General features: G+C 47.5%; 9 protein-coding genes and 1 long non-coding RNA gene across 36 annotated transcripts in view; 5 read left to right on the top strand and 5 right to left on the bottom strand.

The window, feature by feature from the left end:
• LOC140394965 (GTP-binding protein Di-Ras2-like) overlaps positions 1-17,211 on the bottom strand; it is a 17,754-nt gene extending 543 nt beyond the window's left edge. Inside the window, exons 1-3 of one of the 6 annotated variants that reach the window (XM_072482212.1) lie at positions 16,958-17,211; positions 15,801-15,971; positions 1-2,696 (exon numbers count right to left, since the gene is read on the bottom strand). The exon at positions 1-2,696 is cut by the window's left edge and continues 543 nt beyond it. In XM_072482212.1, the coding sequence (XP_072338313.1) occupies positions 2,081-2,677 (597 nt within the window). In that variant the 5' untranslated portion in view covers positions 2,678-2,696; positions 15,801-15,971; positions 16,958-17,211 and the 3' untranslated portion in view covers positions 1-2,080. Of the gene's footprint in view, positions 2,697-15,620; positions 15,763-15,800; positions 15,972-16,073; positions 16,177-16,333; positions 16,628-16,957 lie in introns of those variants that run through there. The other 5 variants (XM_072482211.1, XM_072482208.1, XM_072482210.1 and 2 more) reach the window with 5 other exon arrangements.
• A 36,049-nt stretch (positions 17,212-53,260) lies between these two features.
• Positions 53,261-66,951, bottom strand: LOC140394964 (zinc transporter ZIP3-like). Of its 2 annotated transcripts, none has more exons than XM_072482207.1 (3): positions 66,896-66,951; positions 61,152-61,547; positions 53,261-54,573 (listed from the first exon to the last, which is right to left on the bottom strand). In XM_072482207.1, the coding sequence occupies exons 2-3, from the start codon at positions 61,356-61,358 to the stop codon at positions 53,833-53,835; spliced, it is 948 nt and encodes a 315-aa protein (XP_072338308.1). In that variant the 5' UTR covers positions 61,359-61,547; positions 66,896-66,951; the 3' UTR covers positions 53,261-53,832. The 2 variants fall into 2 exon arrangements, with proteins under 2 accessions (XP_072338308.1, XP_072338307.1); XM_072482206.1 differs by lacking the exon at positions 66,896-66,951 and adding an exon at positions 66,118-66,207.
• A 10,215-nt stretch (positions 66,952-77,166) lies between these two features.
• On the bottom strand, positions 77,167-138,963 carry LOC140394963 (small glutamine-rich tetratricopeptide repeat-containing protein alpha-like). 5 transcript variants are annotated; one of them, XM_072482201.1, is made up of 12 exons: positions 138,856-138,963; positions 109,577-109,716; positions 109,007-109,110; positions 104,578-104,662; positions 103,330-103,429; positions 101,238-101,342; positions 95,932-96,070; positions 86,609-86,671; positions 85,748-85,785; positions 85,553-85,651; positions 83,984-84,106; positions 77,167-82,154 (listed from the first exon to the last, which is right to left on the bottom strand). In XM_072482201.1, exons 2-11 carry the CDS (start codon positions 109,674-109,676, stop codon positions 83,995-83,997), a joined length of 945 nt encoding a protein of 314 aa, XP_072338302.1. In that variant the 5' UTR covers positions 109,677-109,716; positions 138,856-138,963; the 3' UTR covers positions 77,167-82,154; positions 83,984-83,994. The 5 variants fall into 5 exon arrangements, with proteins under 5 accessions (XP_072338302.1, XP_072338304.1, XP_072338303.1 ...); XM_072482203.1 differs by lacking the exon at positions 138,856-138,963 and adding an exon at positions 121,665-121,683; XM_072482202.1 differs by lacking the exon at positions 138,856-138,963 and adding an exon at positions 121,634-121,656.
• A 6,532-nt stretch (positions 138,964-145,495) lies between these two features.
• Positions 145,496-183,466, top strand: LOC140394962 (thimet oligopeptidase-like). The gene is made up of 12 exons (XM_072482199.1): positions 145,496-145,871; positions 152,546-152,694; positions 162,351-162,458; positions 163,721-163,823; positions 166,737-166,897; positions 169,946-170,081; positions 171,086-171,452; positions 176,020-176,221; positions 177,024-177,210; positions 177,410-177,544; positions 178,663-178,799; positions 182,246-183,466. The coding sequence occupies exons 1-12, from the start codon at positions 145,649-145,651 to the stop codon at positions 182,408-182,410; spliced, it is 2,073 nt and encodes a 690-aa protein (XP_072338300.1). The 5' UTR covers positions 145,496-145,648; the 3' UTR covers positions 182,411-183,466.
• Positions 183,467-189,937: 6,471 nt separating this feature from the next.
• On the top strand, positions 189,938-211,617 carry LOC140394961 (zinc finger protein 367-like). Of its 2 annotated transcripts, XM_072482197.1 has the most exons (5): positions 189,938-191,129; positions 193,721-193,871; positions 197,484-197,603; positions 205,061-205,202; positions 207,073-211,617. In XM_072482197.1, exons 1-5 carry the CDS (start codon positions 190,737-190,739, stop codon positions 207,278-207,280), a joined length of 1,014 nt encoding a protein of 337 aa, XP_072338298.1. In that variant the 5' UTR covers positions 189,938-190,736; the 3' UTR covers positions 207,281-211,617. The 2 variants fall into 2 exon arrangements, with proteins under 2 accessions (XP_072338298.1, XP_072338299.1); XM_072482198.1 differs by lacking the exon at positions 197,484-197,603 and having other exon boundaries at positions 189,939-191,129.
• Positions 211,618-245,480: 33,863 nt separating this feature from the next.
• Positions 245,481-254,916, top strand: s1pr4 (sphingosine-1-phosphate receptor 4). The gene is made up of 2 exons (XM_072482196.1): positions 245,481-245,550; positions 249,373-254,916. Exon 2 carries the CDS (start codon positions 249,485-249,487, stop codon positions 250,577-250,579), a length of 1,095 nt encoding a protein of 364 aa, XP_072338297.1. The 5' UTR covers positions 245,481-245,550; positions 249,373-249,484; the 3' UTR covers positions 250,580-254,916.
• A 113,853-nt stretch (positions 254,917-368,769) lies between these two features.
• Positions 368,770-438,594, bottom strand: ncln (nicalin). Its single transcript, XM_072482189.1, has 15 exons — positions 438,242-438,594; positions 403,435-403,625; positions 399,317-399,461; positions 395,681-395,775; positions 394,804-394,884; positions 391,778-391,881; positions 390,919-391,007; positions 389,635-389,774; positions 387,043-387,218; positions 386,605-386,692; positions 380,104-380,142; positions 377,047-377,210; positions 375,616-375,669; positions 373,107-373,185; positions 368,770-369,732 (listed from the first exon to the last, which is right to left on the bottom strand). The coding sequence occupies exons 1-15, from the start codon at positions 438,414-438,416 to the stop codon at positions 369,673-369,675; spliced, it is 1,680 nt and encodes a 559-aa protein (XP_072338290.1). The 5' UTR covers positions 438,417-438,594; the 3' UTR covers positions 368,770-369,672.
• Positions 411,182-520,140, top strand: haus8 (HAUS augmin like complex subunit 8). Of its 5 annotated transcripts, XM_072482194.1 has the most exons (16): positions 411,182-411,319; positions 447,963-448,120; positions 449,178-449,365; positions 452,108-452,138; positions 464,815-465,017; positions 465,672-465,702; positions 470,151-470,188; positions 471,376-471,440; positions 476,665-476,698; positions 482,341-482,439; positions 483,026-483,084; positions 488,965-489,042; positions 490,332-490,490; positions 499,684-499,825; positions 505,318-505,450; positions 519,453-520,140. In XM_072482194.1, the coding sequence occupies exons 3-16, from the start codon at positions 449,284-449,286 to the stop codon at positions 519,571-519,573; spliced, it is 1,275 nt and encodes a 424-aa protein (XP_072338295.1). In that variant the 5' UTR covers positions 411,182-411,319; positions 447,963-448,120; positions 449,178-449,283; the 3' UTR covers positions 519,574-520,140. The 5 variants fall into 5 exon arrangements, with proteins under 5 accessions (XP_072338295.1, XP_072338296.1, XP_072338293.1 ...); XM_072482195.1 differs by lacking the exon at positions 447,963-448,120 and having other exon boundaries at positions 411,195-411,319; XM_072482192.1 differs by lacking the exons at positions 411,182-411,319; positions 447,963-448,120 and adding an exon at positions 412,009-412,105 and having other exon boundaries at positions 483,029-483,084.
• A 71,534-nt stretch (positions 520,141-591,674) lies between these two features.
• Positions 591,675-1,150,381, top strand: LOC140394956 (CUGBP Elav-like family member 4). 12 transcript variants are annotated; one of them, XM_072482177.1, is made up of 13 exons: positions 591,675-592,130; positions 631,969-632,051; positions 889,731-889,779; positions 1,063,039-1,063,164; positions 1,064,318-1,064,397; positions 1,072,665-1,072,811; positions 1,120,582-1,120,729; positions 1,121,516-1,121,665; positions 1,123,211-1,123,273; positions 1,123,873-1,124,055; positions 1,130,279-1,130,422; positions 1,135,236-1,135,401; positions 1,137,614-1,150,381. In XM_072482177.1, the coding sequence occupies exons 1-12, from the start codon at positions 591,950-591,952 to the stop codon at positions 1,135,361-1,135,363; spliced, it is 1,482 nt and encodes a 493-aa protein (XP_072338278.1). In that variant the 5' UTR covers positions 591,675-591,949; the 3' UTR covers positions 1,135,364-1,135,401; positions 1,137,614-1,150,381. The 12 variants fall into 12 exon arrangements, with proteins under 12 accessions (XP_072338278.1, XP_072338279.1, XP_072338277.1 ...); XM_072482176.1 differs by having other exon boundaries at positions 591,684-592,130; positions 1,063,036-1,063,164; XM_072482180.1 differs by having other exon boundaries at positions 591,688-592,130; positions 1,123,873-1,123,950.
• On the bottom strand, positions 1,002,907-1,009,835 carry LOC140394957 (uncharacterized). The gene is made up of 2 exons (XR_011936078.1): positions 1,009,749-1,009,835; positions 1,002,907-1,003,297 (listed from the first exon to the last, which is right to left on the bottom strand). It is a non-coding gene; the product is annotated as an uncharacterized lncRNA (long non-coding RNA).
• Positions 1,150,382-1,153,433: the final 3,052 nt, after the last annotated feature.

Genomic DNA, 1,153,433 nt, shown 5'->3' with positions numbered 1-1,153,433 from the left:
TGCATTAACCAAGGTGTTGAACTATGTTTTGTAAGTTAACTGGCTCGCAGTATTATGAAAAGCTGTTACGTACTCTTAAGACTGAAATTCTCTGTAGATTTTCCATGCATGATTCCACAGGGCAAATGATTATCAAACAGGAGGAGTCAAGCAGTCTGCTTGAATGAGTGAAAGGTGGAAAACTGGGAGAATGTTTGCTGATAATAGGACGTGAATCAATAAATGTCCTGGAGCCAACTGGGAGTAGACAGAAAGTTCTCAAAATATCAATGAGTAAATCATATTTAGTTTTAGCATTCCAACTTTGCAATGGGAATTTGAAAATCTAGGTCATGATGTTCGCCATATAATGGAGTCCTTCAGGATAACTTTTGACAATCTAAGTACAATTCCTCCATTGGGCCCAATGTAATTGTACAATGTTGTCTTTGATTTGACAGCCTCAGCTCTGCTAAAACCTGGGACTGAGTGTGTGGGGAATGAATGCCTTCTGATCCGAAAAATTGCTGTGTTTTGATGTATGTGCTGAGGTTACACCGTCAGGGCACAATGCCCAGTGTGAGAATATCTGGTGACAAAATACTGCTATCAAGATGCCAAGTGATTTACTGATCCATTCAGGAAAATTGGAAAGACATTTATGGTGGTACATACAATAATAATTCAATGCAAACACCGAAAAAAAAACAAGTACATGAGCACCGTGCGAATAGATATAAACATTTTGTGCAATGCATATCGGGAGATTCTTAGAGCTCCAAAAATAGCACTGCTTAAGGTACTGAAAATTCAGCAAAATTTACCAGTAAAACAACTTTTCTGCAATAGTTAGAGCATAATCAGGCAAGCTATATGCATGTTGTTATATGTTTAATTTTTTTTTGCTTTATAGCACGAGGTTATGCTTAAATATAGGACAGTAAATGATGCATTATCAAAAAAAAATATTAAGATGCTATATCTTTTCTTAGCCTTTTCTCTATCCTAATTTACATTGTAACTGATGATCTTTTTTAATCAAGCAAACAATGACTTGTTAAAAGAGCTTTGATATGTACTGAGAGTTGTACCCCAGTACATTCTACTGACTCCACAAACGTCTGAGAAGACAACTGCTTAATTCTCAACCATACACAGAGTTTTTTTTATTTATGTGGGACTGACCAGAAGTCAAACCAAACTAGGGTGTCTAGTGCAAAACTTTGGTGGGTTAAATAGTAAAAGCTCTCTTCCCACTACCTCTGCCCCTCAATAGGCACTTGTACCATGCTTTAGATCTGTGGGGTATTTGGTGCAGGGTTTGCATGTTGCTTGGCTTGTTCCCGCCTTCCCAATATTGTGCTTTTATTGTCATTGCTTGTTCTTATCTCAGTAACGGCCAGTTACCACAATTAGATTTGATGTGAAGAGTAACTAACAATTTACTTAATGAGGTTGGACATAGTTAGATAACTTCTAAACTGGATAGCATGACAATTACATAACTACTATTGAATGGTTACAGTTATTATACTTGTTGGTGGCAATTTATACCACAGGCCACAAAGTCTACTTTGAGATTAGAGTGTGTGCTTTTTAAATATTTAAGTTTAAAAAGTTAATACATTCAGTAAATTACATTATGATGAAGGGGCATGGTTGGATAGCCACAGAGACCCAGAATACATAAACTAACATACCTACCAGGGTCATATATGCAACCACCATCCTATCTAGAACTTCACAATGCCGGGGATACTTGGAAGACTGCAAAAGAACTCCAACATCAAGCCCATTGAGGAATGATTCCAGTGGTGACCTGCTAAGGTTCATCTGCTTGTGTCTGAGTCACATACCTTTGCCTTTGATTAATGTATATGCACAGAATGTTTAAGAAGTGTTATTGCCTTAACTGTAAATAACTAGAAAGTGCAATACATGAAACAAATGAAATCTGATATTGGTGAGGTACAGATTTCCAGTAAGCTTATAGAGGACAGGATGGAGCATTGGTAAGCAACAAGAGGATGGCCTTCCTTAGAGTTGTTCTAATAGTCTTATTCAAATAAACAAAGCCATCCATTTGACTGAAGAGTAGTGTCTACATGATGCTGCATTTTCCCTTTAATTTCTCTGTTCTCTTCTGTTGTTTGGACTTCTTCCCATCAATATTCAGGCTCATGGATCTGCGCTTTTCCAAATTAAGTAGTTCCTGGAAAAGCTCCTTGACGTTATAATTCAGCTTGGCTGAGGTTTCCATGAAGGCGCACTTCCATTCCTTAGCCAAGGCTTCCCCTACCTTGTTGTCCACCTCCTTGACTGTTTCGTCACACTTGTTCCCCACCAACATGACTGGGATGTTCTCGATATTGCCTTTGATCTGAAGAATCTGTTGATAGATGGGTTTCAGCTCCTCCAGGGACTGTCGGCTGCAGATTGAGTAGACCAAGATGAAAGCATGTCCTTTGGAAATGGAGAGGCGCTGCATGGCTGGGAATTGGTGGGAGCCTGTGGTGTCAGTGATCTGAAGAGTGCAGACACTTTTATCACAGCTGATTACCTGCCTGTAGGTATCTTCAATAGTGGGAATGTAAGTCTCACGAAATGTCCCCTTGACAAAACGTAGCACCAGGGAGCTTTTTCCAACACCTCCAGCCCCAAACACCACCACATTATAATCATTACTCTGTTCAGGCATTTTTTCGGGGTCTTCTTACCTACAGATAAGTAATAATAAAACAATAATCCAACAGATATTATCAATAGCCAATTTTAATTAAAAATATGGATCATCACAAAATTTCTCAATGATTTAGTCATCTGCTTCAGTTTAATTACATCAGCACAGGGCTAAATCAATGGCTTTTAAAGCAGACCAAGGCAGGCCAGCAGCACGGTTCAATTCCAGTACCAGCCTCCCCGAACAGGCGGCGGAATGTTGCGACTAGGGGCTTTTCACAGTAACTTTATTTGAAGCCTACTTGTGACAATAAGCGATTTTCATTTTTCATTTCATATTAAAGGCAACCTCTAGTGTGTCACTGTGGCGTAGTGGTTAGCACTGCTGACAAAGGCGCTGAGAACTCGGGTTCGATCCCAGCTCCGGGTCACAGTCCGTGTGGGGTTTGCACAGTCTCCCCATGTCTGAGTGAGTTTCACCCCCTCAACCCAAAAATGTGCAGGTTAGGTGGATTGGCCACGCTAAATTGCCCCTTAATTGGGAAAAAAATAATTGGGTAGTCTAAATTTTTTTTTTTTTAAAAGGCAACCTCTTTTGGTTATCAAAGAGAACTTTTAACACAAAGGTAAGTTGCAGTAATGAGCAAAGGAGCTCTGTTTCTGACATGCAAGCCAGAAAAATCCCACCTGTTAGCATTGATGCAACTCATTAATGTCCAAACCATCCGTGGTAACATATTCACTGCTAAAATAACCTTCGAAAAGAAAAATGATTCTAGGTGGAGTCGATTTTGTTCCATTTTGTTATGAGAGCCTTTTAACTGGAACAGGAGGTTAATCATTACTGGTAAGTCAATTGGTAACCAGAGGATATAAATTTGAAGAGCATCGGCAAAAGAATGAAGGGAGTGGTTGGGTTCCATCTCAGTGGTAGCATCCTCACCTCTGAGTCAGAAGGTTGTGGGTTCAAGCTCCACTTCAAACCTGGGCAGAGAAATGGCAAGTGGAGTTTAATCCAGACAAATGTGAGGTAATGCATTTTGGTAGGTCTGATGTAGAGGGGAAATATACCGTAAATGGCAATACTCTTAGGAATATAGAAAGTCAGAGAAATCTGGGCGTGCAGGTCCACAGGTCTTTGAAAGTGGCAGCACAAGTGGACAAGGTAGTCAAGAACACATACGGAATGCTTGCTTGGACGGGGCATCGAGTATAAAAACAGGCAAGTCATGCTATAGTTGCATAGAACCTTGGTAAGGCCGCACTTGGAATATTGCGCACAATTTTGGTCAGCACACTACCAAAAGGATGTGGCGGCTTTGGGAAGGGTGCAGAGCAGGTTTACCAGGATGTTGCCTGGTCTGGAGGGTGTTAGCTAGGTGGAGAGGCTGAAAAGACTCAGACTGTTTTCATTAGAACGACGGAGGATGAGGGGTGACCTGATAGAGGTCCACAAGGTTATGAGGGGCATGGATCGAGTGGATGGGCAGGCACTCTTTCACAGGGTGGAGAGGTCAGTCACCAGGGGGAATAGATTTGAGGTCCGTGGGGCAAGGTTTAGAGGAGATGTGCAAGGCAGGTTTTATACGCAGAGGGTGGTGAGTGCCTGGAATGCGTTGCCAGGGAGGTTGTGAGTGCATGCATTAATGGAGTTCAAAAGGCATCTTGACAAACACATGCGTAGGATGGGTATAGAGGGATACAGCACAAGTAAGTGTTAAGGGTTTTGGCCAAAGGTGGTATCATGATCGGTACAGGCTTGGAAGGCCTAAGTGCCTGTTCCTGTGCTGTATTGTTCTTTGTTCTTTCTTTGTTCAAAGATTTGAGCATATAATCTAGGCTGACTCTCTCAGGCAGTACTGAGGGAGGCGCCATCAGACTGCTCTGAAAATGTGCAGAGGAGTTCTTCCTCAGTGAACTGCCAACATTTATCTTTTATCCAACATCATTAAGAAAGATTATCTGGTCATTATTGGGGTACTGCCTGTGAAACGTTGCTACCTTAAAATTGACTGATGCATTTGCCAGATAACAACACTGACTCTCCAAAAATACTTCCTTCATTGTAAAGTGCTTTGGGATAACCTGGGGTCTTAAAAGGTGCTACATAAATGCAAGTATTTTAATTATATGGAGAGTTGGTAGGCCATGATATCTCAAACTGTAGTGGAGGGAGAATCCATTTTAACTTTTAAAAAGAAAGTGAACAAATATTTGAAAATACATTTTTATAGGGTATGTAGCTGAGGCCGTCATCTCAGAATTGTCTGAGTGTAAATCCAGAGTTGTGTCATGTGCAGTATACTGACTTCACAGAGGCCTCTAGACATTTGTAAACTTAACTGATCTCAATTTAAATATTTAAGGATTCTCCTGTCCCTGTCTGTACTCTAAACATTTACATTTCTTGCAAGTTATACAGAGCTCTACCAGGCATGCACAGATCTCTTTCCCAGGCAGGACTATAAGAAAACAGAGAGATTCAGCGCCAAGCAACGTGAAGGTAGTTCTGTGTGGCCATAACCTAAACTGTAGCTGCCAGTTTTACATCAGTAGCTGTGGTGTAAGCTGGCAAACCTGTCCTGGAGTTCTTTGCAGATTTAATTCCCTGGCAGTGGGAAGGCCGATGTGTCAGAAACGCCTCCTGACTTTCCTCAGGCTTCCAGCTCCTGCCAATTTCTCTATCTGTACTTTCAACAGGTTGGCTGTATTACCTTTGTATGATTCTTTCCATTTCTAAACTCTCCGTAATTGTAAGAAATGGATTCATCAACAAATTAGAAGGTGCATTTCTTCCATGAAAAGGTTTTGGTTGACTGTTAGTGTCCACAATGATTTCCGTAGCTTTTGTGTAGTTGCTGTAGTTGTACCTTATCATTGTGGCCAGCCACACTTAGAAACAATGTTCCCCTTCAATCAGTTAGTCTTTGTAAAAGATAGTTTATCTGCCGTCTGCAGTGATTCTATCCCTAGATCTTTACAATGTCTACACCTAAAAAAAAAGTGGTTCATTGGCTGTAAAGTGCTTTGAGAAATCTAGTTGTAGTGAAAAGTGTAATATAAATACAAGTCTTTCCTTCTTTCTAGCCCTACTTCTCCAAGTAGATGTTTGCCAAGCTACTTAAAATTGAGAACCTGGGCGGCACAGTGGTTAGCACTGTTGACTCATGGCACCGAGCACCTGGGTTCGATCCCAGCCCCGGGTCACTGTCCATGTGGAGTTTGCATATTCTCCCCGTGTCTGCGTGGGTCTCACCCCTACAACCCAAACATGTGCAGGGTAGGTGGATTGGCCACGCTAAATTGCCCCTTAATTAGGAAAAAAAAATAATTGTGCACTCTTAAATTTATATTAAAAAAATAAAGTTGAGAACTAATCTTCTCTCTAAATTACAATCTCAGCAACTGACTCCATTCTAATCCTATCTCTTCTGTCTTTCAATCAGGACCTACACAGACATTTGCTCTCATTACATAGATAGAAAAATGTTCTTTACCAGATTATTTTACAGGAATTTATCACTTCCAATGTCAATAACTATTACTTCTGAATTTGTAGCTGCTCTACAGAAAATCATAATAAGCTGTGTCTTGACTTCGATGTCCTAATTTTCTTAATTGAATAGACCATCAGTTTATCCTAAATGGCCTCCTTCTGCACTGTAAATTCTATGATTCTATGACATAAAGGTAATATAAGGATTTATTTATTATCCCTCGTCCTCATTTTTTTTGTTATAAATTTAGAGTACCCAATTCATTTTTTCCAATTAAGGGGCAATTTAGTGTGGCCAATCCACCTACCCTGCACACCTTTGGGTTGTGGGGGCGAAACCCACGCAAACACGGGGAGAATGTGCAAACTCCACACGGATAGTGACACAGAGCCGGGACCGAACCTGGGACCTCGGCGCCGTGAGGCAGCAGTGCTAACCACCGCGCCACCGTGCTGTCCTCACTAGTCCTCATTTAATCATTTTATAATTTACTTGGTCCTGCCTTGGGTATCTAGAATTTAATGCCTTCAATTGAACAACATTTTCACGATGCGCGTCGTCATTCCACCAAGACACAATTAGTTTTGACCACATTCTTCAATGAGATTGTTAGTGCTTCCATGTAACATGTTACAGTTCCTTTTGTTCAATTGTCCAAAAATCTTGTGGTTTAGTAATATCACTTTGAACTGACTCTTTGGTGTAGGCTGGACTTTGTTTCCCAGCTAAATATATCTCACAGATCTCTTACTATTACCATCTTACTCTTGTCATGGTCAAATTAACACATCCTCAAATATTCTTGACACACGCAGACACAGGGAGAATGTGCAAACTCTATACGGACAGTCACCCAAGGTTGGAATTGAACCCGGGTCTCTGGTGCTATGAGGCAGCAGTGTTAACCACTGTGCCACCGTGCTGCCCCACTTTTACAAGAATCAAATTAGGTACTACCAGGAATTTAAACATTCTTCCATGGATATCTTTAAAAAAGAACTGGTTGTCAATGGACAGAAATAAAGTTTCCCATTAGGAAAAACAACTAGAATATAAATTCAAGTAGTCTTGCCTATATCTAATGACACTAACTCACATTGCAACATGACAGCTTGGAGCTTTAAGCTGTTGCTTTATCACTATTACAATATTCACTGACAGTAACTTTGGAGGGGGAACATTCATGTGTCAGTGATTAGACAGTACTTTATGTGTGAATTGCTACAAAGAGCTTTTGTGTGGTTGCATTCTAACCAAGACACATGATGCCAATGGGAAGTACCAATGTTTCTTCAATCTGATCTTCAATATGCAAGTAGCTATATGCACTCAGAGTACATTTAAAGATTGGAATTTGGAAATGAAGAGTGCTCCAAATTGTGGTCCTCAAAAGAGACATTGTTCAGTTGAACTGGTGTTTTATCTTTCATCTGAGGAGTTCCTTCCCAATAACTTTCCAAAGAAGTTATTTGAATGGCAATTTACAGTTGTAACCAAGAGAGTATAGTTGATTCATTCATAAGCTTCGAGCAAAGCATTTTTTAATGTGCTAGCCACACAAATTCTCACCTTTCCAGCATTTGAGGAAGAAAAATAATGAAACCAGAGTAATTCAACACTTGAAAAGAAACTAAGTCATATTAGAAATAAAACTGATCACATTCAATATAACAGGAGAGAGAACCCAATGGAGTAAGATCTGTCTCAAAGAATCTTCATTAAGACAGATCAACTATCTATTGTTATCTTTGTTGACTAAAATAGATTAACGAATCAGACTGGGAACAATGCCACATAACAACATGACTATTAAAACTAACTGAAGATGGCTCAAAGTTAATTGGCATAGACAAGTTCTGTTACATCTTATTAACAACATTTAGCAAGTGGTCAGCACGATGGCACAGTGGCTAGCACTGCTACCTCACGGCGCCGAGGTCCCAGGTTCAATCCCAGCTCTGGGTCACTGTCCGTGTGGTGTTTGCACATTCTCCCCGTGTTTGCGTGGGTTTTGCCCCCACAACCCAATGATGTACAGGGTAGGTGGATTGGCCATGCTAAATTGCCCCTTAATTGGAAAAAATGAATTGAGTCCTCTAAATTTATATTTAAAAAAGCAACATTTAGCAAAGTACAGCGTGCGAGCAAAGGATTTGAAGGTTACAAAACAAACTGAACCACATATCAGCACTGCATGCAGCTATCTATAATACAATCTGCAAACACTGATACATTTACAGCCCTGAAGTGCATCCTCATTAGAAAATACTTTACCCCCTAACTTCAGAGCCTCTCTCCAACCTTGTCCAATTTGAAATAACTCAGATGGTTTTCTGGAGAGATTTATTCCTGAACTGACCATCCCACTGTCTTTCTCTCTCTCTCTCTTGTTATGGGCTGAAGTGGGAGAGAGGTGAAGGATAGACTCATGAAATGAAAGTATTTCTTTCACTGTGGAATTAGACAATCTCAACCCACTTCCTAATCATCCAGAGCCCAAACCTACCCACAAAAAGGAATAAAAGAGACAACTTTGCTCAGCTGTAAAAGACAGAGATGAGAAAATCTTGACCTAAAGAATTGGATGTCCAGGAATTTGAGAGGCGTATAGAAAGATTGTTTATATGTACTTCATCTGCTTGATGTCAGAGTGTGTGGTGCTGGTTCTGAAAGGCTAAAATGGAAGAATATTGCATTCCCCAAAACAGCATGATACGAGTAAGTGCACAACTGCTAATATTTCTTATTTTCATAAGCGTGAATGTTCAAATCCTTGCTAAAAATAGAAGAAAAGTTTTTGCAGCACATGTTCCTAAAAATTGGGGAAAACTGACAATGCACACATAAATGTACAACTTTCAAATTCGGAACAAATTGTTTTTCTATATGCTTTTTTGACTGGGGCATGTCATGATATTCAGATAAACATCATGGTGCAAACACACATACACACTGATGGACAGATCAATGGACCAATCAATACACACGCAACATCACAGCCAATCACAAGCAAGAGCAGACACACTATAAAACGGGGAACACGACACTTCCGATGGATTCCAGCAGGAGACAGCTCAGGGCACAGAGCTCACAGCAAGCCACTCAGACATTCACCATGTGCTGAGTGCCTCTCCAAGACAGTGTTAGGGCTGGGTCCACAGGTTAGAGGGTAATGAACGAACCACAGTAACCAGTTTACAAACGTTAATATTGTAAGTAATAAAACTGAGTTGTACCTTCCGCAACCGTGTTGGTTCGTCTGTGGAGCAGAGCACCCAACACGACATAGTACCTAGAATTGAAACCCAGTACCTGTGAGACCTACCTACGCTTCCTCAGGAATCCGCCATCTTGCGCCATGGGCACCATCAGCCCGCCGCAGCCGCTCCAAATCGCTGGAAACCTCGGCGTTAACTGGAAGTTGTTCAAACAGCGCTTCCAGTTCTTCCTAGAAGCCACAGAAAGGGAGAATGCTTCGGACACCAGGAAAATCGCCCTCCTCCTCTCCACGACAGGGCAACACGCCATCCACATCTACAACTCCCTGGTGTTCGCGGAAGGTGAGGACAAGACGAAGTACGAGACGGTCCTTCTCAAACTCAAGCAACACTTCAGCGTCGAGGTGAACGAGAGTTTCGAGAGGTACCTCTTCCAGCAGCGTCTGCAGGGTAAGGATGAGCCTTTTCAATCTTTCCTTACACACCTCCGTATCCTTGCGCAGTCCTGCGGTTACGAGGCCACCTCCGTTTCCATGCTTCGGGACCAGATATTTTTTGGGGTCACCTTGGGCACCCTACGCCAGCAGCTCCTCAAGATAAAAAGTCTCACCCTAGCCGCCGCCATCGAAGCCTGCGTCCTCCATGAAAACGCGACCAGACGCTTCTCCCAATTCCAAGTGGCCGAATCGGCACGGCAGGGGTCCTACGCGGCCGAATCAGCAGGGCAGGGGTCCTACGAGGCCGAGCAGGTCCCGTCCATTGAGTTCCTCCCGGCCTACGGCCCGGATGGGGGCGGCCATTTCGCGCGCTTTTCACGGCCTCCCGCGCTTGTACGCGCCAAAAGAGACATCGACGCAGAGGGACGTGACGCGCAGGCACGCTCTATGCAGGACTGAACTGCGCATGCGCGATGGCGCAACGAACGCCATGACGTCACGACGTGCGGCAACTGTGGATCCGCACATTTAAAGCGGCAATGTCCAGCAAAGAACCGACAATGCATCCGCTGTGACAAGATGGGCCACTACGCTGCCTGTTGCTGAGCAGCTCAACCTGCCAACGCTCCTCAATTCCGACAGCCTCGCAGGAACGTGCGGACCATTCAGCCTCCATACTCCGAATCATACCCGGGCGATATACAGACCGGCGATACAGACGACCGAGAAGCCTTCCGCGTTGCGGTCATCGACAGGAACCGGATGTCTCCAAGCAGGACCCACCAGCCGATGCCAATGAACAGTGTCAATCCGGGTGATGAATGGTGTGCCACCCTAACGGTCAACCAATCACCAATCACATTTCGTCTGGACACTGGTGCCTCCGCCAACCTGATAGCATGGTCAGCCTTCTACGCCTTGAAGGTCAGACCACCAATTCGGCCATCCCGCTGTCAGATGGTCGACTATAACGGAAACGTTATCCCGGCCATGCGATCCTGCCAGCTCCAGGTGACGCACAATGCGTATAAGGCCACACTGTCCTTAGAGTTTGTTGGTTCATCAAAGGACTCCCTGCTAGGCGCACAGGCATGCAAGGTTCTCCACCTTGTTCAGCGGGTACACGCTCTATCTCCAGAAGGCACGTCAAACTTCCCGGATGCTGAATTTAGGGCACAGCTCCACTCGCTCCTCGCCCACAACCAGGAGGCATTCGAAGGCATGGGCACACTGCCCAATACCTACAGAATACGGTTAAAACCGGATGCCACCCCGGTCATTCACGCACCTCGTAGAGTCCCAGCACCACTCAAAGACCGCCTCAAGCAGCAGCTGCAGGATCTCCAGGACCAAGGAGTGCTATCCCGGGTCACGGAGCCCACGCCATGGGTCAGCTCCATGGTGTGCGTTAAAAAGCCCTCTGGCGAACTCTGGATCTGCATCGACTGGAAAGACCTGAACAACAACATCATGAGGGAACACTACCCCATACCACAACGGGAGGAGATCACGAGCGAAATGGCCCAGGCTAAAATTTTCACAAAGCTTGATGCCTCGAAGGGTTTTTGGCAGATCCAACTGGATCAGTCCAGCCGAAAGCTGTGCACCTTCAACACTCCTTTCGGCAGGTTCTGCTATAACAGAATGCCGTTAGGCATCATCTCGGCATCCGAGGTATTCCACAGAATTATGGAACAGATGATGGAGGGCATTGAAGGGGTGCGCGTCTATGTTGACGATGTCATCATCTGGTCCACCACACCACTGGAGCACATCAGTCGTCTCCAGCGTGTATTTGCGCAGATACGGGAACACGGCCTGCGCCTCAACCGAGCAAAGTGCTCCTTTGGCCAAACTGAGCTAAAGTTTCTGGGGCACCATATATCCCGGTCGGGAGTGCGTCCGGATGCAGACAAAGTGAGCGCCTTTACAGCCATGCCGCAGCCGGCAGACAAGAAAGCAGTGCTACGCTTTCTAGGCATAGTCAACTTCCTGGGGAAGTTCATTCCCAACCTTGCCTCCCACACAATGGCTCTTCGCCACCTAGTGAAGAAGACCATGGAGTTCCAGTGGCTGCCCACACACCAGAAGGAATGGGAGGAGCTCAAAATTAAGCACACCACAGCCCCGGTATTGGCGTTCTTCGACACCTCTTGGGATACGAAGATCTCGACTGATGCCAGCCAGTCCGGCATTGGGGTGGTACTCCTGCAACAGGACGACACTGCATCATGGGCCCCGGTCGCCTATGCCTCGCAGGCCATGACCCCCACAGAACAGCGCTATGCGCAGATCGAGAAGGAGTGCCTGGGTTTGTTGACCAGAATAGATAAGTTCCACGACTACGTGTATGGTCTCCCTCAGTTCACCGTGGAAACCGACCATCGCCCCCTGGTCAGCATCATACATAAAAACCTGAACGAGATGACCCCTCGCCTCCAGCGCATCCTGCTCAAGCTCCGGAGGTACGACTTCCAACTGGTCTACACCCCGGGTAAGGACCTCATCGTTGCGGATGCCCTATCCAGAGCAGTGAGCACACCGCCCGATTCGGAGGGGTTCGTCTGTCAAGTCTAAGCGCATGTGGCCTTCACATCGGCCAATCTACCAGCTGACGATTCAAGTCTGGCCCGTATTCGTCGGGAGACTGCGGCTGACCCCCTTCTACAACGTGTGATGCGCCACATGACGGGAGGGTGGCTCAAAGGACAGTGCCCACAATTCTACAATGTCCGGGACGACTTGGCCGTCATTGACGGTGTCCTCCTAAAGCTGGACCGGATTGTGATTCCACACAGCAGTCACAAGCTGGTCCTCGACCAACTGCACGAAGGCCATCTCGGGATTGAGAAGTGCAGATGGAGGGCCCGAGGAGCTGTATACTGGCCGGGCATCAGCGACGGCATTGCCAACATGGTGCTCAACTGCCCCACCTGCCAAAGGTTTCAGCCGGCGCAGCCCCCTGAGACGCTTCGGCCCCATGAGTTGGTGACATCCCTCTGGGCGAAGGTGGTGTGGACCTCTTTCATGCGCTTGGCAGGGACTACGTAATCATCATAGATTACTTTTCAAATTATCCAGAGGTCATACGCCTGCGCGATATAACATCGTCCGCTGTCATAAGGGCATGCAAAGACACCTTCGCTCGACATGGCATTCCGATTACTGCCATGTCGGACAATGGGCCCTGTTTTGCAAGCCAAGAATGGTCTTCTTTTGCTGCTTCGTATGGCTTCACACACGTGACGTCCAGTCCTCTGCATCCCCAGTCAAATGGCAAGGCGGAAAAGGGCATTCATATCGTCAAGCGGCTCCTCTGCAAGGCTGCTGATGCCTGATCGGATTTCTGCTTAGCCCTGCTGGCTTATCGTTCGGCCCCACTAGCCACTGGCCTCTCACCAGCCCAGCTGTTGATGGGTTGCGCCCTCAGGACCACTGTGCCATCCATTCTTGTCCCTACACTCGCCCACATTCCAGTACTGCAAAGGATGCGACAGCAGCGTGCTCAGCAGAAGGTGGCACACGGCACTCGGGCAACTGATCTTCCTGCCTTGGTGCCTGGAGGCAACGTCCGCATCCACCTACCGGAGGGTGGCTGGTCGGCAACTGCCGAAGTTCTCCGATGCGTGGCTCCCCGCTCGTTCCTGGTTCGCATGCCTGATGGCTCCATTCCCCGGCGCAATCGCCGGGCTCTTCGCCTGCTTCCATGCTTGCTACGTGATCATACGCCGGTGCCACGCCCTCCTGTTGTTCCTGATGTCAAATTCGTGGAGCTTCCTGCCACCATGCCCATTCCTCTGCTGCCTGTGGCCAGGCCCATTCCTCAGCCGGTGGTTCCTGACCCACCCTTGAGGCGGTCAACCCGAATTTGTCGCCCACCTACTAGGCTGGACTTATGAGCCTGTTTGAACATTGGACTCATTAAAAGTTTTCTGCCACTATGTTAATAAGTTTCTCTATTGTCGTATCAGGAGTTCGTTTTTGATGCTTGATGTTTACACTTGTTTTGTTGATGGTACAACCTCGTTGCTATGTTGCACCTGACACCTTCCTATGTATATAGTTTAGCCTCATGTACATGTTGTAGATATTGCACACACACACATTCAGCTGCACTCAGTACACATCTATATTTATTACCACATAGGCACATATTCTTGTAAAAAAGGGGGATGTCATGATATTCAGATAAACATCATGGTGCAAACACACATACACACTGATGGACAGATCAACGGACCAATCAATACACACGCAACATCACAGCCAATCACAAGCAAGAGCAGACACACTATAAAACGGGGAACACGACACTTCCGATGGATTCCAGCAGGAGACAGCTCAGGGCACAGAGCTCACAGCAAGCCACTCAGACATTCACCATGTGCTGAGTGCCTCTCCAAGATAGTGTTAGGGCTGGGTCCACAGGCTAGAGGGTAATGAACGAACCACAGTAACCAGTTTACAAATGTTAATATTGTTAGTAATAAAACTGAGTTGTACCTTCCGCAACCGTGTTGGTTCGTCTGTGTAGCAGAACACCCAACACGACAGGGCATATCCTTACATGGCACCTATATAGTAATGTACTCATTTTTGAACTTATTTGCATCCTATTAGAGGACTGTTCCTATGTGTAATAAGATTTTAAAAGTTTTATATTCTGTGATTAAACTTTTACAATGACACCTGACGTGTGTCATTGCCACGGGCCAAGAATTGCAGCGTGCAGGTGCTGCAAGTGTACGAGGCGAGGATGCATCTAACCTACAAGAGAGTTTAGAGGGATCTAAAGTTATTGTTGACCAGAGTCTCATTGTCCCACACAACTCAGTGCACAAGTATGAACTCTGGTTCCAATGCATTGTCCGGATCAAACACAAAGGAATTCCTCTGTTTTAACTAGCAAATATAATAAATCTCTAAGCCCAAAATGTTTGTTCCTTTCGTTATCTTTTTTCAGTCGCTATTAAACTGATAAATTCTCTTGGACCCCTGGAATAAAGAATGGATGTTAGAATCCCCGTTACTTACCCATCTCCTGTGCAAAAGAAATGTAGTCTGGTTGATTCATTAAAACATTTTTTAAAGCTACCTAAGATTCAAGAAGTGCTTACTTGCGGTTTCGCATTTTACCTTCTGGCTGTTGTAAGTGCTTAGTAATCAACTCAATCCTGCTGGCTACATTCATCCCCTCAAATTTCCCTGTCCCTGTAAAAATGAACATCATTCGAACAAAACTATTTGAGCATTCAACGCACTCAATAACTGCATTGAGTGTAATTTCCACCCACGGCACCATTTGATTATTCAGTTTATCCAATATCCAATTCATTTGAAATCACCCAGGTACAACAAACCATGCTATCTCTCCTCCTGTAGCCATAATATGTTAGGGGTGAAATTGATTGTCTTTATATTTATGTAATACATAGTTTTTTTTTCTATTTCCCAGATGGTCTTAAAATCTCACTGTAAAATAAATCATGATGCCAGTGGGGCCGGATCACCTCAGTTATCACCTTGTTATTAGAATATCAGAGAAACTTTGGTTTCAATTCTTTTTTTAAAAATAAATTTAGAGTACCCAATTCATTTTTTCCAATTAAGGGGCAATTTGGCGTGGCCAATCCACCTACCCTGCACATCTTTGGGTTGTGGGGGCGAAACATGTGTACATCTATTTTCAGCGATGGAGGATGTACATTCCGCCCCCCGCCCCCCCCCCCCCCCCACACACACACCACGTTTTTGTCTTCTCTGCACCTGGAACACTAACTCATAATGATCCAATGCTGTTTAAATCCTACCTTCCCAGGTTCCTGAAAAAAACACTGTGGCCTCCCACCCTCGCTCTGCAGAAGCTGGTTGAGCAAACACACACAATTCCTTATGAATGCATTGCACACACAGTTGGGAAATTGTCAGTGTCAGCAGCGAGACATATAGAAGGAGAAAGTGCATCGGCACATCAACACAATGACAACTACCTTCAGTGTGGAGGGGGGTGGGTGCAGCGCGGCGATGTTGCCCAGATCCAGTCAGTCTATTGTCTGGGTGTGTGAATAAGTGACTCTCCTTCACATTCTCGCTGGCTTCTTTCAGCACCACATCAGCGCGGACAGCTCCCGGGCTCAGCACATTCCTCCAACCTCCTGGAACTGAAGTTATTTATATATTTGTACACATACACAGGCACACACATGTATATTTATATAAACAGAAACCCCTCACAATCACAGCGCCCAGTATGTTTAGCTTACCATGTTTCTGATCCTAGTTTGTAATAATTCTGTAACAATTCCACAGTGAAACAGGAAAGTGCTGATACTTACAGCCGCCTCATGAATGTAAGACGGTCAGTTCTCTCTCTCCCCCCCCCCCCCCCCCCCCCCGCCCCGCCCCCACACACACCAGTCTCCATTCATCCATGAATTCTATCGCATTAGACGCGGATGCTTTCCAGTAAAAAATCAACTAGGCGGCATACACAAAGCACCCACTTGCTTTTTGTTCCCCCTACCTCTCCCGTTCATCCCCTCACGGTGGGACTAAGATCATCTTGTCCCTGCAATAAAAGGGAAGGCCAAGAGAGAGAGAGAGAGATGTGTAGCTCTGACCGACTGCAGATTCTCTCTCATTTGATCGAGTCAGGTCCTGGGGTGAATGGGGAGCGCTTTTCAGTAACTCAATGGCAATCGAACGCTTTATCAGTTGCCGGGACATTCCGCCTGGCAATACAGGTCCCGCCCAACATTTCCTGGAGGTTTTCACTGTAAACCTCACAACACTGTCTCCTTTCCCTCCGAGTAACTTCGCTAGCCTCGAAACTCCCAATAGTGACTCCCCGATAACTCCCAATGACTCCCCACTCCCAAATAAAAACCGCCTCTGTAGCAATTTGTTCCAATTTGCCCATTTTTAAGCCCCCACATGCATAATTTTCTCCGACCCAAATTTAGCCTCGCTCGAAGTGACACCGTTTGATGCCCGCACATCGCTTCAATTCCTCGACCCATTATTTTAAACAGATTGAAGCTCCCTTCAACATTTCTCTGTATCCAGACAGGCACACTGTCCAGATCACATTACTTTTCTTTCCCTTAAATTAAACAGTTTTTACACTAAAAGGAAGTCTATTAGTAACCTTCTCGTGGCTCCACTAATCACATTCTCCAACTCCACTCGAAATAGAATTACCTCTTGCAGATCCAACATCAAGTAATGAGTCGAGTGCTTGTCCTTTCCTTCTAGAACACGTGCAGTGCAAGTGTTCATAAAGCGGTTCCGAAATTATATGTAGAAGGATGGCTACGTGGGGGTGTGATCTAATGGCTGGGTTCAGGTCACTTGACAATTCGCCACGAATAAGTTACCTTTGGGTTATCATTTTATTGCTATTTTATGACCACCTGATTCACAAATTGCCAAGGCCACTTTCTCAGTGAAGGTTACAAAATGCCTTATTCCGAATTTGGATGCAACACAATGTGAAAACAAAGCTTCCCTGTAATTGCATTTTGATTCTGACACAATATACATTCTATTCACAGTGTACACAGTATGACACACGGGGAAGGCAGGTAGTGATGTAAAAAACAGAAAATGCTGGAAATACTCAGCAGGTCAGACAACATCTCTGAGGAGAGAGAAACTGAGCTGACGTTCCTGTCTGTGATCTGTCATCAGAATGTCTTCACTGTCAGAGATGCTGAGATGTTACAGTACCCCCCCCCCCCCCCCCACACACACACACCTTTCATGTCGACCCCATGAGCCTAATTGAAGAACAGGGGAGCTGTCCTGGCCAACATTTATCCTTCAAAAAACATCACACAAAAAAACCAATTACCTAGCCATTATCACATTGCACTTTGTGGGATCTTGCTGTGCGCAGTAGGTAGTGGCCCTGCTTCTGAGCCTGAAGCTCAAGGTTCAAGTCCAACTCCAGGACATAGAGTTTGACAGCACAGTAAGAGGCCCTTCAGCCCATCATGTCTGCGCCGGTCATCAAGCCTGTCTCTTCCAATCGGGCAGCACGGTAGCTTAGCGGTTAACCTAATTGCCCCTTCCACGGCAGCAAGTCAACATTTAAAAAGCTTTTAGATGAGCACAGTTGCTTCACAGCTCCAGGGGCCCGGTTTGATTCCCGGCTTGGGTCACTGTCTGTGCGGAGTCTGCACGTTCTCCCCGTGTGTGCGTCGGTTTCCTCCGGGTGCTCCGGTTTCCTCCCACAGTCCAAAGATGTACGGGTTAGGTGGATTGGCCATGCTAAATTAACCTTAGTGTCCAAAAAAAGGTTAAGTGTGGTTACTGGTTACGGGGATAAGATGGGGATGTGGGCTTGGGTGGGGTGCTCTTTCCAAGTGCAGGTGCAGACTCGATGGGCTGAATGGCCTCCTTCAGCACTGTAAATTCTATGGTAATCCCATTTTCCAGTACTTGGTCCATAGCCTTGTATGCTGTGGTGTTTCAAGTGCTCATCTAAAAGCTTCTTAAATCATAGAATTATTTATCATAGATTATACAGTGCAGAAGGAGGCCATTCGGCCCATCGAGTCTGCACCGGCTCTTGGAAAAAGCACCCTATCCAATGTCAACACCTCCACCCTATCCCCATAACCCAGTAACCCCACCCAACACTAAGGGCAATTTGGACACTAAGGGCAATTTATTATGGCCAATCCACCTAACCTGCACATCTTTGGACTGTGGGAGGAAACCGGAGCACCCGGAGGAAACCCACGCACACACGGGGAGGATGTGCAGACTCCGCACAGACAGTGACCCAAGCCGGAATCGAACCTGGGACCCTGGAGCTGTGAAGCAATTATGCTACCCACAATGCTACCGTGCTGCCCGAAATGTTGACTTGCTGCCATGGAAGGGCAATTATGACACATTTCAGGTTAAGAATCTCTAAATCTGCAATTGGGCCTTGCCCCTAAGGTAGCACAATAACAGAAGAATCTGGGATGACCAGAGGGGCAGAAAGAAATGTAGCATTACAAATAGCATCTGGCTATCTATGCATGGTGTCAGTGCTGGCTCAATTGGTAGCATTCTCACCTCTGTGTCAGTAGGTTGTGGGTTGAAATCCCACGCCAGGATTTCAGATCAAAGCTTATACACCTGTGCAGTACTGAGGTGGTATTGCACTGTCAGAGGTGCTGTCTTTCCATTGACATTCTCAACTGAGGCCCTGTCTGCCCTCCCAGATGGATATAAAAGATTCCAAGGCACTATGTCAAAGAGTCAGCCTCAATGACCTACCTGATATTTATCCCTCAATCAATATCACAAAAACAGGTAATCTGATCATGGTCACACTCTTGTGTGCCGACATTTACGATGTGGAAATTGCTGCTACCTTTTCTATAAGTCATTACACTTCAGAAATACTTCATCGTCTGTAATGTGCTTTGGGATGTCATGAAAGATGCTAAATAAATGCAGGACTTCGACATCTGGTGGTGGCCATGGAGTGAGTGGTGGCACATTTGGCATCTCCCGCTCAAGGTGGCTTTTGTTGACCTTTTCCCCACTTGCTGGGTGGACATTTTGGTGAAAAAAGGTGTCGGGGTGACTGAGGAAAGCTAAGCTCCACTGATGGGGCTGGTGGATGGATCCACGGACCAGACCTGGGTTGAGAAGAAGGGAACAGTTGGAGCAAGAGAATTTTTGTGCGTCATAGGTCAAGATTGCGGAGGGTAAAGGGTCAGCCTTGCCTGTCCAGTGGTCAATTGAGCAGCTGGTGGATTTCTTAAATGAGAGGTTCAGCCTGCAGCGGAGGGAAGCCCAGGAAGACTAGCCAAGGTGGTGGTATCATTAAAAGCGGGAATTGACCGTGTGGAGTCCCAGGGCCAGGCCATTCGGAAAGCAGAGGAGTCGGTGGGGAACCACGAGGATCAGCTTACCACATTGGTGGCCGAGATTGGAATGATGCGGGAGACCCAGAAGCAGCTAAAGGACAAGGTGGAGGACCTGGAGAATCGCTCCCGGAGACAAAACCTAAGAATCGTGGGGATGCCTGAAGGCACCGAGGGAGCAGACGCTGGCCTGTATGTAGCTAAGGTGCTGGAGAAGCTGTTGGGGAAGGGATCCTCTGACCGGCCCCTGGAGGTCGACGGGGCACACAGGGCACTGATGACGAAGCCGCAGGCGAACAAGCCGCCAAAGGCAATGGTGGTGCATCTCCACAGATTCCTGGATAAGGAGAAGATGTTGAGGTAGGCAAGGCGAATGAGGAGGTGTACCTGGGAAGGCAATGAGCTTCAGGTGTATCAGGACGTGGGCTCGGTCCTGGTGATGAGGTGGGCCGGGTTCAATCAGGTGAAGTGAAGGCTGCCCTCTTCAAAAAGGGGGTGAAGTTCGAAATTCTGCACCCAGCCCACCTCTGGTGATTTTTAACAGCCGAGAACATTATTTTGGGACACCAGAGGTGACGATGGAGTTTTTAAGAGTTAATGGACTGGCTGGAGAAGGAGGACATTGAACTGTGGAGGAGTGAGGTGAGGTCTGCTTTTTCTGTCTTTTCTTTTCTTTTTGTTTGTTGGTTGTTGGAGAACTTCTCTCCTTTGAGATATTTTGTTGGGTTAGGTGGTGGGATGTATGGGAAGCGTCGAGCTTGAGTGCACCTTCTTTCGTACTCCATTGTTGTTTGTCATGGAGGTATGCGAGTGGGGAGGGGAATCAGTGGGGGATGGAAGGTTCAGGCACCTTGGGCGTGGGCTGCCAGGCTAGCTGGGTGGGCTAGTTAACAGAAGCACAGTGGGGGGTGGCTAGGTGGGTCGTGTAGTAGAGGGGGATGAGAGTGCTGTTTTGTTCAGGGGGGGGCTGCTGACAAAGGTGCGGGTGCTGTGGCGCAGCAAGAAAAGGAGTGGTGATTGATGGGCATCTGCGGGTGGGCCTGGAGGGTCGTGTGACATGGACGGAGGACGTGTGTGGGGGGGGGGGTTTGCCCCCTGACCAGGTTGGTCACATGGAACGTGAGAGTGCTGAATGGGCCAGTCAAACGATTACGTGTGTTCGCACGCCTGAGGAGCTTGAAGGTGTGCAAGAAACACACCTGAAGATCGGGGATCAGACTAGGCTGAGTAAAGGGTTGGATAGGGCGAGTCTTTCATTCGGGACACTAGACATGAAGATGCGAGGGGGGGGGGTGGCATTGTTGGTAAATAAATGGGTGGTGTTTGAGGTGGGGAACATTATGGCAGATTCGGGAGGGAGGTTCGTGATGGTGAGTGGGAAGCTGGAGGGGATGCCGGTGGTCTTGATAAATGTCTATGCCCCAAACTGACACGATGTGGAGTTTATGAGGCGGGTGCTGTGGAAGGTCCTGCGTCTGGACTCGCATTGGTTGATCATGCGAGGGGATTTTAACACGGTCAATGAACCAGGTTTGGACCAGTCGAGTCCGAGGTCGGGGCGGATGTCGGCGGTGGCGAAGGAGCTGAAGGGGTTCATGGAGCGCATGGGTGGGGGGTGGTGGATCTATGGAGGTTTGGGAGGCTGAGGGTGACGGAGTTCTTGGAGTCCTCCCATGTGCACAGGGTGTACTCTCGGATTGATTTTTTTCGCGATGGGCAAGATGCTGCTGGCGGGGGTCATCGTCTCGGGGTATTCGCCGATCATGGTTTCAGACCACATGCCACATTGGGTGGACTGGGGGGGGGGGGGGGCAGTGCCCGCAGTGGAGACTAGACATAGGTTGGTAGCAGGTGAGGAGGTTTGATAGCGGGTGAGGGCTGCCATTCAGAGGTATGTGGAAATGAACGATACTGGTGAGATCTCAGCCCCTACGCTATGGGAGGCGCTCAAGGCAGTGGTTAAGGGGGAGTTCTTATCGATCTGGGCGTATAGGGAAAAGGTGGAACGAGCAGAGATGCTAAGGTTGGTAGATGTGATTCTGCGGGTGGACAGGTGGCATTCAGTGGCACCGGAGGCGGGACTGTTGAAGGAGCGGCAGAAGCTCCAGATGGAGTTCAGGTTAGTGCCCACTGGGAAGGCAGTAGGACAATTGCGAAGGGTCAGAGGGGTGGTGTACCGGGAGAAGGCTAGTAGGATGCTGACCCACCAACTCAGGAAGCAGGAGTCAACGAGGGAGATTGGAAGGGTGAAGGACGGGAGGGTGAGAGTGGTACTCGACCTGGTGGGGGTGAATGGGGTATTCTTTAAGTTTTACGGGGGGGGGGGGAGAAAGGGAGGGGTTTGTAAAGGGGAGGCATCTGTCGGCGAATGTTATGAGACTGCTGGACGTGATAACGATGCCCCCGGAGGGCCAGCACGTGGAGGTGACAGTGGCAACAGGCACGGAGAAGGCTTTTGATCAGGTGGAATGAGAATACTTGTGGGAAGTATTTGTGGACTGGGTCCAATTGTTGTATAGGACGCCGCTAGCAAGCGTGCGGATGAATCGGGTGAGCTCGGGGTACTTCGGGCTACACTGTAGGACAAGGCAGGGGTGCCCACTCTCCTCATTGCTTTTTGCCTTGGCAATAGAGCCATTGGCAATGACACTTAGAGTGTCGAGGTGCTGGAAAGGAATTGTACGGCGGGGGTGCGGGGGGGTGCGTTGAGCACAATATCGCGCTAAACGCGGACAACCTGGTGCTTTATATCTCGGACCCACAGGGAGGTTTAGGGGGAATCATGAATATTCTGGAGGAGTTTGGTCAGCTTTCCGGATGTAAGCTAAACATGGGGAAGAGTGAGGTGTTCCTGATCGAGGCCAGGGGGCAGGAGAGGAGGTTGGGAGAGCTGCTGTTCAATGTAGTGGGGCGAGCTTCGGATATTAGGGTATCCAGGTGGCGCGGGGATGGGAGCAGCTGCACAAGTTGAACTTGGCACAGTTGGTGGAACAGATGAGGGGGGATTTCAAGAAGTGGGATGTGCTGCCACTATTGCTGGCGGGGCGGGTACAGACAGTGAAAATGACGGTGCTGCCGAGGCTCTTATTTGCCTTTCAGAACCTACCGATCTTCATCACAGAATCATTCTTTAAGAAAGTCAATACTTTGATCTCGGGGTTTGTGTGGGTGGGAAAACCCCACGGGTTAGGAAGATGCTGTTGAAACAGGGGTGAGGGGGGACTGGTTTGACCTTGCCAAACATAATGAATTATTATTGGGCAGCAAACACTGCTATGGTGAGAAAGTGTAATGGGGGAGTGGTCGGCATGGGGGCGCATGGAGGCGACCTCTTGAACGGGGTACAGGTTTAGAGGGATTGTTGACGGCGCCCCTTCCGTTCTCGCCAGCCAAGTACTCCATGAGCCCAGTGGTGGTGGCGGCCCTATGGATATGGTGATAGTGGCGGCAACATCTGAGGTTGGAAGGAGCTTTGGTGTGGGCACCGATTTGTAATAATCACAGATTTGCGCCGGGGGGGTTGGGCGCGAGGTTTCGGGGGGTGGCGACAGGCAGGGATTAAGTGGTTTGGGGACCTGTTTGTGGGGGGCAGCTTTTGTAGGACGAATATGAACTCCCCAGTGGGAGTGGGTTCAAGTACTTACAGGACGGGACTTTGTGAGGAAGCAGGCGTCGCCTTTCCCAATTTGCAAAAAGGAAGAGGTGTTGGGTGTCTTAAAAAACATTAAAAGGTCGATAAGTTGCCAGGGCCTGATGGGATCTACCCCAGAATACTGAGGGAGGATGGGAAGAAAACTGCTGTCAGAAATCTTTGTATCCTCACTGGCTACAGGCGAGGTCCCAGAGGACTGTAGAATAGCCAAGGTCGTTCCTTTGTTTAAGAAGGGCAGCAGGGATAATCCAGAAAATTACAGGCTGGTGTGCCTTACGTCAGTGGTAGGAAAAGTATTGAAAAAGATTCTTAGGGACAGGATTTACTCACATTTGGAAACAAATGAACTTATCAGTGATGGGCAACATGGTTTTGTGAAAGGGAGGTCATGTCTCACTAACTTGATCGGGTTTTTTTGAGGAAGTGACGAAGTTGGTTGATGAGGGTAGGGCAGTGGAAGTTGTCTACATGGATTTCAGTAAAGCCTTTGACAAGGTCCCTCATGGCAGACTGGTACAAAAGGTCAAGTCACACGGGATCAGAGGTGAGCTGGCAAGATGGATTCAGAACTGGCTCGGTCATAGAAGACAGAGGGTAGCAGTGGAAGCGTGTTTTATCTGAATTAAGGCTGTGACTAGTGGTGTTCTGTAGGGATCAGTGCTGGGACCTTTGTTGTTCATAGTATATATAAATGATTTGGAGGCAAATGTAGCTGATCTGAGTAGTAAGTTTGCGGACGACACAAAGCTTGGTGGAGTTGCGGATAGAAGATTGTCAGAGGATACAGCAGGATATAGATCGGTTGGAAACTTGGGTGGAGAGATGGCAGATGGAGTTTAATCCGGATAAATGTGAGGTAATGCATTTTGAAAGGTCTAATACAGGTGGGAATTATACAGTAAATGGCAGAACCCTAAGGAGTATTGACAGGCAGAGAGATCTAGCCGTACATATCCACAGATTACTGAGAGTGGCAACGCAGCCGGAGAAGGTAGTCAAGTCGGCATATGGCATGCTTGCCTTCATCGTTCAGGGCACTGAGTATAAAAATTGGCAAGTCATGCTGCAGCTGTACAGACCAATACAGCCCACATTTGGAATATTGCGGACAATTCTGGTTGCCACACTACCAGAAGGATGTGGATGCTTTGGAAAGGGTACAGAAGAGGTTTACCAGGATGTTTCCTGGTCTGGAGGGTGTTAGCAATGAAGAGAGGTTGGATAAACTCGGATTGTTTTCACTGGAATGAAGGAGGTTCAGGGGGACCTGATAGAGGTTTACAAGAATATGAGTGGCATGGACCGAGTGGTCAGTCAGATGCTTTTTCCCAGCGTGTAAATGTAAATTACTCAGGGACATAGGTTTAAGGTGCGAGGGGGAAAGTTTAGAGGAGATGTGCAAGGCAACTTTTTACACACAGGGTGGTGAGTGCCTGCAACTCGCTGCCTGGGGCGGTGGTGGAAGCAGATATGATAGCGGCGTTTAAGAGGCATCTTTTTTTAATAAATGTTTTTTATTGGATTTTTGCACAGAGTATATTTTGCCGTTATGTACACAGGATATGATATATCTATATATATGTAAGTAGGCATCCATTTGTGCTGGCGAGGCACTTCTGGAGGGCAATCCTCGAAGGGTCCTGGTGCCGGTGTTGCCACTCGTTTCTCCCGGTCAGAGTTCGTCGCTGTTGTCTTCTCGTGCACGCCCTCCTGTCCTCCGTCAGTATTCTCCTTTTTCTCTGTTCCTGTGGATGTCAGGTTGGTTAACGTTTCCCTGCCGCCTCCCCCCCCCCCCCCCCCCCAACCTCCCTGGCTCTCCTCTATTGTTCCCTGTCTCTTCCCCCCCCCCCCATCCTCGCTGTGGTTTGCCTTTCCTTTCCTCCCCCCACCCCCCGTGGTTCACCTTTCCTTCCTCTTAGACTGAGTTGTCTCCCCCCCCCCCCCCCCCCCCCCCCACTTCCGTTCTATCTCTAGCGAATTTGATTTTCTCCATTTGGAGAGATTCCGAGAGGTCGGACAGCCAGTCTGCAGCTTTGGGTGGTGCTGCTGACTGCCAGCCGAACAGGATTCTACGTCGGGCGATCAGGGAGGCAAAGGCAACGGCGTCCGCCCTCCTCCCAGGAATAGATCTGGCTGGTCTGAAACCCCGAAGACCGCCACATTCGGGCATGGCTCCACCCTCATCCCCACCACTTTGGACATTGCCTCGAAGCAGGCTGTCCAGTACTCCGCAAGTCTGGGGCAAGACCAGAACATGTGGGCCTGGTTGGCCGGGCCTCCTTGGCACCGTTCACATCTATTCTCCACCTCTGGGAAGAACCTACTCCGATGGGTTGTTGTTAAGTGGGCTCTATGTACCACTTTTAGTTGTGTCAGGCCTTGGGCAGGTGGAGGATTTAAGAGGCATCTTGACGAATACATGAATTGGATGGGAATAGAGGGATACCGACCCTGGAAGTGCAGAAGGCTTTTGTTTAGACAGGCTTCATGATCGGGGCAGGCTTGAAGGGCCGAAGGGCCTGTACCTGTACTGTTCTTTGTGTTTTTAATGCCACTGTTCAGAGCTCCGTTTAGGAAAGTAATCCATCTTTGAGGAGAAGGATGTTGTTGAGGGTCGTTGCTAGGCTGTCTAGACTGGCAGCTGCTAAGCTCCTCACTTTATTATCTCACCATTTTCAGGTTACCTCAAGAGCGGAGGAAAAACAGCAAGAAGTGGCTGTTTATGTTTGTTCAGTTGTGTTTTAGAGAATGTGTGACATCTGGTGTGTGTAATGCTTGGAGTGTGATACAGACTCTCAAAGCTCTTATATAAATAGATTTATTCCCACTCTCTTTGTTCCATTGGCCTCAAACATGCTTCCTTTTGAGTTTATTAGAAAAGGCTTTAGAGAATTAATTGAGCTACTGTAAGACCCATCAAGATTAGTAGAGAATTTAAGCCCTTGACCATTACTTCAGGCAAATAGTACAGATGCATTTAAGGGGAAGCTGAGGATACACATGAGGGAGAAAAAAGTGGTAGATTATGTTGATAGAGTTTGATGAAATAGAGCGAGAGGTGGCTGGCATGAGGCATAAACACCAGCGTGGATCAGTTCGGCTGAACAGTCTGTTTCTATTCTGTAAATACTGTGGAATTCTATGAAAAGAGTGAGTACAGTTTCAAAGTCAGCCTTGCCAAACTTAAACAAAAGCTGAATTAAAATGCTGGGAAAGCTCAACAGGTCTGACAGCATCGGTGTAGAGAGAAAAACAAAGTTAATATTTCCTGTCTATATGACTCTCCATCACAGACTTGAACCGTTAACCCCGTCGGTCCGCTCCCCACAGATGCTGCCGGGACTGTTCAGGGTTTTCCAGCATTTTTTGTTTGGATATCAGATTCCCAGCATCCATAGTATGTTGTGTTTTTGCAGGATGCTGGAAATCTGAAATGAAGGCAGGAAATAGAACGTACAGTGCAGAAGGAGGTCATTCGGCCCATCGAGTCTGCACCGACCCATTTAAGCCCTCACTTCCACCCTATCCCCGTAACCCAATAACCCCTCCTAACCTTTTGGGTCACTAAGGGCAATTTAGCACGGCCAATCCACCTAACCTGCACGTCTTTGGGCTGTGGGAGGAAACCGGAGCACCCGGAGGAAACCCACGCAGACACGGGGAGAACGTGCAGACTCCGCACAGACAGTGACCCAGTGGGGCATCGAACTTGGGACCCTGGCGCTGTGAAGCCACAGTGCTAGCCACTTGTGCTACCGTGCTGCCCATGGAGGAAGTACACAGCATCCCACTCCAGGCAAGACAGAATGAAAAGTACAGAGATATAAACGCGAGGCAGAGCATGAATAGGTTAAGCTGCAAACTGGCAGATAACATGAATGAAGTGACACAAAATGTAGAGCTCTAAGAAAAGTTCAAGGCCAAGCCCTGCACCCCTCCTCCGATCACCCTAGGCTACAAATGGCACTGGTATACCAAGAGCACGAGGTAGAACAGGGCAGCACAGTGGCACAGTGGTTAGCACTGCTGTCTCACAGCGGCAGGGACCCAAGCCTGATTCCAACCTCGGGTGACTGTCTGCGTGGAGTTTGCACTTTCTCTCTGTGTCTGCGTGGGTTTCCTCCGGGTGCTCCGGTTTCCTCCCACAGTCCAAAGATGTGCAGGTTAGGTGGATTGTCCATGCTAAATTGCCCATAGTGTCCAAAGGTTAGTTGGGATTATAGGGATAGGGTGGGGTGCTCTTTCAGAGGGTCAGTGCAGACTCGATGGGCCAAATGGCCTCCTTCTGCCCTGTAGTGATTCTATGATTCTAATGGAAAGAAGTTGTATTCTTATTGGATCCTTCATATTCTTTTTCTTTTTATTTTTTAATAAATTTAGAGTACCCAATTCATTTTTTCCAATTAAGGGGCAGTTTAGCGTGGCCAATCCACCTAGCCAGCACATCTTTTGGGTTGTGGGGCAAAACCCACGCAAACACGGGGGAGAATGTGCAAACTCCACACGGACAGTGACCCAGAGCTGGGATCGAACCTGGGACCTCGGTGCCGTGAGGCAGCAGTGCTAATCACTGCTCCACCGTGCTGCCCTGATCCTTCATATTCTTAAGACATCCTAAGGTAATGCTTTACGTGAAGTGCAGTCTATTGTTATAGGGCAGCTAATTTGTCTAAAGTAAGATCTGGGATACAGAAAATGAGATAAATGATCTATTTTTGGTGGGTTTTAAGCGGGTGCAGGAACAGAGAGATCTAAGGATGCTTAAATACAAGTTTGTGAAGTTATGGGATAAGTTGAAAAGCTAGGAGAAAGGTCTGTGGTTTAAAAACAGAGGCCTGGAGTATAAGAGTAAGGAAATTTGGCTAAACGTTTTTCTACTGTTTAGGTCCCAGCTGGAATATTGCGGCCAATTCTGAGCACAATACTTTAGGAAGGATGTCGAGGTCTTGGTCAAGATGCAGAAAAGAGTTACCTAGAATATTCCCAGAAATAAGGGACTTCAGAGATGAGCGAAACTGGGGTTGATCTCCTGAGCAGGTTAAAGAGAGATAGAACATACAGTGCGGAAGGAGGCCATTCGGCCCATCGAGTCTGCACCGACGCACTTAAATCCTCACTTCCACCCTATCCTCGTAACCCAACAACCCCTCCTAACCTTTTTGGTCATTAAGGACAATTTAGCATGGCCAATCTACCTAACCTGCACGTCTTTGGACTGTGGGAGGAAACCAGAGGACCCGGAGGAAACCCACGCTGACACGTGGAGAACGTGCAGACTCCGCACAGACAGTGACCCAGCGGGGATTCGAACCTGGGACCCTGGCGCTGTGAAGCCACAGTGCTATCCACTTGTGCTACCGTGCTGCCCTACATTTGATAGAAATGTCCAAAACTTTGATAGAGTAAATAAAGAGAATTTATTTCCAATGAAAGGTCAGTTACTAGAGGTCTCAAATTCAAGGCTACCCCTACAAGAACTGGAGGTGACATTAGGATTTGTTTTTAATGCAGTGAATCGTCATAGTCTGGAATTCACTGCCTGAAAGGATGGTGGAATCAGGGGCGGGATTCTCCGACCCCCCACCGGGTCGGAGAGTCGCCGAGGGGCGACGTGAATCCCGCCTCCGCCGGCCGCCGAATTCTCCGGCACCGAAAATTCAGCGGGGGTGGGAATCGCGCCCCGCCCCCGGCGATTCTCCGGCCCACGATGGGCGAAGTCCCGCTGCTGTCATGCCAGTCCCGCAGGTGTGAATCGAACCACCTACCTTACTGGCGGGACTGGCGGCGCGGGCGGGCTCCAGGGTCCTGGGGAGGGCGCAGGGCAATCTGGCCCCGGGGGGTGCCCCCACGGTGGCCTGGCCCGCGAGCGGGGCCCACCGATCCGCGGGCGGGCCTGTGCCGTGGGGACACTCTTTTCCTTCCGCCGTGGCCATAGCCTCCGTGATGGCCGATGCAGAAGTGACACCCCCCCTGCGCATGCGCGGGGATGACGTCAACAGCCGCTGACGCTCCCGCACGTGCGCAGACTTCCGCCGACCGGTGCAGTCCCTTCGGCCCCGGCTGGCGTGGCGCCAAAGGCCTTTCCCGCCGGCCGGCGGTGCGCAAACCACTCCGGCGCGGGCCTAGCCTGTCAAGGTGAGGGCTTGGCCCCTAAAGGTGCGGAGAAATCCGCACCTTTGGGACGACCCAACACGGAGTGGTTCCCGCCACTCCACCCCGCCGGGACCCCCCGCCCCGCCGGGTAGGGGAGAATCCCGCCCAGATTCAATAAGAAATTTCAACAGAGAATGGGATAAATACTTGAAGGGGAACATTTTTACAAGGCTATGGGGAAAGAGCAGTACAGATAGGTCTTTCAAAGAGCCAGTGTAGGGACAAAGACTGAATGGCTACCTACTGAGTTGTATCATATTATTGGCTAGAAAATTAGGAGAGTTTCCTGCTCTTCTTCAAATGGAGTAATGGGATCTTTTATATGCATTTGAACAGGTAAACAAGTCCTCAGTTAAACATTTCATACAATAGACAGTGCGTCTAATAATGCAGCATTTCATTGGAATGTCAGTACTGATTATTTGCTCAAGATCTTGGAGAGACTGAAGAAAGTTGACACTTGAAAGTTGACAGATTGCCAAATGGAGATTTGGTTCATTCCTAGTCTATCCGTCTAGAAACTACAATCTAACAAACTGCAGCCCCACCCATTACAGCATCAAACTTTTTCTTTAAATACTTCATTATTTTTACCATCACTATTCCTCCATCCCATCTGTTGAAGTACACTTTGTGCGAAGAATTCTCAGACATCCGTCTAAAATTTGCATTCTCTTACTTTGAACTTGTGACTCCCTATCATGCTGCCAGAATTTAATTAGAAATAATGTTCCAGATTTGCTTATTCAATATTGCTTACTATCCCTATTTAGTTACTGGTCCCTTCTTTCAAGGCTTATAAAACCCAGGTTTGCAGTTCATTCTCAAAACTCGGCTTCAAGGCTGTGGATGGGTTTCGTGGCTGCAGTTTGTACAATCTCTTGGGTTTTGAGATATGACTCACTTTTTATACAGAACAAATAATTAACAAATTTTGCCAAATAGGTTAGCGAGTTGCATATAATTTGGCCAGAAGCATCATAGATTGTCTTGGTTTTTAATAAAAGAAAAAAGCTACATTTAATACCCATGTCTCAACAAGAAAAACTTACATTCATATATTTTTTTTAGTCTTCCATGGGATGTGCGTGTCGTTGGCAAGGCCAGCACTTATAGCCCATCTTGAATTGAACTGAGTGGCAATTAAGAGTCAACTACATTGCTGTGGAGTCAAATGTGTAGGCCACACCAGGTAAGGACAGGAGATTTCCTCCAGATGTTTTTTTATGACAATCGGCAATGGCCACCATTAGACTTTATTGAATTAAAATTTGACCATCTGCCATGGCGGGATTTGATCCTGGGTCCTCAGAGCCCTACCTGGGTATCTGGATTACAAATACAATGATAATACCACTATGCCACATAATCACAAGGGAATAAAGTTCAGGGTTATTGATGTACCGCAGGATAATGATACCGTCTATGAAGTTTGGGAAGGCCAAAGCCATGGCAGGATCATTGAGCAAGATTCAAGGCCCCTCCAAAGTTCCATCAAACAAGGAGTCTTCACCTCCGCCACGCATTGTCCCGGGCAGCAAAAAGCCCAGGCCCTGGCAGGAGGCAATGACTCAAAGTGTCCATCCACCTCCAACTCCTCACAACGAGTATTGAGGACAAGGCAACAAAGACCAGAGGCCGGGGTCTCCAACGGACCCCAGGCCTCAAAGACTGGATACAATATGCTCCATTGAACTTGAAATCATAGAATTTACAGTGCAGAAGGAGGCCATTCGGCCCATCGAGTCTGCACCGGCTCATGGAAAGAGCACCCTACCCAAGGTCAACACCTCCACCCTATCCCCATAACCCAGTAACCCCATCCAACACTAAGGGCAATTTTGGACACTAAGGGCAATTAATCATGGCCAATCCACCTAACCTGCACATCTTTGGACTGTGGGAGGAAACCGGAGCACCCGGAGGAAACCCACGCACACACGGGGAGGATGTGCAGACTCCGCACAGACAGTGACCCAAGCCGGAATCGAACCTGGGACCCTGGAGCTGTGAAGCAATTGTGCTATCCACAATGCTACCGTGCTGCCCTGTGCTGAAATGAAATGAAATGAAAATCGCTTATTGTCACAAGTAGGCTTCAAATGAAGTTACTGTGAAAAGCCCCTAGTCGCCACATTCTGGCGCCTGTTCGGGGAGGCTGGTACGGGAATTGAACCGTGCTATTGGCCTGCCTTGGTCTGCTTTAAAAGACAGCGATTTAGCTCAGTGTGCTAAACCAGCCCCTACGCGCCCAGCCTTCCATTCAAGATTGCAAAAGCATGGCAGCCAACTCTCAAATTCGGCCAGGAATTTGTCCCCGTTCCCTCAAGAGACGGGTACACATACATCCCCGTCCGGCCCCAGCTCCGCCAGTCTGTCAGGATAAATGACATACCACGCAGCAGGATTTCCAAGGACTGAAGGCGAGATCCCACCAGGGAAATTACCCTATCGAGGAACAGGATTCTCTTCTCTGCTTCCATCATTCTCTCAAGGATATTTTGCAGTTCATCAAAGTGAGCACCAATAACCTGCACCTCGGGATCATCGTCCACATCATCATTGCAATGGCAGCCACCACCTTGGTGCTGACACCAGGCCTGATCACCAGCAAAACACAACAGCAAGCTGGGTCTCATCCTTAATCAAACAAGGGTTATTTTGATTTACCTTGGCTCCTCGTCCCCAAAATCCAGCCAGGACCTTTCAGGGACTTGGCACAAGACATACACCCCAAAACCAAGTAATTATGGGATGTGCATCAGGATAAAAAAAAGGAATAAAAGACAAGTAGAGCCAGAGCTCACAAAAACGAAGCAGCTCCCACACTCAGATCACGTCACCCCCCCCACCCAGTAATCTTCTTAAAGTGTTGTTGAGGGATAAATAGTAACCAAATATTGGGGAGAACGCCCCAGATTTTCTTTAAAGTAGTGCTATGGGATCTTTACTTAATAGAGAAAACCTTGAGCTTCCTGAAGAACCCATGGTTTTCTTTCTAGAATGACCAGGCTGTATGTTCTCATCCTGTCCAGATGGGAAAAGCAGCCTATTACTGATTATATCAATTGATAAACCTGTACTTGCGGTTACCATAATTGCAACATGGTCAAAGACAGAGGGGCTGCTGTGAGAGTCCCAGAGAAATGAGACAGCAATTCATAAAAGGGAACCCACCTTTAATTTTTAAAAAAATACTTAGCAAGCGTCCAATCTCACAGGAAGGGTCTGAAAGGTTGAGATTCAGTGGAAACTGAGAAAAGAAGAAAGCGAGGCAGTTTCAACAATTTAATTTCCCAGCTCAGGCATTTGAGGATTGAATTTCGAAAAGAAAGCTTATGTATTCTAACTTGCTTCAAACAGCAGAGGGACTCCTCCAGAGGGAGAGGGGCTGCCGGATTTTGCTGAACACCACAGAAGAAATGCGATGAAAGCCTTTGATGTGACGATTAAATTAGCTGCATACTTCTGACCTAGATGGAGTTGAGGTTGATAAATTAGATTGCGCTTCGGGTAATAGTTGTTAATTGTGGCGTTATCCTTTTTGTGCAAAGGGTGCACAGAGCACATGGATTAGTTTCAATTTCAGCTGCAGTTTATTTTCTGTGCTTAATTAAGGACAGCGGATTAGGGTTCAATGTCATTAGAAATTAAAGTAATTTTTAAAGTGCCAGCTGACAAGATAGATAAAAGGGCAATATCAGGTCTGGACTGACAACATGGCACACAGGGTAGTTTGTGTTAATGATAAACTACTGAGGTAAGGAGTTCTAGAAACACGCACTTGCAAATCAACAAAATTAATGTGCTTCCTTTCACCCCTCCCTATATCATAAGACCATAAGACATAGGAGCGGAAGTAAGGCCATTCGGCCCATCGAGTCCACTCCACCATTCAATCATGGCTGATTTCAACTCCATTTACCCGCTCTCTCTCCATAGCCCTTAATTCCTCGAGAAATCAAGAATTTATCAACTTCTGTCTTAAAGACACTCAACGTCCCGGCCTCCACCGCCCTCTGTGGCAATGAATTCCACAGACCCACCACTCTCTGGCTGAAGAAATTTCTCCTCATCTCTGTTCTAAAGTGACTCCCTTTTATTCTAAGGCTGTGCCCCCGGGTCCTAGTCTCCCCTGCTAATGGAAACAACTTCCCTACATCCACCCTATCTAAGCCATTCATTATCTTGTAAGTTTCTATTAGATCTCCCCTCAACCTCCTAAACTCCAATGAATATAATCCCAGGATCCTCAGACGTTCATCGTATGTTAGGCCTACCATTCCTGGGATCATCTGTGTGAATCCTGGGATTCCTGGGATCATCCTCGGTAAACCAATGTGTACACTCCTCTTCAATGTCTTTAGGAATTAAGTCAATAACTAATGGGAGGAAGAGGCTCCATGACCATCCCCAATATCAATCATGGAACAGCCCATGGATTTTTAAAAAAATCTAGTATCAACAATGGTTACGGTGTAAGTAGCACATTATTGTAAACATCTAACTGGTTCACTCACATCCTTTAGGGTAGAAAGTCTGCTGTCCTGATCTGGTCTGACCTACATGAGAGTCCAGACCTAACCCAATGTGAAGTAGCCTAACCAGCCACTCAGTTGCACAAAAAGGATAACACCACAATTAACAGGAATAGACAACAAATGCAGGTCTTGCCTGTGACATCCGCATCCAGTGAATGAGCAAACAAAATATCTTCTCTCTACCAGTTTATAGTTCTCATGCTTAGCTCCATTGCAAACTCCTGGTATAATGAAGCAGCCATGCCAGTTTAGAGCAGGAGGTGGACAACATCTAGGCTTGAACATAGGAACATAGGAATTAGGAGCAGAAGTAGGTAATTCAGCCCTTCGAGCCTGCTCTGCATTCAGACCATGGCTGATCTTTTCCTGGTCTCAAAGCCACCTTCCTACCTTTTCCCCATATCCCTTTAATCCGTTTTTTAAAATCAGAAATATATCTATCTCCCTCTTGAAACCAATTAATGATTCGGACTCCACCGCACCATGGGGCAGCAAATTCCACAAATTCACCCTCTGTGAGAAATAGTTCCCCCTCATCTCAGTTTTAAATCTTTAAAAAAAAAATTTTTTTTTAAAGAGTACCCAATTATTTTTTGTTTGCAATTAAGGGGCAACTTAGCCTGGCCAAATCACCTACCCTGCACATCTTTTTGGTTTCTGGGGGTGAGACCCAAGCAGACAAGGGGAGAATGTGCAAACTCCACACGGACAGTGACCCGGGGCCGGGTCAATTCCGGGTCCTCAGCGGCGTGAGGCAGCAGTGCTAACCAGTGCACCACCATGCTGCCTATCTCAGTTTTAAATCTACCGCATCTCAACCTATATCTGTGACCCCTTGTTTTAGATTGCCCCACAACCGGGAACAATTGGTCTACATTTACTTTATCAATCTCTTTATATACCTCGATCAGATCCTCTCTCGTCCTTCTAAACTCCTGTGAGTATAATCCCAAACTGTTTAATCTCTCCTCATATGTCAACCCCTTCACCCTGGAATCAATCTGGTGAACCTAACAAATGACAGATAGTATCACTGCCATCTAAGTACCAGACAGTAATAATAATAATAATTGCTCATTGTCACAAGTAGGCTTCAGTGAAGTTACTGTGAAAAGCCCCTAGTCGCCACATTCCAGCGCCTGTTCAGGGAGCTGGGACGGGAATTGAGCCCGTGCTGCTGCCTTGTTCTGCATTACAAGCCAGCTGTTTAGCCCACTGTGCTAAACCAGCCCATAGACAATGACTATTTCCAAGATGAAAAAGCCCAAAACACGTGACCTTCAGCTGCTCCACCATTGCAGAAGCAGCCACTGTCAGCATCTTGGACACCACCAATGACCACAGTGAGTTTGAATTCTCTGCTAAATAGCCCATCACTGACCACACTCACTCCTTCCGCAACCTTTGATAAAGCTAAAATCAGGAGCAAGAAGGATATTTATCACGTGCCTGTGTGGATGCCCCTGAAGAGTCAAAAGGAGTCTGCTACCCAGCCAAAACACTTCACTTGATCAGCAGGTCTGCCACTAAACTCAATGTCCAATTCTAGTGCTTGGTGGTTCCAGTAACTATCCATACTTTCACAGCGCATCCCATCCTTGTGACTTCTACCGTCAAGGACAAGAGCCGCAACTTTATAGGAACACTTGCCACTACTTATGTCACAAATTATCCTGGCTTGGATATCAAAATGGAAGTGGGACTAACTGGTTGCTCTTTGAAAGAGCCAGCACAGGCTTGATGGGCTGAATGGCCCCTTTCTGTGCTGCACTATTCTGCGATTGCATGTCACTGGTCAAATATCTGGCACTCACTATGTGACACCACCATGAAAGCACCATCACCAGAAAGACTGCAGTGGTTCAAGGATAAGAATCACGACTTGTATAGAGGGAAATTGGCCATAGAAAACAAATGTAGCTGTGCCAGTGTTGCCCACATTCTCACAACATATAAAAATATTTCCCTCGGCTTAACCTCTCCAGATCATTCAAATTGTGTATTCTCTCACTCTGACTGTCTTTCCTTCCTTCTGCAACCAAGGCTTTTAAAGGCTTGATGCCACTTTTATATCATTCATGCATGGAATGTGGAGCCTGGGAGGAGGCGATGCAGACGGTGCCATGGGGGGGTGGGGGGGGGGGGGGGCCTTGGCTTGTTGTTTGGAGTTCTCGTTGTCCCTCAGACAAACCTCAGACCCGGAAGATTGCTTTTAAAAATTACAACGGTCAGCCTGCCAGTTCTGATTTAAAAATAAATAAATTTAGACTACCCAATTATCTTTTTCCAGTTTCGGGGCAATTCAGCGTGGCCAATGCACCTACCCTGCACATCTTTGGGTTGTGGGGGTGAAACCAATGCTGACACGGGGAGAATTCGCAAACTCCACACGGACAGTGACCCGGGGCTGGGATCGAACCCAGGTCCTCGGTGCCATGAAGCAGCAGTGCTAACCACTGTGCCACCCTCTAATATTTTTTATAAAGCTTGTCTTTCAGCTTAGTTTCACTGAGTTGCTGCTTCTGACCTTTGGGCAGCTTCGTGGATTCAGGTATTTTTTGGAAAACCAGCCAGAAAACCACAAAGCTGCCCGAAGGGCAGCCGCAGTTATGTAGCGAGCGAGAGTGCTCTTGTTTGAAAAATGGTAAGTGAACCCTCTAATTATTTAACAGCAAATTGGATGCCGTTAGCACCACTGAGTTTTTGTATCATGTATCATTGTTCTCTGAAAAATTCAGATCAACAATTCAAACTACATTTTTGCTGAGCTGCTGGTTGATGTTAATTGACAAATCCTGGGGATAGCATCATTGTCATAAAGATGAAGGCAGAATGTTACAGTTTTATTAGCCAGTGTTGAATCATTTTGTAAATGCAGTGATATCTTTGTAGCCACCTTTCTAACACCAGTTGATTGCTCTGTGATGAATTATCCCTGGAAAATCAGCACTGGGCCTCCGCGGTAGCATAGTGGTTAGCACTGTTGCTTCACAGCTCCAGGGTCCCAGGTTCGATTTCCGGCTTGAGTCACTGTCTGTGCGCAGTCTGCACATTCACCCCGTGTCTGCGTGGGTTTCCTCCCACAGGCCAAGGATGTGCAGGGTTAGGTGGACTGCTAAATTGCCCTTAGATTAGGTGAGGTTACTGGGTTATGGGCATAGGGTGGAGGTGTGGGCTTAAGTGGGGTGCTCTTTCCAAGAGGCGGTGCAGAATGCACTGCAAATTCTATGATAAAGTGTTCCATTTCTACAGGTCACTCTGCCGATTGCATGAAGGTGGAATGAAAGAAAGACAATACCGACATTTATACAATGCCTTTCATGATGTCTCAAATTACAGCCAATTAAGGGCAGCATGGTGGCGCCGTGGTTAGCACAGCTGCCTCACGGCGCCGAGGTCCCAGGTCCGATCCCGGCTCTGGGTCACTGTCCATGTGGAGTTTGCACATTCTCTCCATGTTTGCGTGGGTTTCGCCCCCACAGACCAAAGATGTGCAGGGTAGGTGGATTGGCCATGCTAAATTGCCCCTTAATTGGAAAAAAAATGAATTGGGTACTCTTTAAAACATTTAAAAAAAAAATTACAGCCAATTAAATACTTTTGAGTTATAGTCTCTGTAATGTAGGCAATGGTATCAAATGGTGGAGAATGCTGGAAATAGCTAATGGTTTACTCCTGCTCTCAATACTTGGTTGCACGGTACTATGCATTTGTATGGCATTCTGGATGGATGATATGAGTTGGGTTAGAAGGCCCTTATCATCCATAATTATCTTGCAGAGGATGCAAACAGAGGATGGAATCATGTCTGGCGTTCTGTTTATTTTGTTGCTAATGCAAGTTCACTGGGAACAGACTATATGGGTTGAAATTGCCAGAACAGGAGTGCGTAATATGTTCATCTTGAATCTGTAACCTGCATTGCACTGCACTTGATTCTCAAGAGTTTTTTCCATTGACTTCAGTCTGGTCCTTTTGACTATTTATCTATTATCCCACTCTATCTCGGTGTTTTTGTGAGTTTTTTTGTTTTATCGTGATAAAGTTATGTAGCATAGTTGACATTGAAAATATACTGTAGTGAAAACAACTGTTGCGAATCAAGAAAATAAATTGTGAACCTGTATTTATTTTCTGGCCTCTTATAAAGTTGTGTCGCACAGAGAGATCTGAGGGCTCAACTGCTTCTCATTGTCAGTGAAAGGCTATGTTGCTCAATCATTCCATTTTGTTGCTTAGGAGTTATTTGATCTTTCTACCCTGTGAGATTACTGATAAAACAGAATCCAATTACACCCTTTCTATGAAATAATTAGATTGATTATCATGCACCCAGGCAGGAGAAATTCTTCCAATTCTTCTACAAAATAGAAAAGATCTTGTGCAGTTTATCTGAGTTGAAGTGTTAAATCTTTCCCCCAAATATGAACTTATTGTCACTGTGTCCCTATGGTGTAATGTGCAGAATATGTTAATGAGAGCTGAGGAAGTCACCAAAATCAGTGTTATCGTTTGCACCGTGTTTTAAACAACTAATGGGATATTTACTTGTCAAATTAAAAATATTGCAAGATGCTGTTACTCCCTAGCTTGCTTAATAGTCACGGTGGGGTCATCGATAGGGAGCAGATAAGCTAACACTGAATTATATTGTTGCTGCTCTTAATATTAATAGCCCATGCTGCATATAATTAGGTGATATTTATAACGAGATCCCAACGATGGACATTATCATGTTTATAAGGCCACAATCCCTCCACACCTAGTAATTCAAAGAAACTTAGTTTATTTACAATAACTATCATATACATCCCAACTGGGCCTGCCTTGCCTGTGCCAAACTGGCCGGCTTTATATACCACACAACTATACATTGTTTAGATGTCCCCTGCCCCCTTAACGGATGGGGGAGCTCGTATTCTGCAAGGTTCATGGGGAACTTGATTGTCCCCACCCCGTAAGATACTTGTGGGTTATAACATCATGTTACTGGGACCTTTCTGTGATTGGGGAAACATGAAAGGGAAAAAAATATAATGTGTGTGGGGGGGGAGGGGGGGGGGGGGGGGGGGGAGGAATGAACAGGGTGAAAAAAGGATCTCAGAAAGAGGAGAAGTACTAAGTTCCTTGATTTATCTCCCTGGTCCTGGTAGAAGTCATGGGTTTGGCAGGTGCCATTGAAGAACTTAATCCCTTCTTGATTAACACCTCTTAGCTGTAGTCTTACCATCTGTGCTACAGTCTGAGCCTTCACCTTCAGTCCCTTCAGTTCAAAAGAAAGCTTAATGGTTCTCAGGAATTCGACAAAAGGTTTCAGTAGAATTGCACAGTGTTTGTAACACAGTAAAAATATTTTGCGGTGATTCACAGGATGTTCGAAGAAAATGTTGACACTGGGCCACATAAAGCTCGGTCAAGGAGGTTGAGTTTTAAGGAGCAACCCAAGGGAGGAGAGAGAGAGGTAGAGGTGCTTGGGGAAGAAATTCAAGAGCTTAGGCACAGAGAGCTAAAGGCCAATGGTGGCAAGTTGGGTTGGGATGATCAGCGCAGTTGAGAAGTACAAAATGGAAGGGTTTTGGGTAACTGGAATCTAACATATTCTTAAACATAGCATGTGGAAGTTTCAGCAAGGTAAATCTTTACGGCTATAATAATAATCTTTATTAGTGTCACAAGTAGGCTTACATTAACACTGCAATGAAGTTACTGTGAAAATCCCCTAGTCGCCACACTCCGGCGCCTATTCGGGTAGAAAGAGGGCGAATTCAGAATGTTCAATTCACCTAACAAGCACGTCTTTCGGGATTTGTGGGAGGAAACCGGAGCACCCGGAGGAAACCCATGCAGACACGGGGAGAACGTGCAGACTACGCACAGTCAATGACCCAAGCCACAAATCGTACCCGAGTCCGCTGGCGATGTCAAGCCACAGTGCTAACCACTGTGCTATGAAGTAGTGGTTACGCAAATTTTAAGAATCGCTCAATGGGAGAAAATTAAGAATGAGTTGTACAGTTTTGAATTCATAGAGAATAATGAAGGATGAGGGAGATTGATGCAGTCCTGCATTTTCTCTTTCTGAAGATCAGGGGGGAAATTCTCTGGTATCGGCGCAATGTCCGCCGACCGGCGCCCCAAACGGCGCAAATCAGTCGGGCATCCCGCCGCCCCAAAGGTGCGGAATCCTCCGCATCTTTGGGGGCCGAGCCCCAACCTTAAGGGGTTAGGCCCGCGCCGGACTAATTTCCGCCCCGCCTGCTGGCGGAAAAGGCCTTTGGTGCGCCGCCAGCTGGCGCAGAAATGACATCTCCGGGCGGCGCATGCGCGGGAGCGTTAGCGGCCGCTCACGGCATCCCTGCGCATGCGCTGTGGAGGGAGTCTCTTCCGCCTCCGCCATGGTGGAGACCATGGTGAAGGCGGAAGGAAAAGAGTGCCCCCACGGCACAGGCCCGCCCGCGGATTGGTGGGCCCCGATCGCGGGCCAGGCCACCGTGGGGGCACCCCCCGGGGCCAGATCACCCCACGCCTCCCCCCCAGGACCCCGGAGTCCCCCCGCGCAGCCTTGTCCCGCTGGTAAGGTAGGTGGTTTCATCTACGCCGGCGGGACAGGCATTCTAGCAGCGGGACTTCGGCCCATCCGGGCCGGAGAATCGCGGGGGGGGGGGCCCGCCAACCGGCGCGGCCGATTCCCGCCCCTGCCGAATATCCGGTGCCGGAGAATTCGGCAACCGGCGGGGGCGGGATTCACGCCAGCCCCTGGCGATTCTCCGACCCGGCGGGGGGTCGGAGGATCTCGCCCTAGGTTCTGCTCGTCAGATGTGATCAGCTGAAAACATTCGTAAAGCCAGGAGATGTAAAACCCAATGATGAACTCTTACTGGTCGTTGGGGAGACTTTTGCCAGGAGGGGTTAGATGTATATTAGGCTTCAGATATTGGTTGAACATTCTGAAGGATACATCAGGCTGTATGCTGTGTTCACAAGCCAGGAAGCGTAAAACACAGTTTTCTCTCTCACACCACAAGACCAGGAAGAGATAGCAGATAGGCTTCTTGCTGCGCTATTTCTTTTTTACATTGGATTCAAAGCTGCTGCTAGTTGATGGACACAGACATTCAAAATTACAGGGGAGAGATTGATGACAATCAATCTTTATATTGAATGAGGGTGGCATGGCGGCACAGTGGCTAGCACTGCTGCTTCACGGTGCTGAAGACCCGGGTTCGATCCCAGCCCTGGGTCACTGTCTGTGTGGAGTTTGCACATTCTCCCTGTATCTGCGTGGGTCTCACCCCCACAACCCAAAGATGGTTAGGTGGATTGGCCACGCTAAATTGCCGCTTAATTGGAAAAAAAGAATTGGGCACTTCAAAATTTTTAAAAATAAATCTTTATATTGAATGATCTGCTACACCAATAAATATTAAAATTATATGACGGGTTAGCAGTTTTCCAAGTGCTACACATTTTATTTGGAAATTCTACTCAAGATTATTTTCGTGCCCGGCACTACAGGGGTTCTGGGTGGGGGTGGCAAATGTGCTTTCGAAGGTGGTGGGGGTCCGGGTCGAGCCAGGCTGGGGGTTGGCTATATTCGGGGTTGCAGAAGAGCCGGGAGTGCAGGAGGCGAGAGAGGCTGATGTTTTGGCCTTTGCGTCCCTATTAGCCCGGCGAAGGATATTGCTTATGTGGAAGGAAGCTAAGCCCCCGGGCGTGGAGGCCTGGATAAACGACATGGCAGGGTTTATAAAATTAGAGCGGATAAAGTACGCACTAAGAGGTTCGGCTCAAGGGTTCACCAGGCGGTGGCAACCGTTCCTTGACTACCTCGCAGAACGATAAGGGAAATGGGGAAGGTAGCAGCAGCAACCCGGGGGGGGGGGGGGGGGGGGGGGGGGGAGGGCCCATGCGGGCCCTCAGGGGTTTCCTATAGTTGTTTGTATATTAGCTATTTATACTGGCGTGCGGGACTTCATTGTTTTGGAGAGTTATTATTTTGTTGTTGGCAGTTGCCGTTTAGTTAATATATTATTTATTTGTTAAAAAAACGGTCATTATTATTTATATTGTTTTAAAGTTGTAAAAAGGGGAAAATCCTGTACTGTTCTTGTTTGACCGAAAAAATTTGAATAAAATATATTTAAAAAAAAAAAGATTATTTTCGTGAAAGAATTCACCCACTTACCACTTGGGTTGGCAACTTCAGTTGCAGGTTTCTTAATCTGGTCTATTGCAGTGCTCACAACCATTTCCCCAATGTGCCCCATTTGGGGGATGAGGGTTATTGAGTGGGAGAGGGGCCTGGACATTATCTACTGAGCAAGAGTAGTGGGAGCCATTTCAGCTGCTGAGCAAATGTTTGGGAGGGGGCTTCACTTTCTGAGCAGGAGGTTGGGCTTCAGCTGCTGAGTGGAGAGTAGGGTAGAAGGGAAGTTGCGTGTGGTGGGAAGTGTTTAAATTGCAGTCTACCTTTCCACAGTTGTTTTTTTTTTGCTGCAGCAGCAATCAGGCCTCAAAGGATCAGATTGTAAGGCTACACCTACCAATGGAAAAAATAGCAAGGATTTAAAGGGCAGTCTCAGCTTCAGGGCAGCCATTGGTGTCTCAGAGCTTTCCATCCCAAACTTTTGGCTTGTGACCAATTTGGGAAGCCTTGCTCTACTGCCTCCAGCTGAAGTGCCCCCCATCTCCCGCCGTTGGTCACCAGACACTTCCATCGTCACATAGCCCTGACATCCCACACCAATTAGAAAGTGAATAGATTCTGCTGCACCAGATTCCTGACCGACAGCCAAACAGCCATTTTTCCCCATCTCCAATACTTTTGTAAAAAGCATAAACCTTTAAAAAAAATAAATTGCAGTTTCCTTACTGCAGCTATGATATTCTTTCTGTTGAATTGCATCCAGCAGTGTCCAGATTTGGAGGGTTGGCCACTCTACTTGGCAGCTCTGTTGAAATAGCGGATGGGGGAAATTTTGGAAATTATTTCACCCTTGTTCACTGAGATCCCACGGCACAGTTCCAGTTAGTTCATTTATTTTTAGTGCAGAATATCCTGCCGTTTCACTGCATCAGGTGGCATTAGTAGCAGAATGGTTACCATTTCTGATTTTTTTTTTTAAACCACACTCGCTATGATCAAGGTGCCAGGTGTCTGCTTGACATTTACTCACTGTGACAGAAGGTAGGCAGGGAACTTAACATGATAGAGATGGCGCGAGCTTACGTCCCACAATTCCTGTGGTACTACCTTGCAGACGATTATAAACAATCTGCAATTATAGACAGCATCACCAAATACCATGGTGCAGTTGAGAAGAGAATAGCTTCCCTGGAGATCCCTGCAGGTCACCACGAGCAGAACCACTGATTCATTCTTCCTTAAACACAGCAATTAACATCTGCAATAGCTCATTACAGCTAAAAACATGCATCCCTATGCTTAATCAGAGGCACATCACTTCAAAATAATTAGATTGGGAGGGGGAGCTCAGTAGTTAATATATAAAAAGTGAACTGTAATTATTCATTTTTAGTTCTGAAGTATTACGTTAAAATGGTTAGTACATCATATTTTGGTTCATGGCCTTGTCAACGATGTCACTGGCAACCTGGAGGCGGTAAATTCTTAAGCTCACCACTTTCATTCTCATAATTATCAATGAGCATTGCTATCAGTCTATTAGGGAAAGGTTTTTTGAAACTGAATGTTTTAACTGCATGCCAGCCATGCGTCAGTCTGTAGCTCTCTTGTCTCTAAGTCAACAGGTTGTGGGTTCAAGTCCCACTCCAGAATCTGGAATATAAAATCTATGTTGAAAATCCAGAACAATAATAAACAAGTTGGAATTAAACATTAAATGGAAGCCCTACCTGTCACTCCCGGGTGGACATAAAAGTCAAAAGATCATTAACGTGAATGTTGCAACTCTGTTTCCCTTGGTGAAAATGCTTCCTGATATGCTGAGTATGTCTAATTTATTTCAAATTTCCAGCATTCGTGATACCTTTCTTCTAAATTGATTTTAATGATGCTGGTTAAGGGATAAATAATGGCCAGGCCATTGGCAATATCTCCTCTGCTCTGCCTTGAATAGTTCCACAGGATCTTTTATGTTCACCTTGGAGGGCAAACAGGATCTCGGTTTTAAAGTACCATCTGGAAAAAGGTGTCAGAAGTTCAGCTCAAGGCCACGAGGTTGTGTAACGTCAGGTGCAGCTGGAGAGAGTAGCCGGAGAGGAGGATGGAATTGATGGTGAAAGAAGTTTGTGACAGGACCCAAAAACAATGGCACTGGCCTTCCCACCACTTAATCGGAGGGAATTTCAGTTCATGCGGGACAGGATATTGGACAAGTAGCCTGTTATCTAGTTACAATGGTTCTGCACTCAAATGATAATCAGTCTCATTGGCTTTTACAGATACGGACAAACTTGCAGTACATTCCTTCCATTTTCTGTATTTAAGATATTTATTATTTGGGGCTTTAAAGCAAGAGATGGGTTAAAATAATCAAATGGGGACACCCTGGCATACCCACTGTGTAGCATTTTCCAGACAATGTCACTAGCAAAGGCTAGGAAGACAACTATTCCCACCTTTCCTCTTGGACATTGACATTCAACAACCTAAAAATAATTAAATAATAATTTAATTGAAGAAGTTGAAGAAGATATTGCCTCTTTTGGACTTTGACCATCAGTTTGGAAACATCAGTTGGGATAAGCCCCCTTCAAGAATACATCTAAGAAGCAACTTTCCCCCCCCCCATATATTATATTGTGTCTCTCAGCTCTTTGTAGATGAATATCAATACATTTAGTTGGCACAATAGATTGGGTGGGATGCCCAGAGTGGCACTGAGTCCTCCACTCCAGAAAGGCCAAGGGTTTGATTCATTGGTTCGGTTAGCCAAAGTCTGCAGGAACAGCATTACAGTTGACCCCCACCTAGCAAGCGGGCAACAAAAGCACGAGGCAGAATTTTCATTTCAGATCCAATGATTTCTTCGGGAATACGCAGACTCTTTTATGGATGGATAAGCCAACAAGTGGACAAAATAGTCTAACAGTCTCCTTCATCTGTATCTGTCCTGTAATCAGCTGAGGGAAGCAACAGACTTGGCTATGATAGATGGCATGGTTGAATAGTTTGTCAGCACTTACTACCTAAACTTGCACAAGAGATTCAACCAGGGATCAGAGGAGAGGCCAGCAACTGTGGAATTGGAGTCAGTTGATGGGCCGAATGGCTTCCTTCTGCGCTGTAAATTCTATGATTCAAGAGATGAGAATCCCTGAAGCCAGTCCAGCATCTACAAGGCACAAGTCAGGAGTTTAGCAGACAATTTAGCTCAGTGGGCTAGACAGCTGGTTTGTAATGCAGAAGCAATGCAAGCAGCACGGATTCAATTCTCGTACCAGCTTACCCGAACAGGCACCGGAATGTGGCGACTAGGGGCTTTTCACAGTACTTCATACTTGTGACAATAAAAGATTATCAGGGGCTGGTTTAGCACAGGGCTAAATCACTGGCTTTGAAAGCAGACCAAGGCAGGCCAACAGCGCGGTTCAATTCCCGTACAAGCCTCCCCGAACAGGTGCCGGAATGTGGCGACTAGGGACTTTTCACAGTAACTTCATTTGAAGCGATTTTCATTTCATTCAGGAGTTTGATGGAATATTCTCCATTTGCCTGAATAAGCGAGACTCCAAAACATTCAAGTGGCTGGACACCTTGTGGAACAAAAGAGTCCAGAGTCCACACAATCGCTACCTTAAACATTCACTCCCTCACCACCTGTGCACAGTAGCAGCTGTGACTACCATCCAGAAGGTGCGCAGCAGCAACTCATCCTTCGACAGCACCTTCGAAACCCGTGACCTCTACCACCTAGAAGGACGAGGGCAGCAGATGCATGGGAACCCCACCACCTGCATGTTCCCCACCAAGCCACACACCATCCTGCTTTGAAACTACATTGCCGTTCCTTCACTGCTGTGGGATCAAAATCCTGGACTCCCTTCCTGGCAGCACTGTGGATGTACCTTTACCGGGTGGATGGCAGCCGTTCAAGGTAGCAGCTCATCACCACCGTCTAAAGGGCAATTAGTGATGGGCAACAAATGCTGCCCTTGCCAGCAACAATCACAGCCCATAAATGAATAAATAGGGCAACAAAAAAAAAAACCATGCAAGCAAAAAGACAATCATTACTGGCGCATTGATTTTCTACCATAGAGATGATTGGAATACTAAATATGTTTGAGCCCTTTGTGGAAACTCATCTAAATACATTAAAAAATTAAACCAAATTTGAAATCATTAACTTACAATGATACCTGGAATTTTTAGCTTTATTTTGTAATATACTCCACAGTTCTTGATTTTAAATGTTAGTATTTCTACAAAACAATATATTATGTGATATAATACATTCAGGATACAATACACAAAGCGGTGCATGCTTTCTCACGCAAGGTCTGCTGCAACGATGGATCTCTTTCGTTCTATTTTCAAGTGCTGCCAAGCACCTGTTTTTAGATAAAGTCTTGGTCTGACAAACAGGAGCTGCATAATGGTAGCTTTATCCCAAGGTAGGGGACTTCTCGCCACCTCCCATGCCCCCTAGCCCAATTCCCCAAGCATTTAAAAAAAAGCTAAAAGGATCATTTGCCAGAATTTTTTTTAAAAAGCCTTACAATCATTCAAAGTTTTCCACATCCCTTAGTTCAGGTGCACTCCAGTTTGTTGAGAATCATCATTCTAAGTAAAAACCTACATAAAGACCACTCAATGATTTGTGAAACAATACCTGCACTTTTTTCTCTGCTACACCCATATCCCAGGCGCTGGACCATGGTCTGAGTCAGTCCACTCAGAGGGTCACCTGACATCCTCAAGTTGTATTATGACAACTAATCATACATCTTCTTTAGGGACTAGGACTGGTCATTTTGCCCATCTCATTCCTACCTCAGACCCATATTGTTCAGATAACAATCGCAATTTCATTTTGCAAGTATTCAGTGCACCAGCCGGTAGTTTTATTTTATGGAAGTGTGAAGCTGCTTCTGTTTAAGTTAGAGTTTAGCCTGCATCGTCTTCAACCTAAAGTTCTCTTAATAGGTCTTCCCTTCATCCAGAAGTGGAGTGGTGGATTTTAGATTGATGCTGTATTTGTGTCAGCTAAAAATTGGCAATTCAGGTTGGATGAAGTGGAGAAATAATTCAGTAAAGCATAATAACAGATGCACAAAAGTTTCAGACTGCATCCACTTAAACTGTGAAATTGTTGATTTAGTTTTCAAAGTTGGGCAATGGCTACAGAATTTTCATTGATGCATGACACTGAAAAGGCAGCAGGGCTGGTGATTGCAGGTAGGTTACTGATGACGGTGGGGTAAAGGAGATTGATCAAGAATATCCCATGAGAAATCTACTGGCACATCGTAAAAACATATTATGCGATTTTTCCTGCAGTTTTTGGCATCAGAGTAACCCAGTGACAACACCACCTGGGAAGGAGTGTGGCATGACCATCTGGAACAAATACAAAATACTGTGGATGCTGGAAACCCGTAATAAAAACAGGAAATAGCAGAATCTGTGGAGCAACAAACAGAGTTAGCGTTTCAGGTCTGTGACTTGCCATCAGGTCTGGGCTCAGTTCGAATGAAAGATTATGGAACTGAAAGTCAACTATGTTTCTCTCTTAACAGATGATGCCAAGCCTCCTCCTGAGTATTTCCAGCATTTTCTCTGATATTACGGTCATCTGGAAGCCTGGTTGCGACCTGATGAAACGGAGGACAGGACAGTACAGATAACAGGAAGGCCTGGTGTACTGCTGGAGGGTAACCGGGTGCTGGGCTAGTGCACGGAATTGGTAGCACTCATGTGGAAAGCAGCACAAAAAGGAAAAAAGTGGAGGGAAAGAACAAAGCATGTTTTTTTTTAATACTACAAGCTCAGTGAGAGACCCTGGGCGGGATTCTCCGGTCACCGATGCCGAAATTGCATTTGGCGATCGGTCGGACAATCCCCGTCGGTGCCAAAATCGGGGGCAGCACCGCTTTTGCGATGCTCTGTCCCCTCGAAAACAGCATTTACGCCGCACGTCTTATGGACGGCCTCAGGACGTTACCTGAGGCCCTCCCCTGATGGGCCGAGTTCCCGACGGTGTGGGTCACTCATGCTATTTTTTTATCGGGAACCCGACGTGGCAGCTGCGGACTGAGTCCCGCGGGGGGCAGCCGATCCAGGGACTGGGGGGGAGGGGGGGGGGGGGGGCTTTGCCGGAGGCTGGGGGCACTGGTTGGGGGGGTGGTCCGGGGGTGGCGAGCCTGGCCAAAGGGGGGCACTATTTGGCAGGCGGGGTCCGTTGTCGGCCGGCGGCATGTTGCACGGTGCGGCCACTGCAGGCCGCCACCATGCGCATGTGCGGCCACGGAGCCGGTATTTCTCCGGCGTTATCCGCAGCTAGAGCCGGGGTCTTTACGCTGTGTGCCTGCTAGCCTCCCCACCAGACAGAGAATCGGTGCAGCCTCTGCGCCATTTTTCCTGTCATAAAACACCACTGTTCCCACGCTGGCGTCAGCACTTAAGTCTCATAATTGGAGAATTCCGCCCGAGTTTGATTTTTTTCCCCCTCTATATTAATTTTAGTGCAACTATTAACCTGTTTGCTAAAATAGTGCCCAGGGTACAAATTTCACAACTGTTTTAAGCAGGGGTAGGGTCAGAGCTCAGGAGACATGGAAGAAATTTGTTTTTATCAGGTCTGCTGAATTTAATGGCAGACTCAGTTGTTGCTTTTTGTCTGTTTCCCAGCTGCAACAAAGAGCGGAGGTGTTGGATAAGAGGCTGCGGAAGGCTGGAGGGTTCTGGGGAGTGTTGTTGGTTTTCCTGATGGTTAAACAGGAGGTATGCTGTCTCATTGTAATAGTTAAATTGGTAACCTGCTATCCGGAAGTGGTTGGGTGTCTGCCCCCCCCCCCCCCCCCCACCCCCTCCCCAAAGCTTGCCACTTGCATTAACAGCAGGAAGTGGGCGGCTGGAGTCGGAATTCAGATATTACTTTTTGGCCTTCCAGCTTTTGGGGGTTTTGTGGCTCCGTTAGTGATCCACAAAACGTCCCAAACTTTTGGTTAAGATCCCGCATGCAATCAAGCTGGAGATCAGCTGTAATGCCTGTTCCTGTCAGCTTGGATCTAGTTTGTCCCTTTTGTGGGGACCATGAATTGGATTCAATTTGAATTTGATTTGATTTTTGGAGAAAGCAAGGAGATGGATTAAGGGCTTCCATTGTCTTGAATAATTATTTTTAATTCAGCAGAAATGGGGATCGAATCCAGGACCAGCCACTCTATAGTGATCAGGGTCACGGTAGTGCTGTTGCTGCACAGTGCCAGGGTTCCACGTGTGATTCCCGCTTGGGTCACTGTCTGTGCCCAGCCTGCACGTTCTCCCCGTGTCTGCGTGGGTTTCCTCCGCGTGCTCCAGTTTCCTCCCACAAGTCCCGAAAGACGTGCTTGTTAGATGAATTGGACATTCTGAATTCTCCCTCTGTGTATCTGAACAGGCACCGGAATGTGGTGACTAGGGGATTTTCACAGTAACTTCATTGCAGTGTTAATGTAAGCCTACTTGTGACACTAATAAAGATTATTATTTACCCACTAAATGATCAGGATAGCAGGCAGAATTATTCTATACCTGGTGGCAATCTCACTCTAGTTAAATATGCATTTAATCAGCGATAGACCTACTGCCTGCCAAAAGGAATACAGGCAGTTGCATTTCCAATCCACATTATAATCCAAATTTCTGAAGTAAAGCAGACTGAGGTTTTACAACCACCAGCATCAGGTGCCATCACACAAAGGTGCACCTCAACTAAATTACAACCACGGGCCCAAACAACAGCATTATATCATACTAAATAAATATCAGTTTTCATACAACCTCCATTAGACAGTTGAACTTAATACAAATAAATAACCTATTATAATTCTTCTTTAGATGCGAAGGTGCTGTAAAACTCTGATAGATTTAAATTGTGCATCTTTTTCTATCAAAATCAAACAGGTTACAATAAGTGCTCCCCTGAGAGTAATGCATTGAAAAAATTTTGCATTGGTACACACCTTATTATGTCTTAAAAGCCTCAAGTGCTTCATGTACGATTTACTTCAAGGCCGTCCTGCAAACATATTTTATATTGTTTGAAGGATAGGTTAACATTAAAAAAAAATTAATTCAGTGTACCCAATTCTTTTTTTCCAATTAAGGGGAAATTCTACATGGCCAATCCACCTGCCCTGCACAACTTTTTGGGTTGTGGAAGTGAGACCCACGCAGACACGGGGAGAATGTGCAAACTCCACACGGACTATGACCCAGAGCCGGGATCAAACCCGGGTCCTCAGCGCCGTGAGGCAGCAGTGCTAACCACTGCACCACCGTGCCGCCCTTCGGTTAACATTTTTGCAGCTGCTTGAGAAAAATGGCTTCTCAAATTGAATTGATTCAGTAAACATTACTAATGAAGCAACTCGATGCTCCACATTTCCACCTCATACTACTGCAGTTAGTGCACATCACTTAAAATTTGACTTAGGTTGCCATAATTGAAAAATATGCATTCACAAAAGGAGCTATTCAGCAAAATACATATGTTTACAGTAATATTATTCTAGCAATTTTCAATGTCTAAAAGCCTCACTTTTACTTGGGTGGGACTCAGGTGATTGCAAGCAGTGTATAATTTTCTCATCCAGTCCCCGCGGCAGAATAGCCTAATTGCACATCCTGGGCGCGATTCTCCGATGCCGCGCCGTTTGGGAGAATCGCCTGGGGCGCCATTTTTTTCACGCGACGCCGGTCCGACGCCCTCCCGCGATGCACCCAAGCGGCGAGATCGGCACTATCTAGTTCTGCGCGGCACAGTCCGGTGAATCGCCCGAGACACCCAAAATGGCGATTCTCCACCACCCCCACTATTCTCAGGCCCGGATGGGCCGAGCGGCCTGCCCAAAACGACGGCTTCCCGCCAGCACCATCCACACCTGGTCACTGCCGGCAGGAACAGCGTGGGAACACTGGGGGGGGGGCGGCCTGTGGGGGGGGCAAGTGGGGTTCTTTCACCGGGGTAGGACTCAAAAGGTGTCTGGCCCACGATCGGTGCCCACCGATCGGCAGTCCGGCCTCTCTGAAGGAGGACCTCCTTTCCTCCGCGCCCCGCAAGATCCATCCGACATCTTCTTGTGTGGCGGCCTCGGGGAGGACGGCAACCACGCATGCGCGGGTGACGCCAGTTAGGCGGCGGATGACGCGGCGCCACTTTTATGCAGCGCCAATGCCCGGTGCGCGCTGACGACACTGCTTTAGCGACACGCCCCCCGAGTTTCTCGCGGCTCTGATCCTAGTTAATTTTCGGACCCTGAATCGGTCGAGATCGGGGCCGTTTCGCGCCGTCATGAACCTCGACAGCGTTCACGACGGCGTGGGCACTTCGTCACGGAAGCGGAGAATCGCGCCCACTATCTAGACTCACAAAGGAAGTCAATTCACTTGAGTGAGGTATAAATCTGCATGGCCTGTGGGACTGTACCCCTGCAAGAGTCAGTGCCTTCAGGAAAGAAATAGGAGGAAATAGAATACGTCAGTGTGAAAGTTTCTCAGGCTCACAAGGCTGGAAGAAATGGAGACATTTATAGATCCATTTGGGAGATGTCTCAGGAATCCACAAACAACAACAAACTGCTCCTATTTGCCATGATGTGCTGTTACTCAGGCAACAACCTTTATCCCAAGAGGGCAATTACACTCCACAAATCTTCAGCCAATCCCATCCATAGGAAACAGTGTCCTTCCTGAGCTTTTCAAAGCACGCATGGAATTCCTGGCAAGTATGACAGGACTATTTCCTGTACATCTCTGTTTATAAAAGGAAAAACCATCAGCAGTCATCTTGTAAGAAATAAAGTACAGGCAACACTTTATTTTGTGGGCTGCTAGTGCGGGTTTTCACCGCCACTGGATTCTCTCCAGTACCGTACCCTGATAAGGTTGTCCTTTGTTTAAGTGCCAACACGGTGTGCTATCCTATCTCTTGGTGGTGGCATCACAGTACAGCAGAGTTCGATTCTGTCCCCATCTGACGCACAGATTTTCAGTAGGGGTCACTAGAATGTCACCAGGAGCAGGGTTTGCTGATCAGATTTGTGCTGATTTTCCTCATCTCAGTCCCGTAGCACAGAAACTAATCACAGGCCCCAGGCTGTGGGAGAATAGTTAACACAGCATAGTAACACAGTCCAACAAAACAATCGAGCTGCATTAACGAGCAGAACTGACTCTAATGCTCGGCAAGGTTTGTAACTACAGCACACAAGGAGGGTTGATTTAACAAAAGTACATTAATCTAGGCGCTGAAAGTTAATTCTTTCACACTGCTAGATTTGGTGCCGCCTTCCATTCAAACTTTCCTCAATGAAGATACTGACTGAGTAACAATGTTCAGAGCCACGATAAAAGTAGGAAATTATGCCCTCTCTGCTTTCACCAAGCCCAACCTGCTAACTTTTCTCCATTTAAACACCATGGCATAATTTTGCAGTCACCACAAAAATGTATCCCATCGAGGCTTATTCAGTGTCAGCAGGCTGCGAACCGCAGGGGATGGGAATGAAAAATCAGTCCTCGCACAACTTCCACAATATGTTGTGTTTTTAAAAAATAAATTCAGAGTAACCAATTAATTTTTTCCAACCGAGGGGCAATTTAGCGTGGCCAATCCACCTACCCTGCACATCTTTGGGTTGCGGGGGCGAAACCCACGCAAACATGGGGAGAATGTGCAAACTTCACACGGACAGTGATCCAGAGCCGGGATCAAACCTGGGACCTCTGCGCCGTGAGGCAGCAATGCTAACCACTGTGCTGCCCTATATGTTGTGTTTTTAATAGGCGACCAACATCGGTAGTTGGAATAGTGGTGATGTTTTCGTCTCCTTAGTTCGGGCCACGTGTGATGACTTTAACCCCCAGACTGACTGACATCTGCAAACTCAATACAAGAACACGGGATTCTCCTGCTCGTGACACAGTATGGAAAATACATAATTCCTGTAAATTTTCTTAATTTTGACACTGGCACTCCATTTTAGTACGAAGGAGCAATAGAGAAACACATCAGATCACAAGACCCAATTCTATCAAAAACACAACCCTGCAGAAGTTTGTTTAATGCTTACAAATACATTTTCTGCATAAAAGCCACTGCAGTCAGGAGGGAATTCAATGCATATGCTTTGAAAAACTCAGCAATAATTTAAACCTTATATGGTATTCACATACATAGACATATTCAGCAGTATTGTTACTAGGATCTCTGTAAAATATGTTGGGCATGTGAACCAACAGTTGTAACAGTCAGCAGTGATCACTCATTTCCGCAGAAACCACTGGGTAACACTAGGTTGACATACTGCTAGACGCAATTTCAGATTAATTAAGAATAACACGAGATATACTGGCACACTGTTATAGTGCAATGGTTTAAGTTTGTTTTATAAAAATCCCTATTGCTCACTGGCATTCAATAAACCCAATGTCAAGCCTGTACAGCATACTTGAAGCAAACATAAATCCAGTTAGCTATTTACAGTGACACTGGTTATTGTACTATGACCCACAAATGTAAGAGATTAGAAAATACTAAAACTGTGATCTGAGATAGTAATCAAACATCCTGATCATGTGCCTTAGTTGGAGTGAAAGCTGAACCAAGACAAAATGTTACCATTTTAGAAATACAAAGCCAGCCAGCAGTGCATAGCCCAGGATCAGAGAAAGTACTTTCAGAAGGCGGTCGTGCTTGTCTTCAAACTCTTTCACCAGGATTTCAAAGAAAGTGACAAACAGAAAGGTGCCAGCCGCAAAGCCCTGCAGCAGGACTGATGCGATGTGACTGCCAAAGCTGTCAGCACTCTGGATGCCCATCCCAATGCCTATCCCAGCTGGTATCATTGCACTGACCATCAGCGCCAGCTTCAGCGCGTCTTTCATCAGTAGGCCTGCTTTGGCCATGCTTACTCCCAGCGCCACAGCGGCCAGCGTCTCATGAACTGCCACTCCGATGAACAGATTGATGACCTTTGCTCCTTCCTCCTGCAAGCCCAGGGCCAAGCCCTCGAACACAGAGTGGGCAGACAAGGCAAACACCAGGCTGAGCAAGCGCAAGGGGCTGGAGCGGGGCACATCAGACATGTTCAAGGAATGGCTGTGCGAGTGGGAGCTGTGGCTGTACAGAGTGCTTTGACCTCGCCCCGGTGAAATGAAGGGGCTCTCGTACTCTGAATCACTGCCGCCCTCTGACCCTGCATTGAATGTCTCCAAGTCAATGAAAGATGGCTTCTCCTTTCGAAACGTCAGAATTAATTGCTCGATAAAAATCGTCAGAAAGAATCCCACCATCATCATTGTCTCACCCAGCGGATAGTCAGTTGATATGTTTCCACTTTTAAGTACCTCTTGAACCTGCAAAAGGAAGTTAACAATCGGTGGGACAAAGTTTTAAATTGAGCAGCGAACAGAATGATGAATAAGACTAGTAAACATTTCTCCACAAGAAACCCCAAAATGATTGGTGGCTCATTTCGCACATCGTAACTAATATTTACCGTGACCGGTTTTGGAAAGATTATCTAGTGGGAAACTCCTTCGCTTCCTGGTTTAAAAAAAAAAGGAATTGAGGCCACTTGGTGATTTACTCGGCAAATTCAGAGTATAATTCAACCAAGCAGTTGACTTTGCTAATCTCAGCTCGTGACGGGAAAGTGGATCCAATTTGTTTTTATGCCCGTGGATGAGGAAAAAGGAAATTAAAAATAACCCAGTTCTCACGCTTCTGGTTTCTAGTTTTCAAAATGGTGAACTCCAACTGAAATTGACATTGCGCTAGGGAAGGTGGGATTGGAAGGGGGGGGGTGGCAGGGGATGTTCTTGGGTTCTTCTGGCACATTGTTATAGTGCAATGGTATAAGGTTGTTTTCAAAAGATTCCTGTTGCTCACTGGCATTCAATGAACCCAGTGTTGAATTCCCTGCACATACACATCGATACCAGTCCCCATGGTGTGACACTGCAAGGAAGTTATGACAGGTTAACTGTACCCCAGTAAGTCAGCACAAATACTGAGTATTTTGCACTCTATTGGTTTCTGTGCTGATGTGTCAATTCTTTTAGTATGCAGAGGAACACAGAATGACTAAGTGAGGGCATTCAGCAACAGATCCCAAAAGGTTTTGTTACTTTTTCCAAGCAATCATGCCTCTGTGAATATATGTGGCACAAATGACACTGGCGTTTCCCTCCAGAAATGACAGTCTAAAGTGATGATAATGCACATTTATAGAAGATGAAATCAATACAAGGTCTGCACTCCTTCAGAGCTGTATCTGTCTGCATATAAACAGCACTCTTCACAGAACATTTCACAGCTAATGGTACGTTTTGAAGTGTAACAATGTTACCTCTAAACTGCACAGAAACCCAAAAGACCCCATGCACAAACTGGCATTGTTAAATTACCTCATGTATGGATGTGCCAAGGAAAGTTTAAAGGAACTACACACTTATAGAGTCCAGCACCAGGTAAACAAATTAGAGGGTACATTGTGCAGTCTCTGTTATAATGTATGATAGGGGGGGTGGGGGGGGGGGGGGGGGGGGGGGGGGGGGGGGAAGAGTCAATTTCCACACAGCAAAGTTCCACAATCATCATTGTGATCATGAAAAGAGAAAAAAAAGATTTGCATTTATATGGCGCCTTGACAGATATTAAACACCTTTCCGACGGGCAGTCACTATTGTAATGTAGGAGCCGATCGTCTGATTGTGATATTGATGGAGGGATAAACATTGGACAAAACGCCAAGGAGAAATCCCCTGCTCTTCTGTGAAACAGTGCCATGGAATCTTTTACATCACCCAAGGGCAGACGGGGTCTCGGTTTAATCTCACATCCGAAAGATGGCACCTCCGACTCAGCAGCATTCCCTCAGTACTGCACTGGGGTATCAGCGTAGATTTACACACTCAAGCCCCAGTGTGGATCTTGGACCCACAGCTTTGTGGCCAAGTAGAGAGACTGTTAACAGCTGAACCTCAGCTGACCATGGGGACTGGGAGATTGGTTGGTGCTGTGCTGGATTGACTATCAATCCAGCCCCAATCAATGCAATGCAATTTTTATTCTCCTGAGGTGAACAGGAGAAATAAGCAAACGAGTTTACATATTCTCAAATCAGTTCTAACTTGCTGCAAATTCACACTGCCCAATTGGTCTTCCAGCAGATTTACTGCACAGAAACAGACCATTCGGCCTGATGGCACTGCGCTCCACGTGAACTTCCTTCAGTCCTTAGGAACATAGGAGCAGGAACAGGCTATTCGGCCTGGTAAGCCTGCTCCTCCATTCAATTAGATCATGGCCAATCAGCGACCTCAACTTCACCTTCCTGCTTTATAAGAACATAAGAACTAGGAGCAGGAGTGGGCAATTCAGCCCCTCGAGCCTGCTCCACCATTCGATATGATCAGGGTTGATCTCCTCTTGGCCTCAACTCCACCGTCCTGCTCGTTCTTCATAACCCTTCAACCCATTACTAAATTAAAAATCTGTCTATCTGCTCTTTAAATTTACTTAGTCCGGGCATCCACCTCACTCTGGGGTAGTGAATTCCACAGATTCACAACCCTTTGAGAGATGTAACTTCTCCTCATTTCTGTTTTAAATCTGCTACCCCTTATCCTTAAACTATGGCCCATCGTTCTAGATTGCCCCAGACGAGGAAGCATCCACTTCATGTCTACTTTGTCAATACCTGTTAGTATCTTGTATACCTCAATTAAGATCTCTTCTCATTCTTCTAAACTTTAGAGAGTATCGGCCTAAACTGTTCAATCTCTCTTCATAGACAAACCCTCATCTCTGAAATCAATCTCATGAACCTCTTCTGTACTGCCTGAAATGCAACTGCATCCATCCTCAAATAAAGGGACCAAAATTGTACACAGTATTGCAGAGGCGGTCTTACCAATGTCTTATACAATTGCGGGAACATAGAATCATAGAATTTACAGTACAGAAGGAGGCCATTCGGCCCTTCAAGTCTGCACCTTGGAAAGGGCACCCTCCACCCTATCCCCATAACACAGTAACTCCACCGAACCTTTTTGGACTCTAAGGACAATTTAGCATGGCCAATCCACCTAACCTACACACCTTTGCATTGTGGGAGGAAACCAGAGCACCCAGAGGAAACCCACGCAGACACGGGGACAACGTACAGACTCCGCACAGACAGTGACCCGGGAATCGAACCTGGGACCCTGGAGTTGTGAAGCAACTGTGCTGCACACAAATTTCTGCAATTCATGCACGAGGGCACTCAGATCCCCTTACACCAAAGCACTCTGAAGTTCCTCCCCATTCAGATAATAAGTTGCCTTTCCACTTTTCCATCCAAAATGGATAACCTCACACTTATCCACATTAAACTCCATCTGCCAAATTTTGATCCACTCACCTAACCAATCTATAGCCATTTGTAAATGTCTTATTTCCTCATTGCAACTTACTATCCCACCTATTTTAGTGTCACCTGCAAATTTGGCTGTCGTACCTTCTATCCCTACATCCAAGTCATCTTCATATGCTTTCTTCACCTAACCCTATCAGTATATCTTTCTAGTCCTTTCCCCTCGTTTGTTTATTTAGCTTCTATGTATTCACCGCAACTGCTCCTTGTGGTAGCAAGTTCCACATTTTAAGTATTCTAGACCACATCAGTGCTTCAGACTGTTACCACATGGTCAGCCTCACTCAGAGAAACCAAAAGGACGACTGGTGATGGAAGAGATAAAAGCAGTCTGGGCATTAAAGCACGTTTTAAATCAGGTTTTCACTGATGGGATGTGGGCATTGCGGGTAAGGCCATCGTTTACTACCCGTCCCAAGATGCCCTTGAGAGGATGGTGGCGAAGTGCCTTCTGGAATTGCTGAAGTCAGTGTGTTGAAGGTGCTGCTACAGTGCCGTTAGGTAGTGAGTTCCAGGATTTTGACCCAGTGATGGTGAAGGAACAGTGTTATAGTTCCAAGCCTGGATGCTGTCAGACCTGGAGAGGAACCCGCAGCTGGTGTTGTTCCCATGAGCCCGCTGTCCTCGTCTTTCATGGTGTTAGAGGTTTGGGATTTGAGAATTATCGTCTTTCTATCTTATGTCCCAGAAATGCTCAAAATATACATTGAAAAAGCGCATGGTATCCTCTACTTCCAAGCACGTACAACCTCAAAGGGTGTTATAATCTCATCTCATTTAGGTTTGTCATAATAGAAGGCACTATTTATAGCATGGAGAATGCATCATTAGGCAGGAGTGGAAAAGATGGATTTCAATCCATCTGACCATCTTCACAGAATACATAGGTCACTGTTAACATTCCTCAGTTAATTTACCTGCTAAGTGCTTGATCAACTTCCTCGCTATACAAATACGGCCTTTTAACAAAACAGCTCAAATTCATCAGTAGCTGGAGAATAGCATCGCACATTAGCAAAATAACAAGAAGTTACATTTATGCAACACTGTTAAAATAACAAGGAGCTACACACAAGTGCTATCAGACAAACTTTGACATTGTCAGAAAACAATGGCAAGAAAAAGTATGCCATGCAAAAACTGAATGCAGCTGTGTCGGCCTTTAAGGCTGGATGTAATTTCTCTTTGCAGCTTTGTTTAATGGATCGACCAATGCAGTGGCCATTGTGGAGCCTGCACATTTTTGGAATAGCAGAGCTGAAACATTGTACAATATCAACTTGCATTTATATAGCACCTTTAATATAGTAATACATTCCAAGGCACTTCATGGGAGCGTTACCAAACAAAGTCTGTGCCACATAAGGTAACATTAGGGCAGATTGCCAAAACAGGTCAAAGGGGTAGATTGTGGAGCGCCTTAATGGAGAAGAGAGATGTAGGATGGCACAAAGGGGATTCCAAAGCTTAGGGTCCAGGCAGCTGAGGAATGATTGCCAATGGTGAAGCGATTAAAATCAGGAAGGGCAGCACAATAGCACAGTGGGGCAGCACGGTAGCACAGTGGTTAGCACTGTGCTTCACAGCGGCAGGGTCCGAGGTTCGATTCCCCGCTGAGTCACTGTCTGTGTGGAGTCTGCACGTTCTCCCCGTGTCTGCGTGGGTTTCCTCCGGGTGCTCCGGTTTCCTCCCACAGTCCAAATATGTGCAGGTTAGGTGGATTGGCCATGCTAAATTGCCCTTAGTGTCCAAAACGGTTAGGAGGGGCTATTGGGTTTCGGGGGTAGGGTGGAAGTGAGGGCTGAAAGTGGGTTGGTGCAGACGCGATAGGCCTCCTTCTGCACTGTATGTTCTATGTAAAGACACTATGGATTGTAGGGCTGGGGAAGATCACAGAGATAGGGAGTGGTGAGTCCGTGGAGGGGTTTGAAAACAAGAATCCGTATTTTGTTTTAAGAGACGGCATGAGGCAGGCAAACGTATGAAGAGTGAGGTGAGGCAATACAAAATAAAGAGTGCAAATCTAAAGGGTGTGCAGGAACAGAGGTTCCCGAGGATAAATGTGCACAAATTGTTGCAAGGTGCAGAGCGGGATGAGAAAGTGGTTCATAAAGGATATGGATCCTGAACTTTATTAGTAGCAGCATAGAGTACAAAAGCAAGGAAGTTATGGTGAACCTTTATAAAATATTGGTTCAGCCTTAACTGGAGCACTACATTTGGAAGGATGTAAAAACTTGAGATAGGATGCAGAAAAAATTATGGAAACAGTTCCAGGGAGGAGCGACTTTAGTTATGTGGACAGATTGGAGAAGCTAGGGCTGTTCTCCTTAAAGGTAAGATTAAGAGTAGATTTGATAAAGGTGTTCAAAATTAAAATGGGTCTGGATGGAGACAAACTGTTCCCATTGTCAGAAAGATCGAGAACGAAAGGACACTGATGTAAGTGAATAGTAAAAGAACGAAGAGGGCGGCACAGTGGGTAGCACTGGTACAATTCTGGCCATGGGTGACTCTCTGTATGGTGTTTGCACCTTCGCCCCATGTCTGTGTGGGTTTCCTCCGGGTGCTCCGGTTTCCTCCCACAGTCCAAAGATGTGCAGGTTAGGTGGTTTGGCCGTGTTAAATCCTCCCTCAGTGTCCAAAGATGTGCAGGTTAGATGGGGTTACAGGGTTATGGGGATAGAGTGGGGGAGTGGATCTGGGTAGGGTGCTCTTTTGGAGGGTCGGTGCAGACCCGATGAGCCAAATGGCCTCCTTCTGCACTGTAGGGATTCCATGGTTCTATGGTAATAGCCATGTAAGCAAAATATTTATTTAGATACACTGCAAATTGTTATTATCTGCCTGAGAGTGCAGTGAAGTAGATTCAATCTTGGCTTTGAATGAGAACTGAATAAGCAAGTTTAGAAGAAAAAAAGTTGAAGTGCTACAGTAAAAGGACAGGCAGGAGAGTGGAAGAGTCAAAGCTGCTGAGAGTGAGTGGACGGAGGGGCTGAACAGCCTGCTTCCATGCTGTAAGCATTACATGATTTTAAACAAAGCAATGCATTTATTGCTCATCTATTTAGGCTCAAATTGGAATTTCACATCACAAACCCATGCATTGGAGAACACCAAACATGGGTAAAGAAAACAGTTTTGATTTGCTGATATTGTACTCGAGATGTAACAAGGCACCAGTCCAACTATTAGGCTCCTTCAGTTTTACAGGTGAGCCATAATGTTCCAGCAGGCTTTCTAATAGCAGACATAAATTAAAAGCAAATTGCTGCGGATGCTGGAATCTGAAACAAAAACAGAAAATGCTGGACAATCTCAGACGGTCTGACAGCAGCTGTGGAGAGAGAAGGGAGCTAAGGCTTCGAGTCTGGATGACTCTTTGTCAAAGCTGAATCAGGCTACTTCCAGGATTCCTTAAAGTTTAACTCAATGGATTTTTGACCTGCAAAAGATCCTGACCAACCCTTTATACATTCATTTCCGCCATCAAAGACAATTAGCAGTCCTCACCTTTTCCCTTACAATTGGCAACAATGCATTGAAGCAGGTAGCCAGAAATACTCCACCACCAAACGCGCTGCAAAGTGAGAGCACCTTCTTGGACTTGTGTGCTTTCTCATAGTCAATTTGGATCAGTCGAACGGGTAACAGGGTGCCCAGCATCATCAGTATGAAGACCCCAGCCATGCAGAGGAATTTAGTCACCAAAATATTCATCTTCAAATCAGAATAATGTGGGATCGTCTTTCAGGAGTCTGGATTCAAAGACACAAGAGGTTAAAGTGCTCGACTTTCAATTATACCATCGACTTCTGTTCTCTCATTTTTGCTCTCCAAGAAAAGGGCAGAACAGTCCCAATGAACACCCTCTCTGATGACCTGTGAATCCCTCCAAGTTCATTGTACCTAAGGAGAGAAACAATTATTGACAACATCAGTTTCTTTTCTTCATTGCAATGTTCAAACTTATGCTGGGTCACTTGAGTTTCTGCTTAACACATTAGCCACTGGCTTCTGGTGCGAGGCAGAGGAGTGTAGCATATGGGATGACTGAACTGATTGGAATTTAAAAGTATATTCTGACGGGTTTAGTATAGATTCAGTCACAGAGATTTGGGTGTTGCTGGTTTATTGTCCATCTTTAACAGTCTTCTAGGAGGTGGTGGTGAGCAGTCTCCGTGACAATTGACAGGCTTTCTCTGCCACTTCACAGAGCAGTTTGTCGTGGGTCTGTACTCAGACTGAATCAGGAGGGCCGAGTTTCTTCCCTAAATGGGCAATGGTGATGTGTATGTGTTTCTTCTAAACCAACCAAGTAGCAGTTTCATGGTCACCATTACTGATACTAGCTTTTTCTTCCAGATTTATTTAATCAACTGAATTTATCTTTCGTTTAATTAATTTTTTCCAATTAAGGGGCAATTTAGCGTGGCCGATCCACCTAACCTGCACATCTTTGGACTGTGGGAGGAAACCGGAGCACCCGGAGGAAACACGCGCAGACACGGGGAGAACGTGCAGACTCCGCACAGACAGTGACCCAAGATCGGATTCAAACCTGGGTCTCTGGCGCTGTGAGACAGCAGTGTTAACCACGGTGTCACTGTGCCACCCTTCTCCCGGTCTCGGTTTACTCGTCCAATAACATAAGCACTATGGTACCAGTCAGTTAGTAGAGGAATAAGAAAAAGATGACACTCCCTACAAGCTGGAGAAAACTGATGCCCAGTCTGCAAATTATTTATTAAACACCATAGCAACATGGATCAAAAATATAACGGTTACTAAAAATGAGATTTAATTCCACTAGTGTCATCTAAACTTCAAGCAAAGTGACAATTTCTCCCGAGCCCACATCAATGGGTTATTCCATTTCAGGAAACACGGGGCTGGTTTAGCACAGTGGGCTAAATAACTGGCTTGCAATGCAGAACAATGCCAGCTGCGCGGGTTCAATTCCTCCCCGAACAGGCGCCGGAATGTGGCAAGAGGGGCTTTTCACAGTAACTTCATTGAAGCCTACTTGTGACAATAAGTGATTATCATCATTATCATCATCAGAACCTGATATCAGCAGATTTCTAGCTGTAACTGCTGGATAATGGTCAGAAATGGAAACCCTGGGAGATCGCTTTCCTTTCAGAATGCATAGAATTCAAACGCCAGGTGCACGGAGGGAAGCAAGGGAGGCAGTGGTATAATGGCATTGTCATTGTAAACCAGAGACCCAGAGTAATTCTCTGGGGACCCAAGTTCAAATCCTACCACTGCAGATGGTGCAATTTGAATCCAATAAAAATCTGGAATTAAAAGTCTAATGGTGGCCATGAAACCATTGTCGCTTGTTGTAAAAACCCATCTGGTTCACTAACGTCCTTCAGGGAAGGAAATCTGTCGTCCTTACCTTGTTTGGCCTAATGTGACTCCAGACCCACAGCAATGTGGTTGACTCTTAACTGTCCCAGAGGACTGGGCAGTATTGCTGGCACAGCCTGAGGCGCCCACGTCCCATGAACGAATTTTTAAAAATACTATCAGCCTTTCAATTTTAAAAAGTGATAGCAGAGCAACAGGATTTTTGGACTAACTGCAATATTCAGTATTGAAGTTGTACTGTATTTTAGAACCATAGAATTCCTAGGATTCCTAGCAGGAGGTCATTCGGCCCATCATGTCCCGTACCAGCCTCCCCGAACAGGCGCCGGAATGTGGCGACTGGGGGCTTTTCACAGTAACTTCATTTGAAGCCTACTTGTGACAATAAGCGATTTTCATTTCATTTCATTTCATGTCTGCATCAACTCTATCCCCCTAACCCCACAACTCTATCCCCCTAACCCCACAACTCTATCCCCCTAACCTGCACATCTTTGGACACCAAGGGGTAATTTAACATGCCCAATCCACCTTACCTGCACATCTTTGGACTGTGGGAGGAAACCATGAGCACTCGGAGGAAACCCACACAGACACAGGGAAAAAGTGCAAACTCCACACAGGGAATCTCTCAAGGTCAGAATTGAACACGACTCCTTGGTGCTGTGAAGCAGCAGTGCTGACCACTGTGCCGGTGTGCCATCTTTTTAACCGTTTGTTAACTGCTATATCATTTTTCACACTAAAAATACAATTAAAACCTTGCATCAACATTAACAGTGCGATTTACCCAAATCTTTACAAAACATTTGTTTAATTTTTGTAATTAAGGGGCAATTTAGCATGGCCAATCCATCTACCCTGCACATCTTTGGGTTGTGGGGATGAGACTCACGCAGACAAGGGGAGAATGTGCAAATTCCACACTGATAGTGACCTGGGGCCAAGATCAAACCTGGGTCCTCAGCGCAATGAGGCAGCAGTGCTAACCACTGCGCCACCCCCGATTTACCCAAATCGTACATGATAAGTTAATGATGAAAATCTTTTGGCAAAGGAAATTATTACTGGGATCTCCATGCTGTTCGACTTAGTGAATGCATTGTCCAGTGCAGAATAATTTAGTAAGTTCCTGATTTTGACTTTGGGTCTCAATACTACAGGTTACAGATTGTGAAACATTCTGGGGTTAGAGCTGCTAATTGCTATTCATGGATTCCTCTGGGATGCAAGCATATGCACATTCTAGTCTGTCCAATGCTTACTGTCCAGGCTCACACACATTAAGTCCAGCCACTGGAAGCTAGATAATAATCATGGGTTGAAATCCCAGCTCGTGTCATCAACAACAGAAGTGCAGGAAAGTGAAGAAAATTAGAATGTACAAACTGGCTTATTGTCTCATTCAGATATGGAAATGCCAATGATAACAGATCGTTCTAACACTTAACTGAGGTGACTGCCATTGCTCAAAAAATTCCATTGATAATTTACACTTAGGAAGCTCCTTTTCCATGTCCATTCATACATCAACAATCCTTGTACCTAAACTATCCAATGAACAAGAAAAATAGTAGGACGAGGCCATATAACCCTTCAAACATGCCAAGATTCAATACGTTCACAGCTGATCTGCTACCTCAGCTTCATCTTATCTCACTGTCCCTTAATTCCCCAGTATTTAAAATCCATCAATCTCTGACTTAATATACTCAATCTGGGATTGAAATTTCCAAAGATTCACAACCCTTTTAGAAGGGACGACAACTCAGTCCTAAACAGCCACCCCTTTATCCTGAGATATACTCCCAGCATCCTCCCAGGCCCCTTAAGAATTTTATTTAGAGCACCTCATCTTGACTTCAGGAAAGCATTGGCATAGGCTAGTCAAACTCTCCTCATAGGATAATCTCAGGAACTGGTCTAGTGAAGCTTCATTGCATTTCTTATTGGGAAAGTACATCTTTTTTTAGGAAAGGAGCCCGTAGTTGTACAACAACACAAAAGCTAGGAGCAGAAGTAGCTCAATGAGCCGTTCCAGTCTGCTCCACCATTCAGTGAGATCATGGCTGATGGGTGGCATGTGGCACACTGCAGCCTCACAGCACCGAGGACCCGGTTTTGATCCCGGCCCCAGGTCATTGACCGAGTGGAGTTTGCACATTCTCCCCCACAACCCAAAGATGTGTAGGCTGGTGAAAATGAAATGAAAATCACTTATTTCTCCCCGTTCCTCCGAGTGCTCAGGTTTCCTCCCACAGTCCAAACATGTGCAGGTAAAGTGAATTGGGCATGTTAAATTACCGCTTAGTGTCGAAAGATGTGCAGGTTAGGGGGATAGAGTTGGTGCAGATATGAAATGAAATGAAAATCGCTTATTGTCACAAGTAGACTTCAAATGAAGTCACTGTGAAAAGCCCCTAGTCGGCACCTGTTCGGGGAGGCTGGTACGGGAATTGAACCGTGCTGCCAGCCTGCCTTGGTCTGCTTTCAAAGCCAGCGATTTAGCCCAGTGAGCTAAACCAGCACCGAACACCTAGGTTAGGTGGACTGGCCAGGTTAAATTGCCACATAATCGGGGGGGGGGGGGGGGGGGAATGAATTGGGTACTCTTAACTTTACTTTTTAAAAAGATGGTTGATTGGAGTGTGGTTTAAACTCCACCTTCCTGTCTGCCCCGTCGCCCCACCCTTCACTCCCTCATCGATCATAACTCTGTCCAGCTGAGTCTTGAATATATCCAATGACTCCACTGCTCTCTGGGGGTAGAGAATTCCACAGGCTTAGCCACCCTCTGAGAGGAAAAACATCGTCCTCGTGTTGAATGGGAGGTCGCCAATGTTTTAAATGGTTCCCATGATGTGGAGATGCCGGCGTTGGACTGGGGTGAGCACAGTACGAAGTCTTTAATGGTTCCAGCTGTGGTGTGGCCGAGGTTTTGTGTATTTGTGGGAAGGTTTCCTCACTCTCCTACTCCAGTTGCCCAATCAAGGCCGACAGAAACATTTTATTTTCGAATTGCTTGCTGCGCCTGCCTATTAACTTTTTCTGTGACTGAATCAAACATGATTAAATGGAGCCGACCATCTACATTCAATACCTTTTACACTCAGGTAGCTCCCTCCGCGGTGATGCCTCCCACAGTCAAACAGCCAGCAGCCCCGCACTAACCGCCCCGCCCCTGCAGGGTCCCGACCGTGCGCTCTGATTGGACGCGCAGCAGCACCGGAAGCCAGCTCCTGCAGCCGATAGGTCCGCGCGCCCGTCAGTCACAGGGTCCGGCCCCCTCACCCAGCCCCGCCCCCGGCCGCGCGCTCTGATTGAACACTCACCAGCACCAGAAGCCGGCTCCTGCAGCCGATAGGTCCGCGCGCCCGTCAGTCACAGGGTCCGGCCCCCTCACCCAGCCCAGCCCCCGCGCTCTGATTGAACACTCACCAGCACCGGAAGCCGGCTCCTGCAGCCGATAGGTCCGCGCGCCCGTCAGTCACAGGGTCCTGCCCCCCTCACCCAGCCCCACCCCCGGCCGCGCGCTCTGATTGAACACTCACCAGCACCGGAAGCCAGCTCCTGCAGCCGATAGGTCCGCGCGCCCGTCAGTCACAGGGTCCGGCCCCCTCACCCAGCCCCGCGCTCTGATTGAACACTCACCAGCACCGAAAGCCGGCTCCTGCAGCCGATAGGACCGCGCGCCCGTCAGTTACGGAGACAACCCCGCCCCTCAGCCCCGCCCGCGCGCTATTCATTCCCCCCCCTCCTCGGCTTTAAATTAATTAATCGGCGGCGGTGGATCTCAGTTTCGACAGCAGCTCGAATCGGAACATTTAAAAACAATAAGGGCGAAGGTTTCAGCTGCGAAAAGTCAAATTAATCCTCACCCTGCCCGGGTCGGTAATATTTTACCCGCGTTCCTAAGCGCCTGGTGACAGTCAAATGTTTCCGACCGAGGAACATAAGGGATGGAAAATGGTTCCGCTCTCAATTCCTTTACCCCCCACGGGGTGGAGGGAGATTACAAAGCTCAGCCCTGGGTGTTATTTAAAGGGGGGGGATTTTGAACGAAATACATTCATGGGGTGTGGGCATCGCTGAGAAGGGCAGCTGCATTTATTGCCCTTGAACTGAGTGGCCGGCTCAGAGATCAGTAAGGAGTCAACCACATTGCTGTGGGTCTGGAGTCACCTGGAGACCTAAGGATGGCAGATATCCTGGTCAACCAGGTGCGCTTTATGACGACCAAATGGGCAGCACGGTAGCATTGTGGATAGCACAATTGCTTCAGAGCTCCAGGATCCCAGGTTCGATTCCGGCATGGGTCACTGTCTGTGCGGAGTCTGCACATCCTCCCCGTGTGTGCGTGGGTTTCCTCCGGGTGCTCCGGTTTCCTCCCACAGCCCAAATATGTGCAGGTTAGGTGGATTGGCCATGATAAATTTCCCTTAGTGTCCAAAATTGCCCTTAGTGTTGGGTGGGGTTACTGGGTTATGGGGATAGGGTGGAGGTGTTGACCTTGGGTAGGGTGCTCTTTCCAAGAGCAGGTGCAGACTCGATGGGCCGAATGGCCTCCTTCTGCACTGTAAATTCTATGATAATTTTCATAATCATGAGGCTAATCTTCAATTCCAGATTCAGTAATTGGACTTAAATTCCATGGTTTTGAACTCAAGGGGCTGGTTTAGCACAGGGCTAAGTAGCTGGCTTTTAAAGCAGACCAAGGCAGGCCAGCAGCACGGGTTCAATTCCTGTACCAGCCTCCCTGAACAGGTGATGGAATGTGGCACTAGGGGCTTTTCACAGTAACTTCATTTGAAGCCTACTGTGACAATAAGTGATTTTCATTTCATTTTTTTTCATTTCATGTTGCAAGAGCATTCGCCTAGACACATGGATTACTAGTCTAGTGACATTACCGTCTCCCTGATGGGAAATCCTGTTGGAGGTGCTATGCCTGCTGGCATTTTGGGCCAGTAGGCTTACATTAACACTGCAATGAAGTTACTGTGAAAAGCCCCGAGTCGCCACGTTCTAGTGCCTGTTCGGGTACACAGAATGAGAATTCAGAATGTCCAAATTACCTAACAGCGCATCTTCCGGGACTTGTGGGAGGAAACCGGAGCACCCAGAGGAAACCCACGCAGAGACGGGGAGAATGTGTAGACTCTACATAGACAGTAACCCAAGCCGGGAATCAAACCTGGGACCCTGGCATTGTGAAGCAACAGTGCTAACCACTGTGCTCCCATGCCGCCCCCCCCCCACAAAGCCCAAGGGAGATCTACTGATTATCTATTGATGGTTGCTCATATTCTTCATGGCCACCAGAACACCCCCCCCCAAAGTTCATTTCTCCCCTAGTACCCCCGCTGCGAGAAAGCCTCTTCTGCTGCTTGGCGATTGGTCTAAGGTCAGTCGAGGGTGGGATCGGATTTGGTGGTGTGAACCAAATTTAGGATTCGTTTCCGGAGGGAGCGCTGAAGACTTATTGATGCAAATTCCTCTTTGGGGTCTTCTTTGATCATGGCACCAGCTTCCACCTCAGGATCCGTGTCCCTGTTATCCCGAGGGACGGGCGCTGGGTCGGCTTCGAGATGTTGCCCGGTACTGCCGCCGGCCACCTCCATGGCTGGTAGCGAGGCTTGCTCAGGGCGAACTTCCTGGTCATGAAGTGGTTGAGGTGTTTCTTTACGACCTTACCCTGCACCTTCACTTTGTACGACACTGGTCCCGTTTTCCTCATTATGATCTCAGGGACCATGCTGGGGCCATCTCCAAAGTTCCTCACGTAAACCCAATCGCCTGTTTCGAAAGTTCTTTCTGTTCTTGCAGAGTCGTAATTTCTTTTCCAGTTCTGTTGTTGAGACTCCGCCCTCCCAGCCAGGTTTGGGAACAGTTGGCTTAGTCATGTACGAAGCCGCCCTCCCATAGTCGAATAAAAACCGTGCCAATTTGGTCGCTATGTATGCCACAGGTTGTTTCTTCATGTCAGTTTCAAAAGTCTGCACCGCACGTTCTACCAGTCCATTTGATGACGGGTGATAAGATGCTGTTCTGATGCCATTGGATACCATGAAGGTTTGGAACTCAGTACTGGTGAAGGCAATGCCGTCATTGGAAACCAGGATTCTGGTATTCCGTGCATGCAGAAACTGTCGGAATATAACGATTGCAGGGTGGGAGATAGTGGAGCTCATGTGTATCCCTAACTGTTTGGAGTGTGCATCTACCAGGATCAAAAACGGGGAACCCATAAAAGGTCCGGCAAAATCCCCGTGCAGTCGCACCCATGGCTGATCAGGCCACTCCCATGTGTAGAGAGGCTGAAGGAGGGAAGTTTTGATTCTCCAGGCATCGATCACACCATCGCATCAAGTTTGTGATCTGAGTTGAGGCCGGGCCACCAGACGTAGATCCTGGCGAGCATTTTCATTTTCGATACTCCAGGGTGATCATTATGTAGTTCCATAAGTATTGGACACCACCCTGGGTGAGGGACAACTACTCAGGACCCCAGAGAATGATACCGTCCTCAACTCTGAGCTCATCTTTATTAGTCAGACAGGGTTTAATTTCTTCTGAGGGTTGTCCTCGGAATCCACCACCCAGGATCCCGTACATTAGTTCAGACAGAGTTGGATCTTTTTGAGTCCAAGCCTTAATTTGCCTTATGGACATCAGCAAAGTCTGCAAAGAATTTAGGGTCATTGTGACCTCTTCCAATGCTGGTAAAGGAGCCGGGCTTGTGGGCAGCGAGAGGCAACTTAATGTATCGGCATTACCGATCCGAGTTCCAGGGCAGTGCTTTAAAAGATATTCATTAGCTGTCAGTAACAGGGCCTAAGGCTATATCTGGCCGTAGACGATAAGGGGAATGGCATTATTCTCTCTAAAAAGTCACAATGGCTTGCGATCAGTTACATTATGAAATGCCTACCATAGAAATATCGGTGGAACATTTTTACACCAAACATGACCGCCAAGCCCTCTTCCCCAATTTTAAAATACCTCCACTCGGCATCCGAAAGGGTCCTGGATGTGTATGCAACAGGCCTTTATTATGATCCCGGACCATATGGTATATTAAAACAAATTTTATTACTAACACGGTATTAAAATATCTTTAACATCGCACAAGAAAATAGCTTACAATTACGCTTATACAAAAACCAGTGCAGCTCAGATTTGTTAGCACTGTTGCTTCACAGCGTCAGGGACCCGGGTTCGATTCCCGGCTTGGGTCACTGTCTATGGAGAGTCTGCACATTCTCCCCCATTCTCCCCGTCTCTGCGTGGGTTTCCTCCGGGTGCTCCGGTTTCCTCCCACAGGTCCCGGAAGATGTGCTGTTAGGCGAATTGGACATTCTGAATTCTCCCTCTAGGGTCGACAGGGCTGCGTTTGCTGTTGTTTCCGGTGCTGAGATCGATACCGGGCGGTGACAGGTTTCTTTCCTTTTTGTTTATAGCGGTCGAATACAACTGAGTGACTTGTTAGGCCATTTCGAATCGAGCTTTGACAAATCGTCATTGGACTCGAAATGTTAGCTCTTTTCTCTCCCTGCAGATGCTGCCAGACCTGCTGAGATTTTCCAGCATTTTCTCTTTCAGTACATATGGACACAGACTGCTGATGTATCTCAGGAGTCGCACATGGTACCAAACATTGTGCAATCGTGAGCAAATTAAGCACACAGGATCTTGGTTCAACATCTCAAATGAAAGATGGCACCTCCGACAGTGTAGCATTCTCCACGTCCTCACTAAAATACGAGCCAAGATCATATGCACTCAGATCTCAGGTGGTACTCGAAACTACGACCTGAATCAGAGGCAAGAGTGCCAACTGAGGAAAGGCTGAGAAAATGCTGGCCCAGTTTTTTTCGTAGACATTGAAGGATCTGCTGCATATTGCTGGAATTCCGTGTAAAAGACCCATCTGTTCAAATATTATACTTTGATTACCCCATTTATTTTCTATTCAACATTAAACTCGATTCTATTAACCTAATAGATCACTCATCTATATTTTAATTAATCTTAAACCTGAGATGACAGCCATTTCTTTAAACCTTTCTTTAAAAAAGATTCACTGCAATGGTCAAGGAGGGATTTATTAAGGGCGGCACAGTGGTTAGCACAGCTGCCTACAGCACTGAGAACCCGGGTTCGATCCTGGCTCTGGGTTACTGACTGTGTAGAGTTTGCATATTGGCATGGGTCTCACCCCCACAACCCAAAGATGTACAGGTTGGGTGGATTGGCCACGCTAATTGCCCTAATTGGAGAAAAAATAATTGGGTACTCAAATTATTTTAAAAAGGATGGGTTTTTGTTTTATAAATTTAGAGTACCCAATTCTTTTTTTTCCCAATTAAGGGGCAATTTAGCGTGGCCAATCTACCTGCCCTGCGTATCTTTGGGTTGTGGGGGTGAGATCCACGCAGACACGGTGAGAATGTGCAAACTCCACACGGACAATGACCCGGGTCCAGGATCAACCCCAGGTCCTCGGCACTGTGAGACAGCAGTGCTAACCACTATGCCCCCATGTTGTTCCAGGATGGATTTATTAAATGTATAAAATAGAAGGAGGCGATTCAGCCTCTCGAGCTTGCTCCACCATGCATTACGATCACGGTTGATCATCAAGTTCAATACCCTCATCCTGTCTTCCCCCTATATCCCTTGATCCCTTTAGCCCCAAGAGCGATATCTATTTCATAGAATTTACAGTGCAGAAGGAGGCCATTCGGCCCACCGAGTCTGCCTACTTAAGCCCACGGCTCCACCCAATCCCTGTAACCCCACCTAACCTTTTGGACACTAAGAGGCAATTTAGCATGGCCAATCCACCTAACCTGCACATCTTTGGACTGTGGGAGGAAACCGGAACACCCGGAGGAAATCCACGCAGACACGGGGAGAAAGTGCAAACTCCACACAGTCACCCAAGGCTGGAATTGAACCCAGGCCCTGGAGGCGTGTGGCAGCAGTGCTAACCACTGTGCCACCGTGCTGCCCTTCTTGAAATTACACACTGTTTTGGCCTCAACTGCTTTCTGTGGTAGCAAATTCGACAGATTCACCACTCTCTGCGTGAAGACATTTCTCCTCACCACAGGTTACCCTTTATCCTTATACTATGACCCCTAGTTCTGGACTCCCCCACCGTCAGGAACATTCTTTCTGAAACTACCCTGTCTCATCCTGTCAAAATTTTGTAAGTTTCTATGAGACCCCTCTCACACTTCTAAACTCCAATGAATATAATCCTAACCGATTTAGTCTCTCCTCATATGACAGTCCCGCCATCCCAGGAATCAGCCTGGTAAACCTTCGCTGCACTCCCTCCATAGCAAGAACATCCTTCCTCAGATAAGGACACCAAAACTGCGCACAATACGCCAGGTGTGGCCTCACCAATGTCCTGTACAATTGCAGTAAAACATCTCTATTCCGATACTCAAATTTTCTCGCTACGAAGGCCATTGCCTGCTGTACCTGCACCCTTACTTTCAGTGACTGATGCACGAGGACAAGATCTCGCTGTGTATCCACCTCTCAATTTACACCCATTCAAATAATAATCTGCCTATTTTTGCTACCAAAGCAGATAATCTCACATTTACATTACACTGCATCTGCCATGCATATGCCCACTCACTCAGCCTGTCCAAATCCAGCTGAAGCTTCTCTGCATCCTCCTCACAGCTCACCCTCCCACCCAATTTTGTATTTATCTGTAAATTTGCAGAGAATACATTTACTTCCTCGTCCAAATCATTAATATATATTGTGAACAGTTGGAGTCCTAGCACAGATCCCTGCGGTACCCCACTAGTCACTGCCTGTCAATCAGAAAAAGACCCATTTATTCCAACCTTTTGCTTGCTGCCTGCTAACCAGCATTTTATCCATCTCAAGACACTACACGTAATCCCATCCCCTTGAGCTTTCCTATTTCTGGATGCAATCCAGTTGGGTGCAGGTTGAATCTCAATTCAATTAATATCCAATGGTTGACACTCTTCACTCAAACCAGCAGGCTGATGGGTAAACTGATAGAAGTCTTTAAGATTATGAAGGTGTTTTATAGATTAGACATAGAGAAAGTAGTTTCATTTAGTAAGTAGTTTAGAATGTGGAACCTGCTATCAGTAGAATTTACATGCAGAAGGAGGCCATTTGTCACATTGAGTCTGCACTGGTCCTTAGAAAAGAGCATTCTACCCAAGCCCATACCCTATCCCCAGTAACCCCACCCAACCTTCTTGGACACTAAGGGCAATTTAGCATGGCCAATCCACCTAACCCGCAGATCTTTGGACTGTGGGAGGAAACTGGACCACCTGGAGGAAACCCACTCAGACACGGGGAGAACGTGCAGACAGTGACCCAAACCAGGGGTCGAACCTGGGACCCTGGCGCTGTGAAGCAGCTGTGCTAACCACTGTGCTACTGTACCGCCCATGCCCACATGGTAGGTAAGAATTTAAGAAGCAGCTGAATATGTATGTGAAGAAAGTAAGGAACAAAAGATATGTTGTGAGGGTTATATGAAGGAGGCTGGGAGGCAACCCACACACCTTTGTTTAATGGCTCACCCATAGGACACAACACCGTCCCTTACCATCAACTTAGATTCTGCCCAGAAGGGAAAAGTAGTAAAACTCGGAAATGGCGGTGCTGATCTAAACGTGGAGTTCCATTTTCATTTCCACGTTTCACTGTTTATTTCTTTCTGGGTGTGCACAAATCCAGAGTGGAACGTGAAACTACAAAAAAATTAAATCACAGTGTAGCAGGAGCACAACGAAAGGATGAATTGTGACAAGAACAGAGGATGTTGGAAAAACTCAGTCAGGTCTGGCGGCGCCCGTTAAGGAGAGAGAAAGTGGGCACAATTCAACAGCCACGCTACACCCGTAAAGCAACTCACGTTGGCATTGTCAGCTGGCATGGGCACTACCAGGGTGGTACTGCCAAAGTGCCAAGCTGGCAATTTTTTTGCACGCTTGATCGGGCCGGGGTTACCCGGCGTGGGTTTTGGAGGGGATGTGTGTGTGTGTGTGTGTGGGGGGGGGGGGGGGCACACACACACCCATAGTGCGTTTGGGCTGGGGATTGTTTTGGGGGCCTTGGAGATTGTCTCTCGCTACACTGGCTTGTTCCAGCGAACAGAGCTCCCCACTGTTCAAACCGGGGGGGGGGGGGGGTGCATTCCGTGTTCAGGCGCCGTGAATAGCCATATGTTTCTCGGCACTGCGAGCGCCGGGAAGCACGTGGCTAAACACGCTCGCTAGGGGACTTTGTTCCTTTTTGGGACCATCGCGCCCAGAGTTAATGTCTCAAGTCCTTTTGGCTCTTTGTCAGAACTAAAGGGAGGGAGAATGTGTTCGATGTTAAAGTGTAGCTGGGAGAGATTGCAACAAGATGTGTCAACTGATAACAAAAGATAGATGGCTTGCTTTGGTGATGGTGGGGTGAGGAGATTAGCATTGAGGCAATACAGGGATTTAAGATGGAGGAGAAAGGTCACAATTGAAAGCTGCCTGCACTTGAAAATGTATCAGTCCAATCATTATGAAGTCAAGCAATAGCATCACCCTGTGGTTAGAAAGAGTGTTAACTGCCAGAGTATCCAGCAAAACTGCTTGGCTGAGTAAAAATAACAAGGTCTTGCACCCACACAGAAAGACAAGTTTGGACAAGTCATGAATGGTGGTTTAAAGTTCTCATCCTCATCATCAAATTTCTTGCTGCTTTGTTCCTCCCTGTCGCCTACTCCAGCATACTGCCCTCAGAGATCTCTGCCTTTCCGACGGTGGTTTTATTGAGTTCTCTGCACACAGGCCTGACACACTGCTGCAATCTTCAGTTCTGTAAATGAGTTTTATATGAACTCAAAACACTGATTGTTTCTCTCTACAAATGTTGCCGGACCTGCTGTGTTCATCCCCTATTTTCTTTTTTTTCCTGCAATCTTCATCATGTGCAGGGCAAGTAGACAGGTCTCAAACCCAGCCCAGCTGGAACGGGTATCAAGCCAAATGCAGTTGACACCAATCTGACCCACATCGGCTCTTCATCTAACTGACCAACCAGCCCCCCTTAAGGAGTCCGAGTTGATGTGGCAACATACACACTTTTATTCATGTTGTAGCCTGGAACGCTGAATACTGATGGGAGAGGCTCCAATTTCTTTCCATCACAGACTGACCAGGAATCTCTGCCACTCTTACCGCTTGCTGTTGATGTATGTTGGAAGGATTTATAAGTAGATACTCAACCTCTTGGTCACGTACCTTCCTCCTAGTTTAAAGCCAGAATTCATTGTCCACACTTGCTTACCCATTGAGAATGTGTTACTAATCTAAATTCTGGAATATCATAGAATTTACAGTGCAGGAGGCCATTCGACCCATCGAGTCTGCACCGGCTCTTGGAAAGAAATGAAATGAAAATCGCTTACTGTCACAAGTAGGCTTCAAATGAAGTTACTGTGAAAATCCCCTAGTCGCCACATTCCGGCGCCTGTTCAGGGAGGCTGGTACGGGAATTGAACCGTGCTGCTGGCCTGACTTGGTCTGCTTTAAAAGCCAGTGATTTAGCCCACTGTGCTAAACCAGCCCCTGCGGTTTATCCTACCGGAGCACCCTACCCAAGCCCACACCCCCACTCTATCCCCATAACCCAATAACCCCACCCAACACCAAGGGTAATTTTGGACACTAGGCAATTTAGCAGGCCAATCCACCTAACCTGCACATCTTTGGACTGTGGGAGGAAACCGGAACACCCAGAGAAAACCCACGCACACACGGGGAGAACGTGCAGACTCCGCACCGACAGTGACCCAAGCCGGGAATAGAACCTGGGACCCTGGAGCTGTGAAGCAATTGTGCCAACCACTATGCTACTGTGCTGAACATGATGGCGTGGGTCTGGAGTCACAAAAGTGCCAGTCCAGGTAGGGACAACAGATTTTTTTCCCTCAAGGACATTAGCTAATTAGTTGGGTTTTTAACGACAATTCGAGAGCTTTTGTATCATAAACATTATTGATTCTAGCTTTTTATTCTCTAGCTGCTCTGATGGGATTTGTATTCATGTTTCTGGTCATCAATACAGGTAGTAATCGAGTAACATAGCCAGTATATTATCATAACCCCATATACAATAATTGTGTTGAAAAAGAGTTGAAAGTTTGCTTTGTAAGAGGGGAAAAATTGTTGTTTGGGAAAAAAATTTCAATAAAACATATTTAAAAAAAAAAAGAAAAGAAAGAGTTGAAAATTAAAATTAAATTTCATTCATTTTCCCCTTTGTCACTTAAATGCAGTAATCCCTACCGTGGAGGTCATTCGGCCCATCGTGTCTGTTCTGACCCTCTGAACAGCACCCTACTCAGGCCCAGGCCCACTCCCCCGTAACCCCATCTAACCTGCACATCTTCGGACACTAAGGTGCAATTTAGCATGGCCAATCCATTTAACCTGCACATCTTTGGACCGTGCGAGGGAACCACGCAGACACGGGGAGAACGTACAAGCTCCACATATCACCCAAGGCGAGAATCAAACCCAGGTTCCCTGGTGCTGCGAGGCAGCAGTGCTAACCACTGTGCCAACATGTTCCCTTTGCATCTGTATACAACTGACTGTTATGTATTGATTTAGCCTTTGTCTCAAATGATTGACTGTAATGCATGCCTTGTATCAGACTTGATGTATTGGTGCATTCCATGTTTATATAGCTGCTTGATATTGTGTATTGATCTATTCCACAATATGTAACTGACCTTAGTACAGGCTCATAGGACTGCACCAACCAGCGAATGAGCACTCTACCTAGGTCCTATCCCTGCATATTGACCATGGCCAATCCACCTAACCTTGTTTATTTCTCCACACATGTTGCCTGGCGTGCTGCATCATTCCAGCATTTTTAATTTTTTGCTGAGAGATATTGCACAATAGTCAAACGTTCCTACTGACCCCAGATTCCGTTTTCAGACATACAGTACCCACACATTAGAGCTATAGATAAGACCAATGGGCCCAGATACTAGTCAGATACTAGTCAGCTGATAACGAGCTTTTCCAATGTTTAAATTCCTATCTGTACAATTTTTTTTAAAACACAAGAACAGATGTTTCTTCACAAGTTTGCATTTTAATGCAGGCATCAAAATTTGCAGTTTAACACACTGACACAGCTATTCCTCCTTTGATTAAAAACACTGATTTAGCACAAACTTCACGGCTCAAAGTAGAACATTTCAGTATTTATTTATTTTTAAACAAATTCATCAACCACAGTAAAAGGAGTCTTCTGCTTATTGATTTGAAAATCTTTAAATGGCAGTTGTGGTGGATGGAGTTTCTGATGAAAGGCCCATCCCTTAAGCGTTGACTTCTCCCTCAAGTGGCTGATTGAGCTGCTGCAGGTTGAGTGTGTGATTTATCAATTGTTGTAACAGGCTGCATTGTATTTCAATACCACGGGACTCACCCTTGACTGATTATTTTGTGGTAACCACTAAAAGCCATTAGAGCAGCCAGCCCATTGGACGTTGGATAGATGAGCTCTCCAAAGTGATGCAAAGCCATACAGGCCAGTAAAGACTTATTTAGTTGATCTCGACTCGGGGCTGCAGTTGTGGCACTTACAGTATAGGAACTGGAGTAAGCCATACAGCCCTCGAGCTGTTCCTCCATTTAATTAGATCATGGCTCATCCATACTTCCCCATAATTTATCTGCCTGCGTGCCAAATTTCGAAATATTTAACAAAAATAAAGGCGTCATCTTGAAAATATTAATTAATCCAGCATCCATAAATCTTTTTGGAGGGATGAAAGGGAATTCCAGATTTCTATGAATTTTTGGTGTGGGAACAAATGCTTCCCGATTTCACTCCTAAATATTTTATCTCTAATTTTATGATAATGCTCTCTTATTCTGGACTCCTCCACTGAAGGAAATTATTTGTTTCTAAACTATCAAATCTCTAAATCATTTTAAGTACCTGATTAAATCACCCTTCAATTGTCTAACATTACCGGAATACAAGACAAATTGTGCCAATTGGTCTTATAATTGAATTGGGCTGACTAATCTTTTTCTATACGTGCTATACAATAGTCTATAGTAACCCAATGTAATTATTGTGGTGAATCGATACGATACCTCTTCTAAGGACCACATATCCATCTCGAGACTCAGTGCCGAAAACTGGACAGCATACCCAGATGGGGCCCGAGCACTGAACAACTGAAGTGTCACTTACTCACATTTGAATTCCAATACCTTCATTAGCCTTAGTACAAAGGAAAGGAAGCAATAGCAGCCAGGATTCTTGCTCAGGATCTGATGAGCCTCACTGAAAAGATTACATATCGGTTCCAAGCAAAGTAGGATTGTGATCTGGAGAATGACAATCGGAGTTGGATGTTCGTGGGCAACCCGGTGTTTGTGGATCCGTTAGCTCCGTTTTATTGCATTGCAGTTTTGGAAAAGGTAAGAAAATTGGAGGGGAAAACGCGCGAAAGGCGCCAGAATTCAAAGCCACATCCCGAACAAAATGGAACAGTTTTCTAAACACAAATGCCACAACAAACTGAACTGCAGTACAAAATTATACTCGTTACCGTTTCACATGACATTAAAGTCACCATAGTCCCAGAGGACCATAGGCTGCACCCCCCTTTGAAAGAGGGAGCAGATTGGTGGTGATTTAACCCGAGGGTTGCCACACCTCAGGCAAGGGACAAGGTTGAGAAGGTGGGGCCTTCATGGTAACCTCAGCCGGTATGAGAATTGAACCCGCACTGTTGGCATCGCTCCACATCACAAACCAGCCGTCCAGCCAACTCAGCTAATCGACCTCCCACCATTTTACATAATGAGTCCAAAATATAAAATATCAGGTGTTTGTCATTTGTTAGGACTTCACTGTTTTACGTAACAAGGTTCTGACTCATGAACAATAGTCTGATATGTTATATTTTGGACCCTTGCATGGATGAAACAAACATTGCACCACTCCACCCAACATTTTTCTTTAAAAATAATACAAATCTATAAAGGCAGGTTACTCTGGGGTAGCAGTATATTTACGATAAATTATTAACTTGTATATCTACAAATGGAAAACTATCTACCATTAATGGGTTGAAAGTCTGCTTAAATATTCACTTTGGGTGGTTGCACTTAACTGCTAATTACACTAAATGTTAGCAAGTAACTTGAGAAGTTGCACTTTATGTGGATTCAGTTGCCAAGAATAAGCGTTTTGGTTAAACGAGAAAAATAACAAACATTTACAACATATCAATTCTTAGGATATTAAAGTATTGTGGACCAAGAAGATGTTACTCAGAACCCCCAGGAAACTCTATCTTAACCACATTTTATTTTTTCTTTGCTGGTCTGTCCTGTTTACATGTTCAGAGCCAGATAGTTTGAAAGGGCTGTTTGTAGCACTGTGTTCCTTTGCTAGATAAATCCTAGGCCAGAACATCAGGATCGGTTAGTATTTAAAACCTATGGAGATGTAAACAAATGAGACCATGGACTTTACTCATGGCCCTTCCGAGACTCCTAAGATGACAAATATTTGGGACCTTAGAACAGATCTTACTCGCAAAACCAGGAGGTATGGTGACTGACTAATAAGTCAAATTCAATTGTTATAACAGGGCAGTCCAGGCTCCCTTTTTAAACCAAGATATTACTGATTGCATTCTGAGATCCAATAAGTTTAGAATGAATTAATTGGAGCCACTAGTTAACTATTGACTGGATAATCAAATTTATTTACAGGGACTTTTATTGACATTTTGGGTTTGCATCATTTATTTTTCCATCAAAAGTGCGAACAAGCGGTCTTGGCTATGAGGCACAGGCTAAATACATGTGCACAAAAAGGACACCAAAACACTTCCATGAATACCGTATGCATATTAAAAGTAGATTTCATATGCTGTCAAAGCTTTGTCTTGTCCAATGTTGGAGATACCCACCTGTCCCAGGGTAATACGAGGTAGACCTGGGCAACAGAGTGATGCTGTCTATTTCAAGATGCTGCTGTGCAGTAGCAACACAAGTGGTAAGAGCATTTTGCCGACCACACAAATGTGGCACATGAATTTCAGTGCCAGTGTGATGCCAGGTATGACCGCTGGATTGTAACAAACAGCACGTCACTTCAGTTGTTCGCAAGAGGCAAACTACTGGCTGTAGTCAATCAGCCCGAGTTCACAAAACTTCTGAACAGTGTCCAACATTAGATGTGATTCCGAGATTGGACAACACTTACTAAATAATCCTATTTAAGCTAAGAATTACACTAACAACTTCAGATCATCAGTTGGACTTGCAACGACGCTGACTTATGCATGCCAGAAGTTACATATATTCACACATAGAGCCTGTTCCTTTGTAGACAGAAAGAACATGTTCATACATTGGACCCTGTTCACTCAAACAAAAACCTGGGCCTAACCGTTCCCTGGTCCATTTCCCATGGCAATGCCTTGACTAAAGTCAACTTGCCTGGTGTGAACTTAAACTAAAGCTTAGCAGTTTTCTTTAAATAAATTTCGAGTACCCAATTCTTTTTTTTCTCCAATTAAGGGACAATTTAGCGTGGCCAATCCATCTACATGCACATCTTTTTTGGGTTGTGGGGGTGAGACTCAAGCAGACAAGTAAATGTGCAAATTGCATGCGGACAGTGACCCAGGGCTGGGATCAAACCCGGGCCCTTGGCGCCGTGAGGCAGCAGTGCTACCCACTGCACCGCTGTGCTGCCCCTAAAAGCTTGGCAGTTAACTGTTCCTTGGTACATTCTCCATGGTAATGCTTCTACCAGAATCCACTTGCCAACCAATCAGCACCCCCTTCTCATGCAGTATAAAGTGTTGTCTCTTTAAGATGTGGTATTCTTGTGATTCTGTCCTGATGAGTGTAAGATGAAAAGCTTTGACAGCATGTCTCTTTTTTCAACAATACTCAAATTCTGTCCTACCAAATGACTACGGAAATTTAAGCTCAATGTCTTGATGATTGAAGTAGAAATTTTCCCATTCTATTTGTCCTCCCCTTTCATGAGCAATTATTGGCTACAAACACTGGCTGCTAATGAAGGCCTTTTATTCCTATAGCTGGAACAATGCATATTACATGCTCAATCCTCAGAAAATGCGAGGTTTCGGTCGTGTTGGAAACAGTCGCTGCTGTCCCAAACAATGTGGCTGATACTACCATACTAGCACGCTTCACCAATCATAAGTAGTCAATTCGATTTTGAGTAATATTTGGATGCTTTTCCCTGCCCCGCACGCATGCACGCTGCTTCTGGAGTCCACCCTGCAAAAGCACTCCCTAAAATACATCAGCTACAAACTGGAAGTTGACCTCAGTTAAGTGGAGCTGGTAACATTAATAACTTCTCAAACAACTGCCACTGAGAAAAGTTGCACCATTTCACTCCCGGGGCCAATTTAAGATTCATGTTCACCGTTTCTCGTTTTCAAACAGTTACGTTTAAAGACACTACGCACACATTCTTCTGCTATTATTTTCATAACATCTTCTGCGATGTTAAAAAGCCTACATGGATGAAAAACACAAGTGATGTTGGTCACACTGTAAGCTGAATTAGTTTGTATTTATACATATGGCTTCTGCTGTTCCATTCTCCTCCAGACGAAATGCGGGCAAAAAAATGTTTCAGACAAAAAAAAAAATTCTTATGGGAAATGTCAGTATTGAGAAGGCGAGATATGGAGCCATTGCTGATAGCTTCTGTTGTTTTTAAGAAGAACAGTAGAATCGTACACGATCACAGACTTTCTGGAGAAGCTATCGAGCAGCTAGATGTTCCTCCGTGAACAAAAAACTTAGAATCACAGAAAGCTCAATACATAAATTCCACAAAAAGGTCAATTAGTGGTTTTTGCAAGCTTGAAACCCAGTTGTTTTTTTTAAATTCCGTATTTACAAGTTGTCAGCTCTCCGCTTTAAGGATCCGCCTGAACATGCAAGTGACAGTACAAATCATTACTTCAAGTTCCTGATGGCCAAAGTGAAGAACAAACGACCTCAAACCCTCAAGGGTTGGACTGACGCACATCTCCTGTAAAGATTAACATCCAAAAATTAATTCACACATAAAATCTTATTTGAAGAATTTCAAGTTTCCAGTAACAAACAGGCCACCTTATTGATTATTAAAAAATTTTTTAAAAGGCATTCTTTTCCCCCACCTTCCTGATGATGCAGCTACACTGGCAAGTCACCTTCTTTCATGTGTTACAGGCCATTCCTTCATTAGCAAGAGTCTGCAGACTACTGAATTATGGAGGGCCTCGCAACCACGCCCAACTTGTGCTCATCTGTCGGCCATGCATGCCTACTTTCCAGCTCTGGGTGGCATTGATTGGAAGCAGGATACTTGGACAAGGGCAGACCACTACCACTATCATGACTGCGACTCGCTAAGTCGGTTCAGACATGAGCCAGTAAAATGTGAAAATGCACAGGTGAGCAGCAATTGAAAGCCTCAACATTTCCAATTCTCAGGCGCTGAAGGACCTATGGCTTCTCAGGGTTTCAATTTATCACTCCCTTAAATTCTAATGTTGCTTCTTTTTCTTTCTCTCCTGCTTTTCCAGTGTGTTTGAAGATTAGACTTGCTTTTAAAAGTAAATTTACCGTGGGGCAGCACGGTAGCACAAGTGGATAGCACTGTGGCTTCATAGCGCCAGGGTCCCAGGTTCGATTCCCGCTGGGTCACTGTCTGTGCGGAGTCTGCACGTTCTCCCCGTGTCTGCGTGGGTTTCCTCCAGGTGCTCCGGTTTCCTCCCACAGTCCAAAGACGTGCAGGTTAGGTGGATTGGCCATGATAAATTGCCCTTAGTGACCAAAAAAGTTAGGAAGGGGTTATTGGGTTACAGGGATAGGGTGGAAGTGAGGGCTTAAGTGGGTCGGTGCAGACTCGATGGGCCGAATGGCCTTCTTCTGCACTGTATGTTCTATGTACTATATGTACTATGTAAGTAGATAGCACTGTGGCTTCACAGTGCCAGGGTCCCAGGTTCGATTCCCCGCTGGGTCACTATCTGTGCGGAGTCTGCACGTTCTCCCCGTGTCTGCGTGGGTTTCCTCCGGGTGCTCTGGTTTCCTTCCACAGTCCAAAGACGTGCAGGTTAGGTGGATTGGCCATGCTAAATTGTCCTTAGTGACCAAAAAGGTTAGGAGGGGTTATTGGGTTATGGGGATAGGGTGGAAGTGAGGGCTTAAGTGGGTCGGTGCAGACACGATGGGCCGAATGGCCTCCTTCTGCACTGTATGTTCAATGTATTCAGGCAAGACACTAAACAAGATGATGCTAGTGGATTCATTAAGACACTGAAGAATAAGAATAAGGTCCCAGATAAGGCTCTGCCTCATCTCTTCAGTTAAACTGTTTTGTGCAAGTTTATCTGTCAACAGCTTACAACATTCCAATGCAACATTTCGAAGGTAAAAATATCCTAAGCTGTTTTGAAGAACAAAAAGCCCTGTGGAAGGGTTAAAAGGCAACTAAATACTTGGTCATACAGATTTTCAGCAAGTTTTTTAAATGTAGGAAGAAATAAAGGGGCCAGGGGGTTATGTAGAACTCCAGATAGGAGAAATAAGAAGTTTCTACTTTAGTTTGATCTTTGTTTCATCTTATAAAGCCCTACAATTATAGTGACTTTTGCACATTTGACTCTCTGCAACTCAAGTACTTTATATTCACACTGGCTTTTTGCCAACTGCAAACTGACTAAAAATGTACCCCTTACAACCGTTTTGATTTTTAAAAAATCAATGAAACTTTGAATCAGGCTTCGTGGCTGACAATGCTGTTTTCTCATATTCCTGAAGTCAGCTTCTGCATTTACCGACATCCCCAACTCACTGACAAACAGCACTCACGTTGTCTCCTGTTAGGACTGTTCCTCGTTGCTGGCACTGGGGGTTCGGCTCCGGATTTGGCTCCGTAACTGTTCAATTAGCTCTGGATTCTGCTGCTGCATCTGCTGTGCAAACTGCTGTCCTCTGGATTCAAGGAAAAAATAAAGAAGCTACTCACATTAGAAATGTGACATGACATGTGTGAACTGTTTGTCACTCCCTGCCCCCCACCACCCCAACATACTTCCCATCGGACGTCTGAAAATAACACTGACAACAGCTGGGGACTAAGCAATCTGATACAGATCAATATCCCATAAACTTTTACCTGACTTGCTCACAGGGTATTGCAATTTTGTGTGCAAGTACAGAGGCAGTCAACATAGAATATACAGTGCAGAAGGAGGCCATTCGGCCCATCGAGTCTGCACCGACCCACTTACGCCCTCACTTCCACCCTATCCCCTAACCCAATAGTCCCTCCTAAACCCTTTGGACACCAAGGGCAATTTAGAATGTCCAATCCACCTAACCTGCACGTCTTTGGACTGTGGGAAGAAACCGGAGCACCCGGAGGAAACCCACGGGGAGAACGTGCAGACTCCGCACAGACAGTGACCCAGCGGGGAATCGAACCTGGGACCCTGGCGCTGTGAAGCCACACTGCTAACCACTGTGCTACCGTGCTGCCCGACAGCTTTTGAACCTTTGAGCTGAGATGGCATTTTTTGCAACAGGTAATCTTGCATGGCAGCCCAAGGTATCTGGAGATAGTAAGTGACCCAAACAAAACCATGAGAGTAGATGGTCACCACAGGTATTCATCTTGCAATTCAACACGGTTTCAAATTAATAACACAGGAGAGCCTACAAGCAAAGAAGCAGTTTCTAGTTACATAGGCTCTTTCACGTCAGGAGGGTCCAAAGACCAGACCAGGGCTGGCAATCAGACACCACAGATTTAAGTTGATTGACAAAGAGGGTAGGAGAGAGCCTTTTCAAAGAAATACACAGCAAGTTGCTGTGACCTAGAATGTACTGCCTGAAAGGGTGGTGTAACTGGTTTCAATAGTAACATTCAAAAGTGAACTGGACAAATGATCTAAAGAAAAAGATTTGCAAGGCTATCGGGAAAGGGGGGGTGGGGTATTAATGGGATAGTTACAAAAAAGCTGTCATAAGCATGATGGTCCAATTATACAGTGGATGGTTTTCTGCTGCATCATTCTATGATTCTAACTACAAAAGATTGAGGGGTGATATAATTGATGCGTTTATGGCACTTAAAGGAGTTGACAGGATAGAAAGAAGGAAAACAATTCCTCTCACAGGCAGTCCTATGTGCATACATGTGGATAAAATTGGCAATAGACAGGAAGGGACAATATGTGTTTTTTAAAGAGCAACAATAAAGTGGAAGGAGATGAAAGGTGATCAGTAAATAATTGGAATCCTTTAAGGATGGAAATAAAAGCAGCAAGTGGAACTTCATGTGCAGAGAGATGGACAGTTGACCTTTAGTTGCAAGCTTATTACAAGAGTTGTTTAACTTGTAAAAGGCAGGAGGGCAAGAATGAAAAGCAAACTCACGCTTGGATGAGGCCTGCAATATCATTGGCTCCTCCTGTAGTAGGTCCTGCTCCGCCACCTCCTACTGGTCCATAGGGCCCAGACATCATTCCAGACATTCTGCCCAACAAAATTTGGAAACAACTCTTTAAATGAATACAAAAACGTCAGAATTAACAGTAACTAAGAAATAAACTATTGAAACGAGAAACTTACAATTGTTGTACTTGCGAATTCTGCATTAGATTTGATGCCTAAAAGAGGAAATCATTCAGACATCACTTAAGTCAATTGAAATTATTTCTTGTATTTGTGTTTTATTTTTACATAATTAAATAACTTTTTTGCAGATCAAGTTTTTGCGTTTTACAAGATGCAAATTACATTTAAAGTGAAGAGCTTGTTACTTGATGTGATACTCTCCTATTTGTAGGGCTGGTCTTCCAATCTAATTTGGAGAAGTTTAGATCGCTGAGTCTGTCTCCTTGTTACATTGCTGAGATGATCTATTGTTACTTGGCTATACTGGCTACCAATGCATTATTGGAACAAGTGCTTAGTGTTGGTAATATGTTCAATTCATCACCATGATCTGCTGCCAACAATCCACCAACATGTGTACATCCGGACTTCACACTATTGTTGTTTGGCACTACTACTCAACCCCAGTTGCAACCCAAAATTGGAAGTAAAAAAAAAAAAAAATGGAATCAAGCGGTGACAGCATCAGAAAGTACAAATGGATACAGCAGAAAGATTTCACACTTGCTCCGGACAGAAAATCTAGAGACAACATCTCCCACCAAGGCCTGTTGGAGGAATACCAGGAAAGAAATTATCCCTCTGCAAGACTGGCAAGTAATCAGGTAGATTGTCCATCTCAGCCAAATGGAAAACAGCCAAAATGCTGGCCAGAGAGCAGTAGTGGGATGTATTCATGGCAGGGAATTTCTTCACCCAACGGGACAATGTTACTTGGGGGCAAGTGGCCTTGTAAAGGGGCAATTGTTCAGGAAAATATAAACATAAAATCATAAAAAGGAGCAGGTAAAAAGAGAAACCAAGCAGCAAAATTACCATATTCATGAAGCCCGGGTTATTCAGTAAACTTGCCAGATCGAACCCACCGCTGCCTCCTGTCTGGGGGAAAAAGAAAAATACTCTGTGAGCTAAAGTGAGAGGTCGTGTTTTTGTGTGGAATGGGGAAGGAGGACTGACATCAAGTCGAGGGCAAACACACCCTGGAGGACACTTCCACTCAACCGTTTGGTGAAACCATCTCCCAATTCAATTGCCAAGTCAGCTGCCAAGCTTGAAACGCAATAGTGAACTTTTCTCTGCTATTCTCAAATAGAACCATCCCATTTTGGATAGGAGAAAAAAAACAGCATCCAACTCCTGTTCAACGAGGTGCAAGATACTTGAACTTTATCAATTCCCTCTGCTGTTCCCATATTCTCACCCTCTCTCTTGCTCCCAGCTGAAAGAATATCAAAATATGCCCTTCAACAAAAAAAAAAGTGATTTGCAGACGCTATTCCCTTTAAGTTGGCATAGCTACGCAGCAACAAATACACGAGTGGCTGAATGGCCTACTCCTGGTCCTGTGTTCCTAAGTTGGCCCCATTAAGTTACTACGCATCTGCTGGTATACACAAAAAAAATTAAAGTCTCCCCACCACATTAAAATAAACAGGTCCGCACATGACAAATTAAAATTAGAGTGAGGTTGTTTGCAAAATAAGGAGCACAAAGTGACAGCGTGTTTATGCCCGTACTGGAATGACAGAAAAAAGTAGAATCCACTTCCACTACACTTGTAGATTTCAGGATTCATTCCACGATAAAACAACAGCTTGCAGTTATATAACTCCTTTCAAATAGCAAATGCCAAAAGCAGGTTTGGGAGGGAGGAGTAACAGAAAAGGACAACAAAATAGATTAAAAGGGATAAATGATCAGGAGAGGTGACCAAAGGCTTGAAAAAGAGTCTGACTTCCGGTTGCGGCGATGTGGAGCTAAGCCGCACGATTCAGCAGCTCCCGCTATTACGGACTTTCGGGCTCTTTAGGGGAGCCCCAACGGGAATTTTTTGAAGACGTTCCGTGTGGGAAGGGAAGAGTGAGGTCCCCCTTCACCTTTTATGGACTGGACCAGAAGCGAAACGGCCAAAAAAGCGGCATTGGAGCAGCGGGAGAAGCGAGGGAAGACAGACAAAATGGCAGCGGCCGGGGATAAAGTGGAATGCGGGCCGGAGCTGCAGGAGTTCATCAAGCGCTGCTTCGAGGAGCTGCGGAAGGAGATGCTGGCGCCTATGCTGTCGGCGATTGAAGGACTAGGGATGACCCAGAAGGACCACGAGGTAAAGATCCAGGAGGTGCAGAAAAAAGTTAATGAGAACGAGGACGAGATCTTGGGCCTGGCGGTGAGAGTGGAGCAGCACGAGGTGCTGCACAAGAGGTGGGCGGGAAGATTCGAAGACCTGGAGAACAGGTCGAGGAGAAAGAATCTGCGGATCCTGGGTCTCCCTGAAGGAGTAGAGGGGGCCGTGCTGGGGCATATGCGAGCACGATGCTCGAGTCGATGATGGGCGCGGAGGCCCCTTCGAGGCCTTTGGAGCTGGATGGGGCACACCGGGTGCTGGCGAGGAGGCCCAAGGCTAACGAGCCGTCAAGGGCGATTGTGGTGAGGTTTCACCGTTTCACGGACAGAGAGAGGGTCTTGAAATAGGCCAAGAAAGAGCGGAGCAGCAGGTGGGACAATGCGGAGATCCGAATATACCAGGACTGGAGCACGGAGGTTGCAAAGAGGAGAGCGGGTTTCAACCGGGCCAAGGCGGTGCTGCACCGAAAGGAGTGAGATTCGGAATGCTGCAGCCAGTGCGATTGTGGGTTACATACAAGGATCAGCACCATTATTTTGAAACGCCTGAAGAGGCGTGGACCTTTATTCAAACCGAAAAGATGGACTCAAACTGAGGGTTTGTGAGGGTGGGGGGTATGTTTGATGTTTGTTGTATATAGGGTGTTAAGCACGCGCAGGAAATGTTACACGGGCTGGGGGAGAGAGGGGGAAGGCCAAGAGGGGGAAAAGAGACAAGGCCGCGACAGGAGCTGCGCCAGAGGGGGCGGGATAGGCTTAGGAAAGCACGGGTTTTTTTCCCGCGCTAGGGAAGAAAGGCGGGAGGGGGAATGGAGGAATGCACACTGATTGGGAGATTCCCACACGAGGAGGTCAACGGGTGAAGCCAGGGTCAGCAGGTGTCAGCTGACTTACGGGAGTGTTATGGGGGGAGCAAAAAAGCTAGACAGGGGTCTAGCGGGGGGGGGGGGGGGGGTGGGGGCGGGGGGGGGGGGGAGAGAAAAGGTTTCCTGCTGCTGCACTGGCCGAAGGGGAATGGGACACAGAAGAGGTGGTCGGGGCGGGGGTCTCCCGTCTGGGGGACTGGAGGGTGAGGGCGGCGCGGACACAGGACTGACCTAGAAAAGGAGATGGCTAGTCGGCATGGGGGGGGGGGGAAGAGCCCCCCCCCCCAATCCGGCTAATAACGTGGAATGTGAGGGGCCTGAATGGGCCGGTAAAGAGGGCCCGAGTGTTCGCGCACTTAATGGGACTGAAGGCAGACGTGGTCATGCTCCAAGCGACACATTTGAAAGTGGCGGATCAGGTCAGGTGAAGAAAGGGGTGGGTAGGACAGGTATTCCATTCGGGGCTGGACGCGAAGAGGAGGGGTGGCAATATTGGTGGGGAAGCGGGTGTCGTTTGAATTCATAGAATTTACAGTGCAGAAGGAGGCCATTCGGCCCAGCGAGTCTGCACCGGCTCTTGGAACGAGCACCCTACCCAAGGTCAACACCTCCACCCTATCCCCATAACCCCACCCAACACTAAGGGCAATTTTGGACACTAAGGGCAATTTATCATGGCCAATCCACTTAACCTGCACATCTTTGGACAGTGGGAGGAAACCGGAGCACCCGGAGGAAACCCACGCACACACGGGGAGGATGTGCAGACTCCGCACAGACAGTGACCCAAGCCAGAATCGAACCTGGGACCCTGGAGCTGTGAAGCAATTGTGCTATCCACAATGCTACCGTGCTGCCCATAATTTGTGAGGGTGGGGGGTTTGAGGCCAAGAATATCGTAGTGGACAACGGAGGGCGATATGTGATGGTGAGCGGTAAGTTGCAGGGGACGTGGGTGGTATTGGTAAATGTATACGCCCCAAACTGGGATGATGCCGGATTCATGAAGCGCATGTTGGGGCGCATTCCGGACCTGGAGGTAGGAAGCCTGATAATGGGTGGGGATTTTAATACGGTGTTGGACCCAGCACTGGATCGCTCCAGATCTAGGACCGGAAAGAGGCCAGCGGCGGCCAAGGTGCTTAGGGGGTTTGTGGATCAGATGGGGGGAGTGGACCTGTGGAGGTTTGCCAGGCCGCAGGCCAGGGAATTTTCTTTTTTCTCCCACGTGCACAAAGCCTACTCCCGGATAGATTTTTTTGTTCTGGGCAGGGTGCTGATCCCGAAAGTGGAGAGAACGGAGTATTCGGCCATAGCCATTTCAGATCACGCCCCGCACTGGGTGGAACTGGAGTTGGGAGAGGAAAGGGACCAACGCCTGCTGTGGCGGTTGGATGTGGGACTGCTGGCAGATGAGGTGGTGTGTGGGAGGGTGAGGGGGTGCATCGAAAGGTACTTGGAGGTCAACGACAACGGGGAGGTGCGGGTGGGGGTGGTATGGGAGGCGCTGAAGGCGGTGATCAGGGGAGAGCTAATCTCCATCAGGGCTCATAGGGAGAAAATAGAGCGCATGGAAAGGGAGAGGTTAGTGGGGAAGATTTTAAGAGTGGACAGGAGATACGCAGAGGCCAGAGGAGGGATTACTTGGGGAAAGGTGACGTCAAGGATGGAAAGGGAGCTACGGTGCGGAGTGCGACGAAAATAAATGAGGCATTCAAGGCCTTCTATGAGGAGCTGTACAGATCCCAGCCCCCAGCGGGGGAAGAGGGGATGAGACGATTCCTAGACCAATTGAGATTCCCGAGGGTGGAGGAGCAAGAGGTGGCTGGTTTGGGGGCACCAATTGGGTTGGAGGAGCTGAGCAAGGGTTTGGGGAGAATGCAGGCAGGGAAGGCCCCGGGACTGGACGGGTTCCCGGTAGAGTTCTACAGGAAGTACGTAGACCTGTTGGCCCTGCTGCTAGTGAGGACCTTTAATGAGGCAAGGGAGGGAGGGACCCTGCCCCCGACAATGTCGGAGGCGACGATTTCTTTGATCCTAAAGCGGAACAAGGACCCACTGCAATGTGGATCGTACAGGCCGATCTCGTTCCTCAACGTGGATGCTGAGTTGCTGGCAAAAGTGCTGGCTACGAGGATCGAGGACTGTGTCCCGGGGGTGATTCACGAGGACCAGACGGGATTTGTAAAGGGCAGGCAACTAAACACCAATGTGCAGCGGCTCCTAAACGTGATAATGATGCCATCGGTGCAGGGAGAGGTGGAGATAGTGGCAGCTATGGACGCGGAGAAGGCCTTTGACCGAGTAGAGTGGAAGTACCTCTGGGAAGTGCTGCGTAGGTTTGGGTTCGGGGGAGGTTTTATTAGCTGGGTTAAGCTCCTTTACAGAGCCCCGGTGGCGAGTGTGGTTACGAATCGGCGGAGGTCGGAGTATTTTCGACTGTACCGTGGGACGAGGCAGGGGTGCCCCCTGTCCCCCCTGTTGTTTGCATTGGCGATTGAACCCTTGGCCATATCATTGAGGGAGTCTAGGAAATGGAGGGGCGTGGTCCAAGGGGGAGAGGAGCATCGAGTGTCGCTTTATGCGGACAACCTGTTGCTGTATGTGGCGGATCCAGTGGAGGGGATGGTGGAGGTTATGCAGACTCTAAGGGAGTTTGGGGATTTTTCGGGCTATAAGCTTAATGCAGGGAAGAGTGAGCTTTTTGTAGTACAGGCAGTGGACCAAGAAAGGGGGACAGGCAATCTACCGCTGAGGAGGGCGGAGGGGAGCTTTCGGTACCTGGGGATCCAGATAGCCAGGAGTTGGGGGGCCCTACATAAACTGAATCTGACGAGACTGGTGGAGCAGATGGAGGAGGACTTCAAAAGATGGGACATGTTACCGCTCTCACTAGCGGGTAGAGTGCAGTAGGTCAAAATGGTGGTCCTTCCGAGGTTTCTCTTTGTGTTTCAGTGCCTTCCCATCGTGATCACCAAGGCCATTTTTAAGAGAGTAGGCAGGAGCATTATGGGGTTTGTGTGGGCGAATAAGACCCGAGGGTAAGGAGAGGGTTTTTGGAGCGCAGTAGGGACCGAGGAGGGTTGGCGCTGCCGAATCTAGGGAGCTACTACTGGGCAGCAAATGTGGCGATGATCCGTAAGTGGGTGATGGAGGGAGAGGGGGCGGCACGGAAGAGGTTGGAGATGGCGTCCTGCAAAGGAATGAGCCTGGGGGCGTTGGTGATGGCACCGCTGCCGTTCTCGCCATCAAAGTATACTACAAGTCCGGTGGTGGCGGCAACGCTAAAGATCTGGGGCCAGTGGAGACGGCACAGGGGTGCAGTGGGAGCCTCGGTGTGGTCCCCGATCAGGGGTAACCACCGGTTTGTCCCGGGGAGGATGGACGGGGGGGGTTTCAGAGCTGGCATCGGGCGGGGATTAGAAGAATGGGGGACCTGTTCATTGATGGGACGTTTGCGAGCCTAGGGGCACTAGAGGAGAAGTTTGAGATACCCCCGGGAAATGCTTTCAGATACATGCAGGTGAGGGTGTTTGTGAGGCGGCAGGTGAGGGAATTCCCGTTGCTCTTGGCACAAGAAATTCAAGACAGGGTGATCTCGGGCGTATGGGTGGGAGAGGGCAAGGTGTCGGCAATATACCAGGAGATGAAAGAAGAGGGGGAGGCGTTGGTAGAGGAGCTGAAGGGTAAATGGGAGGAGGAGCTGGGGGAGGAGATTGAGGAGGGGCTATGGGCTGATGCCCTGGGTAGGGTTAATTCCTCCTCCTCGTGTGCCAGGCTCAGCCTGATACAATTTAAGGTGGTTCACAGAGCACACTTGACGGGGGCGAGGTTGAGTAGGTTTTTTGGGGTAGAGGACAGATGTGGGAGGTGCTCAGGAAGTCCGGCGAACCATGTCCATATGTTTTGGTCATGCCCGGCACTGGAGGGATTCTGGAGGGGAGTGGCGGCAACAATATTTAAGGTGGTGAAAGTCCGGGTCAAGCCAAGCTGCGGGCTAGCAATATTTGGAGTAGTGGACGAGCCGGGAGTGCAGGAGGCGAAAGAGGCCGGCATTCTGACCTTTGCGTCCCTAGTAGCCCGGTGAAGGATCTTGCTAATGTGGAAGGAGGCGAAGCCCCCCAGCGTGGAGGCCTGGATAAACGACATGGCTGGGTTCATTAAGCTGGAGAGGATAAAGTTTGCCTTGAGAGGGTCTGCGCAGGAGTTCTACAGGCGGTGGCAACCGTTCCTAGACTATCTCGCGGAGTGTTAGATGAAGGTCGGTCAGCAGCAACCCGGGGGGGGGGGGGGGATGTCTTGTGAAGGGGGCGGGGGTCTGCCTAGGGGGTATTTGAGCAAGAGAACACATGAAAGATCTGGAAAACTGGCATGTATGGGAGGAATCCAGTGTACAAAGCTCTGTAACATATCGTTTTACCATGTTTATATCTTGCTATGTGCGTTTTCTTTCTATTTTGTTATGAGGGGGGGGTTTGTTTGTTAGGGTGAAAAATTGTGTTAAAAAAACTTTAATAAATATATATCTTTTAAAAGAGTCTGGTTTTAAACCAAAAGCAGCTGCGGAGAGTTTTGTGCAGAATGTTCCACAGGAGTAGCCTAGGACTTTAACTCTGCCTTGAATGGCACGCAAAAATGACTAGTTGGTGAAAAAGAATCTACTTCCAAAAAGATTGGGCTCGTCACATTTGCTCAGATCCCCAATGGCACTCACGTAATTTCAAAATACTTGTGAAATGTTTGTGTTATTTTGGGCAGCACGGTGGCACAGTGGTTAGCACAGCTGCCTCACGGCGCCGAGGTCCCAGGTTCCATCCCGGCTTGGGCCACTGTCCGTGTGGAGTTTGCACATTCTCCCCGTGTTTGCGTGGGTTTCACACCCACACCCCAAAGATGTGCAGGGTTGGTGGGTTGGCCACGTTACATTTCCCCTGAATTGGTAGAAATAAAATTGGGTACTCTAAATTTTTTTTTTTATATGTGTTATTTAATACTTTGCATGTTAAGTGTAGATTTTGAGTTCCTATGAAAAGGATTATACAGAACCCACAATGCAGGGCACATGCTACAGGAGACTTCTCCCACTCTAATTACCTATTAGCCTGAGCATGTATCCAATATTTCTATCCAGCCCCAGTGCTCCACACCCACCCCACCTGCACAACAGTATAAGTCTGATCCTATTTCCAGTTCTCCTAGCTTTGACAAAGAGTCACCCAGACTCGAAACGTTAGCTCCCTTTTCCCTCCACAGATGCTGTCAGACCTGATGAGATTGTCTGGTCTTTTCTGTTTTTGTTCCAATGTTTGTTTGTCCCTCATGTAAACATCAAGCCTCCCTTGAAAAATCTCTGCTTCAACTATTCCAATTTCCAGTCTTACCATGCCCAGTGGAAAAAAATTGTTCAGAAATTCTTTTCGATTCGTTAGTGACCATCTTATATATATATATATATATGTCCTCATCATGGACTCATCCACAACTGGAAACAACTTCTCCAAATCCATCCCATCAAACCCCTTCATGGTTACAAATCATCACTATCAGGTCACCTCTAATCCAGAATAGTAAGCCCCAACCTACTTCATCTTTCCTCATGGTTCCATTCTCACATAGAAACATCCTTGTGCATTTTTTTTGCACTTCCTCCAGTCCTTCGATATCCTTTCCAAAACGACAATGCTGGAAAATCACAACAGGTCTGGCAGCAAGGGTCACCTGGACTCGAAACGTCAGCTCTTTCCTCTCTCGACAGATGCTGCCAGACCCGCTGAGATTTTCCAGCATTTCCTCTTCGGTTTCAGATTCCAGTTTCCGCAGTAATTCACTTTTTTTCTTCAATATTCTTTCACTGGCGTGGAGACCACACTTCAATTGTGGACTAACAAGATGTTACCTCCCTACTTTTATAATCTGTTCTTCCAGAAACGAACCCAAGTAAATAATTTGCAATTGTTATGGCATCATCTTGCATTGGTGCTTTTAGTTCTTTACGTTTAAATTTTTTTTTTAAAAATTAGATCCAATTCTTTTTTTTCCCAATTAAGGGGCAATTTAGCGTGGCCAATTCACCTAACCTGCTCACCTTTTTGGGTTGTGGAGATGAGACCCATGCAAACACAATTTAGTTCTTTATGGGTCTATATTTTGCATACTTTTTTCCTCTACCCCATTTAGTTTCTCACCTTTCATGATGTCTTTTAGACTTCCTACCAGAAACAACCTCCTAGCAGGATAAAAATAGGTTCAGATGTGCTGTGTATACAGCTCAACAAGTGCTGAATTGTTCCTCTCAACCACTGAATAATTGTGTAATTGAACATCCTTACTAAAAGTGGCTACCTCAGCAGACTCGGAAGGGGGTCAAACCTGGGAATTTGCTGGTTACTCAACGCTACACTGGACAGAGGATTTTTCTGTCGAGTCAGTCTGAAGTACCTTGCTTTTGAATTTGTCATGAAGACCAGCTCTACTTTATTTCTGTTCTGCATGCAGCAAGCACAACTGAAGTGGTCATACTTCTAAAATTCCTTTGCAGAGTCTAAATCATGCACATAATCATACAGCATCGGTAAAGCGCATTTCTGAATAATTCGAACAGCTATTTCTAAAAAAAATAGACACATAAAACTGTGTTGTATGCTAAAAGTGGCAGAATGTTTGCTTTGCACTGCCAGTTGAGTGAATTCTGTCCTAAAGTGAAGTGGCTCCCAGGCCAATCTGGAATAGGCATTTCATTCTACAGAGTTGCTCTGGACAGCGAAGTGGTTAGTAGCAAATGCCTATTTCTTTATCTGGATATCTCCATTCAGGAAAAGATATGACATTAAGATTTGACTCTTCAAAACATTCAAAGACTTAAAAAGTCAGAGAAATTGAGAATATAGAATGAAGGACTACTTGGACTTGAAAGTACTCCCTTCCTCACTTCACAGAACTGCAGAAATAAAACTGCACTCACGTTACTGCAGATAAAGGCCCTCAAATGGATCAGACAGTATCTTGCTTTCCTGCAAATTTAAAATCTTGCATGCTCACAGGATTACACAATAATAGGAGCAGACCCGTATCAGCCTCCCCGAACAGGCGCCGGAATGTGGCCTACTTGTGACAATAAGCGATTTTCATTTCATTTCATTTTCCAGCACTTACTGGACTTGGCGCATCCTTGATCTTCTGTTCTGCTATAACGAGGTTTGCTTTGTATGATTCGTTTTCAGGGTCCAGCTCCAGGGCCTTCTTGTAGTAATCAACTGCCTCACTATATTTGTTCAGACTAGCCAGTGCCAACCTGAAATGAATCAAATCGATTAACTTTTATCCAGGTGGAAAAGCATTCTGTATCCTTAGAAAATGCAATATCGCTGCAGAGCCATATAGAAATTCTGAAATGTTCAAATTTCAGGATGGGCATGTCAGGATTATACAAAAGTTGGGGGGTGGGGAAATGCTTGCATTTATATGGCATTTTATCACACCCAAGCCCTTCACACCCAATGTGAACTGTGGACCGTGTTAAAAGCTGAGAAGGCGAAAGCTGATAAAGCAGAACTTAAGTTTCTGACTGAATGGGGAGGGGAAGGTACAACGTCCCAAAAGCAACTTTTAACATTTTGTATCAAAAATTCACAAAACAAATCCAACATATGTATCGAAAATTACAACAGTAACATTAACCCCAGTACCAGGAATACAACCCAAACAATGCCGCCGCCACCCCCCCCCCCAACTGTCTCCAGCTCAGCAGAATTCACCTCCGAGCAATCAACAAGGCGAATGCCAGGGCATCCAAATCTGTCCTCAGCTCCGGCTGGTCCGACACCCCAAATATAGCTACTAGCGGACGGGGCTCTAAGTCAATATTTAGGATTACCGATGTGGACAAGGGGCAATTTAGCATGGCTAATCCACCTAACCTGCACATCTTTGGACTGTAGGAGGAAACCAAGTGTTTGTAAATGAAATAAAAGTTTGCGTTAATCAATTCTTGAATTCAGTTTTGGGTCAAGGTCAGATATAGGTTTGCAGCAATCCAATTTGAACTTTTCAAGCATTTGAGTTAAAAAAAAAAATTCTTTCAAACTTGGTTAAGTGACAACATTGAAATCGGTTTGAAGAGGAAAAAAAGGACATAGGAAATAAATTTTGATCAGAAAAGTTAACTATTTCAGCAGCCAATTGATTTGTTTTTAAATTGCCCAGAAACCTGAGTGTCTATGATTATATGTCTCTAAATTAATTGAAATAAGGTTTAATTGTGGATTTATAGGGACTGAGAGTGGAAATCTTAAACATACTCGAGAGGAATTTGGAACAAATGTGAGAATTTTATTGTGCTATCACATCACCCCATTAGAGAAAAAAGGTTTTCTGTGTGTCTGGGTGAGAATGCTTCTGAGATTTGAATTTAACAAAGAATAGGTGATGCCTATGAAATTTGTTGTTGGAAATTGACTTAAATGGAGCCCCAAAAAATGAATTAAATAAATAATTTAAATTTTATAATGAAGGAGAATGGAGGATCTTGTTAATTATTTTAACCAAGAGAGTGTGAGCTTGTAGTGCTCTGTCTCCTTAAAAATCTGTCGCTGTGAGAGAAGGCTGATGATTAACTGTTTGAAATTTATAAGCAGTGAGAATGTAGAGAAGTGTGAGGTGATTCACTTTGGAAGGAATAACAGGAATGCGGAATATTTGGCTAATGGTAAAGTTCTTGGAAGTGTGGATGAGCAGAGGGATCTAGGTGTCCATGTACATAGATCCCTGAAAGTTGCCACCCAGGTTGATAGAGTTGTGAAGAAGGCCTATGGAGTGTTGGCCTTTATTGGTAGAGGGATTGAGTTCCGGAGTCAGGAGGTCATGTTGCAGCTGTACAAAACTCTGGTACGGCCGCATTTGGAGTATTGCGTACAGTTCTGGGCACCGCATTATAGGAAGGACGTGGAGGCTTTGGAGCGGGTGCAGAGGAGATTTACCAGGATGTTGCCTGGTATGGAGGGAAAATCTTATGAGGAAAGGCTGATGGACTTGAGGTTGTTTTCGTTGGAGAGAAGAAGGTTAAGAGGAGACTTAATAGAGGCATACAAAATGATCAGGGGGTTAGATAGGGTGGACAGTGAGAGCCTTCTCCCGCGGATGGAAATGGCTGGCACGAGGGGACATAGCTTTAAACTGAGGGGTAATAGATATAGGACAGAGGTCAGAGGTAGGTTCTTTACGCAAAGAGTAGTGAGGCCGTGGAATGCCCTACCTGCAACAGTAGTGAACTCGCCAACATTGAGGGCATTTAAAAGTTTATTGGATAAACATATGGATGATAATGGCATAGTGTAGGTTAGATGGCTTTTGTTTCGGTGCAACATCGTGGGCCGAAGGGCCTGTACTGTGCTGTATCGTTCTATGTTCTAATCTGTGTGTTTCGTTTGTTTAACGTATATTTGTGTTACCGTTGTTTTGGGCTACGTTTGTTAAGGTTTACCTTTCTGCGGAATTAACCTTGTTTGGAATTTTTAATTACAGACATTCTGGAAGTTTACAACAGAACCACAAGGACGCTTAAGTAATTCATTTTGGTCATTGTTGCTTTTTTAAAGCACTTGATATGTTTCGTTGCTTCTGTATGAATAATATTAGCTTGTTGCCTGTTTCAAGCTTTAATGTTTTCTGTCTGATAGTGATTTTTGAGATCATAGTTGAAGTGATTTATGTCAAACAGCAAACAAAGTGTAGTGTAATTAACAAACTTTTGCAATCAAGTTATCAACCCAAAATCACGTTTTCTGGCCAAAATCATGATTCCAAGATACTTTTGATAAACATGTGGGAGTTTTAATCCGGATACAAATCACACATGTAAGATTGAGAGGTAGCACAGTGGTTAGCAATATTGCTTCACAGCGCCAGGGTCCCAGGTTCGATTCCCGACTTGGGTCACTGTCTGTGCGGTGTTTGTACATTTTCCCCATGTCTGTGTGGGTTTCCTCCGGGTGTTCCGGATTCCTCCCACAAGTCCCGAAAGACGTGCTGTTAGGTAATTTGGGCATTGAATTCTCCCTGTGTACCCGAACAGGTGCCAGAGATTGGCGACTAGGGGATTTTCACTGTAACTTCATTGCAGTGTTAATGTAAGCCTACTTGTGACACTAATAATGATTATAGATTATTGTTTTCCCTCTGGTTTTGAAAGCCGTAGTTATTCGTAGAAACAATAGGATTTTAACCCAGTTCATTGTTGGAGCTATTCTGGGAGAGACTGTAGCTGCTAAATTTCACAGACTAATAATAGGAATAATTTTTATTATAGAACAAAGAAAAATTACAGCACAGGAACAGGCCCTTCGGCCCTCCAGGCCTGCGCCGATCCAGATCCTCTATCTAAAATTGTCACCTATTTTCTAAGGATCTGTATCCCTCTGCTCACTGCCCATTCATGTATCTGTCTAGATACATCTTAAATGACGCTATAGTGCCCGCCACTACCACCTCCGCCGGCAATGCGTTCCAGGCACCCACCACCCTCTGCGTAAAGAACTTTCCACACATATCTCCCTTAAACTATTCCCCTCTCACCTTGAACTCGTGGCCCCTAGTAATTGAGTCCCCCACTCTGGGAAAAAGCTTCTTGCTATCCACCCTGTCTATACCTCTCATGATTTTGTAAACCTCAATGAGGTCCCCCTCATTGTCACAAGTAGGTTTACATTAACACTGCAATGAAGTATCTTATCCTTTACTTACTTGAATGAAAAAGGAGAAGGAGCATTTATATAGTATCCTTAAATGTTGAAAATTATCCTGTGATGCTCCAGAAAGACATATGGAACAATAAAAGCAGAGGGGGGAGAGGATTTACAGGGATGGAGTAAATCACAGACAATTTAGACACAAGAAAAATAATTTTCAATGAGGTGCTGTTGGTGTTTCAAATACTGTCAAGATAACCGATCTGGCTCATTAATGTCCTTCAAGGAAGGAAATCTGCCATCTTTACCTGGGCTGGCCTACATGTGACTACAGGTTCAAAGCAATGTTGTTGACTTTAACTGCCCTCTGAAATGGCCAAGTAAGCCACTCAGTTTAAGGGTAATTGGGGATTGGCTATAAATGCTGGCCCAGTCAAAGGCATAATGAAGGCTTCAGTGGCGAGTGGGCTGATAAGATTGGAGGCAAGGTGGTGATCGAGGTGGAAGTTAACAGTTTACACCTCTGTGAGGATCGGAGGTCACCTCACCAAGCAGAACTCATCTTTGGGCTATTAATGAGGCAAAGGTGCCTGGAGCAGCAGCGAGTCTGACACCCCTGAATCAGTGGTCTTGGCTCCAACTCAACACTGAGTATCTCTGACATGGTGTTGAAGAAAAAGCTTACTAACCTGGGGCAAGGCCAGAACATACGAATGTGGTTGGCCAGCCCCCCCGAGAACACAGCTCACACCTGTCCTCCACCCCAGAGAAGAATCCACTCATCCTCGCTTTAGTCAGATGCGCTCTGTGCACCACCTTGAATTGGATCAGACTAAGCCAAGCACATGAGGATGTGAAGTTGACCCTGTGATGGACCTCGCTCCGTACATCATCATTCAGAATTGGACCCAACTCACCCTCCCATTTCACCTTCACTTCATTCAACGGAGCCGACTCCCCTGATAGGATCTCGCCATATATGCATGAAATAGTCCCCCCACCAGACCCGGCCAAAGACAAAATCACCTGAAAGTATCTTAAGAGACCGGAACCAGGGAGTTGAAATTTCTCTGACAGCTCCTTAAAGCTGGCAAACCTTTCTTCCAAAAACAGATCCCCAAATCTCTCCAAGCCCATCCCCTCCCATGACCTAAACATAGAGTCTAAACCCACAGGTAAAAAAAGGTGATTATCTAAAGCGGTACTTGAACTGCTTCCAGATTCTCAGGCTGGACGCCACTACTGGATTCAGGAAAAATCTTACCAGAGAGAAAGGCAGCAATGCAGCTACTATGGCACCAAGGCTATAACCCTTGCAGGAACTCCAGGCCAGTTCTGGTCTCTCCCACGGTGAGAAACATCTTTACAGCATTCACTCTGTCAAGCACCCTCAGGATATTACGTTTCAATAAGATTACCTCTCAATCTCCAATATAAATAATAGGTGCCACACATTCTAAACAGCACCTCCAAAGGCTTAACTGGTGAACAAATACACAGACCAGGATTCATCCTTGGCCTGTACCAATTTAGTTATGTCAATTACTTTGGCCACAACTGCCTCAATGTTCTGGATTAGTGAGGGGAAGTCCAGGATTTATGTTACTGTTTCCTTGCCAGTAATCTCTTGTGAACATGCAGACATCCAGGAAGGACACTGGTAAATTAAGCGAGTCTATTTGAGTAGAAGGTGGTCAGAATCCTCCTCCTTAGAACCAGCACATTCAGGAGTGGATAGGAGAGAAATATGTTTGAAAAGAGAAAAATTCTATTCACCCCATTCTGCCGTAAGCTTTGCTGTAGCTCGGGTCAAAAGCGATTGCTTTTTCACAATCTTGCACTGCTCCAGTATAGTTTCCTAATTTACTCAACGCTGCTGCCCTACAAAAGAACACAAAATGGTGATCGATAATACAAGGTCATCCTACATCCGAAGAGCTTGAAAAATCATAGTATTGGATTCTACTGTAATTGAGGTTAGGGAGATCTGAACCACTTCATACCCATGCAGTTAGAAAAAATATGGGTTGCTTAGCCATTACCTTTAAATGCTGCAGCCTTCATACATCTCAATCCAACTGTGAGCCTGGCTTTCTGTATCATTTATTTCCCTTTCTCTCTTATAATCACCATTAACTAAATGTTTTCAGACGATCTTCTCTTTACCACTAATCTGTACCTCAGGCCTGAATATGAATATAATTTCCCTCCATTTTTAAAGCTGCAACATTCACAAGATATATATCGATGAGGAAAGCATTCCATACCACCTCAATTCATCCATCCAGTTGCTCCACTACAGCATGCAACAGCTTCGGAAATAATTCCAAGGCTTTTGTTATTAACCTGCGTGGAGGCCCATTCCACAGTATGTTGACGGCAGAGAAAGGGGGCAATTGGCCCCATCTGTGCCAGCTCTTTGGTATAGCCATCTGATTAGTCCCACCATGCTGATCTTTCCCCATAGCCCTGCAAATCTTTCCCTTCCAATATTTATCCAATTCGCTTTTGAATGTTGTTATTGAATCTGCTTCCACAATCCTTTCAGGCAGTACATCTCAGATCACAACTCACTGTGCATAATGATCAGTCTTCAGCTGACAGACTCCTTGGCGCCATTGCTACATTTCCCAAGTGTAAATTGGCTGCCACATTTATCTACATAACCATGAGTGCAGTTCAAGTCTAAAGAAACGATTAAAGAGTTGTGGGATGCCCGTGAATGTAACATAATAGTGATTACGAAGCTAAGTTCTTTCTCGTTTCAATTTTTCTTTCAGTCACTAATTTGAACCTGTGACCACTCTCCTCCTGTTATACTTAAGCTTGAAGTCTGTTCTCAATTTACCTTCTTCCATTTACTGTTCTTAAAAATTTTACACTGCAGAAGAAACGATTCAGTCCACTGCTCTTGTACCAGTGCTCTGCATACTTACTCAGTCCATTGTCCTGTCCTCGTATAAACCTGTTTTTGAAAAAGATATGCTGCAATGCCTTAACATGCTACCGAAGGTAGATAAAGCTTAAACTCTGGAATGATGCGGAGGAAGAGAAGAAAACATCAGGATTACAAATTGGGGAGGCATCTAAACTGCATTAACATAGGTAGCTGCAAATCACGCACAGTAGGGAGGAACAGAATCTATTCTTGGCCTCTATTTTAAACAGCTAATAATTAGATAGAGCAAGAAGAATGTTTGTGAGGGATTATACAGCTGCTATCTGGTCAAACAATTCAGGTGACATTAGAAGCTGCTTGGGAATGTTCATCTAAGCATCAAATGTTCATCTAAGCATCAAAATTTAGCTTTGTTGAAATATAACATCTGTAAGGGCGCTTTTATAATTTTTTGCTTTCGGTCACTAGGTGGCATGGCAGATCTCAATGGCCCAAGTGAATCATTCAGCTGACGGGCAAGACTCCATATATACATATTTATCTTTCAATTAGTATTAAACCAAAGAATTCACATTGGCATACAGCTTACAACTATACAAGATAGCACATGTTTAAACACGGTTTGTGGAAAGTCTCAGCAGACTTATGCCAACAAGTTATTCTATGTAAGTATTTTGCCTCATTCAGCTTTTCTCTCCTTGGACCGGTTGAGTCAAGTGCAAAACTTTGGTTCCATAAGAGCTGTAGATATGATTGCTCTTGACTGGTTGGCAAATAATACCAGAAAGCCAAACGTTGTGGGGCAAAATAACAAATGTCACCCAACTTGTGAATTCCTAAATCGCTCACCCTTGAAGTAACCTTTCTGCTAAAGATCACAGTTTCTATAAAAGGTTCCATATACAAGGGGAGCGTGTGTCCAAAAGGTTCATACAGAATAGAAGGAAATAAAACTAATATCCATCATACCTGTTGCAATAATAAACTGCATTGCTCGGATTCAATTCAATGGCTTTTGAGTAATAATCTACAGCGCTCTGGTAATTTTCTACTTTCATTTGCTCATTTCCTAAATGATGAAAAGAGAATCACAATCAATTACGTGCATCCTAAGGAAGCCTGGGTATCCTTTCTGACCCAAGATGTAACCAAAGAAACAGCTTTTAAAGTTGTGAATACACTACTAATATGAGCCCATTGCCTTTTCCAAACCGCTTTCAGCCCCCCCCCCCCCATCCTCTTCTTCATACAGCTTGTAACTCCCAACTTTTAAGTTACTCAGAAGTGTCAGAACATTTTGGAAAACTGGGAATGGCTCCAACATTATTTTTAAATTGTGACCATGTAAACCTCAAGATTGAAAATTGAGATAAAAGGAAAGATAGTTGAACAAAGGCGTTTAAAGTAAATATCAAATGGTAATAAATCTGAAGGGCAAAACTGAGATTGCAGGTCATCCATATCCAAAGATGAAAAAGCTTTCTTCCAAATATTTGCACGTACGCAAAGTTCAACAATTCATCTGGCAACTGGTCTCACAGTGAGGTACTGCCAGAGTCATGTTCAACAACTGGAAGCAGCAAGCTTATTACAGAATAATCTTCACCTTCGGCGATCACTCGCTAACGAGTATTATTATCCACCTTTAATAAACCTCGTGTTGCTAGTCACAGGTTGTGTGTGTCTTTGCGCTGCTGATGAGCCCGATCCTAGTACCGCATCTTCCACCGCACACTTGGCGGGTGTTTCTGGGAGGTGGGATCGGTCCTTGGACTCTAGATCACTGGTATTCCTTCTGCTGTCTCCTTTCAGGGCTTCCTCTTGCCGTCGGATATCAGGGAGAAGCCTGCCTGTACTAGTTCTGTAGTACCCAATTAATCTCACTCCCTTGATGTTCCCCAATGCCGTGCAACATTTTTTTCTGAACCTTCATACTGAAACAGTTATGCATGCAGTAATTTCTGTCAATCAAAAGAGATTTACAACTAAGATTGTGTGCATTGATAAGTCACAAGTCTGCTGACTGCTAGCTGTGGAGTGAACATTTTAACCTGCCAATCTAGCAAATTTACTAGCCCAAACATTGCTTCAGCAAAATTATTTTCAAAAGTCCTTGACAAGAAGTCATTGTTTAATCTAGTAAATAAATTAGGCATGGACAATGAAACGCGCGCACACACATTATGACAAATATTCACAGCAAGCAATTATTTTTACCTTCAGTTTTCAGCTGCTCAGCTTTTGAGAGATCTTCAACCGTTGGAGAAGTAGGCACAGAGTCCACAATCACATTAGGTATCTCCTGTAAACAAATATGAAAAAAGTGTCACATATCTCAAAATTCAGCCTTAATATCAAAGATCAAGGAATTTTAAAAAAAAATTTAGACTACCCAATTATTATTTTTTCAATTAAGGGGCAATTTAGTGTGGCCAATCCACCTACCCTGACATCTTTGGGTTGTGGGGGTGAGGCCCACGTAGACACGGGGAGAATGACAGGTGAAAAAAGACAAATTTCAGGCAATGCAGTTGCCTGAAACAATGCCGTTTTGATGTTGGATCTGCGATTATGTTGGAGGAAAGCCAAGTTTTATTCAAACACAACTGCACTTTCAATATAACATGGTTGAACAGAAGGGCACCCAATCAGGAAATAAACACAGAAACATATGTTTCATTTGGTTTCAAGTAACCTCTATTTCACTGATGCATTTAGCTTGTGAACCACACCAGTTACACAACAACTTGGAAGTCACAACGGCAAAGAGAAAGCATGAATAAAACAAATAAAAGTTTACCCCGGACATGAAGGAGGGGAGAAATGCAGGGAGATGTGTAAAATTAGAATATTGTTTATTATTAAAAGGTCATCCAACTGCAATAATTAGTGTTTAGAGAGAGTTGTACCATGTTAATTAAATGACTAATACATTAAAACATAGTATGATAAACAGCTACTAATTCTAAAAGGTCAAAACTGCCAACGAATTAAATTGGTTAAATGACGAGGGATATCTTTGAAAACATGCTTTATCTTCCAATTTTTGTCTTCCTCTTTGATTTTGTAGTTACGCAGCTACAATTGCATTGGCAGTAAGTGGCAGTGGACACAGATTTTCCATTACCCAAAATATTGACCAACTGGACTGACTGCCCCAGCTCCCTGGTGTATTAAAAGCAGGAGCACACTGATTATTTTTCCCTCTAACTCAGAGGAATGCTGAAGACTACTCTGGTATGCTTACAGCTAACTTAGACCGGACCATCTAATAGTAGAGAGGACTTTCCTAGTGCACGTGGCTCAATCAGCTGTCGTTGCCAGATTTAACACAACTCCCAAACTCCCCGTGTCTGTATGGGTTTCCTTCCTTCCAAAGATGTGCAAGTTAGGTGGATTGACCATGCTTTATGGGCGGCACGGTAGCACAGTGGTTAGCACTGTTGCTTCACAGCACCAGGGACCAGGTTCGATTCCCGGCTTGGGTCACTGTCTGTGCTGAGTTTGCACATTCTCCCCGTGTTTGTGTGGGTTTCCTCTGGGAGCTTTGGTTTCCTCCCAAAAGTCGTGAAAGACGTGCCTGTTAGGTAAATTGGACATTTTGAATTCAGTGTACCCGAACAGGCGCCAGAGTGGGTCGACTCGGGATTTTCACAGTTACTTCATTGCAGTGTAATATAAGCCTACTTATGACACAGATTTTTTAAAAACATTTTTAATAAATGTTTTTATTCTCCGTTTTCACATTTCCCTCCAAAATTTACACCCCACCAACAGGCAGCAAACGGTAACAAATACAAAGCCAATACCCCTAACATCAACAACGATCCCATCCTCCCACCGCCCCACTCAGCTGTCAATATATGCATCAAATAAAACAAACCCTCCCACGGAGGGAAAAAAAACAACGGCGAAAAAGAGAAAGGAGTCCGGAATTGCCCATGGCCACCATTAACCTATAGAGTCGTCGTGTCCGCGCCCCCCCCCCCCCCCCCGACGACACTCAATGCCATCCAACCTCCCAAAGAGTACCGTAGATGACACCCAAGAGTTGTAACCCCCCCCTCCCTCCCCCTTCCTCTTGTAAATCTCCCCCCCCCCCCAACCCCGGTTCCTTACCCCCAACTTTCCACCCCGGCAAGACCCCTTGGACCCTGTTCTGTAAGGCTCTGAAGGCCGCAGCCCCTCCCCCACCTCATCCCTGTTCACTGGCCGGCTTAAACCGGCCAGCGTGGAGGCCCCCACCCGGCTCTCTTTCCCCCTTGCCCGGCCCCAGGAAAAACCCAGAAGTCCCCTTTAGGACACAAACCCCGCATACACACCCACACCCAAAAGAACCCTCATTCCGACTGAAAGTCCCATTTCTTCCCTTGTCCAAATATATACAACGTTGGCTCCTATAGCCCATACACCAGCACGCAGTGAAACAAAAAAGAAAAAATACAGTCATGAGGCTACGTCGGTACATGACCATTTCTCAATTCTGCCACAGTCCTTCTGCCTTCGCAAACTCCTCCGCTGCTTCCGCCGTCCCAAAGTAAAAGTCCTTGAACTTGTAGGTCACCCTCAGCTTCACTGGATATACAATGTTGCACTGCACCCTGCTAACGTACAGTGCCCTCTTCACCCGGTTGAAGGCAGCCCACCTCCTCGCCAGCTCCACCGTAAAGTCCTGGTATACGCGTATACCAGCTCCCAGCACAGGACCTTCTCCTTTACACTGTACCTATGGAAGCACAGAGTCACTATTCTTGGCGGCTCACTCGCCATTGGTACAGGCCTCCACGATCGATGTGCCCGATCCAGCTCATATCGGGAGGGTACCCCCCCCCCCAATAGTTTCGCCAACATCGTGGCAAAATACTCAGTTGGCCTCAGTCCTTCCACTCCTTCGGGCAGCCCCACAATCCTCAAATTCTGTCACCTGGATCTGTTTTCCAGGTCTTCCATTTTGCCTCGCAGATCCTTGTTGATCTCTATCATCTTCCGCATCTCCTTCCCCATCGAGGTAAGTTGACCACTGCTGCAGTAATGCCTCTTCCACTTCCTTCAACGCCTCGCCTTGCTCCCGCACCTCCCCTCCGCCACTGCGCTCGCCACCGCCATCCTCACCAGGGTAATCGCCTGCTCCACCAGCACTTTCAAAACCGCCCCCATCTCCTTCCTCATTGCCTCCATATGTTTTGTAAACTGCCTTTTGAATTCCACGGCCATCACCTTAGTTATTTCTACAGCCGTAAGCAATGCGGCCTCCCCTGGTGCTCCAGCTTCCATTTTCTTTACTGACCCCGTGGTGAGCTTTCCACTCCCCGACGGACTTTCAGCTGCTTTTTTCACGGCCATTTTTTTGCTGGTCTTCGACATTTCCCTTCTCTGTGCTGTCTCCCGACTTTTACTGCTTTCGCTGGCCCTAGGACCGGGCATTAACCTCCGACAATGCCGTTCCCGAACGGGAGCCCTCCAATTCGCGGCTGCCTCCCGCCCGCCGTCACCGGAAGTCCGTGACACAGATTTTAACAGTAACTTCATTGCAGTGTTAATGTAAGTTTACTTGTGACACTAATAAAGGTTGTTTTTATAATAAAGATGTGCAGATAAGGTGGTTATGGGGATGGGCGGGGTAGTGGGCCTAGGTAGAGTGCTCTTTCAGAGGGTCTGTGCAGACTCGATGGACCGAGCGGCTTCCTTCTCCATTGTAGGGATCCTATGTTCTAATTGTTAGCAACATAGTACTTATATTCCCAATCTCCTACACCTAGGGCTGAGTCTATACAGTACGAGATTCCAGTTGATGCTATAATGTTCAGACATCAGGAAGTGGGGAATAAACTTATACATCTTGAAGAGGGTAATGTAAAATCTGCATAGATATATCTTCAAAGAATTCTAGGAGATTTGTTCAGCATGATTTCCTATCGTAACTCCATGCTAGGGGCGGCACATTGGCGTAGTGGTTAGCACTGCTGCCTCACGGCGCTGAGGAACCGGGTTCGATCCCGGCCCCGGGTCACTTTCCATGTGGAGTTTGCACATTCTCCCAGTGTTTGCATGGGTGACACCCCAAAAGCCAAAGATTTGCAGGCTGGGTGGGTTGGACACACTAAACTGCCCCTCAATTGGAAAAAAATAATTGGGTACTCTAAATATATTTTTGTTTTAATTTAAAAAGTAAATCCGTGCTGACTTTGTTTGAATAGACCAATGCTTTCCAAATGCTGTGCTATGAAATCCTCAATAATGGAGTCTAGCAGCTTCCCTACTACCGATGTGAGGCTCACTGGTCTATAGTTCTCTACCTCCCTTTTTGAATAGCGGGGTTATGTTAGCTACCCTCCAATCTGTTTAATTATTTCAGATCCGAAGAATTTTGGAAAATGACCACCAATGGCTACTTTTTCTTGGGCCACTTAAGTACTCTAGGATGAAGATTATCAGGCGCTGGAGATTTTTCCGCCTTCAATCCCACTTACTTTCCCATACATAGAGACAAAACATGGATGAATGTTTTAAAAGGAAAAAAAAGCCTTTGCCAAAAAGAAAAACACAATTTATTTGGAATGAAAGCCCACATAATCAAAGTAGTAAATGCCAAAGTAGAAAAGTTGTGCACTTGTGGATATATTTTTCTCTCAAATTCAGCTCTTACCTCACCAACAGCAGTCGTGAAAATCTCTGGGAGTGTCCGAGACACAGCAAGATCCTCATTATCCACGGAGATGCCAAATGCGGTCTCTAAACACTGGACCGCAACTGGGGACAAGATCACAGACCACCATTAAAACCACCATTTGATTAACCTAGCATTTTAGTCCACTGATTTTTTTCAACTTCAAACCAAATCAGCTGTGTCCCCACATTATTACTTATTTAAGGACCCAATTTTAGTTCTTCACCACTGTTGCTCCAAAAATAAAATCACAACAGCAGTTGCGATTCAGGTTACTGATGCATCAGCTTATTTTCGGCCTCTCTCTATGGGGGAACGACCTCTATTCAGTGCAGGACAATGTATGGAAGCTACCCTATTGATATCTCAGTACACACTCCACCACCGACTGGAATAATGAAATGAATATTTTCTGATCCTAAATAATCGCACAAAAGTTTAAAAAAATATACAAATCATTGTTCTTTGGTATTGGGCTGTAGTGTTCAATTTTAATTCTTCAGTTTATAATTCTCACCTTCCTTCCCTCAACAGAAATTTGTTACTCACCCTCTAAGCTCTCTTGAGCATCTGAAGTCAGGTCCCCAGACTGGAGTTGGTCACGTAAAAACTGAATGATAGAATATGCGAGCCGTTTATTGTCCGTCATTATTGAGTTTCTCGGCTAAATCTAAGGTCAGCACAAAGCACTAAAAAAAAACACAAATGCATCAATTACATTAGTCACTCAAGGGTTTCAAAACCATACAAGTTGAGTTAATGTGTAACTGTCACGAGATACATCCTCAAAGGAATTGCAACAAACACCGTTCCTATAAACACAGCACCCTACTCTGATTTTGACGATTAAATATGCAATCTCCAGTTTTCATCTTGCCTCATACTACTGGCAGATATTAGTTTCAAGGATCTTGAACCAATATGTAGGAGAAATAAAGAAAAAAATTCAAGGGATGGAAATCAAATAAAAAGCAAAACAATTAGAAATGCACTACAGATACTCCACCAGTAGGGTTAATGGGTTGAATGACCTGCAAACTGTTCAGAGAAGCAGGAGTGGCTTAAATCGTTTAACTCATCACAACGAGACAAAGACTTAGAAGAATAAAATCAGATCAATAATGGTCAATGGTATTTTTTCTCTTTTTCTTTTCTCTATATTTGTGTAGTCGAATTTGAGATGATGGGGTGGGGGAGGGGTGGTGTTGAATTAATTGGAAAAGTAAGCGATTGTACTGTTATGCTGGCACTACATTTAAAAAAATGAGTGACACTAGAAAGGCCTGGAGATTTGACATGAAATAGAAACAGTAAAAGTTAGAAAAACTTAAAACTGATGAAGCTTTGGAGGAATATCGGGAAAGTAGGGCAAATCTCAAACACGCAATAAAGAGGGCTAAAAGGGGTCATGAAATATCTTTGGCTAACAGGGTTAAGGAAAATCCCAAAGCCTTTTATTCGTATATAAGGAGCAAGAGGGTAACTAGAGAAAGGATTGGCCCACTCAAAGACAAAAGAGGGAATTTATGCGTGGAGTCAGAGGAAATGGGTGAGATTCTTAATGAGTACTTTGCATCGGTATTCACCAAGTAGAGGGACATGACGGATGTTGAGGTTAGGGATGGATGTTTAAATACTCTAGGTCAAGTCGGCATAAGGAAGGGGGAAGTTTTGGGTATTCTAAAAGGCATTAAGGTGGACAAGTCCACAGGTCCGGATGGGATCTATCCCAAGTTACTGAGGGAAGCGAGGGACGAAATAGCTGGGGCCTTAACAGATATCTTTGCAGCATCCTTGAGCACGGGTGAGGTCCCGGAGGACTAGAGAATTGCTAATGTTGTCCCTTTGTTTAAGAAGGGTAGCAGGGATAATCCAGGGAATTATAGACCTGTGAGCTTGACGTCAGTGGTAGGCAAACTGTTGGAGAAGATACTGAGGGATAGAATCTATTCACATTTGGAAGAAAATGGACTTATCAGTGATAGGCAGCATGGTTTTGTGCAGGGAAGGTCATGTCTTACAAACCTAATAGAATTCTTTGAGGAAGTGACAAAGTTAATTGATGAGGGAAGGGCTGTAGATGTCATATACATGGACTTCAGTAAGGCATTTGATAACGTTTCCCATGGCAGGTTGATGGAAAAAGTGAAGTTGCATGGGGTTCAGGGTGTACTAGCTATATGGATAAAGAATTGGCTGGGCAACAGGAGACAGAGAGTAGTGGTGGAAGGGAGTGTCTCAAAATGGAGAAAGGTGACTAGTGGTGTTCCACAGGGATCCGTGCTCTGATCACTGTTGTTTGTGATATACATAAATGATCTGGATGGGGCAGCACGGTGGCACAGTGGTTAGCATTGCTGCCTACGGCGCTGAGGACCCGGGCTCGAATCCCGGCCCTGGGTCACTGTCCGTGTGGAGTTTGCACATTCTCCCCGTGTCTGCGTGGGTTTCGCCCCCACAACCCAAAAAGATGTGCAGGATAGGTGGATTGGCCACGCTAAATTGCCCCTTAATTGGAAAAAATAATTGGGTACTCTAAATTTTTATTTTTTTAAAAATAAAAATAAAAAATGATATGAAGGTATAGGTGGTCTGATTAGCAAGTTTGCAGATGATACTAAGATTGGTGGAGTTGCAGATAGCGAGGGGGACTGTCAGAGAATACAGCAAAATATAGATAGATTGGAGAGTTGGGCAGAGAAATGGCAGATGGAGTTCAATCCAGGCAAATGCGAGGTGATGCATTTTGGAAGATTTAATTCAAGAGCGGACTATACAGTCAATGGGAGAGTCCTGGGGAAAATTGATGTACAGAGAGATCTGGGAGTTCAGGTCCATTGAACCCTGAAGGTGGCAACGCAGGTCGATAAGAGTGGTCAAGAAGGCATACATCATGCTTGCCTTCATCGGACGGGGTATTGAGTACAAGAGTTGGCAGGTCATGTTACAGTTGTATAGGACTTTGGTTAGGCCACATTTGGAATACTGCGTGCAGTTCTGGTCGCCACATTACCAGAAGGATGTGGATGCTTTAGAGAGGGTGCAGAGAAGGTTCACCAGGATGTTGCCTGGTATGGAGGGTGCTAGCTATGAAGAAAGGTTGAGTAGATTAGGATTGTTTTCGTTGGAAAGACGGAGGTTGAGGGGAGACCTGGTTGAGGTCTACAAAATTATGAGAGGTATGAACAGGGTGGATAGCAACAAGCTTTTTCCAACAGTGGGGGTGTCAATTACAAGGGGTCACGATTTCAAGCTGAGAGGGGGAAAGTTTAAGGGAGATGTGCGTGGAAAGTCTTTTACACAGAGGGTGGTGGGTGCCTGGAACGCTTTGCCAGCGGAGGTGGTAGAAGCGGGCACGATAGCATCATTTAAGATGCATCTAGACAGATATATGAACGGGCGGGGAACAGAGGGAAGTAGATCCTTGGAAAATAGGCGACAGGTTTCGATAAAGGGTCTGGATCGGCGCAGGCTGGGAGGGCCTAAGAGCCTGTTCCTGTGCTGTAATTTTCTTTGTTTTTTGTTCTAAACAGGGCAAGATCAACCAGTTCCAAAATGAGGGAAAAGAAAAAGACCAACATCTTGCATTTATGTAGTGCATTTAATATTTTAAAAATTCGAAAGGGTCTAATAGAGAGCACACCTTCTACTTTCTAGGTGTAAGGAAGGGGGCTATTAATGCCACTGAAACACTTACATTGCAGTCACTATTATAATATAGGAAAAGCAGAAGCCAATTTGCACATTGCACAGTCACACAAACCACAACAAAATAATGACCAGATCATTTCTTTTTTTAAATGATGTTGGTGGGTTAAATCTTGGCTAGAATGTCAGAATATGGGGTTGAGGTAGCTGAAGCTATGGCCACCAATGGCATGAGATTTGAAATGAAATCAACAGTAAAAATTAGAAATGCATGGTAGAGGTTATTGGGTCTCACGGATTGTAAAGTACATCTTAATCTACCATGGTCTCATTAACACAAAGTCCCTTTTAGGCACGCAAGATGACTGTGGTCAAATACATGCACTCCACTGTGAAGCCAAGTTAGTGTCTGTGGATGTCTCCTCCAAATCCCCCCCAGATAATTGTCACGTGAGAGTTTCCAAATTCCACTCCCAAAGACACATGTTAAAATCTTCTCTCATAATAATGCTCTTGCTTGATGAATTGCATTCTGAAACCTAGAGCAGGTTTTCTAAATGAAACTTTTAAACAAAACTTCCGCTCCACTTTTAACAGTGAATCCAGTCCAGGTCTTTACATCACCCCTTCTGGGGTTCCTTTTTCTTAACTGCTTTTACACAAACTCGAAGTTCCAACCACCGATTTTGACGTTCCACAGGCTATAATAAAATCTCCCACACCTGAAAGTCACTTCAAATCGTTCTGTAATCTCAGCCTTCTTCTCAGATTGGTCAGTTTTTACCAAACAAGGCTCAGTTCTAGTATCTTTAACTTCAGACTTCTTTCATTTCCCTGGTTTGCTTAACTAGCGGCTCTTCAGATCTCTGCACTTATTTTCTGAACCATTACTCTGTAATATGGATTTTCTTCTCACTGGGCCGAGAAAGCTGCTGCCGCCAGGCCAAAGGGGGTGCCGCCGCCAGGCCGAGCAGGGTGCTGCTTCTCTAGCCTTCTAAACCAACTGTTTCTAGCAGAGCTACCTTCTCTCTCACTACCTATCTCCACCTGCTAACAAATTAGCTAAAATAAAAACGGAACACTTCTCTACCTTATGATATATACAGCTCTGTCTACATGGCTTCTCTCAATTCCTCAGCTGCATTGTCAGACTGCTTGTCCAACTTCCAGTTGAGTCACATAGAGAAATTAAGACACATCTAAACTCATTTGCTAAGCAACAACCAAATGCTTAAGCCTTTTATTTATTGTTCACACCATAGTCCTCTCTAAGCACAATAGAAACACAGTTGGAAATTAACCAACCCCCACACTTTGTCCAGCATGAGTCTAACTATAGGTTTTACCCTACCAGACACATAAACATTAAATTAAACCCACTTAAAACTATACCATATTTCTAATGTAATTCCCTTAAAACTACTTTTGTTGTGGCGGCACGTGACACAGTGGTTAGCACTGCTGCCTACGGTGCTGAGGATCTGGGTTTGAATCCCGGATCTGGGTCACTGTCCGTGTGGAGTTTGCACATTCTCCCCATGTCTGCATAGGTTTCACCCCCACAACCCAAAGATGTGTACGTTAGATGGATTGGCCATGCTAAATTGCCCCTTAATTGGAAAGAAATAATAATTGGGTACTGTAAATTTATTTTTAAAACTACTTTTGTTTTCCTAACACATATGCACGCAAGAGGGTTTTTAGCTGCAGATTGGTGGAGATGGAAGATAGACATTGGTGGCCTATGAGTCAACGAGGATGAGATCATGAGTACTTCAGACAGAGATAGATAGCAGTGTTATTGACCAGCTGATGTGTGGAAGATGAGAAGATGGCCAAGAGAGCACCAAAATACCCGAGTCTGAAGGTGACATATGCATGCAAGAGGGATTTTAGTTGCAGATAGGCGGAGGTGGGAGATTTTACAGAACTGGAACTCGACTGCCTTTTGTAATGGACCGGACAGCCGCTTGGAATGTCAACATCAGGATCAAAGAGGGCCCAAGGCTCAAGCAGTCTGATTCAGTAAGGCAGCTCAGCCCAGAAGGGGGATGGACCTGATAGGAAGGATACAGATTTACAGTGGATGTATCTTAATTTCTCTCAACTGGATGTTGGACAAGCAGTCTGACAAGGCTGTGGGGGGGATATGAGAGAAGCCATGTCAGCGGAGCTGGATATCATAAGTCAGCTGGAAGCAGGATCCTCCATCAGAGTTGTTTCCATATGAAAGATTCCTCCCAAAAGATCAATGGCCATCTGACAGATGTGAATGGATTCATGCCACATCTGTAGGTGTAGATAAAAGTAATCACTGGTAAAGGTACTATGCTGATGCTCATTCATGAAGGCTTTGAAAGATGATGGCACACAGACGACAGGACGTGCGTTGAGCTTGACCAGGAGAAATGTAGAAGATAAAGAGTGAGACGTTAAGAGTGTCACTCACTCAGTGGAATGGAATAGAATCTGAGAATTTCGGATCTGTGTAACTCAACATTACACCGGACATTTCCTTACTCCATTAGGTTCTTTAAGAGAATCATTGCCCATGAGAATGTGCACCCAAGTTTCTACAGACAGAATATGAGAACAAACTTCAGCGTTACGTGCCAATGGCCCTCTTATTCAGAACTCTGATACACCAACAAAAGGACACCTAAAAACACCGACTTCATCTGTCAAATTTATTTAATAAAAGATGAATTAGCATGCAAATTCAAGTCTAAATTTTCAACTTTCGAAAAATGACTTATTCATATACTGCAGAAAGTCAATATTCCATAAAATGTAGCTACAGAAGGAAAACTAGACCCATTACCAGATTGATGAGCCTGATCTACCCTTCAATCAACTCAGGTGTGCCCTGTATTCCTGAGGTTAGGTTTTAAGTAGTTGTTTCTCATTATCCACATGGGAACAAAAATTAACTTTGGCTCTCCACTGAATGATCTTTGTTGAGAGAGGAAAATCAATTGCTACATCTTTTCGGTATAACGATGCTAGAATAGAAAGGAGGACAGACTCAATACAGCAAGTCCAAATGCCGAGCCCCTCTCAATTTCTTGTTTGATTTATTAGGATGTTCCTGGAGTATGCAGAAAAATAAATCTGGAAAATTTGGTTGCATAATTTATTCTTATCAATTTTCCTCAGTTTAAATAGTAAAGCTGGGCGGCACGGTGGTACAGTGATTAGCACTGCTGCCTCACGCTGCCGAGGACCAGGGTCACTCTCCGTGTGGAGTTTGTACATTCACCCCGTGTCTGCGTGTGTCGCACTCACACAACCCAAAGATGTGCAGGATAGGTGAATTGGCCATGCTAAATGGCACCTTACTTGGAAAAAAAAAAGAATTGGGTACTTTAAATTTTTTTTTTTTTAAAGTGTAAATAGTAAAGCTTGATTTTTAAATTTAGAATAAAGATCATGGGTTTCGTGATAATACGCAAAGGCTCTCAATGATGCATTAAAAGCTGCAATACCAAATTCTCAACGTCACTGAAACAAGAACTGCTAACGCCCCCAACATTTTTCCCAGTTATTATCCTCTTAAAAATAAACACAGTTACCAAAGAAAGATATTTCTGACGTGCATATGATCTCAGAGTTCACAATAGTAGAATAAAAATGCAAGCTTATCACACAAATTAGTAATATTAAATTACTTGACAGTGGGAAGATTAGAGAAAGATCAGCAGCTGGGGGAATTCAGATTTCTCCAGAGACATTTACAAATATATATATACATTTACTTTGGCGAAGGGTATAAAGAAATCGATTCATTATTGCCAATAATTACTCTTACACACTCTGACATAAAAAGTATAAGACCTTGCATCGTCGCAATGTTTTCACCAGGCGAAGGACATGATGGATTTCGCAAAGAGCATTTTACCAATAAACTATATCTAAAATAACATTTGGTTAATAATGCTCATATGTATCACAAGACACCAATATTCAATTAGTCTCCTGCCTTTATGATTTAGTCACATTTATAGAATAGTCAAGCACAGCCCATTCAAACAGCTGAATGTTTTACACGGAATGATTTAGGTGCTTTGTTAAATGAAATCAAAATTTAACAATAGCAGATGACATGCACAACTAAAGTTTTACAAGTCCTGTGCGATTGGTGTAAATGTGTGTAAACCTGCCTCGTGTTAGCTGATTCTACGAAAAAGCATGATAGCTCCTATAATTTTCACTGTTAAAAATCATCCCTAACCCAATTGGGCTACCATATGAATAGTGCAGCCAGATGCAACATCAAAGGTTGGTGCACTAATATCAGTGTTCTGGAACCAAAACTAATGGGCACCAAATATAGTTTTAGGTGATTCCCAAAGGCCCTTAAGTTTCAACTAAGCTGTGTGGTTGGTTGGTAAATTAACAATGAACAAACATCTGCTGGACTGTATGACACAGTAATGAGGCACTAGCTTTTCACTTCTGAACCCAAGTTCAAATCCAACCTAGGCGATTGGGACAAAGGTGTATTCTGCTAACTGAGACACTATTTTCCATAATATGGCTACTGGGCTAATCTACAAAATAATTCTACTTTGATGCATTTTGGGGAATAGGATAACGGTGATATAAATCCCTCTTTCAAGTTTATCCATAAGGAGTCAAAAACACATCTCCAAGGACCCATCCCAAAATATATCAGAAAAAGTGCCTTAAAAGCAAAAATGTTAATAACATGCAACACCTTTCAAGTGCAAAGAGAAAAGGCTGGGAATAAAAATAAAATACTGCCGATTTGAAATAAAAACAGATGTGCTGGAAAAAACTCAGCAGTTCTGGCAGCATCTGTGGAGATAGGAGTTAACATTTATAGGTTCAATCTAACTCTTCGATTCCGGCTTGGGTCACTGTCTGTGCGGAGTCTGCACATCCTCCCCGTGTGTGCGTGGATTTCCTCCGGGTGCTCCGGTTTCTTCCCACAGTTCAAAGATGTGCAGGTTAGGTGGATTGGCCATGATAAATTGCCCTTAGTGTCCAAAATTGCCCTTAGTGTCGGGTGGAGGTGTTGACCTTGGGTAGGGTGCTCTTTCCAAGAGCCGGTGCAGACTCAATGGGCTGAATGGCCTCCTTCTCTGTAAATTCTATGATAATCTATGATTAATGTAGGGCAAAGGTTCGGCACAACATCGTGGGCCGAAGGGCCTGTTCTGTGCTGTATTTTTCTATGTTCTATGTTCTTCAGAACTGAAGAGAGGTAGAAAAGTGATGGCTTCATGCTGTTGGGGGGTGGGGTGCGCAGGTGGAGCGAAAGAGAAGATCATGGATAGATTAAAACAGTGCTTTTCAAACTTTTTACCGTCCGGATGGCCTTCGCGACCCACGCCGGCTGACCGTTTCTGCAGATACTGTCTACTAATATTAAAGGCAAAGCCACTGACTCCCACAACAACTTTAACTGCACCACCTCACACTATGCTTCTGTATGGGCTCAATACCATTCTCCAAGTTTCTCTTTCATATCTGGTCTGATGGTGCTACCATCCACAACGGTGTTTCTAACACGTTTTCTTTTTTCCCTTAGCTAAGGATTTTCCCCTGCAATTGAGACAAGGCCCTCAATCATGTCTGGCCCATTTCTCACACTTCTGCCCTTACCACTGCCCCTCCCTCCCAGAACCAAAGTAGGGTTACTCTTGTCCACATTTTCCACCCCACCAGCCTACATATTCAAAGGTTTACCCTCCAGTTCCACTAACGCCAGCATGATGCCACCAAACACATCTTCCCCTTGCTTCCCATCAGCATTCCCAAAGGACCAATCCCTCCATGATACCCTGATCCACTTCATCACGCCCAACATCTCAACCCCCTTCTCAATGTCCAAGGTCCAAAACACTCCTTCCAGGTGAAGCAGCAATTTACTTGTACTTCTTTCATAAGACCATAAGACATAGGAGTAGAATTAGGCCACTCAGCCCATCGAGTCTGCTCCGCCATTCAATCATGGCTGATATTTTCTCATCCCCATTATCCTGCCTTCTCCCCATAACCAGATCCCCTTATTAATCAAGAACCTATCTCTCTCTGTCTTAAAGACACTCAGTGATTTGGCCTCCACAACCTTCTGTGGCAAAGAGTTCCACAGATTCACCACCCGCTGGCTGAGGAAATTCCTCCTCATCTCGGTTTTAAAGGATCGTCCCTTTAGTCTGGGATGGCATCCTCTGGTTCTAGTTTTTCCTACAAGTGGAAACATCCTCTCCACGTCCATTCTATCCAGGCCTCGCAGTATCCTGTAAGTTTCAATAGGATCCCCCCTCATCCTTCTAAATTCCAACGAATACAGACCCAGAGTCCTCAACTGTTCCTCATACGACAAGTTCTTCATTCCAGGGATCATTCTTGTGAACCTCCTCTGGACCCTGTCCAAGGCCAGCACATACTTCCATCGATACGGGGCCCAGAACTGCTCACAATACTCCAAACTCCAAATGGGGTCTGACCAGAGCCTTATACAGCCTCAGATGTACACCCCTGATCTTGTATTCGAGCCCTTCTTGACATGAATGCTAACATTGCATTTGCCTTCTTAACTGCCGACTGAACCTGTATAACCTGAAGAGAATCGTGAACAAGGACTCCCAAGTCCCTTTGTGCTTCTGATTTCCTAAGCATTTCCCCATTTAGAAAACAGTCTATTCCTAAATTCCTCCTTCCAAAGTGCAGAACCTCACACTTTTCCACATTGTATTTCATTTGCCACTTCATTGCCCACTCTCCTAGCTTGTCCAAATCCTTCTGCAGCCCCCTTGCTTCCTCAATACTACCTGTCCCTCTACAGATCTTTGTATCATCTGCAAACTTAGCAACAGTGCCTTCATTTCCTTCTTCCAGATCATTAATGTATATTGTGAAAAGTTGTGGTCCCAGCACAGACCCCTGAGGCACACCACTAGTCACCGGCTGCCATCCTGAAAAAGACCCCTTTATCCCCACTCTCTGCCTTCTGCCAGTCAGCCAATCCTCTATCCATACCAGGATCTTACCCTTGACACCATGGGCGTTTAACTTATTTAACAATCTCCTATGCGGCACCTTGTCAAAGGCCTTCTGGAAATCTAAATAAATCACGTCCACTGGTTCTCCTTTGTCTAACTTGCTTGTTACCTCCTCAAAGAACTCTAACAGATTTGTCAGACACGACCTCCCTTTGACAAAGCCGCGCTGATTCAGTCCTATTTTACCATGCACTTCCAAGTACTTTGCCATCTCATCTTTAATACCAGACTCTAAAATCTTACCAATGACCGAATTGAGGCTAACCGGCCAAGAATTTCCCGTCTTCTGCCTCCCTCCCTTCTTAAACAGTGGTGTTACATTAGCCACTTTCCAGTCCTCTGGGACCATTCTTGTCTCTAGTGATTCCTGAAAGATCATCACCAATGCCTCCACAATTTCCTCTGCTATCTCTTTTAGGACCCTGGGGTGTAGTCCATCCGGTCCAGGTGACTTATCCACCTTCAAACCTTTCAGTTTCCCCAGAACCTTCTCCTCAGTAATGGTCACTGCACTCACCTCTGCCCCCTGGTTCTCCTGGAGCTCTGACATCCCACTGGTGTCATCCACCGTGAATTTGGTCTACTATATTCGCTGCTCACAATGAGACATCCTCTACAATGGGGAGACCAAACATAGACTGGGTGATTGCTCTGTAGAACACCCTCACTCAGACCACAAGCATGACCCTGACCTTCTAGTCGCTTACCATTTCAATCTTGCTCTCATGCTCATATTTCTGTCCTCAGCTTGTTGCAATGTTCTAGTGAATCTCAACACAAGGTGGAGGAACACAGCACCTAATCTTCCAATTAGGCAATTTACATAGATAGATCCTGCTGGACTCAGCTTTGAGTTCAACAACTTCAGACCATGAACTATGATCTCCATTTTAAATTGTATCCCCCAGGTGCCATTCTGAATCTCGTTCTCATATTTTTTCTTTCAGACAGTGCTGACCTTTATCCTGCTATTAACACCTGTTTTGTGATAACCAACATTTGTTAACCAATGTTTTGTGTCTTTAATACTATCATTACCACTTCATTTGCCTTGTGTTCAGACATCTTCACCTTTTAATTTTCCTCACCGTTTAACCTCTCCTGATGATATCTTTACTCGACCTGCCAATCTTTTATCAACAGCAGAAAACCCACTGCTTTTCTACCTCTATTCAGTTTTGTATAGTCATACTGGACTCAGAATGTTAACTCTGTTTCTTACTCCTCAGATGGTGCCAGACCTATTGAGTTTTTCCAGCATTTTCTGTTTTTACTTTAAAGCTGGAGATACAGAGGTTAGTCAGTAGCTGCGGAAAGGTCCTTCAAGTTTCTTTAGGTCCTTCGATGTTTTACTCCAAACTAACTTCCAGTTGCAAAGATCTGGAATGCATTAGCTCAAAGGATGGTGGAAGCAGGTTCAATAACATTCAAATATTAAAAAGTAAAATTAAATTGCAGCATAATCAGAAAAGAGCAGCACAGTAGGATTAACTGGGTAGGTCATTCCAAATGGCACAATGAGCCAAATGGCATCTTTCCATGATGTAAGATTGAGTGTCTATGCACGGGATTTAATAAAGTCGCTCAAAAATACGGTGATTAGTTCAATAACCCCATGGAAACCCACATACCCCTGTTCCCATACTTAACACGGCAGCAAACTGTCATCAACTTCAACACATTTTTATATTATGATCTTAATAATCATATGCTTTGAGAATAACATTCCATAGAATCCCTAGAGCAGAAGGAGGCCATTCAGCCCATCAAGTTTGCGCAAACCCAGGCCCACGCCCTATTCAAGTAACCCTGCACACTGATCATGGCCAATCCAACGAACATGGACATCTTTGGGAGAAAACTGGAGCACTCGGAGAAATCCCACGCAGACACAGGGAGAACTTGAAAACTCCACACAGACAGTTACCAAAGGCCAGAATCCAGAATTATCCAATCACCAGCTCAGGGTTGTAATCCTGTAGGCTCTTGGCAGGTTGAAGGGGCCTGGAAGGAAGGGAAAACTGTCAACACTACTTAGCCCTGACCAGTCTCCCCATGGACTAAATTGCATTGTCCGTCAATTACTAAGATTTGTTACGGATCACATTTTTCACTTGCAAATATATACAAAAAGTATATTTCCCAATAGACTTCAATGGTAAAACGTATGTAGAATATTTACAAACACAAATACACATACCTGTATGCTAAGTTGCTACCTCCTGTTTAAAGGGCAACAAAGCATTAGGGTTAAGCTTGCAAACAAAATAACCCATTTGACATTGCTCCACAATATCAGCTGCCTTGCAATACTATGTTCGAACGTCATTACTTTTTTTTTCTAAGGGGCAATTTAGCATGGCCAATCTACCTAACCTGCAGATCTTTGGGTTGTGGGGGCGAAACCCACGCAGACATGGGGAGAATGTGCAAACTCCACACGGACAGTGACTGAGGGCTGGGATTCGAACCCAGGTCCTCAGCGCCGTAGTCCCAATTCTAATCACTGCGCCACATGCCGCCCACCAAAGGTCATTACTAACAATCAACTTCAGCTCGGTTTATCCTGATGTAGTCTTTTTCAGAATTCTTTTCTCTGATTCAAGATCGCTTTAAACTTGTCACACCATCACTCTCTTTTGCCATCCATGATCCCTTGTCATGTAATCTCTCTTTTCCTTCTACCCGATTAGTCATTCCATTTTGTTCTTTCCACTGTCTCCCCACCTCTGAATTTGGTACGAGTCTAACTTATTCCAGTTCTGAAGGTAATTGACCCGAATCACTAACTTTTGTTTCTCTCACCGCAGATGCAGTCTGACATGCAGAATAATTCCAACGTTTCCAGTTTTTATTTTAGATTTCCATCTGCGGTATTTTGTTTTTGTATTAGTTTCTTCTGAGTTCTGCTTTGAGTGCAAACTTCCTTACCCCTTTCTGTGACATTTCTCAGCATACTATGCAAATGAAAACTACTGTGTCTGTGCCATATTTCATAGAATCAATAAAATCCCTAGAGCAGGAGGCCATTCGGCACCGACCCTCGGAAAGAGCACCCTAACTAGGCCCACTCCCCTGCCCTATCCCTGTAACTCCACAACACCACCCAACCTACACATCTTTGCATACTAAGGGGCAATTTATCTTGGCCAATCCACCCAACATGCACATCTTTTGACTGAGAGGGGAAACTGGAGCACCCGGAGGAAACCCACGCAGACACAGGGAGAAAGTGAAAGTTCCACACAGTCACCCAAGGCTGAAATTGAACCTGGGTCCCTGGTGCTGTGATGCAGTAGTGTTAACCACTGGTTTATAATTTTAAAATATTTCTTGCTTTTTGAAAATAAATTTAGAGTATCCAATTCTTTTTTTCCCCAATTCAGGGGCAATTTAGCGTGGCCAATCCACCTAGCCTGCACATCTTTGGGTTGTGGGGCGAGACCCACACAGACACGGGGAAGATGTGCAAACTCCACACGGACAGTGACCCGGGGCCGTGATCGAACCCAGGTCCTGAGCTAACCACTGCGCCACCATGCCGCCCCTATATTTCTCGCTTTTTAACACTCCCTGTGAAATCTCTTGGGTTGTTTTATTATGTTAAAGGTGCTTCACGGTCATAAATTGTTGTTACTAAAAATTAATTGGGAAGCTCAGCCCCGGCTTTAGTCCTTTGAATTCAAAGCACTGCTATTAGATTATTTCCAGATATTTCCCATCAAGAAGGCAGATCTGGAAAAACCCTCCCACACAGGACTTCAACGCAAATTCTGCCTGGACAGATGAATGGGAATCATTAGACAAAACAAATAAGAACATGATCTCAAAACCAAACCAAACAGCTGCCTGGTTTCAAGTTTCAACCTTCCAAGGAAAGAGTGGTCCATCCTCAACTGACCACGAACCCTGCTTGGCCAACCTCCACAGTTGAGACATTAGTGCCAGCCCCCTATGTGCCTGTGGGAGAGAGCAAACCCCGGAATGTGCAATTCACAGACTCAGCCGAGGCCTGTCTGCACTCAACATAGCTGGACCGGAAGAAACTGCTTGGCTTCGGGATCCAGCATTCGCTAAATAAATACATTTCCAAAACACTCGAGGATTAAAATGTCTTGTTTCTTCCCGAGTGAAACCTGGTGACATTTTGATTTCAATTTCTGTCTTTGCTTATTCAAAATTTTAGGAAAGGCTAGAGCTTAAATTCTAACATTAAGTCATAGATTAAACCATTATATTTAGTCACACAGAGGTATGTGGGAGTGTGACTGACAGATTGCATAGCAATAAGCGCTCACTTCACTCTGCTCACTTGGAAAACATCTCTCCAAGACACATCAGAAATTTTGCTCAAAGTTTTACATATATAAATACTTGTAGAAGACTTACACTAGCTAGATGACTCATAACAGCAGGTAACATAACATTTGTTTGGTGATCCATCGGGTAAGGGATTTAAGTATGTTGACAAGGAAACATATGTGGGTCTCTCGTCAAATCCATCATTTTCACACTACTTTAGAAATGGAATGCCCAGGACCTTTGGGAAAAGTGGGGGAAAATAGTCCACCTTCCTACACATTATGCACATTTGATCACTGGCAAATGAGCTAATGCTGGTTTTAAAACTTCCAAGGTTACAATCCGCTATTTGAAGAAAGAACAGTAGGATTAGTTGTGAATTGTTCTAGTTAAAAAAGCGACAGTGGGCTGAAAGGCCTCCAACTGTGTTATTTCCACTGCCTTTCTTAGCAAAGGAAAATGCCAATAAATGGAGCCTGTCGTTACAAATTTATTGCAAAGAAAGCTTCATACTTTCAGCCAACTGCTCAGTTTAACAATTAAAATCCTGAGAACGGTTTTTATTTTCAGCTACTAAAATATCCACTTATTGTGGTAATGGGCATCACATCAATGAATTGTAAGGTGTACTCATACAAAAATGTATAAAGGCAAAATAACATGGGTGCTAGAAACTTGAAATATTAAACAGAAAATGCTGGAAATACTCAGAAGACCAGCTGGATCTGTGGAGAGAGAAACAGAGTTAATATTCCAGGTTGGTGCAATGTAAACTTTCTCTCTCCACTTATGCTTTCTGGCCTGCTGAGTATTTCCAGAATGTTCTGTTTCTATTCGTTTCATTTTTCCAATTAAGGGGCAGTTTAGCGTGGCCAATCCACCTACCCTGCACATCACATATGTGTTGTGGGAGTAAGACCCATACAGACACGGGGAGAATGTGCAAACTTCACACAGACAGTGACCCAGGGCCGGGATCGAACCTGGGTCCTCGGTGCCATGAGACAGCAATGCTAACCACTGCACTACCGTGTCATCCCACAAGATCCAAAGGTTAGAAGCAAAGAATAAACTGTGAGATCTGTAACCTTACCTGTAGTTAGATACTACAGAGTGAGACTAGCAAGTAATTTAAATCAAGAGGTTCAGGTGGTTATATTAGAGAAACAGGCCATTCGACCCAACTGGTTCATGCCAGTGTTTATCTTCCACGTGAGCCTCTTCACACCCTTATTCATCAAGCTTTATCCTCATAACCATTTAATGTTTTCACCTTCATGTGTTTCCCTGGCTTTCCCTTAAATGTATTATGCTATTCACCCAAACCACTCCTTTTGGTAACAAGCTCCACATTTCCCCTTAATTGAACAGTAGGTTTGAAGTTCGGCTGGTCTACAAATATCAGTAGAACTCAGATTAATTTGCTTCCCCACTAGGATTTAAAATAATTAAATGTCTGGGACACACCTAGAGAGACTGAGGGAGTTTCATTTTAAAATAACTTTGCTCTAAAAAGATACGTTTATTGCCATATTGACCACTAAAGCTTGAAGTACAAGATAAGCCCTTTACCAACATGACTGTTTTATATAGAATCATAGAATTCCTACAGTGCAGAGGCCATTCGGCCCATTGAGTCTGCATCGACCCTCTGAATTGCACCCTACCCAGACCGGCTTCCCCACCCTATCCCCCGTAACCCTACCTAAACTACAGATCCTTGTGGGAGGAAACCGGAGCACCCGGAGGAAACCCCTGCAGATACAGGGAGAAAGTGCAAACTCCACACAGACAGTCACCCAAGGCCAGAATTGAACCCGGGTTCCAGGTGCTGTGAGGCAACTGTGCTAACCACTGCACCACCGTGCCATCCCACAAGATCCATGGTTAGAAGCAAAGAATAATAAACTGTGAGACCTGTAACCTTGCCCTACATAGAGAAGGGCCACATATCCAAAATATTCTAAACTTTGTTTTCCAGAGAGATGTTGATTGACACTCTTATTACCTCTTGATATTTTCTTATTTTTACTACGGGTATTTTCTGTTGATTCATGGGAAAGGAGTTGGGCTGATGCAGTTTTGCAGTACAAGCCAAACAGCCATTTCATATTTTCTTTTCTCCATTATATTTTTGCAAGATATACAAGGTGGCACACATGAATTTCACAGTTATGGAGTTATTTATTAGATTTTAATGGGGGGGGGGGGGGGGCTGCACAGTGGCTAGCACTGCTGCCTCATGGCACTGAGGACCAGGGTTCGATCCAAGCTCTGGGTCATGTCCGTGTGGAGTTTGCACATTCTCTCCGTGTCTGCATGGGTTTCACCCCCACAATCCAAAGATGTTCAGGGTAGGTGGACTGACCACGCTAAATAACCCCTCAATTGAAAAAATAAATAATTGAGTACTCTAAATTTTGTAAGAAATTTTTTATTTATTAGATTTGAAAGAGATTTTTGTTGTTAACTAAAAACCTTTGAAATCTGAACAGTCTCGCCATTCCAATCTAATATTGGGATCGAGATTCAGATCACTGCTCCAAACCATTGCATTCCATCCCTGAGGCTGAGTACTTCGCCAGAGGATGCAATTCAATTTGGTCCCATTACCTGCCATCCAACTACATGCATGGATGAATTACGAAAGTTTTTTCCCCTGATTTTGTAAGCGCCATTCATTGCCATAGCAACAATCTTAAATCACTGTATGACTACATTGATAAAAAGGATATGAGGAAGATCAGTGACAATATTGAAACACACTGAAGCTGCGTTTGGCATTGAGTGGTAGGACAGGCAGGCAGCAATATTTTTCCACCTAGGAAGGTTTGAGGAAGAAGGGCAGCACACTTGCAGGCAGTCAACCAGAGTTTGCAACTTCTTGTAACTAGTCACAGTAACATGGGCGAAGGTCTGCAGGAGATGAACTGTCTATGGAAAGGTTGCCCAGTCCAAAAGAAATTAAAGCAGATATTTGCATCTTCATGCCAAGGAATCCACCCCTCATTGCTCTGCAGCAATGGCTCCAGGTCTTTTCCTCGATCCATCTTACATCTCTCTGCCGAGCTAGTCCAGAAAGACCGAGAGATAAAGATGGATTGTAACAAATACTGGGATAAATTAACAATGGACAGAGTAAGTGTGAACAAAATGTGATCAACAGTCTGGAAGGCTGTTCTATTGAGCAATATAAAAGATATTTTGAGGCACAATACAATTCTGTACCAATAATTGTGACAACAGGGTGGCATGGTGGTTAGCACTGCTGCTTCACGGCACCAAGGACCCGAGTTCGATCCCATTTCCCGGGCCACTGTCCGTGTGGCGATTGCACATTCTCCCCGAGTCTGCGTGGGTCTCATCCCCAGAACCCAAAGATGTGCAGGTTAGGTGGATGGCGTCGCCAACAGTATGTTACTAAGCACTCCACTGGAATGTCAACTTTGATTTGTGTGCTGGACTGGATTTCAACCCATAATCTTCTGAATCCAGAGGTGGGGCTGCTACCAACTGAGCTACAGCAAATACTGGCAATGGGAGGTTCTGCTCAGAAGTAGTATTAATTATTGGAACAATTGTTCCCTCAGGAATTCTTTCCCTCAGAGGGTCATTAATTAATCTTTGGAATTCTCTTCCACAGAGAGCAGTGGCGGCTGGATCATTGGATTGATTCAAGGTTGAGTTATACAAGTGTTTGACTGACAAGGGAATTGATGGTTGTGATGGTCTTGCAGGAAAATGGAGAGAGGGTCACAATGAAATCAGCCATGATCTTATTGAATGGCAGAGAAGGCTGGATAGTGAATGGTATACGCCTGCTCCTATTTCTTGTGATGTTGCGTTCATCCTGCGTATCTTTTCAAGAAATCATTCTTTACATATGCACAGAGGAACGGAGTACTGGCAGGCTATTTGACTTTTGAGGACATCACATCTTAGATGGATCCTTTCCTCATCCAAAATTTACACTTTCCCCACTAATTTTGCAAAGATTAATTAACTAATCAAACCAGTGATCTGCATTAGTTTCTTTCATTAGTGGAACTGGTCTCCATGTTTTAATATGCATCAGATCTCTTCCAGTTTTGCTGAAAAAAACTGTTAATATGTGCTTTCACAACAAGAGCAGAATACTGTGCAATGCACAGTGTATTGTTCTTCTAAGCTGAAGCCATGTTTAAACTGGCAGGTCATCCAAAAAGACCTTAAAAGTCTAATTTCTATAAGTCAACAGAACCTGTGGTGAATTTAATGGTGACTTGGATGGGGAACATTGCAAGCTGCAATGTATCTGCTTGTTTATCTCAAAAGTACCTAACATTTTATAACTGTTTGATGAGGTGTGTTTAACAGCTTAAAATAAGTTGAATATCACAAAGGATAAACACAGCAATTGCTGATTTGATATTCAAAATTTCTTATCAATATTACACAGTATTCCAATTCAGAAACATCACCAAAATCAAATATGAAAATGCTTCATGAAATATGTAAAGATGAGAGCTGTTTAATCAGAGAAAAGCATAATTATAATGGATTTCATTGGGCGTCAGTGGCACAGTGGTTAGCACTGCTGCCCACAGCACGGGTAAGCTCCCGGCCCTGGGTAACGTCTGTGTGGAGTTTGCACATCTCCCAGTGTCTGCATGGGTTTCACCCCCCAGAGAACCCAAAGATGTGCAGGTTAGGTGGATTGGCCACACTAAATCACCCCATAACTGAAAAAAAAAAAATTTTTTTTAAACATGGGTTTCATAAATGGTTATGCAAATGTATAAAGCTTGAATTATTACAGCAACTACACTAACTGTGCAAGTGTGGGAAGTGAGTATAGAGCTACCAAATGCCATATATCTGTTGAGTTCGGGATCAGTTTGTTTCTGGACCATAAAATAGTGATGCCCACCCAAATTTCCTTATCCACCTCCCACTGTTTTCTCAGTCCCTGCAATGAAAAATCAGGAGTGTGCTGGGAGATAAGGTTATCCCTTCCTCCCCTACTGCAATAACAGTTAATTTCCCTGACTAGGGGTAGAATTAAGATTGGGGAGAAGGGGTAAAAACAAACAAGAGAGGAGCCAGCTCTGCTTCTCAGCAAGTCTATTGACAAATTCAAGATGTGGAGGTGCCGGACTGGGCTGAGCACAGTAAGAAGTCTTACAACACCAGGTTAAGGTCCAACAGGTTTGTTTCAAACACTAGCTTTCGGAGCACTGCTCCTTCCTCAGGTGAATGAAGAGGTATGTTCCAGAAACATATATATATATATAGACAAATTCAAAGATGCAAGAATGCGAGCATTTGCAGATAATTAAGTCTTTACAGATCCAGAGATTGGGGTAACCCCAGGTTAAAGAGGTGTGAATTGTCTCAAACCAGGACAGTTGGTAGGACTTTGCAAGCCCAGGCCAGATGGTGGGGGATCAATGTAATGCGACATGAATCCCTGGTGCTGGAAACTCAGCACCTACAAAACCAATATAAACTCAGCACCCATGGACCAGTTGAACCAGGAACATTCCTCGTCACAATGGACATCTCGGCACTCTGCACCAGTATCCCCCATGACGACAGCATTGCTGCAACAGCCTCAGTACTCCACTGCCAATCTCCAGACGCAATTCTGCAACTCATCCGCTTCATTCTGGATCACAACGTCATCACCTTCGACAACAAGTACTTCACCTTCGACAACAAGTTCTTCATCGAGACGCACGGAACAGCCATGGGGACCAAATTCGCACCTCAATATGTGAACATCTTCATGCACAAGTTTGAACAAGACCTCCTCACTGCACAGGACGTTCAACCGACGTTATACACCAGATACATCGATTACATTTTTTTCCTTTGGACCCACGGTGAAAATTCACTGAAACGACTACACGATGACATCATTAAGTTCCATCCCACCATCAGACTCACCATGGACTACTCTCCAAAATCAGTTGCATTCTTGGACACACTCATCTCCATCAAGGACGGTCATCTCAGCACTTCGCTTTACCACAAGCCCACGGATAACCCCACGATGCTCCACTTCTCCAGCTTCCATCCTAAACACATTAAAGAAGCCATCCCCTATGGACAAGCCCTCCGTACACACAGGATCTGCTCAGACGAGGATCGCAACAGACATCTACAGACGCTGAACGATGCCCTCGTACGAACGGGATTTGGCGCTCGACTCATCGATCGACAGTTCTCCCTTTTTTTTTTAAATGAAATATTTTATTGAAAATTTTTGGTCAACCAACACAGTACATTGTGCATCCTTTACACAATATTATAACAACACAAATAACAATGACCTATTTTATAAACAGAAAATGAATAAATAATAAATAACAAAAATGAAAACTAACCCTAATTGGCAACTGCCTTATCACAAGTAACACTCTCCAAAAATATAATTTAACAGTCCAATATATAATTATCTGTAGCAACGACCTATTCATATTATACAGTATATATTAACAACCCTGAGAGTCCTTCTGGTTCCTCCTCCCCCCCCCCCCCAACCCCCCACCCCACCCCCCAATCCTGGGCTGCTGCTGCTGCCTTCTTTTTTCCATTCCATCTATCTTTCTGCGAGGTATTCGACGAACGGTTGCCACCGCCTGGTGAACCCTTGAGCCGACCCCCTTAGAACAAACTTAATCCGCTCTAGCTTTATAAACCCTGCCATGTCATTTATCCAGGTCTCCACCCCGGGGGCTTGGCTTCTTTCCACATCAGCAATATCCTGCGCCGGGCTACTAGGGACGCAAAGGCCAAAACATCGGCCTCTCTCGCCTCCTGCACTCCCGGCTCTTGTGCAACCCCAAATATAGCCAACCCCCAGCTTGGTTCGACCCGGACCCCCACTACTTTTGAAAGCACCTTTGTCACCCCCATCCAAAACCCCTGTAGTGCCGGGCATGACCAAAACATATGGGTATGATTCGCTGGGCTTCTCGTGCACCTCGCACACCTATCCTCCACCCCAAAAAATTTACTGAGCCGTGCTCCAGTCATATGCGCCCTGTGTAATACCTTAAACTGAATCAGGCTTAGCCTGGCACACGAGGACGACGAGTTTACCCTGCTAAGGGCATCTGCCCACAGCCCCTCCTCGATCTCCTCCCCCAGCTCTTCTTCCCATTTCCCTTTTAGTTCATCTACCATAGTCTCCCCTTCGTCCCTCATTTCCCTATATATATCTGACACCTTACCATCCCCCACCCATGTCTTTGAGATCACTCTGTCCTGCACCTCTTGTGTCGGGTGCTGCGGGAATTCCCTCACCTGTTGCCTTGCAAAAGCCCTCAGTTGCATATACCTGAATGCATTCCCTTGGGGCAACCCATATTTCTCGGTCAGCGCTCCCAGACTCGCGAACTTCCCATCCACAAACAGATCTTTCAGTTGCGTTATTCCTGCTCTTTGCCACATTCCATATCCCCCATCCATTCCCCCCGGGGCAAACCTATGGTTGTTTCTTATCGGGGACCCCCCCCCCCAAGGCTCCAGTCTTTCCCCTATGCCGTCTCCACTGTCCCCAAATCTTCAGTGTAGCCACCACCACCGGGCTTGTGGCGTAGTTCCTCGGTGAGAACGGCAATGGGGCTGTCACCATAGCCTGTAGGCTAGTCCCCCTACAGGACGCCCTCTCTAATCTCTTCCACGCCGCTCCCTCCTCCTCTCCCATCCACTTACTCACCATTGAAATATTAGCGGCCCAATAATACTCACGTAGGCTCGGTAGTGCCAGCCCCCCCCCCCTATCCCTGCTACGCTGTAAGAATCCCTTCCTCACTCTCGGGGTCTTCCCGGCCCACACAAAACCCATGATGCTCTTTTCGATCCTTTTAAAAAAAGCCTTCGTGATCACCACCGGGAGGCACTGAAACACAAAGAGGAATCTCGGGAGGACCACCATCTTAACCGCCTGCACCCTCCCTGCCAGTGACAGGGATACCATATCCCATCTCTTGAAATCCTCCTCCATTTGTTCCACCAGCCGCGTTAAATTTAACCTATGCAATGTGCCCCAATTCTTGGCTATCTGGATCCCCAGGTAACGAAAGTCCCTTGTTACCTTCCTCAACGGTCGGTCCTCTATTTCTCTACTCTGCTCCCCTGGATGCACCACAAACAACTCACTTTTCCCCATGTTCAATTTATACCCTGAAAAATCCCCAAACTCCCCAAGTATCCGCATTATTTCTGGCATCCCCTCCGCTGGGTCTGCCACATATAGTAACAAATCGTCCACATACAAAGATACCCGGTGTTCTTCTCCTCCTCCAAGTACTCCCCTCCACTTCTTGGAACCCCTCAACGCTATCGCCAGGGGCTCAATCGTCAGTGCAAACAATAATGGGGACAGAGGGCATCCCTGCCTTGTCCCTCTATGGAGCCGAAAATATGCAGATCCCCGTCCATTCGTGACCACGCTCGCCACTGGGGCCCTATACAACAGCTGCACCCATCTAACATACCCCTCTCCAAAACCAAATCTCCTCAACACCTCCCACAAATAATCCCACTCCACTCTATCAAATGCTTTCTCGGCATCCATCGCCACTACTATCTCCGTTTCCCCCTCTGGTGGGGCCATCATCATTACCCCTAACAGCCTCCGTATATTCGTGTTCAGCTGTCTCCCCTTCACAAACCCAGTTTGGTCCTCGTGGACCACCCCCGGGACACATTCCTCTATTCTCATTGCCATTACCTTGGCCAGGATCTTGGCATCTACATTTAGGAGGGAAATAGGTCTATAGGACCCGCATTGTAGCGGGTCTTTTTCCTTCTTTAAGAGAAGCGATATCGTTGCTTCAGACATTGTCGGGGGCAGTTGTCCCCTTTCCTTTGCCTCATTAAAGGTCCTCGTCAATACCGGGGCGAGCAAGTCCACATATTTTCTATAGAATTCGACTGGGAATCCATCCGGTCCCGGGGCCTTTCCCGCCTGCATGCTCCTAATTCCTTTCACCACTTCTTCTACCTCGATCTGTGCTCCCAGTCCCACCCTTTCCTGCTCTTCCACCTTGGGAAATTCCAGCCGATCAAAAAAGCCCATCATTCTCTCCCTCCCATCCGGGGGTTGAGCTTCATATAATTTTTTATAAAATGTCTTGAACACTCCATTCACTCTCTCCGCTCCCCGCTCCATCTCTCCTTCCTCATCCCTCACTCCCCCTATTTCCCTCGCTGCTCCCCTTTTCCTCAATTGGTGTGCCAGCAACCTGCTCGCCTTCTCCCCATATTCGTACTGTACACCCTGTGCCTTCCTCCATTGTGCCTCTGCAGTGCCCGTAGTCAGCAAGTCAAATTCTACATGTAGCCTTTGCCTTTCCCTGTACAGTCCCTCCTCCGGTGCTTCCGCATATTGTCTGTCCACCCTCAAAAGTTCTTGCAGCAACCGCTCCCGTTCCTTACTCTCTGCTTCCCTTTATGTGCCCTTATTGATATCAGCTCCCCTCTAACCACCACCTTCAGCGCCTCCCAGACCACTCCCACCTGGACCTCCCCATTATCATTGAGTTCCAAGTACTTTTCAATGCACCCCCTCACCCTTAGACACACCCCCTCATCTGCCATTAGTCCCATGTCCATTCTCCAGGGTGGGCGCCCTCCTGTTTCCTCCCCTATCTCCAAGTCTACCCAGTGTGGAGCGTGATCCAAAATGGCTATAGTCGTATAGTCCGTTCCCCTCACCTTCGGGATCAACGCCCTTCCCAGCACAAAAAAGTCTATTCGCGAGTAGACTTTATGGACATAGGAGAAAAACGAGAACTCCTTACTCCTAGGTCTGCTAAATCTCGACGGGTCTACACCTCCCATCTGCTCCATAAAATCTTTAAGTACCTTGGCTGCTGCCGGCCTCCTTCCAGTCCTGGACTTCGACCTATCCAGTCCTGGTTCCAACACCGTATTAAAATCTCCCCCCATTATCAGCTTTCCCATCTCTAGGTCCGGAATGCGTCCTAGCATCCGCCTCATAAAATTGGCATCATCCCAGTTCGGGGCATATACGTTTACCAAAACCACCGTCTCCCCCTGTAGTTTGCCACTCACCATCACGTATCTGCCCCCGTTATCCGCCACTATAGTCTTTGCCTCGAACATTACCCGCTTCCCCACTAATATAGCCACCCCCCTGTTTTTCGCATCTAGCCCCGAATGGAACACCTGCCCCACACATCCTTTGCGTAGCCTAACCTGGTCTATCAGTATCAGGTGCGTTTCCTGTAACATAACCACATCTGCCTTAAGTTTCTTAAGGTGTGCGAGTACCCGTGCCCTCTTTATCGGCCCGTTCAGCCCTCTCACGTTCCACGTGATCAGCCGGGTTGGGGGGCTTCCTACCCCGCCCCCCCCCCTTGTCGATTAGCCATCCCCTTTTTCCAGCTCCTCACCTGGTACCCACGCAGCTGTATCTCCCCCAGGCGGTGCCCCCCCCGCCCATCCCCTCCCATACCAGCTCCCCCCTCTCCCCAGCAGCAGCAACCCAGTAATTCCCCACTGCCACCCCCCCCCCCCCCCCCGCTAGAGTAATTACTCTCCCCATGTTGCTCCCAGAAGTCAGCAAACTCTGGCCGACCTCGGCTTCCCCCCGTGACCTCGGCTCGCACCGTGCGACGCCCCCTCCTTGCTGCTTCTCTATTCCCGCCATGATTATCATAGCGCGGGAACCAAGCCCGCGCTTCTCCCTCGGCCCCGCCCCCTATGGCCAATGCCCCATCTCCTCCACCTCCCCTCCTCCTCCCATCACCACCTGTGGAAGAGAGAAAAGTTACCACATCGCAGGATTAGTACATAAAACTCCTCTTTCCTCCCTTTTTAACCCCCCTCTTCGCCCCCCACATTCGCCCCACCACTTTGTTCAAACGTTCTTTTTAATAACCCGCTCATTCCAGTTTTTCTTCCACAATAAAAGTCCACGCTTCACCCGCCGTCTCAAAGTAGTGGTGCCTCCCTCGATATGTGACCCACAGTCTTGCCAGTTGCAGCATTCCAAATTTTATCTTCTTTTTGTGAAGCACCGCCTTGACCCGATTAAAGCTCGTCCTCCTTCTCGCCACCTCCGCACTCCAGTCTTGATAAACGCGGATCACCGTGTTCTCCCATTTACTGCTCCGAGTTTTCTTTGCCCATCTAAGGACCATTTCTCTATCCTTAAAACGGAGGAATCTCACCACTATGGTTCTGGGAATTTCTCCTGCTCTCGATCCTCGCGCCATCACTCGGTATGCTCCCTCCACCTCCAACGGACCCGCCGGGGCCTCCACTCCCATTAACGAGTGCAGCATCGTGCTCACATATGCCGCGACGTCCGCCCCCTCCGCACCTTCAGGAAGACCAAGAATCCTCAGGTTGTTCCTCCTTGCATTGTTCTCCAGTGCCTCCAACCTTTCCACACATCGTTTCTGATGTGCCTCATGCATCTCCGTCTTCACCACCAGGCCCTGTATGTCGTCCTCATTCTCGGCTGCCTTTGCCTTCACGACCCGAAGCTCCCGCTCCTGGGTCTTTTGTTCCTCCTTTAGCCCTTCGATCGCCTGTAGTATCGGGGCCAACAGCTCTTTCTTCATTTCCTTTTTGAGCTCTTCCACACAGCATTTCAAGAACTCTTGTTGTTCAGGGCCCCATGTTAAACTGCCACCTTCCGACGCCATCTTGGTTTTTGCTTGCCTTCCTTGCCGCTGTTCTAAAGGATCCACTGCAATCCGGCCACTTTCTCCTCCTTTTTTCATCCGTATCCAGGGGGGATTCCCTTCTGGTTTACCGCACAGTGTTTTTAGCCGTCAAAATTGCCGTTGGGGCTCCTATCAAGAGCCCAAAAGTCCGTTTCACCGGGAGCTGCCGAAACATGCGACTCAGCTGGTCATCGCCGCACCCGGAAGTCCTCGATCGACAGTTCTAACGCGCCACAGCAAAAAACCGCACCGACGTCCTCAGAAGACAAACACGGGACACAACCGACAGAGTACCCTTCGTTGTCCAGTACTTTCCCGGAGCGGAGAAACTACAACATCTTCTTCGCAGCCTTCAACACTTTATCGATGAAGATGAACATCTTGCCAAGGTCATCCCCACACCCCCACTACTTGCCTTCAAACAACCGCGCAACTTCAAACTAACCATTGTTTTTTTAAAAAAATATATATTTATTAAAGTTTTTTAACACAATTTTTCTCCCTTACAAACAATAACCCCAGCCCCCCCCCCCCGTAACAAAAAAAAAACGAGAAATCGCGCAGAGCAAGATATATACATGGCAAAATGATATATTTACACAGCTTTGTACACTGGCCCTCACCCGTACGTGCCAGTTTCCCCAACCCTTCATGTTATCTATTGCTCATCCACCCTCCCAGGCAGTCCCCCCTTTCGCCCCCCCTACCAGGACGTCCCCTCCACCTCCTCCCGCACCCCCCCCCCTCCAAGGTTGCTGCTGCTGCTGACCGACCTTCCTCTAACGCTCCGCGAGATAGTCTAGGAACGGTTGCCACCGCCTGTAGAACCTCTGCGCAGACCCTCTCAAGGCGAACTTAATCCTATCCAACTTTATGAACCCAGCCATATCATTTATCCAGGCCTCCAGGCTGGGGGGCTTCGCCTCCTTCCACATTAGCAAGATCCTTCGCCGGGCTACTAGGGACGCAAAGGCCAGAATGCCGGCCTCTTTTGCCTCGTCCACTACTCCAAATATAGCTAGCCCCCAGCTTGGCTTGACCCGGACTTTCACCACCTGAGATATTGCTCCCGCCACTCCTCTCCGAACCCCTCCAGTGCCGGGCATGACCAAAACATATGGACATGGTTCGCCGGGCTCCCTGAGCACCTTCCACCAAACTAACCATTGTTTGCAGCAAACTACCCAGCCTTCAGAACAGCGACCTCGACACCACACAACCCTGCCATGGCAATCTCTGACGTGCCAGATCATCGACATGGATACCACCATTACACATGAGAACACCACCCACCAGGTACGCGGTACATACTCGTGCGACTCGGCCAACGTTGTCTACCTCATACGCTGCAGGAAAGGATGTCCCGAAGCGTGGTACATTGGCGAGACCATGCAGACGCTGCGACAACGAATGAACAGACATCGCGTGACAATCACCAGGCAAGAATGTTCCCTTCCAGTCGGGGAACACTTCAGCAGCCAAGGGCATTCAGCCTCTGATCTCCGGGTAAGCGTTCTCCAAGGCAGCCTTCAGGACGCGCAACAACGCAGAATCGCCGAGCAGAAACTTATAGCCAAGTTCCGCACACATGAATGCGGCCTCAACCGGGACCTGGGATTCATGTCACATTACATTGATCCCCCACCATCTGGCCTGGGCTTGCAAAGTCCTACCAACTGTCCTGGCTTGAGACAATTCACACCTCTTTAACCTGGGGTTACCCCTGTCTCTGGATCTGTAAAGACTTAATTACCTGCAAATGCCCATGTTTCTGGAACATACCTCTTCATTCACCTGAGGAAGGAACAGTGCTCCGAAAGCTACTGTTTGAAACAAACCTGTTGGACTTTAACCTGGTGTTGTAAGACTTCTTACTGGACAAATTCAAGAGAAGCCAGTAAGCATTATTTAAACAATAGACAAACCAGGTTGTAACAAAGGAGTCAGCAGAAAAGAAAAATCCATTTGCGGAATAAAGGAAACAAAAGGGTTTGGAAAAGAGAAAATTAAGAAGAAAAATCACCAACAGCTAAGAAGAAAATCAGTTATGTACAATAAATGTATATCTCATACATAGAACATAGGATTTACAGTGCAGAAGGTCGTCATTTGGTCCATCGAGTCTGCACCGGCCCTTGGAACGAGCACCCCACTTTAGCCCACACCTCCACCCTATCCCTGTAATCCCACCTAAGCTTTTTTGGACACTAAAGGCAATTTAACATGGCCAGCCTGCACATCTTTGGACTGTTGGAGGAAACCAGAGCACCTGGAGGAAAACCCATGCAGACACGGGGAGAACGTGCAGACTCCACACAAACAGGGACCCAAGCCAGGAACAGAAGCTGGGACCCTGGTGCTGTGAAGCAACAGTGCTAACCACTGTGCTAACATTCCACCCTAATGAAAAAATCCTGTACAATATCAAAAAGAAATTTTGGAATATTCATCTCTAACAAGTTTGTTTAAAGGAAGGACACTGTGCTATTTTGTCTGTTTCAAATGACTGTAGAAACCTTAGGCTAGGGAAGGAGGACATATCCCCAACACCCACATACCTTTAATCTGCCAATTAACAACAAAACGTAGTGCCTGCCATTAGTTGATACCATGACCACTTGAATTATGTAGGACTATCAGGCCAATTCAGTCCCTTCAAAGTTGGATTGTGCTTGAAGGGAACATTTAATGCGGCAGTATTGATGATCTATTCTGACCAGCAAATGTAACTTGAGGGAACATTAGAAGAGCGAAGAAAGAGCTAACTCGTTGACGATTAAGTGTCCTCATACCATATTGGTCCCAGTACACCATTAAATCGACTGAACTATCGCCCATTTTTTTCCACTACGCTTGGGAGGCACGTCAGTGTGCAGCAGCAGAGTTGTGCAATGATCGCTGCAAGGAATGTGCCACCAGCTGAAGCAGTCACACAGAGGAAACATAAGCCAGAGTAATACAAGGACGGAACATTCCAGCTTGGGCCTAGCATCCCTCAGCGCCTCCTCACTCACACTTAGCCGTCAGGGAAATCACCCAACTTACAGGGCCTCAGCTGTAACTACCCCTTGTCAGTAACCCGGGACGTGCCTGCCGATTCCCTGGCCTTCCCTCCACACAACCACCCGCCATGAGGAAATATTCCCTTTAAACTCACCGGTTTCTGACACTAAATACGGACACCTCCACCTTAACTCGGGTACTTCGCCGCGCACGCGCTTTCCAGGTGGTCACGGCCGGGTCGTACCGCGCATGTGCCCTTCGGAAATCACGCACAGAGCGCATGCGCCGGTCGGGAGCCACCTCCGGATCGTACCGCGCACGCGTTGTCCGGCGACACCGCACGGAGCGCATGCGCTGTCCTGCAGTCACGGCCCGATTGGCGACGCGCATGCGTTACCCTGGAGCTCCGGTTGCGCCTGCCGGGGACCACGGCCGGATCGGACTGCGCATGCGTTTCTCCACGTGTTACTTTTTGCTGGAACATGGGAGTCATTTTGCGCATGCCCCGTTACTTTTTTTAATGACTTTAGAGTACCCAAATTTTTTCCCAATTAAGGGGCAATTTAGCGTGGCCAATCCATCTTTGGGTTGTGGGGGTGAGACTCACGCAGACGTTCGGGGAGAATGTGCAAACTCCACACGGACAATAATCCGGGGCCAGGATTGAACCCGTGTCCGCGGTGCCGTGAGGCAGCAGTGCTAACCACTGCGCCACCGTGCTGCCCCTTCATGCATTGATACTTGATTCCTTTTCCACAAGGTTGTTTAAAGATCGGGAGCTGGTTTGATGTTGAGCAGATGTGAAAAAACATTGTCATGCTTACTGTTTATAAATTAGTTGAATGCGTTAACCTGTAAAACTACTTGATTCGCCAGGCCTGTAATCATCACAAAGATGCAAAATTTATTATGGATACATCTTGTTAGGTTTAATAATTCGAATTAAGAGTCAACTTCTGAGATCAGAGATAAAACACAGAAACAGACCATTCAATCCAACATAGAATCATAGAATCTACAGTGCAGAAGGAGGCCATTCGACCCAGCTCATGGAAAGAGCACCCTACCCAAGCCCACACCTCGTAACCTGATAACCCCACCTAACCTAAGGGCAATTTATCCCTGTAACCCAGTAACCCCACCTAACCTAAGGGCAATTTAGCATGGCCAATCCACCTAACCTGCACATCTTTGGACTGTGGGAGGAAGCTGGAGCACTCGGAGGAAACCCACACAGACACTGGGAGAAAGTACAAACCCCACACAGTCACCTAAAGTCGGAATTGAACCCGGGTCCCTGGCGCTGTGAGGCAGCAGTGCTAACCACTGTGTCACCGTGCCGCCCTTAATGCTCCACCTGAGCCTCTTCACACTTTTCATCTAACCCCGTCAAAATATTTTTTCCTTTAGACCTTAATTGTTTATCTAACTATGGTGATTGTCCCTTTAAGAGCAACGAGTAAAGGTCATGTGGTCTGAACAACCAATCAAGACCAGCACAGGAATCTCTCCAGAGGGCGGCGTTCTCCTGGGTCGACATATTTTGGAATCACTGCCAGCGTGCAGCTCATGTAACTGTCTTGTAAACATGTAAAGAAGCCTCTGAAAGTATATAATTACATCTGGTGACAATGATAAATGATCCTGGCTTGTCTCTGGCATCCCCGCACCTCTCACTCCGGGCACCCCTGGCCCAATCAGGCACACAAAAAATGACAGCTTGGCACCTTGGCAGTGCCAACTTGGTACCCTGGCAGTGCCCCTTCCAGCTGCCTGTGTCACCTGGGCAGTGCCAGGCTGGTACATAGGTGGCACTGCCAGGGTGCTCAGGTGGCATTAGCAGTGCCAGGGCACCACCCTGTCCAAAGGGCATGCAGCTGGGGGCCTCCAATCCCCTGGGAGACTCCCACGAGTACCGTTCCATCTGGTCCCCGTTTGTGGGGACCAGTGCTGAACGGTGCTCGCCAAAGGTCTCTGAGGCAAAGGGGTTGAGTCCCAAAGCCTCAGGTACCTCGGGAATCTGCACTTTAGAGTGAGGCCTTACTGTATTATGCAGATTTGCCAATACGTGATCCCGGGATTTACATCTCAAAGTCTCGCGTGATCGCATTGGATCTCGTGACGCCTGGCGAATCAAGTAGTTCCTGGGAGCGGGGTGTCCCGGCTTTTACTGGCCATGCTGTGTCGCGGCGAGCTGCTTTTCTGATGCAGTGTGGCCATTGGATCATGCCCTACATGTGCGAAACTTCGGCAGTGGACCACGTTGAATCCCAGGAATTATTGTCTCTCAGACCGGACTCCTTTCATACCAAGTGGAGGGTGGATTATTCGTAAACACGTGGACCACTTGATAAGTAGTGAGAGGCTCTAGAAGTCAGTGTTGCCATCAAGAAATGTTTTCAAACCTGTACCCGCTAAAATACCTTGATTGATATGTTATAGACATACCTAAAGTTTCTGTGGAAGCAAGTTACTGAACTGCCTGTACCAGAAGAGCTATTGTAGTTCCTGTTAACCTTAATCCTGTGGAAGCATCTCAGTTTACAGAATTACGCCGCTCCACAAGAAACAGAAACCCCCTCAAAGACTCGATTTATAATTGCTCAATTTATGTATGTATTGTATAGTTAGAATTTAGGACTGAGTAAATTGGTTAGTGACATTTGAATAAAAAGGTAACGGGGGGGGATGTGTGAATTTTTTAAAAATTTGTTCATGGGACGTAGGCATTGCAGGCTGGGCCAGCATTTATTGCCCATACCTAATTGCTTTTGAGGGGGGCAGTTATGAGTCAACCATGTTACTGTGGATATGGAGTCACCTGTACGGCAGACTAGGTCAGGCAGTCTCTGTGGAGAGAGAAACCAAATTACCGTCTCAGGTATGTGACCTTTATTTCTCTGAATTTTATTCGTCCACCATCGCTACAATTTTCAAATTGTTGTCCATACCTTGTAACCTTGTGGTAGGTGGATTGGCCATGCTAAATTGCCCCTTAGAGTCCAGGGATGTGCAGGTACAGTTACGGGAATAGGGTGGGGTTGTCAAGGGAGTGGACTTGGGTCGAGTGCTCTTTCGGAGTTTCGGTGCAGACTAGATGAGTCGAGTGGCCTCCTTCTGCCCTGTAGGGATTCAATCATTCTATGATCCCGCAGAAATTCTGATTTCCTCTAATTCTGACCTCCTTGATTTGTGCATCCCCTAAATCCTTCATCTTAACATTGGTGACTGTGTCTTCAGGTGTCTGGACCCAAAGGTCAACAACCTTTCTCAGAAGCAGGAAAAGTTAGAAACGGGAGCAAGTGAAAAGTTGCAAGGGGGGGGAGGAGCACAAGAAAAGGTGTGTGATAGGGTGGAAGGCAGAAGAGATGAAATGACAAGGGTTGGTAGTGTAAGGCCAAAGAGAGTGGCAATGGGTCAAGCAATGAAAACAAGGATCTGTCAAGAGGTCAAGCAGTAATTGAAGAAGTGCTATCATCCAAAAGCAAAAATAAGAGTAAAACCAAAACCTGCAAAAGAGGAAGAAAATTAAACAGAAGCAGAGATTAAGTTGCTTAACTCAAGGGTGAGTCCAGAAGGTGCAAAGTGCCCAATTGTAAGATGAGGTGATATTTGGCAAGTATATGTTGAGCTACATTAGGAACACTGTAGGAGGCTGAGGACAGAGAGGTCACTATGACATCATGGTGGAGGCACCTGTGGACCGAGTTCCGTAAAGTGGTCACCTAATCAGCGTTTGGCCTCCTCAGTGTAGAGCAGTCTGCATTGTGAGCAGCGAATACAGTATACTAAATTGAAAGAAGTACATGTAAATTGCTGTTTCATCTGGAAGGGGTGTAGTATTTCTGCTCCATCCAAGTCTCCTCCCAGACTTCTTCAAATAACCCCATCAACAGATTATTTTATTCCTTTTGCCCTCATGTATTTCTCTAACTTACCCTTAAAAGCATCCGAACTATTTGCCTCAGCTATTCCTATAGAAGTAATGTTCCACTTTCTAAAGGTGGTCTGTGTAAAGAGGTTCTCCGGGATTTAATAGTGCCTATCTTATATTTATGGCCATGAGTTCTGGTCTGTCCCACAAGTGGAAATGTCTTTATGTGTACTCTGTCAACCCCTTTCACAATCTTAAAGGCATGATCAGGTCACCCTTCAGTCTTTCATTGCCTTTCAAGACATAAGAGTCCACAGTCCTAATAGGTGTAATACTCAAAATAAGAACAGAAAATGTCAGGAATATTCAATCGGTCAGGCAGCAGTTGTAGAGAGGGAAACATCATTTCTCTGTACATTTATTAGTCCAGCAACGTTTCAATTTGCAAATTCATGCTCTCCCTCCCTTCATAACCTTCCACAAAAACTCTGATTTCCTCTCATTCTAACCTCTATTTCCTGATGCAGGTTGTGTCTTCACCTGTCTAGATCCTATGGTTGATGACCTTTAATCAGAACTGGGAAAAGTTAGAATGGAAGCAAATGAAAGGGCAACATCAATGATCCAGACATACGTCACCAATATACCAGAACAAAAGGTGAGGCAGGGGGGCCTGGTAGGATCTGAACAAAAATGTTCCACATTTCCCACAGAAAGGGAGACTTAACTAGGACCCCCCCCCCCCCCCCCCCACCCCCCAATAGTAACACCTGTTACTTGGAAGAGGTGAGTGTGGATTTAAAGGAGAAGTTATTCAATGTGAAAACAAATTCAGCCAGACAGAGGTGGCTGGTGGTGGATAGATACTGGTTGGGCCTCTGTTCAGGGAAGACACATCATTCGAGATGGAGGTGTAGCGAAATTGTAGTGACTAGGAGAAAGTTAGGGCCGGAGAATTGGATACCTGTTGAAGTGACGGAGGGCATAAGAAAGGTCACAGATGTTGATGGAAATTCTCTGCCCCTTTCTCAACTCAGCAACTGCTCAAACTTTCATAGGTGTCTTAATTACCTGTGACTTGACTTTGTGATGCATCTTTGGCTGTTGTCCCATGTTCTACCCTCCACAAACTTGAAACCAGCGGCATGGTAGCACAGTGGTTAGCATTGTTGCTTCACAGCGCCAAGGACCTGGGTTCGATTGCCGGCTTGGGTCACTGTCTGTGCGGAGTCTGCATATTCTCCTCCGATTTCCTCCGGTTGCTCCAGTTTCGTCCCTTGTCCCGAAAGACATGCTTGTTAGGTGAATTGGACATTCTGAATTCTCCCGCACTGTACCCGAACTGGCGCCGGAGTGTGGCGACTAGAGATTTTCACAGTAACTTCATTGCAGTGTTAATGTAAGCCTACTTGTGACACTAATAAAGATTAATATTATAAACTCTGTTTCCCGTGTTCTAACTTGCAGCAAGTCCCGTTCATCCATTGCCTGTGTGCTCAGTGCCCCAGTTAAGAAATGTCCTTCAATTTAAAATTCTCATCCTTGTTTTGAAATCCTTCCTTGGCTTCATTCCTCCTCACCTCTGTAACCTCCTCCAGCACTACAACCCTCTGAGGTCTCCACATTCCTCTAATTCTGGCCTCTTGCGCCTCCCTGTTTTTAATGGCTCCATCCTTGGCGGTCCTTACTTTAACGTTTCAACCTTAAGTTGTTGAACTCCTTCCCAAAACTGCTCCACCTCTGTTTTTCTCCAACACGCTCATTAGAACTTACCTAGCTCTTTTCACCAAACTTTTGATCATGTACCTCATAGCTTCTCACATAGATACATAGAAGATAGGAGCAGGAGGAGGCCTTTTAGCCCTTCTATCCTGCACCACCAGTTATCACGATCATGGCTGATCATCCAATTCAATGGCCTAAACCTGCTTTCTCACCATAGCCTTTGATCCCATTCATCCCAAGTGCAATATCTAGCCGCATCTTGAATATATTCAATGTTTTAGCATCAACTACTTCCTGTAGTAAAGAATTCCACAGGCTCACCACTCTTTGGGTGAAGAAATGTCTCCTCATCTCTGTCCGACATCTGTCCATGGGCAGAACGGTAACATAGTGGTTAGCACTATTGCTTCACAGCGCCAGGGTCCCCGGTTCAATACCCGGCTTGGGTCACTGTCTGTGCGGCGTCTGCACGTTCTCCCGTGTCTGCGTGGGTTTTCTCCGGGTGCTCTAGTTTCCTCCCACAAGTCCCGAAAGACATGCTATTAGGTAATTTGCACATTCTGAATTCTCCCTCTGTGTGCCCGAGCAGGCGCCGGAATGTGGCAACTAGGGGCTTCTCACAGTAACTTCATTGCAGTGTTAATGTAAGCTTACTTGTAATAATAAAGATTATTATTCATGTTATTAAATGGTTTACCCTGAATCGGCAAACTGTGACCCCTGATTCTGGACACACCCACCATTGGGAACATCTTCCCTGCATCTACCCTGTCTACTCCTGTAAGAATGTTCTAAGTCTCTATGAGATCCCCCCTCATTCTTCTGAACTCCAGCGAGAGTGGCTAGGAATTAAATTATGTTTGTGCTAAGCGGCCTGGAACATTTGACAGCATTAAAGGAGCTAGATAAACACAAGCTTGAAGATCATAAGAAGCAGGGGCAGGAGTAAGCCAATTTGATTTTGGTCTGGAACAGATTTGAATCTCAGTCACTCACTAAATAGACAAGAGGTCTGAATAAGCCACGATCAATCATGTCTGATTGACATCCGAGATAACCAATAAGCGAGAGGTAAGCTCCAGCCAATGACCGGGGAGCAAGGTGCCTTGCGGTGCCTTTAAAGTGATTGACGCTCAGCCTAACCAATGGGGTTGGAGGGTGTGTTGAGATGCCAGCCAATGAGGGCGAGGGGGAGGCGGGACCTCGTTGGCAAGCGGCTGAGGTTTGAATCGCGGCGTGAGAGGATCGCTGGCATCAGTCAGGTAGCGTGTGAGGCCCCATCAATCTGCTCCAACTCTCCCCTCACTGATTTATATATCTCTCTCCCACACACAGTCAGTACACCGCCATGTCTCCCACCGGTGAGGCTCTGCTGGGCGGCGGCACGGGAGACCCCGCAGGCCCCAACCAGCTCCGCTGGAACCTAAGCAAAGAGCAGATGGAGCAGGAGGTGCAGGCCCTAATGCGCCGAACCAAGCAGGTGTTCGACCGGGTCGGCCTGCTAGACATGGCCGAGGTCAAGTACGAGAACACGCTGAAGGAGCTGGCTGACATCGAGGTGGAGTACACGGGTAAGGATGGGGTTGGGAGAGTCTGGTGGGTGGCGTTGGAATCAACCCCCCCCCCCCCCCGGGAATGGGCAGAGATCGGGGAGCCATCCCCTGCCCGGTGGGCAGAGCCTCCCCAACCCCGCGGCGTCGGCAGAGCCCCCCCCCCCCCCTTCAGCTTGGATAGAGCCCTCCCCTCAACCCCGTTGCATGAGCAGAGCCCCCCCCCACCCAATGGCATGGAAAGAGCCTTCCCCCCCCCCCCCCAATGTCATGGACAGAGCCCCCCCCCCCCACCCCGCGGTGTGGACAGAGCCCCCCCCCCCACCCCGCGGTGTGGACAGAGCCCCCCCCCCCCACCCCGCGGTGTGGACAGAGCCCCACCCCGCGGTGTGGACAGAGCCCCCCCCACCCCGCGGTGTGGACAGAGCCCCCCCCCCACCCCGCGGTGTGGACAGAGCCCCCCCCCCCCACCCCGCGGTGTGGACAGAGCCCCCCCCCCCACCCCGCGGTGTGGACAGAGCCCCCCCCCCCCCCCCACCCCGCGCTGTGGACAGAGCCCCCCCCCCACTCCGCGGTGTGGACAGAGCCCCCCCACCCACACCCTGCCGGTCTGGGCCGAGCCCCCCCCCACCCACACCCTGCCGGTCTGGGCCGAGCCCCCCCCCACCCACACCCTGCCGGTCTGGGCCGAGCCCCCCCCCACCCACACCCTGCCGGTCTGGGCCGAGCCCCCCCCCCACCCACACCCTGCCGGTCTGGGCCGAGCCCCCCCACCCACACCCTGCCGGTCTGGGCCGAGCCCCCCCACCCACACCCTGCCGGTCTGGGCCGAGCCCCCCCACCCACACCCTGCCGGTCTGGGCCGAGCCCCCCTTCCCCCACCCCGTGGTGTTGTGAGAATCCCCACCCCCCACCCCATGGCGATAGTGGGCAGAGTGAATGAGGGAGCACCCCCTGGCAAGTCATGGGTGGAGTGGAACTTAGTGCATGGGGAGGTGGGGCTGGGTCTTGGTTCGGGGAGTACTTGGTGCATTCTCATTTTCTGCTGTCTCATTCTATAAATTTTTGAAACTGAGAAAGATCCAGGGCTATTGAGAGGACTGGCAAGCTAATAGGATTTGTTTTAGATTGCTCTAATGATGACCACTACAGACATGATGGTCTGAGTAACTTATTTCTGTGCTGTAAATGTGTGTGGTTTGAGGAGCCTGATGGCTAAGTCTTCATTGAGATTATCTGTATTTACACGTACTGCACTATGACTAAACTGCCAAGAATATCAAAGTCTGCACTTTGGTGGGCGGGGGGGGGGGAAATCATGTCAGAACTTTGACTCAAACTGGTTTCGCATAAAAATACCAGGTTAGAACTTGCTATACACCCTGTTTGTACTTCAGAATCATAAATGGTTTTCTGCATAGAAGGAAACCATTCAACTCCTTGTATCTGTGCTGGTCCTCTGAAGGAGCAATTCACCAAGGGCCACTCCCTTCCTTTTCCCCACAGCCTTGCAATTCTTTTCCTTTTTCAGGTATTTCCTGGATAAAAAATCTAAAGATTTGTTTGTTTGGAAATGATGTCGACCACAACTGATACATCTCGTAAGGTGATATCAAATTCCATTGCTAACAAAAAGCTTTCCTTTTGAGCTAGCTATTTTCGCTGGGACATCAGTTTTGAGTGCGATTGTTCATAGAATCGGACAGTACTATTGTAGGTCCATCGTGTCTTTGCTGGCAGCTTGAAACCATCCCATTAGTCCCACCCACGTTCCCCCAAATCCCTGCAATTTCTTTCTTCAAGTTCCTTTTTGAAAGTCACTTTTGAAACTGCTTCCACCACCCTTTCAGAATTAATCATAACAGATCATCATGACTTGCTGTTGAAAATACTTCACCTCATGGTTCTTTTGCCAATTATCTTTTTGCCACTTATCTTAAATCTGTAATCTATGATACCTTACGTGCTCCAAATCCACTCCTATCAACATCCTTTATAATTTTGTGCATGCCTATTAAATTTCCATTTAATCTTTACTCTAATGAGACCAAATTGAGTTTCCTTATTCTGAAGTCCCTCATCCCTGTTACTATGTGCTGAAATGTCCTCTTCCAAGTTCTTCTCAATTCCTATTGTGTAGTGTACAGAATTGACCACCACACTTCAGCTGAGGCCTAACCCAGTGATTTAATGGGAGCAAGAGAAGACCTAGAAAGCTTTAGCCTGTTTCACCAGTCTTTCCTCCCGAAGTCTACTACTATTCCTCCTCGTTTACCATATTTCCAAGTTTTATGTCATCTACAGACTTTGAAATTGTGTCACCTCTTCCCAAGACAATGCAATTCATATATTAAAAAGAACAATAGGTCTAATACTGATCTTTGGGGATATCACTTTATTGTTCGCTCCAGTCTGAAAAACAACCTTTAGCTACTCTCTGCTTCTTAGCTAATTTTGAATCCAATCTGCCATGACCTTTTAAATTCCATGGGTGTCAAATTTTTTAATTAATCTATTATGCAGCATTTTATTGAATGCCTTTTTGAAAGTCTGTACACACTGTCAACTGCAATGCAAATTGTATTCTACATATCCATGTTCGCTGTCATTTATTAAAGCATGCTCTTTCAAGTGACAATTATATTTTTCCTGCATTATTATCTCTAGAAGTTGCCCTACCGCTGATATTAGGCCACCTAGCCGTTAGTTTATCCACCTCTCTTGTTTTGAACAATTAGTCTCTATCCTCTGGCAGTTGAAAAATAAAACAAGGACGAGAATTTCTAAATTGAGGCATTGCTGCACTAAGAGCCAGTGTTGGTCAGCGCGCCCAGGAGTGCTGCGTCAACAAGACTTTGTGTGTGTGTGTGTAAAGACACGGACAGAAAAGTTTTGGATGACCACAAGTTTACAAGGAGTAGAATGTGTGAGGCTGGCTAGGAATGTGTTGGAACAGTCAAATCCAGAGATAACAAAATAATGAGTGCGGACTACAGCAATAAACAAACTCCAGCTTCTCCTAAGAAGTGGACTCTAGTGCAGACAGAATTGGGTTTATTTGTAAAAGCTCATCGTGTTGAATAGGTTTCTGACACTTGCTGTTTGGACTTTGAAGTAGCTGGTGCTGTTGGAACTGTATCCTGCTTGCTGACAAGGGTGAAATGTGGAGGGAAAAATAAGAAAACAGATTTTTGTCATTTTTTTGAGAGATGGATGGAAGTCAGTTGTTCTTGATGATTATTGTGTGATCATGGCTGTCCACATGCAGTTTTATAACATAAATACTTCCTATAAAATTGAAAGATTGTCTGTTTCTAGCTGGAACAATGAAATAAAATAAAAGTTCACTAGTGTCAGGAAACAAAGTTTTAACTAATCTATATTTTTATTTGTGGGTATTAGAAATAAGGTGTAGTACATTCTCTCCGTGCCTGCGTGGTTTCACCCCCACAACCCAAAAGATGTGCTGGGTAGGTGGATTGGCCACGCTAAATTGCCCCTTAATTGGAAAATTTAAAAAAACATAAAAAAAGAAAAAAGAATTGGGTATAGCTTTAAGTAATAGCTTTTAAGTAAGTTAAATTTTGTGTTTCTGGAAAAGAGGATTGAAACTATAGTTAGCTTCATATTAATCAAAAATGCCTGCATGTCTGTGGGTTCTGTTCACTTTAAAGTGTGCCTGCATTGTAATTAAAGGGTTTACAACATTCAAGTAAACAGGGTTTAAAGAAAGACTCAGTTAAGTTAAAAGGAACGAAGAACAAGAAGTTGGCACGGCCCTGTTGGGTGAAGTTAGAGTCAACAGCAAGAACCAAATTTAGTGAGAAACCAGCCACCCGTGGTAAATCAAACGTTTTTAAAAAGATTTTCCAATTAAGGGACAATTTAGCGTGGCCAATCCACCTACCCTGCACATCTTTGGGTTGTGGGGGTGTCAACCATGCAGACATGGGGAGAATGTGCAAACTCCACACGGACAATGACCTGGGGCTGGGATTGAACCCGGGTCCTCGGCGCAGTGAAGCAGCAGTGCTAAACACTGCGCCACTCTGCTGTCCTGTAAATCAAAAGTTGGTGACATCTTAACACAGCCTGTGAAGCAGCAGTGTTCTATTGGCATGGCTAGGTACTTGAGAGATAGTGTGTGAGCTTGAATACATGTGGTAATCCAAGACAGAAGAATACTGAAAGAAGAGATTAAAATACTGGCAGTGGATCCTTGGTGAAGGCATCCGAGAGAAAACATTGTTTGGGAGAAGGTTACAAACTGTGTTTTTCTGAGAGTGGAGTTTGGAAACCCTCATGTGGAAGTCAGAGTTCCAGCGAGGCCAGTTGGCTCGCATTGTAACAATGGGGGGGATTTGAGCAGAAATTCACAAGAGGTTTGGGTGGCATCTGCCACTTGGTTTAAGAGTGTGGTATGCCTGACCACAGTTGGCCTGTTGGTTTATATGGATTGTGTACTTATTGAGAACATTATACCACAAGATATATTTTGTAACCTGCGTTATCCTTAAAAATCTGTGTACATCTGTGAAGATATAGGTAGGATGAAGGAGTATTGTATTATAATCAATCGTTTCATATTTAATGCATGTTTTATTCTTTTGTGAAAAGTTAATTGGCAGTCCTGTAACTCTTTAGTTCATCCACGTCTCTAAACAAAATAACAGTTTCACACATGAAATTTGGGCTGTGCTTGCTCACGAAGACAGATTGGGTTGAATATAGCCCAGCAAACAATTTAGGGAATGATTTATAAATAACAATGTGACAAGGCAACATGCACACTGTACTGAACTCCGTATTCCCTGAACCTCAGTGGTTGAAGTTGTGCACTTCTTATGTCTTTTGTGTCAGCAGCTCATTGTTGAGACTTGTACATAAAGATTGGCAAACCCAAGGTAGCAAACCCACATGGTATTAAACACTAGCGTAAGTCAGAGAGAAAGAGGGGGAACTCGGCAGCTAAATACATTCGACCATTGTGACACCACTTGGACAAATTAATATTTTTGTTCAATGCCTCAAATTCCAATTGACCACGATAAATCACTTTTAATTTTCAGCCTGATTTTTATTGTTCTAGTCGCAGAGACTGATCCGCGAACAATATGAGTGGAAAACTGCACTTTTCTGATAATTTTGAAATAAAATTCTACAAAATGAACAGGGGTAATGAGGACATATCACACTTTTTTGTCTGAATTGACAATGAAGCATAAAGAAATTTCTCTGGTGGCCCCTTCAACTGACCGATATTGTATCTAGAAAGCACTGGTCAGAACACTACGTATTATGGAAAAGCCTTTCGTAAGCTGATATAAGCAATAGTCCAAACGCTCAGCAGTTTTGTGTGGGGATAGCTGCTGACTCGAGGCTTTACCTTACTCTCTCCATGGCTTTGTTGCACTAATAATTCTGAGGTTATGTCAGTTTCCACAATGGTACAGTAGAACCTAGAGGTCACACCAAAATAATGAACTGTCTAGTCAGCTAAATAAATTGTACACATTCATGGATTGCTTTGTTAGGAAATTAAGTTTAAACTATTAATAATGTCATAAATTGAAATACTAATCTGTCTACTGTAAAATAATTTCAATATTTTATCATCTTTAAAGAAACCATGTAATTATTTCCTTTGTAAGAAGGGCTGCTCCAGCTGTCAACCCAGTAAGGCATGTTGAAAAATGTCCGTATGTGGATGTTAGTTGAGGGTGAGATCAGGTTATGGTGCCATAAGAACATTTTTAAAAAAAAAAGAAGGACCATTACAACAAAAACTTGTCTTTATAGAGTGCCTTTAACATGATAAAATTACCCACTGTTTTGCAGGAGCATATGGGACAAAGTTTGACATTGAGTCACATAAGAAGATGTAACTGACGAGGTAGCTTTTAAGGATTCTAAAAGGAAGAAAGAGAGCCAGCTTGACATTGGGAGGGAATGGAAATTGCTTATTGTCACAAGTAGGCTTCAATGAAGTTACTGTGAAAAGCCCCTAGTCGCCACATTCCGGCGCCTGTTCGGGGAGGCTGGTACGGGAATCGAACCGTGCTGCTGGCCTGCTTGGTCTGCTTTAAAAGCCAGCGATTTAGCCCAGTGTGCTAAACCAGCCCCTTCTTTAGCAGAGCTTAGGGCGTAGCCAATTGATGGCACATCTGCCAGCTGTGAAATGATTAAAATTGGGAATGCTCAAGAGACCAGAATTGGAGGTGTAGAAATCCAAAGGGATTGTGTGGAGTGATTTAGAAACCAGGTTAGAGGTGTTGCTGGGAATCGACATAAATTAGCAAACATGGGCGATCAGTGTGCAGGTCTTGGTGTGATTTCGGACATAACTGCAGAGATTCGAATGGTCGAGTTTTCAGAGGGTAAAATGTGGGGAAACTGCTAGGAGAGAATAGAAATCCAGATAGCAACGGCATGGATGAGGTTTTCAGCAGCAGATAAACTGAGGCTACTTTAAGTTGGGTAGTGTTGCAAATGGGAAATCTTTTACCCCAATATAAATCATTTAAAATGAGAAATAAAAACTCTGAAATACAGGAGAGGGAAAAGTAAAGTGCCCTTCCCGATGTGCTGTACCATCCTTGTTAGATTAGACCTACACCTATCATTCCTTTTTGTAGCGACTTTGATCTGCTGAACACGTTACATCAGACACTGAGACTTCTTGTTTGATATTTCAGTGCAACGGAATATTCTAGATTTCCCCCAGCATGTTTCTCCTTGTAAAGAAGTTCGGGCTGCGAGCACTGAGGCAGACAAACAACTGTCAGAATTTGATGTGGAGATGAGTATGAGAGAAGACGTTTACAAGAAGATTGTCGCTCTTCAGGTGAGAATTGATACTGGTTGAATAGAGAGGAGAGAAGCTGGTACGGCAAACAGCAACATTTTTAAGGTGACTTTTATCTTGCAGGATTCCTTCTGACACTACATTAGAATATGGGTTTAAAAACTGTGGGCCGAGCACTCCTTACAGTTGCAATACTACCTCAGCTCCTCGGGTGAAGAAAAGAAAATTAAAGTTCCTATTCCAGATGACTCCTCCTACCAAATACTTGTGACAGGACAGGGTCAAATCTGTTGTGTCGTCCTCCACGGTCGAATAGTTCACCAACATGAAACATTTAGGGGCGTACTTGGAGAACTGGAGTTCATTGGCAGAGTGGTTATATTACTGGACTAATAATCTCCAGACATGACTTCAAATTCCACCTGTGCAGCTGGGAAGTCTAAATTCAGTGAATGAACTAATTCTGTAATAAAAAGCTGGTATCATTAACAGTGACCATCAAACTGCTGGATTGTCACATCTGATTCACTAATGTCTTTTAAGAAGGACATCTGCCATCCATACTCAGTCAGGCCGATTTGTGGCCCTTAAACCCATGGGGATGTTGTTGACTTATCTCGGCCCATTTCAAAGGGCAGTTGAGAGTTGTCACCAGGGCAATTAGGGATGGGTCATAAATGCTGGCCTTGCCAGCAGTGCCCTCTACCTCATGAATGAATTACATAATTTTGACAGCAGTGAAACCTCCCCCACATTATAACGTGAGAAACGGGTCTGATATATTTTGCTTGGGGGGGGGGGAATTGTGAGCATAGTTATTAACCAATTGGGGTTAAATTGTTCCAAATCGGACACCATAATTACTCGTGTTTCTGAGATCATGAGCATGTTTCTGAGATCAACCGGGCAGCACGGTAGCACAAAAGGGCAGCACGGTAGCACAAGTGGATAGCACTGTGGCTTCACAGCGCCAGGGTCCCAGGTTTGATTCCCTGCTGGGTCACTGTCTGTTCTCCCTGTGTCTGCGTGGGTTTCCTCCGGGTGCTCCGGTTTCCTCCCACAGTCCAAAGATGTGTTAGGTGGATTGGCCATGCTAAATTGCCCTTAGTGACCAAGAAAAGTTTAGGAGGGGTTATTGGGTTACGGGGATAGGGTGGAAGTGAGGGCTTAAGTGGGCCAGTGCAGACTCGATGGGCCGAATGGCCTCTTTCTGCACTATGTTCGTCCATTTCTAATTGTCCCGTAACATTCTTTGTACTCTGTAAACAGGTTGACTCACTGCAATCCCAACAAATAGAATCCCTACTGTGCAGAAGAAGGCCACTTGGCCCATTGAGGCTTTCTTCCGAAAGAGCACTCCACAAGGCCCACTCCCCTGCCCTATCCCCTGGTAATATCTTGAATGCTTTGATCAGATCAATCCATAACCTTCTGAATTATAGCAAGAACAAGTATAATTTGAGTAACCACTCCTCGTAACTCAACCTCTGTAATCCAGGTAGCATTCTTGTACACCTATGTTGCACACCCCCACCCCCCCCCCCCCAATGCTAAAATATCCTTCCTAAGGTGTGGTGCCCAGAACTGCTCACAGTACCCCAAGAGAGGTCTAACCAGGGTTTTGTATAGCTGCCGCATAACCCCTGTGTCTTTTTATTCCAATCCTCCAGATATAAAGACTAGCATTCCATTAGCCTTTTAATTATTTTCTGCACTTGTTCCTGGCATTGTAAGGACGTATGCACCTGAACCCCCAAGTCTCTTTGACAGCCATTGTACCTAATAGTGGTTAGGTACCAATTTTGCCCATTCACCTAGTCGGTCAATATCTCCTTGCAATTTAATGGGTGGCACTATGGCACAAGGGTTAGCACCATTGCTTCACAGCGCCAGGGTCCCAGGTTCGATTCTCGGCTTGGGTCACTGTCTGTGCGGAGTCTGCACGTTCTCCCCGTGTCTGCGTGGGTTTCCTCTGGGTACTCCGGTTTCCTCCCACAAATCCCGACAGACGTGCTTGTTAGATGAATTGGACATTCTGAATTCTCCCTCTGTGTATCTGAACAGGCACCTGGGTGGCGACTCGGGGATTTTCACAGTAACTTCATTGCAATCTTACTATAAGCCTACTTGTGACAATAGTAAAGATTATTATTATGCTATCATCTAGGTTGTCTGTTATGCCACCTAACTTTGTATCATCTGCAAATTTGGATCTATGACTTTCTATGCCATCATCCAAGTCATGAATGAATAGTGTGAATAATTGAGGCCCCAACACCGATCCCTGTGATACACGACTAGTCACCTCCTGCCAATTAGAGTAATTAGCAATTACCCCACTCTCTCTCGCCTGCTGCTCAACTAATTTCCTCACCATGCCAATAATTTGCCCTCAACTCTGAGCTTCCACCTTAGTTAACAGTCCCTTGTGTGGGACTTTATCAAATGCCTTCTGGAAGTCCATATAAATAACATCCATAGATATTCCCCTGTCCACTACCTCCGTCACCTCTTCAGAAAATTCAGTAAGATTAGTCAGGCATGATCTTCCCTTCACAAATCCTTGCTGGCTCTCCCTGACTAACCTTTTTCAAGCTTTCACTTAGCTCATTCCTGATTATTGACTCCAGCAATTTCCTCACCACGTTAGACTAACCGGCCTGTAATTCCCCGATTTTCCCCCTTTCGCCCTTCTTAAAAAGTGGAATGAGATGTATAATTTTCCAATCCAGAGGAATTACTTCTGAATCTAGAGCACTCTGGAAGATTATGGTTAGGGCATCTTTCACACCCTCGGATGGAAACTGTCAGGTCCTGGGGGATTTGTCATTCTTTAGTTCCATTCATTTCCTAGTTACTGATGCTGAACATAGGTTAATTGTATTAAGTCCCTGTCCTCTATTGACTATTAATTGTTTCGGGACTTCCAGCAAGTTTTTTTTAAATTAAATATTTTATTGAAAATTTTTGGTCAACCAACACAGTACATTGTGCATCCTTTACACAATATTATAACAACACAAATAACAATGACCTATTTTATAAACAAAAAATGAATAAATAATAAATAACAAAAATGAAAACTAGCCCTAATTGGCAACTGCCTTGTCACAAGTAACACTCTCCAAAAATATAATTTAACAGTCCAATATATAATTATCTGTAGCAACGACCTATACATACTATACAGTATATATTAACAACCCTGAGAGTCCTTCTGGTTCCTCCCCCCCCCCCCCCCCCCCCCCCCCCCCCCCGATCCTGGGCTGCTGCTGCTGCTGCCTTCTTTTTCCCATTCCGTCTATCTTTCTGCGAGGTATTCGACGAACGGTTGCCACCGCCTGGTGAACCCTTGAGCCGACCCCCTTAGGACAAACTTAATCCGCTCTAGCTTTATAAACCCCGCCATGTCATTTATCCAGGTCTCCACCCCCGGGGGCTTGGCTTCTTTCCACATTAGCAATATCCTGCGCCGGGCTACTAGGGACGCAAAGGCCAAAACATCGGCCTCTCTCGCCTCCTGCACTCCCGGCTCTTGTGCAACCCCAAATATAGCCAACCCCCAGCTTGGTTCGACCCGGACTCCTACTACTTTTGAAAGCACCTTTGTCACCCCCATCCAAAACCTCTGTAGTGCCGGGCATGACCAAAACATATGGGTATGATTCGCTGGGCTTCTCGAGCACCTCGCACACCTATCCTCCACCCCAAAAAATTTACTGAGCCGTGCTCCAGTCATATGTGCCCTGTGTAATACCTTAAACTGAATCAGGCTTAGCCTGGCACACGAGGACGACGAGTTTACCCTGCTTAGGGCATCTGCCCACAGCCCCTCCTCGATCTCCTCCCCCAGCTCTTCTTCCCATTTCCCTTTTAGTTCATCTACCATAGTCTCCCCTTCGTCCCTCATTTCCCTATATATATCTGACACCTTACCATCCCCCACCCATGTCTTTGAGATCACTCTGTCCTGCACCTCTTGTGTCGGGAGCTGCGGGAATTCCCTCACCTGTTGCCTCGCAAAAGCCCTCAGTTGCATATACCTGAATGCATTCCCTTGGGGCAACCCATATTTCTCGGTCAGCGCTCCCAGACTCGCGAACTTCCCATCCACAAACCGATCTTTCAGTTGCGTTATTCCTGCTCTTTGCCACATTCCATATCCCCCATCCATTCCCCCCGGGGCAAACCTATGGTTGTTTCTTATCGGGGACCCCCTCAAGGCTCCAGTCTTTCCCCTATGCCGTCTCCACTGTCCCCAAATCTTCAGTGTAGCCACCACCACCGGGCTTGTGGTGTAGTTCCTCGGTGAGAACGGCAATGGGGCTGTCACCATAGCCTGTAGGCTAGTCCCCCTACAGGACGCCCTCTCTAATCTCTTCCACGCCGCTCCCTCCTCCTCTCCCATCCACTTACTCACCATTGAAATATTAGCGGCCCAATAATACTCACGTAGGCTCGGTAGTGCCAGCCCCCCCCCCCTATCCCTGCTACGCTGTAAGAATCCCTTCCTCACTCTCGGGGTCTTCCCGGCCCACACAAAACCCATGATGCTCTTTTCAATCCTTTTTAAAAAAGCCTTCGTGATCACCACCGGGAGGCACTGAAACACAAAGAGGAATCTCGGGAGGACCACCATCTTAACTGCCTGCACCCTCCCTGCCATTGACAGGGATACCATATCCCATCTCTTGAAATCCTCCTCCATCTGTTCCACCAACCGCGTTAAATTTAACCTATGCAATGTGCCCCAATTCTTAGCTATCTGGATCCCCAGGTAACGAAAGTCCCTTGTTACCTTCCTCAACGGTAGGTCCTCTATTTCTCTACTCTGCTCCCCTGGATGCACCACAAACAACTCACTTTTCCCCATGTTCAATTTATACCCTAAAAAATCCCCAAACTCCCCAAGTATCCGCATTATTTCTGGCATCCCCTCCGCCGGGTCCGCCACGTATAGTAGCAAATCGTCCGCATACAAAGATACCCGGTGCTCTTCTCCTCCCCTAAGTACTCCCCTCCACTTCTTGGAACCCCTCAACGCTATCGCCAGGGGCTCAATCGCCAGTGCAAACAATAATGGGGACAGAGGGCATCCCTGCCTTGTCCCTCTATGGAGCCGAAAATATGCAGATCCCCGTCCATTCGTGACCACGCTCGCCACTGGGGCCCTATACAACAGCTGCACCCATCTAACATACCCCTCTCCAAAACCAAATCTCCTCAACACCTCCCACAAATAATCCCACTCCACTCTATCAAATGCTTTCTCGGCATCCATCGCCACTACTATCTCCGTTTCTCCCTCTGGTGGGGCCATCATCATTACCCCTAACAACCTCCGTATATTTGTGTTCAGCTGTCTCCCCTTCACAAACCCAGTTTGGTCCTCGTGGACCACCCCCGGGACACATTCCTCTATTCTCACTGCCATTACCTTGGCCAGGACCTTGGCATCTACATTTAGGAGGGAAATAGGTCTATAGGACCCCATTGTAGCGGGTCCTTTTCCTTCTTTAAGAGAAGCGATATCGTTGCTTCAGACATAGTCGGGGGCAGTTGTCCCCTTTCCTTTGCCTCATTAAAGGTCCTCGTCAGTACCGGGGCGAGCAAGTCCACATATATTTTCTATAGAATTCGACTGGGAATCCATCCGGTCCCGGGGCCTTTCCCGCCTGCATGCTCCTAATTCCTTTCACCACTTCTTCTACCTCGATCCCAGTCCCACCCTTTCCTGCTCTTCCACCTTGGGAAATACCAGCCGATCCAAGAAGCCCATCATTCTCTCCCTCCCATCCGGGGGTTGAGCTTCTTATAATTTTTTATAAAATGTCTTGAACACTCCATTCACTCTCTCCGCTCCCCGCTCCATCTCTCCTTCCTCATCCCTCACTCCCCCTATTTCCCTCGCTGCTCCCCTTTTCCTCAATTGGTGTGCCAGCAACCTTCTCCCCATATTCGTACTGTACACCCTGTGCCTTCCTCCATTGTGCCTCTGCAGTGCCTGCAGTCAGCAAGTCAAATTCTACATGTAGCCTTTGCCTTTCCCTGTACAGTCCCTCCTCCGGTGCTTCCGCATATTGTCTGTCCACCCTCAAAAGTTCTTGCAGCAACCGCTCCCGTTCCTTACTCTCCTGCTTCCCTTTATGTGCCCTTATTGATATCAGCTCCCCTCTAACCACCGCCTTCAACGCCTCCCAGACCACTCTCACCTGGACCTCCCCATTATCATTGAGTTCCAAGTACTTTTCAATGCACCCCCTCACCCTTAGACACACCCCCTCATCTGCCATTAGTCCCATGTCCATTCTCCAGGGTGGGCGCCCTCCTGTTTCCTCCCCTATCTCCAAGTCCACCCAGTGTGGAGCGTGATCAGAAATGGCTATAGCCGTATACTCCGTTCCCCTCACCTTCGGGATCAATGCCCTACCCAGCACAAAAAAGTCTATTCGCGAGTAGACTTTATGGACATAGGAGAAAAACGAGAACTCCTTACTCCTAGGTCTGCTAAATCTCCACGGGTCTACACCTCCCATCTACTCCATAAAATCTTTAAGTACCTTGGCTGCTGCCGGCCTCCTTCCAGTCCTGGACTTCGACCTATCCAGCCCTGGTTCCAACACCGTATTAAAATCTCCCCCCATTATCAGCTTTCCCATCTCTAGGTCCGGAATGCGTCCTAGCATCCGCCTCATAAAATTGGCATCATCCCAGTTCGGGGCATATACGTTTACCAAAACCACCGTCTCCCCCTGTAGTTTGCCACTCACCATCACGTATCTGCCCCCGTTATCCGCCACTATAGTCTTTGCCTCGAACATTACCCGCTTCCCCACTAATATAGCCACCCCCCTGTTTTTCGCTTCTAGCCCCGAATGGAACACCTGCCCCACCCATCCTTTGCGTAGCCTAACCTGGTCTATCAGTTTCAGGTGCGTTTCCTGTAACATAACCACATCTGCCTTAAGTTTCTTAAGGTGTGCGAGTACCCGTGCCCTTTTTATCGGCCCGTTCAGCCCTCTCACGTTCCACGTGATCAGCCGAGTTGGGGGGCTTCCTACCCCCCCCCCCCCCCCCCCTTGTCGATTAGCCATCACCTTTTTCCAGCTCCTCACCCGGTTCCCACGCAGCTGTATCTCCCCCAGGCGGTGCCCCCCCGCCCATCCTCTCCCATACCAGCTCCCCCCTCTCCCCATCAGCAGCAACCCAGTAATTCCCCCCTCCCACCCCCCCCCACCCCCGCTAGAGCCCCCGCTAGCGTAATTACTCCCCCCATGTTGCTCCCAGAAGTCAGCAAACTCTGGCTGACCTCGGCTTCCCCCGTGACCTCGGCTCGCACCGTGCGATGCCCCCTCCTTGCTGCTTCTCTATTCCCGCCATGATTATCATAGCGCGGGAACCAAGCCCGCGCTTCTCCCTTGGCCCCGCCCCCAATGGCCAACGCCCCATCTCCTCCACCTCCCTTCCTCCCCCCATCACCACCTGTGGGAGAGAGAAAAGTTACCACATCGCAGGATTAGTACATAAAACCCCTCTTTGCCCCCCACATTCGCCCCACCACTTTGTTCGAACGTTCTTTTTAATAACCCGCTCATTCCAGTTTTTCTTCCACAATAAAAGTCCACGCTTCATCCGCCGTCTCAAAGTAATGGTGCCTCCCTCAATATGTGACCCACAGTCTTGCTGGTTGCAGCATTCCAAATTTTTTCTTCTTTTTATGAAGCACCGCCTTGGCCCGATTAAAGCTCGTCCTCCTTCTCGCCACCTCCGCACTCCAGTCTTGATAAAGGCGGATCACCGCGTTCTCCCATTTACTGCTCCGAGTTTTCTTCGCCCATCTAAGGACCATTTCTCTATCCTTAAAACGGAGGAATCTCACCACTATGGCTCTGGGAATTTCTCCTGCTCTCGGTCCTCGCGCCATCACTCGGTATGCTCCCTCCACCTCCAATGGACCCGCCGGGGCCTCCGCTCCCATTAACGAGTGCAGCATCGTGCTCACATATGCCCCGACGTCCGCTCCCTCCACACCTTCAGGAAGACCAAGAATCCTCAGGTTGTTCCTCCTTGCGTTGTTTTCCAGTGCCTCCAACCTTTCCACACATCGTTTCTGATGTGCCTCCTGCGTCTCCGTCTTCACCACCAGGCCCTGTATATCGTCCTCATTCTCGGCTGCCTTTGCCTTCACGACCCGAAGCTCCCGCTCCTGGGTCTTTTGTTCCTCCTTTAGCCCTTCGATCGCCTGTAGTATCGGGGCCAACAGCTCTTTCTTCATTTCCTTTTTGATCTCTTCCGCACAGCATTTCAAGAACTCTTGTTGTTCAGGGCCCCATGTTAAACTGCCACCTTCCGACGCCATCTTGGTTTTTGCTTGCCTTCCTTGCCGCTGTTCTAAAGGATCCACTGCAATCTGGCAACTCTCTCCTCCTTTTTCCATCCGTATCCAGGGGGGATTCCCTTCTGGTTTACCGCAGTGTTTTTAGCCGTCAAAATTGCCGTTGGGGCTCCTATCAAGAGCCCAAAAGTCCGTTTCACAGGGAGCTGCCGAAACGTGCGACTCAGCTGGTCATCGCCGCACCCGGAAGTCCGACTTCCAGCAAGTTAACCTCCTTTTCAATTGTAAATACTGAGGCAAAGTAATTGTTCAACAAGTCTGCTATTTCCCCATTACCACCGCCAATATCTCCATTTTCAGCTTTTAGTGGGCCTACATTGTTCTTCACCATCCACTTTCCTTTTATAGAACATATAGTGCAGCAGGAGGCCATTCGGCCCATCGAGTCTGCACCGACCCACTTAAGCCCTCACTTCCACCCTATCCCCGTAATCCAATAACCCCTCCAAACCTTTTGAACAATAAGGGCAATTTAGCATGGCCAATCCACCTAACCTGCACGACTTTGGACTGGGAGGAAATCGGAGCACCCGGAGGAAACCCACGTAGACACTGGGAGAACGTGCAGACTCCGCACAGTGACCCAGCGGGGAATCGAACCTGGGACCCTGGCGCTGTGAAGCCACAGTGCTACCACTTGTGCTGCCCAATATATAACTATAAAATTTCTTCTTATTGCTTTTGATATCTCTTGCAAGTTTCCTTTCATAATCCTGTTTAGTAGATCTTATAAGCTGCTTTGTGACCCTTTGCTGTTCCGTGTACCTGTCCCAGTCGTCCGGATCTGTGCTATGTCTTGCATTTTTGTAAGCTTTTTCTTTTAGTTTTATGCTGTCCTTAATCTCTTTAGTTGTCCAAGGCTGTTTCTTTTTGTGAACTGCAGCCCTTTCCTCTCGGGAGTATATACATGCTCTGTATATTAACTGGTCATTCATCTTCTTTTGTTCCATTGCTGCAAAATTCCTTCTATCTGTTACATTACTTACTTCAAAAGTTGTGTAAACTTTGACAATGTGATTAATGCAACCATTGGTAATTACTATAGCTAAGGATTTGCAGACATAGTGTTGTAAAATGGTTCATCTTGCAGAAATCTCGAGAAAGGCCAAATTATTTTGGAATAAGATGCTCTAGCTGTACTGGCTGACAAATCAGTGTAGGAAAAAAAAAATCATATTTGCATGGAACATTAACTTTGCATTCACACAAAGATCTTTTCTCCATTGAATTAGAAGGAAAACATATATATATTTGAGATGTCTTGCTGCTGCCCTGTCACTCTGGTGGCTTGTTCTTTCAGGATAAGAGTCAGGCTGAAGACCTACGGCCAGAGGCTAGGCGCTACATGGAAAGGCTACTGAAACTGGGAAAGAGAAATGGACTCCATCTGTCTAAAGAAAAGCAAGATGTAAGTATGGGGTAAAATGGCATTTGTACATGGATACCAAACCACAGTGGAATGCTGAAAATACAGTGTGTTCAACATTAAACTTCCTACAACTGTACGGTTGTGGAGGTTAAGGAATGAAAAATCGGAGAATGTATCACCAGCCTAAACTTATGAGTGCAGCCCAATTTTTATGGCTATGAATAACATGTGTATGTATGTGTCTTGGAGCAATGGGGCACTCTTACTATTAAAGCAATGCAGTTGGGAGCTTGATTTTAAATTTGACAAATGTCGGCCAGCTTTCCTAAGACCTAGGAAAGGTTACAGCAAAATAGATACAGGAGCAGCCGGCTCCAACAGCTAAGTGCTTTATCAAGCCCTCATTGTGGACTGGGAGTTTCAGGAGAGCATTCAAGCCATCCCTGCCCCCACACTGTCCTCATCCCATAGGCCCACTTCCAAGTCCTGATCTCTGCCGCCCATGTCATTTTCGGGCTATCTCTCCATCTCCTCCAGCCTCGAGTGCTGTGGTTAGTTTTACTGAAATTTCTATTGACCCAACTGCCTCAGCCAATGAGTTGGAGACTGAGCAGATCTTGGGACCAGCATGATTTAAGGCCAGGCAGTGGCCTTAAGCAAATAAAAGAATGGTTATCTATTCAGCAAACAACAAGGAAATCAAATTCTAGTTCAGGAGTTCATTTGAAAAGAGTCTCTACAACTCCAATAACCAAAGCTCTTGCATAAAATCAGTCCGAGTCACTGACAGCAATGCGATTTCTCATACCAACTGAGACCATTTGACAGAGTACAGGACAGAGATGCTATCTGGGAATGTCTGGTTCATATGCCCATGTATCATGTCACATTTCCACTAGGCCTTTGGTGGAAATCAGACTTTGTTTTTTAATTTTTCCAATTAAGGGTTAATTTAGCGTAGCCAATAAACCTACACTGCACATCTTTGGGTTGTGGGGGTGAGACCCATGCAGACAGTGGGAGAATGTTCAAACTCCACATGGACAGTGATCCGGGACCAGGATCGAACCCGGGTCCTCGATGGCGTGAGGGAGCAGTGCTAACCACTGCGCTACTGTGCCGCCCTAGAAATCGGACTTCTGTTTAGTCTAATGAATAGTGGTTTAGTAAGGATGCCATAGATCTCTCTGTTGCATATAACACTATCTAAATAAACTCCTTATTCTAGAAGTGTATAATACCCCCCGCCCCCAACCTTCACCACCGCAAAGCGTTCACTGTTCATTTATTCTATGCTTTAGGAGATCAAAGCCATCAAGAAGAGAATCAGCACTTTATGTATAGACTTCAGCAAGAACCTGAATGAGAATACTACCTTTTTGGAGTTTTCACGGGATGAATTGGGTAAGAGCCAAGTTAATTTGTGGATGAAAAACAGTATTGGAATTTGGCTCTGTAAACTGGAATGAAACTTTGCCCATTTGTGCTGCTGAATAGCTTTTAAGGACACTGTTATTACCTTTGTGTTTGGGTATTTGGCTGCAAGATACAGCCTGTCACCATAAAGGTTTAACCAGTCTTTTGGCAGACTTGACCTTGGATGAACACGAGACCAGGTGATTAATTTGTTATTAGTCATGGCAATGATTCTCTTCTCCTTTGGAAGGGTGATGACAGAAATTGTCTGGCAAATGTTCATGAAGAGCTTTTGGAATATAACCAATCTCACATGCTCAGTATTGCCATGGTAGATTTTGGCTATATTTTTGAAAAAGTTGAGTAATTCTCTGAACACACAGTTTCTGCATCAAGTTCCACCCTGAATGTTTCTTCCCTGTTTAGTCATTATCTTTAATATTTTGCCAATGTACTTCTCGTGTGATTCTCTCAATTCACCACCTGAAATTTCTCCCACCCATACTATCGTCAGTGAATGTCTTGCAGGTTGTCTGCCATAGCTCAGTGCTAGCACAAGTGCCTCTGAAACAGAGTATTGGGCAGCACGCTGGCACAATGGGTTAGCATTGCTGCCTCACGGTGCCGAGGTCCCAGGTTCGATCCCGGGTCACTGTCCGTGTGGAGTTTGCACATTCTCCCCGTGTTTGCATGGGTTTCCCCCCCCCACAACCCAAAGATGTGCAGGGCAGGTGGATTGGCCACGCTAAATTGCCCCTTAATTGGAAAAAATGAATTGGGTACTCTAAATTTATTTTAAAAAACAGAATATTGTGGGTTTAAATCCCATTCCAGAAACTTAAGTACATAATCTAAAGTGTCATCTTTTGGATGAATTTTTAAACTGAGGACCTGTCTGCCCTCAGGTGGACATAAAAGATCTCATGGCATTATTCAAAGAACAGGAAAGTTCTTCTGGCGTCCTTGCCAAGCTTTATCCCTCAGCCATCAAAAGTACTTCATTGACTGTGATGTGGTTTGGAACATCTTGATGGCAGGAAAAGCACTATACAAGACCATAAGATATAGGAGTAGAATTAGGCCATTTGGCCCATCGGATCTGCTCCTCCATTGATTGTGGCTGATATGTTCCTCATCCCCATTCTTCTGCCTTCTCCCCACAACCCCTGATCCCCTTATTAATCAATAAATCTCCTTATTAATCTAGAACACCAAATTTATTCTTTAGGTGCTGTTACCTACATGTTACCAAGAGCTGGAAAAGTTGGAATTAGACAGAATAGTTATTTCTTAGAACATAAGAACTAGGAGCAAGAGCAGGCAATTTACTCTCTCAAGCCTGCTCCACCATTCAATCCAAGTATGGCTGATCTTACCATGGCCTCATCTCCACTGTCCTGCCCGTTCTCATAACCCTTCAACCCCATTATAATTAAAAATCTGTCTAACTCTAACTCTTCATCACATTTACTCACTATATAACTACAAGTTCTTCCTTTATTGCTAATTACATCCTTGTGGGAAGAGCGAGGTGCTCTGATACTTGTGGATTCAGGCAATGAGGTAATGGGCTATGATGCACAGGCGGATTTTGACAACATTGGTGGAGGTGATATGGGGGGATTTTAAGAGATGGGATAAATTACATGTGGCTTTCTTCCAGAAATGGAGGCAGTGATTTTGGTGATTATATGGGCAGGGAAAGGTGCCGAGGGTAAAGAGGGCCCTGATACAGAGTCAGAGACCGAAGGGGGGAGTTGGTGCTCTCAAACTTGCTGCACTATTGGGCAGCGAATCTGGAGAAGGTGAGGCAATTTTTTTGGGGGGGGCTATTCCTCTCTAATTGCCTGGCGAAGGATCTTGCTGAATTGGAGGTTTAATACGCCGCCGAGAGTGGCGGCCAGGCTGGGGGACTTGTACGACTTTCTCTGATTGGAAAAGATTACATTTGAGTTGAGGTAAGCGGAGGGCTTTGAGACACGGTGGGGGTTGTTTACGACAATGTTTGAGGAACTGTTCATCGCAGGGGGTGGGGAGACGAGGGGGTGAAAGGGAAAAGATTGTTCAAACAGTGAACTGAGAGTTTGTGGAGTGTTGTATATGTTACTGTATTTTTACACATTTGGAATAAAATGCATTTTAAAATAAAATTACATCCTGGTACTGTACAGATCAACATTCTCTCTGCAGATGTAACTAGGTTCACAATGACACAGTGTAGAATTATACTACTAGGTTCTCCTCGTAGCTGAAATCAACGCAGAAAAATTCACAACTCTGCATTAAACTTTGCTGAAACACTAACCCTGCTGCTGATCAGCAAGGCGTCAGGAATGATTGCACTCGAGCATTGCTGAAATGGTGATTGCGAGGTATCCATGACTCTGCATGGCAGCTTCTAATTCCAAACCATTCATTATTCCTTTTCATTATTTTGCTAATTTTCTCCTTCAGGCTTGAACGAGTAGGATTCTATTGACATAATGGTTCTTTGGGGTCTAGAAACGCTTTGACACCTCACCTCAATTTGTGAGACAAAAGTGCTTTGGTAGACAGTCTTGACATGGGGACATCACAGCAGAGCCTACTTTCAACCCCATTCGACATTTTTAACAGCATTCCTTCAGGCATGTTTTCCTGTTTTTCCCCAACTGTTTTCCCATGTGAATATTGAGGCCTTGTATGCGTTCGGACAACTCGGTGCAGACTGGGAATTGAGCCAGAGACCTGTTTGGCCCCTCTGCATAAGTTACAAGTTGAAGTTCAGCCAGAAGGGATGCACTTCAAATTCTCATTTTAATCTGTAATCAGTGACGATTAGTAAGCAATATTAATTGTTTTGTTTCATCTGAATGATTTTCGTTCAGTGATGCTGATTGTATTAACATATTGTGCAATTAGGTGGTCTCCCTGACGATTTTATCGGTAGCCTGGAGAAAACTGATGATGGGAAGCTGAAGGTAACTCTAAAGTATCCCCACTACTTTCCCTTAATGAAGAAATGTTATGTCCCAGAAACCAGGAAAAGGATGGAACATGCGTTTAACTCTCGCTGCATGGAGGTGAGTAAAGTCAACCTCTTGTCTTTCATACAGAATTTACAATACAGAAACTTCCCCTTCAACCCAGTTGGTCTATGCTGGGGTTTATGATCCACACAAGCCATTCTATTTACTTCATCTCACTCCATCAACATATCTTTCTGATCCTTTTTCATTATGAACTATTCAGCTCCCTCAAATCAGGCTACACTTTGCACCTCACCCACTCTGCAGTGTATTGAGTTCCATATTTTCACTTCTTTAAAAAAAAAAAAAAAAAATTGAGTACCCAATTAATTTTTTCCAATTAAGGGGCAATTTAGTGTGGCCAATCCACCTACCCTGCACATCTTTGGGTTGTGGGGGTGAAACCCAAGCAACACTGGGAGAATGTGCAAACTCTACGCGGACAGTGACCCAGAGCTGGGATAGAACCTGGGACCTCGGCGCCATGAGGCAGCAGTGCTAACCACTGTGCCACCGTGCGGCCCCCATATTTTCACTTCTGAGTACAGAAGTTTTACTTTAATTTATTAGTAGTGTTATCTTTTTAATCCTTGTCTCTTCTACCAAGTAAAAACCTATCTTTCTTTCTTTTAGCATTGTGATATTTTCCATATTCCATGTTTTCGTTCCTGGATGTTATTAACTGGTTCAGATCACATTTTTACCTCTTCATCAGCTGAGAATATAACCTAAGTGTAGGATGATCCTCAGCGTCCAGCCTACTTTCCAGCAGGAAATCATGGCTGGTTTAGCTCAGTTGGCTCGACAGCTGGTTCGTGATGCAGAGTGAGGCCAGCAGCGTGGGTTCAATTCCCGTACCTGCTGAGAAGCCTTGTCTCAACCTTGTCCCTCGCCTGAGGTGTGATGATCCTCAGGTTAAATCACCACCAGTCAGCTCTCCCCCTCAAAGGGGAATGCAGCCTATGGTAATCTGGGACTTTGACGACTTTACCTTTCACTGGATTGTGATCAGCAGCAGGACGCTGAGCTGATTTTGGTTTTGTCTCCCAATTTCCCAGAGAAGAGAGGTTGATTGTAATGCCCCCATCTGTGGTTGCCCACTCTCCTGGCTGAGATCACCCAAGTTGGTTCAAATGGAGGGAAATTGAGAGTGGGATTTTCCTGGTCTGCATGGCTCATTACCACATCATCTGATGCAGCTATTCACAACAGAAGCTCAATGGATATTTCCAATGTGTGAGATAGCACAGCAAGTTTACAGACACAGGCAGCCCTCTACTTTACAGCATTCGAGTTACAACAATCGGCACTTGCAACATTTATAAATTGACACCCTATTTCGACTTTACAATGTTGGTTTTGGCTTTAAGATGCCGTGCCAGCACGTTCTTGCGTGCACATTGACATTCTGTGACACCCATCTGTATGACTGGACCGGCCATGTCATTGATCCAGGTCTCCACCCCCGGGGGCTTGGCTTCTTTCCACATTAACAATATCCTGCGCCGGGCTACTAGGGACGCAAAGGCCAAAACATCGGCCTCTCTCGCCTCCTGCACTCCCGGCTCTTGTGCAACCCCAAATATAGCCAACCCCCGGCTTGGTTCGACCCGGACCCCCACTACTTTTGAAAGCACCTTTGTCACCCCCATCCAAAACCCCTGTAGTGCCGGGCATGACCAAAACATATGGGTATGATTCGCTGGGCTTCTCGAGCACCTCGCACACCTATCCTCCACGCCAAAAAATTTACTGAGCCGTGCTCCAGTCATATGCGCCCTGTGTAATACCTTAAACTGAATCAGGCTTAGCCTGGCACACGAGGACGACGAGTTTACCCTGCTTAGGGCATCTGCCCACAGCCCCTCCTCGATCTCCTCCCCCAGCTCTTCTTCCCATTTCCCTTTTAGTTCATCTACCATAGTCTCCCCTTCGTCCCTCATTTCCCTATATATATCTGACACCTTACCATCCCCCACCCATGTCTTTGAGATCACTCTGTCCTGCACCTCTTGTGTCGGGAGCTGCGGGAATTCCCTCACCTGTTGCCTTGCAAAAGCCCTCAGTTGCATATACCGGAATGCATTCCCTTGGGGCAACCCATATTTCTCGGTCAGCGCTCCCAGACTCGCGAACTTCCCATCCACAAACAGATCTTGGCATCTACATTTAGGAGGGAAATAGGTCTATAGGACCCGCATTGTAGCGGGTCCTTTTCCTTCTTTAAGAGAAGCGATATCGTTGCTTCAGACATAGTCGGGGGCAGTTGTCCCCTTTCCTTTGCCTCATTAAAGGTCCTCGTCAATACCGGGGCGAGCAAGTCCACATATTTTCTATAGAATTCGACTGGGAATCCATCCGGTCCCGGGGCCTTTCCCGCCTGCATGCTCCTAATTCCTTTCACCACTTCTTCTACCTCGATCTGTGCTCCCAGTCCCACCCTTTCCTGCTCTTCCACCTTGGGAAATTCCAGCCGATCAAAAAAGCCCATCATTCTCTCCCTCCCATCCGGGGGTTGAGCTTCATATAATTTTTTATAAAATGTCTTGAACACTCCATTCACTCTCTCCGCTCCCCGCTCCATCTCTCCTTCCTCATCCCTCACTCCCCCTATTTCCCTCGCTGCTCCCCTTTTCCTCAATTGGTGTGCCACTTATATTGTATTTAAGATGCGCTCAGACTTGCAGATGTTCAAGATTAAACAGGTAACTGAGAGTGATTGGATCAATTCATTTTACCCCCACACTAACCGAGGAGCTTGTGCGAAGGTGTGCAGACATCGACAGTCGCCTCTGCGATTTTACAGGGCAAGAGTTGAAAGCGTTCTACACCGCCGGGTGCTCCACGAGTGATTTCCATCCTTGGTTCAGGAACCAATCCCCCATTTATAACTTTGTTCTTCTGGGAAAATTGGTTCCGACTTACAACATTTCGACTCCGAGTATAGTTTTCGGGAGTCAACTGTGTCGTGAGTCCGAGGACTGCTCTGTTATTGCATTGAGGGTTAGTGGGCAGTTCAGCAAAATGTGATTCTACTTTTAAGAAATAAGCTTAGTATTGGAAACAAAGTCAAAATTAAATAATGTTTTCTTGTTTATCTAGGACAATACAAAAATCCTTAAAGAAGTGGTGGAACTTCGCACAAAGAAGTCTTGTCTTCTGGAATTTAAGACCCACTCAGATTTCATACTCGAAATGAACATGGCTAAGAATAGCAAAAATGTCAATAAATTTTTGGGTAATGTATGTCAGTTTACAACCATATGCTTACCTTCGGTGAAATGAGGTAACACATTGTCTTATCGCCTTGAGGATCTACATTTGACACCAACCCTGTCTGATAGGGTGAAAGGCTCTGCATTCTGATAGCTAAAAGGGCTCTTCATAAAAGTAACGTTCACAGTCTGATTCCATTTTTAGTGGGTCTGATACGGTGTCATGTAAGGACAGTATTAGATTAGACTCTGTTGCATCCTGAAACAAAATTGCCTGCCTGCAATCTGGACTGTTATACAAGTTGGCTTGAATGAGAAAAAAAATAATTTTAACCATTCATCTGGCGAAATGGGATAAGAGTGCTCCCAAACATAGGAATTCACTTACTGCCCCATTCCCACCTGCTGCCATTTTGGTTGGGGTTAGTCCATTGAAACCTGGTTTAGGTGGCCTGCCCAGCAGTCTAGATAATCTTTATTGTCACAAGTAGGCTTACATTAACACTGCACTGAAGTTACTGTGAAAAGCCCCTAGGTGCCACATTCCGGTGCTTGTTCGGGTACACAGAGGGAGAGTTCAGAATGTCCAATTCACCTAACAAGCACGTCTATTGGGACTTGTGGGAGGAAACCGGAGCACCCGGAGGAAACCCACGCAGACACTGGGCGAAGATGCAGACTCCGCACAGACAGTGACCCAAGCCCGAAATCGAACCTGGGACTCTGGTGCTGTGATGCAATAGTGCTAACCACTGTGCTACCATGCCCACCCATACTGTTCTGCTGCAAGCTGCTCCTTTAAGAACATAGTTTTGAAATTTTTAGTTTGGTTGATTTCCTTTTAATTCTTGTGGGCCAGAAGATGTTCTAAACCACCTCCTCCCCATCCTCACTGCCGTTCCTGACCAATGCACACTGCAACAGTCACTCATGGATCACTGGGAATAAAGTTTGGGACTCATAGGGATGATCTGCACCCAATTGGGAACAATATCAGTACTTCTAAACCTTTCAAATTCATTTTTAGATGAGCTAGCGCGGAAGCTGAAACCACTTGGTGACGAGGAGAGGGCGATTATCTTAGACCTGAAGAAGGAAGAATGTGAGAAGCGAGGGCTGGATTTTGATAACATTATAAATGCCTGGGATCTGCGCTACTACATGAACCAGGTGGAGGAGTTGAAGTACTCAGTGGATCAAAATCTGCTGAAGGAATATTTTCCGATGGAAATTGTAACCTCTGGCTTGCTGGAAATCTACCAGGAACTGCTGGGATTGACCTTTCAACTCATTGAGAATGTGCCTGTGTGGCATGAGGATGTAAAACTGTATTCTGTGAAAGACACAGCAACTGGACAGTTGATGGGACAATTCTATTTAGATTTATATCCAAGGTGATTTCTTAATCTATTGAGGAGGAATATAATTGGTCAAAAACAGATAGCCTTGCATCAAGTTACAATTCATTAAGGCGGTCCTGTAATTAAAATGTCTTGCCCATTGTGAAACTGAGCAATATGGACTAGAAAGTCCCATGTTTGTACCCTGGTGATTACTGAGTTAGCTGATGCCAACTTAGTCAGTAGATAAGACAACATAATTAGTCTCCGTGTCTCTAAACTAGGAGGAGGAAAACTGAATCAGTGGGGCTCCTGTTTCTGATTAGTACTCAGTGACTCATTGGACGTCTTGCGTGGATGTGAATGAAGAATTTTTATGGCATCTCAAACATCCCAAAGCACTTCACATACAATAAATTACTGTTGAAGTGCAATCACTGTTTTGTGAGCAAAAGTGTTAGCTATTTCTGCACCGTTGTAGAATCAAACTGGCACAGCACAAAGAGGCCATTCAACCATCAAGTCTGCCAGATCTTTCGAAGAAGAGTTCAGTTAGTCCCACAACCCCCTCTCTTTTCCATAAACCTGAAACATATTTCCTTCAAATATCCATCCTGTTACCTTTTGAAAACTATTCCCAACCCTGTAACCATCAAACGCCAGATTCTAACCACTCATTGAGTTGAAAAGCTTTTCCTCGTGCAGCCTCTGTTTTGTCACTCACCTTGAATCTGTGCCCTCGGGTCATCAGCCCTATAGCCTTTCTCTTTACTAAATCTTTCACGATTTAAAAAAAAAAAAGCACTGCTGCAAGTACTTGTACTTATCTCAAATTGTAAATAATGTGGGTGGAGACAGTTTTTATCTTGTCTCTTTTCCGTACCAAAGCCAATCAATTGAACTTGCAAATAGCAAATTAGATGAACGACAAGTTTATTTTTCTTCTGGGTGGTTTTGGTTGAAGGTAGCTAGTTGACTGGGATCCCACAGCAGACATACAGACTGTCCAGGAGAACTATGTATAGTACCAGGAGATCTCTTAACAGCAGCTGAACCACTGACACAGGGCGCCATGTTTGAGTTGCGCCAGTACGAATACACCTCTCGCACACCAGTGCTGAGATATCAGCTGGTGTTGTGTGAATCAGACTGAGCTATGAAACCATATTGCCAGCCAGCATTCCTTCTATGTTTATGGATGAAGAGTGGTCATTTCAGTACTGTAGTTTGGCTGCTGGCTTCAAGTAACTAGGAGGAAAATTGCTCTTATGATTTTCAGGGTATGGGAAAAAACAGGGGAATGAAACTAATTAGATAGCTCTTTCAAAACTAAATATTTTCACTCTTTTATTCAAAATTGCTGTTTTTTGGTAGAATAGGCCCTAAACTGAACAAAATAAAAGTGGTCAAAATCTGTCTGGGTATTTCTAAAAAAATTTGCCATATGGATGTGATGGCACTGGCTTCCTAAATTATATTGTTAGAGGAGGGAGAATTTATATTTCATAGAATTTACAGTGCAGAAGGAGGCCTTTCGGCTCATCGAGTCTGTACCGGCTCTTGGAAAGAGCACCCTACCCAAGGTCAACACCTCCACCCTATCCCCATAACCCAGTAACCCACCCGACACTAAGGGCAATTTTGGACACTAAGGGCAATTAAGCATGGCCTATCCACCTAACCTGCACATCTTTGGACTGTGGGAGGAAACCGGAGCACCCGGAGGAAACCCACGCTCAAATGGGGAGGATGTGCAGACTCCGCACAGACAGTGACCCAAGCCGGAATCGAACCTGGGACGCTGTAGCTGTGAAGAAATTGTGCTATCCACAATGCTACCGTGCTGCCCATGTACCTTGTTTGCCACATGTGTACTTCATGGTGGCTTGTGTGTTTTATTTAATATAAATTTAGAGTACCCAATTCATTTTTCCAATTAAGGGGCAAGGGGCAATTTAGTGTGGCCAATCCACCTAGCCTGCACATCTTTTGGGTTGCGGGGCCGAAATGCATGCAAACATGGGGAGAATGTGTAAACTCCACACGGACAGTAACCCAGAGCTGGGATCGAACTTGGGACCTCGGTGCCGTGAGCCAGCTGTGCTAACCACTGCGCCGCCATGCTGCCCTGGCTTTAGTGTTTTTTGATAGAATGTCCAGGACTTTCTCAAATGTAAACTGAAGCTCAAGGGTTGTATTTAAACACCCCACTGCCACCTGAGCTGAGAAATGGGACAGGACCCTGCTCAGGAAGTCAGGAAAACCATACTGCTCTGGTTTCATTTGTCAAGACCCAAGTGGTTTTGTTAAATTATTGAGACATCCAGGCAAATGGTTTTCAGATCACAAAATTGAAAAAAGTGTAGGTTAGGGCAAGGGTACTGAGGAAAGCGAGAGTTGAAACAGTGGCACTATCTCCCAGTCTTCCTTAGACACCGAGATGGTGCCAGAGGATTGGAGAATTGCAATTTTACATCCTGTTCAAAAAGGGGTGCAAGGATAAAGCCGACAACTGCAGACCAATCCGTTTGCCTTCAGTAGTCCAGTAACTTCTGGAAACTATAGTTTGGGACAAACTCAGTAGATAATTAAAGGAAAGCCCAGCATGGGTGCATTGAGAAAATAATGTTCAACTAACTTGCTAAGAGTTTTTTGAGAGGGTAACAGAGAAGGTTGATAAGAGCAACACTGTTGATGTGTATATGGATTCTCAAAGGGTATCTGATGCAGTGCAAACAACAGACAAACAAGTGAAATTCTAGCTCATGGAATAAAAGGGAAAGTATACACTTGTATAGGAAACAGAATAGTGTTAAATGGTTGTTTTTCAGATTTGGAGGCAGGTGTGTAGTGGAGTTCTGGGGTGGGGGGTCAGTGTTGGGACCCTTGCTCTTCCTGATATATATTAATGACCTAGACTGGAGTTCAGGGCATGATTTCAACATTTGCATATGATGTGAAGATTGGAAATGTCAACTGTGATGAGGAGAGTCTTAAACTTTAAAAGGACATAGACATGTTGGTGGATTGGGAGAAAAGTGGCAGATGAAGTTCAGTGTAGAAAAGGGTGAGGTGATTCATTTTGGCAGGAATAATATGGAAAGACCGTATAAAATAAGGGGAGAAACTCGAGATGCAGGAACAGGGACCTCTGTGTATATGTAAATAAGTCATTGAAGATGGCAGAGCATGTTGAGAGAACAGTTAATAAAGCATATAGTATCTTAGACTTCATTAATAGGGGAATTAAGTTACAAGTAAGGAAGTAATGTTGAACATGTATAAGACACGGGTTAAATACTGCATCCAGTTCTGGATGCCATACTTGACGCATTGGAAAAAGGACAGAGGAGATTCACAAGAATGAACCCAGGTACCAAAGTCCCTGTTCTTTGCAGACAGAAAGGACATGTACACACACAATACCTGTTTCAGCGAGAGAAAATAAGTGACAGCCATTCTTGACACATTCCCCAGGACGGTGCCTTGTCCAATCAGGGTTAAGCTGCCTGGTTTAAATTTCAAACCATGCTTGGCAGTAATTATCAGTCACCCTCAACTGGTCATTCTCCATGGCAACCAGTTACCAACCAATCCACATTCTCTTCTCATACAATATACATTGTTGTTTTCCCCTTATACTGCCATTCTTGTAAAGCTTCCTGGTGATTGCAAGATGATAAGCTTCTATGTCTCAGCATTACTCAAGTTCTGTACCACCAAACAACTATTTCATTCAAAATAATTGGCACATGGAGTAAAAGTGATGTGAGGAATCATTTTTCACCCAGAAAGTGGTTGGAGTCTGGAAAAACTTTCCTGAGAGGGTGGGTGGAGGCCTGTTCAATCGAGATATTCAAAAGGGAATTAGATTGCTATCTGAAAAAAAAGAATGTGCAAGGTTAAGACAGGGGAGTGGGACTAGGTAGAGTGCTCTTTTAAAAGAGCTGGTGCAAACTTACACTGTAATGATTCTGTGATCGTATTAGGTTCCAAGTTCTAAATAAATCAGAGCAAGAAATGATGTGCAAGTTCAACTTTCAACATAGTAAAACAACAGGAATTATGCGTGTGTATATATATATATATATATATTATATATATGTGTGTGTATAGATCTGAAAAGTAACAAAAGAGAGATCAGTGAGGCAATGACTAAAGGATAGTATTAAAAAAGGCTTGAGATATTGCAGTAATGCTGAAGTCTTAGTAATATAAACTTAACAGTTTTTTAAATTTAGAGTACCCAATTATTTTTGTTTCCAATCAAGGGGCAATATTAGCATGGCCAATTCACCTATCCTGCACATCTTTGGGTTGTGGGGGTGAAACCCACGCAGACATGGGTAGAATGTGCAAACTCTGCACAGTGACCTGGGGCCGGGATCGAACCCGTGTCCTCAGCACCGTAGGCAGCAGTGCTAACCACTATGCCACCCTGCCGCCCTAATTTAACACACAGTTGATGGAATCCAAGAGTGAAATTCTATTGACGCCTATTGCAAACAAAACCAAATTAAAGTATGACTTTCACAAATTATTTGAGATATTATACGGCCACGGGTACATTTACTAAGTCACCAATAGTAACCACACAGATGTTGATATATTTGTTTTGCAGGGAGGGAAAGTATGGACATGCTGCTTGCTTTGGGCTTCAGCCAGGATGTTTGCAACCTGACGGTACAAGGCAGATCACAGTGGCCGCAATGGTGGCAAACTTCACCAAGCCGACTCCCAGTGCTCCATCCCTACTTCAACATGAGGAGGTTGAGACCTACTTTCACGAGTTTGGTCACGTGATGCATCAGATCTGCTCCCAAGTAAGAACACTGTACCCTCACGACTCTGCCATTATATTTATCAATGTTGTGAAACTGAGGATTTTCTCCCAATTTCCCCCTTCCCGAACCATTTCTCACTGTGCTGCAGGCCTCCAGTCTTTGTACCCAAGTTGTCATTCATCATGAGCTAGACAATATTTATTGATGAGTTATTTTATTTTGGAACATGCAGCTAAACCTGAACCCAATCTCCAATGGTTGCACCTTCGCTTTTCAACAAACAGCAACGGATGATGGTACGGAATGGGACCACTGATTGATTTTCTTTTATTCATACAGTTTTGTTGCCCAACATTCTCTTGTTGCCCTCCAGTTCTTAAGGCTTGAATGTGCAAATGACCTAACCTCCTATTTTGTTTCTTCAGCCAACAGTCTTCAATATAGACCAGGACAGTTAATAACTAATCTTGTAGATCTTGAATGTATTGGGGCTGGTTTATCACAGTGAGCTAAACAGCTGGCTTGTAATGCAGAACAATGGCAGCAGCACGGGTTCAATTCCCGTACCGGCCTCCCCGAACAGGTGCCGGAACAGTAACTTCATTGAAGCCTACTTGTGACAATAAACGATTATTATTATTATTCACTTTAATATTCTGTATCTTTTCATATTTTAGAAAGCCGAGGAGGACCGTGTAAGGTTGACAGGGATTTTGTTATGTTTGAACCCTGTGCCTAGATAATGTCAGGCAGGTTGCAGGATAAGTTCTTTATATCGTTCAGCTGAATTCTGTGTTCCATGAAATGAGTTTGATGCAGTGATCCTGTTATTGTCTGACAGGCTGAGTTTGCCATGTTCAGTGGAACACACGTTGAGAGAGATTTTGTGGAGGCTCCATCTCAGATGTTGGAGAACTGGGTTTGGGAGGAGGATCCTCTACTCCGGATGTCCAAGCACTACAAGGATGGGAGCACAATTCCGAAAGATCTGCTGGAGAAACTCCTTAAATCCAGACTAGCTAACACCGGTAAATATTGGTGCAATTTTTCACATCTGTAGCTATACAGCAAATTTTTAAAAAAATGAATGTAGACTTTTTTTTTTTAAAAGAGAGTTGCATTGCTTTTCAACTTTGCAGGCATTCTGGTCATAGATTTACCGTTTTTTGCACCAATGCTGTGCAAAGGAACATACAAACAATATTTCTCCCTGTCTTTACCCCACAGGTCTTTTTAATTTGCGACAGATTGTTTTGGCCAAGGTTGACCAATCGCTGCACATGTCTACGAACATGGATGTGGATGCTAAGGACGAGTACGCCAGGCTGTGTAAAGAGATAATGGGAGTTCCAGCATCACCAGGTAACCATAAAAAGAAAAAAATATTTTCTGAAAATGAAGGAAAGGTCAGTTAGGGAGGTACAACAACATGGAATAACCATCCAGCTCAGATTAACTGAGACCAATTGCAATGTCCTCACTCCTACTTTGTCTGAGGTGTGCTACCTTAGCATAAACTGGGATTCAAATCTGGAACCTTCCCGGTCTGTATTGTATAGATGAAACTAAAATGTTGCGAATGCTGGAGATATGAAATTTACATAAAAAGAGTAGTTGCAAAAACTCAGCAGGTTTGGCAGCATTTGTGGAGAAAGAAATAGAATATATGTTTTGAGTCTGATATGACTTCTTCAGAACTGTGGGAAGGTGATGTTTTAAGCTGTTGAAAAAGGGGAGCAAAATATGTCAGGGATAGGTAAGAGAGTGGGAAAATTTTGTGTTCAATACTACAAGGAAGAGTCTCTGATCCAGATAAACAATTAACCTTGCGGGCAGCACGGTAGCATTGTGGTGAGCACAATTGCTTCACAGCTCTAGGGTCCCAGGTTCGATTCCCGGCTTGGGTCACTGTCTGTGCGGGGTCTGCACGTTCTCCCCGTGTGTGCGTGGGTTTCCTTCGGGTGCTCCGGTTTCCTCCCACAGTCCAAAGATGTGCGGGGTAGCTGGATTGGCCATGATAAATTGTCCTTGGTGTCCAAAATTGCCCTTAGTGTTGGGTGGGGTTACTGGGTAATGGGGATAGCGTGGAGGTGTGGGCTTGGGTAGGGTGCTCTTTCCACGAGCCGGTGCTGACTCGATGGGCCAAATGGCCTCCTCTGCACTGTAAATTCTATGATTCTATGACATATGCAGCAATGTGTGTGTGTGTAACCTAACAAACCTGTCCAGATCCAACTTATAAAAATGCAATAAAAATAAATGGCACTAAATATTAAATATCATTCACCTGAGGAAGGAGCTGTGCTCCGAAAGTTAGTGATTCGGAACAAACCTGTTGGACTTTAACCTGGTGTTGTAAGACTTCTTACTGTGCCCACCCCAGTCCAACCCCGGCATCTCCACATAATGACTAAATATTAAAACAGTTATTTATTTTAGAAAAACAGATACTTGAGATGATAATGTAATTATATTTTCAGGAACTAATATGCCAGCCACATTTGGTCACCTGGCTGGGGGATATGATGCCCAGTATTATGGTTATCTCTGGAGTGAGGTCTATTCGATGGACATGTTCTACACCCGATTTCGACAAGAGGGCATCATGAGCTCAAAGGTACTGATCAATTTTCACCCAGAGTGAAATAATCACAGTTCAAATCTGTAACCATCTGTTTACAAGGTTGGTTACTAAATAGTGATCGGAAACGGGAACCCTGGCTGATCTTCAGCTTTATAAAATCTTCTCTCCCTAGCTCTGGTCACTGAGGCAGATTAGATTGTCTCTCGCACAGCACAAGTGAACACCCTCAGGAATGGGGGGACAGGACTGTACAGACTTACAGCACAGAAGAAAGCTATTCAGCCCTCATATTTGTGCTGATCCTTTACTAAAACAATCCTCCCATCATCTCTCTCCCCATTGCCTGTATTTTCTTCCAATTTATCCAAAAAGATGTAGGGCGCGATTTAACAGGAGTCACGTTTTGGGTGTGTTGAGCGGGATGTTTCTTGGTGCCTGCAGCGCTGAGAACTACCCCACTATCAAATGGGACCCTTTTTCTTTTTTGGCTACATCGAGGAGTGCCCCACTGAAGCCACACTTACTTTGCTCCTCAGTTCAGGAAGAGATACGGGTGCCATTTCTGAATGCTACCCAATCTCTCAACTCCCCTCCACCCAAAATGACCTGTTAGGGGGATCTCGCGTTCCCCCCCCCCTCATAAGAGGAGGGCACTTCCAGGGCCGGGTAACCTGGCACCTTGGCACATCCAGCCTGGCACCCTGGCAGTCACCCAGACACCCTGGCGATGCCAAGATGCCCAAGAACCACCCTGCGCAGAGCCCAACCACCCAGGGATCTCCCCCATCAGGTGCCATTGCACCTGTTTGTGTCCACGTTTATGTGGACCAGTGTTAAAAGGCACCATGATGAGGTCTCCCAGGCGTGGACGGCGACACTTAACTGCTCATTTAAATATGTAAATCTGGATCTCGCCCAGTGAGGGAGAGAACCGAATCGTGCAAGAACCACTATGACAAAGCATGCTCTAAGAACTAAGTAAACAAATATTTCTTGACTCTCTCCATACTCTACCATTTTAAATTAATGACCCTCATTATTGACTCCCCAGTTGGAATCTTTGCCTATTCACACTTCTAATATCCTTTTTAATTTTAAAAGCTTCTATTCTCATTCTCTGCTAATATAAAATCTTTTGAATATTTTCAATTAAAAAAAACTGCTATTCTCTTTCCTTTTCTCTGTTTACATTCTAAATCTGTAGACTGGTTGCAGTTGATAAACACAATTACATTAAACTTTTGTTCCAATGAAAATCAGTATGTTGCGTAGTATGTTGCACGTGGAATGCGAGTGCCAATTCCAATCTGAACACATTAAAACCAAATGATGATGAGACCTTCCCACCCCATTCCAGGAGGTTATGTTACACTAGGTTTAGCATCATATGAAATATAACTCCACTCTGGTGGCAAGACATTTTTTTTAAAAGTATGTTTATTAAGGTTTTACATTTTTGCAAACAACGCAACAAAATGACACGGGTGACCAAGGTAAAAAACAGCTCAACATATGAATACAGGGCGGCACGGTGGTGCGCGGTTAGCACCGCGCCGAGGACCTGTGTTCAATCCCAGCCCCAGGCAACTGCCCGTGTGGAGTTTGCACATTCTCCCCATGACTGTGTGGGTCTCACCCCCACAACCCAAAGATGTGCAGGTTAGGTGGATTGGCCACGCTAAATTGCCACTTAATTGGATAATAATGCCATTATGTTGCTCGAAAAAGCTGAGGTTAAAACAGGATCAGCGAACACTCGTCAGGATTTCTCCAGGATTCCAACGATCGAAGCACCATCACTTCCACCATCGCTCCGATGCCCAGGCGACAAGACCACATAAGGTCAATGCCCCAACTAACGCAAGGCCTTGATAGCTGGATGCGCTGTGCTACAATCGACACCTAGCCTCCAAATCAAGACTATTAAATTATGGCACGCAATTCTCAAACTCCGATCCCATCAGGATAAACAACACTCCGTGCAACAGGATTTCAACATCTCGAAGGTGAGCCATAACCAGATAAAGTGCTCTTTCGAATATAAGAACTCGCTCATGCTCCTCAACCATTTTCTCATGGATACTTTGCAAATCTTCCAAGTGAGCTCAAATGAATCTGCACCACAGAGCCGAGATCTTCATCCAGAACAATATTCTCAATGGCGGCCAGCATCCCGACGCACAATGCATTGCTGGGGAAAAAGCCCGTTCACCAGCAAAGACACTGCAAGCTGGGCCCTTACTGAGGGGGTCCCAATCAGCCCACAAATGGATCTGGCAGCATTTAGCGTCTGCAGGCGATGTCCCACCTCTGGGAAGATTCTGTCCGCCATGATCAGACAAGGATTCAACTTGGCTCCTCTTCACAAAAAACAATCAGGATTTTCCAGGGACGTTGCCTTTTCATGGGACATATGACTTGCGCAGATATGAAAGGTGCACCGGGTAAAAAAGAAAAAAAGGATTACAAGTTAAGTAGAGCCAGAGCTTGCGAAAACGCAACTGCTTCCGTGCTCCCATCACGTGACTCAACCAAGACAATTTTAAAAAGGCATAGATTTTTGGGATATCAAGGGCAATGTGGATAGAGCGAAAAGTTGTACGAGATAGAAGATCTACCATGATCTCTTTGTTATATAAATTTAGAGTACCCAATTCATTTTTTCCAAATAAGGAGCAATTTAGCGTGGCCAAGCCACCTACCCTGCCCATCTTTTGGGTTGTGGGGGTGAAACCCACGCAAACACAAGGAGAATGTGCAAACTCCACACGGACAACAACCCAGAGCCGGGATGGAACCTGGGATCTCGGCACCGTGAGGCAGCAGTGCTAACCACTGCGCCGCTGTGCTGCCCAGATCTACCATGATCTTACTGAATAGTCTGCTTCTGCTCCTATTTGTTAAGCTCTTTTGTACAGTAAAATTTTTGGCACCTTATAAAATCATAATTTTTTACATTGAGAAAATTCTTATTCCCAACATTAAAAAAGTAGTGCACATACATAGAATGCACAGTATAACAATAGGCTGCTCACCCCAATAGATCCATGCTGGTGTTTATTCTCCATACCACCTCCTCCTGCTCTACTTCATTCAATGGTAATACCCTTCCAATGCTTTCCCCTGCATGTGCTTTTCTAGCTTCCCCTGAAATGCATCTATGTTATTTACCGCCACTACTCCCCATGTGCTAGCAGCCAGAGTCAGCAATTTAACATTGGATTTTCTGGTTGCATCTCAGCTAACATTCCCTGAGACAATATAATCATAGCCAGGACCTGGTTTTCCTTTGTGCTTTCCAGTTACAATACTCCAGAAACAATACTTTTCACTGCATACTAATACATGTGACACTAATAAATCAAATCAGTCAGTTATGAATAAGCTTATAATAAATGAACGTTTAGTGAAAGTAGAACCTGTTCACTTTTAAAAGGATTTCCCTAACTTGCACGTTTTATGCTTGTTGCCCCCTCTAGGTCGGCGTGGATTACCGAAACTTCATTCTTAAACCAGGCGGTTCTCTGGATGCTCAAGAAATGCTGAAAAGTTTCTTGGGGCGTGAACCAAAGCAGGAGGCCTTCCTTCTGAGCAAAGGGCTAATAGTAGATCCGGACAAACAATCCACCCCTTCTGCCTGTTGAGATACTTTATTTCATTTAACATTGTGTGAGCGCTGATCTCCTTCCACTGTGGCACAGGAATCTCTCCTCGTATCACCAATGGGCTGGTCACTGAATGGATTTTTCCAAAAGTTAATTAATCGCATAGCTGCAGCAGGGCAAAAGGTTTACCAGAGCTTCTTGTGGTGCTGGAAACCTTGCTTTTAACCCAAAACTATGTATAATAATCTAGGTGAAATATTTTCTATTGTAATATCTGCATAATCAAGGTGGCAAAATATATCAAATAAGTTATTTTCACACAAATAGACCCTTTGTTGTAAGATGTGGGTGGTGGAATTTCCTTCACTCATGCGCTGCTGGATAGTCTGTGTATGAGGGTATTGAGTGTGGGCAACATTAGGCTTTTGATGCCCTCCAAATTAGGATAGTACCACGACCCATTGTCTATTAGCACATTGGCATGGCTACTTGGGCAGAGGGCAGCAGTTCACGTCCGTAGGAAAAATTGGCATATTTAGAAGAGATGACGGAAATAATTTCCGCATGTTTTAGTAATAAATACTTTACAAAAAATTCTTAATGTCAGTGTGAGCAAATCAATAGCCTAATATTAGAATGTTAATATTCCATTACAGGCACGAAGACTAAGGGAACATTTTTGTGCAAGTGTACTTGTTTTCTACACCTTTTTTCAACCTTCAAGTTTTGCTCCACGATAAAAAGAATATGCAATGTGTATTAATGGAATGGAGTTCAATCATATCACCCTGGTGATTTGAAACCATTGGTAAAATTTCCTGATGGTCTGCTCCAGGTGGTATTGTGCCACATAAACTAGGAACATTCCCAGTCTGACCAGTTACTGATCAGAACTCGAGGAACTGCATTTGGCTTTTGCACCTGGTTTAGGAGGAGGTGGTGGTGTGACAGGAAACTCTGCCACCATCCAGCTCTTGAATGGTATCTAATAACCTGATTTGAAAACCTGATGCATGTGTGATGGGAGGAAAGCCTCTGCCGCCCGTGGAATTGTATCTGAACATGAGAATAAAGGCAAAAAATAGACAAACACAATTGGGTCTAATAGTCCATTATATTCCTTAGTATTTTGGACAGTGTAGGTGTGGGCTAGCTCATTTGTGATTTTCTGTTTTTACAATATGCTTTGAATGCTCGTCAAACTAATTTTTTTTTTTCAATTTGAGGGCGTGACCAATTCACCTACCCTGCCATCTTTGGATTGTGGAGGGCAGCACGGTGGGGCAGTGGGTTAGCACTGCGGCCTCACGGCGCCGAGGTCCCAGGTTCGATCCCGGCTCTAGGTCACAGTCCGTGTGAAGTTTGCACATTCTCCCCGTGTTTGCGTGGATTTCACCCCCACAACACAAAAATGTGTCGGGTAGGTGGATTGGCCACGCTAAATTGCCCTTAATTTAAAAAAATGAATTGGGTACTCTAAATTTATATTTTTAAAAAATAAATAAATGTTTGGATTATGGGGTGAGACCCACGCAAACACTGGGTGAATGTGTAAACTCCACACAGACCTGGAGCCGGGATCAAAGCTGGGTCCTCGTCGCCGTGAGGCAGCAGTGCTAACCACTGCTCCACCCCGTCAAACTAATTTTCAAAGGAAAATTAATTTCAGTCATCAGAAATGACACTGTCCTACATGGGAGGGCATTCCCTAACCTTTTGCCCAGGTTCACAATCTTAAGCTGCGCCTTGTTTCAGGGTCATTTAGGAGCGTCCCAACACATTGGGCAGAATTTAATGCCCTACCCCATAGCTGTTTTTGGGAGGGGGTGGGGATGAAGAGATGGGTGGTGACCAATGCCACGTAGGGAGCACAAGCAACCCCTCGTTCAAAGATAAAGTACCTGACGGAGAGACCCGGTATTTGGAAAAGTTGGGCCTTCCTGCCAACCCCCACCCTCCTGTCATCACTTGCCATTGGCCTGAGATCCAGTGACGATACTGGACCAAGGAAGGCAGCAGCCACCACCATATTAGCGCTGCCATTCAGTAGCACTGGCTGGTAACTCTTGGTGGGCAGGACTCCTGCCCCGGTGATCAAGGATCCTGGGGTAGGTCTGTTGCTTTCCAGTTAAGTGCCTGAGTGGCACTTTGGTGGGCCTTCTCAAAAGAAAAGACAATGTGCTGCTCTTATTGGCTCTCCAGAGGGTGGGCAAGACCCCCACAACCTCCATTAAATACCACCCACTGTTCCAAAATTGAGAAATATTTATAGTCATTCTCACCTGGTGAGTTCCTTATTTCAGATCGGTCAGTCAAATATATTTTCTCATCAGTGAGCACTAGGATAACCATGTCGCCTCAGTGTTTTTTCACAAAAGGAGGGAGCAGCATTAAATCCCAGCTCTGACAACATTGCAAGTCAGATATGCTGCAGATTGAGCCCCAGAGACAAAGTGAGCTGCTCGGGCCAAATGTAGAGGGTACATCTGGAGAACATTATAAGGAAATGGTGGAGGTTTTATGTGCAAACAGTATGTAATATGTAACCAGAGAGAAGTTAATCACAATTAAACAGCATTTTTTTTTTTTTAAAAAGAGTACCCAATTATTTTTTTCCAATTAAGGGGCAATTTAGCGTGGCCAATCCACCTAACCACATCTTTTGGGTTGTGGGGGCGAAACCCATGGAGACATGGGGAGAATGTGCGAACTCCACATGGACAGTGACCCAGGGCCGGGGTTCGAACCCGGGTCCTCAGTGCTGTAGTCCCAATGCTAACCACTGCGCCACCGTGCTGCCCTAATCAGCACAGTCTTGACATATTCTGGGGGTCAGAGGTGCTGCTTAACATCCTCAGTGAGCAGTGCTCATGTTACAGATCAGTGACATGAAATTTGACTGTGAGACACCAAGAGCTGCTCCTAGAGCTCAGAAAACTACAGTGGCACAGTGGTGAAACGCTTAATATTTTAGAACTTGGTCATTTTTTAGGTTTTATTACTTCAAATTTGGAAGAAGTTGTTTCGGGTATTTATATTTTTTTTAAAAATGAATCGAAAGGTACATGGAAAATTCTGTTTGTTGCTTCATCTGAGGAGTGCAGCATTTTGTTTTAAATTAAATTTCAGCATCTGCAATATTTTGCTTTGGAAACCATGGGCAAGATTTACTGGACCCATTCGCCACGGACACAAACTCTGTTATGGCCGGCAAGATTTACAAGCGATGTTCTTGGACCCTCATGACAATTTCCAGGCGTGAACTTTATTTCAATGAATTAGAATACATTTAACAGGTCATTAAATGGCTTGATGCTGTATATTCCGGCAGCATCAGATGCACCTGCCCGCCCCCGCGGGAGTGATGTCACACTGGCGGGAATGGCTACTGGTTGACAAAAACTGATACCAGTCGGGATTACCATACCAGGGGTGCAGAGGAAAAGTCACCATAGACCCAGATGACTATAGGCTGCTTTTCTCCTTTGAGGGGGAGAGCTGACTGATGGCGATTTAACCCGAGGAATCACCACACCTCAGGCAAAAGGGGCAAGGTTGAGAAGGCATAGCCTTCATGAATAACCTCAGTCGGTACGGGAATTGAACCCACACTGCTGGGCTTGCTCACAAACCAGCTGGAAAGCCAAGTGAGCTAAACTGGCCCCTGCATTGACTATAGCCCTGGGTGGTGAGGGACATGACTGGGCCCCTGGCACTGCCAACCTGGAAGTTGGCAAGGCCTCAATGTTTGTGGGGGGGGGGGGGGGCGTGATGGTGGAGCAGCAGTTGTGCATGCATGGCAGAAGGGTAGACACAATGGGAGAGGCGCTCCAATGCCAGCAAGGGTTGGGGGTGGGTCATCTTGACCGCGTTGAATGGGGTTGACAATCTGCGTTGGAGGGTTTGCGGTGTTCCATGTTTACCTGGGGTTCAGATGTTGGGTTGGGTGACCTTTAACCTCACTGAGATGGAGCATCCTTTAAAAACGAAGTGCCATCTGGGAATCCTGCCTTGGTTTAGGCCCTGCCCCCAGCTGGCTGCGTGATCCTCCCCAATGCTTTTTGCCCTTTGATCTGGCAAAAAAACAGTCGCTGTGAAATTAGCGAGTTTCACACTACTTTTCCCATTTGATCGAGCACATGTGCAATTTTTGGAAAATTCTTTCTTAGCCCCTTTCATTGTAACCTCATTGTGTTTGCCCTTGGTTTTGCTGAACTCACTGACTGTTCCACAGGCACTTCCATCCCTTAAAACACCCCAAAGGAGAAACCGTTGTCTTGTGAATCCAGACCAGCATCAGTGGGTTATGCAACTACAGGTACCGTCACAGTTGAACTTGATCTCCAGCACAAAGGACCCGGGTTTGATCCCGGATCTGGGTCACTGTCCATGTGGAGTTTGCACATTCTCCCTGTGTCTGCGTGGGTCTCACCCCCACAACCCAAAGACGGTCAGGGAAGGTGGAATGGCCACGCTAAACTTGTCCCAAGAGGAAAATAATAAAAATGTATTCTAAGTTTATTTTTAAAAACAGTTGAACTTGATATCGTTCTTATCTTGCATACACTCTTTCCAGTGAATGTGGTTTGGTGGCAGACGAGAAAGGACCTTGATTACATTCCTTTCCTTGCCGCAGCACAGTGTGGCCGCAGCCCAGTGCTTGAGATCACTTGAAACACAAAGATAAAATGCAACCCATCTTTGAGATCCGGTTCAAAAGCGTCCACGCCAATGGCCAAAAGGTATACGTGCCCGATTGCAAAAAATCCTTATGGATTTTTCAGTGAAAGTTGTCTGGATTTCAGCATTTGACCAATGAAATGGAAGCGAGGAATTCAGGCAGGGGTGTAAATTTATAGGTGGAGAAGAGTCAGCACGGTAGCACAGTGGGTAGCATTGTTGCTTCATAGCACCTGCGTCCCAGATTCGATTCTTGGCTTGGGTCATTGTCTGCACGTTCTCCCCGTGTCTGCGTGGGTTTCCTCTGGGTTCTCCGGTTTCCTCCCACAAGTCCCGAAAGACGTGCTGTTAGGTAATTTGGACATTCTGGGCGGGATTCTACAATCCTGCGGCAGAGTGCCCACGCCGTCGTAAACGGCGTTGTTTTACGACGGTATGAACGTCGCTCCCATGTCTAATTCTGGCCCCTACTGGGGGCCAGCACTGCGCTGGAGCGGTTCGCGCCACTCCAGCTGCAGATCCCGGCACGAACTGCGCCGCGGGATCCGCACATGCGCAGTGACGCTGGTGCCAACGAGGACATGCGCAGTGGCGTCGGCACCAACGTGTGCATGCGCAGTGGCCTCCTTCAACGCACCGGCCCTGACGCAACATGGTGCAGGGCTACAGGGCACGGAACGTAGGAAAGGAGGCCCTAGCCACAGAGGGCGGCCCGCCGATCGGTGAGTCCCGATCGCGGGCCAGGCCACATTGGACCCCCCAGGTCGCCACCCGACCCTTATACGCCGAGGTCCCACTGACCCAGAGCTGGTTAGAACGGCATCGGCGGGACATCGGCCCATCCAGGCCGGAGAATCACGTGCCGGCGGCGTGGCCCGTTCGTGGGGATTCTCCGGCCTGGCGCAGGGCTGGGAGAATCCCGCCCTCTGAATTCTCCCTGTGTACCCGAACAGGCGCCGAAGTGTGGCGACAATGGGATTTTCACAGTAACTTCATTGCAGCGTTAATGTAAGCCTACTTGTGACAATAAAGATCATTAACGGGGTTGCACAGTGGTTAGCACTGCTGACTACAGCACTGAGGACGTTGGTTCGAATCCTGGCCCTGGGTCACTGTCAGTGTCCAGTTTGCACATTCTCCCAGTGTCTGTGTGGGTCTCATCCCCACAACCCAAAGACGTGCAGGTTATGTGAATTGGTCATGCTAAATTGCCCCTTAATTGGAAAAAAAATTGGGTACTATAAAATGTATTTAAAAAAAGATTAACAAATATTTGTGACAATTTAGACTGCACGAAACATGGTTTGGCCCAAGGGCGATGAGATCCCGAGTCTAGATGGCAATGCGAAAAGTTGTTTTCTCCATTTCCTAGAACACCACAAAGTAGACACACAAAATCATTGTTAAATAGTAAATATTTAACATGGTAATTCGCCAGAAGAGTGAAACTAAATGTGGCATCGTTGTCACAACCCTGACAAACTCCATGAATGTGTTACTCAGCCATTAATGTGTTACTCAGCACACGAATAAACGTAAAAATGCATAGGCTTAAACTTAGCCGCAGATTGAACGTACGCTGCACTTTTTAACTTAAAAAAAAAAGCAACAAAAGCTCCCAATTTGCAGGAATGTAACAGCGTTGATGCATGTTAAAATCCCATCTCTAACCTCCGGCCCAAAGCCATCTCCCGCGCAAACAGAGACAGCTGCCTTGCCCCAAACTCCCGAATTTACCTCCTTAAATCCTGCCTCTCTAACTCATATCCACCTTTGTGGTCCCTTCAGTTAAACATTTGACCACCTTTCCTAATATCACTTCCCAGCGTCCATCTGTTTTTTTAAAAAAAACTTACACCTGTGTGAAGCACCTGAGGGTGAGTTTCTACATTAAAGGTGGTTCCAACATTTTGAGTCATGCGTTCTCTGCAAGTCCGACCCACAGCCTCTACCATAGGTAGAGCAAGGGGACAAATCCCAAATCCACCCCAGCCAGAACAGAGGTTGAACCAATCTGGTGCACGCCGGTTGTTCAGCCAGTGAGCGTTCCTTTTTTAAAATTTTCACCAATTGGATATTTCTAAATTAAGAGGCAATTAATGTCTCCATTTTAAGAGCAGCACTTAAACACGCCCCCCCCCCCAAAACAAAAAACGTGGAAGGAAAATTTAGCACTACAAATTAAAATCCAGTTATAAATATCAATAGTGCACCCCAGTCCCTGAGGAAGAAAGGCAGGAAGGAGGTCGGACCGTCTTGTGATCCATATCAGGATGTGCAATTGTGTGGACGTTGGCCAAGGGCAGGATCAATTGTCTGAGATTCTGCTGGCAGGAGCCATATCGCCTATTTCCACTCATTACACATACACATGAAGAATGAGCATGTGGAGAGGATCGGAGTTAGCCAGGATAGCGTACCTGCCTCCGAGGTCAAGGTTCCCCCTATAGTTTTCCAGCAGAATATTTTCTCAGTGGGTGTAAAATGATCACATTAATTTTTAAAAGTTCAACATTTTTTTCCATCGTGTTCGGGGGGTGGATGGAATGAGTTAGTAAAAGAAGCATGTTGGGGAATACACACACAGTTGGAACTTTTGGTTTTGAACTCTCAGCTCAGTCACTTTAGGGCTTAATGTACTACTTAGATCGGCATGTTGCTATAACATTTTAGGTGAACAATTACGTTTCTCTGGGCTTTTCTTCGGTTCCGGAGATGACGCCAGCCTAGAGAGGTGAACTCCTGCAGTTCAACCAATTAAACAAAAGTAAACAAATTGAGGGACAAATCAAAAGGGGCCGCTCCTTAAAGAGGCACCGCCCAAACTAAAACAAGATCAACTGAAGCCGAGTGAGGTGACCAACTGGGAGACATTGCAATCTCCCGAGTCCAAAAATGTACAGATTAGGCGAATTGGCTACGTTGAATTGTCCCTTAGTGTCCAGGTTGGGCGGGAGAGTGGACCTGGGTAGAGTGCTCTTTCGGAGGGTCGGTGCAGACTTGATGGGCCCACTTTAGCATTCTAACGAAACTAGCTGCCTGCTTTTGAACTTTCTCAGGGAGAGTAATGTACAGTATATGGGTCCCAAGCGGCTATGCTGTAATCTCATTGTGTTGGTCTGCTACAGCATTTCCATTATTGTAACTGAAGAGTGATAGAAGTTCCATTTGCAAACCCAAGCATTCTGGACACCTTGACGACCGCATATTGACTTTGTACGTGTTTTGGATGTTGTAATGGAAATGCAGCATTCAATTTGTGCACAGCAAGCTCCCACACTAAATGCAATGTGGGATTGACCAGGTTTTTTTGCTCATGTGGGTTGAGGGAATCAATGCAGGCCAGGACACTGGGGAAAACCTTATTTTTCAAAATAGCGCCATGGGATCTTCCGCCTCTATTGAGCAGGAAGGCAGAGGTTAGTTATACTTGCAGCATAGCCCATTTATTCTCCAGTGCTGCAGCACGTAGATCTTTGGGATAAATTTACTGTAAAGCGGATTACTATTTAAGAGCATGCTTTTCTTATTACTAACAAACTGAGTGATGCAATGGTTCCGCAATGATCTCTTTGTCTTGCCAGAGCCTGACTCATTTTCATGCTTTTAGTTTAAAAAAACGGCTTCAGCTTTAAACTCAGTTTAAATACCTGGCTTGACACACACAACCCCACCGGCTGATTGGATGGAAAGCGCGGGGATTCCCTCGTGTCTCTGGTTTGATTGGCTAATGAGATTTCCCAGCAGGCAGAATTACGCGGGAAAGGAGTCCGAGAGAAAGAGAAGAGGACTTTCCATCTCCGTTTACTTTTTAAAAAAAAAGGAAAGTTCAATGTATATTATTATGTCCGGGAGCGCGAGTTGCGATTCGCCCAAGCGGATGGTTGTCTCTGTGATTAAAGCCACACCATTCCCGTCCCGCTGCGCTGCCGAGGAATTAAACCTGGGGGATTTCTCAATGGGTTTTCCCTGCAAATGGCCGGAAAACTCCAACACTATGAGCCTCAGCCCGACTCCCAGCATCGGATCGACAGGGTCAGCTTCACCCGGGCAGAGTCCTGACATCCCCGCATACAAGGTAAAGCAGTCTGTGTATCCCTGTTACGGATCTGATCCGATGTGTTGCTCGGATAGGGGGCTGTCAACTGATTTTTTAAAAAGACCTAATGCAGTAAATAACTAATTGTGCCAGTAAGTAAAAGCGAGATTGCATTTACAGTAAACTGCATGACTCACTAATTCGGCCACTGTTTGAAACTAATAAATGAAATTGTAATCTTGTAAAGATTTTAGCTGAAGTGCTCCTTCTCCAAATCCTCATGACAGATTATATTTAGTTTGTGGTGAGCAGGTTTTCCTGGAAATCACTTGCTGTCTCCGCCCTAAGACCAGCGTGGATTTCGGCAGATTTGTTTTAAATTAACAAATGTAACTGAATGCTTCAGGTCAATTTCTGATTCTATCAGAATCTTTATCGGTCTCTTTATTTGTTGAATGCAACACATTTTGGCGATTTAATTTGCGAGTTATGGTTTGTCGCATTTCCTCTTTCTCTCCCCGACCGTGGCCTCGTTTAGTTCAATTGTCCTTAATTTAATAGGTTTTTAAAACATATATTTAAATATATCTCGAGATTTGGCGCTGATCGAGATGCCGCCTTTCCAAATCTTTCTTTTTTGAATGGTCTGAAATGACAAGTAACCCGCCAAAAATGTAGCAGGCGCCAACGTTCCATCTCCATGGAGACGGACACCGGGTGGCCCCGCCCCTTGTATGTGATTGGCCGCTGTCGGTTCGCAACTTTGTGGGACACCTATTGAAGTCCGCTGTCAAACTAGGAAATCCTGGGGGTTTCTGCAAAGGCAGTTTAATCAAATCCTCATCCTTTTTAATACTTTAATTCTTCACAGTTTATTTAATTTGCACCAAGTGATGCTCACTGATAGTTGAGTGCATGTGCACAGGAGTTACTGTCATATGGGGGGCACTCTGAAGTCTCCTGAACCTAATGCCTCACACTCACCCATTACCTCGAAATAGCTTACAACCCCCCCCATACACACACACACACTTTCCCTCTCCACTACAGTCAAAGGGGTAAAAACAAATGCATTTGTGCTTCATTCTTCATTAGACCGGTGCATTCATTATCTTTGAAGCACAGGTTACTATTCTCCAGACTAAATTTAAATCCTACAGGGACTAAGAGGACCCATTTGCAAGGTTGGGGTCAAGAGATACGGGGGCAGGTGGAAGAATTTGAAGATGAACTGGTTTTACGCAGTAAGAATTCTTACAACACCAGGTTAAAGACCTGATGAAGGAACTGCACTCCAAAAGCTAGTGATTCCAAATAAACCCTGTTGGACTTTAACCTGGTGTTGTATGCCCTGTGCCCACCCCAGTCCAACACTGACATCTCCACATCATGGCTACCATGTTTGATAATGACCTGGGCTGGAACCTGCTGTCTACGAGGACACTGCATGAGTGCAGTGGTGTGGGCGGGGTGGCGCAGTGGTTAGCACTGCCTTCTCACAGCGCCAGGGACCCGGATTTAATTTTGGCTTTTGGTGACTGTGTGGAGTTTGTACTTTCTCCCCGTGTCTGCATGGATTTCCTCCGGGTGCTCCCACAGATCAAAGGTGTGCAGGTTAGGTGGAAGGGGCAGTTTAAGTGTCCAAAGGTTAGGTGGGGTTACAGAGATCAGGTGAGAGATTGGGTCTAAGTAGGGTGCTCTTTCGGAGGGTCGGTGCAGACTCAATGGGCCGAATAGTGTCCTCCTGCATTGTAGGGATTCTATAACTAGGTAAAGAGTGCAGAGGTCCTTCCTTAAATTATCAGATTTTACCAATAGTCTTTTAGGTCACTTAAAATCGCATTCCAGACTGCCATGGAAGGATTTTAAATTGTGATCTCTCGGTTACTAATCCAGGTTAATGAATTACTAGTCCCGCACATAACCACTACACCACTGCAACATCAATGCGGCAGATTTATGCACTACAAGGTCTCTCAAACAATTATTAAAATAAATGATTAGTATTGACGTGCTGGCCAGACGCAGTGATGGATGGGGCCCAAAATTGTATGGGATGCTCGTGGTGAATTGTGTGTGGGGGGTGTCACTCGCTGATCAATCATTCATATGGGACACTGGGGAAACCTCCCGATTTCCTGCATGATCAATCTGCCCGACGTCAGGACACTGGCATGTCTTCCTGCCCCTCATAAAAGTGCCAACTTTTACATTCACATCAGTGACAAGGCAGCACTCCCTAAACCTGCGGAAGCGATGGCCTTGATTGTATATTGGAACAGGCTTGGGGGGCAAGAATCTTTTAACTCGCCTAGGATTGCTATACAGAATTGTGCGTTTCTGTACAGTGCCCTCCAATACCCTTTCCCAAGCACACAGTACTCCAAAAACATTTAGACCTCTGGAAGCCGGTACATTCCATTTCAGTGGAAGGTAGTTGACTAGAGAGCAGGAACAGGGATCCTGGCCATTATTTTAATTATATAAGTATAGTTGGTTCGATAGAGCTGCAAGTGCAATGTGTCAATTGTCCCACCTGTCCCTAGCTGTGAGTGGGAGAGTGGCCATCCTTGCACATGATTTGGGAAAGTGGAGGTCCGTAAGTGACAGCCTCGGGTTGTGTGTTGCAGGATGGGATGAGACGCGGCCGTCCAAGAGCCGAAATAGTCCGAGATTTGATCACCGAAGGCACGCAGTCCACCAGTCGGATCCGCTGTCACATCTGCAATCGAGTATTCCCGAGGGAGAAATCGCTACAAGCACACAAAAGGACACACACTGGTAAGCATTTGAGGGGAGAGCATTAGCATCTCATGGCCACCCCCCATACATGCTTTGCAATATTTGTCATCACTATCTTCACTGCTCTTACCCCATCCTCGCTCTCACTTGCCAAGCTCAAGACTCCTCATGATGGTGTCAGGAAAGAGAGGTAATTTTGAGTAATCTGTATTTGTGAGTATTAGAAACAGGGTACATTTAATGACTCAGAGGAGGCTGATGGTAAATGAACATAGATTTACTTACAAAGGTCTGGGTGACACAGCATATTGCTCCCAGTACAATCCCAGCTGGCGGGACTAACCACATCAGGCCCTGTTTTGGGCCTGCTTTTATGTTAGCTCATAACGAGTTCCAGGTGGTCTGCATCTGCCCCCTACCTGGGAAGCTCGTACTCCACAAGTCCAACAGGGAGATATGGCCCTCGTGGGGGTTATGTCAGTATAGTTTTAAGTTAGTTTAATTTTGTGCTTCGTTGTAAAGGATTACAACTTCAATTAGCTCATTCTAAACAAAGCATGTCTGTGGGTTTTGGTTTCATTTTAAACTGCCGGCATTAAAACAAGTTTAATATAAAGACGAGGCTGTTGCTTAGCAACCAGGGGCCAATACTGATATGCATAAACACCGGTTGCTCAGTTGGAAACAGGTACCTGAGAAGAAAACAGCTCTCACAGAAACTGCCAGCAGAGGCAGGACAGTGCAGCAAGGGGAAGAAATCTAGTCCCAGAAGCTAAAGAACATATAGTTCTAGAAACGAGGGGGTGAAAAGAAAAGTTCCCAAGAAGACTTTAAGAAAAGAGAAATGGAATCTGAACAAGAACTATTCATTGAAGTTAAAGAAAGGGGCGGAGAGAGGCTCCTAGTTAAAGACAGCTGAAAGGCACAGGCAGACCTGGTGAAGTCAGTGATAGAGAAGCCAGGCATCTGAAGTAATCCCAAGATTGGTAATACAGTCTGTCCAGTAGTGTTCTATTTGCATGGTTGGGTACCTGAGAGATTGTGAGGAATATGAATGCACAAGGCAATCCAGGGCAGAGGAATACTGAAAGGAGAGATTGAAATCCTGGAAGTGGATCCTTGGTAAAGACATCCAAGAGAAAACATTGTTTTGGAGAAGATTCCAACACGTGTTTTTTTTTCCAAGAGTGGAGTTTTGAAAATCTGTGGAGGTCAACGTTCCAGTCAGCTGCCAGTGTAGCAAGGATCTGGCGGCGGGCCGGGGGGGGCGGGTTGATGAAAAATCCACAGAAGTTGCTTTGGGTGGCATCTGCCACTTGGTTTAAGAGTGTGGTGTGCTTGACCACAGTTGGGCTGTTGGTTTACATGGACTGTGTACATACCGAGAACATTATATTACAAGATGTATTTTGTTGTGTTATCCTTAAAAATATGTGTACCTCTGGAAGATATAGGTGGAGTGAAGGGGTATTGTATTGTAGTTAATCTTTCCACATTTAATAGATGTTTATTCTTTTGTTAAAAATTAATTGGCAGTTTTGTGCCTCTGTTCATCCATGTCTCTGTTCATCCGTGTCTCTAAGAAGAATAAAACTTATGGTCTATCGAGCCAGTGTTCCATTCTGGGACTTGATTGTCCAGTAGTAACATCAGCTGGGGTCATAACAATGTCTGCTACTCAAGTGTACCCCTTTCTGCAGTCTCAGTTAAGAAAAACTTTAACTCTTTCAGTCTGGCCTTTCTTTTGTATTCCAACATTAATTTAATTTACAAAGCTCCCTATGTAACCTGAGCTGTATCAAGATGCTTCATATGGATAACCTTACGGAGGTTAGTGTTTGTGACTCTAATGGCTTTCAAAATCACAGTCTGCTATCATCTAATACCCTTTCCATTTACTTCTGTATTTCTCTTACAATCTGCACTTTGGACTTCTACCCTTCCTGCCCTCATCTTGATGGCAGTGGCCGGGCAGGAGATACAAATATCTGAGAACACGCACAAATGGATTCAAAAACAGCTTCTTCCCCACTGTTGCCAGACTCCTAAACAACCCTCTTATGGACTGACCTGATTAATACTACACTCCTGTATGCTTCACCCGATGCCGGTGTCTATGTATTTACATTGTGTACCTTGTGTTGTCCTATTATGTATTTTCTTTTTCTTTTCTTTTCATGTACTAAATGGTCTGTTTGAGCTGCTCGCAGAAAGATACTTTTCACTGTACCTCGGTACACGTGACAATAAACAAATCCAATCCAATGTGTCGTAGCTCACTCGGAGTCAGAGTTTCTGTGGCAACAAGCACTTTTACATGCATGTTGTGGTCTGGAGCTATGGACAGGGATGGTAGAGGCACCAATGTTCTTTCCATCACATGGTTAACCAGGAATCTCTCCCACTCTTGCCACCCACCATTGGAATATTGGAAGGATTTACAGGTTGATAAGCAACCTATTTGACCGTGTTATTTTTAAAAATTCATTTACAAGATGGGGGCCAGCATTTATTGCTTATCTCTAATTGCCCTTGAGAAGGTGGTAACACGCTTTCTCGGCCATCGGGTTTGGGGATGGGACCCAAACCTGCAGTTTCTATTCTGTAACGACAGGAAATTCCGGAAAACGCTCAGCATTTGTAGAGAGAGAGAAACAAAGTTGATGTTTACGGTCTGAAACATTTCGTCATAACTGTTGATATGTTCTGATGAATGGTCAACGGCCCAAAACTATTCGTCTCTCCGCAAACTCTGGCTGACGTGTCGACCATTTTTGCGGAATTTCTGCTCCTTATGATTTCGAGAATCTTTTGCTTTTTCTTAAATGGTGTTGGGAATTTCCCCCTCGTGGCTCAGTTGGTCAATGTGGTTGAGTCATGCACTGCAGAAGGGTTGCAGGTTTGATTTCTGGTCTACACTGAGGTTAGTTGATCTTAGTTGGGGGAATCTCCAAAACTGGCCTTTGGTTTTTAAAAAAATAAATCAGCCAGGGCCTTTATTCTTGCTTGCAGTGTGGCCCTCACTCCTCCTCATGAGCTGGATGTCTTAGTCACCCTTAGTCACTTCGCCCGGGCTTCTCAACAATTAAGCATTGGTTTTTTTTTCTCTCTCTCTCATTGTCAGTTATTAACAGTTTCAGAATGGTTTGCTGGCCCTGCTATCAGATGTAGCTGGCAACGTTTTGAAAAGGGCCTACCCAAGATGCTCACTGTTTAAACAAAAAATCAGGGTTCCATGATGTATAAAATTTGGCCAGAAACCGACCCAATGCATTGACTGTTTTTTGTTGGAAGCTCTGGAATTCTCTAACCCAGGTGGCTGTGAGGCTCCGATGTTGGGTATGTTCAAAACTGAAATGGCTAGACGTCTATTTATTTAGGGATTTGGTGATGGTGCGCTGAGGTAGAAGATCTGCCATACTCTAGTTGAATGGTGGAGCAGGCTCGAGGGGCCGAATGGCCTATTTGCGACGAGTAGTTCTACATGGGATCAAATTTGAAGAGGTCCAGCCAAGGACCAGTGTCAAATGCTTGATTCCTTAAGAGACGTCTAAAAGTCCACAATTGGTCTGTTTGTGTTTGGGAGGGGAAAGTCTTATTTTAATATTTTTCCTTTTTTCTTCCTCCGCTCCCTCTATGACCGGCCTTCAGGTGAGAGACCGTATGTGTGTGACTACCCAAGCTGTGGGAGAGCGTTCGTGCAGAGTGGACAGCTCAAAACCCACCAGCGTCTGCACACGGGGGAGAAACCGTTCATCTGCTCTGAGCCGGGTGAGTGAAGCAGGAAAGGCAAGAGGGTCATTGCCGAGGTTGGGGGATGTGGGTGAAGATTGGGAGAGGGGGGGATGCGAGTAATTGAGGCCTGGCATGCACTGACTGGGAGCGTGGTGGAAGCAAGTTCAATTGACTGTTATCTGAAAAGGAAGAATGTGGAGGATTACGGGGAGGTGGCGGTGCAATGACACTCGGTGAGTTGCTGATTCGGAGAGCTGGTGCAGACATGATGGGCCAAATAGTCTCCTTCTGCACTGTAACAGTTCTGTGACTCACTCCATCAACATATCTCTCCATTCCTTTCTCCTTATCCTGCTTCTTCTTTATACATCTACGCTCTTCATCTCAATGACTTCATGATCCAGCTCCCTCTACACTGCCCCCAACAAACACTTCCAGGACAGGTACAGCACGAGGTTAGATACAGAGTAAAGCTCCCTCTACACTGTCCGCATCAAACACTCCCAGGACAGGTACAGCACGGGGTTAGATACAGAGTAAAGCTCCCTCTACACTGTCCCCATCAAACACTCCCAGGACAGGTACAGCACGGGGTTAGATACAGAGTAAAGCTCCCTCTACACTGTCCCCATCAAACACTCCCGGGACAGGTACAGCACGGGGTTAGATACAGAGTAAAGCTCCCTCTACACTGTCCCCATCAAACACTCCCAGGACAGGTACAGCACGGGGTTAGATACAGAGTAAAGCTCCCACTACACTGACCCCATCAAACACTCCCAGGACAGGTACAGCACGGGGTTAGATACAGAGTAAAACTCCCTCTACACTGTCCCAATCAAACACTCCCAGGACAGGTACAGGACTGGGTTAGATACAGAATAAAGCTCCCTCTACACTGTCCCCATTAAACTCTCCCCGGACAGGTACAGCGCAGGGTTAGATATAGAGTAAAGCTCCCAGGACAGGTGCAGCACTGGGTTAGATACAGAATAAAGCTCCCTCTACTATGTCCCCATCAATCACTCCCAGGACAGGTACAGCATGGGGTTAGATACAGAATAAAGCTCCCTCTACACTGTCCCCCTTAAACTCTCCTCGGACAGGTACAGCACTGGGTTAGGTGCAGAATGAAGCCCCCTCTACGCTGTCCCAATCAAACACTCCCAGGACAGGTACAGCACTGGGTTAGATACAGAATAAAGCTCCCTCTACACTGTCCGCATCAAACGCTCCCAGGACAGGTACAACATGGGGTTAGATACAGAGTAAAGCTCCCACTACACTGTCCCCATCAGACACTCCCAGGACAGGTACAGCACGGGGTTAGATACAGAGTAAAGCTCCCACTACACTGTCCCCATCAAACACTCCCAGGACAGGTACAGCACGGGGTTAGATACAGAGTAAAACTCCCTCTACACTGTCCCAATCAAACTCTCCCAGGACAGGTGCAGCACTGGGTTAGATACAGAGTAAAGCTCCCTCTACACTGTGCCCATCAAACACTCCCAGGACAGGTACAGCACGGGGTTAGATACAGAATAAAGCTCCCTCTACACTGTCCCAATCAAACACTCCCAGGACAGGTACAGCATGGGGTTACAGAGTAAAGCTGCCTCTACACTGTCCCCATCAAACTCTTCCAGGACAGATACAGCACGGGGTTAGATACAGAGTAAAGCTCCCTCTACACTGTCCCCATCAAACACTCTCAGGACAATATAAAGGTAAGGAAGTGTGTCACAACGATACAAGGCACTGATGAGACCGCACCTGGAGTATTGTGCACAGTATTTGTCCCCTTATTTGAGGAATGAGGTAGTGACATTGGAGGCAGTTCAGAGAAGGTTCACTAAGTTGATTTCAGAGATGAGGGGTTTGTCGTGTAAGAGAGATTGAATAGTTTAGACCTGTGCTCTCTAGAGTTTAGAAGAATGAGGGGAGATCAAATCGAGGAACACAAGATGATAAAAGGTCTGGATAAAGTAGACGTGGAGTGGACGCTTCCTCTTGTGCAGCATTCTGGAATGAGTGGTCACAGTCTTAAAATAAGAGGTCGCAAATTTAAAACGGATTTGAAGAGTAACTACTTCTCCCAAAGGATTGTGAATCTGTGGAATTTGCTACCCCAGAATGCGCTGGATGCTGGGACAGTGAGTACATTTAAGGAGGAGGTCGACAGATTTTAATTGGTAATGGGTTGAAGGGTTATGGAGAATGGACAGGACGGTAGAGTTAAGGCCAGGATGAGATCAACCATGATTGAATGGCGGAGCAGACTCGATGGGCCAAATGGCCTAATTCTGCTCCTATTTCTTATGAACTAATGAATGGAATATAAAATATATATGGGTGTTACGGTTGCACAGTGGTTGGGACTGTTGTTTCACAGCGCCAGGGTCCCAGGTTCGATTCCCGGCTTGGGTCACAGTCTGTGCGGAGTCTGCACGTTCTCCTCGTGTCTGCGTGGGTTTCCTCCGGGTGCTCCGGTTTCCTCCCACAAGTCCCGAAAGACGTGCTTGTTGGGTGAATTGGACATTCTGAATTCTCCCTCTGTGTACCCGAACAGGCGCCGGAGTGTGGAGACTAGGGGCTTTTCACAGTAACTTCATTGCAGTGTTAATGCAAGCCTACTTGTGACATTAAAGGTTATGAATTAATAAGTGGAGATGTTTAGATACAGTCGTACAGGGTTTTGGTGAAATCACATCTGGAGCACTGTGTATAGTTTTGGTCTCCGTGTTTGAAAAAGGACACTATTGCGCTAGAACCAGTTCAGAGATTGTTCACTCAACTGATTCCTGGGGTGAAGGGGTTATCTCATGAGGGAAGGTCAGACAGATTGAGCCACAGAAGTTTAGACAGCAGTTTCAATGAAATATATCAGATCCTGAGTGGGCTTAACAGAGCGGATGTTAAAAAGATGCTTCTCCTTGTGGAAGAGACCATAACTAGGGGTCACAGTTCAGAAATAAGGGGTATCTCATTTTGTGACCAGAGGTGAGAAGTTATTTTCTCTGAGGCTCAAGAGTCCATGGTGTTCTCTTTCCCCAGTACAGCGGCAGAGTCGAGAAGTATTTTTAAGGCAGAGGCGGATAGATTTTTTTTTCTATTTTTCTATAAATTTAAGAGTCCCCAATTCATTTTTTCCAATTAAGAGGCAATTTAGCGTGGCCAATGCACCTATCCTGCACATCTTTGGGGTTGTGGGGGCGAAACCCGCGCAAACACGGGGAGAAGGTGCAAACTCCACACGGACAGTGACCCAGAGCCGGGATCGAACCTGGGAGCTCGGCACAAGGTGGATAGATTTCTGACTAACCGGGAGTCAAAGAATATCAGGGAAGGCAGGACAGTGGCACTGAAGCAACAATCAGATGTGTTTTGATCTCATTAAATGGCAGAGCAGACTCGATGGGCCGAATGGCCTGTTCCTGTCCTTGTTCACAGGTTCCATATTATAAACTGTTCTCTGGGTAAAGAAGCTTCTCTTGAATTCCTTTTTAGTGGATTTATTTTTAGCTATCTTGTATTCGTTTATTTCATAGAATTTATCATAGATTTTACAGTGCAGAAGGAGGCCGTTCGGCCCATCGAGTCTGCACCGGCTCTTGGAAAGAGCATCCCACTTAATTCGCCCGCATCCATCCTATCCAGTAACCCCACCCAACACTAAGGGCAATTTTGAACACTAAGTGCAAGTTAGCAAGGCCAATCCATTGGTTTGTTCTCACTGGAACGAAGGAGGTTGAGGGATGACCTTATAGAGGTCTACAAAATTCTGAGGGACATAGACAGAGTGGATAGTCAGAGACTTTTCCCCAGGGTAGAGGGGGCATAGGTTTAAGATGCGAGGGGCAAGGTTTATAGGAGATGTACGAGGTAAGTTTTTTACACGGGGTAGTGGGTGCCTGGAACTCGCTGCCGGAGGAGGTGGTGGAAGCAGGGACGATATTGACGTTTAACGGGCATCTTGGAGGCTAAGAGGAGACCTGGTTGAGGTGTATTAGATTATCAGAGGTTGCTAGAAAGCAGCTGTTCCCATTGGTTAAAGTGTCAATAACAAGGGAACATTATTTTAAGGTGAAAGGCAAAGAACAAAGAAAAGTCCAGCACAGGAACAGGCCCTTCAGCGCTCCAAGCCTGTGCCGGCCATGAGAGACCGAGCGTGTGAGAGACAGAATTTACTCTTGCCTCTGACTCGGAAGCTTGTGGAGGGAGGGAGGGGGTGGACGACTGCAGGAAGTGTGTACAAAGATCCAGGCTGTGTTCAGTGCAGTACTGGGGCGGCGTGCTGCATTGCATCTTTTGGATGCAACATTAACCCAGGGCTGCCCTTCCTGATGGACGTAAAGAATCAGTAACCCACGCTTCAAAAAATACTTTAAAATGGAGCCAATCGGAGCAGGCGCTGGCATTTCAGCCCCTTCGCCATTCGAGACGATCATGGCTGGCCTGATTGTAGCCTTTGCTCTATTTCCCTGCAGGATCCACTTTACCTTTCAGCTTCAGTGGCTGCAAAGTGCTTTGGGACAAATGTTTTTTTTAAGAAGGCCAAATTCCATTGCTCCTGCATTCCTATCTTGTACACAGAATCCTGTCAGTTTTAAAAGTCTAAAGTACTTCCCCTCTGGCAAAGCAGTGACCGTGGTGTGTGAGTGCATCGTTTAGTGTAGCTCGCTGATCTCTGCCGGCAATCCCAGGAAGAGCGAGGCCTGATCTTGCAGGACTTTAGGAAATGAGCTAATTGTGAAATCAAAATCACGGCTCCTTTAATCAGCTTGGTGTTACGAGAATTTTTTTAAAAAAGTGTGTTGGGGGTTGGTGAATTGTCTACCAGGCAGGGTGGCTGGGCGACGTGGGGCGTGGGAAGGATCCACACCAGCTTCTAAAGGGGAAGTAGATCAATATTGTAAAGGGAAATATTTTAAACGGAACGTCGGAGGAGTGGGACTATGTGGGTAGCTCTTTCAAAGAGACAGTACAAGCCTGAGTGGCCCCATGGCCTCTTTGCTGCTTTTGAAAAATCAATCGATATGTTGGAAACTTATTCAGTGTGGTTGTTGAGTAACTGAGCTGGGGTTGAACAGTGACTAGATAGAGGGCAGTGCGACTCATCAAGGAGACACTAAACGTCCCCAGGCGGCAGAAATCCCCGCCCATATTTGAAGGCAGGAGATGTGGGTGGTCTCCATTGATGTGTCGGGCTATTGCTGGACCTTAAACTTGCAGCTTACCAGCACAGAATCTGCACATTTCACAGCCCCCAAACAACCCAGAGCTCTTCCCAGTCAATGAAGTAGCACAGCGGTTAGCAGTGTTGCTTCGAAGCGGCAGGGACCTGGGTTTGATTCCCTGCTTGGGCACATGTTCTCCCTGGGTCTGCGTGGGTTTCCTCCGGGTGCTCCGGTTTCCTCCCACAAGTCCCCAAATACATGCTTGTTAGGGGAATTGGACATTTTGAATTCCCCCCTAGTGTACCCTGTTATGGGAGAGGTGTTTTCAGAACCCCAAAATGTATCATGGAGTTCAACCAACCTCCCCCTTTAATGGATTGTTAGCTTTTGAAGCACACGGCTTGTTCCCCAGGTGTGATATTACAATTAGGGACACATGGGTTTTTAAACAAAACAATGTTTATTCCATGAACTCAAATTAACCTTTTAAATAAACCTTGGATCTCTTAACACCCCTTACTTCAAAGATAACCCCGAAAATAATACAACACTAAATAATCCCTCAAAATGTTCCTTCAAACATCCAAAAGACTTCCCCTTTAACAGCAGACATGAGGTTACATTCAATATACTTCTAGTCTTTGGATTTGCAGACATCAACAGACCAGTTCTGTGTTTTTCTTCCTGCAACTCTTTTCAAAACACACAAACACTCCCAGCTTTCTCCTCAAACTGGCCTTCTCCTTTCATGCAGCTCTCGGCAAACCAGCCAGGCACTTTTCAGCTGCTTTCAGCAAAACACACAGGCACACCCAAGCTGCTCTCAGCAAAACACACAGGCACATCCAAGCTGCTCTCTCTAACTGAAACCAAAAGCAGAAGTGAGCTCAGCTCCCCCCAACCTCTGACATCACTTCAGTAATATGATCAGCTCCATTCCTTAAAGGTACAATGCTTAAACACCCAATTCTTAAAGGCACTCTCGCATGACAACCTGAACAGGCGCCGGAGTGTGGCGACTAGGGGCTTTTCACCGTAACTTCATTGCAGTGATAATGTAAGCCTACTTGTGACAATAATAAAGATTATTGTGGCCTCAACTCTACCTCTGTAATCACCTCCAGCCCTACAACTCACCAGGACCTCTGCATTCTTCCATCTATGCCCTCTTGTCTATCCCTTACTCCCTTTGACCATTAGATGTACTAAGCTCTAGAAATTCTTCCCTTAGCCTCTCTTTAAAGCAAGCGCTGACTGTTAATGTGAATGTTAATGGAATGCCTAAGATGATGAATCTAGTGCGATTCAACAATTTTTAAATTCCCATTGTTGCTCTGAAATCTGCCCGTGACCCCTCTCTTCACCTCTTTAACCGCCACCAGCCATTCAACCCTCCGAGATCTCTGCACACCTGAAATTTATTTATGTATTTATCGAATGTCCTATTTTTCGTGTATGGAACGATCTGCCTGGACTGCACACCGAACAATACTTTTCACTACCTCGGTACACTTGACAAATCCAAATCGAGTCAAATTCTGGCGCCTCGTGCTCACCAATTTTTAATTCTCCGCTGTTATGGTCATCCCTTCAACCAACTGGGCCCTGAGCTCCGTAATTTTTGCCCCAAACTCTCTGCCTCACACCGTCTCTCTCTCTTTTCTCTTTTAGCAAGCTCCTTAAAATCTCCCTCTGACTAAACGTTTGGCCAGCTGCCCTAATGTCTCCTTTTGTGGCTCGATATCCAATTTTTAAAAATAAATAAATTTAGAGTACCCAATTATTTTTTTCCAATTACGGGCCAATTTAGCGTGGCCAATCCACCCTACCCTGCACATCTTTGTTGTGGGGGCGAAACCCACACAAACACGGGGAGAATGTGCAAACTCCACACGGATAGTGACCCAGAGCCGGGATTGAACCTAGGACGTCGGCGCAGCGAAGCAGCAGTGCTAACCACTGCGCCGACGTGCTGCCTTTTCAATTTTGTTTGACGCCACTTTTGTGAAACGTCTTGGGAACGTCTTGCCGTGCAAGGGTGCCACACAAATGTTAATTTGTCTGATTCTCTGCTGCGGTGTAATCCACAGAGGCCGAATCCCCCCACCGGCCCAGTGGAGGCAGCAAGATGGTCCCAGGTTTTATATCAAATGTTGTGCGATTTGTACCCCAGGGAGACAAAGTTTGAATAAACTATACAACCATGTTGAACCTATGAGATTTTGTGTGATGTTGGGTCCTAATTGGATTAGGTTCACCTCCAGCCCCCGTGCGATAGAAAAGTAACATCAGAATTTCTTTTTCACTCCCCAGGTTGCCTCAGCAAATTTACTCATGCGAATCGGCATTGCACAAAACACCCGTACGCCAGGTTGAGGCGGCATGAGGGTGCGACCGACCAGGGCAAGGTCACAACGGCTGAAGAAGATAAGGCGGTGGTGGAGTGGTTAGCAAGGTGAGTCGCTGAACTCTCCTGCCTCGTCCTTTTACCGCATTGCAAATGAGTTTCGTTTTATTCATGGAGGCGGCAAGATGGGCATTTACTGTCCCATCACCAATCGCCCTCCAGAAAGTGGTGGTGGGCTGCCCTCTGGAGCGGCTGCTGTCCGTGTGGTGAAGGTGCCTCTGCAGTTAGAGTGCTATACAAATGAAAGTTGTTGTTGGGTGGTTTTCCGTTGCGATGTAGTTGACCGTGACCGAGTCTGCTCCCTCGTGGAGTTCAAGGTTTTTTTGGGTCTGAGGCGTGCACCTCATTTATGAGTTTAGGTGGTGAGAGGTGGCAGGCTATTGAACCATGATGGGGTCACTGCTATGACAACCCTGCAGAACAGGCCTGACTGCTTTCTGGACAGATTCACGGAATCGGACAGGGGCCCTGAGGGGAATTATTAAAACTGTTGGGGAGGCTGTGGCGTCATGATCATGACACTGGCCTAGTAATCCAGAGTCTGATGCTCTGGGGACATGGGCTCAAATCCCACCATGACAGCTGGTGCAATTTAAATTCAATAACTAAATTTGGAATATAAATATTATATCTAAATATAATATAAAACTAGTCTCACTAATGGTTTCCATGGCATTCATTGTTCTAAAAACCCATATGATTCACTAATATCAGTTAGGGAAGGAAACCTGCCATCCTTACCTTGCCTGGCCTACATGTAACTCCAGGTCCACAGCAATGTGCTTGATTCTTAACTGCCCTCCGAAATGGTCTAGTAAGCCACTCAACTCGGGCAATTAGGGATGGACAACAAGTGTTGGTCTTGCATCAAGATGAGCAAAGGAATGCCAGATGTGTTTTATTGGCTGGGATGTGGTTGATGCTGGCTCGGCCCAGTGTTTGGTGCCCCTCTCCAGTCGCCCTTGAGCAGGTGGTGGGAAGTCGCTGCCTCGATGCCCTGCAGTCCATGTGGCGTTGGTACACTCACAGCGCTGTTAGGGAGGGACTGAAGCTAAGATATTCCTTGGACCTGCACAGACCTCAATGCTGGGACTCATTCTTACCTTGCAGTATGGAGAATCTCACTGCACAGAGGCACAATTCTGCCTAGTGGGTCTGTGCTGGTGTTACTGCTTCGCAGAAGCCTCTTCTCGCCCCCATCCTCACCTAACCCCACCAGCATGGCCTTTCCTTTTTCTCTCATGTGTTTATCTCGCTTCCCTTGAATGAATCAGTGGTATTCGCTATAGCTGCTCGCTGTAGTGGTGAGTTCCATGTCCTTTTTGTTCAATTTTTATTTTTAATTAAGGGGCAATTTAGCATGGCCAATCCACCTAACCTGAACATCTTTGGGTTGTGGGGATGAAACTCTTGCAGACACTGGGAGAATGTGCAAACTGCACACAGGGCCGGGGTTGAACCGGGTCCTCGGCACTGTAGGCAGCAGTGCTAACCACTGCACCACCGTGCTGTTCCCATTCTAAACACTCTCTGGGCAAAGAGCTTTCTTATGAGTTCCTTCGTTGAATTTATTAATCTCCGCTTCCCTCCCCTGCTGTTTAAGAACTTCCTTAACATCTACCTCTTTGACCAATCTTCAGGATATTTCCAGAAGCTTCCAAGTCCACCTTTCGTGTTGTCCTCTTGCTCTCCTTACGAGGTTTCTTTGGGGGTGCTGTTCTGCATCGAAGGCGCTAAATAAATGCAAATCTCAGTGAGAGTGCAGCTCGGTACCACACTGGAAGAGGAATGTAGCAATCGCCCTGTCCAGTAAAATTGCAGACTGAAGCATTAAGAGGGCTTCGGAGGGGGTAGTGATGATTTAAAAACCCAGCATTGGATTTACTGTTGCTTAGTTTGACTGTGTGAATCCCCTCAGGTACTGGCAGAGCCGGGAGCAGCGTCCGAGCCCAGCCGGGGACGAAGGGGGCACTCAGAAATGTGACCAGGAGCAGGACAGGCGCCACGTGGAGGACGAGGAGAGGGAGCAACGCTGTTCTGGGCAGCACCTGCAGGAGCAGAAGGAGCGGTGGCATGGGGCGCTAGCACTTATCCAATTGGCAAACCTCTCAACTCTGCCCTACTGAACGGCCTCTTCCCCACTTTCTCCGCCACGAAAAATGGCGGGGTGGGATGAGAAATGACAAACTAGTCCAGTGCCTGCTTTTTTACAGACCCCCCGGAACACGCACTCCTATTGGCCCCACAAATGACTCTGACTGACCGAGCTTCTTGGGGTTCCGGGATCTGTCCCAGGTAATGATGTTGTGCAACAGGAGTGAAGATTCTAATTTGCCTCTGGTGGAAACGGCGTGTCCCTCTGGTTGCTCACTTGCTGTGTTTAATGATGTTTTGACAGGGGCCCCATTACTGTTAAATATTGAAAAATATTATCTCAGTTGTTTTTTAAAAAAATGTTTACACAGACAACTTTAAAAATTCTACATTAGGCCCGTTAATCTGTTACCTGTTCCTATTGATCCTTTTAATAATAATCTTTATTGTCACAAGTCGGCTTACATTAACACTGCAATGAAATTGCTGTGAAAATCCCCGAGTCGCCACATTCCGGCGCCTGTTTGGGTACACAGGGAGAATTCAGAATGTCCAATTCACCTAACAAGCACATCTTTCGGGACTACTGGGAGGAAACCTTGGTAGGTACTTGGTAGGACCTTGGGTAGGTTGCTCTTTCCAAGAGCTGGTGCAGACTCGATGGGCTGAATGGCCTCCTTCTGCACTGTAAATTCTATGAAAACTGGAGCACCCGGAGGAAACCCACGCAGAGACAGGGAGAACGTGCAGACTCTGCACAGACAGTGACCCAAGCCAGGAATCGAACCCGGGACCCTGGCGCTGTGAAGCAATGGTGCTAACCACTGTGCTACCATACAGCCCACTTTGAGATTGTACAGCTCACACCCACACCTAATGAGCTCCTGGAGTACTTGCCCCTGAAGTAAAGAGCTTGTATTGATATAGCTTTACAGGCAATTAGAAGGTAGGCAAATCTTAAAGAAGCAATGAGATGATGAATTATTTTAGTGAAGTTGATTGAAGGGTAAATATTGTCCAGGACACTAGGGAAGTCTCCCTTATTCTTCTTCAAAAGAGTGAGATCTTTTATGTCCAGCTGAAAGGGAAGACTGAGACTCATTTTTAACATCTCGGCTGAAAGACTGCGCCTCTGAGGGTGTAGTACTCCCTCCAGTGCTGCATTAGCACGTCAGACTGGGTTACGGGCTGGAGTGGGGCTTAAACCTGCAACCCTTCCCACTCGAGGGACCATAGGGCTCCCCACTAAGGCAAGGATGAGCCCTTGAGGGCCTTCATGTGACACTGTCTGGACTGCCATTTCAGCGAAGGCAGTAAGGCTGCTGAAGATAAACTGCATAAGGTCACAGTTAAAACAGCAGATGGAGCAATTAGCAGGGACGTGTGAACATTCACTCAACAGCGTCAGATTCCTCTTCTGTTCTTGCACTCAGTAACAATAACCTGTCAAAGCACTGCCACCTAGTGATTCAAATCGAAACTGCAGCACTTGCCAGCCCTCATTAATCACACCTCTGCCGTTGTTAATCATAGAATCCCTACAGTGCAGAAGGAGGTCTTTCGGCCCATCGCACCTGCACTAACCCTCTGAAAGAGCATCCTACCTAGGCCCAATCCTCCGCCTTATCCCCCATAACCCCACCTACCCTGCACATCTTTGGGCTGTGGGAGGAAACCCACACAGACACGGGGAGAACGTGTGAACTCCATACAGACAGTAACCCAAGGCCGGAATCAAACCTGGGACCCTGGAGCTGTGAGGCAATAGTGCTAACCACAGTGCCGCCCACAAATGTTTTCCTCCTCAATTAACCAGTGGTAATTTCACATTATTGCTCTGAATGAACATGCTTACACGGACCAAGGATAATGTATCATTTGAGTTTTCTCGCTTGCACGGTGTGTAAAGTGTTAGTTAAGGATCAACGTCTGTGTTATGGTGTCGGAGGAGGTTACAGAGATGGGTGGAGTCTGCGTTTAAAAAAAAATAATAATAATAATTTAGAGCACCCAATTCATTTTTTTCCAATTAAGGGGCAATTTAGCACGGCCAATCCACCTACCCTGCACATCTTTTGAGTTACGGGGGCAAAACCCACGCAAACACTGGGAGAATGTGCAAACTCCACACGGACAGTGACCCAGAGCCGGGATCGACCTTGGGATCTCAGCAGTGCTAACCACTGCGCCGCCGTGCTGCCCCCCCCCGGGTGGAGTCTGTGTTGAGGGTGGTATCTGGAGGTGAGGATAGGCCCCACTCCACTGCTCAGTTGGTCTGTTCTCTCCCAGTGAAGACCTTGGAGGATAATACAGACAGAGAATTGAGAGATGGTTGAGATGAACTCAGAGCAGAAAAAGGCTGTTAGCTCATCACTTAGCTCAAATTTGTACCCTACTGTTGGCATGCTCTGAACATTTGAGTAAGTAAAGAGGATTTCAGTATCAGTGGTTTCATGGAATCCCTACTGTGCAGGAGGAGGCCATTCGGCCCATCGTCCCTGCACTGACCCTCTGAAAGAGCACCCGAACTCGCCCACTCCCCCACCCTATCCCCGTAACTCCACCTAACCTGCACAACTTTGGACAATAAGGGGCAATTTTAGCATGGCCAATCCACCTAACCTGCAGATCTCTGGATTCTTATGATGGTGTGGGCGGTGCAGGAGAAGGAACATGGGGGAGAGGCGCAGGGATGGAGCCAAGAAGGAGGGTACGGCAGTGAACGGACAGAAAGGGGAATGGATGTGTCTGCAGGAGAAAGGAGCGGAGGTAAAGTTGGGGGCCAGGAAAAATAGAATTTACAGTGCAGAAGGAGGCCCATTGAACTTGCACCGGCCCTTGGAAAGAGCACCCCACTTAAGCCCACACCTCCACCCTATTCCAGTAACCCCACCTAACCTTTTTGGACACTAAGGGCAATTTAGCATGGCCAATCCACCCAACTTGTGCATCTTTGGACTGTGGGAGGAAACCGGAGCACCCGGAGGAAACCCACGCAGGTGCGGGGAGAACGTGCAGACTCCGCACAGACAGTGACCCAAGCCAGGAATCGAACCTGGAACCCAGGAGCTGTGAAGCAATAGTGCTAACCACTATGCTACCGTGCCGCCCCATGGGTCATGGAAGAAGAGATGGGTTGGGGGGTTAAATAGGGATGAAGATTAGGAGGTGGAGAATGTGACGGTTGGAATGAAGGGCATGGGAGGGAGAATGGAGGGAAGGGGATTAGTGGACAAACTGTATGATGAGAGGGAATTCCCTGATCTGCTTACTATGAATTTGTCCATATTTATGCCCCAGAACTGATTTTTATTTGTAGAACAGAAATGGCACTGAATATTTTTTAAATTGAGATGTTAACACGGTCAGGAAAAATGTGATACAGGGTTAGGATTTGTGACAATTTTATTTTACCCCTGCTGACTATCGCTCCCATTTTGTGACGCTGTGAATCACACTTTGTGGAAGGTAGCGGCTGATTAAGTTAAAAATTTGCACTACAGGTCAAAACCACTTCTTCGGATTGAGTGCTGGGCGGCCCAAGTGTTTGGGTCTAAGATTGAGCTGAGTGGTGTCGGGGGTTGGTGAAAGAATTCCTTCCTTGAGATGCGGTGATCGGACATGGAAGCAAGACTTTCAAGTCCTCGTGTGTTTAGGAACGATGGTGCGGTAGTTCAGTAAAACTGAAGGCTGCTGGCCTGGCACTTCAGATTCCGTGTGCAACACGTTCATTACCCACGGGGGTGGGCCATGGTGTTCAAGTTTATCCAGAAGCTCTTTTAAAGTATATGTAAACCGTCAGGACTGACCCAAGGACCGTTTGAAATTAAGCTGCTGAAAAAAATTTGAGAAGGTTTAAAGATTGTTTGAAATTAGAAATCAAAGGAGCTGACACCAGACAGATTTTTTTTTAATATAAGAGTACCCAATTATCTATTTTTCAATTAAGGAGCAATTTAACATGGCCAATTCACCTAACCTGCACATCTTTGGGTTGTGGGGGTGAGACCCACGCAGACATGGGAGGAATGTGCAAGCTCCACACAGACCAGACAGATTCTACTTTTTGTTTATTAATTCCCGGATGTCAGTGGCAAAGACCCTAATTGCCCTGCAGAATGTAGTGATAAGCCACCATCTCGAACCACTGCAGTCCGTGTGGTGTCGATGATTCCCACGGTGCTGTTAGGTAGTGGGATCCAGGATTTTGACCTAGTGACAGTCACGGAAAGGCAACATTGAATGGATGGGATTTTCCAGCTCCCTCACCAGTGGGTTTTCGCGTGGCGGAGGCTGCACGTCAACGGCCTCCAGCGGGGTCTTACAGTCCCACCGAAGTTGAAGCCGATTTGCATTCCTCGCCTGCGCCCCTGTGATTGGGGGCGGGGGGGTGGGGGGGTGGGGAGCCCACGGCGGGGGTCGACTTCCGGGTGACTGGAAAGTCCTGCTGGCGTGAAGTGCTGGAGAACAATGCCCATAGTTCCAAGTCAGGATGGTGTGTGACCTGGAGGGGATCTTTCAGATGATGGTGTTCCCTGTTCTGTTGCTGACCCTGTTTTAGGTGGTGGAACTTTGCAGGTTTAGGACATGCTGGCGAAATCTTGGACAGTTGAAGTGTGGGCCTACAAACACAACGCAGAGCCAACAGATTTGAAATCATTGTTGGGAGAAGCTTTGAAAGCATTAATGTTCTTAATCAAATTCCTACCTTCAAACACTGAAGACCTTTCACTGATTAGCTGCCTGTCAGCCACCAGAGTGTGGAATCTGGCTTGTGTGAATATGTAATTTAGCAAATGAAAGATTGATCTTGAAAAGAGACTGTAGTTTAATTGCACTGTATATAAACTATTTAATAAATGGCAGAATAAATTTAATAAAAATCTTTTAGTGCAAGGCAGTTGGCTTTGTTTAACTTCTGTTCAATTCTCAAAAGGGTTTCTGTGGTGCAAACGTCTGTTGTCTGTAAACATCACACTTGGTTCCAGGTGGACTATAGGTGTATACTTATGCCACAAAAGGTCACCACACTTTGCACTGGAACACCTAATACTGTTTTTGTTATGCTCTTGACGTAGCATAAGCTGCTTCCTTGATGTGCACTCTGACAAAGGAAGGTTCAGACTTGGAGATAGCTTTAACACGTTTATTAAACTATTAACAATTCTCCTACTTGGATTTGACGCTACTGTTAATGCTGCTATAGCAACTCAGACTGACTAACCAGTCTGCTACAATCTACGTGGTGGGTGTGATGTTCAATCAACCCTGTGTCTGTACTCACTGAGTGTCTCCACCGGAAAGAGACTGAGCATGTGTGATGTGTCCTTTTATATGGGTTGGTGTAATGCCCTCCTGTGGTAGTGTCACCTCTGTGTGTATCGTGACTGCCCATTGGTCGTGTCCTATCTTACTGACCTATTGGTTGACTGGGTGTCATGTCTCTGGTGTTCCCTCTAGTGTCTAGCTAGGTGTAGTGTATGTACATTAACCCTTTGTGTACTTACAGTGATGTATATCACCACAAATACTGCAGCCTGGAGTTCCCATGCTGCAATCACCTAGCTGGCTGCACTTGTTATAGAATCAAATCCCAGGGCACAGTGTGGGGTGGTTGGGTTGTGGGGGAGGGGAGGGGGGGGGGGTGGAATCTGTCCCACTATGCCTGGGCATGCTCTTCAAGAAAGCTATTAAATTAGTCCCACCCCACCAAATCCAGAACTTTGCAATGTTTCAAGTATTTACTCAATTTCCTTTTGAAAGTTATTACTGTATCTGTTGTCACCACCCTTTAAGGTAGTGCCTTCCTGCTCAACGTTCTTTGCTTAAAACATTCTTGCTGCCCCCCTTCTCTTTCACCAATATTCTTGCCTCGGGGACCTCTTGTTACTGGCCCTGCTGCACTTTCTCCCCTATCCTATCAAAACTGTTCCATAAATTTGAATAATCCAGTCTCTTCACATAACTGACGTCTTGCATCCAGTACCATTCGATAAAACTGCACCCTCCCACAACCTGCCTAAACTATTCTGTGCCTGATTCAAGGGCCACATAATTGGGGCAGCCACTATATTTTTAATGTTAATTAATTCATTGGATGTGGGCAGTATTTGTTGCCCATCCCCATTGCCCTAGAGACGGTGATCGGGAGCTAACCTCTTGAAACATCCCAGCCGTAAACAGCTGATGAAGGAACAATTAACGCGTTTCCAAGTCCGTATGATGTATTTTGTTATTCATTCAAAGGATGGGCCATTGGCCATTCCTAATTGCCATTGAACAGAGTGACATTTCAGAGTGAATTCAACTTCTGTGGGCCTGGAGAAGTGCTGGAGGCCAGACACGCGTAGGTCAGATCAGGTGAGGACAGCAGATTTCCTTCCCTGAAGGACATTAGTGAACCAGATGAATATGACGATCGCCAATGGTTTTATGGTCATCGTTCGACTTTTTTTAATACTGAATTCAAATTTCACCATCTGCCGTGGTGGAATTCAAACCTGGGTCCGCAGAGCATACCCTGGGCCTCTGGATTACTATTCCAGCGACAGTACCACTATGTCATCGCCTCCCTTGGTCGGTAAGCAGACAGCTGGCATTTTGCTATGGGAGGAACCACCATTTTCACACTCCCTCACTCCCCCAAGCACAAGGCGGAGGAGGAAGGGAATGGGTCATCTGTCAAACCCTGTCTCTTCCTTCATTGCACCGTGTGGATTTCCCAGGATCTATTGGTGGGTCCCTCTGCCTGTAGGCAACTAGCGATCTGTTCCAGGGATAACTACGTACGGAACTGCCTTAGTGCACCGTTGGATGTAGGGAATCAATTAGAATGGAAAGTCAGTGGGATCCGGGTGTGTAGGTCCACAGATTGGTGAAAGTGGCAACACAAGTGGACAAGGTAGTCAAGAAAGCATACGGAATGCTTTGGACAGGGCATCGAGTATCAAAACTGGCAAGTCATGCTACAGTTGTGTAGAACTTTGGTAAGGCCGCACTTGGAATACTGAGTACAATTCTAGTCGCCGCACTACCAGAAGGATGTGGAGGCTTTGGAGAGGGTGCAGAGGAGGTGTACCAGGATGTTGCCTGGTCTGGAGGGTGTGCGGAGAGGCTGAATAGACTCGGACTGTTTTCATTAGAAAGACGGAAGATGAGGGGTGACCTGATGGAAGTCCACAAGATTATGAGGGGCATGGATTGAGTGGATGGGCAGGCACTCTGTCCCAGGATGGAGGGGTCAGTCACCAGGGGGCATAGGTTTAAGGTCCATGCGGCAAAGTTGAGAGGAGATGTGCGAGGCAGGTTTTTTTTACAGAGAGGATGGTGAGTGCCTGGAACGTGCTGCCAGGGGATATTGTGGAAACGGATACATTAACGGCGTTCAAAAGACATCTTGGCAAATACATGGATAGGATGGGTATAGAGGGATACGGCACGAGGAAGTGCTGAAGTTTTTGGCCAAAGGTGGTATGACCGGTACAGACTTGGAGGGCTTGTTCCTGTGCTGTATTGTTCTGTGTTCTTTGAATGCCGGTGGGGACAAATCGATTAAATTAAAATGAAGTGGGCCTGGTCTTGGGGTCCTGCTTCAGCCCCTACACTGATCGAAGGAGATTTATCAGAAGGGCTCCCAACACCACAGCTGACGAGGGGTCCCGAGTGGAGAGAATGATGAGTCAACGGAGACAAATGATCAAATGGTGTTTTCCCAGAACGAGTTTGACCATTTGGTGTGACTGCTGCTCTTTATAAGGCTGTGCACGGGGAAGCTTCAGATCTCAGCTGAATACATCTTGGGTCTGAAAAGAGGAGAAAGTAGTCTTGGAAGGGGAAAAAAAGAAAACTGTTAGTGACCTCTTCCTACGAATAACATATCTGAATTGCGCTGAGCTTGGTCAGGCTCTCGGGTGGGGTTGCCAACCCTCCAGGGTTGTCCTGGAGTCCAGAAGAATGAAAGATGTATCTGCAGGATATTGCTGCGAGTAATTCTGGGTAAAAGTTTAAAAGGACATGAGAAAGGGCAGCATGTGGTGCAGTGGATAGCACTGGGCCTGCAGCGCTGAGGACCAGGGATCGAATCCCGGCCCTGGTCACTGTCCCTGTGGAGTTTGCACATTCTCCCCGTGTCTGCATGGGTTTCAGCCCCACAACCCAAAGATGTGCAGGTTAGATGGATTGGCCACGCTAAATTGCCCCTTAATTGGAAAAAAAATTTGGGTACTCTAAAATTTTTCAAAAAAGGACATGAGACAAATTGTATGTGATTATTTTAAGTTTCCTTTGTTTATTAGTTATAAAGGTATTGGAGATGGGAACGAAATGCTGTCTGAATCATCATAGAGATTATCATAGAATTTACAGTGCAGAAGGAGGCCATTCGGCCCATCGAGTCTGCACCGGCTCTTGGAAAGAGCACCTACCCAAGGTCAACACCTCCACCCTATCCCCATAACCCAGTAACACCACCCAACACTAAGGGCAATTTATCATGGTCAATCCACCTAACCTGCACATCTTTGGACTGTGGGAGGAAACCAGAGCACCCGGAGGAAACCCACGCAAACACGGGGAGGATGTGCAGACTCCGCACAGACAGTGACCCAAGCCGGAATCTAACCTGGGACCCTGGTGCTGTGAAGCAATTGTGCTATCCACAATGCTACCGTGCTGCCCACGGTATGGTTGAAGGCAGGAGGTACAAGGCTTAAATCTCCAGGAATACGTACAATTGAGTTGGCAACCCTACTCCCACAGAGACAAATCTCCCTGTCGCCCCCAGAATAGAAATCATTTTCCAAACAGCAGACTTGTCAATTGGACGTGCCCCATAGACGCACAGTGGCAGCTGTGTATACCATCTACAGGATGCACTTCTGCAACTCAATGGCAATAGGGGCGGGCATTAAATGCCGGCCCAGTCAGTGACGAACATCACCTTGAAAGAAGTTTTAATAATTAGAAAACACAGGACATCATTTTTTAGACAGCCAATGACATCATCCCATGTTTACATTAGCTGAAAGTGAGCTCGGAGGCCTGGCAACAGAGATAATCCTTGGTAGGGGTGTTTGCTACAACATGATGTAATCATGAAGCCTGGCTATGAGCAACTAGAAATGTAACATTTGAGCCTGAAATCAACTGGTAATCGGGCTCGGCACCTGTCCACCATGGTGGGATCTCACGGTCCAGGCACTTTGACAGCATAACCAAATGTAACAGTGGAAACTGACCTAGGAGAGGGCCTATAGCCAGCAAATAGTGGTTATCACTACCGACTCGAGGGAGAGAAGGGAGCGAGTGATTCTGGTACTGCTTCATTTGGTAAAGCTGTGTGCATCCTTTGGTTCCCCGCTGAGTGTCACTGGCCACTAATGATAGACGAAAGAAGCTGGAGCATGGAGATCTCAGATATTTGTGGGATCTGTATGATCCCCATAGAGAGAAATAACTGATATGAATTTTCCAGTGACCGATAATAACCATGACTTCAGGACAGCACGGTGGCGTAGTGGTTAGCACAGCTGCCTCGTGGCACCAAGGTCCCAGGTTCGATCCCAGTCTGGGACACTGTCCATGTGGAGTTTGCACATTCTCCCTGTGTTTGTGTGGGTTTCGTCCCCACAACCCAAAGATGTGCAGTGTAAGTGGATTGGCCACGCTAAGTTGCCCCTTAATTGGAAAAAAAAAGAATTGGGTACTCTAAAAAAAATGTTTTTAAATAACCATGATTTCACATTTTAAGGCTTTTACTCTAACCAACAAACTAATATCAAGGTTGACTAAACATTGCTTAACAGGCAACAAATACATCAAACTAAAGAAAAGGTATTTCCCCATTATGTAACTAACTCAATCAAAATATTTTTATGACATGTTTTTACTTTACACCAACTTCCAGCAGATATGAAGCCTTGAATATAAAATCCCAAACACCGCCCAACTTTTCTGTAGGTTCCCTACTCTTTCCACACGAGGGCAATTCTTCCAGTGTCCTTTGAGAATTGTTCCATTCAGTCTTCTGAGTATCCTTGAACTGACTTCCAGCTACAAGGGTTGCTCCTTGGTTCTTAGACCTCCACAGTCCTGTCACTTCGAACTGCATACCAGTTCTCACCAGCATCCTGCTTGGTGCCCAACACACTGTTCATCCCAACATTGGTTGTATTTGTGGAACTTGTGGTGGAATCTGAGTCATTAAATGTTTTCAAGAAAGAGATAAGATATATTTTTGCTTTAAAAAACGGGTTGAAGGGATATGGGTGTAGCCACCTGGGTTGGCCAAGTCCCGATTTCAAATGGAGAACAGCAAAGGCTGAAGGGAAATTCAGCCAACACGGGCAGAAACCAGCAGGTGCAAGTTACTGTGTATTAAACTCTGCAAAAGCCCAGACAGCATCGATACAAGCAGCCATCGGCATAATAATGTAGCAGCCATCTACATACTAATAAGCGATTCCCGGGAACAATCGCAACATTTGGGACAAACAAAGCTAAGCCAGACTCCCCGGCGCCAGCAGGAGCCAACACAAAAGAGGTTAACGGACACCTCAAGACCGCCCATCGATCAGGGAACCGCTCCAGTATTGGAGAAATCGAACCAAGCGATTGGAACGAAGTCCAATCACTTGGAACCAAGTACAGGGTCCGCCCCGAAAGGTGGGAAGCCCCTGGGGACTATAAAGTTAGGCCCCCAAGTTCAAATCGTTCTTCTTGACCGGGTCACTCAGCAACGCAAACCAACCTTGACAGTGACCGGTGCAGCTGCCGCCGAGATCCAGTAAGTCTTAAGTCAACGCTCGCTACGAGATAGGCGCTTCTAGCTACCAATAGAACCCGAACGAAAGGCCATTTGTTCCCCTGACCTGGTGGGCCAGTCCGAAGCTAAGTATAGGCCTATTAGTCGTAGAAGTAGCTTAGACGTAGAATTTGTGCATGAGTAGCGATTACTGTGTATAATAAATGTGCTTTGACTGAATCTTACTAATCGGTGTATTGAGTTATTGATCATTACTTGAACTTGAACCTCGTGGCGGTATCATAAAGATACCTGGCGACTCGAGAGCAAAGATTATAAAACAGAGCCAATTGAACCAATCAAAAGTTAGCAACAATCGGCAACAGGTGGGAGGTGGATTTGAGGCCAGGAAGAGATTAGCCACGATCTGATTGAATGTCGGAGCAGGCTCAAAGGGCTGAATTGCCCACTTCTGCTTCTAATTCCTATGGTCCTATGGAATGATGGCTTAATGAACCTTGTTCACAATGTTGGATGAAGGAAGGGGATTATACTGTGTATAATAATAATCTTTTATTGTCACAAGTATGAAGTTACTGTGAAAAGCCCCTAGTCGCCACATTCCGGCACCTGTTCAGGTAACCTGGTACGGGAATTGAACCCGCGCTGCTGGCCTTGTTTTGCATTTCAAACCAGCTGTCTAGCCCACTGAGCTAAACCAGCCCATAGTGATGTACTTGGAACTTCATAAGATTGAGAGCTGAAGGGCAGCACGGTGGCGCAGTGGTTAGCACTGCTGCCTCAAGGCACCGAGGTCCCAGGTTCGATCCCGGCGCTGGGTCACTGTCCGTCTGGAGTTTGCACATTCTCCCCGTGTTTGTGTGGGTTTCGCCCCCACAACCCAAAAGATGTGCAGGGTAGGTGGATTGGCCACGCTGAATTGCTCCTTAATTGGAAAAAATGAATTGGGTACTCTAAATTTATTTTTTAAAAAGATTGCGAGCTGATGGTAAGGTTGGAGGTGAGAGTGTGTGCATCTTGTCAGGTGGCTAATTTTTTGCCTGAGTCCAGGGATGCCAGAGCCGCTGCTGGAGCCACCATGCCCTGTTCAAGCACCAGAGGACATCTGGGGTTTGACAGAGAGTTACTGAAGGGAAAAGACATGTTTGGGTGAAAAGAGGAAACGGAACAAGCTACTGACAGAAAAGGGGAAGGTGCCGCCTCAAATGGGTTTTTCATTTGCGCTCGAATGTGCAGCACACAAAGTGGACAGGAACGAAAAGAATGAATCGAGTTTCCAGATGCTGTTCTTTGTTTCCGCTGACAGATTATCAGTGGAACATAGGATTTAGGAGCAGGCGGAGGCCATTCAGCCCTTGGAGGCGGCCCACCATTCAATAAGATCATGGTTGATCCGTTTGTGGTCTCAACTACAATTTCCTGTATGCCCCTCCCCTCCCAACTATCAAAAATCTACCTAACTCAACCTCAAACAAGTTCCATGAACCGGCCCCCACTGCTCTCTGGGAGATAGAATTCCATAAACTAACTGCCTTCTGAGAGAAACAAATTTATCAACTCAGTCTTAAAAGGGAGGCGTCTTACTTTAGTGTCAACTAGTTCATAGGATTTACAGTGCAGGAGGAGGCCATTCGGCCCATCGAGTCTGCACCGGCTCTTGGAAAGAGCACCCTACCCAAGTCCACACCTCCACCCTATCCCCATTACCCAGTAACCCCACCCAACACTAAGGGCAATTTACCATGGCCAATCCACCTAACCTGCACATCTTTGGACTGTGGGAGGAAACCGGAGCACCCAGAGGAAACCCACGCACACACAGGGAGAACGTGCAGACTCCGCACAGACAGTGACCCAAGCCGGGAATCGTACCTGGGACCCTGGAGCTGTGAAGCAACAGTGCTAACCACAATGCTACGGTGCTGCCCGATCGGAGGGATCACTGGGTGATTGCTTTCTCCTCCTCACTCTCTCTCAAGTTAGTTCACAACAGGTGCTACTTCAGCCTTTGGCAAACAGCAATTTGGGGAGCGATTTTCCGGTTGCGCCCCTCCCGAGACTAGAAATGCTCGTCTGAGGTCAACAGACCCATAAATGGTCTGTTCAAATTTTCTGTCCCGCCCGCGACGATTCCCGTGGCGGGGAGGACCGGGAAATTTACCCCTTGACTTCACAAAAAAGCGTGTTGCAATTAATTGGGCTGGTGTGGGCGGGGGGGGGGGGGGGGGTGCTATTTTGGACGAGGCATGTTATGAGTGTTCACTGTTCCTGCCTGGGCTTACCTGCTGCAATATGGGCCTCACAGCGCCAGGGTCCCGGGTTCAATTCCGACCTGGGGTAACTGTCTGTGTGGAGTTTGCATATTCTCCCTGTGTCTGCGTGCATTTCCTCTGGGTGCTCCGGTTTCCTCCCACAGTCCAAAGACACGCAGGCTAGGCGGATTGGCCACGCTAAAAATTACCCTTTAGTGTGCAAAGATGTGCAGATTAGGTGGGGTTACAGGGTTATGAGGATAGGGTGGGGGAGTGGGCTTAGGTAGGGTGGTCTCTTTTAGAGAGTGGGTGCAGATTTGATGGTCCGAATTGTCTCCTTCTGCACTGTAGGGATTCTATGGATTCAACGGCTGGTGGAATCGGACTCCCCCCACCCCCAAGGGACTCAAAGGGGAATTGGTGGTGGTGGGGGGGGGGGCGGGGGGGGGGGGGGGCAAGGCAGAAAAGTAGAATTGAGACCACAGTCGGATCAACCACAACCTTATCAATTGTCAGAGCAGCCGCAATGGGTTGATCTATATACAAATGCAAGCCTTTGGGCAGAATTTCATCACAAGCTTCAGGAGACCTCAAGGGCACCTCAAAGTAGAGCGGCCTCACGAGCATGAAATTAAATTAATATCTGGGTGCAGTAGGCCACTCAAATTGGAGGGGAAGTCCCCCCCGATTGGGTCTCTGGGGTCACGGGAGTCAACCTGTGAAGCCTCTGGCCTCCCACCCCCCCCTGTGTAGGGGGATGGCTCCCCCATATTTCCCCATCCCCGAGCTCACCATCACAGGCCTGGAAAAATTCAGCCCTCCCTTTCTCTCAACAAGTGCACATTTGAAGGGGTTCAGGGTGCAGGACCATGGAGGGTTGCCGAACATAACTTGTTAACACAACATAATTACTTAAATAATGATTGTTACAGAGTTTGGAAGCATGAGCGCCAATAAAACTGCCCCACCCTAACTGTCTCTTCCTGTGGTTTACCGAGCAGACTATTTTTAGGCTCTGTGATGCTGGCAGCGCATATCGTCTCTGAGCCCTATCTTGACATTCCACCTTGGACAAGCGGAATGAAATAATTTTTTTTTTAAAACTCCTAGCTCAAACGCTTTCTTCCCTTTTCTTTTTGGGGCAATCTTTCTCACACGCGCACACGGCGGCACTCAACTGAATGGCCCCCTGTTCCAGCTCTTATGTAATACCGTTGTGAAAGTTATTCTTGAATCTGTTTCCACCTCTCCTCAGCAGTGCATTCCCGTTAGGTTAACTCTGTAGCAAGCTGAGAGCTGTACCTGAATATTTGGGGCGGTGGGGGGGGGTTAATGGTGCAATTCACGTGTGCAATTTAAAATTGACTCAATGTACATTGTCTGGATTTCTCTATCTGCCCAGGCTTCGGCACTGAGGTTTTGCAATTACGTAGGAAGAAGCGCTTCCTTAATATGTTGTGACGAGGTTTTGCCAGTAACTGGCAGAAGAACACAAAGCACAATGTCCCTTAGAAACCACTTACAGCACAGAATCCCGTCAATTGCTTAAGTGCTTCAGGCCACACAATGCCCCTCCCCCCCCCTTTCAGCATATCCTTCTATTTCTTTCTTTCGCATGGGTTAACTTAGCTTTCCCCCAAATGTATCTATGCCGGGCATCTTAACCCGTCCTTGCAATAGTGAGTTCCACATTCCAAAGACATTTTCCATGAATTCCCTATTGCGTTTATTATTCTTGGAGTGTCCTGAGAGGACTCCCCGGCCTGAGTCCCACAGGAGGTGGAGGAAGGTCAAGGTGCCTGGTCCCCCTGTTGGCCATGGAGTGCATGGACGAGCACAAATCCGGCAAGATCTGTTGGACCAAGGTCTCCAAGGTGGTTGCTAAACTTTCCATGTTAGCTCAAGATGCTCGCATGCCGGAGCCACATCAGACAGAATGCATACCGACCCCTCCATTGTTTGGTCTCGCCTGCTGAGAGACTCTTGAACCTCTGCCTGATATTCTGCTGCCTCTCTTTGCATCGCCACCAAGGAGCTGGCAGCTGCTTCCAGAGGCACATCATCTGACCGGGACTGAGCAGGTGGCCGGTCTCCAGCAGCCCTCCGAGGGCTGGAGGCCTGGACCGTCCCTACTTCGCTGTTTGTAGGATTTCGCTGTATGGACATTGGCAATGTCTTTCCTACATTACAAAAGTGACACTTCAAAAGTACTTCATGGGCAGGAACGCTCTTTGAGATGCCAGTGGTTAGGAAAGGTGCTATGTGGAGCAGCACGGTGGCACAGTGGTTAGCACTGCTGCTTCACGGCGCCGAGGTCCCAGGTTCAATCCCTCCCTGGGTCACTGTCCTTGTGGAGTTTGCACATTTTCCCTGTGTCTGCGTAGGTCTCAGTCCCACAACCCAAAGATAAGCAGGGCAGGTGGATTGGCCACGATAAATAATTTTTTATTTTAAAAATTTTTTTAGAGTACCCAATTAAGTTTTTCCAAATTAAGGGGCAATTTAGCGTGGCCAATCCACCTGCACATCTTTGGGTTGTGGGGGCGAAATCCACTCAGACACGGGGAGAATGTGCAAACTCCACACGGACTGTGACCCAGAGCCGGGATCGAACCTGGGACCTCAGCGTCGTGAGGCAACAGGGCTAACCCACTGCGCCACCGTGCTGCCCTCTGGCCACGCTAAATTGCCCCTTAATTGGAAAAAATGTATTGGGAACTCTAAATTAAATTTTTTTAAAAAAGGAAATGTGCTATGTAAACGCAAGTCTTTTTTTTCTCTTTTCAATTCTATTCCTCGACAAATTTGCAATTTCCTATAGCTTTATTAACTTGCCACACTACTTTCACTTTCCAAATGGTCATAGGATAGACATATGGACGATAAGGGAATAGTGTAGATGGGCTTTAGAGTGGTTTCACAGGTCGGTGCAACATCGAGGGCCGAAGGGCCTGTACTGCGCTGTAATGTTCTATGTTCTATGTTTCACAGAACAAGAGAAAAATGATCAAATATATTCAGATGGATACAGTAAAATTAACAGTTTGCAACAGACAAAAGAAGCCATCATCCCAATTTGTTAGCATAATCCAGAGCTATTCGCACTACTTAATTCTATTATCTTCCTGTCCTTCAACTAGTGCCTATTGCTGCCATCGTTATTACAAAAGAGGAAGTACCTGTTTTCACAAAATACTGATGTAGAGATTCGTGGGAAGCTAACTTTCCTTTTTTTCTTAGAATTTCAAGTCATTGCTGATAAACACATGACCACATGGAAAAAACAAGTGATAAAATCAAGCTGATACTGAAAAAATTGAAAACAAGAGTTTGTATTTATGTAGCGTCTTTAACTATTGTAAAACACCGCTTGCTACAGGAGAGTCATCAGGTAAGACTTGCCACCAAGCCACAGAAAGAGATGGAAATGCAGGTAATCAGAGGTATTGTGCTAGGTTTCAAATAATGTCTCAAAGAATAAGATGGAAAGATTTAGGGATGGAATTCAAGAGGGTGAAAATAAAAGTTGTCAAGGAAGCTACCTGTGATAGGTTTACTTTGTTTCACTTCCATTTTCCCCTTTTTGTGGGGTTCCAGATATTTTAGTGACACTGAGGACTCTCCGAGCACTCTTCACCATTGGTGCTGTAGTGAGCCATGCTCTGGAGGTCAAGGTTTTAGATAAGGCGACAGCATTGTAAGGCTGTTTCTCCATCTCAAGCTCCCTTTGAAGGTAGCTCTGCCCTCCCCTGGACAGGAGGATTGACAACGTTCCCAAAGAACCCACATATTGACCATTATTATTATTATTGACCATTATTTGTTTGGCCTCTCCTCCATGGCATTAATTGTCCAATTGTAGCAAGACTAAGCTGCAAGTTAGCCCTCTTCAGATCACAGAGGCAGGCATGGTAGCACAGTGGTTAGTGCTGTTGCTTCACAGCACCACGGCCCCAGGTTTGATTCCCGGCTTGGTTCACTGTCTGTGTGGAGTCTGCACGTTCTCCCCGTGTCTGCGTGGGCTTCCTCCAGGTGCTCCAGTTTTCTCCCACAAGTCCCGAAAGACGTGCTGTTAGGTAATTTGGACATTCTGAATTGTCCCTCCGTGTACCCGAACAGGCGCCGGAGTGTGGTGACTAGGGGCTTTTCACAGTAACTTCATTGCAGTACTAATATAAGCCGACTTATGACAATAAAGATTATTATTATAAGAAGCCCTATTAACATTATGAAGGGTGTAATCCAGAAGTATACACAAATTTGATTTGCATCATTTTCTAAAAATAAATTTAGAGTATCCAATTCATTTTTTCCAATTAAGGGGCAATTTAGCGTGGTCATTCCACCTACCCTACACATCTTTGGGTTGTGGGGGTGAGACCCACGCAGACACCGGGAGAATGTGCAAACTCCACACGGCCAGTGACCCAGAGCCGGGATCGAACCTGGGACCTCGGCGCCGTGAGGCAACAGTGCTAACCACTGTGCCACCGCGATTTGCATCATTGAGACTGATTGGGGGAGGAAGGGTTGGCTGAATATGTTGATTAAACTGAGACTCTAACTGCTCTGTCAGATGGACGTGAAACTTCCCATGGCACTATTTGAAGATGAGCTGAGGATTTCGCCCTGTTGTCCTAGAACATAGAACATAGAACATTACAGCGCAGTACAGGCCCTTCGGCCCTCGATGTTGCGCCAACCTGTGAAACCACTCTAAAACCCATCTACACTATTCCCTTATCGTCCATATGTCTATCCAATGACCATTTGAATGCCCTTAGTGTTGGGCGAGTCCACTACTGTTGAAGGCAGGGCATTTCCCGTCCTTACTACTCTCTGAGTAAAGAACCTACCTCTGACATCTGTCTTATATCTATCTCCCCTCAATTTAAAGCTATGTCCTCTCGTGCTAGACATCACCATCCGAGGAAAAAGGCTCTCACTTTGAACATATCATGAGCAGCTCACTACACCCACAGTTCAACGGTTTGGCAGGATGGGTGGTTTGCTCAGCCAAACATCTTCTGGGCAAATGTGGTTGGGACCACACAGATTGCTATGCTTCCCTCCTCAGTCTGCAGAATGTACCACAACAGGACCTGCCCTCGTCAGCACAGTGACTGTTCTCCAGGTGCACCAGGACCACAATTCCTACTGCCAAGGCCCTCTTACAGCCCAAACCCGAAACCAATCTAAATGGTGCCCTCATGGAACGCCGATTAAGAAGGAAACCCACGCAAACACGGGGAGAATGTGCAAACTCCACAGCGACAGTGACCCAGAGCCGGGATTGAACCTGGGACCTCGGTGCCGTGAGGCAGCAATGCGAACCACTGCGCCACCGTGCTGCCCTTCATCCATGACAAGTTGATGGTGGTGCACAGCCATGCCCCAAAGCCGAACAGTTACCTTGTAGCCTTGGGTGGTGATGCACGATCAGTCGCTACTGAAGCGAGATTGTAGTCCAATTGAAGGCTTAAATGAACAAGTAGTTACCCCAGCAGCTCCGGTACAGAATGACTGCTGTGGGTGAAACACACACTCTTATGCTCCGCCTGCTGGGCGGAACCAGCAGGCAGGTTCTACCACTCATACTACAGTACAAGGTACATCCCACCTTGGTACCGCAAAACCCCTAATATAGCCTACCACATTCACCCCCGGTTTAAAAAAGAGTCCGCCGGGGATGAAGGCCTTGCTTTTACAGTGGTAGAGGTTATAGCGGTACCCTTTGGTCCCTTTACATGCAATACACATATTTACAGACAATTATTTACAAGTTCATTTTACATTGAAACTATCAGCCAGTCAGGGGCCGTGGTCGTCCTCTGCGATTGTCGCAGTCCCGGCGGTGATGTTGACGTCGGCTCGGGCATCCGTGGCTCTGGGAGCGTGTCGTCTTCAGCTTCATCGCATCCGGATGGGGCCAGTGGGAGGACGGACCCTCCTGTGAAGGGGGCTGCAGTGGTGAGCGCCGATGAAAAAATGGTTGGGGTTGTTGGGGGGGGGGGGGGGATCCAGCGGGGGCCAGAGCCCGGAGGGAGACCGTGTCTTGTCGGCCGTCGGGGTGCGCCACATAGGCGTGCTGGGGATTAGCATGGAGGAGATGTACCCTCTCGACTAGTGGGTCCGACTTGTGGGCCCGTACGTGTTTACGGAGTAGGACGGGTCCGGGGACTGCCAGCCATGTTGGGAGCGAGGTCCCCGAGGAGGACTTCCTAGGGAAGGCAAGGAGACGTTCATGAGGTGTTTCGTTGGCAGTAGTGCACAGTAGTGATCGGATGGAGTGAAGTGCATCGGGGAGGACCTCCTGCCATCGGGACACTGGGAGATTCTTCAACCGTAGGGCCAGTAGGACGGCCTTCCAGACTGTCCCGTTCTCCCTCTCTATCTGCCCGTTTCCCCGGAGGTTGTAACTGGTCGTCCTGCTAGAGGCAATGCCCTTGCTGAGCAGGAATTGACGCAGCTCGTCACTCATGAAGAAGGACCCCCTATTGCTATGGATGTAGGCGGGGAAACCGAACAGGGTAAAGATGCTGTAGAGGACTTTAATGAAGGTGGCAGCCATCATGTCGGGACAGGGGATGGTGAAAGGGAACCGGGAGTACTCATCAATCACATTTAAGAAATACGTGTTGCGGTCGGTGGAGGGAAGGGGCCCTTTGAAATTCACGCTGAGGTGTTCAAAGGGGCGGGAAGCCTTCACCAGGTGTGCTTTCTCTGGCCTGTAGAAGTGCGGCTTGCACTCCGCGCAGATTTGGCAGTTTCTGGTTACGGCCCTGACCTCCTCGATGGAGTAGGGCAGATTGCGGGTTTTAACAAAGTGGAAGAACCGGGTGACCCCCGGGTGGCAGAGGTTGTTGTGGAGGGCTCAGAATTGGTCTACTTGTACACTGGCACAAGTGCCACGGGACAGGGCATCAGGAGGCTTGTTGAGCTTCCTGGGACAATACAAGATCTCGTAATTATAGGTGGAGAGCTCGATCCTCCACCGTAAGATCTTATCATTCTTAATTTTGCCCCGCTGTGCATTGTCATACATGAAGGCCATCGACCGTTGGTCAGTGAGGAGAATGAATCTCCTGCCGGCCAGGTAATGCCTCCAATGCCACACAGCTTCGACGATGGCTTGGGCCTCCTTCTCGATGGAGGAATGGCGGATTTCTGAGGCGTGTAGGGTGCGTGAAAAGAAGGCCACAGGTCTGCCCGCCTGATTGAGGGTGGCAGCCAGAGCTACGTCTGATGCGTCACTCTCGACCTGGAAGGGGAGGGACTCATCAATTGCGTGCATCGTCGCCCTGGCTATGTCTGCTTTGATGCGACTGAAAGCCTGGCAATGTTTCAGGGCCTTGGGGCAGTGGGGGAGGGGAAACTCCATGAGGGGGCGCATGCGTTCGGGATCTGGGCCTATGACTCCATCGTGTACTACGTAGCCGAGGATGGCTAGGCGATCGGTGCTAAACACGCATTTGTCCTTGATATAGGTTAAGTTAAGGATTTTTGCGTTATGGAGGAATTTGCGGAGGTTGGTGTCGTGGTCCTGCTGGTCGTGGCCGCAGATGGTGACATTGTCGAGGTACGGGAATGTGGCCCGCAGACCGTACCAGTCAACCATTCGGTACATCTCCCGTTGGAAGACCGAGACCCCATTTGTGACACCAAAGGGAACTCTTAGAAAGTGGTAGAGCCGCCCATCTGCTTCGAATGCAGTGTACTTGCGGTTGTTCGGGCGAATGGGGAGCTGGTGGTAGGCTGATTTAAGGTCTACTGTGGAGAAAACCTTGTATTGCGCTATCTGGTTGACCATTTCAGATATGCGGGGAAGAGGGTACGTGTCGAGCTGCGTATACCTGTTGATGGTCTGACTGTAGTCTATGAACATCCTATGTTTCTCCACAGTCTTTACAACCACCACTTGAGCTCTCCAGGGGCTGTTGCTGGCCTCGATAAAGCCTTCCTTTAGTAACCGTTGGACTTCCGACCTAATGAAGGTCCGGTCCTGGGCACTGTACCGTCTGCTCCTGGTGGCGACGGGTTTGCAATCGGGGGTAAGGTTTGCAAACAGGCAAAGTGGGTCGTCCTTGAGGGTCGCGAGGCCGCAGACAGTGAGGGGGGGTATGGGGCCGCCGAATTTGAAAGTTAAATGTTGCAGGTTACACTGGAAGTCCAATCCCGGAAGTGTGGCAGCGCAGAGATGGGGGGGACGTAGAGTCGGCAGTTATTGAACTCCACGTCCTGGACCGTGAGGTTGGCTATGCAGTAGCCCTGGATCTCCACAGAGTGGGACCCAGAGGCCAGGGAGATCTTTTGTTTAATCGGGTGTACAGCGAGGGAGCAGTGTCTTACCATATTGGGATGGATAAAGTTCTCCGTGCTCCCAGAGTCGATCAAGCAGGATGTCTTGTGCCCGTTGATGAGTACCGTCGTCCTAGCGGTTGAAATCGTTCGGGCCCGAGACTGGTCCAGTGTCACTGAGGCAGTTGTGGCAGAAGCTGAGAGATCTCGTCGGGCGATACACGGCCACCCGATTCGGGGTCCTGAGATGCCATCCAAGATGGCTGCTCCCATGAATCACACATGGCCGGCTGGGAGATCTCATCAGGCGATACATGGCCAGCCGAGTCGGGGTCCTGAGACATCATCCAAGATGGCTGCCCCCATGAATCGCACATGGCCTGTGAGGAGAAGAATGGCAGTGGGCCCCGTTCGCCTGTGGAGACAGCGACGACCGACCGGGCCTGGCATACTGCCACGAGGTGCTCCTTCTTCCCGCAGCCCTTGCAGATTGCGGATCGGGCCGGGCAGCGTTGCCGGGTGTGTTTGTTTTGCCCGCAAAAATAACATCCCCCCCCGGGTTTCCTGGCTGCCGCACTGCACAAGCTTGTGGGGAATTTAGGGGTGCTTTGGAATCGGCCGCGGGTGGGGTCCACCCTGTCCATGCGGGTACCGCGCGGTCGGGAACGTAGGCCTGGGCATTGCGGGAGGCTACATCTAGGGAGTGCGCATGTTTCCATGCCTCTTTAAGCCCTAGCGTATCGTTTTCAGCAGTCGCTGGCGGATTTTAGAGGACAGCATGCCCGCAACAAAAGCATCCCGTATTAAGAGTTCAGTGTGGTCATTGGCTGAGACTTGTAGACAGTTACAGTTTCTACCTAACACTAACAATGCGCGGTAAAAATCGTCCAGTGATTCCCCTGGGATCTGCCGTCTGGTAGCTAAAAGATGCTGAGCGTATACCTGATTCACAGTGCGGACGTAGTGCTCTTTTAACAAATTCATTGCGTCCTCGAAACCGTCCGCTTCTTCGGTAAGCGTGTAGATTTCTGGGCTCACCCTTGAGTGGAGGACTTGCAGTTTTCAGTTCCTCCGTGGGGGTAGTCGGGGCCGTCCTGATGTACCCGTTGAAACAGGCCAGCCAATGTTTAAATGTTGCTGCTGCATTTGCCACGTGGGGGTTGATTTGTAGACACGCTGGCTTGATGCGGAGTGCAGCCTTTCTTCAATTCTTGTTTCATTAAATTGATGCACGATCAGTCACTACTGAAGCGAGATTGTAGTCCAATTGAAGGCTTTAATGAACAAGTAGTTACCCCAGCAGCTCCGGTACAGAATGACTGCTGTGGGTGAAACACACACTCTCATGCTCCGCCTGCTGGGCGGAACCAGCAGGCAGGTTCTACCACTCATACTACAGTATAAGGTACATCCCACCTAGGTACCGCGATACCCCTAATATAGCCTACCACAGATGGTAGCCACAATGTACAAAACCGATACTACAGGTATTGGAATCAGCACCGGCAGAAGCCACAGTACCCCAGCCATTCAGCCTACAACACAGGCTCCCTACATCAGTACAAACGGAAGCTCCTCCAGAGGTCTATGCAACAAGCCCTGCACCCTGCGGGCATACCGATGGAGCGCCCCAGGTCGTCAACTGACGACACCTAGAGCACAGCCAATTGGCACAATCACACACTCAGGGCATATGACCAAACCGAACACAAGGGTCCAGGACTTTGTAATGAACTGGCCTTTGTCTTTCTTCTTCACATAGCAAAATGGTGGTGGGTGGAGGAGCCGTGATAGGCTATGCACCAGCTGCAAGAGCTCAATCCATGTTTCACTCTATGTAAATAGTTGTTTAGTGTTAGCCTGTTCAATCTGTATGTTCTAAAATGGTTTGTACACAGTTTCTGTTCGCGCAAAGTATTGTATCTCAGTCCCATCGTTTGCCTCAACTTAAACAGGGAAGGTGTAGACCAAGTGGTCACGCGATTATCTGGTTACTTAAGAGGTCAAGTAGCTGCTCAGCTCGTGAATAAAGTATTGTTTGTTTCACGTCCTTGGTCGTCAGTCTTTGGGAATCAAGCACCTAATAATATAATAACAATCTTCATTGTCACAAGTAGGTTTACATTAACACTGCAATGAAGTTACTGTGAAAGGCCCCTAGTCGCCACATTCCGGCACCTGTTCGGATACACAGGGAGAATTCAGAATGTCCAATTCACCTAACAGCATGTCTTTCGGGACTTGTGGGAGGAAACCGGAGCACCCGGAGGAAACCCACGCAGACATGGGGAGAAGGTGCAGACTCTGCGCAGACAGTGACCCAAGCCGGGAATCAAACCTGGGGCCCTGGCGCTGTGAAGCAACAGTGCTAACCACTGTGCTACCGTGCTGCCCCAAGAAACTGAAGCACCTGTATTATGACATAAGAATTCTTGTTTTCAAGTCAAGTTTATTGTAGAAAACTATATTCTGTTTGTCATTGTTTGCAGGGATGTGTGGGATTAATTAGATGAAACAGCACAGTTGTGTTGTAATAGTCCATGATTCTATGAACCGCAGCTTTGAATTTTTCTCTGAAAATTATTGCATTTTGCTGCCTTCTAAAGCCTTCTCTTTGACCATTCATTTCAGATCTTTGCGTCCCCTTGTTCTCTCCTCCTCAGTATCCCATTTATTCTGACTCGTTGGCCATCTAAAAACATTTTTTTCTGTGAGGAGCAATGTGGAAAATGTAAATTGTCTTGGCCAATGAAAGATCGTCTTTGTGATGATATTCAGGCATTTCTGTCTCGTCCTCCTTCCCGGAGGTTAAGCTTAGCCAGAATCATTTTCATCAAGACATTATTCCAATAAAACTTTTTTAAAACGGCACAACTGATCCTAGTGTCTCAGAATCAAGGAAAGAACAAACTTTCATTCATCTAGCACCTATCACGACTTTGGGATTCTTGATACTAACCAAGTACTTTTGAAGTATCCCAATTCCAATTCTCTTCCCGCACCTAGTGGTGCATTAAGAGAGATTTCCGTCCATTTCCATGGTTAGTAATTCCTGGAACAGGGGGTTAGTATATCGCCAGAGGCTTATATCTTGAGGAGCACCACTCCACGTCAAGCATGGTTTTTTAAATTTAATTTTGAGTACCCAATTCATTTTTTCCAATTAAGGGGCAATTTAGCGTGGCCAATCCACCTAGCCTGCATATCTTTGAGTTGTGGGGGCGAAACCCACGTAAACACGGGGAGAATGTGCAAGCTCCACAGGGACAATGACCCAGGGCCTGGATCGAACCTGGGACCTCGGTGCCGTGAGGCAACAGTGTTAACCACTGGGCCACTGTGCTGCCCTTATATCAAGCTGAGGAAGGAGCAGTGCTCCGAAAGCTAGTGATTCGAAACAAACCTGTTGGACTTTAACCTGGTGTTGTAAGACCTCTCACTGTGCTCACCCCAGTCCAACGCCGGCATCTCCACATCAAGCATGATTGACCAGGAATCTCTCCTGGTCTTACAGCCAGCCATTGGTGTGTTGGGAAGGATTTTGCAGGTTGACACCTGTTTGGCCGCGTTGTGAGCCATTAAGTCCTGGGGTGGGACTCGAACCCGGGAGTTTCTGGCTCAGAAGTAGGGAGGCCGCCCACGGCGCCACATGACCTCCTACTTTCGAAGTGCAGGCAACTGGAGCAAACAGGGCCAGCACAATCCCATTAGAGCAATGTAATAATGACCCGAAAATCTGCTCAGAGCAATGTTGGTTAAGGAAAATGTCCATAACATTGTGTAGGATCCCTCTGTCCCTCCTTGGAATTTGTGCCATGAGATCTCTTTTGTCCACCTGAGAGGACAAATAGGCCTAGGTTCAATGTCAAATCCCAAAATTCAGCACCACTGGTCATGTAGCCCTCCCTCAGCACTGCACTGAGAGTTTCATCCCATATTACCAAATTCAAGAATCTGGAAAAGGAAACCACAATGTTCTGACTCAGAGGTGAGAGCACCATTCACTGAGCACTGACTGAGACACAAATATCCAGCTTGGGGGTCCCGATCAACTGCAGGCAGGCTTCAGATGGGGACAGGAGGGCCTCATTGTGACATTTCCATCCCCTCCGCCCACACACAGGCGCAGGAAACAAAGGACAATTTGGAACCCTGCCCAGACTAGACCAACAGCTTCAGGAAGATGAGGCGAGAGAGATAAATACTTACAAGAAAGCGTTAAGTTGTTGCAACATTTACGTGAGAGGCTGTGGGCAATCCGTTGAAGGGAAATCTATGTTGAAACGCTTGCCAAGATGGTAATGTAGTTAACCAATTCCAGTTGCCGTTTTACCCATTGAAATATTGTGAAACTTTCTGGGTAGATGTTTACCCAAGTGCATGGAAAGATGAAGAATAAAGATATTAAAGATCTTCAATAGCATCCATCCATTATTATTTTTACACTGTCTGGGATTTTCACCCCGCCCATCCCCCACCCGGCGGGTTTCCAGTGACGGAGGCAGCTCGCCATTGGCTGTCAATGGAATCTTCCGGTCCTACCAAAAGCAATTGCGTTCCCATGGCTCGCCGGCCACACCCCTGAAAAACCCACCGCCGGGGGCAGCTGGAAGACCCCGACCCTGTGTTTTATTTTCTCTCCTAGATTGGATGTGCTGCTCACTGAGCAAATCAACATGATTGATGCAGGTAGGGCAGTGGATGTTGTCTATATGGACTTCAGTAAGGCCTTTAACAAGGTCCCTCATGGCAGACTGGTACAAAAGGTCAAGTCACACGGGATCAGGGGTGAGCTGGCAAGGTGGATACAGAACTGGCTCGGCCACAGAAGGCAGAGAGTAGCAATGGAAGGGTGCTTTTCTGATTGGAGGGCTGTGACCAGTGGTGTTCCGCAGTGATCAGTGCTGGGACCTTTGCTGTTCGTAGTATATATAAATGATTTGGAGGAAAATGTAACTGGTCTGATTAGTAAGTTTGCGGAAGAGGCAAAGGTTGATGGAATTGCGGATAGCGATGAGGACTGTCAGGGGATACAGCAGGATTTAGATTGTTTGGAGACTTGGGCGGAGAGATGGCAGATGGAGTTTAATCCGGACAAATGTGAGGTAATGCATTTTGGAAGGCCTAATGCAGGTAGAGAATATATAGTGAATGGTAGAACCTTCAAGAGTATTGACAGTCAGAGAGATCTAGGTGTACAGGTCACTGAAAGGGGCAACACAGGTGGAGAAGGTAGTCAAGAAGGCATACGGCATGCTTGCCTTCATTGGCCGGGGCATTGAGTATAAAAATTGGCAAGTCATGTTGCAGCTGTATAGAACCTTAGTTCGGCCACACTTGGAGTATAGTGTGCAATTCTGGTCGCCACACTACCAGAAGGATGTGGAGGCTCTAGAGAGGGTGCAGAAGAGATTTACCAGGATGTTGCCTGGTATGGAGGGCATTAGCTATGAGGAGAGGTTGAATAAACTCGGTTTGTTCTCACTGGAACGAAGGAGGTTGAGGGGGCGACCTGATAAGAGGTCTACAAAATTATGAGGGGCACAGACAGAGTGGATAGTCAGAGACTTTTTCCCAGGGTAGAGGGGTCAATTACTAGGGGGCATAGTGGGTGCCTGGAACTCGCTGCCAGAGGAGGTGGTGGAAGCAGGAACGATAGTGACGTTTAAGGGGCATCTTGACAAATACATGTATAGGATGGGAATAGAGGGATACGGACCCGGAAGTGTAGAAGATTTTAGTTTAGACGGGCAACATCGTCGGCGCAGGCTTGGAGGGCCGAAGGGCCTGTTCCTGTGCTGTACTTTTCTTTGTCCCCTGGCCATATTACAAGACTATTGCGAAATTGAATCAGGGCAGCACATGCAAACTCAATTGCTATGTAATCAAGGAGTAGGTCCTTCTCTGTTGAGTTTTGACAAAGCAAACTGTCCAACAGATAAAGAAAGGTCGACATTTATGTGGCACCTTTCACAACCTCAGGAGCATCCCAAACTGCTTTCAGCCAAAGAAGTACTTTGGAAGTGTAGGCACTGGTGTTTGTTTACCCAGCACTTTACTGTGACATCCCCAGTGCCATCACTGCATCTGTCAGCTGATGGGTCGGTCAGATTTACCAGCGTGCAGCTGAGCCATGCAAGGCTGGCAGAAGGTGGCAGGGACAACCGTAGGCCTGTGCCGGGCTATTTGACCTCATCTGGCTTCACCCATCCCAGGTTAGGAAGGATAAGAAATAGAATTGGCCAGATCGCTGTGCAGTAACCTCTGTTGGAACTGTGTAAAGACCATAGATGAGGATTCATCTATAATATTATCACATGCACACTCCATCATCAATCACGGTCAAAGTCACATATAAATAAATAACGGAGAATGGCCAGGAGATCAGGAGGTTACCAACCAGCGTGCGTGGAACCAGAACTCTATAGTGGTTTAACAGGAACACTGGAGCAGGAGCAGGCCATTCAGCCCCTCGAGCCTGCTCCACCATTTCATAAGATCTTGGCTGATCTATAGACTAACACCTTGACTCCGTATCCTTTCATACCCATGTCCAGCAAAAAGCTATTGCTTTCAGATGGAGAATTATTTAAACAAATTTTTTTTTTTAAAGAATATTTTATTGAAAATTTTTGGTCAACCATCACAGTACATTGTGTATCGTTTACACAATAATATAACAATATAAATAACAATGACCTGTTTTATAAACAAAGAATAAATAATATATAACAAAAACTAAAACTAAATGGCAACTGCCTTGTCTCAGATAAACACTCTCCAAAAATATGGTTTAACAATCCAATATACAATTATTTATAGCAACGACCTATACATATTATACATATATATTAATAACCCTGAGACTCCTTCTGGTTCCTCCCCCCCCCCCCCCCCCCCCCACCCCCTGCCCCCTGGGCTGCTGCTGCTGCCTTCTTCTTTTCCATTCCCTCTATCTTTCTGCGAGGTATTCGACGAACGGTTGCCACCGCCTGGTGAACCCTTGAGCCGATCCCCTTAGGACGAACTTAATCCGTTCCAGCTTTATAAACCCTGCCATGTCATTTATCCAGGTCTCCACCCCCGGGGGCTTGGCTTCCTTCCACATCATCAGTATCCTGCACCGGGCTACTAGGGACGCAAAGGCCAAAACATCGGCCTCCTGCGCTCCCGGCTCTTGTGCAACCCCAAATATAGCCAACCCCCAGCTTGGCTCGACCTGGACCCCCACTACTTTCGAAAGCACCTTTGTCACCCCCACCCAGAACCCCTGTAGTGCCAGACATGACCAGAACATGTGGGTGTAATTCGCTGGGCTTCTCGAGCATCTCGCACACCTATCCTCTACCCCCAAAAATTTACTGAGCCGTGCTCCAGTCATATGCGCCCTGTGTAACACCTTAAATTGAATCAGGCACACGAGGACGATGGACGAGGCCTGGCACACGAGGACGATGAGTTTACCCTACTTAGGGCATCTGCCCACAGCCCCTCCTCAATCTCCTCCCCCAGCTCTTCTTCCCATTTCCCTTTCAGCTCATCTACCATAATCTCCCCCTCGTCCCTCATTTCCCTATATATATCTGACACCTTACCGTCCCCCACCCATGTCTTTGAGATTACTCTGTCCTGCACCTCATGCGTCGGGAGCTGCGGGAATTCCCTCACCTGCTGCCTCGCAAAAGCCCTCAGTTGCATATACCTGAATGCATTCCCTTGGGGCAACCCATATTTCTCGGTCAGCGCTCCCAGACTTGCGAACTTCCCATCCACAAACAGATCTTTCAGTTGCGTTACTCCTGCTCTTTGCCATATTCCAAATCCCCCATCCATTCTCCCCGGGGCAAACCTATGGTTGTTTCTTATTGGGGACCCCACCAAGGATCCCGTCTTTCCCCTCTGCCGTCTCCACTGTCCCCAAATTTTCAAAGTCGCCACAACCACCGGGCTTGTGGTGTATTTCTTCGGTGAGAACGGCAATGGGGCCGTCACCATAGCTTGTAGGCTAGTCCCCCTACAGGACGCCCTCTCCAATCTCTTCCACACCGCTCCCTCCTCTTCCCCCATCCACTTACTCACCATTGAGATATTGGCGGCCCAGTAGTACTCACTTAGGCTCGGTAGTGCCAGCCCCCCCCCTATCCCGACTACGCTGTAAGAATCCCTTCCTCACTCTCGGGGTCTTCCCGGCCCACACAAAACTCATGATACTCTTTTCGATCCTTTTGAAAAAAGCCTTTGTGATCACCACCGGGAGGCACTGAAACACAAAGAGGAATCTCGGGAGGACTACCATTTTAACTGCCTGCACCCTCCCTGCCAGTGACAGGGATACCATGTCCCATCTCTTGAAGTCCTCCTCCATTTGTTCCACCAATCGCGTTAAATTTAACCTATGCAATGTACCCCAATTCTTGGCTATCTGGATCCCCAAGTAACAAAAGTCCCTTGTTACCTTCCTCAGCGGAAAGTCCTCTATTTCTCTGCTCTGCTCCCCTGGATGCACCACAAACAACTCACTTTTCCCCATGTTCAGTTTATATCCTGAGAATTCTCCAAACTCCCGAAGTGTCCGCATTATCTCTGGCATCCCCTCCGCCGGGTCCGCTACATATAACAACAAATCATCCGCATACAGAGATACCCGGTGTTCTTCTCCTCCTCTAAGTACTCTCCTCCACTTCTTGGCACCCCTCAATGCTCTTGCCAGGGGCTCAATCGCCAGTGCAAACAGTAATGGGGACAGAGGGCATCCCTGCCTTGTCCCTCTATGGAGCCGAAAGTATGCAGATCCCCGTCCATTCGTGACCACACTCGCCACTGGGGCCCTATACAACAGCTGCACCCATCCAACATACTCATCTCCAAAACCAAATCTCCTCAGCACCTCCCACAAATAATCCCACTCCACTCTATCAAATGCTTTCTCGGCATCCATCGCCACCACTATCTCCGCTTCCCCCTCTGGTGGGGGCATCATCATTACCCCTAGCAGCCTCCGTATATTCGTATTCAGCTGTCTCCCCTTCACAAACCCAGTTTGGTCCTCATGGACCACCCTCGGGACACAATCCTCTATCCTCATTGCCATTACCTTGGCCAGAATCTTAGCGTCTACATTTAGGAGGGAAATAGGTCTATAGGACCCGCATTGCAGCGGGTCCTTTTCCTTCTTTAGGAGAAGCGATATCGTTGCCTCAGACATAGTCGGGGGCAGCTGTCCCCTTTCCTTTGCCTCATTAAAGGTCCTCATCAGTAGCGGGGCGAGCAAGTCCACATATTTCCTGTAAAATTCAACTGGGAATCCATCCGGTCCCGGAGCCTTCCCCGCCTGCATGCTCCTAATTCCTTTCACTACTTCCTCTATTTCAATCTGTGCTCCCAGTCCCACCCTTTCCTGCTCCTCCACCTTGGGAAATTCCAGACGGTCCAGAAAGCCCATCATTCTCTCCCTCCCATTCGGGGGTTGAGCTTCGTATAATTTTTTATAAAATGCCTTGAACACTCCATTCACTCTCTCCGCTCCCCGCTCCATCTCTCCTTCCTCATCCCTCACTCCCCCTATTTCCCTCGCTGCTCCCCTTTTCCTCAATTGGTGGGCCAGCAACCTGCTCGCCTTCTCCCCATATTCGTACTGTACACCCTGTGCCTTCCTCCACTGTGCCTCTGCAGTACCCGTTGTCAGCAAGTCAAATTCTCCGTGTAGCCTTTGCCTTTCCCTGTACAGTCCCTCCTCCGGTGCCTCCGCATATTGCCTGTCCACCCTCAGAAGTTCTTGCAGCAACCGCTCCCGTTCCCTACTCTCCTGCTTTCCTTTATGTGCCCTTATTGATATCAGCTCCCCTCTAACCACTGCCTTCAGCGCCACCCAGACCACTCCCACCTGGACCTCCCCATTGTCATTGAGTTCCAAGTACTTTTCAATGCACCCCCTCACCCTTAGACACCCCCCCTCATCTGCCATTAGTCCCATGTCCATTCTCGGGGGTGGGCGCCCTTCTGTTTCCTCCCCTATCTTAAGTCCACCCAATGTGGAGCGTGATCCGAAATGGCTATAGCCGTATACTCCGTTCCCCTCACCTTCGGGATCAACGCCCTTCCCAAACCAAAAAAGTCTATTCGCGAATAGACTTTGTGGACATAGGAGAAAAACGAAAACTCCTTACTCCTAGGTCTGCTAAATCTCCACGGGTCTACTCCTCCCATCTGCTCCATAAAATCTTTAAGCACCTTGGCTGCTGCCGGCCTCCTTCCAGTCCTGGACCTCGACCTGTCCAGCCCTGGTTCCAACACCGTATTGAAATCTCCCCCCATTACCAACTTTCCCATCTCTAGGTCCGCGATGCGTCCTAGCATACGCCTCATAAAATTGGCATCATCCCAGTTCGGGGCATATACGTTTACCAAAACCACCGTCTCCCCCTGTAGTTTGCCACTCACCATCACGTATCTGCCCACGCTATCCGCCACTATAGTCTTTGCCTCAAACATTACCCGCTTCCCCACTAATATAGCCACCCCCCTGTTTTTCGCATCTAGCCCCGAATGGAACACCTGCCCCACCCAACCTTTGCGTAGTCTCACCTGGTCTATCAGTTTCAGGTGCGTTTCCTGTAACATAACCACATCTGCCTTAAGTTTCTTAAGGTGTGCGAGTACCCGTGCCCTCTTTATCGGCCCATTCAGCCCTCTCACGTTCCATGTGATCAGCCGGGTTGGGGGGCTTTTTCCCCCCCCCCTTGTCGATTAGCCATCCCCTTTTTCCAGCTCCTCACCCGGTTCCCACGCAGCTGTGTCCCCCCCAGGCAGTGCCCCCCCGCCCATCCCACCCCATACCAGCTCCACCCTCTCCCCAGCAGCAGCAGCCCAATAATTCCCCCCTCCCACCCCCCCCGCTAGATCCCCCACTAGCGTAGTTATACCCCCCATGTTGCTCCCAGAAGTCAGCAAACTCTGGCCGACCTCGGCTTCCCCCCGTGACCTCGGCTCGCACCGTGCGATGCCCCCTCCTTCCTGCTTCCCTATTCCCGCCATGATTATCATAGCGCGGGAACCGAGCCCGTGCTTCCCCCTTGGCCCCGCCCCCAATGGCCAACGCCCCATCTCTTCCACCTCCTTTCCTCCCCCCACCACCTCCTGTGGAAGAGAGAAAAGTTACCACATCGCAGGATTAGTAACATAAAACTCCTCTTTCCCCCCTTCTTCGCCCCCCATACTCGCCCCACCACTTTGTTTCAAACGTTCTTTTTTTTAATAACCCGCTCATTCCAATTTTTCTTCCACGATAAAAGTCCACGCCTCATCCGCCGTCTCAAAGTAGTGGTGCCTCCCTTGATATGTGACCCACAGTCTTGCCGGTTGCAGCATTCCGAATTTTATCCTCTTTTTGTGAAGCACCGCCTTGGCCCGATTAAAGCTCGCCCTCCTTCTCGCCACCTCCGCACTCCAGTCTTGGTATACGCGGATCACCGCGTTCTCACACTTACTGCTCCGAGTTTTCTTTGCCCATCGAAGGACCATCTCTCTGTCCTTAAAACGGAGGAATCTCACCACTATGGCTCTAGGAATTTCTCCTGCTCTCGGTCCTCGCGCCATCACTCGGTATGCTCCCTCCACCTCCAGCGGACCCGCCGGGGCCTCCGCTCCCATTAACGAGTGCAGCATCGTGCTCACATATGCCCCGACGTCCGCTCCCTCCGCACCTTCAGGAAGGCCAAGAATCCTTAGGTTGTTCCTCCTCGCGTTGTTCTCCAGTGCCTCCAGCCTTTCCACACATCGTTTATGGTGTGCCTCGTGCATCTCCGTCTTCACCACCAGGCCCTGTATGTCGTCCTCATTCTCGGCAGCCTTTGCCTTCACGACCCGAAGCTCCCGCTCCTGGGTCTTTTGCTCCTCCTTTAGCCCTTCGATCGCCTGTAATATCGGGGCCAACAGCTCCTTCTTCATTTCCTTTTTGAGTTCTTCCACGCAGCGTTTCAAAAACCCGTGTTGTTCAGGGCCTCATATTAAACTGCCACCTTCCGACGCCATCTTGGTTTTTGCTTGCCTTCCTTGCCGCTGCTCTAAAGGATCCACCGCAATCCGGCCACCTTCCTCTCCTTTTTCCATCCGTATCCAGGGGGGATTCCCTTCTGGTTCACCGCACAGTACTTTTCGCCGTTAAAATTGCCGTTGGGGCTCTTATTAAGAGCCCAAAAGTCCGTTACACCGGGAGCTGCCGAAACGTGCGACTCAGCTGGTCATCGCCGCACCCGGAAGTCCAGATGGAGCATTATTAATGGAGCGAGTGTCTTATCGCTTTTTGTAGGACTGAATTCCACCTTTGTATCACCCTTTGTTTGAAGATGTATTTCTCAATTTCTGATCTCTTCTGAACAGGAACAGGGAGGAACTTGGCCGGCTGATAAACAAGATATGAGAGATCAACATTCTTCATTTCCATCACAGTTTGAAGGTGAAAAGGGTAAACAACAAAATCTCAACGCAGTTTTCTGCATAATTTTCTTTTGTAAGAGGATTGACGTTGGTGTTGCTGCAACAAGGCTGGTGTTTACTAGAACTGGTAACTTCCTGCCTGCAGTTCATCATGAGTGCTCCTTGTTTTAAACAACCACTTCTTTCTTTTCAGTGTCCCATATCAGTTAAATAAATCCTCGATTAAACCTGTATCTTCTACAGGTGGGGTAGATTTTTATGTGAGCTTGGGAAAAGCCAATCTGCGCACTTTTGTACTCCGGGAAATGCACGTCTGACCAAAGTGTGACTTTGCCAGGGGTTATTATCTTTACACGTATGTTGTGGGGCCACAGTGCATCCTATGAACTGCAATGGGACACACAGGGAGTGTGGCTGTGTGGTGGGGCCGGTTAGAACCGCAGCCTCAGGTCTCCAACACAGAAGCCCAACTCCCAACATAATTTAAAGGTGCCTTAAACCTCGCCACTCATCCCACCCCACCCCCATGCTATCCTGTGCCCCCTCAGAACACCCATGTCGCTCTATGTCCCCTCAAATTACCCATGTCACCTTCATACCCCTCCTGCACCATCCATGGTCATTTACCCAAGGTGCACTATGTTAAATTCCTCAGGAGTCAGGCAATAGCAATGGGAATTATTTCAAAATTGTTGGGGGAAAAATTAAACCCTGAACGATCTAATAAAATCCTGAATTCAAACACACTATTATTTAATCCGAAAAGAAAAAAATACTACTTCATTGCAAAAAGAAATCAATCCTTTAAGTTGCATTAGATTTGTAAACAAGCAAGAAACCACATCAAGGCATATTCAGTTATGACAGTCTCTTAAAAGTGAACATTGAATCAAAAGATCGCCTGCTCAACTGAAGCCATTAGCAGATTTTGAAATCCAGCCAAACATTCATTTTTTATTACATTTTTTAAAATAAATTTAAAGTACCCAATTCTTTTTTCCCAATTGAGTGGCAATTTAGTGTGGTCAATCCGCCTACCCTGCACATCTTTGGGTTGTGGGGGTGGGACCCACGTAGACACGGGGAGAATGTGCAAACTCTACACGGTCAGTCACCCGTGGCTGGGATCAAACCTGGGTCCTCGGCACCATGAGGCAGTAGTGCTACCCACTGCGCCACCGTGCTGCCTCCAGCCAAACATTCAGAATGATTATAGTTGTCAAAACAAATGTTTCCAGCTACTTTGCCTGAGATTGACAGAATGGAGGGAAACAGAGGCAAATATTTTTTTCAACTTTCAAAAGCAGTGTTTTATAAACAGCCAGTCGATGTAAATCATAGCACAAAGAATGACAGCAGATGTGAATAGGACTTTTTGACCATTTTTTCAATGCACTCTGGTACTTGTGACAATTGGAACATTACAGTACTGCATGACAATGATTACACAAAGCCTGCCCATGTAGTGGTCAGCTTACCTTTGCAGGGCAGAACCCCATGATTAATCACTGCATTAAAACTCATGCACATAGGGGCGGTACAGTGGTTAGCACTGCTGCCTCACAGTGGCGAGGACTCGGGTTCGATCCCGGCCCCAGATCACTGTCCATGTGAAGTTTGCACATTCTCCCCGTGTCTGCTTGGGTCTTACTCCCACAACCCAAAGATGTGCAGGGTCGGTGGATTGGTCAGGCTAAATTGCCCCTTAATTGGGAAATTAATAAATAAATAAATAAAATACATGTACGTTGCAATACAGCATCTAATAGCATCTAATAAGGTGTCAATACATTGACATGTGCCTTGGTTAACGTTCCACACTTCTCAGCAGGCTTCCCCCCAGAGGTCAGGAACTTGCCAAGGAAGCGTGTGTATCTAGAGCCACTTTTCTGTTGAGTTTTGCCAAAGAAAACGGTCCAGAAATTAAAGAAAGGTCGACATTTATGTGGCACCTTTCACAACCTCAGGAGCATCCCAAACTGCTTTCAGCCAAAGAAGTACTTTGGAAGTGTAGGCACTGGTGTTTGTTTGCCCAGCACTTTACTGTGACGTCCACAGTGCCATCACTGTATCTATCAGCTGATGGGTCGGTCAGATTTACCAGCGTGCAGCCGAGCCATGCAAGGCTGGCAGAAGGTGGCAGACACCATCCTAGGCCTGTGCCAGGCTGTTTGATCACATCTGGTTTCACCCATCCCAGGTTAGAAAGGCAAATAAATAAAATTGGCCAGATCGCTGCACAGTAACCCCTGCTGGAACTGTGTAAAGACAGTGGTGGGGATTCATTTAGAGTTTCACACGCACAATCCATCAGCGATCACGGTCAAAGCTCATCCATAAAGCATTAAGAGAATTTAAAGAAAAATTAATTTAGAGTATCCAATTCTTTTCTTTTTCCAATTAAGGGGCAATTTAGCATGGCCAATTCACCTACCCTGCACATCTTTGGGTTGGGGGGGGATGAGGCCCACGCAGACACGGGGAGAATGTGCAAACTCCACACGGACAGTGACCCAGAGCCGGGATCGAACCTGGGACCTCGGCACCGTGAGGCATCAGTGCTAACCACTGCGTCACCGTGCTGCCCAAGATGGAGCATTATTGATGGAGCGAGTGTCTACCGCTTTTTGTGGGATGGAATTCTACATTTCTACCACCCTTTGTGTGAAGAGCTATTTCTTAATTTCTGACCTCGTCTGAACAGGAAGAGGGAGGAATTTGGCCGGCTGATAAACAAGATATCAGAGATCAACATTCTTCATTTCCACCACAGTTGGACGGTGAAAAGAGTAAACAGGAAAATCTTAATGCATTTTCCTGCATAATTTTCTTTGAGAAGGGGATTGACATTGGTGTTGCTGCAACAAGGGTGTTTACTAGAACTGGTAACTTCCTGCCTGCAGTTCTTCATGAGTGCTCCTTGTTTTAAACAACCACTTCTTTTTCTTCCGTGTGCCCTTTCTCAGTTAAATTACTCTGCAGCATTCTCTCTACAGGGCTATGGGTCTGTCAGTGCTTCTAATCGGGGTGCATTTTTTGTGTGAAGCTATGATGCAGTCCACTTTTTTATTAAATCGACCGGAATGACTTATAATCTACTGCACAGAAACAGACCATTCGGCCCAACAGACCTATGCTGTCATTAATGCATCACACAAGCTTCCTCCCACACCCTGAACCCACCACATTCCCACTCCCCCCACCACCCCACTCAAGCAGATGAATGGGCAGATTATGAGTAGCATTCCCCAACATCACAAAGATCTGCAAATATCTGGCATCTTTCACCACTACCTGACTTCCCAAAACACTTTATAGCCAATGTGGCACTCTTAGAATGTTGCAATGCAGGAAACACAGCAATCAATTTGAACACAGAAAGCAAGCCCGCACAAACAAAAATGTGATCATTTTCACAGTAACTTCATTGCAGTGTTCATGTAAGCCTACTTGTGACAATAATAAAGATTATTATTAATGATCAGGTAACCTGTTTTAGTGATGTTATTTACAGGATAACAATTAGCCAGATAACTTTCCTGTGTTTTTTCAAAGTAACTCATCACGATTTAAAAAAAAAAAATTAGAGTACTCAATGATTTTTTTTCCAAGGGGCAACTTTAGCATGGCCAATCCACCTACCCTGCACATCTTTGGATTGTGTGGTCAAAAACCCACGCAGACACGGGTAGAATGTGCAAACTCCACATGGAGAGTGACACGGGGCTGGGATCGGACCCATGTCCTCGGCGCCATGAGGCAGCAGTGCTAACTACTGCGCCACCATGCTGTCCATCATGGGATCTTTTACATCCACCATCAGAGGCCAGGCAGCACCATGGCTTAATTCCAAAAGGCAATACTTCTGACAGTTCGGGGCCTTCAAATGATTGTCATTTGAAAAGAAACAATGTGCAGAGTTATGGGGAGAAGGCAGGAAAATGGCACTAGGTGAAATGCTCATTCAGAGAGCTGGTATGGACACGGTGGGCCGAATGGACTCATTCTGCATTGTAACAGTTCCGGGATTCTTCAGCACTCCCTCAGCACCACGCAGGGAGTGTCGAGCTAGTTTTATATACTGTTCGCTGAAGTGTCTGGAGCATCACTTGAATGGACTACCTACTAACACAGAGAGGAGAGTGCTACCACTGAGCCCCATAATGCAGATATTCTAAAGCCAACATATTGTGTGTCACTGCACCATGAATTTAAAGGTGCCTTTGAGAGAGAAGGTTTGAAAATTGTGTGGGGCTGGGCGGTGGGTGTTGCAGGGCTGGGCTAGTTTTGCCATGGCTGGGTAGTTTAAGATGACATGATGGGGAGCGGCATTCGGTTCTTCCCCTGCACTGGGCTGCTTCACAAGACTCAAGTGCATCTGCTGTATAGTCTTATCAGCTTGTTCAGTCTGCCATGTCATCGTGGGTGGTACAAAACTGATCACAACAAGTCTATTTGCAACTTCTGTAATTTGCTGAGACCATGTGCGTCGACAGAGAGAGAAGAAACCACTGAAGTACGGTCACAGAGAGGACAAGTCCACGGCATAGGCACAGTAAGTTGAACCTTCAGTGCTGCAGCCAGCAGGATTGAGAAAGTACACGCAGAATTTTTTGCTGCCCTTATTAATTTTACTGCATCTTAATGGGTGAAGAATAACTTTGGTTAAAAGTGAGTTAAATGCTGTGTAGACAAATTAAACACTTGCATTGATGCGCAAAGCTGTCAGTTCAAATAATACACATCGTCAGGAATACTGTCCTGAGGTGTTCCATTTCGATTGCCTTCTGCACAATACTTTAATCGTGTAAAAACTACAGTGGGTACGAAAGCTGCAGCTGCAGCTTGAAGGAAAACTATTGATTTTAAGGCATAGAAACATAGAAGATTTATGTCACAGAAGGAGGCTATTCAGCCCATCGTCTCTGTGCAGGTGTCAGTATTTAAACAATATTTTTCTTATTACTTCCCCCTTTAAATATGCACCTTTGAAACATTTGCAAGTTTGTATCTATTCTGAGCATATATGTTGTTTTGATACAGTGCCATTTATAAATACTGTGTGAACATAAGGCAAGGCAGGCTCTCCAACAAGGGACATGTGCATAAAATGAGAAAATGTTGATGTAGAGGTTTAGCCATAATCTTATAGAATGGGGGAACAGGCTCAATGGGCCATATGGCCTACTCTTACTCTTATTCTTATATTCTTCCTTATCTTCCCTATCCCTTCTATCCCCCCGTACTCGTCCTTCTTTTTCCCTTCACTGTCTCTCCTTTTTCCACTCCCTCCCGCTCCCCTTTCCTCTGTTCCCTCACTCTCCTCCTCTCCCTCCCCTTTCTCCCTCTCGTTTCACCCTCCATCCATCGCCGTCGTCCTGTCCTTCTCTTCCTATCTTTCTCTCCTTCCCCTCTTTTCTCTCCCCTCCTATCTCTCACTGCTATCCTTCATTCCCCCCCCTCCCCCCCCAGCTCCAGTTCCCCTTCTATCCCTCTCCCTGTCCTACCTTTTCTCTTTCACTCCTTCATTCCCTTCTTCTATTCCTCTCCTTTTCCCTGATTTGCCCCATCCCCTTCCAATGCAAACTGACACTTAGGCAGGGAATTCGAAGAAATATTACTGAACGAACAACTCAAGGGCCTTTGTGCAGACCAGCATTAAGTTTGAAAAGGGCTTAGAAAGGAAGTAATGGTGTTGCTCAGCTTGGGGTCAGAAAGCTTGAACGAAGAGAGTAAAGGGAAGAAGTGAAGTTCAAGAGGGTGAGACAGAGGAAGAGAAGAAGGGAATGTAAAATAAGAGTCTGACCACCGCCGCAGGATAACGGACTATTCCACTGGAGTTCAGCATCATCACAAGGGTACCTCTGTGCTACGAGAGTGTGGGCACCTCAGGAGTAGGTTTTCTTTAGCACAGGGCTAAATCGCTGGCTTTGAAAGCAGACCAAGGCAGGCCAGCAGCACGGTTCGATTTCCGTCACAGCCTCCCCAAACAGGCGCCAGAATGTGGCGACTAGGGGCTTTTCACAGTAACTTCATTTGAAGCCTACTTGTGACAATAAGTGATTTTCATTTCATTTCTCTTGGCGGCTTTTCCTTGTCCTGTCACCAGATACACCAGCTCCATTTCCACCTCACTAAAGAGGGGGAACCAGCTTTATCTGCTCATTGATCACATGTTGATCTTGGAATCTTGCTGTGCACCAGTTGGCTCTTGCATTTGCCCACAGTACAACATGTAGCTAAAACAAAAGCCCCATTGGCTGAAAAGTGATTGGCGACTTCCTGAGTCCTGAACGTTGCTCTATAAATGCTACGTCATATGTTTCTATACAACTAATAGAGTTAAATCGAATACTGGGATTGGAATGGGCAACTGCAAATATATCCCCACAGTTCACCCAGCTACAGAGGAATAAGGATTATGGGTGGGTGCGGGTGGAAACCTCCCTATTCCCAATCAACGTTCTACATCCCTACAGATTATAATGCTAATTTAATGTAAAGAACATGGGGAGAGCTGGTCAGAACTCTCCTGATTCTGGTCACAAAGCGGAGTTATTGTGTGAGAGGTGGACAGCGTCCAAAACAGGCGATTTTAACAAGTCAATAACAGCTGTTAAAGAGGAAGTCTAAATTGTGCAATGACAAAAGTTGTCTTTTATATTTCAAACCAGTCACGGAACAATATAGAAAATATAGACATTGGAGGGCGCACGGTGGCGCAGTGGTTAGCTGAGGTCCCAGGTTCGATCCCAAACCCGGGCCACTGTCTGTGTGGAGTTTGCACATTCTCCCCGTGTCTGTGTGGGTCTCACCCCCACAACCCCATTGCCAGCGGAGGTGGTGGAGTCAGAGTTATTAGGGACATTTAAGCGACTCTTAGACAGGTACACGGACAGCAGTAAATTGAAGGGGTGTAGGTTAGGTTGATCTTAGATGAGGATAAATGGTTGGCACAACATCATGGGCCGAAGGGCCTGTACTGTGCTGTACTGTTCTATGTGCAAGGTAGGTGGATTGGCCACGGTAAATTGTTCCTTAATTGGGAAAAGAATTGGGCATTTTCAATTTTAAAAAAGAAAATATATACATTGGTGACAATTTTCTCTCAACAGAAATTGTTGCACAAGCAGCCTTTTTAAAACATCTGTAATCTCAAAGCTGTTGCGACATTTTCCTTTTGGCAGCCTTGTGACAAAAGAAGCGTTATAAAACAAACATGGATTTCTTGCCTTTCGATGTGAGCCTTGGTATCAGTTGTGGCTCAGAGAGGTACCAAGCTCTCTGGTGTCTGAATCAGTCTGAAGTCAAGACCCACACAGTGGATGGAGCCGTGGGCATAGAATCCAGGCTGGAGCTGCGAGTGCTGCACTGAGGGAGTACTGCTCTGGTGAAGGCGCTGTCTCTCTGATGGCCCCTCTCAGGTGGATGTACAAAATCCCGTGGCACTCCCCTGAACAAGAGTAGGGGAGCTATCCCCAACGTCCTGTTCAATTCATCCCTCACTCAACTATTGAGTCAGATCGTTCAGTGATTATTGCATTTGTGTCATCAGGACATTGCCATCTGCAAAAACAGCTAAAGCAAGGTGGTGTAGAGAGGCCGTTTCCCCTGGCTGGAGAGCCCAAAACTGATGGTCATAACTAAGGGACTGACCATCTTGGGAGTGCGAAGAGGAGAAATGTCTTCGCACAGAGGGTGGTGAATCTTTGGAAATGTCTATCACTGGAGGAAGGGGGGCTCAAGGGGCAGGAATGCTCAGATTTTGAGTATGTTCAAGACTGAGACCAAAAGGTGTTTGGAGAATAAGGAAATTAATGGATCTGGGGTTAGGGCAGGAAGGTGGGGTTAAAATTAGCTCAGCCACAAGCGAAGCAGATTCAAGGGGCTGTCGACTCATCCTCCCTATTTCTTATGTCCTTATGAAAATCATTGACTGTAAAGAGCTTTTGGAAGTCCTGAGGTTGTCCAAGGTGCTACGTAAATATAATCTCTTTCTTACTTATTGCAACGTGTCATATATCTATGCTTTCCTTCAATTTTGTTCCCTGTCACTATGAGTATCTGCTGTTAGTCACCACTCCCTCGGCTGAGGACCTTCCCTTGAGGCTGAAAAGCTAAATTACAATATTTTAAAAGCAGATGTAACTTGTTCCTTTGGTGTCCTGGTTATTTTTGGAGTTTAGTTTAAGCACCAGGATAAAAATCTGTAATCTAATTGCATCTGCGAAGAGAGGAGCAGCGATAACAGTTCAGGCCAATGATCCTTCATCAAAACTCAAAGGTGTTAGAGATCAAGTTTTTAATTAAGTGAAACGGAAAAGTGAGGCATTGACGGAATAAGAGCATAATAATGGATCCCTCAATTTCTTTACAGGTCATTTGAAAGCAGAAAATTATGTTGGACACTCTCGCCAAGAAATTGGTTGAATGCTCATGAGCCTTTGCTGAAATCCACGTGCTTCTTGGAGTCAACGCTTCTTATCGAAATGGATAATAACAGCGAATGCCTGATTTTCCTGGCCAGACAGCAAGTGGATATCATTCTGCTGCATTACAACTACACTGGAAAGTTGGAGAACAGGCACTTGCCCAGCGAGGGAATGAGTGCTGCCAGAATTGTCTTTGTGGTGATCAGTTGCTTCATTGTCATAGAGAACCTGTTAGTCTTCTTGGCTATCCTGAATAACACTCGCTTCCGGAGCTGGGTTTACTACTGCATTGCCAACATCACCCTCTGCGACCTGCTGACTGGAATCGTCTACATTGTGAACATATGCCTGTCGGGTCAAAAGACCTTTCAAATCACCCCCACCCTCTGGTTCATTAGGGAAGGGGTCTTGTTCTTTGCCCTGGCTGCCTCAACGTTTAGCTTGCTCATCACGGCGGTGGAAAGGTATGCGACCATGGTCAGACCTGTACCTTACGCCTCGACACGTAAAACCTATCGGGTGTACTTCCTGATCGGATTGTGCTGGTTGGTGGCTTCCCTCATCGGCCTTTTGCCATTGATGGGATGGAACTGCATTTGCAACTTTGATGAGTGTTCCACCTTGCTGCCTTTGTACTCCAAGAGCTACATCCTCTTCTGTGTTGTGATGTTCAGCATCATCATAATCGGGATAGTGGCACTCTACAGTGGCATCTACCACCTTGTCAGGAACAGCGCCAAGACCGTGTCCAGCAGCAGAAGCAAGCAGAAATCCATGAGGCTGCTCAAGACTGTCTTCATGATTGTTGCCGCCTTTGTGATCTGTTGGAGCCCCCTCTTTGTGCTTCTCCTTCTGGACGTCTTCTGCTTCTCACCAGCCTGTACAAAGTTGCACAGCATGGAATGGACCATCGCCTTGGCTGTGATCAACTCGGCCATTAACCCAGTCATCTATTCATTCGGAAGCAATGACGTAAAGCGAGCCATTCTCAAACTGCTGTGCTGCTGCTTTATCAAAGCTGGTGCACCCTTGCCATTCCTGAGCAGGAGTGAGTCTGTCCTTGGAGCCTCCACAGATAGCTCCTATAGACTGAGCAACCGAAACTCAAAACTGATGAGCCCAAAGAAAACTTTGCCCAAGTCCGGAGAATAGAACTCATCTCGAAATTTCGAGCAGACGTTCCGGCTGGGACGGAATTTCTTTGGGAGCTGCTTGCATTCGCCTTGCATGCACTAATGTCAGCAGAAACCGTTTGTGTATTAAAATTCCGTCTGGTTATACTGCGGCGGCAGGACCAGAACAAATCAAGGGAATTCGCAGCCCATATGACAACAGTTTCAGCCTGGTTCACCTCTCGGTCACAAACTGGTACGTCAGAAACCTGTGCACATATTCTGGCCTGATGCTTCAGGGCAGTACTGAGGGAGCGTTGCACTGTCAGAGGTGATCTTGCAGATGAGACACGAAGTGAAGGCAATGCCTCTCAGCTGGATGTAAAATATGAAATTTCGTCTGATATGATTTTGTGATGCTTTATTACAACGTCACTGGTTTTGAAACATCCCAGTTAAGGAGGGCAGGATAATTCTCCTGGGATCATGGACAAACATCCATTGGTTATTAATCTCATTGCTTTTTTGCGTCGCCATGTTCTGGGTGAATGGATTGCTACGTTTGCCTAGATAACAACAGTGCATATACTTAAAAATAAATGAATTGGCAGGACATGAATGGTGCTACATAAATGCAAATTATTTTTGATTTCTGTTCCCTCGCCACTGTTTATAAAGTTGCATCTCAGACTCATCCTTCTGACTGTTGCTTTTTCAAAGCCCAACTGATAGGGGTCACGTTTTTGGCTTTATCTGACAATTCAGATCTCAAGCAGGCTGTTAACTGATTTTGTTTCTGTAAACCAATATAAACCACATTAGGACCAACTCCCAATTGGAACGCTGCACTTGCTGGTACCAGAATATATGTATTTCCATAAACCGACTTAGTGCTCACGACAAACTCCAGTAAGATATTGCACAGGAAGTCTTATAGAGCAGTGGGTACAGTCCTGCCTCTGAGCCAGAAGCTCTGGGCTCGTGTCCCATCCCAGGCCTCGATGGCCAAGGAAGGAGCGTCCATAATGCGGTCAAACAGGTTAAGTGTCAACCTGCAAAAATCATTCTACACCTGCCAATAGGTGGCGGTAAGAGTGGGGGAGATTCCTCTTCAGCCAAGCTCGATGTGGAGCGACGTCCCTCAAGCTATAAGCCTCTGGTGACAGACTAGGCGACCTGTTCTGGGAATAACCAGCAATGGAAACTGGTGAAAGTCTGCCTTAGTACACCAATAGGGGCGGGAAGAGAAAGAAGAAGGTATTGCACTTTGCCATTGTGAAAAATCCATTATTTGCATATTAAAAATTGCAGATGTTTTCAGTCATTTCAGGAACCAGAGGAGGCCAAAGTCCCTCAGACCTGCTCCACTAAACCATTAGATCTGCATGTCAGCTCCATTTTCCTGCCTTTGCTCAAAGTCTCCTAACATCTAATGAAAGTCTGTCCCATCTCAATCTGGCCACTTCCAATTGTACAAGTGCATCGAAAGCCTTTTACATCAAAGCTGGCACTGTAGGTGGGTGGTGCAATGTTGATCTTGCCTCATAACATGTTTTGACACAAAGTGTGTTACCACACTCGATATGCTTGGCAGAAGCGCTTGCAGAAGGAAATTGGATCAATAGTTGATGCTGTGTCAACTCGCAGGGCTAGGTCAGCATGTGGTTAGCACTGATGACTCAAGGCGCCGAGGACCCGGGTTTGACGCCAGCCTCAGGTCACTGTCCGTGTGGAGTTTGCACATTCTCTCCGTGTCTGTGTGGGCCTCACCCCCACAACCCAAAAGATGTGCAGGGTAGGTGGATTAGCCACGCTAAATTGCCCCAGAATTGGATTTTAAAAAAAAAAAACTTGCAGAGCTAAGTGGGAAGAGCGGGGGATTGGGGATCAATTGGATAGCTCATTCATTGGGGCAGGTTAGATAATCTCCTTCTGTAAGATTCCGTGATTCTAAAGAATGCCCCTTTACCATAGCACCTTGAATATTTGCCTTCTAAAGATTTAACAAACCTTATTATTTGGCTTAAATGATGGGCTGCTCCGATGCTTGAAGAACTGTACCTCTTAAAACAAATGATCGCACCAATAAAGGATATCAGTTAAACATTGATCTATGAAGGGGGGTTGAGTCCATTTGAAATGGAAACCATTTGTCAGTTCCCCAAGCCTTTCTAAGACTGCAAAAGACTTTGCTGGAGACTTATCCAAATCACCACCCTGACTTGGAAATATATCGCCGCTCCTTCACTGTCTCTGGGGCAACATCCTGGAACTCCCTCCCTAATAGCACAGTGGGTGTACCTACACCTAAGGGACTCCAGTGGTTCAAGAGCAGCTCACCACCACCTTCGGAAGGGCAACTAGGGATGGGCAATAAATGCTGGCCTAACCAATGACGCCCATAAATTAATTAAATATTTTTTTAAATGGCATAAATATGTTAAAGGCCACACTATCATAGAAGAATCATAGAATTCCTACAGTGCAGAAGGAAGCCATTCGGCCCATGCACCGACACTCCGAAAGGGCACCCTGCCTCGAAGCACTTCCCTGCCCTATCCCCAAAACGCCAGTTAAACTGCACATCTTTGGACTGTGGGAGGAAACCGGAGCACCCGGAGGAAACCCACGCACACACGGGGAGAACGTGAACACTCCACACAGGCAGTCACCCAAGGCTGGAATTGAACCCAGGTCCCTGGCATTGTGAGGCAGCAGTGCTGACCACTGTGCTGCCTTGGCACCCTACTGTTGCATTTGAGGAGAACTTAGATACTAAGTTCATGAGGTAAAGGAATAGAAGATTATGCTGATGGGATTGGATGAAGAGAATGGGAAGAAGTTGATGTGGAACGTAAACACCAGCATGGACTTGTTGGGCTGAATGGACTAATTATTTGCTGTAATTTGTCAAATCTAACTCAGCGATTGTTGTTCATTAACATATTTTCTTACTCTTTGTTAAACACTACCCTATACCCTAGAATTGGATTACATATTTTTCAATGGTACAAATGCTAAAATATCGATAAAATGTATATTAATTTTCAGCAGTGAGAAATTTGAATATGAATCTGAATGCCTACTAAATATGAATCATAGATAAATGTTATCCTGTTTTGTAGCTGTACATAGTTTTTTAAAATTCAATCATGGGATGTGGGCATTGCTGGGCCAACATTTATTGCCCATCCCGGAGTCAACCACATTGCTGTGGGTCTGGAGTCACATGTAGACCAGACCCGGTAAGGACGGCAGATTTCCTTCCCGAAAGGACATTAGTGAACCAGATGGGTTTTTTACGACAATCGACAATGGTTTTTAAATTGAATTCAAAATTTCCTGTGACTGGGACGCTGGATTACTAGTCTAGGGACAATGCCACTACCTCCCCTAAAGTCTCCCCTATAGTTTGCCCATTCCTTTAATGTCAAGCTACCCAGACACACAGATGTATTTTAAAATTAGCCACTTCAAAACTTGTTTCTCCTAATTTATCATGAGATTGATGTTTAATGAGCAGCGCAGGGTCAAAAGCCTGGGACACCAACCTAATGACTCTGGGGAGCACCTTCACCACGTGGACTGCAGTAGTTCAAGAAGGAGGTTCTCCACCACCTTCTCAAGCTAGGTGAAGACTGAAATACTGAACTTGCCAGCAGCATCCTGTGAATGAATAATGGGAAAAACATCCTGTAAGATTACCCGAGATGTCCAAAGTAACCATTTATCCGAGGATCTGCAAACGCGTCAACGTTATTTTAAGCAAATGAGAATTCTTGGGTGCTTTGGCATGCTCACAAAGTTACAACTTAATACAACACTGCACGGAAAAGCAAGTATTTTCTCATGTGTAGATTTTTCCTGAAGTGCTGGAGTTGCACCTTGCAATATTGACAGAATGTACTGCTGCATTAATGGTACACTGAAGTACTGGTAGAGTACGCCACAGTGTTACTGGCGGGTGTCAAAGCATTCGTGAAGCAGGGCAAAGTATTAGCAGAGAGCGAATCATTTTTTTTTCAAAAAATATACGTTATTCATAAAATCTATCATAAACATTACGAATTGTCTTGACTGTACATTTCCATCAGAGTTACACATTCCCTTCACTTTCTTCCATTCAATTTTGATAACATTACACACATAATCGCTCTTTACGTTACAATTCCTTCTTAAACATTTACATTGTCATGTTTCTTTTATACATTGGAGTGTTAATGACTCAGACCGAGGGGGGTTTACTGGAAGATGTTTTCGCTACAAAATGAATTGATTGATCAACACAACTGCTGTCAGGTTTCTGATTACCACCTCAAACTGCAGATAAATTGTTAATCAGGTTTGCAAACTGTGAATAAATAGTTTTGAACATAATCACAGGGCTCTTGTTGTCATCAATTTAACCTGTGTGAGTCATAAATCTTCCACTGCAGATAAACAGATGAGCCTTGTATAGTTCTACAGATTCATTGGGCGGGACTCTCCAACCACCTGCTGGGTCGGAGAATCGCTGGGGGGAGGGCGGCGTGAAGCCCGCCCCACCAAGGCGGCTGCCGAATTTTCCGGCGCCGGGTTTTTGGCGGGGGCGGGGGTCGCACCGCGCCGGTCGGGGGCCGTTGGCAGAGCCCCCCCCCCCCCGGCGATTCTCCGGTCCCCGTTGGGCCGAGTGTTTTCAGCCAGTCCCGTCGGCATGGATTAGAGCAGATCTGTACCGGCGGGACCTAGCTCTGAGGGCTGCCTGCAGAGTCCTCGGGGGGATCCGGCCCCGGGGTGGGGGGTGGGGGGGGGGGGGGGGGTGGCCTGGCCTGCGATCGGGGCCCACCGATCTGCGGGCGGGCATGTGCCATCTGTGTCGGCCTGTGTAAAGCTCCGCCATGGCCGGCGCGGAGAAGAAACCCCCTGTGCATGCATCATGGCAGCGGTTCTGGGAACACGTTGGCGCTCCTGCGCATGCGTCAACTCGCGCGGGCCAGCGGAGGTCCTTCGGCGCCGGTTTGCACGCCGCCAACCACTCCAGCGCTGGCCTAGCCCCCGAAGGTGCGGAGGATTCCGCACCTTCCCGGCGGCCCGACGCCAGGGTGGTTCACGCCACCCTTTGGTGCCGGTACAGTGCGCCCCACCAGATACCGGAGAACCCCGGCCATTAACTTTCACTGTGAACTGACTGCGCATTGAAATTCTGTGGAAAGGGCAGTCGGGTATGGCTAAACGCGCACAGAATGGGCACGATGCGCCACCAGACGTACCCAAACAAGGAGCTGTGGGTAGCAGAAGTACTCCCAACATCTTTCCGCTCATCTATGGGCTGCTGCAGTGCCAGGAGATGCCCAATCTTCAGTCATGGCGCACTGGCAACTCCAAGTAAATCAGGCCCTCGGCCTAGTGTGGATAGGGTCACCAACTGTGATTAAATGTATTCCTGGAGCTTTCATCACATGACCTGCCCCCACACACCAGCCATCAGTCAGCCTTGTGATGCACTGCCTCCCGACACCAATTGGAAAGCAAAAAGATGATGCCTTACTGTCGGCCAAATAACCTTTTTTTTGTTGCCATTTTCAGTATTTTTATATCGGGTCAAAAGAAGACTTTTAAAAGATTATCTTTTTTAATGTCCCAATGATTTTGTTGCTTGGGTTACACACAGCAGTGTCCTGGAGACTGCACTTCAATTCCTGGAGACTGCAGGGCAATCCTGGAGGGTTGGCAATACTAAATATGGAGGTGGCATTGCCAACTGTCCAGGATTGTCCTGGAATCTCCTGGAAGATTAATCCGGAGCTATGGGCTCCTCGGGCCTCAGCATTCAGGAGTAGAGATTTGCCGGAGATACGAGGTCTCAAAACATAGGAAGAGGTGGAGTCCATTCAGCCCCTCGGGCTTGATCTGCTACAATTCAGTGAGATCGTGTGACTTAACGCCTTGGTATCTGCCTTTCCCCATATCCCTTTGCGAAACTAAAATCGCAGATTTAAAGTCGATAATTCCTCTCGCATCAATTGACACCTGCAGCAGGCTGATGCCACTTTCTGTGCGGAGAAGTGATTCCTTGTTTCACTCCGGAAAAGTCAGGTCCTTAAAGACTTTGGACAGGATTCCACCCCCCCCCCCCCCCCCCCCACGGAATGTGTTCTGCTGGCAAAGGCAGTTCACCATTGGCTAATGGTGTCTATGGCGCTTTCTGTGACTCACCCATCTTGCCAGCAGGTGATCCACTGGGCGGGGGTCACCTACGACAGGAAGGGCTGGAAAGTCCCACCCTTTGCCCTTTTCAACCCTATGTGATCTCGCCCTCACAATATAAAGACCAGCATCCATTCGCCTTCTGATTATTTGGATCGTGACACTTCAATAACCCACGCACCTGGGCCTTCAAACATCTCTACAGTTCCCCTTCTTCCAGCTTTGAGCCATTACCATGAATCCCTATCATTAGGAAAGTCTGTCATCCTGCTTTATGCAAAGATCTTGGGTGGAATTTTCCCTTTTTTTGACTATGCGTCAACTAAGGCAAGAGGAGCGGTGTGTACTGCTGGCTTTTCCCACCATATGTTTTGATAATCAAAATAAATACTGGAGGCGGGCCCCATGATTTCACACTAGTGGGGCAGTCTCCAAATGTGCCTGCCCTGCCAACAACCTTGGCCCCGACAGACCGGAGCGTCATTTTCAAACGGCACCCCGGTCTGATATGAGGAACACCCCACGTACATAGGACCTCCCCGCCCCCCCCCCCCCCCCCGCCAACTCCACGGACAGTGGATCACCCCCCCCCCCCCCCCCAGGACCACCTGATGGTTACATGACCCCACCCAGGGAAGGTCCCCTCCAAACCTACTCAGTGGAAGCCTTCCCGCAGTGCCCCCTGGCAATGCCGGGAGCTGTACCAGGGTAGTGTCAAGGCATGACCCTCCGTCAGGGCTTTACTTCCCGATCCCTGTTTGTCCAGACCCATTGTAAATCCCGCAATTCCTTACATGCGGGGTTGATACAGGGGCGGCACGGGTGCGCAGTGGTTAGCACTGCTGCCTCACGGCGTTGAGGTCCCAGGTTCGATCGCCGCTCTGGGTCACTGTCCGTGTGGAGTTTGCACATTCTCCGCCTGTCTGCGTGGATCTCACCCCCACAACCCAAAGATGTGCAGGCTAGGTGGATTGGCCACGTTAAATTGCTCCTTAATTGGAAAAAAATAATTGGGTACTCTAAATTTATTTTAAAAATTGATACGGGGGGGGGAAGCCCTCTAATGACATGTAAATGTACGCTAATTGGGTTCCTGGCCTTTCATGGTGGGCGGCAGGAACTATCTCAACGGGAAATCCCACTGGCGTAAATGTCGTTTTGAGACTCTCGTTTGACAGGGGCGGAAAATACCCCCATGTGAATGAAAAGATGCTTCTGACAACTCTCCAGTCCAATGCAATTCCGGAATGACCAGCAGAGGGACCTCACTGCTCCTCTGTAGCTACAAATTGCTTAGTTTCTTTGTTCATTGCTCAACTTCTATAGAATCGTTGAATAGTTATAGCACAAGTGGATGTAATTCAGCCTATCGTGTCCATGCCAGCTCTCTTAAAGAGCAAGCAGAGTGGTTAGCACTGTTGCTTCACAGCGCCTGGGACCCGGGTTCGATTCCCGGCTTAGTCACTGTCTGTGCGGAGTCTGCACGTTCTCCCCGTGTCTGCGTGGGTTTCCTCCGGGCGCTCCGGTTTCCTCCCACAAGTCCCGAAAGACGTGCTGTGTCTTGGACATTCTGAATTCTCCCTCGGTGTACCCGAACAGGCGCCGGAATGTGGCGACTCGGAGATTTTCACAGTAACTTTATTGCAGTGTTAATGTAAGCCTGCTTGTGACACTAATAAAGATTATCATTAGTATTTCCACTTCCACGCTCTCTCCCTGCAAATGGTCTCGTCAGATGCTTAATCCAATTCCCTTTCGAAAGCCACAGTTGACTCTGTCGCCAAACTCTCTCAGGCTCCCCCAACCACAGGCTGCGCACATCGTCCTGAGGTCGTGCCAGGTTACATCGCTTGTTAATCCTCCACAGGATATCGTTAGGCCAGACTCCAGTTCCTGCTGAACTGAGCCAGCACTTTCATAACTCACTGATATCAGTTCAGTAGGCACAGGAGATCAGGGCCTGTTTTCTGACATCTCCACGCTGCCGAGACCTTGCTTAATCCCAGGATCAGCAGGTAGAATGGGTTTTCCATGTCAAGTTGCCAACAGCTGGTCAGAGGTGTCCCTCGCATGAGGGCGGGTGCAGTTCATTCAACGCCTCAAGCTTGTGCCACAAGTGGTTCCACCCTTGCCTCATCCCACCTATTGCTGACACCTCATCCATGTCTTTAGTTACCTCTGGATTTGGGTATTCCAATGTACTCCTGGCCGGTACCCCACCATTTAAACTTAACGAAACTGCTGCCCATACCCAAAGTTGACCAAGTGCCGTTCATCCAACATCCCCGTGCTCAGTGGTCTCTACTGGTTCCCAGTCCAGAAACCACCACCTCAATTTTAAAATTTGCATCTTTTTCAAAACCATGGCCTCAGCACGCCACCCCCCCCCCCCCCCAAATCTTGGTGCCCACGTCTATCCCTACAATGCTCCCGTGATATCTACCCTCCTCCAATTCCAATCTCTTGCACATTTTAATTGCTCCACTATTAGCGCCTATGCTTGCAGTTGCCTGTGCTTTGAGCTCTGATATTTCCTCCTTAACCCTCTCTTTACCTCCCTCTACTCCTTTGAATAGCCCCCCCCCCCCCCCCACCCCCTCCTTAAAATGAACCTCTTTCCCCAAAGGTTTGGCAGCTTGTTCTTTGACAGGTGACAAGTTGTCAAATTTTGCTTGGGATGTTTTCGCGCTCCTGCAACACGCTCAGTGGGAAGATGATTGATGCAATTGTAAAATTCTTCAGAGGAACTGAACTTAGCCACTGTGAACAGGATTTCATTGAAGGCCACTGCTCTCCAAATAGCTAAGTTCTAGGCCAGTCTAAAGAGGAATTTCTCTGGCGAGCAGAAGATGGTGATATGAAACGCAAAACCGGAAAAGAGATATCTGGCCCAAGGCAAACAATGTCTGTTGAGCTGGTCACTAAACATTAGATCACAAGACGACCCACTCACCCAAAGGACAATTACAGCATAAAACTCCCATCCATTCTGCCCAAGCAAAAGCTTAGCTGTACGCACATGGCAACATGTTATTTTTCTGTATCTCACTGCAGCTGTCCAATGATGCTTCGTAGAGTGAGATTCCGAATTCCAGCCAGTCAATGTAGAAGTCTTCAATCCCATTATCCTGGGGTAGTGTCAGGCACATACACATGGTACCCAACCGCTCCAGACATCTCTGCTGTAAACAGGGTGGCATGTGCCGCCGTGGTTAGCACTGGGACCGTGATGCTGAGGACCTGGGTTTGAATCCCGGCCCTGGGTCATTGTCCATGTGGAGTTTGCACATTCTCCCAGTGTCTGCGTGGGTTTCACCCCCACAACCCAAGAGGTTAGGTGGATTGGCCACGCTAAAATTGCCCCTTAATTGGAAAAAAAATAATTGGGTACTCTAAATTAAAAAAATAAATCTCTGCTGTAAACTCACAACTACTCAGAAGCTGGCAAAGCCCAGAACCAGACAAGATTTGGCTCTTTAGGAGAGTCCAGCGTGGCCTAGAGCAGGTTCTTAATTCAATTCATGTTATCACAGGAATTATTCTATCATAAAATTAACGTCTATCTCACACCAGGAGCATTGTTACATGTGAGCAGGGTTCAAATGTGGTCTGGGGAGCTACCTGTGGCTTTAAGCATACTTGCAGCTCCAGGTGTGGATTGTGTAAAGCAGCTCAGTGGGAGTATTGCGATGGGCTGCCCAATTAGACACTAGGCATGGGGCTGCCCTCTTGCACGGGCATCTTGGAACAGCTCGATAGCTATGGCATCTTTGTAGAATCGTAGGATGGTTACTGTACAGAAAAAAGCCTTATGGTCCGTCCTGTCCATGCAATGTGTCTGCAATAACACAGCGAGTTCCACTCTCCTGCCATTTCTCAATAACCTGGCGGTTATTTTCTTTGCAGATAATTGTTCAGTTCCTTTTGGAAGGTCTCGGCTCACACTGCCTCCAGCACACCCTCAGGCAGCGCATTCCAAATCCTAACCACTTGCCGTGTGAAAATGCTTTTCCTCATGTCACTACTGTCTCTCTTGCCTTTCACTGTAGATCTGTAGCCTCTGTCCACAATCCGCAATCCTCTTACCAACAGGAACAGTTTCTCCCCATCTTTTAAAAGTGAAAGAAAATGTTTATTGATGGGACGGTTAGGCCAGCATTTATTGCCCATCCCTAGTTGCCCCTGAGAAGGTGGTGGTGAGCTGCCTTCTTGAACCGCTGCAGTCCAGGAGATGTAGGAACACCCACCGTGCAATTAGGGAGGATTTTCCAAGGTTTTGACCCAACGATAGTGAAGGAACAGCAATATATTTCCAAGTAAGGACAGCGAGTGACTTGGCAGGGAACTTCCAAGTGGTGGTGTTTCCATGTGTCTGCTCATCCTGTCCTTCTAGACGGTAGTGGTCATAGGTTTGGAAGGTGCTGCGTAAGGATCCTTGGCGTGTTACTACAGTGCATCTTGTAGATGGTACACACGGCTCCACTGTTCATCGGTGGTGGAGGGAGTGAATACTTGCAGAAGGGGTGCCAATCAAGTGGGCTGCTTTGCTCTGGATGATGTCGAACTTCTTGGCTGTTATTGGAGCTGCACTCATCCAGGCAAGAGTAGAGTATTCCATCACACTCCTGCCTTGGGTCTTGTAGATGGTGGACAGGCTTTGGGGAGTCAGGAGGTGAGTTACTCGCCGCAGGATTCCGAGCCTCTGATCTGCTCTTGTCCCCAAAGTATTTATATGGCTAGTCCAGTTCAGTTTCTGGTCAATGGTAACCCCTTGGATTTGATAGTGGGGGATTCAGCGATGGTAACGCCATTGAATATCAAGGGGCGATGGTTAGAATTTCTCATGTAGGAGATGGTCATTGCCTGGCACTTGTGTGGTGCGAATGTTACTTGCCACTGGTCAGCCCGAGCCTGGATATTGTCCAGGTCTTGCTGCATTTGGACATGGACGGCTTCAGTGTCTGAGGAATCCTGAATGGTGCTGAGCACTGTGCAATCATGAGCAAACATCCCACTTCTGACCTTACGGATGGAAGGTCATTGATGAAGCAGCTGAAAATGGTTGGGCCCAGGACACCACCCTGAGGAACTCCTGCTGTAAATTCCCGGAATTGAGATCATTGACCCCCCCAGCCATCTTCATTTATGCCAGGTATCAAGTCAACTGAGAGTTTTCCCCATGATTCACACTGACTCAAGTTTTGCTACGGTTTAGATCTGATCCGTTGGTTGTGGAATTGTTTAGCCCTGCCTATTAAGTGTTGCTTAGCACTACTGGTGTGCCAAAAAGCCTCACCAGGTTGACACCTCCTTTTTAGGTGTGACTGGTGTTGCTCCTGGCATGCCCTCCTGTACTCTTCATTGAACCACGGTTGATCCCCTGGCGGTGGTAATGGTGGAATGGCGGATGCCCATGTTTGACCTGGTGCCATGAGACTTCATGGGGCCTGGAGTCAATATTGAGGAATCCCAGCTCCTCCCCGCTTAAACCACTGTGCCGTCTCCAACAGGACAGAGCCAGGGATGGTGATGGTGGTGTCTGGGACATTATCTGTAAGGTATGATTCTGCGAGGATGACAATTTCAGGCTGTTGCTGGACTAGTCTGTGAGACAGCTCTCCCAACTTTTGGCACAAGCCCCCAGATGTTAGTAAGGAGGACCTTGCAGGGCCATCGCCGTTTCTGATGCCGATGTGAATGCTGGGCGGGCTGTCCAGTTTCATTCCTTTGTTGTCTTCGTAGCGGTTGGATGCAGCTGGGTGTCGTGCGAGGCCCTTTCAGAGGACATTTATGAGTTAATCACATCTGCTGTGGCGGGATTCGAACCAAGGCCCACAGAACGTTGCCCTGGCTCTCTGAATTACCAGCCCAGTGACAATACACTATGCCACGGCCTCCCCGTCTACTTTGTCCAGACCCCTCGTGATTTGAAAAAAAACTTTTTATCAAAATCTCCTCTCAATCTTCTCCAAGAACAGGTGCATATCCCCATAAGTGGAGGCCGTGATCCCAACGGGCGGTCACCTCAGACCCTGCATGTGGTGATCACAGTATGCACAATGGTCTTTTAATTGGATTTAAAAAAAAATTAAATTTCAATTTACGACTTACTTCTTCATCAAGGGGTAACTTGATCTCCTCCTGTCGTGAAACACTGACTTGGTCCTCTTTTAGCAGCAGCATTGAATTTGGCGATATATTTAAAAATGTTAAATAAAATGCTTAGTTGCTCCTGGGTGTTGTTGGGCGGCAACAACAAGTTAATGATCTCAGCTCCTGTGACTCACACAACAGGAAACTATTACTCCTCAAGTGTTAATCTTTTGTTGTCAGCTTCTCGCGAGCAGCTGCCTGTGCCTGTGACTCTGTGGTAATCCCTGGCAATGTGATTTTTCACTTTTATTTAATCATTAAATCACAATGCCAGGAACCCCTACAGTCACAGCAAGAGAGGAGTGGGCTGGTATTAATCGATCAGCAGAGAGAGCCCTCAAACGTCCATCTGATGACAATCAGAGCTCCCTGGTTGGGACAGAATCTGGAAAACAAAAGGCAACGAGAGAGTTCATTGCAGAAGCAGTTGATAAAATCATAGCGCACAGAAGGAGGCCATTCAGCCCATCATTGGCAATTTGAATTCTATATTTACTCAAATGAGTCACATCTGCTCTCAGAATCGCAGCGTCGTTATGCTACAGAAGGAGGCCATTCGGCCCATCGGGCCAGTACCAGCTCTCCAAACGAGCATGACTTAGTGCCGTCCCCCTGTCTTTTCGCCAGGCCCTTGCACATTTACCCAAAGCCCTATGTCTCGATTGAACCTGCCTCCACCACACTACCAGGTGGTGTATTCCAGACCCCAACCACTCATTGTGTGAAGAAGATTTTTCTCACATCACATTTGCCCCTTCGGCAAATCACTTTAAATCTGAGCCCTCGAGTTCTTGATCCTTTTACGAGCAGGAACAGTTTCTTCCGTCTACTCTGCCCAATCCCCTCATGATTTTGAACGTCTCTTATCAAATCTCCTCTTAGCCTGCTTCTCTCCAGGGAGAACATTCCCAACCTCTACAAACTATCCTCGTAACTGAAGTTTCTCATCCCGGGAACCATTCTTATAAACCTCTTCAGCATTCTCTCTAATCCTGGGCGAAATCCTCCTACCCGCCCCGCCACATTTCTGCGCTGACCGGCCGGCGGGAGTCTCCGTAACACCGGACGGTCAATGGGGTTTCCCATTGTGGGGCAGCCCCGCGCCGTCGGGAAACCCCCGGGCGCCGGCAAAACGGAGCATCCCGTCGGCGGAGAATGACGCCCCATGTGTTCACATCCTTTCTATAGTGTGTCTCCCATAACTGTACACAATATTCCAGCTGAGCTCGAACTAGTGTCTTGTATAAGTTCAGCAGAAGTTCCTTGTTCCTGTATTCTGCCCCTATTAATAAAGCCCGTGATACTATGTGCACCAAGACTAAAAATGCTTTATTTCATTGAATTTGGTTTATAATTCAGTAGCGGTTTTGTTAACCAATGCCCTTGGGACATGTTCAGCGGGATTCTCCGACCCGGCAGGCGGGCGGCGCAAATCCCGCCCGGCCGCCCGCTGCCATATTCTCCGGCGCCGGTTTTGGCAGCGGCGCCCCCGGCAATTCTCTGGGCCCCGATGGCCAGTCGAGCTGGCGTGGGTTAGGCATGGTCGCACACGGCGGAACCTGGCAGGTAAGTCGGCGGGGACGGTCCACAGGGGAGCGCGGGGGGGATCAGACCCCGGGAGGGGGGGGGGGGGGGGTGGCCCACGGTGGCCTGGCCCGCGATCGGGGCTCATCGATTTGCGGGCGGGCCTGTGCCATGGGGACACTCCTTCCTTTTGCGCCAGCCCCTGTAGGGCTCCGCCATGGCCGGCGCAGAGAAGACAACCCCCTACGCATGCGCCAGAACACGCCGGCCAGTCTGCGCATGCGCGGAACTCGCGTAGTCATTTTGGCGCTGGTTGGAGCAGCGCCAACTCCTCGGGCGTCCACCGAGCCCCCGAAAGTGCGGAGAATTCCACACTTTCAGGGGCTGTTGACGCCGGAGTGGTTGGCGTCGGTTCTCCCGCCGGCGTGGGGACTTCAACCCCAGAAAGGAGAATCCCGCCCGTTATATTTATCTTTATACAGTTTCCCCAGCTTCGTTCTCGAACCTCTGCTCCTAGAGGGGGTCTGTCTTTGCTGGTTTCAGTTCTACAGGGATGGCAGGGTGGTCAATTTCTGTGAATTCACTCAATGAATCGAATGGCCTCCTTCTGCACTGTAAATTCTATGATAAACCATCACTGGTGTGAACCAGCATAGCCAGGCTGTTCGACCTGGAGAGGTTGATTCTTTACCTGGTATCTACACACTTCCCAGCAGGGGGCACCATTTTGGCTTATTTTCTCATTGCAAAGCCAGTCCAGTGTTATTGTATTTGTTCATTGGATGTGGGCATTGCAGGGTGGGCCAGCATTTATTGCCATCCCTAATTGCTTCTGCGGGGGCAGTAAAGAGTCAACCACACTACTGCGGATCTGGAGTCACATGAGGCCAGACTAGGTAAGGATTGCAGATTTCTTTCCCCAAAAGGGCATTAGTGAACCACTTGGGTTTTTGCGACAATCGACAATGCTTTCCTGGTCATCACTGGACTTTATTTTTAAATTCCAGATTTTTACTGAATTCAAATTTCACCATCTGCAGTGGCAGGATTTGAACTTGTGAACTTGTCCCCCCAGGGCATTACTCTAGGTCTCTGGTTTACTAGTCCAGTGACAATACCACCTCCCCTTATGCCAACCATCATGCCCGATATGGCAAATGTAGCAGGGACCAGGGATCGAACATGAGACCCTCCTAGGGCTGACAGCTCTCCAGGATTAACCTGGACTCTCCAGGAATTGTAGATCAAACTCTTTTAAAATTCTCATCCTCTCCATCTTTGTAACCTCCTCCACACTTACACAACCCTCGGAGGTCTCTGTGCTCCTCCAAAACCGGCCTCGTGCGCAGTCACAAGTTTCATCATTCCCCCCCTAAACCACCTCATCCTCACTCCCTTTAAATCACTTCTTAAAACCAACCACTTTGACCAGGTTTCTTTGTCCCCTGTCCTAACATCGCCTTGTGGATTCATTGCAGAAGCAGTTTATAAAACCATAGAGCACAGGAGGCCATTCAGCCCATCATTGCCTGTTTGAATTCTATATTTGAAATTAAATGAAAATCGCTTATTGTCACAAGTAGGCTTCAATGAAGTTACTGTGAAAAGCCCCTAGTTGCCACATTCCGGCACCTGTTCAGGGAGGCCAGTACAGGAATTGAATCCGCGCTGCTTTACTGAAATGCTATCAGAATCACAGCATTGTTACGGGACAGAAGGAGGCCATTTGGCCCATCATCTCCGCACCGGCTCTCCAAACGAGCATCATGACTTAGATAACACGCTGATGAACTGCGTTGGGATGTTTAACTATGTTGAAGGTGCAGACACGTTAGTTGTGAAAACTGGACATTTTTCTCTTGTGAGATCTGGGCCCTGCTCCAGGAGCGAAGTGCGGAATTAAGAGGCCATTCGTGGGCTGGTCTCAAGGGACAGAATCAATGAGAGTCGTGTACGCACAGGACCCTGGGGGTTCACTGCAGTGCTGCAAGATCAGACTCTGAGCACCCCCCCCCCCCCCGCCCACTCCTTATTCTCCGACACAAAGCTAATGCATAATCCAAAATCCGGCATGGTCATGGTCCCGAGGCAGCTGGATTTTGGGATATGAAACCTGTGCTATTTAAACAGAGAGAGAAACACAAGAGGCAACATTGCAACTCTGTTCCTTGCTCCACAGATGCTGCCAGACCTGCTGAATATTTGCAGCACAGATTTTCAGCACCAACAGAATTCGCTTTAGTGTAAGCGCAAGTTGTTGTTTTGTATGGCTCCACACCTTACTGGCTAATCTCACCCTGAAAGTCCCAAGTGGAAAAACTGTGGGGTGGCCATATGGAACATGTGTATTTTTGATGAGTTATCCCTCTTTTTCCCCCCCTCCCCTATTTTTACCCCCTGCCCCCCCCCCTCCCCCGATTTCTACAACGTCGGTCAGCTGGTAAGATTCTTGCCTCCAAATTAGAAAGCCAAACTTCAGAGACTTGGCCACATAACCTGTGGTGCAGTACTGAGGGGGTGCTGCACTGTCAGAGGCACTGTCACCGGATGAGATGTTAAATCGAGGCCCCTGTCTGCTGCCCTCAGGTGATTGTTAACAGAACCCACTGGCAGTCGGAGTTCTCCCTGGAATTCTGGCCAGCATCTATCTCTCCATTAATGTCACTCAAAATATATTATTTGACCGTTTCACATTGCTTTTGTGGGAGCTTACTGTACACAAATTGATTGCATGCCCTAGGTTACAATAATGACTACCTTTTGAAATGTACGCCATTGTTTGTAAAGCTTTTTGTGGGATGTCCTGAGATCATAAAAAAAGTTATAACTCCCAAAATCTTTCTACTTTACATGACACATATAAGAGGTAGATTGGTGCAGGGCTCGCACTGTGTGCCATGGAAGTTCCTTTACTCGTGCTATACAAGTGGAAAGTGACACAGAAGATAGAACAACATGGGTGTAGAGAATGGGCCTTGCACTTCTAAAGGCCCCCACTCATCGTAGCTTCCCATTCCCACTCAGTTGCACCAACCAAGAGGTGAGGTCTTGCCTTAGCTCCCTTGTAGCAACGGTTAAATTCCCCTCATCGACTACTTGGCAAAATGTTTGGCACGAGTGTGAATAACCCTTCTTGTGCCAACGTTGTCTTTTTTGCACCAAAGTGATGTCACACCCACAGCGTTCCTCCCTCCCACCCTGATTGCACCCCCACCTCCCCCAGTTAACGCAATCCCAGAAACATTTCACAGCGGGGCTGGTAATTACATTGTATTATGCTTGGCTTCAAATCAAATCAAATCTCAAAGCAGAAATGGCTTTAACAGCAACACTAAAAAGATAGCGTTTGAAATCTGAGAATTTTTATTGAAGGGGCGATGATTTAGTGACAAAAGCTGCAATCTGACACTTCTGAGTTGCTTGATCGTAGGCACATTTGTAGCAGTTGTTTCTGAGCACAGAAAAATCAATTCCAGTTACTTTGTCCGAAATTGAGCCACTCTCAGATTGATAAAAAAGCAGAAGAAACGTATTGTTGAAAGAGGAGACATGTTGTCAAAGACTCTCATCCTGCACTCAATCAGGACAGACACAAGAATGCCAAATTTCAAAAGGGAGGAATCATTTAGACAGCATGAGAAAAGGGTTCTGATTGGTTGGCAAGTTAACTCTCATTGGTTGAGGCATTCTGTATAAATTATTCCTCCTTTTGAAATTTGGCATTCTTGCATCTGTCCTGATGGGTGCAAGATCAAAAGCTTCAACAGCACATCTTTTTTAAGCAATACTCTGGTTCTGCACTACCAAAAGTAAGTGTTCTTTCTTTCTTCTTTCTCCTCCAACACACCCCTGCCCCCGACTCCCATGTCGCCTGAAGGTGTTAACTCATTATTCAGATGATGGTTCTGAGAGTTTCTTCAAAATCTTGTCCATGTGTTTAATATTTATACCCAGGTAGACGAGAGAGAGATCGACCATGGGACAGCATGGTAGCATAGTGGTTAGCACAGTTGCTTCACAGCTCCAGGGTCCCAGGTTTGATTCCGGCTTGGGTCACTGTCTGTGCGGAGTGTGCACGTTCTCCCCGTGTGTGCGTGGGTTTCCTCCGGGTGCTCCGGTTTCCTCCCACAGTCCAAAGATGTGGTTAGGTGGACTGGCCTTGCTAAATTACCCTTGGTGTCCAAAAAGGTTGGGTGGGGTTATGGGGATAAGGTGGATGTGTGGGGTTGGGTAGGGTGCCCTTTTCAAGGGCCGGTGCAGACTCGATGGACCGTATGGCCTCCATCTGCACTGTAAATTCTATGATTCTATGAGATATCATGTTCTGGCTTCATTCCTTCTCCACACTTGCCACTTCTGCTTTAGTTGTGTCGATATCATAGGTTAATCTCCGTTTTTCACCAACATTCATATGGTTGTGTTAGCTAAACCAGGCAGAGCTACCAGGTGGAGGTCCTGATAATGAAAATTTATAAATGGAAGTCTTGACGATTTCCAGTGATGGGGTTGTGACTATTTCCTTTGGCAGATTCTTCCATTGTGGGATTGTCCTTGGGAAGAAAGATTGTTGATGGACTGTTTTGGAAACACAATGTTTTTTTTTTTAGTTTGGGTGGACAGTTCTCGTGTTTTCACTGGAAAGCCGAGAGCAGGAAGAATTGAAGATAATTTCCCCTTTTCTCATCCAGGGGCACTTAAACCAATTGCAGCATATCTGCCAAATGCCCCAGCTAGGCCAGCAATCTCAGAATCAACAACAGCCTAGAAAGTACGGAGGGGACTAACCAAACAAATCTTACAAGACTCTCTATATGTGTTCCAATTTATAGCACCAACAACAGACAAATACAGACAGAAAAAGTATAGTGTCCTCTTATTGTGAGGGTACAAAGAGGGTACAAATTTCGCACTTTCCATGATCACTGGAGGTTTCAAAGCATCTAACAGCCAACAAAATACTGAAGTGTTGTCGCTGTTGTTATTGTAAAGCTGCCACAGTCCCAGATGACCATAGAGGCTGCTTTCCCCTTTTGAGGGAGAGAGCTGACTGGTGGTGATTCAACCTGAGGATCACCACAGCTCAGGCGAGGGGCAAGGTTGAGAAGACAGGGCCTTCATGAATAACCTCAGCCGGTACGGGAATTGAACCCGCGCTGCTGGCCTCGCTCTGCATCACAAACCAGCTGTCCAGCCAACTGAGCTAAACCCTCAGACATGGAGAGAACGTGCAGACTCCGCACAGACAGTGACCCAAGCCGGGAATCGAACCCGGGTCCCTGGCGTTGTGAAGCAACGGTGCTAACCACTGTGCTACCGTGCCGTCCAGCTCACCACCATCATTGCAAGGGCAATTAGGGATGGGCAAAGGATGTTGGCCTACCCAGCGACAATCACATTCTACAAATGAATTTTTTTTTAAAGTAGGAAATGCAGCAGTCAATTTAAGGACAGCAAGCTCCCACAATGAGCAATGGGAGAATAGTCAGATAATCTGGAAGGAGGTCACTGGCCTGTCTGAATCTGAAGCTGGCTGGATGGCTAAGCACAGAACATGTGAGGGCTCCATGGAGATGCCACTCAAAAATATCCACACTGATGGATTCTGAAATCTGCTGGAGGCAGAATGATAAATCCGCCAGTGCACGTCACCCCTCGACTTTCTCATTTCATTGCCACTCCTCGCAAATCCTCTCTTTCCTCTTGATGCCATTCCTCTCCCCATTTCTTCCTTCCTCACTCATTTCCCCCCCCTCCTACTTTCCCTCCTTTGCTGCCATCCTCTCCTTCCTCACCTTCTCCCCCACCCCACCCACAATTCAGTGTCTCCACCCTCTCTACTAACTCTCCTTCAATTTCCCGTACCAGCCTACCCGAACAGCGGGGGCAGCATGGTAGCATTGTGGATAGCACAATTGCTTCACAGCTCCAGGGTCCCAGGTTCGATTCCGGCTTGTGTCACTGTCTGTGCAGAGTCTGCACATCCTCCCCGTGTGTGCGTGGGTTTCCTCCGGGTGCTCCGGTTTCCTCCCACAGTCCAAAGATGTGCGGGTTAGGTGGATTGGCCATGATAAATTGCCCTTAGTGTCCAAAATTGCCCTTAGTGTTGGGTGGGGTTTGTTGCTAACTTTTGGTTGGCTCTTAAATCGTAATTTTCTCTGTTTGTTTAACCTTTGCTCTAGAGTCGCCAGGTATCTTTATGATACCGCCACGAGGTTCAAGTTCAAGTAATGATCAATAACTCAACACACCAATTAGTAAGATTCAAATCAAAGCACATTTATTATACACAGTCAATCGCTACTCATGCATAAATTCTATTTTCTAGGATATTTCTATAACTAACAGGCTTATACTTAGCTTCGGACTGGCCCACCAGGTCAGGGGAACAAATGGCCTTTCGTTCGGGTTCTGAAACTGCAGGATTCAAAAGCTGGTATGGACTGGTAGCTAGGAGCGTCTATCTCATAGCGAGCGTTGACTTGAGACTTACTTGTTTGGCGGCCGCTGGACAGTTCACTCTCAGGGGTTGCTTCGCGTTGCTGAGTGACCCTGTCAAGAAGGACGATTTGAACTTGGGGGCTTTGCTTTATAGTCCCCAGGGGCTTCCCGCCCTTCGGGGCGGACCCTGTACCTGGTTTCAAGTGATTGGACTACTTTCTGATCACTTGGATCGATTTCTCCAATGCTGCAGCGGTTCCCTGATCGCTGGGTGGTCCTAAGTGTCCGTTGGCCTTCCTTTGTCTTGGCTCCTGCTGGCGCCGAGGAGTCTGGCTTGGCTTTATCTACCTTAACTGTTGCCATCGTGCCTGGGAATCGCACATTACTATGCAGATGGCTGTTGGTTTCGATGCGGTCTAGTTGTTTTGCAGGTTCCAATATACATGATTTCTGTCTTTGCCGGTGTTGGCTGAATTTCCCTTCAGCCTTTGTGGTTCTCCATTTTAAGTCTGGAAGTGGCCAACTCAGGTGGCTACAGGTTACTGGGTTATGGGGATAGGGTGGAGGTGTTGTCCTTGGGTAGGGTGCTCTTTCCAAGAGCCGGTGCAGACTCGATGGGCCGAATGGCCTCCTTCTGCACTGTAAATTCTATGAAACAGGCGCCGGAATGTGGCGACTAGGGGCTTTTCACAGTAACTTCATTTGAAGCCTACTTGTGACAATAAGCGATTTTCATTTTTCATTTCATTTCCCTACTCCTTCCTCATCCTTAGATCTGCCTCCTGTCCACTCTCCTGCTTCTGCTCAATTATTGCGACACCCTCTCATCCTGAACCTGAAAGTTATTTGTCTGGACTCCCTGTGAGCAATGCCATGGAACAACAGCCATTTTATGAAAGGTCTTCTGTAGGATGTGACTCTCTGTCCACATATTGTACTTGTTGTTATCAAGGTATGACACAAAATATTGACGTCAACTTTCCCTGGTCATTTTTGCTGTGCCAACCATCACAATGTAGTTACAACTCGGTGACTGGCCGCTAGGTGACTTTGTAGAAGCAGTTTCTGAAATCCACTTTCCAATTTTGCTGTCATTTTATGTTTAGAAAAGCCATATATTAATTCAACCAAGCAATTCACTTGGACGTAGAATATATTTTTAAGGGCGGCACAGTGGTTAACCCTGGGACTGCAGCGCTGAGGTCCCAGGTTCGAATCCCAGCCCTGGGTCACTGTCTGCGTGAAGTTTGCACATTCTCTCCGTGTCTGCGTGGGTCTCAACCCCACAACCCAAAGATGTGTGGGGTAGGCCACGTTAAATTGCCCCCTTAATTGGGGGGGGGGGGGAAATTGGGTACTCTAAATTTCTTTTAAAAAATAATATATTTTTTAAAGCCTTATATTTCTTCTAAATGTCATAATAAAAACTTGCATTTTATGGTCCCTCATTTTTTTTGTGGAAATATTTTTATTCAATTTTTAACATTTGATATAAAATATACAAACAAAAACCCTTAACCATACACAAACCCCAAACAAATCCCCACCACTACCTTGCAACCCCCAGCCACGCCGAGGTACTCGGTGGTGTCACCAACCTCAAGCACAGTAGGATACTCCTCTGTGCCACCAACGAGGCAAAGGCAAAGACATCCGTCCGAAGGTCCGGCACATCCGAAATCCCACAAATAGCCACCAGAGGGCAGGGCTCTAGCTCAATATTTAGGTTTGGTAATATGACGTTGAAAAAGGACTCCCAGAAAACAACCAGCTTAGAACAGGACCAAAACAGGCATGTGTGGTGTGCAGGCCTCTTCGAGCAGCGCTCACATCTATCCTCCACCCCCTCAAAAAAACAAAAAACGACTAGCCTTAATGAGGTGCACTCAAAACACTACCTTTAGCTGGATAAGGCACACAGCGATGTAGCTTACACCCTCCCCAGTCCCTCACCCCACACCTCCTCTTCCAGTATTCACCCCAACTCCTCCACCCATTTTGCGTTCACTCCTTCCACCAAATTCTTCCCTTCTACATGCCGGATGTACTTCCCTCCTCTGAACCCGAACAGGAGAGAATCCTCCCCAATAGGGATGATGGCGGCACCACTGGGAAATCTGAAAAAGATCTCTTCCAAAGCTCCGTATCTGGAGCTACCTAAACATGACCGAGCCTGATGCCCCAAATTTCTCCTTCAGCTCCACCAGGCTGGGCAAACCACCCCTCCAAAAATAAATTCCCCACTCTCCAGCCCAAATGTGCCATTTGCCCTTGCCGACTGAAACAGGTGGTTAACACAAATGGGAGCCAGCCTTGAAGCTGCCCCCAACTTAAAATGCCACCAGAGTTGCTCCCATATCTTTAGTTTGTACACCACCACTGGGTTTGCCGTGTACCTTGTCAGCGCCAACGGAAGTGGTGTTGTTACCAATACCCCCAAACCTGTCCCTTTTCATGACCCCGACTCCATCAGAGAGCCCCCGGGTCCTCGTTCCACTCCAACACCTTCTCGGCGTCTGCCGTTCAATAGTAGTACAGCAAATTTGGCAACGCTAGACCCCCCTTGCCTGTCTCATCCTCTGGAGCACCTCCCTCAGAATCCCTGGGGCCTTACCCAATTAAATAAAGCCGGAAATAAGCTGCTCAAACTTCCGGAAAAACGACTTGGGCAGGAACGCCAGGAGACATTGAAACAAAAATAGAAATCTCGGCAAGATGTTCATCTGAACCGATTGGACCTAGCCCGCCAATGATAACGTTGACTATCCCACTTCTGCAAGTATGCCTGAACTCTACTCATCAGGCTTGGATCATTTAACCTCCGGAGCTGCGGCAATCCCCCACCACCTGGACCCCTAGGTATTTAAAACTAGTCCCCGCCAACCAAAATGGCGCCCCCCCCCCAATCCAACTCCACTCCCTGATGCACTGACCACAAAATATTCACTCTTCCCTATGTACTCGGAGAAGGCACCGACGTTCTGCAAAATACCCATAATATTCTCGATGGACAACCCTGGGTACCTAACATACAGCAGCAAATCGTCAGCATATAACAACTCTTATATTCCAGCCACCCCCTCCAATGATCCCACTCCACGCATTTGAAGCCCTCAACACAATAGCCAATGTCTCAATTGCCAACAAGGGAGTTACGGACACCCACCCCTGCCTCGTGCCCCAATGCAACTGAAAAGATCCGGAGCTCATCGAGTTTGCAAACACTAGCAAACGGGGCCGCATACAGCAACTGCACCCACGATGCAAACCCAGGACCAAACCCAAACTTCTCCAACACCGCACAAAGGTGGCCTCACTCTACCTGGTCTAACGCCTTCTCCGTGGCCAATGATACCGGAGTTGGCCTGGCTGCAGGGGTAAGCACCACATTCAGCAACAACCTCCGTCCCTTCACAAATCCTGACTGATCTTCCCTTACTACCTCTGGGACGCAAGACTCCAACTTTAATGACAGTACGTTTAACAGGGAGATCAGGTGATATGACCACCTCTCTGTGGGGTCCTTACCCTTTTTCAGGAGCAGTGAGATGGACGCCTGCCCCAACGTCTCTGGGAGGGCGCCCGTGCCAAAGAGTCCCTCAACATTCCCAGCAACAACGGACACAAAATGGCACTGGGAACCCATCCGGCCCCGGTGCCTTCCCTGCCTGCGTTGCTTCAGCACTTCCTCCAGGTCCAGTGATGCCTCCAGTTCTGCCCACAACTCCTCCCCACCTTGGGAAACTCCAAACTTCCCAGGAACTCTGCTATCCCTTGTTGATTTGTCCTCTGGGGGCTCCGACCCATACAACCTCCCATAAAAGCCCTAAACACGCCATTCACTGTATCCGGGGCTGCGTCTAGCCTACCCTCCAAATTCCTAACCTGAACAATCTCCCTGGGCTGCCGCAATTGGTGAGCCAAGAGACTCCTCCATGTCCACATGTGCCTTAAACGCTATGATCTCTCCCCGTTCACCACCTCCGCTGCCTCCCACAAAATTGAAGGGGGGATACCTTCCCTTTATCGTTATGTTCCATATATTCCCGTTTGGCCCTTAAAATCCTCACCCAAATCAGATAGCAGCCCTAAATCTAACCGCTACTCCCCATGACTCTCTCGATCTCCCAACACCAGGTCCACCCAATGTGGGGCATGATCTGAAATGACCATCGCCGGAGTTATTGAAAATATGGAAAGAGGTGTCATTTGAAACATGGAAGTCTGGCAATATCTGGTCTGAGAGAAACATGAGAGGATACAGGGAAAGATCCCACAAAGGGTTAACAGCAGCTGCAAAGAGCAGGATTGTAAAATGCAGATATCCTTGGTCAAGCAGACTTAGCAAACACACAGGATTTTGAATGAAGCCAAAAACAATGGCTCACACCTTCATTGAAAGTAACTATCTTAGTAAGCATCTGGAAAAGCATGGATGATAGTTTCAGTGTAGCTAGTTGATAAACATAAACCTTTGAAGTTATAACCAAATGGATTTTTAGCATACAGCTAAAAGCAATGTTTCACACCTTCGTTGAAATTAACTATCTTAGTAAGCAGCTGGAAAGGAAAGGATGAGGTTCAGTTGAATTTGGTGACAATTCTAGGTGTGAAATTTTGCTAATACCAGGTAAATTAAAGAAAATTGGAGACTATCAGTCGACGAGAAACATAATTCAAAGCCAAGATTATGAGCTGAGGACACAATTGGAAAATAATACTATAGAAATTACAAGAACCAAACCAAAATTCACACCTCTTGAAACCAAAGCATTTTTGAATATTGCAAAGGAACTTTGAACATCACAAAGGAAACAATGTAATCAGAGACCGGAGAGATGAAGTCATGTCAAAATGAATACTTAGTTGTATTAGAATGTTTAGATCAAAAGATACTTTTTACAATCAAAGTGAAAAAAGTTACTTTACAATAAAGTCATAAAAACTTAATAACTTCGAAAAAGAATATAAACCCAGAGACCAGAGCAGGAACTACCAGAACCAGAACTCAGAGAGAGGTGGAGAAGCAGAGAAGGAACAAGCAGCTCAGAGTCAGATTACAGTCAGCTCGGCCATGGGAAAGGGACAGGGCAAAGCAGCCGAGCTAAAACAGCTCATACATCTAAGGAAGACTAGAATTTAAAGAGGAGGCAGAGTCAGCTCAGAGACAGCCAGCAGAGCCAGCTCTCACAGCTCGGTACATTGGAAAGATAGGACACAGCAACCGAGCTCATCAGCGAATACATTTAAAGAAGACCAGATTTTAAAAAGAAAATTGATTGTCAAGTTGGGCCTGAAAGTCCCTTCAACCAACCAGAAGGATCCAGAAGCAAGATCTTTTTACTTTTCTGTAAAGACAGTGATTGCATCTTTTAAAAAGAAAAACATATATATAAAATAATAAAATAACTTTTAACCTGAAACAGTGGTTATTAGCCTACTTTACTTACTTAGCAATGCAGGACCCAGGATATCAATGCTACTGAGGGGTAAGTAGGTAAAATTCTTCGGTGAATGGGTTATACCGGGGGATAACTTGAAAATATAGTTTGACCTGAATAGCACCCACTGAAGCCTGCATCGGAGTCGGGGAGTGAGAATCCCTGTTCACCATTTAGAATGTCGGCCCTTTTTGGTATAGGGGGACTTCTAAGAATAGTGGTGAGTTTTCAACAACACCAGGTACTCAGCCTTATTCGTCCCAGCGAGGAGAGTCTGACTCATAATAAAATAATGAATCCTAGAATACACCTTGCGTAACGAAGAAAAAGATGAGAACTCCTTTTCCCCAGGATGCGTAAACTGCCCTGGGTCTGCACATCCTGTCTCCTCCATAAATGCAGACAATACCTTCGCCATCCCAGCCGGGACCAACAATTTTGGCCCAGAGCGATCCACCTTCAGGTCCAGCGCACAATTTAAATCAGCCCCCAAAATCAATTGGTGGGCATTTAAATCCAAAAACAGCAACCGTTTCATAAATGGATCATCAGCCCAATTCGGGGCGTACACATTCACTAGAACCTCATGCTCCTGTATCATCATGTACCATCCATCCTGATCAGCTATAACCCTCTCCGCCCGGAACCGAACTCTTATTAATTAAGATCGCCACCCCCTGGGCCCTACGAACAAAGCCCGAGTGGAACACCTGGCTCATCCAGACGCTCTGAAGTCTAGTCTGGTGCCGTACAAGCATGTGAATCTCTTGTAAAATCACTACGGCGGCTCCCAAACCCTTCAAATGTACAAAAAACCCTCGCCCTCTTTACTGGTCTCCCCAGGCCTCACCCGTTCCAGGTGACTAACCTTATCGGGGGCCTCTCACCCCCAAGTCAGCCATTACCAGCGTGATGCGTCATACAGTTCCTCGGCCCCAGACCCACCTAAGATGGCCGCCCTGCCCAGCCCAATGGATGGACAAAAAAAATCCCCTGGTCGCTGTTAGCTCCCTATCTCTCCATTCGCCCTCCCCCCTATCCCTGCGAGCTGGCAGACTGCCTGCCGCCTCAACTAATCCCCTCCCCAACAAACAAACATTCTAGACTCATCGACTCTCTTCAAACTGACCGCACAAGTCGCAGCCCCTCCCCCCACACACCACTCCCATTCACTCGCCTTTTAGTGCCAACAAGGTGTTTCCCCCCCACCTCTACCAAGGTCCTGCCCCAAAACAAAGGCCCACAACCCCATCCCCCACCAGCCCACACTCCCTACCCCCTTGTCTCAATCCCGATATCCTCACCGTGCTTCACTTTCCCTCCAATCACCAAATCAATCCCCCCGCTTCCCCCACCAACCTCCAAGAGTAAAAACATAAACGCACTATTTTGCAATATTTACAGCCACCCCAACCCAACTTTCACACAGAGACAATCCCACCAGCCCCCCTCAAACCAGTCCCAGTCCTTTGTCTTTTATGAAGGCCTCAGCCTGCTCTGACCAGTCAAAATATTGATCCTTCTAGTCCAGCGTGACTCTCAGCCTCGATGGATATACCATCCCCAACCGTGCACCTTTATTGCACAGCACTGCCTTATTGAAGGCCGCCCGCCAATTCGCCTGTTTGGTACCAATATCCTGGCAGATGTGCACTGTGTGCCCATCCCAATCGATGTTCCGACCCTTCTGGGCCCACTCCAGAACCTGCTCCTTCCTCTGGTAACCGTGGAATCAGACGATCACCGCCCTGGGTGGCTCATTTGGCCGGCGCTTCTGCCGGAGAGTCCGATGCGCCCTGTCCAATTGCTGAGCAGGGAACACTTCAGACCCGCCCACCAATCGAGAGAACATTTCTGAAAAATACTCGGTTGGTCGGTCTCGGGCCCTCCACTCCCTCTGGCAAGCCCACCCCTCGGGAGGTTCATGCGCCTCGACCCGTTCTCCAGATCTTCAACTTTGGCCCTCAGGCCCTTATTCCTGTCCGTCATGAGCAGCATCCCAGCTTCTTACTGATTCTCGTGACTTGAAAAGGCTTCCTCCAAGCCCCCCACGATCTCCCCTAGCTCTTTCACAGCTTAGGCAGTCTTGTCCAGCTGCTCCCGCATCGGGCCCAATACCTCCTCGATGGTGGCTTTAAGCAACTCTTTAATCTCCTTCCATTGTCGCTCAAATTGGTCATCTATCTGCCTGCCAAATTTCTCCAACTCTGGCGCCGTCACTCCAGCCAGCATCTCTAATGCAATGGGTGCGGTTGCCTTCGCCATCTTTTCTCCCCAGAATCCTTTGTCGGGCTACTAGCCGGGGATTTCTATCCCGCAGCCTTTTTCGACAAAGCTTTTGACATTCCTCTGTCGCCTTGCTGTTCTCCACACCAATCTACTGGGTCAGAACCCAAACTCTACCAAAAGAAAACTGGGGAAAACAGATCAAAATATTGGGACCCTGGCAGGAGCCACCCTTTGTGCGACCTGCTTTCACATGCCATCATCGGAGTCTAGCCTTGCACTAGTGTAGTCACTGTTGCAATGTATGAAACTCAACAGCCAATTTCTGCACAGCAAGCTCGCACAAAACACCAAGGTAATCTGCTTTTTTCAAGTAATGTTTATTGGGGGGGGGGGGGGATAAATATGGGGGTGCATACCTGTGAGAACTCCTGTCCTTCAAACTAATGCCACAGGAATATCCACCCAAGAGGTCGAATGCCCCAATCAAAAAGACAACACCGATCGTGTAGTATTCCCTCGGTGCTGCACTACATAACGTGTGCAAACGTCTTCAGTGAGCCTTGAACCCCAAATCTCTGGCACTAAAGTCAAGATGACTACCTCTTGAGCGACAGCTGACACTTCGAGTCACAGTTGCTTAATGACAGCCTTAGTTCTGCCAATTCACTGTGAGCATTGCCACTAACAATTTGATAATAATTCTAGCATATCAGTTTGGAGAAGGGCCCAACACAAATACCAAGTTAGGCCCTTAATGTTGAACTTGGTATTAAAGAGCGGTAAAAGTTCAGTTAATGTTCAAATCTGTTATTGTGTTAATCTCTTCAGGTGACTGGGTCAGAGATCAGTACAATACTTGGATTTGAATGGTCTGGACTCAGCAACGTGGAACAATGTAACCTCTTCAAATTGATTAATCGTCCTATGGAACGATCCGGAATGATCAGTCAGGACTGACGCTATTCTTGCCTGATTTTCACATTCACAAACACATCAAGGAGTAGGAATCATGGTTGATTTTCGCTTTCTTAACAAAGGTCGAGTGTGTTGCCACGACCAGCATCCCTGATAATTGCATCAACAAAGATTTATAATTTTTTTTAAATGACGCTATGTCAAAAGGTAATTGACCCTCTGAAGGGACGGCGAGATGATAGCTTCTGCCTTGTAAACCCTGTGAGTTACCCTTGCTGTCTGAATCAAGATTGAATGAGCCAGTGACATTTCTCACTGCCAACTGTCCGGCATTTTGTATTTATTGTGTTTACTATAACTGTTGATTCTTTTGGGAGCGTTGCTAGGTGACGGAGGATTAGTGGCTCCAGTTGATATATTCGACCATTGCTCTCACTGTGGAAGCAAAGAACAAAGAAAAGTACAGCACAGGAACAGGCCCTTCGGCCCTCCAAGCCTGTGCCGACCATGCTGCCCGACTAAACTACAATCTTCTACACTTCCTGGGTCTGTATCCCTCTATTCCCATCCTAGTCATGTATTTGTCAAGATGCCCCTTATATGTCACTATCGTCCCTGCTTCTACCACCTCCTCCGGCAGCGAGTTCCAGGCACCCACTACCCTCTGTGTAAAAACCTTGCCCCTCGCACCTTAAACCTATGCCCCCTAGTAATTGACCCCTCTACCCTGGGGAAACGCCTCTGACTATCCACTCTGTCTATGCCCCTCATAATTTTGTAGACCTCTATCAGGTCGCCCCTCAACCTCCGTCGTTCCAGTGAGAGCAAACCGAGTTTATTCAACCGCTCCTCATAGCTAATGCCCTCCATACCAGGCAACATTCTGGTAAATCTCTTCTGCACCCTCTCTAAAGCCTCCACATCCTTCTGGTAGTGCGGTGACCAGAATTGAACACTATACTCCAAGTGTGGCCTAACTAAGGTTCTATACAGCTGCAACAAGACTTGCCAATTCTTATACTCAATGCCCCGGCCAATGAAGGCAAGCATGCCGTATGCCTTCTTGACTACCTTCTCCACCTGTGTTGTCCCTTTCAGTGACCTGTGGACCTGTACACCTAGATCTCTCTGACTTTCAATACCCTTGAGGGTTCTACCATTCACTGGCAGCCCTTGTACTGCATAGAATGTCTGTTATTTGATGTTTGATTTGCTAAATATATTGCATTAGTCTGAATTCCTGCATCTGGAGATTTGCATTAATTGCATCTTAGAGTCTTGCTGCCATTGACATTACACATGGATCAGGGTGTGGACAACACCACTGAGAAGAAGATTATCTGATCATCATGAAGTTGCTTCTTGTGGCGGCTTTCTGTGCACAGGCTGGCTGCTGCGTTCCCTACAACACAAAATTGAAGGCACTAATTGTCTGTCGAGTGCTCGGAGGTGTCCTGTGCGCGTGGCAGCTGCTTTAGAAATCATACCAACATTGGACTTAGGAGCAGGAGTAGGCCACTCGGCCCCTTGAGCCTGCTCCTATCAAAAAGTTCTTTCTTTTATTGAGATTCGAGGTTAGGGCAGCACGGTTAGCACTGCTGCCTCTCGCCGCCGTGGAGCCGGGTTCGATCCTGGCAACGGGTCAGTGTCCGTGTGGAGTTTGCGCATTCTCCCAGTGTCTGCATGGGTCTCACCCCCACAACCCAAAAAGATGTGCAGGGTAGGTGGATTGGCCACGCTAAACTACTATGTATGTAATATGGGGTATTTAATCTCGCTGTAGTGGTGGCGCATTCATGAAGTCTTGATGTGTTCAAACATAAATTATTGGCAGGTCCTAACTATGTATTTCCCAGTATGATCTTTCATACTGGGGCTCTCAGCTTGCAGGCACACTGCTTACAGAGGTGTGTTCTGGTCTCTTTTCTCACCATGTGACTACATACACCATACTGAGGGCAGTGCTATTCTCCAGTCCCACAATAATCTTTGCCCTTCTAAGTACCTTGCATTCTAATGCATGCAGGCACATATCATCACAGGTGGCACCAAGTTTGCATTTTATCAACTCCTAGCTGTTGGAGATAGCCCCGGGACCAGAGAATCCTGCCCTCGGGACCAGAGAATCCTGCCCTCGGGACCAGAGAATCCTGCCCTCGGGACCAGAGAATCCTGCCCTCGGGACCAGAGAATCCTGCCCTCGGGACCAGAGAATCCTGCCCTCGGGACCAGAGAATCCTGCCCTCGGGACCAGAGAATCCTGCCCTCGGGACCAGAGAATCCTGCCCTCGGGACCAGAGAATCCTGCCCTCGGGACCAGAGAATCCTGCCCTCGGGATCAGAGAATCCTGCCCTCGGGATCAGAGAATTCTGCCCTCTTAAGTGTTGATGCCGTCGTAAACGCCGTCGAGAAAACATGGCCTCAAGAGCAGAAATTCTGACCCCCTACAGGGGGCCAGCATGGCACGGGAACAACCCACGCCGCTCCAGCTGCCGATGCCGGCGTCAGATGGGCGCTGCGGGGTCAGTGCATGCGCAGTGGCACCGGCGCCAACGTGCGCAAGCGCAGTGGCACCGGCGCAATTGCCGCGCATGTGCGGAGGCTCCCTTCTCCGCGCCGGCCCAGACGCAACATGGCGTAGGGCTACAGGGGCCGGCGCGGAACTAAAGAGGCCCCCAGCCCGAGAGGCCGGCCCGCCGATCGGTAGGCCCCGATCGTGGGCCAGGCCACAGCAGAGGCCCCCCCCTGGGGTCGGACGCCCCTCCCCCCACCAGGCCGCCCCCAGGTGCATCCACGCCAAAGGTCCCGCCGGCTAAGAACAGGTTTGAACGCCGCCGACGGGACTCTGTTTTTTTTAAAAGAGTGACCGCTTGGCACATCCCGGACTGAGAAATGCTGGGGGGGGGGGCCTGTAGAGCGGCCCCCGACCGGCACCGCGCGGATTGCGCCGGTTCTCCGCTCTCCGGAGAATCGTTGGGGCGGCGTGGCGCGATTTGCGCCGTTCCCAGCGATTCTCCGGCCCGACCCCGCGGTGAGAGAATCCCGCCCATAGAATCTTCCAGAATAATAATCTTTATTGTCACAAGTAGGCTTACATTAACATTGCAATGAAGTCAATGAAAATCCCCTCGTCGCCACACTCCAGCACCTGCTCGGGTACACGGAGGGAGAATTCAGAAAGTCCAATTCACCAAACAGCACATCTTTCGGAACTTGTGGGAGGAAACCAGAGCACCCGGAGGAAACCCACGCAGACACGGGGAGAACGTGCAGCTTCCGCACAGACAGTGACCCAATCGAACTCGGTGAGTCTTGATTGTTGGGCAGCTCGGTAGCACAGTGGTTAGCACAGTTGCTTCACAGCTTCAGCATCCCGTGTTCAATTCCGGCCACAGGTGACTGTCTGTGCGGAGTTTGTACGTTCTCCCCATGCGTGCGTGGGTTTCCTCCGGGTGCTCCGGTTTCCTCCCACAGCCCAAAGACGGGCAGGTTAGGTGGATTGGCTGTGATAAATTGCCCTTAGTGACCAAAACGGTTAGGAGTGGTTATTGGGTTACGGGGATAGGGTGGAAGTGAGGGCTTAAGTGGGTCAGTGCAGACTCGATGGGCCGAATGGCCTCCTTCTGCACTGTATGTTCTATGTCTTCATATGTTTTTGGCTTGTGGGGCAAGACCCACGCAGACACGGGAAGAATGTGCAAACGCACGGACAGAGACCCAGGGCCAGCTCAAGCGTGTTAAACACAAAAAAAAGGCAACTGAATCTCTAAAGGCAAAGAATCCTGTAGAAAATATAAATGTTGTATTAATGGTGTTGCAGGAAGAAGGGGAAGGAAAAGCACTTAGGGAGTCCAATTCAATTACAGGGATATCAGTCTGAACATTCAGTTGATATGCTGACCTGCAGTCACAATTTTTAATGAGTTTCTCTGGGTGAGTGACATCTATTTTGGGGAACACTATGGAGACACAGACAAATGGAAAGTAAAACCAGACTGCACTTAAGCAACCTTCCTTGCTGATAATGTAACAAACAGATTTAGTTATTGAGAAATTCAATGTTTTTGTTGTGCCAATTTGCTTTTTAATAGAGCAGATTTCAGCATCTTCCCCTCAATTGTGTTCCTGTGCCCTCATACTGCCTCCAGAGTGGGGTATGATTCCACGGGTCGCAGATGCCTTTCAGTCATCAGGCTACACAACTCTGGTTGTATTTTCAGCCCAGCCCAAGCCTCTTGGTCGGCATATACATTCTAACACAATTCATCGGATAATGTTCAAGAACAGGAACCTTTTGTGGTTTTTTTTTTATCTACCCAATCCCCAGCTTTCCACCGAGCTGATATAATTGGAACAGGAGAAAGCCATTCAGCTCTTTCAACCTGTTCTACATTCAATTAGAGCATGGTTCTCCTGTATTTTAACTCCACATCTGCCTCTGTACCATAATCCTTGGGCGGGATTCTCCCCGCCCGGTCGGAGAATTGTCGGGGGTGGGGGGGGGGGGGGGGGGGGGCGCAAATCGCGCCACGCTGCCCCAATGCGATTCTCTGCAGAGTGGAGAATCGGCGCATTGGGGCCAGCGGAGTGCTGGTCGAGGGCTGCTCTACGCGGCTCCCCCCGCGATTCTCTGGCCCAAATGGGCCGAGCGGCCGTAAAAAAAAACGAGTCCCGCCGGCGGGACGTCGGCATTGAAGTGGCGGCCTGTAGGGGGGGGGGGGGGGGGGGGTGGTGTTTCTGGCTCTGGTGGGGGGGGGGGGGGGGGGGGGGGGTGGCGTCCGATGTGGCCTGGCCGGCGATCGGGGCCCACCAATCGGCGGGCCGGCCTCTCTGGCTGGGGGCCTCCTTTCTTCCGCGCCAGCCCTGCGCCATGTTGCACCGGCGCCACTGCGCATCCCGCGGGGCACAGTTCGCGTTGGGATCGGCAGCGAACCGCTCCAGTGCCGTGCTGGCCCCCTGTAGGGGCCAGAATTAGTCCTCGGCTCGGCCCGTTCACGCCGTCGGACAACGCCCCGCCTCCAAGCTCCAATAGCTTTTCGAGAGAGAGTGTTTCAGATTTCCGCCACCCTCTGTGTGAAGATGAACTTCCTGACATCACTAGTGGATAGTTAGATCCAATGTTAAGGCAATGCCCTCTTGATCTCGACTCCCCACTTCAAGTGAAATAGTTTTGCCACGTTTATCTAACCCTATCAATTCTATAGAAACTTGGTGATACTTGGAATATTGCGCGCAATTCTGGTCCCCACACTACCAGAAGGATGTGGAGGCTTTGGAGAGGGTGCAGAGGAGGTTTACCAGGATGTTGCCTGGTCCGGAGGGTGTTAGCTATGCGGAGAGGCTGAATAGACTCGGACTGTTTTCATTAGAAGGACAGAAGTTGAGGGGTGACCTGATGGAGGTCCACAAGATTATGAGAGGCCTGGATAGAGTGGATGGGCAGGCACTCTTTCCCAAAATGGAGGGGTCAGTCACTATGGGGCATAGGTTTAAGTCCATGGGGCAAAGTTTAAAGGGGATGTGCGAGGCAGGTTTCTTACACAGAGGGTGGGGAGTGCCTGGAAGCGTTGCCAGGGAAGGTTGTGGAAACAGATACATTAACGGCATTCAAAAGGCATCTTGACAAACACATGGATAGGATGAGTACAGAGGGACACGGCACAAGGAAGAGCTGAAGGTTTTGGGAAAGGTTGTTATCATGACCGGTACAGGCTTGGAGGGCCGAAGAGCCTGTTCCTGTGCCATATTGTCCTTTGTTCTAATCTTCAATACTAAGGGAATACAAGTCTCGACATGTATGATCTGGCATAGCACATTCTCCCTGTGTCTGCGTGGGTCTCAACCCCCACAACCTAATGATCTGCAGGCTAGGTGGATTGGCCACGTTAAATTGCCCCTTGATTGGGAAAAAAATAATTGGGTACTCTCCATTAAAAAAAGTGTGACCTGGCCTCATCTCTAGGTGGCTATCCAGGTGACCTCTCAGACGAAGGATGACTTACGCAATGAGTTGAAATTATCAACGAGCACAGAGAGAATTTTGGGGTCAGGTCCTCCTTTTAGCAAGAGCGCGATGAAGAAAATGCAAGGTTCATTCTACAGCATCTATCAAGACTTGCTGCCCATTTCTTGGATCATTCTGGATTCTCCCCTCCGCAGACTTGCCAAGTATTGTCGGAGTTGGCATTATAACTCCGCAGCCTCAGTAAATATGACTCACGTATAATCCTGTAAATGCTTCCTTAGTTCTTCCCACATCTAGAGAACTGTACAGTTTTGGCCTCCTTATTTAAGAAAGGATATGAATGCATTAGAAACGCTTCAGAGGTGATTTACTCAACCAATACCTGGGATGGGGAGGGGCTATCGTACAAGGAAAGGGTGGAAGACTGAGCCTGTATCCATTACGGTTTAGGAGAACGAGTTGATCTTACTTGAAATGCATAAGATCCTGAGGGGGTTTGACAGCGTGGATGCTGAAAGGACGTTTCTCCTTGTGAGAGACACCAAATTAAAGGACACAGTTTGAAAATAAGGGGTCTCACATTTAAAACTGAGATTAAAAGAATTTCTTTCTCTCAAATAATAGTGAATCTTGGAACTTTCTTCCCCATAGAGAGGTCAATTACCATTTTTAAGGCAGAGGTAGATAGATTCTTGACTAACAAGAGAGTCAAAGGCTATTGGGATAGCGGGATTGAGGCCACAATCAGATCAGCCATGATTTTATTGAATGCTGGAGCAGGCTTGAATGGTCTATGCTTGCCCTTAATTCGTAGGACCATATGTTCTTTCCTACCATCCATACAGCTTTGTATGCATTGTAAACTCACAACACTCAACTGACATCATTAAGCACGAGAGCTGGCAGCCCAGCCATGCAGCTCATCGAGCTGCCTGGGTTTCATCCCTGGCTTGTGCTGAGCGAGCTGATCGACATCGTCAGCGTACCCCAGCTGAAAAAGGAGAAGATCTGGGTGGGCGGCGTGGCAGCACAGTGGTTAGCACTGCTGCTTCACAGCGCCAGGGTCCCAGGTTCGATACCCAGCTTGGGTCACTGTCTGTGCAGAGTCTGCACGTTCTCCCCGTGTCTGCGTGGGTTTCCTGCGGGTGCTCCGGTTTCCTCGCACAAGTCTGGAAAGACGTGCTTGTTAGGTGAATTGGACATTCTGAATTCTCCCTCTGTGCACCCGAACAGGCGCCAGAGTGTGGCAACTCGAGGATTTCACAGTAACTTCATTGCAGTGTTAATGTTAGCCTACTTGTGACACTAATAAAGCTTATTATTATTATTAGTGCTGATGCTCGATATCCACCTGGAAGCAAAATTATAGAAGTTGAGCAAGGACAGAATTGGGTTTGACTGTTTTACCTTCTTCCGACGAGTGCAATTTCTCTGGTGGGAAATCAAATTTTCCCCGCTGTGACAGGGCCATAACATTCTGCCCAATGCCTTCAGGAAAGGATAAAGGGAGGGATGAAAGCTAGCACAGAGAGAAAACTAAAGGGAAATAAAATGACAAAGATTTTTTTTTTTTTTTTTAAATAATATTTTATTGAAAATTTTTGGTCAACCAACACAGTACATTGTGCATCCTTTACACAACATTATAACAATACAGATAATAATGACCTTTTTTATTTAAACAAGAACAAAAGAAAACAACAACAAATAAATAAATATTAAATAACAAAAATAAAAACTAGCCCTAATTGGCAACTGCCTTGTCTCAGGCCACACACCCCCCCCCCCCCCCCCACCCCCCAAGTTCTGGGCTGCTGCTGCTGCCTTCTTTGTTCTCCCCTATCTATCTTTCCGCAAGATATTCGACGAACGGTTGCCACCGCCTTGTAAACCCTTGAGCCGACCCCCTTAGGACGAACTTAATCCGCTCTAACTTTATGAACCCCGCCATATCATTTATCCAGGTCTCCACCCCCGGGGGCTTGGCTTCTTTCCACATTAGCAATATTCTGCGCCGGGCTACTAGGGACGCAAAGGCCAAAACATCGGCCTCTTTCGCCTCCTGCACTCCCGGCTCTTGTGCAACCCCAAATATAGCCAACCCCCAGCTTGGTTCGACCCGTACTCCTACTACTTTCGAAAGCACCTTTGTCACCCCCATCCAAAACCCCTGTAGTGCCGGGCATGACCAAAACATATGGGTATGATTCGCTGGGCTTCTCGAGCACCTCGCACACCTATCCTCCACCCCAAAAAATTTACTGAGCCGTGTTCCAGTCATATGTGCCCTGTGTAATACCTTAAACTGAATCAGGCTTAGCCTGGCGCACGAGGACGACGAGTTTACCCTGTTTAGGGCATCTGCCCACATCCCCTCCTCAATCTCCTCCCCTAGCTCTTCTTCCCATTTCCCTTTTAGTTCGTCCATCATAGTCTCCCCTTCGTCTCTCAATTCCCTATATATATCCGACACCTTACCGTCCCCCACCCATTTCTTTGAGATGACTCTGTCCTGCACCTCTTGTGTCGGGAGCTGCGGGAATTCCCTCACCTGCTGCCTCGCAAAAGCCCTCAATTGCATGTACCTGAATGCATTCCCTTGGGGCAACCCATATTTCTCGGTCAGCGCTCCCAGACTCGCAAACTTCCCATCCACAAATAGATCTTTCAATTGCGTTATACCTGCTCTTTGCCACATTCCATATCCCCCATCCATTCCCCCCGGGGCAAACCTATGGTTGTTTCTTATCGGGGACCCCCCCAGTGCTCCGGTCTTTCCCCTATGTCGTCTCCACTGTCCCCAAATCTTCAGTGTAGCTACCACCACCGGACTCGTGGTATAGTTCCTTGGTGAGAACGGCAATGGGGCTGTCACCATAGCCTGCAGGCTGGTCCCCCTACAGGACGCCCTCTCTAATCTCTTCCACGCCGCTCCTTCCTCCTCTCCCATCCACTTACTCACCATTGAAATATTAGCGGCCCAATAATACTCACTTAGGCTCGGTAGTGCCAGCCCCCCCCTATCCCTACTACGCTGTAAGAATCCCTTCCTCACTCTCGGAGTCTTCCCGGCCCAAACAAAACCCATAATACTCTTTTCTATCCTTTTGAAAAAAGCCTTCGTGATCACCACCGGGAGACACTGAAACACAAAAAGGAATCTCGGGAGGACCACCATCTTAACTGCCTGCACCCTCCCTGCCATTGACAATGCTACCATGTCCCATCTCTTGAAATCTTCCTCCATCTGTTCCACCAACCGCGTCAAATTTAGCCTGTGCAATGTGCCCCAATTCTTAGCTATCTGGATCCCCAGGTAACGAAAGTCTCTTGTTACCTTCCTCAACGGTAGGTCTTCTATTTCTCTACTCTGCTCCCCTGGATGCACCACAAACAGCTCACTCTTTCCCATGTTCAATTTATACCCTGAAAAATCCCCAAACTCCCCAAGTATCCGCATTATTTCTGGCATCCCCTCCGCTGGATCCGCCACATATAGTAGCAGATCATCCGCATATAAAGATACCCGGTGTTCTTCTCCTCCCCTAAGTATTCCCCTCCATCTCTTGGAACCTCTCAGCGCTATCGCCAGGGGCTCAATCGCCAGTGCAAACAGTAATGGGGACAGAGGACATCCCTGCCTTGTCCCTCTGTGGAGCCGAAAATATGCCGATCCCCGTCCATTCGTGACCACACTCGCCACTGGGGCCCTATACAACAGCTGCACCCATCTAACATACCCCTCTCCGAACCCAAATCTCCTCAACACCTCCCACAGATAATCCCACTCCACTCTATCAAATGCTTTCTCGGCATCCATCGCCACTACTATCTCCGTTTCACCCTCTGGTGGGGCCATCATCATTACGCCTAACAACCTCCGTATGTTCGTGTTCAGCTGTCTCCCCTTCACAAACCCAGTTTGGTCTTCATGAACCACCCCCGGGACACATTCCTCTATTCTCATTGCCATTACCTTGGCCAAGACCTTGGCATCTACATTGAGGAGGGAGATTGGTCTGTAGGACCCGCATTGTAGCGGATCCTTTTCCTTCTTTAAAAGAAGCGATATCGTTGCTTCTGACATAGTCGGGGGCAGTTGTCCCCTTTCCTTTGCCTCGTTGAAGGTCCTCGTCAGTAGCGGGGCGAGCAAGTCCAAATATTTTCTGTAAAATTCAACTGGGAATCCGTCCGGTCCCGGGGCCTTTCCCGTCTGCATGTTCCTAATTCCTTTCACCACTTCTTCTACCGTGATCTGTGCTCCCAATCCCATCCTTTCCTGCTCTTCCACCTTGGGAATTTCCAGCCGATCCAAAAACTCCATCATTCTCTCCCTCCCATCCGGGGGTTGAGCTTCATACAATTTTTTATAAAATGTCTTGAACACTTCATTCACTCTCTCCGCTCCCCGCTCCGTCTCTCCATCTTCGTCTCTCACCCCCCCTATTTCCCTCGCTGCTCCCCTTTTCCTCAATTGGTGTGCCAGCAATCTGCTCGCCTTCTCTCCATATTCATACTGTACACCCTGCGCCTTCCTCCATTGTGCCTCTGCAGTGCCTGTGGTCAGCAAGTCAAATTCCACATGCAGCCTTTGCCTTTCCCTATACAGTCCCTCCTCCGGTGCTTCCGCATACTGTCTGTCCACCCTCAAAAGTTCTTGCAACAACCGCTCCCGTTCCTTACTCTCCTGCTTCCCTTTATGTGTCCTTATTGATATCAGCTCCCCCCTAACCACCGCCTTCAACGCCTCCCAGACCACTCCCACCTGAACCTCCCCATTGTCATTGAGTTCCAAGTACTTTTCAATGCATCCCCTCACCCTTAAGCACACCCCCTCATCCGCCATTAGTCCCATATCCATTCTCCAGGGTGGACGCCCTCTTGTTTCCTCCCCTATCTCCAAGTCTACCCAGTGTGGGGCATGATCCGAAATGGCTATAGCCGTATATTCCGTTCCCCTCACCCTCGGGATCAATGCCCTACCCAACACAAAAAAGTCTATGCGTGAATAGACCTTATGGACATAGGAGAAAAACGAGAACTCCTTACTCCTAGGTCTACTGAATCTCCACGGGTCCACCCCTCCCATCTGCTCCATAAAATCCTTAAGCACCTTGGCTGCTGCCGGCCTCCTACCAGTCCTGGACTTCGACCTATCCAGCCTTGGTTCCAACACCGTGTTAAAGTCTCCCCCCATTATCAGCTTTCCGGTCTCTAGGTCTGGGATGCGTCCTAGCATTCGCCTCATAAAATTGGCATCGTCCCAATTCGGGGCATACACGTTTACCAACACCACCATCTCTCCCTGTAATTTGCCACTCACCATCACGTATCTGCCCCCGTTATCCGCCACTATAGTCTTTGCCTCGAACATTACCCGCTTCCCCACTAATATAGCCACCCCCCTGTTTTTCGCATCCAGCCCCGAATGGAACACCTGCCCTACCCATCCTTTGCGCAACCTAACCTGATCTATCAGTTTCAGGTGCGTTTCCTGTAACATGACCACATCTGCTTTAAGTTTCTTAAGGTGTGCGAGTACTCGTGCACTCTTTATCGGCCCGTTAAGCCCCCTCACGTTCCACGTGATCAGCCGAGTTGGGGGGCTTCCCCCCCCCCCCCCCTTGCCGGTTAGCCATCATCTTTTTCCAGCTTCTCGCCCAGTTCCCACGCGGCTGTATTTCTCCCAGACGGTGCCCCCCCGCCCATCCTTTCCCGCACCCACTCCCCCCTTTTCCCAGCAGCAGCAGCCCAGTAATTCCCCCCTCCCCCCCCCCCCCCCGCTAGACCCCCCGCTAGCGTAATTACTCCCCCCATGTTGCTCCCAGAAGTCAGCAAACTCTGGCTGACCTCGGCTTCCCCCCGTGATCACGGCTCGCCCCGTGCGGTGCCCCCTCCTTCCTGCTTCTCTATTCCCGCCATAATTATCATAGCGCGGGAACCAAGCCCGCGCCTCTCCCTCGGCCCCGCCTCCCATGGCCAACGCCCCATCTCCTCTCCCTCCCCACCTCCCCCCATCACCACCTGTGGGAGAAAGAAAAGTTACCATACCGCAGGATTAATCATACAATACAATCCCTCTTCGCCCCCCCCCCCCACTCGTCCCACCACTTTGTCCAAACGTTCATTTTCGTAGTCCAATCATTCCAATTTTTCTTCTACAATAAAAGTCCACGCTTCATCCGCCGTCTCAAAGTAGTGGTGCCTCCCTTGATATGTGACCCACAGTCTTGCCGGTTGCAGCATTCCAAACTTTATCTTTTTTTTGTGAAGTACCGCTTTGGCCCGATTAAAGCTCGCCCTCCTTCTCGCCACCTCCGCACTCCAATCTTGATAGACGCGGATCACCGCGTTCTCCCATTTACTACACCGAGTTTTCTTCGCCCATCTAAGGACCATTTCTCTATCCTTAAAACGGAGAAATCTCACCACTATGGCTCTGGGAGCTTCTCCTGCTCTCGGTCCTCGCACCATAACTCGGTATGCTCCCTCCACCTCCAATGGACCCGTCGGGGCCTCCACTCCCATTAACGAGTGCAGCATCGTGCTCACATATGCCCCGACGTCCGCCCCCTCCACACCTTCAGGAAGGCCAAGAATCCTAAAGTTGTTCCTCCTTGCGTTATTTTCCAGTGCCTCCAACCTCTCCACAGATCGTTTCTGGTGTGCCTCCTGTATCTCCGACTTCACCACCAGGCCCTGTATATCGTTTTCATTCTCAGCTGCTTTCGCCTTCACGACCCGAAGCTCCTGCTCCTGGGTCTTTTGTTCCTCTTTCAGCCCTTCAATCGCCTGTAATATCGGGGCCAACAACTCTTTCTTCATTTCCTTTATCTCCTCCACGCAGCGTTTCAAAAACTCTTGTTGTTCAGGGCCCCATATGAAACTGCCACCTTCCGACGCCATCTTGGTTTCTGCTTGCCTTCCTTGCCGTTGTTCCAAAGGATCCGCTGCAATCCGGCCACTTTCCTCTCCTTTTTCCATCCGTGTCCAGGGGGAACACCCTTCTGGTTTACCGCACGGTGTTTTCAGCCGTTAAAATTGCCGTTGGGGCTCCTATCAAGAGCCCAAAAGTCCGTTTCACAGGGAGCTGCCGAAACGTGCGACTCAGCTGGTCATCGCCGCACCCGGAAGTCAAATGACAAAGATTTAAGGGCAGCAAGGTGGTGCAGTGGGTTAGCCCTGTTGCCTCACGGCGCCGAGGTCCCGGGTTCGATCCCAGCTCTGGGTCACTGTCCGTGTGAAGTTTGCACATTCTCCCCATGTTTGTGTGGGTTTCGCCCCCACAACCCAATGATGTGCAGGGTAGGTGGATTGGCCACGCTAAATTGCCCCTTATTGGAAAAAAAAATAACTAAGTACTCTAAATTCATTTTTAAAAAATAACAAAGATTATACAAACCAGCCAAGAACACATTCCTCTCTTTTATATTAAAAGATGCTAAGAACCGTACACACTTGAAACGTTAACTTTGTTCCTCTCTAAATTATAAATGCCTCAATAAAATATTTTGTAAAAAAAAAACTCTCTCCACAGCTGCTGCCAGATCTCTGAGATTTTCCAGCATTTTCTGGTTTTGTTTCAGATTCCAGAATCCCCAGTATTTTACTATATAAATATGGGTTGTTGCTGCTGTTGGAGCAGGCCACTCTGCCCCCTCAAGCCTACCCACCAGTAAATTAGATCCCAATGATGGGCAGCACGGTAGCACATGTGGTTAGCACTGTGTGGCTTCATAGCACCAGGGTTGCAGGTCCGATTCCCCGCTGGGTCACTGTCTGTGTGGAGTCTGCACGTTCTCCCCGTGTCTGCGTGGGTTTCCTCCGGGTGCTCCGGTTTCTTCCCACAGTCCAAAGATGTGTTAGGTGGATTGGCCATGCTAAATTGCCCTTAGTGACCAAGAAAAGGTTAGGAGGGGTTATTGGGTTACGGGGATAGGGTGGAAGTGAGGGCTTAAGTGGGTCGGTGTGGACTCGATGGGCTGAATGGCCTCCTTCTGCACTGTTCTACGTCCTATGAATCTGTAACACAACCCCATTTATCTGCATTATCTCCATATCTCTCGATACACTTAGTTAACAAAAATCTATCAATCTCAATAACAACCACCTCATTGAAAAAGACACAAAAGGTGTTGGGTGTAAGAATTTAGCTTGGAGTAACAGAAGAAACTGCACTCAGGTTGGAGCGGAGCCATGTGTCTGGAGTAGAATAAAGGAGCTCTAAATCAGCTGCTTGTATTTGTTGACCTGTGAGTGCCTGGTGCTACCTGAACTAGGTACAGACCTCCAAACTCCATCGACAAACCAGTGCCTTGATGGCGATCACAAACGTTTACTATAAAATGCATGGGGGTGCGGTTGGGGAAAGAGCAGGGATGATGGTTAGTCACCCACAGACCAAAATTCGACCAAGGCAAGATTTAAAAAAATAGAAAAAGTTATTCAAAGTGTTTCACCCTTTAAGAAACAAACAAAGAAGAAGATTAGCTGATTGAACGGTGAGAGAGCAGGTTGAGAAGTTGTTACAAGTCCAGTGTGCAGAGAGGGGCACCAATGTGTTTTTCAGATGTCACATTAGGGGCCTAAACACCATTTATAAAGGGATTTGCGAAAAGAAACTCCGTATCAGGACAAAGAGTAAATGGTGCAAAGAAAACAGATCACAAGATAGGTTGAGCAGAAGATAGCTGTTTGGGCTATTTGATTTCATTTAAAAAGAAAGAAAGGCTCAGACCCAGAAACATTTTATTGAAAGTCATATCTAAAGTGACACCAGTGTCCCTGAGCTCCCTGCATGGAGATACCTTTCAGCTTTCAATAGGCTGAGCCTCAGATTCCACGGCAGCCTCCACTATTCATCTCCCATTTCAAATCCTTTTGGGGATTCGCCCCTCCCGTCTCTCTAACCTCCTCCCAACCCTACTATCCATTCAGATCTATGCACTTCTCCAATTCTGGTCTCTTGAACATCCCCAATTTTAACTGCTGTATCAATGCCAGTGCATTTTCAGCTGTCAAAAGGTTTTGAAAATTGCTCCCTAATCTTCTCCACCGCTATCTCCTCCTTTAAAACAACCTTCCTCGGTTGTGCTTCCTGTAGCACAAGCTGTTTCCTTGATGTAGGCTTTGACAAAGGAAGCTCCAGACTACGAAATGAGTTCAATGTGTTTATTGAACTATTAACACAGTTCTCAAATGAGTTCGACTCTCTGCTAATCTAACTGTAGTAACTCAGTCCTTCTTTACCAGCCTGTTCTAAGCCACGTGCTGGGTGTGATGCTGTTGATCAACCCTGATGTACTCTCTAGATGTCCGTCTGTGGAAAGAGGAAGAGCACGTGTGCCCTGTCCTTTTACGTGGGCTAAGTGCCCCCTTGTGTTAATGCCACCTCTGGGTGTCCTGATTACCCATTGGCTGTGTCCTGCATGTCATAACATCCCTGGTGCTCCCTCTAGTGGTTACTTAGTTGGAGTGTATTTACATTAACCCCTTGTGTATATACAGTGATGCATATCACCACGCCTCTTCGATAAAAGCCTCGATATCTCCTTATGTAACTTGGTGTCCAATTTACTTCGATACTGCTCCCATGAAGCACCTTGGAAGGTTTTACTGCATGGAATGGGAGTTACTGATCTCTTTTTAAAAAGATTTAGAGTACCCAATTATTTTCTTTTTCCAATTAGGGGGCAATTTAGCATGGTCAATCCACCTACCCTGCACATCTTTGGGTTTGTGGGGGTGAAACCCACGCAGACACGGGGAGAATGTGCATTTTGCACAGTGACCCAGGGCCGGGATTGAACCCGGGTCCTCAACGCTGTAGGCAGCAGTGCTAACCACTGTGCCACCTGTTCTCTAGGACGTTATGAGTTAACCTGCACATAGCGACAGAGCCTGACAGAGATGCTGCCTCCATCACCAACACTACTTGTTCTTCTCTGATCTACTAACTATTCTGCTGCAACCAAGGAACCATCGTTCCTAGTTTACAAATCCTGTGCAGAGGTCTTGTTCAGGATAAGCGCAAGTTTTATAGTGGCAGACAAAATTGAGTTTACAGAACACATTCCCCAAACAGGAACAACTGCCCGCAGGCCCCTCATCAATGTGGTTCCCCCACCTCAACATTCAGGGGAGGAAGTAATACATGGACTAAGGGCACAATCGCTCCTACCCACCAAAAGCTTTGTGGAGGGATGAGAAAGATGGAGTGATTCCCACCGCAGAGTTGAGGTGGGCTATTGCACGCAATCATGCACATGCCACCTCATTAGTTATGCATGTGTGTGTTCCATCGACTCTCGTGGTGGGACGGGCAGGAATTGGGGTGCCCTGTCATCATGTCAGGGCATCATATTTAAAAAGGTACCCAGACAGGCCTTCACCAATGGAAGCCAGCAAGCCACAGCTCCCTGCTTGAACAACACGCCTTGATAAATAATAATCACTTATGGTCACAAGTAGGCTTCGATTAAGTTACGGTGAAAAGTCCCTAGTCACCACATTCCGGCGCTTGTTCAGGGAGGCCGGTACGGAACCATCTCCTGGAGGCAGTACAGGAAGGTCTGGATGGCTTCTTCCCCAAGGATGGCCACAGGTCAACCTGGCTGACCACCGTGGCTTGGGAAGTGGTCACCATGGTTATCAGCGCTGTGGGGGTGCAGAGGGGACCTCCTGCAACGCAGAGAAAGGGTCAACGATTTAGTTCACGTGCTAGAGTAAGTAAGCCTTCTACCCTTCCAAACCCAGCTCAAGCAATCATTTCTTTTGTCTCATGGGGCCTGGGTGTCACTGGCATTTTTCTTGCTCATCTCTAACTGTCCTTGACAAGGTGATGGGCCTTTGTCTTATTGAACGCCCACAATCCGTGTTCTGTGCTGTTAGTGAGGCAACTGCAGGATTTTCACCCAGCCACAGTGAAGGCACAGCCATAGGGTGGAGGGCAGGGTAACCTCCAGCTGATCCCATGTGTTTGCTGCCCTTGTAGCTGGTAGAGCTCAGACTTCGAGGGTGCTGTTCACGGAGCCGTGGTAAGTTGCTGCAGTGCATCTTGCACATGACGTACACCTACTGCCGCTGTGTGTTAGTGATGGCAGGAATAAATGTTGAGGGTGCTGGATGGGGTGTCAATCAAATGGGCTGCTTTGTCCTGGATTGTTTTAAAAAAAAATTTAGAGTACCTAATTAATTTTTTCCAATTAAGGGGCAATTTAGCATGGGCCAATCCACCTACCCTGCACATCTTTTAGTTTGTGGGGGTGAAATCCATGCAAATAAGGGGAGAATGTGCAAACTCCACATGGACAGTGACCCAGGGCCGGGATTGAACCTGGGACCTCGGCGCCATGATGCACCAGTGCTAACCACTGTGCCACCGCGCTGCCTTGCTTTGTCCTGGATGGTGTTCAGCTGAGTGTTCTTGGTGCTGCACTCATCCAGGCAATTGGAGAGTATTCCATCGCACTCCTCACTGATGCCATGCACAAGGTGGTTGGGTTTGCGGGGTTACGAGGTCAGTTGAAAACCACAGAATTAGCAGCCCGAGACCTGCTCTTAATCCATCTAGCTGTCTTCAGCAGAAGGAAAGCTCCTAACAGGAGGGAGAGAAGGCGGAGGTTGGCCGAGCTCAGGCCCTTCACGCAATGCGGACAGCAGGCTGCCTAGCTGGCAGGGAGGACCGTGACCCTGCCTGTGCTGATGGCATGGTTGGTGTCCCCCAAGCATCTAATGAGGAAGCAAGCATAATCCAGACAATCCCGGAACAGCGAGGAGATTTGAGCCAACCAAGGCACTCACTCATTCTCTCCTCTCTGAATTCTAGGTGCCAGCAGGTAGACGGCGAGGTCAACGTGAAGTCAGCCCCAGCATGCAGGACTCCTTGGAAGAGGTGAAGGATGATTTCACCTGCACAGTTGACACAGCGTTCACCTGCACCCTCCACAAGTTCAGAAAAATATGCCTCAGCGGCTCACGTTATCTAGTTTAGGCTCAGGCTCACACTCTGGTGGTCACTGCACAAACTCTCTGCCACTCGGTGGACTGCTGGAGAAGAGGCCTCTGCCAAGTCGGGGTCAGGTGACGAGCCTCTGGATGCGGTCACGGAGAATATGCTGGTGTATTAGTGCGACTCCATCAGACAGGTGTCAGAGGCCCGCCTTAGAGTGGCACGCGAGGAGATGTCCATCCTCCTTCTCTCTGATGTTGTGGGTCTGACATGTGAACGCATCGACGTTTCCATGGGGAGGATGGCGGATGCCATGGAGAACCTGGTGCAGTATCATGCCCGGTAACACTCACATCTTTCGGGACCTGTGGGAGGAAACCAGAGCACCCGGAGGGAACCCCACGCGGACACGGGGAGAACGTGCACACTCCGCACAGACAGTGACCCAAGCCGGAATCGAACCTGGGACCCTGGAGCTGTGAAGCAACAGTGGTAACCACTGTGCTGCCGTGCCGCCAGTGGGTGGGACAGCCTGTTTTCTGACATTGCAAAGTTAAAATCAGGCCTAGGTACGAGAGAACATGATAATTCTGATCATCCAACCCCTAATAGCTTTTATACATTGTTAATTACCAAAGGTCACAATGACAATTAAAACGATATCAGCCACTCAGTTTGGTAGTTAATGGAAGAATGATTGCACAAGCAAATACATCCTTGGGCAGATCTCAGCATCATGTCTTCTGGTCAGCAAGACTGTCTATTGATAAATAATTCATCACCATTAATTGGGAGGCCAGTTGTCCTTGCAGCTCCTGCCAAATACAGGAACAAACAGTGGCCGGTTGCCTAATGCTCAATGTCAAGTCATCAATGGAAAAAGCATCTCAACAGCACTTAACATTTATTGCCTTGTACAGTCAATTGCTGGGGCAACTGCAGGGCTGTATAAATAAACAGGGATACACATTACTTCACTAATCCTGGATATGCTCTTTAATAGAGAGCGAGGTAAAGAAAGAGAAACACATTCCCCCGGTGATATGTCAGTTTGAGGTCATGAAGTGCGCTGCGTGAGGGTCTGAAGGACTAACTAAAATAAAATTTGACAGAAACTGTTTCCACTCATTAAAGCGTCAAGAATGAGAGAGCACTTATTTAAAGTAACTGGCAAAAGAGGCAGAGGCACAAGGAGGAAACACTTTTTCACACAGCAAGTGGGTAAGGTCTGGAATGCACTGCCTGAGAGTCGGGTGGAGGCAGGTTCAATCGAGACATTCAAGAGGGAATTCGATTGTCATCCGAAAAAGATGGAAGTGCAGGGTTATTGGGACAAGGCTTGCTCATTCGGAGAAACAGTCCATACACAAATGGGCCGAATGGCCACCTTCTGTTCTGTAACCATTCTGTGACTGTATGACAAGGTCTCTGGGTGTGCTGAATTTGCTCCTCAGCTTGGCCCCATGAGTGGAATTTGCAAGGAAAATTTGCTTTACTGACCCGATCTTTGCCAAGTTGCTGGATCCCGGTAAGGGTGTTTCAATTACCCCAGCACCTCTGCGCTCGGGAAAGTAAAATCTAAAAAATGTTTTTAAAGCGGCTATGTTTCCGACCGGCATTCTGTGGCCCCCTGCTAGAAAGTGAACACGTGCAAACATATGGTTCAAGAAAGGATCAGGATTCACAGTGAGGACTGTTCTCCAAACCCACCCCCTGCCTCCACTTCCAACATGGAAAAGGACTTGAAATGCCACAGTATACAAGGCTACGGTCAAAGTGCTGGAAAATGGGATTAGAATAGATAGGTGCTTGGTGGCTGGCACACATACGATGGGCCGAATGGCCTCTCTCCAAACTGTAAAACTCTATGACTTTATGACCATTTGAGCTCACCCTTCTTGCATTATAACTGCCTCTGTATTCAAGGCTCAATTATCCTTCCTACTAACAAATTCCATTTGGTGATGATACCTTCTTTTAAGTGGTTATCATGGCTCAGTGGTAACATTCTAACCTTAATGCGGGTTCAAGCCCAATGTCAGGGACTTTCCTTCCATCGTAAAGTCAGAAATGGGGATGTTCGTTGATGATTGCACAATCTATAGCACAATTTATGACCCCTCAGATACCGAAGCAATCCATGTCCAGTACAGACAGCGAGGCTTGGCCTGACAAGCGGCAGGTAACAGTCACACCATACAAGTGCCAAGGAAAGGTAATTTCTAACAAGGGAGAATCCAAGCATCGCCTCTTGACATTTAATTGCAATACCATCTCTGAATTCCCCACTATCAACATCGTGGAAGGTACCATTGACCAGAAACTGAACTGGACCAGCCATATAAACACTGTGGCTACAAGAACAGGTCAGGGGCTAGGAATCCTGCTGCAAGTAATACACCTCTTAATTCCCCAAAGCCTGTCGAACATCCACAAGGTACAAGTCAGGAGTGTGGTGGAATTCTCTTCACTTGCCTGGATAAGTGCAGCCCCAACAATACACTAGCAGCTCAACACCATCCATAACAAAGCAGCCCACTTGATTGGCACCTCATACACAAACATTCATTCCCTCCACCACCGACGCACAGTGACATCAGTGTTCCATCTACAAGATGCACTGCAGGAACTCACCAAACCTCCTTAGACAGCCTTCCAAACCCATGACTAAGACCAATGAGAAGGACAAGGGCAGCACCAACTACAAGTTCCCCTCCAAGTCACTCACCATCCTGATTTGGTCTATAAATCGCCATTCCTTCACTGTCGCTGGGTCAAAATCCTGGGACTCCTTCCCTAACAGCACTGTGGGTGTACCTATGCCGCAGGGGCTGCAGTGGTTCAAGAAGGCAGCTCACCACCACCTTCAAGGACTTAGTGGCTTTCTAGGCTATTTCAGAGGGCAGTTAAGACTCAACACATAGCTATTGGACTGGAATCACAAGTAGGCCAGACCAGGTAAGTGTGGCAGATTTGATTTCCTTCCCTAAAGGCCAGGAGTGACTAGGTGGGTTTTCACAACAATTGCTGATAGTGGTCATGGATTATTGAGACGAGCTTTCTATTACAGACTTTTATTCATTGATTTCCAATTTCACCAGGTACTGCAATGGTATTTGAACCCACGGTCCCCAGAGCATTGGCCTAGGCCACTGGATTACTAATATAGCAACATTGTCACTAAGCCACTATCTCCCATCTACAAAAAGAATAGGAGACTTCTCCTGGCTGATATATGTTCCCTTAACCAAAATAGATTATCTCGTCATTTATTTCCTTGCTGTTCGTGCGATCTAGCTGTGTACAAATTGGCTTCTATATCTCCGATATTACAACATATCCAATTAAGTATTTTGGAAGTGAAGTGCATGAGGACATCCTGAGGTTGTGAAAAATACTATATAAAGACAAGTTCTTTCTTGCTCCGTAAATAGATAGCATCAGGGCTTTTATCCTAAACTTGTCCTTCACAACCCTGAACTGGAGCAGAGACCTGCTAAAACCCATCCAATTAGTGCTGAGAAAACAGGATTAAAAATAATGGAAAACAAACAGTCCAAAGGCATGAGGCAAGCCTTCTTTCTTCATCGAAATTCCTTTCTTTCCGCTCAACAGAAAACGGAATTCTTACCAGTTTTTCAAGATTCTATGAGCAAAAGTCTAGAACAAGAATCAAATTTTCGGAACAGAGGTAGCAGCCGAAACTCGGATTCCTGACTCAAAACTAGATTAAACCCAAAACACTCCAGGCGCTATTCAAAAAGCAATCTTTTCTGGCTTCATTTAAAATGCACCAATACTGCAGAGCAGTCCCCAGTACAGCTACTGGACATCTGTACTTACACCACAGAAAAAACAACAACTTGTCTCTCAACTTTGTTTAATTACATTCTGCTGTGAATTCAAAGTTTTTCTCCTCGCCTCTGCGCCCCTCCCCCATTCTTTTCCTTCCTCTCCTGAAGGTGCTGATTCATTCTGACATACAGTTGCACAAGTGTTCAAAACTATCAGGGTTGCGGGTGAAGGATAACCTCACCAGAAACATCCATAATCCATTTTTAAAATGGAAGTGAGTTTGCTGATGGGGTTGGATGAAATCAGGGGAAATTAAACATTTAAAACCAGCATTGACCAGTTGGGCCCAATGACCTGTTTCGGTTATCTATATTTTACATAACTTGATGAATAGATATTTGGCATTTTTGTTCAATGAGGCAGAATGATGTGACCTCCTCCTGTGCAATGATTTTAACAAACCCAAGAATATTATCCAGTACTTCATCCTTTAGTGTGAACTTTGGCGTTGAACTTTAGCCAACTATTTGACCGCTGAGGGCATCACAGCAAATTTAATTCAATCCTCAATACATTTCATCCTAATGCAGTGCTCCTGAATTGCTGTCCGAATCATTTTTTCTTTCTTTCTATAAATTTAGAGTACCCAATCAATTTTTTCCAATTAAAAGGGCAATTTAGCGTGGCGAATCCACCGAGCCTGCACATCTTTGGGTTGTGGGGGCAAAACCCACGCAGACACGGGGAGAATGTGCAAACTCCACACGGACAATGACCCAGAGCCGGTATCGAATCTGGGACCTCGGCGCCGTGAGGCAACAGGGCTAACACACTGCGCCACCGTGCTGTCCCCTGGTGTCCCAATCATAACTTGACCATGATGTATATTGTGGTTGGGAATTCTAGAAAGATTGGGAAATCCTATTCATTCAGTGTACAGTGAGCATGATAGGAGTACACGGGGCTTACCTGCGGAGACTTTACAGCAGGGAGCTTGTGAACAGAAGTGGTTCCGGACTCTAATATTTGTATTGAGGAACAAACTGGCTTTGGATTGGCATCGCTAAATTGCCCCTTAATTGAAAAAAGGAACTGCGTTCTCTTAAATTTATTTTTTTAAAATATGGAACATGAGAAACGCATCGTGAATAGAATATGCAGGAAACTTCAGCCTCATTCATCACAAACGCCCAGAACGTCAAATATATTGAAATAAAATATTAATTCTGGAACAAATTTCTACTCTCACTTATTGGGGGTGGTTGTAACTTTGGGTGATGGTGCAAAACAGGTGACAGCAGACCAGGTGATACCAGACCATAGATGTCCAATATATTCCCTGTCCAGTGCACTGAAGTCCCAAAATAAAATAATTACACTGTAAGTGCAGTGGGGCATGGTACTGCAATTTAAGCTGCTGGTATTCCCAACATTCCTTCATTGTAAGTATGTGGAAGTGGCTCCAGTTCTTCCGAGAAGATGATAGAATCATGGAATGGTGGAAGCAGGCCATTTGGCCCATTGAAGCCCATGCTGACTCTCTGCAAAAGCAATTTCGCGAGTCCATCCTTTGTCTGTGAGCCTGTCATTTTTTCCACTTTCGATGAATATCCAATTCCCTGGTGAAAGTCATAATTCAATCAGCCTCCATGACCCACGCAGGCGGTGCATTCTGGATCCAACCACTCGCTGGGTAAAAATCTTTTTCCTCCCTCCCATTGCCGTATCCAGCTTCTCCTCCCTTTCTTCCTGCCCCAGTGTCACTTTACTCTCTCGGTTCCCTCTAAAGTTTGTAAGTCTCAATCTAATTTCCCTTCTCACAGACACTGTACCCGAGCTGTTACTCGCAGGCCCCGATTCAAGGGTGTCAACCGAAATGGGAGTTTCACAACCACAATATACACCACAGTCAAAGGCGGCACGGTGGCGGTGGTTAGCACTGCTGCCTCACGCCGCCGAGGTCCCAGGTTCGATCCCGGCCCTGGGTCACTGTTCGTGTGGAGTTTGCACATTCTCCCCTGTGTCGGTGCGTGGGTCTCATCCTCACAACCCAAAATGTGCAGGGTAGGTGGATTGGCCACGATAAATTTCCCCTTAATTGGGAAAAAAAATGGAATTGGATTCTCTAAATCTATTTTTAAAAGTACAACACAGTCAAGTCACAGTTGGATAATAACGTAGGCAGCAGTTCAGGGGTAACCCTTAGGGACCTTGCCTGGTCTGTGCCAACGTTAGGCTACAAACACTCAGTGTCTTCAGATCTATGACTGTCTTTACTGAATCCAGATGGTTAGTAATTATAGTGTCGCATCGCCAGGAAACATTTCAGAGTGCCATACAATTCAATTATTTATAATTGTCGCGGAAGTTAAAGCAAGATTCCACAAATAACATCAAGACAAATCATTATGTAATTGGATTTTGACAGCTCTCGGAGTGGCCACTCCTTTTGTACCTTCCATAAACTTAAACTCATCCAAAATTCTGCCGGTACCCTAACTTACATCAGTTCCTGGTCACCATTCACTCTTGCGCTCACTGATCTACATCAGCTCCCCAGTTCGGCAATATCAGAATTTTAAAATCCCGATTCTGGTGTTCAAATCCCATCATGCTCTGGCCCCTTCCTAACTCCGTAATGGTAAAATTCTTCCACCTCGTGCGCGAGGTTGGGGCTGATACAGCTGAAGGCACACCTTACAAGGGCGAGGATGAGCCGGCTCTTTGACGGGGTAGAAGATGTGTGTGATCGTTGCGGGGGGAGTGGGTGCGCAAACCAGGTTCATATGTTTTGGTCCTGTCCAAAGCTGGAGGATTACTGGAAGGAGGTTTTGAAGGGTGCACATGAAACTGGACCTGGGCCCTCGGGAGGCCATATTCGGAGTGTCGAATCAGCCGGGGTTGGAAACTGGCCTTCGCCTCATTGATTACCTGAAGGTGGATCCTGTTGAGGTGGGGATCGACCTCTCGACCCTGTGCCCTGGCATGACTGCGGGGGGGGGGGGGGGGGGGGGGGGAGGAGGACCTGCTGGAAGTCTTGACGCTTGAAAAGGTCAAATTTAAACTGAGGGGAAGGATGGAGGTGTTCTACAATTCATGGGCGTAATTCATTATGTACTTTCGAGAATTGGATCACATCGAACATTAGGGGGGGTTGGGGGGAGGGGAACTGTATGTGTGAATGGTGAGTATTGGTGATTCCGGATTCCTTTTTGTCATTTGTTTATGAAAAATGAAATGAAAATCGCTTATTGTCACAAGTAGGCTTCAATGAAGTTACTGTGAAAAGCCCCTAGTCGCCACATTCCAGCGCCTGTTCGGGGAGGCTGGTACGGGAATTGAACAGTGCTGCTGGCCTGCCTTGGTCTGCTTTCAAAGCCAGCGATTTAGCCCTATGCTAAACAGCCTCTGTTAACATGCGGGCCAATGTTTGGGGTTTGGTGGGAGGATGGGATCGTTGTTATTGATATGGGGATTGACATTACATTCATTTCTGATCATTGTTTATTGTTGGGTGTAAATTTGGGAGAAAATGTGAAAAAGGAGAATAAAACATTTTTTAAAAATAAAAATCATCACCGCAGCCATATGGGGGGGGGGGGGGGGGAGAGATAACTTTGCTGGGAGCCAAGGAAAACAGGACTGGATCGTTACAACAAAGTAAACTCCAAAAAGAGTGATGCCTTTAGACGCGAGGGGGAATGAGAGTGTTAATACACTGGTCACATTACTTATTCCTAATTAGGGAACACTGCTCCAAGGCGGATGCTCTCTGGGGAGGAGGGACCCTTTGATATTAAAAAGTCCTAAGAAATTTCTCTTTTGACAGTGACAAAAGTCGGAACTGTTAGCAGAGAAAGATAAATATTGGGGAGTCAGTGTTAAATAAATGTATCCAGCAAGCAACGAAACACACAACGCCACATATTCTCAAAGGCTCATTTGAGTACAACTTGGTGAATTTATCTCACTTACTTGAAAATGTCGTTCCCTCCACTTCCAGAACTTGCCCAGGGGAATGAACACTGAGGCGAGGTTTTAATTCCCCCCCTAACATACTTCAGAGGGCTGGTGACAGTGGCAAAATGCCCCTTTTAATTCAAGTTGGAATAATTACCCCAGGTCAGCTCCTGGTTCTTGCAGCCTGACAAGGTACAGGGGGCGAGTGCATTCACAACAATAACGTGGGAAGAGGATTTTAAGGATACGATCCACTCCCAATTATTGGCATTCCACTTTCAACTTCCCAGGCCACAAAACACTGGAACAAATCCCAGACAGAGAATGTGCAAGTTGACTGCAGGGACACCAACCACATTCTCATGATGGAACATTGAGACTTACCTCGCTCTCTCTCTCTCTTTGCCACTGTCGCAAGCCTAACCCCCACTGGGAGAAAAATGCATTTAATTGTTTACAAGCGAAATGCCAGATAAATTACCGCCATCTCGAATTGGCTGGAATGCACAAACAAGCCCAATAGTCAAAAAGCCAGCGACAGACACGCCCTCTGGAGCAGGCAAACCGTCTCTTCAAAGACAAATATGTAACAAAACAAAAATCTCCACTAACAAGCCATATAAAACGTGACCTGCCAGTTCCTGAATACTCAGTTCTGCTTAATGCAGCAGAGAACACTATTTTCCCTCTACCTTGCACAGAGACAGCAGCGTTTTACTCACAGCGTGTACACACACACACACACATCCCCTCTCCTGTCCCATTTCCCAGCCCTCCTCCTTTGTTGCGATGGAATTAACCTCCAGAATGAGGGAGGGAGAGGCGAACTCTGCCGTGTGATGCACCCCCAGGCTGCAGGATCGTTTTGTTATGGAGTTGAGTGCTTTTTTTTTTGAAAGAGTATTCAGATTCCTTCTGGGAATAGGTCACAGCTACAATCAGAGCACGTGGGCGCAATCTTTTATTTTCACAGCAGGCAAACTCTACTTGCTTTTAACCCTTTCTGTCTAATAGAATTCACTGCTTGCCCTTTTTGTTTTATATTCCTTTTTATGGGGTGTGGGCTTCACTGGCCAGGCCAATAATTGTTGCCCATCCCTAGATGGCCATCCCTGGTCACCTTCTCTGCCCGAAGAAAACGAGGTCAGCCTGTCTACCTCCCCCCGGAAAAACACCATGGGCAAAAAGACTGGCAGGCATTGAAACCAGAACAGGAATCGCGGCAAAACGTTCATCTTTACTGCCTGTACCCGTCCCGCCAACCGCAGAGGGAGACTGTCCCATCTGAGCAAATCAGCCTTCACCGTCCTCACCAAACCTCCAAAGCCCTGCCCAATCCCCGGCCACCTGCACTCCCAAATACCTAAGATGAGATACCGCCAGGCGAAATGGCAGAGAACCCCCCCCCTGTGGTAAACCACTGTGTTCTTATATTAAGGGTTGTACGGTAGAACCTGCACTACAGGTTCACCTGGGCCCCTGCATGCTAGCTCCGCCCAGGAGCCGGGTTATAAATATGCGTGTCCCCCAGCTCGCAGCCATTTCGTCAGCTGCTGTGGGAGGCCACACATCTGATACTTATAAAGCCTCCGTTTGAATTCAACTTCGTCTCCAGCCAAATTGATCGTGCCTCAATTTATTAGTATCAGATTCAGAAGATGGACCTCCGGATTAAACCAGATCGACTGCAGCTGGATCCACACGCAAGCGACTCCAGAAAGGACTTCCAGCACTGGCTAGCTTGTTTTGAAGCGTATATCAACGCGGCGCCGACCCCTGTTCCAGAGGCTCAGAAGATTCAAATTCTGTACTCCAGACTCAGCTCCAAAGTCTTCCCGCTGATCCAGGATGCGCCCAATTACGCTGATGCTATGACTCGACTCAAAGAAAATTATGAGCAGAAGACGAACACGCTCTTCGCCAGACAAGCGCTCGCAACGCGTACTCAACTACCTGGTGAGTCAATCGAGGACTTATGGAAGGCCCTGATCCCACTAGTGCGGGACTGTGACTGCCAGGACGTTACAGCTAAGGAGCACTCAGATCTCCTTATGAGGGACGCTTTTGTAACTGGGATTGGGTCTGATGTTATCAGGCAGCGGCTCCTAGAAGGGGCTACGCGCGACCTCGCAGAGACTAAAACACTAGCGCTTTCCATGACGATCGCCCTGCGCAATGTCCAGTCCTACGTCCCCAACCGCGCGGCTCACTCCTCCTACGCTTCATGGGCTCCACAGGCAGCCGCTTCAGTGGGGCCGTTACCCACCCAATACGTGATCTCCGGGGGGCCCCGATGCTATTTTTGCGGCCAACAAAGACACCCCTGCCAACGCTCCCGGAGTCAACTTCGACCACGACAGCACCAACATCGCCGGTTCCACTTCGTCGATCCCAAAGGACTATCAAGGCGCCGGACCGGCTGAACCTCTGACCGGCCCGCCGGATGACCAGAGACATTTTTTTACTGCTCTGTAAATATTAAAGATTGCTAATTGTATATAGTTATCCACCACCCCCGCTGGACTCAATTTTAACAGGGGGCGAATGTGTAAACCACTGTGTTCCTATATTAAGGGTTGTACGGTAGAACCTGCACTACAGGTTCACCTGGGCCCCTGCCTGCTAGCTCCGCCCAGGAGCCGGGTTATAAATATGCGTGGCCTCCAGCTCGCAGCCATTTCGTCAGCTGCTGTAGGAGGCCACACATCTGATACTAGTAAAGCCTCAGTTTGAATTACACTTTGTCTCCAGCCAAATTGATCGTGCCTCACCCCCCCGCCCCCCCCCCCCCCCCCCCAACCCCGCTCCCTCTCCCGGTGGGGAGGCCACAAAATACTCACTTTTCCCCAAATTCAATTTGTACCCTGAAAAGGGCCGAAATCTCCGGAGCAGCCCCATTATACTCGTCATCGAAGAGCTCGGCTCCGAAATGTACAGCAACATGTCATCTGCATATAAGGACACCCTGGGCGGGATTCTTCGATCGCCGACGCCAAAATCACGTTCGGCGATCGGCTGGAGAATTCTTTTTTACGCCGGAATCGGGGGCGGTGCCGTTTCCCGATGCTCCGCCCCCTCAAAAATGGCGTACCCGAGGGGTACGCCGCATGCCGTTGGGATGGCCTCAGGACGTCACTTGGGGCCCCCCCCCGATGCTCCACCCCCGATAGGCCGACTTCCCGATGGCATGGGGTGCGTGTCCTCACTTTTCGTAAACCTGGCGTGGCGCTGCAGACTGTGTCCAGTGCCGCCATAGTCGGAGAGAAGCAGTTCCACTGGCAGGTGGGCTACCACCATTACCTCCGATCCACCATCACCATTACCCCAGGTCCTGCCCATCCGACCAGGCCCGCTTCATTCATTTGTTACCGCCGATCCCCTCCCCTCCCCTCCCAGAATCTCCCCAACCACTTCCTCTTGCAAACACCTCACCCAATATCGATCCCCTCTCCCTACCATTCACACCTACCAGGTCCACTGAAACCTGTTCGACCAGGCTCCAATGACTGCGGCCCCTCTCCCCACTACACTCCTTCGCTTGCTAGTGTGGCGGCACCTGCCCGAACCTCCCCCCCTCCTATCCACCCCCTCCTCAGTAACCCGGCCTCATGTGCTCCAATAACCCACCTCCCTAAAACAAGGAACAATATGGAACCGCACACATAAGGAGAAAGAAGAAAAAAAAACGCATGGAAACAAAAAGACCCCCATTCAAGAGACAGAGAAACGAAACCCCAATCAAATAGAAAATCCTCCATAAGAAAAACACAATGCCCGTCCCACCAACAAAGGCCAAATCCCAACTCTCATCTCAGTCTCAGTCCTTCAGCCTGAACGAACACCTCCGCCGTCTCAGAATAAAAATCCCTCTAATTGTGTGTCACTCTCAACTTCACAGTGTAGGCCACTCCGCTGTCATACAATGCCGCCTTCACCTGTCCAAAGGCCGCCTGCCTTCTCGCCAGCTCCGCCGTAAGGTCTGGGTGCCGTCGGGTCTTGGTATATTCGTGTACCAACGCGTTCCCACTTCACCTCTTGTCTCTACTTCGCCCAGCTCAAGACCCTCACCTGCATGTGGAACATGTGAAAGCAGACTATAACCGCCCTTGATGGCTCTTTCGCTTTAGGTTTTGGCCTGAGTGGCCGATGTGCCCTGTCCAACTCATCGCGGGAGAGTTTATCCCCCTCCCCCATCAATTCTGCAAACAACTTTGCAAAGTATTCAGTCGGCCTCCACCCCCTCAGGCAAGCCCACAATGCTCAGATTTTGCCTCCTCAACATGTTCTCCAGATCCTCCACTTTAGCTCTGAGCCCTTTGTTGGCCTCCATCACCCTCCGCAGCTCCTCACCCATCGAGGTGAACTGGTCACCGTGTTGCGACAATGCCTCCTCCACCCCCTTCAACTTCTCTCCTTGCTCCCACACCTCGACCGACGTCTTCATCACTGCCGCCTTTACTGGGGCAATCGCCTCCTCCGCCCACTCTTTCATCGCAGCCATCATCTCCCTCCGAAACACCTCGATATGCTTGGCAAACAGCCTCTCAAACTCCACCGACATCACCTCGGTCAGAGTTTCCCCCGTAAGGGGAGCAGTCCCACCCGGCGACCCAGCCCCGCCATCTTTCTTCCTGCGGGACTCACACACTCACTCGATGGCAGACCTTCGCTCGCCACCTTCGCTCGCCCCCTTCTTTCCAGCACTCTTCTTCTGGGCCTTCGACATGTCACATCTTCCTTACTCGTTCACAAACTACCCCTGAAACCGGGCATAAAAGTCCAAATCCCACCGTGCGACCTTCACCTACGTGTCGCCACTGGAAATCATCTAAATATTTCTTACTCAACCACCCTATCAGGCAGTGAGTTCCAGACTCCACCTCGATCCTCAACTCCCCTCTTAGCCTTCTACCCCTTACCTCAACCTAATTTCCAAGAAGGCTTTAAGAGAGCTTTATCTTGTTGAAGATAGGCTTTGTCTTGTGTTATCTTTATTGCATCCCTTACAAGAATGGAAAGTGTTCCTAACAGACACTTTTCCCTCATTTTAGTTGCCCCACCACTGGCCACCCTGCCTAGGCATTTTTATATTACTGGGATTCCTGCCTGCTGCAAAAATGCCTCAAGACGCTTCATGGGAGCATTGCAAATATAATATGACACTGAGGCACTTAAGGGGATATTAGGTCAGATGACCAAACGTCCGGTCAAAGAGGATTGTTTTCAGGAGTGTCTGAAAGGAGGATAGTGAGGTAGAGAGAAGGAGAGATACAGAGAGGGAATTCCAGAGCTTGAAGCCTATGTAGCTGAAGACACGCCCACCAATAGCGGAGCCAATAAATTCGGGAATTAAAAACAGATAAATTCCGCAGGTCTGACAGTATCTGTGGAACGAGGAACAGAGTTAACAGGCAGGATTTTCTGGCCGTTCGCGCTGGCGGGATCGTACGTTCCCGTCGAGGTTGGGGGCGAGGGGTGCAGTCAATATGAAACCTGTTGACAACGCGGGACTGGAAGATCCCGCCACTGGCGAGTTGCCCTCTGCCGCTGTAAAACACACTGCCAGGGGGAGGAAAATCCCGTTGAACTTTGAGTCCATATGACCCAGGGATGTTGAAGTGGTAGGAATTAGATGGACGGGCAATATGCCTGCTTTGGGTAAAATGTTAAATTCTAGATTCTGGAATTTTGACACAAAGACAAGAAAGTGCCAGCGATAGTCAGCAGGTCAGTCAGCATCTGTGAGAAGCTGAGAGAAGTTATCTGCACTGATGAAATAGCCACGCCCGAATTGTCAAACTCGTCTACCCTCGCCACATATGATCATTGAAATATCACGGAAGAAGGGCAGCATGGTGGCGCAGTGGGTTAGCCCTGCTGCCTCACGGCGCCGAGGTCCCAGGTTCGATCCCGGCCCTGGGTCACTGTCCGTGTGGAGTTTGCACATTCTCCCCATGTCTGCGTGGGTTTCGCCCCCACAACCCAAAGATGTGCAGGGTAGGTGGATTGGCCACGCTAAATTGCCCCTTAATTGGAAAAAAATGAATTGGGTACACTAAATTTATTTTTAAAAAAGAAATTTTGCGGGATGGCCCAGAGGAGAGGAGTTTTGTTCCATTTACCTACAATAAATATTTTCAGGGAAAAACGTTGGGGAATCCTTTCCTCGTGAGGGCTAAAATATGATGTGGAGATGCCGGCGTTGGACTGGGCTGAGCACAGTAAGAAGTCTTACCACACCAGGTTAAAGTCCAACAGGTTTGTTTGGAATCACTAGCTTTCGGAGCGTAGCTCCTTCATCAAGTGAAGGAGAAAGGAGCAGTTCTCTGAAAGCTAGTGATTCGAAACAAATCTGATGGACTTTAACCTGGTGTGGTAAGACTGATACAGGCTTTAAATGCGTGCGGTGGAATCCATGCAAGAGCTGCCTGTCAAGGATCTGTGCGGACAGTTTCGATTAGTCTATATTTTGCAATCTACCCCAGCATTGGACCGCTCCAGGTCCAGGACGGGTAAGAGGCCGGCGGCGGTCAAGGTGCTGAAGAGGTTTATGGACCAGATGGGAGGAGTGGACCCATGGAGGTTTGTCAGGCCGGGGGCCAGGGAATTTTCTTTTTTTCCCCACGTCCATAAAGCCTACTCCCAGATAGACTTCTTCGTTATGAGCAGGGCACTAATCCCGTGGGTGGAGGGCGCGGAGTATTCGGCCATAGCCATCTCAGACCATGCCCCGCATTGGGTGGAGCTGGAGCTAGGGGAGGAGAGGGACCAGCGCCCGCTGTGGCGCCTGGATGTGGGCTTGTTGGCGGATGAGGAGGTGAGCGGGTGGATCCGGGGGTGCATTGAAAGCTATTTAGAGGCTAACGATAATGGGGAGGTGCAGGTGAGGGTGGTCTGGGAGACGCTGAAGGCGATGATTAGGGGAGAGCTAATCTCTACTAGGGCCCACAAGGAGAGGAAGGAGAGGAGAGAGGGAGAGATTGGTGGGGGAGATTTTAAGGGTGGATAGGAGGTATGCAGAGGTCCCCGAGGAGGGACTACTCAAGGAGCGACAAAGCCTCCAGGCGGGGGGGGGGGGGGGGGGGGGGGGGGGGCGACCGGGTATCGCTGTATGCTGATGACCTGTTACTGTATGTGGCGGACCCAGTTGGGGGGATGCCGGAGGTGATGCGGATCCTCAGGGAGTTTGGGGACTTTCCCGGGTATAAGCTCAACATGGAGAAGCGTGAGCTCTTCGTGATACAGCCAGGGGACCAGGGAAGGGGGATAGACAAGCTTCCATTGAAGAGGGCGGAAAGGAGTTTTCGGTATCTGGGGATCCAGGTGGCCAGGAGCTGGGGGGCCCTACACAAGCTCAACTTGACGAGGCTGGTGGAGCAAATGGAGGAGGAGTTTAAAAGGTGGGATATGCTCCCACTCTCCCTGGCGGGTAGGGTACAGTCGGTGAAGATGACGGTGCTCCCGAGGTTCCTTTTGTATTCCAGTGCCTCCCCATCCTGATCCCGAAGGCCTTTTTTAAGCGGGTCAGCAGGAGCATCATGGGGTTTGTGTGGGCGAAGAAAACCCCAAGGGTGAGAAGGGTGTTTCTGGAGCGGAGTCAGGACAGAGGAGGGTTAGCGTTACCTAATCTGTGTGGGTATTACTGGGCTGCCAATGTGGTGATGATACGCAAGTGGGTAATGGAGGAGGAGGGGGCGTCGTGGCAGAGGCTGGAATGGCGTCCTGTGTGGGCACGAGTCTGGGAGCGCTGGTGACAGCACCGCTGCTGCTCCCGCCGACTAGGTACACCACGAGTCCGGTGGTGGCGGCGACTTTGTAAATTTGGGGGCAGTGGAGACGCCACAGGGGTGAGGTAGAGGCTTCGGTTTGGTCCCCAATCCGGGAGAACCATCGGCTCGTCCCGGGGAGAATGGATGGAGGGTTCCTGAGCTGGCACAGGGCATTAATTAGAAGGATGGGGGACCTGTTTTTAGATGGGACGTTTGCCTGATACAATTTAAGTTTCTTCACAGAGCGCATATAACAGGGATGAGGTTGAGAAGGTTCTTTGGGGTGGAAGACAGGTGTGGGAGGTGCTCGGGGAGCCCAGCAAATCTCACCCACATGTTCTGGGCGTGCCCGGCGCTGGATGGGTTCTGGAGGGGCGTTGCGAGGACGGTGTCTAAGATGGTGAACACCCGGGCTAAGCCGAGCTGGGGGGTTAGCACTATTTGGGGTATCGGACGAGCCGGGAGTACAGGAGGCGAAAGATGCCGGTAATCTGGCCTTTGGGTCCCTGGTAGCCCGGCGGAGGATTCTGCTACAGTGGAAAGATGCGAGGCCCCCGAGCGTGGAAGCCTGGATCAGCGACATGGCAGGGTTCATTAAATTGGAGAGGGTAAAATTTGCTTTGAGAGTGTCTGTGCAAGGGTTCTTCAGGCGGTGGCAACCGTTCCTAGACTTTCTAGCGGAGCGTTAGGAGGTGGTCAGCAGCAGCAGCAACCCGGGGGGTGGGGGGGTGGGGGGGGAGGGGGTGTACTTTGTGTTTTCTACTGTGTTTATTATTGCTTAATGGGGGGTTTGTACATTGGGGGAATTCGTGATGTAGTTGTAAGATGTTTATTTATGTGTTCTTTGTTTTTCTTTTTCTGTAAGGTGGGGGGGGGGGGTTGTTGAAAATATGTAAAAATTTGAATAAAAATATTTTTTTTTTAAATAAAAATTTTGCAATCTCCTTCCTTGCAAAGTCCTCCCAATGAGATTTTCTTTGTGTGTGTGTGTGTGTGTGTGGGGGGGGGGGGGGGGTGATTGTCTAACCTCTGCTCTTACTCCCGGCTGAAGAGAAACAGCAAGCATGTAAATTCATCATCTCATAGCACGGGCCAATAAATTCACATTCCCAAGTCAGCAGCACAATTGAGACACTAACCTACTGTCATTTTTTCAAAAGGGCATCAGCAATTGACATTACACACACACACACACACACACACACACAGGGATCTGTATATGCCATTAGTAATCTGGAACTAATGACCCAAATTTCCTACTCTAAGTCTGCCTTTCTAAATGAATCCATTCATGGTGCCTTGCAGATCAAGAGCTGTTGGTAGGAGGTTAGTGTTGTTCATTATGAGAACTCACTTGTCACGTTGGTCCTGTACATATGTTTCCCGCTCTGGTTAGACCTGGGGCAACATTTAAAAGCAAGTCAAAATGCCCCGAGACCTATGCAGGATGTGCATTCTAAGCACGAGGGGCCTCCCAGAACCCTTCATGGGTTTATTCCATTTTTCCCCATCTCTTCACAACGATCGGGAGTAAACCTGATGAGCCTTCCCTGTCATTCAGTGCTCAGGGTTCCTGCCTCTCCCCATACCTCTGAATTCCCTGAGGCAAGATCTGTCCATCCCACCTTAAATGGGTTCAACCTTTACTGGTGTCATTGACTCATACTGTGGTATGATCTCAGACATGCTGCCACAGTCAGGGAGCAATCATGCGAGCCTACTGTTTGACTGTGGAAGGCATCACAGCTGAATTTAATTCTGTTCCTAACAACACGCAGGTATAATTTTTCCAGTTGCAGGACCACCAGATGATGAACCTTGGCTGGTTTATTTTAAAGCTCCCTAATCTGCGGTCATGGAGTTTAATTGCAGCACCCCTCACTGAGATATTGGGAAATTTAAGACAACCAGTGACACTGAAAGCCTGAGATTGGACCAGATACCTCAACAGATATTTGAAATATTACTTAGCATCTCACACCATGACTTAAGTTTTTGCAATATACTGTGGAAAAAATAGGAAATAACTGCACGAGCACAAAGTGGGAGAGTTGGTTGATTGAATTTCATCTTTTGATGAACTGTATATTATAAGCTTAGCATTTTCCCTTAATTTGTCAATAGGATCTAAATTGGTCGATGAAACTGAAATTGGTACATGCATCTGAAACGAAAGAGAAAATGCTGGAAAATCTCAGCAAGTCTGGCAGCATCTGTAGGGAGAGAAAAGAGCTCACGTTTCGAGTCCGATGACTCTTTGTCAAAGCTAACAGACAGAGAAAGTGGGAAATATTTATACTGTGGAGTGAGAATGAAAGATGAGTCATAGCCACAGAAACCCAGGGAAACCGGGTGCTAACGGCCACAGAAACCAAGGGGAAAGAGTGCTAATGGCAGTCCCCAGAGAGAACAAAAGATGTGAAAGGCCAAACAGAGAAACTAACATCAGAGGATGAACTGTAGATGTGGGGGAAGAGGGGAAGAGGGAAACAAAGAGGAGAAAGGTGGATAAGATTGGGGGGGGGGGGGGAGGGAATTAAATGTAGATTAAGAAAGAAAGAAATGGTAAAAGACAGTTAAAATGAAATGAAAACAAATGGGTCGAGGTGGGTAGAGCTGATCATCTGAAGTTGTTGAATTCGATGTTGAGACCGGAAGGCTGTTGCGTGCCTAACTGGAAGATGAGATGTTGTTCCTCCAGTTTGCGTTGTGCTTCATTGGAACATTGCAGCAGGCCAAGAACAGACTGTGGTAGTATGTATTGGGGGTCATGTGGGACTGGAAGCCCTAATGTCATTGGCTGACAGATCCCGGGTCCTGGTTGGCCGTTGACCTCATGCTCCGCCCTGAAGGCGAAGTATAAGAAGCCGGTGCCTTCCCCCGCAGGCCAGTTTACTATCGGGCTGCTGGGGAACAGACACGCTTAATAAAGCCTCATCGACTTCACTCTATTCGTCTCACGGAGTCTTTGTGCGCTACAATTTATTAAGCGTGTCTGTTCCCCAGCAGCCCGATAGTAAACCCTTACCACCATACGAAGCATCACCCCGCCGGGTTCATTTTGACAAGGGGTGAATGTGGTAGTGTGTATTGGGGGTCATGTGGGACTGGAAGCCCTAATGTCATTGGCTGACAGATCCCGGGTCCTGGTTGGCCGTTGACCTCATGCTCCGCCCTGAAGGCGAAGTATAAGAAGCCGGTGCCTTCCCCCGCAGGCCAGTTTACTATCGGGCTGCTGGGGAACAGACACGCTTAATAAAGCCTCATCGACTTCACTCTATTCATCTCACGGAGTCTTTGTGCGCTACACAGACATAAATTGTAGCACTCAAAGACTCCGTAAGACGAATAGAGTGAAGTCGATGAGGCTTTATTAAGCATGTGGGCATGGGAGCAGGGTCTTGTGTTAAAATGGCAAGCAACAGGAAGGTCAGGGTCCCGAATGCGCACAGACTGAAGATGCTCAGTAAAGCGATCACCCAGTCTGCGTTTGGTCTCTCCGATATAGAGGAGACCACATTGGGAGCAGCGAATGCTGTAGACCAAATTGGAAGAGATGCAAGTGAAATGCTGCTTAACCTGGAATGAGTGTTTTGGGCCTGGGATGTTAAGCATGAAAGAGGTAAAGGGGCAGGTGTTACACCTTCTGCGATTGCATGGGAAGGTGCCATGGGTGATGGGAGAGGTACTGGGTATGATGGAGGAGTGGACTAGATTATCTCGGAGGGGAACGGTCTCTGTGGAATGCTGACAGGGGGAGTGAAGGGAAGATGTGTTTGGTGGTGGCATCACGCTGGAGTTGGTGAAAATGGTGGAGGATTATGCTTTGCATACGGAGTCTGGTGGGATGAAATGTGAGAACGAGGGGGACTCTATCCTTGTTCTGGGAGGGTGTGGAGGGGGTGAGGGTAGTGGCGCGGGAGATGGACCGCACACTGTTGAGGGCATATGCACCTGTTCTTTATTGAGAGAGTTTATTGACTTGTTCAGTCTCACAGCTCTCCTCCTACACAGCCCAGTGTCCCAGTTATCCCCTATTGATACGCTCGTTTAAAAAGAAACAATGCTCAGTAAACTAAATTCACATTTAGGAGGGGTGACAGACCTTGATGGGGAATTGTAACAAAATTAAAACCTTTAAAGGAAACTTAACTAATTAAATTAACGTGGTGTTCCCAGGACTGATGATGCATCCAGCCCCTGTGCCACCCACCATTCACAGAAAGCCCCAAGTGTATCAGCTATTTATAATGTTTTGAGAAAACACAAATCAATGAATTAAATAAATTAAAGAGGGGCGGCAGCCTCTGGTGGAGCCCTGTAACTAAAGCAAAACATCAAAAGGAAACTTAATTGACTAAAGCAAAATATAATTCCTGGGGGTGATGGTGCTCTCCAGCCCACATGGCAACCACTGCTCGTGGAAGACCTGAAGTGTGTCGATGGTCACTCCGTACTCCGTCTCTAAGACCACACAGCCGTGAACGTAGAATCATAGAATTTACAGTGCAGAAGGAGGCCACTCGGCCCATCGAGTCTGCATTGGTCCTTGGAAAAAGTAGCCTACTGAAGCCCACACCTCCACCCCACGCCTGTAACCCAGTAACCCCACCTAACCTTTTTGGACGCGCAATTTAGCACGGCCAATCTCCCTAACCTGCACAACTTTGGACTGTGGGAGGAAACCGGAGCACCCGGAGGAAACCCACGCAGACAACGGTAGACTCCGCATGGACAGTGACCCAAGCCGGGAATCGAAGCTGGGACCCTGGAGCTGTCAAGCAACAGTGCTAATCACTGTCCTACTGTGCCGCCTAGCTGTGGCAGAGGGAAATTTGGGTCAAACGATCCCCTCGAACACCCATTGCCTGCTCCTGTTAATGGTCAACTTGGCCAGGCCTGGGAGCAAGCTCATGAGGAGGTCCTCCGCCCTACTCGGGGATTTTCACAGTAACGTATTGGCGGCACGGTTCGTCAGTGTACCTGAAGAGGCGCCAGAATATGGCGACTAGGGGGTTTTCACAGTAACTTCATTGCAGTGTTAATGTAAGCCTACTTGTGACAATAATAAAGATTAGTGTCCCCCTCTACATCGGTTGAAGATGAGGAGCGTGGGGCTGAATTGCAACATCTTATTTAAATGATGCTCAAATTAATAACCATCAGCTGTTTCTCTTAACCTTGACAATGTAATTAACACGACATAAAGACTTATGATCCCATGGCCGTCTCCCATATGAGACTGATTACCCCATCACCTGCGACCAAGATGGTTAAAGCTATGGAAGAAACAGTCACTGCTAATCAGTTTCTGAATCCTTTCACTATTTTACGCTATTCCTCAAGGGAAGACAGTGAGGTTAGCGAGACAATAATATACACACAAGTAAGATAATTGGCAAAAGAACCAGAGGTTACATGAGCAAAACATTTTCGGACACAGCCAGTTGTTATGATCTGGAATACACTGCCTGAAATTTGGGTGGTAGTAGGTTCACCAATGCCTTTCAAAGGAGAAGTGGGGGGGAGGTTGCAGTATTTCAAGGGGGAAAGTTTGCAAGGCCATGGCGAAGGACAAGTGTGAGAGACTAATTGGATTGCTCGGTCAAAATGTTGACACTGGCACATTGGGCCGACTGGCCTCTTTCTGTTGTTTAACTCTAGAATTTCCTGTCATCCGACACCAGCTGTTGGCTCAACATTAGCAACAAACCGGGGAATTAGATCAACCTTTCCAAATTTCAGTCACAAGGAGGTGCTTGGTGCCAAACATAGAAAGTATAGTTCAGTGGAGGTGCAGGGAGCAACGCAAAGACGAAAGAAGATGAACTGAAAATAAGAGGAGCGATAATTCACAAAGTCTTCACAAAAACCTTGTGGCGCTTCCTTAGACCACTGTGATGGTGCACCCCCGAACCAGCCTCTCCATAGAAGATTCGCTTTGGTGAGTGAGATCAGGCATTCTGTGGGTGTGTGACATGTGCGGCATGGCAGCTCAGGTGAGCACCACAAGTGAAAGTGGTTGGGTCACGACTCTGGTACACGTCCAGGTGTCGCACGTTCAGAGCAGAATGGGCGGGACTATGGCTCTGCAGACTTTTCGTTTCGGCAGACTTACTCCCCTTTGTGCCAAGGCTAATGTTTGAAGTTTGCTGAAGGCTGACTTTTGCTTTGACATATTATGATCATTTACATATTTAATAATTGAACAATAAATGGTTCAGCTAAAATCGTCTGATTGAAGGTATAGTGTGACATTGTTTATATTTAAATCAATGGAACTGATAATGGATGGGGGTGGTTTCTGGCAAGTAGGTAATACAATACTGTCTGGTTCGAGTCACCCTCCCCCTCCAAAAATATTTCTTTTTAAAAATAAATTTAGAGTGCCCAATTCATTTTTTCCAACTAAGGGGCAATTTAGCGTGGCCAATCCACCTACCCAGCACATCTTTGAGTTGTGGGGTGAAACCCACATAAACACGGGGAGAATGTGCAAACTCCACATGGACAGTGACCCAGAGCCGGCATCGAACCTAGGATCTCAGCGTCATGAGGCAGCAGGGCTAACCCACTGTGCCAACATGCTGCCCCTCCAAAAATATTTCTTAACACAAAGATGGCTCCTTTACCCACATTTTGTGAATGAATGAACAAAAAAAGAGTGAAGGAGAGGGTGGAGTGGGGGAATGGGGAAATCAAGTCCTCCTGTTGATATTTATCTCACAGAGAAAATAAATACATCTAGTTGGGCATTATGGAGTTAAGTTACTTTCCATCTTGTTCCGCACCCAGCTCCTACCCGCTTGTGTCCACGTAGTCAAGAATCAGACCAATTCTCATATTTCCGTCAAGTTGCTGAATCCCAGAGGATCACAGTTCCCACCCTTGGCTTCCATACTCTAGTGGCAATTTGAATTCTATGAACCTGATTGCTATGTTTGGGATCTTGCTGTGCACAATTTGGCTACTGCCTTTGCCTGCAGAACACCAGCAACTGCACTTCATAAGTAATTCATTGGCTAAGGCTAGTTTTGGGACATCCAGAAGATGCAAAAGGCGTCACAGAGATGCAAATTCCGACTTTAGTGTTAGACAATCAAAATGTTGCCTCCAGGCATCACTCAAATTTAGAATCACAGAATCTATAACTGTGCTACTGTAACGTATCACATTTTAAGTGGATGCAAGATGAAGATTGTGTATGTCATTACACTTTACTGAAAACCCATGACAATGGTCCTAATGAAAATGCTGCCACTCAATGCTGTCCAGATGAACAATTCCCATCTCTTACCTTACTTAGCTTGCTGATTGAGAACTCCATCTTGCACAGAGCATCGAGGGCGATATAGAATATTTCACAAAGTGTGGGCTTGTGGTAATGTTGCTGGTTCAGGCTATTTCAAGGATGGAACAATCAAACATCATACCAATCAAAAGTGGCCACAGGAGGATTAACAAGCAATTCTACAAGAGGCTGATTCAGGAGAAGGGGGAGTTTGCAGATTGGATCCACGGCGATACAATCACGTTAAGTACAGTCAGACTGTATTAATGCACACTGCTCAAGTTACATAATTGCTGAAATGTTCCTCGAGTTAATGAGAGCATCCCGACTGCTGTTAATCTAGCTCCCTTTCATTGTCGCCTCCAGTATCTCCTGTCAGCTCCTTGTGGGTGGTACAATGCATTTAGCTGGGACTGAGTTTCAAGACTGACATGATTGGTGCTGAGCAGTAAAAAGGAGATAGTGACTCCACAAATGGGAGCTCATTGAGGATTGGCTGTCCGAACATTTGCCAGTATGCAGTTTCCCTGAGATTGTGAGGATATAATCAGAATCCCACAAGGTAGGAACAATCCGAAATGTGATTGGCATGCCCAATATTAATCCCTCCACCAATACCATCAAAACAAATCGTCTAGCCATTATCATGTTGTTATTTGTGGGGTCTTGCTGTGTTCAAGTTGGCTGCTGCATTCGCTACATTGCAAAAGTGACCCAACTTCAATAGTACTTAATTGGTTGTAAAGTGCTTTGAGAGTTCCTTCGCAGGTGAGAAGGCGCTATACAAATGCATAGGATTCCACCCAACGTTGTAACAGTGTTGGCCCGAATGACAAATGTGCAAACCTGTTACAAATGGATATCTGTGAGTTCAGGTGCCTCTCGAGTTGAGGCCATGTCTCCCATGGTGTCCGGATCTGCCGAGAGCACATTGTGAACAGTGGCTGCCGCCAGTTTGACGTTCTTGAGTTTGGGTAGGGTTTAGGACAGGACAAGAGTAGACCAGCTGTAAATTGTGAACCTGCATGGACCTTTCCCTGAAAGTTAGTGACCACACCCGCAAAAATCACAGGCACAGTTTTGTTTTCAACTGCATCATTTCATTCCATCTCTTGAAAATGGTATTTCCAGACTCAAGGGGGCAGCATAGGTAAACATGCTGTTACGCCTTGCTGCTGAATCTGACAGCAAACCTGTCACCGAGGAAATAAGATATTACAAAGCTCTGCTGTGGCGTGGTGGGTGGCATCTCTGCTCTGAATTAGAAAGAGGTGGTTTCAAATCCCACTCCAGAGATTTGAACACAGAAGCCTAGGCTGGCACTTCAATGCAGAATTCGTGTCGGGTGGAAGAATAAAAAAAGAGAAGCTTCTTGTCTAAATGGTGAGAGATTGCAGAGCTTGGAGGTGCAGAGGGATCTGGGACGCCTAGTGCATGAATCACAGAAGGTTAGTGCACGGGTTCAGCAAGTAATTAGGAAAGCTAATAGAATATTACCATTTATTGTGATGGGAATTGATTACAAAAGTAGGGAAGTTATGCTTCAGTTGAACAGAGAATTGGTGAGACCACATCTGGCGTATTGTGTACAGTATTGGTCTCCTTATTTAAGGAAAGATGTAAAAGTGTTAGAAGCAGTTCAGAGAAGGTTTACTTTCCCGCAATGGGAATGGGAGGTTGCCTTATGAGGAAAGGTTGGAGAGATTCGATTTGTATTCGCTAGGGTTCAGAAGAGTGAGAGGCAACTTTAAGACCCTGAGGGTTATTGACAGGGTGGATGTGGAGAGGATGTTTCCTCTTGTGGGAGAATCTAGAACTAGGAGTCACTGTTTGAAAATAAGGGGTCGCTCATTTAAGAGATAGAGGAGAATTTCTTTTTCTGTCTTGAGGTTTGCAAGTCTCTGGAGTTCTCTTCTTCAGGAGGCTGTGTAAGCAGAGTCTTTGAATATTTTTAAAGCAAAGTTAGATGGATTTCTGATTAACAAGGGGGTGAAAATTTATTTTATTACGATCTTGGACCATACCCAAACAGTGGCTAGGATACCAGACAGAAGCCCCAATATTTAATTTTAATTTTGTAAGACTGTGAGAAAAGGGTACCTCGCTCCAGGAGTGATGTCATGCAAAATAGGAATATGGTATATTAAAACAAACTTTATTACTAACACAGTATTAAAATATCTTGAACATCACACAAGAAACTAGGTTACAATTACCCCTTAAACAATGCTAATAAATACAGTGACACAATGACCCTTAACTGCTATCTTTATTCCCACTCAAACAACAACATCATCTCATATCCCAATCCATTTATAAATACAGTTAGCAATGAGCAATACTTGCTTTAAAGAGATGCCTTTTGAGACTGTTTTAAAAGATAGATCTGGGCCCTGTCAGAAAAATGCCGAATCTCTGATTTTATTTCTTCTGAAACACTTCGCAACTTGCCTTCCACCACAAAACTAAACCTCAACACCTGGGGGGCGAATCACTGAGCCACGTGCCGGGCCAGAGAATCGCCGCAACCGACGCCGGCGCGTGATTCTCCGAGGTGATGAGAATCGGCGCCATTTGCGCCGGCGCGTTTGACGCGTTTGATACCTCCGTCCCCGGGGGGGGGGGGCCTCCGATGGGTTCTGGCCCGCGATCGGGGCCCACCGATTGGCGGACCGGCCTCTCCCCCCCCCCCCCCCGGACCTACTTTCCTGCGCGGCCGGCCCCTGAACACTGACGCCATGCTGAGTCGGGGCCGGCGCGCGTAAGAAGCCCCTCGTACATGCGCAGGTTGCTGCGGCCCAACTGTGCAAGCACGGGTTGGCGCGGCGCCCATTTGGCGCTGGGAAGGGAGGCTGGAGCGGTGTGAACCGCTCCAGCGCCGTGCTGGCCCCCTGTGGGGGCCAGAATCGGTCGTCCCCGTGCCCGTTTTGCGCCGTCGTGAAACGCGACGGCATTCACGACGGCGCGAACACTTGGGCTCCATTTGGGAGAATTGCCCCCCTGATGTTTCAACCTCGGGCTACCATGAACTACCTCATGAACTACCTCAAACTGACCACAATGTCTCTAACTTTTTTTTTCATCCCAAAGTTATTTATTGAGACCAATTCAAGCCCCTACACCAAAGTGCAAACAGCAGTATCAGAATGTTATAGACCTTTAGTCCTGTCACACTGACTACATTTTCAGATTTACCATTTCTCAGAGCAAAGTTGCCATCATTGCCATGAAACAGCAGCACTTCACTACATATTTACCCAGAAACCTATCCAATAGTTTTTCTTCTACTGTCTAGAGGAAGTGTTAATAGTTGAACAAAGGCCGTTTAGTATTAAACTCCAAGCGACGTCAGATTATCAATTGCTTTATTAATACAATCACACACACCTTGGCCAAGTTTAAACAAAAAGATATTTTTTATTCCTGTGAGGTGATCATTTTAAACAAGCCAGTATTACATAGACATTCTAGATAGAAAGAAGCAATAGGTTGAGAGTTCATCAAGATGTTGAACAGGGTTCTATCACATAATTGCTCCTGAACAATCAGCCGGTGACACCATTGTTTCATTCAATTGCCTCCAAAGGAATGAGAAATTTGTTTTTCACCCTGCTTTATAATTTGATTCACCATAGACGGGCTAACAAATCTCATCACAATGAGGATCATAAGGAAAAGGATGCTCAGGAGTGTGGCTGCAATGTTCAGTGCTTGGGCTGTAGGTGCACAACTTTTTGATCTCTAGATTTGACTGAGAAAACAAGCGCCACAAGTCCCAGGCAGCAGAAATTCAAATAGAATAGGCAGGGCAGCGACGGACCGACTGGTAAAAGAGGTACTACAGATCGATAGGAGGTATGCCCAGCGGCAGGGCTTTTAAGGGAACGGCGGAGGCTACAGGCGGAGTTCAGCTTGTTAACCACAGGGAGGGCGGTGGAGCAGCTGAGAAAGGCGAGGGGGACGATTTATGGACATGGAGAGAAGGCCAGCAGAATGCTTGCACAGCAGCTTAGTGAGAGGGAGGCAGCCAGGGAGATAGGGAAAGTAAATGATGGCGATGGGAACCTGTTTGGAGATTCAGCAGGGGTGAATAAGGCATTTAGGGATTTTTATAGTAGGCTATATGGGTCGGAACCCCCAACGGGGCCAGAGGGGATGAGGCACTTCTTAGGGGGGCTGAATTTCCCAAAGGTGGACGGGATGCTGGTAGAAGGGCTGGGGGCCCCAATTGGGTTGGAAGAGATAGCGGAGGGATTGAAGACCATGCAGTCGGGTAAAGCCCCGGGGCCGGACGGGTACCCGGTGGTGTTCTATAAAAAGTTCTCTGGGATATTGGGGCTGGTGTTGATGAGGATGTTCAATGAGGCAAGGGAGAGAGGGGTGCTGTCCCCGACGATGTCACAGGCCACGATTTTGCTGATCCTTAAGCGGGACAAGAACTCGGAGCTGCGTGGGTCCTGCAGGCCGATATCCTTGTTGAATGTGGACGACAAACTGCTGGCCAAAATGTTGTCCTCCAGGATTGTGTTCCGGACGTTATTGGGGAGGACCAGACCGGGTTTGTTAAGGGTAGGCAGTTGGTGGCCAATATAAGGCTATTAAACGTGACCATTATGCCCCCGGAAGGTAGGGAGGTGGAGGTAGTGGTCGCAATGGACGCAGACAAGGCCTTTGATCGAGTAGAATGGGATTATCTGTGGGAGGTACTGGTTCGGATTCGGGCGGGGCTTTATTGACTGGGTCAGGTTGCTGTATCAGGCTCCTGTGGCAAGCGTACGGACGAATAGGACAACATCGGACTATTTTAGACTGCACCGGGCGACGAGACAGGGATGCCCCCTCTCCCCACTGCTGTTTGCGCTAGCTATAGAGCCGCTGGCAATTGCTCTGAGAGCTTCAAGGGGCTGGAAGGGGCTGGTCTGGGGTGGGTGGAGCACAGAGTCTAGCTCTATGCAGACAACCTGCTTTTATACGTATCGGACCCAATAGAGGGGATGGAAGAAATCATGAGGATTCTAGGGGAATTTGGCCGGTTTTCAGGGTATAAGCTAAATATGGGGAAAAGTGAGATGTTTGTGGTCCAGGCAAGGGGACAGGAGAGGCGATAGGGGGAGCTGCCATTTAGATTAGTAGGGGGAAGCTTTAGGTATCTAGGCATCCAAGTGGCGCGGGAATGGGACCGGCTGCATAAATTAAATCTGGCCAAATGAAGGACGATTTTCGGAGATGGGACGCGCTTCCGTTGTCACTGGCTGGGAGGGTGCAGACAGTGAAGATGACAGTCCTCCCGAGATTCCTGTTCGTGTTTCAATGTCTCCCCATCTTTATTCCACAGTCTTTTTTTAAACGGGTCAACAAAGTGATCACTGACTTTGTTTAGGCGGGCAAGACCCTGCGGGTAAGGAAGGTAATGCTTGAGCGGAGTCGGGGAGAGGACGGGCTGGCGCTGCCAAATTTTAGTAACTATTACTGGGCGGCGAATATAGCCATGATCAGGAAGTGGGTGGTGGGGGGAAGGTCAGCATGGGGGCGTATGGAGGCGGCTTCATGCAAGGGCACCAGTTTGTGGGCGTTGGTAACTGCGCCTCTGCTGTTCCCGCCGGCACGGTACTCCACCAGCCCGTGGTGGTGGCGGCCCTGAAAGTCTGGGGGCAACGGAGGAGACATGTGGGAGCAGAGGGAGCATTGGTTTGGTCTCCAATCTGTAATAATCACCGGTTTGCCCCGGGAAGTATGGATGGGGGTTTCCAGAGATGGCGGAGAGCAGGGATTGAGAGGATGGGGGACATGTTAATAGAGGGGAGCTTTCCGAGTTTGAGGGCGCTGGAGGAGAGGTTTGGGTTGGCGAGAGGAAACAAATTCAGGTACCTGCTGATGCGGGACTTCCTACGTAGACAGGTTTCAACCTTCCCGCTCCTACCGCTAAGGGGGATTCAGGACAGGGTAGTTTCCAGAGGGTGGGTGGGAGAAGGGAGCGTCTCTAACATTTACAAGGAACTTATGGGGTCAGAGGAGACGCAGACCGAGGAGCAAGTGAGAGGAGGAGCTGGGAGGAGAGATAGAGGATGGTCTATGGGAGGACGCATTGAGTAGAGTCAACGCGTCCACAACATGTGCCAGGCTCAGCCTGATACAATTCAAGGTTGTTCACCGGGCTCACATGACAGTGGCCCCGATGAGCAGATTAATTTGGTGGAAGACAGGTGTGCAAAATGTGTGGGAGGACCAGCGAATCATGTTCACGTGTTCTGGACATGTCCAAAGCTTAGGGGATTATGGCAGGGGTTTGCAGATGTCATGTCCAAGGTGTTAAAAACAAGGGTGGCACTGAGTCCAGGGGTGGAGATTTTCGGGGTGTTGGAAGATCCGGGAGTCCAGGAGGAGAAAGAGTCAGACAGTCTGGCCTTTGCTTCCCTGGTAGCCCGGAGACGGATACTACTAGCTTGGAGGGACTCAAAGCCCCCGGAGTCGGAGACCTGGCTATCGGACATGGCTAGCTTTCTCTGTCTGGAGAAAATTAAGTTCGCCTTGAGAGGGTCACTGTTAGGGTTCGCCCGGAGGTGGCAACCATTCGTCGACTTCTTTGCGGAAAATTAATCGTCAGCAGGAGGGTTAGTATAGCTGAGAGTATGGGGCTAATAAAGGTGGGACCTGTAAAGGAGGGAGACGGCTTTTGCACTATGTTTATAGATTCATGTACATTGTTTATTTTGCTGTTGTTGCAAAACCAAAAATACCTCAATAAAATGTTTACAAAAATAAAGAAATTCAAATAGAAGAAGTTGAAGATGGACCAGAGCAGAACCTGGGGCACATTCGGGACCACGGTAACGACGGTGGACTGCTCGTCCTCCTTCAGTCCCTGGTACGGGTACGTTCGGGTATTCATTGGCACACGGTCTGTTTTGTACTCCAACTCGAACAGGTCTCAGTGGGAGAGGCTCAGTGTCTCTAATTAACTATGCCGCAGGGAACCCTCTTAATATAGACAAAAATCCATTAGCCCAAACTTTTATGATTGCACCTCTGGTTCCAAAAAGCCTAGCTGCAGACCAGAATTTTTAAAAACATGACTGCAGCAATCATACACACAACAACACAGGATTTTAACCCTTACTGCACCAAATACACACAATACGATAAATTCCTACATTCATCACAATTAGGGGTAGGCAGGAATGTGGGGTTGAAGTTACAATCAGATCAGCCATGATCTTTTTGAATGGCAGAGCAGGCTCGATGGGCCGAGTGGCCTACTCCTGCTCCTAATTCGTTTGCTCATATGTTCACTGTTGGAACTGCTGTCCCTTGGGTACAACATTAAAATGAGGCCATGTGGATTTGCTTGGGGAGCTATAAAAGGCCCCATGGCACTGTTCCAGGGAAGAAAAGGAGAGTTTTGATGTTCTGGCCAATATTTATCCCTCGGTCAACATCAATAAAGCAAGTGGCCATTATCACATTTGTGTCTGTTAGATGTTGCTGGGTGCAAATTGACTGTCGTGGTTTCCTATATTATATAATTGAAGAGCATTTTGGATGTCCTGAGGGGCTTTAAAGGTGTTTTCTAAGAGCAAGTTTGTTGTTTTCTTTCTAAATGTTTCTGTAATATAAATGCGATCTTCATAGGAAGTATAAGTTACAATTAAACTAATCATGGGCTGCCTGGGTGGCCCACTAGATAAAAACGCCATGCGTACAAAACAGAACTCTTTAAATTTTAGTTTGGACAAAGAGGTACTACAATTGGCCTCAGGATCATTGGGCCTGAGAAAGGAAACATTATAAGAAATCGGAACCCAGGAAAAGGTTATATGGCCCCTCGAACATGTCCCGTCACGCAGTGAGATCTTGACTGATCAACTCTACCGTTCTGTCCCCTTGTCATATTCTGGATACCACACAGACTTCCCAATTACTGACCATGACCCAGTGATCCCCACCCCATACCTAACCTCTTAATGGAAAGTGTGCAGCAGGTAAGGGCGGGTTCAGATTCAACTGTGATGCTCACTCATTCCCCCCTCATGGTTGACCAGCTCGTTGACACTTGCTGTCTACGCTTAGCTGAGGTGTTCATTAAGTGGTTGGCCAGTTAGAAGCAGCTCGATAAGTTAGATACAAAGAGAATCAAGGAACACTGGAACAGTGCAGAGAGGTGCCGTTGAGGTAGAAGATTAGCCATGATCTTGTTGAATTACAGCATGAGCCCAAAGGACTGAATGGCTCATTTTGATGTTCTGGAAGGAGTTGGAGCAAAATCCAGTAAAACATGTCAATTGAGATCAGCAGCTTACCAAAAGAAAACCAACTTGTCTTCAAAGGCCACATATCACCAAGCCTCAGGAGCTACGAATAAAGGTTAAATCCACAATCCTATTAATGTGCAAATATTCCTGGTTGTTCATACTATTGTCCTTTGCTTTTCTTTTTTTTAAATGTATTTTATCACAAATATGTATCAAAGGAGGTTACAGCAAATAAACACCCCGGGAAACATACTTCCCAACAATCAGCTATACAGTCTGTACAGATTTCTCCCTTTTTCACCCTCCCCCACTCCCTCCCGCCACCCCCTGCCAAGAACAGCTCCTCAAACACGATTGCAAACATCCCCCACCTTTTCTCAAACCTTCCTGCTGAGCCCCTTAACTCATACTTTATCTTCTCTAACCGCAAGAAATCGTACAGGTCACCCGACCAAGCCGCTACCCCCGGTGGCGATCCGGGTCCACCTCCTCCTCCACTACTCTTTTTTAAAAAACATTTCGAGTACCGAATTCATTTTTTCCAATTATGGGGCAATTTTGCGTGGCCCACCCACCTACCCTGCACATCTTTGGGTTGTGGGGGCGAAACCCACGCAAACACGGGGAGAATGTGCAAACTCCACACGGACAGTGACCCGGGGCCGGGATCGAACTTGGGACCTCGGCGCCGTGAGGCAGCAGGGCTAACCCACTGCGCCGCCGTGCTGCCCTCCTCCACTATCCTGGTTAAGACCGCGAACACTCCCGCCCAAAATCTTCCCAATTTTTCTCAGCATGTGCGCGTCATTTGCTGGGCCCTGCCCACATCTCTCAAACTCATCTGCCATCCGCTGAAAGAACCCACTCATTCTCGGCCGAGTCACATGCACCCTGTGCACCACCTTAAACTGTATCAGGTTCACCATTGCACAAGAGGACATCCCGTTTACCCTAGGCAGTGCCTCAGTCCTTTGCTTTTCAATCAAGAAATAATCCATAAATGAGAGAACGGCATGATGAAAACAGTCATCCCCACCTCAGCTAAATAACAAATATTCAGACCGGACAGATGGAGGTCTTGTGATGCGGTGGGTAGTGTCTCTGCCGCGGAGTCAGAAGCTGCGGGTTCGAGTCCCACCCCAGGGCTTGATGGCCTAGGAAGGTGTGTTCATAACGTGGCCAAACAGGCCAAACATTGAGTGTCAATAGTTGGCTGTAAGACTGAGAGAGACTCCTGGTCAGCCATGCTAAGCCTCTGCCGACAGACTAGCGACCTGTTTCGGGAATGATTGGCCATGGAAACAGGTGAAAGTCTGTCTTAGTGCATCACTCGGTGGGGGCAGAGAATTAGATTGGGAACTGGACAAACAGATAATAGAATTCAAAGTATGGCCTCTTCTGCATCTCTGATTTAATTGACACCATCATTGACGGCCATGCCTTCAACTGCCTCGACCCCAAGTTCTCAAATTCCTTCTCAAATCCTTTCCACCTCACATTCTTCCCCCTTTCAGGTGCGCCTGAAACCCAGCTCTTCCAGTGCTAATATTCCCTTTGTGACTCAGTTCTAATATTTGTCGTGTGAAGCACCGTGGGACAGTATACTAGGTTATAGGTGCTATGTAAATGTAAGTTGTTGTTGTAAGTTGCCTGAGCTTTGAAGTGTTGCTCTGTTGGGGAAGCTGCTGATCTGCTGGAGTTTGGGTACTGTGTTTAACTTATTGGCTAGAGCTCGGGCATCCCCCATCCACTAGACAAAATACATCAAATGACAGCAAATTGGCAGAAGATCCAAATCATTGTATTCTTTTTCTTAAGGGGCAATTTAGCATGACCAATCCACCTACCCTGCGTATCTTTGGGTTGTGGGGGTAAGACTTAAGCATACATGGGGAGAATGTGCAAACTCCTCACAGTCAGTGACCCGGGGCCGGGATCGAACCCGAGTCCTCGGCGCCGTGAGGCAGTAGTACTAACCACTGCGTTACCGTGCCGCCCCAATTCATTGTATTCTAATGATTAGCCACACTTTATTCATCAACCAATTAGTATCATTAGAAACAGAGCTGAAATGTTTTCTGATGTGGTATATTTGACAAACTAAACAACCTATATAAGAACCTAAGGTGGAGACTGAACTCACACTTTCTAAGGTATCTTTGATGTGACTAAGTAGAGTAAGGTCAAGTGTGGACCCACTTCTCAGCGATACAACATAAAGGTAGTTGTGCATCCCATTCCAGATGCTATAAGAATGGGGTAAATGCATTTCCCAGCTAGTATGGAGTGTGTATTCAGATAACATGGAAGTGAATATAAAATCCCATTTCCAAGTAGGTTAAAGAGTGGTACCACATTTAATTCCGAGTGGTATAAAGCTAGCTGTACATCCCATTCCCAGAGGGGTGTTTGTAGCTCCCATTCCTGGTGGTATGGCATCAGTAGGGGAAACTCATTGAGTGCTACTCTCTGCCTTCTGTCTGTGATCTTCCATATTCTTCATTTCCAGATGAGAATTCAATTTCCTCTTGAATGCCTCGATTGAACCTACACCCATCACACTCTTGCACAGTGCCTTCTGATCTTAAACACTTGTCGCGTGGAAACATCTCTCCCCATGTCTCCATCATAAACCTGTGTTGTTCTCAATCCTTTCGCCAGTGGGAACGTTTTTTTCCCCTATTTACTGGAGGGGAGACAAAGGCGTCCGGGTATTGTCACTGGTTAGCAATTCAGAGACCCAGGGTAATGCTCTGGGGACCCGGGTTTGAATCCTACCACGGCAAATGGTGACAATTCAACAAAAGTCCAGAATTAAAAAGTCTAATGATGACCATGAAACCATTGCCAATTGTCATGAAATCCCATCTGGTTCACTAATATCCTTTAGGGAAAGAAATCTGCCATCCTTACCTGGTCTGGCCTACATGTGACTCCAGTTTCACAGCAATGTGGTTGACTCTTAACTGCCCTCTGAAATGGCCGAGCAAACCACTCCGTTCAAGGGCAGCACGGCGGCGCAGTGGTTAGCACTGCTGCCTAACGGCACCGAGGACCCGGGTTCGATCCCGGCCCTGGGTCACTGTCCGTGTGGAGTTTGCACATCCTCCCCGTGTCTGCGTGGGTCTCACCCCCACAATCCAAAGATGTGCAGGGTAGGTGGATTGGGCATTCTAAATTGCCCCTTAATTGGAAAAATGAATTGGCCACTCTAAATTTTAAAAAATGTTACTCAGTTCAAGGGCAATTAGGGACGGGCAATAAATGCCGGTGCAGCCAGCAATGCCCACGTCCCAGGAGTAAATAAAACACTCTGTCCAGACCCCTCATGATTTTGAATATCTCCTCTCAACCTTTTCCATGGAAAGTAGACCCAACCTCTCCAATCTATCGATGAAACTGAATTCCTGATCCCTGGAACCATTCTCCTGAATCTTTTCCTCACTCTCCCTAATGCCTTCACATCCTGTTTAGCTGCTACTCATAACTAGGTCTGTGTGGACATTGTGGGGGTAACTCGGCCCAGCTCAGGATCTCTTTTAAGTTTGAGGACCCTGCCAGCAGTCCCAGTGGTGGCTCACCCCTGAAGGTTGACCACTTGGGCAAAGAACTGAGTGGATTTGAACCCTGTCATGGGTTTTGTGGAAGGAGAAAGCAATAGCATGTGGAGGAGCATTTCCGCACAGAGCTGAACTGGAGTCTGTGAAAGAGCAGAATCCTCCCAGGAACAATATTTAAAATAGGACTCTGTTTTCATTGTCTTCCACTGTGTGATTTTCCCTTTGTACACAAGTCAAAGTGTGGAAATAATTAAAGCCAAGTTCCATTAAGTCAGATTATCCAACATTACCCATCTATTATTCACCCATCTACATCGTTATAAACAGTTGTTTTTTTCCTCTTTCAGCATTACAGCCAACCGTTCCAATGAGTCATTGAAAGAAGGTTCTTATTGTGTTTTTACAGTCCGTGAGCCCTTTTAAGTACATAAATTCCCCGTAGGTGTATTGCGTGACTGGAGCACTGCCTTGGCAGCTAGAAATTAAGCTCCCCTTCATCCAATTTGACTTGGCATTTGCACAGAGACAAGAGAACAAAATGAAGGGAGCTGATCTCTGAATGGAGCAGCTGTCGGTGAGACACAGTGGTGGTGAGGAATCTACAGGATTAAAGAGGATAACAACAAAAAAAGAACTCAACAAAAAGGAGCACCACTGGAGGGCATTTTAACCTTTGAATTACTTTAGTTGGGTCTTTTATAACTTGTTTGCTTTGGTTCCTGAGGAGCCAGTGTACCTTTTGTTAGCCAGCGTTTGTGGAGTGTCCTGAAGTCCTGTAATTTAATTTTGTTAATGAATGCACATGCATTTTTCATACAAATTACTCCCAATATTAATTGTTAGTTAGCGAGTGATTGTGTGCTTCAATAGTGTTCAGAATCCTCGTTCTTCTTTACGAGTCCCTCCTTGGCCTCACCCCGCAGCTGGGGGGAGAGGGGGTATAGTTCAAATAGCAGATATAACAGTCTGGCAATATTGAGGCTTCATGGCAGCTTTGTTTTTGGTGAGGTGTGCAGAGAAGGGAAAAAAATCTTACCTGTGCCTGATTGGGATCTTGGGATTCATCAGGCACACCATCCTCCACCCGACATAAATGTGGGCTCATACCAAAAGCAGTTTCCTAATCCAGACCAAGTCCTGTCCACCCATCACCACCCTTGTGCTTGCTGACCTACTCCTGGGACTGGGAAGAGTGTCCTGCAGTCAGCATTGCAGTGAAGCAGACTGGGAAGTTTTTCTATGTTTACATTGGTTCCTGGTCTAGAAACGACACAAATGTTGTCTACTGTCAGCTGTAGCTGAGTCGGTAGCACTCTTTGCCTTAGAGTCAGAAGATTGTGGGTTCAAGTTCCTCCTCCAGGGACCTGAGCATGAAAAGCGAGACTGATGCTCCCAGCGCATTGTTGAGAGAGTATTGCTTTTGGATGCGATGCTGAATGAAGGTTCCATCTAATCGCTCAGGTGATTATTATTTTGAAGAAGAACAGAGGAGGTCTCCTCGGTATCGTGGCCAAAATTTATCCCTCAACGAACATCAACTAAAGATCAGATTCGCTGGTCATTTTCATATTGTGTTTGTGGGAGCTTGCTGTGTGAAAATTGGCTCCCGAATTTTCTATGCTATTACAGTGTTTTAGTACTTCATTGGCCCAAATGTGCTTTGGGATCTTCTGAGGTTGTGAAATATGCTGGAGTAGGACTTGGGAACTTGAAGCCGCAACCTCAGATTCAAGTGGAAGAAGGGAAGGAAAAAACTAGAGTTGAAGGAGGGAAATAAATAACATTTTGGAAAGATCCTGATGGTTGCTTCAGTGGGGAGAGGAGAGGTTTATGCTTTTGCAAAGGGAAAATATCTTCAAACTGATTCTTGCTCACTTCTATCATTCAGCTGATCTTGCCCCTATATATAGTCCAATGTTTTCTCACTTCCACACTGTAGGAAGGATGAGATTTCACAGGGAAGGGTGCAGAGGAGATTCACCAGTGTGTTGTGTGGGCTGGAGAATTTCAGCTAAGAAGAGAGGCTGGTTAGGTTGGGGTTTTTCTCTCTGGGGCAGAGAAGACTGAGGGGGTGGAATCTGACGGAGGTGTAGAAAATTATGAAAGACATAAATAGGGGAGATAGGAAGAAACTTTCCCCCTTAGTTTAGGGGTCAGTAACCAGGGATGTAGATTTAGGGTAATGGGCAGGAGCTTTAGAGGGGAATAGAGGAAAATGTTTTTCATCCAGAGGCTACTGGGAGTCTGGAACTTGCTGCCTGAAAGGCTGGGAGAAGCAAGAACCCTCACAACATTTAAGAGGTATTTAGATGAGCGCTTGGAACGTCACAGCATAGAAGGCTCCGTCGAAGTACTGGAAAATGGGATTAGAATAGTTTTGTGAGGGCCACAAAGAATCCAGCACGAGTTGTAGAATGGAAAGAAATAACATTTATTTACAATAACATATATATATATATATATATATATATATATATAATATATATATACACAACAGCAGCTGTAACTCCCTTGCTGCTCACTCCTCTCTAGTTGGTTCCATACTGGCCAGCTCTATTTATGCAGGGAATCTGCTAATGATTTCTCCGCCCCCCTCATTGGGGAAGCTCATACTCCATAAGGATTGTGGGATTGCCATTAGTCCCCAGCCAGTGGTAAGCAGGCAGGTTATAACAAATAGATAGGTGCTTGATGGTCGACTCAGACACGGTGGGCCGAAGGGCCTCCTTCTGTGCTGTAAAATTCTGTCTTCCTACAGGAGGCATAAGAACCGGGACCTTTAATAATTAAATTTAATAACCTTTATTGTCATAAGTAGGCTTACATTAACGCTGCAGTGAAGTTATTGTGAAAAGCCCCTGGTCGCCACATTCCGGCACCTGTTCGGGTACACAGAGGGATAATTCAGAATGTCCAAATTACCTAACAGCACGTCTTTCGGGACTTGTGGGAGGAAACCGGAGCACCCGGAGGAAACTCACGCAGACACGGGGAGAACATGTAGACTCCGCACAGACAGTGACCCAAGCTGGGAAATCAAACCACTGTGCTACCATAGTTAATTCAGGAGTACTGTGGCAATTGAGTGTCCCAGACCCCCAGGAGTCCAGAGACCCACTCATTATAATCCAGAAATAAATTACTTTCATCTTCCTTAACCATGACCTTCTTACTCTGCATTACACGTCAAAAATACTTCATTGGTTGTAAAGTACTTTGTGACTTCTTAGAATCATAGAATTAGTCAGCTGTACTGTTCATAGAATCATAGAATTTACAGTGCAGAAGGAGGCCATTCGGCCCATCGAGTCTGCACTGGCTCTTGGAAAGAGCACCCTACCCAAGGTTAACAGCTCCACCCTATCCCCATAACCCAGTAACCCCACCCAACACTAAGGGCAATTTTGGACACTAAGGGCAATTTATCATGGCCAATCCACCTAACCTGCACATCTTTGGACTGTGGGAGGAAACCGGAGCACCCGGAGGAAACCCACGCACACACGGGGAGGATGTGCAGACTCTGCACAGACAGTCACCCAAGCCGGAATCGAACCTGGAACCCTGGAGCTGTGAAGCAATCGTGCTATCCACAATGCTACCGTGCTGCCCCGTGGCAGCGTATGATTCTTAAGGTCATCAAGGGCATTATTTCAACATATAAATATAAACCTTTATTTTAGTCTCTGTGCTGATGGCTGATTCAAAATTTCACTTCAATCTTATTACTATGATTGCTGTTGCTTGTAAAATACATTTGTGGTGCATCAGGCTATCATTATGATGGATGGTAACAGAGATCAGAGCCCTCGCTGGTTTACATTTTGAAATACGTCCAGTCCAAGAGTGAGGGTTTTGAGAAAATTATGATGCATGTATTTTGAGTTACTGATAAACCACTTCAGATTAGTAGCAATTGGGGCTAGATATCTCATTCTGCAGCTTATCTGTATCTGATGGAAAGGCTGTGTAACACTGATCCCTGCAATTTTAATTCTTCAAACCTATCTCTCTAAAGCTGTGAATTTACTTGTAAATTAGCCTTCATCCAACTGAAGGCTACAGGCAAAGATGAGCAATATTCAACCATCTTACGTTGCACTCATTGTATCAACTTCAAACCTGGGATTGTTTTGTGTAAATTCTATTGTGGAGATGTAAGAGACCAGAAGGAGGCCGTTCGGCCCATGTGTCTTTGCTAGCTCTTTGAAAGAGTAGTGTGTTTAGACCCCCCCTCCCCCCTCCCCAAGGTTTAATGGAATCCCTACAGTGCAGGAGACCATTCGGCCCATCAAGTAGTACCAACCCTTCGAAAGAGCACTGTACCCAGGTCCACTCCCCATCCTATCCACGTAATCCAGCCTGCACATCCCTGGACACCAAGGGTCAATTTTTAGCATGGCTAGTCCACCAAACCTGCACATCTTTGGACTGTGGGAGGAGACCCACACAGACGTGGGGAGAACGTGCAAACTCCACACAGTCAGCCACCCCAAGACTGGAATCGAACCCGGGTCTCTGGCGCTGTGAGGCAGCAGTGATAACCACTGTGCCACCCTACATTCATCGTGCTTCAACTTACTCATCCTCAAGTATCTGGTCAACTCCCTTTTAAAATTACTTATGGATTCAACTTCCACCATCTATTCAGGTAGAGTATTACAGATCCAACAACTCTGATTCAAAATATTTCTCCTCATCTTCTCGCTAGATCTTTTGTCAAATCTATGCTCCCTGATTCTTTATTATTTTTAGAATTCATTCGGGGGATCTGGGCATCTTTGACAAAGCCAGCATTTATTATCCATCCAAATTGCCCTTGAGAATGTGCTGCCTTCCTGAACCGCTGCAGTCCATATGGTGTAGGTACACCCACAGTGCTGTTAGGAAGGGAGTTCCAGGACTTTGACCCAGTGACAGTAGAGGAACAGCAATATATTTCCAAGTCAGGGTGGTGAGTGACTTGGAGGGGAACCTCCAGGTGGTGGTGTTCCCATGTATCTGCTGCCCTTGTCCTTTGAGGTGGCAGTCGTCGTGGGTTTGGAAGGTGCTGCCTAAGGAGCCTTGGCGAGTTCCTGCAATACATCTTGTAGATGGTACACACGGCTGCTACTGTGCGTCAGTGGTGGAGAGAGTGACTGTTTGTGAATGTGGTGCCAATCAAGCGGGCTGCTTTGTCCCGGATGGTGTCAGGCTTCTTGAGCGTTCTTGGAGCTGCACTCATCCAGGCAAGTGGAGAGTATTCCATCACACTCCTGACTTGTAGATGGTGTACAGGCTTTGATTTGGATTTGGGTTTATTGTCACGTGTACAGAGGTACAGTGAAAAGTATTGTTCTGCGTACAGTCTAGACAGATCGTTCCATACATGAAAAAAAAACATAGGACATACGATAGATACAAAATGTAAATACATAGACGCAGACATCGGGTGAAGCATACGTAGTGTCGTACTACTCAGTAGAGGAGATGTGTGGAGAGATCAGTTCAGTCCGTAAGAGGGTCATTCAGGAGTCTGGTAACAGCGGTGAAGAAGCTGTTTTTGAATCTGCTAGTGCCTGTTCTCGGACTTTTGTATCTCCTGCCCGATGGAAGAGGTTGGGAAAGAGAATAACCCGGGTGGGAGGGGTCTTTGATTATGCTGCCTGCTTTCCCAAGGCAGCGGGAGGTGTAGACAGAGTCAATGGATGGGAGGCAGGTTTGCGTGATGGACTGGCTGTGTTCACGACTCTCTGTAGTTTTCTTTACAGTTTTGGGCCGAACAGTTGCCGTACCAGGCTGTGATGCAGCCAGATAGGATGCTTTCAAAGGTGCATCTGTAAAAATTGGTAAGAGTTAATGTAGACATGTCAAAGTTCCTTAGTTTCCTGAGGAAGTTGTCAACTATTTCCATCTCGATACCATAGATGCAGACGGGGGTGTGTACGATACTTTGCTTCCTGAAGTCAATGACTAGCTCCTTAGTTGTGCTGACATTGAGGGAAAGATTGTTGCCGTTACACCACACCACTAGGTTCTCTATCTCCCTTCTGTACTCTGACCCATCCTCAAGTATCTGTTCGAGATCCGACCCATTACGGTCGTATCATCAGCAAACATTTAGATGGAGTTGGAGCCAAATTTTGCCACAGAGTCATGTGTGTATAGGGAGTATCGTACAGGATCACTGCAAGATTCCTAATCTCTGACCTATTCTTGTAAACACAGTATGTACATGGTTAGCTCAGTTCAGTTTCAGGTCAATGGTAACCTCCAGAATGTTGATAATGGTTACAATTCAGCAATGGTAATGCCATTGAATGTCAAAAGGTGATGGTTAGAATTTCTCTTGTTGTAGATTATTGCCTGTCACTTGTGTGGTGCAAATGTTGTTTGCCACTTGTCAGCCCATGGTTCAATATTGTCCAAGTCTCGCTGCATTGAGACATGGACTGCTTCAGTCTCTGAGCCGTCACAAGTGGTGCTGAACATTGTGCAGTCATCCCTACTTCTGGCCTTATGATGGAAGGAAGGTCATTGATGAAGCAGCTGAAGATGGTTGGGCCTAGGTCACGACCCTGAGGAACTCCTGCAGTGATGTCCTGGAGCTGGGATGACTAACCTCCAACAAGCAAGACCATCTTCCTTTGTGCGAGGTATGACTCCAACCAGTGGAGAGTTCTCCCCGATTCCAATTTTGCTCGGGCACCTTGATGCTGCATTCTGTCAAATGCAGCCTTGATATCAAGGGCAGTCACTCACAGCTCACCTCACCATTCATTGACCCATTCACCAGAAAGAATAGTTTTCCTGCTCTTTCAAAACCCTCATCAAAATTGGAATCAGGGGGGGAACTCTCCACTGGCTGGAGTCAAAACTCTCATCATTTTGAAAATCAAGTCACCCATTAATCACATCTGTTCCAAGAAGAGTCCTAACTTTCCCAACCTCTCCTCATAACTGAACTCCCTCATTCCTGGTAACCTCCAGTTTTGAAGTTGATTGTTCTTTCTTTGAAAAGTTTGAGAAACATCCAATAGTCAATGCAACACAGGATGGCCGAACATTGGCCATCTTAGCCTCTCGCCTTGAGTTTGATGCACTAATTTACCGTTAAGTACATTTCAAGCCTTTGTGCTCTTATTTTGACTTGAAATATGCTTATAGAAACATAGAAAATAGGAGCAGGAGTAGGCCATTTGGCCCATCGAGCCTGCTCCGCTATTCAATATCATGGCTGATCCTCTATCTCAACACCATACTCTCGTGCTCTCCCGATACCTCTTGACATCTTAGAGTCTAGAAATCTACCTATTTCCTTCTTAAATATATTTAGTGATTTGGCTTCGACAGCCTTCTGTGGTAGAGAATTCCATACATTCCGCACCCTCGGAGTGAAGACGTTTCTCCTTATCTCAGTCCAAAATGGTCTATCCCGTATCCTGAGACTGTGACACCTTGTCTTAAAACCCTCAGCCAGAGAGAACATCCCTGCACTCAGTCTGTCCAGCCCTGTCAGAGTTTTACATATTTCAAATAGATCCCCTCTCATTCTTCTAAATTCCAGTGAATACGGGCTCAGTCAACCCCATCTCTCCTCATATGACAATCCTCCCTTCCCAGGGATCAGTCTGGTGAACCTTCACTGCACTCCCTCAATGGTAAGTATATCCTTTCTTAGACAAGGAGACCAAAACTGCTCACAATATTCCAGGTGTGGTCTCACCAAGGTCTTGTACAGCTGCGGTAAGATATCCCTTCTCCTGTACTCAAGTCCTCTTGCAATGAAGGTCAGGTGTCACGGCAACACAGTGGTTAGCACTGTTATTTCACAGCGGCAGGATCCCAGGTTCGATTCCTGCTTGGGTCACTGTCTGTGCGGAGTCTGCACGTTCTCCCGTGGCTGCGTGGGTTTCCTCCGGGTGCTCCGGTTTCCTCCCACAAGTCCCGAAAGACGTGCTGTTAGGTGAATTGGACATTCTGAATTCTCCCTCCGTGTACCCGAACAGGCGTCGGAGTGGCGACTAGGGGATTTTCACAGTAACTTCATTGCAGTGTTAATGTAAGCCCACTTGTGACAATAATAAAGATTATAGGTTATACATACCATTTGCCTTCCTAACTCTTTGCTGTATTTACATGCTTGCTTTCTGTGACTGCTGTTCTAGGACATCCAGGTCCCTTTGCATGTTAATATATCCCACCATTTAAATAGTACTCTGCTATTCTGTTTCTCCATCTGAAGTGGATAACTTCACATTTATCCACATTATACTACATCAGCCACGTATTTGCCCACTCACTCAACTTGTCTAAATGACCTTGAAGTCTCTTTACATCCTCCTTACCACTCGCATTCCCACCAAGGTTTGTGTCATCGGCAAACTCGGAAATATAACTTTTGATTCCCTCATCCATAAGACCATAAGACATAGGAGCAGACTTAGGCCACTTGGCCCATCGTGTCTGCTCCGCCATTCAATCATGGCTGATATTTTCTCATCCCCATTCTTTTGCCTTCTCCCCATTATATATTGTGAATAGCTGGGGTCCAAGCACTGGCCCTGCGGGACCCCACTAGCCACTGCCTGCCACTTTTAAAAAGACCCATTTATTCCTACTCTCTGTTTCCTGTCTGCTAACCAATTCTCAATCCATGTCCTATATTCCCCCCAATCCCAAGCGTTTTAATTTTTCACACTAACCTCCAATGTGGGACTTTAACAAAGGCTTTCTGAACGTCCAAATACACCACATCCACTGGTTCACCCTTATCTATTCAACCGGTTACATCCGCAAAAATCTCCAGTAGGTTTGTCAAACATGATTTTCCTTTCATAAATCCATGTTGACTTTATCTAATTCCATTGATATTTTCAAAGTGTCCTGTTATCGCATCCTTTATAATAGACTAGCATATTCCCTGCTACGTCTGTTAGGCTAACCGGTCTGTAATTCCCTGTTTTCTCCCTTTCTCCTTTTAAAAATTGTGTGGTTGCATTTGTGACCCTCCAATCTGCTGGGGCTTTCAAGAATCTATAGAATTTTGGAAGATGACAACCAAAGCATCCACTACTTCCATAGCCGCCACCTAGTATCTGTGATGTAGATTATCAGGCCATGGAATTTATTGGCTTTCAGTCCCATTAATACCTCCAGCACTATTTTGCTGAGGAATACTAATTTCCTTCAATTCCATCTTCTCACTAGACCCTTGGTTCCCCAGAATTTCTGGGAAGTTATTTGTGTCTTCCTCCGTGAAGACAGCACTAAAGTAGTTGTTTAATTGCTCTGCCATTTCCTTGTTCTCCATTATAAATTCTTCTGTTTCAGTGTGTAAGGGACAGTCTTCACTGTCTGGCACAGTAGCACAGTGGTTAGCACTGTTGCTTCACAGCGCCAGGGTCTCGGGTTCGATTCTCGGCTTGGGTCGCTGTCTGTGCGGAGTCTGCACGTTCTCCCTGCGTCTGCGTGGGTTTCCTCCGGGCGCTCCGGTTTCCTCCCACAAGTCCCGAAAGACGTGCTGTTAGGTGAATTGGACATTCTGAATTCTCCCTCAGTGTACCCGAACCGAACAGACAACAGAATGTGGCAACTAGGGGCTTTTCACAGCAACTTCATTGCAGTGTTTATGTAAGCCTACTTGTGATAATAAAGATTATCTTTTTTTTTAAAATAATATTTTATTGAAAATTTTTGGTCAACCAACAAAGTACATTGTGCATCTTTTACACAACATTGTAACAATACAGATAATAATTACCTTTTTAAATTTAAACAAAAACAACAACAAATAAATAAATATTAAATAACAAAAAAAAAAACTAGCCCTAATTGGCAACTGCCTTGTCTCAGGCCACACCCCCCCCCCCATCCCCCCCCCCCCCCAAGTCCTGGGCCGCTGCTGCTGCCTTCTTTGTTCTCCCCTATCTATCTTTCCGCAAGATATTCGACGAACGGTTGCCACCGCCTAGTAAACCCTTGAGCCGACCCCCTTAGGACGAACTTAATCCGCTCTAACTTTATAAACCCCGCCATATCATTTATCCAGGTCTCCACCCCCGGGGGCTTGGCTTCTTTCCACATTAGCAATATTCTGCGCCGGGCTACTAGGGACGCAAAGGCCAAAACATCGGCCTCTTTCGCCTCCTGCACTCCCGGCTCTTGTGCAACCCCAAATATAGCCAACCCCCAGCTTGGTTCGACCCGGACTCCTACTACTTTCGAAAGCACCTTTGTCACCCCCATCCAAAACCCCTGTAGTGCCGGGCATGACCAAAACACATGGGTATGATTCGCTGGGCTTCTCGAGCACCTCGCACACCTATCCTCCACCCCAAAAAATTTACTGAGCCGTGTTCCAGTCATATGTGCCCTGTGTAATACCTTAAACTGAATCAGGCTTAGCCTGGCGCACGAGGACGACGAGTTTACCCTGTTTAGGGCATCTGCCCACATCCCCTCCTCAATCTCCTCCCCTAGCTCTTCTTCCCATTTCCCTTTTAGTTCGTCCATCATAGTCTCCCCTTCGTCTCTCATTTCCCTATATATATCCGACACCTTACCGTTCCCCACCCATTTCTTTGAGATGACTCTGTCCTGCACCTCTTGTGTCGGGAGCTGCGGGAATTCCCTCACCTGTTGCCTCGCAAAAGCCCTCAATTGCATGTACCTGAATGCATTCCCTTGGGGCAACCCATATTTCTCGGTCAGCGCTCCCAGACTCGCAAACTTCCCATCCACAAATAGATCTTTCAATTGCGTTATACCTGCTCTTTGCCACATTCCATATCCCCCATCCATTCCCCCCGGGGCAAACCTATGGTTGTTTCTTATCGGGGACCCCCCCAGTGCTCCGGTCTTTCCCCTATGTCGTCTCCACTGTCCCCAAATCTTCAGTGTAGCTACCACCACCGGACTCGTGGTATAGTTCCTTGGTGAGAACGGCAATGGGGCTGTCACCATAGCCTGCAGGCTGGTCCCCCTACAGGACGCCCTCTCTAATCTCTTCCACGCCGCTCCCTCCTTCTCTCCCATCCACTTACTCACCATTGAAATATTAGCGGCCCAATAATACTCACTTAGGCTCGGTAGTGCCAGCTCCCCCCTATCCCTACTACGCTGTAAGAATCCCTTCCTCACTCTCGGAGTCTTCCCGGCCCAAACAAAACCCATGATACTCTTTTCTATCCTTTTGAAAAAAGCCTTCGTGATCACCACCGGGAGACACTGAAACACAAAGAGGAACCTCGGGAGGACCACCACCTTAACCGCCTGCACCCTCCCTGCCATTGACAATGCTACCATATCCCATCTCTTGAAATCTTCCTCCATCTGTTCCACCAACCGCGTCAAATTTAGCCTGTGCAATGTGCCCCAATTCTTAGCTATCTGGATCCCCAGATAACGAAAGTCTCTTGTTACCTTCCTCAACGGTAGGTCTTCTATTTCTCTACTCTGCTCCCCTGGATGCACCACAAACAGCTCACTCTTCCCCATGTTCAATTTATACCCTGAAAAATCCCCAAACTCCCCAAGTATCCGCATTATTTCTGGCATCCCCTCCGCTGGATCCGCCACATATAGTAGCAGATCATCCGCATATAAAGATACCCGGTGTTCTTCTCCTCCCCTAAGTATTCCCCTCCATCCCTTGGAACCTCTCAGCGCTATCGCCAGGGGCTCAATCGCCAGTGCAAACAGTAATGGGGACAGAGGACATCCCTGCCTTGTCCCTCTATGGAGCCGAAAATATGCCGATCCCCGTCCATTCGTGACCACACTCGCCACTGGGGCCCTATACAACAGCTGCACCCATCTAACATACCCCTCTCCGAACCCAAATCTCCTCAACACCTCCCACAGATAATCCCACTCCACTCTATCAAATGCTTTCTCGGCATCCATCGCCACTACTATCTCCGTTTCACCCTCTGGTGGGGCCATCATCATTACCCCTAACAACCTCCGTATGTTCGTGTTCAGCTGTCTCCCCTTCACAAACCCAGTTTGGTCCTCATGAACCACCCCCGGGACACATTCCTCTATTCTCATTGCCATTACCTTGGCCAAGACCTTGGCATCTACATTGAGGAGGGAGATTGGTCTGTAGGACCCGCATTGTAGCGGATCCTTTTCCTTCTTTAAAAGAAGCGATATCGTTGCTTCTGACATAGTCGGGGGCAGTTGTCCCCTTTCCTTTGCCTCGTTAAAGGTCCTCGTCAGTAGCGGGGCGAGCAAGTCCAAATATTTTCTGTAAAATTCAACTGGGAATCCGTCCGGTCCCGGGGCCTTTCCCGTCTGCATGTTCCTAATTCCTTTCACCACTTCTTCTACCGTGATCTGTGCTCCCAATCCCATCCTTTCCTGCTCTTCCACCTTGGGAATTTCCAGCCGATCCAAAAACTCCATCATTCTCTCCCTCCCATCCGGGGGTTGAGCTTCATACAATTTTTTATAAAATGTCTTAAACACTTCATTCACTCTCTCCGCTCCCCGCTCCGTCTCTCCATCTTCGTCTCTCACCCCCCCTATTTCCCTCGCTGCTCCCCTTTTCCTCAATTGGTGTGCCAGCAATCTGCTCGCCTTCTCTCCATATTCATACTGTACACCCTGCGCCTTCCTCCATTGTGCTTCTGCAGTGCCTGTGGTCAGCAAGTCAAATTCCACATGCAGCCTTTGCCTTTCCCTATACAGTCCCTCCTCCGGTGCTTCCGCATACTGTCTGTCCACCCTCAAAAGTTCTTGCAACAACCGCTCCCGTTCCTTACTCTCCTGCTTCCCTTTATGTGTCCTTATTGATATCAGCTCCCCCCTAACCACCGCCTTCAACGCCTCCCAGACCACTCCCACCTGAACCTCCCCATTGTCATTGAGTTCCAAGTACTTTTCAATGCATCCCCTCACCCTTAAGCACACACCCTCATCCGCCATTAGTCCCATGTCCATTCTCCAGGGTGGACGCCCTCTTGTTTCCTCCCCTATCTCCAAGTCTACCCAGTGTGGGGCATGATCCGAAATGGCTATAGCCGTATATTCCGTTCCCCTCACCCTCGGGATCAATGCCCTACCCAACACAAAAAAGTCTATGCGTGAATAGACTTTATGGACATAGGAGAAAAACGAGAACTCCTTACTCCTAGGTCTACTGAATCTCCACGGGTCCACCCCTCCCATCTGCTCCATAAAATCCTTAAGCACCTTGGCTGCTGCCGGCCTCCTACCAGTCCTGGACTTCGACCTATCCAGCCTTGGTTCCAACACCGTGTTAAAGTCTCCCCCCATTATCAGCTTTCCGGTCTCTAGGTCTGGGATGCGTCCTAGCATTCGCCTCATAAAATTGGCATCGTCCCAATTCGGGGCATACACGTTTACCAACACCACCATCTCTCCCTGTAATTTGCCACTCACCATCACGTATCTGCCCCCGTTATCCGCCACTATAGTCTTTGCCTCGAACATTACCCGCTTCCCCACTAATATAGCCACCCCCCTGTTTTTCGCATCCAGCCCCGAATGGAACACCTGCCCTACCCATCCTTTGCGCAACCTAACCTGATCTATCAGTTTCAGGTGCGTTTCCTGTAACATGGCCACATCTGCTTTAAGTTTCTTAAGGTGTGCGAGTACTCGTGCCCTCTTTATCGGCCCGTTAAGCCCCCTCACGTTCCACGTGATCAGCCGAGTTGGGGGGCTTCCCACCCCCCCCCTTGCCGGTTAGCCATCATCTTTTTCCAGCTTCTCACCCAGTTCCCACGCAGCTGTATTTTTCCCAGACGGTGCCCCCCCGCCCATCCTTTCCCGTACCCACTCCCCCCTTTCCCCAGCAGCAGCAACCCAGTAATTCCCCCCTCCCCCCCCCCCCGCTAGACCCCCCGCTAGCGTAATTACTCCCCCCATGTTGCTCCCAGAAGTCAGCAAACTCTGGCTGACCTCGGCTTCCCCCCGTGATCACGGCTCGCCCCGTGCGGCGCCCCCTCCTTCCTGCTTCTCTATTCCCGCCATAATTATCATAGCGCGGGAACCAAGCCCGCGCCTCTCCCTCGGCCCCGCCTCCCATGGCCAACGCCCCATCTCCTCTCCCTCCCCACCTCCCCCCATCACCACCTGTGGGAGAAAGAAAAGTTACCATACCGCAGGATTAATCATACAATCCCTCTTCGCCCCCCCCCCCTACTCGTCCCACCACTTTGTCCAAACGTTCATTTTCGTAGTCCAATCATTCCAATTTTTCTTCTACAATAAAAGTCCACGTTTCATCCGCCGTCTCAAAGTAGTGGTGCCTCCCTTGATATGTGACCCACAGTCTTGCCGGTTGCAGCATTCCAAACTTTATCTTTTTTTTGTGAAGTACCGCTTTGGCCCGATTAAAGCTCGCCCTCCTTCTCGCCACCTCCGCACTCCAATCTTGATAGACGCGGATCACCGCGTTCTCCCATTTACTACACCGAGTTTTCTTCGCCCATCTAAGGACCATTTCTCTATCCTTAAAACGGAGAAATCTCACCACTATGGCTCTGGGAGCTTCTCCTGCTCTCGATCCTCGCACCATAACTCGGTATGCTCCCTCCACTTCCAACGGACCCGTCGGGGCCTCCACTCCCATTAACGAGTGCAGCATCGTGCTCACATATGCCCCGACGTCCGCCCCCTCCACACCTTCAGGAAGGCCAAGAATCCTCAAGTTGTTCCTCCTTGCGTTATTTTCCAGTGCCTCCAACCTCTCCACAGATCGTTTCTGGTGTGCCTCCTGTATCTCCGACTTCACCACCAGGCCCTGTATATCGTTTTCATTCTCTGCTGCTTTCGCCTTCACGACCCGAAGCTCCTGCTCCTGGGTCTTTTGTTCCTCTTTCAGCCCTTCAATCGCCTGTAATATCGGGGCCAACAACTCTTTCTTCATTTCCTTTTTTATCTCCTCCACGCAGCGTTTCAAAAACTCTTGTTGTTCAGGGCCCCATATGAAACTGCCACCTTCCGACGCCATCTTGGTTTCTGCTTGCCTTCCTTGCCGTTGTTCCAAAGGATCCGCTGCAATCCGGCCACTTTCCTCTCCTTTTTCCATCCGTGTCCAGGGGGAACACCCTTCTGGTTTACCGCACGGTGTTTTCAGCCGTTAAAATTGCCGTTGGGGCTCCTATCAAGAGCCCAAAAGTCCGTTTCACAGGGAGCTGCCGAAACGTGCGACTCAGCTGGTCATCGCCGCACCCGGAAGTCGTTATAATAAAGATTATCGTAATCATTTTCGTTTTATATACTTAGAGAAGCTTTTGCAGTCCGCTTTTATTTTACTTGCAAGTTACTTATAATTAGGTGAGTTAAGGCCCATTCAACATTCATGTTCTTCCTTCTTGTTAAAATCATATTTGAACCATGATCCCTGCCAGGATCACTTATGCTTAGGTGAATCCTGTAGCTACATCTATGAACTCAGTGCACCTAAAGTACAATGAACCAAGGTGATTAGACATCCAAGGTTGAATGTTGTCATTGTGGAATATGGGTAGCTGGATGTGGGTCACAGGCTGGAATCTAATTCAGAGACCAAGATAGTTTCTTTATATAATAATAGCTCCCAGGGGGTGGGTTTTATTTGAGGAGTTTGAAATGTTTCTGATATTTCATTGAGGATACAACGGAATGAGTTCTGGGCTGAAATCTAATTGAGGGGCCCAGCTGGCTTGGAGTGAGGCCTCCAGACACAGGATTGGATTGGATTTGTTTATTGTCACGTGCACCAAGGTACAGTGAAAAGTATTTTTCTGCGAGCAGCTCAACAGATCATTAAGTACATGAAAAGAAAAGGAAATAAAAGAAAATACTTAATAGGGCAACACAAGGTACACAATGTAATTAGACAACACCGGCATTGGGTGAAGCATACAGGGGTGTAGTGTTAATCAGGTCAGTCCATAAGAGGGTGGTTTAGGAGTCTGGTAACAGCCCGGAAGAAGCTGTTTTGGAGTCTGTTCATGCGTGTTTTCAGACTTTTGTATCTCCTGTCCGATGGGAGAAGTTGGAAGAGTGAGTAGGCCGGGTGGGAGGGGTCTTTGATTATGCTGCCCGCCTTCCCCAGGCAGGGAGGTGTAGGTGGAGTCAATGGATGGGAGGTAGGTTTGTGTGATGGACTGGGCGAATTTCCTTAGTTTCCTGAGGGAGTATAGGCGCTGTTGTGCTTTCTTGGTGGTAGCGTCGACGTGGGCGGACCAGGACAGATTTTTGGAGATGTGTACCCCTAGGAATTTGAAACTGCTAACCATCTCCACCTCGGCCCCATTGATGCTGACAGAGGTGTGTACAGTACTTTGCTTTCTGAAGTCAATGACCAGCTCTTGAGTTTTGCTGGCATTGTGGGATAGATTGTTGTCGCTGTACCACTCCACTAGGTTCTCAATCTCCCTCCTATATTCTGACTCGTCACTATTCGAGATCCGGCCCACTATGATCGTATCGTTAGCAAATTTGTAGATGGAGTTGGAACCAAATTTTGCCACGTAGTCGTGTGTGTACAGGGAGTATAGTAGGGGGCTAAGTACACAGCCTTGTAGGTCCCCGGTTTTGAGTACTATTGTGGAGGAGGTGTTGTTATTTATTCTTACTGATTTGTGGTGGTCTGTGGGTTAGGAAGTTGAGGACCCAGTTGCAGAGTGAGAAGCTAAGTCCTAGGTTTTGGAGCTTTGATATGAGCTTGGATGGGATTATGGTGTTGAAGGCGGAGCTGTAGTCAATAAATAGGAGTCTGATGTAGGAGTCCTTCTTGTCGAGATGCTCTCGGGATGAGTGCAGGTACAGGGAGATGGCGTCTGCTGTGGACCGGTTGCGGCGGTATGCGAATTGCAGTGGATGTAGGCGTTCTGAGAGTATGGAGGTGATACGCTTCATGACCAACCTCTCAAAGCACTTCATTACGACTGAAGTCAGGGCCACCAGACAGTAGTCATTGAAGCATGTTGCCTGGTTTTTCTTTGGCACCGGTATGATGGTGGTCTTCTTGAAGCAGGTGGGGACCTCGGAGCGGAGCAGGCAGAGGTTAAAGATGTCTGCAAACACCTCTGCCAGCTGGTCCGCGCAGGCTCTTCGGGATCCCGTCCGGACCCGTCGCCTTCCGAGGGTTCACTTTCAGGAAAGCCGATCTGAATTCGGAAGCTGTAATGGTGGGTATGGGTGTGTTGTGGGCTGCTGGGGCGCGGATTGTTGGTTTCCTACTCGAACCAAGCATAGAATGCATTGAGTTCATCGGGGAGGGGCGCGCTGCTGCTGGAGATACTGCTCGGCTTCGTTTTGTAGCCCATTATGTTGTTTAGGCCTTGCCACAACCGCCGAGAGTCTGTAACGCTAGTCTGTGACTATAGCTTGGTTTGATATTCTCTCTTGGCATCTCGGATGGCTTTGCGGAGGTCGTACCTGGATTTCTTGTATAGGTCTGGGTCACCTGACTTGAACGCCTCAGACCTGTCCGTCAGTAGGGAGTCAATCTCGCGATTGAGCCATGGTTTCCGGTAGGGAAACCATGTTGATAAAGAATTTAAAAAAAAATTTAGAGTACCCAATTATTTTTTTCCAATTAAGGGACAATTTAGCGTGGCCAATCCACCTACCCTGCACATCTTTGGGTTGTGGGGGCGAAACCCATGCAAACACGGGGAGAATGTGCAAACTCCACACGGACAGTGACCCAGAGCCGGGATCGAACCTGGGACCTCGGCACCGTGAGGCAGCAATGCTAACCACTGCGCCACCACATTGATAACGATGGCGTACAAATGAGCGGTGCAGGTCGAAAGATAGTGAGATGAATACCAAATCTGATGTGGGTTGGGGTAGCAGAATAAGGTGAAGGGATGGGCAAACCCTATCCCTGATCACTAGCCAGTGACGGACCTATTCTGAAAATTGCACGTGCGAGTGCAACTACTGAGCTCTGATAAATAACCAGTCAACTTAGGTCGAGATTCGTGCTAATAACTATTAGGATGAGATGCTGGAGCGTTCCCATTGTCTGTGGAACTTATCAGAAACTGATGCACGCGTTATGAAGATTCGGGAAGGGGAGGGGTAAGTAATCATGGATAATTGGTGATTGAGTTCAACAAAGTTGTGGATGTGCACAGGTACAGGCTGTCGAGCAACAGGATGCTGTGCTTGTTTTTGATAAATATTTTCTATTTCTTTTACTCCAGCTGAAATTTCTTTTATTTCTCTTTTGTTGTTCTCCCAATTTTGTGAGCTATCTGCGGCAGATCGGCCAGCTACTTCAAAGGAGTCGAAGCTTTTGGCCTTCATTGGATTTTTCTGTGTCCGTTTTGAGGTCCTTACCATCAAGGTAATGCCATGTGGAATTTGGTGATCCTCCTACAGAATTCAGTGAATTCCAGACTCCATAGAATCCCTGCAATGCAGAAGGAGGCCATTCGGTCCATCGAATCTACACCGGCGCTCCAATCTCCTGCCCAATCCCCGTAACCCCACCTAACCTTTGGACACCAAGGGGAAATTTGGCACGGCCAATCCCACCCAAGATGCATATCCTTGGACTGTGGGGGTGGAAACCGGAGCACCCGGAGGAAACCCACGCAGACATGGGGAGAATGTGCAGACTCCACACAGTCACCGAGGTCAGATTCGGACCCGGGTCCCTGGAGCTGTGAGGCAGCAATGCTAGCCACTGTACATTCCAAAGAATGTTAATCCTTTCTCCATGTTCTCATCAAACGTTTGCAAGGCTGAAATGCTGCCGATAACTTCTGTTACTGAGCTGAAGTCCCATACAGATCACCAGGTAGGAACATTTCTAAATCGATTGCTCCCTCTTCTGGTCATACTGTAATAATCTGCATTTTATAGCTGACTTCTGAGGAGTAAAAAACAAAGTTTGTAGTGTTTTCCACGCACTTGTGTTGGCCTCCATCTCTCCTGAAAGTGCAAACATTTCCCAGGGCACAGTTCCTACCCTACTGGCTATTTTTATAGCCTAGGCACATATGCCAACAGGTTATTGGACTGCAAGGGAGCAAAGCTGAAGCACTGCGCACACACGCATTTTGCTGATTGCGATGGTGGTGGGCGAATACTCACTGATGCCAACCAGGAGCTGGCTCTTGTCAAAGGCCTGGTACACTGAAAATTACAGGTAATGGCAACGCCCCCAACTGCTGCACTGGCTGAGATACGCAAGATCCAAGAATTACAACCTGAGACATTCCGAGTCTGCATTGTGTCAGTAAAAGTACTGGAGAGTGTTGGATAGTCCCACCATTGGCAAAGGGCTGATTCCATAAATGATCTATATTAGAAGTCTTACATGCAGCGCACATTTCTTGATTATGGTAAAAATATATCCCAGCAGACTTTATTGACCACAGCTGTAACTTTGCAACCAGTGCTGATTGCAATTCATGCCTAAAGCTGCAGATTTTTTGAGCATAGATTTACAATAATTGGAGAACATTTCAGGATCTGGTGTGTATGTGAGTGAACAGGGAAAACAACAGACGATCATGACACAGTACTGGCTTGGAGGTATTGTAAATCTTTAAAGGCATATTTTTTTTTAAATAAAGAAAACTGGAACAATGATGGCTCCTCAGACCGAGTTTTGCAGATTAAACCATCTTATCTTGCAAGAGGAAAACAAATGAGGACAAAGATGCATTTTCTAATATTGGCTCACTGTGATTTTGGTCAGGAGGTAAACAAAACTCCATTGAAACCTTTGTTGCAGAAATACAAATCTGCCTTGTAAAATCTAAAGACTTTTAAAAAATAAATTTAGAGTACCCAATTAATTTTTTCCAATTAAGGGGCAATTTAGCATGGCCAATCCACCTATCTTGCACATCTTTGGGTTGTGAGGGCGAAACCCACGCAAACACGTGGAGAATGTGCAAACTCCACACGGACAGTGACCCAGAGCCGGGATCGAACCGGGGACCTCGTCGCCGTGAGGCAGCAGGGCTAATCCACTGCGCCACCGTGCTGCCCTATAAAATCTATAGGCTTTGGTCACCGAAAACCACAGGTGGAAGACTTCAGACGGTTAGTTAAATTATTACAATCCCATGCTCGCCACAGGTGTGAGGTCACATGATACCGTGGCCATCTTAGCTCCTTGCTAAAGATGTAGCAGAGAATTCAAACGACTTTTCAGGGTCATCCTCAGAGATCCAGGCACAATTCTGTCAGAGAGTGAGAGAGGTTGGGTGTGGAGGTCCATCAGGCAAAGCCATTGACTCCTACAACCAGTTAAACAGCAAAATAACAACCCATAGTGTCATGAAACTAAACCTCTCTCTCTAACCTGTTGCATCTTCAAGCCTACTTGTGAAAACAACCTTCAGGCAGATCAACTCCAGGAACGATCACTTCTACCGGGAAACATCTGCATTTTTGAAACCTTCACTTCAGCTAAAATAATAACTTGACTTCGAAACTTCAGGGGCGAGATTCTCCGACCCCCCCCGCCGGGTCGGAGAATCGCCGGGGGCTAGCGTGAATCCCGTCCCCGCCGGTTGCCGAAGTCTCCGGCACCAGAGATTCGGCGGGGGCGGGAATCGCGCTGCGCCGGTTGGCGGCCCCCCCCCCCCGCGCGATTCTCCGGCCCGGATGGGCCGAAGTCCCGCCGCTAAAATGCCTGTCCCGCCGGCGTAGATTAAACCACCTACCTTACCGGTGGGACAAGGCGGCGCGGGCGGGCTCCGGGGTCCTTGGGGGGGGGGGGGGGGGGGGCGCGGGGTGATCTGGCCCCAGGGGGTGCCCCCACGGTGGCCTGGCCCGCGATTGGGGCCCACTGATCCGCGGGCGGGCCTGTGCCGTGGGGGCACTCTTTCCCTTCCGCCTCCGCCACGGTCTCCACCATGGCGAAGGCAGAAGAGACTCCCTCCACTGCGCATGCGTGGGAAGCGGTCAGCGGCCGCTGACGCTCCCGTGTATGCGTCGCCCGGAGATGTCATTTCCGCGCCAGCTGGCGGGGCACCAAAGGCCTTTTCCGCCAGCTGGCGGGGCGGAAATTCGTCCGGCGCCGACCTAGCCCCTCAAGGTTGGGGCTCGGCCCCCAAAGATGCGGAGCATTCCGCACCTTTGGGGCGGCGCGATGCCTGTCTGATTTGCGCCGTTTTGGGCGCCAGTCGGCGGACATCGCGCCGTTTCGGGAGAATTTCACCCCAGGTCTGCACTGAAATACAAACTGAGCTAGATTCCATTTTTACTCATTTCTTTACCTTTAACTGTGTGGGGGAAACGTCAAGTTTTCGTTAACCTCTGAAAAAAGTGCCTTCTTTCATTTAAAATATAAAAGCATGTTGCTGGGTTATTTAAATTGTCTGTCACTCGGAGGGTAAGAAAATGCACACAACCAGATATAAATATATTTGATTACAGGCAATAAAAGCCAACACCTTAAAATAGTTTGTTTTTGTAAAAAATATTTTTATTAATGTATTTGAAATTTTTTATAAAAATAACATAGACAACGACATCAACTTGGTATAATAAACATCCCCCCCCCCCATCTCAATCTTCACACACCCCAACCATACAACAACAATCCGGGCCCCCCCCCCCCCCCCCCCCCCGGAATACTGCATCTGCTGACATTTTAATTTTCCCCGACAAAGTTGACGAACGGCTGCCACCTCCGGGTGAACCCGACCATTGACCCTCTCCAGGCGAACTTTATTTTCGAGACTGAGAAACCCAGCCATGTCACTAACCCAGGTCTCCACACTCCGGGGCTTCGGGTCCCTCCGCATTAATAAGATCCGTCTCCGGGCTACCAGGGAGGCAAAGGTCAAGACGCCAGCCTCTTTCGCCCCCTGAACTCCCGGCTCTTCCGACACTCCAAAGACCGCTACCTCCGGACTCGGCACCACCTGTGTTTTTAGCACCATGGACATTGCCTTAGCAAAACCCTGCCAAAACCAAGCTTCGGGTATGCCCAAAACATGTGGACATGATTTGCTCGGCTTCCCACACACCTCGCACACCTATCTTCTACCCCGAAAAACCTGCTCATCCTAGCTGCTGAGATGTATGCCCGGTGGACTACCTTAAATTGTATCAGGCTGAGCCTGGCACATGATGAGGATGTATTAACCCTGCTTAGGGCATCCGCCCATAGACCTGCCTCTATCTCTCCACCTAGCCCGTCCTCCCACTTGCCCTTAAGCTCCACCACCGGAGTTTCTCCGCCTCCGAAAGCTCCTGGTAAATATCTGAAACCTTCCCCTCTCCCACCCAGGCACTGGAGACTACTCTACCCTGTATCCCCCGTGGCGGCAGCAGCAGAAAGGACGGTTTTCTCAGGAAGTATCGCACCTGCAAATACCTAAACCCGTTCCCTGCTGGCAATTTAAATTTATCCTCCAAGGCTTTCAAGCTGGGAAAGCTCCCATCTATAAATAGATCCCCCATCCTTCTAATTCCTGCCCTTTGCCATCTCCGGAACCCACCATCCAGCCTACCCGGTACAAACCGATGATTATTATAAATCGGGGTCCAAACCGATGCTCCCTCCACTCTCTTATATCTCCTCCACTGCCCTCAGATTCTCAGAGCCGCCACCACCACCGGACACGTGGAGTATCGGGCTGGCGAGAACGGAAGAGCTGCTGTTATCAGTGCTCCCAGACTGATGTCTTTGCATGACGCCGCCTCCATCCACTCCCATGCCGACCCCTCCCCCACTACAGAATCATGGCTATATTAGCCGCCCATTAGTAATTACAGATGTTCGGCAGCGCCAACCCACCATCTGCGCTCCAGCAACACTTTCTTCACTCGTGGGGTTTTACCCGCCCACACAAAGCCCCAAATAACCTTCACCCGCTTGAAAAAGGCCTTTGGGATGAAGATAGGGAGGTACTGAAAGACAAACAGAAATCTGGGGAGGACTGTCATTTTCACGGTCTGTACCCTCCCTGCCAGTGATAGCAGGAGCATGTCCCATCTCTTAAAGTCCCCTTCCATTTGTTCTACCAACCGGGATAGGTTTAACTTCCCGGGTCACCTGGATTCCCAGATATCAAAAGCTCTTCCCTACCATTCTAAGCGGCAGCTCTCCCAGTCTCTTCTCCTGTCCTCTTGCCTGGATCATGAACATCTCGCTTTTCCCCATGTTCAATTTATACCCCCAAAAGTTGCCAAATTCCCCCAAGATTCGCATTACTTCCCCCATCCCCTCCAACGGGTCTGAAATATACAAGAGCAGGTCATCTGCTTAAAGCAAGACCTGGTGCTCCCCCCCCGCCCCCCGGACCAGCCCTTTCCAGTTCCTAGAGGCCCTTAGCGCCATGGCCAATGGCTCTATGGCCAGAGCAAACAGTAACGGGGAGAGGGGGCACCCTTGCCTCGCCCCTCGGTGTAGTTTAAAGTACTATGACCTCAGCCGGTTCGTACGGACACTCGCTACTGGTGCCTGATAGAGCAACCACACCCAGTCAGTAAAGCCCTCACCAAACCCAAACCTTCCCAGCGCCTCCCACAGGTAATTCCACTCCACCCGATCAAAAGCCTTCTCCGCATCCATCGCTACCACCACCTCCACCTCCTCGCCTTCTGACGGCATAATAATATTTAAAACCCTCCGAACATTGGCCTTGAGTTGTCTGACCGTTACAAACCCCATCTGGTCTTCCCCCATCACCCCCGGGACACAGTCCTCTATCCTTGTGGCCAGTATCTTAGCCAGCAGTTTGGCATCCACATTCAGTAGAGGGATCGGCCTGTATGACCAGCATTGTTCCGGATCCTTCTCCTGTTTCAGGATCAATGAAATCGAGGCCTGCGACATTGTTGGGGGGAGGACTCCCTTCTCTCTTGCTTCGTTAAATGTCCTCACCAGCAGTGGGCTCAAAATCTCTGAAAACCTCTTCTAGAATTCCACCAGGTAGCCGTCAGGTTCCGGGGCTTTGCCCGACTGCATGCCCTCCAGCCCTTTGATTATTTCCTCAATCGGGGCTCCCAGCCCTTCCACCAGATCCTCATCTACCCTCGGGAACCTCAACTGATCAAAAAACTGCCTCATCCGCTCCTACCCCAGCCGGGGGTTCCGACTTATATAATTTATTAAAGAAGTCCTTAAACACCTCGTTCACTCCCGCTGGGTCCAGGACAGTATTCCCGTCTCTCCTCTTTACTTTACCTATCTCCCTGGCCAGCTCCCTTTTCCTGAGCTGGTGGGCCAACATTCTGCTTGCCTTTTCCCCGTACTCATAAATCGCCCCCCTTGCCTTCCTCAACTGTTCCACTGCTTTCCCTGTGGTCAACAGCCCAAACTCCGCCTGTAACCTCCGCTGCTCCCTCAGTAGCCCCGTGTCCGGGGCCTCAGAGAATCCCCTGTCCAGCCGGAGTATCCCCTCCACTAATCTATCCCTCAGCCCATTCTGCCTTTTCTCTGTAGGCCAGTATCGAGATTAATTCCTCTCTGACCACTGCCTTCAGAGCGTCCCAAACCGTCGCGGCGGAGACCTCCCCCGTTTCCAGGTAGTTCTGGATGGACTCGTTAATCCGCCCACAGATCGCTTTGTCCGCAAGCAACCCCACATCCAGTCTCCACAGCGGGCGTTGCCCTTTCTCCACACAAACCCGTAGGTCCACCCAATGCGGGGCATGATCCGACACTGTGATTGCTGAGTACTCAGTATCCACCACCTCCAGTATTAGCGCCCTGCTCAGAACAAAAAAGTCGTTGCGAGAGTGCACCTTGTGGACATGTGAGAAAAAGGAAAACTCCTTCGCCCTTGGCCGCACAAACCTCCATGAGTCTACTCCCCCCATCTGTTCCATAAACCCCTTCAGTTACTTTGCCACAGCCGGTCTCCACCCTGTCCTGGAATTTGACCGGTCCAATTCCGGATCAATGACTGTGTTGAAGTTTCCTCCCATGATCAGGTTATGTGACTCTAAGTCTGGGATCTTACCAAAAACCCGCCTCATGAATTCCACATCGTCCCAATTCGGAGCATATATGTTCACGAGTACCACACGCACCCGCTCCAGCTTCCCACTCACCCTCGGTACACGTGACAATAAACAAATCCAATCCAATCGAATGCCACTCGTTTGCTGATCAAGATCGTTACTCCCCGGTCTTTGAGTCCAGCCCCGAGTGGAATACTTGGCTGACCCACCCCTTTCTCAATCTCATCTGGTCTGTAACCTTTAGGTGTGTCTCTTGTAGCATTGCCACATCTGCCTTCAGCCCCTCAAATGTGCAAACACGCAAGCCCTCTTGACCGGCCCATTCAGCCCTCTGATGTTCCATGTAAGGCAGCTGTTTTGGTCAGGGGTTACCACTCCTGACTGCTATTAGTCATCCTTGCTAAATGTTGTACGCTTGTGGATGTCAGGTGCAGACAAGTTCAGGCTCACTTGCCATATCCCAGCCACTTTCAAAGCCCAGCTATCAAGACCATTTGGAGAAATATCCCTTCAAGAGATTTTGGGAGAGAACGGGGAAGAATAGGAGAAGAGGGAGAAGAGAAAATTGGCAAGAGCACAATCAAATTGCGACGAGTCAAACCCGGGTGACACGTAATTCCGGTTATATTGAAGTCACCAACCATTTCTTCTGGCAGAATAACGAATCCCATGGAACGATGTCCGCGTTAAGATAAGATTTCATATTGATAACTTCGGATTAGTCAAAATTTGCCTCAGATTGTAACATGACCAGACTGACCAATCAGAGCAGAGTTAGACCACAAAGGGGTGTGAAATCATGAAGTGCAGGACAAGCCATCACTTGACATTGAGATCTCCCTGTGAAAGGACATGCAAGTCCTGAGAGTGTGGCTAAACCCGGAAGAAAGCTAGAAGTGTTGTCAATCAGATATCTGGTCATAACTGCACAAGACGCTGAGAATGAGTAGGGGGAGGCCAACCAACCCAATGACAAGGCACCTTAAACTCACCTGCGGGAAGCGGTCATGGAAATTCCACAAGTGCGTAGTGCGAAATTGAAATCTAGATGCACATTCATCTCGCCGGTTGGCAATCGGGTGGTGTGTGTGTGTGTGTGTGTGTGTAGATCTGTGATTGCCATACTGGACAGATCAGGCTTCTCACTGGGACTGTCAACTTGGAAAATGATACTCTGAACCTAGAAAACCACAGTAGCTCCCTGGAGTTAAAAGAAGGAAACATATTAAAAGTGAAACAAAACCATTTAATTGCTGACTTCAGAAGATTAATCAAATAAAAGCAGGTATTCTTCAGTAGGAGAATTGGAGTAAGTATCAGGCACAGCTCAGGGCAACTAACTGTGTCAGAAAAGGTAAAGGGCACTGGGGAAGAAATGGAGGCCGACTGTAGTGGAGTACATCTCGAGATACAACTGAGGATTTGTAAAGCTGTTTTGGAATAGTTTGACTGACTGAAGATGATGACAGGTTATCCCTATTGTGAAATACTGCTTTGGTCTCCTTATCCACGGAAGTTACACTGGCATTGGAGGCAGTCTAGAGGAGGTTCATTCGGTTAATGTTGGGTATGGAGGGATTTTCTTATGAGTAGAGGTAGAGTAGGTTGGGCCTGTACTCTTGGGAGTTTAGAAGAATGGGAAGCGACCTTATTGAGATATATTGGGTTCTCAGGGGGCTTGACAGGGTAGATATTGAGAGGCTGTTTCCTCTATTGGGAGAGTCGAGGGCCAGAGGGCGTGATCTCAGAGTCAGCGGTCACCCATATAAGACAGAGATCAGGAGGAATTTCCTCTCTGAGGGGAGTGAATCTGTGGAATTCTTTACTGCAGAGGGCTTTGGAGATTGGGTCGTTGAGTATGTTCAAGCTGAGATAGATACATTTTTAATCAGTAAAGGAATCAAGGGTTATGGGGAGAAGGTAGGAAATGGGAGTTGAGGATTATCACATCAGAAGTCATGGTCTCATTGAGTGGCAGAGCTGACAGGATGGGCCGAATGGCCTACTTCTGCTCCAATGTCTTATGGTCCAGCAGAAACAGCCATAGAAACTCATGCAGGGGTGGAACAGTGCCGTATACTACACGCCGGAATGACAGATGATGCAATTGTACATACAGTCTATTCTTCATCGAGGGGCTTGATGGCCCCGAAGAGTCTGATAACGATCGTCCGAGCAGAAAAGGATTACGGAGATTTTCCGAACTAACTCCCGACATTTTTCCCCAATTCAAAGCTACCATCTTTTAAGATCAGGCCATTGTAAGGCGAGACGAAATTGAATGAAGACTTTTTCACAAATTGACTGCTTTACTGCATTTCCATTTGGCATTTAATTTGTTGCTTTTGACATGGACTGTTTGAAGGCATATTGGGTTATATCAGAGAAGCATTCATGTGGGAATGGGGCCTCCTTGACTGTCATGAATCTCCACTTAACACAAATTTGTGGGCAGATCCCGGTGACTCACTGGGATTTGACTGTATTTTAGTGATCAGTGTTTTCTAGATTTCTATCTTTTAAAAAAAATATTTCTTATTTTCGTCCTTTTTCACATTTTCTCCCAAATTTACACCCACCACCAATAAACAATAATCAGTAACAAATATGTCAATCCCCATATCAATAACAACGATCACATCCTCCCACCAAACATTAGCCCACATGTTCACACAAACAAATGACAAAAAGGAATTAGGGATCACCCATAGTCGCCATTAACACACACAGGCCCCCTCCCCACAACCCTCCCACCCACCCCCCCCAACTAATGTTCAATGTTATCCAGTTCTTGAAAGTGCATAATAAATAGTGCCCATGAATTGTAGAACCCCTACATCCTTCCCCTCAGTTCAAACTTAACCTTCTCAAGAGTCAAGAATTCCAACAGGTCCCCCCGCCACACCAGGGCACAGGGTGGAGAGGTTGCTCTACAACCTATCAAGATCCGCCTTCGGGCGATCAACCAGTTTCCAACCCTGGCTGGTCCGACACCCCGAATATGGCCTCCCGGGTGCCCGGGTCCAGTTTCACGTTCACCACTTTAGAAATTACCCTAAAAACCTCCTCCCAGTAATCCTCTAGCTTTGGACGGACCAAAACATATGAACGTGAATTGTGTCCCCCCCCCCGCGCAACATTCGCACACATCTTCTACTTCTTCAAAGAATCGGCTCATCCTCGCCCTCGTGAGGTGTGCTCTGTATACCACCTTCAGCTGTATCAGCCCCAACCTCACGCACGAGGTGGAGGCATTCATTCTCCAGAGCACCTCACATCATAACCCCTCCTCCATATCCTCTCCCAACTCTTCCTCCCACTTTGCTTTGATCCCTTCCAATGGTGCCTTCTCCTTTTCCAAAATAACTCCGTAAACCGCCGACACTACCGCCTTCTCCAGTCCCCCTGTTGTCAGCTCCTCCTCCAGCAATGTGGAGGCCGGTTCCACCGGGAAGCTCTGTATCTCCTTTCTGGCAAAATCTCGAACCTGCATGTATCTAAACATTTCCCCCAGCTCTAGCCCATACTTCGCTTCCAGCTCCTTCAATCCTGCAAACCGACCCCTAAGAAACAAATCTTTTAGTGTCTTAATCCTCTTCTCCTCCCATTTCTGCAAATTTCCATCCCACCTCCCTGGCTCAAATCGGTAGTTCCCCCGAATCGGCATTTCCCTTGCCCCCAACCCGAAGTGTTGGCGAAACTGCCTCCAAATGCTCAATGAAGCTATTATTACCGGACTCCCTGAGTATTTCCCCGGGGCTATCAGGAGCGGCGCTGTTGCTAGTGCTTTCAATCCCGACCTCCTGCACAATCTTCCCTCCATTCTGACCCACTGGGAATAAATCCCTCTGACCCAGCTCCGCACCTTCTCCACATTCGCCGCCCAATAGGTTCAGAAGACCCAAACCCCCTGCCTGCCTTCCCCTCTGTAGCAACACTTTCTAACTCTGGCCACCTTCCCTCCCCAAATGAACAAAGTCATCCTTCCCTCAATCTCTCTGAAAAAAGCCTTTGGCAGGAAAATCGGCAGGCATTGAAAAATAAATAGAAATCGTGGCAACACGTTCATTTTAACCGCTGTACCAGACCCGCCAGTGACAGAGGGAGACCATTCCCACCTCAGCTTTCACTCTCCCCACCAAACTAGAAATGTTGTACCTGTGGAGCCCCCCCACTCCCGAGCAACCTGCACCCCCAGGTACCTAAAGCGAGTCCCTGCCCTGCGGAATGCAGCCCCCCCCACTGCTGCCCCCACCCCCGGCTGGGACACTACAAAATACTCACCCTTGTCTAGATTTAGTTTGCACTCCGAGACAGACCCAAACACTCGAAGCAGCTCCAATATTCCCGCTATCGATGCACTCGGTTCCGACACGTATAACAGCAAATCATCGGCATATAAGGACACCCTATGCTCTATCCCCCCCCCCTCCGCACTATTCCTTTCCATACCCCAAACTTCTTAATGCGATGGCCAACGGCTCACTATCGAGTGCAAACAGCAGGGGGGGACATAGGACATCCCTGCCTAGTCCCACGGTGGAGAGAAAAGTATCTCGAGCTGATGTTGTTTGTGCAGACACTCGCCCTCGGCTCCTTATATAATAGCTTTACACAGTTCACAAATCTTGGTTCAATCCCAAACCGCTCCAAAACTGCCATCAAGTACCCCCATTCTACCCGGTCAAACGCCTTCTCAGCATCCAATGCCACAATCACTTCTGTTTCCTTCCCCTCTGCTGGTGCCATAACGACATTCAATACCCTTCTAACGTTTGAAAAGAGCTGCCTCCCTCTCACGAACCCTGTCTGATCCCTCTCACGAACCCAGTCTGATGTTTTGTAGATTTCTAAATAAGCAAACACATAATTAGATATCTGACACCGGAGTAAGCCAGCCCCCTCCTACTGGTTGAACTGAAGCGAGGTCCCGGTGCGATGACTGAGACAATCCACTCCCTGCCTCCCACATAATGCAAAACAGAGCCCATTAAACGCACGATAGCCAGTGTGAAGTATTTAAGTAACCTGGCTGGTTATTAAAAAAATATACTTCTTCTGGCCTCCGCAACTGTTCTCGCTACAACAGTACCTTTCAGAAAAGTTGCTGGACAAACTTAAGCGGAAAGCCAAAGTGCTTAAAAAATACAGCTTCACATTCTAGGCACTAATGCGGTCGTGGGCAACCTGCGGTTGGGGGGGGGGGAGGGGGGTCACATGTGGCCCACAAGGATTCTGAGTGAGACCCGCAAGATGTTTTGATGACCGTTGCCTACGCACAGGGTTGCCACTTTCCGCGGATTTCCATCCACATGGTTTTTTTTCCTACCAGTATGGCGAGTAAAGCAAGGGCAAGTGAAGCGAAGGGAGTGCTCATTACTCACAACATTGACTGTTGCCGTGCGCACCCTCTGCATCTAATCAAAACTAAATATTTATTTTGTTTTTGCCACTTGGAGGTGATAGTGTTATTAATATATGAATGATTAAGCAAACGTTCATCCAATCATGTAGTGAAGAGTTCAGGCTCCAAGGGACCAAAGTTTTTAAAAATAGATTTAGAGTAGCCAGTTCAATTTTTCCAATTAAGGGGCAATTTAGCGTGGCCAATCCACCTACCCTGCACATCTTTGGGTTGTGGGGGCAAAACCCATGCAAACACGGGGAGAATGTGCAAACTCCACACGGACAGTGACCCAGAGCCGGGATCGAACCTGGGACCTCAGCACAAGGGACCAAAGTTAAACCGTTTTGTATTGTTTTTAAAAAAAAAAAAAAAAATGTTTTATTGAAATTTTTTCCCCCCAAACAACAATTTTCCCCCTCTTACAAAGCAAACGCAACAATAACAATACAGAAATTTTTAACAATACACAAGTAACAAAACCCCTTTATCTTTGACCTAAACTAAACTAAACCCCCCCCCTTCCCGTTTTGTATTGTTCGTAAATAAAAGGACCACTCATTGCCGACATACAGGTCTCATGTGGACCTAGTCTGGAGTGAACTTTGATCACTGGGAACGATTATGTCGTTAGTCACTTCACATTGAGGGGTGTGCGCATCAGGTTCAGAGGGACTCACACATTTGGAACAAATAATACAAGCGCTGCTTGCAAGTCCAATAGTAAAATCTGCTTTTGGAAGTTAAGATGAGCAAGAAGAGGCCAACAGTTCTCCTGAGTATTAATGGTGTTATGAAATAATTTACGGGGAGGGTGGGGGCAGTTGAGGCAAACAATACGAGTTTGAGGCAATTAAATAAGTTCTCTGAAAGGTAGGGTTAAGAACTAAAAAGGGATCAAGCTGCTGAACCTGATGTGTTTTACCTGAACATTTCCCAACACAAGCTAATAAACTTGCCTCTCTTTTAGGTCCTTTCCCTTCAAAGTTAAACTTAAACAACTTTGCACATTTTTTATCTATTGCAAGGTCACTGAGATCAGGAACGCTCTACCCAGGAAGTGGTGGAGGCAGATTCAATCATGGCTTTCAAAAGGGAATTGTTAAGTACTTAAAGGGGGAAAATAATGCAGGGGGAGGGGAGGCGGGGGGAGTGGGAGTTGTATGGCGATTGGGACAAGATGCACAGAGCTGGCATGAAACAGACAGGCTAAATGGTCTCCGGTGTATATTTCCATGATTCCATAGCAGTGCCCAGACCACACCACCTCTGCCACTGATAAAGAACATGAGCAACAAGATCATGGGAACTGCATCACCTCCAGGTCACAGGCCATCTCCACTTGTGCATGCATCACCAGCACTTAACCATCATTGGGTCAGAATCCTGGAATCTCCCACTCCAACACCATTGCGGGAGAATCATTACCACAAGGAAAGCAGTGGTTCACCTTCAGGGGAAACTCCAGGTAGGCAATGAAACAAAAACACAGCCTCACTGCTGCTGACTGCGTCCCCAAACTATATAACATGATCTTCCATTGGCTTAATTCCTCCAATTAACGTGACTCCTGTGATTTAGTTTCTAATAAACAGTCTTGTAAGTTTCACAGGAGCAAAATCATTATGGTGCTCAAGTGGAGTACATGGGGAGGAAAGAGAATCAAGATGAATTAAAGCAAATCAGGTGAGTTGGGGTAAAAGGCAGGACTATAGAATCCCTACAATGTAGGCCATTTGGCCCATCGAGTCTCACTGACCCTTTGAATGAGCAAGCCACCTCTGCCCACTCTCCGTTATCTCAGTAATCCCATAACCTAACTTACACATCTCTGGACACTAAGGGGCAATTTAGCATGGCAAATCCATGCTAACCTAACCTACACATCTTTGGACTGCGAGGAAACCCACGCACGGGGAGAACATATAAACTCCACAGACAGTGACCCAAGGCCAGAATTCAACCCAGGTCCCTAGACCTTTGAGGCAGCATGTGCCGCCCACAGTGAAGGATGTGGTATGACAGGTAGTGAGATATGACAGATGTTGCTATTTGTAAAATTATTGTTGCTGTGGAAAAATCAAATCTTTTTATCCAATTTTGTGGCGATTCTGACAGACATTCTTGGATCTTCCTGGGACTATTGTTATGTAGCACCATGCCATGTGGACCAGGTTAGCTGCAAACCCTTATTGGTGTTGAAGTGGTTCATTTGCACAGCAGTGAGTGGACTAGAACAAAGTTTATTGTTGACACAAGGGAGTGGGAAGTTCCTGATGGTGAGCCGGGCAGAAGCTCTGGACACAAAGCATGGTTGAGGGCAGAATCAACCCTCAGCAATGAAACCCCCTGGTCCAACAACCTGTCGACACTCAGCATTTAGGTTCATGAGTAGCAGCAACTAGTGAAACTGGATCCCTGTATAGGCCAGTGCCTTCAAGAGAGTGCTGCGAAATGGGCGGTGGAGTTGCAGAGGTACACAACAACTCCATATTTAATGTAGTAAATGGTCCCCAAGGGGTTTCGCAAGATACTTCTCAAACAAAATTTGACTCAGAGCCACATAATGGAAAACTAGGGCAGGAGACTAAAATCTTGATCAAAGAAGTAGCTTTTCAAGAGTGTCAAAGGATAGAGGGAGAGATGGGGAGGCTAAGCGTTTTGAAAAATAAATTTAGAGTAACCTTTTCATTTTTCCAATTAAGGGGCAATTTAGCGTGGCCAATCCACCTACCCTGAACATCTTTTTGGGTTGTGGGGGCGAAACCCACGCAAACACGGGGAGAATGTACAAACTCCACACGGACAGTGACCCAGAGCCGGGATCGAACCTGGGACCTCGGCGCCGTGAGTTTACAGTGTTATTCACTGTGCCACCGTGCTGCCCACCGGCTAAGACGTTTAAGGAGGAAATTCCAGCCTCAGCAGCTAAAGACGTGGCCACGGATGGTGCAGCGGTTAAAACCAGGGGTGTGTAAGAGGCCAAAGATAGAAGAGTAGAAATCTTTCAGGAGTCTTATAGATTTACAGCATGGAAAGAGGTCTTCGCTGTCTGAAGTTCCATTGCGCCCACGCCAGCCATCAAGTATGTAACTATTCCATTCACATTTTCCAGCACTTGGTCCATAGCCTTGTATGCTATGGCGTTTGAAGTGTTCACCTAAATACTTTTAAAATATTGTGAGGGTTCCTGCCTCTACCACCCTTTCAGGCAGCGAGTTCCAGATTCCCACCACACTATGGGTGAAAAGATTTTTCCTCACATCCCCTCTAAACCTACTGCCCCGTACCTCAAATCTATGCCCCCTGATTATTGATCCCTCCACAATGCGGAGAAGTACCTTCCAATCCGCTCTTCTACCCATCTAACCAGCCCGTCTGTATCATCCTGTAATCTATATCCTTGCTCCTCATTACAATAATCTTTATCATCACAAGTAGGTTTACATTAACACTGCAATGAAGTTACTGTGAAAAGCCCCTAGTCGCCACACTTCGGCGCCTGTTCGGGTACACGGAGGGAGAATTCCGAATGTCCAAATTACCTAACAGCACGTCTTTTGGGACTCTTGGGAGGAAACCGGAGCACCCGGAGGAAAACCACGCAGACACGGGGAGAAGGTGCAGACTCCACAGACAGTGACCCAAGCCGGAAATCGAACCTGGGACCACAGAGCTGTGAAGCAACAGTGCGACCCACTGTGCTACCGCGCTGCCCATACCACACCACCAATTTTTGTGTCATCTGTGAACCTACTTATCATACCTCCTACATTCACGTGAAGGTCATTAATGAAGACTACAAACAGGGGACCCAGCACCAATCCCTGCGGAACAGCACTGGACACAAGTTGCCAGTCACAAAACAACCATCAATCATCACCCTCTGCCTCCTACCATTAAGCCAGTTTTGGATCCGGTTTGCCAAATTTCCCTGGATCCCATGGGCTCTTACCGAGCCTCCCATGTGGGACCTTGTCAAAAGCCTTACTAAAGTCAGTGTAGACTACCACAAACACACTACCTCCATTTACATTTTTAGCCACCTCCTCAAAAAATTCAAATTTGTAAAACAAGATCTCCCTTTGACAAAACCTGCTATTCTGGATTAATCCTTGCCTCTCCAAGTGGAGATTAATTCTGTCCCTCAGAAACTTTTCCACTGGGCAGTACGTGGTGCAGTGGTTAGCACTGGGACTACAGCGCTGAGGACCCGGGTTTGAATCCCGGCCCTGGGTCACTGTCTGTGTGGAGTTTGCATATTCTCCCAGTGTCTGCATGGGTTTCAACCCCACAACCCAAAGGTGTGCAGGTTAGGCAGATTGGCCATGGTAAATTGCCTCTTAATTTGAAAAAATAATAATTGGGTACACTAAATTTATTTAAAAATTTTTTTTTTTTTTTCCAGTAGTGTCCCTCCAACTGAAGTTAGACTCGCTTGCCTGTAATTTCCTGGTTTGTCCCTCCTTCCCTTCTTGAATAATGGCACCACATTAGCTGTCCTCCAGTCCTCTGGCACTTCCCTAATATCAGTTACTCACCAAGCAATCAGCTTACCGCCTTCCTCAATCTCAACACGCCGCCTGAACAGTTTCTGGGCCTCGAGAAGACCCCGAGCCTCGCACTGTATTTATCCTCCTGCTGGGTACAGGCTGTCCCTCGCAGGTCCGGCTGCTCTCCGCTCCGGAAGGTAAGAGGGTTAAAGGATCGGAGGAGTGTACATGAATTAGGAGGGATTTGAAAAGGATGAAAATTCTAATATACCAGAGCAATATTCAAAAATACAAATAGATGCTGGCTGCTCAGTTTTCTCCCACATTTTATTTCTTTTCCTTCCTCCTGTACAGAACAGTCATGATGAATGTGTGTTCGATACAGCTCCACTGTTATCCCATAATCCATTTCATTACCCATCAGGAAAAAAAAGAGAACCCATCAATGTCAATGATTTTCAACAAATAACCAATACAGACATAAATAAAAGTTCAGGACAAGAGGCAGCAATTAAAATGGAAAAGAAATGTCCCATCAACATTCAAAAGAAAATACTTGAGGTTCTGCATTGACTGCAGTGCATGACTAGGAATGAAATTGTACATCGCAATGCTGGGTAGGAGCTGCCATTTCTTTTGAGGTTGAAAGGCTGGAAGATATGTTTGAGGTTTTGGCTTTTGGTTCAAAGTTAGATTTGGTGCCTCACCTATACAGACCACTGCTAGGAAGTTGGGCTCCCCAATCCCAGTTGCTTAACTGAACCAGTTCTCAGGATGGTTTGACAAATAAAGACACAGGCCGAAGGCTCCAGCTTCAATATCTAGGCAATGCGGAGTTGGGATGTGACATTTAGATGGTTTTTCCCTCTCCACAGGTGCTGCTTGGCCTGAGTGCTTCTGTGTTTCGTTAGAATTTCTGCAATTTTTTGCTTTTGCTTCATGTAACCGTTTCTGCCTGTGGGTTTTGAATGGGGGTGTTGGGAGGTGTCATATAAACCAGCTAGGGTTTCCACTCTTGAAACCGAGAACAGATAAAATTGGGAATGGATTCATCCATTCAACTGAATTACCCGCTGACACTCAATTAAACTTGCTGCAAGTTCTTCTGCATGAATGATTTACACTTACTGCAAGAATGAAAACAAATAACAAAACACTGCAACAAGGTGCAATTTGTAGATATTGGGATTTTTGAAAGAGGTTATTATTTAGATTAACTAATTTTCAGTCTTCAATTGGAAGTCAAAATAAATATAAAAGGTTATTTCACAATGCAGCAAGACAAAAACTTGGGATTTATAAAAACGTGAGGGGCCTGGATGTTGGGAAACTTTCCAATTTGGAGAGCCAATTTCAGCATCAGGCACACCTAGGTTAGGTACACCACAACTAGACACAAAATAAAGCTTCCTTATTGTATCAGCATGGATGCCTCAGTCCCAATCTCACAAGGGTAACCAACACCCCCACCCTGTATGTTCGGGAGGTCCAAACTGCTGGCCAAGAGCCCCGTTCAGGCACTCAGAACTGGCAATCCAGCTCTTCCACACCCAAACAACTGATTCTCCTTCGCTGATTTATTGTGTTTCAATTTTCTGGCCCTAAACATTTTGTCAAGGCTATTCCTCATCCTAAATCAAAACATTGAGATCTGTTCATGTCTGCAACTTAGGATATAGTGAAGTTAAAGGGTGTGTTGATTTGAGCATTTATATGTACTTCCACGCATATGGTCCATGAAGGCAAGAGGTCTTGATAACCACATCTAAAGACATTGGGCGCGATTCTCCACTCCCACACCGGGGATGCCAGTCCGACGCCCTCCCGCGATTCTCCCAAGCGGCGGGAACGGCCCGGTCGAGTTTCGCGGATCACCGAAAATGGCGATTCTCGGCACCCCCGCTATTCTGAGGCCCGGATGGGCCGAGCGGCCAGGCCAAAACGGCGGGTTCCCCCCGGCGCCGTCCACACCTGGTCGCTGCAGTCATGAGCGGTGCGTGAACGCTGGGGGGGGGGGGGGGGGGGGGGGGGGGGGGGGGCGATCCTGCACCGGGCTTTACCTGAAATGTGGGGTGGCCCGCGATCGGTGCCCACCGATCGTCGGGCCGTCCTCTCTGAAGGAGGACCTCCTTCCTTCTGCGGCTCCGCAAGATCCGTCCGCCATCTTCTTGCGGGGCGGACTTAGAGAGGACGGCAACCACGCATGCGCAGGTTGGCGCCGGCCAACCCGCGCATGCGCGGATGACGCCCATTATGCGGCGCTGGCCGCGTCATCTATGCGGCGCCGCTTTTACGCGGGCGACAAGGCCTGGCGCGTGTAGATGACTTGGCCCTGATCCTGGCCCATTGTCAGGGCCTGAATTGGTCGGTACTGGGGCCGTTTCGCGCCGTTGTGAACCTCGACGGCGCGGCCACTTCGGCGCGGGAGTGGAGAATCCCGCCCATTGTCTATGTGGCTACTTTGAAAATAATTAACAATTAGTGCTGAATTACAGACTGTCCTATGCTCACCACTACCTCGTTTTAGCAGTATCCTCACAGCTAACAGGTAAGAGTTAAACAAATTACAACCAACAAACATATATCCATGCATTCAAACCTGGACTGACTTCTTTATGTAGGGAATTCTTAATATATGAACAGTATAGTGACGGACAGGTGACCAGGTTTTGGGTAGTGCTTAATGTGGATTGTATTCGGGTTAAAATAGAATAGTTCTTTTTGTTGGAGAAGAGAAATAGCAATAGTGCCGTTATTTGTGGAACATCTTCCATTCCTTAGGAAGTTGCCGATTCTGCATAATCAGAGAGATTTGGCTCAGTGCTGTAGTTCGGATCCCGCCTCGCCGATATAAGGCGGTTGTTTTGGAAGAATCCTTCTACCATGTAAAAGTACCAAGAGCAGAGGACTCTGGCGTTAATGCTGTTTTGGCTTCAGAGTAATCCTCCGTACCGTGTTGTAAATGAAACCAAAATTCTGCAAGGAAAGAATGGTGCCATTAATAAAATAAATATATATATTTTAAAATGAGAGTTTACCCCCCATCTCCCTTCCTATCCTGAAGATGCTGGCTCTCTGTTGGGGTACAGTTCGACAACCCGTAGAGAACATTATAACCAAATATCAAATTCTGCTGCAACAAATCAACCTTTACATAGTACCATTAACATAATGAAATGTCCCAAAGCGCATGCAAAAACAAAGAATGGCACAGAGCAACTCAAGGAGATATTAAGTCAGCTGACTAAAAACTTGGTCAAAGTTTTAAGGAGGGTGCTAAAGGAGGAAAGAAAGAAGAGCGCAGGGGCCGGATGGGTTCCCCAGTGGAATTTTATTAAGAATTTGCTGATCGAGATGTTTAAGGATTCGGTCGTGCGGGGGTCTCTTCTGGAGGCAATGTTGTAAGCGCCATCTTGCTTTTATAAAAGAAGGATAAAGATCTGTTGGATTGTGGGCCACACCGCCCAATCTCATCATTGAATGCAGATGCCAAGATCCTGGCAAAGGTACTAGTGCTTAGGTTAGAGGGATGTCTCTCACAGGCCATTGGGGAGGACCAGATGGGGTTTGTGAAGGGTAGACACTTGCCATCTAATGTGACACGGCTATTGAATGTGATGTTGTCCCCAAAGGAGGGGAGCGAACAGGAGGTCATTGTGACATTAGATGTGGAGAAAGCTTTCGATAGGGTAGAATGGGGATATGGGCTAGCAGTGTTGGAGCGGTTTGGGATAGTTTGTGGCATGGGTTTGGCTACTATACGAGGCACCTAAGGCTAGTGTTCACACAAACAATATGAGCTCGAGATACTTTCAGTTGCACAGCGGAATGAGGCTGGGGTGCCGTATGTCCCCCTCCTTGTTTGCATTGGCAATTAAGTCATTGGCCATTGCCCTGAGGTCGTCGGGTAGGTGGAGGGGGGCAGTAGGCGGGTGGAGCATAGGGTGTCCCTGTAGGCCGATGATCTTCTTTAATATGTAACAGACCCGATTCCACAATGTGTGATATGGCACTGTTGAAGCGATTTGGTTTTTTTTCGGGGATATAAATTAAATTGGGAGAAAAGTGAGTTTTTCTCGCTTACCCAAACGGGGAGAGGTGCAGCTTTGAAAATTGAATTTCACGAGTCTGGTAAGCAGGGTTAACGCGGACGTGCAGCAGTGGGACAGCCTCCCTTTGTCCTTGGCTGGCAGAATTCAGTCGGTGAAATTAAATGTCTTGCCGTGTTTTGTTTTTATTTCAGTGCTTGCCGTGTTTTTACCCAAATCCATTTTTCAGGGAGTGGAGAGTCTGATTTTAACATTCATTTGGGTGGAAAAAGTAGCCAGGATCCAGAAAATTGTGCTCCAGAGGGATCAGCAGTTGTGCGGCTTGGTGCTACGTAGTCTGCTATACTATTATTGGGTGGCAAAACTGGAGAAGGTGTTGGGATAGTATGGAGGACTCAGAGGATGTGTGAGTGCGGATGGAGTCGGGCTCGTGTAGGGGGCCAGGGCTATGAGCGTTGGTGATGGCTACTATACCCTTTTCTCCAGGGAAGTACTCTGGGAATCCGGTGGTAGCCTCCACGTGGGAGATATGGAGACAGCTTTGACAACATTTTAAACTGGGGGCAGTGCCGAAGCTGGTGCCGGTGTGAGAGAACCATATGTTCGAGCCGGCAAGGATTGACGGTAAATTCCAGGGAGGAGAAGCGGGTTGCTGTGATATAAGAATTGTTTGTGGAGGGTTAATTTGGGTGTTTTGAGAAGTTAGTAGCGAAATTTGGGCTTTTGCGAGTGGACACATTGAGGTATTTGCAGGTGCATGACTTTGCAAAGCAGATTATGCAGTCTTTCCTGGCTATGCCCTTTCCTCATTGTTGGCAAGGGCTTGGACGTTGGCGGGGATGGAGGAGGGGAGTACGTCAGGGGTTTATGGGAGGCTTATAACAGAGGAGATGGTATTCTTGGATGGGGTCAAAACCAAGTGGGAGGAGGAGCTGGGGTCTGTGCTGGGCTTGTGGGGATTTGGGTCTCCTTCTTCAGCACCATGTCAGCCATTCTACAAACTGAGCTGAAGCCCTGTCCCTCTAGTGGCCATATTTGGGGTGTCGGACCTGCCGGAGCTACAGACTGGGGCGGAGGTCGATGTCCTGGCCTTCGCCTCGCTGGTAGGTGGGTGCTGATGGGGTGGAGGTCACCTTCTCCACTCACTGCCTCAAGGGGATCTTATGGAACTTTTGTATCTTAATAAAGTTAAGTGCATAGTGAGGGGTGCAGTTCAGGGGTTCCACCGAAAATGGCGGCCGTTTATTTTATACATTAAAGAGTTGGTCATCGTTAGCTGTTAGAGGGAGGGGTGGAAAGAAAGAGTTTTTGTTGTCACTTGTTATTCTTTTCATTATATATAAAATTGGAAAAATTGAATGAAAATATATATTTTAAAAAAAGAAGAAAAACAAGGTCCAAAGCTTGGGGCCTGGGCAATTAAAGGCATCGAATTATAATGGGAACGCAAAGGGGGCAAAGTAAAGGAGTACTGATATCTCGAGGGCTGAGGGGTTGGAGGAGATGAGAGAGGGAGGGAGAGGCAGGCCATTGGGGATCTGAAAGCAAGGATGAGAATTTTAAAATCAAGATGTTGCTTGACAGAGAGTCAACAATGGTCAGTGAGCAAAGAGGTGCTAGGGGAATGGGACTTATTGCGAGTGAAGGCACAGGCAACACAGTTTGGAATAGCCTCAGGTTTATTATACACAGTAGAATGCGGGAGTCAAGTCTAGAGGTAATGAAGGAACGTACGAGGTATTCAGCAGCAGATGCGTTGAGACAGGAGTGAAATCAAGCAATGTTACAGAGATGGAAACAGGAGGCAGAATGAGGCCAGAAGCTTATCTCTGGATCAAATGTTGACATCCAGATTGTGAACAGGCTGTCATAATCCAGGACTGTATTCAAAACTATAAAATTATGGATTTGGGGAATTCACTTCTGCATTTACGTAAAGAATCCTATAAAATATCATTGCCCTGCTCCTTCTTAGATGGAAGCACTAATGCATTTAAAGGGGCACGATTTGAATACACAAGGGAAAAGAAATAGAGGTCACACTGATATGCTGTTGTCAGACTGCTGTCAAAGAGAGGGATGGAGTCAGTGGAGAGAGCACAGTTTGGAGCGGGGCCCAAACGCAATGGCTTCAATCTTTCTCATTATCCAAATGCCATGCTGAACAGACATGTAGATAGCGATGTGGAAACCGATCAATGATTCTTGCTGACAGATCTTTTATCCCCTCCCCCGGCTTGGCTGCCTCACTTGTGTGAAGCTGAACAATACGGTTCCCATACAGGTCATATATTTACTCACCTGGGCAACAAAATAGGTAACTCCTAGATACGCTGCTATACACAACGCCAACAATAGATCAAAGATGGCAGGTTTCACTCTACAAAGAGAACATATTGAAGAGGTGTCACTTCAATGGTTAAAGGGAGGAGAGGCTGAAAGCTCTAGATAAACATAAGTCTCTCATCTAGGTTAATATTTAGATTTGGAAGTGGCCATAATACTTTCGAAATCTGAAGAGACAGGAAAGTGAACCATTATTTGTGATGCTCCTTGAGTGCAGTAGTACAGATGACCTCATAACAAACCCATATAACTCTTATTCATGTCTCACATGACAAACATCTTAAGAGTTTGGATTTATGTACAGCCTTTAATGTGATGTCAAAATTCCAACATGCTTCATGGAGTGGGGGTTGCAGAAAAGATGGGTGGAGGTAAAGTTAATCAGGCATTGAGTGAAAACTGAGAAGGGGAAAGGTAACTGAAACCAGGTGAAGATTTGTTTGGACATTTTGAAGTTTACTAACATCTGGCGCCTGTAATCGAACCTGCACCAGGTCCTGTTCACCCACTACCTCTGTACTCAACGACCTATATTGGCTCCCGATCTTCAATTTTAAAATTTGCATCCAGGTGCTCAAATTCCTTGATGACCAAGCCCTTCTCTATCTCTCTAAACGTGTACAGCCACACAATTCACACAGATTTCCACAGTCCTCCGTATCGAACCTTTTGTGCATCACCTGTTTTTGCTCCAGCATTGGTGGCCACACTTTCAGCCCAAGGCTCTGGAATTATTCCCTCCTTAAACTTCTCTCCTTCTCTGTCCCTCTCTCTTCCTTTAAGCAGCTTCTCAAGACCAAACTTTCCTTAAAACCCTTTACGTGGCTCCATGTTGAACTCTGTCTGGTAACGCGACTGCAAACTCTGTCTGGTAACATTACTACGAAGCGCATTCGGACATTTGAATGTGTTAAAGGTGCCCGGTAAATGAAGGCTGTTGTATGGGTAGAGGAAGAAAGATAGGAGTGTCTTAAGGACATAATTTTTCTGTAGACGCAAATGTTCTGCAACCAATGGTGAAAGCAGATGGGAAGAATACACAATCCAAAGTCATAGTGACAAGAACAGGAACCGAGGTGTAAAAGGGAGTTTGAGAAATTGGAGATTTTGCTATTCATTCAGTTTTTTCTTGTTGAAGGTGTTGCCATATGTGGAGGCGCAACTTACGCCTCTTAAAAAGATCATAGCTGCTCGACAAATGGAAGAGAGAATTTATTTTAAATTCTGCAGCCTGTTCTGTTGCACCATGATCACAAAATGAATGAGAAAACCATTCACAGAATCCCTACAAGTGAAGAAGGCCATTCGGCCCATCAAGTCTGCACCAACCCTTAGAAAGAGCCCCCTATCTAGCCCCACACCCACCCTATCCCCTTAACCTCACCTAACCTTTCGTAAACTATGGGGCAATTTAGCATGGCCAATTCCCCTAACCGTATTCAATTTATTTCCAGTGCATCCATCATCCCACCCAACCATTTCTTGAAATCATTCTCAGGAGGGGACTTTGCCTCCTTCACCTGGTCTGAAAACCCAATCCATGTTTTGGTCATATTGTGCAAAAAAAAAGTATATAAGACAAAGTATTAGAGGAAAATAATCTAATTATTTATATTGGAGGGAAGATTAGATTTGAAGAATATGAAAAAGATTTAAATCAACGGTGATCAATCAGCTACTGATAATCAAATCTGAAACACAACAGTCAATATGCAGATATTGCTCCTTATAAAACAAGCATCATTCATGGATTAACAACTGGGAAACAACCAATTTGGTCTGCTGCAAATAAATCATCAAGTTACTTAAATCAATCATAAATGTCTCTCGTGGGTGATTGGTTCAGAATTTATTACTGTTCAATCTTTAACCTTGTTTCCTATTGCTCTTCTCTTGCGGGCACTGGTGTGCTGGGGTACATTACCATATGCCGGGGGGGGGGGGGGGGGGGGAAAGAGAGAGAGAGAGAGAGTTGCCTGATGGTGATGAGGATCACTACACCTTGGGCAAGAGGCAAGGTTGAGAAGGCAGGGCCTTCATGAAGAACCTCAGCCAGCACGGGAATTGAACCAGCGCTGCATCACAAATCGGCTGACCAGCCAAGTGAGCTAAACCGGCCACCTTACCTTCTGAACACAACAGAATCCTCAGACAACCCACCCAGGTGATCAATTTTCATTTTTGGAGTCCAGGCAGCAAGCATGGAAAGGCTATCTGACTCTGGACGATTTCACAACTGAGCCGGATCGATGACTTGCTTGATACACACTCTTCAGCGGGTTAACGAACAGGAGTAGGAAATTGAGCCGATTTCCCTCATCCCCAACAAATGCTTGCGAAAGCCAATGAAAGCTTTCTCTGCCAGCCAACTCATCCCACAGCCATTCTAGCTTCCAAGACTCAGTCTACATTACTACCCACCATACCATCATGATTGTAACTCATGTGGGTCTGTCTTTCATACCTGTATGCATTCATGGTTTGTCTCAACTGGTCATAGAAGAGAAATTCTGGATCTCTGCAATCAACAGAAAAACATTACTTATTCAGCAATTCCATCAGAACTTCAAAAACCTGCTTTTCTGGTAACAGTTAAAATTCTAGTTTCACAACTCTCATATACAAGATTCTTAGTTACTGACCCCAGTTAGTTACACATATTTCTGCTAGTATCCATGTTAAATCTTGTAATAACAAAGGCGTTCAACTTTGGGAAGATAAATGCAAGCCAACTGAACTCAAATTACAGCACCTCTATTGGCTGGGGAGCACCACTGAAAGCAGCACGGTAACACAAGTGGATAGCACTGTGGCTTCACAGCGCCAGGGTCCCAGGTTCGATTCCCCGCTGGGACACTGTGCGGAGTCTGCACGTTCTCTCCGTGTCTGCGTGGGTTTCCTCCGGGTGCTCCGGTTTCCTCGCACAGTCCAAAGATGTGCAGGTTAGGTGGATTGGCCATGATAAAGTGCCCTTAGTGGCCAAAAAGGTTAGGCGGGGTTACTGGGTTACAGGGATAGGGTGTGGCGGAAGTGAGGGCTTAAGTGGGTCGGTGCAGACTCGATGGGCCAAATGGCCTCCTTCTGCTCCTTCTATGTTCTATCCCCATTTATATGACAACTTACTGAAGCTTTCAAATACCCCAAAGTGTCGACACTGTGAGGACATCTTGCTCATCCTCAAAGAGTGGCAAGGAATTTTTAATATCTACTTGAACATGCAGATCGGACCCCAATGTCTCATTGGAAGGAAGGCCACTCAGCTTTGCACCAGCTTGCCAAACTAGATTGTGCACTTAGGACCTGGAGTGAGATTTGAAACCACCATCTGGAGAGAATGCCACTGACACTCCAGTAATGGATGCAAGATGAATCACTGGGAATAATGGGCCACACTCCCCATCAAACTGGAGCAATGGCAAAAGGATTACATCACCAACCCACGCCGGCAGCTTCTCGTTACTTTGGGCACTTAAATAACATGGGAGGGAGCTTTGATTCTCGTGAATTTGAATTAGCCTTTCCTACCAACACCAGGATGCAGAGTTAAGTTTATCATTGCTACATCAGTTCTAGTTCTGCATAACTTGCTGTAGTGTATACCCGAGAATTAATCACTCTGCGTTTCCTATCTCTGTGGTAGTCAGTATCATGGATATTTAGGGCCAGAAAACTCCACGCAATTGGTGCCCACACTGATAGATTAATAACCAGCAAAATCAATGCCAATTTAACTAGCATTTAATCACTTCATTAATTTATACAAAGGCCTCAATGTTTACAACGATAAAGATGTAGCCAATAAGTGAGGTAATTCCCATCGTGAACGGTCCATATTTCTGGCGTGGCTTACATAGTATCAGTTCGGCATTCTTCCTTTATTAAAAGCACAAGGTACCTTTTATCTGCCTTCACATGATGGCGTTTGACATCTTTCAAGTATCGATTCATGTAATACTCCATTGTGGAGATCAGGATGCTGTCCTTATCGATGAGCTGTGCGGCCCTAGGTTGGGCTGTTAGCCAGTCGAGTACTGATGATAGCTGGTCCTCCTGTAGTTGCTGAATTGGGGGAGGTGGAGGGGGGAAAAACAGACAAATGGTGAGCAGACGGCACTGGAGAGGAAAGTAGACATATCGCAGAACGTCTTGCTCTTTCGCTTGTGTGTATATGATGCAAATTCACATTTGCAAAGACAGATGTGAATGGCAGATAAGAGTAGGAGATGCAAATTGAAGAGCAAAGGTAAAATGACGCTAAGATTGGGTTTTAAAAGCCAACAGAAATTAAAGAGTTCCACATAAAAGCACTTAGGACTTGCGTTTTACTACAGCCTAGTAGTGATTATACCTGCAGGACAGGACGGAAAATAGATCTCACAATTTTACAGAAAATATGGTTGGTTATTCATTACCATTCAGCTAAACCTGAATCCATTGTTTCTTCAGGGGGACCCTCTTCTTCAGCCAGACCTCTTCCATCAAGTTACAACATGATCAAACATTGCAGTCTAAATATCGCCTAAACACTTTCCCCTCGGGCCTCTCCCAAGTTCTAGTGGATGCCAGCATCAGGTTGGTGGACAAACTCCGTGCAGCTTCACATCCATTATGCCTTAGTGATCAGCAGTCTGTCACCTCTACACACAAACCTTCCACGCCTCCAACACTGGACTACTCTTTAGCCCCCTCTTCCTCTGTTCTACATTAGTGGCCATTCCTTTATTGACTACACTCTGTCCTCTGCAAACATCTGAACAGTTCCTTCCTGCTTTCAGTAACCTCCTTGAACATACTCATTAGTCTTGCCACCCTACACTCAATCGTTGACTGTTCAGAATTTACTGTTTTTCTCTTTAACGTAAAAGTTAAACTTGCATTAATAAGCGCCTTTCCGAATGTCAGGTCAGGTGCTAGTAGCTAATGAAATACTTGTGAAGTATATCCGCTGATCTAAGATAGGAAATTCAGCAGCGAGATCCTACTAAGCGCAATCTGATAATAACTAGATAATATTTTTGGCATTGAACTGCCAAGGACACTGGGTTAGTGGCGGCGGCGGGGGGGGGGGGGGGGAGGAGAGGAGTGGGGAGAGGGACAGCAAGAGAGAGCGCGAGAGAGAGAGAGCGCGAGAGAGAGAGAGAGAGCGCGAGAGAGAGCGCGAGAGAGAGAGAGCGCGAGAGAGAGCGCGCAAGAGAGAGAGAGAGCGCAAGAGAGAGCGCGCGAGAGAGAGCGCGAGAGAGAGCGCGAGAGAGCGCACGCGCGAGACAGAGACAGCGAGAAAGAGTGAGACAGCGAGAGAGAGAGAGAGAGGCAGCGCGAGAGAGACAGCGAGAGAACTCCCTTGCGTGTTTTTGAAATAATGCTGTAGGATCTCTCACATTCCCAAAAGGTTTATCGGTTTATCCCATTTTATGCCATGGTGGGGTTTGAAACCAGAACTTTAGCCTGGGCCTCCGTCCGGAGTACCCGTCCAGTGACATAACTATATGCTACTGCTGAGGAACAAAGTATCTGGACCAGCTGGTCCATGTCATTGTTTGTGCTCCACATGAGTCTCCTCCTGTCTTTCTTCACCGACTCCTTTCTCCCTCCTACATCTATGCTATTCACTTCAATCACTGCATATGGTAGGGAGCTCCACACTCTAACCACTCTGGGTAAAAAAATCTTGAATTACATTTGTGTCTTTCTTTCTTTCCTCTCCTGGGGAGGAGAGGATTACTTGCTTAGTCGAAGTTCCACACGAGCTTTCAACTCACAGTACTTTGCCCAGTGTAGTTGGGAAAGGACAGCACAGTGGTGCAGTGGTTAGCACTGCTGCCTCACGGCGCCGAGGTCCCAGTTTCGAGCCCGGCCCCGGGTGACCGTCCGTGTGGAGTTTGCACATTCTCCAGTGTTTGCTTGGGTTTTGCCCCACAACCCAAAGACGTGCAGGATAGGTGGATTGGTCACACTAAATTGCCCCTTAATTGGAAAAAATGAATTGAGTACTCTTTTTTTTTTTAAAAAGGCCGACAGATACTTTTGTAATGAGGGAGGGGTCACCACAGCCAGTCTGATGCTGTCCTAATCGCGATGCCATATGCATGCACTTTTTGACAAGAATCACGGCAGCAGAAATTCCCAGCTAATTTGTTTTTCTCTTCCCTACGTCAGTGGTGCTGAGATCAGTTAAAGCCTTTTAAATGCAGCCACGGCTTGGATCAATAAAACACCACAGACTGGTGATTGGACCCAGGACCATTTGGTGCTCGTGGCTCGGTACAAGAGACAGCGAATATAGCAGTTCAACAAACAATTCAAGTGAAAATCCAGAGAGACCAAGAGTACATTTATACTGCCACGTTTGTACCACTTTGGTTACAATAGAACCCTGGGCTAGTTTTGCCCAACACCTGAGGGGAGGTCATTTCACACGACTAAGGGGTTTGCTCGGGAAGAAGTAAAACTCCAGTGTGATGCCAAGCAGGGTCTGAAAAGTCCCCAAGAGTTCTGTAAGTCTCAGTAAGGATTATTAACTTCAGTACATTGATAAAATCCTGTGTGTGGATCCTTGCATGCACATGTGGAACTCTCCCCCGCTAATAGGTCGGTGATTGAAGCCATGTAATAAATACCACTTTGGCATGATCTGCAAATTGATTCTGTTGCTATATTCTAATTATAACACAGCCAAAATTAATTACATCTGACACTTTGGAGGTCAGGTAATGCCGATGACTCTAATGGATTGGAATCCAGATCCTGATCCCATTGTTTAAAAACATCTCGCCTCTAACCTCACCCTCCTGTTGAGCATTAAGACAGAGGACGTTACCTCAGGTGACTTCGTTATAGACTCACCTGCAGCTACCGTGCACCTCAACTTGAGTAAGAAACAGCAGCTGGGATGTCACTTGCTTTAAAAGAAAGGAAAGTGAAGTTTAGAGAAATTAAGAAGCATTCTGCTTACCATTTGCTCTGTGAAGATTTGAAGGTCCTCTGGGGCACCCTAAAAAAAGAAAACAAACTTATAAAGAAAGGGCCCTGCAATAGGCTGAACAAACAGATTGTTTAAGTGGGGGAGGATAGGGAGGAGGGGGGGAAGAGGGTGATTTGGACGAGACACACGCTGTGCAACAACATGCACACACACCAAAGACAAAGACACGGGTCAAGGGCCAATTGTGGCTGCCCATCTCTATCTGGCTGGCAGCCGTTGGCAGGTTAGCTGCTCGGTTTGTAACCTGCTTGGCTTTGAAGTGCTGCTTAGACTGAAGAAACAGCGGTGTTGCCTTTCCTTCTGCTTGCGCTTCAGGGAACGAAAAATAAAAGAGCGCTTTACTGAGAGGCATAGGCTACCAATGCATTTGCAGCGCTTGTCAGCAACTCCCTGCAACAGCATGATCAAAACGGGAGTCGGAGAGAGATCCGATTATTAGAATTCTCCCTCCAATAACCTGCAAGTAATGATATGTTAATAATCTTTATTGTCACAAGTAGGCTTACATTAACACTGTAATGAAGTTACGGTGAAAAGCCCCGCCGCCACTCTTCGGCGCCTGTTCGGGTACACAGGGAGAATTCAGAATGTACAATTCACCGAACAAGCACGTCTTTCAGGACTTGTGGTGGAAACCGGAGGAAACCCACACAGACACAGGGAGAACGTCCAGGCTCCACACAGACCGTGACCCAACCCGGGAATCGAACCTGGGACCCTGGCACTGTGAAGCAACTATGCTAACCACTGTGCTACTGTGCTGCCCAGTAAGCCAGTGGATCACATCTTGCTGAAGTGAGGTATACCGCAAAGTCACAGCCTGCAGGTAAGGGATTGGCTGGTGACTGGTAAGTAGTTTTTTATTTTTTAATTTTTTATTTTCCCTCAGGTGTTATCGTGCGGGGCGCAGAGGTTGCTGAGTGAGTGCTTGCTGAGTAGGGGAGTGAATAACAGGTAAGCTCGTTCTTTCTTTTTCTTTTTTTATCTAGAGGGGATGGCAGGGAAGGTAGTGCAATGTTCCTCCTGCAGAATGTTTGAGGTGAGGGACGCCGTCAGTGTCCCTGCTGATTTCATCTGTGGGAAGTGCACCCATCTCCAGCTCCTCAGAAACCACATTAGGGATCTGGAGCTGGATGAACTTCGGATCATTCGGGAGGCAGAGGTGGTCATAGATAGAAGCTTCAGGGATGTAGTTCTCTGAAGAATAAAGATAGATGGGTGACGATGAGAGGGGCTGGGAGGAAGCAGTCAGTACAGGGATCTCCTGTGGTCGTTCCCCTTAGTAACAAGTATACCGCTTTGGATACTGTTGGGGACGACGACTTACCAGGGGTAAGCCATGGGGTACAGGTCTCTGGCATAGGGTCTGTCCCTGTTGCTCAGAAGGGAAGGGGGGAGAGGAGTAGAGCATTAGTCATTGGAGACTCCATAGTTAGGGGGATAGATAGGAGATTCTGTGGAAATGAGAGAGACTCGCGTTTGGTGTGTTGCCTCCCAAGTGCCAGGGTGCGTGATGTCTCGGATCGTGTTTTCGGGATCCTTAAGGGGGAGGGGGAGCAGCCCCAAGTCGTGGTCCACATAGGTACCAACGACATAGGTAGGAAAAGGGATAGGGATGTAAGGCAGGAATTCAGGGAGCTAGGGTGGAAACTTAGATCTAGGACAAACAGAGTTATTATCTCTGGGTTGTTACCCGTGCTACGTGATCGCGAGAAGAGGAATAGGGAGAGAGGAGTTGAACACGTGGCTACAGGGATGGTGCAGGAGGGAGGGTTTCAGATTTCTGGATAATTGGGGCTCATTCTGGGGTCGGTGGGACCTCTACAAACGGGATGGTCTACACCTGGACCAGAAGGGTACCAATATCCTGGGGGGGAAATTTGCTAATGCTCTTCGGGAGGGTTTAAACTAGTTCAGCAGGGGCTTGGGAACCTGAATTGTAGCTCCAGTATACAGGAGGTTGAGAGTAGTGAGGTCATGAGTAAGGTTTTAAAGTTGCAGGAGTGTACCGGCAGGCAGGAAGGTGGTTTAAAGTGTGTCTTCTTCAATGCCAGGAGCATCCGGAATAAGGTGGGTGAACTTGGGGCATGGGTGGGTACCTGGGACTTCGATGTTGTGGCCATTTCGGAGACATGGATAGAGCAGGGACAGGAATGGTTGTTGCAGGTGCCGGGTTAGATATTTCAGTAAGCTCAGGGAAGGTGGTAAAAGAGGGGGAGGGGTGGCATTGTTAGTCAAGGACAGTATTACGGTGGTAGAAAGGACGTTTGATGAGGACTCGTCTACTGAGGTAGTATGGGCTGAGGTTAGAAACAGGAAAGGAGAGGTCACCCTGTTAGGGGTTTTCTATAGGCCTCCGAAAAGTTCCAGAGATGTAGAGGAAAGGATTGCAATGGTGATTCTGGATAGGAGCGAAAGCAACACGGTAGTTGTTATGGGGGACTTTAACTTTCCAAATATTGACTGGAAACGCTATAGTTCGAGTACTTTAGATGGGTCCGTTTTTGTCCAATGTGTGCAGGAGGGTTTCCTGACACAGTATGTAGATAGGCCAACGAGAGGCGAGGCCATATTGGATTTGGTACTGGGTAATGAACCAGGACAGGTGTTCGATTTGGAGGTAGGTGAGCACTTTGGTGATAGTGACCACAATTCGATTAAGTTTACTTTAGTGATGGAAAGGGATAGGTCTACACCGCAGGGCAAGAGTTATATCTGGGGAAAAGGCAATTATGATGCGAAGAGGCAAGACTTAGGATGCATCGGATGGAGAGGAAAACTGCAGGGGATGTGCACAATGGAAATGTGGAACTTGTTCAAGGACCAGCTACTGTGTCCCCTCGATAAGTATGTACCTGTCAGGCAGGGAGGAAGTGGTCGCGCAAGGGAACCGTGGTTTACTAAAGCAGTCGAAACACTTGTCAAGAGGAAGAAGGAGGCTTATGTAAAGATGAGACATGAAGGTTCAGTTAGTGTGCTCAAGAGTTACAAGTTAGCTATGAAGGACCTAAAAAGAGAGCTAAGAGCCAGGAGGGGACATGAGAAGTCTTTGGCAGGTAGGATCAAGGATAACCCTAAAGCCTTCTGTAGATATGTCAGGAATAAACGAATGACTAGGGTAAGAGTAGGGCTAGTCAAGGACAGTAGTGGGAAGTTGTGCTTGGAGTCCGAGGAGATAGGAGAGGTGCTAAATGAATATTTTTTGTCAGTATTCACACAGGAAAAAGACAATGTTGTCGAAGAGAATACTGAGATTCAGGCTACTAGACCAGAAGGGCTTGAGGTTCATAAGGAGGAGGTGTTAGCAATTCTGGAAAGTGTGAAAATAGATAAGTCCCCTGGGCCGGATGGGATTTATCCTAGGATTCTCTGGGAAGCTAGGGAGGAGATTGCTGAGCCTTTGGCTTTGATCTTTAAGTCATCTTTGTCTACAGGAATAGTGCCAGAAGACTGGAGGAGAGCAAATGTTGTCCCCTTGTTCAAGAAGGGGAGTAGAGACAACCCCGGTAACTATAGACCAGTGAGCCTTACTTCTGTTGTGGGCAAAATCTTGGAAAGGTTTATAAGAGATAGGATGTATAATCATCTGGAAAGGAATAATTTGATTAGAGATAGTCAACACGGTTTTGTGAAGGGTAGGTCGTGCCTCACAAACCTTATTGAGTTCTTTGAGAAGGTGACCAAACAGGTGGATGAGGGTAAAGCAGTTGATGTGGTGTATATGGATTTCAGTAAAGCATTTGATAAGGTTCCCCACGGTAGGCTACTACAGAAAATACGGAGGCATGGGATTCAGGGTGATTTAGCAGTTTAGATCAGAAATTGGCTAGCTGGAAGAAGACAAAGGGTAGTGGTTGATGGGAAATGTTCAGACTGGAGTCCAGTTACTAGTGGTGTACCACAAGGATCTGTTTTGGGGCCACTGCTGTTTGTCATTTTTATAAATGACCTGGAGGAGGGTGTAGAAGGATGGGTGAGTAAATTTGCAGATGACACTAAAGTCGGTGGAATCGTGGACAATGCAGAAGGATATTACAAGTTACAGAGGGTCATAGATAAGCTGCAGCACTGGGCTGAGAGGTGGCAAATGGAGTTTAATGCAGAAAAGTGTGAGGTGGTTCATTTTGGAAGGAATAACAGGAAGACAGAGTACTGGGCTAATGGTAAGATTCTTGGCAGTGTGGATGAGCAGAGAGATCTCTGTACATAGATCCCTGGAAGTTACCACCCAATTTGAGAGGGTTGTTAAGAAGGCGTACAGTGTGTTAGCTTTTATTGGTAGAGGGATTGAGTTTCGGAGCCATGAGGTCATGTTGCAGCTGTACAAAACTCTGGTGCGGCCGCATTTGGAGTATTGCGTGCAATTCTGGTTGCCACATTATAGGAAGGATGTGGAAGCATTGGAAAGGGTGCAGAGGAGATTTACCAGAATGTTGCCTGGTATGGAGGGAAGATCTTATGAGGAAAGGCTGAGGGACTTGAGGCTGTTTTCGTTAGAGAGAAGGTTAAGAGGCGACTTAATTGAAGCACACAAGATGATCAGAGGATTAGATAGGGTGGACAGTGAGCGCCTTTTTCCTCAGATGGTGATGTCTAGCACGAGGGGACATAGCTTTAAATTAAGGGGAGATAGATATAAGACAGATGTCAGAGGTAGGTTCTTTACTCAGAGAGTAGTAAGGGTGTGGAATGCCCTGCCTGCAACTGCAGTGGACTCGCCAACACTAAGGGCATTCAAATGGTCATTGGATAGACATATGGACGATAAGGGAATAGTGTAGATGGGCTTTAGAGTGGTTTCACAGGTCGGCGCAACATCGGGGGCCGAAGGGCCTGTACTGCGCTGTAATGCTCTATGTTCTAATGGCTACTGCTGCAGTCAGTCTTTTAGAACCAAGATTAACATTCTGAAATAAAAATAGAAAATTCTGGAAACACATCTGGTCCCTCCCAGCAGTGGGGGTCGGGGGAGGAGGAGGAAGATAATTTCCAGTTCTACACATGCAAATCTTCAGATAGCCACTAGGTGGAGACAACACTGCAGCAATATTGCAACATCTTTGCCTCGCACTCCCATCTACTGCTGGAGAGGTGAACAATGCACAGGGGTGAAGGAATTGCACAGCAGGAAACTAGAGGAGAGATGTATGTTTTTGAATGGGAAAAAGAGAAAGATTGCAAGACAAAACGGTTCTGGGAACTCTTACCGTGCAGGAAAACTTTGCACTTACATAGCCGTGATAGGACACATGCTAATGTAGGTGAAAACACAGAATCTAGTACGTTAGGAGCAACTCAGAGAGGGTTTACGAGATTAATACCAGGGATGGGTGGGTTGGTTTATGAGGTACGGTTGGAGAGGTTAGGGTTGTAGAGTTTAGAAGAGTGGGAGGTGATTTGATCAAACCTTGAAGGCTCTGAAGGGTATTGACAGGGTGGATGTGGAGAGCATGTTTCCTCCTGTGGGAGAATCTAGAACTAGGGATCACTGTTTAAAAATAAGGGGCCGGCCATTTAAGACAGAGATGAGGAGAAATTCTTCCTCTGGAACTCTCTTCCTCGAAAGGCAGTGGAAGCAGATTCTTTGAATATTTTTAAGACCGAGCTAGAGAGATTCTTGACTAAGAAGTGGGTGAAAGGGGGCAGGTAGGGAATGTGTGGTTGAGTTTACAATCAGAGGGCAGCACGGTGGCGCAGTGGGTTAGCCCTGCTGCCTCAGGGCACCGAGGTCCCAGGTTCGATCCCGGCCCTGGGTCACTGTCCATGTTGAGTTTGCACATTCTCCCTGTGCTTGCATGGGTTTCACCCCCACAACCCAAAGATGTGCAGCCTAGGTAGATTGGCCACGCTAAAATTGCCCCTTAATTGGCAAAAATGAATTAGGTACTCTAAATGTATAGAAAAAAAAAGTTTACAATCAGATCAGCCAGGGCGGCATGTGGCCCAGTGGTTAGCACTGGGACAGTGGCGCTGAGGACTCTTGTTCGAATCCCGGATCTGGGTCACTGTCCGTGTGGACTTTACACATTCGCTCCGTGTCTGCGTGGGTTTCACCCCCACAACCCAAAGATGTGCAGGCTAGGTGGATTGGCCACGCTAAATTGCCCCTTAAATGGAAAAAAACAAATTGGGTACTCTAAATTTATATTAAAACATTTTTTACAATCAGATCAGCTGTGATCTTATTGAATGGCGGAGCAGGGCTGAATGGCCTACCTCTGCTCCTAATTCGATCGACCTCACTACACATCACATGGGAACTTCAAACCACTGTCACTGCCATCCCAAAGCTCACCTTTCATTTCAAATTAAAATGGCTGTTTATTCCATTGACAAAATAAAACTTCCCAACCCAAGTATTAACCTTTTCTCCACAGTGTTATCCTTTTCTCCGCTCACCGGATGATCACAGGGAGATAGGTCAAAGAAAGCAAAAGTAATGACAAAGCAATTAGAAAGAAATGTTCTTACCTTCTCTGTTAGGTTGTAAATCACCCTGGCCAGTGCCTCAGCAATTACTTTGGTATTACGACTTAACTGCTGAATATTAATCTGGGACCTGAGGTTGGAGGGATAGCAGACAATTAAACCTTTGCTCGACAATCATTGCAAGATGCAAGATGAGCCTGTAGCCAACATCTCCCAACACAATCACTTTTAGGAACAAACCTGACCTTTTAAAAAATAAATCAGACCTGTATCCTCATCATATCCCTCAATCCTTCTCCATCCAACTCACGGATATGTTGTGTTTCCATGGTCGTCCAAGAACATCTTTCCCCGCACAATTTCCTTTTTTGGGAGAAAAAGTTCCACCTTGCTTCCCTTCTCGTGACTACGTTTGTGCTCCACATCTCTACAGAGCAAAACACGTCACAGAGCAAAACAATTAACGAGGAGGCTGCTCACCTCATGTCCATGACACTGGTCCGAAGGCTGTTTTTATGGCTTTCCAGGCGGGATACAGTGAATGCTGGTAATCGGCGAATTCCAAATCGTTCGTGCTCCCAGGCCAACATGTCCTCTGCCAAGTTGATTTTCTTATGGACCATGGAGAACTTAACTTCTGGAAACCTGGAGGTCACCTACATTTTCAAATTCAAAATAGTTCCGGTTTTCAACAAACCCACAGGTTTCTTATTTCGGACATATAACCTAGCACCACCTGACCATCCCACCACCTCATGCCGGAATCAGCCCCCAAACTCAAGTTCCTCATGAATGAATCTAGACCCTCAACCTTGGAGAATAAAGCAGCAAAGGCTGATCTTTTTTTGCTTTCCTATACGTGTACGCATACAAATTTCCCAGCAGGAATGACGGAAAGTCAGCATCAACAACTTGGGTCGATGAATATTACAGCCCCGAGGATAATTCTCGCCCCAACTATGGGATTGACCAAATCAACATGTTCCACATGGTAAAGTTGGAACTTCTCTGCTCACTTTCAGAAATTGGAGCACTGTCCGATTTATCACGGGCGTCGAGGCGCACAATACTCAACCCTGGATAAGAACAATCAATTGAGCACAGGTCAAGGGTCAAATCTTGGCGCTCTGCTCTCAACTCCAGAGTAAGGCGGGCTGGAGTGTGGGGGTGGGAAATGAGAGGGGGAAATTGTAGATCATAAGATGCCGGAGCAGAAGCAGGCCATTCGGCCCATCAGGTGTACTCCGCCATTCAATGAGATCATCACCTATGTGAAATGATAATCCTCAACTCCACTTTCCCACCTTCTTAAAAACCTGTCTATCTCAGCCTTGAACATACTTAGTGACCCAGCCTCTACAACTCTCTGCTGTAAAGAAATTCCACAATTCACTAGCCTGTGAGAGAAGAAATCCCTCCTCAACTCTGTTTCAAATGGATGACCCCTTACTCTGAGATTATGTCCTCTGGTCCTAGACCCTCCCATTGGGGGAAAATAACCTCTCAACATCTACCTTGTCAAGCCCCCGAGAATCCTATAGGTCTCAACATTCTAAACTCCAGTGAGTACAGGCCCAATCGCCCCAACCTCGCTTCATAAGAAAATCCCTCCATATCCAGGGTCAACCGAGTGAACCTTCTCTGGACTGTGTCCAATGCCACTATATCGTTCCTTAGATAAGGCGACCAAAACTGTTCAGAGTATTCCAGGAGTGGTCTAACTAGTGTTGTGTATAATTTTAGCAAAACTTCCCTATTTTTATACTCCATTCCCTTTGAAATAAAGGCCACATTCCATTTGCCTTCCCTATCACCTAGACTTGCAAGCTAGCTGTTTTTATGATGTACAAGGTCCCCCAACTCCCTCCGTTCTGCAGCTTTCTCCATTTAAATGATATTCAGCCTCTTTTTTTCTTCCCACCAAAGTGCAAAAGTTCACATTTTCCTACATTATATTCCATCTGCAGTTCTTGCGCAATCACTTAACCCGAGTATACCCCTCTGTAGACGCTTTGTGCCATCCTCGCCACTTGCCTTCCCACCTATTTTTGTGCAATCTGCAGACTTGGCAAAAGTACATTCGCTTCCTTCCGAGTCAGTAATATATAGTGTGAATAATTGTGACCCCAGCACTGATCCCTGTGGCAATCCAATAGTTACAGGTTGGCATCCTGAAACTGCCCCTCTTAAGGCGGTACGGTAGCACAGTGGTTAGCACGGTTGCTTCACAGCGCCAGGTTCGATTCCCGGCTTGGGTCACTGTCTGTGCGGAGTCTGCACGTTCTCCCCGTGTCTGCTTGGGTTTCCTCCGGTTTCTTCACACAGGTCTCGAAAGGCGCGATGTTAGGTGAATTGGACATTCTGAATTTTCCCTCAGTGTACCCGAACAGGCGGCGGAGTGTGGTGACTAGGAGCTTTTCACAATAACTTCATTGCAGTGTTAATGTAAGCCTACTTGTGACTATAATAAAGATTATTGATTATTATCCAAATTCTGTCTTCTATTAGTTGGCCAATCCTCTATCCATGTCGTGAATTGTTTTTACTAACTAGTCTGCAAATTTCTAATGTCATGCAAACGCAGTGGCCATTTTCCACTGTGAGTTTCTGATGTCAGTCTGACCGTCTGGGGTGTACTGGGCAATAGAGGGAAGCTTATCTCTCTGTCTCATGAGCAAGTAAAGAGAAAACTGAACAAGTCCCTCTAAGGCACTCTGTATATAGCTGGCTCAAAGCATCACAGATGGATGGCTGGAAGTAAGATGCCCGCCTACACACTTCACCTAAAGAGTGGGAGCCAAGTCATTGATATGTCGGCCAAATGTGATAGCCATCCCCCACACCTGCAATATCCTAGAAATAGGACACTTGAAAACAATTTATTGTGTTAAGTGCTTTAGGAGTTATTAATGATGTAATAAAGCATTACACGTAAAGGTAATGGGGCAAACAGAACAGTGCAGAATGGAAATATGGGGCATGAGCCCAGGGTAGTGTCCTGACACACCTCTGGCAGGTCTTCACGTTCTACTGGAAACCTGAGCTTGATGTGACAACACACTTCACACTCACCGTTTCCAGCTCCTTCAGGAAGGTGTGTTGTGGAGTGGCTTCCTTAGGTGGCTTTGAAACATGAAGATAAAGGCCATCACCACTGCCCAAGGTATCGAGGCACAAAACGAAAGCAACGTTATCCTGGAGAAGGCTGGAATCTGGAAAACATGGAGCCCACCCACAAGATTACAGCCGGGTACAGTCACGCTGATGAACTCTGACTCCTTTCACAGAAGTGGGGTGAATCTAATAATTGTAACTGGCAGATAGGAGTTTACAGAGGAACTGTTAGATAGAATTTAACACCGGAACAGTTAATTCAGCCCACCATTCTAGGTGGTGCTTATACTTCACACCAGCCACTTTCCATCTAACTTCTATTCTTCTAAGTCTTTCTACTTCCCATATTTATCTAACTTCCTCTTAAATGCGACCATTCAATCACACCAAGTAGTGAGTTCCACATTCTCACACCCTGTTTCTCCTGAATTCATTCTTTGTCAGTTCATATTTCTTGACAGTATTGAGAAAATCTTTGAGAACTTGGTCTGCTAAGTGGCAAGTAACATTGGTAACTAGCAAGTACTAGGCAATGCTTATAGACCATTGAATTTAAAGTGCAGAAGGAGGCCATTTGGCCCATCGAGTCTGCACAGGCTCTTTGAAAGAGCACCCTACCCAAGCCCACACCTCCACCCTATCTCCATAACCCAGTAACCCCACCCAACACTAAGGGCAATTTTGGACACTAAGGGCAATTTATCATAGCCAATCCACCTAACCTGCACATCTTTGGACTGTGGGAGAAAACCGGAGCACTCGGAGGAAACCCACGCACATGTGCAGACTCCGCACAGACAGTGAACTAAGCCGGGAATCGAACCTGGGACCCTGGAGCTGTGAAGCAATTGTGCGAACCACCATGCTACCGTGCTGCCCTTATCTCCAATAAGAGGGAATCTAACCATCTTCCTTGATATTACCACCGCTAAATATACCACTATCAAGATCCTGAGGTTACCATGAGCCAGAAGCTGAACTAAACCAGCCTGCTCATTTGAATGTGTGGTACTTTTACATTTTTTTGGATGGTCACACAGTGATATCTGAAGGGGATAACCTATGAGTGGCCTGCATGGTATCCCTCGGATTGCTGTGCAGACAGTTTACAGGCAGCTTTAGTGGTAAGGATTGTAATTTCCTGTCCGAGGGATGTGGGCAACCCCCATTCTTCAGTGATTCACATCTCTGCCAGGAGGCGGTTTCCTGCTCCCAAGGCAGACTCAAAATCCTCATTCTTACCTGTATGATCCAGGTGATCCTCCAGCCAGCGTTTTGTGCCCTGGTAATTGAATTTTCCTCCTCCGGATACAAAGAACAGGATGTTATATCTGAAAAGGTATTGCAGAGCAAATAGCATTTTAGGAAAAAAGTATCAAAACAGTAAACGGTTTAGAATCAAGTGCTGGAGGGGGGGGGGGGGGGGGGGGGGGTAGACGTAACCTGGGTGCATGAAAAATTTGAAGGAATGTTAAATAGTGAAAACCATAGGAGGGAGCTGCTCACTCCACATGTGTTCATGTAGACACACAGTGCCTTGGGCCCTCGCTTGCACACACAATACCCTTGATCAATTGAAGGGACTGGGGCAAGAGCAAAATAGTAGCAAACCGACTAATGGTATGTTTATCATTCATAAGTGTAGGGTGGCACGGTGGAGCAGTGGGTTAGCACTGCTGCCTCACGGCGCCGAGGTCCCAAGTTCAATCCTGGCCCTGGGTCACTGTCCGTGTGGAGTTTGCACGTTTTCCCCGTGTCTGCATGGGTCTCACCCCCACAATCCATGTGCACGGTCGGGGGATCGGCCACGCTAAATTGCTCCTCAATTGGTGAAAAAAACAAGTGGATACTCTAAATTGTGAAAAATCATTCTTAAGTGAATGTGTACTTTGAGCACTGATACAAAATTAAAATTGCAGTGTGCTGAGTGCAGCTCAGGTACAGTATATCAGAAAAACATTTACATTTCTATTCTTTATAAACAAAAGAAGATTTACATTAATATATTTATATAAACTAAAAGTAAAATGAAACAGATAAACTTTCAGCAATGTTTCAAACTCAAGTATTTGGAGTGTTTGGAACACCTCTCTGCACTCACCCAGCATGTGTCCTCTTGTAAGTATAGAGTTTAGAAAATAACCGAGCCAGTTCTAGTAAAGCTGCTACACCACTGCCATTTGAATCGGCACCGTAAGCCAGCCACTGCCAGGAGGGAGGTAGGATGGGAGGGGCAGAAATAAACAGTTATTACACACACAAGGTTATTTGTAAAGATATAAAAAGTTCAAGGACTAAAAAAATGGCATATATAATTGTTTAGCACAATTAAATGCCGTAGCATTGGGATGTGCCCTCGGGTTCTAGTCTCTCCTACTAGTGGAAACATTTTCTCCATGTTCACTCTATCCAGACCTCTCAGTATTCTGTAAGTTTCAATGAGATACCCCCCTCATCCTTCTAAACTCCATCGACAACAGACCCAGAGTCCTCAACTACTCCTCAGATGATAAGCTGTTCATTCCCGGGATCATTCTTGTGAACCTCTTCTGGACCCCTCAAGGCCAGCACATTCTTCCTCAGACATGGGGCCCAAAATTGCTCACAATATTCTAAATGACCCACACAGACACGGGGAGAATGTGCAAACTCCACACGGGCAGTGACCAGGGGCCGGAATCGAACCTGGGTCCTCGGCACCGTGAGGTGGCAGTGCTAACTACTGCGCCACCGTGCCCCCAGAAATGAATGCTACCATTCCATTTGCCTTCCTAGCTGCTAACTGAGCCTGCATGCAAACCTTAACAGAATCCTGAACTACGACTCCCAAGTCCCTTTGGCTTTAGAATTCTGAAGCATTTCTGCATTTAGAAAGTAGTCTATGCCTCTATCCTTCCTACCAAAGTGCATAACCTCACACTTTTCCTAATTATATTCCATCTGCCATTTCTTTACCCACGCTCCTAACCTGTCCAAGTCCTTCTGCAGCCTCCCCACTTCCTCAACACTATCTGCCCCTCTACATATCTTTGTATCATCTGCAAACATAGCAACAATACCCCCAGTTCCTTATTCCAGATCAAATATATATCGTGAGTAGTTGTGACCCCATCACTGACTCCTGCGGCACACCACCAGTCACCGGCTGAAACCTTGAAAAAGACCCCTTTATTCCCACTATCTACCTTCTGCCAGTCAGCCAATCCTCTATCCATGCCAATATCTTGCCTCTAATACCATGGAATCCTAACTTATTTATGACACGGTAGCATGACGGCACAGTAGCACAGTGGTTAATGATAATAATAATCTTTACTGTCACAAGTAGGCTTTCGTTAACACTGCAATGAAGTTACTGTGAAAAGCCCCTAGTCGCCATATTCAGGCGCCTGTTCGGGTACACAGAGGGAGAATTCAGAATGTCCAAATTACTCAACAGCACGTCTTTCGGGACATGTGAAAGGAAACTGGAGCACCCGGAGGAAACCCACCCAGACTCCACACAGACAAATGACCCAAGCCGGGAATCGAACCTGGGATCCTGGAGCAGTGAAGCAACAGTGCTACCCACTGTGCTACAGTGCTGCCCTGATATAATATTATAATAATATTCAGCGCCTTTATTCTTCCAACCAAAGTGCAGACTCCGCACAGACAGTGACTCAAGCCGGGAATCGAACCTGGGACCCTGGTGCTGTGAAACCACAGTGCTAACCACTGTGCTACCATGCCACCCATAGCACTGTTGCTTCACAGCGCCAGGGCTCCTGGTTCGATTCCCGGCTTGGGTGACTGTCTGTGTGGAGTCGGCACATTCTCCCTGTGCCTGCGAGGGTTTCCTCCCACAAATACTGAAAGACATGTTTGTTCGGTGAATTGGACATTCTGAATTCTCCCTCGGTGTACCTGGACAGGCGCCAGAGTGTGGCGACGAGGAGCCTTTCACAGTAACTTCATTGCAGTGTTAATGTAAGCCTACTTGTGACACTAATAAAGATTACATATTGTATTTAGCAGCCTCCTGTATGAACCATGTCAAAGGCCTTCTGGAAAACCAAATAGATCACGTCCATTGGCTCTGCCTGGTTGAACTTCCTCATTACCTCCTCAAAGAATTCTAACAGATTTGTCAGGCATGGCCTCCCCTTGATGAAGCAGTGCTGACTCAGCCCTATTTTACCATGCACTTCCAAGTACTACTCAATCTCACCAGCTTCGTGTCCAACATTAATTCCTGTTTGGGTAAATTATTATAGAAGATCTCTGGCAAACTGCCCGAGCTGTCAATTTATACATCCAGGCCTAGAATAAATGCTAACTAGCTATTTGAGAACCAGAAAACATCTACTCGCCAAGTACAACACTTTTCTTACCTAATTTCCACATCTGAACGTTTCATAGAATTTACAGTGCAGAAGGCGGCCATTCGGCCCATCGAGTCTGCACCGGCTCCTGGAAAGAGCACGCCACCCAAGGTCCACACCTCCACCCTATCCCCATACCCCAGCAACCTCACCCAACAGTAAGGGCAATCTTGGACACTAAGGGCAATTTAGCATGGCCAATTCACCTAACCTGCACATCTTTGGACTGTGGGAGGAAACCGGAGCACCCGGAGGAAACCCACGCACACACGGGGAGAATGTGCAGACTCCACACAGACAGTGACCCAAGCTGGGAATCGAACCTGGGACCCTGGAGCAGTGAAGCAATTGTGCTAACCACAATGCTACCGTGCTGCCCACATTTCCCAGTAGGAATGAAAGGATCTGGGGCAGGATTTCGCTCCTGTCCAACCTCTTCATCTCAGGATTAATAACTTCAGCTTCAGTCACCTTACCAAGCCCTGCCTGAGATCAGTTCTCAGTGTAGGCAGTATGGTTTAGTGCTGCACCAGGTAGTTCCTTTATCCACCAGGCAGCTGTGCAGTTGTGTGATGCTCTGATGTTTCAAAGTTTTGAATGGCAAAACCCTTAGTGTTTGCTATAGTTTAACAGGCTGTAGTACAAAACCTTTGAATGATGATTATGCTTCAATTAAATCCTTGTGACAGTAAAAATTACAAAGTAGGTTAAAAAAGCCACTAACAATACTAATTATCATGTGACTAACCAAGGTTGTACTTACAGGAGCCACTCCAAAGGAGTCGTAGTGTGCTACAATTACAATGGTGGGAAGATCCTCTCCACCCAGACCAGTCAATTTGCCCTAAAGGAACAACACAAGTATGGAACGTAAGGGCCTCACACTTTCAGGAGCTAAATTCCTTTTATTAGCCCAGCAGAGAAGCAAAAACATTTCATCAACTAAATGGACATTTTAGAACCATTAACAGAAGGAGTTGTTCTGTGCACAGGAATGATTCAAATAGCCAAAGACCGATCACTCCATTGCCTCACACTGCACTATTCGGCATTAAATTATCACTAAGGTGTCTTGATGAAGAGCAACCACTCACAATCCAGGAGACAGTTAAGGTGGAAGCCAGCACAAGACACGTAACGTAAATCACAAAAAGAGATAACAGCATATTTTGGTTTTAAAAGCCTTCGCATCCCTCTGCTACCCTGTGATGTTTGGTTCTCCAATTCCCATAACACAAAGCCCACTGGAGCAAAGACGGGTAAAATGGAGTTGAGGTATAGGTCAGCCATGACCTGGTTGGAATGACAACTCCTATAATACCTGCTCCCATTGGGCGGAAGGAAAAAGGCTGCCTGGGAATAGGTTAATTGCTCAATAAGTGTGACCAGTTTGAAAACCAGTTGAAGCCAGAAATGGGGGTGAAGCACTCAAGAGTCTTTCTTCAAAATTTGCAAGATCAAAATTTGAAACTACACTAAATTTCATGTCTTTTTCTCCCTCCGATCTTTACAAAGTTTCAATTTTGCTAAATGCCCAAGTGTCATGGCTGTGAACCTGGGCAATCTTCACTTGTAGAACCAGTTGCAACCATTTAATAATCATCACAATGTCACAGTGAAAAATAATGATTTGAACTTACCTCAAGGCTGGTTATTGACCAATCACTAATAGGTTTGCTTTGGGCCCCACTTGTAACCATCTGGAAGCCATTGGCTGTGGCTGTGTGCAGGAGAACTGGGGAGGAGAGGAACAAATATATTTTGTTCAATGCATTCAAGGTACTGGTACAGTTGACACTGTCACAGTACTGCCAACAAGGCCTTTTGGTGTCAATGTTTCATGGGGGATAAAAATAAAAATCTAATGTTTCAAACTGCTCCCATCGCCAACAGACCTAAATATAACTGAGAATGCTCCAGCTTGGCCGGACTAGGTGTTTTTCTACAGTTTTAAGTGGATAAGTTATGAAATTTGATGCACACATTATATACTTTACTGACATACAAATCGTAAAATGGAGAACATATTATGTTCTATTTATTAAAAACAGAAACATTTCTGAGTATTCAGCAGGCCCATCAGAATTTGAGAGACAGGATAGGCTTCAAGCAGAGATTTAGCAATAATGGCACTTGCTGACGGATGGGAGGTTGATTGTGTCTTTATTTCTACACACTTACATCAAGTCCCCAACGGACTTTGACATTAGGCTAGTGTAAAAAACAAATAAAGATATTGCTCTGTGTAGCATTTAAGCTTTGTAGACAAGAATACCCCATGCCCAATTCCTGCACTGTATTGAGTTTGGGGACCTTGGTTGGACATTAGAATTCATCTTGTGGACAGTCAGTCAGAAAAGGGTAAAGAAAGTCAGCCAGGGTTCCTGCTCCTGCCTGCCATTCAATGAGTCCTGCTGTGTCTGGGTGCTCTTTAGATAAGGATTTGATTGGGCTTGGCTAGGAAGCTCCACATGGTCAAACAGCAAGATACGCGAGGGCTGATCAGCACCTGTGGAACCCGTTTTTGGGAGACAAGAAACTCAATAGTCTGATTTTAAAGCTGATCAATACAGTGAGAACTTTCACCTAGGTGTCGTTTCACTTTACCAGACACATTATGAGGGACAATAGTGCTGAGAAACGGAACTCTTCATTTCATTTGACCAGCATTAGCATCAAGCCCTCCCAAGTAAAATGCAGCAAATTCAGAAACAGAATAAAGTTCCCTGTGGTAAGAACAAAAAATGCTGGGAAAACTCAGCAGGTCAGGCAGCACCTGTGGCGAAAAACAGAGTTAGCGTTCAGGTCAATATCATCAGAACCTGATGTTCCCCTCAATAAAATTCTGTTCAGGCCTCAAAAACGTATGCAGTACTACACAAGTGTAACACTTTAATTTCCTAGAGAAACCTTCCTGTGACCTTTGGATCAGATTGCTAGCTTGGGACATTTTTTGTTGTTGCTGTAAAGCCATGACCACCAGATACAGGATTGATTGGCCCCAAATCATTTCACATAAAAGCCCCTACCACCAGCAGAGGGGGGTATTTTTGTCACGTTGGTGGGGACTGGATTGGAACCCAAGTTCCAGAGGTGAACTGTCAACGTCTAACTTACCCAGTCATCAAACTCAATATTTAGTTTCTGCCACTTCAAGACTTGGGCAAAGAACCAGAGACGAAGGAAGCAAACAAGCCATAAAATGTTAAATATTAGCTACAATTTTGTAATCGTACTGTAACACAGTATTGGCTAGTTCTTGAGCAATTAAAGAACCATGAACTTTCATACGATATTTTATGTTGCTCTTAAACGGCTCATGTCTTGAGTTTTAAATAAATCAATGCTTGAGATGGTAATCGTTTGGCTATATTAAAAAAAACAATTCATGGGATATGGACGACACTCGTCAGAATCATTTGCTGTCCATCCCTAACTGCCCTTGAACTGAATGGTTTGCTAGGCTACTGTAGGGGGCATTTAAGAGTCAGCCATATTGCTGTGGGTCCGGAGTCACATGTAGGTCAGACCAGGTAAGGATGGCAGATTTCCTTCCCTAAAGGACATTAGTGAACCACATGGGCTTTTACGACAATCGCCAATGGTTTCATGGTCAGCATTAAACTTCTAATTCCAAATTTTTATTGAATTCAAATTTCACCATCTGCCATGCAGGGATTTGAACCCAGGTCCGCAGAGCATTACTCTCAGTCTCTGGATTACTAGTGCAGTGGCAATACCACTATGCCCTTCCCTTTACACTGCATAATTTTAACCCCAACCTCACCAGCAGTTAACACATGCATCATAATATTTCCCACATCAGCTATACCAACAGTAACCTCCCTCCTCAGCACCACTGTCGCTTTTCTTCCAATAGGTACCAATTGAACAGCAATAAGTATAGTTTCGTGCTCGGTCCTGTGCCTTGTCATTCAAATGCATTACAGTGACCAGAGCAGCAATGTCACAGGTTATTCATAGTTATATGTCATCACCACTCAATCAAGATCCTGCAATTTCTCACCTAAAGCCATTGTAGAAGTAGTATCACCATCACAAGGACTGCAGCAGTTCAAAGAGTGGTCCCACCACCGACTCAGGGCAATGATGGATGGACAATAAATGTGGCCCTGGCAGTATTACTCACACGTTAGAAACAAATGAAAAAATCCAAGACTATTGCTCAATCAGTTTGAGCTGTAGTCAAACCAATAGAGAACAGTCAGTATACTCACAACCTGGGCCACTAAGTCCCTGTGATCCAGAGGTTTTCAAAGTAGGACCCAGAGATTGGTAGTGGGGGTGGACGTGGTGGCAGGTGTCATGAGGGCCACCTCTAGCCCACTTTGTCATACTTCCTCTATCATTCTGCATTTGTTATTCTTCTAGCAGTCTTTGTTGTTTCAGTTGCAGAATACATTTAATACTATGATAATGCCAGATTCTATCTTTTGGACATTAGCATAAGGCATCGAGAAACATTTCAAGATTTCTATCAGTTGAGGATACTGAAGTATACCAACACTTCACAAGGGGAAGGAGCCAGCTAATGAAGCTCACCAAGGTTTCCTGGAGTCCTGAAGTGTGTTCCTCCAAACAGGTTTGAAAACTACTACCATAAATATATATTACTGAAAAACAAAATCTGGTATTGAGGTTAATTAGAGAATTTAACACAAAGCTCTCTGCTGCTGATTGTAAACCATTCAAGGTTTACGCCGGTGATATAAAACAACATCAACTGATGGCCTGTAGTCGTCTACTCTCCCGATTCAATATCAAGTACAACGGGAACCTCTGGGCCTGAGACACAAGGTTGCTCATCAACATTTGATGATGTTGAAAGTTTGCTTGCTTGAAAATTGGTTATTAGAGCTGTAAGATGAAGTGGTAGTGAGAGGGGGCACTGACATCAACAAAACAGGAGTGATCAAGACCATGCTGATACATTTGGCACGGCACACATTTAATTCTCCTCCAGCCTCAGTCATCCCATTTTGGAGAAATACACCCTAGTGTTCTAGAGACTGGACAGCTCTTTAGGAGCATTGGCACAGCACAGCTTGAACACACTTTATAGTTGCCACTTAAGGGAGGTAGTAACAAGGCAGATAGTTCGCTGATAGTCACGGGAGATACAAAACTTGACACATTTGAGAGGATTTCTCCAGAGCATTAGATTGGCTGTCAGAAGATCAACAGATAAAAGTGCACAAACGACTGTAACTCCAGATGCCATATTTCACTCAACAGACAACAATGGTTCAACCAACCTTCCGCAGCCGAGGCAGTACCCTGCGAGACAGAAGCCGAGTTTGTTTGTTCGTGTATTGACAAAAGCTCATGATCCTCCAAGGCAAAGTATACTGGCACAATTGTCTCAGTTGCCAACAGCTCTGGCTCGATCTCCATAAATTGCTGCAAGTTTAAAAAAAAAAAGTCAACCAGTTCAGCATCCACTGTTAAATTCGAGACCGGTTCTGGGGGAGGTGGGACCTGTACAAATCGGACGGTCTGCATCTGGGTGGGACCAGAACCAATGTTCTCGGGGGTGTGTTTGCTAGTGTAGTTGGGGAGGCTTTAAACTAATGTGGCAGGGGGATGGGAACCGATGGAGGAAGTCAGTGGGGACAGAAACAAAAGGCAGGAAGGGAGAGTGTGTAAAGCATGACCAGAGAAAGCAGGGCAGAGAGCAAGGAAGGTCTACATTAAACTGCATTTATTTCAATGCAAGGGGCCTGACGGGCAAAGCGGATGAACTCAGGGCATGGACGGGCACATGGGACTGGGATATTATAGCTATGACTGAAACATGGCTAAGGGAGGGGCAGGACTGGCAGCTCAATGTTCCGGGGTACAGATGCTATAGAAAGGATAGAACAGGAGGTAAGAGAGGAGGGGGAGTGGCGTTTTTGATTAGGGAGAACATCACGGCAGTACTTAGAGGGGATATATCCGAGGGTTTGCCCACTGAGTCTATATGGGTGGAACTGAAAAATAAGAAGGGAGAGATCACCTTGGTAGGACTGTACTACAGGCCCCCAAATAGTCAGCGGGAAATTGAGGAGCAAATATGTAAGGAGATTACAGATAGCTGCAAGAATAGGATGGTAGTAGTAGGGGACTTTAACTTTCCCAACATTGACTGGGACAGCCATAGCATTAGGGGCTTGGATGGAGGGAAATTTGTTGAGTGTATTCAGGAGGAATTTCTCATTCAGTATGTGGATGGACCGACTAGAGGGGGGGGGCAAAACTTGACCTCGTCTTGGGAAATAAGGAAGGGCAAGTGACAGAAGTGCTAGTGAGGGATCACTTTGGGACAAGTGACCATAACTCCATTAGTTTTAAGATAGCTATGGAGAATGATAGGTCTGGCCCAAGAGTTAAAATTCTTAATTGGGGCAAGGCCAATTTTGATGGTATCAGACAGGAACTTGCAGAGGTAGATTGGGGGAGACTGTTGGCAGGCAAAGGGATGGCTGGTAAATGGGAGGCTTTTAAAAATGTGTTAACCAGGGTGCAGGACAAGCACATTCCCTTTAGAGTGAAGGGCAAGGCTGGTAGAAGTAGGGAACCCTGGATGACTCGAGATATTGAGACTCTGGTCAAAAAGAAGGAGGCGGCATATGACGTACATAAGCAACTGGGATCAAGTGGATCCCTTGAAGAGTATAGAGATTGTCGAAATAGAGTTAAGCGGGAAATCAGGAGGGCAAAAAGGGGACATGAAATTGCTTTGGCAAATAATGCAAGGGAGAATCCAAAGAGATTCTACAGATACATAAAGGGGAAAAGAGTAACTAGGGACAGAGTAGAGCCTCTTAAGGATCAACAAGGGCATCTAAGTGCAGAGCCACAAGAGTTGGGTGAGATCCTGAATGAATATTTCTCATCGGTATTCACGGTGGAGAAAGGCATGGATGTTAGGAAACTAAGGGAAATAAATAGTGATGTCTTGAGAAGTGTGCATATTACAGAGGAGGAGGTGCTGGAAGTCTTAAAGCGCATCAAGGTAGATAAATCCCCGGGACCTGATGAAATGTATCCCAGGATGTTGTGGGAGGCTAGGGAGGAAATTGCGGGTCCCCTAACAGAGATATTTGAATCATCGGCAGCCACAGGTGAGGTGCCTGAAGATTGGAGAGTGGCGAATGTTGTGCCCTTGTTTAAGAAGGGCAGCAGGGAAAAGCCTGGGAACTACAGACCGGTGAGCCTAACGTCTGTAGTAGGTAAGTTGCTAGAAGGTATTCTGAGAGACAGGATCTACAAGCATTTAGAGAGGCAAGGGCTGATTCGGGGCAGTCAGCATGGCTTTGTGCGTGGAAAATCATGTCTCACAAATTTGATTGAGTTTTTTGAGGGGGTGACCAAGAAGGTAGATGAGGGCAGTGCAGTAGACGTTGTCTACATGGACTTTAGCAAAGCCTTTGACAAGGTACCGCATGGTAGGTTGTTGCAGAAGGTTAAAGCTCACGGGATCCAGGGTGAGGTTGCCAATTGGATTCAAAATTGGCTGGACGACAGAAGGCAGAGGGTGGTTGTAGAGGGTTGTTTTTCAAACTGGAGGCCTGTGACCAGTGGTGTGCCTCAGGGATCGGTGCTGGGTCCACTGTTATTTGTGATGTATATTAATGATTTGGATGAGAATTTAGGAGGCATGGTTAGTAAGTTTGCAGATGACACCAAGATTGGTGGCACAGTGGATAGTGAAGAAGGTTATCTAGGATTGCAACGGGATCTTGATCAATTAGGCCAGTGGGCCGACGAATGGCAGATGGAGTTTAATTTAGATAAATGTGAGGTGATGCATTGTGGCAGATCGAATCAGGCCAGGACCTACTCAGTTAATGGTATGGCGTTGGGGAGAGTTATAGAACAAAGAGATCTAGGAGTACAGGTTCATAGCTCCTTGAAGGTGGAGTCGCAAGTGGACAGGGTGGTGAAGAAGGCATTCGGCATGCTTGGTTTCATTGGTCAGAACATTGAATACAGGAGTTGGGACGTCTTGTTGAAGTTGTACAAGACATTGGTACGGCCACACTTGGAATAGTGTGTGCAGTTCTGGTCACCCTATTATAGAAAGAATATTATTAAACTGGAAAGGGTGCAGAAAAGATTTACTAGGATGTTGCCGGGACTTGATGGTTAATAGAGTTATAAGGAGAGGCTGGATAGACTGGGACTTTTTTCCCTGGAGCGTAGGAGGCTTAGGGGTGATCTTATAGAGGTCTATAAAATAATGAGGGGCATAGATAAGGTAGATAGACAACATCTTTTCCCAAAGGTAGGGGAATCTAAAACTAGAGGGCATAGGTTTAAGGTGAGAGGGGAGAGATTCAGAAGGGCCCAGAGGGGCAATTTCTTCACTCAGAGGGTAGTGAGTGTCTGGAATGGGCTGCCAGAGGTAGTAGTAGAGGCGGGTACAATTGTGTCTTTTAAAAAACATTTAGATAGTTACATGGGTAAGATGGGTATAGAGAGTTATGGGCCAAGTGCGGGCAACTGGGACGAGCTTAATGGTAAAAACTGGGCGGCATGGACTGGTTGGGCCGAAGGGCCTGTTTCCATGCTGTAAACTTCTATGATTCTATGATTTAAACCTCAACATTCAATTTTCCCTCACAAATTGCAAAACATTTCCTTGGACAAACTATGGAATGTGAGGCATGCATTTCAGTTTCATTTATCGCTTCAGAAGCAACTTAGTTGAAGGTATAGATTTAATTTTAGTAAAAGATTTTGTAAATTTTATACTCAAATGTGAGGGACGTTAGTGCTGGGAATAGCCATTACTGGTACCCAGTTTAAGATTCTAGCACAGCCAGGCAAATTGAGTATTATTCGATGCAGACTGAACCTCACTTCTATTGTCAGAGCAACCTGCCCGAGTTCCAACTTCAGAAGGGTCAACATAACATTTTCCAATTACTCACACTAGCTTCTCTGACTGAAATGGCAAATTTGTGCCAACTTAGGATGATTTATGCTGTGGGTGCATGCCCACTTGGGACAGGATCAAAACAGTCCAAACTCCTTTCAAGTAGAACAGCAACAGCCAACAAGACATAGAAAACTTTCATCTCATCACTGTTTTGATCACTTTGGATTTGTCTTATGAAGTACTGATTGAAGATGGTCTTGTGGGTGGATGTTCCAACAAAATCCATTTTCCAGCGAATTCATGGTGGAACTCATTACCTACTTGGGCTCCAAATAATGCTCCGACGCCTACTTGTGTTTCACTTTCATCTGCAGCAATGCTAACCTAACCCATCAACAAAATAAAATACTGGCATAATCATTCCCAGTTACCCCTTGTCCTATGTACACTTGCGACACAATGGTTGTCTTCATGATAATTGGGTAAAACACAAGAAAGCTGAGTTACCTGGATGACATCCTGAGGCATTGTCGACATATTTTGGGGCAGAATGATGACCACTGCTCCTGCGCTTTGTCGTATGGCCTCCTGGAACTTTTCAAAGGAAAACTCTGCTAGCCTCATTATCACACACCGGCGGCTCAGCACATCTGCTTCAATTGTTCGAGCCTCTGTGTTCAACATGGCATTTCTTGTACCTGTCAAGAAGAGAGTCACAGTGTTTTGGTCGCTGTCGATCCATGACGCCTATGATCAGCAGCTCCTCATTCTGCACAATTATTATTTCAGGTCCCCAAAGGTAATGTGATAGAAGTTGGAACCAGCTTGATTAGGGGATCACTTGATTAATTTTTTTATAGAAGAGAAAATACACCATTCTGAAACAAAAACACTCTCTAGGGGAAGAATAAGGTTAATCTTGATTGACTTTGTATTATCTCTAACCTTGGTGGTGTCCCGCACACTCAATTCTGATCCATATTATGGGTTCCTTAACCTCATCAGTGGATTGAAATAGGAGAGTAGGTCAGAGAAACAAACTTCAGTTCTTCAGCATTACACAACTGAAAGTTGATCCTGTCACTTTTATTTGATCTTTATAGCTTTGGTATAGCATGCCAACAATTAACTCCAGGGCTCATACATCGATGATCATTTGCTGAAGGTACCAAAGGGTTACAAACAGCCACTCAGTAGAAGACAATCAAGTATTGAGAGTAAAGTTGGGGAGAGAAAGAAAGTAACATGTGCTGATCCTGCAACTGCAGAAGGTGCACTCCACTCCCAGACAAAAGATGCTGCAGGTCAAGCACAGCCAGATAAGTACACTATTCTCACCAACTCGCTTCAGCCCGCCGCCATCCGCTTGGGCCCCTTTTCTGAGCCATTGGCCATTGCTCATCGTGAGCAGGAAGCAGAAAGGGACCGGGAGAGGAACAGTGGACAACGGGTGCACAACAATGCCAGTAGTGAATGAAAGCATGCAGGCAGTGGCAGACAAAGTTGGTGCTGAGTGGGTACATAAAACCGCTTCTGTTTGGCATCAGGAGCTACAGTGGAATGCCAATGGCATTCTCAATGTACCCACTGAGCTTAAACAGCAGAAACCGCAATTGTGTTCACTGGCAAGATTTAAACTGCATCACAGCGTTAGAAAGACAACATCCTGTACAGCGGCACATGGATTTGAGGAAGTTATTAGCTGCTGCATGATCAGTAAACACAGCAATTAGAAAAGAACGAACTGTCTTGGCATCAATGCAGACTGTTCCTGATCCGTGACTGCAACCGACCACGACATACTACCCAATGGCCATCTGTGAGACACTTCAAGGCACAAAGATACACAAATATAGAATCGTTCAGTGCTATCCAGGATTGTAACACCAACACCCAGTGGCATTTTTAGAATAAATTTGTTTTTTTTAAAATAAATATTTTATTGAAAATTTTTGGTCAACCAACACAGTACATTGTGCATCCTTTACACAACATTATAACAATACAGATAATAATGACCTTTTTTATATAAACAAAAAACAACAAATAAATAAATATTAAATAACAAAAATGAAAACTAGCCCTAATTGGCAACTGCCTTGTCACAGGCTATCCCCCCCCCACCCACCATCCACCCCCCCCCCCCCCCAAGTCCTGGGCTGCTGCTGCTGCCTTCTTTTTTCCCCCATCCATCTTTCCGCAAGATATTCGACGAACGGTTGCCACCGCCTGGTGAACCCTTGAGCCGACCCCCTTAGGACGAACTTAATCCGCTCTAGCTTTATGAACCCCGCCATATCATTTATCCAGGTCTCCACCCCCGGGGGCTTGGCTTCTTTCCACATTAGCAATATCCTGCGCCGGGCTACTAGGGACGCAAAGGCCAAAACATCGGCCTCTCTCGCCTCCTGCACTCCCGGCTCTTGTGCAACCCCAAATATAGCCAACCCCCAGCTTGGTTCGACCCAGACTCCTACTACTTTTGAAAGCGCCTTTGTCAACCCCACCCAAAACCCCTGTAGTGCCGGGCATGACCAAAACATATGGGTATGATTCGCTGGGCTTCTCGAGCACCTCGCACACCTATCCTCCACCCCAACAAATTTACTGAGCCGTGTTCCAGTCATATGTGCCCTGTGTAATACCTTAAACTGAATCAGGCTTAGCCTGGCGCACGAGGACAACGAGTTTACCCTGTTTAGGGCATCTGCCCACAGCCCCTCCTCGATCTCCTCCCCTAGCTCTTCTTCCCATTTCCCTTTTAGTTCGTCCACCATAGTCTCCCCTTCGTCCCTCATTTCCCTATATATATCCGACACCTTACCATCCCCCACCCATTTCTTTGAGATGACTCTGTCCTGCACCTCTTGTGTCGGGAGCTGCGGGAATTCCCTCACCTGTTGCCTCGCAAAAGCCCTCAATTGCATGTACCTGAATGCATTCCCTTGGGGCAACCCATATTTCTCGGTCAGCGCTCCCAGACTTGCGAACTTCCCGTCCACAAATAGATCTTTCAGTTGCGTTATTCCTGCTCTTTGCCACATTCCATATCCCCCATCCATTCCCCCCGGGGCAAACCTATGGTTGTTTCTTATCGGGGACCCCCCCAATGCTCCGGTCTTTCCCCTATGTCGTCTCCACTGTCCCCAAATCTTCAGTGTAGCTACCACCACCGGGCTCGTGGTGTAGTTCCTCGGTGAGAACGGCAATGGGGCTGTCACCATAGCCTGCAGGCTGGTCCCCCTACAGGACGCCCTCTCTAATCTCTTCCACGCCGCTCCCTCCTCCTCTCCCATCCACTTACTCACCATTGAAATATTAGCGGCCCAATAATACTCACTTAGGCTCGGTAATGCCAGCCCCCCCTATCCCTACTATGCTGTAAGAATCCCTTCCTCACTCTCGGAGTCTTCCCGGCCCAAACAAAACCCATGATGCTCTTTTCTATCCTTTTAAAAAAAGCCTTCGTGATCACCACCGGGAGGCACTGAAACACAAAGAGGAATCTCGGGAGGACCACCATCTTAACCGCCTGCACCCTCCCTGCCATTGACAGTGCTACCATATCCCATCTCTTGAAATCTTCCTCCATCTGTTCCACCAACCGCGTTAAATTTAGCCTGTGCAATGTGCCCCAATTCTTAGCTATCTGGATCCCCAGGTAACGAAAGTCTCTTGTTACCTTCCTCAACGGTAGGTCTTCTATTTCTCTACTCTGCTCCCCTGGATGCACCACAAACAGCTCACTCTTCCCCATGTTCAATTTATATCCTGAAAAATCCCCAAACTCCCCAAGTATCCGCATTATTTCTGGCATCCCCTCCGCCGGATCCGCCACATATAGTAGCAGATCATCCGCATATAAAGATACCCGGTGTTCTTCTCCTCCCCTAAGTATTCCCCTCCATCTCTTGGAACCTCTCAGCGCTATCGCCAGGGGCTCAATCGCCAGTGCAAACGGTAATGGGGACAGAGGACATCCCTGCCTTGTCCCTCTATGGAACCGAAAATATGCCGATCCCCGTCCATTCGTGACCACACTCGCCACTGGGGCCCTATACAACAGCTGCACCCATCTAACATACCCCTCTCCAAAACCAAATCTCCTCAACACCTCCCACAGATAATCCCATTCCACTCTATCAAATGCTTTCTCGGCATCCATCGCCACTACTATCTCCGTTTCACCCTCTGGTGGGGCCATCATCATTACCCCTAACAGCCTCCGTATATTCGTGTTCAGCTGTCTCCCCTTCACAAACCCAGTTTGGTCCTCGTGAACCACCCCCGGGACACATTCCTCTATTCTCATTGCCATTACCTTGGCCAGGACCTTGGCATCCACATGTAGGAGGGAAATTGGTCTGTAGGACCCGCATTGTAGGGGATCCTTTTCCTTCTTTAAGAGAAGCGATATCGTTGCTTCAGACATAGTCGGGGGCAGTTGTCCCCTTTCCTTTGCCTCGTTAAAGGTCCTCGTCGGTACCGGGGCGAGCAAATCCAAATACTTTCTGTAAAATTCAACTGGGAATCCGTCCGGTCCCGGGGCCTTTCCCGCCTGCATGTTCCTAATTCCTTTCACCACTTCTTCTACCGTGATCTGTGCTCCCAGTCCCACCCTTTCCTGCTCTTCCACCGTGGGAATTTCCAGCCAATCCAAAAAATCCATCATTCTCTCCCTCCCATCCGGGGGTTGAGCTTCATACAATTTTTTATAAAATGTCTTGAACACTTCATTCACTCTCTCCGCCCCCCGCTCCATCTCTCCTTCCTCATCCCTCACTCCCCCTATTTCCCTCGCTGCTCCCCTTTTCCTCAATTGGTGTGCCAGCAATCTGCTCGCCTTCTCCCCATATTCATACTGTACACCCTGCGCCTTCCTCCATTGTGCCTCTGCAGTGCCTGTAGTCAGCAAGTCAAATTCCACATGCAGCCTTTGCCTTTCCCTGTACAGTCCCTCCTCCGGTGCTTCCGCATATTGTCTGTCCACCCTCAAAAGTTCTTGCAGCAACCGCTCCCGTTCCTTACTCTCCTGCTTCCCTTTATGTGCCCTTATTGATATCAGCTCCCCTCTAACCACCGCCTTCAATGCCTCCCAGACCACTCCCACCTGAACCTCCCCATTGTCATTGAGTTCCAAGTACTTTTCAATACATCCCCTCACCCTTAGGCACACCCCCTCATCCGCCATTAGTCCCATGTCCATTCTCCAGGGTGGGCGCCCTCCTGTTTCCTCCCCTATCTCCAAGTCTACCCAGTGTGGGGCATGATCCGAAATGGCTATAGCCGTATATTCCGTTCCCCTCACCTTCGGGATCAATGCCCTACCCAACACAAAAAAGTCTATGCGCGAATAGACTTTATGGACATAGGAGAAAAACGAGAACTCCTTACTCCTAGGTCTACTGAATCTCCACGGGTCCACACCTCCCATCTGCTCCATAAAATCCTTAAGCACCTTGGCTGCTGCCGGCCTCCTTCCAGTCCTGGACTTCGACCTATCCAGCCTTGGTTCCAACACCGTGTTAAAGTCTCCCCCCATTATCAGCTTTCCCGTCTCTCGGTCCGGGATGCGTCCTAGCATTCGCCTCATAAAGTTGGCATCATCCCAGTTCGGGGCATACACGTTTACCAAAACCACCATCTCTCCCTGTAATTTGCCACTCACCATCACGTATCTGCCCCCGTTATCCACCACTATAGTCTTTGCCTCGAACATTACCCGCTTCCCCACTAATATAGCCACCCCCCTGTTTTTCGCATCCAGCCCCGAATGGAACACCTGCCCCACCCATCCTTTACGCCGCCTAACCTGGTCTATCAGTTTCAGGTGCGTTTCCTGTAACATAACCACATCTGCTTTAAGTTTCTTAAGGTGTGCGAGTACTCGTGCCCTCTTTATCGGCCCGTTGAGCCCTCTCACGTTCCACGTGATCAGCCGAGTTGGGGGGCTTCCCACCCCCTCCCCTTGCCGGTTAGCCATCATCTTTTTCCAGCTTCTCACCCAGTTCCCACGCGGCTGTATCTCCCCCAGGCGGTGCCCCCCCGCCCATCCTCTCCCGTACCCACTCCCCCCTTTCCCCAGCAGCAGCAACCCAGTAATTCCCCCCTCCCCCCCCCCCCCCGCTGGACCCCCCGCTAGCGTAATTACTCCCCCCATGTTGCTCCCAGAAGTCAGCAAACTCTGGCTGACCTCGGCTTCCCCCCGTGACCACGGCTCGCACCGTGCGACGCCCCCTCCTTCCTGCTTCTCTATTCCCGCCATAATTATCATAGCGCGGGAACCAAGCCCGCGCCTCTCCCTCGGCCCCGCCTCCCATGGCCAACGCCCCATCTCCTCTCGCTCCCCACCTCCCCCCATCACCACCTGTGGGAGAAAGAAAAGTTACCATACCGCAGGATTAGAACATAAAACCCCTCTTCGCCCCCCCCATTCGCCCCACCACTTTGTCCAAACGTTCTTTTTCATAACCCACTCATTCCAGTTTTTCTTCTACAATAAAAGTCCACGCTTCATCCGCCGTCTCAAAGTAGTGGTGCCTCCCTTGATATGTGACCCACAGTCTTGCCGGTTGCAGCATTCCAAATTTTATCTTCCTTTTGTGAAGTACCGCCTTGGCCCGATTAAAGCTCGCCCTCCTTCTCGCCACCTCCGCACTCCAGTCTTGATAAACGCGGATCACCGCGTTCTCCCATTTACTGCACCGAGTTTTCTTCGCCCATCTAAGGACCATTTCTCTATCCTTAAAACGGAGGAATCTCACCACTATGGCTCTGGGAGTTTCTCCTGCTCTCGATCCTCGCACCATAACTCGGTACGCTCCCTCCACCTCCAACGGACCCGTCGGGGCCTCCGCTCCCATTAACGAATGCAGTATCGTGCTCACATATGCCCCGACGTCCGCCCCCTCCACACCTTCAGGAAGGCCAAGAATCCTCAGGTTGTTCCGCCTTGCGTTGTTTTCCAGTGCCTCCAACCTCTCCACACATCGTTTCTGGTGTGCCTCCTGTATCTCCGACTTCACCACCAGGCCCTGTATATCGTTCTCATTCTCGGCTGCTTTCGCCTTCACGACCCGAAGCTCCTGCTCCCGGGTCTTTTGTTCCTCCTTTAGCCCTTCGATCGCCTGTAGTATCGGGGCCAACAACTCTTTCTTCATTTCCTTTTTTATCTCCTCCACGCAGCATTTCAAGAACTCTTGTTGTTCAGGGCCCCATATGAAACTGCCACCTTCCGACGCCATCTTGGTTTTTGCTTGCCTTCCTTGCCGTTGTTCCAAAGGATCCGCTGCAATCCGGCCACTTTCCTCTCCTTTTTCCATCCGTGTCCAGGGGGAACACCCTCCTGGTTTACCGCACGGTGTTTTTAGCCGTTAAAATTGCCGTTGGGGCTCCTATCAAGAGCCCAAAAGTCCGTTTCACAGGGAGCTGCCGAAACGTGCGACTCAGCTGGTCATCGCCGCACCCGGAAGTCTTAGAATAAATTATTATACATTAAGAGCTATGAACCCAAAATCTCACTGAAATCCATTTTTTGGCCATTACTATCACTCAATAATCTATAGTGATTTATAGCTGACAGAAAGGAAACAAACAGTCAGTAATCCATGTTGGTTTAACACGACACAGATTAAGTTTCTTTTTATTAATGCATGCAACATGGGCATCGCTGGCTGGCCAGCATTTATTGCTCAGCTCTAATTACCCTCATTATTTTGCCATTTCAGAGGCCATTTTAAGAATCAACCAGATCACTATGGGACTGGAGTCACATATAGACTAGACCAGGTAAGGACAGCAGATTTCCTTCCCAATAGGACATTCGTGAACCAGATGGGTTTTTAATGACCATTTCAGGATCATCATTAAGCTTTTAATTCCAGATTTTTTTTATTGAATCAAATGTCACCATCGCCTGTGGCGGGATTTCAACCTAGTTCTCTAGAGCATTGCCCTGGGTCTCTGGGTTACTAGTACAGTGATTATACCACCACGTCACTATCTCCCAGTAAGTGAATGGGAAAAAAACTAATGCAAATGAGAGTTCAATCTGTACAAGTACAAAGGCCATCCACGTCGAGGCTCAGAAAGAAAAATCAGATTGTTTACTAAATAGTGAAATTTGCAAATCATTAAAAACAAGTGTACAGGTACAATAATTAATCAAAAAGGCAAATAGAATATTTATCTCGAGGGGACTGGAATACAAACAGGAGAAAGCTATACAACAGTGTTACAGGGAGGGCCTTGTTCTGCTTTCCTCTACATCCAGATCTAGGAACCACACCTCAGAAAGCTACACTGGCCTTGAAAGGCGCACAGCTCAAATCCACTGGAATGATACCATGCCGAGGGGGCTCAAGTAGGACAAGAGGCAACATACACTTTGCTGGTGCTCCCCAGAGTCTCTGCCTCTTTTAAGATGGTCTTAAAATTATGCTTAATATCTCATGTAACATGTCTGATAACATTCCTGTGAAGCGTTTGGGGATATTTAACTATGTTGAAGGTGCTACATAAATCTAAGTTGTCATTGAGGGATGAGTGCAGTTTAAAATGTTAAAAAGGGGGCATCACGTGATATGGTCGTGGGAGTGGTTGCATTTTCGTGAGCTCCAGCTCTGCTCATCTTTCAATCTTTATTTTTATCCATATGCATCTCCTTTTTTTTGTCTTTTGTTGGTTTACATGGTTAGTGTAATTGTGTTAAGGGTTGTTGGTCAGTGTTTCAGCTTTATTGAGTCAAGCTGAAAGGCTTTAATCCTCAATGATTCGTGGTAGCTGGAGGGAGTTGGGGTGGGGCCCTGCCTTTGGAGGATTCCCGTCCTGACGGTACGGTGTTCACCGGCGGATGATGGCTACTGGTAAGGAAGTTAATTTGTCCAAATGGCTTGATTCCGTGATGCGAGACGTCAAAACCCAGTTTCAGGAGTTCTGATATCTTTATGAAGGCAGTGGTGGTGCAGGAGGAGGTTCTTGCGACAGAGAGAGCATTGTCCCTGGTGGAAGCCCGCCTCCGCAGTTTGGGTCCTGTTGCATGGACTGTCGGCCATCCTGAGGGAGCGGACGAGGACCAGGGGGAACAGGTGAGGAGCCCTGCTGAGATGATGTTAGAACGTTTGTGGCGACATCAGTCTCAGTATCCTGTGATCCACATTCGGAGAGATGCTGAGATCGGGTAGGTCTGACGGAAGGATCCAGTCTTGATCCTTAGTTAATTCCTCCTTAGAGTAAGGCGGGCTCACGTGGAGGTTGGTTGGCCAGTCATTGTTTTGTTCCAATATGGTGGATTCGAGGGGTTTGACAAATTTTGCTCTTTTTCCTTTGAACCTGGCGAGGTGTTATGCAGCTCTCTTTTTACTTTCTCTATGGGAGACCATGGATTGTGAACATGGGTCTGGTTGTGCTCGGACTTCACCTTGAATTTGTCATTGTCTTTTGTTATCTCAAATGGGGAGGGTGGCTGCCTGTTCTAGTCTGGGTCCGGAGAAGAGTTCAAATAGCGCTGCAAGAATTAGCCAAATTCCCCCAGTTACTTGGGTTTTTAGGTATAGTTTCCTTCTTCTGTCATTCTGTTTTTAAGTAGAAGTCTTACAACACCAGGTTAAAGTCCAACAGGTTTGTTACAAATCACTAGCTTTCGGAAGCTAGTGATTTGTAACAAACCTGTTGGACTTTAACCTGGTGTTGTAAGGCTTCTTACTGTGCTCACCCCAGTCCAACGCCGGCATCGCCACATCATTCTGTTTTTAAGCTGTGAATGTGATGTAGGTCTAAATTGTTGCCTGTATCCTGGTTGGGTGCAGACAGGTCCTTTATCCTTGGGGGAGAATTGATTGGGGATTTTGTTCCCGATTCATCTGGTTCTGTTGTTTCTAATGCTGTAATGACTGTTATTTTGGGCTGTACATTGATACCTGTAGCTGTCACAGCAGACATCAGCATCCTCCATCAGCCAGAGACACACACCCTGGTGGGTTTTAGTTCTAGTTTAGGACTAGTGATCACTGCATGGGTACATATCCACAGCAGGAGGAGGCAGGTCAGCTAACCTCACCGGCACTTAGACTGCTGGTGAAGAGGTATCTTTGAAGTTCGAGCCTCCCAAGTGATGCTGTAGAGTCAGCAAGAAGGGAGGGAAAAAAAGAGAAATCAGGCGGAGATGTCAAGAGGCCAACAGGTTGGCACGCAATGTGGAGGTGTCTGTCTGCCTGCTGGCTGATGAAGTGGTGCTGACTTGTGCACCTATACAGGTCTTCATGGGAGGGTGCAGACTCTTCGGAGAACCTCGTCCAGCAGATTCTGCTGGAGATGGGGACAGGCCTGCACCCTGGACCTCCCTCAGGACTGTACGAAAGTGTCCGTCCGTTTTGAATCCCCTTTGCCCGTGACCCCTTCATAGAATTTACAGTGCAGATGGAGGCCATTTGGCCCATCGAGTCGACACCAGCTCTTGGAAATAGCAGCCTACTTAAGCCCAGTCCTCCACCCTATCCCCGCAATCTTCACCAGCAGTCTCTGTGTTGGTGAGATTAGCTGACCTGCCTCCTCACTGCACCCATGCAGTGACCGGAGCACCCGGCAGAAACCCACGCAGACACGGGGAGGATGTGCAGACTCCGCACAGGCAGTGACCCAGCGGGGAATCGAACCTGGGACCCTGGAGCTGTGAAGCAACTGTGCTAACCACTATGCTACCGCGCTGCCTTCAGCCTAATCTTCTGTGACTGCAGAGGGAGCAACTGCTCCACAGCAGGACAACCAAAGTAAAAGGGTTTGGGTTTCCAGAGGACAGCTGTCAAGGTCATCCAAGGCAAATGTCAGCAGGCTACCAAAGCCCCTGCTGCAGATGCCAGGGGAGAACTTAACAGGGAGCAGTAGGGTGAGAAAAATTAGAAGTTCTGAAATCACAAATGCTGGCTTAAGTGCACCACGATATTTGCACTTTAATAATGCCAATGTGGTTGATTTGCTGAAGTCCTCAAGTCTGTGCACATTCCTTCCCGCAGCCCCATCATTTTCCGAGGTATACCCCATGTCTCGGAATCAGGAATGTGCAGGGAGGCAAAGATCTTTGCTAGGGCCCTTGTGGGGGAATGTGGAAGAAGTCTCCCACACACGCTGAGCCTTTGCTCTTCACACTCATCTGTCCCAATGCTCTAGCAATGTAAAGACTACATGTTGGAGCTCCCCTCCAGTTGTCCAGTTGAACTGACTTGTATCACCGGCCATCCCCGGTGACCCAACTCATGTATAGCATCTCAAGATCTCCACCACATGGGCGGCACAATGGTTAACACTGCTGCCTCACAGCTCCAGGGACCCAGGTTTGATGCCGGCTCCGGGTCACTGTCAGTGTGGAGTTTGCACATTCTCCGTGTCTGCGTGCGTCTCACCCCAACAACCCAAAAATGTGCAGCGTAGGTGGATTGGCCACGCTAAATTGCCCCTTAATTGGGAAAATGAAAAAAAATCTCCACCATGAAGTTCTGCATAGTTGAGATTAATCATGATGTTAGTAATGTGAGAGGTAGAGTTCAACACCTTTTCCCCTCCCTGTCACACCCACCCCACCACTCCCCAGAAATCACATTTGACCTCCCCACTGTAACCTTCCACCCGCCATCATCATCTTTTGTCTCTTCCAAATAAATGTAGAAACCCACACCTTCCCAACAATCCCACCCAATACAATTGATATGCCCACCCCCTCATCCTTCCTTCCCCCTGAATCCTCATCACATTCCCCATCCACTCCAACAACACTCAAGTCTCTCTTCACTCAATATCGCCACACCCTCACCCTCCCACCCCACTAACTCCCACTGCCCCCATTAACTATCACCCTCCTATCCTATCACTGGTACCCTCAATATTCGCCCCAGGAATCCTGCATTGACACCACTGGCCCCTCCCTCTGAACCCCTCCCTCTGAACCCCTTTCCCCTCTGCACTTCTCCATAACAGTCCACACCCCCTGCACCCCCACCCCTTCACACCAGCACAGGCAGCCTCCCAGCTAGCACTCAAACATCATCTTTCCCACCCTCCTACTCTGCACCAGCTCACCCACTGACAAAACCTTGCTGAATCTCTCTTTCTCCTACCACCCTCAACTTCCCGTGCCACTCTCCAGGCCTACATACCTACCACACCTCTTTATTCCTCTCCCAGTCTATTCCCTACCCCGCAGCACAAACCCTCACCGCCAACCCGCACCTCTGCAGCCCTCCACCTGCAGATTGAAGATCTGAGTCCTGGAAGAGATTGCTGATTGAAGATCCGAACTCTTGGAGGGCAACTACCTCCTAGATTCTGCAGCGCAGAGAAGATTTGCATGACTGATGTTTCATCCACCCACTGCTGGAAGTGGTGTTCTAGGGTCTGGTCGCCGGAGGCCTCCATCTTCTCCTCAACTCTGCAAGCTGCCATAGGCCTTCTTAAGCTGAGGTCCGACATTCAGACGTGTCCTGTACCGGGGTGATTTCTTGTTGGGGGGGGGGTGCAGAATGCAGATTAGTTTCTCTCCTGCACCTGGAGGGAATTGAGACGCCGAATGGTGGTCGAGAGTGGGAGGCCCCGCAGTAATTTTATGCTGGCAAGAAACTGATTTTTGAGCTTCCGCCACATTGCTACCAGCTCCATTAAACCCCCCATGGGGTGGGGTGGAGACTGGAAAATTGCAGCCTACACCTTCCCCTGTACGTTGCCATGATCTAACTGAGCACCTTAAAAGGGCTGAATGGCCTCCTCACATTCCAAGGATTCTGTAATGATCTAATTGTTATTTTCATTTTCTCACAAAAGCTTGCTTCTTTACCATCCAATTTTCCCTGCTGGCATACAATTCCAAAGGCAGTTAGCAGCCCCTTGTTTCCCTGTCAGACTGGGCATTTTTCATGTGTGTTTAAGCAGTAAGTGTAGACAAGCTATTTGATGGTTGACACCAGCTAATACAGTAAAGAGAGGGCTTAACATAGGATGCTCCAGTATCACACTAGGTGGTGCTTTTATCCATTAAACCACAGAACTGAAACCTGATTCACAACATACATTTAAGAGAAAGGTACAGAATACAATACAATGTACAAGGGTCTGTTGTGTAAAAGAGGAAATTTAAAGTGGAAGGTTCAACAAAGAGAATTTACAACATATATACCACCGTTGCTGGTTAAAAAGGTATTGCTTTCTTCAGACTGTATATTGTCAATCTTTTCTTAGAACTGAATATGTGTAATATGATCAATGTCAATGAATCACTGACATGTCACCTCTCTCTTTTTTTAAAGAGGACTTTAAAAAAAAGGGAAATAGGAAAAAATACATTTCTGTTGTTTCCTCAGCTGTTTAGTTTAGTTTCGAAACTAACGGCCCCTTGATTCAGAGACAAGGACCACTGCACAACCAACACCAACAACTCAACTTTTGCAACACAAAGTAAGAGGTTTGGGAGGAAGTAACATATCATTTTTTAAATAGAAATTTAGAGTTCCCAATTAATTTTTTCCCCACAATTAAGGGGCAATTTAGCGCAGCCAATACACCTATCCTGCACATCTTTGGGTTATGGGGGTGAGACCCACGCAGACACAGGGAGAATGCGCAAACTCCACACAGATGGAAGTAACACATCAGCGTGAATGGAGGATTGGTTAGCTAACAGGAAGCAGAGGGTAGGGATAAATGGGTCTTTTTCAGGATGGCAAACTGTAATTGGAGAAGTGCCACCGGGATCACTGTTGTGGCTTCAACTAGTTACAATCTACTTTGGTGAAGGGGCCTAATGTAGGGTAGGTAAATTTGCCAATGACACTAAGAGAGGTAGGACAGTTAAGTTGCCAAGAGGAAACAAAGAGTCAAGGGATTATAGATAGATCAAGTGCAAAACATTTGGCAGATGTCGAATTTAATGTGGGAAAATGTGAACGTTGTCACTTTGACAGGAAGAAAGGAGTATACTATTTCTTTTTTTTTAATAAATATTTTATTGAAAATTTTTGGTCAACCAACACAGTACATTGTGCATCCTTTACACAATATTATAACAACACAAATAACAATGACCTATTTTATAAACAAACAAAAAAAATGAATAAATAATAAATAACAAAAATGAAAACTAACCCTAATTGGCAACTGCCTTATCACAAGTAACACTCTCCAAAAATATAATTTAACAGTCCAATATATAATTATCTGTAGCAACGACCTATACATATTATACAGTATATATTAACAACCCTGAGAGTCCTTCTGGTTCCTCCTCCCCCCACCCTCCCCGATCCTGGGCTGCTGCTGCTGCCTTTTTTCCATTCCATCTATCTTTCTGCGAGGTATTCGACAAACGGTTGCCACCGCCTGGTGAACCCTTGAGCCGACCCCCTTAGAACGAACTTAATCCGCTCTAGCTTTATAAACCCTGCCATGTCATTTATCCAGGTCTCCACCCCCGGGGGCTTGGCTTCTTTCCACATTAACAATATCCTGCGCCGGGCTACTAGGGACGCAAAGGCCAAAACATCGGCCTCTCTCGCCTCCTGCACTCCCGGCTCTTGTGCAACCCCAAATATAGCCAACCCCCAGCTTGGTTCGACCCGGACCCCCACTACTTTTGAAAGCACCTTTGTCACCCCCATCCAAAACCCCTGTAGTGCCGGGCATGACCAAAACATATGGGTATGATTCGCTGGGCTTCTCGAGCACCTCGCACACCTATCCTCCACCCCAAAAATTTACTGAGCCGTGCTCCAGTCATATGCGCCCTGTGTAATACCTTAAACTGAATCAGGCTTAGCCTGGCACACGAGGACGACGAGTTTACCCTGCTTAGGGCATCTGCCCACAGCCCCTCCTCGATCTCCTCCCCCAGCTCTTCTTCCCATTTCCCTTTTAGTTCATCTACCATAGTCTCCCCTTCGTCCCTCATTTCCCTATATATATCTGACACCTTACCATCCCCCACCCATGTCTTTGAGATCACTCTGTCCTGCACCTCTTGTGTCGGGAGCTGCGGGAATTCCCTCACCTGTTGCCTCGCAAAAGCCCTCAGTTGCATATACCTGAATGCATTCCCTTGGGGCAGCCCATATTTCTCGGTCAGCGCTCCAAGACTCGCGAACTTCCCATCCACAAACAGATCTTTCAGTTGCGTTATTCCTGCTCTTTGCCACATTCCATATCCCCCATCCATTCCCCCCGGGGCAAACCTATGGTTGTTTCTTATCGGGGACCCCCCCAAGGCTCCAGTCTTTCCCCTATGCCGTCTCCACTGTCCCCAAATCTTCAGTGTAGCCACCACCACCGGGCTTGTGGTGTAGTTCCTCGGTGAGAACGGCAATGGGGCTGTCACCATAGCCTGTAGGCTAGTCCCCCGACAGGACGCCCTCTCCAATCTCTTCCACGCCGCTCCCTCCTCCTCTCCCATCCACTTACTCACCATTGAAATATTAGCGGCCCAATAATACTCACTTAGGCTCGGTAGTGCCAGCCCCCCCCCTATCCCTGCTACGCTGTAAGAATCCCTTCCTCACTCTCGGGGTCTTCCCAGCCCACACAAAACCCATGATGCTCTTTTCAATCCTTTTTAAAAAAGCCTTCGTGATCACCACCGGGAGGCACTGAAACACAAAGAGGAATCTCGGGAGGACCACCATCTTAACCGCCTGCACCCTCCCTGCCAGTGACAGGGATACCATATCCCATCTCTTGAAATCCTCCTCCATTTGTTCCACCAACCGCGTTAAATTTAACCTATGCAATGTGCCCCAATTCTTGGCTATCTGGATCCCCAGGTAACCAAAGTCCCTTGTTACCATCCTCAACGGTAGGTCCTCTATTTCTCTACTCTGCTCCCCTGGATGCACCACAAACAACTCACTTTTCCCCATGTTCAATTTATACCCTGAAAAATCCCCAAACTCCCCAAGTATCCGCATTATTTCTGGCATCCCCTCTGCCGGGTCTGCCACGTATAGTAGCAAATCGTCCGCATACAAAGATACCCGGTGTTCTTCTCCTCCTCTAAGTACTCCCCTCCACTTCTTGGAACCCCTCAACGCTATCGCCAGGGGCTCAATCGCCAGTGCAAACAATAATGGGGACAGAGGGCATCCCTGCCTTGTCCCTCTATGGAGCCGAAAATATGCAGATCCCCGTCCATTCGTGACCACGCTCGCCATCGGGGCCCTATACAACAGCTGCACCCATCTAACATACCCCTCTCCAAAACCAAGTCTCCTCAACACCTCCCACAAATAATCCCACTCCACTCTATCAAATGCTTTCTCGGCATCCATCGCCACTACTATCTCCGTTTCCCCCTCTGGTGGGGCCATCATCATTACCCCTAACAGCCTCCGTATATTCGTGTTCAGCTGTCTCCCCTTCACAAACCCAGTTTGGTCCTCGTGGACCACCCCCGGGACACATTCCTCTATTCTCATTGTCATTACCTTGGCCAGGATCTTGGCATCTACATTTAGGAGGGAAATAGGTCTATAGGACCCGCATTGTAGCGGGTCCTTTTCCTTCTTTAAGAGAAGCGATATCGTTGCTTCAGACATAGTCGGGGGCAGTTGTCCCCTTTCCTTTGCCTCATTAAAGGTCCTCGTCAATACCGAGGCGAGCAAGTCCACATATTTTCTATAGAATTCGACTGGGAATCCATCCGGTCCCGGGGCCTTTCCCGCCTGCATGCTCCTAATTCCTTTCACCACTTCTTCTACCTCGATCTGTGCTCCCAGTCCCACCCTTTCCTGCTCTTCCACCTTGGGAAATTCCAGCCGATCAAAAAAGCCCATCATTCTCTCCCTCCCATCCGGGGATTGAGCTTCATATAATTTTTTATAAAATGTCTTGAACACGCCATTCACTCTCTCCGCTCCCCGCTCCATCTCTCCTTCCTCATCCCTCACTCCCCCTATTTCTCTCGCTGCTCCCCTTTTCCTCAATTGGTGTGCCAGCAACCTGCTCGCCTTCTCCCCATATTCGTACTGTACACCCTGTGCCTTCCTCCATTGTGCCTCTGCAGTGCCCGTAGTCAACAAGTCAAATTCTACATGTAGCCTTTGCCTTTCCCTGTACAGTCCCTCCTCCGGTGCTTCCGCATATTGTCTGTCCACCCTCAAAAGTTCTTGCAGCAACCGCTCCCGTTCCTTACTCTCCTGCTTCCCTTTATGTGCCCTTATTGATATCAGCTCCCCTCTAACCACCGCCTTCAACGCCTCCCAGACCACTCCCACCTGGACCTCCCCATTATCATTGAGTTCCAAGTACTTTTCAATGCACCCCCTCACCCTTAGACACACCCCCTCATCTGCCATTAGTCCCATGTCCATTCTCCAGGGTGGGCGCCCTCCTATTTCCTACCCTATCTCCAAGTCTACCCAGTGTGGAGCGTGATCCGAAATGGCTATAGCCGTATACTCCGTTCCCCTCACCTTCGGGATCAACGCCCTTCCCAGCACAAAAAAGTCTATTCGCGAGTAGACTTTATGGACATAGGAGAAAAACGAGAACTCCTTACTCCTAGGTCTGCTAAATCTCCACGGGTCTACACCTCCCATCTGCTCCATAAAATCTTTAAGTACCTTGGCTGCTGCCGGCCTCCTTCCAGTCCTGGACTTCGACCTATCCAGCCCTGGTTCCAACACCGTATTAAAATCTCCCCCCATTATCAGCTTTCCCATCTCTAGGTCCGGAATGCGTCCTAGCATCCGCCTCATAAAATTGGCATCATCCCAGTTCGGGGCATATACGTTTACCAAAACCACCGTCTCCCCCTGTAGTTTGCCATTCACTATCACGTATCTGCCCCCGTTATCCGCCACAATAGTCTTTGCCTCGAACATTACCCGCTTCCCCACTAATATAGCCACCCCCCTGTTTTTCGCATCTAGCCCCGAATGGAACACCTGCCCCACCCATCCTTTGCGTAGCCTAACCTGGTCTATCAGTTTCAGGTGCGTTTCCTGTAACATAACCACATCTGCCTTAAGTTTCTTAAGGTGTGCGAGTACCCGTGCCCTCTTTATCGGCCCGTTCAGCCCTCTCACGTTCCACGTGATCAGCCGGGTTGGGGGGCTTCCTACCCCCCCCCCCCCCCCCCCCCCCCCCCCCCACCCCCCCCACTTGTCGATTAGCCATCCCCTTTTTCCAGCTCCTCACCCGGTTCCCACGCAGCTGTATCTCCCCCAGGTGGTGCCCCCCCGCCCATCCCCTCCCATACCAGCTCCCCCCTCTCCCCAGCAGCAGCAACCCAGTAATTCCCCCCTCCCACCCCCCCCGCTAGATCCCACGCTAGCGTAATTACTCCCCCCATGTTGCTCCCAGAAGTCAGCAAACTCTGGCCGACCTCGGCTTCCCCCCGTGACCTCGGCTCGCACCGTGCGACGCCCCCTCCTTCCTGCTTCTCTATTCCCGCCATGATTATCATAGCGCGGGAACCAAGCCCGCGCTTCTCCCTTGGCCCCGCCCCCAATGGCCAACACCCCATCTCCTCCACCTCCCCTCCTCCCCCCATCACCACCCGTGGAAGAGAGAAAAGTTACCACATCGCAGGATTAGTACATAAAACTCCTCTTTCCCCCCTTTTTAACCCCCCTCTTCGCCCCCCACATTCGCCCCACCACTTTGTTCAAACGTTCTTTTTAATAGCCCGCTCATTCCAGTTTTTCTTCCACAATAAAAGTCCACGCTTCATCCGCCGTCTCAAAGTAGTGGTGCCTCCCTCGATATGTGACCCACAGTCTTGCCGGTTGCAGCATTCCAAATTTTATCTTCTTTTTATGAAGCACCGCCTTGGCCCGATTAAAGCTCGTCCTCCTTCTCGCCACCTCCGCACTCCAGTCTTGATAAACGCGGATCACCGCGTTCTCCCATTTACTGCTCCGAGTTTTCTTTGCCCATCTAAGGACCATTTCTCTATCCTTAAAACGGAGGAATCTCACCACTATGGCTCTGGGAGTTTCTCCTGCTCTCGGTCCTCGCGCCATCACTCGGTATGCTCCCTCCACCTCCAATGGACCCGCCGGGGCCTCCGCTCCCATTAACGAGTGCAGCATCGTGCTCACATATGCCCCGACGTCCGCTCCCTCCGCACCTTCAGGAAGACCAAGAATCCTCAGGTTGTTCCTCCTTGCGTTGTTCTCCAGTGACTCCAACCTTTCCACACATCGTTTCTGATGTGCCTCATGTGTCTCCGTCTTCACCACCAGGCCCTGTATGTCGTCCTCATTCTCGGCTGCCTTTGCCTTCACGACCCGAAGCTCCCGCTCCTGGGTCTTTTGTTCCTCCTTTAGCCCTTCGATCGCCTGTAGTATCGGGGCCAACAGCTCTTTCTTCATTTCCTTTTTGAGCTCTTCCACACAGCATTTCAAGAACTCTTGTTGTTCAGGGCCCCATGTTAAACTGCCACCTTCCGACGCCATCTTGGTTTTTGCTTGCCTTCCTTGCCGCTGTTCTAAAGGATCCACTGCAATCCGGCCACTTTCTCCTCCTTTTTTCATCTGTATCCAGGGGGGATTCCCTTCTGGTTTACCGCACAGTGTTTTTAGCCGTCAAAATTGCCGTTGGGGCTCCTATCAAGAGCCCAAAAGTCAGTTTCACCGGGAGCTGCCGAAACGTGCGACTCAGCTGGTCATCGCCGCACCCGGAAGTCGGAGTATACTATTTCAATGGAGAGAGAGTGCAGAACTTGGTGACACAGAAGGACCTGGGTGCCTTGATATATGAATCAGAAAAAGTGAATATGAAAGTACAGAAAGTGACTCAGAAGGTAAATAGAATGTTATTATTTGCTGCAAAGGGAATGGAATATAAAAGTAGGGAAGGTTTCTTACAAGCTTGGTGAGATCGTGTCCGCAGTAAGGTGTACAGTTTTGGCCTCCTTATTTGAGAAAGGAACTACTTCTAATGTTCAGAGAAGGCTCACTCAACTCATTCCTGGGATGAAGGACTTATGAAGAATGGTTGAAATGAAATGAAAATCGCTTATTGTTACAAGTAGGCTTCAAATGAAGTTACTGCGAAAAGCCCCTAGTCGCCACATTCCGGCACCTGTTTGGGGAGGCTGGTACGGGAATTGAACCCGCACTGCTGGCCTTGGTCTGCTTTACAAGCCAGCTATTTAGCCCACTGTGCTAAACCAGCCCCTAAAGCAGGTTAGGCCTGCACCCACTGGAGTTTAGACGTATGTGGGGTGATCTTATTGAAACATATGATATCCTGAGTGGATTTGATATAGTGGATATTTAGAGGATGTTTCCTCTTCCATGGTGACTAGAAGTAGCTGGGGGTGGGGGGTCGAATCCTGTCTTCCTTTTTAGATGGAAATGAGGAGAATACTTTCTCCCAGAGGGTCTTTAGTCTTTGGAATTATCTTCCCAGAAAGCAGTGGATGCAGGGTTATTGAACATATTCAAGCTGAACTATGGTGCAGCAGTTAGTACTGCTGCCTCACAGCACCAGGAACACGGGTTCAATTCTGGCCTCGGGTGACTGTCTGTGTAGAGTTTGCACTTTCCCTCCCATGTCTGCGTGGGTTTCCTCCGGCTCCCTCCCACAGTCCAAACATGTGTAGGTGAGGTGGATTGACCATGCTAAATTGCCCTGTGGCGTCCAGGGATGTGCAGGTTAGGTGGGGTTCCGGGGATGAGGCAGGAGAGTGGGCCTAGGTATGGTGCTCTTTTAGAGTGTTGGTACAGATGCAATATGCCGAATGTCCTCCTTCTTTTAATAATAATAATAATATTTATTGTCACAAGTAGGCTTACATTAACTGTGAAAAGCCTTAGTCGCCGCACTCCAGTGCCTATTTGGGTACATAGAAGAGAATTCAAAATGTCCAAATGATCTAATAGCACGTCTTTTGGGGCTTGTGGGAGGAACTGGAACACTCAGAGGAAACCCACGCAGACATTGGGAGAACGTGCAGACTCCGCACAGACAGTGACCCAAGCTGGGAATCAAAGCTGGGACCCTGGCGCTGTGAAGCCATGGTGCTAACCACTATGCTATCGTGCTTCAGTAGGGATTCTATGATATTTTGATAGCCAAAGGAGTCAAGGGCTATGGTGATGTGGGTGGTGGGTAGTGCAGACAGGAACGTGGAGTTGAGACCACAATCAGATCAGCCATGATCATATCAAATGGCGTAGCAGGCTCGAGGGGCCAAATGGCCCACACCGGATTCCTTTTGAATTCTCTACCATAAGAGGTTGTGGAGACCAAGTCCCTAAAGGTATTCAAGAAAGAGATAGATAATCTTTTACATTTTAGTGGTATCAAGGGGTATGGGGAGAAAGCTGGAATATGGCATTGAGACAAGAGGATCACCCACCATCATACTGAATGGCAGAGCAGGCTCGAAGGGACAAATGGCCTCCCCTCTGGTTCCTAGTTTCTATGTTTCTCTGTTTAGTTTCTTTGATCCTATGTTCCTAATCTGATATGCAGGCCTCCTGGAGTCCTGCATTGAAGTTAGCTTAAATTGTGCTCAAAGCGAAAACCTTCTGACTTGGAGGTGAAAACACCATCACCAAGTCAAGGCTGATTTGAAAGATTTTAATCCCTTGATTCTATTCCATTGTCCAAGATAACAAGAAGGTATCGAGTACCTCAGGGATGTCCATTCTAGGTCACAAAATTGCTGCTGTCACTTTTGGAACATCACTATGCTATTCTTGGAAAGGATCTTCACTTTAAATGGAACCTGAATTCCCATCAGAGCAAATCCTGTGAGCAAGCTCCCTATTTCTTGGGCAACTGAACAAACAGTAATAAAACAAGTTATGCATTCAAACCTCACAACAGGTTTTATATTCGAACTTAACGGTTAACCGGGTAATTCTTCTATTATTCAACATCTTAAGAAGTTGCGACAAGGAGACATTTTCAGGACCAAAAAATATTGTCTGATAAATGACCCCAGGCTCACTGCCGACTGGATTCTAAATTAACCATTGCTTTCTTGCCCCTTCCTCTTCAACACCTTTGCCAAACACTGTTTTGCACTGTGCTTCTAGCAAGGTTCTAATGCAGTTTGCTACTTCAACTTTGTTGTTACTTTCAGGATCTCAAAACATTGAAACACCACCCCTGTCTTCAATCTAAAGTCTGGAGCCTTTTTATACCCAAGTTTCACATCACCTATTTCTTTATTTACTTAAACATCTCTGTAATTATTCCAACCATAGCAATGTCCCACAGAATCGGCCCTGGCCTTCTGAATACATTTATCAATAATATCAATAATATTGGGGCAGCACAAGTGGATAGCACTGTGGCTTCACAGCGCCAGGGTCCCAGGTTTGATTTCCCACTGGGCCACTGTCTGTGCGGAGTCTGCACGTTCTCCCCTTGTCTGTGTGGGTTTCCTCCGGGTGCTCCGGTTTCCTCCCACAATCCAAAGATGTGCAGGTTAGGCGGATTGGCCATGATAAATTGCCCTTAAGTGACCAAAAAAAGGTTAGGAGGGGTTATTGGGTTACGGGGAAGTGAGGGCTTAAATGGGTCGGTGCAGACTCGATGGGCCGAATGGCCTCCTTCTGCACTGTATGTTCTATATACAGTAGGCTACAGCAGGGTTTAATGTATATACTTCTCCTTTCAATAATTTCAAATGGTGCGAATTTGCATTATTTTATAACTATATATAAATTAAAAGAAAAAATATATAACCGTATATAAATATAGTCTGAAATGGGAAGGGAGACCATTTCATTTAATTTCTGTCAGCTGTTCGGAGTTCCACCTGCTTTTCTTTCACAATAATCTATAATTATAGTAATTTTGATGGATCAACAGAAAATGGGTTAAGAAGCTCATGTGAAACCTTCTCACTCAGACACCAGGGATTACACGTTCAGGATTAATAATGTTCTACAATATCTATGTTGCCAATATATTTATTCAATTGTGCAACTCTTTCAGAAAGTAGACATTAACATCCACAAGACATAGTATAGTACTATCAATAGCCTATTTAAAGTATCACCAAAATTCCACAGAGGAAAATAATATACTTAAGCTAATGTACCTGAATACAATATGCTATTGCGCAATAGCTTTCAAACTGCTCCCAATAATATTACCAGCAATGACAGATATGTCACAATTCTGGTGCTTAATAGTCAGATCTGCTGTTTCTTTTTTTTTTTATAAATGTTTTATTGAAATTTTTTTCCCAAACAACAATTTTTCCCCTCTTACAAAGCAAACGCAACAATAACAATACAGAAATTTTAAACAATACACAAGTAACAAGATCTGCTGTTTCAAGACTCCACACCTCATTTCAATTTTACTTCTAAAAGAGACTGTTGAATAGATGCCAGACATTTCCAACAGACATAAATAACAATCAACTGGGGAACCAATAATTATAATTAAAGAGTACAATATAATGATGGATCATTTCACTTGATTTACAAAAGCCTAGAGCAACAAACAGAAGAGAATTTCACTAATATCCTACTTCTAACACAAAATCTGGTTTGATTGCTGCTGATTCTTGGATAGAGACTCTGCGGGAGGAATTCTCCCGAGCCCCCGTTGGCGTGCCGATGGTGGGAATGGGGTAGAACATGGCAGGAGGCCAGAACCGTTAAATGCCGCCGTGGACTTTCAGCGGCATCTTCTGCTACAGCCCACCATAGCGCGTCGGAAAACCTGCCAGAGGCCGGAGTGAACTTCATTTGCACCTTGTTAATGGGATGCAGATGATGTCCCAAACCCCCCCGCCCCCCATCGGATTCTCTGCGATGCCAGCGTGAAAACCCGTTGGAACAATGCAGATGTCGGGACTCTCCTGAACAATGCCTGGAGCTGCCTCTGGAGTTCAGGATGGAGGTAGCCCGTCATTCTGGACCACCAAAGCAGTGGATCAAGGGTGCATCTGCAGGGGCCTTCCAGATTAGGTTATCTGGAGGGGTCCATCTTCCACCCTCAGTATGTTCCTGGAGATCCATTTTCTTTTTCAAGAGGTCCATCTTCTGGTCTCGGAGTGGTCCCAAAGATCCCTCTGCATTTTTAGGTGGTCCCCCGCCATTCTTCAGGAGTGGGTACTGATGTTGGGCTTCTTTTCAATATGGCACTCGGACACGACAGCAGACTACTCGCTATACAGGCCTGTCTGCCACTGAATACAGTATGAAACACCCAAGTTAATCAAGCTAGGGCCAGAAGATTTGGTGTGTTTTCCCACCGGCCAGTGCAGCGGAAAACACTCCACGTTCCAGCCCACGCTATGGCACTTAAGTCTCAGAATGGAAAAATTCCGACCTACAATGAGTAACCATGGAGAGTGGGATTATTTCATGTGGGGTTTGGTAGTGTAGAAGGTCAACAATCAAATACAATTTGAGAATTCCAACTCTACCGTGGAAAGTTATTGAACTAGCATCAGAAGACTGATCACTAAAATTGCCAGACAGCTACAAAAATTTTACTGCTTTACTAACGTTCTTCAAAAGGACAGAAAATGCTACCTTAAGTGATCTGGGCTATGCATTATTATTATCATATGATTGCCATGACGCTGTCGGAGACAATCTAGCAAACAACTCAAGTTGCTAGAACCAGGGCCCACCTTGGGACTGGAGCAATAAATGCAGCTTTGCCCGGGTTATTGGCATCCTAAAAACTAGCATTTATATTCAGAGTGAGAGTTAAGTTCATGTGAGCCAGGAATGCTAAAGATGCCTTGCAAACATGCATGGACAGGGCAAGATCAACAGGTTGATTCAAAGTAGCAAAAACAACTCAAGTGGCGCCAAGAGTGATTTTTTAATTTCACTGGCATTGGCAGAATTACGTGGAAGCCTCAAAGGAGAGTTCCTGTGCCATAGAGCTTTACAGCACAGAAAGAGGCCCTTCAACACACCATGTTTGCACCGGCCATCCAGCACCTATTTATTTGAATCCCATTTTCCAGCACTTGGTCCGTATGCTGTGGCGTTTCAAGTATTCACCTAAATGCTTCTTAAATATTGTGCGGGTTTCTGTCTCCACCACCCTTTAAGGCAGTGAGTTCCAGATTTCCACCACCCTTTGGGTGAAAATGTTTTCCCTCAAATCCCCTCTAAATCTCATGCCCATTACCTGAATTTCATGCCCATTACCTGAATCTATGTCCCCGGGCTATCGACCCCTTTACTAAGGGAATGGTTTTCTCCTATCTACCCTATGTTCTTCATAATTTTGTACACCTGTATGAGCTCTCCCCTCAGCCTCCTCTGCTCCAGGGAAAACAATCCCAGCCTAACCAGTCTCTCTCCATAGCTGAAACGCTCCAGCCCAGGAAACATCCTGGTGAATCTCCTCTACAGCCTTCCCAGTGCAATCACATTCTTCCAATAGTGTGGCGACCAGAACTGCACACAGCACTCTAGCTGTGACTTCACCAGCTCCGACATAACCTCCCTGGTTCTTGTATTCTATGCCTCAGTTAGTAAAGTATCTCATATGCCTTTTTAACTACCTTATCTACCAGTCCTGCTGCCTTTAGGAACCTATGGCCATGCACCCCAAGGTCCTTCTGGTCCTCTCTACTTCCTAGAGTCCTACCGTTCATTGTGTATTCCTTGCCTGGTTTGTCCTCCCAAAATGCATTACCTCATGCTTTTCAGGGTTAAATTTCATTTCCTACTGTTCTGCCCATCTGATCAGCATGTCTATATCGCTCTGCAAGTTTCCCTCCTCGCTATTTACCACACAATCAATTTATTTGGCATCTGCGAACTTAATGATCATATCCCTCCCACATGCCCGTCTAGATTATTAATGTATACCACCAACAGCAAGGGACCCAGCATCGATCCCTACAGTACACCATTGTACAAAGGCTCCCAGTCACAAAAACAATCTTCGACCAACATCCTCTGCCTCCTGCCACTAAACGAATTTTGATCCAATTTACTCTGGATGCCATGGGCTCATATCTTGACCAATCTCCCATGCAGGACTGTGTCAAAAGCCTTCCAGAAGTCCATGTAGACTACATCAACTGCACTGCCCTCACCTACACACCCAGTCACCTCCACAAAAAAGTCAATCAAATTTGTTAGACATGATCTTCCCTTGACAAAGCCATGCTCACTATTCTTGATTAATCCTTGCCTCGCCAAGTGGAGATTAATTCTGTTCCTCAGAATTTTTCCAATAATTTCCCAACCACTGATGTTCGAATCATTGGCCTATAATTATCTGTTTTTTCCCCTAGTTCCCTTCTTGAATAATGATACCACATTAGCTGCCCTTCAGTCCTCTAGCACCACACTTGTGGCCATAGAGGATTTGAAAATTTAATGTCTGAGCCCTGACAATCTCTTCTCTTGCCTCACACAGCAGTCAAGGATACATCTTACCTGGGCCCAGGAATTTATCTACTTTTAATTTGGTTAAACCTCTTCTCTCTCAATACTAATCTGTTCAATTGTTCTCTCTCAATGCTAATCGGTTTAATTATATCACAGACCTCTCCCTGCTTTCTGTACCTACATCTTCCTTCTCCATAGTGAACACAGATGGAAAATACTCATTTATACCTAATTCACGTTTTTCTGCTGCACACAGAGGTTGCTACTTAGGTCCCGAATGGAACCTGCTCTTTCTCTGGTTACTATCTTGCTCTTAACATACATATAAAACACATTGGGATATTCCTTTATTTTGCCCGCCAGTGTTTTTTCATGCCCCCTCTTCGCTCTTCTAATTTCTTTTACACCCTGCACTTTCCATGCACCTCTCAGACATTTTGAATGACTCCCACTGCTCTGATGGGGAGATTCCTACAACCAGTCCACTGCTCCCAGTCCACTTTGGCTAGATTCTGTCTTATCCTATTGAAATCATCCTTCGCCCAATTCAGAACTGTTATTTCTGGCCACCTTTGTCCTTTTCCATTGCTACAGTAAATCTTACAGAGTAATGATCACTCTTGCCGAAATGTTCCCGATCTGACACTTCTACCACACGCCTTGCTTCATTTCCTAAAATTATTCAAGTACCACCCCCTCTCTTGTAGGACCTTCTACCTGCTGGCTCAAATACCTCTCCTGGATACGCATTAAAAATTCCACCCCTTCTAAGTCTTTCACATTCTGCCTATCCCAATTAATTTTGGGGATCTTGAAATTCCCTATTATTACCCTATTGTTTTCGAGATTTGTCTACATATTTGCTCGTCTATCTCTCCCTGACTGTTTGGGGGACTATAATACACTCCCAGCAATGCGATTGTCCCCTTTTAGTTTTTAAGTTCCATCCATATGACCTCAATTGAGGAGCCTAAGATATCATCTCTCCTCACTGCAGTAACTGACTCCTTGAGCAATAATGCAATATTGACGAATGTGATATAAAATAGTTACTTTAGAGATATTAGTTAATGTAATGTAGAAATAAGCCACTTTGATTCTGGCAGGTAGAGACAAAGGATTTTAGACCGCATGGAAAGAGCAGGAAGAGGTGTGTCTATGAGAGTGATGCTGCATTGATAGGGGCCAGAGAAAGGGATTGGAAGTGAGCCAATCAGAATAGATCAAACAAGTCAGGAGGGACATAGGATGACCTATGGGTGTCGAGTATGTGAAACTTGATGCCATTTGAATGTATGAGTACTGATCTCTTTGTCTGGGACCTACACTTAGTTCCCGGGGCTGCAGACAGCAACATGTTATCTGTATCACTGTGGACTAGGTAGCTTGCAAGCTGAATAAAATAACTTCTTTTTACTTGCAAATCCATCTCGACTTTTATTGAGGTCAGACTGACAGAGGAAAGAAATTTGGGATTCAACAATATCACCTCCTCTTTACAGCCTCCCCACCTCGCCTGAAGACAATGTTATTATGGTCCAACACAAAATTAAACAGTCTGAATCCCGACTCAAGTCAACGTCCAACAGGTAGGCAGGCTTTGAATGAAAAATCTACAGGGGAGACAGGTTAAATAGAGTTGGGTTGCAAATACCTTCTCTCCCAAATTATGCTACTTTCTTACAATTACATCAAATACCACAGTTCTACACATCTTGTGACTTTTAGAACACATTTGACTTTCCATTCTGAGCTACGAACTGAACAAATATCTTGTTAATAATTTCGTGAGTAATTGGAAATAAATGTTTTTTTGTAATTGTGCACTGTTTTACATAAAATGCCAAATTTAATTGAGAAAACACCATACCATTTTAAAAAGGACTAGATAACATTATATGTCAACAATTTACTCTGCACCCCTCTCAGTCCCATGCCCTTATTAGGTAAGAAAGGAAAATCAACCCATACCTTTCCCTGGAAATGCCTATCAAAATCATTTCTTTGTCAAGTGTTTGAGCTGCTGCTGCCTCCTTCCTCTTGCACACAGATCACATGAAAACCTGGAGACGCCAGAGACAGATAAAACTGTCTAAGTCAGGGATTTACACACGCTCAGTCAGGAATCCCAAACTCTAGCTTGGTGTTTGCTGCCACGCCAGCATCATTTATAATAAACTCAGCGGGTTTTCTAGCCCCCGGACTGTTTATCAGAGGCTCTCTCTCTGTAGGAAGGTGTCATCACCATACTAGTTATAGAAACAAAGTATATGCTACTTGAGGATCTCTTAACAAGAACCAATATTACCGTGGGCACTCCAATTGTACATGTGCATCAAGTGAATACTATTACAGGCTACACTCTACAGTGACATGACATTCATTTCAACATTGCTGGAAAAAGAAGTGCTGTCCTTCTACCCCATCCTCATATTACACAGTTGTGATTTAAACTCACTTTCACGAATGGAATGTTCTACCACTGTACTCAGCAGACCAAATATTGTACACCCTCGATGGGCTGCAGAAAATATGACATAACCTTTGTGGAGGTCACATTGCATAATTCTCCATATAAATGATTGGTTTAGACTGGAATTTGATCCAGGGTTCCTTCAATCAGGAATGGAAAACCACAATTGGGACCAGCTTATGGACAATGCACAGTACTACAGCTCAAGTTTTTGGCTGTCCAGCAATAAAAAAAAAGTTTTGCGTATGTAGAAATTCTGAAAATTTTAAACCAATGGGCTGATTTTATTTTTTCAGAACCAAGACTCCTTATACTCACATATTTCTGTGGCTTCTGACAGGGAGACATTTATTCTTTAAGGTATTAAGATTCTCAAATTAGTTTGTCAGCGGCAACAAAGTAAACCTCTAAATTCAAACAAAGATCCCTTTATTGTGCAGTTCAGTTATGAACTTGGTAAAGGGTGAAGAATCTTAATCGTGGTGGTCACCCATGTTAACACTAAGTCTATTGGGAATACTGGTGTTGATATATTTTTTTTCTACAATTTTAGAGTACCCAATTATTATTTTTTTCCAATTACGGGGCAATTTAGTGTGGCCAATCCACCTAACCTGCACGTCTTTGGGTTGTGGGGGTGAAACCCATGCAAACACAGAGAGAATGTGCAAACTCCACATGGACAGTGACCTCGGGCCAGGATTCGAACCCGGGTCCTCAGCACTGCAGTCCCAGTGCTAACCACTGCGCCACATGCCGCCTCTTGGTGTTGATATGTTAAAGAAACAATAAAACACCCACGAACTAGTGCACATTCGGTGTGACACTAAGTTCAAGACCTTAAATGGCTCACTCCATTAGGCAACTAAAACCTCACCTTTATGTCACACAAGTCCAAATACTCTCTAGTTATCATAATGTTTGGCAGAACAACATTTAATTGCCTGTCCTATCAGATTAAAATATGTCTCAGTGCTGTACTGTATAGATTACCGTTGAACTGCAGTGAATATTATGTAAGCAAAAGCAGATGCCACTTTGCGCCAATATTGTCCCAATAACAAGCAACAAGATGATTTTCTCTCTGGTGGCGTTATCTGAGATATTGAGAAATCGCTCTGTTCTTTATCAAATCTCTTACTGCCGAACCAGCGAAACAAACAGGTGAACCCTTGGTTTGCATCATGGGCTGGAATCACCTCTGTGGGCACAATCCAGTTCGATCCAAAAATGCAGCCTCTCTGCCGACATCAAGTTCCACTCAGATTTCCGCAGTGTAAATTTCACTTGAATACACACAAGTGAAAACAATCCAGAGCTAAACTCACACCATGGGTTGGATTCTCCCATTTTGAGGCTAAGTGCTGTGATGGAGGCAGAAATGTGGAATGTTTCCAGCTGGGGTGGCCGGTGGGAAAACATGCTGTTCAGATCCCAGACAGGAAAGCCAACAATTTTGCAATTTGAAAAACCGTGAGGAAAGAATACCTTGCCCCAGGAGTGACTGACCAATAGGTATCTTTTATGTTAAAACAAACATTAATTTAACCACAGAATCAATCACATTTGCAACGAAGTGACAGCTTTACAATTAACAGTTCAAACAGTTCTTAAATAAAAGGAAAAAACATTAATAACCCCCTGCACATTCAACTATATACATATTCCAATTAAACAAATTAATATAGTTTGAAAATCACATATAAAGTTAATAATCAAGTTTACTTGCTTTTCTCTGAGCAAAGACCTTAGAGAGAACCTTCCAGGAGCCAGCTGCAGACCTGTCTTATCAGACCAAAATCCTACAGCAAACTGCAAAAACTACAGACAGACCTGGCTCCACCCATTAATTGTTCCATAAGGCATTTTTCGGTCTCTTCCCACTTAAGGTGTCCCATGACCTATTTATCCAGGACTAAGCACCACCCCTCATAATTCTACACCCATCCTCCAAAATCAAAACAACATTCCATTAGCCATCTATCTGTAAACAGGTAAATGATTAAAACTAATGATTACTTCACTTTTACGACCCTTTAATCACAGCTTTAGGAGACATACTGCCGGTATATATCTTAAACCAGATGTTTAATAATAACATTACTGCAACAATATAAAATATAATGTAACAATTTCTAACATTCATCGCAATGCAAAATCATCCAGCGCAAACTTAATTAATTATGCACCTGGGCATTTCACGCCATACGCAGTGGTGGGGGCTGCCCTGGATCGCACAGAGTCCCAGTCAAGTCCAGGTGCCATATTGAAAACACACCCAACATCATTGCCCATTATTGAAGAAAGCTGGTGGACCTCCTGAAAATGAAGATAGATCTCCTGGAACATTCTGAGCCTGGAAGATGGGCATTCCTCCAAGACACCTGACCTGGAATGTTCACCTGCAGATGAACCCCCGACCCACTGCTGTGGTGTCTCAGGGCTTCCTCCATCCTGAACTCCGGAGGCAGCCCCAGGCATTGTTCAGATGAGTCCTGATATCTGCATGCCACGTTGCTCCAAACATGTTTCATGCCGGCACGTTTTCCCCCTGGATTAGTAGAGAATCTGGCGTGGGGGTTTGGGTCTTTACCCACATCCCATGGGCGGGATGCGAGTGAGGTTCACATTGGCCTCTGGTGGATTTTCCAGCCCACCATTTGGGCGCAGAAGATTCCACCATACATTTATGCTGGCATGAAACCGGTTTCTGGGTTTCCTGCCACATTCTCCCCCCAATGCCTGCCATCAAACTTGCCGGCGGAGACTTGGGAGAATTCCGCCCCATATTTATTTTCTTTTAAGCATTAAAATTAAACTCACTAGAACTCATTTAACCATCGTTGATATGCATTAGGGACAGTATACTTACGGTCCTGCCATCCAGGAAGCATTTAAATTTTTTATGTGACCAACACCAATGCTATAAAAATGTATTCCAACCTAATGGAGATAAGAATCTGAACCCACATTGTCTCCATCACCAAAACTCCTTTCTTCCACCAGTGTAACATCGCTCATCTCTGTCTATGTCAGTCAAGCTCACTTAATAGCATTGTCACCTGGGAGTCAGAATGTTTTGGGTTCAAATCCCACTTTAGGACTTGAGCAAAAAAATCAAGGCTGACCTTCCAGCACAGTATTGCGGGAGGTATTGTTAAATGCAGACATCGTCTGCTCAATCAGGTGGACGCACGAGATCCCATGGCACTATTTCAAAGAAATGGAGTTATCCATAGATTCATCGAAATTTCATAGAATTTACAATACAAAAGGAGGCCATTCGGCCCATCGATTCTGCACCGGCACTTGGAAAGAGCACCCTACTCAACCCCACACCTCCACCCTATCCCCATAACCCAAAACTCAGGGCAATTTTGGACACTTAAGGTCAATTTAGCATGGCCAATCCACCTAACCTGCACATCTTTGGACTGCGGGAGGAAACCGGTGTGCACCCGGAGGAAACCCACGCAGACACGGGGAGAACGTGCAGACTCTGCACAGCCAATTACCCAAGCCGGGAATCGAACCTGGGACCCTGGGGTTGTGAAGCAATTGTGCTAACCACTACGCTACCGTGCTGCCCATCCAAAATGGGCCCGTCCCAAAGTTACAGAGCTTGACACATAGGTCAAATTAGGACCAGATTTTCAGATCCAGCAGCTACAACTTGCATTTATATAGTGTCTTCAACATGGTAAATCTCCCACGGCTCTTCATAAGATTGTGAGACAAAATTTAATACTTAGCCATATAATGAAATATTGGGCACGTAACCAAACGTTTGGTCAAAAGTATTAGGCTCTAAGGAGAATCTTAAAGGAGGAGAGAGCAACTGAAAGGTTTAAAGAGGGAACTTTAGAGCTTAAAGCCTGGACAGTTGAAGACTTTTAATGGAAACGGAAGGAAATCTGGGATACACCAAAACTGGAGGAATACAGACCTCCGAGATTGTAAGGCTGAAAGTTAATAGTGATAGAGAGGGACAAGATCGTGGAAAATAATTTTAAATCCCTGGTGCTCTGGTCAATATTTATCCCAGAATCGATATGGCAAAAACAGATTATCTGATCATCATCACATTTACCCCTGTGGAACCTTGCCATGTGGATTGATTGTCACGTTTCCAATATCGCAACAATGACTATACTTCAGACCTACTTCATTGACTGTAAAGTGTTTCAAGGCCACTGGTTGTTATGGGAGGCACTATGTAAATGGTGACCTTTGTTTCTATCTAAGGCTGAAATCCTCATTCATCCTATTCTAACTTCCAGAACCAACTATTCCATTCAGCTCAACCAAAACTTTGCTATCCATATCCTTACTCGCATCAAGTTTCATTCATCCATTTCTGCTCACTCACGTATATTGCCTCCCAGTCCAGCAAGTTCTAAAGTCGGTGGTGTTGTCGATAGTGTGGAAGGATGTAGCAGGTTACAGAGGGATATAGATAAGCTGCAGAGCTGGGCTGAGAGGTGGCAAATGGAGTTTAATGTAGAGAAGTGTGAGGTGATTCACTTTGGAAGGAATAACAGGAATGCGGAATATTTGGCTAATGGTAAAGTTCTTGAAAGTGTGGCTGAGCAGAGGGATCTAGGTGTCCATGTACATAGATCCCTGAAAGTTGCCACCCAGGTTGATAGGGTTGTGAAGAAGGCCTATGGAGTGTTGGCCTTTATTGGTAGAGGGATTGAGTTCCGGAGTCGGGAGGTCATGTTGCAGCTGTACAGAACTCTGGTCCGGCCGCATTTGGAGTATTGCGTACAGTTCTGGTCACCGCATTATAGGAAGGACGTGGAGGCTTTGGAGCGGGTGCAGAGGAGATTTACCAGGATGTTGCCTGGTATGGAGGGAAAATCTTATGAGGAAAGGCTGACGGACTTGAGGTTGTTTTCGTTGGAGAGAAGAAGGTTAAGAGGAGACTTAATAGAGGCATACAAAATGATCAGGGGGTTGGATAGGGTGGACAGTGAGAGCCTTCTCCCGCGGATGGATATGGCTGGCACGAGGGGACATAACTTTAAACTGAGGGGTAATATAGGACAGAGGTCAGAGGTAGGTTCTTTACGCAAAGAGTAGTGAGGCCGTGGAATGCCCTACCTGCTACAGTAGTGAACTCGCCAACATTGAGGGCATTTAAAAGTTTATTGGATAAACATATGGATGATAATGGCATAGTGTAGGTTAGATGGCTTTTGTTTCGGTGCAACATCGTGGGCCGAAGGGCCTGTACTGCGCTGTATTGTTCTATGTTCTATAAGTTCGAATTTAAAATTCTTATCCACCACGATCTTGTCCCTCTCTATCTCTTACAGGCCACTATTTGTATGATGCAATTTTCAACCATGTCGCATTTGCCTCAACATTGAGTTTGTGTTCAAACCCTGCCATGGAGCTTGAACTCATAATCTCATGAGTAAGAGGCAAGGTTACCAACTGAACTGAAGCCTAGAATTGAACTGATACGGTGCAAATGGGAACAGAAGGCTTCACATCACCACCTAACAAGCATGAATAGTACAAGTGGCTTCAGTGCGATCAAGTTAGGTGGGTGGAAAGAAAATGAATCAGACAGGTTTTCTACTTCTTGTTCACTGGCCAGTGATTCCTGCTGGCAAATGTACCCATGTGGACATTAGAAGAAAGCAGAGTGGTACACGGACATGAGACACTCTGCAGCCAAACAGCTTGCCAACATTCCCCAAAACTGGTCAACATTCAAAAAAATGATCACTTGGTGACAGTATTGGAATCATACCCCAGTGCGAAAGACAAACTTGTATTTATATAGCACATTTCACAACCTCAGACATCCTCACAAAACACGTTACAGCCAATAAAGTACTTTTGAAGTGTATTTGCTATTGTAACACCACAGCCAACCTGTGCACATCAAGCCCCCACAAGCAATAATCTAATAAGCCAGATAACCTGTTTTGGTCACGTTGACAGGTAGATAAACAATGGCCAGGGCACGATTGACCTACACTTCCTCAAGGCTTTGACAAAGAGTCCTCGGACTCGAAACGTTAGCTATTTTCTCTCCCTACAGATGCTGCCAGACTTGCTGAGATTTTCCAGCATTTTCTCTTTCGCAAAATAGTATGCCCATTTGAGGGGGGGGGGGGGGGGAAAAGAGGCTTCAGTTTAACATTCCAAACAAACAAGGCAACTCAAGGTGGGACAACAGTGCAGCACTCCCCTCAATACCAAACTAGGATCTCGTTACGTGCTCAAACCGCTTGGAGTGGGATTTGAACCCACAAATCTTCTGGAGCCCTCTACATTGGGGGGTGTCAACTTAGATTCTGGTGCTCAAGTATCTAGAGTGGAACAAAACACCGGGGAGAGTGGCGGCAGACAGTCCCCTCCCCCCCCCCCCCCCCCCAGGGGCCCTGAGCTACCCTTGGAAGTTTCTAGGACACACACAAATGCAGTCTCAACGGTGGGTGTTGCGCAACCTTCCAATGAATTGACCCAGGTGATGGTTTTTGACGTGAAGGAGGGGGGAGATACTCACCATAGGCCTGTCCCTGCAAGTCATACTGTTGCATCCTATACACTGTAAACTCATGGGCCGCCTCTATGGGCAGGGGGGAGACCAGGATCAACACTGCCGGGATGAAGACTATGAAAGTCAATGGGAAAGAGCCCTTGAACATGTTGTCAAACACTTCACTCGCTTCTTCGAACATTCTGGAAGATTCTTCTCAAGTCTCTTTGTGTATATAATATATAGGAATTTTTTTTTAAAAAATCGGTCAAACGATATATTTTTTCTTTCGGAGGAGAAAACCTCTAGCCATTGAATCAGCACCGCCTCCTCCACACTCACGCTCTCACTGACACTAATCGCCCGGGCGGAGGGGAGGGGGGGGTCCTTCAGGCAGAGCACAAGCCTCCCAGGGGGCCTAAACGCTAGCCCGCCCCCCTGCTCGCTCCCGATTGGCCGACGGCCACCCATATTAGCATACGTAGGCGCGGTCAGGCTTCTGGATGGTTCGGCCTGTTGTCAATCATGCACCACCCCGGCCAGCCTCTCCTTGAGTAGTCAACACTTTTTTTTTCTAACCGCCCTCTGTTTATGGGAAAGGCGTCTAGAATATCAACTAGAGATAACCAGGCGAGCTTTATCATTTTTATGGATTGGAATTAATTGTGGAAGATGCAGATACACAGGCGCGGTGATTTGCCAATGATTGACGTCCACTCCGTCCAATCGAAAATGGGAACGTGCGGGACAGGGCGGATAGGCCAATCACAGATCGCCGCGGTCCGGAGGCGGGGTTCCCTGATGATTGACTGAGATATTATCCAATAAGAAGCGGGAAGGGCCGGGGGGGGGGGGGGTTGACCAATGGCGTGCGGCGGAGGGCGGTATTTCCTCACGTAAGAGGAAAGCGGCAGTTTTTGAACAAAAGATGGCGGCTTACAGTCGGAGGAGTGTTTTGTGAGTCAAATGTTACAGTTAACCATTGACTTTTGCTTTATTGTGGACGTTACTCGTATGGAACTGCTTATCCCGCACAGTTAAAACTTTATGAAGCCCCGAAAAGTTTTGAAATAAAAGCTCGAAACTGATGGAAGACTCAGCGGATGTTAAAGTACCTGTGGAGTGAGAGAGAGAAACCAAGTTAACGCTTGAGGCCTTCATCACAACTATCACAGAACCCGAAACGTTGATGCTGTCTGTCTCACCACAGGCGCTTTGAGACCTGCTGAGTGTTTCCAGCAGTTTCATCATAGGATCCCGATAGTGCAGAAAGAAGCCATTCGGCCCATCGAGTCTGCACCGACCCTCCGGGCAGGACCGTGGGCAGCACTGTTGCTTCACAGCGCCAGAGTTCCAGGTTCGATTCCTGGCTTGGGTCACTGTCTGTGAGGAGTCTGCACGTTCTCGTGTCTGTGGGTTTCCTCCGGGTGCTCCGGTTTCTTCCCACAAGTCCCAAAAGACGTGCTGTTAGGTGAATTGGACATTCTGAATTCTCCCTCTGTGCACCCGAACAGGTGCTGGAATGGGGCGACTAGGGGATTTTCACAGTAACTTAATTGCAGTGTTAATGTAAGCCTACTTGTGACAATAAAGATTATTATTAAGAGCACCCTACCCAGACTCACTCCCCTGCAGCCCCAACTAACCTTTGAGCGCTAAGGGACAATTTTTACCATGGCCAATCCACCTAACCTGCACATGTTTGGACTGTGGGAGGAAACTGGAGCACCCGAAGAACGTACAAACTCCACACAGTTACCCAAGGCTGGAATTAACATTGGCTGCTGTGAGGCAGAAATGCTAACCACTGTGCCTTCTGTTTCCATCTTGCATTTCTGGCACCCACAGTATTTTGATTTTGGAAGACCAAAGTCCCCCTTGCGAGGTTTTGACTTTAATGGAGGCTTTTCTCCAGATTCCATAGGCACTGCAAACAAACCCCCAGCAATTCTTACAACTCTGTATTGTCTGAAGTTTAGGTTTAAGTATTCCGAGAGTCTTGTCAGTTAGAAAGGCAGTTACTATAGTTTTCTACATTTCTACAGGATTACTCTATGTTGTTTGGCCCTCTAAGCTGGCCAAGTGATGAGGACCAGAGAGCTATTGTGTTTGTATCATTGTGTGTTGTGTTGTAGAGAGAATGATGAGTGAATTTTGAAATTCAGACTTTGGAGTACCCTGGATAGGTGGCAGTTGCTGTCAATCAGTTGGATGGGTCTACTACATTTTGGCAGCTAGCAGTTTATGGCGACTTAGGATTCATTTATTCTCGTAATTGAATGAGATTTTAAGCTTTAATTTGTTTTATGAATTAATAATCTTGGTAGTAAGCCTGTTGTGAAAAACGTCACAGAAGTTGGTCGATGTGTATTCAATGGGGTGTAAAATGCTGAATAATTTAAATGCTGTAACGTGTGCGGATCCTTTTCTTGGAGTAACCACCTTTTGGTGAATTATCCCCTTTGGGGAAGGAGTCATGCAGCACAGAAAGAGGCCCTTTAACCCATCATGCCTGCGCTGCCATCAAGTATCTATCTATTCTAATCCCATTTTGCAGCATTTGGTCCATAGCCTTGTATGCTTTGGTGTTTCAAATGCTCTTCTAAATGCTTCTTGAATGTTGAGGGTTCCTGCCTCTATTAACCTTCCAGATTCCCACCACCTGCTGGAAGAAAAAGTATTCCTCGAATCCCTATAAATCTCCTGCCTACTATTTTAAATCAATGCCCCTGGTTATTGACCCCTCTATTTTTTTCTTTAAAAATAATTTTTATTAAAGGTTTTCATAAAATATCAATAACAAAATGAAAAAAGAACCCAACAGGGTTAAGTACAAAACACAGTCCAGGAAAAACAACCCTCCATACCCCCCTCCCCCCTGTACATAAATAATAAATTAACATTAACACCCCGACTTAATACAACAAGTATATACACCCCCTCCGGTGTAAATAACAAAAACAAAAAATAATAACATGACCCCCCCCCCCCCGCCCGAGTTGCTGCTGCCATTGACCAATGCCTACCGCTCTGCCAGGAAGTCTAAGAACGGTTGCCACTGCCTAAAGAACCCTTGCACCGACCCCCTCAAGGCGAATTTCACCCTCTCCAACTTAATAAACCCTGCCATATCGTTGATCCAGGGTTCCACGCTTAGGGGCCTCGCATCCTTCCACTGAAGAAGAATCCTTCGCTGGGCTACCAGGGAAGCACAGGCCAGAATTCCGGCCTCTTTTGCCTCCTGCACTCCCGGCTCCTCTGCCACCCCAAATATTGCGAGCCCCCAGCCCGGCTTGACCCTGGATCCTACCACCCTCAACACCGTCCTCACTGCGCCCTTCCAAAATTCCTCCAGCGCTGGGCATGCCCAGAACATATGGGTGTGATTTGCTGGGCTCCCTGAGCACCTAACACACCTGTCCTCACCCCCAAAAAACCGACTCATCCTTGTCCCGGTCATATGTGCCCTGTGCAGCACCTTAAACTGGATGAGGCTGAGCCTTGCGCACGATGAGGAAGAGTTCACCCTCCCCAGGGCATCTGCCCATGTCCCTTCCTCAATTTCCTCTCCCAACTCCTCCTCCCACTTACCTTTTACCTCCACCACCGAGGCCTCCTCCTCCTCCTGCATCACCTGGTAAGTGCCCGAGATAAGGTCCTGAAGGTGTTCCCCGTGGGAAGCCCGTACTTCTCCTCCAGCTCACCCAGGCTCGCGAACTTCCTGTCCACAAACAGGTCCCCCAACGTTCGTATCCCTGCCCTGTGCCACCCCGCAAACCCTCCACCTGTTCTTCCTGGGGCGAACCGGTGGTTTCCCCGTTATGGGGTCCCTGCCGAGACCCCCACTTCCCCCCCGTGCCGCCTCCACTGCCCCCAAATTTTGAGGGCAGCCACCACCACCAGGCTCGTGGTATACCTCCTTGGAGGGAGCGGCAGCGGCGCTGTTGCCAGCGCCCCCAGACTCGTATCCACACAAGACGCCGTCTCCAGCCTCTTCCATGCAGCCCCCTCCCCCTCCATCACCCACTTGCGCACCATCGTCGCATTGGCGGCCCAGTAGTATCCACAGAGGTTGGGCAGCGCCAGTCCCCCCCCCTATCTCTCCTCCGCTCCAGGAACACCCTTCTCACCCTCGGAGTCCCTCGCGCCCACACAAACCCCATTATACCCCTGTTAACCCGCCTGAAAAAAGCCTTCGGGATAAACACGTGGAGTCACTGGAACAGGAACAAAATCCTTGGGAACACCGTCATTTTGATTGACTGCACCCTACCCGCCAAGGACAGCGGCAACGTGTCCCACCTCTTAAACTCCTCCTCCATTTGCTCCACCAGCCTTGTAAAATTAAGCCTATGCAGGGCCCCCAAGCTCCTGGCCACCTGGAGTCCCAGATACCTGAAGCTCCTCTCCGCCTTTTTTAGTGGGAGCTCACCAATCCCCCTCTCCTGGTCCCCTGGATGAACTACGAACAGCTCACTCTTCCCCATGTTGAGCTTGTACCCCGAAAAGTCCCCGAATTCCCTAAGAATCCTCATTACCTCCGGCATTCCTCCCACCGGGTCCGCCACCTACAGCAGCAGGTCGTCTGCATAAAGTGACCACCTGTGGTCCTCCCCACCACGCACCAACCCCCTCCAGTTTCTTGACTCCCACAGTGCCATAGTCAGGTGTTCAATCACCAGTGCGAGAGCAGGGGGGATAAGGGACACCCCTGTCTTGTCCCTCGGTGCAACCGAAAGTATTCGGACCTCCTCCTGTTTGTGGCCACACTCTCCATCGGGACCTCATACAACAGACTAACCCACCTGACAACGCCCTTCCCAAACCCAAACCTCTTCAGCACCTCCCACAGGTACCCCCACTCTACCCTATCGAAGGCTTTCTCAGCGTCCATCGCCACCACTATCTCTGCCTCCCCCTCCTTCGCTGGCATCATGATAAGGTTCAAAAGCCTCCGCACATTCGCGTTCAACTGCCTCCCTTTCACAAACCCCGTCTGGTCTTCGTGGATGATCTGCGGCACTCAATCCTCGTGGCTAAGACCTTCGCCAGCACCTTGGCATCTATGTTCAGCAACAAAATTGGCCTGTAAGACCCACACTGCATTGTCCTGCTTCAGGATCAAGGAGATCAGTGCCCGGGACATCATCAGGGGCAAAGCCCCCCCCCCCCCCCCCCCCCCCCCCCCCCCCCCCCCCCCCCTTGGCTCATTGAAGGTCCTAACTAACAGCGGGCCCAACAGGTCCATATATTTTTTATAGAATTCGACCAGGAAACCTTCCGGCCCCGGTGCCTTCCCCGCCTGCATGCTTCCTATCCCTTTGATCAGCTCCTCCAGCCCAATCGGGGCCCCCAATCCCACCACCAGTCCCTCTTCCACCTTTGGAAACCTCAATTGGTCCAGGAAGCGGCCCATCCCTCCCTCCTCTCATGGGGGCTCGGATCGGTACAATTCCTCTGAAGTCCCTGAAGACCCCATTGATGCCAGCTCCACTCTGCACCACACTCCCTCCCCTGTATTTAATTCCCCCAATCTCCCTAGCTGCATCCCGCTTCCAAAGCTGATGCGCCAGCATCCGGCTTGCCTTTTCCCCATACTCGTAAATCGCCCCCTGGGCCTTCCTCCACTGCACCTCCGCCTTCCTGGTGGTCACTAGGTCGAATTCGGCCTGGAGGCTATGCCTCTTCCTCAACAATCCTTCCTCGGGCTCCTCCGCATACCTCCTGTCTACCCTCACCATCTCCCCCCACCAGCCTCTCCCTCTCACCTGCTCCCTCCGCTCCTTGTGGGCCCTAATGGAGATCAGCTCTCCCCTCACCACCGCCTTCAGTGCCTCACATACCATCCCCACTCGGACCTCCCCGTTGTCGTTGGTCTCCAGGTACCTCTCTATACTTCCTCGGACCCGCTCGCTCACCTCCTCGTCCGCCAACAGCCCCACCTCCAAGCGCCACAGCGGGCGCTGGTCCCTCTCCTCCCCCATCTCCAAGTCCACCCAATGTGGGGCGTGGTCTGAAATGGCTATTGCCGAATACACAGTATCCTCTACTCCCGCTATCAGCGCCGTACTCAAGATGAAAAAGTCAATTCGGAAATAAGCCTTATGGACATGTGAAAAGAATGAAAATTCCCTAGCCCCCGGCCTTGCAAATCTCCAAGGGTCCACCCCTCCCATCTGGTCCATAAACCCCCTCGGCACTCTAGCTGCTGCCGGCTTCCTACCCGTCCTAGACCTGGAGCGATCCAGTGCCGGATCCAGCACCATGTTAAAGTCTCCCCCCATTATCAGGCCCCCCACTTCCAAGTCTGGGATCCGACCCAACATACGCCGCATAAAACCCGCATCGTCCCAGTTCGGGGCATACACATTGACCAGTACCACCCTCTCTCCCTGCAACTTACCATTATGTACCTGCCGCCATTATCTGCCACAATGCTCGACGCCTCAAACGACACTTTCTTTCCCACCAAGATCGCCACCCCTTGATTTTTGGCATCCAGCCCCGAGTGAAACACCTGACCTACCCACCCTTTCCTCAGTCATACCTGGTCTGCCACCTTCAGGTGTGTCTCCTGGAGCATAACCACATCCGCCTTGAGCCCCTTCAGGTGTGCGAACATGCGGGCCCGCTTAACCGGCCCATTCAGTCCCCTTGCATTCCAGGTTATCAGCCGGATCAGGGGGCTACCCGCCCCCCTCCCCCGCCGACTAGCCATGACCCCTCCTTGGCCAGCCACGCGCCCGTACCCCACACCCGGCCCGTTCCCCACAGCGGCATACCCCCCCCCCCCGCCCACTCATCCCAGCTCCTCCTTGACCATAGCAGCAGCAACTCGACCCCCCCCCACCCCCACCCCCACCCACACACACACACCCCCGGCTCGGACCCATCCTAGCTGATTTACTCCCACCATAGCACTTCCGCAAGTCAGCTGACTCCTGCTGACCCTGGCCACTCCCGCCTCTCCTTCGACTCCTCCCATTGTGTGGCACACCTTCCTCTCCCGTCCATAGGCTCTCCCCATCCCCCTTCTGTTCTAAGCGTGGGAAACAACCCTCGCTTCCCCGCCCCGGCCGTGCCCCCTCCAATCCTCAGCGTGGGAAAAAGCCTGCGCTTTCCACCTACCAGGCCCCGCCACCTCTGACGCAGCTCCTTTTACAGGCTCGGTCCCCTCACCCCTGGCTCGGGCCTCCCCCTCCCTGCGGAACCCCATCTCACCTCCAAGAGCCCCCCCCCGACCAACCCAACCAAAACTGCCCAACCCGCCCCAGCCACCCTCACCAACCCAAAAGAGAAAAAACACAAAGAAAAAGAAACCCGGAACAATACAAAGGCCCCCCCCCCCGAAACAAAAATAAACATAGCATATCAACTGCAGTCCCCAATCGCCCGTCCCGACCCTCAATCTGTGTCGAACTTCTCGGCCTGAACAAAGGCCCACGCCTCCTCCGGAGACCCAAAGTAATGGTTCCGGTCCTTGTAGGTAACCCACAGTCCCGCCACCTCCGCACTCCAGTCCTGATATATCCGAACCTCCGCGTTCTCCCACTTGCTGCTCCTCTCCTTCTTGGCCCATCTGAGCACACACTCCCGATCGACGAACCAATGGAACCTCACCAGCACCGCCCGCGGAGGCTCGTTAGCCTTGGGCCTCCTCGCCAGCACTCTATGGGCCCCTTCCAGCTCCAGGGGCCCCTGGAAGGACCCCTCTCCCATCTGCGAGTTCAACATGGTGACCACATAGGCCCCCATGTCCAGCCCCTCCGGGAGGCCCAGAATCCGCAGATTCTTCTGCCTTGACCGATTCTCCATCTCCTCGAGCCACTCCTGCCATTTCTTGTGGAGCGCCTCATGCGCCTCCACCTTTACCGCCAGGCCTAAGACCTCGTTCTCATTGTCAGAGATCCTTTGTCGAGCCTCGCGGATCGCCACTCCCTGGGCCGTCTGTGTCTCCAGCAGCTTATCAATAGACGCCTTCATCTCCGTTTTAATCTCTCTGAAGCAGCGCTGGATACCCTCCTGCTGCTCTTCCGCCCACTGCATCCACGCTGCCTGGTCTCCGCCCGCCGCCATTTTGTCCTTCTTCCCTCGCACCTTCTTCGGGTCCACCACCACCTTTTTTGTCGCCCAGCTCCTAGTTAAAACCATATACTGACGAGGAGCTGTTGTAGACTCCTTCCCACACCGGGAAACGTCGAAAAAGTGCCGTTGGGGGCCCTGAAAAGAGCCCAAAAGTCAGTTTTTGCGGGAGCCACCGAATGTGCGACTTAGCTCCGCATAGCCGCAACCGGAAGTCAGTCATTGACCCCTCTATTAAAGGGAATAGTTTCTCCTCATCTGCCCAAGTCCCTCATACGTTTGTACACCTCGATCAGGTCCCCCCTCGGCCTTCTCTGCTCGGAGGAAAACAACCCAGCCTCTCCTCCGAGCTGAATCTCTCCAGCCCAGGCAACATCCTGGTGAATCTGGGAGGGGGAAATTGATGACTAGAATGGAGTTGTAAATATTGTGTGCCCAAGTGCAGTACATTTTTTTTGTTGAATAGTGTTTTACTGAATGCAAATGGTTTGTCCTCATTACTGTGTTCAGTAACTATATTACAATAATGGACAGCACATAAAAAATGGAGTAGTCCCTGCTTGAACAAATATTATTTACAAGATTGTAACTGAGCTGACTTTGTACATTCAAACTCAATGGGTATTGGCTGTTGCCCAAAGCGCCGACACTAAAATCTTGGTGAAAGAGGCAGTAGCATAAGTATAGCTTGTGTCTTTTAGCATCTTTAACATAGAAAAAACATCCCAGGGTGCTAAAAGAAGCTGACACCGAGTAGTATAAGAAGATGACCGGGTATAACCAAAGCTTGATCACAGAGGTCGGTTCTAAGCAGTGCCTTAGAAGCAACCTGGAGGGGTGGGTGGGTTGGGTTAAGGGGGGCAAAATTGGTGAGGTGATGGAGAGGCTTAGGAAGAAAATACTGATTGCATAGCGGCCAATGTTGTAGTGATTTTTAAAACAAAAAGATCAAACGCGCACAAGAGGCCTGAATTGGAGAAACGTGGCAAGTTACAAACATGAAGTTAGAAGTATGGCTACGGGAGATTGCAGAGGAATTTGAACACAAACATTTGAATTAAAACATTTAAAATGCTCCTGGATCAACAGCTGATGTAAATCAGTGAGCATAAGGACAATGGGCGAATTAGGATATGGGCAGTAGAGGTTTGCATAACCTCAGATTTATGGAATATGAGGCCGGCCAGGAAAGCATTGGAATAGTTCTGCCGTTACAGACCCTTTCTGCCAGTGCATGCATGTGTGTTATGTTTTTAGATCATATTCAGTCTGTTAATCTGATGGTGGCTGACCCAAAGCGTTCTGTGGTGCTATTATATAGTTGCCACGTGTTATGTGGCCACACTTCTGTTATTGCAGTGATATTATCTTGTCTTCCGTACAATTTGCATTTTAAATTATTTTCAAGCACAATGGCTGAAATAGCTTTTGTTGTGTGGAAGCTGCTTACATTTGTGCTGGCGCTGTGTGAATTGACGGCACTGTTTTGTGCATGTTGTTTTTGTTACTAGAGGAAGTCATTGTATTTATAGACTGACGTTCAATGTGGACCTCTAGTGGCACAAAAAAGGCATTGAAATGGGAGGCACATCTTGTTGCACCTGTTCAGTCAAATTCTCTTGGTTTTGACATGTGATTGATTTTCTGTCATTATATCTGCCCATAGAATGTGACCATCCAACCCATACCTCCAGTTCCAAATAATCTACAAAGTGGAAAATGTGACAATCTGTTTAATATCTGTAAATCATAGAATCACGACAGTGCAGAAGGAGGCCAATCGCCCCATCGAGTCTGCACCGACGCTCTGAAAGAACACTCTGTGTAAGCCTACTCTCCCGCTGTATCCCTACAACCCCTGAATGTAACCTGCACATCTTTGGACACTATGGCCAATTTATCATGTTCAATCCACCTAACCTTTGGACTGTGGGACGAAACTGAAGCACCTGGAGGAAACCATCACCTGAGTTGATGGCAAATGTCTTAAAAATGAACAATAAAAAGGACCAACAAGTCCTTTCAATTCTTAAATGCTACTTCAGCTTCTTTCCATGGAAGCCCCCCCCCCCATTACTCAGTAATGTCTCTAGTAGTTTTAATGGCTGTTCTGCAGACTGAGCCATGCCGCTTTGCTCGAGGGAGCACCCAGAAGTAGGCCCATTGTGTGTATTTAATAAGTAAAAGGTGCATATTTATTTTTAAGTCTGTTGCTGCTGAATAACCGGCTTTAAAAAAAACACTGACAGTCTAAATGTATACTGAATGACTGCAACGCTCAGCAATGTTGGTTAAATACCTTCTGAGGAGTGAACTTGTGGTTTTCTACAGATTAGATTTGTATGTCTTCTCCCCTCCCCACCAAACAAATAATGCCTCCTTTAAGATAGAGCAGCGAGCATTGCTGCATGCATTTACCATGGACTAACATCACCCAAAAGCATTGTTGTAAAATCCCATCTGGTTCATTAATGTCCTTTAAATGAAAATGAAATGAAATGAAAAATGAAAATCGCTTATTGTCACGAGTAGGCTTCAATGAAGTTACTGTGAAAAGCCCCTAGTCGCCACATTCCGGCACCTGTTCGGGGAGGCTGGTACGGGAATTGAACCGTGCTGCTGGCCTGCCTTGATCTTTTAAAGCCAGCGATTTAGCCCAGTGAGCTAAACCAGCCCCTCGGAAGGAAGGAAATGAAATCTGCCTGGTCTGGCTGATGTGCGACTCCAGACTTTTATTTTTAAAAATGGCACTTGACGCGAGGGAAATGATTGATGGGCAACAAATGCCTGCAATGCCCACATCCCATGAAACGAATAAGGGGAAAAAAATCACCGTTGTAATCTATCTTTCTTGTCTTTTGTGACTTCATTCTTTTAAAAGGCCCTCTAAAAGATCAGCAAACCTGATTGCCAGTAAAGTTTTGAGATCTGAGACTGAGTCAAAGTCGTCTTGCAATACGTCAGTGCAATCTTCGCAACAGAAAACCATGCATGTTGCATCAGAGCAGTTGTTCATCAAGCCCACTACACCAAATCTTAAGCGGAGGGATTCCTTTGGGCCACGTAAATGTAAGTAACAACATGCTTCTCCCACCGCTTCTTCCTTGACCCTCAGTTTCATCCGACTTCTCCTGAGTTGGTGAATTGCAGGTCCTTGCTACCCTCTGCATACCTCTCTCTCTCTTTCCCCCCCCCCCCCCCCCCCCCCCCGCCCCCCTCAGAACGCTTCCCATTCAATTGATAGTATGTGATCTCCTAAGTCTTTTGCAAACTGTATGTATTCAAAATTGTTTGAAATTAAATATCTCACTTGCTTTTGTGTCAATTACTTAACACAAATCCAAATACTTCCATTTTTAAGTGCTGAATCATTGGTACACCAGAAGTTCATAAATGATGTCCCCAAATAATCTGACCAAATTCCTCTCTTCTATTCGAAATAATGTTTTATTTGGGGGCGGGGGGGGGGGGGGGCGTGAATTATTGGTATACTTTCATGTGCCAATGTGATCTTTTTTTTTTTTGATTTTTGCTCCTTCACCACCCCCAAAGTTCGTTAATGCCGGCATTTCCTACTCTGCTTTCTCCATCGAGTGGCAAGGTAGCACAGTGGTTAGCAGTGTTGATTTGCAGCGCCTGGGACCCGGGTTCGATTCCCGACTTGGGTCGCTGTCTGCGGAGTCTGCACGTTCTCCCCGTGTCTGTGTGGGTTTCATCCGGGTGCTCCGGTTTCCTCCCACAAGTCCCGAAAGACATGCTTGTTACATGACTTGGACATTCTGAATTCTCCCTCAGTGTACCCGAACAGGGTCCGGAGTGTGGCAACTGGGGGCTTTTCACAATAACTTAATTGCTGTGTTAATCTATGCCTACTTGTGACACTAATAAAGATTATTATCATCATCAGTTTTTTGACACTTTTCTGACATTTTTAAATGGTTACCAACCATCCAAATGTATGTGTGGATTTAATTTGCAATATTTTCACATTCCACATCAAACAGTAGATTTTAGTGGTGAGAGGTATTTAAAAATAAGCTTAAAATAGGATGAGCATTAGGTGCACCTACACTGTTCTTCTACCTTGATGTGAAATTGCAAAACTGAGCTTTAAACAGGTGCTCACATTATGGCAGACAACCTGGAGATCTGAATGAAAATGAAAATTAGGCACTATTTTGAGTATCTCAAGTTCCAAATGTTTTTTATTTTGTTGCTTATAGCAGCAATATAGCTGCATTCAGATTTTGCATGCATGCATTCTTTTCAAAGCGGCTTAATAATCCGTAAGCTAGATGATCTCTGCCAGGGATATCCTTGAATTCTGCACCCTTTGGCTAGGAAGGAGGGAGGAAAAAAGAATGATCAACCAATCCGTATTTTCTGATCGATGATCTAGTCTAGCTTGATATAAAGCTCCTTCTAGCCTCGAGTATGAAGATTAGCTGCATTGGCGAGGTACCGCTGAGCTGTCTGTATTTATGGAACCAGTCGAGCACTAGCACCTTCAGGGAAGCATATTGAAATTAGAAGCTTTATCTGTCAGTGGAGATGAGAACTGAGACTTATGTTCTATGAATGATTAAATTTTTATTGATGCGCATCTCGGTCTCAGTTTGGGAACTTTTTGTGTTAAGTTATCTTCAAGTAATCGGTCCAATATGTGCACTTCAATTGCTGCCGGCTATTGAACTGTAACTATGACTAATAGGTTCAATAACATTGTAAATCTGTAGCAACAGCCCCAATTTACAACTTCAGCAACCTACATGTACCAGCATCAATGGATCATTCAGTTGATAGCACAGGAGAAAAAAATGCTGCTGACTCCAGGGAAATGTCACTCACTTTTTTAAATATTAGAACAATCTGGTGCAGTTACAGGCACGTGAACAGTTCACTCATTACCTGGTATCTCGATTGACTACACAAGGGATGGAGCATAGCATTTTGGATGCCGAGGGCATATACACCTAGTTCATGATTTAAATGTGTACTCCAACAATGCAACTTAAGTACGGGGCAAAGATAAATAAAAATCTGAAGTGAATTTTTGAGACCATTTTAATACTAATAATATATTGGAGGGGATGTATCTGTGTTCTTTTCAAAATGTCGAATGAATGTCAACCATGTACGGAATTTGAGTAGTCCAGAAAATGTAGGGGTGAAGGGTTCCCTTCTGCCGAGGTTGTTAGCGATTCTGTGGCTTTTCATAGTCCCTGATCCAGTATTGTAGTGTTGGGTATGTGCTTCAGAGTGCAGTGGGGGAGGCACTGACTTTGAATCCAGTGTACAAACCAATCCCAATATGGAGTTGCCTGATCCGAGGGAGGACTGGTTGGGTACTTTGCATTCCGTGGAAGTGCATCGGTACTCCAATATCAGGGAGTGGTGTAGCATTGAGAAGGCAGCCTATCTGGATCTTGTTGTGAAGTAAGCATTTGACAATTTATGATTAGATTTCTCTGAGGGCGCATGTATAGTCCCTAGATTTCCTCCTCATTAAATCTGTCATTTATATTTTAAGTGCTAGAGATCAAACTAGGGAAGAACATTGTTGCAGCAGCTCTGGTACATAATACTGTGCTGTGGTATTCAGCGCTGAAATTGTCGTGCCTTTTCTTTTGAGGATTTCTATCGGCACTGACAATATTGTATGTACAACTTTCCAGTATTTGTGTTATTTTACTGTGAAAATGTCTAGTTATTGATTCAGTTCCAATTAATTTTAATGTTGATCTGGTTCTGTATTTATTTTTTTGAAAAATATAATGAACCAGTGTAATGGTAATTATCGTTAAATTTCAGCTTTTACTGAAGATTCAAATGGATCAAGCACGTGAGTGTTAAGTCCTATTTCTTCGATTTACTGGACGTACATATGGTATAATAAAATAATTCCTTAATTTTTTTTGCACTTAATCTTGATTGCTTATGTTGAAGTTGGTGTCCCCACTTTAAGAAACAAACGGTAGAAGAGATAAAATTACTGAAAGTCAAGTTCCTTCACTAATCTCTTTCATTCGCCATCTGATTTCTGAAGCATTTCACACTTATTGGGTGATTTTACAGAGCTGAAGTTTCAACCAGGTATGACATTTTCATATATATATTTTGAATATGGCCATGCACTTTTAGTGTAAATATGTATTTTAGTTTCTTGAGAGAGAGCGCTCAAAATCAAATACTAGGAACAGTACTGATGGTTACATGGTTAGTGGGAACAGGATGAAACATTTTATTCATTTATGTTAGAAATGTTGGACACAATATTAAAATAAATTTGTTCAATAGAATTTTTCTGGTATATTGGTACATGATAGACAACAGTGATTTTGCACTATAATTTACGCTATAATTATCCTTCACATGTATTTTATTGGATTCCGTTAAGCATAGCCAACCAGCTTGGACCGTTTACCATGTTACTTTGGTAACTGCTTCCTTTATAAAATTGAGATGATTTTTGGCATCTGTATTTGCAAATTGTATTTTATCTTGCATTCCAATGCAGTTGAAACTAGGACTTTTGAAGTCCACTAAATGTTGTAAGTTCAAAAATATTCTATAGTAAAAATATAATGCCTGGATGCTCATTTGTAGGTAATTAATTTGTATTTCGAGGATATTAAATTCCGTATAGTCGTAGGTTTTCACGATTTCATCCTTGAGGTTTAAACTCTAATTTAATACCCAGTTTTATTCAATGTTGTGGGCTGGTGGGGGAAGAGTGTGCGGGACAGGGAATTCAGCAGGCGGGGATTTACTATTGGCTTCAATGCATTTTGGTGAGGCTGAGGACAAGAACCTTGCATTTCCACTCCTGGTGGCTGCTCATAAAAGTGTCTTGCTGGGCGGCACAGTGGTTAGCACTGCTGCCTCATGCTGCCGAGGACCAGGGCTCGATCCCGGCCCCGGGTCACTGTCCTTATCTGCGAAGGGTCTCACTCTCACAACCCGAAGATGTACAGGTTAGGTGGATTGGCCACGCTAAATTGCCCCTTAATTGGAAAAATAGAATTGGCACAACAAAAATCCAAAAACTGTTTTTAAAAAGAGTGTCTTATGAAAGTGCACTTTTCAACAGCCAATGACTATTTGATTGACATGTCTGTGATGCTAATTATTGTGGGGCAGCTTGTCTGTACTCTCTGTCTAAATGTGAAAGCCCATGGGACACAGGGCAATATGACAAACTGATAAAACGTTGACTTAGTAAGGATAATGGTCGATGACTGCCCTGGTGAATGGAAAGTTGTTTCAAGTGGTGTTCCACAGGGCTCAGTGTTGGAATTCTCACTCTTTGTGTTATATATTAACGATTTGGGCGTGAACGTGTGGGACATGATTGGGAAATTTGCAGATGACACAAAGATTGGCCGAGTGGTGGACAGTGTAGAGGATAGCTATAATAGTCAAAACGATATGGATGAATTGGTGGAGTGGGCGATAAAATGGCAGAAGGAATTTAACACCGAGAAGTGTGAGGTCATGCATTTAGGAAGGCAAACAGTTGTAGGGAGTAAACAATAAATGGTAATATGCTAAGAGGGGTAGATGAAGTGAGAGATTTTGGCATACAGGTACACCGGTCCCTAAAGGCAGCAGTTCAAGTAGACAAGGTTGTTAAGAAAGCATATGGAATGCTCTCCTTCATTCGCAGAGATATAGAATATAAAAGTAAGGATATAATGTTAGAATTGTATAAAACGGGGCATTCCGGTTGCGGCTATGCCTGGGTAGGTCGCACGGTCGGCAGCTCTCGCCGAGAACGGACTTTTGGGCCCTTGAAAGGAGCTCCAGCGGCACTTGGAAGACGATTCCCGGTGTGGGAAGGAAGCAGTGAGATTCCCCAGCGCTGTATGGAGTGGAGCGATCAAAAAAAGTGGCATTAGAGAAGAGAGGAGAACGGGTGTGAAAGAGCAAGATGGCGGCGGGCGGGGATCAGGCAGCGTGGGCTCAGTGGTCTCTGGAGCAGCAGGAGTTTTTAAGAAGCTGCTTTGCGGAATTGAAGGCGGAGATGTTGGCCCCTATGAAGGCTTCGATTGAAAGGCTGGTGGAGACCCAGAAGATGCAGGGGACGGCAATAAAGGAGGTGCAGCAGAAGGCCTCTGATAATGAGGATGAGATCCTGGGCCTGGCTGTCAAAGTGGAAGCGCACGAGGCGCTGCATAAAAAATGGCAGGAGAAGTTCGAGGACCTGGAGAATAGGTCGAGGAAGAAGAACCTGCGGATTCTGGGTCTCCCTGAGGGCGTGGAGGGGTCGGATGTTGGGGCGTCTGTGGCTACGCTGCTGAGTACGCTGATGGGCGCGGGAGCCTTCCCGAGGCCCCTGGAGCTGGATGGGGCGCACAGGGTCCTGGCGAGGAGTCCGAATGAGCCGCCGAGGGCCATGGTGGTGAGGTTCCACCGCTTCACCGACTGGGAGTGTGTCCTGCGATGGGCGAAGAAGGAGCGGATCAGTAGGTGGGAGAATGCCAAAATCCACATCTATCAGGACTGGAGTGCAGAGTTGGCCAAGAAGCGGGCAGGGTTCAACCGGCCCAAGGAGGTTCTCCACGGAAAGGGTGAAGTTCGGGCTGTTACAGCCGGCACGGCTGTGGGTCACGTATCAGGACCGTCACCACTATTTTGATACGCCGCGTGAGGCTTGGACCTTTATCAAAAATGAGAAGTTGGACTCCAATTAATGGTTTGTAGCATGTTATGGGGCATGCTGGGGAGTGGGAGGGGGCGATGTTCTTTCTTTATGTGGGCTTGTTTGGGGTGGGGGGGGTTTGTCCCCTGCGTTTTCCTGGGGTTGTGTGGGCCTGTGGCCCTGGGCCTTCGGGGATTGGGGTGAGGCTGCAGGTGGAAGGAGCTGCGCCACAGGGCAGGGTCGGCCCAGGCAGGGAGTGTGGGCCTTTTCCCGCGAAAAGGGGGGGCGGGGCCCAAGGCACGGGGCGGGTACTGGCTTGATGTCCACATTGATGTGGAGAGGGGGGACTTTGGCCACCCCACTTTAGTGGGGGGAGGGCTGGAGACTTCGAGAGGGAATCCAGTAGGGGGATCGGAGACCGAGGCGGGAGCGGCCGGGGTCAGCAGGAGTCAGCTGACTTACGGAAGTGCAATGGGGGGAGCAGGGGGGGTTAAGCAGTTGCTTGGCCGGGGGAGGGGTGGGGGGGGGAACTGGGTTGCTGCTATGCTGACTGAGGGGGAGTTGGAGGTAAGAGGGAACCTCCGCCTGGGGGGTGGAGAGTGCGGTAGGCGCGGGCACGTGGCTGACCTAAAAGATGAGATGGCTGGACTTCCGGGTGCGGCGATGACCAGCTGAGTCGCACGTTTCGGCAGCTCCCGGTGAAACGGACTTTTGGGCTCTTGATAGGAGCCCCAACGGCAATTTTGACGGCTAAAAACACTGTGCGGTAAACCAGAAGGGAATCCCCCCCTGGATACGGATGAAAAAAGGAGGAGAAAGTGGCCGGATTGCAGTGGATCCTTTAGAACAGCGGCAAGGAAGGTAAGCAAAAACCAAGATGGCGTCGGAAGGTGGCAGTTTAACATGGGGCCCTGAACAACAAGAGTTCTTGAAATGCTGTGTGGAAGAGCTCAAAAAGGAAATGAAGAAAGAGCTGTTGGCCCCGATACTACAGGCGATCGAAGGGCTAAAGGAGGAACAAAAGACCCAGGAGCGGGAACTTCGGGTCGTGAAGGCAAAGGCAGCCGAGAATGAGGACGATATACAGGGCCTGGTGGTGAAGACGGAGACGCAGGAGGCACATCAGAAACGATGTGTGGAAAGGTTGGAGGCACTGGAGAACAACGCAAGGAGGAACAACCTGAGGATTCTTGGTCTTCCTGAAGGTGCGGAGGGAGCGGACGTCGGGGCATATGTGAGCACGATGCTGCACTCGTTAATGGGAGCGGAGGCCCCGGCGGGTCCGTTGGAAGTGGAGGGAGCATACCGAGTGATGGCGCGAGGACCGAGAGCAGGAGAAATTCCCAGAGCCATAGTGGTGAGATTCCTCCGTTTTAAGGATAGAGAAATGGTCCTTAGATGGGCAAAGAAAACTCGGAGCAGTAAATGGGAGAACGCGGTGATCCGCGTTTATCAAGACTGGAGTGCGGAGGTGGCGAGAAGGAGGGCGAGCTTTAATCGGGCCAAGGCGGTGCTTCATAAAAAGAAGATAAAATTTGGAATGCTGCAACCGGCAAGACTGTGGGTCACATATCGAGGGAGGCACCACTACTTTGAGACGGCGGATGAAGCGTGGACTTTTATTGTGGAAGAAAAACTGGAATGAGCGGGTTATTAAAAAGAACGTTTGAACAAAGTGGTGGGGTGAATGTGGGGGGCGAAGAGGGGGGTTAAAAAGGGGGGAAAGAGGAATTTTATGTACTAATCCTGCGTTGTGGTAACTTTTCTCTCTTCCACAGGTGGTGATGGGGGGAGGAGGGGAGGTGGAGGAGATGGGGCGTTGGCCATTGGGGGCGGGGCCAAGGGAGAAGCGCGGGCTTGGTTCCCGCGCTATGATGATCATGGCAGGAATAGAGAAGCAGGAAGGAGGGGGCGTCGCACGGTGCGAGCCGAGGTCACGGGGGGAAGCCGAGGTCGGCCAGAGTTTGCTGACTTCTGGGAGCAACATGGGGGGAGTAATTACGCGAGCGGGGGATCTAGCGGGGGGGGGTGGGAGGGGGGAATTACTGGGTTGCTGCTGCTGGGGAGAGGGGGGAGCTGGTATGGGAGGGGATGGGCGGGGGGGCACAGCCTGGGGGAGATACAGCTGCGTGGGAACCGGGTGAGGAGCTGGAAAAAGGTGATGGCAATTTGACAAGGGGTGGTGGGTAGGAAGCCCCCCAACCCGGCTGATCACGTGGAACGTGAGAGGGCTGAACGGGCCGATAAAGAGGGCACGGGTACTCGCACACCTTAAGAAACTTAAGGCAGATGTGGTTATGTTACAGGAAACGCACCTGAAACTGATAGACCAGGTTCGGCTACGCAAAGGATGGGTGGGGCAGGTGTTTCATTCGGGGCTAGATGCGAAAAACAGGGGGGTGGCTATATTAGTGGGGAAGCGGGTAATGTTCGAGGCAAAGACTATAGTGGCGGAAAACGGGGGCAGATACGTGATGGTGAGTGGCAAACTACAGGGGGAGACGGTGGTTTTGGTAAACGTATATGCCCCGAACTGGGATGATGCCAATTTTATGAGGCGGATGCTAGGACGCATTCCGGACCTAGAGATGGGAAAGCTGATAATGGGGGGAGATTTTAATACGGTGTTGGAACCAGGGCTGGATAGGTCGAAGTCCAGGACTGGAAGGAGGCCGGCAGCAGCCAAGGTACTTAAAGATTTTATGGAGCAGATGGGAGGTGTAGACCCGTGGAGATTTAGCAGACCTAGGAGTAAGGAGTTCTCGTTTTTCTCCTATGTCCATAAAGTCTACTCGCGAATAGACTTTTTTGTGCTGGGAAGGTTGTTGATCCCGAAGGTGAGGGGAACGGAGTATACGGCTATAGCCATTTCGGATCACGCTCCACACTGGGTAGACTTGGTGATAGGGGAGGAAACAGGAGGGCGCCCACCCTGGAGAATGGACATGGGACTAATGGCAGATGAGGGAGTGTGTCTAAGGGTGAGGGGGTGCATTGAAAAGTACTTGGAACTCAATGATAATGGGGAGGTCCAGGTGGGAGTGGTCTGGGAGGCGTTGAAGGCGGTGGTTAGAGGGGAGCTGATATCAATAAGGGCACATAAAGGGAAGCAGGAGAGTAAGGAACGGGAGCGGTTGCTGCAAGATCTTTTGAGGGTGGACAGACAATATGCGGAAGCACCGGAGGAGGGACTGTACAGGGAAAGGCAAAGGCTACATGTAGAATTTGACTTGCTGACTACGAGCACTGCAGAGGCACAATGGAGGAAGGCACAGGGTGTACAGTACGAATATGGGGAGAAGGCGAGCAGGTTGCTGGCACACCAATTGAGGAAAAGGGGAGCAGCGAGGGAAATAGGGGGAGTGAGGGATGAGGAAGGAGTGATGGAGCGGGGAGCGGAGAGAGTGAATGGAGTGTTCAAGACATTTTATAAAAAATTATATGAAGCTCAACCCCCGGATGGGAGGGAGAGAATGATGGGCTTCTTGGATCGGCTGGAATTTCCCAAGGTGGAAGAGCAGGAAAGGGTGGGACTGGGAGCACAGATCGAGGTAGAAGAAGTGGTGAAAGGAATTAGGAGCATGCAGGCGGGAAAGGCCCCGGGACCGGATGGATTCCCAGTCGAATTCTATAGAAAATATGTGGACTTGCTCGCCCCGGTATTGACGAGGACCTTTAATGAGGCAAAGGAAAGGGGACAACTGCCCCCGACTATGTCTGAAGCAACGATATCGCTTCTTTTAAAGAAGGAAAAGGACCCGCTACAATGCGGGTCCTATAGACCTATTTCCCTCCTAAATGTAGATGCCAAGATCCTGGCCAAGGTAATGGCAATGAGAATAGAGGAATGTGTCCCGGGGGTGGTCCACGAGGACCAAACTGGGTTTGTGAAGGGGAGACAGCTGAACACGAATATACGGAGGCTGTTAGGGGTAATGATGATGGCCCCACCAGAGGGGGAAACGGAGATAGTAGTGGCGATGGATGCCGAGAAAGCATTTGATAGAGTGGAGTGGGATTATTTGTGCGAGGTGTTGAGGAGATTTGGTTTTGGAGAGGGGTATGTTAGATGGGTGCAGCTGTTGTATAGGGCCCCGATGGCGAGCGTGGTCACGAATGGATGGGGATCTGCATATTTTCGGCTCCATAGAGGGACAAGGCAGGGATGCCCTCTGTCCCCATTATTGTTTGCACTGGCGATTGAGCCCCTGGCGATAGCGTTGAGGGGTTCCAAGAAGTGGAGGGGAGTACTTAGAGGAGGAGAAGAACACCGGGTATCTTTGTATGCGGACGATTTGCTACTATACGTGGCAGACCCGGCGGAGGGGATGCCAGAAATAATGCGGATACTTGGGGAGTTTGGGGATTTTTCAGGGTATAAATTGAACATGGGGAAAAATGAGTTGTTTGTGGTGCATCCGGGGAGCAGAGTAGAGAAATAGAGGACCTACCGTTGAGGAAGGTAACAAGGGACTTTCGTTACCTGGGGATCCAGATAGCCAAGAATTGGGGCACATTGCATAGGTTAAATTTAACGCGGTTGGTGGAGGATTTCAAGAGATGGGATATGGTATCCCTGTCACTGGCAGGGAGGGTGCAGGCGGTTAAGATGGTGGTCCTCCCGAGATTCCTCTGTGTTTCAGTGTCTCCCGGTGGTGATCACGAAGGCTTTTTTTAAAAGGATTGAAAAGAGCATCATAGGTTTTGTGTGGGCCGGGAAGACCCCGAGAGTGAGGAAAGGATTCTTACAGCGTAGCAGGGATAGGGGGGGGCTGGCACTACCGAGCCTAAGTGAGTATTATTGGGCCGCTAATATTTCAATGGTGAGTAAGTGGATGGGAGAGGAGGAGGGAGCGGCGTGGAAGAGATTAGAGAGGGTGTCCTGTAGGGGGACTAGCCTACAGGCTATGGTGACAGCCCCATTGCCGTTCTCACCGTGAAACTACACCACAAGCCCGGTGGTGGTGGCTACACTGAAGATTTGGGGACAGTGGAGACGGCATAGGGGAAAGACTGGAGCCTTGGGGGGGGTCCCCGATAAGAAACAACCATAGGTTTGCCCCGGGGGGAATGGATGGGGGATATGGAATGTGGCAAAGAGCAGGAATAACGCAACTGAAAGATCTGTTTGTGGATGGGAAGTTCGCGAGTCTGGGAGCGCTGACCGAGAAATACGTGTTGCCCAAGGGAATGCATTCAGGTATATGCAACTGAGGGCTTTTGCGAGGCAACAGGTGAGGGAATTCCCGCAGCTCCCGACACAAGAGGTGCAGAACAGAGTGATCTCAAAGACATGGGTGGGGGATGGTAAGGTGTCAGATATATATAGGGAAATGAGGGACGAAGGGGAGACTATAGTAGATGAACTAAAAGGGAAATGGGAAGAAGAGCTGGGGGAGGAGATCGAGGAGGGGCTGTGGGCAGATGCCCTAAGCAGGGTAAACTCGTCGTCCTCGTGTGCCAGGCTAAGCCTGATTCAGTTTAAGGTATTACACAGGGCGCATATGACTGGAGCACGGCTCAGTAAATTTTTGGGGGTGGAGGATAGGTGTGCGAGGTGCTCGAGAAGCCCAGCGAATCATACCCATATGTTTTGGTCATGCCCATTACAGGGGTTTTGGATGGGGGTGACAAAGGTGCTTTCAAAAGTAGTGGGGGTCCGGGTCGAACCAAGCTGGGGGTTGGCTATATTTGGGGTTGCACAAGAGCCGGGAGTGCAGGAGGCGAGAGAGGCCGATGTTTTGGCCTTTGCGTCCCTAGTAGCCCGGCGCAGGATATTGTTAATGTGGAAAGAAGCCAAGCCCCCGGGGGTGGAGACCTGGATAAATGGCATGGCAGGGTTTATAAAGCTAGAGCGGATTAAGTTCGTTCTAAGGGGGTCGGCTCAAGGGTTCACCAGGCGGTGGCAACCGTTCGTCGAATACCTCGCAGAAAGATAGATGGAATGGAAAAAAGAAGGCAGCAGCAGCAGCCCAGGATCGGAGGGGGGGCGGGGGGGGGGGGAGGAGGAACCAGAAGGACTCTCAGGGTTGTTAATATATACTGTATAGTATGTATAGGTCGTTGCGACAGATAATTATATTGGACTGTTAAATTATATTTTTGGAGAGTGTTATTTGTGATAAGGCAGTTGCCAATTATGGTTAGTTTTCATTTTTGTTATTTATTATTTATTCATTTTTTTGTTTATAAAATAGGTCATTGTTATTTGTGTTGTTATAATATTGTGTAAAGGATGCACAATGTACTGTGTTGGTTGACCAAACATTTTCAATAAAATATTTATTAAAAAAAAAGATGAGATGGCTAGTGGGTGGGGAGGGGGGGGGGGGGGTGGTGCGGGTAGTCCCCCGATATGGCTGATCACGTGGAACGTGAGAGGCTTGAACGGGCCGGTCAAGAGGGCCCGGGTGTTTGTGCACTTAAAGGGGCTAAAGGCAGACGCACCTGAAGATCGCGGATTAGACCAGGCTGAGGAAGGGATGGGTGGGGCAGGTTTTTCACTCTGGGCTGGACGCAAAAAACAGGGGGGTCGCAATCCTGATGAGTAAGCGGGTGGAATTTGAGGCGGTGGGTATTGTGGCGGATAAAGGGTGTCGATATGTGATGGTGAGTGGTAGGCTGCAGGAGCCCCGGGTGGTGCTGGTGAATGTGTATGCCCCAAACTGGGACGATGCAGGGTTCATGAAGCGGATGTTGAGTCAGATCCCGGATCTGGAGGCAGGTAATCTGATAATGCGTGGGGACTTCAACACGGTCCTGGACCCGGCACTAGATCGGTCTGGGTCGAGGTCGGGTAAGAGGCTGGCAGCGGCCAAGGTCCTGAGGGGGTTTATGGATCAGATGGGGGAGTGGACCCGTGGAGGTTTGCCAGGCGAAGGGCGAGAGAGTTCGCCGCCTTCTCCCATGAGCACAAGGCCTACTCGCGAATAGACGTTTTTGGGTAAGCAGGGCTCTGATTCCGAGAGTGGAGGGGGTGGAGTATTCGGCAATTGCGATTTCGGATCACGCCCCGCACTGGGTGGAGCTGGAGTTGGGGGAGGAGAGGGGCCAGCACCCTTTGTGGCGAATGGATGTGGGACTGCTGGTGGCCATGGAGGTTTGTGGGCGGGTTCGGGGTGCATCTAAAGATATGTGGAGGCCAATGATAATGGGGAGGTGTCGGTGAGTGTGGTCTGGGAGGCGCTGAAGGCAGTGGTCAGGGAGGAGCTAATTTCAATCCGGGCTCAGGGAGAAGAGGGAGAGGATGGAGAGGGAGAGATTGGTGGGGGAGATACTGAGGGCAGATAGGGGATACGCGGAATCCCCCGAAGAGGGGCTGCTGAGGGAGCGCCGGAACCTCCAAACGGAGTTTGACTTGCTGACCACTGTGAACGCTGAGGCCCAGTGGAGGAGGGTACAGGGAGCAGTGTATGAGTATGGGGAGAAGGTGAGTCAGATGTTGACGCATCAGCTGCGGAGGAGGGAGGCGGCTAGGGAGATTGGGGGAGTCAGAGGTAAAGGGGGGAACACAGTGCGGAGTCCAGCTAAAATAAACAAGGTCTTTAGGGACTTTTATGGTAAGTTGTACAAGTCAGAACCCCCGGGGGGGAGGGGGCGCGACGAGGGGATGCCGCAGTTCCTGGACCAACTGAGGTTCCCAAGGGTGGAGGAAGGACGGGTAGAGGATTTGGGGGCCCTGATCGAGATGGAGGAGCTAGTTAAGGGGTTGGGGAGCATGCAGGCGGGCAAGGCCCCGGGGCCGGATGGGTTCCCGGTTGAGTTCTACAGGAAGTTCTCGGAGCTGTTGGGCCCGTTGTTGCTGAAAACCTTTTAATGAGGCGAAGGAAAAGGGTATACTTCCCCCGGCGATGTCGCAGGCTTTGATCTCGCTTATCCTCAAGCGGATAAGGACCCCTGCAGTGTGGCTCTTATAGGCCAATTTCGCTCCTCAATGTGGATGCCAAGCTGTTGGCAAAAATTTTGGCCACCAGGATTAAGGATTGTGTCCCGGGAGTGATACATGAGGACCAGACTGGGTTTGTGAAAGGCAGGCAGCTGAACACGAACGTGCGGAGACTCCTGAATGTGATTATGATGCCCTCGGAGGGGGGGGGGGTTGGTGCTGCCGAACCCAAGCAGCTATTACTGGGCAGCGAATGTGTCTATGATTCGGAAGTGGGTAATGGAGGGAGAGGGGGCGGCATGGAAAAGGTTCGAGGCGGCATCCTGTATAAGTACTAGCCTGGGGGCACTGGTGACGGCACTGTTGCCGCTTCCGCCAACGAGGAATACCACGGCGGCATTGAGGATTTGGGGGCAGTGGAGACTGCATAGGGGGAGGTAGAGGCCTCGGTCTGGGCTCCGATACGGGACAACCATAGGTTCGTTCCAGGTAGGATAGATGGTGGGTTCCTAAGCTGGCACCGGGCGGGAATTAAAAGGGTGGCGGATTTATTCATCGACGGGACTTTTGCCAGTCTGAGGGCGCTGGAGGAGAAATTTGGGTTACCTCCGGGAAATGCCTTTTAGGTATATGCAGGTTTGGGTGTTCGTGAGAAAGCAGGTAGGGGAATTCCCGCTGCTGCCTACCCGAAGGATACAGGACAGGGTGGTTTGGGGCGTGTGGGTCGGGGAGGGTAAGATATCGGAGATATACCAGGAGCTGCAGGAGGGGAGGAAGACTCAGTGGAGGAGCTGAAGGGCAAGTGGGAGGAGGAGCTGGGTGAGGAGCTGGATGAGGGCCTGTGGGCTGACGCCCTGGGCAGGGTCAATCCCTCCCTCATCCTGCGCCAGGCTCAGCCTGATCCAGTTTAAAGTGGTGCACAGGGCGCATATGACAGGGGCGAGGATGAGTAAGTTTTTTGGGGTGGAGGACAGGTGTGTGAGGTGTTCGGGGAGCCCAGCAAACCACGCCCATATGTTTTGGACATGCCCGGCGCTTACGGAAGTTTGGAAGGACTTCGCAAAGGCTATGACCAAGGTCTTGGATACTTGGGTAAAACCAAGCTGGGGGATAGCGATATTGTATTGGACGATCCGGGAGTGCAGGAGTCGAAAGAGGCCGGAGTTCTGGCCTTTGCCTCCTTGGTAGCCCGGAGAAGGCTCTAGTTAATGTGTAAGGGGCGCCTGCCCCATTTTGCTTTGAGCTGGGTGTTAAATTGTTAATCGTTTAGAGGGTTAAGTTGTTTTGTTTTGTTGGCATATGGCCCTGTTTTCTTTGTATTATTTTCCTTTTTGGAGTGTTTTGTAAAAATTATTGAATAAAAACATTTATTAAAAAAAAAGAATTGTATACAACACTGGTGAGGCCACAGCTGGGATATTGTGCGCAGTTCTGGTCGCCACATTACAGGAAGGACTGTATTGTTCTGGAGAGAGGGCAGAAGAGGTTGACAAGAATGTTGCCAGGGCTGGAAACGTGTGGCTACAAGGATAGGCTGGGGTTATTTTCCTTGGAACAAAGATGGCTGAGGGGTGTCTTAATTGACGGGTACAAAATTATGAGGGGAAGAGATAGTGAACAGGATGAAATTGTTTCCCTTGGTGGAGAATTCTAGAACCAGTGGACATAGATTCGGGACATGAGGAAAATCTTTTTTCGCAGAGGATAGTGGGAGTCTGGAATTCTCTGCGCGAATTGGTGGTGGAGGCAGAGACCTTAAACCCTTTTAAAAGGCACCTTAAGTGCTCTTAGCCACAGGGCTATGCAGGAAGGTGGGATTAGAAAGGACACCTGTGCGCCCTCAGGCTGGCATGGACAAGATGGGCTGAATGACCTCCCTCTGCTGTAATTTTCTATGATTCTAATTTGCATATATAATGGTGTCTCACATGAGGTAATAGAGGGTGACTGAATATACTAACTAAAACCCAGCGTTATTTTTTTTCTTTCCAGATTGCTTAAGAGCTCAAAAAGTGTGCCGAATCTGAGTGATTCGCGAAATGTGTTCACCACACAAAAGTCGCCCTTGCCTACAACACCTTATCTGAGACCAGCATCAACGCACACTCCAAGGCATAGATTGAGCCAGTGTGACACATTCCAACGTATTACACCCAAACCACATGCTGCTTCTCAAAACACATCTCACAAGAATGGTAAGTTTTACAGTTCCTGGTACGACCTAGTATTTTCTCTTTGTGTTGTCTGCAAATATCAAGTAAAAGGTACGGTCTTTTGAATCGGGGATCTTCCCATTCAGTTATAACATCAACTGGGATCATAAATAAATTCAATAAACCAGCCTACACTGCTTTCTGTGGGAGAGAATTTCACAGACTAACGACCATCTGGGGACATCATTCATTCCAAATCAGTTCCTCCTCGAATAGGAATTCCTGCCTGAATTTTGTTCTATTTCAGATGAGATGATGTTGGAACTATTAAAATTTGCTTCCCCGTGTCTGCGTGGGTCTCAACCCTCACAACCCAAAGATGTACAGGTTAGGTGGATTGGCCATGCTAAATTGCCCCTTAATTGGAGAAAAATATAATTGGGTACTCTAAATTTTAAATAAATAAAATTTAAAAAAATCAACTGTCTTGAGGCAAGTTTTCATGATTTTAAAAAACGGTGACATCTGGTATGATGGTATGTAAATAGAAAAAATTGCACATGTGACTGTTCCACTAGTTAGTATATTGGATTTTACTGAAGTTACTGCAGCAGTCTTTGGTGTATTTAGAGCCTGCTGTTTTCCCTTTATGACAGCAGGAGTGCAATATACTAATTTATTCTGTCTTATTTACAGTACATAAAGAAGAAAGCAAAGTATCAGACATGTAAGTATTCAAAGTGGTATTCTGGTTTCTCTGTTAATGCCACCTGCTTGTTACTAAATTGGATGTTGAGTCTGTAATTAACAGTACTTCTTTAATGCACGATGAAACTTTTTCTTAATGAAGCCAGCTCCATCAGCTTTATGTAGTTTAAATTAGGGAGGTAATAGGTAGGCTTCCTCAAGATAACACAACTGGCACTTGCACAAACAGTTTGAAATGTAATGCATTAGTTGCAAAGTTATTTGCAGATGTACGAGCACATGCACTTTAAGAATCATTTGGAATTTAAAATTGATTTAAAATTTAGAGTACCAAATTATTTTTTAAAAAGTCTTTATATTGGCATTTTCAAAATTTCAAAACATTGCTGATCGTTTTCATTTATTGTACAGTGACAAAGGTTCCTTCTTAGGTTTCTCTACTTACAATCTGTTGCCATCTGGCAGGCGCAGCCTACAATCCCCTCTCTCTCTCTCTCTCTCTCTCTCCCCCCCCCCCCGCCCCTCCAGCTCCTCTCTCCTTGACCTCCCCCCCCCCCCCCCCCCCCCCTTCCCATCTTTGTCAATGCTGTTCCCCATTTTTTCTTGCTAGGTTTTGCTACCTCGCCTTGCGCCCCCCACTACCCGGTCCTCCCTCACTTTACTCTCTTCTATCTTGTCCTGGCTACTGGCTATTTATTTATTTGTGTTGGCCACAAACAGGTCTCAGAACAGTCGGGTGAATGGCTCCCATGTTTTGTGGAAGCCATCTTCCGACCCACGGAGGTTGATTTCCATTTGGAGAAATTCTGTAAGGTCGGACAGCCAGTCTGCAGCTTTAGGAGGTGCTGCTGATCGCCAACCAAGCAGGATTCTACAGCGGCCGATCAGGGAGGCAAAAGGCAAGGGCGTCCGCCCTCCTCCTACAAATGGATCTGGCTGGTCTGATACCCCGAAGACCGCCACCTTCGGGCATGGCTCCACCCTCATCCCCACCACTTTGGACATTGCCACGAAGAAGGCTGTCCAGTACCCAGCAAGTCTGGGGCAAGACCAGAACATGTGGGCGTGGTTGGCCTGGCCTCCTTGGCACCGTTCACATCTATTATCCACCTCTGGGAAGAACCTGCTCATTCGGGTTGTGGTCAAGTGGGCTCTATGTACCACTTTTAGCTGCGCTAGGTTGAACCTCACTCATGTGGAGGCAGCGTTGACCCTGTGCAGTGCTTCGTTCCAGAGTCCCCACCCTATTTCGAACCCCAAGTCTTCCTTCCATTTCCTCCTTGTCGTGTCCAATTCGGTGTCGGCCCTCTCTAGCAGTCGTTCATACATGTCACTACAGTTCCCTCTGCCTAGGATGTCTGCGTCCAGTAGCTCTTCGAATAGTGTCTGTCGCGGTGGTCACGGATATGTCCTTGTCACCCAATTATTTTTTGATCCCAAGATTCTTTTGGAAAAGCGGGGAATGTGAAGAGAATACTACGAAAATGTGGTGCTCTCCCGTGAAATTATGCGTACTTTATCAAAGAACAAATAACAATACAGCACAGGAACAGGCCTTTCGCCCCTCCAAGCTTGTACCGGTCATGATACCAACCTTTGCCAAAACCCTCAGCACTTCCTTGTGTGAGTCTGAGTCTATTCAGCCTCTCCACATAGCTGACACCCTACTGACCAGGCAACATCCTGGTAAACCTCCTCTGCACCCTCTCCAAAGCGTCCACTTTCTTCTGATAGTGTGGCGACCAGAATTGTGTGCAATATTCCAAGTGCGGCCGTACCAAGATTCTGTACAACTATAGCACGACTTGCCAGTTTTTATACTTGATACCCCGTCCAATGAAGGCAAGCATTCCATAGGCTTTCTTGGTGCCTTTTGAATGCTATCAATTGATCTCTTAAGTCAGAAAAATAGCTGACATATACCAGTATATTTGTTCAATTATTTTGTGTGGATACGGAGCTCAGATATTTTGATTTTTATCACATCGTCTATAAGCGGTTTAATTAGCAGTAGACTCCTCAACACAAAACTATTTTGAATTTGCACTTGGCTTAGTGTTCTGCTGTCCCTGCAGTTCTCTGAACTCACAGCTAAGATGACAGTCTTATTGGCATATTTTATGAGGCTCCTGTGAGTAAGAAAAACAATTTCATAAATCAGCCTTCCAAATGATGCTACATTTTGTCCTTGTCAAGCATTGAGGTGATCATTACTGGGGGCGGGGTGGAACTTTTTATTGCACTAGCACCAAGTGTTCCTAAATAATATGTGGCAGTATTTGGATATTCTGTTAGCTTTTGCTACAAGACATTGGAATATAGGAGTTAGAAAGTCTTCCTCCAATTATACAGGACATTGTTGAGGCCAGCCCTGGAGTAATGAATACAGTTTTGGTCTCCTCGTGTAAGAAAGGACATACTGCATTTGAGGGGGTGCAATGAATGCTCTTCACAATGCAAACTAGGTTGATGTTCCTTGGAGTTAAAAGAATGGGAGCTTATCTAATTGAAACATGCAAAACTTTTAAGGAGCTTTACGGATGAGATGCTGAGAAAATGTTACCCCTGTTTGTGGAATCTAGAACATTGGGTGACAGTCTTGTACCATTTAGTACTGAGATTAGGAGATAGCCTTTAATTCTGTCCCCTTTTGAATGCCCAATTTTATTTCCTCTACCATTGGTGACCCAGTTTTTGAATGGTCTCCCGAACCTCTTTACCTCTCTCTTCCTTTAAAAGAAGCTTAATCAAAGAGGTAGGTTTTAGCCATCGCCCTACTGTAGCCTTATGTGGCTCGCAATCTAATTTTGCTTTATAATACTCCTGTGAAGCTTTATTACATTTAAAAGGTGTTACATATGTTGTTTACCTGTGATCTCCATGAATTCATAAAACAATGCTGCTTTGTTCCATTTCATTATTGTATATAAAAAACAAATCCTTTTGGAATAAGCACAAATTCCGATAAAGTTAATATTTTGCGTTTTGATGTTGGCTGCTGTCATTATGATACCATTGAATGCATCTAAATACTGTTATCAGTATGCCATAGGGCAAACGTAAGCCAAAGTTTCACAATTTTATTTGGTTATTGTATTGTATCTGTAAAATCTCAGATACTTTTGACTAGTTTGCTTACTCAAAAGTTTTACCTTGGTGTCTTTATGAACGTGGAGAACAAACCACAAGTTCAAATTCAACAATATTTATTTAACAGAATTAATCCTTAAATTACCAACAAAATACACTAGAGGTACCCAAGATAAGTGAATACTACCCAGGAATGTGGTTGGTAGGGCTCTGGATTTGATCACTGTGTTCCTTTGGTCCGTCTTCATGAAGGTGGTTTGCGCTGGCAGTTACTTCCCCCTTCTCTCTTCCTTCCTCCCCTTCTCTCTGCCTTCCTCCTCCTCCCCCCCCCCCTTCTCTCCCCACCCCGCTTCTCCTTCCCCCCCCCCTTCTCTTCTCCCCCCCCCTCTCTTCCCCCCCCCCCCCTCTCTCTCTCTCTCTCTCTCTCTCTCTCTCTCTCTCTCTCTCTCTCTCTCTCTCTCTCTCGCTTCAAGGTCACCTCCCATGCTGCCGATGGGCCAGGAGGGCCTACTTTTATCCCCCTTTGGCTTCACACCCTTTTCCCACTTCCTGTGGCTTTTTGCCGATGGGGTATTGAGAGGGGGTTTTAGTGTCCAATGATCCGATTGATACCCAATTGACCGGTCATCTGGGCCCGTCCCAGGTGTCCATCTCCAGTAGCGTTATTCGCACATGCACCGTTGCCAAATAAGGTGACGGTGGGAACTCTAGGCGCCCGAGAGTCTGGCCCGGCATTTGCTTTCAACAATAGATCGATGCATCTCAATCGGATCGATTATCTCTTGATGGCCGATTGACGGGGCTGATCCGGGCATGTCTTGGCAACCTGTCTGACTTTTAGTGTATTTAAACTTGGCCAGTTCAAATGCCCGTGAGGCTCTGCTGGAGTAACTATGGCTTGTTTTAAAATGCCCAATTCTTTAATTTAAAATGGCCAATTTTAATCAGGCCTAAGAGCTAAGCCCTGGTAGGTTACCACAGTATGTTCATCTGCACAATGACAGTAGCAAATGTGTAATTGGCAGAATATTGCCCTCTTTACCCAGTGCCGTGTAGCACAAAATACTTTCCAAGAGCACAAGTTTGTAAAGACGAAGTCTGTAATTCTATTGCTGTGTATTTTGTTGGAATACTATCATTTCACATACATACCCTTGCATTTCACTGAAATTGTAGTGACAGATTCATAGAATTTATAATGCAGAAGGAGGCCATTCAGCCCGTCGAGTCTGTACCGACCCTTGGGCAGCACTGTATGCATTTCCAGACTTTTTAATCCTTATTTAAGTGCCATCTTATCTCATCTAGAAATGATTATTTGTTAGTGAATTAATAGTTTGGGCTTTGATAGGTTAGCTTTTGTTTTTTTTCCCCCAGAGGGTCTTCTATGGAGGAGTATAGTGGGAAGGCAAAAGGTAAGAGGAAGTTATTTTTATGATAAACCTGTGGATAAGTATTTGGTGTGCCTTAGACCATTCATAAAGATGTAAAATATTTATTAATACCTTGACACTGACCCTTTCCGTGTCTGAATTCTGAATATTGCAGCCAGAAGGAGCAGATTGGGGAGTTATAAGATAATAAATAGGAGCTGGAGAAGGCTTTTCAGGTCCTCGAGCCTACACGGCTGATTGTGGTAATAAATGCTGGCCTAGCCAGCAATGCCCACATCCCGTAAATGAATATTTTAACAACTCTATTTTCCTGCCTGTCTTCCCCTCCCCCATAATCCTTGTCAATCAAACATCTGTGTAACTCGGCTTTAAATATATTTCAAGAGCCAGACATTGCTGCTCTTTAACAGAGTATTCTAAAGACTAACAACTCTTCCCTCTCCATCACCCCCCCCCCCCCCCCCCCCCCCCATCTATCTAACCCACACATCCCTGGACAATAAGGGGCAATTTATCATGGCCAATTCATCTAACCCGCACACCTTTGGACTGCGGGAGGAAACCGGAGGAAACCCACACAGACATGGGGAGAATGTGCAAACTCCACACGCAGACTGATCCAAGGCCGGAATTGAATTGAGGCCCCTGGTGCTGTGTGGCAGCAGTGCTAACCACTGAGCCACCGTGCCACCCCCTCAGAATCATTTGTTTAAGTAAGATCACCAGTCATTCTTCTAAACTCCATTGAGTACGGGCCCAACTTGTTCAACCTTCTCGTAAGCCAAACCCTTAGCCCCTGGATTCAGCGTAGTGAACCTTCTCTGAACTTCGAATTGAAGTATATTCCTCCTTCAGTAAGGAGACCAAAAACGTACATGGTACTCTAGGAGAGTTTGTAGAGGGTGGTGATCTGCAGATTAAACTCTGCATTTGTCTATGTGCTATAGTATTGAAATTATGCAGGTTGTTTGCGTGAAGAGAAACAAAAGGGGTCCTTAAGATTTGGTCTTGCAACTTTCAGAAGTACCACTCCATCGTGTTGCGCCCATCCCTGCTGTGCAATTGTACATCATCCACATCTATTATGAAGCATGTACTTTTCTTTTAACTTGGGGAGGGGCAGGGTGCTAATTATTAAAATTGGATAGAAAACTGATATATTGCTATGGTGCAGTTGAGCTATTGAAATAGTTTCCCATACCTCGCAGGTGCTCGAATAGTACAGTCGCGATTTCGTGAAGCTGCAGCCATGAAAAAGAAAGTGGTCATTAAGGTAAGAGGTGTGACATCTTCCTTCCTAATTAGTTCAAATGTTAGTTATGTAAAACACATCTGTATGAGAGTAAATAATCGCTTATTGTCACAAGTAGGCTTCAATGAAGTTACTGTGAAAAGCCCTTAGTCGCCACATTCTGGCGCCTGTTCGGGGAGGCCGGTACGAGAATTGAACCCGCGCTGCTGGCCTTGTTCTGCATTACAAGCCAGCTGTTTAGCCCAGCGTGCTAAATCTATGTGTTAGTTCAGAGGGCGAACAATGAGTTCGTAGCTTTTTTTAAAATATATATTTATTCAAGTTTTTAACACTATTTTTCTCCCTTACAAACAACCCCCCCCCCCCCCCCCCCCCTCCGTAACAACAAAAAGAAACGAGAAATCACGCGGAGCAAGATATATACATGGCAAAATAGTATATTTACATAGCTTTGTACACTGGCTCTCTCCCGTACGTGCCAGTTTCCCCGACTCTTCATGTTGCCTCTTGCTCATCCGCCCCCCCCCCCCCGCAAGGTTGCTGCTGCTGACCGACCTTCCTCTAACGCTCCGCAAGATAGTCTAGGAACGGTTGCCACCGCCTGTAGAACCCCTGCGCAGACCCTCTCAAGGCGAACTTAATCCTCTCCAACTTTATGAACCCAGCCATATCGTTTTATCCAGGCCTCCATGCTGGGGGGCTTCGCCTCCTTCAACAATAGCAAGATCCTTCGCCGGGCTACTAGGGACGCAAAGGCCAGAATACCGGCCTCTTTCGCCTCCTGCACTCCCGGTTTGCCCACTACTCCGAATATTGCTGGCCGCCAGCTTGGCTTGACCCTGACTTTCACCACCTGAGATATTGCTCCCGCCACTCCTCTCCAGAACCCCTCCCGTGCCGGGCATGACCAAAACATATGGACATGGTTCGCCGGGCTCCCTGAGCACCTGCCACATCTGTCCTCTACCCCAAAGAACCTGCTCAACCTCGCCCCCGTCAAGTGAGCTCTGTGAACCACCTTAAATTGTATCAGGCTGGGCACACGAGGAGGAGGAATTAACCCTACCCAGGGCATCAGCCCACAGACCTTCCTCGATCTCCTCCCCCAGCTCCTCCTCGCATTTACCCTTCAACTCTTCTACCAGCGCTTCCCCCTCTTCTTTCATCTCCTGGTGTATTGCCGACACCTTGCCCTCCCTGACCCATGTGCCCAAGATCACCCTGTCTTGAATTTCTTGTGCCGGGAGCAACGGGAATTCCCTCACCTGTCTCCTCACAAGCCCTCACCTGCATATATCTAAAGGCATTTCCCGGGGGTAACTCGAACTTCTCCTCCAGTGCCCCTAAGCTCGCAAACGTCCTGTCAATGAACAGGTCCCCCATTCTTCTAATCCCCGCCTGATGCCAGCTCTGGAACCCCCCGTCCATCTTTCGGAACAAACCGTTGGTTACCTCTGATCGGGGACCATACCGATGCTCCCATTGCGCCCCGGTGCCGTCTCCACTGGCCCCAGATCTTTAACGTTGCCGCCACCACCGGGCTTGTGGTATACTTTGTCGGCGAGAGCGACAGCGGTGCCGTCACCAACGCCCCCAGGCTCATTCCTTTGCAGGCCGCCATCTCCATCCTCTTCCATGCCGCCCCCTCTCACTCCATAACCCACTTGCGGATCATCGCCACATTTGCTGCCCAGTAGTAGCTCCCTAGATTTGGCAGCGCCAGCCCTCCTCGGTCCCTACTGAGTTCCAGGAACCCTCTCCTTACCCTCGGGGTCTTATTTGCCCACACAAACCCCATAATACTCCTACCTACTCTCTTAAAAAAGGCCTTGGTGATCACGATGAGGAGGCACTGAAACACAAACAGAAACCTCGGGAAAACCACCATTTTGACCGACTGCACTCTACCCGCCAGCGAGAGCGGTAACATGTCCCATCTTTTGAAATCCCCCTCCATTTGCTCCACCAATCTCGTCAGGTTCAGTTTATGTAGGGCCCCCAACTCCTGGCTATCTGGATCCCCAGATACCGAAAGCTCCCCTCCGCCCTCCTCAGCGGTAGGTCCCCTATCCCTCTTTCCTGGTCCCCTGCCTGTAATACGAAGAGCTCACTCTTCCCTACATTGAGCTTATAGCCCGAAAACTCCCCATACTCCCTTAGAGTCTGCATGACCTCCACCATCCCCTCCATTGGGTCCGCCACGTACAGCAACAGGTCATCCGCATATAGCGACACCTGATGCTTTTCTCCCCCTCGGACCACCCCCCTCCATTTATTAGACTCCCTCAATGACATGGCCAATGGTTTGATCGCCAATGCGAACAACAGGGGGGACAGGGGGCACCCCTGTCTCATCCCTCGGTACAGTCGAAAGTACTCCGACCTCCGCCGGTTCGTCACTACACTCGCCACCGGGGCTCTGTAAAGGAGCTTAACCCAATTGATAAACCCTCCCCCGAACCCAAACCTATGCAGCGCCTCCCAGAGGTACTCCCACTCTACTCGGTCAAAGGCCTTCTCCGCGTCCAGAGCTGCCACTATCTCTGCCTCGCCCTCCTCCGATGGCATCATCATCACGTTTAAAAGCCGCCGCATGTTTGTGTTTAATTGCCTGCCCTTTACAAATCCCGTCTGGTCTTCATGGATCACCCCCGGGACACAGTCCTCGATCCTCGTGGCCAGCACTTTTGCCAGCAACTTTGCATCCACATTGAGGAGCGAGATCGGCCTGTACGATCCACATTGCAGTGGGTCCTTGTTCCGCTTTAAGATCAAAGAAATTGTCACTTCCGACATTGTCGGGGGCAGGGTCCCCTCCTCTCTTGCCTCGTTAAAGGTCCTCACTAGTAACGGGGCCAACAGGTCTACATACTTCCTGTAGAACTCCACCGGGAACCCGTCCGGTCCTGGGGCCTTCCCTGCCTGCACACTCCCCAAACCCTTGCTCAGCTCCTCCAACCCAATTGGTGCCCCCAAGCCAGCCACCTCCTGCTCTTCCACCCTCGGGAATCTCAGTTGGTCTAGGAATCGTCTCATCCCCTCTTCCCCCGCTGGGGGCTGGGATCTGTACAGCTCTTCATAGAAGGCCTTAAATACCTCGTTTATTTTCGTCGCACTCCGAACCGTGGCTCCCCTTCCATCCTTGACTCCCCCTATTTCCCTCGCTGCCATCCTCTTACGGAGCTGGTGTGCCAGCATCCGACTAGCCTTTTCCCCATACTCGTAGATCGCCCCCTGCGCTTTCCTCCACTGTGCCTCCGCCTTCCCTGTGGTCAACAGGTCAAACTCCGTCTGGAGCCGTCGTCTTTCCCCAAGTAATCTTTCCTCCGGGGCCTCTGCGTATCTCCTGTCCACTCTCAAAATCTCCCCCACTAACCTCTCCCTTTCCATGCCCTCTGTCTTCTCCCTATGAGCCCTAATGGAGATTAGCTCTCCCCTGATCACTGCCTTCAACGCCTCCCGTACCACCCGCACCTCCCCGTTGTCATTGGCCTCCAAGTACCTTTCGATACACCCCCTCACCTTCCCACACACCACCTCGTCCGCCAGCAGTCCCACATCCAGCCGCCACAGCGGGCGTTGGTCCCTCTCCTCTCCCAGCGCCAGTTCCACCCAGTGCGGGGCATGGTCCGAAACGGCTTTGGCCGAATACTCTGTCCCCTCCACCCTCGGGATGAGCGCCCTGCCCAGAACAAAAAAATCTATCTGGGAGTAGGCTTTGTGTACATGTGAGAAGAAAGAAAATTCCCTGGCCTGCGGCCTTGCAAACCGCCATGGGTCCACTCCCCCATCTGATCCATAAGCCCCCTGAGCACCTTGGCCGCCGCCGGCCTCTTTCCAGTCCTTGATTTGGAGCGGTCCAGTGCTGGATCCAACACTGTATTGAAGTCCCCTCCCATTATCAGGCCTCCTATCTCCAGGTCCGGAATGCGCCCCAACATGCGCTTCATGAATCCTGCATCATCCCAGTTTAGGGCGTATACGTTTACCAACACCACCTGCGTCCCTTACAACCTACCACTCACCATTACATATTGCCCTCCATTGTCCACTACAATAGTCTTGGCCTCAAACAACACCCGTTTTCCCACCAATATTGCCACCCCTCTATTCTTCGCGTCCAGTCCCGAGTGGAATATCTGTCCTACCCATCCCTTTCTTAACCTGACCTGGTCCGCCACCTTCAGGTGTGCCTCTTGGAGCATGACCACGTCTGCCTTCAGTCCCTTTAAGTGCGCAAACAATGGGTTAGTAGTTAACATTTCTTTTTTGGATGAGGGAGGGAAGTTTGGTCATGTCCTTTTTTCCTGTTCTGTGGATTACAAATCTATTGGTCTGATTCTTCTGGTGTCTAATTTCACCTTGTGTGTCTTGCTGTCAGATTTTGCTTTATATTTGTGTGAAGCATTTTGGACATTTTATTACTCTAAATGTGCTATACCTGCTGCTTCCATTTCCCAGCAGTGGTGTGTCCGTCTCCATTGATGTCAACAAATATTCCCAAAGGGAAGTTTGATGAAGACTTTAAGAAATTTAGGCGAAAGGACATTAGCAGTGACACTGCTGAGCTGCCAGCTCTGCAATTGGGCTGGTGGCTCTGGAGAGAGGTGCGGTGCAGGGCACTATCCTCAATTGGACGATAGCTTTGGCGGTGGCCTGTTAATTGTCTGCCCCTGGCAAAATGCCACTCTGGCCTCCTGTGCTGCCTGCCGGCAGGCAATTAAACACAAACATGCGGCGGCTTTTAAACGTGATGATGATGCTTTCACCCCATGCTCCACAGGTCCTCTGCCAATAGGGTCAGCCCCCTGGACTGTGCTGCACTCGCTGATCTCAGCTGGGGTGACTGTCAGACTGCTGCAATTGGTCTCCGTGCCTCAGAGTAATGGAAGAGAAAAATCACAAGTCTTTGCCCCTCTCCACCTCTTATGTTCTGATTTATAACCAGTGCCCACTGCCCCCCCTCCTCCCCACCCCTGTGGAAGTATTTGTGTGAATTAACACATGAAGAATGGTCACTATGACAAGTTGCTGCAAGATAAATGATCGGTATGGAACTGTATCCCAACAATGAGTGAAAATATCTGGTAAAGAGAGAGAGCTTGCAGCAGGACCAGGGAGTTAATCTAGTCCCAAATTTACCAATATATCATTTGAATGCATTGGGGCAAAGGGATATTTTAAAATAGTTTTGAGTGACTCCTGTAAATGCCAGGTTAACCTAAACTCTTTTGTTTTTGAATAGGATCATGAGAAAAGTTCAGGACCTGGGCTAAAACGTAAGTGACTGTGCCAATGGATCAATAATTCCGATAATCACCTAGCAAAAAAAAAAGACTTTAACGGTCGATGCTACTATTTGGAATCCGATTTTCCTGTTGCACTTCTTCAGTTCTAAGTAAAACGTTTTTATTAATTCACAGAATGGGGGCATTACTTTTTCGTTTGTTTTTCTTTCCACGCACACTGTCTTGCATAAAGCACCAGACGGATCCTTATTACCTTACGTTTGCATGAATCTTTACAGGTATTGGAGGCAAAAAGCTGCACCCATTCTCCCTCTGCATTCCCACACTCGCCTTTTTCCCAAATTCTGGACCCCATTTACACTCCAGTCCTTTTGGAATCACTGTGTCAGTAGGTCCTGTTTATTTTTATAAAACCATTTGAGCCATACCCAAATTAGAAAATAGAAACAGGAGGAGGCCATTTGGCCCTTCGAGCCTGCTCTGCCATTCATTATGACCATGGCTGACCATCTAACTCAAGCCTATCCCTTTCGCCCAAGTGTTATATATTTTAAATAAAAGTTAAATTAAGGGGCAATTTAGCATGGCCAATCCACCTACCCTGCATATCTTTGGGTTGTGGGGATGAAACCCACGCAAACACAAGCACGGGCAGCATGGTAGCACAGTGGGTAGCACTGTGGCTTTACAGCGCCAGCGTCCCCGGTTCGATTCCTGGCTGGGTCACTGTCTGTGTGGAGTCTGCATGTTCTCCCTGTGTCTACGTACGTTTCCTCCGGGTGCTCCGGTTTCCTCCAACCAGTCACGAAAGACGTGCTGTTAGGTAATTTGGACATTCTGAATTCTCCCTCTGTGTACCCGAACAGGTGCCGGAATGTGGCGACTGGCGGCTTTTCACAGTAACTTCATTGCAATGTAAGCCTACTTGTGACAATAAAAGATTGTTATTATGAATATGCAAACTCCACACGGATGGTGACCCGGGGCTGGGATCGAACCCAGGTCCTCAGTGCCGTGAGGCAGCAGTGCTAACCACTGCGCCACCTTGCCGCTTTAAGTGCTATATCTAACTGCTTCTTGAAAAGGTGCAATGTTTTGCCCTCAATTACTTCCTGTGTTTGGCCTCAACTGATTCCTGTGGTAACTAATTCTACAGGCTCACCACTCTGGGTGAAGACTTTTCTAAATGGTCTACCCTGTATTCTCAGACTATAACTCCTGGTTCTGGACATCCCCACCATCAGGAGCATCCTTCTTGCATTTACCCTGTCTAGTCTTGTTAGAATTTTATAAGCATCTATGAGATCCCTCCTCATTCTTCTGAGCTCCAGCGAATACAATCCTTTTAAAAAAAATTTTAAAAATTTAGTGTACTTAATTCATTTTTCCAATTAAGGGGAAATTTAGCGTGGCCAATCCACCTACCCTGCACATCTTTGGGTTATGGGGGCAGAACCCATGCAAACACAGGGAGAATGTGCAAACTCCACACCCACAGTGACCCAGGGCCGGGATCAAACCTGGGACCTCGGTGCCGTGAAGCAGCAATGCTAACCACTGCGCCAGCATGCGGCCCCTCAGCGAATACAATCCCAACTGACTCGATCTCTCCTCATATGTTAGTCCTTCCATCCCAGGAACTGTTCCAGAAACTATAGGATCCTGGAAGTGAATGCATCCTCTATTTCCAGAGCTACTTCCTTAAGTACTCTGGGATGTAGATTATCAGGCCCTGGGGATTTATCAGCCATCAATTTCACCAACTCCATTTCTCTCCCAATATTGATCTCCTTGTGTTACCCCCCTCTTTCTAAACCCTGCGTTCCCCAAACATTTCTGGTATTTTATTTGTGTCCTATGTGAAGACAGAACCAAAGTATGTATTTAGTTGCTCAGCCATTTCTTTGCCCCCCATTATAAATTTCCCTGTTTCTGACTGCAAGGGACCTACATTTGTCTTCACCAATCTTTTTCTCTTCACGTACCTATGGAAAACTTTTCCAGTCAGTTTTTCTGTTCCCTGCATGCTTACTCTCGTAATCTTATTTTCCCTTTCTTAATCAATCCCTTGGTCCTTCTTTGCTGAATTCTAAACTGCTCCCAATCCTCAGACCTGTTGTTTTTCTCAGCCAATTTGTATTCTACCTTCCATCTATCTTCCCTTGTACGCCATGGATTGGCCACCTTTCCTGTTTACCTTTGAGCCAGAAAGGAATAAACCATTATTGCAGTTGCGCTCCTTGAATGTTTGCCATTGCCTATCCAGAGTCACCCTTTAAGTAACATTTCCCAATCGATCGTAGCCAGCTCACGCCTCATATCATTGTAGTTTCCTTTATTAAGATTCAGGACCCTTGCCTCCGAATCAATGACTTCATTTTCCATCCTGATGAACAATTCTATCATCTTATGGTCGCTCATCCCCAAGGGGTCTCGCACAACTTGATTGCCAATGATTCCATTCTCATTGCACAGTACCCAGTCTAGGATGGCCTGTCCTCTCGTTGGCTCCTCAACGTATTGGTCCAGAAAACCATCCTGTATACACTCCAGGTATTCCTCTTCTACGGCATTGTGTCTAGTTTGATTTGCTCAATCTATATGCAGATCACCCATAATTACGCATGTTCCTTTATCGCTTTTGTCTCTAATTCTCTGTTTAATGCCAATCGCAACATCACCACTACAATTTGGGAGTCTTTATATAATGCCCACTAACGTTTTCTGCCCCTTGGTGTTTCTCAGCTCAGCCCATACAGATTCCACATTGTCAGAGTTAATATCGTTCTTCACAATTGCATTAATTTCCTCTTTAACCAGCACTGCAACTCCACCGCCATTTCCTTTTTGTCTGTCCTTCCTAAATACTGAGAACTGGATTCTCCAAAAATGGGGCAATGTCTCCACGTCGGTGTAAAAACGGTGGTGTTTCACTGCAGAATTTCCTGAATAAAAGAAAGAGCAATTCGCTCACCTGCATGGGGCTGGCAGGGAACCAGAGTCATTCTCGCAGCTTTAGCTGCGGATACGGGCCCCTGCACCTCTGGGTCCGCGCATGCGCACGGCGGCGGCCATGCAGAACGTGATGGTGGACTCAGCCGGCGGACCTGGACCAACAAAGTCCCACCGATCTGCCCTGCGCTGCTCCATCTGACCCGCCCGATCCCTGCCCAGAAGCCCCCCCCCCCCCCCCCCCCCCCCCCCCCGGTGCTTTATCCCCCTGCCCCCCCACCGGGGCGGACTGAGTCCCGACCGGCCAGACGTGGTTAGAACCACGGCGTCGGGAATTCGGCAGGTCGGGACCGGAGTATCGCTGGGAGGGCCTCTGGCAATGGCCCCCCAGCCACGCTGCGTAATTCGCACGCGAGCTATTCTCCGGGAACCGGAGAATCGCGGGATCGGCGCTGGGCCCGATTCGAGCTTAAACGTCGATCCTCCGCACCAAACACGATCTTGGCGCGGGACTGTGGAGAATCCAGCCCTCAATACCCCATGTCATTCAGATCACATGCCTGGTCAACCTGCAGTCATACCTCCATAATCCCAGTTATATCATACCAGTTTACATCTATTTGCGCGATTAGTTTATCCGCTTTATTGCGAATGCTCCGCGCATTAAGGCACACTGACTTTAACCTTGCTTTTTAACAAGTTCTGCTCCTAACATTTTTCACTGTGCCCTGTTTGAATCTGGCTCTTAGTTTCACTCCCTATGACTTTTCTTTTTTTAAATTAATTTAGAGTACCCTATTCATTTTGTCTAATTTAAGGGGCAATTTAGCATGGCCAATCCACCTATCCTGCGCATCTTTAGATTTTTGGGGTGAAGTCCATGCAAACACTGGGAGCTAGTGACCCAGGGCCGGGATCGAACCTGCGACCACGGCACGTGAGGCAGGCTAACCACTGTGCCACTGTGCTGCTTGCCTATCACTTTTCTTATTCTCCTTTCTGTCTTTCGTCTTGTCCTTGTTTCCTGCTCCTCCTCTGACTCCTGGCATATGTTCCCATTCCCCTACCTTTTTAGGTTCAACCCTCTCCAACCACTCGAGCAAATACTCCCCCCCGAGGACATCAAACCCAAGTGTAACCCATCCAGTTTGTACTGGTCTCACCTCCCTGAGACGTTACAAGTGTTCACTGAATTTCCTGCTCAAAATAATTGGCACCTTTTTAGGCAATCGCTTATAACAAAATAATTGACAGGTAGCTGCTACTGATTGGGCAGATTCCTGTAACTAACTTGCAGTTTTTTAAAAATGGATTTTAAAATTGAATTCAAAAGGTTATGCTAATATTCAATTAAGAAATGCTAACTGTTAGAAGTGAGGTCTATATGATTGTTTTAGAACTATATCTTTTTATTTGTAAGATTTTTGTGGTTTAGAATGGCATCTTTAAATGAAATATGTCATGTGACCTATGCTCGGGTCTATCTGACAGTAAACATAGGTGGTTTTGTTGCGAGGTCAAAATGAGGGTCACATTATCAAAAGCCAACAACTGGGATAATGTTAGCTATTTTGAAGTCCACAATGAGAAGACCCTAAGTCTCCAAAAATCCAGAAAGGTGTTATAGATATAAAATTGTAAATAGTTGAGCTTGAACCTGTCCCTTTTGAAGGTGAAAAGCAGAGGTGATTAGGATAGCTGATTTACCACTTTTACTTGGACACAGAGCTAATATGTTTTGCATTGCCATAAGAGTAGGGTACAGCTACCCTATCAACCCAGACATATCACAGACAGAAGGGCAGTTGCAGTTTTGGTCTTGTGTGACCTGCCCCCAAATGAGTTTGAGAGCAATAAATCAATTTTGGCCAGATCTGTATCTTAATCAGAGAGAATGCTGAGACTATCGTCATCACGTGGAAACCAGTGAGAAGTTTAAACAAAATTGGCAGGTTCATCTAGCTGAAGCTAGTGGGAGAATACTCGGGAAAGCTCTCGCTGTGTAAGATAGTATTGGGAAAGGAAAACGAACAGAAGTAACACTCTGGCGCAAAAAGATTGGTTCCAGGAGAAGTGAATGGTTACTTGAGACCAAGTAATGTAGCAAAATTGGGGTTTTTGGTTGCTAAAAGTAGAAACGGGCAGATTCTGTTTGGTCATTCAAAGTATAAGTTCCTTATGAAAATTAAGTTGTGTTTAAATAATAGTGTTTTATCTTCAATACAGTAAAAGCTTGACATGTCATCCTTTTAGCTTCTAACAAGAAGTTTAAATTTCTCTTTAAATAGCTAATGGTCTCTACGGAGAACATAACTTCATCCAACACTTGTTAGGTAACTCTCACACTGCAAAGACAAATGAAAAAACAATTTGGCACTTCAGATTAAGAGCTGTGCCTAACAACGTGAAGTGATGTACATTCATAGAATCACTTCAGTGCAGAAGGAGGCCGTTTAGCTCATCAAGTCTGCACCGACCCTCCGAGAGAGCATCCAACCTAGGCCCACTACCCATGCTATCCCCATAACCCCACCTAACCTACACATCATTGGATTGGGAGGAAACCGGAGTACCCAGAGGAAACCCAGGCAGATATGAGAGAACGTGCAAACGCCACACAGACACCCAAGGCCAGAATTGAACTCAGGCCCTTGGTGTTATGAGACAGCTGCGCTAACCACTGTGCCGCCCTATTGATATATTCTTATTTGTATCAACAGGTCTAAACATAAAGAAAAAGTGTTCGGACCTCCACTCTACAGTGCTTGAAGAAAGTGTGCTTTTGCCATCTCTAAACTGGGATCTGTCAGCCATGAAACGTAAGATTTTCCCCTTCTGTCCAGACCAGGGTTCTTTTCAGTTTTTCACTCTTTCCCTCTAAATATTTTGTGGGATAGAAAAAAAATCACCATCTTAAAGTACATTTTTAAGATGGGTACGGTAGGCCTTGACTGTTTGAAAATTGTCTGAGGGACTAAATTTAATTTGTGTCAAAATTAATTAGCCTAATAATTACAAGATAGCAAGAGTTCCTAGTAGTGTTTTAGGTGTCTTTATTCACTGACACCTTGTGTACTGGATAAAGACTTACCCCTATGAATGCTTCAGCATCTCTTCCTCAATGTTCATACAGTAATTTGTATAGATTGTATATTGATTGGTATCCTGTGATGGGTCAGCTGGCAATGGTGATGAACGACTGTCGAACCATGCAGGTGAGCAGGGTCTCCACCTCCGTCAAGTGATATATCTACCCAATATTGGTACCAATGTGAAAGGATGATGATGAACTGCTGCAGTGTGGATCTTATTAATATTTAATTGATGCCTATTTGATAATTGCCTTTTGAGTTGCTGCTGGCACCACAGAAAACGATTTGAATTATTGCCTGTTTCTGATTTCAGCAGAACTATCTTCAATCGGAATGCCAGAACATACATACTCTGTTCTAGAACCTGCTTTGGTAAGAAACTGTATGCTTTATTTCATGGAAGCAGTGTTGTTATTGGGTTGATTTATTTATCAGTGGCCAGGGACCTGGGTTCAATTCCAGCCTTGGGTGACTGTCTGTGTGGAGTTTGCACATTCTCCCCCTGCCTGCGTGGGTTTCCTCTGGGTGCTCTGGTTTCCTCCCACAGTCCAGGATGTGCAGGCTAAGTGGATTGGCCATCCTAAATTGCCTCTTTGTGTCCAAACATGTGCGGGTTAAGTGGGTTTACAGGGATAGGGTAGGGATTGAGCTGAAGTGGGGTACTCCGCGGAGCGGGTCAGTGTAAACGTGATGGGCTGAATGGCCTCCTTGTGCACTGTAGTAGTTCCTTTGGAGGGGTGGTGCCGATATGTATTTCAAAGTTGATTTTTGGGTGACTATCGATTCCTCCCCATGTTACCAACTTCAGGGATAAGCATACAACCGCCAGTTCTTCACCTTTATTGCTTTAAGAACTGATGGTTCGTTTTAGATATAACCTAGGTTTGAAAGCAGAAAATCAGTGTTTTTCACCAGTAAATATACTACTCCTGCTTTAATAGAATTCTAATGGCTATGCCTGATGTCTCTTTATATACCTCCCTACCTCTTGTGGCTCGTTATTCTTATTGTTATCGTTCTTGCTCGGTGCCTTGGGACATTTTGTATACTAAATACCATATAAATTTTAAGTTGTTGTCATAAGATTATTATACTTTTGGACATAGAATTCAAAATAAAATATCTGAGAACACATTGTTACAAAGTGAGCTGACACAGGTCCTAAATTACTTTATTTTTCACGCACATATTAGATAGGATCATAGGATGGTTGGAGCACAAAAGGAGGCCATTCGGCCAGTTGTGTTCCATGCCGGCTCTCGGCAAGAGCAGCTCGTCTAGTCACACTCCCCTAATTTCTTTCCCCTTAGCCCTGTGAATTTTGTCCATCTGGATAATTAGACCAACTCTCTTTTGAATCTACCTCCACCACACATATTCCCTATTCTAACCACTTGCTGCTGACAAAGGCTTTTCCTCATGACACCATTGCTTACTTTACCAACCACCTTAAATCAGTGTTCAGTTTCTCGACCCTTGTGACATCGGAAATATTTTTTCTATCTTCTCCGCCCTGGCGCCTCATGGTTTTGTAAATCTCTGTCGAATCTCCTATAAACTTCACTTCTCTGAGGCGAATATCTCCAATTTTTCCAACATATCCACATAACTTCTCTCTTAAACCATTCTTGTAAATTCCTTCTGTACCTTGTCCAATACTTTTGTATCCTGACTAAAATGTGATGCCCAGAATTAGACGTAGTAATCCAATTGAGGCCGGACCAGTATTTTATGAAGGCTTACCATAACTTTCTTTTTTTTTTGTATGCTTATGCCCATATTTGTAAAGTGAAGGAACCTGTATCCCTTTTAATCACCTTTTTAATCTGCCTTGCAACCTTCAATGATTTGTGCCCAAATACCCTCAGGTCCCTCTGTTCCTGCACCCCTTTTATTTATTTATTGTTAAAATTTAGAGTATCCAATTTCTTCTCCAATTAAAAGACAATTTTGTCTGCCAACCCACCTACCTTGCACATCTTTTTGGGTTGTGGGGGTGGGACAACCCCCACAACCCAGGGGGTTGAGGGGGAGAATGTGTAAACCCCACACGGACAGTGACCCGGGGCTGGGGTCGAACCCGAATTCTGTGCTGTGAGGCAGCAGCACTGTGCCACCATGCCACCGTTCCTGCGCCCCTTTTAGAGTAGTATCCTTTATATTGCTTCTTGTCGTTCTTGCCACCAAAATGAATCGCTCTGTGCATTTGAGTTACATCTTCGACATGTCTGCCCGTTCCACCATCCAGTACATTTCCTCTTAAAGTGACCATTCACAATATTTTCAAATTTTGGGTCATCCTCATTCAGAATTTGTATCATGGCACATCCAAATGCAGGTCATTAGTATGAATCAAGAAATCACCAACCCCTGTGAAATCTCTCTAGGTAAACCTACCTCTAGCATGGAAAGCAACTGTTCACCACTGCTTTTTTCTGTCACGCTGCCAGCTTTATATCCATGCTACCACTTTATTCCTTAAGCTTTAGCTTTTCTGTCAGTTATCTGTCATTTTATCTTTATCAAAAGCATTTGAAGTCGGTGTACACCACATCAACGACATCATCCTTTATCAACATTGAAATTAGGTACAAATTTGATGAGCTTGTGTGTGCTTTTGGTCTGAAGTCCGTCCAAACTAAATAATAATCCCCCCTTAGTTTATATTTTCACTCAACGTCAGAATTGACATGAATTATGGTGATGTGGGAAAAGGAACATACATTGTTAATTGAAACACCGACATTATTATATTTTAATTAGACTTAAGAAATTAATGTTAGGAAAGAAGCATGGGCCCTAACATTAAGACCATAGTGCTCCTATCTTAGTACTGTATTACAGTAATTATAAATGGTGTTATCGTCTGTCTTGTAACATCCAAACTGAGTGCTCGTCCAAGTGTTTTGCCCTACTTTATTCCTCTTTCCCCAAAGGGGGAGTGGTTGACCTGTGGACCATTTCTATGAAAAGAAAAAAAGATTTACATCAATATAGCATTTTTCATAACCACCAACAGCAAAGTGATAATGGCTGGATATCTGTTTTAGTAATGTTTATTGAGGGATAAATAATGGCCCGGATATCAGGGATAACACCTCTGTTGTTCTTCAGATAAGAGTATTGGACCTTCTATGTCCATTTGGAAAGACAGATGAGTCCTCAGTTTAAGGTCACATCTGAAACACAACAGCTCCAATAGTGCCACTTTCCTTCAGTATTGCACATGAGTGTCAGTCTAGATTTTTTTTTTGTACTCCAGTCTCTGGAATGGGACTTGAACCTACAACTGTTAACTTGGGGCCGAAAGTTCTACAACTGAGTGAGGTGGCACAGTGGTTATCAATGCTGCCTCACAGCGCTAGGGACTGGGTTCAATTCTGGCTGTAGGTGACTGTGTGGAGTTTGCGCATTCTCCCCTTGCCTGTGTGGGTTTCCTCTATGTACTCGTCTGGTTTCCCCCCACAGTCCCATGTGCAGGTTAGGTGGATCGGCCATACTAAATTGTCCCTTTATTGTCCAAAAGGTTAGGTGGGGTGAATAATAATCTTTATTAGTGTCACAAGTAAGTTACATTATAGAACATTACAGCACAGTAACACTGCAATATAGTTATTGTGAAAATCCCCTAGTCGCCACACTCTGGCGCCTGTTCAGGTACACTGAGGGAGAATTCTGAATGTCCAATTCACCTAACAAGCACGTCTTTCCGGACTTGTGGGTGGGGATGTGGACCTAGGTAGGGTGCTCTTTCGGAGAGTCGGTGAAGGCACGGTGGGCTGAATGGGCTCCTTCTGCACTGTGGGGATTGAGTCTAAAGTGATACTCTATGAACAAGCTCCTTGATGCATCAGTTCAGTAATCAGTATATAACAGCAAAACGTACCAAAAACAGTTAACATTTTCAACTTTCTGTTTAGCTAATCTCAAATTGGACTGAAGTTTAGTACAATCCAACTAACTTCAGCAATCTATTAAAGGGATTAAGTGGTTAGGAAAGTGAGGCAATTTCCTATTCCCTATTGCTTTCCAGCGAATGTATGGTTAATGTTCAACATCTGGGTTCAGGCCTGTACAAATGCCAGCTTCATCAAATAGAAGAATAAGTCTGTGTGGAGTTTGCACATTCTCCCCATGTTTGCGTGGGTTTTGCCCCCACAACCCAAAGATGTGCAGGGTAGGTGGATTGGCCACGCTAATTCGTCCCTCAATTGGAAAAAATAAGTTGGGTACTCTTAAATTTTTTTTTTAATGGAAGAATAAACTGAAAAAGTTCCTCGCACACCAAAATCAATTTCCACCTGTCCCTGCATGCCCATACCATTTAAATTAAGCTTTATTGTCATAGATGACTAGATACCAATCACAATCTCATCAAGGTCACACTAACAAAAAGCAGGATTTGTAGACTACTTCAGTCAGTCAGACTAAAACTGATTGGATTTCAACACTAATGCCGAGTGGGCATTTAAAACATGTTGCCATTTAACAACCAAGTGGGCAATTATACTCTGTACCAAGCTTAGACTAGCACATCTGTAGTGTCATGCAGGTCTTGATTCACACTACCAGCTCTCAAATCATTCAGTAAACTAGGAGTAATTTGTTTTTGTCATTATCAGGGGCTGGGACCTCTCTGTATCTTTTTATAAAATGCATACGGCTAATTTATAAAATCTTAAAAACTGGGCAAAGCCTTTCAAATGACTGAAGCCTTGACTCAAACAAAAGGAATTTTTTGACATTCTGAACAGCTGCAATCTTGTTATCTCTGAAGATACACTAACAACCTGTTGGCTGCAGAGACCAAATTCTAAGTGAATTGTACCAAGGCCATTTACATTTCTACGGCCAGTCATAGCCAATGGATACTACCTGTCTGTTAGGATAAAGAACCCTGGCATCTCTCAATTATTAGTGGTTGGAACATCATCCATCTCAAGAACCTAGACAAGGGAATATATATCCTTTGTCCAATCTAAGGTGGAGAAGTGGGAGTCATATCACGTGACCCAATCTGTCTCCCCAGCAGGGAGCACCAGTTCCCTGTCTTGTGAAGTTGCAAAGCTCAGACTGCCGTTTTCTATCTCGCAAGCGACAGCTCAAGAAAAGAGCTTTGTCAATGTTTGTATACTTGGCTCTCAACCTACACTGTCTACTGGAATTTCTGTACCAGTGCCTACAAGAGTAATTAATCTCTGTGCCTCTCCCATTGTCATCTCTACTGGAAAAGTGAATTATCCAGCATTGGTCTTCAACCTGCTGACTCTGAAAGAATACATCATTGCACTTTGATTCTGGACTCTGGATCTACATTAAACAATGCCTCATTTTTCTATCCTTTGCACACAAGTGCACCAGGTGCTATGTAGAAAATTAATGGTACTGGAGTATTCATGAAGTAGCAGTAATAATGTTGTCATTTACAGTGAGCAATTGCCACTTCTGCCTGACAACTACAAAAACAATAAAAACGCCTCGGCAGTAGCATGGTTTGGTGGGTGGGATTTGTTGTTGATTCTACGTCTGGCTGTTGGAGCCCTCAATGAAATGAGGAATAGGGGAGAGAGAGAAAGAGGTGACTAGGATCCACACTTGTGATTATTAAGGAATGTCTGGAAATACACCTGTACAAATGCCAGGTGAGAGTTCCGTATAATACTTTTTCAGTCTGCTGACAAAGCAAACTTTGTGGTCAAAGTTCACACATGGATAACAGCCACTCAGATGATATAATCAGGTTGCCCAAGGAACTGTTTTCAAGAGGGGAAACCAACCTAATCATAGGTCTGTTGTCAGGTGCAATGCTATCTCAGCAGCAAAGATGTGTACTTTTTTGATAACTCTGTGGTAGCAGAACGCCTCTTGAGTTGCAAGCTCTAGGTTCATCAAAAACTTGTAAGGTTAATGGCAATATAAAACAGCCCAACACCCTCATAGGGACATTATAAAAAACAGTATGATTCCTAACCACGTATGGAGATAATCGGTCAGTTGAGGTAGCTTTTATGGAATCTCTTAAAAGTAGGAAAGTGAGGTAAAGAGCCGGTTGTACGGAAGATATTCCACAGTTTCCAGGCAACTGAAGGCGTGGTCACTATTGTTAGAATGATCAAAATGTCTATTGATGTTTTTAAAAAGAATGAAGAACTATGGTGGTTACATTTGTTCAATGCTTTAACCCTGTGTTTTGGTTAAACTAATCCAGATATAAATTACATTTTGTAAAGGAAATTCATTTATTTTGTATAGTCTCCTACGCTGCCTGAAGAAGATGCAACTGAAGTGAATAATTTTGATGCATTGCTCTACTCCTACATGTACTCGATGGTGAGATGAGATGATTGCACCAACACTTTTTTCTCTGTTATATCCCAATAGAAAATGGTAGATGTGTATAGTTGTGCTGGTCTTTTTTTTTTTGGGGGGGGGGGGGGGGGGCGGTGTTTGGAGACCCTACCTGAAAGGTCAACTTCTCTTATGCATGGTCTTGATCGTTTCTCTTCAGCACAGCTGAATTATTTTAGAGCTGCCTTGATCTTTGGGTTCCATTTTATCCTTTGCCTCATTGCCTCATCTGGTCTTTTAAAAAAAATACCCTGTATCTTTTTTCTGCCTTGCATGTGGCAAAGATCGCAAGCTTCAATTGCTCTTTGATTATTCTTCCACATTCCTTTCTTCTGAGCCCAGACCCCAGAATCATTATTGTGCCTGCAACTCAAATATCCAACTCTACACCATTCAGCCACCTTCACACCCACTGTTTTTAGCCAGGATACTTTCTCCCGCAATGGGAATCTTTCTTGTCTCTTTAGAATTCCGGTTTCATTTAGATCCCTCTGGCTTCTTGCATCTCTTGATCTATCCGTTGTGAAAGGCTTATGACCAGTCAGTCTCTCCCTGAATGTACAGCAGTTGGATCGAACTTGTTAACTAGCATCATATCTATCACTTATCCCACTTAATTATTTCCGTCCTCCACCAAATCACAAGTTAATACTTTTCTCCCCACCCCCCATTTCCGTGGCTCTATTCCTCTTCCGTTTTGCACCATTCATTTGTAAGATCTCCTAGTTCTGACTAAAATTTCAGCCCCAAGGGTGGTGCAGTGGTTAGCACTGCTGCCTCACGGCGCCGAGGACCCGGATTCGATCCCGGCCCCGGGTCACTGTCTGTGTGGAGTTTGTACATTCTCCCGTGTCTGCGTGGGCCTCACCCCCACAACCCAAAGATGTGCAGGTCGATAAATTGGCCACGCTAAATTGCCCCTTAATCGGGGAAAAAAGGAATTGGGTACTCTAAATTTAAAGAAAAAATCTGCACCTTTTGTCCTTGATGGCTTCCTCGTTTAGAGTCAACCTAATTGATTTGAAAAACTTCGCTTCCGGTTGGACTCCAGAGCGGATTGACTTGATCCATACCACAGGATTTAGGACTGTACCTATGCCTGTACTGGAAATGGTTTCGGAATTAGAAAATATTCCTTCTCTCCGAGTTAGCATCTTTCAGCTTTGATACCTCAATATTCAAAGTAATTTTGAAAATTGCAATAGTGTTGACGGGTTTGGAGGCAAGGAAACTGTTCCACATTATTATTTTTTTTAAAACTCCATTTGTAGAGAGAAAATAAATTGGCCACATACCAAGAAAAGGCGGAAGAGTACTTGCTTCCGATGGAAGAGGACAACCAGCATTTCAGGCGAGGAATATTTCAACAGAAACAGGAGCTTATTCTGCAGGGAAAGAACAAGCAAATAGATGGAATGGTAGAGCAGCAGGTGAGTCATCGTTAACTGGGTCTAGAGGGGAGAGGGAGGTTACAGTCCAATTTATTGTTTGAGACCCTCTCACTTGCACAACTCCCCTACACCATTCTGCAAGCTGTGGAGTGATGTTTATAAAGTTGCTTGCCTATTTGCCTGTTTCCCCTTGGGACTGTACCTCAATTGATCACAAGGCAGAAGGCACAGGACTCCAGCAGTTAAAACACCAACAGCTCAACTGCACCACCTGTTAGCAAATAACTGATGGGATATTCTTCTGATAATATATGTATAATATAATCTTTGTTAGTGTCACAAATGGGCTTACATTAACATTGCAATGAAATTACTGTGAAAAGCCCCTAGTCGCCACAGCCTGTTCGGTACACTGAGGGAGAATTCAGAATGTCCAATTCATCTTGCAGCATGTCTTTCGAGCTTGTGGGAGGAAACCGGAGCACCCGGAAGAAATCCACGCAGACACTGGGAGACTCCACGCGCAGACTCCACAGGGACAGTGACCCAAGCCGGGATATGGGCTCTCCTTTCTAACAGAGATCTAATGGCCCCTAAATATTGTCATGCGAATGTCCTTTTAAGAAATGTTTGTATTATCACATGGCTTCAAATGTTTGTATTATCAAATGGCTTCAAATGTTTGTATTATCACATGGCTTCAGTGATGTCATTGTGTGAATGGAGCTGGGCTGTGGCTCTGGCTTTTACTTTTGGTTTACACTGTTGGAAGCTGGATTCAGAAAAAGAAGGCTTCTTCTCTCTCTATGTTTAAAGGTGTCCAGATCATTTGATAATTTAAAAGTGATAACTGTTTTCTGTAAAGAATTCAAACCTACTGTTTTGTTAGGGGCAGCACAAGTGGTTAGTACTATGGCTTCACAGCGCCAGGGTCCCAGGTTCGATTCCCACTTGGGTCACTATCTGTGCGGAGAGTCTGCACGTTCTCCCCGTGTCTGCATGGGTTTCCTCCGGGTGCTCCGGTTTCCTCCCACAGTCCAAAGATATGCAGGTTAGATGGATTGGCCACGCTAAATTGCCCTTGGGTTAGATGGGGTTGCTGGGTTACGGGGATAGGGTAGAGGTGTGGGCTTAAGTAGGGTGCTCTTTCCAAGAGGGAGTGCAGACTCAATGGGCCAAATGGCCTCCTTCTGCACTGTAAATTCTATGATAAAAGGGTTTTCCTGGTTTTATTGGATGTTGTTATGAAGTTGAAACAGCAGAAAGGGAAGTTATTAAGGGTTATTATATTTTGAGAGAACAAGCTGTGTGGGGAATTTATGTTTGTAGGTGATATAAAATGTTAACTGAATTCGTAGAATAAACTTTGTTTTGTTCAAAAGTGCTTAAGGCCTCTGTTAAAATAACACCTGGGAAGTAGGCTCTTGTGTTCCTCGTGAGCAAAATTAATAAACAGTTGTCGGTCAAGTGACATCCATGATATACTTTGGAGTTTTCTAAAGCCTGGCCCATAACAATATAGATGTTAGGCTGACTTTTCTCTCTTTACATTAAGAGGAATGGATAAATTTAGTTGCTTTGACAAAGTGTCATCCAGACTTGAAATGTTAGCTCCCTTCTCTCTCCACAGATGCTGTCAGACCTGCTGAGATTGTCCAGTATTTTCTATTTTTGTTTCAGATTCCAGCATCTGCAGTAATTACTTTTTATATGAATAAAAGTAACCTGCTGGCAAATTTGTCAAATCTATGGTGATCTTGTACCCGAAGTGGAATGGTCTTTATACTAAAAATTACAAGAAAAAATGGAATTGTTCAGTAATGTTACAAGTGCTCGTCTGTTCCCATCTATGGTCTTTATACTAAAAATTACAAGAAAAAATGGAATTGTTCAGTAATGTTACAAGTGCTCGTCTGTTCCCATCTAGGCTATAATATTGTGTCCTATTGGAAAATTCAGCGTGTGTGTACTCTGTGTTGGCATTTCAAGACTTGGATTCTGTTTATCTGTCCAATACTCGTTACTCTGTCTAATGCCTGTTGCGTCACAATGAACCAGTGGTGAAAATGGGGTCTTGTGATCGTGGATGTTTAAAAACGAGAAGAACGGACGTCTGGTTGCGGCTATGCCTAGTTAGGTTGCACGGTCAGCAGCTCCCGCCGATAACGGGCTTTTGGGCCCTTTTAAGGAGCTCCAGCGGCACTTTGACGACGATTCCCGGTGTGGGAAGGAAACGGTGAGGGTCCCCCAGTGCTGTATGGAGTGGACCAGGAGTGAGGCGGTTAAAAAAAGTGGCTTTGGAGAAGAGAGGAGAACTGGTGCGTAAAAGCAAGATGGGGTGGCTGGCGGGGATCAGGCAGCGTGTGCCCTGTGGTCCCGGGAGCAGCAGGAGTTTTTAAGAAGCTGCTTTGCTGATTTAAAGGCGGAGATGCTGGCCTCTATGAAGGCGTCGGTTGAAAGGCTGGTGGAGACCCAGAAGATGCAGGGGACGGCGATCAGGGAGGTGCAGCAGAAGGTCTCTGATAATGAGGACGAGATTCTGGGCCTGGCGGTTAGAGTGGAGGCGCACGAGGCGCTGCACAAAAAATGGCAGGAGAAGTTCGAGGACCTGGAGAATAGGTCAGGGAGGCAGAACCTGCGGATTCTGGGTCTCCCTGAAGGCGTGGAGGGGTCGGATGCTGGGGCGTATGTGGCCACGTTGCTGAGTACGCTGATGGGCGCGGGGGCTTTCCCGCGGTCCCTGGACCTGGATGGGGCGCACAGAGTCCTGGCAAGGAGGCCGAGGGTGAACGAGCCGCCGAGGGCTATGGTGGTAAGGTTCCACCGCTTCACCGACAAGGAGTGTCTCCTGCAATGGGCGAAGAAGGAGCCGAGCAGCAGGTGGGAGAACACCGAGATCCGGATCTATCAGGACTGGAGTGCAGAGCTGGCCAAGAAGCGTGCGGGATTTAACCAGGCCAAGGCGGTCCTTCACGGAAAGGTGGTGAAGTTCGGGCTGTTGCAGCCGGAGAGGCTATGGGTTACGTATCAGGACCGACACCACTATTTCGACATGCCGGACGAGGCGTGGACTTTCATCAAGAATGAGAAGCTGGACTCGAGTTAATGGACTGCAGTATGTTGTGGGGGTTGTTGGTGGGGGGGAATGGGGCGGTGTTTTGTTGGGGTTATCCCCACGTTTTCTTGTGTTTTTGTGGCCCCTTTGCCCGGGGTTCTCGGGGCTTTGGGCAAGGTCGCAGTTGGGAGGAGCTGCGTCGCAGGAGGTGGGGTCGGCCCAGGCAGGGAGTGCGGTTTTTCCGGCGAAATGGTGGGGGTGGTGCCTGAAGCTGGGGGCTGGTGGGTGCGGTACTTTGTTTTGTTTTCCTTCTCGGTTCACACGGGATGTAGAGGGGGGTCTCTCTATCCCACTTAAGTGGGGGGGGGGGGGGAGGAGTTGGAGATTTGTAAGGGGAATCCACAGGGGGATTGGAGGTGGAGGTGGGAGCGCCCGGGGTCAGCATGAGTCAGCTGACTTACAGGAGTGCAATGGAGCGGGGGGTGTAGGGGGGTTAAGCAGATGCTTGGCCTGGGGGGAGGAGCCTGGGATGCTGCTGTGCTGACTGAGGGGGAATCGATGTGAAAGGGGAGAGTCGGGGCGGGGGTCCTCTGCCTGGGGAGCTGGAGGGTGCGGGAGGCGCGGGCACGTGGCTGGCCTAAAAAAGGAGATGGCTAGTTGGCAGGGGCGGTGGGCTGGGTAGCCCCCCCCCCCCCCCCCCCCCCCCCCCCCCCGATCCGGCTGATCACGTGGAACGTGAGAGGCCTGAATGGGCCGGTCAAGAGGGCCCGTGTGTTTTTGCACTTAAAGGGGCTAAAGGCCGACGTAGCCATGCTACAGGAAACGCACCTGAGGATCGTGGATCAAACCAGGCTGAGGAAGGGAAGAGTGGGGTAGGTGTTCCACTCGGGGCTGGATGTGAAGAACAGGGCGGTCGCAATTTTGGTGAGTAAGCGGGTGGCATTTGAGGCGGTGGGTATTGTGGCGTATAAGGGGAGTCGATATGTTATGGTGAGTGGCAGGTTGCAGGGGGCTCGGGTGGTGCTAGTGAATGTGTATGCTCCAAACTGGGACGATGCAGGGTCCATGAAGCGGATGTTGAGTCGGATTCCGGATCTGGAGTCATGCAGTTTGGTAATTGGGGGGCGACTTTAACACGGTCCTGGATCCGACACTGGATCGGTCTAGGTCAAGATTGGGTAAGAGGCCGGCAGTGGCCAAGGTCCTGAGGGGGTTCATGGACCAGATGGGGGGAGTGAATCCGTGGAGATTTGCCAAGCCTAGGGCGAAGGAGTTTTCCTCCTTCTCCCATATGCACAAGGCTTACTTGCGGATTCATTATTTTGTAGTAAGTGGGGCGCTCCCGAGAGTGGAGGGGGTGGAGTATTCGGCCATTGCGATCTCAGACCATGCACTGCACTGGGTGGAGCTGGGGTTGGGGGAGGGAAGAGGCCAACGTCCGCTGTGGCGAATGGATGTGGGACTACTGGCAGACGAGGTTTGTGGGCGGGTTCGGAGGTGTATCCAAAGCTATGTGGAGGCCAGTGATAATGGGGAGGTTCCGGTGAGTGTGATCTGGGAGGCGCTGAAGGCAGTTGTCAGGCGGGAGCTAATTTCAATCAGGGCCCACAGAGAAGAGGGAGAGGATGGAGAGGGAGAGATTGGTGGGGGAGATACTTAGGGTGGACAGGAGGTATGCAGAATCCCCCAGGAGGGGTTGTTGAAGGAGCACCGGAGCCTCCTGGCGGCGTTTGACTTGCTTACCAGAGGGAAGGCTGAGGCCCAGTTGAGGAAGGTACAGGGAGCAGTGTATGAGTATGGGGAGAAGGCAAGTAGGATGCTGGCGCATCAGCTGCGGAAGAGAGAGGCGGCTAGGGAGATTGAGGGAATTAGAGATGGGGGAGAACATGGTGCTGAGCTTGGCAAAGATTAACGAGATCTTCAAGGACTTCTATGGTAAATTATACGAGTCAGGACCCCCGGAGGGAGGGGAGGGGATGATGTAGTTCCTGGACCAACTGAGGTTTCCAAAGGTGGAGGAGGGGCGGGTAGAGGGATTGGGGGCCCCGATTGAGATGGAGGAACTGGTTAAGGGGTTCGGGGGTATGTAGATGGGCAAGGCACCGGGACCGGATGGGTATCCCGTAGAGTTTTATAGGAAATTCCCGGAGCTGTTGGGCCCGCTGTTGTTGAGAACTTTTAATGAGGCTAAGGGAATCCTTCCCCCGACGATGTCGCAGGCACTGATCTCGCTTATCCTCAAGCGAGATTAGGACCAGTTGCAATGCGGCTCCTATAGGCCGATCGCGCTCCTGAATGTGGATGCCAAGTCGATGGCCAAGATCTCGGCCACTAGGATTGAGGACTGTGTGCCCGGAGTGATTTAATGAAGATCAGACGGGGTTTGTGAAGGGCAGGCAGTTGAATACGAATGTGCGGAGGCTCCTGAATGTGAGCATGATGCCCTCGGAGGGGGGCGCAGAAGTGGTAGCGGCAATGGATGCGGAGAAAGCCTTTGATCGGGTGGAGTGGGAGTACCTGTGGAAAGTGTTAGGCAGATTTGGGGTTGCAGAGGAATTTATAGGGTGGGTCAAATTGTTGTACCAGGCCCCGGTCGCGAGTGTATCGACGAACCGGCTGCGGTCGGAGTACTTTAGATTATATCGAGGAACGAGGCAGGGGTGCCCCCTGTCCCCCCCCTGCTGTTTGCCCTGGCGATCAAGCAGCTGGCCATGGCATTGAGGGAGTAGAGAAACTGGAGGGGGCTGGTTCGGGCGGGCGGGGGTGGGGGGGGGGGGGAGCATCGTGTCTCATTGTACGCAGATTACCTCCTGTATATTGCGGATCCGGTGGAGGGGATGGGGGAGGTCATGCAGATTTTTGGAGACTTTTCGGGGTATAAGCTGAATGTTGGAAAAAGCGAGCTTTTTGTGATACATGCGAGGGGCCAGGAAAAGAGATTGGGAGAGCTACCGCTCAAGATGGTGGGGAGGAGCTTTCGTTACTTGGGCATCCAGGTGGCTAAGAGCTGGGGGGTCTTGCACAAGCTCAATTGTGGTGCATCAGATGGAGGAGGACTTTAGGAGGTGGCATGCTGCCGCTTTCCCTGACGGGCAGGGTGCAGTCCGTAAAGATGACGGTCCTCCCTCGGTTCTTGTTCGTCTTCCAGTGCCTGCCCATGCTCATCCCCAAGTCCTTTTTCAAGTGGGTAAATAGGAGTATTACGGGATTTGTGTGGGCAAACAAGACCCTGCGGATTAAGAGACTGTTCTTGGAGCGCAGTCCGGGGGTGGGGGGGGGGCGGGTTTGGCGCTGCCAAACTTTTGCAGCTACTATTGGGCAGCGAATGTATCTATGAGTCGGAAATGGGTAATGGAGAGAGAGGGGGTGCTTAGAAACGGTTGGAAGCGGCGTCTTGTAAAGATACTAGCTTGGGGGCACCGATAACGGCACCGTTGCTGCTTTCGCGGTATACCACGAGCCCGGTGGTGGCGGCGACATTGAGGATCTGGGGGCAGTGGAGACGGCACAGTGGGGGAGGTAGGGGCCTCAGTCTGGACACCGATACGGAACAATCACAGGTTCGTTCCGGGTAAAATAGACGGTGGGTTCCTAAGCTGCCACAGGGCGGGTATCAAAAGGATGGGGGACTTGTTTATCGATGGGACTTTTGCTAGACTGAGGGAGCTGGAGGAGAAATTTGGGTTGCCCCCAGGGAATACTTTTAGGTAAATGCAGGTTTGGGCATTCGTGAAAAAGCAGATGGGGGAATTTCCATTGTTATCTGCCCGGAGGATACAGGACAGGCTCGGTCATGTGGGTAGGGTCGGCAAGGTATCGGACATGTATCAGGAGCTGCAGGAGGCCTCGGTGGAAGAGCTGAAGGGCAAGTGGAAGGAGGAGCTGGGCAAGGAGCTGGATGAGGGCCTGTGGGCTGACGCCCTGGGCAGGGTCAATTCCTCCTCCACTTGCGTCAGGCTAGCCTGATTCAGTTTAAGCTGGTGCACGGGTGCATATGACAGTGGCGAGAATGAGTAAGTTCTTTGGGGTGGAGGACAGGTGTGTGAGGTGCTCAGGGAGCCCAGCAAATCATGTCCCTATGTTCTGGGCATGCCCGGCACTTACAAGATTTTGGAAAGGCTTTGCGAAGGCTATGTCCAAGGGCTTGACACTCGGGTAAAACCGAGCTGGGGGATAGTGATATTTGGTGTATCAGACGATCCGGGAGTGCAGGAGTAGAAAGAGGCCGGAGTTCTGGCCTTTGCCTCCTTGGTAGCCCGGAGAAGGCTGTTGTTATTGTGGAGGGACGCAAAACCCCCAAGTGTAGAGGCTTGGGTCAATGACATGGCTGGGTTTCTCAGGTTGGAGAGGATAAAGTTTGCCTTGCGAGAGTCCTTGCAGGGGTTCTCCAGGCGGTGGCAACCGTTCCTTGACTTTCTCGCGGAAAGGTGGAGGTCAGCAGCAGCAGCAAACCAGAGGGAGGAGGAGGGAGGGGGGGTTGGTGGACTGACTGAATTTGTAAAGGGCCGATGCCCCACCTTGTTTTGTTGAATTGTTAATTTGTTAAATGGTTAAGTTTTTTTGTTTTATTGCTATGTTTTCTTTTCATTGTTTTTCTTTTTGTAGTGGCTTGTAAAAATTATTGAAACATTTTGAATAAAAAATTTATTTAAAAAAAAGAGAAGAACATAGTTCGGGAGTGAGGATTAAATGACAGTTGTCAACGCTTCCTCTAACATCTTTGCATTCCACTATAAAGCTGAGGTAGGGATGTTGGGGATTGGTAGGAGGAAGAGTTTTACTTGTATAAACCCCCTACTTCATCCAATATGAAAGTGGAAGCATATTGAAGAAGCAATTGACTGCAAGCAACCCAGTGCTGTTTTATGAGCATTCTTCTCCGTGCAATAAAGGTGGCAACAAAGCAAATAGTGTGTCAAACTTTTAAGAAGCATTAACAATGGAAGAGAGTTGAGGAGGAAGAGGATGAGATTCTAAGACGAGGATGTAAAACAAATTTTGTTGTGAGTCTGATTCGATATCCTGGCTCTTGACATGGGCTGCATTTGGCAAAAGTTATTAAAATGGAAATGGGTAAGACATAGAGCTTCTGAAATTTAGATTGCATTTTTCAAACATTTCCATTATAGCCATAGGTATTTAAATGACTTTTGGTAACTTAATTTTCTTATTTTACATTGCTGCCAACAAAGTGATACATTCAATTTGTGCCCATGGCCAGTAAAAACAAACTTAATTTGCTGACTTGTGTGTATAAATTTGCTTACTACTATGGTACTTCAGTCGACATTTAGTTGTTTTGTTTTATTCATGCAGATATTGGAATGTAACCTTCAGGTTGCTTTGCTACCAGGCAAATCCATTAAGCATTGTGCATAAGTTAGAATAAAGAGTATTGCTTATTTATTGAATACTTGTATTAATATACGTTCAAATTTACCCGTTGTGGCTCAAGCTTCAGTGTACCTGGAGTGGGTTTTGCCTTGCCTGGGACTCTTGCATAGTTTGATTTGAGACCTATCTGTTTTACAAGACTAGAGTTGAAACACCCATCCTGTCTTTTATGTAATAATAATCTTTATTGTCACAAGTAGGCTTACGTTAACAGTAGGCTGAAGTTACTGTGAAAAGCCCCTGGTCTCCACATTCCGGTGCCTGTTCAGGTACACGGAGTGAGAAATCATAATGTCCAATTCGCCTAACAAGCACTTCTTTCGGGACTGGTGGGAGGAAACCGGAGCACCTGGACGAAACCCACGCAGACATGGGGAGAACGTACAGACTCTGCACAGACAGTGACCCAAGCCGGGAATCAAACTTGGGAACCTTTCACTGTGAAGCAACAGTGCTAACCACTGCTACCGTACCGCCCATCAATAATAATTGGAATGAAGCATTGCTTTGAGCCCCTGACTACAGGTTCTATGTTGAACAAGCCTGTTATAAAATTAAGTGGTGGGGTGGGGGGAAAGAAAGAGTAGTTGGGGAAAAGGTTTGCAAATGTTGTGGAGTCAGCTACACTTTTTTTTTTTTTTGTTGTTAAATTTTGACACTTCCATAATCTGCGTGCATTCATTAGTTTTGCAACTCCTATATTGCTGCAGAATTTGAGCTTATTGTAATTGTAGTTTTTGCACTCAGCTTTGTAATTATGGATTCAATTCATTCTGATTGCAGTTGGAGCATTTACAACCTGTGGTGGCATCTAACCAGCAGTTCGAAATTCAGTACAGATCCTTTGGTCAGGCTCTTGATACAACGAGGCACGGCCTTCAAATGAAGAACATTTCCACATCCGAGGACCTGAGGCAGAATTTGGGTAGGTTTAAGTCCTTGGACAAGTTTGCCTTTTGATGTAGGGGATGCAATAATTTTGGATTTGGATTCTCTGAAGATCAAGTTATCAATGCAGAGTGCAACTCTGCAAAGCAACCTCGAAGATGCCAAGTTTGATCCTTAGTTTGTACTGAGCTAGGTGACTTCATCTGGAGAGACACATGGAGGTACTACAATTGATTCAATTGATTTTGGCGCACTTGTATTTCTTCTCCCTTTCCTATTTGATTTCATGGGATCCCTGCTGGAAAGTGGATGCACATGAATGGCAGCGATGTATACCATGGTCAAATAGTTTACTGAGACTCAATATGCCCCAATAGTAAAATATCCACTTGACGGAGTTACCTGTTGGTTCCCATGGTAGAAGGTTTTCGGACAGCGGAAATCAAAGGAGGCTATATCGAGGGCATAATTCTCCGTTTCTGTGGCTAAGTGCCAACGCTGGCGTGGGACCGGTGGTGTTTCACGACTGGCAAATCGGGGCGGACCCCTCACTGATTCCGGTACCGGTGAGGGGTTAGCACCGGTACGTGACGTGAAACGCCCGCGGATCGTGCAGAAAACGGCTGGAGAAGGGGCGGTCCCGGGCCACGCATGCAGATGGCTGACGACCTCCACAGCCGACACGCCGGCTCAGACCACACTTGGCCCGCGCTGTCGAGAACTCGGCCCTTCAGGACCATCGCGGTGGGCTGGCCAATGACGCAATTTTGGAAAGGGCGGAGCATGGCAGACCGGCGTCAAACCGGCCCTGATTTTGGTGTCCGGGCCCATTCTCCGCCCGATCGCCGAACACTACTTCGGCGTCGGGCTATGGAGAATCCCGCCCCAAGTCATTTGATACTCGGAAAGGGAAAATTGATTTTGTAGCATGCAACATTTCTGTTGAACAATTGGAGTTTGGAATCTCTTATTTCATGCTGCATGAAGGTAGAGAGAACTTTACAGTTTCATTTTGCACAGGGGATGCCTTAACGTTTTTTGTTGTTGTTATACATTCATGGGATGTGGATGACAGTGGCTGGGCCAGCATTTATTGACCATCCCTAATTTCCTTTGAACTGACTGGCTTCATGGGTCATAGTCAATTGCATTACTATGGATCTTTGTGTAAGGCCACGAAGGAGTCCCCACCGAGTAGTTCAAAGAAACTTAGCTTATTTACAATAACTATTATATACATCACACGGTAGATCTCAACTGGGTCTGCCTTGTCAGTGCCAAAGTGGCCGACTTTATGTACAATACAACAATACATTGTTTAGATCCCCCTCCCCGGCCTCCTTAACAGGGGAGGTCATAATCTGCAAGGTTCACTTGTTAATTATTTCCACCCCATAGGTCCTTTGTTAAAAATGATTTTATTGCCATTTCATTTATTATAGGTGAGTTTTAGCTTCATGTCGTACCATCTTCCAGTTGCGTCACTTCTACCCGAGGTTGTAAATAGTTTACATTACTTGCTGTAAAAGTGTTCAAAATTTACATTAGTGTTATCAAGCATATACAGAAAACAATGGGGGGGAAAAACATAGCAATAAAAAAAGAATGATAAATAAAATAGAAAACATGAAATAAACCAGTGAGCTAAAACAAACACACTATGGCAAAAACAGGTCTTTTTACGTTGTATTGACTGGCTTCAGTACAAATGTAGACAGAGATGGCTTCATTTTCTGAGCCCTCTTTTAATTCTTTGCACTTCTTGAGCCCACCTACATTGCACCTGCGCCCCTCGGTAGGTGGGGTGGATTTCCCCTTTTCCTTTTAGTGGCATGGGTTCTTCACCCCCTCAATTGGGGAAAAAAAAGCATTGGGTGCTCTAAATTTTTTTTTTTTTTAAAGTTCCTCAGAGAGACCACCTTTCGTGCAACTGCCCAGTTCATGGCTGCCACTGGAGGTCTCCCCCTGTAAGATCCTTGTGGGTTATAACAGATCCAGAGTCACATGTAGAGCAGACCAGGTAAGGACAGCAAATTTCCCCCACTAAAGAAAATTAATCGACCAGATGGGTTTTTACAACCATCGACGATGCTTTTGTGGTCAACATTTCACCATTTGTCGCGGTGGCATTCGAACTCGGGTCCCCAGGGTCTCTGAATTATTAGTCCAGTGACAATACCACTATGCCATCACCTCCCCAAATAGGTTCTGTTAATTTTTCTTTCAGATCATTACTCCTGAGCAGAACACAAATTGAATAGAGGAAAGGTGGCTACATGCTTGCTGAAGTTAACAACACCAAAGTTGTCTGTACTGTTCCTATGGCAGTGATAAACATAGAAAATAGGAGCAGGCGGTGCTTTGTTGCACCCCTGTCCAGTTGTGTCACGTCCTCCCGTACAGATGATGCTGATTCACATTGGAGTTCAGTAACAAATGTAATTTTCTTCACTTATGATGTTTGTTAGTGGAATGTTGAGAACTATTGGGGCACTCCATTGTAATTCAGTTCATTATTAGCCTTCCCTCTGAATCTTTTGATGTTCACTTTTCATTTATGGATGGTTAGGTTATGATCAGGACAATTATCTACTCCGACAAACCTGTCTACTTCCACACTAGGTATTTAACTTGATCAACTGAACCAGTGAGAGATCTTTGTAATACTGCACATGTTATTTTTCTTTACTATGAGGTAGGATGCGCAACAGGTAATAAACTGCAGAAATGATTTTTCTTTTTAAAAAAAACATTTTATTAAGGCATTTATGATTTTATAACAACTACAAATGTAAACATAACTCAGTAAATAGTCCCGCCCCAGCCAACATCCATTCCCAGCCGACATGGCTTACACCCACAGTTCCCCAGTCCCCCCTCCTCCACTTGCTGAACTCGCCTAAACTAAACTATCTCTCCCCTAGCCCCCCCCCCCCCCCTTATTGTATCTGCTAACAGTTTAATTTTCCACAAAGAAGTTGATAAATGGCTGCCACCTCTGGATGAACCCTAACATTGATCCTCTTGGCGAACTTGATTTGCTCAAGCCCGAGAAACTCAGCCATGTCACTAACCCATACCCTCTATTTCGGGGGCTCCGAGCCCGCCCCTCCACGGCAATAAGATCCTTCTCCAGGCTTCCAAGGAGGCAACGGCCAAAATGGCAGCCTCACTTGCCCCCTGGACTTCCGGGTATTCTGACACTGCAAAAATCGCCACCTTTTGACTGGGTGCCACCCTTTTCTTTAGTACCGTGGACATGACATCAGAAAATCCCTGCCAGAATCACCTAAGCTTCAGACATGCCCAAAATATGTGGACATAATTTGCGGGCCCTCCCGCACACCGCCTACATCTGTTCCTCCCACCCCTCCTAAAAACCTTCTTCTCCGGGCCACCGTCATGTTTGCCCAGTGAACCACCTTAAATTGTATCATGATGAGGATGTGTTGACTCTACTCAGAGCATCCTCCCACAGACCTGCCATCAGCTCCTTATCCAGCTCATCCTCCCACTTACGCTTTACCTCCCCTATCTGGGTTCCCTCCCACTCCATGAGCTCTTTATAAATTTCTGAGACCTTCTCCTCCCCCACTCCCATTTTCAAAAACTACCTTATCCTGTATCCCCTTGGGCGGTAGAAGAGGAAAGGTCGAAATCTGCCTTCGTACAAAGTCCCTCACCTGCAGATAGCAAAACACATTCCCTCCTGGCAGTTCAAACTCCTCCTCCAAAGAAGGAAAGCTCCCATCAACAAACAGGTCCCCCAGCCTCTCAATCCCCGCCCCCCCCCTGAACACCACCGTCACCGGGCACCTTCACGTCTCTCTTTCCCCCCCCCGGGCCCCGCTGCAACAGCACCTTCCTTAATCATGGGGTTTTACCCACCCATACAAACCCAGGGATCACCGCATGACCCTCTTTTTAAAAAAAAAAGCAAGCTTTTGGGATTAAAAATAGGGAGACACTGGAAAATATATAAAAATCTCGGGAATACCGACATCTTTTACAGTCTGTACCCTCCCCGCCACTGACAGCGAAATGAATTTATTGCTATTTGACGAGTGGGAGGAGGAGAAGAGAACTGCACTGACTTTCATTAAATGTGCCTCCACTGGGCTGACTCATGGAATAGACTTGGCTCAGGAAGTCTGGTTTCCTCTACGGCTTTTTGGATGCATTGATTTTAATTTGACACCAGTGAAAAAGCATATAAATTTTACCTTGATGCAAAGCTACATTATATTAATGCTGGATCTTCTTGCCATCTTAAACTGTGTTCATTTATTTTATTTTTTGTAGTTGGAGGGTAATACATCATAAGCAGCTTTATTAGGTTTTAAACTTCTTTTATGAGGTACTTATTATTTGTCAATGCCAAGCAATAGATAGATGGTCAGTTATCAGCTCCTGCCAGTGGAGCTGCAAGGACATACAAGTGGTGTGCGCTGACTTTCTGAAGCTCCTTCTCTTCCTCATCACATGGGAGGCCTACATCTGTCCTCATTTGTATTTCGGATGCATACTCATGTTGGGGTATACCATACTATTTGAATGCGCATTATAGCTTAGTATTACTTCAGTCCTGTGTCTCTGCCTCAATCTTGGGATAATTTTTCTTCTGCACTAAAATAATAATGTTTCAATTCCCACATTGCTGAATAAGATTGCGAATTAAGTGCTTCAGTGGGGACAGTTTTGAGCTGTGGCCCTGTTCCCAGTTTGAGCTGGGAGCTCCTTTCATGTACTTTTTCACATACAGGCCACTTTTTACATAGATACATAGAAGATAGGAGCAGGAGGAGGCCTTTTGGTCCTTCGAGCCTGCTCCGCCATGTATCACGATCATGGCTGATTGTTTAACTCAATATCCTAATCCTGCTTTCTCCCCATAACCTTTGATCCCATTCGCCCCAAGTACTATATCCAGCCGCTCCTTGAATATATTTAATGTTTTAGCATCAACTACTTCCTGTGGTAATGAATTCGACAGGCTCACCCATACTTTGGGTGAAGAAATGTTTCCTCATCTCTGTTTGAAATGGTTTACCCTGAATCGTCAGACTGTGCCCCCTGGTTCTGGACACACCCACCATCGGGAACTTCTTCCCTGCATCTACCCTGTTTAGTCCCGATTAATCTTGGTTTCATCTGCATTTTAACTCGAGGACAAAATGTATCTGACCTAATGCACCACAGAATATCCTGGAGCTTTTTGACAGGAATGTAGATGCCATTCTAACATTGTAGCAGGTAGTTTGTGAATTGACCGTTTTGGTTTGCTGGATTAATTGCAGAAGATGTTGGGCTGTGCATTCCACCTGTATATGAAAATACAATTCGCACAAATTACTTAATGGTGTGAATGCAGCTTAAAAACTAATTTTCCCAAGGACCAGGGGAGGAACGTCGCTGAGTAACCAGTTGTTTACTCACCAGGAAAGCGAATCAAAGATTCCTTTTCTTGGGCTCTCATCTTTATTGGTAGTTTTGTCTTTTGAGACATTTACACCGACATTCTCTTTACAGAGGAGTTGAAAATTCATCTGAAGTCAACACATCAACTGTTGGATGGACGTGGACTCCAATCAGACGGAAGTAATTCAAAAGCTGAAATTGAGCTTCGAGAGGCTGCTGCAAAGACTGAAACACAGATGAAGAGGTATTGGTGCACAATCGCGGTCAAAAATTTAGATTGGAGTTCTTTATCTGTGGCGTTGTCTGCTCTGCCTATTTGGTTCAATTTTATATTTTCTCTGACTTTGCGAATCATAGGATCTTGTTAAATTTTACTTTAGTGACTTTCATCCCAGTTTTCTTCTAAAGAAATGTGTCTGTGTGTATAGGTAAATATGAATGTGCATATTTGTAAGATATGGTGTAAGCATGACATAATTTCAATCACTAATCGGGCTGAAAGAATTGACCATGTCAGTCACTGCTAGCCTCAGAAACACGGGAAAGATATTGGACTTTATTCAGAAACTAGCCACCTTGCGAATTCTTGGGAAGGGAATAATTTACAAATAAATGTGTTTTGCAACACGGTAGCACAGCGCCAGGGTCCCAGGTTCGATTCCCACTTGGGTCACTGTCTGTGCGGAGTCTGCACGTTCTTCCTGTGTCTGCGTGGGTTTCCTCCGGGTGCTCTAGTTTCCTCCAAACAAGTCCCAAAAGATGTGCTTGTTAGGTGAATTGGACATTCTGAATTCTCCCTCCGTGTACCCAAAATGTGGCGTCTAGGGGCTTTTCACAGTAACTTCATTGCACTGTTAATGTAAGCCTACTTGTGACAATAATAAAGATTATTATAACGGCAAAGGCACTACAGATCTTGGATTATGCAGAATTTTAATTATTACTAAGTGACTTGCAGTGAGTATAAAAACTCAATTTTTCTGAAATAAAATCAGGATTTTTAACGATTTTTGGCGGTCACATATCATGAATTCATTATGTTTGAAAGTTGAAACCCAGAGCCTTACTAATATAATTTCCCTCTTATTTTATTTCTAAAGTAGTAGAGCTAACCACTCGGTCTCTTTCAGTTAAGTAAGTTTTGCTCAGTTGCTAACATTCTCGCTTGTGAGTCAGGAAAATGATGGATTCAAGTTACACTACGCGCACACTTGGGTATGTAATCAGAGCTCACACTTCAGCGCCATGCTGCAGAAATGCTCCATGGTTGGAGTTGCCATCTTTCGAATGGAGCGTTAAACAATGTTAAAGAATCCACAGGGAGCATACATTATTCCCAATATTGCTGCTTAAACCAACAGCAAATCATTTGTATGTTCATGTTGTATGTTCATTCACATTGTCTGTGGAGCCAAAGCATTTTTAATGTATTCTTTCATGGGACATGGATGTCATTGGCGAGACCAGCATTAGTTGACTATCCCTAATTACTCTTTTTTAAAAAAATAATTATGTTTATTCAAATTTTTCCAACAAAACTTTTAACAAACAAGCCCCCCCCCCCCCCCCCCCCCCCCCCCAATAACAAAAAGAAGAAAGAACACAAACACCACCATCAAAAATAATAAACTACCTATACATTGGGTTTCTCCCGCATACATGACCACCCCCGCCCCCCCCCATATGACATTCAAGAGAACCCTTGGGGGAACCCCCCCCCCCCCCCAAACCCCCCACCCGGTTGCTGTTGCTGCTGACCTCCTCCTAGCGCTCCGCGGGATAGTCTAGGAACAGTTGCCATCGCCTGAAGAACCCCTGCACAGACCCTCGTATGGCAAACTTTATCCTCTCCAGCTTAATGAACTCTGCCATGTCATTTATCCAGGCTTCCACACTGGGGGGGGCTTCGCGTCCTTCCATAATAACAAGATCCTCCGCCGGGCTACCAGGGACGCAAAGGCCAAGATACCGGCCTCTTTCGCCTCCTGCACTCCCGGCTCGTCCGTTACCCCAAATAATGCCAACCCCCAACTCGGCTTGACCTGGACTTTCACCACCTTGGACATAGTCCTGGCAAGACCCCTCCAAAACCCCTCCAGTGCCGGGCACGACCAGAACATGTGGACGTGATTTGCCGGACTCCCCGAGCACCTCCCACACCTGTCCTCCACCCCAAAGAACCTACTCATCCTCGCCCCTGTCATATGCGCTCTGTGAACAACCTTGAATTGTATTAGGCTGAGCCTGGTGCAAGAGGAGGAAGAATTAACCCTACTCAGGGCATCAGCCCACAGACCCACATCAATCTCCTCCCCAAACTCCTTCTCCCACTTGCCCTTTAGCTACTCTACCGAAACCTCCTCCTCTTCTTTCATCTCTTGATAGATCGCCAAAACCTTGCCTTCTCCGACCCATACACCCAAAATCACTCTGTCCCGAATCCTCTGTGCCAGGAGCAACGGGAATTCCCTCACCTGCTGCCTCACAAACGCCCTCACTTGCATATACCTGAACGCATTTCCCGGGGGTAACCCAAACTTCTCCTCCAGTGACCCTAGGCTCGCAAACGTCCCATCTATAAACGGGTCCCCCATTCTTCTGATCTCTGCCCGATGCCAGCTCCGAAACCCCCCATCCATCCTTCCTGGGACGAACCGATGGTTCTCCCGAATCGGGGACCAAACCGAGGCTCCCATCTCGCCCCTATGCCAACTCCACTGCCCCCAGATCTTCAACCTTGCCGCCACCACCGGACTCGTGGTGTACCTTGTCGGCGAGAGCAGCAGCGGTGCCGTCACGAGCGCCCTCAGGCTCGTGCCCCTGCAGGATGCCATCTCCAACCTCTTCCACGGCGCCCCCTCTCCCTCTATTATCCACTTACGGATCATCGCCACGTTGGCTGCCAAATAGTAGCCGGACAGATTCGGCAGTGCCAGCCCTCCCTGTCCCTGCTACGCTCCAGCAACACCCTCTTTACCCTCGGGGTCTTATTTGCCCACACAAAACCCATGATGCTCCTACCTACCCATTTTAAAAAAGGCCTTGGTAATCACAATGGGAAGGCACTGGAACACAAAGAGAAACCTCGGGAGGACCATCATTTTAACCGAACCCTGCCCGCTAGCGAGAGTGGCAGCACATCCCATCTTTTGAAATCCTCTTCCATCTGCTCCACCAACCGTGTCAAATTGAGCTTGTGCAGGGCCCCCCAGCTCCCAGCCACCTGGATCCCCAAGTACCGAAAGTTCCTTTCCGCCCTCTTCAATGGTAGGTCGTCTATCCCCCTTCCCTGGTCCCCTGGATGCACCACAAAGAGCTCACTTTTCCCTACTTTGAGCTTATAGTCCAAGAAGTCCCCAAATTCCCTTAGGATCCGCATGACCTCCACCATCCCCTCCACTGGATCTGCCATGTACAGCAACAGGTCGTCCGCATACAGCGACACCCGATGTTCCTCTCCCCCTTGGACCAACCCCCTCCATTTCCTGGACTCCCTTAGTGCCATGGCCAAAGGCTCAATTGCCAATGCAAACAACAAGGGGGACGGGTCACCCCTGCCTCGTCCCTCGGTACAGCCGAAAGTGCTCCGACCTCCGCCGATTCGTAGCCACACTCGCCACCGGGGCTCTATATAGGAGCCTGACCCAACTGATAAACCCCTCCCCGAACCCAAACCTCCGCAGCACTTCCCAAAGATACTCCCACTCCACCCGGTAGAAGGCCTTCTCCGCGTCCGTAGCTGCCACTACCTCCGCCTCTCCCTCCACCGATGGCATCATAATCACGTTGAGGAGCCTCCGCACATTAGTGTTTAGCTGCCTGCCCTTTACAAATCCCGTCTGGTCCTCATGAATCACCCCAGGGACACAGTCCTCAATTCTCGTAGCCAGCACTTTTGCCAGCAACTTAGCATCCACATTGAGGAGCGAGATCAGTCTATATGACCCACATTGCAGCGGGTCTTTCTCCCACTTCAGAATCAGTGAGATCAGTGCCCCGGACATTGTCGGGGGCAGGGTCCCCCTCTCCCTTGCCTCATTGAAAGTTCTCACTAACAACGGGCCTAGCAGGTCCACATATTTCCGATAAAACTCGACCGGGAACCCATCTGGCCCCGGGGCCTTCCCCGCCTGCATGTTCCCCAATCCTTTAACCAGCTCCTCCAACCCAATTGGCGCCCCTAAACCAGCCACCTCCTGCTCCTCCACCCTCGGGAACCTCAGTTGATCCAAAAACCGTCGCATCCCCTCTTCCCCCGTTGGGGGCTCAGATCTGTACAGCTCCTCATAGAAGTCCTTAAATATCTCATTTACTCTCACCGCACTCCACACCGTATTCCCCCTGCTATCCTTAACTCCACCTATCTCCCTCACTGCCACCCTCTTACGGAGCTGGTGTGCCAGCATCCGGCTCGCCTTCTCCCCATACTCGTACGTCGCCCCCTGTGCTTTCCTCCACTGTGCCTCTGCTTTCCCTGTGGTCAACAGGTCTAACTCCGTCTGGAGGCTTCGCCGCTCCCTAAGTAGTCCCTCCTCGGGGGCCTCTGCAAATCTCCTGTCCACCCTCAAGATCTCCCCCACCAACCTCTCCCTGCCCTCTCTCTTCTCCCCGTGGGCCCTAATGGAGATTAACTCTCCCCTGACCACTGCCTTCAACGCCTCCAAGACTACCCCCACCTGCACCTCTCCATTGTTATTGGCCTCCAAGTATCTCTCAATGCACCCCCGCACCCTGCCGCACACCTCCTCATCCGCCAGTAATCCCACATCAAGACGCCACAGTGGGCGCTGGTCCCTCTCCTCTCCTAACTCCAGCTCCACCCAGTGCGGGGCCGTGGTCTGAGATAGCTATGGCCGAATACTCCGTTCCTTCCACTTTCGGGATTAGCGCCCTACTCAAAACAAAAAAAATCTATCCGGGAGTAGGCTCTATGTACATGGGAAAAGAATGAGAATTCCCTGGCCAAGGGCATAGCAAACCTCCACGGATCCACTCACCCCATCTGGTCCATAAACCCCCTAAGCACCTTGGCCGCAGCCGGCCTCTTCCCCGTCTTGGATCTGGAGCGATCTAATGCTGGACCCAGCACCGTGTTGAAATCCCCCCCCCATTATCAAGCTTCCTACCTCCAGGTCCGGAATCCGACCCAGCATGCACTTCATAAATCCGGCATCATCCCAGTTCGGGGTGTATACGTTTACCAGTACCACCCACAGCCCCTGCAACCTACCGCTCACCACCACGTATCGACCCCCATTATCCACTACAATATTTTTGGCCTCAAACGACACCCGCTTCCCCACCAGTATTGCAACCCCTCTGTTCTTCGCATCCAGCCCCGAATGGAATACCTGTCCTACCCATCCCTTTCTCAACCTGACCTGGTCTGCCACCTTCAAATGTGTCTCCTGAAGCATGACCACGTCTGCCTTCAGTCCCTTTAAGTGCACGAACACTCTGGCCCTCTTAACCGGCCCATTCAGGCCCCTCACATTCCAAGTTATCGGCCGGATTGGGGAGGCTTCTCACCCCCCTCCCCTGCCGACTAGCCGTCTCCTTTTCTGGGCCAGTCACGTGCCCGCGCCTCCCGCACCCTCCGGTCCCCCAGATGGCGGACCCCTGCCCATACCGCCTCTCCTATTTCCAGTTCCCCATTGGCCAATGCAGCAGCAACCCTAGGCCTCCCCCGCTAGATCGATATCTAGCTCTTTTGCTCCCCCCATAACACTCCCGTAAGTCAGCTGACTCCTGCTGACCCCGGCCTCTCCCGCCTTCCCATCGACCCCCCCCTCACAGTGTGGGAATCCCCCCTCCCCCTCCTCCCTAGCAGTCAGTGTGCGCTCCTCCGACCCCCACCGCCGTCCTTCCCTAGTGCGGGAAAAAGCCCGCACTTTCCTGAGCCGGCCCCGCCCCCTCTGGCGCAGCTCCTTTTGCGGCCTTATCTCAATTCCCCCATCCACGGGCCTCCCCTCCCTCCAACACCGGCGCCTACACTCTCCCACAGTCTCCCCATCAAATCCCTTCATCCATCCCCATCCAGCACCCAACCAGGGGAACATTCCCTACACGTAGTTAAAACCATATATACAGCAGACATCCCCCCCCCCCCCCCCCCCCCCCCCCCACACAACCACAGAACCTCAATTTGACCCAACTTTTCAGTATGTATAAAGCTCCAAGCCTCCTCGGGCGTTTTTAAATAGTGGTGCCAATCTTGGAATGTGACCCACAATCGCGCTGGCTGCAGCATACCGAACTTCACCCCCTTCTGATGGAGCACTGCCTTGGCCCGATTAAAGCCAGCTCTCTTCTTGGCCACCTCTGCACTCCAGTCCTGGTAGATTCGGATCTCCGTGTTCTCCCACCTGCTGCTCCGCTCTTTCTTGGCCCATCTCAGGACGCGCACTCTATCCATAAAGCGGTGAAACCTCACCACAACAGCCCTTGGCGGCTCGTTGGCCTTGGGTCTCCTTGCCAGGACCCGATGAGCCCCATCTAGCTCCAGGGGCCTCGGGAAAGCTCCCGCGCCCATCAGCGAATTGAACATCGTGCTCACATATGCCCCGGTATTGGGCCCCTCAACTCCTTCAGGGAGACCCAGAATCCGAAGATTCTTCCTCCTCGACCTATTCTCCAGGTCCTCAAATTTTTCCGCCCACCTCTTGTGCAGCGCCTCGTGTGCCTCCACCTTCACCGCCAGGCCCAAGATCTCATCCTCATTCTCCGGGGCTTTCTGCCGCACCTCCCGGATCGCCCGCCCTCTGGGTCTACACTAGCTTCTCAATCGCTGCCTTCATTGGCGGCAGCATTTCTGCCTTCAGCTCCTCAAAGCAGCGTTTAAGAAACTCCTGCGACCACTGCGCCCATGCTGCTTGGTCTCCACCCGCTGCCATCTTGCTCTTTCTCCCTCTCACTTTTCGCTGCTCCAAGATCTCTTTTTTCACCGCTCCACTCCTGGTCCAATCCATATACTGTCGGGGGGACCTTGCTGTCACCTTCCCACACTGGAAGCCGTCGAACAAGTGCTGTTGGGGCCCCTCTGGAGAGCCCTAAAGTCCGTTCCCGGCGGGAGCTGCCGAACGTGCGACCTATTCAGGCATGGCCGCAACCGGAAGTCTCATCCCTAATTACTCTTGAGCTGAGTGGCTTGCTAGGCTATTTTCGAGGACAGTTAAGAGTCAAGCACATTAATATGAATCTGGAGTCGCATGTGGGCCACACTAGGCAGATTTCCTTCCCTACAGGACATTAGTGAACCAGATGGATTTTTATGACAATTAATGGTGGTGCCATGTGCTCATACCAGCTTTATATTCCAGATTTGTTAATTGAATAAGCAAATGAGGAAGATTTTAAAGAGGAGGATTAGCTTTTGTAGTTGTACTAATTTAATTTGAATGCTAGGGATTTGGGGGAAAAGCTCATTCTTGAAGTCTTATTTAATTTTTTTTTTTTTTAAAGGTGCAAAAGAAATCCTGGTATTCCTAGTGATGTCCAGGGAAATTTCTCCCCCTTTCCCGAACTTCTCTTCTCCTCCAGAGTCCTGTGCATCAGTGATGAGTAACAAATTGCAAAATTGAATGCCTGAGTTAGAGGGAACATAGGACCATACTTAATTTCTGTCCAACCTAGCACTTGATTGAAAAATATAAATTGTGGTAGCGCTTACTTTATATGACCAACTAATTTAAGACTTATTCAGTCCAGTGAGTTGGTCATATAAAGTGGGTTAATTTTAATCAAAACATTTCACATCACCATTGTTTTTGATATCAAACGTTAATAAATCAGGAAAATGGTGGTTAGCCCAATAGCCATTTGACACTTGGATTTTATATTGTTACATAATTTAATTGCAAACCTTGGGGCTCATTGACCTTGAAAGGAGTACGTACATACTAATTTGGAGCAGGATTAGGTGGTTCAACCCCCGCCATTCAGTAAAATCATGGCTGCTCTGATTGTAGCTTCAACCCCACATTTCTGCCGACCCCTGATAACCTTTCACCCCCTCATTAATCAAGCACCTATATAACTCTGCCTTAAAAATATTCAAAGACCCTGCTTCCAAATTAGTCACAAGAGTATAGTAATCGGTGTAGCAAAGCTCATCCAGAACACAGCTTAAACAGTTGATCACGATGGTACTGACTCAATAGATAAAATTCAGATTTGGAGCTAATGCTAGGAAATGGGAATCATAGTTTGGGGGGGGGGGGGGGTAGTGTTGGCAAAAGCCTTGGACTCACTAAAGGAATAGGAATAGTTGAAAGCTGTGTGAGAAAGTAAAGGTTATTCTGAGCAAATGACCTGGAACAGCCTTTCTATTCTATATTTTCTCATTCCTTATCTATCATTCCTCATCTATCACCTAATAATGTTATAGTTCTTATTCATTACTGGCGCTGAATCTTAATGACAGTCATGTTTTAAAAAAATCAAAGCTGGTTGTTGTTGTTTTCCGCACTCATTACCCCTTTTGCTTGCATGCTTGTGAATTGTGTCTGCCACATAATCCTTAGCAGGGATGTCCATATAATGCAAAACAATCATTTTAAATTAGACTTGATATATAAATTCTAATGCTGAAGGACGATTTCCCCGCTGCTGCCTCTTAACAGTATAATACACCAGCCCTTTATTAAATTTCTCCATCTCTGTACCTTAATGAAAATGTTGGGAACTTGTGAGCAATTTATTTGTTTTTCTGAAAATCTGATCATCTAGATTTTCATTATCTCACTGGTGATTTCATAGTTAGTGAGCGTGTACTGTAGTGATAAATACATGAAATGGGTTTTATACATATTAACATATCTCATAACTGCAAAGTATAATTGCACCGTTTGAAGTGATATTGGAGTGACTCTTGGCATTCTTATTGATTCCATTTTAAAACTAATATTTGGATTTTTAATTTTGGCTACAAACCTAATGTGCTGGAAACTGTACAAGGTGATCGATGGAATATGATGTATGCTCCATTTATGTCACTGACCCTAATTTACTTAAAGCTTTATACATGATGAGTTAAGACCAAAAAACCTTTGTTGTGTACCCTATTCTGAGAGCTCCAGCCTCATCCATACAATGGGTGATGGGGAAGATGGGCAATAATGACCATGAAAGACTGGCCTTTTATACTGATTAAGAACAACCTGACTCCCTCAGAGCCAGGTGTTGAGTTTGTTCCATTATGCCTGTGTACTGCCATTTATTTTTTTACTTATTTATTTTAAAAATAAATTTAGAGTACCCAATTCTCTCTCTTTCCGATTTCGGGGCAATTTAGCGTGGCCAATTCGCCTACCTGCACATCTTTGGGTTGTGGGGGTGAGACCCACGCAGACACGGGGAGAATGTGCAAGCTCCACACGGACAGTGACCTGGGGCCAGGACCAAACCCAGGTCCTTGACACCATGAGGCAGCAGTGCGAACCACTATGCCACCGTGCTGCCCCATATACTGCTTTTTAAAGATGGGAGGAGAGAAAAACCCAAAGCATTATGCATGTACATTTAAATAATGTGCAGAACCAGTTCATGGAGAACTATTTTAATGGGTAGGAGAACTGGTTGTTCTGCCCCCTCCATTCTTCACATAAAAGTGCTTTAGTCCACCATGGAACAGTTAGCATCGAGTTGGGCATGTCTGTGGCCTCATACCTCGTGTTGAAACTTGAACTTGTGCTGGTTTGATCGGTTATGCCATGTGTATTTTATATTCCCACACAGTGTAACTGGCCTTTAAGGCGTTTCCTGTATTGATCAATTTGACTTTGCTTCTACAGTGAAATTTGCCAAAGACTGTTTTATGTATAGCGACTTTGAGACTTGGTATCCAGAATAACTGGTTGACATTGATGCCAACAATCTACTAATGAACCCAAACTGCCTGTAGTTCTTCCCAAAGATGGTTGTTAAAGACTAGATTAACTGCTTCCAAGCAAAATGAATTGAATTGTGACACTGAAGCTGTGATTTTATCGTCACATTGTGGCACGGTACCGATAAATGAGATCAGCTCTTCGGATTTTATGAAAGGGATAACAAAGTGGTGTATAAGAGATGCGTCCATACTGAGAATCACAACTGAGGTATATAAATTAACTATTTCCTTGATTTTAGGTAGGGCATCTGTATCAGTGATGTATGTTGGCTGTCTCTAACCAGATACCATCTAATCACTGTTCCTGGAAAAGTATGCATGTTGTGGACAGGACTGGCCTGTGTCAGTTTGGTTCCCAGATGCCAATTCCTGGAGGAACTGTATTTCCTGGAGTTAAATATTGGATGGACTTGCATTCTTTGCCCCCTATCCCACATCTGTAATGATTCCATTGCCTAGGCAGGCCATTTCCTCTACAGCACATTTTATGCAGCAAAGCCTTCCTTGACATTTCATGGAGCAGTACATCAGACAAAAAATGATACCAAGCCAAAGGAGGGGCTATTAAATTTGAGGAGAAGCTTGGTCAGAAGATCTCTTTTAAAAAAATAAAAAAAAAAGCATTGAAGGCAAAGAACATCTTGGTTTAAAACTGATCCAAGACCTAATCCTCTCCACCGTAAAGACCACTCACTTTCACCTCGCATAGGTCTAGCTGCTGCTGGAACCCTCCTAGTCCCCTCCAGACTTGACTATTCCAATGCCCACCTGACCAGACTCCAACCCATAAAGATGGGATTTCCCCTATCCTATCCTGGTCCCAAACATGTCAACTTCAGGATTCTTATCCTAATTTTTCAAAATGCTTTTCTAGCCTTGCCGTCTCCCTATCTCTGAAACTTCTTCAAAACCCTAAAACCCTTTGAGAACTCTTGTTTTCCATCTCCCGATCCTTGTACTTTCCCCAATCACCTTTTCTGACTATTGGAGGGAGTGTTTTCAGACAACTAGGCTCCAAGCACTAGAATTCCCTCAAATTATTCAGCAAGATCTGACCAAGCTTCTCCTCACACTTCATGTCCCTTCCTTTGGCTTGATATCAATGTTTGCCTGATTACTGTTCTGTAAAATGTCACGGGAGGCTTTGCTGCGCAAAAGGTGCTGAGGACGAAATGGCGTGAGTTGGCCACTCGGCCCCTTGAACCTGCTTGGCCATTTGTCCAGAGCATGGCTGATTTTCTACCTCTGCCATTTTTCTTAAACCATCCCTGAACGCCTTGAGATCTTTAATATCTAGAAATCTATCAATACATGTCTTGAATAGTCTCAATAACTGACTGAGTCTCCATAGCTATCTGAGGTAGACAATTCCAAATGTTCATCAGCCTCGAGAGTGTAGAAATTCCTCCTCATCTCAGCACTAAGTGGCCTCTCTAAATTGAAACTATGTCCTCCTGGCTCTCTGCTCACCAGCCAGGAAACATCCTTCCTGTATCTACCCTCTCTAGTCCTTTAAGAATTTTGTATGGTTCAATGAGACCTCATCCTTCTAAACACTGGAGAATGCAGACCCAGTCTCGTCAAAGGGCAATCCACCAGTCTGGTGAACCCTCATTGGACTCCCTCCATGTCGAGTTTATCCTTCATTCGACAAGGATACCAAAACTGTGCACTTTACTCCACAGAACATACAGTGCAGAAGGAGGCCATTCGGCCCATCGAGTCTGCACCGACCCACTTAAGCCCTGAATTCCACCCTATCCCCGTAACCCAATAACCCCTCCTAACCTTTTTAGGTCACTATGGACAATTTATCATGGCTAATCCACCTAACCTGCATGTCTTTGGACTGTGGGAGGAAACCGGAGCACCCGGAGAAAACCCATGCAGACACAGGGAGAACGTGCAGACTCCGCACAGAGTGACCCAGCAGGGAATCGAACCTGGGACCCTGGTGCTGTGAAGCCAGAGTGCTAGCCACTTGTGCTGCCCAGGTGTCGTCTATGCAATTTCAGCAGCACTGCTTTACTGTATCATGGAATCATAGAATTTACAGTGCAGAAGGAGGCCATTCGGCATAGTCTGCACCGGCCCTTGGAAAGAGCACCCTACTTAAGCCCACAACTCCACCCTATCCCAGTAACCCCATCTAATCTTTTTGGATACGGAGGGCAATTTAGAATGGCCAATTCACCTAACCTGCACATCTTTGCACTCGAGTCCCCCTTGCAATGAAGCTCAACATATCATTTACCTTCCTAATTGCTTGCTGCACCTGCCTTTAGCTTTCAGTAACTAATGAACAAGAACATCCAGGTCCCTTTGGACATCAACACTTTCCAATCCCTCACCATTTAAGAAGTACTCTGCATTTCTATTTTTCCTGCCAACTTCACATCTTTCCATATTATATTCCATCTGCCATGTTCTTGCCCACTCACTTAGCCTGTCTAAATACCGTCTAAATACCTTTGAAGCCTCTTTGAATCCTCCTCACGGTTTATATTCCCACCTTGTTTGTGCGAACTTGGCCACGTCCAAATCACCGATCTAGATTGTGAGTAGCTCGGGTGTAAGGACGGAATTTTGCGATACCCCACTAGTTACAGACTGCCAGCTTGATCACCATGCCAGTATATTATCCCCCATCAGAATCACACAAAAGTACAATGCAGAAAAGGCCCTTCGGCCCATCGAGTCTGCACCGCCTCATGAAAGGCACCTGATCTGCCAATTCTAATCCCATTTGCCAGCATTTGGCCCATAGCCTCGAATGTTCAGGCGTGCCAAGTGCTCATCCAGGTACTTTTAATGGATGTGAGGCAACCCGCCTCTACCATCCTTCCGGGCAGTGTGTTCCTGACAGTCAAGATCCTCTGGGTAAAAAGGTTTTTCGTCAAATCCCCCCTGAACCTCCCATTTACTCTAATTGTTTTTATCAATCTCTTGTGTGGGGTCATATTGAAAACCTTCTGAATATGCAAATACCCCACATCCCTGGTTCTCACATATCTATTCTGTTAGTTACATTCTGAATAAACTCCCAACAGTTTTGTCAAACATGATTTTGTTTTCATAAATACAGGTTTTCTCCATTTCCTACCATTATTTTCTTAAGTATCAAGTTATCACATCCTTTATATTAGATTCTCGCATTTTCTCTACTGCTGATGTCAGGCTAACCGATCTGTGGTTACCCACCTTATCTCCCTCTTTTTAAAAAAAAAAATAGCACAGTGGTTAGCACTGTTGCTTCACAACGCCAGGGTCCCAGGTTTGATTCCCGGCTTGGGTCACTGTCTGTGCGGAGTCTGCACGTTCTCCCTGTGCCTGTGTGGGTTTCCTGCGGGTGCTCCGGTTTCCTCCCACAAGTCCCAAAAGACGTGCTTGTTGGGCGAATTGGACATTCTGAATTCTCCCTCTGTGTACCCAAACAGGCACTGGAGTGTGGCGACTAGGGGATTTTCACAGTAACTTCATTGCAGTGTTAATGTAAGCCTACTTGTGACAATAAAGATCATCATTATTATTATTATAAATAGTGGGTTTCATTTGCTATCATCCAATCTGCAGGAACCATGTCAGAATCTATTTTTGGAAGATAACTGCCAATGTATCCACTATCTCAACAGCCACAGGTTCAATTCACTGTCTGTGCAGAACCTGCACGTTCTCCCCGTGTGTGCATGGGTTTCCTCCGGGTGCTCCGGTTTCCTCCCACAGTCCAGAGATGCGCAGGTTCGGTGGATTGGGCATGGTAAATTGCCCTTGGTGTCCAAAAAGGTCAAGTGGGGTTACTGGGTTACGGGGATAGCGTGGAGATGTAGGCTTGAGTAGGGTTCTCTTTCAAACGGCCAGTGCAGACTCGGGCCAAATGGCCTTCTGCACTGTAAATTATATGATTCTGCGAGTTTCCCCCCCCCCCACTCAATCGACTGACCTGACCATGCTTGTTATTCTTCAGCTTCTTGTACAAGTTGCTGGAGGATAGCCAGTGTTTGTGAAACCTTATCCCTCAATGTGGCTCGCTCTTCAGGAGCGAAGAGAATGGGAGAACATTAAAGGGAAAAGATGCGGCCAAGCTACTTTATAAAAACCTTGTTGATATAAATGAGGTGCGATACCAGCAATATTGAAACTGTTTCATTTGCTGCGTACTAAAGTTCTAGCCACCTGAATATGTTGGAAGTCCTTGATCCATCCACTGCTACAATACAGGGTGAATGCTTTTCTGAGTCATCAGCTCTCTGCTTGTGGGAAGATGTTAAAATTCTTTAGCTAGATGCTAATCTAAACCTATATCTATCTTTTTATCCTACTGGATTTCTTTAAACAAAACGTTTTTTTACTTTCACAGTTACTTCGGGAAAATTGAAGAAGTGGCTTCTTACATCAGCAGAGAGACTGCTCTTATACATCAAGAGTTGGATGAAGAAGACTTGGGGATGAAAGTATCAGCAAAGGGAATCTTCATCTAGACTGTGCCCCTTTTTTTATAAATAGCATTTCCTATACGTAAAATAAAATCTTCTCGTGTCACATTTATTGATCAATTGCATGAATAACATTTCCATTTTTTGTATATATTAATTTAAGGTGAGCGTTGTACAGAATATTAATCTGCGTAATAGTTGGCACTGTGATGTACAGTAACATGTAGTTTTGCCTTAGTTTGTATCTCAGAGAAAAGGAGGTTTGGTGATTTTTCCCTTGGGCTAGGAGAGGAAACCTCACAGGGGAGCCTCCTTGTGATAATACTCCGATGGATTGGATTATCCGAGTTGCCCCTGTTTTGGCAATGCTACATGTCTCGAGGAGGCAATGTGAACTGAAGCAATGAGTTTTTCATTTTATAAAAACAATTGTATTTTTCAGGCATCATGTTTCACCTCTTCAAGGATCTCTTTTGTGATATTTTTAACTGAACTTCTGAGATTAATCGCCGGTTAGCACCAGACGTTCAGCCAAATGAAAGTTCATGTACTCTCATCCGTGAGTTCCACAAATGCATTTCCTTTTTTTTTAATAAACATTTTATTGAAGTACTTTTGGTATTGTTGTAACAACAAAATAAACAATGTACATGAAACTACAAACATAGTGCAAAAGCCGTCTCCCTTCCTTCCAGGTCCCACCTTTATTAACCCCCCTACTCTAAGCTAAACTAACCCCCCCCCCCCCCCCTTCTGCTGCTGATTAATTTTCCGCGAAGCAGTCGACGAACGGTTGCCACCTCCGGGCGAACCCTAACAGTGACCCTCTCAAGGCAAACTTTATTTTCTCCAAACAGAGAAAGCTAGCCATGCCCGATAGCCAGGTCTCCGACTTTGGGGGCTTTGAGTCCCTCCCAGCTGATAGTATCCGTCTCCAGGCTACCAGGGAAGCAAAGGCCAGAACGTCTGCCTCTTTCTCCTCCTGGATTCCCGGGTCTTCCGACACCCCAAAAACCGCCACCTCTGGATTCAGAGCCACCCTTATTAACACCGTGGACATGACATCTGCAAACCCCTGCCAAAATCCCCTAAGCTTCGGACACCCCCAGAACATGTGGACATGGTTCGCTGGTCCTCCCACACATTTTGCACACCTGTCTTCCACCCCAAAGAATCTGCTCATCCGGGCCACTGTCATGTGAGCCCGATGAACGACCTTGAATTGTATCAGGCTGAGCCTGGCACATGTTGCGGACGCGTTCTACTCAACGTGTCTGCCCATAGACCATCCTCTATCTCTCCTCCCAGCTCCTCCTCCCACTTGCGCCTCCTCTGACCCCATAAGTTCCTTGTAAATGTCAGAGATGCTCCCTTCTCCTACCCACCCTCTGGAAACTACCCTGTCCTGAATCCCCTTGGCGGTGGGAGCGGGAAGGTTGACACCTGTTTACGTAGGAAGTCCCGCACCTGCAGATTCCTGAATTTGTTTCCCCTCGCCAACCCAAACTTTTCCTCCAGGCCCTCCTACTCGGAAAGCTCCCCTCGATAAACATGTCCCCCATCCTCTCAATTCTTGCTCTCCGCCATGTCCGGAACCACCCCCCCCATCCATACTTCCCGGGGCAAACCGGTGATTATTACAGATTGGAGACCAGACCGATGCTCCCTCTGCTCCCACATGTCTCCTCCACTGCCCCCAGACTCTCGGGGCTGCCAAGACCACGGGGCTGGTGGAATACCGTGCCGACAGGAACGGCAGAGGCGCAGTTACCAACGCCCCCAGACTGTCCTTGCATGAAGCCGCCCTCCGTATGCCCCCATGCCGATCTCCTCCCCCACCACCCACTTCCTGATCATGGCTATATTTGCCGCCCAGTAATAGTTACTAAAATTTGGCAGCGCCAACCCGCCCTCTCCCCGACTCCGCTCAAGCATTACCTTCCTTACCCGCGGGGTCTTGCCCGCCCAAATGAAGTCAGTGATCACTTTGTTGACCCGTTTAAAAAAGGACCGTGGAATAAAGATGGGGGGACACTGAAATACAAACAGGAATCTCGGGAGGACCATCATCTTTACCGTCTGCACCCTCCCAGCCAGTGACAACGGAAGCACGTCCAATCTCCGAAAATCGTCCTTCATTTGGTCTACTAGTTGGGCCAGATTTAATTTATGCAGCCGGTCCCATTCCCGCGCCACTTGAATGCCTAGGTACCTAATGCTTCCCCCTACTAATCTAAACGGCAGCTCCCCCAATCGCCTCTCCTGTCCCCTTGCCTGGACTGCAAACATCTCACACTTCCCCATATTTAGCTTCTACCCTGAAAACTGGCCAAATTCCCCTAGAATCCTCATGATTTCTTCCATCCCCCCCATTGGGTCCGATGCATACAGAAGCAGGTCGTCTGCATAGAACGGGACTCTGCTTTCCCCCCCCCCCCCCCCCCCCCCCCCCCCAGCCCCTTGAGGTTCTCAGAACAATTGCCAATGGCTCTATAGCTAGCGTGAAAAACAATGGGGAGAGGGGGAATCCCTGTCTCGTCCCCTGATGCAGCCTAAAGTAATCTGATGTTGTCCTATTCGTCCATACGCTTGCCACAGGAGCCTGATACAGCAACCTGACACAGTCAATAAAGTCCCGCCCAAATCCGAACCGTCCCAGTACTTCCCACAGATAATCCCTACCTTCCGGGGGCATCATGATCATGTTTAACAATCTTCTTACATTGGCCACCAACTGCTGACCCTTAACAGATCCCGTCTGGTCCTCCCAAATAACGTACAGAACACAATCGTCAATCCTGGAGGACAAAATTTTGGCCAGCAATTTGGCATCCACATTCAACAGGGATATCAGCCTGTAGGACCCACACAGCTCCAGGTTCTTGTCCCGCTTCAGCATCAGCGAAATCGTGGCCTGTGACATCATGGGAGGCAGCACCCCTCTCTCCCTTGCCTCATTGAACATCCTCATCAACACCAGCCCTAATATCCCAGAGAACTTTTTGTAAAACTCCACTGGGTACCCGTCCGGCCCCAGGACTTTACCCAACTGCATGGCCTTCAGACCCTCCACTGTCTCTTCCAACCCATTTGGGGTCCCCAGCCCTTCTACCACGTCCCAATTCACCTTTGGGAAATTCAGTGCCTTATCCCCTCCAGCCCCGTAGGGGGTTCCGACCTGTACAGCCTACTGTAGAAATCCCTAAATGCCTAATTCACCCCTGCTGAATCTCCAGCCAGGTTCCCATCTCCTTCATTTACTTTCCCTATCTCCCTGCCTGCCTCCCTCTTTCTAAGCTGCTGTGCCAACATTCTGCTGGCCTTCTCTCCATGCTCATAGATCGCCCCCCCTCGCCTTTCTCAGCTGCTCCACCGCCCTCCCTGTGGTTAACAAGCCGAACTCCGCCTCTAGTCTCCGCCGTTCCCTTAAAAGCCCTGCCTCTGGGGTCGCTGCATACCTCTCATCAATCTGTAATATCGCCTTTACCAGTCAGTCCGTCTCTGCCCTGTCCACCTTCTCCCTATGGGCCCGTATTGAGATCCGCTCCCCTCTGACCACCGCCGTCAGTGCTTTCCAGACCACCGCTGCTGAAATTTTCCCCGTGTCATTGACCTGCAGGTAGTTCTGAATACATTTCCTCAGCCGCTCGCACAGCCCTTCGTCAGCCAAAAGTCCCACATCTAACCTCCATTGCGGGCGCTGATTACTGTCTTTACTAACCTGCAGGTCAACCCAGTGCGGAGCATGGTCTGAGATTGTGATCACCGAGTACCCCGTGTCCACCACCCCTGCCAGTAAGGCCCTGCTCAAAATAGAGAAATCAATCCGGGGACTGGACGGGCACATGGGACTGGGATATTATAGCTATGACTGAAACATGGCTAAGGGAGGGGCAGGACTGGCAGCTCAATGTTCCGGGGTACAGATGCTATAGAAAGGATAGAACAGGAGGTAAGGGAGGAGGGGGAGTGGCGTTTTTGATTAGGGAGAACATCACGGCAGTACTTAGAGGGGATATATCCGAGGGTTCGCCCACTGAGTCTATATGGGTGGAACTGAAAAATAAGAAGGGAGAGATCACCTTGGTAGGACTGTACTACAGGCCCCCAAATAGTCAGCGGGAAATTGAGGAGCAAATATGTAAGGAGATTACAGATAGCTGCAAGAATAATAGGGTGGTAGTAGTAGGGGACTTTAACTTTCCCAACATTGACTGGGACAGCCATAGCATTAGGGGCTTGGATGGAGGGAAATTTGTTGAGTGTATTCAGGAGGAATTTCTCATTCAGTATGTGGATGGACCGACTAGAGAGGGGGCAAAACTTGACCTCGTCTTGGGAAATAAGGAAGGGCAAGTGACAGAAGTGCTAGTGAGGGATCACTTTGGGACAAGTGACCATAATTCCATTAGTTTTAAGATAGCTATGGAGAATGATAGGTCTGGCCCAAGAGTTAAAATTCTTAATTGGGGCAAGGCCAATTTTGATGGTATCAGACAGGAACTTGCAGAGGTAGATTGGGGGAGACTTTTGGCAGACAAAGGGACGGCTGGTATATGGGAGGCTTTTAAAAATGTGTTAACCAGGGTGCAGGACAAGCACATTCCCTTTAGAGTGAAGGGCAAGGCTGGTAGAAGTAGGGAACCCTGGATGACTCGAGATATTGAGACTCTGGTCAAAAAGAAGAAGGAGGCATATGACATACATAAGCAACTGGGATCAAGTAGATCCCTTGAAGAGTATAGAGATTGTCGAAATAGAGTTAAGAGGGAAATCAGGAGGGCAAAAAGGGGACATGAAATTGCTTTGGCAAATAATGCAAGGGAGAATCCAAAGAGATTCTACAGATACATAAAGGGGAAAAGAGTAACTCGGGACAGAGTCGGGCCTCTTAAGGATCAACAAGGACATCTATGTGCAGAGCCACAAGAGTTGGGTGAGATCCTGAATGAATATTTCTCATCGGTATTCACGGTGGAGAAAGGCATGGATGTTAGGAAACTAAGGGAAATAAATAGTGATGTCTTGAGAAGTGTGCATATTACAGAGGAGGAGGTGCTGGAAGTTTTAAAGCGCATCAAGGTAGATAAATCCCCGGGACCTGATGAAATGTATCCCAGGATGTTGTGGGAGGCTAGGGAGGAAATTGCGGGTCCCCTAACCGAGATATTTGAATCATCGGCAGCCACAGGTGAGGTACCTGAAGATTGGAGAGTGGCGAATGTTGTGCCCTTGTTTAAGAAGGGCAGCAGGGAAAAGCCTGGGAACTACAGACCGGTGAGCCTAACGTCTGTAGTAGGTAAGTTGCTCGAAGGTATTCTGAGAGACAGGATCTACAAGCATTTAGAGAGGCAAGGACTGATTCGGGGCAGTCAGCATGGCTTTGTGCGTGGAAAATCATGTCTCACAAATTTGATTGAGTTTTTTGAGGGGGTGACCAAGAAGGTAGATGAGGGCAGTGCAGTAGATGTTGTCTACATGGACTTTAGCAAAGCCTTTGACAAGGTACCGCATGGTAGGTTGTTGCAGAAGGTTAAAGCTCACGGGATCCAGGGTGAGGTTGCCAATTGGATTCAAAATTGGCTGGATGACAGAAGGCAGAGGGTGGTTGTAGAGGGTTGTTTTTCAAACTGGAGGCCTGTGACCAGTGGTGTGCCTCAGGTATCGGTGCTGGGTCCACTGTTATTTGTGATTTATATTAATGATTTGGATGAGAATTTAGGAGGCATGGTTAGTAAGTTTGCAGATGACACCAAGATTGGTGGCACAGTGGATAGTGAAGAAGGTTATCTAGGATTGCAACGGGATCTTGATCAATTAGGCCAGTGGGCCGACGAATGGCAGATGGAGTTTAATTTAGATAAATGTGAGGTGATGCATTTTGGCAGATCGAATCAGGCCAGGACCTACTCAGTTAATGGTATGGCGTTGGGGAGTGTTATAGAACAAAGAGATCTAGGAGTACAGGTTCATAGCTCCTTGAAGGTGGAGTCGCAGGTGGACAGGGTGGTGAAGAAGGCATTCGGCATGCTTGGTTTCATTGGTCAGAACATTGAATATAGGAGTTGGGACGTCTTGTTGAAGTTGTACAAGACATTGGTACGGCCACACTTGGAATACTGTGTGCAGTTCTGGTCACCCTATTATAGAAAGGATATTATTAAACTAGAAAGAGTGCAGAAAAGATTTACTAGGATGTTGCCGGGACTTGATGGTTTGAGTTATAAGGAGAGGCTGGATAGACTGGGACTTTTTTCCCTGGAGCGTAGGAGGCTTAGGGGTGATCTTATAGAGGTCTATAAAATAATGAGGGGCATAGATAAGGTAGATAGTCAACATCTTTTCCCAAAGGTAGGGGAGTCTAAAACTAGAGGGCATAGGTTTAAGGTGAGAGGGGAGAGATTCAGAAGGGCCCAGAGGGGCAATTTCTTCACTCAGAGGGTAGTGAGTGTCTGGAATGGGCTGCCAGAGGTAGTAGTAGAGGCGGGTACAATTGTGTCTTTCAAAAAGCATTTAGATAGTTACATGGGTAAGAAGATATAGAGGGTTATGGGCCAAGTGCGGGCAACTGGGACTAGCTTAATGGTAAAAACTGGGCGGCATGGACTGGTTGGGCCGAAGGGCCTGTTTCCATGCTGTAAACTTCTATGATTCTTCTACACTTTATTCACGTGTGAGTAGAAGGAGAACTCCTTCACACTCGGCTGCCCAAATCTCCATGGATCCATGCCCTCCATCGTTCCATGAACCCTCTTAGTTCCTTTGCCATTGCTGGCACCCTGCCTGTTTTCGAGCTTGACGGGTCCAAGCTAGGGTCAATAACTGTGTTGAAGTCCCCTCTCATGACCAACCTGTGCGAGTCCAGGTCCGGTATCTTCCCCAGCATCCTCTTTATAAGCTCCACATCATCCCAATTTGGCGCATACACATTTACTAATACCACCTGCACCCTCTCCATTTCCCACTGACCATAATGTGCCGACCTCCCAGATCCGAGACTATTCTACCCGCTTCAAACACCACCCGCTTATTGATCAGGATCGCGACCCCTCTAGTCTTTGAGGCTAGTCCCGAGTGAAAGACCTGACTGACCCAGCCTTTCCTCAATCTAATAGGGTCAGTTACTCGAAGGTGCGTCTCCTGCAACATTACCACGTCCGGCTTCAGTCCCCTAAGATGCGTATACACACGTGCCCTCTTGACCGGCCCATTTAACCCTCGAACACTCCCGGTGACCAGTCTATCAGCCATCCCCTTTTTTGGGCCCGCCTCCAGCCCATGCTCCGCGCCTCCACCGGTCCTCCCCCAGGCAGCCTCCACCCCCAACCTCCTCTCTGTCCCTTAGCCCAAGTCCCTCCCTCGTCAGCAGAACATTTACCCCCCTCTCCCCCCAGCAACAACACTCTGTAACCCAACCCCTTTAATAAACCAAACATATGCACACTTCCCGCTGCGCTTCCGTGAGGTAGCTCGCCCAGCTAGCTTGGTGACCCCCATCCCTGGCGCCGGATTCTCTCCCACCTATTGTTCCCCCCCCCACCCCCACTCATACAAACATACTCTAACATCAAACAAGCCCCACACAATTGCCTGACAGAAAAACACCAAGCACACCTCCATCCCCCAACAATGCAAATGAAAACCTTAACTCACTCAGCTCGACTGCTGGTCCCAAATCAATGCAAAAGGCATTACAAACAGCTTCTACAAAACGAAAAACGAGAAACTTTTTTAAAAAAAAGAACAGAAAAAAACAAAACAAGAACGTTGCAGCAAAGTTCAAAAGTTCTCAGTCCACCACCGGTCCTTTCTTTTTCGCGAAGTCCACCGCGTCCTCAGGCGACTCAAAATAAAAGTGCTGTTCCTCGTGCATGACCCAGAGACGGGCCGGATTCAACAGTCTGAACTTCACCTTTTTCTTCAAAAGGATCGACCTAATCTGATTGAAGCCTGCTCTTCTCCTGGCCACCTCCACACTCAGGTCTTGGTAAACCCGCAGGATACTGTTGTCCCACTTACAGCTCCGTGTCTGCTTGGCCCATTGCAGAATGCGCTCCTTATCCAAGTACCTGTGGAATCTCACCACCATTCCCCCGGGGGGGGGGGGGTCTCCCATTCGCGGCTTCCTCGCGAACGTTCTGTGAGCCCTGTCCACCTCCAAGGGTCTGGAGAATGTCCCCTCCCCCAGCAGCTTCTCACACATACCCGCTATGTATGCCCCAGCGTCTGCCCCTTCGGACCCCTCCGGGAGCCCAACGATTCTCAAGTTTCTGCTGGCGGGACCTATTCTCTAGGTCCTCCACCTGCTCCAGGAGCTTTTTCTGCTGGTCTCCCAGCTTCCCCACCTCCAACGCCACTGCAGTTTGATGTTCCTCCTGTTCAGCCAGTGCCTTCTACTTTCTGGATCGCCCGATCTTGGGCGTCCAATCTAAGCTCCAGCCACCCAATCTAAGCTCGAGGCGACACAAATGCATTTCCTAACCTGCCTTGCCCCAGTAGGATTTTTAAAATTGAGGATGACTAGAGATAAGTCAGTAAGTGTACATATATCTTTCCTTATAACATCTGATGACGCTGGCTGTTCAATGGCATATACGTCCCTATGATGTTTCTTTATCTTTGCTGAAATAAGCAGCTATGCACCTTGCTTTCCCAGTAATTATATCTCCAATGTGAAAATGTTCATCAATGGTGAGCTCCAGGTGGAGATGGATTTGTACTGAATATTTTAAGAAGAAAGTCTGTTTTGCACACTTGCGAAACCTTTTATTGTACTCTGCTTATAAGCAAAATAAGTACATGATTTATCATTTTATTTTTTTAATCTAATGTTTTAGGCGCACCAGATTCTATACACAAATGCCAAATCCCCATGGGCTTTTCTGACTAAGCTATAAATGTCTGTTTTGCAATCCAATATGACCGCGATAGAATAATAAATCCCACTAACAGATAACCAGGTTTAAGAAAAAATTGCTGTTTTTTTCAACTCATTAACAGTTGTTCCCCAACTCACAAAAAAAGCTGATTTATTCCTGTGTAGTGTGTCCTTAAAGATTATAATAATAATTACATTTTTTTTGCATTTAACTGCAATTTGTCAATTGCCTCAAATACTTAAGTTTTGCAAGTATTTTTACTTGATTCCTCCTCCTATCTTTGGTCTCCATTGGGAGACTTGGTGGTATCTGCCCTCTGACAAGACTATCTGACCTCTGACAAGGTTATCTTGATTCTGCTTGCAATCGTGATGGTGGCACCAGGAATATCTTGCTCTCACTTTAGTTTTCATGCCGATGCTGAAGTGCCTTGTTTTAAAAAATTAATTCTTTCATGGGACATGGGCATTGCTGCCTGGGCCAGCATTTATTGCCCATCCCTAATGGCCCTTGAGGAGGCAGTTGCTGTGGGTCTGGGGTCACATGTAGGCCAGACCAGGTGAGGATGGTAGATTGCTTTCCCTAAAGGACATTAGTGAACCAGATGGGTTTTTAATGACATTCAACAATGGTTTCATGGTCATCATTCGACTTTTTAATTCAAGATTTTTATTGAATTCAAATTTCACCATCTGCAGTGGTGCATTAATAATAACCCTGGGGTCTCTGGTTTCTAGCCCAGTGACAATACCACTAGGCCACCCCCTCGCCAATGCCATGCCACAATGCCAGGTGCTGTTCAGATGGAGAAGTTGCTTTTTGCACATGGGATCTTGCATTGTACCTAGCCATTCTTGTGTGAACTGGATGGTGCGTGTTGGCACCCTGTTTCACTGAAGATTTGAAAAGAAGGTGAGCTCATCCAAACATAATCCTTTCCTCTGATAATGCCAAATGTATTCAGTTTCCAACAAGTGCCACTAACCAGCAAGCAGCAATCTTTATTTTTGAACTTAGTTTTTAACAATCCCAAGTTGTTAAGATCAGATATGCACTGCCTGAAAGGGCAGTAGAAATAGATTCAATAATAGCTTGCAAAGGGAAATTGAATAATTATTTGTAAAGGGAAAATTTGTACGGCTATGGGGAGTGGGACTAAAGAGCTTCAGAAGCACAATGGTTCTAATAGCCTCCTTCAGTGCTGTGTCATCCGAATCTAGGGTTTCCCTCTACTGCTGCATGGCTGCAAGTAGGAATTGTATCTGGGGCCACCTGTTCCTGTGACTCACTTCTAGGCTAGGAAGGACCATTTCTAAATACGCCATCATGTGAAACTCTGCCATATTTTTAACTTCAGTAAAAGAAAAAGTTATCTCAACACTTTAAAAAAAAAATTTAATGACCATGTCGCCAGGGATTAATAGACTCTTCCTAATGGATTTTACAATGTTCAGGTATTCCAGTTTCATTCCTATAGGCAATATTCTTCAAATATTTTAATGTAGGACCATTAACTAAATAATTGTGGAAAAGTGAAAGCTCTTCAGATGCTGTGCAAGCAAGTGCCTAAGCCGTAAAGCAGAGGCTGGTATCCCAGCGTACAACGGCAAGCTGAAGTAATCTGAAGCTGCTTTGGTACAGATTTTGGGCATCTTGCACTCTGCTGGTCAATTTTTACAGCCCCGTAATGGCTTGTACCTTGCATTGAGCTTTATCACTTTTGGCACCAGCCTCTTTCATCTGTAGTAATTGCCAATTTTCCTTTTGTAGGAGCCCCAGGGCAGTGTTGGTTTCAGTATTGGCAGGGGAGATGTCTGGCCAATTGCTGAAGGCAGGGCTGGAAGTGCCTGTAAAAGAAGGCAGGAATGAGAACAGGAGACAAATTGAAGGGGGTGGTTACTGAAGTGAATAGATAACTAGAAATGGCACTTATGATGAGCATCAACTATTAATGCTAATTGTTTCTGCAGCACATATCGAAAGTAAGTAGCAAAAATTACGTGATGTAATATGTTGCAAAGAGCATAAAGAACGTGAGTGATGCAGCTGTAATCTCCAGAGGTTTGGTTGATATAAAGTAAGAAGACAAAGGTGGTTCAATTTGTAATAAGCCACCACACGACAGAGTAATTACTGTAATTGTCACATATTCTAACACACTTTTGACAGTTTTCTTGGTCAGTTTTGGGTCTGTTCTCATTCAGCAGGCCCCGTTTTGTTTCAGCTGACGGATATCATGCAAAACTGACCACCTTATTTAAATATTTCAGTTCACATAAATTCTAGTGTATATACATAATACATCTCTGATATGTAAGGTTTTGTGGGCCATTTTTCCTTTTGGCCTCTTGAGGGAGCTGTTTGTATGCAGAATGGTGCAAGTAATTCTACCTGACATTTGGGTCTAGTTTCAATGTTTTCATTTTGCAACATGTTCCACATAGAAACATAGAAAATGCAGCACAGAACAGGCCCTTCAGCCCACGATGTTGTGCCGAACTTTTGTCCTGGATTAAGAACAAATTAATCTTCACCCCATCATTCTACCGTAATCCATGTACCGATCCAATAGCCGCTTGAAGGTCCATAAGACTCAACTACTTCCACTGGCAGTGCATTCCATGCCCCCACTACTCTCTGGGTAAAGAACCTACCTCTGACATCCCCCCTATATCTTCCACCATTCACCTTCAATTTATGCTCCTGTAATGGTTTGATCTACCCGGGAAAAAAGTCTCTGACTGTCTACTCTATCTATTCCCCTGATCATCTTATAAACCTCTATCAAGTCTCCCCTCATCCTTCTCCGTTCTAATGAGAAAAGACCTAGCACCTTCAACCTTTCCTCGTAAGACCTACTCTCCATTCCAGGCAACATCCTGGTAAATCTCCTTTGCACCTTTTCCAAAGCTTCCACATCCTTCCTAAAATGAGGCGACCAGAACTGCACACAATACTCCAAATGTGGCCTTACTAAGGTTTTGTACAGCTGCATCATCACCTCACGGCTCTTAAATTCAAATCGTTTGCTAATGAAAGCTAGCACACCATAGACCTTCTTCACAGCTCTATCCACTTGAGTGGCAACTTTCAAAGATCTATGAACATAGACCCCAAGATCTCTCCGCTCCTCCACATTGCCAAGAACCCTACCGTTAACCCTGTATTCCGCATTCATATTTGTCCTTCCAAAATGGACAACCTCACACTTTTCAGGGTTAAACTCCATCTGCCACATGTTGCATTAAGTGTCTCTTGGGTACATTGTGCAGATATATATGTGACACTAGTCGGCGTACTAAAAGTAAATGGGTTTAAATGTTTGTCCCTCAAGCTGCCTGCCACTGCCATCCCCTCCCTTGTATGGGAATCTGGTATATGTTGAGTAGAGCAATTCCAGTATCTCACTCACATGTACGTTCCTTGAATGTAAGCCTAAATAGATTTTTTTTTAAAATTTTTTTCGACTACCCAATTTTTTTCCCCCCCCCAATTAAGGGGCAATTTAGCGTGGCCAATTCGCCTACCCTGCACATCTTTGGGTTTTGGGGTGAGACCCACACAGACACGGGGAGAATGTACAAACTCGACACGGATCCGGGTCCTCAGTGCCGTGAGGCAGCAGTGCTAACTACTGCGCCACCCTGCCACCTTATGCAAGCCTAAATAGATGAATTTGTTTTTAAATACTGACTTCCTAAAACTCCAAGCAAACGCAGATTGTAAGAATTAACAAGCCTCCATTTAAAAGGTGTATAGAGTTTAAATTCCAAAATTATTTAGACCTTCCATATTCCATGTTTTTCTCCTTCTTGCGAGTTTTCTAACTTGTGAAAATCAACATCCAATTATATTTTATAGCTACAAATATAAACTTCTCTTTGATTTGGTATGTTTCTTTTCTTGTAGCCTAGCATGTGAATGATATTGTGGTGATGGGTTCTAAATTGGCAGCAGCCTGGGATTCAAGTCACTTTGATTGGATGACAGTTCTTAAAATTAGAAATTGCATTAGTGCATAGTCAGAATGGAGACCCAACTGATGCCGGGTGATGTTGGAAGCGCTGAAGAAATGAGTAACTTCATCTTAATGCAAATTTGATGAGAAAACCTTTTCTGGATTTCAGGTAGAGGTGAAACCTTAATCCCAGACTACTTATATATTTCCAATTTCCTCCAAATTGCGTAAAGTTGTTGCCTGTTTTGTAATACTTTTAGTTGTCTGATCTTGGTGGTCCAGTGTACTGCTTCGGAAAGCTGAGTAGATTATTTAACTCAAGCAATCATGGAGTGGTCTTGCAACAGTGATTTAAGGGAAAATGTTGTAACTTCCTTTTTTATCGTTCAGCTGGTTGGGGGTCTGTTGCAGTGTCATAAGGGCTGAGAAGGCCGCAGCTTTGAATACATCAGCCCGAGTGGAACTATATCGCCATTCCTTCGCTGTCACTGGGGCAAAATCTGGAACTCTCTGCCTCGCAGCACTGTGGATGTGCACGTGTTCCGATTCTGCTTGAAGTTGGAGAAAGGTTGGGGGTCTGTTTTTTAAATAAATTTAGATTACCCAATTATTATTTTTTTCTAATTATGGGGCAATTTAGCGTGGCCAATCCACATTCCCGACAGTGATTCCCTATCCCACTGGCATCTGATTTGCTGGGGCCGTGATTTGCGTTAAAGAACCTCAGAAGCTGGAGCTGTTTATAAGCGCTCCACTCACCACAGACTATCATTCCAGCCAAGAAGATAGCTGTACGAAGTCCTGTACCTCGATTCGGGGTGTCGGAGATTGACTGTATGCTGGCTGCCATTGAGGAGAGGAGGGTGGAGTCTCAAGTCTGCCCTTCTCAGCAGCGCCTGGGAGGAGGTGGCAGAGGCTATCAGGTCTGGCAGCCTTGCTAGGAGGACCAGCATGCACTGCAGGAAGAAGATGAATGACCTCCTTACAGCAGCTCGTGTGAGTCACCACCTCTATGCCCCTGGCATCACTCCCATCCCTCACATCTGCCCCCAATTCCCTTGATGCCAACAATACCCCACCTGCCTGCATCTCCCTTACAACTCACCCTCCACAAACCCCAATGCAACACAGATAGCAATTGAATCACCCCCCTCCCACAGAACAGTCCTTCCCAAGATCTCACCCAATGTCTTGTGTTGCAGGCTCACCATCAGTCGAAGCTGGAGGTCTGGGATTGCTGCCCCCCAACCAAATCCTCAGCACATCCCAGAGCACCACTCAGAAAAAGACATGGATGTTTCGACACTGCTTTCACCAGCACCATCTATCACCTTGGTGGGTAATGATAGAGATCAGCCTCTGATGAGTACCACAAACATGTCGCAGCGCATCAGGTGGAGGCAAAGGGCTGCCTGAGTCCAGGAAACAGCTGTCGTTCAGATAGGTGTAGCGTTTCTGGACAATATGCATCTGGTACAAATACAGAAGCAGCGACAGAATTTACAGGTGGGTGTGTCCGCAACTTTCCAGTGCCTGTAAATACAGCTGGAGGCATCCAACCACCTTCAGGCACATGGGATGCTAATAATAATCTTTCTTAGTGTCACACGTAGGCTTACATTAACACTGCAATGAAGTTGCTGTGAAAAGCCCCTAGTTGCCATATTCCGGCGCCTGTTCGGGTACACTGAGGGAGAATTCAGAATGTCCAATTCACCTAACAAGCACATCTTTCAGGGAGCACGCGGAGGAAACCCACGGAGACACAGGGAGAACGTGCAGACTCCCCACAGACAGTGACCCAAGCCGAGACTTGAAATATGGTCCCTGGTGCTGTGAAGCAACAGTGCTAACCACTGTGCTACCGTGCCACCCAAACGACAACGCGTGGCACCCAGTCCAACACCGAACGGGTGGCATCCACGGTGGGAGGCATGGGGCAAAATATCAGAACTAAGTGTCAGAACATCCAAAGGCTTGGGGAACACTGCTGTCCATGGCTGAGGTGCAGGACTGGAGAGCCAGGTGGATATGGCCCAGGTGCACATGAGTAGGGCAGCGGCGCTCCAGAGCTTGGCCCATTCACAAAGGGTCATGGCTGAGGGCATGAAGAGCATTGTCATGGCGCTGACTGACCTTGGCCAGGCACAGAGGTAGATGACTGAGGCAACGAGGGACAGTGCACAGTGCAAGAGGGACATGACTGCGACAGTGAGGGATATGCCTCACTCACTCTCAATGAGTCATGGCTGAGGGCATCGGGACCATGGCTCAGAATAAGGTTGGCCTCCAGGACTGGCTGCGGCAGGTGACGGTGGAGCTTCTGGTGCTCCCTCCAACTTCCCTCCATCCCATGAATAAGCTGAGGGGCAAGTGAGCACCTGAGGGAGTGGGGAGTGATGGGACCCATGCCAGGCTTCCCGCAGGGGAAGTGTTGGAACACCTCAACCCTTCCAAATCCCCCCACCTGACCCTGGCACATCTCATGGGCAGCGGGCAGAACATGGTGACATGTCATCACCTTTGACACCCGAAGGTCGGCCGGGCCCATCCAGGCCCAGGCCCACCAGAGGACGGCAGCCAAGGGCACCACAGGGCAGAGGACAAGACAAGTAAGCAGACGCCTCCACTTCTGGTGTGCTGATTGGGAAACACATCAAAGAAACTGTAGGCCACGGAAGATAGATGACACTTAAGTTGGCACGGGTGACAGAGGGGAAGACAGGCAGGGGGTTTGGGTCTTGCGAACCTGATGTATTACTACTGGGCAGCAAATGTGGAGAAGGTGCGGAGCTCGGTCAGAGGGGTTGATTCCCAGTGGGTCAGAATGGAGGAGAGTTTTTGTCGGGAGTCGGGATTGACAGCACTAGCAACAGCGTCGCTCCCGATAGCCCCGGGGAAATACTCAGGGAGTCAGGTAATAATAGCTTCATTGAGAATTTGGAGGCAGTTTCGGCAACACTTCGGGTTGGGGGCAGGGTCCAGGGAAATGCCGATTCGGGGGAACCACCGATTTGAGCCAGGGAGGTGGGATGGAAATTTTCAGAAATGGGAGGAGAAGGGGATTATCATAGAATCATAGAATTTACAGTGCAGAAGGAGGCCATTCGGCCCATTAAGACACTAAAAGATTTGTTTCTTAGGGGTCGGTTTGCAGGATTGAAGGAGCTGGAAGCGAAGTATGGGCTAGAGCTGGGGGAAATGTTTAGATACATGCAGGTTCGACATTTTGCCAGAAAGGAGATACAGAGCTTCCCGGTGGAGCCGGCCTCCACATTGCTGGAGGAGGTGCTGACGACAGGGGGACTGGAGAAGGGGGTAATGTCAGCGGTTTACGGAGCTATTTTGGAAGAGGAGAAGGCACCACTGGAAGGGATCAAAGCAAAGTGGAAGGAAGAGTTGGGAGAGGTTATGGAGGAGGGGTTCTGGTGTGAGGTGCTCCGGAGAGTAAATGCCTCTACCTCATGCGCGAGGTTGGGGCTGATACAGCTGAAGGTGGTATGCAGGGCACACCTCACGAGGGCGAGGATGAGCCAATTCTTTGAAGGAGTAGAAGATGTGTGTGAATGTTGCGGGGGGGGGGGGCCCGCTAATCACGTCCATATGTTTTGGTCCGTCCAAAGCTGGAGGATTACTGGAATGATGTTTTTAGGGTAATTTCTAAAGTGGTGCACGTGAAACTGGACCCGGGCCCCAGGGAGGCCATATTCGGGGTGTCGGACCAGCCAAGGTTGGAAACGGGTGTGGAGGCAGATGTTGTAACGTTCGCCTCGATCGCCCGAAGGCGGATCCTGATGGGTTGGAGAGCAACCTCTCCACCCTGTGCCCTGGCGTGGCGGGGGACCTGTTAGAATTCTTGACTCTTGAGAACATAGAACATAGAAAAAAAAGGTTAAGTTTGAACTGAGGGGTAGGATGGAGGGGTTCTACAATAATGGGCATTATTCATTATGCACTTTCAAGGACTGGATAACATTGAACATTAGTTGGGGCGTGTGGGTGGGAGGGTTGGGGGGAGGGGGGGCTGTGTGTGTTAATGGCGACTATGGGAAATCCCTAATTTCTTTTTGTCATTTGTTTGTGTGAACATGCGGGCTAATGTTTGGGGTTTGGTGGGAGGATGGGATCGTTGTTATTGATGGGGATTGACATATTTGTTACTGATTATTGTTTATTGTTGGTGGGTGTAAATTTGGGAGAAAATGTGAAAAAGGACAAGAATAAAAATATTTTTTTTTAAAGTTGGCACGGGTGATGGAAGTAAGTTAGAGATAAGGGCATACCTATTCTACATAATCACCATTAAAAACTTTTGCAGCACCAGTCTGATCTGCCTCTAACCTCTGTCTGATGGGTGTGAGGGATGGGCTGGAGCTGGCTGTTGTGTGTTGCCGAGTGGGAAGGAGCGTGGAGATTGGGATGGGGCACTGCGCCCATGACACTTGAACGTCGCACATGGTGACACTCTCACCGAGAAGTGATGGGCTATGGAGCAGCAGTGTGAGCCAGCCTTGTAAGACAGCGTCCCCAGTGAGTGAACCTTAACAATTCACCATATCCCGCAACTCCCCCCCCCCCCCCCCCCCCCCCCCCAAGATATATGTGTCTGTGAGAAGGAATTGCCAGCACACATGCATGGATCACCCGGGCGGACAGTGGTATATTATCCTAAAGACAGGAGTTAGACCTTGTCAGACAATGAGGTGTAGCAGAGCTCATCTCACAGCGGTTCATCATCATCCTCCGTCCCGCTGACAAGACCCACTGATTGACAAGACCCCGACCCGATCGGCAGCACACAAAAAGTGCAGGCCTGTCACCTTGGCAGTGTCAACCTGGTACACTGGTTGTGCCAACCTGGTACCCTGCCAGTTCCTCCTAGGCACCTTGACAATGCCAGGAACAAACCCAGGTAGGGTGCCACCTTGGCAGTGCCAGTGTGCCCAGGTGACACCAGCAGTTCCAGAATACCACCTTCCCAAAGGGCATGTACCTGGGGGTCACCCTGGCATAGCCAAGGTACACAGGTGGCACTGGCAGTGTCAGTGCCAGGGTGTCAGTTTGGCACTGCCAACGTGCCATACTAGCATTTTATGCACAGCGACGATCGGGCTGTGGATGCCTTGTGCTGGCGGCGGGCGGGTTACGAGGGGGTCTGGGGAACCTTCCATAGTGCGGTGGGTCTTGGGGGAGTGGCAGGGAATGCTTGGGGGCTCCAGAGATCGGGCACCATTGAAAAATGATGTCCCATTCTCTCACTATAATGAGGAGTTCCGTCGAGTGGAGCTCCTCGGTATAGGAAACGGGGCTATGTGCGACCTAGGCCGCGCGTTCACCGCTGAGGCTCCTTATCTAACGCGGGTGGCCTTGTATAGCCAGGTATTTCTGGGCACTGTGAGGCTGGGAAACGTGCACCTAAATGCACTCGCTTTGCGACTTTGTTACCATTTAGTTAAATCGTGCCCTTTATGTTCAGCATTGGCATTACAACATTTTGAGCTTCATGTTTCCCATAATTCAGCAGAAACAATCATATATACAGACCCTAATTCCCTAAAATGTCTGGAGAGATTTCAAAATCAGAACACCAGGCTATTTCAATGGAGTTTGTTACTACAACCATTTAATTTGAAAGTCATTCATGCAGCTGGGAGAGAAAACATAATTACTGATGCATTGTCATGAGTGCAAATGAGGCCATTGGGAAGCTTGTGTGTAAATACTTTGGGGTATATTTTAGGTTAATGCATTACTCTTTATAATGTTAAATAAAGTAGAACTGGTAAGAAATGGTTGAGAAGAGTAGGTTCTTCCCGGAGGTGGAGGTCAGATGCGAACGGTGCCAAGGAAGCCCGGCCAACCACACCCACATGTTCTGGTCTTGCCCCAGACTTGCAGGGTACTGGACAGCCTGCTTCGAGGCAATGTCCAAAGTGGCGGGGATGAGGGTGGAGCCATGTCCGAAAGTGGCGATCTTCAGGGTATCGGACCAGCCAGATCTATTCCTGGGGAGGAGGGCTGACGCCCTTGCCTTTGCCTCCCTGATCGCCCGCCATAGAATCCTTCCTGGCTGGCGGTCAGCAGCACCACCCAAAGCTGAAGACTGGCTGCCCGGCCTATCGGAATTTTTCCAAATGGAGAAAATCAAATTCGCCATCCGAGGGTCGGAAGATGGCTTCCTCAAAACATGGGAGCCATTCACCCGACTGTTCCGGGACCTGTTTGTGGCCAACACATAAATAAATAAGTCGCCAGGAGCCAGGCATAAGTAGCCAAGTGAAGATAGAAGAGAGGGAAGTGAGGGAGGACCGGAGGGGGGGGGGAGGGGGGGGGGGGAGGAGCCAACCCAACAGAAAAGAAAGGGTGGTAGCAGAGAAGAAGGGGGAGAGGAGGGGGGACAGGGAGGGAGGGAGGAGGGGGAGAATAGGGGGGAGCCAGAAGAGAGAAAAGAGGAGGGAACACGAAATGGGGGGAGAGCGCAGGGGAAGCCAACAGGCACAACAAGCACAGCAAGGCGAGAGGAAGAAAGACAAAAATGGGAAGTTGGGGCGACCAAAGGCTGATGCTGATACAACTGCACAGAGATGAAAGAAACAGACTGAGAAATGTAAATAAGCATCAGGGGCACTACCCGGGTACCGTCCCACCCTGTTTTGTTTTGTAAAAAGAAAGGGGGGGAAAGACCCCCTTTCCTGTTACGCGTTTTCTACTTCCATTGTTTTTTGTTTTTCTTGTGTATATTTGTAATTATATCATGTATAAAACCCAGTAAAAACAGTTTTTAAAAAATGGTTGAGAAATGAAATGTTTCTTTCAAATTATTTGTTCATTTTATTTTTTAAATTCCAATGAAGGGGCAATTTAGCGTGGCCAATCCACCTACCCTGCACATCTCTAAGTTGTGGGGGGGGTGAAACCCACACAAACACGGGGAGAATGTGCAAACTCCACACGGACAGTGACCCAGGGCCGGGATCGAACCTGGGTCCTCAGCGCCGTGAAGTAGCAGAGCTAACCACTGTGCCACCCTGACGTCCTCTCTTTCAAATTATGACGTTTCATTCAAAACACGGAAAATTTTGAGAATTGGGAAAAATATGATTAAAAAATGAAATTGGGGGCAGGATGGTGGCGCAGTGGTTAGCACTGCTGCCTCACGGCGCCGAGGTCCGAGGTTCGATCCTGGCTCTGCATCACTGTCCGTTTGGAGTTTGCACATTCTCCCCGTGCCTGTGTGGATCTCACCCCCAAAACCCAAAATGTGCAGGGTAGGTAGGATTGGCCGCGCTAAATTGCCCCTTAATTGGAAAAAATGAATTGGGTACTCTAAGTTTTTTTAAAAAATGAAATTGGGATAAAATAAAAAGGCAAATTGATAAAGGCAGCTGTTTGAAGAGTGCATTGATATGCAAATTAGTATACCAATAATAAAAGTTAGTCTTTATCTATGTGACTAGGGGAAAATGGGGTAGAGAAGAGATAACTTCAAAATGGACAGATTGGCACTTACATGCTAAAACACTGGGTCCACAGGCTGGGTGACGTCAAAAGGAAAGAATGATCTATCCAAAACAGAATAACTGGAGACAGGTACGCAGTAGAGGCAGCAACCACTACAGCCACACCCCAATTGCTAAAAGGGCAGCTGGTTAAAACCACAAAATTCAAAATGAGATTCTGCCTTCACCGAAACTGAATACGGTTTTCCCAAAAGGGGACAAATAACCTGTGCGTGGCAATTATCTGCTGGATTTAGCTCATAGAGTATATAATATTGGATGTTTGTGGGCAAAGGGCGTCTTAGGGTTCAGGAAACGTGGGTAGTTGGGAACAAAGGAGTAACTTCATGTAATATTGTGTATGCATAGCCATCATGTTGTTGTGTATTATAGTCCTTCGTGTCTTGTGTTTTTCTTTTAAGTTACCAAATATTCTTTATTAATTGATCACAAAACGAGGGGACCATTCCCCCCTGGTTTGCATATCTTTTCTCACAGTATACCACTAAAAAACGGTATTCCAAGTCACCCTTCTGGGTTTTGGGATACCCTCCCATTTAACATCGCGGGGGGGGGGGAGTTGAAACACTTTTCTAAATTGGAATGGGCATACAGTTTTCTAATATTGGACAAATATATTTTGTAAAATATGCGCACTGCTGTTTTCAGGGTGTTCCAGTGAATTTTGGAAGCAAAGTTGGCAATTGATTGCTCAGTGAATAATTTCCTTTTTTTAGTGAGGCAAGTTTAGATCAGAAATGAATTTTGTGGTGATGAGAAAAGTACGTTTGTAGACATTTTTCCAATTGTCAGTCAATGGGCGTCCGTCACCCCCTCAGGCAAGTTGGATACTGCCTGTGGCGCTTGTGGACATCATTTGTATGTCAGGAATTTAATCATCTATGAGGCAGCATGTGGCGCAGTGGTTAGCACTGCGACTGCGGCGCCCAGGACCCGGGTTCAAATCACGGCCCTGGGTCACTGTCCGTGAGGAGCTTGCGCATTCTCCCCATGCCTGCGTGGGTTTCACCCCCGCAACCCAAAGATATGCAGAATAGGTGGATTGGCCACACTAAATTGCCCCTATAAGTGGAAAAAAAAAATTGGGTATTCTAAATTAAAAAAAAATAAAAAATTCTACATCTCTGGGAAGATTGGGTTATAACTTATAGAGTTGAAAGCCGCAGAGCTGAAAACTGTAACGGAATCCGGTGCAAAGAGAACTTTTATTATAGTCCTTAAAGCGACTAATGAACTTACAACCTATTTTGATGACGTCCTAGCATTCAAACCAATTGAGTATTTATGTATTCAGTCAGTGTTTGAGAATAATTGGGGTGGTCCAACAAGTTGAACTGCAGATGGGGATTTCTACCACACCCTCTATTTGGCAGAGAATATGGGCGGGATTCTCTCTTCCCACGCTGCTGGCAAACTTGTGGGCGGGAGTGCGCTGCCAGTGGGAAAATAGAATCCCATTGGCTAGAGAATTCCAGCCCATAATTCTAGTTTTCCCCAACAACAATACCATAGGAAGTCTAAAATTTACATCCTAGTTTGAAGGGTTGACATGAGAAATTTTGTACCACGGTTAAAAGGGACCATGAAGACTGAGAATGGGTAAATCGATGAATCCTTGTACTTTCATCTCCTGGTTGCCTTAAGTTCCTTTGAGGTTCACTTATTTAATTTTTGGAAGTGTCCAAATGATTTTATTCTGAGATGCACTGAAATACGAACATCCTTTACACACATATATACAACCTTCCCATGTGTGCAGTGCACCTTGCATTATCAATTGCCCCATAGCTTGATAAATTTGTATTTGTGTACAAACAAATGGCACTTTACAGATTACAGATTCATAAAGAAATCCAACACACGCAATATTGTCTTGTTAAATTGCCAGCAAGATACTATTTACGCCTCTATTTATTCACAATCTAATGTATTAATCTCTGTGTCATTACTTGTTACATTTACATGCATTGTAGAGACTTGTCATAAACTAGATGCATGGCTAAATTGTGTTACCTTGTTAATGCCTGTTCATAAACTAAATTAACTACTGCAATTTAGGGAAACTTAAAAGGTGCCTTCTGAATTGTCTTTGCATAAGTATACAATAAAACAACTGAATTACTCCAGATAGGTATTTGAAGCAGCTTTATTATTCTTTTTAATTTTATTTTATATGTGCCGATCTGTTTTTCACTACAGACTGTAGACTTGTCTGTTTTGCTTTAAAATGCACATAGTAGACAGGAATGTGCAGTTGGCATGTCCAATGTATTCATCCATTCTTCAGGCAGTAGGTTTCTCTTGTGGCAAGTGATTCCACTGAGTGCATATTGGGAGTCACGATCAATTTTTAAAAATTGTTTGTTAGAACATAGACATTTCAAATTGAAGTTATTTTTATTAATTAAGTCAGACATAAACGTTTGCCTTAAAGCACTAAAAGGTACAAAAGCCCTTCTCATAAAAACTAATGGTATGTTGAGTAATACTGGGAGAAGTTGGGGGGAAGGAACTCTGGTGTTAATTGTTACGACACCCTGGGCTATGATGCGGTCAATTCCAGCACCACTTTACCAATAATTCCCATAAAAATACCCAGAGTGTTTGGCCCTTGGCTGCCCAACAATTACAGTCACCAGGTTTGTAAGTTTAGTTTTTATTTATACCAAGAACGATAATGAAATATGTAGCACATACAACTGCTTAACTATTATCTAATTCCTAATCCCCACTTTAACTTTCTCCCACCCTCTACCCACACTCACAAGACAGACAAACACAGAAAGGAGGAGAGGGGTGAAAATCATAAATGAAAGGAATATAGAGTCTATGTTTCAAATGACTGTTTCTGCACCTGCCTCCTCTTCAAACTGTGCTTTCAGTTCAAGGTTTTACTGGCGATTCATTCAGGCCTCTGTAGTTTCAAAAATAATGCACTCACAGCCTTTCTGGAGAGAGAGAGCAGGTCTATGTCTTTGTTTTTAGCCTCAATTCATTTTCCTGTAGATTCATTTATTCAGGATCTCTGCAGTTTCAGAAATACAGCACTCACAACCTTACTAGAGAAAACACGGAGGCGAGAGAGTAACCTTGCCTTTGTGTGTCTAGGATTCAACTGCCTCTTGAGATCTCTGAGAACCATCCCACTCGGATAGGATCCACTTATCACCTGCTACCAGGCTGAATGCGACCTTTTTGCCAAATCATTGGTCACCAGACGATCAATCAAACAGAGTCCCACCCTATCTCTGTCTGGTTCCGAAAAGTCTGATGTCTCCTTTTCAGACTAGCGGAGCGTTTCCTCCTGTAACTTCTGAATTCCTCAATCCTTTCTGCTGTTTGACTTAAAGATACATGTCCATTAATCATCCATGGATCAAAAATGATAACGGCAAAATAAAGGGGAAAGAAAGGAATAAACAGGAAGTTCCCTTACAGATTGAAATGGCACAGCAGGAAGTTTTTAAAGATTGGGAGAGTTGAAGGAAGTTGAAGAGAGTTAGGAGGATTCCAGACTTCAGGACTTTGGCGGCTGGTCATCAAAGACCATAGGTAAAGGGCAGAGTGTGTAAGCTGTGGGTTTGGTGGAAGCGCGATGATGGAAGAATTTCGAATCAAGGATGAAGATTTCTTTGAGACCTTTACTTCCTTGTGGGGATGGGGGGTAAAGTGGTGTTGAGGTAGAAAATCCGTCAGAATCTTTATTGAATGGCAGAACAAGCTCAAGGAACCATATGGCCTACTCCTATACCGTATGTTTTTGAGTTCCCAATTCCTTTTAATCTTGTCCCATCAAAATGAAAATAATTGGCCTACCCATCATAATGAAATCACAATGGATGTCTACCTTTTACTTTGTGTTTTTATTAGATAACTTGTGATTTATTAGCATAGCAAAGACTACTTTTTAAATTGAGAATCTTTGGTGAATATGAAGCTTTGGATACTCTGGGTTTTGTTTTTGGGCAGTGGCTTTCCTGTAGCAGTGTCAATGGGTAGGACATGGAGCTCAGTTGAAATGTTTAGTTATCAGCTGTGGTCAGTGGATGCCATACTCACCTCATTCAATAGCTGATCACTGACCTGTTACACCAACTTCATTATCATACCCTGTTCTCTTGTCCCTGAATTCCCTTTGCAGTAAATATTGTCCCGATCACTGGAGAGATCTCCCCTGCATTTCTTCAAAATATGGTATCTCCATGTTTGGGTCTTTACTCATTTCTGCTCAATACCAACACGGCACCTGGGTCTGGGTCATGTGTATTTTTATATCACTGAGTGGGCGGTACTGTACTCAGTTCCAGATTAACTCTATGCACCAGACCCTTGCCCTACAATCTCAGCTGGCACTCCAGTGCTGTACTGAGAGACACCTGCACTGTTGGTGGTGCTGGAATGAGTCAGGATGTTCTGGCTTCAAATTGCATTGAAGGAGTTAAGCCAAAGATCACAGAAACCCTACAGTGCAGAAGGAGGCCATTCGGCTCATCAAGTCTGCACTGACCCTCCGGAAGAGCACCCTAACTAGGCCCACTCCCCCACCCAATCCCCGTAACCCCACCTAACCTGCGCATCTTTTGGATGCTAAGAGGCAACTTGTCATGGCCAATCCAGCTAACCTACACGTCTTTGGACTGTGAGAGGAAACCGGGGCACCCGGAGGAAACCCACACAAACTCGGAGAGGAAGTGCAAACTCCGCACAGACAGTCGCCCTGGCACTGTGAGGGAGCAATGCTAACCACTATGCCACTGTGCCGTGCAGATCTAGGCTGACACTCCAGTACTAAACCATTGGATGTTCTGTCTTTCAGATGAGATGTCAAACTGAGGTCCTGTCTGCCCTTTAGGGTTGACATAAAAGTTCCCAAGACATTGGGCGCGATCTACCTGAATGAGGACAGAGTCCTGTAGTGCGAGATTAGCCGGGTGTTTCCCAGCGCTCGGAGTACCGAGAAACACCCGATTATGTAACGCCCATCTGTGTAGACCGGGGGCCTCAGTGGGGAACTCTCTGAGACACCCACGAGTGTCGTTCCATCTGCTCCCTGTTTGTGGAGACCAGTACTGAACGGCACTCACCCAAGGTCTCCAAGGCAAGGGGGTTAGATCCCACGCCTTGGTTAGATGTCGGGAACACATATTAGAGTGAGTCTAGCTGCCTTACTCTAATGTGCAGATCTGCCAGAAAGGATCCCGCCCACAATGGGAGGGATTCACATCGCGACGTCTCATGAGATCATGTTAGATCTCGCAAGGTGGGACGAGCTGAGTAGATCCCGAAGGTGGGATCTCCCGGCATCTACCGGTCGCAATGTGCCGCACCATTTATCGGCCACAACTGGACCGCTAGATCCCGCCCAATATGTCAAAGAAGAACAAAGACGTTATTCCAAACGTATCTCTCGATCAACATCAGAAAAAAAGAGATCATCTGGTCATTATCACACAGCTTTTTGTGGGAGTTTGCTGTGGGTAAACTGGCTGCCACATTTCCCACAATACAACAGTGATTAAATCAAGAATCCTTCATTGGTTGTAAAGTGCTTTGAAGTATCCCGTGGCCATGAAAGATGCTATATAAATGCAATCTTTCTTGAGCTGATCTGTCTCTTTCATTGCTGTAAATCGATAGATTCAGGTAATTATAATTACCTCTAAATGGCTGAGATAAATTTAATGTTGCTTTATTACTCTATTTGTGTAAAGAGTAAATCAGAACAGTTGTAAATTTCAAGCTCGAGGTCAATAACTCAGGTTATTTGCAAAACCTGGTTGCAGCTGACAGGTGCTAGACTCAAAACTGCTTTCACAGACCTACATCATGGTAATTATGAGTAAGATTAAAGAGTGCTAGTAAACCTGTTTGTAAAAATCACATCGCATTAAGTTTTATCATCGCCACAGGTTAGTTCATTAGAACCGTTGAGAATCAGATCTGTGTTTTGCTGTCTTCACTCTTGAACTTTTGTGTTCACTATTGCAATCTAAATTTTTAAAACTCCCGATTTTTTTCAAAGGTTTTTTTTTTGTTTCAACTTTCCTCGTCATCGGGAAGCTAGCAGAATTTGGAGTTTTCTGTTGGAACAAAGTTGTTGCGATTGTATCACTTTCTTTGTGTAAATAAATAATTCCAGGGCGAGATTCTCAAGGCTCCCCGTGACGTGTTTCTCAGATCTTATGATCCCACCGTTGGCAATGGGATTTCCCACTGGAGGCCGCCGCCGTGTGCATGCGTATCTGTGTGAATCACTCTGGGTCCCTGTTAGCCCCCCTGCAAGTCAGTGACTCAGCTCCACTTTTTCCCAGGAGTCTTCAGAGTCCCAGTTTGGGAGAATCCAGCCCGTGGACTTTATATTAAACATGCAAAGCACTCCTTATTTGGGAGTGTCATTTTGCGAATTGAGTAAACAGTTGTACCAGTGAGCGGCAGCTCAGCCAATGGCTCTCTGCCCTCTTGTTGTTTCAACTCTCACTCCAGAAACCTGAGCACGTAATCTCCTGTTGGGAGAATTTTGGTTACAGGACGGTGTGTCTTAAAGAAGTCTTTGTAGTTTTCAGTAGGTGACTGTAAGTCATTGTAACTACTGGAACCATTTACACATGCACAGTAAAGGGTGTTGGCGGGGGGCTGTCTCCATGCTTGGGTGTTGACTTGTTTCTGCGGGGTCCGGTATCCGGGGTCATGTGCCATCTTACATCACTGTGTGGGTGGTACTGTACTCAGTCCCATATTAACCCTGTACTAGCCAGACCCTTGAACTACAATCCCAGCTGGCACTCCAGTGCTACACTGTTGGGGGTATTGACATTTGGATGTAAAATCGAGACTCCGTCAGCCCCCTGAGGTAAAATAAAAGATTCCAATACAGTATTTTGAAGAAGAGCTGAGGAGCTCTATCAATATTTATTTTTGGCCACAAAGGGAATCTAAGGATAAGGGTGTGATGGCAGAGTGGAGGTAGCTGAATGGTGAAACAGGCTCTATGGTCTACTCTTGCTTCTTACGTTCTTTACAACACCGTCTCACACCTGTAGCTGCCAGGTTCTTCCGCCAGCGAGAGCGTTGTAAATTTTGGAAACTTCAAATTCCTAACTTCCTATACCTGCAATAGCTCTTCAGGCAAATTTGCTTTGTCTTTGCAATGAATGTTGTTAGGATATGGGTTGCACTATCAGAAACAACGTTGTAGCAGAGTCACTAAATATTTAAAAGGGAAGTGGATATATCATATTTACCAGATTAAGTCACGTTTTCTTAGGCCATAACTGATAGGGGTAAATCTTTGCAGGGGTATCGTTTTCAAGGTGCAAGCTTGGTTTGGGCACAAGGGAAATCCCCCCAAAAATCGTTGCCATGGAATAAAGTAAGAACAAATAGTGCTGAAAAATCAAGGGCGGGATTCTCTGATCCTCAGGCTAAGTGCTGAAGCCATCGTAAACGCCTTCGCGTTTCTCCACGGCATCAACATGCCCTCAAGAGCAGCGATTCTGACCCCTATAGGGGACCAGCACGGTACTGGAACGGCCCACGCTGACCCCAGCGTCAGATGGGGGCCGCGGGTCTGCGCATGCGCAGTGGCTCCCTTCTCTGCACCGGCCCCGACACAGCATGGCGTAGGGCTACAGGGGCCGGTGCGGAAAAAAAGAGGCCCCCAGCAGGCTGCCCCCAGATGCATCCACGCTGAGGTCCCGCCGGGTAAGACCAGATGTGAACAGCGCCGGCGGGACTTGGATTTTTTGCCTGGCCGCTCGGCCCATCTCGGGCGGAGAATCGACGGGGTGTGGCCCCTGACGGGCGCCGCGCCGACTATACCGGCGCCAGTGCCACCAATTCTACGCTGTCCGGAGAATTGGTGGACTGGCGTCAGGGCGGTGTCATGCGATTCGTGCCCGTCCCGGCGATTCTCCAGCCCGGCATGGGCTGAGAGAATCTCGCCCCATATTATCATATAATCATATTATGGGCAGCATGGTAGTACAGTGGTTAGCGCTGTTGCTTCACAGTGCCAGGGACCCGGGTTTGATTCCAGGCTTGGGCCACTGTCTATGTGGAGCCTGCACAGTCCCCCTGTGTCTGCGTGGGTTTCCTCCGGGTGCTCCGGTTTCCTCCCACGAGTCCTGAAAGGCGTGCTTGTTAGGTGAATTGGACATTCTGAATTCTCCCTCAGTGAACCCGAACAGGCGCCGGAGTGTGGCGACTGGGAGGTTTTCATCGCAGCGTTAATGCAAGCCTACTTGTGACAATAATAAAGATTATTATTACAAAGATTTTAATCATTCATAATCTGATTGCTTTAATAATTTGAAGAAATATAAACAAAACAAATGCAGAAATATCTTCAGCATTTACTTACCTGTATGTATTTTCATTTACATTTATACAGGATACAATGAAATTGAATCAGTAATATTGCCAGGATTATACTTTGATTCTGAAATTTTGGGGGTTCGTCCGCTGGAAAACTGGGATCGACTTTATAGAAAATGACAGCTTTCTATGCCAAAAATCCTGGGTAGACTTTTACCTGAGTACATTATTTTAAAAACTTAACAGGCGAAGAGATAAGCGTGAGTGGGTAGTTCTTTGAGAACCCACATTCATACAATGGACTAAACAGGATCCTGTACTGTAAAATTCTATGAATATTAATGAGGCTCATGGATAATTTAGGAGGACTTGAAGATTAGTTCAAAAAGTGTGAATATGATTGATTAAAACCCCGCAAGGTATGTAGCCTTGCTTAGATATTGCCTGTATATGTCTTGAATGAGTCAATAACCATAAATCCCATGCATCGCGTGTGTCAGCATTCATCTAAGTAACTACAATTTTACTGGGAATATAGCCTCTCGATTCTCTCACTTATCCCCAATCAACTCCATTCCCTTCAAGATGGGAGAGAAGAGTGTTTCATGGTAAGGTTTGATATCACGGTAAAATGTAAATGAATACTGTGATTTTTCATTTATGGGAGGGGGGGGGACATTGTCAACTTATCTTTGACATTCTGTCTATTACAGGAAATGGCGTAGAGATGTAATAACCATGCAAAACCAAACTGATTGTTTCACTTGTAAGCAAAGTACAAGATATTAATCTGTAGGTGCCTTTTGTACCCACTTAAATCAATGAGCAGTAAAATGTAAGACGCAAATCTTGATACAAATCTCAGATGGAAGGGCGATTATCTAAAATTGTCAAGACCTGGAGAATGGACACATCTTCATCGGGCTTTTAGAACTGACTAGCCCATTGAATTCATTTGACTGGCATGCAATGGATGTGAGGACAAAGCAACAAGCCTTTGTCAATGGAATAATGTACAGCATCGTCCTTTAAGAATGATCAGTCAAGACAAATCAACTAAGTGTGCGGGTTAGGACTGTGGTGAACATTGCTCCCATATCGGTGATGAACCAGCAATGTACAAATAATGTGATGGAGTAAAACAATTAAATCTCCCAGTGCTGTCCGCAATCCAGCTGTAGACCTGGTACATATTCATAAAATAATCCAATCGACAGAACACACAGCAAGTTACAGAAATCAAATCCCCTGTACCCTGCTCTGCAGACACTAGCTCGTATTTATTCACCACATCACAACAGCATATAATCAGGTCGATGAGCAACAACGAGCGAACTATAGTATAATTTCAAGCTGTTTGTTGCAGCTATCCATGGAGCACTAATGCCAAGACCTGTTACCAATCCATTGTTGCTGGGTGTGAATCTCATGAAGCTCTACCACATGCAGATCCACTTGTTTCCATTTGAGAAATGAAGGTCTCTTCCAGCAGACAGTAAACGATTTGCTCACATTGAGTCCCACAAGCAAGCAATCTCAGCAGATGTATTTATCAGCAAGGTAGAAGTTAAATGTCCAACAAACAACTCAAACGTTACAACCCTCTTCAGCAGTACGTCACATCAATATGCCAACATCAGAAGCAGCTATTTGTGGTGAATTCTCTCATTTCTCTCATGTATTCAAAGCCAAAGGCTAGCTGAAGGGCATGCTGTTTACGCTGCATACTGACAAGTCTGTTGTTCCTTTTACAAAAAAAAAAGAAAATGCTGGAATACTCAGTAGGTCTGGCGGCATCTGTGGAGAGACCCCAAGTAAACATTTCAGATCTGTGCCTTCATCGGAACTAGGCAACATTAGAAGTGGTTTTAAGCAGGTAAAATGGGGGGGGGTATTATTATACATGCCAGTAAAGTAAGGGTTAATGAAATGTACACAGAGAGCCACTAGAGGGAGCTACACTCAGAAGTATATAAGGAATGATGCAGAGCCTTGTGAGACAGAGGGTTGGAGTAGGTGGTAGGAGCAGGAGCTGGCTAGAAGGACTGAAGATAGTGAGAGAGCAAGAGAGTAGTTTATGATGTTCATGAGTTAGATGTAGATGAGTATAGTGAGTATGGTTTATGTGCGATCAATCAACTGTTTATTTCTTTGGGATAGGTGTCGAATCCGGTTAGTAGATTTTAATAAAATAGTTTTGTTAGTTTACAAGACTCGTTGTTCTCTGATCAACACTACACATCAAAGTCACCCGGATAGAGCAAGGAATATCTGTAATGGGGTGGATTAAAGAACAAAAGTGTTGGTCTGTGTCATGTGAGAGTACCCTTTAAGAAATGGGTGTTTAAGAAATGTACCTTTAAGAAATGGAGCTGCTCATGTTACTGGAGTGATGTCAGAGTATGGGTGGAGCTGAACTCCACTTCTGCTTTTTAGTTTCAGTTTGAGAAAGAGCTTGGGTGTGTCTGTGTTTTTTGCAGTGAGCTGAATCTGAAGTTAAAAGTGAGCTGCACTGCTGTTGATCTCTGCCATCCAAAGACTATCTATGGATCGTTTGGTGAATTCAGAAGAATTATAAATGTTTTCGGCCTTGAATGTAAACCCTAATGTGCTCCTGTTTGGAGGTTTGTTAAGACTTTTGGATGTTAAAAGGACAGTATACAGGTTACTTAGTGTTGTATTCTTTGGGGGATGTATTTGATTTACTGGTTGCTAAGATATTCACTGTTTGTTTTAAAAAGGTTAACTTGAGTTCATAGAATAAACATTGTTTTGTTTTAAAAAACCACTGGTCCATTTTCTGCTGTACCACACCTGTAGAGTGAGCCGTGTGCTCCCCATACCACAATCTATTAAAAGTTGTGGGTCAGGTGAACTCCATGATACACTTTGGGGCTCTCTAAACCCTGGCCCATAACAGTCTGAATGGCACAATGATGAACAGGTGTCATCCAAAAGCAAAAAGAAGTGAAAAGCAAGCGCATGGCTGACACATGCAAAGAAAAAGAAACAAAATGGGGGAACAGATTACAATCTGAAATTTCTGAAGTCAATCAAAGCAAGTGCTGGAAATTTGAGATGGAAAGAGAAAATGCTGGAAACCTCAGCAGATCCAGCAGCATCTTTGGAGAGAGGAACAGAGTTACGTTTCGAGTCCAATATGACTTTCTCTCTCCACAGGTGTTGCCAGACCTGATGGATTTTCCAGCATTTTCATTTGTTAAAATCCATGTTGAGTCTGGAAGGCTGCAGAGTGGCTAATTGAAAGATGAGGTGCTGTTCCTTCAGACTTTGTTGAGCTTCATTGGAACATTGCCACGGACAATGACAGAGAGGGCAGCACGGACAAGGACAGAGAGGGCAGCATGGACAAGGAGAGAGCGGTCAGCATGAGCAAGGACAGAGAGGTCAGCATGGACAAGGACAGAGATGACAGCATGGACAAGGACAGAGAGGGCAGCACAGACAAGGACAGAGAGGGCAGCACGGGCAAGGACAGAGAGGTCAGCACGGACAAGGACAGCGGGGTCAGCATGAGCAAGGACAGAGAGGGCAGCACGGACAATGACAGAGAGGGCAGCACGGGCAAGGACAGAGCGGTCAGCATCAGCAAGGACCGAGAGGTCAGCATGGACAAGGACAGAGATGACAGCATGGACAACGACAGAGCGGGCAGCACGGACAAGGACAGAGAGGGCAGCACGGGCAAGGACAGAGAGGTCAGCACGGACAAGGACAGCGGGGTCAGCATGAGCAAGGACAGAGAGGTCAGCACGTCGAGGACAAAGAGGTCAGCATGAGCAAGGACAGAGAGGGCAGAACGGACAAGGACAGAGAGGGCAGCACGGGCAAGGACAGAGATGACAGCATGGACAAGGACAGAGAGGTCAGCACAGGCAATGACAGAGAGGGCAGAACGGACAAGGACAGAGAGGTCAGCATGGACAAGGGCAGAGAGGTCAGCAAGAGCAAGGACAGAGAGGTCAGCATGGGTAAGGACAGAGAGGTCAGCATGGGCAAGGACAGAGAAGGCAGAATGGGCAAGGACAGAGAGAGCAGCACAGGCAAGGACAGAGAGGTCAGCACGGACGAGGACAGAAAGGTCAGCACAAGCAAGGACAGAGAGGTCAGCACGGACAAGGACAGAGGGCAGCATGGGCAAGGACAGAGAGGGCAGCACGGGCAAGACAGAGATGGCAGCACGGGCAAGGACAGGGAGGTCAGCACGGACAAGGACAGAGAGGGAAGCACGGGCAAGGCCAGAGAGGTCAGCACGGACAAGGACGGAGAGGTCAGCACGGACAAGGACAGAGAGGTCAGCACAGACAAGGACAGAGAGGTCAGCACGGACAAGGGCAGAGAGGTCAGCACGGACAAGGACAGAGAGGGCAGCACGGGCAAGGACAGAGAGGTCAGCACGGACAAGGACAGCGGGGTCAGCATGAGCAAGGACAGAGAGGTCAGCACGTCGAGGACAAAGAGGTCAGCATGAGCAAGGACAGAGAGGGCAGAACGGACAAGGACAGAGAGGGCAGCACGGGCAAGGACAGAGATGACAGCATGGACAAGGACAGAGAGGTCAGCACAGGCAATGACAGAGAGGGCAGAACGGACAAGGACAGAGAGGTCAGCATGGACAAGGGCAGAGAGGTCAGCAAGAGCAAGGACAGAGAGGTCAGCATGGGTAAGGACAGAGAGGTCAGCATGGGCAAGGACAGAGAAGGCAGAATGGGCAAGGACAGAGAGAGCAGCACAGGCAAGGACAGAGAGGTCAGCACGGACGAGGACAGAAAGGTCAGCACAAGCAAGGACAGAGAGGTCAGCACGGACAAGGACAGAGGGCAGCATGGGCAAGGACAGAGAGGGCAGCACGGGCAAGACAGAGATGGCAGCACGGGCAAGGACAGGGAGGTCAGCACGGACAAGGACAGAGAGGGAAGCACGGGCAAGGCCAGAGAGGTCAGCACGGACAAGGACGGAGAGGTCAGCACGGACAAGGACAGAGAGGTCAGCACAGACAAGGACAGAGAGGTCAGCACGGACAAGGGCAGAGAGGTCAGCACGGACAAGGACAGAGAGGTCAGCACGGACAAGGACAGAGAGGTCAGCACAGGCAAGGACAGAGAGGTCAGCATGAGCAAGGACGGAGCGGTCAGCACGGACAAGGACGGAGAGGTCAGCATGCACAAGGGCAGAGAGGTCAGCATGGACAAGGACAGAGAGGTCAGCACGGACAAGGACAGAGAGGTCAGCATGGACAAGGACGGAGAGGTCAGCACGGACAAGGACAGAGAGGGCAACACAGGCAATGACAGAGAGGTCAGCATGGACAAGGACAGAGAGGTCAGCACGGACAAGGACAGAGAGGTCAGCATGGACAAGGGCAGAGAGGTCAGCACGGACAAGGACAGGGAGGTCAGCACAAGCAAGGACAGAGAGGTCAGCACGGACAAGGACAGAGAGGGCAGCATGGGCAAGGACAGAGATGGCAGCACGGGCAAGGACAGAGAGGTCAGCACGGACAAGGACAGAGAGGCTAGCATGAGCAAGGACAGAGAGGTCAGCACGGGCAAGGACAGAGAGTTCAGCATGAGCAAGGACAGAGAATGCAGAACGGACAAGGACAGAGAGGTCAGCACAGGCAATGACAGAGAGGGCAGAACGGACAAGGACAGAGAGGTCAGCATGGACAAGGGCAGAGAGGTCAGCAAGAGCAAGGGCAGAGAGGTCAGAATGGGCAAGGACAGAGAGGTCAGCACGGACAAGGACAGGGAGGTCAGCATGGGCAAGGACAGAGAAGGCAGAATGGGCAAGGACAGAGAGAGCAGCACAGGCAAGGACAGAGAGGTCAGCACGGACGAGGACAGAGAGGTCAGCACAAGCAAGGACAGAGAGGTCAGCACGGACAAGGACAGAGGGCAGCATGGGCAAGGACAGAGAGGTCAGCACGGGCAAGGACAGAGAGTTCAGCATGAGCAAGGACAGAGAATGCAGAACGGACAAGGACAGAGAGGTCAGCACAGGCAATGACAGAGAGGGCAGAACGGACAAGGACAGAGAGGTCAGCATGGACAAGGGCAGAGAGGTCAGCAAGAGCAAGGGCAGAGAGGTCAGAATGGGCAAGGACAGAGAGGTCAGCACGGACAAGGACAGGGAGGTCAGCATGGGCAAGGACAGAGAAGGCAGAATGGGCAAGGACAGAGAGAGCAGCACAGGCAAGGACAGAGAGGTCAGCACGGACGAGGACAGAGAGGTCAGCACAAGCAAGGACAGAGAGGTCAGCACGGACAAGGACAGAGGGCAGCATGGGCAAGGACAGAGAGGGCAGCACGGGCAAGGACAGAGATGGCAGCACGGGCAAGGACAGGGAGGTCAGCACGGACAAGGACAGAGAGGGAAGCACGGGCAAGGCCAGAGAGGTCAGCATAGACAACGACAGAGAGTTCAGCATGAGCAAGGACAGAGAATGCAGAACGGACAAGGACAGAGAGGTCAGCACAGGCAATGACAGAGAGGGCAGAACGGACAAGGACAGAGAGGTCAGCACGGACAAGGACAGAGAGGTCAGCATAGACAAGGACAGAGAGTTCAGCATGAGCAAGGACAGAGAATGCAGAACGGACAAGGACAGAGAGGTCAGCACAGGCAATGACAGAGAGGGCAGAACGGACAAGGACAGAGAGGTCAGCATGGACAAGGGCAGAGAGGTCAGCAAGAGCAAGGGCAGAGAGGTCAGAATGGGCAAGGACAGAGAGGTCAGCACGGACAAGGACAGGGAGGTCAGCATGGGCAAGGACAGAGAAGGCAGAATGGGCAAGGACAGAGAGAGCAGCACAGGCAAGGACAGAGAGGTCAGCACGGACGAGGACAGAGAGGTCAGCACAAGCAAGGACAGAGAGGTCAGCACGGACAAGGACAGAGGGCAGCATGGGCAAGGACAGAGAGGGCAGCACGGGCAAGGACAGAGATGGCAGCACGGGCAAGGACAGGGAGGTCAGCATGGACAAGGACAGAGAGGGAAGCACGGGCAAGGCCAGAGAGGTCAGCACGGACAAGGACAGAGAGGTCAGCACGGACAAGGACAGAGAGGTCAGCACGGACAAGGACAGAGAGGTCAGCACGGACAAGGACAGAGAGGTCAGCACAGACAAGGACAGAGAGGTCAGCATGGACAAGGACAGAGAGGTCAGCACGGACAAGGACAGAGAGGTCAGCACAGGCAAGGACAGAGAGGTCAGCATGAGCAAGGATGGAGCGGTCAGCACGGACAAGGACGGAGAGGTCAGCATGCACAAGGGCAGAGAGGTCAGCATGGACAAGAACAGAGAGGTCAGCACGGACAAGGACAGAGAGGTCAGCACGGACAAGGACGGAGAGGTCAGCACGGACAAGGACGGAGAGGTCAGCACGGACAAGTACAGAGAGTGCAGCACGGACAAGGATGGAGAGGTCAGCACGGACAAGGACAGAGAGGTCAGCACGTACAAGGGTGGAGAGGTCAGCACGTACAAGGGTGGAGAGGTCAGCACGTACAAGGACAGAGGTCAGCACGGACAAGGGCAGAGAGGTCAGCACGGACAAGGACAGAGAGGGCAGCACGGACAAGGACAGAGAGGCAGAACGGACAAGGACAGAGAGGTCAGCACGGACAAGGACAGAGAGGGCAGCACGGACAAGGGCAGAGAGGTCAGCACGGGCAAGGACAGAGAGGTCAGCATGGACAAGGACAGAGAGGTCAGCATGGACAAGGACAGAGAGGTCAGCACGGACAAGGACAGAGAGGGTAACACAGGCAATGACAGAGAGGTCAGCACGGACAAGGACAGAGAGGTCAGCATGAACAAGGGCAGAGAGGTCAGCACGGACAAGGACATGGAGGTCAGCACAGGCAATGACAGAGAGGTCAGCATGGACAAGGACAGAGAGGTCAGCACGGACAAGGACAGAGAGGTCAGCATGAGCAAGGACAGAGAGGTCAGCACGGACAAGGACAGAGAGGTCAGCATGGGCAACGACAGAGAGGCCAGCACGGACAAGGATGGAGAGGTCAGCACGGACAATGACAGAGAGGGCAGCATGGGCAAGGACAGAGAGGTCAGCACGGACAAGGACAGAGAGGTCAGCATGGACAAGGGCAGAGAGGTCAGCACGGACAAGGACAGAGAGGTCAGCACAGACAAGGACAGAGAGGTCAGCATGGACAAGGACAGAGAGGTCAGCACAGGCAAGGACAGAGAGGTCAGCATGAGCAAGGACGGAGCGGTCAGCACGGACAAGGACGGAGAGGTCAGCATGCACAAGGGCAGAGAGGTCAGCATGGACAAGGACAGAGAGGTCAGCAAGAGCAAGGGCAGAGAGGTCAGAATGGGCAAGGACAGAGAGGTCAGCACGGACAAGGACAGGGAGGTCAGCATGGGCAAGGACAGAGAAGGCAGAATGGGCAAGGACAGAGAGAGCAGCACAGGCAAGGACAGAGAGGTCAGCACGGACGAGGACAGAGAGGTCAGCACAAGCAAGGACAGAGAGGTCAGCACGGACAAGGACAGAGGGCAGCATGGGCAAGGACAGAGAGGGCAGCACGGGCAAGGACAGAGATGGCAGCACGGGCAAGGACAGGGAGGTCAGCATGGACAAGGACAGAGAGGGAAGCACGGGCAAGGCCAGAGAGGTCAGCACGGACAAGGACAGAGAGGTCAGCACGGACAAGGACAGAGAGGTCAGCACGGACAAGGACAGAGAGGTCAGCACGGACAAGGACAGAGAGGTCAGCACAGACAAGGACAGAGAGGTCAGCATGGACAAGGACAGAGAGGTCAGCACGGACAAGGACAGAGAGGTCAGCACAGGCAAGGACAGAGAGGTCAGCATGAGCAAGGATGGAGCGGTCAGCACGGACAAGGACGGAGAGGTCAGCATGCACAAGGGCAGAGAGGTCAGCATGGACAAGAACAGAGAGGTCAGCACGGACAAGGACAGAGAGGTCAGCACGGACAAGGACGGAGAGGTCAGCACGGACAAGGACGGAGAGGTCAGCACGGACAAGTACAGAGAGTGCAGCACGGACAAGGATGGAGAGGTCAGCACGGACAAGGACAGAGAGGTCAGCACGTACAAGGGTGGAGAGGTCAGCACGTACAAGGGTGGAGAGGTCAGCACGTACAAGGACAGAGAGGTCAGCACGGACAAGGGCAGAGAGGTCAGCACGGACAAGGACAGAGAGGGCAGCACGGACAAGGACAGAGAGGCAGAACGGACAAGGACAGAGAGGTCAGCACGGACAAGGACAGAGAGGGCAGCACGGACAAGGGCAGAGAGGTCAGCACGGGCAAGGACAGAGAGGTCAGCATGGACAAGGACAGAGAGGTCAGCATGGACAAGGACAGAGAGGTCAGCACGGACAAGGACAGAGAGGGCAACACAGGCAATGACAGAGAGGTCAGCACGGACAAGGACAGAGAGGTCAGCATGAACAAGGGCAGAGAGGTCAGCACGGACAAGGACATGGAGGTCAGCACAGGCAATGACAGAGAGGTCAGCATGGACAAGGACAGAGAGGTCAGCACGGACAAGGACAGAGAGGTCAGCATGAGCAAGGACAGAGAGGTCAGCACGGACAAGGACAGAGAGGTCAGCATGGGCAACGACAGAGAGGCCAGCACGGACAAGGATGGAGAGGTCAGCACGGACAATGACAGAGAGGGCAGCATGGGCAAGGACAGAGAGGTCAGCACGGACAAGGACAGAGAGGTCAGCATGGACAAGGGCAGAGAGGTCAGCACGGACAAGGACAGAGAGGTCAGCACAGACAAGGACAGAGAGGTCAGCATGGACAAGGACAGAGAGGTCAGCACAGGCAAGGACAGAGAGGTCAGCATGAGCAAGGACGGAGCGGTCAGCACGGACAAGGACGGAGAGGTCAGCATGCACAAGGGCAGAGAGGTCAGCATGGACAAGGACAGAGAGGTCAGCACGGACAAGGACAGAGAGGTCAGCACGGACAAGGACGGAGAGGTCAGCACGGACAAGGACGGAGAGGTCAGCACGGACAAGGACAGAGAGTGCAGCACGGACAAGGATGGAGAGGTCAGCACGGACAAGGACAGAGAGGTCAGCACGTACAAGGGTGGAGAGGTCAGCACGTACAAGGGTGGAGAGGTCAGCACGTACAAGGACAGAGAGGTCAGCACGGACAAGGGCAGAGAGGTCAGCACGGACAAGGACAGAGAGGGCAGCACGGACAAGGACAGAGAGGCAGAACGGACAAGGACAGAGAGGTCAGCACGGACAAGGACAGAGAGGGCAGCACGGACAAGGGCAGAGAGGTCAGCACGGGCAAGGACAGAGAGGCCAGCATGGACAAGGACAGAGAGGTCAGCATGGACAAGGACAGAGAGGTCAGCACGGACAAGGACAGAGAGGGCAACACAGGCAATGACAGAGAGGTCAGCACGGACAAGGACAGAGAGGTCAGCATGGACAAGGGCAGAGAGGTCAGCACGGACAAGGACAGGGAGGTCAGCACAGGCAATGACAGAGAGGTCAGCATGGACAAGGCAGAGAGGTCAGCACGGACAAGGACAGAGAGGTCAGCATGAGCAAGGACAGAGAGGTCAGCACGGACAAGGGCAGAGAGGTCAGCACGGACAAGGACAGGGAGGTCAGCACAAGCAAGGACAGAGAGGTCAGCACGGACAAGGACAGAGAGGTCAGCATGGACAATGGCAGAGAGGTCAGCACGGACAAGGACGGGGAGGTCAGCACAAGCAAGGACAGAGAGGTCAGCACGGACAAGGACAGAGAGGGCAGCATGGACAAGGACAGAGAGGGCAGCACGGACAAGGACAGAGAGTGCAGCACGGACAAGGACAGAGAGGTTAGCATGAGCAAGGACAGAGAGGTCAGCATGAGCAAGGACAGAAAGGGCAGCACGGACAAGGACAGAGAGGTCAGCACGGACAAGGACAGAGAGGTCAGCACGGACAAGGACAGAGAGGTCAGCATAGACAAGGACAGAGAGTTCAGCATGAGCAAGGACAGAGAATGCAGAACGGACTAGGACAGAGAGGTCAGCATAGACAAGGACAGAGAGTTCAGCATGGACAAGGACAGAGTTCAGCACGGACAAGGACAGAGAGGTCCACATGGACAAGGACAGAGAGGGCAGCATGAGTTTTGTAAGGGCCACGAAGAATCCAGCACGAGTTTTAAGGATACAAAGTAATAACATTTATTTACAATAACATATATACATAACAGTAGCAGTAACTTCCCTTGCTACATACACTTTCCTGCTGGTTCCTGAACTGGCCAGTTTTATTTATACAAGGAGTTTACTAATGGTTTCTCCGCCCCCCTCATTGGGGAAGCTCATACTCCCACAGGATTGTGGGATAGTCATTAGTCCCCAGCCAATGGTAAGTAGGCAGGTTATAACATCCCTCCCCCCCAAAGTCCAAGGAATACACCGAAGACCCTGGCGAAGGAGGGCGTCGGACACGTTTGGCCGCAGGCCGGACACCATTTGCACGCGGCGCTGGATCAGGCGGCGTGTAACGAGACGGAGACCGGCGCTTCCATGATGAACGGCGCAACGGTTGTACATCCACGGCCCGTGGACCCGAGGATTCCCCCTCTGATTCATCCTGTGTCTCCATCTCGGAGTCAGAGTCTGCTGCCTCCGTCATGTCAGCGTCTCTATCTCCATTCGGTCCCGTAACGACCTGCGCAGGCTTCGAGTGAGGCACCAGTGGAAGATTGTGAGGACTACCTCCCCTTGTCTCTGGTCTCTGCGGCTGTAGAAATGAGCTCTGGGGGCGGGGAATCTTTTGAGGGGATAGTCTTCTGGACCGAACGTGGTCTACATGTTTTCGCTGGAGACGACCCTGGGCTTGCACTTGGTAAGATATCGGGCCCGTTTGGCGAAAGATTACACCAGGAACCCATTGGGCACCACCAGCAAAATTCCGAACGAACACTGGGTCACCGGGCGCAAACTGCCGAATCGGCCGATGCCGAGAAAATCCCTGTCCCTGTCGTTCTTGTGTGCGGCATACTTTTGCGCCAATGTCCGGGAAAACCATACTAAGGCGGGTGCGAAATCTCCGGCCCATTAGGAGTTCTGCGGGAGCTACCCCAGTCACTGCATGGGGGGGTGGTCCTGTACGTAAACAAAAAGCGAGCCAGTCTCGTGTCCATTGATCCGGAAGACTGCTTCTTTAGGCCTCTTTTGAATGTCTGCACTGCACGCTCTGCCAACCCATTTGAAGCCGGGTGGTAAGGGGCAGTGCGGATATGGCGGATGCCGTTCATCTTCGTGAACCTCGCAAACTCCTCACTCGTGAATGGAGTGCCGTTATCCGTGACCAGCACCTCGGGGAGGCCATGCGTACTAAACGACAATCTTTTCAATTGTTGCACAGGACGTTGTCCCCTGCATCTTATGCACCTCTAGCCATTTGGACTGGGCGTCAATTAGTAGAAGGAACGTGGATCCTTGAAAAGGGCCTGCAAAATCTGCATGCAAGCGTGCCCAAGGCCGCCCTGGCCATTCCCAGTGATGTAGGGGCGCGGCCGGCGGTAGCTTCTGATGCTCCTGGCAAATGGAGCAGTTTTGGGCCACCTTCTCAATGTCGGTGTCGAGGCCTGGCCACCAGACATAACTCCGGGCCAACATTTTCATTTTGGTCACGCCTGGATGCCCATTGTGCAAGTCTGTTAGCATCAGCTCCTGGCCTTTTTCCGGGACAATCACACGCGTCCCCCACAAGAGGATGCCGTCTTCTGACAGCTTGGAGGAAAATGCCCGCAACTCGCCTGGGAGCTGTCTATGCTGCCCATCATATAGGACTATGTGCCGAACCTTTGACAGGACTGGCTCCGTCTGGGTCCACTCACGGATCTGTGATGCCGTGACAGGCAAGGTGTCCATAAAATTTAGGGTTGCAACCCACCTCACCGGTTGTGGGGGTCGACATGGGGCCGGTCGATAAAGGCAATCGGCTCAGTGCGTCGGCATTTGCTATCTGCGTACCTGGTTTGTGCTCCAGAGAATACTCGTATGCAGCAAGCAACAAAGCCCAGCGCTGGATCCGTGCGGAAGCAATGGGCGGTATTGGCTTATCCTCTCTGAAAAGTCCCAGCAGGGGCTTATGATCAGTCACGATAGTGAAATGGCGGCCGTACACGTACTGGTGGAAGCGTTTCACCGCAAAAACCACTGCCAGGCCCTCCTCGATCTGCGCGTACTTTTTCTCCGCTGCAGTCAATGTGCGGGAGGCGAAAGCGATCGGTCGTTCGGCCCCGTTCTCCATCTTGTGGGACAGGACGGCCCCAATACCATACGGGGATGCATCACATGTGACGAGCAAAGGCTTTCCAGGATCATAGTGGGTTAGTAACCCAGACGCCGACAATTGTTGCTTTACCCGCCGGAAAGCGGTTTATTGCGGCTGACCCCAAACCCAGGTGTGACTTTTCTTTCGCAGAAGGTGCAAAGGGGCCAGCGTAGTTGCCAGATTGGGGAGGAACTTCCCGTAATAGTTTACGAGACCGAGAAAAGAACGAAGATGCGAAGTGTCAGTCGGGGCGGGGACGTGTTGAATTGCACGCACCTTGTCTGCGACGGGGTGCAGACCTTCGCGGTCCACCCGATAACCTAGGTAGACTACTTCCTTTGCCTGAAATACGCACTTTGTGCAACGTAAACGGACTCCAGCCTCCGAAAGGCATCTAAGGACAGCCTCCAGACTTTCCAAATGTTCCTGCTCCGACGTCCCTGTAATCAAAACGTCATCTAGGTAGACCGCCACACGTGGTAAACCTCTCAAAATGCCCTCCATAACACGTTGAAAAATTGCGCAGGCAGAGGATACTCCAAAGGTCAACCGTGGATATTCATACAGGCCCCGGTGTGTATTAATCGTTACATATGGTCGGGAGGCAGGGTCCAGCTCCAACTGCAGGTAGGCGTGACTCATATCTAATTTTGTGAACGAGAGTCCACCTGCAAGTTTCGCGTAGAGATCCTCTATGCGAGGCATTGGATATCGGTCGAGTCGGGAAACCGTATTCACTGTAAGTTTATAGTCGCCACACAAGCGAACTGTGGCATCTGGCTTCATTACAGGTACAATTGGTGCTGCCCAGTCAGCAAAACGGACGGGCCTGATAATACCCAAAGTCTCCAAACGAGTGAGCTCCCCTTCTACCTTCTCGAGCAAGGCGTAAGGCACTGGGCGCGCCCGGAAATAGCGCGGCGTGGCTCCTGGTTCAACTTGGATACGGGCTACGGCCCCTTTTATTTTCCCCAAACCAGGCTGGAATACATCTGGGTATCGTCCTAGCACCTCAGTCAACCCTTCAGAAACTGTTTGGAGGATGTGCTGCCATTGCAACCGCAAATGGCGCAACCAGTCCCGACCCAACAGGCTGGGCCCATGGCCGCGCACCACGATAAGTGGGAAACGCCCCTCCTGGCGTCCATAGACAACAGGGGTCATTGTAGTTCCTGCAATGTCCAGTGGTTCCCCCGTGTAGGTGGCCAACCTGGCCTGTGAGTCGGTTAATGTAAGGGTCTGTATACCCTGCTTGATGCTGTCGAATGTCCTCTGGGCGATCACGGAGACCGCTGCGCCAGTATCCAACTCCATCTCAAGCGGGTGGCCATTGACCCGTACTGTCACCTTAATGGGGGCCACACGGGGAGCTGCCACACAATGCAGCTGCAGGCAGTCGTCCTCCGTCTCCACGTCCTCAGGAGTAGTCGCCGCAGGTTCATCCACATGGAAGGTACGGCCTCTGGGCTGGTCCCAGTTACGGCCCCTGGGCTGGTCCCAGTTTCGGTCGGAACGACGGCGCCTCTGGCGCCCCCAGGACCTCCGTCCGCGACGGGGTCGGCGCCTACAAGTCTGACACGGACATGGCTCCTCATCCATTGGCTTTGGAGAAGGCTCCCTTCGGGTAGGAATGTATGACGGCCACTGGCGTCGGTCTGGTCGTTGCCTCGCCCAAGGTACCGCAGGAGTGCGGGGGGACGCTTTCGGATGGAAGGGGTTGCGCCCCAAGGCATGCACTTCCATTCCCTGTAGCTCCTGTACTCCTCGCTCTGCGCTCTCTCGGGATAATACTATTTGAATGGCATGTTGAAAAGTCAATGTTGGCTCCGCTAACAACTTTCTCTGGGTGGCCGCATCGTTAATACCGCAAACCAAACGGTCGCGTAACATTTCTGACAAGGTCTCACCATAGTCACAGTACTTCCCATCCTGCGTAGCCTGGATAGAAAATCGGCAAGGGATTCTCCAGGGGTCCTCTCAGCGGTATTAAACAGGTAACACTGGACTATCGTGGACAGGGTTGGGTTAAAATGTTGCCCCCCTATATTCACAAGTTCATCAAACGTTTTGGTGTCCGGCGCAGCTGGGTACATAAGGCTCCTAATCACCCCAAACGTATGCGGGCCGCAGGCGGTGAGCAATATGACCACCTGGTGCTCGTTTTCGGTGATATTGTTTGCCCGGAAATAGTAACGCATCCGTTGTGTGTACTGGTTCCAGCTTTCCAGCGCAGCAGCAAAAACATCCAAACGTCCATACAGAGGCATGGTGTAATAGAAAACAACTTCCAACCTGTATCCAACAAAAATCCAGGGAGGTGGCTTCAGCAGTGTAGACAGCTATTCACTTTAACCTTCGTCGCCAGTTTTGTAAGGGCCACGAAGAATCCAGCACGAGTTTTAAGGATACAAAGTAATAACATTTATTTACTATAACATATATACATAACAGTAGCAGTAACTTCCCTTGCTACATACTCCTTCCTGCTGGTTCCTGAACTGGCCAGCTTTATTTATACAAGGAGTTTACTAGTGGTTTCTCCACCCGCCCCCCCCCCTCCCCCCCCCCCCCCCCCCCCCCCCCCCCTCATTGGGGAAGCTCATACTCCCACAGGATTGTGGGATAGTCATTAGTCCCCAGCCAATGGTAAGTAGGCAGGTTATAACAATGAGCAAGGACAGAGAGGTCAGCATGGACAAGGACAGAGAGGTCAGCACGGACAAGGACAGAGAAGTCAGCATGGGCAACGACAGAGAGGTCAGCACGGACAAGGACGGAGAGGTCAGCACGGACAAGGACAGAGAGGGCAGCACGGGCAAGGACAGAGAGGTCAGCACGGACAAGGACAGAGAGGTCAGCATGGACAAGGACGGAGAGGTCAGCACGGACAAGGACAGAGAGGTCAGCATGGGCAACGACAGAGAGGCCAGCACGGACAAGGATGGAGAGGTCAGCACGGACAATGACAGAGAGGGCAGCATGGGCAAGGACAGAGAGGTCAGCACGGACAAGGACAGAGAGGTCAGCACGGACAAGGACAGAGCGGTCAGCATGAGCAAGGACAGAGAGGTCAGCACGGACAAGGGCAGAGAGGTCAGCACGGACAAGGACAGAGAGGTCAGCACGGACAAGGACAGAGAGGTCAGCACGGACAAGGACAGAGAGGTCAGCACGGACAAGGACAGAGCGGTCAGCATGAGCAAGGACAGAGAGGTCAGCACGGACAAGGACAGAGAGGTCAGCATGGACAAGGGCAGAGAGGTTAGCATGAGCAAGGACAGAGAGGTCAGCATGGACAAGGACAGAGCGGTCAGCATGAGCAAGGACAGAGCGGTCAGCATGAGCAAGGACAGAGCGGTCACCACGAACAAGGACAGAGAGGGCAGCACGGACAAGGACAGAGAGGTCAGCATGGACAAGGACAGAGAGGTCAGCATGGACAAGGACTGAGCGGTCAGCATGAGCAAGGACAGAGCGGTCAGCATGAGCAAGGACAGAGCGGTCAGCACGGACAAGGACAGAGAGGGCAGCACGGACAAGGACAGAGAGGTCAGCATGGACAAGGACAGAGAGGTCAGCATGAGCAAGGACAGAGCGGTCAGCATGAGCAAGGACAGAGCGGTCAGCACGGACAAGGACAGAGAGGTCAGCATGGACAAGGACAGAGCGGTCAGCATGAGCAAGGACAGAGCGGTCACCACGGACAAGGACAGAGAGGTCAGCACGGACAAGGACAGAGCGGTCAGCACCCACAAGGACAGAGCGGTCAGCACGGACAAGGACAGAGAGGTCGGCATGAGCAAGGACAGAGCGGTCAGCACGGACAAGGACAGAGAGGTCAGCACGGACAAGGACAGAGCGGTCAGCATGAGCAAGGACAGAGAGGTCAGCACGGACAAGGACAGAGAGGGCAGCATGGACAAGGACAGAGAGGGCAGCACGGACAAGGACAGAGAGGTCGGCATGAGCAAGGACAGAGCGGTCAGCACGGACTAGGACAGAGCGGTCAGCATGAGCAAGGACAGAGAGGTCGGCATGGGCAAGGACAGAGAGGTCGGCACGGACAAGGACAGAGCGGTCAGCATGAGCAAGGACAGAGAGGTCGGCATGGGCAAGGACAGAGAGGTCGGCATGGACAAGGACAGAGAGGTCGGCATGGACAAGGGCAGAGAGGTCAGCACAGACAAGGACAGAGAGGGCAGCATGAGAGCAAGGTGCAGAACTTAAATGACAGGAGCCTGGAAGCTCGTGGTCATGCTTACGGACTGAGCGGAGATGTTCCGTAAAGTGTCCACCCATTCTCATTGTGTTGTTTCCAAGTACCATTTCCTTTATGGAAAAAAGTTGAGGTGAAGCTGAAAGACTTGGAGGATAACAATGTAACTGAAGACATTTCAAGCAGTCCTCTTTAATCTCAAGACTCCTAGTACTCCTTTGAGTGGATGTGTGACCAACAAATGAAGCACAAATGATATGGCACTCCATACCTGAAATATAATTGCAGGGCAGACTGTTCATACATTTTCTCAAAGCTAAACTTAACATTTGCGAAAAGCACCCACTGAAATTCAAACAATTATGTTTTTAAAAAAAATTTAGTGTACCCAATTCAGTTTTTCCAATTAAGGGCAATTTAGCGTGGCCAATCCACCTACCCTGCACATCTTTGAGTTGTGGGGGCGAAACCCACGCAAACACGGGGAGAATGTGCAAACTCCACACGGACAACAACCCAGAGCCGGGATCGAACCTGGGACCTCGGTGCCGTGAGGCAGCAGGGCTAACCCACAGTGCCACTGTGCTGCCCTGAATTCAAACAATGATATTAAGGCCTTGAGGGAAGGCCATTGATGAAGCGGCTGAAGAATTTAAATAAAGCTGGTTGGACCAAGGAATTTTCCCAGGACTTTGGCAATTTGACCCACTGGGAACTAGGAGCCAACGTTCATCAATGAGATAAACGGACAACTGGAGACATGTAATTGGGTTGCGATGGGAGATGAACAGGGGTTTAGAGAATACAGGAAGGGAGCTGGCCAAGAGAGGATTGGGTATAGTGTATTCATCAAGACACGAGAGAGTCCTAGAGGTTTTTTGTTGGAGCAGAGACCATTTGATTATACAAACATAACTCTGTAATGCTGGGACTTTACTGTGGTGGTGGTCGCTGGTTGCCCTTTCAAACAGCCTAAATAGGTAGTATCAGGGTAATTGATTCTAGAGTGACTGCCAGAAGAGATTAATCCTATCAGATGACTTTCAACAACAACTTGCATTTGTATAGTGCCTTTAATGTAGTAAAACATCTCGAGGCACTTCACAGGAACGTTCTCCAACAAAACTAAGCCACAAAGGTAAACAAAAACGTGATGAAAGCGGTAGGTTTTTAGTTGTGAGACAGAGATGGAGAAGCTTGAGGGAAAAATTCCAGAATTTAGGGCTTGCGTGTAGTAGCCAGTGGTGGAATAATTGACACTGAGATGCTCGGGAGAATCATAGAATTTACAGTGCAGAAGGAGGCCATTCGGCCCATCGAGTCTGCACCGGCCCTTGGAAAGAGCACCCTACTTAAGCCATCGCCTCCCTATCCCCCGTAACCCCACCTAATCTTTTAGACACTAAGGGGCAATTTAGCATGGCCAATCCACCTAACCTGCACATCTTTGGGCTGTGGGAGGAAACCGGAGCACCCGGAGGAAACTCATGCAGACACGGGGAGAACGTGCAGACTCCGCACCGACAGTAACCCGAGGCCAGAATTGAACCCGGGTCCCTGGAGCGGTGAGGCTAACCACTGTGCCACGCGTGCTGCCCTCACAGTTCCAGGTCAGAGTAGAGAGGGTTGTAGGGTGTGGAGAAGATTTTAGAGATGGGAATGGATGAGACCACAAAGGAATCTGAAAACATGGATGTAATATTTAAAATCAATCCTTTGCTGGACTGGGAACTAATGTAGGTCAGTGCACACGTGTAGGTTCAGTCATCGCGATTTAGTAATCAGGAGTGAGAGACTGGTTAATTCTTTCCCCCTCCTCCCCTGCGGCTGCTGCAAGAAATTGCAACATTCCAATTGACGCCTTGGCTAAGATTAGTTAACATAGATTAAATGGTGACCCTGGGACCTTTTAGTTGAAATCAAGGGTGTCTTCATGGGCTGCATATAAAGTTGAAAGCCATGTTCTCATTAGTTTGCACATATCTCAAGTTGCAGTTGCATGTGATTTTTTTCCTCATGCGCCCTCCAATAACTGCACTAGAAACAGCCATTTACAAATTTCGAGGCTCATTAGGCTCATTAAAATCACAAAACGACAAACCAATTAATAAATAATTACAATCCTGCCATTTTGCTTGAGTTTCAGGAGCCAGATTGGCAGGGCTCGGTGGCCTACAGGTTGGACTTAGTGTTACACTGTTTGTCTGCACAGTCAGTGGGGGAAACGCTCAATCATAATTAATCTGGTGAAAGCAATAAATTCCAACAGCCACTTTGGAAAACGATGTAAATCTCCAGAGTTCAAACTGTACACGAACCATTTACAGATGCCTGGAACTGTTTCAAAATGGGTATTTTGCGATCCAGGCCTTTAAACAAAATTCAGCCTGATTAAAATGCCAGAATTGAATGCTTTTTAAGAAGTCTAGGAAATTAACAATCGATGCACCTGTTTGTGGTTTTACTGAGCGGGATTCTCTGTTGGCTGACGGCAGAATCGGGAAACGCAATTGGGCGGAGTATCAGTTTTGACGCCAAAATCATGGCCGGAGCTGGTTTCACGCTAAATCGCAATTTTCCGGTGCTTCGACAGGAGCGTCAATGCGTTCCAGAACACACGCACAGAAAATGACATTGGCATGTCATTAGCGGGCCTGGTCCGGTATTCTCCGGGGCCTCTGCGATGCTCCACCTCCACCGGGGCGAATTCCCGATGGTACGGTTCACCTTTGCTTTTAAAATTTGCGAGACAGGCGCCGTGGCTGCTGAGGGAGAGGGAGGGGGGTACAGAAAGCATCTGACATCACCATCGTTTGCCGACAGTCGTGCCGCCGGCTCGGGGCTTCTGCCAGGGCTGGGGGGGAGTAGCGGGGGGGTGGGGGGGTGGGTGCGGCCAGGAGGTGGGTTGTGGGGTTGGGGTGGAGGGAGCACCATTGCCCTGGCCTGCAAGGCAGCCATGCAGCTGTGCATGTCGCTGACTGGCCATTGTGAATTTAGGGCCACAGGTCGTATGGGTGTCCCACCCAGGGCCCCCCCCCCTAGGTGCCCTCTGACCCCTGCTGACCCATCAGCAGGGCACACTCCAGCGCACCCAATGCCATCTTTTTGGCTAGGCTGGTGTGCGTGGGGATTGAAGTGTGTATGTGCGACTGCAGCTTGTCAGCCTCCTGAGTGTCAATCATGGACCTGGCAAATAGGCACCGTTGCTCATTGGAATTGATAGTGTTCCACGTCGCACCAGTGCGAGCCCCTCCATGGTCGTTGAATTGGTCCAGGTGTGGCGCCAGTTTTGCTGCCATGTAAGTTCACGAATCCTGCCCTGGCGTCAACACTTAGTCTCGGGAACGGAGACCCCCGACGAGTGTTTTTCTCATTGTACCAAAGTAAAACCACACAAACCTCTCTAAATAGTTTTTGAATACTTGTTCTGCAGAAGCAAATTGTTTACAAAATATATGTCTTTTTGATATATCTTTTTTTTCTACAATAGCAAACCATTAGGAAGGTTAATAGAATGTTCACCTTTATTTCAAGAGGACTTGAGTACAGGATTAACATCTTGCTTCAATTGTCCTGGAGCTTGGTTAGACCCCACCTGTGCAGTTTTGGTCCCCTTACCTCAGAAAGGGGATTATTGCTATCGAGGGAGTGCAACAAAGGTTCACCAGACTTGTTCCTGGGATGGCGAGACTGTCTTGTGACGGGGGATTGGGCAAACTGGGCCTCTATTCTCCAGCGTTCCAAAGAATGAGAGGTGATCTCAATGAAACCTACAAAATACTTAATGGAATAGCCAGGGTAGAGTCAGGTAAGATGTTTCCCTTGGCTGGGGAGTCTAGAACCAGGGGTCACAATTTCAAAATAAGGGCAATTTAGGACTGAGATGAGGAGAAATTTCTTTACACAGAGGGTTGTGAACCTTTGAAATACTCCACCCCTGAGGACTGTGGAAGCTCAGTCATTGAGGATGTTTAAAGCAGAGATTGATAGATTTCTGATTAACAATACTGTAAAAGGCATTGAAATGTCCGTTCAACCATGTACCAAATAGTGGAGCTGGTTCAACAGGCCTTTCATTGAATTAACAGTGCAGAAGGAGGACATTCGGCCCTTCGAGTCTGCAAAGACCTTGGAAAGGGCACCCTACCCAAGCCCACACCTCCACCCTCCTGTAACCCAGTAACCACACCCAACCGTTTTTGGACACTAAGGGCAATTTACCATGGCCAATCTACATAACCTGCACATCTTTGGACTGTGGGAGGAAACCGGAGCACCCGGAGGAAACCCATGCACACACGGGGAGGACGTGCAGACTCCACACAGACAGTGACCCAAGCCGGGAATCGAACCTGGGACCCTGGAGCTGCTAAGCAACTGTGCTACCGTGCTGTCCTATGTTAGTAAAGTCGCCATAGTCCCAGATGACCATAGGCTGCTTTTCCCTTTGAGGGGGAGAGCTGACTGGTGGAGATTTAACCTGAGGGTCACCACATCTCAGGTGGGGGCAAGGTTGAGAAGTACGGGAATTGAACCCGCGCTGCTGACCTTGTTCTGCATCACAAACCAGCTTTCCAGCCAACGGAACTAAATCAGCCTCCTATATTCCTTTTTTAAAAAATAAATGGTTTATTAAAGTTTTTCCAAAGAGCGTTTTTACATAACAAAAATAGAAATACAGATAATAAAAAATAACAATCAACATATCCCAAAGCTTACAGTGAAACTACTTACACAACAGAAAAGTTTTTCCTTTTTTAAAACCAGAACAAGGTGGGTTTTGTCTCCATGCCCAACTCCCATTGTATCAACAGTACCCCCACCTGAACCCCCTCCTCCACCCCAGGATGCTGCTGCTGACACTTACTGCTCCCCTAGAAAGCCAAGGAAAGGTTGCCACCGCCGGGAGAACCCCATCAAGGTGAACGTTATTCGCTGCAGGCTGAGGAACCCCGCCATATCGCTAACCCAGGTCTCCATACCCGGGGGTTTTGAGTCCCTCCACATTAGCAAGATCCGTCTCCGGGCTACCAGGGAGGCAAAGGCCAGTACCTCGGCCTCTTTCGCTTCCTGCACTCCCGGATCCTCCGACACCCCAAATATCGCTACTGTTGGACTCGCCTTCACCCGAGTGTCCAAAATCCTAGACATCACCCTCGCAAACCCCTGCCAGAATTCTTTAAGCGCCGGGCACGCCCAAAACATATGGGCATGATTCGCCGGACTCCCTGCACATCTCGGGCACCTGTCCTCCACCCCAAAAAACGTACTCATCCTTGCCGCTGTTATATGCGCCCGATGCACCACCTTAAACTGAATTAAACTGAGCCTGGCACATGTTGAGGAGGAGTTCACCCTGCCCAGGGCATCGGCCCACAGGCCCTCATCCAGCTCCTCACCCAGCTCCTCCTCCCATTTGCCCTTCAACTCCTCCACCGAGGCTTCCTCCACCTCCTGCAGCTCCTGATATATGTCCGACACCTTCCCCTCCCCTACCCAGATGCCAGACACCACCCTGTCCCGGATCCTATGCGGGGGCAGCAGCGGAAATGTCCCCACCTGTTTTCTAAGAAAGTCCCGAACCTGGAGGTACCTGAACGCATTCCCTGGGGGTAGGCCGAACTTCTCCAGCGCCTGCATGCTAGGGAAAGTCCCATCTATAAACAGGTCCCCCATCCTCCTAATACCTGCCCTATACCAGCCTTGGTAGCCCCCCATCCAACCTACCCGGAGCAAATCTGTGGTTATTCCGTATCGGGGTCCACACCGAGGCCCCCTCCTCTCCCCTGTGTCATGATATTCAGATAAACATATCATGGTGCAAACACACATACACACTGATGGACAGATCAACGGACCAATCGACACACACGCAACATCACAGCCAATCACCAGTGAGAGCACACGCACTATAAAACGGGGAACACCACAGTTCCCGCTCATTCCAGCAGGAGACAGCTCAGGGCACAGAGCTCACAGCGTGCCACTCAGACATACACCATGTGCTGAGTGCCTCTCTAAGACAGTGTTAGGGCTGGGTCCACAGGTTAAAGGGTAAAGTACGAACCACAGTCATAAGTTTACAGATGTTGTTATCAAGAGTAATAAAACAGAGTTGTACCATCTACAACCGTGTTGGTTCGTTTGTGTAGCGGAACACCCAACACGACATAGTACCAGGATTGGAACCCAGCAACTGTGTTCACATCTTCAAGGATCCGCCATCCTGCGCCATGGACACCATCAGCCCGCCGCAGCCGCTCCAAATCGCTGGAAACCTCGGCGTCAACTGGAAACTGTTTAAACAGCGCTTCCAGTTCTTCCTAGAAGCCACAGAAAGGGAGAATGCTTCAGACACCAGGAAAATCGCCCTCCTCCTCTTCACGGCAGGGCAACACGCCATCCACATCTACAACTCCCTGGTGTTCGCGGAAGGTGAGGACAAGACGAAGTACAAGATGGTCCGTCTAAAATTTGAGCAACACTTCAGCGTCGAGGTGAACGAGAGCTTCGAGAGGTACCTCTTCCAGCAGCGCCTGCAGGGTAAGGATGAGCCTTTTCAATCTTTCCTGACACACCTCCGTATCCTCGCGCAGTCCTGCGGCTATAAGGCCACCTCCGATTCCATGATTCGGGACCAGATAGTTTTTGGGGTTACCTCGGGCACCCTACGTCAGCAGCTCCTCAAAATTAAGAGCCTCACCCTAGCCACCGCCATCGAAGCCTGCGTCCTCCATGAAAACGCGACCAGCCGGTACTCCCAATTCCAGGCGGCCGAATCGGCACGGCAAGGGTCCTACGAGGCCGAGCGGGTCCAGTCGATCGAGTTCCTCCCGGCCCGCGGCCCAGACGAGGGCGGCCATTTTGCGTGCTTTCCACGGCCTTCCGCGCTTGTACGCGCCAAAAGAGACGTCGATGCAGAGGGATGTGATGCACAGGCGCGCTCTACGCAGGACCGAACTGCGCATGTGCGGTGGCGCAACAAACGCCATGACGTCACGACGTGCGGCAACTGTGGATCCGCACATTTAAAGCGGCAATGTCCAGCAAAGAACCGACAATGCCTCCGCTGTGGCAAGATGGGCCACTACGCTGCCTGCTGTCGAACAGCACAACCTGCCAACGCTCCACAATTCCGACAGCCTCGCAGGGAAGTGCGGACCATTCAGCCTCCATACACCGAGTCATACCCTGCCGACGTACAGACCGGTGATACCGACGACCGGGAAGCCTTCCGCGTTGCGGTCATTGACAGGAATCGGATGTCCCCAAGTAGGACCCACCAGCCGATGCCAGTGAACAGCGTTAATCCGGGTGATGAATGGTGTGCCACCCTAACGGTCAACCCGAATTTGTCGCCCACCTACTAGGCTGGACTTATGAGCCTGTTTGCACATTGGACTCACTAAAGTGTTATGCCACAATGTTAATGTGTTTCTCTTTTTGTCGTTACAGGAGTTCGCTTTTGATGTGTGATGATTGCACTTGTTTTCTTTATGGTACAACCTCGTTGCTATGTTGCACCTGACACCTTCCCATGTATTTAGTTTATTGCACACACATATTCAGCTGCACTCAGTACACACCAATATTTATTACCACACAGGCACATATTCTTGTAAAAAGGGGGGGATGTCATGATATTCAGATAAACATATCATGGTGCAAACACACGTACACACTGATGGACAGATCAACGGACCAATCAACACACACGCAACATCACAGCCAATCACCAGTGAGAGCACACACACTATAAAACGGGGAACACCACAGTTCCCGCTCATTCCAGCAGGAGACAGCTCAGGGCACAGAGCTCACAGCGTGCCGCTCAGACACACACCATGTGCTGAGTGCCTCTCTAAGATAGTGTTAGGGCTGGGTCCACAGGTTAAAGGGTAAAGTACGAACCACAGTCATAAGTTTACAGATGTTGTTATCAAGAGTAATAAAACAGAGTTGTACCATCTACGACCGCGTTGGTTCGTTTGTGTAGCGCAACACCCAACACGACACCCTGTGTCTCGTCCACTGCCCCCAGATCCTCAGTGCCGCCGTCACCACCGGACTAGTGGTGTATTGCTCCGGCGAGAACGGCAGCGGACCCGTAACAAGTGCCCCTAGACTGGTGCCTCTACACGACGCCACCTCCAACCGCCCCCACGCCGCCCCCTCCTCCATCATCCATTTCCTGATCATGGCCACATTGGCCGCCCAGTAATAACTGCTGAAGTTCGGCAGAGCCAGTCCCCCCCGCCCCCCCGGCTACGCTCCAAGAATACCCTTTTGACTCGCGGGGTTTTATTCGCCCACACAAATCCCGTCACAATCCTATTCACCCGCTTAAGGAAGGACTTGGGGATGAAAATGGGGAGGCACTGAAATACGAAGAGGAACCTGGGGAGAACCGTCATCTTCACAGTCTGCACCCATCCTGCCAAGGAAAGCGGGAGAATATCCCACCTTTTAAACTCTCCCTCCATCTGCTCCACTAGCCGGGTTAAGTTGAGCCTGTGCAGGGCATCCCAGTTCCTGGCCACTTGTATCCCCAAGTACCGAAAGCTCCTCTCCACTATCCTGAGCGGGAGCTCCCTCAGTCTCCCAGGATCCGCATGACCTCCCCCATCCCTTCTAACGGGTCCGAAATATACAACAGCAGGTCATCCACGTAGAGGGAGACCCGGTGCTCCTCCCCTCCGCGCACCAGTCCCCTCCAATCCCCCGAAGTCCTGAGCGCAATGGCCAATGGCTCGATTGCCAGGGCAAACAGCAACGGGGACAGGGGACACCCCTGTCTCGTCCCCCGATGCAGCCTGAAATATTCCGACCTTAGTCGGTTTGTGGACACACTCGATACAGGGGCCTGATACAGCAGCTTGACCCACCCGATAAATCCCTCCCCAACTCCAAACCTGCCTAGCGCCTCCCACAGATACTCCCACTCCATCCTGTCAAAGGCCTTCTCCGCGTCCATCGCAGCCACCACCTCCACCTCCCCCCCCCCCCCCCCCCCCCCCCTCCGAGGGCATCATGATAATATTCAGGAGCCTCCACACATTCGCGTTTAGCTGCCTGCCCTTAACAAAACCCGTCTGGTCCTCCCCAATCACTCCCAGGACACAGTCCTCTATTCTGGTGGACAGAATTTTTGCCAACAGCTTGGCATCCACGTTCAGGAGCGATATCGGCCTGTAGGACCCACACTGAAGCGGAGCCTCCTATATTCCTGTGTAATACATCGGTGACAACCCTTCAGAAGTACTTAACCCGCTGTAAAATGCTTTGAATCATCCAATAGTCAGGAAAAGCACTGTAAAGTGCAAGTCTTTCATTTTGTGGACGACTTTTGTTGTACAATCTTGTTAAGTGTGGAAAATGTACCCCCTTTTGTCCCTAAGAACATTGGAACAAGATAAATATGTCTAACGGGATGTCAGGAGAGCAATCTCTTAAATCATTCAAGGGGGTTTGTGGAGGAATTTTTCAGATTTTCAATGATATTGATCAACTTTTTTTCTTCCTCTGCATTTTGTTTCTCCCCGATGTTAGTTTTGGAGAGGATAATGCAGAAGGGTGAACTTGAATCGATGACCGTGCCCATCTTTCCTTGTGTACAATCGGATGTTATCCTGTACTTCCTGGTGGGGGTGGACAAGATTTATTCTGTGCCATACGGAACTGAATTAATGTGCATTATAAAAAAGGAAATTATGATTTTATTATGCCTAATGAACAAAACCTCCCTTACTAATCATGTGCCCTTTCCAGTAGGGGTCACTGTTTAGTTATCATGTGGGAGAATGTTAGTTTTCACTCTTTTTGGCATTCACCATCCTCCCCCTTCCCCTCACTTCTCCCCTCCTCCCAACCACTCAGATTCTGAGATTAATTGTAGTTTTTGCAATGTTGCCCCAGCCAATATCAGCCAACTCAGCATAGACCATGTCAAGTTTAGCTCCCCGTCGATGACTCAATACCTCACTGCACTGTCCATTAAGCCACTGAGTCACCGAGAGAACAGTCTGTATGTCACAGAATATGAAAAGAAAGGTGAACTCTAGACATTCAATTGTTTAATGTGATTTTTGTTCCACTCATTAAGGTCAAATGGAACAATAATGTTATCCAAAATAGCCAGCAAGACATGTACATGCCTGTCACTCCCCGTGAGGCTATTTTCCATTATCGACCAGGCCCTTGGAGAAGGCACTGGTTAAAGGACAAACATTTCGAGGAGGGAGACTTCATTTGCCGATTTATAGCTGGATTTTCCTGTCCAATTTCCTTAAATAATCAAGTAAGCCCCTATGGTCAGTAGGATATCAACAATCTTTTTTCATATTCTGCACCCCCCCCCCCCCCCAAACTCTAACAAATCATGTTTTCCACTAATTTCCACTAAGCATACAGCATTGATGTTGATAATAGCAGGTTGTCAAACTTGAAGACCTTATTGTGCTCCGTTTTTTCCCTCTCAAATATTGCTGAAGAACAAGTGCTGACCATTCTCTGGAACATTACTGTCAGCCCAGTCAGTAAATGTCCTCCAGCCACTCAACTGTGGGCAGCATCATCGCTGATGCTGAAAATTTGTTTGAAGTTTTTCGATGTCAAGCTCCCGGTTACCAAACCCTCTGAGATCCACAAGTCCAGCACTAATCAGGATCGATAATTTAGAGATTACTATTGGCGTTCTCAGCTGTGGCAGTTCAAGGTAATGACATAGGACATGTTTCAACAGAACTCCGCTCCTTTCTTTGTTGCTAACCTGAGTCTCAGGTGACTGTAAAAGATCCGATGGCACTATTCCAAAGAAGAGGAGGGGCATTCTCCCTCGTGTACTGGCCAATGTTTCACAATCAACAGCACCAGGAGGAGGTCTAATGGTGCAGTGGGTAGTGACCCTAGCTCTGAACCGGTAGCCCTGAATTCGAGTCCCACCCCAGGCTTGATGGCCGAGGTGGTGACAGGCTAGCATCTGTCTGAGGAAATTAAAGCTCTGGGAATGGCCAAATGTCTGCACTCTGTCTGCCTCTTGTGCCAATCGGCATGCGAGAGATGATGGATGGAACAGCACTAAGTCTGGCCGATATCACATTTCTGTTAGTGGGAGCTTCCTGTGTGCAAATTCGCCTACATTATTATAAGAGTTAAGAGCCGAAGTGGGTCATTCGGCCCATCGAGCCTATTCCGCCATTCAACGAGACCATGGCTGATCTCCTCACCCCAACTTTCCTACCTTATCCCCTTAACCCTTAATTCCCTTACTGATTAGAAATACTAAAGTTACTATTCTTCATGAGTACTTCACTGGTTGCAAAGCACTTTTGAGGTTGCGAAAGCTGCTTTGTAGATCCTGAACTGAGTGGAGGCTTCAATGCACAAAAATAATACAATAATGAAAACTATGTTGTGGATGAACCATCATTCAAAGCACCATTTGCTTTATATTTTGAAAGCATAACACATCAAAAATGACTTGAATTTATTTTGCACCTTTAACAAGAAAAAATGCAAAAGGACAAAAATGAAATGCTAAACCAAAGGAAAGAATGAGGAGCAGAGAAAGAACCAAAAAAGTAATGAAAAAGTAGGCTTTCCGGTCCATATTGTAAGAGGGAGGGTGGAAGTTTGAAGAGTTTAGCGAAGGAATTTGCGCGCAGCTGGAGGCACAGTCGCCAATAGTTGGGGAGGGGGAGGGAAGCTCAGAAGCTGCTCAAAGGAATGGAAAGTTGGAGAAGCATTGCAGGACCGGTATAGCGTATAGATTTCAGGACAGCCAAAGCCATGGAGAAATTTAATAAAGCAAGGATGAGAATCTTAAATTGGAATTGTTGGGGGGAACAGAGCAAGGACAGGACTGAGATTTTCAAACAGAGTTGATGGGTCAGATGGACCCAGATCTAGAAGACAAGGTGCTGAAAGATTGTAACCAATTCATGTTAAAGACTTCTTAAGGACAGGAGGATCGAAGATGCTCTCTGTTGTGAGGGGGTGATGTTACGAACCATGCTGATGTTAAATGCAAGGGCATCGCAAAATCCAGAACGACAATTCTATCAATCTCTTTGAATTAAACACATCTATTTATTTCCCTTTGGCTGTTCCATCTTCATTCAAGTTACTAAAGATTGTGTCAGACAACCTTATCTCACTTTTCTCATCCTGTGCTCTTAACTCCTTCACCTCCTGTCCTTTGATATATGCCTGTGACCTTATTACTACACAGCCAGGAAACAACCCGGAAGGGTCTATTTGAATTTTTTCTGCAGCTGGATTTTCTACCGGCTGCTCAACCACAGTAGGCATTGCCACTGTCCGTGATCCAGCTGTATCATTCCCTAGAACAAATTCAATCCTTCCAGTGTACAAGGTTTCTACTATTCCGACAACCATTTCTCCCCTTTCAAGCTACTCCTTAAGTTTATTTCCACCAAGGGAATTTTACTTGTTTCAGCATGGATACTGCTGACCAGAACCCCTTCCTTCAATATTCCTTCTGGATAACAAGTATCCTTATCCCACAAGGCTAGGGATCGGCTCACTCCTGTATCTCTGAAAATGTTAATATCTTTCCCCCCCAACCCATTTTGTACAGATGGAAAGACTTTCCCTTCAGATACAAAATTCATGAACACATCAGCCACCTGCACATGTTTTCAATCCTATTGTTTGGCCTTCTCTGTGCATAAATCCTGTTGGCTTCCCTTGTTCTCCAGTCTAGTATTTAATAGTTTCTTAAGATTTATAACTCCAACCAGCTTTCACGTTACCCCAGCATGATGCTTTGGTGTGGCCCAGTTTATTACAATGAAAGCATCTAAACTTCCTCAAATCCCTCATTACTTCAGTACTGTCTTTTTAATTATGAGACAGTATCATCTTTTTAATTATGAGATGAAGTGTCCTTCGAATTTGCAGCCACGCCCTCTTTACGCGACTGTCTTTTCTCGCATTTCCTCATTTTCTACCTTGCTCAGATTAAAAAAAATATATATTTATTAAAGTTTTTTAACACAATTTTTCTCCCTTACAAACAATAACCCCCCCCCCGCCCCCGTAACAAAAAAAAAACGAGAAATCGCGCAGAGCAAGATATATACATGGCAAAATGATATATTTACACAGCTTTGTACACTGGCCCTCACCCGTACGTGCCAGTTTCCCCAACCCTTCATGTTATCTCTTGCTCATCCACCCTCCCAGGCAGTCCCCCCTCTCCCGCCCCCATCCCAGGACGTCCCCCCCCCCCCCCCCGTCGTCTCTCCCCCCCCCCCCCCAAGGTTGCTGCTGCTGCTGACCGACCTTCCTCTAACGCTCCGCGAGATAGTCTAGGAACGGTTGCCACCGCCTGTAGAACCCCTGCGCAGACCCTCTCAAGGCGAACTTAATCCTCTCCAACTTTATGAACCCAGCCATATCATTTATCCAGGCCTCCAGGCTGGGGGGCTTCGCCTCCTTCCACATTAGCAAGATCCTTCGCCGGGCTACTAGGCCTTGCTCAGATTTAAAAGTGTGTCAAAAGGATGTTTTGACCTGTCAATCAACTCAAATTCGTTAGCAAGCTCCGTTGCTTGCCTCGCAGTTTCAACTTTTTGTTCCTCCACATGAATTCTTATCACTGCAGGTAATTAAACTTTGAATTCTTCCAACAGACTTACTTCTCTAAGGGCCTCATAGGTTTCTTCTATTTTTAATGCTCTCACCCACCTATCAAAATGACTTTGTTTAAGCCCTTCAAACCAAACAACTTTCTTACATTTCTTACAAACAGTTTTCTTACATTTCAAAACTTTTGTCTATAACCCTCTGGTACTCACCCATTAGCACTCAATATAGCTTTCTTCACTCTATTGTACTCCCCAGATCTTTCCTCTAACAAAGACGCATAGACATCACTTTCCCTACCTACTCTGTAAGAACAGGGTCCAAATATCTTATGACCATTACATTCGTCTGGCTATTTTCTCAAATGAATTTTAAAAATGCCCCAACCTCCTTTTTGTCAGCTTTTGAAAGTACCTGCACAAATATAAAAATATTTCCACTCGGATCAGGTTTAGGGTCACTTCCTTCTTCACCTACTCTGGTCACTCTTTTCCCACTGCCAGCATTTGAAGTTGAAATTCTCTCTCTCTCTCCTTTCCCTCTCTTGCTAACTTCTGCATTTCCAATTCCCTTTGAATAGCTCTCTCTTTTTCCCTTTCTTATCTTTCGTTTTGCTTTTCCTGCATTCCAAGTTGATGTTTTTTTTTTCATTTCCAGTTGTACTTGATTTTAATCTAATTCAATTTCCTCACTTTTCGAAATACTTGGTCTGTCTGACAACTCTTGTACATTTAAATGCATTGCCTTTCTTCAACTACCTCAGCTTTATTAATCCCTTACTTTAAATCACACACCTCCTCACTTGGTTCCATATTTTCCTCACTCTCATTACATTTAAGTAGTCACAAATTCCCTACACACAAGGAATTATGCTTTTTTAAATCCTGGCCAAGAGGACCCGGGTTCGATTACGGCCCTGCGTCACTGTCCGTGTGGAGTTTGCACATTCTCCCCGTGTTTTCGTGGGTCTCGCCCCAACAACCCAAAGATGTGCAGGGTAGGTGGATTGGCCACACTAAATTGCCCCTTAATTGGAAAAAAAAAGAATTGGGTACACTAAATTTAAAAATAAATCCTGGCCAAGAGCCCCCAATTTTTGGTATTAACTCTGATGTTAAATGCAAGATATCCCAAAACTCAGAAGGGTAATTTGGAGCACTGTTTCACAACAGGGTGCAACCCGGTGAGGAATAGAACATAGAACATAGAACATTACAACGCAGTACAGGCCCTTCGGCCCTCGATGTAGTCCAGTCATGTGTGAACAAGTAATAAAGAATATTTATTAACTTAAAAGAAAGACAAACACACACACACACGACATAAAAGACTATAATACGCTATGACACTAAGTGCACCGATGACTATATACACATAATTGTACATGAAACTGTCCCTTGGTCCCCAATGCCTACATTTACCTGAGCTCTGAGACACCCTTTTTTCCAAACAACATTCATTTAAAGTAACTTTATGATCTAAATCCGCCAAATAATTCCCACAACTATGTTAGAGCGATCAAACCTGGGAAATAATCTTCCAGTTCGGTGAAGGCAGAAAATGGCTCCTTCTTTCAGGAGACTATGGGCTGGATTGTCCGTTTCTGCAACTGTGTGTTGACGCTACTGGAGAATCCGTGGACTCCTACGACAGGAAAATCTGCGACGATTCCGCTAGCGGTGAGGAGCTAGCACCGGCGCTGCGTGGAACACCATTGAATCCCACGAAAAACGGTGTGGGATTCACCGGGTCCATAATGGACACTCATTGTCTGACAAGCTGCAGCCAAGCATGAACAACACCTCCCCCCCCCCCCCCCCGCCCACACACACTGATCGGGGCCGAAAAGATGTGACAGCTGATGGGAAGGCTGGGGCTGGAGGGCACCCAGGGGGGTGCACCGTGGGGGTAACCTATATGATCCAGGGAACCAGGTTTAAAACAGGCTGTCAGCGGCATGCACAGCTGCATGGCTGACCAGCTGGCCGCAGTAATGGTGTTGCGCACCTGTCCATCCTGACCCCTCAGCCATCTCCTGGCCACCCCCCACTACTCCACCAGCCCAGGTCAAAGCCCACCGGCCAGCAGCGCGACTGTCGGCGAAGTATGGCGTTGCTGGACACTGTCTATTCACCTTCTCTCTCGTAGCGGCCGCCAAGCCAGGTTCACGATTTTTGAGAGCTCACGCGGACCGCACTGTCAGGAACTCTGTCCATCGGAGGTGGAGAATTACGGGTGGGCCCACTAATGATATGCAAATGATGTTTCGTGTGTCGCATTGATGCTGCTTTCGAGGTGACGGAGCATCGCGATTTGTCGTCAAACAGGCGCCTGCCACGGTTTTGGCATTGGAAGCTATTCTCTGCCCGAATGCACGCTCCGATTTCAGTGTCGGCTAATGGAAAATCCCGCCCAATATCTGCAACTTGCTGCAGTTCTGATGTTAGCTGTCTCTCTTCTTTTCTTAGTCAGTGTTCGACAGTTGTACCATTTCTTTGCCTTTGATGTTTTTCACCCTGTGGAGTTGGCTTCGAGGCAGGTAGGTGTCAATTTCCTTATCGCTCCAATTTGAAGTTAATGGGCTGGATTCTCCGTCCCGCTGCTCCAGATTTCTGTTTCACCCCGTCGGCGGAATGCTCCGTTTTGCCAGCTGGTCAATGGGGTTTCCCATTGTGGGGCAGCCCCACGCCGTCGGGAAAAACCCCCGGGCTGCCGGCAAAATGGAGCATCCCGACGGCGCAGAATCCAGCCCATCACCTCTGTAGCACCGTTCTTTTCTCCACTCATGTATGTAAAATATTATTTTTATGCAGATAGGCAAATTTGTATCTCATCATTGCTCCCGCCGTCTGTCTCTAATCCTCTCCCTGTTTTACTTTGTTTTTTCTTTTTTTTTAATTGTCTTTTTCCCCCTTCTTAACAGTGATGACAGCAGATTTGAAAGAGAACGGTAACTATTTATAATGTCAGTCTCCATGGAGACCAAAGGAAATTGAATGTTCTGTAGCTTAGTGGGTATGGGGTCAAGGTTCTCGCCAATGAGCTTGAGGAGGATTTGGGAGAGCACTCGGATAGGGATGGCGGTTCAGAAATGCGACAGTGAATGGTTGGGAAAGGGAATGGGGAATCACCTGAGAAGATGGTTTCGAATTTGCATTCAAAATTGATGATGGAGGCACAATGTTGCATAGAATGCTTTCTGACTGAGAAAGATTTTTAGGAAAAGACTGGTAGGGATGTCAGATAGCATGCAGAAGTACTCATATATGTGCATACCGGGTACAGCTACTCGGGATTGAAACGTCAGCACATTAGGAGCTTAGGGCTTAACAGAGAAGCAGTGACTGAGATGTATTGCGTCCCAAAGGAAAACTCTATAGACAACATCTGCAATCCAGGTGGCTCCAGACTCCTAAGTCAGGCTACATTTACACTGTTAACCTGTTTGTTGCTTACAGATTGATACATCAACCAGGCGAACGCAGAAGCTCCTATGCCACAATTTGAAGAACAAACGAGAAGTCAGTTTAGTGTGTGAGATCCAACCTACCCATTTCAGTGAAAAAATATACCAATAACAAGTCAGCAATATCCAGGATTGTGTTGACTGACTGTAGTAGGCCTGCTTTCTGCTATCCCCTCACCATCCCTGGGGCACAAGCCAACTCTTGGTCCAAGTGGATTAGTCTGTCTAATTGGCAAATCAAGAAAGAGGATTGACGTCTCTCTCTCTCTCTGGCTCCTTGCAGTAGGGTTTGGAGTGTCTTGTCAGTAAAACATCTTCACTCTGTAAAGCTCAATTTTACAGAAAATGTTCTCAGCAAAGGTTAGGACACATCTTCTCACTCGTACTGGCCTGCTAGAGGTGCTGACTTCCCATTGGTGTCACTGGGATTCCCAAGGCCACCCCTAATAGTGGCAATTTAAATAGCCCCACGATCAGTTCAGATGTCTACGAGGACCAGTGCTTTATCCCTTTTCTGTTGATCTTTCAGTGTGTGGGCCAAACTATTGTGTTTTATTACATCCCAAAAAACAACTTGTAGCCACCACAATTAACTGCTGAATTTGGCTGTAATATCCCGCATGGGAATTACGGTATGGGAATGCTTGGCTTCTCAGTGCTGCTTGTGGAGTACGAGCTCCCCCACTAGGGGTGGGGTATCTCGTTAATCACTGTATATTAGGCCAGCCAGTAAGGCAATCACCAGATGAGAACCCGATAAGGATCTACTGGGTAGTGTACATATCGTTCTTGGAAATAATCTTTCTTTTATTCCCCGTGCCCTTATTAAAATGACCAACTGTGACTTCTAGGCCATGCCTTTACTAAAATAAAACAGAAGATTCCGGAAACAGTCAGCAGGTCAGTCATCTGTGGAGAGCGACAAAATAATTCAACATGTCAGGAATAGAGCCTTCACTAGAATTCTGATCCTAATGGACGAAAGACTTGCATCTAAACAGCGCCTTTCATAACCACAGGATGTCCCAAAGCATTCACAATCAATGAAGTACTACTGCTCTGAAATGTAGCCACGAATGCATTGTGGGAAACGCAACGGCCAATTTGCACACAGCAAGCCCCAGCAACAGCAATACGATAATGACCATTTTTTGTGATGTTGATTCAGAGAATCCCTATAGTGCAGAAGGAGGCAATTCGGCTCGTCGAGTCTACACCAACCCTCTGAAAGACTACCCTACCCACACTATCCTCAAGGGACGCCAAGGGACAATTTACAATGGCCAATACACCTAACCTGCTCTTCTTAGGATTGAGGGATAAATATTGTCCAGAACACCAGGTGGAACTCCCCTGCTCTTTGAAGTAGTACCATGTGATCTTTCATGCCTACCAGAGAGCACAGATGCGGCCTTGTTTTAACGTCTCATTCAAATGATGGATGAAAGGTCTCCAGCTGAAACATTATACTAATTAACCTTGTGTGACACAAGTGCCAGTTGGAATGGAATATGTAATTTTCCAAAATATTACCTTGTGGCTGCCGGTACAGACTTGAGTTGTGTCAAATTGGTCTCTGCTTCATAAACAAAGCTTACTTTTGGGTTTCCTATTGGGACTATATACAACCAAAAGAAGGTTACTTGTCAGTTCCATTACACCTGTCACCTCCACTCTTTCACTTCTGTATTTTTAAAGAAATTAGTAGTTTTCTGTGCACGGATGAGCTGAGAGTGAGTGTGGCATATATGATTGTGGAGCACGCAAAATGCCGGTATCCTGACCTTGATGTTCTCTGATATGCCAAAAGAAGAAATGATCATCCCTTTTGGGGAAATTTAATGTCAGAGTTGGTAGAATCCAAGGGTGAAGCACCATCAATGTGAGAGCTGCAACAAACATTCACACGGATGAAAAACAACAAAGCTTGTGGACCCAGTGGTATACCAGCTGAGGTCTTCAAAGTTGGTGGGCTTTTTGATCACATCCAGAATCCATGCGCTCGTTCTACGGATTTGGGAGGAAAAGGAATGCTTGCTTCACGAATGTGGTAATTACAGCTACTTTCAAGAGGGAGATAAATTCAGCTGTGGAAATTGTCGAGATATTTCCTTCTTGCCCATAAAAGGAAACTCCTGACATGCATTCTAGAATGACCTGCTCCTGTGGCTAAAGAAATTCTCCCAGCGACACAACGTGACCTTTGACCTTCCAGAGAAACCTCCAACATGGTCTTTGTTGCCAGACAAAACCACGAAAAATGTTAAGAACAACACCAGGAATTTTGCAGTGCATTCGTTGAACTGATCAAAGCGTTTGACTCAATAAATCGTGAGCCTGTGTGGATTATGCTCCAAAGGTTTGGATGTCAAGGAGCTTCATCACAAATCCTGCAGTTGCTTTGTGATGATGTGACTGCAACAGTCTTCACTGGGAGATCTGAAACAAATGCTTTCAAAACCCAGACTGGGGTCAAGCAAGGCTGTGTGACAGCCTCCATACTATTTACAACCTACCTGACAGTGGCTATTCACCTCATCAAAGATCGACTGCCCTCTGGTGTCAGTATTAAATACCGTCGAGATGGGAAACTCTAATCCTGGTCACCTTTAAAACTAAACTGACCACCATAAACGTACATGATCTACAGTTTGCAGATGACTGCAGTGCCATTGCCCATTCTGCACCAGGTTTTCAAACCATTCTCAATCTCTTTAAATCGGCGTAGTGGTATTATCGCTGGACTAGTAATCCGTGAGACCCAGGGTAATGCTCTGGAGACCCTAGTTTGAATCCCACCAGGGCAAATAGTAAAATTTGAATTCAATAAAAATCTGGAATTAAAGGTCCATGAAACCTTTGTTGATTGTCGTAAAAACCCATCTGGGTCACTGACGTCCTTTCGGGAAGGAAATCTGTTGTCTTTACCTGGTCTGGCCTACATGAGACTCCAAACCCACAGCAATGTGGTTGACTCTTTACAGCCCTTTGAAATGGCCGAACAAGCCACTCAGTTCCAGGGCAATTAGGGATGGGCAATAAATGCCGACCCAGCCAGTGACACCCACATCCCAAGAACAAATAAAAAACAGAGACTTGGCTTGTTCTCGAATGTTGCCAAACCAAAACTCATATATCAAGCCACACCTGGTCAGTCAAATATTCCACCTCCCGTATATGTTGCAGGACAGACTCCCGAATATGTTCAGCACTTCTATTCCATTGGCAACCACCTCTCTCAAAAGGCCATCATTGACGAGGAGGCACAACAAAGGATCAGCTGCACCAATTCAGCCTTTCACAAACTACGGCAGTCCGCATTTGACAACTAAAGATCAACAAATGTCCTGGGTGCACAGAGAAACTGTCATAACCACACTCCTGTCCTGGACTGCGTATTAGCAACATATAAAATCAAGAGAGAAATTTCATCAGCAATGACTCCAGATTCAATCAGAGGACTGTTTCGCAAATGCGTGTGTCCTTCTTGAATAAAGCTCCACAAGTATTCAGCAAAACTCCTCAAAAAATCAACTCTGATATACCGGATACTGTGTTTGGAGAGCTGAAGAGCATCTCCGTGTCAGGTCCTGCTTTCTCAATTCTCAAATGGCCAACGTTCCAGGCAGGACAGAGAAACTGCTACAAAGAGACTCTGAAGGTCTCCATCAAACATGGCAGCATTCACAATAATGACTGGGGGGGGAGGGGCTTGCAAACAATTATTCAAAATGGCGACAACTTGTCAATCAAGGCGTATTGCGCTTTGAATCACAATGTCTTAATGATGAATCAGAGCAGCGGCCAGAGGAAAACAAATAGGAAGGAAATCCTGCACTCCAGACCCCATTCGCTCATGGGGCGTCCTGCCCTATTTGTCCAAAGATCTGTGGGTGGAGAATCATCCTGTTCAATCGCATGAAGGCCCATGTCAGAAACTCATGACCCTGAGTTGATGTCGAATTGAGGGACATCTGGCGATGATAATAATAATAATAATCGCTTATTGTCACAAGTAGGATTCAATGAAGTTACTGTGAAAAGCCCCTAGTCACCACATTCCGGTGCCTGTTCGTGGAGGCCGGTACGGGAATTGAACTCGCGCTGCTGGCATTGTTCTGCATTACAAGCCAGCTATTTGGCCCACTGTGCTAAACCAGCCCCCGATTACGCTGCAAGCAGCTGCATATCTCTTCAAACTATTTCTTTTCATCCAATATCTAAACAACATTTAGAAGGCAGAAAACAATGTTCATTCCCCAAGTTGCGACCTGAAGTTAACCCTTTCAGTAGATTGCACGTTGCTGATTTAATCCCCTCCATGGTCTCTTGACAAAGAGACCTGAAAGGAATGCCCGGATTACAGGAATAAATAGAAAGACATTTCGACTGACTCTTCAGTTCAGGGCTGAGTGAATGCCACACTGTTGGAAGTGCAGCCTTTTGGATGAGATGGTTGCTCTCTCAAGGAGACTCTAAAGAAGCTGTCCTGGATTCATGACCAATGTTTATTTGTCAACCCACATCTCTGGAAATAAAGATTGCCTGGTCATTATCATATTACTGTTTGTGCGAGTTTTCTGTGCAGAGAGTTGTTGTTGCATTTCCTATATTGCAACAGTGATTACACTTCAAAAGATACCCCACTAGCTTTAAACCATTTTGGACATAGTGAGATTGTGAAAGGCATGTTTATCCCTCTTTCTATAATGGAACTACTTGATCAGAGTAGGCTAAAAGGCTATTTAAAAGAAATTCACAAATGCATGTTAATGCTGTGTCATAAAATAACAGGACATGTGGTTATAAACTTGTTCCCTGCTGATCTAGGGGTGCAGTGTTCCCCACCCATCCAAATAAAAGAGTGGAGGGGAGACCACCCACAAAAGAGCTGGCTGCCCCTTAGCTATTTTACACACAGTGGGGTATTAATTGACTATTGTCCCATCTGGTCACAACACTGTAGTCGCAGCAGCACCAAGTTCGAGTGGTGGTGTTAGGAAAACAAAGGTAGTTTTAAGGGATTTATATTTGTATAGGTAAACATTAGAAATAAGGTATAGAGGGCAGCACGGTGGCACAGTGGGTTAGCTCTGCTGCCTCACGGCGCCGAGGTTCCAGGTTTAATCCCGGCTCTGGGTCACTGTCCGTGTGGAGTTTGCACATTCTCCCCGTGTTTGCGTGGGTTTCGCCCCCGCAACCCAAAGATGTGCAGGCTAGGTGGATTGGCCATGCTAAATTGCCCCTTAATTGGAATAAATGAATTGGGTACTCTAAATTTATTAAAGAAAAAAAAAGAAATTAGGTACAGTTTTCGGAAGGTTTACTTTATTATTTCTGTGTCTAGAAGGAATCTATAGCTAGGTTCATGTTGGACAAAGGTGCTTGTATGTGTGGGGTTGGTTTCAATTTCAATTGGGATTCTATTGTGCTTAGAGAGGGCTACGATGTGAAGAAAAAAACAGAAATAAGGTATTGCTTAGAAGCAGGAAGCCGCTTCCCAGAGTAAGATTTGTTTGTTCTTAGTTTTAACTGAAAGCACAGCTATTGGATACAGGAAGAGAGTGAGAAGGCAGCTCTTATAGCTCTGCTCAAAGCAGGAAAAGTGGTAAAATGCAAGAAAGAAAAACTCCAGAGAAACTAAAGGATGGTTGGTTGTAGAAACCTGGAAGTAGAACAGGATACTGTTCATGGACATCACAGACAAAGCTGAGAAGGAAATGGTTGGCGAGAAGCTAGATTTCTAAAGGTATTTAAAGTAATCCTAAAGGTTTCTAAAGTAACCCTAAAGTTTGGAATGTTTTATACAATCTGCAAAACAAATTTTTAAGTAATTGGGAAGAGAGTATTGCTTGGATACCAGAGTTTATGCAACAGTGGCAGTCAGTGGAGACAAAGGAATCCTGTAGGTTTGGTGTACACTTCTGGACTGTATTTGCTGCTAGAAGGAGAGTGGAAGCTCTGTTCACAAGAGTCTTTTGGAAAATGTGGACTGGATTTTGGCATGCAAGCTTCTAACAAAAGCATGACAATGAGAGAAGATTTTAAAGAGTGTTTGGGGAACTAGAGTTTTGAAACTCTTACGTGACAGTCATCTGGGGGATTCTGAGGAGGCATCTGCAGACATTCACTTGGGGTTTTCAAGCAGAGTGTGTATTTGGCCACAGGCATTTTATGTGCATCAGAGGGACTTTGTGTGTCAATGAGATCATTTTAGCTTCAAGTGTACTTTGTCATCCATGTTAATCTTAAAACCTGCGTGTAATTATTCATCTAAGTGTGGAGTAAAGGAGTGCTGTCTGAAAATCCAATTTTTCCATGTTTAATAAATGCTTATTTTTCTTGTTAAAATGAATTAGCAGTCATGTGACTCTGTTCCTCCATGTTTTATAAACAAAAGTTCAAATTACAGTCTTTTGAGCCATAGTTCCATTTTGTGATCTTCCCGAGCATGTTATAACCAACTGGGATCGTAACAATGGCCACTTCTGGGGCTACAGCTAAAACCTGAAGAAGAAGAGGTTACAGAAGTTGGACTGAAGGTAAGTGCAGGTTATTGTTGGGACCTGCATGGCAGTCCCTGTTGAGTGTGGTAGGGCGCTGGGTTTGAGAGGTCGGGGGGGCGGGGACGACGACATGTTAAAAGGGAGGGGGTGTGATCCTGGGGAAGGATGGCTTTGATGGGCAGAGAAATGACACCCAAAAAGAGGTCACCCCTCATCCGACTTTGTACCCTACACCAGCTCCGCCGGTAAAACCTGCTGTGCTAAACGTTTGGACAGGGCATCCCTAGCTGTGGGTAAAATAATGGTGGGGATGGGATGAAGCACTTAAGTAGCCATTAATTGGTCACTTATGGGTCTCAATAGGCTCAAGGGTAAGCAGGCCACCCAACGCCTGCACCATTCCCTGCTAAATGTGAGGCAGGTTAGGTTGGGCAGTTCAATGGTGGGCAGATCACGCGTTGCATTTTACGAGCCCCCCCCCCGCCTTCAAACACAAAGTGCACCATCAGAGAGTGTGTAAAATTCAGCTCAGTTATACTATTGGGCAAAGATACTAGCTTCCTTCAAGAAGAAGCAAAGTTTGAAAGGACAGTGACTCAAATGTACTCCTGATAGGTGACCATGCCTGACTTCCTTGTACTACCTGCAAATGATGCATGGAGTAAAGTAGGAGGATTTAATGGTTTAATCAGTCAGATGCTCTCACTTTATCCCTGGGGCCAGGGTTCAAATCTGTCCCAAACTGATAAAAGTCTGCTGGCTGTAAGGGTCTTGTGTGGAATAGGTTTGCGCAGTCTCAATCCAGAACCGAGTAAGGGTAGGCCATTGGTATTGAATCAGTAATCTTCCACACAGATTGCTGCCGTTTTGGAGAGGAACAGTCATTGTGGTGCAGGAAATACTTTTAATAAGATAGTCGAGAGGCACGTTGTTGGATTGGAGTGATGAAAGCTTTAGGCGCTGCCCTAGGGATTACTTGCGGCTGATGTTAGGCATCTGAAATGGAATGGATACCATTGCCAAATAGTATGGTCACTTCCCTAAATCTGTGTAAAACAACGGGAAGAAAAACTGATAGGAGATGCACATGTTTTACATTTTTTTAAAATGTTCTGATAAAGAAAACTATTATCAAATGATGACTGCCCATAGAATCATAGAATTTACAGTGCAGAAGGAGGCCATTTGGCCCATCGAGTCTGCATCGGCCCTTGGAAAGAGCATCCTACTTAAGCCCACACTTCCACCCTATCCTCGTAACCCAGTAACCCCACCTAACCTTTTTGGACACTAAGGGACAATTTAGCCTGGCCAATCCACCTAACCTGCACATCTTTGGACTGTGGGAGGAAACCGGAGCACCCGGAGGAAACCCACGCAGACACAGGGAACACGTGCAAACTCTCCAGACAGTGACCCAATCCGGGAATCGAATCTGGGACCATGGAGCTGTGAAGCAACAGTGCTAACCACTGTGCCACCGTGCCGCCCTAGTGTATTCTGAATACGGCAATTAAAATTCACTTGAGGCTTCCAGTTCTGCCCTTTCTCCTCTTCTGGGATCCTGGATTGTCCTAATCCTGATGAGAATCAGTCGCCCTCTCTCATTTACGTCCTTCCCTCTCAGTTACCCTTGCCAGGGTGATGGTGCGGGGCAAGGGTGTGGGTTCATAGAATCATCATGGAATAAATAGAACCACAGAATGAGGCCGCTCGGCCCGTCCAAGCGTGAACTTGAATAGTAAACGCTGACTGGAATCTGCACAAAGGCTGATTGGCAATAGACATTTTTTGGGGGAGATATGCACTTTTGTTGAGATGTGCAAAGTAGTGATATTGCCCAGTGGCACCGGGGCAGCTACAAGCAACCCCTTCCATTGAGGATCGCTGGTCCAAACTAAAAGCCAGTGACCGGAAAGCAATTTTAAATGGCAATTCTGAAATTTGGAATCAGTGAAGCAGTCAGCATCCTGTGGAGTCCATAAGGCTTCCAGTGAACCGGACATTGCATGCTCATATTCCATGATCACTCAGGTGTATATTAAATGTAGAAACATGGACGAGCAATTGGGAGTAATCCTGCCTGACTGGCTGCTGTATCTTGAGCATAACATCTTGAGCGAGTGTCCATGGTGGACGTGGTCTGCTTTATTATTAGGAATAGCACTCTTGCTGGATGGAGTGTTCAGGTGGCTGCTTTTGATAGGAGTGGGTTTCATATTCCATTTCTCGCCATTTATTGTCCCGTTTCCATGCAAAGCAAAAAAAGTTCTTGATGGGCGATCAAAATAAGAGGCGAATTCCGGCGTCCAAGGGTTAATTAGCAGCGATCTCTGTAAACCTTTGCCGGCTGCTCACACTGAGAAGGGGGGAAATCATACAAACTGCTTTTCCAGACAGCCAGTCCTCAAGGGGTGTCACCACTGAGCACACAGGTTTGAAACAGGAAGTCTCTCTTTTTTTTCCCCCTCTCTCTCTCTGTACAGCTGAGTGATGCCTCCTGTGTTTCCCATTCTGTCGGTTAGCGATGGCCAGACAGAGCACAACAGCAGCAGCAGCAACAACAGCAGCAGCAGCCGCCCCAGCCCCAGCACCAGCCGCCCCAGCACCAGCTCAAGCTCATGAACGGAGCTAATATCCAGCACAACTACAGCCAGATGAAGGACCACGACGCCATTAAGCTGTTTATTGGTCAGATCCCGCGGAACCTGGAGGAGAATGACCTGAAGCCCCTCTTCGAGGAGTTTGGGAAGATATATGAGTTAACAGTGCTGAAGGACCGATTCACAGGCATACACAAAGGTTTGGACAGCATCAGCACCACCTACAGCACAGGGTAGCCAAACAGTTAGATGGGAGACATAAAGAGAGTGTGATATTAATAGGTTTTAAAATTAAATCCCGAATGTAGGTTTTTTTTTAGAGCTTATTTTTACTTTCTTTAATTGGCAATATTGATTCATTCAGTCAACATGAATCAAATTAAGACTTGAATTAATCTAGACACAAAGGTATTTGATTAAAATGACAATTAAAATGTCGTCACTGATTTTTATTTTACAGCGATTGGCAAAAAAAGCTGTCTTTTATTTACAGTGAGTTATATATTTTATTTTATTTAAAGTATTCGGGGTTTCCTTCAAGTTGGACCCCAATTACAATTACTCCTTCCCCCCCCCCAAAAAAAAAGAAGGGGTGTTACATGGTAAAGAGCCGATTTTAACCCAATAAATCGTCATCCCAGTTATTGTAATTTCAGTTGGTGTAATTTCAGTGCATTCTGGCGATTGAAGCGGGCACAGTGGGTTAACTGTTTCGTTAACATTGCACAGATTTAAGTTGCATTGGTGAGAGTGTTCCTATCGCAGTTCGGGGTTTCGAGGTACCGTCCCTAGTCCTTTCTTCGGTGCGAGAGCGACCGCGTTTTATTCCTTTTCTTTGGCCGGGACATCCGGCACGATTCGGGCTTTGCATCTTGGCAACGCCATGTCAATTTCTCGCGCAATTAATTTCTCAACGTTGCCGGTTTTTTTTTACTCCCATCAGAAAAAAATAACGCCTTTGAATAAACGTGGCTGCCTTTTATATTGTTCTCTACTTTCCTGCCTGTTAGTGAAAGCTTGGGACTTGGGGAGGCTTGTTTTTCCCCATATCAACTTTTAAATGTAATAGCTGACCAGTTAACCAGTAGATCCTCTGTATTTCCGAGGCGAACAATAAGGAAAAGCCTGTCAAAAGAACACGTTATAGCTTTCTTTTATTTTTATTCATACATAGTTTCCCTCCCGCTGAGACAGGCTTGAATGATTACATGTTATATTGGAGGCTGAGCTGGCGTTAAGAAGGGGAAGCTTAAAATTATTTTGGTTTCTACAAATTAGGAAGCCATCAATGATGTGTGTGCTCTGTGAGAGGTTGTGTACCTGAGTATGAGAGCTTAGGGGTGTGTTACAGGGCGGATGTGTTGGCTGTTTCCTGTATTCATGACTGGTTATAAACAACATGTTACATCCAAGGTTGTAGTTCACCAGAGAGCATTTGGACCGGTTTCTCTGTGAATGAGGGAAACTGAGCTGGGAGTCCTGCTGAGGGTTACTGTCTTTGCTTGAGACAGAATATTTACAATGTGATATATTACAGATAAACATTTACGGTGTCATCCATGGCTGTGTAATTTTTAAACCAATTTTCTGCTTTACTGCCTAAAAGCCTTATTTACCGAATGGTACTATATGTAGTAATGGGTTTCCTACCTGAAAACACTTGCACAAACAAGATCACAAATGTTTCTCTCATTATATTGCTTTATATAGTGTCACATACCATTTTAGGAGCCGCACCTACTAGATGTTTAATGTGGGCATTTATTTTCTACATGCGTTAAGAAGCAATCAACTTTACGATCTGGTGTGAAAGGTGGGTGTGTGAGTTGTGTGCCAATATTGGGGTGACTTGCCAAGGATGTCTGGTCAGTAAATCCGATAATCCAAAACACAAGGAGAAAAATCTGTATTTTCATTGCTGCCTTTTGAAAACAAAATGCTCGAAGCATTTGTAAGCCCAACAATATTCAATTGTTTTCCCTTGCTCCAACGTGTTAAGGGAGGACGCTTACTATTTCAGGAATGCACAGGCCAACCCAATTCCCCTTTGGATGACAAAGTTCTGCTGACCTCTTCTTCCCCGATAAAATTTGGGAGAAGGCTTTCCCTTTGGGGCTCCCCTTTCATTTTTTTTGACTGTTTGATGATTCATCCTGTTTTATCCATACCCGCCTGAGCCGATTCTATATTTTCATGCACTTGGTCAGACTCACTTTGCATGTACGCACAATAGGGTTTATGTCCCCGTCGTTTCTCTCCTTGGGTTTAAGATTTTACTAATAATCACTATTTTACTGTCAAGGTTTTTTTTTCTTCAGAAAAGTTTTAATTGCAACAAGTATAATGTTGAGAACCCAATTTGAAGTACTACTCATTTTTCTTTTGAAGCACGAGATGAGCGCCACTTAATCTCTGCTTCTTGATTTACCTTACCTTTCCTTATCTTTTCAACCTTGATGATATCCTGTACTATCAGTGCTTGGCTCTTTACCTTCATTTTTTCAGTTCAAAGCAAAATGCAGAATGAGACCATTGTGGGAATAAACGCAATGCAAGGACCGGCTCCCTTTAACTTGTAATGAACTGATTTGCACGCGAAGGATGTTCAATTTAATTTTTTGTCTTTTATTCCAATGTGCAGCTCTGTTAAATTTCCTTATTTTTTTTCCCTTTTCGTATCTTTATATTTAAAGATTTAAAATGTTGTCAATTGTTTATTAATTGAGTGTTTATTCAAGCGACCTCCATTAACCGGGGATTCACTTGTGGCCCTGTATATAGGAAGAGGTGGAAACTTTTTTTGGATTTGGAGGTGCATATTTGTAATGTGTACTCTGCTCAAAGTCCTTGGCTCCGTGTCTGCCAGTGCTTCAGTCCGAGTTGTTTCTCATGGCACTTTTTGTTGGTGATGGCCTTCCACTCTCAGGGGATGGGCGAGGAGGCAGGTCCCGAGTCTGCCTCAGCCGAGTGAACCCTTGATGCTGCCTTTATTCTGAGCCACATGCTGGCCACCTGGCCAGCTGAACTAACCGGCCCTAGTTTATAACGTGTATTCCTGCAATTTAATGCGTAGAGAGCGTGTAAAGGTTAGGCTACAGTTTCCTGGCTTTTTGGAATAGAATAAATGTAACTGCAATAGTGAAGACTTGTCGGTGCTTTTACACTGATTGTTTTCGCGTTCTATGTCAGAAAGAGTCATTAACTCCCCCTTTTGATGGACAGACCTTGCCTAAGTGTGTTCTTGATATATCTGTTAACCCTTTCCATCAACAAAAGTACATGAAGTTGGGTCTTCAAGCCATTTGCACATTCTTTTTCAGTATTGTGGTAATTAGTTCCTCAAACTTGCTACTCTTTGGCTGGAAAGATTCAATCTGACAGTCTGGATACATCTAACTTTCTCTTTGTTAGCTTATTACCCTTCTCCCCCTTGCAGTGTAAACAATTTATCTGAGACAATCATCGAGAAGCTCCCATTAGATTACCTCCAATTATTTTCTTTCCAAAGAGAAAATCTCAACTTGCATAACCTTTTCTCATAGTTTAAACCCCTCTTCATCTGATTCATATTGGTTGCCCACATTCTCAGGAAACAATGGTTGAAATAGGCCTTCGACAGTACATGCAAAATGAACAATAATTCATTGTTCACCTCTTTCACAGTTTACACCAATGCCTGATTTTCTTTTCAAGTGAAGTCAATGGAATAGAAAACCAGACAAGATAGAAAAGCGGCTGCCATTTTTTCCGTGATTTTGCACTATTGTCAAAGACCAATTTCACCCCAGTTTTTCGTAACTAATAGCGATGTGGGCGTACCTACACCACGTGGGCTACTGCAATTCAAGAAGGTGGCTCACCATCTCAAGGGATATTAGCGATGGCAGCAAATGCTGGCCTTGTCAGAGACGTCCACATCCCATGAAGGAGTAAAAACATTGTCATTGGGAGGCCAACGCAGTTTCAAACGTAGAAAACCCATTTAGAATACACAGACTATTGATTCATGAATGCCAATTCTTGAAATATGTTTGATTATCAATTTATGTAACTATCAATTTGGAAAGTGTACTTTCTTACTTTAGAATATTAAATGCCTATTTTAAGAGTCTTTAACCATTTTATTGGTTTTAAGAGCAACAACTTTACAGATTGCATTGATCAGATTTGTTGTTGCCAATCTTTTGATTGACTAAAATCTACAGAGATTCTATATTGATTGTTCACCTCTGATGCCCCACAGCATGTTTGGCACCATTTTCAGAACCTCACCCTTTTTGAATCGGATTATTATTTATTTCATCCCTGTATTTTGAGAGAGGGCACTAGAATATTATACTCTTGGCCAAAGTAGATGAAATTGAGAGCAAAAAAATTATTGTTGGTGTTAAACCTGTTTCGAAAGCAAAGCTTTTGAGCTCAAGTGTTTGCTTAATTGCATTTCTTGATTATTAGACACCTAGTGCATGGAGAGATCCACCTTACGTTGAAGTATCTACAAACCAAACTGCTGAGAAATGTACACCTGTGGAGATCTGTTTACCAGATATGGAGTGCGCACTTTCTCCCCATAAGAAAACATCACACTTTCCTAAATCTGGTGCGTTTAGGCATACTCTCACAGAACCAAGCTTTAGAATTGCTACTGCAGAAGGAGGCTATTCGGCCCATCGAGTCTGCACCGACCATCTCAGACACCACTTTACACTTTACCTAGGTGCACTCCTCCAATCTATCCCGTAACCGCGCACATTGACCATGGCCAATCCACCTAACCTGCAGATCTTTGGACTGTGGGAGAAAACTGGATCATCTGGAGGAAGCCCACACAGACACGGAGGGAACATATGAACATAGCAAATGGAAGTCCTTTCTTCCTAATGGAACCGTGACTCTGAAATGGCGGTTAAGGGCAGAGTTGACATGATCTGTGGTCCCAGCACATTTCTTGCAATGATGGCAACATTTATCAGGAATTCAAGAGCAGAGGTCAGCAAGTCATGGGGAGCAAGGATCTGCTCCCGAATTCCCAATACCCACTGTTATTGCGAGATGTGTCATGAAACCTGCATTCCAGCTGATCCCGGCCCAGCAAGTCACATTAAAATGACCCCCTTGACGTCAAAACAAAATTATTTGGATTTGGACACAACAATGGGATGGGATCGTGTGATATAATAAAGACTCTCATCCCAATTTGCTTCATAGACAATGCATTGTTTTGAAGTGTAGTTTATTTTGTTACATAGGGAAAGACTTTGTGCATGACAAGATTGCTGAATAAATAACATGATGAGTACAAAGAACAAACAAAGAACAAAGACATGTACAGCACAGGAACAGGCCCTTCGGCCCGCCAAGCCCGTGCCGACCATGCTGCCCGACTAAACTACAATCTTCTACACTTCCTGGGTCCGTATCCTTCTATTCCCATCCTATTCATATATTTGTCAAGATGCCCCTTAAATGTCCCTATCGTCCCTGCTTCCACTACTTCCTCCGGTAGCGAGTTCCAGGCACCCACTACCCTCTGCGTAAAAAACTTGCCTCGTACATCTACTCTAAACCTTGCCCCTCTCACCTTAAACCTATGCCCCCTAGTAATTGACCCCTCTACCCTGGGGAAAAGCCTCTGACTATCCACTCTGTCTATGCCCCTCATAATTTTGTATACCTCTATCAGGTCTCCCCTCAACCTCCTTCGTTCCAGTGAGAACAAACCGAGTTTATTCAATCGCTCCTCATAGCTAATTTCTAGTAACTAGTTTCTGATGCTGTGATTTGAAGAAGGGATATCAGCTGGAATACTGGGCAATATCCCCGGCTCTTCTTTGCACAGTTACATGAGTTCTTGAACATTTTGCTGAACAGGTAGTTGGTAAATTGCTTGCCCTAAATACTGATATATGCTGCTGGCCTGAGAAGCTACTTGAAAATCTGAATAATTATTCTTTAACTTTATGGAGCACACCGATTCTAAAATCATCTTTGTTGGGCATGATAGCATTATTGTTATCCTATTGGACTAAAAATGCAGAGGCCTGCACTAATTATCTGAAATCATGGGCTGGATTCTCCGCCCCACATTTCTGCCCCGACCCGCCGGCGGGATTCTCCGTTACGCTGACCAGTTTCCCATTGTGGGGAACATCGTCGGAAACCCCTGGGCGCCGGCAAAACGGAGAATCCTGCCGGTGGAGAATCCCGTCCCATGAGTTTAAACCCCATTATGGTAGCCAGGGAGTTTTCATTTAATTATTTAAATAACAGGAATAAAAATCTGTCCTTACCAGCTATGGCCATTTCCTGTGAACAAATGTTTAAAAAGTTATCTTTGTTAGTGTCACATTAGTACTGCAATAAAGTTACTGTGAAAAGCCCCTAGTTGCCACATTCCAAAGTCTGTTCGGGTACACGGAGGGAGAATTCAGAATGTACAATTCATCTAACAAGCACGTATTTTGGGACTTGTGGGAAGAAACCAGAGCACCCGGAGGAAACCCACACAGACACGGGGATAACGTGCAGACTATGCACCGGCAGTGACCCAAGCTGGGAATCAAACCCGGGTCCCTGGCCCTGTGAAACAACAGTGTTCACCACTATGCTACCGTACCACTGTAAAATCAGTCCTGTCTTCATGAGGGGTGCTTGGCAAACATCTATTTTTTTGGACAAGGCTAAGAAAAAAAGACTTGCATTTATCCAGCACCTTTCCTGACCTGAGGACATCTCAAAGCACTTTACAGACAGGGAATATTCAGTTCCGGAAAGCTAGTTGGTTAGGGATGTTAATGGAGCCAATCTTTATTCGGTCTTGCATTTATTTGCAGAGTAAAACATCATAAGCATATACCTCCAAACCCAACCACACCACAGCTTCAGTAAGCCTCTCCTTTTGTATGCTCAAGGGAAATTTCAATTATTGCCCTCTACCTGCAAATCATTAAACACAATTGATATACAATTGACAATCAAGTAACTTCTGATGCGTAGTCACTCTTCTAATATAGGGTTGGTGCGATGAGAGTTGTTTGTGTGCTGGTGCATTCCAGCTTGAATTATATCACGTTGCTACTTTTCACACAAAGGTAACAACTGGTTATTTTTCATTAATGAGACGCTGCATTAAATTTGAATGATATCTGAAATTGTTTCTTTCTTTCCCCAAAAATGGTCTCCCTTTCATCTGTCCTGGAAGTTCTGGCTCTGGGTTATGATTCCATGGGTTTCGGGTGGCCTCTAGTGCCTCGAGTTGACCGCACGTCATGTTAAACCTTGTGTATGTCAGCAAACCATTTGAATGTGTGAGGGAGGCATCACAGTCAAAACTGTGATCCTTTCCTCCTCATGTGATAGCCACACTAGCCCATTTCTCAGCAGCAGTTACTGGAAAATAATTGAGAGCAGTTTTTTATTTTTAATTTCACTCCCCATCCCACTAATTTTGAACCAATTGCAGCTTCGCTGGCATCCTGATTGACATCAGTGTTGTATTTCATGCCTCGGACCGATGCAAAGATGATACATTCCAGGTAATATATTTGTGACTGGCGTTTTCTTCAATGCTTTAAAATGTCTGCTCTCATACTTACAGTTACTCGCTTACAGTTTAATTTATTTTTTCAGGAACCTGTACGCCGAACAATACTTTTTATTGTACCTCGGTCCACGTGACAATAAATTTAATCTAAATCTCACCTAGGCTTAACTAATCACACATGCAGAACAGAGAGTGGACACCAGACACACATCGAACAATGAAACACTACAATCACCCAACTCAGCACAGATCAGCAATAAAACTTGTCAGTCTTTCTGATCTGTGCAGTTATTCAATAAGGAAGCTTTTATGTCCATGCTGGGAGATTGCTGTTTCATGTTCGTTTGGAGTCATAGATTGAGTCATAGAGGTCTATGGCACAGAAAAGACCCTTCAGCCCATCGCATCTGCGCCAGACAGAACCAACCACCTAACTGTTCTGATCCCATTTTCCAGCACTTGGCCCATAGCCTTCTCTGCCTTGGCATTATTATTCTATCTAATCATTTAACTCAGTTAAAGTAGCTTCATCCAACTTTTCCGTTTGTCGACTAAATAGCATCAGGGTAGTGTTGCATGTTTCATTTATTTTTTGCTGTGTTTTGGGTAGTATTCTTTCCCATCCAGTCTTCTCCTGAATAAATCAGGGGTACAATTTCATGGAGGGAGCGACTGTTGTTTAGTAATCTCATTTTCTTCATGTGTTCCAAGTTGCTATCTTAAATAGGGACAATATTTCAGTTTCCATTGCTCAGGATAGCAAGAGGGAGGGCGTAGCGAGGACGGTGTCGAGGGTGGTAAGATCCAGGGTCAGACCGGGCTGGGGGCTCGCAATATTTGGGGTGGCAGAGGAGCCGGGAGAGCAGGAGGCGAAAGAGGCCGGAATTCTGGCCTTTGCGTCCCTGGTAGCCCGGCGAAGGATCCTCCTTCAGTAGAAAGATGCGAGGCCCCCAAGAGTGGAATCCTGGATCAGCGATGTGGCAGGGTTCATTAAATTGGAGAGGGTGAAATTCACCTTGAGAGGGTCGGTACAAGGGTTCTTTAGGCGGTGGCAACCGTTCTTAGACTTTCTGGCAGAACGATAGACATTGGTCAATGGCAGCAGCAGCTCGGGGGGGGGGGGGGGGTTTACTTTATTTTTGTTTATGTTATTTACACTGGAGGGTCTGAGGGGGTTGTATACACCTGTTGTGTTAAGTCGGGGTGTTAATGTTAATTTATTATTTATGTACAGGGGGGAGGGGTTTGGGGGGTTGCTTTTTAAAAATTGTGTTTTGTACTTAACCCTGTTGGGCTCTTTTTTCTTTCTCATTTTGTTATCGATATTTTATGAAAACCTTTAATAAAAATTATTTTTAAAAAAAGGATAGCAAGAGGGCGTTACGTTAAGATTACAACCCAAAGAATTATAGGGGGCATTAAGATTTTTTTTACACAAAGGATTTCAGAACCTGTAATGCCTGTCCAGAAACAATGTTGGAAGCAAATCTATCGTAGCTTCAAAGACAAATGGATTCGTAGAATTTAAAGTGCAGAAGGAGGCCATACGGCCTATTGAGTCTGCACCGACCCTCTGAAAAAGTACTCTACCTAGGCCCACTCCCCCGTTCTATCCCCGTAACCTCACGCTGTGATCATGGCCAATCCATCTAACCTGCATATTTTAGGACACTAAGGGTCAGTTTAGCATGGCCAATCCACCTAGCCTAATAGATAAATATTTGAAAAGTAAAAGGACAAAAAGGGTTTGTGTTTCATTGGGTGTAAAGTGCTTTGAGATTCTGGTGGTCGTGAAAAGCACCGCATAAATGCAAGCCTTTTTTGTGTGGGGAGTGGGACAAAGTGGTTAGCTTGTTCAGATAGCCAGCATAGGCACGATGAGTCAATTGGTCTCCTTTAGTGCTGTAATATGCAATGATTTTATGTGCACGCCTCGACAGTAAATGTCAGCCAGCTATTCATCTCTGTAGGTCATTACAGCTGAGACTCGTACTGTTCTTCCCCAGTGTATGTGCACACACTTTCCAGCAGATAGAAATCAAGAACGTCAACCCTGTCCGAGATCAGCAAACTAAGCATAGACAGGCAATCAAAGCTGGAACCCTCCTAGTCCACGTGAACACACCCGTAATAACCACTCGCAGATGCGGGATTTACTGATGTGACGTTTTAATTTTTCAAGCGCTTATTTGAAAACTATAGACAGGAAATCAACTGCCAAGAAATAAATGCCAGATCCTTTGTGATCTGAGTCAAAAGTTCCATCTTCTGAGTCTATACACTGGACACTGTTCTTACTCTGTTACCAAAGCAAACTTGTGTATGATTAATAGTTTAGAACTTTGGAGGGAATCTCACCTTTTTTTTATCTGTTTATGTGACGGGAGTGTTGCTGGCAAGGTCAGATTTAGTTGCCCATCCCTCATTGCCCTTGAGAAGTTGGTGGTGTCCATGCACCTGCTGCCCTTGTCCCTCTAGGTGGTAGAGGTCAGAGGCTTGGAAGGTGCAGTTGAAGGAGCCTTGTTGAGTTTCTGAAGTGCATCTTGGCATCTGTTAGACACTGCTGACACTGTGTGCCAGTGGTGAAGGGAGCGAACGTTTAAAGTGATGGATAGGGTGCTGATTGAACAGGCTTCTTTGTTCTGTAGTGTGTTGAGCTTCGTGAGTGTTTTTGAGCTGTACTTGTTCAGATATGTGGAGACAATTCCAAAACAATCTTGATCTGTGCCTTGCAGATGATGGTCTGTCCCTGGGGAGTCGGGAGGTGAGTTAATTGGCACCGAATACTCAGTCTCTGACCTGCTCCAGTAACCACAGTATTTATACTGCAGGTACAATTAAGTTTCTGGTCAAAGGTAAACTTCCGGATATTGATAATGGGGAATTCAGTTATGGCAATTCCATTTCATATCAAGGGGACATGAAATCTCTTTTGTTGGAGATGGACATTGCCTAACATTCAAGTGACATATAACATTCTAACTACACAGCAGCCCAAGTCAGAACGTTACCCAGGTCTTGTTACACATGGACACGGATTGCACCAATATCCGAGGAATGTGAATGATGCTGAACACTGAGTAATCATCAGAGAACATTCCCATTCCTGACCTTTTGGAGGAAGAAAGCTCATTGATGAAGCAGCTGAAAATAGTTGGGCCTAGGACACTACACTGAGGAACTCCTGCAATAATATGCTGAGACTAGAATGATTGGCTACCAGCAACCACAACCAAAACTCTGCTGCCTGTGTCTTAACTCGCACCAAGTCCTGTTCATCTAAAACCCTTGGCTCGTTGACCTATTCTGGCTCCTTGTCAAATAACACCTTGACTTTAATATTCTCAGCCTTGTTTTCAGATTCTTTCATGGCCTTGCCTCTCTCTATCTCTGTAACCTCCTCCAACCCCACAACCCTCTGTGATATCTGCATTCCTCTAAATCCGGCCTCTTGTGCACCCCCCGATTTTAATTCCTGCTCATTTGGTGGCTGTGCCTGGGACAGTCATTTTCAAAGTCGGGGTCGCGACACGCGGGTGGGTCACTGTCTGTGCGGAGTTTGCACATTCTCCCCGTGTTTGCGTGGGTTTCGCCTCCACAACCCAAAGATGTGCCGGGTAGGTGGATTGACCACACTAAATTGCCCCTTAATTGGAAAAAAATGAATTGGTACTCTAAATTTATTTTAAAAAACAATGACGGCCGCAAGCGGCTTTCCAAATGCGGGCGCACTGCGCTTGCGTGCCGCTCATCAATGCGCATGCCTGGTGTTCAGCAAGAAACATTGCCTCCTCCTGATGTCAGCACGCTGACCCAACAGAAGATTTTTAGAAAATTCAATGCAGTCTTCCTGCCTGAAGCGACGCCAGAGAGCAGGTCATGCCCCCCCGAACACTGACGTCACGTGCTCTGGGCGCGATTGCGATTCCTCCAACAGGACTGTAAAATTTCAAATGGATTGTTTGTAATAAGGAAGAGAGGGCCAGAGACACAACTGGCCAGGGTCTCACAACTAAACCTGCTGGAGAGAGTAGCTCAGGAGAGTCCAAAGCAGGGCAAAGCAATGGTGGTTTGACCTGTTCAGGAGAGTCCACAGCAGGGCAAAGCAGTGGTGGTGTGAGCTGGTCAGGAGAGTCCACAACAGGACAAAGCAGTGTTGGTGTGAGCTGTTCAGGAGAATCCACAACAGGACAAAGCAGTGGTGGTGTGAGCTGTTCAGGAGGGTCCACAACAGGACAAAGCAGTGTTGGTGTGAGCTGTTCAGGAGGGTCCACAACAGGACAAAGCAGTGGTGGTGTGAGCACCTGGAGAATCCACAACAGGACAAAGAAGTGGTGGTGTGAGCTGTTCAGGAGGGTCCACAACAGGACAAAGCAGTGGTGGTGTGAGCTGTTCAGGAGGGTCCACAACAGGACAAAGCAGTGGTGGTGTGAGCACCTGGAGAATCCACAACAGGACAAAGAAGTGGTGGTGTGAGCACCTGGAGAATCCACAACAGGACAAAGCAGTGGTGATGTGAGCTGTTCAGGAGAGTCCACAACAGGACAAAGCAGTGGTGGTGTGAGCTCCAGGAGAGTCCACAACAGGACAAAGCAGTGGTGATGTGAGCTGTTCAGGAGAGTCCACAACAGGACAAAGCAGTGGTGGTGTGAGCTCCAGGAGAGTCCACAACAGGACAAAGCAGTGGTGGTGTGAGCTCCAGGAGAGTCCACAACAGGACAAAGCAGTGGTGGTGTGAGCTCCAGGAGAGTCCACAACAGGACAAAGCAGTGGTGGTGTGAGCTCCAGGAGAGTCCACAACAGGACAAAGCAGTGGTGGTGTGAGCTGTTCAGGAGGGTCCACAACAGGACAAAGCAGTGGTGGTGTGAGCACCTGGAGAATCCACAACAGGACAAAGAAGTGGTGGTGTGAGCACCTGGAGAATCCACAACAGGACAAAGCAGTGGTGATGTGAGCTGTTCAGGAGAGTCCACAACAGGACAAAGCAGTGGTGGTGTGAGCTCCAGGAGAGTCCACAACAGGACAAAGCAGTGGTGATGTGAGCTGTTCAGGAGAGTCCACAACAGGACAAAGCAGTGGTGGTGTGAGCTCCAGGAGAGTCCACAACAGGACAAAGCAGTGGTGGTGTGAGCTCCAGGAGAGTCCACAACAGGACAAAGCAGTGGTGGTGTGAGCTCCAGGAGAGTCCACAACAGGACAAAGCAGTGGTGGTGTGAGCTCCAGGAGAGTCCACAACAGGACAAAGCAGTGGTGGTTTGAGCTGTTCAGGATCTCTGATGAACAACCCATACAGAAATGTAACATTGAATGACAAAGCAAGTGAGATCGTGAGGACCAAGCAGGCTCACCTGTCGCATTAAAGGTAAGCGAAAATGGGGGGTCGCGAAGGTCGACGGATGTGGGTCCCGAAGGTTGGCCCGTTGGTAAAAATGGGTCCCCAGAAAAAAAGTTTGGAAAAACATTGTCCCAGCCCCTCTGGAATATCCTCTCCAGAGATCAGCCATGAACTGACTGAATGGCAGAGCAGGCTCGAAGGATCAAACTGACAACGTCTGCTCCTAATTCCTACGCTCCTATGTTCCAATCTCACTTTCCTCCTTTCAGACACTCCGTAAAACCTAACGTTCTGCATGGTTAAGATTGTGTCTCAGATTGTGATCAGTCTAATTTTAAACTCTTCTTTTTGTATTTTGTCACAAGTTAAATACACTTCAGGGAGGTGAATTTGGCCCATTTTAGGTTATCCACCTTAAGGGGAAAAAATTGTAGCTTCTCCACTTGAGCAACCAACTCTAACTTGAATAGATTCATGATTCATCCTGATTTTAACCAGGGCTAACTTCCTTATCCAGGGAGTGGTTAGAATGTGAAACTTGGGTATGGTAGAGGCGACAAGTGAAGATGCATTTAGGGGAATACCACATAAACACATGAGGGAGAAAGGAATTGAAAGATGAAAGGAAGGCTCATGTGAAGCATAAACAATGTACCAGTTGGGTCAAATGTTCTATTCCTATAGTGTCAATTCAATGTAGCTCCACAGTATTTTTGTTAAATCATCCATTGTTGTTTTAGCCAATGCCCCTCGTGTCTCACCTTACTGTGACGCCATGCTCTGGATGTAGCTTTTCTGTACCATTTAACATCTTGTTTATTCTTATTAGGTCTCCTCTCAGCCCGTGAGGCTAAAGAGGCCAGCTTCTCCAGCCTTTTCTCGTAAAGCCTCTACGTGGCTTTCCTTACGCCTTGGAGTCTGAAACTGAACATCACATTTAAGGGAGTTAATGTTGGCAGGGAGCTTTGCCAATTGGTCAGAAATTTGCCATCAACGTGCCCACAACATATTCAGCCAGTGTGTGAACCTCTGTACCGCAGGCTTCCGATTGTGGAAAATCGGCCCAAAGGGATAGCCTGGCCTTGACACTGTGGAGAATTAGTGTTATTGTTGCTCAGTTGAAAGTCTTAAACAAGTGGTCCCTGGTCAATTGTGAGTAAGTTGGGAAATGCATCTTGAGAACCAATTTTTCCAAGATCATGGATGATGGAAGGGAGCTTATTCATAGTTACCACTTCGTAGAATGGCTACAGCACAGAAAGAGGCCATTTAGCCTTTAATTTCCATGTCTGTTCTTTACCATTGCCACGCAGAACCTATCCTTTCCCCATTGCCCTGAAAATATGGTATTTTCAGCTAATGATCCAATTCCTTTTTGAAACCCACAATTGAATCAGCCTCCACCACACTCTCAGGCAGTGCATTCCAGACCCGAACCACTTGCTGTGTAAAACAAATTTTTCCTCACGCCAACTTTGGTTTGTTTGCCATTCACCATAAATGGGTGTCCTTGTTGCTGTAATATGCCTTTAAGGGTTAGCAGCACACCATCACTAGAAGGGAAGTGTGTCATGCGATCCAGCCTCAGTTTAATTTTGGCATGTGAGATGAGCACATCGCACGCAGCTCAGCTGATGATGTCTTCAAGCTTTCTATCCACGTTTAGATGTTCTTATGTGCCGAGTTTAAATGAATGAATCCACAACATGGTTACACAATCCCTTATGAGTTATTGGTGCCTATATATAATTATATAAATATGACACTCTTATTCCAAACCCTTCTGCCAATGGGAACAGCTTCTCCCTATCCACTCTGTTCTGACCACTCATGATATTGAATACCTTGAACAAATCTCCTCGCAATCTTTCTTTTCCAAACCATAGAAGGGCAAGGGTAGCAAACACGTGGGAATACCGTTCCCCTCCAAGCCACACACCTTCCTGACCTGGGACTTTGTGGGCGGTGTACCAAAACCCTAGAATTCCCTAGTGGCACGGTAGGTGTATCTGCACCCAATGGATACCATCTGCTCAAGAAGGCGGCTCACCAATACCTTCTTAAGGGCAATTAGGAATGGACGAACGACCTTGTCAATGCCACTCCCATCCCATGAGAGATTTGAAAGAAAATCTCATGAATTGTTTCTGCATCCTCTGATAAGCCTTCACATCCTACCGAAGTGTGGTGCCCAGAATCGGACACAAACTCCAGTTGAGGCTAAACCAGAGCCTTATAAAGATTCACTATAACTACGTTGCTTTTGTACTCTATGCCTTTATTTAGAATGCTATATTCATAATGCTGCATTTATAATTTTTAATATAGGATCCCAAGTGCTTTATGAACCGCTTCTCTAACCTGCCTTACCACCTGCAATGATTTGTGCACCTACACCCCCAGGCCATTCTGTTCATGCTATCTGTTTGGAATGTTGTCCTTTATTTTACATTGCCTCTCCGTGTTCTTCATACTAAAATGAATCACTTCACACTTCTCTGCATTAAATATCATCTGTTACATTTCCACTCAGTCAGCCAGCCTGTGTAGAGGGCTTGTGAACTCTCGTTGGATGTGTTCCTGGAGGTTTTAATCACACAACCTCCTGCCTCTCAAAGTCCCAGCTGGGTCAAACTGCCTTCCACACGATCGCCAATAATTTAATCATTAATTTTTCAAATAAATTTCGAGTACCCAAATAAGGGGCAGTTTAGTGTGGCCAATCCACCTACCCTGCACATCATTGTGGTGTGGGGGTGAGACCCACGCAGACACGGGGAGAATGTGCAAACTCCATACGGACAGTGGGCTGGCGCCGGGATCGAACCAGGGTCCTCGGCGATGTGAGGCAGCAACGCTAACCACTGTGTCACTGTGCGACCCCAATTTAATCATTAATAAACAAAGTATTGAAAGATTACAGTGTGCAGCCCTGATTTTCCGCCAATGTTGCAGTGTCCGGGAGATTCATCTTTAATTGTTGGAGGCACCAGGAACATCGGGCGAGATTCTCCACTCCCGCGCCGGTTGGGAGAATCGCTTGGGCCGCCAAAAGTTCCCGGGATGCCGGTCCAACGCCCTCCCGCGATTCTCCCAAGCGGCGGGAATGGCCCGGTCGAGTTCCGCGGGCCGCAGGCCGGAGAATCACCGGAGACACCCAAAATGGCGATTCTCCGGCACCCCCGCTATTCTCAGGCCCGGATGGGCCGAGCGGCCAGGCCAAAACGGCGGGTTCCCCCCGGCGCCGTCCACACCTGGTCGCCGCCGTCGTGGGGGGGCGGCCTGCGGGGGGGCGAGGGGGGGATCCTGCACCGGGGGGGTACCTCAAATGTGGGGTGGCCCGCGATCGGTGCCCACCGATTGTCGGGCCGTCCTCTCTGAAGGAGGACCTCCTTCCTTCTGCGGCCCCGCAAGATCCGTCCGCCATCTTCTTGCGGGGCGGACTTAGAGAGGACGGCAACCACGCATGCGCAGATGACGGCAGTTATGCGGCGCCGGCCCCGTCATCTATACGGCGCCGCCTTTACGCGGGCGACAAGGCCTGGCGCGTGTAGATGACGCGGCCCCGATCCTAGCCCATTGTCAGGGCCTGAATCGGTCGGGATCGGGGCCGTTTCGCGCCATCGTGAACCTCGACGGCGTTCACGACGGCGCGGCCACTTAGGCGCGGGAGAATCCCGCCCATCATATCAGATAAATGGCACAGAAACAGGCCATTGAGCCTAACCACTCCATGCAGTTGTTAAAGCTCCACTAGGGTCATGTCCCACCATCCCTCACCTATCCGCATAACCCTTCTATTTGTTTCTCCCTCATATACATACCTAGCTTCCCCCTAATTGCATCTATACGCTTCACTGCAAGCAGTCCCCAGTGATGGCGAGTTCCACATTCTGTTAAAGATGTTTCTTCTGAATCCCCAGTTGGATTTCTTGGTGACTTTCTTATATTCGTGGCCTGTGGTTTGGCTCTTCCCCACGAGTGGAACCACGCTTTTGGGCTGAAATCTTGGGTCCTGTGAGGTTGGAAACAAAGGCAGACAGGGCCCAAAAATTACAAGGCCTGCTGGCGCGCCTGTTTCTGCTGTTGGCTAAAACCGGGCCAGGGGTACTCTGCCAACTCCCATGAGTTGTCAGGCACATTAGATTCGCTAAGAGCCTTGTTAACCAGGAATTAAGGAGGCTGACTGGGATTTTCCAGTTAGCCCCTGAGTTTCCTGAAGTGACAGGAAGCAGTTTGGCTGAGTGGAGTAAAGCACCCAGAGGTAGGCTGCTCCTGACAGGCCTGCAGGCCCTCCCGGCCAGCTAGGGTGGAGGTGCAGCCGTAGGCTGCCCCTTCTCCTCATCACCTCCCACCCCCATGGTGGTGGCCTGGCTGGATTTTGTATACTTTCAATTGAAGTTTTTGAAAAGTTGCTGAGAGGGCACCTTCCTGGTGAGATTCTCTCCCAGTTACTTACCCTGTACTCCATTGGGTACTTTACTGAAGTTGATAGGCCTCTGACGGCACTTCCATCTTTGAGAGCTCACCCACTGCCTTTAATTGGACAGGAAAGCCTTCTCCATGCCAATTATGGGGCGCCCCAGTCAAAATTCCAGTGATTGTTCCCCCTCCCCGGGAACAGATTCAGGACTCAGAAACATTCCCTGTTCCTGTATCCTGCCCCTGAGGTGAAAATTCAGTCCTGCGATCCCATCAAAATCTTTCACGATTGTTGAAGGCCTCTATTAGGTCACCCATCGGCCATCTCTTAGTTTTATCCTTTCCTGTTTATCCTTTCCTGATATGATCAACATCACAGTTCTGGTATTATCTTTGTAAGCCCTTTATTTACACCTCCTGCAGTGCCGACATATCCTTTTTTCTGATAAGGTGACCAGACGAGGTTGATGGATGAGGCTCCCTATTGGCAATGGGAACTCTGAAAATCTGTTCCATACGGTAAATGGAACTTTCTGATTCTTTTACATGACTGTTGGGAATTTTTAAAGTTGGTGAGAAAACATGCCAATGAGGAACCTCGTGGGCGTGCATTAATTAGGAATCTGCCTTGTATGAGTAATGTCTTTATAACGCACTGCTGCGAGTGTGATATTCTATTCACAACAAAACCTTCTCTGAGGCTTCGGAAAATAATTCACGTAGGATGTGGGATTTAGCAGGAAAGGTATGAATTTGGGAGCATCAATGTATTTTATTTTAATCTTCTGGCTCATTGCTTTCAGGATGTGAGCAATGATGCATTGATTGCACATCCCTGGTGCATACAACCGAGTGACATTTCAGACCTTATTCGGGGTTAGCTGGATAAGACCATAAGACGTAGGAGCAGAAGTAGGCCATTCTGCCCGTCGGGTCTGCTCCACCATTCATTGAGATCATGAATGATACCATAACCCTCAACTCCACTTTATCACCTTACCCCCATAATCCTTGATTCCTTGACTAATTAAAAATCTGTCCATCTTAGTCTTATACTTACTTAATGACCCAGCTTCTACAGCCCTCTACGGTGAAGAATTCACTACCCTCTAAGAGAAGAAATTCCTCTTCATTTCTGTCTTAAATGGGCGAACCTTTACTCCGAGATCGTGCATGTTAGATCCCGCGAGACGTTGCGAGCCAGGTAGATCCTGGGAGCGGGCGTCTCCCAGCTTCTATCAGCCACACTGAGCCACATGCTTTTCGGGTGCAGCATGGCTGTTGGACTGCACCCGTTTTCATTGCAAGTCATAAAAATAAATTAAAAAATCATTGAAAGTCATTACTTATGTTGAGATAAAGTTTCATATGTTTCAGTTGCCTTCTTGTGATCCAAGCAAATAGCCCTTCCTCTGACATGGCCAGGATGCCTCAGTTGTATCACTTGTGTCTATATGTCAGAAGGTTGTGAGTTCCAGTCCCACCCCAGGATTTGAGCAAATAATCCAAGCCAACACTTACAGTGTAGTACAGAGGACGTGCTGCACTGTTGGAGGTGCTGTCTTTTGGAAGAGATATTAATTCAAGGCTCCATCTGCCTCAAGTGGACGTAAATGTTTCCATGACTCCACTGGAAGAAGAGCAAGGTAGTTCTCCCCGGTGTCCTGGCCAACATTTATTTCTCAATCAATATCACTAAAACAGGTTGTCCGGTCATTTGTATCATTTATATTTGTGGGACCCATGCTGGGTACAGCATCTGGCCACCATATTTCCCTATATTGTAACAGTGATTGCACTTCAAATACTTCACAGACTGCAAAATCCTCCGGGACATGCTGAGGTGGTGAAAGGTGCTATGTAAATGTAAGTTTGCTACCAGGGCAGTCAGTATTTCAGACTATTTGGCTGCAGCTTGCGGAAACTCCATGGATGAACCTGATCCTGTCCTATCATAATCCTGTACCAGAGCCACCATTGAAACACACCTACTCCCACTTTGGATGGCAATAGGGAGCTGGGAACATAAGAACTAGGAGCAGGAGTAGGCCATCTGGCCCCTCAAGCCTGCTCCGCCATTCAATGAGATCATGGCTGATCTTTTGTGGACTCAGCTCCACTTTCCGGCCCGAACACCATAACCCTTAATCCCTTCATTCTTCAAAAAACTATCTATCTTTATCTTAAAAACATTTAATAAAGGAGCCTCAACTGCTTCACTGGGCAAGGAATTCCATAGATTCACAACCCTTTGGGTGAAGAAGTTCCTCCTAAGCTCAGTCCTAAATCTACTTCCCCTTATTTTGAGGCTATGCCCCCTAGTTCTGCTTCAACCTGCCAGTGGAAACAACCTGCCCGCATCTATCCTATCTATTCTCTTCATAATTTTATATGTTTCTATAAGATCCCCCCTCATCCTTCTAAATTCCAACGAGTACAGTCCCAGTCTACTCAACCTCTCCTCGTAATCCAACCCCCTCAACTCTGGGATTAACCTAGTGAATCCCCTCTGCACACCCTCCAGTGCCAGTACGTCCTTTCTCAGGTAAGGAGACCAAAACTGAACACAATACTCCAGGTGTGGCCTCACTAACACCTTATACAATTGCAGCATAACCTCCCTAGTCTTAAACTCCATCCCTCTAGCAATGAAGGACAAAATTCCATTTGCCTTCTTAATCACCTGTTGCACCTGCAAACCAACTTTTTGCGACTTATGTACTAGCACACCCAGGTCTCTCTGCACAGCAGCATGTTTTAATATTTTATCATTTAAATAATAATCCCTTTTGCTGTTATTCCTACCAAAATGGAACAAATGTATTGTTTTTCCACTTTGACTAACTAAATCCACATGACTGAATCTGGGAACTTTGTGATCTGCATTGCTCTGGGCACATATTTATTGCACATATTTACGGAGCTGACAGCACTGTTTCATTGCCTCATTTCCTTTTCTGTCTCACTCACTGTCATATTCAAAATAATTTTAATTCATGAGTGTTTAATTAATGAAGAATGATGAAATAATGTTGTTTTCGACTATGAGCCTTTATATGGCTCATGATTGGCATTTGTTTTCTTCTTTTAGGCAGTTCCTCAGAATTGAGGATGACTTGCTTCCACTCCGGAGGGATAAGTCTCCTGAGTGATCTGCTGACTCTGCCATACGTGGGGCAGGAGTTGCTTGAAGAGTTGGGTAGATGAGTTGTTTGGAGCTTTGTGCACCCCCTCTGACACCTCGACTTCACCTCTGCATGCTCCCGATGACACCCCCCCCCCCCCCCATGTGCTCAGTGGCATCCGGAATCTACCTTCTCCGATTTAATAGGTCACAAGCCAGTGTTTCTCATGAGTTGTGGAGATGTTTGTCCTCTTCAGAGGTGCATTGAGGGCATTCCCAAACTTTTCCCACTGTCAGCCTGGGAATCTCCTGCTGCAACGAGTTCCGAGTAGATCAGTTGCTTCGGGATTCTGGTGTCAGGCATACGAATGACATATCCTGCCCAGCGGAGCTAGGTTTGAGTGATTAGTGCCTCAAAGCTGATCATAGGGCCTCATAGGGTGGCACAGTGGTGCAGTGGTTACCATTGCTGCCTCACATCTCCAGGGTTCAATTCCGGCCTCAGGTGGCTGTCTGTGTGGAGTTTGCACGTCCTCCCCGTGTCTGCGTGGGGTTCCTCCGGGTGCTCCGGTTTCCTCCCACAGTCCAAAGATGTGCAGGTTGGGTGGATTGGCCATGCTAAATTGGTTCTTAAGTGTCCAAAAGGTTAAGTCGGGTTACTGGGTTATGGGGATAGGGTGGAGACGTGGTCTTAAGTAGGGTGCTCTTCCCAAGGGCCAGTGCAGACCCGATGGGCCGAATGGCCTCCTTCCGCACTGCAAATTCTATGTTTGCTTGGGAGAGGACATTGCGGTTGGCAGACCTTTCTTGCCACTGGGTTTGGTGGATCTTGCAAGGGCACTGCTGGTGGTGCTTCGAGGTTCCTGCTGTAGGTTGTCCAAGTCTCGAAGCACACAGGAACATGGGGCTCCCTGCTATCTGGTAAACCATGACCTATGTCTCAGGTTAAAGATCCTGATCCTGACTCTTTCCCCCAGTCAGCTGAAGGCTGAGCTACCACATTGGAGATGACGGTGAATTTCAAAAAGAGTGTTGGTGGGTACTAATGTTCAGAAGCTACATAAGTGTACAGGTTTCACTTTCCACATCTGTACAGTACGGACTGGGGATTACGCAGTATTTTGCCAACTCACAAAAGTTTAGCGAGTTACGGCCCATCAAGTCTGCATTGTTTGTTTCTGAGGTTGCAGTCAGTGGGATATTTGTTGGGCTTCTCTTATTGCCGTGCAGTTTAATCAACCGAACACTTTGAAAACAGAGAAGATTGTAGATTTTTGAAAACTCTACAAATGTGGTCTTGAGTGAAAGGATCCAATCTGCCACATTTGTAACTGGATCCCCACTTTCGCAGGAGTCCAGTGTGGTGGGCACTTGAATGTGAAATGAAAAAAGGTTTGCGGGATGATCATTTACCCAGTCATGTTCAGTGAAAGTAATGTCTCCAACCAGTCTGCTGGGCAAGAAATACTGGAGTGTTGGTGAGGCCGCATCTGGAGTATTGTGTTCAGTTTTGGTCTCCTTACCTGAGAAAGGACATATTGGCACTGGAGGGAGTGCAGAGGCGATTCACAAGGTTGATCCCAGAGTTGAGGGGATTAGATTATGACGAGAGGTTGAGTAGACTGGGACTGTACTCATTGGAGTTTAGAAGGATGCGGGGGGATCTTATTGAGACATATAAAATTATGAAGGGAATAGATAGGATAGATGCGGGCAGGTTGTTTCCACTGGTCGGGGAAAGCAGAACTAGGGGGCATAGCCTCAAAATAAGGGGAGGTAGATTTAGGACGGAGTGTAGGAGGAACTTCTTCACCCAAAGGGTTGTGAATCTCTGGAATTCCTTGCCCAGTGAAGCAGTTGAGGCTCCTTCTTTAAACGTTTTTAAGAAAAAGATAGATGCCTTTCTAAAGAATAAAGGGATTCGGGGATATGGTGTACGGGCCGGAGAGTGGAGCTGAGTCCACAAAGATCAGCCATGATCTCATTAAATGGCGGAGCAGGCTCGAGGGGCCAGATGGCCTACTCCTGTTCCTAGTTCTTATGTTCTTATGAGTTTATAGGGCTGAGTAAGACTATTGGGCTTGTTAGGTTCAGTAGCGCAGCCCAAAACTAGTCTTTCTCCCCAGATCCCTGTCTCTCTTCCCAGAGTCCTGTCTCTCTCCCCTCTTTGCTTGAAATATTTATCCAATATTTTCTTGAATGATGCAATGGTCACTGGCTCAACCACTCCCTTTGGCAAAACACTCCATGCTCTGACAACCCTCTGTGTAGAGAAGGTTCTTCTAACGTCTCTATAGTTTTAAATTGATGACCCTTCATCAATGACTTCCCAGGCAGAGGAAATGTCTTTCCCTATACTCTATTAAAATCATAATTTTAAAGATGCCTCTTAAATCTCCCCTTTGCCTTCTCTGCTTCAGTGAAAATTGTTCCGGTATATCAAGTTGCTCCTCATAAGTATAGTTTTCTATCCATGTTATCATCTTGCTGAGTCTATGTTGGCGGATCTCAGTGGCTTTAATGTCTTTTTATAATGGGTGCCAAAAACCGCAGTGTTTTTTAAAATATACCTATAGAGCACCCAGCTATTTTTTTCCAATGAAGGGGCGTGGCCAATCCACCTACTCTGCACATTATTTGGGTTGTGGGGATGAAACCCACGCAGAGAGGGGGAGAATGTGTAAACTCCATACGGACAGTGACCCGGGGCCGGGATCGACCCCGGGTCCTCAGCACAGTGAGGCAGCAGTGCTAACCACTGCGCCACCCTGCCGCCCTAAAACCACAGTGCTTTAACCGTGGCCCAACCAGTGTTCTATTTAAAAGGATCATTATTTCTTTACTCTTATATTCTGTCATAATTTCCTAAAACCAGAGCCGGATTTTGACATTTAAAAAATGTTGTTGTGGGCTTGTATTCAAAAGGAAGTGGACAGGCTCCCAGTTGGCAAATTCAAGGGGAAACTAGATAACTTCCAGACTTCATGAACTGTAGGTGATTGCAAGGAGGAAAGCACATCCAGACCTGGATGGCGGAGGGAGATGTATGATCTGGATGATGTTTTCTTCTGTCATAGCATCCTCATAATGGGCAAACATTGAACAGTTTAAGGGTACAATCTATCATGGTTCAGTCAGTCTAAAGGATGTCATAGCACTGAGCACGGGGATGTGGGGTTGCTCCTGCACCTGATACAACAGGTTCCTCATTTCAATCGTGTCACGTTCAAGCCAAGCATTTCTCACAGAATCAACCAGGTCTATTCAATACCTGTGTTTTCATAGGACCCTTTCACTTTCACTTGCTGCATCACTATATCCTCATTGCCTGCTCTTCATTGAAAGGGAAGACACTGTTAAGGAGAGGGAACAGCACAGAATCCCCACAAGTCACAACCAGGCAGGACATGAAAGATTGCCCAGAGTCACACAAACAGCAACGGGACTCGAGTAAAACAAGAATCAGGCTCCGGGTTATGCGCAGGCCATACAATCCATATAGCTAATTTAAGTCATATGGCGGCACGGTGGCATAGTGCTTAGCACTGCTGCCTCACAGAGTCAGGGACCCCGGTTCAATTCCAGCCTTGGGTGACTGTGTGGAGTTTGCATGTTCTCCCTGTGTCTGTGTACGTTTCCTCCGGGTGCTCCGGTTTCCTCCCACAGTCCAAAGAAGTGCAGGTTAGGTGGATTGGCCACGCTAAATTGTCCCTTAGTGTCAAAGGATATGTAGGTTATGTGGGATACAGGGATAGGGCGAGGATATGGGCGATTGTTTCAGAGGGTCGGTGCAGACGTGATGGACTGAATGGCCTCCTTCTGCAATGTAGGGATTCTATGGTTCAATGGTTTCTACAATGATCAAATCTGAAGAAGATAGTGTGTCTGCTGTGGATCACTTAGTAACATTGTTGCCTCGGAGTCATCAAGGTTCTGGGTTCATGTCCCACTCTCAGACCTGAGAAAACTATCAAGGCTTACGCTCCATTGTAGCACTGAACTATTGGAGGCTCCACCTGTACGGTGAGATGTTAAACCAAGCTTTCATCTGCCTGCTCTGGTAGAAATAAAGGATCTCATGGCACTATTTGGAAGAAGTTATCCAGGGCAGCATGATAGCACAGTGGTTCGCACAGTTGCTTCACAGCTCCATGGTCCCAGGTTCGATTCCCAGTTTCGATCACTGTCTGTGCAGAGTCTGCACGTTCTCCCCGTGTCTGCGTGGGTTTCCTCCGGGTGCTCCAGTTTCCTCCCACAGTCCAAAGATGTGCAGGTTAGGTGGATTGGCCATGCTAAATTGCCCTTGGTATCCAAAAAGGTTAAGTAGGGTGACTGGGTTATGGGGATAGGGTGGAGACTTGGGCTTGAATAGGGTGCTCTTTCCAAGGGCCGGTGCATACTCAATGGGCCGAATGGCCTCCTTCTGCACTGTAAATTCTATGGTTCTGTGTGTCCTGGCCAATATGTATTCTTCAACCAACATCACAGAAAAGGGTGATTCCGGTCATTAACAATTGTTGTTCATGGGGGTTTGCTGTGTACAGATTGGCTGCCGCATTTCTTGCATTATAGCGGCGACTACACTGCAAGAATACTTCATTCGGGGAGGCAGTTGTGTAATGGCCTTTTCACAGGACTGGGTTCGAATCCCACCATGGATTTGATTTCAATCAAAAAAATCTAGGATTAAAAATCCAATGATGACCATTGTCAGTTGTTGTTAAAAACCCATCTGGCTCACTATTGTCCTTTAGAGAAGGAAATCTGTTTTCCTTACCTGGTCTGGCCTACATATGGCTCCAGATCCATAGCAATGTGGTTGATTCTTAATTGCCCCCTTAGGGTATGAGCAATAAATGCTGCCCCAGCCAACGCCACCCACATCCCGTGAATGAGTATAAAAAGAAATGAGCTGTAACGAGCCTCGAGATGTCTTGTGGTCGTGAGAGGTGCTATACAAATACAAGTTTTTCCTTTTTGTTGAAGGTATTGCTCTGAGGCAACAACTTATATTAGGACTTTTAAAATAGCAAAACATTCTAAAGTGCTTCACAAGAACATCAACAGACATAATTTGACAGTGAGCCACAGGGGAAGATATGTCGGAAATGTGAAAAGTAATTTTTAAGGCGCACTTTAAGACAAAGTGAGAGAGCCAGGGAGGTTTAAGGATGGAATTCCAGAGCTTAGAGCATTGGTAGCTGAAGGCATGACCACCAGTGATGGAACAGTGATAATTGGGCATTACGCCAGAATGGGGATCAAAATGCTGAGAGCTTGGAAGGTCAGAGCCAACACTGTTTAAACCCTGTTGAAAACTTTGGCCCTGTGGAATGTTTTTAAATGTATTACCATGGTAGGCACAGTGGTTAGCACTGCTGCCTCACAGCTCCAGGATCCCAGCTTCAATTCCAGCCTCGGGTGACTGTCTGTGTGGAGTTTGCACATACTCCCCATGTCTGCGTGGGTTTCCTCCGGGTGCTCCGGTTTCCTCCCACAGTCCAAAGATGTGCAGGTTAGTGGATTGGTCATGCTGAATTTCCCCTTCAGCATCCAAAAGGTTAGGTGGGGTTACTGGGATAGGCTGGAGGCTTGGGTTTATGTAGGATGATCTTTCCAAGGGATAGTGCAGACTCGATGGGCCAAATGGCTTCCTTCTACATTGTCAATTCTATGATTCTATAAATTTAGAGTATCCAATTCTTTTTTCTTCCTAATTAAGGGGTAATGTAGCATGGGCAATCCATCTACCCTGCACATCCTTTTGGATTGTGGGGGTGAGACCCACGCAGAAAAGGGGAGAATGTGCAAACTCCACACAGTGACCCTGCACCACCGTGCTGCCCTCGAAGTCCTACTTCAATAAAGCAACCCTTACAGATGGACAAAATGGTTTGTTCGAGTTTCAGCATCTTGAAAGGATTTGGTTAACAGTCAAGTGGATGAAAAATGTAAGACACCATAATTAATTTTTATGACTGGAGTACTCATTGAAATCGTAAGCTTTTGTTGAAAAAAAATCAAGCTAATCTTGAAGATCTGATTTCAAAGCAATAAACATCAAAGATATGGAAGCTTGAACAGGAGCAGTGTGAAACACAAACATAAAATGTTGATTGTACACAGCATGGGGAAGGGAAGGTTGTGAAAATGTAAATGTGTTTATGTAAACAGAGCTGTCCTCCCCAACTAACTTAGTCCGAGTGACTCTCCTTGTTGAAGAAGTCATTTGGACTCTGAACATCAACTCTTGTTTCTCTCGCCACAGACGCTGTCAGACCTGCTGAGTTTACCCAGCATTTTCTGTTTCTAGAGAAGAAATTCTGGCTCCTTGATTTTCAACTTTGAATTTCCAGCATGAGCAGTATTTTGCTTTTATTTTGGGGTTTAATTCATGGTGCAGTTGTTAGCACTGCTGCCTCACAGCGTCAGGGACCCGGGTTCAACTCCAGCCCTGAGTGACTGTCTGTGTGGAGTCTGCACGTTCTCCCCGTTTCTGCGTGGGTTTCCTCCGGGTGCTCCGGTTTCCTCCCACAGCCCAAAGACGTGCAGGTTAGGTAGATTGGCCATGCTAAAAAATGGCCCCTTAGTGTCCAAAGGTTAGGTGGGGTTACGGGGTTACAGGGAGAAGGTGGAGGAGTGGGCCTGGGTAGGGTGCCCTTTCAGACTCGATGGGCCGAATGGGGACATCCTCCACTGTAAGAATTCTATGATTCTCCGATTTCTCTCCCAGAATGTCCCTTGTCTCTCCAGCAGACGTCGGCTGGGGTGCCAGTCTCTCTTTGATATCTTGCCTTCTTCATGAGTATATATTTAATTTGAGGGTATTACACCTGATCCCTCTCCTGTTCTTGCCTTTCACCTTATCATCTGATGGCAACGAGGAATGAGAACCCTGTCCCATTTTTACCCTTTCTCTGAGCCAGGGGTATTGCATCCAAGTGTACCACCCATCTCTCCAATCATTGAGACCTGTTAGCCCAGTGCACAGAGGGTTGGAAACGAGGACCTTCCTGATTATTAATGGCTGAGTTACTCACTAGGTGAACTCACCAAGTAGTTGCAGGAGGCACAAATTTAATGTTATTTTCATGTTTGTTGTCTTTTCGAAACTTCTTCAAGGCTTCATTATTTTTGAGATATTGGAAGGAAAAAAAACATTACAGTCTATGGGGTCATGCAGCATGAAATTGCTTTTCTCAATAGTCTGTCTAACCTGTCCCTCTCTGGGGTGATGTGTGAGCCAACTAACTCCAAGCTCTGGCTCATCTCCTCTCAACTTCCAGATCCTCTCCTGAGACTTTAATATATCTTGTATTTTACGAGTATCTGTTACAATGCCATAGGTTAAAAGGTTAATTTGATCCTCAACTCCACTTAGTTGTTTTTTTAGTAAAAGCCACTTAGTCATTTAGCAATAGTTTAGGTCTTTTCTAGAATGTTGTAAAATCACTTCAGATTACCACGTTCTTGTAAAAAGCTTTTAGCTCCTTTCTGTAAAAACAATTTTACATTTGCCTGAAGCCTTTTTGTCCGTATCCATTAGTTTACAGCCTAACCATTCATTCTGTTGTGGAATGTCTTAAGGCTGGTACTAAACGATCTTTGATTTGTCTTTCGCCCCTGGTAATCCATATGCTCTTAAACTCCTGTTATGGATGATTTAGAGTTTGATATGCTTCTTTCATTTTAATTTTGAATGCTCCGCTCAGGCCGTAGATTTCACCAGCGTTGAGTCCATTTCCAGGGCCACTGAGGGACAGGGGGGCTCAACACCTGGGGAAGAAGAGACAAATTCCTAGTTTCAAGGGGCAGAATTACCAGCAACAAATGAAGGACCCTGGCCTTTTCTACCTTGAAAGAATACAACTGAGAGGGGAAATTATGAAGGAAATATCAAACACTATAGAATAAGTAACAACAAACAACACATTTTTTTTCATGGCATGTGGGCATTGTACTATTCCTTGTGTCTGAATAAAGCTCGTAGTCTTACAGTTGAAGTAGATGCTTTATTTCTATGAGTATATTCTCTCTCCAGCGCTTAGACTAAGTTACATCTGAGCTGCCTGTCTGTGTCCTGCTCACCAGCTGCCGTTCCTGTGAAGAGAGACAGAGGCTACTTCCTGTTTGTCTATGTATATATACACATCTCTGGTGCTCCTTCTAGTGGTTACTTAGTTGTAGTGTACACCCCTTGTGTATATACAGTGATGCATATCACTACATTCTCCCTATTTTCTTGTTACATATTTTCTGTACTTTGTTAAAGTAAATTGTACAAAACATGTAGATAAATGATGACATGTACAAGTTGTGATGGTATTGATGATTACACAAAGCCAATTAATATTTATAATAATAACCTTTTATTGTCACATGTATGAAGTTACTGTGAAAAGTCCCTAGTCGCCACATTCCGCCGCCTGTTCGGGTACACAGTGGGAGAATTCAGAATTTGCAGCTGGTACGGGAATTGAACCCGCGCTGCTGGCCTTGTTCTGCATCACAAACCAGCTGTCTAGCTCACTATGCTAAATCCGCCCTTATGAGTCCAATCTTAATTTTAAAAATTTATGAGAATTTGTTTGGTTGAGTTGCTTTCTTCTTCTGTTGTTGAAGTGGTGATGTTGATGTTGTCATTTTTTTGTGAACGTCGTCAGTGTTCTTGTGTTTAAGTAACCAAGAAGTCATCTTGAGGTGTTCGAATGGTCGAATCATTTTGTTGTCTGATTTACACTTTTTTTTTTCTATGCTTGTGGTAGCAATTCTGTATGGCATCTTTGTTGTCTGACCTGGACTTTGTCCTGTGCTTGCGATATTGATTCTGTATGTCATCTTTCTTGAAAGCTGGTTTGCTGATTTGTAGTGGAGCAAATGTGAAGTTGTGAGATTCGTTGACATGCCATGGTATGTGTATACTCTTGCCATTGTTTTGAGCTGTGCTGTTACATTGTCCTTCATGTGCGAGTTGTACCATATCGTACAAGTTGTTGTTCATTGTTGTTGTTCTTGTTGTTTTTGTCGTGCTTGTTGTTGCTGTTTTTGCCTTTGTTATGCTTCTTGTTGTTGTTTTTGTTGTTGTTCTTGTAGTTTTTGTTGTTGTGCTTGTAGTTTTTGTTGTTGTTCTTGTTGTGCTTCTTGTTATTTTTGTTGTTGTTCTTGTTTCTGTTGTGCTTCTTGTGCTTCTTGTTGTTCTTGTTGCGCTCAATGACTGTTCCGTGTGGATAATTCGAGTCATTCTCAAAGTTATTTGTGTCAGTGTCCTTTGTGGTATCTGATGTTTCATTGAGTGTTTCTTCTTGAGGATTGTGAGAATGATCTGATGTTGCATTGATCTTGGTGATATCACTCCTTTGCGGTTGATGTGATTCCTCTTTGATTCCTTGGTGCTCCTCTTCTGGAGTCACTTCTGGTTCACTTGAATCATCATTGATTTCTTGGTGCTCCTCTTTTGGAGTCATTTCAGGTTCACTTGAATCATCTTTGGTTTCTTGATGCTCCTCTCCTGGAGTCAAAATCTTCAAGATTTCATTTTCTTGTGGGTAGTTTAGAGTATATGAGGTTTTAATTGACGTGGTCTCACTGGACTCAAGAGTAGTTTCACTTTGATTATTGAGTGCTTCTGTACAGCCGAGTTGAGATCTGTCAGTCCCGCTGTGATCTTGCACATCTTGTATGGGAATTGTGATTTCTTCGTCACTTGTCTCACATACAGTGGGTAGACATTCAGTGTCTTCTGGAGGCTCAAATAAGCTGGGTAGATTTTCTTAGCCTGATTCTGGTGGCTCAAATAAGCTGGGTAGACTGTCATAGTCTTTTTGTTGGTCACGTGAGCTTGGTAGACTTTCATAGTCTGCTGCTGGTTGCTCAGATAAGGTTGATGGACCTTCATGGTCTTGTTCATGCATGGACTTCGCTATGGAGTCTTGAGTTGCTTCCATTGTGGAGTCTGTCAACAAGCTCTCTGTGGAGGCTTTTTTCGCTCTGTGGAGTCTTTCATCGCTCTCTGTGTGGAATCGTGCAGTGGTCTCGCTGTGGAGTCTTTCATCGCTCTCTGTGTGGAATCGTGCAGTGGTCTCGCTGTGGAGTCTTTCATCGCTCTCTGTGTGGAATCGTGCAGTGGTCTCGCTGTGGAGTTGATCTGTGCTCTCTCAATGGAGTCATTCAGTAGTCGCTGTGTGGCATCGTTTTCTTCTTCGGTATTTGACAGGTTGCTGTCATCCAATGTATCGATGATCTGCCATTGCATCATGGTATTGGATTCAGCTACCATGAGTAGAGTCGGGTTGACCTTTTCAACCGTGCGCTGATGCTTGTACGATCATATCTGAACAACTCAGCCATGTCTGAGTAGTATTCTTTGATAAACAAATCATCTTCTTTGGTTTTGGATTTGTCATTGTGCTCTTCACTTCGGGTGGTGCAAACTATTTGTTCCAGGGTAGAAGTTCAGGCATTGTCCTGCCTTTCGAGGGGAAAAGATTGTGTTTTGTAGCTTTAAAACTCTTTTTTTCAATTTTCGGACATTTCCCCTTTAAATGGGCGTGGTCCGGGGCCTCTGATGTCATGATGCTCGTGACGTAAAGAGTAGGAATGGATTGCGCATGCGCAAATCGCTTTTCCTTTACTGTGCCCTTTTTCGTAAACTGCGCATGCGCGATCCCTCCGAGCTGTGCGCTCTTTTTGTTCAACTGCTCATGCGCGACTTGGGCATGCGCAGAACGGTCTGCGCCCAAAGCTTCATTCTTCAATTGCGCATGCGCGACTTGCACATGCGCAGAATGATCTGAATCGAAAATGTTTTTTTTCAATTGCACATGCGCGGCTGCCATTTCCTGTGCATGCGCAGATGGAGATTTGCATCCTTTTGTTCCCCGGGCAGTTTACAGTGTGCTCAGATGCCATTTTAACTGCTTCAGACCCGTGGAAAAGAACTTTTTTGCTGTTTTGTCTTGTTAAAAACTAAGTTAGTTTTTTCTTGCGTTCTGCACTTGTCAATCGCGATTTCCAGCATTAACCCTTTCTGTTCTGATGATTGTTTGAGTTTTGCAACATTCATTCCCTGTGCAATTTGGTCTCTGAGCATTCAATGTCTTAAAGCAGCATTGTTACTGGTGTTACAGTAATCTCCAAATTTCTTAAGTATTACTTCTAATTTGGTGTTGTCTTCACCTTTCAAGTAATTAAAGCAGTTATAGTTTTCTCTAGCTTCATGTCCTGCTAGGAGAAGTGCTATTTTCATTTCTTCTGAGGCCATGCTCTATTCATTAGCTACGTTATACAGTTTGAACGTTTGTTTAAAGATTTTCCATCTATAACTTAAATTACCGCTTGTTTTCAGCTGCGGTGGAGTTCCGACGAGTTGCATTGACTCAGTGAAGTCTCCCCAGGTCCGAGTTTTCTTCTCTTTTCGATCGTGCTTTGTCTGCATCTTGTGTAACTTTTCTAGTAACCGTTCTGAAGTCACCCCACTCCTGGTACCATGTATTATTCCTTGTGTCTGAATAAAGCTCGTAGTCTTACAGTTGAAGGAGATGCTTTATTTCTGTGAGTTTGTTCTCTCTCCAGCGCTTAGACTATGTTACATCTGAGCTGCCTGTCTGTGTCCTGCTCACCAGCTGCCATTCCTGTGAAGAGAGAGAGGCTATTTCCTGTTTGTCTATGTATATATAAATCTCTGGTGCTCCCTCTAGTGGTTACTTAGTAGTAGTGTATTTACCTTGACCCCTTGTGTATATACAGTGATGCATATCACTACAGGCATCACTGGCTGTGCCACCATTTATTGCCCATCCCTAATTGTCCTTGAGAAGGCGGCAATGAGCTGCCTTCTTGAACCACGGTAATCCATGTGGTGTAGACCCATCCACGGCGCTGTTAGGGAGGGAGTTCCAGGATTTTGACCCAGTGACAGTGAAGGAACGGATATATTTCCAAGTCAGGATGGTGTGTGGCTTGGAGGGGAATTTGCAGATGGTGGAGTTCCCAGGTATCTGCTGCCCTTGTCCTTCTTGATGGTAGAGGTTGCAAGTTTTTGGAAGGTGTCAGCCACTGAAGCCAACAGCTTAACTCATCCTGCCCTTGCACAGTTTGGGCAGTGCTTTCTGAACTATTGGGGAAAGCTGAAATCTTTTTAAAAATCGGAAAAGGAAAACCCAGTAAAACTTGGAAATGAAAGGTACCAGTAAAACTTATCCAACCTGTATACCTTAAATGGAACTCCAGTATTGCTGTTGCCAGTATTACCGATTTCTACTGGGATTTGAACAATATTTGAATTGGTGTTTCCTTAATTTGCTGCCTACTGTAGAACACCTTGCATTTAAATATCGCCTTCGCAAGGTGCTTCATGTAGGAGAGCATGGACATTGAGTGGGAGCAGAACAGCTAGTTGGCAGATCGATCAGTTAAAGATGCAGACAGAAGTTCCAGAACAGGGAGATTTAAGGAAGAAGCTTTGCAGGGTAGGAGTGAGATGGCGTGAAACACTTTGCCACCAAAAATAGAATGATAGGGAGGCCAGAGTCAGAGGGTTGTAGGTTGAATGCGTGAAAGCGAGCCATACAAGACCGTGATTCCCAAATTGAATTTGACATCTGTCTGCACTATCTGATTTCAGCTGGGGTACCAGCAGAGGGTACCACAATTAACCTCGCGCTCCAAGTTGCAGAGAAGAAAATTAGCTGTGTGTCCCACTCCCGATCACTATTGTATCCCAAAACCCGAGTACAAAATGCATGGGTGTGGATGTTGGGTGAGGACCAGATTGGGTTCCAGCCAAACAGCCTTTCTTACCCACTATCGAGGCTCCCTCGTGAGATACTGGTTTTAATTACTGGTGTCCATGGAATTGTGCAGCCAGTGTCAGCAGGACAGGAGAGCAAAAAGACTTGGTGGGAGGAATAAATGAACTTGCTGTCACTTTTAAAAAAATTTAGAGTACCCAATAATTTTTTCCAATTAAGGGGCAATTTAGCGTGGCCAGTCCACCTACCCTGCACATCTTTGGGTTGTGGGGGTGAAACCCATGCAGACACGGGGAGAGTGTGCAAACTCCACACGGAGAGTGATCCAGGGCCGGGATTTGAACCTGGGTCCTCAGTGCCGTAGGCAGCAATGCTAACCACTGCGCCACCGTGCTGCCCTACCGCTGTCACTTATATCACACAGCTGGTCATCGTTGCTCAGTCAGTGCCCTGTATTGGAAATTACTGGATGAAGCAGATCTTGAATTAGCATTCAGGGTGTGATTTGGCTGTGTTGAAAGGTCAATAACCTTTGTCTAATAACCCACCTTCATTAGTGCTCAGCTTCATAGCTAATAGTCATTACTTGTCTGCTCTGTTGAGGAAGAGGGTTCAAAGGTCAGCACAGCTTACTTAGGTGACGCAACATGTTCCCTCCCCCCACCCCGTCCTCCTGGAGAGAATCAATATAACTGTAATTTATCAATCATGGAGATCGCCAGTAGAACTAGCTACATGATGCAGCATTTTGTTGACTTTTCTGCAGTTTGGTTGAAGATATAGCTTAAAACCAGTCCAGTTTAGTATTTGATTTAAAAACTGTTGCATTCTCTTGTCCTTGTACTTTAGGCCTATACTCAAGAGTTTAGAAGAATGAGGGGAGATTAAATTGAGGTATACGCGGGGTAGCACGGTGGCACAGTGGTTAGCACTGTTGCTTCACAGCTCCAGGGTCCCGGGTTCGATTCCCCACTGGGTCACTGTCTGTGCGGAGTCTGCACTGTGTTTCTTCCGGGTGCTCCGGTTTCCTCCCACAGTCCAAAGACGTGCAGGTTAGGTGGATTGGCCATTTAAAGAAAAAAATTGAGTTGTACGAGATGATAAAAGATATTCATAAAATAGACGTGGAGCGGATGCTTCCTCTTGTTGGGCATTCTAGAACGAGAGCCTTAGGATAAGAGGTAGCAAAGTTAAAACAGAGTTGAGGAGAAAGTACTGAGCCTGTGGAATTTGCTACCCCAGAGTGCAGTGGATGCTGGGACAGTGAGTACATTTAATGAGGAGTTAGATGGATTTTAAATTGGTAATGCGTTCAAGCAGGGGCGGCACGGTGGGGCAGTGGTTAGCACTGTTGCCTCGCGGCACCGAGGACCCGGGTTCGATCCCGGCCCTGTGTTGCACTCTCCCCGTGTCTGCGTGGGTGCCACTCCCCACAACCCAAAAAGATGTGGAGGTAGGTGGATTGGCCACGCTAAATTGCCTCTTAATTGGAAAAAAATAATTGGGCACTCTAAAATTTTTTTTAAAAAGGTAATGGGTTGAAGGGTAATGGAGAACGGGCAGGACGGTGGGTTTAAGGCCAGGATGAGATCAACCATGATTGAATGGTGGAGCAGACTCAATGGGCCAAATAACCTAATTCTGCTCCTATCTTATGAACTTATAGAAAACTGTATAGGTCCTGCTAGATAGCTTACAAATGGTGCAAACTATTACTCTTACTATAATCACTGCTACATGCGCCAAACCAGGTAGATTTGCAGTAATTCAGTAGCTGTTATTGATTGACTAACCAGCCAGGGTCACTAATGCGACCCTAGTGGGTTACAACTGTAACTGGGGCTGGACTTGATTCTTCGTACTCAACTTCAGATCACCTGCACCGTCAACACTCCATGGGATAAGAGTTGGTCATGGCTGGATGAACGGTGGGAAGCTTATTGGGGTTCTTAGCTGTGCAGCTTTAGCTGGTTGAACCCCAGCAATACTTCTACACACACCTGTGGGGGTCCTAACGCGTATGTAAGCTCCCTGGGTTTTGGTAAGTGTACCGTTTTCCTAAGGGAGAGTGAGCGTGTGCACTCTGCGTGGATTTCTCCTTCACTTGGTGGCAATGGGTTCCTGAACATGTCAGTGTAATAAAAGCAAAATACTGTGGATGCTGGAAATCTGAAACAAAAACAGAAAGTGCTGGGAAGACTCAGTGGGTCTGGCAGCATCTGTGGAGAGAGAAAGCGATTTAAGTTTTAAGTCTTAGATTTAAGACTCGCCTTCAGAGCTGAAGAGAGGCATTAATGTTAACTCTGCACATGCCAGATAGTGAGCTGAGCAAAATAAATTAATGCATCTGTTTTATTACCTCAGGACTTTTGTTGTCCCACCACTTTGCCACTTACCAGTAACACATTAAAAATCACAAAGAGCTGATTGGAGTTTAATGTTCAAATTCAGGGAGTTCAAATGGGGGTGGGGGGTGGGGGGTGGGGGGGGGGGGGGGGGCGATTGTTCTAGCTATGTGCAAATTCCATGCTTTTTCCCCTGTTATCCTAATATAAGGATATAAATCAGTGCCAGTCATTAGTTATCCTTGATATAAGTTGTTGCCAACCATCTGGTGTCCTTCACGATTCACAATGCCTACTGTCTGATACCCTGTGAGTAATTCACTGCCAGTTCTCTGTAGCCCTCTGTAGCCGGTGTCCTGTGTGTAGCTCATTACCAGACTCTGGTGACCTGTGCATTACAGGCTAACAAACATCTAGTGCACTGCATATAAGTCAGTAGCAGCATCTGGTGCCCTGTGTGTAACACACTGCGAGCCATCTGGTGTCTTGTGTATAACTCTCTTGCCCTGTGTAACTCATTGCCAACAATCCAATGCCCTGTGCATGACTCACTGCCAACCATCTGTTGTTCTACATATAATACGCTACCAGCCATCTAGTGCTTATGCAACTGATTGCCAGCTGCCTTGTGCCCTGTGACGTAACTCTCTGCCAGTTTTCTAATACCCGTTGTATAACTTGTTACCAGTTTGCTAATGCCCTGTGTATGATTCACTGCCAGTTTGTGATTGCCCTGTATTTAACTCAATGCCAGTTCTCTAATGCCCTGGCATTCTCTCATTTCCTGCATATAATTCACTGCTGGGCTTCTATTCTCCAAGTCCAGAGTTTAGCACCAGTCAACTATGTTCTTGTATCGCACCTGCTAGCTGGCGACTATTTTATGTAATAAACCCATTTCTGGCTGTCTTTATGTGCACTGGAGGTAATAGTTTTGGAGTAGCCATGAAACAGGACCCAGAGTAGCTCACCGCTGTGGTCTGGTCAGGGCTGAAGGACACTGAAATCTGCCTAAGTGACCGACAGACCTTGAAAGTGAAAAGTCAGTCAGGATCACGACCGTAGCTTGATATAGGAGCAAGAGTAGCTGAACAACCCATTCAGTAAGATCTTGGCTAATCTTCGACCTCAACTCTAATATCCCTCCAATCCCCATATCCTTTGAATTTGTTGGTGCCCAAAAATCCCTCGGCCTCCGTATTCAATACATTCAACAACTGAGGATCCAAAACTCTTTGGTGTACAAAATTCAAAAGATTTGGAACCCTTTGAATGAATAAATTTCTCCTACTCTCAGACCTAAATGATCAACCCTTTATTCTGCGTGTGTGTGTCAACAGCGAGTAAGGAACTTGAGGAAATGTGGCAACAGATATGTGCGCAGCAATGACCAACAATGAAATAAGCGACTAGATCATCCCTTTTAAGTGCTGGCTCACTGATGGATGTTAGCCAGAGAGTTGTCCTGCTCGTCTTTGTGTAACACCGTGGAATTTTTAATGTTCACCTGCGAGAGCAGGGACTCGGTTTGACATCTCATGCAAAGGACAGCACCCCTGGCTGTGCACAACTTGCTTGCTGAGCACTGCAGTAAAGTGTCAGTCCAGATTATGTGCTGGAGTCTCTGAGTTGGTCTTTAACCTACAACCTTCTAACTCAAGAAGCCAGAGCTCTATCACTGAGTCAAGGCTGAACACTTGCAGATTTGAGACACAGTTGTTGTGAACAATGTATAATTTTAATTTATATTTATTTATATATATATATATTTGCGTGTTTGGAAAGGTAAAAATGGTTTCGGTTTAATCTAGGTTTTGTTTATGAACATTGATGCCTGGGTGTCATCATAGATTATCATAGATTATCATAGAATTTACAGTGCAGAAGGAGGTGTCTAGATCGACTTGTCACTAAAGGTTTCAGATCTTTTGGGTTTGTTTGTGTGTGTATATATGTAGATGTATATTTTAATGAGGTCTTACAACCCCTGAAATGAAAGAGATGGGTTCAACGGGGTTTGAAGTTCTTTGATTTTGGAAAGAAAACACAAAGTAGAAAAGCTTTGCTGTTGCCTAGCAACAGTGATTCAGGGAAAAAAAAGACAGGCATTGAGAGAGGGTGGGTTCAGAGTGTGTGGGTGTGTGTGTGTGAGTCGGAGAGAAAAGACAGGGTTTATGAAAAATGAAAATCGCTTATTGTCACAATTAGGCTTCAAATGAAGTTACTGTGAAAAGCCCCTAGTCGCCACATTCCGGCACCTGTTCAGGGAGGCTGTTACGGGAATTGAGCCGTGCTGCTGGCCTGCCTTGGTCTGCTTTAAAAGCCAGCGATTTAGCCCTGTGGTAAACAGCCCCTGTTTAAGCTCTCTGAGAGGTAACACTACAAGACTATTCGGACAGCAGCTAAGTGAATGATCAGTTATTGGACTCTGGGAAGTGGTCAGTTTAGTAGAGGTGCTGCTGGAAGACTGAGCTTCGGGAATTCATTTGTTTGCTCTGCAGTTGAAGAATCAGTGGCCGCAATTTTCTGGGCCTGCTGCTCCTGGAAAGCAGCTCGCAGCGGCGCAGCGTGGCCGATAGATGCCGGGAGACCCCGTTCCTGGGATCTACCCGCCTCGCGACGCCTCACGAGATCCAATGCGTTCTCGCAAGACGTTGCAATGTGAATCTTGCCCATTGTGGGCGGTATCACTTTTTGGCAAATCTGCATATTACAACAGGTTAGCTAGTCTCATTTTAATGTGCAGATTCCCAAGGTACCTGAGGCGTGGGGATTAATCCCCTTCATCTCGGAGATCTTGAGCAAATACTGTTCAGTACCCATCTCCACAAATGGGGATCAGACGGAATGGCACTCATGAAGGCCTCCCAAGGGATTGGAGGCCCCTGGGTGCATGCCCTTTGGGCAGTGTGGTACCCTGGCACTGCTGATGCCATGTGAGTACCCTGGCACTGCCAGCCTGGCACCCTGGCAGTGTCACCTGGGTGCCAGCCTGGCATTGCTGGGCTGGCAAGGAGAAGTGCCTGGTTGACATTGCCAAGCTGGCATTTTTGCACATTGCACATGGAGTGCTCTGCATGGGTGTTGAGGGAGCCCGGGGACCCCCCCTAGTGTGTCTGAGATCGGGACGCCATTTAAAAATAGCGTCCTGATCTCTCGCTACACTGAGGTGTTCTGCCGAGCAGAGTTCCTCAATGCACAAAATGGGGGCAATGTGCGGCCTTGGTCGCACGTTTCCAGCTGAAGCCCCTTATCTAATGCGAGTGGTGTTTTATAGAGCATTTGGCCCATTGAGTCTGCTTTGCCATTCAATGACTGATCTGATCTGATAATCCTCAATTCTACTTTCTTGCTTTATCCGCATAACCCTTGATTCCCTTGCTGATTACAAATCTGTCTATCTCAGCCTTGAACATACCTTGTGACCCAGCCTCTACAGCTCTCTGCGGTAAAAAATTCCACAGATTCACTACCCTCTGAGGAAATAAATTACTCCTTATCTCTGTTTTAAATAGGCGACCCTTTACTCTGAGATTATACCCGCTGGTCCTAGACTCTCCCACAAGAGGAAACAACCTCTCAGCATCGTCCCTGTCAAACCCTCTGGGAATGTCTCAATAAGGTCACCTCTTATTCTTCTAAACTTCAATGAGTACCGGCCAAACCTACTCAACCACTCCTCATTAAAAAAAAACTCCATACCTGGGATCAACCTCGTGAACCTTACAGTTCCAAAACGCATGAAATTGTGAAATTCCAGGGTGGAAAGGTCTGTGGAGTATATTTTGTTTCCTCAAATGAATAAAATGAACATTCTTCAGGAACTTGTAGTTGAGACGCGGAAGGATGGGAATGATTGTTCCGATCCTGTTTGTCGCTGTATTTCTGAAGTACAAACGGGGGAAGAGACGTTGGATAAATTAAAGTACGCCAAGTGATGGACGAGAGTTAATGGTAGCATCATGAAGTTTGTTTCAATGCCTGAGGGTGTCCGGGACAAACCTCTTGAGTTTTTGTTACCCTGAAATGAGGTTGCTTTTGCCTCTCCGAAGAGTTAGGATGGATGGATGGGTTGGTTTATTGTCATGAGTACCGAGGTACAGTGAAAAGTATTTTTCTGCGAGCAGCTCAACAGAGTACATGAAAGAAAAAGAAAACACATAATAGGGCAACACAAGGTACTGTTAGGTTGATTGGTTAGGTGGATTGGCCACGCTAAATTGCCCCTTAGTGTCCAAAGGTTAGGTGGGGTTACTGGGATACAGGGATAGTGGGCTTAAGTTGGCTGCTCTTTCAAGGGCCGGGTGTAGACTTGATGGGCCGAATGACCTTCTGCACTGTAAATTCTTTTCTATTCCATTCTAAATGTGTGGGGGAAGATGGAGGCTGCATCATCTAATGAGTGAGCCTGGCGATCTTCATTCACCTTCGCTTCCCATATATTTTTTAAATCATGGTTGCGTGGACTGAAATTCTAGTTTGATTTTTTTTTTTAATACCATATTCTTGTTCCTCTAGGCTGTGCCTTCCTTACGTACTGTGCAAGAGAATCTGCTATCAAGGCGCAGAATGCATTACATGAGCAGAAGACATTGCCCGGGGTAAGTGAGGCGCGTTGTTGAATAGATTTATATTATCTCCCTTTGCTTTTGTTGCTCATTGCTTGCTGTCTAAACTGGATTCTGGCACTCCTTTTTTTGTAAAGCGGCTTATAGGTTAACAGACCTTAACCAGCTCCATCACTTGTTTACAGTTGAGTGTGGCTTGAATATGTATTTTCCTGGCGGCTTCATTGTAATTAATGTAAAGAAGATGTCCCTCAGGGATAATTTTAGTCTGGGTAACTGCAGGAGATTATGATTAAAGGGCTGTTTTGAGGCCAAAAGCTTTTGCTTTTTTATTGGCATTTGCAACTTTTCTGTGCAACCAATTTGAGACCAATTTAGCTTTGTATGCGCAAAAATATAAGGACTGGTTTTCTAACTTGTTCATGGTTCGATTTCAACTCTTAACTCTTGGATGGTGGATGGCTGGATCTGGATCCCTATGGACCAATATATCCTCTCTGTAGCAAGCAAACCAATCTCAGTTTTACTTTAAATATAGACATTTTCCTGATGTAACCATTTAATGTGGAGATGCCGTCGCTGGACTGGGGTGGGCACAGTAAGAAGTCTCGACTTTAACCTGGTGTTGTGGGGTTGCTGAAACCATTTAAGACGGAGATGACGGAGGAATTTATTCTCTGTGAGTTGTGAATTATTGGAGTTCTCAACCCAGGAGAGCTGCGGACGTTGAGTCACTGAATACGCACACGGGCAAGATAGACAGCTTTTTTGAACAATAGGGGAACCTAGGGTCGGGGGAACAAGCAGGAAAATGGAGTTGAGGCCCAGATCAGGTTGGCCATGATCCTATTGAATGACAGAGTACGATCAAGTGGCCAAATGGCCTACTCTTGTTCCTACTTCTTTATGTTCTTATTTAGTCATTGTAATCCCCAAATAATTCATTGTGTACAGTGACTCGAGATGTTTGGACAACGTGATAAGGCTACAAGTGTTTTTTTGTAAAGAGCAAAGAAATTTGAGAACCCAATTGATCTCACAATCTGGAATGATACTCCAGTGAGTGCTGGGTTGAGTGAGTTTTGTGCTGGGTTGAGTGAGTTCTGCACTGTCAGCATTCCCTCCTATGGTTAAGACATTAAACCAAGGAACCATCTGCCTGTTCTGTTTATTTTAGAAAGTGCATGCGCAGGCAGTTCACCTGGTGTCCTGGTCAACATTTTGACATGGCCAAAATATACAGATGAATGTGTCTCAGTGCTGTGTGCAGGCATCTTGCTGTGCTTAAAAGGGCTGGCAAGTACAATATAGCAGTCAGGCCATGTTTTGAAGTAGATTTTTGTTTGTGAAGTTCTTTGTGACGATTCTGTATGACGTGCAAACTGTACTGTGTAAGTGCAAGTCTCTTTTTGAAACTTTCCTTTTGTGTTCCATTCAACTGCTCCGTATCCCTTTTCTGAACAGATTTTACCAGTGCAGAAGGAGGGCATTTGGCCCATCGAGTCCGCACTGGCCCTTGGAAAGAGCACCCTACTTAAGCCCGCACCTCCACCCTATCCCTGTGACCCAGTAACCCCACCTCACCTTTTGGACACAAAGGGCTAATTTAACATGGCCAGTCCACCTAACCTGCACATCTTTGGGCTGTGGGAGGAAACCGGAGCACCCGGAGGAAACCCACGCAGACACGGGGAGAACGTGCAAACTCTACACAGTCAGTCACCCGAGACCGGAATTGATCCCGGGACCCTGGAGTTGTGAGGCAGCAGTGCTAACCACTACGCCACTGTGCTGCCCAGTGCAAACTGAGGCTGGAAAAGCCAGTTGCTTGGTTTGTGCTGCTGAGGAGAGAAGCACTGGAATCCCTCTCCTCATCCTCTCTACCTCCCACTCCTCCATTAGCTTGCTGCTTAAAACCTCCCTCTTTGATTAAACCTTTGGTCACCAGTCCGTATGTGGCTCAGTGTCAAATTTCATCTGATTACACGTTATGTTGAAGAGGCTTGGGACGTTTTGCGATGTTAAAAGAAAGTGTTCTTTTTTACTCTTTCATGGGATCGCTGGTAAGACCAACATTTGTTACCCATGCCTCATTGCCCTTGAACTGAGTGACTTAACAATCAACATGTAGGCCAGACCAGGTGAGGATGGCAGATTTCCTTCCCCAAAGGACATTAGTGAACCTGATGGGTTTTTACAACAATTGACAATTGCTCTACCAGCTGCCGTGATGGGATTTGAACCCTTGTCCACAGGACATTAGCCTGGGCCCCTGGATTACTAGTCCACTGGCATCAACACTACACCACTGTCATCCGCCCATCCATCCTCCTCCGTTTAATAGATGTTCACTTTGTGATTGGAAACCCTCTGTATGGAAGACTGCATTTCTCATAGTGCGATGATAAAGTCTGTGTTTACAATCTGTCGATATACCCTAATAGTTAAATATCTTTCATTGTCATGCTTGGTAAGTGTTTTTCTTAAAAATAAACTGTAATGTTCAGGTGCACTCTCCACTATCCCCATTGCCAGTGTTCTATCATTACCCACCCTTCAGATAGTTGTGGGTTTCAGCGCTACACTAAAGACTCCAGCGCAGTATTGAGAGAGCACTGCACCATCAGAGATGCCACCTTTTGGATGAGATATTAAACTGAGGTCCCGTCTTCCCTCTCAGCGGAACGTAAAAGATCCCATGATCCTGTTTTGAAGAGGAACAGAGGTGTTCTCCCCAGAGTCCCGCCAACATTTAGGCCTCAAACATTCCCTAGGTCACCATTTTTAGGAGGTCGGGGGTCCCTACCTGCTATCTGAGGAGTCGGTGGCGAATGCATCACTTATTAAAAAAGAATTTCCAATTAAGGGGCAATTTAGCGCGGCCAATCCACTACCCTGCATGTCTTTGGGTTTTGGGAGGTGAGACCCACGCAGACACGGGGAGAATGTGCAAACTCCACGCACAGTGACCCGGGGCCGGGATCGAACCCGGGTCCTTGGCGCCGTGAAGCAGCAGTGGTAACCACTATGCCACCATGCCGCCCTGCGAGCACATCACTGTTGATACTCGCTGTCCCATGGTTAATTAATGTTCTAACGAGCATTAATTGGCTGTCGGCAGGACTTCATCCCCTCAGTTATGAGGAAGTCCCAGCTCAGGGAGATGGTAACCAATCTCATTGCCTGAGAACTCTCCGGTCCCAGCACTGCCAGACGCTGCCGGTCTGGGACTGCCAGCAGTCCCAAAGCCAAAGTGCTGGGCGCCCAGGACCAGGTGAGTGTGGGGGGCCCAGGAGGGGGATGGGAGGTGAGGCCTGTGGAGTTTGGGGGGTGGGGGTGGTGCCCGGTGTTGGAAGGAGCCTGATGACGGAGGTACCCGCTCCCGCCCCTGCCTGCCCATCCGAGGCCTCAGCAGACTCACATTCCGGGCTTCCACCAGCCCCTGAATTTCTCCCACCCACCTGAAAATTGAGCTTGGTTGGGAAATGGCCCTTAAGTGGCCATTAATCGTGAATTGGCCACTTAAAGACCTCGCCCAGGGCAAGGGCAAGCAGGCTGGCCTAGGCTGCGCCTCTCCCATCTGTAAAATTGTGGCGAGGTCGGGGAGTGTGGGGGGGGGGGGAGCCTGGTGGGAAGGCCACCCAAAGAATTTTACAGCCTCCCCTACATCTGCAAACCTACTGGCAGGGGAATCTTAAAATTATGCCCCTAAAAGTAAATAATCTGATCACTGTTCTTTGTGGGAGCTTGCTGTGCATAAATTGGCTGCAGCGATTTTTGCATTACAGCAGCGACTACACTTCATTGGCTGTAATGTCCTATGGGAAATCCTAAAGGTGTGTAAGTCTTCTTTTTCTTTCTTCAGCTTTCAATATTTTCAAATTGCTCTGTCACACCGTGACAATGTTGTTAATACAATGTCCTTCTCTGCTGTCAATTTATCAAACTGCTCTCCCCAATGGATCAACAGATTGATCCGGGTCCCAGGCTTCATCACCTGTCTGTGTGTGTGTGTGTGTCTGTTTGTGTGCGCGCTTTATTTTAACATAATATAAGGAGCCTGGGTAAATCTGCTCCAGTGAGGCCCTTTGATGGTGGAGATATTGTAACTTATCTCCAATTGCAATTGTGAAATGGGAACTTTGTTTTTTATTCATTCATGTTGCCCATGTTGAACTGAGAGTCAACCACATTGTTGTTGGTCTGGAGTCACAGGGTCTACATGTGACTCCAGACCAGGGAAGGAAGGCAGATTCAAAGTGAACCAGATGGGTTTTTACGCCATTCGACACACGGTCATCATTCGATGTTTAATTGCAGATTTTTATTGTATTCAAATGTCACCATTTGCCTTGGATCTCCAGTGCATTACCTGGTTCTCTGGATTTCTAGTCCAGTGACAATGTCACTACCCCATTGACTCCCTGGTTAACAATTTTGTCACAATTCCACCCCCCCCCAACCAATCCCCACCAGATGAAATACGATTGATGCTATTTTAACTCATGCTCCCACCGTAAACAGGCAATAGGCTCCTTGCACATGGCAGTGAGACGACTAACACTTCTTTGCTATTCCTGGCTTCATAACACTCCTTGAAGGTCTCTCACCCACCACCCCATGCCTTCTGTTCCCCTTTCCTCACCTCCCAGGGCTGAGCTGAGGTATGCAGCTGATACCATGTCCGGCCAAACTTGGCGGGGAAGCCAGACAGTGAGCTCCCTCTGCAACATAGAACATAGAACATAGAAAAATACAGCACAGAACAGGCCCTTCGGCCCACGATTCTGTGCGGAGTCTGCACGTCCTCCCCGTGTCTGCGTGGGTTTCCTCCGGGTGCTCCGGTTTCCTCCCACAGTCCAAAGATGTGTGGGTTAGGTGAATTGGCCAATGATAAATTGCCCTTAATGTCCAAATTGCCCTTGGTGTTGGGTGGAGGTGTTGAGTTTGGGTAGGGTGCTCTTTCCAAGAGCTGGTGCAGACTTAAAGGGCCGAATGGCCTCCTTCTGCACTGTAAATTCAATGATAATCTATGATTAATCTAGGACAAAGGTTCGGCACAACATTGTGGGCCGAAGGGCCTGTTCTGTGCTGTATTTTCTATGTTGTGCCGAACCTTTGTCCTAGATTAATCATAGATTAACATTGAATTTACAGTGCAGAAGGAGGCCATTCGGCCCTTTGAGTCTGCACCGGCTCTTGGAAAGAGCACCCTACCCAAACTCAACACTTCCACCCAACACCAAGGGCAATTTGGACATTAAGGGTAATTTATCATTGGCCAATTCACCTAACCCGCACATCTTTGGACTGTGGGAGGAAACCGGAGCACCCGGAGGAAACCCATGCAGACACGGGGAGGACGTGCAGACTCCGCACAGACAGTGAATTACACGTGCTGTAATTTTGGACTGGCCTTGGACCCTGGCTTCCGGCGCCTGCATTCTCAACATTTTGGAAATTTTGGAAAACTGTATCGGTTTCTGGCCCAGAGTTATTTCAGTGTGTCTGCCTCACTAAAATAGGGTGATGAAATGTTTTGCGGAATATGGTGGCGCCTGATCTTCTGTGACGATGGAATTGTCATGTCCAGGAAAAGTAAATGGTCAAGGATGATTACTGGAACATGGATACACATTCTGGAGATTAGCTTGATATAATTGTGGAGGAAACTGTGAGAAACCTTTCCTGGGTCGGGTGCAAAATTGCACCATATTCACGGAAGGAGAAAACTTGATAAACCGAGTGATCTTTCATCATTTCATTCTTTCTCATGTTATTGATTGCCCACTTGTGATGGAAGGAGAAGGCCTAAAATGTTGGTCGCAAACATTTTCAGGTATTCACCCCTTGTCAATGCCCAAAATCTTAGCCCATCTCTGCCCTTTACAAAGGCCAGTGGATATGGTGTGTCTTTTGTGTTTTTCAAGATCACTGCCCCACTGGTCACAAGGCAAAATTGACGATGAACATTCTCTTCTTTCCCTCCTCTGCCCTTTTCCTGCCCCTTTGCCACAGGCAGTGTATCAAGCAGGCGGGCAGGAAACTGACAAATCATAGTACCAGACAGACCCGGGATTTGGATCATGAATTTTTTTGTTCTTGGGATGTGGGCGTCGCTGGGCTGGGTCAGCATTTGTTGCCCATCCCTAGTTGCCCTTGAGCCGAGCGGTTACTCAGCCATTTCAGTGGGGGGCAGATAAGAGTCAACCATATCGTTGTGTGGGTCTGGAGTCACATGTAGGTCAGACCAGGTAAGGACGGCGGATTTCCTTCCATGAAGGACATGAGTGAGTCAGCTGGGTTTTTAGCGACAATCGACAATGGTTTCATGGTCATCATTAGACCTTTAATTCCAGATGTTTATTGGATTCCATTTCCACCATCTGTCGTGGTGGGATTCGAAGCCAGGGCCCCAGAGCATTGCCCTGGGTCTCTGAACCATTAGGCCAGTGACAATATCACTATGCCCCTGCCTCCTCACACAGACTGCCGGCTGTGTTGGCCGCACACTCGCTCCAGAATTTCTCTCAGACTTGAGCACAGTAATTAAGGGTGATGAGCCAGTGTGGTACTGAGTGAGTGCTGCACTGTTGAAGGTAGCATTTTTCAGATAAGACATTAAATCAAGGCCTTACCTGTCCTCCCCGATGAATGTAAACGATCCCATGACATTATTTTGAAGACCAGCGTGGGAGTTAACCCGGTGTCCCGGCCAATATGTATCCCTCCATCAACATGATAGAAACAGGTTATCTGATCAATAGCAAATTGCTGCTTGTGGGACCTTTCTGTGCGTAAAATCACTGCTACATTTCCTATATTAGAATAATGACTGCACTTCAGAAGTACTTAATTAGCTGTAAAAGTGCGTTGGGACCTCAGGTGGTTGAGAGAGATGCTATACAAAAGCAAACCTTTTTTTTCTCTCCTTTAATCACCCCCATGCCCAACATCTAAGAAAAAATACCTCTAAATGTTCTGATTGCCCAAGCTCTGCCACTTGTTTGGCTTCTACAGTTCCTAGCCTATGAATGGTGATGGTTTGTTTTTTTCAGATTAAACTCCTTCCTTCCATTATGGAGGACCATCTTGGAAAGTTTTACTCTGATGTCTGAAGGGATTCTCAAAATGTCCCTTAATTATTTCTTTTAAGTATTCTAGGGCACTGCCAGATATAAATCAGCCCTTAGAGGCTCTGAAATGCCTTTTGCAGCTTTTGGAAATATACATCATTCCACCGTCTTGAAGATTTGAATAAAGGATGAGAATTTTTTAATTGAGGTACCGTTTGAGTTGTTGTTGTGGTATTTCAGGTGTGGGGAAACTCCTTTCAGTTACCAACGTGACAGAAAATATCAGTGTGAGTATAAAATGGGAAACCTGTCTCGCGTTGACAACAATTGTTGTACCCAGGTTAACGGTCTGTCCACCGTAGGCACAGTCAATACATGCAGCACCAAGGAAAGTTCTTTTGCTGTGTTGTGAAGTGGATCTTAGGTCAGTGGGAAAGCCGCCAAACTCCTTGCTGTTTGCCTAGAGTCCCGTTGAGTAGAAGTAGGCTCTTTTCTGGGCCCATTTACGCTCAGGAACCCTTTTTATTCCATTGAACTGGTAAAATACTCAATGTGGTTATGTGCCAGAAAACCCCCCCCACAATTGTCTTGACACACTTTCATGAAGACAGCCCCTTTGTTGAATCGTGAAAACTAAAAGGTTTTAGGAGGAAATAGATTCTAGATGAGTATTCTGAATTGTATTGACATTTCCAAAGTTGAAGATTGCTGATCTTAATGATCTATTTAATCTGTTGTCAAACAGCTCATTCCCAACACTAGCAGACAAATCGTGATGAATATATATATTTTAAGCAGGGAATAATTAAATGAGTCTTAAATGAGTCTTGGGGTGAAATTGAGCAGTGGACAGGGCTTGTTTGATGTGCGGGGAATTTAAAAGCGGGATAATTTTTATCATCGGAGTTCTGCAGGGGGGATTGGGAGGGGGCAGTGGCGTGGGGGAGGGGTGGGTAAGTTGCCATCCTGCGAGGATCAGGAATGCATGTTTAGTTGGCGCCTCCAGTGTGCAAACAGCTGTCGCTAGGCTATGGTGGGCATGACTGAGCCTACAGGCTGTTGACAGATTGTGGTGCCCATGAATCACCCTCACGTGAATGACATACTGCTCACGGATAAACAAGCACAGGAATCTTCAGGTTTCTTTATCTCAGTGGCACCGAATACTGATTTCCTTTTTAAAGCCAGTACTATTCTGGGGCACGCAGAATGAGCCTCAGCATAATTTCTGTTTAAGGAACCAAGCAGATGAAAGTACAGGGATTTAACTTTAATAACATTGTGTTTTTCTCTGTAAATTATTTTATTTTTGTTGTACAAGCAGTGAATGTCGACACCATTAAATGGATCCGAGGAATTACTGAGCCCAGCAGCATAACGTCGCTCAATAATCATTAATGATATACTCATTAAACCCAACTAAATGATGTCCTTGTGTTATACTGTTTATAAGGCTCTCAATAATGGAGTGATAAATGAAAAACAACAAGATTTATTATGGTTGAAAAGAGCATTACTTAAACTTAATGCCCACATTCCTTTTTGTACACTGACTTACAGATGTGAACAGGTCTAACATTTCCTAGTTACATTGTACATTCGAGAATCACAGTATTATGAACACGTATTATTATCATGTAAACTGATTTACTTTGCCATGGATCTAACCAGTTACCTAATTACAGGATTGTGGTAGCGTACATTGCCGTTCTTAAAGTCAGAGAAATTACAGCAGAGAAGACCATTCAGTCCATCACGCCTATGCCATGCTAACCCTTCAGCTTCAATGCCATTTCCCTATCCCTTTCCTTTTTGGGAACACTTCTAGATTCTCAAACAGACAGATGTGATTATAAGTGATGGGCGTTGGGGCGGAACAGTGGAGCAGTGGTTAGCACTGCTGCCACATGGCGGCGAGGACCCGGGTTCGAACCCTGCCCGGGTCACTGTCCATGTGGAGTTTACGCATTCTCTCCGTGTCTGCGTGTGTCTCACGCCCACAACCCAGAGATGTGCAGGGTAGGTGGGTTGACCTCGCTAAATTGCCCCTCAATTGGAAAAAACAAATTGGGCACTCTAAATTTATTTTACAAAAAGTAACAACAACAACAGCAACAATATTTACAGGGCAAGAGTGGACCGAATGGCCTCCTTAAGTGGTGCTCAATTTGTGACACTCGGAACACCTCACGGGATCAAACAAGATCTCATGCGACCCCACTGGGCGAGATCCAATGGCTCATTTAAATATGTTAATCTAGACCTCGCCCAGTGAGGTATCATGAGATCTCATTTGATCCCGTGAGGTGTTCCGAGTGTCGCAAATTAACGCCATTCAATTGCGCCCAATGTCTTTGTGTTCCACTGAAACACATCCCAGACACTTAATTAAATTGTGCACCACTTAAGGACCATGTGCAAACTCCACACGGACAGTGACCCGGGGTCGAGATCGACACTGTGAGGCAGCAGTGCTAACCACTGTGCCACTCTACTGCCCCTGCTGTTGTTGTTGTTGATGACTGTTGATTTATTTCATTGATGTTGCTGCACCTTGCTGTGTGCTGAACTGGTTGGCATGTTCATTTCATAGCAACTGCACTTCAAAGCGATGAAGAATTTTGCAATGTCCTAATGCACATGATGTTGCCGGCTCCAACCCAAAGATTTGCTGTTTATTCGTATGAAACCTCAATTAATTGACGAGCTTCATATCAATCAAAGGGTTAAAAGGAAAGGAAGGACTTGTATTTATATAGCACCTTTCATGATTTCAGGATGTAGGGGCAGCACGGTGGCGCAGTGGGTTAGTCCTGTTGCCTCACAGCGCCGAGGTCCCAGGTTCGGTCCCGGCTCTGGGTCACTGTCCGTGTGGAGTTTGCACATTCTCCCCGTGTTTGCATGGGTTTCCCCCCCCACAACCCAAAGATGTGCAGGGTAGGTGGATTGGCCACGCTAAAATTGCCCCTTAATTGGAAAAATGAATTGGATACTCTAAATTTTTTTTAAAATGATTTCAGGATGTCCCAAAGCACTTTACAGTCAATGAAATCATTTTGAAATGGAATCATTGTTGTAATGCAGCTATTTTACGCACACTCACAGCAATGTCATAATGACCGGATCATCTGTTTTTTCATGTTTATTGATGGATAATTAAAAAAAAAATTTAGAGTACCCACTTATCTTTTCCCAATTAAAGGGCAATCTAGCGTGGCCAATCCACCTAACCCGCACATCTTTGGGTTGTGTGGGTGAGATCCACACAGACACGGGGAGAATGTGCAAACTCCACATGGACAGTGATCTGGGGCCGGGATCGAACCCGGGTCCTCAGCGCTGTGACGCAGCAGTGCTAACCACTGTGCCGCCGTGCTGCCCTTATTGAGGGATAAATATTGGCCACAACACCAGATTTAGCTCCCATTCTCTTCTTTGAAATAGTGCGAATGGGCTGTTTTATGGTCATTTCTTGGTTTAACAGCTCAGACAAAAGTAGGATGTGGAGGCTTTAGAGAGGGTGCAGAAGAGATTTACCAGGATGTTGCCTGGTATGGAGGGCATTAGCTATGAGGAGCAGTTGAATAAACTCGGTTTGTTCTTACTGGAACGACGGAGGTTGAGGGGCGACCTGATCGAGGTCTACAAAATTATGAGGGGCATAGACAGAGTGGATAGTCAGAGGCTTTTTCCCTAGTCAATTACTAGGGGGCATAGGTTTAAGGTGAGAGGGGCAAGGTTTAGAGTAGATGTACGAGGCAAGTTTTTTACGCAGAGGGTAGTGGGTGCCTGGAACTCGCTACCGGAGGAGGTGGTGGAAGCAGGGACGATAGTGACATTTAAGGCGCATCTTGACAAATACATGACTAGGATGGGAATAGAGGGATATGGACCCAGGAAGTGTAGAAGATTTTAGTTTAGACGGACAGCATGGTCGGCACAGGCTTGGAGGGCCGAAGGGCCTGTTCCTGTGCTGTACTTTTCTTTGTTCTTTGTTAGGCAACTACAGTAGCTGGATCCCTTTGGTGCCGCGTTGGAGTGTTACCTGGATTTTTGTTCACGGGTTTCTGGAGTGGGGTTCGAACCCACGAACTTCTGACTCAAAGGTGAGCCTGCTATCAACTGAGCCAGCACTGATTCTCCCTTTCATTATGGGTGCTACTAAACATTCCACTGTAGAACTGCCATTCAAGTTCCACTCTTAGCTGAATAACTGTGATCTCAAAGGAAAAGAAACCTGGGGGGAGGGGGTAGGGAAATAAATGAGTGATATTGTTTAGCATCTTTAGTTAACTTTAAAATGAGATACTGTTCTTTAAACAATGAATGCTGGTGACAGCATTGGGAGAAACAGGTCCAGGAAAATTATGATGGTTGACTATTTAACAGAGATGATTTAATAGATTAATATACATAATGCAACTGCTGATGCTCAGGAGGTGAATAACTATTTTTACCCACAGTTCATTTTTTTCAATGTACTGGACTTAGCAATTCCTACACAAGGCCCCAGGGATGACATCTTCACTCACTATTTAAATTACAATATTTCCTTCAAAAGTGCCAATGTTATGGATGCCTGGTCAGCCCTCAACAATGCTAAGATGCTGAACCTGATGCCTAACTTTTTTAAGTTTTAAGAAGGTACAGAATGATCCATTTTTTCCAGGCGTGATAGTATAAAGACTTAGTTATTTTATAAACAAACTTTATTAAAACAAAAGAAGAGAAAGCAATATTTGCGCTTTTAAACTACAAGCTAACACTAACAGATTACATGCAGTTCCTTAACCTTAACATTAGTTCTATCAAACAACACTTTTCCTGAAAACACAGCTCTTGTTCCACTTACACATTCAGGCAAAGGCAACACTTCCATTTGGAAGCAATTGTTCTTCCGTTAGGGACATTCATTCAGAAACCTATTCCAAAGTCTTCTCTCTGTGGCTTTTTTCATGACCTCTTCGATGGCTGCTCACATCCTTCGCCCTTTGCCCATTCCAAAGCGATTTTCTCTCTCTCTCTCTAAGCTCCATCCAGCCCTTCGAACAAAGGTCCTTCTTTGGGATGTCCAAACTGGAACGTATTTACTGTAATTTGGACTGCTTGATTGCCCACTCCCGCCTACACAAAGGACCAGAGCTATGCCATTCATATGCAACTAATTTTCCATTGACAGACAAATGGGCCATTAGATGATGTAAAGGGATAATGGTTTGTCAAACAAGGTTGTCCCGAATGACAATGGATCTTGCATATATCATTCTGGCTAAATCCTGTAGACGAGGTTAAATCTGAATGGGACAAGATAATTCAGGTTGTGGGCATATCCCACTGAGTTTGCTACTAGCAGTCTTTTCTTTCTGTCTGTTTGACCACTAAATTGTCTGCTACAATTTCACCCCCATTTCTGGATCCAACTTTCTAATATCTTCCTATCATATAATAGAAATAAACAAAAAAATTGGTCGAGTTCATTCAAACTTGTTAAAAATATATTTTTGTTCAATAATTTTCTTTTATAACAAACAAAATACTCAAACAATCTTTTCATTATTACAAATATATCCCCGTGCAAGACCACCCATCCTAACCCAGTTTCATACCAAGACTATCTCCCCTCCTCCCCCCAACATGGTAGCACAGTGGTTAGCACTATGGCTTCACAGCGCCGGCATCCCAGGTTGGATTTCTGGCTGGGTCACTGTCTGTGCAGAGTCTGCACGTTCTCCCCGTGTCTGCGTGGGTTTCCTCCGGGTGATCCGGTTTCCTCCCACAAGTCCCGAAAGACATGCTGTAAGGTGATTTGGACATTCTGAATTCTCCCTCTGTGAACCCGAACAGGCGCCGGAATGTGGCGACTAGGGGCTTTTCACAGTAACTTCATTGCAATGTAAGCCTACTTGTGACAATAAAGATTATTATTATTACCAAGAAGACCCTATTAGACTCACCAACACCCCACACCTCCTCCATAACAGCTGATGGTAACCAGCTCCTTAAAAAAGGTAATGAACAGCTGCCACCTTGAATAAAACCCATTCACCGACCCTCTCATTTTTAATAAATTTAGCGTACCCAATCATTTTCTATCCAATTAAGGGGCAATTTAGCGTGGCCAATCCACCTAACCTGCACATCTTTCAGTTGTGGGGGCGAAACCCACGCAGACACGGAGAGAATGTGCAAACTCCACACGGACAGTGACCTAGGGCCAGGATCGAACCTGTGACCTCGGTGCCGTGAGGCAGCGGTGCTAACCACTGCACCACCGTGCTGCCCCAATGAAAGTTACGTTGCTATATATTGGGATGGTTGTGTGTATCCTCATTGCTCCGGCTCTGTGCTCTGAAACTGCCTCCCTTGCTTCTTCTCTATCCAGTTTGAAAAGCCTCTTTGGTGCTTGCCCATGCGCTGTCAGTGGCCTTCTCCAGCTTCTCCTCTAAGTCCTGCTCAATGTCCGTGCTCTCTGTATAAAGAGCTTTGGAATTATTTGTATGTGAACGCTGTGTGTGCAAAATACCCCATTGCATTGTTTTCAGAATGCTGGCCATGTTGTACGGTGAAGTAGAACCTGTACCTGGCATTAGCAATTGAGTTTTTAATCTGTTTTTTCATCTCTCCCAGGAGTGCACTTGCAAGACTCCAGGTGGGTAGGGAGCGTCTGTATTGTGATGCTTGATGCAGCACCACTGTATTGTGAGGCCAGCTAGATGGACCAGCTGGTTTGTTCCTGTCGGACACCTTTGTACATTTGTTTGTATCATGAACTGGTACCTAAAGAATTGAGAGTATCCAGAGGGTCAAGTTCGTAAAGACCAATGGTGGGATTTAGCTAATATTCCACCTCCGTTCACACCCCAGTGAGTTGATTAAATGGCTAGCTGTCAGACTGCGGCTGCTCACGGCTGAGATTAGTTAAGAATACACCTTGATGTCAGTTAACAGTGACCTTAATTCAAACAGAACCCTTTCTCGATCGATTCCCAATGAAGAGTTTTTAAGCTCTCAGAGTTTAATTTTGACTGACCAGAAGCTCGACCCTGTGCTACAGGGAATTTGAATTTCAAACAAGACGGAACTATCGATGAAGTGTCACTGCGCAATGACCCAGCTGTAATAATATAAACCACTGTCAATTTCGGAAAACCACCTGCTATTTCGACTGTTCCCTCCCAATGCAACCGACCTGTACTGGGTCCTGTTATTTGTGAACCTGGACCATGAATGCTGGCAGACTGCTCGACTGTGGGGGGCATCACTACCGACATCAAGTGTGTGCAAATTGCAGCAGTAGTTCCTGGCTAGAGACCAGGCGCATGAAGTCTGGCTCACGTTCCCCAGCTCTTACGTAATGCAGTAGCCTTCCGACAGCAGAGCCTAATTGCAGTAGCTTCACAGTCGACCCAACGGAGATTGGCTAGGTCAGCACAAACAGGGAATTGTGGGCATGGCTTAGCTCTACATTGGCTGCCGCCAACAAAGAATGGGCAGAAAGGTTGCAAATAGGGGAACGTGAGGCTGATAGCTAGAGGTAGGGATTGATCACATTTTACATGCCGCTCTTTGTATTTTGTGTTGGAAAGATATATGCAGAGATGCTGTGAGATGCTGTGAGATACATGTATGAACAGTATTTTAATCTTAGACCTGAACATTCCGGGGAGGTAAGAATCATTGAGGAGAAGATAAAATTTGGGCAAGAGCAAGGAATTGTGGGCAATTTGAATGACACCAAAGATGCCGGGTACCAGGCTGGCTCTGACGCAGTTTTTTTATGAAACACGTGGCACATACCCATCAAAAGCTGTCACTGGCATACACATCCTGTGCCCCTGTCGGTATTATGTGTGGGTTGTATTCACTTCTGCAGCTGCCCTTTTATTCTGAAATGATTTCTCTCAGACCATTTCAAATTTTGACACCTTTTTATATGATGGTCAAAAAACAAAATGAATTTCGGGGATAGAATCATAGAATCATAGAATTTACCGTGCAGGGATGTGTCCATGAAAGACTCGCACATGTTGCTTCCTATCGGAAGGGAGCGCTTTCCCCCCCTTTTGTTCACTAATTTCAAAAAATGAATAAACAAAACAGGGTTTTGCGGGAGAATTCAGAATGACCAATTTACCTCACAAGCACGTCTTTTGGAACTTGTGGGAGGAAACCGGAGGACCCGGAGGAAACCCACGGGGGAACGTGCAGACTCCGTACTGACAGTGACCCAAGCGGGATTCGAACCTGGGACCCCAGCGCTGTGGAGCAACAGTGCTAACCACTGTGCTACCGTGAAATTGTTGCTTCCTTTGAAATTCAATATTCTTGTATCTGTCCTCATCTGTGCAAGACGAAACCCTTCAACATCATGTGTGATTTACTAGCAATATCGGAGTTCTGCATTGTTAAGGCCTCAATGGAGATTTGTATACCCAGTGAGAAGAGGCACACGGCTACTCCCCTCCTGGAACTAGGTCCCCTGGGAATGAAAGGGGAGCAGATGGGACATTCAAACTTTGGTCTGAAGCTCTGGAGAGGGAAGAGACAGGGAAATTGAGGAGAATTGTTTGGCTCCATTTTAGTAAAATGCCACAATTTTTGCGGTAAGAAGCACAACGATTACCAGTCTGTAGCTCACAAAATCTCCTAGATTTCCAGCCTGTGGACACATGACAGTCACTCTTATCTCACAGCGCATTCACTGACTGCTCGCTAGCCTGCATACTCAAGCAGTCGAGGTCACAGATAGGCACAATCCCGGCAATAATTTCCAAGATCCCATCAACCGAGGATTCTTGTCCCTTCAGAAACGTTTCTCACTTTGTGAAGAAGCCCACTTCCAGCCCTCTGGAGATTAAAGGACAGGAAGTTCGAGCTAACTAATGTTCAGGGCTTTAAAAAAAAATTAAGTGATTGCTAAGGAGTGCCTGTAAGAAGAAGAACTTCAACAAGTGACTGATCAAAAGGAGCTGGCCTTGGTGCTGATCTAAGGAGTGAAGGTTTAATTTGTTAGAAAGACTTTCATAAGACAGGTGTAAAAGGCAGGATCAATTTTACTGTGAAGGTGAATAGTTTCCACCCCGTTTCAAGTGTATGGCCATCCTTTTTATGCACTTAATTAGTTCCATATACAGCTGAGTTGAAAGGGCGTCCATTTATGGATGCGTATTCTCTTCTATCTATCGCTTTATTTTTCCAGTTCCCTATCTGTCTAGCAGCTTCTTTCTCCAAGGTATCTCTGCGCAAGTCAAAAAAAGTACATGTTTGGGCCTCTTCTAGACAAGACATCTCTTGAAACTTCCAACTGCTCCCTTTCTCTGACCTAACGTTAAAGCAGCAGTCGTACCTCAATGACATTACATAGAACATACAGTTCAGAAGGAGGCCATTCAGCCCATCGAGTCTGCACCGACCCACCCTATACCCATAGCCCAATAACCGCTCCTAAACGTTTTGGATACTAAGGGCAATTTAGCATGGCCAAACCACCTAACCTGCACGTCTTTGGACTGTGGGAAACCGGAGCACCCGGAGGAAACCCACGCAGACATGGGGAGAGCGTGCAGACTCCGCACAGACAGTGACCGAGCGGGGAATCGAACCTGGCACCCTGGCGCTGTGAAGCCACAATGCTATCCACTGTGCTACTGTGCCGCCCACGTGCTGACATAATCAGAGCCCAATCTCGATATTTGAAACATGACCTGGCTGGATTCAAATGGGATTCCCTCATGCCCCCCAAAAGAGCAAGTTAAGATCAAAGTGTGTAGGATTGGTGTGGGGCTTGGCAGATGAGCCCCTATGCCATTGTAACTGCCTGCCTAGTTTCCATTGAGTGGGGAAGGTTAACATTGCTCCTTAAGTGAATAATGTCAAGACTATATTTAAGGAGTTTGCACTTTTTCTTGAAGGGGCAATTTAGCGTGGCCAATCCACCCACTCTGCACATCTTTGGGTTGTGGGGGTGAGACCCACGCAGACACGGGGAGAATCTGCAAACTCCTCATAGACAGTGACCCAGAGCCGGGACCGAACCTGGGACATCAGCGCCGTGAGGGAACAATGCTAACCACTGCCCCACCATGATGCCCCAGGATTCTGCACTGTTTTACTTGATGAGCAGCTGTTTCAGAAGAATTTGAAGAGCAGTCATTGACCCTAAATAAAAACTCCATATTGAGCCAAAATCAACTTGTCAGAGAGCCTTGTGGGGGATATTTATAAGATATATTGTTGCTTTTAACTTGTTTCCCACAACACATTCCGCAAATCCTCTTCAGCACGTTATTCTCTGCCTCCGTGATGAAGCCTGGGACGATTTACATAAATTGGTGCAAGTTGTTGTTGGTATTAGTTCTTATTGTTATTGAAGGGGGGCAGCACGGTAGTATTGTGGATAGCACTGTGGCTTCACAACGCGAGGGTCCCAGGTTTGATTTCTTGCTGGGTCACTGTCTGTGCGGAGTCTGCACGTTCTCCCCGTGTCTGCGTGGGTTTCCTCCGGGTGCTCCGGTTTCCTCCGACAGTCCAAAGATGTGCAGGTTAGGTGGATTGGCCATGACAAATTGCCCTTCGTGACCAGAAAGGTTGGGAGGGGTTATTGGGTTACAGGATAGGGTGGAAGTGAGGGCTTAAGTGGGTCAGTGCAGATTTGGTGGGCCGAATGGCTTCCTTCTGCACTGTTTGTTCTATGAACCAAGCACTGTAAGCCTATAATGGAAGTATTCAAATTCTTTGTTATCTTGAGCTGTGTAGATCCTTAATATGTGGTCCCTGATTTCATAGTAAGCGTAAATGCTTATTCGTATTAACTTGCGTATATTCTGAGTTGCTGAGACGTAAATGCATCTGAGTTAGGGTTTATCTACCAGTGAGGGTACAGTGCTAAAAGCAGCCCCTTCCAAACCTCCAGGCCACAGAGCAAATGAGAAATTAGTGCAAAAGTAGGGGTGAGTTGTCTTGGCTCCGACAGCCATGTTGCTGGGGCTAAGGAATAGACTGGGATCACATGTACAGGTTGAATGATCCATTCTACAAAGCCAATGTAGTTGAAAATTCCCTTTGGTCTAAAATGTCTCTCTTTGATGATGATCAAAGTGAGCAGTGCTATGTGGGGAAAGCAAGATGTCCCTTGAAATCATTTTTCAAAGGGTTTTGGTATTGACTAGCTTCACGTTAGTGGAAGCCAAGTGATGGGCAGATCTTATATAATAATCTTTTCTTTGTGTCACAAGTAGGCTTACAGTGATACTGCAATGAAGTGACTGTGAAAATCATCCAGCCCATATTCATGAGATCTGACCAATTCCAATAAGTTGCTTCGTTTACCTGTGTAAGGTTAGGGACAGGGAGAATATATAATAAAGGCTTTCACTTTCCAATTAAGGGGCAAATTAGCATGACCAATCCACCTAACCTGAACATCTTTGTGTTGTGGGGGTGAGACCCACGCAGACACGGGTTGAATGTGCAAACTCCACACGGACAGTGACTTGGGGCCAGGATCAAACCCAGTCCTCAGTGCTGTGAGGCTGCAGTGCTAACCATTGCACCACTGTGCCACCCTATAATACATTGGAGCTATGTTTGGAGAGAGTGTCAATGGGTAGTAATCATCACAGAAGAGAACGGTCGGACACAAATGACTGTAGGTGGAGGTGTCCACTAACATCCCTCTCTATCAGCTGGTGGGCCACATTGCGGGGGGTTCGGTCGGGCATGTGAAGGATCTGAAGCCACTTTGATGCCTGGTGGAACTTGTCGACCTGTATGGTGAGGGCCAGGCTTTGTGCAAGAATTAGTGAGGCAAATGCTCTGGAAAGGATGAAGGAGAGGTTTATTTTCCTGGTGAATAGATTTTTCCTTCTTGAGCATTTTGTTATGTAAAGTGTAAATTGACAAATTAGGACAGGAAGAAAGTGAAAATTATAGTGGGATTTTACCAGAGCAGTGTTGTGGAGGTGGAATAATGAAAGAGAAATAGATAGTTATTCTTTCACTGTCTGAGTTAGATGCCTAGTTGCTGAATTCGGGGTGTATGAAATGTATCTTATTATCGTAAGTATCTATGTTATCTGTCTCGATTCCAACAGCAAAGCTACAAGAGGGAAAAGTGTGAAGATTGAAAATTGGAAATAAAAATAGAAAGTGCTACAAACACAACATCTGAAAGAAAATACAGATGAATGTTTTGCTTGGCAGCCAGGCAGGGGAATAAAACCTCTGTGTGGGACTGACCAGAGCACAAAGAAAGGGCAGCAATTGGCGGAAGGCATTTTGAACTGATAGCCAAAGAATTTTAACGTGTGAGCTTTGCCCTTATAATTTCAATGTTGATTGAAAATCCTGCAAGTGACTATAGTGCTGCTAAAGGAAAGGGATTAGTATAATTTGGGCTGTAAATATACTGAAATGCTCAGTCTGGGCAAGAGGCAGTCACCTAAAAGGGAATTTACAGCACCAAGATATTCAATTTGTTGGAGTGAAATTCAGTTCACGTAAATTGAAAATGTTTGCAGTGAACTGTTACCGGCTGCGTTTATACTGCAGCTACCAGTCTCAGACTGGTATTTCCGAAGTGTGATGTACAATCTGCAGTTATAGTACTAATTCTATTCGGGTGCCAATAAGGTTAGCTATAAAGGAGCTGTGTGCTTACAATCTTGGAGCCATTTTCAGACCTCTGCTCCCTCAGTTTGTGGCATTAAAGATAAAGCGGACAGGAGGGTCTGTGCTCTTGTAGTGTTAAGAATCTCCCATGGAAAGTTTCAAAGTGAACGTCAATGGGGAATTTTAAAATGCAGCTGGGTTGGAGTGATACTGTAGCTGACGAGGCAGGATCTATTGCAGGCTGTTCTTACTGGTGATCTCCTAAAACAGCTTTATTCCACTCCACCTCTACAGCAACCTCCAGTTAGAAACATAGAATATAGGAGCAGGAGTAGGCCATTTGGCCCTTCCAGCCTGCTCCTCCACTCATAGAATTTACAGTGGAGAAGGAAGCCATTCGGCCCATCGAGTCTGCACCGGCTCTTGGAAAGAGCACCCTACCCAAGCCCACACCTACACCCTATCCCCATAACCCAGTAACCCCACCCAACACTTAAGGGCAATTTTAAACACTAGGGGCAATTTAGCACGGCCAATCCACCTAACCTGCACGTCTTTGGACTGTGGGAGGAAACCGGAGCACCCGGAGGAAACCCACGCAGACACGGGGAGAATGTGCAGACTCCGCACAGACAGTGGCCCAAGCCGGGAATCGAACCAGGACCCTGGAGCTGTGAAGCCACAGTGCTAACCACTATACTACCGTGCTACTCAACATGATCATGGCTGATCCTCTATCACAACACCATACTCCGGCTCTCTCCCCATACCTCTTTCCTTCTCAATTCAGTGATTTGGCCTCCACAACTTTCTGTGGGAGAGAATTCCCCAGCTTCTCCACCCTCTGAGTGAAGAGATTTCTCCTCATTTCAGTCCTAAATAGCCCACCCCGTGTCTGCTGAGAGTGTGCCCCCTTGTTCTAGACCCCCCCCCCCCTCCGCCAAGGGAAACATCACCCCTGCACCCAGTTTACCCATCTCGGCCAGAATGTTGTACCTTTCAATTACATCCCCTCTCATTCTTCTAAATTCAAGTGATTACCGTCCCAGGTGACCCCAATCTCTTTCTTTCCACCTTCTTTCCTTTGCACCCGGGCCAATTTACAACAGACTCCTGCCCTCCCACTCCCAACTAAACAGAATTTCAAGCATGACATCCTTGCCATTCTGGAATTCCCTCACACTTTCTTTTCATAGAATCATAGAATGTACAGAAAGAGGCCATTTGGCCCATCGAGTCTGCACTAGCCCTTGGAAAGAGCACCTTACCCAAGCTCTCACCTCCACCCTACTGTAACCCAATAACCCCACCTAACCTTTTTGGACACTAAGGGTAATTTAGCATGGCCAATCCACCTAACCTGCACATCTTTGGACTGTGGGAGGAAGCCGGACCACCCGGAGGAAACCCATGCAGGCAGTGACTCAAGTTGGGAATCGAACCTGGGACCCTGGAGCTGTGAAGCACCAGTGCTAACCACTGTGCGGCCATGCCACCCCTTTTATCTCTCATATGTTTAAAATCTCTTCTCCCAGCTCCTCCCACTGTTGCTTCCTGTCCAGTCCTGTCCCTCAAGCATTCCCAAGATGTTTTGCAACTGTCTGGGATCTGATAATGCTGTCACTTTTGGATGGATATACACCGGAAATCGCTTTGCATCCCGCAAAAACTGGCAGTATAACTGCAATCCGTGGGATTGCCATGGGAGTTCTTCGGCTCTCAGGGGCTCAGAATGCTTAGAATTTACCAGTGACATTTGCCATTAGGTGGGTTTGCACCGGTGCTCAGAGATATAATCCGGAGGCTCCTGTGTGTGTGTGTGTGAGAGGTTCCATCTCTTACTGGGCTGAGTGAAGGAGCAACTCCTGCAGAAGGGTGAATGGGTGCAGTGCCGTCTGCTGCCAATGATCAAGGCCCTTGAGACTACACAATATGATGAATTATCTGCTTCCAGTGGAAAAACCTTATCCATATCTGTACAAGAACTGTCACGTTTCCTTCTTTGAGTTGATGTGTATTTTTTGCTTGATGAATGCACAGTTAAACTGCAAATTGTTGTTGATGGTCTGTATAAGCTGAAGTGGTATATTTAAACCAGGAGGGTGCTGAGGGAGCCATGCCATGTTTTTGCTGATGGCATTTTGATAGCTGCAATCATTTTCTTTGTCTCCTAATCCCAGCAGAGGGCAGAAATACAGGAAACTTGCCAAATTTATATTGTTTTCTCCATTAATCCAACTTCCCTTAGAACAAGCTAGATTAATACATGGGAGTCAAGAGTTCTTGGGCTCTGTGACGTATATATTTTTTAAAAATAGGCAATTGAATGGAAACCTTTCAGGTTGGGCTAAGTCGACTGATTTTATCTGGGGAGGTAGAGTGGTTAGCACTGTTGCTTCGCAGCACCAGGGTCTCGGGTTCGATTCCCGGCTTGGGTCACTGTCTGTACGGAGTCTGCACATTCTCCCCGTGTCCGCATGGGTTTCCTCCGGGTGCGCCGGATTCCTCCACAAGTCCCGAAAGACGTGCTTGTTAGGTGAATTGGACATTCTGAACTCTCCCTCTGTGTACCCGAACAGGCGCCAGAATGTGGCGACTGGGGGATTTTCACAGTAACTTCATTGCAGTGTTAATGTAAGCCTACTTGTGACAATAATAAAGATTATTATTAGAGGGTACAGGAAAATCAGCCATGGTCCCTACTCCAGACTGCAATCTGGTGTCTACTGTGCTTCCTCACGTGGTCAAATAGCCCCTATTTGCTGTCTGTGCTCATGGATGAAAAATGGAGAAGGTGGTGGGGGAGACAGTTAAAAAGAAATGAGAGCAGTTCAGCACAGAAGGGTTTGCATTCTGTGTAATATCCGTTCTAAAAACTCCTCAGACGTGAACAGATATTTTTTTTTAAATGCGGGCGAGAATTAGAGGCTGAATTATACCCGGAGTATTCCAAATTCAAGCCGGTTGAATAATTATTTCCCTCCCCTTTACATTGTAGACAACTATGTTTGCATTAATCGATTAAAAGCAGCATTTTCACAGACTCTCTCTATTTCTTTCTTCTCTCTCTGTCCGCCTCGCATCCTCTTCAAGACAATTTTGGTTTGTTTCAGTTGGTGTTGAGCCCTGATTCCCTCGGAGAAAAAAAATAAAGGGGGAAGCGAGGATTAGTCTTTGTTGGAGAGTCCTGGTGAGATTGCGTCTCTGTGGAAAAAAAATGATGACATCTGCCTGAGAGAGGATCGCATTGAATTGCGAGATAATCACAGCGAGAGAGAATGAAGATAATTAGCATTATTACGGGTGAGGGCTTTAACCCCAGTAGCCAGACCTTTGACTGGATAGCTGGGTTGGCAGATGGGTTAGTTTAATAAATGTATTGTATTCCTAGGTTCTGATGCATGAATAATTAGACTGCTGTGAATTCACCCACTGATTACTCATTAACTAAAGCTGGATACTAGGAACAAACAAAGGAACATTGTGCTTGAAGGAGTTAGTCAATCATACCGTCAGCTTTATTAACACAAAGCTTTTAAATATTCTAATTGGATTTGAATTTATATATATATATGCTGAAAAGGAATACAGTGTGCAAATTGTGCAAATTGGTGAAACCATCAGATATATCTCGGATGTTAGTGAAATAATATATTAAGTGCAAACTTAATGTGGGGCCATTTTGCCATTCATCAAACTGCTGCCAATCTAGTCATGTTGTGCTAACTGGGCAGAGGCCAGACTCGAAACTCAGTTGCATTGCTTTATCCTCTACTGGATGATGCCTTTGTTTACCAGGGCACTGAGAGAGCTGGACGCCATTGCCTCCAGAGGCAAATCAGACACTGGGGCAGGGGGCGGGCACAGATTGAGGTGTTCGCCCTCGCTCAGTTTGGTACCAATGCGGCCCCTGGGACTGCCAGCAAGGTTGACACTGCTGTGCTGTGTTGTGCTGCTGGAGGTGCCATTGTTTGAATGAGATGTTAAATCGAGGCACCATCTACTCTCCCGAGGTTCATGCTACATCCTCAGTGGCACTATTCAAAGACCAGCGTGGCTGACATCGATCACTCGACCCACGGCACTGGAGCAGATTGACTGTTTATCGCAATGCAATTTGTGCGGCAACCTTGCTGTGGACAAATTTAGGCTGCCATCATTCGCAATATGTGAAAAGTACCGATTGACCTATGCAACATCCTGTGGGTGTGAAAGCCGTTACATAAATGCAACCTCGATCTCTCTTTCACGGAAGGTTCGAGGTTTGATGCCAACTCTGAATTGCTGAACTGAGTTGTGATGGTAGCTCGAATCTGCTGCGTGGCTAAGGAGTGGCGAAAATTGAGAGTTTTTCCTCTTATTGCAACTCAGTGGCACCCAATTAAGAATGTAAATCTCTGAATGTTGCTTGCATATTCGCAATTGGAGCAATGAGAATGACCCCCATGGACACAGGGTGTGCAAGTCAGAAGAATGGCTACAACATTCTAGCCCCCATTATCCAGTCCATAAAGTTTCTTAAAGTTACAAGCAAATTAAATTGAATAAAAATTGTATCTGCGCTGTATAATTTTGATACTATTCAACTCACCTGCAATCTTAGTTTGGATTCACTTGTCCAGGTAATGTGTAACCATGGATTTTAACCTCCTTCTGTTCTCTGTTAGTCAATCATTGCTGTGGTTGCAGTCTGATCATGAGAAATTGACCCAATGTTGTGAGGAGCCTGTGACTTCTCTTAACCTCAAGGCTCTGTTGCTGACACCTCCCCATTATTTTACTGATGATTAGGTGACTGATGGCGGGGGGGGGGGGGGGGGGGGGGGGGGGGGCGGTAATTGGCCGGATTGGATTTGTCCTTTCTGTGGACGGGACATACCTGGGTAATCTTCAACGTTGTCAGGTAGATGCCAGTGTTGAAGTTGTACTGGAACAGTTTGGCTAGGAGCGCAGCACATCCTGAAGCATAAGTCCGGGATGTTATAGGGTCCATAGCCTGTGCAGTGTCCTGAGTCTTTCCCGCACCTAATGGTGCACAAGGCAGACTTTTGTCTGTTCCCAAAGCTAGTTTTTCCTGGAACAGGTCGCTAGTCTGTCGCCAGAGGCTCACGTCTTGAGGGACGCCACTCCGCATCAACATCGTTGACCAGGAGTCTCTCCCGCTCTTACCACCGGCCATTAGCGTGTTGGAAGGATGTTGCAGGTTGATAACAACCTATTTGTCCGTGTTATGAATGCACTTTCCTGGATCATCAGATCCTGGGGGGGATTGAACCCAGAGGTAAGGACACTACCCACTGCACCACAAGACCTCCTCCTTTTCAGTATCCACGGCTTTTAGACATTTTCTGATGTGTGAAATTAATTGAATTGGCTGAAGATAGGCCAATTTGGAGGAGGCCGATTTGGATAATCCACTTGGCACAAGTGAAGATGGTTGAAAATTCTTCAGCTTTATCTTTTTCACAAATGTGCTGGGATCTCCCGTCATTGAGGTGGGGATACCACTTCCTCCTGTTAGTTGGTTAATTGTCCACCTCCATTTACGACTGCATGTGCAGGACTGCAGAGCATTGATCTAATCTGCTGGCTGGGGGATAGCTTCACTCTTCATTTGCCTGGATGAGTGCAGCTCCAACTCAAGAAGCTCGACCCCATTCGGGGCCAATCAGCCTCCCCATCCAGCACCTTAAATATTGACTCCCTCCATCACCAGTGCACAGTGGCCGCAATGTCTATCACCAAGGTTCTTTCAGCAGCACCTTCCAAACCCACAGCCTCCACTGCCTAGAAGGACGAGGGCAGCAGATACGTGGGACCACCACCAGCTGCAAGCCACACACCATCCTGATTTGGAACAATGTTACTCTTCCTTCATTGTTAAAAATTGGGTTAAATTCTGGAACTGCCTTCCTAACAGCACAGTAGGAGTACCTTCATCACGCAGACTGCAGCGGTTCAAGGAGATGGTTCACCCCCACCTTCTTGAAAGCAAGTAGGGAGGACAATGAATGCTGGTCTTACCAACGATGCTCATAACTCATGAATTAATAATAAAACAAATTGCCTTGAGAGATGAAATGCAGATACCCCTAAAACAAGTATTCTTCTGCTGCATTTGATTTTTCACGGGATGTGTACATCGCCGGCTCGGCCAGCATTTATTGCCCATCCCTAATTGATCTTGAAGCGAGTGGCTTGCTAGGCCATTTCACAGGAAAATTTACGAGTCAACCAAATTGCTGTGGGTCTGGAGTCACATATGTTCTGGACCATGTAAAGATGACAGATCCTGTTCCCTGGAGAACATTAGTGAAGCAGATGGATTTTCACAGCCGTCTAACATGGTTGTCATGGTCACCATTACTGATACTAGCTTTTTATTCCAAATTTATTAAATGAATTTAAATTACGGCAGCTGTTGCAGTGGGATTTGGATCCCGAGCATTAGACTTTGCCCCTGGAATACTAGCCCAATGACATTGCAACTACGCCACCACCTTGTCCCACCCCACCTGTCTAGAGAGGTTTAATGAGGAAGGATCTATGGTCACCAGCTTTCATTGAACCTACTCCTGGCATTTTGATCTTGGGACCTCCAGTGTTCAAATAACCCCGCCCCCAAACCCATCCCCCACCTCACCACCACCATCTGCTCTCTCGCACATGGTTGTTCATCCACGCATTACTCTGAAAGAAACCATACTCTTTTGCGCCTAGTTGGATGTCCAGCTACCCGTTAAGTAATTCGTCTCCAATATTTTAAGGGCTGGTGGCTAAACGTGTTAAAAAGAAAATGGTAAAGAAAATGCCCAACTTTTTTTAACATCCCCGTAGATTTTTCTCCGGAACTCACTCAGAACAGGATCCAAGGATTTAATCTGTCCGGGAGGCATGGTGGCCCAATGGTTAGCACTGCTGCTTCACGGCCCCGAGGTCCCAGGTTCGATCCTGGCCCCGGGTCACTGTCCGTGTGGAGTTTGCACATTCTCCCCGTGTCTGTGTGGGTCTCACCCCCACAACCCAAAGATGTGCAGGGTAGGTGGATTGGCCACACTAAATTGCCCCTTAATTGGGAAAAAAACTGAATTGGGTACTCTAAATTAAAAAAAAAAGTTTTTAGAGGGTGATTCTCCGAGCCCCGCGCCGGGCCGGAGAATCGCCGCAACCGCGCCCCGACACCGGCGCGTGATTCTCCGAGGTGCGGAGAATCGGTGCCATTTGCGCCGGCGCGTTTGGCGCGGCGCCGGCTGCTGGAATCGGCAGGACCGCTGATTCTCCGGCCCGGATGGGCCGAGCGGCCGTGCGGATACAACAGAGTCCTGCCGGCGCCGTTAATCCCTGTCGCTTCCGGCGGGAACTCTGCGCGAATGGTCGGGGGGCGGCTTGTGGGGGGGGGGGGGGGGGTGCTCCTTCACCGGGGGGGGGGGGGAGCCTCCGAAGGGGTCTGGCCCGCGATTGGGGTCCACTGATCGGTGGGCTGGCCTCTCTCCCCCCCCCCCCCCCCCCCCCGGGCCTACTTCCCTGCGCGGCTGGCCCCTGAACACCGACGCCATGTTGAGTCGTGGGCGGCGCGCTAAAGAAGTCCCCCGCGCATGCGCGGGTTGGCGCGGCGTCCATTTGGCGCCGGGAAAGGATGCTGGAGCGGTGTGAACCGCTCCAGCCCCGTGCTGGCCCCCTGTGGGGGCCAGAATAGGTTGTACCCAAGCCCGATTCGCACCGTCGTGAAACGCGACAGCGTTCACTACGGCGCGATCACTTGGGCTCCATTTGGGAGAATCTCCCCCTTTGACTGTAATTCCTGGAGAATGCAGAACAATCCTGGAAGATTTGCAACTCCCATTGCTAACTTTCGGGGCTATAAATTTGTGTTCAGCAGAGGTGCATACAGAGTTATTGGATCGGTCGCCCATGGTACAGAATGCAGTTTGGCTCCACAGCAGTCTGTCAATGAATTAAGTTAAATTAAATCTCAGGCACTGCATGTAATGGACAGCTGATCCCAATACCATCTGTGTTGTGCCTCTGCCCAAGCCAGAATTCTTGCCCTCATAGTCTTTGCTTGCCCATGAACATCAGCCTGGGTGAAGTATTTCAAAGCTACCAGTGTCTAAGCAATTGTACTCCAATAAAAGTCAATGCCGGAAAAAGAAGGTGAAGGGACAGAAAGCCCTCACTCCAGTTTGGAACACTGTTTGAAGTTTGGGCAGTTTACTATGTGTTACTCCAGAAACAATATAAGCTCACACTAATGTGAAATATTGATTGTAACAGTCCACCTACATCAACTCGGCTCCAATACCTTGTGCAGAAAAATATAATTATTGGATTGATTTTTCTATACATCACAAACCCTTCATAATGGATGGGTTGGTTCAGTGGGACTCCTGGGTTCACTGCATATTTCTCTGGATCTGAAAACTCATCTAGAGTGAAGTCTAATCATATTTCACAATTTGACATTTTTGATGGCAAATTTCTCCTCCGATATGGTGTTAGTCCTTGTTTAATCTGACATGTGGAAGGTATCAGGTGCTGTAAATACAGAAAGCACAGAGGAGAACAGAAAAAGGAATCGAGACAAAGAGAGTATGAGAATAAATCAGAGGGTAACATAAAAGTATCTTTATAAGAATGGTGGCACAGTGTTAGCACTGCTGCCTACGGCGCTGTGGACCCAGGTTTGATCCCGGCCTCGGGTCACTGTCACATTCTCCCCGTGTCTGCGTGGGTTTCACCCCCCCCCCCCCCACCCTCCTCCACAACCCAAAGATTTTTTAAAAATAACTTTAGAGTACCCAGTTCTTTCCCCCCCGCCCGCCAATTAAGGGGCAATTTAGCGTGGCCAATCCACCTAGCCTGCACATCTTTGGGTTGTGGGGTCGAGACTCACGCAGGCATGGGGAGAATGTGCAAACCCCACACGCACAGTGACCCGGGGCCGGGATTGAACCTGGGACCTCGGTGCCGTGAGGCAGCAGTGCTAAAACCACTGCGCCTCTGTGCCCCCCCCCCCCCCCCCCCCCCCCCACACACACACACACACAACCCAGGTTAGGTGGATTGGCCACACTAAATTGCCCCTTAATTGGCAAAAAAATAATTGGGTGCTCTAAATTGTATTTTCCAATTAAGGGGCAATTTAGCATGACTGATCCACCTACCCTTCACATCTTTAGGTTGTGGGGGTGAGACCCTCTCAGGCACGTAAAGAGGTATAGCCGATGAACTGAGTAGAATCCATAGAACCCCTAGAGTGCAGAAGGAGTCCATTCAGCCCATCGAGTCTGCACCAACTCTCTGGAAGTGCACCCTAGGCCCAAGGAAGCCATAAGATGTGAAGATGCACTTTACGTAGTGTTGTCACTGGGCTTATTTAATGTATTAGTCCTAATAGTTCTCAGAAAAAGGCACATTCAAGCCAGAATATTTGCTGTATAATCCTCTTAATTCAGCACCTTAAATTACTCCCGCCACCAGTATCAGACTTGTAACTAACCAACCAGTATTAAACAGCTTAAACTGCTCTCTCCAGACTTAACACAAGTTTGGTAAGATGCAATCTATAATTGCACTGCTGGGTGTCTTTACTTTTAAAGTGGACGTGTCAAATGTCACATGTTCATCTTCACGCTTGATTAAAACCCTAGCCAAGCTTCATTGAAACCCAAGTGATAGAACTATTCCCTGCTCTGGTTACATTTTCAGATTCAAAAGATGTCACAGAAAGGTTGCTAATTCTGAGCATCTGCCATTCTATTAGATGTTGTGATGCTGCATCTCAAGAGGAAAATGAGAAAGACAATGTGAAAAGGACCATGGATGAGGAAAGGCCATTCAGTCCCTCTAAGATCTTTTCTGTGGCACCGTCCCAGCCCAGCATCCAATTTCATGGGCAGCACGGCAGCGCAGTGGTTAGCACTGTTGCTTCACAGCTCCAGCGTTCCCAGTTCGATGCCCGGCTTGGATCACTGTCTGTGTGGAGTCTGCACGTTCTCCCCGTGTCTGCGTTGGTTTCCGCCGGGTGCTCCGGTTTCCTCCCACAAGTCCTTAAAGACGTGATGTCAGGTGAATTGGACATTCTGAATTCTCCCTCTGTGCACCCGACCAGGCGCCGGAATGTGGCGACTAGGGGCTTTCACAGTAACTTCATTGCAGTGTTAATGTAAGCCTACTTGTGACAATAAAGATTATTATTATTTAATGTTCATAATGTTCCAATCTTCAGATTGTTCCAAACCTTTATCACACTTGGACTAAAGTTGTAGGGGGTCTAGTGGCACAGTGGGTAATGCCCTGTCTCTGTCCCAGGAAAAACTAGCTATGGGAACAGATGAAAGCCTATGCATTGTGAGGGGAGGGAAGATAAATAGCAACAACTAAAGTTGTGCCCAGTACCTTCTAAAATTACAAATAGGTTGGACAGGGTGGACGTAGGTGAATCCAAAACTGTGGGCCGTAAATACAAGATAGTTACAAACAAATCCAATAAAGAAATAAGGGTAAAAGTCATTCTTTTCAGAGATGATTAGAATGTGGATCTCACCATCGCAGGAAGTGGTCGAGACAAATAGCCAAGATGTTTTCAAAAGGAAACAAGATGAGTACATGAGAGCAGGATTGTATTCAGTGATGGTTTTCACCTTTTGATCACACATTATTGCACAGCAATGGCGTAAGAATGAAGACAAACACAATACAAATAACATTCATTAAATTAAATCTTTCTTATGTTGTCAGGTTGATTTACCTTATCAGGAAAAGTTGGACAGGCTGAGCTTGTATTCGTTGGAGTTTAGGAGAATGGTGATCTTATTGAAACATATAAGATGCCACAAAAAAAGCACAAAGGAATGAAACAGGACGGGCCACCCAACATCAACCTAGGCGCCGGAAACGACAACGGCAAACCCTGCCCTGTCGACCCTGCAAAGCCCTCCTTACTAAGAACAAAGAAAAGTACAGCACCGGAACAGGCCCTTCGGCCCTCCAAGCCTGCGCCGACCATGCTGCCCGTCTAAACTAAAATCTTCTACACTCCCGGGGCCCTTATCCCTCTATTCCCATCCTATTCATGTATTTTAACATCTGGGGGCTTGTGCCAAAATTGGCAGAGCTGTTTTACAGATGAGTTACGGAACAACCTGAATTAGTCATAGTCACAGAATTATATCTTACAGACAATGTCCGAGACACCATTTCTGGGTATGTCCTGTCTCTCCGGCAGCACCCCCCCCCCCCCCCCCCCCCCCAAACTGGTAAAGCTGCAATACAGGGCTACTAGTGTCAAATAGCATAAGCAGCAACTAATAGACAGAGCTAAGTGTCCCCCACCAACAGTTCAGATCTAAGCTTTGCAGTCCAGCCGTGAATGGTGTTGAACAATTAAACAACTCACTGGAGGAGGAGGTTCCACAAATATCCCCATCCTCAATGATGGAGGAGCCCAGCACATCTGTGTAAAAGATAAGGCTGAAACAGTCGCAACAATATTCAGCCAGAAGTGCCGAGTGGATGATCCATTCTGGCCTCCTACGGAGCATCACAGATGTCAGTCATCAGCTAATTCGATTCACTCCATGTGATATCAAGAAGCAGCTGAAGGCACTGGATACTGCAAAGGCTCTGGGCCCTGACAATGTTCCAGCAGTGCGACTGAAGACTAGGCCCCTTCCCCAGCCAAGCTGTTCCAGTACAGCTACAACACTGGCATTTACCCGACAATGTGGAAAATTGCCCAGGCATGTCCTGTACACAAGAAACAGGACAAATCCATCCCAGCCAATTACCGCCCCATCAGTCTACTCTTGATCATCAGCAAAATGATGGAAGGGGTCATCAACAGTGCTATCAAGCGGCACTTACTCAGCACTAGCTTGCTTGTGGTTTGTGTTCTGCCAGGGTCACTCAGCTCCTGACCTCATTACAGCCTTAGTTCAAACATGGATAAGAGTTGAATGCCAGCGATTATAGAATCATAGAATCCCTACAATGCAGAAGGAGGCCATTCGGCCCATCAAGTCTACACTGACCCTCTGAAAGACCACCCTACCTAGGCCCAAACCCCACGCTAGCCCTGTAATTCCACCTAGGGCCAATCCACCTAACCTGCACATCTTTGGACTGTGGGAAGAAACCGGAGGAAACCCACGCAGACACAGGGAGAAAGTGCAAACTCCACACATCAAGGCAGCATTTGATCGAGTACGGCATCAGGCAGCCCTAGCAAAACTGGACTCAATGGTAATCAGGGGGAATACTCTCCGTTGGTTGGAATCATACCTGGCAAAATGGATATGATGGTTGGAGCTCAATCATCTCAGCTCCAGGACATCACTGCAGGAGTTCCTCAGGGTAGTGTCCTGGTTCCAACCATCTTCATCTGCTTCATCAATGACCTTCCATCATCAGGTCAGAAGTGGGGATGTTCGCAGATCACTGCACAATGTTCAGCACCATTCACACGCAACTCCTCAGATACCTTTGCAGTTCATATCCAAATGCAGCAAGACCTGGACAATATCCAGGCTTAGGCTGACAAGTGCCAAGTAACATTTGCACCACACAAGTGCCAGGCAATGACCATCTCCTATAAGAGAGGATCTAACCATCGCCCCTTGACATTCAATGGCATTACCATTGCTGAATCCCCCACTATCACCATCCTGTGGTTACCATTGACCAGAAACTGAACTGGACTCGCCATATAAATACTGTGGCTACCAGAGTAGGTCAAAAGCCAGGAATCCTGCGGCATGTAACTCACCTCCTGAATCCCCAAAGCCTGTCTACAAGACACAAGTCAGGAGTGTAATGGAATACTCTCCACTACACCTTCAAATCTCCTTTGCACCTTTTCCACATCCTTCCTAAAATGAGGCGACCAGAACTGCACACAGTGCTCCAAATGTGGCCTTACCAAGGTTTTGTACAGCTGCATCATCACCTCACGGCTCTTAAATTCAATCCCTCTGCTAATGAACGCGAGCACACCATAGGCCTTACGAATTCTCTGCCCCGGAGGGTTGCGAATCCTCCAACACTGAATATATTTAAGACTGAAAAAGAGTTTTGGTCCCTCAGGGAATCAAGGGATCTGGGGAGTGGAAAGGAGGAAAGTGGAGCTGAAGCCACAGATCAGTTGTGATTGTATTGAGTGACAAAAGTAGGCTCAAGCTATCCTCCTGCTCTATTTCTTATGTTATTGTAAGATTGGCTTTCATGCCTCTTAAAAGGTTTTGTCATGTATATATTCTGGCATTCAGGAAGCTAAGAATTGGAGTGTTCAGCATTTTTATCTGAATCAGATTCTGTAAGACGTTCCTTTTCTTTCAAGGGATATGGGCATCACTGGCAAGGCAGCACCCCTAATTGCCCTTGAACTGAGTGGCTCGCTTGGCCGCTAAGAGTCAAACACATTGCTGTGGCCCTGGAAGCACTTGAAGGCCAGACTATCTAAGGACAGCAGATTTCCTTCCCAAAAGGACATTAGTGAACCAGGTGGATTTTTATTGCAATCGATGATAGTTTCACGGTCACTTTTACTGAGACTAGTGTAGAACATTTCGATCTCAGTAGGTATCTTGCCTGCTGTCTGAAAACACAGAAAGGAACCGCCACTGACTCTTAAGAAGAAAGCCCGACAGATCAGACAAATTAATGCAGATCAATGGATCCCCTCCCTGCCCTCCAGCTGATGTACAGTTTTGCCAGAGGTGCAGGGCGCTTGTCGGCAGGTCCACTTGGATCTGGGAAGACTGCAGTGGAGGTGGAAAGGGGCCCTTACCTGGTCATTAATTGGCCAGTTAAGGAACTCAAGTGGAGATGGAGCATGGTTGATCATGGGCCTTCCCACCCTGAACTTCCAATGGAGACGGGAAGGTGTTGTCATCAGTCCTGATGCCAATCCACCGAATCTTAAGTCCTACTTGCTTCTTCCCTCTCCTCCTGCAGAGGCAGAAAATTCCCGCCAAACCTTCAATTCCAGACTTTTCAAAAATGAATTAATTGAATTTAAATTCTGCCAGGTGTTGTGGTGGATTCAAACTCATACCCCAAGGGAATTAGCCTGAACCTCTGTATTAACCACCCTCCAAATCACAGAACAACATGTTGAAAACATGCCTCACGCAAGGCATTACTGTCCAAAGTTTGGGTGTCAGCTCAGTTGGCTGGATGTCTGGTTCGTGATGCAGAGCAATGCCAACAGCTTGGGCGCAATTCCCCAGGTCAGCTGAGGGTTATTCAGGAAGGCCCCACCTTGTCCAACTTGCCTCTCGCCTGTGGTGAGGTGACCCTCGGGTTAAATCGCCACCAGTCACCTCTCAAAGGGGGAGAGCCAGCCTATGGTCCTCTGGGACTGTGGCAACATTCACGTTTTTCTATTGTCCAAAATGTAAGTAGGACTGTTTAAACAGTGAGTCATGGAAAATTCCTTCCAGGTTGGGCTGGATTGACAGGGATTCAGAATCTGCTAATTTCCATCCACGCACTTGTGCTTGCAATTCCCTACGTGGGCTTTTTTTTTTAAGAGAGGCTGTCAGAATGTAGTAGGGCAATGATTCTGCCAAGACTTGGAACATCGTCAAGTGATTAAATATGCAGCAATTTGCATGCGCTGTATGCTTCTCTTCAAGAAGTGTTTCTTTCCACATAATATAAAAGGGAGGTAGAAAGCAGTAGGAAATGTTTATGTCAAGGCAACTGTTACATCACGACGTTGTTGCCCAGGTAACGGAAAGTTAATTAAGACCTACATCAAAGACCATAATGATTGCGAGCATTTTCGTGTGCCTCAACAATGGAAACAAATAATTAGTAACTCCTTTCTCTGATGGAAGATCAGCTTATCATTACCCCCAAACATTTCTGTTCCATTAAATTACAGCAATTTTCATAAACGAAAGTTCTTAAAGAAAAAATTACAGCAGATGAATTTGAATGTGAATAAATTTTTTTACAGTTCCTGAATAGATTTATGTGAGAATATTGCAAGTCAATTCTACTGACACAAATGCGCTTCAAGGTGATCGTTGGTTCTTTTGAGGACCAGAGTTCAACTTCCCTTTTTTAAAATTAAAAATAAATAAATTGAGAGTACCCAATTTATTTTTTTTTTCCAAGGGGCAATTTAGCGTGGCCAATCCACCTAGCCTGCACATCTTTGGGTTGTGGGGGCGAAACCCACGCAAACACAGGGAGAATGTGCAAACTCCACACGAACAGTGACCCAGGGCCGGGATCAAACCTGGGACCTTGGTGCCGTGAGGCAGCAGTGCTAACCACTGAGTCATCGTGCTGCCTAGAGTCCAACTTCTCAATATGTATTTCATTTTAAAACCTTGGTGGTTGCTGACTATGACTCCAGATAGTTTTTCTCAACATGTTCCCGATTTAAGTTTTTTTATTCATTCTTGGGATCTGGGGCATAGTTAGTAAGGCTGGCTCTTATTGCCCAACCCTCGTCATGCGGAGAAGACCATACAAACTAGGTTCAGGAGTAGGCCATTCGGCCCCTCCAGTCTGCTCTGCCATTCAATGGGATCATGGCTGATCCGACATTCCTCACATCCACCTTCCTGCCCCTTCCCCATAACCCTTGATCCCTTGATTCCCTGACTGACCTATCCCTCTCAGCCTTTAATATACACCAGCACTCTGCCCCACAGCTCTCTATGGCAAGAAGTCCCAAAGACTCACAACCTTCTGAGAGAAGAAATTCCTCTTCATCTCCATTTTAAATGTGCACCAGTTTATTCTGAGACTGTGCCCTCTGGTCCTAGACTCTCCCATGAGGGGAAAGATCCTCTCAGAATTTACCCTGTCAGCCCCTTAAGAATCAGGAGCGCGATTCTTCACTCCCGCGACTAAGTGCCCACGCCGTCGTGAACGCCGTTGAGGTTCACGATGGCTCGAAACGGCCCCGATCTCGACCGATTCAGGGCCCGAAAATGGGCTAGGATCGGGGCCACGAGAAACTCCTGGGGTGTGTCGCGAAAGCAGCGTCATCAGCGCGTGCCGGGCATTGGCGCCACATAAAAGCGGCGCCGCGACATCTGCCGCCTAACTGGCGTCACCCGCGCATGCGTGGTTGCCGTCCTCCCCGAGGCCGCCCCGCAAGAAGATGTCGGATGGATCTCGCGGGGCGCGGAGGAAAGGAGGTCCTCCTTCAGAAAGGCCGGCCCACCGATCGGTGGGCACCGATCGCGGGCCAGACCCCTTTTGAGTCCTACCCCGGTGAAAGAACCCCCCCGCCCCCGCACAGGCCACCCCCCCAGCGTTCCCGCGCTGTTCCCGCCGGCAGTGACCAGGTGTGGATGGCGCCGGCGGGAAGCCGTCATTTCGGGCAGGCCGCTCGGCCCATCCGGGCCTGAGAATAGCGGGGGTGGAGGAGAATCGCCATTTTGGGTGTCTCGGGCGATTCACCGGACTGTGCCGCGCAGAACTAGATAGTGCCGATCTCGCCGCTTGGGTAGATCGTGGGAGCGCGTCGGACCGGCGTCGCGTGAAAAAATGGTGCCCCAGGTGATTCTCCCAAACGGTGCGGCATCGGAGAATCGCGTCCCCTATATGTTTCAATGAGATCACCTCTCATTCTTCTAAATTGTAACGAGTGGAGTCACGACCTGTTTAACCTTTGCTCATAAGACAATCCCTCCATACTGGGATCATCTTAGCGAACCTTCTCGGAATTGCCCCAAATGAAATAATGGGTGGGATTCTCCGACGGCAGATTCCTCCGACTCACCGGCAGCGCACTCAGGCCTGCGGATTTCCCAACAGCATCTGGGTGGCCACAATGGGAAACCCCATCAGCCAGCTGCCGGGACGAAGGATCTCTCTTCCGGCGGGGGCGTGACGTGCCGGACAACGGGTCAGGCGGGATGGAGAATCCCGCTCAATATCTTTCCTTAAATAAGGGGAACCAAAACTGCTCACAGTACTCCAGTTGCAGTCTCACCAGTACTTTATACAATTGCAGCAAGATTTCCCTACTCTTGTACTCCAACCCCCTTGAAATAACGGCCAACATTCCATGAGCCTTCCTGATTATCTGCTGCGCCTGTGTGCTAGCTTTCGGTGCTTTGTGCACAACTACCCCCTGAGCCCCTTTGTGTTGCTGCTTTCTGCAGTTTTTCACTATTTAAATAATACTTGGTTCTTTTGTTCCCTCGTCCAAAATGACCAACTTCATATTTTCCCACATCATACTCCATTTGCCAACTTGTTGCCCACTTACTTAACCTATCAATATCTCTTTGTAAACTGTTTGTATCCCTCGCCTTCCTGCCTATTTTTGTGTTGGGCTTTCTTACTTAAATCACAATTAGATGATTGGTAAGTGGCTTGGTCACTTCAAAGGGCAGTTGCGAGTTAACCACGTTGATGTGGCACTGGAGTTAATAGGCCAAACTGGTAATGGAAAGCAGGTAGCCTTGTCGCCTTTTTCCTTCAGATTCATTAACTGAAGTACCTTAGTAGCGTTGCTCTGAGAGACCACCACAAAAACAACAACTTATATTTATATTGCTCCTTTGAGTTGGCAAACTATCCCAAGGAACGCTATCAAACAAATTTGATACGGGAACTCTCAGCGAGACAATAGGGCAGACAATAAAATGTTTGGACAAAGAAGTACGTTTTAATGAGTGACTTTGAGGAGGAGATGGAGAAGATTAGGAAGGGAGTTCCAGAGTTTATGGCCTTGGCAACTGAAGTTATGACCACCAGTTTTGGAGCAATTAAAATTGGAGATGTGCAAGAGGCCAGAAGAGAGAGATGTTGGAGAGTTGTACATGGTTTCCAGTTTTTTTCATAACTTAGTATCTGGACTTGCATGGGAAAAATGGGCACGTGGGCGAGTTTGTACAGGTCAGCCAGCAAGGGTCAGTGTCTTCAGGATAGGAAAGGAACAAATTATTCGGTATGGGTGTCAAGGCCATGAGGAGGGTAGAAAAGAAACTTACTGAAGTTAAGCCAAGAATGGAAAAGAATTAGGAGGCAAAACCTGAGAAATTCGGCCTCTTGTCTTTAAGGTTAGGACAGAGAAAGTTATGCGGACACCTGATGGCACCTTCAAAATTATGAGGAAAGATAAGTCGAGAAAAAGGGATTTCACCTGGTCACTGAGGTGGTCCATCAGTTTATGTGGGCAGCACGGTAGCACTGTTGCTTCACAGCTCCAGGGTCCCAGGTTCGAGTCCCGACTTGGGTCACTGTCTGTGCGGAGTCTGCACCGTGTGTGCGTGGGTTTCCTCCGGTTTCCTCCCACGAGTCCCGAAAGATGTGCTGTTAGGTAATTTGGACATTCTGAATTCTCCCTCAGTCTACCAGAACAGGCGCCGGAAGGTGGCGACTAGGGGCTTTTCACAGTAACTTCATTGCTGTGTTAATGTAAGCCTACATGTGACCATAAAGATTATTATTATTAATGTCGTGAAATGAATGGCGAGCTTGGGCTGATATTTGGTTTCTTCAGAGAATTATTAAAACAACCAGAAACAGTGGTGGAAGACGAATTTGTCTTCGCTTTTAAGGTGGATAAATATTTGAAAAATAAAAATGGAAAATGGCAGAGGGAAAGGGGCAGGTGGTTGGAAGTTGGTGGTTAACGGAAAGCTGGCCCAGGACCAGGATGTTGAGTGATCTTCAGTTCTGTAAAATTCCATGATCCAGTAGCGAAAGGAAATTTGTCTACATCAAAAAAAAAAGCTTTAGATTCAGTCATGAAAGATACTCGTCGCAAGCGGCAGTTCTGAAGGACAGACATTTCAACGTTGCGCATCTGGTAGGAAAATGCAGGCATCACAATTGTTCTAAACACTAGTTTGATCCGGTTTTACTGTGACTCACAATAAGAATTCAACATTTGAATGGAATAAATTTGATTCCAATGGAACTCCTTGAAATCTACCAAACCTTTGATCAGCTCTCCTATTATCTACTAGGTGGCTCGGTGTAAAATTCTGTTTGATAATGCCCCCAGGAAGCACCTGGGGCTGCTTTACTACTATAAAGGTACTTTACAAATGCAAGTTGTTGTTTACGATGGGTCTGGATAACGGTGGCTGTGTGCTGTGGATAAAGAATCTTTGGCTAGCAGCAAAATTACAGCTTTGTTGTTGGTGCGGCTGGGATTTTCCAGTCCCTTTTCATGGCGAGACCCGCGGGAGATTCGGCGCCCCCGCCAAAAGTCCACTGACCTTTTCTAAAATAAGTTTAGAGTACCCAATTATTTTGTTCCAATTAAGGGGCAATTTAGTGTGGCCAATCCACCTACCCTGCACATCTTTGGTTGTGGGGGTGAGACCCACGCAAACACGGGGTGAATGTGCAAACTCCACACAGTCACCCAAGGCCGGAATTGAATTCGGGTCCCTGGTGCTAACCACCAATTCACCAATTTTGATTCTGTTTATTCTATTTATGGAAAATCAATTTTGTCATATCAGCCAGAAAACGAACTTGCTTTAATAGAGAACATCTTTAATACAGGAAAATATTCCAAGGAACTTCACCAAACCTTGAGGAGAATCAGATAGCGACACAAAGATTGGGGAGACTGGGTGGGGTTCATCAAGAGAAACACATGCCCCATGTTGAATAAGGGAAGGGGCCTGAATGGAGAATGGGCAGCCAAATCTACACGTCACCTCGTTTTGTACAGTGGGAAGCTCCGCTCACTGGAACACCCCAGCGAGAGATCGGAGGCCCCCAAAACGATCCCCGACCTCCCCCCTGATGGGTTGGCTGTTCTGGATCACATACAGGTTACCAACACTTGAAATAGTGCAACACTATTTTATTAAAAGGTTAACTATTTAAACATACTTGAACTGTGGGTAAATACGATACCAGCTTTAACTAAAGACCTTTGCCTTGTCCTAACCAGTTGATTCACTCAGCACATGGTGAATGTCTGTGTTGCAGGTTGTGAGCTCTGTGCTCCTAGCTGGCTGCTACTAGAATGAGCGGGAACTCTAATGCCGCCTGTCTTTATAGTGTGTGTGCTCACACTGGTGATTGGCTGCGGTGTTGTGTATGTTGATTGGTCCCACTGTGTGTCCATCAGTGTGTGTCTGCACCATGATATACTGATGTATATTATGACATCCTCCCTTTTATATTAAAAAAAATGTGCCTGCGTGACAATAAATAGTGTGTGGTGAATGTTCCTGACTACGTGTGTGCGAAATATTTACAGGACGATGTACATAAAACTAAGCTATTTACGTGGGAAGGTGCCTGGTGCAGAAAAAAAGCGTGTCACACAAATAATGAGATGAATACCACACCACTTGCACGATTAAATGGAAGAACAGGACCGACCAGAGGGTCCATTCGTACAAAGTTCACAAATCAAGTCTCTGAGGTGGGCGACACATTCTGGTTGACGGCCTCAAGGGTGGGTCAGGAGCCACCAGCTGAGGAGCGGGCTGGACTGCGTCAGAGTGAGGAGGATGCAGAGTAACCAGAATCTCTGCATAGTCCAGGTCAGGGACAACAGGAGGGCGTGGCACTGGCGGAGGATCACGTAGCAAGTGCGTAACGAGACGAAGGGCACGCCGATTACGGTGCAGAATGGAACCATCCGGTAGACGAACCAGGAACGAGCGGGGAGCCACCTGCCGAAGAACCACAGCAGTTGCAGACCAGCCACCATCCGGAAGATGGATGCAGACGTTGTCATCTGGAGCCAGAGCAGGGAGATCAGCTGCACGGGCGTCATGAGCCGCCTTGTGCTGTGCTCATCCGTCGAAGGACCGGAACGTGGTCGAGGTCTGGGATGTTAAGTGATGGGTTAAGAGACATTGCAATTAGTTGTCTCATTTATGTTAAGTATCCATTAATTGACACTGACATGTAAAGGGGCTTCGGGTGGCCTCTGTCAGGTGGTGTGTTGTTAAGAGTTTTGTGCAGAGGCTGTGGAAGTGAAAAGGAAAAAGAACTTTAGACTCTTCATTTCACAGCAACTAAAACATCTAACAATGGTAGCAGAGGATGGTTGCTGTGCAAATGTGAAGGTTTGAAAGATACAACTTTTCCTGATCAAACCAAGGAGTGAGTGAGAAGGAAAAAATAAATAAAAGATACATGGCTGAACCCAGGATAAAGATGGCTGGATATGACTATCCTCCCTTATTTTCTGAAAGGGAATCGTACGACCAATGGAGAAGTGCAGTAGTTATGTGGACTAAAGTAACTGCTTTGGGAAAGAGAAAACAAGGTATGGCATTGGCTCTTTCTCTACCATTTGGCAGTAAAATCCGAAACAAAGTGCTTTCTGAGCTGGTATTGGAAGAGTTCGACTCAGAAGAAGGTCTGGAGACTTTATTACATTATATGGATAAGATTTATAAGAAAGATGACTTGTTAAGTGCGTATGAAGCATGGTCGGTTTTTGATAAGTTCCGGAAAATGGAGGATATCTCCATGGAAGACTATATAATGGAATTTGGCAGACTCTATCAAAGGCTGCAGAAACACAACCTGGAATTTCCACAGTCTGTGTTGGCCTTTAAATTACTTGACTGTGCTAGAGTGAGCAACATGGATAGGCTCCTGGTTTTGACAGGAGTACAGTTTACTGATAAGGATACCTTATTCGAACAGATGACAAAAGCTTTACAAAAGTTTCTGGGGAAACATTCAATTCCGATGGCTCTGATGACCCAAATAGGTCAGCCTGCAATAAGGCAGAATATGGAAGATACACTAGTAACAGGATGGCAAAATCGTATGGCTACAAACAGGGCTCAAGACTATAGAAGGAGACTGAGACAAGGAAATTATGAAGACAGAAACCCAATTAGAACCTACAATAGGAAGATAAACCCCAGAAATGCACGGGGCATGATAAATCGATGTTTTCGATGTAACTCTCAATACCATTATGCTTTCAACTGTCCAACTCGTTATGATAGAGTGTTTGAAGCGACACATGACACGGAAGAGTCAGAAGAGGAAAAAGATAGTGACCAGAAAGAAGGCATTGTCCTATTGACAAGCAGTTTTACGCCAGTAATGAGGGTGTTGGTTGTAGAATCCTTCAATTGTGCTGTATTGGACAGTGGCTGCACACCTACTGTGTGTGGAATTGACTGGTTAAAATGTTACCTGGACTCTTTGAATGCTGAAAATCGTAACAAGGTTAAGGAATTTGAAAGTTCCACAAGTTTCAGGTTTGGGGATGATAATACTCTGAAGTCGCTGAAAAGAGTGGTGATCCCTTGCAATATTGCCGGAGTGAATCATTTCATTAGCACGGATGTTGTATCAAGTGAGATACCTTTGCTTCTGAGCAGACCATCGATGAAGAAAGCACACATGAAACTGGATATGGAACAGGATAAGGCAACAGTTTTTGGAAAGACAGTGGATTTACAATTTACACAGTCGGGACACTATTGTATTCCATTACTGACAAATAATTTTTCAAGTAGAGTGGTTAAGGATGTGTTAATGGCAGTTGAAAATGGGACTTTAGCTGACAAAAAGCTTGTGGTATTAAAACTGCATAGGCAATTTGCACATCCGTCTCCTCGGAGGCTGAAAATTTTATTAAAGGATGCAGGGGTAAGGGATGACGACTATACTAAACTGATAGAACAGGTTAGTGACGGCTGTGAAGTTTGTAGGAAGTACAGAAGGACACCAGCACGACGGATAGTAACTCTACCTTTGGCCAGGGATTTTAACGACATTGTGGCCATGGACCTTAAGATCTGGGGTAAAGCAAATAATACACTTATTTTGCATTTTGTAGATTTAGCAACCAGATTTAGTCAATCAACGATTGTATGAAGTAAAGAAAAGAGAGTAATTCTGGATCAAATCGTGGAAAAATGGATAGGGACAGGAATGGGTCCACCGGCAAAATTCCTTCCGGACAATGGGGGAGAATTTGCTAATGATGAGTTTAGGGATATGTGTGAAAACATGAATATCAGAGTTATGAATACGGCTGCAGAAAGCCCATTTAGTAATGGTGTCTGTAAAATAAATCATGCTGTCATCGATGACATGCTTCGGAAAAATTTGGCAGGCCAAATTGCAGGCTAAATTCAGCTTTAGCATGGGCAGTACATGCAAAGAATTCATTGCAGATGGTTGGGGGCTATAGTCCTGATCAATTAGTGTTTGGTAGAAATCCAGAAATTCCATCCATTTTGGATGACCAGCCTCCAGCTTGGGAGGGGACTACAATTAGCTCTGGTTTTGCTGAACATTTAAATGCATTACATAGCAGTAGAAAAGCTTTTTTGGAAGCAGAAGTCTCTGAAAGAATTTGCAGAGCTTTAAGACATAACGTACGGCCATCAGATGACGTTTTTCAGCAAGGAGGCATGGTATACTATAAGAGAGACAATTCTAATGAATGGAAAGGCCCAGGGAAGATCATAGGCATAGATGGCAAAACAATTATTTTGCAACATGGTAATCAAACTGTTAGGGTCCATTCATCAAGGATAATGGGTACAGATTACAAATTTTCAAATTTAGACAGAGCAGACAGACATGACGAGGAACCAGAGTCATTTGGTACGCATGTGTTACAGAACTACGAGGAACAATTAACTGATATAGACAGGGTTTCTGTGGAGGAACACAACACTTCTGGTGAATTAAAACAGGCCATTTTTCCAAAAGGGCAACTGCCAAAAGTTGGTACAAAAGTGACATACTTGCCTGAAGGGTCTAGTCAATGAAAGGATGCAACTGTTATTAGTAGAGCAGGGAAGGCCACTGGAAAGTATAAACATTGGTTGAATGTACAGCATTCAGGAAGGAGTCAAGACAATGGATTGGGAAAACAAAGTTCAAAAATGGAGGGCACAGGGCCTCACATGGTTGGGCCGGCTGGAACCGCTGACAGGTGAGGCAGTTGAGCACTGTGTTGGTGATGTCGTCATTGATGCCGGGCCAGTACACTGCCTCTCGGGCCCGTCGGCGGCACTTCTCCACGCCAAAATGGCCCTCGCATAGCTGTTCCAAGACGAGCTGGCGCATGCTGTGCGGGATAACAATGCGGCCCAGCTTCAGGACGACACCATCGACTACAGCCAGATTGTCTCTGACGTTGTAGAACTGAGGGCATTGGCCCATGAGCCACCCGTCTGTTAGGTGGCGCATGACACGCTGTAGCAGGGGGTCAGCTGCAGTCTCACGGCGAATTTGGATGAGGCGTTCATCCGTGGTCGGCAGATTGGAGGCCACGAAGGCCACATGGGCGTCAACCTGGCAGGCGAATCCCGCTAGGTCACACAGGGTGTTGACTGCCCTGGACAGAGCGTCCGCTATGATCAGGTCTTTGCCCGGGGTGTTTCCGAGCTGAAAGTCGTATCGCCGGAGTTTGAGCAGAATGCGCTGGAGGCGAGGCGTCAAGTCCTTTTGTATTATCTTGACCAGCGGTCGATGGTCGGTCTCGATGGTGAATTGGGGAAGGCCGTACACATAATCATGAAATTTGACGACACCGGTCAACAGGCCCAGGCACTCCTTTTCTATCTGCGCGCAGCGCTGTTCCATGGGGGTCATGGCGCGTGACGCATATGCAACGGGGGCCCATAATGAGGCCTCATCGCGTTGCAGGAGCACTGCCCCAATGCCAGATTGGCTGGCATCGGTCGAAATTTTTGTCTCTTTCGCTGGATCAAAAAAGGCCAATACCGGGGCCGTGGTGAGTTTGGTTTTAAGTTCTCTCCATTCGCGCTCGTGGGCAGGAAACCATTGGAAGTCTGTCGTCTCCCTGACCAGGTTCCTGAGAGCTATGGTATGAGAGGCGAGGTACGGGATGAACTTCCCTAGGAAGTTGACAATGCCCAGAAATAGGAGGACCGCCTTCTTGTCCTCTGGCGTTTTCATGGCTGTGATGGCAGCCACCTTGTCCGCATCCGGCCGCACACCCAACTGGGAGATGTGGTCCCCTAGGAACATGAGTTCCGTCTGGCCGAAGGAGCATTTGGCTCTGTTGAGGCGTAGGCCCTGCTCCCGTATGCATTTGAACACGCGCTGGAGGCGACTGATATGCTCCTGCGGGGTGGTGGACCAAATGATTATGTCGTCAACATAGACGCAAACACCTTCAATGCCTTCCATCATTTGTTCCATGATCCTGTGGAATACTTCTGACGCCGATATGATCCCAAATGGCATCCTGTTGTAACAATATCTGCCAAAAGGGGTGTTAAAGGTAAACAGTTTTCTGCTGGATCTGTCTAGTTGAATTTGCCAGAATCCTTTCGAGGCGTCAAGTTCGGTGAAGAGCTTGGCCCGAGCCATCTCGCATGTGACCTCTTCGCGCTTGGGGATTGGGTAATGCTCCCTCATTATGTTGCGATTCAGATCCTTTGGATCAATGCAGATTCTGAACTCGCCGGAAGGCTTCTTTACGCACACCATGGAACTGACCCAGTCGGTTGGTTCCGTAACTCTGGAGATCACTCCTTGGTCTTGGAGGTCCTGCAGCTGCTGCTTGAGGCGGTCCTTGAGGGGTTCTGGGATTCTGCGAGGTGCATGCACCACAGGCGTGGCGTTCTGTTTGAGTATGATCTTGTACGTATATGGGAGCGTGCCCATGCCTTCGAAGACGTTGCGGTGCTGGTCGATGATGGCGTTGATTTGCGCCCTGAAGTTAGTATCCTGGAAGGCAGACGTGTCATCAGGAGAGAGAGAGTGAACTCTTTGAACGAGGTGTAGCAATTTGCACGCCTGTGCGCCAAGCAGAGTCCTTCGAGGAGCCCACGATCTCGAAAGGAAGGATGGCTTTTCGTGACTTGTGCGTCACTTCGAGTTGGCAAGAGCCAGTAGCAGGAATGATGTTGCCATTGTAGTCCAATAGCTGGCAGGCCGATGGGAGAATGGTTGGTTTGACACGAAGGCTTTGGAAAGCATACCACGCCATGAGATTGGCGGAGGCACCAGTGTCCAGGCGGAATCGTATTTGGGACTGGTTGACCGTCAAGCATCTGGATCGATGCTGTATGCCGACAGCGGCTGGTGTCTTTGCTTCGGGGACAGCCTGTTTTTCGTTACGACACTGACTCGAAAAGGCGCCTTTGGGTCCTCGGTGTCACTGCTGTGTGGGAGGTCGGAATCGGACTCGGGGACCGTGGGTTGAATTGCCCGAACATTCCTGCGAGGCTGGCTGAAGCGATATGAGTTGGCAGGCTGAGCTGCTCGACAGCAGGCAGCATAGTGGCCAAGTCTTCCACATTGTAGGCATTGTCGAGATTTTGCGGGGAATTGCCGCTTTAAATGGGCGGAGCCTCAGTTGCCGCGTGTCGTGATGTCAGCACGTTCGCTGCGCCACCGCGCATGCGCGGTGCGGTCCTGCATGGTGCGCGCCTGTGCATTACGTTCCTCCATGTCGCCGTCCCCTCGTTTGGTGCGTACAAGCGCGGGAGTCCGCGAAAAGCGTGCAAAATGGCCGCCCTCATCCAGGCTGAGGCCCTGGAGGTGTTCAATCACTTGGACCCGTTCAGCCTCGTGGGGACCTTGGCGCGCCGTTTCAGCCGCTTGTATATGGGAATACCGACTGGTGGTATTTTCATGTAGGACACAGGTCTCGATGGCGGTCGCTGGGGTGAGTTGCTTTACTTTGAGGAGCTGCTGACGTAGGGGGTCCAACTGAACACCGAAAACGATCTGGTCGTGTATCATGGAGTCGGAGGTGGGCCCGTAGCTACAAGATTGCGGAAGGATGCGGAGGTACGTTAAAAAGGATTGGAAAGGTTCGTCCTTACCGTGCAAATGCTGCTGGAACACGTAGCCTTTGAAACTTTCATTCACCTCTACGCTGCAGTGAGTGTCAAATTTGAGGAGAACCGTGTTCTTGGGAAGGGAGCCCCAAGACTTCAACCCAGCGACAGTGAAGCAACGGCCAATATATATTCCAAGCCAGGATGATGTGTGGCTTGGCGGGGAGCTTCCAGGTGGTGGTGTTCCCAGATATCTACTGCCTTTGTCCTTCTAGATGGTAGTGGTCAAATGCTTCAATGGTGCTGCTAAAAGAACCTCAGAGAGTTGCTGCAGTGAAATCTGTAGATGGTACACACGGCTGCCACTGTGTGTCAGTGGTGGAGGGAGTCAATGTTTGTGGAAGGGGTGCCAATCAACTGGGCTTCTTTGTCCTGAATGGTTTCAAGCTTCTCGGGTGTTATTGGAGCTGCAATCATCCAGGCAAGTGGAGAGTATTCCAATCCACTCCTGACTCGTGGATGGAGAGTCTTCGGAGAGTCAAGGGGTGAGTTATTCACTGCAGGATTCCTAGCCTCTGAGCTGCTTTTATAGTTACAGTATTTATCTGGCTGGTTCAGTTTCTGGCCAATGGTAACCCCCGGATATTGATAGCGAGGGATTCAGCAATGGCAATGCCATTGAATGTCAAGGGTGGGATGGTTAATTATGGATTTATTAATTGAATTAAAATTCCACCAGCTGCCATTACCAGTATACCACTGTCACCCCCTGCACAGTATAACACTGAGTGAAATGAGTAAGAAAACAAAGCACTGCTTATGGAATCATGTAATTGTTACAGAACAGAAGGAGGCCATTCAATGTGTCTTGTCCATGCCAGTTGCTTGCCAAGGAAAAATAAGCAAGTCCCACTCTCACACTCTTATTGCATATCCATGCAAATCTTTATGCCATATTTATTTTGGAGGTTGTAGGAGGATTGGAAGGGAAGATGTACGGAGTTGAAGGGCCTGAAATTTACGGGTTGCAGGAGGGCCCATATTGCCCGCAGGAGGTGCAGGAACCTAGGGTGGATTGAGAACAGGTGTGGGTCCCTGAGGAGCTTTGAGCATGCCTTCATGCCGCACTCTTTTTCGTACATGAGTGGAGCATTGCTTTTAATTCACGTTTCATGGCGTTCAAGAAGGCAGCTCATCGCTTCTCAGGGCAATTAGGAATGGGTGATGAATGCTGACTGAGCCAGCGGGCGGGCACAACCCACGGAGAAATTTTAAAAAACAATAAGGCCCTTTGGTTCCCTCTATTGAAATGGTACGGTATTGCGCTTATCCGATCAATGCCATGTTCAGCAGTCCAACGCTCCCCCAGTCCTTCACAGGAATTGTGTCCAAATTCTGGAGGGGGACATGGACCCACAATCTTCTGATTCCGAGGATCATCAGCCTCAATTTGAACTCAGTGAGGACCCAGGGAAGGGAGGGCAGGCCCACGCTCCCTGCCATGATACCTCCCATCGTGTGAGGAAGCACCTGGTGACCCCCACAAGAGAGACATCAGGAATTTCTTGTCTGCGACAAACACAGACCAAGAAGGAGACTCCTACGGACACAGCCAACGTCAAACACGACAGCAAGCCAAACCGCCAAATTCAGGCCACTTCGGAATCCTGCTACATTTAACAAAGGCCCAAATAAACCTTCAGAATTCATTTCATTGTGAACACCCTCTCTTTGTGTCTGTGGCTTAGTGTGCAGTTCAATATTAGCAAAATGATCCATGTTAGTGGAAAGAACTCGTAACATATATCCATTAGCATGACTTGCCTTATGACATGTTTACAGTATAAATCTTGACATATGTCTAATTTATTTTGCATATATGTAAATTATCAGCAATTAGAATTGTGTTTTGAAGCCTCCCTGCTGTTGGGTGGGAGAGGAGCAGCTTAATGGCAAAAAATGATGTTTAAATCTCACCAATTACTGTTTGCAGTGATCATTTTCATTTCTGAATACCTCCAATTGGTCAACAGTCTTTGTTCTGATTTGTTTCTGTTAGAGGAATCCTGGGTGGCACGGTAACGCAGTGGTTAGCACTGTTGCTTCACAGCGCCAGAGACCAGGGTTCGATTCCCAGCTGGGGTCACTGCCTGTGGAGAGTCTGCACAGGGTTTCCACGTGTCAGCGTGGGTTTCCTCCGGGTGCTCCGGTTTCCTCCCATAAGCCCCGAAAGACGTGCTGTTAGGTGAACTGGACATTCTGAATTCTCCCTCCATGAACCCAAATAGGCGCCGGAGTGTGGCGACGAGGGCTTTTTCACAGTAACCTCATTGCAGTGTTAATGTACTTGTGACAGTAATAAAAATTATTGTTATTAATTTTTTTACATTTTGAACCCTGTCTGCGCAGAGCCACAGAAAACCTATTTGCAGCTAGATTTATAATCGTACCATGTTTGAGAGATTATTCCATGCTCCTTCCCCCACCGATTTGTAAGGCCCTGTGTGAAAGGTCATCTAGAAATGATGTAACGTTGGCAACAACTTGCATTCATGTGGTGCCTTCAGTAGGTAAAACATCCCAAGGGACTTCACATGCAGGAGGTGAGAAGTGGAGAGGTTGAGAGGAGGAATCCTAGAGCTTCGAGCCCAGGCAGCTGAAAGCACAACTGCCAATGTTGAAGCGATTTCACATCGGAAGTGCCCAAGAGGCCAGAATTGGAGGGCAGGAGGTGGTTACAGAAGTACGGGCCTTGAAGGAATTTGATAATGAAGCTGAGAACCCTTGTGGCTGAGTGTGGACAACAAGTGAGGCCAGGATTGCTCTCTGTGCTCCAACATGCATACTAACTTCACACTGAGGAACTGTGGCCAGGTGAACAAGGGACCAGAGGTGCAAACGTATTTGTCAGTTCACTATTCCTAAACTCCCAACCAGTGATTGCGTTCAAACCAATGATGGGTCTGAGAATTGATGGTGTTGTAGCTCCCAGTCCCTCCAAAATCTCCACGAAGACATGGCGCAAATAGTCCGTGTACTCCAGGGCGAGAGCGTGTTGCTGGTTAGGTAGGTGGTGGGGAAATTATTTAGGTAGGTGGTGGGGAAATTCGATGTTTGAGAGTAAACATGAGTTAACCCTGTGCGAGTTTTACCAGGTTTTTAAGTAGAAAGCATCATTAACTGGTCATTAAAATCTCAAGAGTAAAACTCATTATAACATTACTGTTGCCACGCATTAATCAGGGCCATAGGTTTGTGGTTTGACCACCACAACTTGAATTTATAAAGCACCTCTGAATGTTTTAACAGGTGAAATTCAAATTCAATTTGTTGTTGATGTTTTCGCAAAGAAAGGAGAGAAATGTCAGAGAACGTATTCTGCACGACAGTGAAATAGCCATCTTTCTGCATGCTATGTCCTAACTTCCGTGTATGGTCCATGCAGCCAGCACACAAAGGAAGCCTTCGCCTCGTGGGCAGACTGGGTCTCAAAGTGGACGAATTGCCTGTGTCTAAACCCCGATGAGCAGCCAGTCCTTAAAAGCCTGCTTGTTTACAACGGGATATCGAAATGGAGAGCCTGAATAAAGGACAACGTATCAGCCTGGCTATTTCAGATCTGGAGGGGCGGTTGTGCACCGCTAGGCTAAGGTATTGCTGACTGAATGTGGGTTTTTTGAGACCTGGACATGCCTGGAATGTAAAGGAAGAGAGCACGCAGCTCTGAGACCAGAGCAGGCAGCTCCTCGCCACTGTCTGTGCTAATGTGCTTGCACGAGAGGATCGTTTCTATTTCACTGCGACTGGCATCCGTGACTTGGAGAGCGTTCATGGAATAGCTTATTTCCTGACTGTCATTTTAATTCCAAACAAAGTGCAGGGGCTGGGGGATGGGGTAAAAAAAAAAAGCCTTGAATAAACTGGCCTTAAGTAATGTGGATCTGTGCGTGTACGTGTGTGTGTGAGAGAGAAACGGAGATAGGGAGACAGACGAAGATAAAGTACAGGATTATGTTATGCCTGCAGCAGCTCAAGTGCCTGCCTGTTAATGGAAATAGAAATTTGATTGGATTAGCTTGCTGATTAAACTGACCTAATATCGTGTAAGCCACAATATCAACAGTCCGATTTGGAATAATGCTCAAAGTGTCCCCAATCGTTATACAGACATTAAATGGGTCACTGATTTTAAACCCTATCAATCCTAAATTGAGTACTGTAACTGGAGTTGCCAACTCTGCTCGGGCTTGTCCCCAGAGCTTAGATCAGGTCCTTCTGCCCCCATCCTCCCTAACCTCACACTCCTGACAGTTGTGGAGTATTACCTTCGCACCCTATTTGAAAAGCTAATGAACACTTTATGTTTGCTGATGGGAGGATTCCTGACTCTCACTCAAACAACAGTCTCACCCCACCACCATTTTTTTTCTAACTTGTAAACAAAGATGTTCAAAGACCCATTTGTTGACTAAACATCATTTCTAAAATTATTCCGATTTTCCTCCTGAGCTTTGCCCGCACCGGGCCCGGCCTCGGCAGGTGAATCTTCAGTTTTTGGAGACCCCAGGGCCTGAAATTTTCATCAATCAACCAATCAAACAAGCATGTGCACAAGACAAGGCTGAGGCATTCGCAACAATCTTCAGGCAGAACTGCCGAGTGAGGGCAGCACGGTGGCGGAGTGGGTTAGCCCTGCTGCCTCACGGCGCCGAGGTCCCAGGTTCGATCCCGGCCCTGGGTCACTGTCCGTGTGGAGTTTGCACATTCTCCCCATGTTTGCGTGGGTTTCGCCCCCACAACCCGAAGATGTGCTGGGTAGGTGGATTGGCCAGGCTAAATTGCCCCTTAATTGGAAAAAATGAATTGGGTACTCTAAATTAAAGAAAAAAAGAACTACCGAGTGGATGATCCATCTCAGTCTCCGCCGGAAGTCCCCAACATCACAAATGTCAGTCCAAGAAACGGCTGAGGGCACTGGATACTGCAAAGGCCAAGGGCCCTGACAATATTCTGCAATAGTTCTGAAGACTTGTTCTCCAGAACTTACCGCACCCCTCGCCAAGCTGTTCCAGTACGGCTACAACACTGGCATCTATCCGGCAATGTGGAAAATTGCCCAGGTGTGCCCTGTACACAAGAAACAGGACAAATCCAACTAAACCAATTGCCGCCCTTTCAGTCTACTCTCCATCATCAGCACAGTGATGGAAGGAATCATCAACAGTGCTAGCAAGTGGCACTTACTCAGCAATAACCTGCTCACGGACGCTCAGTTTGGGTTCCTCCAGGGTCACTCAGCTCCTGACCTCATTACAACCTTGGTTCAAACATGGACAAAAGAGCTGAATGCCAGAGGTGAGTTGGGAGTAACTGTCTTTGACATCAAGGCAGCATTTGACCCAGTATAGCATCAAGGGGCCCTAACTACACTGGAGTCAATGGGAATCAGGGGGAAAAATCTCCTGGTCGGAGTCATACCCGGCACAAAGGAAGATGGTTGTGATGGTTGGAGGTCAATCATCCCAGCTCCAGGACATCACTTCAGGATTCCTTTGGGTTGTGTCCTAGGACCAACCATCTTCAGCTGCTTCATCAATGACCTCCCTTCTATTATAAGGTCAGAAGTGGGGATTTTTGCTGGTGACTGCACAATGTTCAGCACCATTCGCAACTCCTCAGCTACTGAAGCAGCCCATGTCCAAGTGCAGCAAAACCTGGACAATATCCAGGCTTGGGTTGGCAAGTGGTAAGTTACATTTGCGCGACACAAGTGCCAGGCAATGACCATCTCCTACAAGAGAGGATCTAACCATCGCCCCTTGACGTTCAATGGCATTACCATTGCTGAATCCCCCACAATCAGCATCCTGGGGGTTACCATTGACCAGAAACTGAACTGGACTAGCCATATTAATACTGTGGCTACCAGGGCAGGTCAAAGGCTAGGAATCCTATGGTGAGTAACTCATCTCCTGACTCCCTCAAAGCCTGTCCACTATCTAAAAGGCACAAGTCCGGAGTGTAATGGGATACTCTCCACTTACCTGGATGAGTGCAGCTCCAACAACACTCAAGAATCTTGCCATCCAGGACAAAGCAGGCAGCTTGATTGCTCCTCCTTCCACAAACATTCACTCCCTCCACCACCGACGAACAATGTGTACCATCTCTAAGATGCTCTACAGGAACTTAGGCAGCACCTTCCAAACCCACGACCACTACCATCTAGAAGGACAAAGGTAGCAAGTCACTTGCCACCCCCACTTGGAAATATATCGGCCGCTCCTTCACTGTCACTGGGTCAAAGTCCTGGAGCAAATTCCCTAACAGCACTGTGGGTGTACTTACACCTCAGGGACTGCAGCAGTTCAAGAAGCCAACTCAACATCAGCTTCTGAAGGGCAACCAGGGATGGGCAATAAATGCCGGCCTAACTAGCGAGGCCCACATTCTGTAAATGAATTTTTAAAAATGTGCACTAGGCGGGCGTAAAACACGCTTATGGTTGCAGTCGGGCCCGGAATGGGATTTCATGCTGGCTGGTCAATTAACGGGCAGCCAGCATGGAACGTGCGCTGGGGAAGATTCAGCGCTGCTGTGGAAGAAGGCTGGTGCTTCTAATGTGCTCCGTCATGGGGGGCAGCCACTGTGAAGTTATCTCCGGGAGCGCTGACCAGTAAAAAGTAAATTGTGATCGAAAAACTATGCAAGAGTTTCTAGGCAGCATATTCAAACTCAAACCTCAACCCCCAGACACCTTTCTTAATTTTATTGCAGCCCTGACATTTCATCTGGCCCTGGATGAAGGTTGAAGTTAAAATGTAACGGCCACCTGTCCAATCGGCCCACGTGCCAACTATAAAAGCAGGTGGGCCAGGTATTCAATTGACCCGCAATGAGTACCCTCGGCCTTCTTCATTGTCGACCGATGCACTTGCGTCTCTCCCATGTGCCCACCGACTGAAATATTGCGCAAGTGCGTGATGACGTTGGGACGCCTTTGTTTGGGGCTCACGCAAGGCTAAGCAATGTAAAATGCACGCCCGGGAGTGTTGGCTTCCCCAGTTGTAACCTCAGATTAGTTCTTTGGCTGCTTTGCAACGCGTTCTATAATATTTTGATGGCATTGCCTCAGCTCTTTCCTTTTTTCACCTGTTTCCTAAGCTAATGGCTTGGGCGATTCCACACGGTTGATGGCAGGTTTGCCTTGTTCGTTTGGTGGGTTTTGTGGTCCCAATAAATTTCATGGTTCGATCTCCAAACTAATGGAAGTGATCGGAGGGACACGGGCTGTATCTGCATGTTGCCACATAACAAACCTCTGAGTTCAATTGTGCCAGCAGAGTCAGTCGACATTGGTGGTTCTTCACAAAAATAGATGAAAAACCTCATACATTACCAATAGTTCTAAGAATTTATTTGATTTTAATAAAGATCCTGTCACTTGTGTGGAAGCTGGGATAGCTCTAGCCCCTAATAGAACTCAGAACAAGGGACAGAGATAGAAGATTTGATAGAATACAAACATACTGGGCCAGATTGTCCGTTTCTGAGGCTAAGTGTGGAGGATCTGTGTTGGTTTACGTGGAAAAAAATCAGCGGCGCCCCCTCACCGATCCTGCGACCGGTGAGGGGCCGGCAGCCACGCCGCGTAAAGCTCCCGGCCTCCATGAAATAAACGGCAGGAGAATAGACGGGTCCGTGGCCGCGCATGCGCACGGTGACGACCTGCAGCGGTCGCGCTGTAAAACATGGCGCTGGCCGTGCGCGGACCTGACCTGTCAGATAGTACTCCCCAACAGTACCCCCAGCCCTTGTGTATGTCTCCCCGGGCCAGCAGCATGGCTCTCGCCCAATGGCGGCGCTGGACACAGTCCGCAGCCGCCATGCCGGGTTCCTGCATGTCTGAGACCACACGTCTACCACGCGGTCGGGAACTCGGCACGTCGGGGGGTGGAGCATCGGGGCAGTGCCTTCAGCTGACATGCCGAGGCCGTCCCAACGGCGTGCAGTGCACGCCGCGATGATGGCGTTTCAGAGGGGGGGGGCGGAGCATACAAAACCTGCGGCAAACAGGCGGCGCCCCCGATTTCGGCGTCAAAGGGGGTTCTGCACCCGATCACCGATTATGAAAATGGCGTCGGGGAGCGGAGAATCCCGCCCGCAAACTATTTTCCCTTTTGATGGAATCCCAGACAAGGAGATGTGGGGTGGGATTCTCCAGTTCCTCAGCCTCCTCAGTCTTTTTTGGCAGTACGACATTCCTTGGCATTGAGATTCACTACTCCCACTGCTTGTCAAAGGCATTTCCCACTAATCCACTCCTTGCCCCCGGGAAACCTACAGGCAGGGGTGCACTGCCGGGGTGAAAGGCTAATCGCGATGGTCGGAGTATTCTGATCCTGATCTTAAAATTCAAGATGCACTTTTCTTGCACAAAGAGTAGCGGAAACCTGGAACCCATTCCCCCAAAAGGCTGTGGATGCAGGATGGGTCAATATGTTGAGGAGTGAGATCCGTACATTATTTTCTGCAATAAAGATATGGGGAAATGGTGGAAAGGTGGTGCGGAGATCCAGGCCTGCCATGACCTAATTGAAACCGGGAACCGGTTCAAAGACCTGAATGGCCTAAATCCCGATGATTCCCAGTTCTGATTACAACCACAATTAGCATGTTGTATGTGGGGCCCAAAGGTATGCGGAGTGAGCAGGTAGGCCAAAGGCAGAATATCATGAAATAGGCACACCCACACAAGCTATCTGTACATATAAATCATAGTTGATAGCCTGGTGAGCTTTTTACAAGGAAGGTTGCCAGCAGAAGAAATATCAGGAGAAAGTCGCTGTGGATGCAACCACATCTGCTTCCCTCATAGTCCAGTGCCAGGAACATCTGGAAAAAGATGGAGTGTTCAGGTATGTATTAGGAAGTCACTTTTCACTTCATAAAGTCCTTTAATGTGAATTTATGATTTTTTAATTTGGATTTTGCTTCCAGCAGTTTCTATAGATTTTTCATATTTTAATAGCCTTAGTATAAATAGGCCGTCCAGATCCAAAATAAAAGCCTCGAGGTTATGTTTTATTTTGTGACGGTTGTTGCAGATTCTTTGGCAAAGTCGCAATATTGTTAATGATTCTGGGAATGGGTAGTGTGTGGGTTTAGAATATTGCTCTTTACCCTGGAAGAGCTGTGTTCGAATCCCGTTACAATATTGAAAGACAATTTGCCTCATCAGGTCTTTTTCATCTCCACGTGAGCTCTTCTATTCTCCTTCCTTTAGGTTTTAACGGTCCTCTTTTTTTCAAGCAGCTATTCGATTCTCTTTTTCGGGGAATTTATGGTGTCTGCTCTCAACAGTGGTGGGGATTTCTACGTTTCTACCACCTACTTTGAGAGGATTTCTTTTCTCTAAAATTCCCTTGAATTCTTTTTGGGATGATTTTAAATTTGTGTCCTCTTAAGCATCTCACCAACCAGTGGAAAAAAAAATCTGTTGCCCTTTAATTTATTGTAGCAAGTCCCGGGTGAAAGACGCAAATCTCCTGTCTTAAAAACTAGGCCATGGGGTGGCTGGTGTGAGCACTGTGCTGCATGGCTTCTCAGATCAAGGTCTTTACTGGGGGAGGGGGGAGTTTGGGTTATACTGTACAACAACTCACAATGTCACATTAATGTGCTCACTACTCAGTACTTGTATTCCCCGTTTCAGTTCTCTTCCCGCACCCAATGGTGGGCGAAGGCAGACTTTTTCTGTTTGCATAGATAGTCATTCCAGAACAGGTCGCTCGTCTGTCGTCAAGGTTTTATATCTTGAGGGACAGCACTCCACATCAAGCATGGCTGACCAGGACTCACTCCCACTCTTTTCTTAAAATGTATTTTATTCCAAACATGTATCAAAACAGATTACAGTGAACAAACACCCCAGGAAACATACTTCCCAACAATCAGCTATACAGTCTGTACAGATTGTTTCCCTTTTCACACCACCTCTCCCGCGACGAACAGCCCCTCAAACACGGTCGCAATCAGAGAGGCGAAGGCCAGGACACCGGCCTTCCTCCTCTCCATGAGCTCCGGCTTCTCCGAAACCCCAAATATCACCACCAAAGGGTCCAGGTCCACCTCCTCCTCCACTATCCTGGCTAAGACCGCGAACACTCCCGCCCAGAATCTTACCCAATTTTTTGCAACCACAAAACATGTGCACATGATTCGCTGGCCCCCGCCCACACCTCTCACACTCATGTGCTACCCCCTGAAAGAACCCACTCATTCTCGTTTGAGTCATGTGGACCCTGTGCACCACCTTAGACTGTATCAGGCACAGTCTTGCACAAGAGGAGGTCCCATTTACCCTACGCAGTGCCTCACTCCATACTCCCCAATTGATCTTCCCTCCCAACTCCGCTTCCCATTTCTCCTTGATCTTCACCACCCACTGTCTCTCCCACTCTTACCACCAGCCATCAGCATGTTTGGAAAGATTTACAGGTTGACACACTCAACATGTTTGACTGCATTTTGAACACACCTTCCTTGATCACGGTACTTGTAACCTTTCCAACATTATTTTCAGCCCTCGGGCGGGACCTACTGACCTCGTAGCGCCCGACTCGGAATGCGATGAGGCCGGTAAATCCCGTGAGATATACGACGCTCGTTATGCCTCGCAAGATCTAACGAGATCTCGTGAGGTGCCGTGATCTGGATCTTGCCCTCAATGGGAGTGATCCAGATTTGCATATTCGAGTGAGTAGTTAGTCTCACTAGAATATGTCTCTGCCAGAGTTACCCAAGGCATGGGGTCATCTTGGATACCCTGCTAAGGTGCCGTTTGTTTGTTTATTTATTTATTTTATAAATTTAGAGTACCCAATTATTTTTTTCCAATTAAGGGGCAATTTTAGCGTGGCCAATCCACCTAACCTGCACATCTTTGGGTTGTAGGGGTGAAGCCCACGCAGACACGGGGAGCATGGCGCCATTTAGCACCGGTTTCCACAAACATGGACCAGGCATTACGACAGTTGGGGCTGTCTCCCAGACGATGAGAGGCCTCCGGGTGGTTGGGCTCTGGGAAGGGTGGTATCCTGGCACTCTCGATGAAACCTGGGCACAGGATGCCACCCTGGAAATGCTAGGGTTTCCAGGTGGCATTGCCAGGCTGGCAGTGCCAAGGTGCTCAGGTGGCATTTTACTCATGCCATGGATCCTGCCCTGAGGTGGCCTGCCCTTGAGGTTGGGTGCGGCCCTCCCTAATTAGTAAGTTGGGGTATGGGGGAGGAGGTCAAGAGATCGGGGGGGCGATGAAATGAGTCTAAGTGCGGCCTTGGCGGAGTGTTCCTCGCCAAGGCCCGAAAAAGAAGCAGGGTCCTGGGTTTTTCCTTTTTTATTTATTTAATAAATTTAGTGTACCCAATTCGCTTTTTCCAATTAAGGGGCAATTTAACGTGGCCAATCCACCTAGCCTGCACATATTGGGGTTATGGGGGCGAAACCCATGCAAACACGGGGAGAATGTGCAAACTCCACACAGACAGTGACCCAGAGCCGGGGTCGAACCTGGGACCTTGGCGCCGTGGGGCAGCAGTGGGTCCTGTTTACTAGCAGGGGCGTTCTCGGTGCTACATGTGCTGGGAAATACCCGGCTAAATCACCCAAAATGGGACTCTGAGGTTTTCCCATTAAATCGTGCATCTAATCTCATAACTTTATACAGTTATTCCGTTGCACCATTTGGGGAGGGAGTTGGTCTTGGATGGTTTGTTCAAATAATAAGAATAATAATCTTTATTAGTGTCACAAGTCGGCTTACATTAACACTGCAATGAAGTTACTGTGAAAGTCCCCTAGTCGCCACACTCCGGCGCCTGTTCAGGTACACAGAGGGAGAATTCACAATGTCCAATTCAACTAACAAGCACGTCTTTCAGGAATTGTGGGAGGAAACTGGAGCACCCGGAGGAAACTCACGCAGACACGGGGAGAATGTGCAGACTCCACACAGACGGTGACCCAAGCCGGAATCGAACCCGAGTCCTTGGCGCTGTGAAGCAACAGTGCTAACCACTGTGCTACTGTGCCACCCTGAATGGTGATAGTGAATCAGTTGAGTGTAAAATAACCTGCCGATTCCCTGTTTCCTTTCTTATGCTGCGCCCCAAGACAAACTTTGCCTCTCTTTATGTCCTTGGTACCTTATGGACCTTTCCCCAATGTCTTCTTCAATTTTGGTCCTAATTTTAATGTTTATTTTCCAAGCATCATACAGCCATTGCTGCTCTCTGCTTATGTTACCTTGTGATCTTCCATCTGCAGTTTGGGGGAACGCCCCCCAGAAATTCAACCTATATGATGATAAGACCCAAAAAGGTTTTGAGAAAAGTCCAAATCCCAGTACTTGAACCATGAACTATTCTGATTTTATAACAATATGGAATAATTTCTATCTGCACAGGCTGCTTATATAGGTCATAAGAGCCTTAATATATTCCCTTGCATAATTGTGCACTCCCAGGAATCTCAAAGGGAGTGGTTACAGCCCATTGGGTCCCTCTCTAATTTTCTAACTTGAAAGCACATTAAGATAAAACTTCAGAGTTTTTTTGAAAAAACATACATTATGTTTGCAGATCAAAGAGCTGCAGAACTGAATTAAAGTCCTCAATGTCTTTCTTGGGCTTTTATGTTCAAGTGTACGCACATTTGTTCAGTCACAGCTGATGAGCGAGTGTGCTGTCGAATGTAACAAATAATCTTTTTGTATTCAAGAGACTCGGGGATAGATTTGGCAGTCAGGGAACTGGGGAATGAAGCCGGACGATTGGTGCCCTGGTTTGTGTCCAACCCAGAATGATGTGACCAATCTTACCTTTGGCATGGGAGCCTGCAAGTGTCCGGAGTGAAGTGAGATTGGTCAATCTCCAATTTAGTCCCATGTTGCAATTTGATTTTTTAACAATTCATTTGTGGGATGTGGGTGTGGCTGGCTGGACCAGCATTTGTTCCCCATCCCTATTTGTCCTTGATCTGAGTGGCTTGCCAGGCCATTTCAGAAGGGCATTTAAGAGTCAACCACATTGCTATGGGTCTGGAGTCACATGTAGGCCAGACCGGGTAAGAACGGCAGATTTCCTTCCCTAAAGGACGCTAGTGAACCAGATGGGTCGTTACAACAATCGACAATGGCTTCATGGTCACCATCAGAACTTTCTTAGCACAAAGATTGTGAACCCCTCCTTCTCCCATCTTTACATTCAGCTTGTGTTCAGAGATGTACCTTTTCAGTAGAAGGCAGTCCCAAGGTCTGGTTGCACAGCAATGACTGTTTTGAGGCAAACTAACTTTGAGGTGGGGACCACACACAGGCTGTGTAATCCCTTTGTGTACATTCCTGACTGCCAATTTGGCAACTGGTTAGCTCTTGAGAAAAATGTGCTGTATGGTCCATGTTTACAGGCAGTTGTCTGTTTCGTACAGAGGAAATAGGGGAGGGCTATCCCCCACGGCCCCTCAAACCTGCTCTGCAATTCAGTAAGACCATGCCTGACCTTGTACATGAAGTCCACATTCCTACCCTACCTCTTGATTACCTACACAATCCATTTTAATGGTATCTCCTGACAGACTGCTCCTGTAGCTTCTAATATGGAAAACAATTCAGCCTGAAGATACTTCCTAGTCTTTATTTTTAATCCTGTGTCCTTTGGTAATTGAAACCCATCACTCTGTAAAGTTTGACTCCATTGACTTTAACAATTGCCTTTAAGGGCAACATGTACATCTGCATCAGTTAGAATCCTTCCGCATTATAAAATTGAAAATTGTCATTTATTTGCAATACAGGCAGAAGGTCTCATGGGAGAAAGTACCATATATTAGAGGTAGGGGTAGAAGGAAAGAAATCAGCGTTCCTGACAATTGCTGGGAGACTGATTGGGGTGCTGAAGTTCTATAAACTAGCAAAGTTCAATGCGCCTTCATTAAAAAGTTAAGCCTTCCCAAATGATTTTTCATTTCCAACTTTGTTAAATTATGGTTGGCATCAGCAATTATTTGGGGATGTTCTGAATTCAGCGAAACATTCTTGTTTGCAGTCCCACATCTTATCAATATGCCTTTCCCAGTTTCCTTTGGTCTTATTTAAGTATTAGATACACTTACTGCTTTAGTAACTTCAGCGAATTGCAAGTGCACTTCATCCAGGCCTATATCCAAATTATTGGTTAGATAGAACTGAATCAGTGTTTCTGCCAAAATTCCCAGCATTCCAGTGTCCTTAACATGTGCCCTGAATTAGAAGTAGGCCATTCAGCCCTTCGAGTCCGCTCCGCCATTCAATATGATCATGGCTGATCTCCTCTCAGCCTCAACTCCACTTTCCTTCAACCCTTCAACCCCGGCGTCGAGGTCCCCAGTTTGATCCCGGCTCTGGGTCACTGTCCCTGTGGAGTTTGCACATTCTCCCCCACAACCCAAAGATGTGCAAGTTAGGTGGATTGGCGACGCTAAATTGCCCCTAAATTGTAAAAAACAAATTGGGTACTCTAAATTTAAAAAAAACCTTCAACCCATTGCTAATAAAAAATCTGTCTCGCTCCTTAAATTTACTTAATGTCCCGGCAAGCACCACACTCTGAGGTAGCAAATTACACAGATTCATGTCCCTTTGAGAGAAGTAATTTCTCCTCATCTTTGTTTAAATCTGCCACCCCGTATCCTAAAACGATGACTTCTCGTTCTAGAGTGCCCCACAAGAAGAAGCGTTTGCTTTGTGTCTACTTTGTCAATCCCTTTTATCACCTTATATATCTCAATTAGATTTCCTCTCATTCTTCTAAACTCCAGAGAGCGTAGGCTTAAACTTCTCACCTGAACCTATTCTCTCTTCAGAAGATTTGGCTACATTCATTTTCCCAGGAGTCAGTGCAAGAGGGTAACCTGCAGGTCAATCTGCAAGCACACAAGCTGGAAGACTTTAATGATCGATAGCTACTGCTGTATTCAGTGAATTCCCGTTTTGACTTTCCTCCCAGAGTGTGGTCAATCTATTGAAATGAGTGGAGGGAACAATCAGGAGGGTTCAGTCTGGGGTCCGTAATCTTCCCCAACCGATCTAGCTTTCTGCTCTCCACTAAAGTATTATTCCTTATCGCCCAGGTAGCAAAGACAAAACTTTACTCTATTATTTCCCAAATTTGGGGGCGACAGGGCAAGTGGGGAGGGGATCTTTCTGATGGAATAATCATGGATGGACTCGGGATGGGACTGGGCTAATGGTCTGAAATGTCGTTTCGCTGTTTATTTCTTTGCGTTATGAAACGTTCAACCAGTTTAATGTTTAATTGCAAAAGTCCCATTTGAAACAATGCATCAACTCAACCTTTCTCTTTTGCGTACTAGATACCAATTGTTAGTGCACCTCAGCAACTTTATTTTCAAAGGTTGATAAGATATCTGTTTCCTCAGAAACATTATTAGTCAAGGTAAGACAGCAAACAATGTGTGAGGGAATGGAAAGCTGGGATCAGATGTGCTTCCAGGAGATCTGGGTATAGGGCATGCCGCAACAGTTAATAACAATAATAACCTTTTATTGTCACAAGTATGAAGTTACTGTGAAAAGCCCCTAGTCGCCACATTCCGGCGCCTGTTCGGGTAAGCTGGTATGGGAATTGAACCCGCGCACAGCACATTCCTGCACTGTGGAATTCTCTTCCAAAACTCCTTCACCGTGCCACATTTCTCACCACATTCAGACACCTCCTCAAAGCAAGCTGCCCTAATCCTGTTCACATTCACTCTTTGGCGTGTCAATTGTATCTTCCCTTGTGATATATCCTCTGACTTTGTATAAGATCGTAAGAAATAGGAGCAGGAACAGATCACTCGGCCCCTCCAGTCTGCTCCGCCATTTATCATAGAATTTCATAGAATTTACAGCGCAGAAGGAGGCCATTCGGCCCATCGAGTCTGCACCAGCTCTTGGAAAGAGCATCTTACCTAAGGTCAACACCTCCACCCCATCCCCATAACCCAGTAACTCCACCCAACACTAAGGACAATTTTGGACACTAAGAGCAATTTATCATGGCCAATCCACCTAACCTGCACATCTTTGGAATGTGGGAGGAAACCGGAGCACCCGGAGGAAACCCACGCACACACGGGGAGGATGTGCAGACTCCGCACAGACAGTGACCCAAGCCGGAATCGGACCTGGGACCCTGGAGCTGTGAAGCAATTGTGCTATCCACAATGCTACCGTGCTGCCCCGATTTAATGAGATTATAGCTGATCTTTAACTCCACTTTTCTTGCCTGTCCTCCTTTAACGTTTGACTCCCTTTTGGAGCGAAAATTTGTCTAACTCAATCTTAAATATCTTCAATGACACAGCCTCCACTGTTCTTTGGGGAAAGAATTCCAAAGACTAACCCTCTGGGAGAAGACATTCTTCCTCATCTCTATTTTAAATGGCAGACGGCTGATCGTTAAACCGTAACCCTTCCTTCTGGATTCCTCCACAAGTGGAACCATCCTCTCAGCATCTATCCTGTCAAGCTCCCTCAGAATCGTACACCTTTCAATCATTTTCTTCTCATTCTTCTAAACTCCAATGAGTATCAGCCAAACCTGCGCAGCCTTTCCTCATAAGACAACCCCTTCATCCCAGGAATCTGCTGAGTGATCTTCTCTGAACTTCTGCAAGTTTTTCCCACCTCAAATAAGGAGGCCAAAGTTGTGCACTGTACTCCACGTGCAGTCTCACCAATACCTCGCAGAGTCGTCGCAAGACTTCCCTACTATCATAGAACAAAGAACAAAGAAATATTACAGCACAGGAACAGGCCCTTCTGCCCTCCAAGCCTGCGCCGATCCAGATCCTCTATCTAAAATTGTCGCCTATTTTCTAAGGATCTGTATCCCTCTGCTCCCTGCCCATTCATGTATCTGTCTAGATACATCTTAAATGACGCTATCGTGCCCGCCTCTACCACCTTCGCTGGCAATGCGTTCCAGGCACCCACCACCCTCTGCGTAAAGAACTTTTCACGCATATCTCCCTTAAACTTTTCCCCACTCACCTTGAACTCTTGACCCCGAGTAATTGAGTCCCCCACTCTGGGAAAAAGCTTCTTGCTATCCACCCTGTCTATACCCCTCATGATTTTGTAGACCTCAATGAGGTCCCCCCCTCAACCTCCGTCTTTCTAATGAAAATAATCCTAATCTACTCAACCTCGCATCATAGCTAGCGCGCTCCATACCAGGCAACATCCTGGTGAACCTCCTCTGCACCTTCGCCAAAGCATCCACATCCTTTTGGTAATGTGGCGACCAGAACTGCACGCAGTATTCCAAATGTGGCCGAACCAAAGTCTTATACAACTGTAACATGACCTGCCGACTCTTGTACTCAATACCCCTTCCGATGAAGGAAAGCTTCTTGACCACTCTATCGACCTGCGCAGCCACCTTCAGGGTACAATGGACCTGAACACCCAGATCTCTCTGTACATCAATTTTCCCCAGTGCTTTTTCATTTACCCTATAGTTCGCTCTTGAATTATACTCTAGCCCGCTTGCAATAAAGGCCAACAGTCCATTTGCCTTCCTAATGACTTGCTGTACCTGCTTGCTAATCTTTTGTGATTCATTCTCCAGAACTCCCAGATCCATTCTGCAGACTCTCTACTTAAATAATATTGTGCTTTTCCATTCTTCCTGCTGAAATGGACAATCACACATTTTCCCACATCTGCCAAATTTCTGCCAACTCACTTAACTTTCTTTTATATTCTGTCATGGGGTGGTGAGTGCCCATCCTTAATTGCCCATCAGAAGGTGGTAGTCAGCTGCCTTCTGTTAATAATCTTTCTTGTCACAAGTAGGCTTACATTAACACTACAATAAAGTTACTGTGAAAATCCCCGAGTCGCCACATTCCGGCACCTGTTCGTGTACACTGATGGAGAATTCAGAATGTCCAATTGGCCTAACAGCACGTCGTTCAGGACTTTGGAAGGAGCAGACATGGGGCGAACGTGCAGACTCTGCACAGACAGTGACCCAAGCTGGGAATCGAACGTGGGACCCTGGCGCCGTGAAGCAACAGTGCTAACCACTGTGCTACTGTGCCGCCCAAGGCAATGTAGTGTAGGTACATCTACAGTGGATAGATATATGAACCTATTTATATCTTTTCACAGTCTCTTTGTGTCCTCCTTGGAACCTATGTTAATAGTGTTGTATTGGGTACACGTTGTTGCTCTGGTGATGGCAGACATTGCATTGGTGCACTTGGCAAAGCAATTTATCACTCCTTCAGCTTTGCCATCCCTCACCTTGCTAAGCAGAGATGGACAAAAATGATTGCTCCATAGTTTTCAGATCTGGCTGATGTGGAGGCCTATAAAACGCAATATTGTCTTTTCAAAAAGCTTAGGACAGCGCTTCATTCCAGAGATTTACCCAGAGCCAAGAACGACATAACAGCTGCTGTATTAGAAAGATAAGTGCTCCTGATGAACTGGATAAGTATTGATTATTCTGTGAAAACATCACCCCCTCAAAGTGGAAACCAATGCAGATTAAATAGTTTCTTCCATTTCATTCCTATCTGTTGTAATGTGCAGATGTCTATTATTTGATGAGATGGTTTACCACAGACAGGCATTTACTTACATGTAATTCTGTCAGCGATCAATAGAGTGGAAAAATTTGTTGCTTACATCTGCCTCGAGTTGTTGGGAAGTGAAAAGTGGTTTCTTGCTACAAAGAACACTTATTAAGTCTACTTGTCGTTCGAGAGATCGTGTCATTGCCCATTCTTCTTTAGAGTAAGTAAGCTTTTTTGGTAATATATTTGCTCATAGGAAGGGTTAGCCTGTATCCTATGAAGCTAGTTTCCAAAATCCAGGGCACAATCTCCCCTCAGTTGATGTCTCTCACACTACCAATTCCAAAGATTGCGATTTCGCACACCACACCAGGGCCCAAGAATGTAACCTCGGCCGAAATAGCGGTACTGTAGTACGGGAGTGCAGTGATCCTCCGTTGAGATGAGATCTTAAAACCTTAACTGCTTGTTCTCATGCATTTACAGTACCACTCCAAAGAGTCAAGTCAACCAGCTCCTCACCTCGGACAGTTGTTGGCCAACACCCACCACACTTCAAAGTTAATGCATTACGTGTCAATCCAAACACCTCCAGCCCTACAGTCCTCTGAGATATCTGTGTTAATTCAATTCTAATCTCTGGAGCATCCCTGATGTTCATGGCCCCTCCATTGGGTGCCCATGCCATCAGCTGGCTAAGACCTAAACTTCTGGAACTCCCTTCCAAAACTTCTCGGCCTCTTTACCTCGCTCTCTCCTTCTTTAAAACGCTCCTTAAAACATCTTTTTCAATCACCTTTTTGATCATCTATTCTAATATTGCCTCATGTGGCTCAGTATCAAATTTTGTTTTATAATGCTGCTGTGAAGCACCTTGGGGCATTTTATTGTGTTAAAGGCAATTAATACAAGTTGTGTTTGGTTTGATAGGATAAGTTTGAATACCAGTGCAAATATTTATTCAATGAACTTTCTCCAAAGTTGGGTTGTTTTCTTAAGTGACTTGGTTTTAATGGGAGAAAAAAAAAATTAAACAAAATTATAAATGTCATCAGGTTGGAATGCAATCAGCATATGTTTGCAGTTTAAGTCCCTGTGTAGATCATTTCCATCTGCTCGCTTTCCCAGTTCCAAGTACGAAACTGCACATCTCTTCTTGCCATTGAGAAAACACAGTGAAAGGTTGAAACAAATAGGGTGAATCAGAAGGAAGGGCCGATTGGGACTTATCAGGTTTGAGTTTTGTTTGTCGGCAGAAAGAGCTAAGAATCTCTCGGGTCCTGGGGAGGATTGTGTTCGGCTGGGAGATGGTGCAACATGTCTGGATTCAAACACTCGGGTTTCGGGGAGAAAAGAGGACAAAAAAATGTTGAAATGAAGAGAGGTTGACACTAGAAGTGAGAGAAGGAGAGAGAGTCTTCCATCATAGCTAGATCCCAGAAGAATTCACCCAGACACCTTCCGTCAGAAATTTGTCCTTTTTCCATCTTGATTGCTTCAGCTGAGCTCATTTTCACGGCACTAGGTGACACTCAGCAAGTCCTGAGAAACAAAAACACTGTCATGCAGGGAAATAAAACTGCTTATTTTGGCACACTTTGGATAAAGGCTCGCTAATAGCATTGGAAGGAATTGGGGGCTTGAAGAGTCTTCGGGGCATTTCCAGTAAAAATTACTTTTGACAAGATGGTCGAGTGGAGTGGTAGTTATGGCGTTCACTTCACAACCCGCACTGGAGAAGGTTTGATTCACAGAGTTGGCTGATATCCCAGTCTGACAAGTATAAATAATTATTCTATTTCTACTTGTTCGATGGGGATGGAAGTGGACTGAGCTGAGACCCAAACTGAACTGAACCTGGCTATTTCGCATTTGTTTGCCTCATCCAACCTGCGTCCACTTAATTTAGAGTTTGGATGCCCAAACCAATTAAAAATATATTAATAGTCACTTTGTAATCACGATTGATAGCAATATGTTAGCCTGACATAAGGACGCAGATACTGAGAGGAACATGTGAGTATATGAATAGTTGAACAGTACAGGACGGAATGAAACTGTTGTGCATGGGTGATGAGTGGCATGGCAGCACAGTGGTTAGCACTATTGCTCCATAGCGCCAGGGTCCCAGCTTGGGTCACTGTGCGGAGTCTGCATGTTCTCCCCGTGTCTGCGTGGGTTTCCTCTGGGTGCTCCAGTTCCCTCCCACAAGTCCCGAAAGACGTGCTTGAGTGTGGCGACTAGACATTTTCATGGTAACTTCATTGCAGTGTTAATGTAAGCCTACTTGTGACAGTGCCAAAAAGATTAAAGAAGAGATTGTGAACCGACTGCTGCTTCGCGTTCTGCTTAGATTTTTCCCCCCATTGACTCCACAGAAAAAAATACTGACGCAAGTCATTGCATTTCACAGCAAACATTCTGGCATCCAAATGCATTGTGATGGTGACAAGCAGAGTCACGGATAAGTCTATAGTTTCATTGTCCCTACTCTTCATCCAATCGGTGCGTATTAGAGATGAAAACCTTTTGGGGGGAAAATCAAGGGTAAGGAACACTTGTGGAGAGCACCAACTTGGGACGGTAGGATTCTGTGTGGCTGGGGCTGGGGTAGCATAAGTATTAGGGGCGGGATTCTCTCAGCCCACGCTGGTTCGGAGAATCGCCGGGCCAGGTGCGATTTGCGCGACGACGCCCCGACGCCGGTCTGTCGACTCTCCGGTGACTGGAGAATTGGCCCTGGCGCAGTCAGCGCGGTGCCGGTCGGGGGCTGCTCTACGCGGCCCCCCCCCCCGGCGATTCTCTGCCTGGGATGGACTGAGTGGCCGCCAATAAAGCCCGAGTCCCGCCGGCACCGTTCACATCTGTTCTTACCTGGCGGGTCCTCGGTGTCCATCCTGTCGGGGGCGGGCTGGTGGCGGGGGGGGGGGGCGGGGTCCGACCCCACGGGGGCCTCCACCGTGGCCCGCCCGCAATCGGGGCCTATCGATCGGCGGGCCGGCCTCTCCTGGTGGGGGCCTCTTTTGCTCCACACCGGCCCCTGCAGCCTACGCCATGTTGCGTTGGGGCCGGCGTGGAGAAGGAAGCTACCGCTCGTGCGCGCATTCGCGACAGTCGCAGTGCGCATGCGCAGACCCGCGGCGCCCATTTGACGCCGGTATCGGCAGCTGGCGCGGCGTGGGTCGCTCCAGTGCCGTGCTGGCCTCCTGTGGGGCAGAGGATCGCTACACTTAATGGTCCAATGGCGCCGTTGTTAAACTCTCCAGTTTTTTGTTCAAAAGCCCAATAAAAAACATTTATAAAAATAACTCTCCAGTTTGGATTGGATTGGATTGGATTTGTTTATTGTCACGTGTACCGAGGTACAGTGAAAAGTATTTTTCTGCGAGCAGCTCAACAGATCATTAAGTACATGGGAAGAAAAGGAAATAAAAGAGAATACATAATAGGGCAACACAAGGTATACAATGTAACTACATAAGCACTGGCATCGGATGAAGCATACAGGGTGTAGTGTTAATGAGGTCAGTCCATAAGAGGGTCATTTAGGAGTCTGGTAACAGCGGGGAAGAAGCTGTTTTTGAGTCTGTTCGTGCGTGTTCTCAGACTTCTGTATCTCCTGCCCGATGGAAGAAGTTGGAAGAGTGAGTAAGCCGGGTGGGAGGGATCTTTGATTATGCTGCCCGCTTTCCCCAGGCAGCGGGAGGTGTAGATGGAGTCAATGGATGGGAGGCAGGTTCGTGTGACGGACTGGGCTGTGTTCACGACTCTCTGAAGTTTCCTGCGGTCCTGGGCCGAGCAGTTGCCATACCAGGCTGTGATGCAGCCCGATAGGATGCTTTTTATGGTGCATCTGTAAACGTTGGTAAGGGTTAATGTGGACATGCCAAATTTCCTTAGTTTCCTGAGGAAGTATAGGCGCTGTTGTGCTTTCTTGGTGGTAGCGTCAACGTGGGTGGACCAGGACAGATTTTTGGAGATGTGCACCCCTAGGACGCTTTGGAGACGTGCACCCTTTTTATACGGCGTCAACACTCTGCCGTCAGAAGGGAGAATCCCGTCATCATTCCCCAGTTTGCTACAGTGCCTTAGGCCAGTTACAAAACAGGACAGCATTAAGTTATACTTCTTGAGACAGGGGTGTCCAAATCTTCATAAGCAATACATATGCATTCCGTGAAGCAATGGGAACGAAATACTAAACTTTAGGGTGTTTCCATTAATTAGTATCGAGCTCAGCCTTCTTTTACAGTTTCAGGATTAGCCAGCAATGAGGAAACAGCACTATAAACAGCTCATCTAAACTACTAGGCTTAATTCAAGAAAGTCATAAAATGATAGTATGTGGAATTAAAATATTTTTATTTCAGCTTTGAGTGTGAAATACCAGGGTCCAGGGACTCCAGTGGCTATCTCTTCTTTTTCTTAAAATTTAGAGTACCCAATTATTTTTTTTCCAATGAAGGGGCAAGTTAGCGTGGTCAATCCACCTACGCTGCACATCTTTAGGGTTGTGGGGGTCCGACCCACGCAGACATGGGGGATAATGTGCAAACTCCACAGGGACGGTGACCCGGGGCCGGGATCGAACCCGGGTCCTCAGCGGCGTGAGGCAGCAGTGCTAACCACTGCACCACCGTGCCGCTCCCTGCAGTGGATATCCCTGAGCTGGAATTGTGTTCTCTGATATGATAGTCACTAAGCTACATGTGGCTAATTGGCAATCCAGATGTGGCTAATTGCATTTTCAGCAGGGAAAAACAAACAATACAATCATTGGACAAGTGATCTCAGCATTCATTCACACATGCATACGTATGAACAGTTAACCTTTTTATATATTTGTTATTAAAATGGTGAGACAAAAAGCAGAGTGTGAAGGCCCTTCTTTGATTGGTGTGCATGATTTTAAGACCTGAGTTGCTGCCTGTTTCTTATCGATTACAATGGTGTGTAAAATGGGCAAAGATAGAAATGCCAGATCTCGTTACAATGGTAATTTGCTGTGAAGAGGGGGGGGCTGCCAGCATGGCCAACTGGACCATGAAGAATTTCTGCAGACTATCAGAAGAAAGTAAACCCAACAAATATTTTGTCGCTCCATGGTCATGGCAGAGCATTTAGAGTAGCCTCGGACAGGAGTGTGAGCTTGGGTGGGGTGCTCTTTCAGAGGGTGGGTGCAGACTCCATGGGCTGAATGCCCTCCTTCTGCACTGTAGGGATTCCATGATCACGTTGTGCTGTGATCGATTAATTTATGCCACGATTCCACAAGTGACGGACCGCAATGCTTTGCATTGAATAGTGGTAGATATTTGTTCAGTAAATATGCACCTGATGTATATTTCCCTGTCAAGGTAGGGTACCTCAAATCTGCCTGTCTGAAAACCGGACCTTTGTTTTCGCTGCTCCAAGTGGCTCAGTGAACCTTGACCCCCGTGGTGACCCAACTGGGAAAAGTTTGGGGAATTGCTGCAAAAGCCTTTCTGCTCATTGGGCATTGGTTGCGTTGTTGTAACTGGCCTTAGTCAGTTCAAAGAGAGTTTTGCAGGAATAATCGTGTACAGTTACAACTACAGGGTATTATTTAACATAATTTTAGTTTGATTGATCTTTTCGCGTTTTAAACCGGGTGCGCCAATGTAGGGAAGTGGAGGCGGCACAAACAAGTTATTAAATCCAATGTATGAGAAGTGAATTAATATCAACAACAACATGGCCATTAAACTAAAATGCTTTGCAATCATAACATCTGGTTTCCCTGTGTTTCCTATTCACTGAATTAAGGGATTCCGATTTTTTTCCACCCGAGAAATTGCAAGTTCCAAAGCCTGGTGCAAATTTGAACCCGAGATTGTCAAGGTTTGAGGTACTCTCCCTGGATTGTGTGTTAAACGTCACCAGTCCCACCAGAGGCTGCTTTCCCTTTTGAGGGGATGACTGGTGGTGATTTAACCTGAGGCTCACCACACCTGAGCAAGGCTGAGAAGGCAGGGCCTTCCCAGGGTCACTGTCCGTGTGCAGTTTGCACATTCTCCCCGTGTCTGCGTGGGTCTCACCCCCACAAACCAAAAGATGTGCAGGGTAGGTGGATTGGCCACGCTAAAATTGACCCTTAAAAAAAAAGAATTGGGTACTTTAAATTAAAAAAAAAGAGAAGGCAGGGCCTTCATGAATAATGTCAGCCTCTTTGGGAATTGAACCCACGCTGCTGGCATCACTCCACATCACAAACCAGCCATCCAGCCAACTGAGCTACCCTGGTGCAGTGCCTTTTCCACTGACAGCGCTGGCTTAGTTGCTGTACTCCTGCCTCTGAGTCACAAAGTTCTGGGTTCAAGCCCTACTCCAGTACCTGAGCCCAAACCTCAAGGTTGACACTCAGGTGCAGTGCTGAGGTTGTGCTGCACTGTTGGAGATGCCATCTTTTGAACACGATGTTCAATCAAAGCCTCGTCTGCCCCTTCAGGTGGGCGTGAAAGATCCCATGGTACTATTTCCTAGAAGAGCAGGAGAGTTATGCCCAGTCGACTGGCAATCCTTAGCCCTCAATCGACATCACAAGAACAAATTATCTACTCGCTTTAACATCGCTATTTGTGTGCAAATTGGCTGCTGGATTTCCTACATCAAAACAGTGGCTACAAATCAGATGCACTTCACTGGCTGTAAAGAGCTTTGAGATGCCAAGTGGTCTTGGAAGGCGCTATATAGACACAAGTCTTTCGGAAGGAAGGTGGAGAACCACAAAAAGAAGAGAAAAGGAGGTACCCCCCCCCCCCCCCTGAAAATAAAAACAAAGCACAGCTGAAGCCAACGGGGGTGTCATGATATGCAAACATGCAACCAAAGAACACTCAGAATAGGACACAACCAATGGGCAGTCAGGACACTCAGAGGTGGCACCACCACAAGGGGGCATGACATAAACACTATAAAAGGGATGAGGCGCTCACACCCTGCCTCTTTCCACAGACAGATATCTAGAGAGTTAGACAGGGTTGATCAGCAGCATCGCATGCCAGCACGTGGCTTCGAGCAAGCTGGTACAGTTAGACTGAGTTACTACAGTTAGATTAGCAGAGTCGAACTCATTTGAGAACTGTGTGAATAGTTCAATAAACACGGTGAACTCATTTGAGAGTCTGGAGCATCCTTTAGTTAAGACTGCATCAAGTAGCAGCCTGTATTATCCGAAGCGGCACAACACAACAGGGGGAGAAGGGACAGGGGGAGTATGCAAAGGGGGTTGGCGGGAGGGAGGTAGGGAGGTTGGGGGGGGGGGGGGGGGGGGACCATAGACCGACCCAGAGGGTGGCAAAATGTAGATAGGGTAAATTAGAAGAAAGACAAAATAAACCTTTCTGTACAATAAAATAAATTAACATGGGTAAGAAAAATGTGATGTGTATACATACAATTGTTTATAAATATGAGAAATGCCAATAAAAATATTTTTTAACAAATAGTATCGATTAAAGTTGTCGACCCGGAGTGCAAATGGCTGGTCAGCAGTTTCATAGAATTTACAGTGCAGAAGGAGGCCATTCGGCCCATCGAGTCTGCACCGGTTCTTGGAAAGAGCACCCTACCCAAGGTCAACACCTCCACCCTATCCCCATAACCCAGTAACCCCACCCAACACTAAGGGCAATTTTGGACACTAAGGGCAATTTATCATGGCCAAACCACCTAATCTGCAGATCTTTGGACTGTGGGAGGAAACCGGAGCACCCGGAGGAAACCCACGCACACAGGGGGAGGATGTGCAGACTCCGCACAGACAGTGACCCAAGCCGGAATCGAACCTGGGACCCTGGAGCTGTGAAGCAATTGTGCTATCCACAATGCTGCCGTGCTGCCCAGCGGGAAGTTCAGTGGGAAGAGAGTCGAGGGTCCAGGAGGTGGATCTCATGGACAAGATGAGCTCGGAAAGGGCATGAGCGGAGATCGGAGAGATGCTGATGAAAGAAGGATGTTTCGAAGAAGATTGGCCCAGCGGGCGAGTGGAAGGGAGGGACACAGCCAAGCCAGCTGAGCGGATAACCTTGAATTTAGGACTAAGATAGGCATGAGCTCCTCACACTTATTGTTGGAGATGCGGTTAGAGGAGATGAAAGGAAGAGGAGTTGAAGAAGACAGTTGCTGTCGATTTATTCCTCCCTTATTTCAACAGAGGTGCGAACTGAAAAAGGTTGCTGTCTCTGTTAAAATCATAAGGGGACCGGTTTGGCATCGATATATCAAATGTTTGTGCAATGACTTTTGCTGATGGTAATATTTCCCCCTGTAATCTCCGAGCCACTTCCAGCATATTGTCGAATGTAAACAACTACATATAGGAACTGTGAAAACAAGATAAAGAGGTTCCACACCACTGCTTAATCAGGAGAAAAGCTCCTGTGATTGCAGCCTGCTGCATTCTTATTACTTTTTCACAGCACTTAATCCACACCTTACAGGAATGGGGCCCTCTGTCATTTTTATCAGGGTCTCATATGAGCAGACTGTGTTCTGCCTGAGCATTGCGCACAGCTAGATCAATGAAAATACAGCAACTGGAAGCAGAGTTGACATTTGAAAAAAAAAATCGACTGAGTGTTAAGATGAGAATTGATGATTTCTGCCTTTGATCGGAGGAAAGTCAAATATTTATCTAGCCCTTGCTCTTTGGTGTTTTGTAAGGTCAAAGGGCACTGATTTCCGAAGAGGGTGCAATGAGATTTCTTTGCGGTAAAATATATAAAATTACATTAAGCTTTAACAACGCAATCATGTATAATTGAATGTGCTGAAGCAACGGGGGTGAATAAATAACAAATATCATGCCTGGCTCATGTATTCTTTCATCGAGGAAAACTCATTATTGATGATAAATGCAGGTGCCACAAATATACTGCAACCTTTTCTTCTGCCCACCCACCAGAATTATCTCCCTTCCACTTTGTTCCTGAAGGTTAGGGGAACTATAATAGGCTATTCAGCCTTCAAGGCAGCCCCTCATTTAGATAGATTATGGCTGATTGGTATCAGGTGGTTGGCTCGTGTACCATGGTAACCAGCCACTCGGTACCTTGCCCATGCATGAACCTCGCCTTCAATTGTTGGCAGAGTTAGTCGGTATTTGGTGCCTCACGCACGCCTGCTTCTGATCCTAATCTCATCACTGCTGTCCTGCACTGGATTCTGGCAAAGCTAGGTCTTCATTTTAAAATTCTCATCCTGGTTTTCAAATTCACCCCCCCCCCCCCCCCCATGGATTGCTCCCTCCCTCATCTCTGCAATCTCCTCTAGCCTCGACAACTCCGAGATATCTGCGTTCAGATAATTCGGGCCTCTTGAATATCCTCAATTATAATTGTATCACCATTGATGGCTTCTTGTCATTTTATTATGTTAAAAATGCTGTAGAAATATACATGGGGCGGGATTCTCCGTCCCACCATAATAATAATATTTATTGGCATCACCAGTAGGCTTACATTAACACTGCAATGAAGTTGCTGTGAAAAGCCCCTGGTCGCCACATTCTGGCGCCTGAGGGAGAATTCAGAATGTCCAAATTACCTACCAGCATGTCTTTCGGGACTTGTGGGAGGAAACCGGAGCACCCGGAAGAAACCCACGCAGTCACGGGGAGAACGTGCAGACTCCGCACAGACAGTGACCCAAGCTGGGAATCGAACCTGGGACCCTGGAGCTGTGAAGCAACTGTGCTAACCACTGTCCTACCGTGGCCACACCCGTTTTCTGGAGTGGCGCGCCCCCGCCGGCAGCAGGATCCTCCGTCCCGGCAGCCGGCCAATCGGTTTTCTAATTGTGGGCACCCCGGCGCCGTTGGGAAATTCGCGGGCGTGAGTGCGCTGCCGGCGAAACAGAGGATCCCGCCGACGGAGAATCCAGTCCCTGACTTTTGTATGAGTACGCCATCTTTGCTTAAAGTTCGTGTAGCCTTTTGGCATTAGGAAACTTCCATTGTCTGACATAAAGTGGTGAGGGTGAGCGAAGTATCACAGAATTTTCAGTGCAGAAGGAGGCCATTCAGCCCATCGAGTCTGCACTGGCTCTTTGAAAGAGCACCGTACCCAAGCCCACACCTCCACCCTATCCCCATCACCCAGTATACCCACCTAACACTGAGGGCAATTTTGGACACTAAGGGCAATTTAGCACGGCCAATCCACCTAACCTGTACATCTTTGGACTGTGGGAGGAAATCGGAGCACCCGGAGGAAACCCATGCACATACGGGGAGAACGTGCAGACTCCGCACAGAGAGTGGGAATCGAACCTGGGACCCTGGAGCTGTGAAGCAATTGTGCTAGCCACTTTGCAACCGTGCTGCTAAATTAACCTATTCCATATTTTAAGCTTTACACCTATTGAATAACTGCATCTTGAATTGTCTGGTCTTCATTCACTCTTTCCAAATAAACTGCTCATGCTACAACAGCAATATTTAAATCTTATTTATTTCTTGTCTTTGACGGAGTGAAATAACCCAAGGCCCTTCGCAGGAGATTTCGAAAACAAAATATAACCCAAGCCACATAAGGAGATATCAGGCCCGATGACCAGAGGGTTGGTCAGAAGGGTAGGTTTTGAGATGTGTCTTAAGGGAGGAAAGTCACATTGAGATAGCGGAGATGTGTTGGGAGGAAATTCCAGAGCTAAGGTTCTAGGCAGCTGAAGGTACCGTCACTACTGATGGAACATAGGAGGCCCGAATAATGGAGTGTGAAAGTTATTGGACTGGGGGAGATTACAGATATAGGGAGGGGCAAGGCCATGGAGCGATTTGAAAACCAGGATGAAAATTTTAGTTTCAACTTGTTGCTTGACCAGGAGCAAGGTCAGTGAACATGGGAGATAGGGAAATGGGACTTGCTGCAAGGTTTAAAAATGGGCAGGAACGTTTTGGATGGCCTCAGGTTTACAGAGAATAAATTTAAGGAGAGCAGGCAGGAATGCATGAGAATAGTCAAGTCTAGAGGTAACGGATGAACAGCTGATGATCTGAGAGATGGATGATATTGAGCGATGTTAAGGAAGTGGGAAAAGGCGTTCTTAGAGACGGCAAGAATATAAGGTCGGGAGCTCAACTTGGAATCACACATAACACCAAGGTCTTGAGCAGACTGGGTTCATCTCACACTGTTCCCAGGGGGAGGGATGGAACCCACAGTTAGGGAACAGTGTTTGGAGTGGGAACTGAAAACAACGGCTTCAGTTATCCCAATGTTTAATTGGGAAGATTTCTGCACATTCAATGCTGGATGGCAGATAAGCTGTCTGGTAATTTAGCAACAACCAGATGTGAGGTAGAGCTGGGTATTGTCAACGTGAATGTGGAAACTCAGCACCATGTTATTGGACGATGTTGTCGAGGGACAGAAATAGGAAGGAGCCAAGGATTTATCCTTGGGGAACACCAGAGGCAACGATGTTGGAGCAAGAAGTGAAACTATTGCAAAAGTGATTCTCTGGCTACAATTGGATGGAACCATGTGAGCAAAGACCAGCTGGATGACAGTGGAGAGGGTTTGGTGAAAGATGATGGAGTTAATTGTGTAAAAGACTGTGGACAGGCTTTAACATCTGATAAATGGTGTGAAATGTTAACTCTGATTGTCTCTCCACTGATGCTGCCTGACCTATTGAGCATTTCCACCATTTCCTGTATTTATTTCACATTTCTAACATACTCGGTATTTTGATTTGTGTTAATATAGGGCATGATTTAACAGAAACTTTCTAAGTGTCACTTTGTCATGATTGCCGCTGTGTTTCTCGACAGCCATGTTGACGAGATCGCAGCCCGTATTTAACGCACTTAGTGCCGGAAATGAGCCCCCACAAGCTTCTCGCCATTACCAGCTGTCTCGCCATCTGATTCGCCAGGTTTGCGCCTCAGCGTCTCACCACTAACAAGGGGGGCGCTGCTTTTAAACGCTCCCTCACCACTCACTCCCAGTCAACACACTAGCATGGTAGCGCGCAGACCTGCTCCCCGCTTTGAGGATGCCAACCTGGCCAGGCTTCTCGACACTGTGGATGCGAGACGGGACATTCTGTTTCCCTGAGGAGGTCTGAGGACCAGCAGCAGGGTCACCAAGACCGCCTGGGAGACAGTGGCTGGGGCAGCGTGACCAGGAGGACCACCGTACAATGTCTGAAGAAGACCAACAATCTCCACTGAGCTGCAAGGATAAGTTACCACCTCTCTTCTGGTATAAGGGCTGGTTCAGCTCAGTGGGCCAGGCAGCTGGTTTGTAATGCAGAACAAGGCCAGCAGCATGGGTTCAATTCCCGTACCAGCTTACCCGAACAGGTGCCGGAATGTGGCGACTAGGGGCTTTTCACAGTAACTTCAGTAACTTGTGACAATAAAAGGTTATTATTATCAGTTCCACCTGCCACCCCTCAAATTCCCAAACCCCCACACCCTCCCACAAATCACTGGCTGACACCTCGCACCCGCCCCACATCCTATCTTCGTGCTTCCTCCTCAGAACCCCCTAGCACCCACCGGCACAACCTCTTGATGTTCAGGTGTGGTGCCCACATAGGCCATCTGCTATAGGCCCCCCTAATCCATCAAGCACATGGCTCACAAAGCCCTCTCTTTGTTTCCCGCAGGAGAAGATAGCCCATAATAGGCGGGAAAGGGTCAAGACAGGGGGAGGCACGGAGTACCAGAGATCCGAGTCCTCATCTCCTATGTGGAAGGGGTCCTGGAGAGCGTGGGGCAACCGACAGCGAGGTTGGCCTGTGCCACAGAGGTGAGGGTCCCTTCATCCTTTCTCAAGTGAATTGTCCATGGCAGACAATACTACCCTTCTCGCTCGCTGACCACATGTCCATTCTCTCGCAGGATCTCCATCTGATGGGGCCATCTCCAGCGATGGCAGCAGGCCATCTTACACCCTCCCTTTCCTCACTCCAGGCCACAGAAGCATAAGAGGTGGCAGCAAACAGACACACGGCCTTCAGGCATTTGCAGCTACCAGCAGGAGCAATCAGCTGACACAACCTGCAGCACCACTTGAGAATATTTTGTTGATTAAATGATCAGCAGTAACAAAGATTTGAAAATCAACCACGTAACATTCCACCGATCACACTAACCATTAAACAACAAGGAAACGTCATTGTTCCATATTGGTACCAATACAAAACTATATCAGCTCTTTTTCACAAAAAAGAACACAAGGTATGACCCCTCGCAGGTTCCTCGACAGAAACGGAAGAAAAGCCTGAGAATGTGTTATCTTGTCCAGAACTTTGTCGCAGAAATGATCTGTCCATCAATGTGTAACTTGTTCCACGTAGATGGTGCCATTCTCCATCCAGGAGCCACCGTTGTGCAGGCCCTCCCATTTGGCCCAATCTCACCGGAACCAAATCCTGGCATCCACATATTCCACTGACTCTCAAGGTGCAGTTGAACATCCTTGACGTCCAGTGTGTGTAACCCGCAGTGACTTCGTAGTTACATGCAGCACTCACCACACCAGCAACAAAAGCATCAGCAATGTGCAAAAGCATTTCTTCAAAGGCGTCATCAGGTGGTCCATTTGGATCAATGTCACACACCAGGTTCTGCAGCGTCTTCTTGCTTCAGACCTGGTTGCCTTCTGGACTCATACATCCCCCTGAGCCCGGTGTTCAGGACCCAGGTATCTTCGAAACAATTGTCCTTCTTTCCCGCTACAGAAAAGGAAGGAAAGAGCAACAGCAGCCACCAGGTATCTGCAGCCACCAGCAGGAGTAAGCAGCAAACACAACCTGCAGCTGTGAAGCGCTCACACAACTAACAAGGCCAGTTCCTTATTAGCAATAGCCTTCAGCCGTAAAGCTTGAGGCTGCTCACAGTCAAAGGGAATGAAAGAGACCTTCAGCATATAACCAAGAACAGGGCTCTTTCCTGGAGGTTTTGGTAGGACAGACAGGCAGCAGCTGTAGTTGCCCCTGTTATGCGTATGCACAATATATAAAGATGGCTTGATGGCCTTCCAGGCGAAAGCCCCCCCCTCCCCCAGCAGTGAGGGGCAGCTCCAGTGCCCTTGAGCTCCGTGCTGGAAAATGGAAATGGTTCCCCACCTCCTCAGTTCCCCTCAGCAGCCACTGCGCCACCGTCACCTTTTAAAAAGGAGTGCTAGACGTCTCCCGCGTGATTTCTCGCAGGGGAGCGGGTTAATTCTCGCGAGGCCATTACATTTGACTTCAATCTCGCTAATGAGATGGAAATTCATGCAAATTGGGGTTAGTGATATATTCACCATACTTGAGCGTGATCTGGAACTCACCATGGGGAGCGGGCCGGTTAGATAGCAAACTGATTCGTGGCTGGCGCAAATCTCGATTTTAGCTTTTCCCCCTATCTAACCATCGCACCAGGTATGTAACCAGATTTGCGCCGGGTGCAACAAGGTGGTTAAAGCGTGCCCATAATGTTTGAAATTATACAACTGTGAGACAGATAGTGTTCACCCATGGACGTGGTAGGGGCGCAATTGTTCATGGAACGATGACTTGCCCTTCCAACATCTGGTGAAAGCTTTTGACGTCCACATTGAGCTACATGACAGACCCAATGACTGCAACCGTAATATAAACCCAGTTATCTGACCCTCTGGCTATTCATTGGCTAGTCAGACACCTGCTGGTTGCATTTCGTGACCCACTCAAGCTGACATTGTCAACATACAGCCTGAAAAACAGGCCAAAATCTTGAAGCTTCATGGATAAATGCTGAAATAAATCTTGCCAATAGCTGTCCAATTATTGATTTAAGTGCCTGGCATCCGAGGTTAGTTACAGTTGATAGGTTACAAAGGTTCAAACATTAAAAATCACAGTTTAGAAAGCACATCGGAGCAAATGGAAAAATGATATGGAGCCTTTTGGTGTAGAATAGTTTGCAGTTTATTGCTGCCAGCAGGGAATAAACCTCAACAGTAACAGCTGTTGGTGTTAGAAAAAGATTGCCTACTGCTCTCGGGAGCGGGGGATGGTGAGACAGCACCCCCACGTGGGGTGTGCCGTTTCAATTACACCCCTAAATTGCTGGGCTCCCAGGCTCTTGTCCTGGCAAATTAGTGGTCCCATCGCAAGGTAGAGGCTATGAGCCAGATTGACTCTGGTTGATGGACCATTCGGCCAATTCTGGAGCAGGCTCTGAATTTGATATGGCCGCTAACAACACGGAGGAATGAAAGTTGGACTTTTGCTGTGCACCTATCGACTCCTGCAGTTTCCTTTCGAGGCAGTATGTGTGCACGAGGGACCTGTTTCCCATTTAGCAGTTGATGAAGCAAGATGCTATTTGTATCCCATGAGATGGGACCTGTTTTGCCCGCCATTTTTAAAACCACACGTTTGATGGTTACCAAGAGGCAAAAGGCTGTCTCCCTGACCCTCATCGTTAGAGCTCCTCATGCTACGTATTCACAGTGCTCTTTATGGTAAAATGCCTTCACAAGATCTCATCACATTTACAAATGATGAGGACAGTTTGACTAATGGTGATACATCAATCCAGAACAACCCTTCCCCTCCCTGCTGCCCTGAGTTTTTTCTTAAAAAGTTCCAGTAATTTTGCCTCACAACACTGTCTGGAAATTCACTCCACATATTGATCATTCATGAGGAGAATTAAGGACCTCCTCCAGAAGGACCCCTAAAGTTATCCTTTTACTGGTTTGAACTTTGGTCTCCTTGTCCTGCTCCCATCGTTTTGTTTGAAGTAGTTTTCCAGATTAACCTACTCCATATCATTGGCTATCTCTAAATGGTCACCTCGCAAATGGCTCCCAGCCAGACCAAAAACGCAACGGATCGACGGATTTTCCTCAGAATCCAGGCCCCTGACATTAAGGATCAATCTCCTGAAATGAAAAATGAAATGAAATGAAAATCGCTTATTGTCACAAGTAGGCTTCAAATGAAGTTACTGTGAAAAGCCCCGAGTCGCCACATTCCGGCGCCTGTTCGGGGAGGCTGGTACGGGAATTGAACCCGCGCTGCTGGCCTGCCTTGGTCTGCTTTAAATGTCAGCTATTTAGCCCTGTGCTAAACCAGCTCTTGGCTCTTCTTTACGCAGCCTCTAGTACTTGAGTGTTTTCCTTGTTACTTGGTGACCAGAACTGAACGTGTGTTTTACTATGCCGTCTGCTTGCTTATATTGTACAATCATAGAGTCATTTCAGCATAGAAGGAGGCCATTTGGCCCATCATGTCTGGACTATGCAGCCGAACAGCCAATTGGCCTTGTTGATTGTTACTCTGTATAAGGTAGACCTATTGAGTATGGAGTCTGCTGGATCTCTTTCAGCTTCAGCCTTATCTATTTCAACACTGATCATCAAACATCCACAATGGCCTTTTTTCATCTTGCATGCAACACTTGGCTGTATCAAAATTCATACTTGACCTGTTCGCATATTTTGTTTCAGTCATTTTGTAGTTTCTCGGGCGCCTACTTTGATTCTACTGCCCCCTATCTGAATTCTTCGTTGTTCTTCCATATAAAAAAACTGAACCGTTTCTGGTTGTTAGAAAGAGTCAAAACAGAGAATAAAATTATTTTGCTGGGCCATGTCCAGCGATGTGTTTAGCTGTTCATTTGCACACTTACTTAAGCCAACATGTAACCTGTGTAGGTCATCTTGTAGTTAAGAGTCGGATATGAGGTGTATAAATTCCAGAGTAGGTCCCAATTCAGGTTTAATGCATAAGATTCTTCAGCCAGTTACAAGGGAAGGGTAGCTCAGGTCAATTCCCATTGCCTGCCTCTGGGTTCTTTCTTCAGAATACCTTCTCCTGTGTTGGACTGTAGGCCAAAGAGCCTCATCCAACCTCAGAACGAGGAGGGGACAACTGTCATTGGACTGATGTATTGCCCTGTTCCCTACCAGTCACCCCAATATTCAAAACAGTGCTCCAGTCTCTCCTAATTTGGAACCATCTCCAATACTGAATCGAATTGATGCGAATTAGAAGCAGTTGTATTCTCAATAATAAGCCCTTGGGGACTGCACTCAGTACTGTCCAACCCTCTCATTACCCCTCTAGCCAGCACCCATTGTTTTGTACGCTTTGGTCAGTTTGTAATCTTTACCCAAATGTTTCTCTGTATCCACATCCCACTACCTCTACCACCTAGAAGGACATGGGCAGCAGATGCAGGGGAATATCACCACCTGCAAGTTCTCCTCCAAGTCACACATCACCCTGACTTGGACATACCTTGCTGTTCCTTCACTGTTGCTGGATCAACTGGAACTCCCCTACCAGCCCTGTGAAGTGCACCTACACCACATGGACTGCAGTGGTTCAAGAAGGTTATTCACTTTCTCGAGGGAAATTAGGGAGGGGCAGGAGATGTTGACCTTGCCAGTCACACCCACATTCTGCGAATGGATTAAAAAATATAGTCTCCTTCATGTGCAACTTCGTCAGATGCCTGGAGGCATTTTCCTGCAAATGCAAGTCGATGTCATAGAGATTGTGGATGAGTGACGGAGAAAGCGCATTAATGAGGCAACAAAAATGGAAAAGATCCCCAGGGCCTCTGTTGGAAAATAACGTTGTATAAAAATTATCCTCCCTTCTCCTGCATGTTGTCTGTGAACTATGAAAGTGGCCAGGTTTGATCAGCTTATCAACAAAACCAAAATGATTACGTTCAGGCAAATGAGACTGAGTGAGTACAGAGTACAACGGCTATTTAGAGCAGCACTATCTGGGAGACAGGTCCGCTTACAACCATCACATTAGCCTGCAGAGGGACAGTCTGTGCACTCCAAAAACACAAGTCTTTCGTTGCAGTGAGGTGTTTTGAGACTCTTTATTGTGATGGGCCGTTGTAATAATGTTACGTGTAAGAGCTGTTGTGCAGCTACTACATAAATATACATCAACGAATCTGGAGAGAGAACAATGAGCTTCCGAATCTGATCAATAGTCACCTTTAACATAGTCAATTCGGCCCTGTGTTTACCAGGTGCAAAGAATGGGCATAAATGAAAACATCTTTCCCGAAACTTCTTCAATCCTGTGGAAGACCACAGCCTGTAACAGTTGTAAACAGGATTTCTTCTGATTATCCACCAACATTCGGGGATCCGATTGGGAAATGCCTGGTAGCTATTTAAAAATAAGAGCCAGCCAAAAAAAAAGAGGAGACATTGAGAGAAAATTGCAGTTCTTGTGGGAATTGATATTTTCTGGGACGAGGTTTTGTTTGTTCCCAAATGCCCATTTCATAGAATTTTAATCATAGAATTTACAGTGCAGAAGGAGGCCATTCGGCCCATCGAGTCTGCACCGGCTCTTGGAAAGAGCACCCTACCCAAGGTCAACTCCTCCACACTATCCCCATAACCCAGTAACCCCACCCTACACTAAGGGCAATTTTGGACACTAAGGGCAATTTATCACAGCCAATTCACCTAACCTGCACATCTTTGGACTGTGGAAGGAAACCGGAGCACCCGGAGGAAACCCACACACACACGGGGAGGATGTGCAGACTCCACACAGACAGTGACCCAGCAGGGAATCGAACCTGGGACCCTGACACTGTGAAGCCACAGTGATAGCCACTTGTGCTACCGTGCTGCCCAAATTGGAATTTTTCAAATCTGCCTAAGCAGGCAGTCTTGGGAGTTTAATATTTCATCTGAAAGTCAATGAGGGGAGATTTTCCAGGCCAATTTGCCATGGGCGCAGATGCTTGTGAGAGGACCATAGGGGGATTTGTGCCGGGGAGATCTCAGAATGAACTCTTGACCACCCCTTGCTGGCGATGTAATCAGATTCACAATTTGCATCAATTTAAACGGCATTACGCAGTATGTCCCAGGCGTGTCCGATGTCCCCCCAACCGGCGTGATGACGCTCTACCGAGTATCACAACTGCTCTCTGGCAGTCGAGATGACCATGCCGGCACGCAAGGCCAGCGTAACCCCGGGATGTTCAGGGACTTGGCAGGGCACTGCCTCCTGGTACCCTGGCAGTGTCAGGTTGGCATTCGAGCGGGTGGGGTGCCACTATGTGGAGATGCCAGTGATGGTGGGGGGGGGGGGGGGTGGAAGGAGGGCACTGAAGCGCCAATGCCGGTGATGGTGGTGGATGGGGCACTGGAGCCCCGATACCAATGATTGGGGGTGAGGGGGCGAAGGAGGGTTATGGAAACTTTACTTACACTTTGAGATTGAGGCGCCCTTTAATGGGGCTCACCAATCTCTGAAGTGATTGGCTTTCGGACGCCCTACCCTGCCAGAGTGATGGGGCAAAACATGCCCCCCTGTGCAAAGTGTCAGAAGGTCTGGAGAGAAAACCTGGCGGTTTCTCCTGGGAGAAACACACCAGTCTTCAGTCTGAACAGGAAGATCTCTGCCAATGTCCTCAGATCCTGGAGGAAGACTTGAAGCCACAAGCTGCTGATTAACTGCAAGAGGCCACCTTAACTGTGGGGAGGGGAGCACGGGGATTGAAAACTGTTCTCAAAAGCGTACTCTACGAGATTGTTTGACAAGGAGACGTGAAACGAAATCCTGGGATTATTTGCTTCCAGATCTGTTGACCTCTGGAAGGTGACAGTCCTGTTAAGATAGTGCAATTTGCATTTTTAAGGGAAAACGCCTGTGCGCAGCATGCTAGTCTCTGCGGAGCACATTCCCAATTTCTGTATGGTCACATATCCATGAGGGAACATCTTTTCATGTTGATTCCCGATACCGGTTTTGCCAGGCCGTTTGATCATGAAAGGAATCACTGAGAGGCAGATTCTGGACCAACCTGTCATTGACAGCGGAGGTGCTTTAAGCAGCGACCACTGGGTTACAATTAGGAGCCCTGACAGATTTGTCCCACCTCAACCCCTGAAATACTGCGGCTAATTACAGTGATCGTACAGCACAGGATCAAAACCCTGGCACTCCCTCCTTAACAGCACCTTGGGTGTGCCTGCACCTCATGGGCCGAAGTGGCTCAAGGTGGCAGCTCACTGCCACCTTCTCAAGGGCAATTAGAGATGGGCAATAAAGGTGCGGGCCCAGCCAGCGATACCAAACCAGCCTGTGCGTGGTGATTATGCTCCATTCCAGCCTCTTTCCACCTTTCCGCATTGAACTACCGGTATAACTCCCTGATGCACGATCAATTGCACAAAGACGAGAGTTGAATACAACTGAGGCTTTATTACACTAAGATGTGTGGCCTCCTATGGCAGCTGGCGAAATGGCTGCTGTACGGGGAGCACACATATTTATACTCTGCCTACTGGGCGGAGCCAGCAGGCAGGGACTACCCCCGTACCTGTAGTACAGGGCCTTACCACACATCTCCTAATATAATCTCCCTTTATTCCTTCCTTTATGTGTTTATCTATAGACTCCCTTTCAATGCCTCTGTACCATTCACCTCAAATACTTCCTGCGGGAGTGAGTTCCACATTCAGAAATGGTAGTCATGGCATCCCAGCTGCCATTTTGGCAACAATTATGTTGAAATGAAATGAAAATCGCTTATTGTCACAAGTAGGCTTCAAATGAAGTTACTGTGAAAATAGTCGCCACATTCCGGCGCCTGTTCGGGGAGGCTGCTACAGGAATTGAACCGTGCTGCTGGCCTACCTTGGTCTGCTTTCAAAGCCAGCTCTTTAGCCCTGTGCTAAACAGCCCCTTAACGTTAACGGCCATAGCAGGTTTGCCCGGATAGATTTATAGAGATCTTGCCTCCAGTAGTAAGATCTGCAAAGGGATCCAGGAGGTTATACTTGGAGCCATTAACAATAAGGTCTCTCATTAGGTAAATGCACAGTCCGAACAGGAAGTTGCAATGAGCTGGAAATTCGCTGTTCTGTCTGCGGTTAGCTGATCTCCGTCAGGGCAACAGCTGCCCGCTTATAATTAACCTCGGAATCCCATGGGAAAATCAACCAGGGTTCCTGCTGTCCTGTGACCGGGGGGGTGGGGAGGGGGTGGGTAGAGGGGGGGAGGTGGGGAGGTGTAATTTCCACACTGAAGTCAGTTGACTCGTGCTCCCCCATGAGCAGTGGTCAATTGAGCATGGCGGGGTCTCCCAGAACGGGTTAGACCTTAAACCAGCAAGCCTGTGCCCCCAGCACAGCAGGGGCGATAATGAGGAAGGAGCGAAGAGTGGGCAGCCTGCGAGTGGGGGGCCGCATGCGGTCCATCAGGGATCTGAGTACGTCCCACTGTTTGTTGTCTGTTACCCATGCACAAGGTTGCTCCATTCCGCTGGTTTCTGTGCTGGTAGTTTTTTTTCCTCGCGGTATGACTGGAACGGTGTGTGCAGGAGGGAAGGGCAAGTGAAGTGAGGTGCGTGCCGGCCGCGCACGACATTGGCTGTGAAATCCGTGCTGTACAACCAGGGTGCAAATATTTATTTTGTTGTTGCCACTTGAAGTTGATGACGGTTCGATTAATATATGAATGACCCAGCATGTTCTACAACTCGTTCTGAAATATTTGCTGTGAAATGTATTTAACCTTATTCATGGGGTCATGGTCAGTGAACAAGCCCGATTTCAACCCTGCGGCCCACTGAAGGAGAGCCACACCAGCCGCCCACTGAGATGAAGGAGGGCCACGCCCGCAGCCCATTCACCAGCCGAGGTTGCCTGAGCTCGGGTATGGTTGGTGGTTGCCGGGGGGCGGGGGGGGGGGGCTATTCTGATGGATTCTCAGGTGTCTGCGGGGTTTTGAGTTAATGACGCACAGCTGGCAGATTAATCTAGTTGCCTGTTCTCAGAATGAATGGCCTCCCGGTCATGTATTTCATGTGGGGAAAGTACCTAAGGTCACATTAGAATTTGTGGAAATGAGTAATGAAGCATCCCACCTGACCTCTGTTCGCCCACTTGTGATCCCTCAACATTGATTGGGTTTGGGTTGGCAGAGACTTGGGGGTGAGTTGAGAGGCGTGGTGGTGGGGGGGGGGGGGGGGAGAGTGAAGGATGGTGGGGACCCCGGCACAAATTGGCCAAACGTTTGTTTTTTTGAATGGTTACCTCAACATTTATTGGTCAGGCTAGTTATTGACTCCCTGGAGTGTGTGAAGCAGGTTAAAGCCGCCACAGTAAATACGTGCATTAAGCTGCTTTGGCAGCTGTGAGGTCTGTACAGGGATTATACACATTACTCTGTGCCATCTGTCTGTCACACTGACGCCGTGGATCATTTGCTGGATTTTTGAATACGGCAAAGTCATGCCTCCATTTCCCAGGGATTGTTAGAGCTGCAGTATACCCCAGACACAGCTCTGGAAGCACATTTGGCCATTTGGAAGCTCTGACTGTACAGAAGGGACCAGCCCTACTGAATAAAAAGGCAGTGACCTCTGATTGTTGTCTACACTCTAAGGCTGTGCTCTAAGGCCTCTTCTGCCTCTGTAACGTTCACTAGATTTGCGAATAAAGACATGCCGTAGTTTTAGCTGCTCGTGTCTGTTTTGATTTTTAGCATTTGTCTTAGGCCCCGATGCCTCGGTGGGTAGATGCACTGCCAGATGTCTATGCCGATCTGCGCAGATATCAGGTTAAAAGATGGGGGAGTTGTGGGGGGGTTATTGGATGGTTTTTAATGAAGGAGATAAGGAGACTGTTTCCACTGACAGTCACCAGAGGGCTTAGATTTTAAATAATTGGCAAAAGAACTGGGATGAGGGAGGTGAGAAGGATTTTATTTTCACTTAGCATGTTGTTCTGATCTGGTGTGTACTGGCTGAAAGGCGGTGGATTCAGATTCAGTGGTTACTTCCAAAGGTAAACTGGATGTGTGGGAAACGTTTGCAGAGCTATGGGTAAACAGCAGGTCACGTGACGTTAATTGGTCATCTCTACCAAAGGTACATTGCACCGAATGACATCCTCCCGTGTCTCATGATTCTATGGAAGTTCCAACATCAATTCCCTTCACCTTTTCAGCTGTCTACCCTTCCCTTGTAACGGCACTGATTCAGGGCACATCACATGAAGATCATGGAAGATAAAAGCAGGCGCAGACCATTCGAGCCTGATCCGCCATTCAGTAGCATCATGGCTGATCTGTTTGTGGCCTTTACTCTGCTTTCTTGCCTGTTTCCCCTGTGACCTTCAAACAATTGCCTGACTCGGTCTTGAATATATCAAACGACCCAACGTCCACTGTTCTCTGCGGGAGAGAATTCTAAAGACTAACGGCCCTCTCCGAGCAGACATTCCTCCTCACCTCCGTCTTAAATGGCCGACACTTGGGGCTGGAATCTTCGTCCGCTCGAATCGCTCGTCAGCCAGAAATTGGGGCCAGCGCTGGGTGACCGATGGAATGCGTCACTTGCCGCACACCAGCGCGGGCATACAAATTGTTCAGTAAACGCCGTTGGCATATCAGTAACAGGCTCGACCCGGCAATTTCCAGGCCCCCCCACAATGCTCCCCCTCTGCCAGGAGGAAATGCCGATGGCGAGGTTCACTTATGGTATTTGAAATCGGGAAATAGGTGCCATGGCGGCTGAGGGAGAGAGTGGGGTGCACAACATCGCCATTGTGTGCTGACAGCCATGCCACTGGCTGGGGAGGGGGGGGGGGGTGCTTCTGCCAGGGCCGGGGGAATAGTGGGGGCGGGCAGGAAGTGGGCTGTGGGGTCGGGGTGGACCACCTCCCCCATCTTTTAACCTTCTAATATCTGCACAGATCTGCACAGGAAACCTGACAGTGCTGCTGCTTGCCACACCTACTGTGAACGTAGCTCCATGGGATGTAGTGGTGCCTCCCCAGGCCACCCACCTAGGTACCCTCTGGCCCCAACCAAACCACCAACGGCCTGGGCCTGCTCCAGTGCAAGCAGTGCCACCTTCCTGGCTGGGATGTGGGTGTGTTGGGAGTGGAGTGCCAATATGCAGGCCCTGCTTGTCAGGCTCGCGAGTGTCGATCCCGACCCCGAAGAATCACGCGCCAGCCTATTGCACTAGTTCCACAAGGCGCCTGTGCTAGCCCATTAGGATGTCCTGAATCGCCCCGGGAACCCACGCAATTCAGTCCCGGCGCCCGCGCTTAGTCTCTGAAAAGGAAAATCCGGCACTGATCTTTAAACCGTGTCCCCTGGCTCGAAGTTTCTCATGCGGTGAAACACCCTTTCAGTATCTACCCTGTGACGTCCCCTCTGACTCTTATCTTTCAGTAAGATCACGTCTCATTCTTCAAAACCCCAATGAGAATAGGCCCTATCTGCTCAACACTTCCCCATAAGACAAACCCTCGATCCCAGAAATCAGCCGAATGAATCTTCTCTGACCTGCTTACAATGCAAGTATATCCCTCCTTAAATAAGAAGACCACAACTGTACGCAGTACTCCAGAACTGACCTCAGAAATGTCTTGCACTTTTGTATTCCCAACCTGCAATAAAGGCCAACATTCCATTTGCCTTCCCAAGTACTTGCTGCCTGCATGTTAACCTTTTGTGATTCATCCCAGATCCCTCAGTCCAGCTCCACATCACCAGGCAGCCTTGGCCATCACGAGCAAGGCACCATGCATCGTGTCTAAGCCTGAACAAGTGAATGTCGGCAGATCTGCTTTGTTAGGGTAGAGGTGGAAATGAATAACAGATTACTGTAGCCTGGTAGTTGACCATTCCAGAACTTCTTCCGCTTCTTCCACATCCAGCTGTGATGTTTGGTTCAATAAATCTGTGGACTGACGCCAGGAAAGGTGACCACAAAAGCTGCCGGAGTGCAGTTAAAAACCCTACTGTCCTTCAGAGAAAGAGACCTGTCCGTCAGTACTCAGTCTGGCCTATTCACGTGGTTGTTCCCTGATGCGACCATCAATTCACTCGAAGACACGTGGAGAAGTAAACCATGGTTTTAATCAGCTTAGAACTGAGCCTGCCTGTGACTGGTACAACACTGAAGGTGGCCCCGCAGGTCAGCAGCTCTTATACTTCCTGTAAAGGGGGTGGAGCCATAGGTGGAGCCATGGGTGGAGCCCGTACATGCCCCAACATATCCCCTGTGGGTGAAGCCACACAATGGCCCATAGGTAGAGCCCACAGGGTTAATAACATAACACAGTGCACTGGTGAATTATCAGTAATTATACATTCACCACATTCCCCTAATGCCTTCAAGCCAACCAGGGTCAGACTATAAATGGTACCTTCCCAGTACTTCCAACATATACTTTTAAAGACCGCAGGATTCAACCTTGATAGACAAACAAAACATTGCATTCTGTCCTAATATCCGTGCTCTCTCCAAGATGAATCATTGAAGAGCATTCAAAGTTAGGGAAGAAAGAAGGAAGAACCTACATTTATGTAGCCCCTTTTGTGACCACAGGACGTCCCAAACCCTATGAGATCCCCCCCCCCCCCCCCCCCCTGTCTAGTCACTGACACAATGAAGGAAATATGGAACCCTGGCTGCTTCTCCTGTCCTGTAATCTTCTTCACCAGCTACATGGTGCATTGACTGATGGAGACATCAGGGCAAACGATAGATGTTGGACAGTGTGAAAAAAAACATTGAAAACCAATGAGCTTCGATGGCTGTGATGTGTCTATGATTGGTGCTGCCAAATGGACTTTATGGTCTTGATGGAGGCATTAACTTGTTTATTTTCAAAGAGCGGCGAGGGGAATACTGTGTCAGTCCATTAAGCTGATGTCACCAGCAGGCATTTCTTGTTTCATTCTGAGCAAAGATCTGCCGAGGCGGGTATTTCACGTTATAAAATTGAACAAAAAGCAATCTGGCGATCGAGGGCAGGACCAATTCCGGCCGGCCAGACAGATTATCCATGATTTACGATCTCAACAGCTTCATGCTGGTATCAGAGGCGTCCAGTGCCTGCAGATTTGGTACTTAAAGCCTCCTCTTTAGGCTTGGATAGGAGGCGGGGGGGGGGGGGGGGGGGTGTTTTAAAAACTGATTATATTCTTGCAAAAACAAATGTGCTTTGGAAGAAAGTTGCAGTATTGTATCTGACCTTCACTTAATAGCAGGTTTGAAATATTTCAGTGCAATCTACTGTTGCATAAATTCTTCCTGATGGCTGCATAGTACACCACTGATTGCTCAAAAGTAAAACACAGACCATGAAATTTATTGATTGCCCGATTGTATTGATTGCGGAATGAAATGGTTAGCAACGACAATTGCTTTTGTTAACTCGCCTTTTTTTTGTTGTTGGCCATTTCCTTTCGTGAAGAACAAAAGTCAAAAAGGGGTCCTGACTGGAGCGGAACAGGCTGTAACTGTGGATCCGCACGGGGCCGGGGGCACAGGGGCAAGGATCACAATTTCAGAAAGTGACATGATTTCAAAGTAACTTATTGTACTTTTGAGACATTTCTGAGGGGTTTGACGAGATGTCACATAAAAGCCTTTGTTTTAGCCTGCAGTTCTGGTGATAACTTTGCCACTGATGAAAACTCATTGAAATCTTTTAATAAGTGTTGCTTGCATCTATTCATGAGGCACAGCATGGAGATATGAAATTTTGTTTGAAGAAAACTCTCCTGATATTGGTTTACATATTGAAATCTCTGGTCAGTCCACTAAAAATCTGTACCACCTCTTTCAAAAAGAGTCAGTCCCCTCGCTTTCCCTTTTTCTGTTTAATCGCTGTCAGCTTTTCCTCACGCACTTGGTCAAGGCAAGCTCTGTTTGATCATTCGGGCCTTTTCAGTCCCTCTGCCATCCCCCTCCTTTCCTACAGAGGGACAGCGGGCAGGTTACCCCCACCTTGATTAGGATACTTTCCTCATTAGAGAGGGCAGACCCCCGACAAGCTTTGCACAAGGTGGCTGTAAAATCCTTCTGGTTCAAAAAAAAATTTAGAGTGCCCAATTCATTTTTTCCAATTGAGGGGCAATTAGCGTGGCCAATCCACCTAACCTGCACATCTTTGGGTTGTGCGGGTGAAACGCACACAAACACGGGGAGAATATGCAAACTCCACGTTTATCGGGCATTGTGGATAGCACAATTGCTTCACAGCTCCAGGGTCCCAGGTTCGATTCCTGGCTTGGGTCACTGTCTGTGCGGAGTCTGCACATCCTCCCCGTGTGGTGCGTGGGTTTCCTCCGGGTGCTCGGGTTTCCTCCCACGGTCCAAAGATGTGCGGGTTAGGTGGATTGGCCATGCTAAAGTGTCCTTAGTGTCCAAAAATTGCCAAAAATTGCCCTTAGTGTTGGGTGGGGTTACTGGGATAGGGTGGAGGTGTGGGCTTGGGTAGGGTGCTCTTTCCAAGAGCCAGTGCAGATTCGATGGGCCGAATGGCCTCCTTCTGCACTGTAAATTCTATGATCCACACGGACAATGACCCAGAGCCGGGATTGAGCCTGGGTCCTCGGCGCCGTGAGGCGACAGGGCTAACCCACTGCGCCACCGTGCTGCCCTCAAAATCCTTCTGTTTTAACACTCACAACCATCAGCGGGGAAGGTGATATCGCAGCAAGCTAAGGAGTTGGAGAATGAGAAGAAGAAGCCATTTGGCCCATCACTGAGTTTGAGCCAGGACCAGTGGGCCCTGCTGACTGTATCTCCATGTATGTGTGTGTGTGTGTGTGTGTGTGTGTGTGTGTCTCTCTCTCTCATCCCCATCTTGTCTGTGCTAATTCGGCATAGCCTGGGAATCGAAGTACGGCCTTCCAGAGGGGCCTCACCAGACACTGAGTCATCCAGGGAGCAACTTATCCCTTTGTGTCAGAGTGTAACGATTAATGTGTGTGTGGGGTGGGGGGGGGGGGATGTGGGGGGACGGGAGGGGGGGGGGAGGGGCGGTTATTTTCAGCTCGTGTCTTGACTTTGGTTTAATCTATCAATGAGCGAGCCCGTTCTCCACCAGGAACAGGCGGTTAAAGTGGCCTTTCCATTCTCTTCCCCCGCCTTGGGCAGTAATCATTTTGGGGAAAGTGAAAAATTTACTGTCCCTTTTCTCTCCCAGCGGCTCACAGATTTTACTGATTTTGTTACTGGCTGCAGGGCTCCGCGGTGATTAAATGTCATCTCCTAATTGATGAACAAAGACACCCAGCCCTGAATTGCCTCATTCCCCCTGAGTGTGCCTTAAAGCTGGTGTGTGTTTATAGAAAGCGATTTTCGCCAAAGTTTTAGCATGGACACTACAATTTATCTTATTTTTACAAGATGCATCATGAGTTCCATAACAATAGCCCCGCTACGGAGGAGACATTAAAAAATAATAATCATTACCAACTTAACTTGTGCGTGTAGGCTGATGGGGGAGGGAGTGGAGTTCGTATGAAAGTATCTAATTTGTCTTGGTTTCCTGACCAAAGGTATCAAATTTAATTTATATCCTTCCAATTTTCTCCCCTGAGGTGCTGAGGTTCGGTCCTGCGCCATCAGTGACCCAGTACCTTGTCCAAGAGGACATTTTGCCATGTGAGTATTTGACTGTGAGATCTGTGGATCTGGATTTGTGGGCAGCACGTTAGCACAGTGGTTAGCACAGTTGCTTCACAGCTCCAGGGTCCAAGGTTCGAATCCTGGCTTGGGTCACTGTCTGTGCGGACTCTGCACATTCTCCCAGTGTGTGCATGGGTTTCCTCCGGGTGCTCCGGTTTCCTCCCACAGTCCAAAGAGTGCAGGTTAGGTGGATTGGCCATGATAAATTGCCCTTAGTATCTAAAAAGATTAAGTGGGGGTTACTGGGTTACGGGGATAGGATAGGGATGTGGGCTTGAGTAGGGAGCTCTTTGTAAGGGCCAGTGCAGACTCGATGGGCCGAATGGCCTCATTCTGCACTGTAAATTCCATTCTACCTATCTGACAGACTATTCGGCCTTGGGGAGCATCACGTTCTCTTCTGGTCTTGCCTTTGTGCTATGTCCATGCAGTAAACCGTTCGGCAGAGTTGATGCTCAGAAGCTGGTTTCTCAACCATCAAATCCTCTGCCCTCCACCCCACCCCATCACCTCCTTAACCCAATGTTGTTGAATTTACTGAACATAGGACTTAGGAGCAGGAGTAGGCCATTCGGCCCTTATGAGCTTGCTCCGCCATTCAATGAGATCATGGCTGATCTTTTGTGGACTCAGCTCCATTTTCCGGCCCGAACGCCATAACCCTTAATCCCTTTATTCTTCAAATAACTATCTATCTTTATTTTAAAAACATTTTAATGAAGGAGCCTCCACTGCTTCACTGGGCAAGGAATTCCATAGATTCACAACCCTTTGGGTGAAGAAGTTCCTCCTAAACTTAGTCCTAAATCTACTTCCACGTATTTTGAGGCTATGCCCCCTAGTTCTGCTTTCACCCGCCAGTGGAAACAACCTGCCCGCATCTATCCTATCTATTCCCTTCATAATTTTATATGTTTCTCTAAGATCCCTCCTCATCCTTCTAAATTCCAACGAGTACAGTCCCAGTCTACTCAACCTCACCTCGTAATCCAACCCCTTCAACTCTGGGATTAACCTAGTGAATCTCCTCTGCACACCCTCCAGCATCAGTACGTCCTTTCTCAGGTAAGGAGACCAAAACTGAACACAATACTCCAGGTGTGGCCTCACTAACACCTTATACAATTACAGCATAACCTCCCTAGTCTTAAACTCTAGCAATGAAGGACAAAATTCCATTCGCCTTCTTAATCACCTGTTGCACCTGTAAACCAACTTTTTGCGATTCTTCTAACTCCAGTGGGTACAGGCCTATTCTGAACAACCTTTCTTCATGAGATAAGTCCTTCATCCCGGGAATGAGTCAAGTGAACATTCTCTGAACTGCTTCTAATACTATTGTATCCTTTCTCAAGTATGGAGACCAAAACTGTACACAGTCCTCCCGATGTGGTCTCACTAAGGCCCTGTACAGCTGCAGTAAAACTTACTTTTCTATCTGCCTTTCATTAGCAAATTTAGCTGCCATACATCCAATCATTGATCTGCATCGTAAATAGTTGAGGTCCCAACACTGATCGCTGCAACACATCGCTAGCCACAGCCTGCCAATTCGGAAAAGACCCATTTATCTTTCTCTCTGCTTCCTGTTAGCTTACTACTCCTCTATTCATGCTGATATGTTACGCCCCACACTATGAGCTCTCATTTTGTGTAATCACCTTTAATGTGACACCTTATCAAATTCTTTGTAGGAATCCAACTGCCTCACATTTACAGGTTCCCCTCTACCCACCTTGCTTGTTACATCCTCAAATAACTCTAATAAATTAATTAAAGATGATTTCCTTTTCACAGACCAAAATTGACTCTGTCTGGTGCCATTATGATTTTCTATGTGTCCTTCCATAACTTCCTTAAGAATGGATTCTAACAATTTCCCTGTGACAAATGTGTCTAACTTGCCGATAGTTTCCCACAGTCCAAAGAAGTGCAGGTTAGGTGGATTGACTATGATAAAATTGCCCCTTGGTGTCCAAAATGTTAGTTGGGGTTACTGGATTACGGGGTTGGGGTGGAGGCGTGGCCTTAAGTAGGTGCTCTTTCCAAGGGCCGGTGCTGACTCGATGGGCTGAATGGCCTGCTTCTGCACTGTAAATTCTATGATTCTAGTTGGACAATTGCAAGGGCTGAGGCTCCTCCACTTTGACCATCTCGACCCGCTTATCTGCCTCACTCACAGTCACAGGCACCTGTCCCTTTCACTGACCAACTCAGACGACCCTCATTTGAAGCCTACTTGTGACAATAAGCGATTTTCATTTCATTTATCTGCCCAGGTCAGAGTGGAAATTAAATCTGGTTCTGTCTCCCATTTTGTGATGCCAAATCATTACACAGAAATGTTTTATCCTGCACATGAACAGTTTTACTGCTCCTTTATCCCCTTTCCTTCAACCACCCCTCTCACCCGTTCTCTAACATTATCATGGTTTATGCTTCAGTAATTGACTGTGCTAGAATATTGTACAGTCTGTCAACCTTCAGCGGTACAAAACCTTTCTCCTTGATCTCTGTCTAAAACTCTTACTTTAATCTAGTATTAATTTTGCCTTTAAAAAAAATTCATTCATAGAGTTTACAGTGCAGAAGGAGGCCATTCAGCCCATCGAGTCTGCACCGGCCCTTGGAAGGAGCACCCTACTTAAGCCCACACCTCCACCCTATCCTCATACCCAGTAACCGCACCTAACCTTTTTGGACACAAGGGGCAATTTAGCATGGTCAATCCACCTAATCTGCACATCATTGGATTGTGGGAGGAAACCGGAGCACCCGGAGGAAACCCATGCACACACGGAGAGAATGTGCAGACTCCGCACAGACAGTGACTCAAGCCAGGAATCGAACCTGGGACACTGGAGCTGTGAAGCAACTGTGCTAACCACTGTGCTACCGTGCTTCCCACATTTAAGGGATGTGGACTTTGCTGGTTATTGCCCTTCCCTAATTTCCCTTTGAGATGGTGGTGGTGAGCTGCCTACTTGAACCAATGCAGTCCCTGTGATGTACGTACACCCTCAGTGATGTTGGGGAAGGAGTTCCGGGATTTTGACCCAGCAACAGTGAAGGACGGTGATATATTTCCGAGTCAGGATGGTGAGTGACTTGGAAGGAAACTTGCAGGTAGTTCCCATGTATCTGCTTCCCTTGTCCTTCTAGATGGTAGAGATGATTGGTTTGGGAGTTGCTGCAGTGCTTCTTGAAGCTGGTACACACGGCTGCCACCCTGCATCAATGGTGAATGGAGTGAATGTTGAAGGTGGTAAATGGAGTGCCAATCAAGTGGGCTGCTTTGTCCTGGATGGTGTTGAGCTTCTTGAGGGTTACTGGAGATGCACTCATTCAGGCAAATGGTTCTGGCCCCTCAACCACTGGAAACACTCTGATTCTCTCCCATCCCTTCATAATCTTAAACAGCGCGATCAAATCAACCTCTAATTACCTCTGTTTTCATGTCTTCTTAACCTAATTTAAAAATAAATAAAAGGCTCACGGCTATTTTATCTGATTTCATTAATCAATATTGACTAAAATTAAAATTTGAAACTAAGGAGAAACCTTGAATAAATGTTGATGTACACTTTCTCCTCCAATAGATGTTTGTTACCAGATGCTAAAGACAGATTATAGTTGCCATACATTTTAAATAGGATTGGGATGAGTCTGTGGAATGAGACATCCCTATTGTGCTCTGATGTGAACACCCAACAAGATACGATGGTTTTGATAGGTGAGGAAACTGCGTTACAGCAGAGATACCCTTGGCCAGTCACTGCACATTGCTCCCCCAACAGCTCCCATCCATTATTGTGATTCATCCCACCTGGACGATGCTGGCAGGAGCTGTTTGCTGCTGTATAACCCTGAACCATTGATGCGTCTCAATGTGTTCGAAGAAATATGGAGGGCAGAGAGAGAAAGAGACAAAGAAATGCTACGTTCGCATTCATAGAAGCTCGACAAATTGAATGGGGTGCAATGTTTTATAACTTAATTGTGCGCTTAAATAAAAAGTGCTCGCATTCCAAGCATTGTCTGGCATCTTTGAATCTGTCTATATATATGTTTCTGGAACATACCTCTTCATTCACCTGAGGAAGGAGCAGCGCTCCGAAAGCTAGTGACATCGAAACAAACCTGTTGGACTTTAACCTGGTGTTGTAAGACTTCGTACTGTGCTCACCCCAGTCCAACGCCGGCATCTCCACATCATAAATAAAAAGTCAAATGGGGCGGCGCGGTGGCTAGCACTGCTACCTCACGGCGCCGAGGTCCTAGGTTCGATCCCATCTCTGAGTCACTGTCCATGTGGAGTTTGCACATTCGCCATGTGTTTGCGTGGGTTTCGCCCCAAAGATGTGCAGGGTAGGGGGATTGGCCATGCTAAATTGCTCCTTAATTGGAAAAAACGAATTGGGATCTTGTTAACATTGCCTTCTCCGTGTTCTTGGGACGGCTGTTGTAACCTGTCATTATTTTAAAGAAGAATTGCTCCCCAGTAAAGGTTTATATCAAATCTGATCCCCAATTCGGGGCACCCCCAATTACTGCCAGCTATCCAGCGACCTCTGCTGGACAGTGTGTAAATGCCACCCAATGGCAGGGCCATGTTTGATTACAAAAGCCTCTTGCTCTCAAAGAGCCTGCGTCTATTGTGCAGGCTCACGCAAGAAGAACAGTGAGACACTGGAGGACTCTCTGTACCTCAGTAAAGGTTGATCACCTCTAGGGAAAGAGAAAGGCTGAGGGAGAAAATGGAACGAAAGGGGGAAGGGGTGAAGGAATGGTTGAAGATGGTGAAAATACATTGTTCAATTAATTTAAGTGTGTGTCAGTTTGGGGGGGGGGGGAGATGGTGTGAGAAGTGATATGAATAGTTCCGCCATGTCAGCATTTTCATCCTTCAACTTCTCAAACCCGCCTCAGCTGATGGTGTATTTCCATGCTGATGGGATTGTAATATGGAAATGCAAATGAGTGATGTTGACAGAGAAAATCCAGTCTGAGATGGGGAAAGCAATCTGGACAATTCATTTCCCTCTGAAGATTGATGGCACAGTGAAGGGTAAGAGGTGGAAAGTACAACTGCCTCATCCAGGAGACTGCTGGTGGGGGGAAAAGAAATCTCGACTGAGTTTTTGTTCAGCCATCAAGAACCACCTTCGCTAAGCTCCAGAGGATGAGGGGTCAGCAGAATTGCTAACTCTAGTGAGGGAGAATGGAGATTTAAAAGATTGAGATGTTTTGTTTTTGTTTTTGCCCTTGTCTTTGGACTTGAGGGAAAGAGTAAACCATTCAGCTCCTCAATTAGATCATGGCTGATGCATCCCTTAATTCCATAATAATAAGCTTTATTGTCACAAGTAGGCTGACATTAACACTGCAATGAAGTTATTGTGAAAATCCCCTAGTCGCCACACTCCGGCGCCTGTTCGGGTACACAGGGGGAGAATTCAGAATGTCCAATTCACCTAACAAGCACGTCTTTCGGGACTTGTGGGAGGAATCTGGAGCACCCGGAGGAAACCCACGCAGACACGGGGAGAACGTGCAGACTCCGCGCAGACAGTGACCCAAGCTGAGAAACGGACCTGGGACCCTGGCGCTGTGAGGCAACAGTGCTAACCACTGTGCTACTGTGCCGCCCTGTCCACCTTCACACGATACCTCTCGACATCCTCACTCACAAAACTCGGATCAATCTCGGGTTTGAAACCACCAATTGTCCAATTGCATCCACAACCTGCTGGGGCGAAGAGTTCAAATTTACACCACCCCGTGGAAAATGTTCTCGCTTACAGTGGCTATGCTCAATGTGTGCTGCAACTTTCTGGTTATACCAACTACCTTCCCGAGGTCATCCCCCTGTCCCAGACTGGTTCAAGGGGGTGGGCTCGGGACCATTGTGCCAGAATGCAGTACCTTGCAATGGGTGAGCGCCATCTCATGTTTAGTTAGTCGCTTGTACAGCGTGCCTCCATTTTCGGTCAATGTCACTTTGACATTTTGTTTGCTCAAGCACTCTGGGAGAGAGGAGAATGTGGTGAGAGGTTGTGTGCGAGAGGGAGAAAAAAATGAATAAATGCATTTGTGTAGCACCTTTCATCATCACTTCTGGCTGCCTCAACCGCTTGGCAGCCAATTAAGTAAGTTTTTGGAGTGCCGTCACTGCAGTTACGCAGAAGAGTGCAGCAGGCATTAATGTACAGCAAGCTCCCACAGACAGCAGCACAACAAGGACCGGGGCGAAATTCTCCGGAAACGGCGCGATGTCCGCCGACTGGCGCCCAAAACAGCGCAAATCAGACGGGCATCGCGCCGCCCCAAAGGTGCGGAATGCTCCGCATCTTTGGGGGCCGAGCCCCAACATTGAGGGGCTAGGTCGGCGCTGACGAATTTCTGCCCCGCCAGCTGGCGGAAAAAGCCTTTGGTGCCCCGCCAGCTGGCGCGGAAATGACATCTCCGGGCGGCGCATGCGCGGGAGTGTTAGCGGCCGCTGACGGCATCCCCGCGCATGCGCAGTGGAGGGAGTCTCTTCTGCCTCCGCCATGGTGGAGCCCGTGGCGGAGGCGGAAGGGAAAGAGTGCCCCCACGGCACAGGCCCGCCCGTGGATCGGTGGGCCCCGATTGCGGGCGAGGCCACCGTGGGGGCACCCCCCGGGGCCAGATCGGCCCGCACCCCCCCAGGACCCCGGAGCCCGCCCGCGCCGCCTTGTCCCGCTGGCGGGACAGGCATTTTAACGCCGGGACTTCGGCCCATCCGGGCCAGAGAATCGAGCGGGGGGGGCCCGCCAACCGGCGCGGCGCGATACCCGCCCCCGCCGAATATCCGGTGGTGGAGACTTTGGCAACCAGCGGGGGCGGGATTCCCGCCAGCCCCCGGCGATTCTCCGACCCGGCGGGGGGTCGGAGAATCTCGCCCCAGATGTTGGCTATGTAATAAATATCGACCAGAGTCCGGGGATAACGCCCCCTGCTCTTAGAATAGAAACTCTACAGTGCAGAAGCAGGCCATTTGGCCCATCAAGCCTGCACTCACCCTCTGCTAACCACTGTGCCACGTGCCGCCCCCAAAATAGCACCATGGGATCTTTTGCAGGAATCCGAAAGGACATCGGTTTAATGTCTCATCCAGAGGACAGCACCTCCAACAGTGCAGCACTCATAGGAAAATCAGAACACAGGAAATAGGAGGAAGACTAAACCATTCGGTCCCTCAGACCTGCTCTGTCATTTGATTACATTGCTGATCTACTTCATTGTCATTTTCTTACATTAGCCCTCAAATCCTTGATGTCTTTAATATCGGGAAATCCATTGAGCTCTGCCTTGAATATACTCAGTGACTGAGCTTCCACAGCCCTCTAGGATAGAGAATTCAAAAGATTCACTGCCCTCTGAGTGAAGAAATTCCTCCTCATCTCAGTCCTAAATGACTTGCACCTTATTCTGAGACTGTGCCCTCTGGTTCTAGATTCTCCAGCCAGGGGAAACATCCTGGGCGGGATTCCCAGATCCTGAGGCTAAGTGTTGACGCCGTCGGAAACGCTGTCGCGTTTCTCGACGGCGTCAACGCGGCCTCAGGATCAGCAATTCTGGCCCCGACAGGGGGCCAGCACGGCACTGGAGTGGACCACTCCGCTCCAGCTGCTGATCCTGGCGTGAACTGGGCGCTGCGGGGTCCGCGCATGCGCAGTGGCACCGGCGCCAACGCGCGCATGCGAGGTGTCTCCCTTCTCCGCGCTGGCCCCGACGCAACATGGCACAGGGCCACTCTCATTCTTCTGAACTCTAAAGGATACAGGCCCAGTCAATCTCTCCTCATAGAACAATCCCTTGATACTGCACTGGGGTCAGCCTGGGTTATGCACTCAGGTGGAATTTGACCCCACAACTCCTGACTCAGAGGCCTGGTGGACATAAAAGAAGACCGGCAAAACAGCTGGAACTCCACTGCTAGTGGAGTAAGACACCAGGCCATTTCAACTGGCCACTGCAGCCGACACTGGATGAACTGCAGTGTTACTGAGGGCTCAGCTATTATAATGGTGAAGTTACTTAAAGCGAGAACTATATCCCTAACATTGCAGTTTGAGACTGGTTGCTGTTCAGAGAGACACAGAGACCTATGTTATAGGGCCGGTTCCACAATGCACTGCAGTCAGAGGGAGCGTGCCTACACAACTGAGAAGCACTCTGCTCACAGGTGGCAAGGAAGAACCTGGGATTTTACAGAATCGATACAGTGCAAGAGGCCATTCGGTCCATCGTGTCTGTCCTGGCACTCTGAATGAGCATTTCGCCGAGTGCCATTATCCCGCTTTCACCCCGTAACCCTGCACACTGTTTATTTCCAAATAATTACCTAGTTCCCTCTTGAATATCTTGATTGAACCTGCCTCCAACACACTCTCAGACAGCGCATTCCAGCACTGTGGATAAAGCTTCTCCTCAAGTGGCTTTTGCTTCTGTTACCAATTACCTTAAACCGTGCCCTTTGGTTCTTGATCCTTCTGTCAATGGGAACTGTTTCCCCCTCTCCACCTCACCCTTGGGATTTTGAATACTTAAAACAATTTGTAACAGCTTGTGTATAGCTCTGGACTTCCCAAAGCCATGGGGCAGGATTCTCCGTCACGCTGCACCCGTTTTCTGCCGCGGCGCACCCCCGGCGTGGTCCTCCGTCCCGGCAGCCGGCCAATAGGGTTTCCCATTGTGGCCACCCCCGCGCCGTTGAGAAATCCGTGGGCGTGAGTGCGTTGCCGCCGTAGCAGAGGATCCCGCTGACAGAGAATCCCGCTCATGATCTTTTCAAGGGTGGAGCAGATTTTCAGGGGCCAAAGGATTTATCCCTGATCCTATTTCTCATGTTCTTAAAGCACATTTCGAGGGTAGCTGCTGTGGAAACACAGGAAACGCAGCAGCCAAAATAATAATCTTTATTAGTGTCACAAGTAGACTTACATTAACACTGCAATGAAGTTACTGTGAAAAGCCCCTAGTCGCCACACTCCGACGCCTGTTCGGGTACACAGAGGGATTATTCAGAATGTACAATTCACCCAACACCAGGTCTTTCAGGACTTGTGGGAGGAAACCAGAGCTCCCGGAGGAAACCCACACAGACAAGGGGAGAACGTGCAGACTCCGCACAGAGTGACCTAAGCCGGGAACTGAACTCGGGTCCCTGGCGCTGTGAGGCAACAGTGCTAACCACATAGCAAGATCCCACAAGTAGCAATGCCGATATTGGCCGGATGTTAGGGCCAGGGGTAGTAAGCTCTTTGACACCACTGCAGGGTAAATTTGGCCCCACCTGGCCTCATCCTTTCAAAACAATAGGCTGGGCACCTTCCCCTTTCATAACCGTCGCAGGGTGGCATGGTGGCGCAGCGGTTAGCACTGCTGCCTCACGGCGCCGAGAACCCGGGGTCGTTCCCGGCCCCAGATCACTGCACGGGTGGGGTATGCACATTCTCCCCGTGTCTGCGTGGGTCTCACCCCCATAAAACCAAAGATGTGCAGGGTAGGTGGATTGACCATGCTAAATCGCCCCTTAATTGGGAAAAAAAAAATTGGGGTACTCTATATGTAAAAAATAATAATAGCGTCACAAACAGGCAGACCGCACTTGGGTTTAGCAGCTAATCTGAAGGACACTGCGCTCCACAGATGTGCCATCTTCCATTAGGAGTTCAGGCCCTGGGTTTGGGGCCCAGACAGTAGAAACTCCTGAAGTGCTGCTGACAGACTAAAATATGACACTCATCGGATTAACCTTGGAGGGGGTTGAAAGGCTAAGTGCACCCGAGGTTTGATATGATGGATGACCCCATGAAAAAGATTCACACGTTAAGATTCTGGGAGTCAGACACACACACAGACACACACAGCGAGTAATGGGTTGGAGATAGCATTGGAAGAGTGAGAATGGAAGCTTAAGAGGATGATGTTTAAAAACTCTCATCCTTACCACCCCCCCCCCCCACCCCTTCAAGAGCTCTGCACAGTTTGCAGAATACTGATTCTGATTAATTCAGTAAAGGTACAGCACCTCCAGTTCAAAGGATCCATGTCTAAACTGCATTGAAACGAATGCAAATGTTTTGTATCGGGTGCTGAAACCTCTGCACCCACCACCCCTCCCCGCCCCGCGTTTGAATAGCCTTCTGACCCTGCCTGACAAGGTTTACGCATGAATGATGGCCACTTTGATGATGTACCTGATGGCAGTCAGTTCCTGTGGAACTTTACCCCACGGAGGAGCCAATGCCCTCAGGATAGCAGTGAGAGAATTGACGAAGGGGAGGGAGAGAGAGAAAAAAGAGACTAATTAAAACGGAAAAATCTTTCAGGTTTTAATTGAATAACAATAATAAACTCCTTGTGTAGTGTCTTAATTGCCAGGCTGATAGATTGGATGATTGACAGCCTTGACCTTTTGGCTTGATCTTAAGTCATCGAGCCTCTCCTCACTTTGGCAACACAATGCATATGTACATCTGCAATTGCCTAATTAATACAGTGGGGAAATGTCATGCGCCCAGAGAAGCCATTGTGCGGTTCGAAGTGACAAGCAGGTTTAGTTAACCACCAGCGCATTGAAAAAGAAAGCTGCTAAAATTCAAGCATTTGTGTCCCAGATGGCTCAGGTGGTTAAGGCAGTGGCTAGGGGAGTGGAACGGGCAGGAAGGTCTCCAGGTTGACTCCCGCTCTCTTGCTGACTTCGCTGATCACAGCTGTGGTGCTATAGTCGATGTTAAAGTTAGGGAGGAGCAAGATCTGTCAGCATTGCTGTCTCTGTCAGTGGAAATACACTGCTTTAAAATAAACCATGGGTGAGATTCGGGCTTGATTGCGATACCGCCTGTGGATGAAGAGCCTGTGGTAGCACAGTGGTTAGCACTATGGCTTCACAGCGGCAGGGTCCCGGGTTCGATTCCCGACTTGGGTCACTGTGCGGAGTCTGCACGTTCTCCCCGTGTCTGCGCGGGTTTCCTCCGGGTGCTCCAGTTCCTCCCACAAGTCTCGAAAGGCATGCTGTTCGGAGATTTGGACATTCTGAATTCTCCCTCTGTGTACCCGAACAGGCGCTGGAATGTGGCGACTAAGGGATTTTCACAGTAACTTCATTGCAGTGTTAATGTAAGTCTACTTGTGACACTAAAGATTATTATTATTACATGCGTCATTGTGCTCCCACATGACCAGAAGATGTTAAGGGAAAATGCAGGCTACCTCCAGAGGAAGAGGTAGAGAGAATTACTGGAAGGATTAAAATCATAGAATACCTACAGTGAAGAAGGAGGCCATTTGGCCCATCATGACTGCGCCAACCCTTCGAAAGAGCATCGTACAAAGGCCCACTCCTCCACCTTATCCTCGTAACCGCATCTAAGCTTTGGACATTAAGGGCAATTTAGCGTGGCCAATCCACCTAACCTGCACATCTTTGGACTGTGGGAGGAAACCAGAGCACCCGGAGGAAACCCACGCACACACGGGGAGAACGTGCAGACTCCGCACAGACAGTGACCCAAGGCTGGAATTGAACTCGGGTCCCTGGTGCTGTGAGGTAGCAGTGCTAACCACTGCGTCATCGTGTCGACCATCTTGATTTACTTATTCTCCCCAATGTGCTGTTTCTCCCCCGATTGTTATCGGTGACTGCTGTTGATATTTGTGGTGCAGTGTGATGCCACGCATAGCCAAACAATTCGCCAACACTTGCTATCTACATTCCCCCACGACATGGGGAAACACACCCCACTATTGAATCACACCCCTGTAATTGTGAGGGACGAGAAAATTAGCGGGAAAAGTTCATTTACCCCAACCCCGAACCTTGTAGCCTGATGAGAACAGCAATCTTTGCGGTATTCAGTGTTAACTTAATGGCAATTGGGGTTTGGGCAGCAGAATGATACTTGCTGCAATTGTGGAGGGTTTTAGCGAGACCATGCCTGCCATACTGGATGCAGTTGTGGTCTCCATATTTAAGGGAAGATATACTGGCATTGGAAGCAGCACAGGCAAGGTCCACTTGATGGGTCCCTGGAGTGAGAGACTTGTTCTAAGGTAAGAGACGGAGTAGCTCGGGCCTATACTTTCTGGGTGTTCAGCAGAATGAGAGGTGGTTCCATTGAAACATACAAGGTTCTGAATGGGTTTGAGAGGGTTGCTACCGAGAGATTGTTTCCCCTGGCTCGGGAGTCTAAAACACAGGGGTGGGGGGCAGTCTCACTTATAATAGTAATACACTTTATTGTCTCAAGTAGGCTTACATTAACACTGCAATGAAGTTATTGCGAAAATCCCCTAGTCGCCTGTTCGGGTACACTGAGGGAGAATTCAGAATGTTCAATTCACCTAACAAGCACATCTTTCGGGGCTTATGGGAGGAAACCGGAGCACCCGGAGGAAACCCATGCAGACACGGGAGAATGTGAAGACTCCGCACAGACAGTGACCTAAGCTGGGACTCGAGCCCGGGACCTGGCGCTGTGAAGCAACAGTGCTAACCACTGTGCTATCATGCCGCCCATATAGGGCTGAGATGACGAGAAAGTAGTCCACTCCAGGGGGTTGTGAATCTTTGGAATTCTCTATCCAGAAGTCTGTGGATGCTCCGACATTGACACTTAAGGCTATCCAGATTTTTGGTCGGTCATGGATTTGAGGGGTATGGGAGCAGGTGGGAAACTAGACTTGAAGCCCAAGATCGTCCGGGTTCGACAAGACACAAGTTCCACTCCTGCTCCTATCTCTTGTGATCTTGTGTGGCTTCTGCATAACATAGATCTCTGAAGAGAGCATATCTTCTAAGGCACTGCGAGCCAGGATACAAAGGCATTCGTTACACTAAAATCCTCACACTCCAGGTGCCATGCTCCAGACGTCACACTCTGCACAAAAAAAACACACCAACAAATCACAACTGACAATCCCTTTTCAAAGTATGCAGAAATAGAGGGTGTGATTACCTGCTGGCTTGTTTCTGACCTTGAGATAACCTGAAGAAGGTTGCTGAGATAGCGACAAGTGCCAAGTAGCTGCCAATATAACGAAATATCCAACAGCAGCAATAATTAGCCTCTAATTCATCTCAGAACTTATTTAGACCACGTTCCCGTCGGGAATATTAGGAGCAGTAGCCTTAAAGGGACAGGCCGAGCTACCATCTGAGGATGACAAACACACTCCGATCTCTGACTACCAGTTGGCTAATATTGTAACAAAACTGAATCTTTATTGTGGCAGTTTTTTGTTCCATCTGGGCTGGGTACATTGTCAGTTTTGATAAAGCAACGGTACTTTGCAGTGTTTTCATTAACTGTTTTGATGGCTCTCGTGAGATCCTACAAAGCATTTAATGAAAGTATTGGGAAGTGTCTGTATTTTATTAAAGGCCATGTCAAATCCGCAAACTTGCTCATCCGTAATATTGAGACTAAAGAGCTAAAGTAAAGTAATGGTCTCGCCACAGAAAAATTACACCTTCAATTGCCACAGGTTCGCTGTTTTCTTCTATATTTAACTTGGTTGTGATTTTCATTCATCCTGGAACTCCGAAGTGGATGCTTCAAGGGATCATGCTGAAGCTATTAAATCAGTTTTTAATTTGCCCAATTATGAGTTTTATTTTCGCCTGCCCATTTATACGTTTAGTTTTTTTCTAAAAATGGGAAGTGACCAGATTCATCTGGATCTTATTGGATGAATATGTTAAGATGGGCTGTGTAGAATCATAGAATTTACAACGGAGAAGGAGGCCATTCGGCCCATCGGGTCTGCACCGGCCCTTACAAAGTGCACCCCACTCAAGCCCACGTCTCCATTCTATCCCTGTAGCCCAGTAATCCTCACTTAACCTTTTTGGACACTAAGGGCAATTTAGCATGGCCAATCCACCTAACCCGCGCATCTTTGGACTGTGGGAGGAAACCGGAGCGCCCGGAGGAAACCCGCGCAGACACGGGGAGAACGTGCAGACTCTGCACAGGCAATGACCCAAGCCGGGAATTGAACCTGGGATCCTGGACTGTGAAGCAACTGTGCTAACCACTGTGCTACCATAGCTTTCTCCATAATTATTCTATAGTGAGTCATTCCTGCAGCAGGGACTTTTTTTCAATACATTCCTGGGATGTGGGAAATGCTGACTCGGCCAGCATTGATAGCCCCTCGCTAATTTCCCTTACGAAGGTGGTGGTGTTGAGTCATCTTCCTGAAGCTCTGCAGTCAATGTAGTGAAGGTCCACCCAAAGTGCAGTGAGGGGTTGGGGGGAGTTTTTTGTGACTCAATGGCAATTTACTTCCAAGTTAGGATTCTGTACTCCTAGAGGCCTGTTTGGGGATCCAGCATGCTGTGCTGTGGCCTGACAAATTGTCGGGCTGCTTTCAAAAGCCAAGGCACAGTGTGCTATCTAAATGCTTGCTGCTTTCACCGTCAGGGACGCAAGACCTGGTGGGCAAATCACCACTTTCGCTGGGCTGACTCCAGTCAAATTACCACAAGTGCAATTTTGGACTGGACCAATTATAACATATTCTGAAAAAGAAATGCAGATGCCAAAAGCTGAGATTTATTTTCCTGTGATTGCTGAGGTGAATTTGTTAAGACTTTCAAGATATTTTTAATCATTGGCAAATCAAGCACTACCGTCCAAGTCTCAAGTCAGACTCCTTCCCATGTATGTCACAATATGTGGAATGGTGTAAGGAACTTGAAGGGTTAATGTAATATTACTACTCTAGTCACTAGATGGTGCTGTAGAGCAACCATATAAATATCACATACCTCGTTGACTTCTGGAAGAGACAGGAGAGAGTGGAAGGAAGTCAGACTGAGTAGATGTGAGATAGTTTAGCTGATAGCATAGTTTAGTATTGTAGATGTGTACCGTACTCTTTACTTATCTAATTCCTTAGTAAATGTTCGAATCCAATTATTTGTAGTGTAATAAATTAGTTTTGTTTGTAAAACACTGCTTGCTGTTCTTTGTCAACACTTCAACCTTCACCATCCTGAAGAACAATACAAAGAACACAACATGGTACCAGGAGTGATTGCTAAAGGTTTTTTAGTTAGGTTTAGTAAAGTTAGAAAGGAGATTTTTTTTTTTCGACAAAGTTTTTTCCCCCAATAATCAGCAAGAATAATCCCATCGCACCCTGCAAGCCTGAAGGACAATACAAAGAACACAACAATGTGGTTTAGTGCTTGATCAAACAGGGTGCAGGAATTTAGCCTTTGTGTCAGGACCTCGATGTTGGTGTCAAATGGGCATCACAAGGCCGCACTATGTGGGAAACAGTGGTTTACCCTGAATTGGCCAATCAGTGGCCATGAGAGGGAAACCTCACTATCAGATTAAGGATAGCAAGTGGGCATTTGCAGCTGAAGGGACAATAGGAGTCCCTCCGGCAGTGAAAAACAAAAGCCTGCTGATTCAAGTAAGGAAGAGAGAGAGGCTCCTACATTTTGAGGTGCTCCCTCTCCACTTTCTGGAAACGTTTACACTTAAATATACTCTTAGCAGCCAGGCCACTATTGTGGAGGCGGAGCTCCTCCACAGGGTAATCGGTAATTGCCGCTGAGGCTGCAGGCACATGGGGAGGGCCTCAAATCCTGTGGAGAGATGGTGGGCCCCTGGCCTGCACCCCCATCCCTATATTCCTTCATTTCCTTCAAGACCAAAATCCATCAGTCTCTGACTTGAGTATAATCACCATCTGGGCATCCACAGTCCTCCAGGATAGAGAATGGCAAAGATTCACAATCTTTTGAGTGAAGAAATGTCTCCTTACCTCAGTCCTAAATGACTGACGTATACTGACCCTTCTTCTAAGTGGGGTCACCTCTTTTTCCTCCAAACTCCAGGAATATAGGCTCATTGTACTCATCAATCTCTCTCACAGGACCACCCTCTCAGCCAAGAAATCAGTCGAATAAATCCTTGTGGTGCCCGCTCTAAGTCAAGTATATTCTTCCTTGGGTAAGGAGTTCAAACCTGCATGCAGGATTCCAGATGGTATCTCACCAGCCCTATATCATTTGAGCAAGACATCTTACTCTTGTACTCCAACCCTTTGCAAGACATTACCAGAGAGAGGCGTAGTGCCGTTGTCACTGGACTTGTAATCCAGAGATCCAGGGGTAATTCTCTGGAGACCAGGGTTCGAATCCCACCACGGCAGATGATGAAATTTGAATAAAAATTTGAATTTCAATAAAAATCTAGAATTAAAAGTCGAATGACGACCATGAAACCATTGTCGATTGTCGTGACAACTAATGGGAACCTGGATTGTAGTTTTAGGGTAAGGGAGAATGAGAGTATAGAGGTCAGGAGCACAGATTTGACGTCGCAGGAGGGGGCCAGTGTTCAGGTAGGTGGTTTGAAGTGTGTCTACTTCAATGCCAGGAGTATACGAAATAAGGTAGGGGAACTGACAGCATGGGTTGGTACCTGGGACTTCAATGTTGTGGCCATTTCGGAGACATGGATAGAGCAGGGACAGGAATGGATGTTGCAGGTTCCGGGGTTTAGGTGTTTTAGTAAGCTCAGAGAAGGAGGCAAAAGAGGGGGAGGTGTGGCGCTGCTAGTCAAGAGCAGTATTACGGTGGCGGAGAGGATGCTAGATGGGGACTCATCTTCCGAGGTAGTATGGGCTGAGGTTAGAAACATGAAAGGAGAGGTCACACTGTTGGGAGTCTTCTATAGGCCTCCAAATAGTTCTAGGGATGTAGAGGAAAGGATGGCGAGGATGATCCTGGATAAGAGCGAAAGTAACAGGGTAGTTATTATGGGAGACTTTAACTTTCCAAATATTGACTGGAAAAGATATAGTTTGAGTACATTAGATGGGTCGTTTTTTGTACAGTGTGTGCAGGAGGGTTTCCTGACACAATATGTTGACAGGCCAACAAGAGGCGAGGCCACGTTGGATTTGGTTTTGGGTAATGAACCAGGCCAGGTGTTGGATTTGGAGGTAGGAGAGCACTTTGGGGACAGTGACCACAATTCGGTGACGTTTACGTTAATGATGGAAAGGGATAAGTATACACCGCAGGGCAAGAGTTATAGCTGGGGGAAGGGCAATTATGATGCCATTAGACGTGACTTGGGGGGGATAAGGTGGAGAAGTAGGCTGCAAGTGTTGGGCACACTGGATAAGTGGAGCTTGTTCAAGGATCAGCTACTGCGTGTTCTTGATAAGTATGCACCGGTCAGGCAGGGAGGAAGGCGTCGAGCGAGGGAACCGTGGTTTACCAAAGAAGTGGAATCTCTTGTTAAGAGGAAGAAGGAGGCCTATGCGAAGATGAGGTGTGAAGTTTCAGTTGGGGCGATGGATAGTTACAAGGTAGCGAGGAAGGATCTAAAGCGAGAGCTAAGACGAGCAAGGAGGGGACATGAGAAGTATTTGATCAAGGAAAACCCAAAAGCTTTCTATAGTTATGTCAGGAATAAGTGAATGACTAGGGAGAGAGTAGGACCAGTCAAGGACGGGGATGGGAAGTTGTGTGTGGAGTCTGAAGAGATAGGCGAGATACTAAATGAATATTTTTTGTCAGTATTCACTCAGGAAAAAGATAATGTTGTGGAGGAGAATGCTGAGACCCAGGCTAATAGAATAGATGGCATTGAGGTACGTAGGGAAGAGGTGTTGGCAATTCTGGACAGGCTGAAAATAGATAAGTCCCCGGGTCCTTATGGGATTTATCCTAGGATTCTCTGGGAGGCCAGGGAAGAGATTGCTGGACCTTTGGCTTTGATTTTTATGTCATCATTGGCTACAGGAATAGTGCCAGAGGACTGGGGGATAGCAAATGTGGTCCCTTTGTTCAAAAAGGGGAGCAGAGACAACCCCGGCAACTATAGACCGGTGAGCCTCACGTCTGTAGTGGGTAAAGTCTTGGAGGGGATTATAAGAGACAAGATTTATAATCATCTAGATAGGAATAATATGATCAGGGATAGTCAGCATGGCTTTGTGAAGGGTAGGTCATGCCTCACAAACCTTATCGAGTTCTTTGAGAAGGTGACTGAACAGGTAGACGAGGGTAGAGCAGTTGATGTGGTGTATATGGATTTCAGCAAAGCGTTTGATAAGGTTCCCCACGGTAGGCTATTGCAGAAAATACGGAGGCTGGGGATTGAGGGTGATTTAGAGATGTGGATCAGAAATTGGCTAGCTGAAAGAAGACAGAGGGTGGTGGTTGATGGGAAATGTTCAGAATGGAGTTCAGTTACAAGTGGAGTACCACAAGGATCTGTTCTGGGGCCGTTGCTGTTTGTCATTTTTATCAATGACCTAGAGGAAGGCGCAGAAGGGTGGGTGAGTAAATTTGCAGACGATACTAAAGTCGGTGGTGTTGTCGATAGTGTGGAAGGATGTAGCAGGTTACAGAGGGATATAGATAAGCTGCAGAGCTGGGCTGAGAGGTGGCAAATGGAGTTTAATGTAGAGAAGTGTGAGGTGATTCACTTTGGAAGGAATAACAGGAATACGGAATATTTGGCTAATGGTGAAGTTCTTGGAAGTGTGGATGAGCAGAGGGATCTAGGTGTCCATGTACATAGATCCCTGAAAGTTGCCACCCAGGTTGATAGGGTTGTGAAGAAGGCCTATGGAGTGTTGGCCTTTATTGGTAGAGGGATTGAGTTCCGGAGTCAGGAGGTCATGTTACAGCTGTACAGGACTCTGGTACGGCCGCATTTGGAGTATTGTGTACAGTTCTGGTCACCGCATTATAGGAAGGACGTGGAGGCTTTGGAGCGGGTGCAGAGGAGATTTACCAGGATGTTGCCTGGTATGGAGGGAAAATCTTATGAGGAAAGGCTGATGGACTTGAGGTTGTTTTCGTTGGAGAGAAGAAGGTTAAGAGGAGACTTAATGGAGGCATACAAAATGATCAGGGGGTTGGATAGGGTGAACAGTGAGAGCCTTCTCCCGCGGATGGAAATGGCTGGCACGAGGGGACATAGCTTTAAACTGAGGGGTAATAGATATAGGACAGAGGTCAGAGGTAGGTTCTTTACGCAAAGAGTAGTGAGGCCGTGGAATGCCCTACCTGCTACAGTAGTGAACTCGCCAACATTGAGGGCATTTAAAAGTTTATTGGACAAACATATGGATGATAATGGCATAGTGTAGGTTAGATGGCTTTTGTTTCGGTGCAACATCGTGGGCCGAAGGGCCTGTACTGCGCTGTATCGTTCTATGTTCTATGTTCTAATGTCCTTCAGGGGAGGAAATCTGCCCTCCATATTTGGCCTGGCCTACATGTGACTCCAGATGAGGTGGTTGACTCTGAAGTGACTTTGAAATGGCCTAACATGGGCAGTTAGGGATTGGCAATAAATGATGGCCCAGCCAGTGAGTGACCTCCGCATCCCGTGGGTGAATAAAATTAAAAAAAAAAGATTGCGGGAGGTCGCTTTGAGCAAATTGGCTGCTGAGCTTACATTATGACTAAATTTGAAAAGCACTTCATTGGGTGTGAGGTCCCAGAGATCCAGGTGTAGGTTGGCAGTCTGCCTCATCATTCACAGAATGCCCTTGGGGGAGCGAGCGTTTATGGAGAGAGAGAGACAAAAATAAAAGTGCCAAAGGCTTAGAAACTATTTGTTGGAACCATTAAAGGTTAGTATTAGAGATCTCCAAGGACCCTAGAATCTTCACATGTTTTAATCCACCAAAGTGTTTTGCTTTGTTTTTCTGCAGAGATGTTCCATTAGATTCTCAAAGGATGAAGAGCTTCCTGTATATAGGACAGCGAGGAAGCCACTTTGACCATCAGCTGTCTATTGGCTTAACTGCCGCACATGGCGTGTTACTGAACCATATAGAATAGAAAGAACCTTGTTTGTGATTAGCAATATCAGCTCTCCAGGATTGCCCTGGGTGCTCCAGGAATTGTAAATTATTGCGGCATTAAAGATAATTAAATATTTGTTAAAAAGATGCCTGAAGATTTTGATGAGTGCAAGATGAAAAGCTATGACGTCATAGATCAGGTTTTCCAGCCCCTCCCACAGGCAGGATCTTCCGTTCCTGCCGAAGTCAACCCTCCCACGCAGGTTCCCCAGTGGTGGGGCCGGCAAGCCAGACAAAAGGTCATGGACTTCGGACGGACTGGAAGATCCAGCTGTCAATGGCTCGCTGCTCAATTCCCCGGACAGCTGGTTCAGGATGCAGAGCGAGGCCAGCAGCGTGGGTTCAATTCCCGCACCGGCTGAGGTCATTCGCGAAGGCCCCGTCTTCTCAACCTTGCCCCTCGCCCGAGGTGTGGTGATCCTCAGGTTAAACCACCAGCAGTCAGCTCTCTCCCTCAAAGTGGAAGGCATCTATGGTCATCTGGAACGATGGCGACTTTACTCTTTACACCACAGGTAGAGGCCATTCAGTCCAACAAGTTGGCACTGGCACTTTCAAAGAGCAATCCAGTTAGTTCAACTCCCCAACTCATTCTCCACATCCCAGCAATTCTTTTTCCTTCAGATATTTATCCAATTCTTTTTGAAAGTTACTATGGACTCTGTTTCCAACACTCCCATCAAGTGGTGCATTCTGAATCTTACTCATTGCATATCGAGAAAGGCTTTTCCTCATTTCATCTTTATTTCTTTTGCTCATCACCTTAAATCCATGCTCATTCGTCATTGGAAACACTTTCCCTTTATCTCCTCTATCCACTGAGACAGTGCTGTGCTATCTGGGGCGCCATCTTTTGGTTGAGGCCCCATGTTAAACGGAGGCCCCATATGCCCTCTTAGGTGACCCTTAAACACCTTATCATGGCACTATGTCAGGGAAAGCAGCAGAGTTCTACCCAGAGTCCTGGTCAGTGCTTATTCCTCATGGGTTGCCAACCAAAAAGTCAAGGTTTTGTGAACGCCAGCCGGCCATAGATGGCTTTAGATGTTGGAGAAAATCATATAATCCCTGCAGTGCAGAAGGAGGCTTTTCGGCCTATCAAGTCTGCACCGACCCTTCAAAAGACCACCCTACCTAGGCCCAATCCCCCGCCCTATTCCTGCAGCCCTACCCTGAGGGGCGTGGCCAATCCACCTAACCGGCGCATCCTTGGACTGTGGGAGGAAACCGGAGCACCCGGAGGAAACCCACACATGTTAAGGAACGGGTAAAGAGACATTCCAATTAGATGTCTCATTGATGTTAAGCACCCAATAATTGACACTGATATGTAAAGAGGTTGCAGGTGGCACTTGTTTGGTGTGGTGTGGTGATAGAGTTTTGTATAGAGTGTATTCAAGGTAAATAAAGGTGTCTTGGGAAAGGAGCAGAACTCTTGATTCTTTACTGAACAGCAGCCAGAAGCTAACAACGCAGACTCGGAGAGAATGTACAAACTCCACACAGACAGTTACCCGAGGTCGGAATCGAACCTGGGTCCCCGGCGCTGTGAGGCAGCGGTGCTAACCACTGTGCCACCATGCCGCCATGTTGCTTCTTCATGTGCGCAGTGTCTCTCAATTGGCTCTTTAACCGGGGCGGCATCACAGTTGAACCAGCTTGTCATTATGTCATCTAATTCCCAGAGATCTGCCTGGCGTCCTCAGCATTATAAAGAGGCATTTAACCCATTCACGTGTTATGCTCTGATTGCTCTTTGAGGAAGTGCTGCACCATTGGAGGCACCGTCTTTCAGATGAGATGTTAAACCAAGGCCTTAGCTGTCTTCCCTCTTACAAGGATAGAACAGCTCCCATTATTTTAAAGAAGTGCAAAAGAGTTCTCCCCAGTGTGGTGGCCAATAGTTGCCTCTCAATCAACATCGCAAAACAAGATTGCTGGCCTTTGCTGTGTGTGCATGCTTGTTACATGCACACATTGACCGCTATATTTCTGACATTACAACAGTGGCTATGCGCTTTGGGATCTCCTGAGGTCATGAAAGGCGCTATATGAATGCAAATCTTTCTGCCCCTCTTCTGCACTCGCGGCCATAAAATGAATGGATTTCACTGCGAGGAATTCACATTTTCCTGGTGAGGCCTCTCACAGGCCCCTGTTCCAGTCGAGACTTTGGTAAAGGTCAAACGCTAACCAATTTCTTGATTGCCGTGGAAGTTTTTCAGGGGTGAGTCACGATCAGTGTTTGCAATCTTTGTCCGTTGCAGAACCATACTTATGGTAACACTGGGACTCAGCTCCTGAAAAGACTTTTGGGCTTTACAAACATACAAACGTCCGAAGTAGGAGCAGGGGTAGGCCACTCGGCCCCTTCACCCTGCTCCGTCATTCAATAAGATCATGGTTGATCTGATTGTAACCTCAACCCCGCATTCCTGCCGACCCTCGATAACCTTCCACCCCCTTGTTAATCAATATCTATCTGGCTTTGCTTTAAAAATATTCAAAACTCTGCTTCAACCACCTCTGAGGAAGAAAGTTTCAAAGAGTCACGAAAAAATAATTCTCCTCATCTCTGTCTTCAATGGGCAACACTTGTTTTCAAACAGTGACCCATAGTTCTAGATTCTCCCACAAGAGGAAACATCCTCTCCACATCCACCCTGTCAATAACCCTCAGCATCTTCGATCAAGTAGCCTCTTACTCTTCTACTCTTCTAAGTTCTAGTGACACAAACCTAACCTGTGCAACCTTTCCTCATAAGACAGATATGGTCTCGGCAATGCCCTATACAACTAAACCATAACCTCCCTACTTGTGTAATCAATTCCCCTCACAATAGAGGGTGACATTATATTAGCTTTCCTAATTACTTGCTGGACCTGTGTACCAGTCTTTTGTGATCCATGCACTAGGACATCCAGGTCCCTCTGCACCTCAAAGCTCTGCAATCTCTCATTATTTAGATAATAAGCTTTTTTATTCTCCCTGCCAAAATGGACAATTTCATATTTTTCCCACATTTACTAGATTTTTGCCCACTCACTTAACCTCTCTATGTAGCCTCGTTATGTCTTCTTCACAACTTACTTTCCTACCTATCTTTGCGTCGTCGGCAAATTTAGCAACCGTACCATCGGTCCCTTCATCCAAGTCATTTATATGAATTGCAAAAAGTTGAGGCCCCAGCACTGATCCCTGTGGCGCACCACCCATCACGTCCTTGCCAACCAGGGGCATTACTCACACACTGGTGTCTCTTCCAGCACTGTGCTGAGCAGTGAGGAGTGATAACGTGAGCAGGAGCCGCAGGACCATTCCGCCCCGTAGCAATCGTCAGAAATCCTCGGGATAACACCACTGACGACAGAAGCAGCACCCCGCATTGTATCTTAATCCCTGCTTCAAAGGATCTCTTGCTTTTGTTTGCCAGCTTAGTGTCACTCTGGCCACAGAAGCAAAATTGCTGAATTATCTTAATTTATAAAATCCAACATTCTACGTTTGGAAAATATCACTTGGCACAGTGTATTTTCCTAAAGGTGCTTGCTGAGTTTCACCCAAGGCACTGAAAAAGGCCACTAGCTCAGCTGGTCTATGGTGGTATTTATGCTCCACACAAGCACCCCCTCACCCCTCTTCATCTCGCCCTATTGGAGTATTGCCCTGTGCTGCAGGTTGTTGGAGGGACCCCTGGTGAGAAGGCCTAGAACCAGGAGTCATAGCTTCCAGGATAATGGGTCAGCCATTTAGAACCGAGATGAGGAGAAATCTCTTAACTCAGATGGTTACGAATCTTCGGAATTCTCTGCCCCGGAGGACTGTGGAAGCTCAGCCGTTAAGTAGATTCAAAACAGAGATTGATTAGTCTTTTGCACACTAATGGAATCAAGTGATTTAGTGATTGGTTGCGATAGCGGAACTGAGGTAGATCATAAGCCGTGATCTTATTAAATGGCAGAGTAGGCCCGAGGGGCCGTACAACCTTTTGCTGCCCAATTTCTTATTTTCCTTTTTCCGCCGTGCATTTACCAAAATTCCCCTTAAAGGCATTCATACTGTCACCTCACTACTCCATGTGGTAACGGGTTTCACATTCTTAGACTCTCTGGGCAAAGAGGCCGCATGTACAAACACTTATGGTGGAGTTTTATGTTCCCAGGCCAGCGGGTCGGCCGGTGAAGGGCAGTATAATTCCTTGAATTGCCTTCTCGCCAGACTCCCGCCCACCCCAACCCTTGTGCAATTCAGTGGTGGGACGCGTGAGGCCTAGACTGACCAGCCCTAGGCCCTTGCCCCAATTGAGGTCCTTAAGTTGCCAATTAATGACCACTTAAGGGTCGATTCCTGACTCGCTTCAGTTTTCATGCTGGTGGGAGATTTTCAGGGATGGGAGAAACCCAGAAACTGACCATGCACAGGCCTTGGGTGGGAAGTGCGGGGTGGGGGGAGGTGCCTCCATCAGCAGCCTCCTTTCACCAATAGTTTCCCCAATCAGAATGTTTGGTCTCTGAGGGTGCTCCCTCCCCTGCTGGCCTCTCTAACAATGCCCCTAACCCTTCCTGCCCACCTCCTCAGTCTTGACCTCCCCTCCCTGCCCTGAGCCTCCCACACCTCCATGGTCCTGGGCACCCAGGACGTAGGGTGGGATATTTTGGCCCATCCTTGGCGGGTTCCTCCCCAGCGAATGCAGCGAGCTAGCCAAAGGTCCATTGACTTTGGGCGGGATTGGGAGATCCCGCCCACCGGCAGGAATGGAAAACTCCGGCCTTAGACCCTGCGGGCTGTTGGGACAAGCTAGACCGTTTGGCGTTGCTGGGACAAGAGAGCTTCCGACCAATCAGATTGGTTGCCAGCTCTCTAAGGGGGACTTCCTCCTGACTTAGGAGTGGAAGGCCATCTCCAATCAATTAACACTTGTTGGAACGTTAAATGGCTGCGGCGCAGCCAGTATCAGCGAGTATCCATTCAGCACCAACTCTTTGGATGGCCAGAAGGGAAACTCGGAGATCCTAAAATTCCTGACCTCAGTCTGCTTGTACTATTCCGCTGTGAACTTCTGTTAATCACTGCTTTTAACTCGGTTACTTGAATGCTTGCAGGAAAAGTCTCATTGAGTAATTTAACGTGAGTGCATACATTTGTTTGGCAGGTGCAAAATTGAATCCTTTCCCTGTTGGTCATCGTTCTAAGGCAAGGTATGAGGGTCATTGTCAGAGTGGTGTGGGTGGAGTTTTACTCTCTGGTCACACTGTAGCTGAACTGTTGCTTCTCCCATGTGTTAAAAAACCAAATCAAATATCAATATCTAAGTCAGATATCAAGGTCTAAACTTCAGGTGTAACAGTATATATTGTTGTTGAGTTCTGAGGGCATTGTTTCTTTTTCATTATTCTTTGGCCAACATTTGTTGCCCATCCCTAATTACCCTTTAAATGAGTGGCTTGCTCAGCAGTTAAGAGTTAACAAGTAGGCCAAATTACCTCCTCTCAGGGAATTTCCTTCCCTAAAGGGTATTAGGGTTTTTACAATAATTGATGATAGTTTCATTACTGAGACTGGTTTTATATTGCAGATTTATTAATTGAATTTAAATTCCACCAACTGCTACGATGGGACTTGAAGCCATATTCCCCAGAGCATTCGCCTGGGCCATTGGAGTACTAGTCCAGTTACATTACCAATACACCACTGATTTCCCCTGTTTAATGTTTGATGATGTGTTCTCCGAGCTAATATAATGTTCTGCAGTCCCATCGTGAGAATGCTTTAATCCTGCATTTACGGAACCGGTGACCGGTTCTGGGGCAGCAACATAGGAACATGAGAACAGAAGTAGGCCATTCAGCCCCTCGAGCCTGTCGAACCTGTGACCGGTTCTGGGGCAGCTGAGGATTGTCCCTCAGCTGGGAGTTCATGATGCTGGAAATGTGGTGGTGGGTTTATGAGGGGTTTGCCATCGGACTGCCTGCCGCAACTTCAGCGGGAGAACAGTGTACAGTTTTCCCAACATTATCCCACTGCTCTTTGCCGAAGTTAGGGGCAGACTGGCAGGAAAACGTCAATGGAAAGTCACTTCCCAATGAGCGTGAAAGTTCAAAGCATTCTCTTCCCCAGCTCTGACATACTTCAACATAATGAGCACAAACTTCACAAAAGGAAAGACTTGGGAACAATATATTCCTCAATGAGTTTTATATTTGTTAAAAAGGTGCTGTGTAGTGGGATTTTCAATTATTTAATAAATTTAAGGTTGTCAAATAAATTATAAAACAGAGGATCACAATATCCATGAATATATGAATAAGTCATTAAATAAATAATGTAAAAATGAAATCATTAAATCAATAAATCATCAAATATGGCTTTATAAATAAATTAGCACAAATAAACGTCATTGTAGCATGAAAGGAAATAGCAGAGAGATGGAACTCATCATTCAATGACTTTCTGAATTGAGAGTTTTGCTTTGGAGTCAGTTATTTTTTGGGTATATTCCGTTTTATTGGTACAGGCATGCCAGTACATACGGCTTCCTCGGGAGTGAGAGGGTCACGGTGTGGGCAATAAAGGAATCAAATTCAAAACAGGCATTATTTTTCCTTTGTCGACTGAATTTACTGTTGAATGAACTCGTCCTTTGCGTCTTTCCTTAGTGTTCATTTATTCTTCCTCTGTTTCTACAGCGTAAAAAAGAATCACACCCCCCCCCCCCAAAAATGTAATAGATTACTTGAGAAGCATTTTCTGTTATTTTGATGACATGATAATAAGTCGCAAAACAAATGGATTTTATGTTAACCCACTTTCTTTCTCTCTAAATGCACGCTGTTGCTTGGGCTAAAAAAGGGGATTTTTATGTTGTGACTGCCAGTAACCATGCACTCAGCAGAATAAATGTGGGATGGCGTCCAAGCTAATTTATATATCATCATTCAGAGAAAATGTGGTGGAAGTGTTTCAGTTTGATTCAGCCGTGCCCTCTGAGGTAGCAAGGCTGTTTGAGGAGGGTTGGTGCAGTGAGGAGGTGGGTGAGCTTGAGAGCAAATGCAGACGGGCACGTTGGACCGACTGGCCGTTTCCCTGTCGTAAACATCCTTGTGCGATAGAACATAGATCATAGATCGTACAGTGCAGAAGGAGGCCATTCGGCCCATCGAGTCTACACCGACCCACTTAAGCCCTCACTTCTACCCTATCCCCGTAACCCAATAACCCCTCCTAACCTTTTTGGACACTAAGGGCAATTTATCATGGCCAATCCACCTAACCTGCACGTCTTTGGACTGTGGGAGGAAACCGGAGCACCCGGAGGAAACCCACGCAGACACGGGGAGAACGTGCAGCCTCCGCACAGACAGTGACCCAGCGGGGAATCAAACCTGGGACCCTGGCACTGTGAAGCCACAGTGCACAGTGTCCTCCCAGATTCCCTGGCGGAAGTGGATGGAAGAGATGTTGCGCTGCTCTTTGGGTGTGGAAGGGTTAATGAGCAGTGCAGCTAAGGAGTGAGTGTTGGGGAGTGAATAAGAGGCTGAATTAGAGAGGCAGACCTGGGAGTTTAGCTCGTGGGGCATCCTAATCAGAATCGTCTTTTGTTGTACCAACAGATGTCTTTGCCTTCAGGGTGAGAGGTGATTTAAAAGTAGTCCGGACTATTCATAATGCACGCACGCACAAGGCCTACTTATCGACAGCATGGCAGTCCCGCAGTAATAGGCAATGCTGGGTGTCCCTTTGTACCACAGCTCTCCTACTAATCTAAAGTAGAAACAGGGTCAGGACAGTGACGGCCTGCTTTCATTTATATGCAAATTACTCTCTGTTTGCCAGGGCGAGGGGTTATTTCTTTCAGTCTTGCGTTGTTCTGGAAGTGCGTTTGCAATATTTCGGGATGAGGAGGGTGTTAACAATCAAAGCTTTTGTTTTCGCAAACAATTCCCTCTTCTCGGTGGCATAGGTTCATACTGGGATGTCGATTTGCGGGTGTCAATAGCTTACCAAAGTGCCTATTCTTCAGGTGCTAACTGAGTGTTAGAAGAGTGTAAGGGCAGGCCTTAGCCAGGCCTGATCTTATCCTCACCCTCTATGAACACTTGCCCGCACTTTTCAGCAGGAACACTGGATAGAGAGCAGCAGCAGGAACACTGCATGGATTCTTTCAACCTCTCCATTGCTGTCGGATACCAGACCAATTGTCTTATTTCTGCTGCCTAGTTTATAGCTGCGAACCCCTTGACCTCTCTCTTGGATTTAGTTGTCTGAAAGGTTTGGCATTTAGTTAGTGGTCTTTTGCTCCATTGTGCCTGTGTCAGCTGTCCGTGTCAGCTGTCTGAAAGAACTATCAATTATTTGTACTCTCCTTTGAGCATGTAGGAGGTCTTGAGGTGCAGTGGGTGGTGTTCCTGCCTCTCAGTCAGGAACTCTGGGTTCGAATCTCACCCAGAGATTGATGGCCAAGAAAGGTGCGTTCATAACGCAGACCAGGGCAGCATGGTCGCATAGTGGTTAGCACAATTGCTTCACAGCTCCAGGGTCCCAGGTTCGATTCCCGGCTTGGGTCACTGTCTGTGCGGAGTCTGCACGTTCTCCCCGTGTGTGCGTGGGTTTCCTCCGGGTGCTCAAGTTTCCTCCCACAGTCCAAAGATGTGCAGGTTAGGTGGATTGGCCATGCTAAATTGCCCTTAGTGTTGGGTGGAGTTACTGGGTTATGGGGATAGGGTGGAGGTGTGGGCTTGGGTAGGGTGCTCTTTCCAAGAGCCGGTGCAGACTCGATGGGCCGAATGGCCTCCTTCTGCACTGTAACTTCTACGAAATCTATGAAATCAAACAGGTCCAGTGCCAACCTGAAAATCCTTCCAAATACGCCAATGGCTGCTGGTAAGAACGGGAAACGCTCCTGGTCACCCACGCTTGATGCGGAGTGGAGCCCCTCAAGCTATAAGCCTCTGTTGACGAGCGACCTGTGCCATGAATAACTATCTATGGAAACAGACCAAAGTCTGCCTTAGATCGTAGAGCATAGAATTTACAGTGCAGAAGGAGGCCATTCGGCCCACCGAGTCTGCACCGGCTCTTGGAAAGAGCACCCTACCCAAGCCCACACCACCCTATCCCCATAACCCAGTAATCCCATTCAACCAACCCTAAGGGAAACTTTGGACAATTAAGGGCAATTTAGCATGGCATCAACCTAACCTGCGCATCTTTGGACTGTGGGAGGAAACCGGAGCACCCAGAGGAAACCCACGCACACACGGGGAGAACGTGCGGACTCCACACAGACAGTGACCCAGCTGGGAATCGAACCTGGGACCCTGGAGCTGTAAAACAATTGTGCTAACCACTATGCTACCGTGCTGCCCTTATTTCACCACTAGGTGCGGGAAGAGATTGGAATGTATTTTAAGCGCAATCCCGGGTTGCCATTTGAAAGTTCCTATTGAATCTACTGAATAAGCGCACTCCAGTTCATAACCATTAACTGAGTTAAACAAAACAACAACATTCTTCTGCTGTCCCTTTTTGCCAATTATCTTAAACTTGTGTCCGTTGATAACCTTCCTGCCAATGGAAATAATTTCTCCCTTTCTACTCCGTCAAAGCTCTTCATAATTTCAAACTATTAAATCTCCTTTTCTCTTCCTCAGCTTCACTAATGACACCTTTTGATTGAATTCCCTCACTGACATTAACCAGGCTCTTCCATGGAATGTGGGTGCCATTGGCAAGGCCAGGGTCCTTAAACTGTCCTTGAATTGAATCGCTTGCTTAGTCATTTCAGAGGGGCACTTAAGAGATAATGACATTTCCGTGGGTGGGCTTGGAGTCACATGTGACAACCAATAATGGAATGATGGCTTCCCATTCCGCATTTTATTAGTTGAGTTTAAAATCCGAGCTGCTATTGGTGGGATTTGAACCCATGGCCCCAGAGCATCAGGCAGCCTCTGGATCACTGGTCCAGTGACATTACCCACCATCTGCCAATATTGTGTGGAAACAAACTTGTATCCAAGTCTACATCACATGTCAGTCTCTCTCAGTGAGTCAGCTGTACTTCGATTATGTGAATAGGAAACAATGGTTCAGATCTTCTGGTTTCCGGATCATCGGAGACCAGACATAGCCCCCATGATGCACTTCAGCACCCTGTAGTAGGCCCGATGCACCTACTCCATGGAAATTATTTGGGAGGTTTGATCTCCTGATAGTCATTCGGGCCATCCAAGAAAGTCTCCGGCTCTGAATTAGTTTGGACAATTCCGACATACACTTCCCAGGAAATGTTTGACAGAAAAATCCTTGTCTAACTCTAAGGTGATAATACAACTGGCATCCCCACCACCCCCTCGATACTATGACTCACCTCTGACCTGACCTGACTAACCCCACCAAATGGGTTCACCCACCCCCACCGACCCATCAACTTGCCTCCGGATCTGACCTTACTAACCCACACCACCAGCTTCCCCTGAACCAAATTGAGAAGCACCCAACACCCGTCCCCTGACTTACCCAGACCCTACCTGATTAGCCCCTGATGTGACAACCCCATCTGACGCAAGTACCCCCCTGACCCACCAACTCACTCACCCGCTCCACCCACCTCACCCACCTAGCACCCTATCCAGTTGCCACTCTACTTACACACTTACCATTCACTGACCCATTCACTCAAACACTTATTCACTAACAAGCTTAGGAATCTTCAAACACTTAATACAGAATGCAGCAACTAGTTATTATTAAATTTATTATTTCGCAGGATTTGTAATTCACTGGAGAGGTCTGCTTTTATCACCCACACCTAATTGTCCTTGAGAAGGTGGTGGCAAGCTTCCTTCCAGAACCGCTGCAGTCCATGTGGCGTAGGTACACCCACAGTGCTGGTGGGGGGAGTGGAGTTCCAGAATTTTGGCCCAGTGACAGTGAAGGAATGGCGATATATTTCCAAGTTCTGATGGTGAGTGACTTGGAGAGGAACCTGCTGGGGGTGATGGTGGTGTCCTCATGCATCTGAGTCAAGGTGATAGAGGTCAGCGATTTGGAATGTGCTGTTGAAGGAGCCTTGGTGAGTCCCTGCAGTGCATCTTGTAGGCAGTACACACGGCTGCTCCTACGCATAGGTGGCGGAGGGAGTGAATGTTAGGGCAGCACAGTAGCATAGTGGCTAGCACAGTTGCTTCACAGCTCCAGGGTCCCAGGTTCGATTCCCGGCTGGGTCACTGGCTGTGCGGAGTCTGCACGTTCTCCCCGTGTGTGCGTGGGTTTCCTCCGGGTGCTCCGGTTTCCTCCCACAGTCCAAAGATGTGCTGTTAGGTGGATTGGCCGTGCTAAATTGCCCTTAGTGTCCAAAAAATGTTAAGTGGGGGTTGCTGGGTTACGGGGATAGGGTAAGTATATGGGCTTCAGTAGGATGCTCTTTGTAAGGGCCGGTGCAGACTCGATGGGCCGAATAGCCTCTTTCTGCACTGTAAATTCTATGATTCTATGATTCTATGAAGGGGTGTCCTGGATGGTGTTGAGCTTCTTGAGTGTTGTTGGAGGTGCACTCATCCAGGCAAGTAGAGAGTATTCCATCACACTCCTGGCTTATGCCTTGTAGGTGGTGGACAGGCTTTGGGAAGGTTAGGAGGTGAGTTACTCATCGCAGGATTCCCAGCTTCTGACCTGCTCTTGTAAAAATACCGTCATCGAATCCCTACCTTCCAGAAGAAGGCCATTCGGCCTATCAGGTCTGCACCGAACCTCTGAAAGAGCACCTACCTATGTCCACACCCCCATCCTTTCCCCATAACCCCACCTATCCTTTGGGCACTAATGGGCAATTTAGCATGGCCAATCCACCTAACCAGCACACCTTTGGACTGGGGGAGGAAACCAGAGCACCCGGAGGAAACCCACGCAGACACAGAGAAAATGTACAAACTCCACACAGTCACCAAAGGTCGGAATCGAACATGGGTCCCTGCCACTGTGAAGCAGCATTGCTAACTGCTGTGTCACTATGTCGCCCCAACTAGGTCTCGTCCCGATCAGCTTCTGGTCAATGGTAACCCACAAGTTGTTGATAGTGGGGGATTCAGCAATGGTAATGCCATTGAATGTCAAGAGGCGATGGTTAGTTTCTCTCTTGTTGGAGATCACCATTGCCTGGCACTTGTTTGGCACAAATGTTACATGCCACTTATCAACCCAAGCCAGATTGTTGTTCAGGCCTTGCTGTATACGGGCACAAACTGCTTCAGTATCTGAGGAAATGGTGCTGAACATTGTGCCCTCAGCACCGAACCACATCTGACCTTATGATGGAAGGAAGGGCATTGATGGAGCAGCTGAAGGTGGTTGGGCCAAGGACTCTACCCTGAGGAAACCCTGTAGTGATGCCCCAGAACTGAGATGATTGAGCTCCAGTAACCATAGCCGAGTTTGATTCCAAACAGGGGAGAGTTTTCTCTCTGATTCTCACTGACTCCAGTTTTAGCTCGGGCTCCTTGATGCCACACTCGATCAAATGCTGCCATGATGCCAAGGGCAGTCACTCTCATCTCTTTTGTTCAGCTCTTTGCCCATGTTTGGATCAAGGATCTGAGTGACCTTGGCAGAACCCAGAGTGTCGGTGATCAGGTTATTGCTGGGCAGCACGGTAGCACGGTGGTTAGCACAATTGCTTCACAGCTCCAGGGTCCCAGGTTCGATTCCCCGCTGGGTCACTGTCTGTGCGGAGTTTGCACGTCCTCCCCGTGTGTGCGTGGGTTTCCTCTGGGTGCTCCGGTTTCCTCCCACAGTCCAAAGATGTGCAGGTTAGGTGGATTGGCCATGCTAAATTGCCCTTAGTGTCCAAAATTGCCCTTAGTGCTGGGTGGGGTTACTGGCCTATGGGGATAGGGTGGAGGTGTGGACTTGGGTAGGGTGCTCTTTCCAAGAGCCAGTGCAGACTCGATGGGCTGAATGGCCTCCGTCTGCACTGTAAATTCTATGTATTCTATGAGTAAGTGCAGCTTGATTACACTGTCGACTATTTGTCCTGCTTTTGTGAATGGGATATACCCATGCAATTTTCCATTTTGCCAGGTAGATACCAATGTACAGCAACAGCTTGGTTAGGGGCGTAGCATGTTCTGGAGCACATGCCTTCACAACTATTGCCAGGGTATTATCAGAGCTCATAGCCTTTGCAGCATCCAGGGCCTTCAGCCATTTCTTCATATCACGTGGAGTGAATCACATTGGTGAAGACTGACATCTGTGATTGGGAGGAAGTTGAGATGGATTCTCCATTCAGCACTTCTGACTGAAAATTGTCACGAATGCTTCCTCCTTATCTTTTGCACTGATATGTTCATGATCTCCCCCGTCATTGAGGATGAGGATATCTGTGACGTTTCCGCCATCAGTTGCTTTTTTAATTGCCAACCACCATTCACGAATGGATGCAACAGGACTGCAGATAGGGTTGCCACCTGTGATTAATAATAACAATAATCTTTATCAGTGTCACAAGTAGGCTTACATTTACACTGCAATGAAGTTACTGTGAAAATCCCCTAGTCGCCACACTCCGGCACCTGTTCGGGTACACAGAGGGAGAATTCAGAATGTCCAATTCACCTAACAAGCACGTCTTTCAGGACTTTGTGGGAGGAAACCGGAGCACCCGGAGGAAACCCGCGCAGACACGGGGGGAACGTGCAGACTCCGCACAGACAGTGACCCAAGCCGGCAATTGAATCCGGGCCCCTGACGCTGTGACGCAACAGTGCTAACCACTGTACTATCGTCTTCCTGGAGGTTCCATCACATGACTTGCACCCACAATCCAGCAATTAGACAGCCAACACATTCATCCCTGTGACTCATGGCCTTCCTACACCAATTGAAAAGCAAAAATACTCATAACCCAATTGGTTGATGTTTGACTGTCAGCCATACATCTCTTTTTTGCCCATTTTCAATAGTTTTAAATCTGGTAAAGAGAAATGTTCAAAGAAAATGACAATGAAAAACAATATTCATTCATGTCCCAATGATTTTCCTCCAGCCGCACACAGCAGCGTACTGGAGATTGATCTTCACTTCTTGGAGACTCCAGTCCAATCGTGGAGAGGTGGCAACCGCCAACTGCAGAGCTTAGATCTGATCTGTTGGTTGTGTGATCGCTTAGCCATGTCTATCGCCTGCTGCTTCTGCTGTTTGGCATTCAGGTAGTCCTGTGTTGTAGCTTCACCCGATTGCTGGTGTTGCTTCTGGCTTGCTCTCCTGCACTCTTCATTGAACCAGGGCTGATCCCCTGGCTTGGCGGCAATGGTCAAGTGGAGGCATGCTGAACCATGAGGTTGCAGTGATTGAAGACAATTCTGCTGCTGATGATGGCCCACAGTTCCTCACGGATGCCCAGTCTCGAGTTGTTAGATATTCTTGAAATATATTCTATTTAGCATAGGGGTAGTGACACACAATGATGGATGGTATCCTCAATGTGAAGGCACCTTCACAAGGGCTGTGAGGTGGTCATTCGTACCGATACTGTACAGCTGCGTCGGTGAAAGGTAGATTAGTGAGGATGAGGTCAAGTATATTTTTCCCTCTTGTTGGTTCCCTCACCACCTGCTGATGATCCAGCCCAGCAGCTGTGTTCTTTTGTACCCGGCCAGCTCGGTCTGTGGTGGTGCTACTGAGCCAATCTTTGTCATGGACAGTGAAGACTCCCATCCAAAATATTGCGACCCTCAGTGCTTCCTCCAAATGGTGTTCAACATGGAGGAGCACTGATTCATCAGCTGAGGGGGGGTGCAGTATGTGGTAACCAGCAGGAGGTTTCCTTGCCCATGTTTGACCTGATGCCATGAGACTTCATGAGGTCTGGAGTCAATATAGAGGACTCCCAGGGAAACTGCCTCCCAAATGTATATCATTGTGCCGCCCCCTCTGGTTGGTATGCCCAGGGTTGGTGATGACGGTATCTGGGACATTGTCTGTAAAGTGTGATTCTGTGAATATGACTATGTCAGGCTGTTGCTTGACAAGTCTGTGGGACAGCTCTGCCAGCCGTTAGCATTGAGGACTTGGAAGGGTTGATAGGCCCGGATTTTCCACCGTCATTTCGGTGCCAAAGTCAATGCCAGGTGATCTGTCCGATTTAATTCTTTATCAACCTTTCTGTAGCTGTGTGCTAAGGCGGCACGGTAGCACAGTGGTTAGCACTGTTGCTTCACAGCGCCAGGGGTCCGGGTTCGATTCCCGGCGTGGGTCACTGTCTGTGCGGAGTCTGCGCGTTCCCCCCGTGTCTGCGTGGGTTTCCTCCGGGTGCCCCGGTTTCCTCCCACAAGCCCGAAAGCCCGAATTAGGTAAATTGGACATTCTGAATTCTCCCTCTGTGTACCCGGACAGGTGCCAGAATGTGGCGACCAGGGGGTTTTCACAGTAACTTCATTGCAGAGTTAATGTAAGCCTACTTGTGACATTAATAAGGATTATTATTATTATTATACAACTGAATGGCTTGCTATGCACTTTCAGAGGTCATTGAAGAGTCAAGCACATTGTTGTGGGTCTGGAGTCACATTTTGGCAAAACCAGGGAAAGATGATAGATTTCCTTTCCTTAAGGACATTAGTGAACCAGCTGACAATCGACAATGGTTTCATAGTCACCATAACCAAGACTAGTTTTTAATTCCAGATTTATTCATTGAATTTCAACTACATCAGCTGCCATGGCGGGATTTGAAACTGTGTCCCCAAAACATTGGCCCAGGCCTCTGAATTAGTGGCATTACCACGACCCAACCTCCGCCCTCTTGTGCTGTAAACAGGTAGCGCGTCGTCTGCACAGGTTCTCTTCAATGCTCTCCGCGAGGAGTTCTTCTGCACTGTGAATCAGAAGTTGGAACTTTTTCCTCGTGTGCAGGTAAGCGGGCAGTTTCCTGTCTAACCAGCGTTGGACACGGGGGCTCCGACCCTGAGCGAAGGTTGTGGGATGGCGGCAAATTTGGGGCACGTATGGAATTGGAGCTTCACTCTGAGGTTCAAGGCCGGGAATGGGACAGCAGGAACTTTACTTTTGCATCATGCTATGTCTCGTCCGGAGCCGCGTGATTTTGAGAGCCTGAGATGGAATGTGTCCCATTCCCAGCCCCACTATCCTAACCAATGCACAAGAACAAACACAACCCATCAGAAATGGAAGTTCAGCTGTTAACTGCTGCAGGCAACACTGCACTCAATGGAATCATTTCTTTTTCATTTTATTTTCCCATTTCCCCAGTTGAAGCCTTGAATTAATGCCGTTCAGTTTCATTTCATTTAAGGATATCAATTTGCGCGAGTGGATTTCAGCCTGTTGTATTTGCTATTGCAGCCGAGGTCTGTCATTGGTCGCTTGCTTGAGGACTGGTTTATGTATCAAATATTTGTAACTTGCTTTACCCGCCCCCAAATTTTCTTCTTTTGTGCTGTAGTCTGTGCTCAAGAAGATGGGAACAGGAAAAGGCCATTCAGGGCAGAGGCTGGGAGTTCTGACTCTCCAAAACCTATCCACCATCCACAAGGCACAAGACAGGAGTGTAATGGAATACTGCCCTTTGCCTGGATGAGTGCAGCTCCAACAACACTCAAGAAGCTCAACACCATCCAGGACAAAGCAGTCCACTTGATTGGCACCCGTCCACCACCTTAAGCATTCACTCCCGCTACCACTGACGCCAGTGGCAGCCGTGTGTACCATCTACAAGATGCACCCACTGGAGGAACTCGCCAAGGCTCCTTACACAGCATCTTCCAAACCCACGGCCTCCAGCACGTAGAAGGACAAGAGCAGCAAATACATGGGAACGACACCAACCCCCGGTTCCCCTCCAAGTCACACGCCATCCTGACTTGAAACAATATCAGTCGTTCCTTCACAGTAACAGGGTTGAAAACCTGGAACTCCCTCCCTAACAGCACTGTGGGTGACCCTACAGGAACTGTAGCAATTTAAGCAGCACACCACCACCTTCACGAGGGCAATTAGGGAAAGTAATAAATGCTTTCCTAGTCAGCGACGCCCATATTCAATGGACAAATAAGATAAAAACCACTCGAGCCTGCTGTTCACTAAGATCATGGCTGAGCCCACAGGCCTCTGTGACTTTCCCCATGTTACCATTGTTGTGTGAACCCAGGTCAGAGGTGAACCTGATCATGCCCACCCTAACCTGAACTTTAGGAGGGGGGGGTGGTTGAGGGGTGCGTTGCTGACTGACTCCCTGGATAGTGACCAGGCGCGAATCCTGAGGAGGTTTTCCCTTTGCCCGTTTTCTAGGACCATTTTTGTACCCCTTCACCCATCCTACTTGAGTAAAGTGCAGAGAGCTAGAAATGGAGCTGGATTCCCAGATTGTGTTGGGCGGTACATCAGCACCACCATTAACGTCAGGATAGCTCTGTCTCCAAGGCACGAGAAAATATCACAAAACCCACAACCACTTGGAAGGAAAGATTTTGCAGTCCATTCCTCAGATACTTGGCCCATCGCAGAAAGGTTATGATTTGCTGAATCAAACTAATGTTCAAAACTTGGATTTGCTTTGCTCACTAACACATTCTCAAAGAACTTCCCAGCCAACATAAAAGCAATAGGAAGACGCACTGAAGAGCTTCAAGGGGGTGAGATCAGAGATATGATGCTCTTAGTAATGACAACACGGGAGACAAAATCATTTGACTGGAGGATGGATTTTTGTCCTATACCCAGAACGCGAGAAGAATTTACAAAGAACCCTCTGAGATGTCAAAGCAGCATTCAAATCTTGGACGAACCATCCTGACAGTTAACAATCCTTGATATTTGCAACAGGGCCTTCATTGCCGAGCAGTGAATTCTTGACAGAGGCAGCAATGGAGGATCCTGATTCTCCTGTAAGTGCGTAATTCAGCTCGCATTGAGCCTCCCCCTCTGCTGTGATTCCTCGGCAATATGACAAAACCCGAGCGGACTCGTGGATTATTTGACCCTGGCATCTTCTGGATAGAATCAGAATTGAAAAGAGGAGACCGAGGTGATTTGTGCTGTCCAGACAGATTACCACTGTCCATGAGAACTCCCACAGGGACAGTGCTTACCGGTCAACTCAGCCCTCATAATATATTGATACATCCTGTGTGATATGCAGTAAATATTCGTGACATCTTGAAGCAGAGACGAAGGCAGCTGTAAACAAATTGGGGTCAATATGAGGTTGAGGCAGGGTGAATTTTTATCTACAAATTCCACTGAAATTTATAATATTTCCAATCTTTCTGACACAAATACATAGCCAGTGATTCTGACGTAACCCACCACTGTTCCTAATCTCCTCTCATCATCTAAGCGTGCTGACTCTTATGGGTGCCTTGCTCTGTGGGTATTGTACATCATTTAATAAACCTTCCTTTATTCCTTTGCATTCTCCCGGAAACATTGATTAGTTTGCTGTGGTTCAATCTGCCTCCTGGAACAGTGAATGTCACTGGGCTGTTTACCCACACGACAAACGCAGACAAGTTTGACTCTGTCCTGGGCCATTGTTCACCTGGGGATGATGCAAGGTTGCAATTAGCTCATTTCCTCCACCTGCCCTCCAGCCCCACCCCCACTGTACCCCCACCTCCTCCGCACTATCCTTCCCAATGCAAGAATACTGAAACCAGTTGATAATGCCCACAAGCCCATCTCAACTGAGATCACTTTATTCAGCAAAGGCCAGGGGATGAGATGTGGAAGCTTCCTGACTTGTACAGCTCTGTTACGCTCTGAATAAAACCTGTTGATGTAACTGGGGGAGGCTGTTCCTCATTGGCTAACCAAAACGTTGAGAGGTGGTGAGGTTCTGTCTTCATCCAACATCCAAACATCCCAACCGAGTGATGCTGAAGCCGTGGTACCATCTTGACTCTTCCTGACTCAAGACCGGTGAGCTCAAATGAGAATGAATTCTTACCTGTTACAGGTGTGTGAGTGCACACATTTGTCTTTCAGAAGTACTCAGGAAAAAGAAAGAGCCAGTATTTAGGCATTGACCTTGACTCATTGAGTAGTGCGCTCACCTCTGACCCAGAAAGTTGTTGGTTCAAGGCCCACTCCAGAGTGTTGAGTGTAGAAATCTAGGCTGGTACTGCCAGTACAGTGTTGATGCCACATGTCCTCATGTGACAGCAACTGTTGCTTTCTTATTTATCTAAGTACTGGTCCCGATCTCAGGCCAATATTTTGCAACAAACCTCAACAGCAATGAAGTTGTTTTTGAAGAGGGGTCACTCCTGTCTAGGCAAACACAGCTACACAGCAGCCCATATGTGCACAGCAAGATGCCAAAACTGTTGCAATGAATGACCAATTGAGATGTTTTGGTTGTGTTGGTTGAAGGATGTATAATGACCAAGGTCCAAGGAAAATTACCCACTCATTGGTTAGTGCCATGGGAACCGTTGCATTTAACTGAACAAGTAAACAGACGAGCCCATGATTTTTAAAAAAAATATTTTTTTTATTCTCCTTTTTCACATTTTCTCCCAAATTTACACCCAACAATAAACAATAATCGGTTACGAATGTAATGTCAATTCTCATATCAAAAACAATGATCCCATCCTCCCACCAAACCCCAAACATTAGCCCGCATGTTAACATAAACAAATGACAAAAAGGAATCAGAAATCACCCATAGTCGCCATTAACACATACAGTCCCCCTCCCCACAACCCTCCCAGCCCCCAACCCCCCTAATGTTCAGTGTGATCCAATTCTCGAAAGTGCATAATATATCACGCCCATGAATTGTAGAACCCCTCCATCCTTCCCCTCAGTTCAACTTTGACCTTTTCAAGCGTTAAGAATTCCAGCAGGTCCCCCCGCCACGCCAGGGCACAGGAAAGAGAGGTTGATCTCCACCCTAACAGGATCCGCCTTCGGGCGATCAACAAGGTGATGGCTACAACATCTGCCTCCGCGCTCGTTTCCAATCCCGGCTGGTCCGACACCCCGAATATGGCCTCCCGAGGGCCCGGGTCCAGTTTCACGTGCACCACTTTAGAGATTACCCTAAACACCTCCGTCCAGTAATCCTCCAGCTTTGGACAGGGCCAAAACATATGAACGTAGTTTGCGGGGGCTCGCCTAGACGAGCCCATGATTAAATGTTCTGACTGAACGCTCCATGTCCGACAGTCCAGCACCCCCTCAGTACGAAACTGAAACGTCAGCCCACATCATTGGCTCAAACATTGGACTGAAACCACAGCCTCTAAGTCTGAGGTGAAAATGCTATCACAGAGCCAAGTTCAAAGCACAGAACCATAGAAAGGTTACGGTGCTGAAAGAGGCCATTCAGCCCATCGTGTCTGCGTGGGCCAAAAAGGAGAAACAAAAACTAGCCACTCATTTCAATCCAACTTTCCAGCACCTGGTCCATCGCCTTGCAATTTCCAGCACTTCAGATGCCGATCCAGGTACCTTTTAAATGGCGGCACGGTGGCACAGTGGTTAGCACTGCTGCCTCACAGCTCCAGGGACCCGGTTCAATTCCAGCCTTGGGTGACTGTCTGGAGTTTGCACGTTCTCCCCGTATCTGCGCGGGGTTTCTCCGAATGCTCAGCTTTCTTCCCACAGTCCAAAGATGTGCCGGTTAGGTGGTTTGACCGTGATAAATTGCTTCTTAGTGTCCAAATGACAGGTGGAGTTATGGAGTTGCAGGTGAGTGAGGCTGGATAGGGTGCTCTTTCAGAGGGTCGGTGCGAACTCGATGGGCTGAATGGCCTCCTTCTGCACTGTAAGGATTCTAAGATTCTGAATGAGTTGACCATTTCAGGCTCAACCACCAACTTAGGCAGCGAATTCCAAACACCCATCACCCTCTGGAGGGAAAAGGTATGAAATGAAGTAATAATAATAATAATAATAATCATCGCTTATTGTCACAAGTAGGCTTCAATGAAGTTACTGTGAGAAGCCCCTAGTCGCCACATTCCGGTGCCTGTGCGTACATGGTTACTTGAGATTAACCTACGAATGACTTGTAAACAAGGGGAAAAAAAACAGGAATGCACATCCGATTCAACTGAAGTATTAATACTTCATGATGATCAATGAATGCCTGCTGTATAATCCTCCCCCTCCCACTTGTTTGCTAATGTTTCATATGTCACCACATGGTAGAGTTATTGGAAGAGTTATTGGTAGCATTGGAAGCTTATTCGCCTCTGAAGGACACCGTAGCTGCTTACGATCCTTCCTCACCCGCTCCTTGAGATCACATTTTCCTGTAGAAGTCATTACTTAGCCATTGCGGAATTCCGACTGACCTTCCCCTCTCATGGGACCAACTGTCGCAACCCCCCCCCCCCCAACCCCGTCTGTCCCCCACCACACCTAGTGAGATCAGCATAGACCCGAATTATGTCTCATAGAAGAATTCCATTTATATCTCACTTTCCACAACCACCAGATGTCTCTAAGGCGCTTTCTGTAGTGATCTCTGTAGGTGCATGCACACAAGGGGTTAATGGGTAAATAGCAGTACCACATGGACCAACAGGGGTATAAAAAGCAGCCATACGGGGTCTTTCTCTCTCTCTCGTGGGTGTACTGTGAACAGGGTAGCATCAGAATCACATAGATAGTTAGTGGAGTTACATTTAGTTAGTTATTATTGTTAAATCTTGTTAACCTATCCATGTTAAGGTAAATAACTCATGCATTTATAGTTATAGTTACTCAATAAATCTTTGTTGTTACTGGACGAGTTTGAGTCTTCTTCAAGAAGATTCAGAGGACCTCACCATCAACCAAGGATTGAGTAACACGTGTATTCGACCACGCAGGTAACACCACACTTTCCAGCCGATGAATTACACTCACTCTGTTGCAGCAAGCATAGCAGCCAATTTGTGCACAGCAAGCTCCCACAAACAGCAATGTGACAGCCTGGTAATCTATTTTTGTTATGTTGATTGAGGGATGAATTCCCGGCTCCTCTTTGGAATAGTGTTGTGGGGTCTTTAAACATGTACCCGAAGAGGCAGACAGGGCCTCAGTGTGATGTCTCATCTGAACGGCAGCCCCTCTAACGCGTAGTCGACCCTCAGTACTGCACTGGGGTGTCAGCCTTGATTAGTGTCCTCAGGTCCTAGAAGTGAGACTTGATCCCAAAACACCGTGACTCAGAGATGAGGGCGCTGCCAGCCGAGCCACAGCGGACACACTGGTGTTTCATCCTGATCCGCATGGTATTACATCAGACCATTTTCTTATTCTTTTAGTATTTGACCTCAGGCTGGTGTTCTCCACATCCGATGAGGGGTATCATGGGACTTGACAATGCAGCAGGAGGCCTATCCGACCCATTGCAACCAATGGAAAGTTGTCCAATGAGTTCCTACTGTTGTGTTATGCTTCTTCGTGTAGCATAAGCTGCTTCGTTGATGTGCACTCTGACAAAGGAAGGTTCAGACCTGGAGATAGGTTCAACACATTTATTGAACAGTTAACAATCCTCCTACTTGAGTTCGACTCTCCTGCTGATCTTGCTACAGTAATTCAATCTAACTAACCAGTCTAAGGGCAGCATGGTAGCATAGTGGTTAGCACAATTGCTTCACAGCTCCAGGGTCCCAGGTTCGATTCCCCGCTGGGTCACTGTCTGCGCGGAGTCTGCACGTTCTCCCTGTGTCTGCGTGGGTTTCCTCCGGGTGCTCCGGTTTCCTCCCACAATCCAAAGATGTGCAGGTTATGTGGATTGACCATGCTAAATTGCCCTTAGTGTCCAAAATTGCCCTTAGTGTTGGGTGGGGTTACTGGGTTATGGGAATAGGGTGGGGGTGTGGGCTTGGGTAGGGTTCTCGTTCCAAGAGCTGGTGCAGACACAATGGGCCGAATGGCCTCCTTCTGCACTGTAAATTCTATGATTCTATGCTCTAATCCATGCGGTGGGTGTGATGCTTCCTGATCTGCCCCTGTCTCTCTGAGTGTCGCCTGTGGAAAAAAGAAAGACCATGTGTGCCCTGTCCTTTTATATGGGTAGCCCCCTTGTGGTAGTGTCACCTCTGGGTGTGTCTTGACTGCCCATTGATCGTGTCCTATCTCACTGACCTATTGGTTGAATGTCTGTGTGTCATGATGTCTCTGGTGCTCCTTCTAGTGTTTACCTAGTTGCAGTGTACCTACATTAGCCCCTTGTGTATTTAGAGTGATGCATATCACCACACCTACCAGTGATTATTTTTTAAACTTTAGTGAGAAGTAAGTATCAACCATGGAACTGGAGACAAATCTCCTGAATTCCTTGAAGGATATTAACCTTTTCTTTCACAATCTGGAAAACGTTTGTGGTCAGTTTCCTGCTGTTGCAAGATGACTGGATTTATCGTCCGTTGTTGGGGCAGGGTGTGTTCTTGGCTCCGAGTGTTGCAGTGCAGTCTGTACTTACTCAACTCGATAAAGGATTGAATCTAGGCACATGAGGTTAACAGGCGTCAATGCAAAGCGGATTGCTTTTTATCCCACCCCATTCTCTTAGTTGGCATCAAGCAGCTCTGGGTCAGAGAGGAGACGAGAGTGTAGGTGCCGAACCCTGGTCTACTCCTGTCCTTTGGCGTCCCTCGAGGGATGGGCAGGGGTAGGGTTGGAGATGGGTGCCGTTGTGTAGCACGTTCATCAAGAGCCTTGCACCTTACTGCAATGTTAAAGTGATGGTGTGCCAGTGGGGATTTGTCCAAGCTCTCTCGCTGCTTTGATCAGTGGGAGTTTCGCACTGCTATTACAGATCCCAGAAGAACGGACAAAAGCTCTTCTGCACTTCAGGTCAAAAGTGCAGATTCGTATTTGGAGTTGACATTGTGCCCATAGGGTAATGTTTTTTTTTGTGCTAATTCTCTGTCAAACCATTTAACAATTTTAAACGCCAGCAAATATTTTTTCCTTTAATAATGCTGTAATAGCATTTAATAGGGGCTTTTCACAGTACCTTCATTTGAAGCCTACTTGTGACAATAAGCGATTTTCATTTTCAGAATAATTTGGCTCCGTTTAAAAAAAAAATCATTCATCACTGGCAAGGCCAGCATTTGTTGCCCATCTCTAATTGCTCCTGAACTGACTGGCTAGCTCAGCTATTTCCGAGGACATTTCAAAGTGAACACATTGTTGTGGGTCTGGAGTCACATATCGGCCAGACCTGGTCAGGTCTAAAGGGCATTAGTGAATCAGGTCAGCTTTTACGACTTATTTCTATTGAATTCAAATTTCACCAAGTACTGTGACGGGATTCAAACTCTGGTCCCCAGAGTATTACCGTGAATATCTGAATTACTAGTCCAGTGACAATACCTCTAGGCTACCGCCTGCCCTGTCACCAGCCAGTTACAGGAAAGGTGATGGTTTCTGTCCAGAACCTCATGTAAATATTAGGCAGTAAAGATTCATGTTAGAATTAGTTTGGTGCAAGTTAACGCTCCAAAACGCAAAGCAGCAATTCTCTCTCGGTTTATTTGGTGCCGCTGGGTAAGGTTGCAAATTAAGACTGAATCTCGGAAAGTTTGATACTGCAGGCTTGCATCTATTAGAATTGGGTGTCACTGTTGTGTAGTGGAGATTAATTAATATGCACACACTTTAAATGATAACTGCTCAAGCACCTTGGGTTAATAACCGAATCTCTGATCATCCTGATACAGATCACATACACTCCGGAGCTCAATAACTCCTTCAAGCTATTCTCAGTCAATAATTATCAATCAGTGTACCGCATGGAGTAAGTTTGAGGCTAGAATCTAATCAAGAGGGGAGGGCGAGGGCCCAGATAGTTTATGTGTACAATTACGAACACTGGGTGTGAGTTACAGGCTAGTCAACATTTTCCTCCCGAAAACGCTCATCCAGACCCAACTATTCCAATGCTCCCATCTTCTACCCTCTCTTGGCTTGAGCTTGCCTATAATTCTGATGCCCGTCTCATAATGCACACCCAGTCTCGCTTACACATCATCCCTGTGCTCGCTGACCTACATCCACATCCGGGCCATGTCCTTGACTTCAAATCCCTTCATGAACCCGCCCCTCTCTGGAACCTTCTCCAGATCTACAACCGGCCAAGGTCTCTGTGCTCCTCCAATTCTGTCCTCTTGTCCATCCCTGATTTCCTTCGTCCCACCATTCATGCCTTCGGCCTTTGGGTCCTAGGCTTTGGAATTCTCTCTGTAAACCCCTCCACCTCTTCCGGCTTGAAGACCCTCCATAAAACTGCCAGCAGGACGTGCGAGCCACACAAAACGCTGTAGACAGCGGCGGGGGCATCCGATCCTGCTGGTGGCCAGTGGCAAGCCATTGGGAGGGGGGGGGGGGTGAAAGAAAATCTTACCTTTTGTTTTAAACAAGCTTTAGCCACCCAATGTCTCTGTACCTCTGCTGTCCTCATTATACTTCTGTGAAGGGCCAGGGGGCGCTCTACGTTAAAGGGACTACATAGATGCAAGTTGTATTGTTGAATCTAATCAAGTGGTTTATAAGTAGAATAATGATAGATGGGAATGAATTACAAGGGAATCAAAGGGTTCAGATGGCTAAAATATAAAATATATAATAGGGTCTGGTTTAGCACACTGGGCTAAATAGCTGGCTTTTAAAGCAGACCAAGGCAGGCCAGCAGCACAGTTCAATTCCCGTACCAGCCTCCCTGAACAGGCGCCGGAATGTGGCGACTAGGGGCTTTTCACAGTAACTTCATTTGAAGCCTACTTGTGACAATAAGCGATTTTCATTTTTTCAAATAATGGATATCTAACAGTGAATTACAGGCCGGAATTTAATCGAGGAATTTGGATAGTTTATATATAGAATAACAGGTACTTGGGAGTGAATTACAGACTGGAATCTAATTGAAGGGTCAGGTTGGTTTATATATGGAACGATGGATGCCTAGGAGTGAGTTATAGACTGGGATTTAATCGAGGGTTTGAATGCAATCATAAACTGGAAGACTGAATCGTGAGCATGATTATAGCTGCCATCAGAGCTCCTCGCTTAGATCGTTGCCTTGAAACCCCTATTATTTTGTCCTGTAACTTTCATAGGGTAGTTTTATTCCGCTTTATGCTGGCAGCTAACTTAAGCTGGCCTTAAACCTTTCGGAGTTAATGACAATGGCATCAGCACTTGATCTTAAACATCCCGTAGCAAGAAAACAATGCACAGCATTTCTCTGCTAACTATTGACAAATGCTTTATATTTATATTCAGATTTTGAATTCTTAAAATCATGTAATTTTGATAATTAATAGTGCATCTTGTGTATTGTAGTGATTCACGGCACATCATTTAGGCTCATTCTTCAAAGATAGAAAGGTCACAAAGCAGCAACAACAATATCCCACAAATCTCTTCATCAGCTTTGTTTCCTCAAGGGTCAGGACCTTCCGTTTATCTAATCTGTTTGATGTATTTCCTATTGTCTCGTTTCGTATCTCTCACACAGCACGGGGTGTTCGCTGACGTGTATCTTTCTCAGTTTAAATGGGGGGGGGGTTGTCGAGAAACAGTCGTGTCCCACTAACTTCATTCTCTCACTGAAAGACACCAGGCCCGAATACAGCCCAAACCCGGCTCCGAGGCAGCAAGACCGGGGTGGGGGGGGGGGGGGGGGGGGGGGCGTGTCAACCCTAGAGGATCCATGGGATTGGTCCTGTCCCCAGTAAGTGGAGTGAAGATTGGGTGGTTGGTGTGGCCTGAGGCGATTGCAGAAGGTCTGGGCCAGGGAAGACCCAAGAATGTTAAGATTTTTAAATTACTGAGGCCTCTTTCTTCTCAGAAGTGCACTACCCACACAGTTTACAGCTATAAAAGCTCAGGAGGGTGCAGCACGGTGGTGCAGTGGTTACCTGTGGTAAACTACTGTTGCACCTCTATTAGGTGATGTCTGGTAGGACCTGTACTACAGGTACGTTGGTAGTCCCTGCCTGCTGGCTCCGCCCAGTAGGCGGAGTATAAATATGTGTGTCCTCCAGGCTGCAGCCATTTCGCCAGTTGCTGTGGGAGGCCACACATCTTAGAGCGATAAAGCCTCAGTTGTACCCAACTCAAACCTTTGTGCAATTGATCGTGCATCAATTTATTGCTTTAAGATTTTCAAAAGATGGACCTCCGTGTCAAACCGGATCGCCTGCAGCTGGATCCGCATTCAACCGATGCCAAAAAGGACTTTCAACACTGGCTAGCTTGCTTCGAGGCGTACATCAACTCGGTGCCCAGACCTGTCTCGTAGGCTCAGAAGATACAGATCCTGTACTCGAGGTTGAGCTCCAACGTCTCTCCGCTAATCCAGGACGCGCCGAACTACGCCGAAGCCATGACGCTTTTCAAGGAGAATTACGCTCAGAAGACGAACACGCTCTTCGCCAGGCACGTACTCGCCACTCGCTCTCAACTCCCTGGTGAGTCCATAGAAGACTTCTGGCGGGCCCTAATCCCACTCGTCCGGGACTGTGACTGTCAGCCCGTTCAAACCTCCTTATGCGGGACGCGTTTGTTACAGGGATTGGGTCGGACCTTATACGGCAGCGATTGTTAGAGGGGGCCACGCTCGACCTAGCGGAGACAAAGAAACTAGCGCTCTCCATGACGGTCGCCTCGCGCAACGGTCAGGCCTACACCCCCAGCCACGCGGCCCACCCCTCCTACACATCGTGGACCCCACAGACGGCTGCCCCAGCGGGGGCCTTACCCAGCCAATACGCCAATTGTCCCCGATGTTATTTCTGCGGCCAGCAGAAACACCACCGCCACCGCTGCCCGTCCTGCGCTACCCTTTGTAAGGCTTGCGGCAAGAACGGGCACTTTGTCGCGGTGTGCCAGGCCCGTGCAGTCGCCGCTATCGCCCCCTCGTTTACGGACAATGGGCTCCGCCATCTTCACCTCCCGGACCACGCGCGGCCAGTGGGCGCCGCCATCTTCTCTCCCTCAGATCAAGTGCAGCCAGTCGGGGCCGCCACCTTCCCCCCCGAGCAACACGTGCGGCCCATGGGCGCCGCCATCTTGTTCAACCCCTGCCACGTGCGGCCCATGGGTGCTGCCATTTTGTCCTCCTCGAGATCTTCAGGCGCCGCCATCTTGTCTCCCCCACGGCACATGGGCACTGCCAGCGTTTCAGGACCAGGGCCCCCGGGCTCCCCGTCATCCTACACCAGCGACAACCGACCACGACTCGCCTCAGTGACTATCGACCAGTCTCGTCCGCACAACCTGGCCACCGCATCGACCAGTGTTAAAATCAACGGACATGTGACATCTTGCCTGTTGGACTCCAGGAGCACCAAAAGCTTTAACCACCCGGATGCGGTAAGGCGCTGCTCCCTCGCGGTACACCCTGCCAACCATAAAATCTCCCTGGCCTCCGGATCCCATTCCGTGGCGATCCGGGGGTACTGTATGGTCACACAGTCCAGGGCGTAGAATTCAGCAGCTTCTGCCACTACGTCCTCCCTTACCTCTGCGCTGCCCTACTACTCGGCCTGGACTTCCAGTGCAGCCTCCAGAGCCTAACCCTGAAATTCGGCGGGCCCCTACCACCCCTCACTGTGTGCGGCCTCGCGACCCTAAAGGTAGATCCGCCTTCCCTCTTCGCAAATCTAACCTCGGATTGCAAACCCGTCGCCACCAGGAGCAGACGGTACAGCACCCAGGACAGGACCTTCATCAGGTCCGAGGTCCAGCGGCTGCTTCGGGAAGGCACCATCGAGTCCAGCAACAGCCCCTGGAGAGCCCAAGTGGTAGTAGTTAAAACTGGGGAGAAACACAGAATGGTCGTGGACTACAGCCAGACCATCAATCGGTACACGCAGCTCGACGCGTACCCCCTCCCATGTATATCTGATATGGTCAATCAGATTGCACAGTACCAGGTCTTCTCAACGGTAGACCTCAAATCCGCCTACCACCAGCTCCCCATCCGTAAATCGGATGCCTTCGAGGCAGACGGCCGCCTCTATCACTTCCTCAGGGTTCCCTTCGGCGTCACCAACGGGGTCTCGGTCTTCCAAAGGGAGATGGACCGAATGGTCGACTGGTACGGTTTGCGGGCCATCTTGCCGTACCTAGACAACGTCACCATCTGCGGCCATGATCAGCAGGACCACGACGCCAACCTTGCCAAATTTCTCCGGACCGCCACTCCCCTAAACCTCACCTACAACAAGGAGAAGTGCGTGTTTAGCATGACCCGCTTAGCCATCCTCGGCTATGTGGTCCAGAACGGAGTTCTGGGGCGCGATCCCGCCCGCATGCGCCCCCTCATGGAGCTCCCCCTCCCCCACTGCCCAAGGCCTGGGGTTCTTTTCATACTATGCTCAGTGGGTCCCAAACTATGCGGACAAGGCCCACCCACTCATACAGTCAACCCATTTTCCCCTGACGACTGAGGCACAACAGGCCTTCGCCCGTATCAGAGCCGATATCGCCAAGGCTGGGATGCACGCAGTAGACGAGACGCTGCCCTTTCAAGTAGAGAGCGACGCATCAGACGTCGCCCTAGCCGCCACCCTCAATCAGGCAGGCAGACCCGTGGCATTCTTTTCCTGCACCCTTCATGCCTCAGAAATTCGGCACTCATCCGTCGAAAAAGAGGCCCAATCTATCATTGAAGCTGTGCCGCATTGGAGGCATTACCTGGCCGGCAGGAGATTCACTCTCCTCACTGACCAACGGTAGGTAGCCTTTATGTTCAATATCACACAGCGAGGCAGGATCAAGAATTATAAGATCTTGAGGTGGAGGATCGAGCTCTCCACCTACAATTACGAGATTTTGTATCGCCATGGTAAGCTCAACGAGCCCCCAGACGCCCTATCCCGAGGTACATGTGCCAGCGCACAGGTAGACCGACTCCGGACCCTGCACGACAGTCTTTGTCACCCGGGAGTCACACGGTTGTACCATTTCATAAAGGCCCGTAATCTGCCCTACTCCGTCGAGGAAGTACGGACAATCACCAGGGACACCCAGGTCTGTGCGGAGTGCAAGCCGCACATCTACCGGCCGGACTGTGCGTGCCTGGTGAAGGCCTCCCGCCCCTTTGAGCGCCTCAGTGTGGATTTCAAAGGGCCCCTCCCCTCCACCGACTGTAACACGTATTTTCTCAGTGTGGTCGATGAGTACTCCAGATTCCGCTTCGCCATCCCATGCCCCGATATGACGTCTGCCACCATCATCAAAGCCCTCAACACAATCTTCGCTCTGTTCGGCTTCCCCGCCTACATCCACAGTGACAGGGTATCCTCCTTCATCAGTGATGAGCTGCGTCAGTTCCTGCTCAGCAGGGGTATCGCCTACAGCAGAACGACAAGCTAAATCCCCCGGGGAAACGGACAGGTAGAGAGGGAGAATGGGATGGTATGGAGGGCCGTCCAACTGGCCCTACGGTCCAGGAACCTCCCGGCCTCCCGCTGGCAGGGGGTCCTCCCTGATGCACTACACTCCATTCGGTCACTACTGTGCACCGCCACTAACAACACACCCCATGAACGTCTCTTTGCCTTCCCCAGGAAGTCCACATCCGGAGTGTCGCTCCCAACTTGGCTCGCAGCTCCAGGACCCGTCCTGCTCCGTAGGCATGTCCGACTCCACAAGGCTGACCCGTTGGTGGAAAGGGTGCAATTGCTCCATGCAAACCCCCAGTATGCCTACGTGGCGTACCCCGACGGCCGCCAGGATACTGTCTCCCTCAGGGACCTGGCACCAGTAGGTCACATACACACACACACCCCTGGCCCGGCACCACCCTCCCCTCCCCCGGCGCTCCCAGCAGCAACCCCCCCTGGACCATCCGTCCTCCCCCTGCACACGCTCGAGGATGAAGAGGATTTTGGCATGCTCCCGGAGGCTCCGGACATCAGACTACCATCGGCATCGCCGCCTCCACTACGTCGCTCCCAGCGGTACATCAAGGCCCCGGACCGGTTAAACCTCTAACTGGTTCACTGGACTTCAAAAGACATTGTTTTTCCTCTCTATCAAAAATTGTAAATGTAAATGTAAAAAGAAAACCATTTGTTGTATATAGTTCTCCACCACTCCCACTGGACTCAATTTTAACAGGGGATGAATGTGGTAAACCACTGTTGCACCTCTATTAGGTGATGTATGGTAGGACCTGCCTGCTGGCTCCGCCCAGTAGGCGAAGTATAAATATGTGTGTCCTCCATGCTGCAGCCATTTCGCCAGCTGCTGTTGGAGGCCACACATCTTAGAGCAATAAAGCCTCAGTTGTACCCAACTCAAGTCTTTGTGCAATTGATCGTGCATCAGCGCTGAGGTCCCAGGTCGATCCCGTCTCTGGATCACTGTCCAAGTGGAGTTTGCACATTCGCCTTGTGTTTGCGTGGGCTTCGCCCCCACAACCCAAAGATTGGCCACGCTAAATTGTCCCTTAATTGGAAAAAATGAATTGGGTACTCTAAATTTATATTTAAAAAAATAAAAGCTCAGGAGGCCTGAGAAGGTAAGATAAACAGTATTTAATAAACCAACATAAGGAACACCGCCCAGTCCATCACACGAACCTGCCTTCCATCCATTGACTCCATCTACACCTCCCGCTGCCTTGGGAAAGCGGGCAGCATAATCAAAGATCCCTCCCACCCGGCTTAATCACTCTTCCAACTTCTCCCATCGGGCAGGAGATACAGAAGTCTGAGAACACGCACGAACAGACTCAAAAACAGCTTCTTCCCTGCTGTCACCAGACTCCTAAATGACCCTCTTATGGACTGACCTCATTAACACTACACCCCGTATTCATCACCCGATGCCGATGCTTATATAGTTACATTGTATATGTTGTGTTGCCCTATTATGTATTTTCTTTTATTTCCTTTTACATAGAATTTACAGTGCAGAAGGAGGCCATTCGGCCCATCGAGTCTGCACCGGCCCTTGGAAAGAGCACCCTACCCAAGCCCACACCACCCTATCCCCATAACCCAGTAACCCCACTCAACCAACACTCAGGGCAATTTTGGACACTAAGGTCAATTTTTTTATCATGGCCAATCCACCTAACCTACACATCTTTGGACTGTGGGAGGAAACCGGAGCACCCGGAGGAAACCCACGCACTCACGGGGAGAACGTGCAAACTCCGCACAGATAGTGACCCAAGCCGGGAATCGAACCTGGGACCCTGGAGCTGTGAAGCAATTGTGCTAACCACTATGCTACCGTGCTGCCCACTTTCTTCCCATGTACTTAATGATCTGTTGAGCTGCTCGCAGAAAAATACTTTTCACTGTACCTCAGTACCCGTGACAATAAACAAATCCAATCCAATCCAATCAATTAAGGCGGCAACGGGGCACACAGCTCAAATTTCACTGGTTCCACAGGAAGATCAATTGTGATGTCCCCATGTGTCCCATGAGGTTTATTACAACAGTTAAAATTGAGTGGGAGCCTGAATGACGACATCAGACTTTTACAACTGTTTGAGGTCTTTAATCATCCTGGGCCGGGGCGATGGAGGCCGTACAACCACACACTTGATAAAGTATCATGGAACAGGTGACACCATGCGGTCTCTATTTTAACACACTCACAATCCCCAATTTGTTGGCTGCTGGGGATGAAATTCGGAGCAAACCGTTCTATAGATAGAGCAGATGTTCCTGCTGTCCACAAACTGAAAGTTTGTTAGTAAAACAACTGAACTTTCTTTTGTAATTTTCACCTTCTGCGTTTTTCTCCCCAGAGCAGTGAGTGAGGTTTCACTGGCACTCACTGATCTCGTGGGCCCACCGTTCATGTGTAATCCCAGACAGTGAGTGCCAGCAACAACAGCTTGCATTTATACAGTGGCTTCATTGTAATAAAAATGCCCCATGGCACTTTGCAACAACAACAACTTGCATTCCTATCGCACCTTTACTGCACTGTAGGGATTCTGTGGTTCTAAAGCCACCCAGGGTGTTTGTACAGAGGCAGAACGGAAACGATGGATGCTGAACTAAAGAAGCAGAGATTCGAAGACAATGTTAAAAGCCTGGTCAAGGAGAGGACGTGAAGGGCCTTTGGGAGGGATTCCAGAATGTGGGGTATGGGGTGGGGGATGCACAAGGCCGCTCTTTGGGCCGCGAGTGGTGGGGCAAAAGAAGTGCGGATGCACAAGGCTGGCACAACTGAGTTTGGAGGGTTGTAGGGCTGGAGGATAGGGAGTGTCCAGTGAGCACAGATGTGTCCGAGGCGAGTGGATAAAGAGCAACTAGCTTTATTGCAAAGTAATGATATGCCCCATGCTCTTCAGATCCCAGCCGGGTCTGAGGTGTTGGTTGCAAGTCTGGCCGACTTTAATATCAAAGTCTATTACCCAGTCCATGAACTCCCTGCCCTTCAGCCGGAGGGGTGTGGTGAGGCTCACGGGGGAAATTAATTTCTCTCACCCCATAGATCTCAGGCCAGTTATAACATCCCTCCCCCCTCCCCCCAAATTCCGAAGACTCTTCCGATAACGGAGGACGAGGAGGATGTCTGCATCTTTTCACTCGTGGCTGCGTGCGCCTCTTGCGCCTGCTGGGCCGGACCAGGCAGCGTATAACTGGATGGCAAATGCCGTTTCCGCACCGACCGCTGTGGTGGAGGTACTGTCAGAGGCTGCGGAACGGCTTGTTCCCCGTTGAAGATTTCCAACGCCTGGGTCTCCATGTTGGAATCCAAATCAACAACCTCCCTCATCTCTGTATCCTGTTCCCATTGGGGCAGTACTTTCCATTCCAGAGGAGTCGGCGTAGGCTGGTCAGTAATTGGCTTCTCCCGAGGAGCTCTGTGCACCACTGGTTTCCTGTTCCTGATATGATCAATGTGTTTTCTCATGATGCGACCTTGTGTCTGAACCTGGTCCGATACCGGCCTGGACTAGCGAAGCACCGTTCCTGAGATCCACTGGGCACTGCCTGCGAAGTTCCTAATGTAGACTGCGTCACCCGGTACAAACAGTCTGGTCTGCTTACGTCTGCCTGGGCATGGCCCGACTGTTCTTGGCTGTGGTGCACTGTCCCTCGAATATCTGGGAACGCGATATTGAGACAGGTCCGGAGTCATGGCTCATTAACAATTCTGCCGGTGCTACCCCCGTTGCGGCATGTGGCGTGGTTCGGTAACACAACAGGAATTTGGCCAGCCGAGTGTCCATTGATCCCAAAATTTGCTTTTACAGCTCCCTTTTAAATGTTTTCACCGCCCTTTCCGCCAGTCCATTGGAAGCCGGGTGATCCCGTGAACTCCTCGCTGGTAAAATCCGTGCTATTGCCGGTGAGCAATACCTCTGGGATACCGTGCGTGCTGAACGAGAGCGGTAATTTTTCAATGGTCGCCCTCGAGGTAGTCAACGACATTCCGTGGACGGCTAGCCATTTCGAGTGGCCGTCTAGTATAATCAAGAATATAGATCCTAGGAAAGGATCGGTAAAGTTGGCATGTAGACACACCCGAGGCCGCCCTGGCATTCCCAAGAGTGAAGCAGTGTGGCGGGCGGAGCTTCTGCTACTCCTCACAAACCCTGCATTGTTTCGCCAGCCTTTCTATCTCTGCCTCCAGGCCCGTCCACCTAACATAGCTGCGGGCGAGCACCTTCATTTTCAACACCCTGGGCGTCCATTAAACAGGTCCCTTAAAATGGAGTTCTGGCCTTGCTTGGGATGACGATGTGCATCCCCCACAGAAATATGCACCTTAAACACTGATATTTTGGCCGAACATGCCCGTAACTCATCGGGTAGCCTCCGATACTGGCCACCGTATTGTACTATGTGGCGGACTTTGGACAGTATGGGATCCGTCTGCATCCACTCCCATATCTGGAACCCACAACCAACAGCCTCTATGAAATTTAGCATGGCTGCTAATATATCGGACCTGGGGACAGCGGAGGGCACGTTGGCAATAGCTGTCTGCTTAATGCATCCGCGTTCGCGATTTGGGTACCTTTTTTAAAATGTAAATTTTTTCAAAGATAAATTTAGAGTATCCAATTCTTTTTTTTCCAATTAAGGGCAATTTAGCGTGGCCAATCCACCTACCCTGCAGATCTTTGGGTTGTGGGGGCGAAACCCACCCAGACACGGGGAGAATGTGCAAACTCCACACGGACAGTGACCCGGGGCCGGGATCGAACCCGGGTCTTTGGCCGTGAGGCAATTTGGGTACCTGTTTGATGCTCGATCCAATACTCACACGCCGCTGTATACTAACGGAGGCGATGGGCGAGATTGCTTTGTCGTCTTTGAAAAGTCCCAGTAACTGCTTGAGGTCCATAAGGATCATGAACCGCCTGCTATGTAGCAAATATGACAGCCAACCCCTCTTTCTCAATCTGCGCATAGTTATGCTCTGCGCAGCCAATGTCCTGGAGGCAAACTGGCCTCTCTCCGCCATCGCCCATGCGTTGTGACAAAACGGTGCCAATGCCGAATGGTGAGGCGTCACATGTGACTAGGAGTGGTTTGGCAGGGTTGTAATGCATGAGCAAACATGGTGAGGTCAATTGCTTTCTAATTTGAGTAAATGCTTCTTCCTGCTGTGCTCTCCATGCCCATTCCTGGTTTTCATTTGTAAGAGGTGGGGGAAGGAGGGGAGGGGAGGGGCGCAACATAGTTACGAGACCGGGGATGAACTTCCCTTAGTAGTTTACTAACCCCAGGAAGGAAAGCCGTTCAGCCGTGTTCTCTGGTGCAGGAGCTTGTTAGATAGCCCACACCTTCTCCGTGACAAGGTGCAGTCCCTCCCTGTTTACACGGTAGCCTAGATAAACTACCTTCTTTACATGGAACACACATTTTTCCCTCTTTAAGCGAACGTCCGCCTCCCGGAAGCAGCAGAGAACTTCATTCAAATTGCTCAAATGTTCATGTTCGGACATCTCGGTGATCAAAACATCATCAAAATAAACTGCCACGCGTGGCAATCCTCTCATTATATTCTCTATGACCCTTTGGAAAATTGCACAAGCCAACAATACTCCAAAGGGCAGCCTAGTATATTCACAAAGAATCCCGTGGGTATTGACAGTGACATATTGCCCCCAATTCAGGGTCCAGTTCAAGCTGTAGGTATGCAAGACTCATGTTGAGTTTGGTGAATGAATGACCGCCAGCCAGTTTTGCATCTAAGTCTTCGATGAGTGAAATCAGGTATCTGTCCAGCCTGGAAGTCCTATTTATTGTCAGCTAGTAGTCACCACAGAGTCTAATTATTTTGTCTGGTTTAAGCATGGGAACCACTGGTGTCGCCCAATTGGTGAATTGCACCCAGCCCGATAATCCCGAGCCCCCCCAGCTGGCTCAAGGTAGCTTTGACTTTTGCCAATCATACATTCAATTTGCAGTGCAGAAGGATGCCACTTGTCCCATCGAGTCTGCACCGGCCCTTAGAAAGAGCAATAGCGCATAAACACGGCTAGTTTTCTGAACTGTGTTGGGTGTTTGTTCACGGACTCTTCTGGGGCCCTTTCAACTGTGTTAAAACAGTGAGCGGGATTCTGTGATCCTGAGGCTAAGTGTTAACGCCGTCGGAAACGCCGTCGCGTTTCCCGACGGCATCAACATGGCCTCAGGATCAGCAATTCTGGCCCCTACAGTGGGCCAGCACAGCACTGGAGCGGCCCACGCCACTCCAGCTGCTGATCCTGGCGTCAACTGGGCGCTGCAGGGTCCACGCATGCGCAGTGGCTCTCTTCTCCGTGCCGGCCGCGACACCAAATGGCGTAGGGCTAAAGGGGCCGGCGCGGAAGACAGGAAGCCCCCAGCCCGAGAGACTGGCCCGCTGATCGCCGATCGGTGGGCCCTGAACGCGGGCCAGGCCACAATGGAGGCCCCCCCCCTGGTGCCGCACCCCCCCTCTCCCCACTCAGGCTGCCCCCGGACCCTTCAACGCCGAGGTCCCGCCGGCTGAGAGCAGATTAGAAAGGCGCCGGCGGTGCTCTGGTTTTTTGCTACGGCCGCTCGGCCCATCCCGGGCCGAGAATGGGCGGGAGGGCCGCTTAGAGCGGCCCCCGACCGGCACCGTGCCGACCACAGTGGCGCCAATGGTGGCAATTCTCCGCTCTGCGGAGAATCACGTCCCGGCGTTGGCTGGTCGCGGCAATTCTCCGGCGCGGCCCAGGGCTGAGAGAATCCCGCCCCGTATCTCTGCGAATGACTGACGGCCAGGGTTCGAATGCTGTGCTACCAGGGTCATCAGCTCTACAAAGGACCTGGTGTCCGTGGCTGTGGGATATGTCAGGCTCTTTATCACCCTATAGGTATGGGCCCCACAGGCAGTTAAAAGTATTACGCCTGTTGGTCGTCAGCGGTAATAACATTTGCCTGGAAAAAGTAACGCATACATTCTGCGTTGAATCCTTGATGCTTGCATTGAACACGTCCAGCCTTCCAAATGGAACAAAATTCCAACCTTAGTCTGCCAGTGCAGAGGAGGATGTGGTACGACATGGTAGCACAGTGGATAGCACTGTTGCTTCACAGCACCAGGGTCCCAGGTTCGATTCCCACTTGAGTTACTGTCTGTGCGGAGTCTGCACATTCTCCCTGTATCTGCATGGGTTTCCTCCGGGTGCTCCGGTTTCCTCCCACAAGTCCCGAAAGACGTGCTGTTAGGTGAATTGGACATTCTGAATTCTCCCTCTGTGTACCTGAACAGGTGCCAGAGTGTGGCGACTAGGGGGTTTTCACAGTAACTTCATTGCAGTGTTAATGTTAGCCTACTTGTGACACTAATAAAGATTATTATTATTGTTCGTCCGATGGTCAACAGCTTCGACTGTAGCTCCACTTTTATTCTCGTCGCCAGTTTAGTGACCACAGACAAGTCCGAGGCGATCCGACAAACAGAAAGTAGTTTTATTGCAAAGTATTAATATGTTCAATACTCTTCGGATCCCAGCCGGGTCTGAGGTGTCGGTTGTAAATCTGGCCGACTTTTATATCAAAGTCCATTAGCCCGTTCATGGGATCCCTTCCCTCAACGAGGGAGCTTGTACTCAACGAGACTCAGGGGAGACTAATTGCTCCAACCCCGGAGGGTTGTGCGGGTTATGATGTAGTGGTACGTCCATGAAAGCATCTAGACGTAAGGATGAGAATTTTAAATTGGTAGGGGGCGGAGAAGAGGATATAATTAATGTAGGTCAGCAAGTACAGGCCTTGGGGACTTGGGAGGTAGCAGCCATTTAAATTTGGATGCGCTAAAGTTTATTAAGGATGGAAAATTGGACACGAGCATTTGAAATAGTCTGGAGTTGACAAAGGCAAGTTATTCAACTGTGCAAGACATCACAGTTGACCTGATTTTGACCTCATTTGATGTGCATCTTCTAACAGGAGTAATTGGATATTGATTAGGACTGTGGTAGTCTTTACTCTTCTTTAGCTCAAGGACACTGAAGTTTGAAGGGCCAATTAGGATGCCACCAAGGTTGAAGAGGTTTGGAGAGAAGAAAGAATAAATTCATAAGTAGGCACTTGGTGACGCTAAGGTTTGGGTTTAACAATCTTACAGAATTGTCTGAATGTAGGGAAAAGACTGTGAACGGTTTTGAAGCTTTGAGAGAGAATAAGGAAACAGTTTGATGAAACTCACATCAACAAAGGATACATGGAGGGGGAAGGATGTGAAAGAGGGTGCCGAATGAGGCATAGATAAAACAAAAGGGCAGCATTCAGAGGAGCAATAACCATGATAGTTTGGGTAAAATACAGAATTGTTATGGTCAGAGGCGGGCTTGGAAGATTGTGATGGGAGATGGACATTATTAAAAGCAACATACCCATCCAGGGATTGTGCGAGATGGTTTACTGGAGCGAGACTCCCTGGAAAGGGATATCCTCCTGCACTGACTGGTAACCCGAGGAGACAAGTTTTAAAAAATTAACAAAAGAACCTGAGGGGAGATGTGAAGAAATGTTTAAGTATCGAGTTATGGTCTGGAACACGCTGCCTGAAAGGCCAGTGGAAGCAGATTCAAGAGCAATTTTCAGAATGAAACTGGATATTCAGAACCACACAGCTCAGAGAGAGGTTATTTGACCCCATGCGTGGGCTATCTTGCTCTTTGAAAGAACTAAGCAATTAGTGCAGCACGGTAGCACAGTGGTTAGCACAGTTGCTTCACAGCTCCAGGGTCCCAGGTTCAATTCCCGGCTTGGGTCACTGTCTGTGGGGAGTCTGCACGTTCTCCCCGTGTGTGCGTGGGTTTCCTCTGGGTGCTCCGGTTTCCTCCCACAGTTCAAAGATGTGCAGGTTACGTGGATTGGCCATGATAAATTGCCCTTAGTGACCAAAAAAAGGTTAGGTGGGGTTACTGGGTTACGGGTTAGGTTGGAAAGTCTGGGCTTAAGTGGGGTGCTCTTTCCAAGGGCCGGTGCAGACTCGATGGGCCGAATGGCCTCCTTTTGCACTGTAAAGTCTATGATTCTTATGAGTCCCATTCAGCTCGCTCGTTCGCCCTTGCCTTTCTCAAGGATCCTTATAAACCTTAGAAGGTGGGAAGGTGAAAGCAAAACAAGTAGTCCAGGAAGAGATGGGAGAGTTGGGAATGGTCAGGAAATTTCACCTCTGATCAGGAGGGAAAGTGGTGAGGGTGGAAGCGGCATTCATTGTAACAACGTGGGACATATTGAGGCAGATTTCTGGAAACTAAATAGGAAACCAGTTGCAGGAGTAGGAATGGTAGTACACCAAAAGGAAATGTCTCTTAAAGGTGTAGCAGTGGTACAGATGAAACGTGCTTCCTCTGAATCAATGAGAAAGGGCGATAGAGTTCATGACAGTTCAGAGAATTATTTGAGTATGGTGAAGGAAGTCAAGATATTGGAGCTTCTGGATGCTGTGTTTTCTTTCCCTTACTCGCCCAACCAAATAAGTAAATAAATCTAAATTTTGAGAGATGCCGATGAATGTTTGATGGTGGCTTTTGATGGAGTTTGTATACGAGGTTGCTCGTGAAGGAAAAGGGGCAGCGCGGTGGCACATGGTTAGGAACTGCTGCCTCACAGTCTCAGGGATCCGGGTTCGGTTCCGACCTCGGGTGACTGTGTGGAGTTTGTACATTCTCCCCCTGCTTGCGTGGGTTTCATCTGCGTGCTCCAGTTTCCCCCAAAGATATACAGGTTAGGAGGATTGGTCATGCTAAATAACCCCTAAGCGTTCAAAGGTCAGGAGGTGTTACGGGGATAGGGCGGGTGCTCTTTTGGAGGGTTGGTGCAGACCCGATGGGCCAAATGGACCCCTTTCTGCACTGAAAGGAGTCTATGATTCTATTTAGCCAATTCCCTTTTGAAAGTTATGACTAAATCTGCTTATACTGCCTTTTCAGACGGCGCATTCCAGATCATATGGTACCTCGGAAAGAAAACATCTGCAGGGATGGTGGGAAAGGAGTGGGGAACATTTGATAACTCTTTCAAAAAAGTCAGCGTCAGAATAGTGGGTGAAATGGGCTCCTTCTATTCTGTTAAGTTCTTCCAGGTCTGACTTTAACACAGAATTCATACCACATGAGTTTAACGTCAGTGCAATATGCTACAACCACTACAGACTGAACATGCAGTGTGACTTCAGTCAGAATCAAGGTGGACGTAAACTATTTCCACCTCACTAAATTATATGGGGCCGCAGAGGGGAGGCCTTTTGCTGGACTTTCAGAAATGCTTCCTCCAATTTGTTCAGCCGCAAACAAAGCGAGTGAGCGAACCCCAATCCAGTCAGGGTGTGGGCTTTAGGATTCTTCAGAGGAAGGAGGCAGGTGGGCTTGGGAAGAGCGAAAATCTTGGCAAAATAAAAGCAAACCAACGGGAAACTCCACAACATGCGCTTTCTTATGTGTGGGATATTTGTCGGAATAGCAAATTATAAACTAGCGTCAGTCCAACCGTTGGTTTAATTCAAGGTCTGATGAAGTTTCAGATAAAGCTTCCACTTTTCTGTTTTAATTATGTCTTTTGGTCCTGAATGTCTCAGATTTGATGGCTGGTCACTTGGTTTTGGGTTGTCATATCCTACTTCTCGAGGCCATTCCTGGTCCTTGTTGCAGCACGGTAGCACAGTGGTTAGCACAATTGCTTCACAGCTCCAGGGTCCCAGGTTCGATTCCCGTCTTGGGTCACTGTCTGTGCAGAGTCTGCACATTCTCCCCGTGTGTGCGTGGGTTTCCTCCGGGTGCTCCGGTTTCCTCCCACAGTCCAAAGATGTGCGGGTTAGGTGGATTGGCCATGCTAGATTGCCCATAGTGTCCAAAATTGCCCTTAGTGTTGGGTGGGGTTACTGGGGTATGGGGATAGGATGGAGGTGTGGACCTTGGGTAGGGTGCTCTTTCCAAAAGCCGATGCAGACTCAATGGGCCAAATGGCCTCCTTCTGCACTGTAAATTCTATGAATTCTATGATTGTTTACGTTTCCATTCTCTCTGTTGCAACTTGTTGTTAATGTAATTGCCAATGCAATGGCACCTATACCAGGTGATTGGGATAGTTTTGTGCCATGTGCCCTGAGGGTCTCTTTGAACTTAGCTGAGGCTTCACAAACAGCACACAGGGTATGAACCTGAATGGGTTCCTCTCACTGGACCCAGGCTGGATTTGAAAATGTGTGCTGGAGTAACACAGTGTGCACTGAGGGGGGATTGGCATTTGCAGAAAGCGGATTTTAAAAAGAATGACCAACAATCGTCACTGTAATTTTTTGGGGATCTGACTCTGTTACTAAGTGCTTGCGCATTAGGTGATAGATACTGAGAGAAAAAACACTATTGTCCAATGGTCGAATTCACCAAACTGAACAGCAGGTAGGTGCTGAGGGAGTGCTGCACTGTCAGGGGTGCTGATTTGTGAACCTTTTCCTCACTGCTCGAAGAAAGGACAGGTTTTTTTCTTTTTCTTGCAGAGCCCTTGGTCTTCCTGCCAAAAGAGGCCATTCCTTTTCATGCTGTTTGTGGGAACTTGCTGTGCAAGAGGTTACATGGTTTGAAGCGGTGTAGATGGGTCAGTACTGCCAAGGTGTCAGCCAAGCTCGGAGGGCAGAACTTGTTTCTGATCGAGTGTTCTCCAGTGGATTATTACATATTGCTAACAGTACCATGGGTAGATTTATAATTTGCCGTTCTTAACTAAAACTGACATTAAGGGTCTTCCACCCATTTCAGAAACCAGCAGAGTTTCAGGGAAGGAAATATAATGGGGTTAATTTACAATGTCAGTTTTCCCCACAGACAGGGAAAGTTATAAATTTACGTCTAGTGATAATTTTTTGTTTTAAATTTAGAGTATCCAATTAAGGGGCAATTTAGCGTGGCCAATCCACCTACCCTGCACATCTTTGGGTTGTGGGGGTGAGACCCACGCACACACGGGGAGAATGTGCAAGTTCCGGGGCCGGGATCGAACCTGGGACCTCAGCGGTGTGAGGCAGCAGTGCTAACCACTGTGCCACCCCGCCGCCCCTCATCTCGGGATAATAAAAGTTATTGCACAAGTTGTTTTATTCAGGCTCGAACAGGATACAATGGTCCTGTTTGTGACTTTCAAGGTTATTTGAGGGTTAATGTGCGTACGCTTGCTTCCTAACTACATGAGAATTCCCTTTACTTTTTCAAAGGCCAGTTTCTCAATAATTTACTGTAATCCTTGAAATGCTCAGCAAAGGTAATCAGCTGAAAGGGAAAATATAGATTAATGGCCTCGCCGCTCACTATCTCTGTAATCTCCTTCAGCCCTATAGTCCTCTGAGATTTCTGAGCTCTTCCAATTCTAGCCCCTTGCACACGCTTGATTTTTATCATTCCAGCATTGGCGGCTGTTACTGCAATCACTAGGGTCCTATATACGCTCTGAAATTCTCTCTAAGCCACTCCATCTCTCTCCCCCTCGCTCCTCTTTTAAAACACAACTTTCACCAAACTTGCAGCCACCTGTCCTAATTCCCCCTGATGTGACGACATATTATCAAATGTGAAGGGCCTAGGACATGTTGCTATGTTAAAAGTGCGATATAAATGCAAGTTTGTGTATGTGGAGGGGGTAAGTGGGGAACTGTAACACACCTCTCACAGCTGGGGTGACCTAGTAATGTGTAGCCCTTTTCTACACAGCTAACCAGACTAAGTGTTGGTACCAGAAAGTAGGCGTGTAGTCCTCTAATTGTGAGATGTGACAGGAACGAAGGGAAGGGATTAACTCGCATTTGGAGATGGGGAGGGATAGGTTGGATGCGCTGCCCTTGCAAACTGCGAGCTGGTTACATTTTGCAGATCCTTTGAGAGGTGGAGAGAGTTAGGGAGGCAATCCACGGCTTGGGGCTGAAGGTCTGGCCAACAATGATGGATGGGTTAAAACTGGGGATATACAAGAATTGGAGGAGCATAAACCTTGGGGGATTTTAGGGATGAAAGAGGTAAGAGGAATAGTAGTATAGAGGTTATGTTGCTGGATCAGTCATCCAGAGAATATGAGTTGAAGTCCGACCAAATTGGGAATTTGAATTTAATTGCTGTAAATTGAAGTATTGAAAAATGTGTTTCCTAAATTTTCTTTGCATTAGTTGGAAAAGGAATCGTAAATTAGGAAAATAATTGTTTGTTGTCAAAATCCGACTCATCCACTCATGTCCTTTGGGGAAGGAAGCCTGTTCCTTTACCTGCCCTGGCCTGGAAGTGACTCCATTCCCGCACACACCTGGTTGACTCTTGACTGCCCTCAGGGAGACATGAGATGGGAAAGGTGTCGTGATATTCAGATAAACATCATGGTGCAAACACACACACACACTGATGGACCAATCAATACACACGCAACATCATACCCAATCACAAGCAAGAGCAGACACATTATAAAACGGGGAACACGACACTTCCGGTTCATTCCAGCAGGAGACAGCTCAGGGCACAGAGCTCACAGCAAGCCACTCAGACATTCACCATGTGCTGAGTACCTCTCCAAGATAGTGTTAGGGCTGGGTCCACAGATTAGAGGGTAGTGAACAAACCGCAGTAACCAGTTTACAAATGTTAATATTGTTAGTAATAAAACTGAGTTGTACCTTCCGCAACCGTGTTGGTTCGTCTGTATAGCAGAGCACCCAACACAACAAAAGGTTGATCATAAATGCCAGCATGTAAACCACATGCCCTGTTTCTGCCCTGTAACTTAATTACTGTCCATGTGAATGCTGAAGATCATACCCTGAGAGTAAACTTAAAAAAGATATATTGGGTCTGATAAAAAAAAATTTCACTGAAGATCTTCACAACCATGAAAGAGAAGTCTAAACGGTTTCCAGGACAACTAGAGGACCGTTTTAGGATACTTTGGCACCTATGGATGGGCCACAAATGCTGGTCCAGCCAACAAAGCCCACATCCTGTAAAAATGAACCCCGGCCCCGGGTCAGTGTCCGTGTGGAGTTTGCACGTTCTCTCCATGTCTGCGTGGGTCTGGGGCAGCACGGTGGTGCAGTGGTTAGCACTGCTGCCTCATGTTCCCATGCACCCGGGTTCGATCCCAGCCCTGGGTCACTGTCTGTGTGGAGTTTCCGCATTCTCCCCGTGTTTGCGTGGGTTTCGCCCCCACAACCCAAAGATGTGCAGGTTAGGTGGATTGGCCACGCTAAATTGCCCCTTTAAAAAGGATACTTAGGTACCCATCTCCATGTACACATCTCTTCTGCAGCATCAAGTGATGACTGTGATGTTTAGCCCCTAAATTGTCCTGACCCTTTAAAGCACTCTGTGTCCTCCCTGTGGGAATTGAAGTAATCGTAGCTGCGAATAGTGAGGCCAGCTAAAGGTCAATAAACCGGTTGTAAATTTTAGATGAGAGGCCAGTGACTGAGGTTTTCTTTTTTGCATTGTCTTGGATTGCTCATGTCGAAAGAACTACCCGTGTTCCTACACCCTTGCTTTATCCCCAAGCCCCTGCAAACAGTTTTCCTGTCAAGTATTTCTTTGAAAGTTATCATTGTCCCAGGCGCTTTTACACTAAAGTTGTGGAATAGGTGCGACTTGCAACCCAACAAGTCGAGGCACACGCTTGCGAAAAGTCATAGTTCCTGTCGGCAATGGAGAAATCTGGTGTTCCTGTGCATGAGTGCTTGCTTGGAGCTGTCGCTGCCAATCCTGGGCCTAAATTTCAGGCTTATTTCAGAAGCAAAGAGCTTCAGGAAGAAACACAGTTCCAGGCATTTAAAACACAGAAAAGGCCATTGTGTCAGTAACCGTATACCTTTTCCGCTAATTTATTACATTAAAATCATTTCCTGTACCAAATTCTTAGCTTGGCAGGGAACCACCATTCTGTGGAAAAGGACTCTGTAGAGAGGAGGTGGTGAGGATCTAGATTGTACTGCACGAGAATGTGGTGGAGGTGGATTCTTATTGTGGGAACTGGATCATTATCTGAAGAGAAAAGATTTGCAGGGATATGGGGAAAGAATAGGTGAGCGAGACTAGTTTAGAGCCAGCATGGAAACAGCAGGCCAAATGGCCTCCTTCTGTGCGATTCTGTGATTCGAAGAATCTTTGACAAAGTGGGACAAATTGGGGACAGTTTAATTTGTTCCCCTTTCTGCTAGATACTCAAGGCCGATTGATTGCTTTTATTTGTCTTCAGCAGTTCTTTGTTGAAAGCTTATCGTCTTCACAATTTGCCCGTGTGTTCCCATAATCTTCAGCCGAACCCTTTGGTTCGAATGTCATGTTCATAAATCAGATGCATGCCTGAGAGAAACATCTGCAGGTAATAGGGTCTGACAGCTAAAGTATAAATGTGTAATGTTTGGAGTTGTGACAGATACGCAAGTGATAGTCACAAGTTTATTAATCGTTGGATGGGTTATGAATAATTTTCTTGAGGGATGCTTTCTGCAAACCTGCGATGGTTTAAATAAATTGGCTTGGAGTATAAGATGATGTTGGAACACCGTTAATTCCTCCCTCAATCTCACATCCCTCCTTAACCACCTTGGACATTCCTTCTGCCAGCAATGAAGCTTAACATTTGCCACACCATTGGTATTTGAATCATCTTATCTTGCCCGCTATACTTTTCAACTTTTCCTGGTGTTGTACCTTCTATCTGAGTTCTTCTCCCAGCTTTCTTAACGGAACATAATGCTGCTGTATCAATGCAAGGCTATCCGTATTTTCATTAACGGCAACTGCAGGTATTGATCGAAAGTGAAAGGCTGGTAACGTTGCCAATTCTCCAGGATTGACCTGGAGTCTCCAGGAATTAAAGATTTAGTTCCAGGACATTGCTGTGGGCAAAGCCCAGGAGAAAATATTTGGGAGGTTACCAGAAGCTGAACTGGATGAGCCATATCAATACTGTGGCTACAAGAGCAAGTCAAAGGCTGGGACGTCTGTGGCGAACAACTCACCACCTGAAATGAAATGAATGAAAATGAAAATCGCTTATTGTCACAAGTAGGCTTCAAATGGAGTTACTGTGAAAAGCCCCTCGTCGCCACATTCCGGCGCCTGTTCGGGGAGGCTTTTACGGGAATTGAACCGTGCTGCTGGCCTGCCTTGGTCTGCTTTCAAAGCCAGCGATTTAGCCCTGTGCTAAACCAGCCCCTACCCCCTGACCCCCCCCCCTCCCCCCCCCCCCACCCAATGCCTGTCCATCATCTTCAAGGCTCAAGTTAGGATTGTGATGGAATACTCTCCACTTGCCTGGATGAGGGCTAACCCAATAATGTTCAAAAGAAGCCAAAGCAACCCGCTTGATTAACAACTCATCCGTCACCTTAAATATTCACTACCTTCACTGGCAGCAATTTCAAACATTGACAAGATGCACTGCAGCAACTCACCAAGCTTTCTTCAACAGCATCTTCCAAACAGGCAAGATCTACAACGTGGAAGAACAAGGGTAGCAGATTCATGGGAAAACCGCCTCACAAATTCCCCTCCAAGTCACACGCCACCATGATGTGGAACCAATTTGTTGTTTCCTCACCACCATTAAGTCAAAATTCGGGAACTCCCTTCTTTTTTTTTAATTAAATATTTTATTGAAAATGTTTGGTCAACCAACACAGTACATTGTGCATCCTTTACACAATATTATAACAACACAAATAACAATGACCTATTTTATAAACAGAAAATGAATAAATAATAAATAACAAAAATGAAAACTAGCCCTAATTGGCAACTGCCTTGTCACAAGTAACACTCTCCAAAAATATAATTTAACAGTCCAATATATAATTATCTGTAGCAACGACCTATACATACTATACAGTATATATTAACAACCCTGAGAGTCCTTCTGGTTCCTCCCCCCCCCCCCCCCCCCCCCGGTTCCTCCTCCCCCCCCCCCCCCCCCCCCCCGATCCTGGGCTGCTGCTGCTGCCTTCTTTTTCCCATTCCGTCTATCTTTCTGCGAGGTATTCGACGAACGGTTGCCACCGCCTGGTGAACCCTTGAGCCGACCCCCTTAGAACGAACTTAATCCGCTCTAGCTTTATAAACCCCGCCATGTCATTTATCCAGGTCTCCACCCCCGGGGGCTTGGCTTCTTTCCACATTAGCAATATCCTGCGCCGGGCTACTAGGGACGCAAAGGCCAAAACATCGGCCTCTCTCGCCTCCTGCACTCCCAGCTCTTGTGCAACCCCAAATATAGCCAACCCCCAGCTTGGTTCGACCCGGACTCCTACTACTTTTGAAAGCACCTTTGTCACCCCCATCCAAAACCCCTGGAGTGCCGGGCATGACCAAAACATATGGGTATGATTCGCTGGGCTTCTCGAGCACCTCGCACACCTATCCTCCACCCCAAAAAATTTACTGAGCCGTGCTCCAGTCATATGTGCCCTGTGTAATACCTTAAACTGAATCAGGCTTAGCCTGGCAAACGAGGACGACGAGTTTACCCTGCTTAGGGCATCTGCCCACAGCCCCTCCTCGATCTCCTCCCCCAGCTCTTCTTCCCATTTCCCTTTTAGTTCATCTACCATAGTCTCCCCTTCGTCCCTCATTTCCCTATATATATCTGACACCTTACCAACCCCCACCAATGTCTTTGAGATCACTCTGTCCTGCACCTCTTGTGTCGGGAGCTGCGGGAATTCCCTCACCTGTTGCCTCGCAATAGCCCTCAGTTGCATATACCTGAATGCATTCCCTTGGGGCAACCCATATTTCTCGGTCAGCGCTCCCAGACTCGCGAACTTCCCATCCACAAACAGATCTTTCAGTTGCGTTATTCCTGCTCTTTGCCACATTCCATATCCCCATCCATTCCCCCCGGGGCAAACCTATGATTGTTTCTTATCGGGGACCCCCCCAAGGCTCCAGTCTTTCCCCTATGCCGTCTCCACTGTCCCCAAATCTTCAGTGTAGCCACCACCACCGGGCTTGTGGTGTAGTTCCTCGGTGAGAACGGCAATGGGGCTGTCACCATAGCCTGTAGGCTAGTCCCCCTACAGGACGCCCTCTCTAATCTCTTCCACGCCGCTCCCTCCTCCTCTCCCATCCACTTACTCACCATTGAAATATTAGCGGCCCAATAATACTCACTTAGGCTCGGTAGTGCCAGCACCCCCCTATCCCTGCTACGCTGTAAGAATCCCTTCCTCACTCTCGGGGTCTTCCCGGCCCACACAAAACCCATGATGCTCTTTTCAATCCTTTTAAAAAAAGCCTTCGTGATCACCACCGGGAGGCACTGAAACACAAAGAGGAATCTCGGGAGGACCACCATCTTAACCGCCTGCACCCTCCCTGCCAGTGACAGGGATACCATATCCCATCTCTTGAAATCCTCCTCCATCTGTTCCACCAACCGCGTTAAATTTAACCTATGCAATGTGCCCCAATTCTTAGCTATCTGGATCCCCAGGTAACGAAAGTCCCTTGTTACCTTCCTCAACGGTAGGTCCTCTATTTCTCTACTCTGCTCCCCTGGATGCACCACAAACAACTCACTTTTCCCCATGTTCAATTTATACCCTGAAAAATCCCCAAACTCCCCAAGTATCCGCATTATTTCTGGCATCCCCTCCGCCGGGTCCGCCACGTATAGTAGCAAATCGTCCGCATACAAAGATACCCGGTGTTCTTCTCCTCCCCTAAGTACTCCCCTCCACTTCTTGGAACCCCTCAACGCTATCGCCAGGGGCTCAATCGCCAGTGCAAACAATAATGGGGACAGAGGGCATCCCTGCCTTGTCCCTCTATGGAGCCGAAAATATGCAGATCCCCGTCCATTCGTGACCACGCTCGCCACTGGGGCCCTATACAACAGCTGCACCCATCTAACATACCCCTCTCCAAAACCAAATCTCCTCAACACCTCCCACAAATAATCCCACTCCACTCTATCAAATGCTTTCTCGGCATCCATCGCCACTACTATCTCCGTTTCTCCCTCTGGTGGGGCCATCATCATTACCCCTAACAACCTCCGTATATTCGTGTTCAGCTGTCTCCCCTTCACAAACCCAGTTTGGTCCTCGTGGACCACCCCCGGGACACATTCCTCTATTCTCATTGCCATTACCTTGGCCAGGACCTTGGCATCTACATTTAGGAGGGAAATAGGTCTATAGGACCCGCATTGTAGCGGGTCCTTTTCCTTCTTTAAGAGAAGCGATATCGTTGCTTCAGACATAGTCGGGGGCAGTTGTCCCCTTTCCTTTGCCTCATTAAAGGTCCTCGTCAGTACCGGGGCGAGCAAGTCCACATATTTTCCATAGAATTCGACTGGGAATCCATCCGGTCCCGGGGCCTTTCCCGCCTGCATGCTCCTAATTCCTTTCACCACTTCTTCTACCTCGATCTGTGCTCCCAGTCCCACCCTTTCCTGCTCTTCCACCTTGGGAAATTCCAGCCGATCCAAGAAGCCCATCATTCTCTCCCTCCCATCCGGGGGTTGAGCTTCATATAATTTTTTATAAAATGTCTTGAACACTCCATTCACTCTCTCCGCTCCCCGCTCCATCTCTCCTTCCTCATCCCTCACTCCCCCTATTTCCCTCGCTGCTCCCCTTTTCCTCAATTGGTGTGCCAGCAACCTGCTCGCCTTCTCCCCATATTCGTACTGTACACCCTGTGCCTTCCTCCATTGTGCCTCTGCAGTGCCTGTAGTCAGCAAGTCAAATTCTACATGTAGCCTTTGCCTTTCCCTGTACAGTCCCTCCTCCGGTGCTTCCACATATTGTCTGTCCACCCTCAAAAGTTCTTGCAGCAACCGCTCCCGTTCCTTACTCTCCTGCTTCCCTTTATGTGCCCTTATTGATATCAGCTCCCCTCTAACCACCGCCTTCAACGCCTCCCAGACCACTCCCACCTGGACCTCCCCATTATCATTGAGTTCCAAGTACTTTTCAATGCACCCCCTCACCCTTAGACACACCCCCTCATCTGCCATTAGTCCCATGTCCATTCTCCAGGGTGGGCGCCCTCCTGTTTCCTCCCCTATCTCCAAGTCCACCCAGTGTGGAGCGTGATCCGAAATGGCTATAGCCGTATACTCCGTTCCCCTCACCTTCGGGATCAATGCCCTACCCAGCACAAAAAAGTCTATTCGCGAGTAGACTTTATGGACATAGGAGAAAAACGAGAACTCCTTACTCCTAGGTCTGCTAAATCTCCACGGGTCTACACCTCCCATCTGCTCCATAAAATCTTTAAGTACCTTGGCTGCTGCCGGCCTCCTTCCAGTCCTGGACTTCGACCTATCCAGTCCTGGTTCCAACACCGTATTAAAATCTCCCCCCATTATCAGCTTTCCCATCTCTAGGTCCGGAATGCGTCCTAGCATCCGCCTCATAAAATTGGCATCATCCCAGTTCGGGGCATATACGTTTACCAAAACCACCGTCTCCCCCTGTAGTTTGCCACTCACCATCACGTATCTGCCCCCGTTATCCGCCACTATAGTCTTTGCCTCGAACATTACCCGCTTCCCCACTAATATAGCCACCCCCCTGTTTTTCGCATCTAGCCCCGAATGGAACACCTGCCCCACCCATCCTTTGCGTAGCCTAACCTGGTCTATCAGTTTCAGATGCGTTTCCTGTAACATAACCACACCTGCCTTAAGTTTCTTAAGGTGTGCGAGTACCCGTGCCCTCTTTATCGGCCTGTTCAGCCCTCTCACGTTCCACGTGATCAGCCAAGTTGGGGGGCTTCCTACCCCCCCCTTGTCGATTAGCCATCACCTTTTTCCAGCTCCTCACCCGGTTCCCACGCAGCTGTATCTCCCCCAGGCGGTGCCCCCCTGCCCATCCTCTCCCATACCAGCTCCCCCCTCTCCCCAGCAGCAGCAACCCAGTAATTCCCCCCTCCCACCCCCCCCGCTAGATCCCCCGCTAGCGTAATTACTCCCCCCATGTTGCTCCCAGAAGTCAGCAAACTCTGGCTGACCTCGGCTTCCCCCCGTGACCTCGGCTCGCACCGTGCGACGCCCCCTCCTTCCTGCTTCTCTCTTCCCGCCATGATTATCATAGCGCGGGAACCAAGCCCGCGCTTCTCCCTTGGCCCCGCCCCCAATGGCCAACGCCCCATCTCCTCCACCTCCCCTCCTCCCCCCATCACCACCTGTGGGAGAGAGAAAAGTTACCACATCGCAGGATTAGTACATAAAACCCCTCTTTGCCCCCCACATTCGCCCCACCACTTTGTTCGAACGTTCTTTTTAATAACCCGCTCATTCCAGTTTTTCTTCCACAATAAAAGTCCACGCTTCATCCGCCGTCTCAAAGTAGTGGTGCCTCCCTCGGTATGTGACCCACAGTCTTGCCGGTTGCAGCATTCCAAATGTTATCTTCTTTTTATGAAGCACCGCCTTGGCCCGATTAAAGCTCGCCCTCCTTCTTGCCACCTCCGCACTCCAGTCTTGATAAACGCGGATCACCGCGTTCTCCCATTTACTGCTCCGAGTTTTCTTCGCCCATCTAAGGACCATTTCTCTATCCTTAAAACGGAGGAATCTCACCACTATGGCCCTGGGAATTTCTCCTGCTCTCGGTCCTCGCGCCATCACTCGGTATGCTCCCTCCACCTCCAACGGACCTGCCGGGGCCTCCGCTCCCATTAACGAGTGCAGCATCGTGCTCACATATGCCCCGACGTCCGCTCCCTCCACACCTTCAGGAAGACCAAGAATCCTCAGGTTGTTCCTCCTTGCGTTGTTTTCCAGTGCCTCCAACCTTTCCACACATCGTTTCTGATGTGCCTCCTGCGTCTCCGTCTTCACCACCAGGCCCTGTAAGTCGTCCTCATTCTCGGCTGCCTTTGCCTTCACGACCCGAAGCTCCCGCTCCTGGGTCTTTTGTTCCTCCTTTAGCCCTTCGATCGCCTGTAGTATCGGGGCCATCAGCTCTTTCTTCATTTCCTTTTTGATCTCTTCCACACAGCATTTCAAGAACTCTTGTTGTTCAGGACCCCATGTTAAACTGCCACCTTCCGACGCCATCTTGGTTTTTGCTTGCCTTCCTTGCCGCTGTTCTAAAGGATCCACTGCAATCTGGCCACTTTCTCCTCCTTTTTCCATCCGTATCCAGGGGGGATTCCCTTCTGGTTTACCGCAGTGTTTTTAGCCGTCAAAATTGCCGTTGGGGCTCCTATCAAGAGCCCAAAAGTCCGTTTCACAGGGAGCTGCCGAAACGTGCGACTCAGCTGGTCATCGCCGCACCCGGAAGTCGGGAACTCCCTTCTTAATGACACCAACTGCAGGAGCCATTGGGGGAGGCAGAAAATCCTGGCCAGAATCACACCTCCACAAAAGCCAATGAATTAGCTCCAAGCGATCAAGCAGCCGAGGTAATCTACAGCAATACCTCATAAATGGGATCCCCAAATAAGGACTCCGCCAACCTGTTCACCTAAGAACCAACCTCCTAGAAATATAACCACAAGAAGCATTCCAGCCTGCTGAGAACCCTTCATTTTACAAAGCCTTATTCTACTTAAGCATTGACTTCAGCCAAGAAACTACAGGCCTGCCAGAAAAGAGACTGAGATAAACTTGAACAGTATATTAACTTCTTCTGTGCCTAATCTTTGTCTCTGTGATGAGTGAGTGAAACATTGTGTTATTTCTGGATAAGCCAGTGAAAATAAATATCTTTAATTTTTAAATTCTTAAAAGTTTGCTGCTGCAATCATTTACTTGGAATACGCATACCAAGGATAAGAAAGCACGCCCCTCTGACAAACATACTGGTCATGGGCAGTGAAAGGAAACATGCCAATACTGTCAGTGACAGTTCCTTGAATATTTTTATAACTACAGATTGAGTGTCATAGAATTTACAATGCAGAAGGACGTCATTCAGCCCATCGAGTCTTCACCGGCTCTTACAAAGAGAACCCTACTCAAGCCCACGTATCTACCCTATCCCCGTATCCCAGTAACCCCCACTTAACCTTTTTTGGACACGAAAGGCAATTTACCATGGCCAATCCACCTAACCCGCACATTTTTGGACTTGTGGGAGGAAACCGGAGCATCCGGAGGAAACCCACGCAGAAACGGGGAGAACGTGCAGGCTCCGCACAGACAGTGACCCAGCCGGGAATTGAACCTGGAACCCTGAAGCTGTGAAGTAACTGTGCTAACCACTATGGTACCGTGCTGCTGTGTTGAGTTTTCTCCGAAACCCTTGGGCCCGATTGCATTTTGGATGTCAGCAATTTCATTTTTTGGATACAACGTATCAACTTACGTTACAATAGCCTAAGCCTAAAGTAAATACAATGACGAGAAACGTTAAGTCTTTTCCCTGAATAATAACTACAGGGGCACCTGTAATATGTTTCTTTTCGATGTGTTCACCACTAAAATCACATGGTAGGGGCTGCACAGCGGCGCAGTGGTTAGCACTGCTGCCTCACGGCGCTGAGGGCCCGGGTTCAATCCAGGCCCCGGATCACTGTCCATGTGGAGTTTGCACATTCTCCCCGTGTGTGCGTGGGTCTCACCCCATGTGCAGAGTCCGTGAATTGGCCATGCTGAATTGCCCCTTAATTGGAAAAATAGAATTGGGTATTCTAAATTTATAAATAAATAAAATCACACGGTAAGCAAAGGCAAACAACAAGACTTCTGCACTAAAGGAGTGGCATGCGTTCCCCCAGTTACCAGAGTACACGTTGGAGAAACTGCCGCTCTGGGGGAGGGGAGGATTGGGGACATTTGCAGGTGGTTGGGGAGCAAGGCAAGGTACAGGTGGTGAGGATAAAGTGTAAATGGGGGAGATGGGAAGGGAAACAGGATGGGGACTGTGGTGCGAGGTGATGCGGCGGGTGAACTCAACCTCCTCCTGCACGAGGATGAGCTTGATTCAGTTCAAGGTGGTGCACAGGGTTACACATGACTCAGGCAAGGATGAGTGGGTTCTTCCAGGGGATGACCATTGGGTGTGGGAAGTGTGAGCGGGGCACTGCGAATCATGCTCACATGTTCTGGGGTTGCCAGAAGCTGGAGAGCTTTTGGAAGGTGGTTGTTTGGGACGTCGTCCAGGATAGTGGGGGCAGAGGTCAGCTCGGACCCTATGGTGGCGATATTTGTGGTTTTGGAGGAGCCGAATCTGCTGGAGGGAAAGGAGGTCAATGTTGTGGCCTTCGTCTCACTGATCGCCTGGCGAAGGATCCTGTTGAATTGGAGTTTGGATACTCGCCCGTGAGTGGCGGCGTGGCTGGGGGACTTGTACATGTTTCTTCGGCTGGAGAAGATTAGATTTGAGTTGAAGGGGTCATAAGAGGGTTTTGAGTTGGGATGGAGGCCGTTCATTACTTTATTTGAGGAGATGTGCATCGTGGGTGGGGGGGGGGGGGGGGGTTGGTGGAGTGGGAGGAGAGGGTTTAAAAGGGATAAAACTGTACAAACTGTTGACTATGTTTTGATGGACTGTGTATTTTGTTGATGTTATGTATGTTTGGAATAAAATATCTTCTTTTTAAAAAGACTCCCTGCATTAAATCCCGATGAGTTAAAAAAAAAGTGTGTTTTTTAGTGTTCGGTTCTCAGATCGAAGGATGCTTGATCTTTATATGTTCTGAGTGGGGGGGGGGGGGGGGGAGACTGTTTAACCAGTGACGGCATTTGGACTGTGGTGTGAAGCCTTCAGAAATAAGTACAAGCAGAGTTTGAAACCCTAAGTGCTAGTCTAAATTAACGTGGGACATACATTTAGTGTGAACCAGATATCAATTTTATTTACCTTAGGGTAAACATCTTGTTATTTTCAAGCTGTCCCTCTTCCTCTTTAATGACCGGACAATTATTAGCCAGTGCTTTCTTCCAGATGTCGGTGAATCCATCTCCTTTGTGCACCCACTGGGCTGACCACAGCTATTCTGCAAAATGTCAGGAGGTCTTTTTTTTGTGTTTGCAGTGCAGTTTGCCTGGGAAATGAGTTATGTACCTCAGCTGGGGACAGCGTGTGTGAGTAGGAGATAGCTGACTCACTGAATGGGAACACGATATCACAGGGCTGCCTGCAGTCGCATCTGACATTTTCACTTCCACTTAATTGACAATCCTACCTCTCTGAGACAGATTCAGGCTTAAAGCCACAGCAAATGGCAACCATTAAAGGAGGCTCAGAGAGAAATTGTCCTGGTGCTTGGCCGTCTTACACAACGTTTCCCAGTTAGGATGTGGCAAAATATATGTATGTGCCTGCGTGTGTGAGAATACGTATTATTGCCTTGCTTTGTCTAGGCTGTTTTACGCTCTATCTTTGGTTGCGTCTCTACAACGCCAAAGCGTGTTGCTTGAATGACCTTGCACTGTGGCTGTTGAACACAATGCTTGTTTGACCCGGTCGCCATTGTAGGTTGCTCGAACCCCACCCCTAGTGCTACCGAACATGCATCTCTGGGATGGCGAGGCCTTTGTCAGCTTGGAACATTATGGGCTCGATTCTTCCGCCCTGGCCTCCGCAAGATCGCCACGGGCGGGACACAGACCCATTGACCGCAGGTGGGAATTTCTGGTCGCCGGGCAGGCACGGCCGGAGAATCCGGCCCTTTGATTTTTTTTTGGCACCTTTATTCTTTCATGGGAAATGGGCATCACTGGCAATGCCAGAATTGTGGCCCATCCCTGATTGGTCTTGAACTGAATTTTTCAGAGGGTAGTTAAGAGTCAACCACATTGCTGTGGGCCCGGAGTCACATGTAGGTCAGGCCAGGTAAGGGGCAGAATTCTTTCCCTGAAGGGCATTAGTGAACCAAATGGGTTTTTACAACAATCGATGGTAGTTGTTGTGATCACCATTACGGATACTAGTTTTATATTCTAGCTATCAGCTGCCACGGTGGGATTTGAACCAGTGTACCTGGAGCATTACCCTGGGTCTCTGGACTGCTAGTCCAGTGACAATACTACAACGCCACCATTTCCCCTAAATAGAAGAGTGATGAAGAATTCTGACACTCATTTCCCTCCACCCTCCTGCATCCACTGTACACGTTCTCTCATCAGCTGAGCAAACGGCAACATCGAATTTACAGTGCAGAAAGAGGCCATTCGGCCCATCGAGTCTGCACCGGCTCTTTGAAAGAGCACCCTACCCAAGCCCACACCTCCACCCTATCCCCATAACCCAGTAACCCCACCCAACACTAAGGGCAATTTTGGACACAGAGGGCAATTTTGCATGGCCAATCCACCTAACCTGCACATCTTTGGACTGTGGGAGGAAACCGGAGCACCCGGAGGAAACCCACGCACACACGGGGAGGATGTGCAGACTCCGCACAGTGACCCAAGCCGGGAATCGAACCTGGGACCCTGGAGCTGTGAAGCAATTGTGCTAACCACCATGCTACACGAGCATTAATTGTGTTGTTACTTGCCCATTTTCCTAACCAAAGATGTTCATGCGAAAAGCTGCCTTGATTGGGGAAAGATGGGATGGAAGCAAAAATGGAAAGTGGCACAGTCGTGATGACAAATGTTAAAGCGTACTTTCACTTTGCATTACGAAATGCCCACTTGGGTGTCCAATATTTACCCTGCCCCAGCTCACCAAATGCTTAGTCACAGAAAGTCCCTCTCTTGATTTATATCAGTCCGTTGTTGCCAACAGTCTGATTTAATCATGTCCCTATGGTGTTTGCCATATTTTACCACTTCTTTGCCTTTCATGCCTTTCATTTAAATGTTTAGAAGACTACCTTTAAGTTTTGCATATACGGCACAAGTATTTGACAAAGCTTCTGGGCGGTTCATGATTAGATCGGCACTGTTGGCTCTCTGTTATGCTGCAAAGTAAATTCAGAAAAAAAAAAATCTACCTGCATTCATATAGCACCTGATAAAGTTATCAATAAGAAGGTGGAGCTGGGATCTATAGGTAAAAGAATGCACGGATTTTATATGGAATTACAAAGTGGCGCCGAGGAGAAACCGGGATCGATCTCGGCCCCGGGTCACTGTCTGCGTGGAGTTTGCACATTCTCCCCGTGTCTGCATGTGTCTCATAGAACATAGAACGATACAGCGCAGTACAGGCCCTTCGGTCCACGATGTTGCACCGAAACAAAAGCCACCTAACCTACACTATGCCATTATCATCCATATGTTTATCCAATAAACTTTTAAATGCCCTCAATGTTGGCGAGTTCACTACTGTAGCAGGCAGGGCATTCCACGGCCTCACTACTCTTTGCGTAAAGAGCCTACCTCTGACCTCTGTCCTATATCTATTACCCCTCAGTTTAAAGCTATGTCCCCTCGTGCCAGCCATTTCCATCCGCGGGAGAAGGCTCTCACTGTCCACCCTATCCAACCCCCTGATCATTTTGTATGCCTCTATTAAGTCTCCTCTTAACCTTCTTCTCTCCAACGAAAACAACCTCAAGTCCATCAGCCTTTCCTCATAAGATTTTCCCTCCATACCAGGCAACATCCTGGTAAATCTCCTCTGCACCCACTCCAAAGCCTCCACGTCCTTCCTATAATGCGGTGACCAGAACTGTACGCAATACTCCAAATGCGGCCGTACCAGAGTTCTGTACAGCTGCAAGATGACCTCCTGACTCCGGAACTCAATCCCTCTACCAATAAAGGCCAACACTCCATAGGCCTTCTTCACAACCCTATCAACCTGGGCGGCAACTTTCAGGGATCTATGTACATGGACACCTAGATCCCTCTGCTCATCCACACTTCCAAGAACTTTACCATTAGCCAAATATTCCGCATTCCTGTTATTCCTTCCAAAGTGAATGACCTCACACTTCTCTACATTAAACTCCATTTGCCACCTCTCAGCCCAGCTCTGCAGCTTATCTATATCCCTCTGTAACCTGCTACATCCTTCCACACTATCGACAACACCACCGACTTTAGTATCGTCTGCAAATTTACTCACCCACCCTTCTGCGCCTTCCTCTAGGTCATTGATAAAAATGACAAACAGCAACAGCCCCAGAACAGATCCTTGTGGTACTCCACTTGTAACTGAACTCCATTCTGAACATTTCCCATCAACCACCACCCTCTGTCTTCTTTCAGCTAGCCAATTTCTGATCCACATCTCTAAATCACCCTCAATCCCCAGCCTCTGTATTTTCTGCAATAGCCTACCGTGGGGAACCTTATCAAACGCTTTGCTGAAATCCATATACACCACATCAACTGCTCTACCCTCGTCTACCTGTTCAGTCACCTTCTCAAAGAACTCGATAAGGTTTGTGAGGCATGACCTACCCTTCACAAAGCCATGCTGACCATCCCTGATCATATTATTCCTATCTAGATGATTATAATTGTCTCTTATAATCCCCTCCAAGACTTTACCCACTACAGACGTGAGGCTCACCGGTCTATAGTTGCCGGGGTTGTCTCTGCTCCCCATTTTGAACAAAGGGACCACATTTGCTATCCTCCAGTCCTCTGGCACTATTCCTGTAGCCAACGGTGACATAAAAATCAAAGCCAAAGGTCCAGCAATCTCTTCCCTGGCCTCCCAGAGAATCCTAGGATAAATCCCATCAGGACCCGGGGACTTATCTACGTACCTCAATCCCATCTATTCTATTAGCCTGGGTCTCAGCATTCTCCTCCACAACATTATCTTTTTCCTGAGTGAATACCGACGAAAAATATTCATTTAGTATCTCGCCTATCTCTTCAGACTCCACACACAACTTCCCATCCCTGTCCTTGACTGGTCCTACTCTTTCCCTAGTCATTCGCTTATTCCTGACATACCTATAGAAAGCTTTTGGGTTTTCCTTGATCCTACCTGCCAAATACTTCTCATGTCCCCTCCTTGCTTGTCTTAGCTCTCTCTTTAGATCCTTCCTTGCTACCTTGTAACAATCCATCGCCCCAACTGAAACTTCACACCTCATCTTCACATAGGCCTCCTTCTTCCTCTTAACAAGAGATTCCACTTCTTTGGTAAACCACGGTTCCCTCGCTCGGCACCTTCCTCCCTGCCTGACCGGTACATACTTATCAAGAACACGCAGTAGCTGATCCTTGAACAAGCTCCACTTATCCAGTGTGCCCAACACTTGCAGCCTACTTCTCCACCTTATTCCCCCCAAGTCACGTCTAATGGCATCATAATTGCCCTTCCCCCAGCTATAACTCTTGCCCTGCGGTGTATACTTATCCCTTTCCATCATTAACGTAAACGTCACCGAATTGTGGTCACTGTCCCCAAAGTGCTCTCCTACCTCCAAATCCAACACCTGGCCTGGTTCATTACCCAAAACCAAATCCAACGTGGCCTCGCCTCTTGTTGGCCTGTCAACATATTGTGTCAGGAAACCCTCCTGCACACACTGTACAAAAAACGACCCATCTAATGTACTCAAACTATATCTTTTCCAGTCAATATTTGGAAAGTTAAAGTCTCCCATAATAACTACCCTGTTACTTTCGCTCTTATCCAGGATCATCCTCGCCATCCTTTCCTCTACATCCCTAGAACTATTTGGAGGCCTATAGAAGACTCCCAACAGTGTGACCTCTCCTTTCATGTTTCTAACCTCAGCCCATACTACCTCGGAAGATGAGTCCCCATCTAGCATCCTCTCCGCCACCGTAATACTGCTCTTGACTAGCAGCGCCACACCTCCCCCTCTTTTGCCTCCTTCTCTGAGCTTACTAAAACACCTAAACCCCGGAACCTGCAACATCCATTCCTGTCCCTGCTCTATCCATGTCTCCGAAATGGCCACAACATCGAAGTCCCAGGTACCAACCCATGCTGCCAGTTCCCCTACCTTATTTCGTATACTCCTGGCATTGAAGTAGACACACTTCAAACCACCTACCTGAACACTGGCCCCCTCCTGCGACGTCAAATCTGTGCTCCTGACCTCTATACTCTCATTCTCCCTTACCCTAAAACTACAATCCAGGTTCCCATGCCCCTGCTGCATTAGTTTAAACCCCCCCAAAGAGCACTAACAAATCTCCCCCCCAGGAAATTTGTGCCCCTCAGGTTCAGATGTAGACCATCCTGTCTGTAGAGGTCCCACCTTCCCCAGAAAGAGCCCCAGTTATCCAGAAATCTGAATCCCTCCCGCCTGCACCATCCCTGTAGCCACGTGTTTAATTGCTCTCTCTCCCTATTCCTCATCTCACTATCACGTGGCACGGGCAACAACCCAGAGATAACAACTCTGTTTGTTCTAGTTCTGAGCTTCCATCCTAGCTCCCTGAAAGCCTGCCTGACATCCTTGTCCCCTTTCCTACCTATGTAGTTAGTGCCAATGTGGACCACGACTTGGGGCTGCTCCCCCTCCCCCTAAGGACCCAGAAAACACGATCCGAGACATCACGTACCCTTGCACCTGGGAGGCAACATACCAAACGTGAGTCTCTCACGCTCCCACAAAATCTCCTATCTGTGCCCCTGACTATCGAGTCCCCAATTACTAATGCTTTGCTCCTCTCCCCCCTTCCCTTCTGAGCAACAGGGACAGACTCCGTGCCAGAGGCCCGTACCCCATGGCTTACCCCTGGTAAGTCCCCCCCCCCCCACAAGTATCCAAAGCGGTATACTTGTTTCTCAGGGGAACGACCGCAGGGGATCCCTGCACTGACTGCTTCTTCCCAGTCCCTCTTACAGTTACCCATCTATCTCCAATCTTTGGTGTAACTAATTCCCTGAAGCTGCTATCTATGACCCCCTCTGCCTCCCGAATGATCCGAAGTTCTTCCAACTCCAGCTCCAGTTCCCTAACTCGGTCTTGGAGGAGCTGGAGATGGCAGCACTTCCTGCAGGTAAAATCAGCAGGGACACTAACGGCATCCCTCACCTCAAACATCCTGCAGGAGGAACATTGCACTCCCTTCCCTGCCATCCCTCTAACTTTCTACCAAGATCTGGCTAACAACTAAATTAAATTTAAAAAAAATTAATAATAATAATAAAATATGGTACTTACCTCACACCAATGGGTTTTATTATTAGGTTAGAGGAGGAGGGCGGGTGGGAGACACTACACGTGTAGTGTCTCGGGTTTTCTCTCCACCAGATTTTATTGGTGAGGGTCTTCCCAGAAGTCCGCGGGTCGAACTTCCTGTTCCCGCCTTAAACACAAAATTTTATTTTTTAAAAACAGCAAAGAGGGACCGAAAACGGGACCAGGTAAATGTTTACCGCTGAAATTGACTAGCCTGCTCCTGTGTAGGTCTCCCAGAAATCACTTGCGCACTGCTCCCGCTGAATTTGACTAGCCTGCTCCGCTCCCGCTGAAATCGACTGGCCTGCTCCTGCAAAGACAAGTGTTTTTAAAGGAGAAACTTACCTCCCAGAAATCACTTGCGCACTGCTCCCGCTGAAATTGACTAGCCTGCTCCGCTCCCGCTGAAATCGACTGGCCTGCTCCTGCAAAGACAAGTGTTTTTAAAGGAGAAACTTACCTCCCAGAAATCACTTGCGCACTGCTCCCGCTGAAATTGACTAGCCTGCTCCGCTCCCGCTGAAATCGACTGGCCTGCTCCTGCAAAGACAAGTGTTTTTAAAGGAGAGACTTACCTCCCAGAAATCACTTGCGCACTGCTCCCGCTGAAATTGACTAGCCCGCTCCGCTCCCGCTGAAATCGACTGGCCTGCTCCTGCAAAGACAAGTGTTTTTAAAGGAGAAACCTACCTCCCAGAAATCACTTGCGCACTGCTCCCGCTGAAATTGACTAGCCTGCTCCGCTCCCGCTGAAATCGACTGGCCTGCTCCTGGTCTCGTCCCCACAACCCAAAGATGTGCAGGGTAGGTGGATTGGCCACGCTAAATTGCCCCTGGAATGTGGCGATGAGGGGCTTTTCACTGTAACTTCATTGCAGTATTAATGTAAGCCTACTTGTGACAATAAAGATTAAAAAAAATTGGATAAACAAATTTGGATACTCTAAATTTATATTATAAAAATGAATTACAAAGTACTTTATTCACTATATAGAAATAGGCCATTTGACCACATTTGTTTATGCTGATACTGATGTTCCACATGTGGCTCCTCCCACTCCTCTTCATCTAAGCCCATGAATGGAACCTTCTATTCCTTTCTCACTGATGAGGTTTTCCAGCTTTCTCTTAAATGCATCTATGCTAATCGCCTCAATTACTCCCTGTGGTAGTGAATCCCACATTCTCCCCACTCTCTGGGTTAAGACATTTCTCCTGAATTCCTTGCTAGATTGATTATTGACAATTTTATATGTATGGCTCCTTGTTTTGGTCTTCTTCACAAGTAGAAACATCTTCCCTACATCTATCGTATCAAACTCCCTCTAAAGAATTTTAAAGAATTCAATTCGATCACCCCTCAGTCTTCTGTTTTTTTTAAAGGGAGCCCTAGTGTGCTCAGACTTACACTTATTCCATGTTCTGTCATCAGAACAGTTGAAAGAATCAGTTTGCCCTTGTGGGAGAATGCAAGTCCATCAACTGCTCTGTTATGTTTCACCCAATGCAAATGCCAGCAGCTACAAGAAGAAATGGCAGAAGATTCCACACTACAGAAACTGTGGAAAACCACATTCAAAGGAAGACCTGATTCAATCCAACATGTCCACGAACACGTGAGGCCATTTTGGCCATGGGTCAATGGGAATTTTGGCCTTTCTGGGATGAGCTAGTCATCTCCCGGGGAGTCGCCTTTAAAGGCTGGCTGGTCATCATTTTAAAAAAAAATTATTTAGAATACCCAATTATTTTTTTTCCAATTAAGGAGCAATTTAGCTTGGCCAATCCATCTAACCTGCACATCTTTGGGTTGTGGGGGTGAGACCCACGCAGGCACGGGGAGAATGTGCAAATTCCATACGGACATTCAATAACTTCATCACTCACGCATGGGCGCAGATCACAGATGAGAAGACTCCAAGAGACAGTCTATTGGTCGGATATGAACAGTGACATTGACGTCGTCAAGAAGTGCGAGGCATGTCAAGGGCATATGTCAAGTCAGCACAAAGCACCATTAATTCCACATGAAGGACCAACCCATCCGACCTCTTTCACGTCATCATCAACTACTTTATGAAGTATCCTACTATTTGACAATTGCACAATATGTCAAGCACAGCTGTCATTCACACTCTTAAGTTCTATTTTTAGTTTATCTGGTGCACCTAGAGATATCGTTACAGATAACACTGCACAATTTACTGGTAAGCTATTTCAACCATTTCTTCATTGTTCCTGGCATTTAACCATTTACAAAGTACCCTATTCTATCCTCTCTTAGCTCAAATGATAACCTCAAGTTTGCCTAAATTGAAATCCATTTGCCACATTTTATCATGAAATTCACTGAATTTCCAACCCCCCCCCCAGGGCTCCTCCTGATTGTCTGCCATAAGCTCGGAAGAATACAGAAGCAGCGGGAAAACCTCCAGAGGTTTCCGCAGCTCTTCATCTGAAGACATGGTTAGCTAGCAGCGAATTTCACCCTCAGTATCTTCAGCATCCACCTAAACAAGCCAGCATCGACTGAAAGAGGAGGACGGTTCATAGAATCATTGAATTTACAGTGCAGAAGGAGGCCATTCAGCCCATCGAGTCTGCACCGGCCCTTACAAAGAGCACCCTACTCAAGCCCACGCCTCTACCCTATCCCTGTAACCCAGTAACCCCCATTTAACCTTTTTGGACACTAAGGGCAATTTAGCATGGACAATCCACCTATCCCACACATCTTTGGACTGTGGGAGGAAACCGGAGCACCCGGAGGAAACCCACGCAGACACGGGGAGAACGTGCAGTCTCCGCACAGACAGTGACCCAAGCCGGGAATCGAACCTGGGATCCTGGAGCTGTGAAGCAACTGTGCTAACCACTATTCTACCGTGCTGCCCCAACTGCCTACCAGTTGATGGGAATTTGCAAATCTCACTCTCGGGCAATAATCTAGCTTTAAAGATGAAAGTGGAAATGGTGTCTGGAAGGATGGAACCATAGATGCATCTTGGGTGAGCTCAATCGAGCCCAGGAAAAGCAGCTTTTCTGACCTCTGCAGCCAGTCTGCATTACATCAATATAGTGACACACCTTTCAGTTCAATCAAAAACAATGTAGTTTTCTGACCAGGAGCAGAATGATAGGATAATTGCAATGCTCTTCCAACAAGCTACATTCAAAAGGATTGTGTATTGGAGATATAACTGACATTTTTGTGCTACCTCTGTGACCTCTGGCTGTGGCTGCCTTGTGGGAACACTGGCTAATTGAATCTACCATCATATTGCAGTATTAGTTAAAAATCACAGTCTTCCATGTGCTTGAGGCAGAAGCCCTGAGTGTTCCTCGTTGATGATAGAGGTGTGAATGAATCCTGCCGACAGCTGGTAGAATCATGGAATCATAGAATTTACAGTGCAGAAGGAGGCCATTCGGCCCATTGAGTCTGCACCGGCCCTTACAAAGAGCACCCTACTGAAGCCCACGTATCTACCCGTAACCCAGCAACCCCCACTTAATATTATTTGGATACTAAGGGCAATTTAGCATGGACAATCCACCTAACCCACACATCTTTGGACTGTGGGAGGAAACCGGAGCACCCGGAGGAAACCCACGCAGACACAGGGAGATCATACAGTCTCCGCACAGCCAGTGACCCAAGCTGGGAATCGAACCTGGGACCCTGGAACTTGAAGCAACTGTGCTAACCACCATGCTACCGTAGCTGACCCATTGGAAGGCTTCAAGAGATCTGGAGCCGGACTCTGATTTGTCAAACCAATGGCTGGAAAGGGTGGATGATATGCTCAGAAATTGCCCAAAGCCCATTTGTTTTGCAAGGTACACGTGGGTTATCATCAGCAGTTTAATGTTTGGTCTGAGCTACTTGCGTATTTATTTATTCCATTCAATTCACACTCAATACAAATGATTGTGGTTCGCAGCATTTAAAACAATTGCGAAAATCAAGTACGGTATGGATTGTTGGTGTTATATTCTCTGGGGAGGGAAGGTTATAAGCGCTTGCTTGAAGGTTGACTCCCCTCAAGGGAGCAAAGGGAATAGAGAAAGAGAGAGCTATGCATGTTATGACATGCCAATAGGGCAGAAAGCCAAATTCTCATGTTATACATTTAAGTGTATACAATTACATTTAATTGCCATACATGAGCCTGAGAGTGCTGAGTCAACAAGGAGAGGATGAGTATTCTGAACAGTACTTCAGATTACATTAGGGCCTGGTTTAGCACAGTGGGCTAAACAGCTGGCTTGCAATGCAGAACAAAGCCAGCAGCGCGGGTTCAATTCCTGTACCGGCCTCCCCGAACAGGCGCCGGAATGTGGCGACGAGGGGCTTTTCACAGTAACTTCATTGAAGCCTACTTGTGACAATAAGCGATTTTTATATTATTAACCTGTGGAAAACAATTGTGATTGATACAAGGGACCAATAGTCTGATATTTGGTACCGTATTATCACTCCTCCAGAGGTCCCCAGCACTGCAAATGCCAGTTTCCAGCCAATGTGATTCACTCCATGTGATGTCAAGAAACAGCTGAAGGCACTGGATACTGTGAAGACAATGGGCCCTGACAATATTCCGACAATATTATTGAAGACTTGTGCTCCAGAACTTGCCGTACCCCTAGCCAAGCTGTTCCAGTACAGCTACAACACTGGCATCTATCCGGCAATGTGGAAAATTGCCCAGGTGTGCCCGGTCCACAAGAAGCAGGGCAAATCCAACCGGGCCAATTACCACCCTATCAGTCTATTCTCGATCATCAGTGTCGAACCTCCGAGTAGAGTACTTGTTTTTGGAGTCCCATGACAGACATGCGGATGATATAGCCCACTCAGTGGAGCTGATAGAGCGTGGCCAATGCTTCGATGCTGGGGCATTGGTTCACTTACCCTGCCAGTGGACTGTAGGATCTTGCGGAGGCAGTGCTGACGGTACTTCTCCAAGGTTTTGAGGGGCCAGTTGTACATAGTCCACGTCTTTGAGCCATACAGCAGGATGGGTATAACTACTGATTTGTGGGCCATGAACTTGGTGCCAGGTCTGAGGTCCTGATCTTCAAACACTCTCTTTCCCAGATGACCGATGACTGCATTGGCACATTGAAGACGGTGCTGAACTTCTGTCGCTGTCTTCCCTTGTAGACAGTGGGCTCTCGAGGTATGGTAGGGTGTCTATATTATCCAAGTCCGCATTGTGGATATTAATAACTTGGGAGGTGGGGGAACGGGGCAAGCAGTGCTGTGAGGCAGGGGCAGGTTGGTAAAGGACCTTGGTCTTACGGATGTTTAGTGTAAGGCCTATTCTCTCATATGCGTCGGGAAACAGGAGGACAGAACAGACCAGACTGGGCTGGATACCACGGACAGATTTCCTTCCCTAAAGTGAACAAGTCGCGGTTTGCTTTAGAAATTTAGAGTACCCAATTATTTCTTTTTCCAATTAAGGAGCAATTTAGCGTGACCTACCCTGCACATCTTTGGGTTGTGGGGGTGAAACCCACGCAGACACAGGGAGAATATGCGAACTCCACACGGACAGTGACCCAGGGCCGGGATTCGAACCCGGGTCCTCAGCGCCGTGAGGCAGCAGTGCTAACCACCGTGCTGCCCTTCAAGTTGCGTTTTTATGACAAACGTTGCCACTTTTACAGCTTCTCACTTCCCGAGTTTTATTTCAAACTTGAGTTTATATTCGCAAACTGCTGTGCTCTCTGCATTATTAGGTCAGTCCTCTGGGTTACAAGGTCAGTTATGTAACCATGACACCACTATACCCACCGCAGTATAAACCCGGCCACAATTTGACCTTAGACTGATGGGTTCTCTCACGGGAAATGCAAAAATAAACCCCCAGCTAATTCCTGTCCATCGTACCCATCTCCCAGCTTTCTTTCTCTGTTTCCCTGCTGCATTTCCCATGATTGCTCCCTGTGATGAATCAAATTGAATTGTGGCAAAATCGTAACTTTACTAAAAGCTCAGGAGTCATGGCCCAGTAACATGCGGTGAATTTAGCGTTTTTGGTTTGAGAAATAAGAAATGCAAGAAAAGAGAAGGGCATTGAAAAATGTTTCCCGGTCCTCGTATGATTACAAAAGGCGGGCCCACATTGTGAAAGCCCACTTTAAGAGGAGAGCGAAGATTAAGTGAAGCATTTTTTTTCACCACAGGGTATTCCTATTGAACAGCCGTCTGTTGAAGTACAGATGGTGTAATGGCAGCACTGATAATACTCTTGACCATCCGTGGCATAGTTACAGGAGACATAAGGAACGGAGAGAAATGCCACAGCCAGAAATCCACATGTGACTAAACCACAGGGATTGCGGGAGGTAATTTCAGTAAGACATTAAGTAAAATTGAGATAATTAAACACAGAAACTGTAACGACTGATGTAGGCCCAACGTGAAGGAGATGAAGACGGCGCCACTCACAATAGTAGAGGAAAGAGTGTCAAAACAGAAAAATAGAGACCACGAGTGAGAGGCAGAAAGAGAAAGCAAACAAAAATGGCTAGTCAGAGAGGAAATAAAACAGGAGGTCATGGAGGAGCAGAGAGCGACACACAGAAAGGGAGGAAGAACGAGATAGAGATAGAGGCAGACAGAAATATAAAAACAGGAGAGAATTAGATGAGCAAAAATGACAGGGAAAAGGGACTGGACCATCTCGCGGGCTTCAAGACGTGAGAGCAGAATTAGGCCATTCTGCCCCTCGAGCCTGCTCCACCATTCAACTGGACCATGGCGGAACCGAATGTCAAGTTGGGGTTCTGGGAGCCTCACTGGGAGAGCTGGGCACAGCTGAGGCAGATTATGCAGTTCAATGATACATTTTGAGTGGCATGTCAATGTATCAGCAAGTGCATGCTTTAGCAATTATGTTGTTAAGCTAATTGTGTATCGTTAAAGATAGGAGCTGATCATGGCTCAACCTTCAAGAGTATAAATGGACATTGCTGGAACAGTTAGTGTGGGGGAAAAAAACAACCCATAAGGAGTTTGTAACTTGACTGAGCTGTATGGGGAAAAACACGCTGCAGTACTATTCCTCCACCACGTGGTGTTATTGATCTTAACAGGGCAAAGGTGTTAATTCCCAGAGATGAGAGGGAAAAATCTTTGCTGGTGGGTCATTTAAGCTCTGTGTGCAACCCTTCCAGTTGAGAGCCCCCTCATTTGGGGTGTGTGGCCTCCAACTCCAATGTGACTCCTGACTGCCATAAGAATATAAGACATAGGAATAGAATTAGGCCACTCGGCCCATCGAGTCTGCTCTGCCATTCAATCATGGCTGATATTTTTCTCATCGTCCCCATTCTCCTGCCTTCTCCCCATAACCCCTGATCCCCTTATTTTTTAAAAATATAAATTTAGAGTACCCAATTTTTTTAAGGGGCAATTTAGCATAGCCAATCCACCTATTCTGCACATCTTTGGGTTGTGGGGGCGAACAGTGACCCAGAGCCGGAATTGAACCTGGGACCTTGGCGCCGTGAGGCAGCAGTGCTCACCATTGTGCCACTGTGCTGCCCCTAATCCCCTTATTAATCAAGAACCTATCTATCTCTGTCTTAAAGACACCCAGTGACTTGGCCTCCACAGCCTTCTGTGGCAAAGAGTCCCACAGATTCACCACCCTCTGGCTGAAGAAATTCCTCCTCATCTCTGTCTCAAAGGATCGTCCCTTTAGTCTGAGATGGTGTCCTCTGCTTCTAGTTTTTCCCTTAAGTGGAAACTTCCTCTCCACATCCACTCTATCTCTGCCACAGGAAGGCTGCCTCCATTGCCTCTATTGCACGGGGGCCTCTGAACATGGTGACGGGGGAGGGATGGCCCTTCCACCAGTGGTGTGCCCGCAATGATGAATCTAACTGGCTCCACAATCAGCTTATTTAGTTGTTCTCCAACATGGTGCCCAGGGTCGCAAACCCTCCGGAATTGGCCTGGAGCCTCCCAAGAGTTGAAGATCAATCTCCAAGACACTGCTATGTGAGACCCTGGAGAAAAATCATTGGGATGTGAAAAAGGATTGTTTTGCTTTTTCATTTTCTTTGAACATTTCTTTTTGTGGGGGAAAAAAAAGGCAGGTTGGCTGGTAGTCAAAACGTCAACCAATTGGATCATTTTTGCTTTCCAATTGGCGTGTGTCGCAAGGATGGATGTGTTGGCTGACTAATGGCTGGAATGTGGGGGCAGGTCATGTGATGCAACCTCCAGGAATACATTTAATCCCAGTTGGCAGCCCGAGTGGCGCATGCAAACGACCTGGGCCCCCATCCACCCATGAGAAACTTTCCTGGTGGTGGGAATGAGCCAGGGAGTCCTCTCTCCTCTTAGCCCACCACCGTGGGCCTGGGAACATGTAGCCCAAGGTGACTAAAATTCCATGGTCACTGGGAAGAAAACTGGTGATGGCGGCAGCGAAACGTTGACGTTTGATGTTAGGTTGCAGAGAATCCTCGTGTGCCTCATGCATGCACAGGATGGAGGGATATTGAGACAGGGCTGGGAGAGGCAATTAGACAGCATAGAGGCCAGGGTGAAGTATAAACCCAGTTATAGACCAGTTGTGATAAATAGCCTGTTTCTCTGCAGTAGGTTCCTTGTCAGTCATTGTGACCATTGCGTCTGCACAATCGGTCCATAATTGGTTGGGCTCCTGGTCCTTCCCCTCTATATTTCTCCCCCCCCCCCCCTTTGCCCACCATTAACGTACAGCTATTTCACCAGACAAAAGACCTCAATCCTAAAGCTGTCGAAATGAGATTGAGTGTGTGCTGGCGCACTGCAGATATCTCATTGAGACGGGTCTTGAAACTCCAGAGATTTATTTTAAACTCCAGCAAGGCCCACCAGCTATGAGGGAAGCTATCTTGTTCTTTTAATGGCCTCAACACCAAATGCTTTGAATTTAGCTCTGTTTAAGCATCCAATAATAATAAAAATGAAGAAGCTTCCGCTGGAAGAGACACATTGTCCCCGCAGCATGTGCATTCCTCCGAATAACAGTGCCTTTGAGTCCAATCTATGGTGGTAGGAATTGTTTCTTTTGTGATGTCAAGTAGGTTGTACCTGCTGGCATAAAAGTAAAAGACTTGGAGCCAATGCGACTGTTGGCTGTCTTACACCAGCTGAGAATGCTGCTCTGTAAAAATGGCGAAGTATGTTTGTTAATTGAGACAATAATAACTCTCTAAACAGACCTGTCTCTTCACCTCCATCAGGTTTCTTTACTTCATCAATAATATTTGTCAGGTGTGGGTGTACAGTCATATTAAACAGCTATAACAATCAGAACTACCGCAGACACACCACTATTGAATCCAGTGGATAAAATGTCAAAATAGCGTTTGCTTGTTGGTTTGGAGTACAATTTTGGATGCCCACTGCCCCATGACTCTGTCGGTAAATGCCTTCCTTGATGGTGGATGCTGGGAAGAGAAAGATAAAAGAGACTTGCATTTACGTAACAGCTTTCACAAACCTGGGACATGTTTCAGCCAAGTAGAAACTTTGAAGTGTATTCACTGTTGCAACATCAGAAAAACAGCGGTCAGTTTGCGCATAGCAAGCTCCCGCAAACAGCGATGTGATAATGAGCAGACCATTGGTTTCATTGATTTTGGTTGAGGGATGAATACCTGCGCAGGAAAAATAACTACTTCAAATAGCGCACCCTAGAGGACAGGCTGGTTTGGTGTCTTATCCGAAAGACGACAACAACTTTAACCACCCAGTTTGTGCTTAAATAACTTACTCCAGTCAGGAGAGTGATAGATGAGAGACTGAAGGGGAAGGAGAATGTGGAAGGTGGTTCTTTGGCAATGGAGAGTGTTGGAGCTAAACCTCTGGGATGTAGTAACAATAACACTGATTTAGGAAAAGGTTGGTTGGGGGGAATCACACATACAAGGCTACATTCTATCAGTTGCATAGCAGTACACTATTTGCCAAAAACTATATATGTATTCATAGAATTTTAGAAATGACTCTTGGTTATTTTAGTGCAGGTGTCAATGTTAGCCAACGAAATAGAGACCAGGTGGGATTGATGGAAGGATTTGACCAATGCTTATTTACTCAGGGTCTGTTTAAATAATGTGCTATGGCAGTGTTCTTCAAACTTCTTTTCCGGGGACCCATTTTACCAACCGGCCAACCTCTGGACCCAATCTGGCTGATTTTCGCGACCCACGCCGGCTGACCTGCGCGACCCACCATTTTCTCTTACCTTGTTTGCTGCTGACAAAAATGGAGGAAATGGTTTTGGGTCCATTTGGCCCTCGTACACGCTCCTCCAATGGAACCTGTTGGATGAAGGGGAAGCCTTCCGGTGTCGGAAAGTATGGAGTCTGTCCAAAGTTCTGCATTTTTTTCCTGTAAACGTTTATCAAATAAATCCCCCCCGAACTTGTAAATAAAAATAAAATAAATGAACAAAAATAAAAATTAAATGAATAAAATGTATAAACCCCCCCCCCCGAACTTGTAAAACAAAAAGCTACGACTGTTTTTTAAAAAAACGTCCGCACTGCGTATGTGTGCCCGATCATCGGTGCGCATGCGCATAGTTTTGCACAAGCGCGATGATCTGGCACGCATGTGCAGTGCGACCGCATTTTTTTTACATGTTCTTGGCCATTTTGAAGGCGGCTCGCATCCGCCGTTATTAAAAGCCGGCTGCTGTGGCTGTTGCGCGCAGATTTGCGCGATCGGGAGCGCCGCGACGGACGGCTCCGCGACCCACCTGCGGGTCGCGCCCCCGAGTTTGAAATGCCTGCGCTATGGCAACCAGTCCACAGCGTCCATTTAAGAAGAGTTTCCACAAAATATGGCAATCGGAACTCCTATCTGAAACCACAGCATTTTCCCGGATAAAAGCAGGGTGATTTACCCAGTGAAATGCAGTGAGTGGAGGGTAGTTACATATTGGAATGATGTACAGAAAATCAATCCCAGTTACTTACAACAGATTGATTGGGGCACTTACTCAATCATCTCTATTCTGGCTGGGAATTGTCATGCTGCTGTGTGCAGCCATATTAGTGGGCAAAGACTTGACCTATTTGTCTGACAGTCAGTTATTTTAACATGTGTTCATTAATCTTTTTCAAATGCATTAAAATGGTGGGCAGAACAATGTGTTGCCAATGGGCTAGTGTTGGACTAGATCCTCAGCCCTTTAGAAATGCAGCAGTTCATCTGCTGTTAGCTTTGCCCAGTGAATAATCTTTCCAGTGGATTTTGTTTCTGTCACCTGGACTGTCCTCTGGTGTCCCCCAAGGATCCATCCTTGGCCCCTTCAAATTTCTCAGCTGTAGGCTGCCCCTCGCAGCATCATCCAGAAACGCAGCGTCACTTTCCACATGTGCGCTGACGACGCCCAGCTCTACCTCATGACCACCTTTCTCTCAACCCCTCCACAGTCTTTAAATTGAGGATCTGCTTGTCCGACATCCAGAGCAGAAATCTACTCACAACTAAATATCGGGAAGACTTTGTGTTCAGTTCCTGCCACACTCTGTTTCCTTGCCACCTGGTGAATACCTCTGCCTGGCAATTGCCTGAGGTGAACCAATTGACTGGCAACCTTGGTGTAATATTTGACCTCGCAATGAGCTTCTGAACGCATATTGGCTCCATCGCTAAGACCATCTATTTGCAGCTCTATAACATAACATGATTCCTTCTGTGCTTGATAGGCCAAATAGCCTACTCCTGCTCCAATGTCCCTATATTCTTTCCTACCTTGTTTGATCTGTTGCTGAAACCCTTATCCATGCCTTTGTTACAAAGAACAAAAGAACAAAGAACAATACAGCACAGGAACAGGGCCCTTCGGCCCTCCAAGCCTGTACCGGTCATGATACCAACCCTGGCCAAAACCCTCAGCGCTTCCTAGTGCCGTATCCCTCTAGACCCATCATATCCATGTATTTGTCGAGATGCCTTTTGAACGCCGCTAATAATGTATCTGCTTCCACAACCTCCAGTTTTGGTCTCCTTACTAAATGAAGGATGTAAATATGATGGAGACAGTTGAGACGGGGTTTACTGGAGTTTTCCCCGGGATGAGTGGGTTGTCTTATGGGGAAAGGTTGGATAGACTGGGCTTAGCGCCACTGGAGTTCAGAGGAGTGAGGGGGCGATCGATTGAAGTCTTGAAGATTTTGAATTGTGACAAGCTGGACACGGAAAAGATGTTTCCTCTTGTGGATCAGCCCAGAACTAGGGGGCACTGTTTTAAAATCAGGGGTCATCCATTTCGGGCAGAGATGAGCAGAAATATTTTCTATCAGAGGACTGTGCAACTTTGGAGCTCCCTGCCTCAGAAGGCGGTGGAGGTCGGGGGCACACCTCTATACTTGGCTGTTCCAACAACACTCTTGGCCGGCCTCCCACTTATAACCATTCATAGTCTTAAGGCCACCCAAAACTCTGCCCCCCCCCAATGTTCTAACTTGCACCAAGTCCCGTGTCCTCTGTAACAAACCCATAGAGACTGAGTAACCTTTTAAAAAAGTTAGGAATTTCCCAGCGACTGGCGTAAATAATCACCCAAGAAAATTTAATGTTTTACGACTTTTACTGTAATAACCAAACTAAAATTAACATCGACTAAACATTTCTTGTTTGGCAAATAATTTACCAAACTTCAAAACTACCATTAACTAATTAACACAACCGAAAACCCTACTCTAACATTTAATGTTAAGCCACGCTCTCAGAAGACTTGTAAATAAAGCCCCTGTCGTGTTGGGTGTTCTGCTATACAGACGAACCAACACGGTTGCGGAAGGTACAACTCAGTTTTATTACTAATAATATTAACATTTGTAAACTGGTTACTGCGGTTCGTTCATTACCCTCTAACCTGTGGACCCAGCCCTAACACTATCTTGGAGAGGCACTCAGCACATGGTGAATGTCTGAGTGGCTTGCTGTGAGCTCTGTGCCCTGAGCTGTCTCCTGCTGGAATCCATCGGAAGTGTCGTGTTCCCCCTTTTATAGTGTGTCTGCTCTTGCTTGTGATTGGCTGTGATGTTGCGTGTGTATTGATTGGTCCGTTGATCTGTCCATCAGTGTGTATGTGTGTTTGCACCATGATGTTTATCTGAATATCATGACAGCCCCAAACCCCTCCCTGTTCTTTTTTCCCTGTCACGCCAGGGCGAGTCTTCCACTGTCCTTTTGAAAGCCCCTTCGTTCAATCTCCTGGATGGGTAGCACGGTAGAATTGTTGCTTCACAGCGCCACGATTCCTGGTGCGATTCCCTGCTGGGTCACTGTCTTTGCGGAGTCTGCACTTTCTCCCCGTGTCTGTGTGGGTTTCCTCCGGGTGCTCCGGTTCCCTCCCACAGTCCAGAGATGTGCAGGATTGGCCATGCTAAATTGCCCTTGGTGTCCAAGAAGGTTGGGTGGGGCTACTGGGTTTTGGGGATAGGGTGGAGGCTTAGGTAGGGTGCTCTTTCCAAGAGGCGGTTCAGACTAAATGGGCCGAATAGCCTCCTTCTGCACTGTAAATTCTACGATTGCTATGATCATGTCACTTGGTTTTAAAGTTTGCTTTATAAAGCTTTGATGAGGGCAGCATGGTGGAGCAGTGGTTAGCACTGCTGCCTCACGACGCCGAGGTCCCGGGTTCGATCCCAACCCTGGGTCACTATCCGTGTGGAGTTTGCACATTCTCCCCGTGTCTGCATGGGTCTCACCCCCACAACCCAAAGGTGTGCAGGGTAGGTGGATTGGCCATGCTAAATTGCCCCTCAATTGGAAAAAAAGAATTTGGTACTCTAAATATTTTTTTAAAACAAAGAAAAATAAAAGAAAGCTTTGATGAAGAATCTTGGGGTGTCAGGCGCTATGCAAATACGAGTTGCTGTTGGTATTATTGAGATTTCGCAATTATTAATGATGTGCGATCAATTGCACAAAGACGCAGATTGGGTACAACTGTGGCTTTATTACAGTCAGATGCGTGACCTCCTGCTGCAGCTGGCGAAATGGAAGGGCACTGGAGGTCATATAGAATTTTACAGTGCAGAAGGAGGCCACTCGGCCCATCGAGTCCGCACCGGCTCCCGGAAAGAGCACCCCAACCAAGGTCAACACCTCCACCCCATCCCCACAACCCAGCAACCCCACCCAACACTAAGGGCAATTTTGGACACTAAGGGCAATTTATCATGGCCAATCCACCTAACCTGCACATCTTTGGACTGTGGGAGGAAACCGGAGCACCCGGAGGAAACCCACGCACACACGGGGAGGATGTGCAGACTCCGCACAGACTGTGACCCAAGCCGGAATCGAACCTGGGACCCTGGAGCTGTGAAGCAATTGTGCTATCCACAATGCACTTTGAGAGATCCGGTGGTAATAAAAAGTGCTAAATGAATGCAAGTCTTTCCTTTCTTTAGCCAAAAGATCTTTATGTTTTCGTCACTTCGCCACCACGTCCCCCTGTTTCGTATTTAAAGCTCTATTTTAATCTTCTGTCTGCTGACTCTCTCCAGCATTTATTTAAACAACTAATTACAATGAAAATAGGTTGAGGAAACAATTTGTCTGTCGCCACTAAGATCTTCCCCTGCCTATCTGTACAGAATTCAATAGAGAGAGAGAGAGAGACCTTTTAAATTAAGTTTGGATCAGATGGCCATTAACAGGATCTCACAAGAGCTGTCAGTGTGAGTGCCAGAGTCTGCAAGGGATCCTGCGTCAGAGCTCCATTTGCCTTCACTCTCAGCTGCAGACTGAAACAAGCTTTGTAGGAAGGATTTTGGAAGTGTTACAGCCGTGTCAGAGCCTTCCACTCTCTCACAACTCAGACTTCAGATCTCCTGTTGTCTTCCTCCCCCCACTCCCCATTTTCTGTGTGACCTCCCTCACCAGTGTTTGCTCACAGCTGCATCTCTCCAGGGCTGGCCTGAAGCCTCCAGGCATCCAAGATCAATCTCCCGGACTCTGCCGCGTGCATCCCTGGAGAAAAATCATCGCAACATTAAAAAAAATGTTGTTGTCTCATTGTGTTTGAAAAGATATGTAGTTGTACAAATATTGAATATGGGGGGAAAAGGGTTGATAGGCCGACAGTGAGGAATCATCCAATTGGGTAATGAGGTTTTTTTCTTTCCAATTGGCTGTGCTTCACAAGAGTGATTTTTTTGACCAATTTTTTTTTTTAACAAACATTTTATTAAGGCATTTATGATTTTATAACAACAAAAGATACAAAAATAAACATAATTCAGTACATAACACCCACCAACCATACCCAGCCAACTGGTTTAGCACAGTGGGCTAAATCGCTGGCTTGTAATACAGAACAATGCCAGCAGCGCGGGTTCAATTCCCGTACCGGCCTCCCCGAACAGGTGCCGGAATGTGGCGACTAGGGGCTTTTCACAGTAACTTCACTGAAGCCTACTTGTGACAATAAGCGATTATTATTATTATTATATGGCTTATACACACAATTCCCAAGTCCCTCCATCTCCTCTCGCTGATCCCGCCTAAACTAACCTAAACTAACTCCCCCTACCCCTCTCATTCCCTAACTGTGGACATGACATCGGCAAATCCCTGCCAGAATCCCCTAAGCTTCGGACATGCCCAAAACATGTGGACATGATTCACGGGCCCTCCCGCACACCTCATATATCTGTCCTCCACCCCAAAAAACCCGCTCTTCCGGGCCACCTTCATGTGAACCACCTTGAATTGTATCAGGCTGAGCCTGGCACATGATAAGGATGTGTTGACTCTACTCAGAGCATCCAACCACAGACCTGCCTCTAGCTCCTTACCCATGTGTTGACTGATTAATGGCCGTGGGTGGGGTGGGGTGGGGGGGGTGGGGGGGGGGGGGCGTGGGCGTGGGGGGGTGGTCGGGGGCAAGTCATGCAATGAGACCTCCAGGACATTTAATCACAGTTGGCAACCCTAGGTATCAGCCACCTTCTACCCACCGATACCCCGCCATTGTTTTACCCATGAGCTCACTGCAGTAGCTGTTGGCAGACTATCCGACAGCAGAAGACATCACAGTTGAACACAGTTCTAATCCGACGTCCAGAACTGCACGTCCCCAGCCCCTTTTCGATAGGGTTGCCAACTGTGATTAAATGTATTCCTGGAGGTTGCATCACATGACTTGCCTCCACTCTCCAGCCATTAGTCGGCCAACACAGCCACCCCTGTGACACACGGCCTTCCTACACCAATTATAAAGCAAAATGGCTCATTACCCAATTGGATGATGCTTGATTGTGAGCCAAACATCTCTTTTACTCTCTCCCCCCCCCCCGTTGTCAATCGTTTTATTTCTTGTAAAGAGAAATGTTCGAATAATTTTTTAAAAAAGTCATGGTGATTTTCCTCCAGGACTGCACACGCAGACTCCAGGCCAATCCTGGAGGGATTGGCAACCCTACCTCTCGGGGGTAACCTAGGACCGAGTAACAAATGCTGGTCCTGCCAGAGGCCCTCACACGCACAAAGGAATTAAATAAAAGCACAAGGGTTGTCCGATAGTGATCTGAGGCTGGATACACTGCCGTCCCTATTACTCACTTTCATTTGGCCAGGATAAGCCTACACCTTTTCTAATAATTATTTGGTGCTGTGCTAACTGATTTTCTTTGTAACAACCTGGTGCTCTGCATCTTTTTTAATGCTGAATCTCTCCCCACGTTGTCTGAAACTGCTTTGGAATTTTACCTTCTGTAGCTCCCCACAGGCTGTGCGCTCAACGCGAGAGAATGGTAACTCCTTGGGGGGCGCCCCCCTAACTTTTATGGCAAATAAATGAAGAGCCGTTTTGACCAACCTGGTGATCAGGGTTATCAAATTTTAGTGGTTTGTCCAGAATCCCCAGGAGTTAATGTTAAAACCTCCACATCACCAATGTGCTGCGGATTCTAATTCTGGGGGCAAAAAAAACAAAACATTGGGGAGTTAGAGTCCCAACAAGCCTCAATTTCTTTGGGGTGCTTTTGTTTCATCTTCTTAATCAACAATAAATATTGGAAATGAGAGCAAAGGTAGTGTGACTGTGCCAGTTCCATCCGTGGGTGGAGGGATTGAGAGTGAGGGGGCACAGACTGAAGGTCACAGTGGCCAAGGCGACACGAGGAGGAACTCTTTCAGGCAGCGAGTGGTCAGAATCTGGAATGCGCTGCCCAAGAGTGAGGTTGAGGCAGGTTGAATTGAAGCACTCAAGAAGGAAATGAATTGTTACCTGAAAAGAAAGAATGTGCAGGGTTACGGGCAGAAGGTGGGGGAGTGGCACAAGGTGAATTGCTCCTTCAGAGGGCCAGCCCAGAGATGATGGGTTCAACGGCTTCGTTCTTTGCTGCAGCAAACCTGTGATTCTGTGAATCAACCAGTTGGGTAACACAGAGGCTGCTCACTTTCTCGTTGGTCCTGGAGAAGGCGGGACACCATGACGATAAATGTCCATGAGAACCAATGCAGGAGCGTGGGTGGGATGGGAGATCATGTGATGAGCTCTCCTGGGATTCATCCCAATAGGGATGGCAGCTCCAGTGCTGAAAGGTATTGGGAATTTGGATGTGCACTTTGGCAGGAAGCCTTTCCAAATTGCCAACCCTTTAAAATGGGAAGGCTCAGCAAAACCTCCTGGAGTTAAGAGGCTTAACCTCCTGGATAACACCAAGAGAAACATTGTAAGGAATTCACCAAATTAATATTGAATCAGATTTCTCTTGTTATCAGCTTCTCATAACTCTGATCTATACCTCATGTCTTTATAGTCCAATATTTAAACTGACAAAGTGATGTGTGCTTCTCTCCGCCATCTTATTTACATTGTATAACATTGTCGAGTCATTGTGATCTCGCTTTAGAACATAGAGTGCAGGAGAAAGCCATTCGGCCCATCGAGTCTGCACCGACCCACTTAAGCCCTCACTTCCACCCTATCCCCATACCCCAATAACCCCTCCTAACCTTTTTGGACATTAAGGGCAATTTAGCATGGCCAATCCACTTAGCCTGCACGTCTTTGGACTGTGGGAGGAAACCGGAGCACCCGGAGGAAACCCACGCAGACACGGGGAGAATGTGCAGACCCCGCTCAGACAGTGACCCAGCGGGGAATTGAACCTGGGACCCTAGCGCTGTGAAGCCATAGTGCTATCCACTTGTGCTATTGTGCTGCACAAATAGCTTTATCATAGAATCCCTATGGTGCAGAAGGAGGCCAATCAGCCCATCGAGTCTGCACCGACCCTCTGAAAGAGCACATATCCAGGCCCACTCTCCCACCCTATTCCCCAACCCTATAAGCCCACCTAATCGTTGGAAGCTAAGGGGAAATTTCGCATGGCCAATCTACCTAACCTGCACATCTTTGGACGGTGGGAGGAAACCGGAAATCCCGGAGGAAATCCATGCAGACAAAGTGCAAACTCCACACAGTCACCCGAGGCCAGAGTTGAACCTGGGTCCCTGGAACTGTGAGGCAGCAGTGCTGACCACTGTGCCACCCCGTGACCTGCCCTTGGTTGCAAACTCCTAGGATCCGCCCAATCAGAGTTGGTAAACTTTCGACACTGGCCTGGCTGACATGCGTACTTGACTTCCCTCACCGCACTACCAGAGGGATGTGGAGGCTTTGGAGAGAGTACAGGAAAGATTTACCAGGGTGTTGCCTGGTATGGTGGGTATTAGCTATGAGGAGAGATTGAAGAAACTGGGATTGTTCTCCCTAGAGAGACGGAGGCTGAGGGGCGACCTGATAGAAGTTTATAAAATGATTAGGGGTATGGATAGGGTGAACAGTTGGAGTCTTTTCCCCAGGGCAGAAATGACAATTACAAGGGGGCACAAGTTCAAGGTGAGGGGGGTAAAGGTTCAGTGGAGATGTGCGGCGGAAGTATTTTACACAGAGGATGGTGGTGGCCTGGAATACACTGCCAAGTGAGGTGGCTGAGGCAGATACGTTAGGGACCTTCAAGACTTATCTGGATAGATACATGAACAGATGGGGTATAGAAGGATACAGGCGGTTGGTCTATATAGGACATGTGATCAGCCCAGGCTTGGAGGGCCGAAGGGCCTGTTCATGTGCTGTATTGTTCTTTGTACAACCACAAAGGGCAATGTTCTGGGCTGAGTGTGCGACTTTGTTAAATTACCCTTCTTATTTATATAAAATCATTCGGCTATGGTACACGCTCATTGGGATGTGTTCCAGTCAGAATCGGAAGCCAACCCCAGAGGGAATGAAGATTGGAGGCTTAGCAATGTGATCAAAGAAGGAGGCTTTTCGGCCTGTCCTCCCTCTGCTAGCTCTTTGGAAAGAACTCTCCAATTAGTCCAACCCACTCTTCATTGTGCTGCCGTTCTGTTTTCCTTTTCAAGTACATTCCCATAGATTTGGAAAATGACTCCCGTTAGCTATATCTGTATTTTAAAATGTGACAAGCTAACTGCCAGAGCCGTCAGAGTAATAATGTGTCCTGACATGTTATGAGGCCAATGGTTTTTGATTTGCAAGTGGAACAAATTGGGAAATTGGATCCCCCAAAAACATTGGAATCCCATGTAATGAGAGTCGAATTTTAATTAGTTAGTTATGCAGCAGTAGATCAGTCACAGACCTATAATCATATTGCTTTGACTTGACGGTTGTTTATTGAGGTGCCAGTATTTGTGTGTTTATCAGATTTTTAAAAATTGTTTTGAAGCAGCTTGTCCTTTCCATCTAACATTGCTTTCATGCCATTCACAAGGAGAGCACCATACCATGTAGTCAGCAGACCAAATGTAACTAATGGTACACCGCTCAAGGCAAATGACTCCGAGCTGCCCCAGCTATATTCAGTAAATAACATCATCCTTGCCAACTTTCCTATGTCTCTATGGAGCTGAATTCCATCACCAGTGAACCCCGTTCATGCAAGATTTTATTCCCCCAATTGTAAGAGGGAGTGAGGAGCTGGAGGAATTCAGTGAAATGGTAGGTTGCGTTGAGATCAATCAAAAATGATTGGTTTGTTCACATTGATGTGGCTCTTTAGTTAAAATTCCTCATGTTCTCGCTGGTCTGTTTGGCCTGGAACTGTCAATCTTCCAGCCGGAGTCTACAGTCTCCACTGCTGTGCGCAGCTATAGAATCACTACAGTGCAGAAGGAGGCCATTCGGCCCATCGAGTCTGCACTGACCCTCTGAAAGAGCACCCTACCTAGGCCCACTCCCCCGCCCTATCGCCGTAACCCCACCTAACCTGCACATCGCTGGACAATAAGCGCCAATCTTGCATCATGGCCAATCTACCTAACCTGCACATCTTTGGACTGTGGGAGGAAACCCGAGCACCCAGAGGAAACCCACCCAGACACGGGGACACAGTGCAAACTCCACACAGACAGCGACCCGAGGCTGGAATTGAACCTAGATCCCTAGCGCTGTGAGGCAGCAGTGCTAACCCCGGAGAAAAATCATCTGGACATTAAAAGGGATCGCTTAAAAAACAATTTTTGGACATTTCTTTTTATCAGATATGGAAATATTGGCAAGACGTTAAACAAAAAGGTGGTTTGGTTGACAGGCGAGCATCATCCAATTGGGTAATGAGCGTTTTTGCTTTCTAAGTGGTACAGGAAGCCGTGCATCACAAGGATGGATGTGTTGGCTGATTAATTGTTGGGACACAGTAGCACAGTGGTTAGCACTGTTGCTTCACAGCGCCAGGGTCCCAGGTTCGATTCCCGGCTTGGGTCACTGTCTGTGCGGAATCTGCACGTTCTCCCCGTGTCTGCGTGGGTTTCCTTCAGGTGCTCCGGTTTCCACCCACAAGTCCCGAAAGACGTGCTGTTAAGTGAATTAGACATTCTGAAGTCTCCCTCAGTGTACCCGAACAGGCGCCGGAGTGTGTCAACTAAGGGATTTTCACAGTAACTTCATTGCCGCGTTAACGTAAGCCTACTTGTGACAATAAAGATTATTATAAAAAGTCACGTGATGGAACCACCTCCAGGAAGACAGTTAACCACACTGGGCAGCCCTAGTTTGGGTCCCATTTGGTCCCACACACCCCATGTAGTAACAAAGCAACCTTTGCATTGCGATTTCAGATGCAGGATTTGGGAGTTAAGTTAGGTGGACAGCTTGGAGGAGCCGGGACTGTTCTCCATCGGGAAGGGAAGGCTGGGAGGAGGATTGAGAGACACGTTCAAAATCATGACAGAGTGGATAGGGGAAAAAACTTTTTCCACTGGCGGAGTGATCGAGAAACGGAGGAAACTGAATTAAGGTGATTGGCTAAAGAACCAAAGGCGACATGAGAAAGCTGTTTTTATCAAGCGTGTGTGGTTAGGATCAGGAATGTACTGCCGAAGAACGTGGCGGAGGGGATTCAACTGTGACTGTCAAAGGAGGATTGGACAATCACCAGAAGGGACAAATACATTTGCAGGACCATGAGGCAGAGGCAGGGAAGTGGGACTGGCCGATTTGCTTCCCCACAGAATCAATGGGCTGAATTGAGCCTCCTTCTCTACTAGAACCACTCTGTGCTTTCGTGAATTACGGGCTTCGAGAAATTGGCTGCGAGATTAATATAAAATTGTCTGGAGCAAACAAGACGTATTTGGGCCTTTTCCCAGTGAATAGGATTGTTAACTCTGATTGGACAGATTTGTGGAGATCACATGACCCCCTGGCACCAACTGCCCCTCCCCCACACTCCTGTTATCATCTCAGGGCCTCCCCATCCCCAATTAAAGGCAGATTGAAAAGGAAAGTCTAACATTTACATAGCGTCTTTTATGATCTCAGGGTGTCCCGAATCACTTTACAGCCAATCAAATACTTTTGACGTGTATTCGTTTTTGTGGGGTGCGTCCTACCGGAACCGGGAGGGGACATGGCCGGTAGATCCCGGGAGAGATTCCCTACAGTGATCTTGCGAGATGTTGTGATCTGGGTCCTGCCCATTTTGTTTAAAAACTCACTTATCACTGCCTTCGCCAGATTGACCCGGCTCCCAGAATCTAACGACCTTGCTGAGGAGACCCCAGCCAGGTGCCAATTAGTACTCTCAAATGGGCACTTGAGGGGGGTCTACCAGGCAATTGGAGGCCCTCGGGTGACTGGTATCTAGGCCGGGTGGCACCCTGGCACTGCTGATGCCACCCAGGTACCTTGGTATTGCCAGGCTGACACCCAGGCAGTGCCACCTGTGTGCCAGCCTGGCACTGCCAGGGTACCCAAGTGTCGCTGCCAAGCTGGCAGGGGAACTTCTAGGGTTCCAGGTTGGCCGTGCCAAGGTGCCCGGGTGGCATTTTTCCCGTGCCACCGATCGGACCCGGTGGTGCCCTGCCTGTGTGAGCTGGGGTCCAGGTGGGGCTTGACGACCACCATCTGGTGAGTTGGGGCATTGGGGGGGATCCGGGGGGTCGTGTCAGGGAGAGATCCACTCGTCGGTGCTCCTCAGTGCAGGAAATGTGGCTGAGTGTGGCCTTGGCCCATCGAGGACCAGAAACCCCCCCAGAGTGCTGTTAGATAGCGGAGTCGTTAGAATGACCCCTCTAATCCCGCCCAGAAAGGATTCTTTTTTTCTTGGTTACATCGCGCTTGTGATGTCTGAAATGAGGAAGTTAATTTGAATACCGCAAGATCCCATAACTAGCACTGAGCAAATGACCAGATCGTCTGTTTGATACCGACTGAGGGGCAAATGTTAAGCAAGGCACCAGGGATAACTCACCTGCTCTTCTTTGAAATTGTGCGGTGGGATGTATTATGTCTGCCTGAGGGGTCAGATGGGGCCCTTGCTAGGAGCATCTCACTGTGAAGGTGGTGCCACTGACAGTGCAGCACCCCTTTAGTACTGCCCTGTGAGGGGGCTTAGACCCACAACCTGGCCCCATGGGGACAGTGTTACGGGCTGAGTCACAGCTGACGCCATGCATTTCAAAAGGACCCCAGAATGACATGTCATGTGCACCATCCAATAAGGGTGGAAAATAAGAAAGTGACAGTAAAGATAATTTAGTGACAATGAATCGGGCCCTTTGGGGAATCATTTCTTCAGAGGCATCTAAATAGCACTAACAGTGAGTATAATTAGAGTGCTAGCCCTTGTGTGCTGTATAATGTTTTGCGGTCCCCTCGCTATTAGTCATTCTGAACAAGGAGCTCCTCAATAATCTTAGAAGATAAATGATGGGGATTAGCTAGCCGCTGCCGCTTTTGATGGCTCCTTCTTTATTCTGTGTTGCTATTATTTATTTTGTACTTGCAGAGGAGGGATGTGTGGCGGCAGAGCAGTTACGCTGTTACAAACGGACCCACTTAACCTGGCCGCTTGGGTTTATCGCCCGGCTTCATTGCTGACTAAAAGACATACAAATTCATATTTTCTCCCTCTCCTTGAAGGCTCCAACTCACATTGGGGTGACAGTTCCCAAAGTTGCCAACCATCTCGCCAACACCTCAGCCCAAGTGTTGGTGGGATATTCACCTGCAGTCGCCATCACAGCCAAGTTACATGGCCCCGCTATGCAAACATGTTTTAAATATTGAGGACGATGTATTGGTGGAATGCTAACCAGTGTACGTATGTGGGCGAGGCCTGGGTTTGTGGCCTGTTCCACCAGAATATGCCCCCTCAGGATAGAACACTCCAATAACGAGAAAAACAAATTGGCTTAATTAAGAGACTCTTTTTTTCATTTTGTTAGTTTGTCTTCATTTTTCCATTCATTGCCTCCTGTTTGCCAGTGAGTGCCTGCCGTTCTCTTGATCTGTCGCTCTTCAGGGCTGCTTGCCAGTTTCACACTGTTTGTAGGCAGCCCCTGCCCTTGGTGCAGGCCACGGTACCAGAAACTGGATAAAGAGACAAAAAGGAATGTTCTGTACATCTTAATGAACGGCCAAAAATCTATCAACCTCATCTTCCATGTACTCAATGACGGAATTTTCAAAGATTCGCAACTCTTGGAGTGAATATCACCCATCATCCTCTGGCATCTCTGTCCAATCTTCAAATGCTAATCAGGGCAGTGAATGCTGACATCCTATTTAACTATGGGAGCATCACACCATTAAGCTCAATTCTGCCCTCAACTAACTGCCAGGCCCGTGTTTTTCTCCATCACAAGTCAATGGATGAAGCTGGGGAGCTGGTCATCACAATGATCCACAAAGCAGATTTCCTTACCTTGCATTCCTGAAACGTGCTCTCGGGGTATATATGGGTCAATGCGATCCAATGCCCTGTTTCCGAAAGACTCCTCAATTGTGTGAAATGAAGGCGAATAAACAAAAGCTTTGACTGACACCCGTGGACTATTTGAGGTCCACAGGCACAACGCTGGGTCAGCGCTGCGATAGCTGATTTCGGCCAGCGAGGTACTTCGAGTCACTAATGATGGGGGCGTCCTGTCCTCTCACCATCCACTGACTTGTGATGGAGAAAAACACAGGCCTGGCAGTTGGTTGAGGGCAGAATTGAGCTTAATGGTGTGATGCTCTCACAGTCGAATAGGATGTCAGCATTCACTGCCCTGGCTAGCATTTGAAGATTGGACAGAGATGCCAGAGGACGGTGGGTGATATTCACTCCAAGAGTTGCAAATCTTTGAAAACTCAGTCATTGAGTGCATGCAAGATGAGGTTGATAGATGTTTGGCTGTTAATTAAATCACGAGAAATGGGGATAATGCAAGAAAGTGTTGGTATGAAAGCTTCAGCCATAACCCTATTGCATGGCGGACCAGGCTTGAGGGCACTTGGCCCAGTCTTGCTCCTTTATCTTCTGGTGGTTTCTTCAAGACAGATGATGGTGGAACACTGACCAAAATTATCAAAATTATCCTGCAGAGGCAGGTGTGGTGTAGTATACTGTTTTGTAAGCCCCTGCTAAACTGTTTGGGATGAAAAATCAATTTACTGGACCTAATGGTGTATGTGGAGTTCAAAAGGATATATATTTGGACGAGAGAGAGAGAGAGAACCCACTCACTGTGTGCCTGGGAATATGTGAACACAAGTAGGTTAATATCGAGGTAGTTATGAGAGCAGACAGGCGCAAATGAAGAATGAAGGAGGCAGAGTGGGAGAGATAAAAAGCCAGAATGCAGAGGGCATGAAAAGATGAGAGATTGACAGACAACATCCTGGAGTGTGAAAGCTCTCAAAGAGAAGCTGTTAATCACTGTGATTGAGAGGTAGCACAATGGGGGAGATGGTGGCAGAGTGGGAATGTCACTGGACCAGTCATCCAGAAACTAAGGCTCTGGGGACATAGGTTCAAATCCCACCATGACAGCTGGGGGAAATTAAATTCAATGAATGAATGTGGTATATTAAGCTAGTCTCAGTAATGGTGACCATGGCAACTATATTGATTGTTGTAAAAAGCCATCTTGTTCACTCATGCTCTTCAGGGAAGGAAATCTACCAACCTTACCTGATCTGGCCTGCATCTGACTCCAGGCCCTCAGCAATGTGGGTGACTCTTAACTGTCTTCTGAAATGACCTCACAAGCCACCCAGCGTGGCCAAGAGTTGGGTGGAAAGAAAAGTAAAGAAGGGCACTTGGCCCTTTGAGGAGAAGACTTTGATGGGAGAGTTAGGCAGAGGTAACAAGCAGCCAGACGATTGGTCGGAACAAAGTGAAGGAGGGATTGGGGAAATCAGGGTCAAACAGTGTGTTGGCCCAGGCAGCTATTCAGATATGTTGGAAGTTTCAAAGTAAAACTGTTCATATGAGGTGAAGGAAGGGAAAGGTGTGAGTGACTTGGTAGAAAAACAATATCAGAGACAGAACTAACTGAGCTGTTGAGTAGATCAGGATGAGTATCTGGGTGTGTAGAGTTAGGAATTGGAGAATGTGCTGCAAGTCATAGCTTGGTGCCCGAATTTCCTCTAATGCCAGCCACTGAACTCTCTTTCTCTCTCTCTCTCCATCACAGTTTTGTATCCTGACTGAACTATCTGTGGCACTCAAGTAAAACAAAGTGTGTGTGTGTGGGAGGAGAGCGAACAAATAAATAAGATCTTGAGAAAATAGAATTACTTGAAGAAAAATGTATCTCATTCCTATCAACTTCACAGACCTGCCTTTTATTGCTAAATATTTCTATTATTGAGGTTGTAACATAATCCACTTGACTATATGTAGGGGCTTAGTCAGGGTTTTTGTGTGATCGTATATCTTATTAATGAAGTTTAACAGGATGCTGGAACATCTGAGCTTTGTTGTATTATTAAAATGGTGCAGAAATGCTATTACTGTACTCAAAGGATTATAAGTCATGTTCCATCTATCTCCATAAACTTTAATCCTTCAATTTAATAAACTGTGTTACCAAGTCAACTACTGGTAGCTACACGTGCACACACTGCCACACTAATGTGGCGTGCTCACTGTTTTCATATCTCATACATCTTTCTCCCCTCGTCCTCTCTATATTGAAATCCACTCTGTGCATCATCCCCCAACCACTCTTTCTCATGGCCTTGCTTCCCTCAATCTTCCCTTCACCTATAATCCTCAGGCTTTTTAAACCAAAGTTCAGTGTCACATTATCATCATCCTTTGACTTACAGGTTGGAGGATGGCAGGACAAGCTTGAGTGGCTGGATGACCTCTTCCTGTTCATGTATCCTTCTAACTCCAAAACCTTGCTTTTGCAAGACTCCTCCGAGCATTTCCCAAGAGCGAGCACAGATAGTACACATGGGGAAAAAATAAGCAAAATGCTGCGGATGCTGGAATTTGAAACAAACAGAGAATGTTGGAAGACTCAGCAGGCCTGGCAGCATCTGTAGGGAGAGAAATCGAGTTAGCATTCCAAAGAGTAGCAAGCTTAAGAACAAGAGATAGACGACCAGTGTTGGATCCAAACCGAGTGACCACAAGGAACCAATGTTTGGAGGCAAAACAAAAGGTTTAATTAATTACACAACTACACTCGAAAGGTACTCCGTTTTTATACCAGTTAGGCTTCCCTTGTAACTTAACCCTTGGACTCCAGGTATCATCCTGGTAAATCTACCCTCCACTCCCTCCAAGGCCAATATAGCCTTCGTTTTATAACCAGACTGAGCCTTCTACAATTGAGATCTGTAACCATGAGATATGAGGTAATAAGGAGTTGTCCTGTAATTGTGTCACGGGCTATTGGAAGTAACAGTGGGCACTTTCAATGTTTCTCTTACTCTCACTCAAGCAACAACGTTCGCCCAAAGCTCACTGGCAAAACAAAAACCCAAATAGATTCACTTACGGATAGAATAACACTGACAGCAACACACTGAGGATAGAATACGGAAGAGGAATGTCGATAAAATCAGACCTTGGGGCTAAATTATCCTTTTCAGAAGGTTTTCATGAGCACAGTTCAATAAGCAACACAATTTTCGGATGGTATAATCTTTCAGACCTTCACGACACGATTATATATATGTGTGTGTGTGTGTGTGAGGCAAGAATTCAAATGCATTGCTAGAATGAAAGACGTGAGAGAATGCTCCAGCACTTCGATCTTACAAAAGGCCTCTGAGGTTTTAAGTTTATTTGATCATCCTGGATGAAAGGCACCATGATTCGATTGATTGCATTGGCTACTGGTGAACACATGTTTCAATGTCATCTCGGTCTCACGTACCTGCTGGAGTTTTATTAGCCTTGCGGGGAAAAATAAGGCTCGGTATCCTGATTAATGGCCGGAATTTTACAACCCAAGGGGTGGCTTTTCCCAAGGCGGAGATGGCTTTTCCCAAGGCCGAAGTCGATGGCAATTTGCCATGGCTCACCCATCCTGCCATTGGGAAACCTGTGGCGGGGGTTGGCCTCGGAAGCACCGGAAATTCCCACCAATGGGAAGGGCCGGTATTATAATGCCTAACCAGACCCCAACAGTGGCTAGGATACTAGACCGAACCCCTAATATATTAATTTATTTATAAGGCTGTGCAGAATGATTCGATCTAGGAGTGATCGCATGAAGAAAAAGGGATTTGGTATTTTTAACTTTAAAACAAAACTTTATTATAGATACAATATTAATCTCTTCAACTTCACACCAGGAAAGAACAGCTGCAAAGCACATTAACTCCCCAGGGACTTTCCCAGTCAAACCACAGTCCATTAGTCCAGATTGAAAAACACATTCTTTCTTCAATTTCACCTTCTGGCTGCTAAAAGTACCCAGGCCTTGCAAAACAGAATTCTATTTTTTAAAACATGACCACTGCAGTCAAACACACTCTAACCCCAGACGTTTGACCCTTAAATTGCCCAATATTTCGAATCCAATATTTCTAAAGACTTCTACCCGTCACCCTGGAAAATCCCACCCAACTTGTCTGGTTTCCACAAGCCATTCCATTGCCAATCCTCCATTTTGAAAATGCGGGACAGAGCGAGAAAGGCTCCGTTCTAACTTATGCCACATCAGAACTGGTGGAGATGTTGAAATTCAACTCTTCAATTCCTGTCGGAAACTGGGGCTTTGTCTGCCACCGTTGGCTGTCTGAGGTCAAATTTGCGCAGAATTTGCTAATGCAGCAGTTAAACTATGGCAATTATCGTCCTGTCCCTGATCGCAAACCTGTGACCTCGAGGGCACCGGGCGAGAACAGGGCCATCGTCCCATGCGATGTGTTCCACAGTTGAATAGTATTCCAACATACATTGTCTAGGTTTGCATGTGATGAATGATGACTGGAACAAATGCAGAAGGCACATGGTAACTGTGGAACTGTTGCCCAGCAGAACCCAGCATCTTTAGCAGAAGATAATTGTACAGATTCTACAGTGGGCCCTTTAGTAGAAACTGGGCTGGTAGCACATCAGGGCACCTGTACAGGCCCAAATGCTCCTGCTGTGGTGCTGACAGTCTCCCAACTGGAAAGATCCAAGGCAATCACACTGATTCCAAGGCACTCACACTTTTTCACCTCCGCTGTAAAGGATACAGGTGAGAGGAGAGTGGATGGTGCAAGACTTTAATAATGATAGAGCTTCCACTTGGGTCCAGATCTCCTAGGCTACGCCTCCGTTGTACCATTAGAGCTGGAGTCTGTGAGATGGATTTGGAGGATCCGGCTCCACTGCGAATGAAGGAGCAGTGTAAAACTGAAATTAAACGGTGCCAAATTGGCCGTCGCATTCAGGGTGGCTGATGAAGCAAGTGACAGAATGTGAGGCCGTTACACTCGTACAAGTCCCTTTGCGGTTAAAGGCTGAGGCACATTGCTGGGAAGAGTGTATGGAGCATTACTCTGTACACCTGACCACATTGCTGGGAAGAGTGTAAGGAGCAATACTCTGTACACCTGACTACATTGCTGGGAAGAGTGTAAAGAGCATTACTCTGTACACCTGACCACATTGCTGGGAAGAGTGTAAGGAGCAATACTCTGTACACCTGACCACATTGCTGGGAAGCGTGTAAGGAGCATTACTCTGTACACCTGACCACAGCAGTGCTTGATGTGGATACTAGAAACCTGAAATATAGCAACAACTTGCATTTATATGGTGCCTTTGACGTAATAAAAACCTCCCAAGGCAATACAATTAGGGGTGTAAGTGGACAACAAAATAGTGTCCGTTAAAGAGAAATTTGGACAGATGCTTGGTCAATGTGTTCGGGTTTAAAGGAGTACTTGAAAGAGAGAGAGAGAGAGAAAGGGACTGTGGTAGCGCAGCCCCTATAAGAGGGCAGTCCTGGCAGACCACTTGACCGACTCGGGGCCAATCACATGGGAGTGAATGAACCCTGGCCAATAGGAGGTTTGCGGGGGGGCCTGGGAGCAGGACCCCGGCGCTGAAGAGACAAGACCCTTGATTGAGTTCTGTGCCTGTATTATCAGCCTTTACCTTTCATCATTAAAGTCCCTTGTTACGTCTGGAAGCCTCCAGTGGATTTCTCGAACCACCATTTTGACGACGATTGCAAATGGCGGCACAGTGGCTCAGTGGTTAGCACTGTTGCCTCACGGCACCAAGGTCCCGGGTTCGATCCCGGCCTCGGGTCACTGTCCGTGTGGAATTTGCACATTCTCCCCGTGTTTGCGTGGGTCTCACCCCCACAACCCAAAGATGTGCAGGGTGGGTGGATTGGCCACGCTAAATTGCCCCTTCATTGGGAAAAAATATTTGGGTAATCTAAATTTATAAAAGAAAGCTCCGATTGCAGCCTGCAGTACTTTGTGATGCGAAGGGGGAGGAAGGAGCAATTGGAAAGGGAAAGAAGGACCAACGCGAGTCAGAATCATTAAACCCTGAGTGAACATGCTAATCAGCGGTAAACAAAACCCACTTGACCAAGAGGCTGAAGATTGGAGCCAGCACATCGAGCGAGATCACAGGGGAAGACAGCAAAAGGTGATACTTCCGAGAGTTTGCGGGCCCCAAACATATAGGGCTGAATTCTCCGGTCCCCCAGTCGCGTGTTTCTCGGCCGCGCGCTGTTTGCTGGAGACGCAACTCTCTACTCCCGCCGCTGTCAATAAGATTTCCCATTGAAGCCACCCTTCGCTGCTGGGAAACCCATTGCTGGCGGGAACAGACATCCCAACGGCCGGAGAATTCCAGCCATAATCTAATTGGGAATCTCAAGTTCCTGGAGGCGCCCAACCCAAAGACCTTTGATTAGTCAAGTTGGTCAAAGAGCATTTTAACCCATGGGCCTCGATTGTTCTCCAATGTTACAAATTTAACTCCGTGGTTAGGGACCATGACGAGCCTATCTCAGCCTTCATAGTCAGGCTTTGTTAGCTCACTCCGCATGCGAGTTTGGGACCATGCTTGGTGATATGTTGCACAATGAACTGGTTTGGGATTATAACCTCAATCGAGAAAAAACACCTGGCTGAAACCACCATAATGTGGGAAAAAGCGATGGAGATAGCTCAGGTGATGGAGTGTGCCGAAAAAGGTGCAAGTGAGTTCCAAAGGGTGCCTTAAGGGGAAGTCGATCAGATATGGGGCAGTATGGCCGCAAGGCAGGATCAGTAGGTGCAGCAGGGAACCAGGCACGTTCCTCAGGACTGAACCAGAGTCAAAGGAAAAGAATGGGTTGTTAACCCAAGTCAGAACTGGACTGCTATTATTGTTGGGGGGACCAACCCCACAGGGCCTGCCATTGTCGGGTGTTTATGTGTTTCCGATGCAATCGTAGGCGGCAGATTCAAGCCGTTGCCCTGTTAGAAAATCGCGCCAATGTCAAAAAAAACAACGGCAGCAGCAGTTCACGGCGCCACTGAGCGTAGTGGAGAGGAGCTCTGAAGAGGAGCGTACATTGTATTGTTGGAATGCAGTTCAGTTGAATAAGACGGCCCCAATTGAAATGATCCCAAAGGTAAACGGAAACGTTTGAAAACGTAAGTCGACACCGGGGAACAGACCTTCAAGTATATCCATGATGGAACTCAACCGTTAAGTCTGAACAGCATCACAGCCAAGCTTTCTACTTAATACGGGGGGAAAACCTGAATATCCTTGGGACCACAAGCACACCAGTGACTTATAATGGTTGTCTAGAAGGGCACAGACGCAGCCTCATGGAAAGATATTGGTTACAGAAAATCAAACTCAATTGGCTGGAAATCTTCAAAATTTCCGACTGTGCCCTTCAAGATGTCCTGAGAAGTTGTGAGGACATTTTTCCGGATCAAAGCTAAAATCTATGTCAATCCGGATTCAACGTCCAAGTTCCTTAGAGCCAGACCTGTTCACTATGCCCTGCAGCAGAAGGTTGAAGCTGAGCTTCAGAGTGTGGTAGTCACCACTAGTGGTATATTATATGTATTACGGCACTGCCCGTATATTAGAGGTAGGTTGGTAAATCCCTGCCTGCTGACTCCGCCCAGCAGGCGGCGTATTAATATGTGTGCTCACCTGCGCTGCAGCCATTCTGGTTCCAGCTACAGGAGGCATAACATCTCGTTCAATAAAGCCTTGATTGTTCTACCATTCTCGTCTTGTGGTAATTGACGGTGCATCACAGAGATTGGAAGAACTGGGCAGAATCCGACTGATTCAGTTCTCCCGAGTGGGAAGCTCCCATATTCCCCATTCTCAAGCAGGATCATTAAATAGGAATTTGTGGGAACTACAAACGAGCCACAAATCATGCTACCCAGGTGGATAGGTATCCAATTCCCCAGATCGAAGACCGCTACGCCAAGCTGGCGGGAGGCCGCACCTACTCTAAATTAGATCTCAGCCATGCATACCTTCAATTACAATTGGACAAAGAGTCCCAGACATTTGCCACAAAGGCCTTTTTCAGTACACAAGGCTGCCATTCGTTGCCATGTGCTATTTCCCAGCGTACGATGGAAAACCTCCTCCAAGGAATTCCCACAGTGATGGTCTACCTCGACGAAGTTCTAGTCATCTGCACCGCCCCTGAAGAGCACATGTCTAGCCTGGAGGAAGTGTTAAGAAAGTTTTGGGAAGCGAGGGTCAGTCTCAAAGGTGGAAAATACATCAGATGTGATGTATTCAGGATTTCGCCCTGATCAGGGTTGTGTCCCCTTGAGAAGACAACACCTAAAAATATAAGTGAGCTCAAATTCTTCCTCAGCATGGTAGATTATTATGGATAATTCATTTCAAAATTAGCCACAACATTGGCACCATTACACCAGATATTAAAAAAGCATCAGTGTTGGCAATAGGAACCCCTTGAAGAAGCTTTTTGAGTGGTGAAGCAAGCTTTGCAATCCTCAATCCTGGTAAACCGATCGTGCTCACATGGGATGCATCCTATGGTGAAGGGGCTGTATTATCTGCAGCGCGGTAGCGCAGTGGTTGGCACAGTTGCTTCACAGCTCCAGGGTCCCAGGTTCGATTCTTGGTTTGGGTCATTGTCTGGGGAGAGGCGGGGAGAATGTGCAGACTCCGCACAGACTATGACCCAAGTGGGATTCGAACCTGGGACCCTGGCGTTGTGAAGCAACAGTGCTAACCACTACCGTGGCCGCCCATAAATGGGAAAGGAGATTTTGTTCCTGAAATATTTCTGCAGATGAGTGGGGAAATACTGGTTTGAAAAGAAAGTACCTTTTATGATCAGGATTCCACATTTGATGTATGGCTGGAGGTCAGTTAGCTCAGTTGGCTGGACAGCTGGTCAGTAATGCGGAGCGTCACCATCAGCGCAAGTTCAATCCCCGTACCGGCTGAGGTTACTCAGCCTTCTCAACTTTGTCCCTCGCCTGAGGTGTGGTGACCCTCAGGTTAAGCTACCATCAGTCAACTCTCTCTCAAAAGGAGAGAGCAGCCTATGGTCTTCGGGATCTATGGCGACTTTCACTCATTGGCCACCCACTCCCAACGATGTTGACATGTAGGAATTAAAAATAATCTACGTCCCGCTAATATTATAAGGGCCACACTTCCTGTGAGACACTACTTATTTGGCATTGGCTAATTCTATGCATTTTGAAAAATCAAGGCTAATGATTCGCAGTCAGTTTGAATGATTGAGAGAACAAAAAGTACCACATTCACAATGTCTGCAGTGCTTTTAATTTTCCTTTACACAAACAAAGCCAGATTTCTGATCTCCAGTCCAAATAGCGTTTAATCTTTGATTGAACTCATTCATTGATGCCAATCAGACTTTGTTGCCTCAATGGATACACACCATGGCAATAACAGCAACATAATACAATGCTCCTCCCTTGCAAAACAATACTCAGATGTGCGCTCCCATTAGAAATTCCTATATCCAAATCTATAATGGAGATTGCCTGTATGAAATTGTCTCATGTCAACTGTACCCTTCCCTTCTGCCTATGGCGATGCTCCATTGCTCCCACTGGCAGGAGGTTGCAATACTATTACCAATGTGGCCTTAGCATTCTGTCATGGGAAAAATGAATGGAAAAGTGCAAAGTTTTTAAAAATATATCAGATGTGCTTGGGGATAAAGGATCAGGAATAATACCTTAGAGAAACAGGATTATTTTTAAGGCAATCTTTGTTGCAGCTAAAAATTATGAAAATCGTGGAATGATTGTGCATCCAACTGGAAGACCCCTGTGCAATTATAAGGGAATCCCGGGTTGCACGGTGGCACAGTGGTTAACACAGCTGCCTCACGGCGCCGAGGTCCCAGGTTCGATCCCGGCCCTGGGTCACTGTCCATGTGAAGTTCGCACATTCTCCCCGTGTCTGCGTGGGTTTCGCCCCCAAAACCCAAAAATGTGCAGGGTGGGTGGATTGGCCACGCTAAATTGCCCCTTAATTGGAAAAAATCAATTGGGTGCTCTAAATTCAAAAAATATATATAAGGGAATCCCACATACAACTGGGTACCTATTGCATAGCATAGACCCTCAAATACCGCACCAAAACTAGCTCCTTAATGGCTTAATGCACTAACTTGAGTTAGTTCCCGACGGCGCGGGACTCGAGTGCTCTCAGTTTTCGTGAACCTGGCATGGCCGCTGTGGACTGTGTCCGGCGCCGCCACAGTCGGGGGGTGGTGGAGGGGGGAGCCGTACCACTAGCCGGGGGTGTGCTTCAGCGAGGGCTAGGGGGGGACTGGTGGGGGGTGGCCCGCCCGATGGTGGCGAGGGGATGTCCAGGGGTCACTATCTGGCAGGTCAGGTCCGCGCACGGCCGGCGCCATGTTGTATGGCGCGACCACTGCAGGTCATCGCCGTGTGCATGCGAAACCACGGACCCGCCAATTCTCCAGGCGTTTATGTCGGGAAGGCCGTGCGTTTTATGTGGCGCAGTTGCTAGCTCTTCACCGGTTGGGGAACCGATGCTGGGGCCTCGTCGATTTTGTCGTCATAAAACCAGACACTTCTTCCAGACATAGCCTCAAATTTGGAGAATCCAGCCATACGTTCTCCCGGCGGAAAAAAATAGTTCCTGATTTAAATTATGAAGCAATTCATTATCCCTCGCCATGCAATTTTATGCATGGTGAGAAATACGAGGGATTCCAGAGCGAATCCCCCCCCCCCCCCCCCAATCCCTTAAATAGGAAGACACCCCTAGGGGCCCTCTAAATATGGAGCCCCACCCCACAGGGACCCCCTAACTAAAGAAACCCCCACCCAAAGACCCCTTAACTAAAGGACCCCCCACCACAGAGCCCCCCAGAAAAGCTGCGAGCCTTGCATCAATCATCTTCCTCACTCTAAGTGCTGGAACCACAATGTTTACAAACGTCAACCACATCAAAGAGAGTTAAGTGCTGTCAATTTCCACCTCAAATCACTCCAGCGTGAAAGGGCATGATTGAAATGCATGGGAGGGCTGGGCAGATAGTGCATTATGCGGGGCAGAGTGGCCCTCGGATGGACTTTGGGGGTAACTCCCCCACTGGGCCCACTGCGAGGGCCAGCACGTCAGGTTCACATTTAGTGATATCTGTACTGGGGCAAGATTCTCCGACCCCCCCGCCGGGTCGGAGAATCGCCGGGGGCTGGCGTGAATCCCGCCCCCGCCGGTTGCTGAATTCTTTGGCACCGGAGATTCGTCGGGGGCGGGAATCGCGTCGCGCCGGTTGGCAGGCCACCCCCCCGCGATTCTCTGGCCCGTATGGGCCGAGGTCCCGCTGCGAGAATGCCTGTCCCGCCGGCGTGGATTAAACCACCTCTCTTACCGGCGGGACAAGGCAGCGCGGGCGGGCTCCGGGGTCCTGGGGGGGCGCGGGGCGATCAGGCCCCGGGGGGTGCCCCCACGGTGGCCTGGCCCGTGATCGGGGCCCACCGATCCGCGGGCTGGCCTGTGCCGTGGGGGCACTCTTTTCCTTCTGCCTTCGCCACGGTCTCCACCATGGCGGAGGCGGAAGAGACTCCCTCCACTGTGCATGCGCGGGAATGCCGTTAGCGGCCGCTGACGCTCCCGCGCATGCGCCGTCCGGAGATGTCATTTCCGCCCCGCCAGCTGGCGGAAAAGGATTTTGGTGCACCGCCAGCTGGCGGGGCGGAAATTAGTCCGGCGCGGACCTTGCCCCTCAAGGTTGGGGCTGGGCACCCCAAGGTGCGGAGGATTCCGCACCTTTGGGGCGGCGTGATTCCCGACTGATTTGCGCCGTTTTTGGCGCCGGTCGGCGGACATCGCGCCGATACCGGAGCATATCGCCCCTGATCTGTGTCCATGTGATACCCGGTCCGGAGGACCAGAGACTCACTGGGGCCCCCAGAGACTCTGGTGGCGGGCCTGCTAAGTGGATGGAAATGGATCATTTGGACCCACTTGCATCCGTTAGCAATCTCCCGCTGCCAGCGGCAGGCTGGAACATAGCGGCCCGTTCACTGCCTGGCACGAACCTGGATTTCGGCCAGACCACCCGATTCTCCGCCCAATCGCGACCTGCATTACCGGCGTCGCGTGGTGGAGAATCCGGGCCCTCAGCTGACATTCTGCTGCGGTACTGAGGGAGCGCTGCGTGGTCAGAGGTGTCACCCTGTTGATGAAAATGTTAGCTATGGTCCGGTCCAATGACCGGGGTGATGTGAGGAAGAATGTTTTTGCACAATGCGGCAATGACCTGCCGGGGATGATGAATGGTTTCAAAAGGAAATTGGATGGGCGACTGAGGAAATAAAATTACAGGACTACAGAGCGGGGGAGTGGGACTGATTGAATTGCTCTGCAGACAGCCAGTATTGGCTTGATGGACCGAATGGCCATCCTGTGCTGTAATGACTCCATGTTAAGGATCCCAAAACATTAGAAAGATCTGGAACTTGTTCTGATTAAACATTTGCCTCTCAACCAGATTAGTTGCTGAATCATCTCATTGGCGTTTGCGAATCTTATGCACAAAATGGCTGCCACATTTGCCCAGGTAACTACTGTCACCGTGTAAGTGAGTCACGCTGAGACATTTGGGAGAGCTGAAATAAGGGGCAGTGTCAATCCAAACCTTTCCTTCCACGATGAATCATTTTCCTCAGCCATTGTATTTGTGCAGTCGCTGCATGCCCCAATAATATCACCGATGATGTCAGATGCTAAACATTCCCAAAATGACTGCCGCACAAAGCAGGATTTAGTCGGAAGAATGAGGAAAGATTTGAGCAGCCGCGGATTTTTATTTTAATTCCTGGAAGGAAGATAACTGAGGAAAGCTTTGGTTTTCTCCGCCGAATTTATCTTTTAAAAGATAAATAGCTGGCCAACCGGCTGCAATACATGACAGGCTGTATTCTCTCTCTGAACACTGTGAGAAAATATTTTCAGTTGATTTTTTTTTTTTCCCTGTTTGCATCCAGAGTGCAGTGTGCCCCTGGCATTCTCTGCTGTTAGGAGACAAGCCAGTGCCACATTGAAGTCTTTTGGCATCTCTCCATAATGAGTCCTCGTTGGCTAAAAGCTCATAAGCAGATCTGGCTTCTGGATAGCTCAGTGCATCAGCAGAATGTTAAATCCCCGCCCCCCCCCCCCCCCCCCCCCCCCACCCCAGCCAACAACCAGCCTCCCCGCCACATGAGCGCTTCACTTCTACCGCCTTAAACTTCTTCAATAGCTGGAGGCAAAGCACAAAAGAGATGGGAAAATGACAAACTGTTCTCTTTTCTGCCCAAGGCTGGTTGAGACTCTGGAGATCAAGAAGGCGGCTTTAACCAGCTTGACATTGTTCCCCTAATTCAGTAGATACTGCATTAAACTATCCTTTCGGGATTCGGTTTTCCCACAAAGGTTTTGTGTTGCTATATGTATGTGTTTTGCACTTGTGTTTTTATTGGGCTCGATTCTCCCAAAAAACATCTCAGTTAATTTGTGGCGGGTTTTTTCATGGAGTTTCCCGTCGGCTCTGCCGGCGATGTTCCCCACCGCTATTCAATGACACTTTAATCTCTTTTTTGGGCCCTGGGGACTTTCTCACCGGTTTAGCCCACACTTAGCACTGGGGAGCTGAACTCCGAGATCGGGCTGCCATTTTGAAAGGGTGCCCCGATCTCTAAGTGAGCTTACCCCCACCCAAGGGCAATGTCACAGCCCCCGCCCACACACACATGGACACTACTCCACACCCCCAAGTGAGGACACCCTGCTATGGAGCCCCTGGGGGTCGCTCGTCTTCAGGCCTCCCCAAGCCCCCTTATAGCACCTTCCTTCTAGACCCCCACCCATCACCCACCCAACCTACTGGAAGCCACTACTTATCTGCCCTGCACACCCCCACCCTTCATACCCCCTCCAGCCTCATTTTCTGGGCATGGCATGGCCCCCTTGCACCTGTCCTTTGGCAGTGCCACCCTGGTACTCAGGCACCCTTGCACTGAGACCCTGGTACCCAGACAGTGCTCTTGCTGGCTTGGCAGTGCCATCCGGGCACCTTGGCACTGCCACCCTGCCACTGCCAAGGTGCCAGCTGGGCTGTGCCAAGGTGTCCACGTTCCAGGGTGAGGGTCAGGGAGCCATCCTGCACTTACCCTGACCACCCTGGGGTCTCTGATGGCCTGGAAGACCCTAAGGGTCCATTCCGCCTGGTCCACATTTCTGTCGACCAGCACTGATCGGTGCCCAGCTGCAGCCTCTCTGGGGAGGCCGAAGAATCGAGGGTGGCCGGTGGATCCAGTCAGTCATAAGTAGGTTTATGAACTACTTCCGTGAGCGTCATTCGGGCCAGCCCATTTGGGGCAGGGTTCTGACTCTGACATCTCATGGTGCGTCAGAGAATCCCGTTCTCCCCGTGTCTGCGTGGGTTTCCTCCGGGTGCTCCGGTTTCCTCTCTCAAGTCTCGAAAGACGTACTTGTTGGGTAAATTAGACTTTCTGAATTCTCCCTCAGTGTACCCAAACAGGCGCCGGCGTGTGGTGACTAGGGGCTTTTCACAGTAACTTCATTGCAGTGTTAATGTAAGCCTACTTGTGACAATAATAAAGATTATTATTATAATGCATGCAGGCACATATCATCACAATACAACAAAGTCTTTCACAAACTTGGTTTATCATGTGTGAAGGAATGGTCGCAATAGTCTGTTTCTGGTACTCAGCTCGTGTGATAAAGGTGCGATTTAATGCAAATGAAATGAGTTGCCTGTCGGGTGCGTTTAGTCGGGTATTTCCCAGCGCTGGCAGCACTGAGAACCGTTGTTAAACGGGACTGCTTCATTTCCGGGTCTCGGTGAGGAACGCCCAGTCGAGGCTGCATATGACTCATTTCCTGCACTAACAAGCTCAGCTTGCCAGTGCAGGAAGAGATTGGGGTGCCAATTTTAAATGGTGCCCTGATCTCTAAACCTCCTATCATGGCCTCCGGACCCCCTCCCCAAAGCCTCAGTTTACCAATTAGGGGGCCCTCAAGCACATTGAAATGAAATGAAAACCGCTTATTGTCACAAGTAGGCTTCATATGAAGTTATGTGAAAAGTCCCTAGTCGCCACATTCCGGCGCCTGTTCGGGGAGGCTGGTACGGGAATTGAACCATGCTGCTGGCCTGCCTTGGCCTGCTTTCAAAGCCAGCGATTTAGCCCAGTGTGCTAAACGAGCCTCTTCATTTCTACTTGTCTTAACTTCTACAAAACCCTTTTGGCTTACTTTTGGGTCAGATCTGTCTCTGACAAAGTTTTGACTCGTCTCCATTCTGCAATTCCTTTGTTGCCCTCTTTGTGGGGTCTTTCATTGCCCTCCTTGTGGGTCTTTCATTGTCCTCCCTGTGAGTCTTTCATTGTCCTCCTTGTGGGTCTTTCATTGTCCTCCCCGTGGGTCTTTCATTGTCCTCCTTGTGGGTCTTTCATTGTCCTCCCCGTGGGTCTTTCATTGTCCTCCTTGTGGGTCTATCATTGTCCTCCTTGTGGGTCTATCATTGCCCTCCCTGTGGGTCTTTCATTGTCCTCCCTGTGGGTCTTTCATTGTCCTCCTTGTGGGTCTATCATTGTCCTCCCCGTGGGTCTTTCATTGTCCTCCCTGTGGGTCTTTCATTGTCCTCCCTGTGGGTCTTTCATTGTCCTCCCTGTGGGTCTTTCATTGTCCTCCCTGTGGGTCTTTCATTGTCCTCCCTGTGGGTCTATCATTGTCCTCCCCGTGGGTCTTTCATTGTCCTCCCTGTGAGTCTTTCATTGTCCTCCTTGTGGGTCTATCATTGTCCTCCTTGTGAGTCTTTCATTGTCCTCCCTGTGGGTCTTTCATTGCCCTCCTTGTGGGTCTTTCATTGCCCTCCCTGTGTGTCTTTCATTGCCCTCCTTGTGGGTCTTTCATTGTCCTTGTGGGTCTTTCATTGTCCTCCTTGTGGGTCTTTCATTGTCCTCCCTGTGGGTCTTTCATTGTCCTCCTTGTGGGTCTATCATTGTCCCTGTGGGTCTTTCATTGTCCTCCTTGTGGGTCTTTCATTGTCCTCCTTGTGGGTCTATCATTGTCCTCCCTGTGGGTCTTTCATTGTCCTCCCTGTGGGTCTTTCATTGTCCTCCTTGTGGGTCTATCATTGTCCCTGTGGGTCTTTCATTGTCCTCCTTGTGGGTCTTTCATTGTCCTCCTTGTGGGTCTATCATTGTCCTTGTAGGTCTTTCATTGCCCTCCGTGTGGATCTTTTATTGCCCACCTTGTGGGTCTTTCATTGTCCTCCCTGTGGGTCTTTCATTGTCCTCCTTGTGGGTCTATCATTGCCCTCCCTGTGGGTCTTTCATTGTCCTCCCTGTGGGTCTTTCATTGTCCTCCTTGTGGGTCTATCATTGTCCTTGTAGGTCTTTCATTGCCCTCCGTGTGGATCTTTTATTGCCCACCTTGTGGGTCTATCATTGTCCTCCTTGTGGGTCTTTCATTGTCCTCCCTGTGGGGTCTTTCATTGCCCTCTTTGTGGGTCTTTCATTGCCCACCTTGTGGGTCTTTCATTGTCCTCCTTGTGGGTCTTTCATTGTCCTCCCTGTGGGTCTTTCATTGCCCTCCCTGTGAGTCTTTCATTGTCCTCCCTGTGGGTCTTTCATTGTCCTCCGTGTGGATCTTTTATTGCCCACCTTGTGGGTCTATCATTGTCCTCCTTGTGGGTCTTTCATTGTCCTCCTTGTGGGTCTTTCATTGTCCTCCGTGTGGATCTTTTATTGCCCACCTTGTGGGTCTATCATTGTCCTCCTTGTGGGTCTTTCATTGCCCTCCTTGTGGGGTCTTTCATTGCCCTCCTTGTGGGTCTTTCATTGCCCTCCTTGTGGGTCTTTCATTGTCCTCCTTGTGGGTCTTTCATTGCCCTCCTTGTGGGTCTTTCATTGTCCTCCTTGTGGGTCTATCATTGCCCTCCTTGTGGGTCTAACCCTGTCCTTCTCTCCCCCTCTTTTAAAAGGAGGACAAATGTTTATTGTTCAACATCCAAATATATGCAAGGACACCCAATTCCACGCTTATGCAGGTAGGTTTATACTTGTTGCACTTAAGTCTGTATTGTGTGAGCATGACAATGACTTGAATCTGATTTTAAGGTTAGATTTCCTTGTCCCAACCTCCCAGCAGAAAATATGATTTCTCACTATCTAAATTAAAACAGAAAATGCTGCGTAAACTCAGCAGATCTGCCAGCATCTGATGCGAGTTAATGGGCTCGATTCAACTAAATGGAAACAAAGCCCCATGGCGAGCGTGTTTAGCCGTGTGATTCCCAGCGCTCGCAACGGTGAGAAACACGTAGCTGTACTTGCGAGCCGGGAAGATCCCGGGAGCGGGGTCTCCCGGCTTTTACCGGCCACATTGCGCTTTGGCGCGCTGCGTTTTGGGTGCAGCGTGTTCGTTGGATCGCGCCCAATGTTTCGAATCCACATGACTCTTCCACAGAACTGAACAGAGGTAGAAATGTTGTGAATTATATAGTTGGAGAGGTGGGTGGAGGAAGTGCGGGAGAATAGGACAGGGATAGTTTGGAGCAAAGGAGAGATTGACCAAGGTGTCATGGACATAAGACAAAGGTGGGTGTTAATGGCTCTTTAGGACTGAGAGAGCTAATAGTGGCAATGGTGAGATAGCAGAATGTCAATCGGAGAACAGAGGCCAGTGCTCAGTGGAAGCAGATCTGGACAACAAGGGCAGCTGGCCATGTGGGGGAGAGATGGGGCTGTGTTGGGACAAGCCAAGGGAAACAAAAAACAAAAAGAGGGGTGGTCAAGATAGAGGAGAAAGTTAACAGTCTGTAGCTGCTGAACTCATTGTTGAGACCAGAAGGCCTAATTGGAAGACGAGGTGTTGTTCTTCCAATTATTTTAGGCATTACTGGAGCTTGCAGCAGACCTAAGATGGACATGGAGATACGAGAGCAAGGTGCTGAGTTGAAATGGTAAACGACAGGAAGGTTGGGGGGTCTTGCTTGCAGACAAAGTGAATTGGTCACACAATCTGTATTTTGTTTCCCTAGTGTAGAGGAGACCACATTGGAAACAGCAAACACGGTCGATCGAGTTAGAGGAGGTGCAAGTGAAATGCTGCATCACCTGAAAGGAGAGTTGGGCTCTTGGTTGGTGAGGAGAGAGGGGGTAAAGGGACAGTTGTTGCACCTATGTGTGTAGGTGCCGAGGGAAGAGGATGAAGGGTTGGGGGCGATGGAGGAGAGGACCAGCGTGTCATGGACGATTTGTTCTCTCCATGGTCCATGTGTAAGGTTTTATAGGCGATGTCAGTCAGTGTGAGCAAGGTTAAAAAAGCCACAATTAATTCACTCTTGACTCTGTCTGCGATAAGATGGCATGTGGGCCGCACTGGCAAAATCAACATTTGTTGCCCATTCCTCATTGTCCTTGAACTGCGTGGCTTGCTGGGCCAAATTGCAGAGGGCAGGTGTCTCAGGTAGGCCTTTCCTGAAAATTAGTCAACCAGGTGGGATTTTACAATGATCAATGCTGGTTGCCATGGTCACCATGACTGAGACTAGCTTTATATTCCAAATTCCAGATTTAATATTAATTGAATTTAAATTCCGCCAACTGCTGTGGAGGGATTTGAACCAGGGTCCCGAGAGCATTAACTGGATCTCTATTACTCGTCCAGTGACATTACTGCTACACCGCCATCTCTCAAACCACACTTTTTTTCTGTTAATTTAGAGTATCCAATTCTTTTCTCCCCAATTAAAGAGCAATTTAGCGTGGCCAATTCACCTACCCTGCACATCTTTGGGGTGTGGGGGTGAGACCCACGCAGACACGGGGAGAAAGTGCACACCACACTTCTTGAAGAAGAGCAGAGAATTTTCCTCGGCCAGCATTCCACCTTCGATCAAAGCAACCAGAAATAGATGAACAGGTCATCCACCTCAATCAAGAGCAACTTCTATTTACGCAGTGGCCTTTTTTGTGATACAAATGAAATGAAAATCGCTTATTGTCACAAGTAGGCTTCAAATGAAGTTACTGTGAAAAGCCCCTAGTCGCCACATTCCGGCGCCTGTTCGGGGAGGCTGGTACGGGAATTGAACCGTGCTGCTGGCCTGCCTTGGTCTGTCCCAATTGGCCCTTTACAGGAACAGTGTAACACAAAATATGATACCGTGCCTGGGGTGCAACCTTCGACTAACATCAGAAAGAGGAGGCCCGGAGGGATTCGAAGGAATAAATATAAAATTAGCAGCCCTTGAAAATTGCACTGACACTTCTGATCACTAGAGCTACTTGGAGCCTGTGTCGAAAGTCTTATTATGGTGGGGCCAGGTAAGATCAGGCACTTGGAGGCGATCAGAGGCTGCAGGTGGGGTATCAGGTTGTGGGGTGCGGTTCCTTGGGGCTTAGGGTGGTGGAGAATACGGTAGGGGGAGGGGGGGAGCGAGTCCTATGGAGATTGGTCTGAGTGTTTACAATAGTTACCCAGTTTCATTCTGCTACCTTTTTCTGAGTAACTATTGGTGTAACTATGCTGGAACCATCCGAAGTTTAAGCTGCATTGTTGGATGGTTCCCGGCGCAGTGCAATTGTCCAGAGGAAGATTGCACTTTTTAAAAATTCGAAATTAGAGTACCCAATTATTTTGTTTCCGATTAAGGGGCAATTCAGCGTGGCCAATCCACCTGACCTGTACATCTTTGGGTTGTGGGGGTGAAACCCACGCAGACACGGGGAGAATGTGCAAACTCCACACGGGCAGTGACCCAGGGCTGGGATTCGAACCCGGGTCCTCAGCGCCGTGAGGCATCAGTGCTAGCCACTGAGCCACGTGCTGCCCTTGGAAGTTTGCACTTCTGAGCAATTGCCTTGCAATTAAAATTGGCTATGTTGAAGAGCCTGGAATTGGAGGAGAGCAGAGAGCTAAGCGGGTTGTGGGGCTGGGGGAGATTCCAGAGCCACTTGGAGACAATTCTAAGAGATGTAATAAGGAGCTGAGTGAAACTTTGTCTATTTCAGTCTTAGCCCCTGGTCTGTAATAAACGCTGGACGAGTTGTCTGGGCCCATAGTAGAGAAGCTCACAATGACTCTTGCTGTTCACTGATGTTTCAGAGGCGGCGGGATTTGCACAGCCTTACGCCCGCCCAAAGTTAACGGACCTTTCATTGGTCCATCAAACAACAATTCCTGCGGTAGAGGGACTGGACTCTCCCACCCAGTGATTGTCTAAGGTATCTTCCCTAGCCCAAACGTTTTGTTCGAAAAAAGTCCCATGTAGTTGTAGTTAACGAATGACAGGAGTAAAGGTGTGGCTTAGTAAAGAGGGTGCACTTGTTTTATGCTTGAATATATTCACCTGTCTGTCAAAGTGTCTCACATTTATTCAACGACATGTGTATTTCTTGACTCACAAGATGTAATTCATACCATCGTGCAACTTTTCATAGGATGTTTCTGAGTCTGCTACTTATTCCGCTGATTAAACAATACTTTTCAGATTAATATTTTAGCTGTCATAATTGCCACACTGATAACATTAAGACAGCAAGTTCAATGAGATTTGTGAACTGCTTGTCTGTTTTCCAATTCCTCTTGTGATATCTATATCTATCTATCTGCCTCTCTGGCTCCAAGTCAGTTTATTTATCTCTCTGTCTCTCTATCTATCTAATCGTCTATCTATCTCTGTCTCTTTATCGGTCCATCCATCTTTCTGTCTCTCCTTCTGCTTCCATTACTTTTGAGTTTTTCAATGACTACAACAGCCCAGGAAATACAGAAACACAAGTTTAGCTCACTGAGTTCCTGATTCTTTCCTTCTCGAACCTTCAACTCCCTGGCCATGTTGCCACCTTAGCTTTATCAGTCCCTGGGCGTTGCATTCTCTCATGGCTATTAACCCTTGCCTGGCACTTCAACTACATGCCACCACAAGTACCTCTCAATCCCAGGTCTCCACTTACTGACCTGCACACAACGCAACAGAGATTGTAATGGTGAGCAGATATTAAGGGATCTGATAGGGTAGACAGGGAGGGCGTAGGAGGGTCAGTAACTAGAGACCACTGATGTAAGATAAATGCAATGTCGGTTCACTTGATACCTGAGATGAACAGGTTGTCCTGTGAGGAGATATTGAATAGAATTCTCTGAAGTTTAGAAGAATGGGGGGTGATCTTATTGAAACAGGTAACATTTTGAGAGGGCTTGAGAGGCTGGTCCCTTGACTGGAGAGCCTCGAACTAGGGTGGGGGGGGGGGGCACAACCTCAGGATAAGTGGGTCAGTCATTCAGCGCTTGAGATGAGGAGACATTCCTTCACTCAAAGGGTTATGGAACTAAATGGATAGCTCTGTCCATGAGCTGGCACAGTTACAATGGTTTGAATGGCCTTCTTTTGTGTTGTACCAGCCTTACCTTCCTCATTTGGAGGCTGGGGTGTGATGATTGGCTGCTAGTCTAACTTTAACGTCCCTTCTTGAGTGTTTTTTGTGTGGGTCTTTAGTTAGTCGTAAATTGAGGAGATCAACCAGAGGTGTGAAATTCTTGTAGATTTCAGGTTGGAAGAACCTAGAATAGATTGCCTGACTTTCTCAGATTCACAATAGTTTCATCACTGACAAAGGTGAAACATGTATTGTAATGAATTATGTCAGAGACAAATAAACTTTGAAAAATATATAAAAGATGTAAGACGCAATATATAAAATGCTGTGTACAATTTCCCATAATCGTGAATCCTTCAACTCTCAACATGTGAAGGTGTCACTCATATATAGTCACTGTTATCCAATGTGCATAAGAATGAGGCTGTGGTGTCACTTAGTGGCGATGCAACAACCAAGTGATGTGGTGACTGCATGTGAGAGCAAATATGTATCTTAAATCAGAGGTGGGACTTAGCCGACCATGTCAGGTCGACCCAAGGTTTAGACTTTGGATTGTGCTGTTTTTAGCTCAAATATAGCAAAGCGGTGATTGGCAATTACTGCTGGGATAGGGAGGAAAATGAGTAAAGCTGGATGTCCAGTCACTGCCGAGGTGCCAATGATGGATACAACCTCCTGTCTAGGACTGGATGCTGTCCCTCCGCACCGCCCCCCGCTCCCCACAATACCCGACCCGGTTGAAAGCTTATGAGCTCGAATGTGTAAAGAAGCCCAGTTGGACACAGTTCTAAAGTCTGTAAACCAGGAGCTCAGCAAACGAGTCAGCGCCTTCAGGAGAAAGCAGGCATTGTAAAGCAGCAGAGCAGAAAATATGTATATACATATTTTTAAAACCTGCTGGTCGAGTCTAGGCATCGTTAGCTCATTGAGGCGTAACCATCAGTTGCTGCACATGGTGTGCTGACAGGATTGATGTTGCACATGAACACATGGGTGTCTGGGGGTGCCGGCTGTACATTCTTGGGCATCAAGGGTGCAACGCGTCGCCAATTGCCCGATACAGAAGCTCTCTGTTAGTCATCAGGCTGGATTATAGAGCCTGGGCCTTCCAGCCCAACCGGTCAATGATTGGTGTTCATACTCCTCACGAGTCTCCTCCCACTCTACTTCATCCAACCCCTTCAACATATCCTTATATTCCTTCATCCCTCATGTTTATCAATCTTCTCCTTAAATGTATCTATTCTCATCAGTCACCCATTGTGGTAGTGAGTTCCACGTTCCAATCACATTCTACATTACACAGATTTTCCTGACTTCCTTATTGGGCCTATTAATGATTTCATAGAATTTACAGTGCAGAAGGAGGCCATTCGGCCCATCGAGTCTGCACCGGCCCTTGGAAAGAGCACCCTACCCAAGCCCACACCTCCAGCCCATCCCCATTAACCCAGTAACCCCAATTTTGGACACTAAGGGCAATTTACCATGTCCAATCCACCTAACCTGCACATCTTTGGACTGTGGGAGGAAACCGGAGCACCCGGAGGAAACCCACGCAGACACGGGGAGAACGTTCAGACTCCGCACATACAGTGACCCAGCCGGGAATCGAACCCGGGACCCTGGAGCTGTGAAGCAACTGTGCTCACCATCTTATATTTTTATGTTGATTGTCCCTTTAAGGGCTGGGTGACCAATCAGGACTCAGAATAGGGAGTCAGCCCAGGGGGAAGAGTGCTGTTCGGCAAGAGGTATTCCAGAAATCTGCAGGCATGCTGCTGCTCTTGAAGATCCTTGTAAATACACCTTTTGTTGTTCACTAATGAGATCTTTGAAAGTGCATTAATACAATTTTTGACCCTGAGTTTTGCTTTTGTGCACAAGTGGAAATCTCCGCATCTTCCAATCAAAGTCCTTCATAATTTTAAAGACCCCTTCAAGAAGTCATCCCTCAACCTTGTCTTTTTACACAAAGTCAGCTTGTTCAATTCTTCCTGACAGGTGCAATCTCCCTGCTCTGATATCATCTTTGCAAAGCTTTTTCTACTTTCCCCAGTGTTTTGTCAACTTATTACATTTATTATCCGTATTTTTAATAAAGAAATCTGAACTGTTCACAATACAAATGCGGCCTAATCAAATTTAACAGAATTTATCTCCTTTCGACCCCCCCTTCAGAGATGACCCCATTGCTTCATTTACATTTTTATGGCCTTATTAGCATGCATTGCTACTTTTGCTCATTTGTAAATTTGTGTCCCTCGATCTCTTTGTTGGTTTAACCCATCGGGTGGGATTTTCTCCTCCCGCCTGCCGCGGGAATTGTTGCGGACAGGATGGAAAATTTGATGGATCAGTGGTAAGGACGCCTGGTCAGCTGTCAACAGCGGATAAGTGACTGGACTGGATGAGTTTTATTGCGGTGTGGAAAGATCGATTTGCTCCAGGAGTGATAGAATAAGAAGTAGGGCTTGGTTATTTTATAAACAAACATTATTAAAACAAAACAAAACAAAACAATACTTAAACTTTTATTTCAGTTCTAACACTAACAAATTACATGCAGTTTCTTAACCTTAACACACTAGTTCCCATTACACAACACTTTACTTGAACATGCGGCCCTTGTTCCACTTACACAACCAGGCAAAGGTAATATTTGCATTTAACAACGCAATTTCTCTTCTGTTAGGGACATTTGTTCAGAATTCTTTTGCAAAGGCGGCCTCGGTGACAACTTTCATGACCTCCCTGGTCGATGTCCATAGCCTGCTGCTGTAACTGTTCAGAACAGTATTCTTTCTCTCTCTCTCTCTCTCTCTCTCTCTAAGCTATGCACAACCCCTCAAACAAAGGTTTTCCCTTGAGGTGGTCCGACTTGAACCATTATTGTTATCTTTGCTGTCTGATTTCCCACCCCCGATACTGGTCCCCATAAACAGGGACTAGATGTATCGGCACTTGGAGGGAGGGTCTCCCAGGCATTTGTATGCCCGGGATGGTCAACCTCTGCCAGGCTGGCACCCCAGCATTGCTGGTGCCACTCGGGCACCTAGGTACTGCCAGCCTGATACCTGAGTACCCTGGCAGAGCTACCCCTCTGCCACCCTGGCACTGCCAGAGTGCCCAGGTGGCGCTGGCAGGGAAACTGGCAGGTGCCAGGTTGGTAGTGCCAAGATGAGAAGCTGCCACTTTGCCTGCAGCAGAGATGAGGCCTGGGGGTGACCTGCCTGTGTGAGGTGGGTTATGGGGGGTTTGAGTTATTGGTGAGTTGAGGCACTGGGGGGATGGTCAGGAAATGCAAATGCATCAGGGGGGTCGAGAGAACAGGGCATCATTTAAAAATGGCATCCTGATCTCTTTCTGCACAGGAGATCTGCTCACTGGATCTCCTCAGTGCAGGAAATGACACTAAGTGCGGCTTTGGAGGGTGGGGGGGCGGAACGTGTTCCCCGCCGGGACCCACTGTGCAACAGAGCGCTGTTAGAAAGCGGGATCAGCTCCGGGAACGACCCCGCTAATCCCGCCCAGAACAGACTCTGATTTTCTTTAATTAGATCGTGCCCTTTGTCATTTTCTTCCCGAACATTTCTTTTTACCGGATATAAAAATATTGAAAATGGGAAATAAAGGCTGTTTGGACTGACAGTCGAGCATCATCCCATTGAGTAATGAGTCTTTTTGCTTTCCAATTGGTGTCGGAAGGCTGTGCGTCACAGGGACGGATGTGTTGGCCAATTAATGGCTGGAACGTGGGCGGGGCAAGCCACATGATGTAAGGAATACATTCAACCACAGTTAGCAACCCTAAACCCTCTTACCCTCTGATATATCGTTGCCCTTCCAATTTTGCCCTCTTACGCATTTGCACTGTTAGAGGCCCTGTCTTCAAATACTGCAGCCCTCTGTTTTCCCTCCGCAAACCTCTTTACATGTCTCATTTTACAATACTCCTTAAAACCTGCCTGATTGACCAAGCCTGTAGCCTATTGCCCTACTGTCTGCTTACCTGGCTCGGTGACAGATTTTGCTTGTGAAAGCTCTTGTGATGTGCCTTGGGACGCTTTACTGTGTTAAAGGCGCTACACAAATGCAGGTTGTTGTGAATACAGTATATACATTTTATTTAACATTGGATTTCTGCCCTCTTTTCTTATTTTTCTTGTGTCCTGATCCAGCTGTTTATAATTGAAGCCGGTTTCGGTGATAGTCTGTGTTAGATAGACTGCTGTATTTGACTATTTTTGAGGCTAATTAAGACTGGGAGCTTTCATTTGCAATCTGGACCCTTCCATTCATCACAGATCTGATGGTAATAGTTGCTGCTAACCTGAAGTCACAGCTCAACAAATTGTTTGCCAAAACACGAGTTGTATTTAAAGGGGCAATGGCACCAGCCTGGGAAGGTAGTGGGGCCCAGCAGATTTAATTGGCTAAATTTCAGAATTAGTCAGGAACAGCTCGCCCCGTGAAACGCCTCCAGTAACTTCTGCAGAGGGGTCGTATGGACCGGAACCATTAACCCTGATTCTCTCTCCACAGATGCTGCCAGACTTGCTGAGTTTATCCAGCATTTCCTGTTTTTTATTTCAAACTTCTCTTTTTGTTTAATTGTGAAGGCTAGTTTAGGATTCCACTTGAATATTTTTAAGGCAGAGTTGGATAGATTTTTGAGTAACAAGGGGGGTGAAATGTTATCGGGGGCAGGCAGGAATGAGGGGTTGATGTTGCAATCAGATCAGCCATGGTGGAGCAGGCTTGAGGGGCCGAGTGGCCTACGTCTGCTTCTAATTCATATGCCCGTACATTCATACGTAGTGTTGTAGTCATCCAATATCTCATCTCTGCAGGACTCAGTCTTGCGCTGGGACTGATGGTTTATGTTAGCTATCTATTTGACTGTAAGGGGCGTCACAGCTGGCCTGAATCCACCCTGCAGCATCAGCCCAGCACCTCATGCTGACTGCTCAGAGGGGCAGCAATCAGGGGTCGGTCCCCTGATTGTTAACCTGCCCACAACCCAGGGAGATTTAGGAGGGCAGCTGTCATGGCGCAGAATGCAGAACAAAACCAGAGATCTTTCTGCTCTGTGTCACTTGCGTCCAATCACTGACACAGCAACTGGACCCCCGAGGAGAATTCAGAGTGGAGCTCAGTTTCTATGGCAACAGCCGTAATAACTACATCGAGCGTTCACATGAAATTGTGGTAGCGACGCAGGGGAAAAACGCAGGTTCAAACTGGTGAAAGGTGAAGTGAAGATTTGGCATCAGGAAGGTCTTCTTTACACAAGGTTTTTTTTTGTCACTTGGAATCTACTTGTGTGCGCCAGGGTATTTAAACGACTTGCCTTTTTGCAGTGGCCTTAGCTGAGGCTGTGTCCCGAGGCACTTCGCAGGAGGGGGAAAGGAAGGAGAGGTTGGTGAGGTGTGACAGGAGAGTTTACTGTTTCGTGTCTTCATGTTCTTTACTTGGTGATCACTGTGAAGCAGTGGGGGGATTTACAAACTGATTAATTAGCTTCTCTCACTGTACAATAGTCTTGTACCAGTGATGGGCTTGGGGGAGTTGTTTACTCTGTATAATGGTGGGCTTTATGGACTGTCATAACCTGTATGAACCACCCTTCAGACACCAGCATCCCTCACTAGCTATCAACCCAGAATTTAGAGCTGGTGGTCCTGTCTTCATTTGATGGGACTGGGTTTTGCGATCTTTTGAAAGCTACAGCATGCAGTTCCTTATATATTCCACCCCCTTCCTCCCTGGCTCTATAACCGTCTCCAGCCCCGTAACCACCGAGATCCCTATATTCCTCTAATCATGACCTCTTGTACATCCCCAGTTTCATTGCTCCAACATTGACGTCATGCCTTCAGCTGCCTGGGCCCTATAGGAATTCACTATCTCACTTTCCACCTTTTAAGATACTCTTTAGAAGCTTCCTCTTTGACCAAGACTTTTCTCACACTTGCTAAAGATCTCATTGTGTGGCTTGATGTCAAATTTTGTCTAATAATCGTGCCCGGAAAACGTCTTGGCTCCATGTCAAAGGAGGTTAATGCAAGTTGTTAGGCAGCACGGTGGTGCAGTGGTTAGCACTTCTGTCTCACGGCGCTGAGGATCCAGATTCACTCCCAGCCCTGGGTCACTGTCCGTGTGGAGTTTGCACATTCTCCCCATGTCTGCGTGGGTTTCACCTCCACAGCCCAAAGATGTGCTGGATAGGTGGATTGGCCACGCTAAATTGCCCCTTAGTTGGAAAAGATTTTTAAAATAATAATAAATGCAAGTTGTTGCGCTGAGCTTTGTGTCTGCCGATTTACAACTGGGGCTTCTTTCTCTGGTGTAACCCGATGGGAGATGTTGTGAGGAGGAAGAGATGTCTAATAGCACAAGAGAGAAAGCTGAAATAGAGGCTTAGAGAATACCTGCGCTGATTAGTATAGTGCTGAACCATAATAGGTCTGACAGTCCTGGGATAAAACCTTGTGTATTGAGTCGCTTAATCTGAACGCGATGTTTAGTTAGGTTATCACCAGTGCAGATGGGAAGGATGCATTTAAGGGAAAGCTGAGTAAGCACTTGAGGGAGAAGGGAATAGAATGATATATTGATGGGGTTAGATAAAGAAGAGTGGGAGGAGGCTGGTGTGGAGCATTAATATTGGCTGTTGGGCCAAGAGGCCTGTTTCCGTTACTTTATATACTTGTAATCAACTGGAGTTTCTCCGTGCAATCACTCTGATATTCTCACTGAAATGTGTCCAGATGTGGACGTCAACTGTGCACAATAGTTTGCCAACCCCATGAGTCCCATGTGTGCAGATTTAGCCATTGTTCTATCTAGAGTGACTTGCATCTGTGGGGTCAGAGCCTTCAAGGAGGTGAGAGGAAGGAGTGTGGGGGGGCGGGGGGGGGGGGGGGAATTAATAAAGCCCAGCCATGGTGGCTGCCTTATTGCCTTTCCGACACTTTCAGGGTGATTTTAAGGTAATTGGCAATAGAAGCGCAGGGCCAGGAAATGAGGAACGTTTTATTTATGACGCAGCAAGTTGTTACGATCTGGAATGCGCCGCTGGAGAGGATGAAGGAAGCAGGTTCAATACTAGCCTTCGAGAGGAATTTAGTTATGAGGGAAAACTTGCAGAGCCCCGGGGAAAGTGGGACTAATTGGACGGTTCTCTCAGGCACGATGGGCTGAATGCCTCTTCCTGTGTTGCATCATTCTACGCAAGTGTAAGTTTGAAGTCGGCAAGCGTACGCAGAAGAAACTTGACTTGGAACAAAGCATTTCTAAGACAGTGTGGTTGCTGTTGCTCATATCTGGGTCACTGCCCACACAGTGCCAGTTCTTTGCCAGCAGCGACAGTGGCGAGCCCTAGATTCAAGCCAGCTCTGACAGCCGGTGACAAGATGCAGCAGTATCATCAGGAAGGACGTGACTGAGTCCTCACCGAGACTCACTCTGCAGGCGCAGAGCCATTTCCCCCCAGCAATGTCAGCTCTGCTGCCCTCGCAGGCAATTCTAGTGAGTATTTACGACGGCTGGGTTTATGGGCTATTGCTCCCACCCTGGGTTTAACCATTTTCAAGGCGAGGTTGGGCATTATCAGCGTTAAGCCGAGTCATCCCTGCCTGCTCCCCCACATATCAGATTATTATTAGGACATTTCGAGAAGTCCGAACGGAGTTCTTCCTGAAGAAGTGTTTATGGGATTGTAAGACAGACCTTTTCCACGACTGTATTGAGACTCTGTGGATGCAAGAGCAGCAGGCAGGGTAGGTCAGTGCTCCCTTTGGACAGCTGGGGTCCATATCTAAGCACTGTTTGATGTGGAGATTTGTGTTTCCACCAACTGGCTGAATTTGATTAACAAAAAACACTTAAGGTTTTCACTTGTTTTCCTGTGGCTGACATAAAGCAAAGTAAACAAACAAACCTCGGTTGGAAATTGCCAGTTAAAGATAATAGTGGCCAAATGCTTAAATGTATTTGTAGGACTCTGCTCCTCAAGCTATTTTAAGGGAGAGATTAACCCACTTACTTCTCACAGTGAGCTCAACTCCTCTCCAGGCCCTGAGCGCATAATCTAAACTAACAGTTTAATGCGGCATTGTAGTCGAGATGAGACTTAAAACCGAGGTCCCTTCTGCTCTTTCGGGGTGAACGTAAACGACCCCATGGCCACTATTTCGAAGGCGAGCAGGGCAGCTGGCTAGTATTTATCCTTCAACCACCATCACTAAGCCACAGTGTGTCACGTGATTATCGGACTGGTGTTTGTGGCATGCTGTTGTTGCCATGTTTACGATATCGGAACAGTCGCGTCTACATAAGTGGCTGTATGGTGCTTTGGGACATCCGAAGGTGCTATATAAATGCAGGGTCTCTCTCTGTGCTTTACTATGGGCGGCGGGAGGGGGCTGGGGTGGGGGGGGGTGGGGGTGGAGGGGTGCCGAGTGGGGAACAACGATCCTGTTGAAACCCTGCAGCGGATATTCAAGATCCCTTGAGACTGTCCGAAGAGGTGCAACGATTGTCCCGTCCGACCAACATTCCTCATCCGCCCAAAGCAGCCGAAAAATAGATAAACTGCTCATTCGTTTCATGTTTTCCCTCTTGTGGGGCCTCGCCGCAGAGGAATTGACTTTCACACAATTTACAGTGCAGAAGGAGGCCATTTGGCCCATCAAGTCTGCACCGGCTCTTGGAAAGAGCACCCACCCAGGCCCATGCCTCCACCCATAACAACAGCTAGTTGTACTTCAAAAGCAACTCATTGGCTGTGAAGCACTTTGGGATGTCCTGGAAATGCGTAAGGCACCGTAAGGCATCAAAGGTTCTTACTTTTAATGGAGAATATTTATTTTCAAATGCTGGACCTAGGTTATACGAGATAGATACATTTTTGTTAAGCAATGGTATTAAAGGATATGGGCCAAAGACAAGGGTATGGAGTTGGGTCACAGATCAGCCATGATCTCATTGAATGGTGGAGCAGGCTCGAGGGGCTGAATGGCCTACTCCTGTTCCTATGTTCGCCCACTCTTATCGCCAATAGGGATGTCCAGCTTAATAATCGAGAGTAATGAGGTGTTGTCCACAAGGGACCATGAGCATCTCTCACTGTTAAAGAGAGATAAGTGGTTATGTTGCTTGAGGGGCAGCCCGCTTCATTGATCGGGGGGCTAGGCGAGGGAGCAGGTTTGTAGGAACTACCAGTCAGTTCAGGGCCTGAACTGTTGCCACCGTTCTGCATCACACTCTAGCCATCCAGCCAACTGAGCGACTTGACTCGCCATCCAGCCTCATAGTTGTCTGCAGAATGTTACAGCACTGAAGGAGGCCATTCAGCCCTTCAATGCCTGTGCTGTCGCTTGGCAAGAGCTATTTAGTCCCACTCCGCTGCTTCACCTCTTTCCACCCCCCCGCCCCCCACTCCCCCCATCCCGCATAGCCCTGCAATTTATTTTCCTCTTTTTGAATTTAATAATGATTATATCATAAGTTTTCAAAACTGACTATATGGCAGCACGGTAGCATTGTGGTTAGCACAATTGCTTCCCAGCTCCAGGGTCCCAGGTTCGATTCCCAGCTTGGGTCACTGTCTGTGCGGAGTCTGCACATCCTCCCCGTGTGTGCGTGGGTTTCCTCCGGGCGCTCCGGTTTCCTCCCACAGTCCAAAGATGTGCCGGTTAGGTAGATTGGCCGTGATAAATTGCCCTTGGTGTCCAAAATTGCCCTTAGTGTTGGGTGGGGTTACTGGGTTATGGCGATAGGGTGGAGGTGTGGGCTTCGGTAGGGTGCACTTTCCAAGAGCCGGTGCAGACTCGATGGGCTGAATGGCCTCCTTCTGCACTGTAAATTCTATGAACATACGAAAGAGGCGCAGAATTCGGCACTGCGAGCCAGCTCCGCCATACAATAAGATCGTGGTTGGTGCATTTGTCTTGAGTTCCACATTCCCCATCTCCCCCAATAACCTTTGATTCCCTTGCCTAGAACAAGAATCTATCTAGCTCCGCCTTAAAAATATTCAGTGACTGCGCCTCCTCCGCCTTCTGAGGCCGAGAGTTCCACAGCCCTCTTGAGGTAAACATGTCTCCACAAGAGTCCCATGGCAAGACGCAGGGAGTTCGAGGCACTTCAGAGTTCTGGGGCGTCATTCTCCGACCCCCCGCCGGGTCGGAGAATCGCCGGGGGCTGGCGTGAATCCCGCCCCCGCTGGTTGCCGAAGTCTCCGGCACCGGATATTCGGCGGGGGCGGGAATCGGGCCGCGCCGGTTGGCGGGCCCCCCCGCTGGATTCTCCGGCCCGGATGGGCCGAAGTCCCGCCGATAAATTGCCTGTCCCGCCGGCGTGGATTAAACCACCTTTTGAACGGCGGGACAAGGCGGCGCGGGCAGGCTCTGGGGTCCTGGGGCGCGAGGGCGATCTGACCCCGGGGGGTGCCCCCATGGTGGCCTGGCCCGCGATCGGGGCCCACCGATCCGCGGGCGGGCCTGTGCCGTGGGGGCACTCTTTCCCTTTCGCCTCCGCCACAGTCTCCACCATGGCGGAGGCGGAAGAGACTCCCTCCACTGCGCATGCGCAGGAAACTGTCAGCGGCCGCTGACACTCCCGCGCATGCGCCGCCCGGAGATGTCATTTCCGCGCCAGCTGGCGGGGCAACAAAGGCCGTTTCCGCCAGCTGGCGGGGCGGAAATTCCTCCGGTGCCGGCCTAGCCCCTCAATGTTGGGGCTCGGCCCCCAAAGATGCGGAGCATTCCGCACCTTTGGGGCGGCGCGATGCCCGTCTGATTTGCGCCGTTTTGGGCGCCAGTCGGCGGACATCGCGCTGTTTTGGGAGAATTTCGCCCCATGTTTGTTCATTGTTGGAGTTTGCACGCTATCTTGTGACTCACTGGAACATTACTCCTGTTGTTGTACACAAATAAATTCCTTTGAAGTAATGGTTTCCATTCAGCAGATGAAGCCCTCTATTGAATGTTGAATTGAGGGCCCTAAGCAGTAGTATTTACAGGACCGTCCCAGGAGAGCATTAATATTTGCAGGATGTCCCCTGACGTGTTGATATTGACAGGGACCCCGAGGAGAGTGTTAATATTTACATGGTATCCCCAGAGATGTGTTAATATTGACAGGCCATTCCCGGGAGTATGTTAATATTTACAGGAGGTAGACAAGATTGTGTTAATGTTTGCAAGATGATTTCACAGTGTATCAGTATTTACAGGATATCACAGGAGTGTTGCCACCTCACAATATTTTGCATTGTTCATTTGAATGCGTGGTATCTTTAATTATTTTTTCATGGCCGCAGATGTGGAGTATTTTAAGGGGGAAGGCCCGTGAGCCATCTGCATTGGATTTTTTGAGTTGTGTACATAACCTGCAGGGAACGTTGCCCAGGACAGTGTTAGCGTTGATAAAGGGTCCCCAGATGTTGGTATTTTCAGAGGATCCCCAGGACTGTGTCAGTATTTACAGGAGAACCTTGGGAGTAACTCAGTATTTACAGAAGGCCACTGGGAGTGTACCGGCATTTACAGGGGGTCCCCGGAGAGTGTGTCAATATTTACAGCGTGTCCTCAGGAGTGCATCAGTATTTGCAGAGGTTCCCTGGGAGTGTGTCACTATTTACAGGGGGTCCCGGGAGTGTGTGTCAATATTTACAGCGTGTCCTCAGGAGTGCATCAGTATTTGCAGAGGGTCCCTGGGAGTGTGTCACTATTTACAGGGGGTCCCGGGAGTGTGTCACTATTTACAAGGGGTCCCGGAAGTACGCCAGTATATACACGGGGTCCCGAGAGTGTGTCACTATATACACGGGGTCCCGAGAGTGTGTCAGTATATACACGGGGTCCTAGGAGTGTGTCACTATTTACAGGGTGACCCGGGAGTGTGGCAGTATATACACGGGGTCCCGGGAGTGTGTCAGTATATACACAGGTTCCCGGGAGTGTGTCAGTATATACACGGGGTCCCAAGAGTGTGTCACTATGTACACGGGGTCCTAGGAGTGTGTCACTATTTACAGGTTGACCCGGGAGTGTGTCAGTATATACACGGGGTCCCGGGAGTGTGTCAGTATATACACAGGGTCCCGAGAGTGTGTCAGTATGTACACGGGGTCCCAGGAGTGTGTCACTATTTACAGGGTGACCCGGGAGTGTGTCAGCATATACAGAGGGTCCATGGGAGTGTGTCACTACTTACAAGGGGTCCAGGAAGTGTGTCATTATTTACAGGGGGTCCCGGGAGTGTGTCAGTATATACAGAGGGTCCATGGGAGTGTGTCACTACTTACAAGGGGTACAGGAAGTGTGTCATTATTTACAGGGGAGTGTGTCAATATATACGGAGGGTCCATGGGAGTGTGTCAGTATATACGGGGGGTCCCGGGACTATGTCAGTATTTACTGGGAATTTCGGGAAGTGTGGGAGTATTTACAGGGTTTCCCAGGGAGTGTGTCAGTATTGTTATGGGTGAGGTGTTTTCAGAACCCCAAAATGTATCATGGAGTTCAACCAACCTCTCCCTTTAATGTATTTGTTGCTTTTCCTAGCACACAGCTTGTTCCCTAGGTGTGGGATTACAATTATGGACACGTGGGTTTTTAATCACAAAACAATGTTTATTCCATGAACTCAACTTAACATCTTAAATAAACATTGGATCTCTTAACACCCCTTACTTCAAAGATAACTATGAAAATATTACAACAGTAAATAATTCCTCAAAATGTTCCTTCAAACTTCCAAGAGACTTGACACCTTTAAACAGAATCACATCAGGTTAAAGGCTTTACTATTATGAGTTTAAATCACCCTAATGATCCAGAGATGCAGTCTTTCATGGCAGAGATCCAGCTCACTGCAAACTCAGACACACCCCAAGCTCTTTTCAAACTGCAAAACTAAACTGCAAAATGGCTGACCTGACCTCAGCCCCACCCACCTCCGCAAGGAAAGTGATTCGGGCTTCTCCAAATTCACTTTCAGCTATGTTCATCACCAAACCCGCCTCCTGAAGTTGATCGAAGAACTCCATACGGTGTTTTAAATGTTCTTTCCATGTCCGGAAGTTGAAAATAAAAGCAGATTGTCCCAATTTCTCAATGTAATCCCTCAAATGTGGAATAGGATAAGAGTCCGTTCTTGTAACTGCATTCACCTTTTGATAGTCCACACACAACCGTTGGGTACCGTCTGGTTTAGGTACCATCACTATTGGTGAGCTCCATTGGCTGCAACCCACTTCAATTATGCCATTCTTCAGCATGCTCTCAATCTCTCTGTTAACCTGTGCCAATTTTAAAGGATTAAGTCTTTATGAATGTTGTTTGATAGGAACAGCATTTCCCACATCTACATCATGTATAACCATTTTAGTATTTCCCAATTTATCTCTACAGACTTGCCCATGTGGTATCAATAACTCTTTCAGGTCAGTTCGTTTTTCCTCTGGAAGGTAACTTAACAATTCATCCCAATTTTTAAGAACATCCTCATTTCCAATTTAATTTGAGGTATGTCAAATTCACAGTCACCTGGATTTGGTTCATCACTGAGTTAGAATCATTAAAACCTCCTTTTTCTCTCCTTCCCTTTCAAAGTACCTTTTAAGCATATTCACATGACACACTCGGTGAATCTTCCTTCTATCTGGTGTTTTTACCACACAATTAACCTCACTTAATTTCCTTTCAATCTGATACAGTCCACAAAACCTAGCTTTTAAAGGCTCCCCTACCACTGGTAACAACATTAAAACTTTATCCCCACTTGCAAAACTACAAACTTTGGATTTCTTGTCCGCTCTTGTTTCATCACATTTTGTGCAACTTTCAAATGTTGTCTAGCCAATTCACCTGCTCTATTTAATCGTTCCCAAAAAGTTGACACGTAATCCAATAGTGTCATTTCCGATTTCTCACCCACCAATTTTTCCTTAATCAATTTAAGTGGTCCTCTTACCCCATGACCAAAAATTAGTTCAAAAGGACTAAATTTGGTTGACTCATTCGGTGCATCCCTAATTGCAAACAATACGAATGGGATTCCTTTATCCCAATCCTCTGGATAATCTTGACAATATGCCCTCAACATTGTCTTTAATGTCTGATGCCACCTTTCTAACGCTCCCTGCGATTCTGGATGGTACGCAGTTGATTTAAATTGTTTTATTCCTAAGCTATCCATAGCTTCTTTGAATAACTTTGAAGTAAAATTTGTTCCTTGATCCGATTGTATTTCTGTGGGTAGTCCATATCTAGTAAAGAATTTAAGTAATTCCTCCACAATCCTTTTAGCTGTAATATTACGTACTGGAATGGCCTCTGGAAACCTAGTAGACACATCCATTACAGTCAAAAGATATTGGGCGCTATTCTCCCCTCCCAGGCCGGCTGGGAGAATCGCAAGGCGCCACGCGAATCGCGCCACACCGCCCCGACCCCCGCACACGATTCTCCCACCCCTCCAGAAACTAGCGGCACGCAATTCACACCGGGCCGATCGAAGAACCGGCGAGTGGCGATTCTCCGCCCGGATGGACCGAGCAGCCGCTACGATATGAAAGGTTCCCGCCGGCGCCGTCCACCCCTGCTGGCGGGAACTCTGCGGGAATGCTGGGGGGGAGGGCCGCCTGTGGGGGGGGGCTCCTTCACCGGGGTGGCCTCTGATGGGGTCTGGCCCGCGATCGGGGCCCACCGATCGGCGGGCCGGCCTCTTCTCCCCCCCCGGGCCTACCTCCTTTCGCACGCGCCCCAGAACACTGGCTCCATGTTTGCGGCGCGTGAAACGCGACGGCGTTCACGACGGCGCGAACACTTGGCCTCAATATCGGCGAATCGCCCCCTTTGATTCCCACGTTTTGTTTTAGGAAGCGGTCCTACACAATCGATTAGGACCCTTGTAAAAGGTTCCTCAAATGCTGGAATGGGTATTAAGGGTGCTGGTTTTATCACTGCTTGAGGTTTCCCTATCACTTGACATGTGTGACATGACTGACAAAATTTAACTACATCTTTATGTAGTCCAAGCCAATAAAAATGTTTCTGGATTTTAGCTTGAGTTTTCCTTATTCCCCAAATGACCTCCCACTGGTACATCATGTGCAACTCGCAACACCTCCTTTCTATACCCTACCGGCAATACTACTTGATGAACTTCTGCCCACTTTTCATTTCATAGAATTTACAGTGCAGAAGGAGGCCATTCGGCCCATCGAGTCTGCACTGGCTCTTGGAAAGAGCACCCTACCCAAGGTTAACAGCTCCACCCTATGCCCATAACCCAGTAACCCCACCCAACACTAAGGGCAATTTTGGACACTAAGGGCAATTTATCATGGCCAATCCACCTAACCTGCACATCTTTGGACTGTGGGAGGAAACCGGAGCACCCGGAGGAAACCCACGCACACACGGGGAGGATGTGCAGACTCCGCACAGACAGTGACCCAAGCCGGAATCGAACCTGGGATCCTGGAGCTGTGAAGCAATTGTGCTATCCACAATGCTACCGTGCTGCCCCGTGCATGCATCCTCCTGCATATGTACAGGTCTCCATTTTCTGATCAAGACATCATTTTTACGGTAATAACACTTTGGTATACTGTCAGATTCCTCTTCCGCATATGCTTTCTGATATATCCGTTTTATTTCTACATCTTTCTGTTGTAACTCCGCCAATTTTCCTGAACTAAAAATATCCACCTCATCCTCCACCTGTTCTTGTTTTTTTACAACCATCTGATCAAAAATCGTTTCTGATAATTGCACTTCAACTTCATCTTCACTCTTTGATTTCTCCTCTTGTCTTAACCTGTGACTTTGCGAGCTTGTTACTACACAATCTGGAAAAATCCCACGATATTCGTCCTTCAACACTTCAGTTGACTGATTTTCCACTGGCTTATCAACCACAGTAGGAATCACTCCCACCTGCGATCCAGCTTTTTCATTATCGAAGATGAACTGTATTCCTGGACAAGATAGTTTATCTATTACTCCGACTACCACTTCACCGGACTTTCCAACCTTACCTTATATAATGGAACGCTACTCCTCTCACCCTGAATTCCACATATCACCACTTTTTCTGGCAACATTCTTCCCAAACTACATAATTCCTCATCTCTTACCATTAAAGATTGACTAGCCCCTGTATCTCTGAAAATTGTGACTTCTTTACCTGCTCCTCCTGATACACATGAGTAAATTTTACCCACACAAGTAAATTCTTAAAAGACATCTGGCACCTTCTTAACAATTACTTCTTGAACAGGCTGTACAATCGTTTGCACCTCCTTCGCTTCCCTTGGGCTTTCCTTTACCATTCGAACAAACCCCACTGTCTTATCCTGTTTTACCACATCAGCCTTCATAGTGGTTTTCTTCAACCACCAACACTGTGACTTTACATGGCCTAGTTTATTACAGTGAAAACATCTGAAACTTTTCATTTCTTTTCCACCCTCCTGGATTTATTTTTTAATCTGAGGTACACTCTCTTTATTGTCTCCCATCAGATCACCTTTACCTTTACCACTTGAGTATTTCTCATGTCCCCAGTTTCTATCCCTCATCGGCTGAAACTGATGTCGGAAACCAATCTTTGATTTATGAACTAATTCATAATGATCTGCCATTTCCGCTGCTAATCTCACAGTTTTAACCCTCTGTTCTTCCACATGAGTTCTCACTACATCAGGAATTGAATTTTTAAACTCCTCCAAAAGTATAATTTCTCTGAGAGCTTCATACGTTTGGTCTATTTTCAAAGCCCTTATCCACCTATCAAAATTACTCTGTTTGAGCCTTTCAAACTCCATGTATGTTTGACCAAATTCTTTCCTTAAATTTCTAAACCTTTGTCTGTACGCTTCAGGCACTAGCTCATATGCACTTAAGATGGATGTCTTCCGGGCAGCACGGCGGCGTAGTGGTTAACACTGCGGCCTCACGGCGCCGAGGTCCCAGGTTCGATCCCGGCTCTGGGTCACTGTCCGTGTGGAGTTTGCACATTCTCCCCGTGCTTGTGTGGGTTTCGCCCCCACAACCCAAAAATGTGCAAGGTAGGTGGATTGGCCACGCTAAATTGCCCCTTAATTGGAAAAAATGAATTGGGTACTCTAAATTTAAAAAAAAAGGATGAATTTCTTCACCTCCTCATACGTTCCCGATACCTCCTCCGGTAGTGATGCAAACACTTAACTAGTTCTCCCGACCAGCTTTGTTTGAATCAATAACACCCACATGTCCTGTGGCCATTTCATTTGTTTAGCTAAAAGGCTTCCACTTCCTTCTCGTCAACCCTTGGCAATGCTTGGACATATTGAAATAGATTCCCACCAAGCCTTCGACTATGATGCTCTTTCTCACTATCCTCATCACTATCATCCAACTGTACGTTTCCCTTTACGTCTGCCAATTTTAACTGATTGTCATGTTTCATGGCCATTTTCTGAAGTTCAAACTCCCTCTCTTTGGGCGTCATTCTCCGACCCCCCGCCGGGTCGGAGAATGGCCGTTGGCCGCCGTGAATCCCGCCCCCGCCGAAGTCTCCGCTCCCGGAGATTGGGCGGGGGCGGGAATCCGGCCGCGCCGGTTGGCGGGACCCCCCGCTGGATTCTCCGGCCCGGATGGGCCGAAGTCCCGCCCAGGAATTGCCTATCCCGCCGGCGTAAATCAAACCTGGTATTTACCGGCGGGACCAGGCGGCGTGGGCGGGCTCCGGGGTCCTGGGGGGGGCGCGGGGCGATCTGACCCCGGGGAGTGCCCCCACGGTGGCCTGGCCCGCCATCGGGGCCCACCGATTCGCGGGCGGGCCTGTGCCGTGGGGGCACTCTTTCCCTTCCGCCTCTGCCACGGCCTCCACCATGGCGGAGGCGGAAGAGACTCTCCCCACTGCGCATGCGCGGGAAACTGACAGCGGCCACTGAAGCTCCCGCACATGCGCTGGGAAACTGCCAGCGGCCGCTGACGCTCCCGCGCATGCGCCGCATTTCCGCGCCAGCTGGCGGGGCAACAAACGCCATTTCCGCCAGCTGGCGGGGCGGAAATCCCTCCGGCGTCGGCCTAGCCCCTCAATGTTGGGGCTAGGCCGCCAAAGATGCGGAGACTTCCGCACCTTTGGGCCGGCGCGATGCCCGTCTGATTGGCGCCGGCTTTGGCGCCAGTCGGCGGGCATCCCGCCGTTGGGGGAGAATTTCGCCCTTTATCTTTTTCCCTGATCTGTATCTCCCTTTCTTTTTCTTTTTGTTCTGCTAGGGCTATTCTTTCTTTTCTCCATTCTTCTCTCTCCTTTTCTTTTTCCTCTCTCTCTGGTTTTCGTCATAGAATTTACAGTGCAGAAGGAGGCCATTCGGCCCATCGAGTCTGCACCGGCTCTTGGAAAGAGCACCCTACCCAAGCCCACACCCCCACCCAATCCCCATAACCCAGTAACCCCACCCAAGACTAAAGGCAATTTTGGACTAAGAGCAATTTAGCATGGCCAATCCACCTAACCTGCACATCTTTTTCCTCTCTTTCTCTTTCTTTTTCTTCTCTCTCACTCTCGTATTCAAGCCGCTTTAATTCTTTCTCATGTTCCATTTGTTTAATTTGCAACTGAATTTTTGCCATTTCCAATGAGTCAAATCTATCTCAGGAAACTTTAAATGCTTAACCACCACCATAATTACCTCATCTTTTCGCATTTTGTCAGGAAATGTTAACTGCAATGTTCTTGCCAAATCTAACAGTCGGCTTTTCGTTTCTGCCCGTAAGGTACTACGTGTGACATTCTCCACCCCCAAAAACTTCTGAGCCTCTGAAAGAGCCATTGTTCACAACACTCTCCCCACTTAAACTAAAATAGCACACCGGAAAAGCAACAATCCTTCACTGTCTTTAAGTTCATAAAAGCCAATCCAATAGATAGACTTTCATTCCCCTCGAGCCCCCAATTGTTATGGGTGAGGGATTTCCAGAACCCCAAAATGTATCATGGAGTTCAACCAACCTCTCCCTTTAATGTATTTGTTGCTTTTCCTAGCACACGGCTTGTTCTCGAGGTGTGGGATTACAATTATGGACACGTGGGTTTTTAAACACAAAACAATGTTTATTCCATGAACTCAACGTAACAGCTTAAATAAACATTGGATCTCTTAACACCCCTTACTTCAAAGATAACTACAAAAATATGACAACAGTAAGTAATTCCTCAAAATGCTCCTTCAAACTTCCAAGAGACTTAACACCTTTAAACAGAATCACATCAGGTTAAAGGCTTTACTATTATGCGTTTAAATCACCCTAATGATCCAGAGATATAGTCGTTCATGGCAGAGATCCAGCTCACTGCAAACACAGACACACCCCAAGCTCTTTTCAAACTGCAAAACTAAACTGCAAATTGGCTGACCTGACCTCAGCCCCACCCACTCGCTGACATCACTGTTTTCTTAAAGGTACATTGCTTAAACATCCATGTCTTAAAGGTACTCTCACATGACAGTATTTATACGGAGTCCTAAGACTGTGTCAGTATTTACAGAGGCTCCCCAGGATTATATCAATATTACAGAGGGTGCTGGGAAATGTGTCAATCTGAAAGCGGGACGCTGGCCGTCTGGCAATATGTACAGGATGTCCTTGGGAGAGTGTCAGCGTTTACTGCGAGTCTCGGGGAATGTGTCAGTATTTACAGAGGGACTCCCCGAGTGTGTCAGTATTTACAGAGGGACTCCCCGAGTGTGTCGGTATTTACAGAGAGTGTATCGGGGACTGTGTCAGTGTTTACAGTGAGTCTCGGGGAGTGTGTCAGTATTTAAAGGTGGTCTCCGGGAATTTGTCAGTATTTAAAGGTGGTCCCAGGACTGTGAAAGTATTTATAGGTGGTCCCGGGAGTGTACCAGTATTTACAGAGAGTCTCTCCGAGTGTGTCAGTATTTACAGAGAGTCTCTCCGAGTGTGTCAGTATTTACAGAGAGTCTCTCCGAGTGTGTCAGTATTTACAGAGGGTCTCCCCGAGTGTGTCAGTATTTACAGGGAGTCTCGGGGAGTGCGTCAGTATTTACAGAGTCTCGGGGAGTGTGTCAGTATTTACAGAGAGTCTCTCCGAGTGTGTCAGTATTTACAGGGAGTCTCGGGGAGTGCGTCAGTATTTACAGAGTCTCGGGGAGTGTGTCAGTATTTACAGAGAGTCTCTGCGAGTGTGTCAGTATTTACAGAGAGTCTCGGGAAGTGCGTCAGTATTTACAGATCGTCTCTGCGAGTGTGTCAGTATTTACAGTGAGTCTCCCCGAGTGTGTTGGTATTTACAGAGTCACTCCGAGTGTGTCAGTATTTACAGAGTGCCTCCCTGAGTGTGTCAGTATTTACAGAGAGTCTCTGGGAGTCTCTGGGAGTGTGTCAGTATTTCCGGAGAGTCTCGGGGAGTGCGTCAGTATTTACAGAGAGTCTCTGCGAGTGTGTCAGTATTTACAGAGAGTCTCGGGGAGTGCGTCAGTATTTACAGAGAGTCTCTGCGAGTGTGTCAGTATTTACAGAGAGTCTCGGGGAGTGTGTTAGTATTTACAGAGATTCTCTCCGAGTGTGTCAGTATTTACATCGAGTCTCTCCGTGTGTGTCAGTATTGACAGAGAGTCTCCCCGAGTATGTCAGTATTTACAGAGAGACTCTCCGAGTGCGTCAGTATTTACAGAGGGTCTCGGGGAGTGTGTCAGTATTTACAGAGAGTCTCCCCGAGTGTGTCAGTATTTACAGAGAGTCTCCCCGAGTGTGTCAGTATTTACAGAGCGTCTCCCCGAGTGTGTCAGTATTTACAGAGAGTCTCCCCGAGTGTGTCAGTATTGACAGTGTGTCTCACCGAGTGTGTCGGTATTTACAGAGAACCCTCCGAGTGTGTCAGTATTTACAGAGAGTCTCCCCGAGTGTGTCGGTATTTACAGAGAGTGTATCAGGGACTGTGTCAGTATTTACAGTGAGTCTCGGGGAGTGTGTCAGTATTTACAGGTGGTCCCGGGAGTGTGCCAGTATTTACAGAGAGTCTCTCCGAGTGTGTCAGTATTTACAGAGTCTCTGCGAGTGTGTCAGTATTGAGAGAGATTCTCTGCGAGTGTGTCAGTATTTACAGAGAGTCTTGGGGAGTGCGTCAGTATTTACAGAGAGTCTCTGCGAGTGTGTCAGTATTTACAGAGCGTCTCGGGGAGTGCGCCAGTATTTACAGAGAGTCTCCCCGAGTGTGTCAGTATTTAAAGAGAGTCTCCCCGAGTGTGTCACTATTTACATAGGGTCTCCCCGAGTGTGTCAGTATTTACAGAGAGTCTCTCCGAGTGTGTCAGTATTTACAGAGAGTCTCCCCGAGTGTGTCACTATTTACAGAGGGTCTCTCCGAGTGTGTCAGTATTTACAGAGAGTCTCCCCGAGTGTGTCACTATTTACAGAGGGTCTCTCCGAGTGTGTCAGTATTTAAAGAGAGTCTCCCCGAGTGTGTCACTATTTACATAGGGTCTCCCCGAGTGTGTCACTATTTACAGAGAGTCTCTCCGAGTGTGTCAGTATTTACAGAGAGTCTCCCCGAGTGTGTCACTATTTACAGAGGGTCTCTCCGAGTGTGTCAGTATTTACAGAGAGTCTCCGAGTGTGTCAGTATTTACAGAGAGTCTCGGGGAGTGTGTCAGTATTTACAGAGAGTCTCGGGGAGTGTGTCAGTATTCACAGAGAGTCCCGGGGAGTGTGTCAGTATTTACAGTGAGTCCCGGGGAGTGTGTCAGTATTTACAGAGAGTCACCCCAAGTGTGTCAGTATTTACAGAGAGTCTCCCCGAGTGTGTCAGTATTTACAGAGCGTCTCCCCGAGTGTGTCAGTATTTACAGAGAGTCTCTCCGAGTGCGTCAGTATTTACAGAGAGTCTCCTCGAGTGGGCCAGTATTTACAGAGTGTGTCCCTGAGTGTGTCAGTATTTACAGAGAGTCTCTGGGAGTGCGTCAGTATTTACAGAGAGTCTCGGGGAGTGCGTCAGTATTTACAGAGAGTCTCTGTGAGTGTGTCAGTATTTACACAGTGTCTCGTGGAGTGCGTCAGTATTTACAGAGTCTCTGTGAGTGTGTCAGTATTTACAGAGAGTCACGGGGAGTGCGTTAGTATTGAGAGAGAGTCTCTCCGTGTGTGTCAGTATTTACAGAGAGTCTCGGGGAGTGTGTCAGTATTTACAGAGAGTCTCCCCGAGTGTGTCAGTATTTACAGAGAGTCTCCCCGAGTGTGTCAGTATTTACAGAGCGTCTCCCCGAGTGTGTCAGTATTTACAGAGAGTCTCCCCGAGTGTGTCAGTATTGACAGTGTGTCTCACCGAGTGTGTCGGTATTTACAGAGAACCCTCCGAGTGTGTCAGTATTTACAGAGAGTCTCCCCGAGTGTGTCGGTATTTACAGAGAGTGTATCAGGGACTGTGTCAGTATTTACAGTGAGTCTCGGGGAGTGTGTCAGTATTTACAGGTGGTCCCGGGAGTGTGCCAGTATTTACAGAGAGTCTCTCCGAGTGTGTCAGTATTTACAGAGTCTCTGCGAGTGTGTCAGTATTGAGAGAGATTCTCTGCGAGTGTGTCAGTATTTACAGAGAGTCTTGGGGAGTGCGTCAGTATTTACAGAGAGTCTCTGCGAGTGTGTCAGTATTTACAGAGCGTCTCGGGGAGTGCGCCAGTATTTACAGAGAGTCTCCCCGAGTGTGTCAGTATTTAAAGAGAGTCTCCCCGAGTGTGTCACTATTTACATAGGGTCTCCCCGAGTGTGTCAGTATTTACAGAGAGTCTCTCCGAGTGTGTCAGTATTTACAGAGAGTCTCCCCGAGTGTGTCACTATTTACAGAGGGTCTCTCCGAGTGTGTCAGTATTTACAGAGAGTCTCCCCGAGTGTGTCACTATTTACAGAGGGTCTCTCCGAGTGTGTCAGTATTTAAAGAGAGTCTCCCCGAGTGTGTCACTATTTACATAGGGTCTCCCCGAGTGTGTCACTATTTACAGAGAGTCTCTCCGAGTGTGTCAGTATTTACAGAGAGTCTCCCCGAGTGTGTCACTATTTACAGAGGGTCTCTCCGAGTGTGTCAGTATTTACAGAGAGTCTCCGAGTGTGTCAGTATTTACAGAGAGTCTCGGGGAGTGTGTCAGTATTTACAGAGAGTCTCGGGGAGTGTGTCAGTATTCACAGAGAGTCCCGGGGAGTGTGTCAGTATTTACAGTGAGTCCCGGGGAGTGTGTCAGTATTTACAGAGAGTCACCCCAAGTGTGTCAGTATTTACAGAGAGTCTCCCCGAGTGTGTCAGTATTTACAGAGCGTCTCCCCGAGTGTGTCAGTATTTACAGAGAGTCTCTCCGAGTGCGTCAGTATTTACAGAGAGTCTCCTCGAGTGGGCCAGTATTTACAGAGTGTGTCCCTGAGTGTGTCAGTATTTACAGAGAGTCTCTGGGAGTGCGTCAGTATTTACAGAGAGTCTCGGGGAGTGCGTCAGTATTTACAGAGAGTCTCTGTGAGTGTGTCAGTATTTACACAGTGTCTCGTGGAGTGCGTCAGTATTTACAGAGTCTCTGTGAGTGTGTCAGTATTTACAGAGAGTCACGGGGAGTGCGTTAGTATTGAGAGAGAGTCTCTCCGTGTGTGTCAGTATTTACAGAGAGTCTCCCCGAGTGTGTCAGTATTTACAGAGGGTCTCAGGGAGTGTGTCAGTATTTACAGAGAGTCTCTCCGAGTGTGTCAGTATTTACAGAGAGTCTCGGGGAGTGTGTCAGTATTTCCAGAGGGTCTCAGGGAGTGTGTCAGTATTTACAGTGAGTCCCGGGGTGTGTGTCAGTATTTACAGAGAGTCTCCCCAAGTGTGTCAGTATTTACAGAGATTCACCCGAGTGTGTCAGTATTTACAGAGCGTCTCCCCGAGTGTGTCAGTATTTACAGAGAGTCTCTCCGAGTGCGTCAGTATTTACAGAGAGTCTCCTCGAGTGGGCCAGTATTTACAGAGTGTGTCCCTGAGTGTGTCAGCATTTAAAGTGTGTCACCCCGAGTGTGTCGGTATTTACAGAGAGTCCCTCCGAGTGTGTCAGTATTTACAGAGAGTCACCCCGAGTGTGTCGGTATTTACATAGAGTGTATCGGGGACTGTGTCAGTATTTACAGTGTGTGTCTCGGGTAGTGTGTCAGTATTTAAAGGTGGTCCCCGAGAATTTGTCAGTATTTACAGGTGGTCCCGGGAGTGTGTAAGTATTTATAGGTGGTCCCGGGTGTGTGCCCGTATTTACAGAGAGTCCCCCCGAGTGTGTCAGTATTTACAGTGAGTCTCCCCGAGTGGGTTGGTATTTATAGAGTCTCTCCGAGTGTGTCAGTGTTTACAGAGAGTCTCGGGGAGTGTGTCAGTATTCACAGAGAGTCCCGGGGAGTGTGTCAGTATTTACAGTGAGTCCCGGGGAGTGTGTCAGTATTTACAGAGAGTCTCCCCAAGTGTGTCAGTATTTACAGAGAGTCTCCCCGAGTGTGTCAGTATTTACAGAGCGTCTCCCCGAGTGTGTCAGTATTTACAGAGAGTCTCTCCGGTTGCGTCAGTATTTACAGAGAGTCTCCTCGAGTGTGCCAGTATTTACAGAGTGTGTCCCTGAGTGTGTCAGTATTTACAGAGAGTCTCTGGGAGTGCGTCAGTATTTACAGAGAGTCTCGGGGAGTGCGTCAGTATTTACAGAGAGTCTCTGTGAGTGTGTCAGTATTTACACAGTGTCTCGTGGAGTGTGTCAGTATTTACAGAGAGTCACGGGGAGTGCGTTAGTATTGAGAGAGAGTCTCTCCGTGTGTGTCAGTACTTACAGAGAGTCTCCCCGAGTGTGTCAGTATTTACAGAGGGTCTCAGGGAGTGTGTCAGTATTTACAGAGAGTCTCTCCGAGTGTGTCAGTATTTACAGAGAGTCTCGGGGAGTGTGTCAGTATTTACAGAGGGTCTCGGGGAGTGTGTCAGTATTTACAGAGAGTCTCCCCAAGTGTGTCAGTATTTACAGAGATTCACCCGAGTGTGTCAGTATTTACAGAGCGTCTCCCCGAGTGTGTCAGTATTTACAGAGAGTCTCTCCGAGTGTGTCAGTATTTACAGAGAGTCTCTCCGAGTGTGTCAGTATTTACAGAGAGTCTCTCCGAGTGCGTCAGTATTTACAGAGAGTCTCCCCGAGTGTGTCAGTATTTACAGTGTGTCACCCCAAGTGTGTCGGTATTTACAGAGAGTCCCTCCGAGTGTGTCAGTATTTACAGAGAGTCACCCCGAGTGTGTCGGTATTTACATAGAGTGTATCGGGGACTGTGTCAGTATTTACAGTGTGTGTCTCGGGGAGTGTGTCAGTATTTAAAGGTGGTCCCCGAGAATTTGTCAGTATTTACAGGTGGTCCCGGGAGTGTGTAAGTATTTATAGGTGGTCCCGGGTGTGTGCCCGTATTTAAAGAGAGTCTCCCCGAGTGTGTCAGTATTTACAGTGAGTCTCCCCGAGTGTGTTGGTATTTACAGAGTCTCTCCGAGTGTGTCAGTGTTTACAGAGTGTCTCCCTGAGTGTGTCAGTATTTACAGAGAGTCTCTGGGAGTGTGTCAGTATTTCCAGAGAGTCTCGGGGAGTGCGTCAGTATTTACAGAGAGTCTCTGCGAGTGTGTCAGTATTTACAGAGAGTCTCGGGGAGTGCGTCAGTGTTTACAGAGACTCTCTGTGAGTGTGTCAGTATTTACAGAGTCTCGGGGAGTGCGTCAGTATTTATAGAGACTCTCTGTGAGTGTGTCAGTATTTACAGTGTCTCGGGGAGTGCGTCAGTATTTACAGAGAGTCTCTGCGAGTGTGTCAGTATTTACAGAGAGTCTCGGGGAGTGCGTCAGTATTTACAGAGAGTCTCTGCGAGTGTGTCAGTATTTACAGAGATTCTCGGGGAGTGTGTCAGTATTGACAGAGAGTCTCTGAGTGTGTCAGTATTTACATGGAGTCTCCCCGAGTGTGTCAGTATTTTCTAAGAGACTCTCCGAGTGCATCAGAATTTACAGAGGGTCTCAGGGAGTGTGTCAGTATTTACAGAGAGTCTCCCCGAGTGTGTCAGTTTTTACAGAGAGTCTCTCCGAGTGTGTCAGTATTTACAGAGGGTCTCGGGAAGTGTGTCAGTATTTACAGAGAGTCTCGGGGAGTGTGTCAGTATTTACAGAGAGTCTCTCCGAGTGTGTCAGTATTTCCAGAGAGTCTCTCCGAGTGCGTCAGTATTTACAGGGAGTCTCGGGGAGTGTGTCAGCATTCACAGAGTTCCGGGGAGTGCGTCAGTATTTACAGTGAGTCTCTGTGAGTGTGTCAGTATTTACACAGTGTCTCGGGGAGTGTGTCAGTATTTACAGAGAGTCTCTGTGAGTGTGTCAGTATTTACAGAGAGTCTCGGGTTGTGCGTTAGTATTGACAGAGAGTCTCTCCGTGTGTGTCAGTATTTACAGAGAGTCTCCCCGAGTGCGTCAGTATTTACAGAGGGTCTCTCCGAGTGTGCCTGTATTTACAGAGAGTCTCCGAGTGTGTCAGTATTTACAGAGAGTCTCCCCGAGTGTGTCAGTATTTACAGAGGGTCTCTCCGAGTGTGTCAGTATTTACAGAGAGTCTCTCCGAGTGCGTCAGTATTTACAGAGAGTCTCCCCAAGTGTGTCAGTATTTACAGTGTGTCACCCTGAGTGTGTCGGTATTTACAGAGAGTCCCTCCGAGTGTGTCAGTATTTACAGAGAGTCACCCCGAGTGTGACGGTATTTACATCGAGTGTATCGGGGACTGTGTCAGTATTTACAGTGTGTGTCTCGGGGAGTGTGTCAGTATTTAAAGGTGGTCCCCGGGAATTTGTCCGTATTTACAGGTGGTCCCGGGAGTGTGTTCGTATTTACAGAGAATCTCCCCGAGTGTGTCAGTATTTACAGTGAGAGTCCCCGAGTGTGTTGGTATTTACAGAGTCTCTCCGAGTGTGCCAGTGTTTACAGAGTGTCTCCCTGAGTGTGACAGTATTTACAGAGAGTCTCTGGGAGTGTGTCAGTATTTCCAGAGAGTCTCGGGGAGTGTGTCAGTATTTACAGAGCGTCTCCCCAAGTGTGTCAGTAGTTACAGAGAGTCTCCCCGAGTGTGTCAGTATTTACAGAGCATCTCCCCGAGTGTGTCAGTATTTACAGAGCGTCTCCCCGAGTGTGTCAGTATTTACAGAGTGTGTCCCTGAGTGTGTCAGTATTTACACAGAGTCTCTGGGAGTGCGTCAGTATTTACAGAGAGTCTCGGGGAGTGCGTCAGTATTTACAGAGAGTCTCTGTGAGTGTGTCAGTATTTACACAGTGTCTCGGGGAGTGCGTCAGTATTTACAGAGAGTCTCTGTGAGTGTGTCAGTATTTACAGAGAGTCTCGGGGAGTGCGTTAGTATTGACAGAGAGTCTCTCCGTGTGTGTCAGTATTTACAGAGAGTCTCCCCGAGTGTGTCAGTATTTACAGAGGGTCTCTCCGAGTGTGTCTGTATTTACAGAGAGTCTCCGAGTGTGTCAGTATTTACAGAGAGTCTCCCCGAGTGCGTCAGTATTTACAGAGGGTCTCTCCGAGTGTGTCAGTATTTACAGAGAGTCTCCGAGTGTGTCAGTATTTACAGAGAGTCTCGGGGAGTGTGTCAGTATTTACAGAGAGTCTCGGGGAGTGTGTCAGTATTCACAGAGAGTCCCGGGGAGTGTGTCAGTATTTACAGTGAGTCCCGGGGAGTGTGTCAGTATTTACAGAGTCTCCCCAAGTGTGTCAGTATTTACAGAGAGTCTCCCCGAGTGTGTCAGTATTTACAGAGCGTCTCCCCGAGTGTGTCAGTATTTACAGAGAGTCTCTCCGAGTGTGTCAGTATTCACAGAGAGTCTCTCCGAGTGTGTCAGTATTTACAGAGAGTCTCTCCGAGCGCGTCAGTATTTACAGAGAGACTCCCCGAGTGTGTCAGTATTTACAGTGTGTCACCCCGAGTGTGTCGGTATTTACAGAGAGTCCCTCCGAGTGTGTCAGTATTTACAGAGAGTCACCCCGAGTGTGACGGTATTTACATAGAGTGTATCGGGGACTGTGTCAGTATTTACAGTGTGTGTCTCGGGGAGTGTGTCAGTAATTAAAGGTGGTCCCCGAGAATTTGTCAGTATTTACAGGTGGTCCCGGGAGTGTGTAAGTATTTATAGGTGGTCCCCGGGAGTGTGCCCGTATTTAAAGAGAGTCTCCCCGAGTGTGTCAGTATTTACAGTGAGTCTCCCCGAGTGTGTTGGTATTTACAGAGTCTCTCCGAGTGTCTCCCTGAGTGTGTCAGTATTTCCAGAGAGTCTCGGGGAGTGCGTCAGTATTAACAGGGACTCTCTGTGAGTCTGTCAGTATTTACACAGTGTATCGGGGAGTGCGTCAATATTTACAGAGAGTCTCTGCGAGTGCGTCAGTATTTACAGAGAGTCTCTGCGAGTGTGTCAGTATTTAAAGAGATTCTCGGGGAGTGTGTCAGTATTTACAGAGAGTCTCTCTGAGTGTGTCAGTATTTACAGAGAGTCTCCCTGAGTGTGTCAGTATTTTCACAGAGACTCTCCGAGTGCGTCAGGATTTACAGAGAGTCTCGGGGAGTGTGTCAGTATTTACAGAGAGTCTCGGGGAGTGTGTCAGTATTTACAGAGAGTCTCCCCGAGTGTGTCAGTATTTACAGAGAGTCTCTCCGAGTGCGTCAGTATTTACAGAGAGTCTCGGGGAGTGTGTCAGTATTTACAGAGTCTCGGGGAGTGTGTCAGTATTTACAGAGAGTCTCTCCGAGTGTGTCAGTATTTACAGAGAGTCTCGGGGAGTGCGTCAGTATTTACAGAGAGTCTCTGTGAGTGTGTCAGTATTTACACAGTGTCTCGGGGAGTGCGTCAGTATTTACAGAGAGTCTCTGTGAGTGTGTCAGTATTTACAGAGAGTCTCGGGGAGTGCGTTAGTATTGACAGAGAGTCTCTCCGTGTGTGTCAGTATTTACAGAGAGTCTCCCCGAGTGTGTCAGTATTTACAGAGGGTCTCTCCGAGTGTGTCTGTATTTACAGAGAGTCTCCGAGTGTATCAGTATTTACAGAGAGTCTCCCCGAGTGCGTCAGTATTTACAGAGGGTCTCTCCGAGTGTGTCAGTATTTACAGAGAGTCTCCGAGTGTGTCAGTATTTACAGAGAGTCTCGGGGAGTGTGTCAGTATTTACAGAGAGTCTCGGGGAGTGTGTCAGTATTCACAGAGAGTCCCGGGGAGTGTGTCAGTATTTACAGTGAGTCCCGGGGAGTGTGTCAGTATTTACAGAGAGTCTCCCCAAGTGTGTCAGTATTTACAGAGAGTCTCCCCGAGTGTGTCAGTATTTACAGAGCGTCTCCCCGAGTGTGTCAGTATTTACAGAGAGTCTCTCCGAGTGTGTCAGTATTCACAGAGAGTCTCTCCGAGTGTGTCAGTATTTACAGAGAGTCTCTCCGAGCGCGTCAGTATTTACAGAGAGACTCCCCGAGTGTGTCAGTATTTACAGTGTGTCACCCCGAGTGTGTCGGTATTTACAGAGAGTCCCTCCGAGTGTGTCAGTATTTACAGAGAGTCACCCCGAGTGTGACGGTATTTACATAGAGTGTATCGGGGACTGTGTCAGTATTTACAGTGTGTGTCTCGGGGAGTGTGTCAGTATTTAAAGGTGGTCCCCGAGAATTTGTCAGTATTTACAGGTGGTCCCGGGAGTGTGTAAGTATTTATAGGTGGTCCCCGGGAGTGTGCCCGTATTTAAAGAGAGTCTCCCCGAGTGTGTCAGTATTTACAGTGAGTCTCCCCGAGTGTGTTGGTATTTACAGAGTCTCTCCGAGTGTCTCCCTGAGTGTGTCAGTATTTCCAGAGAGTCTCGGGGAGTGCGTCAGTATTAACAGGGACTCTCTGTGAGTCTGTCAGTATTTACACAGTGTATCGGGGAGTGCGTCAATATTTACAGAGAGTCTCTGCGAGTGTGTCAGTATTTACAGAGAGTCTCGGGGAGTGCGTCAGTATTTACAGAGAGTCTCTGCGAGTGTGTCAGTCTTTACAGAGATTCTCGGGGAGTGTGTCAGTATTTACAGAGAGTCTCTCTGAGTGTGTCAGTATTTACAGAGAGTCTCCCTGAGTGTGTCAGTATTTTCACAGAGACTCTCCGAGTGCGTCAGGATTTACAGAGAGTCTCGGGGAGTGTGTCAGTATTTACAGAGAGTCTCGGGGAGTGTGTCAGTATTTACAGAGAGTCTCCCCGAGTGTGTCAGTATTTACAGAGAGTCTCTCCGAGTGCGTCAGTATTTACAGAGAGTCTCGGGGAGTGTGTCAGTATTTACAGAGTCTCGGGGAGTGTGTCAGTATTTACAGAGAGTCTCTCCGAGTGTGTCAGTATTTACAGAGAGTCTCGGGGAGTGTGTCAGTATTTACAGAGAGTCTCCCCGAGTTTGTCAGTATTTACAGAGAGTCTCCCCGAGTGTGTCAGTATTTACAGAGAGTCTCGGGGAGTGTGTCAGTATTTACAGAGAGTCTCTCCGAGTGTGTCAGTATTTACAGAGAGTCTCGGGGAGTGTGTCAGTATTTACAGAGGGTCTCAGGGAGTGTGTCAGTATTTACAGAGACCCCCGAGTGTGTCAGTATTTACAGAGAGTCTCTCCGAGTGCGTCAGTATTTACAGAGAGTCTCGGGGAGTGTGTCAGTATTTACAGAGAGTCTCCCCGAGTGTGTCAGTATTTACAGAGAGTCTCTCCGAGTGTGTCAGTATTTACAGAGAGTCTCTCCGTGTGCGTCAGTATTTACAGAGAGTCCCGGGGAGTGTGTCAGCATTCACAGAGTCCCGGGGAGTGTGTCAGTATTTACAGTGAGTCCCGGGGAGTGTGTCTGTATATACAGAGAGTCTCCCTGAGTGTGTCAGAATTTACAGAGTCTCCCCGAGTGTGTTGGTATTTACAGAGAGTCTCCCCGAGTGTGTCGGTATTTACAGAGTCTCGGGGAGTGTGTCGGTATTTACAGAGAGTCTCCCCGAGTGTGTCAGTATTTACAGAGAGTCTCCCCGAGTGTGTCAGTATTTACAGAGAGTCTCTCCGAGTGTGTCGGTATTTACAGAGTCTCGGGGAGTGTTTCGGTATTTACAGAGAGTCTCCCCGAGTGTGTCAGTATTTACAGAGAGTCTCCCCGAATGTGTCAGTATTTACAGAGAGTCTCGGGGAGTGTGTCAGTATTTACAGAGAGTCTCTGCGAGTGTGCCAGTATTTACAGAGAGTCTCGGGGAGTGCGTCAGTATTTACAGAGAGTCTCTGCGAGTGTGCCAGTATTTACAGAGATTCTCGGGGAGTGTGTCAGTATTTACAGAGAGTCTCCCCGAGTGTGTCGGTATTTACAGAGAGTCTCCCCGAGTGTGTCGGTATTTACAGAGCCTCGGGGAGTGTGTCAGTATTTACAGAGCGTCTCCCCGAGTGTGTCAGTATTTACAGAGAGGCTCTCTGAGTGTGTCAGTATTTACAGAGAGTCTCCCCGAGTGTGTCGGTATTTACAGAGTCTCGGGGAGTGTGTCAGTATTTACAGAGCGTCTCCCCGAGTGTGTCGGTATTTACAGAGAGGCTCTCCGAGTGTGTCAGTATTTACAGAGAGTCTCCCCAAGTGTGTCGGTATTTACAGAGAGTCTCGGGGAGTGTGTCGGTATTTACAGAGAGTCTCCCCGAGTGTGTCAGTATTTACAGAGAGTCTCTGCGAGTGTGCCAGTATTTACAGAGAGTCTCTCCGAGTGCGTCAGTTTTTACAGACAGTCTCCCCGAGTGTGTCAGTATTTACATAGAGTCTCTCCGAGTGTGTCAGTATTTACAGAGAGTCTCGGGGAGTGTGTCAGTATTTACAGAGTCTCGGGGAGTGTGTCAGTATTCACAGAGTCCCGGGGAGTGTGTCAGTATTTACAGTGAGTCCCGGGGAGTGTGTCAGTATTTACAGAGAGTCCCGGGTAGTGTGTCAGTATTTACAGTGAGTCCCGGGGAGTGTGTCAGTATTTTCTGAGAGTCTCCCCGAGTTTGTCAGTATTTACAGAGAGTCTCCCCGAGTTTGTCAGTATTTACAGAGAGTCTCCCCGAGTGTGTCAGTATTTACAGAGAGTCTCCCCGAGTGTGTCAGTATTTACAGAGAGTCTCGGGGTGTGTGTCAATGTTTACAGATAGTCTCGGGGAGTGTGTCAGCATTTACAGAGAGTCTCCCCGAGTTTGTCAGTATTTACAGAGAGTCTCCCCGAGTGTGTCAGTATTTACAGAGAGTCTCGGGGTGTGTGTCAATGTTTACAGATAGTCTCGGGGAGTGTGTCAGCATTTACAGAGAGTCTCCCCGAGTTTGTCAGTATTTACAGAGAGTCTCCCCGAGTTTGTCAGTATTTACAGAGAGTCTCCCCGAGTTTGTCAGTATTTACAGAGAGTTTCTCCATGTGTGTCAGTGTTTTCAGAGAGTCTCGGGGAGTGTGTCAGCATTTACAGAGAGTCTCCCCGAGTGTGTCAGTATTTACCGGTGGTCCCCAGGTCTGTGCCAGTATTTACAGGTGGTCCCGGGAGTGTGTCAGTATTTACAGGTGGTCCCGGGAGTGTGTCAGTATTTACAGGTGGTCCCGGGAGTGTGTCAGTATTTACAGGTGGTCCCCGGGAGTGTGTCAGTATTTACAGGTGGTCCCGGGAGTGTGTCAGTATTTACAGGTGGTCCCCGGGAGTGTGTCAGTATTTGCTGGTAATCCCTGGGCTCTTGGCACCAATGGGAAATTCATAGGTGACCCAGGGTGGTTACCAATAACCTTTCATGTAATTGACCCCTGGGATGGGATCTGGAACTGTGTCAGGACCAGGAACAGGGAAGTGTTGGTCCTTCCCAAGCACACAATAGAGAGCGAGCTGAGGTGGGAGTGCAGTGGGGGATAGAGAGTGGGGGTTTGAAGGAATTTCGAGGCATCTGACAGATCTTGCGATAGCGTCTGGAAATGAGCCAAAGCCTTCTCTGGGCCGATCATTTGTCTTGCAGGAGAACCAATAAGAGTAAAGAGTTAAAAATAGAACTGTTGCATTTCATGCTTCAATTTTCTGTAATTCGGGGAATTGAAGGAATAAGTGAACATTAATGACACTAAAAATGGATACCAGTCTGGGAGAGGTAGGGATAAATGTGATAGTTCTTGATGGATCCAACTGTCTTGTCTCTGTTGTAGTTCCTCTTATGTAACTTATTGAACATGCTCCGGGGAAGAAGTGTGGTTTTGCCCCTAAACTTTGCAAAATGTGCCATCTCTAATTATTGAACAGGATTATTCAGCCGGAACTGTTCTATTAATGAGACTTTACTCAAAGAGCCGGCTTTAAAACGCACCTTTCATATTCTCTGTGTGCCCAAAGTGCTTCCCTTTCCCAAAGTGGTTGATCTTTTACAGGCGCCAGACCGCTCCTTGGTGTAGCATCTCACCCGAGAGGCAGCAGCTTTTGACAGTGCAGCACTCCTACAGTGCTCCGTCACTTTAGTGCTGTGGTGTCGGCACAGGTCCTTGTGCTCAAATCCTGGAGAGGGACGCCAATCCTCAACCTCTTGACTCGGAGGCGGGACTGTTACTAACTGAGCTCCAGGTGACACTCCTGCCCCACAAATGGTGACAAGTTGAAGGCTGACTTTCTGAGGTTTTCCGTGTTAACCGTAGCCAATTCAGCCCTCCGGCTCTTCTCCAAATATTTCTGTGGGGTCTTTTTATTCATCCAAGAAAGCAGAGTGGAGCTTCAATTTGACATCTCGCTTGATAATTACTGCCTCCACAGTACCTACAGTACTCCCTCAATGTTCCATTGAAATGCTGGCCTGGGCTATGTGCTCGAGTCCTCAACTGAGGTTTGAACTTGTGGTCCATAAGCAAGAATCCCATCAGTGACCCGAGGCTGTCACTTCCCAGGTTGAAGTCGTTTTTTTCACCAAGGACATGCGTGCACTAAAGCCACAAGCTCCTTCCTCTCCTCAGCAAAAAAAAATACTTGAGAGTTCGATAATACAATGGGCCAGTCACTGATTTTTCACGTGTGGGACCTGCGCTGGGATTTTAGGCTTCCGTTCTTTTCGGGCGGGTTTGGTAACAGGAGCGCAAAATCTTGCGAGAGGCCCAAATTACGCCTCACCATGGTTGTCCCTGTCCCTGTGTCAGTAGCGTGACAGGATTCCCAACATTCAATGTCGTGAAAATCATTATAATACATTCGAATCAGCGCCGCCCCCGATGGCCCCGGGGAAACACTCAGGAGTCCGGTAGTAATAGCTTCGTTGAGAATCTGGAGGCAGTTTCGCCAACACTTCGGGTTGGGGCAGGGTCAAGGGAAATGCCGATTCGGGGGAACCACAGATTTGAGCCAGGGAAGTGGGCCGGAAATTTTCAGAAATGGGAGGAGAAGGGGATTAAAACACTAAAAGATTTGTTTCTTGGGGGCCGGTTGGCAGGATTGAAGGAGCTGGAAGCGAAGTATGGGCTGGAGCAGGGGAAATGTTTAGATACATGCAGGTTCGAGATTTTGCCAGAAAGGAGATACGGAGCTTCCCGGTGGAGCCGGCCTCCACATTGCTGGAGGAGGTGCTGACGACAGGGGGACTGGAGAAGTGGGTAATGTTGGTGGTTTCCAGAGCTATTTTGGAAGAGGAGAAGGCAGCACTGGAAGGGATCAAGGCAAAGTGGGGGGAAGAGTTGGGAGTGAATATGGAGGAGTGGTTCTGGCGTGAGGTGCTCCGGAGAATGAATGCCTCCATCTCGTGCGCGAGGTTGGGGCTGATACAGCTGAAGGTGGTATATAGAGCACACCTCACGAGGGCGAGGATGAGCCGATTCTGTGAAGGGGTAGAAGATGTGTATTGCGGGGGGGGGGGGTGGCCGCTAATCACGTTTATATGTTTTGGTTCTGTCCAAGGCTGGAGGATTACTGGAAGGAGGTTTTTAGGGTAATCTATAAAGTGGTGCACATGAAACTGGAGCCAGGCCCTTGAGAGACCATGGGCGAAATTCTCTGGAAACAGCGCGATGTCCGCCGACTGGCGCCCAAAACGGCGCAAATCAGTTGGGCATCGCGCCGCCCCAAAGGTGCGGAATGCTCCGCATCTTTGGGGGCCAAGCCCCAACCTTAAGGGGCTAGGCCCACGCCGGACGAATTTCCGCCCCGCCAGCTGGCGGAAAAGGCCTTTGGTGCCCCGACAGCTGGCGCGGAAATTACATCTCCGGGCGGCGCATGTGCGGGAGAGTCAGCGGCCGCTGACGGCATCCCCGTGCATGCGCTGTGGAGGGAGTCTCTTCCGCCTCCGCCATGGTGGAGACCGTGGCGAAGGCGGAAGGGAAAGAGTGCCCCCAAGGCACAGGCCCGCCCGCGGATCGGTGGGCCCCGATCGCGGGCCAGGCCACCGTGGGGGCACCCCCCGGGGCCAGATCGCCCCGCGCCCACCCCAGGACCCCGGAGCCCTCCCGCGCCGCCTTGTCCCGCCGGTAAGGTAGGTGGATTAATCTACGCCGGCGGGACAGGCATTTTAGCGGCGGGACTTCGGCCCATCCGGGCCGGAGAATCGCGGGGGGGCCGCCAACCGGCGCGGCGCGATACCCGCCCCCGCCAAATATCCGGTGGTGGAGAATTTGGCAACCGGCGGGGGCGGGATTCACGCCAGCCCCCGGCGATTCTCCGACCCGGCGGGGGGTCGGAGAATCTCGCCCCATATTCGGGGTGTCGTACCAGCCGGGGTTAGAAACGGGTGCGGAGGCAGATGTTGTAGCCTTCGCCTTGTTGATCGCCCGAAGGCGGATCCCGTTGGGATGGAGAGCCTCCTCTCCACCCTGTGCCCTGGTGTGGCGGGGGGACCTGTTGGAAACTTTGATTCTTGAGAAGGTTAAGTTTGAACTGAGGCGAAGGATGGAGGGGTTCTACAATTCATGGGCATTATTCATTCCGCACTTTCAAGAACTGGATAACATTAGTTGGGGGGTTTGGGGGCTGGGAGGGTTGTGGGGAGGGGGGCTGTATGTGTTAATGGCGACTATGGGTGATTCCTGATTCGTTTTTGTCATTTGTTTATGTGAGCATGCAGGCTAATGTTTGGGGTTTGGTGGGAGGATGGGATCGTTGTTATTGATGGGGATTGACATATTTGTTACTGATTATTGTTTATTGTTGGTGGGTGTAAATTTGAGAGAAAATGTGAAAAAGGAGAATAAAAATATATTTAAAAAAATACATTAGAATCTCATTATCAGGATTCTACGCCTGAACCGTCGCAGCACGGTGGCACAGTGGTAAGCACTGCTGCCTCACAGTGCCAGGGACCTGGGTTCAATTCTGACCTTGGGTGGAGGTCTGTGTGGATTTTGCACGTTCTCCACATGTCTACATGGGTTTCCTCCAGGTGCTCCGGTTTCCTCCCATAGTCCAAAGGTGTGCAGGTTAGGTGTTTGGCCATGCTAAATTGCCCCTAAAGTGTCCAGATGCCTCCTTCTACACTGCAGGGATTTTATGATTCTATGAATATCCACCAAGCCATGCCTCTGAGCTCCAAGGTTGTTGTATTTTAAGGGATTTTAGTTGTACTTCACAGTAGAAACAAAGGATAACCAGGTTGCCACATCGCAGGGTATTTAACCAGTTTATTTACAGAGGTATTGCTTGTCCATAGTACAAGATGGAACAGAGAGTAAATCTCCAAGTGCCTCTGACGATGTCACCACGTAATCATGTGACACACTGCACAGAGGATATTGGTTACAATAAATAAAACAAGGGGGACATGACACTTCTTCCTGGCTTCATGTCTAACACAAGCCAACAGGAACCCAGATTTACCTTCCCCAAGTCTTGGGAGATGGTAGACTTGGGCTGAAGGGGAGTGAATGGCTGGTGAGGCATCCAGCAGTTGTGCCAATCAATCACTATTCCAAGAATGAAGCTGATTAGAAGGCCCCAGGTAATATGCCTTGAAGAAAATATTTATTAACTCAATACAAATCTCGTTCTTTTCTTCCCCAGTGGGACTGGTAATGTCTTACATGTAACAGTGCAGCAAGAACTGTTGATTTAATTTTTTTTTTTGCAAAGTAAGACGTTGTCAATGACTTGAAATGTGTAGCGAGTGCCTTGAAGTGACATTGTGATTTATAACATGCTAAAGATGCTACTTTCAATAGAAATTCTAATCTCCAATTCCTCTTTTTTTTTTCATCTTCTAGATGAATCGACCCATTCAGGTGAAGCCTGCTGACAGTGAGAGTCGTGGAGGTAGTTGTCACTGATATTTTATTCAGGGGGGAATATTAGTCACTGGGTGTTTCTTAATGTTCTAATTAGACAACAGCTGTAGTAGATTTAATGGATTGGGTTGAGTTTGGAATGAAATGTTTGCACTATTTTATCTTCTAGATGTCCCACCTCACTTCCCCCTCTTCTCCCTGACCCCACACCCTCCTCCAGAGGTACAGTGGTCTTGTTAACTTTTGAGAATGCAGAGGCACCATCAGTGGCTCATCCGATTACCCACTCTCTCTGGCCTTGCTGTCTTTCAGGGGGTGTAACAGGTGATCAACCCCACCCACCGCCCTAACCCCTTGCCCTTAGCAGATTTCCACTCCTTGCCACATAAGTCACCAGACAGCAATCAGGACCAAGGACCGTGAGGTGGTCCCCGACCTTAAACCAAAGGGGTGTTGAGCAAGACCAGTGGTAGTGTCCATAACTTTGGTCCAACGGATGTCAGCTAGATCAGCAGCGATTGTATCTGCCCTGAAACCTTTCTATGGTGCATGTTTCAGTCTCACAGCAGGAAGTACATTTACTCACTGAGCCATTGGAGAAGAAGGAAAAATATATTTTGGTCGATAAAGTGAATACCCAAATTGAGGGGCATTATTGTTGGCACTGTGGAAATCCTGGAAGGGAACTGACATAGTGGTGTGCCATGATATTCTCTGCTGGAGTTTAACTCCTGTGATATTCATATTTTATAATCATTTTTAATTCAACTTAATATAAAGTTTCAAGCTGTGTTTTTGGAATGTTTTTCTGCACTGAAAGTATAATATCAATGTAAATTATTGGTTCAGTTAGCAAAATCTATGCCACGTGGCACAGAAACAGGCCATTATATCCATTAGGCATAGTGCCTGTGCTGACACTGTGAAAGAATTTTCCAATTATTCCTAACCCCCTCCCCCCCCACACCACTGCATCCCCCTGCCACTCCCTCTTCCCCCATAGCCATGCAATTTTATCTTTTTCAAGTACAATGCAGCTCCTTTTTGGAAGTTGCTATTGAACCTGCTTCCACAGTCCCAATGTCTGTCGAAGGTACACGGGGACACATTCGGGCAGCACTGAGCTTGCTGATTTGTGATGGGTTTGTCACAGGGAGGCTACAACTGGCCTCATTGCAGCTGGGCCTGAGATGGGGAACTGTGACCCCAGCTGAAAAAAGTGATCACCTATGGAGGTGGGGCTTATTATGATGTGCCGTTAAGGATAACAGTGGTCCATCCCTTTCAGGGAAGTGTGTCATCTCATCCAACCTCAGCTTCACTTTGACGTGGAGCAGAACACAACACACTTAACCCTGCAGCTCTGATTGATGCCTTCAAGCTTTCCGTCCATGTCTATTCCTGTTCACATGTGCCTGCTCTTAATAAATGGACCCAAAACATGCAGCGTGCCATCACTTTAAGGCACATTGCAACAGGATTGCCCATCGGATTGTGCTTGACTTGGGGGGTTTCCCTGTGGTCAAATGATTTGACCGCAGTCACGATGTAAGCTCATGCCAGAGGGCAGGGAGAACTGGATCCAGACACAAAACAAGGGAAGAAAAGGCTGGTGTTTTCAAATCATTGTAAGGATGGACTTCATCACTGGTATTATGTAACATCCATATGTCTGTGCTACTGGGTCTTGGAGGCGACTTTACTAGACGGCACTGCCACTTTAAGCAACTTAAAAGCATTTTAATAATAGATGTTCTAGTAGGGGCACAAGCATTTTGTGGGGGACTTTACAATATTCATGCCAACTGTGAATGTGATCTTTTTAAATGCGTAATTTATTGTTACGACTCATTGAGCCATATGGGTGCCTTATTTCAGATGGCAAATTGATCTGAAAATCAACAAAGGAAGTGTTTGAACTTTTCTGTGTTCCAATGCAAAATGTGTTGACAAGGAACTCCGCTGGCCGATTTTGTGGATTCAAGCCCCTCGGGGATCAATGTAAACTCTCACAGAAAAAAAGACAACGTGCTTCTTTGATAAGGTTACAATCTCAAAACATCCAGCTGGCAAAATTAGTCGGCATCATCAGGGTGAAACGGGCTCAAAGTGAGCTGGCAGCTGACTTTCCCTTCACGGAAACTGACGGAACCATAGTTCTCATTTTTTGGAGATTTGTTTCCCGGGCCAGTTTTCCTGCAGGCTGGGGGGGGGATCTCATAAAATTTCCTGGGTGGCTTTCCTGCCGCCCTCTCTCCACAATTGTATGGGTTGGGGGGGGGGGGGGGGAGGGGACAGGCAAGGCCTGGGGCTGCCCACCTGCACTGGTCACAGTTGAGGCCTGTAAAAGGCCCCTTAAGGGTTGTTTCCCACCCGGCCTCAATTTTGAGGTTGTTGGGCGGCACGGGGGGCATAGTGGTTAGCACTGCTGCCTCACGGCACCGAGGGCCCGGGTTCGATCCCGGTCCCGGGTCACTGTCCATGTGGAGTTTGCACATTCTCCCCGTGTCTGCTTGGGTCCCGCCCCCACAACCCAAAGATGTGCAGGGCAGGTGGATTGGCCACGCTAAATTGCTCCTTAATTGGAAAAATGAAAAAAAAAAAAAAAAAAAATTATGAGGCTGTTGGGAAGGGTTGAGGAATGTGGAATGGCCTAACAGGTCATCCTATTTGGGCCTCAAGTGGGGAAGGGAGGAACACCTCCCTCAGGATGGGTCCCCTTTCCATATTGTATGGTCCCTCTCTCACTGGCCTCACAATCAAGACAGCCACCCCCTCCCCCACGACCCCACCCTCCCTCACCCCCAGGTCTGACCCACCCTCTCTAAGATGAGCCCCCCCCCCCCCCCCCCCCCCCCGCCCCCCACCTACCTAGCCCTGAACTCTGGCACTTTCGAATCTGGGGACTGCATGTCGCAGTGCTGGCTACTGCAGCCTGCTGAGCTGCTGTCTAGTCAGATTGACTGACAACTCTTTGAGGTGAGACGTCTGCCTGAACGACATGGGGTGAGGTGGAGGGGGGGGGGGGGTAGACCCTTCTCCATCCAATTAACCCCCCTTGTTTGCATCCCGCTAGTGGGCTGCAGATGAAGGCTCGGCAACCCGCACCTGATTTTCCGCTGTGTCGACGGGAAAACACGCCGGTGTGAATAGCGTCTGGACCAACATGGCGTGCAGATTTCGGGACTTACCTGAATAATGCCTGCTTCTGGCGTACAGGATGGAGACCCACCTGGACGCTGGAACACCACAGCAGTGGTTTGGGTGAGCATCTACAGGTGGACCTTCAAGATTCCATGTCCTGGAGGGAGCCCATCTTCCAGCCTCCGAATGTTCCTGGCGATCCATCTTCTTTCTCAGGAAGTTCCACCTTCTTTATTCAGTAGTGGGTCAGTGATGTTGGGTGTCTTATCAATATGGTCCCCAGATAGGATGGCGGACTGCACGCCATCAAACCTGCTGCGCCATGGAAGATGGGCAAGGGCAGCACGGTAGTACAGTGGTTAGCACTGTTGCTTCACAGCTCCAGGGTCCCAGATTCGATTCCCAGCTTGGGTTACTGTGCGTGCGGAGTCTGCACGTTCTCCCCGTGTCTGCGTGGGTTTCCTCCGGGTGCTCCGGCTTCCTTCCACAAGTCCCGAAAGACGTGCTTCTTAGGTAATTTGGACATTCTGAATTCTCCCGCAGTGTACCCGAACAGGCGCCTAGGGGATTTTTACAGAAACTTCATTGCAGGGTTAATGTAAGCCTACTTGTGACAATAAAGATTATTATTATAACAGACCTATTTGCATAATGAGTGAATGGCCTCAGCAACGGGAAATACTCCATGTTCCCCCACCGACATGGGACTCAATTACAGGATGGCTGAATTCCACCCCTCCTTTATCACCAACGCTCAGCTTAGGAGCCTCCTTATTACTATGATCCATGGGACACTAAAGAAACAAGTTGTGGACATAAATTCCCATCGTTAGATAATGGAATTTATAATCTGCTGATTATATAAATTACTGATTCCACTTTGGATGGTATTAAGAATGCTTTTGTTCACTTTTTAACAGGCAGATGCGGGGCAGGGCAGGGTCCTGGAAGGGAGTCTCAAGGCTATATTGTGCCAGGGGTGGTGAGTGCTGCTGTAAGAAATGATTTACAGAGAAAACGAAAAGCAGTATTGCCCATTCTGGATTTTTGTGGGAAATCCCAAACGTTGAAGCAGCAATGCGTTGGGCGGGATTCTCCCGAATGCCCCAATGGCGATGGCGGTGCAAGAAAATGGCGCGAACCACTCCGACGTCATGCCAAACGGAAATTGTGGTATCCTCCGCACTTCCGCCGAAGGGCCGGCGCGAATTAGCGCATGCGCAGACCGGACGCCGTATTCTTGCGCATGTGCAGGGGCGGGGGGCGGAGAATCCCGCTGCTGATCTCCGCAGCCGTACATGGCCGCTGCCTGAGATTCCCATCCATGGTGTGTCCTTTAGCATTCCCTTAGGGAAGTGGGAGATGTGGCAGTGGCGCGCAGCAAAATTATCGAACACTGAAGTGTTTCGGGGGGGGGGGCAGCATGGTGCCATGAAAGATGTCGGAGGGGTGAGGCTGGGGAAGCCGGGGGTTGTTCCCCCGCGAGCTGAGAAGATGAAGTGGAGATTCGATGTATAAAGGTGTTCGAAATTATGAATGCTTTTGAATGCCAGAGGCAGAAGTCTTGGTTACCAGAACTCGCAGGTTTTAGTTGATCGGCAAAAGAACCTCTGGTGACACGAGGAAAGCTTTTTTGCATTAAGTTGTGATCTAGAATGCACTGCCTGATGGCGTGGTGGAAGCAGAGTCAATTGTAATGTTCAGAAGGAAACTATAAATATTTGAAGGGGGAAATAATTACAGGGCTGTGAGGAAAAAGAGGAGGAGTTGGGACTAAGTGGGTAGCTCCTTCAAAGAACTGTAAACCTACAAATTAGGAGCAGGAGTAGACCATTCGGCCCCTCAACCTCCTCTGCCATTTGATAAGCACCTGGCTTGTACCCTCAGCTCTACTTTCCTGTGTACCGCCTCTTCCCTTTGACTCCCTTTGTTAATCAAGAATCTATCGAACTCAGTCATAAAAATATTCAGAAGATTCTCTTTCCGCTGTTCTCTGGGGAAGACAGACTGATGACCCTCTAAAAGAAATTAATTCTCATCTCCATCTTAAATGGCAAACCCCTTAATTTTAAACCGTCTCCTAGTTCTATTCTTTCCCACAAGGGGAGACTTCCGTTCAGCCACCACCAGGTCAAGTCCTCTCAGGATCAATCCGTTTCAATACGGGTCACTTCTCATTCCTCAGAACTCAAGCCCAACTGGTCCAACTGTTCCTCACAACATAACCTCTTCACCCTAGGAATCAGTCTGAGCAGTTTCCAATGCAATTAATTATACTCTTGGGCCGAATGGCCTTCTTTTGTCCGACATGCATCATGGCTGGAGTTTTCCGCCCCTGCTGCGGCGGGCCCCTCAAACGTCCGTTGACTGTGGCGGGTCAGGAAGATCCCGCTGGTGGGAGGGGCTGGAATTTTCCAGCACCTGATTCCATGATTCTACCTGTGCAGAAATAATAAAAACGAACACAGAAAATAAGGCAAACAAACAGTACTATCAGCATTTAAAACATGCAAATGCTTTAGGTACGTGTTGTGGAACGCATTTAAATGGCTGTTGTTATTTCTGGGTACATATTAGAAGTGAAATGATGCAATGTATCATGTGGTTCAGGGCGAGACCTTCCAGCAGTGCACGCTGGTGTGATCTTCTGGTCCCCCGCCAACAACGTACCCTTGCTGCTTCGGGTCGCCTCCTACTGCCAAGGAACACGCCACGTGGGGAGGCCAGAGAATCTCACCCTCAGGCTGAGGAAGATACCAACTCAGACGTGTGTACAAGCTCACACTCCCCATCTCTGTAACACTGCTAGCAACTTCTCAAATCCTAAATCAATGAACCTGTGTATCGCTGTGTTAACCGACCCCCTTGTGCCTGGTTGACGCCTTGATGTGAATTAATTAAGTTAAGCACAGGAAGAAGAAAAATACAAATGTCAACCTATCTCCCAAAATGGTGGCGACCCACTTGGTGGGTTCACCAATTGTTCTGATGCAGATCCGTGGCATCGCAGTTTTATTTAACACAAGAAAATTATCATCATTAAGCAAAACATGTTTTGTTTGCTGACAGAGCAGTTAAATCAAAAGAAGGTGATTTTGTCGGGGTTGGTGACACAATGGTCTAATAATTGATAGGACAAGACAATGCTCTAGGGACACGTGTCAAATCGCAGGTGGCGGAATTTAAATTCAATTAATAAACCTGCAATTATAAGCTAGACTCAGTACTGGTGACCACATGAAACCATTGTCGATCGTCATAAAGAACCCATTTGGTTCACTAATGCCCTTTAGGGAAGGAAATCTGCCATCCTTACCTGGTCTGGCCTACATGTGACTCCAGATCCACAGCAGTCTCTTTACTGCCCCTCTGAAATGGCCCAAGCAAGCTGATCAGGTCAAGGGAAATTAGGGATGGGCAACAAATGCTGGCGCAGCCGGCCACACCCACATCCCATAAAAGAATAAAGAAAAGTACGGAGGGAATGTGATCCTTCAAATATTGAATTCAGTAAATTGTGCGGTTTTTAAACACGTTTTCGTTTTGTTGTTACTTGCTTTTCAATTGAGGTTCCTTTATGCAGTTCAGGGCTGTGAAAGATACTGGACAGCTTGTGCCTTTATTCTTTCAATAGTTCATGTTCTCTCACCTGCTGAGTTCAGGGGCGAAATTCTCCGGAAATGGCGCGATGTCCACCGACTGGCGCCCAAAATGGCGCAAATCAGACGGGCATCGCGCTGCTCCAAAGGTGCGGAATGCTCCGCATCTTTGGGGGCCGAGCCCCAACATTGAGGGGCTAGGTCGGCGCCGGACGAAATTCCGCCCCGCCAGCTGGCGGAAAAGACCTTTGGTGCCCCGCCAGCTGGCGGGAAATGACATCTCCACTGACGGCATTCCCGCGCATGCGCAGTGGAGGGAGTATCTTCCGCCTCCGCCATGGTGGAGACCGTGGCGGAGGCGGAAGGGAAAGAGTGCCCCTACGGCACAGGCCTGCCCGCGGATCGGTGGGCCCCGATCGCGGGCCAGGCCACCGTGGGGGCACCCCCCGGGGCCAGATCGCCCCGCGTCCCCCCCAGGACCCCAGAGCCCGCCCGCGCCGCCTTGTCCCGCCGGTAAGAGAGGTGGTTTAATTTACGCCGGCGGGACAGGCATTTTAGCGGCGGGACTTCGGCCCGTCCGGGCCGGAGAATCAAGCGGGGGATCCCGCCAACAAGCGCGGCGCGATACCCGCCCCCGCCGAATCTCCGGTGCCGGAGACTTCGGCAACCGGCGGGGGCGGGATTCACGCCAGCCCCCGGCGATTCTCCGACCCGGCGGGGGGTCGGAGAATCTCGCCCATGAGATCTCCGCCAGGAGCTTGCAAACGACTAGTCACCTCCCTCAGCTGGTAATGTGTGCAATTACAGAACAAAACCTGTGTTGTGGGGGCTGAAGAACTTAAACATGTATTTTAAGGTATTTTAATTCAGTAAAACATTACTGGGGTGAGGGGGGGTTCCGCACCCACCGCGGCAGGTTTCCCGGCAGGGGGAGACGCCCCGCTTTTAGCTGGTAGCGATATCTTCTGATGCCACCGTTGTCAGTGGGATTTCCCAGAGCGGGGCTGTGCCGTTGGTGAGACCTGCCGATCCCACTGGAGCGAACCCCCCCCCCCCCCCCACCATCTGGATCAGATGAAACGAGCTCCGTTTTCAGGAACTTGGAACAGGCTTGAGGAGGAATGACGTGTTTACGAAGTGGGATACTCCAATATTAGGTTATTATATTCCCTTCCCGCACCACAGACTTTGCTTGCTGACTCGCTGGCCTGCCTTTTACAGGGGGTGAGTAGGGTGAGGTGGGGTCACGGACTGCTCACTGCCCTTCCCCCACCCCCCCTCTCAGAAGCACAATCGGTAAGAATAAACAACAACTCCTCCACGATAGTCCTCAACACTGGCAAGGCTGCATACTTAGCCCCCTTCTATACTCCCTGTACACACACGACTTGTGTGGCAAAATGTGGTTCCAACTCCATCTACAAGTTTGCTGACGACACGACCATACTCAAACAACGACAAGTCAGAATACAGGAGGGAGACAGAGCACCTAGTGTAGTGGTGCAGCGACAACAATCTCTCCCTCAATGCCAGCAAAACTAAAGAGCTGGTCATTGACTTCAGGAAGCAAAGTACTGTGCACACCCCTGTCAGCATCAACGGGGCCGAGGTGGAGATGGTTAGCAGTTTCAAATTCCTAGGAATGCACATCACTAAAAATCTGTCCTGGTCCACCCACATCGACTCTACCACCAAGAAAGCACAACAGCGCTTATACTTCCTCAGGAAGCTAAGGAAATTCGGCATGTCCACACTGACTCTTACCAGCTTTTACAGATGCACCACAGAAGACATCCTATCGGGCTGCATCACAGTCTGGTATGGCCCAAGACCGCAAGAAACTTCAGAGAGTCGTGAACACCGGCCAGTCCATCACACAAACCTGCCTCCCATCCATTGACTCCATCTACACCACACGCTGCCTGGGGAAAACGGGCAACATAATCAAAGACCCCTCCCACCCGGCTTACTCACTCTTCCAACTTCTTCCATCGGGCAGGAGATACAGAAGTCTGAGAACACGCACGAACAGACTCAAAAACAGCTTCTTCCCCACTGTCACCAGACTCCTAAACGACCGTCTTATGGACCGACCTGATTAATACTACATTCCTGTATGCTTCACCCGGTGTCTATGTGTTTACATTGTGGACCTTGTGTTGCCCTCTTATGTATTTTCTTTTCTTTTTGTGTACTAAATGATCTGTTTGAGCTGTACGCAGGAAAATACTTTTCACTGTAGCTCGGAACACGTTACAATAAACAAATTCAATCTAATCCAGTCAGCTGGAAGCTGACCCGCTTCCTGACAGTCATACCACTCTCTGGGCGGGCTAAATTGGTGAAGAGTGGGGCTTCTGTCCCTGATTCGGGGAGAAGTCCTGCTCTTGGGAGAGTGGCTCGCAGCTCCATCAATCCTGGCAACGCCACAGCTGAGTAGTGAGACTCCAGGAAGAAGACAAAGAGGACCCGGTGTGCCCCAAGAAGTTTAGTCCAAGAGGTTTAGGGTGGGGTGGGCTCTCAGAACCCATGGAAAGGGGGGTGGAGGGCCATGTTGTGCCAGACAGGTGGCATGGAAGGAAGAGAGGGTAGTGTGCAAGGGTGATATCTAGGGGGGGGGGGGGGGGTCCTGATGCGTGCATGGCACCTGCCCGAATGTGATGCCCTTCTTTCCTTTCTGCGTTTGTTCATGTGAGATTTTTACAAACAGGCTGCCCACTCCCGCCCGACTGCTCAGGCTGACTGTAGTTTGGTGTGGGCAGAGTATTAGTCAGGCCAATAGATATGTCACCAAGCCTGAACGACCCTTAATTATTTATTTACATATGGTAGGTGGGCTGTGGATATCAGCACCTGGCCACCTAACATTATTATGTGGGTGAGCTTGGGGCGGGGGTGGCACGCAACGTATTTTATATGCCGCCCCCCCCCCCCCCCACCTGAAACATGCCTAGCAGGGACATGTAAAATCCAGTCCACTCTTTACCATCATCCCCTCCGTTCACACAATAATTTAAAGAAATCTTTTAAAAATGGACGGCAGGTTAGCACTGCTGCCAACAGCTCCAAGGTCCCGGCTTCAATTCCGGCCTCGGGTGACTGTCTGTGTGGAGTTTTCACTTTCTCCCCGTGTGTGCGTGGGTTTCCTCCGGGTGCTCCGGTTTCCTCCCACAGTCCAAAGATGTGCAGCTTAGGGGGATTGGCCATGCTAAATTGCCCTTCAGTGTCCAAAGGCCAGGTGGGGATATGGGGATAGGGTGGATGCATGGGCTTAACCTTAAGTAGGGTGCTCTAAAGATGGCATATTGCGCAGTGGATAGCACTGGGACTGCGGCGCTGAGGACCTGGGTTCAAATCCCGGCCCTGGGTCACTGTCCGTGCGGAGTTTGCACATTCTCCCCATGTTTGTGTGGGTATCACCCCCACAACCCAAAGATGTGCCGGGTAGGTGGATTGGCCACGCTAAATTGCCCCTTAATTGGAAAAAATGAATTGGGCACTCTAAAATTAAAAAAAAGTAGGGTGCGTTTTCCAAGGGCCGGTGCAGACTCGATGGGCCGAATGGCCTCCTTCTGCACTGTAAATTCTATGATTCTATGATCAGATGGATTATATTGCACAGGAGAAAAGACAAATTAAATACAATAAAAGGAGAGGGTGAGTGAGGAAGAAAAGAGAATTCTGAAAGGTGTGAGCCTAGTGGAGGTCTAAAACCTGGGCCCACTGTGCAGACCATTGCTCCTGCCTTCTCTAGCTTGGAGATCAGGTAGGGTTGTCTCATTTAAAGTCTTTTATGGGTGTATATTGCCTCTGTGGTTTCCGCAAGCGGCGGGAGTGGTGGTGGGGGTGGGGGTGAGGGATGTTGGATAATACTGTTAAGGGTGGGGCGGATAGGGGGCAGAATTGTTGCCCTCCAGCTTTGAAAGAGTGTTCCCCTCGTCAGAAACTGGTTGATCCAATATTGTGACAGTTCACAGACCTTCCAGGCAACGGCATCCCACCTAGCGACCATTTTGGGGCTGCACTTCAACAGTAAAGGATTCGGGAATCTCTCAAGTCACGCTGGTGGAAAAGTCTTTCCCATTCGTGCCATCTCCCAGGACATCACGGGCCTTGAGTGGATGTTCTGCCTCCCTCTGGGCCATTGGAGATTGGGCGGGTGCTGGACTGCACGAGACACAATTCCTGGCTCTACCAACTCAGCGGAACTTTCGGCCAGGTTCGCATTTCGCCTCAGGTCCTGAAGAAACTCCAGGTGAAGGCGTACAACATATTTTATTATTTAAAATTATATGCATTTACATGCACAGAGAAAGAGATTTAAATTCACCTTATCACACTACAGAAGCGTGCCACATACTCTGACTGGTGTATGTGAGCAAATCTCAGAGGCATAGGGTTAACATTATCCTCGTGAAACTACCTCTAATCTTCGGTGCATTTGATGAGCAATATAATAATATTTTTGCAACAGCACATCTTTTTATAGCACACATAATGCCTTAAAACACTTCACAGGAGCATGAAAATCGAAACCGAGCTACATATTGGGAGATGTTGGAACAGGAAACCAAATCCTGGAATATGAGGTGACTATTTTTAAAAATAAAATATGGCTAACCCAAATGGATGGAAATTTCCGTGGATTTCCACCCCCAGCTCGGGATCGGAATTACATTTCCTTGTCCTGCATTTGAAGCGCGCCTCTCAAGGGGCTTGTAAATTAATTAAAAGAGGCCTGTATTTTCTGCATTATAAAATGTCAGTCTTGTCCGGATTCACATTGCTGAGAGGGGGGGGGGGGGGAAGGTGCAACACAACATTTTGCTTCACCAGCCCTGTGCCAGACAAAGCAAATTCATCGATAGGGCGGCTCAAGTATCTGAGGAGGCCGGCAGGAAAACTACCCTTGTTTTTTTTCCCCCCCAGAAAACAAAAAGAGATTGCGATTTGCATTAACCTCCACGAGCGGCAGCATATTTGGCTGCGCAGCTGTGAGGTGTGTAATGTGGTGGTAGCAGTTACCAGCTGTAAATTAGGGAGGAATAAAAGCACCAGATAGCTTCATTCAGTCACGAGGGAGGACGGGATGGGAAGAATCGGCCCTGACCTTTTCAAATTGACCTTCCAATTCTAAAGAGCAGCCCCCGTCACCGCGCCCACTTCTTGGGCTGTCATTCGATGGAGCAGAGTGAACTCAGGGCTGCTTTGTTCACGATGTGGTTCTGTGGGGTGCTATTTCCCACCTTTTTCTTTTCCTGTAGCCTTTGAGGAGAGAGATGATTTATTATTGCTGAAAGCCCGAGAGGACAAAGTAAATTAGTTTTTTTTTGCTTTGTGAAATAGAGGCAGGCAAACGCAGCTTGAGCTGAGACAGCTTGGGGTCTACAGCAAAGCTTTTATATCTTAAAACTGATAGAGATTTCCTCCTGTCTTGTCCCAGAGCGACTTTGTCTGGACCAGACTGCTCGCTATGTACCAGCCGGCAGCCAGTGTTGTCTGTCTTTTTGTGCACACATTTAGAGAGATTGTAAAGTTGGAAAGTGTTCCAGGCTACCCTCGGTTATTATTCTGCACTCATTGCTTTGTTTCTTACTCTGGTTTTTTTTTGGCAAACATTCAAATTGTTGATGTACGGTTTTGTGAATGTCAGCACGGGCAAAAGTCTTTTCCACTTTGAAGCCGGTGGCACTGCTGGGCACTGTGGGTTAGCATTGGGATAAAGCTGTGTGTGATCGAGAGGGAGTAAAGAGAGAGGTAGGTAACCAGTGGCTGACTCCATACCACATGTTCTGCCCTCTCGGCCAGTCAAGTGACCCTCAATGAATTCTGTACATCTCACCCAGTCTGCAAATTTGCATACGCTGACCTGTCAGAAAGAATCGCTTAGCGATGTAATAGCTTGACCTAATTTATTTCCGAAGATACTGTTAGCATCCAAGGAAGCCAGCTAATTCTCCCGGAAATGAGAGAGGCACTGGGACTCTTGTCTTTCACAGAGAATATTGACTGATCTGACATTCAGTACCATTCACTCTTCTTTCCTTAAGAGTAGGCAAGTGGGATATTATTAGGCAGCCAGGGTTATTCCAGTAAGCGGAATAGCCCCATTAAAATGGAAATATTTCATAGAATTATATTTCATTGATATTTAACGACCTGAGGAATGTTCAGGAGCAATTTCAACCCCAATCCTTTTCATGAATTTCTGGCAATGGCCACTTTCCTCTCAAAAACAGTCCCTTGGGATGTACTTTGCCGTTTGGACAGCTAATCAGGCCAAATGCACTGGGCAACATTGAACTGAGCTCATCACTTTCTTCAATGTGTCAAGTACATGCTCAATTGACGCTCTGAATGGCCTCGCTCCATACCTCATCATCCAGAATGGGACCCAATTCTCCTTCCCATTTCACCCTTGCCTCACTCAACAAAGCTGCCTCCGCTGAGAGGATATGGCCATATCTGCTTGAGATATTTCCCCCTGCCCCCCCCCCCCCACCAGATCCGGCCACAAAATCCTCTTCAACAGGGAAGAGGGTGGCGCCAAGAGAAAGGCGGGAAAAGCCTTGCGCGGAAAATCGTGAATCTGAAAGTATCTGAAAAGTTTAGAATCAGGAAGTTGGAAATTCTCCAACAGCTCCTTCAACTGTCTTCCCCTCCACAAACAGATCTCCAAACCTCTCCAAACCCTTCCCCTCCCAAGACTTAAATGTCAAGTCCAAACCCGCAGGCAGAAAAAGTTGGTTTTGCAGATAGGGGCTAGTGGAGAAATAGGATAGAGCTTAAAATGTTGCCTAAACTGTTTACAGATTCTCAGGGTGGACACCATCACTGGATTCAGGGAAATTCATACAGGAGGGAAAGGCGGTTACTATTGAACCAAGGCTACAAACCGTGCAAGACCTTGCTTCCATTAGGCCCCATATGGAACCAGGAACACTCAACCACAACAATACCTTCTGAATATTGGCTGCCCAATAGTAGAACAATAGATTGGATAGAACCAAGCCCCCTGATTGCCTATCTCTCTGGAGCAGAACCCTATGGATCCTTGGAGTCTTACCCGCCCAAATAAAAGAGGACATTAATTTATTGACTTTAACAAAAATGAACTCGGGGAGAAAAATGGGGAGACATTGAAAAAGAAATAAAAATTTTGGGAGAACGTTCGTTTTGGTAGTCTGAACCCTGCCTGCCAAGGACAGGGGACGGTTATCCCACTCCTATAAGTGTGCCTTGACACCATCGACCAGACTGGTATAATTTAATTTAAGAAGCAAGGCCCACCCTTCCCCGATTTATTCCCCCTCCACTTAACTGAGGATCTCACTGGTTCTATCGCCAAGTCAAACAGGAGTAGAGACAGCGGGCACACCTGTCCTGCGCCCCTATTCAACAGGAAGAAGCCAGAGCTCAGAGCATTTGTTCGAACACTAGCAGTAAGGACCCTATACAGTAACCAAACCCGAGAGATAAACTTGTGTCCAAATCTAAATCTCCCAAGAACCTCAACGGATTTACCCACTCCACTCTGTCACATGCCTTTCCGGCATCTAAGAGAACAATCCCCTCCTGTTCGGACACCGAGGAGGGGGGAAAGGTCAAGGTTCAGCAGGCGACGCATATTGGACAACAACTGTTGACCCTTAACAAAGCCCGTTAGTTGCTCCGAGATCACCTCTGGGAGGCAGGGCTCGTTATGAAATATTTGGTGCATCTTAAATGTATTTAATCTTATTCATGGAGTCATGGTTAATGAACAAGCCTGATTTCAATCTTGCCGGCCATTGAGATGAAGGAGGGTCACTTCTGCAATCCACTCACCAACCTAGGTTGCCCGTCACTGCTGTACACCATTGCTAAATGCTTTAGGATAGCAGAAGTGGTTATGATTACTGTGGTTTGTACAATGTGTCGGTTTTAGTTGTTTTATGCATTGGATGAGCATAAATAGCTACTGCAGCTCCCAGGAGTCCACGTGTCTCTCACAGAACATGACTGATAATGTCACGTGTCATCTGGCCTAATATACAAACTGAAAAAAACCCGTGAGTTGAACGGCGTGTGCGCACCAATTAATGATGCTGGACACCCTGAGCAAAGGTCAAAGCAACCCCAGCCGTATGCTACCAAGATGTCGCTATTCTTTGCAAATGTAAACACCAGGCCACCCCCATCATCCTCACACAAAGACGTTTAAATTTAGAATAATGACTCATTAACCCAATGGGGAATTCAGGAGACATCTCCTTACCCACAGAGAGTGTAGAATGCCGAACTCCACATGGAGTTCTGGAGGTGAATAGCAGAGATACATTTCAGGGAAAGCTGGTTAACCATGTGGGAGGGGAATGAATAGAAGGATATGTTAATAGGGTTATGTGAGCAGGGTGAGAGGAGGTTTATGTGGAGCAGCAGTGATCAGTTGGGCGAATAGTTAACGGGTTAGATCTTGCGAGGCATTGCGAGCCAGGTAAATCCAAAGAGCGGGGTCTCCCGGCCTCTATCGGACACGCTGCACTGCGGAAAACTTCTTTTCAGACACAAGCTGGCTGTTGGATCGCGCCCACTCAATCAGTTGGCAACCCTATGCACCAGTGGGAGAGGTCACCTACCCCAGACCCCTCTATCAGTGGCTCTCTGAAACCTGAATAGAGGGAGATAGAAGATGGTTTCTGGGGATTATCTAACTGACATCGTTCTCTTCATGTGGCCTGTGACCAACCTCTGTAGTCGAGGCTGAGGCTTGGATCAGGATTAAAGGATTTCAGATTAAAACCTATATCCGATCATCAGATCTGAGTGAAACATACTGCTTTTTCCAATCTTCTTTCCATTTATTCCTGCAACAAACTAACCAAAGGCATACCCTTTTATGGTAAAGTTTGTGATCTGGGAAACAGTACCAATACAGCCTCCCAATGCTGCCCTCCTGATACTATGCCCTCTAGCTTTTGTCATGTAAATTAGGTGCAGAGATGTCAGACATTCTACAGATAGCATTGGAGCTCAGTCCCCTGGTGGCCATATTTGGGGTGTCAAACCTGCCAGGGCTGCAGGCGGGTGCTGGGGAGATAGTCCTGGCCTTGGCCTCGCTGACTGCCCGCAGGCGGGCGCTATTGGAGTGGTGGTCAGCTTCTCCACCCGGTGCCTCGATGTAGCTGATCTTATGGAGTATTTGCAACTTGAGAAAATTAAGTATACACTATGATAATAATCTTTAAATCAGCTTACATTAACACTGCAATGAAGTTACTGTGAAAATCCCCTCGTCGCCACATTACGGCGCCTGTTTGGCTACACGGAGGGAGAATTTAGAATGTCCAATTCATCTAACAGGACATCCTTCAGGACTTGTGGGAGGAAACCGGAGCACCGGGAGGATACCCACACAGACACGGGGAGAACATGCAGACTCTGCACAGACAGTGACCCAAGCCGGGAATCGAACCCGGGTCCCTGTCGCTGTGAAGCAACAGTGCTAACCACTGTGCTTCCGTGCCGCCAGGGGGTAATTGAGGGGTTTTATAAGAAATGGTGTCCTTTCATTCTGTTTTTAAAAGAGCTAGTTGCCGTCAGATGTTGGGGAGGGGTGGTGGGTTGCGGTTTTGTTTGAGGGTGGGTGCTATTTTATTTTTTTGTTCTGTATTCCACAAAAATGTTCAAGAAAAATATAATTTTAAAAAAATTAAATTAGATGCAGAGATGCTCTCCCTCCTGCACATCTACATAGTATCCATCCATGTCCTCGCCCGAGGATGCCAATGCTCCAGGATTATTCTGGATTCTCCCAAGAATTCAACATGAAACCTCCAGTAGAAGCAACAGAGGAGAAAAATCATTTAAAAAAAAAATAAAAAATTTCAAGTACCCAATTATTTTTTTTTCCAATTAAGGGACGAGATAGCGTGGCCAATCCACCTACCCTGCATATCTTTGGGTTGTGGGGGTGAGACCCACGCAGGCTCGGGGAGAATGTGCAAACTCCACACGGTCAGTGACCCGGGTTCTCGACTCTGTGAGGCAGCAGTGATAACCACTGCGCCACCGTGCCGCCCAAGGAGTAAAATCAATCGGGCAAACATTTTCTTTCAGCACACTGGCGGGATTTTCCATCTCTCCTGGCGGCATGTTATACATTGGCGGAGGCAGCCTGCCATTGGTGAGCAGCAAGATCATCCAGACACGCCGCTGCCATTGGGGTTGACCTCGCTGGTGAGAACGGCTGGAAAATCCCAGCCCTTGTTTATGTGTTCCAACAAAATGGAGCTGGAAAATAAGGCTAATTGGTTGGAGGTTTTCTTTTATTCATTCGAGGGATGCGGGCTTTGCTGGCTTGGGCAGCATTTCGGGCCCATCCCTAATTACCCTCGAGGAGGTGGTGGTGAACCGCCTTCTTCAACCGCTGCCGTCCATGTTGTGTAGGTACACCCACAGTGCTGATAGCGGGAGGGAATCCAAGATTCTGACCCAGCGAGGTCACGTGATAAAGACTCTCGTCAAAATTGGTAACCTGACCGCATCCACAATGCCGTTTTGAGTCAGAATACAAAGTTGGGCTAAACCTACACCAAACCTTGAGGCGACCGCAATGGGGAGGTCTGCACGACTCTGATCCCCGCTGTTAGAAGGATAGAGGGACATTGGAAAGGGTGCAAAAGATATTTAGAAAAGGGAGACCAGAGAACTGAGAACTGATGCTTATCAGGAAAGGCTGGACAGTCTGGGGAGTCTAAACTATGGAGGCCATAAATAAAAGCCTAGTCACTAATACATTAGGAAACTTGGGTCAAACATTTGAACTAAATGTTGGTACGAATGTGGAACTCACTGCCACAGGGTTGAGCCGAATGTACAGATGCAGGTAAGGTAAAGCAATTTGAGTTTAATGGGAGAGAAAGGAATAGAAGAATATGTTAGTAGGGTTAGATAAGGAAGGAGTAGGAAGAGAATCCTGTGGAGCACAAACACTAGCACAGGCCAGTTGCGCCGAATGGCCTGTGCTTTAGACTCAATATAACTTGATCTCAGAGTGGAAGCCGAAAGCGTGGTAATTAGACCTGAGATGCGGCCGGGAGCAATGGCAGTACGGGTGCTGTGTGTTTATTAGATTGTTGACAAAGGCCGTTGCCGAGATGATGAGAAATATGCAAAAGCTGGTCTCTCCTACTCTTGGCAGTACCGTGGTTGTTTACAGTTTAAGAATACCACGGGCGGCATGAGAAATATGCAGCTGCCACTCATGGCATGCCATAAAAGGCAAAAGTGCTTTCAAAAGACAGAACAAAATATGTGGCAGTGCCATTTTGCTTCCCTTCTTGTGAAGTGCCCTGTCATGCTGAGGCTCCACCATGTGGCCTGGAGGAGGAATTACAAAACGTAATCTCACTGAGGGAATCAGGGTTCAGGTCTGTTAGCTCGTTCTGTGGCTTTGGAAGATACGTAGTGCGTTTTAAGACCTCAGTATATCCCAAATTGTTTTACAACGAATGAAGTACACCTGAAACGTGCTCACGGATATGTGTCACCATGGAAACGCCATGTTTGCGCGTAGCAAGCTCCCACGAGCAGCAATGAGATAATGACTGGATAATGTCTTTTTTTTTAGTAATATTGATTGATGTGTAAGTATTGGTGAGGACCCTGGGGGGCAATAACCCTTCCACTCTTCTTCACCAAGGCTCTCTAAGCAGCAAGTCATCTTTACCCCCTGCTCTGAAAGCCATTTCCCCGTAGCTCTGAAAATTCTTCTCCTTCAAATAATGATCCAATTAAATGCAGTGCTCTGATTGTGGCCCCGCCCCATCTCTCTGATGCACCTTTGGTAAGAATGTCTTCAGCCATCTTGACCCTAATCCTGGACGCTCGCACCCTTTTTGCTCAACCCTTAGTCGGCAAGAACCTTCTTGAGCGTCATTGCTCAATCGCTGGTCACCTCTGCTTGACCTCTCAAGGAGGCGAGATGCCCGCTCCATTTGCCCTGCGTGAAATACCTGGGACATTATTAAATGTTTAAGACACGAGATAAGTGGCAAGTTGTTATTATGTTGTACCCACTCTCTTGCACAGAATTCTCTTTTTTCATCCACCCAGTGAGAAAACAAGTTCTAAACGTGCTGTTTATCTTCCCTGTGACATTAATGCTCAGGAGAGATTGTTAACGGGGTTTTTCTTGCCAGGAGACATTGTTGGGAGATTACCTGCTGCCGATAGACAAAAAGAAAGGCCGGTAAAGCACATGTACTTTCAGAAGAGAAATAACAGACCCCATTAACACAAAACATTCCTGTTTACGTTTGAATTTCCTTCTTATTTCTCCCTTCTCTACCTGAAGGTGCCACAAAACACAAAATGAAGGTTTCCGCCTGTCCCTCGGTACATTGCCCATTTGGCCTTTATTCACAGGAAAGCAAAGCACTGGTCGACTGTTCAACTGGGGAAGGCATCTCCCCCAAATCCTGGAATTGTTATAGCCAATTACTCTGCCTCTTCTTTCCCCTCTGCTATGACATTCTTTAATACCTACCACGTTGACCCAGCTTTTGGCCCTCTCTTTCAATGTCATCTTAGATGGCTCAGCATCGGGTTATGCTTGGTAACATTACTGTGTAGCCCCTCAGCACGTTTTGCCTCATTAAAGGTGCTGTGCAAATGCAACTTGTTGACCTAATTGCATACTGCTAACTCAGCATTTAGCTGTAGATGAAATTTGGCCCTTTCTGGAATGCATGACAGAACCCTACAAGGGTCCCTCTGAAGCAACGGGGAACTGCCCCAATCCTCAAGCCTTTTTAATTGCCTCCCTCCCACTTTTTGGTTCACCGGGCGCATCATATTATCACCAGAAAATGGCCGTACTCTCAATTTTAGACAGCTAGTGCCAAACACTCCTTGGTCAGACATGGCACCTGTGACAACTCTTGAGAGAGAATGAATGCACTCTGCCTGGTGTGACACTAAACCGCACAGAACAAAGAAATGTGTGTGTGGGTGGGGGGGGGGGGGGGGGGGTCTTTATAATTGGCCATAGTAGCTCCACATAAGTGTTGATATGCTTATGGGCTATATCATAGATGGATGGTGTGCGACCTCCAACCAGCAGGTGGCAACACAGCCACACCGTGCAGTCTGTGACACCGATATAAGGGGAGACACATACGGCCACCTGGAGAAGAAGATTGAGGGGGTAATAAGACATACATGTGAATGGTCAGTGCAAGTTCCAGAGGAGTAGTTGGCAGACTCCATGATAATGTGCTCTGTGTCAGCTTGCTATCCTACCCACACGAGACTCAATACAAGATTCTGGTTTGGACAAGTCAAAGTGTTTGGTGGATTCCTTCGTAAAGTACAAAGGACCAAACACAACACAGTCTAAGGATGGCAAACACAGAACTCATCCAGTGCTCCCATTCCTGATTGTTCCGCAGGAACTCACCCTGCTAGAAAGTGTGAGGACTGTGTGGGGCGATTGTTTAGCTTTGCTGCAGTAAATGGGTGGGCACCCATCCTCCACCTAGCCACAGGAGCGCAAGGTCCTGATAGCCCAACATGCTGACTGAACATAGAGCATACAGTGCACAAGGAGGCCATTCGGCCCATCGAGTCTGCACCCTACTTACTTCCACCCTATCCCCATAACCCAATAACCCCTCCTAACCTTTTTTGACACCAAGGGCAATTTATCATGGCCAATCCACCTAACACATCTTTGGACTGTGGGAGGAAACCGGAGCACCCGAAGGAAACGCACGCAGACACGGGGAGAATGTGCAGACTCACACAGACAGTGACCCAGCAGGGAATCGAACCTGGGACCCTGGCGCTGTGAAGCCACAGTGCTAGCCACGTGTGCTACCATGTTGCCCACTTGTAATTCTCCTTGCTCCTTGTAATTCACTTTGTTGGAGAATTATGCTTGTAATTCTCCAACACTGGAGCAGTGGTTAACACAACCTTTAGGCCTTCAAATACCTGTTGACACTTCGCTGTCCACTGAAATTTGCTACGCTCCTTCAGCAAGTCCGTCAGCGGAGCAACCGCACTGCTGAAATTCGGCCCAAATTTTTGGTAAAATCCACTCATGCAAGAAATTGCATTATTTCCCTTCGAGTCGAGGCATTTGGAAACTCCCCAATAACTTGTCATCCCGTGGGACCATTCGACCCTGTCCAATTGTATGGCCAAGGAACATAACTTGGGCTTTTACAAATTCACTTTTGGCTAGGTTTACCACCAAACCCGCCTCCTGAAGTCAATCGAATAACTCCATCAGATGCTTCAAATGTTCTTTCCATGTCAGACTAAAAATCACCAGATCATCGATGTATGCCGCACAATTGGTATTGTGAAACAACTTTGTTAGTTAATCGTTGAAATGTGGCTGGGGCGTTTTTCATGCCAAATGACATAACTTTGAATTGGTATATACCATCTGGAGTCACAAAAGCTGAAATCTCCTTCGCCCTTTTGGATAAAGGTACCTGCCAGTAACCTTTAAGTAAATTCAGTTGGGAAATAAAAGCTGATTGTCCCACCTTCTCAATTAAGTCCTCCAAGCATGGGATAGGATAAGAGTCTGTTCTTGTAACTGAATTAACCTTTCTATAGTCCACACACAACCGTTGGGTACTATCTGGTTTAGGCACCATCACTATGGGTGAGCTCCATTGGCTGCAACCCACTTCAATTATGCCATTTTTAAGCATACCTTCAATCTCTTTGTTAACCTGTGCCAATTTTAAAGGGATAAGACTATATGGATGTTGTTTAATTGGAACAGTATTTCCCCCATCTACATCATGTATAGCCATTTTAGTACTTCCCAACTTATTGCCACAAACTTGCCCATGTGATATCAATAACTCTTTCAGGTCAGTCCGTTTTTCCTCTGGAAGGCAAGTCAACATTTTATCCCAATTTTTAAGAACATCCTCGTTGTCCAATTTAATTTGACAAATGTCAAATTCAGAGTCATCTGAATTTGGTTTGTCACTGAGTTAGAATCACTAAAACCTCCTCCTTTTTCTCTCCTTCCCTTTCAAAGTACCTTTTAAGCGTATTCACATGACACACTCGGTGAGTTTACCTTCTATCTGGCGTTCTCATCACATAATTCACCTCACTTAATTTAATTTCAATCTGATAACGTCCCACTGGCAAAACTACGAACTTTTGCTTTCCTGTCCGCTATCCGTTTCATCACATGCTGAGCTTCGGTATCTGCACCTGATGAGGAATAAACGCGCAATACGGGTCAGCTCGCTGTCGACGAGAGTGGGAAATTCACTCACTCTCCCTGGCTCCATAAGAATGAGGGAGAGATCATTGTAGCTGTCTTTGGTGCAGCCTATAGTGGCTCCTTTAAGGGCACAAATCTAATCACTGTGCACCAGGGACAGTTGGGTAGGGTGCACACACTGATCCAAGGAGAGCATGTCAATTGACATAGAACCCAGATTTAAATATACTTTTTTATCAACTCAGAGTACCCAATTGATTTTTTTCCAATTAAGGGGCAATTTAGCGTGGCCAATCCACCTAACCTGCACATCTTTGGGTTGTGGGGGTGAAACCCACACAGACACGGGAAGAATGTGCAAACTCCACACGGACAGTGACCCGGGGCCAGGATTCGAACCTGGGTCCTCAGCGCCGTAGTCCCAGTGCTAACCACTGGACCACGTGCCGCCCGAGATTTAAATATTTAAATAAGACTGCCCCTGTTTCAGGCAGGAGTCATGCATCTCAAAGACAGCTTGAAAATTAAGTTGACTGGAAGTGGGAGGGACATTTTCCTCCCGCTTTTCTTAACGTAAGCAGGATGCATATTAGAACAGGTCTTCCATTTCTTCCAAGCAATGCTACAAACACATCCAAACATATTAATAGCTGGTACAAATAATCCAAGTGAGCACTCTACCCCCTCTCCTTGGGGGAAAAGAACAGGGAGTGGGATTGATTGGAAAGTTGTAACAAAGAGATGGTACAGGCCTCAATAGGCCGAAAGGCGCCCTCCTTTGCTGCATTATGAATCATAGAATTTACAGGACAGAAGGAGGCCATTCAGCCCATCGAATCTATACTGGCCCTTGGAAGAGCACCCTACCCAAGCCCACACCTCCATCCTATCCCCGTAGCCCAGGAACCCCACCTAAACCTTTTTGGACACTAAAGGCAATTTAGCACGGCCAATCCACCTTACCTGCACATATTTGGACTGTGGGAGGAAACCGGAGCACCCGGAGGAGACACACGCAGACACGGGGAGAGCGTGCAGACTCCACACAGACAGTGACCCCAGCCGGGAATCGAACCTGGGACCTTGGAGCTGTGAAGCAACAGTACCACCATGCTACTGTGTTGTTTCCTGTGTACCCAACCTCCCCTTCCTTAGGTCGGCAGGGCTCATCCATCGTCGTCAACGACAGCAACTCGCATTTACTTACATAGTGCCTTTAGCGTGGCACAAAGCCCCAAGATGTTTCGCAGAAATGCAATTGGACAAATATTTATCGACGGGCCAAAGAAAGAGGCATTAGGGCAGGTGGCCAAAAACGTGGTCCAAGAGCGATAGGTCTTAAGGAACGTCATAAAGGAGCAGCGACCTAGAGGGGTGCACAAGTTTAGGGAGGGGGAATTCCAGAGCTTAGGACCTGAATCCCGGTGCAGGAGCGATGAAAGTCAGGAATTTACAGGAAGTCCGAATTGGAGGAGCGTAAAGATCGCTTGAGAATGGTCGGGTAGCTATGGCGATAGGAAAGGGAGAGGCCATGGAGAAGAAACGGAGCACTTCTGCACATTTCCCTGAAGTTGTCATGGATCACCCAACAGTCGTGGCTGACGACCGAGAGGATCCTGCTTAAAATATCGGAAATCTGAAATAAAAACAGAAAAATGCGGGAAATACTCAGCAAGTCTGGCAGCAGCTGGAGACTTTAATTTGATTTTTTTCCTACATCCTAAACCTGATGAGATTCATCCAGACTCAAGCAAACTGAATAACAAAATAAGTACCGAAGAAGGGGCTGGAGAATCATATTAAAGGGCAACTCCAGATGACTAATTGCTGAAAGATTTTTTTAAAATGCAATTAATGGAAATCGATATGATGTCCAAATTGATCGGCACAGTGCTAATTTTAACATTACAGCACCCAAAATATCTGTCATTCTTGCTTATCAGTAGTTAGAATACAGGTGCCTGTTTTTGGAAATTTTCACATCTCCCTCCGCCTCCACAGCGCGAACAGAATCAATGCCAGTGATCAATAACCACCGGCTGCTTTGAGAAAGTCAAGCGGCGAGGAAGAAAGTGGCACCAGCCTGCGAGAGGCTGTATTCAGCTCCTCAGGAATTGCACAAGACGCAGAGCTGGTTTTGATCGTCCTTTCTCCAGACAGGTTGAGTAAGTGTGGCAGATGGCTCGGGACACGAGGGCATGTCATTGGGACCGAAAAGTCATTTCCCGAGCACGCGCCTTTTGCTGCCTTCGAGATATTCTGCGCAGACGTTTAGTCCAAACTCGACAGCAGTCGAGTCATTGAAAAACTGTCAAGGTTGTTGAAAGACTTTGAGAGTTGTTTGAGAACTTTGTGGTGTTTACAATTTGTTGTATGTTTTTGGTGGGGTAAGGGGGGGGGGGAGGGCTAATTCTCCTCAGTTCCTTTTGTCTCCTGAATGTGCTGACTCCACAACAACTTGCATTCAGGTAACACAGTAAAGCATTCTGAGGCACTTCCCGAGGGCGTCCTCTGTCTTGTGCTTGGGAATTTCCTGCCCTGCAGCTAGCAAAACATCTGGTACCTCACCAAGGGGCTGAATGTATGAATATAGAACGCTGACTATTGGCAGAAAAACAGCAACAGTTAACGTTCGGATAATCGCCTTCTAGTGGCAGCACGGTAGCATTGTGGATAGCACAATTGCTTCACAGCTCCAGGGTCCCAGGTTCGATTCCAGCTTGGGTCACTGTCTGTGCGGAGTCTGCACATCCTCCCCGTGTGTGCGTGGGTTTCCTCTGGGTGCTCCGGTTTCCTCCCACAGTCCAAAGATGTGCAGGTTAGGTGGATTGGCCATGATAAATTGCCCTTAGTGTTGGGTGGGGTTACTGGGTTATGGGGATAGGGTGGCGGTGGGGACCTTGGGTAGGGTGTTCTTTCCAAGAGCCGGTGCAGACTCGATGGGCCGAATGGCCTCCTTCTGCACTGTAAATTCTATGAAGTTTCTTGAGGTATAAAATCGTGGCTAGGGCACCAGGTAGGACTCCCTTGCTCTTCTCTGAAATAATGCGGTGGAATCTTTCAGTTCGCCTGAAAGGGCAGACCAGGCATCAGTAGAACAAACTGTCTGAAAGCGGCACACACGTCTGTGCAGCACTCTCTCAGTACTGCAGCACTCTCTCAGTACTGCAGCACTCTCTCAGTACTGCAGCACTCTCTCAGTACTGCACTGGGAGTGTCAGTCCAGATCAGTGTTTTTCAACTTTTTTGCCCGGGACTCATTTTTACCAACCGGCCATCCTTCGGGACCCACGCCGGCCAACCTTCGTGACCCACCATTTTCATTTACCTTTAATGCAACAGGTGAGCCTGCTTGGTACTCACAATCACACTTGCTTTGTTATTCAATGTTACACTTCTGCTAAGGACTTCAGCTGATGATTTCAGTTCTCGCTGCGTCCTTTGAAATAAATCAAGGGGTTTGTCCACGAACTCGCCATGTTTAGTCTTCAAATGTCTTTGATGTTTTGAAGGTTTTAGTTTTTCAGTTGCCAGTACTTCCCTGCCTATAACACACATGAGCTTTGCATCCTGATTTGCTTTGGCACAATTAATAAAGCCAAACCTCAAGAAATCATCTTCATGCTGCTTTGTTCCTGTTTTCAGCTTCTTCTTCATGGCTTGTTCACCAGAGGCCCTGGAGCTCACACCCGCAGCTACAAAATGGAGGAATCTCTCTCACGCCCAGGGCACGGGATGTCAGTGTACGGGGCATGTGACCTGCTCTCTGCAGCCGCTTCTAGAGACAAAACTCCATCGATTTTTAAAAAGAATCTGCTCCTGGTTCAGCGCACGGACGTCAGGAGGGGACGTCCTGCCTCACTGGGCTCCAGGTCTGCGCACTGCTGAGGGAGCACGCATGTGCGGGATGGCCGGCATTCTGAACGTCAGTTGCGGCCGGCATTTTTAAAAGGCCAGTGGCAGCCGTTAGGCACTTCTTCCTGCGATCAGGAATACCGCGAGCCATGGCCCTGTGACCCTCCCGAAGCCCGCCCACGACCCAGCCGCCGGTCGCGGACCTGAGTTTGAAAATGACTGGTCTAGATGACGTGCCAAAGTTTCTGGAGGGTGATTTGAGCCCATGTTCATCTGACGCATGAAGGTCATGGGTGATATTTTGAGCATTCCCAGACTCTTAAGCTGAAGGAGAGCTTATGAACTGTACTCAACACTGGGCTCCTGGGAAATTTGGATACATTCTTCCCCACCCCACCCCATTGTGAGGGCGCCACTGACTGTAACAGCAATTATTGCCCATCCCTAACTGAATGGCTTGTTGGCCATTTCAGAGGGTAGTTAAGAGTCCACCACATGGCTGTGGGTCGGGAGTACATGTAGGTAAGGGCGGCAGATTTCCTTCCCTAAAGGACATTAGTGAACCAGATGGGTTTTTACAACAATCAACAATGGTTTCATGGTCATCATTAGACTTTTAATTCCAGATTTTTAAAAACGGACTTAAAATTAACCATCGCCAGAATGAGATTCAGTCCCGGACCCCCATGAGTCTCTATATTACTAGTCTAGTGACAATACCACTGCACCACAACCACTACCACCTCCCCTGATTGGATATCAACCTTCTTTCTGGTTCGCTTCGATAGCTGCATGAACATATACGTACATCAGCATATCGCTATGGTTAGGGTACATAGGGCGGCATTCTCCGGCCGCTCCAGCCCGACGAACGGAGAATCCCACCCGAGGTCAATGGATTTTCCCTTTTTCCGCGCCTCGCCCGTGGCGATCTTGCGGCAGGCGGGGTGGTAGATTCCAGCCCATAATGTCATTGTTCAGTGATAAATATTCAACCATTGACTAACTGCATCATCAGAGCTTGAATGTGGTCAGATTGGGTGGGGCCTTTCATCAGCTGGCTGTCCATTTCTTGCCTCAAAAGCGGGTGACCAGCAGAGGAAATTCTGGTGTGACCATTTGTTTGCCTGATTCAATTTTTAAGTAGGGCTTAAAATAGATAACCCAGCAGCAGGATTGCCACTGGATGCTAGTTACCTGTTTGTAAGCTTCCTTGAAACGGCTCACGGGTAATATGTAAATGAGTACGAACCTGACCATGGCCTTTGGCTGGGGCCACCGCCATGATTGTGGCTGGTTTGTACTGGCAATTCACCCCGGTTGTATAAATTTCTTCTCCTCTCACCAAAGGTAGTTCAAACAGTGCCTATTTCTTCCCCATTGTGGCTGTGTCTTCAGTTGTCCAGGCCCTGAGGTCTCGAATTCCCTGCCTGAATTTCTCTGATCCATTTCCCACTTAGAATGCTACTTAAAGCCCCTCAACATCTGTCCTAGTATTTTGGTGCCAGATTTTGTTGGATAATGCTGCTGTGTGGCACCGTGGGGACAATTTGCTACATTAAAGGTGCTATATAAATGCATGTTATTGTGAGACTGAGCAGCCCACTACCACCGCATTCTGAGGCAGATAGTTTCAAAATAGCGCAACCTTCTGAGAAAATAATTCTCCTCTTCTCTGCCCTAATTTTAAAACAGTGCCCCCTAGTTCTGGACTCAGCGAGAAGAGGCCGAGACAACTACAGGCACGTCCACCAATAGTGAAGATACATCCTTTCCGCGTCCACCTTGTCCAAACCATTCAGGATCTTATGTACTTTAATGAAGTCACCCTTCACTCGTCTAATCTCCAGTAGAGACAAGCCTAACCTTTCCAACCTATCCTCTCATTTCAGGTATCAATCTAGTAAACCTCCTCTGAACTTCCTCCAATGCATTGAAATCCTTCTTTAAATAAAGAGACCGATACTGCGCACACTACTTGAGATGCAGCCTCCCCGATGCCCTGTATAACTGAAGCATACCATCCTTACTTTTCACAGAATCCCTGCAGTGCAGAAGGAGGCCATTTGGCCCATCGAGTCTGCACCGACACTCTGAAAGAGCGTCCTACCTCGACCTACACCTCCACCCTATCCCCATGACCCAGTAACTCCACCAATCCTTTTGGACACTAAGGGCAATTTATCATGACCAATCCACCTAACCTGCACATCTTTGGACTGTGGGAGGAAACCGGAGCACCCGGAGGAAACCCACGCAGACACGGGGAGGATGTGCAGACTCCACGCAGACAGTGATCCAAACCGGAATCGAACCCGGGACCCTGGCGCTGTGAGGCAACAGCGCTAACCACTGCACCACCGCACCGCGGTTCAATTATTCCTGTAATAAAGGATAGAATTCTATTAGACTTCTTGATTACATGCTGTACCTGCATACTAACGTTTTATGACTCATGCACGAGAACACCTAAATCCCTCTGCAGCTCGGCATTCTGCAGTCATTCTCCTTTGTGTATAGACCAATTTTTCATCGGCAGGCTCTTGAGCAGTAAGGGCACAAGAACCCCTGATTAGGAAGGGTTCTGGTTTAAGCAGATGCTTTCTGTTGTCACAACCTTCGGCAGTCTTGCATCTATTCGTTTTGAACTTGTAGGTTGCTTTGCTGGTTTTAACGACCTTTATCGGCAGCCTCCAAACCCCACGCTCATTGGTAAACGGCAGCTAATCTTTTCAGTCAGTCTTTGAAGCGTTTGCGTGTCGATCTCAGTCTCGGTTCCCGGAGCACAGTTCACCATAAAGCACTCCTCATGGCATTCTGGAATCCTCCCAAGTGCGACACATGTCCGCCCCAGCGTAGTTTGCCCTGTAAGAGAATGCACGAGACGCTGGCAGATGGACTCTGCTGAGGACTTCATTGTTTGCGATCGATTTTTTTGAGATAGGCAAGTTATAAAGAATAAATGCAGGAAGATTTTTTTTTTTCATTTGCTGCTTCATGTCAATCAGAGAGTATCTAAGATTGCCACACTAGGAAGGCCATTTGATGCACGTCAGCTCATCCATTGGGATGCCAATGACCATATTGGACAATGCATAGGTGCGCCTCACCATGTCAATGCTGCTCCCTTTTATAAATGAGGGTGGGGTTCTCTGCACCCGACAGATTTAAGATCAGTTCAAACTTAAAAGGCTACCTTAGGCTCAAGAGCTCCATGCCATCCGTTGTTCATCCTTGTTATCTGAGCCAGTCAGCCAAGTATGAAATGCCAGTCCCCCCTATAACTTACCACGCACTTTCTTTGGAAAAGTACAGCCTGAGAGAATGACACAGATTTGATTCTTAATAGCTTAAACTCCAGCGACTTGAAGGCTTGAAAGAGTAATGTCTCTTTACGATAAATTTGATCACAGAAAATGTCAATAAAACTATAGGATTTGAAGCTGCCATGGGGGCAGTGAAATCACTATTGTGACATTTAGAATAAATCTTTTCAAGGAAAGTATTCCACAAGGACCAACCCCTTGAAAAATGTTTCCCTGGGGGTCTCTTCAGTGAAGAATAATTACGGTGTGTAGTATCAGTGTACCTGTGACTCCATGTGACACTGGAAGCCATCATCCTCACAGCCAGAAGAAAATGCCATGGAATAGTTTTGTTTAACGATTATAAAATGAGACAAGAAGGCAAAGTTCCAGGCAAGAACAAATTATTTAAACATTTGTATTCTGATCACATATCTCCCAAAATGTGTGTATAAAAGTTATAGGATCCCTTTCTTTTATGTCTTCTTTTGAAATGCGCGACATGGTGAGCGTTATCTGATCTGGGAAACAGGATCTGTGCTGCTTTCGCCTTAGCATCCGACAATCTCAGGCCATATATCTACAATCTCAACTCAACCCCAACACCAGGTTTTAAACCCAACTTCTTCCCATTGAGTTGAAAGTGTGAATTTCTCAATTGGCCACACCTTGTGGCGATACATCCGCTTAGAGGAAGAGTGGCAATTCAGTCCCAAATTTTGCACCAGTTGGTTGGGCACCTTCAGGCAGAACACTTGCTCTCTCCCGGTTTGAAGGCTGAGGGATCGAATGCCCCCTTCAGGGTCAACCAACTTGACAGTGCAGCATTCCTTCAGTCGTCCACCAGACTATTGGAGGAACTAGCCTTCAAATGAGATGTTACGCTGAGGTCCCATGTACTCTGAATGTCCCACTGGTTCAATCAATGATAAATGCGCCACAACACATTTTGAAGAACAGTGGGCTTCATGCGGTTTTCCATATCTACTAACTCCTGTCAAAATAGATTGGCTGGCTGTTATTGCTACTCCAGTTTGTGGGATCTTGCTGTGTGCAGATTGGTGATTTGCAAAAGAAGCACAGACATAGAGACATAGAAAATAGGAGCTGGGGTAGGCTATTTGGCCCTTCGAGCCTGCTTCACCATTCAATATCATCATGGTTGATCCTCTACTCAACACAATACCCCTCTGCACTTCCCATATCCCTTGGCGCTTTTAGAATCTAGAAATCTATCTATTCCCTTCTTAAATACATTCAGTCACTTGGCCTCCACCGCCCTCTGTGGTAGAGAATTCCACTGATTCCCCATCCTCTGTGTGAAGACGTTTCTCCTCATCTCAGTCCTAAATGGCCTCTCCTGTATCCTGAGACTGTGACCCCTTGTACTAGACCCCACCCCCAGCCATGGCAAACAACAGCCCTGTGCTCAGTCTGTCCAGCCTTGGCAGAGTTTTATACCTTTCAATTAGATCCCCTCTCATTCTTCTAAAAACCAGTGAATACAGGCATGGTGGAGCTAAGCAAATGTGATGTGAGAAAAAACATTTGATGGGCCAGATGGCCTCTTTCAGTGCTGTAACTATTCTGTGGGTTGCTGCCTCTGCCTATGTAATAATTATTGCTGCAATTCTCAGAAGGTCATTGCATGTGAAGTGCTTCGATAGTGTGGCTCTGAGGCATGTTAAGCCACTGCATATATGCAGGTCTTTGTTTTAATTCCGTACGCATTCTCATAAATGGTAAGACATGTGGTGAAGCCATTAGGAGCCCTAAATCTGTGAGAGAAATACTTCCTTCCAACACTCTGGGTTGGGTAATTAATTTAAAATCTGAGATAGAGAGATTTCTGTTCAGCAAAGATATTAAGGGATATGGACCAAAAGCTCTGTCCTAATAAAAAATAGTAGGACACAGATCAGCCGTGATCTCATTTGATGGCAGGACAGTTCGAGGGGCTGAATGGTCTACTCCTGTTCCTATGTTACAAATCTCAGTCTCTAGATGGATCAAGAAGTCATCAAAATCATTGCTGGGGCTGGTTTAGCACAGTGGGCTAAACAGCTGCCTTGTAAAGCAGAACAATGCCAGCAGCGCGGATTCAATTCCCGTACCGGCCTCCCCGAACAGGCGCCGGAATGTGACGACTAGGGGCTTTTCACAGTAACTTCATTTGAAGCCTACTTGTGACAATAAGCGATTTTCATTCAACCCAGCATAAGGCCATTCAGCCCATCGTTTCTCAGTTTCACGGTGCAACTGGAACATTAGCTCTCCTGCCAAACATGTTGTGGCACATTTATCATTGATTGAGCCGGTGGAACGTTCCGAGAACTTTTTGAGTTCGGATGCAGGCAAGTGAATGCCCTCAGCATTCCCGGGATTGGCCCCAAACGTTTTCTGATTCCGGAGCAAAAAGTACAAAGAGTTGAACCGAGTGAAACAAAACATAAAGTAAGGATTGTGCGCAGTGCGTGTTTATAAGTTGTGTCTGGGTCTACGGAGATGGAACTCCAAATGATAACTTGAAAGTCTTTGGGATTTGGCCAAAAGCTGAAAATTGCAAAGGCCCAGCAAATCTGAAAACCCCAGCAAATCTGAAAAGTCCGAAATCATGCAATTCTTAGGAAGATTGGCAGCTGAGGAATTTATCCACGGTTGATATACAGTTTATGTGTTGTGGATAAAGTAGCCAGCCTGGGAATTTAGTGTCAGGCACCCAAATCCTCTCCGCTTCAGTGTGAGAACTGACTTTCTTCTCCATCTAATCCTCAGAAAAAGCTAAAGTCCTGACTATCCATTAAGTGTCATATATTGAAGCATCCAACCGTGCAGTACACAGGCCTTGGTTAGTAACAGTCTAATCTCTTTGCACTATGTATAGCCCTCTACTTAATTCCAGTCTGACAGTGGTTAAGATTAGGGCTGGTCACTAATCTGACCACTATTTGAGAACTGGGAATAGGCCTAACATCAGTTACTAATAAGTTAGAGTTCAAGGTTGTCGACAGTCTTTGGCCTTTATGATCAGTTACCCCAGGTATATGGAGCGAGAAATCTTTCATCTTTCTGTTCTGTAGAATTGACGGGACCGAAACAGGTCATTCAGCCCAACCAGTCTATGCAAGTATTTCTGCACTGCTTACGTTCCCTATCAGCACATCCTTCTATTCTGCTCGTCACTCACTGATGTCTTAATTTCATCCCAAATTCTAATGAAGAACAAAAACCGAACAACGGTTTTATCGTTGCCAGTTGGGAATGTGTTGTGATGCTGCCTTTCCTAACAGCAGATGCAATTGGCAGCCATCTTGCTATTGCTGAGGAATTGCAGCATGACCTCTGCCCTCATCCGCAGTAGCAACAGGGAAGCGTCAGTTCACAGAGGTTTCAAAAGATACCCAATGGGTGCCAATTTTCTTGCATCATGCGAGGGTCTTCTGTATTCCGATGCGCAGCACAAAGTGTAGAAATCTGGGTTTTTGGCGAGAATGTTACGCCACCCCAATGGCTCCTGCAATCAGTGTGGCTGAGGAGGGAGTTCCAGGATTTTGACCCAGCGACAGTGAAGTAACGACGATATATTTCAAAGTCAGGATGGTGTGTGGCTTGGAGAGAACTTGCAGGTGGTGGTGTTCCCATGCACCGTCTTCTCTTGTCCTTCTAGGAAACAGAAGGTGTGAGTTTTGTTGCTCTTTTTAGCCTTAGTTTATTAGCTCTGATTATGTTACCTTTGCTCACGAGTCGCCAGGTATCTTTCGGATACCGCCACGTGGTTCAAGCTCGAGTTATGATTAATAAGTCAACACACCGCTTAGTAAGATTGAAATCAACGGTCATTTATTATGTACAGCAATAAATACTTCCACAATAATCCTACTGTCTATATCAAAACCTACCACTACTGGCCAATACTTAACTTTAGGAATGGCCCACCAGGTCAGGGAAATGAATGGTTTCTCGAATTGGGTCTGGCCTGCGGGATTCAAAGGCTGATACAGGTCAATGGCTAGGAGTCTCTATCGGGTAGCGATCGCTGGAGTCAAACTTACGATTTCTGGTCGATGTTCTTGCGAAGGTTGCGAGCAGGAGAAGAAGGGAGAGAGAGCAATCTGAACTTGGCCTCTCAATTGATAGGGCCCAGGGGCTTCCCACCTCTCGGGGCGGCCCTTGACCCTGAGTCCCAAGTGATTGGACTTGTTCCCAATCACTGGGTTCGATATGCTCCAATAATGGGGCGATTCCTCGATCGGGGGGTGGTCGTTCACCTGTCTTTGTTTCGGCCACTGCTGGCGCCGACAGGTCTGGCCCAGCACTCAATTGCTAATATGGTGCAATTGTTCCCGGGGATAGCCGATTAAACTGCAGATGTCTGTGTTGATGTGCTGCTAATAGTCGCAGGTATCGATCTGGGCCGACTTCCCCAGAGCCGAATACGCTATTCTGTCTGCAGCTGTCCGTTTGTGTCCTGTTGGCTGCTTTTCCCATCAGCCTTTTCGGTTAGCCATTTTATACCGGGTTTTGGCCAAATTAATAGGGAATCAGCCATTTTAGGTGGCTACAGTTTGGAAGGAGCTGTTGAAGGAACCTGGATGAGTTGCTGCACTGCATCTTGTAGATGGTACACGCTGCTGCTTCCTGCGCAACGGTGATAGAGGGAGTGGATGTCGAAGGTAGTGGATGAAGTGTGGATCTTGTCCTGGATAGTCTTGAAATTCTTGAGCGTTGTTGGAGCTGCCCTCATTCAGGCAAGAGGAGAGTGTTCCCTCACATTCCTGACTGGTGCCTTAGAGATGGTGGACAGGCACTGGGGAGTCGGGAGGAGAATGACTAACTGCAGAATTTGCAGTCCCTTGGAGCCGCAGTGTTGATGTGACTGGTCTAATTCAGCTTCTGCCCAATGTTGACATCCAATATGTTGATGGGGATATTGCTGAACATCAAGGGGAAGTGGTTTGTTTCTCTCCAGTTCAAGATGGTCATTGTCTTTCAGTTGCATTCTCCCTAATGTGAAATTGTATTGAAAATATATTTTATGGCTCTTCACTACCACACAAGCAGGACTGTCCTTGCAGAAAGCTGGTCTTGGTTCAAGAACAGAGGTCTTTGATAATAAGAGAGAAACATTCAGATTTACTGTAAATAAGAACTATGGGGCGACACGGTGGTGCAGTGGTTAGCACTGCTGCCTCACGGTACCGAGGATCCGGGTTCGATCCCGGTCCTGGGTCATGTGGAGTTTGCACATTCTCCCCGTGTCTGTGTGGGTCTCACCCCCACAACCACAAAGATGTGCAGGGTAGGTGGACTGGCCACTGTACATTGCCCCTTAATTGGGATTTTTAAAAAAGTAAATAAAAACTATGTGAAGGAGTTTTTAAAAATATATATATTTTTTATTCTCCTCCTTTTTCACATTTTCTCCCAAATTTAAACCCAACAATAAACAATAATCAGTAACGAATGTAATGTCAATCACCATATCAATAACAATGATCCCATCCTCCCACCAAACCCTCAAACATTGGCCCGCATGTTAACATAAACAAATGACAAAAAGGAATCAGGAATCACCCATAGTCACCATTAACACATACAGTCCCCCTCCCCCCAACCCTCCCAGCCTCCAACCCCCCTAATGTTTGATGTGATCCAATTCTCGAAAGTGCATAATGAATAACGCCCATGAATTGTAGAACCCCTCCATCCTTCCTCTCAGTTCAAATTTGACCTTTTCAAGCGTTAAGAATTCCAGCAGGTCCCCCCGCCAGGCCAGGGCACAGGGTGGAGAGGTTGTTCTCCACCCTAACAGGCTCCGCCTTCGGACGATCAACGAGGCGAAGGCTACAACATCTGCCTCGGCGCTCGTTTCAAACCCCGGCTGGTCCGACACCCCCAATATGGCCTCCCGAGGGCCCGGGTCCAGTTTCACATGCATCACTGTAGAGATTACCCTAAACACCTCCTTCCAGTAATCCTCCAGCTTTGGACAGGGCCAAAACATATGAACGTGGTTTGCGGCACCCCCCCGCAACATTCACACACATCTTCTACCCCGTCAAAGAGCCGGCTCATCCTCGCCCTTGTAAGGTGCGCTCTATACACCACCTTCAGCTGTATCAGCCCCAACCTCGCACACGAGGTGGAGGCGTTCACCCTCCGGAGCACCTCATACCAGAATCCCTCCTCCATACCCTCTCCCAACTCTTTTCCCACTTTGCCTTGATCCCTTCTGGCGGCGCCTTCTCCTCCTCCAACCGTAAACCGCCGATACTACCCCCTTCTCCAGTCCACCTGTCGTCAGCACCTCCTCCAGCAATGTAGAAGCTGGCTCGGCTGGGAAGTTCTGTATTTCCTTTCTGGCAAAGTCTCGACCCTGCATGTATCTAAATATTTTCCCCTGCTCCAGCCCATACTTCGCTCCCAGCTCCTTTAATCCCGCAAAACGACCCCCAAGAAACAAATCTTTTAGTGTCCTAATTCCTTTCTCCTCCCATCTCCGAAAATTTCCATCCCCACTTCCCTGGCTCAAATCTATGGTTCCCCCGAATCGGCATTTCCCTGGACCCTGCCCCCAACCCGAAGTGCTGTTGAAACTGCCTCCAAATTCTCAACAAAGCTATTACTACCGGACTCCCTAAGTATTTCCCTGGGGCCATTGGGAGCGGCGCTATTGGTAGCGCCTTCAATCCCGACCCCCTACCCAAACTCTCCTCCATTCTGACCCACTGGGAGTCAACCCCTCTGCCTCAGCTCCGCACCTTCTCCACATTCGCCGCCCAGTAATAATATATCTGGTTCGGAAGACCCAAACCCCCTGCCTGCCTTCCTCTCTGTAGTAGCACCTTTTTAATTCTGGCCACTTTCCCTCCCCATATGAATGAGGTAATCATCCCTTCAATCTCTCTAAAAAAATACCTTTGGCAGGAAAATCGGCAGGCATTGAAAGATAAACAGGAATCACGGCAGCACATTCTTTTTAACCGCCTGTACCCGACCCGCCAGTGACAGAAGGAGACCATCCCACCTTGCCAGATCGGCTTTCACCCTCCCCACCAAACTAGAAATGATGTACCTGCGGAGGCCCCCCCCCACCCCCGGGCAACCTGCACCCTCAGGTATCTAAAGTGAGTCCCTGCCTTCCAGAATGGCAGCCTCCCCCACCCCTGCCCCCACCCCTGACCGAGACACCACTAAATATTCACTCTTGTCTAGATTTAATTTGTACCCCGAGAAAGACCCAAACACCCGCAGCAGCTCCAGTATTCTCCCTATTGACACACTCGGTTCCGACACGTATAATAACAAGTCATCGGCATATAAGGACACTCTATGCTCTATCCCCCCCACCATCCCTTTCCTTACCCCCAAACTTCTTAATGCAATGGCCAACAGCAGGGGGGACATCCCTGCCTAGTCCCACGGTGGAGAGGAAAGTATTCTGAGCTGATGTCATTTGTACGGACACTGGCCCTCAAGCTAATAGCTTGACCCAGTCCACAAATCTGGGTCCAATTCCAAACTGCTCCAGAACTGCCATCAAATACCCCCATTCTACCCGGTCAAACGCTTTCTCTTGGCCACAACCACCTCTGTCTCCTTCCCCTCGGCCGGTACCATAACCACATTCAATGCCTTCCTAATGTTCGAAAAGAGCTGCCTCCCTCTCACATAATGTAAAGGAGTTTTAATGCATGTACATCACGTCAAATCCCATTGGGATTATAATTATGTTGCATGGCTCCTTAGATGTGGGTTAGAGAGAATTCAGAAATTCAGTCATTTTGGCGCAAATGGCTCTTTCTCTTAACATTGACACTTCATGGTGCAGGTGTGCGTCTTGCAAGGTAGACTCTCGTCACCCTCCCAGCTTGCTCAGGAGACCTCATCAATCCGTACGGGCAACTGAGAGTCATATTGGAACATTTTCCTTGAGGAACTGCCACAAAAAATCGCAATAATCGCTGTAGAGAACGATCTGTATAAATACTCCCTGAACCCAGAGGCTATCAAGTTCACCTCAGAATATTTATCACAATAATTGCAGGAAAATCCATTTCCTTTGCTAATGGGCACCTTTTTTGTTATGTACACATATTTTCTGTTTCCTGTTCAAACATGCATTATCTTATATTTATTTAGCCTCACTGATTCATGATGGAACAGATGGGCTAATGCATTGTATCATACTATTTGTCCCACATATTGCAGACCTGTTCAAAATTCTTTGCAAGATGCTTTAGTAGGTATCTGTGGCATGGGATTGCTGCTATGTTGCAATAAATACTAGCAGGATTGCTATCCTCGCTGAGAGTGGTGAACGATTATCCATGGGCATCGCTGGCCTGGTTTGTTTCCCACCGCCGATTGCCCTCAAAATGAGTGGCTTGATCGGCCATTTCAGAAAACAGTTAAGAGTCACCCGCATTGCTGTGGGTCTGAAGTCACATGTAGGCCAGGTTGGGTAAGGTTGGCAGATTTCCTTCCCGAAAGGACATTAACGAACCTGATGGATTTTTACTACAATTAATGGTCACCATTATTGAGACTAGCTTACTATTGTCCCTCGCATGTGTGGTCTTAGGTTTATGTCCAGCCCCAGCTGAAAAGTTGAAGGTTTTGTTTGGCTTTTTTAAAAAAAGTGCACCGAGGCAATCTTGGCCACATTCCATGTGAATAGCACCAACTGTGCAAATTGATGGGCTTGGACAGAATGGCCTTGCGGTGGCTACTGTGGGAAATGTAAACCACAATGTCAGTAGTGCTACAGTAAAGCTTCCTCTCCTGAGGTTGGGCTTAATTGAGAGAGTTTAGTGTGTGTCTGTAGTTCTGTCGCTTGTTTACTTTGCAAATTTCTCAATCCCTGCCATTGAAGTTTAGATCATCTGAGGACAGAGTTGGGGCCCCCAAATTTCTCAATAATCTTTGGGTAAATTAGTCACTTCATTTAAGGAGGGATTCATTGGCACTGGAGTCCGTTCAGAGAGGTTTCACTTGGCTGTTTCCTGGGACCAAGGGGTTGGGTAATGAGTTTGGGGCTATAATTATTGAAATTTGTGAGAATTGGAGGTGATTTTATTGAAACATAAGGGGTGGGATTCTCTGCCCCGCCAACCACATTTTCCAGCAGCGGGATTCTCTCTTTCCGCAGCCTGCTGCCCACCCTGCCTCCTTTTTTAGCCCCAGAATCCCCCCCACTCAGCCCCACCCTCCCTCCCTGCTGACTTCTATTAACTACTTGAAGAAGTCTTTGAATGGTTTCCATCTCTGGGCAAAGGGACGAAGCTATTTCTGTCGCCTTTTTTGAGGCCTAGGTCAGGCTTCGCCAATATTTCCTTCTGGGTAGTAACGTTGTTAATCGCACACACTGGGATCGCGGTTAGGGGCGGTTCAAATTCGCAGTACTCTGCCAACTTCTGCAATCCAGCAAGAAATTCCGTAATGAGTTCCCCCGGGGTCCACCCAGCTGTGTTAAAATGGTAGCGTTGGAGGATTATGGATGGCGTCGGGTCATAATGTTTTTTTACCAAGTCTAGCAGCATCTGGAGCTCATCAAACGTTTTAGTGTCAGGAGCTGCTGATAGGTTAAACATCTAATAATGCGAAATGTCGGGACCCCACATGCTGTTAGGAGGATTACCTCTGCCTCTCATCCCCTTCAATGCCATTGGCGGGAGAAAAGAGCGCACAGCATACTGACCCCAATCCTTTACGTTTGCATCATTCGGCTCGAGTCTCCCAAAGAACGGCATTTCCCGTTTCTTTTTTCTAGTCTTCTGAAGTTTAATAAGTCTTCTCAGAATCCCGTGCTTGATCCTCGTCGCCAATTTAATCATCCCAGGAGGCGCAGGTTAAAAGGCAAAGCGGGTTTATTCCCCAGCACAAATAATGCCGTAACCGCCACATACGAAACAAATGTCCCAGTCCGGGACTTTTGGGAGCTTCCGGTCCAGGTCTCGGGGTCGCTATTTGAGGCCCCGCTGGTGAGCCCCGATTGGGTGGGCCTCCACCCGCTCAACATGGGAACTTCCATTCTACAAAGCCCATGGGGAGATCAATCAGTGGTTCCCCTGTAGTCTTTGTGAGGGTTATAACAGGGTGGAATGCTGAATTTATACCCAGCCCAATGTTGCTCTCTGTCGAGATCATTGTCGAATAAAATCAGGGGGCGGGGGGAGGTCATAATGCATGCCTGAATACATGGGCATTGACCCCCCCCCCCACCCATCCCATTAGTTTTACAATGATGGGGTTATTTTACCATTGTCCGAAACTGTCACTTTCCATTACTGAAATAACGGCTATGTCGACACACTGACAAACAAGCTTAACTTTACACTTACTTCCATTTAACTTGTGTACATCTCCTGCACTTTGTTGCTGTGTGTTTAGAGCCAGTCAGTCTGCTGGGTTTTTGATTGACGGCCTTGCAGTTTTAAACCTTCTGAAGGACAAGCAGTTGAGGAAAAAAAAACACAGCCCTTGAATTATCTGATTTGAAACAGGTCTTTTTTTTTCAACAAAATCCAATTTTGTTTGGATGTCTGCCTAAATCCTCAGCTATAGTTCGAGCTGGTGGCTGATGGGAAATTACCCTGTCTACTCGGAGAGCTGAACTGTGAAGGGTCCATTAATCTCGGCCAAGACAGTTCTGGCACACGGCGTGGACCGTTGTAAATTCACCAGCAGTTGCTGATCTTAAACTTTGTGCAGTGTTTAAGGAAGTTGAGGGAACAATCAATTCCCTCTCTTGATGGCCTGACAGAAATTCGCACAGCAAAGTAAAAGGGCAGGATGTCTTCACAAAGCCAAGACGAAGCATTGGTTGAATATCATATGGGAAATATTAGCTCATTAATTCCATCTTGTTGACTGACTGAGACACACTAATGTCTTCAGAAACGAAGGGCACAATTTAACGGGAAAAGTGTCATATCGGGCGTGACTTCCCGGGTGCTTCCCGACAGCTGAGCAGACGAGACCACGACCCGCACTAAGTGCCGAAAATGATCCACCCACGAACTTCACGGCGTAACAGGCTGTCCCACCAGCTGGTTCACCAGAACCGCACCCAGCAGCACCCTGCTAACAAGGGGGAGCTGATCATAAATGCTCCCTCTGAACTCGCTCCCAGGCAGCCGACGGACAGGGCACCACGCAGACGTTATCCACGCTTCAAGGACGCCGACCTGGCCAGGCTGCTGGACGCCGTGGAGGTGAGGCGGGACACCCTGTTCCCCCCAGGCGGTCAGAGGACCAGCAACAGGGCCGCCAATGCCGCCATGGAGGCAGTGGCAGCGGCCGTCAGTTCGGGACGCGCGACCAGGAGGAACACGCCGTCCAATGTCGGGAGTGTGGTGTTAGGTGCTCTGAGGTACAGATGAACCAACACGGTTGCAATTGGTACAACGCTGTTTTATTCCAACTTGCTATTTACAGATTTGTCTTGATACTCTGCACGTGGTGACTCCCTGAGTGTGTTGTTAATCAGGTCCTGTTCTTGTCCTGGTCTCTAGATGGACTGGCCACCAGGTGTCGTGTTCCTTGTCTTATACTGTCTCTGTCCTTGACTGTGATTGGCTGTCGTGTTATGTGCGCTAATTTGTCTGTTGGTCTGTCTATCATGATGTATGTGTTTGAATATCATGACAGGGAGAAGACCAACGACCTCCACCGGGCCGCAAGGGTAAGTTAACACCGGCCCCCTGGCATCAGTCCCGCCTGACCTCCGGCACCCCCCAACAAATTGGCGGCTGGCACATTGCACCCCTCCCACCCACAACATATTACCAAGCTTGTGCCCAAACGCACCTTGGCACCCACCAGCACAACCCCTCTATGCCCAGGAATAGTCCCCACACATGCCAACTGCAATAGACCCCCGGAAGCATCAAGCATACCGGTCACAATTCCCCCTTTGTCCCCGCAGGACAGCACATAACAGGCGGGAAAGGGCCCAGACGGATGGCGGGGTTCTTGACATCAGCGTTCTCATCCCCTATGAGACCGGGAGATCGCAGGGTCAGCCGGGGAGAGAGCAGTCATCAGGTTGGCCTGCGCCAGAGGTGAGGACCCACTGGCCCTTCACCCAGATGTCCTGCCTCAAGCGAGTTCTTCATGTCAGACAAAATGATCCTTCCCTCTCGCTGACCACATGTCCACTCTCTCGCAGGATCTCCCATCTGATGGGGACGGGTCATCCGGGATCACTCCCCCCGCCAGCCGCCATCCAACGGAACGCCTCGGAGGGAAGCTCCGAGGAGACCACCCTCGATGCATCAGAGCTATCACCCCCACCTGCCACCTGGGCAGAGACACACGCCTCGGTGGGCAACATTAGTGAGCAGGCTTCTGGGGCACAATCTGGTGGGCACAGGTGCTGATGCAAATCAGAGGCAGGAGCATCCAAGGGAGTCAGCAGTCGACGGTCAGCTGGATCCCAGGATTCAGCTGGGTCCCAGTCAGATGCCGAGCCCCTGGACAAGGTTATCCTGTACCAGCCTCCCCGAACAGGCGCCGGAATGTGGCGACTAGGGGCTTTTCACAGTAACTTAATTGAAGCCTACTTGTGACAATAAGTGGTTATTATTATTATCCCGGAGATGATGCAGCCGCTAGGACACAGCCTTCAGATTCAGGAGGGGATGCCAGTGACACTCCGGCGAGTGCGTAGCCGATTATAGGAGTCCCAAAGGCTACAGCGCAGGAGATGACATCGGCAATGCGTGGCACCAAGGCCAACACTGCTAGGGTGGCGACCGCAGTGGAGAGCCTGCACCACAACGCCAGTGTATTGACTGGTGGTGTCCAAGGCAACAACCATGGCTGAGGGTCTCAATATCATATCCCAGTCGCTGAGGAACAGGTCCCAGATGCAGGTGGACATTGCCGAGGCATTGCAGAGCATGGCCCAGTCACTGAACCATCGCCAACGGCGTCAACACCACGTTGCAGACAATGGGGGGCAGGGGTACCAGGACCAGCAGAGCTAGATGATGCAGAAGCCTCTGGAGCTCACTCCAGCTGCTTCTCCATCCCATGGAGACCCCCAGGTATCTATGGGCACCACCTGGGAAGAGGGAGCACTGGAGACCGACCTAGGGTTTGTGCCCCAGGGAGATGACGCCGACCGCCACCTCACCTGAATCCCCCCTCCTGACACCAGCTCGTCTCAAGGTCAGTGGGCAGAACAGGGTGGCACAGCGATGCCAGTGAGGCGGCCGGGGTCCTCTGGCTCCACGCGCCCCAGAGGACGCCCGCCGAGTGCATCATAGGCCGCAGGGCGTGAGCAGGAACAGGCTGCCTCATTCTTTGATGTGCACCCTGGGGATACATTTAGACATAGCACAGAAGATAAAGACGATTGAGGAGCATTGAGCGACCACTGGGGGGCAGGGGGTGTGGGGAGAATTTACAACATGTTACACCTGATACATGTGAAGCCTCTGTTATGTTATTCTTCACAGCGTGCCTGCCTGCACCCTCACTTCCAGCTGCCCTCCACTTCCCTCACTCCTTGCCTCCCGGCACAGCGGTCCTACAGCAAGAGCCCCCGATGCAGACCCTGTTCATGTGGTGGATGTGAGCATACTGTCAGCAGAAAGACAGGAGTCAGATTTTGTCACAGGCTGAGGAGCACCAGAGCTTACCTGACAGCAGGTTAACAGCACCCTCCTGCCTTGTATTGTGACCCGCTGACAGTGCCAACAGAGGCCCATCATCCTGGAGTGCTGTTGCACAGACCCTGGGAGGGTGGAACAGGTAGTCGGGGAGGGGGGATAGTGTGTGGGAGGGTCGGGGAATGGAGGGGGGCGGGGGGACGTGGGGGGTAGTGGGCGGGGAGGAAGGGGGAAATGGGAGGGAGGGCAATTTGGGTTGGGGTGAATGTGAGAAATGGGTGGGAGGGGGGGAAATGAGGAGAGGGGTTGATTGGGGGGGATTGGGGTGGTGGGAAGCTAATGAGCTGATGGCTAAAGCCCATGGGAAGTGGACCAGGATGAAGAAATGCCGGACTGTCGTCGGGGACACCCAACATCCAAACCCGCTCCCCCCTCCCCCAACCCGCCAAGCACTGGGACAGCAGCCCCAGTGCCCCTGTGCTGCATGCTGGGCATTGGAAATGGCTGCTTACCTCCTCCGATCCCCTCAGCAGCCATTGCGTTAACTTCACGTTTTTAAATAGGAGTGCTAAAGCGCCCACGTCCCCTCTTACTAAGGAGCCGGTAAGTTCCTGGAAGCTGTTAGATTGGGCTTCCATCTCGTTAATGAGATGGAGATTGCTCTTAATTGGCCTCGATTGCTTTCTTGCCACGTCCGGGTGGGAGCCGTAACCCACCAACGGGAGCGAGCCGGTTAGATAGCGAACCGATTCGTACCTGGTGTGGATCCCGATTTCGGCCTCTCTCGTGATTTAACTGGCGCGCCCGAATCAATGTGGCCTTTTAATCTCTCCCTAAAGCTCACTGTGCACTTCTTCCCCGCCTCTCTTTCACTGGGTATTTGGCTCACTCTGCATCTCCTCGTCCCCTTCGGTTAACCAGTCACTCTGCAATGCCTCGGCAATGTCCACCCATGAGATTCCCCCCCCGGCCAGGCTCACGGATCTCTGACTCACTTTCGTTCATGAGACACAGACTCCCTCCTCCCTCCCTTCACCAGACCCACTGAATCACTGCCAATTCCCCTTCCCCCACACTCTTAATCAGATGCAGTAATCCCCTCCCTCCTACTTCCCTTCACGAGGAACTAAGACTGACTGTGACATCCTTCAGGATGTGCATCCTGTAAGCACTCTCGCACGGTTGCCATGGGCTGCCTTCACCTGCAAGCAGATTAAACAAGTGTGAATTTCCAAATGTTAAGATGACATGCAGTCATCTCCCAAGTGTCAGCAGGCAGCTCCGGCTGGGTGTGATAACATGTACATGCACAATTCAGTTAATTAGATGGGAGAATTCTTTTGGATTGAGTGCCTGCAAGGATGTGAGTGAAGGAACCCCTGTAGATGAAGGCAGAGGGTGCGAAAGACAATCCATAGGATCTTGGAGTTCCATGCCAAGATTCAAAAGTACCTTTTGTCATGATATTCAAACACACACATCATGATGGACACACTAACAGGCAAATCAGAGTACACAACACCACAACCAATCACAGACAAGAACACCAACCACATAAAAAGCACGATCACGACACCTGGAGGTCAGTAGGTCTGGGGAGAAGGAAGCATGAAAGAGCTGTTGAAACACCACAAGCAGGGAGCCCCCCACGTGCAGAGTGCAAAGACCAAGTTGTAAATAGTGAGTTTAAATAAACAAGTGTTGTACCATATGCAACTGTGTTGGCTCTTCTGTGTGTTAGAACACCCAACACCACATGGTACAGGAGTGGATCGATACCTGCCTACCAACCTGCCATTCTGGACATGGACCACACCGGCAAACCGCAGCCGATGCAAGTCACGGGGAACCTAGGCACCAACTGGAAGCTCTACAGGCAGCGATTTGACCTGTACATCCGTGCCACCGAAAAACAGAATGTCTCGGATGATTCGAAGATTGCAATGCTCCTCTTCTACGCAGGCCCCCACCCAAATGATGTCTTTAATTCACTGGTGTTCGAGGAAGGCGAAAACCAGGCCAAATATGACACGGTCATCCTCAAAATGGACCAGCACTTTCAAACTGAAGTAAACGAAACTTTCGAAAGATACATCTTTCAGCAACGCCTGCAAGGTAAGGAGGAGCTTTTTCAACCCTTTTTGACGCACCTCCGGATTCTGGCGCAGTCCTGCGGTTACGGCACCACCACAGAGTCCATGATCAGGGACCAGATTGTTTTTGGCGTTGCCTCCAGTGGCCTACGCCAGCAGCTTCTTAAAATAAAGAGCCTCACCTTAGCGTCTGCTGTGGAAGCCTGTGTCCTCCATGAAAATGCGACCTGCCGTTTTGCCCGATTTCAGGCGTCCGAGTTGGCACGGAGGGGGTCCCCAGCCGTCGAATCGGCAAGCCAGGCCGCCCACGACGTCGAACGCATCCAGGCCGTCGATTTCTTCCCGCCCCACGGCCCGGACGACAGCGGCCGCTTCCCGCGCTTTTCGCGGTCTCCCGCGCAGGTGCGCGCCAAGAATAACGGCCACAACGAGGGACGCACTGCGCAGGCGCGCCCACCGCAAGATCGCACTGCGCATGCGCAGTGGCGCAACGAACGCCGTGACGTCATGACGTGCAGCAAGTGTGGAGGTCTACACTTAAAAGGGCAATGTCCTGCAAAATACCAACAGTGCAACAGATGTGCCATGATAGGCCACTACGCAGCCCGCTGTCGTGCGGCTCAACCCATGGATCCGGCGCATCCTCGACAACCTCGCACACGAGTCAGGACCGTCCAGCCCACGCATCAAGACTTCCAGTTAAGTGATGCAGATGACCAGGATGACTTCAGAGTTGCCGTCATTGATGTCAACAAGGTCAATGCCATCAATCCAGACGATGAGTGGTGTGCCACCCTGACGGTCAACCGATCGCGCGTCGCCTTCCGTCTGGACACCGGCGCATCCGCCAACCTGATTGCTTACTCTGCAGTCCAGGCCATGAAGGTCAAACCACTCATCACACCATCCCGGCTTAAGATGGTTGACTATAACGGGAACGTTATCCCGTCCGTAGGATCTTGCCAGCTACAGGTGACTCACAAGAGGTACACGGCCACACTCCCCTTCGAAGTTGTGGGCTCATCAAAGGACTCGTTACTGGGCGCACAAGCGTGTAAGGTCCTTCACCTGGTACAGCGCATCATGTCTCTCTCTCCAGATGAGATATCCGACTTCCCGGATGCTGAGTTCCACGCGAATCTCCATTCCCTCCTCGCTCACAACCAGGAGGTTTTTGAAGGCATGGGGACATTGCCACACACGTACAAGATTCGACTCAGACCGGACGCCATCCCTGTCGTTCACGCACCTCGCAGGGTTCCTGCGCCTCTCAAAGACCGCCTCAAGGCACAACTGCAGATTCTTCAGGACCAAGGGGTCCTATCCAAGGTCACGGAGCCCACGCCATGGGTCAGCTCCATGGTCTGTGTAAAGAAGCCCTCTGGCGAGCTCCGTATATGTATAGATCCAAAAGATCTGAACAACAACATCATGCGGGAACACTATCCCATCCCAAAACGAGAAGACCTCACCAGCGAGATGGCGCGAGCCAACATATTCACTAAATTGGATGCGTCCAAAGGATTCTGGCAGATCCAACTGGACCCGGCCAGCCGAAGACTATGCACATTCAACACCCCTTTTGGCAGATTCTGCTACAACCGGATGCCATTCGGCATCATTTCGGCATCTGAAGTATTCCACCGCATTATGGAGCAGATGATGGAAGGCATCGAAGGGGTACGTGTATATGTGGACGATATCATCATTTGGTCCACCACTCCGCAGGAACACATGCATCGTCTTCGACGTGTCTTCACCCGCATACGGCAAAATGGCCTGCGTCTCAACCGTGCGAAGTGTGCTTTCGGCCAGACGGAGCTGAAATTCCTCGGGGACCACATCTCAAGGTCCGGGGTCCGTCCCGATGCAGACAAGGTTAGCGCCATCACAGCCATGCCACGACCGGCTGACAAGAAGGCTGTCTTAAGATTCCTGGGCATGGTCAACTTCCTTGGGAAGTTCATTCCCAACCTGGCTTCTCATACAACAAACATGCGCCATCTCGTAAAAAAATCGACGGAATTCAACTGGCACCAGTCGCATCAGCAGGAATGGGAGGAGCTCAAGCACAAACTGGTCACGGCACCAGTGCTGGCCTTCTTTGACGCGACTCGCCCTACAAAGATCTCAACAGACGCCAGCCAATCTGGTATTGGAGCGGTACTCCTGCAAAAAGACAGCACGTCATCATGGGCCCCGGTTGCGTATGCCTCACGAGCCATGACCCCTACCGAACAGCGCTACGCGCAAATCGAAAAAGAATGCCTGGGCTTGTTAACTGGACTGGACAAGTTCCACGACTATGTGTATGGCCTGCCACGATTCACGGTCGAAACTGACCACCGCCCCCTGGTCAACATCATTAACAAAGACCTGAACGACATGACTCCTCGCCTCCAGCGCATCTTACTCAAACTCAGGAGGTACGATTTTGAACTGATCTACACTCCGGGGAAGGAACTCATAGTGGCGGACACTCTTTCCCGAGCAGTGAGCACACCACCAGATGCGGAGGGGTTCGTGCGTCAAATTGAGGCACACGTGACTCTGACAGCAGCAAATATGCCAGCTGATGATCCTTGTCTGGCCCACATACGCGCAGAGACGGCGACTGACCCTCTGCTGCAGCGAGTGATGCGCCACATGACGGAAGGGTGGCTAAAAGGGCAGTGCCCCCAGTTTTACAATGTGCGAGATGATCTCACCAATATAGACGGGGTCCTTATGAAATCGCATAGGATCGTCATTCCACACAGTGTGCGCCAGATGATTCTTCGTCAACTACACGAAGGCCACTTGGGTGTCGAAAAATGCAGACGAAGGGCCCGGGCGGCGGTATATTGGCCGGGTATTAATGAAGACATAGCCAACATGGTGCTCAACTGCACAACCTGTCAGAGGTTTCAGCCGGCGCAACCTCCGGAAACACTTCTACCACACGAGATGGTGACGTCCCCCTGGGCGAAGGTGGGTGTTGACCTATTTCACGCGCTCGGCAGAGATTACATTGTTATTATAGACTACTTCTCAAACTACCCGGAAGTCATGCCTCTCCATGATCTGACGTCGTCCGCAGTCATTGGGGCCTGCAAGGAAACGTTTGCTCGCCATGGCATTCCAAGGACTGTCATGTCAGACAATGGACCTTGTTTTGCCAGCCGTGAATGGTCGTCCTTTGCCGCAGCATATGGTTTCACTCATGTGACATCCAGCCCTCTGCATCCACAATCGAACGGGAAGGCTGAAAAGGGTGTCCACATCGCAAAGCGGCTCCTGTGCAAGGCGGCTGATGCCGGATCGGACTTTAACCTTGCCTTGCTGGCCTATCGATCGGCCCCGTTATCCACGGGCCTCTCGCCAGCGCAGCTACTAATGGGTCGCTCCCTCAGGACGACGGTACCTTCCGTCCTGGCACCGACAACAGACCATGAGGCGGTTCTTCGGGACATGCAACTGCAGCGTGATCGCCAGAAAGGTCGGTACGACACACGAGCGACGGACCTGCCCCCCCTGTCCTCCGGAGACAAAGTACGCGTCCATCAACCGTATGGTGGCTGGTCAGCACCGGCCGAAGTCCTCCGACAAGTGGCTCCCCGCTCGTTCCTGGTTCGCATGCCGGATGGTTCCGTGCGTCGCCGCAATCGGCGCGCCCTTCGCCGACTTCCACGTTCACAGCCACACAACACGCCAGATCCTCAACAGGCTTCCGAGGATGACTTTGTGGAGCTGCCGCACATCACGCCCTTTCCATCGCCACCCATGGCCATGCCTGCACAGCAGCCGGTGGTTCTTGATCCACCCTTAAGGCGGTCAACCCGAATTCGTCGCAAACCCATTAGAATGGACTTATAATACAGTTCATATGTTTAATAAGTTGGACAATTTTACATGATAACCTGTTGTTGTTTATCGTTCCAGATGTCGTCTGACTGGACAACTGTTCAAAATTTTTTTTCTTCTTCTCTCGTTCGCATTTCTGTTATGTTATGGTACAACTGGATTCATGTGACGCACTCGACATCGCCCCATGTACATAGTTCCGTCATAGACACATGCTGCACACGACACACACACACTCTTAGATGCACTCACGTCACGATCATATTTATTACCACGTAGGCACATATCTTTGTAAAAAGGGGGGATGTCATGATATTCAAACACACACATCATGATGGACACACTAACAGGCAAATCAGAGTACACAACACCACAACCAATCACAGACAAGAACACCAACCACATAAAAAGCACGAGCACGACACCTGGAGGTCAGTAGGTCTGGGGAGAAGGAAGCATGAAAGAGCTGTTGAAACACCACAAGCAGGGAGCCCCCCACGTGCAGAGTGCAAAGACCAAGTTGTAAATAGTGAGTTTAAATAAACAAGTGTTGTACCATATGCAACTGTGTTGGCTCTTCTGTGTGTTAGAACACCCAACACCACACCTTTAGACAGTGTGAGTGGTGGGTTGGAAGGAATGATTAGTGCTGTACATGCGTAACACATCATAGGAAGAGAAGGTTATTGTGTTAAGCTAACTTGGCTGAACTGGTCAGGTTGTTCAACTTTTTCCTGGCACTGCTTTCACCTCCACTACAGTGCTTGGGGAATGCGCAACTCTGACCACAAACAAGGCAGCCCCCAGCCCTGCTCTGTCCTCCTGTCGAACCTTTGTGGGTGCATTGGAGAAACTTCTGCATCTCCTGATATGACACTTGTGTATAATAATAATGATCTTTATTGTCACCAGTAGGCTTACATTAACACTGCAGTGAAGTTACTGTGCAAAGCCCCCAGTCGCCACACTACGGCGCCTGTTCGGGTTCATGGAGGGAGAATTCAGAATGTCCAATTCACCTCACGAGCACGTCTTTCGGGACTTGTGGGAGGAAACCGGAGCACCCGGAGGAAACCCACGCAGACACGGGGAGAACGTGCAAACTCCGCACAGTCAGTGACCCAAGCCGGGAATCGAACCTGGGACCCTGGAGCAGTGAAGCAACAGTGCTGCCCACTGTGCTACCATGTATAGCTGCTGTCTATGACATTATAGGGTGGAGAGTTGAGGGAGCGGTGGGGGTGGTGGCAGGAGGGTCGTGGAGTGGAAAATCAGCTTTTAATTTCTTTTAAAAAAGAAATCTAGAATACCCAGTTCTTTTTTTTCCAATTACGGGGCAATTTAGCGTGGCCAATTCACCTACCTTGCACATCTTTTTGGGTTGCGGGGAGACTCACGCAGACACGGAGAATGTGCTAACTCCACGCGGACAGTGACCCGGGGCCGGGATCGAACCCGGGTGCTAACCATTCCGCCACTGTGCCGCCCAGCTTTTAACTTCTGCAGCATTAGCTTATTTTCCCGCCCCTTTATCTCGATGAGGTCCGTCTCAGATATCTCCCGTGCCCTGAGCGCGCACACACTGATAGACTACTTTCACCTTGAGATCTATGAATAGTTGATCAGTCGAAATGCAATGAATGTACGTTGCTCTGGGAACGTGGTTCGAATCCCACAACAGCAGATGCCGTTATTTGCGTTCAATGAAAATCTAGAATTAAAAAGCGAATGGTAACCATGAGTGACTCCAGACCCACAGCAACGGAGGCGACTCTTAACTGACCTCTGAAACGGCCAAGCAAGCCACTCAATTTGAGGAATTAGGACGGGTAATAAATGCTGGCCCAGCCAGTGACGCCTACATCCGATGAATTAAATAAATTCATCTACCGCCCTAACGGAAAATGTATAAATTTTTAAGCCTTCTTCGAGCTTATAACTGGGAGGCTAATTAGTTATCATTGCTCCTTGCTTCTCTTGGCAGCAAAGGCCACCCGGGCCTACTCTCCTTGCTCTGGATTTGGCAACCCTAGCCACATTGATGCAACCATCAATTCACTCGAAGACACGTGGAGAAGTAAACCGTGGTTTTAATCAGCTTAGAACTGAGCCTGCCTGTGACTGGTACAACACTGAAGGCGGCCCCGCAGGTCAGCAGCTCTTATACTTCCTGTAAAGGGGGTGGAGCCATGGGCGGAGCCCGTACATGCCCCAACATATCCCCTGTGGGTGAAGCCACACAATGGCCCATAGGTAGAGCCCACAGGGTTAATAACATAACACAGTGCACTGGTGAATTATCAGTAATTATACATTCACCACACACACCACCACTAGTTTCTTGCTGTCTGCACATTAGGAAGGTCGTCAAGGTCTTTAAAAAGAAGCGACTTTGTCGGCTGGTACAATGGATGCGGGATTTTGGTTATGTGGAGAGACAGGAGGAGCTGGGGTTGTCCTCCCTCGAGTGGAGCAGAGGATTTAACAGATGTGTTCAAAATGAGAAAGGATTTGATACGGAGAATGCGAGGAACTGTGAGGAGAGTGGGTAACTAGAAGACATAGACTTATGAAAATTGCCAAAGAAACGGAGGCCAGATAATGGAGACTTTTATTTATGGTCTGCAGTGTGCGGCATGAAATGGCGCTGGAAGCAGATTCAGTATTAACTTTTCGAAAGGCATTGGGTAAATACTTGGAGAGAGACATTTGTAGGGCCACGGGGAACGGACTGGGGAGTGCAGCCTATCTGGCAGCGGGGTGGCACAGCGGTTAGCATTGCTGCCTGACATCACCAGGGATGCCGGGTTCGGTTCCGACCTCAGGTGACTGTCTGTGTGGAGTTTGCACCTTCTCCCCGTGTCTGGGTGGGTTTCCTCCGGGTGCCCCGGTTTCCTCCCACTGTCCAAAGGTGTGCAGGTTAGGTAGACTGGCCATGCTAAATTGCTCCTCCGTGTCCAAAGATGTGCAGGTTAGGTGGGGTTACGCGGATAGGGCAAGGGAGTGAGCCTAGATGGGGTGCCCTTTTGGAGGCTCGGTGCAGACTCGATGGGCCGAATGGCCTCCTTCTCCACTCTAACGATTCTATGATTTGCATAGCTCTTTCAAAGAGCCTGCAAGGTCATGGTAGACCAAATGGCCTCCTTGTATGCTGTACAATCCTACGATTCTATGGCCTGGATTTAATCTAGCCCTTTGCAATGGGAAAGACGGTTAATTTAATCAGAGGTGAGGCTGCACCTTAGACTCCTGATGCCGCAGAAATCTCCTGTGATTAAGTTGAAGATCGGAAGAGGCCTGTATGGGAAACTCTCACACTTGTGGCAGCATATCACTTGGGTTCATTACTTAGTCAATTGACAACAATTAACCCTGAGCCTACTGGAATTTAGTTTTTTTTAAAAAATATTTTTTTATTCTCCATTTTCACATTTCCTTCAAAAATTTACACCCCACCCACAAATAGTAAATGGAAACAAATACAAAATCAATCCCCTTAACAATACCAATGATCCCATCCTCCCACCACCCCAAACAACGGCCCACCTGTCAATATATGCATCCAATAAACCAAACCCTCCCACGGTGGAAAAATAAAACAAAGGAGAAAAAGAAAAACGAGTCCGGGACCGCCCATGGTCACCATTGACCTATAGAGTCCACTCCCCCTCCCCCCCCCCCCCCCTACACTCAACGCCATCCAGCCTCTGAAAGAGTACCGTACATGATACCCAAGTTGTACACACCCCCCACCCCCCCAAGGCTCCAGCTCCTCCTGTCCACTGCCTCTTGTAAAACTCCTCCTCCCAACCTCGGTTCCTTCCCCCCAACTTTCCACCCCGGCTAGACCACTCGGACCCTGTTCTGACAGGCTCCGATGGCCGCAGCCCCTCCCCCCACCTCACTCCCGTTTACTGGCTGGCTTAAACCGGCCAGCGTGGAGGCCCCCGCCCGGGTCCCTTTCCCCCTTGCCCGGCCCTAGGAAAGCCCAGAGATCCCCTTTTAGCACACACACCCCGCATATCCACCTACACCCCAAAGAGCCCTCATTTCGAGTGAAAGTCCCATCACTTCCCTTGTCCAAATATATACAACATTGGCTCCTTTAGCCCCTACACCCGCACACAGTGAAACAAAAAAGAAGAAAATACAGTCATGAGGTTACATCGGCACATGGCCATTTCTCAATTTGTCAGTTCTGCCACAGTCCTTCTGCCTTCGCAAACTCCTCCGCTGCTTCCACCGTTCCAAAATAAAAGTCCCTGAGCTTGTAAGTCACCCTCAGCTTCGCTGGATATACAATGCCGCACTGCACCTTACTAATGTACAGTGCCCTCTTCACCCGGTTGAAGGCAGCCCGCCTCCTCGCCAGCTCCACCGTAAAGTCCTGGTATACACGTATACCAGCTCCAGCCCACTGCACCACCTGCTTCTGCTTGGCCCAGCTCAGGACCTTCTCCTTCACCCTGTACCTACGGAAGCACAGAGTCACTGCCCTTGGCAGCTCACTCGCCATTGGTACAGGCCTCCGCGACCGATGAGCCCGATCCAGTACATATCGGGAGGGATCCTCCCCCTCCCCCAATAGTTTCGCCAGCATCGCGGCAAAATACTCAATCGGACTCGGTCCTTCAACTCCTTCGGGCAGCCCCACAATCCTCAAATTCTGTCGCCTGGATCTGTTTTCCAGGTCTTCCATTTTTCCTCGCAGATCCTTGTTAATGTCCATTACCTTCCGCATCTCCTTCCCCATCGAGGCAAGTTGATCACCGTGCTGCAGTAACGTCTCCTCCACTTCCTTCAGCGCCTCCCCTTGCTCTCGCACCTCCGCCACTGCACTCGCCACCGCCGTCATCACCGGGGAAATCGCCTCCTCCACCAGCGCACTCAAAACCTCCCTCATCTCCTCCCTCACCGTCTCCATGCATTTTGCAAACTGCCTTTCGAATTCCGCAGCCATCACCTTAGTTATTTTTCAGCCGTAAGCAATGCGGCCGCCCCTGGTGCTCCAGCCTCCATTTTCTTTACTGACCCCGCGGTGACCTTTCCATTCCCCGACGGACTTTCAGCCGCTTTTTTCACGGCCGTTTTTTTGTTGGTCTTCGACATTCCCCTCCTCTGTGCTGTCTCCCGACTTTTACTGCCTTCGCTGGCACTAGGACCGGGCGTTAACCCCCGACAATGCCGTTCCCGAACAGGAGCCCTCCAACGCGCGGCTGCCTCCCGCCCGCCATCACCGGAAGTCTCGGAATTTAGTTTTAACGTAGTTACCAGGCTTTCCTGAGCCTCTCGAAGGCCCCCCCCGGGCAAACTGTGTTGTGTTTGCCTGCGACTTTCTGGTCGCAGAAAGGGGGTGTTTCCTCAAGGCACTCAATGTCTGAACAAGCAACCCGGCATTGGAAGAGGTGTCAGCTGCTGAAAGCCACTCCTCTCCCCCACCCTCCCTCCGTGACCCACTCCTCGTGACCACCATTCTACTCTCACTCACCAGAATGCAGGGATCCAATGATGATCTTGGGTCAAAACCCTGCGGCACTGTTAGTAGCTGCCACCGCCCCGGTGATGCTGTCAACATTGGAGAGCTGGGGACTCTGATTGGCTGGCAGCTCTCGGGAGGTGGGACGTCCACCCTTTGGATCCTGAATGACAAGGGAGGTGCGATGTGGCCTATTATTGGCTGACAGGAATGAGCTGGACCTGCATCACTAATATTAAATTGTGCCCATTGTGTCTGTGTTTTCAGTTGTGTCAATGTGTCTGTGGTGTGTGTTTGTGCATGGTTTGTGTGTTTGCATATGTGTGTGTGTGCCTGATGTGTTTGTGGGGTGTATGTGTGTGTAAGTGTGTATGTGTGGTGTGTGTGTTTGTGTGCATGGTATGTGTGTATGCATAATATGTGTGTGTGGTGTATGTGTGTGTGTGTGTTTGTGTGCATGGTATGTGTGTGTGCATGACATGTGTGTGCGGTGTATGTGTGTGTGTGTTTTGTGTGTATATGGTGTGTGTTTGTGTGCATGGTATGTGTGCGTGCATGAAGTGTGTGTTTGTGTGCATGGTACGTGTGTGCGCATGACGTGTGTTTGGTGTATGTGTGTATGTAGATGTGTGTGTTTGTGTGCATGGTATGTGTGTGTACATGATATGTGTGTGTGGTGTATGTGTGATTTTTAACTAGGCATTCCGAGAACTCTAATTGTTCCTGTGACCTATGGGTCACTGGGGGTTAGATGAAAATGAAAAGCTCTCAATACCTAAGTCAGGGTTTTCCAGATTAGTTTTATTTTGCGGTTAACATTTGTCCTTTTATTTAGTCATTCTTGGGATGTGGATGTTGCTGTGACATGACCAGCATTTGTTGCCCAGAATTTGGGAAAGTAGTGGTGAGATGGCTTTTTGAACCTGTGTAGTTAGGGAGCGAATTCCAGACTTTCCATTCGTGACGAGGAAAGACTGACGAAATCCTTCCAATTCAGGATGGTGTGTGATTGGAGGGTCTGCTGCACACATTGTATCCATGGTGCTCTGGTGGTGGGGAAGTGAATATTTAAGGTGGTGGATGCACTGTCATCCAGATCCTACAACCTTTTTGTCTTGAGCGAGAGACACCACTGCTGGAGATTGGGACTGCTGCTCCTGAATAAGTCATAGCCAAGCTTACTTCAGTGTAATAAAACTCCTTACCTGCTGTTGCAATGAAGTGCCTCAACCCAACCTCAGTTGATCGTGACTGGTACCAAAGTGGCAATCCTGTTTCCAGACCCGCCATGCTTGCGTCTCGCCGAGTGAGGTTACCCAGCCATTGCACAAGCAGGGGGTAGTGTGTTAGTTTTAAGCAGTACTGTACTCGCTGCCAACTGAGCGGAAGAGTCCGAACTCATTTCATGTTGGACTCTTACAGCTAACTGACAGAAAGAGACTTTAATGCAATCAGCCAGGAATGGATTTTATTTTTATATACTGTGTTTGACACGAAATTGATATTCATAAACAGTTTGCAAAGGTTTCCTCCTGCAGGTTTGCTGAGTTTGTGAAAATGCTTGCCAAGCAAATCAGCAGAAATGTGACCAATTCTTTGCTTCTCGGTTCAAACAAACTTGCCTCTTTTCTCTCGCACTCCTCTGCAAAGCATTGTGAGATGGCTGTGACATGGTAAACCTATATCCAGGCCATTCTGAAGTGACCTTGCCACACTTTCTAATTTCCAAACATGCTACCTTCCTCTGCCCGATCACCTTCATGTGTGGAGGTCATGACTATTCCATTCCTCTCCTGGTCTGACTCACATCTTCCCAAACTGTGAAAACTTTTCCCTTCCTTCCCCTGCAATTTTACCATGGAATTGTCCCAAAAAGTGTAATTTTGGGTGGGAACATCGGTGTGAATCACTGTTCCAGTGCGATTCCCATTGCGGTCTTCCCACACTTGGTTATTTTTTTCGAGCCAGGATGATTCACACTGAAAATGTGATTTGTGGGACCTGAGGAGGCCCACAAGCTGGATCCTTAGAGGTCAGGATGCTGTTTTTTTAAAGGGTGCCCGATCTCAGAACAACCCTACAGCATCCCCTCTTCTCACCAGCAAAGACCCCCCTCTGTCCTGTGAGGGGGCTTTAGGACAGGCAGGCTGCAGAATGGCTCCGTCCTGTGAGAGGGCTTTAGGACAGACAGGCTGCAGAATGGCTCTGTCCTGTGAGGGGGTTTTAGGACAGGTAGGCTGCAGAATGGCTCTGTCCTGTGAGTTTTTTTTATAGATCAGACAGGCTACGGAATGGCTCTGTCCTGTGGGAGGGTTTTAGGACAGACCGTATGCAGCTGTACTTTGCTCTGTTATGGAGGTGTGAAAGAAAGCAGACTTCAACTCTTCACAGACCAATAGCGATCCCAGACCTGGCCCCCTCCAGCCCAACACGAGCCCGCCAATACCCAGCCCCCTGAAAGGATCACCCCAAAGCATCTGGCCAGTGGCTGCTCACTAATGAGATTAAAATGAATGTAAATTGGCTGTGATCCTGATCAGGCCAGCTGGAGCGGGCCGAGAGAATTGGAAACTGTTTTGCGCCCAACACAAATCCCGTTTCGGGGCTCTCCCGCAATTCTGCCGACATAGCAGGCTTAGTGCGGGCACAACGCGGCCAGAGAATCACCCTCTCAATCTTTAATTCCCAAACTTGGGGCTGAGATTTTAGTCCCCGCTAGGGCCTGGACTGGAGGTAGCCGTGTGTGCAATTCCGCACCACCAGCCTGCAATTTGGTTCCCAGAAGGTGGTGCGGGTGAGGGGGGCGGAGGCACAGTTGTCGACAAGCATCGGGGTAGCTAAGACCTGTTTTCAGTAAGGGATTCAAGTGTTCAGGGGTTAAGGTGGAAAAATGTTCAGGATTATCACATCAGATCAGTCATGATCTCATTGAACGACGGAGCAGATTCGACGAGCCGAATGGCCTACTTCTGTTCCTAAGTCCTGTGGTAAAATGGAGGCCCACTGGGATTTCCAGTCAGCATCCTGGAGGTGGCAGGGGACAGCTTAGCTGCCTGGAGTTAGCCTTCCAGCGCAGGCAAGCAGGGGTACCTGAACTCCATGCAGTTTTACAGGCCCTCTCGGCCTGTCTGGATTCGGAAGCCCTCGCGGCCCTATAGCGAGTTACCGCTTCCAGTGTACTGGCCCGGCTGCAAAGCTCATTCATAATTCAAAGTTTGAAAATGTTGGAGAGAGAACGCCTCCCTCCCCCACGCACCTGCCACGCTGCTGCTTTCAAACTAAGTTGGGCCCCGATTGGTCCTCCAGCTTCGGGAGTCACCCTGAGGACAGCGAGCCAGCCCCTGCCCATTAATCAGCTGATCCAGGGGAACATTGAGCAATTGTTCCACTCACTGTGGATTTCTGACCCGCTCCCTTTGAGCCTGGTGGAGAGGTGCAGAAGCCCACAGTGAAAATGCTGCCCTCAATGTCATTAAACCCACACTTACTTTTCTCTACTTAGTGAAACCCTCTCGTTTCTATTTTATTCCTTCTGAGCTGCGTTAGTCTTTTCTTCCTTTCAAGTTGTGAACTTTTCATGATGTCTGGAAGGGTTGGATATGTATTAATTATTTATATTCTGTCTCAGTATTCATTTCCTCTGCCACATTTTTCCCTCTTTCCTGTTTTATATCAGCGTTCTTTGTTTTCCGTGATCACTGTTCTAGTTTTCCTTAGCTGTTTTATTGGTCCAGATCTCCCATTCTCCAGATTGTCAATCCTGGGAAGTCCTGATGCGCGGACCGAGGTGGAATTACGTTTCAACTTCTGATGGGCAATTCCCCGGATGCTCCGTGAATGGCTCCCACCCTGAGCTAGAACTTGAAACTTTTAACAGTTCTGCGCCACTGAGCTAGATAGTTACCAAGGAAGTGTTGGACAGATTAAAACTGGATCTAACGCCAGGGTGACTACACAACAGACCCATCCCCCCTTCTAAAACCGGACCATAAACTTACCATACAACAGCCGGTGCGGTAACAAAGAAGCATGTCCTAACTTTCTCTGATTCTCCTCCTTCCTGGTTCAATTCCATGAGGGACACGGAACTGCCCATTTCTGTGAAAGCCGGGATTGGGGATGATCCTGGAAACAATGTGCAGCAGTTTGAGTTTGGGGCATCTTCGAGCACAGCATCAATCTGACCAGCGTCGCAGACACTCATAATATCTAGGCCGGAGGTGCAGCGATGGGGGTAATCTTAACTATAGGGAATGCTGTAAAAATGGGCAATGATAGTCTCCACCTGATCTTCTGGACTCAATGAAAGTGAAAATCAGGTGAAGTGCATAATTGGTGAAAAGGGGCGGGTTTAGCACAGTGGGCTAAACAGCTGGCTTGTAATGCAGAACAAGGCCAACAGCGCGGGTTCAATTCCCGTACCGGCCTCCCCGAACAGGCGCTGGAATGTGGCGACTAGGGGCTTTTCACTGTAACTTCATTGAAGCCTACTTGTGACAGTAAGCAATTATTTATTTATTTTATTTAACATTGTTTTACACAATCGCCCGGGTTACGATTACTGTGGAGAATGTGTAGAATCCATAGAATCTCTACGGTGCAGAAGGAAGCCATTCGGCCCATCGTGTCTGCACCAACCCTCACCCCATCTCGGCCCACTCCCCCGCCCTATCCCCGTAACCCCACCTACCCTGCACATCTTTGGACACTAAGGGGCAAATTAGCATGGCCAATCCACCTACCCTGCACATCTTTGGCTTGTGGGAGTGAAATCCATGCCGACACGGGGAGAACGTGCAAACTCCACACAGACAGTCGCCCAAGGCTGAAATCGAACACGGGTCCCAGCCGTTGTGAGGAAGCAGTGCTAACCACTGTGCCACCATGCCACCCCAATATATGTCAAAGATTGCATGAGGGGGAGGCTGAAAGAAGGGAAACAATGGAGGGAATGAAAGAATGAAATGTAGTATGGCAGAAACAATGGAAGATGCAACAAAGATTCAGGGTGAAAGAGTGAAAATGAGGAAATTAAACGACAGTTACCTTTGCATGTTCTTTTCTGCTGTCCTCTTTTAACTTTTACAACCCCCCCTGTTGCTTTCAATGTCTGTCTCCCTCTATTTGCTCCTCCTCTCTCTCATTTTCTTGTGTGCTCTTATTTTCTATCTGTTATCCTCTTTCTTTTTCACCTTTATCTCTCATTATGGGGATAACTTTTGCCAGCACTCTAGTCACAGAGACTGCAGCGTTTCAAGAATGTAGCTCAAATTCTCAAGGGTAATTAGGGTTGGCCAATGATGCTGGCCTAGACAACAATGCCCACATCCTATAAATACATTTTTTTAAAACCCCACCCATTATAAAACACGATCTTTACTGTACTGTTACATTGTTAGTTACGCATCTGATTATATTGCAGCATGGAACCTCGTGTTTCCTCTCAGGTTGAATTCTACACCTAGTCCTGTGCCAGGCCTGGCTCAGTTCCGAAGTTAAATCATATCATTGTGGGTTGAGCCTCACTCCAGAGACCTGACCACCAAACCAGGATTGACAATCCCAGTACTGTGGGAGGTGTTGGCTTTTTCACTTCATAGAATCATAGAATTTACCGTGCAGAAGGAGACCATTTGGCCCATCGAGTCTGCACTGGCCCTTGGAAAGAGAACCCAACTTTAGCCCACCCCATCTCCGTAACCCAGTAACCCCACCTAACCTTTTTGGACACTAAGGGGCAATTTAGCACGGCCAATCCACCTAACCTGCACATCTTTGGACTGTGGGGGGAAACCGGAGCACCCGGAGGAAACCCACGCACACACGGGGAGAACGTGCAGACTCCACACACACAGTGACCCAAGCCGGAAATCGAACCTAGGACCCTGGAAATGTGAAGCAACTGTGTTAACCACTGTGCCATCGTACTGCCCTGAGACATTAAACTGAGGCCCCGTATCTCTGCGCCCCACCCTCTCTCCGCCCCGCCATCAGTTGGACATTAGAGATCCTGCTGCACTATTCCTCTGGCCTCTTGTACGAGCCTCTTTCCCTTCACTTCACCCTTTGCCGGCTGTGCCTTCAGCAGCCTAGGCCCTGGAGTAGAAATTGCTGCCTGGATCCTTCCACCTTTCCATATCGTTCTGTTCCCCCAGCATCCTCCTGAAAATCCACCTTTTCTACCAATCCTTTAAATATCCTATTGAGTTTCTTCTTTGACTTTTAGTCGGAATATGTCCCTAATAACAATAATCTTTATTGTGACAAATAGGCTTACATTAACACTGCAATGAAGTTACTGTGAAAATGTCCCAGTCGCCACATTCCGGCACCTGTTCGGGTACACGAAGGAAGAATTCAGAATGTCCAATTCACCTAACAAGCACGTCTTTCGGGACTTGTGGGAGGAAACCGGAGCACTTGGAGGACACGGGGAGGACGCGCAGACTCCACACAGACAGTTACCCAAGCCGGGAATCGAACCTGGGACCCTGGAGCTGTGAAGCAACAGTGCTAACCACTGTGCTACTGTGCTGCCCTGTGAAATACCTTGAGATATTTTTCTATGGGCACGATTCCACCCCCCCCCCCCCCCCCCCCCCCCCCCCCCCGCAGCCTGTTTTCGGGCAGCGGATGCATTTCACCATTGGCCAGCGCAGGATCTTCTATCCTGTCAATGTCTACAGCATTTTCCCTTGTTCGCCGGCCATGCCGCCGGGGAACCCACCGCGGGAGATCGCCTTTGGCAGGACCAGGAGATCCCGCTGGCAGGGGGAGGCCGGATATAAAGGTGAGCTGTTGGTGTTTTTTGCTTTAACCATAGACAGAGGAACGAGCTTACTGCCGTTACGAGTAAGCTGCACATTTAGTCTCTGGGCTCAGTCGGTGTGGCAGAACAATTTTTACTGGGTGACTATTATTTATTGGCTGTCTGATTCCAATTAGCAGTAAACTTGAAGAAAAAATATTTTTATTGAGAAAGTTTTCATTGTAACACAGTAAGACCAAAACACCAGAACAAATACAATTCCAAACTTATCCCCCATCCCAACCCCACCACCCGCAAAGCAAACAAATCCGAACCGCCCCCGCCCCCCCCCCCCACCCCCGCTAACATCTGACGGTGACCAACTCCTTGAAATTGGAAATGCAAGGCTGCCATCGCGAGTAGAACCCTCCTGCCGACCCCCTCATGAAATACTTGACCTGCTCTAAGTACGAGAAGTAAACTCCTTCTCATTAAAGTTCACTGCTCAGTGCGTCCACGATGCATTCCCTGCTTCATTGATACTGTGGTTGGCCTTGATTTTGATCATTTTTGTTTTGATAAACAATTTTAATGAGGTATTTTTGGCATTACAAACAGCAACAGTATAAAAACAATGTACAAAGAACAAAAAGCCTAATGCAATCACCAACTCCCATCCCACCAAGGCCCGCCTAATTGACCCCCTATTCTACATTACCCTAACCCCCCCCCCTCCCACCAACCCACTCCCCCAGCCCCCTGCTGATGCTTAATTCTCCGCGAAAAAGTCGACGAATGGTTGCCACGTCCGGGCGAGCCCTGACAGTGACCCTCTCAAGGCGAACTTAATCTTCTCTAGGCTGAGAAAGTTCGCCACGTCAATTAGCCAGGTCTCCGACTTCGGGGGCTTTGAGTCCCTCCAAGTTAGCAGTATCCGGGCTACCAGGGAAGCAAAGGCCAGAACATCTTCCTCTTTCTCCTCCTGGATTCCCGGGTCTTCCGACACCCTGAAAATCGCCACCTCTGGACTCATTGCCACCCTTGTTTTCAATACTCTGGACATGACGTCTGCAAATCCCTGCCAATATCCCCTACGTTTTGGACATGCCAGAACATGTGAACTTGGTTCGCTGATCCTCCCGCACATTTTACACACCTGTCCTCCACCCCAAAGAATCTACTCATCCGGGCCACTGTCATGTGGGCCACCTTGAAATGGATCAAGCTGAGCCTGGCGCATGTTGCGGTCGCGTTGACTCTGCTCAACGCGTCCGCCCATAAGCCATCCTCCATCTCACCACCAAGCTCCTCCTCCCACTTACACTTCAGCTCCTCAGTCTGCGTCTCCTCCACCCCCATGAGTTCTTTCTGGATGTCCGAGACGCTCCCCTCGCCCACCCATCCTCTGGACACTACCCTATCCTGGATCCCGCTTGTGGCAGGAGTGGGAAGGAATGTACCTGCCTGCGCAACAAGTCCCGCACCTGTAAATATCTAAATTTGTTCCCCTTTGCCAACCCAAACTTCTCCTCCAGCGCCCTCAAGCTAGGGAAGCTCCTCTCTAAAAACAGATCCCCCATCCTCTCAATTCCCGGATTTTGATCATTTTTTGTTGTTGCTGCTGGAAGCACAGGGAAAATTGCTGGCGGCAACTCAGTTCCAGCTCCCAAGGAGAGTCAGGCTGCTTCTGTGAATCACTTTGCCTAACGTATGTAGCTATTTAGCTATTCCATCTGTCTTGCCGGTGATTGGGAACAAACTGATTGGACCTCTCATAAAAAGACTTTTATCTAGGTCAGGGGCAGGAGTACTGTGTTTTTAAGTTAAATCTTCCTCCCCTGTGCCCACTGCTAATGACATTGGTTGAAGTGAGAAGGCAATGAATGGGAAGTTGTTGCTGATAATTCTCATGTCTCCGTCTGTCATGTCAGTCTCATTTCCATCTCGAAGCTTGCAGGAGGTAATTGTCTTCCCTCCATGTCTTGTGTGTGAGAGGTTCATTAGCTAGATTAGTGCAAATATAAAGGATTCTTGTCTGCACTGGCTTAATGGTGGATCTGAAATCAGGCACTGTTCTACTTCTGTCTCGTTTTTTTTCCCTTTCTTTTGATCCGCTGAGACAGTGATGACAATGGCGTTAATGACTGGCGAAGAGAAATAAAGGCTTGACAGAATGCAAGGGGGCAGAGCTAATTCTGTCGAGTGTGAAGTGTTGGATGCGGCCCAAGAATGCGCAAACCCAATCTGGAACCCAGAAAGAACCTTTATTTCTTTCCCCCTTTTTAAAAAAAAAATGCTGTGGAATGGAACAGTCTCCCAATTTAAGATGCGCAGTGCCAGCACCCAGCAATCCCACTAATTGGTTCCAACATGTTCCCACACAGAGTCCCTTTCTTTCTTCCATCCTGACCAGCCTCAGTACCACATAAACACCCCGTACTGTATCAGTGTGATCTTTTACTTTGTCCGTCCTGTGGCTGCTCTACGCCAGCTTGCCAAATCAGTCTTTAATTAATGGTGGATCCAAACAGATCGAATGTAAAATGTGCAAAGGGAGCACATTGTTTTGAGATGTGAACACTTCATTTTATTAGAGCTCAAACCCGAAAGTCTGGAGTAAATATATTTCACACACGACTTGTCCCTGTGATGTCCACTCTTGACAGCAAATGATGAAAAGTATTTACTACTGATCCCCATGCTTAACTTCAGTTCCTTCACTCACTGGGGGTACGTACAACTGGGTAATGCTGTAAAATGGACAATGTGTAATTTCACACCCATTATACATCCCATCTGATTGTCTTTTATTGAAGATGATAGATGGGAAGATCATGGTGGATGTTTAATGGGCATCCAAGTCGACATTGCCTGTTTTATACCATTGGCCCAAGTTAAAATTACCCCCAGCGTGTCTTTCCACGTAAGGGCTCTTCCTCTTCCTGTCTCTGTCCTTGTCAGTGACTGCGGTTTGTTTCTCTCACTTCCTGTCCTCACTGTTTTATTTGTCTTTCTCACATGGACAAAGAGGGGAGGAGTGAGAGAGAGCGGGAGATGCAGAAGGGACAGATGCTTGTCAAGAGCCACAGATTGACACAGAAACAGGCAGAGAGAACCATAACCCCCCCCCCCCCAGGCAGGTCCCCCGGCAGCGGAGGGCGAGGGGCACACAAAACCCCCATAGACATCGGCAGGACCAGAAGACCCCCCCCCCCCCCACCACCAACGGCCAATGGTGGGCTGCTACACACCATGGGGGGTGTAAAATTCCATCACAGAATCATAGAATTTACAGAGCAGAAGGAGGCCATTTGGCCCATCGAGTCTGCACCGGCTCTTGGAAAGAGCGCCCTACCCAAGCCCACACCTCCACCCTATCTCCATAACCCAGTAACCCCACCCAACACTAAGGGAAATTTTGGACACTAAGGGCAATTTAGCATGGCCAATCCACCTAACCTGCACATCTTTGGACTGTGGGAGGAAACCGGAGCACCCGGAGGAAACCCACGCAGACACGGGGAGAACGTGCAGACTCCGCACAGACAGTGACCCAAGCCGGGAATCGAACCTGGGACCCTGGCGCTGTGAAGCAATTGTGCTATCCACAATGCTACCGTACTGCCCACACCATAGACACAAATATGGAGATCTCGTCCCTTTAATGAACATTGAAGATTTTGGACTATGGCATTCAGTTTGGAATGTTTATCCTAGGGGTACTAGGATGCACTTACTTACACTATGCAGTCACTGACAGCATCACCCATGGATACATTCATCACAGCACGCATAGGTTCAGGTTAAGCCTGACCTCTCCTAATTTCTTGGTACAATTGACTGACGCCTACAGAAAAAGCCTTTTGCTGTTACTAATTAGAATTGTTCTGTTGCTAATAGGCCCCAGGAAGCGTTTTGTAACTGCAACAGTTTGTATTTCATATGAAATATTATATATGAAATATAACAAGTGGCTTGTTAACATGCCACTCATTGTTAACAAGGTTGGTAGTTACTGCTGCTCTTGGCTTCTGTATTTGTTTGCATTGTAGGATATGGCTCTGAGGTAGCACGCTCTGAGTCAGAAGGTTCCAGGTTCAAAAATTCTCAGTGATTTGAGAACATAATCTAGACAGCGCCGACGGACTGCTGCACTATTGACTGTGCCGTTGTTCGGATTGGACGTTAAACCGAGCCTCTGTCTGCTTTTCAGGGGTGTATGTGAAAGATTGTATGGCACCATCTTGATAAACGATTATCCTTGTTATCCTGACCAATATTTATTCCTCAATTGACATCACTGTGATGAATCATCTGATCACTATCACATTATTGTTTTTGGAGTCTTGCTGTGCACAAATTGGCTGCTGCGTTTCCTACATTTCAACAGTGATGGTGCTTCGCTATTGTTAAAGTGCTTTTGGCTATGTTGAGGTTGTGACAGGTCCTGGGCTGGATTCGCAGTTTCAGCGGCTAAGTGCCAGCTGAAACGGAGATTTCCTGGGACGACGCCAAAATCGGCGCCGAACCCTCACCAATTCCGGGACCGGTGAGGGGCTAGCAGCGACGCCGGGTGAAACTCCCGGCTCCCATGGCAAAAACGGCCGGAGAATGGCCGGGCCCATGGATGCGCACGCGCACGGCGATGACCTGCAACATGACGTCGGCCGTGCGCAGACCCTACCCACCAAATGCAACCCCACAGACCACCCCCTGGCCACCCCCCTCCAGTAACCCCCCCCGGCCAGCGGCACGGATCCCAGCCGAGTGTGGTGGCGCTGGACACAGTCTACAGCCACCACGCCGGGTTCCCGACCGCTCAGACCACACATCAACAGTGTGGCAGGGAACTCGGCCCATCGGGGACGGAGCATCACGGGAAGGGCCTTCCAATTACGCGCCAATGCCGTTTAAACGCCGTGCGGTGTGCGACCCGATGATTCCATTATGGAGGGGGCGGAGACTCGAAAACCAGCTCCGGCCCCTATTTGGGTGTCGGAAGGGATTCAATGGAGAATCCCGTCCCCTGTATAAATGCACTTTCTTCCTTTGTTTAGTTTGAAACTAAAAAATCTTTTTGAGAAGTCCTTTCGCGACAGTGTTATTTTCGCATCATGGTCCTTGTGTTATTGATCCATTACAACTCAGGAGCAGGGCATTCACTCCAACTGGCCCACACCAGTGTCTGTACTCCGCATGATCCACCTCTCACCATCCTAAACTTCAGCTGCTCAACATATCCTTCCAGTCCTTTCCCCCTCTTATATTTATCCAGCTTCCCCTCGAAGGTACTTGTTATTTACCTCATCCACTTCTTATAGCACTGACTTCCTTATTCTGACCTTTCAGAGTAAATAACCTTCTCCTGAAATCCTTATTGAATTTATCAGTGACCATGATCAACAAAATCAATTGTCCCAGAATGGCAGATATATCCCTCAAACTGTTCGCTCTTCAAGTATCGAAGTCGAGTAACCCAATTGTCTCAAGCTCAATGGCTGTTGTTCTCTTTAATTATATTAAGAAATTTGAAATAAGGTTTGTCCTCGGGCAGGCAGCAGTTCCAGAGAAATAATTGCCAGCACGGTAGCACAGTGGTTAGCACGGTTGCTTCACAGCGCCAGGGTTTCAGGTTCGATTCCCGGCTAGGGTCACTGTCTGTGTGTGCTTTCTCCCCGTGTGTGCGTGGGTTCCCTCCGGGTGCTCCGGTTTCCTCCCACAGTCCAAAGATGTGCAGGTTAGGTGGATTGGCCATGATAAATTGCCCTTCGTGTCCAAAAAGGTTAGGTGGGGTTACTGGGTTACGGGGATGGGGTGGAGGTGTGGGGCTTAAGTGGGGTGCTCTTTACAAGGGCCGATGCAGACTCGATCGGCCGAATGGCCTCCTTCTGCACTGTAAATTCTATGATGATCCATTGGTCCTTTTTGCAAAGAGTAAGAAGGTTGTGTCTCTGGGACCTGAGTACAGCCAGGTTGATACGTGAGTTCGGTGCTCAGGGAATTGCATCTGAGATCTTCACCTGAATTCCAGTCTCATGTTCAAGTGGCTGGAAAAGATCTTTCAGCGGGATTGGATGAAAATCAGCAAGTTCTCCTGCTGTCTTAGTCGACGCTCAGTAGCCTAAGGATCTGGCACTTTTACAGGGCGAATGTGGGACTGAGTACAGTACAACCCACACAATGATGCAAGAGAACAAATGACATGCACTCAGAGTCAGTTGAGTGTCGGACAGAGTGGTGTGTGCCGGCCAGCATGTAGTCAGCTCCGAGCTTGAACCCTTCACTGTATGTTTGCAAATTGTTACAAGAGTCAATAAAGACTTACAGTTAACTGAAGTGCGACTGTAAAGACTTCCTCAGACCTGCCCAGCTGTAACCAAGACCCCACAACAGGTTCCTTCCTGAAACAACACCACTGAACACAGAATGGGCGTCACAGTAGCAAAGTGGATAGCACTGTTGCTTCACAGCGCCAGTGTCCCAGGTTCGAGTCCTGGCTTAGGTCCCTGTCTGTGCAAAATCTGCACGTTCTCCCCGTGTCTGCGTGGGTTTCCTCCGGGTGCTCTGGTTTCCTCCCACAAGTCCCGAAAGAGGTGCTGTTAGGTGAATTAGACATTCTGAATTCTCCCTCTGTGTACCCGAACAGGCGTCGGAGTGTGGCGACTAGGGGCTTTTCACAATAACTTCATTGCAGTGTTAATGTAAGCCTACTTGTGGCAATAAAGATTATTATAAATAATTTTTAAAAAATAACCGACCATCCACCTGATTGCTGTTTGTGGGATCTTGCTGTGCATACTGCCACTGGATTTGTCTGTATAACAATTGCTGCACTTCAAGCTCAATTATTGTGTGTCAGGAGCTTTGTGATGTTTCTAGGAGATCAGACAACATGCTATAAATTGAAATCTTCATGATTGTAAAATGCAAGTTTTATGGCAAAATGGTGGGGCATATAATGGTTATGGTGTAAATTGTTATGGGCCAAGGTTTAGAGAACCTTAAAGTGTATCATGGAGTTCACCTGACCCACAACTTTGAATAGATTGTGGTTATGGGGAGCACACGGGCCCACTCTGCAGGTATGATGCAACAGCGATCTAAAGTACTTTTAAATTAAAACAATGTTTATTTATGAAACCAGTTAACACTTGTTAAACCCACAGTAAACATCTTAACAACTATCAACACCAATAAATCTCCAACGAATACAGTACTCTATAGATAACTTTTAATAAATTCCCAAACAACATCCGGAAGACAAAAAGACCCTTTTTAACACCGAGATCAGGTTTAAATTCTCTACTGAGAGCAGTTATCACTCTGAATTCACCAAATAATCTAGAGATAATCAATAGATTGCAGAGAGATCAGAATTACACCTTCTTTGGCTGGCTGCAGCTCCAACACTAAAACGAAACTAAATAACACAGACACACCCAAGCTTTTCCTCAAAGCGAAACTAAAAAGCAGAGCCAGAGCTCACCTCCACCCACACTCTGACATAACTGCAGCCACTTGAGCAGACAAACATTTCTTAAAATGACATTCCCATGACAAAATGCCTAAACTATATTGCCACAAACCAGGTGACACTCTCACCTCTGACTCAGATAGTTGCAAGTTTAAGTCCCACTCTGAGATTTGAGTACATGGGCGCAATTCTCCAACCCCCCCTACGGGTCGGAGAATCGCCAGGGGCCAGCGTGAATCCCACCCACACCGTGTCCCGAATTCTCCGCCACCGGAGACTCGGCAGTGGCGGGAATCGCGCCGCGCTAGTCGGCGGACATCGCGTCGGTCGGCGGGCCCAATCCCGGCGATTCTCCGGTCCGCGATGGGCCAAAGTCCCGCCGCTGTCAACCCACGCCATCCGGCATGGATTGAACCACCTTTCGAACGGCGGGACAAGGCGGTGAGGGTGGGCTCCGGGGTCCTGGGGGGGGGGGCGTGGGGCGATCTGGCCCGGGGGGTGCCCCCACGGTGGCCTGGCCCGTGATCGGGGCCCACCGATCCGCGGGCGGGCCTGTGCCATGGGGGCACTCTTTTCCTTCCGCCTTCGCCATGGTCTTCACTATGGCGGAGGCGGAAGAGACCCCCTTCACTGCGCATGCGCGGGGATGCCGTGAGCAGCCGCTGACGCTCCCGCGCATGCGTCGCATGGCAAAGTCATTTCCGCGCCAGCTGGCGGGGCGCCAAAGGCCTTTCCCGTCAGCCGGCGGGGCGGAAATCACTCCGGCGCGGGCCTAGCCCCTCAAGGTGAGGGCTCGGCCCCTCAAGATGCGGAGAATTTCGCACCTTTGGGGCGGCGCGATGCCGGACTGATTCGCGCCGTTGTTGGCGCCGATTGGCGGACATCGCGCCGATTGCGGAGAATCCCGCCCCATAACTTAGAATGACACCTCAAAACAATGCTGATGAAGTGCTGCATGGTTGGAGATGCCATTCTTTGGATCAGATTACGGTCCTTTTGACCCACTCAGATGGCAATAAGAGATCCTAAGGTAGTATTTCAAAGAAGGACTGAGGAGTTCTCCTTTGTATTACCCTCAAACAACATAAAAACAGACTATCTGCTTATCACACTGCTGTATGGGGGAATTTGAGTTCAGTTTGGCTGCTGTGTTTCCTACATTATGACAGTGACTCCACTTCATAAAGGACATCATTGGCTGCAAAGAACTTTGGAAAGCTTTGAGCTTGTGGAAGCTGCTTTGGAAATGGAAGCCTTTATTTCCAAACCAACTGTGATATCCCACATGAGGACCATAGGGGATCACTAATAGATCTCCCCCTGAGGCTCGTGGAGTCCGGGTTTCCCTGGTCGTTCCCTGGGCCTCGCTGCACCCATGGAAATGACCAGACAAACCAGCACTCCACGAGCCCCATGTGGAGATCTATTAGTGATTCCCCCGTGGTCCTCATGGAGGTTATCACACCTTACACTGATATTTTTTTCTCATCCAGGTACACATCTGGACCAAATTCATCTTCATAAACTTAATTATCTGTTATTATTTGTTTAACTGTGGCCCCCATCCAGTGCTGACTCTTGCATGCTGTTGCCATGGAATCTGATCCTTGGTCAACTTGCTACCTGTTAATATGACAGTGGGGTTAGATCAGGAAGGAAAATAACTTCACTGAGATAGAGTATTTTTCATAGAAACCAGACACATGGGGCAAGTGTGCGTGAGTTGTAGGGAAATATATATTTTTTTGTCCTTTCATTTTTATTTGAGTGTTTGTTACATTCAGTTGATTTTCTTTTCTTTGCCTGTTAGATCTGATATCGTTGTGGATTAGAGGGTGCAGGGGTGCCCAGCGTCATCCCAGACATTGGCTATTGTTCTATGTTCATGAGGGCAACCAGTGATAGGCCAGGCACGACTCTCTCTTGCAATGTTCCCTCCTCTCTGCTGGGAAATCTCAAAACGTACACTCGGCATCTCAGTGCTGAATGTGATTTGAGCGGAATAAAATTCAAGCAAGTCCCCATCTACTCTCTGATGATAGACTCGGGAACTGATACAGGACAGAAGAAGGCCATTTGGCCCATTATGTTTGTGCTGGTTTTTTGATAGCTCTAGCAAATAATCCCACTCCCCTGCTCCTGTAAATTGGGCTGAATTTTTCCAGTGACGAGCAAGTCCTGCTGCCAGAAAGCGGGACATGGCCACTGGGCTATTGGGCCAGTGGGATCCTGCGGTGGCATTTTACTATTGATAGATGGAAACGTTTATCCTTCAATGATACCCAATTTCTCTTGTTGCTGCATGTAGGATCTTGCTGTCTACAAACTGGCTGCTGCGTTTAGGCTACAAAACAATGTTGACCAGACTGGCTGAAAAGTGTCTTTGGGACCATCTTGAGGAAACAGGATGCATAAATGTAATCTCTTCCTGTGCGTTAAAGTGGTAAATGATGGAGGAGTTAGATGACAGTTTGGGGTTCTTGTGAGCTTCTGGTACTCTGAAACTTCTCTTAGGCCTTAGAAACTGAATCAAGCCTCATAGCCTCCCACTACATGTTTTCCTTCCTTTCACCAGAGTGAGCTTGTGCAGAGCTGGGCCCAGAGCTGTTTCTATTTCAGCGCAAAGTGGCAATGGAATTGATAGTCTTAACCAAAGAGGTCACTGGGACGGCTGATGTGGGAAATCGAAAGTGCACTTGGCCAGGGGAGGAATTGGGCTACCGGGCCATGTTAGAATCATCATAGAATTTACAGTGCAGAAGGAGGCCACTCGGCCAATCGAGTCTGCACCAGCCCCTTGGAAAGTGCATCCTACCCAAGCCCACACCTCCACCCTATCCCCATAACCCAGCAACTCCACCAAACCCTTTTTGGGCACTAAGGGCAATTTATCATTGGCAAATCCACCTAACCTGCACATCTTTGGACTGTGGGAGGAAACCAGAGCACCCGGAGGAAACCCACGCAGTCACGGGGAGAACATGCAGACTCCGCACAGACGGTGACCCAAGCCAGGAATCAAAACTGGGACGTGGAGCTGTGAAGCAACTGCGCTAACCACTATGCTACTGTGCCATCCCATAGTTGTAGACTATGGGATGATATAACATGAGGTACAGTGGCCTTATTTCTGATTGTGATCCCTGCATGGGCAGGAGTTGAGGAACAGGCATATGCATTAGACCTGACTAATAAGGCATTGTGATCAATTAAATGCTGATGAATAAGCCGAACTGTTTCCTCTCAATTCGATTATTTTTGCAAGTGCAATTAATTGATCGATTTTGGGGAGAGTGGAATAAACTTTCCTGCTCCATCTGAAAAAGACAACTTTACCCAGATTTGGTTGCATTTAAACAGCTCTTAATACCTGCTACGGATGTAACACGTCCTTGTAGATCAGCCTTTGAAAGTATCAGTTCTGGGGGAAGAAAATCTATAGACACCTGCGTGCACCTTATTGCTGTGGGAATGACAGGGCTAGTAATGGTTACCAAATCTGAGAGTTTTTCCGTCAGGTCCCTTCCTACAGTATACAAAGCATCTAGGTAATTCTGTGCAGGTCATTGCAAAACATCAAGTCGACGAAAACACGTCTGAAACCATTAAATGATTTTTCAAGAGTGCAACGCCATAAGATTAATGGTGTGATAGAGCTGTATGCATCCCACTTTATGTAGTGTGAGGAAAATTAATATCATTTCACTGAAGTGAGATTGGAAAAATATTTCACTCCGGTGGGATGATATGTCTGGGAAATGTATGGTTTTCTTCAAGGGAGCAAAAATGAAACATTTTTAAGGTGAAATCTAAGCCCTAGAGGCAGTGGTGATAGGAGATGCTTGGGAGTGACTACAGGTTAGAACATAATCATATGTACAATCTCTAAGTTGGTTGCACTCCAGGCTTTCACAGATCAAAAGCACCAGAAGAATGGAAAGAGGGACAGTTGTTCCTTGTTCGTTCTTTCTGATCTGGAACAAGAAATTTTCGAACATCCGCCAATCTGCAGACTTCCCTTCACAATAGTGATTAACCACTAATGGACCTCCTGATTACTCAACCATGAGACGATGTGGCCTCAAGGGAACAGGTTAGGTTAAACACAGCTGCACCACTGCCACAGAAACATTCCTAATGTTACTCCGCAGTATCACATTGGTGAGCAATGCCTCACAGAGTCCACTTGTAGACAGAATGATAAGTACCAGGAGAAAGTTATTGGCTGAAATCTACAGTTGGATGAGTTACCCATAGAATAAAGGATACTCTTTTAAAAAAATATATTTAGAGTACCCAATTTTTTTCCCCTCCCAATTAAGGGGCAATTTAGCGTGGCCAATCCACCTAACCTGCACATTTTTGGGTTGTGGGGGTGAAACCCACGCAGACATGGGGAGAATGTGCAAACTCCACACAGACAGTGACAGTAGTGGGTGCCTGGAACTCGCTACCGGAGGAGGTGGTGGAAGCAGGGATGATAGTGGCATTTAAGGGGCATCTTGACAAATACATGAATAGGATGGGATTAGAGGGATACGGACCCAGGAAGTGTAGAAGATTGTAGTTTAGACGGGCAGCCTGGTTGGCGCAGGCGTGGAGGGCCAAAGGGCCTGTTCCTGTGCTGTATTTTTCTTTGTTCTTTGTTCTTTGTTCAGGGCCGGGATTCGAACCCGGATCCTCAGCTCCGCAGTCCCAGTGCTAACCACTGTGCTACATGCCGCCCAGAATAAAGGATACTCTTGAGTGTGAGTTGCAGATTTGAATCTAATCCATGGTAAAAGTGCAGGTTAATGGATCTTCTAGATCGAGTCACAGGCCAGACTCACATATTTGTATATTCCCAGAAACTGGATTCTAAATGAGAGGTTCATGGTTTACATAGAGAATAATGGATGCCCCTGGAGTGTTTACAAGGTAAAGTTCAATTCCATGAGGTTTGGATGGTGTCTATATAAAATCGTAGACATCAAGAAGTGATATCTTCTCAGTAAGATTTTAGCACGCCAAGATGATTTATACATTTTGTAAAGGATATCTGCAAGTGTAACAGACTGGAATCTAATTAAAGGGTTCAGATCATTTATATATCAAAGAATGCACAGCTATGAATGAATTTAAGGCTGCATTCTATTGGAGAGCTTTTTAATAGCCTCTGTGCAGAATAATGGATTCTCAGGAGTGAGTTACAGGATGGAATCAAATCCAGGGTTTAGGTGCTTTATGTATCGAACAATGGCTACCTGGAGTGAGTTGCAACTTTGAATCTAATAGTGGGTTCAGATCATTTGTATGGATCATTTATTTATAAATTAACAGATACCCAGGAAGGAGTTGCAGTCGGACATCAAATCGAGGGCCTCTATTTATGCTGTAGTGACCCTGAATGAGGTATTGGAGTCGCATCACGCTGCGGCATTTTTTGAGGACAATTCATGCTTTTTTTATGGCTTTTTTTTGTTCTTTTCATAATGATGAATCACACTGAAGGATTGATGATTGCGCAATCAGTAATTTGCAGTTGGCTAATGAGCAATTCTAAAACCAGTACATGTTTTGGCAGATACATGGAATAGTCCCATCCATTATTCCAACGATAAACAATCCCAGCTCCTCGATTAGATTCCAGCCTGTAATTCACCTTTAGGTCCCCTCCTCCCCAAACCTCTTGATTAGATTCCAGTCAGTAATCACTTGTCGATGTCATCTGTTCTGTGCAGGATCCATCTGAACCCCTGGATTTGATCCACCCTGTAACAAACTCTCGACTGTCGCCTTTGTCACAGGGTAGGTTGCGCTGGTGAAAGTCTTCTGGGGGATGTAATTGTGCACTTCGCACAAACTGAGCGTAAACGTGGTGGTGTTCGGTAAGACATTGGGGGTTTGATTTCTATAAAGGTTCAGGAGACCCGGGAAAGTGAATCAAATCAGCAGTTTATTTTCAGGCTAAAGAGAAAGGCCGCAATGCGGTATACACCACAAAGGTCCAAACCGGGACTACCGATCGTGCCAGTCCCAATCCTGGCGGGCTTTTAAGAGATGGTTCTATGAGCCTAGTTGTGGGGCCTCCATCCATTTGAGGGGGATCTCCATGAGCCCCACAGGGAGATCCTCATGGGTCTCGTGAGGATTATATGTTATAGGCTTGTTAAGGACTCCTTGCTAAAAGTAGCACAACCCCTCAGTGTCTGATGACTTGGCCAATTACTGCACAAACGTTCAACTGAACTGTATGCACCAGTAAGGTTCTAGGTTTGGTTGCCCGTCTTGTAGTTTATCGGTGACGTTCAGGATAGAAGGTGGAGCTCTACAACCAAAGAACAAAGAATAATACAGCACAGGAACAGGCCCTTTGGCCCTCCAAGTCTGTACCGGTCATGATACCAACCTTTGCCAAAACCCTCAGCACGTCCTTGTGCCGTATCCCTCCAAACCCATCCTATCCATGAGTTTGTCAAAATATCTTTTGATCGCCATTAATGTATTTGTTTCCACAACTTCCCCTGGCAACGCGTTCCAGGCATTCATCACCCTCTGTGTAAAAAAGCTGCCTCGCATATCTCCTCTAAACTTTGACCCACGGATCTTAAACCTATGCCGCTGGTGACTGACTCCTCCACCTAGGAAAGGGTGTCTGCCCATCCACTCTATCCATGCCTCACATAATCTTGTAGACCTCTATCAGGTCACCCCTCAACCTACGTCTTTCTAATGAAAACAGTCTGAGTCTATTCAGCCTCTCCACATAGCTAACACCCTCCAGACCAGGCAACATCCTGGTAAACCTCCTCTGCACCCTCTCCAAGGCCTCCACATCCTTCTGGTAGTGCGGCGACCAGAATTGTGCGCAGTATTCCAAGTGCGGCCTTACCAAGGTTCTATACAACTGTAACACGACTTGCCAGTTTTTATACTCGATGCCCCGTCCAATGAAAGCAAGCATTCCGTCTGCTTTCTTGACCACCTTGTCAGCTTTAGTGAGAGGAAAATTCAAACCAATTCTTCACCATCCAATTACATCTGTGTGTTTAGCTGTGGGCACCTGTGAAGACATTGGCCTGGATTCTTCTGCCCCGCCCGCCGCAAGAACGCGAGACGCCGCCAATGGAAAAAATTAATTGACCTCGGGCGGGATTCTCCAGTCGGCGGGCGAACGCGGCCGGAGACTCCCGCCATTATTTTTCTTTTTTGATTTTTCCAATTAAAGGGCAATTTATCGTGGCCAATCCACCTAACCTGCACATCTTTGAGTTGTGTGGGGGTGAGACCCACGCAGACACGGGGAGAATGTGCAAACTCCACACAGGCAGTGACCCGGGGCTGGGATTGAACCCGGGTCTTCGGTGCCGTGAGGCAGCAGTGCTAACCACTGTGCCACCCGTGTTGCCCCTAATGCTATTCATTAATAAACAATTCATTGGCATGCCCTGTCCAGCCTCATAACATGAAAGAACTGTCAACTGTACCCTAGCACGAGCCAGAGTCGTTTAGGAAAGGAATAAGAGGGACAGGGGTGAGGGTGATGCAAGGAGAGATTGACAGCATTAAAGCCCTGAAGTATCAGCTAGCCTGCGCGCCACCAATCTTTAACCCTTAATGAGTTATTTTTATTGTGTAGAGGCTCAGGGTCAGGACACAGCAGTGTTTAAATGTTAAAATGCAATTGACAGAAGTGTTTAGAATTTGAGATTCAGGTGAAAATGGCAGGAGTGAAAATCACAGGGGCAGCAAATTTCTGCCAATTGTGATTCATCAGCAAACTGGGCACCTCAGCACCATCCAGGAACAGATGGGAGCCCAGAGAGCTTCCAGACAAGTAGCTTTATCCCTTCGAGGGCCGAGGTAGGATTGGAGTCACCAAGGAACAGGATGACTCCAAAGAGAATGGCGAGGAGCATGTTGCAGACGTCAGTTCATTTCCGAGCCTATACTTTCTGCCCCACATTCGTTCAGTAATCTTTCTCAGTCGGGCTCAATCTTTGAGTGTGACCCTTTCCAGCTGCTGGAGTTAGTATTAATTCACTGTCTTTTCTCTTTACTGGCACTGATCTCATTGCCGGGGGATTGGGGGCAAGTGCCTCTGTTTTTGGTTCTCTTTGAAGATTACATGATGATCTCGGGTTTAGCTTGTGAGCAATATCTGGTAGAAAGAATTTAAAAATGAATTATTTTCCTCTCCTGAAGATGCTGACTCCAGAATAGGATTCTAAGGACTCCCTTAAGCACCTGGTGTCACCTGTGAACCAATCCAGTGAATGTCTATTCCCTCTTTGATCCAGGGAGGGGGCGGGGGTTAAAGCTGAACCTAATTCTGTTCACATATGAGGATAATGATCAAGAGCAGGATCTGTGATTGATTGCTCCTTAAACAGAGCTGCATGTGAGCAGAGCAATTCAGCTGTCAGCCAATGCTAGGTTGACAGCATGCTCGCCTCCGCGTCAGAAGGTTGTGGGTTCAAATCCCACTCAAGTTCGGCATTAAATTAATCCTGCGCAGTCCTGAGGGAGTGTTGCGCCAGAGGGTGCTGTCTTTCAGGTGAGGTGTTAAACCGAGGCCCTGTCTGCCCTCTCAGGCAGATGCAAAAGGCCCCACGGCACAATTTCTAAGATGGCCGAATGTTATTCCTGACCAAATCGACGTCACAAAAAACAGATTCGCTGCTTGTCGCCGTTGTATGGGAGCTTGCTGTGCACAAATTGGCTGCTGTGTTTCCTACATTGCAACAGTGCTTACAATTCCCAAGCACTTCATTGGTTGTAAAGATGCATCACTTGATGATGTGAAAGTGCTAGGTGAATACAAGCTAGATGAGGGCGGCACGGTAGCACAGTGGTTAGCACAGTTGTTTCACAGCTCCAGGGTCCCAGGTTCGATTCCCGGCTTGGGTCACTGTCTGTGCGGAGTCTGCACGTTCTCCCCGTGTGTGCGTGGGTTTCCTCCGGGTGCTCCGGTTTCCTCCCACAGTCCAAAGATGTGCAGGTTAGGTGGATTGGCTGTGCTAAATTGCCCTTAGTATCCAAAAACAAAAGGTTAGGTGGGGTTACTGGGTAACGGGGATAGATTGGAGGTGTGGGCTTAAGTGGGGTGCTCTTTCCAATGGCTGGTGCAGACTCAATGGGCCGAATGGCCTCCTTCTGCATTGTAAATTCTATGATTCTACGAAGTCTTTCTTTTCTTTAACTGAAAACCCAGTGAGGCGGGTTTTACGAGACCAGCCTGCATTCACATCGCCTCTTTAATGTACTAAATTGCTTCAAGGCCAATCACAGGAGTGTTAGCGGACAAAATTTGACACTAAACCTTATACAGAGAAAGTGAGCCAAATGAGCTTGATCAAAGCTTGTTCCTGTTAAGGAATGTTTTATCGTGTACAATTCCAATAGTCGGGATTCTCTGGCCATTCCCACCAGTAGGATTCACTGGTCCCGAGGACGGCACCCCCAGCTGAGGATTGCCCAGCAGTGGGGGTGGGGGGGGGCGCGGGGGGGGGGGGGGGGGGGGGGGGTGCAAGCAATGGGAAATCCCGGGATCGGAAGATCCCGAATTGTGCGGCTGCCCCAAAACCCGCCGTTGGGGGAGGGCACCCGCCCAATATGTTGCCACTTGTTGGAGAATGGCCAATATATGACGTCTGCTCACTTCCTCTTCCTCCAGGTGGCTTGGAGCACATTACAAGGTTTGACATAGAGGAATTGAGGCAACATCGCAAACTGTCAAAAGCAATACTTGGGACATTTATCAGTTAGTGCGCCAACCTGATCTTTTACATTCGTCAAGTAAACACCAATCTTTGTTACTCTGCGTAACACGACCAGCTGGAGCATGATTGAAGGCAGTTTTAACAGTGTATTTCCTTCAACATATTTATCTCCTCACTTTGGGATCAGATTTCCTGAATGTGGGATGTGCAAAATGAAAGGAATTTAGAATTTATGGCTCGCAAACAAGCTGTGTTGAAATTCCAATCCCTCATTTACAAATGGGGGTTGGGAAGGGGAAGAAAACAACAAAGGCGTGCATTTACGTAGCGCTTTTCATGACCACCATGAAAGCATTTCACTGTCAATGAGGTAAAAACATTGAAAATAGGAGAGGCAGTAGGCCATTCGGCCCATTGAGCCTGATCATGGATCATGGCTGATCCTTCATCTGAATGCAACACTCTTGAACTCTCCCCATACCCCTTCACGCCTTCAGTGTCCAGAAATCTATTTGCTTCTTAAAATATGCTCAGTGATTTGGCCTCCAGGGCCTGCTGTGGGAGAGAATTCCACAGCTTCACCACCCTCTGAGTGAAGAGGTTTCTCCTCATCTCAGTCCTAAATGGCCCAGCTCATGTCCTGAGATTGTGACCCCTTGTACTAGACCACCCCAGTCAAGGGAAACGTCATTCCTGCATCCAGTGTGTCCAGCCCTGTCAGAATTTTACACGTTTCAATGAGATAAAGCACTTTTTGAAGTGAAGACACTGTGTCAAGGTAAGAAACGCGGCAGCTAATTTGCGCACAACAAGCTTCCACAAACAACAATATGATAATCAGATAATCTGTTTTTGTGTGTTGACTGACAGATGAATATTGAGTAAGACACTGAGGATTAATTCTCCCCTGTTCTCCTTTGTGATAGTGCCAGGGGATCTTCTACATCCCCTGTAGAGGCAGGTGAGGTCGGGCCTCCACTTTTAATGTTTCATCCAAACGATGTCAACTCCAACTTCACATCACTCCCTCGGTACTGTACTTGATTTTCTGAGCTCAAGATGGAGTGGGGCGTCACGGCAACACAGTGGTTAGCATTGCTGCCTCACAGCGCCAGGGTTCAATTCCAGCCTTGGGTGACTGTGTGGATTTTTTGTCCGGGTGCTCCCGTTTCCTCCCATAGCTCAAAAGATGTGCTGGTTAGTTGGCTCGGCCATGCTAAAATACCCCTTAGTGTCCAAAGGAGTGGGCCTAGGTCGGGCCCTCTTTCAGAGGGTCAGTGCAGACTTGGTGGGACGAATAGCCTCCTTCTGCACTGTAGAGGTTCTATGGATTTTATGGATGGGACTGTTAATAAAAATAATAATCTTTACTAGTGTCACAAGTAGGCTTGCATTACCACAACAATGAAGTTACTCGGCTCAGTTAATTTTTTGGGGTGGAGGATAGGTGTGCGAGGTGCTCGAGAAGCCCAGCGAATCATACCCATATGTTTTGGTCATGCCCGGCACTACAGGGGTTTTGGATGGGGGTGACAAAGGTGCTTTCAAAAGTAGTAGGAGTCCGGGTCGAACCAAGCTGGGGGTTGGCTATATTTGGGGTTGCACAAGAGCCGGGAGTGCAGGAGGCGAGAGAGGCCGATGTTTTGGCCTTTGCGTCCCTAGTAGCCCGGCGCAGGATATTGCTAATGTGGAAAGAAGCCAAGCCCCCGGGGGTGGAGACCTGGATAAATGACATGGCGGGGTTTATAAAGCTAGAGCGGATTAAGTTCGTCCTAAGGGGGTCGGCTCAAGGGTTCACCAGGCGGTGGCAACCGTTCGTCGAATACCTCGCAGAAAGATAGACGGAATGGGAAAAAGAAGGCAGCAGCAGCAGCCCAGGATCGGGGGGGGGAGGGGTGGGGGGGGGGGGGGGGGGGAGGAGGAACCAGAAGGACTCTCAGGGTTGTTAATATATACTGTATAGTATGTATAGGTTGTTGCTACAGATGATTATATATTGGACTGTTAAATTATATTTTTGGAGAGTGTTACTTGTGACAAGGCAGTTGCCAATTAGGGCTAGTTTTCATTTTTGTTATTTATTATTTATTCATTTTTTGTTTATAAAATAGGTCATTGTTATTTGTGTTGTTATAATATTGTGTAAAGGATGCACAATGTACTGTGTTGGTTGACCAAAAATTTTCAATAAAATATTTAATTTAAAAAAAACAATGAAGTTACTGTGAAAATTCCTTAGACGCCATGTCCTGGCGCCTGTTCGGGTACACAGAGGGAGAATTCAGAACATCCATTTCACCTAACAAGCACGTCTTTCGGGACTTGTGGGAGGAAACCGGAGCTTCCGGAGGAAACCCACCCAGACATGGGAGAGCGTGCAGACTCCACACAGACAGTGACCCAAGCCAGGAATCGAACCCGGGTCCCTGGCGCTGTGAAGCAACAGTGCTAACCACTGTGCTACCGTGCCGCTCACCGTGAGCTGATGTGAATGCTAGGGTAACAGGAGAGAGTGGGTGAGAGTGTTTCTGGTGAGAAATAGAGGGAAGAGGGGAAAAGACACAAAAAGAAAAGTTGGGAAGAGAGGATGAGAGAGGCAAGATGAATGAAGATGTTGGCTGTTCCCCCGTGACTCATGTCAAAGCCGTTCTGAACTGCGTCTCTTTTTTACTGTGAGGCAATCGGCGGCTCACAACTGAGAACCTCTCGTTTCCGATTTGCCCAGTGCTGAAAGCTCTGAATAGCAGGAAAACCCCTGAGACACACGCAAAGGGTCGACTTCAAAGGATCGACTTCAAAGGCAAGGCCCCTGAAGGAGAAAAGGAAGAGCTCGCCTTGCTCTTAAAGGAGCCGTGAGGCCAGAAGCCCAAGCCGTTCCCCAAGGTTTGGCTTCTTTACACTCAAAGAGTTAAATAATGAGCGAGGAAAACAAGTGAGGTGCTTGGTGGAGTTCACTCTGAACGGCCTTATCCAAACATATCATGCAGCTAATGTACTGGACCATTGGCAGATGGATGAACAGTGTGAGCCCTCATTAGCAGATCATGCAGCTCTGGATAATTGAGAAACCTTCATTAAAGCTTCATCTGCAGATACAGGGGAAGGGCCATTACAAGCTCAAAGTGCATTTTATAACACTCATATCATAATTAGCTTCAATTTGTATGACAAAATAGCACAGAGTGCAACAGTGACATAAATCTGCAATGTGACTCACCACTACTCTGATACAGTTTTCATATTCACTGTAAAATGGGCCTCGTGTTAGCAATTCTTAATAGAGGGGAGAAAATAAATGAGCCATTTACTATTTAACTAAACACTTAATTCTATGGTATTCTTCTCAATTGCCAGCATCGCTTTGCAGGAGCATTTTTACCTGAGGATCTTTTCCTAATAAAACCACCTCAGTGCGTCGAGCCATAAAATGGTCGAGTGGAGTGGGAAGTGCACGATAGTTACACCAACCTTCAAGAAACGAAAGGCAGTGGGTTCATCTCTGCTGTCGGTAGTTCTGGCGAAGCTTCTATTCCTGGACGCTTGCAAGAGGGCAGATAGGGCCTCGGTCTATCCAAAAGACAGCATCTCTGACACTTCGGCACTCTCCGAGTACTGAACTCAGAGTGTCAACTAAGATTTTGAGCTCAAACGAAAGACTCTCATTTATATAGAACCTTTCATGACTTCAAAATGACCCAAAGAGCCAGAATCTTCCAGCACCCCTGCCGCGGGAAAGCCCATGGCTGGTCCGCCGAGCCATACCAAATCTCCGTTCACATTGGCTGGGCCGGAAGATCCCGCCAGCAGGAATACACTGGAAAATTCTAACCCAAATCTTTGTCAGACAATGAAGTGCAGTCACTATTGTAATGTAGAGATTACAGCAACCAATCTACATGCAGCAAATTCACACAAACAGCTATGTGATAACGACCAGATAATCTGTTTTCACGGTGTTTGGTTGAGAGATAAATATCGAGGCAGGACACCGGGAATAACTCTCCTTCGAAATCAGGTCATGGGAGCTTTAGCATCCACCTGACATGACAGGTGAGGTCTTGCTTTAATACCTGATACAGCACCTCTGACAGGGCAGCAACCCCTTGGGTGGGGGGTGCTGGGGCTCGAACCCACAACCTCTTGGGCTCAGAGGGGAGGGTGATCCCACCTGAGCCACAACCGTCACAATGCACCTTCTAGTGAGTAGATGGCCCCTCCTGGAAATCAATGTTGGGTGCATTTGCAAGCAGGTTATCAGTTAGTTTGCTGTTTACAATCACTTATTAACACTCCCCAACTGGGCCAAGTACTGAGGACTCCTGTACCACTGCAAAGGGGAAGAGAGAAAATTGGCGTAGGGTGAAGATAATCTTGACCATGGGCGGCATTCTCTTTGGTGTTGAGGATGGTTTGCAATGTGTAGGGACAGGCCTTGCTATGTAACCTATCTAGAGTTTCCCAATTGTGCCTTTCTGAGCGAATACCTGTTCTTTGGGCAGGAGGATCTGAAGGGTAAATTATTCAGTGAGTCAATGGGCAATTTGCCACCCATTTTGTACCAAGCGAATCAGAGATAACTGTTCTCAAGTTTAATTCCTGGAATAAAGAAATGAAAATGCTGGAAACACAGAGCAGGTCAGGGAGCGGAGCGCCTGCTTCAATTCAATTACCTTTTGTTACCTCCTGGTATCAGCCAACCAACCATTGTGGTTCTACACTGAACCAAATGATCTCGTCATTATTTCATTGTTGTTTATTGGAACTATCTGTGGGCAAATTGGGTGCCGCATTCCTGACTTTGCAACACTGACTACATTTCAGAAAGAAGCTTTAATTGGCTGTAAGATGTTTTGTGATGTCTGGGAGGTTGTGAATGTCATTATTTTGTTTCTTGGGAACAATGTTTGGGGGACAGGGGATTGGCACTATGTAAGGGTGCTAGTCTTCTTTCTCTTCCATCTGAATGTTAATGCATTTTTTACATGACCAAATGAAATTTTATTCCGAGTGGGGAAATGTCTGTCAGATTCCCCAACACCATTTTTGAATGGAGCAGCACCTCGGAATATTGATATCATAAGAGTTATTGATGTGCCACCAAGGATGAATTTATTTCGGACTGGCTAAAATGCTAGGTTGGTGTCTCGACAGTCAGCTGCTGGTTTTGCAGTTCTGTGTAAATGCCCTTTTCTCCTAATTTCCCTTCCTTTTGTCAAATCTTTAATGAATTCTTCCTCGCTGTGCTACATCAAACGTTCTGCCTTTGTGCCTTGAGTAAGCTCTGCTTCCTGATGCATCCTACTTTTCATATGCAGCCCAAGCTTGTGATCTCGTTGTGGCGATTGAGATTTCATTATAATGAGATCATGCTGCATTTGAAACATTAGCTTTGTCCCGTATTCTGTCTTCAATAAGAACTGAAGGCAAATGGAGTGTAGGTTTCTTCACTATTTCAAAGTTGTTTTGTCCACTCTTAGCAAGACATCTAAGTCAACTACAAAGGGTGAGTCTAAATCTTTTGAAACATGCCTTTCAACGTGTGGTTGGGATGCAAATCCCTTCTTGAATTTTCTGCTGTGCCCCTCAGAATTGCTGTGTTACCACTTTTTATCTTTCAGTTTCCTTCCTCTTTTGAGAGCTTTACTTGGGTAGTGTTCCTACTGGTTGCTACGTGGCCTTGACTGTATCATCGGCATCATCGCAAGTCTTCTCATACGGAGACATTAACTGAACAAGTTGACAGACTAATCGGCCACGAGGCCATGTTCAGCCAAAATTGATTTTGTCCTCACCAACTCTCCTTGCCCACGTTTCCACCAAGGGCAATTGGCTAGCAATCAGGAGCAGAGTACTGGGCTCATTTCTCCCTGTCCAATTCAAGAGCACTGAGGGCAATTTCAATTCCGTAGCATTGCCTCAATCGTAATCAGCTGCCTGAGTACGGTGTCTGAGAATCACGGGAAGCCATTCGGCCTGTCATGCTGATGCCAGCTCTTTGACAGAAATGAAATGAAATGAAAATCGCTTATTGTCACAAGTAGGCTTCAAATGAAGTTACTGTGAAAAGCCCCAAAGAGCTGTCTAACTTAGTACCATAGTCCAGCTTTTTCCTCATTTTAATGATTCAGATGACGCTGGCAGTAAATGAACGTAACTTTATTTAACTATTTACAAAGTCCTGTTGAAGTTAGCATGTCACTCCCAGTAGAGTCCTTGCTGGGAGGACTAAACACACCAGGCTCTGCTTTGGGCCGGCTTATATCTTAGTTCAGAACAAGTCCCGGGTGGGGGGCCTCTGCCATCTCTCTGGGAAGCTCGGACTCCATGGGTCCCACAGGGAGATGTGTGATGGTTTCCCCTTGGTGGGGTTTATGATGCTCATAATCCTGAAAATTTGTCTTCTTCAAATCCATACCGAATTATCTTTTGTGCTCTTCTTGCATCCCTGATGTTAGTAATAATCACACTTTAAATTTGAAAATCGCTTTATGTTTAATGCTAGCCGTGCTGCCTTGTACAAAACAAAGGACTGGTTTGAACTAGTTCTGTTATGCACCACATGACTCTTGAGCGCAACTGTAAAAAGTGGCCCTCGGGAACCTTTTTAAAAAAAAATATATTTATTAAAGTTTTTTAACACAATTTTTCTCCCTTACAAACAATAACCCCACCCCCGTAACAAAAAGAAATGAGAAATCGCGCAGAGCAAGATGATATATTTACACAGCTTTGTACACTGGCCCTCACCCGTACGTGCCAGTTTCCCCAACCCTTCATGTTATCTCTTGCTCATCCACCCTCGTAGGCAGTCCCCCCTTCCCTCCCCCCCCACCCCCGCCCAAGGGGGGACAGGACGTCCCCCCCCCCCAAGGTTGCTGCTGCTGCTGACCGACCTTCCTCTAACACTCCGCGAGATAGTCTAGGAACGGTTGCCACCGCCTGTAGAACCCCTGCGCAGACCCCCTTAAGGCGAACTTAATCCTCTCCAACTTTATGAACCCAGCCATATCATTTATCCAGGCCTCCAGGCTGGGGGGCTTCGCCTCCTTCCACATTAGCAAGATCCTTCGCCGGGCTACTAGGGACGCAAAGGCCAGAATGCCGGCCTCTTTCGCCTCCTGCACTCCCGGTTCGTCCACTACTCCAAATATTGCTAGCCCCCAGCTTGGCTTGACCCGGACTTTCACCACCTGAGATATTGCTCCCGCCACTCCTCTCCAGAACACCTCCAGTGCCGGGCATGACCAAAACATATGAACATGGTTCGCCGGGCTCCCTGAGCACCTTCCACATCTGTCCTCCACCCCAAAGAACCTACTCAACCTCGCCCCCGTCAAGTGCGCTCTGTGGACTACCTTAAATTGTATCAGGCTGAGCCTGGCACACGAGGAGGAGGAATTAACCCTACCTAGGGGATCAGCCCACAGACCTTCCTCGATCTCCTCCCCCAGCTCCTCCTCCCATTTACCCTTCAACTCTTCTACCAAGCGCTTCCCCCTCTTCTTTCAACTCCTGGTGTATTTCCGACACCTTGCCCTCCCCGACCCATACACCCGAGATCACCCTATCTTGAACTTCTTGTGCCGGGAGCAACGGGAATTCCCTCACCTGTCGCCTCACTAAAGCCCTCACCTGCATATATCTAAAGGCATTTCCCGGGGGTAACTCGAACTTCTCCTCCAGTGCCCCTAGGCTCGCAAACGTCCCGTCGATGAACAGGTCCCCCATTCTTCCAACCCCCGCCCGATGCCAGCTCTGGAACCCCCCGTCCATCTTCCCCGGGACAAACCGGTGGTTACCCCTGATCGGGGACCACACCGATGCTCTCATTGCACCCCGATGCCGTCTCCACTGGCCCCAGATCCTTAGCGTTGCCGCCACCACCGGGCTCGTGGTATACTTTGTCGGCGAGAGCGGCAGCGGTGCCTTCACCCCTCGGGAACCTTAAGCATAACAATGTCCAAAGATGTCTAAAATGTCCTAAATGTTCAGGTTAGGTGGATTGGCCACGCTAAATTTTCCTTAGCATCCAAAGGTTAGGTGGGGTTATGGGGTAGGGCAGGGGTGTGGGCCTGGGTGGGTGCTCTCTCGGTGGGTCGGTGCAGACTTGATGGGCTGAATGGCTTTGGAGGAGAAGCCAACAGGGACCTGAAACTCAGTTTCTAAGTGAGCGTACACACAAAAGCGTCAACTGCTTGCTGAAGCTCTATGACGGGTTGGGGTGATTTTGGTTTTGAATGGATTGAATAGGTTGAACAGTTTCCCATCTGTCCTGTAGATTCTCTCTATGCCTATGGGTAATTTGCTAAGGTTGATGTGTGTTATGTGGTGAGGAGAATGGAGATCATGCATTGGGCTTATCAGCCATTTCAGAATCAGAGTGGAAGTAGGTCATTCTTGATTCGGCGGCACTGCCTAGGATAAGAAGAAAATACTTCAAAAGTTCTTCTTTGGCTATAACGCACTTTGAAATGTCCTGTGGCCATGACAAGTGCCATAGAAATGCAGTTTTTTAAACTTGGCACGCACAATGTCAACACAAAGAGATACAGAGAATCGAACACATCGATATAAATAAATAAATTGTTTATTCAAAAAGTCATCCAGTAGGTTTCTGGATGCTGCAATCAATTCCTTGCAGGAGATGATGGACGTGCCAATTTTCTCAACTCTGGCTTTGTGTCAATGGTTCATTTTGGCTCCACTGAGAATAGACTTGGCGTAACTCGCAAACAGGAAATAAATAGATTGTCACCCAAACTGCTGTTGGCTGATCTGAGACACCAGTAAGCAGCGTTCAACAAACAATTCAATGGATTTGGGAGTAAACTAGCAAGAGGGACCGTGGAGTAAATTTGACCAATTTGCACTACTGGGGTGGAATTCAGCAGTCTCCCCAAGGCAGGTTTGCAGGCAGAGGGACATTTAATTGAATGGGGGGATGCTGTGTAGGGACCCCTACATCTGCGTCGATTAGTTCCCGGGCGGGAATGTTTATGGACGGCTTCCCCGATGCCAACTCAGGTCCATAAGTGGTCAATTAATGCCCCTTAAGGGCCTGATCCTGCCACTGCAGCTGTTTAACCTGGTCATGTTTGCATGCAGGATCCCAGGGACATCTATGGTCGTCGGGCATTCCAGGCATGATTGAGGGACCCGACATCAGGAAGAGGGGGGGAGGAGCGACCCAGTGAAAGCCAAACCCTGTCTCCCTTCAGTCAGTGATCCTCCTCCCCACGACCCCTCCAGCTTTCCCTCACTCAGTTGGGTTCTCTGCTAATCCTAGGCGCAACGTTAGTGCTTCCCTAGTAGCACTGAGACAGAGCTTCCTGCCTCTTATTCAGGGCGGCGGGGCATTCGCCCAGGGGTCCCTGTACCTGATAAAACCCACCCAGTAAAGTGCCTTAATATGGTGGACCTTCCCCTAAGGAGGCGAAGCAGGGGCCTCACCGGCTCGCCAGCTGGTGAGCAAGACCCTGGTCACTTGGCTGAAATTCCACTCTGGATGTAAAAAGCTGAACTCAACGGGAATGCATATTGAGAAATCACTGGAGTTCAATTCACATCCTGCAGGATTTTCTGGGAATTCCCCCACAGTTTCCCCCCCAGACTATTATTTGAATGGCCATAAATTAAGAGAGGGAAATGTGCAACGAGACCAGGGTGTCCTTGTGCATCAGTCACTGAAGGTAAGCATACAAGTACCGCAGGCGGTAAAGAAGGCACATGGATTGCTGGCCTTTATAGAGACAGGATTTGAGTTTGGGAATAGGGATGTCTTGCTGCAATTATACAGGACCTTGGTGAGGCCACACCTGGAATATTGTATGCAGTTTTGGTCTCCTTATCTGAGGAAGGATGTTCTTGCTCTCGCGCGAGTGCAGCGAAGTTTTACCAGACTGATTCCTGGGATAGCAGGACTGACGTATGAGGAGAGATTGAGGTTAGGATCATGTTCGCTGGAGTTCAGAAGAATTAGAAACCTATAAAATTCTAACAGGAGTAGGCAGGGTAGGTGCAGGAAGGATGTTCCCGATGGTGGGTGTGTCCAGAACCAGGGGTCACCGTCTGAGGATACCGGGTAGACCATTTAAGATTGAGATGAAGAGAAATTTCTTCACCCAGAGAGTGGTCAGCGTGTTGAATTCGTTACCACAGGAAGTAGTTGAGGCCAAAACATTGCATGTTTTCAAGAAGCAGTTCGATACAGTACTTGGGGTAAGGGGGATCAAAGGATTTGCGGGGGAAAGTGGGATTAGGCTATTGAGTTGGGTGATCACCCATGATCATAATGAATGGTGGAGCGGGCTCGAAGGCCAAATAACCTCCTCCTGCTCCTCTGTTCTATGCTTCTATGTACCAAGGGCACTAATTCATCACCTTTACCTCCATATAAAATGGCACGGGGAGCGGCAGCACTTTGAAGATTTTCTTGGTTATTTCACCGAGCATTTTTATCTGTTGTCAGCTTCTGTTGACACCTCCTGGCAAGCACCTTAAACAGTGATAAAACTGGCTGGTTTTGAGAAAATGTAATAACTTGTTTTCAACAAGTTCTATTTTCTGTTCACTTATTCATTACCAGCATGCACACAAGTGCGAGGTTAGCTCAGTAGCGTTATTGCCCCTGATCCATGCAGGCCTCACTCAGTGAATGCATTACTGAAGCTGATAGTCTTTGCGGCAGTGCTGCCAATGCCATATTGTGGATGAGATGTTAAGTCGAGGTCCTGTCTGCCTGATCAAAAAGGGCATTAAATAACCCTTGGCATTATTCAAAGAGTGGGAAGTTTTCCTGATATCCTGTTCAATATTTCGCCCTCAGCGAACACCACAAAATGAAAACAAGTCAATTGACACTTTCCCTATATTCTGGGTGTGGGATCCGCCTGTGTACAATTCACTCCTATGTCCCAGTATATTTGTTGATTAATCACAGGCTAATCATACAATCTCCCAAAATGCAGTAGCCACACCCCTTTCCTCCCTTTGGATTGCCCCGGCGAATGCCCCACATCATGACTTATGTATCAGCCTTCCCTCCATCCAAGTCTTGCAATGGCCTAATGCGTTTCACTCCAGCCATTCCTAGAGGAGGCAAATAAGAGGGCAGAAATTCACCTCAGGTGGTGGCACAAAATGGGAGGAATTGGATGGGCCGCCACTGCAGAGATGGATTTCTGCCGCAAGGTCTTCACCACGAGTATCAGCTGTCTAACGTCCTGGCGCGTGTACTTTAATTGCACTAAGGCCATGGTCCCCTACCTACTCTTCATCTAATGTTCTGCTTCTGAATGCTAGAAGCTGTTAAGTCTAACAATAGCTATCGTGCCAGCACTAGTTATTGTGCGCTGATTAATTTGCGGCCTGGCAGGGGTCCTCTGCTGAAGCGGCAAGCTTGTTGTACACTCTGATGGCTCAGTCAGGGTGCACTGAATGGAAATGAGGAGCTCTGCAGATTCACCAAATGATAAACACCGGCTTCCTGCAGAGATCTTTAACAGAAATCAAAGGAAGCCAGCCAGCCCCGTGACTTCTACCATTTACTGATTTTTTTTTGTCAACCAGAGTGAGATTAACATCTTACTGCAAGTTGAGGCCCATTGAACAAAACATCTCGCATTGCGTTCCACTCAAGTAACTCGACCCTGGCATCGCACAAAGGGTCATGTGGACCTGCAAGCCATCAAATGCAGGGGTGAATTGGGCCGCAAAACCTATTCAACCTCAACCTAACCCTGCTTTTTTTAAAAAAATGTTATTTTCCGATGAATCTCTGAAGGATTCATTATTCCGCGAGTTAGCTGTTAATGCTGCTGTGGGTTTGGGAGCTGAGATTGTATGTGTGTGATTCATGCTGCCAATAGTTTCTTCCTTGACTATTGTAGGAAGGCAGCCAGCACTGTAATGATGCTGGATTCGCTTGTTGATGCCTTTGCAAAATAATGTGAGACCCTCATGTCGGCAAAATGGCCGATTTGAAAGTGTACCCTGGAAAAGTAGCAAAATTGAGCTGATTTTGCAAGTCGCCGCGTCCAGTCGGGAGTGACACGATGAGAGAACCATATCTTATGGGAATTGCTGTAATTTAAAAAAAAATAATAATTTTAGAGTACCCAATTCAATTTTTCCAATTAAGGGCAATTTAGCATGTTCAATCCACCTGCCCTGCACATCTTTGGGTTGGGGGGGGCGACACCCACGCAAACACGGGGAGAATGTGCAAACTCCACACGGACAGTGACCCAGAGCCAGGATCGAACCTGGGACCTAGGCGCCGTGAGACTGCAGTGCTACCACTGCGCCACCGTGCTGCCCTGAAATTGCTGTAATTACGATATCCGATAAAGCATGCAAGGCATTTCCGGCCTGGGTACCAACTTAGATCACCGAGAGTTGGGATAATAAGGGTGAACGGGACTGGTGCGAGTAGTTTATGTAACCCTCACCCACCCCTTTAAATGAACGGGGTGGTAATTTCCCCCAGAATCTCTGACTGCTACTCCCCATTGAAGTATCTGATCCCAGAGTTATCCCGGAATCGGAATTGTTCTTGGACATTTCCCCCGGGGAGAGTAAGAACAAATTTCACAGGCTGTTCATGTGCAGCAAAAGAAGCTGATTCAACCAATGGTTCTGATGGAGTTGCGTCACTGTTTGAGCAATTCCCTGTTTTCACCAAAAGTGAGATTCCTGGTAAAATGAATAACCTCTTGCAGCAAAATGGTTGTTGACTGTTGTGCAATGTGCCTATCCCTACCTGACGCTGCTGTATCTCTCTGTAACTGCCCTACTTGTACTCTGGAGGGAAATACCAGTTGGAGCAGGAACCTATGTTAAATGCCATTGGGGCCACACTGCAATTGGAGGGCTGGGAGTTACAGAAACTCCTGGGGCGGGATTCTCCCAACGGGAGTCTAAGTGCCGACGCTGGAGTAAAAACCGGAGTGTTTTACTCCGGCGTCGGTGCCCGTTCCCAGACCCCTATTCTCCCCCCTCCATGGGGCTAGCAGGGGCGTCACGCGATTTACGGGGGCAGGGCCTTGGTGTGCGTCAGAGACCCGGCGGCGCGTAAAAGACGCGCCGCCTTGGGTCCCGCACATGCCCAGTTGGGCCGGGGGGGGGGGGTGAATACCGCCCCTTATGTCTTCACTCGCACCGCATCCCTTTCATCAGTGCTGGTTCATCTACGTTTGTGCCCAGTCCGGCGATGTAAGAAATTCTCATCCTCGTTGTTCAAATCCCTCCATGGACTCACTCCCTTGCCCCCTATCTTTGGAATCTCCTCCAGACCAACAATCCCCTAAGATCTCTGCGTGCGTTTTGCATCCCTGATTTTAGCCCCCCTAAACTGTGCCTTCAGTTCTCAACTCTGAAATTCACTTACTGCGCCCCCCCTCTAACTCTCTCTCCGACTGTTGGACCGTCCTGGACACATCTTAAAACATACTTCTTTGATCAAGTTGTTGGTGATTTGGCAGATTATACCCTTACTTGACTTGGTGTCGTGCTTTGTTTGGTAACGCTTCATTGAAGGTTTGTAATCCTTTGAAGATGCCATGTAGATACATGCTATTGTTATTTGGAGATGATATAAAAGGTTGCCATTAATCCCCCATTATAAAAAAGGTTTTTTTCCAATTAAGGGGCAATATAGCGTGGCCAATCCACCTAACCTGCACATCTTTTGGGTGGTGGGGTGAAACCCACGCAGACACGGGGGGAATGTGCAAACTCCACACGGATAGTGGGCCGGGATCGAACCCGGGTCCTCAGCACCAGGAGGCAGAAGTGCTAACCACTGTGCCATCGTGCTGCCCCCGCCATTAATTTCCCATGCGATGCGGACGTGGATTGGGGAGGGGGCTGGTTTTAAAAATTAGAAATCGCAGGAACCAATCCCAACTCACGATGGATGCACCTGGGGCCAACTTTAATGCGGTGCATCTCTATCCCACAATGGAGAGGAGGGAGACTTCACTATTATGTATAAATCAGGCTACCATTGTGCAGTCGGGGGCCTGATTTTAATTTACTAATGGCTGGCTGGGTTTCCCAGAGCTCGGAAACCTGGCAATGAAATGGAAATGGGTGCAGCGGGAACAATCAGATATCTGCTTTTCAATGCACTCTTGTTGGGCTAAGGGGAGCAAAAATTCACTCCTAAGACCGCCCCCCCCTTCCCCATGCAAAAGTCCCCCTCTTCAGAGGTGACTGGCCAATTGCTTTCCTAAGTGTCATGACTGCACCCTTAGACGTGCCACACACCTTGCTGGCCTCCACCCTACTGAGCCGTTGCCTATCAACTTGTTTGGACCTTCTGCCTCATCTGCCCTTCCTGGTCTACAAAGGCATACAAAATGATCAGGGGGTTGGATAGGGTGGACAGTGAGAGCCTTCTCCCGCGGATGGATATGGCTGGCACGAGGGGACATAACTTTAAACTGAGGGGTAATAGATATAGGACAGAGGTCAGAGGTAGGTTCTTTACGCAAAGAGTAGTGAGGCCGTGGAATGCCCTACCTGCTACAGTAGTGAACTCGCCAACATTGAGGGCATTTAAAAGTTTATTGGATAAACATATGGATGATAATGGCATAGTGTAGGTTAGATGGCTTTTGTTTCGGTGCAACATCGTGGGCCGAAGGGCCTGCACTGCGCTGTATTGTTCTATGTTCTATGTTCTATGTTCTGTGTCTCCATCTACATTAGAAGGGATAATGACCCAGCATCACACCTTCTAAGCTGAGAGGTCCCTGGTTTATTTTTGTACGACTGCTGAGCTGAGATCTTGGGTTGATGCCGTGCGCACAACCAACGACTTTGAGTCATAAGTGAGAGCTGGCGAGTCTGAGTTGCGTTGCGCAGAAAATCAGAAGGTTCGCGGTGCAGAGGACAGTCCACAGCTCTCACGCTCTAAAGACCCCCGAGTGCGCTGCTCAGAAATGTAGCAGGCCAACACATTAGAGGAAGGACGTTATTGCTCTGGCAAGAGGGCAGAAGAGGTTTACAAGAATGTTGCCAGGGCTCGAAAAGTGTAGCTACCAGGAGAGATTGGATAGATTGGGGTGATTTTGCATGGAACAAAGAAGGCTGAGGGGTGGCTTAATTGAGGTGCACAAAATGATGAGGGGAAGAGATAGAGTGGAAAGAATAAAATAATTTCCCTTGGTGGAGAATTCTAGAACCAGGGGACATAGATTCAAGATAAGTGGCAGAAGGTGTAGAGGGGACGTGAGGAAGAACCTCCAGTGGGAGTCTGGAATTTGCTGCCCGAGTTGGTGTTGGAAGCAGAGATCCTAAACCCTTTTAAAATGTTCCTGGATCTGCACCTTAAGTGCTCTAAACTGCAGGGCTGTGGACCGGGTGCAGGAAGGTGGGATTAGAAAGGGCACCTGGGCTGGCATGGGCAAGATGGGCGAATGGCCTCCTTGTGTGCTGGAACATTTCTATGACTCGAGCTAGAATGGGTGTACATGCCAGATTGGCAGACTGAGAAGCCACACTGAAACCTTGGCGTTGCTTCATTTCTCTCCACCCAAATTCAACAGCAAAAAGAAGAACTTTTAAAACTTCTCCTTGTTAATGTGGCTTTAGTCAGCACTTGCAGAGCGCCCACTGTAATTCAGGCTGAGAAATCCACTTTGGATCCCAAAAGCGACTCAGCCACCATTTAATTAAAGAGGCAAAACTGACATTTTCTGGAATTTTGGATCTTCGAGGAGGAGGCCTGGCACAGTTTAAATCCAGGCTTTTTAAATTGTTTTTTGAGTCGCCACTGTTAGCCAGGTCGAGGCTTAACAATAAAAGGGGCCTGAACCACAGGGAAAGATCCATTGAGGGTTGAAATTTCCTGGGGCTTTTCCTGGATCTGTGGGCAGAATGTCCCGGCCCCTCCGCGGCCTGCTTTCTGGTGGCGGGGCCGGCTTGCCATTGGCTGCTGGCGGAATCTTCCGGTCCCACCGATCTCCACGCCGTTTTGCGTCGCTCGCCTGCCCCGCCACGGGGCGCCACCTTGGGCGGGACTGGAAGACCCCACCGCAGGGAAGAGCCTCCGTTTCAGGCAAGGACAGGGTGGTGGAATGGGACACGGCGGGAATTGACTCCTGTCCTTCCACCAAAGCCCCAAACTGCAACTGGAATTTTGCAGGTTCAGTCACTGCGGAGAAGTGGCCTTGAAGAGTGGAATCGATTAGTTTTCTCCACGCACTCATACGTTACAAATATTTTCGTCTATGGCTGCGCTATTTCAATAAAATGCCATTCATTTGTTCAAGGTGAAAGATAAAGTACCAACAGAGCTGGAATCCATCTCTCAGAAATGTGCTGAAAACGTTTTATATTCAGTGATTTTCTATAAAGTGTGACAGCGAGCACAGAAAGAGGCCATTTGACCCACCGAGTCCGCACCAATATTTAAGCACCACACAAGTCTCCTTCACCTAATCTTTTTAAAAATTCTTTCACGGGATGTGGGCCAGCATATGTTGCCCATCCCTGATTGCCCTTGAACTGAGTGGCTTGCCAAGCCATTTCAGAGGCGCGGTTAAGAGTCAACCACTGGGTTACTTACCTGGTTTTCCTACTCCATCCATAAACGGACTTGGTAAGGACGGCAGATTTCCCTCCCTAAAGAATGTTAATGAGGTGTTTTCACACAGTTTCACGGCGATCATAGTTTCAACATCACGATTATTAGCTTTCAGTATTCCAGATTTTATTATTCAAATTTAAATTCCATTAGTCATCGCTGTGGGATTTGAACCCACTTCCCCCAGACGGTTAGAGCGGTTTACTAGTCCAGTGACATAGCCACCACCCCACCATCACCAGATCCTTTCCTGATCCATGTGCTGATCTAGATGCCTCTTAAATTCAGCTGAGCTATTCACCTCAAGTACTCCTCATGGTAGCAAGTTCCACATTATGACCAATGTTTGGATAAAGAAGTTTCTCCTGAATTCTCAATTGACTAATTGGTGACTTTCTGATGTGAGTCTCAGTTTTGGATTCTCCAACAAGTAGAAATATTTTCTCTACACCTGCCCTATCATTTATTGCCCACCCCTAGTTGCCCTTTAGAAGGTGGTGATGAGCTGGCTTCTTGGACCGCTGCAGTCCCTTTTACAGCAATAATGATAGTTGTCATGGTTACCATCAGGCCTTTCAATCTTGTGTCACGCCAGCATGAAATTACGTTGGTCTAAAGCCTGATTGATAAGGACTGACGTGCACAAGGTAGCCCTCAGTTCGCAAGAGACTTCATAGTGAGTGCAACAGTCTTTCTGTCATACTGCTGCACTGTTCCCGATGTACTGTTCACCACTCTGCCGGGGCAGACTGGTTCCACCCCTCCATCTCCATGCTGAGCTGGCCTTCATTGAACAGCGCCATGCTGCTGGAGCCAAGCAGCGGGATTCTCCCTTCTGGGGACTAAGTCCCCACGCCGTCGGGAGTCCGGCGTCAACAGCCCCCGAAAGAGAGGAATTCTCCCCACTTCCCCACTTAGGTGGACGCCGGAGGGGTTGGCATCGCTCCAGCCGACGCCGAGGGGACTGCGCGAGTCTGTGCATGCGCCGAAGGGCCGGAGTGATCTCGCGCATGTGCGGAACCGCTGGTGTGGTTCCGATCGGCGTATTTTGGCGCATGCGCGGGGGGTTCTCCTCTCCTCGCCGGCCATGGCGGAACCCTACAGGGGCCGGCGCTGAAGGAAGGCGGGCCCCGATCGTGGCCAGGCTCCGTGGAGGCCCCCCCCCCTCGGGGTTGGATCCCTCCGCGACCCCCCGAGGACCGCCCCAGCCGACTTACTTAGCTGCCAGGTCCCGCCGTGTGAGACCATGCCTAACCCACGCTGATGGGACTGGCCAAAAACGAACTGGGCCCATCGGGACCCGGAGAATTGCCGGGAGGGCCGCTGCTAACGGCCCCGACCGGCAGGGTGTGATTGGGGGGAGGGGGGAGGAGAGGGGGGGGGGGGGAGGGGGAGGGCCAGGGCACATGTTGGTAGGTGGATGGGAAAGGAGGTGGATGAAGAAGGTGAACAACGGAAGGCAGAGTGAAGACTGAGGGGAGAAAAGCTGGACCCCGACAAGGCTGCAAGAAAAGCTCACAAACAAGGCGGTCTACGAGATACCACATTGTTTACTGGAAGGAGATGGATGAAGACTTCAGTTGCTGTGGGTAGATGTCCAAGTCAGGCGTGGGCCTCACAGGTAATGAGCCCGGAAGAAGGGTAGTTAAATCGAGGAACAGACTTCTTCTTGAAATGAAATGAAATGAAAATCGCTTATTGTCACAAGTAGGCTTCAATGAAGTTACTGTGAAAAGCCTCTAGTCACCACATTCCGGCGCCTGTTCGGGGAGGCTGGTACAGGAATTGAACCATGCTGCTGGCCTGCCTTGGTCTGCTTTCAAAGCCAGCGATTTAGCCCAGTGTGCTAAACCAGCCCCTTCTTGAGAATTCTAACCTTTTTCCTCTGAGTTACTAACCTCCTGTATGGTCTGGTGAAGATTGGTGGGCGGGACAGAGTGATATGAATTTGCTGGACCGGTATTTAAATATGGCACCGGGAGCTTCAAACCCGCCAGCTGATGGCTAGAGGACGAATCAGCTACCAGCCCGCCAGGAGAGTTGGATGGGAACTTGCCTGTGCAGAATTAATAAGATTCCAATCACAGAATCTGGTGCGGGACCCTGTCATTCCGGCCAGCGGGAAAGGCACCGCCAGAGACATCCACAACTGCACTCGGTCACAAAATGGGGGAATTCTACCCCATGTTCCCAGAGCATCAGCCTGGGCCTCTGGATTACCAGTCCAGTGGCTTTACCAGCGTGCCACTGTCCATGCTTATTAGTATTAAATCGGTTCATGTGGGGGCCATTTTACACACAGAAAGGTCTCAGCAACAGTTAGACTATTTCCACATACATTCAAGAGTCGTGTTTGGGGAAGGAATGCTGACGAGGACATCGGGAGAGATCCCTACCTTCTTCGATTTTCTTGCCCACCTGAAGAGTCAGAGGGGCCTCAGTTTAGTGTCTTGATCGGACAACCTACACACCTTTGGACCGTGGGCGGAAACCGGAGCACCTGGAGCAAACCCACACATACACTGGGAGAACGTGCAGACTCCACACAGACAGTCACCCAAGGCTGGAATCGGACCCGGGTCCCTGGCGCTGTGAGGCAGCAGTGCTAACCACTGCGCCACAATGCTGCCCTGCAGGGATAATGCCCGCCCTGTTGAGCAACCTGCCGGTACTCACTGGGAACCCATTTGAAGGAAGAACATTTAACTGATCCATCTGATGGCCATCCGGGCCTGAGACATCGTTGGCACGGGTCCCAGCCAGCAGGCCTGAGAAGGCTGAAAACTGGAGGAGAAAAAACAAAACGTAAAGTTCCACTGGAACAAGAAACTTTCCAAATGATCAGAAAAGCCATTAAGAGTTTACCTGACTTTTGTGAATCTCCATTAGTCTCAGAAGATAGATTTGCTTTGCAAGACTGGATGTGAAAGTGCAGGAGGGAGTGAACTTTAATATGTCTCCCACCAGGAGACATTCTCTATTTGATGGGCCTCACTCTGTCATTTTACACATTTTAACATTTTCCCTTACAACTTACCTCATCATTTTTAATTGAAAAGTCGCTTCCTTATGAGCTGAACTGGAACCAAATTAATTTGTCTCGGAGAAAAGTTAAGATTGCCTTTGAAACGTACAGAGTGGAGACTAAGTACAATTGATCTCGAAACAGCGGGGATGGCCGGACACAATCTATTTGGAGATGACCTTGTGCATAATCTCCTGAGTTAATAATTATTGTGGTTAAATGACGGGTATGTGGAAATTAACTGGGATGTCTTCACCATTTGAAGGAGAGAGGAACAATTCCTTCCTTAACAATTTGTAGGGAAACTGAAAATGCTCGCTTAGAGGAAACAGAAGAAAAGACCCCACAAATTATTTGTCATGGATAGAACATACAGTGCAGAAGGAGGCCATTCGGCCCATCGAGTCTGCACCGACCCACTTAAGCCCTCACTTCCACCCTATCCCTGTAACTCAATAACCCCTCCTAACCTTTTTGGTCACTAAGGGCAATTTTATCATGGCCAATCCACCTAACCTGCATGTCTTTGGACTGTGGGAGGAAACCGGAGCACCCGGAGGAAACCCACGCAGACACGGGGAGAACGTGCAGACTCCGAACAGACAGTGACCCAGTGGGGAATCGAACCTGAGACCCTGGCGCTGTGAAGCCACAGTGCTACCCACTTGTGCTACCGTGCTGCCCAAGGATAGGAGTTGTGTTAAAATCACTAGCACGGCTAGGGTTAAAAAGGGATTTTGCAAGACTTTGCATCTCATGACTTTTCCCCATTTTCTCCTCACTAGGGAAAACAAGATACAGAATGAAAGAAAGAAACATAAAGAAAAGTAAGGGTCGGATACAGGGGAGGCAAAGATGGGGGCGGATATGGGGGGGGAAGAAAACCATAAACAAAAGATAAAGAAAGAGAGGGAAAAACAGAGGAAGGCAAAACGGGGGAAGAAGGCGTGTCAGAGCAGAATCTAAGAAGACTAATGAAGAGGATAGAGACAGAAAGCCAGAGGACAGGAGCAAGAGAGACAGAAAGAAAAATAGTAAAATGTGAAAGATAGAAAGACAGTGATGGAAATATGGATGGGAAAGTGTGTCTCAGGCAGGAATAATGATAGACAGAACCAGAGTGTGTGAGAGAGCAACAAATGAAGGTGAAGTAGGAGAGGAGAAAGGGGAACATCGAGAAAGGAGCCAGAGAATGTCAGTTTATATTCTTGCTGGCAGAGATAAATAGACATAAATAAAAGTTAGTGCGATGTTAGTAGAAAGTGCTGACGGTCTATTTGTCCATAATAGATTCACGCCAAGAATTCCTTTCCCCCATTAAAAATCATTAGCAAAGAAGGCAACTTTTATCTGCTTGTTAAACCATTGGAATCATTGGACTGTGGAACAGTCAAACTAACAAAGTGGCTGCTTCACCTCAGAATAGGCATGAGTTCAACAAAGGAGATTTCAAACTATCATTTCAGTGGTTGAAGGGAATAGAGATTATGCAAAGCCATGCCTTTAATGAATATATTGCAGGGAGATATGATGAAGAGCAGAACGCAACTTTAAACTGCAGAGGGTATAGAGGCTTACAAAATGGGGCAGATTATCACTGACTTGTTTCTAGGCTAACCAAGAGAATGTCCTTATCATGTCCATAATAATAATTAATAATAATCGCTTATTGTCACAAGTAGGCTTCAATGAAGTTACTGTCAAAAGCACCTCGTCGCCACATTCCGGCGCCAGTTCGGGGAGGCTGGGACGGGAATTGAACTCGCGCTGCTGGTCTTGGTCTGCTTTACAAGCCAACTATTTTGCCCACTGTGCTAAACCAGCCCCATCAATCTATTGGAATATAGCAGTTATCAACCAGGGGCAAGATTCTCCGACCCCCCCCCCCCCGCCGGGTCGGAGAATCGCCGGGGGCTGGCGTGAATCCCACCCCCGCCGGTTGCCGAATTCTCCGGCACCGAATATTCGGCAGGGGCGGAAATCGCGCAGCACCGGTTGGTGCCCCCCCCCCCCGGCGATTCTCCGGCCGGATGGGCCAAAGTCCCGCTGCTAGAATGCCTGTTCCGCCAGCGTGGATTAAATCACCTCTCTTACCGGCGGGACAAGGTGGCGCGGGCAGGCTCCGGGGTCCTGGGGGGGGCGCGGTGGCCTGGCCCGCGATCGGGGCCCACCGATCCGCGGGCGGGCCTGTGCCGTGGGGGCACTCTTTTCCTTCTGCCTTCGCCACGGCCTCCACCATGGCGGAGGCGGAAGAGACTCCCTCCACTGCGCATGCGCGGGGATGCCGTGAGCGGCCGCTGACGCTCCCGCGCATGCGCCGCCTGGCAATGTCATTTCCGCGCCAGCTGGCGGGGCACCAAAGGCCTTTCCCGCCAGCTGGCGGGGCGGAAATCAGTCAGGCGCGGGTCTAGCCCCTCAAGGTTAGGGCTTGGCCGGTCAAGATGCGGAGGACTCCGCACCTTTGGGGCGGCGCGATGCCGGACTGATTTGCGCCGTTTTTTGTGCCAGCCGTCGGACATCGCGCCGATTACGGAGAATTTCGCTCCAGATCTCTGTAATCCACCATTATGGTCATGGTAAATGCTCTCCATGTGTCATGTGTTGGCGTTTTGTGCCAAAGTTTCCAAACCAGTAATGGCAGCATTTCTGTGAGATGCTCACACTCTGACTGTGCTTCATGGCAGATGCTCCAGCTGCTTCATTTTCCCAGTGATAGACTACAGTAGACAGTATTTGGTCAAGGCTATGGCCCGACACTGGAGGCATGTGAATGTTCAGTTTGTGGTCCCTAAATTCAAACAGTCTCTGTTGTAAACCAGACCCACTGTAAGCACAACATCTGTATATCCAGGCACATCAGCAGGAGAGGGCACACTGCTCTGTACCAGCCAGGCCTCTCAATCACCACCAGTACTGCTACTCCTTCCTCACCAGTGCTCAGTACCTCACCCTATGCCCAATTCACCCAATTCTCTTCCCGTATCTAGTGGTGTATTAAGGCAAACATCTGTCTGTTTCCATGGCTAGTTTTTCCTGGAACAGGTTGCTATGTCCCAGTGATCTTCACTCATTGTACCTGGATCTGTCGAGCTACTTGCTTCAGGCACAGGTGGTAGAGATTAATTGCCAGATGGACGCTGATCTTCATCTGCTTTATGAGCCATTTTAATCTTGTTGCTCTGCGTGAAGAGTGGACGAGATATTGTGAGTATGGAAGCACTTATCCATTTGGGTAAGGTATTGTCAATAAATACACTATTGGTATATATTGTCACATTGGTGCAACATATCAAATAAATCTTTTTATTAAATTTAGAGTATCCAATTCATTTTTTCCAATTAAGGGGCATGGCCAATCTACCTACCCTGCACATCTTTGGGTTGTGGGGGCGAAACCCACGCAAACACGGGGAGAATGTGCAAACTCCACACGGACAATGACCCAGAGCCGGGATCGAACCTGGGACCTCGGCGCCGTGAGGCAACAGGGATAACCCACTGCGCCACCGTGCTGCCCTCATATCAAATCAATCTAGTCATAGATGAAACTAATAGATACCACCCATTCAGTATACCACTTCCATCTCTAGAATTCCAACATCTTCTATACACACTTCCTCCTGAATCAATCAAATTATTGGTCAGTTATAAGGGTTTTATCCATAATCTGTCACCCATTCTGTTTGTTCTGCACACTTGAGATTTGTCAGTTTTAGCTACAGAATCTTCCCTCTCCCATTTTTCTGCTTTATTCTTTTGTGGGATATGGGCATCACAGGTGTGGCGGCATTTAATGTCCATCCTGAGAAGATGGCGCAAGCCACTTTAGACAGTCTGGCAACTGAGTTTTCTGAGAGAACTTGCATTACAATGTAATTGTTACTTTCTCTTCTTCTGTGTTTGTTCCATCCTATCGGACACCTCCACCTTTATGACCTTCGTTCCTGCTTCTTTGGGTATTGCTGTCCCACATGCCTGTGTATATATATTACAATAATATTAATGCTCCTTCATTGCCTCCAACCTGCTCCTCCGGGGAGTTGACTCATTCTGCTTCCTCTGTATATTTGAGATCTTGCACCCCCACCCATTCCCTATTCTTCCACAATGCTGGAGCAGCCTCACACTGGTTGCTAAAACAGGTGCTTCATAATTACCGTCAAACTATTCTCCACAAATACTGCACACTCCACAGTTAGTTAATGGACTTTATTTTTGACATTTATTCCTGTCAAGTGGTTGCTTGGCAGGTGCTATTTTTCCGCTAGCACAAGTGAAATTGCACATTTCAAAATTGTGTGGCTTGTGTGATTAGAGTTATCGAGTTGTGAATTACTATGACCGGCATTTCTGAGGCAAGGGTAGCCTGTTTTCTTTTACACACACCACATACACCAAGAAATGCAGACTTTACAGATTGACCAGTTGCCCAGGGGCTTTAAGCCACAGCCATCTGGCTGGGAATTAAACGCTGTTGTGGGCTCCCTTCAAAGCCGCTTCAATCCACTGTCCACTCTGAACATATTACAAGGCAGACTGAGCGAGGGATAATTTTCCTTTTTGTGAATGACTTCAGGAACTTGAGGAGAGAGAACGAGGTCTGCACTGTTTGTACACAGAACAAATGTGCAGGAGTCAACAGAGGTATCTGTCTGAAAATGAAATGTCAGGCCTGTATGTCCAGACGCTCTCTCAAGTGTGCGCTGAAATCTGAAATGATTTTTTTGCAGCTGACTGATGTACAATTGCCTTCAAATGCTCATGTATGATATTATTAATGACATTGCGTGAAATTGCATCGAAATACAGTGGGATGTGTTGCGTTGTGAGAGATCAACGACTTTGAGTGGGGGCATTATTTGGTTGTAGTGTAGTCAACAGTCTGAAGATTTGAGAGACGGCATTGACAATTAATTATAGACAAGTGAGGGAGATGGGGGATCTTTCAAACATCTATTTTAATTGCACCTTGTTTTCTAAGCTTGAATGCAATGTCTTACAGATTTATGCTGTTTACGGCGGACTGGATATTTGACCCACCTGACCATCTCCCCACCCCCCCAGGAATGTGATAAAAATAGCAAAGGATTAGATAACCCAGGAAAGGACTCACGCATCCAATACATTGGAACCACACTCCACAGTCAGAAAAGATGTTTACTAACTGAACTGAAAGATAAATCAAGCCTTGTTGGTATACCACTTCTAATTGGTATGTTGAAATCTGGTTAAGTTATAGAATCATAGAATTCCTACAGTGCAGAAGGAAGCCATTCATCCCATCGAGTCTGTACCAGCCCTTTGAAGGAGCACCCCACCCAAGCCCACTCCCCCACCCGATCCCAATAACCCCGTAACCTAACCTACACAACTTTGGACACCAAGGGGCAATTTAGCATGGCCAATCCATCTAACCTGCACATTTTTGGACCGTGGGAGGAAACCCACGCAGACACACGGAGAGAATGTGTAACGTCCACACAGTCATCCAAGGTCGAAATTGAACCTTGGTCCCTGGCACTGTGAGGCAGCAGTGCTAACCACTGCACCACCGTGCCGCCCTTGACCCTGCTGCAGTTGGCCAATTTGGATCGCTCTCATAATGATACGAGGAAGGCGCAATGAAGGTTTGAAAAGGAAGATACCAGAATGAAGAGGCTGGAGCCATCAGGGGCTGGTTTAGCACACTGGGCTAAATCGCTGCCTTTTAATGCAGACCAAGGCAGGCCAGCAGCACGGTTCAATTCCCGTACCAGCCTCCCCGAACAGGCGCCGGAATGTGGTGACTAGGGGCTTTTCACAGTAACTTCATTGAAGCCTACTCGTGACAATAAGCAATATTCATTTCATTCATCAGGAAAGAACAAACAGGCTTGGGGAACTTTTCTGGGTTTGATAGGATAAACCTTGGCAAGAGTTGGAGGAGTTCAAAACTAGGGACCGTAAATACAAGATAGTGACTAATAAATCAAACAAGTGATTCAAGTGAGTGGTTTGAATGTGCAACCCACTACTACATTGTGCAGTCATTGAGCTGAATAACAAATATTCCTTAATGGGGGAACTAGATAAGCAGATGAGGGGGAAGGTATAGAAGCGAATGCAGACAGAACTAGATGAAGTATTGTGTGAAGAGGCTCGTGTAGAGCATAAACAACAGCATCGAGCATTTGTGCCGAATGGCCGGGAGCTGTGTTGTAAATTCTCAGTAATCCTTCATCCTGTCCTGTGGGCCACATGTAAAGCGAATACTTTGAACAGTCCGCTTTGATCTCTCTACATTGGCAGTCAGTGGTATTGTTGGGCATCGGAACAAAACTGAGAAGACACATATTGAGCTGTAAAATGGATATTCAGATCTTTGTGCTGTCACTGGTTGGGAATTGCCAATATTCCCACATACTTACTGCACACGGTCTGATACATCTTCATTTATTTTCTCCTGAACCATGGGAGCAGCTGGGACCGTGGAATATGGAGGTTTGCAGCAAAGGAGCAGCCATGAGGCTCATCCTGATTTTGGCAACTCTAAAAGTCCAGAATTTGCTTATTTTGTTTTTGTTACTCTGAAAACGACTGAAATTTAGAGGAAGTACATATTAACCCAGAATTCCTGAAGTTGGGGTATGTCATTCATGGATTGTATTCACTGGCGTTCAAAAGAATGAGGGGGGATCTCATGGTAACATAAAGCATTTTAACAGGACTAGACAGGGTAGATGCAGGAAGGATGTCCCTGATGCTGGGGACGTCCAGAACCAGGGGTCAGGATCTGAGGATACCTGGTAGGCTGTGCAGAGGTGAGGGGAAATTCACCACCAGAGTGTGGTGAGTGAGCCTGTGGAATTAGTTACCACAGAAATAATGATAATCTTTATTAGTGTCGCACGTAGGCTTGGATTAACATTACAATGAAGTTACTGTGAAAATCCCCTCGTCGCCACACTCCGGTACCTGTCCGGGTACACTGAGGGAGAATTCAGAATATCCAATTCATTTAACAAGCACGTCTTTTGGGATTTGTGGGAGCACCTGGAGGTGCCTAACACACCACCTTATTTGGGAAAGGACTTTGAACCGGAGCACCTGGAGGAAACTCGCGCAGTGAATCCCAAAGTGGCGGAGAGGTTCCTTCACTCAGGTTCATATTTAATCAGGTATTGGTCTTAGACTGTAGTGTCCCCAGTGGTAGACAGGTAGAACTACATGGTATGCTATAGCCACCTTAACAGTTTTTGTGTTCACTTTTTAAAATAAGAGTTTTACAATTTGTAATATCTTCATGCCAGTACAGGGCATGGCACCATTCTCAATCACTAACGTCAGCATTCTAAATCAAATGCCACATTTCAAGTCTTAATTTGGCAGCACTTTAGCAATTTTACCCCTCTTACCAATAAACTAGCTTTGTAGTTGCGGATGGAAGTTAACTTCTGGTCTCTGGTTGATCACTTCTATATTGCCAAGGATTTGCCTATGCCTTGTCAACTAATTGTTTTCTCTCAGGTCTGATTCATTGACTACAAGTGAAATTGGAAAGAGTTGCAATTTCTTTGTTGGTACAGAACATAGATGATCCCAAAAAGTCTCTGGCACCCAAGAGCCGGGTTCGGAGTGCGATGGAATACTGTTCACTTGCCCTGATAAGTGCAGCTCCAACAACACTCGGTAAGCTCGATACCATCCTGGACAATGCAGCCCGCTTGATTGGCACCCCTTTCACAAACATTCACTCCCTCCACCACTGATGAATAGTGGCAGCCAAGTGTCCCACGTACAAGATGCACTGCAGCAACTCACCTAGGCTCCTTTTAGTGTATCTTACAAAACCGTGACCTCAGCCGCCTGGAAGGACAAGGTGGGGTTGGGCGGGGGGCGGGGGGCGGGGGGGGGGCGGGGGGGGTGAAGTCACATGGGAACACCACCACCTGCAAGTTCCCCTGCAGGTCACACACTGTCCTGACTTGGAAATATATGCTGTTCCTTCGCTGTCATTGGCTCAAAATCCTGGAACTTCCTTCCTAACAGCACTGTGGTTGTACCTACTCCACATGGACTGCAGCGGTTCAAGAATGTAGCACACCACCATCTTCTGATGTGCAGTTGTGGCTGCAGCATACCATGTAGTTCTACCTGTCTACCACTGGGGACTCTACAGTCTGCGACCAATACCTGATTAAATATGAACCTGAGTGAAGGAACCTCACCGCCACTTGTGGGATTCACACATCTCATTGTTTAAGGATGGACCAAAACCGAACGACAATGGAGTTTGTAGACACATCATCTCCATGTTTTCCAGAGACAAAGGGGACATCAAACCTCCATGGGTGTTGGACGAATGTGAAATAGATCCCATTGACCTTTCATTGTAATGGCCCCTCATCCAAACACAAATGCTTTGCCAGAAGTGCACACTTCCCAAGAACGAATAAAACAAGCCATGCGTTTAATCACAAATTGAAACCACACGTTGGACCAGTTATATAATGGGAAAGAAAGAATTGCATTTGTCTAGTCCCTTTCACAACTACGGGTCGACCAATGAGGCATTTTTGAAGCACGTCACTGTTGTAATGTAGGATACGCAGCAATTAATTTGTGCACAGCGCGATCCCACAGGCAGCAATACCCAGGTCATTTGTTTTTGGTTCTGTTGGTTAAGGGATAAATATGAGCCAGAACATCCATGAGTGACTCCATTGCTCTTCTTCGAAATGATGCCACGGGTTCAACCATATCCACCCGAGAGAGGAGAGGCAATCAGGGGCAGGATTTGATGCTTCATCCAAAAGGCAGCACCTCTGGCGGTGCAGCGCTCCCTCAGCACTGTCCAGGTGTTGTGCTCGAGTATTTGAAGGGAGAGTTCAAGCCACCAACCTCGAGACCCAGAAGCAGGAGTGTTACCAGCTGAGTGGCTGACCCCGTGACACTGCAATCTGGCTTCGCTTGTTCCATACTACCAAAACTAATTAAAGTAGCCACTGTTTCAAAAATGAAAGAGCGAGCAGGGGAAGGCTGCATTGCCTATAACCACATGCAGACAGAAGATCTAACATTGGGACAGTCACACGGACCAGAAACTGATCCTGTCTGGGAGCTTCCAATAAGGCGGGCATCACCCTCTTTAAAGCCAAAGAGCTTCCAATGAACATTTGTTGTGAGGGGAAGGTCCCCTTGGTTTGGAAGATGCGTGACTTTAATCCAAAGGGACATGATCATGGTTTGCCTATGAGTTGACTGATCATGGCTGTCATAGAGGCATAACAAATCCCAGATACCTTGGGTTAGATGGATAGGCAAGCTGATTGGGGAGAAGTGCTCAGAGCTGAACATTTAGCACATAAAATACTGCGCCGAGTGCTGATCTGACGGCTGATTTCTTGCCTTGGCACTGTGAATGCATAATCAATTCTATTAATAAACCGTGATTATTTTTCACTTTTGATGCAGCTTTTTCTCCCTTCACCTCCTGTTTAAAGTGTTTACTCCTACCATGGTACCGTTCCATAGGAACCTTCTGGTACCTCGTCCAGACCAAGTGACAATCATTATTGCGTGAGACTGGGGGCTTCACTAAGGCTTCCCGGTTGACCCCTGCTGCCAAGTGCACTCAGACTGACTGACGTTGGGTGATGGTTTGACCCAAAGCTCTCCATAGTCACACAGCTCAGTGACACTCAGGTATGTAGGCACAAGCAGAAAGCATAGTCTTCAGGGGGGAGGAAGTACCTGGTTTCCTGTGGAACGGCATGGCAGTCTTCAGCAGAGAAAATGACCAACGGTGTTCATTGCAGTGTAACCTGGTTGTCATAATATACATCTATGTATATAATGGAGTGCAGACAGGCAGTGATTGACACACAGAATGGAGCAGCCAATCACCAGACAGGACACAACCACTATAAAGCCAGAGGACACCAGTTTTCCCACTCTCTCGGGGACCCAGCCTCTGAGACAGTCAGAGTTAGTGAGCTGGCCAGTGCAAACACCATGTGGTAGCTAGTAAGTCTGGTTAGGCTAGTATCAGGTCTCCAGTCAAGTCAGCATAGTGTCAACCCACAGTTGAACATGTATAATAGTTTAGATGTTAAATAAAATTGTGTTGCATCTTATCAAGTGTTGGAGGTTTGTCTCTCGCTACACTGCATCAAGTGCAGTCCACATCGACCCAGCCTACCCAACACATCATGGTACCAGTGAGTGATGCTGAAAATTGACAGACCCACCTTGAGTGAATCAGCGTTGACCAGCAAACAGCCATCCGGTGACATGGAAAACGTCTGCCCTCCTCCGCAGCTCCGCATCGGCGGCAACCTCGGTGCAAATTGGAAGATCTTCAAACAAAAGTTCCAACTCTATCTCGAAGCCACCGACCTCGAGGCCGCATCGGACGCCAGGAAAATCGCACTATTCCTCTCCACAGCCGGGGACCACGCCATCTACATCTACAACTCCCTTACATTCGCTGAAACGAAGACAAGACAAAATTTAAAACAGTCCTGCTGAAGTTCGACAGCCACTGCGACATTGAGGTGAATGAGAGCTTTGAACGGTACGTTTTCCAGCAGAGGCTTCAGGGTAAGGATGAACCTTTTCAATCTAATCTGACCCATCTCCGCATCCTCGCGCAGTCACGTAACTATGACTCGACCACTGAATCCATGATCCGGGATCAGATTGTTTTTGGGGTCCACTCCGATTCCCTTCGCCAGCAGCTCCTGAAAGTCAAGCAGCTCACCCTCACCATCACCATCGAAACGTGCGTTCTCCACGAACATGCTGACAATCGGTACTCCCACATCAGGGCAGCAGAAACGGCAAAGCTACTCTCCCACGAGGCGGAACGGGTGCAGGCCATTGCACAAATGCAGGGCCTAAGTATCGACGAGAGTGGCCATTTTGCGCGCTTTTCCCAGGCCCCTGCACATGCGCACCACGACCGAGGGGACGGCGAGACCGACGACCAGACTGCGCAGGTGTGTACGGCAGCATAGAGCATTAACACCACAGCATCTAATAGAAATGTGTGAATCTGACACACTTAGTGCAGGCAGCTTTCAAAACACAATCGTATTGTATCCAAGCAACCTTAAATCATAAAAGTGAAATAAGTCAATAGTGCTTACTCCTCTCATTCGTGACTACGAGTGCTTCTGACTTTGATGAATTCCCTGGAGAATTCTTAAATGGCTGTGAGCATATGCTGTGCACTGGAAGATAATTCACACTCAAGTGCCTGTATTGCCCCCAGCAGAGTTTTTCCTTCCTTGGCTGAGTTGGTGGCTCTCTCCCTTCTGGGTTAGAAGTTTATGAGTTCAAATTTCCGTGCCAGAGTTTGAGTTTGCAATCTCGGCTGACAGTCCATTTCAATGTTGAGGGACTGCTACATTATCAGAGATGCCACTCTTCAAGGTGGATTGTTAAACCAATGTCCAGCCTGCCTGCCTCAATGAGTCAGGGGGACAGCAAAGATTCCTGGGGACTATTTGAAGAGGAGCAGGAGTTTCCCCAGCATGCTCCTCGACATTCCCTCTTCAACCAACACTGCAAAATAAACTTGTCCTTTCAGTTTGGGGACAGTTGCCGTTACCCTGTTGTGGGATTTTTTGCAACATAAAAGTCATCGTATTCAAATAAACATTGGTGCTTCAACCAAGATGTGGAGTAATGCAGGTGAATAGCATAGGTTATTTAGAGGGAGACGAGATAAGTGCACGAGGGAGAAAGTAGCAGAAGAATATGTTGATTGAATTCGGTGAAATGAGGCTCATGTGGAACACAAACACTGGCAGAGATTCTTTTGTTATGCTCTTGACGTAGCATAAGCTGCTTCCTTGATGTGCACTCTGACAAAGGAAGGTTCAGACTTGGAGATAGCTTCAACACGTTTATTGAACTATTAACAAGTCTCCTACTTGGATTCAACGCTACTGTTAATCCTGCTATAGGTACTCAGACTGACTAACCAGTCTGCTACAATCCACGTGGTGGGAGTGATGTGTTTCAAACAACCCTGTGTCTGTGCTCACTGAGAGTCTCCACTGGAAAGAGGAAGATCATGTATACAGAGTCTTTATATATGGGTTGGTGTAATGCCCTCCTGTGGTAGTGTCACCTCTGTGTGTATCGTGACTGCCCATTGGTTGTGTCCTATCTTACTGACCTATTGGTTGACTGTCTGTGTGTCATGTCTCTTGTGTTCCCTCTAGTGTCTAGCCAGTTGTAGTGTATGTACATTAAGCCTTTGTGTACTTACAGTGATGTATATCACCACAGAGATTTCTTGAACAGAATGTTGTGGGCTGCCCTTTCTATGTAGTCCTATTAGTGCACTGTGTGTGCATTAGGGGGGGTTGGAGGCTGGGAGGGCTGGTGGGAGGGGGACTATATGTGTTAATGGTGACTATGGGTGATTCCTGATTCCTCTTTACCTGTCGCCGAACTCCCGTGACCAAGGTGAACGACCCAGATACCACTCCAGCCTTAAACGTATATGTTAACATGCGGGCTAATGTTTGGGGGTTTGGTGGGAGGATGGGATCGGGTTGTTATTGATATGGGGATTGACTATACATTTGTTACTGATTATTGTTTATTATTGGGTGTAAATTTGGGAGAAAATGTGAAAAAGGAGAATAAATTTTTTTTTAAAATGCATTGTGTGTGCACTTTTTGACAAGGTCCTGGATGAGTATAAGAATTGGCAAGTCATGTTGCAGCTGTATAGAACCTTAGTTAGGCCACACTTGGAGTATAGTGTTCAATTCTGGTCGCCACACTACCAGAAGGATGTGGAGGCTTCAGAGAGGGTGCAGAAGAGATTTACCAGAATGTTGCCTGGTATGGAGGGCATTAGCTATGAGGAGCGGTTGAATAAACTCGGTTTGTTCTCACTGAAACGAAGGAGGTTGAGGGGCGACCTGATAGAGGTCAACAAAATTATGAGGGGCATAGACAGAGTGGATAGTCAGAGGCTTTTTCCCGGAGTAGAGGGGTCAATTACTAGGGGGCATAGGTTTAAGGTGAGAGGGGCAAGGTTTAGAGTAGATGTACGAGGCAAGTTTTTTACGCAGAGGGTAGTGGGTGCCTGGAACTCGCTACCGGAGGAGGTGGTGGAAGCAGGGACGATAGTGACATTTAAGGGGCATCTTGACAAATACATGAATAGGATGGGAATAGAGGGATACGGACCCAGGAAGTGTAGAAGATTGTAGTTTAGTCGGGCAGCATGGTCGGCACGGGCTTGGAGGGCCGAAGGGCCTGTTCCTGTGCTGTACATTTCTTTGTTATTTGTTCTTTGAGAGACTGATCAAGAAGCTAAGAACCCATGGGATCCAAGGCAATTTGGCAAAAATTGGATCCAGAATTGACGTAGTGACAGAAGGCAGGGTGTTGGCTGAAGGTTGTTTTTGTGACAGGGAGTCGGTGCCCAGTGGCGTACCGCAGGGATCGGTGCTGGGCCCCTCGCTGTTTGAGGGGCACATTAATGATCTGGATAGGCATTTGGGGGTGTGATCAGCAAGTTCGCAGATGGCATGAAAATTAGTGGTGCGGCAAATAGCGAGGAGGAAAGCCCTAGATTACAGGATGATATAGACGGACTGGTCAGATGGGCAGAATGTGGCAAATGGAATTTAATCCTGAAAAATGTGAAGTGATGCTTTCCGGGAGGACTAACAAGGCAATGGAATACGCAAGGACGCTAGGAAGTAAAGAGGGACCTTGTGCCATGTCCAAAGGTCCCTGAAGGCAGCAGGACAGGTAGATAAAGTGGTTAAGAAAACACATGGGATACTTGCTTTTATTAGCTGAGGCACAGGAATGTCAGAGCAGGGAGGTAATGACGGAGCTGCATAAAACGCTTGTTAAACCACAGCTAGGATACTGTGCAGTTCTGATCTCCACACTGTAGGAAGGATGTGATTGAACTAGAAATGGTGCAGAGAAGATTCATCAGGATATTGTCTGGGCTGGAGCGTTTCCGCTATGGAGAGAGGCTGGTTAGGCTGGGGTGGTTTCCTTGGAGCAGAGAAGGCTGAGCGGGGACCAAATTGAGGTGTACAAAATTATGAAGGACATAAAGTAAATAGGAAGAAACCTTTCCCCTTCATATAGGGGTTATAACTAGGGAACGTAGATTTAAGCTATGGAGCAGGAGATTTAGAGGGAATTTGAGGAAAACCTTTTTCACCCAGGGGGTGGTGGGAATCTGGAACTCATTAGCTAAAGCGGGAACCCTCACACTATTTGAGAAGCATTTAGATGAACACTTGAAATTTCACAGCACATAGAGCTACAGACTAAGGACTGGAAGGTGGGATTAGAGTTCATTGGTGTTTGATGGTCGACGCAGACATGGTGTGCTGTAAAAATTCTATGACACTTTGGAAGTTTCTGAGAGATGTGCGAGGTGCTATATAACTGAAGTTATGTCTTACCATTTGGGAGTGTGAAACCTTGACTTAGAGAACACAGATGTATACTTATAGTGCTGGAGTATCCTGGATGTAATATCTGTTCTGTGCACATTAATGACTAGATGATACTCATCCTAAACCACGAGTGCCTAGATGTACAGCCTCCAAGGGACCCTTGGGGAAAATGAACATGCTTACCTTGAGAGCATCAAAGACTGGATGCACAACCATAATATGATCAAGGACTAGGTGCCTGCCTATCTACCGTCAGACAATCAGGAACTATGCACAGTACCATGTGATCAGCAGAGATGACACAATTATCCATAAGATGACCAAACATCAATTTCTGATCTGCTATGAGATCACGGTGGTCTGGACACCATGAGGCTACTGGGATTTAGAGATGAGATACGCAATGAGCATGGAATACCTACAACCTTGTGCTAATTCCCTTTTTCCAAACAGAAGTCAGAAGTTTACACGGAACTTGCATTTATACAGCGATGTGCAAAACCTCAGGACAACAAACGTTACTTCATCACCAGTGCAGCATTGCAAAAATGAGATTAATAACCAAATGATCTTTTATACGGATGGCCAGGGCACCAGAAAGAATTCCCCGCTCTTCATCCCATTGTTTCCTTCCACTTGAGGGAGTGCACATTCTTAATGTCCCATCTGGAAAAAAAAACCTCTGGATTCTCCAGTCCTCCAGCTGTGCGTATCTCAGCCTTGCGCCGTTCAATGGTGGCGGGATTCTATCTTCCCGCCGCTTCTCAATGAGATTTCCCATTGTAACCAACCCATGCCACTGGGAAGCCTGGCAGGCGGGCGGGCGCTACCGGTGGGAAAAATGAATCACAACGCTCGGAGAAACAGTGCAGCACACCCTCTGTCTGGTGCTGAAGTGTCAACCTGAATCGCATTCAAGTCTTTGGAGTGGGCCAGTGACCCTCTCACTCAGATGTGGACAAGACCACTGAGCCAACACTGACACCAGAAAGAGAGCCTCCAATTAAAAGCAATACATATACAGGATGGCTGCCTTTAATGTTCTCCCTCACTATATGGCTAAAGCAATGGGAAAGCTGCAGGTGGCTTTGGTCATGTATTTTGCTCATTTACATTAGGCCCAATCTCTCCAAGATATGCTTAAATGGCAATGAGTTGACAAGTGTTCACGAATGTTTCTGCACAATTTGTCTTGGAGCGATGTCAGCTGTGACTCAACTGGTAGTTCTGATTTTTTCAGTTAGAAGATTGGGGGTTCAAGTCCCACTTCAGCATACAAGGTCTGAGTGCCGTACTGAGGGAGTGCTGCACAGTCAGAGGCGCCATCATTTGGATGAAATGTTAGTGTGAGACACTGTCTGCTCTCTCAGGTGCACGTAAAAGATCCCTTGCCACTATTTTAAAGAAGAAGAGCTGAGTTAGAAATTTGACAATGTAAGCTGATGAATTGCTGTTAAAATTCCACAACAAAATTATTATCCATTCTTCAGATCAGATATGGTCTGGCTGGTATGTTGATTCTTAGTTTCCAGAGGATATTTAGCACAGAAACAGACAGGCCTTTCGGCCTAAGCAGTCTATCCTGGTTGGCACCCCTCTTCCCATCTTTCCTCATCTAAACCTACCAACATAACCCTCTATTCCCTCTCCCTCATATAGTTTCCCTTTGAATGTATCTATACTATTCGCTTGAACCGCTCCCTCTGGTAGCAGTTCCACATTTTTACCATTCTCTGGGTGAAGAAGTTTCTTCGGAATTCTTGATTGGATTTCTTGGTGACTATTGTTATATTGATGACCCCTCGTTATCCTCCTCACCACAAGAGGAAACATTGGGCATAATCTTGTGCCCAAGCCGAGTTCAGTTTGGTGACAGAGGTACACTTAATCAAGCAGGAAGTGCGGAAAGGCCTGTGATGTGCCTTCCTGCCTTGCCTCAAATTGATGCTCTTAAGTGGGAAATTGGTGTCCACTTCAGGGCCTCATCCCGCAGCCACTGATATCAACCCAGTGGTGGGCTGGGGTCTTCACTACGAGGACACCCAGGTGGTTTTGTTAGCCGGCTACAGAGTTGGTTGAGGCTGGGAGAAGGGATACTTCAGTCAAAGGCGCTCGCTCCTCGACTGAGGGACCCGGCATCAGGAGGACGGTGCCCGCCGAGGGCTAGTCCCCTGCCCTTGCTACTGACCTCCCCATAACCTTCATGCGAACACCTCCAGCTATCACCTGCCTGTGGCTTGAGTCCTTCCTTGATCTGGGCATCGAAGTACCGACAGCAACCACTGCCTTCCTGGTGGAGCTGCTGTTCAAGATGCCAGCCTCTGATTGGTCAGCATCTTTAGACAGTCAGAACTTTCATCCCCAGGGTCCTAATCCTGGGGAAAGGCCTGCTGCTGGCCTGACAACTGCCTGATTGGCACCTACTAACGGTGGGTCTTTCTGGAAAGATGCCCTGCAGGGATCCTGCCAGCGGAGACCCCTGTCACCAGCACAAGATTCCTCCTATTTTATCTTTTTCCACTCTATCAAAACCATTAGTCATTCTGAGGATCACTATTAGGTCGCCCCTCAGATCCTTGTTTTCAAAAGAAGGGGACCCAGCCTGTTGACATAGAAACTAGGAGCAAGGAGACGGCCATTCGGCCCTTCAGGCCTGCCCCGCCATTCAATATGATCATGTCTGATCCTCGATTTCAATGCCACATTCCCGCTTTGTCCCCATACCCCTTGATGCCATTAAAATGTAAAAGATTATCTATCTCTTTCCTGAATACATTCAGTGACTTGTCCTCCACAGCCTCCTGTGGTAGCGAATTCCACAGGTTCACCACCCTTTGAGTGAAGAAATGTTTCCTCATCTCAGTCCTAAATGGTCTTCCCCATATTCTGAGACTGTGTCCCTTGGTTCTAGATTCCCCAACCAGGCGAAACATTCTCCTTGCATCTAGTCCTGGTTGCGGATTGCATCAACACAATGGGCTAAATGGCCATATTCTGTAAACATCTGTTGTTCTGCATATGAGGACCAGCTTCTGTCTCTTTGGTGACCTGGAGCTCGGAGTACAGCTGCGATGTTGGGCTGACGAAGTAAGGTTGTGTTTAATCTGGCAGGCCCTTGTGAGATTGCTTTGCAACAAAACTGCTGCTGTGAACTGAAACCGAGATTGAATAACTGGCGTTAAAAACTAACCCGAAATTCTACTTCTACCTAGTACTGAAGTGAGGCTGTGATCGTCAGGTTGGATTGATTCACACAATGGATGATTCTGTGGGGATCCTCTCTTCTTATGCACACCCAGTCTATTTTTCTCATCATTGCTATTATCAACCTTTTTGGTCATGCATCACACCGAGAGATGCATCATTTTGTTTTGACGTTATTACTCTCAGATGATCAGTCAGTGGACACTGGCATGTCAATATTGTGCTTGATGCCCCTCAGAATGATGTATTTACTGGTACTGTATTAATATCAGACTATACATCATTATATCGAACAGTTTTGGCAGTCCAGGGTTGCAGTAAGAAGATTGTTTTGAAGATCTTTTTCTTTGCACTGCGTTTTGTAATTCTGAATGGAAACCAAAAGAAGGGTCTGGATCAATTTAGGCCTTCGCTACAGTTTGCATTCCTCATCCAATCTGTCAAGGGTGCTTCTCACAAGAGTGCTCATGTGAGAATAGAAAATTGCCAGAGCACCCACGACGTAGAGACATCCGTGGCTGTCACAAGGTTAAGTGCAGATGAGAGGCACGGTAGCACAGTGGTTAGCACTGTTGCTTCGCAGCCCCAGGGTCCCAGGTTCGATTCCCGGCTTGCGTCACTGTCTGTGCGGAGTCTGCACGTTCTCCCTGTGTCTGCGTGGGTTTCTTCCGGGTGCTCCCGGTTTCCTTCCACAAGTCCCGAAAGACGTGCTGTTAGGTAATTTGGACATTCTGAATTCTCCCTCCGTGTACCCGAACAGGTGCCGGAGTGTGGTGACTAGGGGCTTTTCACAGTAACTTCATTGCAGTGTTAATGTGAGCGACTTGTGACAATAAACATTATTATTATGAGAGGTTGTTTCTCTGACTGAATCCATCCTTCCGCAGTGACCTACAATTGTCCTCTCCCCTCTGACCCTCTTTTTAACAATCTTCTGGGGCCTATTCCAGTATTAGTCGCTCTCTAAACGTACTTGATGCAGGTTGCTACCCACCTTCTCCTCTTGTGCTTTAAATTGAAATGATGCTCCCGGTTAGTGCAGCCGGTTGAACTGCGTGATGAGCGCTATTTCCATGGCCAACAGGTCCTAGCATTGGACTCGAGGATGGAGCTTCTGCCCCAGCAGTAGGGGTGCTATCACTGAGCCTCCTATAACCCAGAACAATAAAACTGAACAATAAAACTTAAATGAAACAAGTATGAGTGAAGGGTAGGGTGCTCTTTCCAAGAGCCGGTGCAGACTCAAAGGGCCGAATGGCCTCCTTCTGCACTGTAAATTCAATGATAATCTATGATTAATCTAGGACAAAGGTTCGGCACAACATCGTGGGCCGAAGGGCCTGTTCTGTGCTGTATTTTCTAAAAAAAAAAAGCTTGCATCTTATGTTATGCATATCAAGGTTCCCTCTCGTTAACCTGCTTTCCAAACTCAAATGTCTCAGTTCTTACCTTTTACTCATAACTCAATCCTCTGCAGGAGGGAGCAATTGGTGCTCCTTCGCCATTTCATTCCAATGATCATCATTATTGCAAGGAACCTTTTCCCTCTAGATGAACAAGTCTATGACAAATGGACATATGGTGGTGGATGGGATGCCAGTCAAGTGGGGCTGCTATGTCCTGGATGGTGCCGAGCTTCTTGAGTGTTGTTGGAGCTGAACTCATCCAGGCAAGTGGAGAGTATTCCATCGTGCCCCAGCTTGTGCCTTGCACACGGTGGACAGGTTTTGGGGGGGTCAGGAGGTGAGTCACTCGCTGCAGAATTCCCAGCCTTTGACCCGCTCCTGTAGCCACGATATGGCCAGTGCGAGTTCTAGTTCTGGTCAATGGTGACCCCCAGGATACTGCTCGTGGGCGATTCAGAAACTGGTATGTCAATGAACGTCAATGGGAGATGGCTTGATGCTTTGCTTAACTACTTAGTGCTAAACCCACCCGAAGGCACCTTCTGTGCGAGTTCTTTGCTGAGTTCTTTGATTCTGAAACTTTGGATAGATCCTGCTGAAGTTTTTGTAAAAATATAACTGCAGAGCGATAGAAAAGTTTCTGCCTGATCCAGCAGCACAACATTCCAGACAAATAGTCATGCCACCTGACATGTAATATTTGCTGCAGAAGACATTTTTTTTGCTCGATGAAGCTCTCCTGCCCCATCACCTCAGGCATTTGTCTAATTCCGAGCAATTAATAACCTGTACAAGAGAACAGCTAATACCAGTGTATGCCTGAGGCTCAGCCCGATACTCTGCAACTGCTTGAAACATGATAAGATCACATATATAATTCAACAATCATTTATCTATGTCACGTACAGTTTAGTTTGGCAGCTGAGGCCCCCAGTATTACACAGCACTTACGGCTGCTGTCTGTTTGCATCGAAAATGACATTTCACTGATTGAAATCAGAACCGTCTTGCTCACATGTTCCATCAGAATACCTAAGATGCCCCTTGGAAAAGCAATCTTAATACAGATTAACGTGAGGATCCTCAATAAAGCGCCTGTCCCCCAGGAAAAACTTTTGTCCCTCCAATCCCTGATGACACTGAGTCAAAGACACCGTTCATACATTGCTCTACCTCCCTCCCTCCACAGGGCTATTCTTTCTGTGTAACCCTGGACATGGTATAGGATATCACTTTAAGAGCATAAAAATAGGAGCTTGAGTTGGCCAATTGGTCCATCGAACCTGCTTCACCATTAGGTAAGATCATGGCTGATCTTTGACCCCCAACTCCACCTTCCCGTGCTATCCCCTGTCCCTTAATTCCCCTAGCACCCATAAAATAGAATCATAGAATTTACAGTGCTGAAGGAGGCCATTCGGCCCATCGAGTCTGCATCGGCCCTTGAAAAGAGCACCATACCCAAGCCCACACTTCCACTCTATCCCCGTAACCCAATAACCCCACTTAACCTTTTTGGACACTAAAGGCAATTTATCACGGCCAATCCACCTAGCCCGCACATCTTTGGACTGTGGGAGGAAACCGGAGCACCCGGAGGAAACCCACGCACACACGGGGAGAACGTGCAGACTCCGCACAGACAGTGACCTAACCCGGGAATCGAACCTGGGACCCTGGAGCGGTGAAGCAGCTGTGCTAACCACTGTGCTACCGTGCTAACCACTATACTACCACCCACAGATCTATCAACCTGTGCCGATAATATCTCCAATGATAGAGCATCCACAACTCTCTCAGGTGGAGAATTCCAAAGTCTCACAGCCCTTTGAGTGAAGATCTCAGTCCTAACTGAGCTGACCCCTTATTCTAGATTGGGTCTAGGTTTTCCAGCCAGGGGAATATTTTCGCAGCATCCATCTCGCCGAGCCCCTGAGTAGTTTTTAATGTGTTTCAATGGGATCACCTCTCCTTTTTTTAAACCACTGTGAAAGGCACAGGATTGTTCGGTACGCCTGTCAGCCCAATACGATACTCCATTGACTCCATGGGGCAGGCTGTAAAACAAACATTAATCTGATCCTGTCAGTTACCCAAAGGACAGACTAGGATAAAGTGTCCCCTTTTGTGTGACTGCCGGCTACTCGTCCAATGTTGATGTGAGCACTGCATTCTCGATCGATATCCATCCAAATGAAGTCTGCGGTGGAGGTCACTGTGGTGATCCAGAGCAGGAAGCCCAATTTGCTTTGTCTTCACCAGGGGTGGAGGAGCCGAGGTCAGTGGTAACATCGCTGTGCTCCCTTGGTACGAGAACAGCTAACTCCCTCTACCTCGCCAATCTACCAGACACACGGAACCCGGCTTCAGTGAAGACTTGGCATTTTTGTGCCACGGCTTTTTGGTTCAAACCCCAGACCTGTGACTTGAGCACTCAGTGTAAGCTGGCATTCCAAGGGCAGTGCCAAGGGAACGCTGCGTTGTCGGAAGTGGCATCATCCTGATGAGGTATTAAACAGGGACTGATTCTGCACAGTACATATGGAAGAAAAGCTGGGAGTTCTCGGATAATCTGGCTGCATTCTTTCCTCAACCAACATGGCAAAAAAGACCAATTGGTCATTCATCTCATTGGTGCGTAGGCTGGAAATTGTCCCCTTTGCCACTATTAGGACTCTTCTGTCCTTAATGGCACCATTAACACCCCCTTCGTCTTATGTCCTTGACACCTTTGTCAATCTCTCCTTTGTAGCTCTGACCTATCCCTGTCCTTTTTATCTCCCACCTACCCTGGTCCTTTTTAGTTACGACCTATCTCTGTCCTTTTTAGTTGTGACCTAGCCCTGTCCTTTTTAGTTCCAACCTATCCCGGTCCTGTTTAGTTACGACCTATCCCGGTCCTTCTTCCAACCTATCCGTCCTTCTGTGCTGCCCCACCTCCCCAACCCGCCTCTTCAACTGTATAACCCATGACATTTCTACCTCTCTTCTGTTCTGTAGAAGGTTCATTTGGACTTGGAACGTTAACCCTTCTCCAGTCTCCACAGATGCTGCCCGACCGGCTGATTCTATCCAGCATTTTCGGGTTTTAATTCATCTCACTGTGATCGACCATTGCTGGTACATCGTGGTCATTGCATTTTCTTCCATAGAAATTATGATATGCAAACAGAATGTTCGGCACATCATTCATGTACCCACCTGTTCCAAAACCATTTTTCCTTCACCCGCTTACCTTGAATGTTGATGTCCTTCCAGCCTCAACCACTGATGTTGGAAGTGAATTCCATGGCCTCACAATGCTCAGTAACAAGGTTTCTCCTGTCCCCTGTTCTACATAAAACAAGAACACATGAGCATAAGATGTAGGTGCAGCTGAAAGCCATTCAGCCCCTCAAACCTGTGCCATCATTCAATAAGAACAAAGAACAAAGAAAATTACAGCACAGGAACAGGCCCTTCGGCCCTCCCAGCCTGCGCCGATCCAGATCCTTTATCTAAATCTGTCTTCTATTTTCCAAGGATCTACTTCCCTCTGTTCCCCGCCCATTCATATATCTGTCTAGATGCATCTTAAGTGATGCTATCGTGCCCGCCTCTACCACCTCCGCAGGCACCCACCACCCTCTGCGTAAAAAACTTCCCACGCATATCTCCCTTAAACTTTCCCCCTCTCACCTTGAAATCGTGACCCCTTGTATTTGACACCCCCACTCTTGGAAAGAGCTTTTTGCTATCCACCCTGTCCATACCTCTCATAATTTTGTAGACCTCAAGGGCTGAACCTCTATAGCAACCTCATTTTCCCAACCCATCGCCATATCCCTCGAATTCCTGACTGCTCAACGACCTATAAATCTTGAATATGCTCAAAGACTGAGCATCTGGAACAGAGAATTTCAAAAATGCAAAACCTTCTGAGTGAAGACATTTCACCTCATCTCTTGTCATCACTGGCTGCACGCTCATCCTGAGGCAGGTATAAATCTCTTGCATTTCATTTTGTATCTCTGACCTCTTTTGCACAAGCCCCTTTGGCCTCTGAGAGCAGTCTACCTCTATTTAATTTGGTATGAAACGCAATTCCAACCTGTCATCATTTAAAAATCTTCTGTTGTATTACCTTGTACTGTAGTGTTCACACGAGAGAAGATTCAAAATAATTTCTAGTTGTATTCATTAGATGCAAAAAGCAGCCTAAAGAATCTGTAATGCATCTTTTTTAAAACCTTAATATCCTTTTTATAGTGTGGAGCCAGTACCTAAAACTCTATCGACCTCAGCCTCAAGTCATTGTAAAGGGCATTCATTGTGTGAAATGATTTTGATGATGTGATGTGGTATCCTATGAATACACATACTTCTTTTCTTGAAGGAAGCTTAAAGAAATATGTGCCTTTCAAGAGCAAACATTTTTCTTTACCTCTGATGTTGCCTGATAAACGCCGAAACCATGGTTCACACTAGCCTCATTGAACCAGTGATTTGGCTACGCAGACTGGCACTAAATGGTTAATCTCGCTTCGGGAGCCCACAGAATGATTGATGCAGCATGAGAGTCATGCTCCTTTGAGACCAGCTTGAAGGGGCCATTGTCAGAGCAGAACAGAGGAAGCTTTAACTTGGCACCCTGCCCGTTACCTCCAAACTGCATTCCCTATCCGCCGCAGGGGCAGGGATGGTTTCAGCCGATTTGCAGTGTCGGGGAAGTGGCGCTGCCCAGACCGTCTTAACCCAGCCTGGGGCAAAGAGGCGACCATTTGTCACACCTTCCAGCTTTCACCTGTCAAGGCTGAAGCCATTGAATTAGTGGCGTATTTGGTGCAATTCTGTGCAGCAGACTCGTCGGACTGATTTCCATTTGCAACTGGATTGAGACTGCCACAATTCATTTCACTTGTGAATCTTAATAGCCACCAGAAAGAAGAGACATCCATCCTCACTGTCTAGGACAGATTTGAACCCGGCTCCCAGGGGGGAGGCAGCCAATAGTAATAGGCAGTGGAAGATTTTCTACTTTAACAGCCAGTGACAATATTAAAGGCTCTTAGATCAGGTATGGCATTGTGACAATTATATAATCAATCCCTGAGGCATGAGATGACGCGGCCAGACAATTTTGTGCATACCCAGAATTACATAGATCTCTGTCTGTGATCCCACGTGGAATTCGATAATGTTTCTAAAGGCTAAATGAATTACTCAATGACTGTATGCCCCAGCTCTTAAAGGGATAGTGCTGCCTTATAAAATGAGGTTGGCAAGCCCTCCTTTTCATTGTGCTTGCTCTTGTTCGGTTGCAGTGGGCCTACAGTCCCTTGTCTGAGAGGCCATTCTTGATGTGTGAGGCCAGGCGATGTTGGTTGGCAGGCTCTTTGACTGCAAGAGCGTCGCAGCCACCCTTTCTAGCAGGATGAACCGGATTATCATTCGTGGTGGGAGCCCTGACCCTTCTGACTTTCCTCCCTCCATTCTTGTGGTGCCTGGATCAGTTGTCACTCCCCTTTTCCACTGCCCCTCTAAAGATCAGCTAACTCACAACGCAAGCTAGCCATTCAACCTGGAACTTGATGTCATCATGCTGAACCGGGTTCGTGCACGACGTAAGCTTCACTACTCGGGAGTATTTCCTACAAATTCTTTCAGAGAATGGGGGCGTGGCTGGCTAGGCCAGCATTCATTGCCCATCCCTAATTGCCCCTTGAGAAGGTGGTGGCGAGCTGCTTTCTGGAACCTCTGCAGTCCCTGAGGTGTAGGCCCCCCACTGTGCTGTCAGGAGTACCAGGAGTTTGACCCAGCGACAGTGAAGGAACGCAGGGTGATGTGTGACTTCAAGGGGAACTTGCAGGTGGTGGTGTTCCCATGCATCTGCTGGCCTTGTCCTTCTCGATGGTAGAGGTCACAGGTTTGGAAAGTGCCATTGAAGGAGCTTTTAAAACAGAGATGAGGAGGAATTTCTTCAGCCAGAGGGTGGTGAATCTGTGGAGCTCTTTGCAGATGATGGCTGTGGAGGCCAAATCACAGAGTGTCTTTAAGACAGAGGGAGATAGGTTCTTGATTAATATGGGGAACAAGGGTTATGGGGAGAAGGCAGGAGAATGGGGATGAGAAAAGTATCAGCCATGATTGAATGGCGGAGCAGACTTGATGGGCCAAGTGGCCTAATTCTGCTCCTATGTCTTATGGTCTTATCTTGTAGATGGTGTACACAGCTGTCACTATGCATCAGTGGTGGTGGGAGTGAATGTTTAATGTGTTGGATGGGGTGGCAATCAGGTGGGATGACTTTTCCTGGATGGCTGTGAGCTTCTAGAATGTTGTTAGAGAGGAAAGTGGAGAATATTTCAACACTCCTCGCCACAGAACGTCCAACCTCTAATTTGTTCTTGTAGCCACAGTATTCATATGACTGGTCCAATTCAGTTTTTGGTTGATGGGAACTCCCAGTATGTTGATAGTGGGGATTCAATGAAGAGAAGGTTAGATTCCCTTGTGTTGGAGATGGCCATCGCCTACTTGTGTGAATTTGCTTTTCTGTCAACACACACTGAACAATCAACATTAAAAGTGTCATGTAGCTGATCCCAGCTGGAGTGTTGATGTGCATGTCGCAACAGGGCTTAGTGCGTCAATGTCAGGGAGGAGAGAATCATTCATGTTCATCTCCTCCCTGTTTGAAATGAGTAGGGATGGAATTTGATGACAGGATTAATGTGATGCACCCACAGTTGAATTGCCTACGCATTCATTAGAAGTTGGGAAGGATAATCACGACAAAAATGAAACTCCCCTCCGTCTGCAAAACTGTGAGTGTCCACTTAATTGTGTCTACCTCCCCCCCCCCCCCCCACCCCCCCCCCCCCCCACCCCCCACCCCCACCCCCCCAGAAGTGCCATGAAATGAAGGACTGACCGATCTGCCTCTGGTATTTGTAGTGATCTCTGTATGTAGTAATACATGATCAGACTATGTTAAGCTAGTACCGCAACTGAATACTAGATGGCCACACTATCAGGATCTATATAAAGGTTTTCCCGCTCTTTCCTGGTGGAGAGTGTGTCTGGAGTGCAGAGTACAGAGCTAGAAAGAAGAAGTTAATAGATACCAGTATTTAGAGCATTATCTTATTTAATAGTTTAATCTACAGTAATTTGTTTGATAACTAGTTTAGTATTAAGTAAAAAGAACTCACGAGATTATTTTATATTAGTCATTATATTACTTTATCATCACTGGAAGACTACGTCTATATTTCAACAACTCAGCTAGACAAAAAGAGTAATATATATATTACAATATCGTAATATAACAGTATTGTTGGTGGACGGAAGAGCAGGATCATTGAGGTCGCATGAATAAAGCCAATTATTGTGCTTCACTTGGGTGAAATTGGCTTATTGTCAAATAACCCAATGCGACCAAGAGCATCCATTTTGTTTGCATTGAACCCATCTGGTGGGTTTTCAGCACTTAATCCGCTGGTGCCAGGATTTTGTGGCAAACAAATTCTCCTTTCGTCTTTTGATGCTCTTAAATTATGAACTAAGCGGTAATCACAAAATATTTGTCAACAGACCAGCCAGCGGCCAATTTATGCTGCTGTTTTGCGCCTGGGTGTAAAGAGCTCCCTTGTGACAACTAAACAAGTAAATTACTCTGGTTACTGACACATTATCGGCAGAGTTTTGCAATCCGATCGAGTTGCGGTTCACGATGAGGACAGCCAAGTACACGGGAAGCTGAGACTGCCCTGCCTTGAAAACGTTGAGGGGTGATTTGAGCCAACGTTCTTTTCAGATTCTGAAAGAAATTGATCGGGCACTGATAGAAACCTTTGTTGCTGGCGGCAGAGTTTATTACAAGGGGGCGTCAAGAAATCAAGACCAGGACATTGAGGAGGGGCACATTTTCACGCATACAGGCGGTACAAGTGTGGAACTTGCCTTCTGCAGCAAAACAATAGCTGCTCGTTCAATTGATCATGTTAAATCTGAGATTGATGGATTTTTTTTTTTGCTCGCTGAAGATTTTAAGCGGCAGGCGTTGGTAAATAGAGCTAGGATACAGACCAACCATGATGTCAAGTGGCAGAACAGACGCGAAGGTCTGAATGGCCACGTTTTGATGTTTCTCTGAGCAAACATATTGTGCTCGGGCAAGATGAGGGATGTCACTGCAGAAGATCCATCACTCTTGGCACCCATTGTTCGGATCAAGTGCTTGCATGCTTGAAAAAGCATGTTATGTCACAGAGTTAACTTACTTGCCTCGGCAATGGGCCCTAACCCCTACTTTCACTGTTACTCTGGTCTTGCCGAGTAAGCTAGCCAATTCAGTTTCATTGTTTTATTCACTCATGGGATATGAACGTCGCTGGCTAGCCCAGCATTTCTTCCCATCCCGAATGAGTCTTGGGAAGGTGAGGTTGAGCATCTTTTTGAACCGCTGCAGTCCATGTGGTGTAGTTAGTGCTGTTGAGGAGGGAGATCTGTGACCGATTTACAGTGAAGGAACGGCCATATATTTCCAAGTCAAAATGGTATGCGACTTGGAGGGGAACCTGAATGTGATTGTATATTATCGGCAGATAGGCAGGCACTCAATTGTCAACTGTACTTATATAATGGAGAGGGGATCTACAGATTATATAGGTTTTACACAAGATATACGGCGTAGAAACAGGCCATTCGGCCCAACCAGTCCATACTGGTCTTTATGCTCCATTTGAGCCTGCTCATCTTTTCTCGTGGTGATGGAACAGAACCTAATCCTGGACGTTTTGGCGGAACAAAGACCATCAAGATGGCTGGCCCTCTGTCTGTAAATTGTCTGTGAGTCTCCAAAACAAAAGAATTCACTCCTCGGTTTCGGGAATGTCACATCACATCATGTCCAAGGCACTTCTGCCAGATCCCCTGGGTGCTGCGCAACGTCAAAGGGAGATACCAGCAGTGCAATTGCATTTGACGAACCATGCCTGCTTGCAGAGTCTGTGAGTCCGCAAAGACAATGATTTCCCAAACTCCAGACCCTCAACAATAGCACCTCTTTCAACCCTTCAGGGCTGCGATGTTATCAGCATGGACCATAAAAGTAAATTTCCAGACATTGGATAAACATCCTTTGCTAAAACTTACCGTGGAGACGTAAGGTACATGACTGAATACTCTGGACTGTTGAACAGGTTAATATTGATTTGCCGAGCTGCTTACCCTCTGACTGGCAGGCCACACTGGAGTAGGCCCTAGCCAAGCTGGACACCTGGCTCCCATCTGACCTGGACTCTGCTGGAAGGTTCACACCATTGCCAAGGAAACAGATTCCATTGCCCGGTGCCGACTTCATCTTGTGACATCAATACTGCCACAGAAACAAAGTTTACAACACTGGTTTTCAGCCCACCAACCTCCGTGGGAGAATTCCCCTTTGGGCTTTCATTCTGGACACTGGAACTCAAGTGTAGCTATTTTTTCTCTGTGGTCTTGGTACTGCAAAAATGTTATTATTAGGCCCGGAAAGGAGTCCAGACCAAGCTGAGCACGTTGAATCAAAAGGAAAAAAGGTTTAATGCAACTGAACAAGAGGGCAGAGCAATTACTTCACTACTGGAGACAGCTCCCAGTTCATGGCCCTCTGGTTTTATATAGAATCTAGAAAGGGGCACCCTGTCCCTCAGTGGGGGAGTGCATATTCCCCATAGTTCCTTTGGGAATATCAATCCCCCAGTCTGATAAGTGTCCCATGACCTGCTTAAGCCCAGGCTATGACACTTATTTTCTCCATCCCTCCCTTTACTTTATGAATGCGGAGGGGGGAAGATGTGGACTCTCCTTTTTACGGTTTTAGAATGTATGCAATAAACTAACCCTCTGAGTTAATCCTAGCTCGGGTTTGCTGTGGGTTTATTGGTAGAAATCAAATCACACAAAAAAAAAGGTTTGGGAAATATGCCACCATTTATGAAAAAAACTCAAAACACTAGGGATGGGATTATTCGGCCATTCCCGCCGGCGGAATCTTATATTCTCGCTGATGGCGACTCCCTGTCACAATTCCCTGGCAGTGGAAGGTGCGAACAATGGGAAACCCAGGTAAAAGTGCTGGGATCAGAAGATCCCACTGCCACCCAATGGCAGGATGACGCCACTGCTGCAAAACACACCGCGGAGAAGGTGGAAAATCCCATCCCCTCTGGTTACACGTGAGTGGTGAGGAAAAATCAGCGCAGTGTGAGCTGACCACCATACCCCGCCCCCCCACCATCCACCCCCTCCCCCTGCCTGTAACAACAACTAAATCTATCATCATAACCCTCTATCCCCTCCTCCTTCATCAGGTTATCTCGTTTCCCCTTCAATATATCCAAAATATTTGCTTCAGCCATCCCTTTGGCAGTGAATTCCACATTCTCACCACCCTCTGGGTAAATAAGTATCTTCTTAATTCCTCTTTGGAACTCTTTTTTTTCTTTTTATAAATTTAGAGTACCCAATTCCAATTAAGGGGCAATTTACGCTGGCCAATCTACCTACCCTACACATCGTTTTGGGTTGTGAGGGCGAGACCCACGCAGACACGGGGAGAATGTGGAAACTCCACATGGACAGTGACCCAGGGCCGGGATCGAACCCGGTTCCTCAGCGACGTGAGGCAGCAGTGCTAACCACTGTGCCACCGTGCTGCCCTCCTATTTGCAACTCTTGATGACCATCTTATATTGATGTCTTGTAGTAGCGCTCTCCCCTCTTCCCCCCCCCCCCCCACTCCCCTCCCCAACAGGAAACAATCTCTCTGCATCCATGCTATGAAAACCTTTTAGAATTTGGAAGCCCTCTATTTGTAAAGCCTGTCAACCCTTTTGCGATATACATATACCTATGCCCATCCTTTCAACTTTCACTGTACCCGCTGGAGACTACATCTCTATATTTTTTATAATATGGTGACCTGAGCAGTCTTTTGTGATCGAGATTGTGAACCCAAGATTTGATATAGATTTAGCACAACTTTCCTAATTTTATTAAGCTAGGAAGTGCTAGGGGGGGGAATCATTTATAATTGGCAATAATGGCTCCTTTTGTACCAGCACCTCAAAGCGTTTTGCATAATCAATGGCTTATCCTGAGGTGTAACCACGTGCCAAGTAGCCAAAATGAACAAGGTGTAAATTTGCCAAAAGATGCCCACCGCACCAATGACATTGTCCGTCTGAACTAGGAAAATCCTCACGAACAGGAATCAGAAAACTTCGGAACAATATCAGCAAAAATGCTTTGAATTTATCTTGCCCCTTACAGAGTGCTCTGGGTCTTTGAAACCCCCTTTTTTCCCCTGAGAGTAGAGAAGAATTATTAAAATAATATTAATTATTTAGGATAAAAAACTGAAGGAATGAATACAAATCATTGCAAATTTCGAATGACCATTCTTTCTTCATAATTCACATATAAATTATTGAAACTATTGAATGAATGTCTGAATAACAAATTAATAATTTTGTTGAGTGAAAAGTGCTGCACAAACTCTCCCTTACCCTGCCACTTGTCTCCAGAGGTAGCTTGTTCTGCAATTATTCCACTGGCGTCAGCCATCTTACCACAGTCGGATTAACGTGGTTAGCACCGTTGCTTCACAGTGCCGGGGGCCCGGTTTCGGTTCCCAGCTTGGGTCACTGTCTGTGTGGAGTCTGCACCGTTCTCCCCGTGTCTGCGTGGGTTTCCTCCGGGTGCTCCAGTTTCCTCCCACAAGTCCTGAAAGACGTGCTGTTAGGTAATTTGGACATTCTGAATTCTTCCTCAGTGTACCCGAACAGGCGCTGCAGTGTGGCGCCTAGGGAATTTTCACAGTAACTTCATTGCAGTATTAATGGAAGACTACTTGTGACAATAATAAAGATTATAATATTATTATTACAAGCACACATGCATGCACATGAATAGATACACATGTATACACATACACGTATACATACATTATTGCACACACACATGCATACATAAGCACATACACATGCACATACACACATGTATACATACGCACATGCATACATACATTGTGACTGCTTTGGGTGGGCTGGCTTCTTGAATGCAGTCAGATGTAGAAGATGTCACAATCATTACGACATCTCGGTTCACTGATAACTTTCTTGTAGGGTTGGCTACTCGAACTGAGTCACGTGCTTATTCCAAAAGGTAGAAAGGGAGAGGCCTTCAGCCTGTTTCCTCGGTGTCACTTGCAGTATTTCTCTGATGGTGGGGTAGTCTCGCCTTGAAATACTTCACCCATTTGTATTTCCAAGGAGTTTTGGGTGTGTCTGCCTGTGGCAGCCATTGTTTCAATATCCAGTACTTTGCAGTTTTAATGTCTCTTTCTTAGGCAGCTATGAATTTCAATGGGTGTCTGAATTACAGGAAATCTCTCTCTCTTCACACTCTCCTTAGGGTGATTTCTTTGTTTCTTATCTTCACTTTAGAATGTGGCCTTGCTTTTCCAGTCAGTTGAAAGTTAAAAAGTTGTATTTAAAAAAAAATAAAGGGGCACAGTTTAGTGACAACCCCCAGAGATTTAAAACTAATTACATTTCTATAGCGCCTGCCACGACCTCAGGGTGTCCTGGAGTGCTTTACAGCCAGTGATCTCTGCATTCAGCATGGGATGGTGCAGCCCTGGCCCTTCTGACTCACAGCACACTGTTATGGGCCAGGGTTTAGAAAACACCAAAGTATATGATGGAGTTCACCTGACCTACAACTGTTTATTGAATGTGGCTGGGATGAGCCCAAGAGCCTGCCTTTCAGGTGTTATTCAACAGAGTTCTTAGGTGCGTTTAATCAACAAAAATACACTTTATTCTATGAATTTAATTAACATTTACAAACATAAATCCCCCACACAGCTACAGTAATCTATGTATAACGCTTATTGAATCCCCCCTTAACTGTTCCAATTCAATAACAAGATCCAAGTAAAAAACAGAACCCTCTTCAAAGATGTGGCCCAACATTTGGCATTCTTACTGGTATAAGACTTGTTACTAATACTCTTGTTTTCCTTTCCAAACAGCAGGTTTGAATTCCTTCTAGAAAGCAATTATCTATTTTAAGCTATCAAGCATGTCTGGAAACAGCTTTTTAAAATGAAGAAAGAGAAACCCTTCTTCCAACCTGTGCAATACAAACCAGTCCCAACTCAAAGCGAAAGTAAAAACTTACAGAGCCACGGCCAGCTCTCAGCTCAAAGTGAAAGTAAAAACTTGCAGAGCCACAACCCAACTCCACCCGCACAATGACACCACTGAAGCCATGTGATAAGACAAAAACATTTCTTGCAGGAACATTCCCATGACAAGACATAACTGTCATGGAGGTGATCTTTCACTTAGTTTGTTTCATGGATTTCCACCAACACTGAACAAACTCAAAGCCTGATGTCAGAGATCTTTTTTCCTGTTTTGTTTGGTACAATTGGCGGGATATATTTTCCACCAGGCCATTGGGGGCTGAAGTCAAGTGGATGAAACACCAGGTTTCCCTGCCATTAAGCTCCAATTTCCTTAATATGAGCCCCAAACAAGAAGAAAAGAGAGACTTGCATTTATATAGCACCTTTCTTGACCTCAGAACATCCCAAAGTGCTTTACGCCCACTAGACTACATTTGAGGTGCAGTCCTGTTGAAATAGAGGAAATGCCGCAGCCAACTTGCACACACTAAGCTCCCACCAACAACAATGTGTTAATGACCAAGTCATTCATTTTACTGATGTTGGTCTTGGGCACAATATTGGTCTAGGCACTGGGGAAACTCCCCTGTTCTTCTTTGAAACAGTGGTATGGGATCATTCACTGCCATTTTGAGAGAACAACTGGAGGTTAGAAATCTCTTCCAATAGGTGGCACCTCCAATAGGGCAACTTTCCCTCGGCACTACACTGGAGTGTCAGCCTAGATATTGTTCTCGAGCTCGTGAAGCTCCTACCAGCCAACGATGGTCAACCTTGGCAAGAATGCCCACTCAGTGTATAATGCTATTTATCACAGCAACAGTATTATGAATGTATGGTTGCTATGGGACAATTGTGATCTAACAGAGCTGGACAAACTAGGTGCAGGGAGCATGTTCTCCCTGACTGGGGAATCTAGAACCAGGGGACACAGTTTCAGGATACGGAGTAAACCATTTAGGACTGAAATGAGGAAATATCTCTGCATCATAGGATAGTGAACCTGTGGAATTCACTACCACAGGAGTCTGTGGAGGCCAAATCACTGAACGTATTCAAGAAAGAGATAGACAATTTTTTACATCTTAATGGCATCAAGGGGTATGGGAAGAAAGCGGGAATATGACATTGAGATCAAGGATCAACCACAATCATTTTGAATGATGGAGCAGGCTCGAAGGGCCGAATGGCCTACTCCTGGTTTCTACGTTTCTAATATAATCCAGTTTAGTTCACAAATGCACATCGGGACCCTGGAATATAATAATAATAATAATCGCGTATTGTCACAAGTATGCTTCAGTGAAGTTACTGCGAAAAGCCCCTAGTCGCCACATTCCGGCGCCTGTTCGGGGACGCCGGTACGGGTAGACCAAAGTTAAACATGGGCAATTCATCGTCTAGCACACACAATGGGCCGAGTTGCCCATCTGTAAACGCGAGTGAGACACAGCACCCTGCTTCAGCAACATTCCATGCTGTTGCGTGTACTGCACAAGTGATCTCCCAATCTCGCCTTTGTACCATAGATGTAGGCCTTTAACTCCCTGCAGCAATGCCCAATATCTTAAACCCCTTGGCTCCATGGATTTGGGAAGGCAGTGGTCATTTGCATTAAAAGATTATCAGAGATTTATAGTGAGGTATTCTCCATCCTAGCCTGGACTCTTCCATCCATCCCCCCCAAAAAACCCACCCCAGTGTGCACACTGTGATCTAATGGAATGGCAGGATAGGTTTGAGGGGCTGAATGGCCCGCGTTCCTGTGCTCCTCTGCTGGCAGGTGTGAGGACATGGGAGATTGACGTCCTCCCATTTAATTCCGCGTGGTCTCCAACAGCAGAAAATCAAACCTGGCTGCCGGGGGCACAAACGCATCTGTGGACTGGCATCAGGCTGGCAGAGCACTGGCCACATTGGCACGGTACAGTGCCACAAGACGGCCCTCCCCTCAGGCACCACGGACTGTAGACTGCCAGGGAATTGTGCCTACTGACTGAGAAGTCTGCCTGCTGTCGTTAGCTTGCAAGAGTCTCACGCACATCTGCCAAGGGGACATTTGACATATTGGCAGAACGTTAGCAATGAGTTGCCGAGCCAGCCTGCTGCGGAATCAAAGCTTGTGTCCTGAATCCTCCCCTCCGCCAACCACCGCCCCCGCACATCATTCCCTGTGTAACACATTTCTAATTAGCAGTTTGTGATGACATGCTATCCCCTGACAACACCAAGACTAACAATCAAGACAGTAATTATGATGTTATTGCTGTACAGTATATAATATTTTGCCTACATTAAAATTATCTATTGAGAAAGCTGCATGTTTGTTCTTATTGTGAAGATGCCCTCCTGCCACAGTGGGAGAGGGCATGTTGGCATTTGTTGCCCAAGCTGCCAGTAGAAGCTGACAAATAAAAATTCTATAATTTTTTTACAATCAGATTTCTGGTGGAGGCAGCGACCGGCTACGTTGCAACCAAGATCTATTCTCCCCGTTCAATGAATATATAAGATCTCGTTGCACCATTCGAAGAGCAGGAGAGATCTTACAGGGTCATGGCTCACATCTATCCCTCAACAGACACCATCACGTCAGCCTTGCGCAGTTGGTAGCCCTCAGCCTCTGAGTCACAAGGTTCTGGGTTCAACTGGGTGGTGAGCTGCCTTCCTGAGCTGCCGCAATCCGCGTGCTGTAGGTGCACTCAGAGTGCTGTTAGGGAGTGTGTTCTAGGATTTTGATCTAGCGACAGTGAAGGAACGGTGATATATTTCCATGTCAGGATGGTGTGTGGCTTGGAGGGGAATTTGTAGGTGGTGGAGCTCCCGTGTATCTGCTGCCCGTGTCCTCGGTGGTAGAATTAGTGGGTTTGGAAGGTGCTGTTAAAGGAGCCTTGAGGAGTTGCAGCTTCTATATGGTATACACTGTTGCCACTATGTGCTAATGATGGAAGGAGTGAATGCTTAAGATGGTCGGTAGGGTGCCAATTAAGTGGGATGTCTTGTCCTGGATGATGTTGAACTGTTTGAGTGTTGTTGGAGCTGTACCCATCCAGGCAAGTGGAGACTGTTCCATCACACTCCTGACTTGTGCATGGCAGTTGGTGGACAGGCCTTGGGAGTGAGGAGATGAGCTACTCATCACAGAATTAACAACCTCTGACCTATCCTTGTAACCGCAGTATTTATATGGTTGACTCACCTTAAGTTTCTGGTCAATGGGAACTCCCAGGATGTTAATGGTGGGGGAATTCAGAGATGGCAATGCCATTGAATGTCGAGGGGAGTAGGTTAGATTATCTCTTGTTTCCTGGCAATTGTGTGTCATGAATGTTATGAATATTACTTTCTACTTATCAGCTCAAGCCTGAATGTTGTCCAGGTCTTGCTACATTTTGATGCAGACTGTTTCATTTCACACAACGCCAGCTGGAAAGTAAAGTAATCTTCCACCAGAAATGTAACAGAACTTTAAATGTTTTTGGAGGAGGAACTTTGGGGGAAACTGTTCAATATTGAGTGAGCATGGATTGGGAGGAGGGAATAGGATCCAATTATTTACTGGTAGTGACAAGTACTGGTGCCTATGAGTCGGCTAGTTCCACTACACTTTGCCTTTACCAGCTGGGTCGAGTTTGTTGCCATTTCACCAACTATTTATTGTTGTATTGTTAATTGTGTAAAGGCATTACAAACAGCAAATGTGATTATTAAATTATTACCTTGGTATTCGTGGAACTTCAAAGTGTTACCGTTTGGGTAGAATAGGCAGCACCTACACGGGATGATGAACTAATTTATTGTTTCCATTGAGTTATGTATCAAATTTAATGGACTTGTTACAACCCCAGTTGATGTTATAATTGGACGGTAACATCCCAGAATAGAACCCTGGCTCAGAAGTAACTTTTACATTTATTTCTAAAAAATGGAGGGACAGAGTCAAAGGCCCGCTATTTAGTTTTGACAGCAGGAAAAAAAACATTTATTAGACATTTAAAAAATTGGATTATTATACAGTACTCCTTTAGTTTGACAAATACACCCAGATTCCAAGATTAACACAGATTACAAAGTACAAAGTGGTCTCATTAACACACCAAGTCCCTTTTAAGCACACAAGATGACTGCGGTGAGATACACTCCTCTCTAAACCCAAGTGAATGTCTGTGGATTTCTCTCAAAATCCCCCAGATGATTCTTATCCCATGAGCCACCTTGGGCGGGATTCTCCGACCCCCCGCCGGGTCGGAGAATCCCCGGGGGGGAGGGGGCGGCGTGAATCCCGCCCCGCTGCTCCGACGCCGGCTGCCATATTCTCTGGCGCCGGTTTTCGGGCGGGGGAGGGAATCACGCCGCGCCGGTTGGGGCCATTGGCAGCGGCCCCCCGGCAATTCTCTGGGCCCCGATGGACTGAGCGGCCGTAGGTTTCTGGCCAGTCCCACCGGCGTGGGTTAGACATGGTCCCACAGGGCGGGATCTGCTGGTAGGCTGGCTGGTGCGGTTCTCAGGGAGGGGGGGGGGGGGGCGCGGGGGGATCCGGCCCCGGGGGGGGGGGGCCCACGGTGGCCTGGCCTGTGATCGGGGCCCACCGATCTACGGGCGGGCCTGTGCCGTGGGGGCACTCCTTCCTTCCGCGCTGGCCCCTGTAGAGCTCCGCCATGGCCGGCGCGGAGAAGACACCCTCCTGCGCATGCACTAGAATAAGCCTGCCGGTCTGCGCGGAACCTCGCCGGCGGTTCTGCACTTGCGCTAACTCGCCGGTTGGCGCGCCGCGGAGGATTCCGCAACTTCCAGTTGGTCTGACGCCGGAGTGGTTTGCAGCGCTTTTTACGCCGCCGTCGGACCATCACGGGGATTCGGGAGAATCCCGCCCCTTGTCTCCGGCTTCCACACGAGTAATTTCAAATTACGCTTTCAAAAGTAACACTTTCAAATCTTCTTTTAAATTCTGCTTTCCCACCGCTGCTTCCATCGAGATTTCACGCCTCACCCTTCAGGTTTCCTTTGCCTTAAAGGGTTTTTTTACACAAACTCTGAGGTCCAGCCAGCGATATCAAATATTGGGCGGGATTTACTGATCACCCGGCCACGTGTTTTCCGGCAGGGTGAATCTACCGGTCCCGCCATTGTCAACGGGATTTCGGGATCCAACGGGTGTGGGATCGGAATTTCCAGCTGGCAGGAACAGCCGCTAAATCCTGCCCAATGTCTCCCAAACTGTCATCATTCCTCACAAACCTTCGCACATCCACAGAGCCCGTTGCAGGCCCCTCCCGCTATTCCCCTGACATAGCAGGATTTGCACCGGCAGCAACATGGCTGATGAACGCCCCCCCCCCTCCCAGTGACTGGACAGTGAATGTGGGAAAGCTGGTTGACCACGGAGGGTAGAATTGATAAGCCTGAGTCACGAGGTCATGTGCTCGTAATCCTTCTCCAGAGCCTGGTGCACATAAACTAAGGTGACACTTCAGTGTCGGTTCTGAGGGAGTGCTGCACTGTCCTTTGAATGAGGTGTTAAAGCAAGGCTGCACGAGTACGAACTGGAGCCAGAGAGTTCACCCTTATGTCCTGGCCCGTATTCACCCCGTAACCAACATGAATTAAACTGAATACCTCATTGCTGATTGCGGGAGTTTGTGGTGCTGGGCCAAAGAAATTGGGGGAAATGCAAGAGGCCAGGATTGGAGGAATGCAGAGATCTCAGAGGGTTATCATGCTGAAGGGGGTTACAGAGATGGGGAGTGATGAGACCTTGGAGGGCTGTGAAGACAAGTTAGAGGATTTTAAATTTGAGACATTGGTGGACTGAGAGCCAATGTAGGTCAGCAAGCACAGCTTGTTGGTGCAGTGAGTGACAACTTTTTCTGTCAAGCATATTGGTCGCGGCTAGGTTCCTGCACTTATTGGCAAAACCAGCTCACCGCAAAATTAAAAAGAGATCCTGAGGGCTGTGAAAGTCCCAGGATAATGGCCCATAAGGTAACTTTTTTATTAGGCAGTCTGCCACAGCTGCTTTCCACGCCCCAGTTTCTCCTTTCCGTGAGAGCTGTCACCTCACAGGCTGACTGCAAGGTGGCAGGACCCACAACAGCTGCAGCGAGCTCATTCTCAGATGCAACCTGCCATCAGAAGCTGACCTGTGACCTTTGTTTCCTGGAGCAAACAGTCTTGCTGCTGCGATCTCAGCCTGTGAGCGAGTTTGTTCAGGGACCGCTGTGCCACTCTACCAATTTGCCATTAAATTCCAAATGAAAAATTTATCAATGTAATCAGAGGCAGCATTAAAGATCAAATCAAATGATTGAATATTTATGTGTTAAATGCTGCTCATCGATCACAGTTACCACATGTAGCTGAATTACATTCTCAAGCCCCACATATTCAGATAAATGCTCACGGACACACTTTCACGCAACAACCTTTATTCATAAAGGCCGGACGTCTCTGGCTGTTGGGTGGTGGTGGGATTCTCTGTCCCACTGGCAGTGCACCCCCGCCCCAGGTTTTCCCCTGGGGTGGAAAATCCCACTGACAAGAGTTGGGAGCAGAAAATCCCACTGCCAGCGAGCAGCGGGCCGCCGAGGAACAGGTGACTGGGAGGCCGGAGAATGCAGCCCACAGTACCTTTAACACAGTGAAATATCCCGTGCTTCACAGGAACGTAGGCAAACAAGTTGCCTGAGGGGATATTGGGACAGATGACCAAAGATTTGGACAAAGAAATGCGTTTTATTGAGCGTCTGAAAGGAGGGGAGAGAGTCAGCGAGGTTGAGAACGCCAGAGCCCAAGGCCGAGACAGCGGAAGGCACTGCCAACAATGGTTAAAACAATGGAAATCATGGAAGCAGCGGTCACTGGGTTATGGGGATAGGGTGGAGGTGTGGGCTTAAGTAGGGTGCTCTTTCCAAGGGCCGGTGCAGACTCGATGGGCCAAATGGCCTCCTTCTGTGATTCTATGACAAGGAACTAGAATTGGAGGAACGTGGCGAACATGGAGGATTGGAGGTCATAGAAGCCAGAATTTTACATTGCTCGGGAGGGTGCGCATCTGACCCGGAAGTGCAAGAAATCGTGCGAGTAGTTGTCGGGGCACGTGTTCTGACGTTATTACGCTCTAGGGCAATATTTTGGTTAGCGGGCGCGTGCGAGAGTAGGACGTGCGTCAGCCGATAATCAAGCTGCCGATTTAGCCCATTAAGGGGCCAATATCTGCCTGGAGTCTGCATGTTCTCCCTGTGACTGCGTGGGTTTCCTCCGGGTGCTCTGGTTTCCTCCCACAAGTCCCGAGAGAGGTGCTATTTGGTGAATTGTGTTATGGGCCAGGATTTAGAAAACTCCAAAGTGTATCATGCAGTTCACCTGACCTACGACGTTTAATAGATTGTGGTTATGGGGAGCACAAGGGCCCACTTTACAGGTGTGATGCAACAGAGATCTAAAGTACTTTTAAAACAAAACCATGTTTATTTATGAATCCTGTTAACACTTTATAAACACACAGTACACATCTTAACAATTATCAACACCAATAATCCCCACAGATACAATATTCTATAAATAACCCTTCATAACGTTCCTAACAATATCCGTAAGTCCAAAATACCCTTTTTACAGAAAGACAGCTGGTTTAAATTCTCTAGAGAAACAGGTATTACTTTGAAATCATCAAATGATCTGGAGACAGTCTTTAGATTGCAGAGAGAGATCAATGCACCTTCTTGCTGTGACTGCAGCTTCTTCAACTCTAAAAACAAAACTAAAACACACAGACACATACCAGTTTTTTGCTCAAAGCAAAAGTAAAAGCAGAGTCACAGCTCAGCTCCACCCACACACTGACATCACTGCAGCTATTTGATAAACACCCATTTCTTAAAGGTACATCCACTCCAGCTACTTGATAAACATCCATTTCTGAAAGGTACTCTCACGTGACAATTGGACATTCTGAATGCTCCCTCCGTGTACCCGAAAAGGCGCCTAGGCGGCTAGGGGATTTTCTCAGTAACTTCATTGCAGTGTTAATGTAAGCCTACTTATGACATTAATAAAGATTATTTTATGTTGTCCATCTGCTTTTACGGTTGGCGGGCAAACTGATTGACCTGTTTTAGTTGCAACTTGGATCCAGGATGGGATGAGCTGTCCAGGGCTGAAATAAAATTAACACAGCTGTTTGGGGACCGAGGTACCCTCATTCTTCTTGTCGCCCACCCTCATCCCCACCTCCCCGGCACTGTTCAGCCAGCGTACAATTGAGCTCCAGGACCCACCGTGGCTGGGAACGCACTTTGTGTCAGCTCCTGGGCCCACTAAGTGCGCACGCCTGATGGGCAAAAAACTTGAGTCCAGAGATGAGAAAGTGGTGAGACCATGGAGAGATTTGCAAACAAGAATGGGAACTGTAAAAGTGAGATGTCGCCAGGCGGAGAGACGATACGGATCAGCAAGCATGGAGGTGATGGGCATGTTGTGAGTGAGGAGGTGGGCAGCAGAATTTTGTCCAGGTTTTAGGGAGGTGGGATCGGTGGCGAGGAAGGTGGGGGAGGCAGCAGACCGGGACAACTGCAGAGGAGTGGGTTTCTACTGCCAATACTTGGACGCGGCGGGAGTGAATTTAAAATGGCTGAGCCTATCAGTAGCACTGTAGCAGGAAGGAACCCAGTTGGACAAATCGATGCCTCAAACTCCCCACTTTACCTGGAGGAGTTGTGAGTCACCACCGGGGCAAGAACTAGTGGAGGGAACTGTAAATTATAAAACAGTGGAGCAGGGGAGAACACCCGAATGAAGATTTGGAACACTGGGAGAGTACAATCCATCGATAGTTTTATTTTGATTTCTTTAGTTCTTTCCAGTCTACTTGTTGTGTTGACTGAAGACCAGCCAAGGGCTCTGAAGGTTAATAAAATGCAGCGATAAGATAAAAAAACAAAATGCGGTCTCTGTTGGAAATACTCAGCAGGTCTGGCAGCACCTGAGGAGGGAAAACCAGCTGAAGTTTTGAGTAGAATGCGATGCTTCTTCAGAATAAAGAATTTCCAACACTTGCTGTTTTTAGTTTTTATTTTAAGAAAAAATGCGGTCACTGTTTATCTATCCCAGCAGCTGGCTGACGGGTAACCCATCACTCCAAACAGCCAGTTCAGAACAGACGTAAGTTTTTAAAAAAGGAACAAACTTGCATTTGTAAAGTGCCTTTGCCGAGGTCCCGGGTTCGATCCCGGCTCTGGGTCACTGTCCCGTGTGGAGTTTGCACATTCTCCCCGTGTCTGCGTAGGTTTCACCCAAAGATGTGCAGGGTAGGTGGATTGGCCACGCTAAACTGCCCCTTAATTGGAAACAAAAGAGAACTGGGTAAAAAAATGTATAAATTCCTTTGACCTCAGCCTTCCAGTCAATGAATCCCTCTTGAAGGGTTGTCACTGTCACAAGGACCCTTGCTCGTATGATAAGACTGGGTGGAGTTATTGTCGTGTTTTACCATTGTCTTCGCAGTTCTGATGAAGTGTTGAATTGGAGGCAGAGGGGGAGTGGAATCTTCAAATTTTGCTACCTGTCATGTGAAATGTGAACATTAAAAGATTGTGTATTAGCCGTCAGCCTTGGCTGCAATAGATTTTCAAAGTATTGTTTGTTTTACTCCCACTTCCCATGTAATGTCTTCATTCTCCAAGGCTTGCTAATCATGGCTCAATGATGCCATGATATTTAAATGGATTAAGAAGAGGAGGCAGGGTTCAAGAACTCGATCAGCTGACACAGGAATTGAACCTGTGAAGCCACCAAACGCCATGCACTAACCGACTGAGCTAACGGGCCCAGCACTTTTGTTTTTATATTTATTTTGAATTCTATATGTCGTTGATATGCCTGTGGGCCATATCACAGTTGGATGGTGTGAGACCTCTCTTTTATTACGCTCCTGTATTATCTTGATATACTATGGAGTGTAATATGTGTTACTCAAACCTTGGTTACTGATGAGGTCTTCTGAATCTCGCTGAACAATGCTCGAACTCGTCCAGTGGTAACAAAAGGTTTATTGAGTATAACAATAATTGCATGAGTTCTTTACTTTAACATTGATACTAGTGATAAGGTAAACAAGATCTAACTAGAGCAACTATACATAACTCCACTAACCATTTGAACTAATCCGATACTGCCCTGGTCACAGTACACCCAAAGGAGAGAGCCAGACACCCAATGTGGTTGCCTTTATACCCTTGTTGGTCCGGCCCTTTAGTGATCATGTGGTGCTGCTGATTACACATTAACCCCTTATGTACATGCACATACAGAGATCACTACATCCTACTTTTTTTCTTGTGTTACATATTTTCTGCATGTTGTAAAGAAAATTGAACAAATATAATGGATGCAATTTGCAAATGCATTACATAAAATCAATGAGTTAAACAGTCAAATGTTAATACATTTAGTCTTTTAGTTTTTTTTTTTCATTTGCTTGAAACAGGTAGATAAATGATGATATGTACACGTTGTGATGATATTGATGATTATACAAAGCCATTTAATATTTCTGAGTCAATCTTAATAAAAAAATTTGAGTCCAAACTTTATGAATTTATTTGATTGAGTTGCTTTCTTCTTCTGTTGTTGAAGTGGTGATGTTGATGTCGTCATTTCTTTCTGAACGTCGTCAGTGTTCTTGTGTTTGAATAACCAACAAGTCATCATGAGGTGTTTGAATGGTCAAATCACTTTGTTGTCTGATTTTGACTATTTTTTCTATGCTTGTGGTAGCGATTCTGTATTACATCTTTGTTGTCTGACCTGGACTTTTTCCTGTGCTTGCGGTATTGATTCTGTGTATCATCTTTGTTGTCTGACCTGGATGTTTTCCTGTGTTTCCGGTATTGATTCTGGATGTCATCTGCCTTGAAAGCTGGTTTGCTTGTTTGTTGTGGAGCAAATGTGAATTTGTGAGATTCGTTGTCATGCCATGGTATGTTTGTACTCTTGCCATTGTTTTGAACTGTGCTGTTACATTGTCCTTCATGTGCAGAGTTGTACTATGTCGTACACGTTGTTGTTTCATTGTTGTTTTTGTTTCTATCGTTTCTGTCTTTGTTGTTGTTGTTTTTGTCATGCTTGTTGTTGCTGTTGTTGTCTTTGTTATGCTTGTTGTTGTTTTTGTTGTTGTTATCGTAGATTTTGTTGTTGTGCTTGTAGTTTTTGTTGTTGCTGGTGTCTTGTTTCTGTTGTGTTTCTTATGTTTTTTGTTGTTCTTGTTGCGCTCAATGACTGTTCCGTGTGGATAATTCGAGTCATTTTGTGTGTGCCAGTGTCCTTTGTGGTATCTGATGTTTCATTGAGCATTTCTTATTGATGATTGTGAGAATTATCTGATGTTGCATTGATCTTGGTGACATCAGTCATTTGTGGTTGATGTGATTCCTCTTTGATTCCTTGGTGCTCCTCTTCTGGAGTCACTTCTGGTTCACTTGAATCATCATTGATTTCTTGGTGCTCTGCTTTTGGAGTCATTTCAGGTTCATTTGAATCATCTTTGGTTTCTTGGTGCTCCTCTTCTGGAGTCAAAATCTTCAAGATTTAATTTTCTTGTGGGTAGTTTAGAGTATATGAGGTTTTAATTGACGTGGTATCACTGGACTCAAGAGTAGTTTCACTTTGATTGTTGAGTGCTTCTGTACAGACGAGCTGAGATCTGTCAGTCTCGTTATGATCTTGCACATCTTGTGTGTCCGTTGTGATCACTGTGTCACTATTCTCACATACAGTGGGTAGACATTCAGTGTCTTCTTGTTGTTTAAATGAGCTGGGTGGACTTTCGTAGTCTTTTTGTTGTTCACATGAGCGTGGTAGACTTTCATAGTCTGCTGCTGGTTGCTCAGATAAGGTGGATAGATCTTCATAGTCTTCTTCGTGGTTGTCATGCTGGAGTCTTCAATTGCTTCCATTCTGGGGTCTGTCAACGAGCTCTCTATGAAGGCTTGCGTCGCTCTCCCTATGGAGTCTCTCATCACTCTCTCTGTGGAGTCGTGCAGTGTTCTCTCTGTGGAGTCAATCTGTGCTCTCTCACCGGAGTTGGTCAGTACTCGCTGTGTGGCCTTTTTTTCGTCTTGGCTAATTGACAGGTTGCTGTCGTCCAATGTAGCAACGATCTGTCATTGCATCATGAGTAGATTCGTATTGAGCTTTTCAACCGTGTTGCTGATGCTACGATCATCATATCCGAAGAACTTAGCCATGCCTGAGTAGTATTCTTCAATAAACAAATCATCTCGTTTTGTTTCGGATTCGTTATTGTTCATAAACAAGGCATTTTTGTATAGCGATTTCTAGAGTTAGATACTTTTCTTGTGAAGGTTCTTCCCTCAAATTTTTATCAGATAGTCCATAAATTAATTGTTCCAATGTCATAGTGTCTCTGAAATCAGCATAATTACAGCTTTGTGCTATTAACTTTAGATCTGTAATAAAATCAGTGATGGGCTCTCCGTTTCTCTGGCATCTATGACAAAAGTTAAATCTTTCCAGCATCTCACCAGACTGACTTTTACAGTGTTCTTCAAATTTTGCGATGATCACTTTAAATTTAGTTTTGTCTTCACCTTCCAAGAAATTAAAGGAGTTATAGATCTCTATAGCTTCATGCCCTGCTATTCCGATTAGTAGTGCTATTTTCATTTTTTCAGAGACTGTGTTTAAATCATTAGCTGCCATATATACTTGGAACTTTGGTATAAATATTTTCCAGTTATTACTTAAGTTACCGTCAGTTTTCAGCTGCATTGATACTTGAACGTGGTCCATCGAATCGTTTAGTCGTCGAGGATCCATCTGCTGCCAAGTCTTCCACAGTCGAATATCCAGTCTGAATTTTCTTCTCTTTTTGTCTAACTAATCTAACTGGTTCTTTTAAAGTCAACACTCCTGGTACCATCTTTTATTATGCTCCTGTATTATCTTGATATGCTACGGAGTGTAATATGTGTTACTCAAACCTTGGTTACTGATGAGGTCTTCCAAATCTCCGTGAAGAAGACTCGAACTCGTCCACTAGTAACAAAAGGTTTATTGACTAACTATAACAATAATTGCATGAGTTCTTTACTTTAACATTGATACTAGTGATAAGGTAAACAAGATCTAACTACAGTAACTATATGTAACTCCACTGACTATCTGAACTAATCTGATACTGCCCTGGTCACAGTACACCCAAAAGAGAGAGAGAGAGACCTAATGTGGTTGCCTTTATACCCCTGTTGGTCCGGCCCTCTGGTGATCATGTGGTGCTACTGATTACACATTGACCCCTTATGTACATGCATGTACAGAGATCACTACAACCTCCAACCAGCAGGTGGAGGTATAGGCACACCTTGCGGTCTCAAGGACATGGGGCAGCATGGTAGCACAGTGGTTAGCACAGTGGCTTCACAGCTCCAGGGTCCCAGGTTTGATTTCCTGCTTGAGTCACTGTCTGTGTGGAGTCCACATGTTTTCCCCGTGTCTGCGTGGGTTTCCTCCGGGTGCTACGGTTTCCTCCCCCAGTCCAAAGATGTGCAGGTTAGGTGGATTGGCCATGCTAAATTGTCCCTTAGTGTCCAAAAAGGTTAAGTTGTGTTATTGGGTTACGGGGATAGAGTGGAGGCGTGGGCTTGAGTAGGGTGCTCTTTCGAAGGGCCGGTGCAGACTCAATGGGCCGAATGGCATCCTTCGGCACTGTAAATTCTATGATTTTATTCTATGTGGCCTGGGGACCTGTATATAAAGAGAGACTCATCTGGCCACCTGAAGAGAAACATGAGATAGAGGATAATAATCGTACGTGTAACAGGTCAGCAGAAGTTGCAAGTTCCAGAGGAATAGCAAGACTCCATGATAACATGCACTGTATCAGATTGCCATCCTACCGCACGAGACACAATAAAAAGATCTTGCTTTGGACACATCAAAGTGTTTGTGAGTCAATCGTAGAGTACAAGGGGCCAAATACAACACTAATATTAACAATTTACCTTCCTGGCCAAGAATTTCCCCAGAGTTGCTCGATGGTAACTTCGAGTGTGGAGGAGGCAACCCCCACCTGTAAGCGAGGTTTCTGTTGCACCTCCTATCAGGATGTGCCTGCAAAGTGGAAATAACTCCAAGAAATTCCTCGACCACATCTTGCCCCCTGCCTGTTCAGTCACAGAGTCTTCACTGAGCGTGCTCATCCCGGGAACAAATGCTTCATTCCAGCGATCTCATGTTTCCTTAGACAATCGGCCACTCTTTAACCTCAGTGGGGCGAGAGTGGGGGGCATTCACTGACACATTGCAAATTAAAGCCTCTAGTGCTGTTTGGAGCAATTCTATCTCTTTCGGCCGTGATGAATGAATGTTTCAATTAGACAAAAAGAGAGGCAAATGAAAATATTGGGCGAAATTCTCCCCCAACGGCGCGATGTCCGCCGACTGGCGCCAAAAGACGGGCATCGCGCCGGCCCAAAGGTGTGGAATGCTCCGCATCTTTGGCGGCCTAGCCCCAACATTGAGGGGCTAGGCTGACGCCGGAGGGATTTCCGCCCCGCCAGCTGGCGGAAATGGCGTTTGTTGCCCCGCCAGCTGGCGCGGAAATGCGGCGCATGCGCGGGAGCGTCAGCGGCCGCTGTCAGTTTCCCGGCTATTGCGCGGGAGCGTCAGCGGCCGCTGTCAGTTTCCCGCGCATGCGCAGTGGGGAGAGTCTCTTCCGCCTCCGCCATGGTGGAGGCCGTGGCGGAGGCGGAAGGGAAAGAGTGCACCCACGGCACAGGCCCGCCCGCGGATCGGTGGGCCCCGATCGCGGGCCAGGCCACCGTGGGGGCACCCCCCGGGGTCAGATCGCCCCGCGCCCCCCCCCCCAGGACCCCGGAGCCCGCCCACGCCGCCTGGTCCCGCCGGTAAATACCAGGTTTGATTTACGCCGGCGGGACAGGCAGTTTCTGGGCGGGACTTCGGCCCATCCGGGCCGGAGAATCCAGCGGGGGGTCCCGCCAACCGGCGCGGCCCGATTCCCGCCCCCGCCCAATCTCCGGTATCGGAGACTTCGGCGGGGGCGGGGCCGGGATTCACGGCGGCCAACGGCCATTCTCCGACCCGGCGGGGGGTCGGAGAATGACGCCCCTGGTTCTGGATTCTCCGCTGTCGGAATTCTCCGTTACGCCAGCAGCGCACCCACGCCTGGGGATTTTCCGACGGCGTGGGGCTGCCCACAATGGGAAACCCCATTGGCCGGCTGGCGGGACGAGAATCCCACCCATGATATTTTCCTGTCGAGTTCTTTCTTCTCTCTGGGGATATGGTCGGCTCGAAAATAGGAAGTTGACTTTCAATTTGTTTCCAAGTATAAAATTGGCATTGTCGGTCATTCACTTGTTATCGAAACTGCTTGACATTCGGTTCCGATAATCATAAGGAAAATCAGGCATGTTTATAAAGAGAATCCCATCACTAGTTTTATATTCTCATGGCAAGTTGGGAAAATCTCTGGCGTCTGGATTTGACTCCAGTCTAGACTGGATAAAAGTCCCTTCTATCTGCTGGCTTTAAGTCCGTTGCATAATGAACAACCTCAGTCCAGTTCTTGGAGGAGCCCAACGCCCCTCTGAATTCAGCATTAAAGGGGAGTTGCCTGACTACAGGCTCGTAATATTCAGCTGTGGACCAATTGGTAACACCCTCACCTCTGAGTGCCAAGTAAGAAGTCTTACAACACCAGGTTAAAGTCCGACAGGTTTGTTTAACCTGGTGTTGTGAGACTTCTTACTGTTCTCATCCCAGTCCAATGCCATCATCATGAGTGCCAAGGCTGCGTGTTCAAGTCCCACTCATGAGCTTTGCATGTGATTGGTTGATACACCAATTCAACACTGAAGGAGGTGCTGCATTGTTAGTGGAGCAGTCTTTCAGGCGAGATATTGAACCCACCAATCAAGTGGATGTGAAAGATCCCACAATGCTATTTTGTAGAAGACCAGTGACATCTCTTCCTTTGCTTATTGTCCCAGGCCACCCAGAAAGAGTTACCACCTGACACGCAATAGCCGAATCACATAGTCCCAGGCATATTGTTCGTCTCTCTCTCCCTCATTATTATTGAAATATTGACTACAATTAAAGACTAACCCCAAGTAGATTCTGCACAAGTGACAGTGTTTAATGCTGACATTGATGGCCAAGTATAGTTATTGCACTATCAAGCTTTCTTCAGTAAACCAATGTCAGTAGTTTGTGTTCAATATTTGTATTGATTCTACCCTTGGATTAAACAAACATCTTCACCCAATTGGTGCTTAGTTTGATGAGATGAAACTCCTCTCTTAAAAATGTTACAGAGGACTTTGGGGCAGTTTTCCAAACCATTTCCTAATGAGTGCAATCTCTGCCTGTATCGCTGCACTAATTGGCACTAAATAGGAAGTATCTGAGAGACCACAGAATGGCTGATGTGTGAAATTTGCAAGGATCAATGCTGATGTTTTTCCTGAGATTGGGGTCAGAATTTGCTGAGGGAGAGTGAAGGAGGTTTCGCCCCTCCATCTGGTTTGTACAGTGCCTGAAATAGGAGTGCCTGGTTCTTATGCTGGGCGGTGTGGTGATATGCCTGTAAACAATATTGTAGATGGCTGGTGGTGCGACCTCCAACCAGCAGGTGGCTGTACAGACCCACCATGCAGTGTCCAGACAGGGGTCATGTGACAAGGCACACGGATATAAGTACGGGCACATCTGATGATTGGCAGATGGTTATAAGACGTACAAGAGGACAGTCATGCTCAGTGTAGTTCCGGAGGAGTACAAAGAAACTCCATGATAACTTGCTCTGTAACAGATTGCTATCTTACCACGTGTGATTCAATAGAGATCCTGGTTTGGACAAGTCACAAGTCGTTTGGTAGATTCCTTGCTAGACATCGAACACCAAACAGAACCGGCGGGACTTTCCAATCACGTCAGCAGGGGGCAGTGTGGAGGGTGGGACAGGAAGATTTGGAGAGCTTCCAAAAGTCTATTGACTTCTGGTAGCTTTCCAAAATGTGTGTGTCCGGCCTGCAAAGGTGCCCACCACTGGCGGGACAGGAACATCTACCTTTGGGTCTGTTGGTGCTCCGTTCCGATCACTGACATCCCTCCATGTCCAAGGCGCTATGTAAATGCACGTTGTTATCAAACACAAAATTCACCAAAGCAAAATTCACTTCAATGTTGCTGAGAAACTTTGCCCTTTCAGGATGAGATGTTAAACTGAGACCCTGTCTGCCCTACCGGGGACTTCAAAAATCTTTTGGCACAACATTATTTCAAAGAAGAGTAGGAAATCTCTTCCCAGTGTCATAATATACACCAGTATATTATGGGGCAGACACACACACTGATGGACATGCAGTGGGACCAATCAGCATACACAACAACGCAGCCAATCACCAGTGAGAGCACACGCACTATAAAGACGGGACAGGAGAGTTCCCGCTCATTCTAGTAGCAGCCAGCTCAGAGCACAGAGCTCACAGCCTGCAACACAGACATTCACCATGTGCTGAGTGCATCACCTGGTTAGGACTAGGCAAGGGTCAACAGTTAAAGCTGGTATTGCATTTACCCACAGTTCAAGTATGTTAATATAGTTAACCTCATAATAAAATAGAGTTGCACCACTTCCAGTGTTGGTGACCTGTTTGTGATCCAGAACACCCAACACATCACCCAGGAGCCCAGGCCAGTATTTATCCCTCAACCAGCATCACTTAAAGAAGAACAGGTTATCTGGTCAATATCCCATTGCTGTTTATGGGAGATTTCTGAGTATAAATTGGCTGCCGTGTTTCCTACGTTAGAACAGTTACTACGCTTCCAAAATACTTAATTTGCTGTAAAAGTGGAAAGTACTTTCGGATATCTGAGGTTGTTCTACAAATGCAAGGTTTGCTTTCACAGCTGACCAAACATGTGGAGCTAGTGTCCATTCTGCCAACCCTATGCCCATGGAACCTGCTGCTTGTGTGAAATGCAAACCGCTGGGCATTTACTCTGGGCAGCTTTTCATCCTTATCACCCTCAAGTACATAACTCCCCCAGCCCAGAGAATCCAATGGGTGGGATTCTCTCGCCCCGGGCCGTGCCGGAGAATCGCCGCGACCGTTGCGAATTGCGCCATGCTGCCCCGACACTGGTCCACCGATTCTCCGGAGAGCGGAGAATCGGCACCATCGGCGCCGGCATGGCGCCCATCGGGGGTCGCGCTACGGGGCTCCCCGGCGATTCTCGGCCCGGGGTGGGACGAGCGGCCACAATAAAAAAGCAGAGTCCCGGCGGCGTCGTTCACACCTGCTCTTACCCGTCGGGACCTCGGCGTGGATGAATCCGGGGGCCGCCTGGTGAGGGGGAGCCTCCGCTGTGGCCTGGCCCGCGATCGGGGCCTACCGATCGGCGGGGCTGCCTCTCGGGCCGGGGGCCTCTTTTGTTCCGCGCCGGCCCCTGTAGCCCTACGCCATATTGCGTCGGGGCCGGCGCGGAGAAGAGAGCCACTGCGCATGCGCGCATTGGAGCCAGCCCCATTGCACATGTGCAGACCCGTGGCGCCCACCTGACGCCGGGGATCGGCAGCTGGAGCGGCGTGGGTCGCTCCAGTGCCAGGCCATCGAGAAATGCAACGGCGTTTACGACGGCGTCAACACTTAGCCTCAGGATCTGAGAATCCCGCCCATAGAAGCCCTACAGTGCAGAAGGAAGCCATTCGGCCCATCGAGTGTGCATGACCCTCCGAAAGAGCATGTTACCTAGGCCCACGCCACAGTCCTATCCACATAACCCCACACATTGAGCACGGCCAATCCACCTAACCTGTACATTTTCGGACTGTGGGAGGAAACCGGAGCACTCAGAGGAAACCAACGCAGGGAGTATGTGCAAACTCCACACAGACCCAAGGTCAGAATCGTACCTGGAACCCTGGTGCTGAGGCAGCAGTGCTAACCACTGTGCCGCCCCCATGTCCACGTGCAAGCAGCTGTATGACATTCCTGGAGCTAATGTGATTTCATACTCGTATAAAGGCCAAATAATGTACAAATATAACTGATGATAAGTGACATTTCTGCTCATGTGCATGCAGTTCTGTTTAGCAGCTCTTTAATAAGGGTTTAATAAGTATACCTGGCAATTAATTAGGCCTGCGGGAAGGCTCAGCTTCGACAAGGTGATCGCACAATGAACCTCGACTTCAGAATTATTGTTACTCACAATGTCTGAAGGAACATTGTGGTCGGGGAGAGGAATATTTCTTGAAATAGGCAGCAATGGAACGGTTCTGTACGGGCAAAATATAGAGGCGCCAGAGACGGAGCATGAGTATGATGGCAGAACTGAGGGATTATAACTAGCAGGAACAATTGAACATGGAGCTCTTTTCTTCAAGTTTAAAAAAAACAACCAAGGGACAGCAGGGTGGCGCAGTGGTTAGCACTGTTGCCTCACAGCGCTAAGGACCCGGCTCAATCCCAGCCCTGGGTCGCTGTCCGTGTGGAGTTTGCACATTCTCCCCGTGTCCGCGTGGGTCTCACCCCTACAACCCAAAGATGTGCAAGGTAGGTGGATTGGCCACGGCTAAATTGCCCCTTAATTGGATGTAGCACACAATGACTTACGCGAGACGAGAAGCGATGAAGTCGATCTAGGCTTTATTAAGCGAGACTTGTCCCCAGCAGCTCAGCAACAGAATGAAGCTGCGGGGAGAAGCTCGAGCTCTTATACTCCGCCTTCAGGGCGGAGCCAGAAGTCGGCAGATCCAACCAGGACCCGGGACCTGTCAGTCAATAGCCTCTCGGCTTCACAGGTACCACATTACCCCTAATACATACCACCACATTGGAAAGAAGATTCAGACTTCCGATGGCGTTCGTGAGCGGAGTGGTCGCAGCAAAAAGGCTCCCGCAGGTCCACGAAGTCGGGGTTTTTTCAGGGGATCTCCGTTTAAAAAAAAAAATTCAAGTCCCACGAAATCGGGAGCAGGAGAACTGGGCCCTCGGGTGCGATCCGGCGCCCCCCCCCCATGCATGGCAGCAGAGCGCAGGGCAGGACAAGCAGCGGGGAGCGACCGACAGACCCCCCCCTCCCCTCCCCCGGCAGCGACCACCACGAGGCAGGAACAAAGAGGGACTCCTGACCAGAAGCCTCTCTCTCTCGACCCTGGGTGAGTGGGGAAAAAAAAGGAAAAAAGAACTTTTGCAAATGCAAAACGTGTTCCCCTGAAAAGGATTTTATACAAGAGGAAAAATAAAGTGGTAAAGGAGAGAAGGGAGGGGGAAAGAAAAAGGGAAGAAACAAACAAACAAACAAAAAGGGGGGAAAGGAAAAAAAGAAAGGGAAGGGGGAGGGGGGGGAAAGCAATGCCAGAAGGGAGCCAAAGCAGAGGGAGATGGGGCACCAAAGGCAGACGGGGCAATGGGCGAGCCAGTTCGGACGAGCTAATCAGCGCACAAAGCGGCGGAACTGGGAAGACAGGTGCATTCTCCCCCGGGTCCAGGGGGGAACTGGAACTGGAAGGCAGCCTTTGCCGAGGCGCAGAGGGAACATCAGCAGGTAAACAAGGCAGAAGCTAGGGCAGACATAGAGGCCGCAGTGCAGGCAGCAATGGCCAAGGCCCTGGCGGAGGTGCAGCAGGCCCTGGGCAGAGCAGAGGAGAAACTGGAGGTCCAAGGGGAGAAACTGGAAGTCCAAGAGGCGACCATTAAGGAGCTGGAGAAAGCAGCGACTGACATGAGCGACCGGATCACGGCCCTGGAGAGGGAGCTGGCGAGACTGGGCACAACACAGGGGAGCCTGAAGGGCAGAGTGGACGACCAGGAAAACCGCTCGAGAAGGCAAAATGTCAGGATAGTGGGCCTATCAGAGGGGATCGAAGGTAGAAACCCCACGACGTACGTGACTGAGATGCTGGGCTACTTAGTGGGGAGGAAAACCTTTCCCAACCCACCAGGAATGGACAGAGCACACCGGTCGCTGCGCCCAAAGCCCAAAGCAGGGGACCACCGGAGTGCAGTTATAGCTAAACTGCACCGGTACCAAGACAGGGAAACAATCCAGCACTGGGCCAGGAAAAACAGAACCTGCAAATGGGAAAGACACTCCATTAGAATTTACGAGGACATTGGGGCAGACCTAGCCAGGAGACGGACCGAGTTCAATAGAGCGAAAGCAGCTCTTCACAAGAGCAACGTGCATTTTGGTATGCTGTACCCAGCGAAACTCTGGGTCACATACCAAGAAGGAGAATACTTCTTTACAGCCCCCGCCGAAGCAAACACGTTTGTCGAGGAACACGGGCTGGAAAACCAGCAACGAGGGTAGAAACGAGGGGCCCCTGGCAAGGGGCAACAACTCGCCGACGGGGGGAGGGGAGGGGTGAGGCAACGCCAGGCACCCCCCCCCCTGCCCCCGCCACGGCGAGCGCACCCTGAACAAAGAGCAAACCACTGCCCGAGGTACCGCTTCAGGTGGGAGACCAGGCCCCAACACGAGGGAATGAGAGTAGCGGAGAAGGGAGAGCAAGCAAGAGGAATGCAGGGTAGGATAGGGGAAGAGAGGACAGAAAATCGCAGAGGCCGGGCAGGGGAGAAGCGAGACAGTAACTCCCGAGAGGGGGGCCACCACACGAGCAGGAAAGCTAGCGCCGGGGCCATGCAACAAAGCAGGGCTGCAGCGCGCCCCCAACAGGGGGGGCAGGTGCCAGGCAGGGGGTGGGGGGGACCACTCAACAGAGGTGGGAGAGCAAACGGGGATAGGAACAGGGGAAAGAGGAACAAAGGAGGGGTATACGGGAGAGGGGGGAAAGGGGAGAAACCGGGAGGTGGTGGGACACAGGGAGGGAGAGACCGGGGAGGGGCGACACAGGGAAGGAGGGACAAACAGGGCTAGAAAAGGAATTGGGCTGCAAAGTGCCACAACCAAGGGCTCGAAACAAGGAATCGCTGCAAGCACCCACCCAGTACGGTCTCTGGGCGAAGGGAGACCCCAGAGTGCAGGGGACTACCCGCATGGTGGATGCACAGTGGCCGGCCATGTCGGGTGCCCCCGGATCAAAGGGAAATACCGGAGCGCAGGGACCCGACCGCATGGAGAGAGCAGTGTCAGCAGCCATCCTGGACGGCCCCCTAACAAAGGAAAAACCCCGGAGGGCAGGAGCGCGTCCACCAGGTAAGTATGGTTAATCCCACAGGAGCGAGGGGGCAGAAGCCCCCCACCAGGATAGTCACCTGGAACGTAAGGGGACCCAACAGCCCAGTGAAGAGATCCAGAGTCCTCACCCACCTAAGAAATATGAGGGCCGAAATAGTCTTCCTCCAAGAGACACACCTGAGAGAGCAGGACCGACTGCGGGTAAGAAAGGGCTGGGTGGGACAAACCTACCATTCCTGCTATGGGACAAGGGCCGGCGGGGCTGGCGATATTGATCAGCAAGAGGACAGTGTTTAGGGTGACAAAGACGGTTACGGACCCGGGGGGACGGTACGCCATAGTCAGCGGGGCCCTGGATGGGGCACCGGTAGTACTAGTTAACGTGTACGCACCCAACTGGGACGACACGAATTTCATCAAAAAGACCACGGCAGAAATCCCTGACATAGCGACGCATCGACTAATCATCGGGGGGGGGGACGGGACTTCATCTGTGTACAGGATCCAAACACATACAGATCAAACCCCAAAACGGGGAAAACCTCAAGCATGGCAAGGGAACTCAGTCACTTTATGGAGCAGATGGGAGCGGTGGACCCCTGGAGGTTCACCCACCCAGGGGAGAAGGAGTTCTCCTTCTTATCCCCAGTACACAACGTATACACCAGAATTGACTTCTTTGTGGTGGGGAAAACGGTGCTTCCGGGGATAGACAAAGTGCAATTGTGATATCAGACCACGTTCCACACTACATGGACGTGAGGCTGGAGACGGGCAGGGCCCAACATCCCACATGCAGGTTGGACGTTGCCCTACTAGCTGACAAGGCCTTCAATGAAAGGATATTGCGGGCCATACACAGAGAACAACCAGAACGGGGAGGTCTCACCCTCCACGTTCTGGGAAGTGCTAACGGTCGTACTAAGAGGGGAAATCATCGCTTTCAAAGCATGAAGAGACAGGGAGGAAAGGGTGGCTAGGCAGCAGCTGGTCGACTCCATACTGGAGGTAGACCGTAAATACTCCGAGGCTCCGACCATAGAGCTCCTGGCGGAGAGGAAAGAGCTACAAAGGAACTTTGACCTGCTCTCCACCAGGAAAGCAGTGCACCAACTCCGCCAGACATGTGGGACCCTATACGAACGCGGAGACAAAGCCAGCCGCCTGTTGGCACACCAGCTGAGAAAGCGGGCAGCCATCAGAGAAATTACACAAATCAGGGATGCCAGAGGCACGTTAGAAACAAAACCAGTAAAGATCAACAAAAGCTTCAAGCCCTTCTACCAAGGGCTGTACACCTCGGAGCCCCCAATGGGGGAGTCCGGGATGAAACGGTTCCTTGATGGACTGGACATTCCAGTCATGGGGGAGGGCAAAAATCAGGGCATGGAAGTACCACTAGCACTGGGAGAGAGCATTAGCTCCATGCAGGCGGGGAAGGCTCCGGGGCCAGACAGGTTCCCAGCGGACTTCTACAAAAAATGTGCGACAGCACTGGCCACGCACCTGCGGGAGATGTTCACAGACTTGCTAGCTAGGGGCACACTGCCACCCACGCTAGCACAGGCCTCAATCTCGCTGATACCTAAGAAAGACAAAGACCCAACGGAATGTGGGTCATACAGACCCATCTCACTGCTGAATGCGGATGCCAAAATACTGGCCAAAATCCTAGCCAAAAGGCTAGAAGACTGTGTACCTGAGGTGGTCGAAGAGGACCAGACGGCTTTCTCAAAGGTAGACAGCTTACCTCGAACATCAGGCGCCTGCTGAACGTGATAATGACTCCCTCCAGGGGAGAGAACACCAGAGGTGATCGTCTCCCTAGACGCTGAAAAGGCCTTCGACAGAGTCGAATGGAAATACCTCATAGAGGTACTGGAGCGGTTCGGGCTTGGAACAGGATTCACCTCCTGGGTAAAACTCCTATACAACGCTCCCATGGCGAGCGTACGGACCAACAATATCAACTCCCGATACTTCCAGCTGCACAGGGGCACCAGACAATGATGCCCACTGTCCCCACTGCTGTTCGCCCGAGCGATCGAACCACTAGCAATCGCGCTCAGAGCAGCAAAAAGCTGGAGGGGGATCCGAAGGGGAGCAGAGAGCACAGAGTCTCACTCTATGCAGATGACCTGCTCCTCTACATTTCGGACCCACAGCGCAGCATGGACAGAATCATCGCGCTCCTGAAAGAGTTTGGCGCCTTCTCGGGCTACAAACTCAACATGAGCAAAAGCGAGATCTTCCCTGTACATCCACAAGTAGGCGGGGCAGCACTAACGGGACTGCCGTTTAAACAAGCCCGACACAAATTCCGCTACCTGGGGATCCAAATAGCCCAGGACTGGAAAGGGATCCACAAATGGAATCTCACCAGTCTGACAGAGGAAGTAACAAAGGACCTGCAAAGATGGAACACACTCCCACTCTCCCTCGCGAGGAGAGTCCAGACAATCAAAATGAACGTACTGCCCAGGTACCTCTTCCTACTTAGATCCCTTCCGATCTACATCCCCAAGGCCTTTTTCAAAGCGCTGGACAAATTAATCATGGCATTCGTATGGGGGGGGGAAAAAATGCTAGGATCCCAAAGAAGGTCCTACAAAAAACAAAATCCAGGGGGGACTAGCCCTCCCAAACCTACAATTCTACCACTGGGTGGCGACGGCCGAGAAAATAAGGTGATGGATCAAGGAGCCAGAAGCCGAGTGGGTGTGCATGGAAGAGGCCTCCTGCATGGGGACCTCCCTCCGGGCCCTCGCCACGGCAGCACTCCCAACCCCACCCAAAAAACACTCCAGCAGCCCGGTAGTGATAGCCACCCTCCAATCCTGGAACCAACTACGGCAGCAATTTGGCCTGACCAAAATGTCGGACAAAGCTCCCATCTGCAACAACCATAGGTTCACACCAGCGCTGACTGACGCCACCTTTAAAAACTGGGGACAAGACGGAGGGACACTGACAGTCAGGGACCTACCTATACACGGACGGCAGGATCGTAACACTGGACGAACTGACAGAGAAATTCCAGCTAGCCAGGGGGAACGAGCTCAGGTACCTGCAACTAAAAAACTTCCTACGAAAGGAGACAAGGACGTACCCACAACCGCCACGACAGACACTACTGGAAGAACTACTGGACGCAAGCATACTAGACAAAGGGAACTGTAGCGACATGTATGACCGACTGATAGAAAGGGCCGACACTGTACTGGCGCAACAAGAATGAAGTGGGAGGAGGACCTGGGGTTTGAGATAGGGTGGGGACTCTGGAGCAAACCACTGGATAGGGTCAACTCCACCTCCACGTGCGCAAGGCTCAGCCTGACGCAACTAAAAGTGGTACATAGAGCCCACTTAACAAGAACCCGTATGAGCAGGTTCTTCCCGGAGGTGGAGGATAGATGTGAACGGTGCCAAGGAGGCCCGGCCAACCAGGCCCACATGTCTGGTCTTGCCCCAGACTTGCGGAGTACTGGACAGCCTGCTTCGAGGCAATGTCCAAAGTGCTGGGGATGAGGGTGGAGCCATGCCCGAAAGTGGCGGTCTTTGGGGTTTCGGACCAGCCAGATCTATTCCTGGGGAGGAGGGCGGACGCCCTTGCCTTTGCCTCCCTGCCCGCCCGCTGTAGAATCCTGTTCGGCTGGCGGTCAGCAGCACCACCCAAAGCTGCAGACTGGCTGTCCGACCTCTCAGAATCTCTCCAAATGGAGAAAATCAAATTCACCATCCGAGGGTCAGACGACGGCTTCCACAGAACGTGGGAGCCATTCACCCAATTGTTCCGGGACCTGTTTGTGGCCAACGAACAAGCGGAAGAATAGCCAGGAACCAGGGGAAAGTAGCCAAAGCATGAGAGGGAGAGATAGACCGGGGGGGGGGGGGGGCAGATAAACCTAAGAGGAAAGAAAGGCGAGCCACAGGAGGGGGGGGAAGAGGGAAGAGACAGGGAACAGGAGAGGAGAACCAGGGAGGTGGGGGGAGGCAGGGAAATGAAAGCCGGAAGGAAGGCACGGGATACAACAATGAACATGGCATCTCCAGGAGCAGGGAACGAGGAGAATAAAGACGAAAGACGGGAGGAACGGCAGAAGCGGAGGTGAGCGCGAGACGGCAGCGAGATCCGTCCAGGAGAAGCAAGCACCAACACCAACACCAAACCCATTTGAGTATTGTCCACTGTAATTGTTTCTCCGGCACCCAAATGTATATTTACCTCCCCAGTCTCCCCCCCCTCCCTCCCCCCCACCAACAGTCACCCACTTATGTGTTGTAAATAATTTTTGCCAGGTGTGCAGAGTTGCTGCTGTTGTGCTGGTGCACAATACCCTACCAGTTATTCTATTTTATTTTTTATTGTATTTTTAAAAAATTATTTACTATTTTCTTTTCTTTGGTCTGTTTGGGTGTGCCCTTCTCTTCTATATATGTGTGAAAGTGCACTATTGCTATCTGTATCCAGTCTTTGTGTGTTTGTGTGTATGTGTCTGTATGTATGTGCACAGTCGTGAGACCGAGTGTGTGACATTGCATAAATAACCTTGATTTTAAACTCACAAAATCTTGCTGCTGAATTATTTAATTGGAATACACATTCAAAAGATAAGAAAAGACAAGCCTCATTCCATACCAAGCGTACTGATTAAGGGCAGTACGGGAGCAAATATATTCTGTCGGAACAAATAGCTCACCCTGTCCTTGTCAAAGTTGTAATCATTCCCAATCCCAGAATCAGCTTTCTCATTACATGCGTTAGGCCATGGCCAAGAACTGCATCAAAGTATGGCAGAGAGGAGATTGGTTGGCATTCGTATGAGATGTGTTCCGGTTATAATTTGGTTTGCCTGTCCCGCAGTGTCGCTCCCTGTCACAGGACCAATATGGAGGGGATCTCCATTCTGCCCACCTTAAATTATGCATTCAGAAAAGTCGCCAACACCCCATCACAACGTTCGACATTTTGCAAAATTGATATTTTTTGCCTCCTAGACCTTTACTCAGGGTCCATTCCACGTCAAGTAAGTTCAAATAAGAACTCACTTTCCTTCAAATACGAACTCGCTGGAATCAGTCCAAAATCTGCCTCTCACTTGGGTTGAATCCTGCACTTCTGTCCGATTGTCTGCCATGGGCCAGATTTTCAATTGAGATTATGACCAGCTGCTTCTTAGAGTAACCGATCAATATTCGTTTCCACAGTTGAATTAAAATGAAAATCAAGTGTCCTCTATAATGGCCGACTGATGTGCGATACCAGTTCCATGCCCGACTGTGAATTAAAAATCTAGCTCGATCTCTCGCTCTCCATCATGTTTATTTCATTGATTTCCCCCCTCCCCCTTCTCTTAGTTATTTCACTGTTTCACTCTTTCCTGCTCAGCCTAGCTCTGCGATAGACTGAAAGGCTGCACTCGACTTTCAGCCAGTCAGTTTCCCAATCTCCCCATCTCCGCCTGCCTGTATCTCACTTTCTCTGCTCCTTCCATCTGATTTTCGGGTCACCCGCAGCCACTAGCATTGTTATTGCGTCTTGAACCGACCAAAATGTCCCCAGGCACTTCACAAAGACAAAGGGACAAAAAGTGGCAATGAGCTGAAGAAGGAGACCCAACACTTTGGTCACAGAGGTGGGCGTTAAGGATGGTGGGGTGGGTGGGGGTTGTGGGGTGAGGGCTAGGCAGTGTTCTGAAAGGAAGAGTGGGAGATGGGGGGTGCATTTGGGGTCCAAAGTGTCGAAGGACGACCAAAGGCAGGGAACGGGATTGAGTCGGTGTTGGGAGTTTGCAGTTAGGGACCAAAGAACATAGAACATAGAACATTACAGTGCAGTACAGGTCCTTCGGCCCTTGATGTTGCGCCGACCTGTGAAACCAATCTAAAGCCCATCTACACTATTCCCTTATCGTCCATATGTCTATCCAATGACCATTTGAATTCCCTTAGTGTTGGCGAGTCCACTACTTTTGCAGGCAGGGCATTCCACACCCTTACTACTCTCTGAGTAAAGAACCTACCTCTGACATCTGTCCTATATCCATCTCCCCGCAATTTAAAGCTATGTCCCCTCGTGCTAGACATCACCATCCGAGGAAAAAAGCTCTCACTGTCCACTCTATCCAATCCTCTGATCATCTTGTATGCCTCAATTAAGTCACCTCTTAACCATCTTCTCTCTAACGAAAACAGCCTCAAGTCCCTCAGCCTTTCCTCATAAGATCTTCCCCCCATACCAGGCAACATTCTGGTAAATCTCCTCTGCACCCTTTCCAATGCTTCCACATCCTTCCTATAATGCAGCAACCAGAATTGCACGCAATACTCCAAATGCGGCCGCACCAGAGTTTTGTACAGCTGCAACATGACCTCATGGCTGCGAAACTCAATCCCTCTACCAATAAAAGCTAACACACCATACGCCTTCTTAACAACCCTCTCAACCTGGGTGGCAACTTTCAGAGATCTATGTACATGGGGTAAGAGTTTGGTCTTCCTAATCTTTGTCTGGATGAAATTGTGGCCTTTCCAATACTCTATATGGGGAAAATCAATCTGTCAGCACAGAGACAGTGGAGGGGTCGCTTCAGGAGATAGAGAGGTAGAAGTGGGTGTTGGCATCGTGAATGCAGAGCTGTATCATGTGTCAAGTGCTAGAATATACATAAGACAGCAGCAACAACTTATATTTATGTAGCACCTTTCTTGTGGGAACGTGAAGTTGAAGTAAAAGATCAGCCATGATCTTGTTCAATGGCAGATTCTCCAACTCCTATTTCTCACAACAAATGGAGGGGTTATAACTTTAAGAAGAGTTGAGCTGGATGGGGAACCTTTTCAACAAAGACGAATAGGTTGAGAGCTGACCCCACTGAGGTTTGTAAGATTATGAAAGGATTTCACCAGTCGGTGCAGCCTAGGGGCGAGATTCTCCACTCCCGCGCCGGTTGGGAGAATCGCCTGGGCCGCCAAAATTTCCCGGGACGCCGGTCCGACGCCCTCCCGCGATTCTCCCAAGCGGCGGGAACGGCCCGGTTGAGTTCCGCGGGCCGCAGGCCGGAGAATCGCCGGAGACACCCCAAATGGTGATTCTCCGGCACCCCCGCTATTCTCAGGCCCAGATGGGCCGAGCGGCCAGGACAAAACGGCGGGTTCCCCCCGGCGCCATCCACACCTAGTCGCTGCCGTCGGGAACAGCGCGCGAACGCTGGGGGGGCGGCCTGTGGGGGGGCGAGGGGGGATCCTGCACCGGGGGGGTACCTCAAATATGGGGTGGCCCGCGATCGGTGCCCACCGATCGTCGGGCCGTCCTCTCTGAAGGAGGACCACCTTCCTTCCGCGGCCCCGCAAGATCCGTCCGCCATCTTCTTGCGGGGCGGACTTAGAGAGGACGGCAACCACGCATGCGCGGGTGACGCCAGTTATGCGGCGCCGGCTGCGTCATCTATGCGGCGCCGCCTTTACGCGGCGACAAGGCCTGGCGCGTGTAGATGACGCGGCCCCGATCCTAGCCCATTGTCGGGGCCTGAATCGTTCGGGATCGGGGCCGTTTCGCGCCGCCGTGAACCTCGACGCCGTTCACGACGGCGTGGGCATTTCGGCGCGGGAGTGGAGAATCCCGCCCAAGGTGTTTCCACCCATGGGAAAGACCAGGGACTGAGTCGGCGTTGAGAATTTGCAGTTTGTGCTAAGGGCCAGAAATGGAAGATAATCACGAATAGGGAATTCAGATTAAATGTTTTTCCTCAGAGAATGGAGAGAATATGGAACTCGCTGACACAGCGAGTGTTTGATGCGAAAAGCATGGATTACGTAGAATTTACAGTGCAGAAGGAGGCCATTCGGCCCATCAAGTCTGCACTGGCTCTTGGAAAGAGCACCCTACCCAAGTCCACACCTCCACCCTATCCCCATAACCCAGTAACCACACCCAGCACTAAGAGCAATTTTGGACACTAAGGGCAATTTAGCTTGGCCAATCCACCACATCTTTGGACTGTGGGAGGAAACCGGAGCACCCGGAGGAAACCCACGCAGACACGGGGAGAACGTGCAGACTCCACACAGACAGTGACCCAGCGGGGAATCGAACCTGGGACCCTGGAGCTGTGAAGCAATTGTGCTAACCACCATGCTACCGTGCTGCAATCCAGATCAGTGTGAGGTGGTGTACTTGGCAGGCAAACGAAGCAAGCGAATACATGATGAACGACAGGACCCTGGGAAGCACCAAGGATCAGAGGGACCTTGGCGTGCACGTACACTGGTCCTTTAAGGTACCCGGGCTGATGGATGCAGTGGCTAAGAGGGCAAATGGGGGCAGCATGGTGGAGCAGTGGTTAGCACTGCTGTCTCACGGCACCGAGGTCCCAGGTTCGATCCTGGCTCTGGGTCACTGTCCGTGTGGAGTTTGCACATTCTCCCCGTGTCTGCATGGGTTTCCTCCGGGTGCTCCGGTTTCCTCCCACAGTCCAAAGACATGCAGGTTAGGTGGATTGGCCATGATAAATTGCCCTTAGTGACCAAAAAGGTTAGGAGGGGTTATTGGGTTACGGTGATATGGTGGAAGTGAGGGATTAAGTGGGTTGGTGCAGACTCGATGGGCCGAATTGTCTCCTTCTGCACTGTTTGTTCTATGTTCTATGTGCAGGGTAGGTGGATTGGCTGCGCTAAATTGCCCCTTAATTGGAAAAAATGAATTTGGAAATCTAAATTTTTTTTAAAAGAGGGTAAATGATATACTTACCTTTGTTAGTCGAGGCATAGAGTTTAAGAGCAGGGACGTTATGCTGGAACTGCATAAAACATTGACTAGGCCGCAGCTAGAGTATTGCGTGCCATTCTGGAATTCACATTATAGGGGGGGGGGCGATAGCACTGGAAAGGGTGCAGAGGAGATTTACCAGGATGTTGTCTAGGGTTGGAGAATTTTAGCAATGAAGAGAGATTGGATAGACTGGGGTTATTTTCCTTGGAACAGAGGAGACTGAGGGGGGAGGACATGATTTAAATGTATAAAATATGAGGGGCATAGCTGGAGTAGACAGGAAGAAATGTTTCTCCTTGGTGGAAGGATCAATGACCAGGTGGCATAGATTTAAGGTAAGGGTGGGAAGGTTGATAGGGGATGTGAGGGAAAATATTTTCATCCGGAGGGTGGTGAGAGTGTGGAACTCACTGCCTGAAAGGGCGGTGGAGGCAGAGACCCTCATTCCATTTAAGAAGTATCTAGATGTGCACTTGTGATGCCAAGGCGTACAAGGCTATGGGGCCAAGTGCTGGAAAATGGGAGTAGAATAGTTAGGTGGTTGTTTTTGACCGACACAAGCGCTTTAGGCCTCTATGACTCTATGGGTGGGATTCTCCAGTCCCCCAGCCTCAAGTTTATCAGTAGGGCGGCCGTTTGCTGACAGCGGGGTTCTCTGCTCCCGCCGCTTGTCAACAGGCGAGGGAGCGCTGCCGATGGGAGAATTGAGGACATTTGACATTTGAAGTTTGCTAAACACGTGAGGGAGAAAGGAATAGAAGGAAATCATGGTGGTGTGAGATTAAGTGGGGCTGGAGGATGCTCACGAGGGGCAGTAAAAACCAAAAGGGTGATGCAGGGCAGAATGGCCTGTAAATACGATACAATTACCTCCATCCTAACCAGTCATAATCTTGAAGATCTTTATCAGATCAGCCCCTCAATTTCCAGGGAGAAAGTCCTTAACTTCCATTTCCTCCCTTTGGGCGAGAGGCTTTTCCGAAAACCCTAGCGTATTTCAACAAGACCGTGCAACCTCACAAAGGGTGGGGGACAAGAAAACGCTGACCCCGTGGAAGGCTTGACTAATCGTGTAGGATTTTTGTGCAAATTGTCCCTATTGCATTGTACGTGCCGCGGAGGCCCGCAACCACGTGCTTGTGTAATCTTTCATCACGTCAATTAATGCTGGTAATTCTCTTGCTACACGTGTATCTGTCTGAGAGAAAGAGATCAATTTCTTTAACAATGAGTCAGTAATAGACGGATGGTGCTGTTTCGCACACTCTGCTCGTGGACTGACAGGCACGGTGTAGCAAGTTACCATGGCAACTGCCACTGACAAATGGGCGACAGCCCTGGTACGTCTGTCAGTTCCATTTGAAGGCTGCAACACAGTGAGCTGTAATCTTATGAAACCTGAACAGCCCTTAAATGCAATAAGGCTAGTGTTAAAGAATTAAATGATTTTTTTTGTTCTGATATTTTCCTGGTAAATACACTGAAGGGGTACATATGGGGGTTTTAGTGCTTTTCTTGTAAAGGTGCGTTTCTTGCCACCTACAGTCTCTGGTGCCTTGCCCATGCACCCACTGCTCAAGCCTGGGTCTGGACAGCAAGTGTCAACAGGCTGTTTGACTATCAAGGGCTTCACAGCAGAGCCTGTTTTTTTTCTCTCATTCTCATTCTTCCCAACTTTGGAGTGTTGGCACCCAATCTGTGAATTTCCCATTCCCCACCCTTGGCCAAAATCCTCAGCACGTCCTAGTGCCCTATCCCTCTATACCCATCCTATCCATGTACTTGTCAAGATGCCTTTTGAACGCTGTTAATGTATCTGCTTTTACAATCTCCCCTGGCAACATGTTCCAGGCACTCACCACCCTCTGTGTAAAAACCTTGCCTCGCAGATCTCCTCTAAACCTTTCCCCACGGACCTTAAACCAAGCCCCCTAGTGACTGACCTCTCCACCCTGGGAAAGAGTGCCTGCCCATCCACTCTATCCATGCCCCTCATAATCTTGTGGACCTCTATCAGGTCGCCCCTCAACCTCTGTCGTTCCAATGAAAACAGTCCGAGTGTATTCAGCCTCTCCGCATAGCTAACACCCACCAGACCAGGGAACATCCTGGTAAACCTCCTCTGCACCCTCGCCAAAGCCTCCACATTCTTCTGGGTGTACCTACCCCTCAGGGACTGCAGCGGTTCAAGAAGGCAGCTCACCGCCTCCTTCTCAAGGGCAACTAGGGACGGACAACAAATACTGGCCGAACCAGTGACACCCAGGGGCTGGTTTGGCACACTGGGCTAAATCGCTGGCTTTTAAAGCAGACCCAGGCAGGCCAGCAGCATGGTTCAATTCCCGTACCGGCCTCCCCGAACAGGCGCCGGAATGTGGTGACTAGGGGCTTTTCACAGTAACTTCATTTGAAGCCTACTTGTGACAATAAGCGATTTTCATTTTCATTTCACATACCATGAAAGAATAAATTGTCGCAACATAGGAAACGCGGCAGCTAATACGCGCACAGCAAGATCACACAAAGAGCAATGTGATGCTGACAGGATAATCTATTTCAGCGAGGCTGGTTGGTGAATCAATATTGGTCAGGATACTGTGAAAACTCCCCTGCTCACCTTCGGAATATTGCAGAGCCTTTATTTATGCCTTTTACATATGTGAAAAGGTGCTGCACAGCATCAATAGTCAAGAGGAATTTCACTCCGCAGGAGGAGTGATCAAGAGCTTGTTCAAAGCAAATAGGTTTTAAGGAATGCCTTAAAGTCGGAGAGAGTCGGAGAGAGAAATAAAGAACTGGGCAGTATTTGGGAGGGAATTCGAGAACTTTCCAATTTGTAGGCAGATTAGTGGAATCGAAATTGGAAGATAGATTTACACCCTGCACTGATATCCCTCTCCAGCCAGTGGTTTCCTGTCAGGCCAGTTAGTTTAAAATAGCCCCCTTTTTCAAGTTGTGATAGGCGTTATATAAATGCAAGTCTTCCTTTCTCTTTTCCTCTTTTGCTCTGATATTTGAATGCCTTACATAATCGCAATCCTTTCTTTTTATGAAGGAAATGTCCTTTGAATATTGGCTAGCTAACCTTCTCCCAGCTTTCCAAAGTGGCACTGTGGCTTCTTTCCCAGCAGATTAGCTGAACCCAGTGTTGCCTGGACGCTGTTGCCAGATTCGAATTGACAATAAAGCCGTGTGTTGCATCAAGTCAAAATGAAAACGTGGAACAGGAAAGAGGGCTGAATTCTCCCAAAAAATGACTAAGGCCGGGATTCTCCATTAATCTCCGCTCCAATCAGGAATTCCGGTTGGGCAGAGAGAGGCGTGTCCGGTGAAAAACAGGCACAGGATCGTTGCTATATCCCAAATCCCAACAGCGATAACCGCGTGCTTACCTGCCATGTGCCAGCGGGAACATGTAAATTAAACTAAAACATGCATATGCTTGCAATTAATGGGTCCTCCCACCTCAGCCCCTTTATCAGGCTATCGCATCAAACCCACCATCAATCACCCCCATCTGAAATCCCTATCAGACCCCCTCCCAACCAGACATCCCCAAAAGTGACTTACACAGGACCCTTCCCCATCAGAGACCCCCATCAGTCACCCCTACCTGAAATTTGTAGAGCAGCCCAGGAAGCACCGTGCAAAATCTCAGCATTTTCACTTACCCTTCCCGAACACCTACTGACTCAGAAAAAAGTGTTTATAGTAATAGAGGTTACATGTGTCAGAGGGTTCTTTGAAAACCCAGAACATTTGAAAGGAACTAAGTAGTTTCACTTCCTCTTTTTCACAGCAGAAAGCACTTAGCTCCTTTTGATGTGGTGAAGAGCTGTCAATCATAGCAAGAGTGTTTGCAAACATTGTGGTTAGCATCAAAGCAGTTAAGATGCATTAAAGTGTGAAGGGAAAGATCAATAAACAATCCACCAAGCATCTGTGCCTGACCCATAAAACTGTCAATCACAGGCTAGTGAAGGTTTGCCTCTGTGAAGTTGAATGGGAGTTTGGAGGAGAAGGAAGGGAAGTGTTCCTTCAGGCCCCATGAGGAAAGGTTAGGCCTGTCATAGGATTTAGCTACAGGAGTAGGCCATTAGGCCCTTCAAGCCTGCAACGTTGTTCAGTAAGATCGTGGCTGATCAGGTTCTGGTCTGACCGCTCCGTACGTACCACCATCGGATATTTTGTGTTGAACGTGGCAGCATTGCGAAAGAGGTTGACCAATGCTCGAATGCTAACGTTGTTCTGCAGGCTGCCACAGCAGCCATCCTGTACACAGTAAGGCCTCACAGCGTAATGAGATGAGACGCCCAGCAATTTGTTTTTTTTTTGGCCCCCTCTGTCTGCTCGGGTGGATGTCGAAAAGCCCGTGATATTATTTTGAAGAAGAGCAGGGGTGTTATCCCTGGTGTCCGTGGCAATATCTATCTCTCAGTTTACACCACAAAAGGAAACAGATTATCATATTGCTGTTTGCTGAGCACATATTGGCTTCTGTGTTTCCAATATGACAACAGACACACGTCAAAGAGTACTTCAGTGGCTGTAAAAGTTTTGAGATGCCCGGGCAGCTGTGGAAGGAGCTATATAAATGCAAGCCTTTCTCTTTTTACTTCTGCCGTACTGAGAAATCGTCCACGATTGGCCAACGGCTCCAAAAAAAACCCAAATTGCTGGGCGTCTCATCTCATTACGCTGTGAGGCCTTACTGTGTACAAGATGGCTGCTGTGGCAGCCTGCAGAACAATGTTAGCATTCGAGCATTGGTCAACCTCTTTTGCAATGCTGCCACGTTCCAGATCAACACAAAATATCCGATGGTGGAACGTACGGAGCGGGCTTTGAGCAGATCACCAATGCGAAACATTGACAATCAGACACTGAGAATCCGGTTCGGTTTCTGTTTCTAACCCTCCAAAGAACCATTTAAATCCTTGCTACTAATTACACAATATTTTGCCTGTGTCCAAGGTTCATGGTGATTGGGAAGACCACACGATCTCTCTGTCCGTGAATCCTTTCAGAATCACTTGCATGCACTGTGACATTTTCACTCTGATACTGTCACAAACAATAAGCATTTAAAAGATATATATTTTAGCACCTTCAGGAATCTCTTCTCAATATTTATTCACAATGAAGCCTTCGGTGTGTTCCTGTGAGCTATTCAACGGCCTCTGCTACAATGATTGACAGGATATTACAGGACTTGAACAGTCCGAGGCAGGATGTTGTGTGTCTTTGCATTACTCAGTAAATTCATTTTGGTTTTATTTAGCTAGGTGTAGGATTAGATCCTTGCTGTTGTGACCAACAAGAAAACCTTTCTGACTGGGCAGGTAGCACAAGTTGGGCTATGGATGATTTCTTTACACTTCAAAAATGGCTGTGAAGCAAATTCAGATGTCCCGAGGTTGTGACCGGTTCTACATAAATGCAAGTCGTCTTTTTTCTCCTTTTGAAAACCTGATGATTAGAGGAGGAAGAAATAATGAGGGAGGTGAGGAAACCTGAGGGGCAGAGGGAGGTGCTGGAGGGGGTCTTGATTTGGACACCGTGAGGTGTATGTTACATGGTGGCCAAGCAGCAGTCTTCCATGAAGCTCGGTTTCCCTTCAGTGTGAATCTTTCAACAACACTTCTCCCATGTCACTCAGCAATTCTGAGCATTAATTTGAGAACTGTGAGGCACGATCAATTGGACAAAGACGATAGTTGAATCCAACTGAGGCTTTATTGCTATCAGATGTGTGGCATCCCACAGCAGCTGGCGAAATGGCTGCTGGCTGGAGGACATGCATATTTATACCCCGCCTCCTGGGCGGAGCCAGCAGGCAGGGACTACCGGCGAACATGTAGTGCAGGTCCTACCGTACATCACCTAATACAGGTGCAGCAGTGGTTTCCCACAAACTGGCCGCCTGTACTGAGCAACAATTTTCTCTGTTCTCTCTTTGTTGTGAGCACGTGTAGATTGTTCTTTGAGATAATCCCAACAGGGCTCTTAAACGCCATACTGACATTTTAAATCCACCTCATCTGAGTGACACGGAAATGTTTTGCCCAACGGGAAACGATCCAGAATGATACAGCACAGAAGCAGGCAGTTCGGCCCAACTGGCCTGTGCTGGCTCTTTGGAAGCGCCTTGCAGTTCTACAAAAGTCATTCATGGGATGTGAGCTTTGTTGGGAAGACCAATGTTTTTTGCCCGTCCTCAATTGCCCACGAGAAGGAGGTGATGAGCTGACACCTTTAACTGCTGCAGTCCAAGTAGTGTGAGTTTACCCACCGTGCTGTTTGTACCTTCTAGGCTTTTTACCCAGAGACATTGAAGGAACGGTGACATAGTTTCAAGTCAGCATAGTGAGTGACCTGGAGAGGAACTTGCAGGTGGTGGGGGTCCCATGCGTCTGCTGCTCTTGTCCAATTTAGGTGGCAGTGGTCACGTGTTTGGAAGGTGCTGTTGAAGAAGCTTTGACAAGTTCCTGCAGTGCACCTTGTGGACGATCCACACGGCTACTCCTGTGCGTCAGTAGTAGAGGGAGTGAATGCTGAAGATAGTGGATGGAGTGCCAATCAAGCGGGGCTGCTTTGTCCTGGATGGTGTCGGGCTTCTTGAGTGTTGTTGGAGCTGCACTCATCCAGGCAAGTGGAGGGTGTTCCATCACACTCCTGACTTGTGCCTTGCAGATGGTGGACAAACCTTGGGGAGTCAGGAGGCGAGTTACTCAGGAGTTACTCAAGACCTGCTCTTGTAGTCACAATATTTCTTAATCCTACATCTCTACTCTTTTAAAAATGAAAATGAAATGAAAATCGCTTATTGTCACAAGTAGGCTTCAAATGAAGTTACTGTGAAAAGCTCCTAGTCGCCACATTCCGGCGCCTGTTCGGGGAGGCTGTTACGGGAATTGAACCGTGCTGCTGGCCTGCCTTGGTCTGCTTTCAAAGCCAGCGATTTAACCCTGTGCTAAACAGCCCCTGAGAACATAGAGCATACAGTGCAGAAGGAGGCCATTCGGCCCATCGAGTCTGCACCGACCCACTTAAACCCTCACTTCCACCCTATCCCCGTAACCCAATAATCCCTCCGAACCTTTGTGGTCACTCAGGGCAGTTTATCATGGCCAGTCCACCTAACTTGCACGTCTTTGGATTGCGGGAGGAAACTGGAGCACCCGGAGAAAACCCACGCAGACACGGGGAGAACGTGCAGACTCCGCACAGACAGTGACCCAGCGGGGAATCGAACCTGGGATCCTGGCGCTGTGAAGCCACAGTGCTATCCACTTGTGCTACCGTGCTGCCCAAGTTCCTGCAAATTTTCCCCTTTGCGTATCTATTCCATTCCCAAGGTAGTTGATAGTGTATTCCCATGACTCAGTGATTCCACTGGGGAGCTTGCAAATATTTTTCTAGGACTCCTCAGTGTAATCTCATTCTTTTTTCTCATTATGAACAAGTATCTGAGTCGTGGCCTTCCATATATTCTTGTCAACAAAATGTTGCACAACCATAGAGACCTGCTAGTGATAGAATTACAGAGCATGGGGCACTGGTAGCTTTGTTGTAACTGTCAAATAACATTTTGGATTAATATAATTTGGGTTGTGCTGCAGGAAGTCCAGATAATAGAAACCTTACAGTGCAGAAGAAAACCATTTGGCCCATTGAATCTGCACCAACCCCCTGAATGAGCACACTAACCAGGCCCACAGCCCGCCCTATACCCGTGTCCCCACCTGAGCTGCACATCTTTGGACATTAAGGGCAATTTCGGTATGGCCAATCCACCTAAGCTACACATTTTTGGACTGTGGGAGGAAACCAGAGCATCTGGACTGTGGGAGGCATCCCACGCAGACGTGGGGAGAACATGATTCTGAATATAGAATTTACAGTGCAGAAGGAGGCCATTTTGCCCATCGAGTCTGCACCGGCTCTTGGAAAGAGTGTCCCACTTAAGCCCCACACCTTCACGCTATTCCCGTAACCCAGTGACCCCACCTAACCTTTTTTGGACACTAAGGGCAATTTAGCACGGCCAATCCACCTAACCTGCACATCTTTGGACAGTGTGAGGAAACCGGAGCACCCGGAGGAAACCCGTGCAGCCACGGGGAGAACGCCCATCCAGACAGTCACCCAAGGACGGAATCGAACTTGCCGCTGTGAGGCAGCAGTGCTAACCACTGCACTCCAGTCTGTCTTGTGGTGACAGCACCGCGCATCCCGCGACCTCTGTGACAAGGGAAGCAGATGCATGTGAATTCCACCACCTGCAAGTTCCCCTCCAAGCCACACACCATCCTGACTTGGAAACACATCACCCACCGTTCCTTCACTGTCGCTGGGTCAAAATCCTGGAACTCCTTCCCTAACAGCACAGTGGATGTACCTACACCACATGGACTGCAGCGGTTCAAGAAGGTGGGTCATCACCACCTCCTCAAGGACAATTAGTGATGGACAATAAATGCCGGCCTAGCCAGCGATTCCCACATCCCATGAATGAATAAAAAAATGTATATCATCCAACTTGAATCATCTGGTCCCAAATCCCATTTGATTCACATGATATTAGATTGCCACCATTTGAGTTCCATTTCATTATCTTTGCTTTAATGTATGTATAAGACATGCTGATATCATAATTGCTTTTCAATGCCCCCTCCCCCCACAAGATATGATTTATCAGAAAAACGCAACGTAGAGCTGTGATGCTGCTGGTTTATGAGATCACTTGAGCTTAAGCTTCGCCCTCAGTGCATCTTTCCTCCTAAAATCCTGAAGCTCCTTTTAAACTTGAGGTTGACATTGTCTGATTATATATCACTTCCTGGTCTATTTTCTTGTCTTTTACTCTTTTCAACCTTAGCGCGCTCCGCACTGTGGGCGTTTGTTGAGATTTCTCGACTAAAAGTCTCTTGGGTGCGATCCCAGTCTGCAGTCCTTATTAATGGCGTGTGTGTGATCTGCTTTGGAATGAAGAATTTAAATTTAAGTGAGGTGCCCAAACTGAGGCTCCTAGGATTAGTGACATTGGAATGGAAATGAGGCAGTCTTACTGTAGAGGAGCCTGAGCTCATCGCGACGAGGGCATTGTGGTGGTGAAAGACAACCGGGGGAGAATGAAAATTAATAGTCCCATTTATATTATTCTTGCAGACATTAGATTGCAGTTAAGGATTTGTTGTTGTCAGAGTTGAGTTTTAGTCGTGATTTAAATACCTTTCTTTACATTTTATCGGACGGCGATATAAATGCAGAGATTCATGGGGCGGAATTCTCACATGGCAGATTCAATGGTGGGTGGGGGGTTGGGGTTTGGGGTGGGGGGGGTGGGGGGGTGGGGGGGGTGGGGGGGTGGGGAGGGGGGGGGGTGGGGGGGGTGGGGGGGTGGGGAGGGGGGGGTGGGGAGGGGAGAGTAGAATTCGGCAGGATCCCAAAAGTCAGTTTGACTCTGGCGTGAATTTCCCACGGGACCATCCGTAGCGGACCGGGAAACCTGCCGGAGGGCAGCATGAAACTGATTTGCATTTCGCTAATGGGATGCAGGTGAAATCCCAATCGGAATCTTCCCTCCCTCCCCATTCTTCATGACGCCGCAAGAAAACACGCCGGTCTGGCATCACGTGGCCTGGCGAGGTAAGGACCCACCTGAACGATGCCTGGGGCTGCCAGCAACCCTGGATCCGGTAACACCACAGCAGTGGGTGGGAGGGAGCATCTGCAGGTGGATCTTCCAGATTCAGTGTCATGGGGGTGTCCATCTTCTCCCTTCAATGGTGGGTCAGTGATATTGACCGCCTTTTCAATATAACACCCAGATATGATGGCGGGATTCACACTATCATCTCCGCCCTGACACAGAATATGGCGTTAAAGTTCACAGGTGCATAATTAATGAGATGGGGGCCGGAAGATATGCCGTGGTTTCCTGCCGACCTTCAATGCAGTAAACATTCTACGTCCCGCCCCCGTCATGGAACTTAGTCCCAGACAGGCAAACCCCAGACATCAAGGTGTTTATGGAACTGAAGGATCCAATTTAGTCCATCGAGCTGATGCCAGCTTTGTACCGAGCAATCCAGTCAGTCCCAATCCCCCCCCCCCCACCCCCCCACCCCGCTCAATCCCTGTAGCTCTGCCGCTTTCCTTTATGTACCCATCAAATTTCCCTTCAAAATCATTAATTATCTCCTCTTCCACGTGGAACCTTACATCCTCTCGTCCTCGTACTATCAGCTAATGGCCCCATTTTCCTTGCTCACCTTATCTAAGCCTGTCATCATCTAGTATACCTCTGCCAAATCTCCCCTCAATCTCTTTTGCACCAAGGAGGGCACTTCATCGTTTCCAACTTAACATTGTAACTAAAATCCCCGCAATCCCATGGGCCATTCTGGTAAAATCGCCTCGGCACCCTCTCAAGGACCCTTACATCCTTCCTAAAGTGTGATGATTAAAATACAGGGCGGGATTCTCCGACCCCCCGCCGGGTCGGAGAATTGCTGGGGGGCGGCGTGAATCCCCCCCCCGGCGATTCTCCGGCCCGCGATGGGCTGAAGTCCCGCTGCTGTAATGCCGGTCCCGCCGGCGTGAATTAAACCACCTCCCTTACCGGCAGGACCAGGCGGCGCGAGCGGGCTCCGGGGTCCTGGAGGGGGCGCAGGGCGATCTGGACCTGGGGGGCGCCCCCACAGTGGCCTGGCCTGCGATCAGGGCCCACCGATCCGCGGGCAGGCCTGTGCCGTGGGGGCACTCTTTTACTATGCGTCGGCCGTGTCGGTCTCCGCGATGGCCGAAGCGTAGGTGACCCCCCCCCGCGCATGCGCGGGGATGACGTCAGCAGCCGCTGATGCTCCTGCGCATGAGTGGACTTCCGCCGGCCGGCGGAGTCCCTTCGGCCCTGGCTGGCGTGGCGCCAAATGCCTTCCACGCCAGCTGGTGGGACAGCAACCACTCCGGCGCGGGCCTAGCCCTAGGTGAGGGCTTGGCCCCTAAAGGTGCGGAGCTCCGCACCTTTGGGGCGGCCCGACGCCGGAGTGGTTCACGCCCCTCCATCCCGCCGGGACCCCCCACCGGGTAGGGGAGAATCCCGCCCCAGATGTGTAAGGCGATTTGAACCACCCAGATGAACTTAGCACTGCCCAATCCTCTACTGTCCTTCATCCATATACCCAGAAACGGTGCGAAGAACAAATGGGAGGTTGGATTGGTCGATGAAAAGGCGGTTGGATGATTGGAGTTTATGATCTTTCTCACTCAGGTACTATTCCCGAAGTCAGTACGCAGAATGGTGGTTCCAACCCTGTCCACCATGGTGACTTTTATCATGTATTAAATAGATTAAGAGAATGACCTTAAATGTTTGGCAGTTCACAAAGTGGAAAGTCAACCGGTGTGGATGGGAAATATCCTGGGATACTGAGGGGAAATATTTGGAGATTTTCAAAACCTATGAGGGACCTGGACAGAGTAGATAGGGAAAAGCTATTCCCATTGGTCGAACCTTGGTGAACCAGAGGGCACTGATTTTAAACTGATTGGCAAACGAGGCAATGGAGACACGAGGAGAAACGTTTTCACACAGCGAGTGGTTACAGGATGTGGACTGCACTCCCTGGGAGTGTGGTGGAGGCAGATTCAATCCAGACTTTCGAAAGGGGATTAGATAATTACCTGAAGAGAAAATATTTGCGGGACTACGGGGGGAAAGATAGGCTTGGGTGAGCTGCTCTTGCAGAGAGCTGGTGAAGACCAGGGGCAGCACGGTAGCACAAGTGGATAGCACTGTGGCTTCACAGCGCCAGGGTCCCAGGTTCGATTCCCCACTGGGTCACTGTCTGTTCGGAGTTTGCACGTTCTCCCCGTGTCTGCGTGGGTTTCCTCCGGGTGCTCCGGTTTCCTCCCACAGTCCAAAGACGTGCAGGTTAGGTGGATTGGCCATGATAAATTGCCCTTAGTGATCAAAAAGGTTAGGAGGGGGCTATTGGGTTACGGGGATAGGGTGGAAGTTAGGGCTTAAGTGGGTCAGTGCAGACTCGATGGGCTGAATGGCCTCCTTCTGTGCCATAACCATTATATGTTTCTATTCTATGATTTGCATTCAAGAGCTGGGGTGGGGTGGGTTAACTCTAAAGCATACCCATCTTGCTCTGACAATGTTTGGTACTTGAATGGCCCAAAAATGAGAAATGTTCCAATCACGTTGACATCTCTTACCTTGATGAATAGAAAGTCACCACAAAATCCTGGAAATAACCCTCTGTCCTACGTGCAGATCTGCAGTCTCTGAACTGTACTAAACAATATATCTCTTTGTTTCAGAAGACAGAAAATTATTTGTGGGCATGCTAAACAAACAACAGACAGAGGATGATGTGTACAGACTCTTTGAATCTTTTGGTGTCATAGAAGAATGCACAGTTCTACGAGGACCTGACGGCAACAGTAAAGGTGAGTCATGAAGATGAGATCATCAGCACCGAGCGTTGGATGTTGGCAGTTCAAAATAATGCCCAAACTGAGGGGTTACAGCTATCAGAAAAGAGAGAATAGGCCATGGCTCTCTTGCCTTGAAGAGGTTTGATGTGGTAGCCAGTGGAAAGATTTTGTCAGCAGAGTGAGAGGGGTGGAAGTGAAATTGCGTGGTCTGCTCATTCCCTACCCCACCTGTTCAGGTTGTCACATCAAACAGCAGAATAGCAGCCATACAGAGAAAAGGCAGCCAATTAATGGTGCTGGATCCGTGCAGTGTTATATCATGTGGTGGAGGGGAGGAGATGGGGTGACTCCACGAACAGGAAGTCGATTACGGCGACATATTTAACGGTGCCCTGCTCTCTGGAGCTGCCTTCATTTCTTATAGTAGCCTCAGAAAAGTTAACAAATGATGTAAAAACATACGGAGGCTGCCACCTTCTCCATCAGAACCTGCTGTTACCATGGTCCTTTGGCAGACCTTTTCTTCCCTCCCTGTGCCACATCGTCACACCTGCCGTGAAGCATTCCCAAACTTTTTCGGGACCAACGCCTAATTAATGCAGTGGGCAACAAAACAATTGCACGCAATTGGCTCAATAGCTTGCTAATTGGTGAGTTAAAATGGCGGATGGGCTGCTGATTTATAGACCCGCCCATCGTGTGTAATATCTGAGGCTGGCGTGATGATATCGTATTACTGACCAACATCATCACGCTGAATTTTACGTTCATACATGGTTGAGGGGTCTATCCTGACTGTAAATACCCAACCCGGTGGTGTCAGTTGTGGGAGAGGCAAAAACTAAAGCTTTAAATATAAGACAGTCACTACTAAATCCAAAATGGAGTTCAGGAGAAACTTCTTCTCAGGGAGTGGTGAGGGTGCGGAACTTGCTACCGTTGGAGGTGAATAGCGAGATGTAGTTAAGGGGAAGCTGAGAAACACATGAGGGAGTGAGGAACAGAAGGAAATGGTGATAGACTGAGGTGAAACTGGGGTGGGAGGAAGCTTGTATGGAGCATAAACACCAGCATTGACCATTTGGGATGAATGGACTGTCTCTCTGGCACACACGCTGTGTAATTCTACCTTTGTTGCCCTCCCCACTGTTTTTCTGTTCTGCAGGTTGTGCATTTGTGAAATTCTCTACACATGCTGAAGCTCAGGCAGCCATTAACGCACTACACGGCAGTCAAACAATGGCGGTGAGTTGTGTCGTGTCGTGATGTAGGACGCTGCGGTTGGGTGAGGTGTGGGCGACACTTGTAGAAGGCACGCGCGGATAGTAGATCAGAACATGTTGGGAGCCAAGCCTAACGTGTACTTTTCAATGTGTCATTTTAAAACTTCAACCATGGGATGTGCATGTCACTGGCTAGGCCAGCATTTAGTGCTGATCCTGAGTTGAAGGTGGCGGTGGTGAGCTGTCTTCTTGAGCCGCTGCAAGCCTGATGCCGTAGGTACACCCACAGTGCTGTTAGGGAGGGAATTATTGTTGTTCGTGACGGGCAGCACGGCAGCACAGTGGTTAGCATTGCTGCCTACGGCGCTGAGGACCCAGGTTCGATCCCGGCTCTGGGTCACTGTCCGTGTGGAGTTTGCACATTCTCCCTGTGTCTGCGTGGGTTTCACCCCCACAACCCAAAGATGTGCAGGCTAGGTGGATTGGCCACGTTAAATTGTCCCTTAATTGGAAAAAGTGAATTAGGTACTCTAAATTTTTTTTTTAATTTAAAAAAAATTATTGTTCGTGATAAAACTCTTCACCTAAATTAAGGACAGTGCGATGACGTTTTCTGAGGTTCACAGACAGGATTTCAAAATACCTTTCAATTTGTTTGCTTTTCAATCGGCCATTTCACGTGGATAAGTCGTTTGAAAGTAAATGAGGAACAAAACTTTCATGCAGCCCAAGGCAGGGGTACTGGTTGGCAGTTGTGAAGAACAACTTTTAGGGTCTGGCGCCAGGAAATTATTCTTTATCAAAAGACAAATCAATAGCTGGAGCAGTTTTCCGGGAAGGGTTGTAGAGGCTGGGATACTGGTGCAGGCAATGCTGGTGCACTCAGGGTTCTGAATGGAAGGTGTTCTGTTCCCCGGTGTGAATGTCCCTTGACTCAAAACAAAATGAAGATAATCCAGGAGTGCGAAATCCACGTTGAATGCCGAACGGATATCCTCAAGGTAATAATAAACTCATTCAGCTGGGTCTAAATACAGAAGTACCGATAGCCCTGCTGCACTAAAACCAATTATAAAAGTACCTTTTTGTTGTTCATTGTTATCCACAGACTGCACATTTCAATGGATTCCTATTTCCACAGAGGGATGAGCATTAATCTGCAAAACTGAGAATAATATTTTGAAATGAGAATGTTCAGCTTAATAGCTCAAGTGTTGAGAAGCAATTGGCTGCTAAAGATACCAGGACACAGACCGGCAGGCAGCACATTAACTAATTAAGAAGCTGCTCAGTATCTAGCCTGGTTCGTTACCTTTACTGCTCCCCGACCTCAGACAGTATGAGTTGCAACTTGGCGGGAAGGCAGCCAGTTCTTTTTCAAGTTAGGTCACTCTCTCCACCCTCTGAGCTGCCCCTTAAAGCTGGGACTGAAGCCAAGATGCTCTCAATTTTGGAATTGACGATGGGCCTCATTAGATAGCTGGACAATGAATGGTGGCACTGTCTGATTGCATAGTGCATCAATCCACAAACATTCACTCCCTCTGCACAGTGGCTGTGATGTGTTCCATATACAAGACTCACTGCACCAACTTGTCAAGTCTCCTTCAGTCGCACCTTCCAAACGCATGACGTCTGCCACCTAGAACGACAAGGGTAGCAGACACACAGGGAACATCATCACCTTCAGGTTCCCCTCTAAGCCGCACACCATCCTGATTTGGAACTATGTCGGTTGTTCCTTCACCATTGCTGGGGTCAAAATCCTGGAGCTGCCTCCCTAACAGCACTGTGGGATTACCTACACCCCACGGACTGCCGCGGTTCAAGAAGGCCGCCCACCACCACCTTCTCAAGGACAGTTAAGGATGGGCAACAAATACTGGCATTGCCAGTGATGCTCACTTTCTATGAATAAATAAAAATATAATTAAAAGACCATTTGATTTGCCCCATTGGAATAAAGTTATGCTGACCAGGAAGGTGCTAAGTACTATCCCTGGTCTTTGCTGAGTTTATGTTTCTCAACCGATGTGGAGGGAGGGGAGGCGCTGAGTGTTGGGGAGGTGCTGGGTGTTGGGGAGGGTTTGGATAATTTTCGGAGGGTGCAGAGGGGGGCAGGGGAGTGGGGGGGGAGGAGGTGAGTTTAAGTCTGCAAGTGGGCAGAAAGGAAGGGGTAATTTGCTATTCCCTGTCCTTTACTCCAGACCCCTGCCCATTGTTTCCATTCAAATAATCAGCTCATCCCCTCTCGAATGCCTGGATTGAACCTGCCTCTACCACACTTCCAGGTCGTGGATTCCAAACGTCAACCACTCGTTGTGTGAAAAAGTTTTTGCTCGCATCATTTTAAATCTGGGCCCTCTCGTTTTTAATCCTTTTACCAGCGGGAACAGTTTCTTCCCGTCTACTCTGTCCAGCCCCCTGATGATTTTGAACATCTCTATCAAATCTCCAACAGCCTTCTTCTCTCCAAGGAGAATAGTCCCAACCTCTCTAATCTATCCTCATAACTGAAGTTTCTCATCCCTGGAACCATTCTTGTGAACCTCTTCTGCGCTCTCTCCAATGTGTTCACATCCTTCCTACAGTGTGGTGCCTGGAACTGTACACAATGTTCCAGCTGAGGTCTAACAAGTGTCTTGTATAAGTTCAGGATAACCTCCGTGCTCTGGTACACTATGCTCCTGTTAATAAAGCCCAGATTACCATATCGTATTTTAACTGCTCTTCTTTCCTGTTCTTCCAACTTTGCTGATCTATGCATATATACACCCAGGTCCCTCTGTTCCTGCACACCTTTAACAATTTTGTACAAGAAATGCAAATTATTTATTTCTTCAAATCATTTTACAACTGGGCGGGATAGTAGGCTGTCGTAGCTGAGATCCAGAACAACGAACATACCAATTAGGAGCAGGAATAGGCCACTTGGCCCTTCGATCCTGCTCCACCATTCAATAAGATCATGACCGATCTGATCATAACATCAACTCCACATTCACTCCAATCACCTTTTGCCCCCTTGCTTATCCAGAATCTATCTAGATCTGCCTTAAAAATGTTCAAATATTCTGCTTCCATTGCCTTTTGAGGAAGAGAGTCCTCAAGACCTCGGGGAAAATATTTCTCCTCATCTCTGTCCTAAACGGACGCCCCCTTATTCCTAAGCAGTGGAGGAGAATGATGGGATTGTGAGTTTTAGCTTGATTTTGATGAAAATCGTGAGAGCGTATCCGTTGATTCTCCTCCTATCCTATGCTTACTGGCCTGTTGCATATTTCCAGAACGTTCAGTACTTGAATCGGGTAATGTCCGAAATTGAAACAAAGAACCTTTTTATGTAACAAAGAGCAGAATCGTAGAATGGAGTGCAACTCATCTAGTCCCACATCCCAGCCTTTTCCCTGTAGCACTGCAAATCTTCTCTTTTCAGATAATTATCCAATTCTCTTTGGAAAGCTAAAATTGAGTCTGCCTCCGCTACACTCACAGATAGATCATTCCGATCCTAACCACTCAGTGCATAAAGGGAGCTTTCCCTCATGTCATTTCTCCTTGTTTTGCAGTTCTCCTTAAAGTCATGTCCTCCAATATTTGGCCCATTTCTCCCCGTTTATTCTGTCCGGGTCACTCATGATTTTGAACACCTCTATCCAATCTCCCTGCAAACCATCTCTTCCCTCAGGCCAACAGTCCTAGTTTCGGTAATTTATCCGTGTAACCAAAGTCCCTCATTCCTGGGGCAATCTTCGTGAGCCTTTTCTTCGCTGGCTCCAATGCTTCATCTCCAAAGTGCGGTGCCCAGAATTGGAGGCTAGACTCCAGTTGAGGCTAAAGCAATGTTTGAAAAGGTTCAGTATGACTTCTCTGTGCATCAGGATGCCACAAATCTTGCACATCCGCTGCATTATTTTGTGAAGTGCAGTCACATGTTCCCATACGGATTTATATGGCAGCCATTTTACACACACCAAAACCACAGATCTCATGAATGTCTGGCTAATCTGCTTGTGCCGATCTTGATTAAGAGAGGGTGTAACTGGGCTGCATTCTCTCGAGTTTCAAAGAATGAGAGGTGATCTCATTAAAACCTATAATATTCCTGCAGGGTGTGATTGGATTCAGGGTGTTTCTGGGTTCAGGGTGTGATTGGATTCAGGGTGTGGGTAAACATGCACAGATACATATGTACATAGGTAAACATGCACAGATCCATCATATGTACATAGGTAAACATGCACAGATACATATGTACATAGGTAAACATGCACAGGTACATCATATGTACATAGGTAAACATGCACAGATACATATGTACATAGGTAAACATGCACAGGTACATCATATGTACATAGGTAAACATGCACAGATACATATGTACATAGGTAAACACACACACATATGCACAGATACATATGTGCATAGATAAACATAGGCATGCACATATACATATGTACTAGGTAAACACATGCATAAATACATATGCACATAGGTAAACACACATGCACTGATGCATATGTACATATGTAAACACACACACATGCACACATACATGCACATAGGTAAACGCACATGCACTGATACACACCTACTTGGGTAAATACACACACACAGGTACATATGTACAGAGGTGAACACATGCATGCACAGATACACAAATACATAGGTAAACAAAAGCATGCACATGTACATAGCTAAATACCGTACCAGCCTCCATGAACAGGCGCCAGAATGTGGCGACTAGGGGCTTTTCACAGTAACTTCATTGAAGCCTACTTGTGGCAATAAGCGATTTTCATTTTCATACACACATGCACAGATACATATGTCTATAGGTAAACACGCACAGATACATATGTACATAGATAAACACACATGCATGGATACATATTCACAAAGGTAAACACACACACATGCACAGAAACATATGTGTACAGGTAAACACACATACATGGATACATATACGCATAGGTAAACACACACATGCACAGGTACATATGTACATTGGTAAATGTGCACTAATACATATGTACATGGGTGAAACACACATGCAGTGATATTTGTACACAGGTAAACACACAATTATGCACAGATACATATGTACAGAGGTAAATATATATGTACATAGGTAAACACACGTGCATGCACGGATACACATGTACATAGGTAAATACATGCACACACAGATACATATGGGCTAAGGTAAACACACATGCACAGATATATATGTACATATGTAAACAACAGCTTGAACAGGTACATAGACCATAGGTAATCACACACACATGCAAAGATGCATCTGTACATCACACATGCACAGTTACATGTGTACATAAGTAAGCAAACATACATGCATAGATACATATGTACATAAGTAAACATAAGTATGCACAGATACATATGCACATAGGTAAACACATGTACAGATACATACAAAAATAGGTAAACATGCACCCATGCAAATGTACATAGGTAAACACAAGCATGCATAGATACATATGTACATAGGTAAACATGCACAGTTGCATATGTACATAGGTAAACACATGTACATGTACATATGTACATAGGTAAACACACAAGCATGCATAGATACATATGTACATAGGTAAACACACATGCAGATATATATGTACATAGGTAAAGGCACACGCTTGCACACATCCATATGTACATCTGTAAACATGCATAGATACATTTGTGCATAGGTAAACACACAAACATGCACAGACGTACTCATGCAGATAAACCTGCACATTTTCCAGCAGGTAACAGTTTGGAGCAAGTACCCTGGCCTTGTTTTTCTCCCTGATGACACCAAGCGTACAAAGTCCAAAATCAGTTGCCAACCACAACCAGCCTGAGGCGTCCTAGCTTAGCCCAGCTGAGAAAAACAAGGCCAGGGTACTTGCTCCAAACTGTTACCTGCTGGAAAATGTGCAGGTTTATCTGCATGGGTACGTCTGTGCATGCTTGTGTGTTTACCTATGCACAAATGTATCTATGCATGTTTACAGATGTACATATGGATGTGTGCATGCGTGTGCCTTTACCCATGTCCCTAGAGCATTAGCTTGCGTCTCTGGATTACTAGTGTAGTGACAATACCACTACGCCACCTTCTCTCCTATTTTATTTCTTGGGACAGTTTCTCTAACTTAAGGTAAAATGGAGGGAGTCATGTGATCTGTTCTGAAGTCTACATGACAACAGGTCTGGGTGATGCGGCTGTTTAAGATTAAAGGGAGGCCCGGGTTCTTTTTCTGGAAAGATAGTGTAAGGTGTTCACACTTGGACACATAGACATCAGCAACTATGCTTACAGTGTCTAGACTGATAGCCTCCAACATCTCAGGAAGGTATTGAGAATGTCAGGTTCTAAATGGTTATGCTTTAAACTATCCATTTACTTCCAAGATAAAAGAGTTGGGATCGTAAGGATAGCTAATACAGCATTTCTACCTGCGAACAAAGCCCATGTGATTCATGTTATCATGGAGATGGATTTTGAAAGGGAAAGGGTTTCTACGATATCCTTGAAACTTTCAGACATAGTTAGTCTGCCAGGATCCAGGAGAGAGGGGGCAGCTAGCAGTCAAAGGTCTTTACAGCTGACCACACAGGAACGCAAGTGGGAGCTTGCCCTTTTGAGTGAAAAGACTACCTTTGTGAGGATTTGAAATGAGACTGGAAGATTTACCTAGCTTATGCTAGAGGGAAAATCTGCAGGAAAAAAATCCTCACCAAGAAAACCAACTCTAGGGTTAAGAATTACATGGCTGGGAAAGGAATGGAAGTTAACCATTTGGAACTTAAAATCACTTTGAATTGGGTCCAAGAAATTCAAATGACTACTTATGAAACAATGTAAAGTATACTTATGAAGTGATTTTTTAAAGTTGTATTATAAGCAAAAGGGGAAGTTCTGTTCTGTAGTTTGAAGTTTCCTACAACAATAGTGTTTGGTCAATAGTGCTTTTAATCTGTTTATTACAGTGGAAGTCCTAAAGCACAAAATCTTGTTGTGTCAGCTTTCCGTTAACAGCTGGGAGTTTGAATTTCTATTTTTAAAGTTATAGATTATAACAATGTGGAAAGTAATCTTACTTATTACAAATTAATCAAACTCACATTTGCTGTGGTAGTGTTGGTGGAAGTCGGAAGACGTTTATGTGATTTAGGTGCACTCAGAGATTTCATTTTACTTCCTATGCAAAGAAACAGTCCTTGAGATTGGCTGGGAGCCAAATTGGCTTTTTAGCCCCATCTTTCAGCAAATGAAAGCCTATTTTGCCAGAGCTTCCTCCCGTTAGATATGAGGGCTGGTGGAAAGTGCAACCTTTTCTTTTGGTGGGGACAATGCTAATGGAAAGACCGCGGAAGTGGGACTAACCTGATTGCTCATCAAAAGAGCAGGCACTGCCTTGATGGGCTGAATGGCCTTTTCTGTGCTGTCCTATTCTGTGATAAGTTCCCAGTTTTGACCCAGAGTCTGAGGTAACTGACTTAACATGACACAACATGGAAGAAGTCAATTTGGCCCACGGTGCCTTGCCCGAGGCAGCTACAATTGGCCTCAGTACCACAGGTTTAAGTGGAAATCAGGCTCCCAACCGCCTTGTAGGAGCCTGGTTCAAATATGTTAATGATGTATCCAAACTCTCCAGGACAGGGGGCTGGATTCTCCGCTGTCGGGATTCTCCGTTGCGCCGGCAGCGCGGGGATTTCCCGACGGCGTGGGGCTGCCCACAATGGGGAAACCCCATTGGCCGGCTGACAGGACTGAGAATCCCGGGGGCGCGCCGCACCAGAAAACCGGTGCGGTGGGACGGAGAATCCAGCCCAGGATATTTGCACGACACGTAATCCTCTGCCTTAAAATTGCCAGCGGGCGAGTATATGGTTTGTTGGGGGCACATTCCACGATTTTCTTTGTGTGTTGAAGCAACCACTCGTCCGTTCTGACCACTTGCCTGCTGTGGGGGATTAACATCATGGCTTATGTTTCTGAACCGTAGGTTGGGGGGGTGGCGGGGGCGCAGGGGCTGGGGGGGGGGGGGGGGGGGGTGGTGGTGATTGCTAGCTATAGACTGGGTTGTGGTGCCTTCCACATACAAACAGCCAGTTGGCATTCACTAGCAAAGGCTGAGAGAAGGTGGTTTGGCCGAGCACAAGGCCGCTTCTCTGTGCTGTAGACTGTGTCTGTTCCGTTGGTCAGCGGGTGAGTCTTGGAAGCAGGTGAGTGGATCCCCGTTGTTGACGTCGCTATTTTGTGCGTGTTTTCAGGGAGCGTCCTCCAGCCTGGTGGTGAAGTTTGCGGACACAGACAAGGAGCGCACGCTGAGGCGCATGCAGCACATGGTGGGCCAGTTCGGGATGTTCAACCCAATCCCACTCCAGTTTAACAACACCTACAGCTCTTACGCTCATGCGGTATGTATCTCTGCCAACCTCTTTGAGATGAGTGAAGACACTCTTGATGCTAAAATGCGAGGGGATTTTCATTCTCAGTTCTCTGTGACCGTCTCTTCTGAAAGAAAAGGTTTGTGATTATGTAGGGCCTTTCACATCACCAACATGTCCCAATGCACTTTGATTTGATTTGATTTATTGTCACGTGTGCCGAGGTAATGTGAAAAGTATTGTTCAGCATACAGTCCAGACAGAATATTCCATACATGAAAAAAACATAGGACGTACATAAATACACAATGTAAATAGGCACACGCAGTGAGTGGGTGAAGCCTACAGAGTGTAGTACTACTCAGTCGAGAAGATGTGTGAAGAGATCCGTTCAGTCCACAAGAGAGTCATTCAGGAGTCTGGATGGAGCGGTGAAGAAACTGTTTTTGAACCTGTTAGTGCGCGTTCTCAGATTTTTGTATCTCTTGCCCAATGGAAGAGGCTGGAAGAGTGACTAACCCGGGTGTGAGGGGTCTTTGATCATGCTGCCCGCTTTCCCAAGGCAGCGGGAGTTGTAGACAGAGTCAATGGATGGGAGGCGGGTTCGAGTGATGGACTGGGTCGTGTTCACGTCTCGCTGTAGTTTCTTTACAGCCAAGCAAGTGCTTTAGTCAATGTAGAAATGAGGTGGCCAATTTGTACCACAGCAAACGTCCGAAAACAGCAACGCGATAATGACCAGATAATCTGATTTAGCTGTTGAATGAGTGATAAATATTGACCAGGAGATACTCCACCTGTTCTTCTTGGAATAGTGCTGCGGAATCTCTAAAGCCCATTGGCCCTCTCAGATGGGGCCTCAATTTACTGCTTCCTGAAAGCCCAGCATCTCCAACAATGCAGCACCCCCGATGTAAATTAGTGTTGTGTCAGCCTAGGCTATCTGCTGGAATTTCTGGAGTCAGACTTGAACCCAAGGCTTTCTGCCTCAGCACCTTGAAGAATTGCACTGAAGACACTGGCTTTTTATGTGGTACCAGTTTCATGGCTGCCTCGAGCCACTGGGCCTCCCATAGGCAACTGTTCCTCACGTGCTAATAATCATTGGTAGGGTATTCAACCACATGGGGCATCATAGGCTGACCTGAGTCTGAGACCAGTGGCAGCAGCCCAGGTGTTTTCCTTTCAATAAATTTAGAGTACCCAATTTGTTTTTTAAAATTTAGCGCAGCCAATCCACCTAGCCTGCACATCTTTGGGTTGTGAGGGCGAAACCCACGCAAACACGGGGAGAATGTGCAAACTCGACATGGACAGTGACCCAGAACCAGGATCGAACCTGGGACATCGGTACAGTGAGGCTGCAGTGCTAACCACTGCGCCACCATGCTGGCCGCAGCAGCCCAGGTGTTGATCTGGCTGTCGAGGTAATGATTAATTTTCTGCACTAATCTAGCAGCTGATGATTGCTTGCTAGTGAGAAGTTCACTGTCTGTCTGTATTCCTTTGCTCAATTACTTCAGCATCATAACGTGAACAGATGCAACTTAGGAATGCCCAGGCATCACTATCCTTGAGGACCATGTAGATTCTGTTTCATAATTAATTCTGGAGATTTAAACGTCAATGGCAAGTCTGGCATCTATTGCCGAATATCAATATCAATCATTTGCATATATATATAGTGCCTTGATGCAGTGAAATGTCCCAAGATGTTTCACAGGGGAGTTATCAAACATGATTTGACACAGCATCAGAGAAGGGGAGAGGTGGAAAGGTTTGGGGAGATAGTTCAAGAGCTTCAGTCCTATAGGGAGCTGAAGATCCAGCTGGCAATAGTCGGGCAATTAAGCAGGCAAGAGGCCAGCATTGGAAGTGCGCAGATATCTCAAGAGGTTTGTAGGGAGGAAAGAGGTTGCAGATGTAGGGAGGGGCAAGATCATCCTCAGTTGCCTTTGAGAACATGGTGGCGGGCAGTCAGCATGTAGCAAAGGTTGTCCCACAGTGCTGGACTCGGAGAATTTGATTCGGGGCTGGGAATTTGACAGGGAGACCATGATATCTGTCCAAGTAGGATGATATCTCCCAAAGTGTGCTTTGGAGGCTTGTACCATGGGCACTTGGTTCTGAGTCCTGATTTAGGATGTACCTGTGAACACATTCATGCCATCTCCAATCCTCTTGGCTCATCCCGCCAGCAGGTAAGAAATTCCAACAGAAATAGGACACATGATGCTGTTGCTAACCCCCCGAGATTGTCCTGGTGTCTACTACAAACAGAATCTGGGAGAAGATCCATGGGGGCATTAAAAATAAAAAAAATTCAATTTTCCTTGAACATTCCTGTTTATCAGTCACAGAAATATCTGAACTGGGTTAAAAAAATAAGGCTGTTTGTCTGACAGCCAAGAATTGCTCAATCGGGTAATGATCTTTTGACCAATGGCAGCAGAGTGGGACAGGGCAGCCGGATTTGGAGGTCAGGCGATGACACCTCCAGAGTAAAGTGGAATAAAGTCACCACGGAGTTGGCAACACGAGTTCGATCTGCCTGTAACCCGCGGGTGTTATTTGATATTTGGCTGCCCCTCCAGCAAAATACATCACACATTATGGTGTGTCTTTGAGTCACCTAGTTCATTGGCAAATGAACCATTTGAGGAAGCAATATATTTGAGGATTGGGGAATGGGGGGTTCCGCACCCCTGCGATGTGTTTATCGGCGGCAGGAGGCAGTCTGCCATTGGCAGGTGGTGGGACCTTCTGGTCCCAGCGCTGCCAATGGGATTTCCCATTTAATTCACCCCCTGCCGCTGGAAAACGCGCGGCAGGGAAATGCCATCGGTGGGGGTTCTCCTTTGGTGGAACCGGAAGATCTCGCTGTTGAGAATGGCCAAAGAACCCTCCCCTCCCCCCCCCCCCCGCGCCATGTATATTTCAGATCACTGCTGTGATGATTGTCCCTTCAAGGGAAACACAGCAGAGTAAGGGTCACCTGACCTGGGTGAGCAGTCAGGGCTCAAGAGTGGGAATCACCCAGCGCGATGAGTTCTCTTAGGCAGGAGGCATTCGAGAACTAGCTGCAGACATGTTGCTGCTCTTGTAGATCCTTGAAAATAAATCCTTTTCTGTTCACTAATGAAGGCTCTGAAAGTGCATCATTACAACATTACATTAATCGCCTTGCTCCCTGCTTTTCTGAGAAAAGGTTTTCGATTGTGGCTTATGAAAAACCTGAGTTCAAATTGTGACTCCGTTGTTTTTATTTGCTGTGAGCAATAGCTATGTGGTTGTGCCTTTAAGAAGCAGGCTGCCAACAGATGTTATTTTGCTATTGTTGGCAACACACGTCAGCAATCATTTAATCCCTGGGTAAACATACGCTTCTTAACCCTGGTCACCTGGAGCTTGCTTATTATTGCGTCCACTTGTCAAATGCCTGGTAGGATTCAAGCAATCACGCACCCAAGATTGCAGCTTTTGCAGCTAAAAACCCATTATACAAGAATAGAAGCCTCTCACCAAGCAAGTTATGACATCAACTTGGCGAAAAGCAGCCAATTAGAGTAACAATACCATGTGTCCATCACTGCAAGCCAACAGAACAAACCAGACGCGTGTCAAATGACAAATTGTGTGCACTGATTAATAATAATAATAATAATAATCTTTATTGTCACAAGTAGGCTTACATTAACACTGCAATGAAGTTACTGTGAAAAGTCCCTAGTCGCCACATTCCGGCGCCTGTTCGGATACACTGAGGGAGAATTCAGAATGTCCAAATTACCTAACAGCACGTCTTTTGAGACTTGTGGGAGGAAACCGGAGCGCCCGGAGGAAACGCAGACACGGGGAAAACGTGCAGACTCTGCACAGACAGGGACCCTAGCCGGGAATCGAACCTGGGACCCTGGAGCTCTGAAGCAACAGTGATACCCACTGTGCTACCGTGCTGCCCCAAAGCGCTACCTACTACAGTGAATTACTTCCGCAGTGTTGTGGAGAGAAACGCAGTGGAATATTTGGTGCACAGCACGATCCCAGATCAAAAGCACAATGCTTGTTTTTGTTTGTTGGTGCCATTGGTTGCGGGGGAAATGCTGGTCAGGAGACAGGGGGACCCTCATGTATTCTCTCCAGATTAGGCCCATGGAATTATGCTCACGTTCTTCAGTCAGCCGAAGAGGTTCATTGGGGGGGGGGGGGGGGGGGGGCGCACTGTTTGAGGTCCCCCTTTGGAGGGAGGCATCTTGAGAACTGCAGAAACCCCTCTGCAAAGCATGAAAGCTTACTGGCATTGAGTGGTGGCGTTCAACAAGTCAATGCTTTTCCTTCAATTAGTGGCACCCCTGAAAGTGCACTAACTGAGGGCGAATGTTATCAGCATCACTTCCCCCAATGAGTTTCAAATGAAAGTGCCTCACACTGCAGAGCTCCTGAAAATATCCTACAAAAGAACAACCTGGGGCCGAACTCTAGAGAAGGGACGAGTGAGTGGTAACTTGATAGAGTTTCTTCAGCTAATGAAAGAGATTTGAATGAAAGGTTATTTACATTTGTGGAGCATCCCAAAACTAGGCATCATAGGTATAAGCTAATATCTCCTAAATCCAATAGGAAATTCACAGAAACCTCTTTATGCGGAACCTCATTTGAATATAGAATTCACTACCACATGGAATATTTAATAAATAGTTAGATGCTATTAGAAGCTAGATAGGAACGTGAAGGAAAAAGGAATAGAGGTGTGGTAAATCATAGAATCATCGAATTTACAGTGCAGAAGGAGGCCATTGGGCCCATCGAGTCTGCACCAGCCCTTGGAAAGAGCACCCGACTTAACCCCACCCCATCCCGTAACCCAGTAACCCTACCTAGCCTTTTTGGACACTAAGGACAATTTATCATGGCCAATCCACCTAACCTGCCCAATTTTGAACTGTGGGAGGTAACCGAAGCACCCGGAGGAAACCCACGCAGACACGGGAGAACGTGCAGACTCCGCACAGACAGTGACCCAAGCCAGGAATCGAACCTGAGACCCTGGAGCTGTGAAGCAACAGTGCTAACCACTATGCTACCATTCGGTGAAGTAGAGTGTGAGAAGCCTTGCATGACGCAGAAACACCAATATGGACTTTTCGAGCTGAATGGCCTAATTTTGTGCTGTACATTCAATGTAATTAACTCCATTGTAACTTATCATCCTCCTGAAGATCCGTGTCAAACATAAACAGGAGCTTAGACCAATTGGACCAAACGGCTTGTTCGTCTGCTGTATGTAATCCTGAGCAATTTCAGCTCCATTCAAACACAAGCTCTTTTATAACTCTCCTTGTTGTCAATTATCTTAGCCATTTATTCCACAGGGGAGGACTCAGCAGCAGTTCACTTCAGCACATGCAAGAGGCAAGTCATGGAGCTTGTACTGCAATCTGCGCAACTGTCATGTTTACAACAGTGCCGGTCGGGCGTCAATGTTGGGGGTTAGCACTGGGACAAGGCGGGCCGTGCTCATGTGTGCGGCTGGGCCTGGGAAAAGCTCGCCCACTGTCAGACTATCGAGGCAGGCTGGGTAGAAGTGCTAGCAATGGTGGCTGATGCCACATGGCACTGCGGTGCTCTGAGGCATCCCAGGAAAACATCGAAGAGAGGATGGTTTCATCACTGCTCACCCCACCGTGCAGTGCAGAGGGAGCACCGCGCTGTCCGAGGTACTGAATTCCAGAGGCCACATGATTAAATTGGGGTGGACGGTAAAGACCCTAATGCTGTGATAGGCGATGTACAAATATATAAATATGAGTCTTTTATTCCTTATACTTCACGGTGTCAACTCTGATTCTGTTGCTGTTCGATTCTATAAGGTAAAAGGGCACAACAGCCGTGCACTGAAAGGCTGAGCTGTGAGATAAACTGGGTATAAAAGGCCTCTGCATTCTGACTCCACAAAAATCTGGGCCAACAGCGCAGGTTAATGTCCCGCTTCGAGTCTGTTTAACAAAAGATCAAGGGCACAATTTAACTGGAAAATTAATCTATGTCCAATTTTGGGTGCGTATGGCGGGGTGTTTCTTCATAGCAGCAGCGTCGAGAAACACCCCGCTCTTTTACGCCACTCTGCCGGTTTTTATCGGCCTCAGGGAGTGTCTCTCCGGCGAGGCCGCACAGAGACATTTCCTGCTCCATTTTGTCTGGCTGCCTCAATCTCCATCTGCTTTTACAGCGCCCCCCCCCCCCGCCTTTAAAGCCTCCTCCCCCGCCTTTACAGCACCCCCTCTCCCATTTTTGACCCCTCCCAACCCCCAGCCTCAGAGAGACCCAGGAAACCCCCCCTCACCCCTCCCCTCCACCTGGTAAGGCCTGATCCCTGGTGGTGCCAACCTGGCACCCGGCCACCTTGGCACCATGGCATTCGGATCTGGGCGGTGAAAAAATTCCCAAATGCACATTTAAATGAGCTTGTTTAAATATGCTGATCCGGATCACGCCCCGTGTGGGTGAGATCCAGATCGCGCCACCTTATGAGACTCCGTTTAATCTAGCGCGGCGTTGCGAGCGTCGCAAATCTCGCAAGAGGCCTCTCTCAGATTCAACGGCCTCGTCCCGATACCAAGTCAGGCACGATGATACGGCTAAATCGTGACCTAACTATCAATTAAGAAATTAATGCCATTTCATATTATCTCCTTACTGGAGAATTCTCAGAAAAGATTCTGTTTTGTACATTGAAACTGAGCAGTATTAACAGAACATTATAAAGTGAGGCCGCAGTCATCAGAATTAGACAGTCAAAGGTGTCATAATATCCACTCATGTATATAATGAGATGCAGACAGGCAGTGATTGACACACAGGATAACCAATGAACACACACGACACATAACAACCAATCACCAGACAGGACACCACCACTCTAAAGCACACAGGGCATTAAGACTCTCCCTCTCTCTCCAGGACACATCTACTGAGATAGTAAGAGTGCACAAGCCAGTGAGCACTATCACCATGAGGTAGAGAGTTAGTCTGGTCAAGCCAGTAGGAGGTTATCAGTTAGATTGATATAGTGTCAACCCACAGCAGACTATGTACAGCAATCAGGAAGTTCCATAAAACCGTGTTGGACCATCTCCTGTGTCAGAAGCCTGTTTCTAGTTTAGCTGCATCCAGTTGCAGTCAACGTTGAACCAACTTATTTAACACATCATGGTACCAGAGTGCTATTAATCCTAACGAACCTACCTCAAGTGCATCTGCAACGACCAGCAAGCAGCCACCCAGCGGCATGGAAAGGATCCAGCCTCCTCCGCAACTCCGGATCTCCGGCAACCTCGGCGACAACTGGAAAATCTTCAAACAAAGGTTCCTCCTGTACATCGAGGCCTCCGACCTCAAGGCAGCATCGGATGCCAGAAAGATCGCGCTGTTCCTGTCGACTGCGGGGGATCACGCCATCCACGTCTATAACTCGCTTACGTTTGCCGATGGCGAAGACAAGACAAAGTTCAAGACAGTTCTGCCGAAATTCGACAGCCACTGCGACATGAGGTGAATGAGAGCTTTGAATGGTACATCTTCCAACAGAGGCTTCAGGGTAAGGATGAACCTTTTCAGTCCTTCTTGACTCATCTCCGCATCCTAGCACAGCCATGTAATTATGACTCGACGACTGATTCCATGATCCGGGATCAGATCGTTTTCAGGGTCCAGTCCGACTCCCTGCGGTAGCAGCTCCTCAAAATCAAACAGTTGACCCTCTCCGTCACCATTGAAACGTGCGTTGTCCATGAGCATGCCAGAAATTGCTACTCCCACATCAGGGCGGCAGAAACTGCAAAGCTGGCCTCCCACGAGGTGCAGGCCATAGCGAAAATGCAAGGCCGGAGTATCGAGGAGAGTGGCCGTTTTGCGCGCTTTTCTCGGGTCCCCATGCATGCGCGCCACGACCGGGTGGACGATGAGGCCGAAGACCCTGAGGCGCGTGCATGAACGTCGGCCGACCGCACTGCGCATGCGCGATGGTGCACAGAACGTGCTGACGTCAGCGTCATGACGTGTCCGAATTGTGGCTCCGCCCATTTAAAGCAGCAATGTCCAGCCAAAGGCAGGCGATGTCTACAGTGTGGAAAGCCTGGCCACCACGCGGCCTTCTGCAGGTCCGCTCCACCGAACAATAGCCAGCGATCCCAGCTGCAGCGCAGACGTGTCCGCTGCGCACAACAAGGCATGCAGGATTCTGATCAAAACAGCCCAATGGACCGTGATGCTGACTGCCTCGAGTCTCCAATTCGGGTGGGCATCATCACCACACGTGAGTGGGTCTCTACCGTGCCTGCCAAGCGCCTTTCGATCCTCAGTGTGGCTCCTGACGACGAGTGGTGTGCCGTCATCACGGTCAACCAGTCTCGCATCCGATTTAAATTGGACACTGGCGCGTCTACGAACCTCATATCACAGTCGGACCTCGCCAGTATCCAACACCAACCTAGCATTCTTCCACCAGCCTGCCAGCTCCTTGACTACAATGGTAATGCCGTAGCTGCCAGTGGGTCGTGTCAGCTAGGTATCTCTCACAAGGAAGTCAAGGTGACGTTGAGATTCGAGATCGTCCGGCCTGACAAGGCATCCCTGCTCGGTGCTCGCGCATGCAAACTCCTAAATCTGGTACAGCGAGTTCATGCCATGTCCTCGACACCGGCGACGGCCTTGTCCAATGCGAATCTCCAGGCTGAGATAGACGACATTCTCACACAATACCACAGTGTGTTTGATGGGATGGGCATGCTCCCATATCGCTACAAGATATTGCTCAAGCCGAATGCCACCCCGGTCATCCATGCACCACGCCGGGTGCCGGCTCCTCTCAAGGATCGTCTGAAAATGCAGCTACGAGAGCTCCAAGACCAGGGCATCATCTCAAAGGTCACGGAACACACAGACTGGGTCAGTTCCATGGTCTGCATCAAGAAACCCTTTGGCGAACTCCGTATTTGCATTGATCCCAAAGACCTGAATCGCAACATCATGCGAGAGTATTACCCGATCCCGAAGCGTGAAGAATTGACCTGTGAGATGGCTCGCGCCAAATTCTTTACCAAGCTGGACGCCTCCCGTGGCTTCTGGCAAATTCAGCTGGACGAGTCCTGTAGGAAGCTGTGCACTTTTAACACTCTGTTCAGCAGGTATTGCTACAACCGCATACCTTTTGGTATCATATCAGCTTCCGAAGTATTTCATCGCATAATGGAGCAATTGATGGAGGGCATCGAGGGGGTGCGAGTCTATGTGGACGACGTGATCATCTGGTCCACGACGCCCAAGGATCACATTGCTCGCCTCAAACAGGTTTTCCAAAGGATTCATGAAAATGGCCTCCAGCTCAACAGGGCCAAATGCTCGTTTGGGCGGTCCGCTATCAAGTTCTTAGGTGACCACATTTCACAGCAAGGTGTGCAACCTGACGCCGACAAGGTGCTGGCAATCAATGCCATGAAGACACCAGAGGACAAAAAGGCGGTCCTCCGCTTCCTCGGGATGGTAAATTTTCTCGGATAATTCACTCCCAACATGGCATCCCACACCACGGCACTCCAGCATCTCGTTAAAAAGTCGACAGTGTTCAAGTGGCTTCCCGCACATCAAGCGGAGTGGCTTGAGCTGAAGGCAAAGCTCACCACAGCCCCAGTACTGGCGTTCTTTGACCCAACCAAGGATACCAGATAGCCACAGACGCAAGCCAGGACGGCATTGGGGCGGTGCTCCTCCAGCGAGACGATTCCACGTCCTGGGCTCCAGTGGCATATGCCTCCAGGGCCATGACTCCGACCGAACAATGGTATGCCCAGATCCAAAAGGAGTGTCTGGGTCTCCTGACAGGAATAATCAAGTTTCATGACTACGTATACGGTCTGCCGAAGTTCACGGTGGAAACAGACCACAGGTCTCTAGTCCACATAATCCAGAAGGATTTAAATAACATGACACCTCGGCTGCAGCGAATTCTTCTTCGTCTCCGCCGATATGACTTCTAACTCGTCTATACACCGGGCAAGGAGCTGATCGTCGCTGATGCCCTATCCTGATCCATCACCATGCCGTGTGAACCAGGCGACTTAATTCGCCACACCGAGGCACAAGTGCAGTTGTGTGCCAGCAACCTCCCAGCCACTGATGAGCAAGTTGCCCAGATACACGAAGAAACTGCCAAAGATCCTCTACTGCAGCGCGTGATGCAACACCTTGCCCATGGCTGGCAAAAGGGGCAGTGCCCCCAGTTCTTCAACGTTAAGGACGAGTTAACGGTTGTCGAGGGAATCCTTCTTAAACTAGATAGAACCGTCATTCCCCAAAGCATGCAAGCCATGGTGCTCAGACAGATCCATGAGGGTCACCTCGGGGTCGCAAAATGTCGACAGAGCTCGGCAGGCAGTTTACTGGCCTGGCATCAGCCAGGACATTGTTAACACGGTCCTCAACTGCACAACATGCCAGAAGTTTCAACCAGCTCAGCCCAAGGAAACACTGCAACAGCACGAGATCGTGACTTCTCCGTGGTCCAAGGTGGGAATAGACCTCTTTCACACAAATGCGCATGATTATGTGCTCTTGGTCGACTACTTCTCCAGCTACCCGGAAGTGGTGAAACTGTCGGACCTCACGTCCAAGTCGGTGATTAAAGCCTGCAAAGAGACGTTTGCCAGGCACGGCATACCACTCACAGTAAGGAGTGACAACGTCCCATGGTTCTACAGCCAAGAGTGGTCCGACTTTGCACGATCCTACCACTTCAGTCACATCACATCCATTCCCCATTACCCGCAATCAAACGGGAAGGCCGAAAAAGGGGTCCATATTGTCAAGCGGTTGCTGTGCGCGGCTGCAGACTCAGCCTCGGACTTCAACCTGGCGCTGTTGGCATACAGGGCAACCCCTCTGTCAACTGGTTTGTCTCCGGAGCAGCTGCTCATGAACCGCAACCTGAGGACGACTGTTCCAGCCATCCATGTTCCAGACCTTGACCGCCTCACGGTGCTGCAGAAAGTGCAGCCATCCAGGGACCAGCAGAAGATCACATATGATGCTCATGCCAAGGATCTACCTGCGCTGGCTCCAGACGATATTGTTCGTGTCCAGTTGCCTGAGGGAGGTTGGTCAGCCCCAGCTATTGTCGTTAGGCAGGCTTCCCCCAGGTCCTTCGTTGTCCAAATGGCTGATGGCTCCATTCTATGGCGCAATAGGAGGGCGCTACGAAAAGTTCCCTGCCCACCGCCTGGCCGCACTTCTCCGCATGTCATCATGCCTCCTCCGGACATCTCGCAACATGAGGCCACCGATCTGGCAGCGATCCAGCCTCTCCATGAGGCCACCGACCTGGCAACAATCCCGCCTGTCCAAGTACCGGCGTCCCCCCCTCCACCTCAGAGGCGATCGACAAGAATTTGTCGCCCGCCACAAAGACTGAATCTATAGACTTAAATCTTGTAAATTTTGTTCAGTTTGCTCTGTATCTGCACGATAGACACCTTCCCATGTACATATGTTCATTCACTCACCACTCGTATATAATCATGCATGTATATATATCGCCACGTTCCAAAATTTACTTCAAAAAGGGGAGATGTCATAATATCCACTCATGTATATAATGAGATGCAGACAGGCAGTGATTGACACACAGGATAACCAATGAACACACACGACACATAACAACCAATCACCAGACAGGACACCACCACTCTAAAGCACACAGGGCATTAAGACTCTCCCTCTCTCGACAGGACACAGCTACTGAGATAGTGAGAGTGCACAAGCCAGTGAGCACTATCACCATGAGGTAGAGAGTTAGTCTGGTCAAGCCAGTAGGAGGTTATCAGTTAGATTGATAGAGTGTCAACTCACAGCAGACTATGTACAGCAATCAGGAAGTTCAATAAAACAGTGTTGGACCATCTCCTGTGTCAGAAGCCTGTTTCTAGTTTCACTGCATCCAGTTGCAGTCAACGTCGAACCAACTTACTTAACACCTCAAAAGGAAGGCAGTTTGAGTGACACAGTACACATAAGTTATGTAGGAAAATTATGTATGTTTTAAGCATTCAGAAGGCAGCACATAGCTCCCGTCACACATAAAGAATAACTAACACCTCCGCTCTTTTATCATTCCCCTTCCACAAGAAGGCTGCAGTGAAATTTCGCCATAATTTTCACTCTCCTCCTCTTCCCAGCACTTCAAAGAGCCGAAGGCCTTAGGGTAGGATCCACCAGCAGAGCCACAGCTGCCCGGTCCCCAATAACCAGCTTGTGTGTGATTCCTCTGCCCATCGTTGCTCAGCCACGGCTGCCAGCCTGACTGTTGGGTAACCCACGGCCACGTGGGTTATGGCTCCTGTTCCCTTTTGGCCAATGTTTCGTCCAATGGGATTTTGACGCTTGGCCAAGCTTGTGCTAATTGTGTCACCATATTCGCATGATACAAAATCTATGGAGAGGACAGGGTGCACCTGGTAAGGGTGAGGGAGAGAGCCGACGATGAGGAATGATGGTCTGCCCTGTGGTCAAAGAATATTTTAAATGGCAGCAGCTATTCACTGCACAGCATCCAGTTCTGGTGTAGCAACTAAAATGTTTTTGCATGCCTTCAATTCCTTCAGTGGGGCCTCTTTACCACAGTCTAACCGAGCTAGGTTACAGTTTATTTTTAATGTTATGATGAATTTTAGATTTACTTTCAAAAAATGTTTTTAATTTCCAATTAAAGGGCAATTTAGCGTGGCCAATCCACCTACCTTTGGGCTGTGGGGGTGAGACCCACACAGACACGGGGAGAATGTGCAAACTCCACACGGACAGTGACCCGGGGCCGGGATTGAACCCGGGTCCTCGGCGCCGTGAGGCAGCAGTGCTACCCACTGTGCCACCGTGCTGCCCTTAGATTTACTTTTGGCGTGGCAACTGCTTGTGCCCTTTAGGGGAGGAAATCTGCCAGCCTTACCCGGTCTGGCCTACATGTGACTCCAGACCCACAGCAATGTAGTTGACTCTTAACTGCCCTCTGAAACAGCCTAACAAGCCACTCAGTTCAAGGACCCATTAGAGACGGGCAAGAAACGCTGGCTCAATCAGCAACATCCACATCCAATGATCTGAGAATCCATGTCCAATGTCCCACTGATAAAAATCTCTTACTTAACGAAGAGCATGAATTCGCAATAGGAATTCGCATGAGTAGGTGGCCACCTGTAAATTGGATAAAGACTCTTTCATTTGTACCATGTTATTGGAGTTTAGAAGAATGAGGGGTGATCTTATTGAAACATGGTTCTGAGAGGGTGTAACAGGGTAGATGTCGAGTGGACTGCTTCCTCTCGTGGGGGAGTCTAAAACGAGGGAGCACAGTTTAAAGATAACGGGCGGGATTCTCCGTCCCTCCAGCGCGGCCCGCCTCCGCCAGCAGTGCGTAGCTCCATTCCCGCAGCCGGCCGGTGGGGTTTCCCATTGTGGCGAACCCCACGCCTTCGAGAAACCTGCGGGCGTGGGTGCGTCAGCAGCGAAGGGAAGGATCCCGCCGACAGATAATCCCCGCAGAAGGGGTCTCCCATTTAAGATGCAGATGAGGAATTTCTTACCAGGAAGTTAGTAATCTTTGGAATTCCCTTCCCTAGAGAACAGCGGAGGCTGAGTCTGGATATATTCAAGGCTGAGCTATAAATTTTTGATTGGCAAGGGAGTCCAGGGTTATGGGGGTGGGAGGGGGGGGGGTGGGGGGCGGCGCGGGGTGGGGGGGGGGGGGGAGGGGGGCGTGGCGCGGGGGGGGGGGGACAGGAAAGTGGAGTTAAAGACGCAATCAGAGTAACCATGATCTTATTGAATGGCAGAGCAGACCCGATGTGCTGTGAATGGCTTATTACTGCTCCTAGTTCTTTTGATCTGATGATCGTATTACCTGGATGACCGTGAGTTAATTAAAACTTCGAAAGGTCCATTATGTGAGCTGCAGTCTTGCTATAAACTTCACCCTTTGTTTTAATTCACGGTTCCGCCTCAGCAGGTCACAGCATGCTGTGCGATCCCTCCTTTACACCTCCCCCCCCTCACCTAATAAACTGCCACGGTGCTTGTTTCATGAGAAATAAGAATGTAACATTTGAGCCCATGGTCTAATTGGATGGGCTCGAGGGGCAGAGCGGTCTGCTGATGAATTGACAGGGTTTGTATTGAGCCCTGTTCGAACAAAATTAAAAGCCTTATGCATTCAGGATTGTGATGGGTTTCTCACTGCCAATGTACTGGGACAGACAGAGGTGTTTCATTCACTTATCTCCTTCCGTCGTCATTATGGCTCCACAACAGGCAATCCACTTAATCTCCTGGCGACAGTTGAGCAAAACATCCTTCCTCTCGGAGAGACAAAGTCCAGAGTAGCCACCCAATCTTACAGTCTGCATTATTCATCCTTGCGCAAGTGACCTTCCCAGGTGAGGCAATGCCATTATTACTGCAACCTGGGGACTATTATGGATCCAGCCGCCACTCAAGATTAAGCTTGACAGTCCGGATTTGGGACAGCGACTGAAGCAGTAAAAGGAAAACTTAGGACAGATGTGCACGACTCCTTCAAATAATGTGACGAATGCACAGAATGGACATCTGGAAGAGTTAGTCATGGTGAAAACCTTGGCGGCGGATGCCGTAGTGACTGCAACTGATAATGTGGAGCATTTGAGATGAGAGATGTCTTGTCCAGGTGGGGATGTTGGGGAACACTCATCTGATGGAGGCTTCCTCATGGGGATAGAAATCAGTGAATGGAACACCTATGTCTGCTCCAGTGCATTGACCGTGAGTTACCCATTTCACCATCCTGAAATCTGTCAATAAAAGTCCCATCGATTCACAGAAAGAGGAACGGATCCTTCAGCCCCTCAAGCCGGTTATGGCATTGAACCAGATCATGAGTTCTGAAGAAGAGACATATTCGACTCAATTTTAACTCAGTTTCTCTCTCCTCAGATGTCGCTGGATGTGCTGAGTATTTCTGGCGTTTTCTATTTTTATTACAATATCTGCAATATTTTGCTTTTATGCATTCAGAGCATGGCTGATCTATCCTTCAACTCCATTAAATCTTCTGATCTATATGCCTTCTTATCCAAACTAACTTAAACATATTGATCCACAGCCTTTTGCCAATAACAGATACCCATCGCATACCCATTTGTGGGAAAGTGCCTCCCGATTTCACTCCTAAATGGCTTTAGTTTTAAAATTGTGACCCCTAATTCTAGATTCCCCCACCAGACAAATTAGTTTTTCTGTATTACCCTTGAGAGAATCCTTTTATCACCTTCGATCGCCCCTCAACCATCTAGACTCAAGTGGATAGAAGACCCTGAGAATCAAAAGAGTAGCCTTAAATGGGAGGGTCATCTCATGAGGAAAGGTTAATCAGGGGGTATCCACTGGAGTTTCGACGATTAAGAGTTATTACGGGCCAGGGTTTAGAGAACCGCAAAGTGTATCTTGGAGTTCACCTGACCCACAACTTTTAATAGATTGTGGTTATGGGGAGCACAAGGGCCCACTCTACAGGCGTGATGCAACAGAGATCTAAAGTACTTTTAAAAACAAAACAATGTTTATTATATGATCCAGTTAACATTTTATAAACACACAGTAAACATTTTATCAACTATCAACTCAAATACTCCCCCCAAAGAATGCAGTACTCTCTAAGTAGCCCTTAATCTTTCCTAAACAATATCCATGAGATAAATCCTTTTTAAAATAAAGACAGCAGGTTTAAATTCTCTACTGAGAGCAGTTATCACTTTTAAATTAGCCAGTGACCTGAAGACATTCTTTTCATACAGAAAGAGATCAAAAGTACACCTTGTTTGGCTGGATGCAGCTCCAATTTTTAAAACCAAACCAAACACACACTGTAGCTGCCAGCTCAAAAACGAAAGTAAAACAGACAGACAGCCCAGATCCACCCACACTCTGACATCACTGCAGCTATTTGATAAACACCCATTTCTTAAAGGTACATCCACTACAGCTATTTGATAAACACCTATTCCTTAAAGGTACTCTCACATGACAGAGTCAACTTGATTGAAACATTAACATCCTGAGGGGTGTATGTGGAAAAGATGCTTCATCTTTTGGGAGAATCTAAAACTACGGGTCCCCTGTTTAACAAGAAGGGACCGCTCATTGAAGACAGAGATGAGGAGAAATATTTTCTCTATAGAGTATAGTGGTTCTTTGGAACTCTCTTCCTCAAAAGGCAGTGGAAGCAGTCTTTTCTTTTTGAGTTAGAGCTAGATGGATTCTTGATAAGCAAGGGGGTAAAAGGTTAGCAGGGGTGGACAAGAATGTGGAGTTGAGGTTATAATCAGATCGCCCAGGATCTTATTGAATGGTGGAGGAGACTCGAGGGGCCAAGTGGCCCACGTCTGCTCCTAATTTGAATGTTCATATGTTTTTATATGTGGGGAGAAATGTTTTCACACCGCATGTGGTTAGGGTTTGCAATGCGCTGCCTGAGAGCAAGTTGGAGGCAGGTTCGAGTGAAACATTCAAAAGGGGATTAGACTGTTGTCTAGCGATGGGCAACCTCGGCTAGTGAGTGGGCCACATGAGTAGCCCTCCTTCATAAGAACATAAGAACTAGGAGCAGGAGAACCATTTGGCCCCTCGAGCCTGCTCCGCCATTCAATAAGATCATGGCTGATCTTTTTGTGGACTCAGCTCCATTTACCCGCCCACTCACCATATCCTTTTATACCTTTACTGGTCAAAACTCTATCTATCTTCGCCTTAAAAACATTTAACGAGGTAGCCTCAACTGCTTCACTGGGCAAGGAATTCCACCGATTTGCGATACTTTGGGCGAAGAAGTTCCTCCTCACCTCCGTGAGCTGCAAGATTGAAATCGGGCATGTTCACTAACTATGGCCCTATTAATACACGCTGAATATTTCATAATGAGTTATAGAAAAAGCTGCATCATTTATATATTAATAGAGCTATCATCAACTTCAAATGGTAAAAACAAAAGAAGCATCTACCCTTTGGTCGCAGAGGGAGCGCATGGCTCTCACAGTCAATGCTGTGAGCAATCAGCCATACTGGTAGGAAAAAAACTAAGCGGACGGACATCAGCAGCATGTGGTGACTCTGCCCATGGACAGTGGTCAACACAATATCCCAGGGGCTGCACTTTGAACCCAGGTTGGCCGCACTTGGCCCCCAGGAAGGAAGAATATGTAGTGTTACGGGGAGAAGGCGGGGGAGAAGGGATTGGCACGAGGTAAATTGCTCACTCAGAGAGGCCGTGCAGACACGGTGGGCTGAATGGCCTCCTTCTGCACTGTAACAATTTGTGACTCTGGGGTTCAAAGATTAACACACTTTCTATCTCAGAAGTTAGCAAAGGGACAGATACATTTGACACTTTTAGTTGTCCTGTTTACAGTGTTGGTTTCACCTTGTAGAATCATTTACACTTTGTTTTAATGGCATCATTTTATCTGAAACTTTGGAGTTATTTCATTTATAATTTTTTGAAGAAATTTCATCCCAGTTTCAAAGAAAGAATTGCACTTCTATAGCAACCTTCTCTTAAAGCACCTTGCGGCCTATGATATAAATTTTAGTCACTGCTTTAAGGGTAGGGAACTGGGAGCCAATTCAGGCACAGCAGGATTTCACAACGTAACAAATGATGGGATAATTTGTTTTGCTGATCTGGTTGAGGGGTAAATATTACCAAGGACACTGGAAAATGTCCCCAGGCCTTCTTGAAATCGAGCGATCGATAGCCACCACCTGAGAAACCAGACAGAGCCTCAGTTTAACCTCTGTGGTGATTGTCCCTTTAAGGGCACCACAGCAGAGTAAGGGTCACCTGGCTTGGGGGACCAATTGGGACTCGGAGTGGGAATCTGAGGTGGAGTCCTCTTAGGCAGGAGACATGTAAGGAGCTTGGTGCCGCCATGACACTTGTGTTCTCCTATTAATTCATCCTTTTGGGTTTCACTAATGGAGTCTCTGAAAGTGCATCATTACAACGCTTCAACTCAAAGGGCACGGGGTGAATTTCCAGTTCCCCAGCCGAGTGATCCTCGGTGGCGCGCCAGCGCCGGCAGCGGCATTCTCTGCCCCGCTGCCACCCAATGGGATTTCCCATTGTAGCCACCCCAATGCCACCGGGAAACCCGCGGGAGGGGGTGCGCTGCCACCGGCAGAGAATTCACCCCTACACCTGCGAACGTGTAATAATAATAATATTGCTTATTGTCACAAGTAGGCTTCAATGAAGTTACTGTGAAAAGCCCCTAGTCGCCACATTCCGGCGCCTGTTCATGGAGGCCGGTACGGGAATTGGGCCCGCGCTGCTGGCCTTGTTCTGCATTGTTCTGCGTTACAACCCAGCTGTTTAGCCCACTGTGCTAAGCCACCCCCTTGTAGCATCATACTTCAGCTATACATAGCCTGATCCGACCACCTCTGGAATACTGTGCATAGTTCTGGGCACCACACTACCTTCAGAAGGGTAGGTTGGCCTTGGAGGGCCATGAGGAGATTAAACAAGCCAGGATTGAATTCCTCAGCATCTCGATGGTCAAGCGATAATTTGATGCAATTTCTTGTTCCTGAATTCCCAGCAGGCTGCCACACTAAAGGGTGCCTAAACGTGGGCCAGAGACTGGGGGCTACAATGAATTAGCTCCTCTTCCGTGTTTTGTTTAGTGAAGCCTGTGAGCTGAAGGTGCTTGGAATGCATAATTAACCCAACACTAGTGTATCACATTCCCTAATAATACTTTTAAAAAGAATGTAGCTAATGGTTTTTAGTAGCTTTCAATATTTTCACTGAACTCCTTTCTGGAATTATCTGTGAAATTAATGGGCAGAATTCCAACCGGCAGAGTTCATGTAGAGCCATTCAAAGGGTTCATACTTTGCTGCCGTGTGTGCTATTTTTAAGCAGGTGCTAATTTGCTCGAACCTATACGTAATGCAAAGTGGAATGCATTACGGGTTGTCAAACTGTCACCTTAACCGATGCAAAGGTCGACCATTGTATTTAAAAAGTGCCATTATTACTGATTCACTTCATTTTTCTCCTTGTCTTCCTCAGTTGTGTGGAAGCTCGGGTTTAAACACTGACTGAGACTCAGCTACCCTATTCCAATCTCCGACGGACGTTGTGCGTCACTGGCAGCATGTTCGAGGGTTGGGTACACATATTTAAGTCTCATATCTTCATCAGGAATCTTAGTCAGTTCTAATTGTAACATTCTGACTAAAGTATGATCATTTTAGTCACCAGTTATTTTCTTCAGTGAAAACAATAATGTTTCAAAGCTGCCAGTGACCCTGTTTGGATGCAATAAGTGCCGGTCAGCGCACAGTTGCTACCACGTTTGTCCCCGGGGCAAAGGTTTCTGAGTTCAAGTCTCACTCACTCAAGCCTTGAGTACCAAAAAAACCAGAGCTGAGACTTAGGCCGGAATTCTCCGGCCGTTGGGATTCTCTTTTCCCGCCGGCAGCGCACCCCCGCCCGTGGGTTTCCCAGCGGCGTGGCTTCAACACTGAGAAACACGCGGCTGTGGATCGGAGTATCCTGCCTTTGGTGTTGGAGGCGTTGGCCGCGATCTACCGGCCACGTCCTGCCCGAACAGGGGTGCAATGTGGCCGGTAGAGGCCTCCCCCTGGCTTCCCAGCTTCCCAATGGCCGTTGAGCCTCACGGGATCTAACCGGCTTCTGGCATCTATCGGCTCCGCAGAGAGACCCCAGCCGAGCGGCAATTAGTATTGCTTCCCGATCTCCGAGGAGCCGGTGATGGAAAAAAATTCTAGGCCTGATCTACTGGCTGCATTGCACTCGAAAGGCAGTGTGGTACGGCTGGCAGGTGCCAGGAAATCCCTCTTCCGAGATCATAGATTATCATAGAATTTACAGTGCAGAAGGAGGCCATTCGGCCCATCAAGTCTGCACCAGCTCCTGGAAAGAGCACCCCACCCAAGGTCAACACCTCCACCCTATCCCCATAACCCAGTAACCCCACCCAACACTAAGGGCAATTTTGGATACTAAGGGCAATTTATCATGGCCAATCCACCTAACCTGCACATCTTTGGACTGTGGGAGGAAACCGGAGCACCCGGAGGAAACCCACGCACACACGGGGAGGATGTGCAGACTCCGCACAGACAGTGACCCAAGCTGGAATCGAACCTGGGACCCTGGAGCTGTGAAGCAATTGTGCTATCCACAATGCTACCGTGCTGCGGCTCACCACGCCTCGGGAGATCTACGGTGATCTCGCGAGACGTTGTGATGTGAATCCTGCCCGTTGTGGGTGGGAACGCTTTTTAGCAAAGCTGCATAAGAGAGAGACAATTAGTCTGAGTCTAATATGCACTCCCACGATCTACCCAAGCCTTGGGTTCTAACCCCCCTCGCCTTGGAGATCTCAGGCGAGCGCTGTTCAGTGCTGGGACCAGAGGGAACGCCACTCGTGAGGGTCTCCCAGAGGATCGGAGTGTCCAGGTGATTGCCCTCTGGGCAGGGTGGCACCCTGACACTGCTGGTGTCACCTGGGCACCTTGACACTGCCAGCGTCACCTGGGGGGACAGAGCCGGGAAGAAACTCCCAGCCAGTCCCGCCTGGAATGACACTTAGAAACCTTTCCGTTAGATCATACCTGCTGTGTTTCATTTGACATGTTAAACTAAGGCCCCCATCTGCCCTCTGAGGTGGTTATAGAGAATGCCACTGCAGTATTAAGAAGATACACCCAATCCTTGGTGTCTTGGTCAATGTTTATCCCTCAATCAAAATCTCGAAAACAGATTGTTTTGGCGGCGTAATCACAATGCAGTTTGTGGGAGTTTGCTGTGCCCAAATTCCTGCTTTCCTATATTACAACAGTGACTACATTTCAGAAGCATCTCATTGGTTACAAAATGCTGCGTACTGTGTTCATGAAAGGCGCAATGCAAATGCAGGGCTTTCTTTCTTTGGTAAACCTGAGTTGGGATTTTTATTGCAATGAAGAAGTTGCAGCATATCAGGATGCATGGTCTGGCATTGTGTAATTAATAATGATAAATGGATTATGATTTGGAGCAATATGATAACAAGTAGACTTCAGTATGTTCCTTTCCTAACAGATTACCTTGTCAGATCTGTTAATTCAATGTCAACCAGTTGACACCCTTCTGTTGGATGGAATTGAAAAACAAACAATCACACACACACACACTGCAGCCTTAGCTAAGAGAAGCTTCAGAGTGTAGACGTGTGTGTCTTTCATTGCTGAAAGGTGACTTTGCAAAAGGCTCAGTGGTAGGTGCGCCGGCTCTGATGGGACTCTGCTCTTAATGGTGGCTTAGTTGGGAACACTCTCCCGTCTGAGTCAGAAGGATGTGGGTTCAGATCCCAGTCCAGGGGCCCGAGCACAAATTCCAGACCGATACTCCCGTCGGCAATGCTGCCTTTTGGGTGGGCCGTTAGACTATCTACTCTCTGAGGTAGACATAAAGGATCCCAAAGACACAATTGGAAGAAGAGCTGGAGAGTTCTCTCTGCTGTCCTGACCAATATTTATACCTAAACCAACTTCACAAAAAAGATTATCTGCTCATTATCATTGCTGTTTATATCGAACATAGAACATAGAACATTACAGCGCAGTACAGGCCCTTCGGCCCTCGATGTTGCACCGACCTGTGAAACCAATCTAAAGCCCATCTACACTATTCCCTTATCATCCAGATGTTTATCCAATGCCCATTTAAATGCCCTTAATGTTGGCGAGTCCACCCTATCTAATCCTCTGATCATCTTGTCAATTAAGTCACCTCTTAACCTTCTTCTCTCTAACGAAAACACTGTCGGTGGGGGGCAGGGAGGGGGGGACAACAGAGAAGGGGGAGGAACCATAGACTGAGCCAGAGGGCAATGAAATGCACGTAGGGTCAGTTAAACGAAGGACAAACTAAACCTCTCTGTATTATAAAGGAAATTAGCGCAGGCGAGAAAAATGTGATGTGTCTACATACAACTGTTTATAAATATGGGAAATGCCAATAAAAATATATATATTTTTTAAATTGCTGTTGGTGGGAGCATCCTGTGTTCCAATTGGCTGCTGTGTTTCCGACATTACAACAATGACTACACATCAGGAGCACTTCATTCGCTGTAAAGTGCTTTACGGTGTCCTGAGATTGGGGAAGGTGCTATAGAAATGCCAGTCTAACCCATGTTCTGTGTTGGTTGATCCCTACTCGGTTATGCTCGGTTGCAGGACCGGTGATGACTAAAAAACAAGCAGTTGGGGTTTCCAATCTGTTTCCAGCCCTTATGTAAAAGGAGTGACTGATACAGTTGAGGTTGGAAGGTGGGTTCTCTTCTCTCGCTGTAAAGGCTTCAACGAGAGTTGGGCAGCTCCTTGAGTTCACGACACAAAACTCTGGTATGTGTGGGAAGCTTGAGATTGAGGGTGGCATTGTGAAGGAAGACTGATTTTGCCAGTCTGGGCGTCACTGCTTTGCTTTTGAAGTTCTGAAGGTGAGTTGTGTTACAAACATGTCCGTTAAGTGTTTTTCATGGACCACCCCAGAACTGGCAGTGAAATTGGCGTTTTACCTTCAGATGTTTGCCTACGGCCATACTAGCCTGAAAACGCTCAATCTTATCTGATCTCGAGAGCCAAGCAGGCTAAGGCCTGGTTAGTACTGGATTGTTCTTTGTTCTTTACATGAACAGACGGGGTATGGAAGTATACAGGCGGTTGGTCTAGATAGGACATGTGATAAGCACAGGCTTGGAGGGCCGAAGGGCCTGTTCCTGTGCTGTATTGTTCTTTGTTAAAGGATGGCTGGAGAAAGAGACAGGTCATAGTGGTGCAGCCGGCTGCTCCATTGAAGATTGGGGCCTGTTGTTGAGGAGAGCAGACCAAGTTTTACTCAACATCTAAGCCGTATGTCCTCCCTGACTTTGTGATACTTGACGGGAGTCTGAAATGGATAAAGTGCAATCAAAAGGCAGGTGGATTTATGCGTGGTTTTGATGCTGGAGGAATAAAGCAGAATTTGTGCGTTCCGAGCCCATCGAGGTAAAGCTGTGAAATCAGAACATGACTACGATGTTTGCTGTGGTGTTGTGAAAATGCAATTGGTTCATCAGTGCAACTAAAGAACCCTTTTCCCCAGTTTGTGCTCCACTCCTGCGTTAGGTGTTTTTTAAAATTCATTTTGGGGATGCGGGCATCACTGGTTAGGCCAGCATTTATTGCCCTTCGCTAGTTGCCCTTCAGAAAGTCTTGAACCGCTGCAGTCCTTGAGATGTAGGGACAACCACTGTGCTGTTATGGAGAGAGTCCCAGAATTTTGGCCCAGCGACTTTGAAGGAATGGTGATATATTTCCAAGTCTGGGTGGTGAGTGACTTGGAGGGGAACCTCCAGGTGGTGGGGTTCCAGGTATCTCTTGTCCTTCTAGGTGGTAGTGGCCGTGGGTTTGGAAGGTGCTGTCTAAGGAACCTTGGTGATTTACTGCAGTGTTATCACTGTTGCTTTACAGCTCCAGGGTCCCAGGTTCGATTCCCGGCTTGGGCCACTGTGTGTGGAGCGTGTATGTTCTCCCTGTGTCTATGGGTTTCCTCCAGATTCTCCGGTTTCCTCCCACACTCCAAACATGTGCAGATTAGGTGGAGTGGCCATGCTAATTTGCCCTTAGTATCCAAAAATGGTTACGTGGGATTACTGGGATAGGGTGGAGGTGTGGGCTTAAATAAGGTGCTCTTTCCAAGGGCCGGTGCAGACTCGATGGGCCGAATTGCCTCCTTCTGCACTGTAAAGTCTATAAAAGTGGGCAGCACGGTAGCACAGTGGTTAGCACAGTTGCTTCACAGCTCCAGGATCCCAGGTTCGATTCCCGGCTTGGGTCACTGTCTGTGTGGAGTCTGCACGTTCTCCCCGTGTGTGCGTGGGTTTCCTCCGGGTGCTCCGGTTTCCTCCCACACTCCAAACATGTGCAGATTAGGTGGATTGGCCATGCTAAATTGCCCTTAGTATCCAAAAATGGTTACGTGGGATTACTGGGATAGGGTGGAGGTGTGGGCTTAAATAAGGTGCTCTTTCCAAGGGCCGGTGCAGACTCGATGGGCCGAATTGCCTCCTTCTGCACTGTAAAGTCTATAAAAGTGGGCAGCACGGTAGCACAGTGGTTAGCACAGTTGCTTCACAGCTCCAGGATCCCAGGTTCGATTCCCGGCTTGGGTCACTGTCTGCGTGGAGTCTGCACGTTCTCCCCGTGTGTGCGTGGGTTTCCTCCGGGTGCTCCGGTTTCCTCCCACAATCCAAAGATGTGCAGGTTAGGTGGATTGGCCATTCGAAATTGCCCTTAGTGTCCAAAAAGGTTAAGTGGGATTACTGGGCTACGGGAATAAAGGGGATAGAGTAGAGGCTTGGGGCTTAAGTAGGGTGCTCTTTCCAAGGGCCGGTGCAGACTCGATGGGCTGAATGGCCTCCTTCTGCACTGTAAATTCTATGAGTCTATGTATCTTGTAGATGGTACGCATGGCTGCCACTGTTCGTCGGTGGTGGGGGGTTTGAATATTTGTGGAAGAAGGAGCAATCAAGTGGACTACTTTGTCCTGGGTGGTGTCGAGCTTGTTGAGTGTTGTGGGAGCTACACCCCTCAAGGCAAGTGGAAAGTATTCCATTACACTCCTGACTTGTGCCTTGTAGATGGTGGGCAGACTTTGGGGGGGGCTCAGGGGGTGATTTATTCGATGTAGGATTCCTAGCCTTTGACCTGTCCTGGTAGGCACAGTATTAATATGGTTAGTCTAGTTCAGCTTCTGATCAATGGTAACCCCAGGATGTCGATTGTGGGGGATTCAGCGATGGTAATGCCATTGATGATAGAAACATAGAAAATAGAAGTAGGAGGAAGCTGTTTGGCCTTTGAGCCTGCCCTGCCATTCATTATGATCATGATTATCAAGGGGCGACGATTACATCCTCTCTTATAGGAGATGGTCATTACCTGGCACTTGTGTGGTATAAATGTAACTTGCCATTAGTCAACCTAAGCCTGGATATCGTCCAGGTCTTGCTGTATTAGGACAGGGACTGCTTCATTATCTGAGGAGTTGTGAATGGTGCTGAACATTGTACAGTCATCCGCAAATATCCTCACTTCTGACCTTATGATGGAAGGAAGGTCATTGATGAAACAGCTGAAGATGTTCGGGCCTAGTACACTACCCTGAGGAACTCCTGCAGTGATGTCCTGGAGCTGAGATGATTGACCTCCAACCACCACAACCATCTTCCTTTGTGCCGGGTATGACTCCTAATGCCCTCAGGGCGACTAAGGATGGGCAGTAAGTAATGCCTTGCCAGTGCTGCGCACATCCCAGGAACAGATGTTTTTAAAACCCAGTAATTCTCGTCACGTCGAGGAATGGTCAGAGTGAGCGGAGCAAAACAGAATTGCTCACTGAGACGGGGAAAGGTGATTTGTCAAGACTGAAGGTGTGCTCAAAGAAAAGGCTTTTCAGCAGATTATTGGAGACAGGATGTGAAGAGTAGTTTGGAGATGGAGAACAGGTGTGGCCTGAGGGAGCGACCTGCCAGTAAAGCAAAGAGAGCAGCTCTGAATGGGAACCAGAGGGAGGAGAGGAAATTATGGACACGATCTAACAAAATGAAATGAAAATGAAATGGAATCATAGAATTTACAGTGCAGAAGGAGGCCATTCGGCACATCGAGTCTGCACCGGCTCTTGGAAAGAGCACCCTACCCAAGCCCACACCACCCTATCACCATAACCCAGCAACCCCATTCAACCAACACTAAGGGCAATTTTGGACACTAAGGGCAATTTACCATGGCCAATCCACCTAACCTGCACATCTTTGGACTGTGGGAGGAAACTGGAGCACCCGGAGGAAACCCACGCACACACGGGGGGAACGTGCAGACTCCACACAGACAGTGACCCAGCCAGGAATCGAACCTGGGACCCTGGAGCTGTAAAGCAACTGTGCTAACCACTATGCTGCCGTGCTGCCCTCACAAAATGAAATGAAAATCGCTTATTGTCACAAGTAGGCTTCAAATGAAGTTACTGTGAAAAGCCCCTAGTCGCCACATTCCGGCGCCTGTTCAGGGAGGCTGGTACGGGAATTGAACCATGCTGCTGGCCTGCCTTGGTCTGCTTTCAACAAAGAACAAAGAACAAAGAAATGTACAGCACAGGAACAGGCCCTTCGGCCCTCCAAGCCCGCGCCGACCATACTGCCCGACTAAACTACAATCTTCTACACTTCCTGGGTCCGTATCCTTCTATTCCCATCCTATTCATATATTTGTCAAGATGCACCTTAAATGTCCCTATCGTCCCTGCTTCCACTACCTCCTCCGGTAGTGAGTTCCAGGCACCCACTACCCTCTGCGTAAAAAACTTGCCTCGTACATCTACTCTAAACCTTGCCCCTCTCACCTTAAACCTATGCCCCCTAGTAATTGACCCCTCTACCCTGGGGAAAAGCCTCTGACTATCCACTCTGTCTATGCCCCTCATAATTTTGTATACCTCTATCAGGTCGCCCCTCAACCTCCTTCGTTCCAGTGAGAACAAACCGAGTTTATTCAATCGCTCCTCATAGCTTATGCCCTCCATACCAGGCAACATTCTGGTAAATCTCTTCTGCACCCTCTCTAAAGCCTCCACATCCTTCTGGTAGTGTGGCGACCAGAATTGAACACTATACTCCAAGTGTGGCCTAACTAAGGTTCTATACAGCTGCAACATGACTTGCCAATTCTTATACTCAATGCCCCGGCCAATGAAGGCAAGCATGCCGTATGCCTTCTTGACTACCTTCTCCACCTGTGTTGCCCCTTTCAATGACCTGTGGACCTGTACTCCTAGATCTCTTTGACTTTCAATACTCTTGAGGGTTCTACCATTCACTGTATATTCCCTACCTGCATTAGCCCTTCCAAAATGCATTACCTCACATTTGTCCGGATTAAACTCCATCTGCCATCTCTCCGCCCAAGTCTCCAGACAATCTAAATCCTGCAGTATCCTCAGACAGTCCTCATCGCTATCCGCAATTCCACCAACCTTTGTGTCGTCTGCAAACTTACTAATCAGACCAGTTACATTTTCCTCCAAATCATTTATATATACTACAAAGAGCAAAGGTCCCAGCACTGATCCCTGTGGAACACCACTGGTCACAGCCCTCCAATTAGAAAAGCATCCCTCCATTGCTACCCTCTGCCTTCTATGGCCTAGCCAGTTCTGTATCCACCTTGCCAGTTCACCCCTGATCCCGTGTGACTTCCCCTTTTGTACTAGTCTACCATGAGGGACCTTGTCAAAACCCTTACTGAAGTCCATATAGACAACATCTACTGCCCTACCTGCATCAATCATCTTAGTGACCGCCTCGAAAAACTCTATCAAAGCCAGCGATTTAGCCCTGTGCTAAACCAGCCCCTTATCATGGGGCGACGATTACATCCTCTCTTGTGGGATATGGTCATTATCTGGCACTTGTGTCATTCATAACCGAATTGGAAGAGTCCCGTGACGAGTGCATTTAACCTGGTGTATCTATCGGGACTCTGCTGCAATTCGGGGCGTCAGCGAGGAACTCCCTGCCAAGGTTGCACATGGTTGCATTTCCTGCACCGGGGAGCTCCGCCTGCCGGGCCCAATCCTGCCGCAGGAAAAATGCCTGCCTGGAACTGCAAGCCAGGCACCCTGGCACTGCCCATGCCAGCTGCAGTGCTACCCAGGCATCTTGACAGTGGCAGGCAGGCAGCCAGCTGACCCTGCCAGGGTGCCAGTCTGGCAGTGCCAAGGTGGCACCAGCAGTGCCAGTGTGCCACCCTGCCCAAAGGGAAAACTCCTGGGAGATCCCCAAATGGGGACCAGCACTGAACGGCACTCACCCGAGGTCGCCGAGGCGAAGGGGATAGATCCCAGAGCCTCGGTACATCAGGGGAGTGCATATTAATTAGAGTGAGATTAGCTGTCTCGTTTTAATATACAGATTTGCCAGATAGTGATCCTGCCCACAATGGGTGGGATTCAGATCGCAACGTCTCGCAAGATCCCGTTAAATCTCGTGAGGCGCGGCGAGCTGGATAAATTCCGGAAGGGGGCTATCCCGGCATCTACCAGCCGCGCGTGCCGCCTTCCGGGTGTAACACTACCGGTAGATCCCGCTGATATTCAGACTGTGAGTTCATACCACAGAAAGGTAAATGGGCTCCCTGGGCTGCTAATGCATGAACACTGAACACCTTTGTCCTAAATTTCTGTCTCTTCCACTTAGGCAAAGGTTTTAACCCTTTAGACAGGATATTGTCTCTGCTGAATAGCTGGCAGAGGAGGTTTCAGACAGATATGTTGAACCAAAGCAGAATTTCAGGCTGCTTCGAGACTCCAACACAGCACAGAAAGGGTTAATTGGTCTGTCCCTTCTTAACAATAGAGAGCTGCCTGTTGTCAGTTTTATAACAAACATTATTTATGCATATTAAAAATGACAAACATCCATACTTCATAATGATCCACAGAGTGGTGCTGACATCATCGAGACAAGCCAGGGAACAATCACCCCAATAAGCAATTAAAATGCATATCAGCAAGAATCCATCAGGTTCCATTTCCACACTAATTTATCTTGGTAAATAGACAACGGATGTCCCTCATTCATCAAGATGATAAAATTATGCAAATGATAAATGAGTTTATAGATAGCTTCACCGAGTCTTGTTTTAATGGATGATACAATGTAGATGATGGTTTTGTCAAGCACAACCCAGGCTACTTCCTCTCTCTCTCGCGCTCTCTCCCTCTCTCCGCTCTCTCTCTCTCTCTCCCTCTCTCACTCTCTCTCCCTCCCCCCGCTCTCTCTCCCTCTCTCTCTCCCTCCCTCCCCCCTGCTCTCTCTCTCTCTCTCTCTCTCTCTCCCTCCCTCCCTCTCTCTCTCTCTCTCTCCCTCCCCCTGCTCTCTCTCTCTCTCCCTCTCTCTCCCTCTCTCTCTCCCCCGATATCTCTCTCTCCCGATCTCTTTCTTTCACTTATGCGACAGTCTTGCTCAATGTAAATAATTGTTTATTGAAGACAAGGCTAATGTTTTGTGTTTTTAATTTTCTCTTAACACACCGCTGAGAGAAGACAGACGTTGTTACTCTGGTTAAGAACAGTTACCAGGAAAGGAGAGATGCTCTAACCATTGTGTCTACAGTTGTACAGAGATATATAGCGTGGGTTTCCTCCAGGTGCTCCGGTTTCCTCCCACAGTCCAAAGATGTGCAGTTTAGGTGAATTGGCCACGCTAAATTTCCCTTAATGTCCAAAGATGTGCAGGTTAGGTGGGTTTACGGGGATAGGTCGGGGGAATATTCTTAGGTAGGGTACTCTTTCAGAGCGTCAGAGCAGAATTGTTGGGCCGAATGGCCTCCTTCTGCACTCTAGGGATTCTACGATTCTAGACACTTTGGGCTGAGGGGAGAAGAGTGACATAAGAGAAAGAATACAGATCATGCAAACATACAGGGTTTCTCTAAACGTCCTCTTGCCGGTATCATGTCTGAGCTCGACATGTACAAATACTGTGGTCCATTGCCTGACTAACCCTCAGAAATATCCAGACACAGAACCCTAACGCACCAACATATCATAAAAAGGCAAAATCCACAAAGAACTGGGGCACCAAATCTCGGCTGATGTCAATGCAGCACTCAGCAAGCGCTCCCCTGTCAGATGTAGTGCCTGCCGGACATGACAATGAAGAGGGGCCCTGTTAAGGTGGAAGAAGAAGATCCCTTCGATATGTTGTATTTGGAAAAAGAACAGGGAGATCTCATAATTCTCTGGTTAACATGCAAACAATATCCATCCTCCAGACAGTTAAACTACTCGCTCATCTCATGGCTGCGTTGTGGAATCTTGCTGTGTACAAATCGGCTGCCACAGTTTCCCAAGTTAAAGGCGGCAGTTGCACTCCTGACACAATCAATTGGCTGCGTAGCACCTTGGGACTTCCTGAGGACAGGGATGGTGCTAATTCAACGGGAGGTTTTCTGCCACATTTTGTATTCACTGATTTGTTTGAAACTTGTGGGGTTTGAAAGGAGTATTCCTTCTTACTGTTGTCTCATTGGTGGGTGAATATTGGATCAGGAAACTGATACGCATTCGGATCAGCAACTTGAGATATTTTCAACTTAACGGGATCACTGAGTTTCCAAAGTCCTGGAACTCCCTTCCTAACAGCACCGTGGGTGTACCTACACCACATGGACAGTAGCGGTTCAAGAAGGCGGCTCAACACCACTTTCTCAGGGGCAATTAGGGATGGAGAATAAAAGCTGGCCTAGCCAGCGAAGCCCACATCCCATAAATTAATTTTTTTGAAGTTCAATTTCATCTGTGGTTTCTGTTGTCTCCATGGTGCATACTTAACAATTGAATGAAGATAAACATCTTGTTTCATTCAGATACATTTCAGGAGAAGCTAGATAAGTACATGAGAAAAAAAGAAGGATTTTCGAAGGGTTTAGATGAAGAGGGTAGGAAGGTGCATGTGTGGAGTATCAACACCAGCATTGGCCCGTTGGGCCGAATGGTCTGTTTTTGTGCTGTAAATGCTTTCTGATGTGTGCCTTACTGCAATGTCTTTGTAGGGCGAGAATTCTCTGAAATCTAAAAGATTAATTCATTGCTGTTGGAATATGTGCTTAACTTAAGAATGTTTTGTATTCTTATGAGCTGTGGGCTAATCCTTTCATTGGCTAGCACAGGCATTTCCTATTTGTCGATGCCATGGTTCATTATCGGTTGTTTGATCAATCTTCAAAGTTTCTTGATGCAATCTTTTTGTTCTTGGTTTCCATTGTTTTTATGTTGTGGGCTTAATCTGTTTTTAATTTCTTGAGCTGTGATTTTTTTTATGTGGTGAAACATTGATCAGAGCTCTGAGGAAGGGTGGGGGGGGGGGACACACTTCCTCTGCTACGCTCCGCATATCAAAATTGGAAACTTGTTCAAAGGGGGAAAAAACTAAAAGAAAGATTTGCATTTCGCAAGCACTTCGCCGGAACCTCAGATGTCACAGGATGCTTCACATCCAGAGGAGTACTTGCCTGAACCGTAGACACGGGTTGTAATGAGGGAACTCAGCAGCCAATGTTGCACAGAGTAGATCCGACAAATAGCAATGTGGTCATGGACAGAACATCTGCTTTTGTGACGAAGGCTGCAAAAGGATCATTGGCGGGGGGGGGTGGCATGGAAGAATTCCCCTGCTCTTCTTCGGAATAATGCCGTGGAATCTTTTCAACCCGTCTGAGAGAGTAAACAGACTCTCGCTTCAATGTCTCTTCCAAAAATCGGCACCTCCGACAGCGCAGCACTCCTCCAGTACCACATCAGAGCTTCAGCCTAGATTTTGAGCACAAGCCTCTGGGGTGGGGCCCAAGCCCATGATCCTCTGAAGCAAGACCGATGACCCTATGAGGCAAGTGTGGTAAACCACTGTTGCACCTATATTAGGTGATGTACGGTCGGACTTGTACTACAGGTACAGCGGTAGTCCCTGCCTGCTGGCTCCGCCCAGGAGGCGGAGTATAAATATGTGCGTCCTCCGTACAGCAGCCATTTCGCCAGCTGCTGTGGGAGGCCACACATCTTAGAGCAATAAAGCCTCAGTTGTATTCAACTCTCGTCTTTGTCCAATTGATCGTGCACCAGCAAGCGCGCTCTGAACTAAGCCCAGATTGACACTAACATCAAACCTAAGCTCATGACTCATTTCCAGTGATATAGTGGGCAGATGTTTTACGTGGTGTGGTACAACGTTCTACAGAGTAGAAATTTTCAGCTCTTGTAGGAATGCTGCCCGTGTCCATTGAGATATTCAACAACAAGTGTCATCATCCTCAGTGGAGCTGGGGAGCAAACTAGAAGGAAAAATACGATTTGCTGGGATTTTCCTTCTCTCCGCGCAGGCCTTTCCAGTGTTGGAGGTGGCCTACCATTGGTAGGCGGGTCATAGAAAATGCCATTGTCTTCCCAGCCAATGGCAGGCTGTCTCCGCTGCCGGAAGACCCAGCCCGGCGGGAAGAGCGAGGGGGTGGGAATCAAATGATGAGGTGTTCTAATTAGTAGCTGGTGTGAATGAAAGATAACAAAACATTGTTCTCAATAACTAAAATGACAACAGGGTGGCTACAGGGAGAATCATGTTCCTAGCGATTCTATATAACAGAACAGGACTGTACATCATAACTAAACCTTACCACACCTTACTTCCACAGTATTAATGTCACAAAGCAAGAGGCAAATGCCTTGGGATTCCCATGATAGCTGCAGCCTATTTGTTTTGTTATGCTCTTGACGTAGCATAAGCTGCTTCCTTGATGTACACTTGACAAAGGAAGGTTCAGACTTGGAGATAGCTTTAACACATTTATTAAACTATTAACAATTCTCCTACTTGGATTCAACTCTCCTGTTGATCCAGCTATATCTACTCAGGCTAACTAACCAGTCTGCTACAATCCACGTGGTGGGTGTGATGTGTTTCAATCAACCCTTTTTGTACTCACGAAGTGTCTCCACTGGAAAGAGAAAGATCATGTGTGCTGTGTCCTTTTATATGGGTAGCCCCCCTTGTGTAGTGTCACCTCTGTGTGTGTCTTGACTACCCATTGGTCGTGTCCTATCTTACTGACCTATTGGTTGAATGTCTGTGTGTCATGTCTCTAATGCTCCCTCTAGTGTCTATCTAGATGTAGTGTCTTTATGTTAACCCTCGTGTATTTACAGTGATGCATATCACCACATCCCCCCTTTTTTCGTGTTACATATTTTCTGTACACGATTAAAGAAAATTGAACAAAATAGATAGATAAATGATGATATGTACAAATCATGACACAGTGATTATGAAACAATAAGTCCAAATCATATGTATGAGTCCAAAGTTCATAAATTAATATGGTCGAGTGGCTTTCTTGTCTTGTTGGTGAGTTGGTGATGTTGATGGTGACATGTCCTTGTGAATGCTGTCAGTGTCCCTGTGCATAAGGAACCAAGAAGTGGTCAAATCACTTTGTTGTCTGATTTGGACTCTTGTTTTCTTTTGATGCTTGTGGTAGCGATGTATGCAATCTGTGTTGTCCTGCCATGGTATGTCGTTGTACTGAGCTGAGCAGTAACAGTGTCCCGCATTTGCAGAGTTGTACCATGTCGTACGAGTCGTAGTGCCATTGTTGATGTTTTTGGCGTGCTTGTTGTCGACGTTGTTGCCTTTGGTACGCCTCTTGTTATTGTCTTTGATGTGGTTTTCATAGGTTGTGTTGTTGTGTTGGTTGATTTTGTTGTCGTGTTTGCTGCGCTCAAGGACCACACTCTGTGGATAATATGAGTACTTCACACAGTTACTCGTGTCAGTGTGCTTTGTGGCATCTGCTGTTTCCTTGAGCGTGCCGTCACTGAATTCACGCCGCTCCCCGTCTGGAGTCATGTCCGGCTTACTTGAATCAGCTTTGGCTTGTCGGTGCTCCCCGTCTGGAGTCATTTCTGGTTCACCTGTGTCAGCTGAGGTTTGCTGATGCTCCCCGGCCGGAGTCATTTCAGGTTGTGAGGTTTCGTAATGCTCCCTGTCCGGAGTCAAAACGTTCAGGGATGCATTTGCTTGTGGAGAGGCTCGAGCGGATGAGGTTTGAATTAACGTGGTGTCACCGGAGTCACCAGTAGTCTCACTGTGATTGTCGAGTGCCTCTGTACACACTAGCTGAGGTCTGTCACGTTGCACATCTGGTATGGGAAGTGGGATGCTGTCGTCACTTGTCTCACATCCAGTGGGTAGAGCCTCAGTGTCTTCTTGTCGTTCACTTGAGCTGGGTAGACTGTCAGAGTCTTCTTCTGGTGGCTCAAACAATCTGGGTGGATTGTCATAGTCGCTTTGCTGTTCACGTGAGCCTGGTAGTCTGTCATAGTCTTCTTGATGTTCAATCGAGCGTGATAGACTGTCATAGTCTTTCTGTCGTTCACTTGAGCGTGGCAGACTTGCATCGTCTGCTGCTGGTTGCTCAGAGGAGGTTGCTAGACCCTCATGGTCTTGTTCATGCAAGGACTGCGCTCTGGAGTCTTGCGTTCCTTCCATCGTGGAGTCCGTCCATGAGCTCGCTGTGGAGGCTTGGGCCACTCCCTCTGTGGAATCTTGCAGCGTTCCCTGTGTGGAATCGTGCATTGGTCTCGCTGTGGAGACTGTCATCGCTTTCTGTGTGGAAGCTGGGACCCTTCGTGGTGCGTGGACCACTCTCTGTGTGGAGTCGGGGCTCTTCGCGGTGCGTGGACCACTCTCTGTGTGGCAGCAGGCCGCTCTCTGTGGGCTTGTACCGCTCTCTGTCTCTTGGCGTCAGGCCGCAGCATAATCCTGCACTCACGAGTCGGGCTGTCATATATGCTGGGCTGAAGATTCCCCAATCCGAAGAACTCATCGTCGGGGTCTTCACGGTACAACACCTCTAGTTGCGGTTCGGATTTGGTACTGGGGTAGCCACCTCCCAAGATGAAGTCTGAGTCTGAGTCGTAGTCTTCTAGGACCATATCATCACTTTTTGTGTTGGAGCTGGCATTGGGCTTGCGATGTCCAAAGAAGATATCAAGGTCTGAATCGTAGTCTTCAAGGACTGTATCATCTTTTAGGGTGGTGCTAACTGCTTGTTGCAGGGTTCTGCAGAGGTTACTTTCAGCCACTAGTCGACGATCAGGCATTGTGCTGTCGTTCCAGGTGAAAGAATCTGGTTTTGAGGCTTAAAAATTTTTTCTTTCTTGTTTTGGGACATGTCCCCTTTAAGTGGGCGTGGTCCGGGGCCTCTGACATCATGACGCTTGTGAGGTAGAGCGTAGGAATGAATTGCACATGCGCAGATCACTGTTCCTTTACTTTGCGCCCTTCTCTCAACTGCGCATGTGCGGCACCTTTTCCAAGATGGCCGCCAATCAAAATTGTCATTCGTTGGTCGCCTACCTCGGCCTCGTGGTTAGTATTGGCGCCTCTTTTACCATTTTCTGTTGGTTTATTTGTGTTTTCCTCGCAGTATTGTTCGAACTTGTCCAGGATTGTCAGGAAGTCACTCTTGCCTTGCCCTTTGGAGAACTTGAATGTTTTGAAGATTTCTTCTGCACTTGCACCCGCAATTGTGAGCAGAAGCTCTGTCTTTTCAGCATCGGCCACGTCTTGTAGGTTGGCTGCTGCCAGGAAGATCTCAAACCTTTGCCTGAATGCACGCCAGTTTGCACTGAGATTGCTGTGGCACCTGAGCTGCTGTGGAACCGGAATCTCGAACATCTTGTCTGGGTGCTGCTGCTGGTCGTCACGGTTTGCTGAGTTGAAACTATATGGATTTAAACAGTCACACCTTTGTACCATATTTTGTTATGCTCTTGACGTAGCATAAGCTGCTTCCTTGATGTGCACTCTGACAAAGGAAAGTTCAGACTTGGAGATAGCTTTAACACATTTATTAAACTATTAACAATTCTCCTACTTGGATTCAACTCTCCTGTTAATCCTGCTATAGCTACTCAGACTAACTAACCAGTCTGTTACAATCCACGTGGTGGGTGTGATGTGTTTCAATCAACCCTTTCTGTACTCACGAAGTGTCTCCATTGGAAAGAGAAAGATCATGTGTGCTGTGTCCTTTTATATGGGTAGCCCCCCTTGTGTAGTGTCACCTCTGTGTGTGTCTTGACTACCCATTGGTTGTGTCCTATCTTACTGGCCTATTGGTTGAATGTCTGTGTATCATGTCTCTGATGCTCCCTTTCGTGTCTATCTAGGTGTAGTGTGTTTATGTTAACCCCTTGTGTATTTTCAGTGATGCATATCACCGCACTATTTGGAAAGTTCAGAACATATAATTGAAGAATATTCTGCAATCAAACACGAGCCGCAAAGATGTGTGAAGGAGGCAGATTGGAAAGAGATGATATATTTATATAGCTCTGCTAATGCAGTATAACATCCCAAAGTGCTTTGTGAAAGAAAATGTGAGACTGAGCCACATACCGGGATATTAGGCCAGATGACCAAAGCTTGGACAATGACGTAGATTTCAAGCAGTGTCTGAAGGAGGCAAAGAGGTGGAGAGGATGCGAGGTTTAGGAAGGGAATTCCGGAGCTCAGGGCCCGGGCAGCTGAAGGCACGGTTACAGAAGTTGAAGTGATTAAAATCGAGGATGCACAAGAGGCCAGAGTTGGAGAATGGACCCTCGGTGACGGGGTGGAGGGGGAGGGGGTGCCAGGAGGTGAGGGAATTGGGTTTTGGGTGCCAATTGAGGAGGAACGCAGAGGAGCGGAACATCTGTGCCGCTCATGCGCACAGGGCAGCCCTCCCTTCCCAAGATTAATGAGCCCCTCCCCCACCTTCCTTCCTCCCTTTAAAAAAAAGCTGCTTCCAAAATGGCCTTTGCACTCTGGCGCGGCTGCCACTGCCCAACATTTTATGCTGCTGGAGGCAGATTGAGACCCTTAATTGCCAGTTAATTGGGCAATTATGAGCCTCAATAGGCCTACTGCTGGGCAACCTAGTGGGCACCTTACCCCCATGTCCCCTGATGCGCGATCAATTACACTCAAGACGAAGTGATTCATAACTGAAGGCTTTAATCTACTAGAACTTGTTCCCCAGCAGCTTCGGTACAGAAAGTGAAGGCTGCTGGGACGGCACCGTTTCTTATACTCCGCCTGTCAGGGCGGAGCTACTGAACCTTAGTTAAGAACAGCCAATGGTAAACTCCTGGGTCTAACCAATGGTCATCAGCCTCTTAGGTACCGCAATACCTGGTACTACCACATCCCCCTGTATCATGGGGGACATGTTAGGGGTGGGCTGGCCACCCAATGTAGCTCAGGTGTCCACCGCCACGCCACCAACACGCAACATGCCTGGCAGGGACCAAAACATCCAGCTCTTGGTAAACAAAACATTTAAACATTTCTCTTCAGCAAATTAAGAGAAAAAAACCAATACAATGGCCTCCACTTTTGATAAATGGGAACGTTACTATTTTCATTGATGAACTAATCAGTAACAGTTATAACAACAATAGTGGCGACATGGTGGTAATGGAGAAAGAAGGGGATGAGTAGAGATTTTCACACAATGCTTTATACAGTGAATGATAGAACCCTCAAGAGTATTGACAGTCAGTGAGATCTGGGTGTACAGGTCCACAGGTCACTGAAAGGGGCAACACAGGTAGAGAAGGTAGTCAAGAAGGCATATGGCATGCTTGCCTTCATTGGCCGGGGCATTGAGTGTAAGAATTGGCAAGTCATGTTGCAGCTGTATAGAACCTTAGTTAGGCCACACTTGGGAGTATAGTGTTCAATTCTGGTCGCCACACTACCAGAAGGATGTGGAGGCTTTAGAGCGGGTGCAGAAGAGATTTACCAGGATGTTGCCTGGTATGGTGGGCATTAGCTATGAGGAGCGGTTGAATGAACTTGGTTTGTTCTCACTGGAACGACGGAGGTTGAGGGACGACCTGATAGAGGTCTACAAAATTATGAGGGGCATAGACAGAGTGGATAGTCAGAAGCTTTTTCCCAGGGTAGTGGGGTCAATTACTATGGGGCATAGGTTTAAGGTGCGAGGGGCAAGGTTTAAAGGAGATGTACGAGGCAAGTTTTTTACACAGAGGGTAATGGGTGCCTGGAACTCGCTGCCGGAGGAGGTGGTGGAAGCATTGCGATATTGATGTTTAAGGGGCATCTTGACAAATACATGAATAGGATGGGAATAGAAGGATACGGACCCAGGAAGTGTAGAAGATTGTAGTTTAGTCGGGCAGCATGGTCGGCACGGGCTTGGAGGTCCGAAGGGCCTGTTCCTGTGCTGTACTTTTCTTTGTTCTTTGTTCACGAGAGTATGGGGCATGCGTCAGGGTTAAAAACTCACTTTGATCTCCGAATTACAAGAGACCAAATTGATGATTCACTCAAAAGGTTGTTATACTAACTGCGGTTATAGTTTATTTAAAATGGTTACCAGAAATGGTTATAGATTTAAAAATTTGGGAAGGAAGAATAGAAAGAAACAATGTTAAATAAACAGCCTTTTTACACCCAATGAATGCTTCACTAATATCCAGTTTAAATATACGATTAACTATTACAATACAATCACCCAAATTGGGCAGCTCATGTTGATTGTCAATTCTGTTCCCAGGCTCACTTCCCGTGAGAATTTTTTCTGACCATTTGCTGAAATCTCTTTCCCTCCATTGCTGTTCTAGTCTCTCAAGGTTAGCTTGTTTATATTAACAGGCCACGCCATCTTATGAAGCCTCTTTAGAAAGTACAATACCCAGTTATATCCTGCGCTGTTCGTTTGAACCTAGGAGAAGATTCTTTGTGTGGCAGAATTTCTCTTCCCGCCATACAGGGACATCACCGCCCATACTACTTTCCCCACATCCATTTTTGGCGCACTAAGAAGTGTTAATCAGTCAGACACAGGGGTCTTCCGTCCCTTACACGGGAGAGGGTTCCACCTCAGAGAGCTCCCGGCAAGTCTGATTGGCCAGAAGCTCTCCTGTCCCTGCAGTGCCAGACACTGCTGTGGACAGGGCCGGGACTGCCAGCTGTCCCCATAGACTATGTCACCGGAGTCCAGGACCAGGCTAAGTGTGGGGCTCGCAGGGCGGGGTGGAAAGGTGAGACCTAGGGGGGCGGGCAGGGGTGGGGGGGGGGTGGGGGGCGATGTTAGTGAAGAGGCTGTGGGGAAGAGGGAGCACCTGCAGAGGTTAGACCTTTTGGAGTGGGTGCCCAATGTTTAATGGAGGTCGCCTCCCCACCTTGCCCTCTCTTCTCACCTGAGGCCTGAACATGGTTCACTTTGGGCTTCCCCCTTCCACTGGACACCTCTAACTAGTCTTGAAATTAAAGCTGGGTGGGAAATGGCTGTTAAGTTGTCAATAATTGGCCACTCAAGGGCCTCAATTGAGGCAAGGGTACGGGGGGATTGCAGCCTTGGCCTCGCCTGTCCAAACATAAAATTTCAGAGAGGTCAGGGCGGGCGGGAACCCAGTGGGAAGGCCATCCGAGAAATGTTACAGTCACTGCCACCCCCACCCCTGCTCCCCCGCCTACAAACCAGTGGAATTCTGTCCAATGATTTGAACTCACCCAGGCAGCTGTCCACCTCTTTCACTTTCTCCAGTAATTTTCCATTAAGTGAAGACTCTTGCAGTCAACCTTCCAAGGGGCTGTTTAGCACAGGGCTAAATCGCTGGCTTTGAAAGTAGACCAAGGCAGGCCAGCAGCACGGTTCAATTCCCGTACCAGCCTCCCCGAACAGGCGCCGGAATGTGGCGACTAGGGGCTTTTCACAGTAACTTCATTTGAAGCCTACTTGTGACAATAAGTGATTCTCATTTCATTTCAATGCCTAGTCTTCATAAACTAAAATGACCAGTATCCCTCGAGTGCCTATGTTGTCTCTGTTCTTATTTTTGATAATATTTGTTGTTGCCTCGTTGTTCCAGCAGTGGGTTTATTTTCAGAGGGCTGTGAAAGGTTTAGTTTTTCACTTTGGTGTGTTGCAGGCCATGCTGGGAAATATGGCTCTGTTAAAAAGTTTGTTTTGTCCTGCCCGTGTTGTCACAAGCGGTTATTAATTCGCTCATGGTCAGATAAACACTTGAAGAAGAAAAATCTTTCGAGTTTTTAAGGAGAAAAACAGAGAAATGAGTTTCGGGTAAGAATCCGCAATATAAGATTCACATTAGAACATAGAACAGTACAGCACAAAACAGGCCCTTCAGCCCTCGATGTTGTGCTGAGCATTGTCCGAAACCAAGGTCAAGCTATCCCACTCCCTGTCATTCTGGTGTGCTCCATGTGCCTATCCAATAACCGCTTGAAGGTTCCTAAAGTGTCCGACTCCACTATCACAGCAGGCAGTCCATTCCACACCCTAACCACTCTCTGAGTAAAGAACCTACCTCGGACATCCCTCCTATATCTCCCACCCTGACCCTTTAGCTGTTTAGCACAGGACTAAATCGCTAGCTTTGAAAGCAGACCAAGGCAGGCCAGCAGCACGGTTCAATTCCCGTAACAGCCTCCCCGAATGTTGGAATAGAAGTCTCCTTTAATTCCGACAGAGAAGAAACTAGATGTGAGATGCAGTTTGAGTGCATAGAGCCATTAAAACCAAGAATGCTGAGGATAGTTACATAAAAAGGACCTTCCACAATTGCCAAGAAGCCATTAATCAAAAGCAAGGTACACTCCACTGAGCGACTGCCTAACAATCCTTGACAAATATAGTGTTGTATATAATCGGAGTAAAGGTTCGAAGCGAACAGGGAAACAAGGTCCTCTGTGAAAAGCCAAAACGAGCACAGCCGTCGACAGAACCCGGGAGGTATGCAGCAGTAAAGTTGTATCCATGTTGGACCCTGAACAGCTGCAGCTGCCTAATCTACAGCGCCTCCGATCAGCGTAGCAGCTGCATGGGTGTCATTTCAGTGTAATGTGCACAGGCACATTGTCAGGTGCTGCAGGCATGCACATTATAGATGCTGTGCACAAACATGAATGCCATTGCAGGCAGGGGTTAGGAATTAGGCCTAATTTGTCCTCAGTTGCAATTTAGAATGTAGACTTTCTCAAAGCAGTTCTACACGAAACAAGTACAGCTGCCCAGGGCATCACCTCACTGAAATGAAAAAACAAAAATCACTTATTGTCACAAGTAAGCTTTAAACGAAGTTACTGTGAAAAGCCCCTAGTCGCCACATTCCGGCGCCTGTTCGGGGAGGCTGGTACGGGAATTGAACCGTGCTGCTGGCCTGCCTTGGTCTGCTTTCAAAGTCAGCTATTTAGCCCAGTGTGCTAAACCAGCCCCACTGGAGGGACCTTTCATTGACAAAAGATGGGGAAAGGTCCGGGGAGTTGGACTGATAGGACAACTCTTTGAAAGAGCCAAAATAAAACTCAGTCCTCTTCTGGCCTCGTCTTCCATTCTGACGTAACTCCTCGAAAATTCTGCTTGCGACATTCCTGTGAAGCTCCTTGGGACCGTTCTCTTCTGGTAAAGGTGCTACATAAGTGCAAGTTGTTGTTGAAAAGAGCACTCGACGCTTTACATCCAACAAACAATGTCATGGTTTACACGCAACTTTTGGTTTAATTCATAAACTTTCATTTGAAACTATGCCTAAGAACTTGTTGGAAATCAAGGTTTTGTCACAATATAAAGCTTCTCATAGTCCACTGGAAGTGCCATTTTCCCCAAAACATTCAAAGAGGCGGATCCGGTTGGGTAAGATCTTCCCTCTTTGAATGAACTTTGACAGTTGACAACAAGGCTACTATTGGAGGGCTAATCCTCACGTTTACTTGTGATCTTTCATTCCATTATTGTACTCAGAATAGAAACACGTCTAAAGGGTCTGCACAAAAGCAAAATACTGCAGATGTCGGAAATCTGAAATAAAAACTGAAGATGCTTCGAATTGACAGCAGGCCAGCAACACCTGTGGAGAGAGGAACAGAGCGAATGTTTTGAGATGATCACAACACTCTTTCTCTCTCCACAGATGCTGCCTGACCTAATAGGTCTGTCGCTGTCCCTAAATCTACTTTGCCAGCTGTTTTTTGAAAAGAGCCAAGCCTCTACTACCTGCCCGATGTCTTGCTTCACAACACAATTCCTTTGTCTGTCTCTGTCTCTCTGACTCTCCGTCTCAACATTCTGAGACAAATATCATGAACCCAATTAACCGATATAAGGCTGCCATCTTATTGCTAGCAAATTCTTTGGGGGTTTTGGTGGATATCTTTGTGGAGGGCATGTCTTCCCTTCTCAAAACTTGACGGTAATAGTCATTTAGGACATTTACTACTTTGCGACTGTCCTCACTTTCAGTCCATTTCCATCTTGTGTTCTTTTTTATCATTACCACCTTGCTTTTGTTATTTTTATCAAGAGAGAGGCATGTTGCTGAAGCTTTTCGTTTTGCACTCATTGAGTCAAATAAAAGAATGCCAAATTTCAGAAGATCACAATTTATAACCACAGGAGAAAAAGTTGCTGGTTGGTTGGCAGTCTACTCAGATTGGCTGAGCCTCGGCCATGGAGAAAGCAATGGGGCGCTATTGGCTCCCCAAACTCTGGGATTATTCAAAAAAGGTGCAAGGCTTGAACATATTCCTTTTGTTTGCAGAGAGCATGGAACCATACGTTAGGAGCAGGAGTAGGCCATTCGCCCCCTCGTACCTGCTCCGCCGTTCATTAAGTTCAAGGTTGATGTGATTGTGGCCTCAAGTCCATTCTACCCATGATATCCTTTGACTCTTTTGTCAGTCAAGAATCTATCTACCTCTGCCTTAAAACAATTCCATGATCCTGCCTCCAACGCTGACTAGGGAAGAAATTCCAAAAACTTGCAGCTCTGAGAGAAATAAATTCTCCTCATCTCCTTCTCAAATGGCAGCACGGTAGCATTGTGGTTGACACAATTGCTTCACAGCTCCAGGGTCCCAGGTTCAATTCCCGTCTTGGGTCACTGTCTGTGCGGAGTCTGCACATTCTCCCCGTGTCTGCGTGGGTTTCCCCCAGGTGCTCCGGTTTCCTCCCACAGTCCAAAGATGTGCAGGTTAGGTGGATTGGCTATGCTAAATTGCCCTTAGTGTACAAAATTGCCCTTAGTGTGTTGGGTGGGGTTACTGGGTTATGGGGATAGAGTGGAGGTGTGGACCTTGGGTAGGGTGCTCTTTCCAAGAGCCGGTGCAGACTCGATGGGCCAAGTGGCCTCCTTCTGCACTGTAAATTCTATGATAAATGGGGGTCCTTGCAGACGATCACTTCAGCCAATCACAGTCAACTTGCTGGCCAATCAGCACCCTTTCCTCCTCTAGTGTGAGTGGTTGTGATTGCTTGAAATTTGACACTCTTGCATTTGTCCTGATGAGTGCAAGGTAAAAAGCTTCAACATCATGCCTCTCTTTGCAGCAATATTCAAGGTCTGTGCTACCAAGTGATTATTCTTATTTTATCACTGTGACATTTAGCATCAGCTGCTTCTCTCAGCCTCTCTGATTACCTTGTCAACACCTGACAGTTTCTTGTACCCATCCCAGTGGTCAAAAATGACTGGGCAGGTAACAGAGAGCTGTAGGGCCAGATCCTGCACAAGACTGCACCTTCAGAAGAGAAGGTTTGGAGCTGAGGGGGTTGCAGGGGAGGAATTTGGAAATGATGAACATTTGCAACAGTAAGCAAGGCAACTCATTGGCTATCGAGTTGCTACAAGCGAGAGCAAATCTCTCTGTGACTCATCACTTATGTCCCTGGCTAATAATGTTTAGTGAATGACATCAGCAGGCCAAAAAAGGCATAGGTTACTGCCTGGTTACACTGCTGAGCCCCAAGTGCGTGAAACGCAGGGCTGGCTTCTCCGGTCCCCGGAGAATAGCTCGCGTGCGAATTACGCGGCTGGGGGGGCCATTGCCAGAGGCCCCTCCAGCGATACTCCGGTCCCGACTGGCCGAATTCCCGACGGCGTGGTTCTAAACACGTCTGGCCGGTCGGGATTCTCGTGCGGCAGCTGCGGACTCAGTCCGCGGCCGCCCTGGTGGGGGGTGGGGGGGGGGGGGGGGGGGGGGGGTCTTATGAGTGGCCGGGGCGGTGATCGGTCAGACCTTGTTTGTTGGTCCAGGTCCACCGGCTGAGTCCGCTATCGCGTCCGGGGTGGCCGCTGGAGGCCGCCGCCGTGTGCATGCGCGGACTCGGAACTGGAGGCGCGGGGGGCCCGTATCCGCAGCTAAAGCTGCGTGAAACCTCCCGCGTCCCTGCCACTCCCCTGCAGAAAGGTGAATTGCTCTTTATTTTTTTCAGGCAGCTTTTTTACACTGGCGTAGGGACATAGTCCCATTTTTGGAGAATCCAGCCCGAAGTTTACAATTTTGGACAAAAGCAACTAAAAGTGCATGAGTATGTAACATAAATCCTTGACAAAGACTGTTATAAATCAAACCGCAGCTCCAGTTCTAGTCCCAAAAACACTATTATCATTAACTGCGAAAAAAATTGGAAGACTTGTATTTACACTGCCCGCAAATATTTCAGAGCACTTCATATAGAATTCTAGTTGCCAAACTATGTTGGCTGTATTCCTGGAGGTTTTGTAACTGCCCAGCCCAGTTAAACAGCTTTTTAAAAAAATCCCTTCTCCAATATCTTTGGAACAAAGGAAGCAAAATGAGAAAATGTGTTTTAAAAAAAATAACGTTTTCCCATTCCTTCCTGGTTCAGTTTCTTTCAAGTCAGTTGCACAACAACACTTGACAGAGCGCCACGCCGTAGGAAAGATGCAAACGTGTTGGAGAGAGTTTACCATCTCGATTCGAGGGATGAGAAACTTCAGTTCTGAGGATAGATTGGAGAGGTTGGGACTGTTCTCCTTGGAGAGAAGAAGGCTGAGAGGAGATTTGATAAGAGATGTTCGAAATGATGAGGGGGCTGGACAGAGTAGACGGGGAGAAACTGATCGTAAAAGGAGCAAGGACTCGAGGGCACAGATATAAAGTGATTTGCAAAAGCAGAAAGAGCGATGTGAGAAAAAGCTTTTCCAGACAGCGAGTGGTTGGGATCTGGAATGCGTGGCCCGGAAGTGTGGCGGAGGCAGGATCAATCAAGGAATTCAAGAGGGTGATTACTTGAATAGAAAAAACGTACAGGGGTTTGGGCAAAAGACAGGGCAATGACACTAGTTGACGATGCTCATTTGAAGACACCACGGGCCAAGTTTCCTTCTTCGGCCCATAACGATTCTGTGAAGAGTCAACCACATTAAATCTGCAGTGACATTTCGGCCAAATGAAGGAAGGGCGGCAGATTTCCCACCCCAAAGGACATTAGTGAACCAGAAGTTATTTTTTTGACAACAATTGATGATGGTTGTCATGGGCACCATTACTGAGACTAGCTTTCAATTCCAGCTTTTAATAATTGAAGTTTACCGGGGGCTGTGGTGGTGGGATTCGAACCCATTGTCGTGTTAATCATCCTGGGGTAACACGGACTGCAACTGGATGCAGTTGTACTTGAAAGTAGACTCCAAACTTTGATGTTAGTTCAATATGCTTTATTGAACTTGTTAAGCAGTGCACACAGTTTGCTGTGGGTTTGACACTCTACTAATCTAAGCGTGCTTACTATAACTAACTAGACCAGACTAGCTCTGAGCCACGTGTAGAAGATGCTAACTGATAAATACACCCTGACTGTCACTACAGTTGTCACCAGTGGAAAGAGGCAGAGTGCTGATGCCTCGTGTGTTTTATAGTGCCAGACCACCTTCTAGTGTTCTGCCTGGTGTGTTCTGTCCTGTGTGTAGATTGGCTGTACTGGGTGTGTCACTGCCTGTCTGTATCTCATTATGTGCACGAGTGCAGATCATGACACTCATCTCCTGGAACAGCCTGGGCTGCAGGATTATTAGCCTTGTGACATTCCCATTACACCCCCATCTCCCCCTTGGTTAATTCATCCATCCAAGAGTCGCTTGTTTCTGCTGGAGACATTTTTCTCGGAGTTTTCTCACAACAGTATCCGGGAGATTCATTTTCAATTCCGAAACGAGACTCTGGGGGGCTATGTTAGAAGCTGACAGCCCCGTAAAGAGGAAGTTAGTTTGAAGAGTAGTGATCAACTTCAGCAGCCGTTTCGTGCACTGTGAGATCCCACCCAGAGCAATAAAATGGCGTGGGACCTTACACCTCGGGGACTTGGGTTTTATGTCCGGCCCAGGCCGGAGCCTTGGCGGTCTCCTCTGTCTGATGTTGCAGAGGCCTTAATGTCCTGAAGTAAAAGGTGCCTGTAATGTGACGTTGTACTCTGCATATCAGGCAGCATTGACGGACAGAGGAACAGAGCTAATGGGCTGAATTTTGCAGCTTTTCCTGCAAGTGCGATCCTCCAGTTTGGCCAATAGCAACCTGCCCCTCCCCCCAGGGTGGGTTCCCCTGCAGCACTGCCAGCGAACAATGCAAGATGCCGTTGATATCTGGTCCCGAAGCCGGAAAACACGCGGTGTGAGCAGAAAATGCCACCCAATGTTTCAGAAGAATGATCGGGGGAAGGGGCGCGGGGGGAACAAACAAAAGGGAAGATTTGTGAACAGGTGGATGGCAGGAGAGATTGAATGACCAAAAAGAGGATGATGGTGGAAGGCAAAGCGGGATTTCGGGTGGGATTCTCTGGTCTCCCGGTCGCCTGTTTCTCGGCGGCGCTCACAGGCAGCCGAATTCCCTGCTCCTCCTGCTTGGCAATTCCCATTGAAGCCACCCCATGCCAGCGGGAAACCAATGGGCGGGGGTGCACTGCCAGTGGGAAATGGGAATCCCAATGGCCTGAGAATTCCAGCCATTAATAGGACAGGTTTTTGAAAAAAAACAATGGATGAATCTGGAGGAGGTGGGGACTAAAGTATTTTGTGTTATTGCTCAAACCCCATTTTGAGTTAGAGTAGCACAGCAACATGTATTCTGTGTCTAAGGGTGCGATCCAATGGTCACGCTGCGCCCGAAAAGCAGCTCGCCACGGCGCACCGTGGCCGATTAAAGCCGGGAGACCCACTCCCGGGATCTACCCGGCCTGCAATGCCTCGCGTGATCTAATGCAATCTCGCGCGATGTAGCGATGTAAATCCCGCCCTTTGTGGGCGGGGTCACTTTTTCGCAAATCTGCATATTAGAGCGGGAAAGTAAGTCTCACTTTAATGTGCAGATTCCCGATGTAACCAAGGCATTGAGATCTATCCCCTTCACCTTGGAGAACTAGGAAAGCACCATTCAACATTGATATGGAACGGTACTTGTGAGGGTCTCCCCGGGGATTGGAAGCCCCAGGTGCATACCCTTTGGGGGCTGGTTCCACCCTGGCAGTGCCACCTGGGTTGTGCCCAGGTGGTGCTTCCAACTGGCAGGGGCAATGCCAGGGTGCCAGGTTGGTGGTGCCAAGCTGGCATTTTTTGTGTGCCGGGGGTGCCCTGTGTGGATGTTGGATGGGGGGGGTGCTGGAGACTCTCCTATATCCATTCTGTCTTGGGGAGGAGAGGGGGGGGTGTCGGGGCTTGCATTGGGGACGTTGTCCCGATCTCTCGCTATACTGAGGAATTCTGGCGAGCGCAGTTCCTCGGCCTCAGCTGTGCAGTCCCTCCGGAAGCCGCCTTATTTAACGCGAGTGGCGTTGTATAGCCATATGTTTCGTGGCGCTGTGAGTTCCGCGAAACACGCGACTAGATGCGCTCGCTTTGGGACCTTTTTCCCTTTTCATTGAATCGTGCCATAAATGTACCTGCTCAACACTTGGATGGGCAAATTTTTCATTTCTCTAGCACCGGCCTTTCCTCATCTAGAGAGCAAAGACATTGGCTGGTGTAATTGTGTCTTTTGTTTTTCTAATGATAAAATGAATTGGATAAATACTTGAAGAAAAGGGAAACAATTACAGAGCTACGGAGGAAGTGTGGGGTGGGGGGGCATTAACTCGATAGCTCTCTTTCTAAGAGCTGGCACAGCCACGAAGAACTGAATGGTCTCCCTCTGTGCCGTACGTTTCTATGAATAGCAGGTTTAATGCCGGTACAATAGCGCCCCGGAGGAAAGATCAGGTTAAAGTCTGTTTGTCATTTTTGTTTCCGCAGCTGATGCAGCAGCAAGCGGCCATCATGGCAGCCACCACGCACACTGGGTACCTGAACCCGACCGCTGCCTTTCCAGCCGCACAGATGCACCACATGGCGGCGATCAACCTGAATGGATTGGCAGCCGCGCCACTCACACCCACATCAGGTGAGGCCTCTTTACCCCACTTGGGGACGTTCCTGCAGACACATAGATTATTGACTCAGGGCGGGATCTTCTGGCCCTTCCCGCCCCCGGGATCTTCCGGCCCTGCCGAGGGTGACTCCCCGGGGGCAGGGCGAGCGAGACTTACAAACGGCATTGACCTGGAAGATCCCTCCAGCAGCCAATGGCAAGCCACCTCTGCTGCCGGAAACCCACTGGGAGTGGGGCCAGAAGGGAGCCAAAGGTTATTGGAGGCTGGGGGGAGGTGGGGGTGTAGGACCTCCTTCTGCTCCTGATTTGTATGCAATAGGGTTAGGTGGGCAAATCCAAGATACCAACTCAACGATGATGAAGGAACGTTGAGATGTACCCATGTTGGCACGGTGAAGTGGAATTCGAGGTGATGGCAATTCCTGCCACGCTATCGCTGCTCGCTGGCTGCGGCCTTCAGGTTGCCAACTCTGCAGGATTGCCCTGGAGCCTCCGTGAGTGGGGGATTGACCTCTTCAGCGTTGTAAACCTTGTGGGGGGGGGGGGTGGTGGGGGGGAGGAATCACAGGGGTAATGGAAAATAGGGTCGTGTTTTTTTTTTAAGATTTTCCTTGACCACTTTTATTTGACGATGGGGTGGTGGGCAACAGGAGGTGTGGGAGGTCACGTGAATCCTCCAGGAATGTGCCCAGTCTGAGTTGGCAACCCTCTCCCAGGTGGAGCTGGGAAACACCGATTCGAAATGAAAGACGAAACGATGGAACATGTCAGAGTAATCACCGCTCTGTGTACTTTCAGGCTTGTCTTCTCCTCCCGGAATAGCTGCTCCTGCTGTTCCCAGTATTGTGTCTCCTATTGGGGTCAATGGTTACACTGGACTCTCTGCCCAGCATAATGGGCACTCCGCTGTCGAGGCTGTCTACACTAACGGCATTCACCCGTACCCAGGTACGTGCAATCCCCAGCCTCAGTACAAATCCTTGCCCTCGGATTTCACATGAGCTTTGGGCAGTAAAGTAGCCTCTCTGCAGAGGCCCGAGCATTATAAAATAGCTAACAGCTGTGTAGCCTACCTTAAAAATGCAAAGTAATATAAGATATGTCAATGAAAAATGTGACTGTCTGCAAATTTTTATTGAATGAGACATTGTCTAAACACTGTTTGCAGAAGATAAATGACTTTATGACAACCAGGGGCATACACTAATGTATCTCTTCATCTTTCTTCCTCCTCCATCTTCATTCTCTTCCTCCTTTATTTTAATTTCTTTCCCACCCCTTTCGTCCACTGTTTTCTCATTCCTTGCCCTTGCTCGCTCCCATTCATTTCTCGTCTATTGTCTTTCTGTGCTGTAATTTATTTGTGTTGTTTTCCTTATTTCCTCCAATATCATTCCTGGATATTTTTCTTCTTCTTTCTGTGTCTTCTGGGTTTAAAATTCCTGTAATCTGGTTCTCTGCTTTCTTTGTGAATTATTCACATTTTCTCGCTGTCCATCTATTTCTCTCATTCTCGCTGTCCCTCTTTTTTGCATTTTCCTTTCTATTCTTTCCTCCTTTTCTAATTCTCCCTTTTTCACACACTCCTCTTTTTTCACTTTCTTTCATTCTCTCGTTGCCCTTTTACACTCCCGTTCTTTCTCTGGCTAACTCTGGTTTCCCCTTTTCGCCATTATTTTTTCCTTCCTTTCATTCTTTGCTTTTACTTTCACCTGCTTTCACTTTTTCTTTATTTGACAATTTGCTACCTCTTTCCTATTGTTAACCTCTCCCTCCTCATCATCATTCCTTATCTTTTGCCTCTCACCTTCCCTCCATCTCTCCTGGGTCTCATCTCTGCATCTCTCCCGTCTCTCACCACCTCTCCATCTCTTCCACTCTCACCTGCTCTCTACCTTGCCTCGATCTCATCTTGGTATCTCTGCCGTCTCTCACCATCTCTCCATTTTCCTTGCCTCTGACCTTCTCTATCTCCCCTGGATCTCATCTCTGTATTTCCCCCATCTCTCCATTTCGTCTGGATCTAATCTCTGCATCTCTCCTGTCTCTCACCATCTCTCCATCTCTTCCCCCTCTCACCGTCTCTCCATCTTGTCTGGATCTAATCTCTGCATCTCCCTTGTCTCGCATCATCTCTCCATCTCTTCCCCCTCTCACCTTCTCTCCATCTCTGGTGGATCTCACCTCTGTATCTTCCTTGTCTCTCATCATCTCTCCATCTCTTCTCCCTCCCACATTCTCTCCATCTCTGATGGATCTCATCGCTGCATCTCCCTTGTCTCTCACCATCTCTTCCGGACCTCACCATTTCTCCAACTCTCACCTTGTCTCAATCTTCCCTGGATCACACTGCTTAATTTCTCCTGTCTCGCACTGTCTCTCATCTCTCACTCCCGCTTCATGCCATCCATCTCCTACCTTCTCACCATCTTCTCCATTTCCATCCTTCTCCCCATCTCTCCCCCCTCCCACCTTCTCCCATTTTACTTGTAGCACAAAGTCCTTCTGCAGCTGATGCCTTGCAGCAGGCTTTTACTGGGGTTCAACAGTACACAGGTGACTCCATTTATATTTTGCTTGGACATTTTAAAAATCAGAACACATGTTTTTTTATAAAGCTCGCTACCTGTTTGGAGCATTTTCGTAGCCTGAATGTTTTGAGCAGCTTTGCTTTAACACACACTTCCATTCATGGAGCGGGCATTGAGAGAATATATTCAACCTTCAAAACAGAACTCCTCCAGTGAAAAGTGTTTTCAACATTTGAATACATTTGTCCCTTACGGGCTGTGTCTTTTAAAATCTGTTGCCGTCAATTTTGCAGGAATGTATGGAGCTGGGAAATGGGGAGGGAAAAATGTTGTGGTGATGAATATTCACTTCTTAGACCGCTCAAATATGCTTGTAAGCAAATCAGGCAAGTGTGGTGTGAGACAGAAACAAATTATAGAGGGGGTGGGGACACAACCTGCTTATATCATCCTACGAGGATAATCTTCTATTATTTAAATAATCTTTGATTATTTAAAACAAAAGTGCCAATTAAAAGTAAGGCATTGGCTGACAGGGATAGACGTGAATGTGTTACTCAGAACCTTTAAAAGGAAGTGTGTTGGCTTTGATCAATAGTTCTTTTTCTTTTCTTTTGTGAAAAGCTATGTATCCGACAGCGATTGCCCAGATCAGTCAAGCATTTCCGCAGCCACCTCCGGTTATAACACAACAGAGAGAAGGTGAGTTAAACCAACAAATCTCCATAGCAATGACGCCCTGGAACTCTACCTACCTCATCAACGGCTCAAAACCACTAGAGATGTCTTCAATCGGTGCCACTTCAGGTATGGCTTGGGTGCCTCTTCTTGAAGGAATATCAACAAGTACAACAGCAACTTGCATTTAGATAGCGCCCTTAATGTAGTAAAAACGTACAGATGGTACTCAACCAGCCCATGCTTGCAAAACTCAAAGCAAAACACCTCCTGTTGGATGTGATTCTGTGATTGGACAGCACTTGCTGAACGATCCTGAGTATGCTAATAGCTACACTAACAACCAATTTAAGGTAATCAGTTGAGCCTGTAACGTGGCTCATTTATGTGCTAGAAGTGACATATGTTCATACACAGGGACCCGTTCTCTAAAAAAAACCAAAAGGGAATATGCTCAAGTCTTGCATTACCTGGAGCTTGACAAGCTTATTGTTCCCCATTGCCTTTTCCATGGCAAGGCCTCGACCAATCAGAGTCGACTTGCCAACCAATCAGCACCCCCTTTTCTCCTGTAGTGTGAATTATTGTGATTGTTTGAAATTTGGAATTCTTGGGTTTGTCCTCGACCAATCAGAGTCGACTTGCCAACCAATCAGCACCCCCTTTTCTCCTGTAGTGTGAATTATTGTGATTGTTTAAAATTTGGAATGCTTGTGTTTGTCCTCGACCAATCAGAGTCGACTTGCCAACCAATCAGCACCCCCTTTTCTCCTGTAGTGTGAATTATTGTGATTGTTTGAAATTTGGAATTCTTGTGTTTGTCCTGACGAGTGGAAGATGAAAAGTTTTGCCAACGTGTCTCTCTTCTTTTACAATATTCAAGTTCTGTACTATAAAGCCATTATTGGTGGTAAAGCTTCCCAGGGTGCTTCACTGGAGGGTCGTCTGGGATTGGAAGAAGGAAACATTAATTCAGATAGGAGTTCAGTTGAGTTGGTTAGAACGCAGTGGCGGATGAAACGGTTTGAGATAGAAAAGGAAATGAAAATGCATGAAAGAAAGGGGAATATGAAAGCTTGAACTTGAACTCTCGAGAGAGAAAGAAACCAAGACAGCATGAACTGGTGAGAGAATAGCTTAGGTTACAGTGCCAAAGAGAGTCTAGTCATTTGGATGAGGAATCGAGTCCCACCCCGAGCTTTGAAATAACAAATTGCCTTTCCATAGTGCCTACCTTCACTGAAGACAGAGTTGAGAGATATTTTGTCTTGTTTGAAAAGGTGGCTCTGAAGTTAAAGTAGTCAAAGGACTTATGGACTTGCATTTTGCAAAGCAATTTGGTCAGAAAGGTTATGGATGCTAGCCTTTTGGTAGAACAATCCTCAGATTATGAGGTAGTTAAAACAGCGGTACTTAATGCTTACAAGCTTGTCCCTGAAGCATATCAGTTGAAATTTCAGCGAAAAGGCTGAATGACATGTTTTTAGAATTTGCTAGGGCGAGAGAAATATTGTTTGATCGGTGGTTTCGATCAATGAAGTTAGAATAAACCCTTGAGAATGTGAGAGAGACTAAGATACTGGAAGAATTTTGAAACAGCATCCAATAGACATTTGGTCACAATTGGAAGATCATACGGTTTCTAAGGTACAGGAACCAGCGGTTCGGACAGATTGGTATGATATATCTAATAGTCAGTCGGGGGCAGTTGATCTCTTTTTGTACACCCACAGCTGGAAGCTGGAGGTAGATAACAGAGTCTAGCTTTAGGGAGAAGGCAGAAGCCGTTCCAGTCAATAAAAATGATACTGTAGAAGATAAAAGTGATGTATAGAAACCAGTCTGTTTTCATTACCGTGAGTCAGGACATGTAAAAGTCAATGGTTGGAAGCTTAATGGTAAACTTGTGGCAATAACAGGAGCACTTAAGGAGTCTTCATAAAAGGCTGTACCAGAAAAGGAAATGGGTATTAAAACAGCGCCAGTGGTACAAGTGAAATATGTTCTCTTAGAATGTACGAGAATGGGGAATGGAGCTCACGATAGTCAAGGGAATTATTCCTTGAAGCTGTTAAAGTTAGTCAGGTGACTGAAGGTTATATAGCTTTTGCCTGCAAGGGAGACATGTTACCTTACTGCTCCAACAAAACCAATAAACAAGTTAATATTTTGAGAGACCCTGGGGAAGATTAGTCATTGACGGTGACTGATAATACAATTTGTGCTCCAGATGGTTTGATGAAGGATCAGTATTATTAGGGGTATTCATGGGATTTATAAATATGCTCCCTTAAGTAAAGTCAGTTTATGAAGTGACTTAGTAAATGGAATTGTTACTGTGGCAATTGTTCCTAGTTTATAGATATAAATTTATAGGGATAGATTTTATATTGGCTAATGATTTGGCCAGCACAGGTGGTAACATGGATGTGGCTGAGTTGCTGCTATTGCTTGATCATTGCTGATCCTGCCAAACTCCCTGAAATTACTGTGGCCTAAAGTAAGAAGCTTATTGCTGATAAGAAGAAATTGAAGGAAATGCTGATCAGTGTAGGGCACCAAGTTTCATGCACAAAAGATGAATTTGCTAATGAAAAACACGAACTGGGGCGAACACTGGAGTATCGGTCACTGAGGTATTGAAACATCTGAATGAGAAACATGTAGACAAAATCTCAACAACGATCAATCTTCAATTAAAACTTGATGGCGCGTTCAAGTAGCAGAGGTCTCTGTTGAGTGTTGTGAAAAACACCTTGAATGGGTAAAGGAATTGCTGATGAGTCGAAACCATTGGTTGAATGCAGAATTAAAAACCAAGGCCAATGAATTGTTAGGCCGACATTATGAACAGACCAACAAAATTCTTCAACTCTGGTGCAAACTGGAGAGAAAGAAAAATGGACAGGAATTCTCCGCTTTTTTGGCTAAGTGTTATCTCGGGCGCTTCCCGCCATATTATTTGACCTTACGTGGCACAACGTCAAGCTGGCACGTTGGGAGGCCGTGAAAATAGACCAAAAAAAGGACCTCATGGAAACAAACCCCCCCCCCCCCCCCCCCCCGGACATGGAACGCTCCTCCACCCGCCCACCGTGGGATTCTCCCACCACTACCACAGAACCCCTGGTACTGCCCACCTGGCACTGCCACCTAGCCGCCATTCCCGCCCCCCCCCCCTTCACGACAAAACAGCGACAGAAATTCTCCCCCCCCCCCCCACCCCCCCTCCCGATGAGATCGAGAGTATGGAAGTTTAGATCCAGACTTTAGAAGCGGAAAAGAACAATTTTAAGAAACAGCCTGAGGATCTACTAAAGTGAATTGGAAACGCCTACGGAGCAGTCAGTGACTATGAAAGAAAGAATCCAAAATGAACGGAATGCCCGAGTGAAGTTGCTAAAGCCTGTACCAGGGTTCTGCTGGTGACTCTGAAGCAATGACAACTGAACTCGCAGAGCAGTTGCTGAGCTGAATGACAAGATGAATACACTTGGGGAAGAACGGTAAAAATATGAAAGTAAACACATATTTGGATGGGATCGCGGAAAAGGTGAAGCTGAAGCCTCCATTGTTCGAGCGTCAAGTGAAGAAAAGGAATGTGTGCACAAGGCTGCGGACCGTCCCCGGCTAAATTGGAAAATAGCTTGAGTAATGTGGCAAAGGCTCCCTCCGTGCAGGCTTCCTCGTCTGATGTGGGTCAGAACAATGAACGGTAAAATCCATTGGGGCCAGAGTGAGTGAGGAAGATCGTTTTGAAGTTGGCTTTCCAGCAGACCTATACACTTCCTGCAGCAAATGTAAATGGCCCATTGAAGGTGTGCTTCCATTAACAGAGGACAGGAGCCGGAAAAACACCGTGTTCGTCCACAGTGAATTTGAGAACCTCGGCTTTTTCTTGCACATAGCGTGATTGATATGCACCCATTGGTGAAGAGGTTTGCAGTTACACCAGCAAGGTTGAAAACCTGTGGTACAAAATAGAAAAACAAGTTGGACAAGATTTCTAAAGAAAACTTTGCTGTATCTTCACCACCTTTGGTTGACCATGAAAAGATTAGGGGAAAAGCCGTGAAATTGTTAATATTTTGTCCAGAGTTTAACGAAAGGGTGTAGGAAAAAAGGCAGGTATGAGTTGTGACAATTCTATGATGTTTAAATCCTGCTGACCCTGCGTGTTGCATGCACTAGTTTTTGTTTTGGTTAACCCTTTTATTTTTATAATACGATATGTATAATTGTGGAACAAAATGAAGAGGTTAACTGGACAGTATGTAATAAGCTATTCATTAGAGGTTTATGAGGGCCAGTACTTCATGTAACAACATTGTGAAGAAATCTTCACTGGGGTGAGGCTTTCTTTCCCCTGAGGGGGTAACGGGTTGTGAGATCCACGGTAGCACAAGTGGATAGCACTGTGGCTTCACAGTGCCAGGGTCCCAGGTTCGATTCCCCGCTGGGTCACTGTCTGTGCAGAGTCTGCACGTTCTCCCCGTGTCTGCGTGGGTTTCCTCCGGGTGCTCCGGTTTCCTCCCACAGTCCAACGACGCGCAGGTTAGGTGGATTGGCCATGATAAATTGCCCTTAGTGTCCAAAAAGGTTAGATGGGGTTATTGGGTTGTGGGGATAGGGTGTAAGGCAGCACGGTAGCATTGTGGATAGCACAATTGCTTCACAGCTCCAGGGTCCCAGGTTCGATTCCGGCTTGGGTCACTGTCTGTGCGGAGTCTGCACATCCTCCCCGTGTGTGCGTGGGTTTCCTCCGGGTGCTCCGGTTTCCTCCCACAGCCCAAAGATGTGCAGGTTAGGTGGATTGGCCATGATAAATTGCCCTTAGTTTCCAAAATTGCCCTTAGTGTTGGGTGGGGTTACTGGGTTATGGGGATAGGGTGGAGGTGTTGACCTTGGATAGGGTGCTCTTTCCAAGAGCCGGTGCAGACTCGATGGGCCAAATGGCCTCCTTCTGCACTGTAAATTCTATGAAGTGAGGTCTTAAGTGGGTTGGTGCAGACTCGATGGGCCGAATGGCCTCCTGCACTGTATGTTCTATGTTTTATGTTCTCATGGAGAGGAGCAGGGGTTTTTCCAGTCCCGACCATTCTCAGGAGTTCCGTGGTTGCATGGGCCGAGAGTGGGCGTGCATTTGCAATCTGACATTTGGTAGTTCTTCCGGCCGAGGGTGGACCCGGTGCATCCGTGCAAAAGCAAAATGGCACAAAAACAGAGTCATGTGATCCAAGCGCCATAATTGAGAAAGGTTCCAGGCAGAGAACAGAGAGCGGAGACAGGGAGACATCCCAGTTAAAAAGAGGTGAAGAGAAAGAGGCTCCAAGTTGAAAAAGAGCTGTGATTAACAGAGCTGAAGTGAAGAGGGCTCAGGGGAAGTTTGGCAATCTAAGAAGGCAGCCGAAGATTGGTGATTCCATGCTGTGGGTTTCTGGGGCAAAGGTTCCCCTTTGCAGTAGTATATTCAGCGTGGCCAACAAGCTGAAGTTGGGCTTGTGGGGTTGGTGCTCGTGTGTAGACTTGGGAGTCCAGGGGAACGGCGTCTCGAAGACGAGATTGAAACCCTAGGAGGTGGGCCGACATTGAGGCCATCGGAGTTGTTAAGAATTTCGCAGAGAATTCCGAGGCAAGATGTTTGAAAGTGAATGCTGGATTATTTCATGAGAGGTAGAGAGACAGAGTTTCAAGGTGATTGATGCACTCACAAGAGTTTACTGATGCCTGTGTGGGTTGTAGAGAAATCCGTGGAACCTGCCTTGGTCATATCTGCCATTCATTGTGCAGTGTGGCGAGTTCAACCACAGTTAATTCACACGTACCTCATATTAACTCTGAATGTTAGAGTATAAGATAGATATTGTAAATTGTTTTACCCTCCTGACATTATATAGTAAAAGTTTTTGTTTTTTTTAAAAACCCGTGGAATCTTTATTTTCTTCACAAGCGCCTAAGATTTGTCTGCTTTAAACAAGATGTTATTGATCCCTCACTGGAACCTACCAAAAACATGGAGTTCTGGTCCAGGATCATAGCATTCCCATTGAACTCATCCCTCCCTAACTTTCCCATTGAAGCCTTTGAATCACATTTCCAAATGTTGATTTTGGTTGCACTTTCATTTTGACTGACCCTTTTCTCTTGGTGGGAATTAGATTGGGTTTATTTGTCTGCATTATTTAATAGTTTATGAATTTGAGTGAGGCCCAGCTGGAACTTCAGTGTTTGAATTTATTCCGAGCCTGTCCTCTTTTCACTGGGGTCAGTCTTGTTGTTCTTCCCCCCCTGCAGCCTCTCCAGCTGGGTACATTTCTCTCTGCTGATGCCACTTTTATCTTTCCTTTTCCAGGGCCAGAAGGCTGCAATCTTTTCATTTATCACCTGCCCCAGGAGTTTGGAGACAGTGAGCTCATGCAAATGTTTCTGCCCTTTGGGTCCGTGATCTCCTCCAAGGTCTTCATGGACCGAGCGACCAATCAGAGTAAATGCTTCGGTGAGTCTAGGTTACAATCAACATCTTCAGCCGTGGAATTTAGACGGGCCGAGTGAAATTCCTGTGCGCCCGCGATCGTCAGTTTTAGAAGTTAAGGCTGGGATTGAAATCAGCACGTCCGTACACACACAAATCTGGAATCCTCTCCCCCCAATGAGGCTGGAAATGCTGTGGCTCCGTGTAAGCCTTTGTGACCAAAGTTGTCCGATATTTGCTCTGTGAGGATATCAAAGGAGCATTCAACCTGTGTTGCCAACCTTTAGCTGATTGTAATTGAAATGACCCACATTCTTCACTCACTGAAAAATGGGATCAAATATCTTGGAAAGTTGGGCAAAGTAAGGGGTGTGGCTGATTCTTGGAGACAGGCTGGTTTCCTCTTAGGCTAGCAATAGGATAAATCCTCTGCCAACTGCTGTTTCAGTCCTTATCCCAAGGTATGGCCAATTCTAGACAGCTTCATTGGGCAGATGTTGACAGTTCTTGTGGATGTATTCAACCATCTGTCTACCTGTGGCTAGTTTAATAGCCAATTCCCGTCACTCCAGGGAGCCATTTTGGCATCTGCCTGAATCAAAGCAAAAGTGTCCATATTGGATTTGAAAAAAAGACTTTCATTTATATAGCGCCTTTCTCAATATTTGGACAACCCAGAGCCCTTTACTGCCAATAAAGTACTTTTTGCATTGACACGTAGTCACTGTTGTTATGTAGGAAGCATGGCAACCAATTTGCGCACAGTATGTTCCCCAAGACAGCAATGGGAAAATGACCAGATCACGTGTTTTTTCGGTGATGCTGATTCAGGAATAGAAAGCACCCACCCCAGGGAGCCGGCAGGGTCTCAGTTTAACATCTGATTTGAAACATGGCACCACCAACAGTGCAGCAGCCGGGCAGCACTACAGTGCCAGCCTTGATCTTTCTGCGTTTAAGTCCCCAGAGTGGGTTTTGAACCCTCGACATTCCGACTCCGAGGCAAGCGAGTTAACTGCGCCACAAGAAAATTGATCCCTTTTAAAAAAAATTTAGACTATCCAATTCTTTTTTTTCCAATAATGGGGCAATTTAGCGTGGCCAATCCACCTACCCTGCACATCTTTGGGTTGTGGGGGCAAAACCCACGCAGACACGGGGAGAATGTGCAAACTCCACACGGACAGTGACCCGGGACAGGGATCGAACCCAGGTCCTTGGCGCCGTGAGGCAGCAGCGCTAACCACTGCACCACTGTGCTGCGTGAGAAAATTGAACCCTTATCAGCGAATGAGTATTTTAATTATTTCAGTTAGCTACAAATTACTATTTAAAATCCACGTTTGGCATTGCCAATAATGGCCTCTATGCTGTAACCATTCTGTGTTTCTGTATTACCATTGCTTGATACATCCTTCTCTCTGCTGGTCATTCAACCTTGCTGATGATGTCCAGGCACATTCGGTCTCCAGTTAACCATCTCAGAGAATGTCAGCCAGTCTGGTAACTGCTTGATGTTATGCCATGGGGCGGCACAGTGGTTAGCACTGATGCCTCACAGCACCAAGAACCCGGGTTAAATTCTGGCCTCGGGTCACTGTCTGCATGGAGTTTGCACATTCTCCCCGTTGTCTGCGTGGGTTACCTCCGGGTGCTCCGGTTTCCTCCCGCAGTCCAAAGACGTGCAGGTGAGGTGGATCAGTGCACGGGGCTAAGGGGACGAGGGAGGAGGGGCGGTGCCTAGGTAGAGTGGTCTTTTGGAAAGGGCTGGTGCAGACTCGATGGGCCGAATGGCCTCCTTCTGCACTGTAAGAGATTGGATAATCTTGTGTGATCTATGGTGAGAAATGCTGCCACCCAGTGGCACAATGAAACACTGAACCAAGTGCAGAGTGAGTTTCCCACCCTCTAGTACACATTCTAACAGCGCGCCTATTTACCGTTTTAATTGGGTAACAAAGTGAACTAAAATTAAACATCTGGAATGCTGTTCAGAATTTGGGTTTTCAATCTGAAAGTGATTTCCTGTTCTTGTAGGCCAACCAATGTTTAATGGTTGAAGGATGGAGCAGAAATGTAGCAGGGGTGAGGGATTTCAGTTATGATGGGAGACTGAAGCAGTTATCCTCCCTTCCCTCCTGCTGCCCTGGCAACCGAGGTCTCCAAAATTAAAAATAAAAAAGACACACAACTAATCCGAAATAAAACAGTTAACAAGTGAAGGTCAGAGACTCAGATACAGCCCAGCAAAACAATATGGTAAATTGAAGATTCCGATCAATTTCCAGACACAATGTCAGGGACGAAAGAAGGGGAAAAGGGGAAACTGGGAGCTTTCAGCCATTCACAAAACTTGTTTCCGTGTAGAAAAAAAAAATCTTTCCTCCCTTACTGAACTCCTTGTTCTCCTGCCAGCACAGATGCTTGAGAATTGATCTGACTGAGATGTTCAAAATCAGGAACAGTTTTGATAGGATAAAAAGTGGCAGAAGGTGCCGGAACTCAGGAGCACAGGGCCCCGAGGAGATTGGCAAAAGAACTGAAGTGGGGGAGAAATCAGTTTAGCACAGCCGGTTTTTGTGATCGGGAATGCATTGCCTGAAACGGTGCTGGAAGTGGATTCCAAAATCACTGGTGGGATTCTCCGATCCTGAGGGTAAGCATTGACGCCGTCGTAAATGCCGTTGCGTTTTCCGACGGCGTCAACATGGCCTCAGGATCAGCAATTCTCGCTCCTGCAGGGGGGCAGCACGCCACTCCAGCTGCTGATCCTGGCGTCAGCTGGGCGCTGCGGGGGTCCGCGCATGCGCAGTGGCACCGGCGCCAACGTGCGCAGGCAGAGTGGCTCCCCTCACCGCGCCAGCCCCGACGCAACATGGCATAGGGCTAAAGGGTGCGGCACGGAAGAAAGGAGGCCCCCACCCCGAGAGGACGGCCCGCCGATCGGTGGGCCCCGATCGCAGGCCAGGCCACAACGGAGGGACCCCCCCAGGGTCGATCCCCTCTTGCCCTCCCGACAGGCTGCCCCTGGACCCTTCCACGCCGAGGTCCCACCGGCTGAGAGCAGGCGCCGGCGGGACTCGGGTTTTTTGTGACGGCCGCTCGGCCCATCCCGGGCCGAGAATCGGCCGGGGGGCCATGTAGAGCGGCCCCCGACCGACGGCAATGGCGCCGATTCTCCGCTCTGTGGAGAACCGCGTCCCGGCGGCGTGGCGCGATTCGCGTCGGTCGCGGGGATTCTTCGTCCCGGCCCTGGGCTGAGAGAATCCCACCCAACATACCTAACCAAATTTTTCAAACACTTGTAGGAAAACAACTTATTGGGCAATGGGAAAAGTGGAGGGAAACAGGAGTCATTACATTACTCTCCTTAAAAGCTAGCACAGGGAAAAGGGACAGAATGGTGGGCCATGAGTCTGCCCTGTGCCACGTCAGATATGTAGCCACGAGAGTAGCGAGGCAAGCTGCTTAATGCCAGCCTCAAGTTAAATAAGAAAAGGATTTATATTCCTGTAATGTCCTGTCACACCTCGCAAACAGACCCAGAGCACTTCATTTTGACGTTGTGGGCACAGCAAGATCTCGTAATGGCCAGGTTTCCTCTTTCCTGATTTGACGATCGAGGGAGGAACATTGGCCACAACATCAGGAGAACCCCCAGCTCTCCGCCAAGTTGTCCCATGGGCTCTTTCAACAGGCAGACAGGATGTGGCGTACCATCCGAAAGGTTGACACGGTCACATTGGGACCATCAGCCCTAGTTTTATTATTCAGTCCCAAGAGTGGGGCTTGAGCCCAAAACGTTTGGTCTTTGAGCCCAATACCAGCCAAGCCAACTTGGTAGAGAAGGAGGTGGAGGAGAATCAACGGTTAGCAGTTTTCCTCATATTGATTTTCCATCTGACTTTCTTCCTTTCTCCTCTCATTTCTCCCTGGATGTGCATTAGTGAGTGCCGACAGACTTCCTCTGGCCTCCCCACATGGCCATTGGCCATGCATAAACCCCACCAATGAATGGCAACAGGCTGCGCGACTTCTTTTCATTCAGTCTTGGGCTCTCAGCCTTGCTCGCAATTTCTGTTCCAATCTGGTTGCCGCTGACAAGGTGGTGGTGAACCGCTTCCTCGAACCACTGCAGTCCGTGCGGGGACGTTGCTCCCACAGTGCTGTTAGGAATGGGGTTGTAGGATTCTGAACCGGTGGGTCATGAAGGAGCGCGGCTTCACATCAAAGTCAGGATGGTGTGCGACCTGAGGAGGAACATGGAGGTGGTTACGTTCCCATGCGCTTGCTGCCCTTGGCCTTCCAGCTGGTGAGGGCACAAGTTTGGAAGGTGCACAACTACAGAGGGCACCACAGTCAAACCCAAAGTGTACCTTATCTGACAGGATTTGTAACAAAGACATTGGGTGTTGATCAGGAGTAGGATGAATGTCCAACTCCCGCTCCAAATTCATTTGTTCGCATGTTCATAAACGCTGGCTGATATTCTTTCAATTTGTACCCCATGGGGCAAAAGAAAATTGTAGAACCCTATTGTTCCCCCAGGCTGAAAAGAGCCCTTGGTGCAACTCTGGGATTGAACATTGAACCTGTACGGTCCATGAACAAATTGGCAAATGTGTGACCTTGGTCTTCTTATTGCTGAGTAACTGAGACTGGGAGGCATCAGGGCTGGCTTTAGTGAGCGAAAAAATACAACTTCCAGCTCCGCTAGGGCTTAGGGCAAAACTGTGAGGAAACAAATACATTGCCCGCCTCAGGTAATGGGTCACCTCACCCTTAACTCACTTTTCCATGTCTTGAAAACTTCTTCTATCTTTTTATATTTTTGAAGGTTTTGTCAGTTTTGATAACCCCACCAGTGCCCAGGCTGCCATCCAGGCTATGAATGGTTTTCAGATTGGCATGAAGAGGTTAAAAGTCCAGTTAAAACGGCCAAAGGACACCAGTCGCCCATACTGACTGACTGTGAGTCAGGGCAAGAATTTCTGATTTTCTAGGTAAGGCATCAGCTATTAATTAACTTCATATATTTTCCCTTTGCCTTGAAAAATTTGACGTTTGACTTTGCCGCAAAGTCAGAATAGTAGGAGGACCGTTTCACGGAAGCTTTGTGTAGGAATTCAGTTGTACAGGGCATTGGCGGAACCACATTTGGAACTACTGTGTACAATTTTGCTCTCCTTATTTGAAAAAGGGTACAACAGCATTAAAGGTGGTTCAGTAAAATTCACTCGACTCATTCCTGAGTTGAAGGGCGTATCCTGTGATGAAAGGTTGAACAGGTTGGGCCAATAGCCATTGGTGTCCAGAAGGATGAGGCGATCTTATTGAAACATGCAAGGTCCTGAGAGACCTTGACAGGGTGGATACCAGGACGATGGGCGGGACCTTCCAGTTCTGCTCGCCCAGGGTCTGGAATTCCCGGCATAGGTCAATGGTCCATTAAATTATCCGTCCTGCCCACAATGATTCCCGTGGTGGGCAGGATCAGAAAATTTACCCCCATGTTTCCACTCGCTGCAGAAACTAGAAGTGGGGGAGGCAGTTTAAGAGTAAGTGATCTCCCTTTCTCACCGAGGGTGGTTAGTCTGTGGGCTTCCCGTCCCCTGGAAAGCAATGGAGGCTGAGTCACTAGCCTTGATCATACTGAAAGGTGAAGCAGATTTGATGGCCTGCTCCTTCTCCTAATTCCTTTGTTTGTATGTCCTATTTTTACCCAAGGGTAGTGGAAATCCGAATCTTTATTCTACCCCTTCCAAAAAAAACAGTTGAGGTCAAAAAAAGACAAGTTGGGCTGGGGCAAGGGAATGTCAATTGAAAATGTCAATACCAGATTGATGGACCTCTAGAGTTTTGCAAGTCCCAGAACTAAGGAAGACAAGTGGAGTTGGGGTGCATGTCAGCCTGTTTTGCTCGTGGAACAGTCTCGATGGACTGAATGGCCGACTATCTGCCTGTGCATTGGTTCAGCATTTCAATGACTCATATTTGGCATGCTTATTTTAAGAGGGTCATACTCTTCACTGGGCTCTGGAAATGATAGCAACATAATAAATGGCCATGGAGCTACCACTGGGGTAGGCATCTTGAGATAGTGGAAGTCGCGAGGGCCCATGTGGGGCACATCCTTGCTGAATAATTATCATTAGTGCATTTGGCAGTTTTAATGACCGTCGAAGAATGTTCGCTCTAATTTCATGCATCAGACTTTAGCAGATTTAGGATGGAAAAATGAAGGGGTTTGTGGCCGGTTTTAAGCAGATTTGACTCTGTCTATAATGATGAGCGGTGGCCATATTCCTGGAAAATCTTCACTTCTGGAAGGGTTCCAATGCTACCTGGTGCGATGGCCTCAGTTTGGGCAGAAGTTCAGGATCTGCAGTTGGCTCCAGTGGCCCTGGGTGAGCCACAGGAAAATGAGCCAGGATTCCCACTCGTTATTCTAACCCCCTCCCCTCTCGATGTGCACAGCAGTGGGTGAGGATAAGATCCCACTGTCATATGTTGGTGACGTTCATTGTTAATGCCTATGCGTTGAATAATGATCCCTAGGATGATATGTCATGATATGCCCCTGATCCAACCAAATCCTGGTCCCTTCAGCAGATTGTCCTAACATGCGACTACCCCAATGTGCAAACATAGGGGCGGCATGGCAACACAGCGGTTAGCACTGTTCTTAGGTTCGATTCCCACTTGGGTCACTGTCTGTGCCAAGTCTGCACGTTCTCCTCGTGTCTGCATGGGTTTCCTCCGCGTGCTCCGGTTCCCTCCCACAGGTCCCGAAAGACGTGCTCGTTAGGTGAATTGGACATTCTGAATTCTCCCTCTGTGTACCCGAACAGGCGCCGGAGTGTGGCGACGAGGGGCTTTTCACAGTAACTTCATTGTAATGTTAATGTAAGCCTACTTGTGACAATAAAGATTATTATTATTGTGTAAGCCTACTTGTGACAATAAAGATTATTATTATTATGTAAGCCTACTTGTGACAATAAGAAAGATTATTACATGTTTCTCTGTGAGATCCTGTGATAAATACTTAAACTACTTTCATTTACCTTTTCTTAACCTTAAATTAACTTTAAAATGATGAAGGCTGCCTTGACCCCTGGCAGCAGGGAGCTCAGAGTCCTTTGTTTTGTAATCTCTGTAGACCACGTTGCCATGTTTGGGCCCAGCCCTGATGATGCTTTCCTCTTTCATTAGGGCAATGACGGCGGTGGATTATGGGGAAGGTACTTTTTTGAGATGGCTGATCCTCTGATATCAGTACTGAGGAGGAGACAACGAAATACAAAACTTGGAGAAAACATTTCGAGAACCCTGAAAATGTGAAATTTCATTGCAGCTATTTAAGGCGACTTGGATCTGACAATAGCACACGTGACGTAAAACGATGTAGGAAGGACGGCTGTCTTAAAAGTTGCAGAGGGAGCTGCTTTGGTGCAGTTCTGTGTCATCGAGCACCCAGCTAGGTCTCCTAGGCGATGGTTGCCATGGCTGAGGTTTTTTTTGTGTGTGTGTTTTTGAATCCATAAGGTTGACATGGTTACGCAGAACACATTGAGTCTTTATCTCTCAATCCACGACATTCAGGGATCAAAAGGACCAAACAGATGTTTTTTTAATTTATTATGGGGGCCTGTATATGTAATATATGAGTTCAGCTTTCTTTACTTATCTTGATAGTGAAAACATGGGGAAAATAAGAGCTAAAACTGTTTTAAAATTTAAAAAAAAAGCAACGCTTCAGTGGTCTTAGAATAGTATTATACACTGGGAAATTTATACGAGGAGCAAAATTCAGTAGAAACCTTACAGGAGTTAGTTTTAAGAAGAAAACAAAGACTAAAATGTACTTTTGTGCCTCATCTCCTGCTTAGGGGGTGCGATGGTACTGCATGCAGAATGTGATCACAAATATAATTATACATAATGGTGTATAGATATACTGCTCCTTATATTTCTGAAAAGATTGCTTTCGAAGAGAGGGAGAAAAACATTGAATGCTTTTTCTTGGTGAAGGTGGGCTTTCTTTAACCATCTGAGGACCTATTATTGCCACCCTGATTCAAGTCAACTAATTTGCCTGTTTGATGATTTAGTGCAAGGTTTAAACAAGGTCAGAAGAAATTAAATCCCTTGTGGTGTAGCTTCTCGATTTTAAAAAAAACATTGTAAATAACCCCCGAAATAACAAAAACAGCACATCATTTCCGATAACTGGCGAGGGCCTTTTTTTTTGTATCTGAGTGTTAAGGAATTTATATATTGAATGGTGTAACCAAAATGTGCAGATGGTTTGGTGCGCGGGGCTTTAGCACAATGTCTCTTCCCCTGGGAAGATGGGACGAAAACGGGCTGTTGGGGCAGTTCTGGTTCGAGGCCTGTTGACCAAAATCGAGGGTGCAACACTCAAAATTGACGTCCACAGAGGCTTTGGGGTCAATGGTGGAGCTGAGGGAAATGGTGCTCACTCACCCACCAGCTCCCCCCCCCCTCCCCTTCCCCCTACCCCCGCTCCCACAAAGTCGCCTATCCGCACGGGTTTTCCATGAAATGAATCTGGAGTACTGCCCCCCCAACCCCACTCCCTCGGGACCTCCATCATTCCCCCAATCCCTCATCACCCAAGGATTAGTAGCACATAACTAACCTTTAATTTGAAACTTATTGACAGGGAAAGAAAGAGGTGAATTTAAACAGCACGTTTACTGATTTCGGGAGATCCCAAAACTCTTTAGAACTTTTCTTTTGAAAGGGAGTCGCTTGTAATGTTGGACGTGCAGCAGCTAATTGGTTCCGGTTGCTGATTGATGACAGTGAGTTCACTCAAACCGCTGTGAAATAAATGGCCAAACTGGCTGCCGATCGAGGCAGGAATTTCAGTCAGGGAAGGCATCGGGGGAAATTCCCCTGCTCTTCTTCAAAATCTTCCCGTGGGATCTTTTAAGTGTGTCTAAGAAGACAAAGCATCTCATTTGACAGACGGCAGTGCAGCACTCTCTCTGTCTTGCACTGGGCTTTTGTGCTCGGCTCTCTGCATTGCGGGCAGCCGCGCAACCTGTGACTTTAAGAGGACTAGAGGGTTACCCACTGAGCCACAAGGCAGCATAGCAACATGGGAGACAGTTCACCGAGGCTGGTTTGACATCAAGGGTTGAGCTCCATGTCCAGGGCAGACAGGGTAAAGAGGAGTTTCAATCTCACTCCGCTGTTCCGAATGGTGCTGATCTGTAAGGAAAATGCTTTATTCCCCACATTGACATCCATTGCCTTAATAAGCGCAACAAAATGGCGGTGCAACCCCCCCCCCCCCCCCCCCCACTCCCCGGCCATATGGGCTGTTCCATTGAATAATATCGTGGCTAAACAGACAATGTATTTGGCTGAAGTTCAAACCATCATGGCAGGTTCAGTGCGGCGTACTGAAAACAGGCAAAGCAACATGAATTTGATTCTGAAACGGAAGGCTTTTTCGTCAGGATTCCTTCCAGCACGATAATTTAAATGACGATTGTTATCCAAATTATCAAAGCTTGCTGTTAGTTTATTGGATCATTGATTTGACAAGCCAAAGAAAGTTCAGCCAAAGAAATTGATTGTTCCAAATATTGTTTTTAAGAATGGCGTTCTGACTCCTTGGTTCTCCTGAAGGCACTGAGGATGAAGCCAGCCCCCCCTGCACTATTCCTAGTTGTAGGTGAATCTATATAGAAAATGCCCTTGGGCTATTCAGCTGCGATGGGCGTCACAGGTTCAGCCAACCCTGTTCAGGAGGAGGAGTTCTGACTGACTTTGGGCTCTCCTTGCTTTTTTATATAAATTTAGATTACCCAATATATAAATTTAGAGTACCCAATTCATTTTTTCTAATGAAGGTGCAATTTAGCATGGCCAATCCACCCAGCCTGCACATCTTTTGGTTGTGGGGGCGAAACCCACGCATACACAGGGAGATTGTGCAAACTCCACATGGACAGTGACCCAGAGCCGGGATCGAACCAGGGACCTCGGCGAGTGAGGCAGCAGTGCTAACCACTGTGCCACCGTGCTGCCCTCGCTCTCTCCTTGTTAGGGTCAGTGGCCTGCTGTGTCCCCATCCCGTCACTACCTGCTGTCCGAGATTCACTAGCTCAGTGCAGGCGGGTTTTGCAACCGTGTTCCACCTACCTGATTTTACTTATTTACTGAAGACAGTTTCTCGGTACTGGTTTACTGCCTATCATGCCGTGCAGCAAAAATCTCTTACAATGCGCACTTACATTTAGACCAACGTTTTCCGGCAATTCCCTTTGAATGGATCTTCCGATCTTGCCCATAGACGGCTTTTCACAGTAACATCATTGAAGCCTACTTGTGACAATAACCGATTATTATTATTACATGGCGGCAAGGCTGTACGGTGGTTAGCACTGCTGCCTCACAGGGACTCTGTTTCAACTCCAGCATCATTGGTTGATTGCCTGTGTGGAGTTTGCACGTTCTCCCCCTGTCTCCGTGGGTTTTCTCCGGGTGCTCCGATTTCCTCCCACAGTCCAAAGATGGGCAGATTTGGTAGATTGACCGTGCTAAATTGTCCCCTCGTGTCGATTGATGTGCATATTAGGTGGGGTTACGGGGGTAGGGTGGCTGAATCAGCCTAGGCAGGGTGCTCTTTCAGAGGGTCAGTGCAGTATCGATGGGCCGAATGGCCTCTTTCCGCACTGTAGGAATTCTATTCTATAATAGTGACCCCCAACTGCAGGGCGTTTCCCTGCAGTGGAGGATGAGGGACATAGACATCGGCAGGACTGGAAGATCCCGCCACAGGTCAATTGCGGGTCACCTCTGCCTCCGGAAGTGTTTTATCACATCAAAGTACTTATTGCAAGCAATTAGTCTTGAAGTGAAGTTCCTGATGTAACATAGGCAAATGTGGCAGTCGTTGTATGCTCTCACCATTAATTAATTCATTGGCCAATCGATGATGGGGGTTGTTCTTCTTCGAAGACCTGGAGGAGATTTGATGGAGGTCTTCAAAATCATGAGCGCTCTTGTTGGAGTTAATGAGGAGACATTGTTTCCAGTGGGAAGGGGAGTTGGGAATCAGAGGACACAGATTCAAGGTCATTGAAGAAAAAAAACAGAGACCACATGAAGATATTTGTATGACTTAGAATTGACTGCCTGAAAGACCAATGGAAACAGATTCAATAATGACTTTCAAAAGGGAATTGGCTAAATATTTAAAGGGGAAAACTTACCCTGGATATGGGGGATGAGCAGGGGGAGTGGGTTGAAGAATAGCTCTCTCAACGTACCAGCCCAGGTTTGATGAGGTGAGTGTCCTTCCCTGTGCTGTCTCATGAGCTAGAATAGATTTGAAAGTTTTTGGCAGGGTAAGGGAGGCAGCACTGGAGGTGAATGGTGGGCTTGCTCCCGCCTCAGCTGTCTCAGCCCCAGTGAACCAAACGCGATTGGCTGGTGGGAAGGACATCCAGTTGGTGGTGTGAAGTGGGACTCTGTCCCCGGTCAAAGCGACCCGGCTGGGGCATGGTGCGGGAGTGGGGTTATGGCGTGAGCAGGAAATCATAGCCACCAATTTAAAGGCCATCTCGCACTCGTTATTTCTTCTGGTAGGTTCAAAAACTGAGAATAAATGAAGTAAAAAAACGTGCAAATATTGCCAATTCACCAACAGGTTATGCTGCCACACACTAGCCATGGTCCTGTTGTTGGGCCTTTTCTTCCACCCATCTCCTCATACCTGATGTAAAGCACTCCCCCAAACATTTTCTTGTCTGATACCCTAACAGTTGATTAGTTTGTCCGGTACAGTTTCACTTGGAGCTGGTGTACTTGGTCACCGCATTTGACCCCCGGGACATGGCGAGCTTGGCCAGTTCCCCGGGCAGCAGCAGGTGTGCACGGCGGTCCGGATCTTCCGGGGGTTGATGGTGCTGCGCTTGTTGCAATCGGCCAGGCTGGAAGCGTCGCCCACGATATGCTTGAAGATGTTGACGAACAGGTTCTTGACGTTCATGGCCTTGGAGGGGATTCCGGTGTCTTGGGTGAATCCGCTTCATCACTTTGTAGATGTGGGTGGGGTAATTCTACTCCTCGATCACCTCCTCTTTTTCCTGGCGTTTTTTTCAGAGCTTTCTTCACTGCTTTCTCTTCGTCACACAGTATCCAGTAAGTTGGCAAGTGAAAAACTGCAATTGGCTCTTTAAGAACATCAATGGCTTGTTAATTGGCTATTTCAGAATGATGGAGGGGCTTCTGATTTCCACACTCAATCTGGCTTCCCTAATCTGGGAGATTGTCTTGATGACGCTGGACTGACATCATCCTGATTTGTGGCCATAAAATCCTGTTCTATGATCTTGAGGGAGAATCCGTCCTTAGCGTGTTAACAACGCTGTCCTTGGGTGGTATTCTAGGAGGTTGGATTGTGCCCCCTTTAGGAAACCACCTGAACATTGACTTGCCAGATTGCCACACAGGCAGTGAAGACAAATATCTCACGCCCACAATGTTGGACAGGGTCATGTGTTGGCCCAGATCAGGTAAGGGTGGCAGGTTTAAGGATATCAATGAAGTATTTGAGTTTTTACATTAATCTGGCAGAGCATAGCCATTGTTTGCTGGTGATAGCCCAGAATAATTGAGTTCAATTCCACTAACTTAACATAGTAGGATTTGAACCACAGGATACAAATCCACTATCACAACCAGTACCGACAACAGGAATAGCTTTGCTGTTCTTCAAATAGGACCACAACATCTTCAATACCGAAGAACAGCAGCAAACAATGGAATACTTCACAGTCGTACCGGCTTCTCAACCTTGCCCCCATCTGAGGCATGGTGACCCTCAGGTTAAACCACCACCAGTCAGCTCTCCCCCTCAAAGGGACAAACAGCCTATGGTCATCTGGGACTATGGCAACTTTACCTTTTGCTTCACTGTACTACAGCGGAGTCATAACTTAAATTATCAATTTTGAAAATCCAGGGTATGATCTTGAATGTCTTAGCCAGAGTTGGCAGCTGGGATACGCTTTGTATCCAACTTGCACCTTAAAATATAATTTTATTGTTTGTTTTGAGAACGTGCGAATAATCGATAAGGATTGGCAGCACAGTGGTTAACACTGATGCTTCACAGCGTCGGGTACCTGGGCACAATTCCGACCTTAAATGACTGTGTGGAGTTGGCACGTTCTCTCCGTGCCTGCGTGGGTTTTCTCAGGGTGCTCCAGTTTCCTCCTACAGTCCAAAGGTGTGCAGCTTGGGTGGATTGGTCATGCTAAAATTGTCCCTTCGTGTCCAGGGATTTTCAGGTTAGGCGGGGTTACGGGGGATAGGTGAGGAAGGCAACCTGGATGTAGCTTCAGGTTCTCTTTATCAGTTGCTGTTGACCTTAGTCACATCTCATTGAGTCCATTGACAGCAACAGAACGAGGAGAGTACGGTCCCAAGTGGCACCAACTAATCAGAGGAGGGGCTTTGGATTGGATTGGATTTGTTTATTGTCACGTGTACTGAGGTACAGTGAAAAGTATTTTTCTGCGAGCAGCTCAAACAGATCATTTTGTACATGAAGAGAAAAGAAAATACATAATAGGGCAACACAAGGTACACAATGTAAATACATAAACACTGGCATCGGGTGAAGCATACAGGAGTGTAGTATTAATGAGGTCAGTCCATAAGAGGGTCGTTTAGAAGTCAGGATAACAGCGGGGAAGAAGCTGTTTTTGAATCTGTTTGTGCGTGTTCTCAGATATTTGTATCTCCTGCCCGATGGAAGAAGTTGGAAGAGTGAGTAAGCCGGGTGGGAGGAGTCTTTGGTTATGCTGCCCGCTTTCCCCAGGCAGCAGGAGGTGTAGACAGAGTCAATGGATGGGAGGCGGGTTCATGTGATGGACTGGGCTGTGCTCATGACTGTCTAAAGTTTCTTGCGGTCTTGGGCCGAGCAGTTGCCATACCAGGCTGTGATGCAGCCTGATAGGATGCTTTCTACGGTAGTAGTTAATTTTTTTGAAGTTGCTAAGAATTAATGTGTGGTTATTCTGGCTCATTAGAGGTCAGGAATCCATTTTATTGGGGACCAAGTGACAATGCCAGACTGATAAATTGCTCTTTTATCTCTGAGCCTTGGTTTGATTCCAGCCCACTCTAATGGGATTAAAGATTTCTTTATCTGTCGTGTAAAATGACCTTTTGTGAAATGCAGTCCACCAGTTTCAATATGGTGCGGGTGAATCCTCAGCTCAGCCAGTCGTCAGGCATCAACAATGGACCATCTCTGCAGAAACGGACAAGGGTGAATGACACGCGAACTGAAAATATTGAGGATGGAATTAAGGAGCTTTCGAGGCTGTGTGCAGAGCAATCTAACAGCATGAAATCATTGCTCTGTCTGTTACTCTGTCCATTGCTTGTAGCTGACTGGAAGAGAGAGAGAGAGCTTGCATTTATATAGAGCCTTTCACTGCAAAACAATTTTCCAGTTGGTAAAGAACCAGTTAAACTTGGAAATCGTACTGGTCTGAACTGGAGTTCCATTTTAAGGAATAAACAACCAATTCGGACCAATGCCATCCATTTCCCAAGTTGTTGATAACTTTTTTCTTCTGACCATGCAGTCATACGCTGCAGGAAAGGATGTCCCGAAGCGTGGTACATTGGCGAGACCATGCAGACGCTGCGACAACGAATGAGCGGACATCGTGCGACAATCACCAGGCAGGAATGTTCCCTTCCAGTCGGGGAACACTTCAGCGGTCAAGGGCATTCAGCCTCTGATCTCCGGGTAAGCGTTCTCCAAGGCGGCCTTCAGGACGCGCGACAACGCAGAATCACCGAGCAGAAACTTATAGCCAAGTTCCGCACACATGAGTGCGGCATCAACCGGGACCTGGGATTCATGTCGCATTACATTCACCCCCCCACCATCTGGCCTGCGGAATCCTACCAACTGTCCTGGCTTGACACAATTCACACCTCTTTAACCTGGGGTTACCCCATCTCTGGATCTGTAAAGATTTAATCACCTGCTAATGCTCGCATTCCAAGCATTGTCTGGCATCTTTGAATCTGTCTATATATATGTTTCTGGAACATACCTCTTCATTCACCTGAGGAAGGAGCAGCGCTCCGAAAGCTAGTGACATCGAACCAAACCTGTTGGACTTTAACCTGGTGTTGTAAGACTTCTTACTGCCATTGAGGTGGGCAAAGCAAGCTCCCACAAACAGTGCCAAGAAAGCACGGTTAATCTGATGTGAGCTGGGGCACCGGGATTTGCCCTTGAAAGAATGTCACACGCCTAGCAGAGAGGACCTGGGTTTAACACGAAGATAAAAGCAAATTACTGCGAATGCCGGAACCTGGAACAATAACAAAAAATGCTGGACAATCTCAGCAGATCTGACAGCATCTGAGGAGAGAGAAGGGAGCTAACGTTGACTCTTTGTCAAAGCTAGGTTTACATCTCATTTGAAGAGTAGAAGCTTAGTATTAGCCTGGAGTTTCACCCTCTTGTGGGCATTTTTGGAATGCCCAATCCCCTGGTTGGGTGGGGGGGGGGGGGGGGGGGGGGATGGAGGCTGGCAGAGGCGAGAGTGCTACCCAACTGAGCTACAGCCAAGACCTACAGCCTAAAAGTGAACCCAGCCTGATATACCGACAACGGGGGCCGGATGGAAGTGTGGGCTACAGCCGCAGGGACTTATTCCATGGTCCCGTCTCACGGATTTGGGCGGCACGGTGGCACAGTGGTTAGCGCTGCTGCCTCACAGCTCCAGGGACCTGGGTTCATTTCCGACCTCGGGTGACTGTGTGAAGTTTGCAATTTCTCCCCATGTATGCGCGGGTTTCCTCCGGGTGCTCAGGTTTCCTCCCACAGTCCAAAGATGTGCAGGCTAGGTGCATTGACCATGCCTAAGTATCCAAAAAAAGGTTAGGTGGGGTTACTGGGCTACGGAGATAGGGTGGAGGCGTGGGCTTAAGTAGGGTGCTCTTTCCAAGGGCTGGTGCATACTCGATGGGCCGAATGACCTCCTTCTGCACTGTAAATTCGATGATTCTATGAAATGACACTTGCGATTGAGTACCTCAACTGTGTTGTATTGAGATGCTGCCTTTTCCTGAGGAAAGTGGAAGTCTCTGACGGGGATAAAGCCACGTCTCCATTTGGAAACCATTAAGGCTCCATCGCTGTCCTCCCGCGAACGGACTTGTGCAGAGGGTAAGTCTCCTCAAATCCCTTAGACCAAAATACCGTAGGTATGTTCATCCTGCTGCGTCGCTGCTGTTGATGGATTAAATAGCCCAACCTAGGAAGAGAATATTTTGATTCTCCCAGTCAACACATTTCCCAGGAGCGTGTTTCTGTTGGCAGCAATGGACTATGGAGCCAGCGCCTGGACTTGCTGTTTGGTTTGGAGTGAGCCTCTGAGCTGGCTGCTGGGGTTGGAGGCTGAGGGCCACAGTGCCAGGGAATAACCACACTTTTGTCATACGAAGAACTATCAACAATCCAATCTAATGATCACCAATTCTTTTGTCAAGTTCCTAATATGTCCTGTCCTTGCTCGGTGAAGTGAGATCATGAAAAAACAAATCAGCCTTCCTTGATCTGGGTTCCCAGTATTCTTGCTGTGTCTCTGATTTCGCTTTGCTCGCTCTCTATTCCAAAACAAAGGCTTTTGTCTGCTTTTTATTTGCTGCATCTCTTGCGGTGCGGGTGCTTTCTGATTTATTACTGTGTCCCTCCCCTTCCTTCACTCTGCACCTGTCCTATTGTATCTGTGTGTCTTTCTTTATGTGCTGCTGCTGTGTGCATTCTCTAGCCCTGTCCCCTCCTGTTTCCTGCCCTGTCACCCCCAGCCCTCTCCACTCTCCCGCCGTGATGCGAACTCACGACCGGGAAGACCAAAAGTGATGCCCCCCCTCCCCCAAAGCCGAATGAACCTTTGGCGTTTTACAAACCCCAATCATTTGGAACTTGCGCAGATTTTCACTGGTCCCCTACTCTTTCCACGCGCCCATTCTCTTCATGTGCGAGGCCAGACAGGGTGTTAGTCAGCTCTTCCGCTACGTGGGGCATCACATGCAACCCTGATCTGGCCCTGTTCCGAAATTGGTAGACGCCAGGGTGGACGAGGAAGCGCGGGTTGGGGAGGGGGTTCTTTGCGATGACTTGTGTAGTCTTGGCTGAGCACAGCCTCATTAGGATGCTAAACTAAAAGCTGGAATCTGAAAGAATAACAAAAATAGCAAATGCTGCGGGTGGGGGGGACTCAGCAGGTCTGGTAGCATCTGTGGAGAGAGAAACCTTAGCTCTGAAAAAGAGTCTATAAAAAGCCCCAAAGAACAGGCACACAGACTGGAGAGGCTGACACGTCAGCTGAGCTTTTCCAGAATGTTCTGTTTTATTATTTTATAATAACAATCACTTATTGTCACAAGTAGGCTTCAATGAAGTTACTGTGAAAAGCCCCTAGTCGCCACATTCCGGCACCTGTTCGGGGAGGCCGGTACGGGAATTGAACCCGCAATGCTGGCCTTGTTCTGCATTACAAGCCGGCTAGTTAGCCCACTGTGCTAAACCAGCCCCATTTAGGGTGCTGCCTGGTCTGAGGAAATGTGTTTGAAATGACAAAGGACTGGAACGGCCAATAGAAATCTGAATCCAACAAGGGGGCAGTGAGGGGGTGTTTAATTGTCAGAGATTTGAGACCCAGGACAGAGGAATCCCTTCTACACAGTGACAATGAGAACATTGAGAATTGTGATTTCAGTGCGTTTGTGCCTTGGAGGTGATGCCACGATTCCAGGAGAGAATGCAGGTAGCAGCCCTCTGAGAGTCACTCTTTGCTAACATTCACAGTACGAACCCTGTGCCAGTTAGATGTTGATTCCATGACACTTACTGCAAGCATGCTGCTGGAGAGTAGGAGAGCTGGACGCATGTTCCCTCTCACCCGTCAACACTTCATAATTCAGTGAATATTTAGCTCACTGGGTTTCAAATGAGGTACGAATTGAGGCACAAAGCTGGTTGGGCAGGTAGTTCCATTGCTCAAATGCACAAAGCACTTTGATAGCTCCCTGTGAAATTGTTTTTACCTTGGGAAGCTGGCCCCAACATCCTCCCTTCCCTTTGCTGACATCTTAATGCATAATAGGCTCTTGGGTCCACTGTGCGAGCTGATGGTTTAAATAGGGCGTGTGGACGTGGAGGGGGTGATCTTGGGACCCTGCATGTATCTTTCATGCACTAGCAGTCTTGACCCTTGGGCACACGTCTCATCTCCCAAGAATCTCCCTGGTCACCCGAAGCTGCTAGAGAAGATAGCACCATGTGGTGTTTTTCGAATTTAAAGTTGCCCATAGTTTATCGTGTCCATGTTAATAGTGCTGCCAATACGTATGAATAAAGTGTTTGCATTGGGTGTGAAGTTGGAGGTCTCCACCTCACTCCTGATGAAGATACACCCACTGAACGAGAGTCCAGTTCCAAGCGACTTCCCCCAGAGCAACACCGTTGGAGATTTATCAATGACCCATGTCCACATATAAAAGCTGAAGAAAAGAGGTAAACTCCTGAGGTTTGCTTTTGAAATCTGTGTTTTATTGCATCTTGAGTAGAGACTTGCAGATATTCTCCAGCATACACGTTCCTGAGTTTCCTTTGGTGTGCTTATCGGAGTTTAGTTGCCCCCACCCTCCCCCAAGGTCTAATACTGAGAGGGTTCACCGAGGATCCACTGCTCAAGTAGCAGCAGGAGTTGGGGGCCCGAGAGGTTGCAACCCTTCATCCTTCTGGAGTTAGGAGAAGCGAGAGACGCTTGTAGGAGCGAACGTTAGGGCGAGCTGAAAATCCCGCCGGGCGCAATACTGACATTGCAAATTGTCCAGTCCCATAATTTCCAAATTGGAGGTGAAATTGGGACAGTTGTAATCATGGGCAGCTTGCCCTCGATGCCAATTTCACGTCCAGGTTCCAAGCACCCATGCTGTGCCAGCGATGGGCAGACAGGCATCAAGCCCTCCTGGGCCAGTCACACCACTGGGTTATGCACAGAGCTCCCCTTCTGCGACAGTCTGAAGAGAGAGTCATACCCCCACACCAGGCCAAAGTAGCATTTTGATTCTGCCCCCCACCCCCCAGTCGTCACGCCATCCATCCACGTGGCCTCTCTGAGTGAGATTGCCAATTTTAGTGCTAAAACATCTGGGCCAACCCTCCCAAACGCACCATTTCCACAGCTGGGAGCCGGGTTGAGTTCATCAGAAGGTTTGAAGTAAGATCTCATTTCCAGCCAGCAGACAATGAGTTTCAATCCCCATCAGCCTGGGCTGGATCTGAGCTTGGATGTCAAAGGACAGCATCAGACTCACTGTGGCGTCCAGGCCCCACCAGCTCTCTTTATTTTGCTCATTTCTGCGGATATTTTCCAGAGCCCTCAGTGGGTTAGGGTGATGTGGGGTTGGTGTAGATGCTGATCACCCTGCGTGCTCTCCGAGAAGCACTGAAGACTGCTCTGGGAAAATCCGCGTATTTTACATTGTTTATAATTTACAATTTAAGAAGACAATTCCTGCAGATGTTCAAGAAATTCGAAACCGCATCATTCGATTTGTAATGAATGACCTGGATATTTTACCCTGAATGATGAAAGGTTCTTGTTATCTCTGTACATACTTTGACTTCTCTTTATAATTTATATATTTATTGTAATGGTTCAGTTGCTGAAGAGCTTTATTTAATTGGTACTCCTTGGCTGTCCTTGACAATGGTACAGTACTTTTTTTATATATAAATATATTTGAATTATTTGTATAATGTGTTATTATTTCTGTGTTACATATTCATGACAGATGAGATTCTGAAAAAAAAACATAAGCAAAACAATGCTCTATTCACTCAGGCTGACAAGAAATACTGTATCATACATTAAAGAAATTTAAATAACAGTTGAGTCTGAGTGTCTTTAGTGGTGCTAGTGGACTGTAGTGCAGGGGAGATTCTCACTCACTGCTTCTCTGCAACATGTGGTTCCTGGTAGTAGTCTGTGTCCGAGGCACTTGCCCAAAGCGATGTTAATATATTCTATCCTTCCCTCACTCTGCACTTCTCTTCTCACAGTCTGAGGATGCTCTTATGAGGGGCAAAGATAGGGTGAATAGGAAGGAACCTTTCACCTTAGTGGAGGGGTCAATGACCCAGGGGGGGGGCGTGGATTTAAGGTCAAGGGCAGGTGGTTTAGAATCATAGAATTTACAATGCAGAAGGAGGCCATTCGGCCCATTGAGTCTGCACCGGCTCTTGGAAAGAGCACCCTACCCAAGCCCACACCCCAACCCTATCCCCATAACCCAGTAACCCCACCCAACACTAAGGGCAATTTTGGACACTAAGGGCAATTTATCATGGCCAATCCACCTAACCTGCACATCTTTGGACTGTGGGAGGAAACCGGAGCACCCGGAGGAAACCCACGCACACACGGGGAGAACGTGCAGACTCCGCACAGGCAGTGACCCAAGCCGGGAATCGAACCTGGGACCCTGGAGCTCTGAAGCAATTGTGCTAAGCACTATGCTACCGTGCTGCCCATTAGAGGGGATGTGTGGAAAAGTTTTCTCACCCAGAGGGTGGTGGGAATCTAAAACTCATTGCCTGAAAGGTTGGTAGAAGCGGGAACACACCCAACATTTAAGAAGCATTTGGATAGGGCGGCACGGTGGCACAGTGGTTAGCACTGCTGCCTCATGGCGCTGAGGACCCGGGTTCGATCCCGGACCCGGGCCACTGTCCGTGTGGAGTTTGCACATTCTCCCCGTGTCTGCGTGGGTCTCACCCCCACAACCCAAAGATGTGCAGGGTAGGTGGATTGGCCACGCTAAATTTCCCCTTAACTGGAAATTTTTTGTTTCAAAAAAGAAGCATTTAGATAAGCATTTGAAACACCATTGTTGACAAGTCTACGGACAAGTGCGGAAAATGGGATTGGTGGCCAACGCAGACACGATGGACTGAAGGGACTCTTTCCATCTGATTTTCATGGGAATCACCTGCCTGGACTGCACGCAAAACAATAATAATAATCTTTATTAATGTCACAAGTAGGCTTACATTAACACTGCAATGAAGTTACTGTGAAAAGCCCCCTGTCGCCACATTCCGGCACCTGTTCGGGTACACAGAGGGAGAGTTCAGAATGTCTAATTCACCTAACAAGCACGTCTTTTGGGACTTGTGGGAGGAAACCGGAGCACCCGGATGAAACCCACACAGACACGGGGAGAACGTGCAGACTCCGCACAGACAGTCACCCAAGCCGGGAATTGAACCCGGGTCCCTGGCGCTGTGAAGCAACATCGCTAACCACTCTGCTACCGTGCCGCCCTTTTCATTTAACGTTTCACTGTACCTCAGTACACGTGACAATAAATCCAAACTCTATGACTCTACCTCCATTGCCCTTTTCTGACTTTCTCAGCCTCTCGAGTCAAAGTAAGTTTAGTTATCCCGGAATCCATAGCCACAGTGAAAACGCTTTATTAACAGAAACCCACTTGCAGGTTTAATAGAGGAAATTCCTTATCATTCAGCATATTGGGATTTTGTGTGAGAGCGTTATGTGTGAGTTTTTGGATGGGGAGGGTTTTATATTGCCCAACAAGTCTCCTCGGTGCGGCCTCCAGCTTTTCTCCCGTAAATCGCAGGGATATAGATTGGAATGTGTATGCTGCACAACTGGTTGAATCATTCATCCCCAGATCTACAGCGTGAAGCGAGACGTTCAGGTCTGGAATGTGCCGCCTGAGAGTACAGCGGAAGCAGGATCAATCGAGGCTTGCAAGAGGGAACTCTTTTGAAGTTATTATTGGAAAAGCAAGAATGTGCAGGGTTACGGGGAGAAGGTAGAAGAATGTCTCTGGGTGCATTGCTGATTTGGACAGCCAGCACAGGGACAATGGGCTGAATGGCCTCATTCTGTGCTGGTGCTGGAATAATTCTGTGACCCTGCGATTTTCGCCTGGCCCACATCAAGCACTACACTGGGATCGGCCTCCTGACTCTGAAATCATCCTGGAATGCAAGGATAAACACTTTTCTCCAGAGCCACTCATCTCCTTTAAAACCTCTCCTCTGCCCTTTGCACCCTCATCTCCAACAATAAGCGAGAGGAGCCTCTGAACTGTATCATTATGATTGAGCCCATCTGCTCATCCACCTCTGCCACATCTCTCCTTCTCCCTAACCCACTGAGCTGAGCTTCTACCAAGGTTCCCACATGCCATTGAGCTAAACGAATATCTCTCCCTGGTTTTCCTCCAACCTCCCTCCAGGTCCAAATTGCCCATGAGACCCAGCCACTGCCTCCTGTGACATCCCCCCCCCCCCCCCGCCACCCCCCCCCCCCCCCCCCAAGCTGGGAACAGAGATGGGCAGATGTCGAGGTCTGCAGTTAAGAGGCCCATCTCCATTTACTGGGACATCAATCTTTAAATGGTGTTAGACTCTCTAAACTTCACCCCGTGCCGCCCTCCATGCTCGCTCATATGTCCTATACACCCCTTGCATTTCCCATGCTTCCTCATGTCTCCCAGTACTCCATTTCACTCGGTGTACAATTAATAAGCCATAGAATATAACTGGAAGTGTTTGAAATGCTCATGAATTTTTTTAAAAATCAGCATCAAAAGTCCCATTGAAAGAACTTGCTCTCTTACTTTCGCAAAAAAACGTCAATCAAGCAAAGTCATTGAAAGTCCCATTGAAGAAACCTTGCATCCTGATAATGCATCTCAATCTTCTCTAAATAAACAAAAAAATTTGAAAACCACTTAAAAGAAGATTAACTTATAGAACTATCAATCAAAGAAACCTGGCAGTGCCTGTCAATTGTGTAAACAGGGCTGCATCCACTGTTCAGGCTTGGAGCTCAGCCAAGCATTCATAGTGAGGCCACCTGGTAACTAAATCAGCTGAGGTATGCTGAACAGGTGGCCAGACATC

The sequence above is a fragment of the Scyliorhinus torazame genome, chromosome 18 (assembly GCF_047496885.1).
Source record: "Scyliorhinus torazame isolate Kashiwa2021f chromosome 18, sScyTor2.1, whole genome shotgun sequence".
In the NCBI taxonomy this organism is placed as follows: Eukaryota; Metazoa; Chordata; class Chondrichthyes; order Carcharhiniformes; family Scyliorhinidae; genus Scyliorhinus; species Scyliorhinus torazame.
This window is presented reverse-complemented; position numbering and strand designations above follow the sequence as displayed.

Excerpts from the sequence above, each read along its gene's own strand:
- LOC140394964 (XM_072482207.1), bottom strand. The coding sequence starts at position 61,358 with ATGAATATTTTGGTGACTAAATTCCTCTGCATGGCTGGGGTCTTCATA. Across the intron at positions 54,574-61,151 it reads TGCCAATTGTAAGGGAAAAG|GTTCAAGAGGTACTTAAAAG; the intron begins GTGAGGACTGCT and ends TTCCTTTTGCAG.
- LOC140394961 (XM_072482197.1), top strand. The coding sequence starts at position 190,737 with ATGGAAAGCGCGGGGATTCCCTCGTGTCTCTGGTTTGATTGGCTAATG. Across the intron at positions 191,130-193,720 it reads CTGACATCCCCGCATACAAG|GATGGGATGAGACGCGGCCG; the intron begins GTAAAGCAGTCT and ends TGTGTGTTGCAG. Across the intron at positions 193,872-197,483 it reads ACACAAAAGGACACACACTG|GTGAGAGACCGTATGTGTGT; the intron begins GTAAGCATTTGA and ends ACCGGCCTTCAG.
- LOC140394963 (XM_072482201.1), bottom strand. The coding sequence starts at position 109,676 with ATGACGGACAATAAACGGCTCGCATATTCTATCATTCAGTTTTTACGT. Across the intron at positions 101,343-103,329 it reads GCAGTTTATTATTGCAACAG|GGCAGCAGCGTTGAGTAAAT; the intron begins GTATGATGGATA and ends GTTCTTTTGTAG. Across the intron at positions 84,107-85,552 it reads ATTGCAGGCCTCATCCAAGC|AGGACAGCAGTTTGCACAGC; the intron begins GTGAGTTTGCTT and ends CCTTGAATCCAG.
- ncln (XM_072482189.1), bottom strand. The coding sequence starts at position 438,416 with ATGTTCGAAGAAGCGAGTGAAGTGTTTGACAACATGTTCAAGGGCTCT. Across the intron at positions 394,885-395,680 it reads GGTCAATAACCAGCCTTGAG|GGCAAATTGACTGGTCTGGG; the intron begins GTAAGTTCAAAT and ends TTGTTCCTTTAG. Across the intron at positions 389,775-390,918 it reads GGATCACCTGGATCATACAG|ATTCCAGCCTTCTCCAGGAT; the intron begins GTAAGAATGAGG and ends CATGTTTTCCAG.
- LOC140394962 (XM_072482199.1), top strand. The coding sequence starts at position 145,649 with ATGTCTCCCACCGGTGAGGCTCTGCTGGGCGGCGGCACGGGAGACCCC. Across the intron at positions 166,898-169,945 it reads TTAACTCTCGCTGCATGGAG|GACAATACAAAAATCCTTAA; the intron begins GTGAGTAAAGTC and ends TTGTTTATCTAG. Across the intron at positions 178,800-182,245 it reads AGGGCATCATGAGCTCAAAG|GTCGGCGTGGATTACCGAAA; the intron begins GTACTGATCAAT and ends TGCCCCCTCTAG.
- haus8 (XM_072482191.1), top strand. The coding sequence starts at position 412,032 with ATGATGTTAGAACGTTTGTGGCGACATCAGTCTCAGTATCCTGTGATC. Across the intron at positions 465,018-465,671 it reads AAACACATCTCACAAGAATG|TACATAAAGAAGAAAGCAAA; the intron begins GTAAGTTTTACA and ends TCTTATTTACAG. Across the intron at positions 505,451-519,452 it reads ACTGAAACACAGATGAAGAG|TTACTTCGGGAAAATTGAAG; the intron begins GTATTGGTGCAC and ends TTACTTTCACAG.
- LOC140394956 (XM_072482176.1), top strand. The coding sequence starts at position 591,950 with ATGAACGGAGCTAATATCCAGCACAACTACAGCCAGATGAAGGACCAC. Across the intron at positions 889,780-1,063,035 it reads TGACAGTGAGAGTCGTGGAG|AAGACAGAAAATTATTTGTG; the intron begins GTAGTTGTCACT and ends TCTTTGTTTCAG. Across the intron at positions 1,064,398-1,072,664 it reads ACGGCAGTCAAACAATGGCG|GGAGCGTCCTCCAGCCTGGT; the intron begins GTGAGTTGTGTC and ends GCGTGTTTTCAG.
- s1pr4 (XM_072482196.1), top strand. The coding sequence starts at position 249,485 with ATGGATAATAACAGCGAATGCCTGATTTTCCTGGCCAGACAGCAAGTG.